Source organism: Bos indicus, chromosome X (assembly GCF_029378745.1).
Source record: "Bos indicus isolate NIAB-ARS_2022 breed Sahiwal x Tharparkar chromosome X, NIAB-ARS_B.indTharparkar_mat_pri_1.0, whole genome shotgun sequence".
NCBI lineage: Eukaryota > Metazoa > Chordata > Mammalia > Artiodactyla > Bovidae > Bos > Bos indicus.
Genome location: NC_091789.1, coordinates 8,632,280 through 9,785,712, shown reverse-complemented (window position 1 = coordinate 9,785,712; position 1,153,433 = coordinate 8,632,280). Strand labels below are relative to the sequence as shown.

General features: G+C 38.9%; 3 protein-coding genes, 1 non-coding gene and 2 pseudogenes across 8 annotated transcripts; 2 read left to right on the top strand and 4 right to left on the bottom strand.

The window, feature by feature from the left end:
- Window positions 1-53,469: 53,469 nt before the first annotated feature.
- On the bottom strand, window positions 53,470-57,736 carry TEX13D (TEX13 family member D). Its single transcript, XM_070783585.1, has 2 exons — window positions 55,280-57,736; window positions 53,470-54,611 (listed from the first exon to the last, which is right to left on the bottom strand). Exon 1 carries the CDS (start codon window positions 57,612-57,614, stop codon window positions 55,290-55,292), a length of 2,325 nt encoding a protein of 774 aa, XP_070639686.1. The 5' UTR covers window positions 57,615-57,736; the 3' UTR covers window positions 53,470-54,611; window positions 55,280-55,289.
- Window positions 57,737-192,189: 134,453 nt separating this feature from the next.
- TENM1 (teneurin transmembrane protein 1) lies at window positions 192,190-1,101,481 on the top strand. Of its 5 annotated transcripts, none has more exons than XM_070784165.1 (35): window positions 192,190-193,322; window positions 209,235-209,301; window positions 347,189-347,218; window positions 460,182-460,461; window positions 538,264-538,524; window positions 540,376-540,432; window positions 685,141-685,381; window positions 716,435-716,673; window positions 784,568-784,720; window positions 811,441-811,640; window positions 812,765-812,975; window positions 818,963-819,064; window positions 820,481-820,675; window positions 824,333-824,533; window positions 896,507-896,692; window positions 898,247-898,270; window positions 900,105-900,251; window positions 916,714-916,930; window positions 936,819-936,938; window positions 947,642-947,903; window positions 950,856-951,123; window positions 969,681-969,824; window positions 978,682-978,931; window positions 987,428-987,448; window positions 992,964-993,196; window positions 1,025,807-1,025,961; window positions 1,055,712-1,056,078; window positions 1,057,597-1,058,107; window positions 1,070,022-1,070,194; window positions 1,071,272-1,071,507; window positions 1,083,965-1,084,261; window positions 1,090,463-1,090,850; window positions 1,091,992-1,093,212; window positions 1,093,794-1,093,936; window positions 1,096,082-1,101,481. In XM_070784165.1, exons 4-35 carry the CDS (start codon window positions 460,245-460,247, stop codon window positions 1,096,838-1,096,840), a joined length of 8,199 nt encoding a protein of 2,732 aa, XP_070640266.1. In that variant the 5' UTR covers window positions 192,190-193,322; window positions 209,235-209,301; window positions 347,189-347,218; window positions 460,182-460,244; the 3' UTR covers window positions 1,096,841-1,101,481. The 5 variants fall into 5 exon arrangements, with proteins under 5 accessions (XP_070640266.1, XP_070640270.1, XP_070640268.1 ...); XM_070784166.1 differs by lacking the exon at window positions 192,190-193,322 and adding an exon at window positions 193,895-194,314; XM_070784169.1 differs by lacking the exon at window positions 540,376-540,432.
- LOC139176032 (DNA repair nuclease/redox regulator APEX1 pseudogene) lies at window positions 286,274-287,248 on the bottom strand (annotated as a pseudogene).
- On the top strand, window positions 290,835-290,906 carry TRNAY-GUA (transfer RNA tyrosine (anticodon GUA)). The gene has a single exon. It is a non-coding gene; the product is annotated as a tRNA-Tyr (tRNA).
- Window positions 628,719-629,277, bottom strand: LOC139181176 (large ribosomal subunit protein eL32 pseudogene; annotated as a pseudogene).
- Window positions 1,101,482-1,105,323: 3,842 nt separating the features above from the next.
- Window positions 1,105,324-1,126,715, bottom strand: SH2D1A (SH2 domain containing 1A). The gene is made up of 4 exons (XM_070784170.1): window positions 1,126,406-1,126,715; window positions 1,112,809-1,112,872; window positions 1,108,006-1,108,150; window positions 1,105,324-1,106,683 (listed from the first exon to the last, which is right to left on the bottom strand). Exons 1-4 carry the CDS (start codon window positions 1,126,540-1,126,542, stop codon window positions 1,106,643-1,106,645), a joined length of 387 nt encoding a protein of 128 aa, XP_070640271.1. The 5' UTR covers window positions 1,126,543-1,126,715; the 3' UTR covers window positions 1,105,324-1,106,642.
- Window positions 1,126,716-1,153,433: the final 26,718 nt, after the last annotated feature.

Genomic DNA, 1,153,433 nt, shown 5'->3' with positions numbered 1-1,153,433 from the left:
AGAACACTGGAGTGGGTTGCCATTTCCTTCTCCAATGCATGAAAGTGAAAAGTGAAAGTGAAGTCGCTCAGTCGTGTCCGACTCTTCGAGACCCCATGGACTGCAGCCTACCAGGCTCTTCCATCCATGATATTTTCCAGGCAAGAGTACTGGAGTGGGGTGCCATTGCCTTCTCCGTTTACTACTTTCAGTTCAGTTCAGTTCAGTCGCTCAGTCGTGTCCGACTCTTTGTGACCCCATGAATCGCAGCACGCCAGGCCTCCCTGTCCATCACCAACTCCCGGAGTTCACTCAGACTCACGTCCATCGAGTCAGTGATGCCATCCAGCCATCTCATCCTCTGTCGTCCCCTTCTCCTCTTGCCCCCAATCCCTCCCAGCATCAGAGTCTTTTCCAATGAGTCAACTCTTCGCATGAGGTGGCCAAAGTACTGGAGTTTCAGCTTTAGCATCATTGCTTCCAAAGAACACCCAGGGCTGATCTCCTTTAGAATGGACTGGTTTACTACTTTAGATACCTCTTATAACTGGAATCAAGCAGTATTTGTCCTTCTGTGCTGGTTTATTTCACTTAGAATAATGTCCTCAAGGTTCATTGATACTGCAGCATATGAAAGAATTTCCTTCCTTTTTAAGTATGAATAATGTTCCACTGTATTTATATACTACATTTTATTTGTTCATCTATCAATGGACATTTAGATTGTTTCTACCTCTTGGCTATTGTGAATGCTGCTGCAATGAACATGAGAGTGAAAATATCTCTTGCAGATCCAGATTTCAATGTTTTTGAATACCCAAAAGTGGGATTGCCAGATAACGTGGCAGTTCTGGTTTTAACTTTTTCAGGAAATTCCATACTGTTTTCCATAGCAGCTGCAACATTTTAAAGCCCCACCAATAGTGAATAAGCATTCCAATTCTTCACATTTTTACCAACATTCATTATTTCAGGGGTTTTGATAATGGCCATTCTAACAGGTGTGAGATGATAGCTCATTGAGCTTTTGATTTGCATTTTCCTGATGATTAGTGATGTGGAGCATCTTTTCATGTGTCTGTGGGCCATCTGTGTCCCTACTTTGGATAAATGTCTACTGAAGTTGTTTGCCCATTCTTTAATCAGATTATATGTTTTTTATGCTAAGTCATAGGAGTTCCCTATACATATGACTATTAATCCCTTTTCAACTAAATGGTTTGTAAATGTTTTCTCCCATTCCATAGGTTTGTTTTTCACTCTGTTGATTGTTTATTTTGATGTTCAGAAGTTTTTTTAGCTTGATATAGTCCCACTTGTTTATTTGTGCTTTTGGTGTTGTATCCAAGAAATCATTACCAAGACCGATGTCAGAAAGCTTTTCCCCTTTGCTTTCTTCTAGGAGTTTTACAGTTTCAGGTGTTACATTTAAGTCTTTAATTTATATCAAGTTGATTTTTGTGAAGGTCCAATTCCATTCTTTTCCATGTAGATACTAGTTTTCCCAGCACCATTTGTAAAGAAACTGTCCTTTCCCCACTGTGGATTATTAGCATGCTTGTCAAAGATAATTTGATCCTAGGTACGTGGTTTTATTTTGGGGCCTTATATGATGTTCCATTGGCCTATATATCTCTCTGCCAGTGCCAAACTATTTGAATACTGTAGCTTTGCAATATTTTTTGAAATCAAGAAGTGTGAGGCCTCCTGCTTTGTCTTTCTTTCTCAAGACTGACTTGGCTATTCAGGGTCTTTTGTTGTTTCTTACATATTCTAGGATTATTTTTTGTATTCCTATAAAAACATCTTTGAGATTTGATAGGGATTGAACTGATGCTGTACATTAATTGGGTAGTATAGACATTTTGACAATATTAAATCTTCCGTCTCACAAGTGTGGATTATCTTTCCACTTATTTTTGTCTAATTTCTTTTATCAATGTTTTGTAGTTTTCAGTGTACAAGTCTTTTTCCACCTTAGTTAAGCTTATTCCTAAGTATTTTATTCTTTTTGATACTACTATAAATGAGATTATTTTCTTAACTTTCTTTTCTGATCATTTTTAGTATATCAGTCAGTGTACACAATTGTTCATCGTTAGTGTATTGTTCATTGTTAAGAGTATCAGTGTACACAATGGATTTTTATGCTGACTTTCTAGGATGCAACTTTATCATATTCGTTTATTAGTTACAACATATTTGCAGAAACTTCAGGGATTTCTATACATATATGATCATATAACCTATGAACAGACACAAATATACTACTTTTATAATTTGGAAAATTGGAAATATTTCTTTCCTAACTTCTCTGTCAAGACCTTTGAATACTATGTTGAAATCACAACAGCAGGCATCCTTACCTTGATTCTGATCTTAGAGGAAGTTTTTCACCATTTTTAACCATTGAGTATGATGTTAGCTATGGACTTTTCATATATAGCCTTTGCTATCTTAAGGAAATCATCTTCCATTCTTAGTTTGTTGAGTGTTTTTATCATGATAGGGTTTTGAAATCTGTCAATGCTCTTTCTGCATCTATGGAGATGACCACGTGATTTTTATGCTTTGTTCTGTTAATGTGGTATATCACCTTGATGGATGCTTTGTATTCTTTCATGAGATGGTCAGTCCAGTTCAGCCACAAGAGTGGGACACAAGAGGGGTACAGGAAAATAAAATGTATTATCTCAAAAGTCCTAGAGAGACAGAGTCACTGCATCCCATGAAGGAACTACACAGGGTGAGCACCAAGGGAGCAGGCTCCACCAAGAAGGTAGGAATGGAGAGAAAGAGCAAGAACCGATGGACAAGTGCCTTTATTGGAGGGGATGTTGTGGGGAGCATGTCATGAATGGAGTACGCAAGCAAAAGGTATGAGGTGATTTCATTGGTGTGTTTGAATGTCACAGTAAGGGGAGGAAAAGGGGGGAAGTAGTGGCAGGGGTCAGCCTTATCACACTAGTGCACCTGGTCATCTGAACAGGGTGCAAACAGCCTGTTTGTGGGGATGTTGAAAAAGAAGGAAATAATGAAAAATTTACTCTAAAATTTATTTTTGTATGATTTTAAACCATCATTGCCATCACAGGGATAAATTCCAGTTGGTCAAGGTGCATGATGCTTTTAATGTACTATCAAATTGAGTTTACTAGCATTTTGTAGAGAATTTTTGCATCTATATTCATAAGGGATATTTTCCTGTGGAATTCTTTTCTTTTAGTTGCTTTTTTTTAAATTTCTGGCTTTGGTATCAACTTACCAATGACTTCATAAAACAACTTTAGAAGTATTCCTTCTCCTTCAATTTTTTGGATAAATTTGAGGAAAACTGGCATGAATTCTTTAAATGTTTGGTAAAAGTCATGAGTGAAGTCTTCTGGTCCTGGATTTTTCTTTGTTGGGAGATATTTGAATACTGATTCAATTGATTTACTACTTATAGGAATGTTCAATTTTTCTATTTCTTTATGATTCAGTCTTGGTAGATCATATCTTCCTAGGAAATTATTTATTTCTTCTAAACTGTCCAATTTGTTGGTGTATTTTAGTTTTACTTCTATTGATTTCTAGTTTTCATTCTAATATAGTCAGAAAAGATACTTGGTGTAATTTCAATCTTCTTAAATTTCAAGAAAGATTTCTTATGTGATCTATCCTGGAGATATATTGTGCTTGAGAGTGTGTATTCTGCTGTTGGGTAGATTGTTTTCCATGTTTGTCAGGTACACTTGGTCTTAAGTATTATTCAAGACCTGTGTTTCCTTATTGAACTTCTGTCTCAATATTCTGTTATTGAAAGTGGGATACTGAAATGCACTACTACTGTGTTGCTGTTTATTTCTCCCTTCAGTTCTTCTAATGATTGCTTCAAATATTTAGGTACTCTGATGTTGAGTGCATTTAAATTTGTAACTGTTATATCTTCCTGGGGAATTGACCCTTTTATATATAATGTCCTTTTCTGCTTATTGTGAGAGTTAGTGACTTGGAGTCTATTTTGTTTGATATAAATGTGGCCACCTCTGTTCTCTCCTGTTGCCATAATCAAGGAGCATCATATTCCATTCTTTCACTTTCATGTATCAGTTCAGTTCAATTGCTCAATCGTGGTCGACCACTTGCAACCCCATGGACTACAGCATGCCAGGCTTCCCTGTCCATCACCAACTCCCAGAGCTTGCTCAAACTCATGTCAATCAAGTTGGTGATGCCATCCAACCATCTCATTCTATGTCATCCCCTTCTCCTGCCTTCAATCTTCCCCAGCATCAGGGTCTTTACTAATGAGTCATTTCTTTGTATCAGATGGCCAAAGTATTGGAGCTTCAGCTTCAGTATCAGTCCTTCTAATGAATATTCAGGACTGATTTCCTTTAGGATTGACTGGTTGGATCTCCTTGCAGTCCAAGAGACTCTCAAGAGTCTTCTCCAACACCATAGTTCAAAAACATAAATTCTTTGGCACTCAGCTTTCTTTATGGTTCAACTCTCACATCCAAACATGACTACTGGAAAAAATATAGCTTTGACTAGATGAACCTTTGTTGGCAAAATAATGTCTCTGCTTTTTTTTTTTTAATTTAAATTTATTTATTTTAATTGGAGATTAATTACTTTACAATATTGTATTGGTTTTGCCATACATCAACATGAATCCGCCACGGGTATACACATGCTCCCCATCCTGAACCCCCCTCCCTCGTCCCTCTCCGTACCATCCCTCTGGGTCATCCCAGTGCACCAGCCCCAAGCATCCAGTATCTGCATCGAACCTGGACTGGCGATTCATTTCTTATATGATATTATACATATTTCAATGCCATTCTCCCAAATCATCCCATCCTCTCCCTCTCCCACAGAGTCCAGAAGACTGTTCTATATATCTATATCTCTTTTGCTGTCTCGTATACAGGGTTATCATTACCATCTTTCTAAATTCCATATATATGCATTAGTATACTGTATTGGTGGTTTTCTTTCTGGCTTACTTCACTCTGTATGATAGGCTCCAGTTTCACCCACCTCATTAGAACTGATTCAAATGTATTCTTTTTAATGGCTGAGTAATACTCCATTGTGTATATGTAACCACAGCTTTCTTATCCATTCATCTGCTGATGGACATCTAGGTTGCTTCCATGTCCTGGCTATTATAAACAGTGCTGTGGTGAACATTGGGGTACACATGTCTCTTTCAATTCTGGTTTCCTCAGTGTGTATGCCCAGCAGTGGGATTGCGGGGTCATATGGCAATTCTATTTCCAGTTTTTTAAGGAATCTCCACACTGTTCTCCATAGTGGCTGTACTAGTTTGCATTCCCACCAACAGTGTAAGAGGGTTCCCTTTTCTCCACACCCTCTCCAGCATTTATTCTTGTAGACTTTTTGATAGATGCCATTCTGACTGGTGTGAAATGGTACCTCATTGTGGTTTTCATTTGCATTTCTCTGATAATGAGTGATGTTGAGCATCTTTTCATGTGTTTGTTAGCCATCTGTATGTCTTCTTTGGAGAAATGTCTGTTTAGGTCGTTGGCCCATTTTTCAATTGGGTCATTTATTTTTCTGGAATTGAGCTGCAGGTGTTGCTTGTATATTTTTGAGATTAGTTGTTTGTCAGTTGCTTCATTTGCTATTATTTTCTCCCATTCTGAAGGCTGTCTTTTCACCTTGCTAATAGTTTCCTTTGTTGTGCAGAAGCTTTTAATTTTAATTAGGTCCCATTTGTTTATTTTTGCTTTTATTTCCAATCTTCTGGGAGGTGGGTCATAGATGATCCTGCTGTGATTTATGTCGGAGAGTGTTTTGCCTATGTTCTCCTCTAGGAGTTTTATAGTTTCTGGTCTTAGGTTTAGATCTTTAATCCATTTTGAGTTTATTTTTGTGTATGGTGTTAGAAAGTGTTCTAGTTTCATTCTTTTACAAGTGGTTGACAAGTTTTCCCAGCACCACTTGTTAAAGAAATTGTCTTTGATCCATTATATATTTTTGCCTCCTTTGTCAAAGATAAGGTGTCCATAGGTGCGTGGATATGTCTCTGCTTTTTAATATGCTGTCTAGATTTGTCATAGCTTTTCTTCCAAGGAGCAAGCATCTTTTAATTTCATGACTGCAGTCACCATCTCCAGTGATTTTGGAGCCCAAGAAAATAAAGTGTCTCACTTTAAAATATGGGTATCCTTAAATGTGAAGTGTCTCTTTGTAGACAGCATAGAACTAGATTCTGTTTTCTATTCATTCAGTCACTCCATGGCTTTTGATTAGGGAGATTAATCTATTTACATTTAAAGTAATTATTAATAGGGAAGGATTTACTATCACTATTTACCATTGTCATGTTGTTAATTGTTTTCTGTTAGTCTTGCAGTTCCCTTGATCACTGGGCTGGAAAGATTCTCTGGAGGAAGGCATGACAACCCACTCCAGTATTAGTAAGAATCCCACGGACAGAGGAGCCTGGCAGGCTACAGTCCATACAGTCACAAAGAGTCAAACATGACTGAAGTGACTGAGCATGCATGCACTTGTATATGCTAAATCACTCTTCTCTTGCTATTTTCAAAAGTCTTTCTCTGTCTTTGAATTTTAACAGTTTAATTATATTGGTCTCAGGGTGTTCTATTTTTAGGGTCCAGGGGTGTTCTTGAATCTGGATGTCCAGTTCCTTCCCTAGCTTTGAGAGGTTTTCAACCAGTTTCTTGAAATAAGCTTTCTGCCCCTTTCTCTCTTTCTTCTCCTTCTGGAACTCATAAAATTTGATGTCTCATAAATCCCTTAGGCTTTCTTCACTCTTTCATTCTTTTTTTTTCTTTTTTTGCATTTCTGACTGGATAATTTTAAATGACTTGTCTTCAAGTTTACTGTTTCTTTCTTCTGCTTGATCAAGTCTGCTCCTGAATCCCTATTGTGATTTTTTTCAGTTAACTGCATTTTTTACCTCTAAAATTTCTGTTTCATTCTTCTTGTGTATTTTCTGAAATTCTTATTTGGTTCACACAGTGTTTTCCTGAGCTCACTGTCTTCCTCATGATGGTTACTTTTAATTCCTTGTCAGATAATTTAAATACCTTCATTTCTTTAGGGTCAGTTTCTGGAGACTTATATTGTTCCTTTGGACAATTATTCCCTATTTCTTTGTGTTCCTTGTAATTCTATGTCAGTATTCATACATTTGAAAAAAACAGGTGAGAGCATTAACAGCCTCACTAGGGAGGCCAGAGGTCCCCAAGCTGGAGGAGGAAATAAACTGCAAGTGGCAGACTTTTTTTTTTTCTTTTCTCTTCTGATCCTGTTTTGTCATGGCGATATCTGGTTTCTGCCTGAACTTAACTTTATCTCAAACCTTGAGCTATAGATCTTAGAAAAAGCAAGCGAATTCCAGAAAAACATCTATTACTTCTTTATTCATTATGCCAAAGCCTTTGACTGTGTAGATCAGAACAAACTGTGGAAAATTCTTCAAGAGATGGGAATACCAGACCACCTTACCTGCCACCTGAGAAATCTGTATGCAGGTCAAGAAGCAAGAATTAGAACCAGACATGGAACAACAGACTGGTTCCAAATTGGGATAAGAGTACATCAAGGCTGTATATATTGTCACCCTGCTTATTTAACTTATATGCAAAGTACATAGTGTGAAATGCCAGGCTGGATGAAGCACAAGCTAGAATCAAGATGGCCAGGAGAAATATCAATAACCTCAGATATGCAGATGACATCAACCTTATGGCAGAAAGCAATGAAGAACTAAAAAGCCTCTTGGTGAAAGTAAAAGGGGAGAGTTTAAAAGCTGGCTGAAAACTCAACATTCATAAAACAAAGGTCATGGCATCCGGTCCCATCATTTCATGGCAAATAGATGTGGAAACAATGGAAACAGTGACACACTTTATTTTCTTGGGTTCCAAAATTACTGCAGATGGTGACTGCATCCATGAAATTTAAAGACATTTGCTCCTTGGAAGAAAAGCTATGACCAACCTAGACAGCATATTAAAAAGCAGAGAAATTACTTTGTCAACAAAGTCCATCTAGCCAAAGCTATGGTTTTTCCAATAGTCTTGTACTGATGTGAGAGTTGGACTATAAAGAAAGCTGAGCACAGAAAAATTGATGCTTTTGAACTGTGGTGTTGGAGAAGACTCTTATAGTCCCTTGGACTCCAAGGAGATCAAACTAGTCAATCCTAAAGGAAATCAGTCTTGAATATTCATTGGAAGGACTGATGCTGAAGCTGAAGCTCCAATACTTTGGCCACTTGATGTGAAAATCTGACTCACTGGAAAAGACCCTGATGCTGGGATAGATTGAAGGTAGGAGGAGAAGGGGACGACAGAGGAAGAGATGGTTGGATGGCATTACCAACTCGATGGACATGAGTTTGAGCAAGCTCCAGGAGTTGGTGATGGACAGGGAAGACTGGTGTGCTACAGTTCCACTGGAAGGACTGAGTGACTGAACTGAACTGAACTGAACTGAACTAACCACTGCGTTTTTCTTATGGAAATGTTTTCTTAAGCTATGTTAATGAACGACCTATTTGCTTGGAAATCTGCCTTTCTTCAAGATTCAGGTCAATTGTTTTATGGCCAAGGATGACTCACCTTATGTCAGTACTACCTCAATTTTCATGTTGTGGGTGAGGGGCCTGGTGCAACTCTTAAGTTTTGAGGCGTTTCCCTTCTCTAATTAGCAGCTTGCTAATAGGTATGCTGCTGTTGTTAAGTCAGTTGTGTCCGACTCTGTGCGACCCCATAGAGGGCAGCCCACCAAGCTCCCCCGTCCTGGGATTCTCCAGGCAATAACACTGGAGTGGGTTGCCATTTCTTCTCCAATGCATGAAAGTGAAAAGTGAAAGTTAAGTCACTCAGTCGTGTCAGACTCTTAGCGACCCCATGGACTGCAGCCTATTAGGCTCCGCCGTCCATGGAAATTTTCCAGGCAAGGGTACTGGAGTGGGTCGCCACTGCCTTCTCCAAATAGGTATATAACTCTTGATAAAAAGTAGCACGAGGACAAGAAGCCGGGCGTGCCGGGAGCGGGGGGGTGGCCCGGGACGCGACGCGCTGCAGCGGGCGAGCAGGAAGACCCGAGGAGAGGGGGTCCGGAAGGCGCTCACCTGGGCCAGAAACCCGACCGACAGGCCCTACCGACCGTCCCGCCCCGCCCGCGGCGAGAATGCCTGATTGCGCGCACACCCTCAGTCCACGAAGGTCGCAGCGCGCCGCCGCCACCGCGTGGAGGAAGGAGGGGAGGAGGGCAGCGGGCCCCCTCCTCCTCCCCACCCCACCCCCGTCGCGAGCCCGCCCGCCCCGGCGGCCCCGGGAGCCGGGCCGGGGACCCCCGGCCAGGCCACACCGGGGACGGCCGACGCGCCCTCGGCGTACGTCCGTTCCCCCGCCCCACAGGGGCGGGGGATGCCGGGCGGCGAGGACACGGCGACCGGCCCGCTGGGGGCAGACCGGGGACCCAACCCGCGCTCGGACGAGCGCACCGGAGCGGGGGCGCGGCGGGGGTCTGGTGGGGCGGCGGGGGTCACGGGCGCTCCCCCTTGTCAAGCACGCGACGACGTCGGTGGACAGGCGGCGGCGAAACCGGCAACGGATCGCGGCCGCGGCTAGCCCGGGAAGCGAGACACACCAGGGCGCGGCCCAGGGGAGCAGCAGACGGGGAGCGGACTGAGGCGGACGGACAGACGGAGAGGGGCACAGACGGGGTGCGGCCACGTGAGGCCAAGGCCACACAACCGGCGGTGGAGGTGGGGTGGCCGCGCGCCACCGCGAGGGGGATGGCTCAAAACGACCCGGTGGAAGGGAGTCGGCCGCCAGGGTGCACCGCGGGATCTCACCGCCAGAGGCCTCCCAGCACAGGGGCGGTCCCGCGGCACACCCGGCACGACGGACTGGCGCCCCCCTCACGGGGCTCGCGCCCACCGCCACTTACACACCCAGAGCCACAGCCGGCCAGGGAGAACGCTCTCCCGCCGCGTACCGGCGTCCCCCATGGCCCTCACACGCGCAATCCTGCTGTGCCAGGCTCCCCGCCCCGCTCCCTTTCTCAGGGCTCCGAGGGCACTGCTCTGCCCGGGGACGCCACCGGCGGACGGAGGCCCAGGGACGCCACCCACGTGAGGCGAGGCCGGCTCGGTCCCAGACAGGGGAACGCTGGCGGTCTCGCGCGGGACGAGGAGGAAGGCCGGCAGCGGCGGGGAGGGGCCGACAAGCACGCACAGCGGGGGCCGTCCGGGGACCAGAAAACACTGGGACACGGCCTGGCCGCCAGGAAAACCAGCGCGGGATCCCAACGCCACTCACACAAGAGGGCGGTTCTGCGACGCCTGGGACGCCGGCTGGTCCAGGCCATCCCCAGAGCGGGCCCCACGACCCGACCCCGCCGCCACGGCTGGCGTGCCATCCACCCATCTTTCCTCCGTCCATCCTCGACAGATCCGTCTTTCCACCTAGTCTCATCCCGAGGCTCAACATCTTGGGGACACGCTCTCGAGCGAGGCGGCCCAGACAGTGCCCGCACGCCGCCACCGGCTGCACGACAGGCTCCTCCTCACCGCGGCTGCGGGACTAGGCAAGCTGGGGCCGACCGGACGTCGCGCCCCCCACCCCTTCCCCCTGGGCTCACACACGGTGCACGCATGTCCCCACACTTGCAGGACGCCCGTCGGGGCCCAGCAGGACCCTCCCCCCAAGTCTGGAGTGGTCATGTATGGATGTGAGAGTTGGACTGTGAAGAAAGCTGAGCGCCGAAGAACTGATGCTTTTGAACTGTGGTACTGGAGAAGACTCTTGAGAGTCCCTTGGACTGCAAGGAGATCCAACCAGTCCATCCTAAAGGAGACCAGTCCTGGGTGTTCATTCGAAGGACTGAGGCTGAGGCTGAAACTCCCAATACTTTGGCCACCTCATGAGAAGAGTTGACTCATTGGAAAAGACCCTGATGCTGGGAGAGATTGGGGGCAGGAGGAGAAGGGGACGACAGATTAGATGGCTGGATGGCATCACCGACTCCATGCATATGAGTTTGGGTGAACTCCGGGAGTTGGTGATGGACAGGGAGGCCTGGCGTGCTGCGATTCATGGGGTCACAAAGAGTCGCACACGACTGAGCGACTGAACTGAACTGAACTGAAAAAGTAGCAATGGGACACTCTGTCCCCTTCTGATGTCTATGTCAAAAGCTTTCTCTATCTCTTTTATACTCTAATAAAACTTTGTTACACAAAAAGCTCTGAGTAGTTGAACCTTGTCCCTGGCCCTGGATTGAATTCCTCTCTTCCAGAGGCCACAAATCCTGGTGGCTTGTAGCAGCAACCTTTCCCAGGTTTTATAGAGTGACTTTGTATAGAGCAAAATCATCAATCATCCTGACTGGAGATTTGGGGGGGTCTCTCAAACTTTTCCTGTGGGTGTGACTTCTCTAACCTTCTGTGTGTAGATTCCTTATTAGAGGGATTTGCCACTTTCTTTTTCAGGAGCTTGTTATCTCTTGATCCTTCTGGTGTCTCTCTGCTGTCACTTTGGATCATGGAACAGCAACACACCACACACTTCTCTCTCATTTTTTTTCCCCAGTGGCTCCCAGGTGGTAGAGTATGCTTAGTCCTATCTACATTCTGTTGGGTGAGACAAAAATCTGGCTCCTCATTCAGCTCTCCAAAAAGCCAGAATACTGTCCTCTTGTTCCACTCTTCTCTTTCCCTGCTAAGGGAAAGGCCACAACCTATGTTAATCTCTGTCTGATTTACCACAGGCCCTTTGGAGCAGTAGCAAGAGTCCAACTCTTTTTTGTTCTCAGTGCCCCAGGCTTACAGGTCCTGTTCATGTTTTGAGACAGGTGAGACATACCTGTCCTTCAGGTCACCCCTTTAAAAAAAACAATGTTCCATTCTTCTTTCCCACTGAAGCAGAAGCTATTAAGCTTTATTGACCTTTGTCTTCTGTACTGCAGGTTCTCTGGAGCAGCAACATGTTGCCCAGATTTTTTAAAAAGTCTCAGTGGCCTCCATGCATCTAAAGCATAATGGATTGCATTAGTGTTCTAAGAAGGTGAGACAGGAGCTATTACTTTAGGCAGTCCCCTGAAATGTCAGAATGTTGGACATATTATTTCTCTTTTCCTTCCCCGGGAGAAGACAGAAGCTGAAATTTTCTTCCCAATGAGATGGCACTGTGCCAGGGAAAGAGAGTATCATGAGGAGGTGACATGAATTTTCCTATTGACTTCAGTGTGGCCAGTTTCACACTCACCTGGGTTAAGAAGCCACTTAACCTTCTCAAAAAGGACACTGGTCCATGTATTATTGATTGGTATCTCTGTGAAAAGAAGAAGCGTCTGTTGCTTACTATTCTGCCAACCTGCTGGTGTCACTTCTACGAAAGCTTCATCTTGACTGATAGAATATAGATAAAATTGCGTAGGAATATTATTTTAATTCCTATGGAATTAAAGGAGATTTCAAAAGTACTATGCTAAATTAGACTTTTCTAGGATCAAAATGCATGGTTGTCATGTTCTTTTTAATAAGAATCAAACACCTAAACTTTGCCTATTTTAATCAGCCAACTTCACAACAGAGTGTCTTAACTAAGTATCCTTTTATTTTCATCTAGTTCAATTTATTTATTTATTATTCTTTCATTCATCCATTCTCTAATTTATTTATTAGCATCCTGTACTTTAGTTAGGGGGCTTAGGAGACAGAATCCACAGAAGTTATGGCCCAGCTCCAAATTGACTTACCACTTGTTTTTATTAGCTCCAAATTGACTTACCACTTGTTTTTATTAAAATGTTATTCAAATATGACTACACTTATTCATATTATTTAGGCCTACTTTCACTGTACAATGGCAGAGCTGAGTAGCTGTTACTAAGACCAAATGGCCTACAAAGCCTAAAGTATTTAGTATCTGGTCCTTTATAGAAAAAATTTGCCTACTCTATGCTATAGTTCTTATTATTGGCTTGTGTAAACATTCTTCTTTATGTAAAATAGTGGTATTTATGTTTCTGCTCAAATTATATTTTGTGAATTGATTCATGTTATGGAAACCTCACCTCTAAGTTCTGGCATCCACGAAGGAATGCTTTGGTAGTACAAATAGTACACTGCATGTGTTCTACTGGACTTAAATTCAAAAGCATTTTTTATAGTAACACCCAGATAGAACAGCTTGGTGTACCAGTAAAGTGACATCAAAGAGCATTTTGCTCTTAAAAATAAGAAATAGGTCTTTTACAATCCACTATCTAAATATTATGTTTTGAAAATGGGATATACACAGAAACACCATACACCAGAAGCTGAGATTGTTAATTATCACCCTGCACTTTTAGTGGAATATTAATGTTCATTTGAAACATAATTGTGATTATTTGTTAATTTCCTACTCTTATTTCTTTTAAACCTGTATTTTTTAATAACAGCCTATTATAAAGCAAGTTGCACTTTTACCTTTATTTACAATATATTTTCTACACATAGAGTGTGGTTTATACATATTAAATGTATAACTGTAAACTACAACACTAATTCTAATGTGCATATTTTATTATTTTACCTAAGAATTTTTCAAAATAATCCTGTGGCTGTATCATATTCCTTTTTAAATTTTCCAAAATGCAGTCATTTTAAGTAAAGATATCTCTATGAGGAATAAAGTTCACTTTATTCAGTCATGTGTATATTTTAAATAGAAGATAACATTTCAATAATAAAGCAAGATGCTACTTGGCAGCAACTGCAGTAGAACTCATTTGACATGTTTCTTTACCCATTTTTCTAGTCCTCTGGTTAGAAATGCAGAAAAAGACTAAATTCAGTATTTCTCAAAAATTATACATCATTATAAAATAATACAAATAAATATCTGAACTTTTTTAGACAAAGCTAATCAGCTTCTCCTTTAGGTTTTTACTATAAATAACTAGCTCATATAATGATTTTGCCACTATAATTGAAAAAAAAAACATAGATTACAAACAAAAGATAAGTATCCCACCACTTAAAACTGTACAGTCGTGATTAACAATCTCAGCTTCTAACGTACAATGTTTGTCTGTATGTTCCATTTCCAAAACAGAATATGTCACTCTTAATAGTGAATTTTAAAACTCATATTTTTAATAGCAAAATCTTCTTTGGTGTCATTTCACTGGCTCACCAAGTCACCTCTAGCTGCAATCTACTATAAAGTAGCTCTCTTTCTAGAAATTTAAACTTCCAGAATGTGTACATCACACTAAAACATATCTTGCATCTTTTTGCTTAAATAATGGTGGTGGTGGTGTTTAGTCACTAAATTGTGTCTGATTCTTTGCAGCCTCATGTACTGTAGCATGCCAGGCTTTCCTGTCCTTCACCAACTCCCAGAGTTTGCTCAAATCCATGTCCACTGGGTCAGTGATTCTATCTAACTATCTCATCCTCTGCTGGCCTCCTCTCCTTCTGCCTTCACTCTTTCCCAGCATCTGGGTCTTTTCCAATGAGTCGGCTCTATGTATCAGGTGGCCAAAGTATTGGAACTTCAGCTTGAGCATGGGTCCTTCCAATGAATATTGAGGACTGATTTCCTCTAGGATTGATTGGTTTGATCTCCTTGCTGTCCAAGGATCCTCAAGAGTCTTCTCTAGCACCACAATTCAAAAGCATCAATTCTTCAATGCTCAGTCTTCTTTATGGTCCAACTCTGACATCTATACATGACTACTGGAAAAACCATGACTATACAGACCTTTGTCGGCAAAGTAATGTCTTTGCTTTTTAATAATTTAATATGCTGTCTAGGTTTGTTGTAGCTTTCCTTCCAAGGAGGAAAGAAATTTCATGGCTGCAGTCACCATCCACAGTGATACTGGAGCTTGATAAAATAAAATCTGCCACTGCTTATACTTCTTCCCTTTCTATTTGCCATGAAGTGATGGGACTGGATGCCATAATCTTAGTTTTGTAAATGCTGAGTTTCAAGCCAGCTTTTTTGCTCTCTTCTTTCACCCACATCAAGAGGCTCTTTAGTTTTTCTTCACTTTCTGCCATTAGAATGGTATCATCTGCATATCTGAAGTTGTTGATAAATAATGGTAGATGTTTCCAGTCTTCACATTTCTTTAGTTTGTCAAGAAAAGTAACAGTAGATTCAAGTGACCATGGAAATCTTTTATTTTAAAAAGAAATATTTATTTGTTAAGAGATTCTGTGTACTTTGGTAATGACTCTCATGGTGAAAACAAAGTCTATCAAAGGCAACCCATTAATTTAGTGACTATTCTGCTCTTATTAAGCTTAGCTAATTCAGACAGCAAGTACAAGAGTTCGTTCCAATCTGAGTTTATTGGACCTGCTTAAGCAACCTGCTTAAGCAATTGATACACAAGAGCAAGTCAAAATTTGTCTTAAAAATTTTAAGGTGGTTTACTTATCATCTTCATTCTTTTAACACATACAGCTTTAATTTGTCTTAATTTAAGCAATCAATATACATTAAGGATCTACTCTCTATACTATGTAAAAGATACTATATTAGGCTCTATTTGTCATAGATAATCTATTTCACAGGTTATCTAAAAAGTAATGTCTTAATCTTAATCTAGACTATGTAATAGAAATTACTGTAACATAACAGATATGTAATAGATTATCTGAAAAGTAATCTCTATTGCCAATGAAGTTGAACTTTAGAAAATGATAAAAGGCAAATGTCCAAATAGTTACAGTATCAGGGAAACCAGACTACTACAGTTTGAGTGTACTAGAGGGGTTCAGAGAAGGAAGACCAGGCATCTGAAGGAGGAATCCAGAGACATTTTAAGATTGAGGTAGCTTTAAGAATAAGCCATATCTAATTATAATTAAATAATGTATTACAGAAATATTTAATACCTGTTCCCCTAAATACAATTCAAATTTCATGAGAGCTGTAACTATGTCTGTCTTGTATTTAGCACAATGCCTACAACACAGTAGGCATTCAGTAATTGCTGAATGAATAATATATGATTTTAAGAGGCAAATAACAAGATTAAAGTAAAACAATGCATTCTGATAATACTAGAAGGAATGGAACTTTAAATAATTGTAGGAAATTTCATTTAAGAAAACCACAAAACAGAGAGAACATAAGCTCTAGAGCCAGACTGCCAGGGTTTGAATTCTGACTCTCATTTACAAGCTGTGTAACCTTAAACAAGTTATTTAATTTCTCTGGGTCTTACTTTCCTCATCTGTAAAACGAGAATACTAATAATACAGACTCCATATGTCTGCTGTAAGATTAAATGTGCAAATACTATAGAACACTTGTAGCAGCAATTGGCATAGTAAGTGCTCAATAAATGTTATCAATACTGCTGCTGCCATAACTAACTACTACTACTATTATTACTATACGTCATAACCTATCCTTAAGAGCCAAGGATCCAAAGACAGATAATACTGCTCTACATTTTTGGTAGGAAATAGACAAGGAAGTTATTATAACAAATATTAGCTATTTTTAATGACTGAACAATAGGATATTCATATTAATAATTCTGACTAATATAATGTTACCATATATGCCATACATAAATCACCAATCTTCAAAGATTTTAATACCAATAAAGCACACTTGATGCTAAAAATTAAACTGCATAGTTTACTTTGTTTTTGCCAATTCAAAAGCACCCTGTATTTTACATTTTTTCAGGGTCATAATTCAAAGATCAATTATCAAGTATAGGAACACTTACCTGATAGTATAACAGACTATCTAGTTACTTTGTTAACAGACAATCTGGATGGTCAAAACTAGAAGAAACTGAAACTGAGATAATTTCAGTAACACCAAGATAATCTATTGCAGGAATTTATTTGATATTAATCTATTAGCTTATCTGAATATATAGGTAATTGTTAAAATGCTAGCAATTAAATCTACCTCTAGATTTCTTAAGAAATCTGTATCTTAGGTATTGCTAACTGCTAAGTCACTTCAGTCATGTCCGACTCTGTGCGAACCCATAGATGGCAGCCCACCAGGCTCCCCCGTCCCTGGGATTCTCCAGGCAAGAACACTGGAGTGGGTTGCCATTTCCTTCTCCAATGCATGAAAGTGGAAAGTGAAAGTGAAGTCACTCAGTCGTGTCTGACTCCTAGCGACCCCATGGACTGCAGCCTACCAGGCTCCTCCACCCATGGGATTTTGCAGGCAAGAGCACTGGAGTGGGGTGCCATTGCAAGTTAAATCTGAAATGAACTGAAACAAAATTGGTAAAATGAATAAATATTAATATCACATTATTTTACACAGTTAAATCTAAAGAGCCTTCAGGGGGAAAGAGGTATAACTATTAAATTACGTTTAACATTATTATAAATAAATGGATTATTTGTCAAAAGCATTATATAGCCACTGTTATTACTTTACTTACTTTAGGAAGAAAGGGAGGAAATGAAACACTCTGTATATGTAAGTATGTATGTATGTATGCCTTTGTCTATATACACACACATATATATGTATATATATTATATAATGTGGAAATAAAGACTTGCATACTCTTTATTCTTGATCTTACTGAGAAATATCTAATATAGTTGTAGTAGATATTATATAAGTTCCTTTAAAATTAATAAATGGAAATCAATCCCATGATTTGACAGGAAATTAAGACCCTATTCAGGATTTAAGTTGGTGGAAGACATGAGTATATCTGCCTTCAATTATTCCTTCAAATAAAAATTTTTTAGCTGTTCATCAGTAGATTTGGTCATGAAGTTTTACCAGTAACAAGGAAAAGCACAAAGTGTTCTTTTGTACTGAAAAAAACTAAAAACATTGGCAGGGGAAAAAAAATCACATTATAGAATTTGGAACATTTTAAAATAATAACACAATTTTCTCTACCCATTCTATTATGAGAATGAAGTAGCAAACCCTATGCTGCTTTTTGGATAAAAACTTGAAATAGCCAAAGACAGTGTGGGCTTTGGTGACAACGAAGTAGTCTGTTTAATAATACCACTTCATATCCAGGACTTCTTGATCATTCTTGAGAATGGGATACTTTGACTGGTTGCTGCTATTGGGGAACTTGGATTTCAGAACCTTTGGTCATTGTTTAAGGAGAACAGAAGGGAAAAAGCCAAAATGGAAAAGAGATTTTAGTATCCAAACTGTCTATCTCTGTACATTCAAGCTTGTCCTCCAATTTGGCATGGAAATTCATCAACTATATATTTTAATTTATTTTTACTTTTTATTTTGAATAATTTTAGACAACACAAAGTTTGCAAAAACAATACATAGTTCTATTTAATGCCTTTACTCAGCTTGTTTTATCTTACAAAGCCATAGTAAAGTTATCAAAACTGAGAAATTAAATTTGGTATGCTACTATTAGCTAAACTACATGTTTTAGATTTCACCAGTTTTTCCAATGATGCCAATTTTAAATTTTTTTTAATTTTAAAATTTGTGATTGTGGTAAGATATACACAACATAAAATTTACCATCTTAACCACTTTGATTACATACTTAAGAGGTATTAAGGTATTAATATATTCATATTGTGCAACTCATCTCCAGAAATTTTTCATATTGCAAAACTGAAACTCTATACCTATAAACAACAGTTCCCCATATCCCTCTTCCCCCAGGCCTTTAACAACCACCTTTTTTTTTCCCATGGAGTTTGACTATTTTGATACCTTACATACTTGGAATCATAGAGCCTTTTTATTTTTGTGTGTGATCAGCTAATTTTACTTAGCATAGTGATCTCAAGGTTCATCCAAGTAGTAGCATATAGCAAAATTCCCTTTCTTTTTAGCACTGAATAATATTCCACTGTATGTATACACTACATTTTGTTTATTCCTTCATCCACCGATGGACATTTGAGTTGTTTCCATCTTTTGGCTATTGTGGAGCATCCTATGAACATTGGTGTACAAACTCTTTGAGATTCTGCTTTCAATTCTTTGGGCTATATACAGAGAAGCTGGATTGTTCTGTTTTTATTTATTTTTATCATGAAGTATAAAACTCCTACAGGAGGGTGTACAAAATGGAAATGAATAACTGAAATGAGTTTTCACAAAGTGAACATCTATTCAACTCCTAGCCAGCTGAGGTCATTATCCCAGAATGCTCTCCAAATCTTACTCTATCCCTATTACTACTTCATTCTTCACTGAATTTTTGTTGTTCAGTCTCTCCAGCTCTTTGTAACCCCACAGACTGCAGCCCACCAGGCTTCCCTGTCCTTTAATTTCTAACCATCATAGTAAGATTTGCATATTGAAGACTACATATAAATTGAATAAAATAATATATATTCTTTTGCACTGACATGTTTCATGCACATATACATTTGTAAGAGCCACCCATGTGATTGATTGGTTACATGTAGCTATGATTCATTCATTTTCATTATCACATACTACTCATTGTGTGACCATAACACAATTTCTTCATCCTGATGGACGTCTGGATTCTTTTGAATTTAGGAATATTCCAAATAATGCTGCTATGAACATTCTTAAATATCTTTCTTGGGGCAAATGTACACATATTTCTTTAGTATTAATGTTAGTTGTTCAGTCTGTCTGATTGATTGTGACTCCATGGACTATAGCCCGCCAGGCTCCTCTGTCCATGGAATTTTCCAGGCAAGAATACTGGAGAGGGCTGCCTTTCTCTTCTCCAGGGGATTTTCCTGACCCAAGGACTGAACTCGGGTCTCCTGCGTTACAGGCAGATTCTTTATCATCTAAGCCAGGGTATTTATCAAAAAGTGAGAATCTTGGGTCTCATGCATATGTACAAATTTAGTGAATGCTGCCAAATTATTTTCCAAAGAGCTTGTACCAAGTTACAGTCCAAATAGCAGAGTACTAGTTGTTCCATGTTCTTGCCAATATCCGGTATTCATCATTTTCATTACAGTCATTCCGGTAGTAAATCTTGTAGTGCTTTTAATTTTCATTTTCCTAATTACTAATGAAGAGCATGTTTACACATTTTTATTGTTTATTTGAATGTCTTCTTATGTGAATATTGGTTTAAATTCCCACCTATTTTTTATTAAGTTGTCTATATTTTTCTTATAGATTAGTACAAGTTCTTTATATGTTCTGGATATGAATCCTTTGTCAGTTATGTGTATTATAGATGGTATTTTCCACTCTGTGTTTTGGCTCTATTTATAGACTATTAAAGGTGTATATTTACAAAGCCTTTACTTTATACTCAGTGCTTTTCAGTCCTCTTTAATCTTTTCCTAACTGAAGTTTATGTAGATAGTCTTATGTTGTTCTGAAAACATTTTCTTGTTTTCCTTTGATTTTTACATGTGGAATATGCATTTATATATGCTGTGAGGGGCCAAGTTTACTTTCTCTTCCATAGGAATATCCAATTGACCCAGCAACAGTTATTAAAAAGACTCTTTTCCACACAGCTCTGCAGTCTCCCTTGTCCATACATGTGAAGGTCTTTTTTTTACTTTATTATGTTTCATTTGTCTACTTATCCAATCCAGTGCCAATACTACACTCTCTTCATTACTGTAGCTTTAAAATGGACACTGATATCAAGTAGACCAAATACTCTGAAATTCTTCTTCAACATTTTTACTATTCTTGGCTCTTAGTATTACAATAATAAATCTTAGAATCTGTCACATTCCACTTAAAATCTGCTGATATTTAGTTGAAAATTCATGGACTTTTAAAATTGCATTTTTATTAAACATAAGTCACATACCATAAAATTTACCCATTTTAAGGTATACACTTCAGCGGTTTTTAGCAACTCCTAATGTTGTGCAATGTTGTGACAGAATGATCTCTGTTCGTTTCCAAGGCAAACCATTCAGTATCACAGTAATCCAAGTCTATGCCCCAACCAATAATGCTGAAGAAGCTGAAGTCGAATGGTTCTATGAAGACCTACAGACCTTTTAGAACTAACACCCAAAAGAGATGTCCTTTTCATTATAGGGGACTGAAATGCAAAAGTAGAAAGTCAAGAGATACCTGGAGTAACAGGCAAATTTGGCCTTGGAGTACAGAATTAAACAGGGCAAAGGCTAACAGAGTTCTTCCAAGAGAATGCACTGGTCATAGCAAACACCCTCTCCCAACAACACAAAAGAAGACTCTATACATGGACATCACCAGATGGGCAATACCGAAATCAGATGCATTATATTCTTTGCAGCCAAAGACAGAGGAGTTCTATACAGTCAGCAAAAACGAGACTGGCAGCTGACTGTGGCACAGATCATAAACTCCTTATTGGCAAATTCAGACTTAAATTGAAGAAAGTAGGGAAAAGCACTACCCCATTCAGATATGACTTAAATTAAATCCCTTACAATTATACAGTGGAAGTGACAAATAGATTCAAGGGATTAGATCTGATAGACAGAGTGCCTGAAGATCTATGGACAGATCATGATATTGTACAGGAGGCAGGGATCAAGATCAGCCTCAAGGAAAAAAAATGAAAAAGGCAAAATGGTTGTCTGAGGAGGCCTTAGAAACAGCTATGAAAAGAAGAGAAGGGAAGGGCAAAGGAGAAAACAAAAGATATACCCATTTGAATGCAGAGTTCCAAAGAATAGCAAGGAGAGATAAGAAAGACTTCCTCAGCAATCAATGCAAAGAAATAGAGGAAAACAATAAATGGGAAAGACTAGAGCTCTCTTCAAGAAAATTAGACGGGGCGGTCCTAAGATGGCAGAGGAATAGGACAGGGAGACCACTTTCTCCCCCACAAATTCATCGAAAGAACATTTGAGAGCCGAGCAAATTCCACAGAACAACTTCTGAATGCAGGCAGAAGACATCAGGCACCCAGAGAAAAACAGCCCATTGTCTTCAAAAGGAGGTAGGACAAAATATAAAAGATAAAAAGAGAGACAAAAGAGGTAGGGACGGAGATCCATCAAGGGAAGGGAGTCTTAAAAACAAGAGAGAAGTTTCCAAACACCAGGAAATACTCTCTCCGGCAGGTCTGTGGCGAGTCTTGGAATCTCAGAGGGCAAAATAACCGGGAGGAAAAATAAATAATTAAAACCCACAGATTATGTGCCCAACAGCAACTCCCAGCGGTGCAATAGCCCAGACGCTCACATCCCCCACTAGCAAGCAGGGGAGGGACAGGGAGGAGTGGGCAGCATTGCTTAGGATAAGGACCGGGCATGAATGTCCTGAGGGCAATCTGAGGCAACTAGCTTGAGATAGCAACCCAGACTGTGGGATATCGCTATCCCGCGATCCCGCAAAAAGTCCTAACCACCACCAGGCACGCTCACAGAACAAAGTACTGAGCAGAGCTAGCGGGCTGCGGACTGTCCCATCCCCCTGCTGGAGACAGGCAGGCAAGGGCAGCCAGAGCCAGAAGGGGGCAATCGCGGCCACTTAGAGGCATCCTTTACCAAACTGCAAAGAGACTTCGTTGCTAACCAAGACTTCTTGGGATTCTGGACGGTTGATATCCGCTGGGAGGGTCACAGCCAGAGATCAGCTTCCCAGAAGAGAGAAGACACGCCCGTTGTACACCCAGAATACCCAGTGGCTGGGATGGGAGAGGGGATAAGTCACAGCTTTCAATAGGGGGCGACTACGCGCACCAAGGACCTGGTCACCTGAGCTGCTCGGACCTGCGACAGGCGCAAAATGCAGGCCCAACCAAGTCTGTGCCTTTGCAGAGTACCTGAGAACCTGAACCTGAACAGCTTAGACCTGGGAAGTGCATGCAAACCAGGGCCCACATCAGACAGTTCCCAGCAGAGCAACCTAGAGTTGAGCAGTGTAGACTGGGAAAGCACACACGCCATGAGTGGAGCAAACCCAGTGTGGCTGAATCACTGTGAACACACGCAGTGATATTTGTTTGCAGTGTTCTTCCCTCCCCAAAGAACAACTGAACAAGCGAGCCTAAAAAAGAAGTGACCACCACCGCGCCCCTTGTGTCAGGGCGGAAATTAGACAATGAAGAGACCAGCAAACAGAAGAAGCTAACATAAACAGAGGGAACCGCTTTGGAAGGGGCAGGTGCAATAGATTGAAACCCTGTAGTTAGCACCAACTACATAGGAAGGGGCCTATAGACAGTGAGAAGTACAAGCCAGACCAAGGAACTATCTGAAAATGAACTGACTCCACACTGTCCACAATAGCTCCAGGGAAAGTCTTAGATATATTTTTACTATCATCATTTTTTAAATTAAAAAAATTTTTGTTTTATTTTATTTATTTTTTGTTATTTTTAAGTCCCCATTACTCCTTTAATTTTCATTTTTATAATCTACTATTACCTTGCAAAAAAAAGACCCTATTTTTAAAGCAAACTTCATATATATATATATATATATATATATAATAATTTCTGTGACTTTTTCTTTTGTTTTTTGTTTTTTTGCTTTCTTTTTTTTTTTTATATTGTATTTTTGAGCATCTAACCTCTACTCAAGATTTTTAATCTTTGCTTTTTGGTATTTGTTATCAACTTTGTACCTTTAAGAACCCAATCTTCAGTACCCATTTTTACTTGGGAGGAAGATCACTGGCCTGATTGCTCTCTCCTTCTTTTGACTCTCCTTTTTCTTCACCAGGTTGCCTCTATCTCCCCCCTCCCCCTTTTCTTCTCTACCCAACAAGGTCAATCTCTTTGTGTGTTCCGGGCTGTGGAGAACACTTCAGTTCAGTTCAGCTCAGTGGCTCAGTTGTGTCTGACTCTTTGCAACCCTATGAATCACAGCACACCAGGCCTGCCTGTCCATCTCCAACTCCTGGAGTTCACTGAGACTCACGTCCATCGGGTCAGTGATGCCCTCCATCCATCTCATCCTCTGTGGTTCCCTTCTCCTCCTGCCCCCAATCCCTCCCAGCATCAGAGTCTTTTCCAATGAGTCAACTCTTCGCATGAGGTGGCCAAAGTACTGGAGTTTCAGCTTTAACATCATTCCTTCCAAAGAAATCCCAGAGCTGATCTCCTTCAGAATGGACTGGTTGGATCTCCTTGGAGTCCAAGGGACTCTCAAGAGTCTTCTCCAACACCACAGTTCAAAAGCATCAATTCTTCGGTGCTCAGCTTTCTTCACAGTCCAACTCTCACATCCATACATGACCACTGGAAAAACCACAGCCTTGACTAGACGGACCTTTGTAGGGAACTGATTACTGGCTGGATCTGTCTTGCTCTTTTTTATTCCCCCTTTTATCCTTCTGGCCACCTCTGTCTCCTTCCTCCCTCGTCTCTTCTCTGTGTAACTCCTGGAACATCTCTGAGGGACCCAGAGTGTGGGGAGTATATAAGGAAGTGATTACTGGCTAGCTTGCTCTTGCCCCTTTTGATTCCCCCTCTATCCTCCTGGTCACCTCTATCTCCCTCCTCCCTCTTCTCTTCTCCTTTTAACTCTGTGTACCACTCTAGGTGTCCCTCACTGTGGAGAAACTTTTCATCAGTAACCTAGATGTTTTATCATCGGTACTGTACAGATGGAGAAGTCTTGAGGCTACTGTAAGAATTAGACTAAAAACCAGAGGCAGGAGGCTTAAGTCCAAATCCTGAGAACACCAGAGAACTCCTGAATCCAGGGAACATTAATCGATAGGAGCTCATCAAACGCCTCCATACGTACACTGAAACCAAGCACCACCCAAGGGCCAACAAGTTCCAGAGCAAGACATACCACACAAATTCTCCAGCAACACAGGAACGTAACTCTGAGCCTCAATGTACAGGCTGCCCAAAGTCACACCAAACCCACTGACATCTCAAAACTCACTACTAGTCATTTCATTGCACTCCAGAGAGAAGTAATCCAGCTCCATCCACCAGAACACCGACACAAGCTTCCCTAACCAGGGAACCTTGCCAAGCCACCCGTCCAGCCCCACCCACATGAGGAACCTCCACAATAAAGAGGAACCACCAACTGCCAGAATACAGAAAGGCCATCCGAAACACAGCAATATAAACAAGATGAAAAGGCAGAGAAATACCCAGCAGGTAAAGGAACAGGATAAATGCCCACCAAACCAAACAAAAGAGGAAGAGATAGGGAAACTGCCTGATAAAGAATTCTGAATAATGATAGTGAAAATGATCCAAAATCTTGAAAACAAATTGGAGTTACAGATAAAAAGCCTGGAGAGAAGGATTGAGAAGATGCAAGAAAGGTTTAACAAGGACCTAAAAGAGTCAATATATAATGAATAATATAATAAATGAGATCAAAAACACTCTGGAGGGAACCAACAGTAGAATAATGGAGGCAGAAGATAGGATAAGTGAGGTAGAAGACAGATAGTGAATAGTGATAGTGAAATCACTCAGTCATGTCGGACTCTTTGCGACTCCATGGACAGTAGCCAATCGGGCTCCTCCATCCACGGGATTTTCCAGGCAAGAATACTGGAGTGGGTTGCCATTTCTGGCAGAAATAAATGAAACAGAGGAAAAAAGTAAAATGAATTAAAAGAAATGTGGACAACCTCAGAGACCTCTAGGACAATGTTAAATGACCCAATATTCGAGTCATAGGAGTCCCAGAAGAAGAAGACAAAAAGAAAGACCATGAGAAAATACTCGAGGAGATAATAGTTGAAAACTTCCCTAAAATGGGGAAGGATAATCATCCTAGTCCAGGAAAACCAGAGAGTCCCAAACAGGATAAACCCAAGGCGAAACACCGCAAGACACATATTAATCAAACTAACAAAGATCAAACACAAAGAAGACATATTAAAAGCAGCAAGGGAAAGACAACAAATAACACAAGGGGATTCCCATAACAATAACAGCTGATTGTTCAATAGAAACACTTCAGGCCAGAAGGGAATGGCATGACATACTTAAAGTGATGAAAGAAAATAACCTACAGCCCAGATTACTATACCCAGCAAGGATCTCATTTAAATATGAAGGAGAAATCAAAGGCTTTAATTTCAGTTCAGTCGCTCAGTCGTGGCCCATTCTTTGCGATCCCATGAATTGCAGCACACCAGGCAGGCCTCCCTGTCCATCACCAACTCCTGCAGTTCACTCAAACTCACGTCCATCGAGTCAGTGATGCCATCCAGCCATCTCATCCTCTGTGGTCCCCTTCTCCTCCTGCCCCCAATCCCTCTCAGCATCACAGTCTTTTCCAATGAGTCAACTCTTCACATGAGGTGACCAAAGTACTGGAGTTTCAGCTTTAGCATCATTCCTTCCAAAGAACACCCAGGACTGATCTCTTTTAGAATGGACTGGTTGGATCTCCTTGGAGTTCAAGGGACTCTCAAGAGTCTTCTCCAACACCTCAGTTCAAAAGCATCAATGCTGGAGAGGGTGTGGAGAAAAGGGAACCCTCTTTCACTGTTGGTGAGAATGCAAACTAGTACAACCACTATGGAGAACAGTGTGGAGATTCCTTAAAAAACTGGAAATAGAACTGCCATATAACCCAACAATCCCACTGCTGGGCATACACACTGAGGAAACCAGAATCCAAAGAGACACGTGTACCCCAATGTTCATTACAGCACTGTTTATAATAGCCAGGACCTGGAAACAACCTAGATGTCCATCAGCAGATGAATGGATGAGAAAGCCGTGGAACATATACACAATGGAATATTACTCAGCCATTAAAAAGAATACATTTGAATCAGTTCTAATGAGGTGGATGAAACTGGAGCCTATTATACAGAGTGAAGTAAGCCAGAAAGAAAACCACCAATACAGTATACTAATGCATATATATGGAATTTAGAAGGAAGGTAACGATAACCTTGTATGCGAGACAGCAAAAGAGACACAGATGTATAGAACAATCTTTTGGACTCTGTGGGAGAGGGTGAGGGTGGAATGATATGGGAGAATGGCATTGAAACATGTAAAATATATGTGAAACGAATCTCCAGCCCAGGTTTGATGCATGATACAGGGTGCTTGGGGCTGGTGCACTCTGATGACCCAGAGGGATGGCATGGGGAGGGCGGTGGGAGGGGGATTCAGGATGGGGAACTCATGTACACTCATGGCAGATTCAAATCAGTGTATGGCAAAACCAATACAATATTGTAAAGTAAAATAAATAAATTAATTTTAAAAAAGGACCTGTCATGGAGATATAATATACAGCACGGGAATTGTAGTTAATGTTATTGTATTACTTTGTATGGTGGCACAGGACAACTAAACTTATTGTTGTAGTCACTGCACAATGTATACAAATGACGAATCATGAGTTGTACACCTAAAACCAGTGTAATATTCTATGTCAACTATACATCAATAACATTACAAACAAAAATAACAGAATTAAAATAAAAGAAAATTAGAGATACCAAGGGAACGTCTCATGCAAAGATGGGCACAATAAAGGACAGAAATGGTAGGGACCTAACAGAAGCAGAAGACATTAAGAAGAAGTGGCAAGAATACACAGAAGAACTATACAAAAACATTCTTCATGACCCAGATAACCATGATGGTGTGATCACTCACCTGGAACCAGACATCCTGGAATGCGAAGTCAAGTGGGACTTAGGAAGCATCGCTTCCTACAAAGCTAGTGTAAGTGATGGAATTCCAGTTGAGCTATTTCAAATCCTGAAATATGATGCTGTGAAAGTGCTGCACTCAATATGCCAGCAAATTCGGAAAACTCAGCAGTGGCCACAGGACTGGGAAAGGTCAGTTTTCATTCCAATCTCAAAGAAAGGCAATGCCAAAGAATGCTCAAACTACCATACAGTTGCACTCATCTCACACGCTAGTAAACTAATGCTCAAAATTCTCCAGGCTAGGCTTCAACAGTGCGTGAATGATGAACTTCCAACAAGAGATCAAAGAGCCAACATCCGTTGGATCATCAAAAAAGCAAGAGAGTTCCAGATAAACATCTATTTCTGCTTTAATGACTATGCCAAAGCCTTTGACTGTGTGGATCACAAAAAACTGTGGAAAATTCTTCAAGAGATGGGAATACCAGACCACCTGACCTGCTTCCTGAGAAATCTGTTTGCTGGTCAGGAAGCAACATTTAGAACTGGACAAGGAACAACAGACTGGTTTCAAATCAGGAAAGGAGTTTGTCAAGGCTGTATATTCTCACCCTGCTTATTTAACTTATATGCAAAGTACATCATGAGAAACACTGGGCTGGATGAAGCACAAGCTGGAATCAAGACTGCCAGGAGAAATATCAATAACCTCAGATATGCAGATGACACCACCTTTATGGCAGAAAGTGACGAAGAAATAAAGAGCCTCTTGAAGAAAGTGAAAGAGGAGAGTGAAAAAGTTGGCTTAAAACTCAACATTCAGAAAATTAAGATCGTGGCATCTGGTCCCATCACTTCATGGCAAATAGATGGGGAAACAGTGGAAACAGTGGCAGACTTTATTTTTGGGGTCTCCAAAATCACTGCAGATGGTGATTGCAGCCATGAAATTAAAAGACACTTGTTCCTTGGAAGAAAAGTTATGACCAACCTAAACAGCGTATTACAAAGCAGAGACATTACTTTGCCAACAAAGGTTCGTCTAGTCAAAGCTCTTGTTTTTCCAGTAGGCATGTATGAATGTGAGAGTTGGACTATAAAAGCTGAGTGTAGACGAATCAATGCTTTTGAACTGTGATGTTGGAGAAGACTCTTGAGAGACCCTTGGACTGCAAGGAGATCCAAGCAGCCCATCCTAAAGGAAATCAGTCCTGAATATTCATTGGAAGGACTGATGCTGAAGCTGAAACTCCAATACGTTGGCCACCTGATGGGAAGAACTGACGCATTGGAAAAGACCCTGATGCTGGGAAAGACTGAAGGCAGGAGGTGACGGGGATGAAAGAGGATGAAATGGTTGGATGGCATCACCGACTCAACGGACATAAGTTTGAGTAAACTCTGGGAGTTGGCGATGGACAGGGAGGCCTGGCGTACTGCAGTCCATGGGATTGCAAAGGGTCAAACACGACTGACTGAGCAACTGAACTGAACTGAACTGAACACATTCTCATGTGCACATGGAACATTCTCCACAAAACAAGTCTCAATACATTTAATAAAACTGAAATGGTATCAGGCATCTTTTCCAACTACAATGCTGTGAGACTAGAAATCAACTACAAGGAAAAAAGCTTCAAAAAACACAAACACATGGAGGCTAAACAAAATGCTACTGAACGATGAATGAGTCATTGAAGAAATCAAAGGGAAAAAAAACCGGCAACAAACGAAAATGAAAACACAATAATCCAAAATCTATGGGATGCACTAAAAGAAGTTTTCAGAGGGAAGTTTGCAGTAATTCAAGCTTTCCTCAGGAAATAAGAAAAATCTCACATAAGCCACCTAACCGCACACCTAAAGGAACTAGAAAAAGGAGAACTAACAAAACCCAAAGTTAGTACAAGGGAGAAATCACAAAAATCAGAGAAGAAATAAATGAAATATATTTTAAAATATATAAAATAGCAATGCAAATAAGAGTTGATTCTTTGAAAAAGTAAATGAAATTAATAAATCTTTAGCCAGACTCATCAAGAAAAAGAGGGTCCAAATCGATAAAATCAGAAATGAAAAAGAAGTTACAATCAACACCACAGAAATACAAAGGATCATAAGAGACTACTATGAACAATTAATTAGACATCAATAAAATGGATAACCTAGAAGAAATTAACAAATTCCTAGAAATGTATAGTCTACCAAGACTGAAGCAAGAAGCAATAGGAAATTTGAACAAATCAATTACTAGTAATGAAACGGAATTGGAAAATTAAAAGGATGTATTTATTTTACAGCAGCAAGAATATAGCCAATATCTTATAATAACTTTAAATGAAGAATAATCTACAAAAATTTTCAGTCAGTATGTTGCACATCTGAAACTAATAGAATATTTGAAATCAACTACACCTCAATAAAACAGACATCACTAATCATGAGAGAAATGCAAACCAAAACTACAATGAGATATCACCTCACACATGTCAGAATGACTATCATCAAAAAGACCACAAATAACAAACGCTGGTAAGCTTGTGGAGAAAAGAGAACACTTGCACACTGTTGGTGGGAATGCAAATTGGTGCAGCCACTGTAGAAAACAGTATGGAGGTTTCTCAAAAAATTAAAAACAGAACTACCGTATGACCCAGAAATTTCAATCCCGGGTATATATCTAAAAAAAAAGAAAAACTAATCCCAAAAGATACATGCACCCCAATGTTCATACCATCATTATTCACAACAGCCAAGATATGGAAGAAACGTAAGTGTCCATTAACATAGGCATGGATAAAGAAGATATGGTATATACATACAACAGAATACTGCTGCTAAGTCACTTCAGTCGTGTCAGACTCTGTGTGATCCCATAGACGGCAGCCCACCAGGCTCCCCTGTCCCTGGGATTCTCCAGGCAAGAACACTGGAGTGGGTTGCCATTTCCTGCTCCAATGCATGAAAGTGAAAAGTGAAAGTGAAGTTGCTCAGTTGTATCCAACTCTCAGTGACCCCATGGACTGCAGCCTACCAGGCTCCTCCGTCCATGGGATTCTCCAGGCAAGAGGGGTGCCATTGCCTTCTCCAGAATACTACTCAACATTAAAAAGAATGAAATTTTGCCATCTGCAACAACATGGATGGACTTGGAGGGTATTATGCTCAGTGAAATAAGTAGGACAGAGAAAGGCAGATAGTGTATGATGCCACTTATATGTGGAATCTAAAAATGAAAACAAACTATTGAATATAACAAAAAAATAAGCCTCACAGATATAGAGAATAAACTAGTGGTTACCAGTGAGAAGAGACAGGAGAGAGGGACAAGATAGGGGTAGTGGATTAATAAGTACAAACTACTATGCATAAAATAAATAAGCTACAAGGATACCTTGTACAGCACAGGGAATACAGCCAATATTTCAAAAGAACTATAGTGGAGTACAACCTTTAAAAATTGCAAATCACTATGTTGTACACCTAAAACATATAATATTGTATATCAACTATTCCTCAATTTTTTTAAAAAAGATAACTTTAAAGTCTCCACCAAAAGTCTATTAGAACTAATAAATGAATTCAGTACAGTTTCAGGATTCAAGATTAATATATAGAAATGTGTTGCTTTTTTTCTATACACTTAATAATAAGCTATCAGAGAAAGCAAGAAAACAATCCCATTTAAAATAGCATTATAAAGAATAAAATTTTAAATAGCATTAAAAAGAATACCTAAGAATAATCTTAACCAAGGAGGTTTGGTTTCACCAAAGGAAGTGAAATAAACTTTCACCAAGTGAAAGACCTATACTCTGAAAACTGTAAAACACTGCTTAAGGAATTTAAAGATGATACAAAGAAATGGAAAGATAATCTATGTTCTTGGATTGGAAGAATTAATATCGCTAAAATATCCATACAACTCAAAGCAATCCACAGATTTAATGCAAGCCCTATCAAAATACATGACAGGGAAGGAAATTAAAAAAAAAGAGGGGCTATGTGTATATGTATAGCTCATTCATCTTGCTTTACTGGAGAAACTAGTACAACATTGTAAAGCAACTATACTCCAATAAAAATTAATTAAAAAAACAAAACAAAAAGAACCTACAAAAAAGTGAAATATATGACATTGTTTACCCAACAATAAATTCACCCAAAGAATAAACAATCCTGAAATTTATGTGAAACCACAAAAGACCCCCAAATGGCCAAAGTAATCTTGAGAAAAAAGAACAAACCTAGAGGTTTCACATTCCCTGGCTTCAGACTATACCACAAAGCTATAGTTATCAATGCACTTCCCTGGCAGTCCAATGGTTAAGACACCTGACACCGCCCTTTCACTTCTCTGACCAGGGATCGCTTGGGTTCGATCCCTGGTCAGAGAAGATTCAGAAAGCCATGGGGTGTAGCAAAACAACAACAACAACAACAACAACAACAACAACTCAGTATGGTACTGGCATTAAAAACAAACACGTAGATCATGAGAAGAGACTAGAAAGTCCAGAAATAAATCCAAGTACTTGTCATCAATTAATCTATGACAAAGCAGGTAAGAATATACAACAGGGAAAACAGTCTCTTTAATAAGTGGTGCTAGGAATACGGCACAGCTGCATGTAAAAGAAATTAAAACATTTTCTCATAGAACATTAAAAAATAAGCTCAAAATGGATTAATGACCTAAATGTAAGCCTACCAGGCTCCTCCATCCATGGGATTCTCCAGGCAAGAATACTGGAGTGGGTTGCCATTTCCTTCTCCAGGGGATCTTCCCGACCTAGGGATCGAACCCAGGTCTCCCACATTTCAGGCAGACGCTTTAACCTCTGAGCCACCAGGAAAGCCCAAATCTAAGACTAGATACTATAAAACTCCTAGAGGAAAACATAGGCAGAACACTCTTTGACATGAATCACAGCAATACTTTTTGGAATCTGTCTCCTAAGGCAAAAAAAACAAAAGCAAAAACAAATGAGACCTAATTAAACTTAAAAGCTTTTGCACAGCAAAGGAAACCATATACAAAACAAAAGGACAACCTACTGGATGGGAGAAAATTTTTGTAAAGGATATTACTGACAAGGAGTTAATATCCAATGTTTACAAAAACAGGTCGGGCTTCCCTCATAGCTCAGTTGGTAAAGAATCCGCCTGCAATGCAGGCAACTCTTGTTCTATTCCTGGGTCGGGAAGACCTACTGGAGAAGGAATAGGCTACCCACCCCAGTGTTCTCAGGCTTCCCTTGTGTGGCTCAGCTGGTAAAGAATCCGCCTGCAATGCAGAAGACCTGGGTTCGAGCCCTGGATTGGGAAGATCCCCTGTAGAAGGCAAAGGCTACCCACTCTAGTATTCTGGCCTGGAGAATTCCATGGACTGTATAGTCCATGGGATCACAGAGTCGGACACGACTGAGTGACTTTCACTCCACTTCATACAACTCAGTATCAAAAAACAAAGAATCTAATGCAAAAATGGGCAGAAGACCCAAATAGACATTTTGCCAAAGAAGATAACACAGATGGCCAACAGACATATATATAAAAAAAAAAAAAGCTCAACACTCTTAATCGTCAGAGAAACGCAAATCAAAACCATAATGAGATCACCTCATACCTGTCAAATGGCTATCATCAAAACGATAACAAATGTTGGCAAGGATGTGGAGAAAAGGGAATCCTATACTGTGGGAATGTAAACTGGTGCAGCCACTATGGAAAACAGTATGCAGGTTTCTCCAAAAAACTAAAAATAGAACTATCGTAGGATCCAGCAATTCCACTCTTGGGTAAATATCAAAGAAAACGAAAACAGTAATTCAAAATGATATTTGCACCTCAATGTTCACAGCAGCATTATCCACTGACCTCCTATCTTATATTTGTTGAGGTTTAGTTTCAAGTGCTTTTGGAGAAGGCAATGGCACCCCACTCCAGTACTCTTGCCTGGAAAATCCCATGGACGGAGGAGCCTGGTAGGCTCCAGTCCATGGGGTCGCTAAGAGTCGGGCATGACTGAGCAACTTCACTTTCAATTTTCACTTTCATGCACTGGAGAAGGAAATGGCAACCCACTCCAGTGTTCTTGCCTGGAGAATCCCAGGGACAGAGGAGCCTAGTGGGCTGCGGTCTATGGGGTCGCACAAAGTCGGACACGACTTAGCAGCAGCAGCAGCAGACACCCAAATCAAGGGGCATCTTGAGTTTGACACTTGAGAAGGGAACTGCTACCCACTCCAGTATTCTGGCCTAGAGAATTCCATGGACTATACAGTCCATGGGGTCCCAAAGAGTCTGACACGACTGAGCGACTTTCACTTTCACTTTCACGTTCAATGTAGTCTTTACGTTAATGCAAATATAATCCATGAATAACTGATGACGAATATTTCAAATCAAAGTAGAATCCAACCGCGCACGTACTCCACCATGCCTCAGGCGACTCATTTGTTAACTGTGGGCCGACAGTTTCCCCAGGTGACTTATTCAAATTCCCCACCGTAATACTGCCTCGATCCCCACCGGGCAGAGGAGCCCCCGCCCCCGCCCCAGGCCCCGGGGTTTTCAACTCCGGAGCTGAGGACAGGGACCCGCTAGCCTCAGCCGGCGCCCCCAGAGCTGCCCGCTTACTGCATGGCCGCATCGAGATACGGAGTGCGGTGGAAAACTCCCTCCAGCTCCCGCAGCTGCTCCAGCGTGAAGGTGTGCCGGGAGACTCGGTGGCGCCTGTCTGCCGCCTTCCGAACCTCGACGGCGGCTCCCGGGCGCTGCTCCTCCCCGCCCTTCTCTCCGTCTTCGCCGCCGCCCGCGCCCGCCTCAGCCTCTACCTCAGCCTTGGCCTCGCGGCTTTCCCCATCCGGGGGGCCCGCATCTCCCGCGCCCACATCGCCGCCTTCCTTTTCTTCTCCTTCTTCATATCCCGCCTCTTTCCCCTCCGCGGCTGCTCCCTGCTCAGGTTCGGACTGAGCCTTTGGCTCCTCTCCCCTTTTTCTAGGAAGCGAGACCTTCGCGGGCTCGGCCTCTGCAAGAGAAGAAACCCAAAGCCAAAGATCAGGCCGTCGAGCGAGCCCGCTGAGGAAGAGGCAGGAACCCGCCGCGTCTGAGGAGGAATCCTCCCGCTCGCCCCTCCCTAGGGAAATTCGTTTCCAGGAACCCTGTGAACCGAGCGCCCAGCCTGCCACTGACCGTGAGCTTCTTCCCGATTCTCCTTGACCCCCAGCCAGAGGAAGCCCGCGACGGCCGCGTCGGTGTTGGCATCGGCATTGTGGCCACGCTGCGGCTGAGGCTTCACGTTCCGACCGCTGTCCAGGAGGCTGTGCCTTCAGCGGAGGCTGTCCTGGATCTCCCGAGACCCCGGCTCTGGACTCAGGGCTAGAAGCGGCGGCCCGCGATGTGGCACCGTTAGGCCTACTCTGGCGTCGGGTCAGGACTAGAGTCCGGATACACGCTCCCTGGGGGTTTATCATCGGTTGCTGGGGGTTGGGTCAGCTGAAGTGCGCATGCGGCAGGAGCTTGGCTGTCCTGGGGGCCGGGGCGGGGTGGGCAGGAGGTGCGGGGGCGGGGGCGACTCCAGGTGCGCACCACGTGGGGCGCTGGTAGGGAGCGTGAGTGAGAGCAGAACTCAGGCCCCCAAGTTGCAACTTAGCTGACCAAGGACTGCGCACTTGGTCTGGCGTCTTCCCAGACCAAGGGCCTGTGCCTGATTTGTGGACAGGAAGAGCAGGCCCTCACCCTAGCTCCGTAGACCTTGGAGAAACATTTGGGGGCTATCTCCTGGCTCAGCCCGCCATATCCAGCAGCCATTACTAAGGAGAAGCAATCTAACTAATACGTTCACCCCTTGGTGTCACCGGGGACTGGTTCCGGGACACGCAGGGGATACCAAAATCTGCGCATGCTCAAGTCCCATAGTGGGCCCTCTGCATCTGCGGATGTGAAACCCACAGATATGGAAGGCCGTCTGTTTGTTTACAGAAAAAAAAAAAAACAAAAACCCGTGTATAAGTGAACCAGCTAGGCCTTCGCTTGCTCTGAGTTTTTGCAGTGAGGCTGAAGTCCGAGTCTGCCATACTCCAGTGGTCTCCAGGAGCAGGAGTACAGGGTTGGGTTTTCTGAGCAGGTGGGATGCTCAGATGCACTACGAAAACAAAGCAAAACCCAGCCCACCCCCTTAAGAAAGGCCGTTAGCCTATTTTAGTAACGAATCCACATCAAATTGCAAGTGTAGAAACCTGCACAGTGTTTAGAACACTCAAGAATGCTTATGGGGTACAGAGAGAGCCCCTTTCTTTTGTTTTTGCCTTTGTTGCAACTATGTATTGAGCTACATCTTTACAGTTCCTATTGCTTCTGGCTGTAAATCCTCTACGGAGGTATACATGTCCCTGTGGTGGACCCCTGTGGACATGGCTAAATTACTTGCTTTCTTGCAGCTGCCTCCCCGCCCCCCCCACCGACCCCTTATCTCGCCTCATCATGTTTTCTAGAAACCGTCCTGAGACCTTGCTGAGGAATAAATAAATTTTATTTATTGTCAAATAAAAGAGAGCCAGGCCAGATTGCAGGCTCTATGATTTTTCCTTGAAGAAGTGTTTTATGGATGCCCCAAGACTTGTTAATATCCTAAATACTGAAAATAACTTCTAACAATGGGCCCTATACTTGACAATGTACTTATCTTGTGTTATCTTACACAACTGTTTTTGTCCACCCCATTTGAGATGAGAAACCAAATAATTTTTGTAGGCTCCTAAATGTATCATGGGACCGGGTCATCTCACCTACAGTGCCTAAGGCATAATGCCTTTTGCTTCATGTTTCTGGAGAGTGGGTAAGAAATTAACTAAAAAAGGGTTTGGTGACCAATTCTTTTTCAAAAAGATGGTAAGAGATGGCAATCTGATACCTTTTCCTGATTTTAACCAAGACGTTTCCTCCTCCTGTTGGCCCTGGTTGAGTTCAGCAGGCCTCTGCCTCTCTTGGCTTGATAGCCTATGCACAATTTTGGCTTAATGTTAGTTATCTCATGAGAGACCTATTAGAGTTTTCATCATGATTTGCATTAGACTGCCTGAGAATTCTATGACAGCTCAGGAAGTGTGTCACTTCACAGCTCAGATTTCCACAGTGAGTGTGTGTTTTCCCGAATGTAGTAACCCATGTGACCCTTGACAAAAGTTGCCTTACTTTGGCATCAGGCATGGTAGTGTTTTTCTTTTTTTTTTAATATAAATTTATTTAATTTAATTGGAGGCTAATTACTTACAATATTGTATTGATTTTGCCATACATCAACATTAATCCACCACAGGTATACACGTGTTCCCCATTCTGAACCCCCCTCCCACCTCCCTCCCCGTACCATCCCTCTGGGTCATCCCAGTGCACCAGCCCCAAGCATCCTGTACCTGCATCGAACCTGGACTGGTGATTCATTCCATATATGATATTATACATGTTTCAATGCCATTCTCCCATTCTGTCTTTTCACCTTGCTTATAGTTTCCTTTGTTGTGCAGAAGCTTTTAATTTTAATTAGGTCCCATTTATTTATTTTTGCTTTTATTTCCAGTATTCTGGGAGGCGGGTCATAGAGCATCCTGCTGTGATGTATGTCAGAGAGTGTTTTGCCTATGTTTTCCTCTAGAAGTTTTATAGTTTCTGGTCTTACATTTAGATCTTTAATCCATTTTGAGTTTATTTTTGTGTATGGTATTAGAAAGTGTTCTAGTTTCATTCTTTTACAAGTGGTATTGACTGTGCCAAGGCCTTTGTGTCGATCACAATAAACTGTGGAAAATTCTGAAGGAGATGGGAATACCAGACCACCTGATCTGCCTCCTGAGAAATTTGTATGCAGGTCAGGAAGCAACAGTTAGAACTGGACACAGAACAACAGACTGGTTCCAAATAGGTAAAGGAGTACATCAAGGTTGTATATTGCCACCCTGATTATTTAACTTATAGGCAGAGTACATCATGAGAAACGCTGGGCTGGAAGAAGCACAAGCTGGAATCAAGATTGCCGGGAGAAATATCAATAACCTCAGATATGCAGATGACACCACCCTTATGGCAGAAAGTGAAGAGGAACTCAAAAGCCTCTTGATGAAAGTGAAAGTGGAGAGTGAAAAAGTTGGCTTAAAGCTCAACATTCAGAAAAAGAAGATCATGGCATCCGGTCCCTTCACTTCATGGCAAATAGATGGGGAAACAGTGGAAACAGTGTCAGACTTTATTTTGGGGGGCAAGGGCAAATAGATGGGGAAACAGTGGAAACAGCGTCAGACTTTATTTTGGGGGGCAAGGGCAAATAGATGGGGAAACAGTGGAAACAGCGTCAGACTTTATTTTGGGGGGCAAGGGAGCTCCAGAAGGAAGGGGAATCAGAGATGAGGCCCACGTATCTAGGCGATACACCTCAGCAGCACTGCAAGGAGTCTCTAGATCAGAGAGCTCTGAAGGGCAACAGTGGTTCGGAGTCTTTAGAGCCACAGTTTTTATCTTATCTGTGGCTAACAGATGTCTTGCAGTTTCACTGGGTATGCAAATAGGGCAGACAGACTCTAAATGGCTAAAAATCTACTTATTTAGATATGTTTAAAACAATCAGATGTGTAAAAATTTGAGTTGGTGCCAGAGGGCATTTGGGCTAGGATCTCAGTCTGCTATGTAGGAATAAACCTAGGGGCCAATATACAGAGGTCATCTTCATTTATATAACAAATTTTAAAAGGGCATGTGCACTAGCTTAATATATGACCTTGCCTGAACTGCCATGCTTAGCTTTTATCAATGAGCACCATGCTAAACAATTTAAATTTCAAATATACTGAGCTAATTTTTAAAGAACTCTTTTAAATTCTAGTAGTAATTTCATAATGAATGGTAATAAAGTTGTACTTAGCTGGCTGTGGCCAAGACCTGGTCTTCCTATATAAGCCAAAGTCAGTGAAATGTAAGATATTTGAGGGGAAGGAAACTTGGAGCTAAATCATCTGATCCAATGCTTCACTTTAAAGATAAAGAAACTGAGTCATAGAAAAACTAATTAAATTATGTATAATCACATGCTAGTTAGTGACAGAACCAAAGGTAGAATCCAGGTTTCTTAGTTTTTAGTCTAGCAGTCTTCCTACTGTACTACAACAGACCAAACCTATTCTTGTATTAATAATTTTATAAGTAGAAGCTATTGATTGTTTTGTTCCTACAATATTCCCTTTATTTATTTTCACTGCATTCCTCATTTTGTCTTTATTACACTTTATGTTACAAATAATAGAAGTGGAGTAAAAGTGTAAACAGACATAAAGCCAAGGTTAGCATCTAGGTATTACTTCCCAAGCTCGTCTTTCTGCTATACAATGGTAATAGTGGGAATATGTTTATAGTTAGTAAAGATATGGTATAGTTAGTGCTACATTAGTATGCTGAATTTTATCATGACCAGCATTTTTTCTTACTACATCAGCTACATCAAAGTGCTATTTGAAAAGAGCAACAAGTGAACAGCTTTATCAACTTAAATTCATTCTTAGCAATGCGTACATGTTTTTATGAGTACAAGCAAGTTTCTGCTTGCTAATAACTCTTGCTTCACGAAAAAGAGAGGGTATACAGGAGATAAGAGGGATGCACATAGTGGGCTTTATTTTGTTGTGCTTCTTATTGTTTTGTGTTTCAGACAAAGTACAGTAGTAAAGAGTATTTACCATGTACTCTTATGACTAACTCATGACCAAGTCTTTTGCCAGCCTTTGTGGACATGTGTTTGCAGAGCTACCATCTTAACTTACAAAACTAAAGTAAGCAATGCTTATAAGTTGCTTCAGTGTTCTTTTTAAATTTAGGCACATTTTCCTCTTCAAATGATATGAGTGACATCTTCAAAGCTAATTTTGGCTCCTCAAATTACAAAAAAAAAAAAAAAAAGCTGAGTATACAGTAAGCACAAAATTTACATTTATATGCAGACATGAGAAAAGCAAGAGAATATGCTGTGAAAGGTGAATATTTCAGAAATACTGGGAGCATGCATATTTCAAAGTAAGTTATGCTGATAACCTGTCAATCTTGGAACATAGATCATCTGCAACTAAAGCACCTCACCTGAGTCATGTTTATTTTATAGAAAAAGGGATTCTTTTCTTAGTTTACTAGTCCTCTTTTATTGCTTTTACTACAAAGTGTTCCACAAGAAAAATAACATTGATGGCCAGACAACAGCATTTCATAAGTGTCTCTGGCATTAATCAATGTGTTTGAATCCAAGGAGCTATTATTTTAGCCACATTTAAATCCTGATTGCATTTTATTCTACTCTGAAATGCTCACAATGTGATCTTTATTAGGATGTATTTTAAGCTTTCACATGCTGGCATGGCCATTATTTGTATCCTGCACTGCGAGCAGTAAATCATGTGGAAGATGCCTAGATGCAGGGTTCCAGGCTCCAAAATTTGCCTTCTTTCTGTTTTCGTTTTGTTCTTAGTGTTTTTCAAGGACCGGAAGGGGATGTAGAATATAACTATCGCTGGGAACGAAGTGCATTTACTAGAGAATTTCAGATCCATACCATCTTCAAAGAAATTTAAAGACGTCTGTCCAGTTCCTCTAGTACCTTCACTCTCGTGAGTGAACATAAAATAGATTGCATGTGTCCAGAACTCTGCATACTTACTTCCAGTGCTCTGGGGTGCGGAAGCAAGTGCTAAAGACCCTGATTTCCTGAAGCTTCTCTTCTACCACCTGCACATTTGTGTCTCTGCTCTGGAAGCTCTTCTAACTCACTTCAGAAAGGGCTTCAAGGCCCCACACATATTACATTTCCCTTAGCAGTGGGAAGCCCTAACATAAGAAGCTGTTTATAATGAGTTTTGCAGTCATTGTGAGTTGGATTAAGTTTGGCCCCCCCTACACCTGACTTCTCATAACATGCATTCTTTTATTAGGCCTGGCCATTCAGGGCATATCTGTGTCACATTTTATAGGAACAGTTTCACATAATGTGAAAATCATGGGATTCTGAAACAGTAGAGTCAAGTTTGACTCTCAGCTTCCACATTACAAGCTTATGACCTAAGGTAGTGATTCTTAACAGGAGATAATTTTATAACCTGTCCTCAAATGCCCAGAATGTTTGGCAATGGGTAGAGACATTTTTTGGTTTTCACAGCTGGTAAGTGTAACTAGCATCTACTTTGTAAAGACTATGTATGATATTAAACATCCTATAGTGCACAAGATAGCTCCTTGAAAACAGAATTATCTGGGCCAAAATGTCAATAATGCCACACATAATAATGTCACACACCCTGATATAAGGCAAATTACTTAGCCTTTTTAAGCTTTCTCACATTTAAGATGGGAACAATACAGTCAACTCTCAGTTATTTGGTTCAAACTGACTATTTAGGCATTAACTTTGATTAGGGTTCAGGATCTAGGATGCATACATAAGAGGGAGGGAGACTGCTAATTTTGCCTTGAGGAGTGGAAGAGGCAAACAGCCCTGTGGTTGAAGCAGGGCTGGAAGCAGTGCACCACACCTCCTCTTGCTAGGCCTCTCCAACCTTTACCAGTCCCCAGTTTAATCAGATATATTTAAGTCTGGTTTAATGTCAGAGAACAAGAGAGTACACAGTTTCCTAGTAACTTGAGTTAGTTGCTGAGTCCTTCGGGAGATAGAGTCCCTCCTTCTCTTTGTATTTCCCATTAGTAACTAACAGAATTTCAGACCACATAAGAAGGAACCCCTGGAGAAGGAACTGGCAACCCACTCCAGTACTCTTGCCTGGAGAATCCCATGGACAGAGCAGCCTAGACGGTTAGACTCCATGGGGTCAAAAAGAGTCGGACACGACTGAGTGAACAGCACAAGAAGGAATACCATGAAAGTGCATCACAGAAGACAATTTTCTTCCAGTTGGTCCTTTCAGCATCTCACACAGCATAGCAGGCCACTAGCTATTCTGAAATGGAATGCACCCAATAAGTAAGCACACAGGACATTCACTGGAGAAGGAAATGGCAACCCACTCCAGTATTCTTGCCTGGAGAATCCCAGGGACAGAGGAGCCTGGTGGGCTGCCGTCTCTGGGATCGCACAGAGTCGGACACGACTGAAGCGACTTAGCAGCAGCAGCAGCAGGGCATTTATAATAACTAACACTTACAGAGTACTACATGCAAGCCACTATACCACCTAAGTGCTTTACTTTCAGTTCAGTCGCTCAGTCGTGTTGACTCTTTGCGACTCCATGGACTGAAGTGCTCCAGGCTTCCCTGTGCATCACCAACTCCCAGAGCTTACTCAGACTCATTGATGCTATCCAACCACCTCATCCTCTGTCATCCCCTTCTCCTCCTGCCTTCAATCTTTCTTAGCATCAGGGTCTTTATAAATGAGTCAGCTCTTCACATCAGGTGGCCAAAGTTTTGGAGTTTCAGCTTTAGCATCAGTCCTTCCAATGAACATTCAGGACTGATTTCCTTTAGGATGGACTGCTTGGATCTCCTTGCAGTCCAAGGGACTCTGAGGAGTCTTCTCCAACACCACAGTTCAAAAGCATCAATTCTTCAGCGCTCAGCTTTCTTTGTGGTCCAACTCTCACATCCATACATGACTATTGGAAAAACTATAGCTATGACTAGATGGACCTTTGTTAGCAAAGTAATGTCTCTGCTTTTTAATATGCTGTCTAGGTTGGTCATAACTTTTCTTCCAAGGAGCAGCCGTCTTTTAATTTCATGGTTGCAGTCACCATCTGCAGTGATTTTGGAGCCCCCCAAATAAAGTCTGTTACTATTTCCATTGTTTCCTCATTTATTTTTTACTTTCTTTTCCTCACTCATTTTAATCCTCACATGAACCCTAGTGAGGTAGCTACTAATATCTTATTTTTACGGATGAGCAAATTTGGGCACTGAGAAGCTAGATAACTTATCCAAGTTGACACTGCTAACCAAGTGGAAGGGTCAAGGTTCAAACCCAGGGTATCTGGCTCCAAAGTTTCTAGTCTATGCTATTAACCGCCATACAAATCTGAGTCTCAAATAAGGAATACAGAAGGGACTCGGAGGACAACAATTTGTATTGCAAAGAAATCTTGCTTGAAAGGCAACTGAAGTTTTGAAGAATTGGGTGGAAAGCAAAAGGCAGTTCAAATACATAAAAGCAAATCAGATTTTAAAGTGGAAGTGAATGCAGCATAGTGGAGTGTATACAGGCTCTGAAGTCAGAAAGACTTTGGGGCCTAAATTCAGGCTTCTTAGATAAAGGAACTTAGTGACCTTAGGTAGATTACTATAGTCTCTGATTCTCACTTCTTTTTGAAGGCCAAATTAAGCAAATTTGTAAAATATCTTCAACAGTGGCTGGTACATAATCGTCTCTTAATAAATGTCCAGTTGCATCCTGCCTCCAACATTCTGTTCACATCTCTCATTCTCCAAACGAGGCTGAACAGATAAATATTCTCCTTGGAATAACCTAATCTATAAAGAACCGTATCCTAGATCACACAGAGGAGATGGTGGCCTAGACAATATGGAGGACAATACATCCTTACTGTGCTTAGACTAGGAATATATATCTCTGCTACATTTGAGTATATATCTCCCTACTTCAAGACTAAGGATGATATAGTAAACCTACCATCATAAGAGAAATTTAGTGTCACTGAATTTTAAAAATTTAATAGATTAGACAAGCTTAGAAAACCCAGCAAAGAAGAGTAAATACTATATTGTGAAATATTTCTTTGGCATTATATACACATATATGCAGTATGATGATATATATGTATATATACTTATGTGCACACATTTTAACATATATTCATATACCCACACTCACACACACATATATATAATAGATATTGATGTAAAATGTCTATCTTCTGTGGTTAAAAAAATTGAAAAGGACTACATTAGAGTTTGGGATTTGGCTTCTGTTTCTGACAGGATGTGTTTACAATGTGCCATTCATAATCTCTCACAGCAAGTCTTCCTTGTGATCAGGGCAACAGGAATTGTAAGGTGATCAGCTAATATTGAGGTATACGGCAATCTGTGACCATAAAAATACAATGTGTTTCATTAAAAAGGATCATAGAATTATTTCTTGGTATCCTACTTGTCTATCAGAGTACTCTGAATAGAGTAAGTAGTCAATAAATGATGTTTGACTTGATTTCATAAGGTAATACAATTAACAGGTAAAGTGCCACCTTGATGCTTTCAGAACCACATCCTAGAGCAGCCACAGAAAAAGCTTCTGTTTTGCAAAAAAAAAAAAAAATCCACTTCACTTTAATTTTAATTTTCTCTTCTGGAAGGGTAAATAATTGGTAGACCAAGGATACACCCCAGAGAATTCACTAATCAAATTATTAAACAGGCCAGAGACCAGAGAACTTCTTTGGCATATCGTTGATCTCCTTTTAGGTTAACAGTATTCCATTTTAGGTCAACGTTGTTTTGTTAAATTTCATCCTTGTTTTAATAATTTGATTAGTGAATTCTCTGAAAATATGAATGGCATATCTAGCAAATTGGTAGATGTCACAAATCTGCACGGAGGAGAAAATGCTTTTGTTGGTAAAAATCAGAATCACTTTGGATTATCACAGGTTTGGAAAATGACAGGTGGAATCTAACAAGATGAAAATTATAGAGATAAGTATAAGGTCCTGGATTTGGATTTAAAAAAAAAAAACAACTCTACAAATACAAAATGGAAAGACATGACTCAGCAACAATATATATTAATAAAATATAGTAAAGCTTTGGACATTTTAGTTAAAAAATAACACAAAATGAGTTAGCCTTCAAAAATTGGGTTATAATTTAGGTTATATTAATACAGCACATTATTTTAAAGATGGAAGTCAATAATCTTCTTCAGATCACACCTGAGTATGATGTTCAATTCTGTGAGCCACAATTTAAGAATCTGCTCATATGAAAGCAGTCAAACTGATGAAAGAATTCAAAGCCATTTTATATGATGAACAGGTAAAGGAATTATAATGTTTAATCTGAAAAAGATAAGTCAACAGAAAGATACTAGATTTACTTCTGTAAACTCCCCCAAAAAAGAAATTGGAACTGTTGAGAGAAAGTTGCCACATGTCAGCTTTCATCTTGGTATAAGGAAAAACCTTGCTTTCTCTAGAGGTTATAAATTCCTGGGTAGGATGTGGGAGTAAACTATTCACTTGGACACCTGGAAGCCAAATGACCACTTTGAGGAAAGTTGCAAATAGGACTGGAAAGTTCTGATGTCCAATGATCTTTAATGTCCTTTCCAACTTCCAAAGTAAATACTTTTAAAAATAAATATATATGCTATACATCCTTTTATGGACTTAGGGTCAGCCTTAACAGTAATTTTAAAAGACTATTAAAACTCCGTAAGTTTGCAAATCCTCATATTAAATCTTTTACATGGCATATATATGCTGACAATGGTTTGGCATAAAACAAATTTGAAACTTGTAGTAGAAACGTGTATTTTAAAGGAAAAAGAAAAATAAACTCCATGATCAACTTCAAGTATTTAGATGAAAATTCATATATCTCTCTGCTGACTAACAGATTAAAGGAAAGAAAATCTCACCTGAATATTTTCAAAATATCTGTGTAGTTGTACTAACACATATGAAAATAAAACTAAGGGTATAGCAGATTTCTTTTCACTTTTACTTTAGAATTGAATAAATGGAACCTGAATCCCCAGTTGCAGACTCATTTGCTGGGAGCAAATTTGAGTTTGCTACAGAAATTCAGACATTCTATTCCTTTGGTAACTGGTAAAAAGCACAATCACTTTGAATACTGACCATTTTGACAAACCAGTTTTTTTCATTGAAAAAAAAAAAAAAAAAAAGCCCCTTAGGATCATTCCTAATAAGATAATAGTCTTTAAGCTACTCAATCATTAAAATAACAAACAATATGTTAATCACCAAAAAACTGGATCACCAGAGCATTGCTGAATTTCTATCATTTGTTTACAAATTCCCTTGAACAAGCTTTCTTTTAAGTTGTTTTGGCAGGCCACTTCTCAAAACAGTTTTAAAAAGCACGTCAAGTCGATGTATGGCAAAAACCATCACAATACTGTAAAGTAATTAGCCTCCAATTAAAATAAATAAATGAATTAAAAGAAAAAAAAAAAGAAAATGACTGGTTCCAATAATCACGTCATTGATGCTATTAATCACTGTTCCATTCCTAACCATGTTTATCACTGCTTCTGGGAAAGCAGCTATATGGCCACTAGGCAGTAAGGTATCCTGTAATATATCATAGCATAGTTTGGCATACCTAAGCATGTCATAATATGTGATCATCATGAAACTTGGGTACTTAAAATATTAGGTGATCAAAACATAAATTGTAATCACACGAGTGTATATATTTATACATAAATGATTTCCAGGAATGATGTGTGTTGTGCAGTTCAAAGCCACAGCTATAAATATCAAAAGTCAACAGAAAATGGTAACAATAAATGAACACAAATACTCTAATATATATAGTTCTCTTTACTGGGTACATCTCATGCATGTTTCCACTTATTTTCTTAAAGGTAAAAACAAAAGTAGTCCTACAACATCATGTGTTGTCTCTCATTCTGTAGATGATAAACACATTTTCAAATATTCCTTCAGTCCCTTTCTCATATTATTATTAGACACTATTAATTTTATCTTGCCTTTTTAATGTCTCACAGAACATTACAAGTGCAAACAATAGGGATCAAAAGAAAACTGAATGTTATGTGCATTTGTTAAATGCCACAGCAAACAGTCATTTGTTTATCTGGTCACCTTTTCTCTGGCCAGGAGAAGTTATGACTTTAAGCTTCACAAAAAATACTCTCTCATATGAGATCACACACACACACAATTATAAAGTATTTTAATCAAACATATTCAACATGTAAAATCAAACTGCAGGCAGAAGAAAAGGTGAGTTCCTCCACTCTAAAAACGGATACTATACCTTTCTTTTAAAAGTGAGAAATATAACAAAGATCATGTTGTGAATATGTTTTCCAGAAAACAATGTTTTTCTTTTCATATTATCTTAGCTTCAAAATAGTTTTATAAAGCACTCAATTTTTCCTAGGGACAGAATGTAATTATATATGAATTATTCTTTGCTAGTGTTTTAGCTGGTCATGTAACTCATTATTACGAGGAAATCAAATCAATATGTTCACTTTGCTTTTCTTATAAAAGCACAGGTATGTCCAATTTGAATCATTGCCAAGTTGTCTTTTTTTTTTTTTTTCAGAGAAACCTCAGAGCATATCCTTCACTTTCAGTGTTATGACAAATCTTCTTACTTATAACAAATCAGGGAAAAAATGGCTTTTCTTTAGTTGAAACTTACTTCTACATGTCTAAATATGGAACTATCCAGGGGCATGACAAACTCCATTAAAAATAGGTGAAGGTCTCAGACACACGTAAGACTTTTATGCATATGGTTTTAAAAAATAATCTTATTATTTCAAAGTTCCGTTGTTCTGTATCTCTCATAAGAGGTTAAGAGAGATTTCTATATTTTAACAATAAATTTTTAATTCATTCTAAGTCTTTTAATTATTTTCCAATGAAACCTATGACCCATTTATTCTGTAATAAAAGACAGTGTTGGGATATATGGTTCATGAATGCAGAATATAACTTGCTTTCAATGAAAATAAGCTTAAGAACCCAATGCACATATCAAGATTAGTATGAGGCCTTCATAAATGTGGAGAGTTTTATCTTTTAATTTTTCAAATAGTTTCATAAAATTTTAATTTTGATTATATATAAAACATGCTCATTGTAAAACTCAAAAAGAACATTTCAAAGGTCTTGAAATCCTTCCACCAGAGATCACAACATTTAATATTTCACTCATATTCTCTTCCTATTTCTGTATACCACATACATGCATATTTTAATGAAAATATAGCAGATGAGAAAGAAACTAAATAAAGTAAGAACAGTAAGCTTGCCGGAAGTCCAAGTGGTTTTAAACACGAAAATACTGTGAGTTTGTATCAGTACTTGGGGTAGGCAGCTTCTGACATAGTCCCTTGATCCCTGTCTCTCAGAGTCCACAATCTTATGTGATCCCCTCCCCTCCACTGTGGGCTGGACCTTATGACTGGTTTCTAACAAATGGAATACACCATAAGTGATGAGATGTCCCTTCTGTAACTAGGTTACAAAACACTGTGACTTCCATCTTTTAATTTCCCTCACTCTCTCTTGTTTTTGCTCTTTTCGAGAGGTTGCTCTGATGAATCAAGCTGAAGAGGTCCATATCACAAAGAACTGAGGATGGCCTCCAGCCAACCACCAGCAAGGAACTGAGGCCCTCACTCCAATAATACTTGAAGATAACTGAATTCTGCTGCATTAGTTTCTTACTGCTGCTATAACAAATTATCACCAACTTAGCAATTTAAGATAACAAGAATTTATCATCTTACAGTTCTGGAAATCAGAAGTTTGAATTGAATCTCACCGAGCTAACCTCAAGGCATCAGTAGTAGTGCATTCCCTTCTGGAGGTTCTAGAGAAGAATCCATTCCCTTGCCTATTCCAGTTTCTAGAGGCTAATTGAAATCAAGCAGAATCCTGTGGGACCCTCCCAAGTACAAAAGCCTTTCCTATTTTTAGGAAAAAGGTTTCTGCCTCCAAGAGCTTTCTTGAGTTCCAAAGGACAGATTAACTAATTAGAGGAGTGAGGGAATGCAGAAATAAAAGAAAGGCAGTCAAAACATGATGGTGCAGCGATGTAGCAAAGTCCTGGTTTCTCTTCAAGGGATATACATAACAATCTGGTACACATCTCTGAGTTCTTCTACAGGAATTAAGGCCCTCACCCAGGGCCTCATTAATTATTAATGAGAGAAATTAATTATTTCTCTCACTAATAAGAAAGTTTAAAATTACACATTTCCATCTGCTTGTATTTTATTTGGTAACTATTCAGAGAGACTGCCTTTTTAATACTATTCAGTTAGGTTTCATTGTTACTTCTGAGTAAGGAAAAAAATCATACAAATTATTTTATAAACTGAAGTACTGTTTTAAGTGCATTTTCATATATTATTTCATTTAATCCTCATAACATTCTTATTCAATAGGTATTATTATTCCCATTTTCTAGATGGGAAAACTGAGGCACAGATAAGGAACTTGCTTAATATCACACAGCTAACAAGTGGAAAGGCTGAGATTCAAATCTAGTTTACACACTAGAAAAGAGTTCCAAGAGCTTTAAGAATTTTAATTGGTCTTAAATTCACATATCTAGGTAGAAAAAACTATATTTAGGATTCTTATGGGTTGAATTGTATCCCCTAAAATTTCACAGGATGAAGTACTAGACTCCAGTACCTCAAAATAGGTACTGACCTTGGAAATAGGATCACTGCATATGTTATTAAAGATGAGGTCATTAGGGTGGGCCCTAATACAATATGATTGGTATCTTTATAAAAAGCAGAAACATGTACACAGAAACAGAGATATACGTAGATGAAAGACGATTTGAAGAGGAACTGGTAGAAAATGGCCATTCATAAGCTAAGGAGAGAGGTCTGGAACAGATGCCTCCTGTTCACCCCTCATAGTCCAACTCTGCTGACACCTTGATTTTGAACTTCTAGCCTCCAGAACTATAAAAATCCAAGTTGCTTTTTGAAGACCACACCAAAACAACAGGGAGAAGGAAATGGCAACCCACTCCAGTATTCTTGCCTGGAGAATCCCAGGGACAGAGGAGCCTGGTGGGCTGCCGTCTATGGGGTCACACAGAGTCGGACACGACTGAAGTGACTTAGCAGCAGCAGCAACAGCCAAAACAACAGATATGAGCTTTGCAATATTAGAAAAATTCTACTGAGCCATGCTTCCTTTTACAAGTTCAGAAAAACTAATTTCACTTTAAAATGAGTAACAGAAAATGAGGGAAGTAAAATCCCAAACAAAGTTATTAAAAGAGAGAATACAGAGCAGAATGACATCTCTCTTCTCCATGTGCGTCTATCCTGGAAGGGAGCTTGGGCTGCGAGTTCTGCGAATTCATGACATCTAGATGCTTCAACCCCATCAACCTTACCAAGTATCACTTGCACCCATTTTTAGTTCCACTTGCTTTTCTCAAATTGGTCCACTGTGTTTTCTAGTAAATACCTGTAGAGCATTTTGGTTCACAGAGTATTTTAAGGTCTTCCTACTTTCTGGTCTGTGAAATGAGCCATTATTTCTCTATGCTCATTCCTTCACAGATTGCTCAGGTCTTGTAGCTGTAACTTGCCCCCAGCCTCTTCTATATAGGGCTCATGGGAATACCTTATCACATAATTTTTTTTGCAGATGTTGTTCACAGATTAATATTAAAATATTAATATGAATATATCACATGCACAGCTCACTCACCCATTCTGGCATCAGCGGTGATTCCCCTGCTCAACCTTCGGGGCTCCTGGGAACAGGCGCCACACAGTCACTCTGACTGGGGGAGTGGAGGGAGGGTGAGGCATATATGAGGATGGGGTTTGCTTGATAAATGGTGCAAGCCAAACTCTTTGTGGACGAGTTCAGAACTGGAGGCTTCCGGCACCCGCCACTGACCAGTGTTTCTCATCCTAGGGCTCCCCTGCCAGTCCCAGAACTCCCGAGATCCCGTGAGATCCCTCGAGACTTGGTTTCCTCTGGGGCGTGAGGTAGCGGTGGCTGCGCTATTAGATTACTTCCGCGGTCTTCTGGGCCACTTCACGTGATCAGTGCATCTAGCTCACTCTCTCCCTACCCCTCCCTCTGTATTCACATTTACACCTCCACACTCACCCGAAGCCACAAAGTGTATCCTGCACGCTCCAACTGCACCCTGTCTTTGCCTTCCTGGGAAACCCCACACTCCACGCGCTTGGACCAGGGTCTGGCCCTCGGCCCTGGCTGCAGGCGTCCCCTATGCTGTTGAAAAAAGAATGTTTCTAGATGGAGGGGCTTGGGTAAAGGGGCCAGCTTCCCCATCGCAGGATGCTCGCAGTTGGGCTGATTCCGAGAGAGCAGGGCCCTGTTCTTTGGCAGAGGGACTCCAAGTACAGGCAGCGATGGTCTTCTGGGACGAATTCTAGACATCTGGCTACTTCTGGGAGGAACAACTGGCCACAGCCACGTGCAGTGGAATGGGTGGGCTCGGGTTGTTTTGGTCTCAGACCTTGGGGCCCCACATCACTTCCCCAGGAGAAGACTTAACGCCCCTTGCATGTGCCGTTCACTGCCCCGTTCTGGCCTCAGGCAGTCCCATCCCTGAATCCCTCTAAGCCAGAGGTCTCTCTCAGACACCTGGCCACAGGCCCTGAGCCAAGGTGGAGCTGCACTGTGGCTCTGAATAGGAGGAAAGACATTGGAGAGGACTGGGGTTTGCTTAACAGGTGGCATGAACCAGACTCCTTCGGAGTCTGGAACAAGGGGCCTCCAACACTGGGGCACACAGGTGTAAAAGAAAAAAAATTAATATGTTAATTTAAAATAAGGCTATAAAATTTCAATTATGCAAGATAGAAAAATTCTAGAAACCTGCTTATACTTAACAATTAGACCTCATGTTGGTTTTTTAAAACCACAATAAAAAGGACTATAAAAGATGTACTGCTGCTGCTAAGTCGCTTCAGTCGTGTCCGACTCTGTGCGACCCCATAGACGGCAGACCACCAGGCTCCCCGTCCCTGGGATTCTCCAGGCAAGAATTCTGGAGTGGGTTGCCATTTCCTCCTCCAATGCATGAAAGTGAAAAGTCAAAGTGAAGTCGCTCAGTCGTGTCCGACTTGTAGCGACCCCATGGACTGCAGCCCACCAGGCTCCTCCTTCCATGGGATTTTCCAGGCAAGAGTACTGGAGTGGGGTGCCATTGCCTTCTCCGATAAAAGGTGTACAGTTGCATGTAAAGAATGTTTTAAAAAAATTGATCATGCCAATATAAGTGTGTATATATACAGATATGGAATTAAACACATAAAAATATAAACCGTGGTACCTCTAGTGGTGAAACTCTGGTTGAATTTTTTTTCTAATTTTCCTAAAGTGAAATTAAGCTACATTTATAGCTATTTTTATATTGCTGTGTTTATAATCAGACATGTACTCAGGAAATTGATCTCTTTTGTTTCAGACCTCCTTGGTTCTCTCTTACATTTCTGAAATCAAAGAGGACAACTAGCCCCATAAGAAGACAGAATGCCTGTCCGGGATTAGACATCTCCTTTATCTGAAGCATGGTTGCATCCCAGGAATCATTTCTTACCACTTTCATCATTCCAGTTCCTTGTCTTTACAAGGTAGAATTCTCTCATTCCTAAGGGATCTTAAGAAATGCTGAGCCTTTTGCTCCTGTCCATTCTGATACTGAAGCTGCTGCCACCTCTTATCTACCACAGGGACTTTTTCTGTAACCCACGCCTGCTGATAGGCTGTGCTAGTAGCAGATGCTCTCACAGGAAGTGCTCTTATTTGAGGCACTTATTTTGATTCTGCTTTTACTAGTGGGAATGAAAGGGGTTAAATGATAGATGGCATACTAACTGTGGAAATAGAAATAGGCATTTGAAGATGCTGCTCCTGTGTAGGGTCCAGTAGCAGGTATGAGATGATAGAATGGTGAGGAGGTGGTGTGAAGAATATTGTTATGATCCTTCACTTTCTCCACACAGATTGCATCTTCTCTTGCTCTGAAGCTTCCACAGCATCTAAAAGGCCTCTTTCCATCTCCTCTATACCCTCCTGCTCAGAGAAATACCCATATCCCTCCTCCAGCATCACCACCTTCATAAGTGCCTGTAAGGGAGCAGTACCAGGCCCACCCCTATCATCAATAATGGCAGTGGCTGCTGCCAGGCCTGATTCTTTCTTCTTTTCCTCCACCACCATTTGTACTCTTCCTCTATTGCACCAACACTGAATTTATATCCAGCAGGAAAAATACCAGCACATGCCCACCTTTCCAAGTGTACAGGGGACATTAGGACCCACAAAATATCATACTATCTTCTCCCCTCCCTCTTAAATAATTTTGTTTATTCACCCTCATAACCCTCTTCTTTTCCTACATTCCTATCCCTAGCCAAGGCTCTTACCATTAGTCATCTCTGAGAAAGGAGAGTTCTCATATGACAGGGTCATTTTTCTCTTCTAACCCCTCATCTCACCATACTCGTTCCAAGAAGATATTCAGATCTTGGCACCTCTTATCCCAGCCAGCCTGTATCTGGTTTTCTATAATCCACTGCATTTGGACCAAATTATGATATGAAAGGAATGGCCTAGAGAAAGAATACTGCTTTATAATGCCTACGTACTCCTTACTCCATACCAGGACCCCAGGGAGAAAGCAGAGCCCCAGAAGGAAATGGTGATTGTAGAGAGACTATGGTACATGTAGAGAGACTAGGGCATCAGGGCTTTCAGCACTGGCAGACACCTTCAACCCCCATTGGCTATAGAGAAGCAGAAATGCCCACCCTCAAGAGACCATGTGGACTTGGACAGGGAGAGTACCAGGGACAGTAACAATGGACTGAAGGCCCCCATAGAAGGCCCTCCCCCTCCCATTCTTGGTAACTCACAGGAAGAAGAGGGGCCCTTCAATAGTGAATGACATTTAACTTTCAGTCTTCTCAGTGGGATGGAGGGAAGCTTCAGATTTAAATGGTAACTTCTGGGGACTACCTGGAGGTCCAGTGGTTAGGACTCAGTGCTTTCACTGCCATGGGCCTGGGTTCATTCCCTGGTTGCAGAACTAAGTTCCTACAAGCCTCATGGCTCAACCAAAAAAAAATTAATTTAAAATAATTAAATCAACTGCTACTTCTGAGCAAACCTGTCCCCGAGGTACACACTACACAGAAGACACAGCAATAAGTGAACACTCTTTATTACTAGTTAGAAACAGAAAACTTCTGACAGAGCCTGAGCCTGGTGAGCTGGAATCTCCTGGGAGAACTCCAGGATACCTCTTGTTCAGACTGGAGGCTGATCTGACTTCCAGCCCCTGGGCTCCACCCTGGCTCCCCCTGGCTTGCAGCAGCTGCTTCAGGGGAGCAGAGCGCCTGCAGAGAACACACAAAGTGGAAGAGAAGGGCCCAAGGGCACTCTCAAGAGTACTTGTCCCAGTCCAGTTCTACTTTTAATCCAATTAGCCCTCCCAAGAGAAGCACCATCCATAGCACGATGTCTGTCCTTAGAACACATTTTGTTCTTCATCCACTGGCTGGAAAGGGGCTTGGGATGGTGGCTGCCTGAAGCTGTGTTGCCAGCACTCCCCGAAGCACTTCTTTAAGGCAGTCACTCAGTGGTCTTTCAGGCAACCAGGGAACTAGCTGTCCCTCTCGAGGGAGGAAATCAGGAGAGTATCAGAAAAGTCCTGCCTGAACTTTCCTGCTCTTTGCCACTACTCATTTGTGACATCTGGGACCAACGAGATGAACAGTTGGGAAATCAAGTCCATCCACAAAAATCTCTTTGATCTTGCCCCTGGAACTACAAAAATATCTGGATGCTATTTCAACTGGGTTTACCCAAAGGCCACACAACATGCAAAATAAAGTCACCTCTAATCTATAATGTATCTCAAATTATGCTGTCCCCTGTCATCTAACCAAACTCACCAAAAAGATTTGTGTACACTAGATAATACAATATAATTCTACCTCCTATCATATACTAGACAATCAATAACTAGTTGTTTAATTAAATGAAATCTATCAAATTTGCTATCATCTATAGAATTTAACACTGCAAACCCACCCCCTAGCACTTCTGAAATAATTCCATATCAACAGAGAAATTAAATCATAACAAAATTATTTTGTATCCCTTTTCCCTCTAATAAGTCCCAAAGTATCTCTTCTTCCCTGACTTCTTAGCTTCAGCCAGCCGGGAGGGTCTCACTGAGGTGCAGGTCAGTCAGAAATGAAGTGTGATTTCTTCAGGATCTTGGAAGATCTTCTAAATGGGATAGGTTCAGATTCTTCAGCAACAGGCAAATTCCATGGGGCTCAGAGACAAAAATGAGCCCCTACCTATAAAACTTAAATACAAGAAGCAAACATGAACACTGCAGTAGTTTACAAAAGAACAATAGCATTTTCAAGGAAAAACAGTACTCCTAAAATTCAATGTAGCATATAACTCTAAAAGCATATGGCTATTCTGAGGCAAAGACAGGAAAAGGTAGCATTTTCAGGAAAAGGTGGTTAATAAGAAAACAGAAATTAGTGAAAAAAAAAAATTCTTCATGACTTCGGTGCCTCCAGGGTATCAGCCAATTAGCATCAGCCATCCAGAATCCAGCACCTACAAACTTAAAAGGAATTAGAAGTCCTCTATTTTAAACACGTAATACTCAAAGTAGTCTTTGTTAAAATAAGTGTACAAATAAGGATATAATTATGTGTGTGCATGCATGTGTGTATATATTTGTATGTGTGCTCAGATGATAAAAAGTGCTTAATTTGGGTAATAAAATAATGGATTGTTTTATTTAATTTTTGAATTATGAATATTTCAAATATTATGAATTTTTAATATATGAATATTCAAATAAATTTGAATTTATTTAAATTTTGAATTATGAAATTAAATTTCATAATTTTGATTTTCAAATTTTCTGTGAAGTAAATGAGTTACTTTTTGATCAAAAGAGGAGAGGTTGTTAGGAAATTGGTTTTTCCTTGGAGTGTTTCCATTCTTACTTACCTTCCTGAAATCAGTGAGCTTGTCCTGGATCCAGGCCTCCACTCTCAAATGCCCTGCACACATTCTTGCATTTATAGCAGGACTTGCGCCATGGAAAATTCACTGCTTTACAGCGCAGGCACTCCCAACAATTTTGATTGGGATGTATAGTAGGTTTCTGCTGATGCTGGGTATCTGAGGAATTTTTCTCTTTTGGTTGCTTGGCATTTTGCTCCTGTTTCCTGGAGCTTTTTCTCACAATATAACATTTGCTGTACCATGAGGGACATGTCCCCTGGGGCCTCTCTGGACCTTCTTGTTTGGGGAACTTGCTGCTGCTCATGGAGTACTTCTCCTGGGGCATCACTGGACATTCCTTCTGGCTGTGGCTCCTGCTGTCTCCATGGGGCGCTGTCCCCTGGGAACAAACAGGGCCTCCTTCTTGGCTGTGGTTCCTACTGTCTCCCTGGGGCACTGTCCCCTGGGGACACACAGCACCTTCCTCTCGGCTCTGGCTTCTGCTGTCGCACAGGGAGGACATCCCCTGGGGACACACAGCACCTTTCTCTCGGCTGTGGCTTCTGCTGCCCCCCAGGGAGAACATCCCCTGGGGACACACAGCATCTTCTTCTTGGCTGTGACTTCTGCTGGCCCCCACAGAGGACATCCCCTGGGGACACACAGCACCTTCCTCTTGGCTCTGGCTTCTGCTGCCCCCCACAGAGGACATCCCCTGGGGACACACAGCACCTTCCTCTAGGCTCTGGCTTCTGCTGTCCTGCAGGGAGGACATCTCCTGGGGACACACAGCACCTTCCTCTCGGCTGTGGCTTCTGCGGCCCCCCACAGAGGACATCCCCTGGGGACACACAGCACCTTCCTCTTGGCTCTGGCTTCTGCTGCCCCCCACAGAGGACATCTGGGGACACACAGCACCTTCCGCTAGGCTCTGGCTTCTGCTGTCCTGCAGGGAGGACATCTCCTGGGGACACACAGCACCTTCCTCTTGGCTGTGGCTTCTGCGGCCCCCCACAGAGGACATCCCCTGGGGACACACAGCACCTTCCTCTTGGCTCTGGCTTCTGCAGCCCCCCACAGAGGACATCTCCTGGGGACACACAGCACCTTCCTCTTGGCTCTGACTTCTGCTGTCCCGCAGGGAGGACATCTCCTGGGGACACACAGCACCTTCCTCTTGGCTCTGGCTTCTGCAGCCCCCCACAGAGGACATCTCCTGGGGACACACAGCACCTTCCTCTTGGCTCTGACTTCTGCTGTCCCGCAGGGAGGACATCCCCTGGGGACACACAGCACCTTCCTCTTGGCTGTGGCTTCTGCTGTCCCGCAGGGAGGACATCCCCTGGGGACACACAGCACCTTCCTCTCGGCTGTGGCTTCTGCAGGCCTCCTGTGCATATTCCCCCTGGAGGTTCTCAGAATATTCCTCCTGGGCATAGAAACTCGGGTCATATGGTGGGGCCATCTCTTCCTGGGCCCCCACTGCAGCCCACTGACCAAGTGGGTATATCCCCAGAGGAGGCACCTGGGGTGCAACTGCTACTGGCACTGCTGCTGCCATGACTGCTCCCTCTTCCATAACTGCTACAGGCGGTAAAGGTGTCACATATGGGTATCCCGATGGGAATGACTCATGGCATGGGAATGGATGTGGCACCAGCATTGGTGGAAGGGGTTGCACTGCCTGGGCAAAGGAGCTCTGAGGTCCGGGGACATAAACCACAGCTGCTGGGGCTGCCATCTGACTCTCTGAATGTGGCATACCCTGTGCTCCCAGAGCCACCATCTTGCCGTGCTCCGGTACATTCAGGGGCCATGCTGTAGCCCCAAGCTGCTCAGCTCCAGGCCCAGGCAGCATTTCATGTGCCACAGGTGCTAACTGGGCCGCTCTCTCAAACTGGAGCAGTCGCCCACGCAACATATCTCGCTCGTACATCACCTGCTTCAGGGCGAACAATGCGTTTCCATGTGCTGCCGCCTCCTCACGCTCCTCATGGAGGCGCTTCAGCTCATTGGCCAGGGCCCAGGAAGCTGCCTTATGCTCCCTGACCTGCTGCTGGAGCTGCCTGATATGGTGCGCCTGCTGCTCCCGCTGCCTTGCGCCCACACGCACGCTCAATGCCAGTGCGCTCCAGGCACAGGCCCTCTTAATGGCGTGCGGCACCCGTGGGTCAGCAACCACGATTTGCAGCTGATCCTCTACCTCGTTCCAGGGTCGCGAGCGTAAGGCCATGTAAAAATCGGGGCCACCCCCGTTCTCGAGGACCTCGTTGTTGATGAACCGGATTACATCGACGTGGCGAAAGCCACTGGCATTGTCCCCAAAGTCCACAGCCATGGCTGCTGAGGCCTAGTCAACCAACCACCTCACTGAGGAAGACGCTGCCTTCCGACAGTCGCGGCAGCTAAAAGCTGCAGCTGCTACCAAGTCCGCCCTTCACTTCCCAGCTCAGTCCTGGCCTCCTCACCCGCCTTTTTTGTCCCTCACACGGTCCCGCTTTCCTCACCGAGAGTAGAACACGTCCACTCACCACCATGCCAACCGCCAAAGTGCAGAGAACGTGATTCGTCACAGGCGTGCTGAGTCACACGCACGCAAGGCTGCTAGACCTGCCACCCAGCTAGAGCCCCCTCTACAGGATGAGCGGACCAGAAGCTGCACTGGGTGCCGCAATGAGACCAGACGTGGCAGAGGGGAGGGGGGAGCTGGTGCAGGCAGCAGGATGCAAGCACGCTGCGGCAGCGGGCTCTGTGGATCCCTTCCAGATGCTAATAGTTGCCAATCATGCACCTAGGGCAGAGAAGGCAATGGCACCCCACTCCAGTACTCTTGCCTGGAAAATCCCATGGACAGAGGAGCCTGGTGGGCTGCAGTCCATGGGGTCGTGAAGAGTCGGACACAACTGAGGGACTTCACTTTCACTTTTCACTTTCATGCATTGGAGAAGGAAATGGCAACCCACTCCAGTGTTCTTGCCTGGAGAATCCTAGGGACAGGGGAGCCTGGTAGGCTGCTGTCTATGGGGTTGCACAGAGTTGGACACGACTGAAGTGACTTAGCAGCAACAGCAGCAGCAGCAGCATGCACCTAGGGGCTGCAACCACACACATACACACATGCACACACATATACTCTCTCAATCCTGTTGTAAAAGGAAGGATGAATCAATGGAGATCAGAGAACTTGAGTGGGGGGGGTGGATTTGGGGGGTAAGGAGTTGAGGTTAAGGAGACTGGGGCTTCAAGACCCCTAGTTTAGGAGTGCAAACTTGGGGTCTATCAAAACCCCAAAAAGGAGTTGGACAGTGTTGGGAGAGACTTGAGAGAGAAAGTTGTGCTTGCACTACTGATGTGAAGAAAGTGATGAGGTTGCATGGTGGGGAAGCAGTGGAAACCAGGTAAATATGCCACTTTGGCATATTTATTAGTTTGAATTAAATTTACTTAAGAAACAGCCAGTGTAAGGACACCCTGACCCTCATCCCCCTAAAATCAGGAAGTAAATATCCCATATGAAAGGTACCCTCCCTATACAAGATGCTGTAAGGCATCCTGATTACCAGTTTCAACCTAAAACAAAAACAAAAACAAAAACAAACAGGTAAATAATTCAGTCAGCAAAATTGAGTTTATTTTGGAAAACCAGAAGAATTAAATTCAGTACATATAAAGTGTGGCAAACTGTAAGCAACTCCAATGAACAAAGAAGAGGAGTGATCTTTAAAGAGGAAAGGAGGAAGTTTGGAGGGACTGTTCTGAATTAAAGTTTTTGAATGGGAGCAAGAGTTTAGGGTTGTGGCAGCTTCTCATTGGCAGAGTTATGGCAGTTTCCCATTGGCTGTGTGTTGCTGTGCAAAGAGAAAATCTTCCTTATAATTGCTGGGGTGTGTAAAGTAAACTTCTTCCTGCTGGAATATGTAAAATAAGATGTAAGAATGGTACGTTTCCTTTTTTGATTTTTACATTTCCCCCTTTTGATCAAAATCTTTCCTTGAAAGTATTGCTGATCAAGAGTCAGTTTTTCTATATTTGGTGATTTTGTTCCTCAGAGCCAGGAAGGACCTTTCCTGATCATTGTCATGTGCCATGTCAGAGGGAAAGTATACACATTAGAAACTGTTGAGGTCACATTTGAGTAAGAAGGAAGGATAGGAAGAACTCTTAAGCATTTTCCACCTAAATTCTTTATTTTATCAAAGTCATAAGTGTTAGAGATTATCTTGAAGCATTAATCTAGCATCACTTTATTGTACATCATTTCTAAAAGAATTTAACAAGCAATAGCTACAAAACTTACAAATAATTATACAAAGTAGAATTGAAAGTAATATGAAAAATTCAGTTTGTATGATGGTTCTAAATCACGACCTTAGACTTGAAGGTAGCCAACTGAACAAATAAGAGGATCATGTCAGATTAAATTTATTGCAACCAGTGTGCTTATTCTCTGATTTTGTGTAATCAAGTTTTGACCTCTTCAGAGAGACTTATCCATGTGCAACATCTCACAAATGCCTCATTGTTCAACAAGTAGGTTATAAAGGGCTATGTAAATGTCTAGAACTACTTTAGCCACTAAGTCAAGTGATTGTTGTTTGGCTGCTACTACTTTGGCTGCAGAATTGGCTAGCTTTCCTAATGTTAGGGAGATATTTCTGATAATGCAATCAATGGCACTTACTCTGATGCAAGGTAGAAAGTCTCACCCTATGGAGACAAACCTGAAGTCATGTATGTATCCTGGAAGCTCCTATTTAATATAGATATGGAGGCTTAATGGGGTGTACTAGTGAGAGGTTTCTGGCTTGTTATTGATATTAACAGGGACAGTTAAATATAATGATAAGTATTAACCTCCGATTTGTCAGCTATCTAAATATTCATATGTCCATGGGAAATGTCATCCACCACAGACAAAGATGAAGCCAGATGGAGCACAAGCAACTCCAGCTGAGGTCTGGAAATGGATAAATCCATTAGCTTAAAGTTTCTGATTTAAAATCTGATCCCTTTTCAAACTAGGGATCAGACTAATTGGGATGACATTCTTTGAAATACCATTTCATGCCAAAAATAACATTTCTAAAAGCCTTGCAAACAAGAGTAAGCTCATTTGTATTTCCCTTGAGTGCAGGAGACCATATTTGGATGAGGAAAATAACATGGAAAGTGAAGAACATATGATCAGCAAAAGTAGAGTGTTTAGTTACAGTGGTATGGTTATGATTGGCGAAAGATTGAGATAAGGTATGGGAACATTCAGTCATAACAACTTAACCTGATAGGTAACATCTGTAGGCTTGTGGATAAAATCAGCCTTGGCATTTGGGATTACAGAGAAAATGGTTACAGACAAGACCAACAGGTCTCCTACATGGTTTCCAACATGGTTATCCAACATAGAGTTTCTGGTGACATATCCATCAGAAAAGTTTACCCCTTTTTCAATAGAGTGGGAAATGTGGATAAGAGCATTGTCTTTCTAAGAAGGAAATGGAAAATAAAGTGAGAAATTACAGCCATCTGGTCTAGTCATCTCAGGAAAACTGTCTCGTTCACCTGTTGTCTGCTTCAGTTCCTGGAAACCTTTGTTTTCAAGTCACTAGTTAGTGTATAGGTCTAGTCAGGGTTTGGTGCTTTCTTTATACGACACATGAATCCAAGAGTCTATCTATAATTTGGAGTTTGGCAGCACAAGAGTTGGTTAATATTACCTTATTAGGACCTTTCCCATGGGGTTGAAGAGAGTCATTCTAGAGATGTCTTTTCCAAAAAACAAAATCTCCAGGCTGCAAAGTATGGTGTTTGAGGTCTTCATCTCTCAGGATCATGCTGTGAAAATATTGCTGTACTGAAGCATGACTATTTTCAATGGATGTAATCAGAACTTTTCAATATTGAAGTATATCTCCTTTTATTAATTGTAGAGCTACATGCCTGAGGTGCCCAGCAATTATGAGTTCCAAAGGGATGGATCTGAGATTTAGAAGGACCAACAAGCAAAGCTTTTGGCGAAGGTACTTGGAGGGTCTCCACAAATTTTGCCAAATGAGTTTTTTTCTTTTAGTTTTTATTATTTATTTTTGGCTGTGCTGGGTCTTTGATGCTGCATGCAGGCTTTCTCTAGTTGTGGTAAGCTACTCTTCGTTGCTATGCACAGGCTTCTGACTGCTTCTCATTGTAGTGGCTTCTCTTACTGTAGAGCACTGACTCTAGGCATGGTCTCAGTAGTTGTAACACATGGACTTAGTTGCCCCAAGCTATGTAGAATCTTCCCATACCAAGGATCAAATCTGTATCCCCTGCATTGGCAGGTGGGTTCTTAACCACTGGACCACCAGGGAAGTCTGCCAATTGTGTTTTGATAGTGCTGTTAGTTCATTCAACTAGTCCTAAAGACTGAGCATGATAAGCATAATGAAAATGCTGTAGATCTAGGCAAACAGCACAAATATAGTATTTGGCCAGTAAAATGGGTTCCCCAGTCATGATGGAGCTCAAGAAGTTACCCAGGTAGGGATAATCTTTTCTATTAATATTGTAGATACTGAAGAGGCAGTAGCTTATCTACATCGAAAAACTTTGACCCAGTGGGAAAACGTACGAACCATGACTAAAACATATTTATATCCATGAGATGGAGAAAGCTGAATATAATCCATTTGCCAAACCTTGAATAGTCCATTGGGCAAGTTAAAGTGCATGCCAACTATCAGTATAAAGTCTGCAAATTTACCCTTGGCTAGAGTACAACCTGAGTAAGAACATATAATTCAGCCTGGTGGACTGAGGTAACCAAAGGCAAAGATGCTGTCTCAATGACTTCAAAAGGAGTTGCAGTTGTGTACCTAGCCCAGTATTTACATTTTTCATCCTTTAAATAAGAACCATCAGTAAACTATGAAAATTCAGCATTGGTTAGGGGATTTTTCTATAAATCTTTGCAAAGGGTCAAAAGATGATCTGTTAGAGTCGAACAATCATGAGGAGTATCACCCACAGATGAGGGAAGAAGGGTAATACAGTTAAAGTTATTAGGTGAAAAAGAGTTATATAAGGAGCAGTTAGCAAGAGGATTTTCTAGGAAGTGAGACAACTGGCCTAAAGGTGTTGAGTGTGATAAGAATTTAGGAAGACTTCTGCATGGACTACACAGATAGTTTGAAAAGATTTGATGATTATTTCTTTGGTGGCCTTAACTAAAAAGACAGGAACAGGAATGGCTCTGAGGCAAGGAGGGTATTCTTATGCCATAGGGTCTAGCTGCTGACTTTAGTACCCAGCAAGACAAGGATGATCCCCATTTCCAAGAGTGTTTCCCTCCTCATATGTGAAGAAGAACAAGGAAAAATGATAATCATGTATCCAAGAGTAGGGGGATTTATCAGTTTTTCCTTTAACATTTTAAAAGCTAGGTCACTCTGATCTTCACAGGTAACAAGATCAGGTTTCATGTTCCTCAGTAAGGCATATAGAGCTTGGGCCATGAGATAAAAGTTTGGAATCAAGTTCTGACTATTGCCAGCCAACCCGAGAAAACCTTGTAGCTGGTGTTTGATTTGGGGTTGGAGGAAATTCAGAATGCCATGAAACCCATCTGGATCTAGGTACACCCTTTGTTCTGAGATCAGATGCCCCAAATAGTAAACTTTAGTTTGAATAAGCTGCAGTTTCTCCATAGAAACTTTATGTCCCTTTGAGTATAAAAGCTTTAACAGGTGGATGCTCTTAAATATCTTCCCGTGAGGAGACCTGGGAAGTGAAACAGAGAAGCAAGTCATCTACATATTGTAATAAAGTAGAGCCTCCAGGAAATTTTATATCATCTAAATCAACTTTTAATTTTTTTAAGAAATAGGAAGAACTTTTGGTAAAACCATGGGGTTTTACTGTCCAGGTATATTATTGTACTTCCCAAATAAAGGCAAAGAGAAATTGACTAGCTTTATCTACTGGGATGCTAAAGAAAGCACTACATAAGTCAATTGCAATTAAAATTTTGCATTAAGTGGGGATGGAGGCTAATAAAATATGGGGATTGGGAACAATAGAGTAATGAGGGATAAAATATTATTTGTGGCTCAGAGGTCTTGGTCAAATCTCCATCCTCAGCCACTGAGTTTCTTTACAGGTAAAATAGGGGTGTTACAGGGACTAGTGCAGGAGATAAGGAGGCCCTGGGCCAAACGGTTTTCTATTATCAGCTTAATGCCCTGGAGGTCCTCTTTACTTATAGGGTATTGATCAATTCTTGGAGAGGCTTTAAGGGATCTACTTCAATCTTGATAGGAGGTGTACCATGGATTCTGGTGATATCTGTTGAAGATTTCATCCATAAGGAGAGTGATAGTTGATCCAATAGGAACAAATTATTAGTATCCTTACACTTAGCTCTAATGCTGTCAGAGACAGAACAAATAAAATACATTGAAGGGTCATTTGATTTATTTAGTTGGCTATTTTGGTTGCTGTTATCAAATTCTAGAACTATTTCTCCCTTTTGGGAGAGAGAAATTCCAGCATGTTATTTTATGAAGAAATCTCAGCCCAATAAATGAATGGGGTGGAGGAACTAAGGAGGAAAGGACAGGTATCTTTTAGAGGTCTTAAACAAAAGGAGATAGGTTTAGAAATAGAAACCTGTTGAGTTTAATTTGTAGCCCACATTATTTTATCCAAGTATTCCAAGGCAAGGACAATTTAATAACAGTGAGGTTGAATACCAAGAGCGTACCTCCAGTGTCAATAAGTACAGAGAGACGTTTATTCCCAATCTGGAGAGTGGTTTTGCAAAGTTGGCTAAGGGGAAGGACTGGGGGAAAACCCTGTAATTCCTCAGAGTCCCATCATTAGAGATTAGAAGGGCATTGGAAAGGCTGGTTAGAGGGCTAAAGGCAGCTGGAGTGCTCAAGCTCATAAGTCTTTGTTCCAATTTCCTGGATTTTTGTAATAACAGCAGAGATAAGGAGGATTTTTATTTTGCTTAAGAGCTTCCACTTCTTGGAGTTGAAAATTGAAGACTTTTGTAGTCTTCTTCTTCATTGGATCATCTAGGGTGCAGGTCAGCTAGTTTGCTAAATTAACTAAATCTGAGGTGGACATAGTTTCCCATTCCATTCTAGTCTTTTTAACCAGAAGAGAAAGATTCCAGTTCAGTTGATTAATGAACACAAAGTTAAAGGCTACCCAAGTGCCGTTGCCTCCTTAGCACAGTAGGCAGCACATCAGTCTCACAATGCCTACCCAAGTGTATTCAACGTTCAAAAGAAGAGTTTTCTTTAAAGACAATTTGGAATACTCTACAGCAATCATACATGGGTTCTTTGGACTTCTAGGTACAAGCTTGAATTTTATTCCCATCAACTGGTTTTGGAAAAACCCTAGAAATTGCCAACTGTAGTTGCTGGTGATTCCCCAATCCTCATGGTATAGCACAACAGCAGGGATTACTTTGTCCCCAGGATATAACTCTAAAGACTTCCAAGGGTTATCCCGATTAGTTTTTATCCAGTGTTGGGTCTGAACTTCATCAGCAAGCATATGAACTAGCTGATATAAGTCTACAGCAAATCTGTGAGGATTCTGTTATTTGGGGGAAGTCTTTGACTATGGCTTATAGTTCAGCTTTAATCCAGAGGAGATAAGAAAGTAGGGGTTTAGAATTTAGATCCCCAGAGGGTCTGATGTTAAGAGGTTCAGGGGAAGAGGAATCAGAGAGAGGTTGGGAGAAAAAAAGAAGTTCAATGGGAGGATTGTAATGAGGAAACAGAGAGTATAGAGGTGGCAGAATGATACAGAAGGGTAAGAGGAAGATGGCAACAGAGACAAAGAGGAAAAGGAAGGGCAAGAGTGAACATTTTAGGAATCAGTGAACTAAAATGGATGGGAATGGGCAAATTTAATTGTTTTCTTCCAATTGTTTGTTCTCCTCAGTTTATTTAGAAATGGTATTTTATAAAGAGGCAATTTTAGAGTCTTGAATGTGTTTGAAATCTTCCAGGTACCTATTAAAATAACATTGCATTCAGTCTGTTTAATTTTAGAGCCATAGTCTTCTAACAGTTCTGAGAAAAACAAGTTTGGGGAGGTCTAAAATTCCCCATAATGGCCATTGGAGTTTTAAATTATCTTCGCTCAAGTTGATCCATTTAGTTTAAAATGTGCATGAGGAAGGACCACAGTTTTTAACATAAAACCAGACAGACTCCCAGAAGGAGGACCCTCCTGAGAGATTTTTTATAGGCTTAGGATCACATACTTTAAAACCAGAGATTAAGAAAACAAGTCAGTACTCACCAAAAGGGCAATGGCACCACACACACACACACACACACACACACACACACACACCAGCAGATCTCAAAAAAAGTTACAGAGTTCAGTCAAAAGGAAAGAGATCAAATCTAAGAGACTTGCCAGACCAGAAAGAAGAAGACAACTCATAGAAGTTAAGAGCACAAGGGGCTCAAGTGGGTTCAGCATAGTTTTCCAGGTGTACTGCATACTGTTCCAGTTCTTCAAGGGTCATCACCTTCTATTTTTCTGACACCAAGTAATACTAACCTTTAAAACAAAAAGTTAAGTGGTTTAACTGGTGAAATCAAGTTTATTTAAGAGTGGCAACAGAATTGTAATTCCGGACATGCAAGCTATGGCAAACCATGAACTGCAGCACGTCAGGCTTCCCTCTTCATCACCAACTCCCGCAGCTTGCTCAAACTCATGTCCACCAAGTCCGTGATGCTATCTAACAGTCTCATCCTCTGTCGTTCCCTCCTCCTCCTGCCTTCAATCTTTCCCAACATCAGGGTCTTTTCCAATTAGTCAGTTCTTCACATCAGGTGGCCAAAGTATTGGAGTTGCAGCTTCAGCATCAATCCTTCCAATGAATATTCAGGACTGATTTCCTTTAGGATGGACTGGTTGGATCTCCTTACAGTCCAAAGGACTCTCAAGAGTCTCCTTCAACACCACAGTTCAAAAGTACCATGAGGGGCACTGGAATTATTAAAGAGTAATGGGAAGCCAGACCAAGATGCTCTGGGAAAATAGACCCAGATATAGAGAACAGACTTGTGGACAGAGTGGGGGACAGAGAGCGTGGGATGAATAGAGAGAGTAGCAGTGAAATGTATACATTAACATATGTAAAATAGATAGCCAGTGGGAATTTGCTGTATGATGCAGGGAGCTCAGCCCAGTCCTCTATGACAACCTGGAGGGATAGGATGGAGGTGGGAGGAAGTTTCAAGAGGGCAGGGACATATGTATGCCTGTGGCTGATTCATGTTGATGTATAGCAGAAACCAACACAATATTGTAAAGCAATTATCCTCCAATTAGAAATAAATAAGATTGCTGGGAGAAATATCAATAACCTCAGATATGCAGCTGACACCACCCTTATGGCAGAAAGTGAAGAGGAACTAAAAAGCCTCTTGATGAAAGTGAAAGTGGAGAGTGAAAAAGTTGGCTTAAAGCTCAACATTCAGAAAATGAAGATCATGGCATCCGGTCCCATCACTTCATGGGAAATAGATGGGGAAACAGTGGAAAGTGTCAGACTTTATTTTTTTGGACTCCAAAATCACTGCTGATGGTGACTGCAGCCATGAAATTAAAAAACGCTTACTCCTTGGAAGGAAAGTTATGTCCAATCTAGATAGCATATTGAAAATCGGAGACATCACTTTGCCAACAAAGGTCCGTCTAGTCAAGGCTATGGTTTTTCCTGTGGTCATGTATGGATGTGAGAGTTGGACTGTGAAGAAGGCTGAGCACCAAAGAATTGATGCTTTTGAACTGTGGTGTTGGAGAAGACTCTTGAGAGTCCCTTGGACTGCAAGGAGATCCAGCCAATCCATTCTGAAGGAGATCAGCCCTGGGATTTCTTTGGAGGGAATGATGCTGAAGCTGAAACTCCAGTACTTTGGCCACCTCATGCGAAGAGTTGACTCATTGGAAAAGACTCTGATGCTGGGAGGGATTGGGGGCAGGAGGAGAAGGGGGCAACAGAGGATGAGATGGCTGGATGGCATCACTGACTCGATGGACGTGAGTCTGAGTGAATTCCGGGAGTTGGTGATGGACAAGGAAGCCTGGCGTGCTGAGATTCATGGGGTTGGGAAGAGTCAGACACGACTGAGCGACTGAACTGAACTGAGAAATAAATTAATTTTTTTTAAAAAAGAAATAGGAAGCCACACTGAGATAAGTAACCTGATTCAATGAAGAAGAGGGAAGAACATTTCAAATTTTAGCATTAAGCACTCTAATGAATGATCAGACAGTGTTTGTGAGCAAGTACGGTAAAAGTGAATCATAGTGAATATGTGGAGAAGGCAATGGCACCCCACTCCAGTACTCTTGCCTGGAAAATCCCATGGACGGAGGAGCCTGGTAGGCTGCAGTCCATGGGGTCGCTAAGAGTCAGATACAACTGAGTGACTTCACTTTCATGTATTGGAGACAGAAATGGCAACCACTCCAGTGCTGTTGCCTGGAGAATCCCAGGGACGGGGAAGCCTAGTGGACTGCTCTCTATGGGGTCGCACAGAGTCGGACACGATTGAAGCGACTTAGCAGCAGCAGTGAATATGTTGCCTCTAAAATATTTCTAAGGGCTTCTGGAGGCACCACAAGCTATGTAGAGGGGTTTTCCATTCTGGATTGTGTGGAAGGGAGTTATCTTTGCTTAGCTCCTTCTCTTATACTTCTTAGTTGCCATTCTCTCCTCAAGTCTCCTGCATTATTTCCCACCTTACTTGTTCTCACAGAAGAATTTTCTCTCCTCAATCTTATTTTTTAAAAGATTTATTTATTTATTTATGGCTGTGCTGGGTCTTCATTGCTGTGTGGCTTTTTTCTCTAATTGTAGCGAGTGAGGGCTACACTTCATTGCAGTATACGAGCTTCTCATTGCAGCAGCTTCTCTCGTTGCGGAGCACAGACTCAGTGGGCATGTGGGCTTGGTAGTTGTGGCTCCTGGCCTCTAGAGCACACGAACAGTAGTTATGGCACACAGGCTTAGTTGCTCCGCAGCATGTGGGATCTTCCTGAATCAAGAATTGAACCCATGTCCCTTGCATTACAAGGTGGATTCTCAACCACTGGACCATCAAGGAAGCCTCTGTCCTCAGTTTTATACCTACATCCTTCCCCTGTGATTTGGATCTTGGCCTCTTCCATCTCCTCAGGAAGCTAAATCCACTTATAATCTCTCCACTCTCCTATATTTCAGCCTCTTCTTCTCTATTAGCTCTTCCCCATCATGGTATAAGCATGTCCAAGCTTCTTCTATCCTGTAAAATGTTCTTATATACATTTCCTGTACTTTAATTTATACCCATAAAACTACAGAAAATATTCTAAGGGGAACACATGTGGCCCTCTCCCCTCTGTTAATCAAGTTGCTTATAACTTTTCTGTAGCCTTTAAGTCTATTGACCACTTCCTTTTGATATTCAATCTTCCCTTTTTTTTTGGTGACATCAAACTCTACTGATCTGTTTCCTGTTTTTCTGGCTACTCCTTCTTAGTTTCCTTTTGCTGTCTGCTATGCTTCCATTCAGCCCTTAAATACTGATGTCTCTCCAAGTTTGGTTCTTAGACCCTTATTTATTTTAGGCACCCTTCTTCTAAACAGACTTTCTGTGTCATCATATCTATTCTCTTGTTCTTAACTGCCATCATTAATTGCTAAAGGCTCCAAAACTTTATATCCAGTTCTGCTCTGTTTCCCAAACTTGAGATTTATCTAATCAACTAACTAGAAACCTTTTCTTAGATCCTCGATGGGCACCTTATTTTCTACAAGTTCTCAATTCATCAACACTATGTTGGACAAATGGCTTGCCAAATTTCTTACCATTTTTGAGGATCCACTTCCTCAAAGAGTTGTTGCAAAGATGCAATAAAAACACACACATATACAAGCTAATTTTCACTTTCATCATATCCTTATTAAATAAGTCTTCATGCAGAAGGTAGGACTTTATCTGGAATTTGAAAAATGGGTAGACTTTAGATGAGAATAGTGAGGGAGAAAATGAAACTGAAACTGACAAAAGATGTGTGTTTGTTATTTACCAATCAGCTGCTTGGCCAAGATTTGCACTAGGTCATCCTGTTCTCACATATTCAGTTGAACTACTTTGCTCAATTCATACAACTGCCTCTTGTATTTTTGTTCCGCTATGTTTTTAGAAGCTGACATCTGGTCTCCCACCTAGCTGCCTTCAACATTGCAGCTATTTCCATGGATGCTCTTTGCTATAGCTACACACCTGACACCACCAAGGAGGTACCATGTGTGTAATGGCATTGGTGGTATTTCCAGGATCTATGTAGCCTTCTGGGTGCTGAGGCATCATCTGCCTCTGATCAGAAACAAAACATATTCTGTATATGAAAGTAGAAAATAAAGTGGTTGGAGGGTAGAAATAAGAAAATTGGAATATAAAGAAAAAGTGAAAACACATATTAAGAGGATATAATTATGAGGGTAAATGATTTTATATACAATAATAATCATATCTTTTCAGGTCAGTAATAGACAAATGAAAATAAAATGAAAAACCCAGGTATGACCCTGAAATATTAAGAAGCTACATTCAGTGTGTGTATCTACTTTTCTATGTAGATAACCAGATAACAGTTTTCCCTGAAAATGAAAACATTTTCATGCTTGGACCTGTTCAAATTGCCAAGTATTGAATAGATATTATAAGTAAGAGCATTGTTTTGCTAGCTATATAAAAAAGCATTCAGGCATAATGAGCAATTATCAATATTACCAGATCTAATTTCCAAATTGGCACTAATCATTGTTGCTATTATGTGAAGATAGAAATGATTCCATTTAAACTAAAACTAAAGTTGTTCACTGATAATCTTTTCAATAGTATTTTGCATATTATATTATAAACAATAATGATGATGCTAATAAAAATTTTCTCTGCTGGGCTTTTTATATAGTAATAAATAATAGTTAGCTTTTTAGTACTTACCATGTGCTAGGTGCTGTGCATAGTTTGTAAGCTTTATTTTATGAAATCATCACAACTATGTGCATCAAGTAACAGTATTACCTTCATTTTTTAAATAAGGAAATTGGGGCTTAAGAAAGCTAAATAATTTTTACAAGGACCCATAGCTAGTGTATGGTAAAGCTAGAACTAATATGGTGATTGGTGTGAGTACAAAACCCATGTTCCTAAAATTACACTTTACTGCCTGCCAGGACACATTTCCCCAGAATGCTGAGACCCAAACTAATAAAGTCAATACATGATAGATGTGATAATACATGTGCAAAAGTCATACTAAAAGAAAATCTTTCAATCCAAAAGCAAAAACAAATCTTGCCTATAACCTATTAGGTAGCCTAAACACATTTTAAAAATGAATCAAATGAAGAGGAATGACAATTTGAAACATAGGAAAGCAGGAGTCAGAGGGTGCAAATTGAAATTGCCATTAAAACCCATACAGTGTTCTAACCAATGGATGGTAATATTCTGGTCCTCTGCTCAGATCTGTCTCTATACTGGAGACAGAGGCATCAGGCTATAGAATTCCATGACAAAATTCTATGAAAATCTTCCAACCTATTCCAGTTGTTCTCAGTACAGGTTCATCTATTGTTTCCTAATAATATTTGGACTTCAGTTTAACTTAAAGATATGGAAGGAACACCCTCATCATCAACTTAAGTGTTGCAGTTTGCTTGAGAGTTATGCTTATAGCTGTAAACAAATAAATCAGCACTCAATTTTAAACACTGATCCCTTTTGAATTAAGCTAATATAAGCTAGTCTGTGATCAATTGGAAATGTTTGGGCACCTGATCAAATTGAGCATCTGATCTACAGAGGTGAGAAGCATACCCTGGATACGGTATCCGCACAAAGATATATCCATCCCAGGTAACAACTTTATGTCATGATTCATGCAGCCACAGGTTCACCTACTTGACTTAGACTAATCAAGATAATCATTATAATTTTAGAGAGAATCAGATATATAGTGCCATTTATAATGTTTCATTGTCTGAAAGGCCTACAAATAGTTAAAATTACAAATCATAGCATTTGTTTAAAAACAAACTTTGGTTATATGCTAGAATAACTACCAGTATTCCACAAAAGCAATACTCCTTTCTGATGTTCTACTTTGAGTACTGACCCTCCATAACTAATAAGAATTAGCAATTAACTTTAAATGGCTGTAATAGAATACTATTGCTTTTGATCCAACAATTTAGGATATCAATGTTAATATTTCTAGTGGCAAGCTTAGTGTGTTTTACTTTCCAGGTGAGTTATTTCCTACTCTACCCCTGTGGTCTTGCTTCTGTTGTTTTCCTCTCAATAGTCTTTGTTAGAGAGCTAAAAATATTACATTACCCTTCTGAGACTGCATTCTAAGTTGGCAGGAAAATTAGGATGCAGTCATGTGTTCCTATCCCTGCTCTTACAGTGTGTCAATAGACTAAATAAACCCATGAGTTATCATCCATTTGGTATCAATTCAGACAACACTACAAATGGTCCTTTGGTAAGTGTTATGATAAAAACATAAGAAATGACTTATGTTTATGCATGTCACAGTTTAACGATGCTACTGCAAGCAACCTTTCTTTTATTAATAAATACCGTGGATCTTCAAATCACGAAATCATCTAGAAAAAATTAAGAGTTTTTTTTCAATCTGTATCATACCTTGGAAGTTAGAAACTCCAGTGTTCTTCTACCTGATCTATGTAAAAGAAATGAAGGTAACATCCAGTTACCTGGTAAATGAAGGTAACTCTAAGTATTACCCTCTAAGTTTTCGACTCAATCCTCGATTTCCTGTGCTCTGGATTCTATACTCACTATCATAGCTGATGTTGCAAAACTTCTTAATTGTAAGCTCCACAAAAGATTTTTTAACCCTTACTTTTCTGGGCCTCTCTACCATATTTTGGTAACAATAATCATTCTCTATTTCCTGAAATCCTTCACTCTTGATCCCCAGGACCCCAAACGCCTTCAGTTAATTTAGTATATCTTTAACCATTCTTTTTCTTTTGTGGCTTCCTATTCTTGCATTTTCTCAGTAAATACTGATGTTTCCCAGAGTCCCTATAATTCTTCTCATCTTCTCACTTTATACATTTCTTCAGATGATCAAATTCAACACAAGTTCTTAAATATTACCTACATACACAGAACTCCTACATCTATATTTCTAGTCTATACCATTCATTCAGGCTTAAGACTTGTACTAAATTGTATACTAAATGTTTTATAGAAACTGTAATACCACAACTGAAATCATCTCTAAATCCCATTTCACATCCTCTCCTCCCTCTGTATTTATTTGGTATGTATTATCATTATCTACTCAGTCACCAAAACTAGACATTTTAAAGCCATCTATACTCCCCCCTCTCCTTCCTTCCTCCTTTATCCAATTGGTGGTTATATCCTCCTTAGTATTCCTTGAGTTTGTCATCACCTTAATATCCATACTACCATTTGTTTTTGTTGTTTAGTCACTAAGTCACGTCTGACTCTTTTGCAACCCCATGGAGTATAGCCCACCAGGCTTCTCTGTCCATGAGATTTCCCAGACAAGAATACTGGAGTGGGTTGCCATTTCCTTCTCCAGGGCATCTTCCTGACCAAGGGATCGAACTTGCCTCTCTTGTTTGGCAGGCAGATTCTTTACCATTGAGACATTACCCAAAGCAACTGTCATCATTTGCCTAGACTAGTACAACATCTTCCTAACTGTTCTCCCAACCTGTTACACATTCCCCTTTAAATTTATCTTCTAAAAATTTTCCAGGCCAGTGAGGATGAGATGGTTGGATGGCATCACCGACTCAATGGACATGAGTTTGGGTAAACTCTGGAGTTGGTGATGGACAGGGAGGCCTAGCATGCTGCGGTTCATGGGATCGCAAAGAGTCAGACATGACTGAGTGACTGAACTGAACTGAACTATGTTTAAAAGGGGCTTTCCTGTGGCTCAGAAGGTAAAGAATCTGCGTGCAATGTGGGAGACCTGGGTTTGATCTCTGGGTCAGGAAGATCCCCTGGAGAAGGGAATGGCAACTCACTTCAGTATTCTTGCCTGGAGAATTCCATGGACAGAGGAGACTGGTGGGCTACAAAGAGTCGGACACAACTGAGCGAGTAACATACATATATACACCATGTTTAAACATAATTATATGCTCATATTTCCTATACAATAATGCCCAAATTCCTTATATGTTGTTTAAGCTCTTCATGATTATCCCTATTGGCCTTGCCAGTCTCATTTTTCATCCATTCCCCTACCAAATGCTTCATTCAAGCAATGTTGAACTGCTTATAGTCTCTTACACAGGCCTTCCTGTTTTTCTCTCTCTCTCTCTTTCTTTCTCTTTTTACTTTTATTTTTTGGACCAAGTCCAAAAGGCATTTGCAAACCTGGTTTCTGGCCAGGTATCAAACTCCTGCCCCCTGCAGTGAAAGTGCAGAGTCCTAACCACTGGACCACTGGGAATTCCCCCTGGCTCTTTCTCTTATATTTCCCTTGTTTCTGCTGTCTTCTCTGCCTAGTTCCAAATACTCTTCACCTGGCTAACTTCTAATCATATTTTAATACTCAAAATAAGTATCACCTTGTCCATAAAGCATTTCCTAAAATCCCCACATCAGGCTTTTATGTACTGCTGCTGCTGCTGCTAAGTTGCTTCAGTCATGTCCAACTCTGTGCGACCCCATAGACGGCAGCCCACCAGGCTCCTCTGTCCATGGGATCCTCCAGGCAAGAACACTGGAGTGGGTTGCCATTTCCTCCTCCAATGCATGAAAGTGAAAAGTCAAAGTGAAGTCACTCAGTCGTGTCCAACTCTTAGCGACCCCATGGACTGCAGCCCACCAGGCTCCTCCGTCCATGGGATTTTCCAGGCAAGAGTACTGGAGTGGGGTGCCATTGCCTTCTCCAATCCTATGAATTATTCTATTTTATTCATTTTCATGTCGCCAGCATCTAGTACATGACTTTTTACACAATGCATAACTATAGAATGAAGGAATTCCAAAGGGCAAGCCCTAGTTGTTAAATATGGAGATACAATAAACAGTTCTAAACTCATCTTTTCCCTTACAGTGTCTAACCTTCAGCTTCTGTCTTATCAGACTAAAGCAGCTACTTTTCAACATTATTTAATACTCATAGTCGACTCTTGAAGCTTTGTTCCTCAATCATCCCAATTAATTATATTTAGAATTTCCCCAGTTCAAGCACATCTTCTAGATATGGGGATAAATTTTTAATTTTTTAAACAAAGTGTTGTATTTTTTATGTTTGACTTCCACCACGGTTATACTTTTTATATTCTTGACCTTTTGGCTACAGTAGCATGCTAAATTGGTGTCTTCAGGACATTCATGCATTCAGCAAATAGTTAATGTGTCTTTTTTTTTTTTGGCTAGGAGCTGATGATTCAGCACAACAGACAATAATAACTAAAACCAAAGTCTGTACTCTCATGGAACTTGCATCTTGTTTTGGGGTTGGGAGAAATTGACATAGACAACAAACAAATAAGCAATAAATGAAATATGAATGGCAAGTGCTATAAAGAAAATAAAACAGGTGAATGTGACAGTGTCCTTGGATGCGTGAGTGGCTACCTTAGACAGATTCTCAGCTCCATTCTATAGAAGTAACTGATAAACTGGGAATCCATTAGCTATGAGTATAATTTGGATTGGGCTTCCTTGATGGCTCAGATGGTAGTCTGCCTGCAATGCAGGAGCTACAGGAGACTCGGGTTTGATCCCTGGGTTGGAAAAGATCTCCTGGAGGAGGGCATGCCAATCCATTCAAGTTTTCATGCCTGGAGAATCCCATGGACAGAGGAGCCTGGTGGGCTACAGCCTATAGGCTTGCAACGAGTCAGACACGTCTGAAATGACAGCACAGCACTAGACATAATTTGGATTATTACCCTCGTGCTGTGTACCATCGGAACTTTCACACACCACTTTCCTGCCCTCTCTCTTTTAAAAGTCATGAATGACACATCTAATTCATTTCAGTCAGAGAAATGTTAAAAAGTGGTCTTTCAGAGTCCCTGATTGAATTCTGTAATTTTCACATTACAGAAAGTTAGCATGATCTCACAGAGAATGCCTTTTCCTTGTTTTACAACCTCCAACTTAGCATTTCACTAACCTAAAAGATTATGATGTTAACTGACAACTTGACAGATGTACTATGGACTCACTCTTCCACAGAGTTTTATTTAACACACATTTGGAAACAGCATATTATAAATTCACGAAAAATAAGATTGAATCATAGCATGTATACCTGTGAGACATCGCAGTTTCCACTTGTCTATCTAGAGAAGTATACGCCTAGCACCAGTGTGTCTTTGTAGCTCTCTTCTGTTCATGTTGTCGGTAACTCCCTTTGAAGTGATAAAACTTTTGTTTCTTTGTGAAAAATACCCCCAAATAGCCAATGGCTGGTGTTGGTGATAGAAATGAAGAAAAAGAGAAAATGAGAAGCTCTAAAAGACTGATGGATCTGAGCCAGCAAAGTAGAACTTTTATGTGGGAAATTACAATGATTATAGTGGTATTTGCAATATTGAGAATTTCCAAAAGTCTCTTGATATGTCCTTTGTTAACACTGAGTCTGCAGAAGTATTTTCTAAAATTGCCTTATCATAAGAATCACCTGGAAAATCCCATGGACGGAGGAGCCTGGTGGGCTGCAGTCCATGGGGTCGCTAGGAGTCGGACCTGACTGAGCGGCTTCACTTTCATTTTTCACTTTCACGCATTGGAGAAGGAAATGGCAACCCACTCCAGCGCTCTTGCATGGAGAATCCCAGGGACGGCAGAGCCTGGTGGGCTGCTGTCTATGGGGTCGCACAGAGTCGGACACGACTGAAGCGACTTAGCAGCAGCAGCAGCAGCAGCAAAATCACCTGGGTTGCATTATATTAGGCCCCTCCTCCTGATTATCATTCAGGAGGTAAGTTGAGGGCAAGGAATCTGTATTTTTAACAATCGTACCAGATAAATATAATGATCTGACAGGACTGGGAAACACTGATCTATATTACTTTCCTCATAGGATAAAGATTGCATGAAAACAGAAAAAGTTTTCACAAATATAAGTACTTGATAAATGTTTTTATCCCTTTCCCTTTCTTCCTATTTTTATGGCCCCTTTACAAAAATGTGATATTCAAGAATGTTTGTATATCTCATTTCTGGAGCTCTGCTTCTGATGTGAAAGGAGAATCAAGTACTTGCATATTATTGTGGTCTTCTCCCAGAATTTTGCCATATCATCTTAATACTTTACTCACCCAAGTGCCATATTACCTATCATGACAAACATTCCTGTTAGCTGAATTCTATTTAAGTGTTTTGTTTAGGCCATTCAACAGTGTTATTGTATATTTATTATGTTTTCCATTTAAGTGGCCTTCAAGTCTCAATATTTTTCTTAGAGTAATGATAATTTTAGCCAATTTGTTATCCCTTAGAAAGAATAGCTTGGTATTACTATAACAATATTTTAATCAAAACAATCATAGAACTAATCGGGGCAGAAGTAAAGCTGGAATAAAATGTGTTAATTATCAGTCCAATACTCTTTCCACCACACTACACTATCTCTCAGCATACATTAATGTAAACAATTATAAATGCTTGTTTCAGAACAATAAATAAATTGCTAGCCATTATTTATTCTGCTGCTGCTGCTAAGTCGATTCAGTCTTGTCTGACTCTGTGCTACCCCAGAGACCGCAGCCCACCAGGCTCCCCCATCCCTGGGATTCTCCAGGCAAGAACACTGGAGTGGGTTGCCATTTCCTTCTCCGATGCAGGAAAGTGAAAAGTGAAAGTGAAGTCGCTCAGTCGTGTCCGACTCCTAGTGACCCCATGGACTGCAGCCCACCAGGCCCCTCCATCCATGGGATTTTCCAGACAAGAGTACTGGAGTGGGGTGCCATTGCCTTCTCACATCTTTATTGTGCTGAATCTATAAACCATTTGTACTCAAACTGAATAATATTTAGAGTAAATGTTAATTTAATTCTTAAATTATCAAATAGAATTAGCAGTGTTGTTATTCATTTCTAAACTTTTTACCCTTTTACATAGCAGAACTAGATATGTCAGGTTTACCTGTGAGAGGGAAAAACATTCTAAAATGCATTCATTTCTGTTGACCTGAGTTTCTCAGGAACAATATAATTAGGGAAACTAGCAGTAACACATAGATTTTTATATATGGTACATCACCAAGTTTATGGGCTATTGGTAAGTTATCTTTGCACTTCCTGCATATTATTACTTTCCCACACATATGTACTATTTTCTCAAACTAGATGACCAGCTCCTTAAGAGCAGAAATTGCATGGTAAATGCTTGTTTTTAATCCAGAACCTAGTAAATTGTCATTAAGTGCATGCTATTTCATTGATCACCTTCTCAGAATATTATAAGGCACCAATGGACATGCTGCAAGACTCTAACTGGTCTAATTCCTAAAACTGGGTGAGTGACTAAACCATAACTCACGCAAACTGGCAGCCCTCAAGTTGAGTCTAATCTGCATCTAATAATTGTCACTAAATTTTTTAAACAAGCAACTTCAATAGTCTCACATCCACACATTTCTGACATTTGCTATCTGCCTATCATGTCAGTCACTAATGCCATCCTCTTCATGAAAATTTCTAGAGATAAAGAATTTAAATATATAAATCATCAGCCAGATGATCAAGAAAGTTTGCTCGGTAACCAACTGAAACTTCCCCTCTCTTATCATTTTTTTTTTTCTTTTTCCACTTCATAGTAATCAGACACTAGACAAAAATCTTTCACATTGTAAATCTTATATGGGAAGACTGGTGACCAAGTCATCCCTTAGCCATCCATTCTCCAGAAGTATGCCTAATTCACTTCACTAATCTCCATAAATCCATTTTCTGTATCTTTCATTCTATCTCCCTGCCTCTAATCTTGCCCTTTTTAATCCCTACCACCGCCAATGATTTGAACTACATGTAAACAGAATCATGTTAATTCCCTACCTTAAACCCTTGCCCAGCTCCCCATTGACACTGAGAATCCAACTTCTATCAAATTCTTTCACACAAACTCTAGTTACTTCCTGTTTTTACGTTCTATTCTCCAGAAACTCTATTCTTGTGTTTTCCCACTGTTCAAGATGTCCTCCCTATATATGATATCCTCCCAAGCTGTTTCCACCACTTTCTTATTCATCCTTTAAGGTTCCAGGTTTCCACTGTTATTCTCATTCTCCGTTGATTTCCACAGTGAGGTGTGCATTCTTGAGAGAGTACAAAAGATGATGCTTTGGAGTATGGAAAATATTAGAATGCTTAATATTAGGATACGCATATATATTCTAACCTCATCTTTCTAATATTGACATTTTGGTGGGATCTGTAATAAATGTATTTATAAAATATACACATATTCAGCTAAACTGATATACCCATATATTCCACGATACACATGCACAGAAGCCAAACTTTTATTGATGAAATACATTGCCAATAAAATTTGGAATGTATTGTTTTTCTCTTTTCACTTTTCATGATTTCTCTAAATGACAATATTCACTTCTGTAGCATCAGTTAACATATAAATACAGATGACTCTAAATTTCGAGCCCAAACTACCCTCCTGAACTTCACATTTAAAGTTCCAACCAGTTTGTTCTGGAGTTATCTCAAAGTCTATCTAAGTTTGAACCAATTATTTGTTCCTCTTTATTTCTGATGCTGAAGCTGAAGCTCCAGTATTTTGGCCACCTAATTTGAAGAACCAACTCATTGGAAAAGACCCTGATGCTGGGAAAGATTGAGGGCAGGAGGAGGAGAAGGGAGCAACAGGAGATGAGATGGTTGGATGGCATCACCGACTCAATGGATATGAGTTTGAGCAAACTCCAGGGGATAAGTGAAGGACAGGGAAACCTGGCGTGCTGCAGTCCATGGGGTCACAGTCAGACACAACTGAGCGACTGAACAGCAATTTCCTCAAACTGTTTTTCCACAAAGGTTTCCTACTTTTGTTAAATACAGTTTTCTAAAATAGAATGCTGTCTATTTCCCAGAAGCCTTTTTCACGCTTTATTTCTTTCAAATACATTTCTTATTCTATATGCCTATAGTCATGTCTTTATTTGATGCCCTCAGATGATTACAACTGAAATGTTGCAAATCTCCTAATAATAGTTTCCCTACCTCCTGTTTCATTTCCCTTCAATTCTTTCTTCAGTCTACTATCTGTCAAAGGATTCATATAAATTGCAAATGAGACTATGGCACTTTTCTGGGCTTCCCAGGTGGTCTGGTGGTTAAGACTCCACACTTCCACTGCAGTGGGTATGGGTGCCCTCCCTGATCACGGAAGTAGGATCCCACATGGTATATGGATGGTAAAAAAAAAAAAAAGAAAGATATTATGTCACTTTTCCTTTTTAAAACTTTGTCAGTCACCACCAATGTCAGGATATAATGCATGATCTCTTACCATAGCCTGGTAGACACAGAAGGGCCTTAATGTTGTCCAGAGTCATTTTCTGAACCTCCCACAAAATACAGACAGTGACTTGCCGTTTTCCAAGTGCACCATGCTCTTATTGCTCAGTGCTCTGGCAAGACTCAATTCAAATGGTCAATTCAATTCAAATCCAAATTCCTCCTCTAGGCATCCTTCGCTGATAACAATTTGTTCCAAGATTGATTATGTCCATCTGTTGTTCACAAAAAAATAGCTATTTAATCATTAATTAATGGTTAATCTTGTTGATCTCAAAGAGTAGATAATCTGCCTGTAATGTGGGAGACTCTGGTTCGATCCCTGGCTTGGGAAGATCCCCTGGAGAAGGAAATGGCAACCCATTCCAGTATTCTTGCCTGGAGAATCCCATGGACAGAGGAATTTATCAGGCTACAATCCATGGGGTTGCAAAGAGTCGGACACAAGTGAACAATTAACACTTTCACTTTCTTGTTAATCTTGTTGATCTTCTTAGGTGCTTCCAAACTCCAAATGCACAGTTTTATTGTGTGTGGAGTGTGAGTTTTTGTTGTTGTTCAGTCACTAAGGTGTCTCTGACTCTTTGTGACTCCATGGACTGTATCGTGCCAGGCTTCCCTGTCCTTCACTATCTCCTGAAGTTTGCTCAAACTCATGTCCATTATGTGGGTAATGCCATCCAACCATTTCATCGTCTGTCATCCCCTTCTCCTCCTGCATTCAATCTCTCCCAGCATTAGGTTCTTTTCCAATGAGTTGGCTCTTTGCATCAGGTGGCCAAAATATTGGAGCATCAGCTTTAGCATCACTCTTTCCAATGAATATTCAGGGTTGACTTCCTTCAGGATTGACTGGTTTGATCTCCTTGCAGTCCAAGGGACTCTCTAGAGTCTTCTCCAGCATCACTCCAGTTGAAAAGCATCAGTTGTTTGGCGCTCATCCTTCTTTATGGACCAACTCTCACATCCATACATGAGTACTGGAAAAACCATGGCTTTGACTAGGACCTTTGTCAGCAAAGTAATGTCTCCACTTTTTAACCCACTATCTAGGTTTGTCATAGCCTTCCTTCCAAAGAACAAGTGTCTTTTAATTTCATGGCTGCAGTCATTGTCCACAGTGATTTTGGAGTCCAAGAAAATAAAATCTGTCACTGTTTCTACTTTCTCCCCACCTATTTGCCATGAAGTGATATTTTTGAATGAATGAATGGTCTCAAGCTATTTTCTGAAAAATCTCCAAGTTATCCATGTATCATTAGACATTCAAAGGAAAAAGTTTATAAGATCTGAACTAGTTCAGAAAAATGATGGAAAGATTATTTACTTCCTTTTGTGTAAATAGATTCTGTGAGATTTAGAGCTATAAGGAAACAAAAGCAATCTATTAGACTCACTTTAATTTTACTGGTTCAGGATACTAAGGTTCTGTATTTACATACTTGTCTAAGGTATGTAGGTAATAAGCAGCAGAGCTGGAAATGAAAACAACCTCTTCTGTCTCTCTTTTCAGTGTGTTTTTTCTCCCAACAAGAGAAGTTCTTAACCCTTTTTGTGCCATAGTCCTCTTTGACAATCTGGTGAAGTTTATGAGCCTCCTCTCAAAATAATACTTTTAAATAAATGAAATGCACAGGATCACAAAGAAACTAAATATACTGAAATAAAACTATCAAACTACTTAAAAATTTCTATATAGTAAAATAAATGTTCATTAAAGCATTGTAAGTAACAAGATCTATTGGCAGGTTTAACAGCTTTCCTAACTGTGAAGTCATGATGAACATGAGTGATATTTTGAGATATCTACAAAAACCATATGTGATTTCCATTGATGAAAAAGTCACATGCACAGCTAATATGATTGTTTTTTTTTTTTTTAACCTACATTGATAATTGAAGAAAATTTTAGATTTAAGTAGCACACGGTAGTGGAAATAAAAAAATAATAATTTCCCCATAAAAATTCACTAGATACTTTAACCTACACAGGTAATAAAATTGTATAAAAGTAGACACATACACACACGCATGCATGCACATGCACACGACTATAAGACTGAGGAAATCTGAATAGGGTCAGTAGATTGTATAAATGTTGATATCCTGGCTATGATATTGTCCTATAGCTTTGTAAGATATTATCATTGGGAGAAATTGGATAAAGGGTACACAGGCCCTCTCTGTATCTTAAAATTGCATGTGAATCTATACCTTAATAAAAATTCCAGTTAAAAAATCCATACTCTAGGTTAAGAATCTATGAGGGAGCAAAATTTGCTACCCCACAATATTTGGCATATTAATTATTTTAAGCTGGTTATTTTCTATGAAACAGCAGACAAAGGAAAAGCTCTGAAAACCAAGTAGGAGTTACCTCTTTGTAAGAAATATTTACATTTATAAGGGAAACCTCCATTTGTAAGAGTGTTTCCCTCCCTGTACCAGGAAGAGGAGGATAAATAAATCTCTAGAAACTCATCAATGAAGTGAAGGCAATGACTTAGATCTGTTAACAACTTTACCCTTATTTTCTGTGATGTTCCTAGTAACCTCTCATAATCAACTCTTACCATCCTCAATATCCTCTTTTTCTTTAACTAAGTATGGTATTTAAGTGAGGGCTTAAGTCATTTTGTACTCAGTTTTCCTGGGTCTCTCTCATGTATACATGTTATTAAACTTTTGTTTAATTTTCTCCTGTTAATCTGTCTCATGTCAATTTAATTCTTAGACCAGTCATAAGAACCTAGAAGGGTAAAGGAAAATTTCTTCCTCCCCAACAAACACTCCTAATATCAAAATCTTGATGTAGTGTTTTCCAAAGTGTTCTTGAAGATGTGTTCCAAGGCATTTGAAAGGTACTGAGAAGTCAGAAATATTTTTTAAAAAAGCTCTAACTCAGACTTGTCCAAGACTACTTGCCCCCCAAAGCCTTATTTTTGTGGACTACTTACTAGTGTCTCAAACAGACTTGCATTCTGGACTCCACTTTGAAAGTGCTGCCTTGTTCATCACAGGATCATGTCAGCTCTTATCTGAAGAGCCCAAGAAAAGCATTTAAGAAAGCATTGGAATAAGGATATTGCATCAGACTGTTACCACTTTGCTTTCATCATTGTTTTTGAGCAACACGGTTTGCTTTGGGGTGATGTCTGGTTAGAATGATAAGGCAACCAGGTGGAAGGGCTATGTGGGTGAACTGTAATACTTTCACACTCATTATTTTCCTTTGCAATTCAGTGAGCTGTTCTGAATTGAAAATAAATCTGTCAACAACCAAAGCAAAAGAAAAAATAAAAATGTTCTGAGGAAAAGAAGAATCAATTTAAGGGAACATAGCGCTATATATATATATATATATATATATATATATATATTTATATATGTAGGGAGATATACACTCACAAAGGTCACCATGAGATATGTACAGAAAACTCTTCACAAATTTATGCACATAAACTCACGTTTAAAGAAATTTAGGCATTTACCTGCTCTTTGGAATATTCTTAGAGAAGGAACTTCTAGGTTGAGTTTTGTTCAGCATTATCACCCTTTTTGAATCTTTCATTTTCAAGATTTCTGAGGCAATACTACTGATTGTAAGTTGCATTCAACTTACTGTACTACAGTGTGGTGAAAAGAGCTTGGAAACATGTAAGGGGGATTCCAGTCACAACTATGCTACTCATTATGTGACCGTAAACAAGTCATTTTACCTCCCTTGGACTTCTATATGTGGTTTGCTGCCTATATTTATACTGAAAGAGAGTAAAGTTTAGGCCAACTGCTCTCAAAGGAATCTTCAGTTCAGTTGAGTCACTCAGTCATGTCCAACTGTTTGCGACCCCATGAATCGCAGCACGCCAGGCCTCCCTGTCCATCACCAACTCCCGGAGTTCACTCAGACTCACGTCCATCGAGTCAGTGATGCCATCCAGCCATCTCATCCTCTGTCGTCCCCTTCTCCTCCTGCCCCCAATCCCTCCCAGCATCAGAGTCCTTTCCAATGAGTCAACTCTTCGCATGAGGTGGCCAAAGTACTGGAGTTTCAGCTTTAGCATCATTCCTTCCAAAGAAATCCCAGGGCTGATCTCCTTCAGAATGGACTGGTTGGATCTCCTTGCAGGCCAAGGGACTCTCAAGAGTCTTCTCCAACACCACAGTTCAAAAGCATCAATTCTTCGGCGCTCAGCCTTCTTCACAGTCCAATTCTCACATCCATACATGACCACAGGAAAAACCATAGCCTTGACTAGACGAACCTTTGTTGGCAAAGTAATGTCTCTGCTTTTGAATATGCTATCTAGGTTGGTCATAACTTTCCTTCCAAGGAGTAAGCGTCTTTTAATTTCATGGCTGCAGTCACCATCTGCAGTGATTTTGGGGCCTCAAAAAATAAAGTCTGACACTGTTTCCACTGTTTCCCCATCTATTTCCCATGAAGTGATGGGACCAGATGCCATGATCTTCGTTTTCTGAATGTTGAGCTTTAAGCCAACTTTTTCACTCTCCACTTTCACTTTCATCAAGAGGCTTTTTAGCTCCTCTTCACTTTCTGCCGTAAGGGTGGGGTCATCTGCATATCTGAGGTTATTGATATTTCTCCCGGCAATCTTGATTCCAGCTTTTGTTTCTTCCGGTTCAGCATTTCTCATGATGTACTCTGCATATAAGTTAAATAAGCAGGGTGACAATATACAGCCTTGACGTACTCCTTTTCCTATTTGGAACCAGTCTTTTTTTTTTTTTTTGGAACCAGTCTGTTGTTCCATGTCCAGTTCTAACTGTTGCTTCCTGACCTGCATACAGATTTCTCAAGAGGCAGGTCAGGTGGTCTGGTATTCCCAACTCTTTCAGAATTTTTCACAGTTTTTGTGATCCACACAGTCAAAGGCTTTGGCATAGTCAATCAAGCAGAAATAGATGTTTTTCTGGAACTCTATTGCTTTTTCCATGATCCAGTCAATGTTGGCAATTTGATCTCTGGTTCCTCTGCCTTTTCTAAAACCAGCTTGAACATCTGGAAGTTCACGGTTCATGTATTGCTGAAGCCTGGCTTGGAGATTTTTGAGCATTACTTTACTAGCATGTGAGATGAGTGCAATTGTGCAGTAGTTTGAGCATTCATTGGCATTGCCTTCCTTTGGGATTGGAATGAAAACTGACCTTTTCCAGTCCTGTGGCCACTGCTGAGTTTTCCAAATTTGCTGGCATATTGAGTGCAGCACTTTCACAGCATCATCTTTCAGGATTTGACATAGCTCAACTGGAATTCCATCACCTCCACTAGCTTTGTTCGTAGTGATGCTTTCTAAGGCCCACTTGACTTCACATTCCAGAATGTCTGGCTCTAGGTCAGTGATCACACCATCGTGATTATCTGGGTCATAAAAATTTTTTTGTACAGTTCTTCTGTGTATTCTTGCCACCTCTTCTTAATATCTTCTGCTTCTGTTACATCCAAGGAGTGGTGGCTGCACTGGCACAGGAGGGCCTAGAGGAGCTATCCCACGTTGAAGGTCAGGAAGGGCGGCGGTGAGGAGATACCCCACGCCCAAGGTAAGGAGCAGCAGCTGCACTTTGCTGGAGCAGCTGTGAAGAGATACCCCACGCCCAAGGTAAGAGAAACCCAAGTAAGATGGTAGGTGTTGCAAGAGGGCATCAGAGAGCAGACACAGTGAAACCATACTCACAAAGGAATCTTAGTTATACAGAATTGTATAGCTAAAGGAATTGTTATCCTTGAGTTGCTCAAACTGAAAGTATAACTGCTAGCATTTAATAGCTTTTTTGTATGTTTTACTTATTTATTTGGATCTTCACTAAAACCCTAAGGGTAACTATTACTATTATCCATGTTTTATGGATGAAAAAAACTGAGGCACAGAGAGGCCAAGTAACTTGCCCAGTTATACAGCTAATGAATGGAAAAGCAGGGATTTGAACCTAGGTAGTCTGACCTCAGAAACTCTGAGATTAACTGAGTTGTTGAAGTGGGGCAGAATTTGCCACCCTCAAAAATACCTCTTTTGTATAAGGGGTATTTGACACAAAGGGAAATCTCCATTTGTAACTGTATCTCCCTCTCTGTAACAGGATGACAGGGATGACTAAATCTCTAGAAACTCTTATCAATGGAGAAGACAAAGACCTAAATCTGCATAACAATGATACTCTTGTTACTGTGCTTTTCCTGATAGCCTCCCATAACTGGTTCCCCTACACTCAACATCTTCTTTTGTCTTTAGCTGGAATTGATATTTAAGTGACTTGGGTCATTGGTATTTCCCATATGTACAGGAAGTTTACATGGTAATAAACTTAAGTTTATTTTTCTCCTGTTAATCTGTTTTTACAGAGGTAGGGGTTGGGGTATGAACCAAGAACATAGAAGGGTAGAAGAAAAAAATTTTTTTTCTCTCCTACAGTATAAAAGAAACTGAAGAAATAAATACTCCTTCTCATTAGAACTGATTCAAATGTATTCTTTTTAATGGCTGAGTAATACTCCATTGTGTGTATGTACCACAGCTTTCTTATCCATTCATCTGCTGATGGGCATCTAGGTTGCTTCCATGTCCTGGCTATTACAAACAGTGCTGCGATGAACATTGGGGTACACGTGTCTCTTTCCCTTCTGGTTTCCTCAGTGTGTATGCCCAGCAGTGGGATTGCTGGATCATAAGGCAGTTCTATTTCCAGTTTTTTAAGGAATTTCCACACTGTTCTCCATAGTGGCTGTACTAGTTTGCATTCCCACCAACAGTGTAAGAGGGTTCCCTTTTCTCCACACCCTCTCCAGCATTTATTGCTTGTAGACTTTTGGATCGCAGCCATTCTGACTGGCGTGAAATGGTACCTCATAGTGGTTTTGATTTGCATTTCTCTGATAATGAGTGATGTTGAGCATCTTTTCATGTGTTTGTTGGCCATCTGTATGTCTTCTTTGGAGAAATGTCTATTTAGTTCTTTGGTCCATTTTTTGATTTGGTCATTTATTTTTCTGGAGTTGAGCTGTAGGAATTGCTTGTATATTTTTGAGATTAGTTGTTTGTCAGTTGCTTCATTTGCTATTATTTTCTCCCATTCTGAAGGCTGTTCTAATGACATGGATGAAACTGGAACCTATTATACAGAGTGAAGTAAGCCAGAAAGAAAAACACCAATACAGTATACTAACGCATATATATGGAATTTAGAAAGATGGTAACAATAACCCTGTGTATGAGACAGCAAAAGAGACACTGATGTATAGATCAGTCTCATGGATTCTGTGGGAGAGGAGAGGGTAGGGAGATATGGGAGAATGGCATTGAAACATGTATAATATCATGTATGAAACGAGTCGCCAGTCCAGGTTCGATGCACGATACTGGATGCTTGGGGCTGGTGCACTGGGACGACCCAGAGGGAGGGTATGGGGAGGGAGGAGGGAGGGTATGGGGAGGGAGAAGGGAGGAGGGTTCAGGATGGGGAACACAGGTATACCTGTGGTGGATTCATTTCAATATTTGGCAAAACTAATACAATATTGTAAAGTTTAAAAATAAAATAAAATTAAAAAAAAAAAAGAAAGAAATACTCCTGCAAAGAGAGAAGATGCAAACCAAAAAAAAAAGAAAAAGAAAGAAAACAGAACACTCTAACAGATCAATTTCAGTAGTTGCATATTCCATATGTATGTCAAGAACTTGAGTGGTATTACACAGATAGAACAATGTGAAGCACTTAGGAAGCTGTTTTGCTGTTTGAAAGCTATCCAGTAAAAGAAAGACACTAGTAAAGAATAAAGCTTAAGTGGCCTTAAATCCTTATTCCCTGGCCTGCACTTAAGAAAATAGATCAATGTGTTGTTACAACAGCTTATGGATAAAATGTTTTCCTTTTTATGTATTATGTTTGCAACATATAAAGTGTGTGTTCTCCATAGATAAAGAATGCCAGCCTGTATGTACATAAGAAATCTTAATCGTTTCCAATTTATCAATGAACAGTTGTATTAACAAAGAATTTAGTTGGCCTTTGTCCTCAGTTCCTAGGAAATAACTTCTAAATTCTTGGAATTTCCTGAATGATAAAAGTGTCTTTGTTATTCATGGTAGGTGCTGATTGTTTATGCTAATGAGGAGATACTTGGGTTTCTATATAAGCTAGCTAAAATGACTTAGGGTAGGAGAGCTGGCCATGCCAGAAAGACCAATTTATATGATTAGATATTTAAGGCTTTAAGCCATGTGACCTTCAAAGAGGAGAGAGGAGCTAGAGATTAAGTTGCATTACATGGCTAGAGAGTCAGTCAATCACATCTATTTAATGAAACTCCTTTAAAATATCTAGACACTGAGGCTCAGGTGAATTTCCCGGGTTAACAATGCTTTGTGCATATTGCTACACATTGATGTGCCAGGAAGATGACACATTCTGACTCAATGGGAAAAGTCACTGGAAGTCTCCACTTGATACCCTCCTGGATCTTGCCACATACATCTCTTCCTTTGACTTATCTTTTGTTTGTTTTGTTTTTTGGTGTGAACCATTTTTAAAGTCTTTATTGAATTTGTTAACAAATATTGCTTCTGTTGTCCGTGTTCTGGCTTTTTTGGCCATGAAGCACATGGGATTACAGCTCTGTGACCAGGGATTGAACCTGCATCCCCTGCATTGGAAGGCAAAGTCTTAACCACTGGACTGCAAGGGAAGTCCTCTGATTGATATTGATTTCTATTCTTTTTACTATTATAAAACTGTAATCCTAAGAATAGCACTTTCCTGAGTTTTATGAGTCATTCTAGTGAATTATTGAACCTAATGGGGTAGTGGGAAATCTTGATTTTATAGCCAGTAGATCAGAAATGTGCATGTTTTGAGACCACTCTTCATCCAGGCTGGTGGCTGATGTCTGAGGTAAAGACAGTCTAGGGAGGATTGTGCCTTTAACCTGTGTTTGGTCTAGATCCACATGGCTTTCCAGTAATCCAGTAAGAATGAAACAGAAAGGAAGGGAGCAGGGCAAAATCTTTAAAGGAATGACATAGCCATAGAACATGTCATAAACTGATTAGAACCAAGTAAGTCCAGGATGGCAGATAAGCTGACTTCCTCTAGAACTTGAGCTCATTGTAACACATCAGCAAGCTAAATGACACACCCACAGGTGCCATGACAGTTCCAAAGCCTACCATAAAGGTCAAAGTGGGTAGTGGCCCAATTCCTGGAAATGCCCACCCCTTCCTCAAAATAGTTATAATACTCCTCCCACTCATTAGCCTATGAAATTACCCACCCCTATAGAAACTGACAACCCCATACCCTGGTGTTCTCTTGCTTTTTGAGATGGCCCACACTCTGTGGAGTGTGTTTCTCTCTAAATAAATCCACTTCTTACCTATCACTTTGTCCATCACTGAATTCTTTCTGCAATGAGATATCAAGAACCTGAGCTTCATTAAGTCCTCAAATCAGATATGATCTGAGTTAAAAGACTGTGAGTTCAAGTCCCAATCTGAGATAGACAGTGTCAAGAACTGGCTTAAAGTATAATAACAGAAATATTTGATAGAATTGACCACTGCAGATTTCCATAATATATCAGGCTTATACAAGCAACTCTTCAAATACATTTTTATAAATTTTTTCAACACCATAAATCATAATAGCGTTGCCAAAATTACTTTTCTAGTCAGTCATTAAAGCAAACTAATTATGTATGGAATCATATATTTCAATGTACAAAACTGAATTTCCTGGTGTAAAACAAAACACTCAGTTTCTTTTTTTTTTTTCACTAAAATTAAAGCTTTTTTTTACCAAGATATTCTACATCACACTAAACAGACTGATTATATTCATTAGTTTTATGTCAGCACTAGAAAGGTAATTTTCAAACAAAACTTTTTTCCTCACTGAGTCCAAACTTTAATCTTATATCTGTGTTCTTCAAACTGAGCTTACAGTGACATCAACATGGTTGGGAAAAACTTAATATGTAATATGCAGATAATAGTGTTGAGTTTTCAGTAACACGACAGTTCTACAACTATGTCCAGTGAGACTGAAAACTTGTTTTCAGAACAAAAGAAAGCCATTTTCTTTGCCAACTATATTAGATTTCCTATATCAAGTTTAAAGAAAGCACATGCCATTAAGTAGAGGAAGGCTAGGGTTAAATAAGGAACCTAGTAAATAAGGAATTAATTGAACTCACCCCCAACATTTAGAGGGTGGGTCGATTTGTTTAATGTTTCTGAAGGAAGCTAAGACTATCCAATATGATTTTTTAACAAAGTAAAGGACTACTGACCATTAGTGCTTATGATAAAGAGCAGTTTTATATCCAGTGCTTCATTCATCTTTTCAATAAATTGTTACGGTTATCCCCCACTTTTCAAAAGTTCATTTCATGCCACTTCTATTTTCACTAACATTTGTTTTCACTAACAGAAAGAAATTCTTATAGGATTTTTACTTTTATGGGGAAAAAAAAGCAAAAATAGGATGTTGGTGTTTGTTTTGCAGTGAGTCCTTACAGAAGCAGTGAGCACCCCAAACAGTGAGAACAGAAGCTCTTTTCCCATGAACTACACTCAGCATCTCAGCATCAAGCCACCATAGCTTTGAAATGGGTCTGAGTATCTGTGCTTGATCTCAATTTATTTTGTGCATCTGTTAGCAAGATGTGTCTTAAGGTAATTCCTTCTTCACTTTTTGCCATTTTAACTTATGAAAAATTTCATAGGAATGCTCTAGACATCACTTTGCTGACAAAGATCTGTATAGTCAAAGCAATGGTTTTTCTAATAGTCATGTATGGATATGAGAGTTGGAGAATAAAGAAGGCTAAGCACTGAAGAATTGATGCTTTTGAATTGAGATGCTGGAGAAGACTCTTAAGAATCCCTTGCATAGCAGGGAGATCAAACCAGACAATCCTAAAGGAAATCAACCCTGAGTATTCACTGGAAGAAGCTAAACTCCAATACTTTGGCCACCTGATATGAATAGCCAACTCATTGGAAAAGATCCTGATACTGGGAAAGACTGAAGGCAGGAAGAGAAGGGGGCAACAGAGGATGTGATAGTTGGATGGTATCACCAACTCAATGGGAATGAGTTGACTCCAGGAGATAGTGAAGTACAGGGAAGTTTGGCATGCTGCAGTCCATGGGATCGCAAAGAGTCAGACACAATTTAGTGACTGAACAACAACTTTTGGATAGAGGGTGAAACCTGTATTGACTACTTGTTATGCTAGACACCAGCACTATGTTAGGCACCAAAAAAAAAAAAAAACAGAGATGAGAAAAACTCACTTCCTGTCCTAAGGAACTCTTGTCTAATGGGAGAAACAACCAAGGAAGCAATGTGATAAATTCTATAAAAGTGATATCCAGTGTTCTGTGGGAGAAGAGACAAAGGAGCACTTACCTCAACCACGAAGTATCAGAAAATTTCATGGAGGAGATGGACTCCTTAGGTCAAGCCTTCAAGCTGTTGTTTGAAAACAAGTCAAGGCAAAGACAGGCAGTTGTCGGTGTAGAATAAAGACATGGAGACAGAATGACCACTCATCCTGTTTTTCTCAGAACTGAGGAGTTTCCTAAGACATAGGACTTATAATGCTAGAAGGAAAGTCCCAGGCAAACCAGGATAATTTTGTCAAATTTCAAGGAAATTGTATGCGTTTAGTGAGTCAGGACCAGCATTTTTAAAAAGAATGCATCTCACATAGTAAGATTCATTATATTTTTATAACATTTTTGTTTCAGAATGAGGTGTGAGTGGGTGGATGTGCATGTGTATAAGTAAAATCCTAGGAGACAACTTTTTTCATGTCTTTTTTCCCACACTTAAGTACTTTTGCGCACCTATTCAGAGAATAAACAGGGCCCTTGTTTTCCCAAGTGAGCACATCTTGTAAGACAGGCTTTACGTGGAAAACTAGCCCTGATTTCATAATGAGTCCCACACTTGATTTAATGTTCTGCTATCACCATCATGAAATCCTTAATAGTGTTGGGCATGGACAGAGGAAATATGCATGGCACCAGCGTACATACCAAAAGCTAAGGCTCAGGAGAACAATGAGCACTGTACTTGGTTGTCTGAAACCTATTTGCTACCTTAGGGCAGTCTGGGGCTCTGCGCACCCTAAGGAATGACTGGGGCCAAGATTCAGACCCATATAGGCAACTACAGTGATGGCAGCAGCAGTAGAATTAGCTGCTGTGGTAGCAGTGGCTGTGGCCTGGGGTAAAGGAGGGATTCCTCCTGTGGGCAACGTTGAGAACTGCAGTGGAGGGTCAGCTTGCCTGTCCATCCTGGCTTCCCACCCCAGCATCTGCACAAATATTAACTCCCTGAGCAGGAGCTTCCACATCTCAGGAACAGGCAGTAAATGTTTTCCAACAATTTTTACAAAGTAAAAGCATATACATGGACATTGCGATAAAACAGATCAAAGAATTATTAGAATTCTTTTAAGAATTTAGAATTTCTGGATTTGAAAATTGCAGCAACATTATAAAGCAAATATCTATGGGCATAGAAATTAAATTTAAAGAACACTATTTTCCTTTTTTTTAACTTAATTTATTTATTTTTGACTGTGCTGGGTCTTTGCTGCTGTGCGAGCTTTCTCTGGTCCTGACGAATAGGAGCTACTCTCTAGTTGTGGTGTGTGGACTTCTTATTGAAGTGTCTTTTCTTGTTGTGCAACACGGGCTCTAGGGTACACAGGCTTCAGTAGCTGTGGCTCCTGGGCTCTAGAGCACAGAGACAGCAGTTGTGGTACACGGGCCACGTTGCTCTGAGGTATGTGAGACCTTCCTGGATCAGGGATGGAACCCATGTCTCCTGCATTGGCAGGTAAATTCTTTACCACTGAGCCACCTTAAGAATATTCATTTCATTTTTATTAGAGTTTCACATGAATCAATTACTAGAGAATAAAATTTTTAAATTAATTTTCCTTATAATTGAAGATAAAGTACTAGAATGTATAAGCAGGTATTTTGAGTTATGAACATACTTTCAGTTTCTTCTACAACTTTAACTTGCCTGGAAAATCCTATGGACAGAGGAGCCTGGCTGGCTACTGTCCATGGAGTTGAAAGAGTTGGACAAAACTTAGTAACTAAACCATCACCACTACAAGCTTAAGTTACAGAACACGTCTGAGGATATATTAAAATGCCATTATATGAATTCACATTTAAAATTAAATTCAGACCTACATGAAACTGATTTGTATGAAGAGTTAAGTCTTTTTAGAAACAGTGTTCTGAAAAAACATCAGCTTTAGATGTACTCAATTTTTTTTAATTTATTTATTTTAATTGGAGGTTAATTACTTTACAATATTGTATTGTTTTTGCCATACATCAACATGAATTCACCACTAATTTCTCAGAAATAGTCTCAATGTTGTCATGGCCTCTAAAATACTCTTAACAGTTGCATCACCAGAAAGATCTTTATCAAACAAAAATTATCAATAATTATTTGCAATCTTGCATTTACCAAGAGCAACTGATATTACTTTCAGTTTAAGCAATTGAAAATGAAATGGCTAAGAAACAGAGAACCAATTACTTCTCACCATAGGGGAGAGGAGTGGGAGAAAGGGAAAAATATGTGAAAGGGATTTGTACTAGGTATAAAATAAATACATTACAAACTGGTAATGTACAATGCAGGGAACACAGTTAATATTTTATAATAACAAAGGTATGAGGCATATTATATAAAATAGCAAATTACTATGTTATCACCTGAAACTAATAAGTTCATTGAACCTCAATTTTTAAAAAAAGGAAAAGGAAATAAAGTGGCTAAAAGTACACACTTTTTAAATTTTATTTTTAATTAGAGGATAATTACTTTACAATATTGTAATGGTTTCTGCCATATACAGCATGAATCGACCATAGGCATACATATGTCCCCACCCTCTTGAACCCCCTTCCCACCTCCCTCCCCATCCCACCCTTCTGGGTTGTCACAGAGCACCGGGTTTGTGTTCCTTGTATTATACAGCAAACTCCCACAGATAGTACTAATGATCTTACTCGCAGGGAAGCAAAGGCGATGCAGACATAGAGAACAGACATTTGGATACACTGGGGGAAGGATAGGGTAGGATGATTTGAAAGACTAGCATTGAAACATATACATTACCATATGTAAAAAGTACACATTTTTATGGCCTAGTAAATTTACAGAATTTACAGAACATTGAGCCAGAAAAAGCCTTTGATGGATCAAGATATCACATTATTAAAGTATTATGATTTATTTTAAAAAGTCTTCCTCAGCGATCAGTGCAAAGAAATAGAGGAAAACAATAGAATGGGAAAGACTAGAGATCTCTTCAAGAAAATTAGAGATACCAAAGGAACATTTCATGCAAAGATGGCACAATAAAGGACAGAAAAGGTATGGACCTAACAGAAGCAGAAGATATTAAGAAGAGGTGGAAAGAATACACAGAAGAACTATACAAAAAAGATCTTCATGATCACGATGGTGTGATCATGCACCTATAGCCGAACATTCTGGACTGCAAAGTCAATTGGGCCTTAGGAACCATTACTATGAACAAAGCTAGTGGAGGTGATGGAATTCCAGTTGAGCTATTTCAAATCCTTAAAGCTGATGCTATTAAAGAGCTGCACTCAAAATGCCAGCACATTTGGAAAATTCAGCAGTGGCTACAGGACTGGACAAGGTCAGTTTTCATTCCATTCCCAATGAAAGGTGATGCTGAAGAATATTCAAACTACCGTATAATTGCATTCATTTCACATGTTGGCAAGGTTATACTCAAAATCCTTCAAACTTGGTTTCAGCAGGACATGAACTGAGAACTTTCAGATGTACAAGCTGGGTTTAGAAAGGACAGAAGACCCAGAGACTGAATTGCCAAAATTTGTTGGATAATGGAGAAAGCAAGGGAATTTCAGAAAAACATCTACTTCTGCTTCATTGACTATGCTGATTGCTTCATTGACTAGCCTTTGACTGTGTGGATCACAACAAACTGAAAAATTCTTAAAGAGATGGGAATATCAGACCATCTTACCTGCCTCCTGAGAAACCTGTACGCAGGTCAGGAAGCAACAGTTAGAACACTGTGTGGAACAACTGACTGGTTCAAAATTGGGCAAGGAGTATGACAAGGCTGTATATTGTCACTCTGCTTATTTAACTTCTATGCAGAGTATATCATGTGAAATGCCAAGCTGGATGAACTACAACCTGGGATCAAGGTTGATAGGACAAATATCAACAACTTCAGATATGTAGATGATACCACTCTAATGGCAGAAAGTGAAGAGGAACTAAAAAGCCTCTTGATGAGGGTAAAAGAAGAGACTGACAAAGCTGTCTTGAAACTCAACATTCAAAAAGCTAAGATCGTGTTATCTGGCCCCATCACTTCATGGAAAATAGAAGAGGAAAAAGTGTAAGTGGTGGCAGATTTTATTTTCTTGGGCTCCAAAGTCACTATGGATGGTGACTACAGCCACAAAATTAAAAGGCACTTCTCCTTGGAAGAAAAATTATGACAAACCTAGACAGTGTATTAAAGAGCAAAAACATCATTTTGCCGACAAAGGTCTGTATAGTCAAAGTTATGGTTTTTCCAGTAGTCATATATGGATGTGACAGTTGGACCATAAAGAAGGCTGGGTGCAGACAAATTGATGCTATCAAATTACGATGCTGGAGAAGACTCTTGAACGTCCCTTGGACTGCAAGGAGATCAAATCAGTCAATCCTAAAGGAAGTCAATCCTGAATATTCATTGGAAGGACTGATGCTGAAGCTAATGCTCCAATACTTTGACCACCTGATGTGAAAAGCCGACTTACTGGAAAAGCCCCTGATGCTGGGAAAGATTGAAGGCAGAAGGACAAAGGGGTGACAGAGGATGAGATGGTTGGATGGCATCACTAAGTCAATGGACATGAGTTTGAGCAAACTGTAGGAGATAGTGAAGGTCAGAGGAGCCTGTCATGCTGCTGTCCATGGGTTGCAAAAAGTCAGACAAGACTGAGCAACTGAACAACAACAACAAGAGAAATAGAGAGAATCTAAGACATTCTTCACCCTTGTGGCAGAAAGTGAAGAGGACTAAAGAGCCTCTTGATGAAAGTGAAAGAGGAGAGTGAAAAGGTTGGCTTAAAGCTCAACATTCAGAAAATGAAGATCATGGCATCTGGTCCCATCACTTCACGGGAAATAGATGGGGAAACAGTGGAAACAGTGTCAGACTTTGTTTTTTGGGGCTCCAAAGTCACTGCAGATGGTGACTGCAGGCATGAAATTAAAAGACGCTTACTCCTTGGAAGGAAAGTTATGTCCAATCTAGATAGCATATTGAAAATCGGAGACATCACTTTGCCAACAAAGGTCCGTCTAGTCAAGGCTATGGTTTTTCCTGTGGTCATGTATGGATGTGAGAGTTGGACTGTGAAGAAAGCTGAGCACCGAAGAACTGATGATTTTGAACTGTGGTGTTGGAGAAGACTCTTCAGAGTCCCTTGGACTGCAAGGAGATCCAACCAGTCCATTCTAAAGGAGATCAGTTCTGGGTGTTCTCTGGAAGGACTGATGCTGAAACTGAAACTCCAGTACTTTGGCCACCTCATGTGAAGAGTTGACTCATTGGAAAAGACTCTGATGCTGGGAGGGGTTAGGGGCAGGAGGAGAAGGGGACGACAGAGGATGAGATGGCTGGATGGCATCACTGATTTGATGGATGTGAGTTTGAGTGAACTCCGGGAGTTGGTGACGGACAGGGAGGCCTGGCGTGCTGCAATTCATGGGGTTGCAAAGAGCGACTGAACTGAACTGAAGACATTCTACATGGGTTTCTGGGTTGTTGTTGTTTTTTTTTTTTTTTGAATCTCAGTTCTCCAACCAGGGGTCAAACCTGAGTCATGGCAGTGAAAGCCTGAATTCTAACCACTAGATCACAAAGGAACTCCTTTGTATTTTTAGTAGATAAGGCATTAAGCAAATAAAACTATGATATTGTAGTAATTATTATCTTTGCTCAGGATATTTTTCCTAGCTCCATTTTTTATAATGAAAATGAGTGAACATGTGACCCAGGCTGAGACCATCATAGAAACCCAGTTGTATGACCTCGGTGATTAGCAATGGGAAGAGTATGCCATCCTTGCATGCAATCAGAGTCCTTCTTCAGGATTTTTCAGACGTGTGTATCCTAACTCTAGTAAGGATATCAAAGAACTATAAAGGTATGATTCTAGGACACAACTATAAGGATATGACTCTAGGGGTAACATAGGCTATTTTTTCCACCAAGTGGAGAAGCCTGAGAAGAAGAAGCTAATACAATGGTACCCCCTCCCTTATCTGTGGTTATGCCTTCTGCAGTTTCAGTTACCCAAGGTCAAGCATGGTCCAAAAATATTAAATAGAAAATTTCAGAAATAAACCATTCATAAGTTTTAAATTGTGCACAATTCTGAGTAGCATGTTGAAGTCTCAGACTATCCTGTTCCATTCCACTTGGGACATGAATCATCCCCTTGTCCAGCACATCATGCCCATATCATGCCCAGCTACACTCAGTAGCTGTCTTGGTTATCAGATCAACTGTCCAGGTATCTCAGTGCCTAAGTGTATGTAGGGTTTGGTACTTTTTGTGGTGGAGGCATCCACTGGGGAGTCTTAGAACCCTCATGGATAAAGGGGGACTACTCTACTCTCCAGTTCCAGTTGGAGAAAGAAGCAGGAGAAAAAGAAAAACTGATAGAAAAAGAAATTCATGGCACCGAGACCTTACTTGACATACCTGAGATTCCTAGAGTTACCCTGCCCTTGCAGCTTATTTTTTCTTTCTTCTTTCTTGATTCAGAGTGCTACGCTACCCTATGCACTTTCAATACACTCGTTTTTCCCCCTTAGGTTAGTTGGAGTTGAATTTCTATTTCTCGCAACCAAAATAAATCAGACTATTAGATAGATGACAGCAACTTTTTATGAACAAATTCTAATGCTAACTTTTGTATAGTTGACCCTTGAACAATGCTAGTTGGAATTGCACAGATCCACTTATACATGAATTTTTTTCAATAGTAACTCCTACAGTACAATAGAATCAAAGGTTTAGTTGAATCTAGGGAGATATATATATATGATCAACTATAAATTATACACAGATTTTTTACTTCCTGAAGGGTCAGTGCCCCTAAAATTGACATTGTTCAAGGGTCGATTGTGTTTTATAAGGTGTAAAATATATACAGTATCTCATTTGACCTTCACATCAATTCTGTGAACAAGGTATGAGTATGAGTGGTAGCTGCTCAGTTGTGTCCAACTCTTTGTAACTCCATGGCCTATAGCCCGCCAGGCTCCTTTGTCCATGGAATTCTCCAGACAATAATACTGGAGTGTGTTGCCATTTCCTTCTCCAGGGGATCTTCCTGACCCAAGGATCTAATTCAAGTCTCTTGCATTGCAGGCAGATTCGTTACCATCTAAGCCACCAGGGAAGCCTGAACAAGGTAGGATAAGTATTATTATGGTTTGTCTTCTATGCATTAGATGGCAAGTTTCATAAGTTAAAAATCTGATCTATATGTTTTTAAAATTGTGTAATTAGCTAGCAACGAACTATATTTCAGAAATTATAAACCGAGGTTCAGGAGATATGACTGACCCACTGACAAATATAAGTGTCTCATCAGAAACTGGTTCCCCTTTATGTTCTATATTTTGTTTTTTATGATAGGCCTTGTGGTTGGCATTGGAGATACAAAGGTAACTAAGATGCTCTCAAAGAATTCAGAGTCTAGTGCAATGGTTCACAAAGATACACTCCTGTATTCTGATATATCCCATTCCATCCTGTTGAAATGACTGGTCTGGTGGTAGGTTTTTATTAACTATCCTTATATAAGGGTCTCAAAGTGCACATTTTTAATATATTTCATCATATTTTAATTTTTTATCAAATGATAAAATAATTTCCTGGATAACCTTCCCCCCTTCATGGGACATCTGACATATCCAATGTAGCACTAAAACCTGGAAGATAGTGGACACTTAATTAGCCAACTGTACTGTTGCACTCCTCACCCTCATCCCCAGTAATCTTACTCAGAACTGGTATTTTAGGGTAGTTAAGAAATTGGGATCTTGGGATAAAAAGAACTTGGTCAAGTCTCAGTTCTGTCACTTATGAGCTCTTCTGTTACTAGAAAGTATCATAATCTTTTTGTGCTTTACTTTCCTTATCTGGAGTATGGGGATGGATTTGGTGTGAGGACTAAATGTACTACTGCAATATAAAGCACTTGACCTATATTTTGCAATGTAATGTGTTTTAAATGTAGCTGTTTTTCCTAATTCTCAGTTAAAATAAAGTGTAAGAAGTACTGGCAGGTGATTAAATAATCAGAACAGCATGATCAATAGTAAATAAAATGCATGTGCAATGCTATAATGGTATTATGATGGTATAATTTCATAATTAAATAAGAAAGGCCTATAAAACTTTCTATGAATTTACTACTAAATATCTCTACCTTTACTTTGACATTGCTTTTGATACCACAACCACATTATTTGCAAGCAACTAGTTTATGAAACTTGCATGGTTCATAGATTATCAAAGTTAAAATGCATTACAAAGTAAGTTGTTAGTTGTATAGTTAAGCTTGACAAGACACACCCATTGCAATCTCCTTTTTCCCTCATTTACTTCCCTTTTGAGGAGAGTACTATCCAAACTTCTTTTGGGTACTAATATTAAGTCTGAATGTGAATTTATATGTATTCAAGAGATTAATTTGACTATTTGTTAATTTGTATTAATTATCTTACCTTTTTTCTGGTCTAATTTTCAAGAGATTTAAAAAGCAAAGTAGCATGCACTGATTAAAATTCTAAATTGACAAAGGCTATTAATTTGGGAAGCATGAATTTTATGCAAAATATGGTATCACACAAAGACTTATTTATTTCAGTGTAGGATGACCCAGTATGGCTATCAAGACACATGCAGATCAGATACCAGCATCATCCATATAAGTTTTCTTTGGGGAAAAATAAAGAGCTGTCTTCAGATGCTGCTATTTTAGGCTCTCTTAAAAAACACTTTGAATAGTTGCTCCATTCTAGTGAATCTATTTAATGTCAACAACTTCTATGTGTACTTTAGCTTGCTAACAATTTCTTTTGTTCTTTAACATTTCCTTAGTATAAATCAGGGGTCTACAAACTGTAGAGATGGGCCAAATGCAGCCTGCAATCCAGTTTTGTAAATAAAGGTTTTTGGAACACATCCACCCAGGCCCAATTGGTTATGTCTTGGCTGCTTCCCTGGCTTTACCATAACAGAGCTGTTTGTTTGCAAGAGGGTCATTTGCAGAAAAGTTTTGCCACCCTCTCATCTAAATTATGGCTTCTCTGATGGCTCAGTGGGTAAAAGATGTGCCTGCAATGCAGGAGACACAGGAGACACAGGTTTGATCCCTGGATCAGGAAAAGCCCCTGGAGAAGGAAATGGCAACCCATTCCAGTATTCTTGCCTGGAGAATTCCATGGACAGAGGAGCCTGACAGGCTAGAGTCCATGGGGTAGCAAAGAATTCAACATGGCTGAGGGACTGAGCAAGCAATTCTAAATTATTCAAACCTTTACGTCTTTCTCTATTATCTTGAATCTGCCCCAATTCACCATAAACTTCACCAAGTCAAATTTGTAAACGGTGATAATATATTTTCATTTTTTCTCAAATTTCTTCAGAGTTTGAGTAGATCTGTTGGTCACATCTAATAATCATATATTCACTCTGTGCTTAACTGCTGAGTGTTCTTAAACTTCCTATAAACAATTTTAGCAGTTTCCTTTTAATCCTTATTATTCTAAACTTTTGATACATGACACTTATGACTCCCCCCACCAGGAAAGAAGCCCTCTCTCATTTCTTGGCTCTGATATATGATAAAATCCATTTCTCCTAACTTTTCTGTAGTTGTCTCTAGTTCATCTTCTTCTTATGCTGTCTGTGAATGTTGTCCTTGGACATATTCTAGTTTCATGCTCTGTATATTTATTAAAAACTGATTTATTCTCATTACTTTAACTCTCACATCTATGACTGCTGACTTCAAAAAAGATCACCAACAAAAATTTGTTGATCAAATGTTACTAAATAGAAGTTTGTGTGCCTAATGCAGATTGAGGCCAAACAAACTGAAATCTGAGTTTGGAGCAGAGAAAGGTGTACTGCAGAGCCAAGCAAGGAGAACAGATGGCTTACACTCAAAAACTCAAAACACTCCAATGATTTTCATGGAGTAAAGGCTACAGGGTGTGTGATTTTTCTTCTGATTGGTTGGTAGTAAGGTAACAGGGCTGTGCTCCAGGAATCTCTTACTCAGCCTGAAGTTACCCTCCTCTACCTGGGTGGGGGGCGGGGGTCTTAGTTCCTGCAGAAGAACTCAAAAATATGGTTATGTATATGTCTTCCATTTCTTATTTGCAGGAAAGATGCTTCAGCCACCAAGACCTTCATGAATACCAAAGTGAAGATTCAAACAGTTGCTAATCAGGGAAGCTAGGGAATGCAGAAAACAAAGGAGGAATAGTTAAGAAACAATAGTGTATTGGCAAAACTAATACAATTATGTAAAGTTTAAAAATTAAATAAAATTTAAAAAAAAAAAGAAACAATAGTGCAGCAGGGGGCAGGGTCATGGCATCCTATACCATCGCTTCAAGGCAAATAGATGGGGAAACAATGGAAACAGTGACACACTTTATTTTGTTGGGCTCCAAAATCACTGCAGATGGTGACTGCAGCCATGAAATTAAAAGATGTTTGCTCCTTGGAAGAAAAGCTATAACCAACCTAGAAAGCATATTAAAAAGCAGAGACATTACTTTGCCAACAAAGGTCCGTCCAGTCATAGCTATGGTCTTTCCAGCAGTCATGTATGGATGTGAGAGTTGGACTGTGAAGAAGGCTGAGCACCGAACTACTGATGCTTTTGAACTGTGGTGTTGGAGAAGACTCTTGAGAGTCCCTTGGACTGCAAGGAGATCCAACCAGTCCATCCTAAAGGAAATCAGTCCTGAATGTTCATTGGAAGGACTGATGCTGAAGCTGAAGCTCCAGTACTTTGGCCACCTGATGCAAAGAAATGATTCACTGGAAAAGATCCTGATGCTGGGAAAGATTGAAGGTAGGAGGACAAGGGGACAACAGAGGATGATATGGTTGGATGGCATCATCAACCAACCACATGAGTTTGAGCAAGCTTCAGGAGTTGGTGATGGATATAGAAGCCTGGTGTGCAGCAGTCCGTGGGATCACAAAAAGTCAGATAAGACTGAGTGACTGGACTGAACTGTACTGAACTGACATCCCTTCCAGAAGAACCAGGATCCTGCCCCTTGCTGCACTATTTTCTTGATTGCTCCTACTTTGTTTTCTGCATTCCCTAGGTTCCCAGTTTGAATCTGCACTTTGGTATTCAGGAAGCTGAAATGGAGGACACAGAAAGGATTTTGTGCCCAGGAGGGCCCCATAGGGTCCTGCTTGGTTTCACAAACAAGGCTTAATGTATTACTTGTTTTGGTTAGGAAAGATATCAACTTAATAGTGTATTAGAAAAGGAAAGTCAAAGGCATATATTTATAAAGGTTAGGTGTTTGGTTTAAGGAACCTCTTTCAATGCAGGGGTCTGATTGGAATGGGACAACATTTCTGATATAAATTCTTAGATTGGGGAATATAGCAAGGCAAGAGTTTTGAAGTATGTCTTGTTGAGTAACCATTTGATGAGTGAGCAATTTGTCCATATGAGAATGGTGATATTTATCCTGACTCATAACCACTTGCTTTGAGAAGGGCAGCTAATTAAACCAGCTTATTATTCTAATAAATAACTTTTCAGAAAATTCCTGAAACAAACAATAAAGCTACTTACAATTTTATTTTCCTAGGCAAAAATTTGCTGGAATAGTAATGTTAATATTGACAACTTTAGTTCTTGTTCCTATTAAGCAGTATGCTTACAGGAAGTTTGTTCTCACTTCTTTTTTTAATTTATTTATAAAAGTTATTTATATATTTTTAAATGAAATATCTAGGACTTTATTAGATGACTTCAGATACTGTTCTAAGATTTCCACATGAGTTTTTTTTACAGTTCTACAGTTTTCATGATCCCCTGGAGAAGGAAATGGCAACCCACTCCAGTATTTCTGCCTGGAAAATTCCATGGACAGAGGAGCCTGGTGGGCTACAGTCCATGGGGTTGCAAAGAGTTGCATATGATTGAATGACTTCACCTCACAGTTTTCATATATCTCCTGATATTCTCTGTCTTTTATTTATTTTATTTTAAACTTTTTGTTTTGTATTGGGGTACAGCTGATTAACAGCGTTGTGATAGTTTCAGGTAAACAGTGAAAGGACTCAGTCACACATACACATGTATCCATTCTTCCCCAAACTCCCCTCCCATCTAGGCTGCCACAAAACATTGAGCAGAGTTCCATGTGCTGTACAGTAAGTCCTTATAGTTATCCATTTTAAACAGCAGTATGTACATACCTATTCCAAACTCCCTAACTATCCCTGCCTCCCATTTTTCTCCACCGCAACCCTTTTGTAAGGAACATTTATATTTATAAAGGAAATCTCCCTCTCTGCAATAGGAAGAGGAACATGACTAAATCTTTAGAAACTCCTGGAGAAGGGAATGACCTAAATTTTCGAAACTACCATATCCTCCTTTACTGTGCTTTTCCTGGTCACCTCCCATAACTGCAAACTAAAATGGACTGGAATGGGTGAATCTAACTCAGATGACCATTATATCTACTACTGTGGGCAAGAATCCCATAGAAGAAATGGATTAGCCATCATAGTCAACAAAAGAGTCCAAAATGCAGTACTTGGATGCAATCTCAAAAACAACAGAATGATCTCTGTTCATTTCCAAGGCAAACCATTCAATATCACAATAATCCAAGTCTAGGCCACAACCAGTAATGCTGAAGAAGCCCAAGTTGAACAGTTCTATGAAAACCTACAAGACTTTCTAGAACTAACACCCCAAAAAGATGCCTTTTTCATTATAGGTGACTGGAATGCAAAAGTAGTAAGTCAAGAAATCTGGATTAACAGGCAAATTTGGCCTTGGAGTACAGAATGAAGCAGGGCAAAGGCTAATAGAGTTTGGTCAAGAGAACACACTAGTCATAGCAAACACCCTCTTCCAACAACATAAAAGAAGACTCTACACATGGACATCACCAGATGGTCAATACTAAAATCAGATTGATTATATTTTTTGTAGCCAAAGATGAAGAAACCTTATAGATTCAGCAAAACCAATATCAGGAGCTGACTGTGGCTAAGATCATGAGCACCTTATTGCAAAATTTAGACTTAAATTGAAGAAAGTAGGGGAAACCACTAGATCATTCAGGTATGACCTAAATCATATCACTTACAATTATATAGTGGAAGTGACAAATAGATTCAAGGGATTACATATGATAGACAGAGTGCCTGAAGAACCAGGGACAAAGGTTTGTGAAAATGTACAGGAGGCAGTGATCAAGACCATCCCAGAGAAAAAGAACTGCAAAAAGGCAAAATGGTTGTCTGAGGAAGCCTTACAAATAGCTGTGAAAAGAAGGGAAGCGAAATGCAAAGGAGAAAAGGAAAGATATACCCATTTGAATGCAGAGGTCCAAAGAATAACAAGGAGAGATAAGAAAGCCTTCCTCAGTGATCAGTGCAAAGAAATAGAGGAAAACAATAGAATGGGAAAGATTAGAAATCTCTTCAAGAAAATAGAGATACCAAGGGAACATTTCATGCAAACCTGGGCACAATAAAGGACAGAAATGGTACGCACCTAACAGAAGCAGAAGATATTAAGAAGAGGTGGCAGGAATACACAGAAGAACTTTACAAAAAAGATCTTCATGACCCAGATAATCACGATGGTATGATTGCTCAACTAGAGCCAGACATTCTGGACTGCAAAGTCAAGTGGGCCTTAGTAAGCATCACTACAAACAAAGCTAGTGGGGGTGATGGAATTCCAGTTGAGCTATTTCAAATCCTAAAAGATGATGCTATGAAAGTGCTGCACTCAATATGCCATCAAATTTGGAAAATGCAGTAGTGGTCACAGGACTGGAAAAGGTCAGTTTCCATTCCAATCCCAAAGAAAAGCAATGCCAAAGAATGCGCCAACTACCATACAATTGCACTCATCTCACACACTAGCAAACTAATGCTCAAAATTCTCCAAGCCAGGCTTCAACAATACGTGAACCATGAGCTTCAAGATGTTCAAGCTGGATTTAGAAAAGGCAGAGGAATGAGAGATCAAATTGCCAACATCCGTTGGATCATTGAAAAAGCAAGCGAGTTCCAGAAAAACATCTATTTCTGCTTTACTGACTATGCGAAAGACTTTGACTGTGTGGATCACAACAAACTGTGGAAAATTCTTCAAGAGATGGGAATCCCAGACCACCTGACCTGCCTCTTGACAAATCTGTATGCAGGTCAAGAAGCAACAGTTATAACTGGACATGGAACAACACACTTATTCCAAATCGGGAAAGGAGTATGTAAAGACTGTATATTGCCACCCTGCTTATTTAACTTATAAGCAGAGTACATCATGAGAAACGCTTGGCTGGATGAAGCACAAGCTGGAATCAAGAATGGCAGGAGAAATATCAATAACCTCAGATGTGCAGATGACACCACCATTACGAACGAAGGCGAAGAAGAACTAAGGAGCCTCTTGATAAAAGTGAAAGAGGAGAGTGAAAAACTTGGCTTAAAGCTCAACATTCAGAAAACTAAAATCTTGGCATCTGGTCCCATCACTTCATGGCAAATAGATGGGGAAACAATGGAAACAGCAACAAACTTTATTTCTGGGAGCTCCAAAATCACAGCAGATGGTGACTGCAGCCATGAAATTAAAAGACACTTACTCCTTGGAAGAAAAGTTATGACCAACCTAGACAGCATATTACAAAGCAGAGACATTGCTCTGTCAACAAGGGTCCGTCTAGTCAAAGCTATTGTTTTTCCAGTAGTCATGGATGGATGTGAGAGTTGGACTATAAAGAAAGCTGAGTGCCAAAGAACTGATGCTTTTGAACTGTGGAGTTGGAGAAGACTCTTGAGAGTCCCTTGGACTGCAAGGAGATCAATCCATCCTAAAGGAAATCATTCCTGAATATTCATTGGAAGGACTGATGCTGAAGCTGAAACTCCAATACTGTGGCCACCTGATGTGAAGAACTGACTCATTTGAAAAGACCCTGATGCTGTGAAAGATTGAAGGAAGGAAGAGAAGGGGATGACAGAGGATGAGATGGTTGGATGCATCACCGACTCAATGGACACGAGTCTGAGTAAGCTCCAGGGGTTGGTGATCAATCGGGAAGCCTGGCATGCTGCAGTCCATAGGGTGCAAAAAGTCAAACAGGACAGAGCAACTGAACTGAACTGAACTCCCATAACTGACTCCCCACGCCCAACATCTTCTTCTGTCTGTAGCTAGAGATGGTATTAAGAATGATAGTTAGGCCATTTCCAGGAGCTTCCTGGGCATCTCCTATGTATTCAGAAGGAATGCATGCTATTAAACTTTGGTTTTGGTGATGGACAGGGAGGCCTGGCATGCTGCAGTCCATCGGGTCACAAAGAGTTGGACATGACTGAGTGACTGAACTGAACTGAAACGTTGGTTTGATTTTCTCCCCCTGTTAATCTATCTTTTATTATGGGTAGTGGGGAGGGAGTGTCTCAGCCAAAAACCTAGAAGTATAGAAGGAAATTTTCCTCCTCTATAGCTCCCAGTATTCACCTAGTCACCATGTGCTACCTGTTTACTTTATGAATTTCTTTGACGAAATCTGCAAAAATTGATGAGACTGGCCTAATGAGGCAGTAGTTGAACAGTCACATGGCATGAGACTAGAAGATGGCCAAGGAGAACACTCACAGAGAGTAAGAAGAAAAATGGGAGAAATATTACTGTGTCTCAGAGCCAACAAATGAGAGGGGACTTCTTTTTGAATCAGTTCAGTTCAGTCACTCAGTCGTGTCTGACTCTTTGCGACCACATGGACCACAGCACGTCAGGTCTCCCAGTCCATCACCAACTCCCAGAGTTTACTCAAACTTAATGTCCATTGAGTCACTGATGTCATCCAACCATCTCATGCTCTGTGGTCCCCTTCTCCCTCCTTCAATCTTTCACAGCATCAGGGTCTTTTGTTCTGTGATGACCCTGTGATGTTCTTAACATCAGGTGGCCACAGTATTGGAGTTTCAGCTTCAGCATCAGTCCTTCCAATGAATATTCAGGACTGATTTCCTTTAGGATGGACTGGTTGGATCTCCTTGCAGTCCAAGGGACTCTCAAGAGTCTTCTCCAACTCCACAGTTCAAAAGCATCAATTCTTCTGTGCTCAGTTTTCTTTATAGTCCAACTTTCACATCCATACATGACTACTGGAAAAACCATAGCCTTGACTAGATGGACCTTTGTTGGCAGAGCAATGTATCTGCTTTGTAATATGCTGTCTAGGTTGGTCATAACTTTTCTTCCAAGGAGTAAGCGTCTTTTAATTTCATGGTGGCAGTCACCATCTGCTGTGATTTTGGAGCCCCCCAAAACAAAATGTGTCACTGTTTCCATTGTTTCCCCATCTATTTGCCATGAAGTGATGGGACCAGGTGGCATGATGTTAGTTTTTTGAATGTTGAGCTGTAAGCCAACTTTTTACTCTCCTCTTTCACTTTTATCAAGAAGCTCTTTAGTTCTTTTTCACTTTCTTCCATAAGGGTGGTGTCATCTGCAAATATAGGGTTATTGATATTTCTTCTGCCAATCTTGATTCCAGCTTGTGCTTCATCCGGCCTGGCATTTCACATGATGTACTCTGTATATAAGTTAAATAAGCAGGGTGGCAATACACAGCCTTGACATACTCCTTTCCCAATTTGGAAACAGTCTGTTGTTCCATGCCCGGTTCTAACTGTTGCTTCCTGACCTGCATACATATTTCTCAAGAGGCAGGTCAGGTGGTCTGGTATTCCCATCTCTTTCAGAATTTTCCACAGTTTGTGCTGATCCATACAGTCAAAGGCTTTGGCATACTCAATAAGCCAGAACTAGAAGTTTTTCTGGAACTCTCTTGCTTTTTTGATAATCTAACAGATGTTGGCAATTTGATCTCTGGTTCCTCTGCCTTTTCTAAATCCAGCTTGAACATCCGGAATTTCACAGTTCACATACTGTTGAAGCCTGGCTTGGAGATTTTTGAGCGTTACTTTACTAGCTTGTGAGATGAGTGCAATTGTGTGGTAGTTGGTGCGTTCTTTGGCATTGCCTTTCTTTGGGATTGGAATGAAAACTGACCTTTCCCAGTCCTGTGGCCACTGCTGAGTTTTCCAAATTTGCTGGCATATTGAATGCAGCACTTTCACAGCATCTTCTTTCAGGATTTGAAATAGCTCAACGGGAATTCCATCACCTCCACTAGCTTTGTTCGCAAAGATGCTTCCTTAGGCCCGCTTGACTTCACATTCCAGGACGTCTGGCTCTAGGTGAGTGATCTTACCATCGTGATTATCTGGGTCATGAAGATCTTTTTTGTAAAGTTCTTCTGTGTATTCCTGCCACCTCTTCTTAATATCTTCTGCTTCTGTTAGGTCCATACCATTTCTGTCCTTTATTGTGCCCATCTTTGCATGAAATGTTTCCTTGGTATCTCTAATTTTATTGAAGAGATTTCTAGTCTTTCCCATTCTATTGTTTTCCTCTATTTCTTTGCACTGATCACTGAGGAAGGCTTTCTTATCTCTCCTTGCTATTCTTTGGAACTCTGCATTCAAATAGATATATCTTTGTGAATGGAGTGATCATAATTGTCATGTGTGAGGTTAGGATAATAGGAATTGAAAGAAGAGTGCTAAAGCCCTCTCTGTAAGGGCTATTTCTCCCATAGACTAAGGAATACCTATGGCTGGAGGTAAACTGAAACTTTATAACAAAATGTCTCTGGACTATGAGAGTGAGAGGAACAAAAAGACACTAACTCATCTGCATTTTGTTGTTTATAAGCCTAGCAGTAAAGAGACATTTGTTAGTTGCTTTGACCCTACAGATCTATTCCGTCATCTAGGTAGTTTCCTAGATGACGGAATAGATCTGTAGTTTAAACAATGTTAATAGTTAATCATTAGTTTGAGGTTTAAGATTATACAGCTTCCATAATGGCAATGTGGAAAGAAAAAGTTAAATTGCAAGACAAATGATGGCAGAGAGAGATTCAGATACTATTGGTAAAAATAAAATTTATAATGCTATAAAATGTCTTAATTAACTTCTACAACCATTTAGAAGTTAGGGCTCCGTAAGAATTCAATATCAGTATGCAGTCAGGGTTGAAATAACATTTACCTTAGTGACCAAATACCCTAATCAGGAAAAAAAGCACAAGCATTAATTGAATGGAAACGATGAACCCTCACTACCTTTGGAAAGCAGTCAGGAGTAATGCCAATGTATCGTTGGTCTGTTCTAACCTACCCCAGGGGATGGAACATACAGAAATCAGCAAGCCAACTAAGCTTCCCTCAACAAAGCAATTCCTTCCTTTCATTGACTCCCAACATTCTGGTCATGGATAACTTGATGTTTGGGGAAATGTTGATTCTGGTTCCCCTCTGGCAATCAATTCCCCACTGTGGCAAATGGACCTAAGCTATTTTAGCAATTCTGTGAATGTGAGGTTCTTTTGGTAAATATCAGCAGCCTCCACTGATGAGAAAATAAATGGAGGCTATCTATCTTTAACCCTGAAGCTTACTACCAGGAGAAATAAATTCTCAAACTAAATTCCACCAAAGGTACTATCATTTCCTGGCAACTCATTTATAAGTAAAAGAGGTCTTGTTCTCTGCTGTCAAGTCCACCTTGCATGAAAGGTTCACACTAAAACAAATATATTCTTCCATCCTAAATGGCAGAATGTGGAAACCTTGTAGCCATCAGATCAGATTAGTTGCTCAGTCGTGTCCGACTCTTTGTGACCCCATGAATCGCAGCACGCCAGGCCTCCCTGTCCATCATCAACTCCCGGAGTTCACTCAGACTCATGTCCATCAAGTCAGTGATGCCATCCAGCCATCTCATCCTCTGTCGTCCCCTTCTCCTCCTGCCCCCAATCCCTCCCAGCATCAGAGTCTTTTCCAATGAGTCAGCTCTTCGCATGAGGTGGCCAAAGTACTGGAGTTTCAGCTTTAGCATCATTCCTTCCAAAGAAATCCCAGGGCTGATCTCCTTCAGAATGGACTGGTTGGATCTCCTTGCCGTCCAAGGGACTGGTAACATTTTCAATGAATAGGAGGTGCAGGTTAATAAGCTTCAGACATAAGGCATTGTGCCTAGGACATAGACTTCTGGGCTTTTTGATTTCCAACATCTCATGTTGTTGGGGTCAGTGTGAGGAAAGCACGAGAGACTCCATCTTGAAGCCTGTCATCCATCTTAAAGACAGGATGTGAATAGGACCTGAACCCTGCCCAAGAGTGAGGAAACTTTTGCTAGTAAAAACCAGGTCTCCTGGAGACTTCCTTCCCTACAGATGGCAAATGGAGACTGTAGTTGAGGTCAGGCCCTGTTAGATTAACCATGGAGACATCCCCCTTGATGTATAATCATTGTTCCCCCCACCTTTAACCTTATTTGTTTATTCTCCTAGCACCTACTTGTTGTAAAACTCAATCATATACAACAAGGAGGTTGCTAACATGTAACCAGTCATGTAGTGGGGGGTGTAAAACTGGGCCTCTCAGAAACATCAGGGTCCTTGTTGGGAACTGATTCCCCTTGGACCCATTGGTGTAATAAACTGTACTCCACTGTCTTGAGTATCCTCCAAGGTGTGTTTTGCAACTCCGGATTCCACAACATTTCTTATGAAGGAATTTGGTCCTCTTGCACTGTTCCTAACCAATCACATGTCTTAACACTGCTATTTATTTAAGATGGTTCATCAGCTAATTAGCTAGCCCCCAAATGTTGCTACATATAAAGATACTTTATTTGGTAATTAATCAGCCCTAGGATTTTAATTAGAATTAACTTCTTTTCTTTACTCATCGCACTACTAATACACTCCTGAAGTATTTTAAAGTAAATTCCCACCCAAACAATGTAACTCAGTAACTCCTGCAGGCCCACATATGTGTTAATATCAGTAAAGCCCTCCCCACTCTCTAAAACCTGGCTGCCAGGATGTGGGTGAGCTACCATTCACAGACAACTGGGATGAACCCAGCTTGACTCTCAGCTCTGCCCTTTAATATATAATTGAGTATTTATGTTCATTGACCCTCCTAGAATTTCAAATACACTATTATTATCTCTTTCTCTGAATTATCGCAGCACTTCTGAATCTCTTATAAGATCCTTAAGGCAGGGTCCAGTCTGTCTTGATCACTGCTCTATTCATAGCTCCCAGAACGGTTTCTGATGAATAAATGTGTCAATGAATGAACACATTAATGAATAAACTGAATGATATCAGGCTATTACTGAATCTCTCTAACCCTCTGAAATTTCCTTATGTTCAGAATAAGAATAGTAATAGGACCTACTTTATACTGCTAATTTGATATCCTTAGCTCAAGTGCACTTTACATAGTGCTACCACATTAATTTTCTTGAAACAGTGTTTTATACAACCCTGCCACTGACTATACTTATATTGTTGCATAATTATCTCTTTACCCATCTGATTTCCCCACTGGACTGTGAATTTGTTGAAGGCTGAGACTTGACATTTTAAATTGTATCCCCAGATCTAACACTGTGAAAAGCACACAGGAAGCCTCAGTGAACATTTGTTGAATGACTAAATCTGCCCAAGTCATTGAAATTGTTAAAATGAACTTAATATAATTGCCCTCAAATATCTGAGTATCAAATTTAATGTTACCCTTACTTTCAAAGTTTGCCCACTCTGAAGATTTCTAATCTATTATTAAACTGTATCAAGTTAAAATTTAGCTTTTCATAGGAAATGAATTCCTCAGAGTAAGTTAACAGAGCCAGTTGATTTGTGGCTATGTGTACAAAGGCAAATGAAATAGAAAGTTGAGTAATTGTCCTGTCAATTTAGTCAATATTGACATCCACTCTGGAGCACCTACACACTTTACTTTTTACTTAAATAGTTCAGATAACTGTCTCACATCTGAAACGAATGACCCTGAGTTTGTTCCCCACATGAAATAAAACTGGTCGCTGTGAAATGGAAAATTAGAACTCATACAAAGATACTAGTTCTGTAAGTATCAGAAAGAAATAGTTCTAAAGAATTTTTCTGTATAAACCAGTACATGACATGAACCTTAAGGAGAAAAGCAGTGGGGACTATAGCTTTCAAGGAAGGGTGCAAAATAGTTGAAATTTTTGTTTTCCACCATAAACTCATTACAATTCCACACCAGTAAACAAGCTTAACCTTTCTTTAGAAACATCTGTCCTACCACCAGTGAACCAGTGAAGTTGCTCAGTCGTGTCCAACTCTTTGCAACCCCATGGAATGTAGCTTACCAGGTTCCTCCGTCCATGGAATTTTCCAGGCAAGAGTACTGGAGTGGGTTGCCATTTCCTTCTCCAGGAAGATCTTCCCGATCAAGGGATGGAACCCAGGTCTCCTGCATTGCAGGCAGATGCCTTACCGTCTGAGCTACCAGGGAAGCCAAGTACTATAAGTTAGTTAAAAGATAAATTTACTAGTCACAACATTCCCAATTGTTCTGGCATAACTCTAAAATAAGCAGAAACTTTTAAATTCCTAGTTTTGAAATTTTTAAAATAAAAAGCATTTGAAAAGAAACATTTATTTTCTATTTCTAGTTCTTCCAAATTCAAATCATTTTCTCTTCGTTCTTATCTTCATATTGTTTTGCTCAAAATCTGAAAATTATTCCAATGGGTATAATATATTTTATCTTATTTTAAATTGATTTGTAATGTTAATCAGTGCTATCATGCATTAAAATTACTGAATTGACTTAAATATTAATGTATAGGGAATTCCCTGGTAGTCCAGTGGTTTGGACTGCACCCTTCCACAGCAGGGAGCATAGGTACAATTCCTACTTGGGGAATTAAGATCCCACAAGCAATGCAGTGCAGCAACAAGAAAAAGTAAAAAAGAAAGAAAAAAGAAAAAATATATGTGACAATCAAATGCCATTTGTTAGTAAAAAATGAATTTTGCTGGGAGTTTAGGCTTGATCTAGCTGTAGTTGAGCCTTGAATCTAGTGTTAATCTTCCTGGACTCAAAAATAAGATAGGAAACATTATGAGGTTATATAGTTCTTATTTTCTGTAGAAGCAGACAAACGTATTTTTTTTGCAGAGATAAACATGACTGGCATTAAATTATTACATGAATGTTTAAGGAACATGACACGGATATGGAGAACATGGCAGGCATTGACCTCTATTTTGATTTGACAGAAGGAACAGAAATACTTTCCATGTGGCCATTTCTTGTACAGACTCAAAAATATGATGTAAGATCATGATGGAAAGTTATGTTCCCATAAAGACATTATTGCTAGAAAAGAAATAGAATTTAAATTCCACTGGGAGAATCTCAAGTTTCTGCTGCAACATTTCTGTCCATCTCTCGGAGTCTCACAAATATAGTCCTTCCCCCTCTTCAGCCATTCCAGGACAGCCAAGAGGATAAGAAGGATAACTTCTTTAAAGTTCTCTTTATCAGATGCTCTTTGAATTAAAACATTGAATTCTGTACTTCAAACCAGTGAATTGTATGATATATGAGTTATATCTCAATAAAGCTGGTAAAATAAAAAAAACACTTGACATAAATTTTATCTGGAATGGCAGTAAACTATTAGAGTAGAATTTGCAAGAAGAAGCGCCCTTTGTGTTTTAGGCAATCTTGCTGAAGATATACACCTTGTCTCTAAAAACCAAATGCCGGATAGACACGAAAATTATGTCTCAAGGACTTCTGATTTCCAGTCCTGCATGTAAAGAGCTTAGAAATCTTCACTCCATTATAACAACAAACAAAAAGCTGATCAAAAGGAAAATTGAGAAGGAAAGCCACAGGGTGAACCGATGTCCCTAGAATTAGAGAGACAGACAGGTGGATACAGAGAAGCACAGTTTCAGATCAGATCAGTCACTCATTCGTGTCCAACTCTTTGCGACCCCATGAATCACAGCACGCCAGGCCTCCCTGTCCATCACCAACTCCCGGAGTTCACTGAGACTCATGTCCATCGAGTCAGTGATGCCATCCAGCCATCTCATCCTCTGTCGTCCCCTTCTCCTGCCCCCAATCCCTCCCAGCATCAGAGTCTTTTCCCATGAGTCAACTCTTCGCATGAGGTGGCCAAAGTCCTGGACAGGGGCAGAAATCCATAAGTAAAAAGCTCTATGGAAATCAGTGCTGGGGTAGGAAAACCTAAGCTGTAATTGATGAATTGCTAGAGGCTCAGTTAGACAAGCCTAACAAATCCACAAGGACCTCGTCTTGGGGATGTTCTCACACTTCTGTGGGTTTTACCTCCAGGAGCCCCTACCAAGTCCTCAGAGTGAATATCAGAGAAAAATCTTCTCATGCTTTGAGCAGGAGGAATGGAAAAGGAAACATTTTTAAATATGACAGAAAATTCTTTTTTTGGTGGGGGGGAGGGGGCCACACTGCAGCATGTGAGATCTTAATAATTTCTGAGCAGGGATCTAACCTGTGCCTACTGCAATGAAAACATGGAATCTTAACCACTGGACCACCAGGGAAGTCCCAAAGGAATTCTATTTCTTTTAACAAGGCCTGCTGTAGGAAAAACAATTTTACTGGAGCCTAATCTGCTGAAGTTACGTTAGAGCTTAACCTACCCGCGGGGGCAGGAGGCGGGGGGTGCGGATATACAACACCAGGCCCTTCTAACCTTTTGTGTGGGAGAAGGAAATACATAAGCCCTTTCCAGCCATCCTGTCCCACCTAAGCAGGCGGCAGGGATAAGGCACTGGGGAGAGGGCCACAGAGAAGCACTGCTGAGGTTCACAGTCCAGCGACACAGGCTCACCAAAAGACTGAGACATAATCACAAGACTGTGGAATGCTTCGCCTCCCCCACTAAAGGCCTATTTACAGCAATTCCTTTTATTCTGTGTATCATGTCTACATTTTAGCAAAAAAGTTACAAGTCCTACTAAAAGGCCAAAAGCACAATTGGAAGAGACTAAACAAGCATCAGAACCAGAGTCAGATATAGCAGGAGTGTTGGAATTACCAGACCAGGAATTTTAAAGGGATTAAGATTATTATGCTAAGGACTTTAAATGCAAAACGTAGACAACATGAAACAACAGATGCATAATGTAAGCCGAGAGGTGGAAATCCTAAGAAAGAATTAGAGATAAATGCTAGACACCAAGAACACATAATAGAAATAAAGAATGCCTTTGATTGGCTTGTTAGTCAACTAGGCACAGCTCAGGAAAGAATTTGACTTTAAGAATATGAGAATAGAAACTTCTAAAACCGAAAAGCAAACAGAAAAAAGACTGGAAAAAATAGAGGAAAGGAAATCTAAGAACTGGAGGACAACTACAAGAGATGTAACATATGTGTAAAGGGAATGCCAGGAGTAGAAGAAAGGAAGAGGAACAGAAGCAATAACTGAAGCAATAATGAATGAGAATTTCCCTAAAGTAATGTTAGAGAAACACAGACCCAGGAAATTCAGAGAATACTAAGCAGGGTGAATGACAACAAATATATATCATACTGATACTTCAGAAAATGAACATTAAAACAAAAATCTTGAGAGAAGCTAAAAGGAAAAATAAAATCTTACCTATAGTGGTGCAAATATAAGAATTACATCCAGGACTTTCCTGGCAGTCCAGTGGTCAGGACTCCACACTTCACTGCCAGGGGCGGGGGTTTGATCCTGGGTCTGGGAACTAATGACCAACATGGCCAAAATATTAATTAATTAATTTTAAAAAAGAATTACATCCAGACATGAAGGCAGTAGAAAATGGAATGAAATATTTAAAGTACTGAGAGAAATAATCACCAGTCTACTATCCTGTTCCTATGAAATTATCCTTCAAAATTAAAGGAGAAATAAAAACAGTCTTGGGCACACCAAATTTGAGGGAATTTATTGCCAGTAAAGCCAACCTTGAAAAAAAATGTTAAAAGAAGTTCTTTGGAGAGAAGGAAAATGATATGGGTCAGAAACTTAGATTGACATAAAGAAAGGAAGAACATCAAAAAATGGAAACAGGAAGTAAAATAAAAACGTTCATTTTTAAAATCCTGAATTGAACCAACAGGTAAGTTTGTTCAAAATAATAAAAGAAACACATATTTAATTTTATGTGTGTATATACATATATGTATATATGCTTATGTATGTTTATGTATGAGTGAAATAAATGACAGCAAAGGATGGAAGGCAAGAATTAGGAATATTTTATTATAAGGTACTTAACACTACTCATGGGGCTTCCAGGTGGCTCAGTGGTAAAGAACCCGCCTGCCAATGCAGGAGATGTAAGTTCGATCCCTGGGTCAGGAAGATTCCCTGGAGAAGGAAATGGCAACCCACTCCAGTATTTTTTCCTGGAGAATCCCATGGACAGAGGAGACTGGCAGGCTATGGTCCATGGGGTTGCAAACAGTTGGACACAACCGAGTGACTGAGCATGCAAACACACTACCCATGAAGTAGTATAGTGTGATTCGAAACTCGTCTTAAATTAATTGTAAATATGTATTGCAAACTCTAGGGCAAGAACTAAAAAAAGAAGTAAAATAGGTATAATTGATAGTCTAAGAAAGAGAGAAAATAAAGTCATATACAGTGTTCAATTAAAACCAAAAAAGGCAGAAAAAAAAGTGTGAAACAAAAAACAAAGGCAGTAAATAGAAAACAGTAACAAATATGGTAGATATTAGTCCAACTATATGAATAATCACTTTCAGTGTCAATTGTCTAAATACACCAATGAAAAGACAGAAGGTCATACTGAATCAACAACAAAACCCACCTGGGAGTTCCTGGCAGTACAGTGGTTAAGACTTCATGCTTCCCCTGCAGGAGGCTCAGGTTTGATCCTTAGTCAGAGAACTAAGATCTCACATGCAATAAATAAATAAATGAACACAAGTTCTATATAAGATTAAAAACAAAGACCCAACTATATGTTGTCTATAAAAAACCAACATTAAATGTAAAGACACACATAGATTAAAAGTAAATGGAGAGAGAAAGATAGACCATGCTAACACTGATGAAAAGAAAGCATAAGTAGCTACATTAATTTCAGAAAGAGAGGACTTAAGATCAAGGAAAGTTATCAGAGAGAAATAGGTACATAACATAATGATAAAGGGTTTAGAGAAGCCTGACTGAAGTTCTGTTAATGAGTCTTTGTCAAGGATTATTTCATATAAAAATATCTCAGTATACTCTTTCATTAACCTGGGCTCTGGAAAAGGATTAGATTCACATCTATGTTCTGACACTTGTTAGCTTTGAGAACTTAAAAAGGGATAATAAATAGTGCTTCTCTTGTGGGGTTATTATGAGAATTAAGTGGAAATATATTATAGGCAGTAAGTAATAGGGAATGAAACAATGAAATGCAATGTCTACCACATAGTAAGCATCTGAATGTTAACTGGTGTTAAAAATAATGTAATAATTGTAATTTAAGACTGAAGACACTGTATGACCAAAGAAGAGTTTACTCCACATAAAATCCATATGATACTATTGAGCAATTCATAATGTTTCCTTATGACTAGAATTGTAATACACTCTTCAAGAAATATTGATTAAAATGGAATTTTATGTTACAAAGGTTTTGACAACATTGCTAGGGAAATTTTTAACCTTTTTAGTACTGGGATAACTGTAAGAATTTTAAGGTTACATTTTTCCAGAAAGTATTACTTTATAGAAATCTGTTTATTCACATCAAATAATATTTCTTTGATATGCATGCTAGTTATCTACCATTGCCTAACAGATTACTACGAAACCTAAGAGTTTTATTTTTTTTTTTGGAAACCTAAGAGTTTTAAAACAACAAATATTTATTATCTCATGATTTCTGTTCATCAGGGATCCAAGAGCAGGTTAGTTAGGTGGTCTTGACTCAGTTCTCTCATAAGATTATAGTCAAGCTGTCAGCTAGGGCTGTAGTATTTGAAAACTATCTTAACAGAAGGCTGAAAGATCAACTTCCAAGCTCAAACCTGTAGCTTTTAGCAAGAGATTTCAGTTCATCAGCACATGGACCCCTCCTTTAGCCTTCTCTCACATGGCTTTCTCAAGAGGAAGTGATCCAAGAAACAGAGAAAGAGAGCAAGTGAGAGTGAGCATATCCAAGAAAGAAGCCACCGCCATTTACATTGCTTTTGCCCTACTCTATGGGTCACACAGGCCAATTGAGGTATCATGTGATAGGGAACTACACAGTATGAGAATACCAGGAGATGGGTATCACTGGGGGTCATATTGGAGACTGGTCACCACAGTCAGTGACTGTGGGATTTAGATGCAACTGCCCATAGAGTCTTCCATCATTTATTGTCATTTTCTCCTAATACTTTACTCACATTAAAATAGTGTCTAGATTAATATGTATCTCATGTATCTGCATTTTCGTTTCTGTAAGATCTTAATTATATTGCAAACCACAGCATGCTCAGAGGTTGAAAATATGTACAAGTGTATGTAAATTTCCTTCTCAAATATGATAAATTGTGACTGCAGCCATGAAATTAAAAGACGCTTACTCCTTGGAAGGAAAGTTATGACCAACCTAGACAGCATATTACAAAGCAGAGACATCACTTTGTCAGCAAAGGTTCATCTAGTCAAGGTTATGGTTTTTCCAGTGGTCATGTATGGATGTGAGAGTTGGACTATAAAGAAAGCTGAACGCCAAAGAATTGATGCTTTTGAAATGTGGTGTTGGAGAAGACTCTTCAGAGTCCCTTGGACTGCAAGGAGATCCAACCAGTCCATCCTAAAGGAGATCAGTCCTGGGTGTTCATTGGAAGGACTGATGCTGAAGCTGAAACTCCAATACTTTGGCCACCTGATGTGAAGAGCTGACTCATTTGAAAAGACTCTGATGCTGGGAAAGATTGAGGGCAGGAGAAGGGGACAAGAGAGGATGAGATGGTTGAAAGGCAACACCGACTCAATGGACATGGGTCTGGGTGAACTCCGGCAGTTGGTGATGGATAGGAGGCCTGGCATGCTGCGGTTCATGGGGTCGCAAAGAGTTTGACATGACTGAGCGACTGAACTGAACTGAAGACATAAACTCCTCATGGAGAGCTCACAGCTTATTGCAGTGCCCCTATTCTTGTATTGACCAAAAATTATGTAAAAATTTCAAATGTTATTCTGATTAAATGGAAACTGATACCTAGCCTCCCATAATGAGATTCTGTGGAATCATAAATAAATCAACACAGTTTGCTTTGAAATGACAATTTTGCACATAATGTATCTGCCTGTGTCAGGTATTTATGAATACTTGTATGTACCACGATAATTATCACATTTAAATATTCTTAGAAACTTTCCTTTGTAGGATATCTTTAGTGCCTAGCACAGTGCCTGGCACAAAGTAAGAGCACATTTTATACTGTTGCATTAAATCTGCTAGAAGTTGACAGTGATGCTGACAGTTATCAGAAATAAAGAAATTTGCATTTAATGCTTACTGGAGGACACATGTCATAGTTCAGTGGTTCTCAAACTTCCATACACAGCAAAATCTGTTTAAGAACTTGTTTAAAATTCATATTCCTGGTCCCTAAGCCCAGGGATTTATTTTGATATGTCAGAAGGAGCCATGTGATCTCTATTTTTATTAAGAATTTTTAGGTTATTCTGAAATAGGTAGTCAGTATTTAATATTGTACTCTGGACATGTACTGAAATACAGCTTAGATGTTACCAGGTCCCTTTTAATATCTAAATGAAATGCTTCAAGCTCCTATCTTCTCTACTATGAAAATTTGTCACCATATCTCAGCCTGCAGTATTTCCAATAGTTCCTTAAATGTGATACCAAAAGCACAAACAACCAAAGAAAAACTAGCTAAATTTAACTTCACCAGATATTAAACTGTTGGTGCTTCCAAGAACACCATCAAAAATTGAGAAGATAATCCACAGAATGGGACAAAATATTTGCAAATCATATACTTGATAAGGGTCTAGAATCCAGAGTATATAAAAATTCTAACAATTCAAGAAAAGGAAAACAATTATCTCAATTAAAAATGGGCAGAAGATCACAACACATTTCTGCAAAGAAGATATGTAAATGGCTAATAAGTACATGAAATAATGGGGGAAATGCAAGTCAAACCCACAAAGAAATACTACTTCACATTCACTAGGGTGGTTGTAACAAAAAAGACACACAAAAACAAGTGTTGATGAGGATGTGGAGAAACTGAAATCCCCATATACTCCTAGTAGTACTGTAAAATGTGCACCCACTTTGGAAAAGTCTTGCAGTTCCCCAATATATTAAACACAGAATTACTATATGACTCAGAAATTCCACTCCTAGTGGCACAACTAAAATAATTGAAAACAGATGTTCAAAAAAAAGCTTGTAAACCAGTGTTCACAGCAGCACTCACAATAGCCAAAAGATTGAAACAACCCAAATGTCCATCAAGAGATGAGTGGACAAACACAATATGTTACATCTATACAATGGAATATTATTTGGCCAGGACAAGAAATGAAGTACTAATTAATGATACAACATGGAAGAACCTTGAGAAAATTATACTAAGTGAAGAAAGCCAGACACAGAAGGCCACATATAGTGTGATTCCATCTATATGAAATGTCCGGAGTGGACCAATCCGTAGTGGCAGAAGATAGATAAGTGGTTGCCAGGGGCTGAGGGATGGGGAAATGGGGAGTGACTACCAATAGATATTGAGTTCCTCTTAGGAGTGATGAAAACGTTCTAGAATTAGATATTGATGATCAATGCCCAAATTTATGAATATACTATACAGTCGATGGAATTTTCCAGGCCAGAATACTAGAGTAGGTAGCCTTTCCCCTATCCAGGGGATCTACCCAACCCAGGGATTGAACCCTATGAATACCTAAAAACCACTAAATCATACATTTTAAACTGGTATTTTTTGTGGTTCAGTTCAGTTGCTCAGTCATGTCCGACTTTTTGCGACCCCATGAATCTCAGCACGCCAGGCCTCCCTGTCCATCACCAACTCCCGGAGTTCACCCAGACTCACGTCCATCGAGTCAGTGATGCAATCCAGCCATCTCATCCTCTGTCGTCCCCTTCTCCTCCTGCCCCCAATCCCTCCCAGCATCAGAGTCTTTTCCAATGAGTCAACTCTTCACATGAGGTGGCCAAAGTACTGGAGTTTCAGCTTTAGCATCATTCCTTCCAAAGAAATCCCAGGGCTGATCTCCTTCAGAATGGACTGGTTGGATCTCCTTGCAGTCCAAGGGACTATCAAGAGTCTTCTCCAACACCACAGTTCAAAAGCATCAATTCTTCGGTGCTCAGCCTTCTTCACAGTCCAACTCTCACATCCATACATGACCACTGGAAAAACCATAGCCTTGGCTAGATGGACCTTTGTTGGCAAAGTAATGTCTCTGCTTTTGAATATGCTATCTAGGTTGGACATAACTTTCCTTCCAAGGAGTAAGCGTCTTTTAATTTCATGGCTGCAATCACCATCTGCAGTGATTTTGGAGCCCCAAAAAATAAAGTCTGACACTGTTTCAACTGTTTCCCCATCTATTTCCCATGAAGTGGTGGGACCAGATGCCATGATCTTCGTTTTCTGAATGTTGAGCTTTAAGCCAACTTTTTCACTCTCCACTTTCACTTTCATCAAGAGGCTTTTTAGGTCCTCTTCACTTTCTGCCATAAGGGTGGTGTCATCTGCATATCTGAGGTTATTGATATTCCTCCCAGCAATCTTGATTCCAGCTTGTGTTTCTTCCAGTCCAGCGTTTCTCATGATGTACTCTGCATATAAGTTAAATAAGCAGGGTAACAATATACAGCCTTGACGTACTCCTTTTCCTATTTGGAACCAGTCTGTTATTCCATGTCCAGTTCTAACTGTTGCTTCCTGACCTGCATACAGATTTCTCAAGAGGCAGGTCAGGTGGTCTGGTATTCCCATCTCTTTCAGAATTTTCCACAGTTTATTGTGATCCACACAGTCAAAGCCTTTGGCATAGTCAATCAAGCAGAAATAGATGTTTTTCTGGAACTCTCTTGCTTTTTCCATGATCCAGTGGATGTTGGCAATTTGATCTCTGGTTCCTCTGCCTTTTCTAAAATCAGCTTGAACATCTGGAAGTTCACGGTTCACATATTGCTGAAGCCTGGCTTGCAGCATTTTGAGCATTACTTTACTAGCGTGTGAGATGAGTGCAATTGTGCGGTAGTTTGAGCATTCTTTGGCATTGCCTTTCTTTGGGATTGGAATGAAAACTGACCTTTTCCAGTCCTGTGGCCACTGCTGAGTTTTCCAAATTTGCTGGCATATTGAGTGCAGCACTTTCATAGCATCATCTTTCAGGATTTGAAATAGCTCAACTGGAATTCCATCACCTCCAATAGCTTTGTTCGTAGTGATGCTTTCTAAGGCCCACTTGACTTCACATTCCAGGATGTCTGACTCTAGATGAGTGATCACACCATTGTGATTATCTGGGTTGTGAAGATCTTTTTTGTACAGTTCTTCTGTGTATTCTTGCCACCTCTTCTTCATATCTTCTGCTTCTGTTAGGTCCATACCATTTCTGTCCTTTATCGAGCCCATCTTTGCATGAAATGTTCCCTTGGTATCGCTAATTTTCTTGAAGAGATCTCTAGTCTTTCCCATTCTGTTGTTTTCCTCTATTTCTTTGCATTGATTGCTGAAGAAGGTTTTCTTATCTCTTCTTGCTATTCTTTGGAACTCTGCATTCAGATGCTTGTATCTTTCCTTTTCTCCTTTACTTTTCACTTCTCTTCTTTTCACAGCTATGTGTAAGGCCTCCCCAGACAGCCATTTTGCATTTTTGCTTTTCTTTTCCATGGGGATGGTCTTGATCCCTGTCTCCTGTACAATGTCACGAACCTCATTCCATAGTTCATCAGGCACTCTGTCTATCAGATCTAGGCCCTTAAATCTATTTCTCACTTCCACTGTATAATCATAAGGGATTTGATTTAGGGCATACCTGAATGGTCTAGTGGTTTTCCCTACTTTCTTCAATTTAAGTCTGAATTTGGCAATAAGGAGTTCATGATCTGAGCCACAGTCAGCTCCTGGTCTTGTTTTTGTTGACTGTATAGAGCTTCTCCATCTTTGGCTGCAAAGAATATAATCAATCTGATTTCAGTGTTGACCATCTGGTGATGTCCATGTGTAGAGTCTTCTCTTGTGTTGTTGGAGGAGGGTGTTTGCTATGACCAGTGCATTTTCTTGGCAAAACTCTATTAGTCTCTCTACTGCTTCATTCCGTATTCCAAGGCCAAATTTGCCTGTTGCTCCAGGTGTTTCTTGACTTCCTACTTTTGCATTCCAGTCCCCTATAATGAAAAGGACATCTTTTTTGGGTGTTAGTTCTAAAACGTCTTCATAGAACTGTTCAACTTCAGCTTCTTCAGTGTTACTGGTTGGGGCACAGACTTGGATTACTGTGATATTGAATGGTTTGCCTTGGAAACGAACAGAGATCATTCTGTCGTTTTTGAGATTGCATCCAAGTACTGCATTTCGGACTGTTTTGTTGACCATGATGGCTACTCCATTTCTTCTGAGGGATTCCTGCCCGCAGTAGTAGATATAATGGTCATCTGAGTTAAATTCACCCATTCCAGTCCACTTCAGTTTGCTGATTCCTAGAATGTCGACATTCACCCTTGCCATCTCCTGTTTGACCACTTCCAATTTGCCTTGATTCATGGACCTAACATTTCAGGTTCCTATGCAATATTGCTCTTTACAGCATCAGACCTTGCTTCTTTTACCAGTCACATCCACAGCTGGGTATTGTTTTTGCTTTGGCTCCATCCCTTAATTCTTTCTGGAGTTATTTGTCCACTGATCTCCAGTAGCATATTGGGCACTTACTGACCTGGGGAGTTCCTCTTTCAGTATCCTATCATTTTGCCTTTTCATACTGTTCATGGGGTTCTCAAGGCAAGAATACTGATGTGGTTTGCCATTCCCTTCTCCAGTGGACCACATTCTGTCAGATCTCTCCACCATGACCCACTGGTATTGGGTTGCCCCACAGGCATGGCTTAGTTTCATTAAGTTAGACAAGGCTGTGGTCCTAGTGCGATTAGATTGACTAGTTTTCTGTGAGTATGGTTTCAGTGTGTCTGCCCTCTGATGCCCTCTTGCAACATCTACCATCTTACTTGGGTTTCTCTTACTTTGGGTGTGGGCTATCTCTTCACGACTGCTCCAGCAAAGCGCAGCCACTGCTCCTTACCTTGGATGAAGGGTATCTCCTCACTGCTGCCCTTCCTGACCATCAACGTGGGATAGTTCCTCTAGGCCCTCCTGTGCCTGCACAGCCACAGCTCCTTGGACGTGGGGTTGGTCCTCCCGGCCACTGCCCCTGGCCTTGGGCGTGGGGGCGTGGGGTAGCTCCTCCCGGCCGCCACCCCTCACCTCGGATGCTGGTAACTCCTCCCGGCTGCTGCCCCTGACCTCAGACACGGGGTAATTCCTCTCGTCGCTGCCCCTGATCTCAGACGTGGGGTAACTCCTCATCGCCGCCCCTGACCTCGAAAGAGGGGTAGCTCCTCTCGGCCATTCCCGTGCCGTCGCAGTCTGGCACTTTCGACCACTGCCCCTGACTTCGGTCGTGGGGTAACTCCTCTTGGCCGCTGCCCTTCGGGCATGGGGTCCTCCTGGCTTCTGCCCCTGACCTCGGACGTGGTGTATCTCCTCTCGGCCAGGCTTAGTGCGGCGGTGTCAGCCGCCTGCGCTCAGTGCGGCGGTGTCAGCTGTCTGTGCTTAGTGCGCCAGTCGCAGCTGCCTGGGCTTAGTGCGCCGGTCGCAGCTGCCAGCGCTCAGTGCTGCGGTGTCAGCCGCCTGCGCTTAGTGTGCTGGCCAACTATATTGCAATAAAGCTATTATTTAATTTTTTTCATTTAACAAGTTTCCATCTTAGTTTGGCATGCTACATGAAAATTAATAAAACATTTCTAATATTAAAGTAAGTATTTCATACTTATAAGGCACATCTTCATAGTTATGTTTTGAAGGAAAACATTTGTTAATATGAGAACTAATTCAAAACTTTTCCCTTCTTTATCCCATATTTTACCCATCATCATTTAATTGGAAATGTTTTCAGCTCTACCTAACAACAACAAAAAAAAACTCAGGCAACAGTGTTTTAGATAGTATTTAATTATATTTCATAACTAGATGTCTGGAACCAGGCTGTCTTAGAGTTGCTTTTGGATTTCAATGACAGGAGATTAAGGAGATGTGGGTTCGATCTCTGGGTTGGGAAGATGCCCTGGAGGAGGAAATGGCAGCCCGTTCCAGTATTCTTGCCTGGGAAATCCCATGGACAGAGGAGCCTGACAGGCTATAATTCATGGAGTTGCAAAGAATCAGACACGACTGAGTGACTGAACATGCACACATGATATCACAGTACTACTCTTGAGTTGGTATCACTTTAATTCCCTTGATTCTCTTGTGATCAAAAAGATCGTTGCTACAGCTCCAAATATTACACCCTTACACCAATATCTGAAAAAGTGGGAGGCAAAAAGAAATTTCTTCTTACTCAGCTCATGCCATTTTTATTAGAGAGAAAAATATTCCCCAGAAAGCCCCATCAGACTTTTATTTGCAAGAATTAGGTAACATGCCTAGACACAGACCATTTACTAACAAAGCAAAGGATAACAGTACAATCATGATTCATTCGCTGGAGCTGAGAATGAAATTAGGAGGTCTGTGCTGTCAGTTAATTGGAAAATGCCTGCCACAAGGCAGCCAAAATGATTAGCCACAATGTGACTGGTCCCAGAAAGACTTAATAGTTCTTAACAACTCTGAATATAGTACTGACTTCCTGCCCTGTTATAAGAAACTCCATGTTGTTTGAGGAAACAAACTTTCTCTACATAGAGGACCCAAATATTTGAAAAATAAAACTGGTTTCTTTCCATAAAATGACTGGTAATTTTCCCTGATTATTCCAATTTTTATTGGTCTCTCCTATGATATATTTTAACATGCATGCATGTGTGCTAAGTCACTTCACTTGTGTCCGACCCTTTGTGACCCTATAGACTGTAGCCCGCCAGGCTCCTCTGTCCATGGGATTCTCCAGGCAAGAATGCTGGAATGGGTTGTGCTGCCCTCCTCCAGGAGATCTTCCCAACCCAGGGATCGAACCTGAGGTTCTTATATCTCCTGCATTGGCAGGCAGGTTCTTTACCACTAGCACCATCTGGGAAGCCTATATCTGGGGACAGATCCAAAATTTGCAAAGACTGAAATTACATACAATTTGGGAACACTCTTTAACTAAAATAATGTACAATTAGGTTCAAAAGTGAAAATTTGTTTAAAATTAGGAAATAAATGAAAAAAAATTACACATTTCAATGCTGACAGATACCACAAACAACACAAAAATCAATAAAATATAACCTGCCTGACATTTGTTGACTTCCTTGAATGCATACTCTTGATCACCTTTTAATATGATCATTATTTTGTAAATTTCATTGTCTATAGAGAGAATAGAAAGATAACTTAGTCTTTCACAAGATCAAAATTAGTGCCTTTTCTACTATTGCTAATAAATATGCATGTAACTTCATATAGACATATTCATTTTTTATAATACTGCTGTAGATAAGTGACCTACAAACAGAAATTTTGATAAATTATATTTCATGTAATTTCCATGAAAAGTGGAAAGAGCCATATGGTCCTTTTATAGTCACATTATCAAGAATATTGTTGATAGGAGATAATATTTGACTAGGCTCTGGTGAGAACCAATCTTTGCCTATAACTTTATACATTTAATATTTGGAAGACTTTTGCATAGACAGGCTTCTGACTTTATATATTTCAAATCTTACTTATCTTTCATTGCCTTCATATTTCTGGTGCCAGCAGCTATAGATCATATTTGTATCACTACACAGCTTTAACTTTGCATATTCATGTTGTAGGCACAGCTAGTAATAACTATACAGAAAAGTGACTATGAACCACACAGATAAATCCTACTAATGCCAAATGATTTTCCCCTTAGCCAGATCTCTAATCTACCTATGGCTATATCAATCCCAATCTATACAAGGCAAAGGGGTGGGAATAAAAAAGTGAAATGTAGAAATGGAACTGGGTAGTGGATAGATACTGGAAGAGTTTGAGTTGCATATTAGAAAAAGCCTCACAGAGTTATACAGAGAAGAGAAGAAGGAGGAAGGTGGCAGAGGTGGCTAGGAGGATAAATGGGGGGAATGAAAAGGAGGGAGATAGATCCAGCCAGTAATCAGTTCCCTAAGTGTTCTCCACCGTCTGGAATACACAGAAATTCACCAGAAACTATAAAACTCCTAGAGGAGAACATAGGCAAAACACTCTCTGACATACATCACAGCAGGATCCTCTATGACTCACCTCCCAGAATATTGGAAATAAAAGCAAAAATAAACAAATGGGACCTAATTAAACTTAAAAGCTTCTGCACAACAAAGGAAACTATTACCAAGGTGAAAAGGCAGCCTTCAGAATGGGAGAAAATAATAGCAAATGAAACAACGGACAAACAACTAATCTCAAAAATATACAGCAACTCCTACAGCTCAACTCCAGAAAAATAAATGACCCAATCAAAAAATGGGCCAAAGAACTAAACAGACATTTCTCCAAAGAAGACATACAGATGGCTAACAAACACATGAAAAGATGCTTAACATCACTCATTATCAGAGAAATGCAAATCAAAACCACTATGAGGTACCATTTCACGCCAGTCAGAGTGGCTGCGATCCAAAAGTCTACAAGCAATAAATGCGGGAGAGAAAGGGAACCCTCTTACACTGTTGATGGGAATGCAAACTAGTACAGCCACTATGGAGAACAGTGTGGAGATTCTTTTAAAAACTGAGAATAGAACTGCCTTATGATCCAGCAATCCCACTGCTAGGCGTACACACTGAAGAAACCAGAAGGGAAAGAGACACGTGTACCCCAATGTTCATCGCAGCACTGTTTATAATAGCCAGGACATGGAAGCAACCTAGATGCCCATCAGCAGATGAATGGATAAGAAAGCTGTGGTACATATACACAACGGAGTATTACTCAGCCATTAAAAAGAATACATTTGAATCAGTTCTAATGAGATGGATGAAACTGGAACCTATTATACAGAGTGAAGTAAGCCAGAAAGAAAAACACCAATACAGTATACTAACGCATATATATGGAATTTAGAAAGATGGTAACAATAACCCTGTTTACGAGACAGCAAAAGAGACATTGATGTATAGATCAGTCTTATGGACTCTGTGGAAGAGGGAGAGGGTGGGGAGATTTGGGAGAATAGCAGTGAAGCGTGTAAAATATCATGTATGAAACGAGTCGCCAGTCCAGGTTCGATGCACGATACTGGATGCTTGGGGCTGGTGCACTGGGATGACCCAGAGGGAGGGTATGGGGAGGGAGGAGGGAGGAGGGTTCAGGATGGGGAACACAGGTATACCTGTGGCGGATTCATTTTGATATTTGGCAAAACTAATACAATATTGTAAAGTTTAAAAATAAAATAAAATTAAAAAAAAAAAGAAAAAGCCTCAATTGCCTTGAACAGAGTGTTGATAGAAACATGGACATTAAAGACAACTCTGATGATGACTTAGGAAGAAAAGAAGAGAGCTGTGAATAAAGCTTCTATAATCTGAGAACATATATATCATTTGAGAACACATATATCATCATGAACAAAATGTTGGTAGAAATATGAATGTTAAAGGTACTTCTGTTGAGGTGTTAGATATGAGAAACATATTAATGGAAACTGGAGGAAATACAATCTATGTTATATTGGCAAAAATTTGGCCAAACTGTGTTATAGTGTTTTGTTGAAAGTAGAAGTTGCAAGTGATCAATTTGGATATTTAGCTGGGGTGATTGGTAAAGTGTTGAAAGCACAGCTTAGTTTCTCCTTGCTGCTTACAGTAAAATGCAAGAAGAGAGAGAGAAAAATTGAAGAAGCAGTTGTTAAGCAAAGGGAACCTGAACTTAAAGATTTGGAAAATTCTGTCCTATGCCTACACAACTATTGTATTTTGGAAGCAGACAACTTGCTACTTTCATAGGTTCACAGCTGGAGAGAAACTTTGCCTCAGGATGAATCAAACCTGGAATCTTATCCATATCTGATTTAGATGAGACTTTGAACTTAGAGTTCATGCTGGAATGAGTTAAGACTTTTGTGGTTGTTGAGATGGAATGAATGTAACATACATGTGGCAAAGACATGAATTTGAGGGGTCCAGGGCGTAGAGTATTATGGGCTGTATTTTCTCCCCTGCAAATTCATATGTTGAATTCCTAACCTCCAGTAACTGAGAATGTGACTGTATTTGAATATAAGGCTTTTAAAGAAGTAATTAAGTAAAAATGAGGTTATATAGGTGGACCCTAATCCAATATGATTGATATACTTATTAAAAGAGGATATTAGGACACAGATACAAACTATATGAAGACACAGGGAGAAGGTGGCCATAAAGAAGCCAAGGAGAGAGGCCTCAGAAGCGACCAAATCAGGGACTTCCTTGGTGTTCTGCCTTGCTTTGATTATCATCATCAATATATAAAAGGGTAGATAACAAATGTTTTTTTCTAATTCGGGTTCCATGATGTGAAGTGCTGAAATAATACATTATACTTTCATAGAGTCATGAAAAAAAAATAAGTGTTGTCACTGTTCTCTTCTAATTGTGTTATTGACTAGGGTCCTGTTTGGGCTTCCCAGGCGGCACAGTGATAAAGAATCCACCTGCCAATGCAAGATACACAAGAGACAAGGTTCAATCCCTGTTATCAGGAAGATCACCTGGAGTAGGAAATGACAACCCATGCCAGTATTCTTGACTGGAAACTTCCATGCATAGAGGAGTCTGGCAGGCTACAGTCTATGGGGTCACAAAGAGTTGGACATGACTGAGAGACTGAGCATGCACACACAGGCACCCATTAAATAAACGTGTTTCCTGGCTGTTAAAATAATATATGCTTATCACAGAAAATTGGGAAAACAAGAAAGTTTCAAGCTGATACCCTATATACAATTGTATCCCACTTTCTTTTTTTTCACATACATTGCATGTCTTATGCATTTTTCCAAGTACTTTATAATTCTTTGTAAACATCATTTTCAGAGTTTCTTTTTAATAGTAACTTACAATAATGGGCTAAATAAAAAGATACACTTCAAAGTATATTAGACATATATAAAATTATGCTACTATTTTGAGAAAAAATATATGTAACCAGAGACTATTATTTGTTGTTTGTTGGACAATAAAACATTTTAAAACACTTATACTTTCTACTGTTGTTCATTTAATTGAATTTTCATTTATGGAAATGAATAACTTATATCTGTGAATAAATGTGTCTAAAGCATATAAACAGAAGCATGTCAGTAATACTTCTTCAGAAATTTTTTAGCTGTGGTGGAAGTCGGAGTAGACTTTTAATTCGGACTTCTTATAACTGATAATTATAGCTTCTAGTTAAATTGATGTAAACACACAATAACTCAAATATTCAGCCACATGACTTTTTAGCACTTAAATTATGTCTTCCCTAATTAAGGAATTCATTAAGCTAAAGTTTCAGGTAACATATTCTCAGCACTTCACTGAACTTAGGTCACTTCCTAGGTTTTATTTTAGGCAGTGTCTATTCTGAGATTTTCCAGACCATTCTTTCAAATGTTATGGCAAGGACCGTAACAAATTAGTGAACTGTCTGTCCATGAACCTTCCAAAGTCTTACTAATAATTAAGAAGAATATCTTACTTTGCTCTTGATGTGGTTTCCTTAGAATAGAGAATAATCAGAATCTTGAGATTATATTTAACAAAACCATTCCTAAAGAGAGAGAGAACAGGTGGCTTAAAGAGAGAAAGAATTTTAACTTTTGAAAGTGACTAAATCTTTCTAAATCTATAAATAGAATTACAGTCCTCCAGTTGTTCAATTCTTAAAATTTAAGTGCTTTTGGCTATAAAAATATTACATCTAATAATTTTGAAGTATGCTTTCAGTAATGCATTTTTATTTAAAAATGTCTTAACATTGAGAATGTCATTGTGAATTATGAAACTTTTCTATATTTAATTTTATTTAGTGCCATGGGCCATGAGTAAAAGATTTTAGAGAAATAGAGGCTAATAATAACTTAAATTTAACCTTAATTATTTTTATTTATTTATTTTTTCTTTTATTATTAGCTAATCATAATTGAATGCCCTTTAAATCAGGACACCAATGACACTTTGTTTCCAATTAATAGTAAAAACCTTCTTTGATCCTTTGACTTTTTATGAGATGAATTTATATTTCCAAGACTAACATGCATGACAACATAATTCTCTAGACTTATTAATATTCAACTTTACTGCTTTAATGAGAGAAACCAGGAGAAATGTAATGTCATCTGCTTATCTAAGGCCTTAGTATCTTTTGCTAATATGTGTGTGCTAAGTCGCTCAGTCGTGTCAGATTCTTTGTGACCCTGTGGACTGATTGTAGCCTGCCAGGCTCTGTCCATGAGATTCTCCAGGCAAGAATACTGAAGTGGGTTGCCATTTCCTTCTCCTAGGGATCTTCCTGACCCAGGGATCAAACCCACATCTCCTATGTCTCATAAAATGGCAGGAAGATTCTTTACCACTGAGCCACCTAGGAAAAGAGACCAAAAACATGCTTTTGAATAATAATGAATGTGAAGTCTCTCAGTCGTGTCCAACTCTTTGCGACCCCATGAACTGTAGCCTACCAGGATCCTCCGTCCAAGGGATTTTCCACGCAAGAGTACTGGAATAGGTTGCCATTTCCTTCTCCAGGGGATCTTCCTGACCCAGGAACCAAACCTGGGTCTCTTGCATTGTAGGCAGATGCTTTACCTTCTGAGCCACCAGGGGCACTTGCTATATGCTAGACACTGTTTTAAGTGCTTAATAAGCATTAATCCATTTAATATTCAAAACACCGTTATGAGGCAGAAACAATTGAAAAATGAGCATAAATAAACATGCCTAACCTACTTTTAAGTGTAATATTTTATTGATTCCATGGTTCTATATTAAGTTGAAACTCTGAAAATGATGTTTAAAATATATATTGAATGACATGAAAAAGTGCATATGATTTCACGCTTAAACTCTATATACAGTGTTATATTAGCTCTATTTTATACATGTGCATATTCACACATATATATAGAAAGAGGAAGTTAACCCAATATTCATAGTGTTCTCTCCAGATAATGGAATTTTAGGTGATTTTCTTTTTACACACTCTATGTTTTGAACCCAAGCAACATCCACAAACTTAGCATGACAATAGACTATTAACAAAAATCACATGAAGAATGTGCACTGGAGTGACAGAAAAATTGTTGTGTGTTAGTTATTAGTACTCCAAAATAGAAGGACTAAACTATAAAAATTGTTGATCCAGTTTCAACTGATGATCTAGGAGCTGTATTTAATTCATAATAATATGTGTAGGAGACAATTAAAGCATTTTCCTTTAGTCATATATGTAATCCTTACTGATCCATTATTACTTTCCTAAAATTGGATTGAAGTAGCCAATGCTAAGGATACAAAAATAGGATTCAACAGCACTTTTCAAATTTGTAGTATGTAAATTCAAAGAGGCCCATTAATTTTGATCCATATTTAACAGGAGGGATTTGAATAAACTGTGATGAATTTGAAAGAGGTTGTTTGTTGAGAATGTGTATATTCACTAAAAATATTAGTTTCAGAATAAGGTATTCTACTCCAGTAAGGACAACATATTTAAGTTGATATAGAAAGCTATCTAAACTTTGTTTCTCAAAGTGTGATTCTCTAGATCTCGTGTATCGGAATCAACTGTTACAGAATCTTGGGTCACCTCCCAAACTCCCAAACTAACTGAATCAAAATATCTGGCAGTGGGGACCAAGTTATATGAATTTTTAACAAGCTCCCTATATGATGTTAAGTACAGTAAAGTTTGATGATTGCTGTCTTAGAGGTAAGATTTAAGTCTCTGACCATGAGATATGGTTAATATAGATCTATAAAGGAGGATTCAGTTGGACTAGACAACTAAAATTAAGGACTCAATTGTGTCTCTCAGCTGTCACTGTCTTTAACACAGTGTTAAGGACAAACCCCTCCCAGTATGCCTCTTGTGGTAATTTAGACTGCTGCTGCTGCTGCTGCTAAGTCACTTCAGTCGTGTCCGACTCTGTACAACCCCATAGATGGCAGCCCACCAGGCTCCGCCGTCCCTGGGATTCTCCAGGCAAGAACACTGGAGTGGGTTGCCATTTCCTTCTCCAATGCATGAAAGTGAAAAGTGAAAGTGAAGTCGCTCAATCGTATCCAACTCTTAGTGACCCCATGGACTGCAGCCTACCAGGCTCCTCCAGCCATGGGATTTTCCAGGCAAGAGTACTGGAGTGGGGTGCCATTGTGCATCTCAAATCTGGTTGAGTCTCAGAACTCCCTGGGGAGATTTTTAAAGCACAAAGTCTCAGACTCCACACCATACCTACTGAATCAGGATGTGGAAATTTGTTTGATTTTTTAACCGTTTTGGGGTTATTTTACTATTTGCCAGTTATGCTTGGAGACCTCTGGTCTAGACAACACAGTAGACCAAGGGTTTCACCCTGAGCTAGTTTTCCTTTCTGCCTAGAAGTTCATTTTTCTAGCCCCCTGAGTCTGCTATAGAATGAACTGGATGTTTTTTGTTTTGTTTCATGTTTTAGGAAATTGATCAAAATGCTGGTTGCTATGACATCTTATAGAAACTTGCTCATGGGTGCAACAATGCATCATTAGCTCCACTAACATTGATTTCTGTTAACTGCATTGTGCAAATAAACTGTGGCAGATTGGTTTGTCTGAACACTAACAGCAAATATGAGTTATCTACTGTGAGTAGACTGTACGTGTATAAAACCAAAAGGTTGAAATTTTAAGACTGATTTGACTAAATTTATTTAACACTCCATTGAGAGGTGGAATTGAGGCTCATGAACCTTGATTATAATAAAATGTTCTATGATTCTTTTATTGGTAAATGCAATTATGTGGAAACTGGCAGTTCCCTCAAATTAGATAAAACAAAAATAATTACACAAGAAACTTTTAAAATAAATATACCTAACCTCGTTCTGGTGCTTTGTGTGTACTTTGTCGCTCAGCTGACTCTTTGCAACCCCATGGACTGTAGCCCGCCAGGCTCCTCTGTCCATGGGGATTCTCCACGCAAGAATACTGGAGTGGGTTGCCATGCCCTCCTCCAGGGGATCTTCCAACCCAAGGATCGAACCCAGATATCCTGCATTGCAGGTGAAATCTTTCACATAAATTTTCTTATTTTATTTGTCCCTCGGAAAAATGTGTGAGATAGGAATATCTAATATAAATTTCTCCATTTTATAGATGTTCAAGTTAAGGTCTAGATATTGAGTAACTTGTGTGTAAGTTTGTCTAGAGCTGATACAATTATAGAACTTAGACCAGAAACCAACCCTTTTAAGTCCTAGTGCCCCCAACCCCGCCCAACTGCATTATGCCACCTCTTTCACCGAAACCCACTCAAGGTGACAAACACTAGACAAACTGATTTTCTTTCTTCTTTAGAGAAAAGAAAAGGGGAAGAAAACATCTTTAATTGGAGATTTTTCTGAATTCTATCCTCACTGAATGCTGCCTTATTAAAATCTCATTTTCAGAAGAGTTTGTTTAGTTCAACCTTCTTACAGATAAGTCAGTCACCTAAGCTACAAATTCAAGTACACAGTAGATCCACACTGGTGGGTTCATTGTGTAAAAAAAAAAAAGGCCATAATCTTTATTGATAAACAGAGTTTCAGACCATTAATGTATTACTTCATAAAATCATGAAAATAAAGAATACTGTTCGAAACTGCTCCAGATATTTTTATTAATGGGTAGCTAATAAAAAGAAATCAAACTGTCATGACTGTATTAAGCACATGAATATAAGGAGAAAAAATATCAGCAGCCAGATGGAAACTTTAAGGATAAAAGAAGCTTCTAGGAGATGTTATTAAATAAGGAATTGAAAAGTTAGGTCATAACTGGCTTCATCAAGGTATACTAGGTTACTGACAGAAACAAATAACAAAATACAACAAGACAAAATGGGGGCAGACAGGGAAGCCTGGCGTGCTGAGGTCCATAGGGTCTCAAAGAGTCGGACACGGCTGAGCAACTGAACTGAACTGAACAACCTATGTCAGAACAGTGATGCAGAATGAAGGCAATTATTTATACTTTAGAGGATAACCCTTTAGATGCTGCCTATCTTGTTTTCAGTGACATGGAATGCTCAAATACAGACCAACCACAGACCAATCTTTCCAGCCCAACAGGAAATTTACTGATATCATGTGAAGCACATTGGTAGAAACTAGAGAATTTTGTTCAATTCAAATCAAGGATTTATACTGAACCTTAAAAAAGCATTTCTGTTGCTGAAGAATAAGCCTTTTATCTCATTCTGTAACTGTCATCTCAGCTGACGATTTTGTGGCAGAGGTTTCAAAATAGAGAAGCCAGATTGAACAAAAAAGTATAAGCGGCTTTTTAAACCTTATCAGCAAAACTTTTCTTGATCAAAGCTGACTATCCAAACCAGATTTTTGTATAGTGTTTATGGGTGCCTAGAGGGTGATAAGCACAATAAACCCAATGAATAAAATAAATAGATTTGGCCATTTTCTCTCCTGTGCCAAAGTCTCTCTCTCTGGGAAGTGAGTGAGGTGGTTAAGGAGGTGCATTAATATTTTTAGGCTACTTACTCCATAACAGCTAGAAGGGGTTAGTACCTTAGTGGGCTCCCTAAGCCTCTAACTTACTCCTGAGGAGAGACTTACTGGGAATATTAACCTCCAAATTACATAAAAAGCTTGATCAAGTGTTAAAAGTACAAGGGAAGTATTATTACAGTGCAGTCAGCCTTCCATATCTGCAGGTTCTGCATCCTCAGATTCAACCAACCACAGATGAGAAATATTAAAAGAAAAAAATTCTAGAAACTTCCCAAAAGCAAAACTTAAATTTGTTATGCTTCTGGCAACTATTTACATCACCTTTACAATGTATTTATACCTACTTAGATAGCATTTATGTTATATTTAGTTATTATAAGTAATCTAGAAATGTTTTAATGTATAGGGGAGGATGTGCATAGGCTATATGCAATTACTATGCCATTTTATATAAGGAATGCTGCAAATACCTAAGGGTTCTGGAACCAGTCTTTAGCATTTAGATATGGAGGAATAACTGTATTCTAGATATGCAAGGGAGAGTCAGCATGACATAACTTTTGGCCTAGCTGAAAAAATGTTCCAGAAACTATAGTGGGCCATGGTTCCAAATTGGGAAAGGAGTACATCAAGGCTGTATATTGTCACCCTGCTTATTTAATTTATATGCAGAATACATCATGTGAAATGCTGGGCTGGATGAAGCACAAGTGGGAATCAAGATTGCCAAGAGAAATATCAATAACCTCAGATATGCACCCTTATGGCAGAAAGTGAAGAGGAACTAAAGAGCCTCTTGATGAAAGTGAAAGAGGAGAGTGAAACAGCTGGCTTAAAATTCAGCATTCAAAAAACTAAGATCATGCATCTGGTCCCATCATTTCATGGCAAATAGATGGGTAAACAATGGAAACAGTGAAAGACTTTATCTTCTTGGGCTCCAAAATCACTGCAGGTGGTGACTGCAGCCATGACATTAAAAGACACTTGCTCCTTGAAAGAAAAGCCAGGATGATCAACCCAGACAGAATCTTAAAAAGCAGAGAGATTACTTTGCTAACAAAGGTCCATCTAGTCAAAGCTATGGTTTCTCCAGTAGTCATGCATGGATGTGAAAGTTGGACCATAAAGAAAGCTGAGTGCCAAAGAATTGATGCTTTTGAACTGCGATGTTGGAGAATACTTGTGAGGGTCCCTTGGACTGCAAAGAGACCAAACCAGTCAATCCTAAAGGAAATCAGTCCTGAATATTCATTGGAAGGACTGATGCTAAAGCTGAAGCTCCAATACTTTGCCCACCTAATGCAAAGAACTGACTCACTGGAAAAGACCCTGATGCTGGGAAAGATTGAAGGCAGGAAGAAAAGGGCATGACAGAGGATGAGATGGTTGGATGGCATCACTGAGTCAATGGACATGAGTTTGAGCAAGCTCTAGGACTTGGTGATGGACAGGGAAGCCTGGAGTGCTGCAGTCCATAGGGTCGCGAAGAGTTGGATATGATTGAGTGACTGAACTGAACTGATGTTTCCCAAAGGAAGAAACAGGAGCTAATCTACCTGGGATTTTCTCTTACACGGACAATTATTTAATAGCCCAGCAAGGGGGTGGTTCTCCATTGCTCCATCATATGATCATATGAAGAAAAATCAATTATTACAAGGATACTAAATGCTGATCTGGGAAGAAGATGGATATATATGTGATTATGACTAAGGGAGAGCCACTTTAGCAGGGAGATATATATATATATCTTCCCAGACCAGTATTTGATAGTTTTGTTATATTTCTTTTTTTCTTAAATTTTTAGTATTTATAGCATTGTCGTCTAATTGTTTTAAGATAGAAGTATGTTTTTAAGTGAATTGTGTTGTTCTCTTGGCTTTTTAATTTTCTTATTGAAATAGTAACATTTCTCCTCTTTAGAAAACTAGGCAAGGAAAAAGAAAAATAATAACTCTTCAAATCCTGCCACTTAGAAGCAACTACTATTAACATTTAGTGTTCTTAACATTCACTCATCAGTATAGAAATATTTCATGCTAAAGATGCAAGTTTTATTGATTGAATCACTTCCTTCTACCTTGGTAAATCAAATGGCTTTACATGTTATCCCTCACTTACAGACAAAAATCATATTCTTCTTTGACATATATGGAGACTTGTTCATATAAATGTTTAAGTGGATATTAAAGTACATTTATCATCCTGTTATTTTAAATCTGGAATATGTATTGAATCTTGTATTCAAAGACTTTTAAAATTCTATCAGTTAATAGGTGGGTGATTTTTAAGACAAATACATCTTAAGAAGTATAATAATGATTATAATAGTTTCTTTCAGAAAAGTCATAATTTAGTGTTCATCCTGGATTAACCTTTGAATTAGAATTGTATCATGGATGTTTAAAGAATTGAGTCTTTTGATTAAAGAAGGATCAGTATTTTTACCTCTAACATGAGGAAATCCTTATTCTTTAGAATTTATAAAACTATAACTTTGGCAAAATATAACACGACTGATTTACTATTTAAAAAGATTGTAAGAACTAGGCATGACATATCAAAGCAGTGGGGCATTTGACTAAAATTTGAAAAAGATACACTTGGGTGGAAGTAACTGAATATTTTTAATTAAAAGTAGAAAAATAACTAAGGCATTGGTGCTCAATGGAAAAAATACACCTAAAGCTTTGTGTTCTATAAAGTGAATTTTGAGTATGCACCAAAATATATACATTAATATTTTTTATTTACTAGGTAAGAAATTAAACACTATGGAACCAATTCTTCTACTGAGGCATGAAGAAATTATATAGGAAAGTAATTCTCAAATGAATCAGTGAAAGAGTAATCTATTTAGCATTTACAATTCTTTTTTCATTCATTCCATTTCCCAGAGGAATATGCCCCAAACCTCAGAACCAGAATCTATAAAATTATAACCTACAGTAACATACACTTTCCAGGAAGGTGCTATGTGCTAGCACTTTGTGTATCTAGATATGTTTATCTTTGATGTTTTGGAATATTTAAAATGCATTATGCTTATAAGTATCCCTTTTGAGATACCCGCATTGAAATCATTTTTTAAAACAATCCTTACAGTGCACTCTACTTTCTTCAGTTATAGGCCACACTCTTCCCCAAAGTATTTTGCAGGGCTTTTACTGGCAAAGAATTTCTCACTGCTTTCATATTTCAGATATTGGTTTACAGGAAATGCACACACCCTTGGAAAGTTCTGGGAAAGGGTAGTACACATTTGGTCAAACCTCTTTCTTTTTTTAAATGCGTGCATGATATAGAGGAAGTTAATCTTATTACATACAAACCCTGCTACAAGTCACAAGGTGTTTCAGGGGTATGGGAATGCAGCTAATAAAACATTTATAAAATTAAAAATGTCAGGTGAACTCTCAGGGGTTCTATCCTAGATCCTTTACAAAGCAAAGCCAATGGAAACATTTCGATAACATAGATATATCAATGATCAAAACTTCTAACACTTTTCACTGAGTGTCAGTCGCACAAAATGGGATGCTTAGAAATTCCTGATGGAGATAAAAATCAGCAACAACTAATCAGGGAGTGGGAAGAGACCTGAAGAGGTTAGGGAGCCTAGTCTCAGGGTCCTAAAAGAAACTGTACTGATCTAAGATAGAACTTTTGCACCATCATCATTATCAGAAGCATTAAAACCTTATTTATCTTGAAATTCCAAATCAAAATTTCTGATGATAAAAATGGATTTGGGTTTGAAGCTTGCCTTTGTAATAACTCTGAAAGACAGATTTTCCATGTAATTCAGGGTTTGACACAGATAACTGGAGGAAATGTTCAATTTGATAGTAAATTACACTTTTCAAGCCCTATTTAAAAATAACTTTGATGGTTTTTATTTCCCTGATCATAAAATCGCTATAGAAAACTTGAGGAAAATATAAAAGCAGAAAGGGAAAAATCAAAAACAAAAGTTCCAATAACAAGCCCTTCAAAATGTAAAAAGCATTCTTAGCTCTAAAATCACACAAAAACGGATCTTGAACTGGACGTGGCCCGTGTGCTATATTTTGCCAACCCTTTTTCTGTGTGTATCCCTAACAGTCATTTTTCTTTTAAGGATTATTGTCTTCAATGTAAAATATCTTAAACAGTCAAAAACAATATTTAAAATATTAGTAGTTTACATTACCAACTTTCAGTATTAAATTTTGCTGAATTTTAACTCTTCCTTCTAAAAGAACTCCATATTACAGATGTCCCTTGTCTCACACCCCTTCCCAGAATCAACTACAAGACATTTCATTTTCCTAAACTTATGTATATATTATTCCTGCACATAATTTTTAGACTTTTACTATTTCAATATGTACCCATAATGATATTTTTTGGTGTGATTTTTAAATTTACATTGTTTAGTCGCCTACTCATGTCTGAATCTTTGTGATCCCATAGACTGCAGTACACCAAGCTTCCCTATTCTTCACCATTTTCCAGAGCATGTTCAAACTGAGTTGGTGATGCCATCCAACCATCTCATCCTCTGTCACCCCCTTCTCCTCCTGCCTTCAATCTTTGCCAGCACCAGAGTCTTTTCTAACGAGTCAGCTCCTCCCATCCGGTGGCCAAAGTATTGGACCTTCAGCTTCAAAATCAGTCCGGACTGATTTCCTTCAGGATTAACTGGTTGGATCTCCTTGCAGTCCAAGGGACTCTCAAGAGTCTTCTCTAACACCACAGTTTAAAAGCATCAATTCTTCACTGGTCAGCCTTCTTTATGGTCCAAATCTCACATCCATACACGGCTACTGGATAAACCATAGCGTTGACAAGATGGACTTTTGTCGGCAAAGCAATGTCTCTGCTTTTTAATATGCTGTCTAGATTTGGCATAGCTTTCTTTCTTCCAAGGAGCAAGCGTCTTTTAATTTCATGATTGCAGTCACCATCTGCAGTGATTTTTGAGCCCAGGAAAATAAAGTCTGTCACTGTTTCTTTTGTTTCCCCAACTATTTGCCATGAAGTGATGGAACCGGCTGCCATGATCTTTGTTTTTTGAATGTTGAATTTTAAGCCAGCTGTTTCACTCTCCTCTTTCACTTTCATCAAGAGGCTCTTTAGTTCCTCTTTGATTTTTGCCATAAGGGTAGTTGATCTGCATATCTGAGGTTATTGATATTTCTCCTGACAATCTTGATTCCAATTGTGCTTCATCCAGCCTGGCATTTCACATGATGTACTCTGCTTAGAAGTTAAATAAGTAGGGTGACAATATACAACCTTGATGTATTCCTTTCCCAATTTTGAACCAGACCATTGTTCCATGTCTGGTTCTAACTGTTGCTTCTTGACATGCACACAGGTTTATCAGGAGGCAAGTAAGATGGTCTGGTATTTCCATCTCTTAAAGAATTTTCCACAGCTTGTTGTAATCCACACAGTCAAAGGCTTTGGTATAGTCAATGAAGCAGAAGTAGATGTTTTTCTGGATTCTCTTGCTTTTTCGATGATCCAACAGATGCTGGCAATTTGACCTCTGGTTCCTCAGCCTTTTCTAAATCCAGCTTGAACATCTGGAAGTTCTCAATTCAGGTACTGCTGAAGCCTAGCTTGGAGAATTTTGAGCATTACTTTGATAGAATGTGAAATGAGTGCAATTTTGCGGGAGTTTGAACATTCTTTGGCATTGCCCTTTTTTGAGATTGGAATGAAAACTGACCTTTTCCAGTCCTGTGGTCACTGCTGAGTTTTCCAAATTTGCTGGCATTTTTGAGTGCAGCACTTTCAAAGCATAATCTTTTAGGATTTGAAAGAGCTCAGCTGGAATTCCATCACCTCCACTAGCTTTGTTCATAGTAATGCTTTCTAAGGTTCACTTGACTTCACACTCAAGGATGTTTGGCTCTAGGTGAATGACTGCACCATCATGGTTATCTGAGCCATTATGATCATTTTTGTATAGTTCTTCTGTGTATTCTTACCACTTCTTCTTAGTATCTTCTGCTTCTGTTAGATCCTTGCTGTTTCTGTCTTTTATTGTGCCCGTCTTTGTATGAAATGTTCTCTTGGTGTCTCTAATTTTCTTGACAAGATCTCTAGTCTTTCCCATTCTATTGTTTTCCTCTATTGTTTTGCATTGTTCACTTAAGAAGACTTTCTATCTCTCTGCTATTCTTTGGAACTTGTATTAAGATGGGTATATCTTTCCTTTTCTCCTTTGCCTTTAGCTTCTCTTCTTTTCTTAGCTATTTGGAAGGCCTCCTCAGACAACCATTTTGCCTTTCTCCTGGGGGTGGTTTTGATCACTACCTCCAATACAATGTTATGAACCTCCTATAGTTCTTCAGGTACTCTCTCTATCAGTTCTAATCCCTTGAATCTATGTGTCACTTCCACTGTATAATCCATTGTTCCCTATATATTTGCCCTGAAATGATGGGACCGGATGCCATGATCTTAGTTTTCTGAATGTTGAGTTTTAAGCCAACTTTTTCACTCTCCTTTTTCACTTTCATCAAGAGGCTTTTTAGTTCTTCGCTTTCTGCCATAAGGGTGGTGTCATCTGCCTATCTGAGGTTATTGAATTTCTCCCAGCAGTCTTGATTCCAGCTTTTGTTTTATCCAGTCTGACATTTCACGTGATATACTCTGCATATAAGTTAAATAAGCAGGGTGACAATATACAACTTTGACATACTCCTTTCACTATTTGAAACCAGTCTGTTGTTCCATGTCCAGTTCTAACTGCTGCTTCTTGACTTGCATACAGATTTCTCAGGCGGCAGGTCAGGTGGTCTGGTATTCTCATCTCTTGAAGAATTCTCCACAGTTTGTTGTGATCCACACAATCAAAGACTTTGGTGTAATCAATAAAGCCAAAGTAATTGTTTTTCTGGAACTCTCTTGCTTTTTGGATGATCCATAATATGTTGGCAAATTGATCTCTGGTTCCTCTGCCTTTTCTAAATCCAGCTTGAACATCTGCAAGTTCATGGTTCATGTAATTTTGAAGCCTGGCTTGGAGAACTTTGAGCATTACTTTGCTAGCATGTGAGATGAGTGCAATTGTGTGGTACTTTGAACATTCTTTGGCACTGCCTTTCTTTGGGATTAGAATGAAAACTGACCTTTCCAGTCCTGTGGCCATTGCTGAGTTTTCCAAATTTGCTGGCATATTGAGTGCAGCACTTTCACAGCATCATCTTTTAGGATTTGAAATAGCTCAACTGGAATGAAATTGAAAGATGCTTACTCCTTGGAATAAAAGCTATGACCAACCTAGACAACATATTAAAAAGTAGAGATTTTACTTTGCCAGCAAAGGTCCGTGTAGTCAAAGCTATGGTTTTTCTGGTAGTCATGTATGGATGTGAGAGTTGAACTATAAAGAAAGCTGAGTGCCAAGGAATTGATGCTTTTGAACTGTGGTGCTGGAGAAGACTCTTGAGAATCCCTTGGACAGCAAGGAGATCCAACCAGTCAATCCTAAAGGAAATAAGTCCTGAATATTCATTGGAAGGACTGATGCTGAAGCTGAAACTCCAATACTTTGGCCATCTGATGTGAAGAACTGACTCATTGGAAAAGACCCTGATGCTGGGAAAGATTGAAGCCAGGAGGAAAAGGGGACAACAGAGGATGAGATGGTTGGATGGCATCACCGACTCAATGGACATAAGTTTGAGCAAGTCTTGGGAGTTGGTGATGGACAGGGAGGCCTGGCGTCCTGCAGTCCATGGGGTCGCAAAGAGTCGGACACAACTAGCGACTGAACTGAACTGAACTGTATAATTGTAAGGGATTTGATTTAGGTCATACCTGAATGGCCTAGTGGTTTTCCCTACTTTCTTCAATTTAGGTCTGAATTTGGCAATAAGGGGTTCAAGTTCATGATCTGACCCATGGTCAACTCCTGGTCTTGTCTTTTCTGATTGTGTAGAGCTTCTCCATCTTAGGCTGCAAAGTACATAATCAATGTAATTTTGGTATTGGCCATCTGTCTCTTGTATTATTGAAAGAGGGTGTTTGCTATGACCTGTGCGTCCTCTTGACAAAACTCTGTTAGCCTTTGCCCTGTTTCATTTTGTACTCCAAGGCCAAACTTGCCTGTTACTCCAGGTATCTCTTGACTTCCTACTTTTGCATTCCAATCCCCTGTGATGAAAAGGACATCTTTTTTTGGTGTTAGTTCTAGTAGGTCTTGTAGGTCTTCATAAACCATCAATTTGTATAAGTTTACAGAAAATAATTATTTACCTTGTATTTTACATTCATTGGTTTGTTTTTTAGATGTCTCCAAGTACTTCTGCCTATTCTCCCCTTGATAATGCTATTATGCACATGTATAAATTCTATAAGTCATTCTAACCTATTTTAGAGAGCTTGTATTTAGCAGTACCCTGTTGATGATATGTCTGTGTTATTGAATACATCTTGTACATCATAGTTTAGAGTTGAGGGTACTCAGAGACTATCTAATCCAAATCCCTCAGATGACAAATAAGTAAATAGGCCCAACAATATTAACTGGCATTGTCCAAGATCACATAGAAAGTTAGTATCATATTCAGAACTAGGATCTAGTTTTTATGTTTATACTAATAAAGCTTGTACAATCCTTGCACTCTTAACTCGGGACAATAACAATGGCAATGGGCTTCCCAGGTGGCTCAGTAGGTAAAGGAGCTGCCTGCAATGCAGGAGACCTGGGTTTGATCCCTGGGTCAGGAAGATTCTCTGGAAAAGGGAATGACTGTCCACTTCAGTATTCTTGCCTGGAGAATTTCATGGACAAAGGAGCCTGGCAGGCTACAGTCCATGGGGTCTCAAAGAGGTCAACACAACTTAGCAACTAAACAACAAGAGCAAGGCAACTCACAAATATTACCTTTGGCTCTTTCAAAACTGGCAGAGCTAGCTGGGGAATAAATTCTTCCCTTTTAGTAGACCTAGTTTCTTTCCATAACTAGATTCCTTTCTCCAAGGAATAGAATTTCTTTCTCCCTGTATACTTTTGAAAGTAGAAAATTCAGCGTAGTACGAGTATAAGAGATTCTTAGTAGAGGAAAAAAAAAGATGAATCAACACTAAAGAAACATTAGCTACTTATAATTCATTGAGAAAATGCCTTTTAAGTCAGAAGAATCACAATGTGACTTCATTTAGTCACACAACTCTCTCTTAAATCTCCCTGGTAAAATAGTGATAATAACAGATTGGCTTCAACCAGAATTCAGAAAGATCTTATGATCTTATATCATGCATTATATCCCATCTGAGGACAAGGATCCATTTTTTTAATTGAAGTGTAGTTGATTTATAATGTTGTGTTAATTTGTGCTATGTAGCAAAGTGATTCAGTTATACATACATATATATATATATATACACACACACACATATATATATATATATATACATTCTTTTTTCAATGTTCTTTTCCATTATGGTTTATCATAGGATACTGAACAGAGTTCTCTGTGCTATACAGTAGGACCTTGTTTTTTAGCCATTGCATTTATAATAGCTTACATCTACTAACTTCAACCTCCCACTCCAACACTCCCCCAACCCTCTCCTCCTTGGCAACCACAAGTCTGTTCTTTATGAAGACATACCTTTTTTTAAAACAGCAAGAGCTTAATACACAGTAGACAGAAATGAAAGACAGAGCAACCAAAATTTTAAAGTGTTGTTATTAATTTGTGTAGTGGATGTCATGTCTTTATTTTGATTGTGGTATTTAATGGATGAAAATTCATTGTTTTTATTGAATATTTATATACTTGTTGTACTTCACCTATTTCAATAGGGCAAATCATTAAGATAGTTAAATGCTGGAAATTGATAAATGAAAGTTAGGAATGTTATTATATTTTAAAATATGGAGCAGCATTTTCATACTTAGGGAGTTTCTATTCTCTCTGAGTAAAACAATATGTTCCATTGTTTAACATTATAGAATCAGAAATATTGCATCAGCCGTGCAGATGGAGAAATCACTAGACTTTACAATGAAATTTTCAAAGAAACAGTAGTTACCAAAAAGCCATGGGGATGAACGCACACAGAACAGGCAGAATATGCCAATTTAGAATTGACAGAGTTCAAAGAATAAAACTGAGTAATAGCAGTAAGACATATTGTTTTTCAATAGTTTTTTCAATCATGTTTTTATGTTTAGACTTTAACATGTTATATATATTTCTAATCAAACAACATAAAAACTAGAGTCATATTTATGGTGAAGTGATTGCTACAAAACAGGTTAAATAAGTCCTTGGAATGGTGGGACACTTGGAAAAGCTTACAGGTACCCCAGGGACACTTGGAAAAGCTTACAGTGCATTTTTCAGAATAGGGGAAAAAACATGTGCACTTTCTCTAGCCACCTAGCCAGCAAAAACAGTTAACTTTCTGGGGATATCCTACCTTGTTTCCTATCAGACAACTAACGTGCTCTTCTATTGTTTTTTGGTTTTTTGGCCAATAGTCCTCAGTCCTGAGCTGGAGGACCCACCGCCTTTTTGTTTCCTTGGTTCATTAAGGAACTGTGAATGGGATTTGCGGATCCTATAGAGGTATATAGATGGCTTCAGAGGTGTAATTCTTATACTCCCTGAACCTGTCTGCAAATGGATAAGAATGTACATTGCTCTGGGAAAATGGTATATAGCTCTTATCAGATTCCTGAAGGAATATGTTACCCCCAAACTTTAAGCATCATTGTTTGAGTGTCCATATATGTCCAGTGACTCACACTTGACTTTGAAGATACAAGGGCATAGAATTATGATGATCATAGTACTTACAATGCCTTACACATCACATATCTTACAAACTGCTTGCACACGTCTGTCGATGAAGAGCTTATATCTCAGCTGGGACAAAAACCATACATTTCAATTTTTTAAATAAATATTTAATTTTCTCCTAAGTGTCAGGCTCTGTTCTAAGCACTCAAGAAACACTCATCTATAAAACAAATATCTCTGACCTAGAAGATCATCTTACATTCTGCATTTAACAAACAAAACATGAGAAGAGCTTGAAAGCAGTATATACTCTAAGACAAAGTGAAGAGCAAAATGATTATAGGCTGCAGAGTAAAGAATTTACATTTAAGGTCTACTCTTTAAAAAGATAACCCTGTATACAAGACAGCAAAAGAGACACTAATGTACAGAACAGTCTTTTGGACTCTGTGAGAGAGGGAGAGGGTGGGATGATTCAGGAGAATGGTATTGAAATATGTATAATATCATATATGAAACAAGTCGCCAGTCCAGGTTCGATGCATGATACTGGATGCTTGGGGCTGGTGCACTGGGACGACCCAGAGGGATGGTACGGGGAGGGAGGAGGGAGGAGGGTTCAGGATGGGGAACACATGTATACCTGTGGCAGATTCATGTTGATATATGGCAAAACCAATACAATATTGTAAAGTTAAAAAATAAAATTAAAAAAAAAAAGAGCACTATCATATATCAGAAATACCTTGCCTTTCATACTGCTTCCTATTTTCAAATAATGTTAACGAGTTAAGTCTGAAACTTGCCTGGTCCTAGACTAGCCTTGTGTGTGTGTGTGTGGTGTGTGTGTGTGTGTGTGTGTGTGTGTGTGTGTGTGTGTGTGTGTTAGTCACTTAGTTGTGACCAACTCTGCGACCCCAAGGACACTTGTAGCCCACAAGGCTCCTCTGTCCATGGCATTCTCCAGGCAACAATACTGAAGTGGGTAGCCATTCCCTTCTCCAGGGGATGTTCCTGACCCAGGGATCGAACCCAGGTCTTCTGCATTTCAGGCAGGTTCTTTCTTTATGGTCTGAGCCACCAGGGAAGCCCAGACTAGCCTTAATAAGCCTCAATATATTTTATTTAGGCTAATTGTAGAAACAGCTGGTCTATTTCAACACAAAAGCCTAGAGGTTAAAGTGACAATGATTATTTTTTTGTCTCTTTACTAGAATAATGCATTATTTCATAGTGGTACAAACTTAGACCATGTATATTACAAAGTATCTCTTCCTGTTTGGGTTTTATGCCTTGCTGGTACTGTGGCTGGTACAAGTGGTAAACAGAGCAATATGTTTTTTTTCTTTTCAAGTAATGAGAAGGTAGCAATTTATTCATAGGAGCACGGAAAATAGAATATATGCATTTATTTAAGTTGTGAAGAACACCAAGAAAAAAGCATTTGCTGACAAAGCCGAAGAAATTTGAATGGTGATGTATACTAAACCATACAAATGAAAGAAATTTTAGTCAAACATATTAATTATTCAATATGTAGTTTCTGTGTTCTTAAAAGAAACTCATGACTGAGAAGGAAAAGCTGATATGGTAAAATATTGTAATGTTCAATTATAAATATTATATTACTAAATATTCTGACTAGCAGACTTCCTATCTCTTGGTTTGGACTAGTTAGTCTGCCTAATGTAAGCTAGAATACAGAATTGTCAGTTTGTTCCTTTTAGAGGCTGTTTGGTAATCAGAGAGAAAATCTCTTTTCCCTTGTCACGGTTACCCCACCCACCCACCCACCCATCAGTCACTGTGCAAATGCATGTACTTAGGGGAATGCATGGAGAAGGAAATAGCAACCCGCGCCAGTATTCTTGCCTGGAGAATCCTATGGACAGAGGAGCATGGCAGGCTACAGTCTGTGGGGTCACAAGAGTCAGACACAACTTAGCGACTAAACTACTACTAAAATTCACGTTGGAGAAGGAAATGGCAACCCACTCCAGTATTCTTGCCTGGAGAATTCCATGGACAGAGTAGCCTGGCGGGCTGCACTCCATGGGATCACAGAGAGTGGGACATGACTGAGTGACTCACACACACACAAGGGAATGCAGAGGGCTCAGAACAGAGTATCCCCTTGTCTAGGAGAGAAACAACACGTCTCCTTCTAAATGAACCACAGATGTCACCCTAATGTACAAAAGACAGTATGTGTTGTTTTTGCATCTTGATCGTGACTCCAAGATTACCAGAACTCTTATCATTTTTATTATTTCCCCCTCCCACTCCCTTCTACATAGTGTATTCATTTAGCCTGAATTCTCAATTCCTAATATCACAGAAGGTGTTAATCTTTTCTCTAAGGGTCAGAATGGGTTCTGGTAAATCATAAAACTGATGTTCTGGGAAGAATTGCTGTAATTGCTATTCTAACAGAGTTCTTTGTGCCTTTGTGTCTGTGGAAGGAAGGGAAATTTTTCTCTTTACTAATTATTTTTCCTTCTCCTTAGAGTGCCAATTTCATTTAGCAGGACTATTTTAAAACTATTCTTTAGAAGATGATTTCTGTCATTCTTTATAATGTCTAATTCTTGTGGGACTCATTATGCAGGTTCTCCAATGCCGCTTTCTATCTGTGTGATGTACAAACAATATTTTCTCTTCTCCATTTTTACATCCTTAATACATCTGTACTCTCTACTATGAAAACATGTCTACTTTTGCTTTAATCCTCATTTCTTTATCTGTCATTACCTTTAGGTCTATCATGGAATCACTTTAAATCCAATAAATAAAATCTTATTTTTAAAGTGGTCAGTTTTCAGAATTGGAAGATGCTATTACTGAGAAAGTGGCTATCAGAACTCACCTAACGTGCCTTTCAGGCACTTCCCAGCCCTGAAAAAAACCAGAAGAGCCAGTAGTGAGAGCCCCCAGCTCAGTGTTTCAGATGAGCTTACCATCAGAATCAATTAGCTCTTTGGCTCTTCTCCAGCTGCTCAGGTTCATGGAAAAGTCTGCTTGGGCTGCCACAACCAAATACCATCTACTGAGGTGGCTTAAACAAAAGAAATTTATTGTCTCACAGTCTGGAGGCTAAAAGTCCAAGATCAAGGTGCTAGCAAGGTTGATTGCTGCTGAGAGCTCTTCTCCTGACTTGTAGATGGCCGTCTTCTTGCTATGTCCTTACATGGCCTTTGCTCTGCATGAAGAAAGATCTTTAGTGTTTTTTCCCCTTTTTAATTTTATGTATTAATTTATTTTGGGCAGCACTGGGTCTTTGCTGCTGTGTGGGCTTTTCTCTAGTTGCAGCGAGCAGGGGATACTCTTTGTTGCGGTGCACAGGCTTCTCATTGCAGGGGGTCTCTTGTTGCTGAGCACAGGCTCCAGGGCACGAGTGCTTCAGTAGTTGAGGTTTCCAGGCTCTGGAGCACAGGCTCAATAGCTGTGGTGCACAGGCTTAGTTGTTTCACATCATGTGGAATCCTCCCTAACCGGACAACAAACCCGTGTCTCCTGCACTGGCAGGCAGATTCTTTACTACTGAGCCACCAGGGAAACCCTCTTTTTTTTTTTTTTTTTCCATTTTTAAAGTCCTTAATGAAATTTTTAGAATATTGCTTCTGTATCATGTTTTTGTTTGTTTATTTGTTTTGCCACAAGGCATGTGGGATCTTAGTTCCACAACCAGGGTTCAAACCCACATCCCATGAATTAGAAGGTGAAGTCTTAACTGCTAAACTGCCAGGGAAACCCTCTTTTCCTCTTCTTGAAAGGCCACCAGTCCCATCAGATTATGGTCCTACCCTTATGATCTCATTTTACCTCAATTACCACCTTAAGGCCTATCTCCAAATGTAGTCACAATGGTAGGTAGAGCGGGGAGACACTATTCAGTCCATAACAGTACTATTCTTCTACATGCTTGAATCTCTATTCTGAGGATTCAGTTTTCACCTTCCCTGCTGCCGCAGTACAATGTACCTTGGCACGTCTCTTGGGTGACCTTAATTGTGTCTAACTTTTCCCTCTGAAAACTGGAAGCATTAGTCACTCAGTCATGTCTGATTCTTTGCGACTCCATAGACTGTAGCCCACCAGACTCCTCTGTCCATGAGATTCTCCAGTCAAGAACACTGGAGTGGGTTGCCATTTCCTTCTCCAGGGGATCTTTCTGACCCAGGAATCGAACCCACCTCTCATGCATTGCAGGCAGATTCTTTACTGACTGAACCACCAGGGAACCCATTTTTCACTCTAGTGTCTCTCTATTCCTGGTTCTTGGTTCCTATGCCTCTATGTTTCAGGTACCAGTTCTGTAGATCTATGTATTTAGACTATTCAGTGGATGGTCTCCTCAGTTCTCTCCTCAGGAGACAAATTTTTCTAAGAAATGATAGAATGATTTTCTTTTGTGTGTGTGTGTGTTTGTGTTCTCTTTTTATTTATTTATTTATTTAAAAAAATTTTTTTTACTTTACAATATTGTATTGGTTTTGCCACGCATCAACATGCATCCGCTACAATAGTAACATTTTAGTTGAATTCCCTTAAAGATCGGTGAACCTTACCCATTACCTACCTCCTACACACCTACCTACTCCCACACAAGCATATGGCCGGCGGCTCCCTGTCAGTCTGTCAGTTACTGTAACACTAAACCCTAGTCAGGAAGCTCTGCCCTGTCCTGCCTGACTTCTTTGAATTCCATGTAAACATGAAACAAACCACATACCCTATAGTTTTGTTCATTCGTTTGTTTTTAATAAGAACAAAGTAGCACTGCCATTCAGTGGTGACCCATGATAGCTCAGATTTTTGAAAGATAAGTTATTTTTAACATTGAACCTGAACCTGAAGAGCTGAAGTCACTTACTGACAATGCTATCATGAGATTTGTTTAAAGTAATTAAGTTTTTCATGCCTTTTATTAAATTTTAATGTCATTGTTCCCACCCCTCATTAATTATATTTTTTCTAAATTGAGCCATAAATATTTAACAATACATCTCTACACTCTAAACTCTAATATAACAGAATAAGTGTTTCCATGGTTTTGTGATATAGTTTCTTCCATAACAGTTTTTGGACTCTTTTCTCTATCAAGTTTTATGAAAATTCCAGGTAAATGGCTTAGATTTTTGAGGGATAAGAAGGTGGCATGGGTAAAGGAGAGACTGTATTTCTAGTGAGAAAAAGAATCCTCTGAAGAACTTTGTACACCAGTGAAGCCCAAAGAGAGAATTGAAATTGATGTCTCTGGGGCAAAACAGCTCATATAGCCATAGGCAAAATTCTACCAACCTATCTGAACACATCTAACTGATGAGAAACTATGTTGCTTGAGATTCTTCTGTTTTCCCAAATGTGCTTAGACTCCTATATCCTTTGTGCTTTCAGTGGAAATGCTCCAGGAAGAATTGCAGTGATTTAAAAATAGATACTTGCCACACTTTTCTTTTCCTATTTCAGTGGCATCTGACTGCAGATTATTTGAGGAGTTCAAATTCCAAAATATCCTAAACCTGCTTTGAAAACAAACAAAAATCTATGAATTCTGTGCATTCACTATTAATGTACAGCTTGTGAAAACTAGAATTTCATATGTGTCTGTCACAAAAATCCAGAAAAAAGTTAGTACCTGATGCATCTGTGTCTAAAGGACTCCCTAATGCTGAAGGATGAATAAAATTTATCTTCAGAATTATTGTTCCTTTAGAGCGTATTATTTCTTTAATTGAAAAGATTTTTAAAATAACGTAGATGTTGCAAGAAGATTGCTGTGCCAAACTCTTTTTTAATGGATTTTTTCTTTTTAATGTTTCCACATTAATTATAAAAATAATATGTAGTCATTCTGTAAATTTTGTAAAAATGTATCAAGAAAAATAAATTACCTTTTCATTAACTTACCAGCTTGAAATGATCTACTGACATTTCAACAAACATCTTTCCAAACATTTCTATACATTTTATAGAGTTGAAATATATAACTTTTACAACATTTTGCCATAAGTATCTTCTTATATTACTAAGAGGTTTTTCTAAATATAATATTAAATATCTATGTAATATTCTTTCATATGAACATTCCATAGATTTTTAAACATTCTTTTAATGTGAGAATTTATTTTTTTTTAATTGTTCATTATTATAACTAACACTGTATAAATCTTGTGTGCAATTTCTTCATTATTTTTTCAGGGTAAATTCCTAGATGAGTAACTATTGGATGAATAAAAAAATATTTGTGAAAATGAGAAAACTTAATGCTGGGGTTTCTAATCTCTTTGAGTGTGCAGATACCTCTAAGACTCTGATATAAGTTTTGCCCTACTTCCAGAAAATGCTAACAATTAGTTTCCTTCACATAAAGATAATATAAAATATTTTTAAGTATGTCTCCCTTACTCAAAACACTTTGAAATTCTGAAAATAACAAAAAGCAAATTTCAGTTTTACTCAAAAGTAAATTTCAATCAGAATGTCTTTGTTTCAAATGAGCTTAAATTTTGGATGACAGCGCATGCAATTTGAGTCACTAGGTGACTTTTGATGGCCACAAGTGCTGAAAATTCAGACTCACAAAACTTTGTAGAATCACAAATTGAATCACAGAGCTTTACCAGATGAGTAAATTGTGTCAATGAGCATCAGGATGCTCCAAAATTCTTCCAATTGAAATCATGTCCCAACATGTCATTAGTTCACAAATGAATAAAGCTATCTTCCATCAGATTTTGCTTTTCTGATGCTGTCCATTGTACTAAGGGAGAGTTTAGAAATCAATACTTCAGTTTCAACATCATCTGAGCAGGAACTTTGAAAGAATTACATAAAAAAAAAGAAAGAATTACGTAATGTTTTTAAGTATGAGCAAGTTTCTTCCTGTAGAAAAATTGACCCAGTTTTGGCAGTCTGGCTCCACCCTGCAGAGGAAGTTTGTCTAAGTTTGCAAAGTTTGTAGAGTTACCTGCTTCCAATCCCCCAATAGCAAGCTTATCAAAACAAAAACAACAAAATTTTTTATGTTTTTTCCAGGGCAACTATAGTTGTGATTGCAGGACTTTGAGTGAAAAGATTTTTCTTAACCCTATAGCCAAAACTCTTCAAATAAACCAAACCACCATCTGGTAAGTAAGCTATACGTTAATCAATCAAACACTTTAGAAAGCTTTTTTGGAAAGCCTATGTGGTTAAAATTTTCAAATTCTGTCCACTTTTCTTTATAAAGCCTCTTGAAAAAAGGGTTATTCCAGATTCAGGCTTTCAGAAAGTTGGCAAATTTTACAATATCATAGATCTAGCAAAAAATGACAGCAGGCATAAGTCTCCTGGTGCCAATCTACAGGTGCACCACTAAGATGGGCAATTTAGTCTTGGGTGTGACAGCATGTGCAATAGTCTCCCCTTATCTGCAGGGTATATGTTCCAAGAACCCCAGTGGATGCTTTAAATTAAAGATAGTATGATTATATATATGTGAGTGAGTGAGTGAAGTCGCTCAGTCATGTCCGACTCTTTGCGACCCCATGGACTGTAGCCTACCAGGCTCCTTCCTCCATGGGATTCTCCAGGCAAGAGTACTGGAGTGGGTTGCCATTTCCGTCTGCAGGGGATCTTCCTGACCCAGGGATCGAACCTGGGTCTCCCACATTCCAGGCAGACGCTTTAACCTTTGATCCACCAGGGAAGCCCTATATCAGCTCAGTTCAGTTCATTCAGTTGCTCAGTCATGTCCTACTCTTTGCGACCCCATGAATCGCAGCATGCCAGGCCTCCCTGTCCATCACCAACTCCCGGAGTTCACTCAGACTCACATCCATCGAGTTGGTGATGCCATCCAGCCATCTCATCCTCTGTCATCCCCTTCCCCTCTTGCCCCCAATCCCTCCCAGCATCAGAGTCTTTTCCAAATGAGTCAACTCTTCGCATGAGGTGGCCAAAGTACTGGAGTTACAGCTTTAGCATCATTCCTTCCAAAGAACACCCAGGACTGATCTCCTTCAGAATGGACTGGTTGGATCTCCTTGCAGTCCAAGGGACTCTCAAGAGCCTTCTCCAACACCACAGTTCAAAAGCATCAATTCTTTGGTGGTCAGCTTTCTTCACAGTCCAACTCTCACATCCATACATGACCACTGGAAAAACCATAGCCTTGACTAGATGGACCTTTGTTGGCAAAGTAATGTCTCTGCTTTTGAATATGCTATCTAGGTTGGTCATAACTTTCCTTCCAATAAGTAAGCATCTTTTAATTTCATGGCTGCATGTATATATATATATATATATATATATATATATATATATACACACACACACAGATATATATATATACTTCCGGAGAAGGCAATGGCAACCCACTCCAGTACTTGCCTGGAAAATCCCATGGATTGAGGAGCCTGGTAGGCTGCAGTCTATGGGGTCGCTAAGAGTCGGACATGACTTCACTTTGACTTCACTTTCATGCATTGGAGAAGGAAATGGCAACCCACTCCAGTGTTCTTGCCTGGAGGATCCCAGGGACTGGGGAGCCTGGTGGGCTGCCGTCTCTGGGGTCGCACAGAGTCAGACACGACTGAAGCGACTTAGCAGTAGCATATATACTTTGCTTTTTCATGTACATACATACATATGATGGAGAAGGAAATGGCACCCCACACCAGTATTCTTGCCTGGAAAATCCCATGGACGGAGAGCCTGGCCAACTATAGTCCATGGGTCACAAAGAGTCAAACACGACTGAGTAACTTCACTTTCACATACATATGATGAAGCTTAATCTATAATTAGGCAACTATTAATAAAATAGAACAATTATAAGAATATACTGTAATAAAAGTTATGTGAATGTGGCCTCTCTATCTCAAAACGTCTTTACAAATGAATGCCTTTTCCATCTTAACTAAGCACTTATCACATACTGTGGCTGCAACTTTTGCAGTTTGAGATGTGACAGCAAAACTAGCATTAATTTCTTTTTTATTATTCACAATTTCATGGAGAGAAGATTTGTTCTTACCATAACTGTAAGTCCCTTCAGTCGTGTCCGACTCTGTGCGATCCCATAGACGGCAGCCCACTAGGCTCCCCCATCCCTGCGGTTCTCAAGACAAGAACACTGGAGTGGGTTGCCATTTCCTTCTAGCAATTTAAAACTTATGAATTGTTTATTTCTGGAATTTTCCACTTAATGTTTTCAAATCTCTGTTAACCTCAGGTAATAGAAACTGCAAATTAGAGGGGACTACAGTATAGAGACTGAGCTTGCTATAGAGTGAATGTAGCCCTCTAAATTTGTAAATTAAAATCCAATCTCTAATGTGAATGGTATTAGGAGGTGAAGCCTTTAGTGGGTGATTAGGCCAGCGAACAGAGCCCTCATGAATGGGATTCTTGCCTTTATAGAGCCTAGAAAACTTTTTTGCCATTTCTGCCATGGGAGGATACAACAAGAAGTTAATCTACAAAACAGGAGACAGGCTCTCACCAGACACCAAACCTCATCAGACAGAGTCTGCTGGTGACTTGATCTTGGACTTCCAGCCTCTAGAATTATGAGAAATAAATCTGTTATTTGTAAGCCACCCAGTCTATGGTATTTTGGAAAACCAGATCTATGATCAAGCATTGCAGATACTGTATACAAGACTACCAAGATTCTTGTCCCTATTGAAGTTTTGCTTGGCAGAAACCTTCCATTTTAAAGACATCAACATTTGAGTTTCTAAAAGGGGCTCACAAAAACAGGAATTCTGTTATGACATTAGCATGCATATAACATAGAAATACTAGATGCAGTCTGCACTGAGAGGAGTGAGTGATGCTATACAGTTCCAGTTCTTGCTGGAGGCAAATGTTTTAGCTGCCTATTTCTTCATGTCTCATTTCAAAATATTTGAAGAAAAATAATCAATTATGAAGTTGATAGGTTTGACAGAAACACTGCCCATATTTTCTTTGGTTTCTCTAAGTCACAATCCAGTTTAGCCTTTCCCAGAATACATGGCTTCACCAAATCCTTCAAAGTATATGTGGCTTCTTTTGACTGGCAATGTGACAAGCAATCTTACAAAAATACTAGAAAGGTTTTTGTGCTGAGGCAAATTTAAGAACTGGTTATTTCCTTGTCTTTTCAAACTGAGCTATCTTTTAAAAAATCCACACTGTTTGTTTCATGTTTTCATTGACAAAATCTTTGACACATAGGAAATATTAAGGTTTTGTATCACATTATATTCAGTAATGATAGTGAAACCAAAGTATACCTTAAGTATTTTAATACATGATTTTAATTTTTGTGTGTTTTCCAGCTTAGATTTGGACAGATATAAACAGCAACAGTACATCCTTTATTGTGAAATATGTTTACTTTAATTTAAATTATTTATGTAGTTAAATAATTACATTAATTATATGAAAAGTCAGAGCATTGTGATATTACCTGATGTGAGCTTTCATTCTACCCCATGGTCAATAACAGAGTTAGGATAAAATATTTCAACACAGTTTTCAAAATGAAGGGGAAAATAAATTCACAAACATCTATAGACACATCTGTAGATGTGCATATATATTGCATACCTCAGCACACTTAGTAACATTATTTGAATACATTTTTTCATACAATTTCTAAAGTGATGGGAAAAACAGTAAAGTTATATTTATAATCACATTATCTTAATTGGAATTATATTCATAGACTATAAATTCAAAGGCTGAGTAATCCTCTCTGTAAACACTTTCATCAAAAATAAGGGAATTTTCAAAATGTGCAGATGTCTTCTTTTAGTTTCCATTGGCTAGAATTGTGTCACATTAGAAGGGTCACAGTCTTTATATTCTATCATGTACAGCAATGAAAGGAAATCAATGTATGCTTGGACATTGTTGTGCTTTCTTACTTTGGAAGTTTTCTAACTTAAGCTAGGTTCATTGTAAACAAAAGCAATTATCCATGATTATAATAGCTGGATACATTTTCTTTAATTCCTAACAAGAGAAATAATTCTAGATGTCATAATGTGGAGATAGTAAGGATCATATACTGATGGTGCTCATTTAGCATACCATGCCACCTATATTAATCAGAATAGGCTAGGTTGATGAAGCATTAACAATCAACCTTAACTTAACTGGAGGAGGGCATGGCAACCCACTCTAGTATTCTTGCCTGGAGAATCCCCATGGACAGAGGAGCCTGGTGGGCTGCAGTCCATGGGGTCACAGAGCTGGACATGACTGAGCGGCCAAGCACATATCTTAATGGCCTAACACAGAAAATACTTAGTTCTCATTCCCACAAAATCCCAAAAGATGATGCTGATAACATTCTGCACTCATTTGCCAGCAAATTTGGAAAATTCAGCAGTGGCCACAGGACTGGAAAAGGTCAGTTTTCATTCAGATCCCAAAGAAGGGCAATGCCAAAGAATGTTCAAACTACTAGACAATTGCACTCATTCCACATGCTAGTAAGCTTATGCTTAAAATCCTTCAAGCAGGCTTCAACAGTCCTTGAACTAAGAACTTTCAGATGTACAAGCTAGGTTTAGAAAAGGCGGAGGAACTAGAAATCAAAATGGAGAAAGCAAGGGAATTCCAGATAAACATCTACTTCTTCTTCATTGACTATGCTAATGTCTTTGACTGTGTGGATCATAACAAACTGTGGAAAATTCTTAAAGAGATTGGGAGTACCTGACCACCTTACCTGTCTCCTGAGAAACCTGTATGTAGGTTAAGAAACAATCATTAGAAATGGACACGGAACAAATGACTGATTCAAAATTGGGAAAGGAGTATGACAAGGCTGTATATTGTCACTCAACTTCTATGCAGAGTACATCATGTGAAATGCCCAGCTGGATGAATCACAAGCTGGAATCAAGATTGATGGGAGAAGTATCAACAACCTCAGATATGCAAATAATATCATTCTAATGGCAGAAAGTGAAGATGAATTTAAAGAGCCTTTTGAGGGTGAAAGATGAGAGTGAAATTTTAAGCTGGCTTAAAACTCAACATTCAAAAAAACTAAGATCATGGCATCTGGTCCCATCACTTCATGGCAAATAGAAGTGGAAAAAGTGGAAACAATGACAGATTTTATTTTCTTGGGCTCCAAAATCAGTATGGACCGTGACTGCAGCCATAAAATTAAAAGACGCTTGCTCTTTGGAATAAAAGTTATAACAAACCTAGACAGCATATTAAAAAACAGAATCATCACTTTGCCAACAAATGTCTGTCTAGTCAAAGCTATGGTTTTTCCAGTAGTCATGTACAGATGTGAGGGTTTGACCGTAAAGAAAACTGAGCATTGAAGAATTGATGCCTTTTAATTGTAGTGCTGGAGAAAGAAGACTCTTGAGAGTCCCTTGGACAGTAAGGAGATCAAACCAGTCAATCTTAAAGGAAAATAACTCGGAATATTCATTGGAAGGACTGAAGCTTCAATACTTTGGCCACCAGATGCGGAGAGCCAATTCACTGGAAAGGACCCTGATGCTGGATGTATCACTGATTCTGTTTCTGATGCCAATTGTCTTGCTGTTCACGCTGTCTGCACTGTTTGCTGAATCTAGGGTAGGCAAGGTGCGGGCTAAGTGGCTGGATGGAAATGTGAGGAGCTGTAGGAATTACAGACCCTTTTATTCTCTCCTGGCTGACACAGCAGCCGTTGCAGCAGCCACAGCATAAATAATGGAGCCATAAAATAACCTCATATAACATCACCATAATGTTGCTCCAATGTAGTCCCAATGCTGCAGCAGCCAGGGCTTTCATGATGAAGCTCATATAGGCATATTGCACAAAGTATCTCATGATGAAGCAAGTACCTTGTGATGCTCATGTGCAATGCTATAAATGATCTCATATGTTACAGAGTCCTTATTTACAAAACGTGGATGAGAGAGCCTGAAGATGCCATCTTGGCTAATTTGCTCTCTCCCTACCCTGGGAAAAATTGAAAGTAAAAGGAGAAGGAGAGGGCAGAGGATGAGATGGTTAGATAGCATCACTGACTCAATGGACACAAATTTGAGCAAACTCTGGGAGATAGTGAGGGACAGAGGAGCCTAGTGTGCTACAATCTGTGGGGTCACAAAGAATTGGACATGGCTTAGTGACTTAGTGACTAAGTCAACAACCCACAAAATCCAGTGTGGGTTGAGACACCTCTCTTGGCAGTTTCCCTCCATGTGGTGGTGATTCCTACAATAAGTAGACTAGACTCCTGCAATAATTTGACTCAACCATTTAAACAGAAGTTTCCACGACTGTCAAAGAAGAGAAGTAGGAGCTGAGGAATTGTGCACTATGTCATAAGTTTTTCAGCCCAGAAGTGACACATATTATGTCTGCACAGCCCTATGAACAGAAATACAAACATGATCCCAGCTACATGTGAGAGATCTGGGAAATACTTTTATAATTACTCAGAGGAGTACAGAACTGGATATTGGTGAGTAGTAATAATATCTACTAAGCCATTCTAGATTCCTTTAGTATGAGGGGAAATATTTTTCAAAGAAGTGAGAAGAAGGAAATCAAAGACACTGTAGTGATCTTTGGTATCTTAGTTAAGGACTCTTGATTTTTTTTCTAAAAGTTATAAATCCAACTTTCACTCAACTGGTTCCAATAATAAGCAGAATCATTTAGTGAATTTAACATGCATTTTACATTTAGTTCTCAAGGTTACCATTTACCAACTCTGTGAGTGTATGTTCTTGGACAAATGACTTAGTATCTCTTATTCTTGATTTTCTCATCCTAAGAAGGAAGATGATATTATTACTTTTGGAGAGTAAATGAGATATTATGAAAAATTAACTAGCACTGTCTCTGCCACACACTTTGTGGCTACAAGATTGAACTCTGAAAAAACAAAGCTTTCATCTTAGCTGTCACTCACCAGTGCCTAATCTTAGGAAAATTACTTAAATCTCCTGACTTTCAACATTCTTATCTATAAAATAAGGGTCAATGTGGTACCTACCTCATAGGGTTTTTAGGATTCAATTATATAATATCTATAGAATATTTAACAAATTTCTCAATAAATGTTGGCAATTATCATCATCATCATTATTATTATTAACACTGTAGCATGTTTGCAGATTCATGTCAGAAATTTGGCCTGCTTAAGTCAAGCTTTGGATAATGCATTAATAACTAGTTATCAAAATATAATCCATGGGCCAAGAGAATTTTGGCATATATTAGGAGTTTTTTTAGAAATGCAAACTCTTCCCTGAACTTACAGAATCAGAATATATAGTTTAAAGAGATTCTCAGGTGATTCTTATACATGCTGAAGTTTGAGAAGCACTACCCTACTATATTAGGGAAATTACAACCCACTCCAGTATTCTTGCCTGGAGAATTCTATGGACGGAGGAGCCTGGCAGGCTACAATCCATAGGGTCACAAAGAGTCAGACACCACTGAGCACCTATCACTTTCACACTTTCACTCTACTATATGGGATGGTTGAGTGTTTTCATGCAGTGTATATATTATCATAGTGGTGACAAATAGGATGTCCAAGAAGGTAACACAGTGTTTTGGAAAGGGCATTGGATTGGGAGTCAGAACATCAACATTTAAATTTGAACTCTTCCACTGACAAGCTGATTGACCTTTTACAAATAATTTATTTCAGCCCTTTCCCTCATTTATGAAACGAAAGACTTAAACTCTGCCTACGGTTCTTAATCCGGAAGATACGTCAGAATTAATAGAGGGAGTTACTACAAAATATCTGACTAGCCTACAACACATGAAGATTCTAATTCATTAGATCTGGAGAAAGCTGCCTTTTAATGGCAATCTCCAGAGGTGGGGGGAGTAATAAACTGGAGAGCGGACACCTGTAAGATAACCTCAGAAAAGAGCCAAGGGTAGGAACCTGGAAGCCAGCATGCTTCATGCAATAGACATTAACTAGTGCTCCTGTGCAAGAGGGCTTCTCAGGTGGTGCTAGTGGTAAAGAATCCACCTACCGATGCAGGAGACAAAGGAGATGCAGGTTCGATCCCTGGGTTGGGAAGATCCCCTGGAGTAGGAAATGGCAACCCATTCCAGTATTCTTGCCTGGAGAATCCCATGGACAGGGGATCCTGGCCAGCTATAGTCCATAGGGTTGCAAAAGAGTTGGACATGACTAAGCACACATGCATGCACTATTATATAAAATAGATAACTAATAAGGACCTATTGTATAGCACAAGGAACTCTACTCGGTACCCTGTAATGTACTATATGTGAAAAGAATCTAAAAAAGAGTGGACGTATGTGTGTGTGTGTGTGTGTGTGTATCTATATATATATAGAACTGATTCCCTTCGCTGTACACTTGAAACTAACACAACATTGTAAATAAACTATACTCCAATAACATTTTTTTAAGTGTTAAGAATTTCAAGGCAGTGACAGCAGAGCATTAAAACCAAATGTAGGTACCTTCTGCACATTGGCTCTTAGAAAATGCACAGGTCACAGGCCCTACAAGACTAAATGAACCCTGGAAAAGACTAAAGGAATTCTGGAGGCCTGGAAAATACACTAGCTAGGCAATTATTTGGGGCAGTTGATTTGAATCCCTTCACTTTGTTTCTCTGGGCCCTAATTACCACACCTGTAAGAGCAGCTCTGATATTCTATGACTCTATGGCACACATTGGAGTTTTCTAGAAAATACATTGCTTAATTTTTCACTCCATTGAATAAATTTTTAAGTGACATTGGGCTCATGAAACAAATTAATTTGGATTTTTTTTCCCTCTCTGACCTATCTTTTGTTTAATGTGTGCTACTCACCATGAAGCAGAGTAATATAAGGGCTAATATAACTAATAAAAAGTATTTTTCGAATATCTGCTGCTGCTGCTAAGTTGCTTCAGTCGTGTCCAACTCTGTGCGACCCCAGAGACAGAAGCCCACCAGATTCCCCCGTCCCTGGGATTCTCCAGGCAAGAACACTGGAGTGGGTTGCCATTTCCTTCTCCATTCCAATATCTGAATGCAAACAATTCATATTTTCAGATAATAAGGCTTAATCGGAGTAGCCGTGCAAATAGTTGTAGGTCACAGCACTCCACTGGGAGAAGGGTACAGATTTACATGGAAAAACAGTGGAGATAAACACCAAAATCTGGTGCTAATATGCATGCATTATTTGGACTTATCTCAATTATTTAAAATATGTAGTCATACCAATAGCTTTGTTCCCATTATATTCAGTTTGCTATAGTCTAAAACAGTGACTGTTTCAAAAATACAAGGCTACATGAATGTTTATCCTCCTGATTGTTATTAAAGACCTTCACTACACAGACTACACTACACTCTCTTCTCTCAAAAAGAGAATTTGGCAAAGCACCAGTGAGATACAAGCTTAGCATGTGTGACCAAGATTAACTCAAAATTACTAGAAGGGAGACAGGAAAAAAATAAATTAATCCATACTCCCTGCAAGGGATAAAAAAAAATGGGCAGAAAGCTTGATTAAAAAAAAATCTCCAAGTCGAAAAGACTATTTGAACAAAAGCAGCACTTGAAAAGATGAAACAGAATACCCCAGGCAGAACAGAAATGGTATCCACTGGAAAGCTAATGTTCCCTGAAGAAGGAAACTCCCCAGAAATTCAGAACAAAGATAAAGGCATAAAGAATCAAAGTGCACATTAAGAATATTAAATTCTACTAAGTGAACAAAGTGCTCGATTCATAAACAAGCACAGTAAGGAAGCTCTCTAAGGAGTATTGTGTTCTGCTTGAAAATGCAGGCAATGAGTGCAAACAGGCACACAGGCCATGCAGAGACCAACACCTTACTATGATTTCTTGTTCAGGGTTCTTGGCATAGAACCACGGTGTTTATGAAATGGTGTCTTACTGGGTTGCTATGGACTGAGTGTTTGTGTTCCCCCATCTCCCAGTTCATATCTTAAAGCCCTAATCCCCAATATGCTAGTGTCTGGAGGTCAAGCTTTTGGAGGTAATTAGGTTTAGAGGAGATCATGGGAGTGGAGCCCCCATGATGTGATCATAAGACCAGACCTCTCTCTGTCTCTGCCTTGTGAGGACACAGCAAGCTGGAAGAGGGCTCTCGTCAGTCACCGGTTACCACAAGTACCTTGAAGGTAGACTTCCTGACCTCCAGAACTATGAGAAATAAATGTTTGTGGTTTAACCCAGACAGTCTGTGGTATTTATTATAGCAGCCAATGTTGATGAGGACAAGGATTCTTTTCAGGCTCTGAGAGATGATATCTACTCCCCACACCCTGAAATCAAAAGACATCAAGGTAGAGCTAACTTAAGCTGTTTTGTATAGTTTTTAAGTTTTCTTGACCATCATCACTTTTTATGTTTGCTTTAATTTATCAAATATTTATTGAGCACTTAGTATCTGCCAGGCCCTGCACTAGGCCATCTAGTCAAGGCTACGGTTTTTGCAGTGGTCATGTATGGATGTGAGAGTTGGACCTTGAAGAAAGCTAAGTGCTTTTGAACTGTGGTGTTGGAGAAGACTCTTGAGAGTCCCTTGGACTGCAAGGAGATCCAACCAGTGCATTCTAAAGGAGATCAATCCTGGGTGTTCTTTGGAAGGACTGATGCTAAAGCTGAAACTCCAATACTTTGGCCACCTCATGCGAAGAGTTGACTCATTGGAAAAGACCCTGATGTTGGGAGGGATTGGGGGCAGGAGGAGAAGGAGATGACAGGATGAGATGGTTGGATGGCATCACTGACTCGATGGACATGAGTTTGGGTAAACTCTGGGAGTTGGTGATGGACAGGGAGGCCTGGTGTGCTGCGATTCATGGGATTGCAAAGAGTCAGACACAACTGAGCGACTGAACTGAACTGACTGAATATTCTACTATATATTTTTGCCAGATTGGACTAATAATCATCCTCCTATTATGAGATATTTAGGCTTTCCCCTGACTTTTAGCAAGTATATGCAATAATGCATAAAACACAACTAAACACTTTATATTTTGCATATATGTCTGAATGCATGTTTAGGACAAATTATCATGCATAAATTGATTTATCAAAGCCTCTATACTTTTTAAATGTTTCAAAATTGTCTCTCAATGGGCTTGACAACACATAGGCATAGAAATAGTACATGCTTCCTCAAACTCATATAACAGTTTTCAAGCCTTTTATATATCAATACGATGAGTGAAATATTATATCAAAATGTGATTTGCATTTATTTATCACTAAAAATTAATTTCAATTATTAAAAAAATACATAGTACATATGGAAAACATAGAGGTATAATACAGTGACAGAAATATGAACCTTTTTATCAACTAAGTTGTCAGAGGGAAGCTCATACTGTTAGCAGTTTATGACCCTTTCGGCCTCTTTGACCAAAAACTCCTTTTTCCCCCCTAATATCATCTTTACTAGGTAAAGATATTGCCTATATGGACAGGATGTAAACAAAACAAACCTCTCCAAAACAACCCGGTGGCTTGGATGGGGAAACTAAAGCAATCCTATGGCCCCTAGTTAATAGCCATCAGTGGACAGGATTGACTTTAAGGAACATTGTGAAGCTAGAGACGTTTTCTTAGGCTCCTTCTCCCCCTTCCCTTTTTTTCTTTTTCCAGAATTCACTGTTCTGCATTCTCAAAACTGGCCTGTGGCTCAGAGACCCTAAAGGCAGCCTTTAATTCCTTTTCAAAACAGAAAATTATTGGAGATCATTAAAGTAACAATTAGGGCTATGGTTTATTGAGCATTTAGTAACTGTCAAACCCCATGCTTAGCATTTCCGTATGATATCTCATTTAATTTTCACAATCCTGAGAAAATATTTAATTCATTTTATGGTTAAGGAAACAGGTTCAGTGAAGTTAATTCAGCTGCTATTCCATAGCTTATAAGTGGAAGAACAGGGTTTCAGCCCAGATCTATGTAACTAAGTCCTGTCCTTAAACCTAATTAACGCTGAATCTATAAACAAATTCTTGTCACTGTGTTAATAATTAAGAGGAAAGGAAATTATTTTCTTCCCAAGGTGTCTGTATTTCAAAAGATGGCATTGAAGAATGCAAACCATTCATACCAAAGGAATGATTGAATAATGTTGGGATAAGTTCAGTTCAGTCGCTCAGTCATGTCCAACTCTGTGCGACCCCATGGACTGCAGCACGACGAGCTTCCCTGTCCATCAACAGCTCCCGGAGTTTACTCAAAGTCATGTCCATTGAGTCATGATACCATCCAACTATCTCATCCTCTGTCATCCCCTTTTCCTCCCACCTTCAATCTTTCACAGCATCAGGGTCTTTTCAAATGAATCAGTTCTTTGCATCAGGTGGCCAAAGTATTGGAGTTTCAGCTTTAGCATCAGTCCTTCCAATGAATACTGAGGACTGATTTCCTTTAGGATGGACTGGTTGGATCTCCTGGCAGTTCAAGTGACTCTGAAGAGTTTTCTCCAACACCACAGTTCAAAATCATCAATTCTTCTGTGCTCAGCTTTCTTTATGGTCCAACTCTCACATCCATACATGACTACTGGAAAACCCATAGCCTTGACTAGACAGACCTTTGTTGGCAAAGTAATGTCTCTGCTTTTTAATATGCTGTCTAGGTTGGCATAACTTTCCTTCCAAGGAGTAAGCGTCTTTTAATTTCATGGCTACAATCACCATCTGCAGTGATTTTGGAGCCCAGAAAAATAAAGTCTGCCACTGTTTCCCCATCTATTTCCCATGAAGTGATGGGACCAGATGCCATGATCTTAGTTTTCTGAATGTTGAGTTTTAAGCCAGCTTTTTCACTCTCCTCTTTCACTTTCATCAAGAGGCTCTTTAGTTCTTCTTTGCTTTTTCCATAAGGATGGTGTCATCTGCATATCTGAGAATATTGATATTGTTCCCAGAAATCTTGATTCCAGCTTGTGCTTCATCCAGCCCAGTGTTTCTCATGATGTACTCTGGATTTAAGTTAAATAAGCAGGGTGACAATACACAGCCCTGACGTACTTCTTTCCCTTTTTGGAACCAGTCTGTTGGCACACGTCCAGTTCTAACTGTTGTTTCCTGACCTGCATACAGATTTCTCAAGAAGCAGGTCAGGTGGTCTGGTATTCTCATATCTTTCAGAATTTTCCACAGTTTTTGGTGATCCACACAGTCAAAGGCTTTGGCATAGACAATAAAGCAGAAATAGATGTTTTTCTGGAACTCTCTTGCTTTTCCATGATCCAGCAGATGTTGGCAATTTGATCTCTGGTTCCTCTGCCTTTTCTAAAACCAGCTTGAACATCTGGAAGTTCACGGTTCACGTACTGCTAAAGCCTGGCTTGGAGAATTTTGAGCATTACTTTACTAGCGTGTGAGATGAGTGCAATTGTGTGGCAGTTTTAACATTCTTTGGCATTGCCTTTCTTTGAGATTGGAATGAAAACTGACCTTTTCCAGTCCTGTGGCCACTGCTGAGTTTTCCAAATTTGCTGGCATATTGAGTGCAGCACTTGCACAGCATCATCTTTTAGGATTTGAAATAGCTCAACTGGAATTCCATCACCTCCACTAGTTTTGTTCATAGTGATGTTTCCTAAGGCCCACTTGACTTCGCATTCCAGGATGTCTGGCTCTAGGTGAATGATCACACCATTGTGATTATCTGGGTCATGAAGATCTTTTTTGTGTAGTTCTCCTGTATATTTTTGCCACCTCTTCTTAATATCATCTGCTTGTGTTAGGTCCATACTACTTCTTTCCTTTATTGAGCCCATCTTTTCATGAAATGTTCTCTTGGTATCTCTGATTTTCTTGAAGAGATATCTAGTCTTTCCAATTCTATTGTTTTCCTCTATTTCTTTGCACTGATCACTGAAGAAGGCTTTCTTATCTCTACTTGCTGTTCTTTGGAACTTGGGATGGTAAGCACTAAGAAAGAACAGGTAGGCACACATGAGACTTTTTCCTGTACTTCTCTAATGTGGGGTAGGTAGGCACTTTCTCTTCTTCTACAGAGGCTAACATCCAGTTCTTTAACCTGTCACGTCTTTTAACATGCATAGTTTTTGGTGGTTGTTATTTCATTCATTCATTCACTTAGTCATCCATTTAAGAAATATTAAGAGTCATATACTCTGCAAGGCACTGGAAATGCAATGGTGAATGAGATGGATATTATTACCTTTGCCCTCAGTGTTATAGAATAATTATACATGATGAGTTTCTAAGTATAGAACATATAACAATGGCTATTTCTGTGCACATTTGTATTATACCAAAGATATTCTTATATGCTAGTTATAAAATAATTTAAATCACTCTGGAGAGATGCTTAGTTTTCATATGAAGAAGAATTAATTTTTAAATCTACAAGAAAGCATTGTGAATTAGAAAGCATTCTTCTGGATGAATTACTTTTTGAATAAGGAACTTAGGAGAGCTTGCAAATCAATATGGCTTATTGGATTCTGTGAATTTAGAAAGGAAATTGACTACATTTTGTTAAAAAAACAAGAGCACTAGCTCCCCACTTCTTGATAAACTCTGGAATACACACCTCTTTATTTAAAGATGAGCAAAGAGACAGGTGTTTTCCAAGTCATTCAAATGCATTTAAATGGATCAGTCTCACTGAATACCTTTGAGATTCGAAGGTATTAAATGTTAAAGCAAGGATATTGTTGAATACAAAGCTTACAGTAACAGATCTGTAGCAACACATTAAGACTACTTCTTTGACATATCACATTTAGTAGATGCCCTTTTCAGGAGACCACTTAACTGCCCATTTAACAATCCATTCCTTGCCTTTTGCTTTTGAAAGTGCATTGACATTTGCCCTTCTTATTTCTGTAAGCAGTGTCATAAAGCTTAATTTCAATCACAAGGTTCAGCAGCTCAGAAAATTCATACCCTTCCATTCCTCTTGTGTTGAGAAGATACTTTTTTTTTTTTTCCAGCAGGGAAAGGGGTAATGAGGTAAAGATTTAGTGTTCATGATTATGAGTGGTTTCTGTGGTTAATCAACTTGTCTTTTTAAAAAGTGTTTTTAGCTGTGTTGTAAGTATAACTCACATTGATATAAAACATATTTTTGCTTTTTAGTTTGTAAGACCCAGATTCTGTATTATCCATATACTCTGGTGTCTTACTCTCAGAAATTATTAATTCTCCACACCAGTCCTGTTGCACGACTTTGATATTACTTATAGGAAGACACCCTGCTGCACGAAGGCTGCTGTCTTACTGTATAAAATGTCTGTATGGTTGTCTTTAGATTCTAGGACAAATCTGTAGTTCTGTACACCCCTTCTGTCAGCCAGGATGCAGATTTTGAGATCTGTGTGTACATATATCATCAGGTTCATATTTTCCCTCAAAGTTATCCATTGAGTGCTCTTGTTTAAAATAGTTTCAAAAAAAAAATAGTTTCTTCGGGAGGTGGGGTAGGGATGTATATAATTGCAGGGAAAGAGTTATATGTACTTAAGTGTATGTCAAGTTCTTATTAGGTCTCTGTACTGAAGATTTAATTGTTTTTATAAGTTCACTTTTCACCTACTCTGTTCTTTGTGCAAAAAAAAAAAAAAAAAAAAAAAACCCCATGCATCTTGGAAAACAGTTTAAATACTGTATATAAGATAATGAAAGTTAGTAATGCTCATTATTTAATAAAGTTTGTAAAATACAAAGCAAAAAAAAAAATAAAATAAAATAAAACATATTTTTTTTTAGTTTTTAGTTTCTGTTCATTTTAGATAAAATCTTATCATTGGTTAATTAGCATTAACAAAATACAAGTGTTACTAACTCACTTAACCATAATTGATTTTAGTTTCAAACATACTGATATTTTTTGCTTTATTTAAATATTCTGAATGGATCATTCTTTCATCAATGATCATAATTTTTCATACCATGTATTTTTCAGTATAAATGGAAGAATATATGTAAGGAATACACAAATTCAACTTAAAGTTGAGTATCCTTTGTATTAGTTTCCTATGGCTGCTACAACAAATGATCAGTTCATAGTCATTTTTTAGAATAAATAACAGACATTTATTCTGTTTCAGTTTGGGAGGTTAGACTTGCGAAGACAGTTTTTCTGGGCCTAAATGAAGGTATTGGCAGATCCCTCCAAGCTCTCTCCAGAGGCTCTAGGGAAGAATGCACTTCCAGCTTCTGGTAGTTGCCCACATTCCTTGGCTTGTGACCCCATTACTGCAGTCTCTCTCTCCATGGTCATAGTGTCTTCTCCTCTTCTGTGTGTCACATTTTCTTCTGCCTCCCTCTTATGAGGATACATGTGATTACATTTAAGGTCTACCCAGATAACCCAAGATAGTCTTCTCATCTCAAGATTCTTAATCCAAGCACACGTGCTAAGTCTTTTTTTCCCATATAAGGCAACATTCACAGTTTCCAGGGATTAAGACATTGATATCTTTCTTGGGGCCATTACTCAATCTACCACTCCTTCCTGAAATACATGCCTTCTGTGGGCTATAGACACTTTTGTTTTTGTGGGCCTTTCCTTCAAAAGTAAATTTAAAATTATATTTTGACTGCAATGACATAAAGATAAATATTCATATATTCATTGTTATCATTAATATATTTCCATTATTATTATGTTCATTTTTTTCCCTCTGATGTTAAAAAAAAATGAAAATGAAAACATTTTTGTGGATCCCTAAAAAGTGTTATGGGCTCTAGGCACTCTGCCTAATGGAACAGTCATCCCTGCATATAGAAAGCATAAAAATTTTCTGGATCTCTGCAGCTGATAATACTTTAAAAGTACACAAGCTCAGGAAAGAATTCTAACATGTACACAGGTTCCTTAACTGCACTTGAGTTTTCAAAATTCACATGATTTCTGCTCCAGTTTAGATGTGTTCCATTTTCAAAACTCGATCATTTTTTAATCATACAATCATTAAAAGGAAAAGACAAAATAATGTCACTTTCTTCTATATCTCATTGATATGAAAATTAATAGAAAAATAATGTGCATGATTTTTTTAATGTGATAAAATGGTTTCATTGTGTATCACCTCATTGCAGATTCTGCATGTAACAATACATAGCCCATTGTGTACGTTTCCTTTTTACATTTTAAAGATTGAATATAAGAGAGAAGTAGCACTAATAACATTGAACTAAATCACACAGATTCAATGTGGCCTGTTTGGATGTCACCCAATTTACACCTTGTCCAAATTAGGCTTCTCAACAGTAATGTTGTTCAACTATCAAACAGTTCATAATTGTTAACACATTTCATTTGTGGTGCAGAACTACATTTCCTTTGGCAATACAGGAGAGTGAGAAATCATACAAATTTTTATTTTCACTGTGTTATGAAAGATTATGTTAATCAAAGAAATCACAGCTTGGGTATCTAACAGCAAATCAAAGTTTGTTTTTTCTCCTTTAGTAGGAAAATGCTATTATTATTGTATATAGCTTTTCAAATAGGAATTCAAAAATCATACATTTTTTAACATGTAAACTTTGTTTGAGTTTAATAAACTCTTCTGATTTACGTAATGCAACAGATGATATTTTAAATTATATTTTACTACCTCCAAGACAGTTTTAGGTACACCTACACTAAAATGTGGTATAGCACATTTTATATTTATTCATTGCTTTCTTTGGGAGAACAGAATGAGTTCTATATGAAAAGGATAGATGAATGTATCATACATACTTATAAAGATTATTCCTATGTTTATTTTCAAATTGAATTAATTTTTATGCTATTGTATAGTTTACAACATTCTAAATCTTACAGAGTTATGAAATTGCAGTAATAATAACAATAGTTAAAGCTTTGGCTTCACATATATTGTTTCATTCATTGCTCATAACAAAATCTGAAACAGTTTCTTTTATTATTCCATTTTATTGGTGAGCATACTGAGGCACAGAGAAATTAAATAAGTTATAAAGATCACAAAGTCAGCCCTAAGCCAGATCTGTCTGCCTACAGAGCCTATACATTTAATCACCATATTATACTGTTTCTACATCGACTATCTTCCCATGTTATTATAATATTTTAGTACTCTTTGTTGAAAATGCCAATGATCATACAAAGTTTTTGATGACTGCAAAGTAATAGTCAAATTTAACTAGTAAGACCCGAGAATCAATGCAGAATACACTCAGAAAGTTAACACTAGAGTTTGCACTGGATAGTGTGTGTGCAGTCTAGTGGACTGAACAATGGGATTAAAATCAATATTTTGATAGCCTTACAGATAAAGCTGTTTGTTTTACTTTTTAACAAAGTAACAGACTAGACTGGTAACCACAGTCAGTTTTATAAATATATGGAAACACAAAGAAGATTTGGGCAGAGAAGATGAATTGTTGTTGTTGGTCTATGACTATTGTTGTTGTTGTTGTTTAGTAGTTCAGTCATGTCTGAATCCTTGCGACACCATGGACTGCAGCACTCCAGGCTTCCCTGTCCTTCACCATCTCCCAGTTTGCTCAAACTCATGTCCATCCAGTCGGTGATGCCATCCAGCCATCTCATCCTCTGTCATCCCCTTCTCCTCCTGCCTTCTATCTTTCCCAGCATCAGGGTCTTTTCCAATGAGTCAGCTCTTCACATCAGGTGGCCAAAGTACTGGAGCTTCAGCTTCAGCATCAGTCCTTCCAATGAATATTCAGGTTTTTTTTTTCTTTAGGATTCACTGGTTTGATCTTGCAGTCCAAAAAGAGTCTTCTTCAACACCACAGTTTGAAAGCATCAGTTCTTTGGCACTCAGCCTTCTGTATGGTCCAACTCTCATATCCATACATGACTACTGAAAAAACCATAGCTTTGACTATAGCGACCTTGGTCAGCAAAGTAATGTCTTAGCTCTTTAATACACTGTCTAGGTTTGTCATAGCTTTTCTTCCAAGGAGCAAGCATTTTTTAATTTCATGGCTGCAGTCACCATCCACAGTGATTTTGGACCCCAAGAAAATAAGAAGATTAATAACTCATAAGAAATATGTTGTTTTGACTAAAAAGAAAATAAAAGATGAACCTCACTGAGGAGGTAACAGTAGTGCCACATTACAATCAGAGGACAACATTAAAATATAAAGGAGCCAAAGGCTTTAAATTAAAGCATTGTGTGCTATCCATTGCTGTTTTAAAAATGGGGGTATCTCTATTACAGCATGATATCAAAAGAAGTAAAATAATAATAATACATGTATGAATGTTTGAAGAATACTAGAGCACTTTTGACTCACCCTGTCATGCTCCTCAAATCCACAAATCATTTTGATGCCACAGAATCTAAGAGCTGGAAGAGATTGTAAGAGTTCCTGAGAACAGCTTATGAGCTGTGCAGGGTTTCCCTCTACACTATGCCTAGTAGATAGATAACCAGTCTCAGCATAACACTGTCAGTGATGAGCAGCATGAAAAGTAGTCCATTCCATCACTGTACAGTGATAAATTTTAGATTTTGTTGTTTCAGCAGACTGTATGTACTTCCATTTATTAGGCCTGGTTGCTTTTTGTAAAGGGCAAGATTAGACTTAATCTGTTCTCCATATGACAGTATTTTAAGGTACTATAAAAACAAAAAATTGTGTTTTTTTTCCTTTTCCTTTGGCTAATCACTGAAGATTATGGTAACCACTCTTCATATGGAATGTTTTCATGGAAAGAACATGCAACTCTTCATTTCCTACCTTGTGTATTTTGGGCCAAAGATCACAAGATGAATCCTGTAAGTTTCAAGTAAGGAATAGTAACCTACTGTGTATCTGAAGCTTTTCCTCAATTCTGAACCTATCTGGTTTTTTTTTTTTTTCCTGAAGCAAATCTCCTGAGAAAAACATATTCCTCTGATATTTCAGTATGTTTATTCTTAAGCAATCAGAAAAGAGAACGTCTTTGCCAAAATGGTTTCTTGATTCAGAGGCATTCGAATTTGTTGTATCGGATCATGTATCCATGCAGTTAAAAGGTTTTTCACATCACGGATCAGCCCAGCACTCTTTATTTTGACTGTTGATTATATTGGCTTTGTGCCTGCTTTACAGTTTTATCCTCATGTGGGCATCAGTTACAGTCCTTAGGATGCCATAAACATGAATTTGTGATTTCATTGTGTGGATCTGAGTCAAGATGAGGTGAGAAGAAGGCTTGACTTGCAAGCCTTCTAAAATGAAGGATAGTTTATATTTTATGCACTAAGACATTCTATTCAGAAACTTGAGGCCATTTAACCTTACTTGTCTCTAATCATTTCCTCACACATGCTTTCCCAAACTCTCAAGCCTCTATTGCCTTGAACGTCTTTCTCCCATTCTTCTGATGGGAATACGATTCCCCTCTCTACCCTTCCAACATCTTCCTCCTTTATAATGCTTTCCACTATGCCACTCTTTTTCATGATAAACGACATACCTCTTCTTTGCTCTTGTCCTCTGTTCTCTCCCCAAGACAAGGAAGCTTCCTCTAAAAAGTCCTCTGGAGGAAAAGCTACTCATCCTCATGCTTTGAATAAGGGGAGAGGCGGGGATATTCCTGGAAATAAGTATTAGCTAGCTCTCCTTTGGGCTTCCCTAGTGACTCAGATGGTAAAGAATCTGCCTGAAATGCAGGAGACCTGATTCAATCCCTGGGTTAGGAAGATCCCCTGGAGAAGGTAATGGCAACCCACTCCAGTAGTGTTGCCTGGAGAATCCATGGACAGAGGAGCCTAATAGGCTATAGGCCATGGGGTCACAACAGCATGACTGAGCAACTAACACAAGAGAGAGCTCTCCTTTACTGCTTTTAAAACTTTATCTCACCTTCCCGCTAAAATATCTTGTTCTTGAAGATGACTTTACCATTGTCTAATTTACTCCATTACTATAATTTACAGATTTCCTGGTCAGTTTTCCACTGTTTAGTTTTTAGAAGCTCAATCAGCTTCAGTTAGTTCAGTTGCTCAGTAGTGTCCGACTCTTTGTGACTTCATGGACTGCAGCACGCCAGGCTTCCCTGTCCATCACCAACTCCTGGAGCTTGCTCAAACTCATGTTCATTGAGTCGGTGATGCCATCCAACCATCTCACCCTCTGTGGATCACTTCTCCTCCAGCCTTCAATCTTTCCCAGCATCAGGGTCTTTTCCAATGAGTCAGTTCTTCGCATCAGGTAGCCAAAGTATCGGAGTCTCAGCTTCAATCAGCTTACAGATGTCTTTTTTGGGATAGAAGACAGTTATAGGGTTTCCCCGGAGAAGGCAATGGCACCCCACTCCAGTACTCTTGCCTGGAAAATCCCATGGACGGAGGAGCCTGGTAGGCTGCTGTCCATGGGGTCGCTAAGAGTTGGACACGACTGAGCGACTTCACTTTCTCTTTTCACTTTCATGCATTGGAGAAGGAAATGGCAGCCCACTCCAGTGTTCTTGCTTGGAGAATCCCAGGGACGGGGGAGCGTGGTGGGCTGCCGTCTATGGGGTCGCACAGAGTCGGACACGACTGAAGTGACTTAGCATAGCATAGCATAGCGTAGGGTTTCCCAGATGGTGCTAGTGGTAAAGAACATGCCTGTGAATGCAGGAGACATAAGAGACGCAGGTTTGATCCCTGGGTGGGGAAGATCCCTTGGAGGAGGAAATGGCAACCCACTCCAGTATTCTTGCCTGGAGAATCCCATGGACAGGGGAGCCTCGTGGGCTACAGTCTATAGGGAAGCAAAGAATCCGGCACGACTGAAGTGACTTAGCGCATATATCTGGAAATTAGGATGAAACAAACAAAAATTTGTAGGACTGAGTCTGGAGTCTGTTGCCACATGCTACTGCCTCTCCTGATATCTAGAGCACATTCACCCATTATCTTAATTTATGCTTCCTGCCTCCTTTTGCTAAATTACCCTAGACAACAATAAGGGTTTGCTCTACCACTGCAAGTAAAGTGTTCTTGCCAAAGTCTTCAATGTCTCCTTGTTGATAAATCTAGTTGATACAGTTTTTTGACATACCAGTTAAAAGCTATAGGCCACTCTTAATTGGTCTCTTACTTTGGCTCTTATGACACTACACAGTATTTTTCTCTAAGTTCTCCTCTTATCTCTTTTATCTCTGACCATCCCTTACATGTTGATTTCCCTCCCACTCTATCCTAGGATCTCTTCTGGTTTTACTTTATACTCTCTCCTGTGGAAACAGAATCCCTTGCTTCTTATCTCACTCCATTCACCACTATTACCCTGACTCGGAGCAGTGAGCACAGCAGCAAAGCACAGATGTTAGGAAGCCAGATATGCTCAGTCGCTCAGTCATGTCCAAATCTTTATGATGCTATGGACCCTGACTCTGGGCCTGTCGAATTCTATCTGATCCTTCGAGATACAGCTCAGGAATTCGTTCCTCTAAAGCCTCTTTCTTGACTCATTTTCCCTCCTACCTCTTAGAGCCTCCTACATTTCTTTGCTTTTAGAATATATATATTCATTAGATCTTACCTTTATTTTGTCTTAACTTTCTGAATGTTACTTTCTTTAAGGCCTATGGTATCTAATGGTCTACAGTTTTTTTTTTTTTTCTTGTTTATTACAGTTTAAAAGAGGTCATTCTCTTTGAATGCTTCTAGTGTTTCCCATTGTTGCTTTCTCCTTCTTTCCTTCTGAGGAATTAAATTGTCAGCAACATTAAGACAGGAATATATAAGTGTTTCTAATTTTAGCATAAATAACTCTAATATGTATATAGGTGGAGCTCTTGTCCCTGTGATGTCTTGCCTATGTAAGAATTGGGGCATTTTAAAACAGATATCTACCACAGTTGCTATCTATTTGGGTAGTGCATATATGCTTTAAAAATTCGTATAATTTGTCCCTCTTTCTCCTTTAACCTAATAAAATATATGCACTACCTTTCTATACTAAGATTCTTGGATTTTTCATAAGGGTGCCCATTTCAATAAATTGTGTCATAACACAATTCTTATTTTTTATTTCCATCATTGCCTCCTAATTTTGAATCACATTTGTAGTAGGCAGCATTCTAAGATGGCCACAAAGTTCCCCCCCCCGCCCACCCCGCCGCCCCACTCTGGTGTACAGGCTTTACATAATCTCCTCCTCTTAAATATGATCAAATCTATGACTATCATGAGATATCCTACTCCAGTTAAGTTACTAATCAGTTGACTCTGAGGTGATCAAAAGCAAATGGGCTTGGCATAATCAGGTGAGCCAAGAAAGAAGCCAATCACCTTCTTTAAAAGAAGGTCATCAGGGAGACACTTCTGCTGGTCCAGAAAATTCACTTTCTCCACTTTTCTGAACCTATCACTACTACAGTTTAACCATGTTTCCCAAATTTCCCTAATGATAAGAATTCATGTTGTGAACTGCCATTAGCGATAGATCACATGACAAGGAAAATGGGCAGCTTGAAGAATCACCTGGGTGCTTGATTCCACACCCAGTGATAAGGGTCTTCAGGAGGAGGGGCTTCGTTATCTGCTTTGTCAATAATTGCTTCTGGTGAATCTTATCCCGAAAATTGGGGAAATGCTGGTTTATGCCATGGTTCAGAAAACCAGCTTATCTTAAATTTGACATTATTTATGGAACCACCTAATAAATCACTGTATTCCTTAATGCTTCCAAAATCATGATATTAAACTGAAAAAAAAAAAGAAAACTCCACAGTGTCCCAACACGTTCCATTTCCTACCCCAACTGAAAAATTACTGGAGATTTTATCATTATTTATTCTGGTAATAAAACGTATGCTCCAGGGCCTCACTGTGTTTGGATTTCACCCTCTTCACCCAGCACAGGACAGATGAGATTAAAAGCAGTTTGTTAACTACATATACTCAGTCTGGGGCAGGAGACACCACATGCCACGCAATATCATACAGAGTAGGGGGTGGGGTTGTATTCAGGAACCAAGTGAAGAACCAGGGTCTGCAGGAAGCAGGCTTTTTATTGTCAGAAGGGAGGGGTGACCCATGGTACTCTTGGAGGATGTAATTGGTTTGTTTTAATAATTCCACAGATGGACAAAGAACTGAAACTTGCTAGTCAGGGATAAGCAGGAACTGTGTCTAGTCTCCTGGATGAGGATGGTTGTTAGACAAGGGGACATTATCCACGGGGCCAGAGTGATGAGGAAAACTTACAGCTAGGCTATTTGAGGCTCTCCTGGTTTCACTGAATGCCAAAGAATCACATAATTTGGGGCCTTAATTTTAGGCCTTACACACACAATCTCGAATGAACAGAGGCAGGCAAGGCCCTCAGTATATCCTTAATATGTGTACCTGGAAGTGTTGATGCCCTACTTAACCATGCTGGATGAGCAAATTGTTAATGTATATTTACATGTAACCATTTTTTGTTTATAATACTTATAGCAATAAAAAAAAATAGGTTCTTGGATTTCTAGCTGAGTGCATGTCATGGATTTATTTCCAGTTAAAATAACATATTTTAAAAATTATTAATGGAAGAGAGACATTAAACTATGTTCAGTTCAGTTCAGTTGCTCAGTAGTGTCCGACTCTTTGCAACCCCATGGACTGCAGCACACCAGGCCTCCCCGTCCTTCACCAATTCCTGGAGTTTACTCAAGCTCATGTCCATTGAATCGGTACCATGAAGTTAAAGTCCTCTTTAAAAATAATTCATTTCAAATGTACTTAAAACATCTCACAGAATAGAAACACTGAGAAGACCATAGTGCATTAAATCAAATAAATGTGTGTCCTTCTTAGTTCTAGGAAGTTGTTCAAAGGACATATTGGTCTAAATATATTTACCACTGGCTCCAAGTTCAGAAACAAAGAGCAGAAAGTCATTAGGGCTGCTATTTCATTTTTCTAATAAGGGGAAACTAGACAATTCTTCCCTGTGTGGCTCAGACGGTAAAGAATCTGCCTGCAGTGCAGAAGACCTGGGTTCAATCCTTGGGGTAGGAAGATCATTTAAGAAAGAAATGGCAACCTTCTCCAGTGTTCTTGCCTGGGGAATCCAATGGAAAGAGGAGCCTGGTGGGCTACAGTCCACCAGGTCGCAAAGAGTCACACACAACTGAGCAACACTTTCACTTCACTTTCAGACAATTCTTCTATATGAAAAAAAATTTAACCGTAGAACTTTTTTTTGTTTTTTTTTCACTTTAAAAGCAGAGACATTACTTTGCCAACAAAGGTCTGTCTAGTCAAGGCTATGGTGCTGGGATCCAGCCCCAGCTGATCCAGGGTATTCGAAAGAGAGACGGCTTCGGCGACCTATTTATTTATTTATTTATCAAAGATATAAAGAGTAATAGAATGAGGATAGCTCAGTAGGAAAATTCAGTGGAGAAAAGAGGCTGAGTAGCTTGGTTTACGCGGAAAATCAATATAACCTGTGACACCAGGTTAGCTCTGACCACGGAGGCCACAGGCGCCCTCTCAAATAGCGGAAGGTGCCCCACCTTAGACACCTTCTCGAGTGGGTCTTAGAAGCCCAGGCAAATAAATGGTCGCAGAGGACCTCCACGCTCCAGATGGAGACTCAGATGGAAATTGAGGAGAAAAATGACATGGGGAGACCAAGCTTTGGTGAGCAAGGCCCGTAGCTTTATTTTCAACAGGGGCTTTTATACCCTAAGTTACACATAGAGGATAATAGGGGATGCAAAGTCAGCAGTCTTTGATCCTTATCAAAAACCAGGGTTTCTTTCCTGCAAATTTATCGTATACAAATGGTTTAGGTGATTTACATCATCTTCTGGCCAGAAGGCCTATTAACATTTTATGACTCTTGACAAAGACTTATTTTCTCTAAGAGTAATTATTTTAAGGTTTGGCGCCATCTTCCGAAGGTGTTAGATAAAATTGCATTCCTATAGGGCGGATGTGTAATGGGTTTACAACAAAGGAAAGAATTTATTACCTTAAGGGTCTAAAGTTGCTAACACTAAGGCCACTACTTATTTTTTCTACATACCAACTATATTAATTAATACACATTCAAGGATACAATACAGGGGATGTGAAAACTTGGCAGCAAGCATTGGCTCATCAATGAAATCTTTTACTAGTTTTTATTCTGACAGTTTCTAACTCTCTGAGAGGCTCTAAGCTATTTGAATATCTTAAGCTTCCCGTGCCTCTGGAGGCTGGGAGACTAAACAATCATATGCATAGCTGTAGGAGTCCGGGTAAACTTGTCAGGTGAGTTAGAGAGCTATCTGAGGGGTTTGGATTTAAACACTCCTAATTGCCCAGGAACTTTATTAATTGGAGCTGTAAGTTAACTCTTTGACAGAGAGAGCGAGATGGTGGTGGGGGACAGCTCCCAGTAAAGTCAGAGGTGAGAGCACAGAGCAATAAAGTAGGCAGACTCTGGTTTTTGGGGGGTAGATGCTCAAGAATATCCAGGGGGACTCCTGAGGCTCGATCCCGCCTTTGCGTATGCTGAGCCTCCTTCCTCATGACCTTTGTCACGAGTGGAATGCCTCACCGGCTCCCGGCACTATGGTTTTTCCAGTAGTCATGTATGGATGTGAGAGTTGGACTATAAAGAAAGCTGAGCACTGAAGAATTGGTGCTTTTGAACTGTGGTGTTGGAGAAGACTCTTGAGAGTCCCTTGGACTGCAAGGAGATCCAACCAGTCCATCCTAAAGGAGATCAGTCCTGGGTGTTCATTGGAAGGACTGATGTTGAAGCTGAAACTCCAATACTTTGGCCCCCTGATGCAAAGAGCTGACTCATTTGAAAAGACCCTGATGCTGGGAAAGATTGAGGGCAGGAGGAGAAGGGGATGACAAGGATGAGATGGTTGGATGGCATCACTGACTCAATGGTCAATGGTTTGGGTGGACTCTGGGAGTTGGTGATGGACAGGGAGGCCTGTCATGCTGTGGTTCATGGGGTTGCAAAGAGTCGGATATGACTGAGTGACTGAGCTGAACTGAAAACTGAAAACTGAACTGAACTGAACTGAAAAAAACTGAACTGAACCTAGACAAACCTGGACACATAGGCCTTCTTCTTTTCCTCCCTTTCTGTTCCACCGTATGATATTATCTGCTAAGGGAGGATGTTTCATTGGTACAGAATCAATGCTGTAGCCTCAGGATCACCATGAGTGTGATTAGAAGCAGAGCAGTTGATAAACACTGTGTAATAGTACAGCATTTCCCCCCCTTTTCACTTCCTTCTCTTCGCCTTTCCTTCTCCTTTTTCTCTCCCCTCTTTTTGCCTTACTGCTGTTGCAAGTTAATTGAAACTTTAAAAAAGGACTTCAGCTGCATGTTATGAAAGAAGGCAATAACATAAATGAGTTTTGAAACCAAAGTTCTCATGGCCTATAGTTGCAAGAGGCTTAAAAGTCTGAAGTCTTAGAGCTGTACAACCTCTCTGGGGTGGATATAATTCTAAAACATAATTCAGGGTGATCTAGTGAGTAGTACGGAGAAGGCAATGGCACCCCACTCCAGTACTCTTGCCTGGAAAATCCCATGGATGGAGGAGCCTGGTAGGCTGCAGTCCATGGGGTCGCTAAGAGTCGGACACGGCTGAGCGACTTCACTTTCACTTTTCATGCATTGGGGAAGGAAATGGCAACCCACTCCAGTGTTCTTGCCTGGAGAATCCCAGGGACGGGGGAGCCTGGTGGGCTGCTGTCTATGGGGTCGCACAGAGTCGGACACGACTGAAGCGACTTAGCAGCAGCAGCAGCAGTGAGTAGTATCATCAAAACAATCAAAGTGAGGATTAAGAAGAGGATTAAAGTGTTGCTTCTGTTGAGAATTTCTGGAATATTCAGGGAAATTTTTCCCCAAAAGTTTACTCTGTAAGCATGATCTGTAAATATTAAAAAATTTTAAAGTGTATCTATACACAGCTTATAAAGAAGAAAAATAAAGATAAATCTATTTGAGACTTGAGGAAACCATTATTGTTTGGACCCAGTATTCCTATTCATAGTACCTTTGCCAACTGGGAGTAGTGACCATATTTGCAATAAAAGCAACTAAATGAAAAAATACCCCTAACTCTAGTTAGCTGAACTTACAAACCTCAAGTTAGGCAATAATTGCAAACATCATGTATGTCAACGTAATAGTTGCAAATGTGAAACATGATCTAGTTTAAATCATAATTAATCACAGATGGGCAGTGGTTCAGAAATGTAATGTTTCCATTTAAAAGATGTTAAAATTCATTACTATATTAGCTTCATGTTTTTTAAACTTTTTGGACACTGGGTTTAGGCCCAGAGGAATTTCAAAAATCAAAATTGACAGTACATATTTAACTATCATAACCACTCAGCAATTATGCTTAGCTGCTATATTCTCATCCAAATAACTCCACAATCTAGGAACTTTTGTGCATATTGAGATTCCTATGGAAGTTATAGCATTAATGAAATTGAGTTTTAAATTTCCCTAGGCTCAACCTAGACATTAAGAATATAAATGTAAATTAACAGAGAAGAACTAGCAGCCATGAATACTAACACTCAAATCACATTCATTTTCATTTAAATTTTACGCAGACATCAGGGAAACAATTTCTCCTCCTTTCCTCCAAAGAAATTTTATTCATAATTTTGGCAGTCTTCCTGTGAAGGAACAATGTGTAACATCTTTACATTACTTAGAAATTAGCATATTGTAAACTAACACTTGATAGATCACTTTGTTTTTGCTTCTGGGACAATTTTGGAGACTATACTTAAATAGGCTACTCCTGACTTCAAGGCGAGTCTACATTTTAAAAGTATGAGTTGAATATGCTACTAACCAATAGTTTATTAATGGTATACAATACTACCAGGTATACCAAAAATAAACAAGAATATAATGTGATCCAGTGTAGGTAAGGAAAATGCATTTAAATATATTTATATACATAAATGTCTAGAACCAGGACTAAAGAAATGCATATCAAATTGTTGACAGGGTGAAAGTAGGGGCAAGACTAAGGTGAGTTATAGCAGAGTTCAGTGCATAGACTCTGGGATCACAGAATTCAGCAGCCTGCTACTTAACAAGCTATGTGATCTTGGCAAGTTAGACCTGTAAGTTAAGCTCTCTGTGCCTCAGTTTCTTTATCTACAAAATGAAAGTGAAAGTGAAGTCGCTCAATCCTGTCCGACTCTTTGTGACCCTGTGGACTGTAGCCCACCAGGCTCCTCCGTCCATGGAATTCTCCAGGCAAGAATACTGGAGTGAGTTGCCATTTCCTTCTCCAGGGGATCTTCCCAACCTAGGGATCAAACCCAGGTCTCCTGCATTGCAGGCAGACGCTTTAACCTCTGAGCCACCAGGAAAAATGGTGGTGATAATATTGCTTACCTCAAAGACTTGCAAGGATTAACTGAGGTGCTGTTCGATAAAGCACTTAAAATGAAGCCTGGTCATTTTATAAGCTTACTGTGTAGGAGTTCACTATTATTTATCCCTTGAATATTTTGCAACAAGAATGCATTCATGGATTTCCTATGTAACAAAAAAGAAAAAAAGAGAATGGGACAGAAATGTTTTTAAATAAAAAAGGAAAAAAATGACATCACCTGCACTGGAATTTTAACTATACCACAATCCAGTAGAACATTGAATTTATAATAATTCATATCTCAAATTGTGCCTATGATACAAAGAAAAACATGGTCACATTATTTACAGCTCTTCATATCAAGAGATGAACATTCTGTTTCTCCCATCCTGTGATCTCTTTTGAATAATAGAACCCAGCAGAAGTAACATTGTGTGTGTTCTAGAGCCTAGCCTTTCCAGGCCTTGTAGCTTCTATATGTGCCATCGTGGGGTGCTTGTCCTGACACCAGCATCTGAGGCAGCTGGTGTAGTCAACTCTGGAAAAAGAGACCATCTGGAGAAGAACTGACAACTAAGGCGTACAGACAGGACCCGGTTCCTATTGCCAGACATGTGAGGCCACCTTGTACCTTTGAGCCCCGCCAACCTTCTTCAGCTGAATGTAGCCACGTGAATGTGTCAAGGAAAAATCAGCAGAGCAAATGTGTGGCTAACCTACAGAACCATGAGAAATATAAATTGCTGTCGTTTTAAGCCACTAAGTTTCAGGGTCACTTGTTATGCAACAATAGTTAACTGATACAGAGGATATGGCATCTCATGGCCAGACTGCAGAAAGAGAGATTCTCCAGGGGATCTTCCCAACCCAGGAATCGAACCTGGGTCTCCAGCATTGTGGGCAGATGCTTTACCGTCTAAGCCACCAGGGAAGCCTAGAGAGAGATTAAGGCACCTCAGTTGTTCCCACTGGCCCAGCTGAGTCACCAGATACGTGAGGCCATGTGGGATGAAGACAGTCCCATGTGACCTGCCAACTGAGTACAGCTATTTCATGAGACCAGGCAAGGCCAGGAGAAAAAATTCCCCTCTAGTTCACAAAATTGTGAGAAATGGTAAAATGTTGTTTTAAGCTAAGAAGTTTTGAGGTAATTTGTTATGCAGTAGAAGATAATTGATACTTATCCAAAAAGCTTAATTTATTAGATACATAGAAAGAATCTCTTTCAAACACAGTTTTACCTCTTAGACATTCCCATGGCATGGACTAAGGATTGTGTTAAACCAAAGCACCAGATTTTAAAGAAAATTACTTGCATGAGGTAGGAAATTTGATTTACAGTTACAATTTACAATTTAATTTAAATTGCAATTAAATTTGATCAAACAGAACATATTAGAAGTTTCTCAATTCTCATTATTTTTATCCTTTGCTTTAGAAATAAAATAGCTAAATTAAAAATTTATCCCCAGTTATTTCTCAAGGACCTACTATGTATAACTAAAGATATATAGAAGGATATGTCCATGCCCTCAAAGAAATAAAAGTACAATGGGAGAAACAAGCATCTAAATAACTACTTCTAATACAAAGGAGAATGGAATAAGGGCCAAGAAAGGAAAAGCAGTTTAGCAATTCAGAGGAGAGAAAGCATTTCAGGATGGAAGTCCAGGGAAGGCTTCTTGGAAGAGGGAGTAATGGATATAAGTCTGATAAATATGAATAGACAAGTAAAGGTGGAGAAGGAGTGGGCATCCTGGACAGATGCAGGAGTGTTCTGAAATACAGAATTTTTAGATTTTATTCATAACTGTATTTGAACGGAAGGATAGACTGCCCCACTGTAACCAAGCGTCCATTTGATGGTCTGTGGGATAAACTATACTTCATACAATTTCAAGACAGAGAGAGCTGCAGAAACATGTAGCATCTAGAACTTCAACCAATGTATTGGGTATCCTAGAAAACTGATGAACCGTCTTTGTGGTGGTGTTGACTCCTGCCTATACCCATCCTGCAGTTAGAATTCCTTTCGTGATAAAATAAAGTGGTCCTGGAGAAATTTGCATTATTAACATGATTATTACTGGAAAATGTGTTTAAAGCAAATCTTGAGATAAATAGAATCATACCTTTAAAATGAAAGACATGAAGACATGTAGGACGTATAAGGAAGACTAGTGTTGTTTTTAATAGTAGCTTTCTGATTATGAATTAGTACGTACTTATTATAGAAAAGTAAATATCAGGAAAACATAAGAAAATGAAAACTAACAATTAAAATTAACAATCCCATTAATCACTATACTATTGTGATTCTTTTTCCTAGTCCTTTCTCCATGCATATATTTTAGTTTTAGTCAGTTCATATAAATCTCAGATTACATGCTTTTATAATCTCCTGTATTTTTTATTTAAGAATATTTGAGGGATGAGTTCAATTTTAAACAAGTTAAGTTTGAGGTAACTGTGAAATATTAAGCAAGAAATGTTTAGCCAGCTGTTAGAGGTGGCACCTGAGAGGAGTGCTGAGACAGGGAATATGGTCTCAAAGGTATCAAACTAGAAGTAATTATTGAAACCTAGAAATGGAGTGAGATCATTCATGCTTTTTCTAAGTGTGGGTTACTGGGTTAAGAAAGCAATTGATTTGGTTGGAATGGAATAGATAATTTCAAAATGCATCATATAGCAGTTGTAAGTAATCATTCTGGATTGCAATGTAAAAATCAATTTCTTATTGTGAATCTGAGGACTGAGCTTTCAGGAACAGAAAAAGACTCTGATGGGAGGGAAACCACAACCAGTTTTAAGAAAAGAAGATTGGTGGTTGGCATTGGTTTCTGGACCTCTTTATGCTCTTAAAATTTTTTTCAAGAACCCCAAATTGCTGTTATCTTTGTCAGTTATCTCTATTGATATTTATGTATCAGAAGTTGAAGCAGGCAGAAATCAACTATTTATGTACTGATACACTTAAAATAACAGTAATAAACTTAATATATATTAATATAAATAAGAGTTTCATGAAAAAGTACCATCTTTTCCCAAACAATTATTGAGGAGAGTTGTATTCTTATCTTTTACCACCTAGCTTAATCCCTGGTGGCTCAGATGATAAAGAATCTGCCTGCAGTGCAGGGGTTGGGAATATCCCCTGGAGAAGGAAATGGCAACCCACTCCAGTATTCTTGCTTGGGGAATCCCATGGACAGAGGAACCTGGCAGGCTATAGTCCATGGGTCGCAAAGAGGGGGACACGACTAACACTAATAGAACACAGCTAAATTCTCATAGTTGCTTTTGCATTCAATTAATTGTTGTACATTTGTAAGAGAATATGAGTGAAAGGCAAATATTATCTTGATATTATTGTGAAAATAATCTGGACTACACAGACACCCTACAAGTCTTTAAGTAGCTCCCAGGAGTCTCTGGACCAGATAGGTCAGGAAGAATAAGGATAGAAAAAGTGTTGTTATTTGAGAGTTGGCAAGTATCAGAATTTGACTGACGTAGGTAAAGAGCCATTGAACTGTAAATCAGATCATAGCACATCCTCTCATTGTCCTGAGGACAAAATCTAAAATCCTTATCAAGGCCCCTAAACCCTTGTATGATTTGACTCCTTCCTGCCTCTCCTTCCTCATATATGTCACTCTCTGCCACCCCCACCCCAATACACTACTCATGTTCACCACACTCCAGATGCACAGGCTGTCTTTCTGCACCTTGACATTGCACATTTCTCATGTCAAATACCATACATTCTTTACTTTGTGCCTGGAATGCTAACTACTGCTCATTCATGCCTCAGATTAGTAGCTGCTGTCTCAGGGACGCCTACCTCACTGCTTCCACCTCAATCTAAATTGAGTCTCCTCTGTTCTCTTGCCAATACTGTGTTCTGTTCTTTCAGAGTGCTCCTCATGGGATTGGTTATATCCATCTCTTGCCAGTGGACTCTAATTTACACAAAGGCTGGAACAGATATGTTTTCTTTACCATTCTCTTTCCAGTACTTAGCACTGAATAGGCACATAGTGGGTATTCTATAAATCTTTGCCTAATGAAAGCATGAATAAGAGAATGAAAATATGTATCGGGAGTCTGTTTCCTTAATCTGAGATGAAATTTTCGTGCTCATTGTGTAGCATGGAAAATGATAGCATCTTAGTTCCTGATTTTCATACAAAATGCATTTAAATTCTGTTTATGATAGACTAGTCTAATAATTGTTAGCATCTAGTAGCAATTATTAATGTACGTAGCTATAAAAATCTTATGGCCATTATTAAGTGTGCGTTTTTGAAGCACAAAATGCTATAGTTATTTCAATACAAATTAATAGTTAACTGTAAGTCAATCGTGATAATTCACTTAAAGGGTTATGACAACGAGGTCGTAAGTTAGAAGTTCAAATGCACTTAAATGCCAACAGGCCAATCCTAATTGTTCTATACTCTTTTCAATTTCTTTTTCAGGAGTGTAATTTCATCTCTCAAACAGAAATCATGGTACATTTTGAAATCAATATCTCCCCTTTTCAACAACTGTGATAGTTAAAAAGTGCCAGAAAGTAATATTCTTAAAAGTATTTCCAATAAAAAGACAAACACTAGCATAAAGTCAGCTTTCAGATCTGCAAGGGAAAGCACTATGTCATCTTTATGAGGGAACAAATTATTGTTATTGCCATATTTTTATGTGTATGCATATCAAACATAAGTGAATTTCATATAAATTAAAGCCCAAGGTGTCATTCTTTAAATGGTCTATAATTTTAAATTTAAGCAAATATTTGAATTCATTATAGCAATAATACAAATGAATTGTCAGTACACCCTATTGAGAAGTCTTGGTTTCTGAAGGTTATGATTAATCTGTAATAGTGATACATTTTATTTTGAGAGTAAGGTGCAGCAACATTGATGGAACCCTTCCAGTGAGGGATATTCTCTATAAATGTACACTTCCATGAGCAGGGCTTGCTATATGGAATGCAAAGTGACTTGCTAAAGCCCAAAGTTAAAAAAAAAAAAAAAAAAGTATTTTTCTTCTCCTTGGAACTCTAGCCAGAGAAGTGGATCCACAGGATCCATCTGGACACTAAGTAGGTATAGGTAGTGAAATTGTTAGTCACTCAGTCGTGTCCGACTCTTTGTGACCCCATGGACTGTAACCCGCTAGGCTCCTCTCTGCATGGAAATCTCCAGGCAAGAACACTGGAATGGGTTGCCATTCCCTTCTCCAGGGGATCTTCCTGACCAAAGGAAGATCAAATCCAGTCAAATCTGGTCTCCCGAATTGCAGGCAGACTCTCTACTGACTGAGCCACCAGGGAAGACCTGGTGGGGTTAGGTAGACAGAAGATTTTAATTGGGGATAGGAATAGAGAGACTTTAACTGACTTTTCTGTTGTTCTCCCGAGCCTTACTTGGGTGTGTGAAAAATGTGTCTGGCTATCTGTTCTGAACATATGGATGCAGAATCATGGCCACAACCTGTTCACATCAAGCTCAAGTGAACTTCCTCTAATGTGACTGCTTTTCTCAGAGGGGCCCATGACTACCTGGAAATGGGCACTCCCTAGCAGCAAACTGGTGACTGCAATTTTATAGTTGTTTATGAAAACTGATTGGGTACAAAATCATTATACCTTTCCCTGCTTCCAATCATAGTAGCCAAAAGCTGCGGTCCTGGCACCATTCATAATCTCTGGTAGTTGATCTCCAGACAGCATTGTTATCAGTTGCAATAGGAAATAATGGTTCACCACAACCAGTATGTACTGAAGCTGTGCCTTTGAAATCATCTTACCATTAGACAAGCACCCTAAAAACCTTCATTTCAGATGCTTCACGTTGATTTTCTCTATGTAATTGTTATTGACTTCAGTCTTCTAATATTATTGTACTTACACTTTTACTTATGAGGGTATTAGAAACAAGATTGAAATAAGTGATATTTTCCATTATGCATTCTTTGCAAAGAATGCAAGCTATGGATTAAACAAATTAACAGAAATCAAAGCTAACTATTGTTCTTTAGGACTGAATTGTTCTAGGAACATGGTAACAGCCATTCATTTTATGCTTGTTGATTAGTAAGTTGTTCACAAATCTTTGAACATATTTTAGCCTCTGCGATTTCTTTACTATTCTAAGTGCTGGCACAGTTCCTGAAACAAGGTAGATGCTCCATATGCAACAGCTGAATTGAACTTATGTGATTACATTAGTTTTGGGTATAAATGTATGTATGCATGCATGTGTGTGGTCTTTGTTAACGAAAAGGTATCTCTTTTAAAATTCCTAGCAAATTATTTGAATATTAATAACATAACCCAGGCAACTGGGTAACTGTCTTATACAGATTGTATGCTCCATTACAACTGGTTATATTTTCCTTCACATTGACCATTCTAAAACTGGCAATTTAGCATGGCTTCTTTCTGATATCCACATTCAAAATAGAAATTCCTGGTCCTGTGAGCAAAACACTTAAAAATTCTTCAATTTCCTGTTACTTAAATGTGTCTAGGGAATCTCTGAAGTTGAATAAATGCTTTCCGAAATCCACCTACAGTATCAGGCTATGGACCTCCAGAAGCACTAAATCGGTTCTGCAGAAATGGAGAAAAGTGAGAGCCGCCTGTACTTTGGAATTAGAAAGGGAAACAATGTTTTTGAAGGAACTAAAGGGAGACAGGTGCAGACCAAATGAATTAAGGACTCCAGGGAGTTGTGCAAGACTGGTAAGGAAAATGAGAGGGAAGAATGTGAGAGAAAACATAAGGAGGAGGCGATAGAGGAGAGTTTCTTTAAAAAAAAAAAAAAAGATGATTAAACAGACTGCCAAATTGCCAGGAGAGAAACAAGCTGAGTTTCCTTTCATGAAATCCCTGGGTATCAACCGTCCCTTCCTCCCTGTGTCTTCGAAATGACTAACAAAGAGGTAGCAAGTGTGAGAGTGAGGATGATCATGGTTTTAAATCGTACATTTCATTTCCATGGCCGTTATGATTTGTCCAAGTCTCATTCTGCCAAAATTCCCTTTTCATTAATGAGGAACTCTCTTTAATCATTATTTACAGAATTCCTTAGACTCAGAGAGTGATTTGAATCACTGGAGAAGTAACTGACCAGATGTTTCTATTTCCTCCTTCTAGAACTCTTAGATGGGAATTGAGGAGGTATCCTGAAAGTCTTTTCCCTCCACAGTTCATTGCTCAGGTAGTTCTTAATGAGAAATCTTTTCTTTATTTAGGATATATATATATATATATCTCCGAAATATATGTTTTCACATATACAGGTATTTGTTTTGTTTTTGGAGGAGGGTAGTGGGTTTTAGGAATGTTCGTTTACATATTGGTGGCTAGACACAGGTTTTATAGCCACCCCTTCCCCATTGCTTTTTCAACTGCCAACAGAGAGATGGTTCTGGAAGCAGTTGCTATCCCCCCCCAGAGTCGGGTTGTCATCTTTTGTTTCTTTGTTGGCAGAGCGAGGGGTGATGGTGAGCGGCAGTAATCCAAATGATTCCTGCCCGAAGCTGAAGGCAGTGTTTAAAAAGGGACGATGGGGATAAACGTTCTCTCGATTCTCTGATTCTTACCCTGAGAGTGTTCAGCTAGCTGTAGTTCCTCCCCTCGTTGGTGTGCTGGGCTTACAATGTTGCCTCTTTGCAAATACCTGTATCAAAACCTGCGAAGATGGGAACACACTGTTCCGAGATCTCCACTGGCATCATCCTGTACTATCTCTGTTTAGGAAACCGAATCCGGTCTCCCTGCTTGGGAGTGCAGGGACCGTCCAGCCCGGAAGCCATGCTCGTGCAGCTGCCACCACCCAGGGAGAAGAACAACTGGAAGCTTTGGTGGGCGCCCGACGAGCCGCGAGCAACTCTTCCTGTTAATTAGCGCCAGCCAAGGCTCCAAATGTGCCTTATTGCAACCCCTAGCGGACTCTCAACTCGCCAATAGTTTCTCGCTTTCCTGTCCCTGCTCTTGCGGAGAAAAATTACAAACGTGCGTGCACACATACACATTTTCACACACGCCCTTCTTTCTTCACTCAAGAAAACCATCGGTAACGTCTGTCTTCTAAAGAAAATTCAACTCTTCGCGCTCTCTTTCTTTACCTAGAGGCTAGCAGTCCCGGCAAACACTCACTGGGCTCTCTCCGCTGCTTTGCGCGCCCCCTACCTGCCTACGGCGGGGGTGGCGCTGGGGGAAGGGGGTCTGGGAGTACGCTAGACTCATTTCTCCAGTTGGTGCCGCTCCCCTGGCTCGGCACTTGGTATCTCCCACCGTCTTGCTCTCGCCGGGAAGCCGGGAAGGAGGAGGCGACTGTGGGCGTCGCCGCCGCCCTTCCCGGAACCGGAGCCAAACCCCGATCCGGGGTCCACGTCTCCCACTTCAGACTCACATCTGGCCCAGCCGTGAAGATATTGGCGGCTGGAGAGTTACTCCACGCGAGGCGCCCCAAGTCCTGAGCATGCCCAGTAGGACTCCTTAGGCTCCCAAAGCGAGTTTCTGAGCGTGCAGATTCCGCTTTTCCGCTTTTTCGCGGAAGCTCAAGAGGGTGGAAAAGGAGGGATCCAGGGCTTGGGGCACGGACCGAACCTGGGTGAGGGGCGGAGCCGGTTGGGGAGCCCAGGGAGCTGGCCGACCAGGCGGGGCAGCCGCTGGAGCGCAGAGCCCGGCTCCGGGGGTGGGGGAGGGGGGAATAGTGTCAGCGCTGACCCGACGCGCCGCCAGGAGGCTGCGTGTGGCCGGCCTTCGCTCACTGAGGTCACGCTGGCAGCGGGAGGCAGTCAGAGGTCCTCTCACAGGGACCGACGCTAAGAAAGCTTGCGGGTCTCTTTCGCACCGCACTCACGGGCTGGGCTTTTCTAGAAGGCGGGGTAGAGGGGGAAAGGAGGAACCCAAACATTTCTCTCTCTCCCCGCCACCTCGCTTTTTTCTTTTTTTTTTTTTTTTTTGCTAAAGTTATGCTGGCAAGAGACTTTGCATTCTAAGTCAGTCCTCAGGCTTTACACATCGCGGTCGTGATCACGCTTCTGTATATGTGTGTGTGTGTGGTATGTGCAACAGCGCGTGCGTTTGTGTATGTCTTGACTATAAAACACTATCCCAGGTTGATTTGGGGATGACAAACACTCCTCCGAACCCCACTTCCCACCCCACCTAACCCTCTGGAGAAAATAGAAGCTGGTCATGAGAGTACTCTGGCCGGGAACTCATCGTGGTACGAAATCTAAATTTTGTTGATCCATATTTCCTTCCTTTGCTCCCCCACCCCCAGCTTTCTCCTTCCCTCCCTCCACCCTCTAACACCGTGATCTTTCTCATTTTGATTTCCCTTTCCTTTGCCCGCTACCTGCTCCCTCAGCCCTCCTCTTCTGCTCCTCCTCCGGAGCTCCCCCTTCCTCCCCACCCCATCTCAGCTGCGGCTAAAACCTGGAGTCTTGGTGGAAAAGGGAGAGGAAAAAAAAAAAAAAAAGAAAACCTTGGCTGTGGAACTGTCAAACCGGGCATGCTCAGTAGACAGGGCAGGTTTTTTGGTCTCGAGTAGCGGAGAAACATTTTTTGCACCACCGCGACCAGCCTTAGAGCGCGGCGGCGGCGGCCACAGCAACATCAGCACAGCCATCAGCCGTGCAGACGCCCCGCACCCGGGAGCGCGGCGGGCTCCGGCTTAGCCCGGAGTTCACCTCCGAGTGCCCCGGGGGCTGAGCTCATCCCTTCTGCTCGCACATACACGCACACTCTCTTTCACGGACACACACGGGTATACACACTCTCGCACCCACATACGACCCCGGGCGCTAGCACCCTCCGGGCAGCGATCGTCCACTGGCGCGGTAGTAGCCAGGTTCGGTACCTGCCCCCGGCGGCTGCCGGCTCGGAGCACCGTCGCGACGGACCGGAGGAGAGCGATGCTGGGGCCCGAGCGGCAGCTCGAACAGTAATGTGGATTTACAGTCGTTTCCCGCAGGAACCGGCTGAGACGCCTGAGGTCCCGGGCTCCGGCAGCGCCCGGCGGGGCTGAGCACCTGGCGAGGGGGCGGGGGACCGCACCTGGGGACGCCACTGAAACTTGCGCCTGGACTAGGTAGGTGCGTTGCTCCCGGCTCCCACATCCTTCCCTTTGGTTCGCGGCCCCTACCCTCCCGCCTCCCACCCCGAGGACTCGCGGCTAACTTCGCCCCGAGGCTGCAGGCGGCGGATGGCGGCTCCCGGCCCTGAGTGGCGGGCAGCGTCCGCTCGGAGAGCCCGGCTCGAGGTGGCAGAACCTCGGCTCCTTCTTCTCCAGGTCTTCGCCCGGCTCAGGGCTCTGGACCACCCGGGGCATATGGGAGGTCGGCCTTGTCCGCAGTTCAAGCTTTCAGCGGGCCCTGGGGGCGCTGCCCTTCGAGGGCTCACTAGGCTTCTTAGGCGACACTTTTGCCAACCAACTCCTCCGGTTCTGAAAGGCGGGGGGGAGGAGGGGCGGAGTGGGGCTCGCCTCAGCTAGCGCGCAGAGCCCCGGCGCTCTAACAAGTGGACCTGGACGTTGGGGACGGGGCGGGCTCGGTCCGAGAAGAGACAAGGGGGCGCCTCTCCTCCAGCAATTTTCCCACCTGGAGCGTCCGCCAGGGGCTGGGCCACTCGGGTCCCGCTCCTGTCTCTCTGAAGAGAAAATGCCTAGGGTCTAGGACGCACTTGAGTACCTGTTTGCTTTCGAATTTCTCTTTGAACCACACTCGGGGAGTCCAGGTTCCGGGGGAAACTCCAGGACCTCCTTCTAACCCACACCGTCTGGGGCCCTACCCAATGCGTCCTTCCTACACTCCAATCTTTGTCAAGAGACAGTCATTACGCAGCAGTCGGTGCTCTGGGAGCCGTCGGTGTTGGCTTTCACCACGCGCTCAGCTGCGCGGGTTGTGTGTTTTCGCATTTTATCCTGAGATGTGGTACGGGCAATATACCAGCGGACAGCACATTTGCGGAGTGCCAGGTACCCTCTAGGCATACCTGGGGAAATGTAACCTCACTTTCTACTCTACAACGGGCAGGTTGCCCGTTCAATTTTAGGAGGTGGAGAAGGGGAGACAGCGCAACTTGGTGAGTGGATGTGTTTGCAGTCAGGAGTATACTTAAACATTTCAGCAAACCCAGTGCGGTCGGTTGTTTACAGTTGCGGAGACGGACGATCTCACTCCACTCGTAGATGTCGTCTCAACATGTATTTCGCCACCGGGAGAGTAGGGGCGGGGGCGGGGGCTGGGGCTGGTTTGCAGCTCGTGCTAGCCGTCGGCAGCTTTGGGGCTTAGCGGATCTGCATCACTGCTACTGGCGATATGATAATATGGGTAGGTCTCCAAAATGAAGCAATTGGTCGGGAGATGTCCTGAACTTTCCTTTTTTTTTTTTTTAATTTACCTGGAATGTTAATTCGGAGGAGTATTTGAGGTGCCCGGAAAAAATACAAAAAGAAGTTCCTAGTGTCATAGTAGGGAAATTAGTAGCCACTCGGTTTTAGAAACAAAAAGGAAACGAAACACCCCAGTGGATCCTATTAGGTACTGTTAGATTAGCACTTAATTGATTGCGTTTGCGCTAAGGGTCACAGACAGCTTCTTTGAATTTTAGACTGTTGTTCTGTGATCATAATTAACAAACCAGGTACATTATACTATGAGCATCAATCGCTACTCTCAACCTGTTTGGGGAAAACATTGCAAATGTCTGCTTTATCTTTTGATTGAAATATCCTTGTCTGTCTTCTTAGTCCGAAGACTTCCGATTTGGAGCATAGGACACCCCTGTACTGCTAAGAAAGCACAGTCTAAGGAGGAAAGGCTTTATTATTAAAAGGAGATCCACAGCCTTACATTCTGCTCCCTGGTTACCCAGCATTTACTTGCTTGCTTACCACCCCCCTGCTCCTAATACCTGCAACGTGGGGGGAAAATGAATTTTCATAAGGCATTAGTATGACCCTTTAAATAGTTAACTGGAAAAGCAGAATCTTAATTTTGCCATTTTTGTCCAAGTTCATAAGACGTTTTATGTGTGTGTGTGTGTGATGTGTTAAATAATTTACTGTTGAAAAGTTTTTTTTAAAGGGTAGTGTGTAAGTATGTCAAAGTAATGTTGGAATCTTTTAATGATAATAAAAGAAAGTCCCAAGATGCATTCGGAAAGGGATTCAGGTAATTTCTAAAATGAATCCATGCTCTAAATGTTATTTAAAAGTTTTCAGATTGTCCCCCAGAATGTTTTTGAAAAACAGGTGTTTCTGGAAAACAGCTCAATGAACAATGGTTAACCTTTGTATAATAAAACCAATAGAGTCTATTCCCTAGAACCATGCCAGACACATAGTACAAACCGAGTATTTTTTGAATCCATGAATTTGTATTTACCATTAGTTCTAGGTCCCCATTATGAATTAAGAATAGTCATGTCATTTGACAAAGTATACAATGGAACTGAAGGAAAGACTGCTTTGTGGAGTCATTGTGCTCTAAGATTAAGTGAGATCCCAAATATTGAAATAAATAGCTGTGTTAAAAAGTAAAATCAGATTGTATATTAACTACTATCTCATTCAAAGGCCTAATTTGAAATCTAAATACTCTAAAGGTCTTGGTGTTTCACTTCACTGTCATCTGTGTAAATAATGCTGACATGATCATAGTTTCCCTTATAGTCATTATACCTTTCTGATGCCTTTAATACTAAGATTCTTGCTGAAACAGAACAGTCCAACATTCAAGTTTATTCTGTACAATACGATTTTAAATTGTCAAACTGCAAAGTATTCTTTTGATATGGTGCCTCTGAGAACAGAAAGCTTATTTTCCATGACAGTCTTAAAACTTGGAAATGGTTAGAAGGTTCAGTATTAACATAAAGTTTTTTTTTTCCATTTTATGTTAGAAATAGCAATTAGAATCCATGTAATTTTTACTTGAAGCTTTCTTTTCCTGAAAGTCCATCAGTTTCAGTTTTCAGTATTGTTGTCAAGTACTTGGTATAGATTATGGTTAATAAATTTCCTAAGGCTTCCCAAACCAGTGATTTATTTATCTATTTACTTACTTACTTACTGACCTGAGGTCAAAAGAAGAGCAGTACTTTGAATACTTGATGCAAAGATTAATTAATGAAAGCAAATTTTCTTATAATATTCACATATTCTAGCATTCTCACGCACACACACACATCATGCACACACACTTTTAGAAACAATCTCATGAGAATGCCGTGCATCAGATGTGAAACATGTATGATAATTTTATTAATATTATATATGTTTCTTTAAGCTCCTGTATGTAGATTTACCCTTGAAAGTAGTAATCTATGCATGCTTTTTTTTTTTTTTATATAAGAAGATTCCCTTCGTTTACCACTTGGAAGAATGGTTTGAATTGGATTACTAGCACAACTACAGGCAGATTAAATGATAAAGAATATTGTGAAGGATAGTATCTATTAATAGCAATTGTGATCAATAGAATATATCAATGACTGGAAATACAGCTGCTGATTATAAAAAATTAAAAGGAATCAGCTTTCAAAACTGTTTCCATGTACAAAAACTGCTTTAAATCATCTGTAGATTCTGAGTATTAGATTAAATTACTGTTTTGAATTGAAATTACTCCATTTCCTTTCCCTAGATGGTAAAACATTCTGATTCCTGGCTTAATATATAATTTCTTGTCCTTTCTGTTTTCCATTGATTTTTTTTAAGAACTGAGGAAAGTAAATATCACATAGAACCAGCTAGAACTGTGCTTAGTTTGAGCAGGTGAATGCTATAAAAGGTTTCACACAGCTTTTAATTATTCCAAACAACCTTGATGGTCCAACCATATGTGTGTCTACCGTATGTGGTACCCTGTAATGACAATTTATATAATGTATAGAGATTTTATAGTCTGCTAGATGTACTGTGGTACAATTTAGCAAGACCAATGAAATTGCTTACATTTGGAACTCATGAAAAATAGGGCTGAGTGAATTGGAGTATGATGGCATAAACTGAAAATTGTTTTGTAACAATATTTGTACTGAATTGTACTGTGAACATTTCTATATATAATCAAAGCAAACTAGTTTTAATTGGAGATAGTAAATATTTTTACAGTTGATGTTGAATCACTAATGCTTTAAAAATAATCATTTAGAGTCTAATAAATAAAGCCTGTTAAATTCTTATGTAACTTTGGGACTCATTTCTAGACCTGGAAGTATAATCTTGGATAATTTACAGCTTAAAAAAAATTCTGACTTTTACTTCCTGTCCAGGCCTCCACTTTAGGTAAACAATAGCATATGGTGAAACATGCATATATGCCAACTAACCACTATCTCTTGGATGATGTTTTCAATGTGATGTAATGATTCTGAAATATTGGGTTCTCCTTTCCCACCTACTTAAAATGGAGTGGAGAAGGGAATTGGAAAATGGACACAGGAAAATGTGTTAAATCATCTCTTTTTATATCAGTGAATCACGCCCTGAGAAGCTCTTACTCAGAGCCTTCATATCTGTGTTTATGGTAGATATGTGCCAAGATTAATATTTTTTTCCTGGGTACTTATGACAGGTCTCTATGGCTGTATCTAGGTGACACCTAAATATGTGAGTGAAAAGTTCCGTCAACCATCCAGCTGTTTGAGGTGATGCAAACAAACATCTGGTTGGTTGAGAGAATTTTTTACTTGGTCTCTGGATATTTTGGAGTCATTTAACAAGCTGATGAATCCTAATACCTATGTCAAAAAATAAAGACATAAAGTGAAACCCTTTAAAATACATATAGAGTACCTTAAACACTCTTGGGTTACTATAACACGTATAATGAGCCAAATGCTACCCTGAATCTACAGCCTTCTATGAAATGTTTAAGGAGATGCAGTGACAAAGCAGTTATAAAAACAGAAACACACTGGCCTTTTCAAAAAGCCAGGAAATAAAACACTTTAACTTCAATTCTATCTCCCCCACCTCCACCCCCGGTACTGATTCATCAGTTTAAAGAAATCAACTTAAAGAGTTTGATATGTTGGCTTCTTACGATTTCCTGCACCTCACTTTTCACCGATTCTTCCACTGCCATGGAAACTAGACGGGACAGACAGCTGGGAGTCACTAATTCAGGATGGGAACCTGCTTGTTAATTTAATTTCATGCCAGCCTGTTGGTCCCTGAGAGTAACTATAAAAAGCTAGGGGATTGAATTTATGAGCAATAAACAATTAAGCAGAACAAAAATCAGTGCCATCACTGTCATTTTCCTGAAGATCTTACTGCAGCCCCACTTGTCCCTAATCAAGCAGTTCTTTAAAACTAGTCACGAAAAAAGAACTTTGATTTGTGCATTCCTATTGATATTTATGTGTATGCTACAGAGAGTTTTTTGTTCTATGAGGACTTCACAGCTGTAAAATAGTTTTATATTAGCTATTGCATTGAAAAAATATGTTCAGTCAAATTATGATTTTGTAGACTTTTAAGAAGCCTAGTTAGAGATCATAGTAAAGTTAAATATAAACGATGCTTGAATTTTCCGGTAAGGTTCGTTATTTTCCCTTTTCAAGTATAAAAACAATTTTATTAAAATATCTATGCCCCACTTTTTTTTATTACAGAGACCAAATGGATTTGAATACATTTATTTGAAATCTGTAAAACACTCATTTTACCCATCACCATAAAGCATACTGATTGTTTTAACTTTAATTGACTAAGTTGTCAGTTGATAAGTAGTCAACAATGAGGAAATTGTCTTTTAATGTTTCTCATATTCTTTTGTAACATTTTTGTGGCTGATTATGACTAACAAAATTGAATTTGGGGATCACAAACTCTATACGAGCTGAATTGCAATCCATGTTAAGCCTTTTGCAATATTATCAGCTATGGGTTCTGATAAAATAAAATTTTCCCCCCTGAATTTGTAGCTGTACACCAATTTCTATATTATGGCTAAGAAAGAGTAATTCTCAAAAAGGATTTTGGTGAGAAAAAAAAGAGATATAAATCTATATCTATATTTATATGTCACCAGGTAATTTTCTGTTTCAAAGTGACTAGAACTTCAAAATACAGATGTCTCAGATAGAATTATTGAAGATAGAATGAAGTAGTGATTTAAGAGTTTAGGAAAAATAAGATTTTCATTTTTACATTTTAAGGAGTATTTTTGATATCATTATCCAGTTGTTGGGTATTGAATTGCATATATTTTGATAACTGGTTTATTTTTGTTACTTGAGCCATGTCTGAGTAAAATTACCAGAATATCTGAGTAAAATATGAAAATTTCAATCATCATTATTGATCATGTAGATTTCCTAGTATCTATCTGTGTCATATCTTTGTCATGTTGATTTCCTCTAACTTTTCAGCAGAAGCTTGACTTTTGGGTGTATAGTGAAAAAGAATAATCATCTGAATAGTTCCAAATATATAATCAGTTAATTTTAACTCTTCATCTAAATGATGTTATGAAGATAACAACCTCAGTTTCCCTTTAGAAATTAATGCATGCATGCTAAGTTGCTTCAATCATGTCTGACTCTTTGCGACACCATGGACTGTAGTCCAGCAGGCTCCTCTGTGCATGGAATTCTCCAGGCAAGAATACTGGAGTGGGTTGCCATCTCCTTCTCCAGGGGAATCTTCCTGACCTAGGGCTCGAACCTGTATCTCTTGAGTCTCTTGCATTGGCAGGAGCGTTATTTACCACTAGCGCCACCTGGGAAGCCCAGAAATTAAAGTTTTCCTATTTAGATGAAAGATACTGTAAATATTAAGAATGCTGATGAATATATGTATTAATATGTGTGTGCATGTATATGTGTGTGACTTTAAGTAGAACCCCTATATGGTTTTATCAAAGGAAATCCAGTTTCATTTTAATATTTGGAATCACAGCTTAGTGTTTTTAAATGCATGTGTGAATGAGAGTTTTTAAAGCAGCCAAAATAAAAAGTACATTGCTATCAGTTTGCATACTTCGGGGAAAATCTGATCACAAGCTAAGGTCAAGGAGAAAATTTCCCCGTTTCAAGGTTTTGTATAATTGGTGGATTCTAAGTGTTTATATTGGAGAAGGCAGTGGCACCCAATGTTAATTCTAATGCCTCTATGTGGTTGAGACACCAGTCAAAGAGAAAGTGCCAGATTAGCTGGACAATTGGTATATTAGATATTGCAATCCCTGTGTCCCAGCAGTGGATAGACATTTTAAGAAAATTCTTCAGTTCAGAGAAATTAGAAAAAAGATACCGCAGATGGCCTATCCCAATAATCCAGGTTTTTTTCTGGTACATTTAAAATTAAATGTCCTAAGAGATGATTAATTCAGGAAAGTTATTGATAATGAACTCATCTTATGTTACACATCCTTTGCACCTATGATGATGCCTTATTAAAGGTGTCTCAATCTTGCTAATTACCACCTGTGTTTAAATATAGAGTTGTATAAATACACTATAACCACACAGTGGCTGGAAGCTTTCTAAACCTGAAATGTTCCTAGCTAACTCAATTGCTATCAACAAAATGTTTCTGATCAACATTTTGAATGTATACGCTGTGCATTACCCCCCTTTAGCATTAATGATTTTCTTTTTTTAAAGCTGCTCTGCTTAATTGCAAACATTTGAGTGATATTGATGTGTGTTCTCCAGCTCTATTAACTAGCCCCCAAATATATTTGTATTTATGGAATTTTTTCTAAAGTTATATTTATTAAAAATTAAGTGTACATTATAGAAACATATAAGTACATCACCTGTTTGCTTGCTGCATGCTTGAAATGCATATATTTTTGTGACTGTAACTCATATCTTTAGAACTTTAAGGAGTATAGGGAAGCATTGACAGAATTGCTGTGCAAGTCAAGTAAGAAACTCCTTGTATTAATTTCACTAATGAGATCTAGTGACTTCTAAGGGAGAAGGTTGTGCTGTTGATTGGCCAGTTGATACCTATTACTTTAACTTGAGAAGACTCTTGTACCTCTAAGTGCCAATAACATCACTCTCATTTATTCCTCCCTCCTTTCCTTCTTTCTTTCAGCTGTTTCCAAGAGTTGAGGTCGTAGGTACAGATTTATGAGAAAAAACACTCTGGGACATTCACTAAAGTTTTGGGAGTGATTAATCTTTTTATTCTACTTCTAAATCTGACCTATTCTTTAAGTATATACTAAAAAATTATAAATATAATGTGATATTTGTATATTGTTTTTGGCTCATACATTCTTTCAATTATCTTAGGAGCTAAAATAGCACACTAATATTCTGGGTTGGTACCTTTTGTTACAGATTTACTCTGTGCGTGTTTCTATATGTTAGTGCACTTGTGATTGATTTTTCTTGTTTATTCTAAAAAAATGTCAACCTTTAGGTGTGACACCATTTATTTATTTTTTTATTTTCAATAAAGTGTTAACACAAGAGTGCTATATTTTTCATTTGTTTTGTTCTTATCCTCTGTTTGAGATATTGCCTTAATGAAACATTGGACAACTTGTGAAAGTGAAGTAATCTTAATATAAACAATTAGAATTCAGTGCAAGGGAAATATTTTAAGGGTAATTTAACATGGAATAGAGAAAAATTTAACAATATATTTCTGTTAATCATGGAATAAAACATGTTTAAGAAAATATAAAATAGCACTAGACTAAGTAAGAAGGGAACACTGGTCCTAGACATTTAACAAAATACTTGGGACTGCTTTGTTGTTAAGAAAGCAGAAGAATCAGTGTTTACACAGAGCTCTGGGACAATAGGTCTTGAAATCTCAAGTGTTTTCCATAGACTCTCCAAGTCTCATGGACTGGCTTCTTTTTACTGGAGATTTCAGTATTACACAGTTTTGGTTATACTTCATAAAACCATCTTCATGAAGAAAAAACTTCATCTGTTCAGTCATTCATTCATCAAAACTTTGTAAATGCCTGTTTATCCAGTAATACAGAGATATTAAAAAAAAAAAAAACTTACCATATAATGGGGGAGACAGACATTTGAATTGACTTTTAAATAATAGGGAAGAATTTTTTTAGAGAATACAGAGACCCACAGTCCACATGGCTAAAGGATTGTGAAAGGGTACAAGTCTAAATTAGCAATGGGGAATACTAACCCAGGAAAATAGAATATTGTTTTATTTCCTGTCTGGGTTTGGGGAACAGAGGTCAGGGATAATGTCTTATTTCCTTCTGTGTGCCTGACACACAGAGGAGGCTTAGTACATATTTGTTGAATGACTGAGAGTGTTAGTATTTTCCTGCATGGAAAGAAAATCCTGGAGAATTGTGGTTTTTATGATTTTTATCCAAAATCACATAGTGTACTGCACTGTAGCAGAATCTACTGAATTAGATGAGGGCCTTTAAAGTGAGGGGGGCAGGTCACCAACTTTGAGTTTTAGAAAGATGGCAGCCAGTATGAAGGATGGATTGAAGTCCATGAAGAGTACATTAAGGGACTGTGTTGCAATTATGAGGGTGTGAACCATGGCAGGGACAGCAAAGATGGAAAGGAGAGGGAAATTTTTGAAAATTATTTGTAAGGTAACAGCATTTGGGACATGGAAATCGATTACCTTTAAAGGCTAAGGAAAAGGGAGAAATGACACTAAGGCTTTTGGCTTGGAAAATTGTGTAATGCTGTTAAGCAATACAGGGAACATAGAAGAAGAAAAAGCCAGTTTTGATGGGGATAATCAGGTTGTTTGAACTTACTTAATATGAGACACTATCTAGACTTCCTGATAGAGATGATTTGTCACATATGGAAATTGCAGATCTGAAGATGAGGTCTGGAAAAAGATTTGTGTGTCATCAGTCAATGTAGTAGTTGAAATCATAGGAAGGTGAGTTCACCTAGAGAGTATATGTAGAGTAAGAAGAGAAGTAAGGATGAAATCTCCAGACACACTGAACTTAAAACGGTGGTGAAATACGAGGAACGTTCAAGAGAGAACAAGTCAAGAAAGAATAAAGTCAGAGAGGTAGAAGGCGAACCAGGAAATAATGAAATAAAAGCTTAGGGAGAAAAGGGTTTTATAAGTGCCATCTGAGCAAAGACTTGGGAAACTGATTCAGTAAAGGAAATTCAAATGGCTAGTAAGCATGAAAAAAGCTCAATCTCCAATAATCAAAATAAATGCAGATTAGAAAAAATAAATACAAAGAGTTTTGTTTTGTAAGATGACACTTGGTGTAATTGCTCAAGTCCCAAACTTCAGAGTTTTCTTGATTCTTCTTTTTTCACACCTGACATTACTATACCTTCAAGCCATATCCTTTGAATCATTTTCCTCTCATTTTAGTCTAAGCCACTGTCTCTCACCTACACTACTGAAATAGCCTTCTAATTTATGCCCTTATATACATTTTTGACCCTACATAGTTTTCCACACAGCAACTAGGTTGATCCTTTGAAAAAATAAATAAGATCTTGTGATTTCCCCACTTTCTACCCTCTGATGGCTGGCTTGTTATCACACATAAAATAAAATTTTACAAATCTTTACCATGTCCTACACAGTCCTGCAGGATTAGTGTGTGTATGTATATGTATATATATATATGTGTATATATATATATATATATATATCTAGTATATATATTAGTGTATATATATATTTAGTATATTTATATATCTTTATATATCTGATTTCATATCCTTCTATTCTGCCCGCCAAATTTTGCTCATAACATTCTAGCCACCCTACCTTCCATTCTGTTCCTTAAACATGCCATGCACTTTTGTCTCCCAGGGCCTTTGCACTTGCTATTCCCTCTGCCCAAAATGAATTTTCTTACTTTGAACAAGTTTTCCTTCATCATAGAGATATTCCATGGCCATCCTATGTAATGAGTCCTCTCTATGCCTTTATCTGCCTCTGTTTTTCCCTCATACTGCTCATCACTATTTGGTATCACTCTGTATGTTTATTTATATTTATCAAATCTACTAATATATAAGATCCCTGAGGGCATGGACTTGGTGTCTGTTTTGCATTCATGTCACCTAGCACAGAGCCTGGTACATAGTAGATGTTTAATAGGAATTGGTTGAATAAATGCATGAATAATAAGGACATGCTGAAATGTTAGTTGGTATGGATTTGGCAGCTTGCAGCCAAAAGCCTTAAAAATGCTCATACCATTTGACCCAGTAGTTCTACCTCGGGATTTGTCCTGAAGAAATAGTGTAGAAAAGCAGCAAAAGCTTTATTTGGCAAAGATTTTCACCAAGCATTATTTGTAAGAGTGAAAAAAATGAAGAAACTTAAATATTCAGCAAGGGAATTGCTAAGTGATTTATGATAAGTTTAGACAGTGTAATATTTTATGATAAAAGGAGAATATTTAATGTTACACTATCAAATAATGAAGCAGAATACACAGTTATATATACCCAATATGTAAGAAGGAAAAAATGACTGGAAAAAGATTAATACCGCAAATAATTATCTCTGTTTAGAGGAGGTAGGTAATAGGTGATGTTTTTCCTTTCTGTATTTTTGAGATTTTCTAAATAAGTCTATATAATTTTCATTACAGAAAAAAATATGTTTATGAAACAAAGAGGAAGCAAAAACACAAATATAAATTGTGTTTCCACATTAGAAGTGAAGTTTAGGTAATAAATAATGAGAATAAACCTATTGTCCTTGAGGACTATACCAATTGTAATTGGGGCCAACTTTTGTATGGCTGCTTTATTTTGAAGAGTTCTACAGCCAGGGAAAATAATTGAGATCCACTGATCCAATCTAGTCTTCATTCACTGGAGAATCAAGGAGGGTTGAGTTTATCATGTTAGGATTTAAACAGGGTGTTCAAGGGAGATTAGGCAAGTTAAGCCTTCTTCATATTGCTGTGGAAAGCACTAGCAATTCACTTCATGTAAAACAGAAGTGATTACTCACTATATTTCTTCATGTCATGTAGTAAAAACAATTAAGTGTAGTTAGACTATAGATTACTTGGCTATTCAGCCACAGTCACCTCTAATGGAAAAGAAGAAAAATAGCATTGACAAGTTTTGGCAGGTCTCATCATTAGAGATTCCCATATTTCCAGAAAAAAAGAAGCTGAAGCCAATAATGTAAACCTAGAAGTTCTCCTGGCCCCCAGGAAGAAAGTGACAATACAGAGTGCTGCAGCATTAATTGTTTGAGAACACTGATCATTGTAATGGGGAAACTGTCTCTGTTATTAACACAATTATTTTCTACAAGGGCTTTGAGTAAATGTCCCATTAGAAAAAAAGCATTAGGGTTTTCAAAGCATGTGTAGCAATTGTAAAAGATATTCTCATCAGTATAATAATGTGTGACTGATATGCATCCCAAAGTCCTTTGAAAGTATAGTGTTAATATAGGTGTTTTGGTGTTTTAGTTATAGTTTGTAATTGAGTAATTATTGAAAAACAAATTTAAAAAGCCCCATTTTCTAAATGAGTAGGGGTTATACTTTTTAAATGCATCTGAGAAAGAGATCTAGCCATATACACATATAAGCATGTTCAAATTAATACATATGAGTACAAGGGATCTTCCCAGCCCAGGGATTGAACCCAGGTCTTCTCCTGCATTGCAGGCGGATTCTTTACCAGCTGAGCCACCAGGGAAGTCCTTTTTTTTGAACCAGATTTTTAGACCTTTCTTCTGCTCACCTCCAATTTATGCATTTTATATCCTTAGTCAATCTCAGATGGTAGTTTCATTTTAAGAAGCTGAGAACTGAAGGATGTAGAATATTATTCTCTAGGTGGGCCCAAACAAGAGGCAGTGGCACTAATGAAAGCTTAGGTTAGATGATCTCTTAATGAGCTTTTCAGATTTGGATTTAGTGCTCTTCTTATAGGCTCTAGCCTACCTCCAAAACCAATCGTTCTGTAAGACGCATTTCTAACACTTGTGGCTCCTGCTGTTTTTGCCTCTGTTATGCATCATCTGGTTGTGTTCAGTGATGGCCCTGTCAAACATTCTTTTTTTTTTTTTTTTCCCTCTAAGGGTAGCTAGCCTTCATGCAGTATTAAGACAGTCAGCAGTTTTTTTTTTTTTTTTTTTTTTTGTGGTAATGAATTATTAAGTCGAACAAAGAGGTAAAAGGTAAGGTAAGTGGTACATGTTGGGAACTGGTAAGTGATGGCAAGTGACTTGGGGTATCTTACATAGATTGTGTGAACTGGCCTTCGCTAATCATAAGGGGGAAGATAGGCTCGTAAAGGCTCAGTCAGAAGGCAATTAATAAGTGAGCAGAGAAGAGCTATCTGATTTTAAAGCCCTCTTGCTTCCCAGTCCTCTGTGTATCTCACCCAGGCGAAATGCTGCATATAGGACAGTCCGATTTTTAAAGCAATTTTGCTAGCTGCCTTGCAGAATCAGCCTGATGAGTATGAAGCCAATTTCTACAGACTGGCTCTGGTATATGTGGCAGAAGAGCCAGAAATACTTTTTGTAGTCTAGATCTAAGTACTTTGTGAAATGTCTTTCCTTAAAAGATTCTAACTTTGCACTATTATGGAACTACATGAACACTTGAGCAGAAGCATGTCTTTTTTGAGCAACATGAACAGTGATGAAAAATGCACATTGGGCAATTAGACTGCAGCCAATCAAGAGCAACACTCTAGTCTATTACAAATGATTTATATATATAGTGTATTGGATATGGAGATCATTACTAATAATATTATACTCTATTATCATTGCAAGGTCACCTTGGTGATCTTTGTCAAAGGTGACAATGATGTTATTGACCTACATTTTTTTAAAAAATTGCTTTTAGATATTGTCTTCTGTCTTGATTTACTGTGTAGAAAATTTAAGTTGTTTGCCCTTATTACTGAGACTTTTGCCTCAAATATTAAAAAAGATGGGTTTGGGAATTACTTAATTGATAAATTGGGGCCATCAGGTTAATGAAGTGCCAATCATAAAGTACTAAAATGTTAATATTTTCCTCTTTTTTTTGCTTTAATTTACCACAATGCATTTTCTAAAATGGATTTTTGAAGGATTTAAAACATATAGCTTTTTATTATATGGGTGATATAAGTTCATTTTAGAAAAATTAGAAATAATATGTTTTTTTAATTTATCAATATATTATTAATATATGTCTATGTCAGTAAAGTATATTATATATGTATACACACAGAGATGAAGATACAGAGTCAGAGACACAGCTGAAAAAGCAATCAAAAATGTAAAAAAAAATGTAATTATCCTCTTCCTCAATTCTTCCAGAGTATGATTTAAAAGCAGCAAATTAAAGCCATAGGTAGAGATGATATGGAATGATAATTAATATCCTAACAGTTCTCATATCATATTTAATGGCTTCTTAGTAAAACATATAGTTGTTCCTTGATATATTTCACCAAACTCCGATTATTGGGCATTAGGTAATTTCCAATATTTATATTAAAAAATCATGAAAAAATTCTTATATATACTTCTTTGTATACACATCTCTGATAATTGCCTTATAAATATATAAACATGGAGTAAATGGATTGAAGGGAGTACATATTTTTTAGGCTTTTGGTACCTATTGCCAAGTTGCCCTCCAAAAATACTGTACCAGTTTACATTACTACTGAAGGAGAAGTATCATATGACATCCTTATATGTGAAATTTAAAAAGAAATGATACAAATGAACTTACAGAACAGAAAGAAACTCACAGACTTAGAGAATGAACTTACGGTTGCTGAGGGGAGTTAAGGATTGGATAGTTAAGGAGTTTGAGATGGACATGTGCTATATTTAAAATGGATAACCACAAGGACCTACTATATAACACAGGGAACTCTGCTCAATGTTATATGGCAGCCTGGATGGGAGGGGAGTTTGGGGGAGAATGGATACAGGTATATGTGTGGCTGAGTCCCTTCACTGTCCACCTGAAACTATCACAGCATTGTTAATTGGCTATAACCCAACACAAAATAAAACGCTGAAACAAAGATACAGTTCTTATGTTAAACATATATGTGACTTCATACAAGGCCCTACATCAATTAGAGGGAGAAGTCTGTCAAGTGGAGTAAATTAATGGGGTTCATCACAGGGTACACTTCCTGCCCTATTCCCCAGTACCAAGTGTGCACATTTGTGGGCTTCCCAGATGGCGCTAGTTGTAAAGAATCTGCTTGCAATGCAGGAGACACAAGAGATGCAGGTTCAGTCCCGGGTGGGGAAGATCCCCTGAAGAAGGAAATGGCAACCCACTCCAGTATTCTTGGCTGGGAAATCCCATGGACAGAGGAGTCTAGTAGGTGACACAGTCCACAGGGTTGCAGAGTTAGACATGACTTAGCACACATGCTCACAAGTGTGCACATGGAGACATATACTCTATCTTATAACTTGCATAAAGAAAGTTGTGTGGAACTTGGGAAACCAAAGTGAGGGGACACGGGTGCTAGTCCTGGCTCTGCCACCTACCACATTATGTGACTTTACGCAGGCAATTTCACCTCTCCGGGCCTCACTTTGCTAATCTTATAACAAGGTTGTTCTGAGAATTAAATGAAATGTGTGTATGAAAGTTTTATGTAGATTGTAAAGGACTATCTTAATATAAGAAATTGTGATTGTTATAAATTGTCTACATTGGTGAAAAGATCTTGAAATTGTGGGTATTTCATCTCAAAATAAGTGGTATATTGAGTGAAAATTAAATAGTATTAATTTGGGAGAGTCTTTGTGGGTGAGAATTCCATAGCCCTTCATGTATACTCATTCATAATTAAGAGATTATTAGAAGCATAGTTAATATAATTATTTGGTGTTTCAAGCAGATCTTTTAAAAAACTGACCCCTTTATCCTTTGTGAATTACAAAATGAAGCCTTTTATTCACAACTCCCATGCCCACTCCCACCCCCACCCTACACGTCTCTCTCCTTTCCCTCATGTAAGGACTACTTTGGACCTGCTTGTACATATGTTTGAAGGATAATTTGGCCTAATTTGTTTACAGGAATTACAAGGGTGACCTTTATTCAGCTGTCTCCTTTTCGATTCTCATAACTTCTGGATCTATCAAGGTATGTACATTCTACACTGAAACTTACTTTGGAAATTGAACACACACATATATGATGTGAAAAGAACAGAATGTTCCACCTTAATAATGTTATATTTATTGAGTACTATGTAAACGAAATGCATTGTTTTAAACTTAAAATTTGGCTATTGTATAGATAATCTTGTGTCCATAATTGTTTGAGTCTTTGCAAATCCAAATGTACAGGCTGCCCTCTGTGTTTGAATGATTCTGTGACCTTTTCCACACACAACTGCTAAAACCAAGAGACTCCTTAACTAATGGGGGCATCTGCAGAGTACAAGGGAATAACAGTGGCCTTTGAGGATGTATACTAAACCATTTAGTAGTTACCGCTGACTGCAAATAAACATGGTCTTTCTCCATAATAATGGCAAAAATATTTCCATACAGATAATACTGCTTTAATGACAAAATAAATAGTTGCCTCCTGAAATGAATGTTTTAATTTTTTAGGAAAGTTCAAAGTAAAATGTCTGTATTGTCATAAGTATTGCATTAATTTATTTACTCTTCCATCTTTCCTTCTTTTCATCTATCCATCTGTGAATCCATACTGGTTAGAAGTCATTGTGACTTTTCATTTGGTAAATATGCCAACATAGATAGAATTCACCTGGAATATTGAGAAAAAGTGATTGCTTCTATATGCCGTCCTGTGTTAGATGGAATATGTGAGAAAATGTGGCAAGATGAGAGAGATTTTCAGATTAATCAAATCTTTGGTTACTTAAAAGATTTCCGTCTTAATTCTTATTAAAAAGAATGGGCTTCATTCTTATTAAAATGTTAAGTTTTTAGTAAGTACGAAATAGGAAGCAGTGACTTTTTTGCTTCAATACCTGTATCTGGCAGTGCTATGCATCGTGATTCAAATATTAATTCTCACCCCACATATAAAAAAATCAAAAGAATGATCTGTATTTGTGATATTTTTGGAATCACTTCATGCTTTCTTTAAAGAACATTAAATAATGAAATTACATAAAAATGAAATCTTTAAAATCTTGGAATTTGCATTGTCCTTCAAAAAACACAGTAGAAGTGCATTAAGAGTTTTTTAATTGGGTTTCAGTTAATTGAAATTAGTCTGTTATGGGAATTTAAAATAGATTTGTCAGTTTTAACTACGCACATAGTTCTATTTGCCATTCTTCTCGAGGTACTGTCTTTAAGGAAATACCATTGCCAAAAAACTCATTTCACTATGGGAAAAAAAAGTAAGATCAGAAAATAAAATGACATTAAAAGAGAAACTTACTGGGAAGGAAGATGTGTCATTCAATCCAGAAAATAATTTTCTTAATTTGGGAATTGTGAGTCTGCTAGTTGTGTAATATTAACTGAAAGGTATTTTTTTCCTATTAAAAAGGTTTAAACGTGTGAAAAATTATAGTCTTGCAAAGCTAATGTGAATGAATAGATCCAAACGGAGGAAAAATGCCTAGCAGGCCAAAAGAACGCACACTTAAGAAAATAATTGACACTAAATATTTAAAAGGTTCAGAGAGCAGCTGCTTTTCCTTCCTTAGAGAGACAACATAGTATAGTAGAAAAGCTCTTGCCTGTCAATCAGAAAACATAGGATCTATTCCCAGTCTTATAAGAGTGATATGGTCCTCCTAGGTCACCGATCTGCTCTGAGTCTTGGTTTTATCACATCTATAACAAAACCTTTTTCATGCTAAAGCAGTTGATGACTTTTATAAAATTAAGGGCTCTTCTCAAGTATGCAAAATGGAGTCAAGATTAGCCATTAACTTGAAATATACACACCAGTTGTTAAAAAGATTGCTGCTTGTTTAAGTGCTTTAGTGCATTGGTAATAGGGCATTTATTTACTTTTTATCTAAAAGCAATTGTGTATGCTAACAGCACTAGCCACTTCCCCCTACCCCCAACCATGCACACCAGTATTGGTGTTATACTAAATTGATTCAAGTAGAAGTTCAGTTAGTTAGTAGTCTCTTTTTCCTTTTTGATAAAATGCTTAACTTTGGGATGTTGTTGTGCTTTTCCTCTATCTCTTGAAGTTCAGCAGAACTGTATGTTTTCTCCCTCTTACAAGGTGGCCATTCAAAGTTAAGTATCTCTCTGAAACTTGGAACCAGTCAAGTGTATAACCTGATGACTTCAGACTCCAGTGTTTTGATCTGGCACCCTTCATGAGCATTGAGTTCATATTAAAGCACTTAAAATATATGCTCCATCATCTACATATCACAGCAGTAACACCCTGGGCACAGGACAGTGCCTGGGAGTAAATAACCACTTGGAGTTAATGATCTGAGGGGCAGCTGAAGGACCATTGACTCTTCCTAGTCAGTCCTTCATCCCTGCTGCTGCTGCTGCTGCTGCTAAGTCGCTTCAGTCGTTTCTGACTGTATGCGACCCCATAGATGGCAGCCCACCAGGCTCCACTGTCCCTGGGATTCTCCAGGCAAGAAAACTTCATCCCTATAAAATGCCTATTCTGAGATGCCAATCCTTCAATAATTTTTCTGTCTCAGATCAGATTAAGGAGTAGCCATAAATAATAGCATTTAATATATAATAATGAGATATGGTAATGCAATAAAATGTCAACAATTCTAATACTATATAAAAATGTCTATTCTGATCAAACCAAGATAAGTAGTGGTAGATGAACTTCATCAGTCACAGTGTTTTAGAAGTGACTTTCCTCTTATTGATTTGAATGAAATATAAGTAAGAATTCCTATGGTTTAGGGGAACAGTTCCCTTTCTTTTGCTCCTTATTCCACTGATGAATGATCCATTTTAGAAATAATTTTAAAATACCTCTGATATCTATTTTAAATACATTTTTAAAAATTTTATATGTTCAGCTTTCTTCTCCCTTTTTAGCACTAGATTCCGTTTTCAAGATATGTACAACTCTAAAATATGTAACAAATGCAACTCTATGATTTCTTTCCCAGAGGAAGCATTTTTCACTTATTTATTACTGTGATAAGCTGTACATTTTTACAATGTGCCAGGCATGGTGCTAGTTGCTGGGGAAACAAAAATCAATGAGGGATTGATTTTTGAGTTTGTGATGGTCCCCAATTACAAACTATTGGTAGAGACGTGAGGACTGACCTATATAGAAAGAGGTAAAATAATCAAGTATTGTATATGTGGATTGCATATGAATTTATTTGCTCATGGCATTCATATTCTTTTTCTAAATTTAAAGAGCTTCACATATCAGAAACCTAATCAAATAGGGCAATGAGATATATAATCTCAAATAGCCCCCACTCAAAAAATCTGTAAGAATCACTGGTCCTGGTAGGCAGAAAACCCCCAAAGATGTCCATGTTCTAATCCCTGGAACCTGTGAATATGTTGCATCACATGGCAAAGGGAATGAAGATTGCAGCTGGGTAAGGTTGTTATTCAGCTCAGCTTATAGTAAAGGAGATATCCTGGTTAACTGGTAAACTCAATGTAATAGCAAGGATCCTTAAAAGTGGAAGAGGGAGGAGGCAGAAGAGAGAGAACCAGAGAAATGGCAGCATGAGAAGACAGTGGCCATGAGCCAAAGAATGGGGCGAAGCCTCTAGAAACTGAAAAGGATAAGGAAAAGGGTTATCTATAAGAGACTCTAGAAAGGAATGTAGCTGTGCTGACACCTTGATTTTAGCCCATCAAGACCCATTTCAGACTTCTGACTTAGAGAACTGTAAGATGAACCTGTGTTGTTTTATGCCACCAAGTCTGTGGTGGTTTATTACAACGGCAATAGAAAACTAGTGTATTGAGATTTTCCCAGTACAGAAAATCTGGGGAGAATTCTCTAGTTGTTAGCAATTGCTGTGGCTAAAAGGTATGGTTCATGCTGATCTTGGTACACGAAGATATTTGTCTAGTGATTATTTTTCCTAGATATCCATATCAGGCCCCTCTTTTGTTGAAGTACAATCACTTATGAGATCCCTGAGACACCTGACAATTCTCTGCTGCTCCCACCATGAGTCTCAGGGAGAATGTAGCCCTCTTTCCCTCTCCTTCTATAGAACACTGATGCCTCTTCCTCCCATCCCCTTATCTGTCATCCTCCTGCCTTGAAGTCTAGGATGCAAGACTTTGTGGATAGGTGACGAGTAGAAAATTCTTTCTTTCATGGGGTACCTACAGCAGTGAGAAAGATATAGGCACTACTATTTTAATAAATTATCCTAGTAGGGGCTTTATGACAAGCATAAAGTTGGAAATTGAATGTAGTATGGAATAGGAGTCTCAAGCTAGTGGCCTACTGCTCAGGATCAGTCTTCAGACATATTTTGTTTGCAACTTGGGACTCTTCTCCTCTCCTCTCCCCTTCCTTTTTAAAATGTTTATAGCTTGAGTGCTCTGTTCAATTCCATAGTGTCTGTCATCCACTGTTGTCTTATTCCTTGCTTACTTGACTTGTGTGATATGATCCTGGTCCCTGTGCTGTAGTAGTTAAGAGCAAATACTTTGGAGTTTAAATGGTGAGATGATCCAATTCTGCCATATATTGGCTGTACACCTTGGGTAAGTAGAATAAGAATAATCTTTCTAACTTCAGTCTTCTCTCTTCTAAAATGAAATAATAATTAGACTTAATACCTCATAGACTTTTGAAGTTTAAAATAGCCTGCACGTGACACATAAAGCACTCTACATGGTGGCTGGTATACAAAATTGTACATCCTTTATAAATATTATCACTGCAACAACCACGCTTAGGGCACAAAGCAGGAGGGTTAATCAAGTCCAGCTAGCACAAGGATAAGAAGCAGGCATCTGAAAAGTTTTAATGAAGAAAGTAATGCTAGTACTGTTGCTTCCTGACCTGCATACAGATTTCTCAAGAGGCAGGTCAGGTGGTCTGGTATTCCCATCTCTTTCAGAATTTTCCACACTTTATTGTGATCCACACAGTCAAAGGCTTTGGCATAGTCAATAAAGCAGAAATAGATGTTTTTCTGGAACTCTCTTGCTTTTTCCATGATCCAGCAGATGTTGGTAATTTGATCTCTGATTCCTCTGACTTTTCTAAAACCAGCTTAAACATCAGGAAGTTCATGGTTCACATATTGCTGAAGCCTGGCTTAGAGAATTTTGAGCATTACTTTACTAGCATGTGAGATGAGTACAATTGTGTGGTAGTTTGAGCATTCTTTGGCATTGCCTTTCTTTGGGATTGGAATGAAAACGGACCTTTTCCAGTCCTGTGGCCACTGCTGAGTTTTCCAAATTTGCTGGCATATTGAGTGCAGCACTTTCACAGCATCATGTTTCAGGATTTGAAATAGCTCAACTGGAATTCATCACCTCCACTAGTTTTGTTCGTAGTGATGCTTCCTAAGGCCCACTTGACTTCACATTCCAGGATGTCTGGCTCTAGATGAGTGATCACACCATTGTGATTATCTGGGTCGTGAAGATCTTTTTTGTACAGTTAGAATTGGACATGGAACAACACACTGGTTCCAAATAGGAAAAGGAGTACATTAAGGCTGTATATTGTCTCCCTGCTTATTTAACTTATATGCAGAGTACATCATGAGAAACGCTGGACTGGAAGAAACACAAGCTGGAATCAAGATTGCTGGGAGAAATATCAGTAACCTCAGATATGCAGATGACACCAGCCTTATGGCAGAAAGTGAAGAGGAACTCAAAAGCTTCTTGATGAAAGTGAAAGAGGAGAGTGAAAAAGTTGGCTTAAAGCTCAACATTCAGAAACGAAGATCATGGCATCCAGTCCCATCACTTCACGGGAAATAGATGGGGAAATAGTGGAAACAGTGTCAGACTTTATTTTTTGTGGCTTCAAAATCACTGCAGATGGTGATTGCAGCCATGAAATTAAAAGACGCTTACTCCTTGGAAGGAAAGTTATGACCAACCTAGATAGCATGTTGAAAAGCAGAGACATTACTTTGTCAAAAAAGGTCCGTCTAGTCAAGGCTATGGTTTTTCCAGTGGTCATGTATGGATGTGAGAGTTGGACTGTGAAGAAGGTTGAGTGCCGAAGAATTGATGCTTTTGAACTGTGGTGTTGGAGAAGACCCTTGAGAGTCCCTTGAACTGCAAGGAGATCCAACCAGTCCATTCTGAAGGAGATCAGCCCTGGGATTTCTTTGGAAGGAATATTGCTAAAGCTGAAACTCTAGTACTTTGGCCACCTCATTGGAAAAGACTCTGATGCTGGGAGGGATTGGGGGCAGGAGGAGAAGAGGACAACAGAGGATGAGATGGCTGGATGGCATCACTGACTCGATGGGCGTGAGTCTGAGTGAACTCCGGGAGTTGGTGATGGACAGGGAGGCCTGGCGTGCTGTGATTCATGGGGTCTCAAAGAGTCGGACACGACTGAGTGACTGAACTGAACTGAACTGCATGCTAGTACTAGAGATAGTCTGTAAATATACACTGGTAAGGTAGGTAGGGATTAGCAATTTGATTTCATCTGATGAACAAATGGTGGGGATGGGCAGACGTTCTATGCAAAAGAAGCAGTGACACAAAAACATGAAATAGCCTGGTCTCTTAGAGGAACAGCAATCATCCTCTTCAGCAAAAGGGTGATGTAGAAGACAGACATGAGAGAACATGAGGCTGCAGAGGTAGGCTAGGGACAGATGAAGAGGGACTTATGTGGTGTAAGAACATCTCCTTTTTCCAGGAAGCCAGTGGTTTTCTAACTCTACTTATGAACTTTGAAGTTTGTTGTACTATGCACTGAGCTTTTATCTTGTCTGATAGGCAACCCTTAAAACCAGTTTACCTAGGAACATGGCTTAAAAGCTGCTTCTATAGTCATAGAGGAACGAGGGAAGGACTTTAATAACCATATTTGTGATATAGAGGGTTCACCCAGGTGATAGTATGAAGAATGGATTGGAGGGGGCAGAACTTCTGATGGCCAGGAAATCATTTAGGAAACTGTTAAAATAGGTCAGATGAGAGATGACAAGGGCCAGATGGCTACTACCAGTGGGAACAATGATAAAGGGATAGGTTGAAAACAGTGGTTCTCAAACTTGAAGGTGTGTTGTAGGGCTTGTTAAATTACAAATTGCTAGACCCTACTCTTGAGTTTCTGCTTCAGTTAGTATGAGGTAGGGCCCAATAATTTGCATTTCTAGCAAGTTCTCAGAGGATGCTGATGCCATGGGTCCAGGGACTACAGTTTGAGGATCTTGAGATTTGAGATGTGCTAACTTTGTAGAACTGATAGGCATGAATCACTCACTAGATATGGGGAGTAAGGGGAAAGTTTCTGACTTGGGAGACTGAATGGAAGGTAATACCATTCACTGTTACTGAGATCAAGTTTAGGCTGAGTTGAAAAATTTTTTTCATGACCCAAGGGAGGGTCTTTAACTAGGATTTGTAGTCAGGTCCTGGGCCTGCTTTTAGATATCTTGACCCTGTACTTTTGCACTGTTTTTTTCCAACCATACCCCACCCACCCTAATCCCATTTATCTGCCTTGGTGATGGAAGGGAAAGTAGGAGTCTAGGTGAGGGAGGTTGAGTTCCATTTTATACCTACTTGTTTTTGAAGACTATGGAACATCCAAATGAGAGAATCTCAAAAAATTGAAAGCTTTAGGGTTTTTTAGTGTTTTTTTTTTTTAATTTAAAATAAGTCTATCTCCTTATATCAGTTTGGTCATCATCTTTCTTTGTATAAAATCAAAATAGTCAAGATACAGGTCCAGATGTAGTTACATTGAACTTTCATCTAGTGACTTCCTGTATATTTGCAGTCAATCCTGTAAGGATTTCTTAGTTTTAAATTTGCTCATAGCTGACAGTCATCCTTTTTATAGTATAGATCAGTGAATCCAAAGCATGTTCATTTTTAAATTCCCCTTGAACACTCCTATGACCTGCCTTTCTCTAAATTGCCGCTTCACCAAAAAGAAAAATCAAAGTATAGCAGAATATCCATGCTGTTAAGTAGGGGAGAGTAAGAGAGTATCATGTAGGTTGCTCTTTTTTCTTCTTTTCTTTTTTTTTTTTTTTTTTGTGTGGCCTATTTCAGTAATGGTCAGATTTTTCACCAAAGCTACAAGCTATCTCTGTAAGTTTGAGAGTAGGCAAAGAAAAGGTATTGCAACAGAATGAAGTACCTACATTCAATGGTGAGATGAGGAATAAAATAGAGCCTATGAGACCTTAGAGAAGCAGATACTAAGCAAGAAGAAATAAACTGACTTGATTTTGTTGCAAGGGGGCAGTTGTACAAGTTGATCTTTTGTGGCATAGAATATATCCTTACAAAGACAGACAGACAGATAGATAGAGATATATAGATGTATAGATTCTCAATTTACTTGTTAGCTTAGAGTTCCATGAAACTGTAGACTTACCTTAATATGGAGGCAGAAATACTTGGTTTGTAGATTCAATTCATTTTCTTGCAGCATTTAGTGCCAGTCTTTTAAGGATAATGGAAGCATTGTGTGGTTGGTACTTATTCCTCTACTCCAGGGAAGACACACACACACACACACACACAATCACAAAGCTGAAAAAAAAGCCTTGGGTTTTCCCTAAGTGTTTACAGATAAGCTATGATCTGAAATGCATCCATTATTTCCCAACAAAAAGTCCAAAACTGGATGTTTAGGAAATGGAATCAGAGTTAATAGAAATTGCTCTTAGGGTTCCTGGAAAATCTCTCTGAGCAGATCTTCTTTAGGAGTGTTATTTCAGTCCCAGAATATTGTTAACATGACAGGTGAATGCAGCAAAGTACCTTTTGCGTGAGACAAAGTCCAGCGCTCCATCTCACCTTAATAAATTTGAAATCACTGTTTCTTCAGCCTAACATACTTCCAAAGTATATGGAGAATCACTGTATATTATTTTTTAAGGTAAAAAAAAATCAGTGGCAGAAATTCTAAAATAAGTACAGAGGGACCGTGTAATCCCTTGCTGTGTGGTGCACTATCTGAAGTAGTCAGGGTCCTTTCTATAGGATAGACACTGAATTTGCGACCTTCAAGTATTGTCCTACTTTTGCTAGATGCCTGACATATGTCAGATGAAACTATTCAACTTATATGATTTTAAATGGCTGTTTTCTGAGAATACATCAGCCACCTATTTTCTCCCAGACTCATCTGTATGATGACTGCATGTGAACTTTAATTTTAAAAGATACACTTTCAGTGACATGGCTGACTATCACTGTGTGTAATAGATGACTTATTTGTTCTCTTCCTGTTTGCAAAATTCACACCTGGTTAAATGGGATGGATATAATTCACAGTGTATGATGTAAACCTTCAATGATAATTCATGTAAAGTATACAAGTTTTCAATGCCCTTCTTAATTTTATTTATTTTTATACACTGCTTTGTTCAAAAGCACTCTGATTGATGTTCGACTCTTTTGTATACTGTGTATGAACACAAAATAAAAGATGCATTTACTTGCATGCCCTGGTGTAAGCTCACATCTACATACTGTATGATGTGAATACCACCTAAGAGTACTAATTTGCATAAAGCTTATAGCTTTAATCACAAGAGAGCACATGAAGTTACTACTCATTTTATTGTTGACAGTAGTTTGAGGAGGCAGAGAAAGGAGCAGAAAGAAGACTGGTAATTCTAAGAAAGGCTGATTTTCAGTTAAGTACATTTTTGTAAGTCATTTTGTCATTTGGTAAACACACAATGGTTATTCCTTCAGACAGATGAAATATTCATTAGAAGGAGAAGTGAGGAAATGACAGTACTATTAAAGAATAGCAAGGGAGTGGGAGGCCTGTCAAGAATATTTTGACCCCAGGAAAAAGAAATCAGAATTGCCATAGAGAGGGACTACAGAATGCAAACTTTTTCAAAAGTTATTTCCATAAAGTCTGAGGAAATCTTGGCCTCCATTAAGATTTTTGTCCCTGAGAGTCTAAACTGTAAGTACGGTATCTGCTTTGTCTGCAGAATAAAAAAGGAGATCTTCGCTTAATCATTATCCTGGGAGCTGAACATCCTGCTACATTTGAATAAAAATGCCTACTTCATTACTGATGGGAACACAGAGTTCAGCGTACCCAATGATTTACAGTAGAAATTACTGACAGAGCTACCTTATAAATGAATGGGCTGTTTAAAGAATACTAGTTGTTAATGTGTTTAGTATTAGATGAAGTACCTAAGGCCCACAAATTCTAGGAAATCTACCAAATGAGTGCTGTCTATAAACAAAGAAATAGTTCTAGCATACCCTTAGGTAAAACGGAAACTGATGACATAGAAAATAGGATTCTGATGCATCAACAAATACCCTCAGTTAATTTCTCTAGTGAAACCTCTTAAAATTATGGGAAACATAGAGCTGTGAAATAATTGAGCTGCAGGAGATCTCGAAAAATCCTTTACTCTAGGCTTCTGCTTTCAAACATGTGAATGACTGTACAATGGGTAAGGAAGTCCTGTTGTCAGTGTTATGAGTAGAATTCTTTATTTAGCAAATATATATACACCACCTGACCTGCCTCTTGAGAAACCTATATGCAGGTCAGGAAGCAACAGTTAGAACTGGACATGGAACAACAGACTGGTTCCAAATAGGAAAAGGAGTACGTCAAGGCTGTATATTGTCACCCTGCTTATTTAACTTCTATGCATAGTACATCATGAGGAACACTGGGCTGGATGAAGCACAAGCTGGAATCAAGATTTCCAGGATAAATATCAATAACCTCAGATATTCAGATGATACCACCCTTATGGCAGAAAGCAAAGAACTAAAGAGCCTCTTGATGAAAGTGAAAGAGAAGAATTAAAAAGTTGGCTTAAAGCTCAACATTCAGAAAACTAAGATCATGGCATCCAGTCCCATCACTTCATGGCAATTAGATGGGGAAACAGTGACAGACTTTATTTTTGGGGGCTCCAAAATCACTGCAGATGGTGATTGCAGCCATGAAATTAAAAGACTCTTACTCCTTGGAAGGAAAGTTATGACCGACCTGGACAGTATATTAAAAAGCAGAGACATTACTTTGCCAACAAGGGTCTGTCTAGTCAAGGCTATGGTTTTTCCAGTAGTCCTGTATGGATGTGAGTGTTGGACTATAAAGAAAGCTGAGTGCCAAGGAATTGATACTTTTGAACTGTGGGGTTAGAAAAGACTCTTGCGAGTCCCTTGAACTACAAGGAGATCCAACCAGTCCATCCTAAAGGAGATCAGTCCTGAATATTCATTGGAAGGACTGATGCTGAAGCTGAAACTCCAATACTTTGGCCACCTGATGTGAAGAACTGACTCATTGGAAAAGACCCTGATGCTGGGAAAGATTGAAGGCAGGAGGAGAAGGGGACAACAGAGGATGAGATGGTTGGGTGGCATCACCGACTCAAAAGACATGTGTTTGAGTAAACTCCGAGAGTTGATGACGGACAGGGAGGCCTGGCCTGCTGCAGTCCATGGGGTCGTAAAGAGTCAGACACGACTGAGCGACTGAAATTGATTGATATATTTTGTGGGTCATGCACTGTTCTGAGCACTTTACAAATATTAACTGGGTACCTTTGTCATGGCATTCCTTTCCCCTCCTTCTATTCTTTCTTTTTTCTCAATACATCTTTTTCTGTTTCCCTTTCCCACTACTCATTTCTTAGTTTCACCATAGGCCCTCCTTAGCACTCCTCCAGGTTTGTTGGGGCCATCCAGGGTAATGAGGTTACTGAACACTAGTGCAACCCTCTTTTTTTTCTCATTGTTTTTAAGGATGCCATGTAATTTAGGTCAAATTTCTTATAGAAATAAAAATAGATTATTTTATCATTTTGCCTTCTGTGACTTTTCATTTTATCATTGAGATAAATAAAATTGTGCTAGAATAATTTGATATCCGCGTAGAATTGATAGTTACTTCCAGTGTCTTAAGATCATTTCTTTAATAATAATACTTTTGGATAAGACTCGAATTGGAAAGGGGGCTGCATGTAGACTATTCCTTAAATAGTGATTTCCCATCTTAAATTTCCAGTTTGCCAAAACACATAGAATCTTTTTTTCTCATTCTTGGCATTTAGCAAAAGAGGGTGAATGTACTTTCTTCATTTTATATTTTGTCTTCTCATTCTCAAGTTCGTGTTTTTTACTTTGTAAGTAAGTGGTATGGCCAGTAAACGAATATGGTTTCAGCTACTATTTTGTCTCTAAAAGTGAAAGTCGCTCAATCGTGTCTGACTGTTTGCGACCCCATGGACTGTAGCCCTCCAGGCTCCTCTGTCCATGGAATTCTCCAGGCAAGAATACTGGAGTGGGTTGCCATGCCCTCCTCCAGGGGATCTTCCTGGCTCAAGGATTAAACCTGGGTCTCTCACATTGCAGGCAGATTCTTTACCATTCTAATCACCAGGGAAGCACCACTTATATCTCTATTTGTTACTAAATCAACTAAGAAAAGAAATCAAGTTTTAAAAAATCTGACTTGTTTTTCTTGTTTGGATGCTCACATTTTGGAACTCCTGAGTTAAGGCATCTGAATCTTGGACTGGACCTTTTCATATGGGAAATGAATTTCAGACACCTGCACAGAGTGCTTTTATTGTGTGTGTGGTAAGTCTCTTCAGTTGTGTCTGACTTTGCAAACCTGTGGTCTGTAGCCCTCCAGGCTCCTCTGTCCATGGGATTCTCCAAGCAAGAATACTGGAGTGGGTTGCCATGCCCTTCTCCAGGGGACCTTCCCGACCCAGGGATCAAACCCATGTCTCTTAAGTCTCCTGCATTGGCAGGTGGGTTCTTTACCACTGGTGCTACCTACTAAGGGAGCCCAATGTTACCCCTCTAAAGGATGATTCTGGTAGGTATATTCTGAAATAAGTCTTTAAAATGTTTTCATTAGCCTGAATAGAAAGAAAGAAAAAAAAAATGAATCAGAATAACTTGGTTTTCTTGTGTCCTCTAATCCTTTGCCTACTCATTTCACCATTCTAGAACTTGTCTTCTCTTTGCCTGATGTCAGTATTGTTCATTTCCTGTGAAGTTTCCTTGAGTAAAGAAAATGGAGATTTTAGTACTTCTGTGGTGGCCCAGTGGTTGGGACTCCATGCTTTCACTGCAGGGAGTAAGGGAGTTTGCTGCCTGATTGGAGAACTAAGATCCCACAAGCTGCATGACATGGCCAAAAAGAAAGAAAGAAAATGGATATTTCTTCCTGGATTATTTTCTGTTTCTTATACTCAAACTGTAGATATACCCAAGATCTATTATTATTTTTTTCTCTCTGCCTTTTTTTTCTTGGAGATTTTGTCTACCTTTATGAATCTAACTACCATTTCTTATGTAAATAATTTTTAAATATCTATTTCCTGTACTATGGTCCCATATCTCCAACTTCCTGCCACACATGTATACTTGAATCGTCTACAGATATCAGAAATGCGTTGTGTTTCTAATGGTGAGGTCATCATCTTTCTCAGGTTGGATCCCCTATTCACCTTCTCACTTTCTGTCAGTAATTTCTTTATTCTTCCAGCTACCCAGGCTTAAAATCTTGAAGTTTTCTTTGCCCCTTTCTTGTATTGATACTTTGCTCTCTGTATATAATCAACCAGTGTGTCCCATTGGTGCTTCATAATGTCTTTCACTTCCCTCCTTTCTTTTTTGTATCACTGCCATGAGGTTTACCTCTAGTTTAGACAGTTTAGCATCTTGCTTATTAGTCCCCTACTACAGCTTAGTATGTAGCTCTGTCCATAGCAGGAACTCAGTGTATTTTGGTTTTGTGATTGACTGAGGCATGAGTTCCCTCCTACCTCTAGCGACAGTGAGCAAGTCACTTTTGGAACCAGATTTTTTGGAGTCCTTCTTTTCCTGCATGTGTGCACTGTTCCTTTTGTAGCCAAGTGTATATATTTTATCAGAGCAAGTATTATATATCTTTCGTGAGCTACTAGGGGGAAAGGGATTTAAATTGATCCTGAATTAATGAGTTCCAATGCTTTAGAAGGACAATCAGTACATTTTATTTAGTGATGGTGAGATAATAATCTTCATGATGGTGGAGACTATATAAACTTTATTCACTGCTGGACCCCAGCATCTAGCATCTAGTAAGTATTTACAAATGTATTTTGGATGACTTAATCGATAAATGACAATGATACTGATAACTATGCTGTCCCCAAATGGGAGAACAATAATCTCCTGATGTCTTGCCTCATTCATTCTAATATATTAGACTTAGGGGATTGTACCAAACACACTGAGATTTTTCCACATAGGCATATATTTAATGTAATAATTGAATCTTTAAGTAAAATTTATGTCCATTCTAAATTATGCTTCTTATGGGATATCATGGCATGATTTTGCTTGGGCACTACAAATTATATTGATGGAGTGAAATGTGTTTTCATGTCTGTTTGTGAAATGTGGAATGGTATTGAATTGCTTTAAGTGTCATGTTTGAGATGAGTTTAGGCTGCTTTCTTTGAGTTTGACACATTTCAGTCTGTCATCCTGTCCTTAGAGATGCTGAAAATTAAATGGGGATACTTAAATAATTTAATTTATAAACTTGCTTACAGCTATGTGGTTTATCAAGCCAGATGTCGGTAGCCTCAGTTTCTTGTGGCTCAGATACTGCCAGAACATAAATTAAAATTGTTTCTGTGTGTCAGGGATTAGCATGTAAAAACAGAAGAAACTATCTTTCAGAGGACCAGTCTCAGTATAGTCTCTGGTGGGCAGTGCCATTTTTGTTAACCATTGGCTAATTTTGAAAAAAGAAAAAAATATAATTCACTTATAAAACAAGTTCAGTTATACTTCTGGGGAAATCTTGCTCCCTGGGTATAGGATGACGTAACTCATTTCTATAACACAAAGTCTATAATAGAAATGGTATTCTGGTTTTATGCCTCTCCCTCCCCAGAAGTCATTTTCTGTTGTCATCTAATGCAATAGATTTACCCAACTTTTTATGGTTATATTGTCAACATTTCCAGGTTTTCTTTTAGAAATTGGTCTGGACAGTGTTTTAACAGGGTGTTCTTTCCTAGGAAAGATGTATGCATCTGAGCACATCTTCCCCCATACAAATAGAACCTGCTGCTAAGTCGCTTCAGTTGTATCCAACTCTGTGCAACCCCATAGACAGCACCCCACCAGGCTCCCCCATCCCTGGGATTCTCCAGGCAAGAACACTGGAGTGGGTTGCCATTTCCTTCTCCAATGCATGAAAGTGAAAAGTGAAAGTGAAGCTGCTCAGTCGTGCCGACTCTTAGTGACCCCATGGACTGCAGCCTACCAGGCTCCTCCGTCCATGAGATTTTCCAGGCAAGAGTACTAGAGTGGGGTGCCATTGCCTTCTCTGAATAGAAACCTAGTAGTCTCTATATAATTTAAGTGAGGCTGTAGGAGACAACTTGAAGTGGTAGGCACAATGAAGATTCTCTCCCAGCACTGCATACATGCATGCACTGTGGGACCTTGGGTAGGTCAGTTTCTCTATCTGGGTTTATTTCTTATGTAAAATGAGTTTAGGTTGAATCATCTTTTAGTTTCCTTGAATGATCTAGAATTCTTTAAGATGTTTTAAAATCTTCAGTTCAGTTCAGTCGCTCAGTTGTGTCCGACTCTTTGCGACCCCATGAATCGCAGCACGCCAGGCCTCCCTGTCCATCACCAACTCCCGGAGTTCACTCAGACTCAAGTCCATCGAGTCAGTGATGCCATCCAGCCATCTCATCCTCTGTCGTCCCCTTCTCCTCCTGCCCCCAATCCCTCCCGGCATCAGAGTCTTTTCCAACGAGTCAACTCTTCACATGAGGTGGCCAAAGTACTGGAGTTTCAGCTTTAGCATCATTCCTTCCAAAGAAATCCCAGGGCTGATCTCGTTCAGAATGGACTGGTTGGATCTCCATCTTAGGCAACCTTTATTTCAATTCTCTCTGTATTATTGAATTCTTCCCATCCTTTCAGGTCCATGAAATATTCTAAGGTACATGACTCTAGCCTGACTTTCCCATTTTTTGAATTCCTACAATGTTTATATAGTCAACATGCAGAATTTTACATGTTTATATAGTCCTCTATTTTATCTAATTATCTTTTGTGCATTAAAATGCTCTCCCCCACTACAGTGCAAGAGTGTTTAATGTAAGAATATGTCTTATCTTTCTGCTGTTTCCTTCGTTAAATTTGTCACATTATGAAGGACATAGAATTATTAATTGATTTGGATGAGATGTGAATCACTTATCACCTGTATTGAAAGAATTTAGAGTGTAAACAAAGATAGTCTCTTTTCATGGGTGGTTGATTCTTTGGTAGCTAAAAAAGAGTATAGAGGTTGCCTCTGAAATGACTACTCTATGCATGCTTGCATGTTCAATGGTGTCTGACTCTTTGCAACCCCATGGACTGTAGCCTGCCAGACTCCTCTGTCCATGGGATTTCCCAGGCATGAATACTGGAGTGGGTTGCCATTTCCTCTCCAGGGGATCTTCCTGACCCAGGGATCTAACCCCCATCTCCTGTGTCTCCTGCATCATAGATGTATTCTTTACCACCTGAGCTATCAGGAAAGCCCCGAAACTATTACTCTCGAGCCCTTAAATTGAAGTCACATTCCAACCAAAAAGAGTGTTTCTGGTTCTTTAGATCTGGGGGATTCCATTTATAAGAAACAAACCCTTATTTGGCAGGACAGAGCTATTTTGGTTATTTTTCTTCTCTGGACCTCTAATATAAATTTTTTAAGCCTGTCCAGCCAACATAAATTGAGCACATACTACGATCATGTTCTGTGATGAGTTTGGAGGAAGACTGGTGTGTGTAAAGACTGATGATCCTTTTTGCCCTCACGGGGTTCCTAGTCTGGATGTTGAGGTATAATCAACATAAAAACAAGCAAACAAACAAACCCCTTTTACAATATCATGTAATATGAACAGTAATTGATGTATATATGAAGTGATTTGGAATCACAGAGAAGGAAGCTTCTGACAGTACCTCATGTTTTATATCTGGAATATACTATAGAAAAGTGACATTTATTTGGAGTTTAGAAAATGAATAGGAACTTGGCTGTTAGAAAAGGTAGGAAAGTGAATCTAAGTTGGATATATTATAATAAGTAAAAGTATAAAGGCATGCAATCTATGGTATGTCTGAGCGACCATCTGGTATGACTAAATTATAGGGTGTTTAGGGAAAACGTTTCAGAAGAATGGACTGAAGTAGTAGGCCCGCTTCCTAGTTTATCACTGATCTTCCAAGTACATTTCATTCCCTAGAGGATATATATCATTGAGCATTTTCTAAAAGTGATGAAGACCATGCGATGGGGGAGATAGCACACAAGAAGTACTTGGTGTGGAAATATATTCCTTTCTGCTATGAATTTTTCAGAGTCAACTTCTTCAACTGTCTATATATTCAGTGCAGTAATATTTTTGTCCTTTTTCCTTGCATGTCTATTAGGAATGATGAGACTGTCTTAATTCATTTTCATGACTAATTAAAATGGAAAACCACCAAGTTTGCATCTGAAATTAAAATCTTACAACTCGTAGCAGTAGGCAACCACACAGACAGCTGACACTATATCACATTCGGGCTTGAATACAATAAAATTCTTCTGCCAGTTTTGAATGAGGATCTCACTTTCTTGTGTACTTTTTCAAGTCTCAGTGGTGGATGTCTCCTAGTCCCTCAGGCAACCAGAGAATTTAAGTTTACCCTCTTCCTTTGTGTCTACTCCCTGAAAAACATAAAGCCTACTTTCAGAAAAGAAGCTGATAAACTTAGTCATTTGGAACCCTAAAGTGACTTAAGGCTCTAAGGGATGGTCTCTCAGTGCTGTTTGCATTTTAACAAGGGGATAAAGGCCTTGCTTAAATTAAATAACAGACTTTAGAATTCCCTGGTAGCTGCTACCTCAGCATTAACAAGAAGTCACTGATAACACTTTATGTTCTTTCATCTTGTCCAATAATATTAAGCTACTTGAAGTCTGATATTTCTAGCAACTGAAATGAGAATATATATCTAGATTTTTATAATAAAAACTGTATGAAGGATTTGATTTTTTCATACTATCTCTCACACTTACTGTTTCCCTTTATAGTAATGAATAAACAATATTTTAGCTGGAGAGAAAGAGAGAGTGAGAACAAAAGAAGAAAAAGACAGAATGAAGAAAGGACTCTGTCAAAGAGCCAAAGAAAGTTGACTCTGAAAAATTCATAGCAGAAAAGAATATATTTCCACACCAGAAAGATTGTCTGGTCCTTGACTTCTTTCCTCTGAGACCTGTACACTGGCTTCTCCTATGTGTTGCTGAGTTTAAGAAATTGATCTTTGATTGGCAAGGAGAGTGTTAAGGTTTTGATTAGAAACTTAGCTATTAAGAGAGCTGTATTTTATGTAAGGAAATTAGCATGGGCTTGGGCTGTTTAGTTTTAAGATAAAACTAAATCTATTAAAAATTATCTGAGAGTCAGATAGGAAACAAATACCTCCGTTACTTTAAAAGCAAAGCTGTAGCCTGACTGAGAAGCAAATTAAGAAAGAGGAAAATAATTCTGATTTATACCAGCCATGTGTGGCCACCATAGCCAGTTTGTTAGTCAGTTCATTGTAATTGGATTTCTGAATTATTTTTTTCATCTTACATTATTGCCATCTTTAAAAGGAATGTGGTCATTTTTCAGCTTCATGCATTGATAAGTAGGTACACAACTCTCACTCTTTCTCATGTGTGTCTAATTTTTGCCACTCTGCTGAAAAATATGTGACAAAACAGAAGTCAGTATATTGCATTTTGCTTCCTCAGTAGAAAGCAGTTTCAGCAGGAAGTACGGTATAATACCTACTGTTCACAAGTAGAAACAATTTATTCTAGCCTGCAAGTATGCCTGTGTTGTGTACTTAGCTGAGCCCTTGACACTGAGACAGAGGGAAAGCAGATGTGCTTTCTTCCCTCAAAGTGCTTAGCCTCTAGGATGAGAAATATGATCTGTACACACACAGAGTGTATTGGTTTTCTTTGGCCCTCGAGCAAATGATCACAACCTGAGTGGCTGAAAATGACATCAGTTTATTAGCTCACAATTTCTGTAAGTCAGACATCTGAGCATGACTTCCATGATTTCTCTGCTTTGAGTCTCACAAGGCTGCAATCAGGGTGTTGACTGGGCTTGTTCTCATCTGGAGGCTAGACTGGGGAGAAAAATCCACTCCCAACTTCCTTATATTGTTGTCAGATTTCTTCCCAGCTATAAAATTCATGGTGGGTTGGTTCTTCAAAGCTAGCCAGAGAGAGAGAGAGGGGAAGAATCTCTGCTACTTATAACCTCTAACTTCAGAGACAGCCTTAACAGTCTTTTAAAGGGCTCTTCTGTTCACGTTAGATCTACCCAGGATAATCTATCTCTTGCTGCTAAGTCACTTCAGTCGTGTCCAACTCTGTGTGATCTCATAGATGGTAGCCCACCAGACTTCCCCACCCCTGGGATTCTCCAGGCAAGAACACTGGAGTGGGTTGCCATTTCCTTCTCCAGTGCATGAAGGTAAAAAGTGAAAGTGAAGTCACTCAGTCATGCCCGACTCTTAGCGACCCCATGGACTGCAGCCTACCAGGCTCCTTTGTCCATGGATTTTCCAGGCAAGAGTACTGGAGTGGGGTTCCATTGCCTTCTCCGCATTTCCTCTCTAACACCCCTCAACTCTTAAGAACTTGACCACCACAGTGTTCCTTCAATTTTTTTTATCTTACAATTATTTTAATAAAAGCATGTATTATTTATATAATGGGTGGGGACCCCCAAAATGTTTTCAAGGGAGAGAGAAAATCACCTGGATTGCTAAAAGAGAAACTCTACACTCAAGATCTATTCCAGGTTTAGAAAACCAATGGAGATTGGCTGACATCCTGAAAGACTCATCTGTTCTTTAATTTTTGACCAGATAGCTCCAAACTCAGGAAACCTGTAACCCTGCACACAGATAAGAATGACAACAGCAGTAGCTGCTGTTTAGAGGCTGGGCCTTGTGCTTACCTATTTGTATCTGTCATCTCCAGCACTCCTGTACGTTCCAGTTCAGTCCTGTTCAGTTGCTCAGTTGTGTCCGACTCTTTGCGACCCCGTGAATCACAGCACGCCAGGCCTCCCTGTCCATCACCAACTCCCGGAGTTCACTCAGACTCACGCCCATCAAGTCAGTGATGCCATCCAGCCATCTCATCCTCTGTCGTCCTCTTCTCCTCCTGCCCCCAATCCCTCCCAGCATCAGAGTCTTTTCCAACGAGTCAACTCTTCACATGAGGTGGCCAAAGTACTAGAGTTTCAGCTTTAGCATCATTCCTTCCAAAGAAATCCCAGGGCTGATCTCGTTCAGAATGGACTGGTTGGATCTCCTTGCAGTCCAAGGGACTCTCAAGAGTCTTCTCCAATACCACAGTTCAAAAGCATCAATTCTTTGGCACTCAGCCTTCTTCACAGTCCAACTCTCACATCTATACATGACCACCGGAAAAACCATAGCCTTGACTAGACGGACCTTTGTTGGCAAAGTAATGTCTCTGCTTTTCAATATGCTATCTAGGTTGGTCATAACTTTCCTTCCAAGGAGTAAGCGTCTTTTAATTTCATGGCTGCAATCACCATCTGCAGTGATTTTGGAGCCCCCCAAAATAAAGTCTGACACTGTTTCCACTGTTTCCCCATCTATTTCCGATGAAGTGATGGGACCAGATGCCATGATCTTCATTTTCTGAATGTTGAGCTTTAAGCCAACTTTTTCACTCTCCACTTTCACTTTCATCAAGAGGCTTTTTAGTTCTTCTTCACTTTGGGGGATCCTAATTATACGTGAAAAATCCCTTTGCCTTTTTCATATCCTGTTGATTAGAAGCAAGCGACAGATTCTGTCCACAAACAAGGGGAGAGGATTACATAAGAGCGTGAGTTATTGGGTGTTATCCTAGGATATGTTTGCCATGTACAGCAAACACCAAATACAAGCAAAGACAAAATACATGTACCTTGATCCAGACAAGAAATTTAGGTATAAAGTGTGCATAGGAACTGAGGGAACACAAAAAAACTGGGTAAACCCTGCATGAGAGTAGCTCATTTATTGAGCAAAAGTTTATTGTATACTTACCATAAAGACACTTGCTCCTTGGAAGAAAAGCTATGACCAACCTAGACAGCATATTAAAAAGCAGAAACATTAGTTCGCCATCAAAGGTCCATTTAGTCAAAGCTATGGTTTTTCCAGAGTTGTGTATGATGTGAGAGCTGGACTATAAAGAAAGCTGAGTTCCGAAGAATTGATGCTTTTGAACTGTGGTGTTGGAGAAGACTCTTGAGTGTTCCGTGGACTGCAAGGAGATCCAACCAATCAATCCTAAAGGAAATCAGTCCTGAATATTCGTTGGAAGGACTGATGCTGAAGCTGAAACTTCAATACTTTGGCCACCTGATGCAAAGAACTGACTCACTGGAAAAGACCCTGATGCTGGGAGGGATTGGGGGCAGGAGGAGAAGGGAACGACAGAGGATGAGATGGTTGGATGGCATCACCGACTCAATGGACATGAGTTTGAGTAAGCTTCAGGAGTTGGTGATGGACAGGGAAACCTGGTCCATGGTGTTGCAAAGAGTCAGACACGACTGAGTGACTTAACTGAACTACCATATACCAGGCCCGGTGTTAAGATTGGAGGCTGAAGTAAATGCTGAAAGGCAAGTGCCTTAGGTTACTCTTGAAGACAAACAATGCTCAATTCCAGAATACTCTAGAACCCTATTAAAGTATATTTGTCTGAAAAAGAGATATTGAATAAATAGATGATAGAAATATGTTTACTTATAGCCACGAATGGGCTTTCCTAGTGGCTCAGTAGTATAGAATTCTCCTGCAATGCAGGAGACGTGGGTTTGATTCCTGGGTCAGGAAGATTCCCTGGAAAAGGAAATGGCAACCCACTCCAGCATTCTTGCCTAGAAAATCCCATGGACAGAGGAGCCTGGCAGGCTTCAGTCCACAGGGTCATAAAAGAGTTGGACACAACTTAGTGACTAAACCACCACCAGTGTAGTTATGAATTCTTTTTATCTTGCTGTGGAGGTACAATACAGACACACAGAGACACACAGGCATATTAACAAAGCAACATCAATGCGTTTGCCTGAATATAACAATCTGCAAATATATCCCCAGCCAGAAAATTGTGATTGCTTTATTCTGGCCTCTTTATTTACCTTGTGAGGAAGGTGGGGAATTGCAGTGATCAAGGCCAGGGTTTGAAGATCTCATTACTGAGGTTATTCAGGTAAGGCTTGTTCATTTTAAAGCCCTGAAACTAGGAGTTTGGAGGCTTTTTTTAATGGAATCAAAATATTTACATTCAAGAGTTTATGAAAGTAAAAGTCATTGTTCCTAAAAAGTGCCCTCGGACACACACCTAGAGGGACCACTTCCTGCCATTAGATTCTCCATGCTCCACAAGTTTCTTGATCTTTCTACTGAGAGTATAAACAAGCGTACCATTTTCACAGTGATTGTAGTGATGTGACTATCTGCCCCGTTGGGAATGAGACGGAAATCACCAAATCATTTTGTATAGGCTATTGCACAATTGACAGTGATGATAATAAATTTCAGGACACAGAGTCGGACACGACTGAAGCGACTTAGCAGCAGCAGCAGCAGCAGCAGCAGCTGTCTGCTTTTTCAAATCCACTTTGGGATGTTTGCAGTTCAGGCAATTTTGCCTCAGATTTTATGTTCTAAATATTATTCAGGCTACTTTAAGCCAAATGCTTAGTCGGTTTTGAATTTTGTATCCTTACTATCTGCATTCAGACTCTACATAGTATGATACTGCTTAGTCACCTAGAATTGCCGCATCTTGTCAATGGGAGAGTGTGTTGGGCACTAAATCCTGAGAGGAATGGGCTCTTGTTTCATATAGGTATCTCGTAAGTTAATTGCAAAGGCCCTGTCAGGATTCTATTGCAGTGTTTGTTTTCTGCAGGTGAAACTCAAAGATTAAGGAATAGTGTCATATCTGGCTGAAGCTAACAGCCACAGACCAAACTAGTTATGGGGATTTGATTATGGGGAAATGGAATTTATGACTCCACGGTCATTTAGATACCACCCAATATACAATTTTATCTGTCTTCAATTATTTGTATCTCATTTCACAGACACATTAAAGTTATACCAACCCTTACATCCAACCATTTTTGATACTCTGTTTCTCTAAAAATCTCTTTAATAAGAATAAATGTAAATATTTCTAGTATCAATATTTAATATTTTATAGTGTAAACATAATAAGCCTTTCATTTTTGCACTGTAAGTATAAGGTTAGTAATCTGGGTCCTTTCATTTTAATTGTTGACTTTATTACTAACTAGCTGTGTGTCATTGAATAAGACACATAACCTCTCTAGGCCTTGGTTTTCTAGTTTATATCCCAAGGCTACTGTGATAAAAAATCAAGATAGTGTATGCAAAAATACTCTACAGAAAATGAAGTACAGTGGACAGAATAGCTATTAATAATAATAGCAAATGTTGGTAACTTGGTTAGGGCTACTATTTAAATTTATATGGTAACACATTTGTAAATGGTGTTTATGGGCATCCCTAATGTTGCTTCGTTTGAACTTCAGAGTTATTTTCTGATGTGTTTATGATTTTTTAAAGTTACCAAGTGTTAATGAAATAGGCCAAGTTTCTCAAAAATTCCTAATAATATGTTTTCTTTAAAAAGTAAGATATTTTGTTACTAGATTCTACTCCCTAACAAGTACGGTACAGAATGAGAAACAGATACAGGTTTGTTCTGCTTGCAATGCTGGTGTGCATCCATATGCGTTCTCAAAACATGCTCTATGTCAATATGTGTCACATGTGCAAAACTCACATGTCATGAGCACCAAGTCATTTGATTCATTCTTTATTAAAAATTGTTTTCTCTCTAATGGCAAGAACTGTGGCTCTTGAAGTACCCAGAATATAACTCAGGCCAACCACAATGGCTTAAAAATGTGACTACTTTGTTAATTATAGTAGTGATAAAATATATGGAGAACAAGGAGAAGACACAATTTTTTCTGCCCAAAAAAGTTCATGTAATTTTCACTACCTGTGTCCTCTGTGGAGACAAGGTTAAGGAGTTAGCATAATGCTCTGCTTGAATTGTGGACCTAGTGCCACTGGTCTCTCAGAAGTTGAACAGAAAAGTAGCTCAGCTTTGTCTTCCAACAGTCATTAAAAACATCCCTGCTTCTTTTCCCTCTACCTGTATCCATGGGAGTCTCAACACATCAAGGAACATTACCTGTCACTGTGATGCCTTTATGATGCAGGTGTCTAAATTCTCCTTTTTCCACTTTTTATTTCATGCAGCGTAGTAAAGTAAATTTAGGCTTCCTATGGAGAATATGTCTTATAAATAAAATAATGTCTCAGATCTGCATGCACATTTCTCCATGTTAGTGCCTAATGATTTTGTTTTGAACCATGGGTGTATTGGCTATTAATAGAGCCAGAGAATATGGCAAAAATCCAACTTCCTCCACATTTTTGTTTAATATGCAAAACCAATCCTTCTCCATCCTGTTCTTTCCCGCCTTCTCCTCCTGTGTCTCTTCCAGCCTCATAATGGTGTTAAGAATTGGTATAATTTCATTAACTAGAGGTTATGCAAATTAACATAGAAGGTTTCTTTTGATGGTCCAGATAATGTGAATGAGAATCACTTTCTCACTGTAAACTAATCTGTAATGACAGACACTCAATGTCATTTGTGTCACTGACAGCTTTTTATGCCAGCTTTAGCAATCCTTGTCCTACTGAATCGAGTTTGTTTTCTAGGCATAAACACAGCCTTGAATACTTCTTTGGTAGAAGTTGAATGGAGGAGGTGGTTGGTATTGGAAGTAAGCCCTAACTCCCTCTCCAGAAACTTACTGCCCATTGCAGGTTGACCCACTCTGTTATGTCTTTAGTGATAGAACATTGCCTACAACTATGGTATGCTTATACAAATTAACAGTGATTCAGTGGAGAATTAAAGGCACACAGGAAAAGAGCTTTTATCTTACTATTTACTAAATGAAGTATAATTTGGAAGGTTGTTATCACACCTTAGGTGCATTTTTATTCCATTGGAAGAAGTCGATGAGGCAAGTTTACAAATGTCCATGGAGTGTCTACTATGTGCTAGGTACTCTGCCGGGTACAAAGCAATAATTGTGACATTTCAAGTGTTAACTTTAAGTTCTTTAAGTTTTAAGTGCAATACATATTAAGAGAAGAGAAACTTACTGCAGACTGTAGTCGTTACCGATGCTTTTGTAGAGGAGTTGAGACCCTGGAACTTGAGGAAAATCTACCATCTGGAGAGATGAGGAGTGAAAATATTCCATTTGGACAGAATGACATAATCAAAAGCTCAGACTTTATTTTCTAGGCAAGAAAAAATTATTTGAGGATTTTAAGCAGGTATGTGGCATGATAAATGATAATATTGGAGGGATTGAAAGTGCCTTGGGAGGATGGGGGTTTATCATTTAAAAGGTTACCACAGTAAGCTATGTCTGTGCTACTCAGTTGCTTCGTGTCTGACTCTTTGCACCCCCAGTACTATAGCCCACCAGGCTCCTTTGTCCATGGGATTTTTCAGGCAAGAATACTGGAGTGTGTTTCCATGTCCTACTCCAGGGGATCTTCCCAACCCAGAGATTGAACTCACATCTTTTGAATTGCAGGCAGATTCTTTATCACTGAGCCACCAGGGAAGCCCCAAGCTACGTCTGTACATTACTTAAATAAATGGCCATTTCAGGTTTTGTGTACACACATGAGTGCAGTGAATCAAAGACCTAGTTGTTTTGAAATTAACTGACTTGGAACTGTTGTGAAAATAACCAGTTTGATTGAATTCACTTGTTTCTCTCCAAATCAGCTCATTATTATAGAAGCACTATGTGTTAATTACACTCAGGAAAAAAAAAATTACTTAAGCTTGTTGTTTCATGGCTTACAGGCAACCCAGCTTGTAGATAACTTAAAAATTTGGCTTTTCAGCTAGAAGTTTCAGTGTTGTGTCAATACAGCCTTTTAAGAGTTGCATAAGATATTGGCAGGCAGTACTAAGATATGTTAGAATTACTAGGTGTTAGGAAACAGACTTAAGTTATCACCCATAGCAAAATAAATCCTTGAGCAAAGAAATGACAAAAACCCATATAGTATACTTTTAAAATTATTTTCAGTGTTTTAGAATTTGATAACTTATAATTAAAATTTATAGAATGGAGACTGGTTGAGAATGAAAAGTGACTAAAAGGTCCTTTATTTTATATATCATGTTGAAAATAATCCATATTGAAGAATATGATATTGCTAGGAAATAGTCTTTTCTGAAGAGAAGTAGTTCATTTGTCAAAACCATATTCCAGAAGTTACTGCCATGCTAAACATTAAGCAGAGGTCATGAATATTTTTAAGCACGTATTTTCTCATATATGAAAGATGTTTCAAACTACTCTTCCTGAAGGAATACCAACCAACTTCTCTATCCTTAATAATATCCTGGGACATCTTTATTTTTGCTTCTCATAGCCAACCTATGTAGAATTGTTGTTGTTCAGTTGTTAACTCATCTCCGATTCTTTGCAATCTTACGCAGCATGCTAGGCTTCCCTGTCCTTCTCTATCTCCCGGAGTTTGCTCAAACTCATATCCCTTGAGTCGATGATGCCATTCAGCCATTTCATGGTCTGTCACCCCCTTCTCCTCTTGCACCCAATCTTTCCCAGCATCGGGGTCTTTTCTGATGAGTCAGCTCTTCGCATCAGGTGGCCAAAGTATTGGAGCTTCAGCTTCAGCATCAGTCTTTCCAATGAATATTCAGGTCTGATTTCCTTTAGGATTGACTGGTTAGATCACCTTGCAGTCCAAGGGACTCTCAAGAGTCTTCTCCAGCACCATAGTTTGAAAGCATCAATTCTTCAGCGCTCAGCCTTCTGTATGGTCCGACTCTCACATCTGTATGTGACTACTGGAAAAACAATAGCTTTGACTAGATGGACCTTTGTCGCTAAAGTAATGTCTCTGCTTTTTAATATGCTGTCTAGGTTTGTCATAGCTTATCTTCCAAGGAGCAACTGTCTTTTAATTTCATGGCTGCAGTCACCATCCACAGTGATACTGGAGCTCAAGAAAATAAAATCTCTCACTGCTTCCACTTTTTCCAATTCTATTTCCCAGGAAGTGATAAGATCAGATGCCATGATATTAGTTTTTATAATGTTGAGCTTTAAGCCAGCTTTTTCACTCTTGTCTTTCACCCTCAAAAGGCTCTTTAGTTCCTCTTCACTTTCTTCCATTAGACTGGTGTCGTCTGCATATCTGACGTTGTTGATATTTCTCCCAGCAGTCTTGATTCCAGCTTGTGATTCATCCAGCTGGACATTTTGCATAATGTACCCTGCATATAAGTTAAATAAGCAGGGTGACAATATACAGCCTTAACATACACCTTTCCCTATTTTGAACCAGTTCATTGTTTCATATCTGGTTCTAACTGTTGCTCCTTGACCTGCATACTGGTTTTGAAGGAAGCAGGTAAGGTGGTCTGATACTCCATCTCTTTAAGAATTTTCCACAGTTTGTTGTGATCCACACAGTCAAAGGCTTTAGCATAGTCAATGAAGCAGAAGTAGATGTTTTTTTGGAATTCCCTTGCTTTTACTGTGATCCAGTGGATGCTGACAATTTGATCTCTGGTTCCTCTGCCTTTTCTAAATCCAGCTTGTACATCTGGACGTTTTTGGTTCATGTACTGTTGAAGCCTAGCTTGAAGAATTTTGAGCATTACCTTGCTAGCATGTGAAATAAGTGCAATTGTGCAGTAGTTTGAACATTCTTTGGCATTGCCCTTCTTTGGGATTTGAATGAAAACTGACCTCTTCCAGTCCTGTGGCCATTGCTGAGTTTTCCAAATTTGCTAACATATTGAGTGCAGCACTTTTACACCATCATCTTTTAGGATTTGAAATAGCTCAACTGGAATTCCATCACATCCACTAGCTTTGTTCATAGTAATGCTTTCTAAAGCCCACTTGCCTTCACATTCCAGAATGTCTGGCTTTAGGTGAGTGATCACATCATTGTGGTTATGCAGGTCATTAAGACCTTGTAGTACAGTTCTTCTGTGTATTTTTTTATTACCTCTTCTTAATCTCTTTGGCTTCTGTTAGGTCCTTACCATTTGTGTCCTTTATCACACTCATCTTTCCATGAAGTGTTCCCTTGGTATCTCTAATTTTCTTGAAGTCATCTCTATAGTCTTTCCTGTTCTATTGTTTTTGTCTATTTCTTTGCATTGTTCACTTAGGAAGGCTTTCTTCTCCTTGCTATTCTTTGGAACTCTGCATTCAGATGGGTATATCTTTCTCTTTTTCCTTTGTCTTTCACTTCTCTTCTTTTCTCAGCTATTTGTAAGGCCTCCTCAGACAACCATTTTGCCTTCTTGCATTTCTTTTTCTTTGGGATGGTTTTTGTCACTGCCTCCCGTACAATGTTATGAACCTCTGTTCACAGTTCTTTAGGAACTCTGTCTACCAGATCTGAGCCCTTGAATCTCTTCATCACCTCCACTGTATAATCATAAGGGATTTGATTTAAGTCATACCTGAATGGTCTAGTGGTTTTACCTACATTTTTCAATTTAAGTCTGAATTTTGCAATAAGAAAGTCATGATCTGAACCAAAGTCAACTCCAGGTCTTTTTTTGCTGACTGTATAGAGCTTCTCCATCTTTGGCTTCAAAGAATGTAATCACTCTGATTTCAGTATTGACCATCTGGTGATGTCCATGTGTAGAGTCTTGTGTTGTTGGAAGAGAGTGTTTGCTGTGACCAGAGTGTTCTCTTGGCAAAACTCTGTTAGCCTTTGTCCTGCTTCATTTTGTACTCCAAGGCCAAACTTGTCTGTTACTCCAGGTGTATCTCTTGACTTCCTACTCTTGCATTCCAGTCTCCTATAATGAAGAGGACATGTATTTTTGGTATTAGTTCTAGAAGGTCTTGTAGGTCTTCATAGAAATGTTTGACTTCAGCTTCTTCAGTATTAATGATTGGGGCATAAACTTGGATTACGGTGATGTTGAATGGGTTGCCTTGGAAATGAACAGACATCATTCTGTCATTTTTGAGATTGCACCCAAAGTACTGCGTTTGGGACTCTTTTGTTGACTATGATGGCTACTGTATTTCTTCTAAGGGATTCTTGCCCACTGTAGTAGAAATAATGGTCATTTGAATTAAATTTGCCCATTCCGGTCCATTTTAGTGCACTGATTCCTAAAATATCAATGTTCACTCTTGCCATCTCCTGCTTGATCATGTCCAATTTACCTTGATTCATGGATCTAACATTCCAGGTTCCTATGCAAGATTGTTCCCATGCAATATTGTTCTTTACAGCATCAGATTTGACTTTCACTGCCAGACACATCCATAGCTGGGCATCGTTTCCGCTTTGGCACAGCTTCTTCATTCTTTCTGGAGCTATTTCTCCACTCTTCCGCAGTAGCATATTGGACACCTACCGACCTGGAGGTGGGGGCTTATCTTCTGCTTCCATATCATTTTGACTTTTCATATTGTTCATGGGGTTCTTGAGGCATAGGATAGTTAAAACAGTCTGTCTTGAAAATTAGCTATTGATGCTTTCTAGGTAGCTATTATGATGATATTGTCAATGCTGAATAAGTTTTCTGATTGTGACAACATATGGTAAAGGTTAGTCACTGGCTAATGCCACATACCCTAGGGTACATGGGGCAATATGAAGCAAGAGAGTCGCTTTGAGTAAAGAACCACTTCTCTGTTGGAGTTATTGACCACATATTGCCACTACTAATTTATTTCCAGCTTCCTCTAGGGACTAGAGGCAGGCATACCGTTTAAGAGGTCATTAGCACAGCCCAGGAAAGAGTTAATGGTTGTCTGAATTAAAGTATTGGCAATGGGTGCAGTAAGAGATGGGTATATGGTTGAGATATTATGACAACTGAATTTTAAGACATTGAAAACTCATGCAAGGTGCAGTGTTAAGACTGAAAGGGAAGGTAAAATGACTCCAAAGTTTCATCCTTTGGCAAATGGGAATTTGGGTACTATTAAATGAAATTGCATATTTAGGAGGTGGAGTAGATTTGTGATGGGGAAAAATGTTACGTTCTAGACATGGTGTCTTTGAGGTGCTTAATGTAGTAAAAGTTAACTGACTATTGTGATTGTGAGATTGGGATTTAGGTAAGAGATTAAGGTTGGAGTAGTAGACATGTAAGTCACCAGTATATTCAGAGTTTGAGTGTCAACTGAATCTGCAGCAATGGGTACAGTTGCCCATGCAGAGAATATAAAGAGCAAACAAAACACAGCATATAAAATGGACTGAGGAAGAGACCTGAGATGCTGGTGGAAGAAGAGTAGCCAATCAAGAACTTAGTGAAGGGGCAGTCAAAGAGAGAATATGAGAACCATGATAATGTAATATTTTGAAGTCTAAGGGAAAAGAGGGAATCAAGAGGTATGAGGGTGGTCAGCACTGTGACCTGTTGCAGAAAAGTTGAAGAGACTGAAGATTGAAAGAGGCACTTGGCACTTTGACTCTTTGGTGACCTTTATTTAAGGAGCAATTTCAGTGGAGTAGAAAGAGCAGATATCAGATTTCAATGAGTTATTGAAGAAGTAGAAGTAGGAAATATATGCTGGGACACATATCATCAGTGATAGGAACTATGGTGATAAAGTAAAAAGAAATATGAGAATTACCTTAAGGTTATGGATTTTAATTCTAACTGCACAGATGCTTCATTAGGTGTATCCCCAAGTCCATATGCTTATCCCTAATGAATCCAGTACAGCATGGTAAAATTCTATCAATAGCCATTCTAATTTTTACAGTGAAAACAGAGAGCAACAGAGATGAAGTCAAGGAATTCATTCCCTTACTGAATCCTTTTCTGAGTTCTTCTGAGTCTCCCAGCACCAGGCACATAGTAGGCACTCAACAATTGTTAGCTGAATTGAAATAGAATCCCTTGAGAATCTCTATAACACGCTGATTGCTTGAGGCAAAGACAACCAGATAAAAGCTTTTCTGCTGGCAAGGGCCCACAGTTCAGTTCAGTCACTCAGTCATGTCTGACTCTTTGCGACCCCATGAATTGCAGCACACCAGGCTTCCCTGTCCATCACCAACTCCCGGAGTTCACCCAAACTCATGTCCATTGAGTCGGTGATGCCATCCAGCCATCTCATCCTCTGTCTTCCCTTTCTCCTCCTGCCCCCAATCCCTCCCAGCATCAGAGTCTTTTCCATTGAGTCAAGTCTTCGCATGAGGTGGCCAAAGTACTGGAGTTTCAGCTTTAGCATCAGTCCTTCCAAAGAACACCCAGGACTGATCTCCTTTAGAAGGGACTGGTTGGATCTCCTTACAGTCCAAGGGACTCTCAAGAGTCTTCTCCAACACCACAGTTCAAAAGAATCAATTCTTCGGCACTCAGCTTTCTTCACAGTCCAACTCTCACATCCATACATGACCACTGGAAAAACCATAGCCTTGACTAGATGGACCTTTTTTGGCAAAGTAATGTCTCTGCTTTTGAATATGCTATCTAGTTTGGTCATAACTTTCCTTCCAAGGAGTAAGCGTCTTTTAAGTTCATGGCTGCAGTCACCATCTGCAGTGATTTTGGAGCCCCCCAAAATAAAGTCTGACACTGTTTCCACTGTTTCCCCATCTATTTCCCATGAAGTGATGGGACCAGATACCATGATCTTCGTTTTCTGAATGTTGAGCTTTAAGCCAACTTTTTCACTCTCCTCTTTCACTTTCACCAAGAGGCTTTTTAGTTCCTCATCTTTCTGCCATAAGGGTGGTGTCATCTGCATATCTGAGGTTATTGATATTTTCCTGGCAATCTTAATTTCAGCTTGTGCTTCTTCCAGCCTAGTGTTTCCCATGATGTACTCTGCATTAAAGTTAAATAAGCAGGGTGACAACATACACCCTTGACATACTCCTTTTCCTATTTGGAACCTGTCTGTTGTTCCATGTCCAGTTCTAACTGTTGCTTCCTGATCTGCATATAGGTTTCTCAAGAGGCAGGTCAGGTGGTCTGGTATTCCCATGTCTTCCAGAATTTTCCACAGTTTATTGTGATCCACACAGTCAAAGGCTTTGGCATAGTCAATAAAGCAGAAATAGATGTTTTTCTGGAACTCTCTTGCTTTTTCCATGATCCAGCGGATGTTGGAAATTTGATCTCTGGTTCCTCTGCCTTTTCTAAGACCAGCTTGAACATCTGGAAGTTCACGGTTCACATATTGCTGAAGCCTGGCTTGGAGAATTTTGAGCATTACTTTACTAGCATGTGAGATGAATGCAATTGTGCCGTAGTTTGAGCATTCTTTGGCATTGCCTTTCTTTGGGATTGGAATGAAAACTGACCTTTTCCAGTCCTGTAGCCACTGCTGAGTTTTCCAAATTTGCTGGCATATTGAGTGCAGCACTTTCACAGCATCATCTTTCAGGATTTGAAATAGCTCAACTGGAATTCCATCACCTGCACCACAGATGCTCCCATATCTTTTGAAAAAGGAGGGGCTGACATTTTTATTCTTCAGTGCCAGTATTTGGTGCTGAGCCTGTGGTGAAATGCTCTCAGTTTCTGTGTTTTTCAAAGCAATTTTAATTAGTAGTGACTTCATGTATATTAGCAAATGCTCTTAACAGAAACTCTAGAAATTCCCTCACCTAAATACACAGGTACAAACACTGCCTTAAAATCTATTGTGAAATGGAGAATTTTCTATCTGAAACTGAGAACGATTTAGAGTATTATTTCATTAAATATTTGTTATGATTTCTCAGACAAAACATTGCTGACATCCTTTCATCTAACTGGTTTGTCATCCAGACTTAAGTATCTGCATCAAATCTACTTAATCTGTTTATTATGATTAGAACTACTTGTTAGCTTACAAATTCTAAACATTTATTCTGCCTAAAATTTGTGCCACTGGTGGTTTTGCATGCTTCTATATCATGTTAACATTTTTCACATCAGGTTATATACAAGGAAGAACTTTCTAGAAGATATGTTAAACACTGGAAAGTAATGAAGAGAGAAGAATGTGTTCATTCTCTAAGGTCTATTAATGATTTAAATAATTGTCTCTTTGATAATGGGGTGCAGAGGTTCATTGTCAGAGAGGACTGATAGGCATGGCAATATAACCTCATAAAGACTTTTTCTTAATTTTAAATAATTATTTAGCCACCTCAAGTCATTTTTGGTATAAGATGGAATGTAAGTAAATACATTTTATTATTTAGTATGTTCTTAACTACAAATTGAAAAAATAAAACTCAGAGTGGCTTTATCAATGAAGAGATTTATTATCTCACATAACAAGCACTCCAAAGGTAGTGTTTTCCACCTCTGTAGCATAAATACAGCTTATTTTGCTGTTCTTCCATCCACAATGTGTAATTTGTCCCTCATATTATCAATATGGTTACAATAGCTCCAGGTATCACATCCTCACAGAACAATGCAGAAAGCAGCAGAAAAAGAATTACTTTATTCTTATAAGTCTCTAAGTGCTAAGAAATCTTTCTCTTCTTTTACCACCAAGAAACTGTTCCCTCACATACTGTTGGCTAAGATTGGGTCACATGAGTTTTCCTTACCCAGTTGTTGACCAAAGAGAGTGGAATTACCATAATCCACATATACTAATCTAGAGTGACACTCTGTGACTGAGTCTGGGCTTGCAGCTTTAGCTGGGACTGGGGATGCAGCTGTGGATGGAGCTTTTTTTCAACACCTTTATTAAGATATAACAAAATAAAATTCACACATTTAATGTGTACAGTTCAGTGGGTTTTGGTCTATTCACAGAGTAGTGCAACCAACACCACAATCAACTATAGAACATTTATATCACCCCTAAAGGAAATCCTATACTCTTTAAGTAGTCACTCTCTAGTCCTCCTTTAACTTTATATTCTATGCATTTTTTGAATTCTTAGAATTTCTCAATTACTGACTCAAGAAAGATTTGGTATAATAAGCAAACATAATCATTCTTTTTAAAACTGAAATATAGTTGATTTACAATGTTACATTAATTTCAGGTATATAACATAGTGATTCAGTGTTTTTGTAGATTATATTCCATTTAAAGTTACTATAAAATGTTGGTTATATTGCCTGTTTTATATATTATATCTTTGTATCTTATTTATTTTCTATCTAGTAGTTTGTACCTCTTAATCCCCTTCCCCAGTCTTGCCTCTCTCTTTACTCCCTCCCCATGGGTAACCACTAGATTGTTCTCTGTATCTATGAGTCTACTTATGTTTTGTTATATTCATTCATTGTATTTTTTAGATTCCACATATAAGTGATAACACACAGTATTTGTTTTTCTCTGACTTACTTCACTAAGCATAATGCCTTCTAGGCCCATTCATGTTGTTGCTGCTGCTGCTACTAAGTCGCTTCAGTCATGTCCGAATCTCTGTGACCCCATAGACGGCAGCCCACCAGGCTCCCCTGTCCCTGGGATTCTCCAGGCAAGAACACTGGAGTGGGTTGCCATTTCCTTCTCCAGTGCATGAAAGTGAAAAGTGAAAGGGAAGTCGCTCAGTCGTGTCCAACTCTTCGTGACCCCATGGACTTCAGCCTACCGGGCTCCTCTGTCCATGGGATTTGCCAGGCAAGAGTACTAGAGTGGGGTGCCATCGCCTTCTCTGATTTATGTTGTTACAAATGGCAAAATTTCATGTTTTTCTATATAATAATAATGAACTACTAGGAAGTGAAAGGAAGAAAACAATATAATTGCATCAAAAGCATAATATACCTAGGGATAAACTTAGCCAAGGAGGTGAAAGACCTACACTCTGAAAACTATAAGACACTGATGAAGGAAATTGAAGATGATAAAAATAAATGGAAAGATATACCATGCTCATGGATTGAAAGAATTGATATTGTTAAAATGTCCATATTATCCAAGGCAATCCCTATCAAAATACCCAAGACATTTTTCACAGAAACAGAAAAAATAATCCTAAAATTTATGCATAATCACAAAAGATCCCAAATAGCTGAAGCAATCTTAGGAAAAAAGAACAGAACTAGAGGTATCAAGCTCCCTGACTTCAGACTATATTACAAAGCTATAGAAATCAAAACAGCATGATTCTGTCACAAAAACAGACACATACGTCAATGGAACAGAATAGAGAGCCTAAAAATAAAGCCACACACATATGGTCAACTAGTCTATGGCAAAGGAAGCAAAAATATACAGTGGGAAAAGACAATCCCTTCAAAAAGTAGTGTTGATAAAACTGAATGGCTATATGTAGAAGAATGTGATTAGAACTTCTTCTTACAACATTTATAGCAATAAAGTCAAAATGGATTACAGACCTAAATGTAAGACCATAAATAATCAATTTTAAATTAAAATATGGCATGAATAATATAACTCTTCAAATTCATTTGGGCTGATGTGTTAATTACCCCCAACAGATGGTATGCACAATGCAAGAGATGATTAATGTTATAACATCAATTCCTAGAAGACCACAATACTTGTCAGGTCCATATATCCCAAGACTTGGAGTTGGGTTTGGTAAAGAATGGCAAATTAAAAAACTTTTTAGAAACATGATCATGCACATAGGAAGACTTATTTAGGAGATGGGTGCGTGGCAAATCCGTAAGCCAAAGCTGAATTCAATTTGAGAATTTCAAAGGGGCTAATATGAGAAGTTAAGGAGCTTAAAACCAAAAGAGTCTTAGCTTCTTTTTTTTCCCCTTTGATTAGCAATTATATGCCCATGGTGATTTATGTATACCTGTATACCTTCCTGATCATTTATGGGTCATTGTACCCAATTTCTTTTTTGACTGAACTCGGTTTCCTACTGGTTAGTTGTGTCCTTTGTGGATCTCAAAAATCACACCTCTTCATGTGTTTATGAACTATTTCTTCCTTTGTTCTCCTACACAGTTTGGATCTCTAGAGCTGACTCTAACCCTCCTTGTTTAAATAAGCACATTTATTTGTGATTAGATACTGCTACTTGCCTATCCAACAACCATTTGCTCTTCCTTCTTTGTTAACATAATATCAGATATTTTTCATGAATCCTAGAATCCTAGAGTCATAATCATATTTGATATTTTATACATGAAAGAGAACTTAAAAGTCATTTAGTCCTCATTTTCTAACTGTAGGAACTACATTCAAACCTATACCCTCCAGTTGGTCCTGTCATTTCAAACACTAACCTCTATTAGTACTCATGTTCATAATTATACAGTGGTTCCTTGACACCAGTCTGAGCATCACATTTTGCTTACTAATACCACATGGGCCCTTGCTCTCTCTTGGGAACCTATTAAATCAGAATCTCTTGGAGTGGAACCCAAAATTGGTACTTTATGAGCTCCCAAGAGTGATAAAAATGTGCATCTAGTGTTGAGATCTGCTGGTTAGTCTAACTTTCTAAAAAAACTGCTTTGAGAAGTATGGATATTAATGCCATAAAGGGCTATGCTTGGATATAGTCCTAAATTTTTCTGGTTGATATCATGTAGACACTCATGACCTTTCATCCCTACTGCGAAATGCTCCTTGATACCACTGTAACTGGGAAGGACCATAATCGATTCAGTTTGGTATTTTCTGTGATTTTTAAAAAACAAATATTATCTATGTCAGGATGTAGATAAGAACACATCCAAAAAATATTTCTCCCCTTCCATGAATTGGAAATATTTATTTTTGGTTTAGGGATGTATATCACAGAAAGTTCAGTTTCTTCCCATTTGTGGGATATATGCTATATATATTCAGTTTAAAAGATGGGTTTTATACTGAAGCATATCAAGTATTCTGCTCTTTTACTTTTTATCAGCTAGTGAATTTGTTCAAATGATGACCCTTTTCTCCTGATTTAGTGAGATTATTACCCGGATATATGTTCTAGTGAAGCATTCTAGGAAAGATATCTTGGCATTTCTAGGTTTTCTTTTACGAACTGTAATCTAATTAAGTTCTGAATAACATATGATTTTATTTTTATACCTTGGTTTTGGACTCTTTTCACTTTAGAAATGCATTCCAAACACAGCTATCAGTGTTGAATCCATAATGCAAAGTTATTTGGAAATTGCGACATGTTAGTTTGTTCACACCAAATAGACTTGTTGGGAGGTCAGCCATTCTTGGAAATTACTCCCAGAGAAACCAATCATCATCAATTTTTATTACATGTGTATACTGTAAAGTGCTCCAAAATCCATAATAGCAACAAAAACATGATGTCAGTTAATGTATACAGAAGTATATGCTGAGTACTTGGATTGTGACCTGGTGCTGACATTTATATTTTCAAACTGCATTGCATATTGGGGTGATTGCTATAACAAGCTAGTTAAATGGAAGCAGAACATTCTCCCAGAGCTTCTAATATAAGGCAAACAGCCTATGCCTACATGTATGACTACTCAACTCTGCCTGCATGTTAAGATCAGCTAGGGAAATTTAAAAAAAAAAAAAAATGACACCCAATCTCCACTCTCACCAATTCTGATTTAATTGGTCTGGAGTGGGGCCCAGGCATCAGTATTTTTTTAAGTCCCCAAGATGATTCTCATGCACAATCAAAGCTAAGAATTGCTGGATTTAACTATATGCCTTTTCCTTGTGAGACTACCCCAGTGTCTGATATAATAAATACTCGTTTCATGCAAAGTTATCAGCAGTTGATTTAATAGAAAGCTGAACATTTAGATTCAATTTTTTAGGCAATTCAAATAGGAACATTTGCTAAATGTTTAGAGCAATCAGAGAGCTGCAAATAGTTACCAAAAAATATAATATCAGAAAAGCCCCCATTAAGAGGGTTTCCTAACTAATGATCCATTATGTTTGTGTCTTGCCTAAAATGCAGAACTGTGAAAAACAAAAAATATACAGGCTTTGACCTCAAGATGTTGGTAATCAACATAGTTTTACTAATTTTCCATGTTCTCCATTTTGTGTGATCTCCTTCCTGGTCTTTAATCCCCTAAGAAATGGAAACAAATACTACTTCAGGTGGATGTGCTTTTTCTTTTCATAATAATTTAAAGAGGAGGAAGGTGAAAATAGGTTGAGTAAACAGACCAAGAGACTTCTGTAGAACTTTCAAGTTAGTTTCCAAGTCTGGTAGCACAGTAATGTCTTTGGTTTATACTCTTTCTGTAACTTCCTACTTTGAGATCTGCTACTGCTGCTAAGTCGCTTCAGTCGTGTCCGACTCTGTGCAACCCCATAGACAGCAGCCCACCAGGCTCCCCCGTCCCTGGGATTCTCCAGGCAAGAACACTGGAGTGGGTTGCCATTTCCTTCTCCAATGCATGAAAGTGAAAAGTGAAAGTAAACTCGCTCAGTCATGTCTGACGCTCAGCGACCCCACTTTGAGATCTAGTTACTCTTAATTGCATCTCAGAAACTTTTCCAAACAAAAATTTCAAGCTAGTTTCCATCTCTTACTCTTTGTCATAACTTCGATGACTTCAGAGTCTTATCCCATATCCCAGGGTTATGACTCCAATTAAAATATGTAAATTTAAGAACTGTAATGCCAGTGCCCTTTATTTTCAGTGTAGATTGGCTCCAAATGCTGGCATAGCTGGGATTTGATCATTACTTTGGCCTATAGTAAATCTAGTTGGGTAGTGAATCAGGTAACATTTAACTAATTGATTGTATTTTCTTTTTATTAATTCTATGTTTGCAGTTGAGTTGAGTTATGTGTGAAGCAGTAAAAACATCCTGCTGTTCTTTGAAAATGGTGTTATATTTTATCACACAGTGTCTTAAACGTACTGTTTAAGGAGATGACATGAGGATTAAAATGCAGCTTTAACCAACGGTATTTTTCACAGAGCTAGAACAAATAATTTCACAATTTGTATGGAAATACAAAAAACCTCTAATAGCTAAAGCAATCTTGAGAAAGAAGAATGGAACTGGAGGAATCAACCTGCCCGACTTCAGGCTCTACTACAAAGCCACAGTCATCAAGACAGTATGGTACTGGCACAAAATCAGAAATATAGATCAATGGAACAAAATAGAAAGCCCAGAGAGAAATCCACGCACCTATGGACACCTTATGTTTGACAAAGGAGGCAAGAATACACAATGGAGAAAAGACAATCTCTTTAACAAGTGGTGCTGGGAAAACTGGTCAACCACTTGTAAAAGAATGAAACTAGAACACTTTCTAACACCATACACAAAAATAAAGTCAAAATGGATTAAAGATCTAAATGTAAGACCAGAAACTATAGAACTCCTAGAGGAGAACATAGGCAAAACACTCTCCAACATAAATTAAAGCAGGATCCTATATGAACCACCTCCCAGAATATTGGAAATAAAAGCAAAAATAAACAAATGGGACCTAATTAAAATTAAAAGCTTCTGCACAACAAAGGAAGCTATAAGCAAGGTGAAAAGACAGCCTTCAGAATGGGAGAAAATAATAGCAAATTAAGCAACTGACAGAATTAATCTGAAAAATATACAAGCAACTCCTGCAGCTCAATTCCAGAAAAATAAACGACCCAATCAAAAAATGGGCCAAAGAACTAAACAGACATTTCTCCAAAGAAGACATACAGATGGCTAACAAACACATGAAAAGATGCTCAACATCACTCATTATCAGAGAAATGCAAATCAAAACCACAATGAGGTACCATTTCATGCCAGTCAGAATGGCTGCTATCCAAAAGTCTACAAGCAATAAATGCTGGAGAGGGTGTGGACAAAAGGGAACCCTCCTACACTGTTGATGGGAATGCAAACTAGTACAGCCACTATGGAGAACAGTGTGGAGATTCCTTAAAAAACTGGAAATAGAACTGCCATATGACCCAGCAATCCCACTGCTGGGCATACACACTGAGGAAACCAGAAGGGAAAGAGACACATGTACCCCAATGTTCATCGCAGCATTGTTTATAATAGCCAGGACATGGAAGCAACCTAGATGTCCATCAGCAGATGAATGGATAAGAAAGTTTTGGTAATGTACACAATGGAGTATTACTCAGCCATTAAAAAGAATACATTTGAATCAGTTCTAATGAGGTGGATGAAACTGGAGCCTATTATACAGAGTGAAGTAAGCCAGAAAGAAAAACACCAATACAGTATACGAATGCATATATATGGAATTTAGAAAGATGGTAACGATATCCGTGTATATGACACAGCAAAAGAGACACAGATGTATAGAACAGACTTTTGGACTCTGTGGGAGAGGGTGAGGGTGGGATGATTTGGGAGAATGGCATTGAAACATGTATAATATCATATGTGAAACAAATCGCCAGTCCAGGTTCAATGCATGATACAGGATGCTTGGGGCTGGTGCACTGGGAGGGGGGTTCAGGATGGGGAACACGCGTACACCCGTGGCGGATTCATGTTGATGTATGGCAAAACCAATACAATATTGTAAAGTAATTAGCCTCCAATTAAAATAAATAAATTTAAATAAATAAAATGCAGCTTTAGTTTATGGAAGAATACTGTTCAACAATAGTCAGTACAACTTACATGCAGTGAAAATGACAATCAACCGATTTATTAAGTGTGGAGACAGATGTCTTGTGTAAAAGATTTCTGTGTCATTGCTGGAAGACGTGAGTGTGCATTATTCATCTCTGCTCAGGCACTACGTTCAAATCCTTTCCAAGTGTTCCCTTTTAAAGCACTTTCATGCTGAATTGCTGTCTGTGAATTTGTGCCTTGTATTTAACACCCAATTTGACTTTTAGCAGAATCACAGTAGCAAAGTAGGGTAGAAACTAAGGGTCAAAGAATAGCTTAATCTGAAAATCCCAGTTTTATGTAGATACAGTTGGTATAAGAGGACTCCAGTGCCAAAGTGTTTTGTGAAAATGAAAGCTTCAGGATGTTAGATGGGATTATTGTATTCAAGTATGCTTGGCATTAAAACATCCACTTTTTTGCTGATTAGCCAACCTTCTCTAATTACCCATCAAGAAACGGGGGGGAAAGAAAGAAATACCTTTCACTTCTGTTTTAGTAGACTCACCTGAGGAATTTAAGCCTCACGTGAGGCTTTTTATTATTATTTTTTTACTCAGGAGATTCACTTTACATCTAAAAGAGGAAAAGACTTTTTTCTCCAAAGGGTTGAACTAGTGTTGAAAGGCTTATAATTAATGCATTAAGTGATTCCGGAAATTGTGTTTGAATAGAATCCCTGTCCCCCCAGTCAGATACCCCAAGGGCGTGCTAACAGTTGAAACTCAGAGAACTCAGCTTGTTTTACCTTTCCTGTGTTAAAAAAGAACACATGGTGGTCCTTAAGCACCATATTTCCTTGATTTAGTTCTTTCTTGGGGGAAACAAAAGTCTCCCTCAAGCTTTTCTAGGGCTCCTGACAGATTCTTTTCTCCTTTAAGTGGTAACTGAATTACTAAGACATTTCCTCTACTGAGGAAAAAGCAGTTAGGGGACTCTAGCCTTGATTTGCGTTTTCACTTGAGATTCAACCTGGTCAGGAAGGAATTGTTTCTTTGAGATTTTAAGACACACCTCCAGTTTTTGCATTATCACTGCCTTAATGGTTCTCTCTTCCTTCTCTTTTCTGAAGCAACTTTTCCAGTGAGTATACTTTGGATTAGCCTTGTCATGCTGCTGCTAAGTCGCTTCAGTTGTGTCCGACTCTGTGCGACCCCATAGACGGCAGCCCACCAGGCTTCCCCGTCCCTGGGATTCTCCTTAGCCTTGTCATAGTCCTCTTTAATAGCATCTACCAGCCTCTTGATCATGTAACACATCTTGAATCCGGACGGTATTTTTGGGTGGCAAATAATCTTGGACTTCACAAGCTTTCTTCTTCACAATATCATAGTTTGTACAAACTAGTCAGGCAAATCTGCTTCTGTGTATTCATAGAACTATGTGGCTGTAGCTCTCTCCTTAGAAATTTTCTTATGGAATGATGGCTCTTAAGTCATACTGGAAAGCTTTCTTTGAATATCATGAACAGAAAATCAAAGTATATGTGTTGTTTTTGACCAAATGAACAAAAATAGTCATTTTTTGGTAATTCATGTCCTCTCCTTTAATTACAATTAAATACTATTCCATATTTATGACTTTTGTTTCCTCTTCAACCATATCTGCATTGGGTGGGGAGGAAAAAGAATTTTCCCTCTGCCTTTCTGTGTTCTTGGCTGTGATCTTAATCAAAGACATGTTAACCGGAGAACAAACAGAAGTGTAATACCATGTATACCTATGTACACATGTAAGATACCCAGGAAAACTGAATAACATTGAAATGGCCCAAGCCAGAGAAGGCAATGGCAACCCACTCCAGTACACTTGCCTGGCAAATCCCATGGATGGAGGAGCCCGGTAGGCTTCATTCCATGGGGTCTCGAAGAGTCGGACACTTACTGAGCGACTTCACTTTCACTTTTCACTTTCATGCATTGGAGAAGGAAATGGCAACCCACTCCACTGTTCTTGCCTGGAGAATCCCAGGGACGGTGAAGCCTGGTGGGCTGCTGTCTATGGGGTCGCACAGAGTCGGACACGACTGAAGCGACATAGCAGCAGCATCTTAAATAGACAAAAAAAGAGTTGGTTGGGAGGCAGTTATACAAGGTTATCAGGAAAAACACAATAAATAAGAGTAAAGTTGTTATGCAGATTTAAGTCCTTGCTTTCTCCATTGAAAAGAGTTTCTGGAGATTTAGAGTCATCTTTCTCTTTCTTATACAAAGAGGGAGTGCAAATCTGCTAAGTCATTTCAGTCATGTCTTCTTTGTGACCCTGTGGACTGTAGCCCACCAGTCTCCTTTGTCCATGGCATTCTCCAAGCAAGAATACTAGAGTGGGTTGCATGCCGTCCTCCAGGGGATCATCCTCACCCAGGGATGGATCCAACCTCAGTCTCTTGCATCTCCAGTATTGCAGGTGGATTTTTTTTTTTTTACTTCTGAGCCACCAGGGAAACCTACAGAGAGGGAGACATCCTTACAAATGGAGATTTCACTTATAAATATCTATTACAAAAGCTTTCCCTTTGTATGCTATTTCATTCATTTAATTGTTTACTAAAAAGTTCTATTAAAGTATAATTATCTTACAATATTATTTTAGTTTCAGATGTGCAACATAGTGATTTGATAGTTTTATACATGAATGATTACAATAGTTACCATCTGTTATCATAAAAATTATTACAATATTATTGATTATATTCACTGTGCTGACATCATATCCTTAAGACTTATTTATCTATATCTGGAAGTTTGTACCTCTTAATTTCCCTAACCTATTTCACTTATTGCCTCCCCTCTGGCCTACCTGTTTGTTTTCTATGAGTCTATCTCTGTTTTGTTTTTTAGATTCCACATGTAAGTGAAATCATACACTATTTGTTTTTCTCTGTTTGACTTATTTCATTTAGCACAGTACTCTGTAGGTCCATCTGTTTTATCACACAAGACAAGATTTTTTTTATGGCTGAGTAATATTTCTGTGTGTGCACAGGTATATAACACACACTAATATGCTCCAATGGACATAGGGGTACATATTTCTTTTCAAATTGGTGTTTTTGTTTTTTGCGGGGAAATACCCAAAAGTGTTCTGTTTTTCATTTTTGAGGAAACTCCATATTGTTTTCCATATTGGCTGCACCAGTTGCAGTCCTACTAACAATGCGCAAGTGTTCTCTTTGCTCCATATCCTCCCCAGCACTTGTTATTTGTTGTCTTTTTGATGATAGCCATTATGACAGGTGTGAGGTGATTCTCATTTTGATTTTGATTTGCATTTCCCTGATGATGAGTGCTGTTGAGCATCTTTTCATGTGCCTGTTGGCCATCTGTATGTCTTCTTTGGAAAAATATCTATTCAGGTCCTCTGCCCATTTTTTAATTGGGTTGTTTGTTTTGCTGATGTTCATTTGCATGTGTTCTTTGTATATTTTCACTATCACCCCCTTATCAGATGTATTGCTTTCAAATATCTTCTCCCATTTAGTCAGCTGCCTTGTTGTTCTGTTAATAGTTTCCTTTACTGTGCAAAAGCTTTTTAGTTTGATGTAGCCTCATTTGCTTGTTTCTGTTTCCCATGCCTGAAGTGTCTATATCTGCTGTTTCTTAAAAATAATCAGCCTAGACTAATTCTTATACCAAAGAGGTATATTTTGGGGTGGTATATTCCAGTCTCCTTCAATTGATCAAGTCATCTCTTAGTTTCTTAAACCCACTGGCATTCATACTATTTCTAACTCTTCACTGTCTTCCATGGAGTATACTGCCCTACTAGATGAATACCCAGAGCAGTTTTATCATAATGCTTTCTAGGCAAACAGATAAATTGAAAGTAAAGTCAACTCCTAGGTAAAAACATCTTTTATTATGTTTGGTACAGTGCTTGGACCTGATATACATGATGGTATTCTTGGGACCCCTTTGGTGGTCCAGTGGTTAGGGCTCTGTGCTTCTAATGCAGCAGGCATGGGTTCAATCCCTGGTTGGGGAACGAAGGTCCCACATGCTGCGTTGTGTGGCCAAAATAATAAATACAAATAAAAATAAATAATTAAAAAAAAATGATATTCTGTAAGACAAATCTCAGTTGACGTTAGCTAAGGTTTGTGAGCTAAGGCTTCCCAAGTGGCGCTAGTGGTAAAGAACCTGTCTACCAATGCAAGAGACTTAAGAGATGTGAGTTTGATCCCTGGGTTGGGAAGATCCCCTGGAGGAGGGCGTGGCAATCCATTCAAGTATTCTTGCCTGGATAATCCCACAGACAGAAAAACCTGGAGGGCTACAGTCCATGGGGTCACAAAGAGTTGGACACAATTGAAGCCAATCAGCACATAAGTTTTGTGAAGTCTCAATATGGTCACTAAAGCCAGGGTTTCTCCACAGAAGTACTATTGATATTTGGGGTTGGCAATTGTTTGTTGTGAGGAGGTTAGGGTTGTAGGATGTCTTGCAGTATCCCTGATCTCTACTTGCTACATGCCAGTAGCATATTCCCCACCAACTGTGACAATCAGAAATGTCTCCAGACACTGTCAGATGTCCCCAGGGTGGGGGTGGGGTGAGGACAAAATTGCCCCCAGTTAATACATCCTGAATTAGAGTATCTTGGGCCTGGCCTTTCAATAAAAAGATAGTTACTTTTCAATAGAAACCATATATACAATTATCAATTAATGCCCATTATACTATTTGTTTGTACCACCCTCATGGCTTTCAGTATGCTTCCTGTATTTGAAGAGTTAAAAATAGCTTCATCTCTTTTCTATGACTGTGACATGATTATGCAAGTAATTTATAATATCCTTACCCAAACCCCATTTTCAAGCATTTTCTCTTACAAAGCAATAATCTATAATATACCACAAACAGTTCATCTGTGTCGTTTTCTGCATTGGTCTCTGATCAGTGTATTATGCTGACTTGCCATTATTTTTAAAGCAGTGATGCTAAACTATTTTGGATAAATACTTTCATTGCTTTTTAACTTTGCTGGAAAGATTAAAGACACTTTCTTTTAATATTTTGGGGGATTTCTTTTCTACCAAAGATTTTTAGCCAGCATTGCTTTTTAAGATATCATGTTCTGATGATTTATTTGTTAAGTTTACCCTTTCAGCATAACTGCTGCTATAAGCTTGAGATGCAACATACATTTTCAAGACCAGTCAGCCCACTAGAATTTCAATTTTTTCCCCATCACATTTGCAGGAACTTTATACAGACAGATTTCCTATTTAAAGATAACTTTGATTTTGTATAAACCTCACTGTGCCATTTAAGTAATAAATATTGGTTCATGAACTGGTTTAACTTTCTGCTGAGAACTGCTAAAAGCCTTTTAATAGAAAACAATAGGGAATGTCAAACATTGAATCACGATCTCACTGAAGCAATTTTTCTTAGACTTTCATCACACAGAAGTTTTCTCTGTGCTCCAATTTTGCTAGAAATTTTGTCTGGTTCAAATCTGTTGTGATGCTTTGTGCCACTTGTCTACCCATATTTTATGAATAAAAGACATAATTTTAATATGTTGCTCACTTTTAATTTATTTAATTTTTATCTATAGATACAGTTACAGACAAAGTGAGATCAGGACTTTATTTTAGGTTAAATATTCACTAGGAGATGTGGCAGAATAGCCACACGTATGTTTAATGGTATATGACTTGTTACTTTGAAGCAAATAAGCTAGAATTCCCCAAATGAGCCACTTATTTTCACTCTGTCTTCTTGCCAGTCTGTGCCCTCTAACCCAGGCCAGCTGTCTCACAACATAGACCAGGTGAAAGGAATGTAGACTTGGCAGAGTTCACCTGTCATATAGAAAATTTGCCAGAACAGTATAAACTACTAGGTTTATTTATTTTAGTATTTTTCAGCTACAATATGCCTTCTGTGGGTTTTGACTAGATCCTAATTTTTACAACTCATGTAGATCTATTGAGAACAGTTAAGAGGGGAAAATATAAATGAAAACCAAACAATAACTCAGCTTACTCATTCTGGCTTCATGTAAACAGTCTGCATGTATGCTATGTGAAAAGTCCCTTTTCCAGCTAGCCACCATTTTTGACTTTACCTTATCTTTCTCCTTCTCTTCCTTTCTTCCATTTCTTATAGAAATGTTTAGCAGTGGTGATCCTTATTAAACATTGTACAAACATGTGTTCATTGCTGAAATAGTGGTTTGATTAGGCTAGAAAATAAGAATGTTGGACCCTAGAGGAGGTGGGTCTTCAGACACCTAAAAGATGTAAGTCATGATTGAAAGTGAAGTTGCTCGGTTGTGTTCGACTCTTTGAGACCCCATGGATTGTAGCCCATGGAATTTTCCAGGGAAGAGTACTGGAGTGGCTTGCCATTTCCTTCTCTAGGGGATCTTCCTGACCCAGGGATCAAACCCAGATCTCCTGCATTGCAGGCAGAGGCTTTACCTCTGAGCCACCAGCGAAGCCCCTAAGTCCTGATTAGGTTGTATTTTATATTCCCTCATTGTGGACTTCCATCCAGTTTAACGCCTCGCATAAGAAAGGTACTTTTTTCCCCCTTTGATCAGTGTATCCTTACATTAGAAATGAAAAATGATCCTATTTTCTTTTCCATTTACTTTCCTCAGTGATCACAGTTAACTCCTCTTCCCAGATGGGGCTAGAAAAAAATTGTATACAGCTTACAATGCAATATGTTAAATATGCTCAGTTCCACAGCACGTGAGGTAAATTGGAACCTATCTTTTGTTGCATGGAAGCACATGACTTGTATGACTTGTGTGTCATATACTCCAGTGTGGCTGGAGCATAAGTTGCATTGGGACAGTTTAAAGGATATGATACTAGAAAGATAGAACCTTAAATGCCAGTTAATGAATTTGGACTTTATTCTGTATGCATAGTCATGGGAAGTGTTTTAAAGGATTCTGGCATAATCTGGTTTCCATTTTGCAGAGAAAATTTTGGAGTAATATTAAAGATGAATTAAAGGGAAAGGATATGGGATATAAACAGTCAGTTAAGAGTTCACTACAGTTATTCAGATGAGAGATAATGAGTGTATGAAATTCACAGGCAGTGTAAATGGAAAGGAACAAATATTTTGTAAATATGATAGACAGAAATTAGTGACTAATTACATATAGGGCATCAGGAGCAATAGAGAAGAATGACCCAAAAACTTCAGCTATGACCTAGGGGAATACAGGAGGAGGACAAGGAGGAGCAGGTTTGATTTGGAAAGGTGAGATTGGATGTGTTTGTTATGAGATTACTGTAGAACACTAGGCATTCAGAACAATGAAACTGGAGTTCAAGAGAGAATTCAGAGTAAGAGATATAGATCTGACAGCCATCAGCATTTATAGAATAGTTTAAACTATGACCTGAGCCACATTGCTCAGCGAGAACATATAGAATTGAGGAGAGGATATAATGCAGGGGAAAGATGGGTTTTAAGAAGCTGGTAAAGAAAAGAAGCAGATAAAGGGACCATGTAGTTGGGCTATGGATGTCCTGATCAGCCTAAAGGAAAACTAGGATATAGTGCTGCTGAGGAACTGAAAGAAGAGAATGCGAAGAAACAAAAGGAATGAGAAGAGAGAAATTGAGAAAGATTGAGAGAGAAATTGCGAGACTTAACAGTGACTGAGAAACAGATTGCTAGGAAGATCAAGAGAATGAGCGAGAGAAATATATGTATGCATAAATACAGAGTTAGAGCCAGAACTTTAAGAGGAAATAAAACTGATAGAGCAAATTTTCAGAAGAGACCATACAGGGGAGATGGAGTTAAAAGCATAGATAAGGGAAGATTCTTAGAAAATTAGGAGGACATTTCTTTCTCTGATGCAGAAGAGAGTAAGAATAGAGAAAATACTTTTTGAAGGATATATAGGTAAGGGAAGTTGAGAGTTCAGATCTGATGATCTTGATTTCTGTAAGAATAAGGGGAAAAGTCCCCCATGACCAAGAGAGTATGCTGGCCTGAGTGAAGTAGGGCTGAGTAAAAGCATAAATGTTAGATTTTTAAAGACCAAGAGTTGTTAAAAAAAAATTATAACTCTACAGTAGAACCAATTAGCAAGAATGTGTGGGTTTTCTCTTGCTTTCAGCTGCCTGTGAGTTTGAAGAGTTAAATAAAAAAATAAAAAAGGGAAGATTGTAAGGTTATGAATTGGCAGATCCAATGTGGTAACAGGTCGGAGGCCTTTTAGGCCTGTGATTACTGATGAGGGTCAGGTAGGCATGTCAGGCTAGTCAAGAAGGGGCTGATCAAGTAGAATGTGATTGGAGGTTTCATTGAGGTTGAAAAGCAGATTTAGTGGGAGTGAAAAAGTATATTTTAAAGCCTAATTATAAGATTAGAGTCTTGCAGATTTAAAGAGAGAGTCTATTATGGCTTAACTAATTTTTATAACTAAAAAGTAATGTTGAGTAAAACATGAAAAGAATCCTTAAATGCCCATGAAGTGTGTGTGCCCATGAAGAGTTGCAAAATCTTTTAAGGACTTTTAAGGAGTAAAATCAGAAAAACTGAAGCTGAAATGAAATGTTCTTTCTGTCTCGTGTGTGTATGTATATGCATGTTTGTGCATGTTAGTCTCTCAGTCATGTCCAACTCTTTGTGACCCATTGGACTGTAGTCTGCCAGGCTCCCCTGTCCATGGAATTCTCCAGGCAAGAATACTGGAGTGGGTTGCCATTCCCTTCTCCAGTATGTATGTATGTATATGTATATGTGTGTGTGTATAGTGTTTATATATGTACAAATTTATATACATATTGTTATACATATATTAATGGGCTTCCCAGGTGGTGCTAGTGGTAAGGAACCCACCTGCTAATGCAGCAGACATAAGGGACGTGGGTTTGATCCCTGAATCAAGAAGATCCCCTGGAGGAGGGCATGGCAACCCACTGCAGTATTCTTGCCTGGACAGTCCCATGGACAGAGGAGCCTGGTGAACTACAGTCCATAGGGTTACAAAGAGTCGGACATGACTGAAATGACTTAACATGCATGAATATATTAATGTTTATTATATGTGGTATATATTATATATTTTTCAGCCTATTTGAAACAAGAAAAGCTTGAAAAAATGGATGAATCCATGTTTAACTGCAAAGGAAAAGATTGAATGAGGAAGGTCTGGCTTGCTAATTATGAACGCTTTAACTTTTTTATACCTCACTAAATGCTGCATTCAGAGAAGGTGATGGCACCCCACTCCAGTACTCTTGCCTGGAAAATCCCATGGACGGAGGAGCCTGGTAGGCTGCAGTCAGTCCATGGGGTCGCTAAGAGTCAGACACAACTGAGCGACCTCATTTTCACTTTCATGCTTTAGAGAAGGAAATGGCAACCCACTCCAGTGTTCTTGCCTGGAGAATCTCAGGGACAGGGGAGCCTGGTGGGCTGCTGTCTATGGGGTCACCCAGATTTGGACAAGACTGAAGTGACTTAGCAGCAGCAGCAGCAAATGCTGCATTAACTTAAAATGTGAATAAATTTTCCTTATCAATATGAAAAACCTGCCATTAACTCTACCCTTCATTGTATTTACTATTAACTCTATCTCTCATCCTCTATCCAGTCCCTAGTTTTGGCTGGTTCTGCATCAGAAATATCTTCTTAAATTGATCTTTATACCTCTCTGTGTTGACATGTTGACTTCGTGTTCACATAAAATTCACAAATGTTGTCTTGTGAATTTTGCTGATCTTTACTGCATATTAAAAGGTATAAAAGTTCTCTTTGAAAAGGGATAGTGTTATAGTTAGGATTGCTATCATAGTTTCCATATTCAGAAAGTTAGAAAGCACGTTGTAAAGAGTTAACTTTGTCCTATGCCAGTGAACCCAACTTTGATCAAACTAAACTCAAGTCCTCAGCTCTGAGAGGGCATTTGTTCTCAGTGTTTTCTGCTTGATTTCCCTCAGTTGAAATGAAATGGATGAATAATTTTAATTTGTCTTTTTTGCATTCAAATATAAAAAGTCATTGAGTGTTAGTTGAAAATTTATGAAGTGACAGTCTTGTTAATAAAGATAAATGAGATGGCTTGTTTTATTAATATTAATGTTGCACATAATGTAGCTCTGCTAAATAAATATAGGGTTACATTTTGCAAATTTTGCAAACTAAAAAAAAATCTATAGCATTTGTAGAGCTTAAGGCCAAGTTGTGATCTTCAGGTGCATTTTATTTGTGGGTAAATTTAAAAAATTGGAAGATCACTTGAATTTATTTTAAATGTTTCTAAGAAAATATTGTTACAGATTTAATGATTTCCAGTATTTGTAGTGATGTCTCAATCATCATACTTAAACAATGAGGACTAATGTAAAACATATAGATGTCTGGTAAATGAAAGGCAGAATCCTCCATGCTTTAATATAAGTCAGTCCCATCATTATGAACTCCATAGGGGAGTCACATGTTCTGGCTACAGTGAAATGCTTATAGCCTCAAAGAAAAAGTCAGGCCCAGATTTTCTGTGGAAGATGGGTACTGAATTAATAGGGGAAAATGGGAAAGGAGAAAGTCTTGGGCATGTCTTCATTTCACTCATTTATTCTTTAAATATTTGTGAGTGCCTATTATGAGATGGTTGGTCCATTACCAACTCAATGGACATGAATCTGAGCAAACTCTGGGAGACAGTGAAGGACAAGGAAGCCTGGTGTGCTACAGTCCATGGTGTTGCAAAGAGTTGGACACGACTTAACAACTGAGCAGCAACAACGACAAAAATTATGTACCAGGTCTATGATGGGTCCTGTGAATAAGACAGTTCTTGCCCTCATGGCTGTTCATCCCTTTACTTCTCAGATGGGGTGCTCATGTGCTTCAATGATATTTTTGCTTCTCTTGGAATTTGGCTGAATCCTTCTGGTCAAAGTCCTAACTTAGTAAAGATGATTAAGATGTTGAGGTAGAGAGAAGGGAGGCAAGTTATTGCTGAACAAAAATGATGTGAAAAGCTTAGGTATTCTCTCCTTAACCTCTTTCCCTTTTGACTGCATGCCTAAGCTTTCACAATGGATTAGCAAGTGGAATGTGTGGGGTAGGCAGCACAGGACTCGATTTCAAGTTTTTTCATGATTATTTTGGAAAGTGATAGAAATTAGAAGCCCAGTTTGGCTACACCAGAGGTAGTTCACTTCAGTTCAGTCGCTCAGTCGTGTCCGATGCTTTGCGACCCCATGAATCGCAGCACACCAGGCCTCCCTGTCCATCACCAACTCCCGGAGTTTACCCAAACTCATGTCCATAGAGTCGGTGATGCCATCCAACCATCTCATCCTCTGTCATCCCCTTCTCCTCCTGCCCCCAATCCCTCCCAGCATCAGGGTCTTTTCCAATGAGTCAAGTCTTCGCATGAGGTGGCCAAAGTACTGGAGTTTCAGCTTTAGCATCAGTCCTTCCAAAGAACACCCAAGACTGATCTCCTTTAGGATGGACTGGTTGGATCTCCTTGCAGTCCAAGGGACTCTCAAGAGTCTTCTTCAACACCACAGTTCTAAAGCATCAATTCTTCGGCACTCAGCTTTCTTCACAGTCCAACTCTCACATCCATACATGACCACTGGAAAAACCATAGCCTTGACTAGATGGACCTTTGTTGGCAAAGTAATGTCTCTGCTTTTGAATATGCTATCTAGGTTGGTCATAACTTTCCTTCCAAGGAGTAAGCGTCTTTTAATTTCATGGCTGCAATCACCATCTGCAGTGATTTTGGAGCCCCCAAAAATAAAGTCTGACACTGTTTCCACTGTTTCCCCATCTATTTCCCATGAAGTGATGGGACCAGGTGCCATGATCTTCGTTTTCTGAATGTTGAGCTTTAAGCCAACTTTTTCACTCTCCTCTTTCACTTTCATCAAGAGGCTTTTTAGTTCCTCTTCACTTTCTGCCATAAGGGTGGTGTCATCTGCATATCTGAGGTTATTGATATTTCTCCCGGCAATCTTGATTCCAGCTTGTGCTTCTTCCAACCCAGCATTTCCCATGATGTACTCTGCATAGAAGTTATATAAGCAGGGTGACAATATACAGCCTTGACGTACTCCTTTTCCTATTTGGAACCAGTCTGTTGTTCCATGTCCAGTTCTAACTGTTGCTTCCTGACCTGCATATAGGTTTCTCAAGAGGCAGATCAGGTGGTCTGGTATTCCCATCTCTTTCAGAATTTTCCACAGTTTATTGTGATCCACAAAGTCAAAGGCTTTGGCATAGTCAATAAAGCAGAAATAGATGTTTTTCTGGAACTCTCTTGCTTTTTCCATGATCCAGAGGATGTTGGCAATTTGATCTGTGGTTCCTCTGCCTTTTCTAAAACCAGCTTCACACCAGAGGTAGAGGTGACATTTATTCCAGACTATTTTTTTTTCTCATTTTAGTTTTATGGTGTAAGCTGTGATTATGAATGTAACTGTATTATTCAGTGTTTACATTTTACATATCAAAACAAGTATTAATGTATTGAATATAAGAGGGGGAAATGTAAAAACTGAGCTACATCTTTAGGTTTATTGGAAGGTTAGCTTTCCTAACTTATGATTCAGGATCACTAACAATGCTAATGACTTTGACCAAAAGTTATCAGAATGATCCTCAGACATCATGTACATTTGGATTTAGTATCATACCTTTCTGTACTTCAATAGGGATCAAAACTATTTCAAAATCATTCTGTTTTGAGAAATTTAGTTTCTTCTTGCTCTTTTAAATGAAAGGATTTGCATTATGACTCAGAATTACTCAGTGTCAATAAGACATCAGAAATGTCTCTGACGAACTTATGGTTACCAGGAGGGAAGATTGAGGGGGAAGGATAGATTTGGAGATGGGGCTTGACGTATACACGCTGCTGCTGCTGCTGCTAAGTCGCTTCAGTCTTGTCCGACTCTGTGCGACCCCATGGACAGCAGCCTACCAGGCTCCCCCGTCCCTGGGATTCTCCAGGCAAGAGTACTGGAGTAGGGTGCCATTGCCTTCTCCGCATATACACACTATTATATATAAAATAGATAACCAAAAAGGACCTACTGGATAGCACAGGGAACTCTACTCATTATTTTGTAATAACCTAAATGTGAAAAGAATCTGAAAAAGAATAGATACATATATATGTATAACAAAATCACTTTGCTGGACACCAGGAACTAACACAACATTGTTAATCAGCTATGCTCCAATATAAAATGAAAACAAATGAAAGATCTCTGAAAAATAAAAATATATAACTTATCCATATGTTTTTTTGAGACATCTAGGTATTTAATTTGATGGTCTAGGAAAATTAACCTCTAGATTGACTATTTTTCCCAAATCTGCAAATGATGTTTTAGATAATGTAAAGGGAGAAGAAGTAAATGGTATTTTAGTCTGTTTTCCAAGAAGGTTTATGCCTTTGTTTTTGGGTTTTTTCTTCATGGAATTAATCATCACAGTATTAGAAGAATTCTTATTTCACAATGTTGCATCCCTTTGCTTTGTGTAGAGAATAGTTAATTTCTCTTTGACAGAATTTCAAATTTCTAATATGCCTATGTTAGCATGTAGGTATTTTGGTGATAGGTACTTTAAAGAAAGTTACAAATGGTTGCACTACATTTACCTAGTAGCTAACATTAGTTTCCATGGCAGAAGATATATAAGCTGTTGTCAGTCCTGACAATATAGAAATAAGATCAGCTTTGTTCAAGAAAGTTTTCATTTAGGTTAATAATATTAGAGTAAAATCCCAGCTGAGTCTATATCAGGAAAGCTTTCATGCTCTGATATCATTATACATTCAGAAATAACAACCTTTCCTTTAAATATAATTAGAGAGAATCTGTTTGAGACTGAATAAAAAAATATATTGGAATACTGTGTACAGTGGAGATACGTACTCTTGCTCTATTGGGAATCCATTTATCTCTGACTCTGAAACTAATCATATTATTAATAGTCATACACACTCTGGGAAACTTGAAAAACAATCAGTTTGTTCAGTTCCAGAAGGACCCTCTGAGATACCTTCTCTTGCCTGAAAAACCCTGTTTGACTCTCTTTCTGAGATGATTATTTTCTACATTTTTTGCATGTGTATGTATCCCAGGATGATGCTTCATACTTGAACTATCTTCAGTATTCATATTCTTTTATCTAATTTTTTTTCTCCTTTGGTAGACCCTGTCAAGTATTATTGATCCTTAACAGATATTTCCTTGGCAGTTCGGGGACCTACATATTATTTCCAAAGGGCTCTAGCATACCATTGGTCTGGAGAATCCAAACTGCTACTGCTATTTCCTTTATATAAGTTTGTTCATAACTGTGTTTGGGCACCATACACTTATACCAGTATACTTAAGATAGGTTAGGTTTTCAGATAGCACTTCTGACCCATGTTAGAGTGACCTGAAGCCTTATGGTTATAGCTATACCAAATGAGGTGGCTAGAAATGTGGAGACGTCATACTCAAGTAGAACTGCAGACCAGGCTTGACTGTCCATGCCAAGGGAAAGAGGCCATGTTGTATAGGAGTGGGGTTTTACAGTGATTTTTTTCTTGAAGAAGTGCAACCATCTTTTTAACTGAAATCCTGTGTGGAACTCCAATATCTAAAATAACTAAGAAAATGCACTTGCCCAGATTAGAGTAGTCTTTCATCTACTCTGTCTTCTGCCTGGCTTCCTCATCATCCCATACCTCTCTGGAGTCCTACGTGCTCTGAGGAATGAGACTGAAATCCACTGGAACAATAGTAACATTTTTTTAATATTTATTTTTATTTATTTGGTTGTACCAGGCCCTAGTTATGGCATGCAGACCCTTAATTGTGGCATATGAGATCTAGTTTCTTGACCAGGGACCAAACCTGGGCCCCCTGTATTGGGAGCATGGAGTCTTAACCACTGGACCATTAGGGAAGTCCCAAGAAAATTTTTTTGAAAAGCATTGATCGTTGACGTTTGAATATTTATTTATTTATTTTACATTTTAAAATTGGAGTGTTGACCATTTAGGGATGTCATATTAAGTCACATAAGAATTATAGTCCTACTATACAAATTGGCCCCACAGACCTGAAGAGGAACTAAAAAGCCTCTTGATGAAAGTGAAAGAGGAGAGTGAAAAAGTTGACTTAAAGCTCAACATTCAGAAAATGAAGATCATGGCATCCGGTCCCATCACTTCATGGGAAATAGATGGGGAAACAGTGGAAACTGTGGCTGACTTTATTTTTGGGGGCTCCAAAATCACTGCAGATGGTGATTGCAGCCATGAAATTAAAAGACGCTTACTCCTTGGAAGGAAAGTTATGACCAACCTAGATAGCATATTCAAAAGCAGAGACATTACTTTGTCAACAAAAGTCCATCTAGTCAAGGCTGTGGTTTTTCCAGTGGTCATGTATGGATGTGAGAGTTGGACTGTGAAGAAAGCTGAGCACCGAAGAATTGATGCTTTTGAACTGTGGTGTTGGAGAAGACTCTTGAGAGTCCCTTGGACTGCAAGGAGATCCAACCAGTCCATTCTAAAGGAGACCGGTCCTGGGTGTTCTTTGGAAGGACTGATGCTAAAGTTGAAACTCCAATACTTTGGCCACCTCATGCGAAGAGTTGACTCATTGGAAAAGACTCTGATGCTGGGAGGGATTGGGGGCAGGAGGAGAAGGGGATGACAGAGGATGAGATGGCTGGATGGCATCACCGACTCAATGGATGTGAGTCTGAGTGAACTCCGGGAGCTGGTGATGGACAGGGAGGCCTGGCGTGCTGCGATTCATGGGGTCACAAAGAGTTGGACATGACTGAGCAACTGAAGTGAATTGATACAAATTGGAATCAGGAAGAATTGCAAATCTGTCCATCTTTACCATTTTAACAAAAGTCTAAGTAAATATATGATATATGATGGAGTTTCATGTAATTTGAAAGCTGAATTCCATACCTACCTCCATATCCACCCACTGGCAGGAGGGAAATTAATTTGTTGAGCATCTCCTGTCTGGCAGGTACCCTGCCATATGTATGGTATTCTCTAATTTAATTCTCACAACAACCCTGGAGATAGCGATTATTCCTGTTTTACAAATAATGAAAATTTGGCTTGTAGAGATAAAGAAACTTATCTAAGTTTGCACAGCTAGGAAGAGAAGAATCTGGATTCTGAACCCTAAACTGGCTGGCTTACACCATGCTCATACCCTTTCCCCAGTGTTATGTTACCTTCCCAAGTAATATAATGAGGGGAGGCAGTGATATCATGAGAGGTAAATTCAAAAGAGTTAGGAAAATCTGCATAAAGATGCCTCTGACCACAAATGTGGTCTTTTTCATTTACTACTTATATTTTACTATGTTAGTACCTCTTCCTTTCATTTGCAATATATTTAGTATCTTCTTCCGCCTACACCCATCTTGTTCTCCCATGCCTCTCTCCTCCTTTCTCTTTTCCCTTCTGTCTATAGAGAGAGAGTTGCACAGTCTTAAGAGGGCTGGGTCCTCCTTTCCTCTAATCAAGATTCTTTTTGGTTACAAAAAAAAATGGAAATTCACTTAAGATAGTAAAATTGGGAGGTTATTGAGAAAACATACAGATAGCTCACAGAATGCAACAGCAAGACATGACTACTATTATCAGAAACTTAGGTGTCTATTTCTACCTCTCTGTGAGTGCATAGTTGTTCTTATGCCTGCTTCTTTTTCTTGGATTCTAACTAAATATCTGCTCTTTCCCCCTTCATACCTATACTCCCCTTAATTGGCTACCTCTTCTTAGTCATCTGAAGCATTGGTCACTCTGGATGTCCAGACTAACTTGGACCTTTCATCCATATGTCTAAGTTTAACCTCCTGATGGCTTATGATTAGCTTGGTCCAGCTCAGGAAAAGTCTCTCTTTCTAGCATTAGGTGTTCATCAGTGGTCCAGTCAGCTATATTGGTGTAGCAGCCCACAGGTTCAGATATAGTCCCTTCAGTAGAGGTTCTAGGTATGGCCTGAACCCCAAGACTTGTCAAGTATACTTTCCTCTATGTTTTACTTTGTTCCCAGGTGCAAAGTACTTTACTTTACTCTCCTCCCTTGTAGCCTCTGGCCTAGGAAAGAGGGACCCTGGTAGCTAGCCGGACTTTGTCCTACAAATGAGATCAGATTGTTCCATCCAGGACTTGTAGTGGGAGATGTGTTTAGTTCAGCTGGACTTGGGCATCCCAGAGTGTGGCAGAGGGCTCAGAAACCTTTGTAGGAAAACAAATGGAAAAATGTTCTTGGGTATTTGTTTTTCCTTGGAGTCAATCCTTACAAAACGACTTTTTGAATTAGAATGAACAACATAAAAAGCCTTTACCATGTGGAAGAGTTGGTATACACATGGGTAAGAAACATGAATGCAATCTACCTTGCCTGAGGTTTTCCTACCTGTGTAAATAGTAGGAAACATATTTCTATATATAAATTGTACTGGATGCTTTGTTTCTCATAGGTTCATCCATACTTGAAAGAGAAGTGTATATGATGTTGCTGCCATTTAAGGCCCAGGACTTCAAAGAGCATCGTCAAACTACACTGCAGCCCTTTTATACTCGTGTGTGTGTGTGTGTGTGTGTGTGTGTGTCTGTGTTGAGAATGGAGAATTACAGTGTGAGGTGGGAGTAATGCTTGCAATATAGGCTAATAAGGTTATAGGAAAGTTTGGCCTTAGGAGTTATGATTTGAGTAGATGATAACGGTCGTGATATATAAGGACTTGGTTAAGAGAATTCTAGGGCAATGAGTCTAGTCTTGATGTATCATATTGTGAGGTTGCAACTCTGATTTTCTAAAAAGATTAAAAAAGTTTCCTTGGTACTCCTCAGGCATCTTTCATTATGAATATTTAACTGAGGAGGTGAAGAAGAAGGTCATAATCAACAGCTCCTCAAACTTGGCTGCATATCACTTTCAGATTTGAGGGTTTTTCCTGGAAGTGCTTTGCTTCTACCTCTTGCCTCTTCCCAGTGTCAGCAGGTTTAGCAGCAGCTTAGGGAGGGCTCACCACTCTGTGGTTGCTCAAGCTTTTCTTCCTCAGGGCCTTTGTATATGATGAGTCTCCTAAACTTCATGGATAATGATGACTTGTCACTTCAGGGAGGCCCTCCCCAACTATCCTGTCTAAAACATCCCTCCTATTATCTCACTTAACAGTCTGTTTTATTTTCTGCATTTTACTTATCACAACCTACACTTATCTTGTTTAATCATTTTATGCTTTACTGAATGTTTCCCATCAGACTGTATCTATGTCAGTCACCATTGGTATCCCCAGTGCTTTACACAGCGTTTTGCACATAAAAGGTGTTCAGTAAGTATTTGATAGATGGATAAATGAAGAGAGCAGCGGAACATTATCACCCATGATTACAAAGGAGCCACATAAGCCATTGTTTCACTTTAGAAAACATGTACGAAATGTATTGCCACACTGGCTGTGTCTCTGATATTCACTTGGTTAGCATTGGTGTCATCCATGCAGAAAGGGATGAGGGATTTGAGCAAATCATATATATGGAAAGTCCTCACATCTGCCTTTTGAAAATGATATTTATCAAAGTTTATTATAAATATAGAAAAGCCCCCTTATTATAACTGTGCAGGCCAATGATTTTTCATACATTGAATGCACCCATGTAGTCAATACACAGATCAAGAAACTGAATATCCCTAGTACCCTGGAAGCTCCCTTCATGCCTTCTTCTAGTTACTATCCCTTCAAGGTTAACCACCATCTTGTCTTCTAACATCATACATTAGTTTTATCATAGTTTGTACTCTTTCAATATTGTGTTTGTGAGATTCATCCATCAGCCATATTCTTGCATGTCCACACTTAAGCTTTTTAAATGAGTAGAGATGAATCCCAAGACACAATGAGAAGCCAAGGTAATGGGAGAAGGAGGTTACTCATATAGAGTGAAGATTGGAGATTTATGTGCTGAAGTGAGCCATGTTCCATTCAATTCATTTTGCCCTCTTTGCTTCCTCTAGCCTTCCTTCCCAAATCTTAAACATGTAGCTTACAGATATCTTCCCTTGGGAAAAACACTTACTGATCCACTGAAATCCATCTCTGCTACTGCAAAATAAAGAAATAAAAAATCTTTTGAGCCCATGCTTTCTCCCTGAGGTGTGTCCATAGTGCCATTTTTTTTATACCAGGGGCAGCATTTAATTATTGATTCTTAATGCACATGTCTTGAAGGTGTTTATTAAACTGAGTTTAGGAACATTGTTCTTTCCATCTCAGTGCATGAGATTATGAGAAGATCTATTGGAGGGGCAATGAAAAAAACTGATTGAGTTTCTGGACTTTTAACACAGAGACAGATAAAAATAGGATACTATGTGTGATTTAAAATTGGCAAGGACAGGCTTTCAGCATGAAGAAATCTCTTTGAGCTATTAATCATGAGTTATATGTTTTTGTGACAGTGAAAGGTAGAAGCTTTAATTAAACACACCTTAATAACCTTCTCTTAGAAAAATTAAAAAAAAAATAAATGTGGCATCAAATAATCTATGGAAGGTGGGGAGTAACTCTTCTAGAGTCCAATATAATGAGGAAGCACTCCCTGACAGAGAAGGTTGCCAAACACTTGCACAAATTACTAAAGAAAGCTGGGGAATCAGTGGCCATCTGTTCAGCGTGATTCTCAGGCAAATGTGCCTGGAGGCAGGGGGCTGGTTGACATGATCTTAGAAGGGAAAGGCCTTTTGCTTTACATTTGATGATTATTGGAGACTTTTCAAGCCTTAAAAATGCCTTAAAACTTAAGGAATGAAATAAGATGTGCCTTTGGCTCATGTGGCATATGTGTCTCCCTTTCGAACATTTTGAGACTTTATGCCAGAGACTACTTGGAGGCAAAAGACACCATTTATTTTCCTTTTTCTACTCTTAGCACCACACATTAACAAAAGTTATTGTGCTGTTGCTTGGGTAAAGAGCTATTATTTACTGGGCCTCATTTTAAAATGTTTTTATTGCTTTTTAAAGTGGTCAAAATGACACTTTTAAAACCCACAGTTTTGTGTGACCTGCATATTGAACCAGCCCAGACACCACTTGAAAGGTCTTTGCAGGCCACTATGGCTCCATACACAATAATAATCAATACCACTTAGACTACTTATTGGGTGTATACTAGGTGCCAGGAACTGCTAGGCACTTTACATATATTATCTCATTTAATTCTCTCAATGATCTGGCAAGGCAGGTATCATTATTACTTCACTTATAATGAGGGAAATATGTCTTGGCCATGTCAGATAACTAGCCCTCAGTCACATAGCTAGTTGTTCTAAACACTGAATTATGAACTCAGGTCTCTTTGACTCCAAAGCCCACAGTTCTTTTCTGTATTACACTTTCCTAATACTTTGAGAACCCTGGTGTATTTAAAATAAGGCTCTGAAACAAATACCACTTCTGATTTGGATATATTTCTAGGTTCAACTGATTTGTTTCCTAGTCGTTTTTGACATATTGGTAAGATTGAGTTTCAGAATTGGAGAGTCCTAGGTTTGAAGTTTGAAGTCTTCCTCTTCTACCCATCACCTATGTGACCTGCAGCAAGTTAATTAACCTCTATAAACTTCAGGTTCCTCTTCTGTGAAGTAAATCAAATAAAAGAACCAACCTCACAGAGCTATTTTAAGGGTTAAATGAAATGATATAAGTGAAAGCATATATCAAAATAATAAAGAGCAGATAGTGAATTTTCTAGAAATATTAATAACAATGATACAAGAATGGATTTTGAACTTATGGAACCTTGACAGTCTCTCTTCCCCTGCTCAATAGTTAACTTGATTATCTCCTTCAGAAGGCTTTCCAGTTCCAACAGGGCAAGAAAATGTTGCCTACCACTGAGAATTTAGGTTTATCAATTGAATGGAGGCTGTCATAACAAAAGAATCTTGTTTCTCAAACTTAAACTTCTTAGCAGCCTATCTTCCCATTCTTAAGGTCTGAAGAATAACTACAAAAATATAAACTAACCTCAATCAAATTAAATCATAGTGTTCTAGCACCATAAATCTTTAAAATGTTTTATGAGTAGAATTCATGCCTATTTACCTGGCTCTTTCCCTGGTGGCTCAGCGGTAAAGAATCTGCCTGCCAATGCAGGAGATGCAGGTTTGATCCCTGGGTCAGGAAGATGCCCTGGAGAAGGAAGTGGTAACCTACTCCAGTATTCTTACAAGGGAAATTCCATGGACATAGGAGCCTGGTGGACTATAGTCCATGGGGTCACAAAAAAGAGTTGGACATGACTGAGTGACTAAACAACAACATGAGTCTCATATATTGCAAAATAAAGATTGGGACACATGGCCTAAGCAAGAATTTTTTTTTCTGATTTGTAGTCTTATTTATAGGCTAAGATTTATGCAGACATACAAATTAAACTGCATTTATGCATTTTATGCATCGCTCTTATGGGGGGAAATATAGGAATTCCATAGAGTTGAACTCTCCCCAAAATCAGGTGCTGCTCCACCTCCCTCTTTGGGGTGAAAGCTCATCAATGATCTTTTGAATCTCCTTGAAAAGTAGAAGGTGATTAGCATCTATTACAATGTTAATAACTTCATTCTAGAGTTTCCTTGGATTTCTCTTATATACCTTCACTTGTAGAACTCTTATTAATACAGTGCTCAGTTTACAGAAACAAATGTTTTGCCTAATTTTGAGTGTTGGTAACGGTAATGCATATTCAGGGAAGGAAAAAAGATAATTAGCCCCAGGGTTTGATAGACATTATTTAGTAGTTATGCAGGTAATCTAAAATCCTGCATATAATCAATTAATTAGCAGTATAATGAGAACTTTAATTTTCAAACTTCCTATCTAGTGTCTTTCAATCATTGCTGCAAAACATTTGAGAGCCAACAACGCAGAAGTTGCTTTATAGGCCTGTGTTAGAAATGGTCAGATCCCCAGTAACCTAAAACAAATCACACATGTAGAATGATCTTTTTACTCTGAGCGGTGTATAATTTAGGCTTTGAAAAAATTGTATTAAGGAGTAAATCTAGCAACTTTCAGTGATTGAAAAAAAAGCAATTATTGCAAAAACAATTTGCAATCCTGTTCATAGAATACTCACCCAATGCCATGTTTTCTCCTGAGTTTTCCAAGGAAATTGTAGTAACAAGTGAATCTAGATAAAGGATGTTGAAGGCCATGGGGGTTAGTAAGAGTCTTGTTTGTTTTCTGTAGGTCTTTATGTGGCTTTTGCTATTCAGGGTCTTCTCTGCTTCTCCTCCCTCATCCTCTTTCCTCTTCTACTTTGTTCTTAAAGAGATTGCCCTATTAGTTGAGGGTGATTCATTTCTACTAGTGGTGAAAAGGCATTTTCTTCCACCACTCTGAGGTAGTATTAATCTGCTAGGCCTTCATAAATTTCATTGTGAAGGGACTTAATTTGTTTCCATTATGAGAACTTTTGAGCACATTCAGTTATCATAATCAAAAAGCACTTAACTGCATGTGTGCTATGCCAAGAGAATTACAGAGACGCATTTTCTGCCCTCTGAGTGTTCCAGTTGAAAAGTAAGTGCAGGTTTTGTGGATCACTGTACAGAAGGACAGGATGATGCCTGATCTTGCTGAGCAAACTTGAGGTCAGAGTGTCTGTCCAGACCAGAGGGCCTGTCTCACAACTGGGAATTTCAGGGCAGCTGGGAGGCAATACAAGAAGTCCAGCCATGGTAAGGACACACATGGAAGCATGGTTACTTTGTGTAGACGGGAGAAAGAACTGCATCCAGAAAATCAAGCACAGCCAAAGGGTATAGGCAGGATTGGAATCCAAGCATGTTCATGTCAGACAAGAAGAAACAGGTGGTAGAGCTTCGACCCAGATTCAAAACAGATGGACCTGTCTACTTAATAACACAGCCATAGTGGGAATCTATTTTCCTTCCTTTGCCTTAATTTAAACAACTTTTCTGATATATTTGGTTTAAGAATACTGGTTTGGGCTACTTCCTGAGGTGAAGCAGTTAACTATTGATGCTAGAATTGCAACACAAACTGGAATCCTGGAGTGAGCTCTTATTATTTTCCCTTTGAGGCCATATAAATATGAATAATCATTCATTTGAAGATCAGATGATATCTAGTGTCTCTGAGCTTCAGTGTATCTGGATCTTTTCTTAGAATTCCTTCTTTCTTGGCAATGAAATACAGAATATAGACTGACTTCCATCAAAACAGCTTTTAACATTTAAAACAGAGGAAAACAATTGGTGTCTGAATAGAACTTTTTCTCCATTTCTTAGTCCCTAAGGACAGTAGCTTTCCCAGAAAGGGATCTTAGATTATGGTAAATTCCAATGAATCTGGTAAATACAGTGTTAAGTACCAAATTAGTCCCTGTTTGCAACTTAAAAAAAAAAATTATTTATTTTAAAATATTTACCTTGTACCTCTAGTCGTCATTTAGTTTGATGCACATTGGCTACTACACTGGTTTCAACTCAGGCAGTGGTATTCCTTCTTTATAGCGTCGACTGTGATTTGGTAAACAGATACCAGTGCCCTTTCTGGAATAAGCCCTTGGGCGAGTGAGAGAGGAAGGAGTCAAGGTCCTTAAGGGATTCTTGACAAGCTGCTAATTACTTTCGTTAGCATTATGCCACTGTACTGAACGACTTAGCAACAAATGCCATTGTACGTGCATTAAGGATTATCTTGACGTGGAAGCAATGAACCAGAGAATATCACTTGGAACCCTGACGGCAGGAGTAAGGGGTTGAAAAAACTGTCCTAAAGAATTCTGGAGCAGTAAGTCCAAGAAAGAGGAGGGCTCCGTTTAAGTCTGACAAAAAGAAGTTCTCATAATTCTTGCTTGTTTCTTTATTGTGTGTCTGCCTAGTCCCCTCTATAATGAAAGCTCCATGGGGGCAAGGACTTTGTTTTTTCCACTACTGCATTCCCACCACCCAGAATAGTGACTGGTACATACGGATGCTCAACATATGTTTACTGAATGAATGGATCAAAGACCATAAACAAATGAATATAGTCACTCTTAAAACTTGAATTTGAATGACCTTTTTAGAAAAATATTTCAATTAAGTATGATCAAGGTAAATATTTTATAGTATACATGTTCTATTTTAATTTTCCAGAATAATAAAAATACATAATACTGTCTCAGCTAAGGAGACTGATCTTCATGTTGACACTTGATGGTATCTAAAGTAATTAATTTTAAAGTAGTTATGCCAAATTTGTTAGCTTATTCTTGAATCATTAATGAAGATAATGAACCTTGTCATTGATGACAGTACAATTTACTAGCATTTTGTTATTTGATTTCAGTTTTTATTTCTGTTTTGAGCAGTTGTGTAATATTTTCTGGTGTCTCTGCTTATAATGACATCAGTTGTATTTGATCAGGACCCATCCTTATGATTTTATTTAACCTTAATTATTTCCTTATCTCTAAATATAGCTAAATATAAGTAGGATTAAGGCTTCAACATAAGAATCTAGGGGGACACAAACATTGAGTCTATAACACACTCCAAGAGCATCACCACAATAATGCTTAGAGTAACTAACATTTTTTAAAATTTATTTTAGTCGAAGGATAATTGCTTTTCAGTATTGTGTTGGTTTCTACCAAATATAAACATGAGTCAGCCATAGGTTTACCCATGTCCCCTTCCACTTGTACATCTCTCCCACCCCCTCCCCATCCCATCCCTCTAGATTGTTACCAAGCCCTGGTTTGAGTTCCCTGAGTCATGGAGTCATGCAGCAAATTCCCATTGGCTATCTATTTTACGTATGGTAATGTATGTTTCCATGTTACTCTCTCCATACATCCCACCCTCTCCTTCCTCCCCACTAGCCGTGTCCATAAATCTGTTTTCTATGACTGTGTTTCCATTGGTATTCTGCAGATAGGTTCATCAGTAGCAACTAAGATTTATTAAGCACTTTTTTGGATGTACCAGGCACTGTAATAGACACTTTAAATGAATTATCTCATTGTAGTCATCAAATATTTTGGTGTCTTCTCACAATAAATATTTATTTGGCATTCACATCACAATTCCCTGAGGGCCAGTGAAAGGAACTCTTTTTCCATGTAATTATTCAAAACACAGACTCTTTCCATCTTGTGGCTCTCATTTCCTCTGAGTCCTAGGAGTCTAGCCAGTACATGATTAAAAAGAGTGAAGATTGCAAAAGGGAGGTTTTTAGGGCCTATGCATGAAAGTGGTACTTCACCACTTTTCAGTATCATGAACCTAATCACATGGCTATACCTAACAGTTGAGAAATAGAGTCTACCTGTGTTTTGAGGAAGAGGACAACAAGGAAATATAGATCTTGGTGAGCTTCAGCAGTCTCTAGCACACTCATTTGATTTTCATGGTAACCCACTGAGGTCAGTATCATCATTGTCCTTATTTTACCAATAAAGAAAGGAGAAGTAATTTGCTCAGAGTAACACAACTAGTAATTTGGAGTTGAACTCAGTCCAACTTCAGTGGTTTGCTTTTAAACACTATGCTGTTCTTTCTGAACTAGAGATAAAAGCATTATTTCATTACTATAGTGAATGTTTAAAATGTTTAAACCATCTATCAAAAATGTTTTAGCAAATTGCTATGTTTGCATAGATCAGTTTATTTAGTGTTAATTTGTTTTGCTAAGGAAGGAAAGATGAAAAAAAGGAAAGAAGGAAGGAAATAAAGGAAGGAGAGAGAGAGAGAACAAACAAGAATAACAAGCATTTGGTGAAGATTTTGGATGCTGTTTGTTGTATTCAATGTGTATTTATTAACAGAAGTTTATTCACTATCAGGGTCTTTTCTTCATTGGCATAAATTATAGAGTTATTTTGAATGTATTTAGGGTGTGATTGTGATAACAAAGTGTATGGAGTCTTTTGTCTGCTCTCCCCTCATAACTACCTCTTCAACAAAGGAGGTTGTACTCTCCAGAAAGACAATGCAAGCTCATCTCAGAATTTAAATCCATTTGTCCACATTGACTGCAAATTGAAAGGTCAAAGACTAGGATCCTGCTTCCCATTGAACTAAGGGGTTCCTGAAGTGATCCAAGACAGGAGGAATAGAGATTCCCCCTTTCCTTTTATCTAAGTGAATATAGCACTGAATATAAATGACAATAGGCTACCACTTATCCTCTGTGTCTGGAGTGACTTGCAGCCACTTGGATTGGACTTCCTTTTCTTTGTACCACATTAAATGGTGCATTGGTTAATTTGTGCTGTGCTGTGTGCTGTGCTCAGTCGTGTCTGATTCTTTGTGACCCCACTGAAGTGGGTTGCCATTTCCTACTCCAGGGGATCTTCCCGACCCAGGATTAAACCCACATCTCCTGTGTCTTTTTCACTGGCAGGCAGATTCTTTACCACTGTGCCACAATTTGTAATATTCAACAAACATCCTTTTTTTTTTTTCTATTCTTGAATTATAGTTGAGAGTTGTAAAGTGTTTAATTGAAATATAGTTGATTTGCAGCATTATGTTAGTTTCAGTTGTCTATTTTAATTTCAGTTGTACAACATAGTGATTCAAAACTTTTATAAAGTATTCTCCATTTAAAGTTATTATAAAATATTGTCTATATTCCCTGTGCTGTACAATATATTCTTGTGGCTTATTTACTTCATACATAGTAATTTATACTTGTTAATCCCTTACTCTATCTTGCCTCTCCCCACTTCCCTCTTCTCACTGGTAGCAATTAATTTGTTCTCTATATCCATGAATCTATTTCTATTTTTTAAATTCATTCATTTCCTTTTTTAGATTTCAAACATAAGTGAAAACACAGTGTTTGTCTTTATCTTATTTCACTGAGCATAATACCCTCCAAGTCCATCCATGTTGTTGCAAATGGCAAAATTTCCTTCTTTTTAAATAATGAATAGTATTCCATTTTATCTGTATCTGCCACATGTACTTTATCAGTTCATCTGTTGATGGACATTTGGGTTGCTTCCATATGTTGGCTATTGTAAATAATACTGCTGTGAACATTTGGGTGCATCTATCTTTTTGAATAAGTGTTTTCCTTTTTTCCAGATATATACCCAGGAGTGGTATAGTATATATCACTATATAGTATATAGTATATATCCAGTGGTATATACCTGGATTGTATAGTAGTTCTATTTTTAGTTTTTTGAGGAACTTCCATACTGTTTTCCAAAGCGGCTAGATAAATTTACATTTCTGTCTATAGTGTATGAGGGCTCCCTTTTCTCCACATCTTTGCCAGCATTTGTTATTTGTGGTCTTCTTAATGATAACCATTCTGACAGGTATGAGGTGATATCTTATTGTGATTTTGATTCACATTTCCCTGATAATTATCGATTTTGAGCATCTTTTCATGTGCCTGTTGGTCATCTGTATGTCTTCTTTTGAAAAATATCTATTCAGATATTCTGCCTATTTTTTAATCACATTGTTTATTTTTTTACATTGACTTGCATGTGGTGTTAATAAACTTTAGATATCAATCCCTATCAGTCATATTATTTGCAAATGTTTTCTCCCATTCAATAGGTTGTCTTTGCATTTTGTTGATGGTTTCCTTTTCTGTGCAAAAGCTTCTAAGTTTAATTAGATCTCATTTATGCTTGCTTTTATTTCTTTTGCCTTAGGAAACAGATTCAAAAATATATTGCTGTAATTCATGTCAAAGAATGTTCTGACTATGTTCTCTTCTGGAAGTTTTATGGTTTCATTTAGGTCTGTAATCCATTTTGAGTTTATTTTTGTACATGGTGTGAGAAAATGCTCTAATTGCATTCTTCTACATGTAGCTGTCCAGTTTTCCCAACACCACTTACTAAAGAGAGTGTCTTTTCCTCCACTGTATATTCTTATCTCCTTTATTGTAGATTAAGTCACCATAAGTGTGTGGGTTTATTCTGGGCTCTCTATTCTATTCCATTGATATATGTGTCCATTTTAGTTCCAGTACTATAGTGATTTGATTACTGTAGTTTTGCAATATAATCTGAGGTCAGGAAGCGTGATACCTACAGCTCTTTTCTTCTTTCTCAAGATTGCTGTTTTCATATAAATTTTAGAATTATTGGTTCTAGTTCTGTGAAAAAATGCCATTGGTGTTTTGATACGGATTGAACTGGTTCCAAATAGGAAAAGGAGTACATCAAGGCTGTATATTGTCACCCTGCTTATTTAACTTCTATGCAGAGTACATCATGAGAAACGCTGGGCTGGAAGAAGCACATGCTGGAATCAAGATTGCCAGGAGAAATATCAATAACTTCAGATATGCAGATGACACCACCCTTATGGCAGAAAGTGAAGAGGAACTCAAAAGCCTCTTGATGAAAGTGAAAGTGGAAAGTGAAAAAGTTGGCTTAAAGCTCAACATTCAGAAAACGAAGATCATGGCATCTGGTCCCATCACTTCATGGGAAATAGATGGGGAAACAGTGTCAGACTTTATTTTTTGGGGCTCCAAAATCACTGCAGATGGTGATTGCAGCCATGAAATTAAAAGACGCTTACTCCTTGGAAGGAAAGTTATGACCAACCTAGATAGCATATTCAAAAGCAGAGACATTACTTTGCTAACAAAGGTCCATCTGGTCAAGGCTATGTTTTTTCCAGTGGTCATGTTTGGATGTGAGAGTTGGACTGTGAAGAAGGCTGAGCGCCAAAGAATTGATGCTTTTGAACTGTGGTGTTGAAGAAGACTCTTGAGAGTCCCTTGGACTGCAAGGAGATCAGTCCTGGGTGTTCTTTGGAAGGACTGATGCTAAAGCTGAAACTCCAATACTTTGGCCACCTCATGCGAAGAGTTGACTCATTGGAAAAGACTGATGCTGGGAGGGATTGGGGGCAGGCAGAGAAGGGGACGACAGAGGATGAGATGGCTGGATGGCATCACCGACTCAATGCACATGAGTTTGGGTGAACTCCAGGAGTTGGTGACGGACAGGGAGGCCTGGCATGCTGCGATTCATGGGGTCGCAGAGTCGGACACGACCGACTGACTGAACTGAACTGAACAGAATTGGTTATGTAGATTGCCTTGGGTAGTATGATCGTTTTCACAATATTAATTCTTTCAATCTACATTGAGGGTTCATTTTCTTTTGATAGATGGTACAATACTATCCTAATTCTAGCTAAGTTGCACTAACAAAGTACAGAATATGAAATTCTAAGCTTCTAAAAGTTATTTTCCTACCATTCAGATGGTATGTTTCTTAAAATGCCAACATATCTCAAACATCTTATTTCAGCCTTCTTGAAGCACAAGAAGGAAGTATTTCTCTAGCAAAGCTGTTCTCCTACCATATTAAGTGAAATTTCTCCAATACTATAATAGTTCTGGTAGCTTTTGAAGGTGGAGGGAGATAAACTGTTTAGACAGTGTGTGAAAGAGCTTAAATGTTTCCTTCCTATATTAAGGAGAGTAGCACACTGAGTTAGTTTCATCTTAAAATAAATTTATGTTCTGTGGTTGTTGGTAAAGAGATAAGGAAGTACACTGGACTGACCTGTTCCGTTATTAAAAGGTAAGTCCAGATTGTTGCCTGTGCTTATATATGTGGTAAAATGAGAGTTCATAGATAATGATATTACAACATTAGGCTTTCATCTGGTGCTGTTGATAGTAACAATAATATGGATTAGGCCTGTCTTACCAATTCTGAAGCACTCTATAATCTGAGAAAACATTGAAGTCAGACTGATAGAACTGAATTAGAGATGTGTGGGTATTAAAATACTCCATCCAACCCATTTCCACATGTACCATCTGTTGTTTCCAGATGTACTGCTTCCTAGAGGCGGTATTCATGGGCATGGTATTATAACAACAACAAATCGGCATTCCTAGTTCTGAGAACTAATTCCCAGAAATACAAGTTTTCATTGGCTGCACTTCAGGGAATTAGACTCCTCTGTGACTAGGGACATGCCATTACAACCATGGTAATGGAAATAGACCAATTCAGAGCTTATAAGGCATTAGGGAGCCTTCAAGTTGGGAGCAGTACAAAGTTTCTCTTATGTGTCTGTAACTCAAGGTAAGTTGAGCAACACTTATTAATGCTCCCCCCCTTGGTGATTAGATATGCCTAGCTCATTGTAGATAATGTGTCAGAAGTATCTCTTCTATGTTAACTTTGATAAGGAAAGTTATAAAACACTCCAAAGGTTCTAGAGTATATGCTTAAAGGCTCGTATATTGTCCAGCACCTTAATCTGGTGCTGTCTGTAAAGCAATGGGCTGTCACCTCCCTCAAGACCACTGCTTGCCTCATTAATACCACTGGAACAAATTATCACTTCACAGCCCAGAAATCTTCTATAGCAGTTGTGGTGATTGATGTAACAAGGCTAAAAAATAATGATGAAATGCATGTTCCAGAAGACAGATTCAAATGGCAGGAGCTTCAAAGGCAATTAAATGTGACACAGAAGGAGTCTTCCTGGAATAAAGTATTTTCAAATAAATGGTAAGATAAGTGTGATAATCTCCTAGACTCACATTACACATAAATTAGTTTTCAATGAATAATTATTTCTGAAGGTTTAGTGTGCAATAAAATAAAAGTTTAGAAACAGCCAGTTTGAACTATTTAAAAAATGTATTTTGGGGTTTAAAATGGGAAAAAAGCAATGCTTTGGGACTGGCATATAGGCTCATAGTCTCATAAAGGGATTCATTTATTTGTAGCCATAGTATTTGAATGACACCTTTTGATATGCTTTAAAGACTCCTGTTGGTTGGAAAGTAATCATGACTACAGATGTCAGGTTTAACTGCCTTCCTCCAAAGTGAATCAAACGATCCTTATGATGTATTGATTCTATACCACTAAGTTACTAACTGTGCTGTGAGAGGAACCTGCCTACTCAAGAGAGTGTACCTGTGCATTAGACAGGCACATCAAGGTCGCCATGAAGGGGAAATTTAAGACATGTGGAAGTAATTGGAACAGCTGGGCAATGTTAAAGCACTCTGGCATCTAAAGTCTTGGAGAAGGTAAACCTCAAACTGCCTTTTTGGCCCTGTAAGTGCCCTTGTTTTCTTGAAATTTGGGCATAGGACAAATAAGATGAACACTGGCTCAGATGTAGCAAGAAAGGTTATTTTTATAGGAATTCTCCACTAAAAAAGTTAGTTAATCAAAGGACTGTACTTCCAAAGAGACATTTTAAATAACTTCTAAATAGTAATTAAAAAAAATCATGTTTTTGAGTTTGGGGTAAAATTATCTGGGGTTGTATTGGATACTTGTTTAAAATTATTTCTTCACTAGTCTATTATTAGCCAAACCTGATGAGGTCATTTTGTTGATTTCTTGGCATAATCAAAGGAACACATTTATTTAAGGTAGATTATGTGTCTCTCTTACTCAGAATTATTGAGATATAAGTCAATGCAAGTCAAAAATCATTCATTGCACTTCAATAATCAGTTTGACATTTTTTACAATATCTCGACCACCCTTTTTAATAACACGATTGAATTATTCAGAAATGTTTTATAATTGTACAGGTCATCATTAACAGTGTTATTTACCCTGAGTGGGAGTTTGAAGTGTCCTTTTGAAAGAAAAATTAAAGATTATTTTTACCTAGTTCTTTAAGTAATATTTTATGTCAAGACACTGGTTAATATGTAGAACACAGAAATATTCACCAACTGTCAAAAGAGGCTGAGGAATTATTTCCACTTTCAGATGTCTACAATTCACTAGGTTAGACTAAGAGACATAAACATGAATCAAGTGACTTTTTATTACTTAAATGAACTTTAAAAAATTGCGTTAGCCTCTTAAAAACTTTGAGTTTGGACTTAGGAAATTCTGCCTTTTACTTTCCTGGCCTGTTAATTGGTTGGAAATACTGAAAATACATAGTTATGTATCATGGATGGCAGAAAACACATATGACTAAAATGACAGCTGCTTGAAATAGAAAAACCAATAAAATGACTGTACTTTTATGACACATTTATAGGCTGGTAATAAAGCTCCTTCCTAATCTCATTCTGTCATCACAGCACCCAAGTGATTTGTGTAATAATTGTTTTATCTATCTTTTTAAACCATGGAAAAGCCAGAAGATGGACCTAATGACCCAGCGTTCCTTTTTTTATTGTTACCATCCTTCAACTGCATGCACATTCATAGTCGTTTTGAAGAAAACCCAGGATTTTTTAGTCCAATCCCAAAAGCATGTCACTAATTCTTGTGACAATTGACAAAGAATAGCTAACATGTATTTTTTTCACTAACTGCTTTTAAACAATGTTGAGAACTGGTTGCTTATATAGCGTAGTTAAATTAAAACACAGAAACAAGCCATCTTAACTGAATACTTGGAACCACCCCACTCCCAATTAGTCATGTAATATTTTCAGAAAGGAAGTATACTTACATTCACTGAGTGCCTGCTCTGGGCCAAACACTGTCGTGTATGTAAACTTATTTAACAGCAATTTCACAACAACATTGTGTGGTAGTTATTTTTATCCCTATTTTTATGGAGGAAGAAACTCAACCTCAGAGATGTTAAGGAGCTTCTCCAGTGACATAACAGCTACTCCATGGCAGAGCCAATATTCAAATGTACATCTGCCTTGTTCTAACTATTACATTGCATAGCTTTTTGTGGAAAATATGTTTGATAATAATGGTTATATTGTAATACATTGGAGTAGATCTGTATAACACTATTCATCAAGATAAAGTATGTGTTTAGTTTGTTAAATTGCTTGATTTAACATGCTGGAATAAATTAAATGCATGAGCAATATCAGAATGTACAGAATTGTGTTGATTATATTAATGCTATTTTATAAATTATAGTAATGATTTTCATATAGGAACAATCTATACAAGTATTTAATGGAAAAAATAAAGTTATTTGCACCCACGCATTCATAAAATTATGGGTTTTAAAGCTACAATTTCTGTTTTCCATAACCTCATATATAAAATAATTCACCTACCAAAATTGAAAAATTATATTGCTTCACATTTGAACTATCTGTTTCTAGGTGTAGGGACTGGAAAGATATTCAGGTGCAAATTATGCTTTAAAAAGAGAACTTAAATATATTTAATTGTATAATATACTTTTAGCTTTAGGTTGTAATACAATCAATTACTTCACTGTGATTTAATATTGACATATTTCTGCTGAAAAAAAGGCCGATGACTATGGAAAGCAATTGTATCATTCTACATGTGTAGAAATATTGCAATATAATTAAATTCCTGTTATGTTCCTACTAATCGTTTATGAATGTTTAAGGCTTTTTATTTTTTTCACTTTCAATTTAAATGATACTTTTTTTTGCAGTATTACAGAAAGAATAGGCAAAACCTAGAAATGTATTTATAAGATACAGTGACTCTATGAGAAAGTACATCAAATGAAGTTCCTATTTTTTTATGAGATGAATCAGTGCTATGTACCTATGATAACCCTTTAATTCCATATAACCTTGTAGTTCAGGGCTTCCCAGGTGGTGCTGTGCACTGTGTTTAGTCACTCGGCTGTGTCCAACTCTTTCTGACCCTATGGACTGTAGCCCACCAGTCTACTCTGTCCATGGGGATTCTCCAGGCAAGAACACTGGAGTGGGTTGCCATGCCCTCCTCCAGGGGATCTTCCCAATCCATAGGTCGAACCAAGTCTTCCACATTGCAGGCAGATTTTTTACCGTCTGAGCCACCAAGGAAGCCCACCTCCACCCCCTCAGGTGGCATTAGTGGTAAAGAACCTGCTTGCCAGTGCAGGAGACATAAGAGATAGGGTTCTATCCCTGGGTCAGGAAAATCCCCTGGAGGAGGGCATGGCAATCCATTCGAGTATTCTTGCCTGGAGAATCCCATGGACAGAGGAGCCTGGCAGTCCATAGTGTCACAAAGAGTCAGGCACAACTGAAGTGACTTAGCATGCATGCATGACCTTGTAATTCTGTAACCTCTCTGAGTCCATAGTTTTCCTTTATTAACTGTGAAATGGGATAGTAACTACTACTCTGGGCTCCTATGATAATCGCATGATATAATATACATAAAGAGTAATGAACAGTGTTGAGCAATGAGTAGTTATCAATTTGTTATAAAATCAATTAATATTTTGCATATGATTCAATATTTTCAAATATGATTTATGAATGTTTTAAAATCTGATGCAAGACCAGAAACTATAAAACTCCTAGAGGAGAACATAGGCAAAACACTCTCTGACATACATCACAGCAGGATCCTCTATGACCCACCTCCCAGAATATTGGAAATAAAAGCAAAAATAAACAAATGGGACCTAATTAACCTTAAAAGCTTCTGCACATCAAAGGAAACTATTAGCAAGGTGAAAAGACAGCCTTCAGAATGGGAGAAAATAATTGCAAATGAAGCAACTGACAAACAACTAATCTCAAAAATATACAAGCAACTCCTACAGCTCAACTCCAGAAAAATAAATGACCCAATCAAAAAATGGGCCAAAGAACTAAATAGACATTTCTCCAAAGAAGACATACAGATGGCTAACAAACACATGAAAAGATGCTCAACATCACTCATTATCAGAGAAATGCAAATCAAAACCACTATGAGGTACCATTTCACACCAGTCAGAATGGCTGCGATCCAAAAGTCTACAAATAATAAATGCTGGAGAGGGTGTGGAGAAAAGAGAACACTCTTACACTGTTGGTGGGAATGCAAACTAGTACAGCCACTATGGAGAACAGTGTGGAGATTCCTTAAAAAACTGGAAATAGAACTGCATTATGATCCAGCAATCCCACTGCTGGGCATACACACTGAGGAAACCAGAAGGGAAAGAGACACGTGTACCCCAATGTTCATCGCAGCACTGTTTATAATAGCCAGGACATGGAAGCAACCTAGATGTCCATCAGCAGACGAATGGGTAAGAAAGCAATGGTACATATACACAATGGAGTATTACTCAGCCATTAAAAAGAATACATTTGAATCAGTTCTAATGAGGTGGATGAAACTGGAGCCTATTATACAGAGTGAAATAAGCCAGAAGGAAAAACATAAATACAGTATACTAACGCATATATATGGAATTTAGAAAGATGGTAACAATAACCTGGTGTACGAGATAGCAAAAGAGACACTGATGTATAGAACAGTCTTATGGACTCTGTGGGAGAGGGAGAGGGTGGGAAGATTTGGGAGAGTGACATTGAAACATGTAGAATATCATGTAAGAAACGAGTTGCCAGTCCAGGTTCGATGCGCGATACTGGATGCTTGGGGCTGATGCACTGGGACGACCCAGAGGGATGGTGTGGGGAGGGAGGAGGGAGGAGGGTTCAGGATGGGGAACACATGTATGCCTGTGGCGGATTCATTTTGATATTTGGCAAAACTAATACAATTATGTAAAGTTTAAAAATAAAATAAAAAAAAAAGAAAATCTGATGCAAAATTTGATTTTTAAAATGAATGAAATTTCAATTACATTACAGCTGCTTATCAGATCCTTTTGCTAGCTTCCCCAACATTGATCAAAATGACACAGACCTCTTAAGAACATGCCTCCTTTACCATGTCTTACCCAGATTTTCCCTCTTGTGTTTCACTAGTTTCCGTCTCAAAGCAGAATGTTTTGGTATGACTGCCTGACATGACTATTTTGATGGAAGCATATTGACATAACCATATCCAAATAATCCTTTCAAATATAAAATCACTGTTTTTTCCTTCCATGGGTTGTATATCATATCAGATTTTTTTTAACTATAGCTCTTTATTTTCATATGGACAGTTCAAAGGAAATAGCAATAGCTTTTGTTTAATGTAAAAAAAAAAAAAAAAAAGAAATAAAAAAAGCACCACCCCTACACAAACACCTTCCTTGAGAACTTGCTGCTAAGTCGCTTCAGTTGTGTCCAACTCTGTGTGACCCCATAGACGGCAGCCCACCAGGCTCCCTCGTCCCTGGGATTCTGCAGGCAAGAACACTGGAGTGGGTTGCCATTTCCTTCTCCAGTGCACGAAAGTGAAAAGTGAAAGTGAAGTTGCCCAGTCGTGTCCGATCTGTTATTAGAAGGCTGGGTAAAGGATTCTGTAGTTTAGAAGGGAAATACAGTGCAGATTTCTCTAGAGAGCAGTTATTAAAGAAGTTTGGGGGTAAGAAGTTTAAAGCTAGCTTGGTGAGCTTATTTCCCAGGCTCAATGTGATTTGGGAGAGGTGTCATAGGGCTAGGTATAGGGTATTGGGACAGTGGTCACTGCCCAGAGCCTTGGAATGGATTTTGCTGTCACACAATGCAGGCAACAGAGACCGAGATAACTAAAAATAATCAAGGCACCAACCAATGTTTTAGGATTGTGCGTTCATCATATAGGTCCAAAAGGTGTAAGCGTAGGCTGTGTTGGGGTAGAGGTGCTGGGAACTGTCACTGAGGGGCACAGCCTGCAGCAGTTTCCCGAAGCCCTGCTGCTCTTGTGGAGTGAAGCCAGCATTCTTTTTATTTCCCTTTGGGTTGCGAAGGGCAATTTCTTCATGAGCCACGTTGAGGTCCCCACATAGCACAAGGGGCTTGCAGGATGCCAAACCCTTCAGGAATTTGCAAAAGGCTTTATCCCAGTGCTGGCGGTACTTCAGGTGTACCAGACCTCCTCCTGCATTAGGCACATAGGCTGTCACCAGCACAAATGCATCATCTTCAGCCACAATCACTCGGCCTTCCTGATCATGTTCTTCCTCACCAATGCCATAGGAGACTTTGAGTGGGCACTGATGGGAGAGGAGGCCCACACCACTGTACCCCTCCTTGTCTGAAGGAGCTGACCAGTACTGATGGGATAACCCAGACAGCTCTTGAAGTTCAACTGGTAGTTTGTTCTCTGAACATTTGGTCTCTTGGAGGCACAGGATATCTGGGGCTTCTTCTTTACCCAATCTAAACATTTCTTCTTAATCCAGGTTTGAAGCCCATCCACATTCCACGAGCAGAGCCTGAGTGTGGCTGATTTGCCACTGGGTGAAGTTTTCTGATCTGGGAGTCTTCATACAGAACTGCGTCCTCTCCTGCTGCCTCTTTTTCACTCCTGTCTTACTCTTCTTGGCCTCTGGCTTGGTCTTGGGCTCTTCCCCGTCTTCGACCACCACTCCCTTTGTCCTGTTTCAGGCATCACTGTAATGAACGCCCTTCTGCTCCAGTTCCACATCGCCCACTAAAGCAGTATTTTGATCACATTGCTTGCTTCAGTCCCTGTCTGGCTCCTCCTTAACCCAGCACAAAGAATCTGAATCAGGTATTCTTGAACCTAGTTGTCTACCACCCAGACTGCATGGTTCTTTCTCTCCCAGTTTTACTCATATTTAAACTGTTGGATTTTTTTTCATTGAAATGTATTGCTTTTATAGTCATAAAAAAGAGAACTATTTTTAAAATGCATACAATTGAGTTAGCCTCTGAGGGGACGGGTGATTTTTGTCTTCTAAAATCATCATTATAAGAGTGCATAATGTATGTATATCACTGTGGAAACTGTTAGAAGAATTATTCTCATCCATAATCCCCAGTGTCTTATGGGGTTAGCAAAATCAAGAAACTTACCAAAAACAAATAGCCATTTAAAAACCATTTTCTACTGGAAAACAGGACAAATTCTATGATAACAAGGCTAAGTCTGTATATCACTAGAGATTAAGTATGACCATTATAACTGTAAGAGATCATATAATTTGAAATGGTGGCCAGCAAACAAAATGAATTATGACTGATACTCCTTTGTGAGAAAAGCATGTGTGATAAGCATGTGGCTCCTAGTTTTATGTCATGTGGATGCCAGATGGTGCCTAAGGCCAACCTCATCTTTTACTCTATTTCCGAGCTTCTTGTCATCTCATACACTCTGGGATATAGATCAGGGATGGGGTGAGGCTCAAAGATAGGCTGAGGATGACTGCTTTACATAAGCCGAATATTTAATAATTTTGTTGCTTAGACCTTGTCGCATTATTAAAATATAATGTACCCTCTTCCTTTCTTTTTAGTATACTTGTCTCCTCTCTCTACCAAAATATCGAGTGTTAGATGGTTGTGCTACAGATTGGGATTTTGTGTCTGTATGTGTATATGTTGGTGAGTAGGGATGGAGTAGAGAATGATGTATGCAGTTGGTATAAGATGCTGAGACTCATTTTCCATGATTTTTTAGGAAAAATTTGGATTCCCTGTGTCTGTGAAATAATAGAGAATATTAAAATGTGCTTTCAAACTAAAAATTAATCTCTATTCAAAGAGAATTTCTTGGAAAATGCAGTGGAAAGGCCAGAACATTGGGAAGAGATACAGAGATTTGGAGAGATATTCGTGTTAAAAAAAAAAGGGGGGGGGGCCCTTTTTTTGCAAGCAGCCTGCCTGACTTTAGTTATATAGTAATAGACAAAGATTTGAGTGAGTAGAATGACAATAGGAAATATTAATATGTATACATATATATAACTGAATCACTCTGCTGTACACCTGAAACTAACACAACATTGTAAATCAATACTTAAATACTTTAATAAAAAGAAAAGAAAATACCAATATGAAACAGGCTCTACTTTATAAGGCCACGTTGGTCTGGCATATCCCATACAACAGGCAGACGTTCAGATAGTGTCAATGATTAAGCATTTGATGAGGATCTATGAGCAGTGTGTTTTTATAACATAATGGATGCAGGCATTTTGATTCCTGTCTTTGATGGCTTTCAATCTAGAGGGGACCATATGACATACAACTCATTGTAAAGAAGAAAAAATGTTTTAATATTGCTTAGACTGATATTTAAATAGTGTTAGTTCATAGAACTCATATAATCTGGATCAATCCAAAAAAGTTCTCTGAACTAAATGAGCCTTAAGATAAAATTTCTAGGAAAGAATTTTGTTACTGTTACTTTTGAATCAGACTTATTAAAGACTGCTCAAGGAACTCTGCAATCTGTATTAGCTTCTAAGCCCAGAGAGGAAGATTGCTGTCTTAAGAAAAAGTTTAAGAACAGAGACTGTTGGAGGCTTTGGTTGGGTTTAGTACATGCTGCTTTATGGTAGCAGTATTTCATCAACTGGTACTATAAAGACTATTACACAGTACTCACACAATTAGAAGATAGCAACCATTCATTTCCATTTTGATCATCTTCAGTTTTTCTAGGATATTTGTAACTTATAGGATAGCCTGATTAAATTTAGTCCCTTGAATCACAAGGAATTCTAGATTATTTCCTTTTTAATTCTGGGAGAATTTAAGCCATCTGTTGCCTTGAAGCAGAGAGATTTAGCAATCAGGCACAGCAGTAAGAAGATATTTGTCTAGGGATGCTATTAATTAACAAACTTGGAAAGCATTCTGCATTTCTTACCTTAAAGTCAAAGGACCCCTAACAAATACATTGGACACTTAGATGATCAAACTTGTCTTGGATCAGATGCTCTTTATGTTCTGCTTTGGATATACAGAATAAAATGTGAATGGAATGTATTAGATCCATTACCATAAAAAGAAAAAGGTACTAAGTGACAAAACTGTTGATTCTGAGATACCAAATAAGTGTGCATTTATAAAACCTGAATGTTTCTAAATAAATATGATGATATTTTCACATTATCCTTTTTCACTTAAAAGTAACTCTCCTGGCATTTCATCTAATGAAGTACTAAATTTAAATTGGAAAATTTGTGCAACAAATTTTGAGGAAACTGAAAGACATTTTTTGTTTCTTCTTAAATCAACTTTATTTAGGTGTAATTACATACAATAAAATTCACCCATTTTAAGTACATACATTAGTGACTTTTGACAAATACATAACCCATAAAAATCACCACCACTATTCAAGTCTTAGGATGTTTCCATAACCCCTTAAGATAGATTTTTTTTTTTTTTTTGCCCATTCCTGGTTAATTCTGCCCTATCCCCAATCTCATTGATCTGGGAATCATTGATCAGCTTTCTATCACCATAGATTAAATTTGCCTTTTCTAGAATTTCATGTTAGTGAAATTGTATAGTATTTCAGTTCAGTTCAGTAGCCCAGTCATGTCTGACTCTTTGTGACCCCATGGACTGCAGCATACCAGGCTTCCCTGTCCATCACCAACTCCCGGAGCTTGCTCAAACTCATGTCCATTGAGTCGGTGATGCCATCCAACCATCTCATCCTCTGTCATCCCTTTCTCTTCCTGCCTTCAATCTTTCTCAGCATCAGGGTCTTTTCCAATGAGTCGGTTCTTTGCATCAGGTGACCAAAGTATTGGAGTTTCAGCTTCAGCATCAGTCTTTCCAATGAATATTCAGGAATGATTTCCTTTAGGATGGACTGGTTGGGTCTCCTTGCAGTCCAAGGGACTCTCAAGAGTCTTCTCCAACACCACAGTTCAAAAGCATCATTTACTCTTCTGTATATGACTTCTTTCACTTAGAATGAGGTTTCTGGAGAGTTTGCTTTGAGGGATAATTGACAAATTAAAAATTCTATATATTGAAGGTGTACACGTTGATGTTTTGATATATGCCTGCACTGTGAAATAGCACAGTCTCTTTATTTAATATATTTACCACCTCACAAAGTTGCCATTTTCCCTGTTATTCCTTCCTTTGTTCCTTCCACCCTCCCTCTCACTTTGCCTCCCTCCCTCCCTTTCCTTCATTCCTTTCTGTGAGAATACTTAAGATCTTTCCTTTAAGCAAATTTCAAGTATTCAATAGAGTAGCTATGCACTTCCCAGGTGTCTCAGATGGTAAAGAATCTGCCTGTAATGCGGGAGACCCAGGTTCGATCCCTGGGTTGGGAAGATCCCCTGGAGAACGGAATGGCAACCCACTCCACTCTTCTTGCCTGGAGTATCCCCATGGACAGAGGTGCCTACAGTCCATGGGGTCGCAAAGAGTCAGACACCTCTGAGTGACTTAAGCACAGCACAGAACAGGAGTGTAGACATCTCTTTGAGATCCAGATTTCTCTTCTTTGGATTTATACCCAGAAGTAGGATTGCCAGATCATAAAGTAGTTCTATTTTAATATTTTGAGGAACCTTCATGCTATCTTCAAAAATGGTTGTGCCAATTTACATTCCTAGCAACAGAGTCCCAGGGTTCTGTTAGTTCTCTCTGTATCCTCGTCAGTACTTATCCCTTGCCGTTTTTGCTAATAAGAAGTATGAGGTGGTATCTTACTGTGATTTAGCTTCAGATTTCCCTGCTGATTAGTGACACTAAGCACTTTTTCATGTAACTGTCAGCCATTTGTATGTCTTCTTTGGAGAAGTGTTTATACTCAAATTTTTTTTTTCCAGTCAGACATTTTTTGCTATTCAATTGTGTGAGTTATATATATAATGTTAGATATAAATTTTATATATTTACATATATAAGTCTTCCCTGTTGGCTAAGTCAGTAAAGAGTCTGCCTGCAATGTGGGAGATCTGGTTTCAATCCCTGAGTCAGAAAAACCCCCTGGAGAAAGGAATGGCAACCAACTCCAATATTCTTGCCTGGAGAAGTCTGTAGACAGAGGAGCCTGGTGGGCTGTAGTCCATGGGGTCGCAAAGAGTTGGACAAGACTTAGTGACTAATGCTTTCACTTTTCATATATATATATATAATTTATATGTTAAATATACATTTTATATATTTACATGTAAATATATGTAGGATACTAACCTCTTATCAAATAGATGGTTTGCAAATACCTTCTCCCATTCCATAGGTTGTTTTTTCATTTTGTTGAATTTCTGTCCTCAAGTGCTTCCAGGGTACATAAATAAGAATATCCAGTCTAGGCTTTAACATCAAGCATACTAGAATTGGAGTCCCAGCTCTTCTATTTACCACCTTTTTACTTGTGCAAATTCTTTTACTACCCTAAACCATTACTTTATGGTGAATTTATTATTATTGCTAGGATTGAATGAGATTTTATACATATACACATACATATATATATATATATATATATATATATATATATATATATAAAGTGCTTTTACAATAATGAACTGCCACATAGATATTTCCCACAAATGTTGGTCCCTTTCTTCTTCTGTCCCTCTAAGAATTGACTTTATTCTTTAATACACTTCTGTACATCCCATCCATGAAAGTGAAAGTGAAGTCACTCAGTCATGTCCAACTCTTTGCGACCCTGTGGACTGCAGCCTAACAGACTTCTCCATCCATGTGATTTTCCAGGCAAGAATACTGGGGGTTGCCCAGTATTCTGGGGGTTGCCATTTCCTTCTCCAGGAAATTTTCCCGACTCAGGGATTATACCCAGGTCTCCCACATTGTAGGCAGATGCTTTACCATCTAAGCCACCAAGGAAGTCCAGGGAAGATCCCATCCATGGGAATCTCCTAAAAATACCTTTTGGACCATGGTATACCCTGCCACACAGTGTCCAATGGCGCCTTATTATCTACTGGGTGAAGTCCAAACTTCAAATTCAAAATTCACGGTCCTCTACAATCTGAACCCAGCTGTTTCCTTCCTGCCACTACATGAATATTTCACTCAAGTTCAATTAGTAGACACCAGGGTTTCTTCAGTCTGTCAGAGGGCTTGTTTAAGAGTAGGGAGGTTTGGTCTTATAGGGGTGGATGGTAGTGTGATGATGGAAGTACTGATAGCATTTCAGAGAGATGACAGGATTGAGAAAAAAATTGTCTTTTTCATTCTGCTCCCTTTTCCCATTAAAATATCCTTCAATGAAGTGTGCCCAGGTTATCTCAGCTAGGAAATGTTTCTTTAAAAGACCAGTTACTGCACATCAGCTCTGTGTAAGATATTACCTTAGTAACGAGGACCAAAGTGACCTGAGAGTTCATCACAAATAGGAAACAGACTTGAAAACAGATAATTTTTTAAAAATGTAATATGATATAGTACTGATCATGGCATCCAGTCCCATCAGTTCATGGCAAATAGATGGGGAAACAGTGGCTGACTATTTTTTGGGCACCAAAATCACTGCAGATGATGATTGCAGCCATGAAATTAAAAGACGCTTACTCCTTGGAAGGAAAGTTATGACCAACCTAGACAGCATATTAAAAAGCAGAGACATTACTTTGCCAACAAAGGTCCATCTAGTCAAGGCTATGGTTTTTCCAGTGGTCATGTACAGATGTGAGAGTTGGACTGTGAAGAAAGCTGAGCACTGAAGAATTGACGCTTTTGGACTGTGGTGTTGGAGAAGACTCTTGAGAGTCCCTTGGACTGCGGGGAGATCCAACCAGTCCATCCTAAAGGAGATAAGTCCTGGGTGTTCATTGGAAGGACTGGTGTTGAATAATGGTAAGACACGGACAACATTTGAGACAGAGAGAACAGGAAATGCAGTGGGATAGAATCATACAAAATCTGATGAGGCTTCAGTATAGAATTGGGGCAAAGATGGAGTGGAAAATGAGAAATGAGGCTCTGAAGGTAGATCAGAGTCAGTCTGTGGTTCTTATATTACAATAATAATTGCAATTATAATTTATTGAACACCTACTATGTATTAGGTGCTCTGTAAAGTGCTATATATACATTGCTTTTTCCAAAGATTTCTATCAGCCCTGTGACGTATAAGGAATATTATTCCCATTTTTTTGTTGAGGAAACTGAGGCAGAAAGTAAGTAGTTGCCCAAGGTCACCAACTGGAAAAGGCAGAGCTAAGACTGAAATCCAGGTGTGAATAACCACTGAGTTCATGAACATGAATGGATGAGGCAGTGATGGTAGCAACATGGATGTAGAGCAGAGGGAGTTACATCCTCTGAGGCATCCTGTGAGGTAGAAAGATAGTGTTTTTGGGACCTGATGTTGAGGGATAAACCAGAGTGAGGCATAGAGGGTGATTCTAAGGTTTCTGGCTGGGGAGGTGTGGTTTTGGGAACATGGTTAACCCATTTGCAGACATGGAGAATTTAGGAAGCAGAAGAGTGAGAGGCGTTAATGAATTTGAATTTGGATGTTTCATAAACTTCAGGATCTTCCAGGGGATTGAAGCTAGTCACTAGAGATTTACAAATACAGATGGCGAGATCTGGACTGGATAGACAGATCTGGAATCAATCACCATGTTGACAATAATAGAAGTTGAGTCATGAATATAATTACTCAGGGAGAATGTATAAAAGTAAAAGAGCAGAGCCTCAAGAATAGATTGCCCCTTCCTTGGAAAATAGTTAACATTTTCCTTGCTAACTAGCATAAACTTCCTAGTGTTATACAGAGACTTTTTTTTAAATCTCTCTGATGTCTGTTGGATTATCAACTACTTGAAGACAGAGACTGTTCTGAGTAATTTCTACAAGCATTTAGCAGAAAGCCTTGTGCAGAGTGTGAATTCATTATATTGGATTGTCCTGGAACACTGGATGGTTTTAGAGACAGGACTGTGAGAAACCATAAATAAGGGGCTTTGGGTGAGACCTGTGTATTGGGAGCAGTGGAACTGAGGAGAAGGTGTCAATTTCTCCATCCATACCATAGGGAATGGTATGGATCCATTTCCATAGGGAAATATGGGCTATTTCCCTCATTTAAAGTTGGAAATATAGTCATTTCCCAAAGTACAAATTTTGTGCTTTGTTAAGCAAAGATTCTCAGGCTTGGTGTATGATAGAACTAATGAAGGCAGAGAGAAATCTTCAATTTGAGTTTCCACATTCTGAAGAAAACTTCTGATTGTAATAAATGACAAACTGAGTTCTTTTTTTAATTGAAGGAGAGTTGATTTATGATATTGTGTTAGTTTCTGATGTACAGCAAATTGATTCAGCTATATACATGCATATATATATTCTTTTTAAATTCTTTTCCATTATAGATTATTACAAGATATTGAACAAACTGAGTTTTTTATTTGTTTTAAAATTTAGGAATAGTATTTCAACTATGCCTCACACTGCAACTGCTTAAATGAACTATTCACTGATTATTCTGGGATTTGAGAAGACTCAGGGCACCGAATAAAAGCTGACTATTATTATTTCATTGTTGGTAAAAGACACAATCAATACTTGATTACTCTGAATTAGTACATCCAGCCATGCAAATCTTTAACCTCAGATTAATTAAATGTAGGACCATGACCCAACCTATAACAGTAATCTTTAGTAATAGAGAATTAAGTGATGTAAAGTCCATTTGTAAAGCATGTAGTTGTGCTGAAACCCAAGCTAGTTTTCTACCTATCATTCTGTCTGAAGTATCAACAGAGTTATGGCAAGCAGAGTGTTAACACTGGCATTTCTGAGCTCCTTCCCTTTCTCCCTATTCGTACTATTTTTACCACAGTTCATAAATGAGATATTTCTACACCCTGTGGTATTTTGCATCTTAGTGAAGATTGTTTCCTCTCTTAATATCCCAAATATTTTTACAAATTGCCATTTCTCATGTCCTGAAATATTCATTAAATCATTCAAAATGTAACACTTGTGTATTGGGTACCTGCTATGTGTCAGGTACTATACTACTACACTCGGCATTAGAGATGTTGTGGGGAACAAAACTGACAAGGAACTTGACTATACCTTCTGTAATGAGACAAATACATAATAGACAAACAAAGCATAGGTAAATGAGATAATTTTAGATTAGTGTCATGTAGACAATAGAAGTGAAAGGCAAAGAATAAAAGGAAAGATATATCCATTTGAATGCAGAGTTCCAAAGAATAGCAAGGAGAGATAAGAAAGCCTTCCTCAGTGATCAATGCAAAGAAATAGAGGAAAACAATAGAATGGAAAACTAGAGATCTCTGCAAGAAAATTAGAGATACCAAGGGAACATTTCATGCAAAGATGGGCTCGATAAAGGAAAGAAAAGGTAGGGACCTAAAAGAAGCAAAAGATATTAAGAAGAGGTGGCAAGAATACATAGAAGAACTGTACAAAAAAGAGCTTCACGACTCAGATAATCACGATGGTGTGATCACTCACCTAGAACCAGACATCCTGGAATGCGAAGTCAAGTGGGCCTTAGGAAGCATCACTATGAACAAAGCTAGTGGAGGTGATGGAATTCCAGTTGAGCTATTTCAAATCCTGAAAGAGTGCTGCATTCAATATGCCAGCAAATTTGGAAAACTCAGCAATGGCCACAGGACTGGAAAAGGTCAGTTTTCATTCCAATCCCAAAGAAAGGCAATGCCAAAGAATGCTCAAACTACCACACAATTGCACTCATCTCACACGCTAGTAAAGTAATGCTCAAAATTCTCCAAGCCAGACTTCAGCAATATGTAAACCATGAACTTCCAGATGTTCCAGCTGGTTTTAGAAAAAGCAGAGGAACCAGAGATCAAATTGCCAACATCTGCTGGATCATGGAAAAAGCAAGAGAGTTCCAGAAAAACATCTATTTCTGCTTTACTGACTATGCCAAAGCCTTTGACTGTATGGATCACCACAAACTGTAGAAAATTCTGAAAGAGATGGGAATACCAGACCACCTGACCTGCCTCTTGAGAAACCTGTATGCAGGTCAGGAAGCAACAGTTAGAACTGGACATGGAACAACAGACTGGTTCCAAATAGGAAAAAGGATACATCAAGGCTGTATATTGTCACCCTCCTTATTTAACTTTTATGCAGAGTACATCATGAGAAATGCCAGGCTGCATGAAGCACAAGCTGGAATCAAGATTGCTGGGAGAAATATCAATAACCTCAGATATGCAGATGACACCACCCTTATGGCAGAAAGAGAAGAAGAACTAAAAAGCCTCTTGATGAAAGTGAAAGAGGAAAGTGAAAAAGTTGGCTTAAAACTCAACATTCAGAAAATGAAGATCATGGCATCTGGTCCCATCACTTCATGGCAAATAGATGAGGAAGCAATGGAAACAGTGTCAGACTTTATTTTGGGGGGCTCTAAAATCACTTCAGATGGAGACTGCAGCCATGAAATTAAAAGACGCTTGTTCCTTGGAAGAAAAGTTATGACCAATCTAAATAGCATATCAAAAAGCAGAGACATTACTTTGCCAACAAAGGGTCATGTAATCAAAGCTATGGTTTTTCCAGTAGTCATGTATGGATGTGAGAGTTGGACTATAAAGAAAGCTGAGCACCAAAGAATTGATGCTTTTGAACTGTGGTGTTAGAGAAGACTCTTGAGAGTTCATTGGACTGCAAGGGGATCCAACCAGTCCATCCTAAAGGAAATCAGTCCTGAATATTCATTGGAAGGGCTGATGCTGAAGCTGAAGCTCCAATCCTTTGGCTACCTCTTGCAAAGAACTGACTCATTTGAAAAGACCCTGATGTTGGGAAAGATTGAAGGCAGGAGGAGAAGGGGACAACAGAGGATAAGTTGGTTGGATGGCATCACTGACTCAATGGACATGAGTTTGGGTAAACTCTGGGAGTTGATGATAGACAGGGAGGCTTTGCAGTCCATGGGCTTGCAAAGACTCCGACATGACTGAGTAACTGAACTGAACTGAACTGAAGACAATAGAACAAGATGACAGGATAGAGTGATTTTGTGGTGGTAGTATTGGAGAGTTGTGAAACATTAACTAAGATTGTCACCTCCCTGAGGTGACATTTGGGCTGAAACCTGAGTGGTGGCCAGGCAAAGATACAGGAGAAGAGGGTACCAGATGGGAGGAAGAGCAGGTGCACAGACTCCAGGCTGGGAACGAGTTAGCAAATCTAAAGAACCTAAAGAATGTCATGGTGGGCCGAGCTAGTAATGGGGTAGGGGCAGTGAGTGTTTGAGGTGACGTTGGAGAAACAGGTGGGGTCTGGGTCACTTGGGGCCTCTTGGGCCAGGATACGCAGCTTGGATTGTGTTCCAAGAACAGTGGGAAGTCCCTGCTGGCTTTACCAGTTGGCTTCTGCAGTTTGCCTTTGGGCCCCCTGTGTCCCTCATCCTGCTTCTTTCTAGAGTGAATGACACCCAGTTTTCCCTGTTCCAGGGGCGTGCTTGGATCTCGGGTGGTCTAGAATCATCCATTCTGTGCTGTCACTGCCCCTCCCCAGTTTCACCTCCCTCTGCCCCGCCTCTGAGAAATCCTCATCGTTCTTAACAGAGGAGCACAGCTGGAACTGGGGAATCAGATCAGAAAAAGACACCCCCTCCAAGATGGAAAACAACAAGAGTCTTCCTGGAGTGGATCAGTGCCATCTCTTTTAAGCAACATCTCAAGACAGAGGAGTGAAGGTACAACCATGGTGTGTCCAATGCCAGGCAGAGCAGTGTCCCCAGGAAGGTGTCCACCTTGGAGGGAATTCATGGCACAGACCCTGCAACCAGCATCCATCATTTCTACCTATGCTTCACAAGGAGACAGCAGGATGATGGAAGCTTTGGGTGTCTAAGAAAGAGTTTTGAAAAAGGTGCTAGAGATTGAGACTTCTCCATGTGTCCAAGGCATGGAGACTATGTGTGGGGCTCTGAGTCCTTAGAAAAGCTGTCTCTCTGGTGCAGTAAGGATTTATCTTCCTTTCCACCAGAGTGGGGATCATATTGCCTACAGAACTCTCCAGTTCCCCTTTCCTAGACACTATGGGCACCAAACTGCCTTCTTGTTAAATATTTGTACTGTGCTCACAAATGTTGCCATCTCTGCAATCTAGTTTAGTCATCAAACCAACCCTACAAGGTAGGGCTTATTCTATGTCAAAGATTATCAAATTAAAGCTCATAGAAAGTGCCCCCAGGAAAATATAACTGTTTACATAAACTATAGGGAAATGAACATCGAATGTGGTAAATATCTTGGAAATAGAGCCACAAGGATTGCTTCGATGTGGAAGATGAATAATATAGTTTCTTTGTCATTGTTACAGACAGATTAATTCATTAAGATTAGTCTGTAGTTCTTGCTAGAAAACAGCTATTAATTCCAATACAGTGTTGTGTTTAGGTTTCTGACAACTAAAATAAAAACTTTTAGGAAGACTTTTCTCTTTTATTTTTTCTAGTTGTTTCATCCTTGGGATAGTTGTGGATTAGTCACCCAATTAAGTCATCCAATTTTGAGTATACTGTTTGCTTACCTATTTACCAATGCAAAACCTTTTTTAATATGAGGAAATTGGCTATTTCCTTTAGTGGGTTGATGTGGTTGAGATGGAGGAAATTGGACCTTTGAGGTGGATAGAGAAGTTCTTATTGATGAAGTGCAGACTTCAGCTATACAGTGACAAATGGGGCAAAAGGAGGTCTGGGATTTTGTGACGGACATTTGACAACATTTTAAATGAAGGATGGAGTTAGAGATAGATCTTAGTTTCCCTAGACTTCTGTAATCAGTGATGTGCTACATGTAAATCACTCCCCTTTCAGAGTTGTTGGTCGTAAGGAAAAGTTTAGGAAGTAACTGGGAAAGAGCAATTGAACTCAGATTTATAGATTTCCTATAACATGCCAGGAATTGCTGCAAGATTTTTCTAAATATCATCCTATTTCCTTTCCACAAAAACACTGGGAGGAGGAAATATAAAGCCCTCTTTACAGATGAAAGGATGTCACTGACCCTTAAAGAGTTTAAGTAACTTAGTCAAGGGACAAAGCTGCTAAGTGGCAGATTCATGATTCGAACCTAGGTGACTCCACCGCTTACCTTCTCTTTACACTTCAGCCCTTGTCAATGAACACGAATAAACTGGCTTAGTTAAAATTGCTGGTTTGTTTGTATTTTTAAATGTACATCTTAAGCTTCAGGCTGTAAGTAAGTCTTAATTTTACAGTAAGCAAGCAAGATTGACCTCCCTAACTCTGGAAATTCGATGGTTGAATCATGGAAAGATACTTTATGGAACCACTCTATATGATATTTCATTTTGCTCTCAAGTTTAGAAGAGCTATTTCTCTTAAAATCGCAGTTTTTTGGGAATTTGATTAGCTTTTTCTTGGGATTGTCAAAAATATCTAGAATGTTGTAATAAAAACGGAGTCCTAAAAATGTGAACAATCAGGTCGTGGGCCACAGAGAATGTCAAACACTAGTCAACATGGGAACCAAGACATTATGTACTGAGGTATCATTAAGACCTGAGGTGTTAGCTCCAAATGAGAACAAAATGGGACTTGTAATGTTCACAGCTTTCATGATGAATTTATAATATTGAAACCAAATTAACTTGGGGTACCATTTTATAATATTTCCATCAAAAAGAAAATTACCAGAGCTGGAAGAATCTAAGAAAAGCCCATAAGAACTACAAAGGAAAATCCTTATTGGATTTTTAAAAAATGGACTTCCCTGGTGGTTCAGCTGGTAAAGAATCTGCCTGCAATGCGGGAGACCTGTGTTCAGTCCCTGGTTTGGGAAGATCCCCTTGGGAAGGGAATGCCTACTCACTCCAGTATTCTGGCCTGGAGAATTCCATGGACTGTATAGTCCATGGGGTCACAAAGAGTTGGACACAAATGAAAGGCTTTCACTTTTTTTCAAGTTCAACACACACACAACTTTTGCATTAGAGTTGTAAACATTTTTGATTACATAGGAAAATATGTGTGCAATGTCAAGTCTGCTGCCTCAACGGGAATAATTTATTGAGAGTCCAACTGTGGGATTTAAAAATCACTTCAGATTAGAATTATTTTCATCGTGACATTTGTTAGTTTGTTTCCTATACTGCAGCAGAAATCTCCTCACTATTTTGGCTTCATTTTCCATCTCCAGGACACAATCTTGCAAGATCACCTCTCACCCTTATCTCTTGGTGACTGGGCACTGAGATGGGACATTATGAACTTGATCTGACAACTTAATAAGATGTAATAAGACCTGAAATAGGGGTAGTGCCCTCTTGACTGAGAAGATCTAGATAGGTAAAGAATCTTTTCAAGGGTATGTCTAACCAAATTCCCTTTAAGACTTCCCTTTAAAGCATTAAATGTCTTTTGCTGTTTCAAACTAAAATGTGATCAGTTGGAATATTGGCAAAGAACAGGTCATTAGCAAAAACTCCAATGAAGACAATTTGCTTTGGGTTTGATTTTCCTGTTTTTGAGGTTAGCTTAGCACCAGATGGTACCCTAGTGAGTTCCGTATAAATAATACAATCATAGGGTTGAGTGATTCTCTACCAGTCACAGAATCAAGCAGAAAATAGCACTTGTCTTTCTGCACAAGCCCATGTAGATTATCTTATTGCAGATTTGTTCTTATGCAGCTCAAACTCTCAAATTCTTGTTGTGGTTGGTGGGTGTTTTTTTTTTTTTTTTTTTTTTCTATTTCTTTATTGGGCAAGCCAGCAGCCAACACCTCATTGTGACCCAGGGGGAAGGACTACTGACTTGAGGCTCTTTAGGTGATACATCCATCCATTGCAGAGAGGAGAAGAGGCGAAGAAGCAAAAATCTCTGCATTCCCTCTCTTGTTCCTGAAAAGGAAGAGTGGCCCCCAACACTCCCTTGACAGTTGGTGCACATTAGGGGGTGAGGGAACTGGCTTTGCCCACAGAAGCCCTGTGGCAACCCCTTACAGGCTTTCAAGGTCCGGCTCAAGTGCCAACTCCAGCCCATGATGCTCAGTGATCTTTCCTCTTTCTCCAGGTTCAGATGACAGTTAGTTTGTTCCTTAAGATCTAGCTCTTCATTATGTTCTCTTTGATATTATAGTTTCCCTACACCTCTCCTTTTGGATGTAAGTCTTATCTCACCTGTGGGATTCTAAGTTGCTCAAATCTATTTTCTTACAACCTAAATGACTTAGCACAGAATTGGGCATTCAATAACTGCTGTTGAATTGATAACACATATGTGGGTCACAGCTCTCACACACTGGAGCACAGATTTAATGGTCAGTACCCCATTCAGTGAGCAGAGTTTATCTATTATGACACAAAGGATTCTCGTTTCTTAAGAGTGATGGAGAAAGAATGAAAAACTTCCCCTGCTTTTCCGCTTTCGTTTGACTGTCCTGAAGATGACCCATATAGTAGCAAACCACAGAAAAGGTGATGTAGCCCGTTGGAGGAAAATAGGTGGAATCACTGAGAACCTTTCTTCTTTTGAAAGCTGCCTGTATTTTTACCCTGGAAGCACAGATAACCATACGGTGTGTTCAGCATTCACATAGACCTGAAATAAAATTGAGCCACTCAAGTATTTTTCTGAGCTTGGGGCTCTATTTACAAGTCTTTGCTTTAATAGTTCCTATGTATTAGATGTTTTGGAGTGACCTCAAAAAAGCACTTAGGAATTCAGATCAGATTATTAAAACCAGTAATTTATTAATTATAAAGAACTAATTTCTAAAGAATTTATTTCATGTATTTCCCAAAACAACTTATGGTCTGCGACAGAGTTCTCAAAGTGTGTCCTATAGAATATTAGTATTTCATGACATATGAATGGATGCTTCCTAGAAAAATAATTGGTTGCTTGGTTGTTGGGAGAAATGTTATGTATCCTGTTTGCTTCTTGGAGCATCACATAGCATATTAAAGGCTCCAAAGTGTCTTGCAGCAAAAAGCTCTGTTTAATTTGTTTATCTTGGCATTTAGCAAACATATTTGATCTCAGGAAGAGAATAATATTTAGTGAGTATTCTGTGCCAGGTATATATTATCTTACCAAATTTTCACAATAAAATTCTAAAATTCCCTTGTGGCTCAGATGATAAAGAAGCTGCCTACAATGCAGGAGACCCATGTTCAATCCCTGGGTCAGGAAGATCCCCTGGAGAAGGGAATGGCAACCCACTCCAGTATTCTTGCCTGGAGAATTCCATGGACAGAGGAGCCTAACAGGCTATATAGTCCATGGGGTCAAAAAGAGTCAGACACGACTGAGCGACTAACACTTTTCACTTTCACCCATATTTAAAGATAGGGAACTGAGCTTCTGCTGTATTAAATGATTTGTTCCAGGTCAAACAGTGGCAGAGTCTTATATAGTGAATTTTCAGGTTGACTCTGCCACCAAGTAGCTATGTACAACTGTTTTGGACAAATAAGGCAATCTTAATTTCCTTATCTTTAAGTCACATGAAAATAATAATGGTTTATAGATGTAAGGAATTGAATTTATATTACCATGTTTTGACAGAAAAGTGCCATACAGGTAGCATTTGTACTTTTCAAAAATAGGAGGCGGGGGGCAGGAAGAGGGCAACAACTAGTTCCAGGAAACATGTTCACTCAAAACATACAAGGTTAAGTGCTAGACTTATAAGGAAGTGCAAGTGTTAGTCGCTCAGTGTCCAACTCTTTGCAACCCCATGGACTGGAACCCACTAGGTTCCTCTGTCCATGGGATTTCCCAGGCAAGAATATTGGAGTGGGTTGCCATTTCCTCTTCCAGGGGATCTTCCCAACCTAGGGATTGAACCTGTGTCTCCTGCATTGCAGGCAGATTCTTTACTGCCTGAGCCACCAGGGTAGCACATGTAAGAGCAAATGTAAAAAAAAAAAAAAAAAAAGTTACAGCTGCCCTGAATGTTTACCAGAACACATATATTTTCACTTCATAACTGCTTTGTATTTTTGGTATAGTTAGATTCTCAGATTCATGGATTGATCACATTGGGGAGTACAGCATTAAAGCACTCAGTGGTACTGTTTTGAAATGTTAAGACTAGAAATACATTATCACTAGATATTGGAACTTTGACCCTTAACAGCAACTTTCTTTGCTTCTATGGCTTTAAGCCAGAAGCTAAGCTTCTTTCTATTTATTTTTGTATCATTCATTAAGAAGGCATTGCAAAGAGCTAATGGTCTTAGAAAGTGGCTCTGCCTCACTCTACCAATTCTAAGGTATGGTACTTGATTCTTAGGACTCTATCATCTGTCTCAATTTGTCGAGTTTACCATACGAGCTAACCCATTTTTACTTGGCCCCTTGGAAGCTTAAGTTTGAGTGAGTTGGATGTAGATACATTTTCCCCCTAAACTTTGAGAGTCTTTATAAATTTGTTCTACCTGTAAATTTAACAGATAAATAACACAGTGTGTAATATAACACTCTGGAACTTATTCCACATACTGACCTGAATGTGGTGATGGGTGTATGACAAAGGGGAAGAAGGCTGCTAATTAGACATCTACTTTGCCAAACTGGAAACTGATTTCCTCGTTACCTAAGTTGAACTGAATTCCGTTTCCAGTCTTGAAGTCATTACCAAGGCAGTGCACAGCTGAACTGAGACAGACTGCGTTTTGCATTCTGTATCCCTGAACTATCATTAGCTGATATCATAAATATTGATAGATAGTATAATACTCCACCAAGTTTATTAAAAGAATAATTTAGAAGCCCATGGTGGTTTTATCATCTGGGGTTCTACCATTCTTTAAAGTGCGATGACTGTTTCTGTGGTTTTCCTAGATTTGGTATTTATGAGTTGTTTATGGCTCTGACATTATTTTATGCTAGAATTCATTAACCTTTAAAATGTTTCTGATATGGTTACTCACTATTGTCAGTCACCTCTGGTTTCTAGACACACAGACTGCATCCTAAAAAGAGGAGATGAAACTGATAGCATTCAGATTCACCAGAAGTTGCTTTCTTTGGCTACTTGGTTTCTGAGGTGTAGTGCCAGCTGTTCTGGAGAGAGCAGAACTGCCCTTAGTGTGATGACATTCCAGTTCCTTTGATAGAGCCTCAAATTACAAGCTTTACTGTCTGATAACTGTGATTTCTTGAAAGACGTGCATCTATATCTTTGCTGTAAAGAATAGAAGAGAAATAATGGCACTATTTAAAGGATAGTTTCAATATATAAAAAAGGGTAATTGCTGTGAAATCTGTGCATAGCCTAAACGAGCTTATACTCTGATAAAAGCATTTCTCTAAAGGCAACTGTCTGGGTAGATTAATGCTGCCGTCTGGGTTCTGCTCAATAGAGCTTATGGGACTGAATGGGGTGGACAGTAAAAACAGACAGACATAAAACCCAAAACTTCTTTCACTCTTTTCTAAACCCTTTGGTCTTTATGTAGCTCAAAAGATGAAGCAAGTATCAGAAGTACTTCTTAACGTGCATTAAATACTGAGCCTTCTGCTGCTACGGAGTGACTTAGGAAGGATTGAGGCTGAAGTAAGATGTATTCTAATATTGATTCTGGCCGGAAATAAATGCTTATGTCCTTGAAATAATTTGCCGGTAGCTGTTTATTATTTTTTTTTATACATTAAATAAAAAGTCCTTTGTTCTCTTTCAAGTTCTGGATGGGCTAATTAGCCATTTTGTAAACCAGCATAGTACAGTATTTCATCTGATAAATTAATTTATAGTCTTGCATTGAAATGTAATTAAAGTGTTGTTGCAACTAGTTTTTAGTCCCTAATCAGCAATTGCTGTTACTCTTTACATGAATTGGACGGTAAATTTCATTAGCTTGTTTTCCTGGGCAAAAGATAGTGTCTAATTGCAGTCTCTGATCCACAGAGCTACAGAACAAACCCCCCTGGCTTCAGCTTGCTAACCAAAGGTTTGCCATGCCCTGTAAAGATATAGAGATGAAGATGCTCCTTTTAGCTTTGATAACATGTTTTTCATTTCCTTGAGGCTGTCTTTTGGGTTGATGATCCCAATTTATGAACTTGAAGTGAGGCTATTTTTGGCTACAATTTAAGCCAAAATTTGCTTATTTTGTTCTTCCTACATAAATGTCAAGTACAGTTACAATCAATCCATCAGTTTGTCTGCCAATGGTATTTAAAAGTTAATTTCAACACTGAAACTTATACATTCATTCGTTTATTCTGTCACTCAACAAATATTTATGTCTGACTATGTTGTTCAAGGCATTGTACTAAATATACCTTATGATGTTTTTTGTGAACATAGCAGGACAATTTCTTAAGTTTAAAATTTGAAGTTGAAAAAATTAAAAATTTTGAATATCAGATATTTAGTAGAAGCAGGCCAAATTGGTGGCATTATCTATCAGTAAGCATGGTCTATTTTCACAACTTTAATACTTAGTAACTGTGTAAAGAGCAACATATTTGCTGAATTAGCGACTTTTTTGGAAATTTAAATTGTTTGACTGGTAGTCTTTTAAGAAAACACTGACAGATTTTTCTGTAATGGTCTGTGTAATCATGTGATTTACATTGCTAAGCTTTTTTCCTGGGAAGGCACATTGCTGAAGGATTAAAATAAAAAATACTGTACTATGTTTGTGTCACAGACCTCAGTTTTTAACACATTTAGTAAATTAAATTGAAGAAATTAAAAATCAGCGAGGCTTTTGGGTTGTGAGAAGGTTATTTGGAATTTTGCGTAACAGCTCATTGCACCTTAGGTGAGATTTTTTAAAATGCTTAATGTTGCTTTACAACATTGCTTGAATTTGTAGAAATGGGGGTTTTGTGATTGTTTCTACACACATACACACACACACACACACACACACACACACACACACTCTAGTTGAGAACCCAGTTGAGGAAAGAAGGTTGGATCAGTTCAAAATTAGTAGACACACCGTAGTTAATGAATTCACTTGTTTAGTTCAAGGTATACCTTCCTGATTGATTACAGTATAGGCCAGCAAAATATTCTGGTGTTTGAGCTAGTTTACATTATCCTTAAAGGGGTAAAGAAAGAACAGGAAATACCTTCTCATCTCAGCTTGTCCTCAGGCATCAGGTCACAACTACCACTCAGTAGCAGAAACCCAGTCTTCAGGAAGTAGGTCCAGACGGGAAGCCAGCTTTCTAACATGAAGGTTGAGTAGTAATGCTTGGTGAATGTGGAGATTGGACACCCTGGAGCACAGAGCAACACTCTGTGATGGAGGCTGAGCACACCACACAATGTGCCACTCTTTGACTAGCTTTTCTGTGTCCTACCAGGCTCTTGTTTTCACACTGCTATCTCATCTTTTCACCAATCTTTCTTTTAATGTTTTACCATTATGATAGTTGAAAAGAGAGCCTTTCCGAAGCAAGTGCTTGTTGAAGAAACTTTTTCCCATCACTCTGCTGCTGTGGTAGTTCTCCGGAGAAGTTTCCCCACTAGATACCTGATCCAGGTATCATAGGGAATTAGTGGTATTTGTCAAGTCTAGTTGGGCTTCCCAGGTGCCTCAGTGGTAAAGAATCCACCGTCCACTGCAAGAGATGTAGGAGAGTCGAGTTTGATCCCTGGGTTGGGAAGATCCCCTGGAAGAGAAAATGGCAGCCCACTCCAGTATTCTTGCCTAGGAAATCTCATGGACAGAGGAGTCTGTAGTCCATGGGGTTCCAAAGAGTTGGACATAACCAGGCAACTGAGCACTCACACACGCACACCTTATGTCTGGTTAATCACGTATCACAGACTTCCAGGGTAGGGGGAAACCTTCTGTTCATTTAGGCCGACATTCAGCTGATGTTTGGGTCTCTTTTGCTTTTAAAAAGAATCTCACAAGGAACTCATTGCCTCCCGAGACAGCCCTTATTTAGTATTTCCTCAAGGGTATCCTCTTTAATGGCAGTCCCACAGGGTACTTTACAAAAAGTGTTCCATCGTCAAGCAAGTTTGAGAAGTAATAGTCAACATTTAAGCTCTGAGTATTCCTACAGAAAGTAGACTTGTTTAAATTAACCTGAAGCTTCCCTCAGCTAATTTGGTCCTGAAAACTCTTTCTCCCATATAACACATTTTAATATTCATTCTACAGAAAATGTTTCAGTATATGTTTTTTTTCTAGATAATACGTGTTTGTTAAAGCAACATAAAATTGCATTGACTTTTTGGAAGCATGTCAAGCTGACCTTTTGACTCCTAGAGTCTCATTCTCTAGTACTACTTGCTGTTTAGTCACATTTTCCTGTTTTGCTGTGGTTGGCTTTTTGGATTCAAGTATTGGTCTTTTTTTCACATTTCATCTTATTGGATCCAGCTCACCTCTTCAGCTTGCCTTTTTGGATCCTGACTGTGTCATCCTAAACATTCATTAACAGTCTGAGATTTGTGCTACTCACTGATGTCATGAGCATGCCATCTAATATCTTTACTCAATTTGTTGATCAGAAGTGATGAATAGGACTGGGCAAGGTTGGTATTGAAGTGGAAAAGTTAAAATTTTGCCTAACCTCCTGCTCATTCTGTGTCTGTAACTCAGCTTGCTTCTTGCAAAATCTGGATCACGTAGGTCACGTAGTCTCAGAAAGTGGGGACTTAAAATACTAGGAACTGGAGCTTATCTCATTCACCCTTGTCCTGCTCTTTGCAATTGCCCAGCCCTGCAATCCTGTTTAATCATGCCTGTCCATGTAGAGGTCAGGCATCCCCCTCCCAGTCTTGACCACTATTCCCCCATGCATGAAACCCCTTAGTTTAAACCATCCTATTACCAGCTCATGTTGCCCACTATAGTCTGTCTATAAAAACTCTAACCCCTTTGTTCTGGGCTCAGAGCTTGGATAGTTTACTCCTCTGGGCCCTCTGGGGTAATAAATCTGAGTTCTCCAACTTTCCGAGTGTGGTGCTTGGTTTCTCCATTACTGGTTTCTTCAACAGTATCATTCCATAAGCCATCACCCTTTGGTTCCAATTGCTAATCTCTCTAGTTAGTGGCACCCCACTCCAGTACTCTTACCTGGAAAATCCCACAGACGGAGGAGCCTGGTAGGCTGCAGTCCATGGGGTCGCTAAGAGTTGGACACGACTGAGCGACTTCACTTTCACTTTTCACTTTCATGCATTGGAGAAGGAAATAGCAACCCACTCCAGTGTTCTTGCCTGGAGAATCCCAGGGACAGGGGAGCCTGGTGGGCTGCCATCTATGGGGTTGCACAGAGTCGGACACGACTGAAGCGACTTAGCAGCAGCAGCAACTAGTTAGTAACAAATCCGTCAGAAGAGTTTCCAGTTTCTCTGGCCTCTAGTGTCTAGTCTTTTAGTTTGCAAACCAATTTTTTTTTCTAAGAGGCAAATCATCTTCTTCTATTATTAGCTCTTCCAATTTTTTTCCAAAGCAAAACTTAATAATTTTGCTTCTAAATATAGTGGCTCATCAACTCTTCATAAATCTAATGCCACATCTTTTCAGGAAGTAATGCTGGTCAAAATCCTGCTATATTTTTGCAGAAAATATTTTGGGGAGATGTCTTAAAACACCAGGGTGTCTTTCTGTGCCTAGATAATTTAGTTGGCGTGGTTTCAGTATATTTGTATTGTAATTTTCTATCTGGAGGAATAGTCTTTTGAAATTGTATACACTAATTAGTGTAGTTTGCAAAATAATAGATATTTTTGTATGTGTGGGAGGTAAGGCTTTCAAATGCAGCATTTAAACATAATTGCTCTTTAAACATCATTGCACTCAAAAGACATGTATTAATTTTTCTTATAACTGCAGGTTTGGGGTGGCCTATTAATTAATCTCCACATCAAGCCAAAAAAAAAAAATCCAATGATTTCCCAAATGTGTCCCAAATATCCTATTTATCTGAAAGTCTGAAAGTGAAGTTGCTCAATCCTGTCCAACTTTGTGGCACCATGGACTGTAGCCTACCAGGTTCCTCTGTCCATGAAATTTTCCAGGCAAGAGTTCTGGAGTGGGTTGCCATTTCCTTTTCCAGGGGATCTTCCCCACCCAGGGATCAAACCTGGGTCTCTCGCATTTCAGGCAGACGCTTTACCATCTGAGCCACCAGGGAATAGTTTATTTATAATTGTGCCAGTATATTTGCCAAAGTTTAGCCCCAATTATTTATTTACACCAAAATGAATCCTAGAGAAGAATTTTTGCTTTGTTTGCAAATCACTAGAGTAATTTTATTGAGATTTTCAATCTACTTTTCAGTATCAGAGCATCTTCACATTTTTATTTTTAAAGTCGACTTAGAAGTATGTCAGAAGTTGTAGAAAGCTCAAGTTCTGAGACTGAAAACACATGAGTTCATAATTGGCACCATGCGTTTTTTAGTTGAGGTACCTGGGATAAAGGCTTCCCTCTTAGCTCAGCTAGTAAAGAATCTGCCTGCAGTGTAGGAGACCTGGGTTTGATCCCTGGGTTGCGAAGATTCCCTGGAGGAGGGCATGGCAACCCACTGCAGTTCTTGCCTGGAGAATCCCATGGCCAGAGGAGCCTGACAGGCTACAGTTCATGGGGTCGCAAGAGTTGGACATGACTGAGCCACTATATCCCACTCCCACCTGGAATAAGGTTATTCAATGTGTCTGAACCTCAGTTTTTCATTTGTAAGATGTGAGATGAGGATGATGATGGATACTTATCTCTTAGGATTCCTTTAAAGATTACATGAGGAGTATTTAAATAAAGCATGTTCCACATTGCTTTATACACATTGAGAATTGGATAAGTGATAATCAGTCTGTTAAGATTCATCTATAAGCAAAACCCTTAAAATGTCCAGAAAAATTTGGCATGTTATATCAAACTTTTATTTCTACAGTGTTCTTCTAATCAAAATGGTTACATTTTCCCAAAGTCTTCAGTTTTCATGACTGTGGATTTATATTATCTGACTCACAATCATAAAACATGGCAGCATTGTTAAAATTCAGACTGTTCTAGACAGTCTATTTCACATAGCTACCATCCAGTAGTATCCAAAACGTGTCTCAATCACAGCACTTACCACAGTGCCTGATTCAGTCTGTAGGAAAAACCAAACAAAGCAAAACAATAGGCTCTTTCCATGGGGCATCTGACTATTCTGAATTTTTCAAAGTTTGGGCTTTTTAAGTTGAGTTTAGGACATAATTCTGGGTATTTTGTGTCAGGCGAGTGTAATCTCCTCGGTTCTGTCTTGTCTCAACAAAAATTTGAAGTGAAGGACATTAGAGCCCTCGGCATGTCACAGCTCACAGACAGACCATGTTATAACTCTTAGGTCTTGGACAGACCATGTTATAGCTCTTAGACAGATCAGTATTACAGCTCCGTGTCACAGCTCAATTATATTTAGAAAATAGCAGGAAAATACATCCTCAAGGGTATGCTGACCCAAAGATGCGAAGAGAAGAGAAGAGAGCCCCCACCCTTTGTCTCCTCTTTTTATGTGTTTTTTTCCTTCCCACTGGGCCTGCCCTATGTAAATTGGGCTAGCCAGGAGTGCTGTTTGTTCTACCTGAGGTCCTCACTCCAGTCCTCAGACCTTCTTTTGACCTTCCTTTGTTCTATTTTTGTGGGCTTTTCCCTTCCTTGTCTTTTAGCCACCTCATTTTGGACTCCTGTTTCCTATTCTAACTACCTAACATTTTGTTTCCTTATCAAAGTCAGATAGTTTGATTAATTTTTATTCTGGGTATTTTTCATTCTTTTGGAACAGCCTAAGTTACAAAAAGACAGAAGGTTGTATCATGGGTAAGAGTAAAATGTCTTTGCGTAAGGTATACGCCTATTTAATATTAAAAGGACAATGAGGTTTCTCGACTGAAAAAAATGCACAACCTAAAAATTGAGAATTATGTTTTATTTGGGGTATTTCTGAGGACTGTGAGGCTGGGATATAGCCATGTAGATAGCTCTGAGAAACTATTCAAAGAGGTAAAGGAGGAACTAGGATTTGTAGTTTTTGCTGAGGGAAAATAAAACAAAACATGTATTCAGACATCAAGAGGTTATTCTTAATCACAAAAAACAGACATCTCAAGTTAATAATTTTAGTGCTTTTCTACAAGGTGAGAAGAGTCAGGAGTCTGGGTTCATTGAAATTATTCCTTTGATATAACTATCTAGGGCCTGTATCCTGTTGTATTTTTTTTTTTCATCCTGAATTCCCCTCAGGGGCATGGAGAAGAGTACAGTGGCTGATGGCTTGATGGCTACATCCTTTGTTTACTGAAATGGCTGGCAGTATTCTTTGTCTACACGTTTATTCATGACTAGTCCTGTGAGGACCTAGGTGAAGACATCAGCCAGCAGCCCAAGTCCTCTGGAGTGACAGCTCCAGAGAATAAATCCAATAGATGATTTTAGGCAGTCAGCCAGAGCACACAGATTCTTGTGCAATTTGTTTTCTATACAAGGATGCCTTACAGAGGGGACATGAATTTGGGTTGAAATTTAGTCTGCGTTATATTCACTGTAGGCTTCCCTGATGGCTCAGTAGTAAAGAATGCAGGAGATGCAGGTTCGATCCCTGGGTGGGGAAGATACCCTCAAGAAGGAACTTGCAACTCACTCCAGTATTCTTGCTTGGAGAATCCCATGGACAGAGGAGCCTGGCAGTCTACAGTCCACAGGGTTGCAGAGTCTGACACCACTGAGCACACACAGGCATGAGCTGAGAAGGCATAACCCAGCCCCTCTAGAAATATGTTCTTGGTTTCTGTGATATTGTGATTTATAAGAAAAATATATATTTAGTCATAGTTACCATTCAATCGAGAGGTGGACTATAAAGAAAACTGAACACCAAAGAATTGATGCTTTTAAACTGTGGTGTTGCAGAAGACTCTTGAGAGTCCCTTGGACAGCAAGGTGATCCAACCAGTCCATCCTAAAGGAAATCAGTCCTGAATATGCATTGGAAGGACTGATGCTGAAGCTGAAACTCCAATACTTTGGCCACCTCATGCGAAGAGCTGACTCATTGGAAAAGACCCTGATGCTGGGAAAGATTGAAGGAGGGAGGAGAAGGGGACAACAGAGGATAAGATGGTTGGATGGCATCACCAACTCAATGGACATGAATTTGAGCAAGCTCCAGGAGTTGGTGATGGACAGGGAGGCCTGGTGTGCTGCAGTCCATGGGGTCACAAAGAGTCAGACACGACTGAGCAACTGAACTGAACTGAAGGGAGTCTGGTTCTCAGCTCCCCAAGCCCTTGGCATTTCAGATATATAGAGAGATTAAGGTCTGTTTTGTTTTGTTAATGAATGTCCTTAGGAAAGAGCCTAAGGGTGGGGCCTGGTTGCTAGTAGAGCCAATCTAGCTACCACTAGAACTTGGGAACTTTGGGTTGGAACTTTCATTACCATCCCACCCCCAAACTCTGGGGAGGGGAGGGGAGGGGAACTTGAGGTTTAAATAATGGACAATAGCCAGTGATTTAATTGAACATTACTATGTAATGAAGCCTCCATAAAACCCCCAAAGAAAGGGCGATCTTCTGGTTTGGTGAACTTGTGGAGATTTGGGGAGAATGGCACTCCTGGAGGGCATGGAAGTGTTCTTGCCCTTTCCTCTTACCTTCTCTTGCATCTGGCTATTCCTGAGTTATATCCTTTTATAATGAAGCAGTGATCTAGTAAGTAAAATATTTCTCTGAATTCTGTGAACTGTTCTAGCAAATTAAGCAAACCTGAGGAGGTGGTCATGGGAATCTCTGATGGATAACTGACCAATTAGGCAGAAGTACAATGATAACCTGAACTAGCAACTGCCCTTTGAGTTGGGAGAGGGAGTGGCAGGGCAGACAGTCTTATGGGACTGAGGCTTTTATTTATATGTGGGGAATCTGATTCTATCTCCAGGTGGATAGTATCAGAATTGAGTTAAATTATAGGACACCCAGCTGGTGTTCTCCCTTCCCCATTGGAAATTGAGTTTCAGAATACCAAAAGAGTTCCATAATATTTCTAGAAATCATTCAAGGATCACATTAGTGATACAATAGAAAGAGCTGAGGGTTTGTAGTCAGAAAGCCCAGGATTTTAATCCTAATTTCAAGAGTTACTGCTTCGTGACCTTGGTCAAGTTATTGAAAAATTTGGGCTGTTCATCATCTCTTATATAATGTCTGCCTCTAGGATTGAGAGGGAGTGACTCCCCATGCTGTTATCTGGCCCACTGAGGTTTGAACATTTTAAATGATCATATATGCTGTGAGTTTTATTACATTTTGGTGAAATTTGGTACAGAAGTAGAAATAAATGACTTTTGAGACAAAGAAATGACTGTGAAAGTGTGAAAGTGAAAGTTGCTCAGTTGTGTCCAACTCTTTTCGACCCCATGGAGTATACAGCCCATGGAATTCTCCAGACCAAAATACTGGAATGGGTAGCCTTTCCTTCTCCAGGGGATCTTTCGAACCCAGGGATCGATCTCAGGTCTCCCTCATTGCAGGCAGATTCTTTACCAGCTGAGCCACGAGGGAAGCCCAAGAAATGACTAAGTTGCTATTTTAAAGCCAACTAGTCATCCTGCCTACAGTATTTACCATAGGTAAAAATTGCTTCTGGTTCACATTGACTGATAGAATATATGTATGATATTTACAATTGTGTGAATTCTAGAATTCAGAGAACCATCTCTTATATAATGTCTGCCTATAGGATTTAGAGGGAGTGACTCCCCATGCTGTTATCTGGCCCACTGAGGTTTGAACTGCAGATAGGTGATGCCCCATACCACTACATTTTGAATAGCTTGGATTTAAGAGCAGCAAGCCAGGTCACAGAACAGTCACCACAACATCCAGTGTGCCTTTCTTACAAGTATATTTCAGAAATTGATAGGTGGCCTACAAAAATCCTATTCTCTTAAGAAAGTTTAAATTATTTTTTCTTCAATTTCCCAACTAGAAATAGTTCTTTGGGAAGAGCCCATTGCATAGAAAATACACTTAGCTTAGTGGCTTTCCCTAGTGGCTCAGTGGTAAAGAATCCTCCTGCCAATGCAGAAGACTGCACATTTGATCCCTGAGTCAGGAAGATCCCCTGGAGAAGGGAGTGGCTGGCTACCCACTCTAGTATTCTTGCCTGGAGAATCCCATGGATAGAGGACCTGGTGGGCTGTAGTCAAAGGGGTCACAAAAGAGTTGGGCACAACTGAGTGACATTAGTGATCTCCTGGACTGTAGCCTGTAGCCCACCAGTCTTCTCTGTCCATGGGATTCTCCAGGCAAGAATACTGGGGTGAGTAGCCATTCCTTTCTCCAGGGGATATTTCCATCCAGGGATTGAACCTGGATCTCCTGCATTGAAGGCAGATTCTTTACCATCTGTGCCACCAGAGAAGTCCCAGAAAACAACAAGCAACAAGAATATTCCAAGGTTCTTATTTACACAGGAATGGGAAAAACCAATAGAAGGTTCTAGGTAGCTTTCATCATTATAATATGCAGTATATATAGATTCTGCATATGTTAGTCAGACACAAGATGTTCTGCAGGAATCCTGAGGTGTAACCTAATACATGACTACAAAATCAAACTCCAGTACTATCCCTATAATTCTTACTAGCTCTAGGAAAACAGGAAGAAGCCCTCCAGAAAATGATTTCCTTTTGTGTAAATTCTTTTAGTAAACAACCCTGAATCATAAAGAATGTTCTGCCTTTTGTTTGCTAGTTGTTTTTATATTTTGATCTGTGATTCATATGTTTAATTCTGTTCCATACACGTAGTTCCTTATTACTTTCTGGTGGTACTTGGGTCAGAACCCATATTAACTTGTGGTTTCCTTGGTTCACAAATTACTACTTCTCTGGGGCACTTTACCCCCATATTACACCATAGAATTACGCTTTACCCCAAAACTGGTTTTTGTAGCACCTACATTTTTTGAAATCACATCTGCTATTGGGTTTTACTTTCCTGAAGAATATTTTCTTTCTTATGACTAGTTTCGTTGCAGAAACCAGTAATCAAGAAACCAAGCACCACACTTGGAGAGTTGGAGAACTCAGGTTTATTACGCCGGCAGGCCTAGAGGAGTTAACACTCGAGTTCTGAGTGCCAAACAAAGGGGTTATAGAGTTTTTATAGACAGACTATAGTGGGCAACACTAACTGTTAACAGGCTGGTTTAAACTAAGGGGTTTTGCGTGGGCAGGAATAGCAGTCAAGATGGGGAGGGGGCTACCTGACCTTTACAAGGACAGGCATGATTAAGCAGGTTTGCAGGGGCTGGGCAATTGCAAAGAGCAGGACAAGGGTGAGTGAGATAAGCTCCCATTCCTAGTATTGTAAGTCCCCACTTTCTGAGACTACATGACCTGTGTGATCCAACTTTGCAGGGTGCAAGCTGAGTTATAGAGGCAGAACAAGCAGGAGGTTAGATAAAATTTTAACTTTTCCTCTTCATTTCCCCCTCTTGATGCTTCTATCACTCATTGTGGAAAGCATCATCACATGTTTTGGTAGGACATTCAGAGCTCCTCATTGTTTAGGGGGCTATATTGAGCTATTACCATTTGTAACTTTATGGATTCAATCCAAGAGGTTATGAACTGGGTAATTGCATTGAGTATACAAGGACCAAACAAGAGCACTGCAAAGAGCATGAAGAGAGGACCCGTTAAAGGGAAAAGCCATGGTATTCAGCTCCAGATAATGTTCCAGTTACCCCAGGAATTAGCTAGTTTCTCTCTCCTTTTTATGATTTGTTCCCTTAGCTGCTGGGCCATGTCCCTGACTATTTCTGATTGGTTTACATAAAAGCAGCCTTCTTCATTCAAGAAAAGGCATAGCTCTTCAGCTGTCAGTAGGTCTAGCCCTCCCCTATTCTGTAAAACCATCTCAGCCAGGGAGTCTATTTGGTCCTATAATGAAGAGCACAGCAATAATATCGATTAGGAATAGAGGCCAGGGTTGACAATAAAAATCTATCAATATTTTGATAGCCAGATCCTCAAGCTCCTGCTGTGCATTAACCAGCCAGCTGCCAGAGTGTGGCTGGAGCAAGGGTGAAGAATCCTCAGGTTTCTGCCATGCATTGACTAGTCAGCTTCCAGAGTGATCAGAGCGGGACCCAGCATCCTTTGTGAGTGAGGGCCTCGTCTTTGGAATAAGACCTTGAGGATGTTTTTGGGTTCCCGAACTGCTTTCCAGGTGTCCTCATCACAGGAAGTCACTGCCTTCTTGACTCTGGTGTGGTGGATCCAAGGGATGACACCTATAATTCTAACAGCAGAAGGGGTTGCCAGAATGACCGTGTGAGGGCCTGTCCAAACTGGCTGAAGTGTTTTTTTTTTTTTTTTCCCTAATCTTTAACCCGTACCTCATCTCCTGGCTGATAGGGATGAACCCAATTGCCCAAAGGAATTGGTGTCCTTTCTAAGGTTTATCAGGCGATATGGCTGAAGACTTTTCCCAGAGCTTGGAGGTGTTGGGACATCTCCAGGTCAACTAGTTGTTGATGGTTTCCCTTGAGCTTTTCTATCACTGGGGGTGGTCCCCGTGTAAGATCTCAAAGGGAGACTAGCCTGAGGACCTCAGGGGGCATTTACAGAGGGAGGTGAGAGTCCACAGAAGGATAAGGCAGCTTGTACTAGCATTGTCTGGGTGTTGGCTGGGGGATATTCTTGTTGAACTGCTGCTGCTGCTAAGTCCCTTCAGTCGTGTCCGACTCTATGCAACCCCATAGACGGCATCCCACCAGGCTCCCCCAACCCTGGGATTCTCCAGGCAAGAACACTGGAGTGGGTGGCCATTTCCTTCTCCAGTGTGTGAAAGTGAAGTCACTCAGTCGTGTCCAACTCTTAGCAACCCCATGGACTACAGCCTACCAGGCTCCTCTGTCCATAGGATTTTCCAGGCAAGAGTACTAGAGTGGGCTGCCATTGCTTTTCAGCTTGTTGTACTACTACTTGGAGAAACAAACTTAACAGTAAAGTTAAAGATATGTGGCCCAAAGATTAATAGAGGAAAGCTGCTGAGGGGCTAGCCAGGAGAATGAGGTCCAGACATTGATTTGTGACATTAGTGTTTCCCTAGGTATGAGAAGATGGAAAAATTCAGACTCATAAAAATATTTACGTGAAAACATCTGACTGTCTGAAGGCCTGTTTTTTTGTTTTTGTTTTTCCCAGAGCACAGAGTGCCTTATTTCTTGTCTCCACCCTGAACTCCTTTCAAGGGAGTGTTGAAGGTCAGCATCTTGTAGTGCTCATGATTTAATCTTTGTAGAGGCAGCTGGCAAGGGCCAACATTCAGTCAGCCATGTCCCTTCATAGCCACATATCTGACCATGTTTTGGGGGCATTTCATGGTAATTGTGTCCCATGATGCTGGGAAGGCTCATTCCCAGGTCTAACAAAGATTTCATTGACAGGCCACTCAGTGTTTTTTCACTAGACCAGGCCTTGTAAGTAGCAAAAGTCTCTGGACCATACCTGTCTTACTAGCCTCTTGGTTAGGAAAATATTTCCTCTTGTTGCTTCTTCCCATATCTAGAGTTACATTATTACAATTATTGATCTCATATGAGACTGTATATCAGCATTTTATCACAGGCTTAGTCACACATTTGGGAATGTAAGAAATAATCTTCTGAAACAAGCTACGTAGAAAATAGTATAGCTAGCAGTTATTAGTAAGGTCACAAGCAAGAATTTAAGTCAAGAACTTTCATTGGGTATAGCCTGGTATACCCCAGGTGATCTGACTCAGTTAAATGATTATAGCTAAGTGTTCACCTCTTGGTTGTACATCATGGAACATCTGAGCTTTATCTAAAGACTGGTTACTGAGATAAGCTTTATAAACAATCTTAGAGTGTCCTTTTTATAACTTAATTAAAGCTTTTTAGCAATATAACATAAGAAGGAACTATCTCAGAAGTGAGTCTTAGTAAGCACAGAACTTAATTAACAAAACTAGAATTTAATATTCAGTGAAGCATAATTTTTTTTTTGGAGAATTCATTGTGAGGGCATTGACACCGTAGCCAGGGAAGCCTTTAACCCATCAAATGAAAATGAGGTCTGTCAGGGAGCCAGGGAAAGCCAAACAGCCATCTTGGATTTCCCATAGCCTTGGCTCTTTGATTTTTAGCTGTTGTTTGTCCATTTTTAATTTCCTGATTTAGGAGCAGACTATTGCCATGTTTTAAGGACATCAGGATAGCAAAAGTCTTACCGTGAGGGGTTAGTTTGTGTAGAAGCAGAATGAGCTTTGTCTACATGTACCATAATCTTAAATAATGAATATTTACTTTACCAATGTAACAAAAAGACTTTAAAAACAAATATAAATCACTTAAAGGCAAAGAAACTCATAATCTGTTATTGAAAGCTGCATTCTAAGAAAACTTTGTTCTCTAAACAGAGAAAAGACCAAATTCCAGTCTGGTACCAGCTTACTGTTAATAACAAAATTTGTTTATCTGCTTAACCTTAGGAAATCTTTTCCATAAATCTTGAAGAACTAGCAGTATTCCTCTAAATGCATGAGAGTAAAACCATAGAAAACATGTTTAAAAATCTGATTCTATTGCAATTGACAAAGAAACTTGGTCATTGTTGTGATATTTAACACTTTAATATGATACCTAGAATTGTAATTGACCATATTTTATCAGGGCATATGAGATCTATATGAATTTCAATTAATTTAAGGATATCTATATTAGTAACATCAACCATACAGTATAACCTGAAAGATTTATCACCCCTTCAACAGTACTTCCCATGTAATTTAACATATCCAGTGGACCCAGGTAGCTTAATAGCTCTTTTGGAAGTCTCAGGGGCCCTCTGAAGCATTCAACACTTAGCTAGAAGTCAAGCTATTTAGGAAGTTTTGTCAATAAAGATCAAAAGGGTTTATAACACTCAGTCAGGTAGGATCATATAGTTCAGTTCAGTCGCTCAGTCATGTCCAACTCTTTGCAACCCCATGAAGCGCAGCACGCCAGGCCTCCCTGTCCATCACCAACACCTGGAGTCCACCCAAACCCATGTCCATTGAGTCAGTGATGCCATCCAACCATTTTATCCTCTGTCGTCCCCTTCTCCTCCTGCCTTCAATCTTTCCCAGCATCAGGGTCTTTTCCAATGAGTCAGCTCTTCGCATGAGGTGGCCAAAGTATTGGAGTTTCAGCTTTAACATCAGTCCTTCCAATGAGCACCCAAGACTGATCTCCTTTAGGATGGACTGGTTGGATCTCCTTGCAGTCCAAGGGACTCTCAAGAGTCTTCTCCAACACCACAGTCCAAAAGCATCAATTCTGTGCTCAGCTTTCTTTATAGTCCAACACTCACATCCATACATGAACACTAGAAAAACCATAGCCTTGACTAGATGGACCTTTGTTGGCAAAGTAATGTCTGCTTTTTAATATGCTGTCTAGGTTGGTCATAACTTTCCTTCCAAGGAGTAAGCGTCTTTTAATTTCATGGCTGCAGTCAACATGTGCAGTGATTTTGGAGCCCAGAAAAATAAAGTCAGCCACTGTTTCCACTATTTCCCCATATAATTGCCATGAAGTGTTGGGACTGGATGTCATGATCTTAGTTTTCTGAATGCTGAGTTTTAAGCCAACTTCTTCACTCTCCTCTTTCACTTTCATCAAGAGGCTCTTCAGTTCTTCACTTTCTGCCATAAGGGTGGTGTCATCTGCATATCTGAGGTTATTGATATTTCTCCTGGCAGTCTTGATTCCACCTTGTGCTTCCTCCAGCCCAGTGTTTCTCATGATGTACTCTGCATTTAAGTTAAATAAGCAGGGTGACAATATACAGCCTTCACGTACTCCTTTTCCTATTTGGAACCAGTCTGTTGTTCCACGTCTAGTTCTAAGGGTTGCTTCCTGACCTTCATACAGATTTCTCAAGAGGCAGGTCAGGTGGTCTGGTATTCCCATCTCTTTCAGAATTTTCCACAGTTTATTGTGATCCGCACATTCCAAGGCTTTGGCATAGTCAATAAAGCAGAAATAGATGTTTTTTCTGGAACTCTCTTGCTTTTTCCATGATCCAGCGGATGTTGGCAGTTTGATCCCTGGTTCCTCTGCCTTTTCTAAGACCAGCTTGAACATCTGGAAGTTCATGGTTCACATATTGCTGAAGCCTGGCTTGGAGAATTTTAAGCATCACTTTACTAGCGTGTGACATGAGTGCAGTTGTGCAGTAGTTTGAGCATTCTTTGGCATTGCCTTTCTTTGGAGTTTGAATGAAAACTGACCTTTTCTAGTCCTGTGGCCATTGCTGAGTTTTCCAGATTTGCTGGCATATTGAGTGCAGCACTTTCACAACATCATCTTTCAGGATTTGAAATAGGTCAACTGGAATTACATCACCTCCACTAGCTTTGTTCATAGTGATGCTTCCTAAGGCCCCCTTGACTTCACATTCCAGGATGTCCGGCTCTAGGTGAGTGATCACACCATCGTGATTATCTGGGTCGTGAAACTCTTTCTTGTACAGTTCTTCTGTGTATTCTTGCCACCTCTTCTTAATCTCTTCTGCTTCTGTTAGGTCCATACTGTTTCTGTCCTTTATCAAGCCCATCTTTGCATAAAATGTTCCCTTGGTATCTCTAATTTTCTTGAAGAGATCTCTAGTCTTTCCCATTCTTTTTTCCCCCTCTATTTCTTTGCACTGATCAATGAGGAAGGCTTTCTCATCTCTCCTTGCTATTCTTTGGAACTCTGCATTCAAATGGGAATATCTTTCCTTTTCTCCTTTGCTTTTTGCTTCCCTTCTTTTCACAGCTATTTGTAAGGCCTCTTCAGACAGCCATTTTACTTTCTTACATTTCTTTTTCTTGGAGATGGTCTTGATCCCTGTCTCCTGTACAATGTCACAAACCTCCTTCCATAGTTCATCAGGCACTCTATCTATCAGATCTAGGCCCTTAAATATATTTCTCACTTCCACTGTATAGTCATAAGGGATTTGATTTAGGGCATACCTGAATGGTCTAGTGGTTTTCTCCACTTCTTCAATTTCAGTCTGAATTTGACAACAAGGAGTTCATGATCTGAGCCACAGTCAGCTCCTGGTCTTATTTTTGCTGACTATATAGAGCTTCTCCATCTTTGGCTGCAAAGAATATAATCGATCTGATTTCAGTGTTGACCATCTGGTGATGTCCATGTGTAGAGTCTTCTCTACACATTGTTGGAAGAGGGTGTTTGCTATGACCAGTGCATTCTCTTGGCAGAACTCTATTAGCCTTTGCCCTGCTTCATTCTGTACTCCAAGGCCAAATTTGCCTGTTACTCCAGGTGTTTCTTGACTTCCTACTTTTGCATTCCAGTCCCCTATAATCAAAAGGACATCTTTTTTAGGTATTAGTTCTAAAAGGTCTTGTAGGTCTTCATAGAATTGTTCACCTTCAGCTTCTTCAGCATTACTGGTCGGGGCATAGACTTGGATTACCATGATATGGAATGGTTTGCCTTGGAAACGAACAGAGATCATTCTGTCATTTTGAGATTGCATCCAAGGACTGCATTTCAGACTCTCTTGTTGACTATAATGGCTACTCCATTTCTTCTAAGGGAATCCTTCCCACAGTAGTAGGTATAATGGGCATCTGAGTTAAATTCACCCATTCCAGTCCATCTTAGTTCGCTGATTCCTAAAATGTCGATGTTCACTCTTGCCATCTCCTGTTTGACCACTTCCAATTTGCCTTGATTCATGGACCTGACATTCCAGGTTCCTATGTAATATTGCTCTTTACAGCATTGGGCCTTGCTTATATCACCAGTCCCATCCACAACTGTGTGTTGTTTCTGCTTTGGCTCCATCCCTTCATTCTTTCTGGAGTTATTTCTCCACTAATCTCCAGTAGCATATTGGGCACCTACCGACCTGGGGAGTTCCTCTTTCAGTGTCCTATCTTTTTGCCTTTTCATACTGTTCATGGGGTTCTCAAGGCAAGAACACTGAAGTGGGTTGCCATTCCCTTCTCCAGTGGACCACATTCTGTCAGACCTCTCCACCATGAACCATCGGTTTTGGGTGGCCCCGCACGGCATGGCTTATTTTCATTGAGACAAGACAGTAGGATCATATGAGTTATTGTGAAATAATATTTATTTCCTTAGCCAAAGTTAACAAACAATTTGAAAGGTAAATATAGAACAGATCAAGAGGTAAAGAAACTTTATTATGAAAAGCAGTTCAACATCTGAAGAAAGTATGTCTTCTTAACAGAGAGAAAGGCTGAATTAAAGTTTTTCACTAGCTTACTTTAAACTCATTTAGGTAAACTTAATTAAATTTATTTTAAACTTAGTTCTAACCATCCACAAAACTTTTTTCAGGGTTACTTTCCGCAAACCTTCTAATCACTTTTTGTAACAGTCAACTGTAAGTCAGACCTACTTTCTTTTCCCTTTATAAAATGTAATTTTATTTTTTATATCTTCTTTATTAAAAACATACATCCTACTTCCTTATTAGATTAGCAAACAAACATTAATACTAGATATTTAATATTGAATATTTCCCAGTTTATTTGAATCTGAAATTTATTGAGGTTAATTTTTCTTTTATTTAGAAATGTTTGATTTGTAAGCACTTACTTTCTCCAGTCCCATCACTTCATGGCAAATAGATGGGGAACCAGTGGAAACAGTGGCTGGCTTTATTTTTCTGGGCTCCAAAATCACTGCAGATGGTGACTGCAGCCATGAAATTAAAAGACGCTTACTCCTTGGAAGGAAAGTTATGACCAACCTAGACAGCATATTAAAAAGCAGACATTACTTTGCCAACAAAGGTCCATCTAGTCAAGGCTGTGGTTTTTCCAGTGGTCATGTATGGATGTGAGTGTTGGACTATAAAGAAAGCTGAGCATAGAAGAATTGATGCTTTTGAATTGTGGTGTTGGAGAAGACTCCTGAGAGTCCCTTGGACTGCAAGGAGTTCCAACCAGTCCATCCTAAAGGAGATCAGTCCTGGGTGTTCACTGAAGGACTGATGTTAAAGCTGAAACTCCAATACTTTGGCCACCTCATGCGAAGAGCTGACTCATTGGAAAAGACCCTGATGCTGGGAAATATTGAAGGCAGGAGGAGAAGGAACGACAGAGGATGAGATGGTTGGGTGGCATCACCGACTCAATGGACATGGGTTTGGGTGGACTCCAGGAGTTGGTGAAGGACAGGGAGGCCTGGCGTGCTGCAGTTCATTGGGTCGCAAAGAGTTGGACACGACTGAGCAACTGAACAGAACTGAACTTTCTTTAGGCCAATTAAATTAGAACTTATTTACAACTTCAATAATATTATCAGAAAAAAAACAAAAGATATACATAAATACAGACAGACAGAGATCTTACAGTTTTCTGTTTGAGATTTAAAATATCTTTGACCCCCTTTTTTTTTCTTTGCTTGGAGTTCTAATTTGCCCAAAGCTGAGGTCTCAGGCAAAGTTGGCTGTGTATTTCAAGGACATGGAAAGGGTTAACTTCAAGCTTTTTCCTAGGCAGGTCTTTTAACAAGCCAGTTGTTATTAATTGTATGTGCAAAAAGAATTGGTTTTGCAGTTTCCAAAAAGAAAAATTTCTCTCACTCTGTTCAATCAGCAGTCATGCACTCACAATCATTCAGAGGCTATCACAATGTCTCCCTTCTCCCGAGAACCCAGGTTTCCTTAACTGTTGCTCCTTTCCCAGGAGCTCCAAGGAGATCATCAGTCACAATGCGTCTCTTCTCCTGAGTCCCCAGTTCTCCCTATCTGATGCTCCCTTCAGCGGAGCTCCAAGTAGGTGATCAGTCTTATCTTCTACCAGTTGGGGTAGGACCTGACTGGGGACTGGGCCCAGGGCCTTACCTAATCCTGCAGCCATTCCTGGTGAGTTGGTCCGTCCCTCCCATGAGTCCAGTTGGGATTCGGCTGTCCATAGCGTTGGAACACTGGTCTGAAAGAGAACCTGGAATACCGTCAGGTGGCGTGCCTCCTTGTTCGTCTTGGGGTTCCTTTGCTCCAGCCTGGCTGAGCCACCTGTCCAGTGACTCAAAGGGCTGGTGTGGTTGGCATCTAGCTGGGGCCTCCAGAAATGTCACAGAAACCAGTAATTGAGAAACGAAGCACCACACTCGGAGAGTTGGAGAACTCAGGTTTATTATGCCAGCAGGCCCAGAGGAGTTAACACTCTAAGCTCTGAGCCGTGAACAAAGGGGTTACAGAGTTTTTATAGACAGACTGTGGTGGGCAACACTAGCTGTTAATAGGCTGGTTTAAACTAAGGGGTTTCATGTGCATGGGAACAGCAGTCAAGATTGGGAGGGGAATGCCTGACCTTTACAGACAGGCATGATTAAGCAGGTTTGCAGGGGCCAGGCAATTGCAAAGAGCAGGACAAGGGTGAGTGAGATAAGCTCCCGTTGCTAGTATTGTAAGTCTCCACTTTCTGAGACTACATGACCTATGTGATCCAACGTTGAAGGAGCAAGCTGAGTTATAGAGGCAGAACGAGCAGGAGATTATGTAAAATTTTAACTTTTCCTCTTCAGTTTTAATGTGCCTTTAGTTTTTTACTGTTGCCTTTATTGACAACATTTTGGGGAGAAATGTTAAATTAGTTCTGCAACTTTTTTGGCTGCTGTAAAGTCTACAAAGCTTTAATTGCAAAGTAATATTGGCAAACATAATAATTTTATAATGCATAAAACACTTTAATTTGACCTTTCTCCTTCCTTTTCTTGATTGAATAGCTTCCTTCTGTTGGGATCCTTAGATTGACAAGCTAGTTAAGCAAGGCATGTGTTTATTTGGTAGACTGAGTTGTCACATTCTAGTTTAATTTTGATGTGTGCTTTGATTAAAAGAATTTATATACAAGGGTGGGACATGCTTTCAGCAGTTGGTAGGGATTATTCAAACATGTTTTCCCTTACTTTTATGTGGATATCTTTCTTTCCAGAACATCACTTTGGCAGATAATGGTGTAAGTATCCTAAGGTAAAGAAAAAAATAAAGTTGTAACTATCCTTTGTGCCAATTACCACAAAATCATCATCCATTTGTCCCGTTAAAAATACTACTCATGGTTTAAATTATCAGTCAGTCAGTTCAGTCGCTCAGTCATGTCCGACTCTTTGCAACCTCATGGACTGCAGCACGGCAGGTTTCTCTGTCCTTCACCAACTCTCGGAGCTTGCTCAAAGTCATGTCCATCAAGTCGGTAATGCCATCCAACCATCTCATCCCCTTCTCCTCCTGCCTTCCGTCTTTCCCAGCGTCAGGGTCTTTTCCAATGAGTCTGTTCATTACATCAGGTTAAAATTATAGGTCTACATTAGATGCAAAGGAAACACTTTTTTCATCTAGCTCTCCTGACCTCTACATGACCTTCTTGGTATTCTGTTTACCTAGGGGCAGGTTTCTGGCCACCTGTCTTTATGCTCCCCCACCACCTTTATGGCAGAAAGTGAAGAGGAACTAAAAAGCCTCTTGATGAAAGTGAAAGTGGAGAGTGAAAAAGTTGGCTTAAAGCTCAACATTCAGAAAACGAAGATCATGGCATCCAGTCCCATCACTTCATGGGAAATAGATGGGGAAACAGCGGAAACAGTGTGAGATTTTATTTTGGGGGGCTCCAAAATCACTGCAGATGGTGACTGCAGCCATGAAATTAAAAGACGCTTACTCCTTGGAAGGAAAGTTATGACCAACCTAGATAGCATATTCAAAAGCAGAGACATTACTTTGCCAACAAAGGTCCGTCTAGTCAAGGCTATGGTTTTTCCTGTGGTCATGTATGGATGTGAGAGTTGGACTGTGAAGAAGGCTGAGTGCCGAAGAATTGATGCTTTTGAACTGTGGTGTTGGAGAAGACTCTTGAGAGTCCCTTGGACTGCAAGGAGATCCAACCAGTCCATTCTGAAGGAGATTAGCCCTGGGATTTCTTTGGAAGAAATGATGCTAAAGCTGAAACTCCAGTTCTTTGGCCACCTCATGCAAAGATTTTACTCATTGGAAAAGACTCTGATGCTGGCAAGGATTGGGGGCAGGAGAAGAAGGGGATGACGGAAGATGAGATGGCTGGATGGCATCACTGACTCGATGGACATGAGTCTGAGTGAACTCCAGGAGTTGGTCATGGACAGGGAGGCCTGGAAGGCTGTGATTCATGGGGTTGCAAAGAGTCGGACACGACTGAGCGACTGAACTGATGGATCAGTTCTCCTGACATCCTGGTGTCATTTGCTTAACATACTCCACTTACATGGTCTCCTATACTACAATAGACTATACTGCAATTAGACATTTGCAAACTTAGCTGATCTCTTAGCATTTCTTTTATAAGACAATCTTTTTATCCCTCCAAAGTAAGCTGCTTTTTCCATTCCTCTGAATAGCTGTCTTCCAACCATGTCTTCCTCTCAGTAGATGATTAGGTCTTCTAATTTCACTAAAATGCAGGTTATCAAGCATGAACGCCCTCAACTTTCCTCACGTCTGTCTTCAAAATAGGCTTAAAAGTATGCTTAAATCATTTTTCCTCTTTCCCTTTTGTTTGTGAGTAACAAACCTGCGCCAGTGTTTTCTCTTCTGTCCTTTTGCTTTCTACTTTCTTCCTGGGTTTCCCTGGTGGCTCAGATGGTAAAGAATCTGCCAGACTATTGTCATCTGTTATCTTCTAACTATCATTGTCTCCAGTCTTGTCCCACAACCCACTGATACATTCTCTTCAGTATAGCCAGAGCAATTTACCAATTGAGCCATGTCACTTTTCTGTTTCCAATTCTTTGTTACCTTAAGATTAATATCTAAAATACTTGACACCGTGAATAAGATCCTTCCTAATCTGGCATGCTGTAGTCTCATTTGCCACCATTCTATTTATTACAGTCATAGTCACTATTTCTGAACTGTAAAACATAATTTTATATCTTTGTGTTTTGCTCATGAAGCTATCTCTTATTCCGTTTATCTACAATGTCTTACCCATCTTCGGGATATAGTAAGTTCCTACTCATTCTGCAAGACCAAGTTGAAATATTGCCTCTATGTGAAGTCTTCTCAAGTCTAACTCTAAGCAGCATTCAATTTCTATATGTTAACATGGCCCTCTTTGCATATTTCTATACAGTGTCTCCACACTGCCTTCAATTATGTGTTTATGTGCCTTTATATCTTTTATAGACTGGTGAGCATCATGTCCTAATCATGTTTGTTTCTCAAGCTTCTAGCATAGTGCCTGGCATGCATTAGACACTCTGTGTTGCTGAATGAGCAAGTAGAAGAATTACAAGTGAGCAGAACAGGTTTCATTTTGGATAGTCTAGAATAATTTGATGCCTCAAACTCTAAACACTTGAAAAGATAACATTACAACAAAATTGTCAAAGTTTGAGATGCCACATATAGTGGCAGAGATAATTATGAAATTGCTAAAGATGTATAAAAGCTGAGGCTTTCATGTTGGTGGGGGAGTAGGGATGCAGGGATAGAAAGAGAAGTAGGGAGGCAGAATGAGTGGCCAACAATGGTGGATCTCCTCTTCAACCCATGACTTCCAGACACACTTCTAGATTTTCTCTTTGGCATGTCCTGTAATCCTCTTAGATGAATACTGGAAGTCACTATCTTTCACTTCTCTCCAGGAATACTGTCCCAAAGGGTCATGTTTACCACTTGACTGTGGTGTCCTTGAATGTTCTTCTTTGTGCTTCTCTATGGTAGAAATACCAAAAGGAGGATGGTTCAACTTACTCCCTTCCTCACCTGCTATGGCTTTATCCCATAGAGCATGCCCAATATTTTTATTGAGTTCTGTCTCAAAAAAGACTCTAAACAGATCCAATAGCCCACTAAGAGACATAACATGAGATTAAACTATGAGCTTCTAAACAAACGTGTTGAAAGACTGCCCTATTTATTCATTTATTCATTAATTCAACAGTCAGATTAAGAGTACCTACTGTGTCCCATATCACAGACTATTCAGAAAAAACATTCATCATGCCCTAAGTGGATGTCATATCCTCACATCCTTTGAGATGATGCATTCCTCTTGCTTTTTAATTTTTAAATAGTTTTTTAGAGTTTATTTACCAGTCATGTATAAGGGTAATTAAAGTTTCTGCTGCTGCTGTTTAGTTGCTAAGTTGTGTCTGACTCTTTGAGACCCCATTGGACTGTAGCCCCCAGACTTCTCTGTCCATGGGATTTCCCAAGCAAGAATACTGGAGTGGGTTGCTATTTCCTTCTCCCAGGGATCTTCTTAATCCTGGGATCAAACACACATCTCCTTGGAAGGTGGATTCTTTACCTAAGTGGTACTAATTGTTAGACCCAACAATCTTAAAAAGTAGCTGAGTGCAGGTAACCTCAGGTAAAGTTTGACAGAAGTCTTACAAAGTAATTGATAAAATCATAATTGACTGTGCAGATGACCCTGATAATTTATGAACCCTCTCTGAAGATCTTTATAAAAGATCAACACCCCTGTAAAATGTTACAGACAATAATAAACTTGGATCGGCTGATCTTTTTGAGGTCCTTTGAGCCCTAAGATCCTATGGTTAGAATCCATGGTTGATATTATAGATTCTAGGACAAACCTCTACTCAGCCCTCTGATCCCTTTTTGGCATCCCATTTAGGAAATCAAACAGTCTTTGGACTAATTTAAAGTACAGTGAATGCTCTTGTCATCACTGGTGATGGAGAAGGACTGTTTTATATCAAGATTTTACTGTGTATAGTTATTCTTAAGCTATGATTTTATTCATATTGTAATTGATCCTATTGTAATGAGCAATGTTATGACATTGACATTTATACAAAGTGGACTCAATGTTAGGAAAAGCCTCCTTGGTCTTGTCTTTATACCCTTTTTCCTGAAAGAGGTCTGGGAGTTGTTTTTTCCTCTTTCTTTTCTATTGTCTGCGTGCGTGCTCAGTCACGTCTGACTCTTTGTGTCCCCATGGACTGTAGCCTGCCAGGTTCCTCTGTCCATGGGATCTTCTAGGCAAGAGTACCAGAGTGGGTTTCCATTTCCTCCTCCAGGGGATCTTCCCTACCCAGGGATCAAACCCAGGTCTCCTGTGCCTCTTGCATTTTAGGCGGATTCTTTACCGCTGAGCCATCTGGGATAATCTCCTAATTTTTCTGATGTCTGCTGTTTTATAAAATAAAGTTTATTTGCAACAGTTTTAGGTTTACAGAAAAATTAAACAGATAGTTTAGAGATTTGCCATTATGCCCCCCTTCACACCCCCACACAGAATTTCCCCTCTTATTAACATCTTGCATTATTATGGCACATTTGTTACAATTAGTGAACTTATATTGATTCATTAACTGAAGGCAATAGTTTATTCAGATTTCCTTCGTTTTTACCTGATGTCATTTTTCTGTTCTAGGATCCCATCCATGTTACCACACTACAGTTACTTGTCATATCGCCCTAGACTCCATTTGACTCTGGCAATTCCTCAGATTTTTTTTTTTTTGATGATATGGACAGTTTTAAGGCATATAGGTCATGTATTTTGTAGGATGGCTTTTTATTGGAATATGTGGTATGTTTTCCTCATAATTAGCCTGGGGTCATGGGTGTTTGGGAGGAAGACTACAGAGACAAATACAGTTTTCTTCACAAATTATCATAGGTACATATTATCAGCAGGACTTTTTGTTGATATTTGCCTTGCATCACCTGACTCTAATAGTGTTTGTTAGGGTTTTTCACTGTAAACTCATGCTTTCCCCCCTTTCTATAGTGTACTCTGAGGAAGAAAATCATTATGTGCAGTCCACACTTAGTGAGTAGAGTTAGAGTCCACTTCCTTGAAGGCAGAATATCACCACAAGTTATTTGGAGTACTGCACAGGATATCTGTCTCTTCTCTCTCATTCATTTATGTAATTTATTGTTTTAGTTTGAGTTTTTTACCTTTTGGCTGTGCTGAGGCTTTATTCCTGCACGCAGGCTTTGTCTAGTTGTGGCGAGTTGGGGCTACTCTGTAGTGGTGGTGCGTGGGCTTCTCATTGCGGTGGCTTATTTTCTTATTGCCCTTGGACTCGAGCGTGCAGGCTCAGTAGTTGTGGCCTGGGGAGTTGGCCTGCAGCATGTGGGATCTTCCTGGAGCAGGGAATGAACCTGTTTCTCCTGCATTGGCAGGCAGATTCTCAACCACTGGACCACCAGGGAAGTCCATGCATTCATTTATGTATTCAGTCATTTATTTATATCAGTGTGGACTCAGGAATATTTATTTTATACTTTAGGTCCAATACTATTTTTTGTTGTTGTTGTTCAAATTGCTCCAACTTTGGAGATCTTTCACTTGGTTTCTGTGACGCTCTAACATACCCCCATCAATGTAAGTTTTTTTTTTTTTTGTATGTACTTATGTTTTGGAACAAAGGGATGCTCCTGTTTTTTATTTCCGTTTCATTTTGTACATTCATCTCTTTGCTTTTAATCTTAGTGATTTTTGTAGAAGTTGCTAGAAGATCACAGATGACCACAACAAACTGATTAATGGTTTAGAAAAGTAGAATGACCTTACGCCTTTACTAGTCTCTCACCTGTGACTTCAGATGGCAGTTAATAAGAATTCTTTTCATGCTTTATATTGATTTCCCCAAAATTTAAACTGTTTTCTATACTAGTAACCTGGAATTTATACTTGAAATCGCCTTCTGTGAATTTTAAATTTACTGAATCAGCCTTAGTCTTTACAAAAAAGTAGCTAATATATTTGTGCTCAGACATCATAGGCATTAGTTATAATTAATGAGTTAGAAGAAAATATTTTTCTGTATGAAATATTGAAATATGATATATTGTCTAAATAATTGAAATGGCTATGTAGATTGATTATGCCCTAAAGGTAATTTTAAGGGAGATAATGGACATTGAATATGATAAATAAGACAGTGATTCTCAGGGGAAAAAAAACATAGTTTACATATATTGCCTATGTATACAGATATTGTTATTTACACATAAGTGACATTAGAAATGCTCAGTCTTCTCTTATAAGGCCTGTCAGCATTTTCATTGTAAACTTGCTTTTCAAGGGCACATAACATCTCCTCTAAAATTTCATTTGGGATTTAAACTTGCCAAACACAATTGCAGGCTGTGAAAATTTCTTTTGATAATTTAATCAGAATCATTGTTTTTGTCCCAGTGCTTTGACTTGGGGAGAGCTACTTTCTTCCTGTGTCTTGATAAATGGTTGCTCTCTCATCTGAGAATGATGACTGTTGAATGAGAACATGGTCTTAAATTCTCTGAGTTTGATGGGTGGTATGTAACATCATAACTCTTTGATTCTACAAAAGGCAACTTCAAGCAGAGAACATGTTTCGTAAATGACAATGTTCTTTTTTTTTAATGGCCTATTAATGTAGTCCCTTTGGGCTGTGCTATTCTCCTCTGTTGATTTCTCTGCAATAACCAGTTAGAAATTATAAATATGAAAAAAAAAAGAGTTTATTGGCAATACTTAAAATATCTTCAAATTCTAAGGATGACTTTAACAAGAAAAATATAAAGCCTATATTTTCTTCAAAATTACTAAAATTTCTAGAGAAACATAAAGTAAAATCTGATTAAAGTGAGAGATGCATCATGTTCTTTGCTAGGATATCTGAATTACTAAAATATGCCAAGTTTTCCACTTTAATTGATTTCAGTACAGTTCAGTTCATTTGCTCAGTCATGTCCGACTCTTTGCGACCCCATGGACCACAGCATGACAGGCCTCCTGGTCCATCACCAACTGCCGGAGTTTACCCAAATGCATGTCCATTGAGTCGGTGATGCCATCTAGTCATCTCATCTTCTGTTGTCCCCTTCTCCTCCTGCCCTCAATCTTTCCCAGAATCAGAGTCTTTTCACATGAGTCAGCTCTTCGCATCAGGTGGCCAAAGTATTGTGGTTTCAGCTTCAACATCAGCCCTTCCAATGAACTCCCAGGACTGATCTCCTTTAGGATGGACTGGTTGGATCTCCTTGCAGTCCAAGGGACTCTCAAGAGTCTTCTCCAACATCACAGTTCAAAAACATCAATTCTTCTGCTCTCAGCTTTCTTTATAGTCCAACTCTCACATCCATACATGACCACTGGAAAAACCATAGCCTTGACTAGATGGACTTTTGTTGACAAAGTAATGTCTCAGCTTTTTAATGTGCTGTCTAGGTTGGTCATAATTTTCCTTCCAAGCAGTAAGCGTCTTTTAATTTCATGGCTGCAGTCAACATCTGCAGTGATTTTGGAGCCCGGAAAAATAAAGTCAGCCACTGTTTCCACTGTTTCTGCATATATTTGCCATGAAGTGATGGGACTGGATGCCATGATCTTAGTTTTCTAAATGTTGAGTTTTAAGCCAACTTCTTCACTCTCTCTTTCACTTTCATCAAGAGGCTCTTTAGTTCTTCTTCACTTTCTGCCATAAGAGTGGTGTCATCTGCATATCTGAGGTTATTGATATTTGTCCTGGAAATCTTGATTCCACCTTGTGCTTCCACCAGCCCAGCATTTCTCATGATGTACTCTGCATTTAAGTTAAATAAGCAGGGTGACAATACACAGCCTTAACATACTCCTTTTTCCTATTTGGAACCTGTCTGTTGTTCCATGTCCAGTTCTAACTGTTGCTTCCTGACCTGCATACAGGTTTCTCAAGAGGCAGGTCAGGTGGTCTGGTATTCCCATCTCTTTCAGAATTTTCCACAGTTTATTGTGATCCACACAGTCAAAGGCTTTGGCATAGTCAATAAAGGAGAAGTAGATATATTTCTGGAACTCTCTTGCTTTTTTGATGATCCAGTGGATGTTGGAAGTTTGATCTCTGGTTCCTCTGCCTTTTCTAAAACCAGCTTGAACATCTGGAAGTTCACGGTTCACATATTGCTGAAGCCTGGCTTGGAGAATTTTGAGCATTACTTTACTAGTGTGTGAGATGAGTGCAATTGTGTGGTAGTTTGAGCATTCTTTGGCATTGCCTTTCTTTGGGATTGGAATGAAACTGACCTTTTCCAGTCCTTTGGCCCCTGCTGAGTTTTCCAAATTTGCTGACATATTGAGTGCAGCACTTTCACAGCATCATTTTTCAGGATTTGGAATAGCTCAACTGGAATTCCATCACCTCCACTAACTTTGTTTGTAGTGATGCTTCCTAAGGCCCACTTGACTTCACATTCCAGGATGTCTGGCTCTAGGTGAGTGTGAGTGATCATACCATCATGATTATCTGGGTCGTGAAGATCTTTTTTGTATAGTTCTTCTGTGTATTCTTGATTTAGGAAATTAAAATTTAATTTATGTTTCATATAAATTCAACAAAAAATTCTGTTTACTTATTGACAATGATTCTAAAGTTCACTTTGGAAGAATAAAGATTTTAATAGTTAAAAATGTGTTTAAAATATCAATAAAAGATACTAAGATGTATCACCAAGTTAGAATAATTATTAGTATGGTAAGATTGTAAGGATTAAAGGGTGAATAAAATGAAAGAGATAGCTTTGAAAAATTATCATGCTTATGATTATAAAAGCCATGAACAATGGGATAAAGAATAATTCAATAAATAGTTCTTTGAAAATTAGCCATTCGAGAGGTGAAGGAGTTTACCATAAAACCTCAGACTAGAGTCCCACTTCACATTATATACCTAAATAACTTTTTGAAACATTTGAGTTAAATGTTGTAAAAGTTTAAAACTGAAAACAAATAGAGTTGGCTATTTAATTTTATGATGAAGAGCAATCCCAGAAGAAGGGCTTTGGGTTTAAATCTATAACAAACAACATTTGTTCATAAAAAATACAATTAACAACATGAAAAGGCAGCTCATAAACATGCAAAATATGTGCAATGCATATGACACAGGTCTAATATGTATACTAGATAAATACCTCTTATAAGTCTTAAGAAAAAAGTGAACACTCCTATAGGAAAAAGGCAACAATCTGAGTAGGAAATGCAAAGAAATGCACTTCAACAATAAACATATGGAAAATACAAATTAAAAGCAGATATTTTTTGCCAATAACATTCACAAAGATTAGTTCTTATGAAGATCTGAAGACTGGCAATCTCCTGTACTTATAGAAGAGAGTAAATGTAATTTTTCTGGAAAGCAAATGGCACTATGGAAAAAAATAATAAAGAACTCAATTTCTGCTCCAAGTAGGTACATCAAAAGGTTGACCATTCACTTGCCTAAAACTCTCTTTTCCTTACTGCTGGGTCCCCCCTCTTTCTGGTTGTTCACCCATATTTCAAATTTGTCCTCTACTGTCTTTCTAGTTTGAGTGGGGAGATACCATGGAGGTCCCTCAAACAACCCTCAGTTGTTGCAAATGACTCAGCTTTGGGTTAAGACACTTAATCTAGCATGAAACAGAATGATGAGTGTAGGATTGGGGGTCAGGCATACCCTAGCTTTGCTACCAGGTAGGTAGTGACTTTAGGCAAATGGCCTAACCTCTCTGAACCTTATTTTGTTATGGATGAAAAGATAAAATATGTATAAAACAGTTCGTTGCCTGGAATATAGCAGGCAATTAAAATGGTCACTATTGTTACTACTATTGTATATCAGGGACTGCAGGAGACCAATGAATTTCTAAAGAAATTATTGAAGTTTTTAAGAAAAGGTACTTTATTGTTATTATTAATATCTAGTGCTACCAGATGGAGAAGGCAATGGCACCCCACTCCAGTACTCTTGCCTGGAAAATCCCATGGATGGAGGGGCCTGGTAGGCTGCAGTCCATGGGGTTGCAAAGAGTCGGACACGACAGAGTTACTTCACTTTCACTTTTCACTTTCATGCATTGGAGAAGGAAATGGCAACCCACTGCAGTGTTCTTGCCGGGAGAATCCCAGGGACGGGGGAGCCTGGTGGGCTGCAGTCCATGGGGTCGCACAGAGTCGGCCACAACTGAAGCGACTTAGCAGCAGCAGCAGCAGTGCTACCAGAAGGACGGAATATGAACTGAGCTGCCAGTCTAAGTACTTAAGATATAAAGGAAAGAAGTAGCTCTCAGGAAGTATTCTAAGCAAGTGACTCTTAGAGACTTCACCCATTTCTTCCATTTCTCTATTCCCAGCACCAAGCACAGTTCCCAGCAGGTAGTAATATGCAAAGGCTTGTTGATTAGGTGGATAGATGGCTGACTGATGACTGGCTGGCTGAGGTTTGACAAATCAAACCCCTGGTAGCCAGGGAGTAGTGTGAAGGAGTATAGTACATGTGTGTCTGGAGAAGAGGGGCATACATAATTGGGAAGAGAAGGAAAAGGTAAGATAAAGGGAGTCGCAGGATGTGAAAAGATAGCTTCAGTTTTTTGAGTTACAGTCCTCATGACCTTTATGTTGTTTTCACACTCAACTAAAAGAGCTGGGAACATACTGGAAGAAATGCAAACTCTTATGGTCTTACTAATGGACTTGAAAATCCCCTCCTTCACTTCCACCCTCCTAGTGAAAATTAGTGACAAGATGACAAGTCTGTGGGGATCCAGGATCTAGGCTAACAAAGGACCATGGCCTGAGTGACCTATTTTCTTTTTTTTTAATACATGAATGTATTTGTGGTGACAATCTAAAGAGATACATACATCATATGTCCTTTAATAAATTACCATTATTGGAAATAATAAAATTCTCTCAAATAAGAGCTGTCCTAAAAACTTGGAAGCATATGGTTGCCAAGGTTTTTGGAATCTTTTAAAATATGAGGATTCTGAAGGACTTTCAAAAGATTTAGTATTCTCATAGATTATGCATGCACGCGCACACACACACACACACACACACACACACGGACATTTCTTTGTTGTAGGAAGTCCTATCAGGGTTTCAGACTGGTAAATTTTTCCGGAGTCATGACCTGGGTACAAAAGCCCAGGCAGGACATGTTCAGCTTCAGAAGTGGCAGAGGGGAGTCAGGGCCAATAGATGTAATGTTAAGCAGACTTGACTGATGAGGGTAACAGAATCTAGACAGCAGGAATAAAAAATGGGACTAGAAGGGAGGGTTAAGCATTTATTGGGATTGGAACATGATAATTATGTATACTTGTAAATAAACCAAGAAGTAGATACATTTGTTCAATAAGAAAGTTAATCTTTGTGGGAAGACCACAAGAGATGTCAGGCTTTATGAAAGACAAAAAGGGGCACCTACTCATTTGGCTCAAAAAGAGAATACTAGGATGACAAGTGAAAGTGTCAGTCACTCAGTGGTGTCTGACTCTGTGACCCCATGGACTGTAGCCTGCCAGGCTCCTCTGTCCATGGGATTTTCCAGGCAAGAATACTGGAGTGGCTTGCCGTGCCCTTCTCCAGGGTATCTTCCTGACCTGGGGATTGAACCTGGGTCTCCCATATTACAGGCAGACTCTTTACCAACTGAGCCACCAGGGAAGACCTACTAGGATGTGGAAGGTTTTAAAGACAAAGGTGATGTCCACCAATCTTCATTCACTTAGTGAATATTATTGGTGTGCCTTCCATGTGCCAGATAGTGTTCTAGGCACCAGGGGTTCTGTGCAATAATAAAGAAGATCTTCCAAGTTCCTGCTTTCATGGAACTCGTATTCTAATGGGAAGGCAAACAGTAAATGAATAAACACGTGGAGGCATAATGTGTTAGGTATAAATGTTATGAAGAAAATAACCCAAGACAAAGGGGTAAAGAATAGTATAATGCAGTAGGAATAGGTTTTGGCTATGATGGTCATCAGAGTCATCCTTATTCTTGAGGAGATGACACTTGAACAGAAACATGAATGAAGTACAGTCAGTAACCATACAAAACCTAGGGAGAAGAGACTGGCATTGCAAACAGATTGATTAATAAGTCAATATGCCCTGAGGTGGGGTTAAGCTTGGAGTATTAGAAGAACCGAAAGCAAGCCAATGAGGTTGGAGCTGAGTGATTTTGAGGGAGGCAGGAACAGGTTGTGTGGGACCCTGTAGGCCATGGTGGTGAATTCACTTTATGTTTGCCAGAAAGCCATTGAAGGCCTTTGAGCAGAGGAGTTATGAGATCTGATTTATGTTTTAAAAGATTACCCTGGTTGCTGGCTAGAAAGAGACTTGAGGAAGGCAAGAATTGAAACAGTGAGGCCAGTGTAAAAGGTTATTGCCATAGCCTAGGTGCAGGCTGATAGTGGTGTGGATGAGAGAGTGCTGACGACTGGTTAGATTCAGAAGGTGTTTTGAAGGTAAACTTGATTACAATTTGCTGATCACTTGGCTATGGGATAGAAGGGAAAGAGGAACCAGGCAGGGCACGAGATTTTTAGTCTGAGTAACTGGGTAAGTAGTGATGCAATTTACAGAGGTGGGGTTATAAAGGTGGAGAATCAAGGGACAGATTTTGAACAACTTGAGATCTCTCTTACCTAGTGGCCGATAGGAGTAAGCAGTTGGATACATGAGTGTGAAGTTCAAGGTGTGGTCAGGATTGAAGTTACAATTTGAGGGGTGGATTTATTTAACTGTGGGACTGGACAAGATAATCTAAGGGATGGGTACAGATAGAGAAGAGCTCCCACAGATATGCATTCCATGGAAACTGCTGTCACTGAGATTTATTTGTTCAGTGAACACATGTTTTTGAGTGCTTGTTTTATGTTAGACACTGTGCTAAACTCTGGAAATATAGTGGAGAACCAAATATAGCTTCTGTCTTTACAGACCTTAGAATGAAAAGCTACATGGCTGATAAAAGGATCGGGACAAAAATGTCACCCAGAAAGATAGACTAAAACATTGAGCTTTACAAAGAATAAAACAAACATAACAATTGCTAAGTCAGTATGTTCCAGTTAAACCAGAAGACAGAGAAAATGAGTATTCAGGATATGTATGGGAGTGGGAGATGGGGAAGCAGGAGATTAGAGTCAGGGACACTTCCAGGAGTGAGGCTAAATATCTCTGGAGAACATATAGGCAAAGAAGCCTTGGACAGAAAATTTTGAGCCTATGGGAAAATATATTTCTCACTCAGTGAAGGTATGGAATAGTAGTGCATTCACATTGTGCCAGAAAAGATATCCTAGAGTCACATTAGAGAAAAGATCAGAAAGGAAGGAAGTGGTTATAAGCTTAGGTTCCAAAGTCATGTGTAGATTAAAGTGAAAAGTATGGAAAAGTATCTAGGAAGTTGCATGGCATATAGTACACAGTGAATAAATGTTATATAATAATACTTACTCTGATGACAATAAATTTGAGAATATTCTACAGCTGAGCTAGTATTGCTCTTCATTTCCTCCCAACAAACTGAGGGAAGAAACTGAGTTAACTGAGGCTCATAGGTAAGCAGGTCAATGCTTGGTAAATATATCTGGATTTGTACTTTAAATTTTTTTCTTAAGTTGATCCTTTAATTTTTCATTGTTTGTTGGTCAGGGTCTTTTCATATGTCCCCTCTCAGTTACCTCAGAGAGAAAGAAAATATTTTCTTTAACTGGGCATCTTACCATCTCTAGAGCAGTGATTCTCAGACTTGAAGGTGCTCAGGAATCACCATGGGATTTTGTTAACATGCAGATCTCCATTCAGTAGATCTGGGGTGGGGCTTGAGATTCTGTAGTTCTAACAAGCTTCCAGGTGATGCTAATATTGGTGCTGCTTTCCATGAACCAAACTTTGAGTAGTGTTGAGCTAGGAAACCTACCTGGAAAACACTAGAAAACACAGGGCTGGGGCAATCAGTGATCTGAGTCTCAAATAAGTGAGGCATGCTTCACATGATTATCCCTGCTTCTCATCTCAGCCTCAGGTGGTTCTTTTACATTACAGCAGTGTAAGGAGAGCATTTCATGGTGGGAAACTGGGATTACCAAAACAGAAAGCCTGCACGTGATCCCTTACTGCCTCCATGTTGTCCTGAAACAGATGTAAATGCACAGCTGTCAGCTACAGAGAAAGCTCCTGAGGAAAGTCTCCATGGAGCAATATATCTTCCTTTTATCATTTTCCTCTTCGTGATGTTTTCTATTCTCAATCCCATGAAAAATCACATAATAGGATTTTTATTGTAACCTGTTTGAATGGATAGGACAATGGAGAAATATTGCAGCCAAGAAAGTGTTCTCACAACTAAAAGAAGTTTATCTGAGAAATGTTTGTGGCAGAACATAAGCCACTATTAGAAATAAAATTTGGACAAGATGAAAAATCATTCAAAATAAATTGCATATTGTTTATCAGAAATACTTGCAATATACAGAAAGATTTTCATTATGATTATTGAGATAAAAATTGTGGCTTTCAAATATATTGTTCCAATATGACCAGCATATTTTATTACAAAAATAGTCCTTCCTCAAGAAAGGCCTCTGATAAATGGAGATTGAAATAGTATACTCTGATGCCACTGATTATCATCAGATATCTTGGCCTTTTCAACATGACCCACCCTTTTAATGAATGAAACATGGAATTTTATTCCATTACTTTAGAGGCATTTATTATCTTTGTATATTGTCCAGTCTTTCTTTCTTGTTTGAAATCATTTAGTTTTCCATCCACAGCCCTTTAGGAATTTTTTCTGTACATGATTGATAGATATGAGAGCAGTATAGTGAAGTGTTTAAGCTCATGGCCTTTAGAGATCGATTTGAATCCTCCTGTTGGCACTTATTACCTGTGTGACATTGGAGAACCAATTTAAGGTTCTGGTGTCGGTTTCTTCATCTGTGAAATGGGAATAATAATAGTCCTTAATTTATAGAGCTGCAAGTAATAGTTAATACTTTAAAACCAGCCAGTGTGCTTGTGAACATTTACTAAGCTTTTCAAATATTGTGGATAATCTTATTAATGATGTTAGATGGTAAACCATTTCATATCAGTGCTTATGTTGTATCTCCCCAGCTAGACTACAAATACATTTTCATTATGGGAGCAATATCTTTTATGTTCTGTTTATTACCTTCAATGCATTGCTATTTCTGCATGTTTGCCATCGTCACAATGGATTTGGTTTGCAGATACAACTACCATGAAGTAAATTATAAAAAAAAAAAAATAGAGACTGCAATTAGGAAACACTGCCATCAATAAGCAAGTAATGAGGTGGGGTAAATGGAAAACATATTTTCTCACTAATAATTAATACTAATTATAATAATCCTATTTATCAAGTACCTATTTTACTATGTTAGACACTATCTCTTATTGTTCACATTAATTATATGAATTAAAAAACTGAAACTCATAGAAATTTAGTAACAAGTTTCAGGCCACTCAAATAGGAGTCACACTTATTACTCACTAATTACATATACTCCTTTGGCTTATTCCTAAATTTGAGATATGATTCTTGGTTAAAACAGCTGAATTGAGTTCACATAACAATTCTGCTTCTCACTAAACATGTGACAAGTTTGAATTCAGAACCCACATTTGTAAAATAGACTCTCTCTCTAAATGTAAATCTGAAGCTTCTTTGTAAAAGACTTCATCCTCTGTCATTTCCTGGGAGTTCTTGCCTCCAGAACTACATAAGTTGATCATTTCCTACAAATCTTTAGTTACTGCCAACCGAAGATGATGTGTCCTCTGTTATCATGCCCCAGGATTTGTCCTCTTTTTCCTCATAGGTATAAGTTATGATAATGCATTTCTGATTTTCCACTCAATGAGAATAATCCAGATGTGAAAACATTGTGTTTCTCCATCTGTTTCAACACTTGGGCTAGTGATCACATTTTAATTAGTAAAGCAGTGGTCCTGAACAGAAAGAGAATGATCAATACTGTTGGTTCAAGTCCAGTTGTACTATAATGAACATCTTGGCTATAAACTGGATTCTTTTGGTTGACTTATAGTCTTGCCATTGGCAGATTATTAAACCAGTAAAAATCTCCTAGTTCTACTTTACCTGGGGCCAGTAATTTCAAGAGTGTTTCCTTTCTCTCCTGATCACTTCAATTATTATTCTTATGAGGTGTGTGTTGAGTGGCAGACTTGGTCAAGGTAGATGTGGAGATGGTGATAGATCAGAGAGTAGGAAAATCTTGATTGTACTTTATTCCCAAGTATCCTTAGTATAGGAATATATTTTGCCTTATGTTGATTCAGTCACCTGAATAATATGCATCTTTAAGGTTTCAATTACAGTTCCTTCATCATTTGCTTTTCTTCCAATTTGAGTATCATTTGCAAACTAGGAAATGTTTTCAATATCCTCATCCAAATAATTACATTCATATAAAAAATCTGTTAATGAAACAGTAGAGCTAAGGGCTTAATTGCTGAAAAATCAACTCTCAGAGCTAGAAAATTCGGTTAAGGTTCCATGGCAACAAGATCTATTATTAACTGTATAAATGTTATCTAATAACATTTTGAAATTAACGTGCTAGTTTAGGTACAAGACTATATATAAAGGTAAGGTGCTGTTTAAAAATAAAATAGTCTGTTTAAATGGTTTCTCTGGATGAAAATTTTGGAAAACTTCCAGTTTCTTCCAGTTATTTTAATCCTTATCAAATTTTATGCTCATTTTTCTAACAGTTAATAAGAAAATGCTCCATTTCTTTTGAAATACAACAGCATTTGATATCCAAGTCTTATTTCTGTCTCAGTTTTTTCTAAAGAAAAAAAACTAGCAGAAAAGAAAAATGCAAATACAAATGTAATGAAGTAGGAAAGTTGCTATAGGATGTGTCTAAGAAGGGAATCCAGGAGAGCAGGTCATCCTTTGAAGGAAAAACGTTAGACATGAGAAAAGATTTTTGCAATTTTAAAGTGTGATAAGTATAGCAAAGTATCTGAAGTTGAATGAAAGATATTATTACATGCTTATTTTGCCACAAAGAAGTAAAAACTGGCCCAGGTTAATAAAAATGAATGTAGAAAGGTAGTAAGAGTTTTTAGTAAACACTTTATTCATATCATGGAGAGGAAATGGCACCCCACTCCAGCACTCTTACCTGGAAAATCCCATGGACAGAGGAGCCTGATAGGCTACAGTCCATGGGGTCACAGAGTCGGACATGACTGAGTGACTTCACTTCACTTCACTTAACTTATTCTTATCAAAGCAAAAATGATTGAATACTTAAACTACTGAATGTATGACTGAGAACTTCTAGTAAGCACATTGAACAGATAGCTCAGAAGTGGGAAACGCCACTGAGATTTTTCTCATTCCAAACAATACCCATGCTACAGATGGCAAAACAAAGGCCCAGGGCTGGGCAGTAATTTTTCCAAAGGCACACAGTAATTATAGCAGCCTAAGCATGTGGAAGAATGCCAGGTTCCATTCTTCCAGAGCAGGGGCGGGTATCATCATGAGAGATGATGATAGTATTCAAACACTGGAAGAAGCATTTATTGGAAACATGTTGTTTATTCATCACTATGCTGGTTGTCAGAGGGGATCCCAAGCAAAAAGACATAGTATTTGTCCATGAGAAGCTTTTTATCAAATTGGGAAGACAGGGTCTACATATTTACAGCAGCACCTTCAGGACAAGTCCAAATTCAGGTAAAACATGAAGATCTAAAAGACTGCACAGTGCAGACTAAGTACGTGTTGCTGGAGCAATTCTTCGTAAAGGTAGTTATGGGGTGAAGTGACTAAAATATTGGACTTCAGCTGCTGGTGCTATATTGACACTAAAGGAAAAGACTGAAAATTGACCTTAATATGAGTACAAATTTAGGTTAATATTAAAGAATAACTTTCACTGAGTACTTCTTGGGACTGAGGAGAAGGCAAAGAAAGTATAGTAAGTTGTTCCACCTTACCTATGGTTTCAGTTACCTGCAGGCAATTGTGGTCTGAAAATAATAAATGGAAAATTCCAGAAATAAACAATTCATGATTTAAATTACATGCTGTTCTGAGTAGCATTATGAAATCTCATGTTGTCCACTCCATCCTGCCTGGAGGTGAGTCATGAGTTTGTCCAGAGCACTGGGCAGCCTTTTAGTAGCCACCTTGGGTATTGATTGAGAGGTAACCCTTATTTTACTTAATAATGGCCTCAAAGCACAAGAGGAGTGATGCTGGCAATTCTGTTATGCCAAAGAGAATACTTAAAGTGCTTCCTTTAAGTGAAAAGGAGAAAGTTCTTGACTTCATAAGGAAGGGAAAAAAAATTACTTACTGAGGTTGCTAAGATCTGTGGTAAGAACAAACCTCTTTAGGAAATTGAAGAAGGGGAAATAAATTAGTGCTAGTTTTGCTGATGCACCTCAAACTGATAATGTTATGGCCACAGTGCATGTTTAGTGCTTAGTTAAGATGAAAAAGATATTAAATCTGTACAGTAACCTATTTTGAGATATCACATTACCATAAATTTTATTAAAGTATATTGTTATAATTTTTGTATTTGATTATTATTGTTTTAATCACTTACTGTACTAATTTATAATTTAAACTTTATCATAGGTATGTATGTATAAGAAAAAAGTATTGAATATATATACATATAGGGTAAAAGTATTGAATATATATATAATCAATATATATTCAATACTATCTAACTATCTGTCTATATATAGGGCTTGGTATTATTTGAGATTTCAGGCATCCACTTGGGCTTTTGGAACATATCTCTCCCCCAATGCCAAGGATGGTTGGGGGCTACTGTATGTGCTTCTTGTTCTTCATAAACTTAAGGTTTGATCGTAGATACAAGGCATTATTTTTGAAGTGTAAGACATAGATAAGGAAGTTCATAATTAATTACTAAATGAGAGACATAAACAGGAAATCAAATGAATATCCTAGAGTGATCTCAAAGAAGAGGATTAGTGACTATATGGTAATGTGGAAATATTGTGAGTTATCAAGTCATACAGATTGGATTCTCATGCAGGCTATGATATTTAGTGGGTGTGTGGCTTTGCTGATCTTCTCTTTCTTTATCTGTAAAACTAGGGGTGTATTATCAATACTTGGGGCTCCCCTGGTGGCTCAGATGGTAAAGAATTTTCCTGCAATACAGGAGACCCAGATCCAGTCCCTGGGTTGCGAAGATCCCCTGAAGAAGGGCATGGCAACCCACTCCTGTATTCTTGCCTGGAGAATTCCATGGACAGAGGAGCCTGGCGGGCTACAGTCCATGGGGTCACAAAGAGTCGGACACGACCGAGCAACTTTCACTTTCGATATCAATATTTGCGTGGGTCCTGTGAAGATTATAAATAATGGATGTGATGGTATGGGACTTTTTGAGGTAGTGAAAACATCCAGAAGTTGATCGTGGTGACGGCTGCACAACTCTGTGAATATATTAAAATGTATTGACTTGTATAATACTTTATTTAAATGGGCAGATTTTAAGGTGTTATCTAAAAAAAATTAAACATAAATTTACCAAATTGGAAAAATTTACCATATGACCTACTCCTATGTATAGACATAAGAATAATAAAAACATATGCTCACAAAACACACCTGAATATTTGTAACAGTGTTATTACTAATAGCCCCAAAGCAGGCACAACCCAAATATCTAACTGTTGAATGGATAAGTAAAATGTAAAATACCCATACAATGGAATCTTATTCAGCCATAAAACAGAATGAAATTCTGATACATGCTATAACATGGATAAATCTCAAAAATGTTATGCTAAGTGAAAGAAGCCAGATGCAAAGGACCACATATCATATGATTCCATTCATAAGTAATATTCGGAAAAGGCAAATCTTTAGAGATAAATAATAGACTAGCTGTTGTCAGGGACTGGGGATGAGAACAGAGAGTGACTGCTAATGGATATTTGGGGCGTAATTAAGTATTGTAAAATTGGTTTGTGGTGATGGTTGCACAATTCAGTAAGTTAACTAAAAATCATTAAATTGTACATTTTAAATGGGTGCATTCTATAGTATGTAAATTATACCTCAATTAAACTAACAGATTCAAAGTGTCAAGTAATATATGCTAAACATAATATAATAGCTTTCATCATTGTTGAAGCAATCAGGGAAGGCCTTCTGAAGAAAGGGACTTTTGATGGTGGGTGATGGATAGGCTTTGGCTAGATAATGGGGAAGGGAAAAAGGAAGGATGAAGAGGTAGGGTGAGTAGTGATGTGTGGTGAGAAATAGGCCTGATGTAATGAGTGTTGCTCATGAGAGTAGGGGGTCTGTTGTTGTTTAATCACTAAGTCGTGTCTGACTCTTTGTGACCCCATGCATTGTAGCCCACCAGGACCCTCTGTCCATGGGATTCTCCAGGCAAGAAAACTGGAGTGGGTGTCCATGCCCTCCTCCAGGGGATCTTCTTAACCTGGGCATCAAACCCACGTCTGCACTGCAGGCAGATTCTTTACCACTGAGCCACCAGGGAAGCCCCTTATAGTGTCTGTACTAGGGGATGTTGTCAGATAAGAAACTGTTGCAATCAGACTGAAGACTGGTTGTACATGGCTGACACATGCTGGTGATGAGTTAAGAATGAAGAGGTTTGAGTGATAGAGTCCCCAGGTGATAGAGACAGTTTGTTGGCTGGCTGGTACTGATCCAAACTATTTAGAGACTGAGTTTGGAAGAGCTTTGGTGATAGGATGTGATACAGGTGGGTTGGGGTGTGATGTGATGTGACAGCTGTCTAAGCAGGAACTTACACAGTAAGATCAGTTTTATGGCTGAGCAAGTAGGCTAGAAGAGCCAGCCTTGAGGAGTCAGGCCCAGAGTGACTAGCTTCAGAACAGGTAAAGTAAAGATAGAGCTGTGATGTGCTGGTTAAAAAAAAAAAAAAAATGGTGATCCAACTGGCTGTCTTTTCTCTGGCTGCTCTGGAATCATGGAAGAAGCACTGACTATACTACCTTCCAGTCTTATGAGTTAATTAAATAAGCAGCCCTGTCAACATTATGGCTTTCCAACAAATTCACTGAGGTTGCTGAGGGAGAAATGTCCACATGTCTTCTGGAAGTTGTCTAGAATTTTAAAGATTTCCTACTCAACCTGAAGCAAATCCTTACAGTGCTTAATCTAAGCAATGTGGTAAGATCATGACCTTTTCAGAAATGCCTTTGATGTCAATCCTAATTCAGCTAAATTTTACCTGACAGAGTAAGAATGAAACATTATAAGCTAGTTTGTCAAGCATCTCAGTAATCTCTTGTGGCAATAACCTGCTATAACTCAGCTCTGCAATGACGGGGACTGGTGAGTGATGTTCTTTGACTTGGAAGGAACTTATTAAGTATTTGACCATTGATTAATGAAGTAAAAACGCACTAAGTAGACCTTGAAGTGAAGTAGACTGAATAGAAACCTAGCAGGCACTGGTCCCTCCTGCCCACTATCCATACTGTGATTTATTTTGAAAATGATGACTGTTTATAGCTACAATGACTCAGAAAAACCAGTGTTGAAAATCAACAGATACAGAGATGAAAAACATTGTGGGTAACTCCTGTCTTGAATTTTAATCACCATTATAAAAGTGAAAAAAAGGGGGCCTATAAAGGATTACAGTTGTGAAAGCCAATTTTTCCTCAAATGACCATTCTGATGTATAAATTTAAAAGCTATGCTATTATTTTTAATAATATAAACATAAAAGATCAAGGAAATTGAAATTGCATTTTTATTTTTTCAGGTACACTTTATGATTGGCTGTAACAGCAAAGTAAGTATATGATATTTTTGAGTTGATCATCCATTAAGTTTTAGAATGCTTTTAATCTCTTCTTCATCAATGTGTTCCATTTTCACAAAGACAATAGATACTACAGTGCAGAGACTGAAGAAATGGGATTATTTTGGTCATTATGACTTTTCTTAATATTTTCATAAGTTATCAGGTTTCTTTCCGTTAAAATTTCTCTCTGTATACACAAAGATTATTGAGTGTTTAGAGGATTGTCAGCACACAGCACACTGGTTTTTCTGCCTCTTGTTTTGTGCCTCAAAGTGATATACAGAGTACATTCTGAAATATTTCACACTCTTGTAGACTATCATCTCATGAATTCTTATTGAGGCTTCTTTGCCATGAGAAACTCTTTTTTTATTGTCCAGGTTAGATTTTAGCATCCCATTCCAGACTATATATAGTTTTTGAGGCTTCTTTCTAGAGCTAATCTCTCAATGTGTTCATAAGGCAAATGACCAAAAACCTCCCCCTTTATCATAAAAAGGCATTACCTAACATTATGAACAAAATGTAACATTCATAATTGTCAATACCAAATGAGATATAAAATCAAGGTGGCATGGAAGCTTCTGCTAGAGATGGAATGCTTTCCAGTGTTGCCTTGCAGTTTCTTCCCTAGACTTTGAACATATTTTGTTCATTACAGCCCCTCGGACTTTGGATACTGCAGCCCCAAACCTTGCTTCATGACAGTCCCTGTGTGGGCAACTAATTTACCAAGAATTACAATTTCTTTAAAAAGAAAGTGAAAAGATACTAGTGTGTAACACAGAACAACTCTTCATGTCTTGGTGCCCAACAGGTACTCTTATAAATTACTGCCATATAATAGGAGATGGCAATTCCTGCATTACTGCCACTAAAAGATAAATTTATGATGCATTATTCTGTCTTTTATTGTCTCTTAAAACATCATCAGATTGAATTTAGAGTAGCAAGGATACAAAGTATATACACAAGACATCCTTCTCATAAAGTAGAGAAAAGCCAGCCTTCTTTGTGCCTGAGTGCTGTAGTATCAAAATGGAATGACAAGTCTGAGCAACTTCTTGTTTCAGCACACAAAAAATGTAGACCTGTTTCATCCTTTACTTTAAAAAATGCAGGGCCAGTTTGTAATAGGGAAAGAAAAGAGAAAGAAAAGCCAATGTTTCAGTCCTACTGATATCACTAACAAGCTGTATGACCTTTAACAAGTCACTTGAGTTCTCTGAACCATAGTTTCCACCTCTGTAAAGTTTTATGGTTAAATTAGATGACGTTCAGGTTCCCTTTTGTTTTTAATATCTTATAGTCTAATATGATTAATGCACATAATACCATATGTACCTTATTTATAATTGTATGTACCTTAGTTGTATGACATGACAGCAATATATGACTACAGAGCTAGCAATTTTTTGAAGATGAAAAAGACAATGTGGCTGCTGAGGCAGGCTAATAATAGTAGTAGTAGTAATACTTGTATATTATTACTTCACTTAAGAAATATTTATTGAACACCTGGGTGTCACATCAGTAGTAGGTGTAGAAGTGAAAATGAAATATTCCCTTTCCCTTCACATGCGGTAGTGAAGGATATGGTTCTGTAATATAGAAAATCCATTTCCCTAAGTATCTGATTAACTAGATACTTAGGGAAAGGGATGTTAATTGAGGCTTTTAAAAAATTAAGTAGTACAGCTATCTTTTATTTCAGTCTTTGTGGTTAAAACATTTTGTAAAACTGTAGTCCATTTTGCTACCTTAGTGAACATAATTGAGTTTTACTTTAGTATTTGGAATATTTTTTCAGGGTCTCAAGTTCATAATTATGAAATCAGTCCTTATTGTACAGAAAAAGTAAGAGCTTGTGATGAATAGGACCAGACCATTTCTTAGGAGATTAGTTTGTTTTTCTTTAAGTATTCATACATTCAAGATGCCCACTCACTTAATCACCATCTTCCTTTTTCTCATAAAAGTTGAGTATAGAACATGAAATAAAATGTTTCATTAGTTGGGCTTCAGTTAATTAAGGTTTTACTGTACATAAAATCCTGATTAGTAACATGGGAATCTGGTTGGTTCTGGGGGGAATTAGTACACTCAGCTTTCAGTGCCAGATTTGGTTAGGAACGTGGGCTGACTACATGATGGCATCTGGAAGAGATCAGCCAGAAAGGTAAAGGTGGAGTTACTGTTTTTTTACCCAGCTTTATTGAGATTATATAAGATTGTGTAAGTTTAAGACATATTCTGCAAAATGGATAAGGAGATTTAAAATATTAAGGTTGAGGGAATTCTCTCCTGGTCCAGTGGTTAGGACTTAGTGCTGTCACAGCTATGGCCTGGATTCAATCCCTAGGTTGGGGAAATAAGATCCCACAAACTGTGCAGGAGATAGATCTATCTTCCATCTATTTGAAGAGCTCTCTTGTGGAAGGGTGAGTAGAATCCCACTTAGAAGGCATCTGAAAAGTTATCTATTCCAATACCTCCCCTTCTATATATCCATAATATATGTGTGTATATATATATATATATATATGCACACATATATATAAAATCAGTCAGTCAGTCAGTTCAGTCACTCAGTCATGTCCGACTCTTTGTGACCCTATGGACTGCAGCATGCCAGGCTTCCCTGTCCATCACCAACTCCCGGAGCTTGCTTAAACTCGTGTCCATCGAACTGGTGATGCCATCCAACCATCTCATCCTCTGTCTTCCCCTTCTCCTCCTGCCTTCACTCTTTCTCAGCATCAGGGTCTTTTCCAGTGAGTCAGTTCTTTGCATCAGGTGGCCAAAGTATTGGAGTTTCAGCTTCAGCATCAGTCCTTCCAATGGATATTCAGGACTGAGGATATATATAATATCCTCATATATATTCTATGCTATCTCCTTATACATATATTTATATAATACCCCCATATATGTATCCATATAATATTTGAGTCCCTTCTACAGTGTTCCACTAAGTGAGATCATCTGGAGAACTGCTGACGCAGCCCATTCCACCCTTGTTAGCACTTTCTCTAGTTGGGGCAAGTGAGGGCTACTCTTCATTGTGGCACATAGGCTTCTCATTGCCCGGTAGCTTCTCTTGTGGAGCAGCGGCTCTAGAGTGTGGACTCAATAGTTGTGGTGCACGGGTTTAGTTGCTTTGCATCATATGGGATCTTTCCAGACCAAGGATAGAGCCTGTGTCCCCTGCACTGGCAGGTGGATTCTTATTCACTGTACCACCAGAGCAGTCCCCACATCTTTTTTTAAATTTTATTTTTCAGCCATGCTGTATGTGTGATGTTAGTTTTCTGACTGCATATTGAACCCACACCTCCTGCATTGGAAACACAGAGTTTTAACCAGTGGATAGCCAGAGAAGTCCCCTAATATATCCTTATACTCATAACCCATAACTCTTTTAAATTATTTATAATATTTTTATCATGTTTAGGTTTTATGTATTTACCCAGCTGAAACATGAACTCGAGGTTGTATAATATCTTGTTCATATACCTTTCCCATAGATTTAACATATTTGAAACAAATAATGTATAAATGATATATAAAGTAGTATTTTATTTCATTGGTCATAAACCTCATTTATCAGTTTCATTCTGGAAAAGTGATTCATTCAATCCGTAACTTCTTTTGTTAGATTCCATCATATTCTTTTCTTTTCAACCTTTCTCTTTCTTGACTGAAGAATCTTTTTTTGTTGTTGTCCCTTATTCTAATAATTAAGTTTTTTTTCTGGATATTTTCCATATCTGTCATGGAGCAGAACAGTGAGCAGGAATAATTGGGGTTGAAGTGCGAAGAGAGAGGCACTGTGGCAACCATTCATCCTAGGTGAAAATTCTAAACATTGTTATCAATATTTCTTTTCATTCTTCCTTGCTTTCCCCAGGTCAACTTCTAATTCTCACTGTATCACATAGCAATTGTGATTATTTCCAGGTCAGTGGCTTATTATTAGTTTGTCTTTCGTTGCTCAATAATGTAAATCCAGAGTGCATATTTTAGTGTGTGGTACTAAAACGTTAATTCTTACTCTCCTTTGGACATATGTCTTCCTTAGCACTGCATATCAATTCTGAATCAACTTTTCGCTGGAACTTATAGAAAATTAAAGGATATTTCAAAGGCAACTTTTATTCTCTCAAAAAAGGGAAGGCAGGATGAGAAGGAAAAGTATAAAGGTTGAATGGGAGCCTGAAGTCAGTTTCTTTGATATAAGTCTGAAAACAAAAGCCATCTCTTTCTGAAGTGAAAAACAAAACCAAAACAGGAAACAACCACCTAGAGAATCCATTTCAAACTTTGGCAGCATCAAGAAAGCTCTGGCCTGCTACCTAGATTAGACATGATAGAAGTTTGCCTGCCTCACCAGTCTTTGAATAGCAATTCCTTTTGATGACTGAACTTGAGTTACTGAAAGCACAGGTAAGTGATAACAATAGATCAACTGGAACCCAAGAGGTGATGAGCAGAGATGAATGATTTTTAAAATACAGGGAAGCAATAGGAAAATCTTTCATTAAATAGACTATATATATTTCCCCTTCCCTGTCAACAAATAGCATTTCAAATTATTTACCCTAGAGTCTCTGGCAAAATGTGCCTTACCCAGAAGGCTCCAACATGATAAACTGAAATCTGTTTGAACAGCAATGTTATTTTGGGAATAAATGCTCTAAGATGCTTGGGGAATTGTTCATGTCATTGGATGTTTTCATGAGATTGGATTTTCCCCCAGACTTGTTGACTTGTAGTCTCAGGAAAATGAACCCTTTCTTTGGGGGGTGTTGAGGCAAGAATGAGCTGTTAACATTTGGTGTGTATCTCTGTAAACCAATGTACTGTTATGGTGAGAAGTGAACATTGGTCTCTGAGTTGTCATTTCTTTTCTTTTTTTTTTAAATTGCCTTACAATGTTGTGTTAGTTTCTACTGTACAGTACAATGACTCAGCCACATATATACATATACACCCTCTCTTTTTTGGATTTCCTTCCCATTTAGGTCATCACAGAGCGCTGGGTACAGCTCCCTGTGCTGTGCAGTAGGTTCTCATTAGTTTTCTGTTTTCTACATAGTGGTGTATATATGCCAACCCCAATCACCCAATCCATCCCACCCTCCCTGGGCTGCCATTTCTCTTTCTGAGAAAATTACATTCAAAAGCCACTGAAAAGGAAGCATTTATGCCTTAAATCCTACATCTATAAATACGGTTATGTTTGGGCCTTTTAGTTTTTCCTTATGTGAGATATTTCTGCCTTTAAGTAAATGACACATTTAGGTTCAAATATGTAAGTTGAATCAAAAACTAGAAGGAGCTATTCTAATTTGAAGAAACCCTACTTGGGGAAGGAAATTCATAGCAATAGCAGGTTCACTCCTCTTCTGTGGTCTTTTAGGGCTTCTGACCTTCTCTCTCAAGCATAGAATTTTGGCTCCAAGTTCCTTTTTTGCTTGTCCTGATATTTCCTATGCTAAGAGGCAGCTCTTTAAAGAGGGATAGTGTAAATTTCTACCAAATTGAACTAATGTTATAAAAAATGGACCTGAGTTTAAACCAACCAACTAAACACCAAACAAGAGACCACTTAAAGTGGTTAGAACCAGAAATAAAACTGCTAAGTTGCTTCAGTCATGTCTGACTCTCTGTGACCCTATGGACCATAGCCTGTCAGGCTCCTCTGTCCATGGGATTCTCCAGGCAAGAATACTGGAGTGGGTTGCCATTTCCTTCTCCAAGGGATCTTCCCAACCCAGGGATCAAACATGAGTCTCTTATGTCCCCTGCATTGGCAGGCGGGTTTAATCACTGAACTTAAAGTTTGTAGCATTCTCTGAATTGAATACGAAACATGGAAATATTTCATTCAGTTTAATTCACTGACTCAAAAAATGGCTTATTTTCATACTTTACTTCCTTAGAAAAAATCATAAGGTATTCTTTAAAAATTAACACAATTGTAATAGAATTATAGTATATTTTCAGTCTAAAAATGACCTTAGAGGCTAATCTGACTGCCTCCTTTCTCAGATGACAAAATTTAGACCCAGAGAAAATGGACTAAAGCAAGTCTTATGTAACATGGTGTTCTCACAGTTCAGTCATCTTTCCAACACTGCAAGATGTTCCCTATGTAGTTAACTCTTTGGGGATTATAGCTTAAAGAGAACAATAATGAAGGATATTAAAAAAAATCATCAGTGATTTTCTCTTCCTCTTCATTAGTGTAAATAGCTAGGTTCAGAATCTGGCAAATTGGAGGAAGGGGCTCTGGGCTAGAAGCCAGTTGGAACTGGGGAAGGTTGTCCCAGACCCTCTGAGTTTCAGAGAAAAGCTAACCTGATCAGAAATTTATCCATGGAATACCCTTCATTTAGTACCAGTCTTGTGTTCTTTAGTTCCCAGTTTCCCACCAGTTTGCCATCTTTAAGGCATTGACTTAGGCTTGGAAAAATCCTTATAGGTATGTAAGTCATCTGCTCATGTTATCTGAGTCCACAGCTTTCTTGACAAGTGGCCATTAACTACATGCAGGGATGACATATTTCATGCTGTTCAGCCATCCTCATCACTCTCTTCTGAACATGCCCTATTTGGTCCATGGGTTTTTAAAGACAGAAAACCCATAGTTGAATACAATACTCTAAGGACTAGTTTGGGCAGCCCAAATTAGATCAAGAGTATCATATTTCTTGTCCTAAGAGTCTACGAATCCATTCACATAGCCTATGCTCACATCAACCACATCATCCTGCCAACTCATTGTGCTTATAGTCAACTAGAATCTAGTCTCTATACACAGCACTGTTTTAAAGCCAATTTCTCCCACGATGTACTTATGTAGTATAGACAATTTTTAATGCAAATGCAAGATTTTATATATCTGTCTATGAAATTATAACATGTTATATTTGGCTCATAGTTCCATCCTGTCATGAATTTGGGGGGGATCACAATTGTGTTATTCAACATGTTAGCTATTCTGAATAACTCTGTGTCATCAAAAAACTACTTCCTCACCCATGGCATGGGTTAAAAAATTGTTAAATGGGATGCAGGTGAGGGGATTGCTAGACACAAATTAACCAAATTAAACCTTGATATGGTTGTTCATTCATTAAGCATTAACTTAATTGGCACCATCGTTTGTCTCTTGTGTTGTTTAAACTCAGCCAATGGTACATCATGAAAGACTTTGCAAAATGCTTTGCTGAATATGAAACACTTACATCTGTCTATTTCCCTGTTCTATCAATTAGTCAGCCTGCTCAAAAGGAAAGTGAAATTAGTCTGTTAAGACATATTCAGAGTTTATCTGCATTGACTACTGGTACTGGATGCATCCTAGCCTCAGAACTAAGTCAGTAATCTCAGAAATCTTTTGTGAGAGCCAAGAAACATTCAGATCAGATCAGATCAGATCAGTCGCTCAGTCATGTCCAACTCCTTGCGACCCCATGAATCACAGCACGCCAGGCCTCCCTGTCCATCACCAACTCCCGGAGTTCACTGAGACTCACGTCCATCGAGTCAGTGATGTCATCCAGCCATCTCATACTCTGTCGTCCCCTGCTCCTCCTGCCCCCAATCCCTACCAGCATCAGAGTCTTTTCCAATGAGTCAACTCTTCGCATGAGGTGGCCAAAGTACTGGAGTTTCAGCTTTAGCATCATTCCTTCCAAAGAAATCCCAGGGCTTATCTCCTTCAGAATGGACTGGTTGGATCTCCTTGCAGTCCAAGGGACTCTCAAGAGTCTTCTCCAACACCACAGTTCAAAAGCATCAATTCTTCGGCACTCAGCCTTCTTCACAGTCCAACTCTCACATCCATACATGACCACAGGAAAAACCATAGCCTTGACTAGACGAACCTTTGTTGGCGAAGTAATGTCTCTGCTTTTGAATATGCTATCTAGGTTGGTCATAACTTTCCCTCCAAGGAGTAAGCGTCTTTTAATTTCATGGCTGCAGTCACCATCTGCAATGATTTTGGAGCCCAGAAAAATAAAGTCTGACACTGTTTCCACTGTTTCCCCATCTATTTCCCATGAAGTGATGGGACCAGGTGCCATGATCTTCGTTTTCTGAATGTTGAGCTTTAAGCCAACATTTTCACTCTCCACTTTCACTTTAATCAAGAGGCTTTTGAGTTCCTCTTCACTTTCTGTCATAAGGGTGGTGTCATCTGCATATCTGAGGTTATTGATATTTCTCCCGGCAATCTTGATTCCAGCTTGTGTTTCTTCCAGTCCAGCGTTTCTCATGATGTACTCTGCATATAAGTTAAATAAACAGGGTGACAATATTCAGCCTTGATGAACTCCTTTTCCTATTTGGAAACAGTCTGTTGTTCCATGTCCAGTTCTAACTGTTGCTTCCTGACCTGCATACAGATTTCTCAAGAGGCAGGTCAGGTGGTTTGGTATTCCCATCTCTGTCAGAATTTTCCACAGTTTATTGTGATCCACACAGTCAAAGGCTTTGGCATAGTCAATAAAGCAGAAATAGACATTTTTCTGGAACTCTCCTGCTTTTTCCATGATCCAGCGGATGTTGGCAATTTGATCTCTGGTTCCTCTGGCTTTTCCAAAACCAGCTTGAACATCAGGAAGTTCATGGTTCACATACTGCTGAAGCCTGGCTTGGAGAATTTTGAGCATTACTTTACTAGCGTGTGAGATGAGTGCAATTGTGCGGTAGTTTGAGCATTGTTTGGCATTGCCTTTCTTTGGGATTGGAATGAAAACTGACCTTTTCCTGTCCTGTGGCCACTGCTGAGTTTTCCAAATTTGCTGGCATATTGAATGCAGCACTTTCACAGCATCATCTTTCAGGATTTGGAATAGCTCAACTGGAATTCCATCACCTCCACTAGCTTTGTTCGTAGTGATGCTTTCTAAGGCCCACTTGACTTCACATTCCAGGATGTCTGGCTCTAGGTCAGTGGTCACACCATAGTGGTTATGTGAGTCATGAAGATCTTTTTTGTACAGTTCTTCTAAGTGTTTTTATTAATAATACTTCTTTCTCATGAATCCTGGGCTTCAGTTTATTCTTATTAATGATTCTGTTATTCTTTTTAGTTCAAAAATAAGTCTCTTTGACAGAAAAGACAGATACAAAATAGGGGTTATCTACTTATTGATTCCAGGATTGGTTTGACAACTATCATCATATTCATATTCACTCATTTTTTTTTATCATGCCCTGGAGAGACCTTAAAAACCCTCCACCCCTGAATTTTTTGGCCTCCATGTCTTTCCTAAGTTATATTAGCTTAAGCTAGTCACACCCTGTTCTTTACTATATGCTATTATTTTCATATTTTAGCATCACCTTTAAATAATTCTGACTTTGTGAAAAATTCCCCAATGGTAGCCATATCTTCGGAGAAGGCAATGGCACCCCACTCCAGTACTCTTGCCTGGAAAATCCCATGGACGGAGGAGCCTGGGAAGCTTCAGTCCATGCGGTCACGATGAGTCGGACACGACTGAGCAACTTCATTTTCAGTTTTCACTTTCATGCATTGGAGAAGGAAATGGCAACCCACTCCAGTGTTCTTGCCTGGAGAATCCCAGGGACAGAGGAGCCTGGTGGGCTGCCGTCTGGGATCGCACAGAGTCAGACACGACTGAAGTGACTTAGCAGTAGCAGTAGCAGCCATATCTTAATCTGAAGGAAATTCCCCTTTTACCTCCTGTCAGTAGTACTAAGATGATGATGATGAAGGTTATGAAAATGACAATGACAACAACAAAAGTATTATAGGAGCTGACAGGTATTAAGCACTTACCAGGTGCCAAGAACTCTTCTTAGTTCATTCAGACTGCTATAACAAAGTACCATAGACAGATGGCTTATAAGCAGCAGGAATGTATTTCTCACAGGTCTGGAGGCTGGGAAGTCCAATATCAAGGTGCCAGCTGACTCAGGTCCTGGTGAGGGCCCACTTCTTGCTGTGTCCTCACAGGGTGAAAAGGACAAGAGAGGTCTCTGGGGTTTCTTTTATAAGGGTACTAATCCCATTTATGAGGATTCCACCCAAATGACCTAATCTCCTCCCAAAGGCCTCACCTCCTAACATGGTCCCACTGGGATCAAGATTGCAACATGAGTTTTGTGAGGGTGTAAACTTTCAGTTCATAACATATGTGTGTGTATGTGTATGTTCACTCAGTTGCTCAGTCATGTCTGACTTGTTGCAACCCCATGGACTGTTGCCTGCCAGGCTCCTCTGTTCATGGGATTTCCTAGGCAAGAATACTGGAGTGGGTTGCTATTTGCTACTCCAAGGGATCTTCCTGACCCAAGAATTGAACCCGTATCACTTACATCTCCTGCATTGGCAGGAGAATTCTTAACCACTAGTGCCAACTGGGAAGCCCCTCATAACATATTCCTGGATTAATTCTTAATTTCTACAACCCTTTGAGATAAATTGTATCATCTGCATTTCACATATGAGCAATATGATGGCATAGAGAGGTTGAGTACCTTTCCCCAGATCCTATAGTTAGTACGTCTCAGAGCTGAAAGCCCAACATTCGGATTCCATAGCCTGGGGTCTAAAGCTTTACTGCTTGAGAACACAGGTCAGACAGACACTGAAAGGCTGAATTGTCAAAGGAATTATGATGCAGTCTCAGAATATCTTATAGGCGAACTTGTGGGGTGTACAGAATTAGTTTTGGCATGCCTCATCTCCTCTTCTACACATGTAACTACCCTACAGCTTCTTGTTGCCAACCTCTAGGTTTTCTCCACTTGTAAGCTATCCTTAGATCTTCAGCTAAATTATAAAATTCTAGAGAATATGGTTTATGTTTCCCGCATACTGTAGCCAAGCACAATGTTAAATATGGGGTGTATGTGAAATCCTTGTGGAATTATATAAGTGACAAACTTTGGAGCTCATTGTTTAAAAAAATATAATGGGTTGTGTTCTAGAAGAGGTATGTGTGCATGTGCACATTCAGGAGCTCAAACGCATTCTCAAGTGAGCTCTGAGTAACCGAAGGGAAACACAATATTTGGCATAGAGCAGTGCTCAGTGACTGTCTGCTAAATGAATAAATGAATGAGTCAGAGAGGCAGAGTTTCCTTGAATTAAGATCAATATCAGCACGCCCCCATCCCGGCCTTATTTCTGCAAATTATATACTCTTTTGAGCCATTAACTAATGATGCAGTGTGCTAAAATCTTTTATTCAGGTCTGAGTCATAGTAATTATGCTAGCAGTTTACTATACTATTTCATTACAAGTTCAATTAAAAATGTGAGTGTGTATCTGTATGGGATGTGTGTTTGTATATATAATCTTCAAAGACAGATAAGAATATTATGTGTTTTTTGTTTGAGTAAACAGATCAACTTGTAGTCTCTTTCAGCTAGGTGAATACAGTTTATTATCTTAGTATCTGGGTAAATCTTGAGGTGCAAATTTACTCAGACCTATTCAAATTTAATATCAGACTTTAGACAAATCCTTTCATAGCAAAAAATAAATGGAGAACATATGATGGCTTAGGTCTTTTATATATAATTATATGGTTCCCAGAGGGGAGTTATAATTGAATTATAAGCTGCCTCATGAGTATTCTAGCCAGTGTTTAGAGAACCGCAAAGCAGAGCTGAGCAATTTTTTTTTCACCAGCTAGAATGTGAACAAGACACCCTATAATTCAATTATAACTAGCCTCCAGGAACCATATAATCATATTATAGAGTAGTTTGGGGAAACGGCATGTTTTTCCAAACATTGTATATGTTTAAATGATAATTTGATAATTCTACTTTCCCTCTCACTTTTCCTAAGCACACAGGTATGGGGACACCTTCTGTGACCTTATTCTCATGTACTTCAAAAATTTTCTTGAAATAAATTATCATCCTAGGAAGGCCTTAGCTTACAGTTCTTTGATTTTAGGACATGCCACTTAAATTCTTTGGTACTAAATTTTCTCAACCATAAAAAAATATGATTCAATTTAAATGATATTTAAAATACTTTCCAACATAAACATTCACTGGGTCTAACATTAGTCATAGTTCTTCAAAGTAGAAGACCAATAGGATGGATTGATTGATCTATGATATAAATATATGTTTTATTAAAATGTTCATTAGGACTTTTCTGTAAGATATTATGAGAAACCTGACTGAACTATTTGGCCAACCCAACATGAAGTGAGAGAGAGAGAGAGAAAGCAACTACACGAGTGAGGGAGAAGGAGTTTAAGAATTGGCTCACATAATTGTGGGAGCTGGCAAAGTCTGCAGGTTAGACTGGCCGGCTGGAGACCCAGGGTGTTGCAGCGAGGCTGTGAGCAAAATTCCTTATTCCTCACAGTACAACAGTCGTTTCTCTTAGGTCTTCAACTGGTTGGATGAGACATTTATATTATGGAAGATAATCTGCTTTACTCAAAGTCTACTGGTTTAGATGTTAACCACATCCACAAAATATACTTCCACAACAACATCTAGACTGGTGTTTGACCAATAAGTGAGTACTATGGCCTAGCCAAGTTTACACATAAAATTAACCATCCTAAGTCTGTATAGCAAGATAGTTTTGCACTCTTCAGGCTCTGCTTCTTCAAATTGTAGATTATCTTTTAGGAACTTGAATGTAAATTGGGAAGGTGAAACTTTAGCTCTGAAGCTTTGTTATAATTCAACATTGTCATGAATATAATATATGAAAGTAGGTATTTTTATTTCTAGCAAACTGACCCATATGCCTTCATAAAAGGAAAACCATGTGTTTAAATCTGTTTCCTATTGAAGACTTCCTCAAATTTTCTATTCTATAAGTAACTGATGGTACAATAACTCTCCATAGAAAACCCACCCTATCTACTTTTCCACTGTCTTATGGAGGTTTCCTCTGAGTGACTATAGTTCTGCTGGCTATATTAATTTTTAGTATTTGAACTAGTTTTTATTTAAAAATAATTCATACACATGTACATTAGTGCTAATAGCAGCACTATTCTTGACAGTTAAAAAGTAGAAACAACACGGATGTCCATCAAGTGCTCAATAGATAAACAAAATGTGATATATACATACCATGGTACACAACAAATTATGGAAAATTCTTACAGAGGTGGGAATACCAGACCACTTTACCTGTCTCCTGAGAAACCTGTATGCAGACCAAGAAACAACACTTAGAACCAGATATGGAACAATGGACTGGTTCAAAATTGGGAAAGGAGTATGACAAGGCTGTGTATTGTCACTCTGCTTATTTAAATTATAAGCAGAGAACATCATGTGAGATGCCAGGCTGGTTGAAGCACAAGTTGAATCAAGATTGCCAGGAGATGTATCAGCAACCTCAGATATGCAGATGATACCACTCTAATGACAGAAAGTGAAGAGGAACTAAAAAGCCTCTTGACGAAGGTGAAAGAGGAGAGTGAAAAAGCTGGTTTAAAACTCAACATTCAAAAAACTAGATCATTGCATCTAGTCCCATCATCACTTCATGGCAAACAGATGGGGAAAAAGTGGAAATAGGGACAGATTTTATTTTCTTTGGTTCCAAAATCACTGTGGATGGTGACTGCAGCCCTGAAATAAAAAGACACTTGTTCCTTGGAAGAAAAGCTATGACAAACCTAGACAGTATATTACAAAGCAGAGACATCACTGCCAACAAAGGTCTGTCTAGTCAAAGCTATGGTTTTTCCAGTAGTCAAGTATGGATGTTAAAGTTGGACCATAAGGAAGACTGAGTGCTGAAGAACTGATGCTTTTGAATTTTGGTGCTGAAGAAGACCATGGGATATTATTCAGCCATAAAGGAGAGTTCAATTCTGATTCATGGAAAATCAAGGGACTCACCTCCAGACTCAATTCCTATCATAACCACTGTTAATGTCTTATTTTATCCCTTCATTTTTCACTCAAGCATGTTTTAAAACTTTCTGTGTCAGTTCATGTACAGCTTTCACATTCTTTCTCCGTTATGTGGATACATCAGAATCTTTTTAAATATATCCCTCCTGTGGAATTCTTAGTTCTTTCCAGTTTTGCAAAAATGCCACATAGACATTATATCATATCTGTTCACAAAACAGTACAAAAATATATCTGTAGGATAAATTCTTAGACATGAAATTGTCTAGATAAAGGGAATGTGCATTTGAGATTTTGATAAGTATTGATTACTTCCTTGTCCTATACAATAGTTGAACCAATTTAGACTCCCAATGACAGGACTTCAGAGCACTTATTTCTCCTAAGTTAACACTAGATATTATCAAACTTGTTAATCTTTGCCAATATGACAAGTAAAAAAAAAAAAAAAACCTTTTTCTCTTTTCAGTTTGTAATTATGAAGAAAGTTGAACATCTTATATTTTGTTATATGTATTTTTTCTTGTGAATTTTCTGTATGCTTTGTTCAAATTTTATTGGGCTAATTGGTCTTTTTATTATTGATTTGTAAGTGCTCTCAAACATTAAGGAAATTATCCCCTTGTCTGTCTTAAATACTGTCAAGATTCCCCACTTTTTCTTTTGTCTCAGTTGTCTGTTTATGATACTTTTTGGATATGTACTTCTTTAAAGTGTTTGCTTTGCTGCCTTCAAATAGATTGGAATGAACAATAGAAAATATAGTCCAAACTAAAATCACACCGTTTTGTGACTTATTTTTTTTAATGAGACCATGAAGTCCCCTCTGGAGGAAACCTTCAAATCGCAAGTGTTATCAATACTCCACTTCACAGACCCTTGTCCTCAGAGACATCAGATATTCCTTAATTCTCATCCTGAAGTTTGCTTTTAGATAAGGGTATTTTTTGGTTGTTTATTTTTTAATTGGGCACAGATTGATCAATAAAAACATGATAACATTGAACAGATTTCAGATCTTTTTTTTCTTTGCCAGGGCATTCTCACTTCACTCAATATAACAGCTGCCACAGTGCTTACATTATTTGCTAATTTAACTCTATTCCTCTTTTCTCATATACCACATAAGAGTCTTTACAACACACAATTTTATAATAGAGACAAAGAGACACATAAAATGGTTTAAAGTAGAAAAATACAATTAAAAACCCAGAAGACCTGACAATAGAGTATAAGCTAAGGGTTGAAAAGAGTCAGACACGACTGAGTGACTTGCACTTTGCCCCTACTCTGGAACCTCCCCAACCCTTCAGGCACATACCACTGAAAGCACAAGTTTTCCTTATATGTAACGCTTTTCTTGAGATTTGCTCTGGGAATACAAATGGGTGGATATGTGTGTGCAGTATATCATCTTGCAAGAATATCTGCATGCAAATGAGTATGATTCTCTTAGAATAATCATCTCAGGCTATACACTAACTCTAGTGCCTTAACTGCTAACAATTTTCTTAGGGTTTCTTTCTGACTACTGCTTTTAGACCTTGGGAATTATCATGAAATGTACTCACTGGTGGCATTTGTTTTCTTTGAAGACAGAGTTGATTTAGGGGGAACAGGCAAATGCTATTTGGAGTCAAGTTTATTGAATATAGGTGTTCAAAATATATAGTATGACCTGTGATCAAAAACTCCAGAATAGTAAAGCTGATTTTTTCAGTTGCTCATAAACAGACACTAAAGATACTAATCACTGAGGAATTCTAGAAGTGTTCTGAGTAATGACAACATTGTATGTTTACAGCATCACACGGTGACAGAATCAATGATGGAGCCAAGGCTCATTTGGACCGTGCTGATTTTTGGATGTCAGAGTTCTACTTTTAAAATTTTGATATTTGGCAAAACTAATACAATTATGTAAAGTTTAAAAATAAAATAAAATAAAAAATTTGCCTTAGTTCCCCTGCTAAGGAGCCCAAGAAGCCTCATTCTAGGTCAGCAGTGCTGACAGTAGCCCTAAGGGGATAATGACAGTTGCAGAGGTGAGGAAGAGCCCCCTGAATTTTTTTTGGCAGTCTTTAATAATCCGTTGTATAATGACTATTTTTTTAAAAACGAAATCTATTTTTAAAAGAATGCCTGATTATAGTCTGTTTCTGACACAGATACGTTGTTTTAGTTTGGCTTAAATTCATCTCTTATCTCTTCAGAGATGTAAGATATACATCTTGTGACATTCTCGATTATCATTCACATTGAGATACTTCAAAAAACTTTTCAAAAGCTGTCACTTAATGAAATCATTATTATGTCCTAATGTTCAAGAGTTTTTTTGCTTACGGACAACTTCTATTTTCATTGACTTTGATAGCCATTATAGAAGCTTAAGATTTAAATTGATAAAGGGCACAATAATAATTTCTGGTCAATCTTTCCTAGTTTAAGTAAGTTTGGGGCATGATAACTGCTTTTGTTTTTCATTCTGCAACATGTACAGAGGCTAGATGCAATAGAACTAGGAAAAACATTGCACTGCAATTATAAAGAGAATTTTTGGTGCTATATGTGGGGCATGAAAGAAAGTAATTACAAAAACCATTCATAAGAAGTAAATCCTGGTTTCTAAATATGGTATGGTAGATAGGAGGAGGCCAGAGATTTGAATTATTAATAAGAGCCCTGATTTTCAAAACAAAGAATAGTCCTTTACATTTTATGCACATTTCCTTCTATATATATATTTTTTTTTCAGATGAAATGTGATGAGACAATCCTATGTTGATTAACTATTTTCACTATGTAACTGTTCAAGTTTACATATAATGAAGTCCTTGTCAGGCAATCCCAGTTCTTGTTAAATACAAACTTCATGTTCCTTCTCACTAGTTTTCTCCTTTTTGGAACACGGCCCTTCACTGCAACTGAATGGATAAAATCTGGGTAGAATAGTCTTCCAAAGGCTTTATAGAATTTATGTTAACGAGATATCATCCCTTCTTTTAAAAAGCATATGTTGAATATCCACTATGCGCTTGTCACTGTGGTAGGTGCTGGAAATATGGGAATGAAGATGGCATATGCCCTTGAGGAACTCCTAGTCTGAGGACAGATGTTGGAGTAAGGGGGGAATTTGGTAATCAGGGCGATAAAATATAAAAGGTACCCAGAAAGAAGTATCTTTATACCTTTATGCCAAAGGCTTTCTCAATCTCTTCTTCCATTAAATTAATAAAAGGCAAATCTGATATCAAGTCCCAGCCCTGCCACTTGGTATCTGTAAAGCCTGGTACAAGTGCTCCAAATTCCTTGATCCTCTGTTTTCTCTTTGTGAAACTGAGGTAATAATAACCTCACAGAATTTGGGTGCCTTATAATTTATGCATATAGTGTGACTAGTCTTTTGTAAACAGTCAATAAATGGCAGGTAGGATCATGATTATTTATATATACTTTGTTTATGTAGATTGCAGTTGTGTGGCTTAGGCTTTTTTTTTTTTTTTTCATTTTTGCAAACATGATTGATATTTACAATTTGAGAAGGTTTTTATTATTACAAATGATAAAAGATGCAAGAGATGTGGGTTCTTGCACATCTTGGATTGGGAAGATCCCCTGGAGGAGGAAATGGCAACCAACTCCAGTATTCTTGTCTGAAAAATCCTGTGGACAGAAGTGCCTGGCTGGCTACAACCACTCACATAGCACATTTACCCAAAGTCTTACAAGTGCTTGTAGATCACAGTAAACATGCTTTTATGGTAGCAGTAAACGTGCTTTTTATCACAGTAAACACACAAAAGGATGCATTTTGTATCTGTTCAGCATGGCATGCATATTACACTTGCCTTAAACACAATAATTTCATTTGCTGCTTTATTCCTGTCTCACATATTTTGCCTTCAAACTTCCCTTTTAAGAGTCATGCTAAGAACTGTGCAAAAAAATGTTACCCTCCCTTCATCCACATGTCTGCTTTCTAGTCTCTGATATCTTCCCTGTCAAATTGAAAACTTAAAATTGGGCTCAGTTTAGGACACGAAAAACCTGGAATAAAGAAACAAAAATATTTCATCCTGACTTAATGGCAGAAACTTATATAGGCTGTTTTCCTCTCTGTCCTTTATGTTGCTAGTTTCAAGCTTTCTCTGCTTAATGTTGAAACATTCAGCCATTGGGAAAAAATCAGCCAAATTAGTTGGCAATTTATAGATAGATTATTTTTTAACTGACTGCACTTCTTGAGTTTTTTCACTTTATGATATGTTGGTACAGACTTAAATGTATCTTTCAAATGAGAGATAATATTTGCATTGGAGTAGGAGTGTCAACTTAATCACATTTGTTTTGTTAACTGACGATTAAGCCTAAAATCACTTTTAGTTTATTGCTGATCGAAAGTCCAATAAGTAATTTTACTTCCTTAGTAAATTCAATAAAGGGGTGAATAGCACATATGTGTGTATTAAGGAATATGTGTCATGTGCCAGCTGTTGTGAAACATACTGAGGAAGCAGATAAGATGGTATCTCCTTCCCTTATCTTGAAGAAGGGTCACAGTGTAAATAGAGACCTACTGTAGAAACTTGGTGAGTGCTATGATAGAAATATAAACAGATAAGAGTTATCTTATCTGTTATCTTATCTGGGCAGTTATCTTTTCAATAACTAGAATTTATTCATTTAAGAATTATTTCTTGAGCACCTACCATATGCTAGTTACTATGCAAAGCTTTAGGTATTTAGCAATGAAATACACACTCCCACTTTGTTTTATGGAATTAATAATTGAGATAGCTATAAAAATAGCTATAAAGTTAAAATTGTAACCAGTATGCTGAAGGATGATTACCAAATGGTATAAAAATATATCAAGGAGGACTTCACTGGTAATCCAGTATATAGATGCACACTGTATATCAGGGGCCTTAAACTCATTTGGTGAGCAAGGAAAGCTTCCCTAAGCAAGTGACATTTCAGCTGATAGGTGGAAGAAAAAGCAGGAATGATCAGTGCAAAGAAAGGACAACAATTTGTCGCATTAGGGCAGTGGTTCTCAACTGGGGATGACTTTTCCCTCCATAGAACATTTGGATATTCATGGAGATGTATTTGATTGGCACAACTTGGAGGTTAGATGCTACTTAGCATCTGGTGCACAGAGGCCAAGGATGCTGCTAAACATACAAGGTACAGGGCAACTCCCTCCCCCAACAAAGAATTATTCAGTCAGTAGTGATGAGATTGGGCTTCCCTGGTGGCTCAGTGATAAAGAATCTGCATGCCAATGCAGGAAACTTGGGCTCAATCCCTGATCTGGGAAGATCCCACATGCCTGATCCAGGAAGATCCCACATGCCTGATCCAGGAAGATCCCACATGCCACAGAGCACCTAGGCCACAACTATTGAGCCCATGTGCTACAAACTTTGAAGCCCGTGTGCCCTAGAACCCATGCTCTGCAATGAGAGAAGCTACTACAGTGAGAAGCCCACACACCCACAACTAGAGAGGAGCTCCCACTCACACCAGCTAGAGGAAAGCCCATGCAGCAATGAAGACCCTGGATGGACAAAAATAAATACATAAAATTATTCATAAAAATAGTGACGAGGTTGAGAAACCCTGCCTTAGATTAAAAGAAGGGAAGGTCAGTGTACTGTGGAAAAGTACAGAAATAGTACAAAAGAAACCTGAGTTCAGTTCAGCAAACTTTATTGAGTATTTATTGTGTACTAGGTATGAGGGTGAAAGATATCATTCCTCTCTTTAATGAGCTTAATCTACTAGGGAAAACACAGTAATAGTTTTTTATAGTACCGATGATATAAATAGTTATACAGTGCATAGGACTCAGTGAGAAGGGGTACCTAACACATTTTGAAGAGGTCAGGAAAAGCTTCCTGACAGATAAGATACTCCAATAGATTTTAAATTGTGAATAGGAATGAATCTTCCAGAAACCTCTGGAATCACTGATGTGAGAGAATTAGAAAGTGGACTACAAAAAGTAAACATGGACTAGGCAGCCAAAATTCAGGCTTAGGAAGCAATGGCACCCCACTCCAGTAGTCTTCCCTGGAGAATCCCATGGGCGGAGGAGCCTGGTGGGCTACAGTCCATGGGGTCGCTAGGAGTTGGACACGACTGAGCAACTTCACTTTCACTTTTCACTTTTATGCATTGGAGAAGCAAATGGCAACCCACTCCAGTGTTCTTGCCTGGAGAATCCCAGGGACAGAGGAGCCTGTTGGGCTGCTGTCTGTGGGGTCGCACAGAGTCGGACACGACCGACGCGACTTAGCAGTAGCAGGAATACAAGACAGGCATAGGGCATTCCCTAAACGTAGCAAGCAGGTTCATCCCAGTGGGTCCTGGAACAATACAAATGGAGCCTTGGGCCTGTGACCTGACTGCCTTCTTTGCCATCCGCAGCTCTGTGTAGACAGTTTGGGAGAGGAATGGTGGAGCCTGTGAGGTCTGGATGGAGGGGAAGATGAGGCTTGGTGTGGGCATGCCTGCCTGGCTCTGCAACATCCTCATTCTGTGAGCAGAACAGCATCGAGGGTCCTCTGAGGTTCAGGGCAGGGATGTCAGCAGCTAGAAAACCCAGAAAGTACAACTAGAGGCTTGGAGTCAGTTAAGTAGTTACAAGTCAGGGCAAAGAAAACACAGATTACATTAGGTAATAGATATACTCTGGACTTAGGATAGCTTCAGGATAGTAAGCATGAGACACTGTTAACAAGGACATCTTCATCCTGAGGCCCCAACCTCTCAAAGAACATCTCAACCAGAAGCTTTTTGTGTATTTCCTGCTAGTAAAGGAGTCAATACAAAAGTATTGCAGATAAGTGGATATTTCTTCAAAATAATTCAAAATTTGGAGTATGTAATGTTCATTCTTCTGAAGTTCTTTTTTTTTATGTTCAGAATTGCACCTAGACATGGTATAGACTGTTTAGTTGATTGTATTTTGACCCTTGCGCCCGTGTTGTAAATTCTGATGCTAATTTAATTTAGTTACCTCATTGTTGAGCTATGGATTTTTTTTTTTTTTTTTTTTTACAGCTAAAGAGGTCTTTAAAGCTCCTGTAGTCTAGTGGGGTTCAAATTTTTACCTTTTATTTTTAAGCAACAGAAACTCCTGTTTTTGAGACAGCATAGCCTAGGGCTCAGGGGCTTCCCAGGTGGTTCGGCAGTAAAGAACCTGCCTGCCAGTGCAGGAGCCGCAGGAGACATGGGTTCGATCCCTGGGTCAGGAAGATCCCTTGGAGGAGGAAATGGCAACCCACTCCTATATTCTTGCCTGGGGAATCCCATGGACAGAGGAGCCTGGCAGGCTACAGTCCATGGGGTCACAAAGAGTTGGACACAACTTAGCAATTAAAGAACAACAACAACAGGTGTAGTGGTGAGAGTGTGGATGGTGGAGCCAGACTGCCTAGGTTCAAATTTGCATCTTTTATTTACTGACTCCAAAAACTTGGGCAAGATCCTTAGTTTCTCTGTGTCTCAATTCTCTCATTTAAAAACAAATGGAGAGCATGTGAAAATTAAATCAGCTAGTGCATTAAAAGGCACTTAGAACACTTCTTGGTACCAAGAAAGTTCTAATAATCTTTTATAGACCCTAAACCTATACAGCGGACAAAACAAAACCATTCTGGGTGAATGGGAGAGGGTAACAGCGCTGCTGCTTGGCCACGTTCCATCCTACAGCAGCTGCCAATGGGGATCCATTCTTTTTTCCTTCCAGTAGAGGCAGCCTAGAGAGACTTTGAAAACCTGGAAATAATTTGAAAACCACCAGTCAAAGCCAGTCACCTGATTTTGCAAATGAGAAAATTGCTTTCGTATATTAACCCACTTAATCCTCACAGAAGTTCCCATTTGGAAAAGTTCAATAACTTGCTCAAGGTCATGCTGCTAGTAAACAGCAGAATGGAATTTGAACCTGTGAAGAAAGACTAGTCATATAATATAGATATTTTTACAAGTTGGCTCCCACACCTACCATCTTCCCAAAGAGGACTTTGTCAGTCATAGATTAGATATTTGATTTTGGAGTCATCTCAAGCTTCCCAGCTGGCTCAGTGGTAAAGAATCTGCCTGCCACTGAAGGAGCCATAGGAGACACAGGTTCAGTTCCTGGGTGAGGAAGATTCACTGGAGGAGGAAATGACTAACCCAATACAGTATTCTTGCCTTGATAATTCCATGGACAGGGAGCCTGGTGGCTATAGTCCATGGAGTCTCAGAGTCCAACATGACTTAAGTGACTGAGCATGAATACAACTTTGTTTAATCTCAATCAAATTACAGCATAGTAAATTTTCAATCACTATTATTTTTCTTCCCTCCATTTTCAGTCAAGTTCTACTTTTTTTTTAAATAATAGCAACTATCATGTCAACTGACTACATTCAGTTCAATTTAGTTCAGTCGCTCAGTTGTGTCTGACTCTTTGCGACCCCATGGACTGCAGCAGACCAGGCTTCCCTGTCCATCACCAACTCCCAGAGCTTGTTCAAATTCATGTTCATTGAGTCCGTGATGCCATCCAACCATCTTGTCCTCTGTCATCCCCTTCTCCTGCTTTCAATCTTTCCCAGCATCAGGGTCTTTTCTAATGAGTCAGTACTTTGCATTAGGTGGCCAAAGTATTGGAGCTTTTCTACTACCTTGCTGCTGCTCCTGCTGCTGCTAAGTCCCTTCAGTCATGTCTGACTCTGTGCGACCCCATACAGGGCAGCCCACCAGGCTCTGCCATCTCAGGGATTCTCCTGGCAAGAACACTGGAGTGGGTTGCCATTTCCTTCTCCAATGCATGAAAGTGAAAAGTGAAAGTGAAGTCGCTCAGTCCTGTCTGACTCTTCTCGATCCCATGGACTGCAGCCTACCAGGCTCCTCCACCCATGGGATTTTCCCAGCAAGAGTACTGGAGTGGGGTGCCATTGCCTTCTCCATTTCTACTACCTTGCTGCTGCTGCTGCTGCTAAGTCGCTTCCGTCATGTCCAACTCTGTGAGACCTCATGGACTGCAGCCCACCAAGCTTCTCCGTCCATGGGATTCTCCAGGCAAGAACACTGGAGTGGGTTGCCATTTCCTTCTCCAACGCATGAAAGTGGAAAGTAGAAGTGAAGTCGCTCAGTCGTGTCTGACTCTTATCGACCCCATGGACTGCAGCCTACCAGGCTCCTCCATCCATGGGATTTTCCAGGCAACAGTACTGGAGTGGGGTGCCATTGCCTTCTCCCTTCTACTACCTTAGAGTTTATTTAATTAACTTTGTGCCACTTTAGGAAAATGAGCTTGGGCAAACAACCATTTCTATGCTTGTGTTTTCTGTTGGCAAAGCCTGATACACCCATGTTCTACTCATAAGAGTACTTGGTACTGGTGAGCAGCAGAGTGGGAATTGTAATATCTGTTTTATTTGAGGGATCTGTCCTTTAGGCTGCAGGGTTTGTTTTTTTTAACAATATTAGTCTTCATGTGCAAAATGTCCTTTTCATATTATTGTTATGATGATGATGATGTCTGTCAAGGAGCAGAGAAATCTGGCTGTTTCCTGTCTGGCACTATGGTAGGAATTGAGTTGCTCCTGCTGGAGGGCAAGCAAAGTTTCAGGGACTGGCTGGGCCCTTTCCAATATAAAGTGTCTTTTGTTAAAACTGAAAGCTTTAAATATCTCCACCGCATCCAATTACTTCAGTAATTGAAAAGGATAGCATTCCACTTTAATTATGTGTTCTCATTTCTGCATTTCTTTTAATTTATGGGACAATAAAAAGTAAAGCAATGCAAAAAACAACCATTTGAAGAGCCATTTGGTGCTGTTCCTATTTGACCCCATCCATTTGAGATTTTCGGATTTTCTGTGATTTTGGTCTGCCTCCCTAAGTATAATTGGTTAGCTTCACTGGTTATTTTCAACAGCACATTAAATGCCCCCTAAGACCCTGCTTTCTGGCTGACATTTGACACTGTTTCTGCCGTCACTTTGAAGATTCTGTACTTCTCCAGCTGTCAGGTTCTGGAGTAATCTGCCTGTGTTGCTTACATCAGAATCATTTAGAAATTACAAGGAAACATGAATGGGAATGTCGCTGCATCAGTATTTCTAATGAGCACTTTTTTACTAACTATAGATGAAGTAATAATAATCATAACAACAGCAGCAGCAATAATAAAAGTGAAAGATGGAGGATGAAGGTGAAGGAGGGGGATGTGGAAGATATCATCAAGAAAGAATGGGAAAAATATTTGCAAACTATTTATGTGATAAAGAACTTATGTCCAGAATATATAGGGAACTCTTACAAGCCAATAATATAAAAGGTAATAACCCAATTAAAAAATGGGCAGACACCAGCAAGATGACGTTATAGAAGGTATCACACTCATATGCCCCATCAGCAACAATAATTTGACAGCCATTCACAAACAAAAGCACCTTTGTGAAAGCTTTGAGCTTCAGGTAGGAGATTGTAAAACCCCAGGACAGTCTAACACTGAGGAGGGCATTTTGAGAAGTCACGCCCCTACCAGGTGGCCGATTCCCCAGACGTTGTCCCCAGAAACAGTTCTGTCCCTTGTGGACTCAGCTATAGACCCATTTGGCTTTGGTCCTGCTGCACCATCACCATTTGCTAAAGAACTTGGCAGAAGTCATATCTGACCATGCCTCAGATAACAGGCCTGCTGAACTCAGGCCTGTTATCTTGTCTGACTGTGACCCAGCTCCAGTCCCTCACAGCATCCAGTCCTGTCTGCCTGGGGACGGGGCAGGAGACATGCCTGATTGTGCCCTGAGACAGACCTTCATATCCTGAAATGGCCCTGTGACTCAGTTCCAGCCCCTCTCAGCCATGAGTTGACAACACGTGGCAACGTTAGCCATGGCCTGCTCAGAGACTGGGTATGACACATACCCATCTATGCCCCTGAAGCAGGCCCTTTGACATCGGTCCAACTGAAGATACTGAAATGGCCCCACAACTCACCTCAAGCCCCTCTAAGCTTTGGGCCAAGAATACTCTTGTGTACCTAGGAGCCAGCTGGGAGGCATGGCTGTCTCTACCTTTGGAGGTAGACCTGCTGGCCTTGGTCCAACTGTGGACCTTGAAGCAGTCCCATAACCTGGCTCCAGCTCCTTGCAGCCATAGCCTGGGAATAGTCCTGTCTGCCCATAGGGAGATATGCCTGTCTGTGCCTCTGAGGTGGTCCTTTAATCTTTGGTCCCAATTGCGGACCCTTAAGCCGCCCCATTACTTGGTTAAAGCCCCACTCAGCTATTATCTGGGGCCAATCTTACCTGCCCAGTGACCTGTTGGGAGCCTTCCCAGAGACTCAGAAGGAGCCACAGCTGTTTGCACAGCTGGTGACAGGTTTGCTATCTGCCAACACTGGAGAACCCCTGTCACAGTGCCAGTGCTACTGACCAAGGTCCTAGAGGCAGTCTCATCTACTCAGGGACCAGACCAGATCCACACTTACTGACACCCTGGGAACAGCCCCACCAATGAGCCACATCACCTAGCTCCAAATGACTTGACTGTGACTCTGGAGGCAGTACCATCAGATAAGGGACCTGACAAGAAGACTGTACCAGCTAAAATTACTCTTTAAAGACTAGGAGAGAAACTTGCTTCTTCAAATGCACAAACACCAATTCAGGGTTGCACAGATTGTGAAGAACCAGGCAAACAAGACACCACCCAAAGAAACTAATAACATTTCAGTAACCGACCCCAAAGAAATTGGGAACTATGAAATGCCTAACAAAGAATTCATATAATCCTCCTAAAGAAGCTCAGTGAGATGCAAGAAAACAGCAATAGACAACTAAAATAAATCAGGAAACAATGCATTAGCAAAATGAGAAGATTGATAAAGAAATAGAAACTGTAAACAGAGTGGAACAAAAGTCCTAGAGCTGAAGGATACAGTGATAGGACAGAAAAATTCAGCAGAGAGCTTCAATAGCAGACTTGATCATGCAGAAGGAAGAATCATCTTCCTTTCAAATGACTCACAGAGACCATTTGAAATTAGCCAGTTGGAGGAACACAAAGAAAGAAGAATGAAAACACATGCAGAAGTCAACTAATCTTTGACAAAGGAACCAAGGAATACAAGACAGGCAAAGAATAGTTTCTTCAGTAAGTGGTGTTGGGAAAACTGGTGTCTACATGCAGAAGAATGAAATTGGACCCTTATCTTGCACCATACACAGAAATTAACTTGAAATAAATGAATGACTTAAGTGTAAGACCTACAACCATAAAACTTCTTGAAGAAGCATAAGATAAAATTTTCTTGATATTGGTCTTGGCAGTGATTTTTTTTTAAATGTATAACGGTTTGGAATATGACACCAAAGCACAGACAACTAAAACAAAAATGAAAGTGTGGGAATTATATTGAAATGAGAACCTCTGTATAGCAATGGTAACAACTGAAAAAAAACAAAAAGCAAGCTAGGGAAAGGGAAAAATCTGCAAATCATGTTTCTAATAAGGTACTAATATCCAAATATAAAAGGATCGCCTACAACTCAGTAGGTAAAAAGCAAATAACCTGATTTTAAAAACAGACGAAGGACCTGAATAGACTTGTTTCCAAATAAGACACACACATGGTCAATAGATTTATGAAAAGGTACTCAATACCAGTAATCATCAGGGAAATGCAAATCAAACCACAATGAGATATCACCTGTGGTATCGCCTAGTAGGATGGTTATTATTAAAAATGCAAGAGATAGAAGGTATTGGTGAGGATGTGGAGAAAAGTGAACCCCTGTACATTGTTGGTGGGAATATAAACTGGTACAGCCATTATGAAAACACTTTGGAGGTTTCTTTAAAAGTTAAAAATGAAACTATGACATGATCCAGGTATCTCTCATCTGGGTCGGTATCCAAAGGAAATGTAACCACTGATTAGAAATGATTTATGTACCCCATGTTCACTGTAGCATTATTTACAATAACCAAGACTTGGAAACAATCTAAGTGTCCACTAATGGATGAATGGATAGAGAAAATGTTATTTTATATATAAATATACATACACAAAATGGGACATCATTCAACCATAAAAAAGAATTAAATCTTGCCATGTACAAGAAAGATAGACCTTGAGGTATTATACTAAATGAAATAAGTCAAGCCGTGAAAGACAAATACTGTTTGATCTCACTTATATGTGGAACTTAAAAAAAAAAAAAGAAACAAGCCACGCTCCTAGATAGAAAGAACAGATTGGTCATCGCCAGAGTTGGAGGGTAAGGGTTGGCAAAATGGGAGGAGGGGGTCTAAAGGTTCAAACATCCAGTTATAAAATAAATCATGGGGATATAATATAGACCTTGGTGAATATGATTAATAATGCTCTATTGCATCTTTGGAGGTTGCAAAGAAAGTAAATCGTTAAAAGTTCTCAGTGCAAGAAAGCAATTGAAACTGTGACAGATTGTTAATTAGACATATTATGATCATTTCACAATGAATAAAAATATAAAATCATTAATACCCCTGAAATTAATATAATGTTATATGCCAGTTTCAGTTCAGTCACTCAGTCATGTCCAGCTCTTTGCAACCCCATGGACTGCAGCACGCGAGGCTTCCCTGTCCATCATAAACTCCTGGAGCTTGCTCAGACTCATGTCCATTGAGTAGTGATGACATCCAGCCATCTCATCCTCTGTCATCCCCTTCTCCTGCCTTCAGTCTTTCCCAGCATCAGGGTCTTTTCAAATGAGTCAGTTCTTCGCGTCAGGTGGCCAAAGTATTGGAGCTTCAGCTTCAGCTGCAGTCCTTCTAATGAATATTCAGGATTTATTTCCTTTAGGATTGACTGGTTTGATCACCTTACAGTCCAAGGGACTCTCAAGAGTCTTCTCCAACACCACAGTTCAAAAGCATCAATTCTTCTGCACTCAACTTTCTTTATAGTCCAACTCTCACATCCGTACATGACTACTGGAAAAAAACATAGCTTTTTTCCCACTGTTTCTCCATCTATTTGCCATGAAGTGATGGGACCAGATTCCATGATCTTAGCTTTCTTAATGTTGAGTTTTAAGCCAGCTTTTTCAGGCTCCTCTTTGAATTTCATCAAGAGCCTCTTTAGTTTTTCTTCACTTTCTGCCATAAGAGTGGTTTCATCTGCATATCTGAGGTTATTGATATTTCTCCCAGAAAACTTGATTCCAGCTTGTGCTTATCCAGTCCAGCATTTCTCATGATGTACTCTGTATATAAGTTAAATAAGCAGGGTGACAATATATAGCCTTGACGTACTCCTTTCTCAATTTGGAACCAGTCTGTTGTTCCATGTCCAGTTCTAACTATTGCTTCTTGACCTGCATACAGATTTCTCAGGAGGCAGGTGAGGTAATCTGGTATTCCCATCTCGAAGAATTTTCCACAGTTTGTTGTGATCCACACGGTCAAAGGCTTTGGCATAGTCAATAAAGCAGAAGTAGATGTTTTTCTGGAACTCTCTTGCTTTTTTGATGATCCAACAGATGTCGGCAATTTGATCTCTGGTTCCTCTGCCTTTTTTAAATCCAGTTTGAACATCTGGAAGTTCACGGTTCACGTACTGTTGAAGCCTGGCTTGGAGAATGTTGAGCATTACTTTCTTAGCATGTGAGATGAGTGCAATTGTGTGGTAGTTTGAACATTCTTTGGCATTGCCTTTCTTTGGGATTGGAATGAAAACGGACCTTTTCCAGTCCTGTGGTCACTGCTGAGATTTCCAAATTTGCTGGCATATTGAGTGCAGCACTTTCACAGCATCATCTTTCAGGATTTGAAATAGCTCAACTGGAATTCCATCACCTCCACTAGCTTTGTTCATAGTGATGTTTCCTTAGGCCCCCTCGACTTCACATTCCAGGATATCTGGTTCTAGGTGAGTGATCACACCATCATGGTTATCTGGGTCATGAAGATCTTTTTAGTATAGTCCTGTGTATTCTTGCCACCTCTTAATGTCTTCTGCTTCTGTTAGGTCCATACCATTTCAGTTCTTTATTGTGCCCATCTTTGCATGAAATGTTCCCTTGCTAGTTCTAATTTTCTTGAAGAGATGTCTAGTCTTTCCCATTCTGTTGTTTTCCTCTGTTTCTTTTTTGTTTTGGTAACATTTTATTTTATTCACATAAAAAATTTAAAATAATAAGCAAAGTCATAGCTTTGAATTCTTCACATTGATCACTGAGGAAGGATTTCTTATCTCTCATTGCTATTCTTTGGAACTCTGGATTCAAATGGGTATATCTTCCCTTTTCTCCTTTGCCTTTTGCTTCTCTTTTTTTCACAACTATTTGTATATGTTACTTATACCTCAATATAAAATATAAATAAATAAAATATAAGTAGATGTTTTCCTTTTTCATTGTTTAGAAAGATGATTTTATTTACTTTTATAGTCTGTCAGTTGTGAATATTTAAAATGTTACCATTTTATCCTACACATATCTTGGCCATCAGGAACTTCTATATTGATACGGGATATTGAGTAGGAAGGTACACAGGACTTTTGATCCCCCTTCTTGATGAAAAACAACAACAACAACAAAAAGTCAACTTACTTGAGTGTTCAAAGCAGCATTATTCCTAATAGCCAAAAAATAGAAATTCACAAAATGTCCATCATGTGATGAATGTGAAATATAACAAACAAAATGTGAAATATCCTTGCCAGGGAATATTATTCAGACATAAAAGGCAATAAAGTTCTGATGCATGATACAACATGGATAAGCTTCAAAAATATTATGCTAAGTGAAAAAGCCACACACAGAAGGCCACACATTATATGATTCCATTTATATGAAATGTCCGAAAGAGTCAAATCCAAAGAAACAGTAAGTAGATTATTGGCAAAGTCAAGTGGGCCTTAGGAAGCATCACTACAAACAAAGCTAGTGGAGGTGATGGAATTCCAGTTGAGCTATTTCAAATCCTAAAAGATGATGTTGTGAAAGTGCTGCACTCAATATGCCAGCAAATTTGGAAAACTCAGCAGTGACCACAGGAGTGGAAAAGGTCCGTTTTCATTCCAATCCCAAAGAAAGGCAATGCCAAAGAATGCTCAAACTACTGCACAATTGCACTCATCTCACATGGTAAGAAAGTAATGCTCAACATTCTCCAAGCCAGGCTTCAACAGTGCGTGAACCATGAACTTCCAGATGTTCAAGCTGGATTTAAAAAAGGCAGAGGAACCAGAGATAAATTGCCAATATCCGTTGGATCATGGAAAAAGCAAGAGAGTTCCAGAAAAATATCTACTTCTGCATTATTGACTACGCCAAAGCCTTTGACTGTGTGGATCACAATAAACTGTGGAAAATTCTTCAAGAGATGGGAATACCAGACCACCTGATCTGCCTCTTGAGAAATTTGTATGCAGGTCAGGAAGCAACAGTTAGACTGGACATGGAACAACCGACTGGTTCCAAATAGGAAAAGGAGTATGTTAAGGCTGTATATTGTCACCCTGCTTTTTTAACTTATATGCAGAGTACATCATGAGAAACGCTGGACTGGAAGAAACACAAGCTGGAATCAAGATTGCCGGGAGAAATATCAATAACCTCAGATATGCAGGTGACACCTCTGTTATGGCAGAAAGCGAAGAAGAATTAAAGAACTAATCCTAACCCCTTCTTGGTTGATTGGAATATTCTGGATTTAGATACTGGTGATGGTTGCACATTTATTTGGTTATATTAAAAATCACTGAATTGTATACTTTTTTAGAGTGAATTTTATAATATGTGAATTGGATCTCGATAAAGCTGTTACTGTTTTTTTAAGGGAAAGAGTAATAGCCAACATTGAGCACTTACTGAGTACTAGGTATTAGGCTAGGCCTTCTGCCACACATGATAGTATTGAATGTTCACAACAACTGCATGTGCATAAGTGCTATCTGTTTTCTCCATTTTTACAGATTTGAAAATTGCAGCTTCATAATGTTACTCAAGCTACTTCATAATTTACCCAAGGCCCCATAGGCTAAAAAGTCCAAGAACTGAAATTTAGCCTCTAGATAGCCGTCTGGCACTCTTGATTACTACGTTTTTCCTGCCAGTATTTTTTATAATAACTTTAAGATATTAACATACCATATAGTTTGCCAATTTAAACAAATCACCCATCAGTGTGTTTCTTTGAGTACATTCAAGGATATATGCATGTGACACTAGTCAGTTTTAAGACATTTTCATCTTATAACACGAACAAACCTTATCCCCAACCCCAAGGCCTAAGCAACCACCAGTCTGTCATTGTGCTGGTTGATTGATACTGCTACCTGTAGCCACTTGCATCACTGTATTAACTGTTACAATAGTTGTGTTAGTCGATATCGATACAAAAAGAAATTAAGACGGTAGATTTCCTTTTAAAAATGGCTTTGAAGCCTCCATTACTAGAAAAGACAATAACTGAATATGATTTAAATGTACTAAAGGCAAGGGAGAGACACCGCATGTGTCAATTCGCCCTGTTTCTGGACTTACATTATTTTACTGAGGAGCTGGGTCTACCTGCTCCCTCCAAAAAAAAAAAAAAAGGGAAAGGAAATCTTGATTGCAAAAAGTATATTTTGCTTCTGAGCAAGGATACAGAAATTGTTAGGAGCTTTCATTGTCTTTGAAATTGGCACAATGCCCTCCAGCTAAATGGTTTTGCTAAGTGGCTTTGCAAGAAAACCTTTCCTCCCCTCCTTGCCTGGAAGCTACTGCTTTTCCTCCTGACCCTCTTGACTTCAGTTTGAGTGCACGTCTTCCAGTTAACAAGTAATTTGGGGAGTGTCAAAAGGTAACTAGTGTCCCCTGGGTCACAATTAACCTAAAAATTAAAAGGTGGAGTTTAAAATCCTCATTAAGTATAACAAAACCATAAAAGGGAGTTTCTGAATTGGAGTTGGATTTAGAAAGTCACCTTTCAATTAATGAAGCTGACCATACTTACTAAGTACCAGGCTCAGTATTTGAGAGAGGATATATGTTTGAGAGAGGATCTGCAGTATAGTTTAGTAGCGATTAATGGTTTAGGCAAAATGAGTAGAAAATAATTCTTTCTGAGAGCCTTTTTCTGTGATCCCAGTCACTCATTATGCACATACTAATGCCCTTAAATTTTAATTACCACTAATTTCTGAAATATGCTTATGAGTATTACATTATTGGAATTAAGAATTAGTGTTTTCTCTTTTAACCTGGCTAGATAACTGGCAATGTCATATTGCCCTGAGAAATTTTCTTTGATAATTTATTTTTAAAGGTAGCATAATATATATAACTGGGGTCTCTAAAAATGATTTATGGTGAAGTCTTACAGCTTAGTAGTAAATTCTAACTAATATGTGTTACTTATAATGGAGGCCTGTAGCTTGTCAAATCTGAGCTAAAAGCGGGTAACAATATTGTTATTATGTAAACCTTAAACATATGTTTTGTGCTTGATTTTAACTCAAACCATGGTGATGATTAAAATATTTCATAATTCACATGCTAGTGTTTCTTTTAATAATTCTAAAAATTCGTTCTAGATGCAACAAGGTTCTTACTCTAAAAGAGCGCTTAGAATCCCATTTTATAGAAGTCTGTTTGTGACCTCTAGAAGCAGAAATGTAAAAATACCATAATCACCTACTGAACAGGAAACATTGATGGAAGGATTGAGAAATACCACTGCTCTTTTGAAATATTCAAAACTGAATTGTTCCCACAGATGTGCACACCCTCTCTTCTGGTATTTCTATTAAATGCTGCTTGGGCAGTAATAAACTTCATTTACTTATTTAAATGTATTCCTCTCACCCCCATCCCCCAACACATGTCTGAATGAGCAAATAAGCTGTGGGTTCCATTGTCTTAACCTTCTCAGTTACCAGGTTTTTAGGGACATGGAAGGATTTAGAGGTGAAATGAAGGTGACCCCACTGACCCACAGTCAGCATGACACGGTCCTTGAGTTTAGAAATTCAGATAGCCTTAGCAATTCCTTTGTACCCTGTGGTAAATATTTCTGTAGCAGCTGAAGTTGGAGTTAGACTTTCTTCTGTATCCATGGAGGAGAGAAAAGATAACTGGCCCATTTGAAGATCAAACCCCCACCTAGGCCTCATTAGTGCTGGGCTTTAACCAAAGAATATGGGATTATATAGAAAAGAACAAGTAGCAAAGGACAGCTAGCAAGTTCAAGGTTATATGACAAAAATATAGTGCAGATATCTAGGACATTTTCTTCATTAGGAATGCCTTTGAAAGGCTCACACACTTGAGTTCTTTGGAGAGCCATTTAAGATATCTCATGTGTAAGGTTTCAAACAGATTCAAACTGAATTTAGACTGTAGGTTTTTTGACTGAGGTCAAAGATTTTTAGTTGGTGTGAGTGTGTGAGCAAATCTGTCTAAGATGTAGGCATACAGATAAAAATAACACTTTCTAAAAGGGTAGTGTTTTTGTACTTATTTCCTTCATCTTTTAATAACATCTATAAAAAGTGAACAGATTTGGTTACTTAGTGGACCTTCTCTCAATTAAGTTTCTATCATGAGAAATGGGTTGGCAATATTTAGAATTTGCATTTTTGTTTGTTTTTAGTTTTACTCTTCCAGTATTTTTTTTTCCCCAAACTACCTCCAAATCAGGAGTGCAAATATAGGAAATGGTTGCTCTGCTTCTTCAAGAGAAAAAAATTTTCTAGTATTTGTAAATGAAAAATTGTATACTAATGCAAGTGAAGAGTGTTTTTTTTTTTTAATTGAAGTATAGTTGATACAATGTTGTATTAGTTTCTGGTGTAGAGCAAAGCAATACAGATATATATAGGCTTCCCTGGTGGCTCAGAGGATAAAGAATCTGCCTGCAGTGCGGGAGACCTGGGTTCAATCCCTGGGTTGGGAAGATCCCCTGGCAGAGGGTATGGCGACCCACTCTAGTATTCTTGCCTGGAAAATCCCTATAAGACAGAGGAGCCTGGTGGGCTGCAGTTCATAGGGGCCGTAAAGAGTTGGACACGACTGAGCAACTAAGAACAGCACAGCATATATATGTGTGTGTGTGTGTGTGTGTGTGTGTGTATTCTTTCCCCTTACATTTTATTATAAGATATTGAATATAGTTCCTTGTGCTATAGAGAAGGCAATGGCACCCCACTCCAGTACTCTTGCCTGGAAAATCCCATGGACAGAGGAGACTGGTAGGCTGCAGTCCATGAGGTCGCTAAGAGTCGGACACGACTGAGCGACTTCACTTCACTTTCCTTGTGCTATACAGTAGAACCTTGTGTGTGTGTGTGTGTGTGTGTAGTAGTAGTAGTTTCTATCTGCTAACCCCAGTTTATCTCTCTCCCACCCCCTTTCCCTTTTGGTAACCATAAGTTTGTTTTCTGTGTCTGTGAGTCTATTTCTGTTTGGTAAGTAAGTTCATTTGTTTCATTATTAAAGATTCCACATATAAGTGATATTGTATGATATATATCTTTCTCTGTCTGACATTCTTCACTTAATATGATAATCTCTAGGTCCATACATGTTGTTGAAATGGCATTGCTTCATTCTTTTTTGTGGCTGAGTAATAGTTCGTATACACACACACACCACATATATATGTATATATACCACATCTTATTTATCCATTCATCAGTTGATGGACACTTATGTTGCTTCCATGTCTTGGCTCTGTAAATAGTGGTACTGTGAACATTGGGGTGCATATATCTTTTCAGATTACAGTTTTCTCCAGATATATGCCCAGGAGTAGGATTGCTAGATCATATGTTGACTCTAATTTTAGTTTTTAAAGGAACCGTCAAGCTGTTTTCCATAGTGACTGCATCAGTTTTCACTCCCACCCACAGTATAGGAAGGTTCCGTTTTCTCTCCACCCTCTCCAACATTTATTCTGACTGTGAGGTGTTACCTTATTGTAGTTTTTTTAAGCTTTCTTTATTTATTTGGCTGCACCAGGTCTTAGTTGCAGCACGTGGGATCTTTTTTTTTTAGCTATGGCATGTGGGATCTAGTTGCCGGAGCAGGGATCAAACCCAGGTCCCCTGCACTGAGTGTGCAGATTTTCAGCCACTGGCCCACCAGGGAAATCCCAACTCATTGTAGCTTTGATTTGCATTTCTCTAATAAATATCAATGTTGAGTATCTTTTCATGTGTGTAATGTCCATCTGTATATCTTCTTTGGATAAATGTCTATTTAGGTGTTCTGCCCAGTTGTTAATTGGGTTATTTGGATTTTGTTATTGAGTTGTTTGAACTGTTTGTATCAATATATATTGGAAATTAGACCCTTGTTGGTTACATCATTTGCAAATATTTTCTTAATAGAGAGGTTGTTTTTTAAATTGAAATTAATTGGTAAAACTGTTTTTGGGCTTAAGCTGAATGAGTCATTGATGTGCTTTAAACTCACACACACACAAAATGAAGAGATCTGACAGAGAAAAATATCTAGAGCAAACTGGTGACAATAATTCTCTAACTTGAGTGTGGGGACTATGTTCTACTCTTCTGAAGTCACAATGACAGTCAGAATTTCCATTGACAGTGGTTATTCTTAACTGGCATTCAGTTCACTTTAGTTGCTCAGTCTTGTCCGACTCTTTGAGACCCCATGAACCGCAGCACGCCAGGCCCCCCTGTCCATCACCAACTGCCAGAGTCTACCCAAACCCATATCCATTGAGTCAGTGATACCATCCAACCATCTCATCCTCTGTCATCCCCTTCTCCTCCTGCCCTCAATCTTTCCCAGCATCAGGGTCTTTTCAAATGAGTCAGCTCTTCGCATCAGGAGGCCAAAGTATTGGAGTTTCAGCTTCAGCATCAGTCCTTCCAATGAACACCCAGGACTGATTTCCTTTAGGATGGACTGGTTGGATCTCCTTGCAGTCCAAGGGACTCTCAAGAGTCTTCTTCAACACCACAGTTCAAAAGCATCAATTCTTCAGTGCTCAGCTTTATAGTCCAACTCTCACATCCGTACATGACTACTGGAAAAACAACAGCCTTGACTAGATGGACCTTTGTTGGCAAAGTAATGTCTCAGCTTTTGAATATGCTGTCTAGGTTGGTCATAACTTTCCTTCCAAGAAGTAAGTGTCTTTTAATTTCATGGCTGTAATGACCATCTACAGTGATTTTGGAACCTCAAAAAATAACGTCAGCCACTTTTTCCACTGTTTCCCCATCTATTTGCCATGAAGTGACGGGACCAGGTGGCATGCTCTTAGTTTTCTGAATGTTGAGTTTTAAGCCAACTTTTTCACTCTCCTCTTTTACTTTGATCAAGAGGCTCTTTATTCTTCTTCACTTTCTGCCATAAAGATGATGTCATCTGCATATCTGAGGTTATTGATATTTCTCCTGGCAGTCTTAATTCAGCTTGTGCTTCTTCCAGCCCAGCGTTTCTCATGATGTACTCTGCATAGAAGTTAAATAAGCAGGGTGACAATATACAGCCTTGACGTATTCCTTTTTCCTATTTGGAACCTGTCTGTTGTTCCATGTCCAGTTCTAACTGTTGCTTCCTGATCTGCATATAGGTTTCTCAAGAGGCAGGTCAGGTGGTCTGGTATTCTGATCTCATTCAGAATTTTCCACAGTTTATTGTGCTCCACGCAGTCAAAGGTTTTGGCATAGTCAATAAAGCATAAGTAGATGTTTTTCTGGAACTCTCTTGCTTTTTCCGTGATCCAGCTGATGTTGGCAATTTGATCTCTGGTTCCTCTGCCTTTTCTAAAACCAGCTTGAACATCAGAAAGTTCACAGTTCATGTATTGCTGAAGCTTGGCTTGGAGAATTTTGAGCATTACTTTACTAGCATGTGAGATGAGTGCAATTGTGCAGTAGTTTGAGCATTCTTTGGCATTGCCTTTCGTTAGGATTGGAGTGAAAACTGACCTTTTCCAGTCCTGTGGCAACTGCTGAGTTTTCCAAATTTGCTGACATATTGAGTGCAGCACTTTCACAGCATCATCTTTCAGGATTTGGAATAGCTCAACTGGAATTCCATCACCTCCACTAGCTTTGTTTGTAGTGATGCTTCCTAAGGCCCACTTGACTACACATTCCAGGATGTCTGGCTATAGGTGATTGATCACACCATCGTGATTATCTGGGTCATGAAGATCTTTTTTGTACAGTTCTTCTGTGTATTCTTGCCACCTCTTCTTAATATCTTCCACTTCTGTTGGGTCCATACCATTTCTGTCCTTTATTGAGCCCATCTTTGCATGAAATGTTCCCTTGGTATCTCTAATTTTCTTGAATATCTCTCTAGTCTTTCCCATTCTGTTGTTTTCTCTATTTCTTTGCATTGATCACTGAGGAAGGCTTTCTTATCTCTCCTTGCTATTCTTTGGAACTCTGCATTCAAATGGGAATATCTTTCCTTTTCACTTCTCTTCTTTTCACAGCTAATTGTAAGGCCTCCTCAGGCAGCCATTTTGCTTGTTTGCATTTCTTTTCCATGGGGATGGTCTTGATCCCTGTCACCTGTACAATGTCACGAACCTCATTCCATAGTTCATCAGGCACTCTGTCTATCAGATCTAGGCCCTTAAATCTATTTCTCACTTCCACTGTATAAGGGAATTGATTTAGGTCATACCTGAATGGTCTAGTGGTTTTCCCCACTTTCTTCAATTTCAGTCTGAATTTGGCAATAAGGAGTTCACGATCTGAGCCACAGTCAGCTCCCGGTCTTGTTCTTGCTGACTGTATAGAGCTTCTTCATCTTTGGCTGCAAATAATATAATCAGTCTGATTTCGGTGTTGGCCATCTGGTGATGTCTATGTGTAGAGTCTTCTCTCATGTTGTTGGAAGAGAGTGTTTGCTATAACCAGTGTGTTGGCTTGGCAAAACTCTGTTAGCCGTTGCCCTGCTTCATTCTGTACTCCAAGGCCAAATTTGCCTGTTACTCCAGGTGTTTCTTGACTTCCTACTTTTGCATTCCAGTCCCCTATAATGAAAAGGACATCTTTTTTGGGTGTCAGTTCTAAAATGTCTTGTAGGTCTTCATAGAACTGTTCAACTTCAGCTTCTTCAGCATTACTGCTCAAGGCATAGACTTGGATTACCGTGATATTGAATGGTTTGCCTTGGAAGTGAACAGAGATCATTCTGTCATTTTTGAGATTGCATCCAAGCACTGCATTTCGGACTCTTTTGTTGACTATGATGCTGCTCCATTTCTTCTAAGGGATTTATGCCCACAGTAGTAGATATAATGGTCATCTGAGTTAAATTCACCCATTCCAGTCCATCTTAGTTCACTGATTTGCATAATGATTAAAAAATGTGGATTTTCTGAATCCTGAACGTAGACTTCGTAGTTTCTATGGCATTTAATGCTGAACTCTTGCCACAAGTAGTAAAAGATTCAGGAGTTAAGGAAAAATGAAAAATAAACAAACTTAGTTCCACCTTTACCTTTGGATATATGCATAGAAAGAATGTCAGTCTACAATCTATGTTACTTTCAACCAACAATAAAAGTAGAAAACTCTTCGTAGCTTTGAGATTATTTCCATATATCATTAATTTTAGGTATGTTTCAGAAAGAAAGCAAAGAATCAACTATTAAGAATTGAATCACTAATGGAATACTAACATCAAAGATAATAAAATCATTGTTGTATCTTGTAACAAGTTTGGAATTACTCATTAAGTTATAAGATTTTTTTAGCTCTCCCTTCCTCTAAATGGTTCAGTTGCCATTTAATATAGAAAAATATTCTTGTATTGGTTTAACCAAAAAGTTCATTCAGGTTTTTCAGTAAGATGCTGTGGAAAAACCTGAACAAGCTTTTTGGCCAACCCAATATAATGACTTGGATTTAATGTGAATGTTTTCTAGGCTGATAAGACATTACAACCTAGAATTCATATAGGCTCTGTTGTAGTTAGTGATGAATCTTTCTGCTAAAGAGATATATTTCTATTTCAGGGTTGTTAAGGAAGATTACCTATGATTTGATGATTTTATAATTTTTAAATTTGTAATTTAATAGGTACCTACTCATCTCTAAAAGATGAAAGCCAAATGAACCTGTTCCTAAACTTTATGCCCAGATGTGATTTTCCTGCCTTATAATATCCTAATTTGTACAGTGGGCTGACCAACCTGTTTAACTCTAGGCCTGAATCTGACTTTTGTCACCTACTATCCCTCCAGAGATTTTTTAAATGTCAGTGTTTATTCAGAGTCTTGAACTTTGTTACCTAATGATATCCTCTTCTAATGGGTCAATTGCATTTCTTTTAAGAGCCCTACTTGGTATATGTTATAAAAGAGGAAGAATTTCTTATCACTGCCCTCTCCTTGTGTGTGTGTGTGCTCAGTCATGTCCGACTCTTTGCAACCCCATGGATGTAGCCTGCCAGGCTTCTCTGTCTGTGGAATTTTCTAGGCAAGAATACTGGAGTGGGTTGCTATTCCCTTTTCCAGAGGATCTTCCTAACCCAGGAATCAAGCTTGCATCTCTTGAGTCTCCTGCACTGGCAGGTGGATTCTTTACCACTGCACCCTCTGGGAAGCCCTACATAGTTTTATTTTGTCCCCAAACAGCTGTGACCACTCATCTGTGGTGCATGAAATTCCTTCTTTGGAGTTAAGGCATTATTGCTCTAGGAGACCCATGCTGAAATGCAATTACCTGTATTGATACATTTTGTTTTATTAGTTTATCCAAGTCGTCTTCAGATTTCTCATTGAAGAGCAGAGTCCTAAGGGAAAGGTTAAATTTTGGCTTGGCCTTGCAATGAGAGGAACAAGTCTGAAGATCATATCATTGTCCATTCTGTTATTAAGTGAGAAGACTGTTTAAATTCACTAGTGTTGCCTATAAACAAGGGAAGGGCTAGGGAAACAAGGAAAGAGGACTTAGAAGGAAAAACAGATCTGCAAAGACCAGCATCACCTACTTTACTGCTCTGGCCAAGCCTGATTAAAAAATGTAACTCAGTTCATTACTGGCATTTACTTCAAGGTATATTGGCTGCTTTTAAACTTAAACTATGTCTAATTCAGTGATGAAGAGAAATTAGTGAACAACCTCAGCTTTTCATATTTTTTTTTTAAAATATACTAGAGTCATACTTAAAGCTGTTGAATAGAAAGTGTCCATTAATTGATGTATGGGATATGTCCAGATACGAGAGATTTCATTATCCTTTGGAAGGTACAAGGAATAGTCTTTAAAAGTCATTAAAGTACATACAGTCTTTTGACCTGCTATATTTACATATGCTTTGCCAGGTATGTACCTCTAAGATTATATCCTCTTCAATTTTTTTTCTACTCTTTCTCCCTTTTATCCTCCTGTCTCTTCATTCATGCCTCCTTCAGCTGTTCTCAACATTGCTAGGCTAAAGTACTATCTAGTCCCCTGAGCGGCACCATTGAGTGGTACCATTGAGTGGTACTATTGAGCGGTACCACTTGAGGGATGTCACGAGGGCTACTTGCTAGTGTCTTTCATTCTGTCCTGCACTGCTGCCTGAAATTGTGGCTAAGATGTTAGCCTAAAAAATAAAAGACCAAAAAACCCCTAAGGATACTGTATATGTCCAAAGTAAGTATTTTTACATTTATTTCTTAGAAGGCAAAAATAAAATATCCCATTTCCTTAAGACTTAACTAACCAGGCATGTTAGAATTGAAAAGGATCTTTGAGGTCATCTCCAGTTTTTAATGAAAGCTGGGTTTTGTTTTGTTTTGGTTTCTTTTTGTTTTGTTTCATAATCCTTTTATTAAATGCGATTTGATATGAAAGTTCAATGAATAAAGTAGATGAACGAGAGAACATTAAGGCTCACTCCTCTGGTCATTATCAGTTCTATGGAAAGTTAGTTCTTCCATTTATTTTAAAATGAACTCATAGTTCATTTTGTGGAGAAAGGTGTTACTAGAAGCCCTGATTCTGATTCCTAATCTGTCCTCTTTCTATCCATTGAACTAGTCTAGTGATTATTAATACTTTTTGTTTAACTCACCCAAATTTCTTCTACTCTATGGAAATAGTCATATTAACATGCTATATAATAATGCTGCAGAAATACTAAATAGTGAAATGACAACCATAGGGACAGTAATCCAAAGGGGTAGGAATAAGGGTGATTCTGATATAGAACCCTTCCTTGCAGAGTCTACAGTTTTTTAAGAGAATCTTTGAAATATGACTACAAAGATTGGGGAAGGGGTTGTATTATTAGCAATTTCTATTGTTTTAACAATTCCTCAATTAACATTAAATTATATTCAACTAAAGTGGCCTTTAATAGAAAGGAGAGTAAATTGTAGGTCACATACTCTCAATTCCAGAAGATTACTTTCTGAAAACAAATAACAGTATCTGGTGAAAACCAGTTTACTGAGGTCATGAGCCTGAATTTTATTGCAAAGCTCCAAATGATGAATAGTATCAATTTTTTTTCCTTCAGCTCAGATTTTTAAAATTAGACAAAAACGATGTTATATATGGCAAAGCAGATGTAATCAGTGAATCCAATTAGAACACTTATTGTGTAATGAATCAGTGGATCCAAATGGAATCTTATTAATCAAAATATGTTATATTAATTAGAGGGACAGTTGATGTCATAACATATATCCAGATGTTTTAAAATATTGGTGATTTCCCTGTATTAAGCCTCTGGGTTTTTGCAATGGATGGGCTTTTTCAATTTCCCAGTATTTGAGAACTACAATCAGAGTGTTAGAGAGGTGCTCTCCATGAGGGAGAGAAATAAATATCATATTATGAGAATTTATGGCCCTAATTTCCATACAATTCTAATTATTCAATTTTTGTTGTCCTGAGTTTCTACAGCTTTTCCTTCAGAAACATTTCTGGAAGACACACAGGCAGGTAAAGATCCAGGGTTTGTTGGGGCCTGAGTTTTATACAATTTGGGGGCCCTCTCTTTAAAAAAGAATACAAGATCACAAATGCAAAATTAGATATGAAAGTGAATATTTAGAAGGGGCCTCTGCAAGTGAGGTGCCGTGAGGCTTAAGCTTCAAGGTAAATCCACTCTGGCATGCAGAACACACCACTAAATAATTCAGTAGTTGATCAGTGAAGGAAAGGGAAATTTTTCAAAAGCCACAACCCTTTGATATTGGCAGAGTTTTTGATATGTTAATGACATGTATAAATACAAGTGACAAGATTGCAATCATTTGGTCAAAGAAAGATGGAATTATAATTCACAGTAAGATGAGATCTACATTAGATCAATTAAACTGTGATAGTGCTGTGACAATCTGGTATATCTTTATGCAGTGCATCTTGAGGAATTTAGTTACAATTATTTTAAATCACTGGTTGTGCGATTTATACCAATGAAATGGGAATTACCAAGAAATACATTCAATCTGATCAAGGTTAATAAGAAAAGGCTCAACATTTTCATAAATGCCCTCTTAAACAGATGGTATTATATAACATGTAAAATGAAATCTAGGATTAAAGAAATGATTCATTTTTAAATTTGTGATCTACAGTCTGAAGTTGAATCTGGAATCACTATAGTTTTAGGCATCTGAGTCAATTGTCCAGGCTGTTCACAAAATAACAGCATCTAGTTGACTTTAGCTTCATTACGAACCTTTGTACACACTTTTATCTATCAGTTTCAGGTTTAATTATGGCTTTTTTTTCCCCCTATAATTCATTAGAAGCCTTTGTTAAAAGTCTGTATACCATTACTAGCAGAAAAGTTAGAATATATGTTGATGGTTACTAATGGTGGATGAGCACAGTTGATTCATGCTTTGGGGACCAATGATATAGGTTAGGGGAGCATTTGGCACCCTGAGAAGTACCACTTGTGGGGCACCACAAAATCTACTGCAGAATGTCTCCTCTCTGTCATACACTGGTGCCTGAAATTCTTCTCACCATCTTGGCTTTGATTTGAGGTTAAAACACTGGTCTGAAAACACAGATCTGAAAAATTAAACCTGCTAAAGGAGAAAAAAAACCTTATCTGATATCAATCCACACCAAAAATAAAACTGATAAGAGCTTAGCTATAAATCCAGTTAAAGGTGTATCTTCAAGAAGATACTGAGTGACATTGGAATGTATTCATAAACATGTAACTTGAATTTAGGGATATAGGTGTGTTAAATTGGCTCATTGACAAAGAGACCTTAGTTCTACTCTTTAACTTGATTATTAGGTAACTTCAGAAAAGTCACTTGAATTCTGTAAGTTGTCCCTCTCTAAGGCAATGGCACCCCACTCCAGTACTCTTGCCTGGAAAATCCCATGGATGGAGGAGCCTGGAGGGCTGCAGTCCATGGGGTCGCTGAGGGTTGGACACGACTGAGCGACTTCACTTCCACTTTTCACTTTCATGCTTTGCAGAAGGAAATGGCAACCCACTCCAGTGTTCTTGCCTGGAGAATCCCAGGGACGGGGGAGCCTGGTGGGCTGCCGTCTATGGGGTCGCACAGAGTCGGACACGACTGAAGTGACTTAGCATAATATGTAGGAATTAGTCTCTTCCAGTGCCAAAGTCTGTTTATTTAAATACATGTTGAGCATCAGTTTTTTTTGTGGCTTAGTCTTCTGGAATATTAATCTGGAGTTCTTCAAACTTGGGTCTGTAAGCCACTTGCCACTGACGATCCTTGCAGTCACCATCTGTTGATGTACTACTAAACTCATATTCACTCTCCCTTTTTTACTATTCACTTTTGGTATAGAGGTCTAGGTCAATTACACTGGTTTTGTGACATGAAAACTAAATTGAAAAATGAAGACTGTATAGGATGACTTAAAATTTCAACTTGAAAATTGTCTACTGTAGACATCCATGGCATAATTCAAAACAGGTGGGAATGTCCTTTTGACCATGATATCTATTGCATATAGTTAGATGTAGCCCTCAGGGAAAATTATAGTAGAGGTCTCAGTTTAAATAGCAGAGTATGCCATGTACCTACAATAGCTGTTGTGAACAATAAGGTGCTTTTATACGGAAATGTATGTTTGTAGAACTTACTATGAGTCAGGCACTGTTCTGAGTGCTTTAATATGTTTACTGACTTACTCTCTATAATATATCAGTGAGGCTTGGCTCTATTATTATCTCCACTTTACAAATGATAGAATTGAGACAAAGAGAGACTAACTAACCTGCTGAAGCTCACAAAACTCAAAGTGGCAGATGATGGAAGGACTGAACTTTCTGAATCCAAGATCATACTGATTAAAGGAAAACAAAGGAAGGCTAAGCTATCAAAGGGCATAGAAACATCTTTGTAAGTAGCCAAGCAAAGCAATTTCACATCTACAAAACTATATTCTAAAGAATATGTAGTTATTAAGAGCTTGGGCTTCCCTGGTGGTTCAGCTGGTAAAGAATCTGCCTGCAATGCAGGAGACCTGAGTTCAATCCCTGGGTTGGGAAGATCCCCTGGTGAAGGGAATGGCTAACCACTCCAGTATTCTGGCCTGGAGAATTCCATGGACTGTATAGTCCATGGGGTTGCAGAGTCAGACATGACTGAGCAACTTTCACTTTCAATAGCAATAATCTACAAGAGTGTTTAGTATGAGATAGAGAGGAAATGTAAGACAAGCATGGCTGGAGAAGTGGTGAAAACAGAGTGGTGAGGTTCTGTTGTTTTACTGAGTCTGTCTTTCTGCCTTGGAATAATGATTACAGTTCCTGCAGAGATACACCTGTGAATGTGATGTTCCATATACCAGTGTGAAACAGATAAAGTTCTTTCCCATTTGAGTCAGTCAGAATGGCATGAGGAAGACAGGGAAGCCTGTAACAAAATCTGGGAGCAAGTAGTGCACAGAACTGAGAACCTTCCAAGAGCCTAGAGAGACTAATTTATGGGGAAAGATTAAAATGATTATTATATACAGCTTTGTCAAGTAATGACTATGAGAAACATGAGAACTGCCTGTAAATATTTGAAGAGCAAATATTACAAGGAGAGAAGGGATTTTCTTATAAATGAAACTGGAAACATCGGTTGAAATTACAGAATGGATCATTTTGGCCTAACAGTGTATAAAACTTCTTGACAGGTTATATGTACTATATTGTAAAATAGATTCGGAAAATAAAACATAAAAGGATCCAATATGGCCTTTAAGAATATCAGTAGGGTTTACTGGAAGGTTCAGTGATGTATATCAAGAGGTATAGTCTAGGTTAAGTACTCTGGTTCTAGAATATGATATCCTTAGATTTGGGAAAGTCATTGCCCATCTCGCTCATAGCAGCATTGCAGTGCAAGTTAAGGTTGTAGTGTTTTTCTTTTTATTGCCCAGTGGCATGTCCAGTAGTTTTTGTGCCTGGTTCCCTGAATAGGTGTTGACTGAGTGACTAACACACACACACAGCAAGAGGGGGTGCCAGTGAGAATCAAAACCTATTCTTCTGAGGGAGGAAGTGCTGTTTCAAGTAGAAATGAGAGGCTAGAACTCAGGAGATTAGACATTGCAAATTGGGCATTTTACTTAACATAGTAAGTATTCACTAATTTATCGGATGAATACATGGATGAATGAACAAATCTCATTGAATCAAAATATCCTAATCTGTAAAGTAAAGTTAGCAAAAAAAAAAAAAAAGCATACCCATTAGCTAAATCAATGTATATGGAGCCTGACAAAGGGTATATATTCAATAAATGGTAGATATTATTATCTGGTGCTCAGTGGCCTGGTACAGAACAATGTTTAAACTCTTCCACTGACTCCTTCCTGCTTTTTCACCCCTCTTTATGCCTGCCTTATCAGGAGGGTGTTGACAGGGGTCATAATAATTAAACTCCTTAGGAGAAGTTAGGACTTCAGAATGAGCCACTATTGAAGCATTCACTTTTGAATTCAAATAAAGTCATTCTGCAGAGTGTAGAAGCCTGATGGTGCCATTGAAAAGAAAAAAATAAATCACCATGTTTCACAACATTGTTCTGGTAGAAGAAATTAAGATTATTTTATACAGTAGTTTGCCAAAGCATTTGCTTATCCTTTTGAATCTCTGTCACCAGAAGTAACCGTGTTTATTAGGCTGAAAGTCCCAGTTGGCCATTGGAATATTCTCATAGACGCTGCAAGTTGTAATGAACATTGCTGTACAAATATATTATATCCTAACCTCTCCTCAACACCCTGTATTATATTGAACTCCATGGAGTTTTTGTCTTTGTTTCCCCTTTACAATTCTTTGCACATTTTGGCGCCTTAACTCACAAGCATTTCAAACTTAAATGTGTTTTTAATTCTCAGATGTTGAAAATCAACACAAATATGTTGCAAAACTGTGATGCTTTATTTAGGGTGAAAAATCATTCTTTTTAAAGATACACTGGTTGAGCTTTCAACAAATGCATCCTCAAAATGAGTATAACAAAAGAAATACCAAGCATAAATTACATTCAAAGATAAATCAGGTAGAAATAGAGAATTTTTACTAAGTGCCAACTGCTACATAATGTTGCTAAGACGTAAAGAATACATTTACATTTATTTAGTAAAGATTAAAGGCATCTCTGTTTGTGAAATGTCAGTTAATAAGGACCAAGAGTTTTTGTTAGAGTGAGCATGCATTTTAATTGTTTCTGTGGAATTTTAATAATGATTAGATTGTCCTTTTAACCCGATTAGTAGCCCTCTGTCTCCAGAGTAGCCTGAGAAAGAATACACAAAATAGTTCCTGGTGTCTCTCTGTTGTTGTTTTTTTTTTTTTTGTAAACTTGTCCACTGAGAGTGACATGCTATTGTTTCTAAGGGAACACAGTAATGGGAGGACAGCACACCTTCTCACTCATGAGGGATAGGCCCTGAGACCTTTTTGACTCCCCACATCCTGAAATACCACTCTAGCATATAATTTCCCTCATAAAATGCAGTAAAGTATAACTGAAAAATTTAACAGACCCTTTTCAGATCATTAATGATTCTATAAATACAAGACTCTAGTCATTTACAAAGCCATTTTCTGGCTAAGAACTAGCACTTTCTTTTCACTGCCAGTATTAGCACTAGCAGTTGTTTTCCTTTTCAGGGCCATTTTTCACACAGAAATAAAGTTAACTTTTCTCACTTTGGAAGACTTGCTACATACACTTGCTACATAGCTAGTGAGTGGCCAGCTCACTCACTATACCAACCTGAGTAGACTATGCTCTCAGCACCAAAGATCCAAATTCATGTGTCAGCAACACTACCGCTTACTAAAGGTCACGGACCCATGGAGTCACTTCATGAGTAATTGAAGTTGCAAATGTTAAATCCATAAATTCCAAGGATCTACTATATTTACTGGCTAAGTGAACTTAGAAGTTGCTCTTCACTGGTTGTTAGAGCAGAGTATCATAAGCATCTGAATCTTATCGGACTCTTGTATATATAATTTTAAATGATTTATAGACTATTATAATGATTTATTGGCCTTCCCTGGTAGCTCAAACTGTAGAGAGTTCGCCTGCAATGCAGGAGACCTGGGTTTGATCCCTGGGTCAGGAAGATCCTTGGGAAAGGGAATAGCAACCCACTCCAGTGTTCTTGCTTGGATAAGTCCATGGACAGAGAAGGCTGGTGAGCTATACAGTCTGACACGACTGAGTGACTAACACAAACACACACGTAATATTTATCAAGAATATAATAACATTAGAGTAAATACTTAGTCTTATTGGGCCAATCTGCTTTTGTGCTTTCCATTGCATAATCTTACCAGTGATCTTAGATCAAAATTGCATTTTTTTTTTCCATAGGAGTTGCAGGCATGAGGCAGTCTTTTGAGCAAGCTCAACTTACTGAGTTAGAATTCGTTGATCAGTGCATATTGATGCCAACTTCTGGAAATGACAATTTTTGGTCTCCCGCCTCCTCTGGTGTATAGTAACTGAGAGCAGTATAACACAGAAAATCCTGCAAAACCAAACAGATTGCAGAAGTCTAGCATCTCGGATGGTATGTAGATTTGTTGCTTTTCCTGGAGGACTCTTATCTGTAAAGCAATAAAGGCAGATAAATAAAGTCTCCTGAATTATATATTGTCTAGGGAGTCAAGAACTCTGGCTTTTAGTCCAGACCTTGACACAAACTATGTGACTTCTAGCAGGTTACTTTATCTCTGGGGGCCATGGCTCCTACAGCTGTAAAATGGGATGATGATGTCTATCTCATAATGAGGCCTCATATAAGGACAAACACACACACACACACACACACACACACACACACACACATACACACACACAATGTGTTCCCTTCAGAAGGTACAATATACATCTAAAATAGTGTTCTTAGATATGCATATATGTATTTTTTCATTGTTGACACGTATAATGAAAACTATTTGTCATTTTATTTAACTGTTGCAGCCCAACAAGAGGTTCAGATGAATAAAATTTGGTCATATACAAAAGGAGAATATTGTGTAGATGAGCTGAATAAATTTTCTTCTGCAATGTATGCAGTTTCTGATTGTTATAGTCAGAAGAGGATACGAAAAAAGAAAGCAAATCTACAGTAATTCAGCACCAATCTCTATAAAGTAAAATGTTCTATAGCAAACTCATGGTTCAAGAGAAGGAATTGTGGCTTCCAGTGTTTTACTGACCCTTTGTTGTTCCCTATCTCCTACTACTTAATGCCAAAACCTGATTTTTCCACTCCTCAAATCACTTCGCTGGCTCTCATGGGGTTTAGCAGGCTCTCCCATCCCAGCTTTTTCTTCTTCATTGATTTTAAAATGGAGTAAGGTCAAGGGGGCCTTAGAAAGTGTCACTACAAACAAAGCTAGTGGAGGTGATGGAATTCCAGTTGAGCTATTTCAAATCCTGAAAGACGATGCTGATGCTGTGGAAGTGTTGCACTCAATATGCCAGCAAATTTGGAAAACTCAGCAGTGACCACAGGACTGGAAAAGGTCAGTTTTCATTCCAATCCCAAAGAAAGGCAATGCCAAAGAATGCTCAAACTACCGCACAATTTCACTCATGTCACATACCAGTAAAGTAATGCTCAAAATTCTCCAAGCCAGGCTTCAGCAATATGTGAACCGTGAACTTCCTGATGTTCAAGCTGGTTTTAGAAAAGGCAGAGGAACCAGAGATCAAATTGCCAACATCGGCTGGATCATCCAAAAAGCAAGAGAGTTCCAGAAAAACATCTATTTCTGCTTTATTGACTATGCCAAAGCCTTTGACTGTGTGGATCACAATAAACTGTGGGAAATTCTGAAAGAGATGGGAATACCAGACCACCTGATCTGCCTCTTGAGAAATTTGTATGCAGGTCAGGAAGCAACAGTTAGAACTGGACATGGAACAACAGACTGGTTCCAAATAGGAAAAGGAGTACGTCAAGGCTGCATATTGTCACCCTGCTTATTTAACTTATATGCAGAGTACATCATGAGAAACGCTGGGCTGGAAGAAGCACAAGCTGGAATCAAGATTGCCAGGAGAAATATCAATATGCAGATGACACCACCCTTATGGAAGAAAGTGAAGAGGAGCTAAAAAGCCTCTTGATGAAAGTGAAAGGGGAGAGTGAAAAAGTTGGCTTAAAGCTCAACATTCAGAAAACTAAGATCATGGCATGTGGTCCCATCACTTCATGGGAAATAGATGGGGAAACAGTGGAAACAGTATCAGACTTGATTTTTCTGGGCTCCAAAATCATCGCAGATGGTGATTGCAGCCATGAAATTAAAAGACACTTACTCTTTGGAAGGAAAGTCATGACCAACCTAGATAGCATATTCAAAAGCAGAAACATTACTTTGCCAACAAACGTTCATCTAGTCAAGGCTATGTTTTTTCCAGTGGTCATGTATGGATGTGAAAATTGGACTGTGAAGAAAGCTGAGTGCTAAAGAATTGATGCTTTTAGACTGTGGTGTTGGAGAAGACTCTTGAGAGTCCTTGGACTGCAAGGAGATCCAACCAGTCCATCCTAAAGGAGATGAGTCCTGGGTGTTCATTGGAAAGACTGATGCTGCAGCTGAAACTCCAATACTTTGGCCACCTCATGCGAAGAGTTGACTCATCGAAAAAGACCCTGATCCTGGGAGGGATTGGGAGCAGGAGGAGAAGGGGATGACAGAGGATGAGATGACTGAATGGCATCACCAACTCAATGGACATGAGTTTGGGTAAACTCGGAGTTGATGATGGACAGGAAGGCCTGGCGTGCTGTGGTTCATGGAGTCCCAAAGAGTCGGACACGCCTGAGTGACTGAACTGAACTGAACTGAAGGATGATATGATTATTTATAGAACTATCCTTCCCCTTGATGATATAATAAACATTGAATTTGGGTGGTTTAAAAAAATTAGATTTCAAGTCAATTAAATCTTTACCTAGTATTCACCATGTATCCAGACTAGTGTTAGACACCACAAGGTTGATGGAAAATAACCAACACAGTCTTGATACCAAATGTTTTACTTGTTGAGATGTAACATTTTTATGGATAACACTCATGCTGTCTTCCCTTTGAACCAATAAGCTCATGAGCCATGTCTTATTCATCTTGGGGTCTTCCATACTCACCTTTTGGGAAGGATAGGTTTCCATGTACAGGACTGCCCAACACCACTGCATGATGATTATCTATGTGCTCTGTGTACGAAATGCCAGTAACATCTTTCAGTCACTGTAACAACCAAAACCATCCCCACACATTTTCAGATTTGGAGTAACTGTCCCCTCAACTGAGAGTCCAGAGAAGGCAATGGCACCCCACTCCAGTACTCTTGCCTGGAAAATCCCATGGACGGAGGAGCCTGGTAGGCTGCAGTCCATGGGATCGCTAAGAGTCAGACACGACTGAGCGACTTCACTTTCTCTTTTCACCTTCATGCATTGGAGAAGGAAATGGCAGCCCACTCCAGTGTTCTTGCCTGGAGAATCCCAGGGATGGGGGAGCCTGGTGGGCTGCCGTCTATGGGGTCACACAGAGTCAGACACAACTGAAGCGACTTAGCAGCAGCAGCAGCAACTGAGAGTCACTGTTCTATAGCCCCATAGCTGTTACCTTGCACATGACAGGAGCACTGTTAATATTTTCTGAAGGAATGAATTTGTCAAACATAACAATTGGAGAGTAATTGAAAAGAGTATGAAATCACATGTAAGAATCTTTGGAACAGAATATGAGTTCATTAGAGCTATGGGGAACAATATTGGATTATGTTGGGTTGTATGAATTGTTATCTTGGGCTGGACGTTAAAAGCTAGGTAGACTTTCAAAGTTGAATTGGAGAGTAGCATTGCCTGTAAGAGTAGCAAAATTAAATAAAAATAGTTTTTGGAAGATGCCACACTGACTGGGTTAGAAGATTGTTTAGGGAGTTGGTGTAAGAAATGTTTGTTTATGTAGGAGTGGACCAGGCTGTAGACAGCTGAAGGGTCTGGACTTGAGCCTGTAATCAATAGTGTGCTCCCAAAGGCTCATGTACAAGGTTATAACAAGATGGAAGTCTTATTTTATGAAGATGAATTTGATTATTTGGTATCAGTATCAGTATCAGTTCAGTCTCTCAGTCATGTCCGACTCTTTGCGACCCCATGAAGCACAGCACGCCAGGCCTCCCTATCCATCACCAACTCCCGGAGTCCACCCAAACCCATGCCCATTGAGTTGGTGATGCCATCCAACCATCTTATCCTCTGTCATCCCCTTCTCCTCCTGCCCTCAATCTTTCCCAGCATCAGGGTCTTTTCAAATGAGCCAGCTCTTCACATCAGGTGGCCAAAGTTTGGAGTTTCAGCTTCAACATCAGTCCTTCCAATAAGTTGGATTTAAGAAGACACGTGTTGATGACTAGTGAGGAAATTGTTGACATAATCTAGTTGTAAAACATGTCATTCCCCATTTTTTGTGTTTGTTTTCCCATCTATATTTTTCTTTTACTGTTTCTTCATCTGTCTTGGGTATTTTGATACCAGAACTCATTAATGTTTTCTTTTACTTCTCCTTACCCTTCTAGTTTCAGTCAAACATATTCTATATCTTTTGTAAAAATTTTTAAAAATCTGGTTAATTGTATCTTCTGGCCTTTATTTCACAGTTTAAAAGCCTTAAAATTTAAGTACTGGAAGATGGAAATAAGAATCAATTTAGTGATCAATCTGCTCTGCTCCTAGGAGAATAAGAGGAAACATTTAACTCTAAATATGAAGATTATTAAATATGAATGGATGAAGCTCACAGAGGTGCAATGCCTTCTAGTTTCTGAAAAACAAAAATCTTGATGATGAATTGGATTATATTAACTTACGTTTTTCTTAGATTCTTTTATTCAATTGTCAATGTTTAAAAATTTCAGATGGAAGGGGATTAGAAGAGGAAATAGTGTATGTCCTTACTTCTCAGATCAATTGTTACTTAAGATAACCAAAAAGGGGCAATATAATTATTAATATAACAATCTAGGGCTTCCCAGCTGGTGCTAGTGGTAAAGAACCCGCCTACCAATTCAGGAGATGTAAAAGATGCGGTTTGATCCTTGAGTCGGGAAGATCCCCTGGAGAAGGAAATGGCAACCCACTTCAGTATTCCTGCCTGGAGAATCCCACTGACAGAGGAGCCTGGCGGGCTACAGTCCATTGGGTTCCAAAGAGTCAGACACAACTGAAGTGACTGAGCGCTATAGCAATATAATATGGTAACAACTCATTAATTTCTATTAATTTATAAAACAGTTCAAATTAATAACCAATGCAAGATTCGTAGGCTTGTGATTTAAATGTCGAAAGGAATACATTTCCCAAACATATTTTTACTCAAAGTGAAGTCACTCAGTCATGTCCAACTCTTTGCAACCCCATGGACTGTAGCCTACCAGGCTCCTCCATCCATGGAATTTTCCAGGCAAGAATACTGAAGTGGGTTGCCATTTCCTTCTCCAGGGGATCTTCCCGACCCAGGGATCAAACCCAGGTCTCCCACATTGCAGGAAGACGCTTTACCATCTGAGCCACCAGGGAAGTCCAAAGTGTTAGTTGCATAGTCGCATCAGACTCTTTGTGACCCCATGGACTGTAGGTTCCTCTGTCCATGGGATTCTCTAGGCAAGAATACTACAGTGGGTAGCCATTCCTTTTTCCAGGGGATCTTTCCATCCAGGGTTTGAACCTGGGTCTCCTGCATTGCAGGCAGCTTCTTTCCATCTGAGCTACCAGGGAATGCCTATTTATATACAGTCAACATACTAATTTCAAATTGTTTTTATCTACTCATTATATGTCCGTAAGGGACCATCGCTTAGCAGTTAGCAAGAATCATTGTTTGCAAATTAATGAAACTATTGCATTAATTTAAATATTTGAAAATTTAGGCCTTTGAAAAAATTCACAGTTTTCTTACACCAGTAAGATTTTACTCTCTGTGTACAATATGTGTTAACATATAACATTAAGTAGAACAACTGTTAGACTGTTTGAGTGGAGATTAGTGAACTTCTGTTATCATATATACTTTGAAAGGGAATTCTGGGGGAAAAAACATGAGATTGAACATTTTTTGTGAACAAATAGTTAAGAAAATGTAGAATACAAAATTATAAATGATACAGGAAGCTATTTGGGTGGCTCAAAACTAGAATAGTGGCTTTTACCTTGATAATTAAATTTCCTCTGACATTTTTTTGAACTAAAGTCTTTTGGGAAGCCAATAAAAAAATGGTTAGCGTAGATACACTTATGAAGCAAAGACAACAATGTAATTAAGGGTGAGAAGTGTATTTTTCCCGTAAAAGTCCATTTGAGCTTCATGGGTTCCTAAATGTCAACCTTTGAATCTTTCAGGATTTAATTTTGGAAATATTTAGTCACTCTTGCCTGGAGAATCCATGGATGGAGGAGCCTGGTGGGCTGCAGTCCATGGGGTCACGAAAAGTCGGACACGACTGAGCGACTTCCCTTTCACTTTTCACTTCCATGCATTGGAGAAGGCAGTGGCAGCCCACTCCAGTGTTCTTGCCTGGAAAATCCCAGGGATGGGGGAGCCTGGTGGGCTGCCGTCTATGGGGTCGCACAGAGTCGGACACGACTGAATCGACTTAGCAGCAGCAGCAGCAGTCAGTTGTGATTATGCGATTTGAAGGGGGTGGGAAACAATCTCCTATTGCCTGTGAACTCTTTTCAAACATTGATTAGATTAACCAAAAGATATGCCACTTAAATATGTTTAAATGTCTTGAAATACATATTAGTTAAAAAGTAGTAGATACACTAAAGTCACTTAGCAACTTCAATCACTTAGAAAATACAAATGACACAAGTCAAACTCTGAGGCAAATTTCTTTTGTTTAGTTGTGCCAGTCAGTGGGTCAGGTTCATGGTCTACAGTTACTCCAATTACACCCGTGCTTGGTAGCCTTAGTTCTCTGTTCTCATCAGTGGGAACCTTGGGAACTCAGTTGGTCCATGTGTGAAGCGCAGGTCCCTTTTTGCCTAGGCTGTGGGCAGACTATAGTGATATGCAGCACCTCTTGTTTCCTCTTGGCTTTCTAAGAGGCTTGTGGTGAACTTGAGCCTGTGTTCCCTACAGAACCCCTCAACTTTCGTATTGTACTGGTTGCATGAGTTCCAAAAAATAAAACAGCAGAGCATTGTAATATTTACTTTTGAGGTTAAAATAAGTTATCTTAAACATAGGAGAAGAACATGGACTTTGTAATTGGACCAACCTGAATTCCAATCCCAGGTTTGACAAATGAACTTCGCCCTGAAACCTCAGGCAAGTTGTTCTACCACCCTGAGTCTAGGGTCCCCATCTGTAAAATGCCCCAAAATGTGTTTACTACCTGGCCTGGAGAATCCCAGGGACGGGGGAGCTTGGTGGGCTGCCGTCTCTGGGGTCGCACAGAGTCGGACACGACTGAAGCGACTTAGCAGCAGCAGCAGCAGGATGCTTTTTAAAGTGTGGCAAGACATGAGAAGAGATGGGGTATCTTCTTCTGAGTGTTGGAACGAGTTGATATAGGCTGGTTCCTAGAGTGATTAATAACTGTTGAGATTTAGCCTGAGGATAAAAAGAAATAAGAACAATCCTTAACATCTGGCCTATGAATAAATTTAAGGGAAATCAAGTAGGACATAGACCAGGAAAAAAGCAAGGCTTCCACTGACTGGAGCCAGAGAACTCTCCAGAAGAAGAGTGAAAGAACTACCTTTAAGTTCAGGGTCAGGCAGCCTTGAAGGCCTGCCTGAAGGCCAGTGTCATCATTACTCTGAGTGCATCGGGGCAGAATCAGCTGTGCCCAAGGTATTTGCAGAGCAGAAAATCAGAATATTTTATGGCCAGCATCTATAAAATGGAGGACTATACCAGGAAACAAGAGTGAAATTTTTATCTAATGACAATAGGGTTCACATCCATAAAACCAATTCATTTTTACCACAGATCTGTGGAATAAGCATGATGACTATTTTTATCTTTTTTTTTTTTTGTATTTTTTAAAAAATAGACTGGAAACAGGTTTGAGGGAAGCAAGAAAATGATAAAAGATCAAGATAGGCCCATCCCTAACATTTCCCAGGCCTCAGGGTAAAAATCTATATATTATCATATGACTAAAAATTTTAAAGCTGTATGTTAACCTGACATACTTTTAAATAAAATGTATAATACCTTCCTGCCTATGAAATTTATCTTCATAGTGACCTAGAGGATCAGGTTCCAATTTAGAACACTTCTAAATGTCCTCATGTATACACAGTTGACATTCCAGCCAATGTATACACTCTATTCACATCTCCTGCCAACAGCTTCTTCTTGACCCCAGTGAACCTAGGGGTATGGACCCAGAAGTCATTCTGCCATTAGGGGTAAGGACTTGGGGAAGAAACTCTTTAAAATCTTGGAAATGGCTTCTAGCTATTTGGGGAATTCCAGGGTTTTGGACACTGAGAGCATCATGTCTCCCTCCCTTCCTATCTCCCCTTCCCTGTCTTCTTCACCCTCTCATCTTCTTTATGTGAAGCTTTGAGCAATTACTGTGTAAGATATTTGACTAATCAAGTCAAATGTCATTAAAGGCATCTTTACTGTAATACTATGAGTCACTTCAGTCATGTCCGACTCTGTGCGACCCCATAGACAGCAGCCCACCAGGCTCCCCCATCCCTGGGATTCTCAAAGCATGAACACTGGAGTGGGTTGCCATTTCCTTCTCCAATGCATGAAAGTGAAACATGAAAGTGAAGTCACTCAGTAGCGTCCGACTCTTCTCGACCTTATGGACTGCAGCCTACCAGGCTCCTCGGTCCATGGGATTCTCCAGACAAGAGTACTGGAGTGGGGTGCCACTGCCTTCTCCGGAGGCATCTTTAACCTAGCAGAAATTCATAAGAAATTTAAAAATTGCTGCTCAGCTCACAATTTTTAGGCTTCTTTGGTTTCTCTTTTAAGTGCTGTACTTTATTTGGGGGGGGGTGGCATTAAGATGCATTAATATTTTTAAATCAGCTTCTCTGTTCATTTAAATCATTTGATGTTTTATAGAATTTGATATCTTTGGAGTCAATATTTGGAAATCTTTCATGGAATGTGAAGTCAGCATACAGCTGCTAAATGTCAACTTAACTAGTACCTCAGTATAAAATTTTTAATTCTGGATGAGTTTATCCTGGGTCTTTAATGCCAGACTGGTTCCTAAACCTGGGAGAAAGTTTCAGGAACATTAGATTAAATGGTTTTTATTTTCCTCTAAATATTTTTATTAATGATGAAATATGTCAAATACATAGGAATTCCACATAGCATATACTCACATACCCATCACACTTTCCTCAGGTCAAATCTAACATACACCATTTTTCTTTAGATTTATTGTCAGGCAATAAAACATTAAGAACAAAATTGAAGCTTTTTATGTATCATCCCATTTCCCTCCCTCTCACATACAATTAATTCTCAGATATAACCAGTATCCTGAATTTGATATTTATCATTCTCATGTATATTTTTTTCAGAATCCATTTAAATATCTATCCTTCATCAGTGGTATTTTATCTCTTAACATTGTTTCTATGCTGGTATGTGAGGTTCTGTTTCAATCTGTTAATTTATATAAATGGTCTATTAGATTCATATACTAATCCTCCCCTACTAATAGATATTTAGACTGTTCTTCAAATTTAATTTTACAAACAGCTGCATTAGACAGGCTCCTGAATGTTTTTTGTGTGTTTTTGTGTGAGAGTCTTGTAGAGTGTGTACCTAAAAGTTGAATTTCTGAGTCAAAGAGCATGAGTATCTTTAATTTTGCTAGATTTGCCAGATTGCTCTTCAAAATGCATGCAGTAAGACTTCCACCATCAGTACCTGAAATTCCTAATTCTCTATATTCTTTTTTTTTTTCTTTAATTCTTTATTTATTTTTAGCTGTGCTGGGTCTTAGTTACTGCGCAGGAGCTTTTGTGGAGAGCGGGGGCTACTCTGTAGTTGCGGGCCAGGGCTTCTCTTTGCAGTGGGTTCTCTTGTTCTGGAGCATGGCCTCTAGGGCACACGGGCTTGAGCAGTTGTGGCTCCAGGCCTCTAGAGCACAGGCTCAACAGTTGTGGTGCAGTGGCTTAGTTGCTCTGTGGCATTTGGGATCTTCCTGGGCCAGGGATCAAACCCATGTTCCTTGCACTGGCAGGTGAATTCTTAACTCCTGGACCACCAAAAAAGCCCCTAATTCTCTATATTCTTCTCAACATTTGTTTTTGTTAAATTTTTACCAATCTGCATTCATGTTATTTTACTTCACTGATTTAATGTATATGCCATTGATTGCTTATGAAGTAAAGGCCTTTTTCATATGTCTCTCCTCTATTCAGACTTCTTTGAGGATTGCCTCTTGGTATGCTTTGTTTATTTTTCTACTTTTTGTTTACTTGTAGTTTTTAAAGAGAGAAATTCTGGATACCAAACTTTCTAATTAGGATCTTTGCAATTGTCTCCAAGTTTGTGACTTATGTTTTCAGTTTGTTTCTTGTGTCTTTGGTTGATTGGCATTGCATCAGATTTATAGATTAATTTGAATACAATTCATATCTTTATGATATTGAGTCTTCCAATTCATGAATATGTTTCATCTCATCCATTCATTATAATCTTTTATATCCTTCAGTAACTTTTGCAGCTTATTCCATAAAGGTTTTGCAAAGTGTTTGCCAGATTTATCCTTAGGTTCTTCTTAGCTTTTGTTAATACTATACATAGGATCTTACTTTTTTTTCTATTGAATTATCTAATTGGTTATTACTTGTATAGGAGTTTCTATTGATTTTGGTATATTGATTTTGTTTCCAGCAACCTTGCTAAACTTTCTTGTTAGTTCTAATAGTTTTCACTGACTCTTGGATTTTTTTTTTTTATGTGGATAGCAATACCATTTGCAAATGATAACAATTTTGTCCCAAAAATGTCCCTTTCCATTTTTATACCTGATTTATTTTCCTTATTTTATTGCATTGTCTAGTAAATCCATTAAAACATTGAATAGAAGTAGTGAGAGTGTGTATCTTTGTCTTGACTTTAATGGGAACACTTCCAAAATTATATCATTGCTTATTATGTTTACTGCAGGATTTTAATAGATATGCTTCAGAAAATCAGAGGACTACTGCTATATTCCTAATTTGTTATATAAAATAGATTTTTAAACATAAATAGATGGTGATTTTGTTGAATGTTCTTTCTGTATCTATTCCAATGATACATATTTTTGTTTCCTCATTTTGTTAATTTGCTTAATTACATTGATTCATTTTTCTAATGAATGCCTTTCATTTCTTGGATAAACTCAGCTTATCCATGATATTTTATCTTTTCTCACACATTCATGGATTGATTTGTTCTTTTTTGAAAACAGGATTCTTGCATAAGTAAGATTAGCCTGTAATTCTCCTTTCTTAAATTGCCCATGTCAGGTTTTTCTATCATGGTTATACAAGCCTCAATGAATGAATTGGATAGCTTTCCCTCTTTTTTTAGTCTCTGGAACTGTTTATGTAGATAGAAGCTATCTATTCCTTGAAAGTCTTATAAATTTTGCATTTAAAATTGTGTGAGCCTGTGGTATTTTAGAATAGGAGACTTTTGGTTACACATTCCATTTATGTAATGGTTATTGCTTATTTTTAATTTTTTATTTAAAGTGTTTTGGTAATTTATATTTTTATCTTCTATCTCATTTTTCAAATGTATTTACATAAAGATGTTTATAGTTATCTTTTATGGTTTTTGTAGTCTTTATTATATCTGTATTACTTCTTTTTGGTCTTTGCCTTTTATCCTTTTTTATTTATCAGTTTTACCAAAAGATAGTTCATTTTATTTTTTTTTATTATTTTATTTTTTTAACTTTACAATATTGTATTAGTTTTGCCATATATCAAAATGAATCCGCCACAGGTATACGTGTGTTCCCCATCCTGAGCCCTCCTCCCTCCTCCCTCCCCATACCATCCCTCTGGGTCGTCCCAGTGCACCAGCCCCAAGCATCCAGTATTGTGCATTGAACCTGGATTGGCGACTCATTTCATATGTGATATTATACATGTTTCAATGCCATTCTCCCAAATCATCCCACCCTCGCCCTCTCCCACAGAGTCCAAAAGACTGTTCTATACATCAGTGTCTCTTTTGCTGTCTCATATACAAGGTTATTGTTACCATCTTTCTAAATTCCATATATATGTGTTAGTATACTGCATTGGTGTTTTTCTTTCTGGCTTACTTCACTCTGTATAATAGGCTCCAGTTTCATCCACCTCATTAGAACTGATTCAAATGTATTCTTTTTAATGGCTGAGTAATAGTCCATTGTGTATATGTACCACAGCTTTCTTATCCATTCATCTGCTGATGGGCATCTAGGTTGCTTCCATGTCCTGGCTATTATAAACAGTGCTGTGATGAACATTGGGGTACACGTGTCTCTTTCCCTTCTGGTTTCCTCAGTGTGTATGCCCAGCAGTGGGATTGCTGGATCATAAGGCAGTTCTATTTCCAGTTTTTTAAGGAATCTCCACACTGTTCTCCATAGTGGCTGTACTAGTTTGCATTCCCACCAACAGTGTAAGAGGGTTCCCTTTTCTCCACACCCTCTCCAGCATTTATTGCTTGTAGACTTTTGGATCGCAGCCATTCTGACTGGTGTGAGATGGTACCTCATAGTGGTTTTGATTTGCATTTCTCTGATATTGAGTGATGTTGAGCATCTTTTCATGTGTTTGTTAGACATTTGTATGTCTTCTTTGGAGAAATGTCTATTTAGTTCTTTGGCCCATTTTTTCATTTTATTTTTTTTTAAGTGAACCAGCTTTTAGTTTTGTTTCTTTCTCTGCTTTCTTTTTTTCTATTAGAATAATTTCTGTGCATGTTTTTATTTTCCCTTCTGTTTACTTTCTGTAAGTTTAATTTGAGGTTATTTTAATAACTTTTTGAAATAAATATGTAACTCAATTTTCCTACCTTCCTTGTTAGTTAATAAAGGTATTTAATGCTCTTTCCTTCATTGTATAACTGTAGGTATGTCCCTCAGATGTTGATATGTGGACTTTTGCTGTCTCTAAATTCTAAATGTGATTTTTAATTTCCATTATGATTTCATGTTTAACTCATTAGACATTAGGTATTTGGAAGTGTCTTTAAATTTTCTGTACATCTGGGGGTTGAGGACTATCATGCTAGCGTTGATTTCTTAGTGCTCATCATTGTGTTCAAGGGCTCTCACTCATCCTGCCCCTGAGCCAGTGGGTACTAAGTTCAGTGCTGGAGTCTGTGCCTTGTTCTCTTTTCTCTCTAGATCAGCAGTTTCTTATAAATCTGTAACTCTGTTCAGGAGGCCTGCTGTCAGGACTTTTTACTATTCACCTAGGCAGCCTGCCTCAGAGCACTTTTATGGCTGACAGTCCTCTGGAACTGAAGTGTTGGGTAGCACCACATGTTTTCAGACTCAGAACCCAGCACATCATGCTTCACACCACTTTGCAGTTTCTTCTCTGTTCTCAATCCAATGAGGTATTAACCTTGTCTTTGAATGCAGCTGGGTTTTTTATTTTTTTGCTTTTCCCTTTTCATGAATTATCTATCATTTCTATGTATTTAGAATAGGAGGAGTGAGTCATTTTGATTTTCAGTAGCTTTCATATTGTTAAAGCATTTTATTTCTCTGTAAAGATGAAGAATTGGTGTAACAACCTCACTTTCCACTTCCCCACCCTGCAAACAACAGTGTGTATACTTATGGCCTCAATTAATCTTTTATTTTGACTAAACACTCCTCTTCATGAAATGTTGAAAATTCCTTTTTGCTTTGCAGTCCTGTGGCACGATACTTACGCAGGAACTTTCCCCTCTGATTTTTGGAGCCTCCAGAAGTGACTATTCCCAAATAAAATAATACTATTGTGTCAACTATTCACAACATAACTTTAAAAAAAAATTCAGCTTTTGAGTATAAAACTGAAGGTCATTCTGCCTGTTGATAACTAGTTGATTCAAGTAACAGTGAATCATAAGGCCAAATAGAATTGATTGGGAATTGGCAGGACTCTCTGCATTCTCAGGGCTTATCAGGAGATTTGGGGCTAAAGCTATTCACTTCACTGCAAAAAGAGCTAAAAATGTGAAGATCCCTTTTGCATTAGGTAAAGCATATTGACGGAGAAGGTGATGGCACCCCACTCCAGTACTCTTGCCTGGAAAATCCCATGGATGGAGGAGCCTGGTGGGCTGCAGTCCATGGGGTCGCTAAGAGTCGGACACGACTGAGTGACTTCCCTTTCACTTCTCACTTTCATGCATTGGAGAAGGAAATGGCAACCCACTCCAGTGTTCTTGCCTGGAGAATCCCAGGGACGGGGAGCCTGGTGGGCTGCCGTCTATGGGGTCACACAGAGTAGGACATGACTGAAGTGATTTAGCAGTAGCAGTAGCAAAGCATATTGATAGCAATTAGATGAGAATAATAAAGCTAACTAAGTGCATCATTCTAAGCACATCTTAGTAGATAGTAAGGGTATAGGCTTTGGACTAAAGGAGGCATTGAAGAATGCATCTCCTCTACCAGCGTCCAAGACTGAAAACAGTGGCTACATGCTTTATACTGATTATCTGGGAGTGTTACTTATACCGCTGACCCATCTAGTGAATTTTTTTTAGGTTCTTTTGTCCTTATTCATGATGCCCAAGCTGCTCAGTAAAATTGTATGCCTGTTATCACCTATCATCATCTGATGTTACTCTTCTGGAGCATTATTCCTTTCCAGAATCTTAACCTGCCTAGTTGATGAAGAACTATAAGACTTTGTTCAGTCTTCAAAATATAATGTCACATATTCCTGCTGAAAATTTAGCCAAATGGTGGATTCCACAATCTGATACTTGTGACTTTCAGAAATCATGTGGGCCAAAGCTTAGAGGACCACTTATTCCTTTAATCCTGCATATTATTTCTATATACTCAATATGTAGAATATGTGATTTGTAATAAATCTACATTTTAAAAGATCACTGAACACACAAAAGATAAATGAAAAGTCTTATAGAATTAAGTTTTATTTCTTGGGGATCCACAGAGAATATGTGCACATTTATTGCAGACCTAAGTTTCTCGAATATTATAAAATCAATTGTACTTTAACTCATACCTTGGAGGGATAAATGGTCTATTTTAGTAGAGGTGCCTTACTCTAAATTAATTAGGCCCCGTGATGCTTGGGATGCTAAACAGAAATTTCTAAAAGTAATTTTGTAGTAGGCATAGAAATGTTCTTTAAAGGGTTCATTATGTATAATATTTGAGACTGGAGGTTTTAGAGCATTGGGCTGTTACTGAAGTTGCTAAGAGTAAGCATCAAACTCTGTTTAGTATAAGAATTTTGCTACTTGGCCCCCATATCATAATGTCACCCGAATCTCCAAGGAGTTAACTTAAAACAAGATCTTGTATTTTATACATTTGATCTGAAAGCTTTCATCTTGTATTCAGCCTAATTTTACTGAACCCTAAACACCACTTCTGCTGGTTCTTTGGTTTCCTCTTTGTATAGGACACTAGATAAGGTCAATATTAAGAAGATTGAAACCTCTAAGGTTCTGGTTTTATTTTTTTCTACAATTTTACTTTCTTTGGGTCTTTCAGCCACTGAGTGTAGAGTCACTAAGCTGTAAAGTGAGGCCTATTTCCTTGTGGAAAGACTTATTAACTTATTATTTGCCTCACAAGGGTGAAGCGCATATCAATATTTGAATACTGGGGTGGAGAGGCTCGATGTTACACACGAGGAGTTAGCCACATTCATTTCTTATTTTTTTAATTTAAATTTATTTATTTTAATTGGTGGCTAATTACTTTAGACACTCAACAAATAATTTGATGAATGAATGAGTAACCATAAACTGTACTAGAACTTGCTATAACTTCTTAATTTTTTAGTGCTGTATCTTCATCAGAGGAAAAGAGAATAATAATTTCTGGCATGTACAAGTGTCACAACTTAGAGTGGGGTTGGGCAAACTACAATCCTCAGCCATATGCAGCCTGCCTCCTGTTTGGTTTTTTTTTTTGTGTGTGTGTGTGGTTTGTGAGCTAAGAATGATTTTTGAATGGTTGAAACAAACAAAAAAAATCAAAAGGAGGATAATATTTTGTGATATGTAAAATTATATGAAAATTCCAGTTTCTGTACCCCTAAACAAAGCTTTATGTTCATTTACTTACACACTTTCTGTTTTCATACTGCAAAGGAAGAGTTGTGTATGACAGATTCTATATAAACTGAAAAACCTAAAAAATTTACTATCTAATTCTTTACAGAAAAAAAAAATACATACCAACCCCTGACTTAGTGGATTAATGAAACGGTCCTCATAAAGAAACCTGCTAGGGGAAAACCAGTGCAATATAAGTACAGAAATGTTAAAACTTTCATTTCTAAATCTGTTGCTATTATTTCTGAGCTATTTGCTTGCAGGCCTTATAATGGTAACAGGTGCTAATGCACAAGAATAGAACAGTAATTCCTACCATAATTGTCCACATTCATAGAAAACTACAGGTATAGCTACAGCCAGATGTTAAAGAATAGGAACTGAAATGCAAATATAAATGTAAAAGTCTTTACTGGAAGAAAAAGGATAAATGATATAGGAATTGCACCTAAGACCTGGTAAGAAGCACAGGCAAAATAACTGTTTGTCTTTAATTCATGTGTATAATCCCTGGGGTGGATTTTTAATAGCCCAACAAAAGCTCAATAAATTTTCTAAGACCATAAAACAGTTTTCTATGGCAAAAACCTTAATTTCCTTCAAATTTACATAACATCAACCAGTTCAAATAAAAGTTACATTTTATTAACAATGAGTCATAGAGAAAATTTTGGTAATTTATTTACAATCACAACATAAAGCCTTGGTGAGATATTTATATCCCTATGGGGTAAATGTGTAGTGAATTAATTCCGTGGTGGTGGGGAACAAAGAATGGAATATTAGATTTTGAATAATACAAGGAAAATTAGGCAGATTTTAGGACCACAGCCATTTTTAGGACTAAAAGCTTGTAACGTAGGCTATCTTACAAATGTACAAATGGAAGTGAAGTTTAACTAATGGAGTTCATTTAACTAATGTAGACACTAAAACCGGATACTTCACTCCCCGAATGGGATTACATTTTGGCAGTTATCTAGTTAATTTGATTCATGGGGATTTGTAAATTGGATCATTCTGAGTCCAAAGTGAAATGGTGATTTAAGTGTAGCCCAGTGGCCTCTGGAGAAATAATCAATTCTTTAGAATTCATGTGAAGAATTAAGTTTTATCCTAATTACTCACCTGGAGAATTAACTTGAATTTTGAAGCATTTGACTAGGAAAAAAAAAAACCCTCGACCTTCCATTTAGAAAAACCCTCTAGGGAACAAGTTTGGAAATATTTGAGCCCAGAAACAACAGGCCCAAGGCCCAAGGCCCAAGGCCTGAAGAAGAAGAAGAAGTAGTTATATTGCTTCATGGAGTTAGCAGATCTTTTCATTTGTTTATTTAGCAAATATTTATGAAATCCTTCTATATGCCAAGTATTTATGTAGCTACTGGGAATACAGAGGTAAACATGTGGACAAGACAAATAGGTTCTCTGCCTCTCTGGAGCTCACATTCCTGTGGGGGGAGATAGATGATAACTGTATTTAAAAAAAGCTTATTTCAGGAAGCAATGTGTTTCGTGTAATAAAAAAATAAAACAGATAATTCCTAGAGACCGAGATAAGAGATACTACTATGTGGTGAGCGAAGGTCTCCCTGAGGAGTGGCTTTTGAGCTAAGACCTGAAAGATGAGAAGGAGCTAGTAATGAGGAGTTAATAAAGAAGATACATGGAAATATGTGAAATTAATCCCAGTATAGAGGCAGATTTCTCTCTAGAGACTACATGATTTTGCTCCATATTGAAATCCAACCTGTGTTTTCCAGTCAGTACTCAAAAATGCCTTTGAGGGACAATTAGGGCATGGATTTTATTGCTATCATTTTTATTAGATTATTATGAACATTTTATAACTCTTAAGAGTTGTGGAATGTTTTCATGTATATCATACCATTTGAACCTCATGTGGTATGGGTCCTAATAATATCCCCATTTTGTAGAAAAGAAGACTTGGGATTCAGGGAGTTCAAGTAGCTTACCCAAATCCAGTGAGAGAACAGTTTAGTAATTGTGAAGATAGGTCCTTGCATTCAGACCTTTTGTTTCAAATGTTCAAATTGCTCACTTTATTATACCATTTCATCTTACGCCATACCTGTAATTATAAATATCTCACTACTAATTAATATCCACAGTAGACAATGTATTTCTGTCTGATAAAGTAAGATGGTTTAATATGTGCTACTTAGGAAAAATAATCAGAACAAAATTTTCCGTCTGAAACATCATGATGATTTATGATCAAAATAGAGGATATGATTGATTTTATGTAGTATCACACGAGTACCCATACTTAATTTTTTGGCTTCCTCTTTTCAAAGTAATGCAACATGTGTAAATAACAGTATTGTTACTGGTTTATTTTTAAAAGGTGAATGGTTCTTTGAGCATAGAATTAGTGTAAATCTGCAATTCAGTGGGGTTTGTTTGGTTTATTTTTTGTCTTGCTTTCTGTTTTTATTTTTGAGCCTCCCTGGCACTAATGCTTAAAATGCCCACCTGCAGTGACCTGGGTTTGTGGGGTGTTCATTGACTTTATGTCCATAGTGAAATAGTACACATCGTCTTATGTGCAAAACACATTTGGCTATGGTTGACAGGATTTTCATTTTCCATTCACAGATGTAAAGCGTTTTCAATATAACACAAGCCTCAGCATAACAAAGTCAGCAATTTATGAGAGTTATACAGCTCTGCTTACCTTTCATTTGTCAAAGGTTGATGGAAAACATCTATATTGCTTGTTCAATCTGTTAATTGTATGTTTTCATCCAAGCTGAACTGACAAGCTAAGATCTGTCCACTCATATTAGTCTGTAAGGATGTGCTTGTCAATAAGGCCTTTAAACTGCTTTACATGTGACCTATAATTCAAGTAATTTTTAATAAAACAATATTTAAAATTTTTCTACACTTTAACATTACAGTTGTGGCACACTCTAAAAAAGGATGCAAACTTCAAAAACTGCAGTTTCATTATCTCTAAGGTTTGTAACTTAGTTAATTTTAGATGGCTTAATATTACCTTTGAGAAAGGAGTTAGGAAATTGACCACAGAGATAGTGTGGTTTTAATTTTTAAGTTACTCAAACTTTTACAAGGAATTTAGAAAAGCTTGGAGAAGTAACATTGTGAGTTTTAGAGATTTTTTTCCCGGCTATAGATAAGACCTGAGATTTTATTTCAAAATTCAAATTGTAGAATATTCGAACTAGAAGCATAGTTGACTCTGGGCCCCTTGAGAGGAGTGTCTCAACTGCCTAGCTCTGGGTCTAGTATATAAAAGGTGCTCAGTAAACAATTGATGAGTGAGTCAGTGGTCTAACTCATTATTACTTACTATTTTTGAACCTGGGGCCCAAAAAGATAAAATGGGTTTTACATGGTCACACAACGGGGAATGTTAGAAGAGGAAAGAACTCTAGTTTCTTGAATCCCCTTCTCCTCACTGCCCTTTCCTCTACTGTGTGCGTGCGTGTAAGTCGCTTTAGTCCTGTCCCACTCTTTGTGACCCCATGGACTGTAGCCCTCCAGGCTCCTCTTTCCATGTTATTCTCCAGGCGAGAATCCTGGAGTGAGTTGCCATGTCCTCCTCTAGGAGATCTTCCCGACCCGGGGATTGAACCCATGTCTCTTATGTCTCCTGCGTCGGCAGGCGGGTTCTTTACCACTAGTGCCACCTGGGAAGCCCTTCCTCTACTGTACCATGTTTCTTTTAATTAATTTACCTTGCTTCCTCAATCCTAATTTCCAATGACTTGGGTTGAGTAGGTGATTGGCTATTTAGACTCTATCCCAGTATAAGGCTGCACTCTCAAAACAAAGCAAGTATAAATAATATATCAAAGCATATATATGGATCTTTTAAGGTTAATAATTTTTCCATAAAGGGGTCAGCTTTTATTTGCTATGCCTAGCATAGGTTGGAGCTCAGCAGTGACAGCTGAAACTAATGTACAGCAGAGCTTTTTCTCATTAAAGAGCTGTTGGGCAACATTGGAAGCAAGAACATTTTCTGAATAAATGATCAAGTTGAATTGCTTGTTCTGATATATTACATATATGCCCTTATGATATATTGCATAATCCCTTGGGAAGTGTTATTTTATTGATGCACTGGAAGGATGGTTTCACTAAGTGTTGCCAGATAAAATGCCAGGTGCCCAGTAAATTGTAACATCAGAGAAACAATTAATATTTCTTTTTAGTGTAAGTATGTCCCAACTGGGGTTTATTTGCTAAACCTGGCAATCTGAGATTATCTATCACGTAAAACACCCAAGTCTGTCTTGATTTGCTTTTTGACAGCCTGCTCTTCATTGCTCGATTTTAATAGTGGTAGTGATTGCTTTGCTCACTGTCCTCTTCAATGTGTTAACAAATCTTCAGAGCATCACTGTGGGCCAGTTGCTAATGCTAGCAATTTACAGGACCTGTTAACAGATTAGTGATCCAGGCATAACAGAAACCGTTTCCCAGAGGATTTTGGGAGCTGTGGCTAAACATTTGAACTGTTTTTTTAACCTATTCAAACACATATCTCCTCTTAAGAAACATAAAACTTACATCCCTGAACTCCACTGAGAGTGTTATGTTCTGTAGATTCTCTTATGAAAATAGTTTATCATTTTTCATTTTATAACTAGAAAATTATAATAGTAAGTATGCTTTTTCAAGTTACATTCCATATAACATCGTTCTTGAAATTTTGAATTCCACCCCTGGAGAATTAATTAGGCCCCTGATTGAGAATCAGTGGTCTATGAGATGCCAAAACCAATCAAGCTACCTATTTAAATTTTTCTCTTTTCTTTTTTGGCTAAATCAATGTTTCTTCAATGTAACTTCAACAAAAGTTAAATAATAGTTATATAGTTATTTTAATGTGTATCACAAAATTATAGCTTTGCATTCTGCTGGACATATAGAAAGCTTCAGTTTGGAAACCACTGGGGCACATGAAAACAAAGAAGCAGTTTGCCTTTTAAAAGAATTCCATTACCTTCTACCTTCCTCCCCTAATTTGACCAGCTCTTTGAGCCCTTTATAGGTAAGCAGAAGACTGCTGCCTTTAAAGATGGCCACGTACACATCTGAAAAACCTTTTATTGTTAACAAATGTAATATTATAATACCTTGCTTTTTTTTCTCAATTTATCTTTTCAACACAGGGTTATAATTATATTATTCCCATTTTGCAGATGAAAAAGCTAAAATTCAGAGTGAAGCGATACCTGGTTAAACTATTGAGGATCAGATCATATTCTTTAGTATAAACTATAACTTTTTTATCTCTATTGAATTAATTTAAAAATTACAACATTGTACATTTCTGTGCTTCAAGTGTATATTGATATTTGAACTATTAGATTTAAAGGAGAAAATTTTTATGAGGAGATTGATATCTAGGCAATTAGAGCTCTAGGTAAGAAGCTTAGAGATCTGTATTAATTCTCCTTATAGATATTTGTTTTATTTTCACCCAAATGATAGGTTTAGCATCATGCAAAGAAATATTTAATAGCCATGTTTTATATTGTATCATCCACTTGTGGATTAAGCTTACTGAAATGCTGTAGTAGCCCAGGATTCGTACACTTAATCTGGTTAGGCTGTTGCCTGCCAGTTAGCTAGGACTTATTGATTTTTCTCAAGTTCGAGAGCACTGTGACTCAGAAATCTTTACCCTTTGATTTAATCAACATAAAATAAATACCAAACATAAACTGATTTCTGAGTCTATCACATAATATCACTCAAGTGCACACCATCATTTATCATTGTGGCATATCCTGGCCTCCTAAATAAAGGAAAATGCAAATTACCTAGTGAAATTTTTTGGTAGAAAGGTATGAAAACACCATTTTTACAAATTAATTAGACATCCAATATTAGTTCTTCATGTTAACCAAAGGCAGAAATGAAGAATCAGGATCTTTAGTGGTTACTGTGATATGAATTATGTATTTTAAGGTTATTGCAGATTAAAGTATTAAGTACCCCTTATTATTAAAATTAAATACTAAGATATTTATCAAACTCAATTTAAAATTCATTGTCTAAAAAAATAAAATAAAATTTGTCTGTCTTAAAATTTATACATTAATGAAATTTAGATAACATGTGTAAAATTCTAACCTAAAGCAATCATTTTATAGTTACTTTTCACTTATGACTGCCCATCTCCATTTGCCTTGACAGCTTGACTTTTGAGACAATCAGTTTTGTATTTTCTATTTATCATCATAGAAACCTAAAAGGTTACCAACTGCTTTGGAGATGAGGGACATTGAGGTGTAAGATTAAGTAACATCATAAAGGACATTTCTGAAGCTTTTTCCTCAGCCATCACTAGACAGAATTGTAGATTTTGAATATTTCGGTGCTCTTTCTGATTTAAAAAAAAAAAAAAAGCATTCATAGAAAAAGTGAAATATTGCCTGTTAACTAGGTAATCAATCTACACAATGCCCAGCTTTCAGATCCTTGGATACTTGACAAGCTTATTGCCCAGGCCATCTTGAATATATTTAGATAAAGCTAAAATACCATGTTAATCAATGAAATAGATGCCAAATGACCTCAGCTAATATCCATGAAGTGCTTTGATCACATGCACACCCATCTTTGGTCTTGTACTATATCAGTGTTTTCATGTTTCCTTCCTTTAGCTTTCATATAAATTGATTTTAGGGATAACAAAGTATAATTCAGGTTAAATATAGTTCTCACTTGATTTACAGTGTTTTTTTGCAAATATTATACTATTCTGTGAATATCTAAGTCACTTCCAATTTACTATAATGAGATTATCAAGATATATATCCAAAAGAACAGTTTAATTAAATTATTAAAATCTAAAAAACTGGCTCTGGGTATGATGGTGTGATTAAATTATTATAATTGTATGATGCTCTTATTTTAAAGTACAGTTATAAATATATTTAATTTGAAAATCTACTTTATTACTTTAAAGTTGTAAGGAGCCAATTCACTTCTACATGGGTAGTCAAATATTAATTTTGATATTTGAAAGTGGACAAGAATCTTAGTTTCTATCATGGGAATATTACATCATTTTTCCTTGAAAGTTTTCTTGAGCATATAAAGTAAAGCAAATCCTAGATTCTCCTAGTGGAACATTCATCAAAATATTTTCTAGAGATACTCCCTAAACAACAAAAGCAACACACACACACATACACAGAGCAACAACAACAATCAAAAGTTTATCATTTAATAAAATGGAGAAATATTGCATAGTAACCATAATATTATCTTGGAGATTCCCAATGTATATTAGTTAATTAGAGGCTTTATAAAGTTCTGCAATAAAGAAACCTGTTTATTTGACCACAGAAGTATTTTTGTGGCTGTGTGTTACATTTATTAACATCCTAGACAATGAGTATTATGTGGAACACACTTTGGCTAATGCTGCTGCTGCTGCTGCTGCTGCTGCTAAGTCGCTTCAGTCGTGTCCGACTCTGTGCGACCCCATAGACGGCAGCCCACCAGGCTCCCGCGTCCCTGGGATCCTCCAGGCAAGAACACTGGAGTGGGTTGCCATTTCCTTCTCCAGTGCATGAAAGTGAAAAGTGAAAGTGAAGTCGCTCAGTCCTGTCCGACCCTCAGCGACCCCATGGACTGCAGCCTTCCAAGCTCCCCCGTCCATGGGATTTTCCGGGCAAGAGTTTTGGAGTGGGATGCCAATGCTGACCCAGTCTAATTCCTTTCAGTATTCTTTTGGAATGAATCTGGACCAGCAGCTTAGTTTCCTGGAAAAGGCATAGAGCTAAGAGGAAGGCAAGTTGCCATTACTATCCTAGTGCCTAGCCCAATGTCTCACACAAAAAAGGATCCGTCGTTTCTGTTCAGTTACAAACTTGCCCTGGATCAGTCTTTTGAATATTTCTTAAATTTCTTTGTCTTTTGTCTCTTTTTTGTCTACTTCAGACCAAAAAACATAAGATCTCTTGCCCTGGATGTTGGAAAAAATAGTAGAAATGTAAACATTTTGAAAGTAAAAGTACAGTATAAAATGTTACATTATTTTTATATACAGAAATATTTAGGGAAGAGATATCATTTTAAATACTCCAGCAAAAAGAAAAATAAAGCAAATTTAGTAAATATTCAACCTAGGTAACAGGTATGTGGGTGTCTATTATACTATCCTATTTTAATGTAAGTTTGAAAATTTTCAGAATTAAAAGTTTTAAAAATTAAAAAGGGTATACTTTTTGTATGTAAATCTGCAATCACAATTCAAATATGTTTGCATGATTGTGCAGAACAGGGCATAAGATTACAAAGAAGCGTGCCTATTTTGCCATCTTGTCCTCCCTGTAACCTAGAGCAGACATATGTTGAACTGTCATATCTAGTTAGGGTGATCACATCAGAATTTTTCTCTGTGTAAAACCAACTGATTGAAATGAGATTTCAACTTAAAACCTCAGGCTCCTTATGACCGTGCTCTAGCACAGTAATTCTCAAAGCATGTTCCTTGAACCAGCAGCATTGGCATCACCCGGGAACTTGCTTGAAATGCAAATCCACGATCCTACCCCATACTCACTGAATTAGGAACTCTGGGGGCAGAGTCTAGAAATCTGTGTTGTTACAGGTCCCCTAGATGATTGCTGCTTCTCCATCTTTGGAGCATTGTTTACACAGGTTGAGTAGACTAGGGTAGGAGCTGCGAAAGTGTCTGCTCTCTTAATGACCTGAGAGCCTTGCTACGTGCCACAGTGGTCCCATCCACACAAGGCAGACTTCCGCCATGCAGTAAGAACCTTTCATTGTGCGTGTATTTTTAGACACATCTTCTGAATTGCTGTGAATAGCTTATTATCTTGGTTTCTGTGACAAGGATATTCTCTAGCAGGGTCTGCTTATCTATGGATGGTGGGTAACATCCCATCTCCATGCTGCTGCTGCTAAGTCGCTTCAGTCATGTCCGACTCTGTGCGACTCCATAGACGGCAGCCCACCAGGCTCCCCTGTCCCTGGGATTCTCCAGGCAAGAACACTGGAGTGGGTTACCATTTCCTTCTCCAATGCATGAAAGTGAAAAGTGAAAGTGAAGTCGCTCAGTCGTGCCTGACTCTTAGTGACCCCATGGACTGCAGCCTACTAGGCTCCTCCATCCATGGGATTTTCCAGGCAAGAGTACTGGAGTGGGGTGCCATTGCCTTCTCTGTCCCATCTCCATACCTGTGGCATATATAAAAGCACTGAAATTACTGGATCACAGATTTGGGTTCAGTTACTCTTTAACCAGAACTGGCTGCTGAAGTAAAAACGTCCTTTTTAGTTCTGGTAAAAAGCAAAAGAAACCCGTAGTCATCAGGCTGAGTCTTCCAAAACTTATAAAGCAGCCCAAACTCTCTCCCTTAAGGCTTTATGGTAGAGGTGTCTAATATCTTATAACTTGAAAATAAAATTCTAAATCAAGCTTCAGAGGAATTCACAAATCTCTACAATCCACTATTTGAATTAGTGGCGAATTATTAATATTCCCATACAGGGGGAATTGATGAGGAAATGGAAATTTGGGAACTTTTCTCTAATTGCATACTTGGCATTATAGATGCATTCGAAATGCAAAGCAATATAACCCTCTGTTCTTAACATTTCTTAATGAGGAAGGCCAAATTGTTGCTCGTATTTCACTTTTTATGCTAACACTCGGCAGAAGATCTTCCCAAATGTTCATGGAAACACAGGATGAGACATAGCATCACAGGTAATTTCCTCAAAACTTCTCCTTCTCTCTGTTGCCCCATTCAAAAATGGTGGAAGCTTCTGGCTTCATAGAGACCATGGCCATTTCTAATCATGAGACTTACTGGTGCTGTCTTGTTGGCAAATCAAGGGCATGTTCTCACTTTGTATATTGAATCAGTATTGCAATAGGTTTTATCATTTACAATGTTTCCTTTCCTGCTTACTTTTAATTTATTCCATTCTAGAGCAATTAGGACTGTGAAAGAGTCCCAGCCCCATTTAAAAAGCCTCTTGGGACAGTCGAGTTAAGTTATTTTTTTGAAGAGGTGAATTGTAGAAACCAAAGGGCCCGTTAATTAGTAGAATCACTTGGATTTTTAAAGGAAGGATCCATTTTCTGGGATTTCTCAGGTAGTTGCTATAACAGAATCTAGTAAAGAGGAAAAAAGGAAAAAGTAAGTGTTACGAATATGGTTCATTTTCTTCTTTTACATGATTTAAATGAAACATTTTAACTGAAACCCACTTGGAAAGGGCTTACTTTTGTGAGTCAAATGTACAACAATAAGTGTTGAGGCTATTTTTCCTAGCTCTATTGAAATATAATTGACAGACAAATTGTATACTATTTAAGGTGTACAAAGTGTATACCTTAAATAGTATACAATTTTTGTCAACTGTCTGAGCCAACAGGGAAGCTGTAGAGCCTCCGGTTTTGACTTGAATTGTGTTGTGTGCGTATTTAATCTCTTTGGACAAATAGAGGTAGAGATAAAGGTATATGTAGAAGTATATATGAGGTTACGGTAACTAATACTTACTGCTGTAACAAACCACCCTCAGATCCCAGTGGTTAAACACAATGAAAGTTTGTTTGCTTACTTCTTAGTCCAGTGTGGACTGATGGGAGTGGAGTTAAGGGATTCCACTCTATGCTCCCATGCCTCTTATTTTGGTACATAGCCTTTCCTACTCTGCATTGTTTTGTATCCGTGTATGGACATATCTTATTTCTCTAATTAGGTGTCTAGCCACCTTTGGAATCTTATATCTCTTTGTCTGCGCAGTGCCTATCATGTTTGTTGATAATTTTCTACATGTGTGTAGATGATTAAATCAAATAATAGAGCAGATTTAAAGTGGGTTGAATCATAGATGGTTAAAGCAGGGGCAAGAATTTGGACATCATTTGGTCCCAACTACCTCATTTTACAGACAAGGAAACTGAGATCTAGAAAATAGTTCTAAGACATCATTTCTGCCGGTAAATCTCACCTTACACAGTTAGCCAACTGTGTCCTGTCTCATATGGAAAGGATATTATGGGACCAGAGGAGATGATAAAAGGTACCTAACTATGGTGTGCCTTGCTTCCTATTACCTTGCAAGGGAGGCTGGAGGGGTGTTTTAGTTAATCCACATTATTCACTGTCTCTGATGCTTGGCTCCCTTCTTCATCTCATAAATTTATATACAAGGACACTTTCAGATATACAGCAGACTTAGAAAAGAATTGAAATTAGACAAAAATAAAAACAAGGTCACACATGTAAGTACTGGATGACTGGAATACACTCTTAGAACAGTGGGCAAGCCTTTGGCAGGCTTGTAAAAAAGTCCAATCTGGAATTTAATCAAGGCACTAATTTGAATTGAAACGGGTGGGGGAAAAAAAGCAAGCTCATTCCAACTACAGTAAATTGAACTCTAGTGGAGTCAGTCTCTGGTTGTGATTAGAAGCCTTTGAAAGTCTAAAAACCTAGAAAGTCTCAAAAAACTCATAGAGTTGGCAGCTCAAGGTGAGTTTGGGAAAGGCTTTATTTCAGAATATACTTCTCAGGTGGTTGGGCTTGCTGGCCAGCAAGAAACCATGTGGCTTCAACAAATACCACATGTACAGGTCATTTCTAATTTTATGTGAAAAAGCAGACTCAAACAGGTATTAGAATTTTCCATACAGTTTATCATTTGTTGCAAAATAAATAAAGAAGACTTACTATTTTGATATTAAGGCAAGTATCTTCCGTTCATACTGTTGCAGGAAAGGGGACCCCTTCCAGGGCCCGAAACTGGGCTCTTGTCTAACATTCGGAAATGAATTGTCCGAGGAGACACATGTGCTGACAAAGCAAGAGATTTTATTGGGAAAGGGCACCTGGGTGGAGAGCAGTAGGGTAAGGGAGCCCAGGAGAACTGCTCTGCCGCGTGGCTCCCAGTCTCGGGTTTTATGGTGATGGGATTAGTTTCCAGGTGGTCTTTGGCCAATCATTCTAATTCAGAGTCTTTCCTAGTGGCACACGCATAGCTCAGCCAAGGTGGATGTTAGCAAGAGGGATTCTGGGAAGTGGACGGACACCCAGTGTCTCCTTTCGACCTTTCCAGAACTCTTTTGGTTGGTGGTGGCTTATTAGTTCGTATTCCTTATCAGGATCTCCTGTCATAAAACAACTCATGCAAATGGTTACTATGGTGCCTGGCCAGGGTGGGCGGTTTCAATCAGTATTGCTTCCCCTAACAATACCAGACTCTAACTTGATGTACATTAATGTGGCTCCTCTCATATTTGTAACGTGTATTTTGAAAGTATGATGGTTTTAAATGAATTCTGGAACTATAAATTCCACAAAACAATGTAATTTTCTTTATTTATTTATTGTATATTTTTCTATTCTGACATAAATAAAAAGATGGCCCCAGTGTTCAAAGACTTCTGTTATTCTCAACCATGAATTTGAGATGAACTTTCAAGTTTAAACGTTTCCCTTGCTGTAGGTCAGATAGAATTTTCAATTATTAAAAACCATCATCTTGAAGATAAGCATAATTTTGTAGCTTACTTGTAAATTTGTAATTTTAATGACTTAGTTTATGCTGAACATGAATAATAAACTATCACCTATTAAACCTGGAGAGCACCAGAAGTTACTAATATGATTTACAATGCACTGCAAAATGGGATTCATTATTATCTTGCATTTTAAAGATTTGCTGTAGACCAGTATAAACCAAGTATTTACTTTAATTAAGGAAATAACAAGGTTTTTTTTAGGGCTGTGTTTTATATAGAAAATAATTATCCAATAACCAGCAAACTCACCCTTGGTAAGAAGAATTCTCTGCATTTACTGAATTCTACCTGAAAACCCATTCATCCTTTTGAAAGCCAATAAGGCATTTCTAAAAGCTTATCTAGGAGGTGCTGATGGCCCCTTTTCGATCTTGCCAGCTCACCCTGTCTTTAAAGCAAGGTCAGTGGGAGGGCCTTTACTCAAAGGAGAAAGAATTTGAAGTATCCATGTTACTTTTCTTTCTTTCTTTTTTTTTTTCTTAAATTGCCTTTGTAGAGCAAGACATTTATTAGTGGGCCTTGACAGATCCTTGAGACTTACAAAATCACAGGTGGAGGGATAATAGGCTAACTTTAGATCATGCTGCAACTCCCCAGCAAGCATTCATTCAGCAGTCCTCCTCCCGCTCTGATATGCCTCTACCATACTGTCTATGTCTGTCTCTCACTCTTCTCTAATATTAACATCTGCTTTTCTTGATGTTTGATTTAAAAATGTATTTCAGGAGGGCTTCTGTTTCATGGATTAGAATCTTTTTCAAGTCCACTTGTATTAATTCATCAAATCAGAATCCTCTACCCTACATGGAAGATCTTTTCCCTTGCTTAGTGAAATTTTACTCATGCTTTAAGCCTAGGTCATCCTTCCATAAAGCCCTTGTCAACTAATCTAGTCCATGTTGATCTCTACATCATTTGAATACACATAGTGTTTATAATGTATCTGTGCTTGGATAGCTCATACACAGGAATTATTCTTCTCTAATGGTCTTTCATCAGAGAAGGCAATGGCAACCCACTCCAGTACTCTTGCCTGGAAAATCCCAGGGACAGAGGAGTCTGATAGGCTGAAGTTCATGAGGTTGCTATGAGTTGGACATGACTGAGCGATTTCACTTTCACTTTTCACTTTCATGCATTGGAGAAGGAAATGGCAACCCACTCCAGTGTTCTTGGCTGGAGAATCCCAGGGACGGAGGAGCCTGGTGGGCTGCCGTCTATGGGGTCGCACAGAGTTGGACATGACTGAAGCGACTTAGCAGCAGCAATGGTCTTTCATAAAACATGTGATGTAAAGTGTATAACCTTTTAATTTTAATATAAATATTAGCAATTTAATATGAATGCACATACTAGAACCAGCATTTATAGAGATAGGTTTTCTTCTAGGAAGTTATTGCTGATTTTAGAGGTGCTGCCACTGCTCCAGAATTTGGGGGGAATACTTTCAGAGAAAAATCCCATCTCATTTCTTCATGTCACATTATGTTCTTGATCCCAAATGAAATTATGTAGCTTGAAAGCATACTTCATTTGACAGACTTTGTTCCAACTTATTTTTTTTTTAGATGTTTACAATATTTAAACTTCACCCCAAGGACAGAAGGTCTCCACTAGTGAATAGGATGTTTCAGGTTTGAGCACAGTCACTAAAAAGAGTTTTGGAAATGTTTGCAGTAGTGTAATACATGTATAGCTCCCTGAGATTGAACAAGACAATCCTCATTCGTTTGTATAACTTCTACTGTATGGTTAAAAATAATCCATGGTTGCTGTGCTCTCAGAAGGCATGTGTGAAATTGTATATCCAAATTGTATATCTTATTGCCTCAACCAGAATGTAACCTCATGACTCAACCCAACATTTAACCTCAGGAAACTTACTTGAGTTCTCTGTGCCTCCCTTTTCCTATAAGTCAAATGGTTATAATAAGGTATGTCTTATAGGATGCTATGAATACTAAATGAGAATACATAGAAAGCAGTTATATATCGAACCTGCCATGCAGCAAATATTCAATAAATATTAGTGGCTCTTGTTATTATCAATACTGGTTCTTTATAAATCCTTGTTCATGTCTACCCTCTTTTCTCAAATCCTGTGGCCACATTTCATATTTTGGATCCCAGTCATCTTACGTTAAGTGGACCATGCTAAAATCATCTCTATTTGTTTCTAAGCTTTCTCTTGAAACCTCTCAGTAGCTTTCAGTAGCTTATTTAATTCTGTTCCAGCTTCAAACCCCTTGATGCCAGTTTCAATGCTTATGTCCTATTACGCTCATTGAAGTCAGAGACTGTATGTCTTTATGGTATCTACCATCATGTAAATTACATTAATAAATAACAATAAACCATAATGAGCTACATTGAAGAACTGGCAGCAACCAGAAAAGCACTTGTGGGAAACGAAATTTTTTTTTTTGCTGAAATGAAACTCTCCAATTTGAAGTCACATGGTGATTGGCCATAATATAGAATCACAGGTGAAGCAATTGAAAAACTCATCCCTTGTAAAATGAACATGGACAACTGATGCTGTTAATAAACAAGTCAGGGATCACTGCCTTGACCTTGTATTATATATAGATGAAAACAGAGTGGTTTAGGAGATGGAGGCTTTCCAGGGTGGTTGAATAAATGGTCAGAGGTCGTTCTACTTGAGCAACCATACTAGCCATGTTGAAAATGGGATAAGGGAGCAATCAGATCTAAAGTAGAAAATTACAGCCCAATTTGTGTTCAGGTCTCCTCTGTATCTTCTTGTGGTATCCAGAACCACTGCCTCACACCTGTTACTACATGTACCAGGAAATTTGAGACTCTGACATTTGACAGAGCGCGTTGTCAAAGTTCTTATCATTCACCTGACCCAAATTAATGGAAGCATTCCTGATGAGAGCACACCAGTAAGGTTAAAACACATTAAACTGAGACCTTTTGTCTCTGCAGAATAATGTTTCTCATTACACAAAGTAATGAAACAGCCAAATCACTATGTACATCTGTGTTTGTTGATACTTGACATTTGGTTTTAAAGTGAGATTTAAGAGGACCTGTATTTAAACTGGGCTGGACTCTCCTGTGATCCAGTTTATTTGCTGCCATTTGGATTTCATTTCTATAGTTGAGCATCCAGTTGCCCCAATATAAAATTAAAAAGCTTCCTCCCTTTAATTAATTATACTTACCGTATTCTGTACTATTATTTAGCTCATTCACCTTGAAGAGTTGGAATTAACTGTATATCAGGGCCATAGACAAATGGTACTCTCAGCTAAAGTTGTGTTTTGGAGAGGTTTTGGAATAAAGTTGTAATTGCTATTGGCTCAAATTCAAACTCCTTAATCTACTAGCATTTGAGGCCTTCCAAAATCTGATCCCAATTTGCCTTTTCCTTTCATAAATTCCCATGCATGTTCCCTGCACAAGATAGTTGCTTAATAAACCAAGTATGTTCCTCTTTCCTTGTACTTTACTGTTGTCTTCATACCTCTGTCTTTTAAAGTGTAGACACTAAAGTGAAATCCCACCTTTTCTTCAAAGTTTTCGTTGTAGTATAGTCTCCACTATGCTTTCTCTCTTCTCTTTAACTTCTTTGGGTCTAGGTGCTAAATGCTGGTGGCTAGATGATAAATGTTTTACAAAGGTAGATCTTTTCAATAAAATTATAATGGCTAAGATGTCAAGGACCACATCTTATTCACTTATAAATCCTCCAGAGTACCGGGCACAATGATAAGCTTATAAACAACATTTACTGACCTGTGATCAAGTAGTTGATTGGCCTGCTGTACCTTTGAAATTGTTATTTGACGAGTAGATATTGCCTGCCGTAAGGAGGATTTTGAGAAGGTGAGAATTTCATGATGAATGAAATATGGTATTGAATTTCATTTGAAAATGCAATGTTATTCTGGAAAGATAAAAGTGGTTGTTTCTTATGGTGGCGATGGTGTTTTTGTTTGTTTGTTTTTGGTTATTTGGTTATTTGCCTTTTAATTGTAATGGAATCAGTAAATCCCCTCCTGATTTAACATGGAATCTGTTGGGAAGCAGCTGTTAGGTTTCTAATCCTGAAATCCAGAAAATAAAATTGGGCTTTCGACTGGAATATCTATTTTTAGGAGTGCTGTACTAGACATGTTTTTGTATGGACTACTCAGAACTAAACTACATATGTAAGATAGTTGCTAACATAGAGCAGCTTGAAAAAATTAGGTTTTTGTGTCACTAAAATATTTTCAGGAACTTGAGTATTTGCAAAAAGCTAGGTCAAAAAGTTAATATGGAGAAGGATTAAGGAATTTGAAAGATCAGGCATCTATTAGATGATTATAGTACTTCAGGATTATAACTTGGATTTTCTAAAGAATATGCACAATTCTCAGATTTCACTCTTAAAAGTCTACCTATTAGTTTAAAATAAAAACCTTCTATAAGTAGTTTTTCCAGAAAAGCATTTCATAAATTTTCTTTATTACGTAACTGAACTTTAAACGTCTAAAAATGTACGCATTTCCGCTTATATTTTTTTAAGGAAGAACGGAGTTCTGTTTTATTTTTTCCTTCCAAATAAATAATGACTTAGTCTGTGAAAGGTTGTTTGTGATGTTTCTATAAAAACACTAGGCATTTTAGAGACAAATTCAGAAACCCAGGTCAGAAATCTTAAAGTATTGAGGAAAAAACTTTGAAAAGGAACTTAAATATTCTTGTACTAGTACTGCCTTCATTCCTTTTATGGTTAATGCTCAAATACTTACCTTTAAAATTCACATATATACATACTACTTTAAAGATAATAAAAATACTTTGTGCTCACATTCTTTTTTTTCCCCAAACTTTAAATTTTTTATTTTGTGTTGTGGTATAGCCAATTAACAACGCTGTGATAGTTTCAGGTGGACAGTGAAGGGACTCAGCCATATGTATACATGTATCCATTCTCCCCCAAACTCCCTCCCATCCAGGCTGCCACAGAACATTGAGCAGAGTTCCCTGTTCTATACACTAGGTCCTTGTTGGTTATCCATTTTAATTATACCAGTATTGTACTGACATTCTTTAAAGCATGTGATTCATTTTTCTACTAATGACACTGAGTTACTGATGCATTCATATACTCCCCGTGGTGAAAGATGTCATACTTATATGTACCAGTTGGCAGAAGTTAAAGGGTTAATTTGAAGCCAAGAAATAGGAAAATGCTCCAATCCTGTGTTGTTGGCCTAAGTAGAAGCAACATTGTGCCATGAAGAGTTCTGAACTAGGACTCAGGAAACTTGGATGCTAACTTTGTGAACTTCTGGAAATTCATGCATTAATTTATTAAATTAGTATTTATTGAATTAAGGTGGGCTTCCCAGGTGGCACTTGCAGTAAAGAACCAGCCTGCCAATGCAGGAGACATAAGAGATGTAGGTTCAATCCCTGGGTCCGGAAGATCTCCTGGAGGAGGGCATGGCAACCCACTCCATGGACAGAGGAGCCTGGCTAGCTACAGTCCATAAGGTCACAAAGAGTCAGACACGACTGAAGTAAGTTAGCATGCACAGGTACATACGAGCTAAGGGCAGGCATTGGGCTGCGTAATGGGGCTACAGTAAAATAAAATAGACAGGATCCCTGACCTGATGGAACTTACAGGCCAGTGGTGAAGACAGACATTCTTAAAATAATCACACATCTATACTATAATACTGTACCCATGATAAGTACATGAAAGGAAAGACAATGCTAAATAAGAGCATATAACAAGGGAATTTAAACAAGTCAGGAAAGTCAGAATAGGCTTTCCCGAAGAAGTGATGACTAATGCCTGAAGATACAAATTAGGCAAAGGGGGAGAGGGAAGATCAAGCAAGATATAGGAAAGGCATGTGCAAAGGCCTGGTGGTATGAAGGAGCTTGGCAAGTTTAAGGGACTGAAAACAATTAGAATGATTAGAGCAGAGGGAGTGAGAATGAAGGTGGGACAAGATGAGATTGCAGAGATCTGCAGAGGCTAGATCGTATAAGGCTGTTTGGGTCATATTAAAGATACCATCCCAAGATACCTTAGAAGAGTTTTTGGCAAAGGTAAGTTGTGATCAGATTTGCAGTGTGAACACATCACTCAGACTACAGCACGAAGAGCAAATCAGAGCAGGACCAAAGGAGAAGCAGGGAAACCACCTAGGAGACTGTTGCAGTGGTACAGCGGAGTGATGTGGCAGGTTGCAGTAGGATGGTGGCAGTGGAGAGAGGTGGAAAGACTCAACAGGGAGAACACCAAATTAGAAGTGCTTAGACTGGATCTTGGAGGAGGCAATGGCACCCCACTCCAGTACTCTTGCCTGGAAAATCCCATGGGCAGAGGAGCCTGGTAGTCTGACTAAGAGCCAGACTCGACTGAGCGACTTCACCTTCACTTTTCACTTTCCTGCATTGGAGAAGGAAATGGCAACCCACTCCGGTGTTCTTGCCTGGAGAATCCCAGGGACGGGGGAGCCTGGTGGGCTGCCGTCTCTGGGGTCGCGCAGAGTTGGACACGACTGAAGTGACTTAGCAGCAGCAGCAGCAGACTGGATCTAGGGATGATATAGAGGGGTATGTCAGATGACTTGTGAATTTCAGGCTTATCTAACTAGGTAGATGGCATGTCATTCCTTGACATGAAGAACACTAGAGGAATTGTGATTATTTGGGTAGGGGGCCAGGAGGGTGACAAAGACTATGCATTTTTAAGTCAGATATATTGAATTTAAGTCATTTAACCTGTTTGGACCTCAGTTCTCTAATCTATAAAATAGGGGTGGTGGTTCATTGAGGTCTTGGTCTCCTCTAGAGCAGAGGTTGGCAAGTTTTTTTCTATAAAGACTTGGACAGTGTTTTTTGGCTTTGTGAAACATGCCACCTCTTGTTGCAACTACTCCATTTAGCTGTTGTAGTTGAATTAAAGCATTGTACTTCAGTTATCAGATAAATCGTCCTTAGACCATGTCAACATGAGCCTACCAACTGACTTGACCAATTGCAGAAACTAATCAGTCAATTCAATGAAGAACCAATTATGTATTCAGTTAATGAGTCAAATCAGTAAAATTAATTGATGCAGTAGACATGAATAGACATAGCTATATGAATTATGAATATAACAGACTCTGCTGCCAACTTAAGGGGTTATGATCAGGAAGGTATGGATTACCCAACAATGTATAATCAAAGCAAATCAGAACTATCATTGTGAAATGAGGGCTGTTCTAGGCATTTACTTTCTGGATAAAGTTACTGTTTTTGCAGATGTGACTTTCTGTTCCAGTCATGGATGTTGCCACTGCTTCTGTTTTGTAGCCTCAGACTAGTGGGACAGTCTAGCTACTAAAATGATATGTGTATACATGCACATTTGAGGAAATAAAACTGTATAAAGAATATTCAATTGTAATCTGATTTTTCAACTTAATGTTTTGGACACGTTAATTTTATTAACTTTTTGTGGAAAAATTATTATTCTTAATTTTATGAATTATCTGTATTTTTTTCTTTTTGGCTACACTGGGTCTTAGTTGAGGCATGCAGGATCTAGTTCCCTGATCAGGGATCCAACCCCAGGCCCCCTCCATTGGGAGTGTGGAGTCCTAACCACTGGACTACCAGAGAAGTCCTGAATTGTCTGTATTTATTTCTCATTTGACTTTATACTTGACACTCAAATGTTTCTGAAATAGCTTCCTCACATCCTTAACTGGTATATATTTTGTCTATAGCCACTGCTCAGTAAATGTTTTATGGGAGTGGAGTAGAAGCATTGTATAATGTACTCCCCAAATTCAGTAGATTTAGATTTTGAATAATGTGCTATTGTTGATGAAATGTTTTTCTGCTCCTCACTATTAATAGGGATGATCAAGGGTTATCCATGTTTGAACATGACTTGTGTAATAGATGTGCAAAATGAGGCTTCTGAGTATATGGACTATGGCAGTTGGGTGAATAATTGAGTATATCAGGGAAAAGTAAAAATTTTAATCGAATCATACCCATTTTCATCCTTATGAAATGCTAGTTAATTTCCATTCTTTATGACTTATCATGAATGAATGCGAGAAAGCAAAACCTAAAAGCAAAAATATTTTTCATAAAATTCTTTCAATTTGAGACAGGTAGGTCGATATTTCCATGATTTATTGAATGAGATACTTTTACTTCATGCTATATTATTGTTATTTAATATTAATTGAACACTATAGACTGAGATGGTTGGAGGGGGGAAAGAAAGGAGTTTGTCAGATCTTAGTTTACCCCAGTTCTGAGCAAACATTTTCCTCTAGCACTGAATCAAAGCCACTCACCCCAACCCTGTGATGAGTGGAACATGACCAGCATGTGGGCAAACTAAAGAGGCCAGACAAAAGAGAGAAAGTAGAGCATTACAAAACCCAGGAAAGTCTTGACTGTGGGGAATAAACAGAAGAAAAGTCTAGACATGTAGGGAATGGTCCTCAGGGAAACTGAGCAGTAAACAAAAATCTTAATAAGCAAGTTTAATATGTAGCAAAGAATGCCAGTGATGGATATCTAGGTATGCTGTTAGTCACTAAATGTTAGGTTTAGCTGTACTGTGAGATGATGGGGCCTGAGATTCAGCAACAGGTTCCCATTTCCCCAAAAGTACTAGAGTGAAGATACTATCCATGCCCAGGGAAGTGTAGACTAGGGAGTATAAGGAGGGAAGTCAAAGACTTGGCTCTAGAGCTAGGAACATGGATGGGGCTTAATTGTAAAGGAGCCATAGTGGAATACTGAGTTTACAAAGTTAGAGCAAGTCCAGCACCAAAGCTGATTTGATGCCAGACACTTGAGTCACTTAGGGCTTTTAAAAATAATTCCACTTGTCTAATTGATCCCAGATTCAGGGATGGAAGGGGGAGCATTGGACACAAATGTGGGGTCCTAGTGACACTGGCTGCTCATATAAAAGGACATGGAGTCAAGTATCTTATCGTTGTTGAGGCAGGATAATAAGAGGTACAAATTTCCCTTTTTGCATCATTTGACTAAAAATGATAGAAACAATCATTAGAACAGCTTTGCTACATGAATTTGAATGCTCTTTCTCTCTACCACAAATACACACACACCACACCACTTACACTCTCACAAATAAACATGAGTCCACCAGAAGAGAGCAGAGCCAGCCTTAAGTGTACTAGCCTTCCCTGTGGTGAGCTGTGCTGTCCCCCAACTATATCCCTTTCTCACTATGATTGGTCTGAAATTCCTGCACTGAACAGTCCTTTGGAAAGAAATAGAGATGGTTGCTGAATGGTTGCCTTGAGGGGGAAATATTCCAGATATTTCAGGGAAGACACAGAAGCGGCAGCAAGTATCCCTTTTAAGTAGGGGTGAAATCCATTTTTACCTCTTTCCCACCTCCCCTCTCGTACCCTTCTTCCCAATAGGGCAAGTCTATCAAATTATGTTCAAACTCTTCTGCACAACAACAAAACTGCCAATCATACATAGTTCATGTCCCTTCCTAGCCTTATCACTCCATGCTCTCCTATACTGTCCCTCTACTTGACAAACGGACCTCCTCAGCATTCTGTGAAAAGCATCAGCATATTTCCACCACACTGCATTAACTCATACTGTTCCCTATACTGATATTTATATCATGGTTCTTCCACTTATGGTGTGACTGTGAGCAAGTTATTTCACCTTCTGTAAACCTCAATTTCCTTGTGTATAAAATGGGAATAATAGTCTCTTTCTTGTAGAGGGATTGTGAGACTTAAATGAGTAATGAATAAAAGCTGCAGACCATAATGCTTGACACATAGGATATGTTCAATATATAATAACTAATTAGTTTTATGAGCATATCTTAAATAACCTATCTCTTTCATGAAATCCCTTCTTGATATGATTTTACGTGCTTTGGACCTATTTCAACATTTCCTTTCACTTCCAGAAATTCTTAATTAACTGCCACTCAATGATAATAGATAATTGTGATGTTGTAATTTATAGTAAGAAATAGATATTTAGTCTTCATCCACTTTTACTGGCACAGAGCTACTAAAATCCTTGGCATTTCCTAAGCTATGATGAGCGCAATAAAGGTGTCTCTTGTTATGTTTATGAGGTGACTTTTGGACCTCACTTAAATATGGAGACTGGTTCCCAGGAAAACCAATCCTGTGACTACAGGGTTGTAACTTCAGTCCACTCCCCTGACTTCTAGGGCTGGGAAAAGGGGCTGGAGATTGAGTTCAGTCACCAAAGGCCAAAGATTGAATTAATCATGCATCATGCCTATATACTAAAACTTCCATTAAAAGCCAAAAGCATGGGGTTCAGAGAGCTACCAGGTTGGTGAACACGTGGAGGAACTAGGAGAGGGCATGGAAGCTCTGCACTTTCCCCCTACTTTGTCCTGTGCATCTCTTCCATCTAGTTGCTTCTGAGTTATATCCTTTTATAATAAACCAGTAATCACTAAGTAAAATGTTTCTCAGAGTTCTGTAAGCCACTCTAGCAAATGAAGTGAACCCAAGGAGGGAGTCTTAGGATCCTTTGATTTATAGCCAGTTGGTCACAGGTACAGGTAACAACCTGGACTTGCAGCTGCCCTCTGGAGTCTAAGAAGTAGGTCATGGGAACCTCCACTCTACAGCAGATATGTCAGAAGCATAGGTAAACAATTTTTTGAATGTTGAGTTTTAAGCCACATTTTTCACTCTCCTCTTTCACCCCCATCAAGAGGCTCTTTAGTTTCTCTTCACTTTCTGCCATTAGAGTGGTATCGTCTTTATATCTGAGGTTGTTGATATTTCTCCCAGCAATCTAGATTCCAGCTTGGGAGTTATCCAGCCCAGCATTTCACAGGGTGTACTCTGCATATAGGGCTTCCCAGGTAGCTCAGACGGTAAAGAAACTGCCTGCAATGCAGCAGACACAGGTTCAATCCCTGGGTCAGGAAGATACCCTGGAAAAGGGAATGGCAACCCATTCCAGTATTTTTGCCTGGAGAATTCCATGGACAGACCATGGGGTCAAAAAGAGTCGGCTACAACTGAGCAACTAACACTTCCACACTTTGACTCTGCACATGAGTTAAATATGCAGGATGACAATATAAAGCCTGTATGTACTCCTTTCCCAATTTTGAACCAGTCAGTTGTTCATGTAACTTTCTAACTGTTGCTTCTTGTCCTGCATACAGGTTTCTCAGAAGACAGGTAAGGTGGTCTGGTATTCCCATCTCTTTAAGAATTTTCCACAGTTGCCTGTGATCCACACAAAGGCTTTAGCATAGTCAGTGATGTTTTTCTGGAATTCCCTTGCTTTTTCTATGATCCAATAGATGTTGGCAATTTGATCTCTGGCTCCTCTGCCTTTTCTAAATCCAGCTTGTACATCTGGACATTTTCTGTTCACATATTGCTGAAGCCCTAGCTTGAAGGACTTTGAGTATAATCTTGCTAGCATATGAAATGAGTGCAATTGTAAGATAGTTTGAACATTCTTTGGCATTGCCTTTCTTTGGGATTGGAATAAAAACTGACTTTTTCCAGTCCTGTGACCACAGCTGAGTTTTCCAAATTTGCTAGCATATCTTATATCATGCCAGGCACTATATTAAGCCCTCAACATGCATTATCACATTCAGTCCTTTCCTCAATTTTATGAGGGAGGTACATTCTCTGTTTTTCCAGGCACCAGTTCTTTTCCATGCCTGTGATGAAGGTGAACAATACATTTATTATTGTTTCTAGGCTCAGTGACTAACGTGGTGGCTGTCTTGTTATAGGCACTCAATGGAAGATTACTGATTGAGGAAATGAACACTGTTCTTTTGCTGTTCAGCAGCCCCCCCCTCCCCACCATGGTGCTCTACCTAGGTTTCTACACCTGGGCTCATCCTTAGCTCCACCCACATTCAGATGTGTCTTTCCTAAGTTAGATACCCTCAGGCCTTTTATTTCTGCTGGACAGCTGATAAATTAATCCTGATAGGATGATAGCAGCAGATAATTACTGTATGTTAATGCGTCACTCCTCCTACATACTTTATTTGCATTTTAATGGAGCAATTCTGGAGATAATCCCTTAAGGCAAAGGAATGAAACTTGAGGGTGAGAAACCCAGAATCAGTACCAAGCTGCAGTTGTAGGGGTGGGGAGGAAGGGTGTGATGCATATATCTCAAGAGTGACACCATATAGATAGCTGCCTACTCAATGTGTTGTGCCAGCTTTGATGAGTAATTTTTAAAAGCCAAGAGTTATTATCCCTGGCTGTCATTCCTTAGTTTTTGTTTTGTTGTGTTTTAAATTATTATTAGATTTGTGGATCCTCTAGAGCAAAACCTCAAGCCCATTTGGGCAAAGATGAATGGCTAAGCCTAATAAGATGCATGGTGCTGTGAAATTAGATTAATTAACTAGGATTTGAATTGAAGTTGAATTTGTCCAGAATGTATTCCTATGAAATGTTTGTTTGCAGTGCCTACAGTGTGCCACATTGAATGTAATTTTTCTTTTTGTATTGGGAAGGAGAGCATGTAGTGGAACATCTTAGAAGAGGAGAAAAATATCTCACTGTATACCCTTCTGTTCTCCACGAGGCCTCAGATTAATTCACCATGGTGTATTCCATTTTGGGTCAATTATATCTTTAAGAGGTCATAAGAGTAACCTTTAAAAATTATATTTTTTAAAATAGAGGTCATAAGAAGTATATTACCACAGATTTTAAAAGGTTTGCTCATTTTACCTTGCCAAGATATATGCACATAATCTGTTTTTATACATAGATGATTAATTTTTAGGTTGATCAGTTCAGTTCAGTTCAGTCGCTCAGTTGTGTCCAACTCTTTGCGACCCCATGAATCGCAGCACGCTAGGCCTCCCTGTCCATCACCAACTCCCGGAGTTCACTCAGACTCACGTCCATCAAGTCAGTGATGCCATCCAGCCATCTCATCCTCTGTCGTCCCCTTCTCCTCCTGCCCCCAATCCCTCCCAGCATCAGAGTCTTTTCTAATGAGTCAACTCTTCGCATGAGGTGGCCAAAGTACTGGACTTTCAGCTTTAGCATCATTCCCTCCAAAGAAATCCCAGGACTGATCTCCTTCAGAATGGATTGGTTGGATCTCCTTGCAGTCCAAGGGACTCTCAAGGGTCTTCTCCAACACCACAGTTCAAAAGCATCAATTCTTTGGCACTCAGCCTTCTTCACAGTCCAACTCTCACATCCATACATGACCACAGGAAAAACCATAGCCTTGACTAGATGGACCTTTGTTGACAAAGTAATGTCTCTGCTTTTCAATATGCTATCTAGGTTGGTCATAACTTTTCTTCCAAGGAGTAAGCATCTTTTAATTTCATGGCTGCAGTCACCATCTGCAGTTAGAGAAATGCAAATCAAAACTGCAATGAAGTGTTATCTCACACAGTTCAGAATGGCCACCATCAAAAAGTCTGCAAACAATAAATGCTGGAGAGGGTGTGGAGAAAAGGGAACCCTCTTACACTGTTGGTGGGAATGCAAACTGGTACAGCCACTATGGAGAATAGTGCAGATATTCCTTTAAAAACTGGAAATAGAACTGCCATATGACCCAGCAATCCCACTGCTGGGCATACACACCGAGGAAACCAGAATTGAAAGAGACATGTACCCCAGTGTTCATTGCAGCACTGTTTATAATAGCTAGGGCATGGAAGCAACCCAGATGTCCATTGGCAGACAAATGGATAAGGAAGTGGTGGTACATATACATAATGGAGTATTACTCAGCTATAAAAAGGAACATGAATCAGTTCTAATGAGGTAGAATAAACTAGAGCCTATTATACAGAGTGAAGTAAGTCAGAAAGAGAAACAGCAATATTGTATATTAATGCATATATATTGAATTTAGAAAGATCTTATATGCAAGGCAGCAAAAGAGACACAGATGTAAAAAACAGACCTTTGGTCTCTGTGGGAGAAGGCGAGGGTGGGGTCATTTGAGAGACTAGCATTGAAACATGTATATTACCATATGTAAAATAGATGACCAGTGCAAGTTCGATGCGTGAAACAGAGCACTCAAAGCTGGTGCTCTGTGACAATCCAGAGGGGTGGGGCGGGCAGGGATGTGGGAGGAGGTTTCAGGATAGCGGGACATGTGCACGCATGGCTAACTCATGTTGGTGTATGCAAAAACCATCACAATATTGTAAAGTAATTCTCCAATTAAAATAAAGTAATTAAAACAAAAGAAGCATTTTCCACAGTTTGTTGTGATCCACACAGTCAAAGGCTTTAGTGTAGTTAATGAAGCAGAAGTAGTTGTCTTTCTGGAATGCTCTTGGTTTTTCTATGATCCAATAGATGTTGGCAATTTGATCTCTGGTTTCTCTGCCTTTTCTAAATCCAGCTTGAATATCTGGAGTTCTTGGTTCACGTACTCTTCTCTGTATCTGTGACAGGAAAATATTTATTTTTTCCCCTGTATAAACTACTGCTGTTTTTCAGTGAATTTTTAATCAGTAAGAAATAATCCATTATCTTGAGTCAATCAAACCTGACTCCAAAAATAGCTACCACTTTGAACTTTAAGCGACAGTAAGTTTTCAGATTGTTTGAGGAACAACCAGTAATCTCATGTTAATGTAAATGCTTGAAGTAATCAGCCAGAGTTTACGGTTCTAGAGGTTGTCTTCTAAATTCCTAGGGAGAGAAACATAAAGGTAGTTAGGAAGCATGAAATCTTTAGCTGAAATCACATAAATATCTTTGAAGACAATCTCATGTGATCTTTTAAGATAAAAAGATATATATATAAAATGGAGAGCATGTGGGCAGTGCTGCAGTTAAGATTATCTGCTGTCATTTTCATGCATTTTCATTTGGTCCTTTTTAGGTGTTTCCATTTGGTCCTTTTTATGCACAGATTTGTTTTGACTTAGTTATAAACAATAGGATGTATTTCTTTTTCCTTCAGTTAAAATTGTATCATATACATGTTTTTAAGTCTCTGCATAGTTTTCTGTATCTTCACTATTAATGATGGCATTATAGCAAATCAAGTGGTATACCAAAATATAGCTATTTCCCTACTTTGACCCATTGGATTTTCCCCCAAATATTTTAGTTCTCTAAACAATGCTGAGATGAATATCTTCAAATATATAACTTTCCTTAATATTTTTTTTAATTAGCATAGGTTCATAGGGGTGAGATTTCAGTCAAGTGTTTAATAGGAAAGCCATCTGATTCTTTTTTAAATTAGGCTAATTGCAGAGACTGTGATCATGAACTTCTTATTGGAATTCCTTACATGTTTAAAATAATGGTTAGTATTATTATCATGGGATCTCAGTTTGGCATACTAAAAAACATTCTTGAGAGCGAAAGGTAAAGTATAGTGTAAGAGAAACACAGGAAAATTTTAAGGCTTTTAAAAGTATGGATTTATAAGGAACCCAGGTCTGGGTGAAGGATGTGGTGAAGGAATGTCGTAGGGCAAGGTGTACTTCTTACTGAAGTGTGAGAAGACATATAGCAGCTTAAGGCCTGCTGGTGAGACAGCTGAGATATATTCACTGGGAAGGCCCTTATTTCATGGAAAAGCCATTTAAATATTCTCTGTAAGGACTCAAAGCTGTAAGTGCTTCTCAGATTGTTGCATATTATATTATCTTGTATTCAGAGGGAGGTGTTTATAAGACATCGCCTAAAAGAGAGTGGTGTACGATCAAGTAAACCCTATGACAGCAGCTTCTACACTTGAAAGAGTCCATGAGGCTTTCAAATTCTTCCTCAGCATAAAGTTTAAGTATTAGATGAAAGTGACAACTCCGTTTCATTTCTTAATTAAAAGAAATGTCAGCCTGACCATCATACTCAGAAAGGTTTAAAAAAATTCAGAAGTATGTTATGTGATATAATTGGGCTAGCCTTCCCCCCCCCCCAAAATGTACACCTTAATATTTCATTTTCATTGATTGAAAGGTCTTAGGTCAAGGAAAAGGGAATTTTAGAAATAAAACATGAAATAACTCCTTCTTTAATATATATCTGATTATCTGATTTTTGAATAGAACTACTATTACTATTATTATTGAACAAAATAATGTGACCACCCCTCCTTATATTTCCCCCTGTGTCTGTTTTGTACAGCATTCTTTTCTAACCTATATCCTGAATATTGGTTAGAAACTGCAAACTTTTAACTACCAGATATCCCCCATCACTGGCACTGCAACTCAGTATATTTGATGTGCCATATTTAATTTTTCATGCTTTTTAAAATGATATTTGAGTTGTGATGTCATATAGAGAGCTACTGACTTGTCACCCTCATTATACTGTGCTTCAGTGACTACTTCCCAAACATTAATTACATTGCACAAAGACTATGTCTATTGTTTTTAGTTTTTTTCCCCCTTAACTATGAACTTTAAATTGCTTTAAAAATTAAATGCAGCCAATTAGTGTTTATAATATTCTCTTAATTAAACACAGTTGGAGGTCCAGGCTATGTAGTATATGAAACACTGACAGCATTGCCAAAAGATAACCCACACCCAGTTCATTTTTTGTGACAAGGAGTTTGTAAATGATTACAGCTCATGCCACATTTGTCAACCTATGTGTATTCTGATGTCAAGATACCTTAGAGATATAAATGACTACTTATCTCTAAGTATAGTGGATGTCACCCATGTGTTAGTCACAGTTGCTCATGAGTAAATGCTGTAAGGGGACACTGCATCAAAGAAAGCTATAGTGGGCCTAGAGGGCGATTCAGGGGGCTTCCCAGGTGGCTCAGTGGTAAAGTATCCACCTGCCAATGCAGGAGCTGCCGAAGATTCAAGTTCGATCCCTGGGTTGGGAAGATCCCCTGGAGGAGAAAATGGAAACCCACTCCAGTTTTCTCCTGGAAAATCCGATGGACAGGAGAAGCCTGGTGGGCAACAGTCCATGGGGTCAAAAGAGTCTGACACGAATGAGCCGCTGAACCTGCACAAGAGGTCTGTGCCTTGATGATAGTGGTGTTTTTATAAATTCTGTGTGATTGCATAACCGGATGCCCAGCTTAATGAAATATTATGCTTTGTACCACTTCCAAGGAATGAGAATTTGGTAAACTGTATTTAGTGTAAAACTTCAAGAAGTATTGTCTTTCTTTGGATACTCAGAAGGTACCTACCTCCAGTTGAGACTCTTCTTCAGGGTCACCATTAGAATTGTCTATTATAGTACTGGCTGAAGCCTCAGTCAATAGAGATTTCTTGACAGAATGCCAGAACACAGAGTTTTGACTGTAATTCACATGCTTTCTTGAAGACAAAAGGGTTAGAGTCAGTCAGTGTGGGCCTTAAATATTTGAAACAGACACCAAATGAGACTCAGTGAAAAAAAAAAATATAGTAGAAATACAAATTCCTTCTCAGTAACTCGAGGCCAGTATCTTCTTCAGGACTCTTACAGCTTTGGCAGAGGGGGAAAAGAACTCTACCTTTGTATCACTGAATCCTGTTAGAGGAATTTTATATAAGCACATGAATACTACAATTTATGTGCTGTGCTGTGCTTAGTCACTCAGTCATGTCCAACTCTTTGCAACCCCATGGACTGTAGCCCGCCAGGCTCCCCTGTCCATGGGGATTCTCCAGGCAAGAATACTGGAGTGGGTTGCCATGCCCTCCTACAGGGGATCTTCCTAACGCAAGGATTGAACCCAGGTCTCCTCCATTGCAGGCATCTTTACCAACTGAGCCACCAGGGAAGCCCAAGAATATTGGAGTGGGTAGTCTATCCCTTCTCCGGGGGAACTTCCTGACCCAGGAAACAAACTGGGGTCTCCTGCCTTGCAGGCGGATTCTTTACCAGCTGTAGGAAGGTCCAAATTCTTAATCTTGTTCAGCAGTGTTAATTCATATGTTCAAGCAACCAGGGGTGTAACACTGAGTCCCTCTGAGGCTGTGGAAGGGAAAGTTTTATCATTGTTCGTTTCTATCTAGAGATGAGCTCAATTCTCCTCATTTATCCATGGAAGACATTCCGTGAGGATTCAGGCCAGTCCTGTCTCTGCCCTAAGGCTTAAAGAATCATGTCTGGCTAGAAGGCAGCCCTGTAAATTTGGTGGTTGCTGGAATACTTTGCCTTTAGAGGCACAAAGGAAAGCACTCTAGTCACAGGACAGCTTCTTTAATGGTCTGCCATGTGACTTAAGTTTCAAAACTAGAAATTAGTACCTTTAGTCAAAGATGCTGAATTTTGAAATGGCCTCTGGAAAAGCTAACTTCTAGTAGGGATAAGCCATTTAGGTCTGATTAGTCATTAATCACTTTGAATAAGTTGTTGACAGGTAACATCTGGAAAGGGGATGAAAGATGCCAGAAAGGGATATACAGACAGATCAAGTAACCTTTGGTGAAAGAGAGGAAAGAGTGGTATATTTAGAGTAGGAATGCAGGAAAGGTGCTGTAGTAGGCTCTTTTATTCAGTCTACGAGCAGCAACAAGCCACTGGAGTTCTGAAGAAGCCAGAAGAAGGGACTGTGTGTGTGGCTGTGAGTGTAGGAGGGGGTGTGCACATACTATACAAGACAGAGAGAGAGAAACTTTACCAATTGAAATCTGTAAGAATTTGGTAAATTATTATTGGAGAGCATTGCTGTTCTTTAATTTTTAATACTGGAAATCCCTTCCTTTTCTTAATGTGATTTTATGACTCTCTAAAATCTTTATATAACTTCTTGCATACATTGTCCCCCTGCCAAAATTTTGCTCCGTTTTAAGCAGTCTGATTGAGTGAGGGCTTGTGTGTTGCTCACGTTTAGGTTGGTGACTTATTCAACCAAATCTACTTATTCATGATCCGTGAAATGAGATGTGTTTATATTATGTGTACATTTTAAGCAGTATGTTAGGCATTTTACTTGCTTCTAAGATACATGGAATTAAGTAAGCTACCAAATCTCTCTAGACCTCCATTTTCACACCTGTATTAGGAAGAGTGAAATGATGATATTAATGACAATGATGATGGCAGCCACCAATAAGGAATGAATCTTTACTGTGTTCCCCACACTAGAATAGGAACGTCACATATATTATTTTAAAATTGTATGTGATATTCTTTTTCTCATTATACTATTAGAATGTGTTCATTATAAGAAAAAAATAAGATAATAGAAAGAAAATAGTCAAAACTTGCCTTAGTGCTATCATCTAATAATCAACATAAGTATTCTATCATCTATCCATTGTTGATACTTTGATGATGTGCATACTCTCAAATTTTTTTTGCTACCAAACACATCCAGCATATGCTTTTGTTAATTCTCACCTCAAAATTTCAAGGTAGATATTATTATTCTAATTTTATAGATGAGCAAACATGAAGTTAAGGGAATAGAAGAGCTGATAATAGAACCCAGGTCTGTCTGACTTAAGACCTTTCTCCAATATACTTCTTCTCATTCTTTTATAATAGAAGTACTTGAGGATACATCCTCCTCCCGTTAGCCAATGTCTGTACTTACACTTAACTGCTGAATGTGTCATTTCTTCCCCTATACAAAACAACTTGCCAGTAAGGTGTCATCTTCACGTTAAGACAAGATTTACCAAATAAAAATGATTGACTATACAGTTAGGGAACCAAGTCATCCAAAGTGATAGTGATATTTCTGGAAAAGTCCTCTGCCTCATCCATGAACCCCTTTACCTCTTAGCTTAAACAGAAATTATTTTTCCTGAGAGTTTCTATTAAAATGATAGCAAAGGTTCTTGTGGCTGATGAAGTAAAATGTTCTTATTCTTAAAAATCTATAGTAATGTCTTCTTCAGATATTCCACAGTGCCCTGCTCTCTAGGATCTTCCTTCCCTGTTAGAGAAGTAGTCTCCCTTGCAATGATTAGATCCTTTGTGTCAAACTAAGGTCTATTTAGAGGTTTTGCAACCCCCAAGGGCAAAAATATTATTCTGCATAGGAGCCTTTAGCTACTTTGCCCTATGCTTTTAGTATTCTCAGTTGCTTCCTGGCTTAAATTCTTATTTTCTTTTCTGGAAATGACTTTCATTTTCTGAAATGATAAATCCCCATTCTCTAGCCAGAGATAAAGCTTAGGCTCAGTTATATCCCCACTTTCCTTGAACTGATGGCGAATCCAGATGACAAGCTAGAGCCTTTCTCCACAGTGGAGAATCTGGATAATTTGTACTCACAAATGGGTCAAGCATATTGCATTCAGTATTCCGTCAAGTCATGCCAAGGCCATGCTCTCACAGGTTTAGTTTTCAAAAGAATGGACTAGGAGGTTGTGTATTTCCTGGCATGGAGTATACCTCTTAGTGAAATGAAAGACACTTTGCAGACCAAAAACTGGCATGAAGCATACCTTTGATTTCATCGGCAAGCATGCCATATGTCACAGAATTCTACTGCTTCCTGTTGTTTCATCTGAGAGCGTCTTTCCTGCACATGGCTCTGAGTTGCAGTTAAGGAAAATGGATAGTGCAGTTAATTGATGTAAATAACTTGAATTCATTTGGGCCTAAGGTAGTTATTTGCCAAATGAATAGTATGCTGAGTTTGATACTCTTTATGGGAGGTAACATGTTACAGTGAAAAGAGCAGCAGACTAGGAATAATGAAACCTGGGTTCTCATCCAAAGTTGCTACTACTGCCTTGCTGTGTTTTACAAATATTTGAGGCTCTGTTTTCTCATGTGAAAGTGGGAGTAATAACATCCTGGCAATGGACTATGTCAGACGGGTGTAAGTGTATAAATTGTAATGCTGTATGTGAGATTTAAAAGTTGAAAATGTCTAAAGTACTTTGCAAAATACTCTTTATATATACCTTCTAATGAATGGCCATACATTTATATGAACATAGATTGGAAAAGCAGAAAAGACAGTAAATATTTCATGTTTTCTACACAAAACTTGTCATTGCTAATATTCTGATGAAAAGGTAATATATCCTCAATGTAGAGAACAGGGAAAATAGAAAGAAAATAAAAATCACGCAATACAATACAGAGATAATTGTCATTAGTATTTTGATGTATTTCCTTTCAGTTTTTAATTAAAAAAAAATTGGTAATAAACCTCTATGTATGAGGGGTACTGCTTTTCTGGTTAAAAATTAATAGAACTTAATTATAAGAAATTTAATAGGAAGTTCTCTGTAATCAAGCCCTTTTAAATAATTTTTCACATTTAATTTCCATTTTGTATCTTATTATTTTCATGTAGCATTATATTCTAGGGTTTCCCAAATCATTAAAAATTCTCTGAAGCTATTTTAGCTTTTTAGTATCTAAAATTTTAAACTTATGTGTAAGTAGAGAGCATGATTGACTAAACCCAGCATTTAGCCATCAGATAACTTCATTAATTTTCAGCTCATGGACAGTCTTTATTTATACCTGACTCGTGCCTCTCTTGCCTCACTAGATTTTTTGAAGTAAGTCCAAGATTTCATTTCATCCATAAAACTTTAGCAGATGGCTCTAAGATATGAAGACTCGTCCTTAACCTAATTATACCATATTGCACCTTAAAAATAGACAAAAGTAAAGTAAAGTCGCTCAGCCGTGTCCAACTCCTTGTGACCCCATGGACTGTAGCTTACAGGACTCCTCCATTCATGGGATTTTCCAGGCAAGAGTATGGGAGTGGGTTGCCATTTTCTTCTCCAGAGGATCTTCCCGACCCAGGAATCGAGCCCAGGTCGCCCGCATTGTGGGCAGACACTTTACCTTAAAAATAGACAATTAAACAGTAAATCTTTAATATCAGCAGATATGCTGTACATTTTCAGATTTCTGGGACTATTTCATACATATATGTATAGTTTTTTTCATTTCTTTATTCTGAGAATCAAAATAAGATGTACAGATGAGAATTTATAGCTTTGTCTCTTAAATCTTTTTCAATTTCTATATTTCCCTTCCCACTATTAATTTTTTTCTTACAATTTATGTGTTGAGGAAAATTGATCATTTCTCACTGTCTTGATTTTGCTCTTTACATTCCTGTTGCATTATGTGATAAGTTTCTCTGCCTGTAGTACTTTCTATAAACTGGATGTTAGATTTAGACTCCCACTGGTTAATAGAAATATAATGCAGAATACATATGTAGTTTTTAAATTCTGGGAGCCATGCTGAAAAAGGGAAAACTAGGTGAAATTAATTTTAAAAATATATTTTATTTAACCCAGTATACCCAACTGTTATCACATCCATGTACAATCCATGTAAAATTATTCAGCTCAGTTCAGTCGCTCAGTCGTGTCCGACTCTTTGTGACCCCATGGACTGCAGCATGCCAGGCCTCCCTGTCCATCACCAACTCCCAGAATTTACCCAAACCCATGTCCATTGAGTCGGTGATGCCATCCCACCATCTCATCCTCTGTTGTCCCCTTCTCCTCCCACCTTCAATCTTTCCCAGCATCAGGGTCTTTTCAAATGAGTCAAATTATTAATGAGTTGTTTAAAATGGTTTTTCTTATAGTAAGCCTTTGAATTACTAAGCAAAAAAGCTACAGACCCCTAATGTGTGTAGCATTTTTATAAAGTCCTGCCATTAAAATATCAGGATTTGGGCTAGATTTCTAGCTATGGCCTAGCAAGAATCTATAAAACCACTCCTTAAGAAACAACTATAAACTATGAAGCACTACAAGTTGACAGAAACAACCTTTGAAGCCCCCTGGAAATTAACCAAAAGCCTCCAACATCCAGAAGGCACCTATACTTGAGTAAACTATTGGACTCTGAGTAATAATAATGGGACTCTGGTGTTTTGCCTTGGGCATGCTCATGTGCCACACATACTCTTCCCCACTTCTGTACACATATACATGTGCACGCATTTGCACAGAAGCACACACACACAGATCGGTCAGTGCCCATGTTGGGCAGGCTATGCCAGTTGGCTGGTTCACTTAATGTGGAGAGGTGTACAATGCCCACGTCCAGGGACATTGTTGGTAGAAGTGATACTCTCAGCGGAGTTGAGCCAGTGGGGTGGGTCAACAGTTCTCCTAATCTGAGGTTGTGATAAGCATATTTCAGTCTGAGACTGTGAACACGTGCAGCATGCAGTGGACACTTGAGAGAGCTTGGACCAGTTCTGTTCATTAACCCTGAAGCAGTGCACAGAGGAAATGCAAAAGGCCCAGTGGAAAATGAAAGCTTTGGCAAAGTTGAAAATGGCATGAGCTTTGATTGTTCTCTTTCCCTCACACAGATCCATTGACAGAAGATAGAAAGAACCCTTATAGGTTTGAGGTGGTTGAGGACAACCTCTGTGCAGTTTTTGACTGACCACAAAGCTACGAGAACGCAGAATTCACCCTTAGGAAACCAAGCTTAAAAAGAGAATATAGCAAAAATACTAATCAGAGAAATCAGCAGCCATACATCACTGGGGGATGTATTTCTCAGATTTAGCCTGGGCAGATTACTAAATAAATTTTAAAAATCTGTAATAGTTACTTTCAGGGGGAAAAAAATCAGAATCCAGAGTTGTTATATTTCCCAAAATGTCCAGATTTTAGCAAAAAATTATGAAATATGCAAAGAAAAAGTCAATCAACATAAACTGTATCTGAATATCTCCAGATGTTGTAATTAACAGACAAGACTTCAAAGACTTTTGAATATGTTCAAAGAATAAAAGGAGACCACGAATAATGACTTCATGGAAAGCATGACAAAAATGAACAAACTCATGATTTTCAAGAAGGAAATAAAAATATAAGAAGAACCAAATAGAAATAATTAAAATGAAAAATCCACTAGAGGGACTCGACAGCAGATTTAAGATGGCAATGGAAGCAATCAGTTAACTTGAAGATTGAGCTATAGAAATTGTCTAATCTGAAGAACAGAGAGAAAAAAAATCAAAGAAAAATGAACAGAGCCTCAGGGACATGAAGGGTAACATCAAGAATACAAAAAAAAAAAAAAAAGAATACCAACATACATATTAATACCAGAAGGAAGGCGGAAAAGTGGCAGCAGGACATGCTTAACAAAAATATTTGCAAATTTAACACAAGGACTGTGTTCAGAAATAAAAAGGCCAGAAAAGACATACATGCTCCAATATGGATGAACAGCGGCACAGGGGCATTATGAAAGAAGTCAGATGCAGAAAGACTACATATTGTGTGATTCCATTTATAGAAAATATCCAGAATAGGCAAATCTATAGACAGAAATTGTATTAGTAGTTGTCAAGTGCTGTGGGGAGGTTGAATTGGAAATGAATGCTTAATGGATTTAGGGATTATTTTTAGGATGGTGAAAATGTTTAAAAGTGGATGGTGGTCATGGCTTCAAACTGTGTAAATGTACCCCAAATCATTGAATTTCACATTTGAAGTGGTTCACTGTATATAATTTATATCTAAATAAAGCAGTTTAAAAAGAAATAGTTAACAAACAAAAACAAAAAAAAAAAGATCAGTAATATTGGCTCCCTGAATATGATGTTTTCAAAACAATAGATAACCTAGGATTGATACATTTACAGTTATGAACGTTATTAATTAATAATCATGACTGTAAACTGTTTTGCAAATTACATGGGGCTTTCACATGTTATATTTTATTGGAGTCATCTACCAGCACTCTGGGAGAAGGTGTTTAGCCTTTATTATGCAAAAGGAGCGGCTTTCCTGGTGGCTCAGAGGATAAAGCATCTGCCTGCAATGCAGAAGACCTGGGTTCAATCCCTGGGTTGGGAAGATTCCCTGGAGAAGGAAATGGCAACCCACTCCAGTATTCTTGCCTGGAGAATCCCATGGACAGAGGAGCCTAGCAAGCTACAGTCCGTGGGGTTGCAAAGAGTCAGACACGACTGAGCGACTTCACTTTCTTTCTTTCTATGCAAAAGGAGAAGAGTTAGATGATTTCTCCAGTGCCATATAGTAAGTGACAAACTCTGACTTTCTGACTCCAAGTTCACTGCCATTCCTACTCTATCAACCCTACTGTCTGTGGTAGCAACCCAATTGTAATTATTAATGCATTGTATTACTCCCTGTAGATAAATATGGAAACTTAAATATTAGAAGATGGGATCAAAAAGGTGAAAATCACAGCTCAATCTGTGCTATGTTCTTAGTGAGCATTTATTGGTAGGAAGGCTGAGGAAGTCTAATAAATTTGCAGCTTGTGACCTGGAATGGCGCAGAAATCTGTATCAAACTGATCACACATTGACCCAGCAACACCACTCTTCTTCCAGCCCTCTTTCATGTGGGTGTCTAGTAAAGGCAAAATGTAGTAAGCAACAGAAATTGTGTGGATTTATACCCAATAACATGTTTGCAGAAAGAAAGTGAAGTCGCTCAGTCATGTCCTACTCTTTGAGACCCCATGGACGGTAGCCTGCCAGGCTCCTCCACCCATGGGATTTTCTGGGCAAGAGTACTGGAGTGGATTGCCATTTCCTTCTTGATGGGATCTTCCCAACCCAGGGATTGAACCCGGGTCTCCTGCACTGCAGGCAGACTCTTTACCGTCTGAGCCACCAGGGAAGCCTCCATGTTTGCAGAACAGCCATGTTTTTATAGTTTTACTGGTTTCACTCTGGGCATTGTAGGCTCCTTCCACTTAGATCTAAATAGCTCTTTTCCTGGACATCTTCTTATACCATCCTGGTCCATGAAGCTTATTCTCTTTGTTACATAGGTAATACCTTGCAGGTGCTCTATAGGGTCTAGAAGCCACATTGTCTCCTTCTAAGCTGCAAACTAAAATCTTGCCTAAGTTTCTCACTCATTTCTAGCACCTTCCTCTGAATCTTATTTCAAACAATCTGTGACCCTCATAACAAAGAGGTTAAGAGTACAGGGTCTAGAGCTGGACATTTTGGATTTGAATTCTAGCTCCATTAGCTGTGTGATCTTGGTGAAATTACTTAATCTTTCAGTGCTTCTGTTTTTTAATCTGTAAATGAGGAAAGCATATCTTATGAAATTTTTGAGGATTAAGTGCAATCATGGATGTAAATTGCTTAAAATAGTGCCTGGATCATCTTTTTAGTCCTTTTAGTTCTGATGATAATAATAATGATAATGAGGAGAAGGAGGAGAAGAATGACTATTTAAGCAAGCTGACAACTTGAACTTATACTAGGGGCTTGCCTCTGGTACTTGTTTTTTTGTTTTGTTTTTTTTAATTTCATGTGCTAACCATAACAGCCCTGAGAGGCTCATAGGATTAATGATATTAGGTATTTTCCACACTTTACAGAAGAGAAATGTTGGCACACTACTTTGTCATAAAGCTGGGTCTGGAACATACATTTTAGGATTCTCTCATAGGGCTCTTTCTATTATAATATAGCTTGCTGCCTTTGAAATGGTTAGCATTTGCCCAAAGGAGCAAAATACTTGGTGCAAACCTCAGCAATTATTATTAACCCCTGTATCCACCTCTACAATTAAGTCACTAAAGCGTCTACATGTTTGTAGCATATGTTATGTTAATTGGAGTAGCTCCTTTTCCACATAATACTTAACATAATTGAAAATGAAGTTCAAGTAGTGAGCAGTGAAAATGTTTTTGTTCCCAGTTGTTTTACATGAAACTTGATAGAGTTACTGATAAAGTGCAAATTTCAATGAACTAATGGATAGCAATAGAAAGCTATGATTAATATTTGCTATTGGCAAACGATGAAAGAAATTGATATCTCTGGTTGTTTAATATCATATTTAAAGCCTATTACTTTTCAACATACTGTATTAAATGTGATGCTGCATTTTGGATAAGTGTGTTAATGCTAAAATTACTATGAAATTTACAGAACCTCAGTGGATTTCATTGTAAGAAAAATGAATTGAATATGATTGTTTACTAGGGGAAATAAGCAGCTCTTGTTCTTCTCCAAAGAGTAAAAAGACTTTTATACATTGTTACGTTCAATTTTTTTGAAGATTGTCCCCGTATTAAGTGTTTAGCTGATTTACATAATCTACCACAAAGGATATTGAGAAGTTATAAGAGAAAGACAATTTGAAATTACTTTAGGTAGTTGCTGGAGTTCAGAAAAGATGGTGTGCTGGAGATAGACGTCAGTACAACTCAGAGATTTATTATTATTTTCAAATTACCAAGGTATAGAAGTATGCTAAGTTCAGTTCAGTCGCTCAGTCATGTCCAACTCTGTGCAACCCCATGAACCGCAGCATGCCAGGCCTCCCTGTCCATCACCAACTCCTGGAGTCCACCCAAACCCATGTCCATTGAGTCGGTGATGCCATCCAACCATCTCATCCTCTGTTGTCCCCTTCTCCTCCTGCCCTCAATCTTTCCCAGCATCAGGGTCTTTTCAAATGAGTCAGCTCTTCGCATCAGGTGGTCAAAGTACTGGAGTTTCAGCTTCAACATCAGTCCTTCCAATGAATACCCAGGACTAATCTCCTTGAGGATGGACTGGTTGGATCTCCTTGCAGTCCAAGGGACTCTCAAGAGTCTTCTCCAACACCACAGTTCAAAAGCATCAATTCTTCGGCACTCAGCTTTCTTCACAGTCCAACTCTCATATCCATACATGACCACTGGAAAAAACATAGCCTTGACTAGATGGACCTTTGTTGACAAAGTAATGTCTCCGCTTTTTAATATGCTATCTAGGTTGGTCATAACTTTCTTTCCAAGGAGTAAGCATCTTTTAATTTCATGGCTGCAGTCACCATCTGCAGTGATTTTTGGAGCCCAGAAAAATAAAGTCAGCCACTGTTTCCCCACCTATTTGCCATGAAGTGATGGGACTGGGTGCCATGATCTTCGTTTTCTGAATGTTGAGCTTTAAGCCAACTTTTTCACTGTCTTCTTTCACTTTCAAGAGGCTCTTTAATTCTTCTTCACTTTCTGCCATAAGGGTGGTGTCATGTGCATATCTGAGGTTATTGATATTTCTCCCAGCAATCTTGATTCCAGCTTGTGCTTCTTCCAGCCCAGCGTTTCTCATGATGTATTATGCATGTAAGTTAAATAAGCAGGGTGACAATATATAGCCTTGACGTACTCCTTTTCCTATTTGGAACCTGTCTGTTGTTCCATGTCCAGTTCTAACTGTTGCTTCCTGACCTGCATACAGGTTTCTCAAGAGGCAGGTCAGGTGGCCTGATATTCCCATCTCTTTCAGAATTTTCCACAGTTTATTGTGATCCACACAGTCAAAGGCTTTGGCATCGTCAATAAAGCAGAAATAGATGTTTTTCTGGAACTCCTTTTTCGATGATCTAGTGGATGTTGGCAATTTGATCTCTGGTTCCTCTGCCTTTTCTAAAAGTAGTTTAGAAGTAGTAATACACAATTAAAAAAAAAAATCCTGCTCATTAAATGTGAAATATGAACCAGAGATTCTGGGCCCTCATTTGGGCATTAAGTAAGTTGTTGCCATTTATCTAATGGGATATTATGAAACACTCAATAAATCTTTAAAATTATGATATATATTGTTCCAGTTCCCAAGAACTTTGACCGTATGTCTGTGTGTGTGAGTTTTAGAGTCCAAATTTCCTCAGTAGCAATGGAGAATATAAAATGAGAGTAAGTGCCCAAAATAATTGGTCTACAATTCTTGATTTTTTCTTTTAAAATCATTTTCCAGGTTAGAGTGTTTTTGTGGAGCCTGGAAGCAACACCACCTTTTCCATTCTCTCTCCCTGCTCGCCTCATGTGATCTAGCATCCGTATCCATAAAAATGTTTAGAGTTTTTATCCAAAAATAATGAGAACAAATAGATACAAGAAGCTGGGGAGGGGGGCGGGAAACAGAGCCTAAACAGGAAGAGATGTGAGATTAATTAATCATCACTATTTAGTTGTGGAATTAAATGACTTTCATTTTTCTCTTTCAAAATGGCCTAAAGCGCCTGCCGGGGCGCTGTGAGGAAATCCACTGCAGCTGTTCTCACAACTGAGTCAAATCAGTTGTTTTGGAGGAATATTTTTCCAGTAGGGACCTTTCATGCTCCCATTTTTTAGATTTTGAAAGCACTAATGAAACAGGTTAAACAAGCTCATGTAAACCAGTACAAGTAGACAGAATTTCATTTCAACTCTTGAGTGCTATCTCTGATATAACGGAATATCAATGTACCACAAAAGCAGTCTACTTCTACAGGTATCATTTCCTGGATAAGAAGACCCGTATGCAGTACGTAAAATTCTCAGCCTGTCTCCTGAAAAATGATGATTTACTTCTCTTTGTATTTACTAGAATGTTATGACAGTATCCATGAAACCCCATAATACTTGGCCAGTTCGGTTACAAAAGCCATATGATATCATCATACACACATTGATAGGTATTTTTAAAAAAATAATGTACTTCCATCAAACTAGAATTTATTTGGTATGTAAGTAAATGAAGTCAATCAAACAGTTGGAGTGTAATTAGATACTAACAATTTTTTTCAGAAAGGCTCTTACTTTTATCAAGTTGGTCATTTTTCTAAAACATCTAAAGCAACTGATTTCTGTCCAGCCACTGACCTGCTTTCTTCTTAGTACAATGTTCCTTCATCTAAAAAGGGGAAAAATAAAAAGGGCAAACAGCAAACTATGAAAGATAGTTCAGCAAATATTATAAAGGCTTAATTTATTTGCTTTATTGTACCAATATAGTTTAATTTTTAAAAAACTCAGTAAGATTCCCAGTCTATAAAGACACAAAAACCATAAATAGTTCACAAGAGAGAAAACAGAAGTAGAAAACACATGCAGAGAAAATGTCCAGCCTCACTAATAATCAAGGAAATGCAAATTAAAGGAAGAAGATCCTTTCATTTACTTATTTCAAATAAACATTAAAAAGAAATACTCAAAGTTGGTCAGGGTACAGCTGAAGAAGAGTGTTCCCACACATGCCTGACAGCAGTGTAAATCATTACAGTCCTCCAAAGCCACAAAAATGTTCAAACCTTTTGGCTCATTAATTCAACTTCTTGGAATCTACCCTAAGGAAATAATAAAAAACATTGAAGATGTTCGTATTATTTTTATATGCCTCCAATTATAATACTTATAAATAGAAAGGGAAGAATGTAAATACCCAATAATAGGGGAATGGGTGTGTAAATTATGATACATCCATTACTATACTGCCATTAAAAATGATCGTTACACAAATTCTACAGAAACACATGAAAAACATCTACAGAGACATAAAGAACATGAAAAAATATATGTGTACATTAGGACTGTAAGGAAATGGGCCAGAGTGACAGCAGTAACTCTTACTTGGCTGGTAAGATTATAGGGGAGCTTTCTCCCTCAAGCAATTGTGCCACTTTTAAAGCTATTCTCACCCACCATGAGAGTTCAGTACTTAAGTGTTTGCTTAGGAGAAACAAAGATGAGAAAAGAATCAGCCAAGAGTTCACATTCACTTCCTAAGTCCAATGTTTTCTGAATCAGTCAATCTCCATTAAAATAAAAGGTCATTATTAAAGACAAATTATTATAATAATTTCAAAGAGTACTATCCCCCTTTGCTAGGTGTTCTCCAGGTACTTGGTACTCCCATTTCCTCTTGTCTGGTGTGCTAAGAAGGCCTGTTTTCCTTGGGTAATGTGCTTTGTTTTTTTCTTTAGGGTGGAGTGAGCCTTTTTAGTGAAAGCCCAAACTTGTGAACAGTTCCTACGAGTAGGACAGATCTGTTTTCCAATATGAGAGGGCAGCCATATGCTAAAGAACAAAATATGGAAAGAAAATAACAGCGTAGATAAAAAGGAAGGGAGGTTATGTTCAACACATACATGTATACACAGACTCATGGATTCAAAAGCAATAGTTTACTTACAGTACTCTATAGTAGACTGGAATGAGTGTGAAGGGTTGGGGAAAGGGACAGTAAAGGAAGAAAAGGGAGCTGAGGGGAGGGGAGTGCAAAGTTGGCTTTGAATATACCCACCATTTTTTGGGTCAGTCAATGTAAATTTCCCTTCAATTTCATATATAGTCATGGGATTTTAGAGTTGGAGGAGCTCTTTGAGATAATCTAATCTCCTATGACCTTGAGATAAACTAGAGGCTGCAAGAGAGGGGAAGGTTGTGTACCTTAGGCCACTCTTCCCGGTATTCTTCTGAAAGATAAAGTGGAACAGTGATGTCTTTGGAGACAGATTGTATGAATTGAAATCTCAGCTGTACTGCTAGTTACTAGCTGTGTGACCTTGGGCAAGTCACCTAACTGCTCTGTTCCTTGGTTTTCTTTTTAGAATGCCTATAAAAATAGTACCTACCTCATAGAGTGCTGTAAGAATGAAAAGATTTAATATGTGAAAGCATTTAGGACAGTGACTGGTAGGCGTGATACCTGCTGTGAGGTAGTCACTGCTGTGGCTGCTGCTGCTTCGTTGAGGTTTGATAATCCTACCATTGCAAGGCCAGTCATTTCCCTACATCAAGTTGTCTCTCCCTAGCCTTATGGTGACTAAAGAAATACACAAGAACCTCCTTGGGTCTCCTCTGAAGTCACCTTGAAGTTTATCTTGTTAGCAAGTAGAAAGTGGAAAACACAAGGGTAAACCGCAGGTGGTGACATTTGAATTTATACTCTGCGATCTATCAGGATGAATCTTCTGCAGTAGCAAAGATAATTGACTTCTTTTTTTTTTAGTCTGTTACATAGGAGCATGTGTTTTACCTACACAGTTGCTTTTTTTTAAAGTTTATTATTCATCAAAATAATCGAGAAATTAAAAAATATTTTGGTGTGAATTGCATTATATGTACATTTGGTTTTTCTATGAGTTGACAATATCATCATCATGTCTAAATGACATTGGCTTGTCAGTGGCCCTCCAGGATGCCATGTTGAGCACTGAATGAAAAAGTCAATTAAGCAAATATGAGCATTTTCTTTACCATGGCATATTTAGAACAGCATCTTTTCAGACGTATTGTGTTTTCAAACATTGTTACATTTAAAATATTAATATTTTTCTTAATGTTTAATCACTTTTTATTTTCAAAAGGTAAACTAGTTGTGAGTAATGTCAAGCTCTGTCTCTCAAGACCTGGGTAAATCTCTATTATATACTTTCACAGCTCTAGGCACACAGTTATATATGCCTCCATATCATGTGTCTAAAGAGAACTGGAATGTATTTTCTGCCATCTGGGTCCACTGATGTAAATTTTAAGAAGAAATTGTGGTTGAGGGTTAGGGAGCAGGGAAGGATTATTTTCTCTTGTTTTTTTTTCTTTGTTTCTTTTTTTTTTTTTTTTTTTACCAATTTGTCCTGTAAGATTGTTTCCAGGCTATACTCAATGATTATAGCTGTGAATAGCTGTGATGAGAACATTAAGAATGGTTTAAAATGGATATAGGCATCTCTCACTCTCTCTCCTCATCTCATTTTCGTGTTGCAAATACATATACTGAGGGAAAGAAGAATGTCTAAATTTCTATACGTAAAAATAGAGATTTTAACAGGATAAATCATAGTGACCAAAATACAGTGTTAGGCATTAGAAGTTAAATGGTTTTCATTTTTAAATTTAAATTGACAGGTTTGAGTGACGTAAGTTTATAACCAACTGAAACTTAACAGGGAGCATTATTTTGACCATATCTCTGCTATGTTAATCCCAGGCAGAGTGAACCAAAGACTTCACTGAAAGAGCAAGTAAGAGTTGGGAAGTGTGTTTAGAAAGTAGAACAATACCTATTTATCTCCATATTATGACATTTTATTAAACATTTAATTATTATTTTTTTTTAAATTTTATTTTTAAACTTTACATAATTGTATTAGTTCTGCCAAATATCAAAATGAATCCGCCACAGGTATAAATGTGTTCCCCATCCTGAACCCTCCTCCCTCCTCCCTCCCCATACCAGCAACTCCTACAGCTCAACTCCAGAAAAATAAACGACCCAATCAAAAAATGGGCCAAAGAACTAAATAGACATTTCTCCAAAGAAGACATACAGATGGCTAATAAACATTTAATTATTTTTTTAATTATAAGATTCTTGTTTGTTATTTTTCCATTATCAATGACCTTATGTGGAAAATAGCTCTCCACCCCTGCTCAGTAAACTTTCAGTCTTTAATAAACAAAGAACTGTATGTGTTGGTTAAAGTGAAGTGAAATAAATGTTATTAATGTCTCCTTTTCTGGGTGAAAGTCCAATCTTCAGCTGCAATGATGCATCTCAGAAGTCTGTTATTGTTACATATCTCATGGTGCACTGCTGCTGCTGCTAAGTCGCTTCAGCTGTGTCCGACTCTGTGCGACCCCATAGACGGCAGCCCACCAGGCTCCCCCGTCCCTGGGATTCTCCAGGCAAGAACACTGGTAGCTAAATCAAGGGGCTTCTCTGGTGGCTCAGACAGTAAGGAATCTGCCTGTAAAGCAGAAGACCCAGGATTTGATCAGGAAGATCCCCTGGAGAAGGCAATGGCAACCCACTTCAGTATTCTTGCCTAGAAAATTCCATGGGCAGAGGAACCTGGCAGACTACAGTCCGTGGAGCAGCCAAGAGTCAGACATGACTGAGCAACTAACATTTTCACTTTCACTTTCAAGGCCTAAAATCCAGACAACTACCTACCTTCTGAAGAACATGCTATGGGAACTTGAAAAGAAAGAGATTAAAATTTCCCTTAGATGCTCATTGGAATTTCATTGGTTGTAATGATGGTGGTGGTGGTGAACAAATTAGCAGTCCTTTCCCAATACCTTCATCTTTAATGCTTAGATAGAACTTTGTTTTGTTTTTTTGTGAGTTATTCCATTCTACTTTGTAGTAGAGTTGTTTGTTATCACTTATATTACAACTGTGAGTTCCTTGGGCGCAGAGACTATGGTCTATTCATTTCTACATTTTCTCTAGACCGTCCTATAAGTCTTAAGTAAGTAAGTGAAGTCGCTCAGTCGTGTCCGACTCTTTGCGATCCCATGGACTATAGCCTACCAGGCTTCTCCGTCCATGGGATTCTCCAGGCAAGGATACTGGAGTGGGTTACCATTTCCTTCTCCAGGGTTTCTTCCCGACCCAGGGATCGAACCCGGGTCTCCCGCATTGGAGGCAGACACTTTAACCTCTGAGCCACCAGGGAAGATGTAAGTCTTGACATTGGTTTATTCAATTCATTTAGCAGATATTGATCAAACGTGTACTATATGCAAGGCACTGTGCTCATTTTAGGAATATAGAAATGAATAGAACAAATACAAATCTCCACTTTCATGGAGGTTGCATTTTCGATGGGAGAGACATGTGGCAGATAATATACAAATAAAATATACAGTATACCGTTTAGTGACAAGTTCTATGAAAGACAGGAAGGAGGATGAGAAATGACATTTTTTAGTGGTTTACAATGAGAGGTTGCAAAGGCCCTGAGGTGGAATTGTGCCTGGTATTTTCGGAAACAGCAAGGAGGCTAATATTGGGTTGGCCAAAAACTTCATTTGGGTTTTTCCATAACACCTTATGAAAACCCACACAAGCTTTTTGGCCAACCCAATACATCTGGAATGGGTGACATAGGAAGAAATATCAAAGGATGAGTTTGGAGAGGTTAGGGTGGGTAGAGGTAGACATTGTAGGAGTTCACCTAGGTCATTGTAAGAATTTCAGCTTTTATTTTAAAGGACATGACTGAGCAACTGAACTGAAGGTGCCAATAATGCTTTTGAGCCAAAAAGAGATGATATGGCTTAGATTTAAAAGCTTCATTCTGGCTGGAGTGTGAGGAATGTGCTATAAGGGAGCAATGGTATAAACCAGGGGATCAATTGGGAGGCTTTGGCAATAACTCTGGTGTGGTATTGGGGAAGTAGAGGATGCCTTTGGATTCTGGATATATTTCAAAGGTAGTACCAACAGGTTGAACTGATGGATTGTATGTGGGACGTGAAAGGTGGGAATCAAGCATGAATTCAGAGTCTGTGGCTTGAGCAAACAGAATAATGAAGTGGCCTTTTACCAAGAAAGAGAAGACTATGAAAGAAAGTGTGGGGAAGGGGTGGGAATCAGGAGCTCAGTTTTGAACTCAATACATTTGAGATACCTTTTAGATATCTAAGTAGATACCTTGAGAAAGCTGTTGGATACTCAAGTCTGTGGCACAGGGGAGGGACCTAGGCTGGAGCTGTGAATTGAGGATTTTAGATTCAGTATGTAAGAAGGCATGAACTTAGATTGTTGCTGAATCACCAGTATATATTCATTTATCTGCTTTCTCTCCAAGGATGCTCAGCTCTGATATCAATTCAAGCAAACAAGGGGCCTCCATAGACCACTTATGGAATTTGTAGGTTCAGGAGTTAAATAGTTTTTACTATGTATGTGCCTAGAGTAGTGCTAAGTGGTATGGGGTATATAAAGATGCATAAGACTCAGAGTCTGCCTTCAAGGACCTTAATATGTGGTTAAGGCCTCAACTAGTGCAACTGTTCATGCTACGAAACATTGTGTACCTTTGAATGCTCATCAATCTATCAGCTTTACAGAGTGATTTCAATGTTCTTTTTGTTATGCATGTGATAGAAATTCCCAAAAGTGAGATACTGTACGTGACAAAGGAGCCACCATCCAGATGTCAGTAGATTTCTTTGAAAATGCATATGGTGAAGAGCTGAAGAAAAATCAGGGAGTCATTTTCACTGCAAAATAAAATCATGGCCTTGTTTGGTTTCAAGCTAAGTTTCTTTAACATTGTATGAAAGAGCCAAGTTGCAAAGTTGCAACAGTGCAGGAAAATGATGATAAAATAATATATAGAATGAAGATAAGCACATGTTTACAGGACTTAAAACTTTTCAGAAGGCTTTGACATCTCAGATGGTGTTTGAGCTGCTCAAACCGCTCTGTGCTCAGTAAGGGGGATAATGCCTCTACTGGTCTTAAGAGCCTTATGACTCCTAGCTCAGCGTTCTGTGGGGAAGGGGATTTCTTTCAATGATTTATCATGAAGTTTTAAATTTCTATTTCTAAACCCGATTTAGATCCTGCTGTTTCTACACCACTATACTCACTATAAGTGCTGTTTATATCCTCTTGGTACTATGAAGAACAAAAATTTACCACCACCTAACTCATTAAAAATGCTCTGCAAGCCCGAGGCACAGAAGCCACAATATGAACACAAAGAACTCAGTCCCCCTTAAGGACACTTTATTTCATGAGCCTCTCTAACTCAGATTCATTCTCTTCCTCGGAGCCCCTTTCTTAAATGCAATATTAAACCAGAGGCAAGAACGTGTTTTTTTCTGAATGTAGTTCTCTTACCAGTTTTCATTTCAAATGTAGGATGTGCTGGGTTAATATTTGTACTTCTGGCCACTTGAAAATCTTATATATATATTTTTAATCTGACCACAGACTTTAACATTAAAAACAAGCACACACCGTAGAACAACACAGTCAGTCTTTATTTGCATTCCGTTACACATATTTTTGAAGGCTGTCTCTTTTTAACCCTAAGTGTTTTCTGATACTGCTACCTCCAGCTTAATCCTAAATGCTGGATGAAGTGTGCATGGAACACAGTGTTGTTATTGCCCCAGGCTAGTTTCGTGTCCTGCAGTTTGTCTTTGGCTCCCCTCCTTTGACAGTATTATCAGGACCAATTGTGAATCTGCCAGATGCATTTTCTTGCAAAAGGACAAATCTAAGCAAGCTTGTGTTTTTCCATCCCTCTTTCAGGACTGCTTACACTGAAGGAGTTCCTCTTCCTTTTTTCATGAAACTGAGCTTGCTTCGTCAGAGATGGAGCAAACAGACTGCAAACCCTACCAGCCTCTGTCAAAAGTCAAGCATGAAATGGACCTAGCTTATACCAGTTCTTCCGATGAGAGTGAAGATGGAAGAAAACCAAGACAGTCATACAACTCCAGAGAAACTCTGCATGAATATAACCAAGAGCTGAGGATGAATTACAATAGCCAGAGTAGGACGAGGAAAGAAGTCGAGAAATCTACCCAAGGTATGTTTTTATTGGATTTTTATAGCTAATATGATTTCTCACTGGGGAATGGGTTGTGTGCATAAACTTATGTTTTGGAAACAAATTTGCTGATGTTAATTGGTTAACAATTCGTACTTCTTACATATGCTTAGTGAATCTGTTTCATATGCCAATCCTAACTGGTTGTAGGTTACATGTGCTTTTTACGGATTATGCATGAGTTTGCATGCAACAATCCTCTTATCAGAGCATTCAAAATTTGCTTAATCCTACAAATAGCCATTTACAGATTGAAAGATAAATAATTTATAGTAAGAGGAAAAGTAAACAGCTAAGTGCTTTTCAAGCCATTGCCTATATAGGACGAAAGTCTCAAATAAATCTTCAGCATCAAAAAGAGCTGTAAAAAGTTAGTGGAGACTACCAAGCAAAGGTCCAGAAAGTTTGTCGACAGAATGCTGAAACCTTGTGCAGCATAGTCCAAAGGGAAGCCATGTGTGGGGCATATCCTTTGGACAACCTTAGTTTCTCAATTGTAGATTGACAAGATAGTTTCTAATAAGTAGACAACAGGTAGATAGAAATATGATTTCCTTATTTCTTTTCAGATGATAGAGAAGTGGTATTAGACCCCATTTTCACTTCATAGGAAAAAAAAAGAGATACTGATGTTGGCACTGATTACTTTAAAAAAAAAAAACAATAAGTCTGTGTGGAGATTTTTTTTTAATGATTTGATTATCTAGATCAGTGGTTCTCAAAGCATGGACCCTGGTCCACCAGCAGCAGAATCACCTACTGACTTATTAGAAAGGCAAATTCTCAGGGATCACCACAGATCATGTCAAATTCTTACAAATGAAAATTGCTTTATTGGAATCTTACAGTAGAAAAATTTTAAATTGAGCCAAAATTTGAGATATTCATACCAACATTTAGATATACACTAAATATTTAGATTAACTATGTTACTAATGTTTTCAGTTCAGTTCAGTCGCTCAGTCATGTTTGACTCTTTGCGACCCCATGGACTGCAGCACGCCAGGCCTCCCTGTCCATCACCAACTCCCGGAGTTTACTCAAACTCATGTCCATTGAGTCGGTGACGCCATTCAACCATCTCATCCTCTGTCATCCCCTTCTTCTCCTGCCTTTAATCTTTCCCAGCATCAGAGTCTTTTCAAACGGGTCAGCTCTTCACATCAGGTGACCAAAGTATTGGAGTTTCAGCTTCAACATCAGTCCTTCCAATGAATACTCAGGACTGATTTCCTTTAGGATGGACTGGTTGGATCTCCTTGCAGTCCAAGGGACACTCTATGGACAGAGTTTTGTGACATTGTACAGGAGACAGGGAGCAAGACCATCCCCAAGAAAAAGAAATGCAAAAAAGCACTAATGTTTTAGCTCTTAACATACTTGGTAAAAGTTTTATATCTGTCTTTTCAAGAACTTCATTTTAGTCTTCCCTATTTAGTCTGCTGAAGACTGCAACTTTGTTATGAGTAATTTTTTTCTTCTGCGTAACTGGAAATTGGGAAATATTTTCATATGGGAATTTTTTTGGCTCTATTTTGCTTTAAGCAATGTGTAATTACCATCAATGTTTCTCTATAAGATTGTCTTTACAGAATATGAACTTATAATTGTGAGTTGTAGCTTATAGAATCAGTGTATAGAGTGTTTGACCTAATAATGTTATAAATTTAAATAAGAATGCGTTTCTGGTGACAGTTTGTTCTAAAAATATAAGTGATTTTATATTGAGTCAGTATAAAGACCTAGCCAGATTTTGTCTGCATGCATTGTGCTCAAAATAAATTTTGAGATGAGAGAAAGTTTGTCTTCTAAAATGTCATCCTAATTTCTCTTTAATAGCCTATTATTATTCAGTAAGCTTTTATTGAGCACTTGCTATGTGTCAGGCTTCAAGTCAGATGGTTGGGATGTAGATGACCATGATAGTTTCTGGTTGTAGGAAACTCATAATGTTGTGGAGAAAATAGACATCTGACAAATCATTACACTTAAATGTAGCAGGTACATTTACAGATAAATTGCTATGGAAGTACATGGGTGAATCAGGGTCCATAGAAAAGTGATATTTGATCAATTTTTTCACATTTGAATAAGAGTTTACCAGGAAAAGGATGAGGGCTTCCCAGGTGGTACGATGGTAAGAATTAGCCTGCTAATACCGGAGATGCAGGTTTGATCCTTGGATGGGGAAGATCCCCTGGAGGAAGAAATGGCAACCTACTCCAGTATTCTTGCCTGGGAAATCCAATGGACAGAGGAACCTGGTGAGTTCTAATCCATAGGGTCACAAAGAGTTGGACATGACTGAGTGACTGTACACACACACACACACACACACACACACACACACACACACACACACACACACACACACTCAGGAAAAGGACATTCCAAGAGGGCAGATTCTTTTCCAGTAGATCTTCCCCACCCAGGAATCGAATCCAGGTCTCCTGCATTGCAGGCAGATTCTTTACCAACTGAGCTATCAGGGAAGCCCAGAGGGTAGGTTAGCAGGTGCAAAAGCATAAAACTGAAAAGACTTAGCATGATGAAAATTTCAACATGAAAATTGGTGCAATGGCATCAGATCACAAAAAGTCTTCCATGCCCAAGTTAGGAGTTCCATTTTTTCCTTTACACAGTTTTTAAAAAAAGCTTTTAAGTAATAGAGAATTTCATGATGACTTATAATTTTTAGGATGAGAAGTGAAGAGTATTGTAGATGTGTAAGCAGCAGTGTATAAGATTGATTGCAATTGGGGGAAATTGGATGCAGGGAGACCATCTATGAAGCCACTGAATTATCCCAGGCTAAGGATGGTGATGAATGTCTAAACTCTGGCTGTATCAGTAGAGGTGAAGAAACATATTCAAGAGGTATTAGTGTGGTAGAATTGATAAGCCTTAGTAATTGATTACTTGTCGAGTTTGAAAGAGATAACAGAGTCAAAGATTATTCTGAATTTCAAGTCAGAAAACTGGGAGGATGGTGATCCATTTACCAAGAGAAGAAAAATAGGAGGAGTGGGTTTGAAAGGGAATGAGTTTCTTTCTGAACATGTTAGGTTGAAGTTGCTTGGGTGACATCCAGGTGGATTTTCCTGCCAAGCAGTTGTTAATGTATGTCTAGACTTCAGGAAAGATCTGGACTGTTGAAATAAATAGACTTGAGTTCACTGATGTCTTATATAGTAGGAGATGCCTGGAGATGGATGAGATTACCCAGGGAGAATGTGTAGAGTGAGACCTGAAAAAAATTAAGGACCAAAACCCGAATCTATCATCCATGAACTGAAATAAACATGTTTTCGACCTATTTTAATTAGCACCATCATTTGCTATATTGACTTATGTCAAGTATAAAGATCCAGGAAGTGAGAGTTTAGAAAGTTAGTCTTCTTGTCATTGACTTCATGATCTTTAGAGACACCCAGGAGGGAACATATGTGTCTCTTTAGAGGATAAATGAATTAACCTACATCAGGCAAAATTGTGGGCCCCTGGTTGTCTTTTTTTGGTGAAGTCTGGAATCCTCTGTGTTATTTTGGCCCATGTATACCTTTATGTATAAGAAAATGTTCTTGATTTTCACAAATATATGGTAGCATCTTGCATCAAACTAGCTAGAGGTGACCTGACTCATTATTTTTAAGGAATAAAATTCTTAGAAAATCATTGAGTTTTAAGATAGGAAAGAAGAAAGTTAACATAAGTTTGACTGGGCTCCTGCTATAGTATCAGACACTGTGCTAGATGCCTTCTAAGCTCACTAACTGTGCAGCCTTAAGCAAGTTACCTCAGCTCTCTGAGCCTATAAAGTTGACTGCAGAGTTGACTTCATTGTCATCAATACCATAATCGCAATAGAAAAAATAAAAGTAGCAATAATAATAAAAGAAAACTTGAGTAGTACCTGCTGTGTTCCAGGGCTCTACTGGATACTTAAATTTACTCCTCATGAATGCCTTATGAGATGAGATGTTATCTCCAGTTTACCAATGAGGTAACTGAGGCTCGGAGAGAAATAACTTGCTGGTTTTTACAGCCAAGAAGTAGTAAGAGTTGGCCTTGGAAATCAAGTCTATGACTCCAAAGTTTCCATTGTTCACTGTGCTACACTGCCTCCCATATGTACATCATGAGGTTGTTGTGAGGATCAGTTGTGATCATAAATGTGAAAGTGTTTAGAAACTCAGTAATTGTTAGTTTCCTTTCATTTGCTTTCCTAAAATCCTTTTCAGCTTCTTTTGTGTTCAGTGACCAAGGTTTTGCAAGGAGGTTTAAAAAGCCTTTGTGTTCTGATTTTCTTTAGTAAGGGGCAAATGATATGCTATATCATATTCAATATTTATAATGAAATATTTCTGAGTCTTGTTTTTTTTCACTTTTTAGGGAACTTACTGTGTCATTCAATTCAGGACTTGCTTGGGGAAATATTAATAAGAGTAAATACTTGATCCTATTTTAAATCTTCATATTCTTATCTTTATTTGCCAAAAACCCATCCCCACCCCCACTGTGTACACAGAGCACTGGATTTTAAAACCAGTTTTCTTATTTTCCAAAAGCTTTCTAATTAAGAGATGGACCCTAATCTAATATTACACACAATTCTTTGCTAATAGGATGAATGAGCCTTAGGCAAGCTTATTTTATATGATTTTTGGCAGGTCTAATAGCTGGGGTACATTTCCTGGAGGCACACAGGCTAGCAGTTGTTCCCAAGCAGCCTCACTTCCAAGTGAGGCATCAATTAACTAAGAAATGATTATAAAATGAATGAAAATGTGTGGATATATAAATCAAAGATAATAATTTTAGTTATGAGAATTGCCCTATGATTTTTATAATAAGTAAGATTGGTTTTGAATATAGCTGCTTTACTGAAAAGTAATTATGAATGAAAGTCATCCATGCATAACAAATGGTATGAAGAAGAGCTGTTAAAAATCCCACGGGATCATAGATTCTTGAGAACTGCATCTGACACAAACATTTCATTTCTTCCTTCTTAACCTCTCTTGTGGCTTCTCTTTCTCCTAATACGGTTTTTGTTTGTTTTTCTGCTTTCTGTATTGCAACCTAAACCTAAATCTCACATTATCGCCATCTGGTGGAAAGAAAGTAAAATTGCCAATCTGAATTTACCAAAATTACATGGAAGCAAAGCTAATCTGTCATCCTTCCATCCACCTATCCTCCCATCTATCCATCCATCCATCCCTCCAACCATCCATCCATCCCTCCAACCATCCATCCATCCCTCCCTCCACCATCCCTCCCTCCATCCATTTTTTCATTTACTCATTTATGCATTAAACATTCATTTAGTGTCAAGTGTTCCAGGTACTTTGCTAGGTGAATGAAGTTCGTCTTGAAATAAATGGGCACAGATGATTATTATTTTCCTCCTAATTGCCCCTGACTAATAAGCTACTTCAGCCCACAGCAGAAGCTGCTCAAACAGTATTGCCACTTGTGGGTTCAAGGCGTAGACAGAAGCCCAGATTTGAAAAGCACATCTTGACTCTAATTTCAAGCACTTATCAGTAGTATAAACTATTGTTGGCTTATATATAAACAGTTTGGATAACAGTTCCCACAAAAATCTTGAAAGAATTCAGTCTCCAAATCTGTATTTATATGGGATGGCATATACAGATGGCAGGTGTAATATAATGTAGCAAGGCCTGTAAAATGAAATTTCAACCACATTTGATTACCTGTGATGAATTTCCTGCTGTAAGCATGTTATGCTTCTAGTTGTCACAAGTTTCTAGCATAAAAATCTATAGTGACTACCGAAAATTTTAAACTATAAGAGAAAACTAAGTTCTTTAGCAACAACTTCACCTGGTTCATGTCTTTCAGCTAGTATCATTTGTTTATGAAAAGTTAATCAATAGATGGTTATTTATGTAGTATCTAAAACTGCTATGGAATATCCATGGCATTTATGCACTGTACCCTCTACCTGTAGCACAGCAAACGTCCCTAATCAAATCGTGGAACTCTTTCCTGCTGAGCCCAACTGTGGCCTCACATCCTTATCTACACATTATTCTGTGCAAACATTGTCAATCAATTAGAGCTGGCAAGGGAGATGAAACCTATTTCCTATCTGTGGTCTGCTTATCTGTGCCAAGTCTGCCAAGTTAAACTCTGAAGATACAGATGAACAAAAAGCAATCTTTCCCCTCAAAGAATTCAGAGGACATTTAGGAAGGCAGATATAAACTAGCTACAGCACTGCTGTATGATTAATGTTACAAAAGTGGTATATGTAAGTGTTCTTGCCTGGAGAATCCCAGGGACGGGGGAGCCTGGTGGGCTGCCATCTGTGGGGTTGCACAGAGTCGGACACAACTGAGCGACTTCACTTTCACTTTTCACTTTCCTGCATTGGAGAAGGAAATGGCAACCCACTCCAGTGTTCTTGCCTGGAGAATCCCAGGGACGGGGGAGCCTGGTGGGCTGCCATCCATGGGGTTGCACAGAGTCGGACACGACTGAAGCGACTTAGCAGCAGCAGCAGCATGAGAGTCTAGAACCATGTATTCTGCCTGTGGAATGATAATGATGATTATAAGTGAAACATCTAACATTTATTAAGCACCAGTCACTGAGTAAGGTACTTTTGATGGATTGTGTTATTTAATATTCCTAATATGCTGTGAGGTTTGGATCATTATTATCCCTATTTTACAGACGAGTAAAGTGAGAATCAGAGATGCTAAATAACTTGCCCAGTATTACAGAGATATTAAGTAATAGGACTGGGATATTGGAACCCAGGAAGTCTGACATTAGGTCCCACTGCTGTCACTGTATGCAGACATAGCTCCAAATTTAGATCTCGAGTTCCAGGAAATGGTATCTGGGTGTGTGTGTGTGTGTGTGTGTGTGTGTGTGTGTGTGTAATCATCTAGAGATAGGTGGTTCCTGAAGTAGCAAGAGTAGAAAAGATCATCCAGTGAGAAGATGTACAGTCAAAAATAAAGAATGCCAAATATAATACCCTGAGAGACCTATGAATTTAAAATAATGGGTAGAAGATAAAGGCTGGTTTTGAGATGTCAGAGAAGAATCAAAGGGAAGGGGAGAGGCTTTCCAGTGGGAAGAGGTGACTAAACAGTCAAAGACTTCAGAATCAACAAGTAGAATGAAAATCGAGAAAAAGCAAAAAAAAAAAAAAAAGGCCGTTAGAAGATCATTGCTGGCTTTGGACCAGAGATTCTCTACCTTAGTTGGACATTAAAATTACCTGGGGTTTTACAAATCCCAGTGCCAACACTGCTCCTCGGACCAATTAAATCCAAATTTTTAGTGGTGAGACCCAGGCATTAAAAAACATCCCCGAGAAGATTCCATTGTGCAGTGTGCATTCAAGATGATAAACAGTTCCAATAATCTTAAAGAATGACACCAAATCACAAGGACTTGAAGAGTGAGTACAAATGAATGTAGTGACAGGAATAAGGCTCTATTGGAGAATATTTCAGAATCTCAGGTAGAAGGAAAGGCTTTGAAAGAGTTCAGTGCTTCCTCTCAGACAGGAGGTAAATTCCAAAATGGAGTGGCAAACATTTAATTTCATGTCTTGGATAAAGGAGAAAGAAGGCTGTCTGCTGAAAGTGGGCATCAAGTCAAGAGCTTTATATGAGTAACAAGGGAGGTTTTCAACCTGGCCAAGATGGAGTATACATACATATCTTCAGCTCAGGTGAGGCAGGACTGAAGATGGAGATGCAGAAATATTAATGACAATTAATATTATTGGCCATTATATGCCAAGTGGGCTTTCCTGGTGGCTCAGATAGTAAAGAATCCACCTGCCAATGTAGGAGACCCAGGTTCGATCCCTGGGCAGGGAAGATCCCCTGGAGAAGGGAATGGCAACCCACTCTAGTATTCTTGCCTGGGAAATCTCATGGACAGATGAGCTTGGTGGGCTGCTCAAGAGGTTGCACAATGGGGTTGTCAAAGAGCTGGACATGACTGACCGACTAAACAACAACATGTCAAGTAATCTGCTGAGTGGGTTCACATATTGCTTCTCTTTAGTCCTTCTTATAACCCTGTGATGTGGAGATAAGCACCATGACCCCTGTATTATAGAAGTATATAGCTTGAGTAAATTGCAGAGCTAAAATATAAATTCGTGACTCATTAAAGCCTATGTTCTTCCATCTACACTCTTAGATGCAGCTCTAGTACATGATAGCCACACTGTACTCCATGCTTTAAATATTTGTTCTCATTTGCAAAAATGATTTCCAAGTAGTATTGAGTGCCAAACTGAGGTTGGAAATTCTTTATTTGGGGGGACACCACTCTGTAATATATCTGAGGGAGATAGGATATTTACTTTATATGTTATAATTTCTTCTTCTAATGAAAAGGGAACTCCAGACGCTCCTCCATATTGTTAGCAGTGATCTCTGTAAACACAAATCAGATCATACCGTTCTTCTGAAAATCCATCAACATCTCCTAATGCCCAGAGTAATGGCTCTTCACAGTAGAGGACAAAGGGGCAGAGGACTACTAAATGCTTTGAGAATCTGATCAAAGCTCTGAATCTTTTTTCAGAAAAAAAAAATGCACGTATATACTATATCAGCCATGTATGTCAAGGGTTTCAGGAAGCTTGAAGTCCTTCTGTATCCGTGGACCATAGGTTAAGATTCTCTGCTAAGGGAATTTCATCTCCCCCTAGCTAATGCAGCGTAGATCTTACACGATTTAGTACTAAAAGTAGAAGCTACAAGGAAAAGCTTTTGAAGGTGGAAGGCTCAGCCCCTGAATTTCACCTTCCCTTGGCACTGAGTCACCTTGATTTACTGTGTCATCATCAACTGGGAAGTTTTCTACCTAGTGCTAAATCCACAGATGGTCTGCATTTTGTTTCTGACAAGGGAGATGATATTTCCTTATATAGACATTTATATAACACACTTCTACATACAAATGATTTCAAGTTAGGCTGATGTGTACAAAAATACATATTGTACATGTAAGTTTGGAACCTGACTTCAGAGAAGGGAAGGGAGCCAAATAGTTGCAAAAATGGAGGAAGGCTATTTACAGTGATGCACTATAGAAATTGCACCTTCATGCATCCTTCAGAAGTCCTCATTTCTGCAAAACTCCCCTTTACTCTTCATCATTAAGCTATGAGTGTAGGTAGCCATATCTCTCCAGGTGGCTCAGTGATAAAGAATCAGCCTGCCAATGCAGATGAGGGTCCTATCCCTGGGTCGGGAAGATCCCCTGGAAGAGGAAATGTCAACCCACTCCAGTATTCCTGCCCGGGAAATCTCATGGACAGGGGAGCCTGCTGGGCTATAGTCCATGGAATCACAAAGTCAGATACAACTGAATGACTAACGACACACACACACACATAGATAGCCATGATCAGTCACAATTCATCACCTCCTAGATACCAAGATATTATCAAATGGTAAGATTCACCTCGGTCAGTTCAGTTCAGTCGCTCAGTCGTGTCCGACTCTTTGCAACCCCATGAATTGCAGCACACCAGGCCTCCCTGTCCATCACCAACTCCCAGAGTTCACTCAGACTCACGTCCATCGAGTCGGTGATGCCATCCAGCCATCTCATCCTCTGTCGTCCCCTTCTCCTCCTGCCCCCAATCCCTCCCAGCATCACAGTCTTTTCCAATGAGTCAACTCTTCGCATGAGGTGGCCAAAGTACTGGAGTTACAGCTTTAGCATCATTCCTTCCAAAGAACACCCAGGACTGATCTCCTTTAGAATGGACTGGTTGGATCTCCTTGCAGTCCAAGGGACTCTCAAGAGTCTTCTCCAACACCACAGTTCTAAAGCATCAATTCTTTGGCACTCAGCCTTCTTCACAGTCCAACTCTCACATCCATACATGACCACTGGAAAAACCATAGCCTTGACTAGACAGACCTTTGTTGGCAAAGTAATGTCTCTGCTTTTGAATATTCTATCTAGGTTGGTCATAACTTTCCTTCCAAGGAGTAAGTGTCTTTTAATTTCATGGCTGCAGTCACCATCTGCAGTGATTTTGGAGCCCAAAAAAATAAAGTGTGACACTGTTTCCACTGTTTCCCCATCTATTTCCCATGAAGGGTTATATTTCATAATAGCCCTATATAATTCTCTATATAGATTTTAATCTATACAGCAAATTCTCTGTATAGATTCTCTATATAGATTCTTAAACTAACTTCATAAAACAATACATAGTTATCACTAATTGTAGACATATTACACAGTGTGTTTTTACCTTTGACCAATCTCTCTTATTTATGGAAACACTTTATCCAGGAATAGCTAGGTCAGTTTCCCACTTCAGCCTTGCAGCTTTTGAGGCTGCGTGGTCTTTTGCTCTCAGTCTGAAAATATCTCTTACCTCTGCACATTCATCCATTTCAACTATCTATCCCTGAGCTCACTTTGCTTAATACTATGCTTAAACCTTAAATGTGTCTTCCTCAATCTAGATTAAAACCTACAGCACAGTATGAAGAATAATTCTGGAGTTTTCTTCATAAATAACTCTCTACACTGTGGAATTATGTATTTTCCTTTGTGGATGTACGTAATTTCAGAAGTGAAAGACTGGCTTCCTGGCTGAGTGTCACAGAAATGACTATGCCCTGGGAAACAAAGCAACTGTCCTCTTTTTAGGTACATAATGTGGTTCCTCTGCTTGAATTGGTTCAGCCACAGGGCAAACTCAAAGGAGATATATACTCTGGGAGTGGTGAAAACGGGGGAAAAAAGCTTTGTTCTTTTCCTTTTTAACTCTTTAGGGCCCATTTATTATATGGTTAGCTCAAAGGCCAGGCATGGGTAAGTCAGACCATTTGAATGACAAACATGATAGATAACTCGGCTGAAGCAGAGAGACTACTGAAGATTGATGAAAAAGGGAGGTTCTTGAAATACAGAAGAAAGCAGTTGCTAAACCTAAAAAGTGAAGTGAAGGGGCATGGATTTGGTTCAGTACCTAAAAGGGAAGCCGTGGCATCTTGAAAAGTCCGTAGAATTGATTGAGACAGTATCCATGTTACATGTTGATTCTCTTTTATTACAAAGATTTGAACAAGATTTCAGAATTGGCATTTCAAAATGTAGCTTTATATTTATGTGAACAGCGAAAGCAGTTTTAAATATCTGCAAAAGAATGACTGTGAGGTAATGCCAACATGTCCTGTCAGGAAATCATCCTGTCAGAAAACGGTTATTCTGCTTTTTTGGTCATCTGTGATACAGAACTAGCTCCATCCATATACAAATCAGTTCTATTTATTTTTGGCACTTTTCTTTCTCATTATAATTCTGAAAGGGTCTAGAGGTGACAGAAGATAAATCTTGAATCCCCTTGAACCTTGGAAATCTTCTCATTTGAAGCCGTTTATACTAAAAGCTGAGAATTCTGCTGTCCTGTCAGTATAAACTGGACCATATGCAGTGCTATTTTGGTGCCAGTCATTCCTGTAACATATGAAGTATTTAATTTTATTACTCCTGAGTCTTTAACTGTTTGAGAAAATGACCCTTTGTGTCTTTTTATATCATGGAAGAAGTTAGAAATGAGCTCACAGGCAAAAAAATAAAAAGAATTGAATAAGGACACACCCAAACCTTTCCTAGAATTTAAAGGTTTAAGGTAAGATTCATTTCTTTACCCTCAACTAAGACATTTACAAGGTTTCACTCCTAAAGTCCAATTATGTCTCCTTGGTAATGGTTCAAGTCCAGAGTTTTGAGAATACTTTAAAAAATTATCACATTGACATGCAAGTAGGCTGAATGCTAAAATGTCTCAGATATTGTATTGATATCAGGTGTATCAATAAATAGGGTACAAAATCACCTTCACTAATTGGAAAAAAGTTATCTGTAGTGTTGAAAAATAAGAGTCACAGGAAATATATAATGTTATCCATTTTCTATGTATAAATACACATGTTTATATTATATTTTGTGATCGTTATTATATGTATATAACATAATTTATAGTTTTATATTTATATAATTTATATGTGTAATTTAAAGAAATAATGAGGTAGATTAATTTTTCATGGAATGGCTCTCTAATTTTTTTCCTATTAATTGCATTTTCTTAAACAAGACATACTTATGTATAAAAATGGAGAGGCAAAAACAGAAGAGAAGCTATATGGAGTAGCATCTAAAATTCATGCATGGACACTTATGCCTCCTACTTTTCCCATAATTTCCCACTCCAAATGCCCTAATCTCCAAGTATGCTTGACAAGTGTTAGTGGCTGGCAAGCTACGTTCCTAAATTGTTTCCCTCACACACATGTCTCATATAGAGAACAATATAGCTGATTTCTGCTGTATCCACCCCACTGCCAGGTCTGTCAGTCAGCATGTTCTGTCCAAACCACACTGTGATTAGTGGGGTCAGTATATCTGGTCAATGGGCTATGAAATCTATCAGATGTATAGATATTTGACTTAAAAACACAATTGGGCTGGCTATGCTATCTTTTCAGAGAAGGCAATGGCACCCCACTCCAGTACTCTTGCCTGGAAAATCCCATGGACGGAGAAGCCTGGTAGGCTGCAGTCCATGGGGTCGCGAAGAGTCGGACACGACTGAGCGACTTCACTTTCACTTTTCACTTTCATGCATTGGAGGAGAAATGGCAACCCACTCCAGTGTTCTTGCCTGGAGAATCCCAGGGACGGGGGAGCATGTTGGGCTGCCGTCTATGGGGTCGCACAGATTCGGACACGACTGAAGCGACTTAGCAGCAGCAGCAGCAGCATGCTATCTTTTCTGCCACCATGCTTTTGGAATTAACTTTAGAGCATAGAACAATATTTGACAAATTATAGGTGTTTGATGAATATTATTGAACAAATGAATTTATTAAATGTGTTGCACTTAGCATTTCTCTCCTGGTAAGGTAAATTTGTAAGAGGCTCAAATTTGAATTTTGGCCACCTTGATTGCTATGTATCTCTTTTACTTTTCATAGAAGAGTATTTGATAGTTTTAGTATATGATGTTTTGTCTGAATGGTTTCTAGTCTTTGCCATACCATAAATAACAAGTTTAGATAAAATTGAAATGTAAGTTCAAAACCTTTTACAGTTAACAGTTAGCCTAAAATTCATTGACAAAAAGCTGTTTAAAATATATGAGTTTTCTTTTTTTCCATGCCTTAGTTTGTAGAGTTGAATTTAGCTGGGGAATTGGTGTAAGTGACTTTCTGTGGATGAGGAGGATGTTACTCTGATCAGTTACTTCCAGTTTTATTGTACTAGACTATGGATGCAAAAGCCAATGAAGAATGGCCTCAATGTAGAAATAAAGAAATGGAAAGCTCAGAGGTGACTTTGTGTTGTTTATCAATGCCAACTGCCAGTGGTGAATGGAGAGGGAGATAACTTCAGTTAAATGAGACTCCCTAATATTTAGAATTTTAATTGTGGTTCTACTGTACTAATAGGATGATCTAGAAGGTTGATTTGCAATTCTTATTTGCACATATTTAAATATTGTCAGATTGAAATGTACATTTCAATGTAAAGTTTGGAGCCCACGTTGTTAGAATTCTGCCTTCCTAAGAATACTGTGGAGGGCTGTTGTCCTGGATTTGTAATCTTATGTGATGTTGGAGTGCCATCAGAAAGATACATTTTCAAAAGAACACAAATAACATAAGTTATTCTCTTGGTAGAACACTTGAACTTCTGCTAAAATAATGCTTAAAAAAATAGAAGCTGTAAAAGGAACCCAATTAAGCAGTTTTTATTACTCAGGTTCTGAACCAAAGTTCAAAGCACTTAAAATTGAATCACAAGGCTGCCAAGGACCTTCAGAGAACATGCCTTCAGGCAGGACCACACTAAACCTAGCCCTCTATGAGTTTTGTGAAATTTGATTCTATTTCAGTTGTATCACCAAGCTTCTGTGGTAGTGCAATGTGTTGATTTTTTTTCCTCCCTGTGTAAGCACAGCGATTCTAATTATGCATCCTTTATACCCTAAGTCTCACCAGAGTTCAACTCAGTACTCATTGTTTTCCAGAGGAAGCATTCAATAAATATTTATTGATTATTGATTTTTGAAGGCATCAAGGAATTTCTACCATTTTCTAGTGTTTGACAATGTATACTACTAAGCGTTTTTTACCAGAATTCCATGGAGAGAACTTTAAACCCTTTCCCCCTTGTCCTGTCCTTGAAGATTATGGAGTAAAACCAGATGTCATTAACCAGTAACTGGACATTTTTATATAGTGCAATATTTGACACATAGTGAGCCAGTCATTGAACAATATTTATAAATTGAATTTAAAAGTTGCATATCTTGGTTTTGATGTATTTGGTGATGAATTATTCAGGATGGTATAAGAGAAAAAGAATACTGAAGTAACAGTGACTTAAATTCAAATTGCTCTTTTACTTAATAGCTTAGCAGACTATCATTACAGAGTAAATGCTTAGTAACTGTTTCCTTAAAGAATGAATGCACTGAATTGAACTAATGAAACTTTGAACGCCCCTTCCCCTGCAGCCCTCTCAGGCAGCTCTGCTTACCTTCCATCCTGCCTCAGACATGACTCTCCTCTGAGGCCACTATTTCTCATTCAGCCACTTTCTTAGAGCTACTTGGCTACTCTTTACTTTCTCACACTCCACAAACCTCGGTTCCCACTGCAGCACTAAAACCCTTATGTTAGAAACCAGCAAACCTCAATAAAACAAAAGTTGTGCTCCTTTGTGTTGTATACCATCCAGCTATACCACTTTACCAACCCTACTGGCGTGGTCCCTTATTGCTTTATGGTTTTTGGAGCTGGTAGAATTCTTCCTGTTGATTCCAAATGCTGGTAGAGCCCTGGGTTCACTTGCAGCAGCTTTCATCTATGGCCCAAGTATTGTTATAAACCTGCTCTTCCCCTCTCCCCACCTGGCGAGGTCTTGTTCCACCTTCAGGCCTCTGTCTGGATACTGCCTGCTCTGGAAAGCTTGTCTTGGTCCTGTGCAGTCTCAGCTTGATGCCCCTCTGATCTGTAGCACTCAGTACATATTCCTACCAAAGCACCAATCACTCTTAATTGTAATTGACTAGTAACTTGTTTATTTCACCAGCTAAACTGTGAACTTCTTGAGGGCAGGGACTCTGTCTTTTTTTTTTTTTTTACTCTTGTAGACTTTGCTACATAGGTAAGTTCTGAAGACATAATTTTTCTTTTCATAAGATAACTTCTACAAGGTTTTGTTTCTCTTATGTAAAGTGAGGATAATATTTGCTTACTGTGGTATAGAGGATCAACTGAGATTGTATACATAAATCATTCTGAAAGCTGCTGGGACACAAATATTATTTCCAGTTGTCAAATCTTTTCACAGGTGCCTTCTACTCACAGAATGCCAATTACAGTCATTTTCAGATAGTCATTTCCTGCCCATTCTTAGGATCTAGGAAATTGTGTCACTGTAAATAACATGCAAATGAATGAAGCAGAACTTTATGAATGGGAATAAGGGTGCATGCTATGGCCGCACCAGTCAGTCTGAGTTCGCTGAAGATTGTAGAGTCTCATCCATTTGCTTTGTAACTTAACTATATGGATGAGCAACAGCAATAGTGAAAACAGGTTTAACAAAAACTTCTTGGTTCTGTCACAGTGATTGTAAGATCTCTAATTAAACTGCTGTGGAACACCAGAGAATGGTTTTCAGATCTTCCTGAGAATATCTCTGCTAAAATCAACATGATTAACAGTAGTTAATAAAAATTTTAAAAACTGAAAGAGTACTGAAAGTTGCTTAGTCATGTCTGACTCTTTGCGACCCCATGGACTATGGACTATACAGTCTGTGGAGTTCTCCAGGGCCAGAATACTAGAGTGGGTAGCCGTTCCCTTCTCCAGGGCATCTTCCCAACTCAGAGATCAAACCCAGGTCTCCTGTACTGCAGGTGGATTCTTTACCAGCTGAGCTACTAGGAAAAGTATTGCTGAAAATCTAATTTCTGACATCCATCTTTTTCAGTCTTGTAGTCATGCATATTAACCAATTAGATTAGCAGAGTCTTATTCTGCTATAATCTACCAGAAGCATCATGGCTTTTGTTACATTGTACACACTATCCAAAGTAGTTTAGCATGTGCTACCTCTAATACTTGCTGATGACATTGACCTCAAAGATGGGGATCTTAGTGACCTTTCAATAGAAGATGAGTCTTAGCCTGTTGGATTCTTCATCACCTTTCATTGCCTTCATGCCACAAACCCATTTGAAAAGTTGTATGATCCAATCTCATTCAGTTACTATCATTGCACACTCATATATATATTCAAAACTCTGTACGTGTTAATGTGTCTGTTATGTTGGGAGTTCCTAGGAACTGTTAAAAATTGAATACATTTATCTGAACACTTCCCTTTGCTGGTAGAATATAGGAGGCACATTCTATTGATGTTATAGTTTGAATAAATGGAAATATTGCTCTTTATTATCCTGATGGCCTTCCTAACTAAGCATCCACTGGATTAGTTTACCATTTAGTCTACTTAGAGTGAGAATGGGAGAGTTTCTAATCTTCTAGGGGATTTTTCTTTCTTCCTTGAAGGGTTATGATAACTAGAATTGGTAGCTCATAAAAAGCCCAAATCAATATTGCCATTGACTTAATCCACATAAGAGGCTTAACTTCATAGGTGACTTCTGAAAAGCTGAAACAAAACAGAAATCAGTCTCTGGTGAGTTCTCAAGTTTAAAATAAAGTTGAAAGCTGCTGCAGAAAAATGCTTCTAGGCTCACAAAGACAGCAGGGTGGGACTCAGTAGACAATTATATGTCAGCAAATAAATGCTCCTGTTTTCCCATTCTCAAGAATAATGAGAGCTAATGTTTATTATGTGTCAGACACTGTGCTAAGCATGAATTTTAAGACAACCCTATGACATTTTGACATAGTTATAATCCCAGTTTACAGATGATGAAACTGAGACTTAAGAAAGTTCCCTTTCCCAATATGACACATCTTATAAGTGGCCCAGTGGAGACTTGAACATATGTTTGCTGGATACTAAAGGTCATGTTTTTAATCAATATACTGTATACAAAATTCATTCATCAGCTATAGTAGTTGATGTTCAAATAGGTCTATAATAGAAAATGATGCTCCTTACCTACCATTAGAAGTATTTGTATGCCTTTGATGTAGGGAAACACCCTGCACCTTCTGCTTTTCAATGTCAGGAATCCACTGTGATTAGCATCAGGCCAGTATGCCTGTGCAAGACTGTAGTGTATACTACGGCCATTCGACAGTGTTCCTTTCTTTATCAGAAGAGCTATCTAGAATTAAGATCAAATTCTTGACTTTATTCTTTCTAGCATTATGCTCTTAAGTACTTGAATTAATTGAGTCAGAAGTAATGTACTCATTGATAAACAATTTATTCCAGCCTTCAGTTTAACAGCCTCTCTTCTTTTGAAATTCATACCATCTGACTTTTCTTTTCTCCTTCCTTCCAACTCATTAAAGTGGTCTATTAATCTACAGACTACCGACAGGTGTTTTTCAAGTCTGAATGTTGCATCATTTCATTCTCTACTAATAATCTACACGAAGCCCAACATTTAGGTTACCAATACTTCTAATGTCTAAGCCTTAAAATTCTTTGATGTCCTTAGCAAATGCAGTTGTCAAGATCACCAAGGCCTCGACGTTGCTAAATTCAGTGGTCAGTTCTTAGTTCTCATCTTGACCTTTCAGCTGCATTTAACATCATCGATCACGCCTCCTTCCTGTTCACTTGGTTTTCAGGATATCTATATTCTTCTGAGTCATCCTATGCTTCTCTGTTGGATCTTCCCCATCTTCCCAACCATGAAATCTTGGGGGGCCTGAATACTTTGTCTCTTTTTTTTGATACACTTATTCCCTTGGTCCTGTCATTTTGTCTCATGATATTAATATCGTTTATATGCTGGAAAAAATTCACAGTTCTGGTTTGGAACTTTCCCATCAAATTCAGATTCGTATATCCAGCTGGCTATTTTTCATCTCCACTTGGGTGGCTGATAAGTATCTCAAACTTAACATATCTGTACCAGACACCTCTTGTTCTCCACCACACATTCTCTCATTCAACCTTTTTATTCCAGCTGTTGCTGCAGCTACCAGCTGTGTGCATATGTCACTAACAATACCTCATCTCCTGCCTTTTCTGCTACCTCTGTGTGGAATGCCTGTGGCCACTCAGTCAGTCTGCAGCATGTGTAAACCTGGAAATATGAGAGAGTTGATATAGAATAGGACAACCTCTGACCTAAAAGAGACAGGAAGTCAGTCGTGAATGCCTCTGTCTTCTAAGTTCAAGCAGATGGTCTTCCAGGCATTTTTCCTTGGAGCGTCTCCAGTAAGAGTAAGCATCAGTTGCCCATTGCTGTGACCAGCTCAAAAACTCACCCTTCGATTGACTTTCCTTACTCCTCTATTTCACTATTACTGATCCTTCATTCATGTGTGGGCATCACTTCCCAAAGTTCACTCCTGGCAACAGAATCTCTTATCTCAGGTTCTGCTTTTTGGAGGAAACTGACTGAGATGTTCTTCAAAACCAAACCCCTAACCCTCCCTCCAAAAGCTGACTTCTCTATCTCAGCTTATGACAGCTCTTTCCAGGGCCTTTTATCAAAATCCTTGGTGTGGTCACTAACCTCATCTATTTTATCAGGAGTCCTTGTCATCTCTACCTTCAAAATATGTTTGGAATCTGAATTTCTTTCACTTCCTCTGTGACTATCCAAGTCTAAGCCAGTCTCATTTTTCATACTGGTTTTTGCAGTAGTTTTCTAACCTATGTCCCTGCTTCTGCCCTTGTACCCCTACATTTATTCTCAATATAATTGTCAGAATGATCATTTTAAAACCCAAGGCAGATCATGCCCCCACCACGCCCTCACAAACTGCAGTGGCTCCCCATCTCACTCAGAACACCAGAGTCTACATAATGTGGTCTTTCTTTACAATTGTGACCTCGCCTACTACTAACTTGTTTACTCCTCCTGCTAACAACACATTAGCCCCTGTGATGGCTCTCAGTACAGGTATTCTTCTGCCCTAGGACCTTTGCAGTTGCCATTCCTCTGTCTGGAATGTTCTCCCCCTTAATAACTCCCAGGTTTGCTCTCACCTGATGCAGGTCCATACTCAAATGCCACCTCAGTGGGCATTTCCTGACCATGCTACTGAAAATTAAAATCTTCCCCATATATGCTCCTTTTCTGCTTTTTTTCCCATAGTACTTATCACTTAGGTGACTGTATAATTTATTGTCCAAACTGGGACATTTTTGAAAGTGAAAGAGTGCACTAGGAAAAAAAAAAAAAAACACTGGAACCGCAAGTATAAACAAAGACTGTCTGAGACCAAGTGAGTTACTATGGTCATCTTTCTTATCACCAACTGACATACTATTTTGCTTTTTAAAAATTTATATTTTATATATTTATTCTTACTATGTGTCTGTAAGATAAAATAATTCAATGCGTATTTATTTATGTTTTTACTGCATTTTATGTTACTCATTTATTTTCTATCTCCTCCACTAGAATTAAGTTCTATGACAGCAGGAAATTTTTGTCTGGTTTGATTTCTTTTGAATCCTCAGAACATTGCCTGGAACATATTAGGCATCTGATAAATATTTATTGAATTAAGGCAACCCCGCTGGATGAGTGTCTGGTACATAGTTAACTCTCCATAATTATTAGTTATTGTTATCAATACTTATTATTTATCATCAAAGACAAGTAATTGCTTTTAGCTCTGACTGAGAATGGTGTTTCTTGGGTGGCATTTACTCTATTTTATTTACTCTTCAGTAAAATTTTCATGGGCCACCTGTATAAAGATGCTTGCAACTGCCTAATAATTTTTATTGAAATGGTCTGTTCTCCAGTTTTTTAATCAAGATGCCCTATATTTGGGTGACTTATAATCCTCTATGATTCATGACATACTGATGAATTGTTCTTTTATATGTCAAGGCAGATAAAAGATTTAGCTCGTATAATCTGATATGAAGTTTGTGTTTTAAAACATTGGATTATTTTATTTATTTAAAGTCCAGGGGTGATGCTTGAACTTCTAATTATAATAAAAAGTAACACATCTCTTGTGCATTTTATCCAGTAGGGGAATGTGGCTTAAAATATCTTAGAAGAATGATTTTGAGTTCTTTCAGTAGAATTCTAGAAATGCAAATTCAAATAATTATAATGATCAATCATTTACTGGTATGTTAATTTCTTAATGCAGTCAATTTATCAGCAGCAGGTTTTTCCTAATTCTAAAGAAGCAACACTTAATTCTCTTTTTACTGATTAATTGTGGAGAATTATAGTTCTGGCAGTTGACAAAGGGATTTACATGGCTTGCCTCAATACCATTCAAGACACAGGTAAATAATAAAAGTAAACAATTCATGAGAAGTGGAAACATAATTAACAGCAATCTTATAAATGTTTGTCTCCTCTTTTGAAAACCTTGGTAAACTATGGCATGAGCTTCTGGTTTTCTTTGGATGAGAAGTACTTGCTAGCTGATCAATGTATAATCCTAAATGCTCCTTAAACATTAAAAAATTGACATTAGCCAATTAGATAATTCAATTGGACAAGGATTTATGAAACATTTACTATTCACAGAATTTCCTCTTGGTCACAGTCACAAATTAAATACAGCAGCATCCCTTTGTAAAGCTGATGTTTGGAAGCATGACTGGTAACTTTTATTTTGGCTTTTGTCTTACTGAGCCTTTGTATTTCAAGGCACAGGATTTTCTCCACAGTACATCTGTGGCCTTATAATCGTGGGCTGCGTTGTAACAGGATTGTGCTTTATTGAGATGGCATGAATGCATTGAAAGTTCACTTGGTAAGTTCTTTTAATACAGAATTCCATGCTGAGCAGCCTTGTCTTATAACCTTTTGTGCAGATAGTGTCCCTTATTCCCATTTGCCCCCTTTTGGATTGCCTTTACTATATTGTCTACCGGAAAGATCACATCACTGGGTCAAGACTCATGCTTTCAATTTTGCTTCATTCACTCACTGAATGACCTTAGGTCTTCTTTTAACTGCCTTTACTAGTATATTAATAGTCACCTGGGGTCTTGTGGCACAGTTAATCAAAGTCCTAAAAATAATTTGAAATGTACAGCCCTCCCTTCTGCCGCCAGAGAGAATCTTTGAACCAAAGAAGAAAAGTAAAATGGAAAGGGAGATTTGCTAGGATAATCAACAATGTCTCTGTGTGATGATTTTCTTTTTGGCACTGCCCTGTCTGATCCTCCTTAGTCTCCTAAAACTGAAATACTCATTTCTGAGATTCTTCTTTATAATTCCTCATTTGAAGAACAGACCTTAGAAAATGACAAGACTCACATCTATTTGAAATAAAAATAATAAAGCTGGTGATATTTCTTGATGATGCCTGTGTTAAGATACAAGAGAACAGCAATGACTTCCAATATATGCTAATCATATAATATTGGGCTTGGTCTGCATGGAGATATGGTTCAGAAGAAGTGATTGAACTCGAACAATATCAAAATTGTAACAGGAAGTCAGGTGAGAACTTAATTCTTCTCTAAATTACATTCCCATAACTTTTTCTCTCCTGTTTTACCTCTAACGCTGCTACCAATATTCAGTGACTTCTTATTGCTACTAATAGACTTCTACTTTACTTATTTAATTGCAGCCTTATAAAAATAACTTTGAAACATTCAAAGGTACACTTTCAAATCATTTATAATGAGCCTGGTAGGGGGGAAATGTATAGACTTAAGGGTGGACTTAGGTGTGCTTTAAGCGCACTCCTTTACTGTGGGGGAAATTTCCTAACTTTTGTGGTTTCTGTTGGGAATGTAGTGGGCATATTGGAAAATAAATGACAGGTTAAAAAGTTCCCAGTTAGGAAGACATTGCAGTAATCTAGAGGAAGAGATGATGAAGTGCTTAACGTAAGCATTGACTTTCTGAGTAAAGAAAAAGGAGACATACATAAGAGAGAAATTACAATTAGCAGGACCTGGTGACTGACTGGATGTGGGTGATGAAGAAGAGAGAAGAGTGAAGGTTTCCATCTTTGGTAAGTCAATGAAGAGCCGTGCTAACCATCAAGGTAGGGAAGCAAGAAAGGCATAGTTTTGGAGAAAAAGTGTTCTCATTTGAACATGATTTTGCAGGTTTTTCAGGTAGAAATAGCCAGCATGAAATTAGATATGAACTTGGAGTAATGGTGCTGGAAAATGTATTTGGGAGTTGTCGATGCTTAAATGATACAGAAGATTAGATATGATCACAGAGGAAGAGCATATATAATGAGTAGAATGCAGAAAAAATAACATATGGACAAAACCATAGTGTATACAAACATTTAAAAGGCTGATAGGAAGAGGTGAAAGTGTTAGTGGCTCAGTTGGGTCCGACTCTTTGCAACCGTATGAACTGTAGCTCGCTAGGCTTCTCTGTCCATGGGATTCTCCAGGCAAGACACTGGAGTGGGTAGCCATTTCCTTCTCCAGGGGATCTTCCCAAGTCAGGGATGGAATCTGGGTCTTCTGCATTGTAGGGAGATTCTTTACCATCTGAGTCACCAGGGAAGACCAGTAGGATAAGGTGCTCAGGAAAAATCCTGAGTAGTTAGAGAACTAGATGGAGAATGAAGACAAAATGGTATTACAGAAGTCAAGAAAGAACAAAGAATCCAGAAAGCGGGGATAACAGTATCATATACAAAGAAAGTTCGAGTAAAGATACAGAATACTGATGGAAGAGTTAGTCTCTGAAACATGAAAGAAGGAATTTGTGATGTCTTGTAACATCTGTTTTTGATGCTAAGTAGGAGACAATGTCATTTACCAAGATTCAATGAGAGAGGGTTGTGAATGGAGTAAGACATTAGCAGAGTGAATCATTAAGACATTGAACAGACTAGGAACAAATATGCTAATGCTATTAGGATTGCAGGAAAAGTTAGCATATAAATTAGGATCTTGGTTGTAAGTGACAATGTCAACTCAAAGTAACTGAAGTAGAAAGGGGGAACTTATTGGTTCAGAAAATTTTAGAAAAGAATTTTGAATATCAAACTTTGGAAAAGTAGTGTTGTAACTGACATCCAAAACAACTAGAGCTAGTGAACCATATACTCCCAGCATGGTCTTTAAATCTTTCTAGTGGTCTTTAAGCTTCATTTTCTTTTATGCACACAGAATTTCTCCACAGAATGAGAAACATGGCTGGTAAGGGCACATGAGCTTCTCCACTTAGAGTTCTAGCCATCCTGAGAGGAAAAGATTCTATTCTATGGGCTGTAAGTCCAAAAACAGTAAGCAAGGACTGATTATTCCTGCCTGGTTCAGTTGTCCACTCCTGGATTCATCCATTCATTCATCCCACAGGAGTGGGATCTGTGAAATGTACTTTGATTGATAAAGTTTGGGTTAGGTGTTCACACATGAACTGATCAACTGTGGCAATTCATTGCATCAATTCATTAAGTATTTGTTGGATGCTTAGAGTGTGCCATGTCTTGTTCTAGATGTTGATCATACAGTGATGAAAAACATAGACACAGTCCCTATGATCCCTACTTCCAAGAGCTTACACTCTAGTAAAGGGAGATTGCGGAGAAGGCAATGGCACCCCACTCCAGTACTCTTGCCTGGAAGGCTGCAGTCCATGGGGTCGCTGAGGGTCAGACACAACTGAGCGACTTCACTTTCACTTTTCACTTTCCTGCATTGGAGAAGGAAATGGCAACCCACTCCAGTGTTCTTGCCTGGAGAATCCCAGGGAGGGGGGAGCCTGGCGAGCTGCCGTCTATGGGGTCGCACAGAGTCGGACACGACTGAAGTGACTTAGCAGCAGCAAAGGGAGATTGATAATAAACAGGATGTTTCTGGCTATTGATAGACTGAAGAAACTAAAACAGAATGGGGCTGACAGACTGAGAGAATAGAAAGATGTCTTCAGTCTTGTGGTTTTTGAACCACCAAGTTGAAGAGCAGATTTTACAGTCATGATAAAATCTAATAGGTAAAAGCGTAGGAGATCATTATCAGAAGGAGATTTCCTAGTTAAAGGTGTTGTAATGCCCTTTCTTGCTCAGATGAGTATTAACTTTTATATTTTTAGTTATATCTAACCTACATCTATGACTACTTTGTTAATGTACCTAGTTTCTGGGAACTTGCTGATGTGGGTTCAAAATACCCTCTCTTTTCCTCCCTCGCTTTTAAATTTGTGATCTTTTCCATTATTAAACATTGGCTTTTTTCCCAGGGATGGCACTGAAGAAGAAAATCAATGACATATCTAGCCAGCCGCCTTGGACTGAATGGGCATTCAAATAGACTCCAAGGGCCAAGTACAGATGGTGATTTATTGTGCATACAACTTCTACAGAATGCCTTCATTTGAGCATTGATGTATATACAATTACTTACCAGAATGCTGCAGTTTTATAATTTAGCCAGGAATCTGTGGAGAGATTATGTTCACTAAGAAATCCACAAATGCAGTTTTCACCTTTTCAGTAATTGTACAAACTCTCAGTTGTCTTCTACATGAAGCTACATGAAGAAAAGAGATTTCAAGAATAGTTCTTCCATTTTACCAGGGTTCTCACTTTCATCATCATTATGCAATTCTTCTTTCACTACCAATTCAAATTTATTAAACTATGTTTCTCTCCTGACATATAAGAAGATGGAGTTGCTAGAGGCGAATCATTTACTGTGGCTATTTTGAAAACCAAAATTGTGGTAGTCATCCACACATTATAGGCCTGCTCGTTGTAAAGATCGTTTTTAGGCAATGTTTATATGATACTGAAATAGTCAATTGAAAGTTGGAACAGTTTAAATAAACCAGATACTTGACATCTCATAGGCAGAAAAATTATGAGGGCACTCTTAAAATCCTTTTTTCTTACTGAAAACAGTTTGAATTGCTTGTTTGTCCTTATAATTTGAAATTGAAATTGTAAGGATGTTACTGTCTTTAAGAGGATATTTTCCAAATCTTACTTTGTCTCTGTGGTCAAATATTACCTCATTGCTATGCTTTTTTGAGGATGGCACCCATGTCCAAGCATTTATGAGTTTATATTGTTTTTGTGTTTTATTGTGTTATGGGCAATGGGTTGTTTACAGCTGAAATTAAATTATGTCTTTCTTTGCACCAACATATTGGGTTGGACAAAAATTTGCGGGGGGGGGGGGAGTTATATCACAATGTATTTTCTTTAGTATTTGGCTAAATCTCAGTGAAAAAAATGTTAATCATTTTAATAGAAACACTTCAGACCACTCCATAATGCAAACAATACACAGTCAAGATTAATAGAACCTATAAATAAAAAGAAGCTGTAATAGTATTGATAAAAATCAGCTCGGCAGATGAAAATGAAGAAATTCAATAACAAATAATATACTGCCATGACATAGCCCATCGAGTTGCTCTATGAGGCAGCATGAATAATAGCCCTTGATTTATTCATGTTCTTTACAGTATAATCAGCGTCTTGGATGGTAAGCTACTAGAAGGGATAATCAGACTCAGTATGCGTACAGTGTTGAGCCCAGTGGCACCCCCAAATTCACTGTGAACGTGCCTTCAGTGCCACGTGATAGTGCGTCCCCTAGTGTGGTTGTGCCCATCGCCACTGACTTTCTCGTTCTCATGAGGGTTTTTTCTTATCTGTGCTTTCTCAGGGAAATTCTCCATTTGAATCTTAGTCTGAATTTCATAATGGAAAAGTTCATGGTCTGTGTCTGTTAATACAGTGAGACACTCTGATCTGAGCATCATTTGCTGAGTATTGCAATAGGCACTCTTATAACAATAAAAATAAAGTAAAATCTACAGATGCTAGTATCCACATATAGAGTCTATTCTCTATTTATAGGAAGAATAAGCACATAGCTGTGGAGAGATTTACAGGCACTTAAATATAATTCACCAAAAAGTAAATAAACAATAGTTTCATTTGATTTTTAACTGGATCCATCCATTTATGATAACAGCATTTCTATATACCGATTGTCATAGTCATCATTGATTGCATGTTACTATATCATTTGTTTAATGAGTGAGTGAATAAATAAATGGGTGAGTGTTTTCAGTGGTTCTTGCCAATATTTATGTGTGAGGTGTGGTAGATAAGTGCTTAATAATTAAGTCATTTTAAGACTTGTGACTAGCCACTAAAGATCTGTTTATTAATAGAACCCCTCCCTCATAGTTAACCATGTTTTGGTTTTGCAACAAAGATAGTCATTATTATTGTACTTTCAATCAAGTATTGATAATCAAGTATTGATTATGCATTTGCTTAGCATTACATTTCAACATACTGAAATATATGTGCTGAGTGTTGTGGTCAGTGAAAGATTATCTACCCTACCTTCATTGAGCTTATGGTCTACTAGGAGATATACACAGCAAACACTGCTATGAAGGTAACCAGCAGATTGTGTTGTTAGAAGACAGGATGATAACTGTAGAGATCTACTTAGTGTGCTCAAGGATGGCCTATCTAAAGTCCTCTTTAGGACTCCCCTGGTGGTGTGGTGGATGGAAAGCCACCTGCCAATGCAGGAGATACAGGATCAATCCTTGATGCATGAAGGTTTCACATGCTGCAGGGAACTAAAGCCCATGTGCCACAACTACTGAGCCTGCGTGCAGCAATGAAGAACCAGGGCAACCAAAAAAAAAAAAAAAAAAAAACTAAATAAAATAAAGAAGTCATCTTTAAATTGAGATAAGATGATAAGGAAGAGCGAAGCAAGTGAAGAACCAGGAATATCACTCTGTGTAGGGGGAACAGCATATGCAAAGTCTCAAAGATATGAAAATGTTTGGTATGTTTCTGTAACTTGAAAGAGACCGCTGTGGCTATAGTGCAAAGAAAGAGGGAAAAGATGTTACTTGCTGAAGCTGGGGACATAGGAAAAGGCCAGGCCTAGGGCGTGCTATAGATTTTAGTCTTTCACTTAAGGGTAATAGGAAGATACTGATGAATTTTAATTAGGGTTAGGAGGGGGGTTACACGTTTAAAAGAGTACCTTGGCTGTTGTTTGGATAATGACTGGAGAATACAAAAGATGGATGGCAGAAATCAATTATAAAGTTATTGCAGAGGTTCATGTAATAGGTGAACCTAGAGGGCGTGGACCAAATTGAGGTATATTCTGGAGATACAACCTTCAGGACTTTCTGTTCTGGGCTATATTTGAGCAGAGAGGGAGAGGAAAGAATCAAGAATGAGTCAGGTTTCTGGCAGGAGCACTGATATGAAGACTAAGAAATGAATGGGTTTTAGGCTATGAATCAAGAATTTTGTTTTAAACATCTTCATTAGAGATATTAATTCAATATCTAAGAATATAAATAAGTATTTTCATTTACTAGGCAATGATGTAGAAGTTTCAGAGTTTCTACCATAAAATAATTGACAAGAGTGGTTTAACTGTCATGCTTTAATTCAGCAGAAGTTTGTTTAGACTTTGCTGTGTGGCAGGTATTGTATTAAGCACTAGGAATAATAACTCATAGTCACGGCTAATAAGGAGTTTATTATAGTCTAATGAGGAGACTGGAAAAAATATGAATAACTTAAAATCTAGTGTGGTGACAGTAGTAGAAGAAACATCTTACTAAATAGGGGATTCAGAGGGTAAGGAAAGGACTCCTGGAAGATATAATATCTGAGTTAGGTTCAAAAGTCAAATCTTGCCAGGCATAGGGGAGCAGAAAGCATTCTAAACTATCTTTATTAGAGAAAATTGTGTCAATAATGGACTTATGACAAATCTGCAAAGGAACATTTTAGTATTGTTCTGATCACAATATTTTATGGCTATATAATATGATTATTGAATATGTCCTCAGTATTAGAATCATAGAAGTGAAATAGCTGTTAGAAATCATCTAGCATAGCCACCTGGTTTTACAGATGGGGAATTAGGCTGAGAAAAGTGACCTATCTAAATAATCAATTCCACTGTTACTTTTCATTTACAAATACTATAAGTATGCTGTGAATGTACAGTCCAAGTGGTGCCTTCAAAGCATTAATTTAACCCCCTGTATTGTCCACTTATTACAAAAGAGTATTTTATTCCCAGAGTGATTGTGTTTGTACCCCAATTCTGCTCAGTTATTATCTCCCCTTTAATTCACAGGGAATTATATGAATCAGTCCTTCAATAAGTACGATTAAACAGCCAGTTTAACATTATAGCGCAACATTAACATATAGTCTTTCAAAAGAATGGTTGTGGTCATATTCTCTTTATCTCCTAAACCGTTTATATTTTCATTTTCTTCTACTGGACATACTAGTACTTTGGGGAAATATGGAAGAATTAACTGTTCATAATTAATTACTTTGATAATCTCATAGGCCTTTGATTCTATTGTTCCTGTCCTTTGCCAGACTGATTCTCTGTTCAGCTGCACTTTTGATTTGCTACCTGTTCTGCCATCATTGTTTCTAGTTTTTGTACATACTAGGAAGAGCAGCTACTCACAAATTGTGTAGTCAAAAATAATACAAAAGCAGAGAACAACACAGTTTTCTTCTTCTCCCTTTCCCTGCGATGCCAAAAATAATATAAATGAGCTAAAAACCAGCAAAGAGGGCAAATTATGTTACAGTAACAGCAGTGTCTTCAAAATAAGAGGAAAATATTGTATACTGATTGGTCCTCACTAATTTAGACCAGTTGAGAAGTTCATCAAAATGTTTGAATACATTAGTAAGAATTACAATTTTATTAACCTAAAATACGGAGAATCAGGTATTCTTCTGTAATGTAAGTCCACGCAGTCTCTTTTGGGGGAAGATTGTGATTATATCTGGCAAAAACAAAATGGAATAATCTTAAATCTATACCAATAGGGACTGCTTTAAAAAAAAAATCAATTCTTACATATAATGGAATACTATGCAGACCTTAAAAAGGATGTGGGTGGATATATCTCCAAGATATTATACTGTTAAACAAAATTATCAAAGTATGGAATAGTATATGTGAAAAGTTCCCCAATTTTATTTGAAGTATATTATACATACACTCAAAAAATACGCATGCACTGTACTTTGATCCACATATACAAAGGTGCACACACACAAATACAAACACATATGCTGCTGCTGCTGCTGCTAAGTCGCTTCAGTCGTGTCCAACTCTGTGCGACCCCATAGATGGCAGCCCACCAGGCTCCGCTGTCCCTGGGATTCTCCAGGCAAGAATACTGGAGCGGGTTGCCATTTCCTTCTCCAGTGCATGAAAGTGAAAAGTCAAAGTGAAGTCACTCAGTCCTGTCTGACTCTTAGCGACCTCATGGGCTGCAGCCTACCAGGCTCCTCCATCCATGGGATTTTCCAGGCAAGAGTACTGGAGTGGGGTGCCATTGATATTCATAAAAGATACACAAATACTCTTAATTGTTACCTATGGGGAGTAGTACTTAGGAACAGGGATAGAGGAAGTATCACTTTTCAGTCCATACTTTTTTTTATTCTTTTGGAAATGTTTACTATGTGCAACTAAAGTTCCTCTTGACGAAAGTAAAAGAGTAGAGTCAAAAAGTTGGCTTAAAACTCAACATTGAGAAAACTAAGATCATGGCGTCTGGTCCCATCAGTTCATGGCAAATAGACGGGGAAACAGTGGAAACATTGGCAGACTTTATTTTCTTGGGCTCCAAAATCACTGCAGATGGTGACTGCAGCCATGAAATTAAAAGACGCTTGTTCCTTGGAAGAAAAGTTATGACCAACCTAGATAGCATATTAAAAAGCAGAGACATTGCTTTGCCAAAAAGGCCTGTCTAGTCAAAGCCATGGTTTTTCCAGTAGTAATGTATGGATGTGAGAGTTGGACTATAAAGAAAGCTGAGCGCTGAAGAATTGATGCTTTTGAACTGTGGTGTTGGAGAAGACTCTTGAGAGTCCCTTGGACAGCAAGGAGATCCAAACAGTCCATCCTAAAGGAAATCATTCCTGAATATTCATTGGAAGGACTGATGTTGAAGCTGAAACTCCAATACTTTGGCCACCTGATGCAAAGAGCTGAATCATTTGAAAAGACCCTGATGCTGAGAAAGATTGAAGGTGGGAGGAGAAGGGGACGACGGAGGATGAGGTGGTTGAATGGCTTCACCGACTCAATGGACATGAGTTTGAGTAAGCTCTGGGAGTTGGCGATGGACAGGGAGGCCTGGCGTGCTGTAGTCCATAACGTCTCAAAGAGTCGGACACGACAGCGACTGAACTGAACTGAACCGTGCGCAAATACTTTTTTTTAATAATGAAAGGGTATGAGATAATGTGAAATTTGGAGAAGGAAATGGCAACTCACTCCAGTATTCTTGCCTGGAAAATCCCATGGGCAGAGGAGCCTGGTGGACTGCATGGGTCTCAAAGAGTCAGACACGACCTAGGGACTAAACATACAATTGTGAAATTATTTCTATTGAAAATATATCATGCTAAATAGTATACATAGTATTATGTAGCCATATAAATATTATGGAGCAAAATATGACAACATGATTTTTTAATGTAGAGAAACTTCAACTGGGTAAATAAAGTGTGGCCAAACAGATTCTTTGGTGTCTGCTTTAGTGAAAAGATAAGAATGATTATCAATTGTTGGAATGTAAATACGTGCCTTTAAAACACTTTCTAAAAACTTATTTTAAATAGCTTAAGGTTTTCCTCTCCAAATTTTAATTTTGCAATTAATTTGTCTTACATGTATTTTTTCACTAGTGGTAAATTTCTAACAAAGCCTGTTGGTATTTTAACAAATTCTGGATTTGTAGAACACTAAAGAGAATTTTACCCATCTTTTTAAAATGAACAATGGATAATATCTAATCCCTCTTTTAAGTACTCTTTGAAATACTGAATTGAATACCGTTTGTAAATTGAGAAGTCACTCAAGATTGCTCTAATCACCCTTGATGCATCTTTAGATTTATTTGGCCTCTTTGAAATCATAGGTATGTTCTGTCTGGTGAGTCAGAATCTCACAACTTTGGGTTGTTGAAAGAGGGCTTTCCCAGTTGGTGGACTGTGGGTGTCTTTCTTTTAGTGGCTGCAAGCCTTTGGCCTTCTGCCTACTCATTAACATATCCTTCTTAAGAGTGCTTGTAATTGAAAGGAAAGGTGAAGTACGAACTGGTTAATATTGCTGCCCCAGCCCCCCAATAAAAATCTGGGAGGATTCTATGAAAACCAGGGGTTAATTTTCTCTAGTGCTACCACATAGATAATCAAGTCAGAATCTATAGAGTTGGAGGATTTGGTTTTATGGTTACCCCTGGGATTATTTTTAAATAGAATTTATGATTGATTTAAACATGAATTCACCAAGTGTAGTGACTTTATTATGGAACACATTCAGAGACACCCCTTGGGACTTTTCTACTCTGGCACTGATTGTGATCTTGAACTGAAGAATGCAGAGATACCTAAAATTTAATTAAAGAAAAAATTTTTAAATTAATGGTTTCTGTTTGCATTCTCTGCAACTTTAGGAAAAAACATGAATTGTGACAAACTTCATTTTAATCTCTAGGGACTTTAATCTTCATATTAATAAGAATATCTCCACTGATTCATATATTCAAGAGTAAACATAATAACTGACTTACGCTAAAGGTCATATTTGGAATCTTATATTTCCCCTGAGTTTTGGTTACAAACATTCTTTCTGGGATTCTTTCTTGCATTTACAAACCCTACCCATCTCTCAAGACCTAACTCGAGTCTCCAGTCTTTGATAAAAATCTTCCTTCCCGCATGTATCGTGCACTGCTTTCTATGAACTCCTGTGGTTTTGATTGTCTGACATTCAGTCTTGCTGTTGACTATTTACTAGCTTAAGCATTGGTTATAAAGCGTGTCTCCCCAAAGAAATGATAGCTTCCTTAAGGGCAGGAACTGTAAATAGTTTTAATTGTATTGACATAGAGGGCTTTTGAATTCATTACAGTACCTACCAGAGAGGACCTAGTGGGTGCTCAGAAATATTAGATTATTTTTTTAGTCCATCTTCAGGCTGTTACGTAAGTTACATTAAACATTCTTTCTATCTCGCTATTGCCACTGCCTCAATTAGTTCCATCCCTTACTATATCATTTTTTTTTTTACAAGGCAGGACAAAATATTGCCACTGATATTGAACTCTAGTTTGGCTTATCTGCTGGCAGCAGGCTTTCCTGTAGGGCATTGTGAGTGTTTACAAAGCTAGTATAGCTAATCTGTTACAGAGCTATCTTGCCCTTTTGGTCTGATTTATTTTCATGGTGCTGCAATATTCTCTGGGTGACTGTGGAAGCTCAGACTTCGACTTTTGCAGGCATCAATGACGAAGTAGTAACTTTGTGGAACCAGAAATTATGGCATGTTCACAAGTGACCATCTACACTTAAAGGCCGAGCACTTCTGTGATGATGAAGGGCCTTCTGGCCAGTATGTCGGAAAGGGAGCGGGGTGACTGTACCTGCTGTCCCCACTACCTCTTTCTACCCTGCCCGTCTCTGTAGGCCTCATGCCATCTCAGCTCTAACACCTTCACATAATATTTTAATATGGCACATGACAATTTATCTTCTTTCTCCAATGAAAGCCAGAGAAAATGTTTGCCTCCCTCTTCTGCTCGTGTCTTTAAGGAATTTCCTTCTGCCAGAAAAACAACTTGAGATACTATGAAATTTGCGAGACTCGCGTGGAACTTTATGTGGCTGCTTTGCAGCCATCCCTGCCAAGGAAATAACTCCAGAGGAATTAGGGACAATATTTCAGGGTCACAAGAGGCATCCTATCTTGGACTTGGGTATTTTCTGCTGTTTCAGCCTCATGGTTGCTCTCCCTGAAAAGAACAGGTGTGCCTGACAGCAGGTGTGTTTGTTCTACTTTTCCTATGGCAGCTGTCACTCCCCAGGTAACTCCCTTTTCCAGGTGGTGAATTCTTACAGCCCATCATCTTCTTTCCTGGCTACCATTACTTTAAAAAAAGGTTTGGCTGTCAACCTCCCTCGTTGGACTTCATATTCTGTTGAAATGTTATTGTGGTTGTTGGGCTTTTTTTTTTTTTTGCCTTTGGGTTTTGGGTTGAGTTTTTAAAAGGGAAAATATGTCTTCCAATGGATTGCATTTACAATTCAGACAAACTTAACATTTTCCTTTCAAAAGCCTCTGTGAAAGTCTGTACCCATCTTTGATTTGGATGGAGTTTTGAAGCCTTCTTCTGCGACAGCTTTGGGTATCTCCATTTTTGCATTTTCCAATAGATATTGGGGTCTGTCCTCAGTCAAGACACCTGCTGCTGGGACTGCCAGTCACCACATGCTTGGCTTTTATCCTCCCTTGTTTCTATTCATATCGTGTACTTCTCATAACTCTAAAGGACTATTTGATGCCCCCACGTTGTTTAATATCTACATGATTAAAACAGCTGAGAGAATTAGCATGTGTCCTAAGCCTAAGGAAAAATCCAGTCCAAAAGAAATTGTATCACAGGCCAAATCATTTTTAATAAGCTCTGCTGCTCAATCTTACCTATTCCTCTGTTGGGCTCCCTTGGGCATTTTGTAGATATTTGAGAGTCAGCTTTAAAGGGGAACTTTCAGGCGTGCACTCGACTCTCAGTATAACAACATTTACTGAGCCCTCACAGTGCACGGGACCCTTATAGTGGCCCTCTTATAAGATACAAAAGAAGCAATCACTGTTCTAACACTCAGGCAATCAAGGGACCTGGACTGAGTGAGACAGAATTCAGGCAAATAAAAGACTTATGTGTATTTTGAAGACACTAGACGGATAAGGGTGACATGGCTGCCCCTGGGGTACCTAAGGGAGGGTACATAAAATGAATGTGTGATCACAGTTAGAAGAAGGTAGGCATCTTTAGTGAGTGCCTCAGAGGAGTGAATGGTGTGAATGGAAGAGCTTTTCTCATGAGGCTTTTCAGGGACTTCAGTAAATGTGACGAATGCACAGTACAGAAAACAGGTTTGTCTTCTGATAGAGTTATAGGATAATAATAACAATAACTCCCCTTTTATTGAAGTTTTACTCAGTGTCAGTGTAAAACGAATGAAAGAATTAAGAGAACATGAAAATTTAAGCTTTAGAGAAATACATTAAAAGAATTTTTTTTTTTTGGCGATACTGCACACCTTGCGGGATCTTAGTTCCCCAACCAGGGACTCAACCCATGCCCTGGCAGTGGAAACATGGAATCCTAACCACTAGACCTCTAGGGAACTCCCAAGAAATACATTCATGAAGTGTATCACCATGGGTTGCAGTGTACCTGGGGAGGTGAGTGAAGTGTGTGTGTGGGGGGGGGTAGGGGGTGGGGGGCAGAGACAGATGGAAAGGGAGAGGGACAGAGAAAGACAACGAGAGACAGATACAGAAAGAGGGAGACAGAGAAACTTGGAGACTAGGGCAGGGTCTGGGAATTAGGGGTTACAGTATAGATGAAGAGTAAATTAATTGAGGAAAAGAGTACAAGAAAAGAGAGTGTTCAAAGAGAATTCATAGTTCTACATCTTGGAGTTACATTCTTTACCTTCTAAATAGATATGTCAGTGGAACCTTGGACTTGCTTTGCTCATGCTGAATGAAATAGAACATTTAAATTTACAAGGAGTCTTCACAGAAAATAAAGTGTTTCTTTATAATGCTAAATTCTTGACTTTCAGAGTATGTCCAATTTTTTCCACGTATTTGTAATCCATGGCAAGTCTAGGGCATAGCTTATTGGAAATTAGAATGCCAAAGCCATGTCAGAAAACTAAGCAGGTAGAGATTTACAGTGAATTATTTAAGAAATTCACATCATCACATTAGCACATGGCTTAGCTGTATTATGACAGTGGAAAAGCTGGCATAAGAGCCTCCTAGAGCACCAAGTAATATGCCTGAGGTCCTTTTCCTGCAGTTGAACTCTCTAGTGGCAGTTATCGCAATTTATGCCAGAGGCTTATTTTTATGCAGACATAATCTCTGGCAGAAATTTCACAGCCTCTGTTGACAGAACTGACAGTGTCTATAGGCCCAGGCTACAGGACAACACCAGCAATCAGTTAGCAGTCAGCAAATATTTATCATGCCTTGACCATGCACTGAACACCCAGCTATCAATGAGGTGGGTATAAAAGAAGTGCCATACAGGATCTCCTCAAATACTTTATAGTCTGGTTTGGGCAAGAGGCTGACACACTTAAAGCAACTAAAGTAGTGACAAGGCTATATTGAAGCAAATGCCAGGTAGGGGGAGGGGTGAGTATTTTGTGATATTAGCAAAGGGAGAGATCAATTAGTTCAATCGATTGGGGCCGTCTTCACGAAGGAAATAGAACTTGTCCTATTAACTCAAAAGATGGTAAAGGTTAGAGAAATAGGGTTCAAAAAGGATATCTGTTTATGAGGAAAATAATTCAAAGGAAAGCAAAGAAGAAACTTGGTATTTTCATAGTACAACAAGGAGATCAGTTTGATTGGCATGGAAGACAGGTTTGACATCAATGGAAAATAAGGTTGGGCCAGATTATCAAAGGACCTTAACAAGCACATCAAATATTTTGAATTAAATATATTGAGAAATGGGGGACCATTGATAGTTGCAAGATAGGAGTATACCATGATCATTAAGGGAGTATTTTAAGAAGGTGAATATGATACTGATATACTAGACAGATTAGAGAGGGGAGAGAAAGTTATAAAAAATATCGTAGCTATAAAAGAAGCACATATTTGACTTCCATCTCACCTTTCAAAGAAGTCATGCAGACCATTCCCAACAGAGTCCTAGATTCTGTTCTTAGAGGGACCATGCATTTATCTCAGTTGAGAAAATCTCCAGTTTTCAAGTGTAATTAGGTTTCTAGAGATTTTCTTTTAGGAATTATCATTCCTTTTTATTAGAGCTACCTCTCAAAATTTCTCCATCTAAGGCTGATGAAATATGGCAACTCTTGCTATAGAAAAGTGGAGCATATAAAAAGATGGAGATTTCTGTCTGTTTTTGTTTTTGGTGGTTGTTTGTTTCTTTTTTAGAAGAAACAAGATGTTGCAAGAGGAAAATACAGGCAAATCAAAATAATTTAGGTGAATGACCCAAAACCCAGGATGTAGTTGAAAATTGAAAACCAAACATGTGCCATTCCAAAGAAAGAAAAACTAGAAGAAGAAGTTGGGCACTCTGGAGAACTCAGGACATAAAGTAAATATTACTGGAAGTATGCCTGAACATTAAGATAATTATTTCACTTTTGATTCGTGCACATGGTTATTTCACTGTCAAACTTTGTGTCAACTTGATTATATTTATATCATCATCAAAGGAAAACTGATTGCTCGATTTGAGGGAAATGGTTTTCTTTAAAAAATTTGGAAATGACTCATGAAAGCTAGTTCTTCACTGAAAACCTTTTAAAGATAATTGATATCACAAAGAGGTTAATTATAAATGACACTGTAAGGGTAAACGAAGTCAAGTATATCTTGTTTGTCTTTTACCTTCCTCTGTCTTCCCTGTGGTTCAGTGGTAAAGAATCCACCTGCCAATGCAGGAGGTGCAAGAGACGTGGGTTCAATCCTTGGGTCAAGGAGATCTCCTGGAGGAGGCCATGGCAACCCACTCCAGTATTCTTGCCTGGGAAATCCCATGGACAGGGAGCCTGGTGGGCTACGGTCCATAGTCGCAGAGTCGGACACGACTGAAGCAACTTAGCACGCATGCACATTCTTTCCCTACAACATGATTTCTTTCCCTTAGACCACTGGTTCTCAGCTCTGCCTGCACATTAGGATGTCTATAAGAACTTTCCAAAAATTTCACTGCCCAGACTCCACCCTTGATTAATTTAAGCTTTGATATTTTCCAAAGCTCTCTGAATGCATGCTAAATCTCTTCAGTCATGTCCAACTCTGTGCGACCCCATGGACTGTGGCCCACCAGGCTCCTCTTTCCATGGGATTCTCCAGGCAAGAATTCTAGAGTGGGTTACCAATTCCTTCTCCAGGGGATCTTCCCGACTCAGGGATCGAACCCACGTCTCTTACATCTCCTGCATTGTCTAGAGGGTTCTTTACCACTAGCACCACCTGGGAAGCCCTCTTCAAAGCTCCCGAGAGGATTTTAATAGGTAGCAATGATCTTTGCCTCTTCCCCTCCTTGTATAATTTCTTAAGGCAAAACACTTGTTGCAAGGAACGTATTTTACCTAGACTAAAAACTGATGTTACACTGATGACTGAAATCTCTTGAGGGCAGATCCTTGTTTTGTTCCTTTTTGTGTCCCTCACCTGGCTGTGGTCAGTAAAGTCTGTTAAATTAATATTAAGTAGAGATATAAGCGGTAACTGGGATTGCAACTAGGACCTAAGATATGTGAGTTTTTACATAAGGGGTGAGGGGCAGGGAAAACCTAGATTGTAGGATACAGTAGTGGTGGCTATAGCGAGAAAGTCCTGGCTAGATCCTGTGGATGTAAAATGCCACTTTAGAACTGCAGTCTATTGCTAGATCTTTTAGTTATTCATGCTGTGACTTTAGGTAAGGTACTTGTCACTGGTTGTCTCTGATCTTTGTAAAATGAGGAAAATAGTTTCAGCCCTACTTACTTCACAGGGTTGATGTGCAATTCAGTTGAAATTTATAGTTATTAGTGTTCATTTAACAGTATTTTTAAGTACAATAAGCTAGATATATGTAGAGTTGTTATTATGATTCATAAAGCCAGTGAATAGACTTTTTGTCAGGATGAAAAGCCTGCGAGAATCAATAGAGTACTATAAGTGCCTTTAACCATCAAATTCAGTAGAAGCGAAAGAAATAGACAGTTTTTGAAAGGCTTCTTCCCTCAAAGGTTGTGTTCTTTATAAACTCAAAAGAGAATTATGTCCATGTTGGACATCGCATAATTTTTGCAGATTTCATTAATACTATGAAAATAATACTAAAGAAGGAAGTTGATATGAATTTAAGTTCAAGGTGCAGTTATTAACTTGCATTACAAGCTTGAACAACATACACATGCATGTACTTGCATTTGTTTATTCATTAAAGGGAAGGCATCAAAGACATTATTGTTTGTTGAAAACATTAATCTATTCAGTCTATATGTATTCAACACCTGTTATATGTCTGCCAATACTTTTTAGAGCCTGGAATAAAACAGTGAAAAAAAATAGACAAATTTCCTACCCTAATGAAACTTTCTTGTAGGAGGTGGGACATAATAGATTTAAAGTGCAAAGAATTACTATTGGATAAAAAACAAAGCAGGGTAGGGACATAGAATGATGAATGAGGCTAGAAAAGTGCGTGATTTTTACGTGTCAAGATTCACTATAGGCACCTTCCACATGTTACATTTATATAATCTTTATAAGTATCTTATGTAATATATATTATTATCTTTATTTTAAAGAGAAGGAAACTAGACTCAGAGTTTAAGAAACTTGCCTAAGATTACATAGTGGCTGTAAAAAAATATTAGAATTGAAACTCAGATCTACCTGAGTTCAAAACTCATTTTCTTTCTACTACATGTGGCTAAGCACTTATGTGACTTCATCAATGTTTCCATATTCCTTTCTGCAAAAGAAAAAGGTTGGACTTGATCAGAAATTTAAATCTGGTATATTATGCACCCTATATGTCTTGCAGATAATAACATTTTAAAAACTGAAATAATTATCAGTATTGAAAAGTAAATGATTTCATATAAAATTATTGATTGCTAATTTGTCTTTAAGTATCAGAAAGTCTGGCACCCTCAGCCCGGGCCTGTATTACCACTTTTCAACACCAGCTGCAGCTGAGCAGTAGCACCTCTTTCAGACAGAGTATATTTTATGATTATCCACCAATTCTTACAGCTGTAACCCACCCAGTTCCCTTACTTACATTAACTTATGTACCTGACCCATGCCGGTATTTGAATGTATCACTTGATGGAACCCATGGTCTGAAAAGCCCCTACCAATTCCAAAATATGATTCAGTGTTGAAAATTCAGCTTTAAATGTTATTTTTCTTTTTAGCTTTTAACTATTTGACAGCCTTAGTTACGTTTCAGCAAGTTTTCTTCCTTCATATATTTCTCACTTTGTGTATTTTTTATGGTTTAGCAACCATGTAGATGATAATCAAGGCTGCACACTAACTCCTTTATTTTTCCACTTAAAAATATGATCCGGTGAGTCTCTATGAAGGAAAAGAAAACATGAAACATGCTAAACATGTTAAGTCTCAAGCATGCATACAAAATAAAAGCAGCATAATTAGCAAGTCATTCATAATGGTAGTTAAATTCTGCCAATATGGAAGCATGAAAGCCAGTTTAGAAGTCCATGTTTTAGTTAAGCCTATTATTCACCCTAGCCTTTAAAACCCAAATAATTTATTAAGCTAATATTGGTGAGGAGAGAAATCCAATGATAATACAGAAAGGGGTGTAGTAAAAGAACTCTTTCATGAAAATCATTCAAAGTATAATTATTCTTAAGCATAACATTATTAAAATGTATTTCTATAACATAAAAGGTTTTATTAGTATTCTGTGATATAAGGTACCCTATTGCATTATTATGTTCAATTATTTCTCTTAATATTTATGTTTTTATAGCTTTAATTTTATAGTGATAAACAATGGAATCTCTGCTAGACACAGAGTGAATTACAGTTGTGTTTAATGTTGTAGGTACAAGTTGTTTTGTCAGCTCACAGCCCCAATTATCTGTCCATATAGTTGTCCTAGAGCTGCCCTGAGGCACAAAAGCCTCTAAGTCCTGTTTAGTGATTCATATTCTTGTTACTTGTTTGATTTCACACAAGTGTAGTAGGAGCTCACTTACATTGTGCATGGTGAAGTATGACATGGAGTCCCTTTCCCTCATTCCAGCCCCAGTGTTTCCCTTTGTAGCCTGCCACAATGCCTGGGATTCCCAGCCTTAAAGAGTCGTTTCTTTGAGTATAGTTATTGTTCCCTTTTGGAAAGCAAACCACTTAAGAAAAAAAGTGAAGCCATTGTCCCATATATAAATAATATAGGCTTCATTCAGTTCAGTTCAGTTCAGTTGTTCAGTCATGTCCGACTCTTTGCATCCCCATGGACTGCAGCATGCCAGGCTTCCCTGTCCATCACCAACTCCCAGAGCTTACTCAAACTCATGTCCATTGACTCAGTGATGCCATTCAGCCATCTCATCCTCTGTCGTCCCCTTCTCCTCCTGCCTTCAATCTTTCCAAGCATCAGGATCTTTTCAAATGAGTCAGTTATTTGCATCAGGTGGCCAAAGTATTGGAGTTTCAGCTTCAGCATAAGTGCTTCCAATGAATATTCAGGAACAATTTCCTTTAGGATGGACTGGTTGGATCTCCTTGCAGTCCAAGGGACTCTCAAAAGTCTTCTCCAACACCACAGTTCAAAAGCATCAATTCTTCAGTGCTCAGCTTTCTACATAATCCATATCTCACATCCATACATGACTACTGGAAAAACCATAGCTTTGACTAGATGGGCCTTTGTTGGCAAAGTAATATCTCTGCTTTTTAATATGCTGTCTAAGTTGGTCATAACTTTTCTTCCAAGGAGCAAGCATCTTTTAATTTCATGGCTGCAGTCACCATCTGCAGTGATTTTGGAGCCCAAGAAAATAAAGTCTGTCACTGTTTCCCCAACTATTTGCCATGAAGTGATGCGACCAGATGCCATGATCTTAGTTTTCGTTGAGTTTTAAGCCAACTTATTCACTCTCCTCTTTCACTTTCATCAGGAGGCTCTTTAGTTCTTCTTCACTTTCTGCCACAAGGGTGGTGTCATCTTCATATCTGAGGTTATGATATTTCTCCCAGCAATCTTGATTCCAACTTGTGCTTCATCCAGTCCAGCATTTCTTTTTTCTTTCTTTCTTTTCTTTTTTTTTTTTTTTACAGCTCATTACAGCTCAGAGTTTTATTTGGCAAGCAAAGAAAAGTACACCCTTGAGGCATAAAGGCGGGCTGACCCCAAAGGAGAGGCCTCAATCCATCTTGGCTTCCTCCTTTTATAAGTTTGTCTCCTCCCAACCCTGAGCCTGCCCTGTGCAAATTGGACTGGCCATGAAGAGGGTGTATTTGTTTCACCTGAAGTTCTCACTCTGGTCTGCAGATATTCTTTCATTCTCATTTTTGCAGGCTTTTCCCTTTCTTTGTCTTTTAGCCACTGCCATTTTGGACTCCTTTTTCCTGTTCTAACTACCTAACATTCCCCCCTCAAAGATGGGAAACACAATTCTTTGGGAGTAGGGGCGTCAAGGTCTCTCTGTCTACTTCCTGCTGAGCTAGGATGGCTAGGGGCATTCCCTGCTTCCCCCCACCACCCCACCCCCACCCCCGCTCTTGCCAGTCTCAAGCCTCAGAGTCCTTATAGCAGTGTCCAGCTAAGGGTGAATGATATTTTCCATGGTCGGGTGTAGTTTTATATATCCTTGTGGAACTGGCACTGCATATTATAGCTTGTTGACCTTAACTGGAGGTCTGGAATCTGAGGCTGAGCCATGTGAGCATTCTGCCGAGTTTGTTTTTGCTGTCCTGGTTTCTCACATGCTGAGCTTCCTTTTCCTTCTGCTGCACTGGGTTTTCTTCACATTCAGCTTCCACAGCGAGAGCTTTCGCCTTGTTGGGCTTCTGCTGGGCTTGGCCTCCACCTTGTGGGGTCTGAGCTAAGGTTGTTTCAGCCAAGTTAAATCCAAGAAATGGCACCAGATATGTTGGAGGAGTGTGAAATTTTCTTGGTTCTGTCTCGCCACAGCAAAGATTTGAAACAGCAGACCAGTGTTACAGCTCTGTTACAAAGTTCAGAATTTTATTCAGCAAGCAAAGGAAAGTACATCCTCGAGGCATGAAGGCAGGCTAACCCCAAAGGAGAGGCCCAGTCCCGCATTTCTCATGATGTACTCTGCATATAAGTTAAATAAGCAGGGTGACAATATACAGCCTTCACCTACTCCTTTTCCTATTTGGAACCAGTCTGTTGTTCCATGTCCAGTTCTAACTGTTGCTTCTTGACCTGCATACAGATTTCTCAGGAGGCAGGTCACGTCTGGTATTCCCATCTCTTGAAGAATTTTCCACAGTTTGTTTTGATCCATACAGCCAAAGGCTTTGACATAGTCAGTAAAGCAGAAATAAATGTTTTTCTGGAACTCTCTTGCTCTTTTGATGACCCAACGGATGTTGGCAATTTGATCTCTGGTTCCTCTGTCTTTTCTAAATCCAGGCTTCATTAGCAGGATGAAATCTTTCATTGGTTTGCATGCCAAAGTGTTATCGAGCATAGAGCAAGTCCCTGGAGATGCAGGACACAAAACAGGTAACTCTTAAGGGGAGAGAGAATAATTGGGTCCAGATATAAGAGAGTCACCAGGAAGGTCATGTCTGGGATGGCTTTGGTGGAGAGCCTGGGACAGTCTATCCTTGGTTGGGGATAAAAGGAAAGGGACAGTAAAATGGGGACATGAAAGTAAAATAAGGCTAAATTTCACCAATTTCCTGTTACTCTGTCCTTGGGCTAACCCTCATGTTATGTGTTGGTTATACATTAAAAAGATAGTAAACCTCCCATTAGTATTAGTGTTTGAGGAATGGGCCACTATAACTGAAAGCTTTTGTTTATTTGGATTGAGATATACTGTAAAATAAAGATAGCAGTAAAGTTACAAATTGCTGTGAAGCAGCAGATAAGGGAGGAAAAGCCATATTAAATTTGCTGTGTGACACAGAGAGCTCAACCCAGTGCTCTGTGACAACCTAAAGGGGTGAGACGGGGTGGGAAACAGGAGGGAGGTTCAAGATGGTGAAGACATATGTATACCTCTGGCAGATCATTTTGATGTATGGCAGAAACCAGCACAATATTGTAAAGCAATTATCTTCCAATAAATTTTTAATTAAAAAATAAATAAGGAAATGGAAAGAATAAATAACAAAGATGAATATTAATATCCTTATTTAATTCTTGAATTGACATTTTCTCATTATCCCATCAGCCCCTTCCCTCTGCCCCCAGTTATTTGGAAACATACCGTTATCTACATTTTACAATATTGTATTAGTTTTCTCTTGCTGCTGCAATAAATCACCACAAACTTACTGGGTTTAAACAACAAAAATATGTTATCTTACAGTTCTGAAAGTCAGAAGTTTTAAATAAGTCTCACTGGGCTAGCATCAGGGTATCGGCAATGCCATGTTTCTCTTTAAAGCTTCTAGAAGATAATCTGATTCTTTGCCTTTTCCAGCTTCTGGAGGCTGTCCACATTCCTTGGCTCATGGCCCCTTTCTCTACCTTTAAAAGCCACATAATTACATCTCTTTGATCCTTTCTCCAATGTTCTATCTCCTTTTATCTCCTTTTCTGCCTCATTTCTATTTTTAAGGGCCTTGAAATTACATTAGATACACTTAGGTAATCCAGGATGGTCTCCCTATTTTAAGATGAGTTGATTAGCAACCTTAATTCCATCTGCAATATTAATTCCCCTTTGCCATGAATCCAAATATATTTACAGGTTGTGGGGATTAGGACATAGACATCTTTGGAGGGGCCGTTATTCTGCCAACCACAAATATAATGAGCACTAATTATTACACTGATTAAAACATTGGGTTTTTCACAATAATAAAAGTGAGCTGACATCTCTTATTCCCAGAATAAAACACACAGATTTATAACATTTTAACTAGATGCACATATAAGAGAGAAACATTAAACAAAATGGTGACAATGTTTTAAAGTAAAGGAATGGAAAAAGAGGTGCAAGAAAGCTTTCAATAAATAGTGAGCAGAGAGATGCCAGTATCAAATAAAGTGGTATTTAAGGCCAAAAGCTTGAAATAGAACCTACATGTATTCATTTATTGAATAAATGTTTATTATATTAACTATTTGAATGATACATGAAGCATTTGGTAAAACTACAAAGACAGTTGTGGAATACAGCTATCAGAATTTTAAAAACAGGTAGTAAAAATAATACAATATATTTGAATAACATAATTAAGAAACTTGACCTAATATTTTGACAAATACATAGAATTGTATACTCCAATGGAAAAGAATGTACATTCATAACTTATGCCCTGGGCCCTTTACAAAAACTGACTGTGTACTTCACCACAGGAAAAACCTTGATCAATTCCCAAGTAGAGAACTGACAAGTAACATTCCCAGATGAAATTTATAAAGTTTAGAAATTGACAATAAAAATATTAAAAAATAGAATCTTGTAAGCATAAAATATTTTAATAAATAATTTTTGTATCAAAAATGAAGTTGAAACATTTAAAATTATTCAAAAATAAACAAAACTGAGATTACTTCATAAAAAAACCTAAGGGTGTAGTTAAAAACATCACAAAAGAAATATTAAGGCATTAAATGAATTTAAGGAAATATTGGAAGAAACATGCAACTCATGGGAACAGAAAAAGAAAAAATACATATATCACATGAAAGTAGTCATTCATAACTAGCTAAAATTGTTTAAAGAACTTAAAAGCTAAAAGTTGACTCCACAAAAAGATGTATATAGAAAAAAAAAGTTCTTTGTTTTACGCTTAAACGTACATACATTGATAAATTTCCTGAACTCCGAAAATAATGAGAAAAACTTGCAGGTTTCCTGGCAGAAATAGCAAAGAAAAAAATTAAGACAGGTATTGGCTGTCTCTTATCTAGAGATATTGGGTTTTTTTTCTTATCTACACAGGAAAAAATTAAGACAGTATTGGTTTTCTCATCTCTATCATAGAAGCTAGAATATAATGTAATAGCATCTAGTCCAAGGTAAAAAGACTTCAATCCAAGCATCTTATTATAACTCAATCAGGATATCAGTCACCTGTTTGATCTGTAGCAAGAGAGATGTTTGAGGACATGCCCGAATTCATAAAGTATATTACTCTCATGGGCTCCCCAGGTGGCGCTAGTGGTAAAGAATCTGTCTGCAATTCAAGAGACATAGGAGACCTAGGTTCAATCCCTGGGTGGAGAAAATCCCCTGGAGGAGGGCATGGCGACCCACTCCAGTATTCTTGCCTGGAGAATCCCGCGGACAGAGGAGCTTAGCAGGTTGTGGTCCAGGGAGTCGCAAAGACTGAAGTGACTTAGCACACACGCACGCACACACATCACTCTCATACATTCCCATCTTATATCATTAAGTAAAATAAACAAATGTAATTTATAAAATATCTCATTTACATAAAAATAAGAGGAAAGTCTTTTCATATGTGTCTATATATGTTTATGGGTCTACAGAAATGTAAGGAAAGATAGCTACTCACTCTATGATGAATATCAGTTGCCTTGTAATGGGATTGGAGGAGGCAGAGAAGGACCTATTAATTCATTTTGTCTTTTTGAACATCTGTATTGTTTGAATCATAATGAGAAATTTTTTGGTAATTAAAAAAATGTATAGTATAAGTGGACTGAGAAAGAGAAATAAGCAGCAATGGCTCTTGGTGAGTAGATCTCTCTTGATGGAGTCAGAGCCTCAGTTGCTAGCATAATTCAGTCATTAATGAAGGGAGGGTGGGGTTAAAGGGAAAAATGTGTAAAAATAATCCTGTTATATAGAAGGCCTTCCTCAGTGAAGCATGAGACCCAGAACCTATAAAGGACAAAACTGGGCAGATTTGATGACATAAAAATTGAACATGCATAAGCAACAAGCATGCGAAGAGTTGACTCATTGGAAAAGACTCTGATGCTGGGAGGGATTGGGGGCAAGAGGAGAAGGGGACGACAGAGGATGAGATGGCTGGATGGCATCACTGACTCAATGGATGCAAGTCTCAGTGAACTCCGGGAGTTGGTGATGGACAGGGAGGCCTGGCGTGCTGCGATTCATGGGGTCGCAAAGAGTCAGACACGACTGAGCGACTGAACTGATCTGATCTGAAGCAACAAACTCCAGGGCTTCCCTGGTGGCTCAGACATTAAAGAATCCGCCTGTAATACAGGTGACCTGGGTTCAATCCCTGGGTCGGGAAAATCCCCTGGAGAAGGGAATGGCAACCCACCCCAGTATTCTTGCCTGGAGAATTCCACGGACAGAGGAGCCTGTCAGGCTACAGTCCATGGGCTCCCCAAAAGTCAGACAGGACTGAGTGACTAACACACACAAGCAACAAGGAGAAGCAAGAGGTTGAGAGATAATATTTGGCACATCTAAAATGAAACAGGCTAGAACATTCCATATACAAATGAAAGAATTACATATTACCAATAAATATATAAAAAGACACTCAAAAAGAATACAAATGTAAATACATATAAATAAAATGCAAATAAGAATGAAATAGCATTTTTACCTTCATATTTGGCAAAAGGAACAAAAAGATAGCTGATAAAATCTACTGTTTTTAAGGACAGAAGGAAGGTGGCGCTTGGGCACACTGTTGGGTAGGAATGTGAGTTAGAATAATCTTTCATAGCTTAACTTGGCAGAATCTAACAAGTCTTAAAAAGCATATGTGCTGTGACCAGCAATCAGGTTTTCAGGAGTTTAACTTACATAAAAATAGCAAGAGTACAGAAAGATGTGTGTACAAGGATAGTGATTGAACCTTGATTGTAATCGTAAATACTTCAAAACAAGCTAAACATGAAAGTCTGGTTAATAAATTATGATATCATCAGATAATGGAATTCCTTGCAAGTATTGGTGGCAGAGGATGAAATGGTTAGATAGCATCGCTAACTCAATGGGTATGAATTTGAGTAAATTCCAGGAGATAGTGAAGGACAGGGGAACCTGATGCACTACAGTCCATGGGGTTGCAAACAGTTGGACATGACTTGGCCACTGAACAACAACAAAATTAAACAAAATGAAGCAGATCCATATATTCTGACATGGAAAAAGTCCATGATATAGTATTGAGAGGTGAGAGAGGAGTTGTAGAACTTGTCATATATATCAGTTAACATGATGCTTAGAGAGTGAGGAATTCACATAAAATCCATATTTTGGATTGATTCAGAGTTAACCATATTTTCTTATAAAAATTCAACCTTTAATTATTGAAAGTCTTTTTAAAATTACTCCTTTTCTGTGTGATATCTGAGAAACATTCTTAAGCCTTCATTCTATGACTATCTGGTAATAGAAGAAAGAGACAAAACAGAGAAATACTGTAAGGCATTTAATAATGACTATTTAGTAATGAGTAAAATAAAACTGTAATTACCACACTAATTGGTTAGACCAAAACTTTGAAATGAGACAATTTGAAGTAAACCTTGAAAAATAATTTTGACTTTCAACAGACAAATAGAGAGAGGTTGGTCTTTCTATGCAAAAAAATTACTTGAATTTAAGGACAATATTCAAATACTGAATAGTTGTTGAAGTGCAGGTACTTGAAGGTTTGGCTTATTCAGGCTAGGCAGGAACAGACTTCAGAGTCAAATAGATATGTGATCAAATTGTAGCTCCATTTTTAAAATTGACAATGCCACGGTACTTAGCTTGACCATGTTCTCTCATGTGTAAAATAAAGTTAATAATGGCTACCTCTCTGAGTCATTGTGATGATTGTATCTTTAAATGTGAAATATATATAAAACTTTTTCTTAGCACAAAATAGACCCGTACTGAATGTCAGTTCCGATCTCTTCCTTGAGTTCAGTAAGACCTCTTTCACTTGGCTGAATAGCTAATGGGCAGTATATTTTTTCTTAGAATTTCTCTTCATGCTTAGAACCCCAAAATGACACTTTTCCTTGCTTCTGTTGGAAAATTGGCTACTCCCTGACTCAAGTTCTCGATATATTCATTGAAATGTCTTCCTCTTCCTAAATTCTTACATGTAAATATTAATTCCTATACTTCAGAGATAGCCCAAGCCAGGATATGAAACTCAGTCCAAAGAGTTTGGATAGAAAGAAGGAAAAATGTAGACAAGTTTTCTGTTTGGTTAACTTTAATAGAGAAACCAGCATCAGAAAGTGGGTTTGACATTTTGAGTCCAGATCTTATAAGCTTGATATTCCCTTTCTGTTTCATTCCTAGGGGCAGAGTTAATGTCAGAATATAGAGAGCTCTGAGCACACACATGATTTGGCTACCACAGAGTAGTGTTGAGCCAAGTGACTTAATTTTTCTTGATAAAGGTGAGAAAGTCAGATGAGCCAGTGAATGTACTGCTGCTGCTGCTGCTGCTAACTCGCTTCAGTCGTGTCCGACTCTGTGCAACCCCATAGACGGCAGCCCACCAGGCTCTCCCGTCCCTGGGATTCTCCAGGCAAGAACACTGGAGTGGATTGCCATTTCCTTCTCCAATGCACGAAAGTGAAAAGTGAAAGTGAAGTCGCTCAGTCGTGTCCAACCCTCAGCGACCCCATGGACTGCAGCCTTCCAGGCTCCTCCATCCATGGGATTCTCCAGGCAAGAGTACTGGAGTGGGGTGCCATTGCCTTCTCCAGTGAATGTACTAGAAGGAAGCAAAGGGTGAATAAGTTAGACAGGGGTGTCCACAGTAAGATCATATCAGAAGGCAGCAGAAGAGTGTGGTCAACTAGCAGAACAAGCTCATCAACCAGGCTTATTGGAGTTGAAATAATAAGAAAATTAAAAATCTATAGGAGGAATCTATCAGAGTTCAATTCAGTAGATAGTTATAAGGCACTGATTATGGATCAGGCTCTTCCCTTGGTCCTGGGAGGTACAGGTGATACACTCAAGGACAGTTAAAAATCCAAGTCAAAAAACAAGAGCTAGTAAATTTGTGTGGGGATAAGGGATGGGATACAAACATCCATTAGCAGAGACTTGACCATGAAGACATTTCCCAGATTCAACTCTATACCTATTTCCTCTGAATTATTTTTTTAGTAGTCAGGACTCTGATTGCAATGATGGAAACCCAATGCCAAGTAGCTTAAGAGAAGACAAATTTTTATTGGCTAGTATCCATTCAACAAGGTGGACGTGGTCTTAAGGAAAGCTAGAACACAGGCTGAAAGCATTGACTTGAGCACTATCAAGACTCCTTCTTATGCCTAGCTCTCTCTCTCTGCATATCAGCTTCATTATGCACAAATTGGAAATCTGGCCAGTGCTAACTGCTCTGGGCTGTCTACCTATGTAGCAGACTAAGAGGAAAGGGTCTCTTCTACCTACTTGCAATAAACATTAAAAAAATAAATAAAACCTGAGAACATATCTGGATTGGCATGGCCTAAGTCCCAGACTAGATCAGGTGTCCACCTCTTAAATAGTCACTGTGGCTAAGACTGCAAAACAGATAGGAGCTTCGTTTTTCCAATCAGAAGTCTAAGATAGTGGTAAAAAGAACGGTTTCCTTAAAGAAGTGAGACTACAGATAGATATGGTCACTGGGGAAATCACAGTGAGTCAGTCATTCAAACATGTGGCAGTTCCATTGGGCAGGAATGTCTCCAAGCACAGCTGGTCCATATATACTGAAGCTAAGGCCAGATATTTGGAAACTCTTGGAGAACACACAAGCAATCGTGAGAGCAACAGATAACCAAGAGGCAGGTCTGAACCACCTCAAGCCTTCAGTTGTTCTCTATTATTGCCTATAGAAAAAATTCTGAAATACATACCTTATTAATTAAGGTCCTTCACAATCTTCCTTCACAGTACCATCTTTCTTTTCACCCTCTATTTTGCTTTGTTCATGGTCAGTTGTGTCTGATTCTTTGTGACCCCATGGACTGTAGCCTACCAGGCTCCTCTGTTCATGGGATTTTCCAGGCAGGAATACTGGAGTGGGTTGACATTTCTTTCTCCAGGGGATTCTTCTTGACCCAAGGATTGAGCCCTCATCTCCTATGTCTCCTGCATTAGCAGGTGAACTTTCTACCACTGCACCACCCAAGAAGCCCTTTTACTGTTTATGTTGTTGTTGTTCAGCTGCTAAGTCATGTCCAAATCTTTGCAGCCACATGGACCGCAGCACACCAAGCTTCCCTGTCCTTCACTATCTCCCAGAGTTTGCTCAAACTCATGTCCATTGAGTTGGTGATGCCATCCAACCATCTTATCCTCTGTGGCCCCCTTCTCCTCCTGCCCTCAATCTTTCCCAGAATCAGGGCCTTTCCCAATGAGTTGGCTCTGCATCAGGTGGCCAAAGTATTGCAGCTTCAGCATCAGTCTTTCTGATGAATATTCAGGATTTATTTCCTTTAGGATTGATTGGTTTGATCTCCTTACTGTCCAAGGGACTCTCAAAAGTCTTCTCCAGCACCACAGTTTGAAAGCATCAATTCTTAGGTGCTCAGTCTTCTTTATGGTACATCTCTCACATCCTTACATGACTACTGGAAAAACCATAGTTTTGACTGGTTTGTTGGCAAAGTAATGTCTCTGCTTTTTTAATATACTGTCTAGGTTTGTCATAGATTTCTTTCCAAGGAGCAAGCATCTTTTAATTTCATGGCTTCAGTCATTGTCTGCAGTGATTTTGAAGCCTAAGAAATAAAGTCTGTCACCACTTCCACTTTTTCCCCTTCTATTTGCCTTAAAGTTATGAAATCGGATGCCATGATCTTAGTTTTCTGAATATTGAATTTTAAGCCAGATTTTTCACTCTCCTCTTTCACCCTCATCAAGAGGCTCTTTAGTTTCTCTTCACCCTCTGTATGAATTCTATAATCCAGAAAAGCTGGTTTATTTCCTGAGCAAAGAACCATGTGTTGAAGCTACTCTCAGGCTATCATCAATTGCCTAGGTCTGGCATTCTTATTCCCACTGTCTGCTTATACTACTGTCTTAGCTTAGTAAGCACTCCCAATGCACTCATTAATTCACCAAATATATATTGATGCTTCTTTGAATAAAAAGTTATTTTGAACATGGTTATATACAATGATGATTAAGCCAGTCATGGTCGCTACTCTCAAGGAATTCATATTCTGGTCATTTTAGACAGTCATCGCATAATTATGTAAATAATCCTGAAATTATAATTTTGATCAGTGCTATGAAGAAAGAAGGATCTAATCTAGACTGAAGGGCCAAAGAAGTGAGCTATCACCTGATAGAGAAGAAGGAATTAACCAGGTAAAGAGTAAAGCAATGAGAAGGAAAAGAGGGAACAGTATGCATAAATATCATGAGGTGAAGAGGAGGATGAGAAAGTGGAAGAAGTGCAGTATTGCTAGAGGGAGAGAGAAAGAGGCTAGAGAAATAGGAAGCCAGATCATATAGGGGCTTTGAACAGTATATTAAGGGCTTTGAGATTTACTCTGAACATTACAGGAAGGTATTGACAGGGGGAGATGTGGTTAGTTTTTTCATAGGTTTGTTGGCAATGCAGAGAATGTATTAGAAGGGGAACAAGATTAGAACCAAGGGGGCCAGTTAAGTTATTGCAGTCATTTAAACTAGGGATTATTAAAAGTGGAAAGGAAAGAATTGGATAGGTTCAAGGTATAATTAAGAGATAAAAATGAGCAGGTTTGATGTGTTGAATCTGGGGTTGGCAGGATGACTCCTAGGTTTCAGGTTTTTGCACAGAAAACTAAAATGCAATGGCAAGAGGAGGGTTGGATTTGGAGGCAATGATAGTCATATTAGCTGTGCACATTTTCTTTTTATTTGAGGTAGCTTTTACATAGGACTTACCTTGTGGCTCAGATGGTAAAGCATCCACCTACAATGCAGGAGACCCGGGTTTGATCCCTCGGACGGGAAGATCCTCTGGAGAAGGAAATGGCAACCTACTCCAGTACTCTTGCCTGGAAAATCCCATGGATGGAGAAGTGTGGTAGGTACAGTCCATGGGGTCGCAAACAGTCGGACACTACTGAGTGACTGCACTTTCACTTTACATAGCTAAGGTAGATGACTAATGAATAGTTGAATATACAAATATGGAGCACAGTATTGAGTCCAAACGTCCCTCTACTCTTTCAAACCTACCCATTCATTAAATCCTAGCTACTCTTTCAAACCTACCCATTCATTAAATCCTAGCTTAATCTACCACCACCATGAGATGTCACTAACCCATTTTTCTGACCCTCCTCTCCTCCATGCTCTCCTAGTACTTATTATCTGGACCGTTCATTAGGCTCCAGTTGTATATTCTACCACGTATATGTAGTTATATCTTGTTTCTCTAATTAGAAATTAAGTTTCTTGATATTAGAGACTATGTTAGCTTCAACTATCCTTTGCTACCACCACTAGCTTTACATATAGTAAGAGTTCATTTTACCTGTAACAAAGTGAATTCATAACCTTTTTGCTACTAGGTAGTATACAGTTAGAAGTGCGTGCGTGCATGTGTGTGTGTATGCTCAGTCGCTTTAGTAGTGTCCAACTCTTTGCGACCCCATGGACCACAGCCTGCCAGGTTCCTCTGCCCATGAAATTCTCCAGGCAAGAATAGTGGAGTAAGTAGTTGTTCTCCTCTCCAGGTGATCTTTCCAACCCAGTGGTTGAACCCATGTCTCCTGCATCTCCTGCATTGCAGGCAAATTCTTTATTGCTGAGCCACTGGGGGACAGGTGTTAGAAGGAACAGGTGTTAAATACAGATGACTGGGATTTGAAATGTAACTTCACCTCTTACAAGAAGAGGTGGCTATAATCAAGTATTTTAACCTCTTCTCAGTTTCCTCATTTGTTAATTCATGATAATACTAATACCTGTCTCAGAGAGTTATTGTTAGGATTAAATGCATAATGTTTGAAAAGTATATAGCATAGTGTTTGTCACATGGTAAGCTTAGAATAGGGCTTCCCAGGTGGCTCAGTGGTAAAGAATCTGCCTGCCAATGCAGGAGTTGCAGAAGACCTGGGTTCGATCCCTGGGTTAGGGAATGACTACCCTCTCTAGTATATTTGCCTAGAGAATTCCATGGACAGAGGAGCCTGGCAGGCTACAGTCCATGGGGTCACAAAGGGTTGGACACAACTGAGCAACTGCCACTTTCGTTTTCAAGCATTAGAATGATGGTTTACTGTTGTTGTTACTATTGTTGTTGTTATTTTGGTAGGGATCAGAAGGTTCTGTAATATGATATCCAATGAAGATCAGTCATCAACTTGTCATCTTTATCTCTGGATGGAGCTTGACTCCTGATTTTAGAGAACATTCTAGTGGAGGCAATCTCTTGTGTTTCAGAAAGCATAAGTTAAGGTATGGCTGGAAATCACAATGTATGAGTTGTGTGCACATGTGGATATATGTATATAAATATGTACCTATTAATCATTTTTATTAAGAGGACCCATTGCTCACGATGCCTGCTATGTACTGGTTTTTATGTTGCTGCTGCTGCTGCTAAGTCGCTTCAGTCGTGTCCGACTCTGTGCGATCCCATAGACGGCAGCCCACCAGGTTCCGCCGTCCCTGGGATTCTCCAGGCAAGAACACTGGAGTGGGTTGCCATTTCCTTCTCCAATGCATGAAAGTGAAAAGTGAAAGTGAAGTCTCTCAGTAAGTGTCCAACTCTTTGCGACCCCATGGACTGCAGCCTACCAGGCTCCTCCGTCCATGGGATTTTCCAAGCAAGAGTACTGGAGTGGGGTGCCATTGCCTTCTCCAGGTTTTTATGTTGCTAACAACTAAAAAGAAATCATTCATTTCAGAAGAGAGAAACATATTAACTCTTCAAACTAGTAGGAGGTGCTTTTTATAAATTACTTGTTCCAGTTGCTTTAATGGTGCCCTAGTCACCCCTCCCCTCATTAATGTATGTGCGAAGAATAAATAGTTTTCTGTCACCTTACCATGAAAACTAGGATATTTCTTTTTTAACATGAAGAGTCATAGGGGGGAATGTGGGCTTTTTTTCCTTATTTATATTAATGAACTATTTATGGATGAAAACATGTTGGGAATGTATATAACTGTATAGTAGACATAAGTTGCTACCTCCGCTTATAAAAACCCAATATCTCTTTTACATGAATAGTAGTAGTAAAAAAAAATATGATAAATGTTTTTCTAATGTTTTACACTGATGAGTCCAAGCTTATACTTAAATTATTCTACTAATTCTTATTGTAAAGGACTTCTTTATTGAAATGTGAATTTGAAATCTAGTGGCATTTTTAATATACCAGTAGACACTTACTCCTTGGAAGAAAAGTTATGACCAACCTAGATAGCATATTCAAAAGCAGAGACATTACTTTGCCAACAAAGGTCCGTCAAGTCAAGGCTATGGTTTTTCCTGTGGTCATGTATGGATTCGAGAGTTGGACTGTGAAGAAAGCTGAGCGCCGAAGAATTGATGCTTTTGAACTGTGGTGTTGGAGAAGACTCTTGAGAGTCCCTTGGACTGCAAGGAGATCCAACCAGTCCATTCTGAAGGAGATCAGCCCTGGGATTTCTTTGGAAGGAATGATGCTAAAGCTGAAACTCCAGTACTTTGGCCACCTCATGCAAAGAGTTGACTCATTGGAAAAGACTCTGATGCTGGGAGGGATTGGGGGCAGGAGGAGAAGGGAACGACAGAGGATGAGATGGCTGGATGGCATCACTGACTTGATGGACATTAGTCTGAGTGAACTCCGGGAGTTGGTGATAGACAGGGAGGCCTGGCGTGCTGCGATTCATGGGGTCACAAAGAGTCGACACGACTGAGCAACTGAACTAAACTGAACTGAATATATATAATTCATATATGAATAATTAGAATTCCAAATGGCCGTTCCAGTTTTCTTTTCACACCTCTCCTAAGGCCCATTTGAATTTTATGTAGGCTAAGAAATAAAACTGATTTCCTAGATGAGTGAAAGTTATCTTTCTGTAATTTTAACCTAATGCTAAAATTAAACTGTTCACAATTGGACTGTTTTAAATAACCCTGCCCAGACTTGAAACTCTTAGAGCGAATATTGTTTGCTATTTATGTAGGACACCCTATCCAGAATGTGTGTGTGTGTGTTTTTATTGATTATAAAGCATGAAGTAGAACAGTGATAGGCTTATCATTCTATAGATAAACTGTGGAATAATTCAATTTTTCTCTTCCTCCTCTCTACCAAGTCCCAGTCACTGAAGGCTGGTCTCCCCCTTCATCCCCTTCCCTCAAGATTATTTTAACCTCTCAAGTATTTAGCCAAAAATCTCTCTGTAGGCAAACTGAACACATATAGCAGGGTCAAATGTAGCACATCTTCAGCCTAGCTTCCCAAGGTCCTCAACCTCCCTGACAGAGGATACACAGAAGACAGTGTTTTCACAGGGTAGATTCAGGTGTTACAAGAAGCTAAATTCTAGCACGTCACTGTTTTCATATAGACAAGATTTAATGAAACCTCTAGAAGAACCTTGAATGAATACCCAGATGAAATAGCCAGAGATTAATGTACAGAAATACACAGATTAATGTACAGATGAAAATCTATGTAATTCTGATACTGAGTTTGGTCTTAACACCATTATTACAAATTTATTCCAAGTAGAACATGAGCTCCATAATGGCAGGGATTTTTCTCTGTATTGTCCATTGATTTTTCACTAGTACCTGTAAAAATACTTGCCGCATTATATGGTTAATACATAATTGTTAAAAAATGTATTTTCTTACATTCTGGAGGAAGATTCAGAACTCCAGAATTTCCAGGATATTTCATAGACTTCTGAAAAATTCTTAAAATTTGATTGTGTATAATGATTCTGGCACCCTTACATATAAGGAACAGTAGGCAGAGTGGGATATAATTTGAGGCAAAAAAGGCCCTTTGCAAACTAGCCCCTCAACCTATACACCCATAGCATGTTGTTCAGTTACTAAGTCCTGTCCAACTCTTTGTGACCCCATGGACTGCACCACACCAGGCTTTTCTGTCCTGCACTGTTTCCTGGAGTTTGCTCAGACTCATATCCATTGAGTCCATGATGCCATCCAACCATTTCATCATCTGTTGCCCCCTTCTCCTACTGCCCTCAATCTTTCTCAACATCAAGGTCTTTTCTAACAAGTCAGCTCTTTGCATCAGGTGGCCAAAGTATTGGAGTTTTAGCTTCAGTATCAGTCCTTCCAGTGAATATTCAGGGTTAATCTATTTTAGAGTTGACTGGTTTAATCTCCTTGCAGTCCAAGGGACTCTCAAGCGTCTTCTCCAGCACCATAGTTCAAAAGCATCAATTCGTCCCTCAGTCTTCTTTATGGTCCAACTCTCACATCCATATATGACTACTTTAAAACCATTGCTTTGACTATACAGACCTTTGTAGGCAAAATGATGCCTCTGCTTTTTAATATGCTGTCTAGGTTTGTCATTGCTTTTCTTCCAAGGAGCATCTTTCAATGTCATGGCTACAGTCACCATCCACAGTGATTTTGGAGCCCAAGAAAATAATCTGCCACTGTCCCATTTTTCCCCATCTATTTGCCATGAAGTGATGGGGCCATATGCCATGATCTTCGTTTTTTGAATGTTGAGTTTTAAGCCAGCTTTCTCACGCTCCTTTTTCACCCTCATCAGAGGCTCTTTAGTTCCTCTTCACTTTCTGCCATTACAGTGGTGGCATCTGCATATCTGAGGTTATTGATATTTCTCCCAGCAATCTCAGTTCCAGCTTGTGATTCATCCAGTCCAACAGCTCACATGATGTGATTCATCCAGTCCAACATTTCACATGATGTACTCTGCATGTAAGTTAAATCAGCAGGGTGACAATATACAGCCTTTACATACTCCTTTCCCAATTTTGAACTAGTCCATTGTCCCATGTCCAGTTCTAACTGTTGCTTCTTGACCCACATATGGTTTTCTCAAGGTGGTCTGGTATTCCCATCTCTTTAATAATTTTCCACCGTTTGTTGTGATTCACATAGTCAAAGGCTTTACTGTAGTCAATGAGCAGAAATAAATGTTTTTCTGGAATTCTCTTGCTTTTTGTATGATCCAGTGGATGTTGGCAATTTGATCTGTGGTTCCTCTGCCTTTTCTAAATCCAGCTTGTACATCTGGAAGTTTTCATAATGCTGAAACCTAGCTTGAAGAATTTCATTTATGACATAGGCACAGCAAATTTGCTATTCTTTCAATTTACCATTTCCTTGCACAGACCATTGCCTTTAAACATGTGATTCTCTCTGCTAGAAATGATCTTACCATATTTTTAACTTTCCAGAGTCACATTCATCATTTTTAAAGATTTAACTCTTCTCTGAAGCCATTCTCAATCTTCTAGGCAGGAAGAGTCCCTCACGTCCCTGGGACTCCACAGTCCTTTATGCATAAATTTGTCATGGGACTTCCTCCTTGTCCTGTCATCGTTTCCAGGCTGGTACTAGATTGTCAGCTGTTCAAGGGGAGAGGTCATGTCTTTCCCATTCTTTCTTATCTGACTGAATCCTATCATAGTGTATATCATACAGTAGGTGCTTAATAGATGTTTATTTTATAACTTATGATTTGAGTGTATGAAAACTAAAAGTGGGAGTGTTCTACTAAAAATGATGGTATATAGTTTGGCATGAGTTTGGAGAAAGTAAGTGTACTAAATAAACCTGGCTTCATTTTATCAGATTTGCTAGCATAGTGCTCTGCTCTGAGGAACCTGTCTACAAAAAGGAACAGTTGAAAAAGAAAGAGAATAAACAGATGGAGTTAAAGTTCTAGTCAAGGAGGTGACTCCATAAAAATAATGGATGCTGGGTATGAAGTAGGGGAGGCTCAGGGGCAAGTGGGTAGACAGAAGGAAGAGACGTACCTTAGAATCGTGTCTAGGACACACCTTGGAACCAGTGAAAGAGCCAGTAACTATGTAAATAATGAATATTCACCAAGCAGTTTGTGTGGGATCTTTTTTCCCTGAAAATGATGATTTGGGGATTGGACGGAGTCAACTGTTCAGGCATTGTGTCTACTTGTGTAACATCTGTCCTTATATCATTAATGTCCTTGGGCAATTCTTATATACTGATTCACCCACACATCTTTCCAAAATCTGTAAAATGAACACAATTGCAATTGTTTATATAGATTGAGCATTGTTTTTTAAGTGCCTGAAATGTTCATTTGCTTGTTTGGGTTAAATGTTTAGGGCAGCGTTTATAAGGGATTGGGCCATAGAAGTTTCCAATTCAAAAGCACTAATGTTATTGTTGCTGTTTGTATTTGCTTTCTAGCTTTAAGAGGTTTTGGAAAACGCATTTTGTAGAAATTGCCTGCAGTGTTAGCACTAAATGATCACTAAAGAGAAGCGTGCCTTTATCTAATTTCAAACCTCCTTGATAAATTTAAAATAAAGAGAAACTTCCTCAACATTTAATCAAAATTTTTAGAGTATTTTGAACTCAAAGCCATTCTCTGAATGCTGTGATACATGTTAACTTCTGAATGTATATCACAGATTTAGGCTCAATCTATTTAGCCTGAAATGGTAATGTTACCTTGTAAACAGGAAATGCCCCAGTTTTGATCTGATTGTCTCCTCTGGCTGGGTGATAATGTGCTGAAATAATACCCCAACACACATTTCCCAATGAATAATATTCTTCTCATTTTTGTAAATGTTAAATAATTTCAAAACTCTCCTCAAGGCAGCTGCTATGAGCTAGGAATCTGAACACAGGAGAGGCCAACGTTTTCTTTTATTTGTCTGCCTGTAGACCCAGATATTGCTTGTGTTGTCTAGAAGCATGGAATGTGCTCTAAAATATCACTGTTGTTTTCAGTGAGTCAAAGTGACATGATGGTGATGAAGTGAATCCGTAAGAATCAGTACAGAGTGAAATAATACTTCAAAAGAAGTTGTAAAAATACATTAACCTCTTATAAGAACAATGAGTTAATATATGCATAGTTTAAGGATCTCTTTTTCATACTGTCAGTGACAAAGGAAATGCCCATTTTCTCCCAGCTGCCATATCCCTCAAAGCGTTTTGACGGCTGGCTGTGAAAATCCGGATGGAAACAGCAGCGAGCTGAATGAAACCTAGGAAAGCAAGAAGCAGAAAGGTCTAGCATGAGCCACATGCACATTGTACCAATGAGGAAAGGTAGGCTGTGCATTGGAATGTGCTACTTAGAGCTTCATATGCTATGTAAGGTGATTAGGACTCAGTCTTAAAACTGTTCGAAGTTGGCCTTGCCACTTGATATCTATGTGGTCTTGGACAATTTACATATACTCTCTTTGAGCTTCAGTTGCTTTGTTTGGAAGATAGGGATGATAATAACTTTTCTCACAGAACATACTGTGAGAAATAAAATAATGTGTCTTAGGGCCTGTTGTGTTGAAGATGCTAAATTCATGTCTGGATGTGATCTCGGGTGGCCTCTGTCTGTGCCCCTCGATGCAGGATCTCAATTCCCTGACCAGTGATTGAAGCCAGGCCGTGGCAGTGAGAGGGCCGATCATAGCCACTAGACCACGATTGCCAGCGGCTGGTGACAAGGCCCTGGCACATCTACTTTGGAAAAAGGAATTTCAATAAAGAGATGGAAAGTGGTGAAACAAGTAAAGTGTTTACTCTGAGGGAAAAAAGCACACATAGGTGGGCTCAGACAGAGTCGTGCCTTTGTGGTAGATTGAATCACTTACATGGAGGCAGTTCTTCTGGGTTCCCTCTGGCCAGTCATCTTGCTTTGCCTGCGTTGAGTCCATCATTACGTCTCACTCGGGACCCTCCCCTGTGTGCGCCAGCATCTTTTAGCCAAGATGAATTCTCCTGCAAGGATCTTTAGGAAGTTGACCTAACTTCCTAGTATAGTTAGGTCCATATATACTTCCTAGTATAGTTAGACCATACCTATATAGTATGGTCTGGCATCCCATCCCTTCTCTGACCTCTGAGGATGCTTTCTGCACACGTGTAGTTTGGGAAGTCTCCTTGATCTCAGGAATGAGAAATGTAATCTCTTTATCTTTTATCTCCTTGCTCCTGACATTATCTTTGTCTTGGATTTTCTGTCCACAGGAGACAGATTCCAGCTATTCAGCCTGAGGCCCATCTATCTCCTGCCTCAGATGTACTTTCTTTCCCAATATGTAAAACAAAAAAAGAAAATGAAAAAAAAAAAATTACTGCATGTCCCTTTGTAGCTTGAGTTCCATCTGCTTGTGCCCTAGGACTGGAGAATGTGTGCTTTGAAATCAGAATTACTAGTCCAAGTGGTTAAGTCTGAAACCTTGTACTTTATCAGCTACAAATGAATTTCCTCATAAATCAGGTAGTTTCCCAATTTCCACAGCAAATAGAGAACGGCTTTTCTTTCTAAATAAGAGTTTGTACAGGTAGGATTGTAATGTAAACACAACTCTCAAAAATAATTCTATTAGTTCAGTTGAACTGTACTTCAGAATGAGGTCAAGACTGGCTCTGATTACTAGAATATTTGACTACTGTGCAACTGTTTCTGTGTAATAACCAATTCTACCATTGAATATATATACATGATGCTACTAAAGAGCCCTTGCATAAATTAGTGGTAAACAAAGGGGACATTATAACCTCCCATTAGTGAGAGGTAGCTTTTGAGTGTTGTTTAAAGAGTAGGGCTGCATCTGCACTGAATTAATCATATCTTCTCTTCTAGTCTTCTTTGCAACAAAGAACATGCATTTGGACAGAATAGTTAGGATTATGTGAGAAATATATAGCTATAAAATAAAACAAAGGCAACTAACCTGTTAAGGTGGGAATGGCAAATGTGTGTCACTAGTATTGAGTCCACCTGATTGGTCATAGTACTTTGTTGTTGAGCCCAGATTGGCCCATGAATCTTTCCTGCCACACTAGGATTGAACCTAATTTGTTGATCATTTTTACATGTCTGCAACAATCAAAGCATTCAGGAATTTTAATATCCAAAATTGAAACCCGTCTGATTTTACCAGGGTGAAGGAAAAATGGAAGGCAAGTCAAGAGAAATTCACCTGCCATTTCCTTCACTCATGGCAGTTTGTGAACACAGATGGATTTTTCAGTCTTATCAGTTGTTATTTTGTTTCATTGTTCCCAGTATTCAACTGGGAAATTTAAATTGTGCAAACGAAATGTTCTTTTCTTCTCCATTTTCTAGAACCTTGCTTACTAAGGTATAATTAATATATAATAAATTGTACATATTTATAGTGTAAAACTTGGCAAATTTTGACCCATGAAAATACTACAATCATCATAATGCATGTATCAATAACCTCTCAAAGTTTTCTCTTGCCACTTTGTAATGCTTTATACTCTACCACTCCCAACCATCTCCACTCCAGGCAACCTGGGATTTGCTTTCTGTCACTATAGATTAGTTTGCATTTTGTAGAGTTTTACATAAATGAAAGCATAGAGTATGTAGACTTTTTGACCCTTAAAAAAAACTCAGCATAGTTTGATATTTATCCATTTTTAAAAATCTATCAATGGTTTATTCCTTTTTATGGCTCAATAGAAGTTCCAATACTTTGGCCAGTTGATGTGAAGAGCTGACTCATTGAAAAGACCCTGATGCTGGGAGAGATTGAAAGCAAAAGGAGAAGGGGACCGCAGAGGATGAGATGGTTAAATAGCATCACCAACTCAATGGACATGAATTTGAACAAACTCCGGGTGATAGCAGAGGACAGAGGAACCTGGCATGCTACAGTCCATGGGGTTGAAAAGATTAAGACACGACTTAGCAACTTAAGAACAACAGTAGTCCACTGTATGAATGTAGGAGAGTATGCAGTTATGTATCTGTTGATGGCTATTTGAACTATTTCTAACTTTTGACTATTACAAATAAAAATGCTGTGAGCATTTGTGTACATGTCTTTGTATGAATACATGATTTCATTTCTATTGGATAAATAGTTATCTAAGAGTATGTATAACTTTATAAGACATGGGGGCTTCCCTGGTGGCTCAACTGGTCAAGAATCTGCCTGCAATGTGGAAGACCTGGACTTGATCCCTGGGTTGGGAAGATCCCCTGGAGAAGGGAACTGCTACCCACTCCAGTATTCTGGCCTGGAGAATTCCATGGACAGTCCATGGGGTCACAAAGAGTCAGACATTTCACTTCACTTCACACCTAAGAATACTTAATAGCAAGATGCAAAAGGAGAAAACTGTTGCCAGGCATTGACAACACCCCTTAACAAATTTCAATAATAGATATAGGACTATAGAACTCTTTTTTGAGTACCCTACTCAGTGCTCATGAATACTGGAGTGTTTCAAATACTGGAGTATCCCTGTTTCAAATTCGTTTCCTTTAATCATCTCAGATGGTTCTTTCTCCAGTTTCAGGTGGTTTCCTTGCATCCATGTGCTATTCTGGACTCTGGGGACATCTGCATATCTCTAGAATTCTCTTTTCTCTGAAGCTCTCTCCTGTTTGGTACTCAGTACAGCCAACTCTAGTTGTTGGCTTTTCCAGACAAGCAGGTTTGTCTCCTCAACTCATAGAAACTGCCAGGCTCCCCCTACACTCTCCCTCCCTGTGCTAAGATCTGGAAATTGCAGGCAGTAAGCTGGAGCATTCATAGGGCTCATGCCATTTGTTTCCCATATCTCAGGGATCACTTTCCTTTGTTGCCTAATATCTGAAAACCAGTGTTTCATACATTTTGTCTGCTTTGTGTTGCTGTTTCAGGCATGAGAATACATTTGGTCCCTGTCACCCTATCTTGCCTGGAAGTAGAATTCTCCTCCAGAATTGTTCTCTAAACAGAATTCAAATTTGGAAGTTCCTAATGAGCATTCTAAAAGTTCTTTCCACAACTTTTGCCCATTTGGAAAGCTACTTCAATCTCTGAAAAGAAAAAAAAAGGATTCTCTGAGTTCATGAAAACAGTCCCTCAGAGGAGCCACCTACACACTCCAGGACACTCTATAAACTTGCCAAGGTGGTCATTTGTATATGGTATATAGGATTGAACTGATGGGTAAGAGCAGAAGAAATTTTGACTCCAGTCAACTGAAAGATCATCTTCTACCAGGGCTTTGTGGCTGGTTTGATCAAAGACTTCCCAGTTCTATACCCTAGGGTGTATTTTGAAGAATTTTTTAGGAATTCATTTTCCAATTCTTTAAGCTAAAAATAGTAGTGAGGAAAACTTTCTTTGTGAGACTATTTCAATCAGAAGACAATGCAGAAAACTTGTTCCCCATTAGTTTAACATTGCTATAAATTGTTTTGTTTTGTTTTTCCTAAATCCATGGCCAATGGGTTGCTGTCCTTCTCTTTTTTTTTTTTTTTTTGTTTCTTTTTTTTTTTTCTTTTCCTCTAATTTTATTTTATTTTTAAACTTTACATAATTGTATTAGTTTTGCCAAATATCAAAATGAATCCGCCACAGGTATACATGTGTTCCCCATCCCGAACCCTCCTCCCTCCTCCCTCCCCATACCATCCCTCTGGGCCGTCCCAGTGCACCAGCCCCAAGCATCCAGCATCATGCATCGAACCTGGACTGGCAACTCGTTTCCTACATGATATTTTACATGTTTCATTGCCATTCTCCCAAATCTTCCCACCATCTCCCTCTCCCACAGAGTCCATAAGACTGTTCTATACATCAGTGTCTCTTTTGCTGTCTCGTACACCGGGTTATTGTTACCATCTTTCTAAATTCCATATATATGCGTTAGTATACTGTATTTATGTTTTTCCTTCTGGCTTACTTCACTCTGTATAATAGGCTCCAGTTTCATCCACCTCATTAGAACTGATTCAAATGTATTCTTTTTAATGGCTGAGTAATACTCCATTGTGTATATGTACCACAGCTTTCTTATCCATTCATCTGCTGATGGACATCTAGGTTGCTTCCATGTCTTGGCTATTATAAACAGTGCTGCGATGAACATTTGGGTACACGTGTCTCTTTCCCTTCTGGTTTTCTCAGTGTGTATGCCCAGCAGTGGGGTTGCTGGTGTCCTTCTCTTTTCACCAAATTTCTGGAGCATTCATTATTTGAAATTCATAGCTTGTATACCAAAATATCAATTTTTAAATTTGCAGTGGTCAGCCTTGTTTTATGTTAAACAAAACCAATTCATATGTGTCAGAATTTTATTAAACAATTTAACCTTTTCAAGACTGCTTTTATATTAACTACTGACTTTAAATTTTTCTTATTTTTTGATCACTCCTTGTCTAGAGTTATTCTAAGGCCTGAAGGGATGGCAGTACTACCTTTTATTTATATGGCCCTTCATGGACCATGGGCTTCCCTTGTGGCTCAGCTGGTAAAGCATCCGCCTGCAATGTGAGAGATCTGGGTTCGATCCCTGGGTTGGGAAAATCCCTGGGAGAAGGGAAAGGCTACCCACTCCAGTATTCTGGCCTGGAGAATTCCATGAACTGTATAGTCCATGGGGTCGCAAAGAGTTGGACATGACTGAGCGACTTTCACTCATAGATCATACAACACTTTGCAGAAGTTATCTCATTCAATTTTGGGAGATTCTAAAAATTTAGGAAACATTAGGGTCTGGAAGTCTAATTCAGCAGGTAATGCAGAAAATATACATACAGAGAAAGAATATAAAAGTCATATAGTAAAGATTAGAAATGCTCTAAGGAAGGGTATAAGATTATTGGCAGGAGGGAGAAAGTTGGAGAATACTTTGTAAAGGTACTGACCCAAGCCAGATATTAGAAATTAAACTGGTGAAAAATCAGAGGGACATATTCTAGGTGGTTGATACAAGATGTCCAAAGATACTGAGGCAAAAATAAATAGGTCGTCTTTGAAAGATGGTGATAAGAATCCCTTAATGGAGCAGAATGCCGTTTACTCAGTAGTTCTTGGTGGACAGTGACTCTAGTACACAGTTCTCTCTTGATATCTTCACTCAATCGTCACAAAATAAATGCTTATAGATTAGAGTAGAATGTTACAGGGGTCACATTGTTTGCCTTTAAGAATATAAGCAGCAAGGGGAAAACAGTGAATAATACACAAGGAGGTTCCCATAAGGATAACAGCTGATTTTTCAATAGAAACTCTTCAGCCCAGAAGGGAATGGCAGGACATACTTAAAGTGAAGAAAGAAAAGAACCTACAGCCCAGATTACTGTACCCAGCAAGGATCTCATTCAAATACAAAGGAGAAATCAAAAGCTTTGCAGACAAGGAAAAGCTGAGAGAATTCAGCATCATGAAACCAGCTCTCCAACAAATGTTAAAGGATCTTCTCTACACAGGAAACACAGAAAGGGTGTATAACTCGAATCCAAAACAACAAAGTAAATGCCAATGGGATCATACTTATCAATAATTACCTTAGATGTAAATGGGTTGAATGCTACAACCAAAAGACAAAAACTGGCTGAATGGATACAAAAACAAGACCCCTATATATGTTGTCTACAAGAGACCCACCTCAAAACAAGGGACACTTATAGACTGAAAGTGAAGGGCTGGAAAAAGATATTCCATGTAAATAGACACCAAAAGAAAGCAGGAGTAGCAATACTCATATCAGATAAAACAGACTTTAAAACAAAAGGTGTGAAAAGAGACAAACAAGGACACTACATAATGATCAAAGGATCAATCCAAGAAGAAGATATAACAATTATAAATATATATGCACCCAACATAGGATCACCGCAATATGTAAGACAAATGCTAACAAGTATAAAAGGGGAAATTAACAATAACACAATAATAGTGGGAGACTTTAATACCCCACTCACACCTATGGATAGGTCAACTAAACAGAAAATTAACAAGGAAACACAAACTTTAAATGATACAATAGACCAGTTAGACCTAATTGATATCTATAGGACATTTCACGCCAAAACAATGAATTTCACCTTTCTCTCAAGCACACACGGAACCTTCTCCAGGATAGATCACATCCTGCGCCATAAATCTAGCCTTGGTAAATTCAAAAAATTGAAATCATTCCAAGCATCTTTTCTGACCATAAGGCAGTAAGATTAGATCTCAATTACAGGAGAAAAACTATTAAAAATTCCAACAAATGGAGGCTGAACAACACACTGCTGAATAACCAACAAATCACAGAAGAAATAAAAAAAAGAAATCAAAATATGCATAGAAACGAATGAAAATGAAAACACAACAACTCAAAACCTGTGGGACACTGTAAAAGCAGTGCTAAGAGGAAAGTTCATAGCAATCCAGGCATACCTCAAGAAACAAGAAAAAAGTCAAATAAATAACCTAACTCTTCACCTAAAGCAACTAGAAAAGGAAGAAATGAAGAACCCCAGGGTTAGTAGAAGGAAAGAAATCTTAAAAATTAGGGCAAAAATAAATGCAAAAGAAACAAAAGAGACCATAGCAAAAATCAACAAAGCCAAAAGCTGGTTCTTTGAAAGGATAAATAAAATTGACAAACCATTAGCCAGACTCATCAAGAAACAAAGGGAGAAAAATCAAATCAATAAAATTAGAAACGAAAATGGATAGATCACAACAGACAACACAGAAATACAAAGGATCATAAGAGACTCCTACCAGCAATTATATGCCAATAAAATGGACAATGTGGAAGAAATGGACAAATTCTTAGAAAAGTACAAATTTCCAAAACTGAACCAGGAAGAAATAGAAAATCTTAACAGACCCATCACAAGCACGGAAATTGAAACTGTAATTAGAAATCTTCCAGCAAACAAAAGCCCAGGTCCAGATGGCTTTACAGCTGAATTCTACCAAAAATGTACAGAAGAGCTAACACCTATGCTACTCAAACTCTTCTGGAAAATTGCAGAGGAATGTTAACTTCCAAACTCATTCTATGAGGTCACCATCACCCTAATACCAAAACCTGACAAAGATGCCACAAAAAAAGAAAACTACAGGCCAATATCACTGATGAACATAGATGCAAAAATCCTTAACAAAATTCTAGCAAACAGAATCCAACAACACATTAAAAAGATCATACATCATGACCAAGTGGGCTTTATTCCAGGGATGCAAGGATTCTTCAATATCCGCAAATCAATCAATGTAATACACCATATTAACAAATCGAAAGATAAAAACCATATGATATCTCAATAGATGCAGAGAAAGCCTTTGACAAAATTCAACATCCATTTATGATAAAAACTCTCCAGAAAGCAGGAATAGAAGGAGCATACCTCAACATAATAAAAGCTATATATGACAAACCAACAGCAAATGTTATCCTCAATGGTGAAAAATTGAAAGCATTTCCCCCAAAGTCAGGAACAAGACAAGGGTGCCCACTCTCACCACTACTATTCAACATAGTTTTGGAAGTTTTGGCCTCAGCAATCAGAGCAAAAAAGAAATAAAAGGAATCTAAATTGGAAAAGAAGAAGTAAAACTCTCTCTGTTTTCAGATAACATGATCCTCTACATAGAAAACCCTAAAGACTCCACCAGAAAATTACTAGAGCTAATCAATGAATATAGTAAAGTTGCAGGATATAAAATAAACACACAGAAATCCCTTGCATTCCTATACATTAACAATGAGAAAACAGAAAGAGAAATTAAGGAAACAATTCCATTCACCATTGCAATGAAAACAATAAAATACTTAGGAATATATCTACCTAAAGAAACTAAAGACCTATATATAGAAAACTATAAAACACTGATGAAAGAAATCAAAGAGGACACAAATACATGGAGAAATATACTGTGTTCATGGATCAGAAGAATCAATATAGTGAAAATGAGTATACTACCCAAAGCAATCTATAGATTCAATGCAATCCCTATCAATCCCTGACTTCAGGCTCTACTACAAAGCCATAGTCATCAAGACAGTATGGTACTGGCACAAAGACAGAAATATAGATCAATGGAACAAAATAGAAAGCCCAGAGATAAATCCATGCACCTATGGACACCTTATCTTTGACAAAGGAGGCAAGAATACACAATGGAGAAAAGACAATCTCTTTAACAAGTGGTGCTGGGAAAACTGGCCAACCACTTGTAAAAGCAGGAAACTAGAACACTTTCTAACACCATACACAAAAATAAACCCAAAATGGATTAAAGATCTAAATGTAAGACCAGAAACTATAAAACTGCTAGAGGAGAACATAGGCAAAACACTCTCCAACATAAATCACAGCAGGATCCTCTATGACCCACCTCCCAGAATATTGGAAATAAAAGCAAAAATAAACAAATGGGACCTAAGTAAAATTAAAAGCTTCTGTACAACAAAGGAAACTATAAGCCTGGTGAAAAGACAGCCTTCAGAATGGGAGAAAATAATAGCAAATGAAGCAATGGACAAAGAATTAATCTCAAAAATATACAAGCAACACCTGCAGCTCAATTCCAGAAAAATAAAAGACCCAGTCAAAAAATGGGCCAAAGAATTAAACAGACATTTCTCCAAAGAAGACATACAGATGGCTAGCAAACACATGAAAAGATGCTCAACATCACTCATTATCAGAGAAATGCAAATCAAAACCACAATGAGGTACCATTTCATGCCAGTCAGAATGGCTGCTATCCAAAAATCTACAAGCAATAAATGCTAGAGAGGTTGTGGAGAAAAGGGTGTGGAGAAAAATTCCCACTGTTGATGGGAATGCAAACTAGTACAGCCACTGTGGAGAACAGTGTGGAGATTCCCTAAAAAGCTGGAAATAGAATTGACATATGACCCAGCAATCCCACTGCTGGGCATACACAGTGAGGAAACCAGAATTGAAAGAGACACGTGTACCCCAGTGTTCATCACAGCACTGTTTATAATAGCCAGGACATGGTAGCAACCTAGATGTCCATCAGCAGACAAATGGATAACAAAGCTGTGGTACATATACACAATGGAATATTACTCAGCTGTTATAAAGAATACATTTGAATCAGTTCTAATGAGGTGGATGAAACTGGAGCCTATTATACAGAGTGAAGTAAGCCAGAAAGGAAAACACCAATATAGTATACTAACATATATATATGGAATTTAGAAAGATGGTAACAATAACCCTGTATGCAAGACAGCAAAAGAGACTCAGATGTATAGAACAGTCTTTGGGACTCTGTGGGAGAGGACGAGGGTGGGATGATTTGGGAGAATGGCATTGAAACATGTATATTATCATATGTGAAACGAATCACCAGTCCAGGTTCGATGCATGAGACAGGGGCTCAGGGCTGGTGCACTGGGATGACCCTAGAGGGATGGGATGGGGAGAAGTGGGAGGGGGATTCAGGATGGGGAACGCATGTACACCTGTGGGAGATCCATGTCGATGTATGGCAAAACCGATACAATATAGTTAAGTAATTAGCCTCAAATTAAAATAAATTAAAAAAAGAGTATGTGTTTGAAGCATTTGCTAGTGTTTTAATAAAGCAGTCATTTAACTCTTTAGCTCACTGTTCTCACTTCTCTAGATGGTATTGTGCTGCAAATTAATGCAGTTTGTTACACACACACATGCATACATTCAAAATGCACACAATAAACAAACAGCTTCACATCCTTAGTAAACATAATGAAAATACACAAGTATACATGGAAGACCACAATAGTCAATAAGAATTCAGGCTCCAGAGTGATATGAATAGCCAGAAAATTGGACCAGCATAGGTAAGAAATGAGAAATTTTTAGGGCCATTGAGCACCATGCATTTTCAGTGTTCAGTAGCCCTGAAAATTTCTCATTTAGGTCAGGAAGTCTCTGTCTCATTTGAAATGTTGAAATAAAGGGAACCTGTATAGGTTCTCATTGATCTAAACTTCTGTTGAAGTCCAGGACCTCCCACCATCATTTCTAGTCCCTGAATCTTTTTCTAGACTCTTGTCACGAAGGCTCTAAAACAGGCCTTTTTGTTGTGGTAACTGAATTAGCTTCAGAGAAAATTCTCCCATTTTATGTGAGTACAGTCTAAGCTGGACCCTGCAGTAAGATGAGTATTTGTTCAAGGAAATAAACAGAAATTGTTTATTCCCACATCATATTTCCTTCCTTCTTAGGTTGCTGAAGGATATTTTCATGTCTATCTAAATAAGATTGAAGTCCCTTTTTATTTCTTCCAAGTTCCTGCCTCACATCATCATCTTCCTACCTCATCTCCAAGAATTATGCTGTAATTCTGTGCCCTTCTCTGGTTTGGGCCATGTTTACAGATTCGCAACTCACTATACTTTGGAGTGCATCCTTTCTAACATTAACATGGTCTTTTCACTGCGTTCTGGGATGGCTCCAGTGAGACAATATCAGTCACAAAGCATGAATGTTTATACTTTAGGCTTTTAACTCTGCCCAGGTTTTTTGCCTTATTTTTCACTATACTGACAAGGTGGAGAAATCTTGAAAATTAAATGAGGCAAAATTGGTAGGTCCTGAGTACCGAGATAATGAGTGCATTTGGAGCTGTGAGGTGGGGAGACTAGGCTTCAGGAAGCTTAGTTATTTAAGTCCTCTGATACCCACAGGCTCCAGACTTGCATGTGGGAGCAGTCCATTTATTACTCCTGTGCCCTAGAAAAGGCTGATGAGGCCTGAGCAGAAAAATAAAGGTCAGGTCTGGGTGGTGTACCTTTATTACTCTGTTGTCATTTGGACCTTTAAAAAGGCTCTCTGTGAAAATTGCCAAAGGACATGAAATGGTCCTGTTAACTCACTGTTCAGGGCCTAGTGTAGTACTGTGGATTTGATAAAGCTTTTTCACAAAGTAAGAGAAGAAGACGTTAAATTGGGCTAATTTTCGAAGACTAGGAAAAATCAGAGAAGTCTATTTTGTTTTGTTTTCGACTTGAAATTGAGTGGGTGTTCAGCAGAACTGTGTTTAAGTAAACTTACATGAACTGATTAGTTTGACAATTTGATATCATTTTCCTTTCAAAGTCCCGAAACAGAAATATAAAATGGTACCCAGTTGTGAAAATTATTTGCCTCCTGTCTGGTGTTGATCCTTTCTACCTTCTTCTCTCCCTCCCCATCTCTCTCCCTCCTTCCTTCTGCCTTCCTTCCTTATTCCCTCTTTCCCTCTTTTTTTTTTCTATCCTTCCTTCCCTTCTTCATATTTCTTGCTGAAGACTATAATAACTCATTGAAAATTTCCCTAGAGCCAGGAATGAGTTACTAGTGGCTGTGTAGTATTTTTTAATTGTGTGAATTTTTATTCACTGTGCCATAGAGTGGTGATGGTTTAGTTGCTAAATTGTGTCCAACTCTTATGACCCCCATGGACTGTAGCCCGCCAGGCTAATTTGTCCATGGGATTTCCAATGCATTGCCATAGAGTAATTTTTGTAATAGCCACGTTCATAAACTGATGATTTCATGTTTCATGAGGAACTATTTACTAAATTGATTTTTTACATGATATGGCTTATGTACTCTGTTTATCAATAATCTTACAATTCACAATGGATACCTAGGCTGTATCAATGCTTTAACATAGTAAGACTTGTAATCATGACAAGATCTTACTTAGCTAATGTGACTGATTATCCTTCACAGTAGAAATATAACTAGCACCTTGACCCATAGAACCACTAATACTTTTCCCATTTGAAAATATTAACCATTTCACATTTTGCACTAACAGCCTTAAGTTATAGTTAACAGAATTTTATTACAAGAGAGTTTACCTAGAGATTTGTTTCTAGTTGGACCTGAACATTTTGCAAATGAGGAAACTGAGGCCCCAAGATATTAATTGACTTATCTAAAAATCACATGGCTAATTAATAACACCTGTCTTTGCATATAGTCCATAAGGCTTGTTATGAATTACAGTAATTAAGGATAATAATTTTATGACCTCTCTCTCTCTTTCTTATTTTGGAAGTAGAGTAAATTCTTTGGAAGTTATATTCCAAATCACTCAGGTCATGGCTAAGATTTATCACCCTTTTTGACTTCCAATGATTTATTTGGAGTGCGATGTCCTAAAGCTCCATTTTTAGAGGAAGTGTGGATAGGTAGAATTGAAAGAAAAATAAAGTCTTGAGCTTATCAGAAACTCAGAAATGGCATTTCTAGAAAAATGCTGATATAAATAACCATTACTCTCTCTTTCAAGTCTTGATAAATGACTTCTTCAGGCTGAACACCTGAAGATCAATCCCTAGATTCATAAAGAATATATAGTAGTTCATTTTATTCAGTATGTTTTAGAATTTTTAAAAAATCATTAACTCATTAGCATTAATAGAGACCTATGTGATTCTGCATTGGAGAAGGAAATGGCAACCCACTCCATTCTATCACTTTCTATCACTGCAGGTAGGTTTGCATTTATAGAATTTTATTTAAATGGAAACATGCAGTACATACACCTTCTGTTGGTCTTTTTTTTTTCACTCACCATAATTATTTTGAGGTCCATGCATCGTATTATATATCAAATGTTCTTTTTTTTTTTAACTGAGTAGTATTCCACAGTATGTACATACCACATGATTCATCCTATTAGCTATTTATGGACACTTGGGTTGTTTCTAATTTTTAGCTGTTACTTAGTGAAGTTTCTCAGTGTTCTTGCCTGGAGAATCCCAGGGACCGGGGAGCCTGGTGAGCTGCCGTCTATGGGGTCGCACAGAGTCAGACACGACTGAAGCGACTTAGCAGCAGCAGCAGCAGCATAGTGATTCTGCAAGGAGATCCAACCAGTCCATTCTAAAGGACATCAGTCCTGGGTGTTCTTTGGAAGGAATGATGCTAAAGTTGAAACTCCAGTACTTTGGCCACCTCATACGAACAGTTGACTCATTGGAAAAGACTCTAATGCTGGGGGGAATTGGGGACAGGAGGAAAAGGGGATGACAGAGGATGAGATGGCTGGATGGCATCACCAACTTGATGGACATGAGTTTGAGTGAACTCCGGGAGTTGGTGATGGATGGGGAGGACTGGCGTGCTGCAGTTTATGAGGTCGCAAAGAGTCGGACACAACTGAGTGACTGAACTGAACTGATAGTGATTCTTCATGCCAGATCCACTCAACTTAGTCTCATGATTCCCAACTACAGAATGTTCCCTTAGCCGCTGAAAGCTCATCAGTGATCAGTTTCATCTTTAGTTTCCCCTCTAAAACTGACTTTCAACTCTTATGTTCCTTACGAAAAAAATGCTCCCAAGAGGATCAATGACAAATCATGAGTCACTTAGCCTTGAGTGCCTCTTAGCTTATAAGTAAGCAGAACAGCATTTTGAATACCTTTCTGTTCATTATTACATGTACTTTCTACCACTAGGAGGAAAAAAGCTGAGCCTCCTTCTGGCTCAGAGACCCTTGGCTCCACTTGTGAAAACTAAGGGGTTCTTCAGTCTCCTAACTCTCTATCGTATGGTCTTATCGTTGTTGTTGTTTAGTCCCTAAGTCATGTCCAGCTCTTTTGCAACCCCATGGATTACAGCCTACTAGCCTCCTCTGTCCATTGGATTTTCCAGGCAAGAGTACTGAAGTGGGTTACCATTTCCTCCTCCAGGGAATCTTTCTGACCCAGGGATTAAACCCATGTCTCCTGCTTGGCAGGTGGATTCTTTACCACTGAGCCACCTCGGAAGCCCATCTTATGGAGTACAATGCACTGAAAAAAACAATAAGTATAGAGGTATAACTGAAGTAACGATAAACTACACAAACGTAAAGTGTACAATCTGGTAAACTTTGGTATGCATACACATGTGTGACTATTGCCACAGTCAAGATGGCAGAGGTTTAGATATCCCAAAGGTATCTTTGTGCCCCTTTGTTCCCTATTTCTTCCTTACTTTCTTCCCCTAGACATAACCACTGATTGGCTTTCTATCACTGCAGGTAGGTTTGCATTTATAGAATTTTATTTAAATGGAAACATGCAGTACATACACCTTCTGTTGGTCTTTTTTTTTTTCACTCACCATAATTATTTTGAGGTCCATGCATCGTATTATATATCAAATGTTCTTTTTTTTTTTTAACTGAGTAGTATTCCACAGTATGTACATACCACATGATTCATCCTATTAGCTATTCATGGACACTTGGGTTGTTTCTAATTTTTAGCTGTTACTGAGTAAAGTTTCTGAACAATCTCATACAGGTGTTTGTGTAGACAGTAATTTTTATTTCTTTGTGATAAATGTCCCAAAGTACCTTGTTCTCCTGTTAAATTTAGCTTTACCTCTTTAGGAAGCTGCCAGATTATTTTCCAAAGTGATTGTACCATTTGACTTTCTTACCAGCAGTGTATGTAGTTGATCCACAGCTGATGTGATCAGAACTTTTGAACCATTCTGGTAGGTCTGTAGTGGTATCTCATTATAGTTTTAGTTTGTACTTTCCTAATAACTAATGATGTTGAACATCTTTTCATTTGTTTGTTCCTTCCTGTATCTTTCTCTGTGAATTTTCTCTTTGAATCTCTTGCCCATTTTAAAAACTGATTTCAACTCTTTATTAATCTGCTCAGATTTGTCTCCTACAAGGCTGCAAAATCGTTTTTCCTTTCAATCAGAATTAAATACATGTTCATAAGGCCTACATACATCATTCACTTGGGATCCTCTTTGTCTGTTTACTCCTGAAATGTAGTTTCTCATGTTGCCAGTCTATCCATTTACATCTTAGATATTCTAAGATTGTACTTACATTTCTCTTGTGGCTAGCTTTTTGGTAAGAATAGATCTATACTAAATCCAATTGAACTTTATCTTCTCTTGGGAAAAAGTAGTATTTTAGGTAACAAGGTTATATGTGCAAGGTTAAAAACATCCACTTATGGTGCCTTGTAAGTGCTTTTATAGAAAGTACATCCTATGGGAATTTTGAATACCACCAAGACATTTGTGCTTTTAAGGAAATAATTTACAATGGTAACATTGATTTCAAGAAAGGGAAGTGAGGCTGTTCAATGAATATCATTTACTGTAAATAAGTGAAACTTTTCCTTTTCTTTCTTATTTATTTAACTTTTTTCTTTATCATCAGAAAACAGGCAGCTGATAGCTTACTTGGATTGTTACTTTTGAAAGTTACATATTGGTAAGGAAGTATACTTTTATCTGACTGTGTTTAAGGGAATGTGGTGTTTAGTCTTTGCATTCAAATCATTGTTCTAATAGAAATCTTACATAATTTTATACCACTTTTCCTTAGATGGGAACAAATCCACATTCAAATTTCTTTTTGAATGGGGGGAAAATCACTTTAACAAAGAGGGATTCTGCTTACATCCATCAGTGGTTATTTTAAAAGAACTTTTCTATTATTTTATTATCTGAAGTGACAAATTAGCTTTCTATTTTTATTTGCTCATCCTTTTCCAATGAATGTCTTTAATATGACTCAGATGTGTATATTAAAATCTTTGGAAAGTCACATCTCATACATCATTGTATGAGTGAAAATAAATGAAGGTTTGTGCTTTTAAAAGTAAATTCTGGAATTAATGCCCTGAATCCATGCAAATAGATGGGAGGGGGGCACTTCAGAGTAATTCAGTTCAATAATTTTCTTGCTGGTGTCCAAATAGAATTTGAATTGTTGCAAAATCTTTGGTAATGCCACAGTAAGATTGCTCTCTGACTTCTCCCATTTTCCTAGCTCCCACTGATTTCTAAGAAAACTGTAGGGAAGAAGTTTTCAAAGTATGGTCCCTGGGCAAATTGCATAAGCCTTTACCTGTGAACTTGTGAGAAATGCAGATTCTTTAGCTCTACCACAGACCAGCTGAATAAGACATTGAAACAGGTTGGGGGAGGGCAGGCACAGCAACCTGTTTCTTGACAAACCTTTCAGGTGATTCTGAAGCATGCAGAAGTTTGGGAACCACTAGTCTAGGGGAAGGAAGGAAGTTGTGAATCCAGGCCAAAATAAACTTCGTGAACCAAGCTGACAGGCCTAGATAAACTTCATGAACCAAACTGACAGGTTCATGACAAGGTTGCTGCAGCAACAACTACACAGGATTGGATAGCTTTGTGAAAGTAAGAGGCATGAATACTAACTGATCACAGTGTTCTAGATCACTAAGATTTATATTGGGAAAGATGGATTTTTACGTTTAGCCTTATGTCGAGGAAAAGCCCAGTTTCATAAGGTTTTGTGTATGACGTGGAAACCATGCCTATTTTTTTAAACATCACTCCTTTGGAATTTAGAAAATTTTGGTAGAAAAACAGAATTACTCTTAAAGACATTCATCACAAAAATGATAAGCAACATCCTCAACAGTGATGAATAACCCTGAAAAAATTTATAATTGACTTTCCCTAATACAATATAGTAGCTTTATTTGCCTGCAACATGTTTCACAGAACATGGTGCTGGACACCTAATGGCTATTGAATAAGCATTAAGATTTGATTTGTTAAACCCTCGTTTGACAATTACATGTCACACACACACAAAATAGACATTTAGAAACCCTGTTTGTGTTCTGTACTCGTCTTTCTAGAAGAGTCAGTTTAAATTGGTCTAAATATGGTCAGTCTAAATTCTAGCACTTTCTGTATTCAAAGAATTAAATTCATTTTAGGGTTTGCATTTTATTGATATGTGCTAAGGATTAGATGCACTCAGTTAAGCTTCTTCCTGGCCAAATGACATACCCTGTCTCTGATGTCAGTCTGAGAAAATCCTATATAGTGTACAACATCCCCGGATTACCTTATCTAAGTATTACATGGACATTGCAGATGATATGTCTTGGCATGTGGTCATTTTTCATTAACTTATTAAGGTCTGTTAAAGCATCTTTCCCCCTTTTTGACACTTTGCCATAAGTGAATGCAAAATCGACTATAAAACTGAATGAATGCCTGATATCCATGCAGTAAGTTGATGACACTTCCTTGGTGTCCAGCAGACATCAATTGCAGATGTTCTAGGAAAAAGGGCTCTGTTGCTACCCAACATTGGCTATGGACAGTGCTGTCTGTCCTCTGGCCTTTATTTTCCTCAACTGTAGACAGAGGGGATTCATTATATCATCTCTAAGATCCTAAATATTTTATGATTCTAAGGCTTAGGGGAAGTTTGGTGCTGGGGGGGCGGGGGGCGGGATCCAACCCTCAAAGCACTGCTGAGTTATAATCTACGATTGAAAGATTTTATGTATTTCTTGAAAGAATGAATGAAACAGAATAACTAGCATAAAGTCAGCCTCGATATTCTTTGGAGACAACAGGAAATAGTGATATTAGGTACTCATAATTTTACAGTTTAGACTAATGTGTTTGGGAAAAATACTTTTGAAAAGTATATTTAATCTTAATGCTTTTTCCTCACAGTTTTCACATTGAATTATGTATTCTTAACTCTAAGGTATATGAAATACTTAGAAAAGGCAATAATTTTAATATTTTAAGCATAGGTGTGCTCTGACGATCATATATATTCTTCCTAGAAGAGAAATATCTTTTAAAGGACAGCTCTCTGCACTTTATACTCCCCTGTACTCACTTATTTCATTACATTTGTGTAATCTAAAATTGTAGCTATAAAGCTATGTGGGGCATGCTTTTGCCAGAACCTTGTAAGAATCAACAGGAGCATAATTTTAAGCTGCTGCTGCTGCTAAGTCACTTCAGTCATGTCCGACTCTGTGCGACCCCATAATTTTAAGCTACAGAAGCGCAAAATAAGCACAGAATCCTAGCTACCAGAAATAAAATGGCCAGAATTCTAACTTTGCAAAGACATAAATACTAACAATGGAGGAATGGAACATAAGGACAAAAAAGTAGAATTTGACCAGGTATTTGTTTCCTTCTAAATTTTTCCTCTGAACTTTGTTTCTTCTCAGAGATGGAATTCTGTGAGACTCCTCACACTCTGTGCTCTGGCTACCAGACAGACATGCACAGTGTTTCCCGGCATGGCTACCAACTAGAGATGGGATCTGATGTGGACACGGAGACAGAAGGCGCTGCCTCCCCTGACCATGCGCTGAGAATGTGGATCCGGGGGATGAAATCAGAGCATAGTTCCTGTTTGTCCAGCCGGGCCAACTCCGCATTGTCCTTGACTGACACTGACCATGAAAGGAAGTCTGATGGAGAGAACGGTAATATAACCACCTATATTAATAGTTTATGGAAAACCCAGAGAGAATGTAGGTTTTAGCCTTTGATTTGTTTTTTCTTCCTTATATCTGATACCTTTCATTTCCTATACAAAATGAAAATGCAGGGTCCCATGGACAAGGCATGTACCTAAGTATCAGGCAAATAGACACATTCATTTACAATAATAAATAAAGTACTTTTTATTTCTGGTTCTTCCCCCAAGGGAAATCAATCTTATATCATCAGCAATATTGTGCATGTCTTATTCATCACTCACCTTTTATTTTCATCTTTATTTTCTAGTACAATGCTAGTGATATTTATTTTAGAAGTACTCATTTCATGTATTTTGACTTTGTATCAATATATGAACAATGAGGCGAACAGCTGTATAGCCAAGCCTATTTTGTATGTGTTTTCTATTTTGATTCAGATTAACCTGTCAAGTGTACAGACAAAGGCAAAGTAACCAGATTAGGCTGAAATGATTAAAAAAAAACAACAAAGTGAATTACCATCAGCCATTTGCCAGACAATAAGTAATAAGGGCAGTATCATTAAATTGTAATTATGTATTATTGTCTTAAAACTTTTAGAAATGGAAAAGTTTTTGTCACTTTGATTTGTTGGGAAGAGGTTAATTTGTTTTGTTTCCTGCTTTTCTATCCCTACAAAAGAACAAAGTCCTTTCATAAAAATCACATTAATGCTTATTAAACACATTATCTACTCTTCTCATCATTCTGTTTGTCTGTATTTCATAGGTCCCATCAGTGGGGACCTGGTCTGTCAGCAGTGGCTAATTAGTATTTTCTCAGGTACCAGAGAGGTAGCCAACAGCCCTGTACCTGCAGTTCTTTCTGTTCTGTCCTCCTCTGCCTCCCCCAGCCCAGAGGGGACATTGGCCACAAAGATATAATCAGGAATGACATTTGTCCACTAGTTAGAATATCATTTCCTAAATGAGAGGCCATTACACTTTGTAATATCACCAAATATCCTTGATGGTCTGGATATTTTAGGTTTATTTTCATGTTTGTATATATGCAATGCTGAATTTGACCAAGAGTATGGAGGAGGTAAAGTGTGGAAGTGAGAAAGGAATCTACTTGATCTCTGTCATGCATATTCATGTAAGTGAAGCAGCAGTAGCATGGATGTTGGGAAACCCTGCACTGGTCCCTAAAGTTTTCTGGGCTTTAACTATCAAACCAGAAAAATAACAACCAAATTTATGTGACATCAGGTAATAGAGGAGCTCCTCTATTTCCAAGACTTCTTGTTCTCCCTTATCTCACCACCCACGCACATGCGTAAGTCCACAGTCATGTCTGACTCTGTACAACCCCATGGACTGTAGCCCACCAGACTCCTCTGTGCATGAAATTTTCCAGACAAGAATACTGGAGTGGGTTGCCATTTCCCATTCCAGGGTATCTTCCCAACCCAGGGATAGAACCCACATCTCCTGCATTTGCAGGCAGATTCTTTACCACTGAGCCACCTAGGAAGCCCTCACACCTCACAAAAGGAATATATGCTAAGTTCACTGGGCTGAAACATTAAAAGAAAAGACTTCCCCTAGGCTCAACCATTCTTCTACTCCTGCAAGACCCTAAGTCTGGGGTTTCTTCTGGGGTGACGAAACTACTCTGGAATTAGATAGTGATAATAATTCCACAACTCTGAAAATACTAAAAGCCACTTTAGGAGTGTGAACATTATGGTATGTGAATCGTATTTTGATTGAATCTATTATTTAAAAAATAATATTGGACGAAGAGTAAAGATTGAAGAATCCCAGATGAGTTGAACAAGGATTAATTAGTAAAAAATATTTGCTACTACAGGTTTTAAATTCTCTCCTGTTTGCTGTGACATGGAGGCTCAAGCTGGGTCTACTCAAGGCAAGTGTTTCCAAATATTTGATGACAAATTGTTTTTACCTCACCCCATCTCTGACAACCAGCCTGCACAGTTCAACCCTGCCAACAACACACAGGCCTGGTTCATTAACCTGTCAAAGATTAGTTTATTGGTAGCTTGTTGGTTTGTTTTCCTCTGGAAGATTTCATGGGTATGTGTTGATGGTAACAGTGAGGAGGTGAGGGAGGAGCTGAGGACAAAGACAAGATTTAAGGTTGAATAGAGAAACACTGATTTAGCATGAGAGTAGAGATTTAAATCAGGTATGGTTGGTTTTGGCCTCATGACTTTCTACATCATCTATGGTTTTTTGCATGACTCTAGCCATTGATTTAGTATAGTTTAGATACTGTCATAACTTCACAATGCCACCTGGCAAATGGCCTTGGGCTTTTCCTTCCAATGCTCTGGCTTGGCTTAAGAATCACACTACAGCCCTGTCCCTGTTGTCAATTATAAATAACACCTTCAAATGAAGGAAATGCCATTCATTCTTTTCTGTAGACCTGTTGTCATTCTTCAGTGAGGGGACACTGATGTCCTTTTACTTTTGCCTTCATTGTGCTCACTGGCTTTGCCCCTTTGCAGAGGGATACTTAAAACAATATTTATAAATGATTTTGATGAAAATCAAGTACTTTGCGAGATGGGGAACCCTCACATCTGACCACAGGACAATGACTCAAAATTTGTTAGCAACTGGGGGAAATGTATCAGGGGGAAGATGTATTAGAATCAGTTTTAGCAAAATGCACATTATCCTACCCCACCATGAGAACTGCTTACTGTGATGAGCCACTGTATGTACTGTATTCATGTGCCATATCCCTGGGAGGTTTGGGGAACTTTCGGGAATGTTTGGGGCTGTACAGCTTCATTTCGCCTTCTGTCTAATCAGCCATCTACCTTGGTCATGTAACACTATTTACTGAGACCGAGTTAGAAGACTCAGGAGTAAAGGATATGTGTCCTGTCTTTTTCTTTACAGGTTTATCTCCCTTATGGTTTATTTCAGAAATTGGATAGGGTACCACAAAATTGGGCAGGACTGCCAAGGTAAAAAGTGATCCAGTCTGCTAAAAACTAGTGTAAATGCCAGCCTCTTTTGGCCCAATGTATACCTCCAAAGAGGATTCAATAGAGCATAGTGATAAATAGTTTGTACTGTGAAGCCAGACTTAGATTTAAATCCCAGCTTAGATTTAAATCCCAGCTGTGTGATATTGGGAAAGTTGTATAATGTTTCTGTGCCTGAATTTCATCATCTGTTAAACCAGGAGGATATTACTATCTACCTCTAAGATTTTGTGATCACTGAATAAATGAATGTATATAAAGGATAGCAGTTGTGTCATATAAGTATAGTCAGAATGTTCATTATTCTTATTGATCAGTACTTCATAATTTCCAAATACACTTTTAATATCTTTATCTCATTTCATCCTCATGACCCATCTATAGAATGATTCTATTGTTTCAGCATTTTACATAGGAGGAAGACTTAAAACAGCAATTTAGAAACAAGTTAGCTAAATACAATTGATTGTTTTCAAATAGCCAGACTTTTTAGCTCCTTTGACTCATGTATGAATATAAGACATGAACAACTTTATTCAGTTAGATAGAGTTCTGTAAGTTTTACTCTGCTCCTGCTAGCAATTTTCAGTAAGGAGTATAAAATTTCGAATCTTATTTATGACCTTGTGTAAGATTTTACCAATTTAGATTCCATAAATTTTCAATAAGTGATAACCAGGCCTGGCCTGCCTTCAGCATTTCCATAGATTCTTACAGAGGAGGTTTGAGTTGAGATGAGAGTGTAAATGGTTTTTCTAAAAGCATGTTAATTTGAAAAAAACAAGTTATTTTCAATGAATTGAACTTAATGTTTGTGTGCAAATATTGCTATTTATTTCTCATTGATCTCCTGCATTCATGAAAGCAGGCCTGGTAGGGAATCTATTCTAGTAATTTGAGTTTGTCTATACTATGTTTGAAAAGAGTAAAATAGCTTAAAATTTTTAGGATTTATATGCTTCACAACCTAAGACTCCATGCCACTCCATCCATGTGCTTCAGTTAGTGTCAATGACATTTTATTTTGTTTCTGTCTTCCTATATATTCTGATTTTTAGATTATTGATGATGCAATGATATAATATCATGGGGTTGATTTGGGATGATTTAAGCTTCACTCCTATAAATTTGGGAGAGAAGTGAAAGTAGGGGAATTTGTTAATTTGAGTAGGTTTTTCAACTGGGAAAGATTTGAGATGCAGTTTCAAAGACACTTTGAATTCTATTCATCCTAGGCTATTATGACTTGCATTTTCTACTTATATTTCTGAAATTATGTCTGTAAGGACTTATTTCTTTCATTTAATTAATTAGTCAAGCCTTTCAAAATATTTATATTTTTTTCTCACTTTTGTAAACTCTGTTTGGTTACCCTTAATTGAATTGAAGTTTCCAATATGCTTTAAGCCATGAAAAATTAAAATAAATAACCTTTACTTTCCGAATGAAACCAACTGAGAGGTCTGAAGCACAGGGAAGGGAGAGCAGCAGGTAACAGAAGAGAATGTGGTTTCTTGGCTTTTAGAGGACAGTCAGAACACTAATGCACTTTATTTCCATTCCCTCAGATATGTCCTAAGTAAACTCTTTGTTGTGTATTGATGCTTAATCATCTGTTAGGAAAACTGCAGATTTACTCAAATCAGCTTCATCCTGAGGCCCATAAGCAGGAAACTTTGATATCAGTCACAAAGCTTTATTCATTTTACCCCTTTTCTACTCCCATTTCACATTACTACCAGTGTAACTATTCATTGTAGCCTAATACTTGAGTTGTTTATCTTCTGTCTTCAAAATGGTTTTTAATAAGTACTAGACGGGAAGCTACTTGAAGACAGAGCCTGGTTTATTCACTGTTTTTTCTTAAGGACTTAGCCACTGAATCTAGAGAACAATAGGTACTAAAAAATGAAGAATATACTTTACTCTTTGGGATTCCCTGGTAGATCAGTCAGTAAAGAATCCACCGACAATGCAGGAGACTGGCTAAAATACGTAGGAGATGAGGGTTTGATCCCTAAATCAGGAATTTCCCTAGGGGGAAGGACATGGCAACCCACTCCAGTATTCTTGCCTGGGAAATCCCATGGACAGAGAAGCCTGGCAGGCTATAATCGATGGACTTGCAAGAGTTGGACATGACAGCAACTAAACCACCACCACCACCATGCTTTACTCTAAAAGTTAAAACTGAGAGATAATATATTTTGTAGTTCTCGAAATAGAAATGTTGCGTGCATGTTCAATTGCTCAGTTGTGTCCAAATCTTTGTGATCCCATGAACTGTAGCCCGCCAGGCTCCTCTGTTCATGGGATTTTCCAGGCAAGAATACTGGAGTGGGTAGCCATTCCCTTCCCCAGGAGATCTTCCCAACCCAGGGATCAAACCCACATTTCTTGTATCTCCCACATTGGCAGGCAGATTCTTTACCAACTATGCCACTTGGGAAGCCCTTAATAGAAATGCTGCAGTGAATCAAACCTCTTGTCATCTAACACACGACTCTACCTCTGACAGGTAATATAGTGGGCTTTTCTTAGAAGAACTTGGCAGGCCTACTTGAGCATTAACATCAGTGATTAGAGTGTTTCTCAATAATGATATTTGACTCTACATTAGGTTGAAGAAAAAAAACTATATTAGCAGCTAAATTTGAGTAATCAATTTCCAGGAATGTGTTTTTCACATGTGGCCTAAATGAAACATTTGGATTAGAAAACGTCAAAGTGCTTATCAAGGTGCTAAATAGAAGGAAATAGTTAAAGAAAGGCATTTTTAACCTGTAATAATGTCACAAAGAAATTACTATGGCTACGCGCTTGTTGTTAATGATATTTCTGTGTAAACAGTATTTATTGAGCAACTACTCTTTGCCAGGCTCTGTATTGGAGAGTGTGCTGTGCTGGGCCTAGTCACTCAGTCGTGTCTGACTGTTTGTGACCCCATGGACTGCAGCCCTCCAGGCTCCTCTGTCCATGGGGATTTTCCAGGCAAGAATACTGGAGAGGGTACCATGCTCTCCTCCAGGGGATCTTCCCAACCCAGGGATCAAACCCAGGCCTCCCGCATTGCAGGCGGATTCTTTACCACCTGAGCCACAAGGGAAGCCCGTATTGGAGACTGGGGATATATAAAAGATGACCACTACACAACTTTCACTCTCTCAGAATTTACAGTCTAGAGGACAATAATGATGCCCTATGAGTTAGAATTGTTTATTATTCCTTATTGTTATTGCAGGTAACAGAAACCAACTTGAGCTAACTTAAACCTAAAAAAGCAAATTTATAAAATGGGGCATGTGAATGCTTCATGGGACAAGGACAAAAGAAGGAACTAGATTAGAAGAATTGCCTGTTCCTTTGCCTCTTGCTTCTGCATCCATTTCCTTCAATCCTGTCTCTGTAGATTTACTTTCTCTAAATCTCCATCCACAAAGCAAGCATAAAACCTGGCAAAGATTTCCCCAGTTTATATTTCTTATGTTCGGGAAAGAAGTTGAGATTAACTGGATATTTTTCAATGCCATTTCTAAATTCCAGTGAGATAGAATACTTTTCCCAGCTTGAGTCAGATGTCTACCACTGGTCCCATCAGCTACAACCAGGGAGTAAATTTAGGAATACACATGTAGCTTTTGGGGAACCCACCCACTGGATTCTTGGAGCAGTTTGCAATGCAGGTGGTCAGAGTCAAGTGGGCATATATACCTAAAGAAGTCTACTGGAGACAATGAAGGCTAAGTGTAATATAATTTAGAACCATAATAAAAAATATGTGCAGCTTGCTGTGAGAACACAAGGGATGTGAATTCATTTGTCAAAGTAAAAATTATTATATTAGTGCAATCTAAATAAACATTGTTCTGATGGTGAGTGATTAAGTAAATGGATTGTGGTGTAAGATAGTCCTACGTTTGTACCATGGTTCTGTATCTTAACTCTGTGTGTCCTTGGACAAGTAATTAAAGGTTTCCAGGTCTTAGTTTGCTTGTCTGTCAAATGGAAACATTACCTATTTCCATTTTTGTGTGTGAGGATTAAATGGGAAAATGAATATATAGCACCTTACAGTTTGCCTGTTATATATTAAATGCTCAATACATCTTAGTGTGGTTATTTGTTACACAAAAAGAATTTATTATGCATGTATTGTGGGGTAGATGCTCCAGGGTAAAGTCTCTTTTATCAAGGATTTACCAGGCATACAATGTGGCTTCTGAAACATCTGGTATCCCAGGAAACTCTAGTCTAGCAGAACTCAGCCCACTTTCTCATTTCCTTGCACTTTTCTTACTTTAAATAATATATCATTTTGAGAGTGAAGGTGAAAGTGTTAGTCGCTCAGTCCTGTCCAACTCTTTGTGACCCCACAGACTGTAGCCCACCAGATTCCTCTGTCCATGGAATTCTCCAGGCAAAAATACTGGAATGGGTCGCCATTTCCTTCTCCAGGGGATCTTTCTGACCCAGGGATCAAACCCAGGTCTCTCGCATTGCAGGCAGATTCTTTACCATCTGAGCCACCAGGGGATATATCATTTTAATAGCCAACAATCTTGTTCTGCGAAGTAGAGGCGACTGAGAGGAAATTCAGTGAAGCAGTTCAGACCTGGCTGAGGGTTAAATCCATACTATTGTATTTCCTACTGTCACTGGAGTAGCCCCTTAAGATAGAGCTGGGATTTCAACTACTCAGAGGCCTTGTTGATTTCCATGATTGTTGGGCAGCTGAGCTCCCTATGCAGTGCTTGGAACTTTACAGGTAGCAGATTATCTGATACAATCCCATGATAGCCAAAAAATCCATTAATACTACTCCCCATTGCTTCTTAGTGCATATGGCAGAAACCTGGTAATATACCATGTGCTATCAATAAACACCATACCATCATAGCCATGCATTTGTCATTCTCAGAACCTGAGTTGCTCCATCAGAACAGCAGGAGTGGTGAAAAAATAGCTAGCCTAACACCTGAGTTTCTTGAATGACATATAATAGTTTATGCCAAAATAAGGAGTTATTCCTTCTGATGTTTGACCATGTGGGGTCATTCATGTGCAATTAATGAAAGGAATTTGTTTATTTTACATTTCTTTCTTTTGCTTTTTTGTTTTCCCCTGCTAGTGTAAGTTATACAGGACACTTCCACAGCAATGTAAACAGTTCCTCAGGAACCATCTGAATGTCAAAGGAAGTGTGTGAAACAATGCAATGACTTGGTAATAGCTTCGACAGAAGCCCTGCCATATAACTGACATCCTAATGGCTCTGGTGGACCCATTAGACATGTATAAGACAGTGCAGTTGACTTTGTAATGGCTCCTTTGGAAACGTTACACGATCAGAGGAAGAGTGTAAGTCATTGGGATTACTTGATCTGTGGGTGAGACACTTCTGGGATGACTGTGGTACTCTTACAATTGAGAACAGATTTGATGATACTGAAATTTCAAGTCATTATAAAATTAGATATTTTAATTTTAGTATTAAAAGTAATACTTTTTTTAGTATTAAAGTAGTATCAACTGATGTTTTAAAAATTAAAACAGTAAAAGCATGTTTAAAGTGAAAAATCTTTCTTCTTTATGCTTCTATATAAAATATAGAAGTCACAGGATCACAAATATTCCATCCTTCACCTGCAAGAAAATAAAAATTATCAACTGGCATATAAGTCTTTTAGGTAATATTATAACTTTGGGAAATACACAGATAGGACTTCCAATTGTGTCAGCAAGACAAAAAATTATCAAGCCATTCTTGAGAGGTAACAGTGTTAACAGTATCTTATATATAATTCCCCCCAAATGTTCTGTATATATACAAATGGGATAACATAAAATTTAAAAAATCAATAACTTTTTTCTACTAAAGATTATATCATGGATATTTTCCCATGTTTGTAGTATAGATCTGCCTTATTCTTTTTAATAGCTGTATAGTATTCTGCTTCTCTATGTATCATTTTTTATTTAGTTAGACTTATATTTGTGGAAATCTGAGTTTCCAGTGCTTTAATATTAAAAACAATGCTGTACTTAACATCCTTGCACACATGTGTTTGCACACCTGTTAGATAATTCCTTAGAAGTAGAAGTGATGGGCCAAGGATATGTACATTTAGCAATTTCTATAGATAATACAAAATTCCTCTGTACAAAACCAATTTTTCTTCCTACTAGTGCTATATATAGCACTACCAATGCATGTGTTCTCCTGTATGATTATCAACACTGGCAATGAATGAAATGTCCCCACCTGCTACATGAAGTGTGCTATTTTGTGCTATTATTTTGCAATTTAACTATGAGTGAACTTGAACATCATTTTGTATGTTAATAGACCATATACGTTTTTTCTAAACTGTTGATATCCTTTACCCGTTTTTTCTATTCATATTTTTCTATTTCATTTTTAATTAAGTTTTAATTGAAGTACAGTTGATTTACAGTGCTACACTAAAATGACTCAGTTATACACAGGTGTGCTTAGTTGCTCAGTCATGTCCAAGTCTTTATGACCCCATGGACTATAGCCTGCCAGGCTCCTTTATCCATGAGGATTCTCCAGACAAGAATACTGGAGTGGGTTGCCATGCCTTCCTCCAGGGGATCTTCCTGACCCAGGGATCAGACTCCTGCATTGCAGGCGGTTTCTGTACATCTGAGCCACCACATACATACATATATTCTTTTTTGTATTCTTTTCCATTACGGTTTGTCCCAAGATATTGAATAGTGTTCTCTGTGTTATACAGTAGAACCTTGTTGTTTACCATTCTATATGTAATACAGATTTTCATACTAATTAATTTTCAAGAACTTTTTATATATAAAGGGTAAAAAAAAAAAAACTCTAAACACATATTATGCGTTTTTCCTAGTTTGTTATTTGCCTTTTGAAATAGGTTCATATGGTACATTTGTATTTGTAGATATAGAGGTTTATATTTTTAAGTGATCAAATTCAACTGTCTCTATTTTATAGCTTCTGGAAGTAGATGGAGATGATAGATAGATACAAACAAAAAATCCAGAACGTGTTAATGTGCTTACAGTACATCGTGTTCCTTTATAATAGCGATCCTTAACCTTTTTGGCACCAGGAACTAGTTTCTTGGAAGATAATTTTTCCATGGACAGGGTTAGGGGAAGGGAGTTGATTCAGGGACGATTGAAATGCATTACACTTATTGTGCACTTTATTTCTATTGTGACTCAGCTGGTGAAGGACCCGCCTGCAATGCAAGAGACCTGGGTTCGATCCCTGAGTTGGGAAAATCCCCTGGCGAAGGGAAAGGCTACCCACTCCAGTATTCTGGCCTGGAAAATTCCGCAGACTGTATAGTCCATGGGGTTGCAAAGAGTCGGACATGATTGAGCGACTTTCACTTTCACTTTATTTCTCTAATTGTTATATCAGCTCCACCTCAGGTCAGCAGGGATTAGATCCCACAGGTTGGGAATTCCTGCTTTATAAGGATCCATGCAACTTGTTATTTCAGTTGAATTAAAACAGGCATGTTCCATGTTACCAAGTCTTAATTAAATAGTATTTTAAATATATTAGTTAAGATGTAACATATCTTAACTATACCTTATTTTTTAATATTAGCATTTCCAATGTTTTACTAGTATAAAAATGCTGTTAATACAATTGGCATCTTTGTGGTCAAAATGTTGGTCTTTTTCTGATTTCTTCCTTATAGTAGATTTTTGCAAATAAAATTACAGGACTCAATAATGTTTATATTAAGACTCAAGAGAGATATTAACAAAGTACTTCTGAATTTATATTAACCCATTTAGCAAAGCATGAGTGACCATTTCCCTAACTAGCACTAGATGATTTACTTTAAAATATTTTTGCTAATTTTTCAATGAAATTTTAAAACAGTAATAACTATATGTTTTAAATTACATGTCATTTATTGATTCTGAAGTTGAACCTTTTATCATCTTTTTTAATGGCATTTCCTTCAGATTTTAAAATATGTATAATAAAAGATGAAAATATGTATCATAAAAAAACTAGAACTAACAAATAAATCTAAGAGCCAATTCTGGGGTGGGGAAGCAATAAAATAGATAAGAGAGTGCAGAAAATAAAAGAAGACAAGAAATAAGCATGTCAAAATAACTATAGATAAAGAGGAAGTTAAATGATTCATAAGAGACTACTTTGTGTACCTCTTTTAAGATATACTTAACCTGAGTGGAATAAATGATTTTATAGAACAAATATAAATGGCAAAAATGGCCTGAGAAAAGAGAAAACCTAACTTTTCTAATTTATATTATAGAAATAAAATTTTCAAAGAACCACCAAAACCAAAGAAAGTAGCAGAAATAGACAAAACTGCCAAAACTTTAAGAACCACATACATCATTCCAATGCTACTTAAATGTCTTCAGAGCATAACAAAAGGGAACTCTTCCAAATCTTCTTTTAATTTTTTGAAAGCAAGAAAAACAAGATCTAAAGCAGAAAAAGAAATCACAAAGTAAATCTACAAACCAATTGTAGTAATGAATACTGATACAAAATTCTGAGGTAAAATACTGGCAAACAAGGTCCAGCAATATAGTAAAAGAATAATACACTACAACTAAGTGCAGTTCTTACTGGGGATGCAAGGAGAGTTCAATATTAGGACTTTTGTTACTCTAGCTCATCATATGAATAGGGAAATATAGGCGCATCACATGAAAAGTTGCATAGGTGCCAAAAAATCATTTTATAAAACCCAATGTTGTATTAAACAAACACATAATTCTTACTGTCTCCTAGATACTGTTCTAACTCTTTTGCGATATTAATGAATTTAATTCTCATAACTACTCTCTGACTTAGCTACTAATAATGTCCTTAGCTACAAATGTAAAAACTGAGGCACAACGAGGATGCTGCTGCTGCTGATGAGTCGCTTCAGTCGTGTCCGACTCTGTGCGACCCCTGAGACGGCAGCCCACCAGGCTCCGCCATCCCTGGGATTCTCCAGGCAAGAACACTGGAGTGGGTTGCCAGTTCCTTCTCCAACGCATGAAAGTGAAAAGTGAAAGTGAAGTTGCTCAGTCGTGTCCGACTCTTAATGACCCCTATGGACTGCAGCCTACCAGGCTCCTCCATCCATAGGATTTTCCAGGCAAGAGTACTGGAGTGGGGTGCCATTGCCTTCTCCAACAACGAGGATAGGCCAAGTCATTTAGCTAGTATGTGGAAAAGCCAGGACTTAAACCCAGGCTGATTTCAAACCCTTCCATTTATCCACCATACGATATTCAGTTCAGTTCAGTAGCTCAGTCGTGTCCGACTCTTTGCAACCCCATGAATTGCAGCGCGCCAGGCCTCCCTGTCCATCACCAACTCCTGGAGTTCACACAAACTTATGTCCATCGAGTCAGTGATGCCATCCAGCCATCTCATCCTCTGTCATCCACTTTTACTCCTGCCCCCAATCCCTCCCAGCATCAGAGTCTTTTCCAATGAGTCAACTCTTTGCATGAGATGGCCAAAGTATTAGAGTTTCAGCTTTAGCATCAGTCCTTCCAAAGAACACCCAGACCTGATCTCCTTTAGAATGAACTGGTTGGATCTCCTTGCAGTCCAAGGGACTCTCAAGAGTCTTCTCCAACACCACAGTTCAAAAGCATCAATTCTTCAGCACTCAGCTTTCTTTATAGTCCAACTTTCACATCCATACATGACCACTGGAAAAACAATAGCCTTGACTAGATGGACCTTTGTTGGCAAACTAATATCTCTGCTTTTGATTATGCTATCTAGGTTGGTCATAACTTTCTTTCCAGGGAGTAAGCGTTTTTTAATTTCATGGCTGCAGTCACCATCTGCAATGATTTTGGAGCCCAAAAAAATAAAGTCTGACACTGTTTCCACTGTTTCCCCGTCTATTTGCCATGAAGTGATGGTATCAGATGCCATGATCTTAGTTTTCTGAATGTTGAGGTTTAAGCCAACTTTTTCACTCTCCTCTTTCATTTTCATCAAGAGGCTCTTTAGTTCCTCTTCACTTTCTGCCATAACGATGGTGTCATCTGCATATCTGAGGTTATTGATATTTCTCCTGGCAATCTTGACTCCAGCTTGTGCTTCTTCCAGTCCAGCGTTTCTCATGATGTACTCTGCAATAAGTTAAATAAGCAGGGAGACAATATACAGCCTTGACGTACTCCTTTTCCTATTTGGAACTAGTCTGTTGTTCCATGTCCGGTTCTGACTGTTGCTTCCTGACCTGCATACAGATTTCTCAAGAGGCAGATCAGGTGGTCTGGTATTCCCATCTCTTTCAGAATTTTCCACAGTTTACTATGATCCACACAGTCAAAGGCTTTGGCATAGTCAATAAAGCAGAAATAGATGTTTTTTCTGGAATTCTCTTGCTTTTTCTATGATCCAGCAGATGTTGGCAATTTGATCTCTGGTTCCTCTGCCTTTTCTAAAACCAGCTTGAACATCTGGAAGTTCATGGTTCATGTATTGCTGAAGCCTGGCTTGGAGAGTTTTGAGCATTACTTTACTAGCGTGTGAGATGAGTGCAATTGTGTGGTAGTGTGAGCATTCTTTGGCATTGCCTTTCTTTGGGACGAGAATGAAAACTGACCTTTTCCCGTCCTGTGGCTACTGCTGAGTTTTCCAAATTTGCTGGCATATTGAGTGCAGCACTTTCACAGCATCATCTTTTAGGATTTGAAATAGGTCAACTGGAATGCCATCACCTCCACTAGCTTTGTTCGTAGTGATGATTTCTAAGGCCCACTTGACTTCACATTCCAGGATGTCCAGCTCTAGGTGAGTGATCACACCATCGTGATTATCTTGGTCATGAAGATCTTTTTTGTACAGTCTTCTGTATATTCTTGCCACCTCTTCGTAATATCTTCTGCTTCTGTTAGGTCCATACCATTTCTGTCCTTTATCAAGCCCATCTTTGCATGAAATGTTCCCTTGGTATCTCTAATTTTCTTGAAGAGATCTCTAGTCTGTCCCATTCTGTTGTTTTCCTCTATTTCTTTGCACTGATCACTGAGGAAGGCTTTCTTATCTCTTCTTGCTATTCTTTGGAACTCTGCATTCAGATGCTTGTATCTTTCCTTTTCTCCTTTGCTTTTCCCTTCTCTTCTTTTCACAGCTATTTATAAGGCCTCCCCAGACATCCATTTTGCTTTTTTGCATTTCTTTTCCATGGGGATTGTCTTGATCCCTGTCTCCTGTACAATGGCATGAACCTCTGTCCATGGTTCATCAGGCACTCTATCAGATCTAGTCCCTTAAATCTATTTCTCACTTCCACTGTATAATCATAAGGGATTTGATTTAGGTCATATCTGAATGGTCTAGTGGTTTTCCCTACTTTCTTCAATTTAAGTCTGAATTTGGCAATAAGGAGTTCATGATATGAGCCACAGTCAGCTCCCGGTCTTGTTTTTGCTGACTGTATAGAGCTTCTCCATCTTTGACTGCAAAGAATATAATCAATCTGATTTCGGTATTGACCATCTGGTGATGTCCATGTGTAGAGTCTTCTCTTGTGTTGTTGGAAGAGGGTGTTTGCTATGACCAGTGCGTTCTCTTGGCAAAACTCTATTAGCCTTTGCCCTGCTTCATTCCATATTCCATGGTGAAATTTGCCTGTTACTCCAGGTGTTTCATGACTTCCTACTTTTGCCTTCCAGTCCCCTATAATTAAAAGGACATCTTTTTTGGGTGTTAGTTCTAAAAGGTCTTGTAGGTCTTCATAGAACCGTTCAACTTCAGCTTCTTCAGCATTACTGGTTGGGGCATAGACTTGGATTACTGTGACCCAGAGTAAGAAATACAGTTTACCTTGTGACCCAGTTCTCAATGAATCTCTAAACAAACAAACAAACAAACAAACAAAAGAACTAGAAAAAAATTTCACAAGGCAGTATCTACCCCTACTATAAACAATGCACTCTGACATTTTCTATCTTATTTAATGTCTTTCTAACATTAATTTGTAATCCAGTAAATTAATTTCCTAATCAACTAATTGGTCACAACCTGCAGTTTAAAAGCAGTGATGTCTGGTACACTACACTTGGTGTGTGGTTTTACATGGAACTACATGTATAATATGCTTGTCTTGTCTAGTCTAGTCTGTTGTTGCCAAGTTGTGTCTGACTCTTGTGACCCCATGGACTGTAACCCACCAGGCTCCTCTTTCCGTGGGATTCTCCAGGCAAGAATACTGGAGTGGGTTGCCATTTCCTTCTCCAAGGGATCTTCCCAACCCAGGAATCGTACCCAGGTCTCCTGCATTGCAGGCAAATTCTTTACCAACTGAGCTACAAGGGAAGCCTATATATGCTTGAAGATGCATAGAATTTCTCTGGAAATATTCAAATAAATGGATTATTATTATTGCATTTGTGGAAGGCAACTAGGTGACGGTGGATAGGGATTGGAGGAAGATTTGTGTGCGTTTTTGTTCTTTTTTTTTCTGTCATTTTTCATTTTATTTTTTAACTTTACAATATTGTATTGGTTTTGCTATATATCAACATGAATCCGCCACAGGAATAGAATTTTGTACCATATGTTATTAAAATTTGTGTTTAACATATCTAAAAAGTAAATAAAATGACAGTGATATCACAGAGGAATGAATCCAAGTCACTTGCTTTCTACACTACTTTTAAAAATAACCAACAATTAATTGTTGCTTACAGGGATCTTTCCAATGTTTTAAAAAAATAGGAAAAAAAAGCTTCCTTTACAAAACATAAAAGCACAGGATTATTAAATATTTCCTTTATGGCAATATCCAGGTTTAGCTCTTAATTTCTTTCTTTCACACAGCTTTTGTGATGTGTGTTCCTTCTAAAAATAAGATGAGAAAAAATATATTAGACCAAGGGTAATGTAATATTTTGCTCTTTACATCATTATTAAGTCACCGGCTCATTTTAAATTTTCATTATGAAATTAGAGCCCCATATGTGGCTGAGACATGCTCTTCTATTTACTTAGGGAAAAGCTATGCTTGGAGATCAAGTTTATGTCTTACAGAGAAAGCAAGGAAGACATGGAAGTGTTGTTAACCAGCCGATCAGCAGTTTTATGTTTCAAAGATGTCTGCCCAAATTAGCAGTTTTAAAAACAAAGCTGCACATTTCAAATCTTTGATGTCATATATACTATACTATTTTCCTTTGAAGCCGAAACCATGTATTTGTCATTTAACAATTTCAACAGTGTACACATAATTGTGTTTCCATGAGAAAATAACTATTATACTAAGTGGTTGACTTTACACAGCATTTCTTTATTCTCCAAAGTCTATATTTTTAATTTTTTGTTTTCAGTTGTATTCTATCATCTGAAAATCTGTGCTTAAATAATTTTCATTTATTTTGATGTTTATAAGTGTAAATCTTGTTTTTTTGAGATAACTCATCTTTTATTTTCATTGTTCCTTGGCAAGTTTAGATTTGCCGAAATAATCCTTCAGCTAGAATGATTGTGTGGCCTGTAGAAATCTTCTGTGCAAAAGTTTAATAACTTTTTCTATGAGGAAATTGGCAGCCTTGTGAAATAATCCAAGAATTCCCCTTCTACCACGTTTTTTAATTAATATAAACCTTGGGTTACCTCTGCTAAACAAGGGCCAAGAGGAGGAGAAGATTAAGACTAATGGAATATGTCATTTTCTGATGAATTTATGAGTTCTCTGGGCTTTCTTTGCCTGGTTTCCAGGTTACCATGCTCTTAATTTTCCCCTTATCTCCGTAGTTACTTCTCTTACTTGCTGATTCTTCCTCTTCTCTGTGATATTTTAATATTGGAGTGTCCCAGTGCTCCTTGTCCTAGAATCTTCTCCATTTACACTCACTCACTGTGTGATCTCATATGGTCTTGCTGCTTAAAATACCATCTACTATACAAATGAGCCCCAGACTCATATCCCTCCAAGACCTCTCTGCCAACATCCATTTTTGTTTTTGTTTTTTAATTTTATTTTATTTTTACACTTTACAAATTGTATTAGTTTTGCCAAATATCAAAATGAATCCGCCACAGGTATACCTGTGTTCCCCATCCTGAACCCTCCTCCCTCCTCCCTCCCCATACCATCCCTCTGGGTCGTCCCAGTGCACTAGCCCCAAGCATCCAGTATCGTGCATCGAACCTGGACTGGCAACTCGTTTCATACATGATATTATACATGTTTCAATGCCATTCTCCCAAATCTTCCCACCCTCTACCTCTGCCACAGAGTCCATAAGACTGTTCTATACATCAGTGTCTCTTTTGCTGTCTCGTACACAGGGTTATTGTTAGCATCTTTCTAAATTCCATATATATGCGTTAGTATACTGTATTGGTGTTTTTCTTTCTGGCTTACTTCACTCTGTATAATAGGCTCCAGTTTCATCCACCTCATTAGAACTGATTCAAATGTATTCTTTTTAATGGCTGAGTAATACTCCATTGTGTATATGTACCACTGCTTTCTTATCCATTCATCTGCTGATGGACATCTAGGTTGCTTCCATGTCCTGGCTATTATAAACAGTGCTGCGATGAACATTGGGGTACACGTGTCTCTTTCCCTTCTGGTTTCCTCAGTGTGTATGCCCAGCAGTGGGATTGCTGGATCATAAGGCAGTTCTATTTCCAGTTTTTTAAGGAATCTCCACACTGTTCTCCATAGTGGCTGTACTAGTTTGCATTCCCACCAACAGTGTAAGAGGGTTCCCAAAGGGAACCCTCTAGTGGGTATTTTAAATTTCACTTGTCTAAAACAGAATTCCTAATCTTCCCTCTACTTCAAACTTGCTCCACTTGCAGACTTGCCCATTTCAGTTGACGAAAACTCTAGCCTACCACTTGCTCAAGCCAAAATGCTTGGTGTCGTCCTGAGAACTCTCTCACTCCCACACCTTACATCCACTCGATCAGTGAACACTGTTTCTTCACTACCAACTCCATTGCTATTACCCTTGTCCAAACCACTATCATCTCTTGCCTGGTTAATACAGCAGCCCCCTAATAGGTCTTCCTCCTTCCTAGAATGATCCATTAAAAATATATATATATATATATTTTTTATTTGGCTGTGCCAGGTCTTAGTTGTGGCATGCAGGATCTTCGATCTTTGCTATGGCATGGAAGCTCTAGTTCTCTGACCAGGGATTGAACACAGAGTCTTAGCCACTGGACCACCAAGGAAGTACCTCGAATGATTCTTTTAAAATGTCAGTCTGCTCTGCTTAAAAATATGCCAATGTTTTCTCCTTTAACTGAGAGTAAAATATTTACTGTGGTCTAAAATTTGCTCCCTGATACCTTTCTGTGCTCATCTCCTACACTTCCCCTTATTAGTTCCCCTCCCATCTCAACGGCATCTTTGTCAATCTCCAGAAAAGCTGCGGCACACTTCTGCCTTAGGGACTTGACCTTAGCTGAGTCTTGTGCATGGGACTCTCTTCCTCCAGGTGTTACATGTTTAATTCTGACGGCTCCTCACGTCTTTGTTCAGATGTTTCCTGCTCAATGAAGCTGACTCTGAGTGGTGCTATATAATACTGTAACTATCACCCAGCCCCAAACTCCCAATACCCTTTACCCTGTCCTTTTTTTCCCCCATAGCATGTATTGTCTTCTATATAATTAACTTCTGTTCTGTGATTGCTGTTTATTGTCTGGATTATAAGCTCCACAAGGTCTGGGATCCTTGTCTGTTTTGCTTACTGAAGTATTTCAAGCTTCTATATTGTTTTGGACACTTACTAAGTATTCAACAAATATTTTTTAACTAGTAAATAAATATAGAGATGTAATTCTTATTCTGTATGTTTTGACTGTGTCTTTGCACAGAACTGAATAACTGTATTTGATTGATTTGAGCTGTTATTTCTTGCACAATTGATTTTTTAGTGCCTTGTCTATGTGTATAAACCAGTTTGGTTTCTATGATTTGGCCAGTCAGCTCAATAAACTCAGTAGTTTTTAAACCCCTATGTTAGTAGTTGAATCAGTCAGACCTGTTTTCTTGTTTCTTGGATTTGTTTAATTTTGGTTTGTGAAGACTGTACTGATTTTTATAGGTAAAATATTCAAGCTAATTTCTGCATGGAAAAACCACTGCAGTTGATATGCCAAATCAATGCATGTAGACATAACCATATTCAATCACAATTAGACTACAAGTCAAATGAGTATTGTAGGAGAACTTTATAGTCAGCATAGTTTAAGACTAAGAAATAGCAAATACCAATTACTTGCATATCCATAAATAAATAAGCAGATACAGCTATCTTTTTGAGTGATTTATGAAAATAAGGAAGTCAATCAAAATTGTCAAAGAGGTTAATTGATTTAAGACATTGCCTAAATTGATATGTTGTCTGAATTGCCTGGTCATTCCAGTGGAAGTTATTGAACCTTTTGTTTATGAAGACACAACCATATTTTATCAAATAACCCATCAATTGTTTTTTTTCAAAGCATTCTGATTAGACGTAATCAGTCAGTTCAGTCAAAATTGAAATATGAGTCTGTAGGACAGTCAAGTCTAAATTAAAGCTATGATAAGAAAGTATAAGATGTTAAAGTGAGATTTTACTAATCCTGAGTCATGTCAGAGTTTGAGGAAGTGTCTGTAAAAATGGAAAAAAGACTGGGAAATGAAATTTCAACATTTCAGCCTTGAAGAGTCATGAACCCATCAACTCATGACATTTTCACCAGTCCTCCCATACTTACTGGTGTCAAAACAATGCCATAACAGATATTGAAGTACTTCCGGAAGAAAAACAAGACAAAACAGAACAAAACAAAGCAATCACTAAAAATGAAAGAAAGGAAACAAACAGGAGCTCTATGAGTATTAAGTACTTGATATATATGTGTTTACTTGCCTGCAACATATATGCATAAAATTACTTTAACCTTTGGGTGCTTTCATTTAGTCCTGGATCTGTAGAATACCTTCTGTTAATTTTAGTAACTTGCACAGGGAGCAGTAGGATTTGGAAAGTAATTGTATCTTTTCCCTCAAGTATAGTTTTCTCCCTAAGCTCTGTCATTTGGACATCAAACTAACACTGCCATTTTTATCAGCTTCAGCCACAAGAAGGTTTATCAAGATGTTTCTGTTTTACTTCTCGTTTCTAAGCAGCTGCCTACAACTAGAGTCATGAGTCTGCTAAATTGAGCAGTCGTTTGGAACTTGTTTTTTTTTTTTTTTTTTAATCACATTCTTCTAAGAACCATAATTGTATAAAAAGAAATTAGCCCAAGGTAAATCTCAGCAGATATGTGGTTTTCTCTGATAATGGTTTGCCTCCAATGACGAGGTTAGTCTTTACCTACAAGAACTAGAAAGAATAATTTGGACATATTTTCTTATACCTTATACCTTGGGCCTGTGAGACTTAAAATAAAGAAATATCTTGCTTTCCAACAAGTTAAGTTTCAGTTGTTCCAGATTGAATTAGTGTAAATAAAATAGAAAGAAGAGCCCTAGCAAATCAATACCGCATTGGTAGTAAACTGGAAAATACTGACAAATTATCCTTTTAGGCCTTAGCGAGGTTTAATCTAAACATCGTTTTCTCCTGACAGTATGAGAGAGAAGAGGGTAATTTATTACAGAGTCCTGATATGGATGAGAAAAGACTGCTGCTTGTTCTTCACTGTTCTGGCTCATACCAGTTCAATTTTTGTTTTGCTCCAGAAAATCTTTCTCCAATAATATGTTTATAGGTCTTATAACTTTAGTGCATAGCAACTGCTGCCTTATCATGGTACATTTGATTACTTGCTAGCTTGTTTAAGAATGTAGATTTTTAAGTGCTCTCTTGAAGCTCAGGTGTCTCTTAGCTCCGTCATGAAGTATGTTCTTAAAGGGTCATATGCAAATCTTTGCATAGTTTACCTGCTGTGTGAGATCAATATATAAACTAATATAGAAAATCTGGTCATATTATAATGCAAATAAATACCTGTTCCTAAATGATGATTTTCATGACTTGAGCTTTTTGCTTGCCGCATGTATTTAAAGTGAAAAGTGAAAGTGTTAGTGGCTCAGTCATGTCCGACTCTTCATGACCCCATGGACAGTAGCCCACCAGGCTCCTCTTCCATGGAATTCTCCAGGCAAGGATACTGGAGATGGTTGTCATTTCCTTTTCCAGGGAATCTTCCCAACCGAGGGATAGAACCGAGGTCTCCTACTTGGCAGGCAGATTCTTTACCATCTGGGCCACCAGGGAAGCCCCAAGAATATTGGAATAGGTAGCCATTCCCTTCTCCAGGAGATCTTCCTGACCCAGGAATCAAACCTGGGTCTCTTGCTTTGCAGGCAAATTCTTTACTGTCTGAGCCACCTTCTAGGGCAGTTAAAACTTATTAACTATTTACAGCAAAGGAGAACTTTGTGTCTTTTGGTGGAAAAAATTTTTAGTGTTGTTTCTTTCAAGTTTCTTACAATGTTAATGGTTTATTCATGTAAGTTTTATTCTATGTGAAAGGTGTGAAGTTCAAATACGCAAAATGTGTGGTAGAAAAAATTAGGTCAGCAATTTGTTCATCTTTTTCTGTTAAATAAATTAGCTGTGTTAAATGTCACATTATCTAACATGAATATGATAAAATAACATTTTTAATTAACCCAAGAGGGATATGGACGTAAGAAAACCAAACACTTGCTCCAGGCAGGATCATTTCTCAAGATACTGCATTATGAACAATATTTAAATTACTGATTATATTTATCCCATGTATTTTACAAAACTTAAAAGTCTTATATTAACAGTGTACCTCAACAGTTATTATTAAAATACTAAGGAAATGAACCTCAAACTTTTTACACATTTGGGGGATATTATATATATACTAAGTAGTAATAATGTTTTCTTACATGGTGTACTCCATACCAAATTGAAGCCTTAATGTGTTTAATTGCTCATCTGGACTCTAGAAATATATAAATTCCAAGGTAAATCTAACCTAAAGAGTAAAAAGTTAAGATGGAAATGGTGAACATATTTACAAAAGGAAGAATTTTAGTAAGAAACTCTGTTAAATTTTGTTTTATTGATTCAAAAGGGAAATAAATATCTTTTGGAAAGCATTTTCTAAAAGAGAAAAATATATTATGGATATATGGTTGGAGTATTAAATATAAATGTTGCAATCTTAATCTTCTGTAGACCAAGCCATTGTGACAAGATTTCCTTGTATAATTAGCAGCTTTCAGCTTAAGCCAGTAAATTAAGAAGAGAAAAGAATCAATTTGATTCCTTAAACACAATTCACTACAATATATGAATTTGCTTTACTTCAGATATTATATGAAATATTATTACCAGTTTGTGAGACTCCTAAAGTTATTAAACACAAAAATTCCCTTTGGGGGAAAGGGGTTGTTATAGGAGAGATATGGGGAGGTGTGTGTTGAGGGAGTAGTATTAAAAACAAATGTGATCACAGGTCTTCTACTTAGCGATTTGCTTACTTACAGTTTTGATAAAAGTAATTCTGGTGGCCATGAATACAACTAGGCCTATTGACCAGAATAAGATCAATATTTTTTCCCAACTGTCAAGACAGCCAATCACCACGAATTTGATTGGATCACTGCACAGTTGATCCAATTCATTAGTTAAGATTACTGAAATAAATCACACTTGAAAGAACTGAAATGCAAGTTAGCAGCCTAGTGCCAAGTGGTGGAAGAGTTCCGTAAGAGCAAGCTCATGAAATGATTTCTGCAAGTCATTATTTATATCCAGAATTTATTCAGTAAGTAAAGTCATTTGAAGGATCTAGAAGATATAAGTAGAAAAAGATGTGTTTTTGTTTTTGTCTTTTTACAATTTTAAGTGAAAAACATTTGTTACTATTTGTTAAAGTCTGTTTCAACACTAGAATTTATTGATTCAACAAGCATTTGGCAAGCACCTTCCATGAGCAAAGGACTGGGGTCCTAGAAATGAAAAGTTAGACAATTTTCCTGACCTTGAGAAGTTCACAATCAGCTGGTAGAGTGGAGGAGTAGACAAATAATTATGGTGTGATGTAGTAAGTTTTATAATAAAGATATAAGCAACATGCATGTGATGAAAGCATAGAGAATTAAATAACAAACAGGAAATCTAGGAAGCCATCACATAGAAGGTGAGATTTGAAGTATGAATACAAATTTATCAGATAGAAAAGGAAAGGCAGGACATTTCCAGCAGAGTGAACAGAATGTGCATAAGCACAGAGGCATGAAAGGGCATGGCATATTCTAGAAACTGCAAGAATTTGAATCTGGCTAAGTGGTAGCATACTAACAGAAGCAATAAAAGATGATACGTCAAGATAATTTGGGGACAGCTTATAAGGGCCTCACATGCTTGGCATATTTCTTCTGAAAATGTGGAGCCCCACCAGTTTATTTGTTTGTTTTTTTTTTAATTTTATTTTATTTTTAAACTTTACATAGTGATCAGATTTGTCATGCAGAATATTGATTGGAATTCATTCACTAATTCAACAATACTTATTGAATACTTACCATTTGTCAAGCAAGTGGAAGAGATAAAAAGACCAATAAATCACAGCCCCTTCCCTAGAAAACTCAGTCTGGTTGGAAAGGCAAATATGCAAATAATTACAATTCAACACAATATGTCCTTTATTATAACTGTGTCCCCAATACAATGAAAAGAGAGAGCAAAGGGTACCTAAGTTTTCCAGAGGAAGTAAGATAAAGTTTCAAAAATTAAGTTGACATTTGAGCTAAGACTTAATGGAAAAGTAGAAATTTGTCACACTGGCAAAGAAGAAAGACATTGTAGCATAAGGAGAATCTAGAAGTGACTTACATTTTTAGAATGGCAGAGTAAAGGGGACCCTGCCCTTTCTTTTCTCTAAAATTACCCAAATACAAAAGGAGAACGAAAATCAGAATAACTTTATGCCCGAATCACAATGAATGGGTAAAGCCTGCCAAGTGCCATAATGATCCAGGAGTGTGGGAAGATGCCTAGAGATGACTAATTTTCAGACAAAGCAGAGCATATCTTCTCAAAGTATTAATCTCATACGGTGAAATAAACCAATAATCCTTTATTTGGAAAAATGAGAATAGTGCTACAGACTGTTGGTGGAAGGTTCCATGGGCCAAAGAGAGTTCAAGTCTGAATAAGGAAGCATATACATACATCATCTTTGCAGTAATTGTTTTGAGGAATGATAGAGGAGAGGGATTGAATTTTGAGTAGCCATACAGCTTCCAATATTCATTCACTGGAGATAAATAAAAGCTAAAACAATTCTCTATCTGTCATGCACACACACACACACACTCACATTATGTTGAAAGGATCTTTACTCTGAACCACGTAAAATTTCTGTTAGAAACAGTGCATTAGCCTGTCCCCTGCATGAACCTATTAATAATAGCTGGTCCAGGAAGTACTAACCTTATTCAAAGATGAGTAATAATCTAAATGGAACCAGAAAATAATCTGCAAAGGAACCAGAAGATAAATTTTAAAAAATAGAAAAAACAAATGGCAGATAAGCACTCACTAAGGACAGATGGGATGTGAGAGTTGGACTGTGAAGAAAGCTAAGTGCTGAAGAACTGATGCTTTTGAACTGTGGTGTTGGAAAAGACTCTTGAGAGTCCCTTGGACTTCGAGGAGATCCAACAAGTCCATTCTAAAGGAGATCAGTCCTGGGTGTTCTTTGGAAGGACTGATGCTAAAGCTAAAACTCCAGTACTTTGGCCACCTCATGCGAAGAGTTGACTCATTGGAAAAGACTCTGATGCTGGGAGGGATTGGGGGCAGGAGTAAAAGGGGACGACAGAGGATGAGATGGCTGGATGGCATCACCGACTTGACGGACATGTGTTTGGGTGAACTCCGGGAGTTGGTGATGGACAGGGAGGCCTGGCGTGCTGCAATTCATGGGGTCGCAAAGAGTAGGACACGACTGAGCGACTGAACTGAACTGAAGGACATATGACCCACAAGCACAAAAAAGTTGGAACACAACATATTGCCATGAAAGGACACAGTATATAAATCAGAGAGCTCAAAAGACAGTGATAAAGTTATAATGAAACAACATAAAGGGAAATAATGTGAGACAGTGAAGCTCATGAAAATAACAGAAGAGAAAAAAATAATCATGAAAATGAAACAAACACTGGCAGTGCTAGGAACAGACACTGCCCAAAATACAGTTAAGACACATGAAGAACAAAACAGAAAAAAGCAAAATAAATTAATAGGATAAATAGTTTTAAATAAAAATCTATGTAATATGGACAAAGTAGATCCCACTTAGGTGAGCATGTTACTCCCAGAGAACTAAACAAAAGTAACAAAAAATATGCAAAGATCAAATTCAAGAAAACATTCTAGAAGTTGAATTTGTAGGTTGAAAAAGCACAATATATCCCAAGATGATCATTGAGACATGCACTGTTAAAGTGATGAGACTTTAAGAGTCTTTAGCACATCTAGGTAAAACAAGGTGCCCTGAGACTACTTCACAATAATATTCAAAACTGGTAGACAGTGAATCAGCCTATAAAGCCATTTTGTGTGTGTGTGCACGCATGGGTGTTAAGTCGCCGCTCAGTCATGTCTGACTCTTTGCAACCCTGTGGACTGTAGCCCACCAGACTCCTCTGTCCATAGGAATCTCCAGGCAAGAATACTGGAGTGGGTTGCTATGCCTTCCTCCAGGGGATTTCCCAACCCAGGGATCCAACCCACATTGCTTATGTCTCCTGCATTGGCAGATGGGTTCTTTACCATTAGCGCCACCTGGCTCCCCTATTAAGTCATTGGGGTGAAAAATAGAGCTCATGAAATGTGAGGCAAGCAAAGTGTGCAGACCACTGAATTTAAGGTAGCACTCAGTCTCAGGTGCCAGCACTATCCTTCACAAAAGCGTTAGTGCCTTCTTGAATTCTATGGCCTAGGAGCCTCACTTGGCTCTCCCTGATACCAGTTCCACATACTGGCTACAAAATTGTAGAATATTTTATAAATATAGATAAGTAATTTAAAACCACAGAGGTAACCATTAGTAGGTAATAGTAGAACTGAAAACACTGTATGAAACTTCCATATTATCAGAAGAGACATGCAAACATAATATGCACAACAGAGAAAATATATAGCATGTCAATTAAGAGAAAAGGTACCACTCTTAGCTCCTAGAGACCACTCTCAGGTCTTTGTCCCATAGCCTCTTCCATCTCAGCAACAGAGAACCTTCTTCACATTGAATGCCTTCTACTTCCTAATTTCTCTTAAATCTAAGGTTCCTTTCCTGGCATTTAAAATAACCTGTAATCTGATTCCTTTTCAACTCCAACTTTATGTCAGCAGTGTGAAAATTCTATTATAGTCAGCTCTGTCTCTTTGATTTTACCTCAGTTGTTTTACTGAAAGAAGGCTTGAACCTTTTCTCTACTTCAGCATATCCTATGCCTGTTCAAAGTGTATCTCATATATGGGGTTATCAGGAGTCTGCTTGTTATGTATTCTAGCCCACACTGACCTTCTTTTCTTAACTTCTACACACTCATATTTTGTTCTATCTCTGTTTTCTTAACTGTACGTAGTATCTTTCATTATTCTTTTCATGTGTGTGTTTCTGCATAAATTTTCCTCTCTCCCCATATAGTCTATAGGCTCCTAAACAATAAGAAGAATGCCTTGTACAATCCCACGGTGCTTAGTGCAATGCTTTGTCTAATGTAGACATGTAGTGTAAGTAGTTATTCATTGATTTCAGGCAGTGAGGCTAGCTGGTAATGTATTTGTTAGTCAAAAGGACCCTTACTCATGCCTCTTCAAATCAGATAATAACTGCCTTACCTGCCTATTTTGTAAATACATATCTTTAATGGCCTGTTACTAACAGAAATATATTATGTAAGTTAAGGCTTTTAGGTCCCTGTTTTTTTTTTTTCCCTACTCCATACTTGTTTCCATAAAGATCTGATTGGAGACTGAGTGACACCTCTGATTTTGCAGAGTTATTTTTTTAATACATTTTTGCCATAATCCTATGTTTTGAAAATACTGTTAATAGATGGTGGTGGTTTTGCACTTGAACTGAACTGATAAAGTGATAGGCAGCTAGTTAAGACTACTGTAGCAGGATGGATATACTTTTCAAGTAATTTTTTTTTTTCTTTTTGGTTTCTACCAAATCTCATTCTCCTCACATCAAGCATCTCTCTTTTTCCTTATTTTCTTGAATAAGTGTGAGTGTCTGTGCACACACATGCATTAGTATCTATATCATTTATTACTCTTCAGTATGAGAGTGACAGATTACCTGATACAATCTGGCTGAAGGACGAGGTGAATGTTGGACTCCAGGTTTATTATCTGTCTTCAGATATGGCTTGATTAGTGAAAGTGAAAGTTGCTCAGTCATGTCTGACTCTTTGCAACCCCATGGACTGCACAGTCCATAGAATTCTCCAGGCCAGAATACTGAAGTGGGAAACCTTTCCCTTCTCCAGGGGATATTCCCAACCCAGGGATCAAACCCAGGTCTCCCCCATTGCAGGTGGATTCTTTACCTGCTGAGCCACAAGGGAAGCCCATGGCTTGATTAGGGTGCAATTAATATCATTCAGGTCTAATTTATCTCTCTTTCTTGATTCAGGTCTACTCTCTGGTTCTCAGCTACGTTTTCAGGATATGTCGTGATGGCGAAATGTCTTCTCGTGGGGGAGGAAAGCCTTCTTCTTTCCCAGAAACTCTAGGAAATGTCTAAGACATCTCGTTCCCTTTGGTTAGTCATTTGCCCAACTCAATTAATCCCCATGGCCAGAGGAGTGAGTTTTACTGATTGTTTAAGCCTGTTAAAGGTTTACATATGGATCTGGGAATGAGATCAGCCTCAACCAAAAGAGGAGAGTTAGGGAGGGATAGTGTACAAAAAAATATTTAAGGTACAGTTTTATAAAAAGAAGGTTGAAAAGTACTGACTAGTGAAAACAACAGCTCACCAACACATTTTGACCTAGTTTTTCTTTCCCCTGACCTATGTGTAATATTGATATTCAGATTGCTACTGAGTTTATTTTTGAAGAATATTTTAGGTATTTTTCAATAGCTTTTTGAGGTATAGTTCACATGCCATACACTTCACTGGTTTTCAGTATATCCACAGTTACTGATAATGCAACCATAAACACAATTTTAGAATATTTTCATCACTACAAAAAGAACCTCCTACCCTTTAGCCATCAGACCCCTAACCCTGTATCTTCCAACGCTATGAAAGCACTAATGTACTTGCTGTCTCTATAGGTTTACCTATTCTGAACATTTCACAGAAATGGAATCATATACTCTGTCGCATTTTGCATCTGGCTTCTTTCACTTTGTGTGTATTCAAGGTTTGTCCGTGGCATAATACGCATCAGCATTTCATTCCTTTCAGTTACCAAATACTTGTCCACTGTATGGGCACAGCAAATTTATCTATTCACCAGTTAATGGAAATTTGGGTTTCTACTTTTGCCTTTCTGTTTTCACAGGAAATTTTCTTTTTTCTTTTATATTTCTATTGTTCCATCTTGCTGATTTTTTTTATCGTCTTGGAGATTCATATGCATCTATATATCATTTTTCCCAGTTGAGAAGTATTTGTTCTCCTGAGAATGTGATAAATGTGGTTTTCCCCGAGAGGAAAATAATCTTGTGGTCATATCTGTGGTCATGAGTAAAGTTCTTTTCTACTTTCTGTGAGATTTAGAGGCAGCTCCTAAAACAGTAACTTTCAAACTTTTTTGGCAGTAATCCACAATAGGAAAGACATTTTCCATTGCAACCCAGCAAACACGTTGTTTAGTCACTAAGTCATGTTTGACTCTTCTGCTACTCCATGGACTATAACCCATCAGGCTCCTCTGTCCATGTGATTTCCCAGGCAAGAATACTGGAGTGGGTTGCCTTTTCCTTCTCTAGGGGATCTTCCTGACCCAGGGATCAAAAGTGCATCTCCTGTGTCTCCTGCATTGCATGTAGATTCTTTACCTCTGAGCTACCAGGGAAGCCCAGTAAATACACAATATGTGTGAATGTATTAAAGTTTCACAGAGCAGTTTCACCAAACACTACATAGCAATGCACTGTGATAACCTATCCTATTGTAGTCTACTCTGTTTTACCCTATCCTACAATAATCTTTTGTTTTAAAGTGCATTTTATGACCCCATACATTGATTTCACAACCCATTAATGAAACATGCCCTGAAGATTCAAAAATCCTGTCCAGAAAGATCCTTTCTCATATTTCTGAGGTAATGGCTAAAGGAAGATTTTTCATTGTCTGATACCCATCAAATGCTTGTGGATAGTAGAAAACTTCTATGTTGACAACTCTGTTCTCACCCTACTGACCTGAAGAAAAAGAGTAATTATTGACATAATTTGTCATGTTGGGAATACTTAGAGTAACTCTGCTATATATATTACCCATTCTCTTAGGAATTAATTTCCCTATTATAGCCCATAATATTTATTTTGTACCAAGAATCTAGGATTTATAATTTAAAAGTTGTTACCATGACAAACTCTTTATAGGACTTCCCATCTGTGCTTTATTTTATTTCATTTTATTTTAATATTTTTATGTATAGTAATTCTTTTCCTTCTCTTGATTGCAGTACAGTTGCTGTACAGTATTATATGTTAGGTGTATAATATAGTGTTTCACAATCTTTAAAAGTTATACTCCATTTATTATCATTATAAAATATTGGCTATATCCCCATGTTGTACAATATATCCTTATAGTTTGTTTTATACGTAATAGTTTGCCTCTCATAATCCCCTACCCCCATGTTTCTTTTCCCCTATTCTCTCTCCCCAGTAACCTGCTCTCTATATTTGTGAGTCTGTTTCTATTTTGTTATATTCACTAGTTTGTTGTAATATTTTAGATTCCGCATATAATTGATACCATACAGTATTTGTCTTTCTCTGATTTATTTCAGTTAGCATATCTTCCAAGTCCACCCATATCGCTGCAAATGCAAACTATTTTTTACGGCTGAGTAGGATTCCATTGTGTGTATATGTATGAATAATACATCTTCTTTATCTATTCCTCTGTGGATGGTCACTTAGGTTGCTGCCAAACATCGCCTATTGTGCACAATGCTGCTATGAACTTTGGGGCGCATGTGATCTTTTCAAATTAATGTTTTTGGATATATACCCAGGAATGGAACTGATGGATCATGTGATAGTTCTATTTTTAGTTTTTTGAGAAACTTCCATATTGCTTTCCACAGTGTCTCTACCAATCTATATACCCATCAACAGTATACAAGGGTTCCCTTTTCTCCATATCCTTGCCTATATTTGTTATTTGTGATCTTTTTATGATAGCCAATCTGACAAATGTGAGGTGATAGGTTTTATCTCATTATGGTTTGGATTAGCCGTATTGAATATCTTTCCATGTGCCATGTGTATTTTAAAGGATGTCTTAAGGTGACAGGATTTCTCTGGAGTGAAAAGTCCAAAGAAAACATAAATAAAATGTTCCCTATGGAAACTAGAATAAGCTGAAAGACCACTGAGACTCTCTCTCATATGAACTGCTTTACTAAATTTGGTTTTAACAGCTTACATTCTAGAAGGGAGGATAATTGCCAGTTAGAATTGAAATAGCAGTGAATAAAGTGTGTATCTAAGACACAATATTATAATATATAGTAGCAACGTATTCTTTAAAAAAACGAGAAATCCTACAACCTTACTTAATACCCCTTCATAGATCCTAAAGGGAGAAGGCAATGGCACCCCACTCCAGTACTCTTGCCCAGAAAATCCCATGGACGGAGGAGCCTGGTAGGCTGCAGTCCATGGGGTCGCTAAGAGTCAGACACCACTGAGCGACTTCACTTTCACTTTCCACTTTCATGCGTTGGGGAAGGAAATGGCACCGCACTCCAGTACTCTTGCCTGGAGAATCCCATGGACGGAGAAGCCTGGTAGGCTGTAGTCCATGGGGTCGCACAGAGTTGGACGCGACTGAAGTGACTTAGCAGCAACAGCAGCATAGATCCTAAAGAGGGGAGCACTCTTATTTTCTTTCTATGTTGACATTATTGTCAAATTTACTCCTTTCCCCTTCCCACACTTCTCCCCAAACATACATAAACTGCGGAGACTCCTCCAAAGTACCTTCTCACCCTCTATACACAAATCTTCCTTTCCCCTTGGCTTTATTTCCCATCCCCCCCTACCCACCTAGAGTCTACTTTTCTCTCTTGTGACCATCATTTCCAAAAGAATCCAAGATGTAAAACTGAAAGGAAACAGAGTCTGGATTAGGGGAAAGGACAGAGGCTTCAACTTCCCTTTTTCTTCTTCACCTGTCACCCTAATCTTTTAGATAATTAAAGTTTTGCTTGTAAAATTACTTCAAAATCAAAACTGAGAAAAACTGCACAGTGAAGGGCTTAAGAAATCTTACAAAGGAATAAAGTAAAGATAAGAACCCTCCAGCCTGTTACATGTTCTTCATGTTACTTGTTCAAATTCTATACTTTTTAAAATCTGTATTTCTAGCATGAGTCATCATAACAACTCTATTGAACTTCCAGCTCTTTTTTGTATTGAGTTATTATTTCTTTGAGTGGAGAATTTCACACAAAGTAATGCATTTAAGTAATGCTCAATAATGGCTGGGAAAGATGATTTTGTATAGAAAAGACATAGATGAAAAGTTTAGTATGTGCTTCTATACTCGTTTTATCTTGATTTCAGTTAAGAACTGTGATTTATAAAGGTAAATATAAGAATGTAAAATACATGAAAGCCATCAAATGTAAAATATATGGAAGTCTCACCTGTGAAATATTCCTGGACACTAATGATTTTAATTAAACCAGAACATCTCAAAATAACACTAATGAAGATTATGTAGGTTAGATGACTATGAAGTGGACTTGATTTAATGAGTTTTCTTTTTCTTTAGTGATGTTGGCTAATATTCAGTCTTTAAGTATTCTTTGTATGTCCATTTGCAGAAAACATCATTTTTAATCCAATTACATTTTATGTTTTCCTCTCACCCTAGCAGGCAGAGTTGAGTGCAGTATAGCTGGACTTGTATTATCTTTTATTGAATAAGTTTATCCTACTTCCCCAGAGTTAATGCGTTTTATTACTTTGAAAGTCATTATTTTAACTTAAATGCATTTTCCACTATTTCGCCTAACAACAGTTGAGAGTATCTATTTAAAATATGTCTTTAGATTTTGAGATTCTTTCTCCAAATAGTATTTGCAAAACATTTTCTGTTGTTGTATTGCAATGAGTTTTTTTTTTTTTTTTTTTTTTTACAATAGGCATTTAGGGGGATATTTTCTCATTTACTGAATGGCTGTTGACGATAGCAACCCACTCCAGTATTCTTGACTGGAGAATCCTGTGGACAGAGGATCTTGGAGGGCTGCTGTCCATAGGGTCGCACAGAGTTGGACACGACTGAAGTGACTTAGCACGCATGCTTGCATTGGAGAAGGAAATGGCACCCGACTCCAGTATTCTTGCCTGGAGAATCCCAGGGACAGAGGAGCCTGGTGGGCTGCCGTCTATGGGGTCGAAAAGAGTCGGACACAACTGAAGCGACTTAGCAGCAGCAGCAGTTGACATTGTTAGATAGATTTATGATTCAGTTAATGTGTTTACCTCTTTCAGCATGCCAGGCTCTAGTGATGAAAAGATAAACAATGTATTATACCTACTCTCCATAAGACTAAGATACTAGCAGAAAAGTTAAGTATCCTATGATAACAATGTAATATATGCCATACTGGGCTTCCTAGGTGGTGTTAGTGGTAAAGAACTTGCCTGCCAATGCAACAGATGGAAGAGACGCAGGTTAGATCCCTGGGTCGGAAAGATCACCTGGAGAACGGCATGACAACCCACTATAGTACTCTTGCCTGGGGAACCCCATGGACAGAGAAGCCTGGCAGGCTATAGTCCATAGGATTGCAAAGAGTCAGATACAACTGAAGCAACGTGGCATGCATGCACACACACAAATGCCACACTTGAGATATGAGGAAAGGAGTAATGGAATACAGAGAAGGAAGGAAGTCATTTGGCCAGGAAAGAGAAGAAAGAGGGATGCAGGAAGCCTTCACTTGAAGGGAAATTCTAGTTGAGCTTGTATAATTGACATTTTAATTTTTTTGTACCTTGAATATGTCTAGATTTATATTCTGCCTAATTTTTAATTAAGATTGACAAATCTACTTTTTTGACAGAAAAAATACTCACCTGAAATAATCTGTATGTTTTGACAGATAACTCACCTGAAACCCCAACTTAAATCATTGTTCCTTGACTTTCTTCAGGCCAATGATCATTGCCTCCACTCTTCTTCAGAAAGTCACTTCTCCTTTCCTCTCACTAAATCACTTCTGGTACCAAGAACTCTAGGGCCTCACAACTCCTTAGCTACCTATTTACCTAAACTTCAGATCTTTTTATGATTTCTTTTTTTTTTTTTTAAGATTTCTTTCTTACTAATTCCAACACATTTTACTGTGAACTTTTTGAGATCCTTGTGCCATCTTACCCATCTTCTGCATTGATCGTTTACAGTTGATATTTTCTTTCTTTCTTTTTCCACTGTGCTGACAGTTGTCGGAGAAAATCACATGCCTGATTGGTGCCACTTCATATTCATAATATCAAACCTTAGCCAAGTCCTTAAGACTACCCCCTTGTCCTTATTTTTATCCCTAACTCAACTCCTTTTCTAACCACCCCGTTCTTATTGCTATATTGCCATCTTTGAACTACTTGCTTTACACATACTCTCACAGCCAGCAGAAACGCTTGCTTCCTGTCTCAGCATTCTATCCTGTGTTTATACTGAGTCTCTCCAGAATTTTCAGTCATAAGTAGCCCTCCCCCTTTTCAATGTCAATTTTCATTCTGTGTTTTTAACCCCATACATCCCTCATTTCCTTTAGAACTTAAACCTTTACTTCTCTCTCACTTGTATCAATTTCTCTATTACCTTGTAAGTACTTCTTCCTTTACCATTAAGTCCTCAGTCTTCATGACTTATTCCTTAATATTTTGGGGTCTTGACCTAATTATAACCTACTCTATGAGTCCTTACCTGACTGTATCATCTAAAATGACAACTTCAGATTCCTTACCCGTACATGTATACCCTATCTCCCTTCTATGTTTTAATTTTGTATTTAGCTCTTGTCACCATCTAATATACTTCAACTTATTTGTCTTATTATTTATCTGCTTTCCCCACTAGAACTTAAGTCCATACACAAAGGACTTTTATCTGAATTCTTACCAGCTGTAACAATGTTTGGCTCGTAGTTGGAGAAAAATAAGTATTTGTTGAATCAAATGAATAAAATAAACTGTAATTTGACTTCTATTTCCACTATTCTATTACAGTCATAAAGATCATCACTAACATTTTGACCCAGTCCTCATTTTACTTCTTATCCTACTTAAACTTTCAGTAGAAGTTAGTACTGTTGTCCAATTGTTCCTTTGAGGAAAATGATTTCTCTAGATTCTCCAGAATTTTTAGATGCCGTTGATGTTGTTTCGTCATCCTGCCCAAGGTCAAGTGGAAGAGTAGTGAGACGTGTACTGGGACAGGCAGATCTGAACTTGATTATGGGTCGCTTGAATATGAGGAATTTATGTTTGTATTGTGTATGTGTGTGCCTGGGCACATGCATGCCACTTCAATATAAGATATATTTTGATCTATTATATATCCTTTTCTATCCATTCTCATCCCCAAATAATCAGATGTAAACCAGTTTTCTGGAGTCCTCAGAAAATCTACCTGAGTATTCTCTTGCATTACCCTGTAATACTCAGAGCTGTCCTCCTGGTGTCTCCTCCATTCATTTTGACCTCTGATCTCAGGGTCCAAGTTATACATTGCATTGACTCTGAAGAGAAGGCAGAGAGAGGAGAGGTCATAAATGGGAGAAAATGTGGATCACGAAGATCATTTTCTTGCTGTGGCAACAATTTTCAGCTGATAAGGTGAAGAGGCAATAAAAGCAGCAGTGCATATGGTTCTGCAGTTTGAACAGCAGATTCAGCCATAGCATTGGATATCCCTTTTGCTCTCTGGTTGTGTCTTTATTCAGAAATCTAAGTTAATTAAACTTTGTTCTCCTAGTGTTTGAATGCTAATTCTCAATGCCTATGGTGAGAAAATCACAGCCTATAAAATCAGTCAAAATGCACATTCTAGAAGAGTCATCACAATTGATAGTGATATTTCCTAATATCCTTTTGCCCTGAGTATTCCTGATTTTTTTTTGTACTGTGTTTTTTCTAATTATTATCTGTGGAGATTAGTGGTTTGCCCTTTGCTTTCTGGCATGGCATAGTATACAAATGCTTTGTGGTAGGAGTTTAATTTGTTCGTGATGACATTCTTTCTGCCTTTGCCCATGGGAAAAATAAAATTGAGTCATTCTTCCTCTGGCCTTCTTCAGCTACATATCCTGTCAGGATGATGTTTATCTCAACTTGCCTATTGATGATTACATTGATTGTGTCATATTCTGGTATGCAGCTCTATGCCTCAGGCTTTTTAGTTTTGTAGGGTTTATTTCCTTTAAAAGGAAGCCCATGTGAACTTAAAAAGTCACTGATCTCCTGATATTAAGGAACAGAACTACCCTTGACATGGGTTATCAGCCACTACTATGATGTAACTCAGAGAGGAAATTATAAGAATGGCAGAATACATAAAGCTGTGTGATATTGTGGCCAAGTTCTACTGTTAATAACTCGTACTTTTTATTTCAAATCACTGGAAGATGTAACATATTTTAGGGAAAAGAAGTAGTATTTGATCTACTAACTTTGGGTGGATAGCCAGACTACCATCTTGTTTTATAATCACTGATTTTAAATATATTATCTGAAAGGGAAATGGGTTTTTTGAACATTGGATAACTTGTTGATTTTTTGAATGTCCTGTTAAACAGAGATTTGAGGTATGAATCCTGGCTTAGCTACGTACTAGCTGTGCCACCTTGGGCAAATTCTGTAAACTTTTCAAGCCACAGCATCCTTATCTGTGGCCATTTCCTAGGAGTAATGTGAGGATATTGTTAGATAAGTGATGTAAATGCATAGGCTAGTGTCTAACATACAGAAAGTGATTTGTAAAGTTCATATATATGGACTCATTAGTGATTCAGTGAGAGGGAGTTGGTAGACAAATTAGTTGATAGTGCATTCTCTTATATTCTACTGGTTTCTATGGCATCAGACGGATTGTAGAATGAGGTAATTGTATAACAAATGAGCACACAACTTAAGGACTTTCAACAACAAATCATTTATTATCTCACAACTGTTATGAGTCAGGAATCTAGGCACACCCAAATGAGTTATCTGCTCATGGTTTACCAGGCTGAAATTATGATGTTAGTTGGGACTGATGTCTCATCCGAGGATCGTCTTCTGAATGCATGTGGTTGTTGGCAGAATTAAATTCCTGTGGTTGTAGGACTGACTTTCCTATTTTCTTGCTGGTTGTAAGCCAAGGATTGCTCTCAAGCCACTGGAAGCTACTCTCCGGTCCTTGCCACATGGTTCCCTTGTGGGTTAGTGAACTCAAGAGTTCCCCAGGTAAAATCTGAAGTGCCCCCATACACAGAGGGTAAGGAGAGACCAAAGAAGACTTAGACCACTCCAAACTTGCAGGTAGCAGTTTTAATAAACAAGGGAATTTACATATAAGGCTTCTCTTGGGTGGTTACAAGATAAGTAAATCTCTGTACCTACTCACCAGAATCTTAAAAGTTTACATAGAGGTCTTAGCTGGGTTTGTTCACTTATAACATCCAAATGGTCTCCACAACATTTTTCTTTCTCAAAGCTGCTTATTTGAAACAGCTCCTACCCTGGGGACAGAATGTACAATCCAAGGGTAGGGGGAGGGATGAGGAACCTCTGCCCAGGTTTCAGCTGAAGGGTCAACTGGCAGTCATGCCTTTTTGATGACCCCCTCCAATACCTCCTTCATAAGCCCACTCAAAGCATGGCAGCTTCTTCAAAGACAGCATGAGGGAGAAAGAGAGAGAGAAAGGCTCTCTACTATATGCTGGTAAAATGATTCTTATATGTATAAGTCGCAGTATAATTAGGGGAGTGATATTCCATCACCTTTGCCATATTCTGTTGGCTAGAAGCAAGTCATAGGCTGTGCCTACACTCAAAGGAGGGGATTATATAAGGACATGAACATGGGGGACACTCTAAGGTCTGTGCACCACCAGTACTCAAAAAAGTAATAGATATTTCACTGGCCTAAAACCTAAGAGAAGTAATGAGTATGTCCCTTAATAATACTTTAATCTGCCTGATGAGAACTATCATCAAATGCCTTTCATTTCTTTCCTCTGAGTGCATGACTTTTGAAACTAATGTTTTGGAGGTTATTACAATCTCATTTTACTGTAAAAATATTAGTTATGCAATTAATACAGCATTATATGCTTACTGCAGAAATGAAACAAACTATACAAAAGTATAAAACTGAAAATTCCTGTAGTTTTCACCCCACCCTGTCTCAACCCATTCCCCTATGCAGAAGTACTCAATAATAATAATGTATTAGGTGTCCTTCTATGATATTTTTAAAATGTAAATAAGATGGTGTTATATGTATTATTATGTCTGGCTTCTTCCCTTTCTTAACAATGTACACTGGAAATCCTTTTATGTCAGTATATATAGATCTACCTTGGCTGCTTTATATCCATTTGTATGTGTGGGCAATTAGGCCATTTCCAATTTTTTACTTATATGAGCAACACTACAATGAATTCCATGTACATCCATATTTATGCACCTGTGTAATTATCCTTTAGGAAGTGGAATTGAGTCAAAGGATATACACATTTAATATTTTGACAGGAAAATAAATGAAAGATATCTGATATGTATATACTGCTAAAAATGTCCTCCCCAAAGATTATATATGTTTACAATCCTAGCAACAGTGTATAAGTGAGAGTGCCCATTCTTTTTCACAGGATAGTCCTCCAAAATCAGTAATGTGTTACATTTAGCAACACTATAGGGAGAGCAGTAGAAATGGATGAGCATAGGCATGAGTAGGAGTGGGAAAGTACTGGAAACAACGAGCAAGGTCAGTATCCTTTTGACTAACCACAGGAAATTTAAGTATACTAAGAGTGTTTGAAAATGACTTCCAGGCCTGTACTATATCAAGAGATGCTATCTCTCATGATATGTAAAATTAGAGTACTCATTCTAATTCAGCCCACATTATGTACACATACCCACATAGATGAGGAGAGAGGAGGAGGGAAAGAGAATAAGAATGGCTCATTTAGAGAGTGAACATTTTGGAATGTTGGTAATGCATGTTATTAACTCAACAGCTCTAAGAGTCCTTCAAAGCCATTTCCAAATCACCTATGATTAGATGATTAGAGACCTCTTAAAAAAAGTAAAATAGTTCTATAAACTAGGTTATCTATCAGTACTAAAAGGCCCGTTGAGAGCTATCATGTAAAAATGTCACAATGCATAACCCCTCAAAAAAGAACTACAATTGCCTTGATAATATATAATAATGCTAAAAGACATACCGTAGGATGGTATTTCTGGGGCTGCATGGTGATTTTTCAATTTGCTGATTACAAAGCCTGCTCAGAATATCAAGGCTCATTCTGAACTATTGTGGCTTGTTAAGACCCACATTCCTTGTTCAGTCTTAAAGTAATTATGAATGCTGCAGAAATACTCAATTTTATCCACTTTCTGACAACTCCATTCTGATAACTTCTCCAATTTTGTTCTTCTGTTTTGAGTGAGAATGTACAGGAGGAATACAACAAGCAAATAAACCTTCTTTCTCCATACTTTCTGTTTTACACACACACATTTTTAATTAATTATGTCTACACTGTGTGACTCAGTCATGTGAAGTGGTACTCTTGGCTCAGTCCAATTTGTTTAGTCACCCTGGATTGCATGTCCAATATGGAAGTTATAGACACACTCCACTGCCAAAGCTGAAAGTTGCTGACTAGAGGACTGCATTGGTGAAATGTTTTAAGAGATTTGAAGATCTCTTGAATGCAGGTAATTTTAAAAGAAGTGATTAAACAAGATTTATACCGTTTCTTAAGTTTAGAGGTAATGATTTTTTCAAATGATTCTAATTTCCCAAAATATAAAGGCAGAGTTTTTTTTAATTAATTTATTTTAATTGGAGGATAATTACAATATTGTGGTTTTAAAGGCAGAGTTTTGAACTATTTACTGAAGAAAGGTAAACAGTCAGTGTGCTTAGGAACTCCTGCTTACCATAAACTTCTCTTGGTAATTGATATGTGTCAGCATATTAAAGACTCTGAGAAGTCCTATAATTAAGAAACCTGTACATATGTAGTTATCACAAAGTTTTCCAAATTTATTTGTATTAATAATTTTTTCTTTTAAAACATTCACTAACCTCCCCATATATTGTGCTTGCCAGGTATCACTAGTGGTAAAGAACCCATCTGCCAATGCAGGAGATACAAGAATCATGGGTTCGATCCCTGGGTCAGGAAGATCCTCTGGAGGAGGGCATGGCAACTCATCCTAGTAATCTGCCTGGAAAATCCCCACGGACAGAGAAGCCTGTAAGGCTATGGTCCATAGGGTCGCAAAGAGTTGAACATGACTGAAGCGATCTTGCACACATGCATGCAACATTCTTACATATTATGAAATGCTGATTTAAAATATATCATTACTAGTATTAGAACTATTTAGCTGTAAACTGTTTATTTCAACTTTTACCATGCTAGTTTCCTATCATTCCTTTTGATTTATTTGATGAAAGTTTTCATTCCTTTTAAAAATACAAGTGTGTCTCAAAATAATAAGGTAATATATTTGGCTGGCAAACTGATGGCAGCTTTTGTTTATAATACTCATCATAAAAGGCTTTCTTAATTAAGATTGTTGAATTAGCCATGCAAGGGGAAAGAAGATTCTGGATAACCACACCCCTCATTTCAAAAGATTATTTGATTAATGTTTAATAAAAAAGCACAGCCCACAGAAGATCGCATCTGATAAACCCTCATCTTTGATTTAATTTATTTTTCCTGTTATCATTGTAGACTTTGTTTGTGACAGATAATCTAAGGGCACCTCAGGAATTAGATAAAGAAGGGCTGCTTGGGTCACCTTCATCCAAGTGATGAACTGATAACTGTGATTGAAAATTGTAGCCAACTTAAAACAAAACAAAATTTAAAAAGAGGAAATAACTGTCAAATGGAAGTGTAGCTTTGGAAGCTAAACCATTATAAATTGTATTGACAGAGAGCCTGTACCTGAGCCACAGTGAATCACTTGACTTGGATTATATTTAATAGCAATTGGAAATACTCTTATTCCTTATGCTCTTTATTGTATGGCACTTTTTTTTTTTTCTTTTTTTGGTTCAGCTCAGAAAGTCTAGTTTATTGGGAAATAAATTTTCAGTGTTTCATATGTTGTCTTAAGAAACAGTGGTCACCACCTGCTGCTTAACACCTACTAAAGTCGTTTTTCTTCCCAATCAGAAGAAGCAGGTCAGCAATTTTCTAGCAGGACAGAAATAGTAAAGATTGCTTTTTACCCTGGCACAGTATCACGGGCAAGGCTTCCACCTAGTATGATGTGGGACATATATCTTCCTAACCTCCCTCTAACTACCCCACTCCCCCCAAGAATAAAGTATTTATACACTTGTCCCAAGGCCTGAAATTCCATGTTACCTTTTCCTTTGGATCTGAATATATTTTCTGTGAAAAGTAAATTTTGGCCAAGTGCTTATTCATGCAAAACTTTGATCACTTCTAAGCCTTCATATAATCTGTTCCCTGTGCCTGAAACATTATCCACCTCTCTCTCCTCCCTCGGTCACTCATCCATCTCCTTCCCAGCCTACCAGACTCCTATGCAGCCTTCAGATCTAAACTTCAATGGCATTTTCTCCAGGACTCTTCCCCTACCCTCTACCACACACATCCAGTCACACCTTGTAATTTCCCCACCGTGTCAATTTTTTTTTAAATGTTAAGTTCCAATGTTTTATAAAATTAGACAAAATATAATTTTTACAATAACTGTGTTTCTTTTATTTTTAATCCCCTGGTCATCTGGAGTGCTTATGTTTTTAAATTTATTTATTTTAATTGGAGGCTAATTACTTTACAATATTGTAGTGGTTTTTGCCATACTACAGCCACTATGGAAAACAGTGTGGAGATTCCTTCAAAACTAGAAATAGAACTGCCATATGACCCAGCAGTCCCACTGCTGGGCATACACACCGAGGAAACCAGAATTGAAAGAGACACGTATATCCCAATGTTCATTGCAGCACTGTTTACAATAGCCAGGACATGGAAGCAACCTAGATGTCCATCAGCAGATGAATGGATAAGAAAGCTGTGGTACATATACACAGTGGAGTGCTTATTATACATGCAGATTTCTAGACCACAGTCCCAGAGATTATGCATTATGTGGCCTCTGATGGGTTTATGAATCTGCTGTTTTAACAAGCTTCAGAGGTGAGTGTGAAGCAGGTGGTCCATGGCCTCATTTTGAAAAACACTGGGAGGTTAGTTCAGTTGTTCAGTTGTGTCTGACTCTTTGTGACCCCATAGACTGTAGCATGCCAGACCTCCCTGTACATCACAGCTCCAGAGCTTGCTCAATCAAACTCATGTCCATCGAGTCAGTGATGCCATCCAACCATCTCATTCTCTGTCATCCCCTTCTCCTCCCGCCTTCAATCTTTTGCAGCATCAGGGTCTTTTCTAATGAGTCAGCTCTTTGCATCAGGTGGCCAAAGTATTGTAGTTTCAGTTTCAGCATCTGTCCTTCTGATGAATATTCAGGACTGATTTCCTTTAGCATGGAATGGTTGGATCTCCTTGCAGTCCAAAGGACTCTCAAGAGTCTTCTCCAACACCACAGTTCAAAAGCATCAATTCTTCATTGCTCAGCTTTCTTTATAGTCCAACTCTCACATCCATACATGACCACAGGAAAAACCATAACTTTGACTAGATGGACCTTTGTTGTTAAACTAATGTCTCTGCTTTTTAATATGCTGTCTAGGTTGGTCATAGCTTTTCTTCCAAGGAGCAAGTGTCTTTTAATTTCATGGCTGCAGTCAGCATGTGCAGTGATTTTGGAGCCTTGGGAGTGATAGAGAATGCAATATAAATATATTAATAATAATACTAATAATAAATAATTAAAATAAACACCACCTGCATCAAGCCAGCTGTAGATGGTACACAAGTGTGTGCTCTGTTGTGTCTGACTCTTTGCAACCCTATGGACTGTAGCCTGCCAGGCTCCTCTGTCCATGGGATTCTCCAGGCAAGAATACTGGAGTGGGTTGCCATTCTTCCTCCAGGGGAGCTTCCCAACCCAGGGATCAAACCTGCGTCTCCTGCATTGGCAAGTGGATTCTTTACCACTGAGCCACCAGGGAAGCATCCTGGTTAGCTACTGCTAATTGTACGTGGAGATCATTGAGGGGGTTAAGGTTAGGATCCTGCCCTAAAAATAAAGCAGCAAATGGCAGAGAGTTTATTTTCAAGGGGCCAGGTGAACAACATATTTTACTTCCAGCACAACTTTTATTCATGTTTGCCAAAGTTCCACAGTTAGTGATACATAATTTTTCAACATGAAATGTTAGTTCTGTGGAAGGGCCTGTGGTTAAAAGCCTTAGCTATCATTATTAATAGGTATCAGAGTGTAGACAGTCTTTTACAGGAAGCACTCAAAACATAGTACCAAATGATTACCCACCACCCCCCGCCCAGCATCCACCACTACCACCCCATTCAACCACACAGTCCATCAAGACTGAGAAATTGCTGTTGGGAGCACCAAAGGGAATGGTGTAGAAGGGGAACTTTCTCTTAAAAAGCCAACGTTGATCTATAGACTGTAGCCCATGCATTTATAAGAACTCGAGAATAACTTAGATCAGGATGTATCTGTCTGCCTGGCATAAGATTCTTGGACAGAGTAATTAGATGCATTGGAAGCGATAATCTGGAATACACCTTTACAATATTTTGTGTGCTAAAAATAATAACATTTCTGTAGTTGTATGCCTTTGAAAATTCCTTTCTACTTGGCTAGAAGATCCATTGCTGTAAACCCTAGATGCAGCAATCAAGATTTGCCTACGCTAAGATTCCACAGAGCACCGCACTAGACAGAGGTCAGTCTGTTACATCAACTGTGCACCTAGAGAGGAAGGGGAGCATAACGTGGTTCCATTGTGAACTGAACAAGGAGGCAGGACAGTTGATGAAGTTCTTGGTTCCACTCTGGCTGCTCATGGAAATGAATCATTGAATGCATCTTTTCATTGCATTCCTCTGCCATCCCCAGAGGAAAGGAATGTAAAACATAAAACCTTCTAGGAAGTGAAACAAAAACAGAAACTGGAACACTAAGAAAAGTAGGCATCTCAGTGAATGGATCTACAGGCACCAGGTGGTGCTGCTTGGGAGGTAGCAGAGCCCAGGGAGATCGAGATCTACATCATGACTTCGATGGATTTATAAAGAAGAAACGGAATCAAGCTTGGACCCATCCCTTAAAAAAGCTGTTTGGGGGACTTCCCTGGTGGTCCAGTGGCGAAGACCCCATGCTCCCAAGGCAGGAGGCCTGGGTTTGATACCTGGTCGGGGACCTCAATCCCACATGCCACAATTAAAGACCTTGCATGCTGCAACTAAGACCTGGCATAGCCAAATAATTACATAAATTTTTACTAAGATATATATTTAATAAAAGTTTTAAGAAAACTGTTGAAAGATAACTGCCAATGATATCTGAATTTCCTCCCAATAAGCTGCTGTGGTGTTTTATAAATTATGTGAAAATTAAGTTGATTAGCTTCCACTCGGCTTCAAACATTGTTCAGATTAGCTGGCGAACAACTGAGGAGCAGTGGTGAGGCGAGGATCAGATCTCCAAAATGGGGGAGGTTGTGATGGGGATAGGAAGAGTGGAGAGGCAGCAAGAATGTGCCATGGCTGATGCACTCCTCGGCTCTGAATGAAGTGGCAAATAACTATGAAGAACGAGGGGCTCCAGATGAATAGAATACTGGATAAAGCAGCTCCAGGAGTTAATGGCATGGGTCTAGAAAAGTGGAGGAGAGTGCTGCTGCTGCTGCTGCTGCTGCTGCTGCTGCTAAGTCACTTCAGTCATGTCCGACTCTAGTGACCCCATGGACTGCAGCCTACCAGGCTTCTCCATCCATGGGATTTTCCAGGCAAGAGTACTGGAGTGGGGTGCCATTGCCTTCTCCGGGAAGAGAGTGAAGCTTGGATTAAAAAAAAAAAAAATAGTGTCTCATTTTGAGAGTGAAACAATGCTTAGTGAGAACAGGTTTTATTTGTTTGTTACAGATAATAGAAACCCTGTTAACTATCTAATTTAATGTGGCTAGTGTGCCAATCGGAATCCTTAGTACATGATTACTTCTTGTTACTGCTTGCATTTGAGCTCTGATAAAGCAAAATGAATTACAGCATTTGAGGCTTCCATTAATAACAGATATGCTCATGCTTAATGAGAGGATCTGGAGTTTGAAAGAAGAGGTGGGACTATGTAGGCAATGGCATCAACTGATACAAAGGAACTTATATAGAATGGCTGACGGTGATGGTGTCAAGGAATTCTATGCAGTTTTGTTTTTTTTTTTTTTTTTCCCAAGAATACATTCCAACTGTATTCTGACCTTCAGACTAGAAATCCTTGGCAGGTAGCCTAAAAACAAAACCAGTACGCTATGGACTGAATTGTGTCCCTGAAAATTGAAAGGTTTAAGCCCTAACTTTCAATGTGATAATATATAGAGATGGAAGCTTTGGTAGGCTAGGTAATTAGGTTTAGATGAGGTCGCAAGGGTGGGACTGTCATGATGGCATTATTGCTTTTCTAAAACAAGACAGAAAGTTTGCTGTCCCTCTCTCTGTCATGTGAGGACACAGCAAGAAAGTGGCCATGTGCAAGCCCTCACCAGAATCCAACCGTACTGACAGCCATGTCTCAGAATTCCAGCCTCTAGAACTGTGAGAAAATAAATTCCTGGTGTTTAAGTCACCACCTGTATGGTATTTTGTTATGGCGCCCAAGCTGACTAAGACACAGTGTAGTTGTCATTCCAGTTCCAACTTAGTTTCCTTTACGTAAACAGAGTATCAGCAAAGGAATCTGCTGCTTGTGAGGAAAGAATGGATGTGTTTGCATATCAACCTTCATTATTTCATGAGTTAATCTCATTTTTCTAGTCATTTCCCACATCTCTGAGAATTTCTGTCAGGCTTGGGTTTTTCACTGATTCATTTATTTATGTAACAAATAATTGTTAAGTGTATACTTTGCATCAGAGAGTACACAAGGCATTTGGTCTTAGTAATATGGATTTCTAGGCAGTAGACTTAGAGCAAGGAAATCCCAAGGTGTGATGAAGAAATAACAGAAGAGACATAGGAAACTTGGAGGGAAAGTAAACACCTGTGTCACGATTTTATCTACACTCAGCTCTGATCACACTTCAAGTAAGAGATTCAGTGCTGTAAACTTTGAAATATTTCTAGGAAACCACATTGACTTTCTAGAGGCCAACTGTTCAATGGCAAATATAGCTAGCTATTGAAAAACAGATCACAGAGATAAACACACTGCTGTATATAAAATAGATAACTAATAAAGACCTGTTGTATAGCACAGAGAACTCTACTCAGTACTCTGCAATGGTCTATATAGGAAAAAAAATCTAAAAAAGAGTTATCCATATATATGTATATAAGTAAGTAAGTGTTAGTTGCTCAGTCATGTTCTACTCTTTGTGATCCCATGGACTGTAGCTCGCCAGACTCCTCTGTCCATGGAGTTTTCCAGGCAAAAATACTTGAGTGGTTGCCATTCCCTTCCCCAGAGATATATATATATATACATACACATATACATATATGTATGTATATATGCATACATATGTGTGTGTGTGTATATAACAGATTCACTTGGCTGTACACCTGCAACTAACACAACATTGTAAAGCAACTATACTCCAATAAAAAATTTAAATTAACAGACCACAGAGAAGGCAACCTAGAGTGATGATGCATGAGAGACAAAGCTATTCAACATGTTCTCAATATCTCCTGGAGGTTTTGTTTACAGATCTTCAGGAGTTTATATAAGCCCCGGCAGGGACTCTTGTTTCCATCAAGGTGATGTTGGCATCACATATCTTCCCATTCAGTAAGCGGGTAGTGTGGTTTGAGAGCATCTGAGGTGATAAAGACATGGTAAGTCTTTACCACAGGTAAAAGGACCGATTGGTGGCATGTTGATTCTGTGTCTATCAAACTCTCTCCAAATCCATTCCTTTTTTTCTTAATCATTCGCAGAAAGAAGCAGCCACACTACTCACCTGCTAGCCAGGATGGGTCACAACCTATGCTCTGCATGCAGAGCTTTTGAGAAGCCCTGGTTATTGGGAATGATGCAAAAGCAATTGTACATGATTGGTGCTCCTCTGGGCTGAGTTTTGTCCACTCTTTCCTAATAATGGAGAACACATGTTGTGTACCAAGGAAGTCTTTTTGCCTTTGCAGGAGTCCAGGAGTCCTTGCTTTCATTTACAGAATACAAGCTCCCTAAATATTGTAGCTGGGTTTAGTTTTAGCGTAAATTCTATTGCTTATCTGGTTTCTCTCCTGCTTTCCCCGCTCTTTCTTTAGCCAAAAGGGAAAAACAAACAAACAAAAAAAGTGTTTATCTAAGTGTATGCTTTCCATTGATGTAGAAAGGCAGGAATAAAAATGTTTTCTCCACCCAACTGAGGGTAATGTTCAGAAACAGCTAACTATTTTTTGACTATTTTTGTTGCCTGTCGTTTTACCAAAAGTATCTAGTTACATGGAAAGGTTTTACTTTTCTGAGCCCTTGAGTATAAACTCTAGAATTTTAGGCATAGAAATATATTATCAATGGTGAGTATGTCCCTATTTTGATCAACAAAAATGTGTAAATCACTATGAAATAAGCAGAGCAAATCAAATTCTAACTTCATTCCTTTTTTGTTAGAGAAATTGAACTGAAATGTAAAAGTAAAATGGCATATTAACTTTGCTATAGCATATTAATGCTTAAATAAAATGATATGTGCATTTGTGTGTGTGTGTATATCTGGAGATAAGTACACCCATCTCCAGGTATTTTTAGCTCTTTTCACTTGAGGTGGTCAAATAGGCAGTCGGGTACTGATTATCATGTATTTTAAGCATGATCTAATTAACCTAAGGAGAATAGATCAGCTTTTTGAAATATAAGGCATTTCAGAGATGTGTTATATGCTTTGGGAGATTTGTATGATTTTATGCTATAACCTAGACAGCATATTAAAAAGCAGAGACATTACTTTGCCAACAGGTCCGTCTAGTCAAGGCTATGTTTTTTCCAGTGGTCATGTATGAATGTGAGAGTTGGACTATAAAGAAAGCTGAGCACAGAAGAATTGATGCTTTTGAACTATGGTATTGGAGAAGACTCTTGAGAGTCCCTTGGACTGCGAGGAGATCCAACCAGTCCATCCTAAAGGAGATCAGTTCTGGGTGTTCATTAGAAGGACTGATATTGAACCTGAAACTCCAATACTTTGGCCACCTAATGCAAAGAGCTGAGTCATTGGAAAAGACCCTGATGCTGGGAAAGATTGAGGCCAGGAGGAGAAGGGGATGACAGAGGATGAGATGGTTGGATGGCATCACTGACTCAATGGACATGGGTTTGGGTGGCCTCCAGGAGTTGGTGATGGACAGGGAGGCCTGGCGTGCTGCGATTCACGGGGTCACAAAGAGTCGGACACGACTGAGTGACTGAACTGAACTGAACTGAAGCTATATCTAAGCCCCTCTCCTTTATCTTTTTCATGTTTAACTACAAATGTGCATTCAAGAGGTTAGTCCTAAGCTGTTTCTAAAATTTACCATCTAACATAATTTGTACACATAAAGATACCTTAGTGGTCATTCTGCAAGACAAATAAATGCCTGATTTTTTTCCCCATGTTCCTTCTATGTTTATTACTAAGTTTCACTGTGAAATGAATAGCTCATACTCATAGCTCAGTGATGGTTAATCTGGAAATTTAATACTTTATAATCATATAATCGGAGAAGGCAATGGCACCCCACTTCAGTACTCTTGCCTGGGAAATCCCATGGATGGAGGAGCCTGGTGGGCTACAGTTCATGTGGTTGCTGGGAGTCAGACACGACTGAGCGACTTCACTTTCATGTTTCACTTTCATGCACTGGAGGAGGAAATGGAAACCCACTCCAGTATTCTTGCCTGGAGAATCCCAGCGACGGGGGAGCCTGGTGGGCTGCCGTCTATGGGGTCACACAGAGTCAGACATGACTGACGCGACTTAGCAGCAGCAGTAGCAATCATATAATAATCAGTGTGCGGTAGATCAATTTCTAGGCCCTCCCATGACATTTTAGTTGAGGGAAGGATACCAAAAGAACTCAAGGTGGTTGTAAGAGAATCTTAGACCATGTGTTCCAATGGCATCATTATCATGTGGTTGTTGTGTAGGATAGTGTGTTTATCTAAAGATGAATATCCAAGAAAAGAAGTCTATTTTAAAAGTACTGTCTGGTGGTCGATATTATCTTCATTTAAAAGATGGAAGAACAGAGGTCTGGAGAGGTCAAGCCACATGTCCAACTTGTAAAAAGTCATTGCCAGAGACTGAATTCTCAAGGCTCCAGTCCTGTACTCTATCCACTCTTGTCGCTAAGCTGGGGAGCCATCAAGGGTTTACTATAAGCAGAACTAAAAACAGCAGGACCTCCTTCACTTATGATGTGCCATGGAGATAAGGTCCAGTCACTTGGCAGAATGGATTGAGGCTGATTACATCTGAAGGACAGGGACCAAATGATTTAAAAGGACTTTTTTTTTTTTTTTTTTTTTTTTGTGCATGCCTTAAACAACCACTGATATACTTCACTTAGAAAAAAATTCTGTGAAGATGTTTCATTAATTTCCCTGTTCTGAATATGGTACCCTTTGATTATTAGCTGATAAACATTTTCATTGGATGAACAGAGCTGATGATGTCACTTCCGTTCAATCAGCAACTCTCTGTTGCTCTTTTGTACAGAGGCACTCCTTTTTCTGTCTCTAGTCTTTTCTAAACACAAACACTAACTTTATTTTTCTGTATGAAACCTTTAAAACATATCAAAAAAGTGCAGAAAATATAAAATGTGTGTGCCTGCAACCAATATTAAGCCTATATTAACATCTTGACACATTTGTTCCACAGTGTTCTTTCTTTTCAAAGAAACAAAATGTTAAGCACCTGTGTAAAGCTCTGCCCCCTCCTTTTCTTCCCAGAGTTAACCAGTTACCATTGAAGTTTCCTCCTCTGTAAATTGTCTCATTTCGTCCTTTTCCTATTTCTTCTTTTGAGTAGGTAATGATTTTCTAATTTATTTGTAGAACTTCTTTATGTATTCTGAATATTGATCCTTGGTCAGCCACATACATTGAAAATATCTCCTGTCTATGCCTTGTCTTTTCACTTTGTTTATGGTTTTCTAACCTTTGCAATCTTTTTCTTTTGTTTTGATTTTCAGATATAAAACAAGCTATAGAAAACGTAGGTTCATACCCTATTAAGAGACAAATGCCTTGTGTAAATACAGTTGTTCTGATCTCCCTGTCTTCCATATAACTTCCAAACTTCTTTTTTAAAAAATTCAGCTCAAATTCTAAAATGATTACTGCAATTCTGTGATTACAGAGAAATATAAGATTAATTTTGGATTGTACTGGTGTAAGGCATATTTATTTCTTTTCCTCTTGTTCTTTCTGCTTCAGCACAAAAACTAATTGCTTATGCATTTACCAGGCCCATCTGCCCAGTTGAAGGAAGAATCTGCCTGTCTAGCTAGAGAACTGCTCTTCTTCACAAGTTTGACGACCTGGTATGCCTGGGGGCCATGTCTGAAATCTCTCTGCTCATATTTTATCCTGTTTGATTTCATTTTCTTTAAGTGTGAGCAATGTATTTTCTGTTTGTGCATAACATTAGGGAGCACACTTTTCCAATACACATTTGTGAAATACAGAATGCTTGGCAATGCATTTTTGGTTTTTTACAACTAACTACCTAGATAGCATATTCAAAAGCAGAGACATTACTTTGCCAACAAAGGTCCGTCTAGTCAAGGCTATGGTTTTTCCTGTGGTGATGTATGGATGTGAGACTTGGACTGTGAAGAAGGCTGAGCGCCGAAGAATTGATGCTTTTGAAGTGTGGTGTTGGAGAAGACTCTTGAGAGTCCCTTGGCCTGCAAGGAGATCCAACCAGTTCATCCTAAAGGAAATCAGTCCTGAATATTCATTGGAAGGAATGACGCTAAAGCTGAAACTCCAGTACTCTGGCCACCTCATGTGAAGAGTTGACGCATTGGAAAAGACTCTGATGCTGGGAGGGATTGGGGCAGGAGGAGAAGGGGATGACAGAGGATGAGATGGCTGGATGGCATCACTGACTCAATGGACGTGAGTCTGAGTGAACTCCGGGAGTTGGTGATGGACAGGGAGGCCTAGTGTGCTGCGATTCATGGGGTAACAAAGAGTAGGACACGACTGAGCAACTGAACTGAACTTACTGATGCAGCAGTTAACATCCTTCTCTGCAGTGTTGTAAAACTCTTTCCACATCTTTTTTCCCCTATCTAACCTATAATTAAAATAATTCTATTTTAAAAATATTTTTCCATTGTCATCATCCTTGTGAGTTTCAGTAAATGTCTTTCGTTAGCTCTTAAGCCCAGTAGACATTTTAGATATGAAAGAGGCCATGTCACATTCACTCAAATTTGATTGTTTAAGGTTCTTGATGGATGGTAATATAATATGTTTAGAGGCAGCATTTATATGGTTTGAACATAACCCATTTTACAGTTCGCTGATTTTCACCAAGCACGGACCATTTCTGCCTTTTTTTCCCTATGCCTATGGAGCCATATTCACCTCTTTAGACATAATTGCCTTCAAGGGAAAGAAGTAAGTTTCTTTTTCAACTCTGTTTTACTGAAAGTATGTGTTGGTGAACCAAGTGATCAGGACATGATAGAAAAACCTAAGGGTCAAACTACAATCTAGATTATACCAGGTTGAGGTAGATGAGCAGCCCAGAAACATAACCTGGTTAACATCACAAGCCATGGGATAAACAAACTTGAAGAGCAGAGTAAGAGTCCAAATCCAGATAGAGAGCAAGGATCCAAACAAAGACTTTGAGAGAGACAAAGGTCCAAACTTAGAAAGCCAGAGCAGTAGAGAAGAAAGCAAAAATTAAGTACTAGCAAAACAAGAGATTACATGGAGCCTGGTGTCTTACGCATTTTAAGTCTGATTCTAGGATGTGAGACACCATGGAGGTCTACATTCAGCGCAAATATCAGGGAACGATCTACTCTTAAGAGAGAGTCGGTTCAACAGGTAAATGAGATGGTGGTGGCATCCTGAGAAACGCTGGGCTGGAAGAAGCACAAGCTGGAATCAAGATTGCCGGGAGAAATATCAATAACCTCAGATATGCAGATGACACCACCCTTATGGCAGAAAGTGAAGAGGAACTAAAAAGCCTGTTGATGAAGGTGAAAGAGGAGAGTGAAAAAGTTGGCTTAAAACTCAACATCCAGAAAACGAAGATCATGGCATCTGGTCCCATCACTTCATGGGAAATAGATGGGGAAACAGTGGAAACAGTGTCAGACTTTATTTTTTTGGGCTCCAAAATCACTGAAGATTGTGACTGCAGCCATGAAATTAAAAGACACTCCTTGGAAGTAAAGTTATGCCCAACCTAGATGGCATATTCAAAAGCAGAGACATTACTTTGCCAACAAAGGTTCATCTAGTCAAGGCTATGGTTTTTCCAGTAATCATGTATGGATGTGAGAGTTGGACTGTGAAGAAGGCTGAGAGCCGAAGAATTGATGCTTTTGAACTATGGTGTTGGAGAAGACTCTTGAGAGTCCCTTGGACTGCAAGGAGATCCAACCAGTCCATTCTGAAGGAGACCAGCCCTGGGATTTCTTTGGAAGGAATGATGCTAAAGCTGAAACTCCAATACTTTGGCTACCTCATGCAAAACGTTGACTCACTGGAAAAGACTCTGATGCTGGGAGGGATTGGGGGCAGGAGGAGAAGGGGACGACAGAGGATGCGATGGCTGGATGGCATCACTGACTCAATGGACATGAGTCTGAGTGAACTCCGGGAGTTGGTGATGGACAGGGAGGCCTGGCCTGCTGCGATTCATGGGCTCGCAAAGAGTCGGACACAACTGAGTAACTGAACTGAACTGAACTGTGGCATATTTAAGTGGTTGTACTACATTTTTCATCTTTATATATTTTCTAGAGCTTGGATATACAAGAGGTAAAAAATTTCAAGAAAAATATCTCCCTACTTAAAAGGATAAAATTTTTATATGCTTATGTAGAGATAAAGGGTAATGGTCGGACTGATGATGTATAGTCTAGTGAAGACTAGAAGAAGAAGGGGAAATTTTAAGGGGAGAAAGAGGAAGATACAAAGTTTTTGAAGTAAGGGTTGTCAGGGAACTGAGAGAGGGACTCAGACACTAATGATGAAAGAGGGTTGTAAAGGATTTGGAGACAAAAGATAAGTGGTACTTTGAACAGGGGGAAGGGTATATTTTCCTGCATAATCACAAATATATTTAGCATTTGTATATATACATACTATTCTGTACAAAGTACTGATATGGGCCTAGGAAATGATATATTTTAGACAACAGTTCTTAAAATCAAGTTATATTGAACATGCTTTACTGGTGTGACATGAAATTGTAATTTAAAGTGTTCACCTGCTTATCCCTTAAACCAATATCACTAAGCCACCTGTGTCCGTGGAAAATCGTTTTATTGGTAAAGTCATCATGAGCCTTTCCAGAGCCCACACTATATATTTTAAACTCAATTTCACCCCCTCGAAAAGCTTCCCTATTGTGCATGCAACAGCTGTGCCTTTTCCCTATGTCCTTGAAGCAACTTTTAATGAATGGCTAAGTGGGATGCTTCCCCCGAGGAATGATAGTCCAATGATCGTTTTTCACTTCTAGAGCCCCATTTTTGCTGTTATTTCTTTAATTTTAATATTTCTCATTACTTTGAATCATTTATGAAGGTAACTCTGTGCCAAGTCCTAGTGACCAGCAAACTGAAAACAAATCCATGACCTCTTAGAAGCTAATATGGGGAATGTGTCCTATTGCTCCCAATAGGATGGGAAATATTAACACTTAGAGTAAGATGTTAATAAAAACTAGAGTCGAATGTTGTAATGAATTCATTCATAGAGCAGAAATGTATTTTAACATTTTGTAATATATATAAAACATTTATAAATATCAACTAATGTATATTTAATGAACATAGCAAGGATTCTACTGCCTAATATCCAAACATTATATTTCATAATTATGATCTGCTCACTGGGCAACATTTTACAGATGAGAGGTCATGGCTGTGAAAACAATTTCTCGAAGCATAAGCCCCAAATGTACTTTTCATAGCATTTTAGCAAATCAGATTACTGTATTTACTCATGTTCATCTCTATCCCTTAATTTTGAAAACAAAATAGCCTTTATTATTGTTTTAGGCCCGAGATATTTACTGAACACCTCCTATGTGCTGAGGAGACTTCAAGGACAGACAGAAGTCTAGGTCATGAAATGGGGTTGACCTTTCCAGGCCTTGGGAATCACAAGTGCAAAAACCCAGAGGCATGGGAGCATGAGATTATTGGAGAAACTAAGGCCAGCTTCATTCACCCAAAACAAAAGGTACTTGTGGGGGAGTTGAGACGAGAGATGGTCAAGTACCACCTTACCAAGGGCCTTCCTTCTTTGTCATCTGTGGAATTTGGACTTCATTCTAAAGTCAATGAGGAGCATGCAAGTGACATGATGGCATTTGCATTTCAGAAAGCTAAGTCCAGCAGCAGACTGAAATAGAGACTGAGTGCACGGGATGGTTAAATCTGGAGACAAGGAAGTCAATTAAGAGATTTTTCCATTGATCCAAATGAGAAATACAGGTTTGGACTAACACTGTGGAAGATGAAATAAGGTGACGGAATAGGCAGCATGGTGTGAGCATGGGCTTTGGAGCCCATCAGAAACAACTATTAATTCCAGCAATTATCATTTACTATCTCTGTGGCTTTGGGAAAGTTATTGACTTCTTTGAGCCTGCAGTGATGTGGCATGGTGCCTGGTGTGAGCTTTCAATTAATAGTTAATATTATTTTACTATTTGAATGGCATGATCTACAGAACTTGGTAACCAGTCATACATAGAGGATGAAACCAAGAACATAGTCTACAATGACTCCCAAATTTTCTCTTCAGATGAAATTATCAATGGCAAGCAAAGTCCCTGAGAAGTTGAAGAGTGTTATAAATGGTCATTTGTCAATAAGGAAAGAAAAAGTACACAATCCTATTTGTACACTTATATTTGTGGATATGACTTAAAAATAGGAACAGTGGCTGGTGACTATATGGTAGAGAACTGGGGATAAAAAGAAAAGGTAAGCAAGACAGATGGGACATCAAGGTCATGACTTATACTTCGTAGGTTTTAACAGAAAGCTAATGGACAGTTTTAAGTGTACAAGTTATTTAATAAAAATAGGAGAAATAGTGTGTGTCATAGGATCATAGAATTCTAAAGTCAAAATGAACTGTGGAGTCCATCTAGTTCAATTGCCAAACTTACAACTCCGAGAACCCACTGAGCACATAAGCATCTCTGCACGAAGGCTACCTGTGGTTCACCCAACTCAGCATCTCCTGGGAAGAGACTTTTTGGAAACTAAGGTGGTGATTTTCCATGAAATACTTCTCCAGACTTAGATGGATCATTTTCTAACCACTCATAGATCGAGCATTGAAAGGGTTGGTAAAAATCTCTTGAGCTAATTCAGCTTATGCTTAGAAGTTCATCTTTCTCTATACCAATTTCACCTATGCTATGCTATGCCAAGCTATGCTAAGTCACTTCAGTCGTGTCCGACTCTGTGTGACCCCATAGACGGCAGCCCACCAGGCTCCCCCGTCCCTGGGATTCTCCAGGCAAGAACACTGGAGTGGGCTGCCATTTCCTTCTCCAACGCATGAAAGTGAAAAGTGAAAGTGAAGTCGCTCAGTCGTGTCCGACTCTTAGCGACCCCATGGATTGCAACCTAACAGGCTCCTCCATCCATGGGATTTTCCAGGCAAGAGTACTGGAGTGGGGTGCCATTGCCTTCTCCGAATTTCACCTATAATATGTACCTAATTTTAGCTTTCAGTTATTTGGTGATTTCCACCTATCAGTGCAGGATGTAATATTTCTATTGAATTTTCTTTCAGCTACTTTTATTTCTTGCTATTTCCATAAAAGATGTGCTTTGATCGCCAAAAGTCATGTCACCAAAACCCTTTTTCCTCTTACATTTAATGGTGCCAATAATAACACCTAATGTGTTTATTGCATGCTTACTACCTGCCAAACACCATTTTAAGTGTTTTGTGTATATGAACTCCTCTAATCCTTAAATGAGATAGATCCTATTATGATTCCCATTTTGCCAAAGAGGAAACCAAAGCCAGAGAACTTCAGTAGTTTGTCCAAGGACACACAGCTGGTAAACGGCAGAGCCTGTGTTCAAACATAGGCAGTGGCAATCTGACTTCCAAGCCAGGCTCTTACTCTCTCATCACACTCACTAGAATGTTTTGCTGGCTAAGGACCAGACACTATTTTGAACATTATATGGTACTGTTCTATTCAGGTATAATTTTAACTCCCTTAATAATATTTATTCCTCTCAAGTTGCCTGTGCTAAATTCTTCATCTAGGCATTTATTTCTGTTTTGACAATTGCCTTAAGATGCATATGTTTTCATTTGTTCTAATTTTGTTTAAGTTTTTTTATTATGACTATATGCCCAGGGCAATAGCTAGGGTCATGTTTTAAAAAAAAAAAAAAGGAAGGGGGAGAGATAAGTAAAGAAGCCCCCCACCCCCCGCAACTCCCCAAGGATCTCCAGGGGCTCTGGAATGTGATAAAGCAAAACACTGTTAAAAATTCATACTAGTAACTTGTGTTGTATATTATGCATGGCAACTAAACTTTTTAGTGTCTTGGCAAAACCCTAGGGCAGCAAAGAGGTACCTCAGAGCACAGAAAGTGCATTTGAAATGGTAATGAGAAGTGAGCCGTGTGACAAAGTGCTAGTCAGTGAAATATTTCTCTGAGACAAACATATATTTGGGGAGGTTGGAAAGTTATTGACTGCTGCCATATCTTGACCTATTTTAATGTTTTCCTTTTCTTCCCCTATGCAATGCTTAGGTGACTTCACAGAGGGTACAATTTTCATAAGGCAATAAATACCACTCCATTTGAAGCTTGATGCTAACATGTTGCATTCTTAGTTCTCAGAATGGGAATTTGGGGTATCATTGTTTTAAAAAAGATCCTATATTAAAGTATTTCCAAGGTTTAGAATCCTTGAAATGCTACTCTGTTTTAAAGGACATTCCAGAGTTCTTCTTCATCATGCCTCAACAGACCATAAACTTGCTTTTTCTCTGGACTGTTGGATAAACAGAAGTAAAGTTCCTTATAGAACACATTTTTGTTGGTAGAAAGTTCGTTAAAGTCTCAGCCTTCTGGTTGCTGATGAATAAAATATGATAATGAGAAAGAAGCAGCTTCCAAATTTGCAAGAGTCATTGAGTACCATTTCTCATCACCCACATATACACTTCAGTATTCAGCACAGCCTGTGGGATACTAGTACAACGAGCTGCCTTAAATCAGTTGGAACTTCCGGATGCTCTAGGTTTTTGTTTAGAACTTTTGAGTGAGAGATTAGGAAAGAGAAACTGTCTAGGGAAGCTCTCAGTTCAGGCCCTAAGAAGAAATATAAGGGAAGAGAGGTGACTGCAAGGGATTATGAAAACTAAAGAAACAATCTCCAGAGACAGAGCATGAAGTTATGAAAATGTTATATTGGGAAGAGGGACATACAGATTTTCAAAAATTATCCTTCACTAAAAGACAACTATGAACTTTCCCCTTGCTGAATGCTCACAGGCTATTATTCCCTGGAGCTCTAGACGAGAACAGCTGAAAACTTGGAACATGTTTGTCCAGTCGCTCAGCTGTGTCCAACTCTTTGCAACCCCATGGACAGTAGCCTGCCAGGGTCCTCTGTCCATGGGATTTCCCAGGCAAGACAATTGGAGTTGGTAACTATTTCCTTGTCCAGGAGATCTTCCTGACCAGAGATCAAACCCACATCTCCTGCATTGGCAGGTGGATTCTTTACCAGTAGAGTGATCTGGGAAGCTGAAACACAAACAAAATTGAAACACAAACAAAACCAGTATGGAATTCTAGTGTCTTTTGACTGGATGTGATGTTCTTTAGTCCTCTTGAGAGGGTTATAGAGTTCAGTATCGTAACTTAGTAGCCAGTCTTGTGTGTATAAACCAATACAGTATACTAACACATATATGGAATTTAGAAAGATGGTAACAATAACCCTGTGTACGAGACAGCAAAAGAGACACCGATGTATAGATCAGTCTTATGGACTCTGTGGGAGAGAGAGAGGGTGGGGACATTTGGGAGAATAGCATTGAAACATGTATAATATCATGTATGAAACGAGTCGCCAGTCCAGGTTCGATGCACGGTACTGGATGCTTGGGGCTGGTGCACTGGGACGACCCAGAGGGAGGGTAGGGGAGGGAGGAGGGAGGAGGGTTCAGGACGGGGAACGCGGGTATACCTGCGGTGGATTCATTTCGATATTTGGCAAAACTAATACAATATTGTAAAGTTTAAAAATAAAATAAAATTAAAAAAAATAAAAAGAGGTGGGATTGGTTGTGGATAAGCTCAAGAGCCTGTTTAGAAAATGCCTTCAATTTTTTCGTTATCCAAAGACCATAGGCCTTCATCTCTTCAGGAACAAATGAGGTCACATGAACATTAGTACTCAGATTTCTCAATAAACACTCACAGGTTTTCCCTGCAATTTGCAGGTTCACAGCTTCTTGCTACTTTTGTCTTTCTAAATGTTTCTGGAATCACCCAGTACCCCTCATGCTCAAGGCCAGTCATTTCATGGTTTTCTGCTCTGGCCTTTCTATTGCCTTTGCCACAACTAATGCTGCACTCTTTACATAGACTGTGTCCCCTTCAGGACTCCCAACACTACCCACCCATTCAATGGACCAAACTCTACCACTACTTCTTAGCCCTTGCTCTGTTGCCAGAGTTGTACTATATTCCATACAGAAATGAGCAGACTGTCTCTTTCCCCTATTTTATGTCCATTTTGGTCACCTGGTCCCTGAAGCAGCTACACTTACTTATTCTCAATCCTTCATGACTGCTGATCTTCAGTTTTTGTCAGCAGCCCTTACTAACATATAGCCTCCTGGAGCCAGGCAGAGAAAGTGTGTTATGTCACCCAGCCTCAGTTGTCCATGTCAAAACCCCAGATATCTCTCTCTACAAATTTCCATTTAATACGTATACTCAAAGATTCCCTCCCTACTTAACCAGTCTGGACCACTTATCACCTAACTTGAGATACCTGGTGCCATGGATGCTTACTGTGTTTGAGGTACTGGGGCCAAATGATTTTTTCCAAGTTTTATGTGTTATTTGAAGAAACATGAGGAATAAGTATTTAAGAAGAAATGTTTTAGTTTTGTTTTTGTTTTATGGGGAGGTTAGGTAGAGGTAGTTTGTGGTGAATATTACTCACATGTCAAAACTAATAAACTATGTTACCAGCTACCACCCAATTATGAGCCCAGAAAGTCCCAAATTTTCATTACCCAGTGTGAACACTTACAGGAAATAGTAAAGATGTCCAAACTGAGCAATGCCCACCCTCCCTTTGGATCTCTCACCCACTAGCTGCTGTTGCCTTGGACCTTTTTAAAGTAGAGGCCACAGGTCTTGTATACAATGCCCGTGAGACTCGAGAGATGCTGGTTCGAAGACTATACTGTCTTAGAGGACACAGAGGGTGTCTCCTGTGTATCTTTCCATCATCTAGCACGTGTATACTCTCAATGAATATTAAACGATAAGGTATGACCCTCCTAACCATAAGAGATGATTCTTTGTTTTGAGATAGTGTGCCCTGGGAATAAAGAATGCTTCCTTCATTTTCCATGGCTGTCAAACTGGCATCTTTCATCAACACTAAATTCCCTTTTAAGTAGTGGAATGCCTTACACAGTTTTAACAGGAAATCTCTCAGCACTTCTAGCTATTTGTTGAAAAGAAAACAGCTCTTGTTTTTCAGATACATCTTGCAGAAAACCACTTCCCAAATAAAATACAAAAACGTGGCATCATATTTAGAATGAAAGAAATAAGCCCCTGAATCATAGTGCCGGTTTCGTGTTTTCCTTAATGTTGCAAAGGTGATTATTTTTGCCATAATCTTCTTCTGGCTGTTAGCCCAGGATGACAAGCTGCATAGTGCCTTGCTAAATAAAAGAGGGGAGACTTCCTTGAAGCCATTTTTTCAGAGGATTTGTACATATGTGTGTGGGAAGAGTGTGGGTAGAATCTTCAGGACAAAAATTTCCCATCTACTACTTTCCTAATAATTCATGGAAAAATGGAGTTCTATCACTGGTTATTAATTCAAGCCCTGGGAATATACTCTAATCATCAATAGTGTTTCCAAACAACATATAAATATCATGTGTTTCATGTCATCAAAGAACTTACATTCTGTAGTTTCTTTTTCCTTTCTTTCTTTCTGTTAGTTGAGAATCTCTTTTGGTTCAATAAGAAGAGGGATGGGTACATGTAGAATGGGTTAGTTCCTTGCCCTCTATGATAACCATTCTTTACATTTCTTTTGTCTAATCAAATGTGTGTGCTGTGTACTCAATCGCTCAGTTGTGTCCGACTTTTTGCAACTCCATGGACTGTAGCCTGCCAGGCTCCTCTGCTCATGTAATTTTATTGGCGAGAATACTTTATTGGCGAAATTTTACTGGAGTGGGTTGCCATTCCCTTCTCCAAGGGATCTTCCCAACCCAGGGATTGAACCTGTGTCTCTTGTGTCTCCTGCTTTGGCAAGTGGATTCTTTAGCACTAGCACCACCTCAGAAGCCCAATCAAATGTGTACATGTAGAATGGGCATAGTCTTCACCATGTATGATAATCATTCTTTACATTTCTTTTGTCTAATCAAATACGTACTGTGCTAAAAAGAACAGTTTATTGGAAAAGGGTCAAATTGGCATGGCTGCCGTTGCTGTCACGCTGAAGTCCCACTGACAAGGCTGAGGTTGGCAGAAAAACAAATAAAAGCAACTGATAAATGTCAGAAGTGAGTTGTAGTAAAACATACTGTTTGTTTAATGTTGATAAAAGGGCAGGTGGAAAGTACATCAAATTCTCTTCTGAGACAGTCCTTGACTCATACATTGCAAATGCTTGCCAGAAATTAAATTTATGTCTTATTTAGTCGTGGCTAAAACAATTCGATAGTGAGTATACTCGGAGTACAGCATATAGCAGGCACCACTCATATTCCATGCTTGACTGTAACAAATCTGAGAATCATGAGCAATGTATTTCAAAAGAATGATATTCTAATGTATCCTTTAGCCATTATTAAATACTTAGATTTTAATATCAGAGCAGAAGGACCATAGTATTCCAGAAAAATAACCCAAGAGTAAGATAACTCACTGTTTGAAATGAAAATATCGTTGGAAAATGTGTGTCAATGGTTGTTAATCAAAGCCTGTTTTTAAACTGATTAGATTTACTTTCAAATTTCTGAGATCTGTCACCTTCCATTCTGATTGCTCTGAAATTGACCATGACTCCTAATGTTTTATCCAAAGTTTTTAGTTTCCTGCTTTATTTATATCATCTGACTAGCATTGGGATCCCTTCTGTTTTAAGGGTCACCTTCTTCTGAAATATATATACATATAAAGAAAAGGATTGAGTGGGTGAATAATAATTTACCTATTTTTGCCTATTCCTTTAAGTCTGTGTTCACTGTATTAACTTTTCCTAAAGGGGAAAATCTGTGACTAGCTAAATCAGGCCAAAAATATTTTAAATTGCACTTTTTTTTAGTGCAGTGAAGCTGTATAATAGCCTCTGACTTGGCATTATAACCAGGGTCTTGTCAGAATAATAAGGGCATACACATGCTGCTTATCTGATTGACACTTTTTTTCAGAAGCAGGAGATAGTTTTATTGACTTTAGTGTAAATCCCATAGTCAGGGTTTCCTTCATATAAAAAAATAATAATGTGAACCTTGGCTGTTGGGAAGGTCACAGACTTTGGATCTGAGCCAAAGATCGAAGTTTTATCGGGGGCTCCCATGCACAATTTTTGCACGAGAATTCCTCAGATCCACTTCACTGCAACATAATCACATTTTCATTCCCTCCCAGGCTTACTGTGAGAGGCCCCTTTGTTGCACGGGGCAGCTTGGGCAGTACGGGCAGTATTTATACTACCATGATGACTCCCTGCAAACCACTCAACTAGAAAAGTAAAAGTCATCCAGGTGGGCTTGATAAAAATCAGAAAACCCACCTAAAATTTTAGCAAAGTCGCTCTTCTTGCCTTGCTTTGCTCTTGTAGAGAATCTGCAATTTGGAGAGAAGTGACACAATTTCACTATTTGAAACATCACTAACGGAAGAAACAACCAAGGACTGTTTCAGTGTACAGAAGTGTGACCTTCCCACATACTGGTCTTGTCAATAAAACACAGTCCAAAGTTTTGATGTCAGATGACTTAAAAAATCTTTCTTCTCTTCTGATTTTTGAGGAAATAGATGATCATTAGAAAATTTAGAAAGCACAGAGCAGTGAATTTCAAAAATACAGAAAATATTAAAAGTGGAAGGGGGAAAACTTTTCCCACAACCCAGAAGGAACAACTGTCAACATTCTGGCTTATTGTCTTACAGGTTTTTCATTTTTTTATTTTAACGTATATCATATTATTTATATAATATCTTGTCTTTTGTTTAACACTAGTCACATGCAAGTTATAATACCAGTAAACAACTTTTTGGTAATCATTTTAATGGCTCCATCAAATTGTATAATTCACTTAAATATTCCCCTGATGCTGGATATTTAGGGTGCCTCCAATTTTTCAATGTTCTACACTGACTGCTTTTTTTTTAGATGAATCGTTGCCTACATTTCAGATTATCTCCCTAGGAGAGCTTCCAGCAATAAAATAATATGTCAAACAGAATGAACATTTTTAAGATTTTTGTTATTCTGGCTTCAAATTAATTTTCAGAAAAATAGGACGAATTTATATTACAAACAACAGTGGGTGAGAAGACCCGTCTCGTTGCTGACTTTCTCTAGCACTGGGCTTTAATATCTTTTTAACCTTTGTTAATTTTGTTGGTACAGTGTGGTTTATGTTTGAATAACCATTTTTGCCTTTGATTGATTTTTAAACTAATACAAGCTTGTTGACGGACCTGAAAGACAGATCCTGTACCGCAGGCACTTCTGCAAGAGGCGGCAGTTTGTTTATAGTACAAATTGCCTATTAAGTATTGCTGCATATTTGAAATTACATAAAAATTATATCATGCACACATATTTTATATCAGTTAAATGCAAAACAAAAACTGGTGAAATGGGGGTTAGGAAGGTCCAAAAAGAAAAATGTTTGCATAATGAATTCTTGATTCTTTTTTTCTTTTCAATTATTAATATCACAACCTACAGACTTAAGAGTAAAAACGTGCAGAAGTAGTCATCTTGAATTGTTTGGATTTTGGGGGATTGATATTTTCTGCCCAGTTGTCCACCTAAAAGGGGATAAAGAAAGTTGACTCATGTGAAAGAGAAACTCGATGTTTTCTACTTGTTAGAATATCATCCAATTCAAAATCAGCCTATAATAGAGTAGTATTTTAGAAATCTTCTATTATCACTTTTCTGGGAAGACCTTGAAAGAATAAAAAGAAATGTTAAGCATAGTCTTTCCTGTCATGAAGTGTTTTGCTTTGATTTGATGTGATTTTGTGGCAAAGCCTGAATACATGATATTTGCATTCAGCAAGACCTGGAAGTATGAGTAGAAAGTTAAGAAATTAGCTGCATACAGTAATAATAATAATAATTTTCTCACTTTCCTGTATTCCTCCCCTTCCCATTTCATTTTTTTTTAATTTTAGTGGAAGTAACGTGTGTTTAATGAGAGAAGAATCTCTGTCCTTTGTGCTTTTTACAATTTTATTTTTGGTAAGGAAAAGTTTGGAATGTGAAATTAGTTCATTTCTAGAAATTCTCGGAGAAGGCAATGGCACCCCACTCCAGTACTCTTGCCTGGAGAATCCCAGGGACGGGGAAGTCTAGTGGGGTGCTGTCTATGGGGTCGCACAGAGTTGGACACGACTAAAGTGACTTAGCAGCAGCAGCAGCAGAAATTCTCTAGTTGGGAATAAATGCTATCCTTTAACAATAACATTATTCTGCCTTTAAAGTATGGAAGGTAAGAAGTAATCATGAGTATTCATAATACTGCACATTAAATGGATTGTGTTTGCAATTTTCAAAGTTACATCCTGCTACTGTTTTTTTTTTTTTTTTTGTAATGTCTCTGCTTTTTTTTAATATAAATTTATTTATTTTAATTGGAGGATAATTACTTTACAATATTGTATTGGCTTTGCCATACATCAGCATGAATCCACCACGGGTGTACACGTGTTCCCCATCCTGAAACCTCCTCCCACCTCCCTCCCCGTACCATCCCTCTGGGTCATCCCAGTGCACCAGCCCCAAGCATCCTGTATCATGAATTGACCTGGGACTGGTGATTCATTTCACATATGATATTATACATGTTTCAATGCCATTCTCCCAAATCATCCCACCCTCACCCTCTCCCACAGAGTCCAAAAGACTGTTCTGTACATCTGTGTCTCTTTTGCTGTCTCGCATACCAGGTTATCATTACCATCTTTCTAAATTCCATATATATGTGCTGCTGCTGCTAAGTCACTTCAGTTGTGTCCGACTTTGTGCGACCCCGTAGACGGCAGCCCACCAGACTCCCCCGTCCCTGGGATTCTCCAGGCAAGAACACTGGAGTGGGTTGCCATTGCCTTCTCCAATGCATGAAAGTGAAAAGTGAAAGTGAAGTCGCTCAGTCCTGTCCACGCTAGTTATACTGTGTTGGGGTTTTCCTTTCTGGCTTACTTCACTCTGTATAATAGGCTCCAGTTTCATCCACCTCATTAGAACTGATTCAAATGTATTCTTTTTAATGGCTGAGTAATACTCCATTGTGTATATGTACCACAGCTTTCTTATCCGTTCATCTGCTGATGCACATCTAGGTTGCTTCCATGTCCTGGCTATTAACAGTGCTGCAATGAACACTGGGATACACGTGTCTCTTTCAATTCTGCAAGGTGCAAAGACAGCCTGCTATTGTTTTATTTGGACATGATAAGAAGAACTTGGCAGTGGTATAGAGCCAGACAGATTCAAAGTTTCAGATTCTGATGCCACCCTTTACCAGCTATGTCATCTTAGTTTAAATACTTGGAAACTGATTTTCTAATTTGTAAAATGGAAATAATAATAATTCTAAGACTGGAGGTGAAAATTATAAGATGATTGGGAATTAAGTACACACACATTTCACTGCAGACTGCCTATGTCAAGGGCATGTATGTGCTACTCCCTCTTATACTTACCTGTTTAGTTCTTGCTACCATCATGTGGCTACTAATCCTGCTTAATGTGTTTCTTTTGTGGTCCTCCATGAAGTTCATGAAAAAAAATGTCTAAAGTGGATATACTAGTTAAGAAAAAGAGTTACTGGCAGGCACAAAGGGCCATACTCCAAGACATTTGCCTCATTTACCTTTTTTAAAAAAAAAATTATTTGGGGGGCACACAGCATGCAGAATCTTAGGTTCCCCAACCAGCGATCGAACCCACAACCCCTGCATTGGAAGCCCAGAGTCTTAACCACTGCACTTCCAGGGAAGTCCTATTGCCTCATTTACGTTTTTTATTTTTAAAAAGATTTATTTACACATTTGGGTTTTTTCGGCTGTGGTGGTTCTTCATTGCTGCGTGTGGGCTTTCTCTAGTTGTGGCAAACAGGGGCTGCTCTTCATTGTCGTGTGCGGGCTTCTCACTCTGGCAGCTTCTCTTGTTGCAGAGCACAGGCTCTAGGTGCACAGGCCTCAGTAGTTATGGCTTGTGGGCTTAGTTGCTCCTTGGCATGTGGGAAAAATTTTGACAAAAGCAAACTCCTCATAAAATATCTCACTAAATAATTGCTAAGTTTTTTACCCCACATTTTGTGCAATTAGGCATAAATGAGATAAATGTGAAGAAATAAGAAGACATAGAGACAGGAGGGATGTCCTAGACTGGAGGTCTAGTTAAATAAATTATGGTATATCTGTACAGCAGAACATTATGCAGCATTAACCATAATGTTTTAGAAGACTAATGACATGAGACATTTTTCATGATGTGTTAAGTGGGAAAAAAGCTAATTATAAAACATTGTCTATGTAATGATCATGATTTCTTGGAAAACATAATTATATATGCTTTAAATCAACCAGAAAAAATGTCCACAAAGTTGTTTATGATGGTCATGTCTGCTGGGTAGTGAGTACATGAAACCTACATTACTTTTGTAAATTTAGAATATTATTTTCAGAGAAAGGAAGAAAATAATAGTATTAATTTATTCCCATACTAAACTTTTGGATTCACAGATAAAAAAACTATTATTAATATCTAGTGGTTTACAATTTGTCTTTTAATTTTCCCCTTTGTCTGACACAAAGAATTAAGAAATGTTACTGAATAATGATATTTCAGAGTATAAAGAAGAAAATAAGTTTGTAAGACTGCTCAAATTTTTCTATTTTCTATTGATTTAGTATGGTAGGGGAAAAAATCTCAGCCCAAGATCTCATGTGCAAATTGGTAAGCATATTTATTTGTTTCTGAATAATTTCTTTGAAAATTTCAAGTCAATATCCAATTTTACTACTCCCTGTTGCTCCTTAGTATCAAATATAACACATGGGTCTCTGTCATAACAATGATGGTGGCACATGAAGACAAGTAAAAGAAAAGCAGCTTGATATAACAGTATAGGTTTTCAACTCAAAATGGGTCTTGGCCTATTCAGTTCCTAACTCTACTGAGCTTTTGTAAATGAACAAAAGTTGACACGAAGGAGCACTTTGCCCCAGTCCAGTTAGGGTAAACTCTTTGAGGTAATTACCACACATCCTTTATCTTCTTTGGTGCTACGAAATGCTGGAAACAGAAAGCGGCATAAGACATAAGATAGCAAGGTCATAGGTAAAATTTGTTTTGAGGCCAACTCGTTATCAATTTTGGGACCTAGATTCCTTTATGCTTCTGTTGCCCTTGACAAATATGTTCTTGCTTCAGGCTTATTCAGCTACAACAGTGGATTATAGACAGACAGCATGAAGCACATATGTTTCAGTCCTTCATTCAGACAGTAAGCAATTCTCGAGAAAAGCACAGTACTAGCACTGCAGAGGTTATACAGGAGAATAAGACATGAACTCGCTCTCATGGAATTTGTTCTGGTAGATGAGATAAGACATACATAAACAAAACTTACTTTATGAGGATAGAAAATGAGATATCCCATGAGAAAGGAACAAACAAGGTTATGTTCAGCTGGTGGAAGTGAGTGAAAGTCGCTCAATCGTGTCCAACTCTTTGCGACCCCATGGACTGTACAGTCCATGGAATTCTCCAGGCCAGAATACTGGAGTGGGTAGCCTTTCCCTTCTCCAGGGGATCTTCCCAACCCAGGGATCAAACCCAGGTCTCCCGCATTGCAGGTGGATTCTTTACCAGCTGAGCCACAAGGAAAGCCCAAGAATACTGGAGTGGGTAGCCTATCCCTTCTCCAGGAGATCTTCCCAACCCAGGAATCAAACCGGGATCTCCTGCATTGTGGGCAGATTCTTTACCAGCTAAGCTATGAGGGAAGCCAGTGGAAATGGAGGTAAATAGGGAAAAGATTTGTGAAGTTGCATTTCACTTATGACCCAAAGTATGGGGAGCATTTTGGCATAAGTAGATGAATGCAATGAGCACATGTAATAATAAGCACTTTAGTCTGCAATGTGTGTATTTGTTTCTGGTGTGTTTGTAAAGGCTTAGTCACTGTAACAAAATGACCCAACAGAGAAAATTATTGCATTCTCATGCGACAGTCCAAGGTGGGTGAGCAGACACCTCTGCTGCACACTGTCATGCCAAGACCCAGATTCATCTCTTCATGTTATTCTATCATCCCTAGGACCACTGTTGTCATCTAGATAGTTGAAACTGCTCCTACCACATCTTAAGGCCAGCAGGTAAGAATGGAGACGTGCACTTGCAATGTGTTAATGCAATGGTAAGCACATGGTCACCTGGCTGAATTGAGGCTGGGAAATGTGGTCTCTGGCTGGATAGTCATGTGATTTCTATAACCGTTGTTCAGTTGCCAAGTCATATCTGACTCTTTGCGACCCCATAGGCTGAAGCACGCCAGGCCTCCCTGCCCCTCACCATCTCCTGGAGTTTTCCCAAGTTCATCTTCATTGAATCAGTGATGCTATCCAACCATCTCATCCTCTGTCATCCTTTTCTCCTGCCTTCAGTCTTTCCCAGTATCAAGGTCTTTTCCAGTGAATCAGCTCTTTGCATCAGGTGGCCAAAGTATTGGAGCTTCAGCTTCAGCATCAGTCCTTCCAATGAGTATTCAAGGTTGATTTCCTTTAGGATTGACTGGTTTGATCTCCTTGCTGTCCAAGGTACTCTCAAGAGTCTTCTCTAACACCACAGTTTGAAAGTATCATTTCTTTGGCACTCAACCTTCTTTATGGTCCAACTCTTACATCCATATATGACTACTGGAAAGACCATAGCTTTGGCTATGCAGACCTTTGTTGGAAAAGTGATGTCTTTGCTTTTTAATATACTGTCTAGGTTTGTTATAGCTTTCCTGCCAAGAAACAATCATCTTCTAATTTCTTGGCTGCACTCATCATCCGCAGTGATTTTAGAGCCCAAGAAGAGGAAATCTGTCACTGCTTCCACCTTTCTCCCTTCTTTTTGCCATGAAGTGATGGGACCAGATGCCATGATCTTGAAGAAAGAAAGAGAAAACAGACTTTAGTGGGTAGAGCTAGTAGTCCCCGCCACAGCTATGATTCTTATTGCACATTACACAATTACTACCAGGCCATAAATGGGCCATAGGAATCTAAGATGGCTAGTCCATCTCACTATGCAGTGAATTTTCTATTATGTAAGTGGCTCAAGTCCAAGATATTCTTGTCACTATTTCTATGGAATAAGGTCTAAAACATTCCTATACCTAGCTCAAGTTATCACTGAGTAAACTTCCTTAACTGCTTAAATCTCGTATCTTTGCTCCTCATTATCAGGCTGTGAAGTGCAGTGGGTTATAAAAGAGTGAATTACAAAACCAGTGCATCCACCTGCACTGAATGCTCTGCTCTTTTGATTAATTCATTTCACAATAGAGTGGCAAGGGAAGATTGGTTGAAATGTTTTATTCTATACTAAATTCTTCTCCTTTGCCTTTTAAAAATCACTTACAGTAAAAAGAAAGCTTCAGCAGTTCATTTTGAAGTTTCAAATAATAGTTCTATTTGTGAAATATTTTATAGTAAATTAAATGGATAATAATAAATATCATGGGATGTTTATAGCTTTCACAATATGTACTTTTCTAGTTGTTCTAATTTTTCATGGTCATCTTAGATAAGAAATAGCACATCATCTTATCTAAGCCTGGGAATCATACCAATTGAGGGCTGTGCAGAAATGTCTATTTTTTTTTTCTTTTAAATTTTATTTTATTTTTAAACTTTACATAATTGTATTAGTTTTGCCAAATATCAAAACGAATCCGCCACAGGCATACATGTGTTCCCCATCCTGAACCCTCCTCCCTCCTCCCTCCCCACACCATCCCTCTGGGTCATCCCAGTGCACCAGCCCCAAGCATCCAGTATCGCGCATCGAACCTGGACTGGCAACTCGTTTCTTACATGATATTCTACATGTTTCAATGTCACTCTCCCAAATCTTCCCACCCTCTCCCTCTCCCACAGAGTCCATAAGACTGTTCTATACATCAGTGTCTCTTTTGCTATCTCGTACACCAGGTTATTGTTACCATCTTTCTAAATTCCATATATATGCGTTAGTATACTGTATTTATGTTTTTCCTTCTGGCTTACTTCACTCTGTATAATAGGCTCCAGTTTCATCCACCTCATTAGAACTGATTCAAATGTATTCTTTTTAATGGCTGAGTAATACTCCATTGTGTATATGTACCACTGCTTTCTTATCCATTCATCTGCTGATGGACATCTAGGTTGCTTCCATGTCCTGGCTATTATAAACAGTGCTGCGATGAACATTGGGGTACACGTGTCTCTTTCCCTTCTGGTTTCCTCAGTGTGTATGCCCAGCAGTGGGATTGCTGGATCATAAGGCAGTTCTATTTCCAGTTTTTTAAGGAATCTCCACGCTGTTCTCCATAGTGGCTGTACTAGTTTGCATTCCCACCAACAGTGTAAGAGGGTTCCCTTTATTTTTAAGCAACTTTTCATTCTGTATCCTGTTGACATAATGATTTATTTGTAACTCAGAAATGGAAGGACAAGAAGCCACCTGTCTGTAGTGATCACTTCTCTTATGGAATTTTAATTGCTGTGCTAATTCAGTCTTGACATTAGACAGGCAACTAAATCATAAGTACAAGATATTGATAAATGACAAATAAGGGAAGTCTTTAGTAGGTCTCCAGTAAGCCTGTTTTATCTTACTGTGTTGAGAAATTTGAAAATTAGAAGGAAATAAGAGCATATTTATGAAATTTGATAAATTAAATCTGCTGTGCCACAGATGTTGTTCTAGATGTTGAGGAGGGTTATATAAAGGAGGAAGAATAAATTCAGCGTTTGGTTAATCTTTGCTTTCATCAAACAGAAGACAACATACACGTAATCAAAAAGACAAGGCAATATAAGTACAGGTCATATCGGAAGAAAAGAACTGGGGTGTAAGGCAGGTGATGTGGCTTTCAGGATATTCACCACCTGAGTATGTGACCCTGAGAAGGTTTCTGCTTCTTTCTAGACCTTAGTTTCCCCGCCTGCAATATGAGGGAGTTGCATTAAGTCGACTATGATCCCATAGAAATTATGTGGTTATTTGACTTATATAGCTGTGTACTTAATGGAAACTACCTACTGATCATGAGAGAATACAGAACATTGAAGGAAAGCAAGTGTGAGAAGTTCATATTCCCAGTAATACGAGTCAATGGAGAAATGTTATCTAAGATATTTCGAGTGATTGCTTTCAGTGACCTTCAAGAACCCTTCTAATGCAAGGACTTTATGATTATTATTGGGCAAAAAGTGAGATCGCTCTTGTTCTCTCTGAAACCCCTGGAAGATATAAATTGGATGCCATTTTCACATCTGAATCTCTACTCATCAGACAAAGAGAACCCAAATGGAAAGAATAAAAATTGAAGATCTGTGTCTGTTCAACACTGAACATGGAGGGCAGGAGTGGTTCTCTGACTTTAGATAAGATAATAAACTGTAATTTATGTAATCAGAATAAGATAAGACATAAAAATAATATATGACTAGCTGAAAAGTGTAAGTAAAAGCCAAGCAGAAAGAGAAATGAGTTATCTGATACAGGGAAAAATTGAAATGAAAATGATGGGCTGCATGTCAGAAAGTGAAATCAGGACAGAAACACTAGGACAAAAATACATTGACCGACATATGAAAAAGGAATCGGACTGGCATATTTTAAATTCCTATGGCCCAGAATCATTCACATTAATTTAAAGCCTTGAAGCTTGAGAATTTCATGGTGCTTGTGCATGAGAGAGAGTTGAGGTTAGTAGTAATTAAAGAGGGGGAAGAAGTTTCTTACAATTATATAGACCAGAAACAGTTTCTCCTACTCTCGGTATTATGTTCTCTTGCCTGTTTCCTGAAAAAGACTTAGTATTGGAAAAGTTTTAGGTATAACACTCTGTAATAAAGAAAGAATTAGAGCTTAAGACTCTAGGTGTCAAGCCATTGAGAGCCTACGATCTAGTGTCAATTCTGAATTCAGGTCTACACTCTGCCACTGACATCAATGACATGTCAAGCCTTTAGCCAAGTCACTAAACCTATCTATACAAGTTTTCTCATATAGTCAGTAGGGATGGCTACGTCATGGGATTGAATATCATAAGAATCAGTAGAGGGTATATCACTTTGAAATTTTTAAGGAGCTATAAAAATTTACCAGTTTCTTGAACCTTATTATTTGCTGTCCTATTTTTTTTTTTTTATTTTAAGTGACTTGATTCATAAAATATTTTTAAATTTCAGATTGTTTGGACCACCTGGAAATTTTGAAATTCAGATAAATTTCTCAAATTATATCATTCAAGTCCTTCTTTATATTGCTGTTAAGAATAACCCATAGCCCTGATTCAGACCAGGAGACACTGAAATTTGTGGTTGGATTATTTAAAACTTTTTGGATTATGTTACATTTTTATCTTCCCAGAATCATGTCATCATTATCTTATTTTGTCCAAAATTGGCCTGAGGTGTATAGCCTTGCAATAACCTTCCTGTGAGATTACTATTTGCTCTTTGGAAAATTGTGTAGTTCTTCTTTAATGTCTCAAGTATTCTTACACAACCTTACAACTTTCTGCTGTGGACTGACCTGAGCATGTGGAACATTGAGTTTTTTTGTTTGTTTGTTTAAAAATGGTAGCCTCTGGAGGAGTCCTGAGATGATTGAGGGTTATTTTCTCCAAAACCTCATTATCAGGTTAAAGTAAAAGCAAATCTCAAACCAGATCCTGCCATGTGCATATATATTATTTAGACATTTATGAGCAATTCAGCATGTAAAACAGTTTGTTCAACATGTGCCCTAAACTCAAGGAAATCCCAGTTCAATGTCCTTTTCATGTACTTAAGAGATTCAGAGAAACAGCTTCCCTATGAGAAATCTAAAAGATATTATGGGCTTAAAAATAAGTAATAAGTGTTAGTCACTCAGTCATGTCTGACTCTTTGGGAGCCCATGAACCATAGCCCACCAGGTTCTTCTGTCCATGGAATTCTCCAGGCAAGAATAATGGCATGGGTTGCCATACCCTTCTCCAGGAGATCTTCCTGACCCAGGGATTGAACCTGGGACTCTTGCATTGCAGGCGGATTATTTACCATCTGAGAGAAGTCCATTATGGGCTTAATCCTATCTTATAAAACGTGCCCCTTGTGGTGAGAAGACCATGTAATCATGGTATGAAGTTCAGAGATAGTGCATCTTTGGCTGTTGGTTGCTTGAGAAATGATGATGATGAATACAGTAAAAAAGAAAATAGTAAATAGCATCAACCATATTATCATATCACAATTACATTACCAAAAGGTAATTTCACAAGGGAAGGAACTTTATTTACCACTCTGTCTCCACTACCTAGAATTTTTCTTGGAACATTCAGTTCAGTTTAGTTCAGTCACTCAGTCATGTCTGAATCTTTGCAACCCTATGGACTGCAGCATGCCAGACCTCCCTGTCCATCACCAACTCCCAGAGTTTACTCAAACTCATCTCCGTTGGGTTTGTGATGCCATCCAACCATCTCATCCTCTGTCATCCCCTTCTCCTCCCACCAACAATCTTTCCCAGCATCAGGGTCTTTTCAAATGAGTCAACTCTTCCCATCAGGTGGGCAAAGTATTGGAGTTTCAATTTCAGCATCAGTCCTTCCAATGAATATTCAGGAATGATTTCCTTTAGGATGGACTGGTTGGATCTCCTTGCAGTCCAAGGGACTCTCAAGAGTCTTCTCCAACACCACACTTCAAAAGCATCAATTCTTCAGTGCTCAGCTTTCTTTATAGTCCAACTCTCACATCCATACATGACTACTGGAAAAACCATAGCCTTGACTAGACAGACTTTTGTTGGCAAAGTACTGTCTCTGCTTTTTAATATGCTGTCTAGGTTGGTCATAACTTTCCTTCCAAGAAGCAAGCATCTTTTAATTTTATGGCTGCAGTCAACATCTGCAGTGATTTTGGAGCCCCCAAAAATAAACTCTGCTACTGTTTCCACTGTTTCCCATCTATTTGCCATGAAGTGATGGGACCAGATGCCATGATCTTAGTTTTCTGAATGTTGAGCTTTAAGCCAACTTTTTCACTCTCCTCTTTCACTTTAATCAAGAGGCTCTGTAGTTCTTCTTCACTTTCTGCCATAAGGGTGGTGTCATCTGCATATCTGAAGTTATTGATATTTCTCCTGGCAATCTTGATTCCAGCCTGTGCTTCATCCAGTCCAGCATTTCTCATGATGTACTCTGCAAATAAGTTAAATAAGCAGGGTGACAATATACAGCCTTGACGTATTCCTTTTCCTATTTAGACCCAGTCTGTTGTTCTATGTCCAGTTCTAACTGTTGCCTCCTGACCTGAATACAGGTTTCTCAAGAGGCAGGTCAGGTGGTCTAGCGTTCTCATCACTTTCAGAATTTTCCAGTTTATTGTGATCCACACAGTCAAAGGCTTTGGCATAGCCAGTAAAGCAGAAGCAGATGTTTTCCTGGAACTCTCTTGCTTTTTTGATAATCCAACGGATGTTGGTAATTTGATTTCTGGTTCTTCTGCCTTTTCTAAAACCAGCTGCAACATCTTGAATTTCACAGTTCATGCATAGTTGAAGCCTGGCTGGGACAATTTTGAGCATTAGTTTACTAAGATGTGAGATGAGTGCAATTGTGCGGTACGTTGAACATTCTTTGGCATTGCCTTTCTTAGGGATTGGAATAAAAACTGACATTTCCAGTCCTGTGGCCACTGTTGAGTTTTCCAAATTTGCTGGCATATTGAGTGCAGCACTTTCACAGCATCATCTTTTAGGATTTGAAATAGCTCCACTGGAATTCCATCACCTCTACTAGCTTTGTTCATAGTGATGCTTCCTAAGGTCCACTTCACTTCACATTCCAGCACGTTTGGCTCTAGGTGAGTGATCACACCTTCGTAGTTATCTGGGTCATGAAGATCTTTTTTGTACAGTTCTTCTGTGTATTCTTGCCACCTCTTCTTAATATCTTCCGCTTCTGTTAGGTCCATACCATTTCTGTCCTTTATTGAGCCCATCTTTGCATGAAATGTTCCCTTGGTATCTCTAATTTTCTTGAAGAGATCTCTAGTCTTTCCCATTCTGTTGTTTTCCTTTCTTTCTTTACACTGATCACTGAGAAGGGCTTTCTTATCTCTCCTTGCTATTCTTTGGAACTCTGCATTCAAATGGATATATCTTTCCTTTTCTCCTTTGCTTTTCGCTTCTCTTCTTTTCACAGCTATTTGTAAGGCCTCCTCAGACAGCCATTTTACTTTTTTGCATTTCTTTTTCTTGGGGATGGTCTTGATCCCTGCCTCCTCTACAATGTCAGGAACATAATTCCATAGATCTTCAGGCACTCTGTCTATCAGATCTAATCCCTTGAATCTATTTGTCACTTCCAATGTATAATTGTAAGGGATCTGATTTAGATCATACCTAAATGGTCTAGTGGTTTTCCCTGCTTTCTTCCATTTAAGTCTGAATTTGGCAATAAGGAGTTCATGATCTGAGCCACAGTCAGCTCCCAGTCTTGTTTTTGCTGAATGTATAGGGCTTCTCCATCTTTGGCTGCAAAGAATATAATCAATCTGATTTTGGTATTGACCATCTGGTGATGTCCATGTGTAGAGTCTTCCCTTGTGTTGTTGGAAGAGGGTGTTTGCTATGACCAGTGCATTCTCTTGGCAAAACTCTACTAGCCTTTGCCCTGTTTCATTCCGTACTCCACAGCCAAATTTGCCTATTACTCCAGGTGTTTCTTGACTTCCTACTTTTGCATTCCAGTCCCATATAATGAAAAGGACATCTTTTTTGGGTGTTAGTTCTAAAAGGTCTTGTAGGTCTTCATAGAACCGTTCAACTTCAGCTTCTTCAGCATTACTGGTCCGGGCATAGACTTGGATTACATGATATTGAATGGTTTGCCTTGGAAATGAACAGAGATCATTCTGTCGATTTTGAGATTGCATCCAAGTACTGCATTTTGGACTCTTTGTTGACTGTGATGGCTACTCTATTTCTTTTGAGGGATTCCTGCCCACAGTAGTAGATATAATGGTCATCTGAGTTAAATTCACCCATTGCAGTCCATTTTAGGTTGCTGATTCCTAAAATGTCAACATTCACTCTTGCCATCTCCTGTTTGACCACTTCCAACATGCCTTGATTCATAGACCTAACAGTCCAGGTTCCTATGCAATATTTCTCTTTGCAGCATTGGACCTTACTTCCATCACCAGTCGTAGCCACAACTGGGTGTTGTTTTTGCTTTGGCAAAACAACATAGAAAGCATTTAGAAAATTTTTGTTGTGTGAACAAATGAACAACACTGGTGGGCCAGCCACTGTTCTAGGCATTACCCCATTTACTCACCATATAAACATATGTGACAGACAAGTTAAATAAAGTTTTTCTTCTATTTGAATGTTCAGGAAATGAAGTCTATTAATTGAATGAAATTTATGGTTAACAGAGCATCACATTTCAATTCTTTTTTATTTTAACCCTTTTAACTGCAAATTAAAAAAAAAAAAAAATCAGCAATTTTCCTGCCTCAGTAAATAGAATCCAGAGGACATTCTTGAATTTTTGATTAGCTGATTGAAGCTTTTCTCAGAGTCCCAGGAGAAACTTTAAGCATCAGTTGTTTCACACAGAATAAAAAATGGAGAAGGTGTAATACATTAGATTAAATGCATAAATAATCTCATAACATTCTCTAGAAGTTGCTTTTTCTTTTTTTTCTCTTCTTGTGGGTGTGGACAGGGTTATGTTATTAAAGTTTTAATATAACCGTGTTTTCTTCTGCCAGTTCTCTCATTTACTCATACATATTTCATGGAGAGCCAGTAGTGCACAGTGAAGAAAGCACAGGTTTTGGAGTATGAAACATTACACTAGAATCTAAGTTCTATCATTTAACGATTGTGTAATTTAGGCAATTCTCTTAACATCTCAGAGTCTCAGTTTCCCCTTATGTGAAATGAGTAGAATCCCATTTAATCTCAGGTTTGTTGTGAAGATTGAATTAGTAGTATATGAAAATCTTTCACATCATTGCTGTTGCTGTGAGAATCTCATGCACTCTGAAAGGCAATTTAAAATATGTAACTTGCTTTAGAAACACATGAAGTATGACTCATAGGCAAGAGATTATTCTTTGAATGTTGGCAAATCTTTGATAGGATATATACCAAAAATTAATTAGAAAAATACTTTGTTCCTTTTTTAACAAATGACAATGATAAAATACTAATCCAAAATAACTAAGGTAATTTTTAAAGTTTTACAGCAAATGGTCTATTTGATAAATTCTGTATAGTAATGTATTAATTCTGAAACTATTAATTATTTATGATTATGAATGCAGTGGCTAGGGTACATTCCATTGCTCTGTGTAAGGTGATAAGCAAATTCAGACTTAAGGTGGCAAAGAGCATAAAATACTTGAGGGAAACCAAAGTGTTTTCAAACACTTTATAAGCACTCATTTACATAAAAGTAACTGATATGCAAATTGTAAATCATTCTTCTATATTTGCAAAAGCAAATGCTTAGAAATATTTCTTTAGCTTATGTTGGACTCTTGTATATATTTTAAACATGTTGTATGTACACATACACAAATGTACACACACATGCACACAAATATACATACCCGTGTATATTAAGTGCTTGTATTTTAATGAGCTATAATTCTTTTGAATCTTTTTGCAAATTAAGCCAAAAGAAAGGTTATTTTGTTGTATTTCATTAATAGCTATTTTATCATCTCCTTTCTTTCCAGGATACTGATGTAAGTACCATTTTATACCAAGTGATTGATTTTGTCTTTATGGCAGTTGTGTGATTTTTAATCTTTGTAATCATCTCTTGATATATTCACAGATAGAGTAATTTCCAAGATATTTAGAAAGAAGCAAACATGTTCTGTTTATTTTCAAATTTCATACCCAATGCATTTTCATTAGCACAGTTTTACAAGATTTTAAAATACTTTTTACGTTTTTTCAAATGCATTAAACCCCTAAGTGAAACTAATTTCCTTTCAAATTGCTTAAAATTTGAAGCAAATACTATTTTTTTGCATAGAGGGATCCTTATCTCAGCTATTTTATGTGCTTTTGTTTCAAACAAGTGCTTCTTTTCTATCTAATGTTCAAATAACTATTTGCCAAATCTTTTCCGATTGTTTCATTGAATGATTCTGTTTCATTGAACAATTCACAATGTCTTAAATCAATTTAATTTCCTTGAGTATGGTATTTAGATAAAATTCGCTTTAGTCACCTAAACTACTTATTTTTTAATTAACAGAAGTTTTTATTATTGAAAATTATCTCTAAAGTATAAAATGCTATGTACTTACTGATGGCACTTTAAAGAAAATAATAGAATCTATTTAGCTTCTGCCCATAATTTTCTTGGCAGCTATTTCAGAGGACAACAGTGATTTAAAATTTAATATTGTCTGGTATTTTGCAAAGTCCCAATTAGGACATTATAATTTATTGTATAATGAAATTGGTGTTGGAATAAAAATCACTGGATTTAACAGAGTAAATCAATTGTATCTTGGTTTTAGGAAAATTTCCTTAATGTGTTGTTTCATGCCATGACAATTGAAAATTGTCTTTATAAACAGTGTAAAGCACTGTAAGTGAAATTTTTTTGTTTTACACATTTATTTGCAGTTGTGCTACAGCGTATGATTTGGTGGAACATAAGTAGAAAGTAAGCCTTTTATTTTGTGCACATGGGCTCTTTGAATTGTCTAAATAAGCATTTCTAAAACCCTGAGTTGACTCTGACAGACCTGGGGTATTGATATAGTAGCCTGCCAGCCGTTTACAGTCATGCATAGCCTCTTGAACTCAATAGGAAATAATGAGGAAACAGTCATAAATACATTCAATTGATTATGCATTACTACTGATGCTTGTATTGCCTTTCAGTACTGGCCAGGCCTAGAGTTTTAATAGTTTCTTGCACTTACTGATGGAAACATTAGATATGTGCCATCAAGACAGAAATAACTTCTTTGTTTGATTTAGTGAAAATGTTAAATCCTGTTAAAACTTGGTTTCCACAGTACTACCAGGCTTCCCTGGTGGCTCAGATGGTAAAGAGTCTGCCTGCAATGAGGGAGACCCAGGTTCAATCCCTGGGTTGGAAAGATCCCCTGGAGAAGGAAATGGCAACCTACTCCAGTATTATTGCCTGGGAAATCCCATGGACAAAGGAGCCTGGCAGGCTATATAGTCCATGGGGTCGCATAGTGTCAGATACAACTGAACAACTAATACTTTCTTCTTTCTTCTACCATAATACTGGTTGCAGAGTCAGACACAACTGAAGTGACTGAGCACTCATGCACACACCGCAGTACTAACATTGGACATTACTTTCAGTGTCAGCTCATTCATATCCATAGGATTCAGTTAAATAAAACCGTTCATGAACTGGAATCATTTCTGGCCACCAATACCAGTCATATCCTGCCTACCCTCATCCTTTATCACACCTCTTTGTGTTTGCCCTACTATATTAGTCAAGGTCTAATTAAGAAGACAGAAATAGAAATGAAAACAGAGAGATAACATTGGAACTTGGTTACACAAACCATGAAGGAATTGAGGAACTGAATGTGGGACATTTAGGACACCACTGCCTCTTGGGTAAAGGGATAAAGGAAGAGTCAGCTAACACAGAAACCTAGGAATGGGGAGCAGGAATAAGGAGCAGAGGAAGGGAAACATGAATACAGAGTCTGAGGGCAAAGAGATTCAAAACAAGCACAATTGTTGTGGGCTTTTGGAAGGAAAATGGGGAGAGAACAAACAGATGAAAGTGAGCTTGAAGCTCTGGAAAAGTGAATAAGCCATGTTAATAATAATAATAACAATGATAATAGTAGTGATGGTGATGATAATAGTAGCTAATATTATGGTATTTCAGGCATTGTTCCAAGCACTTTAGATATTAGGTCTTTTTTATCCAACAGTGTCCTGCTGAGTTAGGCATTATTACTATTTCCATTTTGCAGATGAAGCAGGAGTACAGAAAGACTACTTAACTTGCCCAAAGTCATACAGCCAAGATTCAAACCTAGGTAGTCTGATTCCACATACTTAACCTCTACCCTACACTACCTCCCAAAGGAAAACTGTGCCATTTCCCTCTTGGCCATTCCATTCCCTAGCCATCTGCACAAATGACCATGTCCTAAGCTAAGTTGATGGAACTATTATAATTCTGGTAAAAAATAAACTCCTTTGCCCCTGGGATTTTCTAGAAAAGAATAATGGAGTAGGTTAAGAAATTAAAAAAAAAAAAAAAAGCTTTGGCAAGTATTGCAGCTTTTATTAAGACATTTTCTTTTTGGGCAAAGCAATCTTGATAAAAAAGAACAAAGTTGAACGTACCAAACTCACTGATCAGACTATACTACAAAGCTATAGTAATCAAAACACTGTGGTGTGTCACAAAAAGAGACACAGAACGGTAGAACAGAATAGAGAGCCCCAAAATAAATTCAAGCACTTAGGATCAGTTGATCCATAATAGAGTAGGCAAGAATATACAATGGGGAAAAGACAGTCTCTTCAATAATTGGTGCTGGGAAAACTGGACAGCCCCATGTAAAAAAAAGAGATTAGAACATTTTCTCATACCATATACAAAAACAAATTACAAATGGATTAAAGCCCTAAATGTAAGATTGGAAAACATAAAACCCTCTTGAGGAAAACACAGATAGATGGCCTTTAACATAAATCAGGAATATTTTTTGAATCTGTCTCCTCAGGCAAAGGAAACAAAAGCAAAAATAAACAAAGGGGGCATAAATAAACTTAAAAGCTTTTGCACAACAAATGAAACCATTAACAAAATGAAAAAACAGTCTACTGAATGGGATAGAATATTTGCAATAATATCACTGACAAGAGATTAATATCCAAAATAACAGCCCATACAACTGAATGTTAAAAAACAAATGCCCAGATTTAAAAAAAAAAAAAACCAAAGATCTGACATTTTTCCAAAGAAGACATACAGATGACCAACAGGCAAATGAAAAGATGGTCAAACAGCACTAATCCTCAGGGAAATGCAAATCAAAACCACAAAGAAATATCACCTCACAGAATATATCAGAATGACTATCATTTAAAAAAAAAATATTTTGGCAAGACTATGGAGAAGGGAACTCTTGAACACCATTGGTGGGAATGTAGATTAGTAGCCACTGTGGAAAACAGTATGGAGGTTTCTCAAAAAAAACTAATAGAACTACCATATGATCCAGCAATTCTACTTCTGGGTCTATAGCCAAAGAAAATAAAATCACTAATTTGAAAACATACATATATATCAGTGTTCATGCTAGTATTTTTTAGAAGAGTCCAAAATATGGAAGCAACCTAAAGTGTTCATCAATAGATGAATGGATAAAGAAAATGTGGTGTATATATATATAAATGGAATTTTCCTCAGCAATAAAAGAAGAACAAAATAATACTATTTACATTGAAATGGGTGGAACTAGAGGTTATTATTCTTAGTGAAATAAGTCAGAGAAAGACAAATACTCTATGTTAGCACTTATGTATAGAATGTAAAAGATAAAACTAATGAACAAATATAACAAAACAGAAACAGACTCACACATATAGGGAACAAACTAGTGGTTAGCAGTGGGGAAAAGGAAGAGAGGAGGGACATGATAGGAGGTAGAAACTACCATGTATAAAATAAATAAGCTACCAGGACACATTGTATAGTGCAGGGAATCTAGCAAATATTTTATAATAGTTTTAAATGGACTATAATCTATAAAAATTTGGAATCACTAGGTTGTACACCTGAAAATAATATTTTAAATCAACTATACTTCAATAAAAAAACGAAAAAATTCCTTTTTAATAATAGGTAGTACATGCATGTAGTAGATATTATAATGTTATTTTGAAACAATATCAAATTGCTATTTTTGTATATCAAAAACAGTTCACTATTAGCAATTTCTTATAGTTCAGCCTATATGCAAAGGTTATCCAGTAAAGATAGCTATCGCCCATTCTCCCCCCAACCCAGTTTCTCTGAAATCAACCACTCCTAGATACTAGGTATTTCTCCAGAGATAATATGTAAATATATAATCACATATGCAGATACATTCTCTCTTTTGACCCAAATAGGACACTTACTGTTCTGCACCTTGTGTTTTGCCGTTTAACAGTATCTTAAAGATCCTTATTTTAAATAGGTGACAAGTTTCCAGTTGCACAAATGTCCTATAATGTGTTTACCGACACTGCTCTCAGTTAATTTCATTCATTTGCTATTATAAAAACATTCTGTATTTTTATTCATGTCATTTTATACATAAAAAGTGCTAGAAGTAGAATTTCTCTTCTGAAATATCTGTGAATTTTTAATTTTGATAAATATTGTCAATATTTGTCAAATATTGTTAAATTGTCATCAGTAAAATTAGATGAGTTTGGTTGTATCACCAATGTATGACATTGCTTCAAGCACTTGCAAACATAGGGTGTTATCAAACTTATTGAATTCTGCCAATCTGATAGACTCAAAATGCAATAATACTGTATTTTCATTTGCATTTTACTTATGATTTATGAGAGGGGGAATTTTTCATATGTTCCAAGGTCATTGATATTTTATTGTCTATAAACCACATTATTTATCACTTTGGATTGTACATCTTTTATTATAGATTTTTAGGGTACTCTTTGTATAATTAAGGAAAAAGTGAAAGTGAAAGTGAAGTTGCTCAGTTGTGTCCGACTCTGCAACCCATGGACTGCAGCCTACCACGCTCCTCGGTCCATGGGATTTTCCAGGCAAGAGTACTGGAGTGGGGTGCCATTGCCTTCTCCAGGAGATCTTCCCAACCCAGGGATCAAAGCCAGGTCGTCTGCATTGTAGACAGACACTTTTACCGTCTGAGCCACCAGGGAAGTCAGGAAACCAGTCATTTATTTGGGGTTTGATTTGCAAATACCCTTTCTATTTTGTTTTCTTTTGTGTTTTTAATAGAGTGCATATGTATGTGTGTCTGTGCATAATAGTTTTTTTTTTTTAAATGTTCTATGAGGTTTAAATACCCATACTGGGAAAAACAGGCTATGCTTAGTAATCAAGAAATCTTACTAATCAAGAAAGTTTCAAAATTGGCTGGCTTATTTTCAGTGTAGTTGGGAAGGTTCTACTGTTATGTTTTATTTTAATCAAAACTACTTTTATCCTTTATTTCAAAATTTCTATTCTGGATTTTTAATTCTAAAAATGATTTTATGTAAGCATTCATTGTATGCTTGGAAAAGTGTGTCATATAAAGTGTGTAAAAATATTTTTTCTTGTTAATGTAGTATATTCACATAGAAGAAAAAACAGAATAAAAAGAAATAAGAAAACCTTTCAGCATAATTTTTTTGTTCTGATCCTTGTTTCTGATTTGTGGAAACAAATTGGAAGCCTTTATCCAAGATAGTTTATACAAAGTTATCAGATTTTTTTTATTCTGATACCATTAATCTTAATGATCAAGTTATGACATTTGTTAGGTAGCTGTATGTATCTAAGCATGCGTGTTCAGTTGCATCCAACTCTTTTCGACCCTATGGACTGTAGCCCATGGCTCCTCTGTCCATGAGATTCTCCAGGCAAGAATACAGAAGTGGGTTGCCATTCCCTTTTCCAGGGATCATCCTAACCCAGGGATCGAACCTAGGTCTCCTGCATTGCAGGCAGATTCTTTACCACTGAGATACCTGGGAAGCTATATGTATCTATAGGAATGTAAAATAAGACCTTAATATTTAGTGCTGATTGAGATCACCTGTGTCTTTTCATTCTGGCCAAACATTAATATTTTAAAAAGTCATTGATACTGTCACATTAAGTGCTTTCTTATTATTAATATACCAAACCTATTTGATAACTGATAACAAATGATTTAAATGTTTGTTAATTATTAGCACAAATAATTTCATTTGTGTTCCAAAGCATTTTCTTAGTGTCAAGTTAAATCTCTGTCTAGTTTATGTCCATGATGTCACACACATCTCCTGTAACCATTCATTCCTTTATTACTCTGTATGGTAATCTACATGATTTTATTGAGCACTTAGTATACAGGCACTGTTCTAAGGGTTGGAGATGCAGCTCCATTGAGGAGCATATATTCTGGCTTATTTAATGAAATTGCCTTTTTTTTTTTTTTTTATCATCATTACACTCCAGTTCCACTCTGTCTACAATACTGACTGTATTCCTCTCTTACCTCTTATAATCCTATCAGCTTCTGAAAAACAAGTATGCTCCATTTTACCATGTAACTCATTTGATTTGAATTTCTACCTTATTACATCCAAATTCTTCTTTGAGACTTTCGAGATTAGAAATATCAAATATCATCTGTTACTTCCCTTTGTATCTATTTGAGATGATTTTCCTATGACTCCACAACATATTTGCTCTTGAAGTAATATCTTCAGCACTGCTACTGCTGCTGCTGCTAAGTCGCTTCAGTCGTGTCCGACTCTGTGCGCCCCCATAGACGGCAGCCCACCAGGCTCCCCCGTCCCTGGGATTCTCCAGGCAAGAACACTGGAGTGGGTTGCCATTTCCTTCTCCAGTGCATGAAGGTGAAAAGTGAAAGTGAAGTCATTCAGTCATGTCTGACTCTTCGAGACCACATGGACTGCAGCCTACCAGGCTCCTCCGTCCATGGGGTTTTCCAGGCAAGAGTACTGGAGTGGGGTGCCATGGCCTTCTCCGATCTTCAGCACAGCACACTTCAAAATCATTCTTCCTCTTACTCATGTTGTTGTTCTCACCTCATCTGTTTTCTCCATCCTTCAAGGCTAGCATGTAGCTGAGTGAGAAATGCATATAATGATGTATCTGGATTCTTGTCCCAGATCTTAGCAGCTCTGAATAACTGTGTGACCTTGATCAGGTTAATGAGATAAAGCAGTTAGAATATTTCCTGGCACACAGAAGACACTATTTTTTTTCTCTCCAGTCTCACTCCACATAGTTTTCCTTGAAGACTTTACTGAATACACACTTGTCTGAACTAAGCTGTCTTTCCTCTTAACTGCAAATATTCCCTATGTCACACAAACCAAGGCTATTTTATGATGATGTTATTTGTAATTTTTTCTCCCTAACTAGATTATAAACGTCTTTTTTTTAAGTATTTTTTTTGATGTGGACCATTTTTAAAGTCTTTATTGAATTTGTTACAGTATTGCTTCTGTTTTGTGTTTTGACTTTCTGGCTGCAAGGCATGTGGGATCTTAGGTCCCCAACCAGGGATCAAACATGTACCCCCCTGCATTGAAAGGCCAAGTTCTAACCATTAGATTGCCAGAGGTGTTCCTAAATTATAAACATCTTGAAGTGAAACTTTTCTCCTTGTGTATCCACTACCCCCTTCCCCAAAGCACGTGAGGTTATGAGGCATTCAGTATTTTGGTGGTTAGTTTGTCTATATGTGAAAATAGGCTAAAAGTATCAAACTTTCTTCTATTGGTAAGATACCACCCTAGGAACATATATAATTTGAGGACCTTGTACTTCTTTTTTCATCCTGTTGTCCCTGCTAATGTCTATTGGTTTACAGATGACTGGATACACAAATTTATCAAGAACCATTTCGCGATTCACAAAAATCTTTGTTATTCAAAATAATTTTTCAATACCTCTTAATTGGTTTTAGGATTATAGAGGGAAATGGAACAAAAACTGTAGTGATTTAAAATATCGTAGGATAGAGGCACCAGTGAATTAACATATTTAATTATAGATTTTGAATGACTTCAAAGGAAGCTCATTTTTTTTCAAGGGATTAAGCCAGGAACTGGGCCCTTATTACAGGAGGCCACTTGGGCCTCCATTTAGCCAGTTTCTGGCACATTCGTTGACAGGAATAATTTAATGACTGTGAGTAATCACCAAGTGTAGGAAATAAGGTCCTCTTTGAATCATAAAGCTTTTAAACATGAAAAATATTATGCATTTGTTTGAGAACGGTGAAATGTGTGAACTAATTTTGTATTGTCCTACCAATTATGAATGTGTTATTTCTGGCAAGCAGGTCTCTTTAAAATTGCATATGCTCAGTTCCTTGCCAGGGAGGTGAGAGAAAAACATTGTCAGCGTCTTTATACCCAGCTGGGGCCAGGTGTTGTTCATTAACATGTAAATAGTGCAATTACTGCCAATTAATATTTTTTGAAACATTAAAGTTGATCAGAACAGTTATAGCACTTATAAAATTTTAAAAAATGCATGCATCTTACTGCATAGGTTCATAGAAGGCATATAATATATAATTTGTACTTTTATTTACACACAGCATCAAATTGCTATTCCTTTGCAGAATGTCATGTATGTGATTAGAATGGAAAGTAAAAAGTACATTGGCTGGTTACTGACCATAGTCAAAGAGTGTGATTTTATTCTAGTTTACAATTGATTGTCAGGTTACAGTGGCTTTTCCTTCAAAAATATTTATTCAGTTCCTACGGTGTATAAGGAATTGCATTAAGTGCTAGGCATTCAGTGATAAACAAGACAGAAATGGTCTGTGCTCCATGGACTTTATAGTCTAGTTGGTCTCCACAAATAAACACACAGTAAACATACAAATAAACAAACAAATCAATGCCACTATTAGCACTCATGTGAAACAAGAGGGTGCCATTTGAAAACATTATGGAGTGGGGTAGACACAATTTGGATAGAGTTAGGAAACGATATGTGAATAAGCAACATTTTAGCTGAAATCCAAAATGTGAGCTGGTGATATCATAGTGAAAGAGTGAAGAAGAGTAGTTAGCAACAGAGAACAGTGCTTAGGAAGACCTTGAAGCAGGAAAGAGTTTGATGTTGTCAAAGAACTGACAAAAAGAATGAATATCCACTTCAAGATAGTGGTTGCCTCTGGGGAACAAGCGAGCAGGATAGAATTTAGCTAAGGTAAGAATGGGACTTCAAGAGTAACTGTAATGTTTTAATTCTTTAATAAGAGATGTGAAGCAAATATGATGAAAAGGTAACATTTGTTAATTTCCCATGGTGGATTTATGGATGTTTGTTATATTACTGTCAGTACTTTTCTATGTTATTGAAATACCTGATCACCAAAGAAAAAAAGCTAATGAGAAAAGATGAAGTCGAAAATTTCTTTCACTAGCATGCTGCTGCTGCTGCTGCTGCTAAGTCACTTCAGTCATGTCCGACTCTGTGCGACCCCATAGATGGCAGCCCACCAGGCTCCCTCGTCCCTGGGACTCTTCAGGCAAGAACACTGGAGTGGGTTGCCATTTCCTTCTCCAATGCATGAAAGTGAAAAGTGAAAGTGAAGTTGCTCAGTCGTATCCAACTCTAGCGACCCCATGGACTGCAGCCTACCAGGCTCCTCCATCCATGGGATTTTCCAGGCAAGAGTACTGGAGTGGGGTGCCATTGCCTTCACTAGCATACACTGAGTTTAATTTGGTATAAGGTAGAGTCAAAACTTTTCATCTATTTTTGCCTCAATCTAGTCTTTTTTTTTTTTTAATTTTATTTTTAAACTTTACATAATTGTATTAGTTTTGCCAAACATCAAAATGAATCCATCACAGGTATACATGTGCTCCCCCTCCTGAACCCTCCTCCCTCCTCCCTCCCCATACCATCCCTCCAGGTCGTCCCAATGCACCAGCCCCAAGCATCCAGTATCGTGCATTGAACCTGGACTGGCATCTCGTTTCATACATGATATTTTACATGTTTCAATGCCATTCTCCCAAATCTTCCCACCCTCTCCCTCTCCCACAGAGTCCATAAGACTGTTCCATACATCAGCGTCACTATTGCTGTCTCGTACACAGGGTTATTGTTATCATCTTTCTAAATTCCATCAATCTAGTCTTTAGAAAAATACTCTTTATGTGCTTGAGGTATTCAACATCCTTAGCTGGTACTGATACTTAAGCAAACTCTATTACTTGTAGATGACTTGTGATGTCAGTAGATATAACATGGCAACAAGCACATCTTTCTGCTGCACCCCACCCTTAGGTCCAATAATTTGATTTTTGCTTTTGTTTTATTTTTTGTCTGCACTGGGCCTTTGTTGCTGTGTGGTGACTTTTTCTAATTGCAGTGAGTGGTGGCTACACTTCATTGTGGTGCTTGGGCTTCTCGTTACTGTGGCTTCTCATGTTATGGGCTCTAGTCTGACGGGCTTCAGTATTGTGGCAAATGGGGGCTTAGTTGCCTGGCCACATGTGGGATCTACCCAGACCCAGTATAGAATCCATGTCCCCTGCACTGACAGGCGGATTCTTAACCACTGGACCACCAGGGGAGTCCTCAATAATTTGTTTTTATAGATATAAGACCACTTGGAGCTAACACAGTAGGACTTAAACAGTGGGACTTTTTGCAGGTAACTAAATCCATTTAATGAGAACAACTATTAATAAATAAGCCCATCCTACATCAATTGCTATTATCATCTAGCTAACTGTTATAATGTTAAGTCTTTAATTATATTCCCAGGGAAAAATAAGTCATGCCACCCTGCCTGAAAACTACAATCAAATAAGGTGCCCTTGAAAGTAAGTTCTTAAATTGTGGTATTTTAAGCCCTATGCCTTATCAATGTGATTTTATACCTGGATTGATAAATCTCTAGGAATACCTAGTGAATAAAAAAAAAAGTTGGAGAGAAAAACATTCTTGTAAATTGTTTTGGGAAGCCCCCCAAAACTATATGAGATGGAAAACCAGTCAGAAAATAGTCATCTGGAGATTGCTCTTATTAATCTATTCATGTGACTGAGGACAGGGAGCCAGACACATCCAGTTTAGTCACATTAGGACTAAATTTCAGTTCAACAAATATTTGAGTCATTACCATATACAAGGAACTTTATAGGCTGAAACTGAGTAAGAAAACTGAGTAAGATACAGCTTGAATACACAAGGAGTTTATGGTCTACTTGTGGAGGTGAAATGCAAACTCTACCTTATTTAGGAATAGGAGTAAGAATGGGAGTGGGGGACATGCTAAGGTGGCCAGGGAATGGGAAATAACTCTATTTCTTTCAGTTCTTGGATAAAATGGTTCCAGTTAGACTGGTGCCCTTTATTCTTATCACATTTTCATGGAAGACAAGCTAGTAGAAATCTAGAAATATTCATTGTAGTTTAAATGGCTGTTTTAAATACCAAAGTAAAATTAATGATGTAGGATTATCTTTCAAAACCCAGGGAAACTGTATTTTTCTTCATAAAAAGTCCATTTATAACAATGAATGTCAAGGTCCCATAAGCATTAATATAAATCTTACAGTTGTGGTTTAAATAACTGAGATTGTATTTGGTACTCCAGAATATAGAGCTTGATGCATTATATTTCATAAAGTTTCAAGCAGAAATTTTATTCTGTTTGACAAAGTGTATCTTCTGTATTTAGTATAACAGTGAGCTCTTCCCAACAGAGTACAACATTCTTGACTAATGTTTGATGCTGGTCCCAAGACAGTGGTACTCCAGGTACTTGTCTTAGAAAGAAAACAGAAGGATTAGCTTATACTTTAAGGTTGGGAAGACCTGATTTTATAAATTGACTTGGATGGAAAAGTGCATAAAGTATAAGGCGAAGGTCATTGAAGTCTGTTGTCTGTTCCAAAATAGTGATCCCTGGTGGAAAGGCAGTGTAGTGCATATTGCTATGTGCTGCAAAATGAAAATCTGTTATATCACCGTTCATAAGCAGGACCTGCTGAACTGAATAAGCACAGATGTACTTCAAATTAATATTTAATCTCATACCAGAAGCACTTAAAGGAGTTAGGGATATGAGTTCCTCATAAGAAATGACTTCTTTCTCACAGAGAGCAATTATGGTACCAGAAGATAACACAAATAAGATTCTCATTAGGCTTAAATAGTAAATCTGAAGGTGATAGTGGGTTGTTGTCTCTAGTTTGAATTTTCTACAAATTTCTTTAAAGAAGAAAAAGAATTATTTTTTAACGTCATGGCATGGATCAAAACTAAAGCTAATAAAGTGACTTTGATTAAGAGACTATCTCAGTCCTTGAGAGTAGATGAGAGTGACTTTTCATTGACATCATTAGAATATTATTAGAATAAAATTGAACCAAGTAACCCTTATTAATCTTTAAAAGGAAAGTGCCGTAATCAGGTTACAATTCTAATTTATTTTTGTTGCTTTTTGAGGCCAACTTTAGAAAATAAATCCCCCAAATAACTTTGAGTCCAGAGCCATCTCGTGCCTTTCATTTTAAACTCAATTTTCTTCCAAGATTTTAGCATCTCATTACATATTAGCTACTCAGAAACTACCATGTTATGTTAAAGTGACATTTCATATTTTTGATTGTAAAAGGAACAACTGAACCTACTATTTCAAATAGGAGGTTTAAAACAAAAGACATTTTGCAAATTGTATAGGTATTAACTGGAACACATTGTATGACACTGAAAAGCAGGCAATATTATACTTTACTGACTGTCATGTTTACTTTTATTTTTTGCCGAGCTTTATGGTTTTATTAACACAAAGAAAGTGTGCACACAAGCTGTCTATTCCTTTTCTTCCCTGCACAACCTGGCATTGGTATTGCTAATTCTGATGCCCAAGTGGGCTGCTCTGTCCACAAGGGTTTTGCGGCTCTTGGAGAGGACTTTGTGAGCAATCTCAGCACAGTAAGATTTGTTGCACATCAGCAGCGCTTCAAGCTCCTTGACATTGTGAACCAAAAAATTCCAGAAGCCACTGGGCAGCATGTGCTTTGTTTCCTTGTTGCTCCTGTAACTGATGTTGGCATCCAGATTTGGCCTTTGAATCTACAGACCCTGTTGTCAATGCCTCTGGTTTCCGCCAGTTCCACTTAATTTTGACATGTCATTCTGACTGGTGCTGGATGAACTTCTTGGTCCTCTTTTTGATAATCTTGGGCTTCACAAGGGGTCTGAGGGCAGCCACAATGCCGTAGGAGATGGCTGCCACCTCCATAGGCAGCGCTGTCGGGTTTAAAGTACTAACTCCTTCTGAAGGATAGTTAGCTTTTATATGATCAAAATGACAAGTGCGTGTTGTATTGAGGTAACTATTTTTAGATGATGGGTAGGTCTTATACATGGTGTCAATGAGAAGCTATGTATATCTTTCTGTGTTAGAGGGGATTAAAAAAAAAAAAGATGTTCCTTCCCAACCATTCATTAAATGATTATTGAAATGTACTATTTATTCATATATTTGCTGAGCACCAACTATAGCCAGACCCTAGATGTACAACATTGAATAATGCTGCTTATGGAGTTTGTAGTCTAGTGGGAAAAAGAGGGACACATCCAAAAAACAAGGGAAAAATTTAAATTAAAGACATAAGTATTATGAAGGAAATAGACAAGATGTGATGAGGCAATGGTAGGGTAGGGAGAATCTTTCAAGCATAGGCATAGTACTTGTGGTGGGAAGAGCTGGCTCCATCTAGGGGCTGCTAGAAGACCAGTGTGCCAAAAACGTAGTGCATTAAGTGGAGAACAGCTCAACAGGAAACGGAAAGCTAAACACAGGTCAAGTCACAAGGCTTTGGAGGCTATGATGATGAGTTTAAACGTCTTCCTAACTGCAGTAGAAGGCCTTTGAAGGCATTTAAGCAAAGGAAGGGAGTATCCAGGGCTGTTTATTGTAAAAGAAATAGATTGAAAGGGGTAAGATTGGAAGTGGGGGACTAGAAAGGAGATTATTGCAGTTATTCAGGTAACAGATGATAGTAGCTTGTAATGGGAAACAAAGAGAAGTAGATAGGTTCAAGATATATTTTTGAAGGAAGTCACTAGAATTTGGTGATGAAGTGGGTGTCGGAGGTATGTGAAAAAGTGAAATTTCTAATAACTCCATTTTCTTGTTTGAGCAACTGGGTACCTTGTGGTATCACCTAGGTAAGAAAGGAAAAGAGTGTGGTGAGATTAAGAGACTCAGTAGTTATACTTTAGGGGGACTTCCCTGGCAGTCCAGTGATTAAGACTCTAAGCTACCACTGCAGGGGGCTTGGGTTCAATCCATGGTTGGGGAACTAAGACTCTGCATGCTGCACAGTGTGGTCAAAAAATAAAATAAAACCAACCAGAGTTATATTTTAGAGACGTTAAATGCATATTTATGAGATACCAAAATTATGTCTTGAATTTTAGCTGGATACCCAAACTTAGGCTCCAGGAGCTCTTGAGTTATCCTTCAACTAACTGAGAGGAGTCAGCAAACAGCCACATTTAGAGTCATTATGTCTTGATGATAATCTCTGAATACCCACCCCTTTGGATTCAGACATTGAAGGCTCTTATCAAAATATCAGCACCACCTCCATGGTAGTTCATCATTCCAATTGCAATCCCATGGCACTGACTTGAGAGAATGTGCCACAGGATGAATGAGTTTTGTTGGGATACATGAGAGTTTTCTAAAAGGGACTCAATTATAGTTTTATTTAAGAAGGTATATTTGGGTGGGATTTCATAGCCAGAGGGGGAAGGGCCACTTGGGAGGAAAAGATGAAGCTGTAAAGAAAAGGGGATTTTTAAAGAAAGAGGGAAGAAAGTGCTCTAAATGAAACTTTGAGTCATTTCACAACTTTGCATAGAACCAACCTAGACAGCATATTAAAAAGCAGAGACATTACTTTGCCAACAAAGGTCTGTCTAGTCAAAGCTATGGTTTTTCCAATAGTCATATATAGATGTGAGAGTTGGACCATAAAGAAAGGTGAGTGCCAAAGAATGGATGCTTTCGAACTGAACTGTGGTGCTGGAGAAGACTCTTGAGAGTCCCTTGGACAGCAAGGAGATCAAACCAGTCAATCCTAAAGGAAATCAACCCTGAATATTCATTGGAAGGACTGATGAAGCTAAAGCTCCAATATTTTGGCCACCTGATAAGAATAACCGACTCATTGGAAAAGACCCTGATGTTGGGAAAGATTGAGGGTAGGAGGAGAAGGGGGTGACAGAGGATGAGATGGTTGGATGGTATCACTGACTCAATAGACATGAGAGTGAGCAAACTCTAGGAGATAGTAAAGGACAGGGAAGCCTGACATGCTGCAGTCTTAGTGACTGAACAACAATAATACCTAGCTTCTAAATGTTTATATGTAAATTATTCCAAATTCCTCTTTATTAATAAGATTGCAAAATTTAGTGAGCACTTACCCTGTGTCAGGCAGTTCTAAGTACATGAACTAACTCATTCAATTCTCTCCAGAAATCTATGGGTTATTTGTTAATTGACCACTTTTACAGATGAGGAAACTGGCCCAGAGAGGTTTAGCAATGCCTAAATTAACAGAGACATTAAGTGGTGTGCTAGGATTAAAACCTTCATAGTCAGTTTCCAGAACCTCTGATCTTAACACTACACTATCCATTTAAGTTTGAAAGTGAAAGTGAAGTCGCTCAGTCGTGTCCGACTCTTTGCGACCCCATGGACTATAGCCTACCAGGCTCCTCCCTCCATTGGATTCTCCAGTCAAGAGTACTGGAGTGGGTTGCCATTTCCTTCTCCAGGGGATCTTCCCGACCCAGGGATCGAACCCAGGTCTCCCGAATTCCAGGCAGACGCTTTAACCTCTGAGCCACGTCTACATATATTGTAACTTTTATTTTACTTTACTTTATTTTTGTTTTCTTCTCATAGCTCTTAGCTCTTTGCCCTTTAAAAACAGTGACAAGAGCATTATTCACTGGTCATGATAGAAACCAACACCCAATTCTCCAATACTGTTACACTGACCATAATTTATTGATGAAGTCTGCCATCTCAAACTCTTTACCCATATTTCCTCCCCTGGGGAAGAAGATGATAAAATTACTTTCTTGCCTGGAACATTTAATTCCATAAACTTGTATCTAACTAGTATTGTGGTAAACAACTTCAACAGCTGTGCCAGATTCCAGGCCATTTTACCCTGTAGAGAAAAATGAAGTTTGCCAATTGGCTAATCTATATATTATCATATTTGTCTATTTAATGGGATAGTTTTAAGTTAGTTTAGCCATTAATTAAACCCTTGTTTAGAACCCAGTCTATTTTCAAACTAACATTTAAGAAATGCCCAAGTGTAACAAAGCTTGATGGAGGTTTGTTTTTTTGTTTGTTTGTTTTTTATTTTTTGGCTGTGCTGCATGGCACCTGGGATCCTAGTTTCTACACCAGGGACACCATGCCCTCTACGTTGGAAGCCTGAGTGGAATCTTAATCACTGGACCACCAGGGAAGTCCCCTGAGATCTTTAAAATGCAACAAAAATGATCTTCTGTTGAGTTTGAAGTTATGTGTTAATGACTGGCTGTTTTTTAACCTCAGAATACTTAAAACTCATTGAAATTTTGTTGTAATCTATTGATTTTCAATTTACTAATTTGAAAGTGTTTTGCGTTTTTTAAATGGTTTTTACATACTCTTTAAGAAATATTTTTCCCCCTTATGCCTGGTTCCCATCTGTCCCTGTGCATATGGTCTTGCCCTTTTTCTTTTGCAATTAATTTCTCTTTTAACAAATATGTTCCCAATTTTTATAGAAAATATGAAACAATATTTGTTCTTATCCTGTGGCTGAGAAATGGCACAGACATATGACTCTAAAAAGTTTTATTACTGAGAAGGTCTGTCTCTTTGAACCTACAGATGAATCTTGGTAAAAATTACAAGAAATTTTTCCTCTCTTGATCATCTTGAATAATACTTCAGTGGAAGGTCAGTTTAGAGGTAATTCCTCTGTCACCAACGTGTTTTTTTAATGCCCTGACCAAATAATAGACAAAATCTATAAAACAGAGTGAACTACAGTTACTGGAAGGTTGCGGGTTATCAAGACTCTGGAAGTCTACTTACAGAATACTTAACACACAATTTTTAATTCAGCAATGAATAGGAAAAGAAAATGCAAATTTTCTCAAAGAAAAAAATGTATAAGGAAAAGTGTTGAGGAAAGAAGGGAATATGGGATTTAGGGAGGTGGAAAATCAGATTACTTGAGTTATTGAAATGATTCAGCCTGGCAAGTTTCTAGAAATACTCTGTTTCCCTCTTGAGACAATTCAGTCCCTCCCAAAGATATGTCAAGTATTTACCAGAGACAGGAAATACTGTACTATCTGAAAGAAGTCAAATCCTTGCCTGGATCTATCCTTCAGAGGGAGGTTAACATTCCCCTGAAGGCTCACTCTCACCTCTGGAGACACAGTGTGGTGTGTCTAGGGGCCTGGGGGCTACATTTTACAAACACAGTATACACACACACACACACAACACTAAAATAAGATAGAGAAATAATGACTCTACTTATTGCTAGCTTCTAACTGAAGTGTGCCAATCCCATTGCTCTCATAATAGAGAAAGTTAATATATCCTGTCAGGGCCACATGACATGAATAGTAAAATGCTGTGAAGTGACTGCATATAGAAGAGTCAGGAAATCCACTTTGATCTACATTTTTGATGTTTGATAATTACACTTATTATCGGGTCCTTTATGCTCTTTTTCTTTGACACAAGATCCATTATCAGTGACAGCATGAGTGTGAGTATGGGTTTGATTTGAAAAACTACTTAAGATGAGGTAATGGAAAAAAAAAAAAACTTTTTTTTTTTTTTTTTGTTCCACGAATATTAAGAGAATGGGAGAAAATTAAGTCTCCTCATACAATGGCTCACTTGAATTCTTTCTCTTTTATGTGTGGTATTGTTTAGGCACCTTATGAAGTTAGATTCTTAGGAATGTGTCTCCTAATGAAATATTTTGTACACATAGACTGTGATTTGCTTTGATATTTTCATTCTCTGACAAAGCATTGAGTGAATAGATAAAAAAATGATGGCCACAAAGAATAGGACAGGTCATATAGCCAACCTTTGTAGCTTCAGAAATTATTCTAAGTAGAATTCAAAAGCAGATGTGGATCAGACTAAAAACAAAACACAAACTCATAGCTGGACAGATAATTGGCAAATTCATTAATTAAGATTCTTTCTGTATCTGTTAACTTACTTTAAATAACACAAATTACCTTCATACAAGTCATTACTGGCAATTAATATGTGATAATGTATTTGAACTTTTCTGCTTGCCTATATTTCACAACAAGGGCCAAGGCTAATTTAGCATTTTAATGTGGAAACTTGAACATTAACATATTAGTATTCATCACAGTAGAAGCCTAGGTAAAATGCTGGTTCATTCATTTATTTCTTGTTTGTCTCTGTTACTAGCATCACCTACTGTTTGATCTTTGGTTGTAAGTATTATATGTATAAATAAAAATGAGATAAATAACATTAATGCCTATGGCATCATTGACTCAATGGACATGAGTTTGAACAAACTCTGGGAGATAGTGAAGGACAGGGAGGCCTGGCATGCTGGAGTCCATGGGGTCACAAAGAGTTGGACCCGTCTTAGCAATTGAACAACAACAACAATAATAGTAATACATAGTTGAAGAATAAAACTATAAAACTCTTTCACCAAAACCAAATGCTATTCCAATAGTTTTGCTTTTGAGTTGTTCTTTGCTGCATAGAAGAGAAAATAAACTTGTCTTTAATTGATGGCCACTGCAGATGGTGACTGCAGCCATGAAATTAAAAGATGCTTACTCCTTGGAAGGAAAGTTATGACCAACCTAGATAGCATATTCAAAAGCAGAGACATTACTTTGCCAACAAAGGTTTGTCTAGTCAAGGCTATGGTTTTTCCTGTGGTCATGTATGGATGTGAGAGTTGGACTGTGAAGAAGGCTGAGCGCCGAAGAATTGATGCTTTTGAACTGTGGTGTTGGAGAAGACTCTTGAGAGTCCCTTGGACTGCAAGGAGATCCAACCAGTCCATTCTGAAGGAGATCAGCTCTGGGATTTCTTTGGAAGGAATGATGCTAAAGCTGAAACTCCAGTACTTTGGCCACCTCATGCGAAGAGTTGACTCATTGGAAAAGACTGTGATGCTGGGAGGGATTGGGGGCAGGAGGAGAAGGGGACGACAGAGGATGAGATGGCTGGATGGCATCACTGACTCGATGGACTTGAGTCTGAGTGAACTCCAGAAGTTGATGATGGACAGGGAGGCCTGGCGTGCTGCGATTCATGGGGTCGCAAAGAGTTGGACATGACTGAGTGACTGATCTGATCTGATCTGAATAGTAATAGTCTTTAATGTTCCTCTTTTCCATTAACTATTTTTTTTCAGATATGTTCTCAATAAAAAGTTCCTGGAAAGGTAGTATTCCTCACAGCTTTTGGAAAAAATGACATTGTATTTGGAAATGGTTTATGAAGTAGCTTTTTGTAGTCCCTAACTTTCTCTGAGTGACTATGCAATGATCTGATGAAAGTATTTTATAAAGTGTGACACACCTTACAGTTGTCATCAGGTGTTAGGAAAAGTAGAATATGAGAAGGTATGACAAAGTACAACCACAGACTTTCTAAATGAAAGCCTTAGCCAAATTTGCACTACATTTGTGCTACCTTAAAATTGCCACTCTACTTGTTCCTATTCAAGTGCATGTATGTTTAGATTCCAGGTTCTTATTTCATTGTTTTCTGGATTTGTGTAAATCATTTAGTACATCTTTAGGGGACTGGGAGGAGGTTTAAAGTAGTTTTGATTGGAAATTTGTAAAATCATATTAAAAATTTATGGGGAAGGAAAAATAATTTTCCCACTACCCTTCTAGTTACTTGGCTGAGACCCCCATAATACAAGACAGATTAACAGGAGAAAAATGAATAGAAGTTCAATAATATGCATCAGTCAGTCATTTGTGTCTGACTCTTTGAGATCCCATGGACTGCAGCACACCAGGCTTCCCTGTCCATCACCAACTCCTGGAGCCTGCCCAAATCCATGTCCATTGAGTCGGTGATGCCATCCAACCATCTCATCCTCTGTCATCCCCTTCTCCTCCTGCCTTCAATCTTTCCCAGAATCAGGGAAATAATATGAATACCTTGGGAGATACCCTAGAAAACTGAGTAACCCCCACTAATGGCCCAAACTATCAGCTTAAATAAATACCTTCTCCAACTAAAGACTAGAAGATGTTGGTGGGGGTGGAGAGGCTGGCAGTCATGACAGGTAACCAAGAAAAGCACAGTAATCCAGGGTAAGGCTGTTATGCAGATTTAAATCATTACCTTAACCATTGATAAGAGAATTTCTAGAAATTTACAGTCATCCTTCCTCCCTCATCCAGAGTGGGAGATACCCTTACAAGTGGAGATTTTCCACATAAATGTTAAATATCTCTTACAAAAGGATAACTTGTTTTGTGTGTGTGTGTTAGCCATTTTTGTTTTTTAATTTATTTATTTTAATTAGAGGCTAATTACTTTAAAAAAAAAAAGGATAACTTCTACGTGATCTAAACTTCTCTAGTGTAGTTGGATGCTGTTGTTTGAATTTGATCTCCAGGGAAAAGCGAGAGCCTATTGGGAAGTGCTGAGCCTCCAATACCATTTTGATAGAAGCCAACCCTGGTACTGAACTATGAATATCCAGCTATATCAAGAGGATTACTAAAGGCAGGGTCTGAAGTCAAAGGATTAAAAGAAATTGCAAAGAAGCCCCAAACAACCAATCTGATCTCAAATCTGCTTATAGTCAGTAACATCAAGATTTACAAGAGGATGAGTTTTCCCAAAGTTTATAAAATTGTTTAAGTGAATTAATTCCATATGGTGAAAGTATACACGAAATGTTTGTAGAGAGACATTAATTGTTAGTAAGATTATATTTCCCAGACAGTTTCAAAGAATATTAATTTCAATGCCTGATCAATACTATTAGCTGATGACCTTAGATATTTCTGAGGTTGCAACTAATATGCATCTGCCTTTGTACAGAAGTGTTAACAGCACTGTAATGAAATGCTGTGTAACATTTTAAAATTGAAAGTTGTGTTGGGTGAGCAATAACATGTTTGTTTAAATGATAGAGTAGGGTATTGAATGAAATTACTAATGTTTTCAATGAACACTAAGAAGAAAGTATAGCATTTCTGTGATTATAGAACTATTGCTTTTTAGTTGCTAGGTCGTGGTCTGACTCTTTTGCGACCCCATGGACTGTAGCCCACCAGGCTCCTCTGTCCATGGGATTCTCCAGGCAAAAATACTGGAGTGGGTTGCCATGTCCTCCTACAGGGGATTTTCCAGACCTAGGGATTAAACTCATGTCTCCTTCATTGGCAGGTGGATTCTTTACTGTTGCGCCATCAGGGAAGCCTCTGTAGAACTATTAACCTCTTTCAACTTGAGATTTTTTTGTCACATTTTCATAGTGAGTTACATTAGTTTTTAAGAATAGAAAATCATTTCTCCATTCATATTTGCTTTGAGTTGGTGTTATACCATGTTCATTCCTTCGCTTTGTCTTTCTGACTTGATTTGCATTATTATGGATAAGAAGAGGAAGGGCTAGCATTGTATAATAACTTGCTTTTTCCATACAAATAGTGTTTAGCCATGAAAAAATAGCAAGTTGTTTAACCATGGTAATATTGCATTTCATATTAAAAGTCAGCTACAGGAGCTCCAGGCTTCCACCGATTTTTCATTTCTGTTTTGTAACATTTGTGTATATATATATATATATATATTTCTTTTAAGCTCTTTCATTTTGATACAGTTGATTTCCAGAATGTTCAATTTGTGGGTAGTGTTCATTTAAGAATTTCCTGAGTGTTTGAGAAAATAATTTGAATGTTGACTGATGGTCCGCTAAATTCTTTGAAGTTGACCACATAGTCCTCCTGCATACCATAAACCTAAATTGATGTGTGTAGGTTTTAGGGGGAGTCATCTGTACAAAAAAAAATACTTTATTTTGCAGTACAATTTATTACAAGTTCATTTTCAATCATGCGGTTAAAATATAATTTAACAGAGCACTGGTTATGTATATGCACTCACCAGAGCATATATGTTGCATACGGAAGAGATATGTCTGAAAACTCATTGGCAAAAGCAAATACCTTTTTATTAATTTGTCTTCCTGTATAAATATCAGCTGCTTCTGACTTCGAAAATTCAGAGTTAAGGTAGAAAATATAGAGCAGTTTTCTTTCCCTGCTTCTAAATAAGATAATAACATAATGAATATATATTATGCTTTATAGTAAACATTCTTGCAATGTACATTTTCCAGCTTTACCTGGAAATGCCCTAGCACATTTAAATATATGTATATTATTTTTTATATTCAAGAGTAACATTGGTCTATTGCACTAATAAAACATGAGCTGTAATAAGTTTCTACTTGAAATAAATGTATTTTTAGTAAGAAGCTCCTATAAGATGTTACAAATATTCCTGGACTAGAGTAGACATAGTTGAGCAAGATGCAATATCTGTGAATAATATGAACTTTAACATACTTGTTTTTTTTGTTTGTTTGTTTTTTTTTCGGATAATGAGAAGATAGAGTCATTATATAGAAAGACTGGATTGCAGATCTGGGCGTCGTGGGGAGGTACTATCCTGTAACGCTTGTTGCTATTGTTCACTTACTCGGTTGTGTCTGACTCTTTGCAACCCTACTGGACTACAGTACGCCAGGCTTCCCTGCCCTTCACTGTCTCCCAGACTTTGCTCACTATCTGGTACCACTATGAGATATAGTTTACCACGATCTGGTACCTGAAGTCTATTTTAATTTTTTACAGCATCTAGAGTTATTTGGCCAGTAGGAGTCTGCCTTTCCTTAACCAAACTCATAAGATACTGATGTATAAAAACAGTAGGTACATTGATCTTTTTAAAACATGAAATATAGCTATTAAGTAGGTTAAAATATTCTTGTCAGTCATCCAAGCATTAATTTCCTTTGGGAAGCTACATGAGAAATAAAATGATAACCTGAAGGCTTCTTATGTAGGGCTAGAAAAAATTTTCCTTCTTCCCTTTTAGGTTCTTTGGCTGGTCTAATAACTAAATTGACCCAAGATAGATTACCAGGAGAAAAACAAATTTCACATATAGAGGAGCCCATTAAAATACTCAGATACCATCTTGAGCTATGGAGAAGGGGTAAAGATCTAGGACCTCAGAGGGAAGGAAAACAGTTCACAGGAAGATGAGAAGAGCAAATGTTTGGCAAACAAATGTTTGCCTTGCCATATAGATAAGTCTTGTGATGTAAAATGTTCTCTCTGGCAGTAGTTCTTTTTCCAGACCAGGTCTCCTATATCAATTCTCCTAGGCAATTAATTGTTTTGTAGTTGTTTGGCCCCTGAGTCATGTCTGACTCTGCGACCCCCAGCTTACCAGGGTCCTCTGTCCATGGGATTCTCCGGGCAAGGATACTGGAGTTGTTTGCCATTTCCTTCTCGAGTGGATCTTCCTGACCAAGGGATAGAACCTGCATCTCCTACACTGTCAGGGCACCAGGGAAGCTTCTAGACAGTTAAGGGGGAAGTAAAAGGCTTTTCTCGAGTATGCTGATTTTAATTGCCTTTATCTCAAAACAGTACACATGTGAAAGTATTACATTTTGGGGTGCTGTGTTCTGCTCCCCCTCACTTGAAAACAATAGATATGAGAGAAAAAAGGAGTTAGTTTGGAAGATCAAACTCTCAATATGCCAGTATTGAGGCAGGACTTACTGTTGCCTCTCTGAGATTGGTATGGGATAGACCTAGTTTAATGCCAGATGCTTAGGTTCTTGAATCAGGGAACCTCTTTAACTAGACAACATGGTTAAGGGGGACAATGATGAATTTTTTCTCTGATAACGTTCTCAGAATTTCAGAAGAATCACATAAGTGTCACAGGAGCCCTTTCTCTGTGGGTGCTGGGCAGTTTTCAAACAAAAGGTAAGATGAACTAAGCAAATAACCCCAAACTAACTGTTACCTATGAAGGGACTAATGAGAATGAATCATGTTCTTTACTTGCACGTCCTCACTTTTTATTTCAATGATTGTAATTTTCACATTAGCATTTCCATTAGTCTTTTAAAATAGTTTCTGTTTCTCTGCTGAGATTCCCTTTCTTTCCATTTATAATAAGCATATCTTCCTTCATATTCATGACCATAATTACAATAGCTACTTTGAAATCCCTGTATACTAATTCCAACATCTGGATTATCTTGGAGTGAGTTTCTATAAGGCCATCTCTTCTTTTGAGAATGGGTCACTTTTTCCTATCATATTATTAATATTAGACTGTATCTTGGACATTGTGATTGTTATATCGTGGGGACTTTGGTTTCTGTTATGTTCCCCTAAAGAATTTTGATTTTCTCATTCCATTTTATCTCTAGTAAACAGTTCATTTTTTTTTTTTTAACTCAGTCAACGAACTCTGCCTCTTGGGTTGCAACTCAAATCTCAGTTCAGTTCCTTTATTCTCAGCTGGAGTCTGCCCTACACATGCGTGGTTCCAGCATCAGCCAGAGATTGGGGCAAAGTTTATATGAAGAATGTGGATTGCAGCCTCTCTATATATTTGTCTCCTTTTGGAAGTTCCTTCTTTAGTTTTCAGTGACTGTCATTGCCTGACTGTCTTCTGGTCCTTTAACTCATACTGAGAGTTATACGTCAAGGTTTTTACCACTTCATGCAGCTCTGACCATTCCCTACACTCAATTAAAAAAAAATTTAGAAATGGAAACTCACTAACACCTTCTCTTCTTCCAAGTTTTTATTCCCCACCAGAATCTGCTTGCTTTTGTTTACTCTCCAGTGTCTAAGGTCACTGTGTTTTTTTTTTTTTTTAATTGAACTTTGTCCAGTGAATATTATCTGCAGGAGGGCAAGGTAAAGAAGTGTACTCAGCTATAAGGTTCTCTTTGGGCTTCTCTGGTGGCTCAGATGGTAAAGAATCTGCCTGCAATGCAGGACTCTCATAAGATACTTTGAAAAGTTTAATTTGCTAAATAAACCTGGTAATACCAATTCCACCTCTGTTTCTTCAGTCACTACTGTGTATAAAAGCATGTGCTGATTGCTGGGGTTTATACAAATGAGTGAGATTCAATTGTGTCTTCAAGGTGATAGCAATCTAAGTTTTGAAAATAGACGTATGAACAGCCAAAATGTATTTCAATTTAGAGGTAAAGTTAATGCTAATGCTACAGAATTGTTTAATGTGTTATCGGAGTGCCAATGGGAAGGCAATTGATTATGACAAAGAGGAACAGAGAAAGATGTCTTAGAGATGATGACATATGAACTGGATCATGAATGATAAAAAGAATTTCAACTATGAGATAGAAGAAAGAGAATGGATTCTAAAGTGAAGGAGCAGCATGGATGTTGGCATGAATGTACTCTTTTACCTTCTGAGAATGCCAAGTAATTCATTGTGGTTTAACAGAAAGTATGGTATATGACCATGGGAAGGTAAGAGTTAAGGAATTAAAATAGAATGAGACTGATAGAGTGATTCACATTTAGATTATGAAGGGCCTGAAAAAAGTGAAAATGTTAGTTGCTCAGTGGTGTCTGACTCTATGACCCCATGGACTGCAGCCCACCAGGCTCCTCTGTCCATGGGATTTTCCAGGCAAGAATACTGGAGTGGGCTGCCATTCCCTTCACCAGGGGGTCTTCCCCACCCAGGGATCGAAGCTGGGTCTCCTGCATTGCAGGCAAATTCTTTACCACTGAGCCAGCAGGGAAACCCCCTGCTGAAGGACCCAGTACATGTCATGCTAAGGATTTTGCAGAGAGTATGATAGCCAATGGGTCAAAGATTTTGACCAGAAGAACAACATGGTGTGTTAGTTAAGATAATACCAGCTTCTGTTACAAACTAATCTAAAAATGTACAGTGGCTCAAAAATGGTAATTTATTTCTTGTTCATCTAAATGCAACCTGATAATTCCTCATTTGTATGCAATTTTCCCAGGTTTGACTCAGGTCCCAGGCTCTTTCTACTCTGTGGCTCCACATTCTTCTCCATGGCTTGAAAAGTTACCATGTTTGCCTACATTAAACTAGAGGAAGGGAGAGGAGCAAATAAGATCATGAATGGGAGTTTCTTATGGATCAGACCTGGAAATGGTGCTCAACACTTGTATTCTAGACTCAGTCATATATCTGTGTATGTTAGTCATTTGGTTATGTCCGACTCTACGATCTCATGGACTGTAGCCCGCCAGGCTCCTCTGGCCATGGAATTCTCCAGGCAAGAATACTGGAGTGGGTTGCTATTTCCTCCTCCAGGGTCATATGGACCTATCTGTAAGAAAGGCTGAAAAATGTGATCTAACTGTGTTCCTTAGAAGACGGAAAAGATGGTGAACAAGCAGGTAGTCTATGTCCTGCCCAGTCAGATTCAGTTTGTAGAAAGCGTATTCTCCTGGCACTGTTACTGCTGGACTGGGGAGGGGGCAGATACTAAAGGCAGGCTGTTGTAATAGTTCAGAGGAGACATAATAAGGCCCCTCAGGCAATGCCTAAGGCATTTGCTGCAGGGGTAAAACAGGGATAGATTGCAGAGGCAGGATTGGGTGACTGAGATTTGGTGGGTGGGAAGGTTGGTGACATGATCAACTAGATGAACAATGAATTCTCTATTTCATGGCAATAATGCCCATCCAAAAGTAAAAGGTTGCTTTCTTTGACTCATAACTATTGAGTGCTTAATTGATTGGTGCCCTTTACTAAGAAGTATAGACACACAGGGAATTTCCCCCGTGGCTCAGTGGTAAAGAATCTGCTCACAATGCAGGAGACGCTAGTTCGATCCCTGGGTCGGGAAGATCCCCTGGAGGAAGACCTGGCAACTCACTCCAGTATTCTTGCCTAGAAATTCCCATGGACAGAGTAGCCTGGCAGACTATAGTCCAGTCAGACACAACTGAAGCAACTGAGTGCGTGCACACACACACACACACACACACACACACACACACACAGAAGCAGGCAAATAGAGTAGAAATATTTGATAGAGCCCTTTCCCTCAAGGAGTTTTTTATTTATCTGGGGAGGGAGAATATACCAACAGAAGAATTTGAGAATTTTTTGTGTATCTGTAACATAAGTGAATTCATAGTAAACTGAATCCAAAGTGCTAGAGATATGCAAGGGAGAGTTATGATCAGGGATGCTTGGGATCATTTGAACTAAGTTTGGAGTTTAGAGTTTATTCCTTCATTTAACAAGCATGTATTAAATGTATGGTATGCTTGATAACCATAGTATCTGGCTCATAAAGCGTTCAATTAATATTTTTATTGAATTAAATATTAGCTGATTAATGAGACAAATAAAACACAGTTCTTGCTTTTGCAGGACTATCTGAAATCCGTAATATGTTCAATAGGTTTAACATATAGATAAATCAACTTGTACAATAAAGTGTAACACGTGCTAGGACACAAAGGCAGGAGTGTTCAGGAAAGTGTGTGTAAAGGAGGAAACCCTTGAGTTTGTCTTGAAAAAAGAGTGCAGGTGAACACACAAACCAAAGATAAAAGATGAGAGCAGAAATGTCTTTTCAGTTCAGAGGCAAAGAAGGAAAAATAAGTAGACACAAGGTATAGTGTTACTGGAGGCTGAGGACTGGGTTGTGTTAATATCTGTACCCCCTCACCTACCATAGTCCTTAGCCCTTCACAGATGCTCAGAAATGCTGCATTCTATCCCTGTATGCATTTCCATAGTCCATAGTCCTTAGCCCTTCACAGATGCTCAGAAATGCTGCATTCTATCCCTGTATGCATTTCCATAGTCCATAGTCCTTAGCCCTTCACAGATGCTCAGAAATGCTGCATTCTATCCCTGTATGCATTTCCATAGTCCATAGTCCTAGCTAGAATGTTTAGTTTACTCCTCTCCAACTTCAGACATGAAAGAAAGTAATTAACAGAGGTGGTAAAATAATGATTTTTCCATCAGTAGTTGAAGGCGCTGCTTGTCCCTACTGGTGACCCCACTTTGCATTCCCCTAAGGCTACAAAGTCATTTGCAGGTATATGTGGTTGCTTTAAATCACAGTTGCAAACCATCACTGATATAAGCCATCTGGGTCCCAATTTCTGTTCAAAGGGAGATGCCTAACTGAAATAATAGTGTCACCAAATACCATCTTGAATTCAAAATCAGATTGAGGCAACAAATAAATTTTTATGTGATGTGAATCACCAACAGTTTGAGTTTCTCTTACTGTAGCAGAACTATATTTCTTAAAAGCTAACAACCATATTTTCTGAGTGAAATTTACTGTTTGAAGTATGTAAGTATACTTTGCTCCTTGAAGGACAATAATTTTAACCTGAAATATTTCAGAATAGGATAATAAGTTAAGAAATGAGCACTTGGGCAAGGAGTTTGGAAATGTAATTTTATTTCATTGGAATTTTGGTATCTATCCTTGTTTGTGTGTTTATACATAAAATAAATATCTATCGTAACTTATACCTTATAGTTTAATTTTCCAAGAGCTCATTTCCTACTCTACATGGGCAGAATTGATACTGTTTTAAAATGAAGCATGCCTAAAGCTTCACTGGTGTTTTCCTACTATTAAATAACTTACATTAATAAAAATAGAATAAGGTGAATATTTGATGTCAGACAGACTCAAGTTCAGTTCCCAAGCTTGCCACTTAACAAACAAGGTAGCCTTTCTGAGCCTTGGTTTCTTCATCTGTGTTCATTTGGGCTGCTATATCAGAATTCCATGGACTGGGTGGCTTATAAACAACAGAAATTTATTTCTCACAGTTTCAGAGGCTGGGAAGTCCAAGATCAAGAAAGCAGCAGGACCAGTGTCTGGTGAGAACCCATTTCCTTATTCATAGGTGGCCGTCTTTGTACTGTGTCCTCTCATGGTGGAGGAGACCAGGGGCTGTGTGGGTTCTTTTTCTAAGGGCACTAATCCCACTCATGAGGGCTCTGCTCATGACCTAAGCACCCCCCAAAGACCCTACCTGCTAATACCATCACTTTGGGGATTAGGTCTCAACATATGAATTTTGAGGGGACAGAACATTCTTTATATATAGCTGTTTGTAAGTAACAGCTACCCTCTTGCAGGGTTTTTTGAGGATTAGAGATTATGTTGTGGAAATGACCAAGTTTGACATGTTTAAAGATTGCAAACTTCTGTTGCCACCAATGTTGTTGTCTGCATCTTTCAATTAAATACATTCTTTCTGGGGGAGGAGGAAAGTGTGTTTGGAACTGTCCTCTGCATATAACACTTTTCAAACTTTTCCTCCTTCGCAGCAGGATACTATGTGCATTGCCAGCATAAACAACCCCAATAAATACCATAAGAGTGAAAGTGAAGCCTTCAAAGCTCCAACTTCCATCCAAGCCCCTCAGACATGTTCCTGAAACACAATTAGAAAATCATTCCATCAGTGGCACACATTAAAAGGACAGGGGAAACAAGACATAGCATTAAGAACAATAGCTTTCCCAGGTGGCACAGTGTTAAAGAATCTGCCTGCCAATGCAGGAGACTCAAAAGATGCAAGTTCAATCCCTGGGCTGGGAAGATTCTCTGGAGGAGGAAATGGGCAGCCCACTCCAATATTCTTGCCTGGGAAATCCCATGGACACAAGAGCCCAATGAGGTCCATGTGGTCACTAAGAGTCAGACACAACTGAGCGACTGAGCATGCATGCATGCAGGAACGATAGCAAGATGATTAGGAAACGCTGTATAGTTTCTGGTAGTTCCCTGTGTAAAATATTTATTCTATGATTGGTATGATAAAATCACCGCAGTGGGGACCTACAACAAAACTGTGCACTTTGCTTTTCAAAAAGAAACAAATGGAAATGGATATCCTTTGAAGAGCAAAGTATAAACTTTTCATAGTTTTCTTTCTTACAGTCTTGCCAAGGAGGTTCGCTACAACCTGTGCCCACAGTTTTTAGAGGAAGGGACCCTCAGTAACATAAGGCTACTACTGAACCAAATGTTCTTTTGTTTTTATTTTTAATGTGAATATAAGTAACAGCCCTTCCTTGAGATACTTCATTACAATCCACTAGAAAATGACTGTAAAATATGGGTTGTTAGAATAACACTCTCTACAGTCATTTTCCAGAAGACTTGTAATACACCTGTAGATTTGCAGTATACTCAGTGATCTGCAGTGTCCCCAGCGTGGATTGTTACTCCCTGGGGTGGTGCACTCGTGTGTAGCATGCGGTCTCCAGACCGTTATACTGTGACCCTGCCAATATTCACATTTTTTAATGAAGATGAACTGTTTGGGTAATTTTCAATGGTAGCTAATTAAAAGTAGAATTTTCACTTTAAAATTTTTACAAAATCTTTAGGAATTGCATTCAAATAAAGCTACAGCTACATAGATTGTATTACAACTACATAGATTCTTGAATTTCAAGGGCTTCTCTGTAGGTAGATAGAAGAGCAGAAATGCAGCTGTCAACAAAATTATAAGCAGATTAGGTACTATCTATGAATTTAAATGTAAAATTTGTAATAATCTTCCTGGAGGTGACTGAGCTGAACATAATTTACTCACATTGACAGATGAACTCCTTCTTTCACTTTTTATGATTTAAAATATATTGGAAATATATATGCATCCCCTTGACTTGTAAGCTGAAGTACCTTTAGAATATTGAAAAACCAAGGCAACATTTCTTTCAGTCCTTAAAAGCAAATTTTCATGAAGGTTCCTCATTGGAACAAAAGTAGTTTGCAGTTTAAGAGAACAATTAAATAATCCCGGGAGCAAACTCCACTTTGTGACATGGATTCACTGAGTATTGAAAACCGAACCAGTTTAACAGGGGTCAGCAAACTGTAGCCAGTGGGCCAAATCTGGCCTACTGCCTGTTTTTCTAAATGAAGTTTAATTGAATCACAGCCATGTCCATTCATTATGTATGGGTTGCTTTGGACAGAGACCATAAGACCTGCAAAGCCCAAAATATTTATGATCTGGTCCTTCACAGAAAAGTTCTGCTGACATATACAATATTAAGTTATTTCAGGTAAATATTAAGTTCTAATTTAAAATTTCATTATTAAATTATATGATTGTGTAAGCAAATTCATAAATATAGTGAAGAATATTCACCACTTTTCAAAAAGGTATTGGGAAGTAAATAGAACTTTTTAACCTCCCTGTTGTACAACCTTAATCTGCCCAGACAGAAACATTGTGGTGGTGGTTTAGGCACTCAGTCATGTCTGACTCTTTGCAACCCCATGGACTGTGGCCCTCCAGGCTCCTCTGTCCATGGTATTTCCCGGACAAGAATCCTGGAGTAGACTGCCATTTCCTTCTCCAGGGGATCTTCCCAACCCAGGGAGGGGACCCTCACCTCCTGCATCTCCTATATTGCAGGCAGATTATAAGGGGCTACCAGGGAAGCCCATAAGATCACTGCTGCTACTGCTAAGTCGCTTCAGTCATGTCCAACTCTGTGCGACCCCATAGATGGCAGCCCAACAGGCTCCCCTGTACCTGGGATTCTCCAGGCAAGAACACTGGAGTGGGTTGCCATTTCCTTCTCCAATGCATGAAAGTGAAAAGTGAAAGTGAAGTCCCTCAGTCGTGTCCGACTCTTAGCGACCCCATGGACTGCAGCCCACCAGGCTCCTCCATCCATGGGATTTTCCAGGCAAGAGTACTGGAGTGGGGTGCCATCGCCTTCTCCACATAAGATCACTACATGACATCAAACAAATGCCAGTACTGATATGGAGCCATCCTACAGAGAGAGCTATCGTGACAGTCACAGTCTGAGGGAGAAGCAAAAAGTCAGTTCTGGAATACAGGAGCTCAGCATCAGGAAGACAGGGATATGCTTAGGAGAAGTGGTGCTCAGGCTTTATTGCAGAACCCTTTCTTTAAACAAAATTTCCAGTGGAAAACCAAGGTATGAAAAACAAAGAAGTGAAGGTGATGATGAAGCTGGGGAGGATGAATGTTACAGTTCTGCTTGCTTGGATCCTTCTCTTCTGTCTGTCTCTTCCATGGAGAGGAACTAAGTATTTTTAATTAGCAGTATCTTACTGAAAGCAAATAAGAAGTCTTACTCAAAGAAATGGAATATATGTGTCCAGCCCATCTAATTTCCAGCATGTCCTGATAGGTGTCTTATGCTCAGTTGCTCTCTCCCACTTATTTTGTCCTTTGTTTTCCTGTTACCAAATACTTGAGACATATTGGGGAAAGTTGTGTTTAATTTTTACTAATCAAATTTTGTAAAACTTTAAGCCTAGTAAATGTGTCCATAAACAGAGATACAGTTTAGAATGCTTTTCAGCCAGTATTCATGGGGAAAAAATATATTACTTCTTCAAAAGAAACAGTGTTTTTTGACATTCTGTTCATCATTGTAATCTTCCCTGGTGGCTCAGTCAGTAAAGAGTCTGTCTGCAATGCATGAGACTCCAGTTCAATCCCTGGATTGGGAAGATCCCCTGGAGAAGGAAACAGCAACCCACTCCAGTATTCTTGCCTGGAGAATTCCATGGACAGAGGAGCCTGGCAGGTTGCAATCCATAGGGTTGCATAGAGTCGGACATGACTGAAGTGACTTAGCACACATGCACGCACAGTAGTACATGTGAAAGTCAATAGCACATACTTACATTTTAAATATGATTTGAATTTAACAATGAAACTTGACTCTCTGAATTAGGCTGAATTAATAGAGGCAGAAAATATTTCTGCCTATTTTCTTAAATATAAATATAGTATAAACTGAGAGAAACTACAGTTTCTTTTTTGTAAGCTGTTTTCTTAAAGAATCATTACATTTTCATGACTCACATCTTTGGATTCTGTTTTTACTTACAATTCTACATCGAGCTGTTTAGGCTCTTCTCTATTTCAAGCCATCTTTTGTCCCATTCATTTTGAAGATGTGGTCAGAGACCGGGGCGGGGAGTGGATAATGTTCAATCCAAACAACATGACTACACATAATTTAAAGCATTCACTGCATTTTAAACTGACATTTAAGGATTGCTCTGGACTAATTTGTCCTGCACTCTTCAGCCTACATATTTCTTCTGTGCATAATTCCTTCTTGAAGTTAATGGGAATTTGGCATGTGGCAGGAGTACATGTTTCATGAAATGGGAATCTGGGTCCTGTCATTTAATAAGAATTCTGCTTCTACCTTAATTGGTCTGTCTCCCTAATGTCTTTCACTGTACTATAGCGGTGTAGGCAGACCTTCCATTCCAACGTGAAATGAAACTATTTTAAAATGCAAGGTATCTGTGGGTTACCACGTGCAGAAGACAAGTCATATGGTCTATTGGACTAATGACAGAAGGATTTTGAAATGCTATGCTTACTGGACATAACGTAAACGTAAAAATTGCTATGTGCTACATTGTAAACATTTTCATTGTAACACATGTTTTCACTTATCCATATCAGTAAAACTTAGGAAAACCTCTCAATTATGCAGTGAGCTTCAAGACTAGGACTTTAAATCAAAGGGGAAATAATGGCTTTTCTAGTTTTTCTTCAGTGCTGTGCACTCTGCCCTGAGTTGAGCTTTTATCTTGATATATATTTTTCTCTATAAATACATTTTCCATTATGCAGATAAGTATTTCTTATGGATACAGTGAAATAATTTTTAGCATCTAAAACATTTTCAATTAGTTGTTAGTAATTTGCCAACACATTGAATAAACTATATAAGGGAATACTACGCAGCTTAAAAGAAGAAAAAAACAACAGGAAGATTTCTGTGTACTGATATGGAATGATCTCAAGATGGATATTTCAGTGAATAAAGCAAGATGTAAATACGTATATAGGGTGTACTATATTTACATACAGTAAAGGAGAAAATAGTAATGTATATTCGTACATTGTGCAGTGGCATGAAAAAACACTGGGGAGATGAATGAGAAACTAGTAAAAATGGTTACTTGCAGGGGTTGGAGGAAGAATGGAGTTGATTGGGAAACGAGAAAATGAAACTTCTCAGTGTATATCTTTGTATACAGGTTTGGGTTTGTTGCTTCGTTTTTAGTTTTGATATATGTTGCTTTAATGGAATAATGAGAAAAGGAATTTACCAGTAGCAGTACACGCAGTTCTTTGTACCTGTTGATGCTCCAGGAATACACAAGTTTACGTGTCGGACCTAGATTTTTTTCCCCTGTCTCTGCCACTAATTAGCTATATGACCTTAAGCAACTCACTTCACTCATCTGGACTTAAATATTATAAAATTAGGAACTTAGAAGAGGTGGTTTCCAAGATTCACTTCAGCTCCAACACTCTATGAAATACAAATAGTTGACAGCATAATATGAGGATATATAAGTCAACTTCTTAAGGATTGAAGTGTGTGTGATTGATAAGAATATTTATTGCTGCTCTAGGGCTTTCTGTTTTGGCTAATTTTTCTCCAGAAAAAGGAACAGTTAAGGTGAGTTTTCTTTCTCTGGCAGATAGATGCCTGTAAATAAATTACCTTTTGAAAACCCAAATTTACTGCTCTACTAAGGAGAATTTCTTTTAACTTTGAGTAAGAAGTTGTAGTATTCCCTGGTGGCTCAGAGGGTAAAGCATCTGCCTGCAGTGCAGGAGACCTGGGGTCGATCCCTGGGTCAGGAAGATCCCCTGGAGAAGGAAATGGCAACCCACTCCAGTACTCTTGCCTGGAAAATCCCATGGCCAGAGAAGCCTGGTAGACTACAGTCCATGGGATCGCAGAGTCGGACACGGCTGAGTGACTTCACTTTCACTTTGGGTAAGAACTTTATACAAATATTTTTTAAGATACCATAAGTGTGCTAACACAGATGAACTCAAAACATTGACTTTAATTGCTAATCAGTATTTTGATAAGCTTCTGAGTCTTTATTAAATATGTGTTCGTGTTTGATATCCATTCTGTTTAAGCTTCAATTATTTAATTACAGGTCTTGATATGAAACTAATCATGCATATATCCATACGAAGCTCGCATACTGACGGGATAAAATCATTAAACAGTCATTACTGTAAACTGACGATGGCCTGAAATTTTTGCAGTTAACGGGGGAGTTGATGCTTGATGAACAATCCAATTAAAACTGGCAACAAAAGACCTAAAATGTCAGCCAAATTGCTTTTTAATAGTCAATGCAGCCGTCACAAAACATAAACATTAAAGTCCCCATAGAAGCATAAAGCTTCATGGTGAAACAATTCTAGAAAATGAATAATAATTACAGCATCTTGAGGATTCTTTTAATAGATGTGCACTCATTAAAAATATTTTGTTGGTTAGAATCACATGATAAAGTATATTTTGCTGAATACTTCCTTATATTTGTTATAGTAATGCTTTTATTTAATATTAGATAGGTATGATTTCTATTATTTAAAAAGCATGTCACTAACCTGGAAAACAAAGCTCTGAAAAAATACACAATATGACCTGCTAACATATTTACATCTCAAAATATAAAAAAATAATGAATCCTCAGTCCTACTGAAGTTCTGATGAAAAGGCAGGGAAGCCAGTTTAATTTCCACAAGTAACCTGAAAGCAGTAGCCAACATTTAGACTTTTCAGGCTCTGGGTCAATACTGCATATGTGAATGGTTTAATCACCTAGATGTTTCCTCCTATAACAACAGTTTGATGTTTAGCTGAAAATACAAATCCAAATATTTTACTGAATTTTTCACCTCTCATTCAGTTGTTTCACACATGGAGGCCAAAGTCTTAGATTGCTATGAAAGATTGTTTTGTGTGTTATGAGTCATTCAATTTCTCCCTTTGTTATTACTGCCATGTTTTTCAATAAGCCAAGAAAGAAATTGTGAGGATTTTATCTTTGTTGCATTATAACACAGGAGAAAATATCAAATGGCTCCTAGGGGAAATGTTTAAAACATCAGGGCTTTAATAATATATTCATTTATTTTTTCAATAAACATTTGCTGAACACTTATTATGTGTCAACACAGTGTTGACCATGCTGGGAATCTGGAGCTGAGTAAGATTTGGACACATCCTAAGCTTTCTATTGAGTTGAAGGTTAAATATGTAAACAATCAGCTGTAATACAAGGGGGAAATGTATGAAGAATTCAAATCAGGAAAATAAAAAACATCATCTCTCAGATTCATTTGTGAGTTAGAGATTCTTAGCTTACCATATATTTTTTGAAAATATTTTGTAGCGTGTATGTACACAGTAGAGCCATCAAACAGATGGCACCCTAATACATTTATGTATTAGAATATCTGTCAATTAAATATCGCCTTCCTCTACACTCATGAAGTGTAATTTTACGTGCTATGAAGGGTAAATTGGCATTCACACTTCTCCAGCTGTGGTTTCTCTGTTTTATTCTTTGAGGAAGTTAGTGCTGTGTTTTCAGAGCAACAATTTTTTTTGTAAAAAAATCCCTCAAAGGAGTGATAGACACATTGGGACTTCAAACTCTATTAGCTGAAACAGTGAGGAGAAAATCCTATGGGAATATAAATGAAACTTTAATGGTAGCATCTAACAAAATACTAAATGACCCAAGTATCCATAAAAAATTGCTTATCTTTTAACTTTTTTCTTGATGTAATGATGACTAAAAGATGGAGGGAGAATTCTAATATGTAGGCTGTATCTCTAAACCACCATCTCAGTCTGTGGGAAGATGAAAATGCCTTGGCCTGTATCTTACACATAATCAAATTAAATGATGTCAGCAATTTGATTAAATGTTGGCTTGAATAGACCAAATCAGCCAGCTCTTTTGCCACTGTATGGACCACAGAATAATATATATGAATATAATTTTCTGCCCCTAAATTAATATTTTAACATTCAGACATTTAAAAGAGAACAATGAAGTTTTCAGTGTAGAAATGAATAGATAGATAATAGATGATAGATTAAAATTCTTAAGATCTCATGTCAAATGCTTTGTGTTTTGTATTTGCCAATGTCCATTAAAACTAAATAACATCTCTCACATGTTTAGCAAAGAATCAAGTGTCTGTTATGTCCTAGGCATTGTTATGGGCACCAAGGATTTAAGAATGTGTAGGACATAGACTTCACCTTCAAGTAACTCATTGCCTAGCTGAAGAAACTCACAGAAGGTAATAATTATAATAATGTGAGATCTCTGATAAATGACTGTAATAGATTATGTGAGAACAACATGAAAGAGAATGGATGAAGGCACCATGGAAGAGATAACATTGCCTAAAATACTTGTATTCATCCTTTAAGACCCAGCTGCATTAAGAAAGGTGAAAGACAATGACTTCAAAGGAAAGGAAGCATGAACAAAATTGTAAAGACAGGAAAGAGCGTGGCCTATGTAAAGTGGTGGAGTAGAAGATAAAGCTCCTAGCACTTACATGCTCTACTAAGGATTTTGCACTATGGCTTATAGGCAATGATTACTGTATTAATCGTAACTAAGACAACAATTGTGGAATCATTCATTTTGATTATTCGTTGTTATAATTAAGGAGGCTTCCCCAGTCACTCCAATATTCTGGCCTGGAGAATTCCATGGACAGTATAGTCCATGGGGTTGCAAAGAGTCAGACACGACTGAGCAATGTTCACGTTCATGTTCAATTGGCTCAGCAGTAAAAGAATCCACCTGTAATGCAGGAGATGCAGGTTCAATCCCTGGGTCGGGAAGATCCCCTGGAGGAGGGCATGGCTACCCACTCCAGTATCCTTGCCTGGAGAATCCCCATGGGCAGGGGAGCCTAGCAGACTACAGTCCATGGGGCCACAAAGAGTAGAACATGATTGAGCGACTGAGCATGCACTCAGGCATATGTAATTCCAGAGATACCAGATATTTTTATTTTGATAAGAATCAAATATCTGAATTCCCTGGTGTTATCTATACTCAATTTATCCTGCATTACCCTGAATATATTTAGTCAGGTAAAGATTTGCTAAGATCATTTCTTAATAAAGTGTGATTAACATTTTTCCCATAAAAGCCTCAATAAAACCAGAATCATGTCTATATAAAACCCTCAAATTTTAAATATAATATTCAAGTAGAACTCCTAAAAGAGGTCAGTGAAATTGCCCCATATAATTAATACCTAACTGAAGAATTGCCAGAAAATACATTTTTATTATCCACAATTATTTTAATGTTAAAACCAATAACATGGAGACTTTTGGCATCATAAATTACTTTTGAGCAACTTAATGATTTAATGGGCAATGCAGTATGTAGATCAGTGACTTTCAATTTAATTTTCTCAAAATTTCTCATGATAATATCTTTTATATTATAATAGACAAAAGTTTCAGGAAAACCTTCCTTCACTAAACAAATTCTTACTTTGAGTAAAAAATGAAATCATGAAGCTAATGCTCTATGATGTATTCTGTTATATTTCATTCTTTAAATGCTGGTCAAAGTCAGTCTCACAACTGAAGTTTGAAAAGCACTGTCCTATACAGACTAGTTGCAAGAAAACTGGATCTGAAGTCAAAAGAATACTGGGTTAAAAGTTGAAAGACTTTAGTTCTTTTCCTAGTTCTCTTCACTATTTCCTACCTCTGTGACCTTGGCAAAGTCAGTTAGCCTCTCCATTTTAATGTACAAAGTGGGGATGGTACCTTCCATGTCTATCTCACAGACTCCTGTTGTAAGGAACAAATAAGATAATATATTTCAAAGTGCTTTGCCAACCATAAAATACTTTATAGGTATAAGGAAGTGATATTTATGAAATGAGACTATACTTCATTGTTATATATTTCATGTGACTTTGGTGAACATTTTAATACTTCAAATTCATTCTTGAAAAATAATTTCCTTGAGGTTATCTAGTCAAACCAGATATATATGAAAATAAGATTGACAAAGTATTTCCCATTCTGAATAAGAGACAACAGTGATATTAGTTCAATACTGTTTACATTTTCTGGCATTTCAGAAGAGAACCTGATACAGATCACCACCCTTTAAACAAGGATACTTGTTAAAATAATGGGAGGAATGCATGGTTTCATACTATATAATTTACTTATATGACACATCTTTTATGATACATGGTGCTACTGCCAAAGTTAGCCTTTGGCAAAGATATGTCATAAACACATTCACAGAACTCTAATAGGAAGAAATCTATAACATTGAAGAGAGAGACAGGCAAGCCATTCATTTGAAAAAGCAGTGTTTACTAAAATATTATTATGAGCTACCTGTGTTCAGTTCTTGCCTTGCTAAGAGTGACCTGAAATTCAGTATTATTTGATGAGCAGTTGTGCAGTTTTCTACATCCCTCCAACAAGCATTCATTGAGCACTGACTGTGTGCCACACTGTAGGTGCTGCTAAGGAGGAAAAAAGAAGGTATGGTCATTGTCTTTCAAAGAATTTATGGCCTATGAGGGCAGGTAAAAGCAGTTTGTAAACACAAGGCACAATATTAGGCTGTTTGGGTTGCTTGAAACATAGACTTGCTCAGAGCAGCTCAGGTGATAAACATTTATTGTCAGTGTACGTATCCAAAGATTGAAAATGAATCGAATTCTAGAAACCTCAGCAGGACGAATTTGTGAATCTTCACCTAGGCTTCTGCTAGTTGTATGATGCAGTGATTGGCCTCAGGTCTGCTTTTTTCTGTGACCATCTGCTTCTCTTCCCGCCGCCACCACCTAGCTTCACATGTCTTAGGAGGTGCTGAGAGCGTAAGAGGAATACAACGCTGGAGGTCAGAAGAGAAAAACAGTGCTTCTTTATTTAGATTTCAAGACATGCTTAATGAAAGGAATAACACTGGTGATGGGCCTCGGAGGAGTAGGATGTAGACAGAATATTGGAGGAAAGGACACAACATGGAAAATCAAATATAAAACTAACGGTTCAGAAATGGAAAGCACTGACTGTTAAATGACAAGCATTGCAATTTGGTTGGAGAACGAAAAGTGCAGAAAGGTCGACTGCAGCAAAATGATGCCCTTTTAACCTCCCAAACATGTTTTTTTTTTAATTTTTATTTGGAGGATAATTGCTTTACAATGTTGTGTTTGTTTCTGTCCTACAGCAATGTGAATTAGCCATAAGTATACATATATCCCCTCCAAATTTTTTTAAAATTTTGAATTGAATTGTAATGTAATCATTCTCTATATACAAATTAAATAAAAATAATAGCTTATATGTGCTCAGTCATGGCTGACTCTTTGCAACCCCATGGACTGTAGCCCACCATGCTCCTCTGTCCATGGAATTTTCTAGGCAAGAATATTGGAGTGAGGAGTTGACTTTCCCTTCTGCAGGGACTCTTCCCGACCCAGGGACTGAACCCACATCTCTTGAGTCCCCTACATTGTCAGGCATATTGTTCATCACTGTGCCACCTGGAAAGCCCCCCAAATTTTACATTGTATAAAATGATTATCTATATATAATTAGTTTTACAATTTAAAAACCAGTTTGCACAAAGCATACTTCAAAAAATGTCTTCAACTGGCCTCTTCTGTTTATTTTGCAGAAAGGGACACATTTGTCACTCCACTGACAAGCTTATCTAGTGAGACCTTGCACTAGGTGGTATGTGGATTGAGAAAATAAGAAATTCTCTGTCTTTAAAATACACCATTTAGTTGAGGGACAAGATAAACAAGCACAGACACAGACATAATGGTACCAGAGGCAGTTACTTGTAAACAGTTGTCACCAAGTGTTTGTATAATCCCTAACCACTGTATACAGATACTACCACCTAAATACCTTATTAGCTTTCTTGTCTCCTTACTTTTTTTCAGATCCCTTCCCCCACTTTCTATCCTTTAGCAACACAGAGACACCTAATTGGTTCTCAGGTGGAAATATCTAGTCCTGGGTTTGAAAAAGTGAAAGTGAAAGTCTCTCAGTCATGTCCGATTCTTTGTGACCCCATGGGCTATAGTTCATGGTATTCTCCAGGCCAGAATACTGGAGTGGGTAGCCTTTCCCTTCTCCAGGGGATCTTCCCAACCCAGGGATCAAACCCAGGTTTCCCACATTGCTAGCGGATTCTTTACCAGCTGAGCCACCAGGGAAGCCCAAGAATACTGGAGTGGGTGGCCTATCCCTTCTCCAGCGGATCTTCCCAACCCAGGAATCAAACCCATGTCTCCCACATTGCAGGCAGATTTCTCAACTGAGCTGTCAAAGGCCAACAATCAGTTGCTGCCTACTCCCATACTCATCTGATTGTAATCAGTTCCCATTTGTACTTAGCCATGCTCTCCTCTCCAGAGTCTCCAACTTATTCATCATTGGAAAAGATGGTCTTTTGAAGATCTCAGAGTCTTTCTTAATAGAAGACAGAAGGGCAAACAGTGAATCACTGATAAAATAAAATTTGGTGGCCTTTGATAAAGTAACATGAATAAGGACTTAAAATATAATTTCCTTGATAAGTGTTGGGTCAAAGCTTAACCAAACCCTGCAAATAACAGTTATATGTTAAATAATTGAGATGTTTCAGCAAGTCTTTTATTTTTCTTACTAATTCTCCAGGAAACAGAGGCTAACTGATCCAAGGTGACCTGATTAAAATAGGCTTCAACAAAGCCCCATTCTGTTCCAGGATAGACAGGTATATTCTTGCTTCCTGCAAATGCTCTCCAGAAAGAGAAGACCACATCCACATCCACGCCTATTCCAAATTAATTTCAAACCCAAGACATATCTCTATGCCTATTACCTAATTCAGCGACTGCCATAGCATGATCATCTTGTAAAGCACACATGTAAATGGCTCTGGAAAGACAGAGAGACGTGTTCTCACATGAAACTTAGAATATCTGTGGGATAATTATGTATAGATTAATGACGTAGCCTTTAGTAGTGGCAGCTCTACTAAGACTAGCAGACAGACTCCTAAAGAGACAACCTCGTGTCTCACCATTTTTTCAAGTTGACTCTAAACTTTTGAAGATGGGTATGTATGTGCGTGTCTGTTTGCATGATAGTAATAGAAATCAGCTTTCTTATGCAATCTGAACGTTTAACATGTAATTTGGTTTTCTTGAACTTTTTCTAGTATCTGGGATTAATAATATTTATAAGGTATTAAAACAAGATACCATGAGTTGACTGTAAAACTTTATAATGGATTCATGGAAAATAATTTACAGTAAGAACATATTTCTAAAATGAATGGGCTTGGCACTTGAGAAACTAGGGTCTCGTAATTGTATATACATCTGTCCCCCATGCTCCAGTCCCCAACCTATCACACTGTTTGCTTTTGAGCTCTGACAGTCACCTTCACCTTTGTATCTTATGTATAAAACATCCTAACCCTTAATAGGGGCTTGCCCAATGGCTTAGCAGGTAAAGAATCTGCTTGAGATGCAGGAGATGAAGGTTCAGTCCCTGGATTGGGAAGATCCCCTGGAAAAGGGCATGGCAACCCATTCCAGTATTCCTGACTGGAAATCTCATGGACAAAGGAGCCTGGTGGGCTCCATGGGGTCATAAAGAGTTACACATGACTGAAGTGACTGAGCACACATGCACAAACCTTAATAAGTATGTGAAAGTGAAGTCGCTCAGTCGTGTCCGACTCTTTGTTAACCCATGGACTGTAGCCTACCAGGCTCCTCTGTTCTTGGGATTTTCCAGGCAAGAATACTGGAGTGGGGTGCCATTTCCTTCTCCAGGAGATCTTCCTGACCCAGGGATTGAACCCTGGTCTCCTGCATTGTAGGCAGACGCTTTACCATCTGAGCAACCAGGGAAGTCCTAATAAGTATTAAAGAAGTCTATAAATGCTTCTTTAGAGAATTAAATGACTGGTTTGGGGTAGGAAAAATATTAAATCAGCATTAGCATGTGTATAATTTTTTGTCCCATCTTTTATTTCATTATTTGCTTCTGCCATCTTGCCATTCCCACATGTCATTCACTAACCCACCAACAAACTGATCCCTTTCTCTCAGGACATTTCCCTTCCCTATCACTTTTCTGTGACTAGTAGACTAGTCTGTTCTCTCGCTCTCTTTTTAACTGTATCCCTCTTTGCTCTTCCCTGCTGGTTAAGTCAGTTCTGTTCATATGTACGTGCTTCCTCTCCCTCCGTGTCAGCTGTATTACCTTCTCTGATGACCACCCATTGTTTCCTGTGGTGATTTTCAGGCCTGTGTTAGGGGAAGGGTGAAAGGGTTGAATGACAGATCCATGTCTGTAAACTCTAGAGTGAGGTTCGTCAGTAAAGAGTACACGTTTTGCTCTTCCTTAGTTCAGCCTATAATGTGTTTTCGGAAAGACGCAGGATGCGGATCATTTGGTATAAAGGTGGAAACTGGTTATAATATGGATTCAAGCTGTCTTCATCAGAAATGCCAGCCTTGGTTGACCATGTGATCTTGGGCAAATAACACATTTTCTGTGCCTCATTTTCCTCATCTTATATTTAAATATATTTATGTATTGCACCAGCAACTGTTAATCATAATAATTTACCAGGTTTTTAAATGGGAATGATATATAAATGGAATGATAGTTGCACCTCTCCATGTGTCAGAGAACTGGGAGTAATTAAATACAGTAGAAAACCATTTATTCAGAATGTCTGAGACCTAATCTGTTCTACATTAATTATATCAGTGCTTATATATCCTAATTCCAAATGAGCATAACAATTTTTAAAGGGATGTTAGCTCATAAATTATGCCATACATTGTCGGATGGTAAAGTATAATGAGAAATAACTTTTAAATCAACTGTTTTACAAACTATGAAACATAATATGGAATGTAAGATATGTTGGAAAATAAATAAGAAAATGTTTGTTTAGTGTTTATATAGCATTATCTAGATCAATAAAAGAATATGTTGGCACCAGGGGTTGAATTGTGTCTCACCCCACTCCCTAATTCCTATATTGATGCCTTAACCCCTAATGTATTTTGGTAGACCTTTGGGAGACAGTTAGGTTTAGAGGAGGCCGTGAGGGCAGGGCCCTAATGATGGGATTTTGTGTGTCTGTGTGTTAGTCCCTCAGTCGTGTCTGACTCTTTGTGACCCCATGCACTGTAACCCTCCAGGCTCCTCTGTCCATGGCGGTTTTCTAGGCAAGAATACTGGAATGGGTTGCCAGTTCCTCCTCCAGGGGATCTTCCCACTCAGGGATCGAACTTGGGTCTCCTGCATTCCAGGGGGATTCTTTACCGTCTGAGCCACCAGAGAAGCCCAATGATGGGATTAGTGCTCTTACTCAAGAGCCACCAGAGAGCTAGCACTCCTTTCTCTTTTCTTTCTTTATTTCTTGCCTCTGGATGAATGATACTTCTAGTCTCACCCAAATCTGATTTAGATGATATTTAACTAAAAATTTGGACTTTGGACTTTAGCATTGATGCTGAAATGTGTTAAGACTTCGGGGCTGTTTGAATGGAATGAAATATTTTGCATATGAGAACATGAATTTGCGGAGACCAGGAGCAGAATGCTATGGAATGAATTGCATCCCTTCAAAATTCATATGTGTAACCCTAACCCCCAATGTGATATAGTTGGAGATGGAGACTTTGGGAGATAATTAGTTTTAGATGAGATCATGAGGATGTGGGGCCCTCATGATGGGATCATTGCCCTTATAAGAAAAGATATCAGAGAGATTTCTCTCTCTTTCTCTTGCCATGTGAAGATACAGTGAGAAGATGGCCATCTATAAGTAAGGCCCTAAACTGACCATGCTGGCACCTTGACTGGGGCTTCTATCCCCCAGGACTGTGAGAAAAAGTTTTGTTGCTTAAGCCACCCAGTCTATGGCATTGTGTTATGTCAGTCTGATCTGATGAAGAGAGTTGGCTATTTATCATTTTATTTATGTAAATATTTTGCCCAGATTTTCCAATAGGATCACTTGTTTTCTCTTTCCATTGTATAAATTAAGGAATAGGTTGTACACATTTACACAATTCAGTGCATTAAAACTATTCTTGCCCATTGAAGCATAAATGACCAAGAACCCCACAGTTCTTATATTACCAGCAAGATCTATACGCTGACTGTGTCATTATCTATTGCAATTTGTCTACCTTGTCCTGAATGCTTGGATTTGGCCACTGTGATATCACAAACTCACATTATCACACTGTCACTATATGACTAAGATAAAATAAAGATTCTGTTAATGAAGGAATGGCATGACTTTCTTATTGAGGTAAAAGAACATATAAATTCATCATCCTAAACATTTATAAGTGTACAGTGGGACTGTGTACATTTTTAAGTGCACAGTGGGACTATACGCATATGGTTTTGCAAAGGGTCTCTTTTTCATCTTGCAAAATTGAAACTCTTTACCCATTGAATAGCTCCCCAGCTGCTCTCCACTCTTCGAAGTCACCATTCATTTTCTGATAGTTTGACTACTTTAGATATCACATATAAATAGAATCATATAGGCTTATTTCATGTATAATATCCTCAAGGTTCCTTCCTGTGGTAGCATACAATGTGATTTTCTTCTGAATGGAAGAAGCTGAATAGTATTCTATCCTACGTATTTACCGCATTTTCCTTTTCAGTTCATCCACCAGTGGACACTGACATTTCTACCACACTTTGGCTATTGTGACTAATGCTTCAATAAACATGGGTGTGTAAATACTCTTCAGGATCCTATTTTTAATTATTTTAGATGTGACCCACCCAGAAATGGGGTTGCCAGATCATATGGCAATTATATTTTTAATTTTTTGAAGAACCTCCATACATCAACATTTTACATTCCAAAATAAGTTCACAGATTTCTAATTTCTGCATATATTCACCAGCACTAATGATATTCTGTTTTGTGATAGTGGCCATCCTAACGAGCTCAATCAGTAAAGAATCTGCCTGCCATGCAGGAGAGCCAAGTTCAGTCCCTGGGTCAGGAGGGTCCCCTGGAGAAGGAAATGGCAACCCACTCCAGTATTCTTGCCTGGGAAATCCCATGAACAGAAGAGCCTGCTGGGCTACAGTCCATGGCATTGCAAGAGTCAGGCATGACTTAGCAACTAAACCACCACCATCCTAATGAGTATGAGGCAATATCGCATTGTGGTTTTGATTTACATTTTCATGATGATTAGTGAGGATGAACATCTTTTTGTATGATTCTTGGACATTTGCATATATCCTTTGGATAAATGTCTTTTCAACTCCTTTGCCTATTTTAAAATAAGATTTTTTTTGTTGTTTTTGTTGAATCTTAGGAGTTCTTTACATATTCTGTATATTAACTCCTAATCAGATATATGACTTGAGAATATTTTCTCCCATTTCCGAGATTGCCTTTTCTTTCTGTGGGTTGTTTTCTTTGTTTCACAGAATGAACAATCATTTCATTTTTAGAATAAGTATGTTGTTCTGATACGTCTACTCAACGGACTCATGGATAAACAAACTTGTATGTTTAGGGCATTATGGGCTTGGTTTTTGTTTTACTCTTGTTTTTTACTTTTTTTAAAATTGAAGTATGGTTGCTGTACATATTACATAAGTTATAGGTATGTAATATAGGGATTCACAATTTGTAAAGGTCATACTTCATTTATGATTATAATAAAAAATTGGCTATATTCCCCATATTGTACAATATATCCTTCTAGCCTATTTTATAACTGATAGTATGTACCTCTTAATCCCCTATCCCTATATTGCCCCTCCCCTCTTACCTCTCTTAACTGGTAACCACTAGTTTCTTCTTTGTATGTGTGAGTCTGTTTCTTTTTTGTTTTATTCACTAGCTTGTTGTATTTTTGAGATTGCACAAATAAGTGATATCATACAGTATCTGTCTTTCTCTGTGTGACTTACTGCACTTAGCATAATACTCTCCAAGGCCATCCATGTTGCTGCAAATAACAAAAATCTCCTTTTTAATGGCTGAGTAGTATTCCATCATGTGTGTGTGTGTGTGTGTGTGTGTGTGTGTGTGTGTACATCTTCTTTATCCATTCATCTGTTGACGAACACTTAGTTTGCTTCTATATTTTGGTAATTGTAAATAATGTTACTATGAACATTGGGGTGCATACATCATTTTGGATTAGTGTTTTTTCTTTCTTTCTATATATACCCAGGGGTGGAGTTGCTGGGTCAGTGGTAGTTCTATTTTTACTTTTTTGAGAAACCTCCAAACTTTCCCACAATGGTTGCGTGAATTTACATTCTCACTAACAGTGTACAAGGGCTCTCTTTTCCTCTATGTCCTCACCACTGTTGGCTGTTTGTGTTATTTTTGATGATAGACATTATGGCAGGCGTGAGGTGATACCTCTTTGCGGTTTTGATTTGCATTTGCCTGATGATTAGCAAAGTTTAGCTTCTTTTCATATGCCTGTTGGACACCTGCATTTCCTTTTTGGAAAAATGTCTGTTCAGTTCTTCTGTCCATTTTCAAATCAGATTGTTTGTTTTTTTGATGTGGAGTTGTATGAGATGCTTGTATATGTTGGATATTAACACCTTATTGATCATATCATGTGCTCATTTTTTTTCCCCATTCAGAAGATTGTCTGAATCAGTAGGCTGTTTTGTTGATGGCTTCCTTTGCTGTGCAAAAGCTTTTAAGTTTAATTAGGTCCCATTTGTTTATTTTTGCTTTTATTTCCTTTGCTTTAGAAGACAGATATAAAACAATATTGCTGTGATTTATGTCAAAGAGTGTTCTGCCTAAGATTTCCTCTAGGAGTTTTACGGTTTCCGGTCTTACATTTAGATCTGTAATCCATTTTGAGTTTATTTTTCTATATAGTATTACAGAATGTTGTGTTTTGGTTTCTTGGTTTTGTTTTTAACATTTCCAGCTCTTTCAAATGAAAGTGCTACACAAATTACATTAGAATGGTTGTATTATAAACAATACAGTAACTTATGCATAACAAGTTACTAAAATCCTTAAAATATAAAATAATATTTAATTACTTTTTAAAAAGCAAAAGGCAGCTCTAATATCCCTAACATTTTTAGACTTTAGATTTTGCCATAGCCATTAAGCATTACACTATAGATATGCATAATACAGCCAAGCGTTAGAGCTATTTTACTGAGTGACATGGAGTCATACTATTTCTAGAATTGCTATTTGAACTACCCTAACTGAAGACACCCTCACGATTATCCATCGTTGTAGCTCTAAATCATACTTAGTAAAGGGAAAACTACTACCTGTGATTTGTAATTGAAGGAAATCTATTTTATTTTTAATAGCATGTATTTGAAAACTAATTTTGTACTCTCCACAAGTAGAAAGATGGTCATCATGAGTATCAGGTGTAAGAAGAATTTATTTTAGTGCCATAATATTTCATTAATAAATATGATTAGGTTTTACTGTATAGAAAGAAAAATACCATAAATAAATTGGTCAGTTGGTCTTTTTAAAGCAAGCCCATTAAACAATCTCTTCTGATATTTTTCAGGATCCACATGGGATAAAATGATATAAGGTAAAGACTGCTGATAAGGATCACATAAATTATATAGATACTTCTGAAATGAGGCTGTTTGCTCCTGACAAGTAAAAGGAAGCAAGTAATGATTTGTGCACAAGCATACTGAACTGAGTTAACAAATAAAGTAACCTATTACATACAATGAGTTGTTACATAGCTGATTCAGTCACAGCATTTTATCTTCATTGGTTGCAATGAATATGAATGGCAAGTGTGACAGAAGTACCGTTGATGTGACTTGCTTGGAATCCCAGAAGAGATGGCTGAGTGGCAGCTAATAGAGTTAGTTCAACACTATAGAATCAAGGCCTTGGACCAGGTTCTTTACTTCAATAGGCCTCATATTAGCCATGTCTAAAGTGGGAGCAATATATGATTTTAAAGCGATGTATTTTCTTCAAATAAGTTCAAATTTTTCATCTCCTCTGAAGACTTTCATGATCCCACATACTTTTTTTTTTTTGGATTTTTATTTTATTTTATTTTTTATTTTATTTATTTTAATTAGAGGCTAATTACTTTACAATATGTATTGTATTGGTTTTGTCATGCATCAACATGAATCCGCCATGGGTGTACACGTGTTCCCAATCCTAAGCCCCCCTCCCACCTCCCTCCACATTATCCCACATTCTTAACAACAATTTTTTTCAAATAATTGAATTTTACAACGTATTGAGTTCAATTGCTTGGTCGTGTATGAGCAATTGTCATACACAAGTCATACACGACTCATACACAAGTCATACACGACTCTTTGACACCCCATGAATCACAGCACGCCAGGCCTCCCTGTCCATCACCAACTCCCAGAGTTTACTCAAACTCATGTCCATCGACTAGGTGATGCCATCCAGCCATCTCATCCTCTGTCGTCCCCTTCTCCTCCTGCCCCCAATCCTTCCCAGTATCAGAGTCTTTTCCAATGAGTCAACTCTTCACATGAGGTGGCCAAAGTACTGGAGTTTCAGCTTTAGCATCAGTCCATCCAGTGAACACCCAGGACTGATCTCCTTTAGGATGGACTGGTTGGATCTCCTTGCAGTCCAAGGGACTCTCAAGAGTCTTCTCCAACACGACAGTTGAAAAGAATCAATTCTTCGGCATTCAGCTTTCTTCACAGTCCAACTCTCACATGTATGCATGACCACTGGAAAAACCATAGCCTTGACTAGACGGACCTTTGTTGGCAAAGTAATGTCTCTGCTTTTGAATATGCTATCTACATTGATCATAACTTTCCTTCCAAGGAGTAAGCATCTTTTAATTTCATGGCTGCAATCACCATCTGCAGTGATTTTGGAGCCCCCAAAAATAAACTCTGCCACTGTTTCCACTGTTTCCCCATCTATTTGCCATGCAGTGATGGGACTAGATGCCATGATCTTAGTTTTCTGAATGTGGAGCTTTAGGCCAACTTTTTCACTCTCCTCTTTCGCTTTCATCAGGAGGCTCTTTAGTTCCTCTTCACTTTCTGCCATAAGGGTGGCATCATCTGCATATCTGAGGTTATTGATATTTCTCCCGGCAATCTTGATTCCAGCTTGTGCTTCTTCCAGTCCAGCGTTTCTCATGATGTACTCTGCATATAAGTTAAATAAGCAGGGAGACAATATACAGCCTTGACATACTCCTTTTCCTATTTGGAACCAGTATGTTGTTCCATGTCCAGTTCTAACTGTTGCTTCCTGACCTGCATACAGATTTCTCCAGAGGCAGATCAGGTGGTCTGGTATTCCCATCTCTTTCAGAATTTTCCATAGTTTATTTTGATCCACACAGTCAAAGGCTTTGGCATAGTCAATAAAGCAGAAATAGATGTTTTTTCTGGAATGCTGTTGCTTTTTCCATGATCCAGCAGATGTTGGCAATTTGATCTCTGGTTCCTCTGCCTTTTCTAAAACCAGCTTGAACATCTGGAAGTTCATGGTTCACGTATTGCTGAAGCCTGGCTTGGAGAATTTTGAGCATTACTTTACTAGCATGTGAGATGAGTACAATTGTGTGGTAGTTTGGGCATTCTTTGGCCTTGCCTTTCTTTGGGATTGGAATGAAAACTGACCTTTTCCTGTCCTGTGGCCACTGCTGAGTTTTCCAAATTTGCTGGCATATTGAGTGCAGCACTTTCACAGCATCATCTTTCAGGATTTGAAATAGCTCAGCTGGAATTCCATCACCTCTACTAGCTTTGTTCGTAGTGATGCTTCCTAAGGCCAACTTGACTTTGCATTCCAGGATGTCTGGCTCTAGGTGAGTGATCACACCATCGTGATTATCTTGGTCGTGAAGATCTTTTTTGTACAGTTCTTCTGTGTATTCTTGCCACCTCTTCTTAATATCTTCCGCTTCTGTTAGATCCCTACCATTTCTGTCCTTTATCGAGCCCATCTTTGCATGAAATGTTCCCTTGATATCTCTAATTTTCTTGAAGAGATCTCTAGTCTTTTCCATTCTGTTGTTTTCCTCTCTTTCTTTGCACTGATCACTGAGGAAGGCTTTCTTATCTCTCCTTGCTATTCTTTGGAACTCTGCATTCAGATGCTTATATCTTTCCTTTTCTCCTTTACTTATCACTTCTCTTCTTTTCACAGCTATTTGTAAGGCCTCCCCAGACAGCCATTTTGCTTTTTTGCATTTCTTTTCCATGGGGATGATCTTGATCCCTGTCGCCTGTGCAATGTCATGAACCTCCATCCATAGTTCATCAGGCACTCTATCTATCAGATCTAGTCCCTTAAATATATTTCTCACTTCCACTGTATAATCATAAGGGATTTGATTTAGGTCATACCTAAATGGTCTAGTGGTTTTCCCTACTTTCTTCAATTTAAGTCTGAATTTCGCAATAAGGAGTTCATGATCTGAGCCACAGTCAGTTCCTGGTCTTGTTTTTGCTGACTGTATAGAGCTTCTCCGTCTTTGGCTGCAAAGAATATAATCAATCTGATTTCAGTGTTGACCATCTGGTGTTATCCATGTGTAGAGTCTTCTCTTGTGTTGTTGGAAGAGGGTCTTTGCTATGACGAGTGTGTTCTCTTGGCAAAACTCTATTAGACTTTGCTCTCCTTCATTCTGTACTCCAAGGTCAAATTTGCCTGTTATTCCAGGTGTTTCTTAGGTGTGAATGATAAGATACAATAATTGAGTATCTAGAACTAAAAATAATAACCCTACGAAGCAGTACATGAAGCTAAGGGCGACTCCACAGTGAATCTGTATACATTAATGTGTTTTTGTGGCATCAATATAATTGATTAAAGTTCTCTAAGTCAGTTATTTCCTTTGGATTATATAAATTCCCTCACTTGATACAGTCTCCCCTCCCCCAAACCCACCCCCAAATTTTCCACATGTTTTCATGGCGTATCCACAACCATAGGGGCTTCCGTGGTGGCTCAGACTGTAAAGAACCTGCCTGCAGTGCAGGAGATCTGAGTTCCATTCCTGGGTTGGGAAGATCCCCTGGAGGAGAGCATGGCAACCCACTCAGTATTCTTGCCTGGATAATCACCATGGACAGAGGAACCTGGTGGGCTACAGTCCATGGGGTGCTGCTGCTGCTGCTAAATCACTTCAATCGTGTCCAACTCTGTGCGACCCCATAGACGGCAGCCCACCAGGCTCTGCCGTCCCTGGGATTCTCCAGGCAAGAACACTGGAGTGGGTTGCCATTTCCTTCTCCAACGCAAGAAAGTGAAAGTGAAGTCTCTCTGCCATGTCTGACTCTTCGTGACCCCATGGACTGCAGCATACCAGGCTCCTCCATCCATGGGATTTTCCAGGCAAGAGTACTAGGCTGGGTTGCCATTGCCTTCTCCGAGTCCATAGGGTGACAAAGAATCAAACACTACTGAGCAACTAAGCACGCGCACACACCACAGCCGTAGTCTGTGACAACCAGACACTGATAAATGATTACAGTCAGAAGCCTATAAAAGGTCTTGGTGTGCAAGTAGTCATGCTTCTCCCCATCTTGAGAAAGGGGGTGAGTTTTTCTTTCCCTCTTAGTTCATAGGTACATATTTTAGGAACAGTAGCAACTAATGTGAATACAGGTAGGCTTTCACTCAATTCTGTTAAAGAAAATAATTTTCCTAATCTAAATTCATAATGATAATATTTACAATAATTATTTTGGTAGCTAACATTAACTGAGAACCAGTCACTGTGCTAAGTACTTGGTATACAATCCTGGTCTGACTTCCATGCTTTTTACATATACTAGGGACTATCATTAATATCATTAATATTGGGGATTCTCCAGTGGCTCAGTGGTAGAGAATCTGCCTGCAATGCAGGAGCCACGGGTTTGATCCCTGGGTCGGGAAGATCCCCTAGAAGAGGGCATAGCAACCCACTCCAGTATTCTTGCCTGGAGAATCCCCATGGACAGAAGGGCCTGGCAGGCTACAGTCCATGGGGTCACAAAGATTCAGACATGACCAAAGCAACTTAGCACATACAAATCATTAAGATGCAATGCTTTAATAAATATATATATGTATATAAGGTAAGTCATCTACACCAAATTAGGTTACAAAATTGATCAAATGTCATTAACTTATAATGTGAATGTTGGTCTTAGTGCCCATACAACAAAGTTCCTGTGTATGTATTTACTCTGAAAGCTATACCTATGGGGACCTCATGTTTCTAAGAAGCAGTCGCACTTTGTTGATATTTTCATATATACTATTTTTTAATGTCTCTGAATATTCCTGACACTTTAACCAACTATCTACAGTTCCTTCCCTCATGAGGTTTTATGTACTTTGAGGGACTTCGCTGAAAGGCAATTTTCTTTGCAGTGTGGCCCAGTGAATAAAGCATCAGATAATATTTGTGAAGGACTTTGAGAGATGCAGATGAAAGGTGCTTCCTAAATACAAAGCGCTAATGTGGTATTCACGAAAATGGTTTTTCTTCACATCCTTTGCTCTAACGTTAAAGTCCTGAGGTATTATCGCAATAGGTACTTTAGAAAGCATGTATTTCCCAAATCATTTAGAAATAGAGTTTGTTATCTGAAGTAAAAAAGGACTGAGAGCATAATAAGAAAGCTAATCAATAGAGAGTGTTTGGTGTGGCTTGGAGGAAGAGGAAAGGATAGGAGTCAACTATTCTCATATTGACTCATGATTTCAATAATAGCTTCTCAGAACTATTGAGAAGAAAATAAGAAACCTGTAAAGATTCTAAAATGTTTTTTCATTATAATGGAGAAGTTTTAAATAATCAAAAAGTTTAGAATCAGATTTTTTTCTTAGGTTATGTACTAGCTGGTGCTTGAATTTTATAGACTTTGTTGGATTCGATAATTGATCATTTGTTTAATAATATTATTTAGTGGTTACTATGTGCCAGGTACTCTGTTTTATACGTGTGACCTCATTTAATTTTCACAAAAACAGTAAGAGATTTTCATTAAGATCCCTATTTTACAGATAAAGAAATAGAGGCTTGAAACGGTTTGATTGTTCAACATCAAACATTGAGGAAACAGCAGAACTATGATTTAAACTCAGATTGATCTGATCCTAATATTGTAACTTAACCACCATGTCATTGGAAATGTCAGGATGTACTTATAAATTTAAACAAGTTATGTACAGATTCAGTTCTCTAAATAACTAGATAAGTAATAGAGCAAGTACTCTATCCTTGTTTCTCCTTACTGAAAATAAGTAAATGAAACCAAGACACACCCTCCCCTTTGTTTCCTGCTTCTGAATGAAACGTATTCCATAGCTAATTAGGTTTAATTCTTTCTCTATCATTTATTTTGAACATTATAAGCAGTAATAACATATTAGTAAGATATGAGCCCTATTTTCAGTTCAGTTGAGTTCAGTCGCTCAGTCGTGTCCGACTCTTCACAACCCCATGAATCGCAGCACGCCAGATCTCCCTGTCCATCACCAACTCCCGGAGTTCACTCAGACTCACGTCCATTGAGTCAGTGATGCCATCCAGCCATCTCATCCTCTGTCATCCCCTTCTCCTCCTGCCCCCTATCCCTCCCAGCAACAGAGTCTTTTCTAATGAGTCAACTCTTCACATGAGGTGACCAAATATTAGAGTTTAAGCTTTAGCATCATTCCTTCCAAAGAAATCCCAGGGCTGATCTCCTTCAGAATGGACTGGTTGGATCTCCTTGCAGTCCAAAGGACTCAAGAGTCTTCTCCAACACCACAGTTCAAAAGCATCAATTCTTTGGCGCTCAGCCTTCTTCACAGTCCAACTCTCACATCCATACATGACCACTGGAAAAACCATAGCCTTGACTAGACGGACCTTTTTTGGCAAAGTAATGTCTCTGCTTTTTAATATGCTATCTAGGTTGGTCATAACTTTCCTTCCAAGGAGTAAGCGTCTTTTAATTTCATGGCTGCAGTCACCATCTGCAGTGATTTTGGAGCCCAGAAAAATAAAGTCTAACACTGTTTCTACTGTTTCTCCATCTATTTCCCATGAAGTGATGGGACTGATGCCATGATCTTCGTTTTCTGAATGCTGAGCTTTAAGCCATCTTTTTCAGTCTGCACTTTTACCTTCATCAAGAGGCTTTTGAGTTCCTCTTCACTTTCTGCCATAAGGGTGGTGTCATCTGCATATCTGAGGATATTGATATTTCTCCTGGCAATCTTGATTCCAGCTTGTGCTTCTTCCAGTCCAGCATTTCTTATGATGTACTCTGCATAGAAGTTAAATAAGCAGGGTGACAATATACAGCCTTGACGTACTCCTTTTCCTATTTGGAACCAGTCTGTTGTTCCATGTTCAATTCTGACTGTTGCTTCCTGACCTGCATACAGATTTCTCAAGAGGCAGGTCAGGTGGTCTGGTATGCCCATCTCTTTCAGAATTTTCCACAGTTTATTGTGATCCACACAGTCAAAGGCTTTGGCATAGTCAATAAAGCAGAAATAGATGTTTTTCTGGAACTCTCTTGCTTTTTTGATGATCCAGCGGATGTTGGCAATTTGATCTCTTGTTCCTCTGCCTTTTCTAAAACCAGCTTGAACATCTGGAAGTTCATGGTTCACGTATTGCTGAAGCCTGGCTTGGAGCATTTTGAGCATTACTTTCCTAGCGTGTGAGATGAGTGCAATTGTGCAGTAGTTTGAGCATTCTTTGGCTTTGCCTTTCTTTGGGATTGGAATGAAAACGGACCTTTCCCAGTCCTGTGGCCACTGCTGAGTTTTCCAAATTTGCTGGCATATTGAGTGCAGCACTTGCACAGCATCATCTTTCAGGATTTGAAATAGCTCAACTCGAATTCCATCACCTCCACTAGCTTTGTTCATAGTGATGCTTTCTAAGGCCCACTTGACTTCACATTCCAGGATGTCTGGCTCTAGGTAAGTGATCACACCATCGTGATTATCTGGGTCGTGAAGATCTTTTTTGTACAGTTCTTCTGTGTATTCTTGCCACCTCTTCTTAATATCTTCCGCTTCTGTTAGATCCCTACCATTTCTGTCCTTTATCGAGCCCATCTTTGCATGAAATGTTCCCTTGATATCTCTAATTTTCTTGAAGAGATCTCTAGTCTTTCCCATTCTGTTGTTTTCCTCCATTTCTTTGCATTGATCGCTGAGGAAGGCTTTCTTATCTCTTCTTGCTATTCTTTGGAACTCTGCATTCAGATGCTTATATCTTTCCTTTTCTCCTTTGTTTTTTGCTTCTCTTCTTTTCACAGCTATTTGTAAGGCCTCCCCAGACAGCCATTTTGCTTTTTTGCATTTCTTTTCCATGGAGATGGTCTTTTTTTTTTCTCCTATACAATGTCATGAACCTCTTTCCATAGTTCATCAGGCACTCTATCAGATCTAGGCCCTTAAATCTATTTCTCATTTACACTGTATAATCATAAGGGATTTGATTTAGGTCATACCTGAATGGTCTAGTGGTTTTCCCTACTTTCTTCAATTTAAGTCTGAATTTGGTAATAAGGAGCTCATGATCTGAGCCACAGTCAGCTCCCAGTCTTGTTTTTGCTGACTGTATAGAGCGTCTCCATCTTTGTCTGCAAAGAACATAATCAGTCTGATTTCAGTGTTGACCATCTGGTGATGTCCATGTGTAGAGTCTTCTCTTGTGTTGTTGGAAGAGGGTGTTTGCTATGACCAGTGCATTTCCTTGGCAAGACTGTATTAGTCTTTGCCCTGCTTCATTCCGTATTCCAAGGCCAAATTTGCCTGTTACTCCAGGTGTTTCTTGACTTCCTACTTTTGCATTCCAGTCCCCTATAATGAAAAGGACATCTCTTTTGGGTGTTAGTTCTAAAAGGTCTTGTAGGTCTTCATAGAACCGTTCAGCTTCTTCAGTGTTACTGGTTGGGGCATAGACTTGGATTAATTTGATATTGAATGGTTTGCCTTGAAACGAACAGAGATCATTCTGTCGTTTTTGAGATTGCATCCAAGTACTGCATTATGGACTCTTTTGTTGACCATGATGGCTACTCCATTTCTTCTGAGGGATTCCTGCCCACAGTAGTAGATATAATGGTCATCTGAGTTAAATTCACCCATTCTAGTCCACTTGAGTTCACCGATTCCTAGAATGTCGATGTTCACTCTTGCCATCTCCTGTTTGACCACTCCCAATTTGCCTTGATTCATGGACCTGACATCCAGGTTCCTATGCAATATTGCTCTTTACAGCATTGGACCTGGCTTCTATCACCAGTCACATCCACAGATGGGTATTGTTTTTGCTTTGGCTCCATCCCTTCATTCTTTCTGGAGTTATTTCTCCACTGATCTCCAGTAGCATATTGGGCACCTACTGACCTGGGGAGTTCCTCTTTCAGTATCCTATCATTTTGCCTTTTCATACTGTTCATGGGGTTCTCAAGGCCTACTTTAAAAAAAAAAATATTTCAATAGTGGTTCACACTTTACCTTTTATTTCTGTACCCTGACTTACAACTTAGTTTTTAGGATTACTACTAGAAGTCCCCGTGGTATCCTGTGGCCAGATTTTTCCATGGAAACCCTCTAAGGGAAATAAATGGGAATCACCTAGGACTTGTATCGTGCAGAGACAAGGGAAGATTTCCCTCGTGCTGCCATGACAAGAATTTGAAGATCAGGGAGCTGGCTGGGCATTAACCCTGCATGAGATGACTTCCTGAGTAGCAGGATTATGCTTTACATAAGCTGTTTCCAAATGCTAATGAATCGGGAAGTACAAAAGACAACAGTCCTGTAATACTGAGTTCTTTCCTCCATTAGACATCTCACTCTGGGCAGGCTACCAATCACCAAATCAAGACTTGCTTTCATGAAGTACAAGGAAGGCAAATGGAGCCATGTACACATGCCTTGTGTTCAAATTTTATTTAATATCTTTTGTAGTGCTTATTTGCCGTTAGGGAGTAAACCAAAGGAAAAGCAAACTTGAATCAAATCCAGGTTGTCATCACCGCCACTGCTGCCACCAAGTCACTTCAGGCGTGTGTGACTCTGTGCGACCCCATGGACTGCAGCCCACCAGGCTCCCCTGTCCCTGGGATTCTCCAGGCAAGAACACTGGAGTGGGTTGCCATTTCCTTCTCCAGTGCGTGAAAATGGAAAGTGAAAGTGAAGTCACCCAGTCGTGTCCGACTCTTAGCGACCCCATGGACTGCAGCCTACCAGGCTCCTCCATCATGGGATTTTCCAGGCAACAGTACTGGAGTGGGGTGCCATTGCCTTCTCCCGGTTGTCATCACACCCTGCCATAAACCCAGATCACACTCTGCAGTTTGGTCTGGTACAGACCCCCGTACCCCTCCATATTAATACACAGGAAAGAGCTTTTGTGCACCCATTCACTGATTTCAAACACTAACAAGAGGTTTCTTTGAGAACTGCTTCACATAAGCAATGTGTGTTTAATCCTCTGTCCCTCTCAGCATCTCATCTATCATACATGTATGTTTCCCCTGTGTACCATTTGAAGAAATTGATTTAAATGACCTTAACTAAGAATTAAGTTAATTAAGATACTTTATGGAAACACTGATCAATCACTACCTAGGAAATATTTTCTTAATTTCTCAGATTACCATTTATATTTCTTTGTTACTGCAGTTTCAAATATTCATAGTTTCCTCAACACATGTTCTCATTTTTCCTTCTGCTTCTGTACACTGACACTCTTCCTCTCGAGACAAGATAATTTTTTAGTTTTCCTAAGGCACCTATACATTAAATCTCAGTGGGTGAGAGTTGGGAGAAACCTGTGTGAATTCACTGGATGTTCATTCGACTCTAACATTATATTAGTAGATTCCACTAATTTGCGTATTTTGATGGACATTTTGCTTGATCCACTAATAGACACATCTGTATCAATATATCACTATATTTCCTAATTGAGCTGCCTTCTCATGACTTCATTAGCCATCTTCCAGTTAATGAAGTCTCAAGTGCATTCTATATGTAATTTGAGGATGCATGTGAAAAGACATCATTACAAAAGAATTTTTCAGATAACTTTCTTGTATTCTGGGTGATGTTCATCTAGAATGTTGCATTTTGTTTGGGGAACCATAAAGGCCTAGTTAAATTGGAGGGAGTCCAGAGAGATAAGCAGTAATGTAATTGAGGGAATGAATCAGAGTTTGAAGGGAAAAATAAAATGAGTTAAGTATGCATAACTTAGCATAAGCAAAGTTTATAAGGCAGGCTTAGTAATAGGTCTTAATGTCGGCACCTCTCCAAGAAATAACTCTATTTAACATCTCAGTAAAATAACATGCTGAAAAACAAGAAAATGAAAATTTGTAATAATGAGTGAGTTAATCAATGAACATTTCAGAACACTTCAGGCAGAAACTTTCAGAGACAGGCTGTGCCCACACAATTCCAAAACAGCTGGTAGGAATGTGAAGAATTCAATCAAATAAGGTATTCGTCATCATCAAACAGTCTCCCACCAGAGTGACTATAATTGGTTTTTAAAAAATACACTTAATTGAATTTAAAATTTTGATTTTGTTCAAATTAATTAAATTTTCGAACAAACAAAATTATAAAGTTGTATTGAATAAAATTTTGAGCTAAGTGTGTGGGAGCTATAAAGATGATTCAGACCCCAGCTCTTGATATATGACAAGTAGATACATTACTTGAATACCAGAGAGAAGTAAAAGTTACTCTCTGCTTCCTCGCAGAACTCTCTCTTCCTAGCTCATACCTCTCTGGGAGAGTCCCTCAGTAACCCAAAATCTATCAGGCAGAAAGGTTGCTGGAAGATACTGGTGTTCTGCCATCCTCCATCAAGATCACAGTTCTTTTTTTTGGCTGCAGCATATCTGAATAATGTACGTGTGTCAGACACTCCTGTGAGAATGTGAAGATTTTCCCCCAATTTCCCCCCCTTATTTTCTTTTTTGGGGGTGTGAATAACCAAATTTTCTTCATGTCCATGGTATGCATAGAATCATTCAGCAAGCATGAGAATATGGAAATTGTTTCTGAGATCAGAGTTGTTCCAATTCCTAGCACTAGCTATAGCCCCACCCCTTTACTCCTATCCAGGAAAGCACATCCAAGGGTAACTCGGAGTGGCACTGTTAGAGGTATCACCTTTTCATCCACCATTTTTAAAATAAATTGTCTGTGAACTTGAGTCCTCTATTGTAGTAACAAGTGATAGCAAAACATTGGTTTGTTTGGCTCCTCTAGCTGAGAACTGCTGAGTTAGAGCAAAGATGAAAACGAGGGAGAATCATCTGGGTCATGTGAATACAGCCATAACAGGGCTGTCTCTTCCCACTGTCCCTGGTGGACACTACATGTGTTTTCAATCTCCCAGTATAGATGTTGGAGCCCCTTTTCACCACTTCACTTGGTATCCATGGGTTTCTCTTATTCCTGGGAGAGTACCTACAGGGTATGGAGGAGGTTTCTCACCAAATAGCCAGACAATGATGGTTATATAATGGTTAATGTAAGATTGTTGTTCAGTTGCTGAGTCATGTCCGACGCTTTGCGACCCCATGGGCTGCAGCACACCAGGCTTCCCTGTCCTTCACTATCTCTTCAAGGTATTAATTTTTAATAACAAGTACTTTTTCTTCATTCTTTTTGTTGAAAAGTTTGGGATGGAGGTGCTAAAACCTTCCCCAGTCTTCCCTAGTTCTCCATGTTTTCTTTTTATCCTCTAGGGATTTTTCTTTTTGTTTTTTACTACTCAATATAGTTTGCCCTCATTATTTAACATATGGTGGTTTGAAAAATATTTTTCTTAGAGCTTTTAGACACAGTCATAATGTTTTCTTGATTTGTGCTTCAAACATTCAGAATTCCATTTTTATAAATAACATTAGAAAGATTTTTATCTGTTGCTTTTTGAACAAATATAGGGTGACCATTTCTAATAGTCTAATAAAAAAGTGAAGCTCTGAAAATGAAAACTTTGTAAAATTCCACAATATCTGTTATTAGCCAATTTATTAAAGGATTCACTGTCAATTAATTCATAACCCTCCATTACCTACTTGCAAATAAATAATGAACTTGGGGACTGAAAATAATTGAAATACCTACATAGGACTTTAGTTGAGTATAAAGTAAATGTGAACTTTTAAGGATCATTACTTTTTATATTTTCTTTTTGATATACTTCACTGCCTAATAATGGAAGCCACAGCATCACTGTCAGCATAAGATAAAACAGGGCAATTATCTATTTCATGTTTCATGGTACATAATGGATAACAGAGTTTCCTTCAAGACCATAGTGAAAAAGGCTTTGGCCAACCACTAAATTTAATTTGAATTGTTAATACCATATATTAATATTTAGAATCTGACATTTAAAATTCCAAATTTTGTCACAAGGTAGAGCTCTTTACCATTCTGCATAGAAAAATAAATAGGTAATAAATGTATTGGTTTCATTTTTCTTTTGTTCTTTTTAACATCATCAAGCTACTCTGAAAATATAAGTGAAGATGTATCCTCCTTGTATTCTCACAACCAAGAAAATTAGTTTATACATTTACATGAATAATTTAACCAAAATAGCATTAGCCACAGTCCTCTCTTTCTTTCTATTATTTTCTTGGTTGTAAAGTCCTAGTTTGTCTTAATCTTTGTCAGACAGTTGATTGAGTTAACAAACCAGGTACTGTCGGTAGGAATATTGACTGTTATGCCTGAGATTGGCTAATTGCACTATGTAAAGCCAATACAGTGCATGGCACAGTTGGATTCCCCCAATAATAGAGACAGGGAGAAATGGATTGGAAGAGGGCTGCCTTGTGTATATCTGACTCTTTGTTTCGCTTGTACAACTGATTGGAGAGCAGGAAAGGAAGTTAATGAGACCTAGATTTTCAGGAGGTAGACCAGCACAGCCTTTAAAGATATGCATCAGCTTATGGAGAGACTGAAGTGTAAATAGGAGTTTCAGCACAAACATGTCAAAGGATTGTAGGTGCTCCAGTGTTCAGCTTTATTTCTAGTGGTTGTAACAAAGATCAATCTAACTGACAAAAATTAATGGAGCATATCTCTTACTTGCTGGCTTACTGAGAGGACCGTTTAAAGTCCTCAAAGGGATGGACTTTACAATCATACATAACATTGCAGGGCTCAGGAGCCATGCAGAGGGAAGAAATCCAGCACCAGGTTGAAACCATGTCAGCCTGATGGTATTATAATTTATTATTGTTAGCCTTCCCCAGGCCTCTGTGACTCTTCTCCCACAGTCATCTGCTGTCATTGTGAGTTCTCCTCTCTGTTTCTCTCTCCTTCTGCCTCGTTCTGTTGTTCTCTATGTCTCACTCATTCACATGCCCATGTGTGTGCTCAGTTGCTCAGTCGTGTCCAACTCTTTGTGACCCATGGAATATAGCATGCCAGGTCCTCTTCCCATGGGATTCTCTGGGCAAGAATACTGGAGTGGGTTGCCATGCCCTCCTCCAGGGGATCTTCCTGACCCAAGGACTGAACTCGCATCTCTTATGTCTTCTGCATTGGCAGCAAGTTCTTTACCACTAGCACCATGTGGGAAGCCCTCACATGCCCACACACACACACACACACATCTATTAAACATTAGCTATGTAATAGACTTTATTTCTGTTCTCAATCTAATGGTTTATTTAACTAATGAATCTGCTTTTATTAAAGACTGTTAGTATATCAATATTAAAGCAGTATTATTTGAGCCAGAAGAATGATAAGGTATACCTGTTTATTCCATTTTCTTCAGAAAACCAATTTTATTACCTCCATATTCTTTGAGCCTATAATAATAATTATAAGGTTAAGAACAGAAATGTCTACAGCCAGATACACTTAGGACTAATTTGATGATCACTGAACACTATCAAGTTAATGGATATTAGCCATAACATGCAAATGTATAACTGCCTCCTCACTGGTTGTGAAGGCTACTTGTGACAAGTACTCTAAAGTAGTAATATCCATTGAGAATTAGTGTGCGAAGTCGCTTCAGTCCTGTCCAACTCTGTGCGACCCTATGGACTGTAGCCTGCAAGGCTCCTCTGTCCATGGGATTCTCCAGGCAAGAGTACTGGAGTGGATTGCCATGCCCTTCTTCAGGGGATCTTCCAAACCCAGGGATTGAACCTGTGTCTCTTACATCTCCTGCATTGGCAGGCAAAATTAGTAGGAATAGTTAATATTACTAATAAACCTCTCTTGTTTTTATTAAATCTGTTTCTTTTTATTCCCTCTCCTTCCTAGGACAGAGAATAGCTCAGAAAACCAATCCCAGAAACCAAAGCCTTATAATTGGCCTCAAGAGACTTGACATAAGTAGTTATGGCAATAACCCTTGGTGCCCTGATGTTCTTTGCTCATGTAGATTACTAAGGCCGTCAGAAGCATTAATTAATTTTGCCTCATAAGAGTTCAGAGAGGTGCTTAAATAATAATACAGACTCAATGCTTTATCTAGAATCTTTGGGGTACACTTATTTTACAATTTAGAATTTTTAAGACTTTCTAAAGGCAATAGCATAAAGATACACTGTCTATTGTGCAACCCCTGAATTGGGATGTGGGCCAGCACCACTTCATAAAACACATCAGTATTTCCACAGCTAAAAGTAGGGGAATTCACTAAATGAAATGCAGAGAGACTGGAAATATCATCATATCAGTTCTGGTTAGGTTTTCCCACCAAATGAGTTAGGAAAAAAAACCTCACATTTTCAGACATTTTTTGGATTCAGAATTGGAGCCAAAGCATCATGATGCTGTCCCCACTTTAGCCAAAGGGGTAATGAAACAGACTAAATGAGGAAGTACATACATGTTCTCTGACCTCCTGTGACCTTTCCCTTGAGTTATAGGAATATATGTGCCCCCCTTTGCAACATATACTGTATAGTAACTTTGGGACAAAACATATTTGAGGCTGTATTGTCATAGTGTCATTATAGAAAACTGATCAATTAGTTAAATACATAGACTTTGCAAAACAAGGCTTGTGTCTATTTTGGTCAAATTGTTTAAGGAAAAAAAATCTATTTGACTTTACCATATTAATGACAATATTTTTAACACCTACTGAAAGCTATTTTATCTGTACAGTCAGTTCTGCTACAATGCTTGTTTTGAAAACATTGATTTGTCCCCATGTTATTAGTACATTTGAGAACAATTTGAACGTAAGAGAAATTTCACATTTGCACATGTGCGATTCCATCTGTTAAAAATACTAGGTGCATGCAGGAGACCACATACAGCAGATACAGCCATGGACGAATATACAAAACATGCACATGCTTACATCTGAAACATCTACCGGCTACCTTAGCTCACCATGTGTGTTAGAAGCCTTGCCCACCCACATCTGGTGTTAGAACTCCCTGTCTGATTCAGATAGCCCTCCTTCCACCACTTCACAATAACTCATAAGCTGCGATCCTTCTGACACCCACTTTCACAAGCACCCTTCAGATATTGTGCCCAAACACCATTTTTCCCATAAGACCCTTACCCATGCATGATTCTGTGATAGTGCGGTGAATTTTCAAAATGCAGTCATCACCTTATAACTGAATGGACTGTATGTGTTAATGAAATGAAAGGGGTGAAACACCCTGATGGATATCTTGAGCAGTCCTCGCACAGTGTTTCTGGGAAGATATATTCTAATTTCTGGTGCAAAGTTTCTCTAACACATGATCCAGAAGGTTTATTTGCAGAAAAAGAGGGGGGGGAAAGTCTATGCATGACAACTTTTCTTCTCCCACTTACCTTTTGGTGACAGACAGCATTGCTTCTGAAGGCTTATACTTCTGTTAATAGCTCTGCCGTGCCTAAAATGCCTTGGATACAGAGTTTGGAGGAATCCCACCCCTACCCCTACCCGCCCCTGAGAGATTTTCTTTCCAAGTTATTTTAGGACCTTAAACCTGAAACTGGCTCCTATCCAAGAATATTATGTGAATTAGACCTTTCTATCTGAAAACTTAATTTACTCTCAGAAAGCTTTGTATGTCTGGATACCCACATTTGCATAATCGCTACTCCCCCCTCTCCCTTGCATGTCTCTTTCAGGCACAGAAACGTATGGTTGCCAGATACATTCGGAAGTGAGTGACTCTTAACCCCTTGCAATTGGTGTTCTAGAGCTCCTGACACTGAACCCTCATGCATTTTTTATTAATGTTTAATGTTGAGAAATCCCATTTCGTGGAGCCCAAGGATTAAATTACTTCATTTGGGAGGGAATGAGTGTATTCCCCACATCTTTTTCCTGAAGTGAAAAAAAGAATGAAGCTGAGATGATTTGTATTTCTTAAAGGCTTAAGGTCCGGATATATTCTACTCAGTCCAATATCGTGAAATACTTTAAAGATGGTATGAACAACTAGGGAAACCTCAGCATATTCAAAATGTAGGAACAACAGTACACAATAAAATAGATATAAATAAGAACATATGTATATATAGTCAAAATGTATGTTTTCAATACATATAAGCATATATAATAAAAATGACTATACAAAGCAGTTCTACCTGAGGCAGAAATGACAGAATATGTTATAATAATAGCAGGATTGTACTTTTCAGTGAAGTAGAATTTTTTTATCATTTTTTTATGATTAAAAACGAGTCAGAAAGATTTTGGGGTTAAATCAACAATAAACAAGAGAGTTCTATCTGAACTGATATGAAACAGTTTTCTAAAAAAAAAAAAAAGATTTTGGGGAAATCCAGCATGCATTAAATCCAGACGATAATGAGCGATCCTTTCTTTCAAGCAATTGTACTGAATAAAAACTTTCTTTCTTTGACCAACTGTATTGACAGAAACACCTACTCATTAGGCTAGCAGATCTCACACATGTTGCTTGGAAGTTGTTCTGAACACATGACCCAAAATTGATTCCTTTTCTTCTTCTACCTGCGGACTCCCACCTTTGGCTTCTCTTCGTTGCATCATTAAGTTCATGTATTCAGATGACAAATCTGTCCAGTGTGTCACTGCTGCCCTTTTCACATCCTGGAGGACATGATTTTAAGCTCCCTCTTCCAGGTATCATTGTCCTTCCCCATGGTTTTGGGAGAGATTTCACTGAGACTTCCAAGGAGGAAGCCTACTGCTCTGTGAACTAAGTAGATATCCAGTGGCTACATCAGAATGAAAGAGCCAAGGGCACATTTGGGGTGGTTCTGTAGGTCTCACAGACCATTGAAACACTCCTCTATCAATAAAAGTTTTCAGGGATCTTACTCTGTACTCACTGTGCTCAATGTTACCGTGGCATTCAAGAAAGGTAGAAGGTGATTTGCTCTAAGAAACGTGTGGCCTAACTGGGGACATAGGACAAAAACATGGAGTATTAAGAGACTGCTATAACATTGCAAACTCAGAGGCCAAATTTATGATAAAAATATTAAGTGCTAAAGTTCCAGAAGAGACTCATTTATTTTATAGAATAGTATAATGGAAAGAGTTCTAGGCTAGGAATCAACAGACACAGGCAGGCAAATTCATACAAGTTGAATGACTGAACAAATCACTTCACCTCTGAGACTTGGGTTCCTTGGCTGTAAAATGGAGAGGGAATGAGGGAGGGCTGAACTAGATGATTCCTATGGTCAATTCCAGCTCATCTTGGTTTTTTTGGCGGGGAGGGAGGGTGCCCATGGTGCATGGTTTGCAAAATCTTAGTTCCTCAACCAGGGATTGAACCCAGGTATTTAACAGTGAAAGGGCTGAGTCCTAATGAGTGGAACGCAAAGGAATTCTCCAATCTTAAAGTTTTATACTCCTGTTACATTCAATAAAGTCACTGACATACTATGTCCAAGCACATGTTAAATGAATTAAATGTAATTACTAGGTAAAAGGATTATTGTCTGCATTTGACAAATGAGGGGGTAAAGTTCCCAAGTGGTAGAAGAACTCAAACCCCTGAATTCAGTGCCCTTTCCACTATACTATGCTGCACTTCATTACACCACTCTGCCTTCCTGTGTACACAAAGGAGATATCATCTACCACAGGAACAGTGTGTGCTAAGTCATTTCAGTAGTGTCCAACTCTTAGCGACCCTACGGACTGTGGCCTGCCAGGCTCCTCTGTCCATGGGATTCTGCAGGCAAGAATGCTGGAGTGGGTTCCATGCCCTCCTCCACGGGATCTTACCAACCCAGAGATGGAATTCACATCTCTTATGTATCCTGCATTCTTTACCACTAGTGCCACCTGGGAAGCCCAGAAGAAGGGAGCTGACATAGACGCAAATAACTGCAGGGCAGTGGTATGTCATAAGTGAAGAATTCAGAAAATGTGGAGGAATTGTTGTCTCTACATCTTAAGAAAGTGAAGAGAACTTGTATTACAGAGAGCTGCAGGAGAGTGAATGGAGCTTTGGCCAGAGTGAGGTGATGTGGGTTCTAATCTGAACCATGCCACTAACTTGCCAAGGGTCCCTGGACAAACAATTCTCTGGGTGTCAGTTTTCTCATCTACAAAATTAGAGAATCCCCAGGTGTTTTGGATCCCAGCATTCAATCCTTCATTGAGCCCCAAGGATGGAAAGCAGGCTTCTTGTTAAGGTCATGAGTATGAATCCAGAGGTTTAAAAAAAATTAATGGGATGTTAAGTACTTTTGATGATTTTTTTTTAGTGGATATGGGATTTGGACTGGGTCTAGAGTAAAGGGAGTGCTTTAGAAAATTCATGAAGCATTTTAGTTCCTTTTAAATATACAAGGGTAGCTGACTTTCTACAAGAATGCTTCATGTAAAATGAATGATCACCACTCCCTATCCAATATACAATTGGATACAATTCCCTATACACAATTCCCTATATACAATTCCGTTTTTCACATAGCAAGTTTATTTAAAGGGAGAACCACCTGTAGTAGAAAACACTGCTGAAAATTTGTCATGCTCTTGAGGCACTAGTATCATTTTAAAGGATGAAAATGATGCCAGTGTCTTCACAGTTCAAGTCTGAGGTGGAAGGATTGAAGAAAGTGATTTTTTCCCCCCTCTGATCAACCACTGCAAAGTGAGTCTCAGCACAAACCAGCTGAGCCCTTTGCTAGACATGGAAAGCCTCTGGCATTTTTCTGCTTTTCAAGTCTCAGTCATTTGGGAGGTGGGACAAAGCCATGCTGTCTACAAAGTTTATCGGCAACATGCTGGTGTTACAAGAAATCGCTTGACATCTGTTATGTTTTTCCCGTGAAAGAGATGTGACTATCAACTACAATAGTGATTTCTTTTCAAAGGGTTTAATTGGGGTATTTCGCATGGGCCAAATTCTAACTTACTGTCTATATGTCTGCCTGCCAGGAAAATGGCAGAAAAATACCAAACAATAATAATAAAGAAGGTCTGAGGACCGCTGTCCCAGGATGCCTCCTCTGCAAACAGGCATAAAAAAATAGTTTCCTTGCTGTCTCAGCTGCAGCTAATATCGCTGAGCTTCTAGAAAGGTGTGGCAAAGAGGGGAGAGGTATGGACTGTGTTTTGCACAGCCGTAGAAGTATGTCTAACAACCTGAACAAACTCCTAGCCTCCCTTTTATAAGAAGCACTGAGTTGGGGAGAAGGGGAACTGGCCAAGAGAGTTACACACTTCTGAGCTGTTTTTCTGAAGTTTGGTTTTGCTCCCATGCAGGCAGGCTAGCATCCTTTCCTGAGGAAAGCCAGAAGGTGGCCTTATACTTTTAAGTGTCAAGTAATTTTCCTTGCAACAAATTTGTGCCTTTCACTGGTATTTTCCAAAGTGAGACTTTTGCAAGTGATGGAAATCGGCTCACTTCTCGTTGATACTTTATTTGTTCAGTAGCAGAAACTGATAAATTGTGTGAGGCGGCCTCGTTTACTTTAGAGCTGCTATAGCCCTGATGAATTTACATGTAAATGCGGTTGTGAATGTCTTACATTTCAGAAGCTCACTGCACGTGTTTTTGTATGTTAAGTGACATTTTTACAGAGAGACTGAACTTCCAACTCTCCCGCCCACCCCCACCCCATCCCACGGATTATGTTATTGGGAAATCCTCAGAAGTCTGACGTGCTGTGTTTTCCTGACTGCCTAGTGAGTCAGTCTCTATTTTGTGTTTTTCTTCTCTCCTCTTTAGACATGCAGAGCAGCCCACACAACCAGTTCACCTTCAGACCCCTCCCGCCGCCACCACCGCCTCCGCACGCCTGCACCTGTGCCAGGAAGCCACCCCCAGCGGCTGACTCTCTTCAGAGGAGATCAATGACTACCCGCAGCCAGCCCAGCCCAGCCGCTCCAGCTCCCCCAACCAGTACCCAGGATTCGGTTCATCTGCATAACAGCTGGGTCTTGAATAGCAACATACCATTGGAGACCAGGTACTTGAGCTATGATTGATCCCACTAAAGTTAAACATTGGCACAGGATGATTCCACTGAGGGCAGAAACACATCGTAGACAGCTCCTGAGATGCAGAAATACATTGATATGCACCCAGACGCCTGGGCAAAAAGGCAGACCTCCTCCACAAGCCTGGAGACACACACAGGCACACCCATCTAGATCCAGGCACACCCATAGACACAGACCAAACAAAGCAGATGCCCCTGTGAAGAGGAAGCCATAGATGCATAAACACCCCATAGGCAGACACCCACAAAAGCATATGAAAGCAAGCAATTACCTAAATTGTCATTGTATCCTCAAGAGTTGTCCCTTGTTTTAAGATCCTGCAATATTACAGGGAAATCCAAGCAAAATTGGAGGAAAATCAATAGTTTACATTTTATTTAAGATCTTTTTGACTAAGTTGCCTTCAAACATTTTGAAAATGGATTTGTTCCATCAGAAGTCCATATGTGTAATTTTCAAAACTTGATTCTGCCATTAGGGTGGAGTTTGATCTTTTGATCAAAAATTAGCCTCTATGTTTCTGTTGCTTGATATATTTAAGTTTCCAAATTCCTCCTCAAATCTTTGTCAGGTGATTAAAGTTCTACTCCTCCATAGTTCTAGATGCCTTGATCATAATAGATTTCAGCACTCGATGTGATTAACTGAGAAATTATTCATTATTTCTAGGTACTCTATCTTAAGCCAAAAATTACAACTTTCTATTGTTGTAGAAAAATATTGCCTAATAAGGCATAGTATTCTGTTGTCTGTTAAACTCAAGGACTTCCCTTTGTCTTATATGTCTTCTTTAGGTCTACCACCAAAGCTTTTTCTAAACACACTTGCATGTAAACACTGGGTATAAGGTGTTACTTGACAAGCAATGTCTGGTGTCACCTCTGATCAACTTCTATCCCAATAATCTGAGAATTGGAATGGAAAGGGGAGGACTAATAAACTCACATTTTAAAATTATTGTTTCTCCTTAGCAGCATATTAACTTAAATGCCAGCCAGAGCATCAGAAATATGCCACCACCAACAACCTGAAAACACTATGGCCCACATCCAGGAAACTCTATATCATCCATCACTAACTAGATTAAATAGCTTCAAAAAGTGATATTACTGATCTCTTCCAAGAGATAATATAGCAATAAGCACCTGTGGGTACTAGTGAGAGGGTTTGTATAGCGTAGCATTTCTTTTTCTTTTTTTTTAAAGGGAGGAAGTGAATTAAGTAAGAAAAGCAGAGAACAATGTTTATCTTCAAGGAGTTTTCACTAATGGTGGTGATTTACTCACTCTTTTAATTCCTTTGCAGGGCTTAGTGATAGCTAAGAAAGCAGTGGGCCCATTTGGTTAACTAGCAGTCTTGATAAGCAAACATATTTCTTTCATCTAAGAAGCCAAATAACAGGAAATCTGGAAGGAGGGTGGGGAATGGGCTCAGGCAAATGGAGAGAGAAAACTATTCTTGTTTGAAATGTACATCTAGGCATGTTTGTACAAACTGCACCCACGGACCTTCTGTATCTGTGCAAGGAATGTATTAATTGGTCTCAGTTTCATAAGACGCAGAGAAGAACATAAGTTTTCATACGAGAATGAGCAGAGAGAGTACCTTTTTTGTGCATTTGAAAATATATTCAGCATCACAAAGATGAATTTTTAAAAACCTAGAAACCCTATCAGCTTGATCAGCTAGGATTTTCCAAATATATCCTTTATAATGTTCATTTCACATGCAGTCAATAGAAGGTAACTCTGCGAGTGCCCTGGTACTTAATTAAGAGCTGTATGACAGCTCTCTGAGCCTCAGCTTCCACATCTGTAAACATGAATATAAAAATGCCCATCTCAACAGATTGTTAGGAGGATCAAGCCAGTGTAACAGAATGTGCATTGTGAAGCATTATAGAATTCAAAGGTAATATTGCCATCCTTATTGTGTGGTTACCTGCCTCTCCCTAAATATCTCCAGAATAAGACATTAGCTCATTCCTCAGGCATTCCATTTCATGTCAGACAACTACTGGAAGATTCTTAATGAACACAAATCTCCCACCCCTTAACTCTACCCATTCCTTCCAGACCTAGTTCTGGGATCTCACAAAATAAATAAAACCCCTCTCACATCTAACAGCCCTTCACTGATCCTGAATCTTCTCTACTTAGAGCTAAACGTTTCCCCCATCCCTCCACCTGCTCCTCACATTAACTGATTTCAAATCCTCCATCCTGGCTGTTCCCTTAGAGCACACTTCAGTCTGTCCAGTCTGCTCTTGAAGTGTCACAGCCAAGGCTGAAGGCACGCGTGGATTATTAGGCTCTTGGATTGAAAGGAGCAGTGGTTATTCAAACTGCCTCAAACAACTGAGAATATCTTTTTAAGACTATTAATGCCAGGCAATACTGGTCAATACACAAGGAAGGGTAAGGCCTATAGATCTCTGGCAGTGATATGACTCAGCAATTCTCTGCAGTGTTGCCACTCTTTATCTTTTTCTTTGTCCAATAGCTTTTATCGTCAGCTCAGTATTTCTTTGGTCTACCACACAGTTTCTACTTTCTCATAGCAGGGTCAGTGTTTCATCGCACCACGTGATTCCAAGTGTGCCTCCCAGCACCTTGCACTTTCTCCCTTCAGTGCCTGTTCCGTTGCTACCTGCCTAATTCTCCTGCTAGCCTTAGGTTTAAAAACCTAAGAGAGGGACTTTCCTGGTGGTCCAGTGGCTAAGACTCCAGGCTCTCGATGCAAGGGGCCTGGGGTTCCATCCCTGGTCTGGGAGCTAGATTCCGATATGCTGCAACTGAAATCAAAGATCCCATGTGTCCCAACTAAGACCTGGCACAGCCAAATACATAAATACTTTTTAAAATATATTTAGAAAAACCAAGAAGAGTGCATTTGATTAGCCCAATTCATCCCTTTTGTACCAGGCAGTGTTCATGTTTCTTGGCAAGCCTTGTCAGTTATTCTTTCAGTCAGCTGAGGCTGATGGGAGAGGAAGGTCGTATGATTAAAAAAGCAATAGCCTGGACACCTATGGATGTCATTGAGCACAGGCTGGGAGCAGATCCGATGTATGGTAGACGGAACGCTCAGTAGACAAGCAATTTGATTGACTCATTCAGGAATTTGCATTATGATAAATAATCAGTTGTCTCCCCTATTCTAAGTAAATATTGGGTTCCATAACATCTTATGGAAAAAACCCAAATGAACGTTTTGGCCAACCCAATATTTCTCTTAATGTTCTTTAAACCAATGTCTGCATTTTTGGTGAACACATAACACTACTGATACACACCAAAAACACTATTTAACTCAACTCAAAACTTTTAAACGAGTTCTAAGGCTAAGCCACATCTCATTTATTTTATAATTATTACATAGTTGGCAGGTTTTTTAAACTGTGTGTTTGGGATGGAAAGGATATAGGTGGAAAATAGGTTTAGAGCTTCGATTTAGCCTAATTGGATTTCATCTTGTTAAGATGTAGCTGAATTCTAATTCTGCCATAGAAAGTATTTGCACTGTACTACACTCATTACTGTGTCATTTGTAGGTTTGTTAGATATGCCTTGCTCTTTTTTTTTTTAAAAAAAAATTTTTTTTGTATAAGGGCTTCCCAGGTGGCACTAGTTGTAAAGAATCAGACTGCCAGTGCTGGAGACGTGAGTTGGTTCCATCCCTGGGTTGCAAAGATGCCCTGGAGGAGGGCACGGCAACCCACTCCAGTATTCTTGCCTGGAGAATCCCATGGACAGAGGAGCGTGGTGGGCTACAGTCCATGGGGTCACATAGAGTCAGACACGACTGAAGCGACTTAGCATGCACCCATAGCCAATTAACAATGCTGTGATAGCTTCAGGTGAACAGTGAAGGGACCCAGCCATACATATACCTGTATCTATTCTCCCCCAAACTCCCCTCCCATCCAGGCTGCCACATAACACTGAACAGAGTTCCATGTGCTAGGCAGTAGGTCTTTGTTGGCTATCCATTTCAAATATAGTAGTGTGTACATTTCCATCCCAAACTCCCTTACTATCCCTTCCCTCTATCCTTCTCTGGCAACCATAAGTTTGTTCTCTAAGTCTGTGAGTCTCTTTCTGTTTCGTAAGTTCATTTGTTTCATTTCTTCTAAACTTTCACAAATAACTGTGATGTCATACAATATTTTGCCTTCTCTTTCTGACTTACTTCACTCATATGAGTATGTAAATCATTAATAAAAATGTTATATAGGACAAAATCGAGGTCAGAGCTCAGTGGCATGCCACTGGAAATCTCCCTGCAGGTTGACATTTATCCATCAGGCAGCATTCTACATTTCTCTATCTCGTTCACAGACATATCATGAAAGACCTTGTCAAATGCCTTGCTGATACCCAGATACAGAGTGCTTACATTTTTACTGATCTGCCAAGCCAGTAATCAAAAATAGAAATGAAATGAGGTTTGTCTAACATGACTTGTTCTTAAAGAATTTATGCTGCCTTCTGATGGTTACTACTTTTTTGAAGTGCTTACAAATCCTCTTTTTAATAGCCTGTTTCAGGATTTTGCACTCAATCAGCATGCTGTCCCTTGTCTAACCTAAGGCGCCCATGTGCTTTGTGTCCCTTTTCAAAACCAAAGCTCATATTAGGGTCTTTAGTCTTCTGACACATGTCACCCACACCACAATCCCAAAACGTAAACAACTATGACTAGGCCATCTAACCGCAGGCCCTCTCACCACTCTGGAATGTAATTTCAATTCATTTAGAACAGCTGAGTGCCTTCTTATGGGCACCTTGCCTATATTAGGCTTCAATTTATGGCTATGATATTGATTACCCTTTTAGGTTGAGTGAAAGTGAAAGTCGCTTAGTCGTGTCCAACTCTTTGCGACCCCATGGACTATACAGTCCATGGAATTCTCCAGGCCGGAATACTGGAATGGGTAGCTGTTCCCTTCTCCAGGGGATCTTACCAACCCAGGGGTTGAACCCAGATCTCCCACACTGTAGGCGGATTCTTTACCAGCTGAGCCACCAGGGAAACCCAAGAATACTGGAGTGCGTAGCCTATCCCTTCTCCAGTGGATCTTCCCTACTCAGGAATCAGACTGGGATTTCCTGCATTGCAGGCAGATTCTTTACCAGCTGAGCTATGAGGGAAGCTCCTCTTTTAGGTTAGAATCATTCTTTTTCACAAAAAAAGATATGATCACTCATTTGATACCATTCCATGAGTTGCATGTCTAGCCTATCCTTGCTCTTCTTGTTCTAAACATATTTTTTTTAAAGACTGTTCTGTTATCTTTAGCAGGTTTTTTCAACCTTTAGGGTCATTTCAGGTGTGATTCTTTTCGGCATTTTTAACCACGCCTTCTTATATTTATTTATCTTTGATTTTCATCCCTTCTTTTCAGTACATGTTCTTTAGAAATATAGGTTGGAGAGCACCCAGTCAAGGCACACTTATTTCAATAGCCAGCAGATCTCCCCAGCTCTTTATTCATCTCCTTTTCTTCACTGTCTCCGGGCGTGGACTCATACCTACTTCACTGCAGAAAACCACTTTCCTGAAGTCTAGGATTTTGCTTTATAGAGTACTTATGGACTTTCAGATAAAATGGTTGCTTTCCCTAAAAGTTTCTGTCACCTTCAGTTCACCAATTTTTCTTTTCTAGTCAGTGAGAGAAGCAATTCTCCTTATCATTTTCTCTACCTTCTGGGAGGTGGAGTTTTCAACAGTGGAGGTTGAAAACTTGTCAGATATTGGCCTTTAGTTAAATGATATGTCTAGCTGGTTGCTGTGGAGCTGAAATCACTCGTGTTTACTACATTTGCTCTTAGAACAATTTTGGAGTCATGTTGGAGCATCTATGTCTTCCGTCTAGCCAAGTGGCTTACTGTAGACTCCCTAAACTAGTCACCAAAATGAATCTTGCTGAAAGATTTTGCCATGATAGTCAATACTAGGGAGAACTTGGAATTGATATTAACATAACCACTCCAACTCACAATGACAAATCAGAATTGTGTGGAGGAGTCAGGCCTAGCCAGAAGAATGGATACCAACTATCCTCATTGATTTTTAGCATATTCTGACAGATGGCTGTAGCTTGTTATGTGGCTAACCGCCCTTGCTGGCTTTAGGCCAGTGTGACAACTCAGGGGAGCCAAAAGGTTATTTTTACAAAAGAAGAGCCAATGCCATTGGCGGAGGAAATGTTGACAAGGAATGGAAAGAGAAAAGAAATTTACATGACCAATGCTTGTTAGCAGACTTACAGAGCTAGTGTCTATCTTGGGGAAATAAGAATCATTTGGAAGAATCATTCATTAGTGGTGATGGCCGTGATTTAAATATCTATGGGATAGCACTCTTTAAATATTAACCCGTAAATGTAAGGTTTCTACTGGTAGTTAACTTTATTTTATAGTACCATTAAAATCTACCTAACATTTAGAAGTAGTTCCCCCCACACACCCTTAGGACATTCGCTCTGGGAAAATAGATTCAGAGACCTTTTTTTTTTTTTTTTCCTTTAATAATGACTAGAGGAAAAAAATAGCTCAGAATGTACATATTCAGTGCTTAGATCCAACAATATTGCGTGCTTTAATCCTTTAACAGCACTGGGGTTAGCAAAATCTATCTTCAGCCACAGATTTAAAGATTCTTTTTAAGACAGGAAAAGACTTCGTGGAAACTAATCTATGACCTATAAATCCTGTTTATTACAGATGAACAGGAGTCAACCAAGCTTTTCAGCCTACACCAAATGATGGATGTGGAAGATGCTAAATTTACATGAAGGAAAACTCTTAGCCGTTAAAATATATTTACATATTGAGAATAAAAAATATATCTATAGTAGTCAGTTGTGCTTGGGCAGTGAAGAGCAGTATTTTGGAGATTATTGTGATACAGACTCTAGTCACTTTGGTGGTGGTATTACTTTTAAAAATGCTTTTGAATTGACTATTTATGGTTTCAATTCAAAATTAAAACCACAGGCAAACATGTGTTTCGTTTTATAAAGAAAGGAAATTTTACCATAGGTGAGATGAAACCTGGTTTTAATATGGAGATTTATTTAGTAATCCAAATGTGAACATAAACAGATGTTTTTAGGGAATTTTGACATAATGAATTGATTGGGGAAATATATAACTATAGCAAACAAAAGATACATTTTAGAGGCATCTCTGTACTAACCTTTCTGCCCTCCCTCATCATTCATATATACTTCCCTATCCTGGGTTATATATTTAAAACAGAAATATCTGGTTTTGATCCAGAAAGGAGCTAGTTCTTAACAACTCATTGATTACAAAGTTACTTATCCAGTTAATCATAATAATTATTTTCATTACCATGTCGAGTTAATAGACACTTGTCCCTTACTCAGTTCAGGTCAGTCGTGTCCGACTCTTTGCGACCCCATGAATCCCAGCACGCCAGGCCTCCCTGTCCATCACCAATACCTGGAGTTCACCCAGACTCACGTCCATCGAGTCAGTGATGCCATCCACCCATCTCATCCTCTGTCGTCCCCTTCTCCCCCTGCCCTCAATCCCTCCCAGCATCAGAGTCTTTTCCAATGAGTCAACTCTTCGCATGAGGTGGCCAAAGTACTGGAGCTTCAGCTTTAGCATCATTCCTTCCAAAGAAATCCCAGGGCTGATCTCCTTCAGAATGGACTGGTTGGAATCTCCTTGCAGTCCAAGGGACTCTCAAGAGTCTTCTCCAACACCACACTTCAAAAGCATCAATTCTTCGGTGCTCAGCCTTCTTCACAGTCCAACTCTCACATCCATACATGACCACAGGAAAAACCATAGCCTTGACTAGACGAACCTTTGTTGGCAAAGTAATGTCTCTGCTTTTGAATATGCTATCTAGCTTTGTCATAACTTTCCTTCCAAGGAGTAAGCATCTTTTAATTTCATGGCTGCAATCACCATCTGCAGTGATTTTGGAGCCCAGAAAAATAAAGTCTGACACTGTTCCCACTGTTTCCCTATCTATTTGCCATGAGTGATGGGACCAGATACCATGATCTTAGTTTTCTGAATGTTGAGCTTTAAGCCAACATTTTCACTCTCCACTTTCACTTTCATCAAGAGGCTTTTTAGTTCCTCTTCACTTTCTGCCATAAGGGTGGTGTCATCTGCATATCTGAGGTTATTGATATTTCTCCCAGCAATCTTGATTCCAGCTTGTGCTTCTTCCAGCCCAGCATTTCTCATGATGTACTCTTCATATAAGTTAAATAAGCAGGGTGACAATATACAGCCTTGACGTACTCCTTTTCCTATTTGGAACCAGTCTGTTGTTCCATGTCCAGTTCTAACTGTTGCTTCCTGACCTGCATACAGATTTCTCAAGAGGCAGATCAGGTGGTCTGGTATTCCCATCTCTTTCAGAGTTTTCCACAGTTTATTGTGATCCATACAGTCAAAGGCTTTGGCATAGTCAATAAAGCAGAAATAGATGTTTTTCTGGAACTCTCTTGCTTTTTCCATGATCCAGTCAATGTTGGCAATTTGATCTCTGGTTCCTCTGCCTTTTCTAAAACCAGCTTGAACATCAGGAAGTTCACGGTTCACATATTGCTGAAGCCTGGATTGGAGAATTTTGAGCATTACTTTACTAGCGTGTGATATGAGTGCAATTGTGCAGTAGTTTGAGCATTCTTTGGCATTGCCTTTGTTTGGGATTGGAATGAAAATGGACCTTTTCCAGTCCTGTGGCCACTGCTGAGTTTTCCAAATTTGCTGGCATATTGAGTGCAGCACTTTCACAGCATCATCTTTCAGGATTTGTCCCTTATATTTTACTAAAATTATGAAATATATTTGAGGTAGCAAAAAATTATTTTCCTGTGAACAGTTTTCCTTATTTTTACAGAGTGGTGCGTGTGTGTGTGTGTGTGTGTGTGTGTGTGTATGTGTGTATCAAAGACATTCTATTAAACATCTCCCTTTGGGAAAATCCAGCTGCTTCTTTATTAATTCCACAAGACAAAAAGTTTGTAGCTTTAAAACCAAAATATAAGATCAGGTTAAGTCCTAAGATCTTTGAAATGTCTCAGCAAGAATGGTGAAAATGTAGTACTGAGGATTCCATTTAAAGAAGAGCAAAGCTCAAAAAGAATTGCTCCCTTTGGCAAACAAATAAGCAAATAAACAATAACAGATACTTTGCCATTCTGTTAATTTTTTGGTGTGATATCTGAGGGTATAAGAATGTGTACAATGTGAATATTTTAAATGAAAAACAGTTCATTGTAAACATTATGATGAATTAATTCTAACATAGATAAATTTTAAGAAGTTTTGACAAATATTCATTGAGTGTGTACCATGTACCATCCACTATTCTAGTTGCTGGGGCTACATCAAAGAAAAATTCAGACAAAATCTCTGTTTTCATGAAGCTGACATTCTAGTGAGGTAGAGAGCCTTTACCCTAAAATGTTAATTATATTGAAGCTACTAATATTGTAGAAATTGTGGACGGAGGACAGGGGACCAAGATACCTCTTAAAAGCCTTCTTTTACTTGCCTTCACTTCCCTACAAGTTTCACAGTATTTCCCCTTATCTGTGGTCTCATAACACCCTGTTCATTTGTCTATGGAGATCTTTCTCCATTGTACATTTACACTGGAGATACTTTATTTACTTGTCTTTATTCCCTGTTGCATCTCGAGTAAAGGACTGTGCCTTTTTTTTCACTTTGACTCCTTCGTTCTTGGTTTATATAGTTCAACAAAATTTTTGTAGGGTATATGGACAGACTGATAGAGAAACTGAGCAAGAAACTCCAGATGGAGTAGGTTTCTGAAATCAGAAACAGTAGTTTGTAGAAGCCAACAGTGAGTTTTATTTTGGAAACGTATACGCAGGACATCTAGTTTGAGATGTCCAGTATCTAATAAGTAGTTGCAAATATGGATCTGTGTTCCAGAAAAGGAAGAAAAATGGAAAGTGTTTTTCTCCTACCACTTACCGAATGCTTATACTATATGCCAATTATTGTGCCAAGCCATCATCACATTAATTCCAACTTAAGGTTTTTAAAACTGAGGTTTATAGAAGTTGAACAATGTACCACAAGGTCACCAGTTAGTATGTAATGAATCCAGTTAATGATAGACATGGATAATTAAGAATTTCATCAGTCAATGTATTAATAATAATTGAATTTCCATGAATGATGGAGGAAATACTATAAAACCTATAGGAGTGTTTAGTATAAGAAGACGGCAGTAAACGAAACCCATGGAAACACATTTTAAGAGTCCACGAAGGAAAGAAAGCCAGCACTGGCGTTTGAGGAGTCATCTTAGAATGGAACAGAACAGAGAGAAGAAAATTTCAAGGAGATAGTGACCATGATTTCCAAGTGCCTCAGAGGAATTAAATAGGATATGGATGAGAAAACACCATTGATTCTGTCCATTACAGGCTTCTTGATTTTTAAGCAGCTAATTTCAGTATAGTGACAAGATTGAAGACAATAGGTTTTAAGAACTGGGAAGATGTAAGAAAAGAGAAATAGAAGGTAGAGTACTGGTTTGAAATGGAATAGTAGATTGAAAAGAAGCAGAATGGGCAAAGCATTCATATAAATTGGAAGGAGGAAAAAGAAAATGGAAGGAACTACATTTAATAACTAGGTACACAGTAGTCACCAAGATGGTGATGTGACTGACAGAAAGAAACCTACAGATCAAGTTAGAGATTAAGTTTCCTTAACGGTAAAGAATATGGAAACTTGCAGAGATACTCACATAATGCTGAAGAAACCTGCATGATCCTACAATGGTACAGGCTTCTGGGGTTACCAAGTCTCATACAACTGGGAATGACACTGCCTTTGGGGAACAATTCATCCTTTAGGTCTGAGAAGTTTGTCTTTGCTAATCCCATACTGGAAGGACGTATTATATCAATACCACACTTATTTAAAGTTGACTCTTGAATATAAGTCATATTTCCAAGGCCAAGCAGATATTATTGGCCATTCCAAGATTATAATTCAAACTTCTGGTCTCCATCTGGCACACACAAAACACTAGGCAGCCCCTGTTGTTGATGAAGATATTCAATAGTGACATGTATGCATAGGGCTTCGCTGATAACATAAATGCTGACTTATGACTATTTCCTACTGAACTAGCAAAATATCAAGTATAGTATAAAAACACAGATATCATTGATTCATTCCTTTTGTGGCATTATATAAGCCTCCTAAGTAAATTGCTTTTCTTCACAAATAAAATCTTTGCAATCTGCTATTTCCCCACCATTCAACCTTTCAACTAAATACTTGGGTTGGTTTTGGTCTATGAAGTCAGATCTTTCAAATTTGTCAGTTACCATACTGAATAGTGTCATTAACTTAGACACTTTTATAACAGTATGGCTGGTTGCTTTTTATTAGATATGCTTGTAGCTAAATACTTTTCCTTATTTGTAATACTCAAAAGATTCAGATTTTAGATAACATATTGTATATATGTGCATATGTGTGTGCACATGTAGGCATATGTATATATATAATTATGTCTGATTTTCTATTATCCAAAGTCTTTTCATTCATTATCTCATGTTAAACTCTAAACAACCCTAGGAATTGTACAATAGAAATAATGTCCAGTTTAAAGATAATGAAATTGGGTCTTGGGAAATTTTACTAATATTTCCCTATGGCAGTTTATAAGATTTGGAGTTAGGATGCAAGTCTCCATGCAACCAATCCAATACTCTTTGTACTATAACAACTTGTCTCTGGAATATAAAGAACTGCAAGTCATTTATTTTTGTCTTTTGATGAATATTTATAGTTCAGTTAAATTTCCCTGCCTGGAGACATAATCTCGGTTTTATTCTATTTATATTAAAATCTTGATGAGTCTAAAAACCCAGAAAACTGAGGGTTCTGGTTAATTGGATTTGGTAGTTAGCTTAAGGTTAAATAGAACTTTTGAAAAATTACCAGTCTTATTCAAAATTATTCTTAAATGTGAATCTACTTTCCATTTTAATCCAAATGATCATAATTTAATCTCTTATAAATGAAAATCTTACAGTAAGTGAGGGTTGTCATTGTAAACATAATTTTTTTTATTGCATAGTACTCTAGATGTAAAAGATATGGTAGACAGAGCCAAATGTCTCTGGATATACTTTGAAAATTTTGGATGGTCTCTTGTGACTAGTTGAAAAAGCACTGAATTTAGAGTTAGAAATCATGAGTTAAGTCCGGTTCTGCAATGAAATGGATATATGACCTTGTTAATGTCTCTTTCTTCTCCCAACCTCATTTTACTCAACAATCAGTTGAGAGAATAAAGTTAAATGATATATGAAGTTGTTTCTGGCTTTATGTTGTTCTATGGTTTGCCTTCTTGTCATTTGTTCCTTTACTGAAAGAATGCTATTCAATTAAGATTTCCAGTTAGTTAGATTCTAATTAATTGCACTGTAGATGAAGTCCCCCCAAAAGTCATATAAATTTAAATTGAGAAATCATGATTCCTTCCAGAATTTCCATTAGCCAAGAGGAAATGAATAAAACCCTATATATCCCTGTGTGTCAGAGGGTAGCAGTAATGGCAGGCAAGTATAGTCAAGAAGGCATTCTTAGGCCAGTGCAAGACTAGTATATGTTTCTGTTTTGTCTGATACACAATAGGTGTTCAGTAAAAGTTGGTTGAATAAATGAATTTAAGAACAAATTCCTTCCTAGAGACAGATTCAACATGTAACACCTAGGCATAAATTTATCTTGCCTTGGGTCATGTTGTAAAGCTGCAGTACTTGCAATATTTTCTTTCATATTGTCATTTTCTAATTGTGAAATAAACATAACCTCATTTTGAGATTCTTGTTCAAAGGTAAAAACACAAATCTGTTTTGGGTTTAAGTTCCAAACAGCACTTCTGTATCGCATCCTATAAATTCATGATGATTTTTTTCTGAGTATTGACAACGATGCAGAGAAAATAGGCTCAGGTTTAATAATGTATTTGCCAAATGGAGATGTATATTTAGAGGTCGAAGAAGTACATGAAATCATTATACTCTTGAAGTTAGTTTCACCTTGTTTATCTTTCTGTGTTGTCCCTGAATAATTAAAGTGAACCAATGAGTTTCTCGTTTGCATTCTTTAATCCACTCAGCAGGGAACCAAGGAGAGAGTATTTCTGTGGAAGGAAGACCTGATTTCCAAAAAGTCTCTTATGCTCAAATGGGAATATAATCACTGAGTTTAGAGCATGGCACAAAGCTGAGTTTGACTGTTTCTTAGGTGGTATAACCTGAGGGGAGTTAATGTTTCAGTTGCTGTGATTATTATATATTTTTATCAGTAGTTCAGGTTTTGGATTTATGCCTCATGACAGGTTCATGAGGGGTACAATTTGAAAAGCAATTTTAAAAATGGAAAGTGGAAAATGCTTTCTATTCTCCAGCTTTTATAAAGATTTTCTTGTTTGGTCAGCAGGGTAAATGTTGGAGGTAATTTTGAGTGAGTCCTGTATGTTCTCTGGCCCTACAGTTCAGGATATTTGTTTGGATACTAGAACAATCCCAGGTGCAAACAGTCTCAAGGGAGGAACAGCTGTGAGCTTGGGGAGGAAGATAAGATCATGAGTTTCTGGCAAGAAAATCTTTCTCTGAAAGTCTTTAAAGAATGACAGATTTCCTCCCACAGGGACACTGAATACTTCAAAACTGCATGTTCCAATTGGAGAAATAGTTTCTGACCAAGATTTCTCAACCTTGGCCCTGTTGATATTGCAGCCTGGATGATTCATTACTGTGGGGGCTGTCCTGTGCATTAGAGGCTGTATAGGAGCATCCCTGACCTCTACCCACCCCCAGATGCCAGGAGTGCCCTCTACTCAGTCGTGACAACCAAAAATGTCCCCAGTTCAGTTCAGCCACTCAGTCATGTCTGACTGTTTGCGACCCCATGAATCGCAGCACTCCAGGCCTCCCTGTCCATTACCAACTCCCGGAGTTCACTCAGACTCACGTCCATTGAGTCAGTGATGCCATCCAGCCATCTCATCCTCTGTTGTCTCCTTCTCCTCCTGCCCCCAATCCCTCCCAGCATCAGGGTCTTTTCAAATGAGTCAGCTCCTTGCATCAGTGGCCAAAGTATTGGAGTTTCAGCTTCAACATCAATCCTCCCAATGAACACTCAGGACTGATCACCTTTAGGATGGACTGGTTGGACCTCCTTGCAGTCCAAAGGACTCTCAAGAGTCTTCTCCAATAACACAGTTCAAAAGCATCAATTCTTTGGTGCTCAGCTTTCTTTATAGTCCAACTCTCACATCCATACATGACTACTGGAAAAACCATAGGCTTGACTAGACGGACCTTTGTTGGCATAGCAATGTCTCTGCTTTTTAATATGCTGTCTAGGTTGGTCATAACTTTCCTTCCAAGGAGTAAGCGTCTTTTAATTTCATGGCTGCAGTCACCATCTGTAGTGATTTTGGAACCCAGAAAAATAAAGTCTGACACTGTTTCCACTGTTTCCCCATCTATTTCCCATGAAGTGATGGGACCGGATGCCATGATCTTTGTTTTCTGAATGTTGAGCTTTAAGCCAACTTTTTCACTCTCCACTTTCACTTTCATCAAGAGGATTTTTAGTTCCTCTTCACTTTCTGCCATAAGGGTGCTGTCATCTGCATATCTGAGGTTATTGATATTTCTCCCGGCAATCTTGATTCCAGCTTGTGCTTCTTCCAGTCCAGCGTTTCTCATGATGTACTCTGCATATAAGTTAAATAAGCAGGGTGACAGTGTACAGCCTTGACGTACTCCTTTTCCTATTTGGAACCAGTCTGTTGTTCCATGTCCAGTTCTAACTGTTGCTTCCTGACCTGCATACAGGTTTCTCAAGAGGCAGGTCAGGTGGTGTGGTATTCCCATCTCTTTCAGAATTTTCCACAGTTTATTGTGATCCACACAGTCAAAGGCTTTGGCATAGTCAATAAAGCAGAAATACATGTTTTTCTGGAACTCTCTTCCTTTTTCCATGATCCAGCGGATGTTGGCAATTTGATCTCTTGTTCCTCTGCCTTTTCTAAAACCAGCTTGAGCATCAGGAAGTTCACGGTTCACATATTGCTGAAGCCTGGCTTGGAGAATTTTGAGCATGTGAGATGAGTGCAACTGTGCAGTAGTTTGAACATTTTTTGGCATTGCCTTTCTTTGGGATTGGAATGAAAACTGACCTTTTCCAGTCCTGTGGCCACTGCTGAGTTTTCCAAATTTGCTGGCATATTGAATGCAGCACTTTCACAGCATCTTCTTTCAGAATTTGAAAGAGCTCAACTGGAATTCCATCACCTCCACTAGCTTTGTTCATAGTGATGCTTTATAAGGCCCACTTGACTTCACATTCTAGGATGTCTGGCTCTAGGTCAGCGATACACCATCGTGATTATCTGGGTCGTGAAGATCTTTTTTGTACAGTTCTTCTGTGTATTCTTGCCACCTCTTCTTAATATCTTCTGCTTCTGTTAGGTCCATACCATTTCTGTCCTTTATTGAGCCCATCTTTGCATGAAATGTTCCCTTGGTATCTCTAATTTTCTTGGCGAGATCTCTAGTCTTTCCCATTCTGTTGTTTTCCTCTATTTCTTTACATTGATCGCTGAGGAAGGCTTTCTTATGTCTTCTTGCTATTCTTTGGAACTCTGCATTCAGATGCTTATATCTTTCCTCTTCTCCTTTGCTTTTGGCTTCTCTTCTTTTCACAGCTATTTGTAAGGCCTCCCCAGACAGCCATTTTGCTTTTTTGCATTTCTTTTCCATGGGGATGGTCTTGATCCCTGTCTCCTGTACAATGTCACAAACCTCATTCCATAGTTCATCAGGCACTCTATCTATCAGATCTATTTCTGACTTCCACTGTATAATCATAAGGGATTTGATTTACATCATACCTGAATGGTCTAGTGGTTTTCCCTACTTTCTTCAATTTAAGTCTGAATTTGGTAATAAGGAGCTCATGATCTGAGCCACAGTCAGCTCCCAGTCTTGTTTTTGTGGACTGTATAGAGCTTCTCCGTCTTTGGCTGCAAAGAATATAATCAATCTGATTTTGGTGTTGACCATCTGGTGATGTCCATGTGTAGAGTCTTCTCTTGTGTTGTTGGAAGAGGGTGTTTGCTATGACCAGTGCATTTTCTTGGCAAGACTGTATTAGTCTTTGCCCTGCTTCATTCCGTATTCCAAGGCCAAATTTGCCTGTTACTCCAGGTGTTTCTTGACTTCCTACTTTTGCATTCCAGTCCCCTATAATGAAAAGGACATCTTTTTTGGGTGTTAGTTCTAAAAGGTCTTGTAGGTCTTCATAGAACCGTTCAACTTCAGCTTCTTCAGTGTTACTGGTTGGGGCATAGACTTGGATTACTGTGATACTGAATGGTTTGCCTTGGAAATGAACAGGGATCATTCTGTCGTTTTTGAGATTGCATCCAAGTACTGCATTATGGACTCTCTTGTTGACCATGATGGCTACTCCATTTCTTCTGAGGGATTCCTGCCCGCAGTAGTAGATATAATGGTCATCTGAGTTAAATTCACCCATTCCAGTCCATTTTAGTTCACGACATTACCAAATGTCCACTGTGGGCCTGTTTGTCCCCAGCTGAGAAACACTCTTTTTGATTAACGGTGAGACAAAATCCATTGTTTCCTTACCTGCTCCCTTTAGCCACCCCTCTTCAGACTCTTGCAATTTCTTTTTTCCCCTCCTACCTTCCCCTTTCCTATTCTTTTCTGCTTAAGCCTTCATTGGAGGGTTTAATTTATATAACTCTCCAGTTGATAACATAATTGGGGTTGGAAACCACTGTTATTCATTGAATGTTTGTATCGCTCCCAAATTCACATGTAAAACATAATGCCCAAGGGGTGAAAGTATTTATTAATGGGATTAGTGCTCTTATAAAAGAGAACTCAGGATGCTCCCTACCCCCTTCTGCCATGTGAGGACATAGTAAGAAGTTGGCAGTCTGCAACCCAGAAGAGAGCCTTCACAGAATCCTACCATGCTGGTACCCTGATCATGTCCAGCTTCTGCAACTGTGAGAAACATATTTCTATTGTTTATAAGCTACCCAGTCTGTGGTATTTTGTTATAGTAGCCCAGATGGACTAAAACAACCACTAAACTAAATCTATTTAGTGTATCAATGCTGACTAATAGCTAGACAGCCTATAGCAATGGAGGCCAGAATGACCCCCAAAACAACTAACAAATGATATCATACTTTTGCATAGATAGCTGCTGCTGCTGCTGCTGCTGCTAACTTGCTTCAGTCGTGTCCGACTCTGTGCAACCCCATAGACAGCAGCCCACCCGGCTCCCCCATCCCTGGAATTCTCCAGGCAAGAACACTGGAGTGGGTTGCCATTTCCTTCTCCAGTGCATGAAAGTGAAAAGTGAAAGTGAAGTCGCTCAGTCATGTCCGACTCTTCAGGACCCCATGGACTGCAGCCCACCAGGCTCCTCCATCCATGGGATTTTCCAGGCAAGAGTACTGGAGTGGGGTGCCATTACCTTCTCCACATAGATAGCTACCCATCATCTACTTTTCTATAAAATTTCCTTCCTTATTCTATTCCTTTCTATTCCCCTGCACTCTTCATCCTTCCTATATTCACTCTCTATTCTGTCTTTCCTTTCTTTGTATCTACACTATTCTTGGGCATTTCTCAGCTCTTCTGATATTGTCCTTTCTAAAAGACTTACATAAGGGCACAGGAGCCTGAAAACCAAATGGCACATTTGGGAAACTGTATATGACATAGGAGGGCCAGAGCTTAGGGAGCATGGGACACAATAGCAGTGGTGAGGCAGAGGGGTCTACAGAGGTCAAATCATGAAGGATCTTATACAAGAAATAGAAGTAATAGAGCTTCATTTCAAAAACAGGAAAAAACACAGGAAATCAGAAACAAAAGTATATCTACAAATTCTCTCCCCCAAAGGTAGTAACTATTAAGATTTCCTTACATTTCTTTGGCGCTAGATCTCTGCACAGTAGGGATTTGAAGTGGGAATTGTTGCTTTTTTGTGTGTGGTGGGGGACAGCACATAGTTCTGGTTGCACTGCATATATGTATATGTCTGTATACATGAATTCTGGGTTTTGTTTCCCAACATGGAAAATCATGTATTGCCTTAGAAATTATCTGGTTAATGTGAACAGAACTGCTTTAAAAAATCAAATCTAGTAAAAAAGGAGTTTTTGAAAAATTATACAGGAGAGTCTCATAGGGAAAGGACAGTGAGTGCAACAAGGCCTAACGAGAGATGGAGCTCTTCTCGTTGCTCTGTTTTTTTCTGGGATCTCTCTTTCTCCCTGTATGCATGCTCTATTCTCAGATTTCATTCTTGATGGGGTGTTTTTGTATCTGTTTCCCTATTCAGTTCAATTCAGTTCAGTCGCTCAGTCCTGTCCAACTCTTTGCGACCCCAAGAACAGCAGCACGCCAGGCCTCCCTGTCCATCACCAACTCCTGGAGGCCACCCAAAGCCATGTCCATTGAATCGGTGATGCCATCCAACCATCTCATCCTCTGTCCTCTCCTTCTCCTCCTGCCCTCAATCTTTCCCAGCATCAGGGCCTTTTCCAATGAGTCAGCTCTTCGCATCAGGTGGCCAAAGTACTGGAGTTTCAGTTTCAACATCAGCCCTTCCAATGAACACCCAGAACTGATCTCCTTTAGGGTGGACTGGTTGGATCTCCTTGCAGTCCAAGGGACTCTCAACAGTCTTCTTCAACACCAAAGTTCAAAAGCATCAATTCTTCGGCACTCAGCTTTCTTTATAGTCCAACTCTCACATCCATACCTGACCACTGGAAAAACCATAGCCTTGACTAGATGGACCTTTGTTGAGAAGTAATGTCTCTGCTTTTTAATATGCTGTCTAGGTTGGTCATAACTTTCCTTCCAAGGAGTAAGCATCTTTTAATTTCCTGGCTGCAATCACCATCTGCAGTGATTTTGGAGCCCAGAAAAATAAAGTCAGCCACTGTTTCCCCACTTATTTGCCATGAAGTGATGGGACCAGATGCCATGATCTTAGTTTTCTGAATGTTGAGCTTTAAGCCAACTTTTTCACTCTCCTCTTTGACTTTCATCAAGAGGCTCTTTAGTTCTTCACTTTCTGCCATAACGATGGTGTCATCTGCATATCTGAGGTTATTGATTTTTCTCCCAGCAATCTTGATTCCAGCTTGTGCTTCTTCCAGCCCAGCCTTTCTCATGATGTACTCTGCATATAAGTTAAATAAGCAGGGTGACAATATACAGCCTTGACATACTCCTTTTCCTATTTGGAACCAGTCTGTTGTTCCACGTCCAGTTCTAACTGTTGCTTCCTGACCTGCATATAGGTTTCTCAAGAGGCAGATCAGGTGGTCTGTTATTCCCATCTCTTTCAGAATTTTCCACAGTTTATTGTGATCCACACAGTCAAAGGCTTTGGCATAGTCAGAAAAGCAGAAGTAGATGTTTGTCGGGAACTCTCTTGCTTTTTCGATGATCCAGCGGATGTTGGCAATTTGATCTCTGGTTCCTCTGCCTTTTCTAAAACCAGCTTGAACATCTTGAAGTTCACGGTTCACGTATTGCTGAAGCCTGGCTTGGAGAATTTTGAGCATTACTTTACTAGCATGTGAGATGAGTGCAATTGTGCGGTAGTTCGAGCATTCTTTGGCATTGTCTTTCTTTGGGATTGGAATGAAAATGGACCTTTTCCAGTCCTGTGGCCACTGCTGAATTTTCCAAATTTGCTGTCATATTGAGTGCAGCACTTTCACAGCATCATCTTTCAGGATTTGAAATCCTGTTTCCCTATTATGCTGCAATTCCAGCTCTGACTCAAAATGAGCTTACATCTTTGCTTTCCTAGCTGACAGGTTTCTAGGTCTAGATTTCTCAAAGAGAAGTCAACACACACACACACACAGAGAAAGATGCATGAGGGAGAGAACATACGATTATCTCTGAGATTGGATGTCCAATTCTGGTCCAATGAACTGTGACTGCGAGAAGAGGGGAGTGAGTTTGGGAAGGTCATGGACAGAGATGCTCTGGCCAGGGCTGTGCAGAGAGACAAAGGTCGCATATCTAATATGCTTATGTGGTTAAAAATTCTTAATATTTTTATGACTTCATAATATTCCATGGAGCGAATGGACTAGAATCTTCACATATTTGAATCTTCTCTCTTTTAGTCAGTGGATGAAGGAGATTGAGAATCATGGGTTGGAAGTTTTCCGGCTGAAGACTGAAAGTGTCAAACACCACTTTTTGTCACCCTTCACATTTCATTATCTAGAACTCAGTCACATGACCACATCTAATGGAAACTGTGACTGGGAAATGTAGTCTGTCTGTGTGCCCAAGAGAAAAGGAGAATATGGACGTTTATCAGGAGAAGAAAATTTCTGCCTCAGGCCACATCTTTGATTTTGAGGCTAATATTTCAGAGGACAGCTGTGCCCTTTGCCAGTTTGTCTCTTAGAGAAACGTTATGCTGAATAGGCTAGAGTACTGATTTGAGAGGCATTCCTTTTGTTATCTTATGGCATTATAAAAAACATTATTGCCTTTATTATACATGTATGAGTAAGACTTTCAGAGAAATGAAAGCTAACGAAAGCAAATGTTGATCAACATCCTTTAAAAGTTGCACTCGAATGATCATCTAGATTTTTAACCTGAAGAGCTTAGTGGTAAACTCTTAGGCTCTGTCCTTATTATACTCCTTTGTATTTAGTTTGAAACACTTTTTCTTTAAAATAAAATGTTCTTGCTAGTACAGATTACAATTCAATAAAAAGAAATGATACAGAAAAGTATACCATGTCAACTGGCTCATAAAATAAAAGAGTATAATACATATCTGAGGAAAATGAATATTAATAAAAAGGTAATTAAGGTATATAATACTCTGCCCACTACCTACTCCCCTAAAAAGAAAAATAAATAAGTAAGCCAACTAACTAGTGAAGACCAATTCTACAAAATCAGCAGGTTGCTCTGGTGAGTAAAATTGGGAATGGACTTTCAGCATTTGCAAAGGGAAATATAACTGAATTTCTTTACAAAATGAATGAATTTCTCTTAACTCCTAGTAAATTTGAGATCTGGTTTAATTTTAAATGTGTGCTCATAAATTTTGCCTAGTTCCCATGTTTGTTCCCATTTTAAAATGGTCCCTGGTGGGAAACGAAGTCTTGAAAACTGTGGGATGGTATCTTGTTATGCTTTCATGGAGAAGATGTATAAAATCATAAGAGGATTGAAAGTCTTACCTATCAGTAGCTTTCCAAATTGTTTCTAATTTGAAAGGATTACAGCTGTCACATCTTGGAACGTAAATTACCTTTAAAGATAAAGAGAATGAAAAATGGTAATTTTACTAATCTAAGTAAATAATTTTTGTATGCTGGCCATAGCCTTTTAATACAGGAACATTTACATTAATAGAAAATTCTAATTTGATATTTACCCTTCAAGGGGTGTAGAGTTTCTTAATATCAATTTTTAAATTAAAATTACATTTACAGAGCATGAATTTAACTTAGAGGAAGAGAATGATAGGATGACTTGGAAGGGCGTTATTATAAAGTGGAGCATAATTGTTTATTTTCATTTATTTTGGAGACTACTAAAGCATCTTGGTCAAACATTAGAGAATATGTAGTATTTTCTTTCTCTACCATTATATATATATATATATATATATATATATGTATGTATACACACACACACACATATATATACATGTACGCCAGCCCTACTAACCCTAGCATCTCTCTAGATGTCCTTTTATAGACATGTTTAGTTTCTATACAGAAGTCTGTTACACTGTTGAATTAAAAACATTCTGATGTATTCTAAACAAAGAGACATGACAATTAGTTCACTTTCATAAGTATGTATTGTCCTAATATTATGTCAATTCTGTAATTAAAAGTCAAAATAAATATTCCTATAAAAACACATTCAGTGGAATAACAAGCTCATATATATTCATTTTGAAAAGAGAAATGCCACATGATCATGTGATTAGGAAGATTTTGTGACCTTAATGATTAGCATATCCTAAAGGAGATCAGTCCTGGGTGTTCATTGGAAGGACTGATGTTGAAGCTGAAACTCCAGTACTTTGGCTGCCTGATACAAAGAGCTGACTCATTTGGAAAGACTCTGATGCTGGGAGGGATTGGGGGCAGGAGGAGAATGGGATGACAGAGGATGAGATGGCTGGATGGCATCACTGACTCGATGGATATGAGTCTGAGTAAACTCCAGGAGTTGGTGATAGACAGGGAGGCCTGGTGTGCTGCGGTTCATGGGGTCACAAAGAGTCAGACACAACTGGGCAACTGAACTGAACTGAATGATTAGCATTAGGAATGAAATCAGGGATGTCATATTAGTATGTGCATAGTGGTTAAGTAGATGGATTTCATTGTTCATGCATAGAGTTTAAAGTATTTATTGAGATAATTCCCTGGTAGTCCAGTGGTTAGGCCTCCATGCTTCCACTGCCCCAGGTGCCCGGGTTGGATCCCTGGTCAAAGAACTAAGATCTCGCATGTGGCCAAAAAGAAATGTATTTGTTGAGCACCACTTGTTTGTTAGGCATGATTCTATGTAGATTGTATTCCAGTAATCAAAAAAACTGAAGTAGATTCCCAATTCTATCATTTACCAGTTGCATGACTTTGGAAATTTACTTAAACTTAGCAGCTGAAACTCAGCTTTCTCAACTATGACATGTGGATAATATAGATGGGGTAAAAGTGGAAACAGTGACAGACTTTATTTTCTTGGGCTCCAAAATCACTGTGGACAGTGACTGCAGCCATGAAATTAAAAGACACTTGCTCCTTGGAAGGAAAGATATGACAAACCTAGATAATGTATTAAAAAGCAGAGACATCACTTTGCTGACAAAGGTCTGTATAATCAAAGCTAAACTTTTTTCCAGTGATAAGCTTTCATTTTATTTTCACAATCTAAAAGAAACAAGTCAAAGAAATAGTTGAGTCACATCTCATCTCAGTTTGAGACATTTGAGTAAGGAAAGATTTGTTAATAAAAATATGAATAATTAGAAATAATTGCTGTGAATGATAATTGTCCTTTCACATTCAGGAATGCAAGAGATTATTTTCTCACAAGTGAAACAGTTATTTTAGAGTCCCCAAGCCTCATTCTTTCTGTACAGGGAATCAAGATCCTTTTAGAAGAAGCAAAAACATCTTTCAAATCAATATGTATTCAATGAGTACCTTTGAAGTATGAGACAGGAATGTAAAAATTAAGACTAGGTCTCTGCCCTTAGCGAATATACAGTCCAGAGGCAACTGATGAGGTAGGGCAGATATTACTTCTGATTAACAGGCAAGAGGAAATAATAGCCACCAAAAAAAAAAAAAAAAAAAGATTTCTAAAGATCTCTCCCATTAGCAACAAGCTACCTCACTTGGAAAATCACAAGAATGCTGATCTAGATCATAGAATATTACCATTTAAGAATAGATTATAGGACTTCCCTGGTGGTATGGTAGATAAGAATCCACCTGGCAACACAGGGGAAATGGTTCAGTTCCTGGTCCAGGAGGATTCCATGTGACATGGGGCAAACTAAGGCCATGTGCCACAACTGTTGAGCTGTGGCTGTTCAGTAGTTGTTCTGCAACTACTGAAGCCCATGGGCCTGGAGTCCATGCTCTACAGAAAGAGAAGCCATTGCAGTCAGAAGCTCTTGCACCACAATGAAGATCAATCAATAAATAAGTAAAATAATAAACCAGTCATCTCAAATTTTAAAAAAATAGATTATAGAACCAAGGCTTAAACTTAGAAAAATTAAGGTTTAGATATTGCGTTGGCCACAAAGTTTGTTAAAATGCAAACAAACTTTGTGGCCAACCCAATAGATGCGTGCGTGCATGCTAAGTCACTTCAGTCATGTCCTACTCTTTGCAACCCTATGGACTGTAGCCTGCCAGGCTCCTCTGTCCATGGGGTTCTCCAGGCAAGAATACTGGAGTGAGTTGCCATGCCCACCTCCAGGGGATCTTCCTGACCTAGGGATTGAACCTGCCTTTCCTGTGATTCCTGCATTGTAGGTGGATTCTTTACCGCTGAGCCACCAGGAAAGCCCAATCCATAGATATCCTGACACTATTTAAAAAAAAAAAAAAAAAAAAAACAACAACTGTTAAAAACTATGAAAACATGGAGAGACTATAGACTTCTTTATGAACCCTTGCATATAAGGTTTGAATGGGACATATGGACAGGGTGGCCTAAAATTTGAAAGAAAGGACCCTAGAACAAATAAATTGAAATCTACTTTTACATAGCTGTTAATAAAAAAAAAATGTTACCCTAAGAGGTTGTCCAAGCTAATAATACCATTTAGGCTCAAACAGAGTTTGGATCTATTTATCCTAAAAAGGAGTATCAAGAATAGGCTATTATGTAAAAACTAGAGATGTTGAGGTTGGTATCTTGCCAGTAATCACACTTTGCCACAAAACAACATGAAATATTCTTGTCAGAGAAGAAAATGGGGCTGACCCAGCATGCCATTTTCTTTTATTTTCTCATGTTTTTGAAGGCATAAGAATAAATATGTGTGAATACACATTTCTCCAAATAGGATATGAAGAACAGCCAACAAGCACATGAAAAGACACTCAACATCACCAGTCATCAAAGAAATACAAATCAATACCATGATGAAGTGTCACCTCATACCCATTAGGATGGCTATCATCAGAAAGACAAGAAATAACAAGTGTTAGCAAGGATGTGGAGAAATGGAACTCTGCACTGTTGGTGGGAATGTAAAATGATACAACTACTATGGAGAACAGTATGGAGATTTCCTGTAAAAATTAAAATAGAGCTGGCACATGATCCAGCACTCTCAATTTGGGATATATATTCAAAAGAATAGAAAGCAGGATCTCAGAGATATTTGCATGCCCATGTTCATAGCAGCATTATTCACAGTAACCAACAGGTGGAAGCAACCCAAGTGTTCATCAATGGATGAATGGCCAAACAAATAGCGATATATACATGCAATTAGTCAGCCTTGAAAAGGAAGGAGATCCAGTCACATAGTTAAAGCTAGAGAATATCATGTTAAGTGAAATGTCACAAAAAGACAAATATTTAATGATTCTACTTACATGAAGTATATAAAATAGTCAAATTTGAGGAAAAAAATTAGAATGGTGGTTACCAGAGGCTGAGGAGATTGGGGAAAGAGGAGTTGTTTAATGGGTTTAGAGTTTCACATGCGCAAGATGAAGTAGTTTTGGAGATCTGTTTCATCATAATGGGAATATACTTAATACTACTGAACTATACACTCTAAAATGGTATAGGGTAGTAAATTTTGTATTTTGTGTTTTTGTATCACAATAAAAAATGCATTTTATAATTTTTAAAAAGAGTAAATATCTAAATTCCACTACCATATCTGAATGTGATTTGGCCCTAATAACTTGACTCAAGACCTTTTCATTGCAGTCTTCCTCTTTATTATTTTTTTAAAAATCAACCTCAGCTTTTAACTGGCAGTAAGTTAAATTCCTTCTTCTGGGTAAAAAAATGAGTTTAATGCTTGTAACTAAGTGAATGCAGGTTTGGAAACGCATCTCCTAAGTATGTTTACAAGATGTAAAAGGAGAAATTCACTGGTTATTTATGCATCTGTTGTTAGAAAGCTGTAGATTTCTGTTTATTTCCTATAGAATTTCAAGTGCCACATTAAATCACATCATTTAGTGCTAACAGATACCCTCAGAATTATGTTGTATGTAGGGTTTAAAAAGAGATAGTACATTTTCCCCCTTTAAAATCCTTACAGGAGCATTTATTATATTCCCATTTACCACCACTGAGTCTCATCAGTCTTAAAGATATTTTTTTCAATTTCCTTATATGCCCATTTCCTTTTGGCAATATCTTGCTTTTCCTTTTTAAATTTGAAGTTGAATATTAAAACAGATGCAAAGGAGAGTACTACTTACACATAAACTCTTGAACTGCATTTTTATCATTTCCTCTGTGGAAAAAAACCCAATTGTATGAAATTGATAGCAACATTTTAGTATATCCTCAGGTCCCCTGGGAAAAGCAATGTGCTTAGACAGATGATCTGATTTTATGAGCACATAGCTGAAGTCTAGCACTGTGCATTTGTCTTTATGCTCCTACTTTTTTCAGGGACTATGAAAACACATTAGGCAGTAGTTTTGCTTTCCAACAATGGACTGCAAAGCCTTTGACAATACATAGCATTTGCATTGCTGTTTTTCATGATGCACATCAAAGTATAGATCACTTTCAGCAGAGACTCTTAATCTCAGCTTGTTAATAAGAAAACAGGAACCTTAGTACCAGAACTCATTTTATTATCTACCCTCACCAAGGACTGTGATTTGGATTCCACTCAAATATGAATTAGTTTAAATGTTGCTCTGCTGCGACTGTTGAATTTATTCATTATGCTGTAATATTTTACTTATGAAACTGCATTTGGAAATCCTTTGGTATATATCAAGATGAAATTACAGTGCTCAGGAATATTGATTATTGCTTGTAATTGCCATCATAATAGCCAACAATTCTCTGTCTTTCTTTGTCTTTCTTCTACCTCTTAATGATATACCAAACCAAATCAATATCCAACATATGGGGCCACTTATGTTGTCTCAAAAATTCAATTGTTCTTCATAAATATGCAGAGGATCAAAGATTTTATCTCCAAACATTGAATAAAAAAGCCCCATGCTGCTAGATTTCTCTTCTATTCCATAGGAGCTTATTTGAGTGTTGCTGTATATTATCAATTATATGCAAGTGATGTTTTATCACCTCCAGAGTAACTACATGTTGTGACAGGGAGATGGGGAGGCTTCTCCACTCTGCTAGATGGTCACAGAAAACATAGGCTGGGAGAGATAAGACATCAAAGAAGAAATCTACCTCCTTATGACATGAAGGTGATTATTTCAGGGACTAATGAGGAAGTACAATCAAATGAAAGAAACCTAATGCTATGAGTCACTTTTTCAATAAAATGTATTTAATCTTATTTCTGCTACGTACTGTTTTTCCATTCTAGGGATACATTCAGTGCTTTTAAAAGCAGCAATAATTCCTTTACAGTCCTGATGACCGAACACTAGCTTCTCTCTAATGGTCCCCCATTCATTCAAAACAATTAAGATGGTCTTTAAAACTTACTGTGAGAACATGTGACCTACAGAAAAAAATAGATATGTATTATGTAGTACTGTTTGAACAGATTGTGTTTGGTTAGCTTGGGTCAGTTAATCCAAATTAGAACTCTGTGGTGATTCCATGAAGACTGGTTGGCAGGTAGCACAGGGCAATGGAAATATACTATTTTACAAGTCCCCAATTCATTCATGCCATTAGCTGCTGATGTTTCTTTTAAGTAATCCACTTTTATTCTCTGGGCCTCCATTTATATCTGCAGAATGAGCATGTTGAGCTGCTAGATGATTTCTGAGATCCTTTCTAACTGATTCTATAGCCATCATTCTCATGTTTTTCCCTCGGGTACCAAAGGCAACAGGGTAAAAGTGTGGCTCAATTCAGTATCATCCACATGACCAAATGAACACAGAGCATGCTTCTTCTGTGATGTACAAGGCCTGGGTTCAAATTTTCTTGTGTCCACTAACTGCAGAACCCTGGTGTGCTGTGCTATAATGTCGTAGTTAGGATCAATGGCTCTAGAGCCAGACTTCTTGGGCTTGAAAGTCCGCTTTACCAGTTACTAGGTGTTGGACTGTGAACAAACTACTTAACCTCTCTGTGTGTTGGTTTTCTCATCTGTAAATGTAAATGCTTACTCTAATGGGGTTGTTGTGAAGCTTAAATTATATAATGCTTTATGAATTAATTAGAATAATGCCTGGCACAAATAAGCACTTAATGAATGTTACCTCATTATGATAAGACCCTTATCATCATATCATTTTGCTGTTATCATACCACTTTGCTCCTATTAAACCTCTTTTGGTCTCTGTTTCATCATCTGTAAGATTACAATAATAATATCAACCCCACACACATATTAGGATCAAAATATTGCATATAAAGTACCTAATTTGGTACCTGACATTTCTAGGCACTCAATAAATCATGCACATAAATAGAACCAACTGTGCCTGTGGTTGGTGTTAGTCACTGCATTCTTTCCACCCATCCCACTCCCTATCTTTTCGATACTAGTTACAAGAAAAAATATAAGCTCAAGGCAGAAAATTTTAAAGAAATAAGCCTACTATCCAAGGGTAACACAAATTATTATTTTTCCATGAGCATCTCTTTTATTTTAAAAATTGTATTGCCCACCTTGTTTTGAAAGCTACATGATTTTACTTGATGATCTGTAAACACTTTTTCTAGTGAATATTCTTTTACAATTAAATTTGTAATGGTTATATAGTATTCTCTGTATTTATAAAATAATATTAATGAACATCCGAGTGTTTATCTTGTGCTGTTATAAATAACACTGCAATATACATTGTCATACACATCATTTCCTAAGGAGAAATTCCTGTAGGCATAATTTTTGGACAAAGAATATGCATCTTTTAAGCCTTTTGTTATAGAAAGCCAATTATCTTCCAGAAAGTCTTGTGAATCTCCACTCCCCTCAGCAATCCTGCCCTTTAAATACCATTTATCCTCATAAACTAAAGCAAAATTCTAATGTGGACAGTTTCATTAACTGACATGTGGACAGTTATTTTTTCATTTAAACGTACGTGCTTTCATTCTTTAAAAATGGAAGCTAGAAATCAGTTTTCAAATATTCCTAATGATGAGCATTATGTGACATGTACAAGGTGATGTTGTCTCTTTGTTCAGTAGAAGGGTCTTGTGAAGTATTACATTAACACGTGGCAACAGAATGTTTTCTAGTTAGCAGTGTGTTTTACTGCCCTAGGCTGAAGAGTAGAGTAGTAGATTGAGGACTTTGGAGCTGGAATGGCCAGGGATCCTATTATGGCTTTGTTATTCTTTTACTAGGTGGATTTAAGCAAGTTACTTAACCTCTTTAGGCCTCCATTTCTTAAATACACCATGAAGATAATAATATAGCCTATTCCATATGAGTGAATATTAACTGAGAGAATGAGTGTTTAACACAATGCATGGTACTTAGCACTTGGTAAGGGTAAAGTATTACGCAAAATCATTTTCATGCCAACTGCTTCCATGTGAATGTATCACTACTGTTTATGAAATATCCATATTACAATAGTCATGAGCTGTCAATAAACATCCTTTAGTAAATCAAACATGACAGCAGTATGAAGTTCTGGGACAGGTAAAATTAATGCAGGGTAGGAAAAAAAAATGCAAACTAGCAGTTGCCTCTGGGGATTAGAGACAGAGATTTACTTAGAAAGACAGGACACTTCCTGGGGTGACAGAAATGTTCTGTATCTTCACAGGGCTTTGGGTTGCACAGGTGATTGCATTTGTTAGGTCACAGAAAAGTTACACTGCAAATTTGTGCATTTAATTGTGTATAGTTTTTAAATTGAAATATATTTACTTATAACAGTGTATAAGTTTGTGTACACCATATTGAATTGATATTTTTATATTGCAATACCATTGTCATCTGTAGTATTAGCTAACATCTCTATCACATAATTATTCTTACTTTTTGTATTGGGAATAATTAAGATCTACCACCTTAGCATCTTTTATTTTTTTTTTACATTATTATTGTCTATAACAATACTGTGCACTAGATCTCCAAGACTTGTTTCTCTGCTAGTTGCAAGTTTGTAGCCTTAAACATCCCCCCATCCCCACTTACCAGCCCTTGGTAACCAATACTCTGCTCTTTGTTTTTACCAGTTCATGTACGGACCTCAAGGATCTTATGCTGTGAGATAAATCAGAGAAAGAAATACTGTAGGATATCACTCATATGTGGAATCTAAAAAACTCAAACTCATTGTGTATAAATTTTACATTAAAAATCTGTAAGAACTTATTGAACTCTAGATAATAATATAAAAATTAAAATATGTCAAGAGAAGTGTACTGATGTATGCAGCTTATTTTGAAATGCTTACAAATGAAATAAAAAATGAGATGTTTTTTAAAAAGATGGATTAAGACAGGAATGGTGAGATGGATAAAAATGTGATAAAGTGAATATAATCATATGTTAAGTATAGAATCTAGTTCACAAGTATATGTGTGGTTTTGTTTTTTTATTTTTAAAAATATTTATTTGATAATCGTCTTTTAAAATTTAAATCTAGTATTTTTAAGACCAGTGCTGCTCAACTGGAGATACACATTAAACTTACCTAGGATGTTTTATTAAAATATACTTGCTTAGGACCTAGTCCAGATTTACTGAATTTCATCACTTGATATTCTCTGGAGTAGATGTATGTTTGTTATAAAAATTCTTTGCTTTAGCTGTATGTTTGGCAATTTTTGTAATAAAATATTAGGTGAAAATGTGTCTGTGAAAGCTAGTCTCTAAATACTGGCCTCTGGGCCATTCATATTATCAAAATGCCTGATGATACTTCTCCTCCTGTTCTTGCGTATTATATTAAATGAAAGGGAACGGTATAGTGAATGCCACCAAATGTGGAAGGGTAATGCTCAGAGATTGAGAACCTCATTAGTCAAAAATTCAGGAACAGAAGATCTCTTTCTTCCTCTTAAAAATCTAAAATAGGAAGACAAAAAGAAGACCACCATGGGCATTGTGGAGTTAAGTGTTAGGTGTATGAAAATTTTGTTGAGTTCTTCCTAGTTCCCTTTTGCTCTATTGTAGCATGATTGTTTAATGGGGTTTATGTTTCTGTAGCAAGTGGCTTTGGTTTTGATAGCCCAAATTTTTGTTTCTTTTCTGCAGGCATTTCCTATTCAAGCATGGATCTGGTTCCTCGGCCATCTTTAGTGCAGCCAGTCAGAACTACCCACTGACATCCAATACTGTGTACTCGCCTCCTCCCAGGCCACTTCCTCGAAGCACCTTTTCCAGACCTGCCTTTACCTTCAGCAAACCCTACAGGTGCTGCAATTGGAAGTGCACAGCCTTGAGTGCCACTGCAATCACAGTGACTCTGGCCTTGTTACTAGCCTATGTGATTGGTAAGCCCTTTTTGCCATGCTTCACTTTTCTTCTTCATCAAAATCTGGTTTTGCTTGTGCTGGAGTTGGGAGTGAGGGGTTTCTTTCTATACTCTCTGACCTACAAATTTGAACTAAGGCTTAGTATTACAAATAACAAATAGATTTCTAATTCGGTTTTTTTGGTACTTCCTAACCTTAAATACTGCTGAGGAGGGTAAGAACTGCTCTTTGAGAAGAAATATTTATACTACTAACACAGTCTTATTGATTGCAATTACTGTAGTTAACCATTTTCCCTTCAATTAGAAGGTTGTTATGGTTTTCTCATTAGAAGTCATAAGTACCAATCTACAGTAGCTTCTTAAATTATAGTTAAAAAATAATACTGCTACTGAATTTTCAGGTAGCAATTTCATTAAAGTAGTAGTTATTTGGAAGCTATTGGAAAATCTAGGGCATAATTTCTTTCCAAGGATGTGGAATTTTACACTGGGACTAAAAAAATGTCTTCTTATTTTCACTCGGTAAATGGCGGCAAAATTGTGTGGTTACTGTGTTTGCAATGATAAAGGAGAAAATAGTAGTGAGGCACACTTTCTACCTTTAAGAAAAATATTCTTCTTCTTGAGGCATCTTGATTAAAGTCACCCTTTGTGTGTGTGTGTGTGTGTGCGCGCGTGTGTGCGTGCGTGCACTCACATGCTCAATGACTAAGTCGTGTCTGACTCTTTGCAACTCCACGGACTGAAGCCCGCCAGGCTCCTCTGTCCCTGGGATTTCCCCAGGCAAGAATACTAGAGTGGGTTGCCATTTTCTTCTCCAGGGGGTCTTCCCAAATTAGAGTTCGAACCCGTGTCTCCTGCATTGCAGGCATATTCTTTATCACTGAGCCACTTGGGAAGCCCCCAAGTCACCCTTTCTCAATAGCAAGTCATATTGATTTTTCTGGATGACATTTTAATTTGACTGAACATTAATTTCCTTGTTTGAGTGCTTTTGTGGTCTAAAATGTAAATTAACTTAAGAAATATGTATTTTGTGGAAGCAGTATTCCTAGAAGACTAACATATGATGGTAGAAAAAAAATTCTTTCTAAGTATGTCACTCATATCTTCCTTTCAAGTTTAGCCTGATTTCCTAATTGAAGGGGAATTATCCAGAAAGATATATTGAATATGATTCTGAGAGATAGATAAAAAAGGAATTTAGAGTTTCTTCTAATTATAAAAAAGTAAGTTTTGTTGAGTCTGGTTTATTAAAAATGTGAACAATAAGAAAGTTCTCATGACCAGTTTTTATGAGTCATAGAACAAAGGATAGTAAGTAAGCAAATATATTTTGTAGGGGAGTCACTGATAATGTCAGCAATATAAGATCACAGCCTATATTGATGTTCATGATTACCTCTTTTCTATTTTCATTGTACAATCTGAATATATTGAACAATGCTTCTATTAGATGTGGATAATATTAACCTATAAGATCAAAAATACATCCTTTATCTCAGACAATTTAGGACAACTCAGTATGAACATTTATTTAGATTGTAATAACGTTTAATGAGGAATGATGCGGAAGGAATGGAGGTCTGAGATGAGAAAGTACTGTAATATAAACAGGATTTTAATATGGTATCATTCAAATCAAGGAATAATTTGACAAGTTTAAATACATTAGAGGCCCTTTAAAATGTCCTTGTTCAATTATGAGACCAATTTTTATCTTATAGGTTATCTTCTTTTAGCTTTTACTGTACAAAGAGATGATATTTTAGACATAAGACTCTACATTTGGAATAAACAAATCCAAGTTCTTTATTAATAGATTTATACTCTGTCCAAACCTATGTTTCTATTTAAATTTTTTACATGCCCACTTATATAAAAATTGTATTATACATTCTGAGCCTTGTTTAATTAGATTATACATTCATTTCAGATGTGAAAATGAAATGTTTCAGTTATTTCAAGGACTGCCATTTTCATAGGGTAAACAGTGGCATATATTAATATATTTAATATGACAACAAGGCAATACAGTACAATGGTCATGAACAAGGATATTCAGACCTCTGCCACTTCTTACGCACATTATCTTTGGCAAATTATTTACCCTTTTAAGGCCTCCATTTTCTCATCTGTAAAATTGTCCTAAAACACTACCTGTAACATAGGGTTGTCATCTAATTAAAGGAGTTAATATATCTAAAGAACTTGGAAGACTGCCTAAAACATAGTGAAGTGAAAGTTGCTCAGTTGTGTCCGACTCTGCAACCCCATTGACTATACAGTCCATGGAATTCTCCAGGCCAGAATACTGGAGCGGAAAGCCTTTCCCCTCTCTAGGCAATCTTTCCAACCCAGGGATCAAACCCAAGTCTCCTGCATTGCAGGCAGACTCTTTACCAGCTGAGCCATATAAGTATGTCATAAATGTTAAATATTATTATTGCTGTTGTTACCATTCAGTTCAGTTCAGTCGCTCAGTCGTGTCCGACTCTTTGAGACCCCATGAATCGCAGCACGCCAGGCCTCCCTGTCCATCACCAACTCCGGGAGTTCACCCAGACTCATGTGCATTGAGTCGGTGATGCCATCCAGCCATCTCATCCTCTGTCATCCCCTTCTCCTCCTGCCCTCAATCCCTCCCAGCATCAGGATCTTTTCCAATGAGTCAATTCTTCGCATAAGGTGGCCAAAGTATTGGAGTTTCAGCCTCAGCATCAGTCCTTCCAGTGAATACCCAAGACTGATCTCCTTTAGGATGGCCTGGTTGGATCTCCTGGCAGTCCAAGGGACTCTCAAGAATCTTTTCTAACACCACAGTTCAAAAGCATCATCTTTATAATTACTACTCACTGTTAACATTCACTGTTTCTCAGAGTTAACTGTTTTATTCATGGCTGTATCCCAGCTCCACAAACACTGCCTGGCACATAGCAACTCTGTGCATAAAAGTTACTGAAAAAAAAAATTACACTAAGCACTGTACTTGTATTAGCTCATTGCATCCTCACAACAGTCATTAAGGATAGTTATCAGATTAAATCTGTTTTATAAATGAGACAACTGAGGCATAGCCAATGTAAGAGATCACATATAGGTCACACGGAAATTAAGAGGTCACATCACTAAGAAGGGGATATCCTGAGCTTTAAGCCAGAGCAGACTGACTCTAGAGGACAAGCTTTTGAGTGCCAGGCCTTGCTGCTCTCCTAGCACTGCAATAAACTTTGCAGCTCACTTACTACTTGGGCTTCCCTGATGGCTCAGACAGTAAAGAATCAGCCTGCAATGCAGGAGACCCAGGTTCGATCGCTAGATCAGGAAGGTCCCCTAGAGAAGGGAATGGCAACCAGCTCCAGTATTCTTGCCGGGAGACTTCCATGGACAGAGGAGTTTGTCAGGCTATAGCCCCTGGGGTCACAAAGAGTTGGACACAAGTGAACTAACACCCAAAAAAGATGTCCTTTTCATTACAGGGGACTGTAATGCAAAAGTAGGAAGTCAAGAAACACCTGGAGTAACAGGCAAATTTGGCCTTGGAGTACAGAATGAAGCAGGGCAAAGGCTAATAGAGTTTTGCTAAGAAAATGCACTGGTCATAGCAAACACCCTCTTCCAACAACACAAGAGAAGACTCTACACATGGACATCACCAGATGACCAACACCGAAATCAGATTGATTATATTCTTTGCAGCCAAAGATGGAAAAGCTCTATACAGTCAAAAAAACAAGACCAGGAGCTGACTGTGGCTCATTATCACAAACTTCTTACTGTCAAATTCAGACTGAAATTGAAGAAAGTAGAGAAAACCACTAGACCGTTCAGGTATGACCTAAATCAAATCCCTTATGACCATACAGTGGAAGTGAGAAATAGATTTAAGGGACTAGATCTGATAGACAGAATATCTGGTGAACTATGGATGGAGGTTCATGACATTGTACAGGAGACAGGAATAAACACCATCCCCCCAAAAAAAGAAATTCAAAAAAGTAAAATGGCTGTCTGAGGAAGCCTTACAAATAGCTGTGAAAAGAAGGGAAGTGAAAAGCAAAGGAGAAAAGGAAAGATATACCCATTTGAATGCAGAATTCGAAAGAATAGCAAGGAGAGATAAAAAAGCTTTCCTCAGTGATTAATGCAGATACAGAGAAAAACAATAGAATGGGAAAGACTAGAGATCTCTTCAAGAAAATTAGAGATACCAAGCAACATTTCATGCAAAGATGGGCTCAATAAAGGAAGGAAATGGTATGGACCTAACAGAAGCAGAAGATATTAAGAAGAGGTGGCAAGAATACACAGAAGACTGTACAAAAAAGATCTTCATGACCCAGATAATCACAATGGTGTGATCACTCACCTAGAGCCAGACATCCTGCAAAGTGATGTCAAGTGGGCCTTAGAAAGCATCACTACGAACAAAGCTAGTGGAGGTGATGGAATTCCAGTTGAGCTATTTCAAATCTGGAAAGATGATGCTGCGAAAGTGCTGGACTCAATATGCCAGCAAATTTGGAAAACTCAGCATGGCCACAGGACTGGAAAAGGTCCATTTTCATTCCAATCCCAAAGAAAGGCAATGCCAAAGAATGCTCAAACTACCAAACAATTGCACTCATCTCACATGCTAGTAAAGTGATGCTTAAAATTCTCCAAGCCAGACTTCAGCAATACATGAACCGTGAACTTCCAGATGTTCAAGCTGGTTTTAGAAAAGGCAGAGGAACCAGAGATCAAATTGCCAACATCGGCTGGATCATCGAAAAAGCAAGAGAGTTCCAGAAAAACATCTATTTCTGCTTTATTGACTATGCCAAAGCCTTTGACAGTGTGGAACAATAAACTGTGGAAAATTCTGAATGAGATGGGAATACCAGACCACCTGACCTGCCTCTTGAGAAACCTGTATGCAGGTCAGGAAGCAACAGTTGGAAGTGGACATGGAACAACAGACTGGTTCCAAATAGGAAAAGGAGTATATCAAGGCTGTATATTGTCACCCTGCTTATTTAACTTATATGCAGAGTACATCATGAAAAACACTGGGCTGGAGGAAACACAAGCTGGAATCAAGATTGTTGAGAGAAATATCAATAACCTCAGATATACAGATTACACCACCCTTATGGCAGAAAGTGAAGAAAAACTAAAGAGCCTCTTGATGAAAGTGAAAGAGGAGAGTGAAAAAGTTGGCTCTAAGCTCAACATTCAGAAAACTGAGACCATGGCATCCGGTCCCATCACTTCATGTCAAATAGATGAGGAAACAGTGGGAGCAGTGGCTGACTTTATTTTTTGGGCTCCAAAATCACTGCAGATACTGATTGCAGCCAGGAAATTAAGAGATGCTTACTCCTTGGAAGGAAAGTTATGACCAAACTAGACAGCATATTCAAAAGCAGAGACATTACTTTGCCAACAAAGGTTCGTCTAGTCAAGGCTATGGTTTTTCCAGTGGTCATGTATGAATGTGAAAGTTAGACTATAAAGAAAGCTGAGCGCCAAAGAATTGATGCTTTTGAACTGTAGTGTTGGAGAAGACTCTTGAGAGTCCCTTGGACTGCAAGGAGATCCAACCAGTCCATCCTAAAGGAGATGCGTCCTGGGTGTTCACCGGATGGACTGATGCTGAAGCTGAAACTCCATTACTTTGGCCACCTCATGTGATGAGCTGACTCATTGGAAAAGACCCTGATGCTGGGAAAGATTGAGGGCAGGAGGAGAAGGGGACAACAGAGGATAAGATGGTTGGATGGCATCACTGAGTCAATGGACATGAGTTTGAGTAAACTCTGGGAGTTGGTGATGGACAGGGAGGCCTGGAGTGCTGCAGTTCATGGGATCGCAAAGAGTCAGACACGACTGAGTGACTGAACTGAACTGAACTGAGAAACTTTCACTTTCACTACTAAGTAAACCCACCATGTTTTTTTCTTATTAAATCACCAATTAAATTAGATTTACCAGGCCATCCATTGCAATGGTTACGTCAACTAAGATGTGTGGATTGGTGAGAGTATCTACTGAAATGATTTACCATGAGACTTTGAAAAGACAGAAATACCAGGTTAAATGCTAGTACAGTAGGTTGAGGGCTTCTCTGGTGGCTCAGATGGTAAAGAAACCACCTGCAGTGCAGGACACCTGGGTTTGATTCCCTGGGTTGGGGCGATCCCCTGGAGGAGGGCATGGCAACCCATTCCAGGATTCTTGTCTGGAGAATCCCCAGGGACAGAGGAGCCTGACAGGCTACAGTCCATGCATTGGGTTACAAAGAGTCGGACATGACTGAGCGACTAAGCACAGCACGGTAGGTTGAGGGGTTCAGGATGAGGCGATATTAATGGCAAACATTAACTTTGTTCTGACTTCTGTCATGAGTTGAACATTATGTGACTTTGGACAAATTGGTTAAAATCTCTTCCTCCACTTACTCCATCTGTGCTGTATCCTGGACCACCTCAGGAGGGTAGAGTAGGAATTCATAAATAGGCATTCAGCTGAAAGATGTCACATAACAACTGTAACACACAAGATGATTTTTAAATGGCTTTCTGTGGTTGAAATAAAAAAGTATTATATTTCACAATAGGAAACCATTTCACTCTCAACTCTTGCTGAGTCTGTAAGAGTTACCGGGCCTTTTTTTTTTTTTTTTAATCCCCCTGCAGTTGCTGCGTAACCCAACTAAGATCTTTCACTGAAACTATTTACTGCTTCTGTTTGCCATGCAGATTCCTTTCCGCTATTTCATTTTCCTCTAGTGTCCATTGTACATAACCTTTAGACACTAATGCCTGTAGGCTGTGCTGCCCCCAATCCACTAGGGGAAATCACATCAATGTCAATGGGACATCAATAGTCATTCTGTGAATTATGGCTCTGTAAGTGGTCATTGAAAAGCAGTGGAAATCCAGCAAGTGAAAAGTCAGAGCTGGGTTCATGCAACTAGCCCCATCCCCACTTCTCCCCACAATACCTTTTGGGTCAGCAAAAAAATAATTTCTTTGAATAAGTTTTGAGGTCATAAAATTCAGTGAAGGGAGGCATGGGAACATACTGATTATATGAAGATATTATGGAATGACTATTGTCATCACTTACCCATAAATCTGTAGTATTTTCCATCTGAATCCAAAAAAAGGTCCTTATACTTCATCCTCTCTGATATTTTGGCATCAGTGATGTATCAGTGCCAGTCAGAAGCACATTTGCTTGAATTTACAAATAAGCCTTATGAAGTCGTAGTCAGGAAGACAGATGACCATATGCAAGGCATAAGAGGAGGCGAGGTTAAGGTACTTCATCAATGGTTGTGAAGGGCACAAACTTGGCTTCTCTGGTAATATTTGATGTTTTGATCAAGTTTCTCCACAGTCAGCAGTTTGTATATAAGAGGCAATAGAAACTCACAAGAATACATTGTGCTTGGGGTCAAACAGGCTGTTGCATTGAAAGAGTTGGGGAGTAGAGATTTCTGGCTCTCATACTAAATATGATCAGTTAATGGTATCGATGTTGCTTTCTTTTGCCATGAAATTAGTAGTAATTCCTCCCACCTTCACAGGATGCAGTTAGTATCCAAACTCTACAGATGAAATAAGTTAAGTCTATAAATCTCTTTGCCATGACATACTATAGAGCCCACCTATAGAAAGTTGACCAGAATGGTTATTAATACAGAATTAGGAGAGAGAGAATACTGAACCCAATTCTGTGATCAAAAGCTTAAGAATGGAACTATTCAAGAGGACAAAGTGCCTACTTCACTTGCTCTCTGCACAAAAATTGAGGAACAGTGAGTTCAGGGCTTTCTTCTGCCTCCTTTATGCTAGTCCAAATTACCCTCCTTTCTAGGGCTACAATTATGGTGGAGGAATAACATGCTGAAAGCTATAGAATGAATGTGCTTATTTTGCCTGCATGACAAAAAAAAGTGCAAATACTTTAAAATATAGGGAAAAAACAGAGTAAGACAAATTTTGATTTTGGAAAATTCAGAAACTTAGTTGTTGTTGTTGTTGTTGTTTTTAATAGAGAGAATTGAAATGGAGTTTTTTCCCCAAAGGCAATGCCCTTTGCCACAAGTTTTACGAGGTATAGATAAACACGCTCACCAAAAAGGATCTCTTTCAATTACTGGTAACTTCATTAATGCCTCTATGCCTCAGTTTCCTCATCTGTAAAATGGAATGTTGACAACAACTTCCTCATAGATTTTCTTTTTAATTAAATGGAACAGACCATGTAAAACACCCAAGACATTGCTTAATAGATCTAAGTAACATACATAATATTGTTTTTTTCTTAAAATAGAATTGAAATCAAGTTTTGTTGCCCCAACAAGCTAGATGGACAATGCCCTTTCCCACAAAGTTTACTTAGATAAATATGCTTACCAAAGAGAATCTTGTAAACTTAGTAGTAATGTCATTAATGCCTCTTTGCCTCAGTTTCCTCATCTAATAAATGGGAATGTTGATGATAACTTCCTTGTAGAATTTCTTTTTAATTAAATGAAGCAGAACATGTAAAAAACCGAGGACATTTCTTAGCAGATCTAAGTAAGATACTTAATTTTATCTTTTTTAAATAGGGAGAATGAAATTGCAGTTTTTCCCCCAAACAATCTAGGTAGACAATGCCTTTCCCACAATGTTTACAAGTATACATAAATATTCTCACCAAAACTTATCTCTTTCACTTACTAGTAACTTCATTAATGCCTCTGTGCCTCAGTTTCCTCATCTGTAAAATGAGAATGTTAATAACACCTTCCTCATAGATTTTCTTTTTAATTAAATGAAGCAGAGCAAGTAAAATACCCAGGACATTGCTTAATAGATCTAAGTTACATATTTAATTATTTTTTAATAGAACTGAAATTGAGTATTTTTTCCTCAAAAATCTACATAGACAATGCCCTTACCCTAATAGTTAACCGAGTGTAGATAAATATGCTCACCAAAAAGCATCTCTTTCATTTACTAGTAATCCGTTAATGCCACTGTGCCTCAGTTTCCTCATCTATAAAATGGGAATGTATTTGGCAAAACTAATACAATTATGTAAAGTTTAAAAATAAAATAAAATTAGAAAAAAAAATAAAATGGGAATGTTGATAAGACTTTCCTCACAGATTTTCTTTTTAATTAAATGAAGCAGAGTATGTAAAACACCCAGGACATTGCTTAGTAGATCGAAGTAACATACTTATGTTATTTTTTTAAATAGAGATAATTGAAATCAAGTTTATTTTTTCCAAAAAATCTAGACTATGCCCTTTCCCACAAAGTTTACTAATTTTAGATAAATATGCTATAAAAAAAGCATCTCTTCACATTCCAGTAACTTCATTAATACCTCTGTGCCTCAGTTTCCTCATCTATAAATTGGGAATGTTGATAACACCTTCCTCAAAGATTTTTTTTTTATTTAAATGAAGCAGAGCATGTAAAACACCCAGAACATTGCTTAGTAGATCTAAGTGACATAGTTAACTTTTCTTTTTTGTTCTTTAACAGATAGAATTGATATCGAGATTTTTTTCCCCCATCACTCTAAGTAGGAAAGGGAAATATCCTTTCCCAAAAGGTTACTAAGTATACATTAATATGCTCACCAAAAAGCATCTCTTTCACTTACTCGTAACTTCATTAATGTCTCTAGCCTCTGTTTACTCATCTATAAAATGGGAGTGTTGATAACACATTCCTCATAGATTTTTGTTTAATTAAATGCAGAAGAGCATGTAAAACACTCAGGACAATGCTTAGTACATCTAAGTAACCACACTTTTTTTTAAATATATAGAATTGAAATCGAGTTTTCTTTCCCCAGAAATCTATATAGACAACGCTGTTTCCCACAAAGTTTCCTAAGTATGGATAAAGACACTCACCAAAAAGTATTTCTTTCACTTACTAGTAACTTCATTAATACCTCTCTGCCTAAGTTTCCTCATCTATAAAATGGGAATGTAAAACACCCAGGACATTGCTTAGTAGATCTAACTAACATACTTAATTTTGTTTCTTTTTAATAGAGAGAATTGAAATAGAGGTTAATTTTGCTCACAATATAGATAGTCAATGCCCATTCCCATGAATTTTACTAAATGTATATATATATGCTCCTAAAAAGTTTCTCTTCCACATACTAGCAACTTCATTAATGCCTCTAGCCTCAGTTTCCTCCTCTATAAAATGGGAATGTTGATAACACCTTACTGGTAGATTTTTTTTTCAGTTAAATGAAGCAGAGATGTAAAATACCCAGGACATTGCTTAGTAGACTTAAGTAACATATTTAAGTATCTTTTTTTAACAGAAATGAAATCTAGTTTTTCTCCTATCAATCTAGATAGACAGTGCCCTTTCCCACAGTCTTTACTAAGTGTAGATGAATACTATCATGAAAAATCTTCTCTTTCACTTATTAGTAACTTCATTAATGCCTCTATGTCTCAGCTTCCTCATCTGTAAAATGGGAATTATGATAACACATTCCTCGTATATTTTCTTTTTAATTAAATAAAATAGAGCATGTAAACACCCAGGACATTGCTTAATAGATCTAAGTAACATTCTTATTTTTTAATAGAATTAAAATCTAGATAGTCAATGCCCTTTCCCACAGTTTGCAAAATTTCAATGCATACGCTCTCAAAAAGCATCTCATTCACATCATTAATGCCTCTGTGCCTCAGTTTCCTAATTTATAAAATGGGAATATTGATAACACTTTCCTGGTAGATTTTTTTCAACTAATTGAAGCAGTGTATGTAAAACCCACATGACATTGCTTAGTAGATCTAGTAAATAATTTTATCTGTTTTAATATAGAATTGAAATCAAGTATTTTTCCCCAACAATCTAGGTAGAGAATGCCCTTTCCCACAAAGTTTACTAAGTATAGATAAACACTCACCAAAAAGCATCTCAGTATCCAGTGACATCACTAATGACTCTGTACCTCAGTTTCCTCATATATAATATGGGAATCTTGAAAACAGCTTTCTCATAGATTTTCTTTTAAATTAAATGAAACACAGAATGTAAAATACTAAGGACTTTGCTTAGTAGAACCAAGTAACATACTTAATTTTGTTCTTTTTTAATAGAATTGAAGTCAACTTTTTTTTGCCCAACAATCTAGATAGATGCCCTTTCCCACAAGGTTTACCTTTATTGGTAAATAGGCTCACCAAAACTCATCTCTTTCACTTACTAGTAACTTCATTTATGCCTCAGTGCCTCAGTTTCCTCATCTATAAAATGTGAATGTTGATAACACCTTCCTCGTTGATTTTCTTTTTAATGAAATTAGGCAAAGCATTTAAAACTCCCAGGACATTGCTTCATAGATCTAAGTTAACATACTTCATTTTGTTTTTCTTTAATAGAATTGAAATCGAGATTTATTTTGCTCACAATCTAGGTAGTAAATGAACTTTCCATCGGATTTTACTAAGTGTTGATAAAAATGCTTACCAAAAAGGATCTCTTTTACTTATGAATTCTCTAGCCCAGAATACTGGAGTGGGTAGCCTTTCCCTTCTCCAGGGAATCTTCCCAACCCAGGGATCAAACCCAGGTCTCCTGCACTGCAGACAGATTCTTTACCAACTGAGCTATCAGGGAAGCCTTTTACTTATTAGTAACATATTAATGCCTCTAGCCTCAGTTTCCTCATCTATCAAATGGGAATGTTGATAACACCTTACTTCTAGGTTTGTTTTTTTTTTTTAATTAAATGAAGCAGAGCATGTAAAATACCTGGGACATTTCTTAGTAGATCTGAGTAATATATTTACATTTTTTAATAGGTTGAATTGAAATCAACTGTTTTCCCCATCAATCTAGATAGCCAGTGCCCTTTCCCACAAAGTTTACTAAGTACACATGTACATGCTCACCTAAAAGCATCTCTTTCACTTACTAGTATCTTTATTAATGCCTCTATCCCTCATCTATAAATGAGTTTCCTCGTCTATAAAATTGGGAATGTTGATAACACCTTCATCATATTTTTAATTAAATGAAATAGAGCATGCAAAACACCCAGGACATTGCTTGCTCCATTTACATGACATACTTAATTTTCTTTAATAGATAGAATTTAAGTCGAGTTTTTTCCCCAAGAATCTTCACAGGCAGTGCCCTTTCTCACAAAGTGTCCTATCGATAAGTACACTCACCAAAAAGCATCTCAGTCACTTTGGTAGCTTCATTACTGCCTCCATCCCTCAGCTTCCTCATCTGTAAAATGGGAATCTTGATAACGTCCTTATAGGTTTTCTTTTTAATTTAATTAGCAAACCATGTAAAACACCCAGGATATTGCTTTGTAGAGCTAAATAACATACTTAATTTTGTGTGTGTGTTTTTTTTAAAGGAGAGAATTCAAATCGAGATTTCTTTTGCTCACAATCTAGATAGTCAGTGCTCATTCCCACAAATTTTACTGTCGATAAATACGCTCACCAAAAAGCATCTCTTTCAGTTCATAGTAACTTCATTAGTGGCTCTTGCTTGACTCAGTTTCCTCATCTGTAAGATGGGAATGTTGATAAGACCTTCCTCATAGATTTTCTTTTTAATTAAATGAAGCAGAGATTGTAAAACACCCATTCATCGCTTAGTAGATCTAAGTAATGTACTTAAATTTGTCCTTTTTTAAATAGAATTGAAATTGAGTTTTTTTCCACAATCTAGACCATGCCCTTTCCAACAAAGTTTACTAAGTATAGATAAATATGCTCACCAGAAAGCGTCTTTTTCACTAAATAGCAACTTTATTAATGCCTCTGTGTCTCAGATTCCTCATCTATAAAATGAGAATGTTGATAACACCTGCCTGGTAGATTTTTTTTAATTAAATGAAGTAGTACCTGTAAAACCCACAGGACATTTCTTAGTAGATCTAGTAACATAGTTATTTTTAACCTTTTTTAAATATAGAATTGAAATTGAGTATTTTTCCCCAACAATCTAGATAGAGAATGCCCTTTCCCACGAAGTTTACTGTGTATAGATAAACACTCACCAAAAAGCATCTGTTTCACTTACTAGTAATTCATTAATGCCTCTAGCCTCAGTTTCCTCATCTATAAAATGGGAATGCTGAAAACACCGTGCTTGTAGAGTTTATTTTCAATTAAATGAAGCAGAGCATGTAAACACTCAGGACATTGCTGAGTAGATCTAAGTAACATACTTAATTTTGTTTTTTATTTTATAGGTAGAATTGAAATCGAGGTCTTTTCCCCATCAATCTAGGTAGACAGTGCCCTTTCCTACATGGTTTACTAAGTATACATGAATATGCTCACCAAAAAACATCTCTTTCACTTACTAGTAACTTCATTAATGCCTCTAGCCTCAGTTTTTTCATCTATAAAATGGGAATGTTGATAACACATTCTTCATAGATTTTTGTTTAATTAAATGAAGTAGACCCTGTAAACACCCAGGACATTGCTTACTAGATCTAAGTAAAATGCTTAATCTGTTTTTTTTAATAGAATTGAAATCGAGTTTTTCCCCCAACAATCTAGACAATGCCCTTTCCCACAAAGTTTACTAAGTATAGTGAATACGCTCAGCAAAAAGTATCTCTTTCACTTACTAATAAATTGACTAATACCTCTGTGCTTCACTTTCCTCGTGTATAAAATGGGAATGTTGATAACACCTTCCTCTTAGATTTTTTTTTTTTTTTAGTTGAATGAAGCAGAGCATGTAAAACACCCAGGACATTGCTTAGTAGATCAAAGTAACATAATTGAATTTTGTGGGTTTTTTTAAGAAGAGAGAGTTGAAACCCAGTGTTTTCCACAAAAATCTAGATAAACAATGCCCTACCCACAATGTTTACTAAGTACAGATAAATAGGCTCACCAAAAAATATCTCTTTCTCTTACCAGTAACTTCATTAATGCCTCAGTGCCTCAGTTTCCACAGCTATAAAATGGGAATGCTGCTGAAGCATTCCTCATTGATTTTCTCTTTAATTAAATTGTGTAAAGCACATAAAACTCCCAGACCATTGCTTCCTAGATCTAACTAACATACTTAATTTTGTTTTTTTTTTCATAGTGAGAATTGAAATCGAGATTTTACTCACAATCTAGATAGTCAGTGACCTTTCTTGACAATTTTATTAAGTGTCAATAAATACGCTCACCAAAAAGCATCTCTTTAACTTACTACTAACTTAATTAATGCCTCTATGCCTCAGTTTCCTCATCTATAAAATGGGAATGTTGGTAATACCATCTTCATCATTTTTTGTTTAGTTCAATGAAGTAGACCATGTAAAATACATAGGACATTGCTTAGTAGGTCTCATAACATACTTAATATTGATTTATTTTTAATATAAAATTGAAATCAAGTATTTTTGCCCAACACTGTAGATCCACAATGCCCTTTCCCAGAAAGTTTACTAATTATAGAGAAATACGCTCATCAAAAAGCATCTCTTTCACTAAAAAGTAACTTCATTAATGACTCTGCACCTTAGGTTCCTCATGTATAAAATGGGAATCTTGATAACACCTTCCTCATACATTTTCTTTTTAATTAAATGAAGCAGAACATGAAAAACACCCAGGACATTGCTTAGTAGAAACTAAGTAACATAATTTTGTTTTCTTTAATAGGGAGATTTGAAGTAGATTTTTCCCCCCAACAATCTAGACAGACAATTCCCTTTCCGGCAACATTTACCTGTAGATAAAGTAGCTCACCAAGACACATCTCTTTCACATACTAGTAATTCATTAATGCCTTTAGCCTCAGTTTCCTCGTCTATAAAATGGGAATGTTGATAACACCTTACCCATAGGGTTTTTTTTTTTCTTTTAGTTAAATGAAGTACAGCCTATAAAACCCCTAGGACATTGCTTAGTAGATCTAAGTAACATCCTTTTTTTGTTTGTTTTAATAGGTAGAATTGAAATCAAGTTTTATTCCCGATCAATCTAGATAGACAATGCCCTTTCCCACAAAGTTTACTAAGTATACATGAATATACTCACCAAAAAGCATCTCTTTGACTTATAGTAACTTAATTAATGCCTCTATGCCTCAATTTCCTCATCTATAAAGTGGGAATGTTGATAACACCTTGCTCGTTGATTTTTTTTAAATTTTATTTTATTTTTTAACTTTACAATATTGTATTGGTTTTGCCATATTAATTAAATGAAAAGTGAAGTGAAGTCGCTCAGTCATGTCTGACTCTTTGCGACCTCTTTGCAACTGTAGCCTACCAGGTTCCTCCATCCATGGGATTTTCCAGGCAAGAATACTGGAGTGGGTTGCCATTTCCTTCCCCAGGAGATCTTCTCACCCCAGGGATTGAACCCCGGTCTCCCACTACAGTGCGGCAGACCCTTTACCATCTGAGCCACCAGGGAAGTCCAATTAAATGAAGGAGAACATATAAAACACCCAGGGCATTGCTTTGACCTAAGTAACATAATTTTGTTTTTGTTTTTTAATATACACATTTGAGAACAAGTTTTTCCCCAATAATCTCGATAGATAATGCCATTACCCCCAAAGTTTATTCAGTTCAGTTCAGTCGCTCAGTCGTGTCTGACTCTTTGTGACCCTATGGACTGCAGCATGCCAGGCCTCCTTGTCCATCACCAACTCCCGGAGCCTACTCAAACTCATGTCCATCATGTCAATAATGCCATCCAACCAGCTCATCCTCTGTTGTCTGCTTTTCCTCCCACCTTCAGTTTTTCCCAGCATCAGGGTCTTTTCCAATGAGTCACTTCTTTGCATCAGGTGGCCAAAGTGTTGGAGTTTCAGCTTCAGCATTGCAGGCAGATTCTTTACCAACTGAGATATCAGGGAAACCCCACAAAGTTTAGATTTATCTATCCACTAAGTATAGATAAATATGCTCACCAAAATGCATGTCATTCCCTTTGGTAACTTCATTAATGCCTCTGTGCCTCAGTTTCCTCACTGGTAAAGTGGATATTTTGATAACACCTTCCTCACTGATGTTTTTTAATTAAATGAAACAGAACATATTAAAACACCCAGGACATGGCTTAGATCAAGTAACATACTTAATTTTAATTTTTTTTTTTTTAGAAGAGAGGCTGAAATCTAGTTTTCTCCACAGTAATCCAGATAGACAATGCCCTTTTCCACAAAGTTTACTAATTACAGATAAATAGGCTCACAAAAAAAAAAAAAAATCTCTTTCACTTATTTTATTTTTATTCATCCACTTTATTTTGCTCACTATCTACATTGTCATGCCGTTTCCTACAAATTTTATTGTGTCGATAAATACACTCACCAGAAATCATCTTTCCCTTACTAGTAACTTCATTAATGCCTTTAGCCTCAATTTTCTCAGCTATAAAATGGGAATATTGATAACACCTTACTAGTAGATTTTTTTTCAATTAATTGAAGCAGAGAATGTAAAACACCCAGGACATTGCTTAGTAGGTCTAAGTAAGATACCTTATTTTTTTTTTTTTTTAATTTACACAATTGAAATCGAGTTTTATTCCCCATCAATCTAGATAGAGAATGCCATTTCCCACAAAGTTTACTAAGTATAATTAATATGCTCACCAAAAAGCATCTCTTTCATTTATTGGTAACTTAATGCCTCTATGCAGAGAAGGCAATAGCACCCCACTCCAGTGCTCTTGCCTGGAAAATCCCATGGATGGAGGAGCCTGGTAGGCTGGAGTCCGTGGGGTCGCTGAGGGTCGGACACGACTGAGCGACTTCACTTTCACTTTTCACTTTCATGCATTGGAGAAGGAAATGGCCACCCACTCCAGTGTTCTTGCCTGGAGAATCCCAGGGACAGAGGAGCCTGGTGGGCTGCCGTCTATGGGGTCGCACAGAGTCGGACACAACTGAACTGACTTGGCAGTAGCAGCAGCAATGCCTCTATGTCTTAGTTTCCTAATCTATAAAATGGGAATATTGATAAGACCTTCGTCATCATTTTTTGTTTAACTAAATGAAATAGAGCATGTAAAACACCCAGGACATTGCTCACTATATCTAAGTGACATACTTAATTTTGTTGTTTTTTTAATAGATAGAACTAAAATCGAGTTTTCTTCCCCAACAACATAGATAGGCAATGCCCTTTCCCACAATGTTTACTAAGTATAGGTGAATACTCTCACCAAAAGCATCTCTTTCACTAACTAGTAACTTCATTAATGTCCCTGTGACAGTTTCCTCATCTATAAAATGGGAATATTGATAACACCTTCTTTGTAGATTTTCTTTTTCTTTTTATTGAGATAAAATTATTCATTTTAATATTTTAAAATAGATAATTTATTTTGTAATAATTTTAGAATTACAGAATTATTTTAGGTAGTGCAGAGACTTCCCATTTACACTGTACCCTGCTCTTTTGGTTATTTACATCTTACACTAGCATGGTACTTTTTTCCACTCTTAATGAATCAATATAGCAGAGCATGTAAAACACCCAGGATATTGCTTAGTAGAACTAAGTAACATACTTAATTTTGTTTTTTTTAACAGAATAGAAGTCGATTGTTTTCCCCGACAATCTACATAGACTATGCCCTTTCCCACAATGGTTACTTGTATAGATAAATACCCTCACCAAAACACATCTCTTTCACTTATTAGTAACTTCAGTAATGCCTCTGTGACTTAGTTTCCTCATCTATAAAATGGGAATATTGATAACACCTTCCTGTTAGATTTTCATTTTAATTCAATTAAGCAAAGAATGTAAAACACCAAGGACATTGCTTAGCAGAACTAAGTAACATAATTTTCCTTTTTTTCAAATAGAAACGAAATTGAATTTTGCTCACCACCTAGATTGTCAAGGTCCATTCCCACAAATTTTACTAAGTGTCGGTAAATACACTCACCAAAAAGCATCTCTTTCACTTACTAGTAACTTCATTAATGCCTCCAGCCTCAGTATCCTCATCTATAAAATGGGAATGTTGATAACACCTTCTCATTGATTTTTTTAATATATAAATGAAGGGGAGCATATAAAACACCCAGGACATTTCTTAGATCTAAATAACATACTTAATTTTGTTTTTTTTTTCCAGTACACAGAATTGAAAATGAATTTGTTTCCCTAATAATCTAGATAGACAATGCTCTTTCCCACAGTTTCCTATTATAGATAAATACACTCACCAGAAAGCATCTCTTTAACTTACTAGTAACTTCATTAATGACCCTGTGCCTCAGTTTCCCCATCTATAAAATGGGATTCTTGATAACACCTTCCAAGTAGATTTCTTTTTAATTTAATGAAGCAGAATATTTAAAACACCCAGGACATTGCCTATTAGAAGTAAGTAACTAAGTTATTTATTTTTGTGTTTTTAAAATAGTTAATTTTGAAATAATTTTAGATTTACAGAATTATTTTAGGTAGTGCAGACTTCCCTTTTATCCTGTACCTTGTTTTTTCCATTGCATGTATCTTACACTGGCATGGTACTTTTGCTGCTATTGATGAATTAAAATAGCAGAGCATGTAAAACACCCAGAACATTGTTTAGTAGAACTAAGTAACATACATAAATTTGTTTTTTTCTTAAACAGAATTGAAATCAATTATTTTTCCACAACAATCTATATCCACAATGCCCTTTCCCTCAAAGTTTACTAATTATAGATAACTATGCTCAACCGAAAAGCATCTCTTTCACTAACTAGTAACTTCATTAATGATTCTACCCTCAGTTTCCTCACCTATAAAATGCAAATCTTTTTAACTAAATTAATTTTTCTTTTATTTATTAATTTTTTTTAGATTCATGTTACAGGATGCAATTTATTTATTTTTGTTGCAGATTTTAAATACTGGAAAATGTTCCAGGTATTTTTATTTATTTTTTTATTTTTAGTTTTTCTTTTAAATTAAAAGAACCAGAGCATGTAAAACAGACAGGACATTGCTTAGAGGAACTAAGTAACATAATTATTTTGTTTTTTTTTAATAGAGAGAATTGAAGTATTTTTTTCCAAACAATCTAGAAATACAATGACCTTTCCCACAATATTTACCTGTATAGATAAATAAACTCATTAAAATGCATCTCTTTCACTTACTAGTAACTTCATTAATGACTCTGTGCCTCATATTCAGTTCAGTTCAGTTCAGTTCAGTCGCTCAGTCATGTCTAACTCTTTTTGACCCCATGGACTGCAGCACGCCAGACCACCCTGCCCATCAACAGCTCCCGGAGTTTACTCAACTCATCTCCAATGAGTTGGTGATGCCATTCCAACCATCTCATGATCTGTCATCCCCTTCTCCTCCTGCCTTCAATCTTTCCCAGCATCGGGGTCTTTTCCAATGAGTCAGTTTTGGAGTTTCAGCTTCAGCATCAGTCCTTCCAGGGAATATGCAGGACTGATTTCCTTTAGGATGGACTGGTTGGATCTCCTTGCAGTCCAAGGGACTCTCAAGAGTCTTCTCCAACACCACACTTCAAAAGCATCAGTTCTTCGGCACTCAGCTTTCTTTATAGTCCAGCTCTCACATCCATACATGACTACTGGAAAAACCAAAGCTTTGACTAGAGAGACCTTTGTTGGCAAAGTAATGTCTCTGCTTTTTAATATGCTGTCTAGGTTAGTCATAACTTTTCTTCCAAGGAGCAAGTGTCTTTTAATTTCATGGCTGCAGTCACCATCCACAGTGATTTTGGAGCTCAAAAAAAGAAAGTGTGTCACTGTTTCCACTGTTTCCCCATCTATTTGCCATGAAGTGATGGGACCGGATGCCATGGTCTTAGTTTTCTGAATGTTAAGCTTTAAGCTAACTTTTTCACTCTCCTCTTTCACTTTCATCAAGAGGCTTTTGAGTTCCTCTTCACTTTCTGCCATAAGGGTGCTGTCATCTGCATATCTGAGGTTATTGATATTTCTCCCGGCAATCTTGATTCCAGCTTGTGCTTCTTCCAGTCCAGCATTTCTCATGATGTACTCTGCATATAAGTTAAATAAGCAGGGTGACAGTATACAGCCTTGACGAACTCCTTTTCCTATAGTGTTCCATGTCCAGTTCTGTTGCTTCCTGACCTGCATACAGATTTCTTAAAAGGCAGGTCAGGTGGTCTGGGATTCCCATCTCATTCAGAATTTTTCAGAGTTTGTTGTGGTCACACAGTCAAAGGCTTTGGCAGAGTCAATAAAGCAGAAGTAGATATTTTTCTCAGAGAAGGCAATGGCAGCCCATTGCAGTACTCTTGCCTGGAAAATCCCATGGATGGAGGAGCCTGGTGGGCTGCTGTCTATGGGGTCGCAGAGTTGGACACGTGAAGTGACTTAGCAGCAGCCGCAGATGTTTTTCTGGAACTTTCTTGCTTTTTTGATGATTCAGCGGATGTTGGCAATTTGATCTCTGGTTCCTCTGCCTTTTCTAAAACCAGCTTGAAAATCTGGAAGTTCATGGTTCATGTATTATTGAAGCCTGGCTTGGAGAATTTTGAGCATCACCTTACTAGTGTGTGAGATGAGTGCAACTGTGCATTAGTTTGCGCATTCTTTGGCACTGCCTTTCTTTGGGATTGGAGTGAAAACTGACCTTTTTTAGTCCTGTGGCCACTGCTGAGTTTTCCAAATTTGCTGGCATATTGAGTGCAGCATTTTCACAGCATCATATTTTAGGATTTGAAATAGCTCAACTGGAATTTCATCACTTCCACTAGCTTTGTTCATAGTGATGCTTCCTAAGGCCCACTTGACTTTACATTCCAGGATGTCTGGCTCTAGGTTGATGATCACACCATCGTGAAGATCATTTTTGTATAGTTTTTCTGTGTATTCCTGCCACCTCTTCTTAATATCTTCTGCTTCTTTTAGTTCTGTACCATTTCTGTCCTTTATTGAGCCCATCTTTGCATGAAATGTTTCCTTGGTATCTCTAATTTTCCTGAAGAGATCTCTAGTCTTTCCCATTCTATTGCTTTCCTCTATTTCTTTGCATTGATCACTGAGGAAGGCTTTCTTATCTTTCCTTGCTATTCTTTAGAATTCTGCATTCAAATGGGCATATCTTTCCTTTTCTCCTTTGCCTTTCACTTCTCTTCTATTCACAGCTATTTGTAAGGCCTCCTCAGACAACCATTTTGCCTTTTTGTATTTCTTTTTCTTGGGGATGGTTTTCATCCCTGACTCCTGTAGTGTCAGGAACCTCCATCCATAGTTCTTCAGGCACTCTGTCTATCAGATCTAATCCCTTGAATCTATTTCTCACTTCCACTGTATAGTCGTAAGGGATTTGATTTAGGTCATACCTGAATGGTCTAGTGGTTTTCCCACTTTCTTCAATTTAAGTCTGAATTTAGCAATAAGGAATTCGTGATCTGTGCCACAGTCAGCTCCCGGTCTTGTTTTTGCTGACTGTATAGAGTTCTCCATCTTTGGCTGCAGAGAATATAATCAATCTGATTTCGGTGTTGACCATCTGGTGAGGTCCCTGTGTAGAGTCTTCTCTTGTGTTGTTGGAAGAGGGTGTTTGCTATGACCAATGTGTTTTCTTGGCAAAACTCTGTTAGCCTTTGCCCTGCTTCATTGTGTACTCCAAGGCCAAGTTTGCCTGTTATTCCCGGTATTTCTTGACCTCCTACTTTTGCATTCCAGTCCCCTATAATGAAAAGGACATCTTTTTGAGGTGTTAGTTCTAGAAGGTCTTGTAGTTTCCTCATCTTTAAATGGAAATCTTGATAACATCTTCTTGGCAGATTTTCCTTTTAATTAAGTTAAGCAAACCATGTAAAACACAGAGGACATTGCTTAGTAGATCGAACTAACATACTTATTTTTTTTTAATAGACAGAATTGAAAGTGAGATTTATTTTGCTCACAATCTAGGTATTCAGTGCCCTTTCCCACGAAATTTACTATAGATAAAAATGCTCACCAGAAAGCATCTCTTTCCCTTACTAGTAACTATTTTAATGCCTCTAGCCTCAGTTTCCTCATCTATAAAATGAGAATGTTGATAACACATTTCTTGTAGATTTATCCTTAATTAAATAAAGCAGAGCATGTAAAACACAGCACAGTGCTTACTTGATCTGAGTGAAATACTTAGTATGTTTTTTTAAATACAATTGAAATTGAGTTTTTTTCCCCCCAAAATCTAGATAGACAAGTTTTCCCACAAAGTTTACTAAGTATAGATAAATAGGCTCACCAAAAAACATTTCTTTCAGTTGCTTGTAAATAACATTAATGCCTCCATGCCTCAGTTTCTTCATCTATAAAATGGGAATGTTGATAACACCTCCTTGCAGATTTTCTTTCTAATTAAATGAAGCTGAGCATATAAAACAACCAATACATTACTTAGTAGATCTAAGTAACATACTTATTTTTGCTCTTTTTTAATAGAATTGAAAGCGAGTTTTCCCCCCCAACAATCTGGATAGACCCTTTTCCACAAAGTTTTGTTAATATAGATAAATAGACTCACCAAAAAGCATCTCCTCACATTCTAGTAACTTCATTAATACCTCTGTGCCTCAGTTTCCTCACCTATAAAATGAGAATGTTTATAACACCTTCCTCATTTATTTATTTTTAATTAAATGAAGCAGAGCATATAAAACACCCAGGACATTGCTTAGATCTAAGTAACATAGTTAATATTTTTTTTAATACATCGAATTGAAAATGAGTTTTTTCCCCTAATAATCTATATACATAATGCCCTTTCCCACAAAGTTTGCTAAGTATAGATAAATAGACTCACCAGAAAGCATCTCTTTCACTAAATAGCAACTTCATTAATGACTCTGTGCTTCAGTTTTCTCATCTATAAAATGGATTCTTTATAACGCCTTCCTCATATGTAATCCTTTTATTAAATGAAGCAGAGCACCTTTTATTGAATGAAGCAGAGCATATTAAACACCCAGGACATTGCTTGGTAGAACTAACTAACATGGTTAATTTTTTTTTAATAGAGAGAAGTGAAACCGAGATTTATTTTCTCAATATCTAGATTGCCAATGCCCATTCCCACAAATTTTATGAAATGTTGATAAATACACTCTCCAAAAAGCATCTCTTCCACTTTCTAGTAACTTGATTAATGCCTCTAGCCTCACTCATCTATAAAATGGGAATGTTGTTAACAGTTTTAGTTGATTTTTTTTTAATTAAATGAAGGCGAGCATATAAAACACCCAGGACATTTCCTGAAAATGAAAATGAAAGTTGCTCTGTTGTTTCCAACTGTTTGCAACCCCATGGACTGTATAGTCCATGGACTTCTCCAGGCCAGCATACTGGAGTAGGTAGCCTTTCCCTTCTCCAGGGGGTCTTCCCAACCCAGGGATAGAACCCAGGTCTGCCACATTGCAGGCGGATTCATTACCAGCTGAGCCATAACCTAAGTAACATAATTTTTTAATAATACACAGAATTGAAAACTTTTTTCCCCAGTAATCTAGATAGATAATGCCCTTACCCACAAAGTTTACCAAATATAGATAATATGCTCACCATAAAGCATCTCTTTCACTATTAACTTCATTAAAGACTCTGCCTCAGTTTCCTCATCTATAAAATGGGGTTCTTGATAACACCTTTCTCATATTATTTCTTTTTATTTATATGAAGCAGAGCATGTAAAACACCCAGGACATTGCTTAGTACAAATACATAACATACTTCATTGTTTTGTAATAAAGAGAATTATAATCAAAATTTCTTTTGCTCATCATCTAGTCAATGCCCAATCCCACAAATTTTACTGTGTTGATAAATACACTCACTAAAAAGAATCTCTTTCACTTAATAGTAACTTTACTAATGTCTCTAGCCTCAGATTCCTCATCTATAAAATGAGAATACTGATAACACCTTATTTGTAGATTTTGTTTTTCAATTGAATGAAGCAGAGTATATAATACACCCAGGACATTGCTTAGATCTAAGTAACATACTAATTTTGTTTTTGTTTTTTTTTTAGAAGAGAGGGTTGAAATCAAGTTTTTTCCTCCACAATCTAGATAGACCATGCCCTTACCCAGAAATTTTGCTAAGTACAGATAATAGAAAGTGAAAGTGAAGTAAAGTAACTTCATTAATGCCTTGGTGCCTCAGTTTCCTCATCTATAAAATGGGAATGTTGATAACACATTTATCATTAATTTTTCTTTAATTAAATGAAGGATAGTATGTAAAACACCCAGGAAATTGCTTAGATCCAAGTAACATACTTAATTATTTTTAATACACAAAATTGGAAACGAATTTTTTCCCCAATAATCTGGATAGAGAATGCTCTTTCCCACAAAGGTTACTAAGCACAGATAAATGTGCTCATCAAAAAAGATCTTATTCACTTTGGCAAGTTCATTAATGCCTTCTGCCTCAGTTTCTTCATCTATAAAATGGGAATGTTGGTAACATCTTCTTCATCATTTTTTGTTTAATTAAATTAAGCAGAGCTTGTAAAAAACACAGAACATTGCTTAGTAGATCTAAGTATACATTAAATTTTTTTTTAATATAGAATTGAAATCGAGTATTTTTCCTCAACAATCTAGATCCATAATGCCCTTTCCCACAAAGTTTACTAATTATAGATAAATACGCTCACAAAAAGTATCTCTTTCACTAAATAGTAATTTCATTAATGACTCTGTGCCTCATTTTACTCATCTATAAAATGGGAATGTTGATAACACCTTCCTCATTGATTTTTTTCTAATTAAATGAAGGAGAGAATGAAAAACAACCAGGCTATTGCTTAGATGTAAGTATAACATACCTAATTTTTTTTTTAATAGAGAGAATTTAAGTCAAGTTATTTCCCCAGCAATTTGTTACAAGGCCCTTTTCACAATGTTTACATTTATAGATAAATATGCTCACCAAAATGCATGTCTTTCACTTACTAGTAACTTCATTAATACCTCTAGCCTCAGTTTCCTCAGCTATAAAATGGGAATGTTGATAACACCTTCAGTCAGTCTGTTCACTCAGTCGTGTCCGACTCTTTGCGACCCCATGAATTGTAGCACGCCAGGCCTCCCTGTCCATCACCAACTCCCGGAGTTCACCCAAACTCGTGTCCATCGAGTCGGTGATGCCATCCAGCCATCTCATCCTCTGTCGTCCCCTTCTCCTCCTGCCCCCAGTCCCTCCCAGCATCAGGGTCTTTTCCAATGAGTCAACTCTTCGCATGAGGTGGCCAAAGTATTGGAATTTCAGCTTTAGCATCAGTCCTTCCAATGAACACCCAGGACTGATCGCCTTTAGAATGGACTGGTTGGATCTCCTTGCAGTCCAAGGGACTCTCAAGAGTCTTCTCCAACACCACAGTTCTAAAGCATCAATTCTTTGGCACTCAGCTTTCTTCACAGTCCAACTCTCACATCCATACGTGACTACTGGAAAAACCATAGCCTTGACTAGATGGAAATTTGTTGACAAAGTAATGTCTCTGCTTTTGAATATGCTATCTAGGTTGGTCATAACTTTCCTTCTAAGGAGTAAGTGTCTTTTAATTTCATTGCTGCAATCACCATCTGCAGGCTACTTGTGTATGTGTGTGTGTGTGTGTGTGTGTGTGTGTATGTATATATATATATATATATTTTTTTTTTTCAGTTAAATGAAGCAGAGCATGTGAAACACCCAGGACATTGCTTACTAGATCTAAGTAACATACTCTCTTTTGTTTTATTTTTAATAGATAAAATTGAAATCGAGTTTTATTCCCCATAAATCTAGATAGAAAATGCCCTCCCCACCTAGTTTAGTAAGTATACATGAATACACTCAAAAAAAAGCATCTCTTTCACTTATTAATAACTTAATTAATGCCTCTATGACTCAGTTTCCTAAACTATAAAATGGGAATGTTGAGGACACCTTCTCACTGATTTTTTTAATTAAATGAAGAAGATCATATAAAACAGCCAGAACATTACTTAGATCTAAGTAACATATTTAATTTTGGTTTTCTTTTAGTACAAATTTTTGAAAATGAGTTTTTTCCATCAATAATCTAGGTAGGTAATACCCTTTCCCACAGAGTTTACTAAATATAGATAAATATGCTCACCAGAAAGCATCTCTTTACTAACAAGTAATTTCATTAATGACTGTGTGTCTCAGTTTCCTCATGTATAAAATGGGATTCTTGATAACACTTTCCTCGTACATTTTCTTTTTAATTAAATGAAGCAAAGCCTGTAAAACATCCTAGTTCTACTAAGCAATATATGTTACTTAGTAACATACTTCATTTCATTTTTTTTAATAGAGAAAATTGAAACTGAGATTTATTATGCTAACCATCTAGATAGTCAGAGCCCATTCCCACAAATTGTACTATGTCACTAAATACACTCTCCAAAAAGAATCTCTTTCACTTACTAGTAACTTCATTAATGCCTCCAGCCTCAGTTTCCTCATCTGTAAAATGGGAATATTGATAACACCTTACTTGTAGATTTTTTTTTTCAATTAAATGAAGCCCGGTATCTAATACACCCAGGACATGCTTAGTAGATCTAAGTAACATATTTAAATTTGCTTTTTTTTAATAGATAGAATTGAAATCGAGTTTTTTTGTTTTTTTGGGGTTTTTTTTGCCATCAGTCTAGATAGACATTGCCCTTTCCACAAAGTTTACTACGTATACATGAATATGCTCATGAAAAAGCATCTCATTCACTTACTAGTAACTTCATTAATGCCTCTAAGCCTCAGTTTCCTCATCTATAAAATGGGAATGTTGATACATCTTTCATAGTTTTTTTTTTTTTTTAAGTAAATGAAATAGAGCATGTAAAACACCCAGGATATTGCTTACTAGATCTACGTGACATACATAATCTTGTCATTTTTTAAAATAGATAGAATTGAAATTGATTTTTTTCCAAACAATCTAGATAGACAGTGCCCTTTCCAAAAAAGTTTACTGATTATAAAAAAATATGCTCACCAAAAAGCATGTCTTTCACTAATGACTCTGCCTCAGTTTCCTCATCTATAAAATGAGAATCTTGGTAACACCTTTCTCTTAGATTTTCTTTTTAATTAAATGAAGCAGAGCTTATAAAACACCCAGAACATTGCTTAGATCTAAGTGACATACTTTGTTTTTTTTTTTTTAGAAAAGAGAGTTGAAATCAAGTTTTCTCCCCAATAATCTAGATAGACAATACCCTTTCCCACAAAGCTTACCAAGAACAGATAAATAGGCTCACCAAAAAACATCTCTTTCACTTACTAGTAACTTCATTAATGCCTCAGTGCCTTAGTTTCCTCATGTATAAAATGGAAATATTTATGATAGTTTCTCATTGAATTTTTTTAATTGAATGAAGGATAGTATATAAAGCACCCAGGACATTGCTTATATCTAAGTAACATACTTAATTTGTTTTTTTTTTTTAATACACAGAATTGAAAACAAGTTTTTTTCCTCAATAATCTAGATAGAGAATGCCCTTTCCCACAAAGTTTATTAGTAGAGATAAATATGTTCACCAAAAATCATCACATTCACTGCTAATTTCATTAATGCCTCTGTGTCTCAGTTTCCTCATCTATAAAATGGGAATGTTGATAACATCTTCCTCATCATTTTTTGTTTAATTAAATGAAGCAGAGCATGTAAAAAACACAGGACATTGTTTAGTAGATCTAAGTAACCCACTAATTTTGATTTTTGTTTAATATACAATTGAAATCAAGTGTTTTTCCCCACCAATCTTGATCCGCAATGCCCATTCCTACAAATTTTACTCATTATAGGTAACTACACTCACCAAAACATCTCTATCACTAACTAGTAACCTCATTAATGTCTGTGTGCCTCAGTTTACTCATCTACAAAATGGGAATCTTGATAACACCGTCCTTGTAGATTTTGTTTTTAATTAAATGAAGGAGAGCATGTAAAATACCCAGGACATTGCTTTGTCGAACTAAGCAACATACTTTTTTTTTTTTTTTAATAGAGAGGATTGAAGTCGATTTTTTTTTCTCCAACAGTCTAGATAATACCCTTTCCCACAACATTTACCTTTTTAGATACACTCACCAAAATGCATCTCTTTCACTTACTGATAACTTTATTAATGCCTCTAGACTCAGTTTCCTCCTCTATAAAATGGGAATGTTGATAACATCTTACTCCTAGATTTTTTTCAGTTAAATGCAGCAGAGCATGTACAATACCCAGGACATTGTTTTCTAGATCCATGTAACATACTTTCTTTTTCTTTATTTAATAGATAGAATTGAAATCGAGTTTCCTTCCCCATCAGTCTAGATAGACAATGCCCTTTCCCACAAAGTTCACTAAGTATACATGAATACACTCACCAAAAAGCATCTCTTTCACTTATGAATAACTTAATTAATGCCTCTATGCCTCAGTTTGCTCATCTATAAAATGGGTAAGTTGATAACACATTTCTCAAACATTTTTTTAATTAAATCAAGCACCTCATGTAAAACACCCAGGACATTGCTTAGTAGATCTAAGTAACGTATTTCCATTTTTTAATAGATAGAATTGAAATCATTTTATTTCTCCCACAATCTAGATAGTCATTGCCCTGTCCCTCAAAGTTTTCAAACTTTCAAAAAATACACTCACGAAAAAGAATCTCTTTCACTTATTAATAACTTTATTAGTGACTCTAGCCTCTGTTTCCTCATCTATAAAATGGGTAAGTTGATAACACCTTACTCATAGATTATTTTTTCGATTAAATGAAGCAGAGTATGTACATACCTAGGACATTGCTTAGTAGAACTAAGTAACATATTTAAATTTGTTTTATTTTTTGATAGAATTTAAATTGAGGTTTTTTCCCTCCATCAATATAGATATTCCCCTTTCCACAAAGTTTACTAAGTATATATGAATAGGCTCACAAAAATGCATCTCCTCCACTTACTATTAACTTCATTAATACCTCTAGCCTCAGTTTCCTCATCTATAAAATGGGAATGTTGATAACTTCTCATTTATTTTTTTAATTAAATGAAGGAGAACATATAAAACACCCAGGACATTTCTTAGATCTAAGTAACATGATTTCTTTTTTAATATGGAGAATTGAAAATGAGTTTTATTCTCCAGTAATCTAGATAGATAATGCCCTTTCCCAAAATGTTTACCAAATGTAGATCAATACGCTCACCAAAAAGCATCTCTTTCACTAACTAGTAACTTCATTAATAACTCTCTGCCTCAGTTTCCTCATCTATAAAATGGAATTATTGATAACACCTTCCTCATAGTTTTTTATTTTTAAGTAAACGAAGCAGAGCATGTAAATCAACCAGGACATTGCTGGGTAGAACTAAGTAACATACTTAATTTTTTTTTAAATAGAGAGAATTGTAATCAAAATTTCTTTTGCTCATCATCGTCAATGTCCATTCCCATGAATTTTACTGTCAATAACTACACTCACCAAAAAGCATCTCTTTCACTTACTAGTAACTTCATTAATTCCTCTAGCTTCAGTTTCCTCATCTATAAAATGGCAATGTTGATAACACCTTCCTCGTAGATTTTCTTTTTAATTAAATGAAGCAGAGTGTGTAAAACACACAGAACATTGCTTAGTAGATCTAAGTAACATTCTTAAATAACATAAGATCTAAGTAACATACTTAAGTAACATAAGATTGAATTAACATTCTTAGACTTACTAAGCAATGTCCTGGGTATTTAACATGCTCTGCTTCATTTAATTAAAAAGAAAAACTACAAGGAAGGTGTTATCAACATACCATTTTATAGGTGAAGAAACTGAGGCACAGACTCAATAATAAAGTTACTAGTAAGTGAAAGAGCTTGGAGAAGGCAATGGCACCCCACTCCAGTACTCTTGCCTGGAAAATCCCATGGACGGAGGAGCCTGGTAGGCTGCAGTCCATGGGGTCGCTAAGAGTTGGACATGACTGAGTGACTTCACTTTCACTTTTCACTTTGATGCATTGGAGAAGGAAATGGCAACCCACTCCAGTGTTCTTGCCTGGAGAATCCCAGGGACGGGGGAGACTGGTGGGCTGCCGTCTATGGGGTCGTACAGAGTCGGACACGACTGAAGCGACTTACCAGCAGGAGCAAGTGAAAGAGCTGCTTTTTGGTGAGCTTGTTTATCTTAGTAAACTCTGTCAGAAAGGGCATTGTCTATCTAGATTGTTGGGGGAAAAAAACTCATTTTCAGTTCTCTCTATTGAAAAAAGTTAGTGGAAAAATAAAACTCTTGTTAGTGGAATAGGATTATTACTAGGATTATTAATTTGATCTGTGCATAGTCAGTCCGTCCTGTCTGACTCTTTGCAACTCCATGGACTGTAGCCTGCCAGGCTTCTCTGTCCATAGGGATTCCCCAGGCAAGAATACTGGAGTGGATATCTTCCCTACCGAAGGATCAAACCTAGGTCTCCCACATTGCAGGTGGATTCCTTACCATCTGAGCCACCAGGGAAGCCCAAGAATACTGTAGTGGGTAGCATATCCCTTCTCCAGGGGAACTTAACCAACCCAGAATTGAACCAGCATTTCCTGCATTGCAGGCAGAATTTGAGCTGAGGTAAGTTCCAAAAAAACATCTATTTCTGCTTTACTGACTATGCCAAAGCCTGTGACTATATGAATCACAATAAACTGCAGAAAATTCTGAAAGAAATGGGAATACCAGACCACCTGACCTGCCTCTTGAGAAATCTGTATGCAGGACAGGAAGCATCAGTTAGAACTGGACATGGAACACCAGACTGGTTCCAAATAGGAAAAGGAGTATGTCAAGGCTGTATATTGTCACCCTGCTTATTTAACTTCTATGCAGAGTACGTCATGAGAAACGCTGGACTGGATGAAGCACAAGCTGGAATCAAGATTGCCAGGAGAAATATCAATAACCTCAGATATGCAGATGATACCACCCTTATGGCAGAAAGTGAAGAGGAACTAAAAGCCTCTTGATGAAAGTGAAAGGGGAGAGTGAAAAAGTTGGCTTAAAGCTCAACATTCAGAAAACTAAGATCATGGCATCTGGTCCCATCACTTCATGAGAAATAGATGGGGAAACAGTGGAAACAGTGTCAGACTTTATTTTGGGAGGCTCCAAAATCACTACAGATGGTGACTGCAGCCATGAAATTAAAAGATGCTTACTCCTTGGAAGGAATGTTATGACCAACCTAGATAGCATATTCAAAAGCAGAGACATTACTTTGCCAACAAGGGTCCGTCTAGTCAAGGCTATGGTTTTTCCAGTAGTCATGTATGGATGTAAAATTTGGACTATAAAGAAAACTGAGCACAGAAGAATTGATGCTTTTGAACTGTATTGTTGGAGAAGACTCTTGAGAGTCCCTTGGACTACAAGGAGATCCAACCAGTCCATTCTGAAGATCATCCCTGGGATTTCTTTGGAAGGAATGATGCTAAAGTTGAAACTCCAGTACTTTGGCCACCTCATGCGAAGAGTTGACTCATTGGAAAACACTGTGATGCTGGGAGGGATTGGGGCAGGAGGAGAAGGGGACAATAGAGGATGAGATGGCTGGATGGCATCACGGACTCGATGGACGTGAGTCTCAGTGAACTCCGGGAGTTGTGATGGACAGGGAGGCCTGGCGTGCTGCAATTCATGGGGTCGCAAAGAGTCAGACACGACTGAGCGACTGATCTGATCTGATCATTTTAAAAAAAGATTTATAATTTCCTCTGACATCACCTTTTTGGTGTAATATGTCCCATAAGTTTTATCCCCACCATGTTAAGTGGCATTATTACCTGTCATAAATAAAAGTATAAATTCAAGTTAAACATACTAAAATGACAGGAAGAACCTATGCCATGTAGAACTAATTTCAGAACCATAATTAGCACCTATCACTGAAGATGAAGGCACTTTAATGGAAGGCAAATGCTACACTTTTTTTTGGTAACTGTAGCATGGTGTGGATTTATGACAGACTAAAGATATAATTTCTTGCATGAATGAGTAATGGATGCTAAACCTATGTCTTGCATCAAGTGATTATTTTTTTTTGTCTCAAGGAGAAGTAGTCACCCTGCTAAATACTTCCCATACACCACTGTCTAAGCCTAGGTGGGGAAATTAAAATGGAACTTTATGGAATAGATAAAGATTCACTGGAAGGCATAGTAAAAGAAGATTGAACAACATGTTAGTAATTTTGGAGCTTTACATGCTTAAGATATTTTAGAACCATAGGAATCAATCTTGCAAATTCAGGGGAAAACTTCCCTCTCAAAAAAATCTCTTTCAGAGTAAATAATTTGAATTCTTTTGCATAAAGGAAATTTCACTCCTGTTTAACTTAGTTTCTGCTCATCCAAATTATATATATAATATATACATAGACATGTTATGTGAATATTTTTAGACCCACATTGCATAAGTCGTTAAGCTATACTTACTCTGAAGTGAATAAGAATAAACTAAATTAGAGCAATGATTCTGAAACAGATGGCAGGTTAACCCATTTTAAACTTCAGAGATGTGACTGAATTTTCATATAGATCAACCAGAATGGGGAGGGCCAGGATCACCAACAGAATATCTGATTTATCAGTTAAAACTGAGAGATGGCATCTTACGTGGTGGAGACACATTCATTTAAAGCTTAGCAATATTCCCTTTACAGAGAGATGGAATAGCATAATATGTTTTATTAAATACAAATACATTGGAAAACCTGAGGCAGCACAAATGGAGGATGTGGGAGGGTGGCAGGAACTGAAAATAATGAAATGATAATAAGCAGGAGTAGACCATGAAAAGCATTTAAGTCATGATAAGGAGCTTCTAGTTTATCTGAAGAGCAAATGGGAAGTTTTTTTTATGGTTTTTCATTATGAGAAGAAAATTATTTGCTCAGATTTGCATTGAGAAAAATCACCCTAATGGCAATATGGAACTTAGAATTGGCAGACAGGACCATGTTACACCAAAATGGAGGCTTGCAGGGCAAGTGCAGCAAGAAGACAAAAGGGATAAGGAAATCATAGTTGTGACTGATGCAGTTTTTTAAGTGGTCAACCAAAGGATCAAACTTAATAGGAAAGGAAAATAGGAAGAAGAAACCAATGGCATTCTAAGCAAAAGATGGGTCCAAGTGTCTAGAGTTATCAATGATATTGGTGGGTAGTTATGACTATGAGCAAAGTGAATAGTTAAAATGAGATGGTCATGTGTCCCATTGTTCACTGCAGCACTATTTACAATAGCTGGAACGTGGAAGCAATCTAGATGTCCACCAACAGATGAATGGATAAAGAAGTTGTGGTACATATACACAATGGAATATTACTCAGCCATAAAAAGGAACACAATTGAGTCAGCTCTGATGAGGTGGATGAACCTAAAACCTATTATATAGAGTGAAGTGAGTCACACAGAGAGAGATAAATATCATATTCTAATGCACATATATGGAATCTAGAAAAATTGTTCTGAAGAATTTATTTACAGGGCAGCAGCGGAGAAACAGAGAATAGATTTATGGACATGGGGAGAGGGGAGGAGAGGGTGAGATGTATGGAGAGAGTAACGTGGAAACTTACATTACCATATGTAAAATAGATAGCCAACGGGAATTTGTTGTATGGCTCAGAAAACTCAAGCAGGGGCTCTGTATCAACCTAGAGGAGTGGGATGGGGAAGGAGATGGGAGGGAAGTTCAAAAGGGAAGGGATATATATATATACCTATGGCTGATTCATGTTGAGGTTTGACAGAAAACAACAAAATTCTGTAAAGCAATTATCCTTCAATAAAAATTTTTTTAATAAAAATTTTTTAAAAATGAGATTGTCAGAGGCGAGTATATCAGAATTTTAAATTTAAGACTTGGAGCATAAAAATGTTGCTCTTCTGTATATTTTAGACCTAGTTACGGAACATATATTGGAGAAGGAAATGGCAACCCACTCCAGCGTTCTTGCCTGGAGAATCCCAGGGACAGGGGAGCCTGGTGGGCGGCTGTCTATGGGGTTGCACAGAGTAGGACATGACAGAAGTGACTTAGCAGCACAGAACATATATGAGGACCTCCTTACAGATGAATCATTTGCTCAGGGAAGGCTAAATTTTTGGTTAGGTTTGATCTCACCAGTTTGTCCTCCCTGGGTAGACTCACAAGCTCACCAAAGTGTGGATACTGTTTAAACAAGAGCACTACATTACATTGGATCCTCCAGTAGAGACAAGACCCACGTGGAATTTCAGATCACAATATGGCTCCTCAAGAGCTCCCTTCTTGGGGACCCTGTTGATCTCTATGAGATAATAATGAACAAATTAAGAGGGTCCAAAATGACCCACTGCAATTTTCTTCTGATTAAAACCTCATTATAGCTTTGCCAATCTAATTAATGTAGACCTGATATAACAAATTGTAGTTAACATCTAGAGTAATTGCTTACCCTGAGCGTTTCTAAGGAAAGGTCTCACAAATGTCTCATTATTGGGTTGAATTGGCAACAGGAAATTTTTAACTAAAGACTTATGATATAGTGCTCTGTAAAAAACAAACAACAACAACAACAACAAAAAAAAAAAACCTCGACTCCACTTCATTTCTTTAATATGAAATGAGCTTCATGTCCGGATCAAATGATCATGTAACTGAAGGCTAGCATATGTATATAGAATATCAGAGGTGGTTGTGAGTTCCCAGAAAAACTAATTGTGGCTGTGGCCAAAAATGAATACAAATGTGATTTTGATAGTAAGCAGTCTGTGCTGTTCTACCACCTGGTACAGAAGAGGTAGATTTTGCTTTTTGATATTCGTAGGTTTCACCACGTCAACTAGCCCCATTTTTTATGTTCTACGTAACCTTGTTTCAACCTTAATTCAGTTTTGTCTTTTGTTCCCTGAAGGAAGAACTTGGATTCCCTTTGATCTTAAACTTTATTTTAATTATACATAGATGTTAAATATGACAAATAACAATAGTACATAGTGTCTTTTCTGTATTTAATATGTCCAGATACTTTGCAGAATTAGTTAGTAAAATTATGGAGTTAAATGAAAATAATATCAAATAGAGAGAGTACATATTAGCTTTTGGATTTTACTCATCACAAACAAACAAGCTATTACTAGGTACACAGTGCTTAAGAGAGAGAGAGAGATGCCCACTGTCAAGAAATTAAGAACAATAGGACTTCCCTGGTTGTCCAGTGGTTAAGACTCTGCACTTCCAGTGCAGGAGGTATGAGTTCAGTCCCTGACTGGAGAACTAAGATCCCACATGCCACAAGGTGCGACCAAGAATTTTTTTAATTAATTTTAAAAGAAATTAGGAAAGCATATACTGTGCTATGAAAGAAAGTGGATGTTTTTGAAATGGAACAGTTTTTGTTTAAAAGATCACGTGCTGCCTCCAAACAGAATCGTGATGGATCCAAACCCTCTGAAGTTATCAAATAGTTCAGTGGTTTCCCTGCCAACCCACTGAGGGCCAATAAGTTGTGTGTGTGTGTGTGTGTCTGTGTGTGTGTGTGTGTGTGTGTGTGTGTGTGTGTGTGTGTGTATCATTGAGCTTGGTGGTAAAGCTTGCCTCAGTTGGTCCATAAGTAATTGAAAGGTCAGATGGCTTTTGAAACTAGTTGAACTACTTGGTTTTGGGGAGACGAAAATTTTTCTGCCAGTGGGAAAATGTGGTAAAGCATTGCACATGCTCTGTGCTACTCTAGGTTATAATAACACATGCTCAAGAGTATCATATAGGATGTTGCAGATACAGCACTAGTTAAGATTTACCAACATGGAAGACTGGGAGCATTTGAAAGCCAGATGGTACAAATAGATCTTTCTTTGTCATACCTAAAACACAGCCTGTTCCAAGATTGAACAAAACCCAAACAAACCATTAGTATCTTTGGTTTCTGTTCCTGTCTGCTGTGTGTTCTTAGTTTGGTTTCCCTAACCAAATCCTGCCCTTGGATTAGCTGGCATAAATCTCCTTGCTGACAGGCACTAATCTAGTCTTTTGAATCAGTGAAATATCAAATGTAGAGATAAGAATCCATCAAAAGAGCAAGAAGAAAATTTTAAAAATAGGAGATTCAATGGGCAATCAGGATCAAGTATATAAATACACATTTAAGAAAATGAGTTTATGGAGTCCAGTGATGAATATGTCTTTCAGCCCAAAATAAACAGAATGAATTATTAGCATATACAGCAAACTGATGAGTATAGTTCTATTTTTATTAGAAATTACAGCATGTATCTTTTGTGATTTGAGTAGGTAGGAAGGAAAAATATTTAGATTACTTACTGACTATCAAAGCAGCATTCCTGCTAATTAGGCCAAAGTCATGTGCTCAGTTACTGTTTCAACCTTTTAGCTGTTTTCTGTTTCATTACTAAAGTCCACAGTCTCAATCTTCCTTTTTGTTCCATCCCCCAAATCAGAAACCTAGCCTTTCCTTCTATACCCTAGCAAAACCTGAACTCATAAGTGAATCTAATGAATTAGGCAGGTTTTCCTTGGCACACATAGAATTTGTTAAAAGATGTCAACTAATTTAAAAACTTAAATCTAGAGAGGTTACATAAAATCTCTGGTTTACACAAAATTTTTAGCCTTTCTTAAAAATAGAAAGGTCTGACATTCCCATACATGCATTCATGCATTCATACACACATTTGTTGAGTAACTATATGCTAGGCACTATTCTGGTCTTTGGTTTTGCAAAAATAATATAAACACCATTGACTAAAGCTAAGTAGGGACTGCTCCTCAAAGGACCATGAACTCTCCAGTCCATCAGAGTAGCCATACTTCCCTCTTCACTCTTTTATACTGCCTGCCTTCCTTCTGGGTTGGCATTTATGCTTGCAGTCCATGTAATAAAATAGTTCACAATGGAGTAAAAATTGCTGTGACGAAGAAAATGTATTATGTCTCCCCAAGATTATTGGCATTTTAACAGAAGACAGAGACACACACCAAGAGTGGCAAATCTCTGACATTAATGTCATCACTTCCCTGTCCCAGATTCATGGAAGATATAAGGAATCAAAGCAACAAGCATTCTTTCCTGCTGAGTCTAAATTCTGCAGTTTGAGTTTACTTAGAACTTGAAATATATTTGCCATCACTAGTTTCAGCCAAAGAAATGAAAAACTCATTATGAATTTCCTATCATTAGAAGTTTAGGAGAAGGAACTATATAATGGAAAGAAAAATGTAATATAATCACCCTATTAGTAAATCTGGCCCAGTTCAGGGTTACTAATGGTAGCCCTAACCATGTCCAACTATCTCATAGATGAATACAACTGAACGTAAAGAACAGTGACAGGCAAATTTATAACACATCTTCATTATTAGAGACTCATTTCAAAGGAATGTCCTGTAGATCTGGATATACAACATTCAAGTAAATATTTCTGCATATGTATTATATAACTGTAAAAATAGATATTAATAGTGAGTTCTCAGTTCCCATAGAATAACACTGGCCCGTTAAATTCAAACCTCTCCACACCATCCTCCAGAAAGAAATTCAGATCAATAAGGAGAGCAAATAAAATCACACATAACCCACTTCAGTAGCATCACTAGGAGACAGAATTCTATACACTACAAATTACACATAAGGAGAGAAAAAACACTCAAAGTAGAACTAGCTCTGTAGCCCATGCCAGAGCCAAGACTCAAGTGAAGACTAAGTAGAAAAGAAGATATGAGAGCTGTGGCCTGGCGATGGCAAAAGTCATCAAATAAAATGCCCTTGGTAGACAGCTACTGAGAACAGATCTCATACGTAGCATTTGAGAACACTGGCTACTGAATATTTAAAAGAACATACCGTAAAGCACACAGAGCCAGCAAGGGCTGCCTTGGAAAGGCACAGCTTCTGAAAGTATATGGGCATTGACTTGTAAAGAATGTCTCTCGGGGGCTTGATGGTGAAAGGGAAGAAGGAAGCAAGACGTTAGAATTTCAAGATCCTGCAGAAATAAAGATGAATCAAGAAATTAGGAGATATATGAGGTTTGACAGAAAACAACAAAATTCTATAAAGCAATTATCCTTCAATTAAAAAATAAATAAATTTAAAAGAAAGGAAATTAGGAGATATACCAAACCCCCTATCCAAAAGAACCTAGAACCAAGAAATCTAGTAACCTGGTGAGTCACCCAAATGCTTGACTGCATACAAATCTTCTTGCTGATCCAGAAAAATAAAATATTTCAGAATGGACATAAAAAGGCAGACAACATCCACACAAAGTTTTGAATATAATAAGAAAACAGAAAATAAGACTCAATCATTTCAGCTGTTGAAAAAACTCTAAACAACCACCCTTAGAGCACAAGAACACTGCAATAAAACATCTCAATTAAATATCCTTAGGCATTTGAAGATACGAAAAAAAACACAAAGGATAAATTTTAAAACTCAAGAACAGAAATATACAAAAAGAACTTGCAAAATGAGAGTTTATGGAACTCAGGAAATAAGTTTAAGAAAAATTGAAATACAACCGTATTGAAAATGAATTCTGTAGTGAATAATGACTGAGAGAGAAAAGTTGAAACTATGAGTTGCAATGATGAAAGACACTAAAATAGCAATGATGGTGAAGTTAAAATAAATAGTTAGGAGGGATCAGAGAAAATAATTGCTATAGACAATAGCCAAAGAAATCCAGACTACATATATTTGTTGTTTCTGAAAAAGAAAAACTAAACCATGAAATGTAAATAATATTTAAAACTATAATCAAAGAAAACTTTCCAGGAATAAAAGGCCTGACTGCAAATATTGAAGGGAAAAACCAAAAGTACATTAGAAAACTGATTCAAAACAGCCAACTTCAGGTCATATTATAGCAAAAAACAGTAGACTTTAATGATAAAAAAATAATTCCCTGAGCTTTGGAATGGAAGAAGTCAGTTACAAAGGAAAGAAAATCAGGTTGACATCAGATATCTTGACAACAGACAAAATGAGGTAAGAATAAAGCAACATTTTCAGATAACACAAGAAAAGAAGTGTGAGTCAAGGCTTTTATTTTTTTTTAAGTCATCTTTCAATTATTCAGTTCAGTTCAGTTCAGTTGCTCAGTCATGTCCGACTCTTTGCAACCCCATGAATCACAGCACGCCAGGCCTCCCTGTCCATCACCAACTCCCAGAGTTCACTCAGACTCATGTCCATCGAGTCAGTGATGCCATCCAGTCATCTCATCCGCTGTCGTCCCCTTCTCCTCCGGCCCCCAGTCCCTCGCAGCATCGGAATCTTTTCCAATGAGTCAACTCTTCGCATGAGGTGGCCAAAGTACTGGAGTTTCAGCTTCAGCATCATTCCTTCCAAAGAAATCCCAGGGCTGATCTCCTTCAGAATGGACTGGTTGGATTTCCTTGAAGTCCAAGGGACTCTCAAAAGTCTTCTCCAACACCACAGTTCTAAAGCATCAATTCTTTGGTGCTCAGCTTTCTTCACAGTCCAACTCTCACATCCATACATGACCAATTATTAAAGGAATAGAAAAACAGTTTTGAACATGCAAGAACTCAGGGAATAACATACTCACAAGTCCTTCTAGACTTGGTGTCAGCAAACTTTTTCCATAAAGGAATAGATGGTAGTAAATATTCCAAGCCTTGCAGGCCATACAGTCTCTGTCACAACTATTAACCAAACTTATAATCAAAAGTAGCTATGCATGTGTGCATGCTAATTCGTTCAGTCTTGTGCAACTCTTTGCGACCCCATGGACTGTAGCCCGCCAGGCTCTTCTGTGCATGGGATTCTCCAGGCGAGAATACTGGAGTGGGTTGCCATTTCCTACTCCAAAAGTAGCCATAGACAATATGTAAATGCATCAGTGTGGCTATGTTCCAATAAAATTTTATTTATGGACACTGGAATTTGAATTTCATAAAATTTTCATGTGTCCTAAAATGTTGTTATTCTTTTGATCTTTTCCAAACCATTTAAAAATGTAAAAGCTGGAAATCCCTGGTGATCCAGTTTTAGGGCTCTCTGCACTCTCACATCGGAGAAGGCAATGGCACCCCACTCCAGTACTCTTGCCTGGAAAATCCCATGGATGGAGGAGCCTGGTGGGCTTCAGTCCATGAGGTCGCTAAGAGTCAGACAGGACTGAACGACTTCACTTTCACTTTTCACTTTCATGCATTGGAGAAGGAAATGGTGACCCACTCCAGTGTTCTTGCCTGGAGAATCCCAGGGACAGGGGAGCCTGGTGGGCTGCCGTCTATGGGGTCGCACAGAGCTGGACACGACTGAAGCGACTTAGCAGCAGCAGCAGCAGCACTCTCACATCTGAGGACCCAGCTTCGATCCCTGGTTGCAGAACTAAGATCCCACAAGCAGTGCTTTGGGGCCAAAATAAATTTAAAGAAAACTTTTTTTTTTTTTAATGAAAAAGAAAACTTAAAAAAAAAAAGTAAGCTATTCTTAACTCTTAGACCATACAAAAACAGACAGCAGGCCCGATTTGGTCAAGCATTGCAGTTTTTTGACTTATGATTTAGAGAACAAACTTAATCCAACTAAGAGTTAATGAAGGAAACTTTGGCCAAAGGGCTGTTGGTGAATGACAGTATGCTTAATTGTAGATTTAAGGTTAAAACAAAGGTGGGGACATGCATGGAAAAATTGTAGTAAAATGTTATAGAGGGTGTGGAGAAAAGGGAACCCTCTTCCACTGTTGGTGGGAATGCAAACTAGTACAGCCACTATGGAGAACAGTGTGGAGATTCCTTAAAAAACTGGAAATAGAACTGCCTTATGATCCAGCAACCCCACTGCTGGGCATACACACCGAGGAAACCAGAAGGGAAAGAGACATGTGTACCCCAATGTTCATCGCAGCACTGTTTATAATAGCCAGGACATGGAAGCAACCTAGATGTCCATCAGCAGATGAATGGAAAAGAAAGCTATGGTACATATATACAATGGAGTATTACTCAGCCATTAAAAAGAATTCATTTGAATCAGTTCTAATGAGATGGATGAAACTGGAGCCTATTATACAGAGTGAAGTAAGCCAGAAAGAAAAACACCAATACAGTATAATAACGCATATATATGGAATTTAGAAAGACGGTAACAATAACCCTGTATACGAGACAGCAAAAGAGACACTGATGTATAGAACAGTCTTATGGACTCTGTGGGAGAGGGAGAGGGTGGGAAGATTTGGGACAATGGCATTGAAACATGTATACTATCATGTATGAAACGAGTCGCCAGTCCAGGTTCGATGCACGATACTGGATACTTGGGGCTGGTGCACTGGGACGACCCAGAGTGATGGTATGGGGAGGGAGGAGGGAGGAGGGTTCAGAATGGGGAACACATGTATACCTGTGGCGGATTCATTTCGATATTTGGAAAACCAATACAATATTGTAAAGTTTAAAAATAAAATAAAATTTAAAAAAATAAAATAAAATGCTAACAATATGTTGTATATTTTTATAAAGTTGATAAAGTAGTTACTATGCAGCTAAAACTTGGGAGATGAAAATAAAAATGTAAAAAAAAGCTCATTGATTGTCACATAGAGAGTCAACGAGTATAATTTAAAGCTGACAAACCAAATAGAAAGCCAAGCAAGCATAAAGGGGACCAAGGTCTTTATAAAAAATAGTAGAATAAAGGTATTTAACAGAACAACAATACAAACCTTCTTAAATATCCAAAGAAATTTTATTTTAATTTATTGGAGATTTACAATGTTGTGTTAGTTTCAGGTATACAGCAAACTGAATCTGTTATACACATAGCCACTCTTTTTTAGATTCTTTTCCCATATAGACCATTACAGAGTATTGAATAAAGTTTCCTGTGCTATACAATAAGCCCTTATTAGTTATCAATTTTATATATAGTAGTGTGTATATGTCAATCCCAATCTTCCAGTTTATCAAAAGAAATTTTTAAAAAACCAAAGAAACAAACTACATAAAGAAATAAAATTAACATAATACTGTAAACGTAACAAAATAATATGTTGACTAAACATATCTGTCACATCAATAAATGTAAATGGGCTTAATCATCTATCAGTAAAAGGAAAAGATTTTCAAAAGAGCTCACAAAGCAAAACCTAATTCTATGCTGTTCAGAAGACACATCTGCAGTAAAAGGAGTCAGAAATGGCTAACAGTTAAATAATAAGCAAAAGGTTTATAAGGCAAATGGAAAAAGCAGTAAGAAAACAAATCTTATAAAATTCATATCAGACAAAGTAGAATTCAGGTCAAAAACCATTAAATCCAATAAAGAGGATGCTCTTTTTAAAAACAGAGCTATGACCATCTATTCACTGCCTTTACAAAGCAGAAACTATATGAAACATAAGAAGAAATAAATTAGTAATAGGATATCTTACCCCACCATTCAATTCAAGACATGTCACATGGATAGTTATTAAGTGTATAGAAGACCTAAAAAAGCAAATCAATAAGATAGATCTATGGCTGTATATTGAATTTAATACTCTGATAACAGAAAATATACCTTCTCAAGAACTTACAGAACCTTCACAGAATTTGAACATATATTAGGTCATAACAGGAACCTCAAAGAGGAGTTTGATGTAGATGAAAACACTGATTTCAAAGAGGAGGAATTTGATAAAGTAGAAATTACACAAACATCATTCCCAAATCACAGTGAAATGAAACTAAAATTTAGGAAGAAAATTTTAAAAACAGAAGAGTCCTTCCAGCTGGAAATTGTAAACATCTTAAGTCTTAGGTAACAGGGGAAATAAAACTTTAAAATTATAAAAATTTGAAGAAATAATGATAATGAACATCCACATGTCAAAATGTATGGGATACAATTAAACCAGTTATAAAAGAAAAAAATTGTATCAGTAAAAATGAAAGAATAAAAAATAAAGCTTAAAAAGCCATCAAATAAGTTAGAAAAAAACATAAGAAAGGAAATAATAAAAATAAAGCAGAAACCACCCTTATGGCAGAAAGTGAAGAGGAACTAAAAAGCCTCTTGATGAAAGTGAAAGTGGAGAGTGAAAAAGTTGGCTTAGAGCTCAACATTCAGAAAACGAAGATCATGGCATCTGGTCCCATCACTTCATGAGAAATAGATGGGGAAACGGTGTCAGACTTTATTTTGGGGGGCTCCAGAATCACTGCAGATGGTGACTGCAGCCATGAAATTAAAAGACGCTTACTTCTTGCAAGAAAAGTTATGACCAACCTAGATAGCATGTTGAAAAGCAGAGACATTACTTTGCCAACAAGGATCCATCTAGTCAAGGCTATGGTTTTTCCAGTGGTCATGTATGGATGTGAGAGTTGGACTGTGAAGAAGGCTGAGCACCGAAGAATTGATGCTTTTGAACTGTGGTGTTGGAGAAGACTCTTGGGAGTCCCTTGGACTGCAAGGAGATTCAACCAGTACATTCTGAAGGAGATCAGCCCTGGGATTTCTTTGGAAGGAATGATGCTAAAGCTGAAACTCCAGTACTTTGGCCACCTCATGCAAAGAGTTGACTCATTGGAAAAGACTCTGATGCTGGGAGGGATTGGGGGCAGGAGGAGAAGGGGACGACAGAGGATGAGATGGCTGGATGGCATCACTGACTCGATGGACGTGAGTCTGACTGAACTCCCGCAGTTGGTGATGGACAGGGAGGCCTGTCGTGCTGTGATTCATGGGGTTGCAAAGAGTCGGACACGACTGAGCGACTGAACTGAACTGAACTGAACTGAATGGAGTGAAAGTGAAAGTGGCATCCGACTCTGCAAAGTCCATAGAATTCTCCAGGCCAGAGTACTGGAGTGGGTAACCTTTCCCTTCTCCAGGGATCTTCCCAACCCAGGGATCTTCCCAACCCAGGTCTCCCGCATTACAGGTGGATTCTTTACCAGCTGAGCCACAAGGGAAGCCCAAGAATACTGGGGTGGGTAGCCTGTACCTTTGCCAGTGGATCTTCCCAACCCAGGAATCAAACCGGGGTGGGAAGATCTAAGCTATTAGGGAAGCCCCAATTAATGGGGTGGAAAACAGAAAAAGATAAGTAAAGTGATGTTAAAAATCAACAAACAGGGAGACCACAAGCTATGTTAAATCAAGAGGAAAGGAGGAAATGTGTGCAACACAAGAAATGACAGGAAATATCTGTTGAAACAGGAAAGTTTAAAAACATAATAAGTGGCTACTTGGAGCTATTCCCTTCTCCAGGGGATCTTCCCAAACCAGAGATCGAACCCAGGTCCCCTGCATTGCAGGCGGATTCTTTACCATCTGGGTCACGAGGGAAGCCCCGATATTCATTGGAAGAACTGATGCTGCAGCTGGGGCTCCAATATTTTGGACACCTGATGTGAAGAGCCAACTCATTGGAAAAGACCCTGATGCTGGGAAAGACTGAAGGCAAGAGGAGAAGCAGGTGACAGAGGATGAGATGGTTGGATGGCATCACTGACTCAGTGGACAAGAATTTGAGCAAACTCCGGGAGATAGTGAAGGACAGGCTTGCTACAGTCCATGGCGTCGCAAAGAGTCGGACATGACTTACCAACTGAACAACAACACTGGACGTGATGAACCAAAAATTCCATTAGTATAAAAGGGTGAGATTTCTTTTTGATTTTACATCTTTTTAGTCATTAACTGTGATAGGCATGGTATAATGCTTACTCAATAATAAAACTTTTTTCTTTTTTGAAAAAAAAAATAATAAGTGGCTACTTTGCATAAACCTCTTTCACAGGGGGTGTAGCATTCTGTACACCCACCAGCAGTGTGACAGTGCCATGTCCTGATGGACTTCCCATCAATGTGTCACAAGTTTTTGAATTTTTGTCAATCAGATAGGTGAGAAAGGATATTTCTCTTATTATAAGTGAAGTTGAATATCTTTGCATATGTTTAGGGATCTCTTGTTTGTGAACTATAGGCTCATATCTTCTGTCCATTTTTCTACTTTTTCTTTGTCAGCTTTGTCTCAATTTTTTAGAGTTCTTGATGTATTAGGAAGATTCACTGTTTTTTTAATTAATTTATTTTTTATTGAAGGCTAATAGCTTTACAGAATTTTGCTGTTTTCTGTCAAACCTGGAGAATCAGACTTAGAGAACAGACTTATGGACATGGGGAGAAAAGGAGGAGAGGGTGAGACGTATGGAAAGAATAACATGAAAACTTACACGGCCATATGTAAAATAGATAGCCAACGGGAATTTGCTGTATGGCTCAGGAAACTCAAGCAGGAGCTCTGTATCGACCTAGAGGGGTGGGATGGGGAGGGAGATGGGAGGAAGATTCACTATTTTTAATATGGAACTCTTTTTTGACACCCTCAGGAGGTTATATTCTATGGACCAAAAGACACAAACTTTGAACTTGGTAGGATTAGTTCTGGCAGAGATATTGGTATCATAATTCTAATACTTATTTTATGACTCTTGTGCAGTAAGCAAATTAGTAAATATATTGATATTATTGAGAACATAGTTCACTCAGAAAAAGGAGATAAAAATACGGGATGAGGGAGAGGAAGAACTCTGTGGTACTGGTTTAGAATTAGGGATAGTAATACAAACTCTTTTAAAAATATGCACCACTGAGAAGCCCTTGAAAATACACAAGTTTTGTTCCATGTGTTCCCTGAAAAGACTTAATGACACCTCAGTAGTCATGAGTATATCTTATACGTAGACTTTGTTTTCTAAATACATTTCCTACTGAGAGCTCCTTGGAGAAATGGCTGATTCTAGGTCTGTCAGAAAAAGTCTGTGCAAAGTAAGCCTGGAATATCTTTTGCTAGAAAATAGAAAGCAAGGAAGAGTTGAGACATGTCAAAATGACACAGAAACCAATTTGGAGGAGCTCCCGCTGCCTAAATTTGAGCATCTAATGATGGTAATGGATTATGCATTGAACAACATCAACAAAAAAGAATCTGTGAGTCTATTGTAATACTTTTTTTCATTTTATTTTTTTTTTTTTTGTAATACTTTTTTTTAAAAGGCACTTAATTTCTAGGAACAGATCTGAATTGTAACTTGTGTAGTTTGCTTTATGCATACTCATAGTATCTTTCAAATTAGATATTATTATTTCTAGTTTATATGTGAAAATTGACATCCAGAGAGGTTAAGCAGCTTGCTGTGAACCACACAGCTAGTTAGAGGAAGGGCCATCACTCTTCAGATCTATCTGACATTTCAAAAACAGCCTGTGGTGCCCTCATTTATTAACAGTAACTGGCCTCTAAAAATGAACTCGTATAATGAATACTGTTGTATACCCTGCTTTGTGAACACCATTTTGTATTTTGTAACATTTTCCTACAGCATTATTTTTTTCTTGTTAATTTTGGGGAGGGGGTGCTGTAGTGGGTCTTTGTTGTTGTAGGCGGGCTTTCTCTAGTTGAGGCACGTGGGGGTTGCTCTCCAGTTGGTTTGCAGGCTTCCCATTGCAGTGGCGTGTCTTGTTGCGCAGCACAGGCTCTAGGGTCACAGGCTTCAGTAGTTGTGACGCACAGGCTTCGTTGCTCCTTGACATGTGAGATCTTTCCAGACCAGGAACTGAACCAGTGTTCCTTGCATTGGAAGCCGGGCTCTTAACCATTGGGCCACCAGGGAAGTCCTACAACATTATTTTTAATGGCAGCATCATCCTCTATTGTATACAGTCACTAATATAATCAATCCCTATTTGCTGGATATTCAAGTACTTTTCCTTATCTTGCTGTTACATACAGCATCATGTTGAATGTAGTTGTTTTAAAATTTATTCAGATCATTTTCTGAGTATAAACTTCTAAAAATGGAATTACTGGATCAAAATGTTCAAAACCATCTCCAACACTTTGGGTACAGTTTGCCAATTTGCTCAAACGTTTTACAACAATTTATACTCCTACGAGCAGGACAGGAGAGTGCTCATTTCTCTGAACCCTTGAAAACTTTTGATATCATCATTTATTTTTTTAAAGCCATTTTTATAGGCAAAATGATATTTCAGAGTTTTAGCTTGCATTTTATAATTACCACTATTGTTGAGCATTTTAAAAAGTCACTGCTAACTTGCATTTCTTCTTTTACAAATTGCCTGTTGATATCTTTTGCCCATGTTTCTACTAGAGGGCCAACTTATATTTATTGTTTAATACGAAGTTTTATATCATAAATATTTTGATATAAACTGCATATTTTAACATTGACTAAAAAGGAATCAAAATTATAATTTTAAGTCATCGGGAAAAAATGAAAACTGAGAGACTGCCATATTCTTTTCCCACATTTCCTAATATCCTGGCAAGACATTTCAGGTAATAGTAAAAAAAAAAAAAAGAAGTTTAGACACATTTTCAATAATTATGTGAATTTGAGTAAACTTCCCACCGCTTACCTTTTCTTTAAAACAAAACTTGACTCTTTCAAAAATAGAAAACAAGGCCTTGGACAGCAAAGTGATTAGTTTTAACAAAAATACTATGAATGTTGAGATAAAAAAGAAAAGAGATTGTAAAACCAATAGAAAATATATGGTGTTTACTTCACCTGTATGTAACCCAGTAATCCAATAAAATAATCAAAGTGTCCATATAAAAAGATTCTATGCATGTTCATGTATTTTGAATGGATGGAAGATTGTTAGTGAGCTTTCAGTTCTCCCCTAGGCACTTACCTGAGATGGATGGATGAAATTAGTTGGAGTAATCACTCTGTGGGCAAAGAGCAGAGTTTTCCTCTATGCAGAAGCAACTGGTTGGCATAAAACTTTAACCTATAACATTGGCCTCATTAGCACAATATTGCAGCCAAATGACTTCAGTACAAAATGTCAATGACTAGCAGAAATGGATCATTTCCTCCCTTGGTCCTGAATAAGAGAGAAGCTGGTTTTCTGTGTGTCCTAGAGCAAAGCACATCCTCTCTAGCTTTCAGTTTCCTCTTCTGTAAAATGAGATTGAACCAAATGGCTGGTCTCTGGTCTTGCGTATATGTTTTTGCTTGTTTTTGTTTTTTTTTTTTTTTTCTTTTCCAAAATAAGCTTTTCAGTTTAGAACAAGTGGAGATTTACAGAACAGTTGCAAAGATAGTACAGAAAATTCCCATACACTTCTCCTCTGGTTTCTCTTATTATTGACATCTTATGTCACCATGGTATACTTCTCACAGCTAAAAAACCAACATTGAATATTACTGTTAACTGAACTTGACACTTGATTCAGATTTTACCAATTTTTCCCCAATGTCATTTTTCTGTTCCAGGATAGGATATTATATTATATGCCATGTCTCCCTTGTCTCCTATAGTCTGTGACAGTTTCTTAGATGACCTTGACAGTTTTGAGTAGCACTGGTCACATTTTTTACAGAATGTCCCTCAATTTTAATTTCTCCAGTGTTGTTCTTATGTTTAGACTTGGGATAATGGGCTTCCCTGGTGGCTCAGATGGTAAAGAATCTGCCTGCAATGTAGGAGACCCAGGTTCGATCCCTGGGTTGGAAAAATCCCCTGGAAAAGGAAATGGCAACCCACTCCAGTATTCTTGCCTGGAGAATTCCATGGACAGAGGACCCTGGTGGGCTACAGACCATGGGGTCACAAAGAGTCGGTCATGACTGAGCGGCTAACACTTTCACTTCACTTTCTAAGCGTTTGGAGGAGGGAAGGCTAAAGAGTTACCATCACCACATCATATCAAGGATATATGCTATTAATGTACATGCTATCACTGATGATGTTAACCTTGGCTGACATAATGTTTCTGGGTTTCTTTACTGTAAGCTTACTCCCTCCCTCTTTTATAAACTATTAGTCTGTGGTCTTTTGAGCTCTGACATACCATAATTTTATTATGTTACATATATAACATTCCCTTACCTGCACAGATCAATTTGCTAGACTTTCATCCATCACCCAGCAATGCATACTTGTGCTGGGTAACTCAGCCGAAAATTTTCTTGGAACCCATTGCATACTATGCAGCCATATGAGAATTATCAGTTATGTTTCATAAAATGAAACCACTTTCTACTAACCTTTGTAGAAAGTGCACTCTACATTTCTTCGTAAAGAAATGACAAATTTTAAGGATGCTCTGATTTCCGGAAACCTTTTGAACCCCAAATCTACAGCTTCCAAGTTGCAATGACCAATATGATGGAGAGGACTTCCCTGGCGGTGCCGTGATAGAAGTCCACTTGCCAATGCAGAGGATTTGGATTAGATCCCTGATCTGGGCAGATTCTGCGCTATGGAGCAGCTAAGCCTGCGCACCACAACTACTGATGCTCATGCACCTACAGCCTGTGCTCCACCACAAGAGAAGCCGCCACAATGAGAAGCCGGCACACCACAACTGGAGAAAGCCCACGCACAGCAATAAAGACCCAGTGCAGCAAAAAATAAATACTTCATTAACTTTTAAAACTCCCTTTGGCATCTTGAAAACAAATATGATGAAGAAAAGGACATGAGCAGGTTTGCGGGATGTTGATGGGGGTGAGGAGAGAAATGAATGTCTGTTCTGAAGTCAAGGATTTGGAATTCAGAAGTCAGGTAAGGTTTGTGTTTAATTCTGCCATACAGCATGTGAAGACGGAGAAGGCAATGGCACCCCACTCCAGTACTTCTGCCTGGAAAATCCCATGGACGGAGGAGCCTAGTAGGCTGCAGTCCATGGGGTCGCTGAGGGTCGGACACAACTGAGCGACTTCACTTTCACTTTTCACTTTCATGCACTGGAGAAGGCAATGGCAAGCCACTCCAGTGTTCTTGCCTGGAGAATCCCAGGGACGGGGGAGCCTGGTGGGCTGCTGTCTATGGGGTTGCACAGAGTCGGACACGACTGAAGCGACTTAGCAGCAGCAGCAACATGTGAAGATGGCAGCTGCAGTTCTCTCAGAGACTTAAGCTCTACTTAAGTAGTGCTACTCAAAACCTCTATACTGCTCTCCCCGCATAAATGCAAATACATAAACCTCTTTTAGGACAAGCAAGCAAAGGATGCAATGGGTAAATGACTTTCTGCTTTTCTCCTCTTCCAAGGTAGTTTTGGAGAGGCTAACCTAAGGGGCCAATTAACCAGACCTAGTAATAATGGTTAGCATTTATGGAGAATTTACCAAGCATTTTTCTAGATACTTTACATGTACTGACTCACAAGGTCCTCACAAGAAGCCTATGGGGCAGGTGCTATTATTATGCATATTTTATAGTGAGGATACTGAGACACAACAGTTGAGTAACTTACCCAAGGTCATTCTGATACTAATTGTAGCAGAATTGTGATTTGAAACAAGACACCTCCACTCCAGACACATGACAACTGCCTCCTTTTAGACAGAGTGTAAGCTCCAGGAGGGTAAGCATTTTTGCAACCAAGCAGTTACTGTTGTATCTTCGACAACTAGGACAGAGTCTAATACATAGTAGTCGGATAACAGATAATTATTGCATGAAAGAAGGAAAGGCTTAAAGACTCTGATCGTGAGTTAAGCCCAAACACTGATGACTCTTCCAGAAGAACACTGTCATGATGCCACCTCATGAAACTCAGAACAAACTGGATCATTATAATCTCCACCAGGGCTTCCCTGGTGGCTCAGACAGTAAAGAATCTGCCCTCAATGCGGGAGACCTGGGTTCAATCCCTGGGTTGGGAAGATCCCCTGGAGAAGGGAACAGCTACTCACTCCAGTATTCTGGCCTGGAGAATTCTATGGACAGAGGAGACTGGTGAGCTACAGTCCATGGGGTCGCAAAGAGGAGCAACTTTCATTTCACACTATAATCTCTACCAAGTCATCCTACCGCCCCCTCTGATCAAATCGTACAAGGCAGAAATCTCAAGATTCAAGCAAATCTCAAGTTTGAAGAACACATGCCATATATCTATGGCTGTGACAATATGATGCCAGATCAGAAAAGTAAGCTTCAAAGCACCAGCTTTAGGGGTTGAGGTCATAAATTAATGAATACGTTCCCATATTTTAAATTTAAATACATACACAGCAAATGGGTAAGAGGAGGAGAGAGCTTCTGTGTAGGTCTATTTCTCACTGTCTATAGTCACCAGTTTTATTTGGATTTTTTTTAAAGAACATGCCTATTATTACCAATAAGCATTCAACCAGGAAAGAGAATGAGAGACTGTTTAGGAATCTAAGAGACTTCCATCATCAATAATGATGAAGTAATAGACAGTGATTTGAACCATAGCAAAAGGGAAAATTCATTGAGCAGAAAACAAAGTAAAATGAGAAAGAAAAAGAAAATTTTAAGGAAGAATCAAAAGTGCTGGCTCCTGGCTAAATTGATACTTTTGCTGCATTATTCATTAAGATAGGGTTTTTTTTTTTTGAGGGGGGGACAGTCCCGTCATTATGCTGCCTATTTCACCTGACTCCACAAAGCAAATAATAATACAAAAGTAAATAAGTTTTGAGTTATTGAGAGCACTTATTGTTGCTGTGACTTGAGATGAAAACACTATATAATTGTGTCTGTCTGATAAGGAGTACACAGATGGGCCCGTTATGCAACTGCAAATGGAGATCATATATTAAACCTGTGATAAGGTACCCAAATAGACATGTTATTTATAAATATTGCTGCAGCCTTGGAATGGAAAATATAAAATACATAATAAATGAAAGTTTTAAGATAATATAATATAGAACTGGGATATTAAAATGATTTATTACCTTGATAGAATCTTTTCTAGCCTCAATATTGGGTAAAACTAGGACCGTGCTAAGGCAAAAAAAAAAAAGTATGCAGCAATAGAGAATATTTCATTTCACTTAGGAGAGGAAATATAGGGATTCAAACATGTGGCGCAACAAGAAAGGTGTCCTTATTACCTCTGTTGTACTGTCTCAATCTTTCCTTTAATTGGCATTTAATTTTACTGTTTCACCATGGCAAGCCAGCAAAATGTGTTATGTAAAACTGTTCAGATTATAAAATGCTGTTCTTGCTTATTTTTTTTTTAATTGGTGAGGTCCTTCTTTCAAAGGAAATTCTACCCATACCCAACATGACAGCTTTTCAGGCTTTTAAAAATGCTTGAAAGGAATCTCACAGCCATATTGACTCCATTCAAACTGCTTTGAAAAGGAACATTTAAGTATGTTTTATTTATGTTTACGATGTCGTGCAAGCACAGATAATATTTTTAGTAGAAAATGTATATGTATAACCCTAGGAAAAAAAGAGAAAATTTGCATGAAACTGCTGAAGCAAAAGTAAGGCACCATAAATAAACATGTATTACTTCCTTTATTTAGTTCTTGAAAAATGCTTCTCTGAAAACTAATGGTTTTCAATCCTGCGTGTAATCTGGTTATTACCAGGATAAAAACCAAGATCTGAAGGTAATTTATCAAAGGGCTGTAGTTCACTCATATACCAATTTGATGTTTAATATAATGAAAATGGGATTTATTTTATGATGGAAAGATAACCTGGTTTCTGTAATGTTAGCAGTCACTGCATTTAATTCAAGGAGCATTTGTTTTTGCAGTGATGTTCCCTCTTGTAGTAGCCTCTCACTTCACACAATGTCCACTGAAGTATCAGTCTGGTGAGATTGCTTCTCACAGGAGTTAACTTGAAAGCCTGAAGTCATCAGGGGTCACCATCTGGGTAATGTACCAGGGATATTTTTCAGGAAGGGAACTGTTTAACATACAAGTAGATCTGTAGCTTTGACAAGCTTTGGAAGTAAAGTACAAAAGCAGTAGCAGTCCTTAGCCTGAAGGAATATGAAGCAAGATATATAAGGGAACTAGTGGGGAATTTTTTTTTTTTTTTTACAAAAAAGGAAAAACAAATTATATTGAAAAATATCATATGCTTTTGCCTTGGCATGATTTGAAACATGACAGCATTTACAATGGGCAGGACTTTTATCTATAAGATATATTTCATATTTTCTAAATTTATTTGGCCAAATTTGAAGATAACACCAAAAAATTTTTGCAATAAAAAATTATAGCTTGCTTAGCTGAATATGTGTGCAGTTTGAGATACAAGATGAATTTCTTGAAAGCAGACTTTTATTTGCCTTGCAAATCTTGCAATTTAAAGGTTTACTTGTGTATTCATTACCAAAGCTCTATTTCCCTTGTTATTAAGTGGATTGGAATATTATCTATAAGAGTGTGTGTTGTGCTCATTGCTCAGTCATGTCTCTTTGTGACCCCATGGACTGTGGCCCGCCAGGCTTCTCTGTCCAGTATTCTCCAGGCAAGAACACTGGAGTGGTTGCCATGCCCTTCTCCAGGGGATTGTCCAGACCCAGAAATTGAACCTGGGTCTTCTGCATTGCAGGTGGATTCTTTACCACTGAGCCACTGGGGAAGCCCTGTAAGAGTAAAAGAGTGGACACAAAACACCAAGAGATACAGAAAAACATGAAAGTTTTCATATCTTCTGACCCTGGTATTATGAAGTAAATTTAATTGCCTAAAAAGATTCTTACCAGCATCCAAATTTTCCTCATTAAGTTATTTTGAGGCTGATTTTTTAGGCCAGTACATTTCAAACTATATCTGTGCAGCTTTTGGACAAGGCTTTTGTACTCCCAGTTCCTTTCAATCAAAACAGTTCTATTTTATCTTTTGATGTGTTTGGGGTTATTCATATTTAATTGCCGAATTGTTCTGATGCTTTTAAACATTGTGAAAAGCTCTACTTTAGACAGAAAGCAAAAATAAGAGATGGAATAAAACAATGCACCTATCCATTCAGCTTAAAAAAGATTTGTTGAGCACCTATTTTTTAACAGTATGAGAATACAGTATCATTGTAAAAGATTCTAACAATACTATGAAAATGTTGACTTCCTCCGGCTCCCCACTCTAAAGATCAATAATTTGGTATTAATCCTTCCAGTTCTCTTTCTACATATTTATATATACATATAGAGAGATACCTTTTCTTTTATTTACATAGGGTCATGCATTGGATGTGCCTTGTTCTACATTATTTTTTATATAAATCCTAGAGCTCTTTCCATGTCAATACATATAGGTCATCTAGTGGTGTGCTGATAAATGTTTAACAACTAGCTCTCTGGGTTAAAAAACAAAATACTTGATTTGCAACATTTGCTGATTCCTGCAGTGTTAATACCGGAGAAGGCAATGGCAACCACTCCAGTACTCTTGCCTGGAAAACCCCATGGACAGAGGAGCCTGGTAGGCTGCAGTCCATGGGGTCGCGAAGGGTCTGACATGACTGAACGACTTCACTTTCACTTTTCACTTTCCTGCATTGGAGAAGGAAATGGCAACCCACTCCAGTGTTCTTGCCTGGAGAATCCCAGGGACGGGGGAGCCTGGTGGGCTGCCGTCTATGGGGTTGCACAGAGTTGGACACGACTGAAGTGACTTAGCAGCAGCAGCAGCAGCAGTGTTAATACACCCAATACCGGTGTGAAGTCATCGAAGGAGGAATTGGGAAAGGATGTACACTGTTGGCTCTTGTAAATGATTAGAAAACACACCACTGAGTCAGTTCTTCTTCCGTCTCTCTCTTTTTTTGGGGGGCGGGGGGGAATCTTATCTTGAAATGAATTGAGACTTACAGAAAAGTTGCAAATACAGCACAGAATTCCGTAAACCTTTTTCCACCAATATTAACATCTTGCATAACCATAGTGCCGTTGTTAAATTTAAGAAATTAGCATTAGTATTATGCTATTAACTCATTTATTTTGGATTTCTTCAGTTTTCCACTATTTGTTGTTTTTGTTCCAGGATCCTATCTAGTATACCACAGTGCGTTTAATTGCCACGTCTCCTCTCATCTCATAGTTTCTTAGTATCAATCTTTTTCATTCTTACATAGGGCTTCATATTATGAGTATATCAGTCTTTCATAGATATGTTGGTAGATTTTTTAACCATATTAACAGAGTCATTATATTAACCATAATACTCTGAACTGCCTTGTACATGCCCCTATGGACACATATAGGCATGCTTCCCAGGTGGTGCTATTAGTAAAGAATCAGCCTGCCAATGCAGGAGACATAAAAGACACGGGTTTAATTTCTGGGTCAGAAACATCCCCTAGAGAAGGGCATGGCAACCCACTCCAGTATTCTTGACTGGAGAATCCCATGGACAGAGGAGCCTGGCAGGCTATAGTCCATGGGGTCACAAAGAGTCAGACATGACTGAAATCAGACATAGACTCTTAAGTATGGATTTGATGAGATTATATTTTTGATGAGATTTAATTGGTTTGATTTGATTGGATAAAAAGAACTGTTGTACATAGGCCTTTACTGATGTGGTGGTTGATGCCCTGACCCGTAACGCTGACGAAGCTGAAGTTGAACGGTTCTATGAAGACCTATGGAGAAGACAATGGCAACCCACCCCAGTACTCTTGCCTGGAAAACCCCATAGACAGAGGAGCCTGGTAGGCTGCAGTCCATGGAGTCGCTAGGAATTGGACACGACTGAGCGACTTCACTTTCAATTTTCATTTTCATGCATTGGAAAAGGAAATGGTAACCCACTCCAGTGTTCTTGCCTGGAGAATCCCAGGGACGGGGGAGCCCGGTAAGCTGCTGTCTATGGGGTCGCACAGAGTCAGACAGGACTGAAGCGACTTAGCAGCAGCAGCAGCAGCAGCATGAAGACCTATAAGACCTTTTAGAACAATACCCAATGCAAAATCAGAAAGTCAAGAAACACCTGGAGTAACAGGCAAATTTGGCCTTGGAGTACAGAATGAGGCAGGGCAAAGGCTAATAGAGTTTTGCCAAAAGAACACACTGATCACAGCAAACACCCTCTTTCAACAACACAAGAGAAGACTCTACACATGGACATCACCAGATGGTCAACTCCGAAATCAGATTGATTATATTCTTTGCAGCCAAAGGTGGAGAAGCTCTATAAAGTCAGCAAAAACAAGACCAGGAGCTGACTGTGGCTCAGATCATGAACTCCTTATTGCCAAATTCAAACTTAAATAGAAGAAAGTAGGGGAAACCACTAGACTATTTAGGTATGACCTAAATTAAATCCCTTACAGTTATACAGTAGAAGTGAGAAATAGATTTAAGGAACTAGATCTGATAGACAGAGTACCCGATGAACTATGGATGAAGGTTCGTGACATTGTACAGGAGACCGGGATCAAGACCATCCACAAGAAAAAGAGATGCAAAAAAAGCAAAATGGCTGTCTGAGGAGGCCTTACAAATAGCTGTGAAAAGAAGAGGAATGAAAAGCAAAGGAGAAAAGGAAAGATATACCCGTTTGAATGCAGAATTCCAAAGAATAGCCAGGCTCCTCCGTCCATGGGATTTTCCAGGCAAGAGTACTGGAGTGGGGTGCCATTGCCTTCTCCGAAAGAATAGCAAGGAGAGATAAAACAGCCTTCCTCAGTGATCAGTGCAAACAAATAGAGGAAAACAGTAGAATGGGAAAGACTAGAGATCTCTTCAAGAAAATTAGAGATACCAAGGGAACATTTCATGCAAAGATGGGTTCAATAAAGGACAGAAATGGTACAGAACTCATAGAAGCAGAAGATATTAAGAAGAGATGGCAAGAATGCACAGAAGAACTGTACAAAAAAGATCTTCCTGACCCAGATAATCACGATGGTGTGATCACTCACCTAGAGCCAGACATCCTGGAATGTGAAGTCAAGTGGGCCTTAGGAAGCATCACTACAAACAAAGCTAGTGGAGGTGATGGAATTCCAGCTGAGCTATTTCAAATCCTAAAAGATGATGCTGTGAAAGTGCTGCACTCAATATGCCAGCAAATTTGGAAAACTCAGCAGTGGCCACAGGACTGGAAAAGGTCAGTTTTCATTCCAATCCCAAAGAAGGGCAATGCCAAAGAATGCTCAAACTACCGCACAATTACACTCATCTCACACACTAGTAAGGTGGTGCTCAAAATTCTCCAAGCCAGGCTTCAACAATACATAAACCGTGAACTTCCAGATGTTCAAGCTGGTTTTAGAAAAGGCAGAGGAACCAGAGATCAAATCGCCAACATCTCCTGGATCATCAAAAAAGCAAGAGAGTTCCAGAAAAACATCTACTTCTGCTTTATTGAATATGCCAAAGCCTAGTACTATTGTGTGGATCACAATAAACTGTGGAAATTTCTGAAAGAGATGGGAATCCAAGACCACCTGATCTGCCTCCTGAGAAACCTGTGTACAGATCAGGAAGCAACAGTTAGAACTGGACATGGAACAACAGACTGGTTCCAAATAGGAAAAGGGTTACATCAAGGCTGTATATTGTCACCCTGCTTATTGAACTTATATGCAGAGTACATCAGAAGAAACGCTGGGCTGGATGAAGTACAAGCTGGAATCAAGATTGCTGGGAGAAACATCAATAACCTAAGATATGCAGATGACACCACCCTTATGGCAGAAAGTGAAGAAGAACTAAAGAGCCTCTTGATGAAAGTGAAAGAGGAGCATGAAAAAGTTGGCTTAAAGCTCAACATTCAGAAAACAAAGATCATGGCATCTGGTCCCGTTGCTTCATGGCAAATAGATGGGGAAACAGTGGAAACAGTGACATACTTTATTTCGGGGGGCTCCAAAATCACTGCAGATGGTGACTGCAGCCATGAAATTAAAAGATGCTTGCTCCTTGGAAGGAAAGTTATGACCAACCTAGACCGCATATTTAAAAGCAGAGATGTTACTTTGTCAACAAAGGTCCATCTAGTCAAGGCTATGGTTTTTCCAGTAGCAATGTTTGGATGTGAGAGTTGGACTATAAAGAAAGCTGATTGCCAAAGAATTGATGCTTTTGAATTGTGGTGTTGGAGAACTCTTGCAAGTTCTTTGGACTGCAAGGAGATCCAACCAGTTCATCCTAAAGGAGATCAGTCCTGTGTGTTCATTGGAAGGACTGATGTTGAAGCTGAAACTCCAATACTTTGGCCACCTTATGCAAAGAGCTGATTGCTGGATGCAAGGGGATGCAAGACCCTGATGCTGGAAAAGATTGAAGCCAGGAGAAGGGAACAACAGAGAATGAGATGGTTGGCTGGCATCACCAACTCAGTGGACATGAGTCTGGGTAAACTCCGGGAGTTGGTGATGGACAGGGAGGCCTGGCATGCTGCAGTCCACTGGGTCGCAAAGAGTCGGACATGACTGAGCGACTAAATTGAACTGATGTGGTAGTGAGCTATGGGGTTGGAGAAGCATTCTGCGAGCCTATATTTAGGTCTCAGTCTTTAGTGAGCTTTTCCTCTGGACTGTGAACTTCACACTAATTTTTGAGTTTTTTTTTTTTTCTTCCCCCATCAGGTGAACAGGATGGCTAGATTAGATTGGAGTTGGGAATAGGCACATCTCAAAGACATTGTGAGTTTGGTTCCAGACCACTGCAACAGAGTGAATATTTTAATTAAAAAATCACATGAATTTTTTGGCTTCTCAGTGCATATAAAAGTTATATTGATAACATAATGTTTTATATTAATTATACAATAGCATTATGTCTAAAAGAAACAATGTACAGACCTTAGTTGAGAAATACTTCATTGCTGGAACCATCATCTGAGTCTTCAGCAAGTCATAAACTTTTTGACTGATGGATGGTCTTGCCTCCACGTTGACAGCTACTGACTGATCAGGGTGGTGGCAACTAGGGCTAGGGGTGGCTGTGGCAATTTGTTAAAATAAGTCAACAATGAAGTTTGCTTCAGGGAGTGACTCTTCCTTTCACAAATGATTTCTCTGCAGTATGCAATGCTGTTTGATAGCATTTTACCCACAGTAGAACTCCTTTCAAAATTGGAGTCAATCCTCTCAAAACCTTTCCCTGGCTTATCAACTAAGTTTATGTAATATTCTAATTTCTTTGTTGTCATTTCAACAGTCTTTATAGCGTCTTCCCCAGGAGTAGACTCCATCTCAAGAAATCACTTTCTTTGCTCATCCATAAGAAGCAATTCCTCTTCTTTAAAGTATTATCTTAAAATTGCAGCAATTCACTCACATCTTCAGGCTCCACTTCTAATTCTAGTTCTCTTTATATTTCTACCTTAATATTTCTGCAGTTACTTCCTCCACTGAAGTCCTGAACCCTTCAAAGTCACCCAAGAGGGTTAGAATCAACTTTTTCCAAACTCCTGTTTATGTTGATATTTTGACCTCCTCCCATGAACCACAAATGTTCTTAAGGGCATCTAGAATCCTTTCTAGAAGGTTTTTAATTTAATTTGCCTAGATTCATCAGAGGAACCTCTATCTATAGCAGCTGTAGCTTTATGAAGTGTATTTCTCAAATAATGAGACTTGAAAGCTGAAATGACTCCTTGATCCATGGGTTGCAGAATGGATGTTGTGTTAGGAGACATGCAAACAACATTAATCTCATTGTACATCTCCATCAGAGCTCTTGGGTGACCACATGCATTGTCCATGAGCAGTAATAATTTGAAAGGAATATTTTTGTTTTGAGCAGTAGGTCTCAACAGTGGGCTTAAGGTATTTAAGAAAACATGTCATAAACAGACGTGCTATCATCCAGGCTTTGTTGTTCTATTTACAGAGCATAGCCTGGGTGAATTTAGCATAATTCTTAGGTGCCATAGGATTTGCAGAGTGGTAAATGAGCACTGGCTTCAACTGAAAGTCATCAGCTGCATTAATCCCTAACAAGAGAGTCAGCCTGTCCTTTGAAGCTTTGAAACCAGGCATTGACCTTCTTCCAATAGAAAACCACTTCTTCTACTTCAAAAGTCTGTTGTTTAATATGTAGGCAGCTCAATAATTATCTTGACTAAGTTCTTCTGGATAACTTGCTGTAACTTGTACATCAGCACTTGCTGCTTCACCTTGCACTTTCGTGTGATAGAGACGACTTCTTTCCTTAAACTTCACAAACCAACGTCTGCTGGCTTCAGACTTTCCTTCTGCAGCTTTCTCACTTCTCTCAGCCATCACAGAATAAAAGGGGAGTCCTTTCTCTGAATGAGGCGTTGGTTTAAGGGAATGTTGTTGCTGGCTTGATCCTCCAGACCACTAAAAACTTTCTCCAAATCAGCCATAAGGCAGTTCTACTTTCTTATCATTCGTGTGTACACTGGAGTAGCACTTTTGATTTCCTTCAAGAACTTTTCCCTTGCATTCACAACTTGTTTAACTGGCATAAGAGGCCTGTCTCAGCTTTCAACATGCCTTCCTTGCTAACCTTCATCATTCCTAGCTTTTGATTTAAAGTGTGACTCTTCCTTTCACTTGAACACCCAGAGGCCATTGTACGGTTAACTGGTTGTTTCAACATTGCTGTGTCTCAGGGAATGGGAAGGCTGGAGGAAAGAAAGAGAGATGGGGGAATGGCCAGTAGAGCAGTCAGAACACACACAGAATTTGTCAATTAAGTTTTCCATCTTATACGGGCATGGTTCTGGAGAAGGCGATGGCACCCCACTCCAGTACTCTTGCCTGGAAAATCCCATGGACAGAGGAGCCTGGTAGGCTACAGTCCATGGGGTCGCGAAGAGTCGGACATGACTGAGCAACTTCACTTTCACTTTTCACTTTGATGCATTGGAGAAGGAAATGGCAACCCACTCCAGTGTTCTTGCCTGGAGAATCCCAGGGATGGGGGAGCCTGGTGGGCTGCCGTCTATGGGGTCACACAGAGTCAGACATGACTGAAGTGACTTAGCAGCAGCAGCAGCATGGGCATGGTTCATGGCATTCCAAAGCAGTTAAGGTAATAATATCAAAGATCACTGATCACAGATCACCACAACAAATATATTGATAATAATAATGAAAAAGTTTGAAATATTGTGAGAATTACAAACATGTGACACAGAGACACAAAGTGAGCAAATGTTGTTGGAAAAATGGTGTTAATAGACTTTCTGGACACAGGGTGGCCACAAACCTTCCATTCTTAAAAATCATAATATCTGTGAAGCACAATAAAGCAAAATGCAGTTAAGAAATGTAGGCCTGTATGTGATTATTTCTTTAGGGCAGATTCTTAGAAGTAGAATTCCTTGGTCAAGGAACATTCCCAGTATAAATTTTGATAGACAATCAATAGCAATCGCAAAAGTGCTTTCCAAAAGCAATTTACCACTTTATAGACCTATCAGCAGTGTGTAAGCAAGAGTACTTGACTCCCAGGTGCCAAGTTAGGTACCAGGACAAAAAGATAAAGAAGACACAGTACCTGTCCTTTCAGTGCTTAAAATTATGAGGCATTCATATAAGTAGGTATCTTCAATATAGCATGGTAAGTTCTGCGACACGGTTCAGAAAGAGGAAGACCATACCGCTTTGTGAAATGCTCTAGATAGTCAAGATCAACACTGTCCAACAGAAATACAACCCAAACCACATATAGAGTTTTAAATTTTATAATTGCCACATTAAAAATGTGATAAGGAACTGGTGGAGTTAATTTAAATAAATTTTGATGTAATCAAATATATATATAAAATATTAACATTTCAGCATGTAATCAATATAAAAAGTATTAATTGGATAATTTACATGATCTCCTTTATATTAAGTCTTTGACTCTGACTAATCACATTTCAAATGTTTGGTACACACGTGTTGCCACGTTGTGGCTGCCATATTAGACAGTACAGACCTAGGTCATTCAGCATGCATTTCCTGTATCTACTTCTGAAGCATTTCTCCCTGAAGTCTCTCCTTATAAGTGTATATTTGCCTATTTAAGGGGATTGGAATGGGGAAGTATTATCGATTATAAACATTACTAGACACCATCAGTCTTAATCATGAGAAACAAAGGCCAACATCCTAACACAGAGTGCAGGGAAATAACTGCAGAGAGACTTGGAGGTTTCAGCCTATAGAGATATGCAAAAAGTGGTTCTTATGAAGTCAGCCTGCCTTGAGAGCCAAGATGCTTGATTGAGTTTGACAACTGGGGACAGCGAGATACTCCATTTGTTACCTTAACTTTGTAATAAATTTATAATTTCAGAGCATAGCTTTTTGCAATTGGATAAAACAAGAAGGATAAGAATTATAAAATCTATACGACTCAGCACTAAGGAACATTTGTGAGGAGAGCATTAGGAACTGCCATTCTTAATCAACTGAAAAGACATTACTCCTAGAATATCTGAATAGGCAGACACATTCTGTCCAGACATTGAATTTCAGGGTAGTGCAAATATTGGAATGGTACTTCTTGAGAGATCTGGGTAGTGTCCAACTCTACTCATTAAGTTTGTATATTTTTATATAGTTTATATATGTCTTTAAGAAAAAGAATTTTGACGTTGAGGTCAGGAGTCATTGTATTAGATCTACTGTAACCAGTAGTGCTCATTTGTAGGTAAATGTTCTGGCATTGTGCGATTTAGTTTTATTACTTTCTATACCACTCTAATGACAGAAAGTGAAGTGGAACTAAAGAGCCTCTTGATGAGGGTGAAGGAGGAGAGTGAAAAAGCTGGCTTAAAACTAAATATTAAAAAAAAACTAAGATCATGGCATATGGTCCCATCACTTCATGGCAAATAGAAGGAGAAAACGTGGAAGCAGTGACAGATTTCCTCTTCTTGGGCTCTAAACTCACAGCAGAACAGCAGATGGTGACTGCAGCCATGAAATTAGATGATAATTGCTTCTTGGAAGGAATGCTATGACAAACCTAGATAGTGTGTTTAAAAAGCAAAGACATCACTTTGCCGACAAAGGTCTGTATAGTCAAGGCTATGATCTTTCCAGTAGTCACATGCAGTTGTGAGAGCTGGACCATAAAGAAGGCAAGCACTGAAGAATTGATGCTTTTGAACTGTGGTGCTGGAGAAGACTCTTGATAGTCCCTTGGACTGCAAGGAAATCAAACAAGTCAATCTTAAAAGAAATCGATGCTGAATACTCATTGAAAGGACTGGTGCTGAAGCTGAAGCTCCAATACTTTGGCCACCTGATGAGAACAGCCAACTCATTGGAAAAGACCCTGATGCTGGGAAAGATTGAGGGAAAGAGAAGGGGGTGACAGAGGATGAGATGGTTGGATGAAATCACCAATTCAATGGATGTGAGTTTGAGCAAACTCCAGGAGATAGTGATGGACAAGGAAGCCTGGCGTGCTGCAATCCATAGGGTTGTGAAGAGTTGGACATGACTTGGCAACTAAAAAACAATAACTTGTAGTTTATTGGTGATCAGTTTGTGAAGTTGATTAGAGCACAGAGATAACAGGATTATAGTTCCAATCCTGTTTTTGAGTTTTCCTACCACTCTTCTCTTTCCTGACTGAGCTCTGGTCACACTGAACTCCTTAGTGTTCTTCACATAATTCATATAAGACTTCAGGGCTTTCTGTAATTCCTTTTCCCTTCTTCCTTGAAGGTTTTTAAACTAGATATTCATATGGGTTCACGTCAGTCAAATCTTGGTTCAAATATCACATACTCCAGAAGTTTTCCCTGACTACTCTAATTTTTTTTCCCTTTTTAGCACTTGTTACCGATGGGTATTATTTTACCCACATGAGTTATGGGAGGGTAGAGCTTTTGTTTTTTTATTCACTGCTATAAATAGAAAAACAGTGCCTGGCACAAACTAGGCATTCAAGAAGTACTTGTTAAATCAATATGTGAATATAACTTAACACTGCCCTGTTTGTTCATTACCAGTTGTACCCTTACTTCTAACCAGTGGGCTCATAATGTTTATACTTGGGTTTGGGGGACTTGCTTAAAGTGTGGCTATAAATATGTAACCTAGATCTGGATGGTGATCCACTAGAAGCTAAAGACTATGTATCTTCCTCTTTGGGTATCCAAGGCTGATATGCAACCAATGTGTTCAACAGGCTATGTTGGTTGTTTATATCGAACATCCATATTTGTCAGCCAATACCTTTGTATTCATGGCTGTTTATTACCTTTTCCTGTATTCCCGACATTCCCCATGTACCCAGCATATGCTTTGAAAATACCTGTTGAATGAATCAATAAATACATCCCCATAATAGAAGTACTGCCATATCTTTCCCATGGGTGTGTTGGTATATCCTGAAGTTCAATATAGTTTTATACATTGGTCTTAGTGTTAAAAAAATATTATTTCTAAAAAAAAAAAAATATATATATATATATATATATTATTTCTAACAGAACTCAAACACTAGAGTTGCTTAGTTACCCCAATCTACCCTGCACATAAATGCTCTCTTTGATTTCTTTTCACATCTCAGTATGTGGAAGTTCAGTTTGGAGGAGAGAAAAGACCCATAGCCTTGGTACCCATAGTCTGTAGCAAGTCACTTTCATTAGGTATTCATGCAAATGTACATTACAAACAATTTGTTACCTAGAAAGGATACAACTAAACTAAAAAAAAAAAAAAATTATCAAGTTTTACCACCCCCAAAGGGTATTTGACTAATTATGCATACCTTTTTATGTGTCTTGATTGTCTGGAAGCAATCCATTCCATTTATGATGAAAAATTAAACCTTATTTTATTATTTTGAAATGATTCTCAGCACATATATTTTCTCTCTCATTATGTGCCCTTGTGTCTGACTCTTTGTGACCCCATAGACTATACAGTCCATGGAGTTCTCCAGGCCAGAATACTGGAGTGGGCAGCCTTTCCCTTCTCCAGGGGATCTTCCCAACCCAGGGATCAAACCCAGGTCTCCTACATTGCAGGCGGATTCTTTACCAGCTGAGCCACAAGGGAAGCCCCCCCTGCCTTCAAGAAACTAGCTTACCTTAAATAAAGTATATAAAATAGCCCTTGATCTTCAAACTGAGAACTACTATGCCTTTTGTTCTTTATGGCCCATCTAATTTCAAAAAAATATCTGAATCAAGAAAGTCAAACACATTTTCAATATAACTTCTAATATCCATCATATTCAAATTATTTGGGGACTGAATAGACTGAATTTTCTATAAAGCTGATGAATACCTTTAATTGGAGAGAGTATGTTAAACCAACTGTACTTTGAGCAAGGAAATCTCAGGGATGTTCTAATAGAGCTCTATTAGCATGCCATCCTGTACCTTATTCAGAACCAGTATCATCTGAGTTTCCATTGTTTCCAATAATTGCAAGAGAAATTCATCAGAGTGCTGGCCTTAATCCAAATAAAAGGGTAGAAACCATTAAATGCTTAAAAGTTTTAAGGATAAATTAGAAGGTAGGTGTTAGAAATCTCTTTGGCTCAACTCAAAGTGGATGAATGATTTTTAAATAGGCTATCTGGCTAGCTTTCCTGTTCTTGGTTGCTAATTCATATGCTATATATTTGTGTTAGACATATAAATTAGCCCCTATCAGTCCACCTAGGAACAAAAAGGAAAATATGAGATGGCTTATGAACAGATAAACTTTTTTTTCCCTTTTGGTTGATGTTGAAAATTGCAGTGAGAAAACAGGATTACCCCACCTTCTGTCCTAGGCAATGTTTTCTCCTAACATTCTCTTCACTCAGTAATCTCAATCATTCTCACTTCAGCTATTGCTTATGTGCCTACTTGATTCTGCAGTCTTTCCCTAGCCTTTATGTTTCTCCAGAATTTCAAACCCTTGTGTCTGACATGACTTTCTAGATAATCCTTCAGTCCCTGGAACCGGGCATCTCCAAATGTGAATTCACTATATTCCTCCTGGGGTTTCCCAGTTGGCACTAGTAGTAAAGAACCTGCCTGCCAATGCAGGAGACATAAGAGATGTGGGTTTGATCCCTGGGTCAGGAAGATCCCCTAGAGGAGGGCATGGCAACCCACCCCACTATTCTTGCCTTAAGAATCCCATGGACAGAGGAGCCTGGCGGACTGCAGTCCATAGGGTCGTAAGGAGTCGGACATGACTGAAGCGACTTAGCATGCATGCACACATATTCCGCCCATCACTCCTCCCTTCCCCAGACCACCTAGTAAGCATTTAATAAACACATATCTGGTACCAACTATTTGTAGCTAGTACTAAGCTAAGTGTGAAATCCCTAACTCCACCATGCTTTCAGTTCAGTTCAGTTCAGTCACTCAGTCGTGTCCAACTCTTTGCAACCCCATGAATCACAGCACACCAGGCCTCCCTGTCCATCACCAACTCCTGGAATTCACTCAAACTCAAATCCATCGAGTCAGTGATGCCATCCAGCCATCTCATCCTCTGTCATCCCCTTTTCCTCCGGCCCCCAATCCCTCCCAGCATCAGAACCTTTTCCAGTGAGTCAACTCTTCGCATGAGGTGGCCAAAGTACTGAAGTTTCAGCTTTAGCATCATTCCTTCCAAAGAATACCCAGGGCTTATCTCCTTCAGAATGGACTGGTTGGATCTCCATGCAGTCCAAGGGACTCTCAAGAGTCTTCTCCAACACCACAGTTCAAAAGCATCAATTCTTCGGCACTCAGATTTCTTCACAGTCCAACTCTCACATCCAACACCATAGTTCAAAGCATCATTTCTTCAGTGCTCAGCTTTCTTCACAGTCCAACTCTCACATCCATACATGACCACTGGAAAAACCATAGCCTTGACTAAATGGACCTTAGTTGGCAAAGTAATGTCTCTGCTTTTTAATATGCTATCTAGGTTGGTCACAACTTTCCTTCCAAGGAGTAAGCGTCTTTTAATTTCATGGCTGCAGTCAACATCTGCAGTGATTTTGGAGCCCCAAAATATAAAGTCTGATACTGTTTCCACTCAGGCTCAAAATCTTAATCATTTTGGTTTCCGTCACTCTTTCCTATGCCCATCCCCAGCACAGCTACACACGTGCACATTAGTGCAAGCACACACACACCCACTCATACACAGAGCTTGTTGCCAAATCCTGAGATGATGTTTATGCAGTTTCTCCTTAAAGAATCACCTTCTTTGCATTCGCACAGCTACCACCCTAAATGAGGCGCTCATCATTTTTCACCTACATTATCACAATGCCATGCCAATTTGTGTTCTTGCCAGAACTTTAGCCTCCGATCCATCCTTCTCCACATTACTACCGGATTTATCTTTTTACAAAGGGTGCTCTGATGATATCATTTATTTGCCTAGAAACCATCAGTGCTCCTCATTGCTATCAAATTAATCTTCCTAAAGAAAACTGATCCTATTACTCATCTATTCAGAAAATGGCAGTGTCTCCCAGTTGCCCAGTAAATTGAATCCAGATAGCTAAGTGTGGCATTCTATGTCCTCTACAATATGGCCCTTGTCTACTATTCTGGCCTTAATTTCCACTAACTTTTATACATAGTTAAACTTCAATCAACCCCAGCAACTTCCTTTGCCTCAAATACATCCTGTGCTTTTACAAAGTCATATTTTGTTCAGCCTGCCCCCTCACCCCACCTATTCTGGACACCTGCCCCACACATCCTTCAGAGTCTATCTCAAATCCTACTTCCTTCATAAAACCATCCCTGATCAACCAAGTCAATTTTACTCTATTGTTCCTTTAAAACATTTATTTTAAAACAAAATTTTCTTTTTTTTCCCCCAGATGACAAACATCACACATGTTCATTGTAAAAAATATAGACAATACAGAAATCATAAAGATGAAAAATAATTCCTCCATAATCCCCCTATACTGTTAATATGTTGTGGTATATCCTCTCAGCCCTTTCTCCAGACAGCAACATATGTACACACACACACACACACGCACACAGACACACACACGATATAGATCACGCTATTCATACTGTTTAGTAGCCTGATGTTTTTCATTTGATGCATCATAAATATTTCCCATGCCATTACATAGTCTTCTGCAACATGATTTAATAACCACTTAATCTTGTACTATTTATAATATCATCAGTTATTTAATTAATCTTCTATGGCTTGTTTTCTTGCAGCAGTACATTTGTTCGGCCTGACTTGGCAGTTGCAACCCGCTGAAGGACAGCTCTATGAAAATGGAGTTAGCAAGGGGAACAGAGGGACCGAATCCATGGATACTACTTACTCTCCAATTGGAGGAAAAGTTTCCGATAAATCAGAGAAAAAAGGTACAGATCAAAATGATTGATTGATTATTGATTACTTTTTTTCCATTTTGGTCATTAGTGCCAAATCTGGGATGGTTTCATTTCACATTAAATTTCATGATCACTCAAAAGAAATACTCTACGTGAACAGAATAAATACATGTAAATGTCTTGTGAAAAGAGATTCTCTATTGCCTTGAGTATAAACCAATTAAACTTTTCAAATATATTGGCAATTTTCAAAATAGATAAATATTTACAGGATGGAGGTTTCAATACAATGGAAATTGCATTTTACATATAGCTACCCTGAAGCAACGTGGGATTTTGATTAAGTTCTCTGTGTTCAAGCTGAGCATTTATATATAACATTTTACAAAGGGTATATGGAAATTTCTTCTGTTTATAATAAGAAAATGCCTTCTATGTGTGATACAAGGGTGAATGTTTATGTCAATGTGGGGGAATATGAATTGTTTCCTCTTTGGGAAACATGAATTCTTCCTAGTTGGGGAAAAGAAAAAAGCACTTTGAGCATTGAATTGTTAAATTTAACCAACCTAAGCTTGAACTACCTGACTTATTTACAATAAATATCACAGTACCAGCAGTCTGAACATCTTATTTCATGCTAAATTATCTTAGTCTTAAAATTCAAATATTGAAAATTTGTATTGTGATTTCTCTTGATTTGTCTTGATGTAAGATACAGTATAAAAGAGCCCTGTAAAATATCAGTACATCATTTCCAAAAGTAAAAGTTGCAAACAAAATGTATGACCACCACTATTCTAAAAAAATGTTTAGATCAAATATAAACAAATGAATAAATGAATGACTCAAACCCTACCCTTAAGAAGCTTATAATTTTATACGGGTGGAAAAACAGTTTTGGTTCACTAGTTGAGAATAGATTTTTATAGTTATTCTGATTACTATGCTTGTGTTTTTAGTTCCTTTTGTGGATCTTTTATTTTGGGGTCTTGTTTGGTTTTATTTTTCTTTGCTTTTCAAAAAGGAATTTTCCTTTGGTCTATGCTTTAGTAAAAAATTAATGGTTAGGGTTCAGGCAAACATTATGGTTTATTCTAGTTTTCAATTCACAATGCAGTTTGCTTTGTGTCCTTCCTTAGAATTACTGTTTCTAGCCTGAGCTGACCTTTCCCAGCAATTTCATTGTTGCTGCTGAGAGGGGTTGAGGGTAGTACAGGGGTCACAGATGGCGGAGGAAAGGGTCTGAATACACTTGGGCTTGGATATTTTCTCCCTTACCTTCTCTCCTACTATTTATTTAATTCCTTTACATCTGCAAGTATAAGAGCCACCATTTGGCATCATATGCCTAGGTTTTGCCAGGCACACTGAAAATCATGAATTATCTGTTTGGTAAAAAATAACAGGTTATCATATAGCTGCCATCAAAGCATATTCACTTTTTATTCTAATTCAGGTTTCTATAGTCCTTTCCAAAAAAATAGTTTGATGATGATGATGACTAAATTGTATTAAACAATTACCATGTGCCAAAAATTACCCCAGACAATTAATATGTAGAGCTTCCCTGATAGCTCAGTTGGTAAAGAATCTGTCTACAATGCAGAAGACTCTGGTTCGATTCCTGGGTCAGGAAGATGTGCTGGAGAAGGGATAGGCTACCCACTTCAGTATTCTTGGGCTTCCCTTGTGGGTCCACTGGTAAAGAATCCGCCTGCAATGCAGGAGAGCTGGGTTTGATCCCTGGGTTGGGAAGATCCCCTGGAGAAGGGAATAGCTACCCACTCCAATATTCTGGCCTGGAGAATTCCATGGACTGTATAGTCCATGGAGTCACAAAGACTCAGACATGACTGAGCGACTTTCACTTTCATTTAACATGTATTATATCATGAAAGTAACCCTGTGGTCCCCATTTTCAAAATGAGAAATTTAAGCACAGAGAGTTTAAGTAATTTTCCCAAGGTAACAAAGCTAGAAACTGGTGGTCTGATTGCAGAGATCTGTCTCTTAACTTTTGCCTTCTACTGAAATTCACACATGAAATGTAAATAAAAATCACACACAAAAAAAACATTTCATACACTGAAAGGAGAGCCTCAGTGTCTATTCATGATATATTTTAGATAAATTCTGTATGTGTGTCCAACTCTTTGCAACACTATGGACAAACTCTGTATACCTCTCTTTTAATGTACTGTGACAAGTTTCATAAATGAAAAATGGTTTTAAGTTTATGCTCAGTTACAACAAGAAACAGGCCAAAGCAATTTCAATGTAATACTTATTAAGAAGAATCATTAAAGGTTGATGCCATATATCCCAGATTATAATCTTAAACTGACTTTTTATGGAAGTCTAAACAAAACCTTAACAAGAACTGCACATCATAGTCCTGCTCTATTTGGTCTTTACTGCATATTACTTACCAAATGAAAACATAGTACCTCTTTTATAATGTCATGTGTATACTAAACCAATCCTTACAGAAGACGTAATATGCCGTAAGGATGTTTCCAAATGGCCAGTGTATCCATTTACAATTTTCTAGACATCACACAAGCCCATAAATACAGTTCTAAAAACATGTCTTAATATAAACTTGAAAACCAGATCATTCCTTTTACATTGTTTTCTTTACTCTCCTAGAGAATTGGACAATACAGCATTGTAGTTAAGAGCCTGGACTCTGGAGTCAGATTTGGCTTTGAATACTGACTGATTTTGTCATTTACTGGCTCTCTAGCCTCAGGCAATTAACACAGTCTTGCTGAACCAGGGTTTCCCATGTGGCACAGTGATAAAGAATCTGCCTGCCAACGCAGGAGACATAAGAGACTCAGGTTCAATACCTGGGTCGGGAAGATCCCCTGGAGAAGAGCATGGCAACCCACTCCAGCATTGTTGCCTGGAGAAGCCCATGGACAGAGGAGCCTGGCGGGCTACAGTCCATAGGGTCACAAAGAGTCAGACACGACTGAAGCACTTTGGAAGCATGCATGCCTTGCTGAACCAGTGTCCTCATGTGCAACATAAGGGTGATAATAATAGTAACTGTCTCTTACAGTGGTTTTAAGAAGTAAATGAGACAATGAATAAAAAGCATATAGCACATATGTTAAGCATATTTTTTAATTTATAAAATTAATTATTATAGGGTCAAATGATTGGAAAATTACCTTGAGTTTATTGGCATCCTACTAGCTACTATGTAATTCCCTGTCTGCCTACAATGAGGAAGACCCGGGTTCAATCCCTGGGTTGGGAAGATCTCCTGGAGAAGGAAATGGCAACCCACTCCAGTATTCTTGCCTGGAAAATCCCATGGACGGAGAAGCCTGGTATACTACAGTCCATGGGGTTGCAAAGAGTCGGACATGACTGAGCGACTTGACTTACTTTACTTATTAGCTACTATAGATCCTGCTTTCTAACTGACATCAACTTTTTCATTTCAAATGATGTCCTCCCTAGTGTTTAGATGTTTTCTCTCTTTAAAGTTTCATCTCTCTTTACTTATCCATTTAGCGTCTATTATTTTTAAATTATCATCATCTTCATCATCAAAGGCATGGATAAGTAGAATGGCACTTTAAAAATAATCAAATTCTACTGGACTTGGTCCCCCATTAACAGTAGCTGTGTGTATCTGCTTCTCATTAGGAGATGAAAGAATTTTCTTATCGCTTAGTTTTCAAAATGGAAGAAAAAAAGAATATTTGATTATAGATATTTAATGTGCTAGAATTTTCTTTTTGAAATTTATCTGAATAATTTACATTTAATTTCAAAAAGAAGACATAAGTCACAACCACATGTTGGAATCTACCAGAAAAATCAGTTATCCATTGTTCAGCAATGTAGTATTGAAAGTATTGTTCTAAAACAGGCCCTACTACCTTAGAAGCTAACAAACTAGCCATAACTCACTCTCTTTAGCTCATAAATATTATGTAACAACTGGTTTAAACAAAGAAGGGGATATAAACAAATGAGAGACTTGTTCCCAGACCTGAGTCATGTAATGTCCATAAACTGAACTACAAATAACTGCAGTGTAATTTATCAACAGATACAGAATGTTAAAATCTTAAAGATTATCAAATCCAACATCTTTATTTAAAGATGAAGAAACTGAGGTCCAGAAGGGTCAAGAACACACAGAGAGAACTGGGGCTAGAAAAGGACACCTGGTTCTACCTCTTTTGTCTTTTCATCTGTTATTGTAATAATGTAACACAAACTAAACATATCAATTGCTAAAGAGGTTTTCTAAGAGGGTATCAAAGACAAAAACTGAGCCAGCAAGAAAAGCTGTTTTATTCAGGCCATAGCAATAGACAGAACACCCCAGATTCAAAGATCAGAGTGTGTGGGCCAGGCGGTTTTGCCCAAGACTTATCAGAGGAGTACATGATTTACAGTTGGAATTGTTTGGTACTCAGGGGAAATCTCCATCACTCAGATGAACAGGAAATATTTTCTGTCTATCTAGTTGAAGGGAAACAAATAGTTCTAATCTCAGCTAATTATTTATGAGAGAGAATGGGAAATTGGAGAATCTGTATCTGGTCTTTCAGCAGGTTCCAGCCAGAAGGGCAAGATCTGTGTAAACAAGGGAGTCATATACAATTCTGTGGGAGTCCTGAGAAAGAAAGGACAGAGAGCTTTAATCTAATAAATCATAGGCAAAAAGGTTTTCAACTTGGTTATTTCTGTTTATTTGTTTTGTGGTAAGCCACTTCCTAAAGCATAAAAGGGTTGGAAGGACGTCTGAAAGCAAAAGCTTGGGGGAATCTCTTAACCAGCTCTGTACTCCAGGAGCATAAGGCTGAGGTAAAATCCAGCAATGTCAGTAGCAATTTGAATGTGGAGAAAGTTTATTGGGTAGATGAGGAGACTGAATTCCTGCGGGTTGTATGCCCAAATAGAGCACCAGGAATGACAAGGGTGGGTGGAGAGACCAAAAACTAAAGGACAGTAAGCGAAATTCGCTCAGTCATGTCCGATTCTTTGCAATCCCATGGACTGTACAGTCCATGGAATTCTCTAGGCCAGAATACTGGAGTGGGTAGCTGTTTCCTTCTCCAGGGATCTTTCCAACCCAGGGATCAAACCCAGGTCTCCTGCATTGCAAGCAGATTCTTTACCAGCTGAGCCACCAGGAAAGTCCAAAGGATAATAAAGATAGCCTTTATCTCCTTTACAATTTTTGCAAAAGGCTGGCCTTGGGGAGAAGTGACATTTCGTTTATGTTAATCCTACAAAACCTACCTCTGCAAAGTTGAAGACAAAGAGCTAAGATATTTTCTAGTCAACATCTGCTGACTGTACAACCAGGTAAACAATGTATAGCTGATTAATATGATGCAGTTTACAGCCTGTCTTGAAGATGCTTCAGCGAAGACTAAACTGACTGTAGCTTCACCTCTCTAGGCTCCAATTTCTCCTCTGGAAAAAAAAAAAGGAGTTGGCTTTGCAGGGGAGAAAAAATAATTTTCCCTCTACCCTTCTAGGTTCTTGGATGAGACCCCCTTGTAATAAAAAGAAAGATAAACAGGAGAAAAACAAGCAAGTTAAATAACATGTATTCCTCCTGTATTCATGGGAGATACCCAGGAAAACTGAGCAACTGTCCAAAATGACCTAAGTCAAGTGAAGACAAAAGATGTGAGGGGAGTCAGTCAAGGGAGGGTATTAGGAAAAGCAGAGTAAATAGTATGGTTTATGCAGATTTAAGTCATTTCCTTCTCTGATCAGAGCTTCTAAAGATTTAGAATTACCCTTCTCTTTCTTGTAGAGAGAATGAGTGCTTGTGTGCTCAGTGGCTCAGTCGTGTCCAACTCTTTGTGACCCCATGGACTGTAGCTTGCCAGGCTCCTCTGTCCATGGGATTCTCCAGGCAAGAATACTGGAGTGGGTTGCCATGCCCTCCTCCAGGGGACCTTCCCAACCTGGGATTGAACCCGGGTCTCTGTCATCTCCTGCACTGGTAGGCAGGTTCTTTGCCACTGAGCCATCTGGGAAGCCCAGAGAGGGGGGAGATACCCATACAAATGGAGATTTCCCTTATAAGTCTTGCAAAGGATAACTTTTAACTTGTAATTTTTAACTTGCTAAAGGGTCTCTTGTAAAAGGGTAAGTCCTACTCACTTGTCAGATCTTTTCCTATGTCTAATGTTTCTCAAGAATAATCAACTCACGATAACCCTTATGCCAAAGAGGAATATTTTGGGGTGGCAAATTCTGCTCCCCTTCGGCTTGTAAACCTTTTGGTGGGGGAGGGGTCGTGGGAAGTGAAATACTGTTTGCAAATAAAATCTTACCTGGAAATTAGAAACAGATAAGGCTTTTATCTGTTATATATTTCCAATTGCCAGGTAAGATTTCATTTGTCAGTTGGACAAGCTTGTCTCTAAGGTCCATTCTAGCTATTTATGAGTCAGTGAATTCAAATTATGCAATAAATGAAGAACAATTAGTCATCCCAAGTAAAACTTGACCTATTTTTGCAAAAGAGCCATCTACTCCTGGAAAGTGGTTGAAATGTGTGTCTATAAAATTTGTAAACCACGTTTTTCTCTTTAAAGTACTTGCAAAGAATTCTGTTGTAATTCAAATAGTTAATTCCCAATTTTCTGCATTATAAGTTTCAGTTTTTGACATGTATGTTAACAATAATCATCTGCACTTAGAAAGCATTTACAATTTCAAAATACTTTAATGTCTTTTATCCACATAACAGTTTTATGAGGTAGCAGCTATTGTTACCCTTGTTTTATAGTTGAAAAGCAAAGTGCAAGAAGGTTAAGTGACTTGCGTTGCTTAGTAGACATAACTACAGGCAGAACTCAGATTAGAATCCAGTGTCTTTACTGTTATCTAAGCACCCTTCTTTGAGTCTTTTCTTTTTATAAAACATTCTTTTTTCAAGGCCAGTTGTTTAAATAATTGCTGTCCTGATCAAAGATCTCAATGAGAAGAGTGATATCCTTTCCCTAAGAGCACTTTTTTTTTTGCCTTTTCTGCACTGTATTTTTTTATCTTATTTAATTTTTCTTGTAATTCCTTTTAAACCTTTTATTCTCCCACTACATGTATTACCATATCTTCCCCATGTGAATAGTCATCGGTAGTTATCCATTTTCTAGTCCCACAACCAATATAAAAAGTCACCATACCCACCATGTTTTATCAGTTTTCTCTTGCTTTATCCTTAACGTCTATTTTCCAAAGCATTCTAGCTGCCATCATTACTTAATTTCAGACTTAATCTTCTTACCTGTCTCTATAGTGTTCTGCATTAAAAAAAAATTATTGAAGTATAGTTAATTTACTGCATTAAATAGTTGTGTACAGCATGGTGGTGGTTTATCGTTAAGTCATGTCTGACTCTTGCAACCCCATAGATTGTAGCCCACCAGGACCCTCTGTCCATGGGATTTCCCAGGCAAAAATACTGGATTGCCATTTACAGCATAGTGATTCAGTATTTGTACAGACTATACTTCAGTGTAACTTATTATAATGGCTATAATTCTCTGCTATACAATATTATCTTGGTTGCTTATCTATTTAATCTTTTAACCCCATATTTCTAATTTGTCACTTCCCTTTCCACACTGGTAACCATTAGTTTGTTTTTTATATCTGTGAATCTGCTTCTATTTTCCATATATATTCATTTGTATTGTTTTTTAGATTCTATATATAAATTATATCATACAAGTATTTGTCTTTCTTTGACTTGTTTCACTAAGCATAATATTCTCTAGGTTCATCCATGTTGCTGCAAACAGTGATATTTTATTCTTTTTATGGCTGAGCAATATGCCATTGTGTGTGCATGTATATATACGTACACACAATGGAATATATGTGTATATACCACATCTGAAGCCAATCATCTGTTGATGGGCAGTAGGGCTCCTTCCATTTCTTGATCATTGTAAATAAAGATGCTGTGAACATTGGGATGCATGTAACTTTTCATTTTTTCTATTTATATACCCAGGAGTTGGATAGCTGGATCATATGATAGTTTAATTTTTATATTTTTTTGAGGCAACTCCATACTATTGGTGTGTGCGCCAATTTACATTCCCACCAACAGTGTACAAGGATCCCTTCACTCCACATTCATTCTAGCCTTGGTTATTTGTAGACTTTTTGATGATAGCCATTCTGATAGTTGTGAGGTGATATCTCATTTTTGTTTTGATTTGCATTTCTCTAATAATTAGCAGTGTTGAGCATCTTTTCATGTGCCTGTTAGCCATCTGTATTCTTATTTGATAAAACATCTGTTTAAGTCTTCTGTCCACTTTTTGATTGGGTTGTTAATTTTTTGATATTGATTGTAAGAGCTCTTTGTATATTTTAGGTATTAACCCCTTGTTGGTCATATTGTTTGCAAATATTTTCTTCCTTTCAGTAGGCAGTTTTTTCATTTAGTTTACTTGTTTCCCTCACTATGAAAAAGCTTTTAAATTTGATTAGGTCTGATTTGTTTATTTTTGCTTTTATTTCTTTTCCCTTAGGAGACAAATCCCCAAAAAATGTTGCTGTGATTTATGTCAAAGAGTGTTCTACCTGTGTTTTCTTCTAGGAGTTCTGTGGTTTCAGGTCTTGCATTTAGGTTTTTAATCCATTTTGAGTTTATTTTTGCATATAGTGTGAGGAAATGTTTTGACCTCATTGATTTACATGTATCTGTTCAGTTTTCCCAACAGCACTTGTTGAAGAGTCTGTCTTTTCTCCATTGTATAATTTTGCCTGCTTTGTCATAGATTAGGTGACCATAGGTGCATGGTTTAATCTCTGGGTTTTCTATCCTGTTCCATTGATCTATGTGTCTGATTTAGTGCCAGTACCATGCTTTTTGATTACTGTAGCTTTATATTATAGTATGAACTCTGGGAACATGATACCTCCAGCTTTGTTCTTTATTCTCAAGATTGCTTTGGCAATTCAGGGTCTTTTTGTGGTTCCATATGAATTTTAATGTTGTTGTTCTAGGTTCTGTGAAAAATGTCATGGGTATTTTAATAGGAATTGCATTAAATCTGTATATTGCTTTGGATAGTACAGCCATTTTAACAATACTAATTCTTCCAATGCAAGAGCGTGGGATACCTTTCCATTTCTTTGTATCATCTTCAGTTTCCTTCATCAATGTTTTATAGTTTTCAGAGTATAGGTCTTTCACCTCCTTGATTAAGTTTTTCTTAGATATTTTATTCTTTCTCTTTCTGATAGTTAATTATTAATGTATAGAAAAGCAACTGATTTCTGTACATTAGTCTTGTATTCTGCAACTTTGTGGAGTTCGTTTGTTAGTTCTTATAGTTTGAGGATGAAGACTTTAGGGTTTTCTATATGAAGTATCATGTCATCTTCAAAGAGTGACACTTTTAATTCTTCCTTTCCAATTTGGATGCCTTTTATTTCTTTTCATTGTCTGATTTCTGTGGCTTGAAATTCCAATACTATGTTAAATAGAAGTGGCCATCCTTGTCTTGTTCCTGAATTTAGAGGAAAGCCTTTCTTTTTCACCATTGAGTATGATGTTAGCTGTGTGTTTGTCATAAATTGTCTTTATTATGTTGAGATATGTTCCCTCTACCCACTTTAATGAGAGTTTGCATCACTAATGGATGTTAAATTTTTGTCAAATGCTTTTTCTATGTCTGTTGAGATGATCATGTGATTTCTATTTCCATTCCTCCTTTTGTTTATGTTGTGTATCACATTGATTGATATGTGAATTCTGAAGCATCCTTGCATCCTTGGAATAATTCCAGCTTGGTCATGGTATCTCATTCTTTCTGTGTATTGTTGGATTTGGTTTGCTCATATTTTGTTAAGGAATTTTGCATGTATATTTCATCAAATACATTGGCCTGTAATTTTCTTTTTTTTAGTTGTGCCTTTGTCTGATTTTGGTATCAGGGTAATGGTGGCCTCGAATGAATTTGGGGATGTTCCATCCTCTTCAACTTTTTAGGGTAGTTGGAGGATAAGTATTAGTTCTTCTTTATATGTTTTATTCCCCCATGAAGCTGTCTGGTCCTGGACTTTTGTTTGCTGGGAGTTTTGTAATTACACCTTCATTTTTACTACTAGTGGTCACTCTGGTCATATTGTCTGTTTCTTCTTGATTCGGTCTTGGAAGATTGTATCTTTTAAGAAATGTGTCTATTTCTTATAGGTTGTCCAAGTTGTTGGCATACATAAGGGTCTTGTTTATTTTTTTTTAATCTAATCAGCCATCCTGTCTTTTGATTGGAGCATTTAGTCCATTGATGTTTAAAGTAATTTTGATAGATATGTACTTATTGCCATTTTATTACTTGTTTTCCATCGATTCTAAATGATAATCTTGCTGGGTAAAGTATACTAGGTTGCAGGTTTTTCCCTTTTAGGACTTTGAATACATTATGCTACTCCATCTGGCCTGCACAGTTTCTATGGAGAGATCCGCTGATAGCATTATCGCGATTCTCTTGTATATGACTCTGTTTTTTCTCTTCTGCTTTAGAATTCTCTTTAACTTCTGCCATTTTAATTATGAAATTCCTTGATATGGGTCTGTTTGGGCTTATCTTGTTTGGGATCGTCTGTGATTCCTGTACCTAGATATCTCTTTCCTTCTTCAAGTTTGGGACTTTTTTAGTCATAATTTCCTCAAATACATTTTTGATGCCCTTCTGTCTATTTTCTGTTTTGGGGAGTCTGAATATGTTGGAAAGTTTAATGTTATCTTAGAGATCTCTTAAGTTGTATTCGTTTTTAAAAATGTATTCTTCTTTCTGCTGTTCTGATTCAGTGGTTGGTATTATTCTATCTTCCAGACCACTATGTGTTCTCTGTATCACTCAGTCTGCTCTTCATTCCCTCTAGGGGGTCTTTTTGTTTCAGCTTTTGAATTATTCATTTCTGATTGGGCTACTTCCTTGTTAAAGTGTTCATTGTTTAGATCAATTCTTTTCCATAATTTAGTTAACATTTGTATACCAATGTTTTGAATTCTTTATCTGATAAATGATTATCTGATAATTTGTTTATTTCTGCTTCAGTATTCTTTTTTTCAGGGCTTTTCTCTTGTTCTTTAAATTGTGAGTAGCTCCTCTGCGTTTTAATTTTGCTCAACTTTTTCCATCTGTGTGTGCATGCTCAGTCGCTTCAGTCATGTTGGACTCTGTGCAACCCTATGTAGCAGTTACCTATTATGGTCTTGAAAGAGTTTTCTTATGTGGGAGCATCTCTATACAGACTGATTGTGCCCAGTGCCTTTGATGGGACAACTGGTTTTGTTGTGGATGCAGATCAGAATTTTTCCTCAGGGTGTGCTGGCAGTGATTGCCTTGGTAGTGTGTGGGGCTGGAAATGAAGGAGTTAGAGATGGTCAGGGTGTGAGGTGGGGCTTCCTCTCTGCTCAGTGGTTATCAGTGCTCTGTCAGGAACAGGGTCTGATACCAAGTTGCTGGAGCAGAAGCCCCAAGGGTGGGGCTCAAACTGGCTGTGTTTCCTTTTAAGTGTGTGATTTCCCCTCACCCCGCACTGGGACATTTGCCTCAGAGGAGGGGAGTGGTGCAGTAAGTGGGGCCCATGTGCAGACAGAGGCCTCATGCGCTGCCTGTATAGGGGTCTGCAGCTCTACTCAGATGCAGCCTCGGGTGTGAGCCCCCTTCATCACTCACAGTTGATCACTGCACTGCCTCCACCACCCCTGGTCTCTTGTGGAACTGCTCCGCAGATCTGGTAGGACCCGCTTGGACTCTGCGCGTATCAAGTAGTCAATTGTGGAGAGCAGCTGCCCTCAGAGATCTGGGCTGCTTCTGAGGTGCTGCCTGAGGAAGTGTCAACCACAGTTACCACGATTCCACTGGGGCTCTGCCCCGCTACACTGAGTCACTTCTGCGTCCCAAGATCTAATCTTTTCTCTCAATCCTCTGTTTCCCAGATCCAGTGCCATGCTGTGGCCTGGAGTGCGTGGGGCCAGAGTGTTCACTCTGCTCAGGCTGTGGTGCATGGCAAGGTGGTCTCAGGAAACCCAGCATCTGCTAGGGCAGATGTCTTTCTTCCCTGCCTGAGGGCAAGTCAGTGAGTCCAGTCTTCTCACAAGCAGAGTCCCGCCTTCACCAGACTTTCTATCTGATTCAGTGGTCTTCCAGACAGCTAAAGGGGGCTTGTCTTCTTCACACAATACTCACAGACTGGGCTGTCCAGTCTGTGGCTCACGCTGCTCCCTCCCCAGGGCTGGTATCTGCCCATGTGGTCTTCCTTTTCCTCCAAGTCCACTCCCAGGAACACAGGTCCCAACCAGAGACTTTTCTCTCTGTCCTACCCATTATGTGGGTATCTTTCTTACAGCCTTGGTCATACAGGAGTCCTTCTACCAGTTTACAGTTAGTTTTCAGTGAGGATTGTCCCACACGTAGATGTACTTTTTAAAATAATTATGTATTTATTTTGGCTGTGCCAGTTCTTAGTTGCGGTACAGGGAACCTTCAGTCTTCACAACGTGTGGGATCTCTAGTTGTGGCATGCCAACTCTATCTGCAGCATGTGGGACCTAGTTCACTGACCGGGATCAAACCCAGATGCTGTGCATTGGGCGTGTGGAGTCTTAGCCATGGGAACACCAGGAAAGTCTTGTACATGTATTTTTGATATGTTCCTAGAGGGATGTGACCTCCGCATCCTCTTACTCTGCTGTCTGGATCTCCCTCCTCTCCCTAAGAGTACTTTGCAAATCTTTTATTTCACACCAAAGTTCTAGGTTCTCCAAACAGTCCCTCCTTCTCAAAGCAGTACACATGCAGTTGCACTCAAACAAGTACCCTTGGGAATTGAAAGTTAAGCAGCAACACAAAATGCACCTTTCTGACCTTTCCTTGTAGACTTAGCTGAAGAGGGGTGTGTGTGTGTGTTGTTTTTGTTTTTTGGCTTTGTTTTCTTTTGACCTACAGCATAGTTACATTTGGCGGCCATTTATGCAATAACAATTCTGGACCCTGAACAACAGGTTGAATTCTAAATTTACTTACAGTTTCACTATATTTATTTCATAGACCCAGTCAGTAAAGATTCATTTTGTACCAAAGTAAAAAACTGCTGCAACTCCATCCAGGTAATCATTGTGCATTCAGATGGAACATAATCTTGCATTAGAATTCTGTGGTTCTTCAATATTCTTTCATAGGACATGTGGATATTAAAATGCACTCAGCTGCCCTTTGAGTCAACCATAGTTTCAGTATCTTTTACTTAAAGGATATGAAAGCCTAGGACACTGTTGTAGAATTGGGAATAATTCATATAAGCACAACAAACCACATGAATAAAATAGTAGTCATGTACTAACAAAGCCAACAATGTTGGGACCGTAACATTATTATTTTTAAAGATTGATGGCAAATTACAGTAAATGTTTCCTTTAATGCCATATAGATGTTTCTCTAACACAGGATTTCAGGGGGCTCAGCTAGAGTGCTGCAGCTTGTTTTCAACTACATTAAATCACTTTATCAATATACTTCAGTTTTAACAAAAGCTTTTCTAAAGCTTACTGGAGACCTGACTTCTCAAATAGATTTATGGAAAGAGTTCACTATTTACTCACAGGTAAGCTTATTTACAGTATAAAAAATTCATGCTAAATGTTCTTGGCCATATATGTTTTATGTTTTACCCTTGTTTCATTTTAATCCTCTTTCTTGTTTTAATCATCTTCCTTTTTAAATAACTTTTTTAAAAAAACATACCTGTGATGCCATGTAGAATGTGTCTGCCTTTTGGTCCCTCTGGCCCAGTAGTCTACCTCTGACAGAGGCACCAAGTGGTATGCTATAGAATGACATATTTATCCTCCTGAACTAGTCCTTGAAAGGCTAGAGAATCTTCCCATATTGTGCTAACAATATCTTATATTTTTTTGGAAGAAATAATCCATTGTAGAAATTTATCAGCCACATGTATATCTAATCCTATGGAGTGCCCGCTTGTATTTTTTTTGGAGAAAGTTCAAACATTTACTAGCTTTTTCATGAAGTCAAAGGTAACTTTAGTGTGTAAAATTTCCTTTTGAAAATAAAGTGCTAGAGTTCCAGGATCTAATGCACAAGTTTGCATGTTTTCCTGTGCATATCTTTGGCAGTCCTATAGATAATATTCACCAATCTTTTCTTAGTCTTTGCCTTTCTAATGCTAAAAGCCTTTGGTTTTACTTTTTACTTGACTTGTAGCTCCTATGCTCCCTTAGTAATTTTAGTTGCCTTTTCATATTTCCATTTTATATTCTGCCAAAGGTGTCTTCACCAGAACTGTACACAGATACCATCTTGCCATTGCCAGGGGTTCAGTGAGAGGGAAGAATATATGTGAAAAGTTGAATTGTACAAGATTCTTGGCCACCTCAAACCCTCCAGTCAAATATTATCAAGGGGGGAAATGAAATCTTAGTATTTGGGAACATAGAATAGAAGCTCATGATTTTTAATGCTGTTTTGAGTCAAGGTAGTATTTTAACTGTGGTTTAAGTACTATGGAAAGTTAACAAATGAAGCAGAAGACATAGCTTTTGCCTTTGAAAAAGTTCCTATTAAATAGGAGAGCTGTGAGAAACACACATATATACACAGCGCAAAGTAACATGCAAGCAACTGTTGTACAGAAATAGAAGTAAAATGGCTAGGTGACTAAGAGGCCTAAAAGAAAGAAGATGAAAAGATTGTTATTATAGAAGTAACCTGAGCTGAGCCTTGAGAAACGAGAAAAATCAATCCTAGATGACCTTAAAGAGTGCCTGTTTAGGAGACTGGAATAATAGAGTGGTAAGGGGGAAATGCAGATGGTAATAGCCTGTGTGCTAAATGGATAATGAAGCAATAGAGGCAGCAGATGGAGACAGTTTGGCAAGGAAAAGAAGGAGATAAATAGTTTGATAACTAGATAAAAGGGCAGTTGGGTCATTTTATTCCTTTCTTTTTATTAAAGAGAGACGTGTGGTTGTTTGAATAAGACACCAATAGAGAAGGAGACATTGAGGACGCTAGGAAGAAAGGAGATGGTAAAGGGACCAAAGTCTCTTGGGAGAAGAGAAGGGGAGGGAGAAGCCTCAGAGATAAACTGACACCGATTGTATTGCACACTGAGTACGAGAGAGACATTTTGATACTATGGAAATAAGAGATAGGGGTTCAAAAAGGGAGCACAATATGTTCAATAAATGTTATCATCTATTATGATTATTATTACTATTATTATGGTCTGTAATGTATTTTTTTTGTGAAGAAAAGTTTTAATTTGATATATATTTTCTGGATTCCTAAAATCTTTTAAAATATGTAGCAATATGACAACCCATGAGAACTAGTGCCTAAGCTGGCCACTTCTCTTTCCCAAGACCTGGCACAAGATATATGTGTTCAGGTATATGTGCTCAGACTCTTTGCAACCCCATGGACTGTAGCCCGCCAGGCTCCTCTGTCCATGGGATTATCCAGGCAAGAATATTAGAGTGGGTTGCTATGCTTTCCTCCAGGGGATCTTCCCAACCCAGGGATCAAACCCAGGTTTCCCGTATTGCAGGTGGATTCTTTACCAGCTGAGCCACAAGGGAAGCCCACAAAAGGGGAAGCTAGAGAAAATGAGCTATGACCTTCCCTGCTGCCACCTTTCCAAAGTCCAGAAGGATGTGATCAGAGTAACCTACATGTAACAAACATATAACATTGTATAAAATTTATAAAATAGGCATCCCTGCTGTGAACTACCAATTACATGTCCTAAAAGTTCTGGCCAGGAGACAGTTCAGCCTCTAGATAGCAAGTGACCTTCTAATACCACTTGGAAACACATCAAAACTCTTATGACTCTCTATGGTAGTTTGTGTGAATGCATGTGTAGGTTATGCATGGCAATTTATACCTTCCAACCATATTTTTTGTCACAGCTTTGTTGAGATATACAGTTGCATGATTAGAACTTTTAAAAAGTGACAGGAATATGTACATCCATATACAGTTGTCTCTTGGTATCCATGGGGATGGGTTCTAGGACCCTCACAGATACCAAAATCTGTGGATGCTCAAGTCCCTTATAAAAAATGGTGTAGAATTCGTATATGCAGTCCTCCCATATACCTTAAATCATCTCTATATAACTTATAATACCTGATACAATGTAAATGCTGTTAAATAGTTGTAAACTTGTGTGCAGCAAATTCGATTTTTGCTTTGTCGAACTTTCTGGGATTTTTTTTTTTCTGAATATTTTTGATCTACCATTAGTTGACTCTACAGATATGGAAACCATGGATATGGAGGGCCAACTGTTATTTACATACTATGTAATTCACTGGTTTAATGTCTACAGCTCAGTGATTCTTAGTATATTTAGAGTTGGGTAGCCATCACTACAATTTAATTCTAGAATAGTTTCATCATGCCAAAAATATACTTCATAGGCACTGGCAGTCGCTTCCCATTCCCAGCTCCCCCCAGCCCCTGGCTACCACTAATGTAGTTTCTGTCTCTATAGACTTGCCTGTTTGTACATTTCATATAAACGCAGTCAAAATATGTAGACTTTTCTTTCTGGCTTCTTTCACTTAACATAAGGTTTTCAAGGTTGTCCATGTTGTAGCATATACCAATACTTGGCTCCTTTTTATGGCTGAATAATATTTCGTCGTATGAATATAACATATTTGTTTATCCATTCATTAGTTGATGAATCTTTATGGATTTTCACCTTTTTTGGGTGTTATGAATAATACTGATATATGTTCAAAGATAGATCATAGAGTCTAAATCCAATTCAAAATTCATCCTTTAACTAATGGTACAATTTTAATAATGCCATTTTATTGCTGTCTGGGAAGATGTATGTAATAGTCAATAAGCTACTGTCCTGGAATCTGAAGTCTGTCAGTGTATGGTCATAACTGTTAACACCTATACTGTACTGTATTTCTCAAGTGTAAGAATAGGCTCCCCGGTGGCTCAGTGGTAAAAAATCTACCTGCCAAGGCAAGAGACACAGAGAGAAGGAGTCAGTCCCTGGGTCAGGAAGATCCTCTGGAGGAAGAAATGGCAACACACTCCAGTATTCTTTCCTGGAAAATCCCATGGACAGAGGAGCTGGGTGGGCTACAGTCCATGGGGTCACAAAGAGTTGGACACGACTGAGCAACTGAACCTGCATTCAAGATTAGTTAATGGACTTTTCTACACAATCAGCTATGTATTATCAGTGTCAATAAAACAGAGATATTTCATTTCTGAGCATATTTTATTCGCAGTTAATTCCCAAAGTTCTATGTGTGTAGATGATTTCAATTCTTCCTCCCACCAAACCTTGTACTGAAATGTCAAAGTACTAAATAAATTATCAAGATTACTATTTTATTTTATTAATTGATTGAAATAGCAATTACCAAGCACCTACTACATCCAAAGTTCATTCTTCCTTATCTTTCTCTTGCCTACTAAGTGTAACAATATGAAAGTGAAAGTGAAGTCATTCAGTCATGTCTGACTCTTTGTGACCCCGTGGACTGTAGCCTACCAGGCTCCTCCGTCCATGGGGTTCTCCAGGCAAGAATACTGGAGTGGGTTGCCATTTGGGATCGAACCTGGGTCTCCTGCATCGCAGGCAGACGCTTTAACCTCTGAGCTGCCAGGGACAATATGAAAGGCATGTGTAATACACTATCTGGAAAGTGAGAGTTGAATACATGTTTTTCTTGAATGGTTCACATAAGGAAAATTATACAAAGCCACATAGATGGACAGGATAGGTTTTTCATTATCTCCTTTTCATCTCTGAAAAAGATCACTTTTGATCACTGGGAATAAAACCATTTTGCTCCAAGCACAGATATTCTAAATTTCACAATGATTCAAGTGTTACTGTGAAACACTTATTATATTTGAAAGAACACAGAGAAGATGGTACTTAAATCATGAGACACACACTAGGACTAATTCAGGTGAAAGACTGTACCAAAGCCATTTGATTGTGTCTTTTAATGGTTTGGAACATGCTATAGGATGAAATGAAGGGGAACCAGGACCTTAAGGCTTATTTCTTTTTTATATCATTGGACAACATCCCCTTCCATTAAAATGGTACTTTTTTAGCTTAGGTGCTTTTTATGGAATTTGCAAATGTCTTTAAAAGACTGTAAGATTGTTGTTATGGGCACCAGCACAGCCTTTAACCTAGTGATTTTTACACAAGGACCTGGTAGTGGACAGGGAAGCCTGGTGTGCTGCAGGCCATGGGATCGCAAAGAGTCAGACATGACTGAGACCAAACTGAACTGAAAAAACTATATTCTTGACATATAAATGTGTTTATTTTTTCTACGTAATATAACTAGACTGCATTCAATGATTCTGTGCAAAACTCAGTGGGACATTCCTAGAAGACCCCACTCCCCCTTCTCAGCCCCCTTCTGCAGCCCCCCCCCCCCGGGAGCCCCAGAGGCACAGGGCCTCCTCCTATCCCCACCCGCCCTGCCTCCCTCCCTCCCTCCCTCCCTCCCACTCTCCCTCTTTGGCCAGCCTGTTGATAAACATTGAATTTGGAAGATGCTTTGGGATGGAGAGAGGCCAGCGTCCAGGCACCCCCCTCCAATTAGGAACCCTGGGGTGCTGCCTGTCCGCCCATGCGGCCTGATTCCTGGTGACACTCTGCCCCCTGCTACTAGCAGCCGTCATGTCTTCTAGGAATGTCCCACTGAGTTTTGCACAGAATCATTGAATGCAGTCTAGTTATATTACATAGAAAAAATAAACACATTTATATGTCAAGAATATAGTTTTTTCAGTTCAGTTTGGTCTCAGTCATGTCTGACTCTTTGCGATCCCATGGCCTGCAGCACACCAGGCTTCCCTGTCCATCACCAACTCCCAGAGCTTACTCAAACTCATGTCCATCAATTCGGTGATACCATCCAACCATCTCATCCTCTGTCGTCCCCTTCTCCTCATGCTTCCATCTTTCCCAGCATCAGGGTCTTTTTCCAATGAGTCAGTTCTTCACGTCAGGTGGCCAAAGTGTTGGAACTTCAGCATCACTCCTTCCAATGAATATACAGGACTCATTTCCTTTAGGATTGACTGGTTTGATCACATTCGTGTCCAAGGGACTCCCAAGAGTCTTCTCCAACACCGCAGTTCAAAAGCATCAATTCTTCAGCGCTCAGCTTTCTTTATGGTCCAACTCTCACATCTATATATGACTACTGGAAAAACCATAGCTTTGACTAGATGGACCTTTGCTGGCAAAGTAATATCTCTGCTTTTTAATATGCTGTGTAGGTTTGTTATAGTTTTTCTTCCAAGGAACAACCTATCTTATAAGAACAACACTATTATAATCACATTATTAGTATTCAGGTATGTGTCTCAATGAAACTTTGGATTAGTCAATAGAACCACTACACATGATGTCTGTCACCAGTTCCTCCATCTGTATTTAATCTTACAGGTAGATTGACCTTTTCCTTTGCATCACCAGTTTGCCATCCTTCAACCTGGCCTATCTGCCATTGTTTTTTTCCTACTCAGCAGTTGATGCCTGTGTTGCAACCTATAAAGAGAGTGTTTAGCTCAAACTAAATTGGTGGATATTGGTGAGACTATGATAACTACAGTACTTCACAGTTTGATATAATCTTCTTGGATTTGTGCAGGAGGCATTTGTTATTAGAGAATATGTTCTTCTAGGGCCTTCTGATATACTTCAGTAAAATAACTGATTAAATGACAATTAAAACATGAATATTACAAAATCTGTACCCTAGTGCTATATTTTAACTCTGCCACTGATGATTTGCAAATGAAGAATCAGAGTCAACGTTAAGTTTGTCCAAAAGTATTCCACTTACCTATATTGATATAGAATTTCATCGTGAAATCACGCTACATATTGTTTTTTGCATGTAATTTCCTTCTCTTTGGTTTTCCCCTTTGAACTACATTAAGAAAACTAATGAAATAATAAATTAACCAATAATCACTATATTGTAATCCATAACTAGTTTTGAGAGAAGTGAAAATGGAGCAGTCTATTTAGTGAAGTAAATTGCTAACAGGGAGATACCTTCCTTTCTGATGCACTAAGCTCTAAAAGATTAGGGGCTGAGAAATTTTGTATCTGCAAGCTGTGAGAATTTTTCTAATACCAAATCACTGCAAAAAAAACTTGCTTTGCTATTTTTATTTAAATTATAGTCCACATGTTCATTCATGTTAGCCTGTCTCTTTAACTACCTTGTCTTAACTGTGATACCAGTTCTCAAAGGGTAAGACCATCTTCTTTTAAAATCATTTTATAGATGACATGTATATATGCTTTGTATATTTAGTAATTCTAAAAACCAGGGAACTCCAACAACACAACTTCACAAGTTTATTTTCATTTAGTGAATAACATTAAAGTGGCCTTATGCAATATATGATGCTATAAAATGCAGAAGAGAGAGATACTGTAGCATTTGGTAAGGCTCATATATAAAGGTTAACATCAAAAAAAAAAAGGTTAATGTCCATCAGCCAGTTTTGTCCTGAGTTTTTAAAAATGACAACATCTGCATTCATTGGAGACCATGTTCAGCACCTTTAAAATACTATTTGCTGAACCTAAAACATTTTAAATTGTCTTATATTTATAATATTGTTTGCATGACCAAATGATGCATTTTAACCAGTGATAAAAGCCCCTAATGAGGCTAGCAGTTGGATAAACTGAACATTAAGTTGAGAATAGAAGTGTCCACATAAATACAGTCTGTTAAGTACTGCTCATTGAAGAGATCTGTCTGCTCCAGGACCTTGAGAGTTAAATGTATAATCAACCCGTTATGGACCAAACTTCTGTCTCACATGGAAAAAATAACTTCCACTGAAAAATAGGGTCCTCAGTTGGTCATTTATGATCTCAAAGGGCATATTTTATTATAAATGTCAATTTCACAAAATTATGTGTCCTGTAATACATAATTATGTTCAAAATTGCATTTGAAATCTATTATTAACAGTTAACAGTGAACATTCTTAAAATAGTTATTACTCTTGGCCTTAACACAAAAAGCAATAATGGAGGTATTTTAGGGAGTTAAAAGCTGCAAGGCATTGGCCTCCGAATAAAGTCACTGCAGGTGTGTTTCTTAATGGGCTGTTAATTTTATAGCTGGTGAACACAAAGGACAGAGACCATGTGTGTTTTTAAACTGTGTTTGGTGTGGAAAAGGAGTTGATGGCTGAAAAATATAAAGGCAGTGTGAAATAAGGCCAAATTGAGCTTGCCCTCCTGAGATGTAATCCTCCTTGCTCAAAACCAAGGCCAACTCAATTCTTGCCATTCTGCTTCTGTTCCCACCACCACATAACAAAGAATCCCAGAGAAACTTATATTAAGCCAGCACATCAGAAATAATTAGGAAATATGACAACAAATAATAAAGACCTAATACACTAACATTCTCTCACACTAACCAGCTCTATAAAGAGCTGTTTCCTGTTTTTGCTACTAAGTCACTCAAACTTAGAGTTTTGACTCCCTCCTCCTGCATCCCTCATACCTAGGTTCTCAGGGTTCTTAGAACTTTGCATCTCAGTGTGTGCGCTAAGGACCAAGAAACATGAGCGTTACTTGGGAACTCACAAGATCTAAGTTCTCCAACCAGGGATTGAACCTGGGCCACCACAGTGAAAGCATCTTTTCTTCCTGGGGAAATAATTTGTTTTATTGTTATCAGTTCAGTTCAAGTTCAGTTCAATCGCTCAGTCATGTCTGACTCTTTGTGACACCATGGACTGCAGCATGCCAGGCCTCCCTGTCCATCACCAACTCCTGGAGTCTACCCAAACTCAAGACTGAAGCGACTTAGCAGCAGCAGCAGCAGCATGTCCATTGAGTCGATGATGCCATCCAACCATCTCATCCTCTGTCGTCCCCTTCTCCCATCTTCAGTCTTTCCCAGCATTAGGGTCTTTTCAAATGAGTCAGTTCTTTGCATCAGGTGGCCAAAGTATTGGAGTTTCAGCTTCAACATCAATCGTTCCAATGAATATTCAGGACTGATTTCCTTTAGGATGGACTGGTTTGATCTCCTTGCTGTCCAAGGGACTCTCAAGAGTCTTCTCCAACACCACAGTTCAAAAGCATCAATTCGTGTTCCCCAGTGCACCAGCCCCAAGCTTCCTGTATCCTGCATCGAACCTGGACTGGCAATATTGTAAAGTAAAAAAAAATAATAATAACAAAAGCATCAATTCTTTGGCACTCAGCTTTCTTTATAGTCCAACTATCACATCCATACATGACTATGGGAAAAACCTTTGACTAGACAGACCTTTGTTGGCAAAGTAACATCTATGCTTTTTAACATGCTGTCTAGGTTGGTCATAACTTTTCTTCCAAGGAGCAAGCGTCTTTTAATTTCATGGCTGCAGTCACCATCTGCAGTGATTTTGGAGCCCCAAAAAATAAAGTATGTCACTGTTTCCACTGTTTGCCCTTCTATTTCCCATGAAGTGATGGGACCAGATGCCATGATCTTAGTTTTCTGAGTGTTGAGCTTTAAGCCAACTTTTTCACTCTCCTCTTTCACTTTGGTCAAGAGGCTCTTTAGTTCTTCTTCACTTTCTGCCATAAGGGTGGTGTCATCTGCATATCTGAGGTTAATATTTTTCCTTGCAATCTTGATCCCAGCTCGTGCTTCATGTAGCCCAGCATTTTGCATGATGTACTCTGCATATAAGTTAAATAAGCAGGGTGACGATATACAGCCTTGACGTATTCCTTTCCCAATTTGGAACCAGCCCATTGTTCCATGTACATTTCTAACTGCTGCTTCTCAACCTGCATACAGATTTCTCAAGAGGCAGGTAAGGTGGTCTGGTATTCCCATCTCTTTCAAAGGCTTTGGCATAGTCAATAAAGCAGAAGTAGATGTTTTCCTGGAACTCTCTTGCTTTTTCGATGTTCCAACGGATGTCAGTAATTTGATCCCTGGATCCTCTCTGCCTTTTCTAAATCCAGCTTGAACATCTGGAGGTTCATGGTTCATGTACTGTTGAAGCTTGGCTTGGAGAATTTTGAGCATTACTTTGCCGGCATGTGAGATGGGTGCAACTGTGCGACAGTTTGAGCACTCTTTGGCATTGTTATAAATAATAAATAATTATTATAGTAATTATTATATAATAATTTGTTTATATAATATATATTATAATTTGTGTATATATAATAATATATAATTTGCTTTGTTGATATAAATAATTATAAATAATAATCTTTATAGTTTAGGTATATTTTTTATAAGAAACATATAATTAGATATTTCTTCTTCATTCAGATTGGTCGTTCTTACTGTTTAACGCAAATGTCTAGTTCATGACTCCTTATTTTTAATGATAAATACAGGTATATGGCAGAAGGAAATGACAACCCACTCCAGTTTTCTTGCCTGGAGAATCCCGTAGACAGAGGAGCCTGGCGAGCTACAGTCCATGGGGTTGCAAAGAGTCAGACATGACTGGGAGCAACTAACACACACACACACACACACACACACACACACACACACACAGATATATGGGGCTTCCCCGGTGGCTCAGATGGTAAAGATATAGATATATGAAATTTATCTTCCATCTTCCTCATGCTTTCTAATTGACCCATCTAGTCTGTATTCCCTTTCTTGTCTTCATTTAGAATGAATTATTTTTATCTCAGTACTATTTTCTCTATGCTAGTTCAAAAAATAAATTTTTATCTTTTAGTATTTACAAAAGATAAAATACAAAATTACAATAAGATTTTTGAATTTATAGTAATCTGAAGTTAATTGATATTTGTACCATTCCTTAGGATAATCCAGCTTTACACTTCCCAGATAATATGTGATTTTTTTAACCTAATTGTGGCAAATATGGTCATATATATTTAAAGTATACGTCATGATGACTTGATATACATATATATTATAAAATGGTTTCCAAGATCAAGATAATGAAAACATTTATCACCTCACATCGTTAACACATGTCAGCTCGTGTGTGTGTGTGTGTGTGTGTGTGTGTGTGTGTGTGGTTGAAAATGCTTAATATTTACTCATAGCAATTTTCAAGTATATATTACCATATCATGAACTATATTCACTATGCTGTATATTAGAGCCTCAAAACTTTTTATAAGTGAAAATTTGTTTCCTTTGACCTATATCACCCCATTTCCCCCTCCCTCCAGCCCTGGCAACCAGCATTCTATTCTTATTTGTATGAAATCAACTTTTGTCTGTCTGCCTTATTTCACTAAGCACAATGCCCTTCAGATTCATCTTTATCCATTTATCCACTGAAGGACATTCAGGTTGTTTCCATATCTTGGCTATTGTGAATAATGCTGCAATGAATGTGGGATCCTGATTTCGATTTCTTTGGATATATACCCAGAAGTAGCAATGCTGTATCATATGGTAGTTCTATTTTTGGCTTCCTTTGTGGCTTAGCTGGTAAAGAATCCACCTGCAATGAGGGAGACCTGGGTTTGAAATCTGGGTTGGGAAGATCCCCTGGAGAAGGAAAAGGCTACCTACTCGAGTATTCTGGCCTGGAGAATTCCATGGACTGTATAGTCCATGGGGTCACAAAGAGTCAGACATGACTAAGCAACTTTCACTTTCACTTTTATTTTGCATTCCCACTGATGTAGCCACGCGTTCCGGGAAACAAACTCACTCAGATGGACAATGCAGATAGTGGAGTGTAGTTATTACACCAGTGGGCCCAAGGCAGAGTCGCCTCTTAGCCAAGAACCCCGACCAGCATTTGTGAAAATCTTTTATACCCCATGTGTATGTGTCTGAACCCACCACTCCAAATTCCTTGAGACTTATATGAACCAAGGAAAATACAATCCCAATAACCCCATCATTCACGTGCCACATACTCATGTGCTCAAACAGTCAAACAATTAGTCAATAATCAATACACCTGAGGTTACACTCCGATAGATACAGAAAAATTTATGGCCTGTCTGGAGGAAGGGGTGATTAGTGTATGTTTTCTCTTAGGCAAAGAGTAACCTAGATATGATCTTCAAGGTTCCCCTGTCTGGAGGGGGTCTTATCCTTCTGTTGTTGTTTTCATAGGCACTAAACACAGAGTTCAGAGTCCATTGGAAAGGTGGCCGAGCATGATCAGCATGAACAGGCCTAAGATGGAGTCCAGGCCCTATGAATTCCTTCTTCACCACCAACAGTGCGCAAGGGTTTTCTTTTCTCCACATCCTAACCAATATTTATCTCTTGTCTTTTTGATACTATCCAGCCTAACAGGAGTGAGGTGACATCTCATTGTGATTTTGATTTGCATTTCCCCAGTGATTAGTGATGTTAAACATCTTTCATATACCTATTGGTTATTAATATGTCTTCTTTGGAAAATATATATACTCAAGTCCTTTATCCATTTTTAAAAACTGGATTATTTGCATTTTGTTATTGAGTTGTACAAGTTCTTTATATATTTTGGATATTAATGCCTTATCAGATACACTTCGCCTTCCATCCTTTCCCTCTAACCCTACTTCCAGCTTCTTCTATCTACATACACGTACCCTGCACCTTAGCTTTATAGAGTCTCTCTCTGTTTTGGTTCAAGCTGTTCCTTTCACATGGAAAATTCTTCCCACAGAAAATTCTTCAACTCTGTTGAAATCCTTTCCATCCTTTAAGGCTCATCTTGAGTACCACTTCCCATAAATATGCTTTTCTGATTCACTCATTTGTTTATTCATTGAATAAATATGTACTGATCACAGAACTACATTCTTCTGGTTACTGGAGATAAAGCAATAAACAAAACAGCCACAGCCTCATGGACCTTATATTCTATCAGGTGAAAACAGGTGATAAACAGGAAATAAGTAAAAGACATGTTATATTAAGTGGTGATAAGTGCTAAGAAGAAAATAAAAGAATATAAAGGGGGTTCAGACAGCCAGGAATGATGAGTATCCTCTGATCAAATACCTTTCCTTCCTTTGTATACCCAATGCAAGTATTTTCCTTTACAATGTGGCTATTTGCATATTTGCCCTATTTTTCTCTCTTATATTCAAAGTTCCTTGAGAGCCAGAACTTAATTTTACTCATCTTTGTATCTCCTTTACCATCTGAGCCACCAGGAAAGCGCATCGTAAAGGAGATATCTCCTGGGGTTCCCCTGGTACTTCAGCTGGTAAAGAATCCACCTGCAATGCAGGAGACCCCAGTTCAATTCCAGGGTTGGGAAGATCCCCTGGAGAAGGGAATAGCTACCCACTCCAGTACTGTGGGCTGCAGAATTCCATGGACTGTATAGTCAATGGGGTCACGAAGAGTCGGACATGACTAACTTTCGCTTATAGCTGTATCTCCTATACAGCTGTAGGTATCTCCAACAGCTACCAAGACAAAGTTCAGTAAATAATGGTTCAAATGACTCAAATGATGGAAATAAGTGCAATAGTACTTAAGAGGAAGGAGAGACTGATACAGTGGTTGGTTGGGAAAGACTCCTTGGAGATAGTTAATTTGGATAAGGTTTTACAAGATGGGTGGGGTGAAAAGGAAGGAAGAGCTGAGTAAGTCTGATTTGATATATATGTTCTTGAAAATCTAAAAACCATTGTTTTATTAACTGACTAATATTATGAATAATTTTCTTTATTTTTAAAACCAGTGTTTCAGAAGGGACGGGCAATAGACACTGGAGAAGTTGACATTGGTGCACAGGTCATGCAGACCATTCCACCTGGCTTATTCTGGCGTTTTCAGATTACTATCCACCATCCTATATATCTGAAATTCAATATTTCTTTAGCCAAGGACTCATTGCTGGGAATTTATGGCAGAAGAAACATTCCACCTACACACACTCAGGTATTTGATATTGTAGATATTTCTTGACCCTTTCAGAGAGTGGCGGGATGAATAGTTCAGGGTTTGTGACTTGCAAAGTATGTGGGAGTCAAAGGTGATGGCAGACAATTTTGTAATGAGCAAATATCCAGAATAATCACAGTCAAGTGAATGAAAAAAAAAAAAAGATGCTATTGAGCAATAACAACTAGAATTTAGCAAAACAGGTTCAAAAAAGGAAGTTTAAGAAAATATTCTTGCAACTGAAGTTCTGCTTCCTGGAACAGGATGGTCATGAGCCTTCCCAGCCCCCTCCTCTTTTTTAGTCTTGGTGCCCACACCTCCACTGGTTCCATACATTCCTGACCTGTTGTCCCAATAAAGGAATGCAAATCAAGAGGGAAATGTGTCAAAAAGGCGTGTTTTGTCTTGTAGGTAAAACATACTCCTTATTATTGTTAAGAAAAACTTAAATAGGTAAAACCTCTATGGTTTACAAGACCCTTCTAGAAACCTTTGCCACTTCCTTTCCCTTAATTTCTTTCTCTTATCTCTTCCTACACAAACCCATTTGAGGCCCTGTTCCATCTAGGTAGAATAAGGAATGGTAACCATTTGGGGCTTGGGATACATGTGCCATGTTCTTGTCCAATTAGGGACAAAAGAAAAGAGGACAGGGTCTTTGAATATTTCATTGTGTTACCACAAAAGTAGTACATTATGTTGAATGTTTTGACTATTCATTTATTAGTTTTAAAAACTAGAAAACTTTTTAATTTGTAATGACGATCATGGTAACATTTCAAGGGGAATGTCTATTTTCAAGTATCTTCTATCAGATACTTTTTTGTAAAATATCAAGATTCTCTTGCATAATACCAAATAATTCTTCTATATCTTGCTTAATTATTTTTAATACTCCAAAACTGAAGGGTTGGTAACATTTATAAATATCATGGAGGGTTATTTTGTTTTCAGAATTAATAATATGCTTTGGGGTTTAGATGTACTTAAGAATGAATTGCCTCTTTTCCCACTCTGCCCACTTCCAGGGCAAAGAAGCATGAAGTATAAGTGATGTGAGAGATGTTTATCAGTCTAGAGGTAAAAGTCGTGGCTCATATCTGTGTTTGCATTTGTTCCAGTTTGATTTTGTAAAGCTAATGGATGGAAAACAACTGGTCAAACAGGACTCCAGGAGCTCTGATGATACCCAGCATTCTCCTCGGAACCTAATCTTAACCTCACTGCAGGAAACAGGTTTCATAGAATATATGGACCAAGGGCCTTGGTATCTGGCATTTTACAATGATGGAAAAAAGATGGAACAAGTATTTGTGTTAACTACAGCAATTGGTAAGCTGCCTTGGCTATGATTTTGAATCGACAGCATAGCCCCAGAAAGACACAGTGATGAAAGAGATACAGATGTTATTGAAGCTTATTGCTCATTCTGTCTTAAAGTCATTACTCAGGATACATCACAATGAGACGGGTTTACATTGCTGTTGTCAGTACTGTTGTTTAAATGCAGATTAAGATTTTTAAAATGCTCCATTATTTGCGGCTATTTTAGGATACCTGCCATGCTCCTTTTTATATGTTTTCAACAGGAATAATACCCTGGATAACACTATTACTGAGACTACATAGATGAAAACCTTCACGAAGAAGGGAAATAAGCAAGAGAAGCCCTGTTAATTCAAGTTCTATTAAAAAAGAAAAGGCAAATAAATACCTTTTTGAAATGGAAAACCTAGCATCAACCGAGTTCTTCTTTAGAACAACTGATTCTGGAAACATTAAGATTGCAAAATATAACCTAAGCATAGAGAAGAGTCTTAAGGATAATAACTTGGGTCATTCAGAGTTCTTTTTTTTTTTTTCTTTTTTTTAACTTTACATAATTGTATTAGTTTTGCCAAATATCAAAATGAATCCACCACAGGTATACATGTGTTCCCCATCCTGAACCCTCCTCCCTCCTCCCTCCCCATACCATCCCTCTGGGTCGTCCCAGTGCTCTAGCCCCATGCATCCAGTATCGTGCATTGAACCTGGACTGGCATCTCGTTTCATACATGATATTTTACATGTTTCAATGCCATTCTCCCAAATCTTCCCACCCTCTCCCTCTCCCACAGAGTCCATAAGACTGTTCTATACATCAGTGTCTCTTTTGCTGTCTCATACAAAGGGTTATTGTTACCATCTTTCTAAATTCCATATATATGCGTTAGTATACTGTAATGGTGTTTTTCCTTCTGGCTTACTTCACTGTGTATAATAGGCTCCAGTTTCATCCACCTCATTAGAACTGATTCAAATGTATTCTTTTTAATGGCTGAGTAATACTCCATTGTGTATATATACCACAGCTTTCTTATCCATTCATCTGCTGATGGACATCTAGGTTGCTTCCATGTCCTGGCTATGATAAACAGTGCTGTGATGAACATTGGGGTACACGTGTCTCTTTCCCTTCTGGTTTCCTCAGTGTGTATGCCCAGCAGTGGGATTGCTGGATCATAAGGCAGTGTTTAGTTTAAAAATCATCACAATGACTTGTTCACTGCGCTCAGAGCCTATTAAAGAATATTCTTTTCAGTACAATGTCTACACACACTCTTACTCATTTTCACCCTAGTTAATCAGAGACAGCTCACTCTTGTCATTTTGGGGGGTGAAGTCATTCCCCTTTATATAACCCTTTATATGAATAAAGCTGAGCTCTTTAGCAAATTTAGAGCCCTAAGAGTATACAACTCATAGACACAGTATTTTACTGTGTGAATTTTCTGAAACACATGTCTTTTAAAAGAAGGGAAAATATTTTACAGCTGTCAGTTTTCTATACAACTCTCACCACTTTATCCTTTAGTTAACCTGTTCTACCATATGTTTAGGATATCGTGTTGATTGTTAATAGATATGCCATGTGCTCTTTATAACAATTATATTCTTTATAACAATTATATTCTATTTTTACTTGATGCTGAAGACCTTTTGTCAGTATAAAATGGTATTCTAGCCACAGATTATCAAAAACTTGCCTCTAAAGTAATCAAAAAGGCAATAAAAATGCACCAATGATTTTTTCACTTAGAGAAAAGCTCTACTGATCTTACATCTTCAAAAGACAAAATGTTTGTTAAATTAGAAATATATATATATATATACATTTTAAGTCATGACACTGTTTTGCTTCTCAGAGATTCAGTGGGGGCAAATTCAACAATTGCATCTTTCATGATATTTGTCCACCAAGACTCAGTTTTGATAATGCAAACTAATCAAATATGAGAGATTGAGTTTCTCCTAAGAAATCAGAGCAATTAGAAGACTTAAAATATTTGTGAAGAGGATTTTCTCTCTTCCTGTTATCCTTACCCCTAAGTTCAAGTTAAAACACTAACCAAGCTATTAACCTTTCAAAAATCAATAGACCCAGAAACACGCTTGGAGTTTTTTTCATGTCCCTTAATTCCTTTCCCAAAGAACCTAACCTTTGAGATATAATTTCCTATTATCCAGAGATTAAGCTCTTAGTTTCACATGCAACAACATATTTGCTTCTTCCTTACACAAGTCTGTTTCTTATTTCTCCTACAATTTCACTTAAAGAGAATTCAAGTAAATTTGCCAAAATGTCAAAGGTATATAAATTATTTACTCTAAATTCTCCCCATTATTTTTATGTTTTTTGTAATCATTAAAAGAGGATAATATATTTGCTCCTTTGTCTATTATGTGGTAATATTATAATCAGTTGGATTGATCTTAACTATATTTGGTCTGGAGAAGGCAATGGCACCCCACTCCAGTACTCTTGCCTGGAAAATCCCATGGAGGGAGGAGCCTGGTGGGCTGCAGTCCATGGGGTCGCTAAGAGTTGGACCCGACTGAGCGACTTCACTTTCACTTTTCACTTTCATGCATTGGAGAAGGAAATGGCAACCCACTCCAGTGTTCTTGACTGGAGAATCCCAGGGATGGGGGAGCCTGGTGGGCTGCTGTCTATGGGGTCGCACAGAGTCGGGCACGACTGAAGCGACTTAGCAGCATATTTGGTCTGCTCATAGGGATCAAAACAGCATGATAACCATGTATTAAGTGACTAATATAGGGGAGCAACTAGCCTGTATTACTATATGTTATTTTCTAGTTTCATAGACAAAGTTATGAATAAGCCAAAGTCTTCACCAACCAGCTCAATAACATAATGTATACCATTAATGGAGTGCCATTCTGCCCCAAGCACTCTACATTCAGTTATCTTGTTTGATTCTCATCACAAGCCTAGCATAGGTATGCTGCTGCTGCTGCTAAGTTGCTTCAGTCGCGTCTGACTCTGCAACCCCATAGACGGCAGCCCACCAGGCTTCCCCATTCCTGGGATTCTCCAGGCGAGAGTACTGGAGTGGGTTGCCATTGCCTTCTCCAGCATAGGTATAGTGGTACTTATATTACAAATAAGAAATCAGAGACTTGGGATGAATAAAGAAGTCTCACAGCCAGCAAGTGGCAAAATTGATATGGGAGACACTCAATATCTCTGATTCCAAACCCCTGCTCTTTAGAATATGCTCATTCCATAGGATTACTCATTAGGTTTGGTTTCTCCCATGAGAAAATCTGCCAGAAGCAAAACCCATCATCAGCGCAGATGCAGATCCAAAAGCTCTAGCATAAGAACAGGGTTTTAATCATAGAACTTTAAAATAATTCTCAACGCTAATGAACTGGTGTCTAGGAAGTGATTCTGGAGTAAGATTTAAAAGATGGAAGACAAACTTCCTGGAGGCCATTATAAATAGAAAAGCACATTCTTTTTTATCACTATCTATTTATGTGTTTCTGCTGTAGCCATCCTCTTCTGGAGTCCCCAGGCTATCCCAATGTCTCTTTGATACCAGTGGAGGTGGCAGCTTCCAAAACCTCCTCCATTGCCTTCTCTTCTCATTTGCATTGCAGGTGTTAAGCTCTGTGCAGCATTATGGGCCTCAGGACAATTCTTAGATAGTCAATAAGACAGAGGGATTTTTATTTATTTTGATAGCAAATTTTATTAAACATTTTCTCTCTCCAGTAGCTACATTCCCACAAGGCTGCTTCCATGAAGCTGTCAATAGGACCTGGTATGAAATTAAATTCAAGTATATTTACCTTTGAAATTTTCCTCTATAGCCTCCTATTAACCATGCAGGGCAGGGAAAATCCAAATGTAGATTTAAGAATGGCCACTTCTTTTTGGTATAACAAAGCAAAACAAGAAAAGAGATAATAATTGTTCCATCTCTGAATGAAAAGAAATTAGACTCTTTGTGCCTTTTTGTAATGATCTTTTAAATAAAGGAATGATTTTCTGAAAATTACTAATGTTTTAATGAGTTAAAAAGTGGTTAGCTCATTGTCAAATGTTACATTCCTGCCAGCCCAGTTTTCAGCAAATGCCATGTGTCAGTTCTTATCCACTTCAGTTTTCTAGCACAGAAATCAGAGAACAGACCATTGTAAACTTGCAAAAAGGAATCTGATGTGTTCATATGGATGTCACAAGAATGATCTCCACTGTAGATAGGATAGCCATCCACATGGCCACTGGATTCATTCTCAGCTTCCTAAGGATCCCCTAAATGGACTAGATGCCACGTTTTTCCTCTTGCTTTTCTTCTGCCCAAGGCAGAATTCCAAGTCTAGATTAGAATTCCTCTAACCATGGAAGTTTGCTCTTTGAAGCACTGGTTCTCAATTCTTTAATTCAGTCTTCACCTGCAGGGTCACTTGAGGTATTTGTTAGAATGTAGATTACTGGGCTGCATCCTCAGAGATGGGGGCTTCCCAAGTGGTGCTAGAGGTAAAGAATCCTCCTGCCAATGCAGGAGACACAAGAGATGCACTTTCGATCCCTGGGTCAGGAAGATCCCCTGGAGTAAAAAATGGCAACCCACTCTAGTGTTCTTGCCTGGAAAATTTCATGAGCAGAGGAGCCTGGCGGGCTACAGTTGTTGGGGCTGCAGAGTTGGACACCACTGAGCAACCGAGCATGACTAATATCCTCAGAGATAGATTCAATAAATCTGGTGTGAAGCTCGGGTATCTGCATTTTAAGTACTTCAGGTGATCCTCCTGATGTAGGTGGTCAAAAGGCCACAATTGAAGAACTGCTATTTCTCAACTCTAATTGTAAATTCTCAGAGTTCAGTGGAAGACACCAAGACTATTTAACTAGAATATTTCCTTCTGATTGGAAATAGCTTATCCAAGTATAACTAGATGAAGTAGATGATTTGGATTGAAAAGAAAAAACTGGTACCTACGAGAAGTATGAGTGTAATGGGCCAGAACATAAAAGTCAGAATCCAGGAGTGCTAAGTTATAGAAAACATATGGAAAAAAGTCATGAAAAGGTGGAATTTTTTTAAACTGCAGGAGTAAAGTATACATAATCATAATAGGCCGTGGACTTGGAATTTGATGCTGTTACACTCAAATAAAATTTTAAACTAAAAACAGTTTTCAATATCATCGTCAGAGATTGATTTTCATAAAACTTTATAACTCTTCAATTAAGTTACTTAGCACAAGATTGGTCAAAGTTCTGTTGTATTGAAGATACTATGTTACCAGAACTATGTACGGGCACCTTCAAAGCCTTCTCAATTCCCCCTGAAACCTATTCTTCTCTAAGAATAGATTGAAGGGAAATTAGTGGCAAAGAACTGATAGGCATTTACAGCCAAGAAAGCATTTCTCAACAAAATGCTTAGGTTCTAATGCTTTTCATGGTGGTGAGTTTAATATGAACACTTACTTTAAAAGCTTTCCATTGTCACTTATTAGTGAAAATAAAATACTGATTATCATATTTAAGCTGTCAAGATAGTAGATTAAACATTTTAAGGTGCTAGAGAAGACATTTTTCTTTGCTACCACCTAAATTTAAAAAATAAACAATAGACTTCATTTTCTGGGTTATATTTTAAAGCCCTTTTTGCTTTTGAGAAATGACCTATAATCCTAGTACATTTTTAGTTTTATCATGAATGTCTTTTAAGAATTCAGCTCATCTAGACCCTTGATGCATTTTAGAGGTGAGGTTGGTTTTTAATACCACTCTTGAATAGCCAATTCAGCAAATCCAGGGTGCTTTAAATAATTTGGTACTGTGACCTCTTACAGAAATCTTTGGCATCTGACTTTAGACAGTAAGTGCTTTGTAGATAGCAGAGGGCAAAGATTGTTATAGGCCCAGGGTTTTCGCAATTTAGTAAAAAATAAAGACTGTACAGCCTATAGCTTTGTTCTTTTTTTTTTTTTCTTCTTTTTCTCTCTATTAATAGAAATAATGGATGACTGTTCGACAAATTGCAATGGAAATGGAGAATGTATCTCTGGCCATTGTCACTGCTTCCCAGGATTCCTTGGACCTGACTGCGCTAGAGGTAAGGTTGCCCTGTTATACCGATTGGTTAGGGAACTTGATGTCATTTGAGAACTTAGAATTAGTAACAATAGGAAAAGGAGGAGGGATAGGAGTGAGAGTAGCAGTAGCAACATCCGAGATGGTCTCTACCGGAAGTTGAGCACTTGCTCTGCCAGGCACCATTCTAAACACTTTGTGGTACTTTTAATTCATATATTGTATAATAATCCTATGCTATAGATCTATTATCCTGGCTTAATGGGCAAAGAAATAACATCAGAGAAGTCAAATCACTTAACTAAGGTTATCTAACCACTGAGATACCTGGATCCTCTGAAACCAACTACTCCATGATATTGGATTGGCCAAAAAGTTAATTCAGGTTTTTCCATAGCATCTTACGGAAAAGCTCAAGCAAACCTTTTGGCCAACTCAGTACTTCTATTCCCTTCATAAACTCATTTATAATGGAGGAACTTTGGGTAACCACTTATACAAACTAGGGTAAAGTGGAAGAGGTGGACAGTCACCAGCTAGCTGAGTAGCTTATAAAGCAAAGACTGGGAAGGCAGAAGTTAAAGTTTCAAACTTTACTAAACCAGACTTGCCCATAGTTTAATTCTTGAAAAGCTGTGGGTAAATCATGCTGGGTTTTCCCCACAGGCTTACAGTTATTATCAATACTTTAGAGATGCTTTCTGCTTGTTCACAATGTGTTCTTAAAGTTCTCAGTCTGCTAATGCTTTCATCTCAGGTTTCTCAGCCACTCAGTTTCTTTAGATTAAATTCTATTCAGCAGAGAATTCAATAGCACTTGCTAGATTCCCAGTTCTCCAATAGATCTTAAGGAGGGTAGGGGGTAGAAGCAGAGGTTATGGCTGGTATGGAAAAAAATGAATAAGACGAGATATAGGCCCTGCCCTCAGGGAGGTCCATATTTTTTTTAATAAGAAGACAAAGAATAACAGAGCAGAGTGAATGTTCCAATGAAGGTCTGCACAGCTGGAATAGGCACAGACATCTGTCCAGTACCAATCTCTAAATGCCCAACTTTTGAAAGATAACACTCTATAATAGGAATACCTTCCTCCTAGTTCTATGAATTTTATCTGCCTGAGGAAGAAACCCCAAAAGAGAGAAAAATCCTAACTTATAATAATGATGATGGTGATGATGATAGTTGTTTAAGAGTATCAAAAGCAAGTGCTTGAAATAATTTCTTCACTCAGGGTGTTTTTATAATTTATCTTTCCCCCAATCCCATAAGAGGAAAATTCTGTTTGTAATCATGAACATGTGCCGATTTAATAAAGGCTAAGCCAGAAATAGTACAATTTTTTTGCCAGAAATATTATATGAGAATCGATAGAGAATTACTCTTTGGAGATTTTACAAGCATTATGAGAACATTACAAGTTCATTTGCCAACCTTCAGATTCGTGCCCTGTGCTGTGTGGTGGGAATGGAGAATATGAAAAAGGACACTGTGTCTGCCGAAATGGCTGGAAGGGGCCAGAGTGCGACGTTCCAGAAGAGCAATGCATTGATCCAACGTGCTTTGGCCACGGCACCTGCATCATGGGAGTTTGCATCTGTGTGCCAGGATACAAAGGAGAAATATGCGAGGAAGGTCAGAGCCCTGTGTTAATATATTGCTTCAGGCTTTTCGCTCACTGAATGGTCCAAGGTGTCATTCTGTGTTTCTAGAAGAGACATAAGTGGTCTTTGCAAACCATAAATGCACAACATGTCTACTTAGTACATGGAGCAATGGGAGTTCATGTCTCTTCTGACAGCCTCTAATAATAACATGAGGCCATACCTCTGACCCTTACAGAGCAGTAGTGGAAAATGCCATACGCCCCCCTCATTTTAACACTGTTTTATGATGAAAATTTCCATCATGATTATTTTAGGTGTTAATTTATATGCTTTCATTATTATAGAGTGCACTAGGCTACATCTTTCTCTAAAGCACATAATAAAAATAATATTATTGTGCACATTTGGAACCATTTCATAAACGTTTTCTTTGGGAGTGATTTGTAATTACCATTATTATTATTGCTTTATATTATTTATTTTTATATACCTCATGCTGAAACTTGACCTCCCTGCCTAAGGAAGTAGGCTTACCACTAATGAGTTTCAAGACAATGCCTTTATATTAAAATTCACCCCAAAGGAGCATTACACATACATGCACAATAATTTTATCATTTAAAAAACATACTTTGAAACAGCAGTAGTTTTATCATTTAAAGAAGACACATTGGAAAATAAGTTTGCTAGTAATCAGACCTTTTTCATGCCACATTCCTCAAATAAGACTGATTTCAGAAATAATATTAAACCATTACCATGGGAGATGGTCTCATCACAACTGTTGTTCAGGAAATAGATTGCTGAAAATGCACTATAATTGCTTTTTAAAGATGGCTCATTAAGACTATTACACAGCATTTTAAAGGGTTTAATCTCATTCTGCTCCATGAGCAAACAAGAGTTTAGCTTTCCACCTTCCATTAGCCATAGTAGAATTTTGGTGTGAAGATTGTATCTGTTCCAATATGAATGTCATTGGGACTTGACAGGCAGTAAAGTTCCTGACTTACTTTTAGAAGCTGTTTTTATGGGGATCCATCAGCAATCATGATATTTAAGCTATACATTCAGATGCTATATAGATACACACATGTTTTCACCCCCCCAAAAAATGGTGTCTATTACAACATCTACAATCTGCCCTAAAAAACGTTTAACCTAAGTTAGACCGTCCTAATTTAAATTTTGTAAATAGTTGAAAAAGGACTTGGCTACAGTTTGCCTTCTAGGCCACAAAGAAAATTCATAGACTAACCAAGATAGCAAGGAGTACCACGTTTAAAGGTAGAAACTTTCCAAATACAATTTTTTTTAATAATAAAAAATGTTTTAAGTCAGATTTCACAAACAGGAACTCACAGCCTGAATGGGCGCATGGGTGGATTTCGTTTCACTAAGTGGTGGTGGTGGTGTTTTCATTGTTGTTTAATGTGGTGTATTTTGCAAAATTTAAAATAGAGAAGTATCATATAAAAATCTCTATTTCTGGCCTCTTTTGAGCAACAAAAATATCTGGTGACCCTCAGCCCACACTCCTACATGGTAGCAATGATTGGAGCCAATTAACAGCAACTTGGGCTTCCCTAGTAGCTCAGGCAATAAAGAATCCACCTGCAATGCAGGAGACCTGGGTTCCATCCCTTGGTCGGGAAGATCCCCTGTGGAAGAGGAAATGGCAACCCACTCCAGTATTCTTGCCTAGAGAATCCCATGGACAGATGAACCAGGCAGGCTCTACAGTCCATTGGGTAACAAAGAGTCAGATATGACTCAGCAACCAACACACAGACACACACACACAGAGGCAGCAGCTTCCTTTAAACCGGACACTTATTCCCAGCACACCCTGCTTTCTTATATCCAGCCCACCTCATTCATGTATGCAACCCACCTGGTCCCTGCAGCCAAATGACTTTGTGCCTCTGACTTAAGTATGACTTACCTACTCATTGAAGGTGGTCTTCTAAAAAAAAGAATAAACCTATATTAAGTTAATACTGTTTTATTTATTAAAATTGTTATATTTTGATGCAACAAAATTACCTCCTTTTGAAATAATATTGAACACTAAAGAACCTGCCTGCCAGTGCAGGAGACATAAGAGACTTGGGTTTGATCCCTGGGTTGGGAAGATTCCCTGGAGGAGGGCATGGCAACCCACTCCAGTATTCTTACCTGGAGAATCCCTACGGACAGGGGAGCCTAGTGGCTACAGTCCATAGGGTCGCAAAGAGTCGGACACAACTGAAGTGACTGAGCGCACGCGCACACACACACACACACACACACACACACACACTTTTCCTCTCCCTCCAAATAACGAATAGATCAAATTAGATGTACCTTCTGGTGTTTATTTGCTGATTAGCTCAGGTATTAAAGCATTGTGCTAATGACCCTGAGATCATGGGCTAATTATAATGGCAATAACACTAATTATAAAATGCCTAGTTAGACTTAACTCTATTCCAAGTCACATTTGTTGTTGCTGTTTAGTCACTAAGTTGTGTCCAGCTCTTTGCAGCCTTATGGACTGTAGCCCTTGAGGCTCCTCTGTCCATGGGATTTTCCAGGCAAGAATATTGGAGTGGGTTGCCATTTTCTCCTCCAGGGGATCTTCCCTGACCCAGGGATGGAACCCACATCTCCTGCATTGCAGGCAGATTCTTTATCACTGAGCCACCTGGGAAGCCCATTCCATGGCACATGCTACACACTAAAACTAGGCCAGTCTTGCAAATGATGGCAGATCGTATCAGCCTGTTTCCATTGCTAGAAAAGTAATTCAAAGCGTACGTCCTCATAATGGTTAGCTTATTTTGGTCTCATCTTATTTGTATGGGAAGATCAGAATTTGGACATCAACTTGCCTGTTACCTGTGGGGTGGTCACTCAGTTAAAAGCACAAAATAATTTTCCCCAAGGCAAGCATAGAAATCTACTTGTGAAATAGTTTAGAGTATTTGTTAGAATGTGTCCAAAAATTTCCAGACTTCACAGAATCAGAGTCAAATATAATTGAGTCTGTGATATTCTAAAGCATTGAAAACTATGTCACAGTGTCCTGGTAGAAAGAGAATCCAGGAGGCAAAGAATTTTTAAATTGTGTTTAAAATGTTGCATTTTCAGTGCTTCTTAGGAATAAATGAGAGATTATAAGAAATTAGTTATATTATATGATTCCATGAAACAGCAGTCACCTCAGCCAATACCTTAAATAATCCAAACTTAAATATATATAAAAATTCCTCTAGACACATCAAATAAAAGCCATTTCTGGGAGCTATGATTCCAATTTCAGAAGACAGAGAATGACTTACCAAAAATTCTTGATTTTTTTTTTTTTTTTGCAAAGCTGAGGAATCCCTACTGAAGGCTCATTCTGGTCCACCCACCCACTTGTGTGGGAGTGCTACATGCTGCTCTTAATTTCATAGAACGTATCTGTGGTTTCCTTCTTCTACATTTAGATTGCAACCTTTATGGTAGCCTACCACGTTTTTAAGTGTTGATAATATTCTGGTTCAAACACAGCATTTACGTAAGTCATTTTATTGCCTAGTGAAAATAGCATAAATAATGTAATATCGGAAAATCAATGTATCTCAGTGTCCTGGCCACACCTGTTCACTTTCAACCTTTCCCCCCACCCCCGCCTTTTTTTTTTTTTTCTGGCCTTCAGAGGACTGCTTAGACCCCATGTGTTCTGGCCATGGCATCTGTGTAAAAGGAGAATGTCACTGTTCTACTGGTTGGGGAGGAGTCAACTGTGAAACGCCACTTCCAATATGTCAGGAGCAGTGCTCAGGACACGGGACTTTTCTGCTGGAAACTGGCACGTGCAGCTGCGATCCCAAGTGGACAGGGGCTGACTGCTCAACAGGTACATCCGAGTCTAATTCTTCACCCCCTTCTCTCACTCCTGAGTTCTTACTGGTCTTTCCTTAAGGTAATATTTCTTAAAGTCAGATCTGTATGCCTTCATAAGGGGCTTCCCCATGTTTTCTAGGCTTGTATTTTACTGAGTTTTCATATACAACTGGGCTTTCACACCACTGGGCTTTTCATCACATTTTTCATTGTCATAGTTCCGTAGTTGAACCTCTGTCTTCATTTTGCACTCTCCTGTAGTTATTCCATCCATTCTGAAGTCTGTTATGATCAATTCTCTATAGATTATTTCAAATCTATGTCTTACTTCACTCAGGATGACAATCCCCAGGTCCATCCATGTTGCTACAAATGGTATCATTTTATTCTTTTCTATGGCTGAGTAGCATTCCATTGTATATATGTACTACATCTTCTTTATCCATTCTTCTGTCCATGAACATCTAGGTTGCCTCCATATCTTGACTATTGTAAACAGTGCTGCAATGAACATTGGGGTTCATGTATCTTTTCAAGTTAGAGTTTTCTCTGGATATATGCCTAGGAGTGGGATTGCTGGATCATATGGCAACTCTATTTTTAGTGTTTTAAAGACTCTTCATACTGTTTTCCATAATGGCTGCGCCAATTTACATTCCCCCCAACAGTGTAGGAGGGTTCCCTTTTCTGACTTTGGAAACATCTTAACACTTGAATGAACACTAAAAAGATAATTATATGTTTATCAGGTGGATTTGAGAGCCAAGAATATCCCAGGCAGAAGGAATAATTTAAACTAAGAAATGTGAAACCAAATATTCCATTTGACGAATTGCTAGTCATTGGGTATGGCTGCACCTAGGAATCCAGAAGATATAATTGGAGAGATGGGCAGGGATGAGAACGTAGGGAGTTTTGTTTGCACGCCATGCTAAGGAACTTGCATTTCTTCTTGACACAGTAAGAAGCTACTGCGCAGTTTATAAAAGATTGTGTTTTAGGTCGAGGTTAGGAAACAGGACATGGTTACTATATAAGTGCTGCTGGAGGCAGGAATTATCACTAACTATGATTTCTACCTTGGGAGATGGGTGACTGGTAACAAGTCTTAGTTGCAGCCTGTGAAATCTAGTTCCCTGACCAGGAATCGAACTCGAGCCTCCTGCATTGGGAACACGAAGTCTTAGCCACTGGACCACCAGAGAAGTCCGCCTAAAATATTCTGTGAACAGATTTTCCTTGAGCACTTACCGTGGCCCATGTGCTAACTCTCGGGATACATCAGTGAGGAATACATGATTCCTGCACTACTGGAACTTGGAGTCTGGCTGGAGGAGATAAAGTCAACAATGAATAAGAGCTATATAAGTCTTTGAAACAAGAGGAAAAGTGAGAGCTAGTGAGGTTAAATTATTTTTCCAAGGTCATAGAGCTGGCTAATTGCAAACCTGAAAGTTGTTTGCAGGACTGTTGATTTCATCCCACATCTAGCATTTCTTTTCAGCCCCTCACCCCCACCAAAGGAAGAGTTAGACAAGGAGCAGGGACTCAGGTGAATAGATGAGCTTATGGAAAAGGGAACATTCGAGGAGATGAAGGGCATCAAATATCACCTGCATTCTTGTCCAGATATAACATGGATTCAAGGTAGACTAAATTAGAATGGGGGCTTCCCTGATAGCTCAATTGGTAAAGAATCCGCTTGCAATGCAGGAGACCCAGGTTCGATCCCTGGGTTGGGAAGATCCCCTGGAGAAGGGAAAGGCTACCCACTGCAGTATTCTGGACTGGAGAATTAGTCCATGGAATTGTAAAAAGTCAGACACAACGGAGCAATTTCCACTTTCACTTTCAAAAGTGGACTAAAGCCACATCCATCCATTCTGGATGCAATAGAAAAAGAACACTAGAAGCACCTCTTGGTCAGAGAAGCAAAAGGATGAATAGGTATAACCCCAAACTCTGCAGTCTCTCAGGCAAAAGCCTTCCTAATAAAACTACCAACTTGAAAAATAGGGACAGGAAATGCCTCCTGAATCTCCGGTGTCATGGTAGGAATAGTCCTTCTGTGATTTTTAAGCTCCATAAAGGTTGTTCCCACAGAGCATATTTAACCATCGAGATGATCTCACTGTGCAGACTTTTAATTGAGTATGCTCAGTACAGGAAGCAATTTAACATCTGATTCTTATAATGGATCATGTCATTTCAAAGGTGGATATGCTCTTTGCCATTGATCATTCTCTTCCTCTAAGCGCATGAAGCTTAGCTGTTAGCATGTTAACAGTGTTGCTCTGATACCAAGGGGACTGCAGTGAATGGTTTACTGATTATTTTCAGTCTGTTTTCTAGGTACACTGAGTATTGTTAGCGGCACTGAATGGATACTTGATATAGGGTTCTTTCACCTGGAGGTCTCATGGTACTTCACAAAGGTTAACTCATTAGTCTTTAAAAAACACCTCAAGGGGAATACAACAGAAGCTTGTTATAACATAGTTTAGATTTGGATATACTGCAGGTCAAATCATGCTCCCTTAAAATAGAGCTCCTTGCCATGAAATCTCAGTAATACATTTAGCCCTATACTGAAGATACCGGCTGCAGCTTTGAAGATCAGCATTGTAAAACACATCTACTACATGTCTTTCATAAAATCTGGCTTCTCCTGGTCTCATAGTCTCTGAGGGGAGCATAAAAGCAGAATTTAGAGCTTTGTACTCCTTTCTTCTTGATGAAACTTCCTGTGAGCCATTCTATCTATTGTTATTCTCATATAGCAGACTGTGAAATTTGTGGAAGATAAGCATCCACAAAGAGAGGACAGTTTCTGTCCTTTCTACCATCATCCCCTCTCATTATCCTGGATCTTAGAACTGGATTAATCAGCTAGAGAGATGGCACATTAGGTCCTGAAGTATTCCTGAACTATGGACCATAGCCTGCCAGGCTTCTTTGTCCATGAAATTTTTCAGGCAAGAATACTGGAGTGGGTTGCCATGCCCTCCTCCAGGGAATCTTCCCAACTCAAGGGTCGAACCCCTGAGTCTCCTGCATTTTCTGCATTGGCAGGCAGATTCTTTACCACTGAGCCACCTGGGAAGCTGTGTGTGTGTGTGTGTGTGTGTGTGTGTGTGTGTGTACACAGTTGCTATATAACAGGAATCATCTGTAGTTCTGGGTGAAGATTCCATAAGGCTTTGTTGTAAGGATATTTATTTTCAGGCTATCCTATGACATGTGGCCATTTTGTCCATTGGAGAGATGACAGTGTGTGTGTGCTTGTGCTCATGTGTGCTTGTGTGTGTATTCACAGCATAGTGATTTTGAGTAACTCATTTAACTTTTTTGAGTCTCATCTGCCTCATTTTTGAAATAGTAGAAGATTAGCCAAGTGGCTCTTAAGGCCCTTTTCAATACTGAGATCTATGGTTCTTTAGCCTGTATATTGAGCTGTTGACACTGATTATCAATGGTTTGTGGATACAGTTCATAAACTCTCAACTCCATATTGTTTATGGTGAGAAAATATTAATTGCAAATAGCTTTGTTTATGTTATAATGAAATCCACACTTTGATATATAGACCATTTTGTTTGAGAATCTACCTCTATTCGTAGAGATACACATGTACACACACACATAAACATGTGTGTATATAACAATGTCTTGTTATGTTTTTAAGTGTTCCCTAATGGATGGTGATATGCATCTACTAATAAAACAGGTAATTAGAGGAGGAAGTTGTAAAAGGCTCATATAATTATAATTGCTAGAAAAACTTTCCTTGATTATACAAGTATATGCTTTTAGAACATTATTCATTTTCCCCTTTATTGAAAGTGCCAATAATCAAAAAGTTTTCCTCTGATTCTATATATCTATCACATATAATGCATCACTTTCCTGAAATTCCCAGGTATTGAGTAGGCCATTTGAAATGATTAGTGTACACTGTATTTTTCCTATAGATATTACAGTAACAGCAGGGTTGTACATGCCATTTGATAAAGAAGCTTTGTTCAAAACAGAATGTACATGCTACGGGTACAACTATATAGTCCTTCATCATGCCACTGAAGAGAAAAAGCCACTCATATATAAAGTAACTGAAATTAAGTATCTTCAATAGAAAAGAGATAATCAGTGTACCCAGATTAGGAACCTAGGATTGCAGATAATCTTGTCTATTCAGTTTGGGATACACACTTGAATTTCTTAAGAGCTGTAGCTGACTTCACAAAAGAAAAGTCTCTACTGGTTATCAAACAATGTTAATATATTATAATGAACAAATTTCATGGACTAAAAAGCTCAAATATAGACAGTCAGTCACTGAAACATGATGGGAAGTTTTATATTGCTTTTTAGAATACAGGGACAAAAAGGCTTATGACTAATTCCTATGTAGGCTTAATTATTTTTAACTTGCAAAGTACGACAACCTCTGATCAAGTTTATTTTAAAGTCATTTTTTTTTTCTATTCTGGAAGAAATAAAGGGTAAACCTTAAGGTGACTCTGGTTTGATTGATTTAATAAAATAAACCCCTCCTTGAAACATAGTGGCTACACCATTAACACCACAGTGAGGTAGAAACATTAACTGTAGACCTGCGGAATCTGTCAGTGCAGTTCATTGGTGGCACTAGAAATACAACCCCAAAAGCATCCTTAATAGAATTCAAGTCAGACTAAGAATGTAAGAATCCACAAAAATATTTTTTGGGAGGCAGATATGAAATGGAAAAAAAATCATACTATTATCATGATTTCCTAGCAATACATCCTACTCAGAGATGGTTTGACACCCCCTAAGTTTTTTTGTCTTGAATGAAAATAGAAATCAACCCCCCAAAATTCTAAGATTCAAAAATACCTTATCTTTATCAAAGAGAGTCCGTTTAATAGCCATCAAATCTTATGATGTGATTTAAAGCACATCAAATATCAAATGTTTTCAAAATACATCTTTTACATTTTGTTCTGAGGTGATAAAAACCATACCTTTTCTGCCATCATTAGCAGACTGCAGTGCAAAAATCCAGTGAAACTTTTGACAATTTGACAGGTTTGAACAATGAGATAAATTTGCAGCTCCCTCTCTGTAAATCTGAGCTAACTCCGCTGACTGTTCCAGGACATTAAAGCTTTAAAATTGTTTTTCAAACCAGGGACATATATATAAGGTGGCAACTGTGAGGTAAGAAAATGTAACTAAGTAAACCTGAGTGTGAGGAGCCATGCTTATTTACATGGCTCAAGTACAGTTAATAATAAGGAGTGCATTTGGAAAGACCAATAGGAACATCAAAAGAAACCAGGAAAATTTTGTACTGCACCATTAAATGCATTTCTCATTCACCCAAACTTTTTCTGAATTCCAAGTTCATTCTCTGTTTGGCATTTTTCTCAATTCATGTTCATCTGCATGAAATGAAATAGACCCAGAAAAGGGTGTAATCTAAAAGATGTGTTTGGCCCTGGAGGTGAGATCCTGCAGGAAAGGCGGCCACCTGGGTGCTCCCCTCCACAGTCTGACCTGCTGTCTGCTTCTCTGACATGGGGGGTGGGGGTTGGTCTGAGCAGGGGCGGGGCAGGAAGGTAGAAAGGGTCTCTAGTAGAGATGGTTGAGAGAGACTTCGAAGGAAGCCATAATTCAGTTGTGCAAAATCAGTGGCCAAGACATGGAGAAGGATCAGAATAAGTTGTTCCAATCCTGTACAAAATCAAATTATTAGAGATATTAAAGAGCACTCCCTCATAAACTCTCATACATCTCATACATATAAACTCTCATACTCCCTCATATATCTCCCCCTCCCTCATAAACTGAAAGATACTTTCATTCCTGTAATAAAAACACCCTGCATTTATCCATTGGTTTTAATTTTTTCTCCAAATACTGACATAGCCATTTTCTTCATTTCATTATTTATTTTTAATAAAGCCTTATTTTCAATCATGTACTTACTTTTATTTTTGGCTGCATGGGTTGGTACTTGGGATCTTTCGTTGCAGTGCACAGACTCTCTAGTTAGGGTGTGCTGGGCTCAGTAGTTGTGGCGTGTGGACCCAGCCACCCCCACAGCAAGTGGAATCTCAGTTCCCCCACCAGGGATCAAACCCACATCCCCAGCATTGGAAAGGGGATTCTTAACCACTGGACTGCCAGCGAAGTCCCTTCATTCATTATTATGGCCATACTCCAGGGACATTATTAGAGTGTGGATTGCATATTGAGCTTTAATAATAAAAACTACCTCTAGAACCTTTCCAGAGATTTGCTTTACATGTATTCTTCTGAGTCATCGGAAAGGGATAGGCTACCCACTCCAGTATTATTGGGTTTCCCTTGTGGCTCAACTGGTAAAGAATCCACCTGCAATGTGGGAGACCTGGGTTTGATCCCTGGGTTGAGAAGATCCCCTGGAGAAGGGAAAGGCTACCCACTCCAGTATTCTGGCCTGAAGAATTCCATGGGCTGTATAGTCCATGGGATGGCAAAGAGTAGGACACGACTGAGCGACTTTCACTTTCATTCTTCTGAGTCGTTGGAAAGGACAGAGATTTGTCCTTCATTAAAGAAGGACCATACATTTTCACCTGGTAAGAACTTGACTTATACTTCCACATTCCCAGTAACCTAGCAAACAAGTTTCTCTTATTCTCATAACATCGTTAAGGTGTAAGCAGGGTTAATAATGTTTCCTCATTTTATAGCTGAAGGAACTAATCTGCTGTGAGACATGGGGAAAGTTACTTTATTGTGTGTGCTTCAGCATTGAAGTTGGCAATAGAATTCACAACCCAATGTCTTATCCTAAAGATCAGTGTGGATTAATCTTGTTTTTATCCTGCTTGTGACTTGCTGAGCCTCTTGAATATAAGAACCCATGTCTTCCATAAATCATAGAAAATATTTAGTCACTATCTCAATGAATTTTGATTTTCACACTTTCTCTGCTACTTCCTTTTGGAATTTCCATTAGACTCTCCCACTCTGGCCTCTATGTCTTTTATGCTTTTTCCAATTTTCCATTTCTTTGTTTCTCTGTTATTTTATTGGCAATTTCTTCAAATTTGTCTTCTGGCTCATGAAATATCTCTTCAGCTGTGTTTACTATGATGTTTACCCTTCATTTAAATTTTAAATTTCAGTGATTTCATTTCTAAAATTATTTAGTTTGTTTTTCAAATATCTCTCATTAATTTTTGGAAATTTCTTGCTCCTTAATCCTGTCTTTATCTACTATTTTCTTTATGCATATTAAACATAGTTATTTTACATGCTATATCTGATAAATAGATCATGTTAAGGCTTTGTGGGCCTGGATCTATGGTTTCTTGTTTCTGTCAACTCTTGCATATGATTGGCTTGCTTTCTTACTTCTGTTCATTTTTTATAGTTGGTTAAAATATGTTGAAATTCTAAGTCTGGGGAAGATTTATGTTTGTTTCTCATAAGAAGTTGTCTGCACTACAAACCAGGGTAAAACTTTATTTTTTTACTGTAGTTGATTTACAATATTTATTAGTTTCAGGTGTACAACATGATGACCATTTGTACTAATTTAAAGTTTAAATTAAAAATCTCAAGTTACAGTTTTGGGACCATACATTTAGTACAAACTCAGGCTCCAACAGAGAAGGCGATGGCACCCCACTCCAGTACTCTTGCCTGGAAAATCCCATGGACGGAGGAGCCTGGTAGGCTGAAGTCCATGGGGTCGCTAAGAGTCGGACATGACTGAGTGACTTCACTTTCACTTTTCACTTTCATGCATTGGAGAAGGAAATGGCAACCCACTCCAGTGTTCTTGCCTGGAGAATCCCAGGGATGGGGGAGCCTGGTGGGCTGCCATCTATGGGGTCGCACAGAGTCAGACGACTGAAGCGACTTAGCAGCAGCAGCAGCAGCAGCAGGCTCCAAACCCGCATGAAACTCAGCTAGTTGTCATGAAGTCTCAGAGGAGGCTTGTTATTTAACATCTTCAGACCCAAGCCTGAGACAGATCATTTTCTTCTAGCCTATTTTTGCAAGGCACATTTGCTTCTAGATTGGTTTCAGTATGGATCCCTGATCCTGTATAGGCCCAAGGTTCAGCTAACAATCTGTTTCCCACTCTGAACCCTCACCAAAACTCTAGGTTACCCAGATCAGCTGATGCCTCTGATGTCCTGGCACAGCCCTAACTCTCCATGTAATCTTGGACTAATTAGCCACTATGGATCTCAATTTATACATCTGTAAAATGTGTTTTTCAGCTAAATTCACATTTCAATTTATTTTTAATAATTAACATTTTCACTTTAAGTGGAGAAAAATATTTAAGTTGCAATTAAGTCAAGAATTTTTTTCTACTGGGTTATGTGTAAACACATTAGAGTTCTACAAACCTAGAAGAGTTTATTCCAGCTAGAAAAATGGTTCAGCTAGTGAGCTTTAAAAGAGTGTTCTGAGAAGTATTGTTTAAAAGATGTTTCTGGGACTTCCCTGGTGATACAGTGGATTAGAATCCACCTGCCAGTGCAGAGGGCCTGGAGTCGATCCCTGGTCCGGGAAGATTCCACATGTCACACAGCAACTAAGCCTGAGTACCACAACTACTGAGCTCATGCTGTAGAGACTGCGAGCCACAACTACTGAAGCCAGCATGCTCTAGAGCCCAGTGCTCTGCAACAAGAGTAAGCCGAGCACCAAAATTAGAGAGAGTAGCCCCTCGCTCACCACAACTAGAGAAAGCCTGTGCGCAGCAACAAAGACCCAGTGAAGCCAAGAATAAAATAAATAAATTTGATTTAAATTTATATAAATAAATTTTTATTATTTAAATAAATGGAAAAAAGATATTTCTGAAGCCATAGGAGCGAAAATTAACAGTGGAATCAAGAGTAAACAATTTAAACAATCAGAGACAGCTTGCCACACTTTTCTGGTAGGTCCATTCATTTTTAAAATTGAATTGTGCATGTCAAACAATGAAAGTTAAAGCATTCTAAATAATACTGCCTACTTTCATTTCCAGCTGTCTTTGTTTATTTTTTATTTGACAGATTTTGACATAATCATAGAATATTCACACTAGATTAGATCTTAGAGATCACCTAGTTTTGTCCTTCCTTTTATAGAAGAAAACTGAGGCCCAGAAAGGTTGAATGATTTGCGTAAGGACCAACCTAGATAGCATATTCAAAAGCAGAGACATTACTTTGCCAACAAAGGTCCATCTAGTCAAGGCTATGGTTTTTCCTGTGGTCATGTATGGATGCGAGAGTTGGACTATGAAGAAAGCTGAGCACCGAAGAATTGATGCTTTTGAACTGTGGTGTTGGAGAAGACTCTTGAGAGTTCCTTGGACTGCAAGGAGATCCAACAAGTCCATTCTAAAGGAGATCAGTCCTGGGTGTTCTTTGGAAGGAATGATGCTAAAGCTGAAACTCCAGTACTTTGGCCACCTCATGCGAAGAACTGACTCATTGGAAAAGACTCTGATGCTGGGAGGGATTGGGGGCAGGAGGAAAAGGGGACAACAGAGGATGAGATGGCTGGATGGCATTACCGACTCAATGGATGTGAGTTTGGGTGAACTCTGGGAGTTGGTGATGGACAGGGAGGCCTGGAGTGCTGCAATTCATGGGGTCGCAAAGAGTCGGACTGAGCGACTGAACTGAACTGAACTGAACTGAATGTAGCTGATTAGATACATAGTTAATATGAGAGACAAGTCTCAATTTCTGGTTTAGACCTTTTGTCTAATATACCATTAAGAGAGCCTTGTTCAAATTCAAGAGATGTTACCTTTCCATTGTCATCGCTTCCACTGAATCTCTAGGAAAATTAGCAGTGAGTATATACACAGGGCAGGACCCCAGAGTCTGTCTGTTCCTTGACTATCACAATGTTATGATTAAGGGGAGAAGTCGGTTGATGAAAGTGATCTGAGCCAGTGTTGGGGAGGGGGAAAACAGTGTTATGAAAATTGTCAGAGTTTCAGCATAGAAAAGTCAGACAGAAATGACCTCAAATCCCAGCTCTTCCTCTAAGTTACTATGTGACCTTGAATAAGTTACTTGGTTTCTCTGAGCCTCTCCTGTAAAATAGGGAAATAATTCCTACTTTGTTAGGGTAGTTGTAAGAGTTAAATGAGATAATATATGTGAAACACCTAACATAGTGCTTCTCCCATAGTAGACATTAGATTATAATAATAAATGGTAGCCATTATTATCATTTATATTTCAATTCTCATTGTAAAGACACATTTCAAAGACAAATCTTTTGTAAGTAGAAGATAAATTAGTAGCTGTCTCACAGAATTCATTTTCAGACATGGTAAAGCTGAATTAATTTAAAGGAGTATGAAAATTCTTTCTATTCCAAAGTCATTACATTTTTTTATCCCCACCTGAGTGGTGTTATTTTTTTGTTTGTAGAACAGATGTTTCACTGAAAAGTTAGGTGAAAAGTATTTATTCTATCTTTTCACTCCCTTTAAGCCCTGCTCTTCATCATAAAATCACATTCAAGGAAAATTTATATTCCTGGTCTGTCTGCTAAGATTAGGTTTAGTGACAGGAAATACCTCCCTCAGGGGAGGCAAATAAAAGAGTAGCTTAAACAAGATATAACTGTGACCTTACTTTCACACAAAAGAAATCTAGAAGTAGGCAGACCAAGGCTTAGGTGATGACTCCAAAAAGATTCTTCTGGCTCACACCTCTAGTATCCCTAAGATGGGACTTTTATCCTCATTGTACACAATGGCAGCCAATGTTCCAGTCACCACATCTTCATTCCAGACAAGATGAAAGAGTGCAGGGGGAAACAGTCTGTTTGCTCTCTTTTAAGGAGACTTCATTTATGGTACTGCTGGAAACATTCATTTATATCTCACTGACCAGTAACTATGTCATGTGACCACATCTAGATGCAAAGGAAGCCAAGAAATATAATCTTTGTTTAAGGAAGCCATGTGAACAGCTAAATGACATCAAATTTCACTGTAGCATTCAACTTTCCAACTAGCACAACAGGGCAACATGATCAGTTGTGTGACTCACCACGTCTTCAACATAAAGCCAAGCCCATGGCTCAATGGAAATAAAACTTTCTTTGTATTGAGACCAGTGAGACACTTTCCCTACAGATCATATTCAAGATTTTCTATGGAAAAATGAATTAAAGTATCTCCTTATTAGTTATCATTTTGATTACATATTGAAATGATAATACTTTGGACATACTGGGTTAGATACTATATATTTAACATTAATTTCACCTGCAGTTTTAATGTGGCTACTAAAAAATTTAAGGTTGCATCTGTGGCTTGCATTTGAGGCTCACTTTCTATTTTATTGGACAGCACTGCTGTGGCATATGGCAGTATTAAGTTTAGCCTGGAAAATATAATTAAATGTATTTTCCAAATTAAACTGAATATATTCAGATACCAAGGTAACTTGAATAAGTACTTTGTAGTATAGGATTGTTGACAAAGTCAGCTATATGTGGAAAAGGTTTACCAAAAATGATTATTTGGGTTTTAGTATAACTGACCAAAAGTCATTTTTGGCAATATTAAGACACCAAGGGTAACCATAAATCTGGTTCTGGTTTATGACAATAAAAGCATAAGAAAGAAGTATAAATGAATGCATATATTTCCTAAGACAGGAGAAGCATAAAATCATTCTACTCAGATTTCTGCAAAATATGATAAAGAATACAAATGTGGGACAGTAGTAGCATAATTAAATGCCTAGTGATAATCTATTCATGTATAGTACACAGACCTCAAAGGCCCAGATTTTCCACCTCTCAAGAAGGAAACCAATGTATGTTTTAAATAAAATGTCTAATAAAGCAATAGGTTCATAACTTTGTTGGATAAGTTTTTATGTCATAAAATGAATTAGAACACTCGAGTCCAGCTGGAAAACTTATAGATAATAAGCAAACTGGCACAGATTAGAGCTTGTCATTCAGAGTGTCTCTAGGGTGGTTCTTCAGCCATGAAATCTTCCTCAGATGCTTTATTTAGCTTGATTGTTTAAAAAATCATGTGTGCTCTGTAAGGGGGAATTACTAAAACATAGACAGAGGTGGCTCGGATCATCAAGTTGTCAGTTGTCATCTGAGCTGCCATGACCTCGCTCTCCAAGTTTATAAACCTCTGTGTATGCCACAGAGCCTGGCCTCTTTACAGGATGAAACAGTCACATTCAGATCTTTCCACAAGGTCATATTAAATCTGACGTTTTAACTTAGCAATAAGCTTTTCATAAATATAACTTGACTTTTATAAAAATCCAACGGCCTCTTTTTCTTTATGAAGGTCACCACATTAACCTGGCCAGAATTGTTTGTTTTTCTCTATCCACGATTCTTGGCAAGCCAGATATTAGGACACTTAGAGACAGAGTGTGTCCATTTTAATTATCATCAGCTCATTCATAATGGAAGATGTCCTTCACTTAAGGCCCATGAGGGAAGGATTGAAATGGTCCTTAGAAATCAATGGATTACCGATAGAACATGAAAGCTCTCAGTCCATCTCAAACCTCTCAGCCTCCAGACATTGTTAATCCAAACATAAATGCAAAAAAGCTCCAGAACACTATATCAGGGGTTAAAATAGTGACAAAATTATTCATTTCTGCCTTTGTCATAATATCCATCTAAGCAAAATAGTGAAAAAGGAGGAGCTAATCTTAGTCAATAATCCTATGTAGCAAATAAAATCTATAATGTTGGCCTCTAGGCTAGATACAGATAAAGTTTCTTGTGGATTTATCCCACAACCTCCTCTTCAGTACCAGCAGGTTAGGTACATAAATACATTTTTTATGTGTGAAGAAATTTCCTTTTGGGTTAATACACCCCCCTCTAAAAATATATTTCTCTCTAAAAGATTGGTTCATGGGGAAGCAACCCACACAGTCCCTGAAGACTTCTGGTAGAAAGCAATAGTATCTACCACCATCCTAGAATTCCACTCTGAAAATATGATTAATTCTACCATAAGGAGCATAGAAAGGATAAAAGTTTAAAGACGATTTTAAAAGGGCCATATATCTCAGCAAACTGTGTGCACATTGAAAACAGGAGATATACAAGGGTGAAGGCAAATCATTTCCAGATTGTCAGGGAACTGAATCAGGATGGAAAGTTAGACAGTCCAGTATAAACATCAGACATTCAATAACAGCTCACCGTACTTCTCCCAAGCTTTATAGTTGTTATTGTTTTTTACGGGGAAAGAGGCAAAACTCTCATGTATGGGAAGATACTTGTGTTAAGTACAACATCTCATGAACATGTTAAAACCAGTCAAAAAAGACAATGCAACAGCAGCGTTTTGGAATGCCGACCTGGGGTGAACCAGAAAAATTCTGGTTCTCAAAGAACACTTTGGTGACTCGGAGAATTCTATTTTATATAGATAGATATGCCCAGTGTAATTATTATGTAGTATATTGTCTGCTAAAGTGTCTACCAACACTGAATCATTTCACCCTAATCTGGCAGACAAAAAAGTTCTGTCTGCAAAGTTGCCAGACCCTTACTTCTAGAAGTGTATTAGACATAACTTTTCTGGCCTGGGTTAACTGTACCATGGTGGGGCTCATTAATGACTATAATGATGATTATGGTAATAATAATAATAACAATATTATATTTATTAAACTCTCACTATATATGTGTTTTACAAATGTTATCCATTTAATCATCATGAGTCAGTATTTCTAAAGTATTTTCTATACAACTCTTTCCTGCAGGATGTTACAGACAAACAAAAAACATTCTATGGTGAAAAACTAAAAGGAGAAATCTACGGGTTAGCTCCCACTTGAAAATTCACCAAGCATATTCTCACGTTATAGATTCTAAAAATTCCCTGCAATAAGGAAAGCTGTCTACCAGAGCTTCCCACAAAACTTTGATCAGTAAATGCTTAACACTTCTTTATATCCTACAGAGATAGAAGTGTTCTTTAGAACCACTTTCAGAAACGGTGCTGTAGAACATTATCATCATTTTATAGAGAAAGAAATGAAAACCTAGAGAAATTCAGCAGTGCTCCTTAGATCACGTAGCCAGCTGAAGGCAGAACCTTTGAAGATAGGTCTATTTATTGCCAAAGTCCATATTCATCATTAACTGTAATGACTCAGATAATTGTTATCCTGTTAACAATTAACATAATAGTTAATAGCATTAACTATTATGCTCAGTATAGTATGTATATATATATATGATATATATATATCCTTTCATCCTTATAACAGTATATATATGTATATATTTAGTGTATATATTATACTTATGTATATATTATATACTTTATGTAATATATGTATATTATATTATATATACATATATTATATATAATATATGTATATTATATATTATATAATATATGTATATTATATATATACATATATACTTATAATTATGTATATATTATAGTATATATACAGTATATGTGTGTGTATATCCCCTGGAGAAGGAAATGGCAACCCACTCCATTACTCTTGCCTGGATCCTTTCATCCTTGTAACAGTCCTGCAGTGAGAATACTGTTATTCCCATTTTATAAATGAAGAAAATGAGGGTTGATTAGAGCTGGTGGCTTACTAGGAGTGTCAACAGGACTGTAGAGTCAGCAGGTTCTACTTATCTAGCCTTAAGCAAATTACCTAACCTCTTGAATGCTCAATGTCTGTATCTATAAAATGGGTATAATATCCCTGGCATATACTGGTTAGTCAGTAAAGTTTCTAAAACAAGTTTAATTGAGCCAGTATACTTTGAAATAACCACATACTGAGGTTTAACATCATTGGAAGTATGGTCCATGAATTTATTCATTGCCTCTAAGGTAGATATGAACTTGATATCAATCAAATTTTTAGGCATCATTAGAGAAAGCAGTTGAGGGCCAAAGAGTAGCAGGCAATCAAATAAACCCCAGGCCCAGGGAGAGAAGATATAAATTCTGTAAAGGTCATACTTTCAGATTCAATCATAAAGGTTCAGCATAGTGTAGTACAAAGAACACAATTTAGAGTCAGACCGAGTATGATGCCAGCCTCACCCCTAATTAGCCACATGACCTTAAGCAACTCATTTAACCTCTCTAAGCAACAACACTTCATCTCAAACATGGAATTAACACTACCTTGCAAGGTTGCCATGAAGATGAAATGTGGTAATGCCTGCAGAGACTCTGGCACTGCACCTGGCACTCATGACATGGTAGCCTTGGCCCTAGGACCTTGGCTTTTACCTTCTAGAGCAGCATGCTTTAACCAACAAAAGGGAGATTATCCATGAATGGGCATCTGTCTGATCCCAGAAACGTGTCTGGTGCCCTCTGCATCTTTCAGAGTGATCTGAAGTGGAAATGGATGTTAATTACAATCTTTTAAATATCAATCTCAAAGTATTCTCAATCGCTGTGAAAGTGACATGTGTCACTGTGAATAAGGAATCCTGAGAGAATAAAGTAATCAAAAAAAATTTTTTAAGCAACAGGGAAGGAAGATTTCCCAACTTTGGCAGCTGATTTACATCTATTACACTGATATAACCAGGTGCAAAATCCTGGGGCAAAATTTAAATATTGCTATTTTTTCCCCTGTAGATTTCAAGCAAGGTATAAGTTGTGTGCATGTTTATTCAAATATCTTATAGATGTGGTATAGATACAGTTGGGGGCATCTCCCCCATTCTATGCTGAGGCTGGAGCACACTTTAATGACCACCTCAATAAAAGTGCACATAACATTTTATCTCTCAGCACATATTTAAATCAGAACATCACACACACACAAACATGCATACACTTCAACACTCATGCACACATTCTTAAACACACTTGTATCCATGCACATACTCTTTAACACACTGCACAGTCACACATATACTGAAATACACCATAGTACACTCCTGCATGCACTCAAACACACATGCTGGCCCACTTATACACACCCATGCCCACTTGCACACATTCACACACTCTCTTCACATGCACACAATGTATTGTCCATTTATAAAGAATATTGTCATTAGTTTGAATGAAAAGAAAATTATTTTATAATATCTTCAGCCTAATGCTTCTTTTATGTGCCCATTGAACACTTCAGAATTTATTTACTTAGGTTGCGTTCTACATGAGAAAGGGTAGAGAATTTTAAAGGCTGTAAATTGTATTCTGCCCTTTTAAAAGTTAACTCTCATTCTATCTGCAAATACAGAGCATCTTTAAAACTGAAATGCTTTGGGAAAAAAATGTAAAATTTTGTAATAGTCATAAATTGGTATGTGCACTGTAGAGTAATCTAAAATCATTAGAATGATGCATTTTTTTTAAGTAAGTGCCTCGCAAGAAAATGAGTGAAGCAATATCACAGTGTATTAATGGAGCTCAAGACATCTTAAATTGACTTGGAAATTAAACATCAAAAACTGCAACTTGAAAAAAATAATTAGGTAAACCATTATATTGCAATCAAAAATTTAAAAAAAACCTCTTGAAATTTAGGAAATTGCAAATTAAGGGTGTCAATCATCCTGATTTGGCAAGGGCACAGATTGTCAATGAAAAGAAAATATATTCCTACTTAAAATATTCTTGAAAACTGAACTGTGCCCAGGGTTTGCTGCTTTGTTTCCATTTCTGGTGGGACATCCTTTTGCTTGTATTACGTATCAGTGTAAGAGCTTCCTTCTGACTTCTTGACCCTGTGATCCTTTTGCAAAGGTAGCTGGTGACACTAGCCTGGAGAAAATGGTCAAGTTACTCATCTCCTCTTTCCCACTCCTAATATTAGATTGAACTGCATGAAATTGCTGATATTTGACCTATAAATGTGACATTGTCATATGATTCAGCCTAATATTTTCAATAGAACTAGATTTGCAAGAAAAGAGAGTGCTAATTATCTAGGAAGCAGTAGTGATAAAGATAATTAGCACTCTCTTTTCTTCCAAATCTAGTTCTATTGAAAATATTAGGCTGAATCATATGACAATGTCACATTTATAGGTCAAGCTGCAGTCCATGGGGTCGCTAAGAGTCGGACCCGACTGAGCAACTTCACTTTCACTCTTCACTTTCGTGCATTGGAGAAGGAAATGGCAACCCACTCCAGTGTTCTTGCCTGGAGAATCCCAGGGATGGGGGAGCCTGGTGGGCTGCCGTCTGTGGGGTCGCACAGAGTCGGACACGACTGAAGCGACTTAGCAGCAGCAGCAGCAGCAGTGATAAAGAAGCCACCTGCCAGTGTAGGAGATGTAAGAGACACAGGTTCAGTCCCTGGGTTGGGAAGATCTCCTGGAGGAGGGCATGGTAACCCACTCCAGTATTCTTGTCTGGAGAATCCCATGGACAGAGGAGCCTGGCAGGCTACAGTCCACAGGGTCACAAAGAGTTGGACACAACTGGAGCAACTTAGCACACACAGCACACCCCTGCCTAAGAAGGATTTAAGAAATATTCAATTTTATCTGGATTTCCCTATTATATGGATTAAACCCAGTCTCTGTCAATACAGGTGCCTGTAGTTTTGTTCTATTCTATTCTTCTTTTCCTATCTTCCTGGGTCTCTAGCAACTCCTGTCAAGTGGAGTGATGAGATACAATCTTCACCCTCCTTCTAGGTAATTCCTCCTGTTATTTATTCTTCAGGGACACACTGGTGATATTTTATACTTTGCTTGTGACCTTGATCATTTATAATAATTATCTCCATAAGATGAATGATCTCAGCCTTGGCGAGAACTTACTCAGGCTCTGTGTAAGGCAGCAGGCTTATATTATGCACCTACTGTGTGCTGAATCCTATGTGCTGTAGGAATGGGACATGCAAACATAATGGTAATCCAAACATTATACCTGTTATTCAAAATAGAAATCAGCCACAACTGAAATGTGCCACAGCATCAGAATGGTTAGATAAACTAGGGTGCATTTTGGAATATCACCTTGCAATTACAGTGCCTACCAAGAGTGTTTAACTTACATTAGAATGTTCTGAAGATACAAGAAGTCCAAAAGTAAACTAAAAATTGTATCCCATATTGTTCAAGAGTATCTAGAAACAAGTGTTCTTTCACTCTCCTTGTAGGTTATTAAATGGTACAGTCTTTTGTCAGTACCTATCAAAATTTAAAATATACATAGCCATCATCCCAGTAATTCCATTTCTAAGAAATATCCTAGTGAAATGCTGGCACGTATGCACAAAGAGGCATTGTTTACAATAGAAGAAAGTGTAGAAACTATCTAGATGTCCATTTGTACAGATTAAACTATACAACATCCAGACTAGGGTATATGCTAAGTCACTTCAGCCGTGTCCAACTCTTTGCAACACCATGGACTCTAGCCCACCAGGCTCCTCTGTCCATGGGCTTTTCCTGGTGAGAATACTGCAGTGGGTTGCCATTTCCTCCTCCAGGGAATCGTCCTGACCCAGGGATTGAACCCACATCTCTTAAGTCTCCTGTGATGGCACCAGGTTCTTTACCACTAGCGCCACCTGGGAATGCTATAGACCAAAAGAATGAGTTAGTTCTAAATGGACAATAGTATGTCTTAGAAATATTTCCCAGTCCTAGAAAAATATTCATTGATTTGAGAGATAGGGTATGTCAGAGGTATTAGAATTACAACATTATACCATTTAGGATGAAATAATACTTAGTCATATATCTCTATGCACAAATCTTAATTTCATACATAGAAAGATGTCCAGAGAGAATTTTTATCAGAGTCATTGGTGGTTACCCTCTTGAGAAGTAACTATGACTGGTGGCTCTATCTGTATTCATAAGTCTTACAGTGAAAATTTATTTTTAATAACTTGTGCTGCTGCTAAGTCGCTTCAGTCGTGTCCAACTCTGTGCGACCCCATAGACGGCAGCCCACCAGGCTTCCCCGTCCCTGGGATTCTCCAGGCAAGAACACTGGAGTGGGTTGCCATTTCCTTCTCCAAATTTACTTCTCCAAAATTACTTGTAAAAGCATGTAATTAAAGACAAAGAAAAATTAGGAAACAGGTATACAATATAGAAATGGAGGCAAATGTCTAAAATAGATGGTTGTGGCATTGACAAGGTAAAAGACTAGGAAAACTAAGCTAAAGCTAAAAAGGATGGTGGCAGCAGGGTTTTCAGGGAGGGATGAAATATAATGGAAAGAATCATGCTTACAAAAGCAAAAATAAAAATTCTTAAGATTAAATAATACAAAAGGTGCAGCACTGTGAATAAAGGTATAAAACTACTGAGTAATGCTCTCAGTTCAGTTCAGTTCAGTCGCTCAGTCGTGTCCGACTCTTTGCGACCCCATTAATCGCAGCACGCCAGGCCTCCCTGTCCATCACCAACTCCCGAGTTCACTCAGACTCATATCCATCGAGTCAGTGATGCCATCCAGCCATCTCATCCTCTGTCGTCCCCTTCTCCTCCTGCCCCCAATCCCTCCCAGCATCAGAGTCTTTTCCAATGAGTCAACTCTTCACATGAGGTGGCCAAAGTACTGGAGTTTCAGCTTTAGCATCATTCCTTCCAAAGAAATCCCAGGGCTGATCTCCTTCAGAATGGACTGGTTGGATCTCCTTGCAGTCCAAGGGACTCTCAAGAGTCTTCTCCAACATCACAGTTCAAAAGCATCAATTCTTTGGCACTCAGCTTTCTTCACAGTCCAACTCTCACATCCATACATGACCACTGGAAAAACCATAGCCTTGACTAGATGGACCTTTGTTGGCAAAGTTATGTCTCTGCTTTTGAATATGCTATCGAGGTTGGTCATAACTTTTCTTCCAAGGAGTAAGCATCTTTTAATTTCATGGCTGCAGTCACCATCTGCAGTGATTTTGGAGCCCAAAAAAAACAAAGTCTGACACTGTTTCCACTGTTTCCCCATCTATTTCCCATGAAGCCATGGGACCAGATGCCATGATCTTCGTTTTCTGGATGTTGAGTTTTAAGCCAACTTTTTCACTCTCCTCTTTCACCTTCATCAAGAGGCTTTTTAGTTCCTCTTGACTTTCTGCCATAAGGGTGGTGTCATCTGCATATCTGAGGTTATTGATATTTCTCCCGGCAATCTTGATTCCATCTTGTGCTTCTTCCAGCCCAGCGTTTCTCATGATGTACTCTGCATAGAAGTTAAATAAGCGGTGTGACAATATACAGCCTTGACATACTCCTTTTCCTATTTGGAACCAGTCTGTTCTTCCATGTCCAGTTCTAACTGTTGCTTCCTGACCTGAGTACAAATTTCTCAATTTTGTGATTGAGTAATGCCCTACCAGGGGTCAAAATGTGTTATAAATATAAGTAAACAAAATAAGTTGGTACTGATGCTGAAGAGACACATCATGGGATGGGACAGGGTAGAAAGTCTAGAAAGCAACCGAGTATACAGAAGAGTTTGGAATATGATAAATCAGCAAAGAGAGGATGAGTAAACCAACATATTCTAAGAAGTTTCATGCCAACCCAAGCAGAATGAAAATCTCACCACATCTCTCTGAATAAGTAGGAAAATGATAGGTGGCATAAAATTCCCCAGAGTAGGAGTACAAAGGAGTTTTTAGATACTACAGCATAAAGGAGTTCTCCTGCTTTAAATATATGATATTTCATGGTCCTTGGGGCCTATGTGTTTTCAACTTTTTACTTTGTATTAGAATATAGCTGATTAACAATGCTGTGATAGTTTCAGTCGAACAGCAAAGGGACTCAGCCATGCATATACATGTATCCATTCTCCCCCAAACTCCCCTCCCATCAAGGCTGCCACATAACATTGAGCAGAGTTCCCTGTGTTATACAGTAGCTCCGTGGTGGTTATCCATTTTAAATATAGCAGCGCATACCTGTCCATCCCAAACTCCCTAAGTATCCCTTCCTCTCTTCCTTCCCCACCCACCCCTGGCTTTAGTTTCTATATGTTTACTCAAAGATTTTACTTTTCTGTGATGACACAGGAAATGATAGGGGAAGTTCTTAAGGATGTTTGTGAATGGAAGCCAGGTATTATTTTCCCTTAATATATAACCCTCACTTTCATTTTATCAACAGCCTCTTGCCTCTTCTGGTGAATTTATAAATAAGGTCTCATTGTCCAGGAATCTCAGTATTTCTCAGAGACTCTAAATGATCTCAGGGGGAAACTAACTGGTGAACTAGTTTCCTTTCTGGGAAAAAAAAAATATATCATCATCATAACAGGAAGAAAAGCTTAATTCAAGTCCCCGAGGAATTTAAAGTAAAAATCATAGGGCAGCAAGATGGAAACCCCTAGGTTTTTGGAACCAATCCAAGTTGAACCAGAAGGCCTAATGCAGTCATTCATTGATTTGAGAGATAGGATATGTCAAAGGTATTAGAGTTACAGTGAGGCAACCTACAACACAGAAGCTAGCCTGCCAACCTTTACTTGATCATTTGCTGCTTGATATTACTGGCAGGAGGGTCAGAAATATTGCCTCTTCCCTGCCCCCTTTCCTCTGTAGGTTATATCTAGTCAATTCTCAATTCCCCTCTGCTTCAGCTCCAGTTACCTCAAAAATAAACCCTCTCCGGAAAGCCTACCTTTATTACACATTTATCATTTTCCTCATACTTGGCACTGTTCAATCTAGTTAGCTGTGAAAATTAGGGAGGAATGATTAGAAATCCCTTAGTATCCTTTTGTCTCAAGTCATCCTTGTCATTTCTATTTAGTGACACCTGTTCAGTGACACCTCTTAGGACATACGGCAAGATACTAAGCACCTTCATTTTTGCATAAAAGAAGGGAACCTAATTAACAGCACGCGTAGTAATAATGATGCTCAAAACTTTGGCATGATCCAAAAGAAGTCTAAAAATTATACAAACATCCTAATGACTGAACTTCATATACTGAGGAGTCTCAGGATTCTTCTAAAGACCACTTTCCATGTTAGATACTTTTTTTTTCTTAGCACCATGGCCAAAAGTGGGGAAGACGCTCAATAAAATAGAGTCTCCCTTCTTCAGACAGAAATATCTTAGGAAGATAGGTTTTTGTTTGTTTTCTTTGAATTCCTATGTAAGTTCTTCCACTAGTTCATCCATAGATATTTAGCAAATACTCCTTCTGTGCCAGGCACTGTGCTTACATGATGAAAAAAATCCAAACTCATCCCCTCCCTTCATAGAACTCACACTCGAGGTGGTCTGGTACCATTTGGTACCATCTCCAGGTGATCATGCATTCTGTTTCTACCATAGCACCATCACCAAGAATCAGGACTCATTCACTTGTTGAATATGTGTCTTTTTTTTTAACTTTACAATATTGTATTGGTTTTGCTATATATCAACATAAATCCGCCACAGGTATACACGTGTTCCCCATCCTGAACCCTCGTCCCTCCTCCCTCCCTGTACCATCCCTCTGAGTCGTCCCAGTGCACCAGCCCCAAGCATCCAGTATCGTGCATTGAACCTGGACTGGCGACTCGTTTCATATATGATATTATACATGTTTCAGTGTCATTCTCCCAAATCATCCCACCCTCTCCCTCTCCCAGAGTCCAAAAGACTATTCTAATATGTGTCTTAAAGCTCACTTGAATGTACCTCAGAAGTAACCGTGGTGCTTGCTTATTGAACTTACAGATATTTGTAACAGCACCCCCCGCACTGCCACGCACACACACACGCACACACACATTCTACTACAGGAAGCCTGGGATGGGGATCGGGTATCAGCATGTTTAACAAGCTTCCCAGATGATCACCATGTGGATAACAGAAGGACAGCACATTGAGAACACTGCCTCCGTTTTTGCTCGCAGCTGATTAGTATTTCGCACTTCCCCAGTAGTCAGTGGTAAAGAGCCACCTGCCAACGCAAGAGTCACAGGTTCAGTCCCTGGGTTGGGAAGATCCCCTGGAGGACGAAATGGCAATCCACTACAGTATTCTTGCCTGGAAAATCCCATGGACAGAGGAGCCTGGTGGGCTACAGTCCTTGGGGTCACAAAGAATCAGACACGACTTAGCTACTAAACAACAAGGATAATTAGTATTTCATATATTTCAATTTAAGGCAGTTAACTTTTGTTCAGTCTTTTCTGGACCCAAAAAGCAGATGCTCAGCATTTTCTTCATAAAAGTCTAAACACAAACCAGAGTTGACCATTCTGTGGTTAATTTGGATCTTTCAGCCATATTAATAGCCAGTTGCTGTGAAATCTAGCAGAACAGATATGTGGTCAATTCAACCAGTAAGATGCCCAACAAAATAACTGAGCTGATGGTGCCATGCTGACACTGAGACATGTCAGTGTCCAAAATCTAGCAAGTCACAACAAGGACAGTTTTTCATTCTTCCCTAATCATGGTGACACAGCTTAAAGAAGAACACACTAGTCAGGGGTCTCCAACCCCTGGGCTATCTGTAGTTATAGCTGCTCCCCATTGCTCACATGATCTCCTGAGTTGCACCTCCTGTCAGATCAGCAGCGCATAATAAATATGATGTGCTTGAATAATCCTTGAATCATTCCAAAACCATTCCCTCCCCTGCTACCCTATCCGTGGAAAAACTGTCTTCCATGAAACTGATCCCTGGTGCCAACAAGTTTGGAGACCCCTGCTCTAAGTAATTTCCATCAAAATGGTTTAATTTTTTGATCCACCAATGGCTGATTCAGATCTGAATGTTGGCAACTAATGATGACAAGGAATATTTATGTCCTTGTCCCTAAAGGACCATAATGATATCAACTTATTTGAGGATTGAATGACACAGTATGTAAAAATGCTGATAACATCACTCCAGTAGGTGCTCAATAAATCTTTTCTCTACAGAATTATCTAGAATTCATAGAAGTTAATCCATATTATAAATCATTAAGTAGCTGTGATAATAGTTTATATGACACTACCAAAAACCAAAACAAAAAGAAAAACTAAGAGAAAACACTTAGGTTTTATGAACTCTCATTTTTTACACCTTATTTCCTGGAAGTTGTTCGTTTTTGTAAGAGATTTTGGCTTTAAAAAAAAGTGCTCCCTTACCTTTGTGTGGCCTTTAACTTTTCAAAGCTCTTTCCCTATCATTATTACATTTGATACATCAACACTATAAGGAAATGTTATTACCATTAGACAGGTGAGGAAACCAAGGCCCTGAGAATATAGATATATGATTCACTCAAATTCATCCAGTTCGTGAAGTAAGTGCCTCAAGTAGATACTAAGTTTCTTGAGCAAGTCCAGTTCACCCTGTATATAGGTTGTTTAATAACTGAGGTCATGCTTGAGTATCAATAAAGTGTGTTTGAATTTCAGCAGCCTTTCAGTTCAGGCCTTGAAGCCAAAACACTTTCATGCAGAAACACCTCTGATCTTCGCGTGAAATGCTACTTCAACCAACATTTATTCAACTGTTTGGATTGTTCTGTTGTACCCAGTGCCACACAGTTTTTAAAAAATAAATATAAATCTTTGTATTATCTTCAATACACATTGCTTTCTTCCTTTTGTGGAAGAAATGAGAATTAAGAATGCTATAGGGAAGTCTTCTAGTCATAAAATCACATAGTTTAAAGTTCCTGGCCTTATATTAAATCTCAGAACTGTTCCTACCAAAAAGAGCCTATTTTGCTCTTGAAAATACCTTTATCATAACTTCCCAGATAGGGACACTTGCCCCAGTGCACTAAGCAAACCAGAACAAACACCAAAGAAATTACTCACTCTGTGCCCAGATTTTATAGATTTAGATCAAAAACCATTTGGCTTTGACCATCTCATAACTCAATTCTTGTTTTTTCTTTCTCTTCAAACTTCATTCATTTAAATCCCTTCTATATTTACACCTTCAACAAATTCCCTCCAGTCTGAGGCACGTTCAGTTCCTCCTAGTTTCTGTCTTGGATTTGCCTTCTAGTTACTGTTCAGTACATCTAAAATGCTATCCTGGTAACCTCCCTTCTGACTTGAATAAACCCTGGCTCCTTCCCTCATGTATTGTAATGGTCAGCCACCTCATTTCAGAGTAGTCTTTTATATGCATGACCTAGAAGAAGAAGAATTGGTGATTATTTTCATGGACCAGCAAGCATAGCATAGGGCTTCTTGAGAGGCAGATTTATTAACTTCTTAGGTGCAAGATCTATACTGTGGCTAATTTTCTAGGTTGCCTTGAGATTCCACACATTGGGCTGTCAAAAGAGAATCTTATGTGGGCTGCATTCTTTGCAAGCATGCTGCTGCTGCTGCTAAGTCGCTTCAGTCGTGTCCAACTCTGAGCGACCCCAGAGACGGCAGCCCACCAGGCTCCCCCGTCCCTGGGATTCTCCAGGCAAGAACACTGGAGTGGGTTGCCATTTCCTTCTCCAATGCATGAAAGTGAAAAGTGAAAGTGAAGTTGCTCAGTCATGTCCGACTCTTTGCAACCCCATGGACTGCAGCCTACCAGGCTCCTCCATCCATGGGATTTTCCAGGCAAGAGTGCTGGAATTGGGTGCCATTGCCTTCTCCAATCTTTGCAAGTATAATAGGTGCAAACAAGGCCACCCCTAAAATTTGTGCCAACACTTGTGGAGCCTGAGCAAGGATTCAAATGGAGACCTGCCTGTCTCTAGACCCCCTTCTCCTCCCAGTGCTGACTGCCCATGAAGGGCTTCATATGGATGTTCCTAGATGCACCAGCCAAGCCCTATCCATTACCATGCCCTCTCACCCCTAGAGAACAACTGTCCTTTGGCCATTGCTCAAGCCTAGTGATGCATATGTTAGCAGCGTATTTCCTATGAGGCAGAGTCCTACATAGCCTGGAAGTAGGCCCAAGCCCTATAGACAGGGAATTACAGGCTCCCTGGATGCTGGGCTAGTGGGGGTTGGAGATGCAAACTCCAGGTAGGCCTATACCACTGGCCCAGTGGACATCTTACCCCAAGGAAAGAGTGTGACTGTACGAAGGCCAGATGGGGCCATGCAAAATGGGCTCAAAGGAGACTTCGTTGCCCAGATGTAAAGGTGATAATAGTGTCTTGGAGTTTTTAGTATTGTTAAGGCCTAACCATCTAGTGCTATAGAAAATAGATTGAAGATAAGAGTCTTATGATTCCAGTGAGATGTTATCAGACAGTGAAATGAAATAGAGGATGAGATGGGCAGATTTAAAGGTTACAAAAATAATATGAAGAATGAAATACATTATGACCACCTGACCTCTATTATTCTGTGCCTGGGTTCTATCTGAATTGTCAGGGATGCTTAGTTTTTTTAATGGTTTGTTAAAACTAGGATACTACGGTGTTCTTTGTTTTATTTTCATAATGAGTTTAGTGTACATGTACATTAAAATCACATACACTGGGATCAGGAGGTGGCCCTTTCCTTGATTTTTTCAACTTCATTCCTTGCCCTGGTCATTTCTATTTTTTCCTCATAATTCCTCAGGCCTGGGAAAGTTTAAGGTGATGTACATGACTTGAGACATTATGATAATGGATCAGAAAGTGCTTGGTAATGGGTAAAGTTCTATACAAATGTCAATTGTTGATCATCTTAGCAGGCAGCATCTTTCTGTAGCAGACTTGCTCCAAATAGTACATCTCACTCAACACCAAAAGGGAATTTTGAGCTAGGGCCTTGACTCAGCTTTACAGAATGTAGAAAGGAAAGAAAGGTAACATCTAGTCAATAGAATAGAATGGAGATTTTCTTTCCTTTCTTGCTCTAGGAAACAAAAAGTAGATTGAGGAACTAGTAAATTGATTTGCTAATCTCTTGTATAATCAACTACATATGTATTCTATGTGAAAAGTCTTTGCCTTCGTATGTGAACACAAAATTGATGTGAGAATTGCTTTAGATAAATAGATAGATAGACAGATGGGAGTTAGAGAGAAGCAGAAAGGGAGAGATTCAAATTAATAAGTCCTCCTCTTCCCTATACCTCCCCAACTTTGAAAATATAGGCCTTGAACAAAAATATCTTTATTCTGTATATAGTTCTGTAATCAGTTGTCATTTCAAATGCATAGCACAATAAGAAATCTCTTCTCCCTTGGGGATTTGCTATTGGCATCCTTTTTATCACCACAGTTGGGATGGATGGATGACACTGCTGGAAGGAGAATTCTGGGTTTAAATCCTAGGAAAAACATTGTCACATATGTTTGCAGTATATAATATTGTTTCAACCTACTAGATTTCAACCTTTTTATTCTATGTGATCTATCTGAAGGCTATGACAGGCTCCTCCTCTCAGTACAGACAACTTATTGCAGGATAGATTCTTAAATAGGAATAGTTATCAGAATGGACGTGGTAGAGTGGATACAGTTTGGAAAAGCTCCCCTCCAGGTGGTTTTGATATGCCTCCCAACACACACATATGCACACACATACACAGGTCTTGACAACACTGTTCTAACCATTTGTATTCTATGCCTAAGCAAGTGCTCCTGAAATATACATACTCTGAATTTTTTTCTGTCTTGATTGAAACTGTTCCTCGTAAAAGCAGGTGACACTGAATGACCTTTCTCATATTTAAAATGATTACTTTTCTTCCAGCCATAATCCAGTAAGAGAATTTGTGTTTTGTGAACAAATTATATTTTGAAATTCATCAAGGATAAAAACTTACAGGCATATTTTATTAAAACATTTACTCTTGCATACAAGGCAAGTTACTTAGTGGTAAGAGGTAGCTGTGCAGTTCAGATGAATCTACAAATGTGCACCCCCTTTAGAAATTAGTTTCTAAACCATGCTGTGTACTTGAGACTCAGCATTCATTATGGGCAACATTATGTGCACCTAATACATTGTGACATGAAAAGCCACAATACTCTTAAGGATTTTCTGCATCGCCATGGGAGAACCAACGGCTAGTGACTAAAACAAGAGACAAAGAATGGATCATTCTGTGATTTACTCCCATTCTAGCTTCTACTTTATCTCATGACCCTGAAAGAGATTATTGCTCTTCTTGTCTGTAATCTGGGCTTCCCTGCTGCCTCCGATGGTAAAGAATCTGTCTGCAATGCAAGAGACCCAAGTTTGGTCCCTGGGTCAGGAAGATCCCCTGGAGAAGGGAATGGCTACCCACTCCAGGATTCTCGCCTGGTGAATTCCATGGAGAGAGGAGCCTGACGGGCTACAGTCCATGGGGTTGCAAAGAGTCGGTCATGAATGAGCAACTAACACTGTCTGTAATATGAAGATACTTATTCTGTATGTTTGCTTTGTATGTGTATTGGAGCAGCGATTTTAAGTTGTATTCACTAAATCCTGAGGTTCCTTAAAGGTATCTTAATGTCTTCCAAAGAAGCAAGGGGATGTTAAATAGGCTTGGGTGTCTTCACCATTTTGTATCTGTTTTATATAAACAGGGGGTCTAAGTAAGATTTCATTTGAACAAAAGTTGTTGTGGTAGACATATTAGTGTTCACCAAGATTCCAGTTTTCTCCTATGAGGCAGAGGGCCCCTTTGACCACATGACTTGCTTTGGCCTATGACATGTGAGCATATATTAGGTGTAACATTTCTGCTGCTGCTGCTGCTGCTAAGTCACTTCAGTTGTGTCCGACTCTGTGCAACCCCATAGACGGCAGCCCACCAGGCTCCCCCGTCCCTGGGATTCTCCAGGCAAGAACACTGGAGTGGGTTGCCATTTCCTTCTCCAATGCATGAAAGTGAAAAGTGAAAGTGAAGTTGCTCAGTCGAGTCCGACCCTCAGCGACCCCATGGACTGTAGCCCACCAGGCTCCTCTGTCCATGGGATTCTCCAGGCAAGAGTACTGGAGTGGGGTGCCATCGCCTTCTCCGGTAACATGGGGAAGCATTTAAGAACCATGACATAATTCTCCAAGTTCTTTTATCCTGTCTTGGAAGACCCTGAAAGAAAAGCCTCATATCATGTCAGTGTTCTATTTGGTGAACAAAGCATTGCCTCCTGAATTACACTGGACTTGTTACTTGAATGAGAAATAAGCTTCTGTTGTTTCAAGCCACTGAGAGCTGAGGGCTTATTTGTTACCCGATCTAACCTATACTGACTAGTACAAGTGTCCCTTCAGAGCTACTGTTATAATGGAAAGAGCTGATGTCTGGAGAACTAGGTCTAGTTTCAGCTCTGCTCCTGACCAATGCTGTGACTTCAGAGTCAAGTCATTCATTTCTTTGAGCTTCAATTTCCTCTTATTTAAAAAAGCAGAAATAAGTAAGCTACATGCTTCATAGAATGTTTAGAATATAAAATGTTTATATTAGATATGAGTAATTATTTGCTTATTTTATAAACTCTAAGCCAATATGTTTGCAAATGGAAATGTCTCAAAAGGGAAGGACAAAAGACAAAAATCCTAAATGTTTTCTCCCAAGTCCCAAGGGCTTAGTGGGAGTTCCACCATACTTCCCCTGGTGGAACTATCTTATGTAAAGGAGGCATTGGGCTTCCCTGGTAGCTCAGTGGTAAAGAATCTGCCTACCAATACAGGAGATGTGGGTTTGCCCTGGGTTGGGAAGATCCCTTGAAGGAGGCATGACAATCGACTCCAGTACTCTTCCCTGGGAAATCCCATGGACAGAGGAACCTGAGGTGCTACAGTCCAAAGGATTGCAAAAGAGTTGGACATGACTTAGTAACTAAAAAGCAACAACAAAAGGAGGCATCATCCCTCTTCCAAGCCACTAGTATACCTAAATCTGGCTCACTTATTTAACTAAGGATCCACCAAGAAATAATACTTCCTATTGAGATTTGACTACACACACTTACTAGGAAGAAATGTAAGACATGTCATGATCAAAGAATTCAATGGCAACCCACTCCAGTACTCTTGCCTGGAAAATCCCATGGGCGGAGGAGCCTGGTAGGCTGCAGTCCATGGGGTTGTGAAGAGTCAGACATGACTGAGCGACTTCACTTTCACTTTTCACTTTCCACTTTCAGGCATTGGAGAAGGAAATGACAACCCACTCCAGTGTTCTTGCCTGGAGAATCCCAGGGATGGGGGAGCCTGGTGGGCTGCCGTCTATGGGGTCGCACAGAGTTGGACACGACTGAAGCGACTTAGCATGCTCAAAGAATTTAGAAGGCAGTAAAGTTTACAAAGAAAGAAGAGAAGTGAAAAGCAAAGGAGGAAGGGAAAGGTATACCCAACTAAATGCAGAGTTCCAAAGAAGAGCAAGGAGAGACAAGTAGGCCTTCTTCAATGAACAGCACATAAAACTTGAAGAAAACAACAGAAGGGGAAAGACTAGAGAACTCTTCAGGAAAATTGGAAATATCAAGGGAACATTTCACCCAAAGATAGGCACAATAAAGGACAGTAATTGTAGAGACCTAGTAGATGCTGAAGAGCTCAAGAAAGGATGGAAGGAATACATGAAAGAACTGAATAAAAAAGGTCTTAATGAACCAGATTACTCTGATGGTGTGGTCAGCCACTCAGAGCCAGACATTCTGAAGTGTGAAGTCAAGTGGGCCTTAGGAAGAACTGCTGTTAATAAAGCTAGTGGATACAATGGAATTCCAGTAGAACTATTCAAAACCCTAAAGGCTGGTGCCTTCAAGGTGTTGCATTCAATATGTCAGCAAATCTGGAAGACCTAGAAGTGGCCACAGGACTGGAAAAGGTCAATCCTCATCCCAGTTCTCAAGAAGGTTAGTACTAAAGAATGTGCTAACCATCGGACAGTTGCACTCATCTCCCATGCTACTCAGTTCAGTTCAATCACTCAGTTGTGTCCGACTCTTTGCGACCCCATGAATCACAGCACACCAGGCCTCCCTGTCCATCACCAACTCCCGGAGTTCACTCAGACTCACTTCCATCGAGTCAGTGATGCCACCCAGCCATCTCATCCTCTGTCGTCCCCTTCTCCTCCTACCCCCAACCCCTCCCAACATCAGACTCTTTTCCAATGAGTCAACTCTTCGCATGAGGTCGCCAAAGTACTGGAGTTTCAGCTTTAGCATCAGTCCTTCCAATGAACACCCAGGACTCATCTCCTTTAGAATGGACTGGTTGGATCTCCTTGCAGTCCAAGGGACTCTCAAGAGTCTTCTCCAACAACACAGTTCAAAAGCATCAATTCTTCGGTGCTCAGCCTTCTTCACAGTCCAACTCTCACATCCATACATGACCACTGGAAAAACCATAGCCTTGACTAGATGGACCTTTGTTGGCAAAGTAATGTCTCTGCTTTTGAATATGCTATCTAGGTTGGTCATAACTTTCCTTCCAAGGAGTAAGCGTCTTTTAATTTCATGGCTGCAGTCACCATCTGCAGTGATTTTGGCACCCCAAAAAACAAAGTCTGACACTGTTTCCACTGTTTCTCCATCTATTTCCCATGAAGTGATGGGACCACATGACATGATCTTCGTTTTCTGAATGTTGAGCTTTAAGCCAACTTTTTCACTCTCCTCTTTCACTTTCATCAAGAGGCTTTTTAGTTCCTCTTCACTTTCTGCCATAAGGATGGTGTCATCTGCATATCTGCATATTTCTCCTGGCAATTTTGATTCCAGCTTGTGCTTATTCCAGTCCAACGTTTCTCATGATGTACTCTGCATATAAGTTAAATAAGCAGGGTGACAATATACAGCCTTGACGTACTCCTTTTCCTATTTGGAACCAGCTACTAAGGTCATGCTTAAAATCATGCATGCTAGGCTTCAGCATTATGCAAAGCAAGAATTTCCAGATGTCCAAGCTGGGTTTAGAAAAGGAAGAGGAACCAGAGATCAAATTGCCAACATTTGCTGGATCATAGAGAAAGCTAGAGAATTCCAGAAAAATATCTACCTCTGTTTCATCAACTAAGCTAAAGCCTTTGTCTTTGTGGATCATAATAAACTGTGGAAAGCTCTTACAGACATGGGAATACCAGACCATCTTACCTGTCTCCTGAGAAACCTGTATGTGGGTCAAGAAGCAACAATTAGAACCCTGTATGGAACAACTGATTGGTTCAAGATTGAGAAAGTAGTACAACAGAGCTGTCTGTGGTCACCCTGTTTGTTTAACCTATATGCTGAGCACATCATGAGAAATGCCGGGCTGGATGAGTTACAAGCTGGAATCAAGATACATGGGAGAAACATCAACAATCTCAGATATGCGGATGATACTACTCTAATGGCAGCAAGTGAAGAGATACTAAAGAGCCTCTCGATGAGGGTGAAGGAGAGTGAAAGAGCTGGTTTAAAGCTAAATATTAGTAAAACCAAGAGCATGGCATCTGACCCCATTACTTCATGGCAAATAGAAGGGAAAAAGGTGGAAGTATTGACAGATGCCTCTTCTTGGGTTCTAAAATCACTGTGGATGGTGACTGCAGCCATGAAATCAGAAGACGCTTGCTTCTTGGCAGGAAAGCTATGACAAACCTAGACAGTGTTGAAAAGCAGAGACATTACTCTGTCGACAAAAGTTTGTATTGTCAATGCTATGGTTTTCCCAGTGGTCACGTACAGTTGTGAGAGCTGGACCATAAAGAAGGCAGAGTGCCAAAAAACTGATGCCTTTAAACTGTGGTGCTGAGAAGACTCCTGAAAGCCCCTTAGGCAGCAAGATCAAGCCAGTCAATCTTAAGATAAATAAACCCTGAAGATTCACTGGAAGGACTGATACTGAAGCTGAAGCTCCAGTATTTTAGTCATCTAATGCAAACAGAGGACTCATTGGAAAAGTCCCTGATGTTGGGAAAGATTGAGGGCAGAAGGAGAACAGTGCATCAGAGAATGAGATGGCTGGATGGCATCACCAATGCAATGGACATGAACTTGGGTGAACTTTGGGAGATGGTGAGGGACAGAGAAGCCTGGCACACTGCAGTCCATGGGGTCACAAAGAGTTGGACATGACTGGGTGACTGAACAATAAAACTTTCCAAGCTTGTAAAAGACCAAAAGACAAAGGTAGAATTCATAGCTTTTCTGTATTATGACAAAATTACTACAAAATGGATTCCAAGGACACAGAAATTTGGATATTTCAGATTCCTGTTTCTCTTATAGTGACTTCATATGTTCAAAGGTAAAGAGCAAATACCTACTTCCTGAACTATGTAAATTTGTATGCCGTGGAAGATAGGGGGAAGACCATCTCTCCCCCTATTCATTTCTGAATTATTAGCTCCTATTTTTGTGCACTGTAAGTGTTAGTCAGTCAGTCGTGCCCGACTCTTTGTGACCCCATGGACTACAGCCCACCAGGCTCCTCTGTCCATGAGATTTTCCAGGCAAGGATACTGAAGCAGGTCGCCATTTCCTTCTCAGGGTATCTTCCCAACCCAGGGATCGAACCTGGGTTTCTGCACTACAGGCAGATTCTTTACTAACTGAGCTACAAGGGAATAGGCAGCATCAGGTATTTTGAGTATATATATTGTCAGCTTTCTGAAGGGATCTAAAGCAATACAATGAAACTGCTGTAGAATTTTCAAAACAATTATTCTGTTCCTCATTTTCTCAATTATCAAAACAAAAAGAGCTATCCATCTCTTCTCTTATGGAGAGATTATGTGCCTGTTTTAACTTGGGATAGAGAATTGAAAGCATTGTGAGCTATTGTGAGCAAGTTCCCACTCACAAATTGATTATAGGAAATATCAATTATTATCTTTGGATCACCCAGAGTAATCACAACCTAGTACTTACCAGCATTATCTTTATTGCCTAGCCTGCCCTTGGGTGATTCTAGGATAAAATTTATACCTGAATTTTTAATATCCACTTCCTATGGTCACTGTATATTTATAGCCATAGCCATACATTTTCCTTACTTTCATGCTTACTTGGCTTTGAGCATCAAGAGCCAGACATCCTGGAATGTGAAGTCAAGTGGGCCTTAGGAAGCATCACTATGAACAAAGCTAGTGGAGGTGATGGAATTTCAGTTGAGCTATTCAAATCCTGAAAATGATGCTGTGAAAGTGCGGCACTCAATATGCCAGCAAATTTGGAAAACTCAGCAGTGGCCACAGGACTGGAAAAGGTCAGTTTTTATTCCAATCCCAAAGAAAGGCAATGCCAAAGAATGCTCAAACTACCGCACAATTGCACTCATCTCAAACACTAGTAAAGTAATGCTTAAAATTCTCCAAGCCAGGCTTCAGCAATACGTGAACCGTGAACGTCCAGATGTTCAAGCTGGTTTTAGAAAATGCAGAGGAACCAGAGATCAAATTGCCAACATCCGATGGATCATCAAAAAAGCAAGAGAGTTCCAGAAAAACATCTATTTCTGCTTTATTGACTATGCCAAAGCCTTTGACTATGTGGATCACAATAAACTGTGGAAAATTCTGAAAGAGATGGGAATACCAGACCACCTGACCTGCCTCTTGAGAAATCTGTATGCAGGTCAGGAAGCAACAGTTAGAACTGGACATGGAACAACAGACTGGTTCCAAATAGGAAAAGGAGTACGTCAAGGCTGTATATTTTCACCCTGCTTATTTAACTTATATGCAGAGTACATCATGAGAAACGCTGGACTGGAAGAAGCACAAGCTGGAATCAAAATTGCCAGGAGAAATATGAATAACCTCAGATATGCAGATGATACCACCCTTATGGCAGAAAGTGAAGAAGAACTAAAGAACCTCTTGGTGAAAGAGGAGAGTGAAAAAGTTGGCTTAAAGCTCAACATTCAGAAAACTAAGATCATGGCATCTGATACCATCACTTCATGGCAAATAGGTGGGGAAACAGTGGGAACAGTGGCTGACTTTATTTTTCTGGCTCCAAAATCACTGCAGATGGTGATTGCAGCCATGAAATTAAAAGACGCTTACTCCTTGGAAGGAAAGTTATGACCAACCTAGATAGCATATTCAAAAGCAGAGACATTACTTTGCCAACAAAGGTCCGTCTAGTCAAGGCTATGGTTTTTCCAGTGGTCATGTATGGATGTGAGAGTTGGACTATAAAGAAAGCTGAGCACTGAAGAATTGATGCTTTTGAACTGTGGTATTGCAGAAGACTCTTGAGAGTCCCCTGGACTGCAAGGAGATCCATCCAGTCCATCCTAAAGGAGATGAGTCCTGGGTGTTCATTGAAAGGACTGATGTTGAAGCTGAACCTCCAGTACTTTGGCCACCTGATGCGAAGAGCTGACTCATTGGAAAAGACCCTGATGCTGGGAAAGATTGAGGGCAGGAGGAGAAGGGGACGACAGAGGATGAGATAGTTGGATAGCATCACCGACTCAATGGACATGGGTTTGGGTGGACTCCCGCAGTTGGTGATGGACAGGGAGGCCTGGCATGCTGCTATTCATGGGGTCGCAAAGAGTTGGACATGACTGGGCGACTGAACTGAACTGAACTGAACTGATGTATTCAAGGGTCATAGTCCTTAGGCACATTGTTGCTTTTTCCTTTACCCAGGTGAATTATTTCTCCCAGTCTCAATTCTGTGTGTGCTTCTTCACTCTAGGTTTCCACTACACTTAACTCCCAGTGAGGGCAACCAAGGGTTATGTGAGCATGCTGCTGCTGCTGCTAAATCACTTCAGTCGTGTCCGACTCTGTGCGACCCCATAGATGGCAGCCCACCAGGCTCCCCCTTCCCTGGGATTCTCCCGGCAAGAACAGTGGAGTGGGTTGCCATTTCCTTCTCCAATGCATGAAAGTGAAAAGTGAAAGTGAAGTTGCTCAGTCGTGTCTGACTCTAGCGACCTCATGGACTGCAGCCTACCAGGCTCCTCTGTCCATGGGATTTTCCAGGCAAAAGTAGCATGAGACAGAGGCAAGTCTGAGTTACAACTTTTGATGAATTTCATTTCCCCACTCCAGGTGCACTAGAAATGATGAAACACAGTTCCTTTGGTATTGCCACACTTTTGACTAAGTATGTTAAAAGACTTACTGGCTGCAACTGAAACCCCTGGCAACAATTGTCTTATAATTTCACTTGTTACCTGTCTTGCTCAAAACCGAATGTTTGAAATACATGTGATAGAAGAAAGAACAGCACTGGTTCAAGGATCTGCAAAGCTATCTCCTTCGAAAGCTTAATTTTTAAAAAGTTGATCTTGGCTTGGGAGACTCTTATTTCTTCAACAACTATGTCAGTCTAATTTTCCACCCTATCAGATTAAGCTTTTTTTCCCCCTTTTATTGTAAACAATTTCCCACCATACCCTTATTTGATCTGCCAACTTGTATGATCTATGGGTCCTAGGGGGTACTGGGGAAGGCAAGTTCTACTATTCAGAAACCTCTTGTGTGTTGGCCACAGCATAATTGTATTTCTGCTTTACACCTATATCATGGTTGGGTAAACAAAGTTATACCCAATGGTGAATGAGTAATCCTTTTCAGTAGTATCAATTTCCAGAGCTTTGGCCCCATGAAATGAAATATCTGTTAGTATGTTTACCATTACCAGTCCAACTCATAAGATGGTATTGATTAGATTTTTTTTGCACTGCAAAAATACCATTTTAAACCAGAGTGAAATCAATATGGGTGTGTATTTTTTATAAACAAATTGGATTTAGCTCAAAAAGAATATTCTTCGTTGGAGCAGAAATGAACCTGCAAAGAAAATCTGATAAAGCATCCTAAGATGAAAAAAAAAAAAAAAAGTTTATCCTTCCTGGTGCTTCAGTCCTTTCACCTGACTATTAATCTGAGCTCAGTCTTTGCTGTCTGAGTGGAGATCTCTTTTCTGTTCAAAGCAGATCAATGTTTGCACAAATTAGGACTTGAGATAGCATCATCGGCGTGCAAATGCCTTCTTTAGATTTAAATGACACAATAGCGTTCCATTCAGCTCTTTGGGAAGCTGCACAAACCAAAGTACAAAACAGTCAGCAAGGCTCCTGATAGCAGTGCGCTTACTGTAAAGCATAGAAGCTCTTTTTCTTGGAGCACTTAATGCTTCAGAAACATCCCACCAGATGGGGTAGGATTATTTCCAGAAAGCAATTAAGGCAGTTACTGGAGCGATGGTAAGGCATCACTGTGAGTAAGCAAATAGCAAAGTTGCAGCCCCTCAACTTGTACTAGTTTTCATTTTATTTGGTTAAAGCTGAAGTTCAGAGATAATAAATATGGCTTTGGAAAGCTGAAAAGTGAGGTATATTAACTCTGAATGTGGACTTCCCTTGCATGAGGAGGACTGAAGCTTATTCCCAAAATAATTTTATAAGCACTGGACTAAAGCTAAAGACAGTATTCCCTAGTTCCCTTATAAAACTAACAAGAGCGCTTTACTAATAAAATCCCAGAGCTCCTGTGCCTGGGTTCCTCACATAAGAAATGCTCGCTCAGATGACTGACTCCTCTCAGATATCAGCTGATTCACATATATATTCTTTCTCATAGCTGCTACACCCATAGTCTTCCCCATCTCAGGAAATGCAATTTCAAGTCTTTCAGTTGCTCACACCAAAACTTGTGAAGACATCATTCTCTCTCATATCCACATTCACCTTATCAGCACAGCCTACTGGCTCCATCCTCAAAATATATCCAGAAGCTGACTACCTCTCACCACCTACGCAGCTACGGTCCTGGTCCCAGGCCACCCTCATCTCTTACCTGGATTATTGCGGTAGTCTTAACTGCTTCCTCTAGAGTCTATTCTTAACACAACGATCCTTTGTAAATCACATCATGTCACTCTTCTGCTCGGAACCTTCCATTTTCTTCCCATTTCAGAGTCAAAACTGACTTCCTTACCACAGTTTATAAGGCTCTACACAATCTCTTCTCCCCTGTTCCCATGACCTCTCTCCCACCATCTCCTGCTGCTCCCTCTCCCCCTCATACATTCTTCTCTACCTACATACTTTGGACTCTGTTCTTGTTATTCCTTAACACTCTGGGCCTTTCTGTTTGCTATCGCTTCTACCTTTCCCCCAAAATGGCTTCAAGGCTTTCTGACTTCAAGTATCTGGTCAGTGGAAACATTATTAATAATTGATACATTATTAATAATTGATACATTATTAGACAGACCGTCCTCTGTAACATGGCAGTTCCTCACCCCCCTGCCACTCTGTCTCCTTACCCTGCTTTAAGTTTTATCACAGTAGTTATTGCCCCCTGAAATATTCTATATTCATTTATTTATTTTCTTCCATACCCATGCCCCCTCTGCCGAAATGTGTGTGTATACATTTCAGATCATAAGCTCCACAAGGTAGAAACTATTTGTTTTGGCCTTTGCTGTATCTCCAGTGCCTGGAGGAGTACTTGGCACATCATAAGTTCCCAACCAATGTTTGTTATCAAATGAATCTACCAGACCATGAAAAGGACCACGATCTTATCTCACTCCCTTCCTCTCCTTTCTCCTTGTCTCCTTTGTCCTTCGCCTCATCTTTCCCTTCCGTCTCTTCTTTATCACATCTGTTACATATTGCTCAAGATGACTCAAATAGTATATTAGAGCTATGACCTAAACCATAGTCTGATTCCATAACTCATGGTCCTCCCACTCCTGCAAGCCTACTGACTTTGTCAGCTTATCCTCCTGGCTACCTTTTCCCTCTGTTATTCTCCCTCTAGCAGCTGCAACATTTATAAAATCCAGGAATGTTCAATCCAGACAAAATCTTTGTCATTAACTCGTCTAATAATCTTGCTTCCTCTCCTTCCTTCCCTACCTTCCACCATTTTGCAGTTGGTGAAACCAAAGCTCAGAAATATTGACACCTAGGGCTTCCCTGGTGGCTCAATGGTAAAGACTCTGCCTGACAATGCAGGATACATGGATTCCATCCCTGGTCCAGGAAGATCCCACATGCCACAGAGCAACTAAGGCCGTGTGCACAACTACTAAGTCTGTGCTCTAGAGCCTGGGAGCCACAACTACTGAGCCCACGCACCACAACTACGGAAGCCCGCATGCCCTAGAGCCTGTGCTCAGTCCACCACAATCAGAAGCCCACGCTCTGCAACAGGAGGGTAGTCCCCACTATCTGCAGCTAGAGGAAAGCCCACACAGCACCAAAAACCCAGCAGAGCCAAAAATTAATATTAATTTTTTAAAAAATATTAAAACCTCTCCAGTTGTCTCATGAATAATCAGAGGCAAAGTGAGGGCTAGAACTTTCTTATGTCCAATCTTGTATTCTCAGTGGAACACCTATACATCTCTTAATAGCCAGTAGGGCAGCATGAGGTTACTGAGAAGAGATTCAGATGAAGAGGGTAAAGGTTCCTAAGGAAAGAAAAGACAGATTGAAGAGTGCTTGCTCTCTTCACATGGAACCAGTGGTTCTAAAATATTAGAATGCATGAAAATTACCTACTAATGCTGCTGCTAAGTCGCTTCAGTCGTGTCCGACTCTGTGCGACCCCATAGATGGCAGCCCACCAGGCTCCCCCGTCCCTGGGATTCTCCAGGCAAGAACACTGGAGTGGGCTGCCATTTCCTTCTCCAGTGCATGAAAGTGAAAAGTGAAAGTGAATTTGCTCAGTCTGACTCCTAGCAACCCCATGGACTGCAGCCCACCAGGCTCCTCCGTCCATGGGATTTTCCAGGCAAGCGTATTGGAGTGGGGTGCCATACCTAGGATATCATTAAAAGGCAAGTTCCCAGATCCTGCCCCCACATTTGACTCAGTAAATCTGGAATAGGGACCAAGAATTTATATACTTAGCTGGATCTTCAGCAGGTGGTCTGGAGACCATACTTAGTTAAACTCAATAATCCAAACTAAGTTTAGGGTGACAGCATATGGTCTTGTTGCAAAGGTGCCATAGAAATTATTTTTAAGAAGAAAAACATCACATTGCTCCATTTAAGAAAGCTTGAAGAAAATCAAGTTGTCATTTCCATACTGAAAATAGCTTGGAGTGGTTTATAAATTCTGGATGTTAATACACACTGCCACAATAAGAATTCAGCTTTTCAAGTCAGCAAAAGTAACACAAGATGAGAAAAAGTCTGCTTGGTTTGATATATGATGACAAAAGTATGTATGCTAATTAAGAGCCTCTCACTTAATGGGAACTGTGCATTTATTAATGATGCATGACATTGGCATTCCAGTGGAACAGTAGATCATGTTCCATATTATCCAATGCATTGTATTACAGTAAACACCCCAAGGATTAATAATGTTTCATTCTCAGAAAATGGAGTTTAAAATCACTGTTAGGTTACTGGACAAGTGATATCAGTTCCCAGAGGCTGAAAAATACAGACGACACTGAGAAAAGCAAACATTACCAAAGACAGAATTAGCAAAGCAAAACCAGCACTGTATTCACAAATGTTAGGTAGCTGTGCTTTCAATATTGGGAAAAGGTACCAAAGATTAGAAAATGGAATTTTCTCCCAAAGCTTACCAACAATTCTCTTACCTCTTGACTCCATATATAGCAAATGGTCTCATAGGTCACACCTGGAGAGAGAAAGGAGAAAAGAAGTTGCTTTTATGTGTGATTTTTTTAAGGTAAAACTTTCTGTTGGACCTAAGAAAGAACAAAACTCATCTTATACACGTGAAGTCACCTAGTCAAAAGTAGTAAAATTCACTCCTTTTATTATCTGTACTGAAAGAAAACCCCATCTACTATGGTAAAAATGGTATCGAATTTAGAGAACACTTTGAAAACTCATACTCTAGATATTAAAGGCCAATTTTCCAAAATGCAGCCTTTTTTTTTTTTTTGGTTAGACTCAAATTGATTTTTCCAAGAAAATTCAGAGCCTGACACTTTGACTTCACAGTAGTTCCTGGGGCTCTGTCCTCGGGGTTTTTTTTTTTTTTCTCACAGGCTGGAGTTTTTATTTTTTATTTGAGATGGCCAACTAGGGTATCAAAGAAAACAATTTAAGTTGTTAATAAAGTCTCCAGAAAGCCTTGAGAGTTCTGCTAATTCTCAAGTTATACACATGACCGGTTTCTCTCTTCACACTCTCAGGGCTTTTTTAATGAGCTTCATGTAGGGGAAATGTAACATGGGCCCTAAATGGGTTATCATATCTGTCCTGGGTCTAGAGGTGTTCTTCAGAAATAGAAAGGGCATAAAGGGGAGAGATAGGAAGGAGATGATATGTGACAGTCAGTGTGCTAAATACTTTCATACATATCACCTGTGGAAAACATCCCTTTTAAGCAGCTATTTTTATCTCATTTGCCAGATTAGGAAACTAAGATTAATTTCTGCAAGTCCGCACACCTAGAAGATGGCAGATCCAGGATTCAAATCTAAGTCTGTCCATCATGAAAGCCCATACTCTTCTTGTATATTAAGATTAGTTTATTGTTTAAGCTTTCAAAGTGTCTTCACATATTTACACCATATTTTTGAGATTCCTATAAATTAGGTTAGGAGATAGCATGAGCATACTCCTTTTGCAAATGAAGATAGAAACTCAGACTAAATTCCATGTCCAAGTTCACAGGGTTGATAATTAGACCTGGGACGCCCAGCTGGGTCTTTTGATTCTACCTCGCACATCAGAGACTTTGTACCTAAAGATGATTTTCTGTCCCAGCACTTTAAGAATCATTTGGGGCATTTTAATTCAGAAAAGTAAAGAATTTAATCCCTTGACAGAATAAAATTTGGGGGGGAAAGCAATGTGATTCTGTTTGAGGAAGCCAACATTTGAAGACATCTCATACATAGAGAGATATTAAAAATATGGTATTGAGCCTACTCCACATTAGTACTCTCTTATGTCATTGTTAGCTTCTGAAATAAAAATATAATCAAGAGGATATGCCAAGAGAATGGAAGGTGTCTAAGCAGAAGAATTTCCTATGACAGCTGAATAATCCAAATGTCAAGGCAGAGCAGAGGACCCTTCATTTTTGAGGAGAAACTGTTGATTTTGAGATAGCACCATATTACTATGTCTTTTTTCCATTACGCTGAATAACTTATGTAGATTAAGTAAATTTACAACAGAAGTTAGTGCAAAGGTGTGAGGATGAAAGAGGAATATAGTCAAAGGGTGAAAATGTTATTGTGATAATGTAATGATTTTATTAAGTGTCATTTGCATATATTATAGAGCAAATAGCTTAAATGAAATAGAAAAACTGAACACTATTAGTAAAATAACATCCCAATTTAATGTTGGCTGTAGTAAGTATGGCACTGCAAGAGTCACCACTTTTTTGCTTTTGTCAACTCTGGTGACTTGAACGAAGTGACAAGAAGTCTTGTAAAGCTTCCATTTCATTGTGATGTACACTTGTACTTATTATATAGCAATGACTGTCTGAATTAGATTGTACTTAAAAATAAAATTCCCCTTCTTGTCCAGCTAATCAGAGTATAAGCGTCTACCAGCTGCCATAGGGCATCCAAACTACCCTTGAAAGCAGTCCAGTGTAGGGGTTAAAAGTGTGGGCTCTAGAGTCAGACTGTATGGGTTCAAATCCCTGCTCTAATGCCTGGTAGTTATATGACCTTAGTCAAATTGCTATGTCTTGATCCCTTCATCTGTAGAGTAGGGTTAATAACAGTGCCTCGATCATAGAGCCACTGTGAAAACTAAGGAAAAGAATTCCCTTAACTCATTTAGTACAGTGTCTAGTATCTACGATTCCCAACACTAGCAATGGATACTACTATCATTATTCTTAATTAGTGCCAAGAGATGTACAGGTTGATCATATGTGGTCTTGATAGCTGCAGTAGAACTGCTGTTTGTTTAATGATAGAAATGTATTCTCTCACAGTTCTGGAGGTTAAAAGTCTGAAATTCAAGTATCAACAGATAAGAACCTCCTCTCGAGGCTGTAGAGGAAAACCTTGCTTCCTCCAGCTTCTGGTATCTGTTAGCATCCTTTGGCTTATCACATAACTCGAGGCTATGCTGTAGTCCTTGTGTGGTTTTCTCTCTCTTCTCCCTTTCTGTCTCTCTCTTTTTTTTTTTTAATTTTATTTTATTTTTAAACTTTACAAATTGTATTAGTTTTGCCAAATATCAAAATGAATCCGCCACAGGTATACATGTGTTCCCCATCCTGAACCCTCCTCCCTCCTCCCTCCCCATACCATCCCTCTGGGTCGTCCCAGTGCACTAGCCCCAAGCATCCAGTATCGTGCATCGAACCTGGACTGGCAACTCGTTTCATACATGATAGTATACATGTTTCAATGCCATTCTCCCAAATCATCCCACCCTCTCCCTCTCCCACAGAGTCCAAAAGACTGTTCTGTACATCAGTGTCTCTTTTGCTGTCTCATACACAGGGTTATTGTTACTATCTTTCTAAATTCCATATATATGCGTTAGTATACCGTGTTGGTGTTTTTCTTTCTGGCTTACTTCACTCTGTATAATAGGCTCCAGTTTCATCCACCTCATTAGAACTGATTCTAATGTATTCTTTTTAATGGCTGAGTAATACTCCATTGTGTATATGTACCACTGCTTTCTTATCCATTCATCTGCTGATGGACATCTAGGTTGCTTCCATGTCCTGGCTATTATAAACAGTGCTGCGATGAACATTGGGGTACACATGTCTCTTTCCCTTCTGGTTTCCTCAGTATGTATGCCCAGCAGTGGGATTGCTGGATCATAAGGCAGTTCTATTTCCAGTTTTTTAAGGAATCTCCACACTGTTCTCCATAGTGGCTATACTAGTTTGCATTCCCACCAACAGTGTAAGAGGGTTCCCTTTTCTCCACACCCTATCCAGCATAAAGTGAAGGGCTGGAAAAAGATTTTCCATGCAAATAGGGACCAAAAGAAAGCAGGAGTAGCAATACTCATATCAGATAAAATAGACTTTAAAACAAAGGCTGTGAAAAGAGACAAAGATGGTCACTACATAATGATCAAAGTATCAATCCAAGAAGAAGATATAACAATTATAAATATATATGCACCCAATACGGGAGCACCACAGTATGTAAGACAAATGCTAACAAGTATGAAAGGAGAAATTAACAATAACACAATAATAGTGGGAGACTTTAATACCCCACTCACACCTATGGATAGATCAACTAAACAGAAAATTAACAAGGAAACACAAACTTTAAATGATACAATAGACCAGTTAGACCTAGTTGATATCTATAGGACATTTCATCCCAAAACAATGAATTTCACCTTTTTCTCAGGCGCACATGGAACCTTCTCCAGGATAGATCACATCCTGGGCCATAAATCTAGACTTGGTAAATTCAAAAAAATTGAAATCATTCCAAGCATCTTTTCTGACCACAATGCAGTAAGATTAGATCTCAATTACAGGAGAAAAACTATTAAAAATTCCAACATATGGAGGCTGAACAACACGCTGCTGAATAACCAACAAATCACAGAAGAAGTCAAAAAAGAAATCAAAATTTGCATAGAAACGAATGAAAATGAAAACACAACAACCCAAAACCTGTGGGACACTGTAAAAGCAGTCCTAAGGGGAAAGTTCATAGCAATACAGGCATATCTCAAGAAACAAGAAAAAAGCCAAATAAATAACCTAACTCTACACCTAAAGCAACTAGAAAAGGAAGAAATGAAGAACCCCAGGGTTAGTAGAAGGAAAGAAATCTTAAAAATTAGAGCAGAAATAAATGCAAAAGAAACAAAAGAGACCATAGCAAAAATCAACAAAGCCAAAAGCTGGTTCTTTGAAAGGATAAATAAAATTGACAAACCATTAGCCAGACTCATCAAGAAACAAAGGGAGAAAAATCAAATCAATAAAATTAGAAATGACAATGGAGAGATCACAACAGACAACACAGAAATACAAAGGATCATAAGAGACTACTATCAACAATTATATGCCAATAAAATGGACAACGTGGAAGAAATGGACAAATTCTTAGAAAAGTACAACTTTCCAAAACTGGACCAGGAAGAAATAGAAAATCTTAACAGACCCATCACAAGCACGGAAATTGAAACTGTAATCAAAAATCTTCCAGCAAACAAAAGCCCAGGTCCAGACAGCTTCACAGCTGAATTCTACCAAAAATTTAGAGAAGAGCTAACACCTATCCTACTCAAACTCTTCCAGAAAATTGCAGAGGAAGGTAAACTTCCAAACTCATTCTATGAGGCCACCATCACCCTAATCCCAAAACCTGACAAAGATCCCACAAAAAAAGAAAACTACAGGCCAATATCACTGATTAACATAGATGCAAAAATCCTTAACAAAATTCTAGCAATCAGAATCCAACAACACATTAAAAAGATCATACACCATGACCAAGTGGGCTTTATCCCAGGGATGCAAGGATTCTTCAATATCCACAAATCAATCAATGTAATACACCACATTAACAAATTGAAAAACAAAAACCATATGATTATCTCAATAGATGCAGAGAAAGCCTTTGACAAAATTCAACATCCATTTATGATAAAAACTCTCCAGAAAGCAGGAATAGAAGGAACATACCTCAACATAATAAAAGCTATATATGACAAACCCACAGCAAACATTATCCTCAATGGTGAAAAATTGAAAGCATTCCCTCTAAAGTCAGGAACAAGACAAGGGTGCCCACTTTCACCACTACTGTTCAACATAGTTTTGGAAGTTTTGGCCACAGCAATCAGACCTTTCTGTGTCTTATATGGACATTTATCATTGGATTTAGGGCCACCAAATTAATCCAGAATGATATTATCTCCAACTCTTTAACTTAATTACATCTGCAAAGACTCTTTTTCAAAATCAGGTCTAATTCCCAGGTTGTAGGGGTTATGATAAGGACATCATATTCTACCCATCACATGAGGTAAAATATCTGAAGTCTCATTGCCTTCACCTTCATCAGCTCTTGGAGTGATACCTGCAGGGAGAGGGCTTGTCCATTGAGGCTGCTATAATGAAATGCAACAGACTGGGTAACCTACAAACAACAGAAATTTATGTCTTAAATTTCTGGAGGCTGGGAAGTCCAAGATCAAGGCACTTCAGTGTCTGATGGGGGTCTGCTTTCTGGTTCATAGCTGATTCCTTCTTGCCTCCTCTTCACATGGCAGCAGGGGTGACCTAGCTCTCTGTGGCCTCTTTCTTAAGGGCGCTAGTCCCTTTCATGATGGCTCCATGCTCATGACTGAGTTACCTCCCAAAGGTCTCACCTCCAAATACCATCACACTAAGAATTAGGACTTCAACGTATGAACTGGAGGTGGGGTATGGGGCCACAGTCTATAGAAGAGTTGTATCATTTTTTCAAAGACATAATCTCATCAAAATTGTGAAAAGAGCAAGGTTTCTCTTCAGTGGCCTATAACCTCTTCCTAGGCTCTTGCCTTCCTCATTCCTCTGCTCTACACATAGCCCCTTCATTCTGCATAGGACACCCTCCTGCCATCCTCCCCCAAGTCTTCCTTACCCTGAGTAGTACCTCAGATTCAAGACATTTTTCTCCTTGCAAATTCTCAATAATCTTATTATTGTTTATTTTTAACAATGCTTTGTTAGTGCATTCACCAAAAAATCTGGTAAGGGAAATCATGTTGGCCTTATAATTAAAATTTGTGAGAAAATTGACTCACTGTTGTTAAGGATTCTTTTCACTAGACTAGTCAGTGGCTTTTGAACTCCATTTTTGGCAAAAGAAACTTCCAGTTCAATCTTCTTTAGTGCCCCAGTAAATAAAACTGATAACAGTGGAGCTGCTCATATGAACGTGGAGGTGTCTGAATTGTAACAGGATCATATCTTAGTTTTTGAGATTTCAGGCACTAGCTGCAAAAGCCTAGCTGTCCTTTGACTCTAGAATCAATATATTTAACCCAGTTCTAATGACCCTGAACAGATAGAATCTTCTCAACCTAAAGTCTATAATTATGTGGTACTGCTTTAAAGTTCTGATTAATGATTTCAAATGATAAGCAAACTAGAGAACATTATTATAATTTATTGAGAAGAGTAAGATTTTCAGCTTGGAGCATATTCAACTTTGCATTTATTCTGACACCTCAGAAGTTTACTAAATTATACTTTCAGTGGATTTTTTTCCCATCAGTAAAAGGTTACAGAATTTCTATGTAAATGGTTCATTTAAAGGAGAAAGCACAAAAACTTATTTCCCCCTGGTTCCAATGCAAATGGTCTATCTTTTCAACCCTTCCTGCAAATACCCTAATGTCCCCTGCTCCATTGAAACTTCCTGGCAAAACCTGAACAATGATGTCATCTGTTAGCCTTGTTCCTGTCTGTACCCCACAGCCAAACTCTGTTGGAGAAAAATCACCACTTGGGTTGTTGCTGTTCAGTCGCTTAGTCATGTCCAACTCTGCAACTCCATGGACTGCAGCATGCCAGGTTTCCCCATCCTTCACTGTTTCCCAGAGTTTGTTTACTCAAATTCATATCCACTGAGTCTGTGATGCCATCCAACCATCTCATCCTCTGTCACCCCCTTCTCTTCCTGGCCTCAATCTTTCCCAGCAACAGGGTCTTTTCCAATGAGTCAGCTCTTCACACCAGGTAGCCGAAGTATTGGAGCTTCAGCTTCAGCATCAGTCCTTCCAATGAATATTCGGGGTTGATTTCCTTTAGAATTGACTGGTTTGATCTCCTTGCTGTCCAAGGGACTCTCAAGAGTCTTCTCCAGCACACAATTTGAAAGCATCACTTCTTCAGCACTCAACATTTTTTATGATCCAACTCTCACATCCATACATATCTACTGAAAAAGCCATAGCTGTGGTTATATGGACCTTTGTCAGCAAAGTGATGTCTCTGCTTTTTGATATGTTGTCTAGATTGATACCATTTGGGTAGATTGGTACCAAGAAAAATTCATGATCACCAACCTCACCTGCCCCCTCAACAGTAACATAGCCCAGCAATACATTTATCAAACGTTCAACTTCCCCACTGTCCATTCATTCTCAGCGGATGACCTTGCTTCCTGCTTCACAGAGAAAATAACCATCATATGAGAACTCTCTCAATTTCCTGCCATCAAATCTTAAATAAGATTGTGTCTGCTCCAGTGCCCTCTTTCTTCCTCCTGTCAAAGGTCAGTCCTTCCACCTGTACTCAAAACCCTGCCCCTTTTCCATTTTCTCACATATACGAGTTTAACCCCAAAGTTTCTACTAAATCTTTTTCAAGAGCTTTTAAACCTGATCTTGTCTCTTTCATTTGAAAAAAAAATTTTTTTAGTTGGCATCCCATATTCTCTGCTAGCTAGCCAAACATCTATTTCCTCCTTTTCATGATTCAACTTCACTTCCCCACTTCCTTTCATTCATACTTTTGTTTTCATTTTGAAAGTCACAAGACTACAGAAAACTTTAAGTAAAGAATTTCCCTCTAGAACATGAATGATTAAGTTGTCGACCCATTTCCCTCAATTCCTTTATTATGTATTTCCTAAAATCAGGATACTTTTCTGCATAACCACAATAAAATTACCAAAATAATGAAATTAACATTCAGACATCACTATCATCTAATTCTTAGAACTCGTTCATGTCTTGCCATTTGTCCCAGTAATGTCTCTTGTAGCAAAAGGATCTGGTTCAAAATCAAGCATTGAGTTTTAGTTGTCATATCGCTTTATTTTCCTTCATCTTGGAAAGTGCTTCATTCTTTCCTTGACATTCGTGACTCACATTTGTGAAGATTGTACCAGTTATTTTGTAGAATGATTCTCAATGTTAGGTTTTTCTGGTATTTCCTCATAATGAGATTTGGGTTATGCATCTTTGGCAAGAATATCACAAAATGAATACTGTGTTGTTATGGTATCCCATCAGGTGGTGTCTGTCATTGATTTGTCCCACCACCAGTGAAGTTAACTTGAATACTTAATTAAGATGGTATCTGCAAGGCTTCTCCACTGCACTCTCCCCCTTTCCACTTGTAATTAATAAGCGTTTTGTTGGGAGGTGCTTTCAAGCTATATACATCTTCCATTATTCATCAAACTTTCAATTTATACAGTCATTTATGTAGATCTGTTTGAACTCATGGCTTCGCCTGTAATTCAGTGGATTATATTTGTTGGTATTTGAATTTATTTTGATACCCAAATTGTTTTGTTTCAGCCAGTGATAACCGCTTCAAGCTGGCTGGCTTTTGTGTCCTTTGGACATATCCTCATCATTCTTTGAGCCCTTCATTACTTACTTTCTGGCACAGCGCGATGTCCCAGTCTCATTTTGTACTTTGTCTGTTCTAACCCTGGAATCGGGATTTCTCCAGGGAGCCTGGTATTTTTTGGTGTAATGGCATTTAGAAGTCAAGTTCTGGGCACTAGGTTTGTCCATTGCTATTAGGATGTTACTATTCCTAGATCCTCACAGTGAACAGAACTAGGGAATATACACATATGTTTACAATAATAATATACTTATTTATATCTATAGTGATTTAGCAAAAGAAAGCTACAAATTTCCATTAATAACTCTAATTCCAATCCAACAACACAGGATTTATTCTAGTTTTCTCCTTTTTCATATTTGTACCTCTCTTCTCTGACAGACCTTAGCTTTAATTCTTGTATCCTTAATATATGTACTTTTAATATATCTTAATATATAATACAGGTACTTAATATTTGTCATTCATCAACCATTTGACTTGGGCTTCTACCCACCGCCCCCCATCACTCTACCAAAACAGCTGTCACTTAAGTTACCAGTGACCATCATTTTACTAAATACAGTGGACACTTTTAAATATTCATCATATTTGCTTTTAGTAGCATTTGGCACAGCCACAGCTCTGTATTTATGGAAAACTCTTCCGCTGGTTTCTGTAATACTGTTGGGTTGGCCAAAAAGTACATTCGAAATTTTCCATAACATCATATGGAAAAACCCAAATGAACTTTTGGCCAACTCAATACGTTTTTCTGATTTCTTCTTACATCTATGGCTAATTCCTGTCACTCTCCTTTGCTGGATCTTCCTCTTCTACTTGACCTTTAAATGTTAAAGTTTCTCAGTCTTAGGCTCTGTTCATTCTCATCTTGGTCTACATTCACTCCCTTGGCCTCAATTACTGTTTCTACTTGTGACTCACAAATTTAACCTCTACTCCTAACCTCTATTAATTCCAAACACATAGATCCATCTGCTTACTTAACTTTTTCACTTGGATTCCTCACAGGCACCTCAGGTCAACATGTCTAACACTGAACTCGTGATCTTCCCCAAAATACTTGCTCTTCCTCCACTATTCCCTATATTGATAAAAATAACATAACTACCCACACAGTTGCCCATGCCAAATCTAGACATCATTCATGCTACCTCCATATCTTCACCACTGTTTTATCTAATCACTCCAAGTCTTGTTGCCTCTACCTCCTAAAAATATTTTGAATACATCTTTTTCTCTTTGTCTCCATTGCATCTACCCTCACCCTAGTGACAATTGTCTATCACCTGGACTCCTATAATCATCACCTAAATGATCTCCTTGAACCTACTCTTCTTCCTTCCACCCCATTCTCTATATTGTATTCAAAGAGGCCTTTCTTAATACAAATCTGATTTTTGTCACCCTCTTACTACCTTTCAATACTTTTCCACTGCTGCTACAATAAAGTCCAAAATTTTTAGCAAAGCTTGTGCTAAGTCATTCAGTCGTGTCCGACTCTGTATGACCCCATAGATGGTAGCCTACCAGGCTCCTCTGTCCCTGGGATTCTCCAGGCAAGAACACTGGAGTGGGTTGCCATTTCCTTCTCCAATGCAGGAAAGTGAAAAGTGAAAGTGAAGTCGCCTAGTCGTGTCCGACTCTTAGCGACCCCATGGACTGCAGCCCACCAGGCTCCTCCATCCACGGGATTTTCCAGGCAAGAGTACTGGAGTGGGGTGCCATTGCCTTCTCCGTAGCAAAGCTTACAAGGTCCTGAATTCTCTGACCAGCATTTTTTCTCTAGTCTTATCTCACGCTATTCTAGTCATCTCTCTTATTCTCCTTCAAACACACAGTATCTGTTTTGTCTACCCCATCACCACATGCTTATACCCATGCAGCTTATAGGTTCCAACTTAAATACCAGTACCTGAATGAGGTCAAAATTGTAGCATCCTCAAATTAAATTAGCGCACCCTGTTACAGGCATTGCACTGTCTTGTCCCTCCATAGTACTTATCACAGTGTGTGGCTACACAGCTCTTTGGATATTTACGTAGTAGATTTTATGCTCATGAAGGCGGAGTACATATCTATCTTTGTTGTATTTCCACCAGTTAACACAATGCTTCACCCATGATGCACATTTAACAAATATTTATGAGATGGATAAATGGGTGGAAAGTTAAAAGGAAGTAAAAAGGAAGGAGTGCTGATCTTCACAATGACAAATATTTGGGTAAAAGATTTTGGTCAAACATTTAGATATATCCAATAGTCACATATTTTAGGTTTACATAAATATAGGCAAGCTATTTTTCTCTTTTAAGTCAGGGATAAGATCCAGTCTGATTGGCTGTCTTCTAATCATTTTCACTTTTGTCATTCAGAAATCACTTTGTGATTTTGAAACCTTTTCTTAACTCGGTTGCTCAAAAATGAAATTGGATTGTATCCTGGACACAGCAGGAAGGTAATTTAAAGAACCCATGAACATTGTTGAAATTATCATGCAAGCTTATTAAATGCAATGTATATTTAAATTGAAAAAACTTTCTTTATTAAAACTAGATAGGTGAATTTTTACAGCTTCCAGCACTAAAATATATTAGATTTGAGAGTCAGGTTAGATTAATTTCTAATCTTTATGGAAATCATTTTTATTAAAAAGTGGGAAGTTAAGAATTTGACAGTTACAGGGTTTGGATAACTTTAAAAGGGTCATCATTTATATATGCAGGAAAGTAAAATCAGAGTGCTTTCATGATAAAGATAATTTGTTTATTTTATGTGCTCATATTTAAAAGCTGTTTTAATATTTAGACTTGTTAAAGAAAATATGAAATGTGGCTGAATATATTAGAACCTAAATAAGAGTTTTGACTTTCATTTCCTTTTATAAGAGTGAACCAACTAAATCTGAGCCTGGCCTTACATGCTGAAATGAAAAAGATTAAGGGGTTATTTTCACTTATCATGGAAGTAATCAAAATATTTGTTTTTTATTTGCAAATACATTCTATAATTTTGAAGTTAGCTGATACTTTCTACTTTGATAAAAAAAAAATATCTCACATAATTGTAACTTATTGTCTGGTCGTTTATATTTCTTATTATTTCAATTTAAAGGACACTTTGGTTTCTGGGGGTGGTTCACTCAGAGGTAGATCAAAACATGGTTTTCCCCAGGAGGTAGATGACAACAGAGTGACTTGAAGGTACCTCTCCCCTTTGATTTTGGATTGTCCTTGGTGTTCTTAAAAATTGGAAACCAAACCTCAAATTAATACAAAATTTTCCTCCTCCAAAAGAGCAGGGGCATTTGTCTAGTGTGTTTATTGCTGGTTTGCAAGTCACATTCTAGTCCTTTCAAACCAATGATTCTGTAGAACAAAGTCCCCACTAAATGAAGATAAGAATGAAAATTGAGATTCTGGTGTTTACTGTTGAGTATCTAGCAGAGAAATTTAGTGGCTCATTGCCACTGGTTTTCTCTCATTACTTTGACTTATTGTTAATCTTAGCCAAGTGTGTAAGAATTAACAGTTCCCTTTCCTGCTGCTTAAAAAAAAAAATTCTTTTAATTGAAGTAGAGTCGATTTACAATGTTGTGTTAGTTTCAGGTGTATAGCAAAGTGGTTCAGTTATACATAGACATATGTTCGTTTTCAGGTTCATTACCAGTATAGGTTATGTAAAGATATTGAATATAGTACCCTATACCATACAGTACATCCTTGTTATCTCTTGTATATATAGTAACGTGTATCTGTTTATCCCAAACTCTTAACTTATCCCTCTCCTCCCCTTCCCCTTTGGTAGCCTTAAGTTTGTTTTCTATGTCAGTGAGTCTATTTCTGTTTTGTAAATAAGTTCATTCGTATCATTTTTATAGAGTCCACATATAAGTGATGCCACATGATATTTACCTTTGCCTGACTTAGTGTGATAATTTCTGAGTCCATCCATGTTGCTGCTGCAAATGGCGTTACTTCATCCTTTTAATGGCTGAGTAGTATTCCATTGTGTACATGTGTGCTGCGTGCATGCTAAGTTGCTTCAGTCATGTCCAGCTCTTTGCACTCCTATGGACTGTAGCCCATCAGACTCCTCTGTCCGTGTCATTCTCTAGGCAAAATACTGGAATGGGTTGCCATTCTCTTCTCCAGGGAATCTTCCCGACCCAGGGACTGAACCCATGTCTTTTGTGGCTTCTGCATTGGCAGGCAGGTTCTTTACAACTAGTGCCACCTGGGTGGGTGGGTGGGTGGGTGTGTGTGTCTGTGTGTGTGTGTGTGTGTGTGTGTACACCACATCTTATTTGTCCATTCATGTGTCAGTGGACATTTAGGTTGTTTCCATGTCTTGGCTGTTGTAAATAGTGCTGCTATGAATGCACTTTGGCCACCTGATGTGAAGAGATGACTCATTGGAAAAGACCCTGATGCTGGGAAAGATTGAAGGCAGGAGGAGAAGGAGACGACAGAGGATGAGATGGTTGGATGGCGTCACCAATTCAATGGACATGAGTTTGAGCAAACTCTGGGAGATAGTGAAGGACAGGGAAGCCTGGCATGCTGCAGTCCATGGGATTTCAAAGAGTTGGACATGACTGAGTGACTGAGCAACAACATGAACACTTGGGTGCACGTATGTTTTGGAATTAGAGTTTTCATCTTTTCCAGATATATGCCCAGGACTGCCTGCCTTCTTTTTGTACCCACAACAGCACTTAGCATGGAGCTTTCAAAATGTCAGCTCTGTGTCTACCATTCTACATCTTGTGCCAGCATTTTAAATTCAAGATGTCTAAAACCAAACACAATGCTCATCCCAGTCAATCACTGCTCTTTCTAGATGCCCTGGTTTCTCTCAATGGTGCCAACCTTTTTCTAGTCACCCAGACTGAGAACTGCAGTCATACACTTTTATATTTATCAGTAATTGATGTATAAAACATATCTTAAGGTCTTGTTATACCCTGAGCTACATAGGGTACTCAATATATGTTTACTAAATGAATTAATGAAATAATTCCACATGTATTTATTGAGTGATCATCATGTGTTAGGAAACTTAAGAGAGAAAAGAAAGATTGAGACTCAGCTACTGCCTTCATCACCTTATAATATAGTAAGGAGAATATGTATACAAAACTACAGATACAGATTCTATGCAGTAACAGCCATAGTGAAGTGAAAAGTCACTCAGTCGTTTCTGACTCTTTGCGACCCCATGGACTATACAGTCCATGGAATTCTCTAGGCCAGAATACTGGAGTGGGTAGCTTTTCCCTTCTCCATGGGATCTTCTCAACCCAGGGATCAAACCCGGGTCTCCCACATTGCAGGCGGATTCTTTAGCAGCTTAGCCACAAGGTAAACCCAAGAATACTGGAGTGGGTAGCCTATCCCTTCTCCAGCGGATCTTCCTGACCCAGGAATCGAACCAGGGTCTCCTGCATTGCAAGCAGATTCTTCACCAACTGAGCTATCAGGGAAGCCCCTAGTAACAGCCATAATAGATGTGTAAACAAAGCACTATGTGAGTACAGAGAGGGTGATATCTTCCTTGCCTTGAAGCATCATGAACCATGGACTATTGCCTTCAGACACCATCACTCAAGCTGAAAGATCATTTGAGCAGATGGAGATAGGTTGTGGGAAGAGCACTGAAGGAAGAGAAAACATGATGTAGCTCTAGATGCATGAAAAGGAAGGATTTGAGATTAGGGCTGGTAGTCAAATTTGTCTGTAGCCAAGGATGCAAAAAAGAGAATGACGAACGCTAAAGTCAGAAAGGTAATGATTATGGTTCGGTTAGGAAGAGTTTCAATTTCTAGGCTAAGGATGTTGGACGATCCTTTGTGCTTTGGGAAACTATGAAATATTTTTACACACAATGTATGACAAGAGTTGTGCCTTGTCCAAAGAGAAACCCAAATGTTAAGTGAGACAAGCCATGCAATAATGAGGAACACCTAAACTCAGGAATGGTTAGAAGAAAAACTTTGAGATCAAATAGCTATTTTCAATTATCCAAGAGGCTGACTAGTGGAAGAGAGACTATGTCAATTTTTGGTAGATCAAAAGGACAGAAATAAAACCAATTGGTGAAAGGAAGAGAATAACCAATATCAGCTCAAATCAACAAATTACCTTCTAATTTGGCTGCATAAAAATAGAATTGAGGGAACTTCCTTGGTGGTCCAGTGGTTAAGACTTCACCTTCCAATGCAGGGACTGTGGGTTTGATCCCTGGTCAGGGAGCTAAGATCCCACTTGCCTTAGAGCCAAAAAATCAAAACATATAACAGAAGCAATACTGTAACAAATTCAATAAAGCCTTTTAAAATGGTCCACATTTTTTAAAGTCTTTTAAAAAATAAAAAGATCATATTCCAAAAAGTAGAACTGGAATTGACTGGTTTTACAAAGCAATAGCTGAACTTCAGGGCAAATATCGGAAAGGTAGGAGGTTTGGATATCAAAGTAAGGGGTTGAACTTGATGAATTTTCTAGCTCTCCTAGGTCCTAACACCCTATTATTCTAGGTTATAGTTGGTTGTGGCATGTTTAAAGAGAGAACAGAGCATTTGAGAAACCAATAAGGAGGTTTTTGTAAGACTCAAGACGAAAAAGATGATGGAGGTCCTGATTAGCAGAGATCATCATAATAGCTAACACTTACACAGCATTTATTGTCCACCCAGCCCTACTATAAGCACTTTACATATATTTACTCATTTGGTCCTTACAACAACCCATATTATAGGTGGGAAACGAAAGCACAGAAAGATTTAGTGACTTGCCCAAGGTCACATAGTTAATCTATAGCTGAGCTAGTATTCCAGCCCACGAATTCAGGCTTCAGAGTCCCGACTGTTAACTACTATGCTATGCTGGCTCTCAGAGAGAGAACTAGACATGGAAATGAAAACAAAAGAATTAAGAGACCTGGCTAAATATGAGCAGAAGGGGAGAAGAATATGAAAACATGATGCCAAGTTTCCTAGTTTTAGAAACCAGGAACATTATCATGATATTAACAAAAATAATGAAATCAGGGTGAAAAAACTGTGTTATGAGTAGAAATTAAAAGGCAGGTTAGAAATATTTTGAGTTTAAGGTGATGATAGACTAGTCAGGGAGAAATATGTAACATGATATCTGTGGAATTGAAAGTCAAGGACTTTAACTTTGTATAAGTATAGCCAGGTTAATATACTTCCTACCCGTAGCTTTCCCACAGTACAGTACAACCTCTCTGGAATGCTGATATTATGGGACAAGGATAGATATGAAGTCAAATTCTTTATATAATAATTCCATTATTAATTCTTAGAACAGTGAATATGGCAGCTTTAAGGAAACATAAAATATATCTCTTAGAGTTCAGATGACACTAATAACCAGACAGCCTTTTAACCACTTTAGTGATTTCCATAGAGTAAAATTATAAAGACTAAATGTATTCAACAGCACTAAGTTGTGCATTCAAATGATATACAAGGACATTTATATGCTGTTGTCTTCGTCGTGCAGAGGGTGTTGTTGACTCTGGATTCTTTACATTTTGTCTCTCCTTGTCATATTTATTTACAGGGGTAAAAATAAACCGTAGGTACATGGTCTGCTGGGCAATGGTGGCAGCTTTGTAAATATGTATGCAGCCCTTCCCCAGGTCTATGGCAGAAAGCAGTGCCTCTGTAATGCCTTGAACACACCTTCTGCATTAAGGATGCAGGGAGAGCCTATCAGTTTCAGAGATTGCCTGACGACCGCTAGCAGTGTCTCTCTTGTGAACTCCAATTAGACTTCATTTTCTAAATCCCAAGAGCCCTTAGCCACAGTGCTGAATGGGGTAAAAATGACTGTATAAGCTCTCGTTCACTCCGAGTAAATTTCCCATCTGCATGAAATATCCTTTCAGCCAACTGCTTTGGCTTTACCACTGAAGTATGCTATCAGATATGTTTGAGAGTTTGGATGTGTCTGAAGATCTCTCAGTGCATCGTCTATAGAGCTTCAGGGGACATAGACCTTTCCATGCTCACTTGGGAGGCTTATTGCCTCAGAAAAACCCCAAGCAAGAGTTTTAGGTGTCCATCAAGGGGACTAATGAAATTCATTTGGGGGAGAAGAGAGGTAATGTCAACATTTTTTCAAGAAGGAAGAAGAGGTGTAATATCAGTCAGAAGGAAGAGAAAGTTCTCCTTAGCACAATTTTAACAGTATGTCCAATCATGCCAAAAGGAATGCTAATCATTATGTATAAGGAACAGGGCTTCCCACGTGGTGCTAGTGGTAAAGAACCTGCCTCCCACTGCAGGAGACATAACAGATGAGGGTTTGATCCCTGGGTTAGGACAATCCCCTGGAAGAGGACATGGCAACCCACTCCAGTATTCTTGCCTGGGAAATCCTATGGACAGAAGAGCCTGGAGGGCTATGGTCCATCAGGTTGCAAAGAGTCAGACACAACTAAAGCGACTTAGCATGCATACATAAAAAGCAGCTTTCTAACTTACAAATAAATGTCTCAAGTAGCCACTCTGAGCCAGGATGTAATAATAATTGTTCCAGTAGCAGTTGTTTATTGTTTAATAAGTGAGAGCACTGTTTTATTGAGGCCAAGAACATAGGTTTGATACCTTGATACTTTTGATATTGTGATGTCTTCAGCTTGCCCTTTTGGGAGATCACAGTCTGCAAATAGGTAGAAATGATGATAAGAGAATCTAAGCACAGAGCCGTGGATAGACCAATACAAAGTTTTCCATAGCTGAACAATCAGTTCAGAGCACAGAGCCTGCTACAAATCACGAATCATACATTAGGAGTTTCCAGCATTAATATTTTCTTCTGAAGGGTTTTACCTTGTTGGGTTAAGTGAAAAGCATTTGTGTGACAAGTGTCTAGATTTCAGCATTCTTTGCTAACTGAGGATATTATTGGATAGACCAGTGTGTTGGGTTTGTAATCAAAGGACTGAGACAGTTTTGCATCTGTAGCCAAGAATGAGTAGAGATTCACCTCAACCTCAGTGTTTCCAGCCACTGATCACTGAGCTAAGCAATATACGATCTTGAGTTATGAGAGAATATTTCATTTGGCCGAAAAGCAAACAGGATTTATTCCAAAGGAAATATTCTAGATATTGAAAAAAAGCCAGTTGAGTATTTTATTGAATTCAAAAATTGTAAGATTTTTGAGATTTTTTTGATTTTTCTGTCTTGGCAGGTTTTTCAGATTTGCCAAAGAACTTTTCACCAATTTATAAAGGAAATCCAAAGCCACATGATAAACATAATCCAGGAAGCATTAAGCTGAAAGTCAATTCCACTCTTGATCTTCAACACTAGATTCTTTCACATTTAGTTCTTATCCAAGAATTTGAGACTCCTCTCAAGAGTTTTATAGGTTGGAGTGTGTTGTTGTTGTTGCTGCTGTGTTGTTACTGCTGCTTCTGTGTACAGAAAGAGCTAGCTGACATGTTGTATCATCTTGTGGTCTCTTCAATCAAATTGTTGTTCAAATGTAAGATAGTGTTAAGTTACTAAAATATATTGAAGCCCTTTGTGATGCTGGGGCTAAAAGACAAGTGTTATGCTTATGTCATAGGTTTTCTGTGTAAAATGAGAGATATACTGTTACACCTCAAACACAGAAATGTGATATATAGCCCACAGTAAAACCAAATCTTCTTTAAATTTAATTTTGTTTTTAATTGTAGGATAATTACTTTACAATATTGTGATGGTTTCCACCATACATCAACATGAATTAACCACATTATACACATGTCCCCTTCCTCTTAAACCTCTCTCACACCCCTCTAGGTAATCACAGAGCACTGGCTTTGGGTTCCCTGCATCATACAGCAAATTCCCATTGGCTGTCTATTTTACATATGGTACTGTATATGTTTCAATCTCTTTCAAGTCATCCCACCCTCTCCCTTCTGAGCTCTGACCAAAAGTCTGTTCTTTATGTCTGCATCTCCTTTGCTGTCCTGCAAATAGAATTATCAGGACCATCTTTCTAGATTCCATATATATGCGTTAGTATACAATATTTAGCATACAATATTTGTCTTTCCCTTTCTGACTTATTTCACTCTGTATAATAGGCTCTAGCTTCATCCAGTTTATTAGGACTGACACAAATGTGTTCCTTTTTATAGATGTGCAGTATTCCATGTGTATATATGGAACAACTTCTTTATCCATTCATCTATCAATGGATATCTAGGTTGCTTCCATGCCTAGCCATTGTACATAGTGCTGCAGTGAACACTGGGTACATGTGTCTTTTTCAATTATGGTTTCCCAGGGGTATATGCTGGGTCATATGGTAGTTTTACTCCTATTTTGTAAAGGAATCTCCATACTGTTCTCCATTGTGGCTGTATCAATTTTCTTTCCCACCAACAGTATGAGAGGGTTCCCTTTTTTCCCTTTCCAACTTTTATTAAAACCAAATCTTTGTCATAGCAAAGTACTATAAAGATCGCATGGAGGTTGTATTGAATTTAGCTCTGTGCAATAAGTGTGTTATCAACTAATAGATATGTTATCAGCTAATAGATATGTTATCAACTAATAGATATGTTATCAACTAATAGATATGTTATCAACTAATATTTTCCCAACTGCTTTTCAGAGAAACAAGGACTCAAAGTGTATGTGTACATGCATGTGTATGTGTATACCTGCATGTGTACTGAGCATGTGTGCCACAAAGTTAACAGTTATTCCACTCTCAGGTAGAATGCCTACCACTGAAGAATTCAAGGAGCTGAAAAACAATACCAAGTACACCCTTTATTCTTGTTGTTGTTTAGTCTCTAAGTCATGTCTGACTCTTTGCAACTGCATGGACTACAGTGTGCCAGACTTCCCCATCCTTCATTATCTTCTGGAGTTTGCTCAAAGTCATGTCCATTGAGTCGGTGATGCTACTATTTTTGGTTGAGCCATTGCTTGATTTTAGTGAACAACTGGGTATACACTCTAATAACTTTTCCAGTTCTTAACCTGCTTGATTTGGACAATGCTCACACTTATCAAATCAACTTACTTTTTCCCTTACTCTTATTTCCCATATTCAATCACAAAAAAACAATGAGAAAATCTTCATAGTTTCCCCAATAAAATTTGTATTATAGTCTATCAAAGAGAAGGTCTCTATGTATTCAGGTTCTTTCATCCCGAATTCTTTATTTTCCTTATGCTCCCAGTCTGCTTTCCTTTAATCTTTAACTGATTCTACTGGATGCTGAACAAGTGGACATGTAATACTTTTGTATTTTTCATGAATTTTTACATAAAAGGTGTCCTTTTCTTGTTGAGAATGCCATATGATATTATTTAAAATATTACTTACATGTGTATTTTGGAACCTGATACCCAGGGCTTCTGGGTTGGTGCTAGTGGTAAAGAATCCACTGGCCATTACAGGAGACAAAAGAGAGGTGGGTTCGATCCCTGGTGGGGAAGACCCCCTGAAGGAGGAAATGGCAACCCACTCCAGTATTCTTGCCTGGAGAAGTCCATGGACAGAGGAGCCTGGCAGGCTTCAGTCCATGGGGTTGCAAAGAGTTGGACATGAATGAAGCTACTTAGCACACATGCAACTGATACCCAGACTTCATATTTCAGAGTATCCAATATTATTATTGTTTAACATTGAGCACAGCCAAAGTGCCAAGAATAACAGAATTTACTAAGAATTTTTGCCTACAAAGTAAATCTGAGAGAAACGGTTCTGAGGTAGGCTGTGAAGGATTTACTGTTTAATCAAATAGTTCTTTGTCAGCATGCAACAAAGAGGTGTTCCAGCTGTATCCTAGTCCAATTTATACAAGTGTTGTTCATTGTTGACATGCATAAAGAAACTTATTAAAAATGAAATGTCTCAATAGAACTTTAAAGTGTCTGCCTATATTTTTCATGTCCTTTTCCAGTACATTGGCACAGAAGACTGTTTATGTTTTAGCATTCTTTTGTCATATTTTGTAGTCTGTAATGTTAATGTATTTTCAACCAGATAGAAAATATTGCACAAAGAACTATTCATAAGACAAATATATTAGAACAAATATCATGTCTATCATGTTTATAAATTATACAGTCGCCAGCATCTGTTTTCTGTTAGTCCTTCCCCCACACCCACAGCACTGCTGATCATAAAAGATTGGGATTGAAAACATCTTAGAATCAGTCCAGAAACTCCATTTGGAAATGGATGCAATTGCAAGAGTGTGGATGCAGTTCAAAGTGAGGAATGCTTCATGTTGGAAACCTGCTTCTCCATGTGTAGTGATTTATTTCTTAGAGGATTTCCTTCATCAGGCGAATATTGCTTCTCACCTGGATCCTTGTGGGGCTGAAACTGTCAATCAGATTAAGAGTTGTGGCTTATTATCTCTGGAGAGAGGGATTAAGTGCGAAGTTAAGCCACATCTCCATTTATTTACATGGACTTCCCTGGTGGCTCAGTGGTAAAGAATCTGCCTGCCAATGTAGGAAACACAGGTTCGATCCCTGTGTTGGCAAGATCTCCTGGATAAGGAAATGGCAACCCATGCCAGTATTCTTGCCTGGGAAATCCCATGGACAGAGGAGTCTGATGGGCTGCAGTCCATGGCGTTGCAAAAGAGTCGGACATGACAGAGTGCCTAAATGACAACAAGAAAAACCACTTATTTATTCAACAGAAAATAAGTACTGAAAGTGAAGTCGCTCAGTCGTGTCTGACTCTTTGCGACCCCATGGACTATAGCCTACCAAGCTTCTCCGTCCATGAGGTTTTCCAGGCAAGAATACTGGAGTGGGTTGCCATTTCCTTCTCCAGGGGATCTTCCCCACCCGGGGATCGAACCCAGGTCTCCGGCATTGCAGGCAGATGCTTTACCCTCTGAGCCACTATCCCTAAAGACAGTCATTTCTTTTTTTTTTTTATCGTTGATAACATTTTCAGTTCACTTCAGTCACTCAGTTGTGTCTGACTCTTTGTGACCCCATGGACTGTAGCATACCAGGCCTCCCTGTCCATCGCCAACTCCTGGAGTTTACTCAAACTCATGTCCATTGAGTCGGTGATGCCATCCAACCATCTCATCCTCTGTTGTCCCCTTCTCCTCCTGCCTTCAATCTTTCCCAGCATCATGGTCTTTCCAAATGAGTCAGTTCTTCGCATCAGGTGGCCAAAGTATTGGAGGTTCAGCTTCAGCATCAGTCCTTCCAGTGAATATTCAGGACTGATTTCCTCTAGGATGGACTGGTTGGATCTCCTTGAAGTCCAAGGGACTGTCAAGAGTCTTCTCCAGCACCACAGCTCAAAAGCATCAATTCTTCAGTGCTCAGCCTTCTTTATGGTCCAATTTTCACATCCACACATGACTACTGGAAAAACCATAGCTTTGACTAGATGGACTTTTGTTGGCAAAGTGATGTCTCTGCTTGTTAACATGCTGTCTAGGTTGGTCATAGCTTTTCTTCCAAGGAACAAGCGTCTTTTAATTTCATGACTGCAGTCACCATCTACAGTGATTTTGGAGCCCAAGAAAATAAAGTCTGTCACCGTTTCCATTGTTTCCCCATCTATTTGCCATGCAGTGATGGGACCGGATGCCATGTTCTTAATTTTCTGAATGTTGTGTTTTAAGCCAGCTTTTTCACTCTCCTCTTTCACTTTCATTAAGAGGCTCTTTAGTTCTTCTTCACTATCTGCCATAAGGGTGGTGTCATCTGCATATCTGAGGTTATTGATATTTCTCCCAGAAATCTTGTTTCCAGCTTGTGCTTCATCCAGCCTGGCATTTCGCATAATGTACTCTGCATATAAGTTAAATAAGCAGGGTGACAGTATATAGCCTTGGCATATTTCTTTCCCAATTTGGAACGAGTTCATTGTTCCATGTCCAGTTCTAACTGTTGCTTCTTGACCTGCATACAGATTTCTCAGGAGGCAGGTCAGGTGGTCTGGTATTCCCATCTCTTAAAGAATTTTCCACAGTTTGTTGTGATCCACACAGTTGAAAGCTTTAGTGTAGTCAATAAAGCAGAAATAGATGTTTTTCTGGAACTCTCTTGCTTTTCCTAGGATACAACAGATGTTGGCAATTTGATTTCTGGTTCCTCTGCCTTTTCTAAATCCAGCTTGAACATCTGGAAGTTCTTTGCCAATAAGTATATATCCGTAAAAATATCTTAATCAGCATATATTTAAATTTCATATGTATAACTTGCTTTCTACCATTATCATTATGTTTTGAAGGTTTATCAATTTTGTACCTCTACTGTGTTCAACTTCTGTATTTTGTTTTTTGCATCGTATGAACACACCAAAATTTATATATCCACTTTCCTATTGATGTACATTTAGGTTGGACACACACACACACATGCACTTATCAATGAATATATTTTGAAATGTTCTTAGTCTTTTCTGTTTCATATGGATTTTAAGGTCAGATTTTCAAGCTCTATGAAAAAGGTTATTGGAATATTGACTGTAATTACATTGAATTTACACAACTAGTAGAGGAAAATTAACATCTTAATGATTTTGAGGTTTGTGAGCCATGAGCATGGTAGTCTCTCCATTGATTGAGTCTTTGTATGTGTCCTTCAATTCAAAAGATTTTAAATTCTTGCATGAAAGGACATTGAAGTTTTTTTTTGCAAGATATGTTATTATTATGAATGGGATCTTTTTTAAAAAAAAATTGTACGTTCTACTTATAGTTGGCTGTGCCTGATATATAGCCATGCTGCTGATTTTTTTCTGTTAATCCTGTTTACAGTAACTTTGCTATCCTCTCTTCCTGTTTTCATAGTTCATCTGTATATTCAGTTTTGTATCTTCCTCTACAGGCATTGGAGAAGGAAATAGCAACCCACTCCAGTATCCTTGCCTGGAAACTCCCATGAACAGAGAAGCCTGGTGGGCTGCAGTCCATGGGGTCACAAAGAGTTGGGCACGACTGAGCGACTAACACTTTACTACAGGCATTAAACATTTTATATTGTAATTGCTTTATTGTGCTAGCTAAGTTATCCAGTACCATACTGAATTAGAAGCAGTAGTTAACTGTGGTACTTCTGACTTTAAGGGAACTATGTTATTTTATTACTAAGTTTGATGCTTATTTTAGGGTTTTGGTAAATCACCTTTATCATATTCCGTAAATTCCCATCTAGTCCTATTGTGCTAAGAGATTATATTATAAATAGGAAATATATTATAAATATATAATATTATATAATACTATTTCTATATATAAGATGATAGTTTTTCTTTAATCCATTATGAAATGAGATTAAAGTCAAATGGATTAATTCAGTGATCAATTATTTTAATAGATTTTCAAAAGTTAAACCATCCTAGCATTCATGCCTACTTTGTTGTAATTTCTTATATTTGTATGTATCTGGTTTGATTTCCAGATCTTTTATTAAAGATTTTTGCATCCATGTTTATAAGTGAGATGAGGCCACAAAAAAGTCCTTTCTTCTTTTCTCACCTTACTTTGGAACCAGATTATAGTAGTCTCATAAAATAGTTCAGGAAGTCTTCTCTCTATTCACGTTCTCTGGTGTGACTTAAAATAGAGATTACCTGTCTCTTAGAAGTTTCACTAAATATACCTGTAAAATCATCTGGGCCATTTTCAATGTCTTTAAGATCTATCCAGGCTTTCGGTTTCTTCTCAAATCCATTTTTTTCTTGAAAAATCATCTACTTCATCTATGATTTCAAACTTACTGTCATAAAATTGTTTATAGTACTTTTTCATTTACTTTTATATTTTAAACTTTAATATTTATTTTCATCATTTCCTTTCTTTTTTTCTTATTCTATTTTTTCAAGGCTTTCTCTACTTTATTATTCATGTCAAAGACACAAATTTTGGTTTTGTTCATCTTCTCTATTGTTTCTTTGTTTCTCCCTTCATTAACTTTTAGCTCTATTATTGTTTCCTCCCTTCTACTTATGTGTAATCTTTTTTCTTACTCCTTGAGTTGGATGCTTTGTTCATTAATTTTCAATTTGTGTTTTCTACTAAATGTATGAAAAGATATAAGTTTCCTCTAAGTTACTGTCTAAGCTGCATCCCACAAGTTTTTATAAATAGTATTTTCATTGTTACCCAGTTCCTAATTTCCAATATAATTTTTATGTGATTCATGAATTATTTTACAGTATATTTTTAAGGAGCACTTTTCTGCATTTTTGCTTTTGCTTTTTGTTCACTGATTTCTAATTTTAGTGCATTTTGCTGAAGCAGCATGATCTGTATGGTGTAGAATATTTGTCATTTGTTGAGCTTTCCTTTGTAAACTAATAATTGTCTGTTTTCTGGGTATTCTGTATGTTCTTGAAAAGAATGTGTGTTTATAGTCATAGCTTTGGGGTTCTATACATGTTCATTATATTAAAGTTTTTAATTGTACTATTCAACTTTTCTACATCCTCATTAATTTTTTATCTTTTTATTCCTGATGATGAAATTTTCAATTTGTCTCATTACAAGTATGTCAAGGTTTGCTTTATATATATTGAAGCTATATTTTCTTACAGGATCACAATTGTTACCTCTTCCTGGTGAATTAATCCTTTTATCATTATATAATGACTCTATCCATAATGATCTTTACACCTTGAAATCTATTTCATCTGATAATATTGTAGCTACTGCAATTTTCTTGGTACTTTACTACCATGCTTTTTTCTCTTATTGATAACTTTTCTGTATTAGTATGTTTCAGCACACCTCTTATTAACAGAAAGAACAAAACTACATTTTCTGTTTCACTCAGTTCCAGAGTCTCAGTCTTTTAAACTGCAAGTTCAATTTGTTTTTATTTACTATGATTACTGACATGTTTGGATTTATATCCTATATCCTTCTCTGTCTCCTATTTACATCATTTATTTTTTCATTGACTTTTACCCTTTTTCTCCCTTTTCTCTGATTACCTACGTTATCTTCATTCTTATTCCTCTATTTCTGGTTAGGAAATTATATATTCAGTTTATGTTCTTTTGCGTATTATCTTTAACTTCTTAACATTTCTTTAAAACATAATACACATACAGAAAAGGACAAAAGTGCTAGGTGTACAACTCAGTGAATTATCCAGATAGGAAACACCTGTGGTAGAATATATTCTACCACCAACAGCATGTGTTTACTCTATCTTTCGATTAAAAGAAGTTCTTAATTTTGATATTGTCCAATTTTATCTTTTATCTTTATGGTTAGCATTTTGTGTACAGTTTTTAAAAATTTTTTGTGTGCTAAGGATCATGAAATTGTTTTTTAATGTTGCGTTCTAGAAGCTTTGTCAATTTATTGTTAGTACATTTTATCTGGAATTGATTTTGTATATAGGATTTGGTAGAGATGAATTTTTCTTAAAGGATATTCAGTTTCCCAGAACCATTTCAAACAGTAGTCATTTCTCATTTGCCTACAGTACCACCTTTACCATAAATCAAGTATCCTTGTATGTATGGATCTATTTTAGGAATCTATTTACTCTGATTGGTCTATTTGCCATTGTACCAATGCCCACTGTCTAAATTAACATAGCTTTATAATGTCTTCCTATCAGCAAGAGTAGGTCTTTTCACCTTATTCTTCTCCTTTCTTTGACTGATCAATATACACATAAACATACAAACACACACATACAACTGCTGAGATGTTGATTGGGGATGTATTGAATCTGCAGGAGAATTTGGGGGAAATTGGCATCTTTAGTTTTGAGTTTTTCAGTTCATGAACATGTTGTAGCTTTCCATTTATCCAGTTTTTCCTCTAGTTTATCTCACAAATTTTAATAATTTTCCAGTATAGGTCTTACAAATATTGTGTTAAAATTATTATTAAGCATATTAATTCTAGTAATATATACAGATACTTTTTGTAGTTTGTATATGCACAATCATACTATCCTTGAATAATAATTGTTCCTTTTCAATTTTTATACTTTTTTTTTCCTTTTCTTACATTATTGCACTGGCTAGGACCTCAAGAATTATGTTGTATAGAAGTGATGATCATAGGCATCTTTGCTCAGTGTCAATAATAGAAGAAACGATTTCAACATCTCACAATTAAATAATGTTTTTGTTGTGGGGTTTTTGTAGCTTATCTTTATTGGTTAAAGTTGCTTTTAGTCTTAGTTTGCTATTTTTATCATGAATGAATGTTTAGTGTTTTATGAAATACTCATTATGTATCTGTGAAGATGATCATATGAGTTTCATCTTTTACTCTATATATATGATGAATTGCAATTATTGATTTTCAAAGTTTAAAACAATCTTGCTTTTCTAGAATAAATACAAATGGGTAATTATATGATTTCCTGTTATGTAATACTAGTTTTGCTGTATTTACAGAGTTTTTACATCCATATTTATGAGTGAGATTAGCCAGTATTTTTTCTTATAATATCATTGTCAGATTTTTACATCAAGGTTATGTTGACCTCATAAACACACTATGAAGTGTTTTCTTTTTTCCTATTCTTTGGAAAAGTTTATTCAAGATTGGCAATTTTTCTTCCTTAAAATTTTGGTATATTTACAAATGAAGTTATCTGAGATTGTAATTTTTGTGGGGGGATATTTTTCATTGTTTATTAAGATTTTTATAGAAAATACTGTTTCCTTGTTTTCCTTGTGTGCATTATTGTAAGCTTGATTTTTCTGTGAATTTGTCCATTCCACTGACAGTTTTAAATGTATTGACAAAAAGTTATTTGTGCTACCTTCTTATGATGTTTTATGTCTGAACAATCTGCAACAATGTCATCTTTTCCATTCCCAATATTAGTTATTTGGGCCTTCTGTATTTTCTTCTTCGTGAGCCCCATCAGGAGTTTATCAATTTATTAGTTTATGCAAATCATCACATATTGGCTTTGTTGATTCTTTCTATCACATATTTATTCCTATTTACTTAATTTTAGCTTTTAAAATTATTATCTTCTTCCTTATACCCTCTTGGAGTTTCCTTTGCTCTTCTTTACATAATTTCTTTGAATTGGATGCTTGGGTCATTGTTTTTTCAGCTGGCTCCCCTTTCTATCATATAAATGTTCCTATACATATGGACTGAGTTATATTACACAAGTTTTTACATATTTGTTGTTGTTCCGTTGCTAAATCATTTCCGATTCTTTGTGACCTCATGGACTGCAGCACGCCAGATTCCTCTGTCCTCCACTGAGGACATTTTCATTCATTTCAAAATATTTCCTTATTTCCATGATGATTTCTTCTCTGTTCTGTAGTTCATTCAGAAGACTATTTCTTAATTTCCAAATTATGTGGATTTTATAATTATCTTTTGTTACTGATTTCAAGTTTAATTCCATAGTAGGGAGAAAACGTATTTATATAATTTCAGTACTTAGAAATACATTGAGACTTGCTTTACAACCCAGCCTATGGTCAATATTTGTAAATGCTTTCTGTGTACTTGAAATTTCTGTGTATGTTGTAGTTATTTAATGCAGTATTCTGTATTATCAACTAGATCAAATTTGTTAGTCATATTCTCAAATATTACATATGCTTTCTGAGTTATCTGCTTGTTCTGTCAGTTAATGAGAAAGGGAATCATAAAAATCTCTGACTATAATTGTGAATCTGTCTTTTTCTCTTTTTTGTTCCTTCACTTTTGCTTCAATATTTGGCTTCAGTACTGGAAATTTTTCAGCCATTATCTAGTCAAGTATTTTTTCTGTACCCATAAGATTGACAAAAGCTCTGCTCAACCTTTGAGCCTTCCAGCTGCATCCACCAGAACTGACAGATATTTCTAGAAGAGAAACATCTATAAATGTCAGACACCTCTCTGGGTTATCATTTTCTCCTGGAAGTTGGCCCAGTAACCCTTTACTATTTTGTGAATTCTAGTAATATTCAACAAAATTTTAAATATTTTTTGTCTAGGTTTTCTAGTTCTTATCAGAAGAGAATAGTAAAAATTACTTAGGTCACAATCACTTTTCCACTTTTATATGCATACTTGACAAAGTATCTCTTACCTAACTCCTGAAGAATATAAGGCTTTAGAAATATTGCACACAGGGGATTCCATTGCACCTAATATGATAAGGTAATATTTTATTTCACTATTGTTTTCTAATCCCCCAGTTTTATAATTATTGTTATTATGTAGTCAATGCTTCCTTGCCATCTCTCTAGGCTAGTGGATAGTTTATTAATCCCCATCTATTGAGGTTGCAGTTTTTCAAGGGTTGTCCTTGCTTTCTGCAGAAGTTTCTGCTCCAACTCCCTATCTTAAATGGGCCAAAGACCTCATCTCTTTTCCCTTTGTGGACACAGATACCCAAGCTCCTAGTCATTACTGGATATAATAACCCCTCTAGGCTGCCAGAGGGTTGACTTACATGCTTACATGTTTGTATGTTAGCATCTGCTTTCCATTGGCATTTGAGAATTTCTTTTTCTCATGAACTAAGACAGGCAATTTTAAAAAATATTATATTATATTATATTCAACATTCCTAACGGTTTATGTTGAGGTGGTTTAAGGATAGCCTAGTCTGCCATTTTGCTGATGCTATTCATCCAGTCCTACTACTTTTCAGGAAATCATCAGAATAATGCTACTCCTCTGTGTCTAAAATTTATAGTTGTATAAAGCAATGTATGCAAAATGTTTGCCTCTAATTGCTTCAGTCAGCTCTGGTTTGATTGCCTTTGACCTATTTAGTTCCCTAATCTTAGAAAGGCCCTTTCATTTCAGCTTTTAGTGTCTTGAGGGAAGCCATTAAGGGGAATATAATTACAATATCAAGTTCACTACAAGAACTAAATTTTAAAATACAGATTATCAATCAGAGATTCAGAATCAAGATATACAATGTTGGCACTAATTCAAGATTAACCTACTTGAGCTAGCATTTTTTAGGGTAAGTCCCCCTTTTTTTGGTATTTTCTTGGTCCTGGAATTTTCTCACAATCTGGTGATCCCACACACAATTTTCTATTCACTTTTCCACCCAGTCCAACCTGCCTTTACAACTACTACTTTATCAATACAGCTCTTCCTAAAGTTGCCAACAATTTCCATATTGGTAAATCTAATGGGTACTTCTCTGCCCACTGACCTCTCAGCAATATTTTACATGTAACTGAAACCTCTAGGTGGCATTTTGGGCACTCCAAGGAGCTCCAGTTCTTTGTGTCTCAGCTCAGAAAGAATTCAGTGAGAGGCAAAGTGATATCTAAGGAGTAATTTATTAGTCTAGGACCTTTGTGAGGCTTGCAAGTAGGTGAGCAAGAGGGTGCCCCGCCCTGAAAACTTAGTGGGCCACAGTTTTATAGTCAAAAGAAAAATGGACGGGGAACACTGCCTTCTTCCTCATTCTTGAATAGACATCACACTTCCAGCATCAGTTTCTCCTCCATGTTTGGTGAGGGAGTATTCTTGTCCCTACCTAGTCAAGCCAGGACTGTCATGGTGCTATGGAAATGAGCAAAAAGGTGGTAACTTATGCTAAAAATGGTAAATCATCTCATTTCAGTTCAGTTCAGTCACTCAGTCATGTCCAACTCTTTGCGACCCCATGAAACGCAGCACGCCAGGCCTCCCTTTCCATCACCAACTCCCGGAGTTCACTCAGACTCACGTCCATCGAGTCAGTGATGCCATCCAGCCATCTCATCCTCTGTCGTCCCCTTCTCCTCCTGCCCCCAATCCCTCCCAGCATCAGAGTCTTTTCCAATGAGTCAACTCTTTGCATGAGGTGGCCAAAGTACTGGAGTTTCAGCTTTAGCATCATTCCTTCCAAAGAAATCCCAGGACTGATCTCCTTCAGAATGGACTGGTTGGATCTCCTTGCAGTCCAAGAGACTCTCCAGAGTCTTCTCCAACACCACAGTTCAAAAGCATCAATTCTTCAGGCGCTCAGCCTTCCTCACAGTCCAACTCTCACATCCATACATGACCACAGGAAAAACCATAGCCTTGACTAGACGAACCTTTGTTGGCAAAGTAATGTCTCTGCTGTTGAATATGCTATCTAGGTTGGTCATAGATAGTAATAAAACTCACTTGGATTCCAGAATATTCTCTTTTTCATTCACCCCAAACCTATGGCATTCTTTTGACAGGCTTTTATCTCCTTTCTGCCCCTCCAGCAAGGGAGTTTCATCAAGAAACAGTCTAACCAAACTTTTATTTTGGCTTTCTACTGTCATGATTTTATTAATATTCAGTGTGCCTCAAAAAATAAGTCAGTGAGACAGAAGAGAGAAACTGGACAGAACTGGTAATACATATTGATTACATTGGCTAAATATTGAATGGCATTTTGAGATAAGAAGATGTATAATAATCAATCAAGAGTCATTCTAAATATTTAAAATAAATGCAAATATCATTAGTATGATCAGGGAAACCAGTTGATTACCATCATTGGCAGCTTTACCTCCTGTGTATTATGAATTGTATTAGAAAGTTACCACCTTTCTGATTGTAAATCCTGTCTTCCCAAATGAAGTTAGGATACTATTTTACTATGTGTGTTTTCCCCAGTGATTTCTTATAGCATCACAAAAATCTCTGCAACAAAATTTCTGTGGTCCTAATGAATTTTTAGTGAAAACCACTTGACATTTGTTTGCCACTGACTTCATTTCTGAGCCTTGAATGCTATTTTCATTTTTTAGACTCCTCAAAAGCAAGATGATTTAGAGTTTATTTTATACATAGAGACATAATTACCTTTTTTTAATAGAATTATTTGTACATTCACTCACATGCTAGAAGTCTTTGTGACCTTTTGAATATAGGTATAGATGGAAATTTTGGTCATTGTAATGTGTTTTTGAAAGAGTAAACTTTGGCTGTAATAAAATACGTAAATATATCTTCTTTAAATTCCCTACAGAGCTGTGTACCATGGAGTGTGGTAGCCATGGAGTCTGTGCAAGGGGAATTTGCCAGTGTGAAGAAGGTTGGGTTGGACCAACGTGTGAAGAACGCTCCTGTCACTCTCACTGTGCTGAGCATGGCCAGTGCAAAGATGGAAAATGTGAGTGCAGCCCTGGATGGGAGGGCGACCACTGCACAATTGGTAAGTACTTGAAACAAAGTACACTGGATTAACTGAGAAAGTAAAGCAGTCTAACAAATCAATCACCAGGGTTTTTGTAGACTTTGAAATGGGAGGAGAGAAGTAGGAGGGTTGGCCATAAGTTTGAAAGTTTCTTTAACTAGGAGGTTTCCTGTTTTGAGGATAATATTTGATTTACTTCTTTGCCATTTTCTTTTTCATTACTTTGGTATTCTTTGTATTTTCTGCTTTCAAGTGTTTTGAGTTACTCAAATGAAAGATGATACATTAGAATAGTGTCATTAGTTAATAAGAGAAGGGCTTTTGTTGTAAAGGTAGCATTCACTGGCCATTTTTCCTTTTGAAAAGTATGAATTGTTTTGGTTGAAAGTACTTAGATTGCCTCTAAGTCCCATTTCATTAAATGGCACTACTTTATCAGCGGCCATTCAATAGCATTAAGGACTATCTTTAATGCATAAGGCAGACACTCCTGACCTACCATCAAAAGAACATCTGTGTTGAATTGTTTATTGGGTAGTATAGATACTTTGTAACAAAGCATCCAGGCTGTGTCATCCCTCATCACCAATTTCACAAATTTTTAGGATACTGCCTGGGAGAACAGTCTGTGGGTATGAAAAAATCTATGTCATAGTCAATGTATCACATGGTCTTCACACCGTAAAAAAACACTAATTAATGTTTCAATTATAAAATACTTAATTAAAAAAATATAGCCCTTGACACACACATGTATCTGCCACAAAGGTTTCCCGTGTATAGAGAAGGACAAGTACGATTCCCATTGTTCAGCTAAGGAAAGTGGGTCACACAATGTTCCAATGTCATTCTATGAACACACAGAAAATTCATACAGTGCAAAAGCAAGCGTGAGCCTCTGGATACCTAGTTCGTTGTTGTGAGCTCTTTTTCCCCACTAGACTATACTACAGCTTTCATTTCTAGATGAAAGTATTTTGTTATAATGGTTGGAACATTCCAAAATAATGTATAATATATATAACACAATTTTAATAAACTGTATTATTACTCTGCTAAAGGTACAGTAAGTCTTGTTCTATGACTGTGGAAAATATTTAAAATTCATTGAAAAGGTGGTGAGGGGTGAGATTCAGACACAGCTTAAGTAATTACATTCCTGCACTAGAGTAAGTTTATTGCCTTCACATAGGAGGATTCTAATATTGCAATGATTACCAAAGTGGCTACTCCAGAACCCCCTTCTAAAGATACTAGTCTTAAGAAGTTCAAGCTAGTGCTCTCTCATGAAAGTTACTACTGAAATATAAAAATGCAGTTCTTATACTTTTAACGAAATGTGACACTTTTTTAGGAAGCCTAATAGAGTTGCTTGCAAAAAAGCCATTAATATCTTTCCCAAAGAAAATATTACTCACAAACTACACAGGCCAGTGTACCAACTTTTGAGCTGCAGGCGTTTCAGTGTTCAGTTTTCTCTTCTCCTCCCAGGCAACAGATGGTAAACCATTAGTACTTGTATAGCTTTGGTCTCCCAGAAATTCATTCCATCACTCTTTTCCCCCCTTTTAGCTCACTACTTAGATGCTGTCCGAGGTAAGCTTGTTCTCTCTAGTTTTATAAGAGAAAATTATGTTAAGCAGAGAATATGCATGTGGGAAAGAAATTGTTGGTGGGTTTTGGTGGTGGTGGTGTTATTGTTTTTAATTTTGGCAATCTTAAGTGTAATATTGCCAGGTTCATGCTATAATAGACTTAAAAGTAATTTGCTTTCCCAATATCAATGCATTTTTTTTTTGCCATAGAGTTTAATAGATCATTAAGCAGTTTTAAGAATTATTTTGCTTTGTCTTTATGTCGAGTTGTGTGTGTGTGTCTGTTTATATTGACAGGGAAGTAATTATTAAATAAACTAGGTTTAGGTGGACAGCTGAACTTTTTATTTAACGTAACAATATAGCTTTATGTCCATGTATCCTTTCAAGGGCAGAATTATTCCCCTGTTAGTACCTCATCATCCATCCCCCCAGGGATCTGCATTTGATAGAGACTACAAGAGTTTTTCTGTCAGATACCCTGGTGCCTTTCATTACCTTAGCCTCAGAAAGTTTAAAATGTCCCATTCAAATTATTCCTAGTTTCTCTTTTTCCTTTGTATGTGCCTGAGACTGGAACTAGATAAATTTCTTTCTTGATCTTCTGCATGTTCATCCTATACTATTTTGTGATGAACATATACATATGTATAATCTTTTCATATTTTTTAACAGCCATCTGTCATTTTTTTTCTTCCTCTGTTGTTGATAGTTGCTAGAAAGACCATTTGTAAGAAATACTGGGTTGCTTCTACAGATTAAAAACAGCATTCTTTTGCTTTTTATACTTCTGGAATTTTCTTTCAAATAGAGAAAATGAAAAGAGCATTCATTGGACTATCTAGAACTTGTAAAATCTAGATCTTGTTCTGCATTGCTACTTGGGAAATTTCCAGAAGCAATATGCCTTTGTTTCTCTCTCGAGCACTTGGGACATGCAGAGTTGTCCTTGGGGATAGCGTATCTCTGAACCACTGGTACAGAGAGTAGGTCATCCCTGAGAAACTAAATGTCTAAATAGAGAGCGTCATCAGCGTTTGTGGTTAGGGTTACCAGTGGATAGAAGTCATTTAAGCATAACGATTTTCTCTTGACTATATTTATTCAGTTATCCCTAGAATTCTGAAAGTCTAAATTTGGCATGCATGAATTCCACCAACATTTGTTGAGCACTGACAACAGGTATACTATTATGCTAGTTTCTGAGAGAAATACCAGATAAGTTAAAAAAAAAAAAATCAATCCTTAGCTCTCAGATCAATAATAATCTTGATGAGAAAAGCTGAAATGATGTAAAGCAAGTGCAGCATATTTCTAAGGCACCATATGGGCAATTAATGGTATGACCTGAATTGTATACCAACATACCTAAGTCCTGAAGCAACATATCACTAGGGAAAAATCAGCAGAGAGTGGCAGTAGTTAGGAGAAGTGCCTCTTCCTAGAGATGGCTGTCTTATCCCACCTTTTTCGCATAACTGGATACAATATCATCCATCCAGTTTTGATTGAAATGAGGAGATACCGTTTTTGAAAAGAAACAAAATGCATTGCTTGTCCCCATCACAGATTTTATCCTATCTGAATCAGAGGTTGGGAATTGGGGTTAGCATTAATAATGTTTAATTGGCTCTCTAAGGAAAAGCACAGCAGAGTAAGGGATAACAAGTTCCCTGGAAAAGTGGTATAAGCAAGCAAGCCCCTCCTCCATTTATTTAACACCTCATCTCAACATCTCACCAGATGATTCAGTTTTTCCCTATGGGCAGATACTTCATCGTTGGCCAATCCCATTGTGATGTCTCTGAATTTGTTACTCACTGCTGTCTTTCCAGATGGCTGCCCGGGGCTCTGCTTTGGAAATGGGCGATGTACCCTGGATCAAAATGGTTGGCACTGTGTGTGTCAGGTGGGTTGGAGTGGGACAGGCTGCAACGTTGTCATGGAAATGCTTTGTGGAGATAACTTGGACAATGATGGAGGTGAGTCATTTATTAAATGTCCATATAAGAAGGAATATCCCAGCCTCTAGCACAGTGATGACCAATCTGGCCAAAAGGGGAAGTTAAGAATCCTTGGTTTAAACAATATAAGGTCATACTATGTTTTGAATCTCAATTCATTGAATATTTACTGTAACCAGGCAATACTCCAAACTCTTTGTGTGTATTATATGTCATTTCATGCTCACAATAACGCTATAAGGTATAGGTAATATTTTCCCTATTATTAAATAGAAAGGCTAATGCTTGGAGTGAAAATGGTAAGTGACTTTTCCAAGATCACACAGCTCAAAAGTGCCAGAACCAAGGTTCCAATTCAAGGCTATATGACTTCAGTTTCTCTTTTCTTAATTGTTACAACCATGCCAGCTCCCGTACCTGTGGCATTTATTATGCTATATAAAATCCATGTGCCAACGTCTAAACTGTCAGATGCTGATGTACCTTGCACTACACACACTATGAGGTAGTTATCTTTATTCTTAGTTATTTAGGGCTCCCTCTTGTGTCTTTACTTTTTAGTAGCACTTTATATCTTTCAAAGGACACGGCATCAAGACAATTCACAGTAGAAATTTTATATTTAATTCAAGAGCTGCACATGTTTTAAAAAGCCATATGTGGCTCTGAGGCCTCAGGGTAACCACTTCTATTTTAGTCTAGCAAACAAAGTCATCTAATGCATTGTACAATCAGCCTCAAAACAACCCAGATCACTTCTGAATGAGCCTAAAACAATAAATCCTCTTACTTTCTAATCAAGAAAACATGAAATTGACAGGAAAAAAATAATTTCTAATTTCTGTATATTAACTTAAAATGAAGTAGGTTATTAAATTTAACTCCTCAAGGTTTCTACTTGTGCCTGGACAATTACATACCTTGTCATTTGAGCATGTAGGGCTTAAAACAATAAGGTTACAATCATCATTTAAGCACAAAATTGGGCATAAAAGTGTCCTCTTTTATTGTTCTAGCTAACAGTTTGCCTTGAAAAGGTATAAGACCTTATGAATTTTAAGTAGAAACAACTTTCTCATTAAGAGCACAGGGCTTTGAAGTCAGAATTTCTGGATTCAAATATGAGCTCTGTTATATACTTCTAGCTGTTGGGTTTGGGAATAGTTTCTTGCTATCTCTGTGCTTCAGTTTCCTTATCTTCAAAATGGGTCTGATAATAATAACTGTCTAATAGGGTTGTTATAAGTATTAAACAAGATATTTCATGTGAACTACTTGAGAGATGATAAACTACACCAATCACCACTCTGTCAATACAAAGGATAACAGACCATTTTCTGAAGAGACTGTTCCTTCCTATCTAAATTAAAATTTTTGTTTGGGAGGCGAGAGTGAGATTTTCAATTAAATGGTACACTGGTCAACTATTAACTTGCCTTTTATGGTTCACCAAGACTCATCTTCTTTTTCAAGCCTCATCCTCTACACCCATCATTCTCAGTCCATCATTTAAGTTCCAACTCAAGCTGTATCTCCCATGATGCCTGACATCCACCACCCTAGTCTACCATGCTGTTTATCATATACACCATACAATCCAGCACTTAATTATATCCTGTCTATATTGTTTTCTTGTTACATATTAAGTGTGACCCAGAGTCTATTTTTTTATGTTTGTTTTTGGCCACACCACACAGCATGCGGGATCCTAGTTCCCCAACCAGGGATCAAACCCACACCTGCTGCATTGGAAATGCAGAGTCTTAACCACTGGACCACCAAAGAAGTCCTAGCGTCCATAGTTTGGTGGCAAATATAATTACTAGTAATATTAGCTCACTTGTATTGTGCTTACGATGTACAAGGCACTGTGCTGAGTCCTTTATGTGAATTATTTCACCTAATCTCCATGAGGTTGAAACTACTATTAACTCTACTGTACAAATTAGGAAACTGAGGCACCGAGAAGTTAAATAAAATGCTCAAGATCATATAGAAAGTAAATGACAGAGCCAGAGTGTAAACCTAGGTAGTCTGCTTATTTACAAAAAGGATTGAAGGTGTAGTAATAGAAATTCCTCAATTGATATATTGATTCAAATGATATGCTCAGAAAATACTTTAACAACCTATGCAAGTAAAATTTCTGACTCAGTGTTGAGCCACAATAAGTTTCCTCCCTTAATAATATACAGCTTTATTTTTAAAAAATAATTGAATGTTTAATTATCAAGCATTTTTTTGTGGCCTCAAGTTTACCTCAGGGGAGTCAAAAATGTTTAATGAATGGATCAGTTAAATAGTAATGAAATAGTGGATTATCAAATTTCAATATCTGTGGTATATATAGATGCAAAAGGTATAGAAGATGTTGCTGAATCTGTTTCGACCTATGAACATTGCTTTAAAAATGTGCATCTATGTGAGAATCAAAAATGAAGGACCCGATGTGATTTTAGTATATTTATATGATTGTCTCTTTAGGGAGTAGGAGGGTGAGGCTCCTTGGTGGGATTAAGATGATACTGATGACAAATAAATATTTAGCTCTTCCTTGAGATGGAAAGATATATTAAATAGCTGGATTAAATAGCCTCTGAAAGTCCCATGACTGAAATTTTGGGCAATAAATGTGTTTTTATGCTGTTTAAGTAACACCCCTAAGAATACATTAAATGCCCTTTATTTGTTGGTCTCAGTTTTCCAACTATCCAGAATGGCAGGGTTCATTTCCAGCCATCCAAAATGGTTGGATATGCCTTATGATGAATATTTGCATACTTGTTTGTGCATGTAGGTGTGTGAGTTTTAATTAAATCAGAAAGTACCAGTTGAACCTTTTGGGGAGAAAAATATGGTCCTTATTTTTTTTAATGTTAATTCTTAAGAAATCTTCAGTTTCCAAAAAAACGTTACAGTAACTTTCAAGCAGTTGCTTCAAGTAGCTGCTATCTCATTACTCCATATCATTGCTGATACATAAAGAATGGCAGGATTGTTTTTTTTGCATTGCAATCAGCTTTGAATACTCATTAGTATTACTGCTACTTCCTGCAGCTCTGACTTTAGTTACACTCTGATTCAGTGCATTGTGACTCTTGGTAACTAATTGGGCTGCATTGAATATGTGGGTGTCACAGGTCTCGGAGCTACCTTAGAACTCCTTAAACAGTAAAAACAGAACCAAGAACACTTGGATTTTTTTAATATGCGAGAAAAGAGAAAACTCTCTTTTGCATTTTATATATATATAAACTAATTACCACAGAAATCACAAATCTATCAAATGTCTTAACCTCATATATCCCTTTAGTCAACAAGCACACAGCATGTGCACAATCTTGTGCTTGAAAGAGGAGACTTAACCTTATGGTAACCACATTTTCATGTGTTAATCATGTGTCTTGCTTTGTTGTTGTTGTTCAGTCACCCAGTCATGTCCAACTCTTTGCAACCTCATGGACTACAGCATGCTAGGCCTTCCTGTCCTTCACCATCTCCCAAAGTTTGCCCAAGTTCATGTCCATGGCATCGGTGATGCCATCCAGCTATCTCATTCTCTGATGCCCTCTTCTCCTCCTACCCTCAATCTTTCCCAGCATCAGGGACTTTTAAAATGAGTCAGCTATTTTCATTAGGTGACCAAAATACTTCACCTTCAGCATCAGTCCTTCCAATGAATATTCAGGGTTGATTTCCCTTAAGATTGACTGGTTTGATCTCCTTGCAGTCCAAGAGACTTTCAGGAGTCTTCTCAGCACCACAGTTTGAAGGCATCAATTCTTTGTGTTCTGCCTTCTTTATAGTCAAGCTCTCACTACCGTATATGACCACTTGACTGTACAGACCTTTGTCAATGGAGTAATGTCCTGCTTTTCAACACATCGTCTAGGTTTGTCATAGCTTTCCTGCCTAAAAGCAATCATCTCCTTATTTCATGGCTGTAGTCACTATCTGCAGTGATTTTGGAGCTCAAGAAGAGGAAATCTGTCACTGGTTCCATCATTTCCCCTTCTATTTGCTGTGAAGTAATGGGGCTAGATGCCATGATCTTAGTATTTTTAATATTTAGTTTTAAGCTGGTTCTTTCACTCTCCTCCTTCACCCTCATCAAGAGGCTCTTTAGTTCCTTTTTGCTTTCTGCCATTAGACTGGTATCATCTTCATATCTGAGATTGTAGATGTTTCTCCCACATATCTTGATTCCAACTTGTAATTTATCCAGCCCAGCATTTCTCATGATGTAGTCAGCATACAGGTTAAACAAACAGGGTGACCCCAAACAGCACTGTCGTACTCCTTTCTCAATCTTGAACCAATCAGTTGTTCCATACAGGGTTCTAACTGTTGTTTCCTGACCAGCATATAGGTTTCTCAGGAGATAGGTAAGATGGTCTGGTATTCCCATCTCTTCAAGAGCTTTCCACAGTTTGTTATGATCCACACAGTCAAAGGTTTTAGCATAGTTGGTGAAACAGAGGTAGATGTTTTTCTAGAATTCCCTTGCTTTCTCTATGATCCTGTGAATGTTGGCAATTTGATCTTTGGCTCCTTTGCCTTTTCTAAACCCAGCTTAGACATCTGGAAGTTCTTGGTTTGCATAATGCTGAAGCCTAGCATGCAAGATTTTAAGCATGACCTTACTAGCATGGGTGCTTAGTCGCTCAGTCATGTCCAACTCTTTGTGACCCCATGGGCTGTAGCCAGCCAGGCTCCTCCATCCATGGGAGTTCTCCAGGCAAGAGCACTGGAGTGGGTTGCCAGGCCCTCCTCTACTAGCATGGGAGATGAGTGCAATTGTTCAATAGTTTGACCATCCTTTAGTACTTACCCTTCTTGGGAATTGGGATAAGGATTGACCTTTTCCAGTCCTGTGGCCACTGCTGGGTCTTCCAGATTTGCTGACCTATTGAGTGTAACACCTTGATGGCATCATCCTTTATGGTTTTGAATACCTCTACCAGAATTCCATCTGAAGAACTATGTGTGCCTGAGGAACTATGGATGGAGGTCCGTAATATTGTACAAGGGGCAGTGAACAAAACTATCCCAAAGAAAAAGAAAAGCAAAAAGGCAAAGTGGTTATCCAAGGAGGCTTTACAAATAGATGAGGAAAGAAGAGAAGCAAAAAACAAGGGAGAAGGGGAAAGGTACATCCAACTAAACACAGAGTTCCAAAGAATAGCAAAGAGAGGCAAGATGGCCTTATTCAATGAACAATGCATAAAACTAGAGGAAAACAACAGAAGTGGAAAGACTAGAGATCCCTCGGGAAAATTGAAGATATCAAGGGAATATTTTGCCCAAAGGTGGGCACAATAAAGGACAGAAATGGTAGAGACCTAGTAAATGCTGAAGAGATCAAGAAGAGATGGAAAGAATACACTGAAGAATTGTACAAGACAGATCTTAATGAACCGGACCACTACGATGGTGTGGTCAATCACGTAGAGCCAGACATTCTGGAGTGTGAAGTCAGGTGGGCCTTAGGAAGCACTGCTGTTAATAAAGCTAGCGTCCTGATTTAGGATTTGGAAAATTAATCACCATATATTACAGGCTCATATGAATTGACATGAGAAAAGAAGTTTAGACATTATATTAACTGAATCAGAATAGCTAAAACAAAGAATAGTGAGAACAAGCTAGAACTATCATATGTTAAAGAATAATTTTAAACTATGGTAATTAAAACAAAGTGGTACTAATGTAAGAGTAGACAGACCAATATAACCAAATAAAAGCTCAGGAACACACCCCAGTACAAGTAGTTACTATCTGATAAAACCAAGCATCAGAAGTCAGTAGGGAAAAGAAGCATTATGAAGTAAGAGGTGCTGAGTCAAATATGCAGATAACACCACCCTTATGGCAGAAAGTGAAGAAGAACTAAAGAGCCTCTTGATGAAAGTGAAAGAGGAGAGTTAAAAAGTTGGCTTAAAGCTCAACATTCTGAAAATTAAAACAATGGCATCCGGTCCCATCACTTCATGGCAAATAGATGGGGAAACAGTGGAAACAGTGGCTGACTTTATTTTTTGGGGCCCCAAAATCACTGCAGATGGTGACTGCAGCCATGAAATTAAAAGATGCTTATTCCTTGGAAGGAAAGTTATGACCAACCTAGACAGCATATTAACAAGCAGAGACATTACTTTGCCAACAAAGATCTGTCTAGTTAAGGCTACGGTTTTTCCAGTAGTCATGTATGGATGTGAGAGTTGAATAAAGAAAGCTGAACACTGAAGAATTGATGCTTTTGAACTGTGGTGTTGGAGAAGACTCTTGAGAGTCCCTTGGACTGCAAGGAGATCCAACCAGTCCATCCTAAAGGAAATAAGTCCTGAATATTCATTGGAAGGACTGATGTTGAAGCTGAAACTCCTATACTTTGGCCCCCTGATGTGAAGAGCTGACTCATTGGAAAAGACCCTGATGCTGGGAAAGATTGAGGGCAGGAGGAGAAGGGGATGACAGAGGATGAGATGGTTGGATGACATCACCGACTCAATGGACATGAGTTTGAGTAAACTCTGGGAATTGGTGATGGAAAGGGAGGCCTGGTGTGCTGCGATTCATGGGGTCACAAAGAGTCGGACACGACTGAGCGACTGAACTGAAACAACTATTAAGAAAAAAAACTTAGGTTTTCAATTTATGCCATATTCCAAAAGAATAAAATATATAGAAATACTCAAGCTGATTAATGAGTTGAAAGTAAAAGAAAACTCAAACACAATTAGAAGAAAGTATAGGTGATAGATCTCAAGATTGGAAAGGACTTCTCAAACATAAAAGCTAGGAAATAAACCACAATAGGAAAAGAATGATAAATTGGACTTCGTAAAAATTTCAAACTTCTTTGTATTCTTTGGCTGAGTTTATAGATCATTCAACATCTATTTGGAGATCTCAAAACCTGCATTGTCTGATATGGTAGCCACTAGCCACATGTGACTATTTAAATATGATTGAAATAACCTTAAAAATCTCATTTCTCAGCTGCACTAGCCACATCTCAATTGCTCAGTGGTCACATGAGGCATGTGACTACTGTGTTAGGGCGTATCTAGAGCATTCCTATCAATGGCGAAAGGTCTATTGGAGAGTGCTGATCCAAATGTTTGATTCAAAATTTTACCTTTCAGCCCAACATTTCAAATTGGGTACCCAATTTTCCATTCATTCATCACTGCCTTGTGCCAAGTATTGTGCTTGACACTAAGGAGAAAAAGACAAATGACTTTCTGCCTGCACAAGTTTATGGTTTACATATTAAACAAGAAACCACACAATTAAGTATATATTTACAATTGTGAAGAGTGCCATAAAGTTTTCACAGTGCTATAAACATGTATAGCAGAACCTAACCAGGTCTATGTGGCAAGGGAGGCCTGCCATGAGTCAAAAGAAGAATGTTCCAGGCCAAGGAAACAGCATGTACAAATGCCCTGAGGTGAAACTATACTAGACTCTTCTAGAAAGTGAAAGATAAGTTATTGTGGCTGGAATACAGTGAGTCAAGGAGAGATTGGTAGGAGGTGAGAATATAAAGGTAGGCACTGGCCAGATTATACAGAACATTGTAAATTTTTAAAGATTATCAGCTATCAAAGATTATTTTATTCACTCAAGTTATAAAGGAATGAAGGTGAATTTTTATACTGTGGAAAGATTGTCACAGAGGTTAAAAAGATGCATAATAAGAGTGTTTAATCAAAACAGCCTTTTTCCCTCTTATCTTTTAAGTATTTGTCACCTGTTTGTCAAAGTTTTTCTTATATAAATTCTTCCAGTGGGCTATATTCATATTCATTGGTAAAATCAATAAGTTAATTGCCTAAAAGAGAATGATCTTCCAGGAATCATTCTTCATAACAAGTCACCATTCATTAAGGACAATAGCTATTTGCAAGCCAGTTTAATGATGTAGTGTTTCTAGATCTAGAAATCAGCACCATGGGTGAATTATGAACACATATAAGCTCATGGATCAATAAGCCTCATGTTTTGAATGTCACCAGCATCCTGCAGTGTTTAATAAATAGGAAAATGAAATAGAAGGAGCAGTGAATTGATAACATTTGCTCTGTTTAAGGGCCCCTCCATTTACTTTTAAGCTTTGGCTGAGAAAAGAGGCTTGGCATTGGAAGTATATTCCTTATTTTTTCTTCTGACCATATCCCCCCTCATTTCCAAGGAACTCATTTATTAGAAGATCATCTTAGTTATGAGAACCTAAACTGCCAAGTGACTCCAGATATAAGTGGAAGTTGGAACATCTAAACTCTATAACTCAGTTAACCATTCTATAACTAGATTTGTCACATCATCTATCAACTAAGGCTAATAATACTTGACATCTTCCTGCTTGTGGTGAGAATGAATAAGAATGTCTGAAGTAGGGCTTTCCTGGTGGCTCAGACAGCAAAGAATCTGCCTGCAGTGCAGGAGACTTGGGTTTAATCCCTGAGTTGGGAAGATTCCCTAGAGAAGAAAATGGCTACCCACTCCAATATTCTTGCCTGGAGAATTCCATGGGCAGAGGAGCCTGGAGAGCTATAGTCCATGGGGTTGCAAAGAGTCGGACATGATGAGCAACTAACACTTTCACCTTTTTTCACTTTCAATATAAAGTGGGTAATAAAGGTGTGGTGTCAACGAAGAATCCATCTGTAACTTACATATTTTGATGCATTAATTGAACACTTATTAATTTCTAGGTACATTTATAAGTGTCCTATAAATAGGACTTTTAAGACATCCATTTATTCATCCAACAAATATTTATTGAATGCTTACTTGGACACAGGCACTGTTCTAGTCATTAAGGAAATAGCAATGAATAAAGAAGACTAAATCCTTGTTTCATGGATCTTATATTCTAGTTATGAGAGGCAAACAATAAACCCCCCAATTTTTTAAACAGTATGATAGAAGCTGGTAAGTGTTATAGAGAAATTTTTAAACAGGTTAAAACAAGATAGGAATGTGCAACAGAGGTGAACTTTTAAATATTGTGGTCAGAGGAAGCCTCACTGAGAAGGTGGCATTTGAGTAAAGAATTAAATGAAGTAAGGAGTGGGCCATATTAACACTGGAGAGAAGTTTCCAGGCATAGACATAGTGGTGAAGGGAGTTGTGGGCTATGGTAATGGGAGGGAGGTGAGGTAAGAGAGAGATGGTGGAGAACCAGACTATGAGAAAACAGGTCTTTGTCAGAATGCTGGCTTTTATTCTGAGCAATGTGGAAGCCATTGATGGCAGGTGGGGAGGACGTGAACATTAGTGGAATATAAACAATTTACTTTCCTGATGCAGAAAAGTAACTGTATAGGTTATAGCAATAACAACGATTTAGGCAGTTACAATGCAAATGCCCTTAACCTCTCCCACTTTCTTTTTACTAATACAGCAAAATATTAAGGTAAAAGTCAGCCTGAGTAAATGAAAAAAGATGAATTATAGACTATTTCCAAAGGAAATACAATCATATTACCTTTGATGCTTATAAGAGCAACAATGAAGCTACCAGGATTTCCTAGTAGAGGCCTTGCTTTAGTAAATATTTATGAATGATTCAAAATTAGTCCATTGTTTGTAGATTCCTAAATGTCTGAGAAGATTCTGTTCAACTGAATCATTGGAATAATCAGCCCTTCAATTTCCTTTTCATTATTAATTTGCTTGGCAGATCCTCTATTCTATACACACTGAAAAGGTTAAGCTTCAGTCCAGCCCCTGTCCAAATGATAACAAATTCTGAACTTGTGAAATTCAATGAATAAAGATTTACTGTAGCATTAGTGTCCATTTAGAGCCACATAGATTCCTACCTATCTGACAACCTAATGAAGCAGAGTTCACAAAATGAACAAGTTCTAATGAACTGAATATGCTACAGAGAAGTTAATTGCCCTCTGGTCAGTGATAAGGCAACTTGAAAAAACGTGAGTCTGAACATTTTAAGCTGCCACTGCAGACCATTAACATCTACCCCTAGGACTCTGTCCCTGGACTCTTTGTTGTCTGTACAGACTAGAATTTGGTTAATGACCATAGCTAAGTAACATTTATTGAGAGTGCTAGCTACTAAACCCTAAGCGCTGTGCTAATATGATCATGATAGCATGTGATGATCCTCACAACAGCCCTCTATTCATGCCATCTAACAGATGAGGAAACAGAATCCAGGAGTTGCACTGATTTGTAAATGGCAAAGTCAAGGTTAGACCAAAGTTGTCTGATTCTTTCACCTTAACCACTTCATGTGTTCTAAATACTACATTAAGGGACTTCCCTGGTGGTCTAGCGTCTATGACTCTCTGCTCCCAATGCAGGGGGCCTGGGTTTGATCTGGAAAATCCCATGGACTGAGGAGCCTGATGGGCTGCAGTCCATGGGGTCACTAAGAGTCGGACACGACTGAGCAACTTCATTTTCACTTTTCACTTTCATGCATTGGAGAAGGAAATGGCAACCCACTCCAGTGTTCTTGCCTGGAGAATCCCAGGGACAGGGGAGCCTGGTGGGCTGCCGTCTCTGGGGTCGCACAGAGTCGGACACGACTGAAGCGACTTAGCAGCAGCAGCAGGGAACTAGATCCCACAGGCCATAACTAAAAGATCCTGCATGTCTCAATGAAGACTGGAGATCCCATGTACCACAACCAGGACCTGGCACAGTCAGCTAAATAAATATTTTTAAAATAGCTAAATATTATATTAATCAGGCACTTGGAGGTCTTACACCGAGGTCAATAGTACTAGTAATACTGCTTGGATGATAATGTCAGGCATGTTATTTGTAGTCAGAACACTGGGTATTAATATGGCTCCCAAATTTCTTCCAACCACATTTCGGCCCCCCCTCATTTATTTGTGAAATGGAGATGAGAATGTCTACCGAACAGGGTTGTCACAGGGATTTAGTTAAAATAATACACATGGGAGTACCTAGTGCCATACCTGACGAGTATTAACTAAACTATGCTGTTGCGGCTGCTGTTTAGTCACTAAGTTGTGTCCGATTCTTTGTGACCCTGTGGACTGCAACCCTCCAGGTTCCTCTGTCCATGGGATTTCCCAGGGAAGAATACTGGAGTGGGTTGCCATTTCCTGCTCCAGGGGATCTTCCTGACCCAGGGATCTAACCCACGCTTCCTGCATTATAGGCAGATTCTTTACCACTGAGCTACCTGGAAGGCCGTTAACTAATCTATGCATGCTTGCATGCATGCGTGCATACTAAGTCACTTCAGTCATGTCCAACTCTTTGCAACCCTATGGACTGTAGCCCACTAGGCTCCTCTGTCCATGGGATTCTCTAGGCAAGAATACTAGAGTGGGTTGCCATGCCCTCCTCCGGGGGGCCTTCCCCACCCAGGGATAGAACCCCCATCTCTAGTGTCTCTTGCATTGGCAGGCAAGTTTTTTACCACTAGTGCCACCTGAGAAGCCCCTCACTAATCTGTACATGTTGCCAAATCCTTTTGGATAGCCTACCATGAACTAACTGTCCCTTTTCATCAAAGTGATGATATGGGCACTGTCCCTAAGATGATATATATTTGTAAATTCATTTTAAGGATTAGGAAAATATGGGTTTTCCCTGTATCATTCATATTCCCTTATTCAATCTGGCTTTCAACCAAGGGCATGCATCTAATAGGTAAAAGTTAAATAGTGAAGAAATATTCCGAAGAAATCAGTGTCCTTGATCTTCATGATCGCCAACTGAGCCAGCTGGAATGGCCCTTACCTGGCTGGCAAAGCTAGGATCAGTGAATGCTGTATTTAGTCCTTTAAGACAATTTAACCTCCACTTTTTTTTGCCTGCTTTTATTTTTATTCCTTTAAAGGGAATAGGCCCCAAAAGTAAAATAAGTTAACATTTCATGTGTCCATATCTGACACCTTGAGCCTGGCTGGCAGGAGGGTGCCACAGCTTCCAGTTCAGAAAGATAAAAGATCCATTAATACCCAAAGGAAGAAAAAAAGCAACCCACACACAAGCAGTGTGACTGTCATTTACACTTCTTTGTAACAGTCTAGACATACTGTATGGAGTGTTATCCAATGTGATAATTGGTAAGTAGATCTTTGCCCATGTACTGGGCTTACCTATGAATTATAATTCAAGGATTGCATACCATTATTGGTTGGCTTGCCTGTAGCCTTTCTAGATTCAAGAGAAGTTGTACTATTCTCTCAGAAAACAGAGGTCTTAGAGGGTCAACCCCCTATAATAGACAATTATGGCATATGAAACATTAGCTTGGAATTTATAGCACATAATTCTATGAGAATGTGAGTCCAAATTTTCAACTGGCTCTGTGTTTAGTTTTAGACTCCAGTTTTGAAGATCATTTGGGCATTACTATTTATTTAAAATCCATTTCTTTTCAAAAATAAGTTAGAATCGTGCGGTAGACAGATTGAAACCTCTGAAAGCCCAATCTTATGACTACTGCATTTGCTGCCAATTTGAAAGATAAAGGTGACTGCCCATCTGAAAAAGCAGTTTTTCATTGTTTAGTATTTTATGCACAATTCCAGACATCGGAAAACAGTTTTTATCAGACTGATATTTTTGCCAGCTTTTCAGCACATCGGATGTTTCATTAGCAGAGTCAAGAGGGAAGGTGCTAAGAGGAGGCTATGAACAATGTCCTGGAAGGAGAGGTGGTTGTGGCATCTACAATCTAGAGAAAATCTGTTCATAAAATTTGCTGAATGAGGGGAGAAAGGGGACCAGAAGGGAACCTCTTAGTGAAACTAATCCACACTTAACAATTATTCATCAGTGAAAAAGAAACATATATACAGAAAAGCAAAAATCGGGGGCAAAAATATACTGAACTAACAGCGGAGGCCAGAAAGCAGCAAACTGCATTTTAAATCAAAGTAGTGTCTATAGTACAGGGAATTTGAAAGGACCTCATGTGGGGAAAAATATTTCCTGGGTGCCCTGGGGCTACTGCTCCAAATGCCTACTCCCTTGGTGTTCCTGGCTTCCATTGCCTCCAGCTGTGGTGCCTCCCCCTCCAGCTCAACAGGAGCAGTCTTGTAAGCACCTGTGAGCGAGCAAAAGAGCCACATGAAAACCGTGCCAGTGACTTTCATCATCAGCCTAAGGAGCTGTGATCCATCCGCACCTCCCTATTCCACGGCAAGCAAGAAGTTGAGCATCTTTATATTTATCCTTGTTAAGCATCAACACTAGAGCTACTTGTCTGCTTTAAGGACCTTGCAAGGACCTTAATTTTTATTTTTCTGTATTGGATGTAGAATGAAGTGTCTATATGCTCAGTTAATCTCTCCAGCCCCTTCTCTTTGCAGTTAACTCTCTTGTAACACCTACTGCAGGTTTAACAAGTGTAAGAGTCAGCTGTTTTGTGTGCCTATTCCTCCTACTAAGCTCTGAACTCCTAAAGACAGGAAAAAAGTTGGTTTTAGCTTTTTACTTTCCATGTGCCTAACACAGTGCTGTGTACCTACAGTCAGCCCTTTGTATCCTCGCATTCCGTATCTATGGATCCAACCAACTGCAGATCAAAAATATTTGGAAAAAAAGAAGAATTCCAGAAAGTTCTAAGAGCAAAACTTGACACACCCCTCATAACTATTTACATAGCATTTACATTATACTTATAACTGTGTACATGGTATTTACATTGTATTAGTTCCCTGGTCAGCAGTAAAGAATCCTTCTGCCAATGCAGTTCGATCCCTGGGTCGGAAGATCCCCTGGAGGAGGGCATGGCAACCCACTCCAGTATTCTTGCCTGGGAAATCCCATGGACAGAGAAGCCTGGCAGGCTACAGTCCACAGGGTCACAAAAAGTTAGACAGGACTTAGTCACTAAACAACAAAGGCATTATAAGTAATCTAGAGATGACAAAGTATGCAGGAGGATATGCATAGGTTATGTGCAAATAGTATACCATTTTATATAAAAGAGTGAGTCCCCTCATGGCTCAGATGGTGACGAGTCTGCCTACAATGCAAGAGACCGGGTTCAATCCCTGGGTCAGGAAGATCCCCTGGAGAAGGGAGTGGCAAGCTACTCCAGTATTCTTGCCTGGAGAATCCCGTAGACAGAGCAGCCTGGCAGGCTAGAGTCCATGGAGTCACAGAGTCAGACACAACTGAGCGGACTCACACTTTCACTTTTGAGTGTCTTCTGATTTGGGTATCCGTGGGGGTCCTGGGACCAATCACCCTCAGATACCAAGGAATGACTGTATTCTCAAGTCTCCCTTCCTCCTAGAACCCCTGTGTACCACATCATTCCTCTACCAAAGAATGAAGCTTTTATGTGATATATTTATTGGAACAACCCTGGATTCTTGAGTCTGGAATAAATGGTGAAGGCCTAGAATGAAACAGAGTGACTTATCACTAAATACAGGAAGTTACCTTAGTATATGCCTCGAATAATGCTGTTCGGGACAAGTAAGTTCTAGTCACTTCTACAGATTCTCAAAAAAAGTGGTTCTGAAAATTTAGTATGCTTCAGAATCACCCAGATTAAGTATGGCATAATCCTGGGCTCTGAGAAAATTCTGCTTTAATAGGTGGGACTGAAGAATATACAGGTTTAATAAACTCTCCAGTAATTGATTCAAGCTCTCCAGGTAATTTTCAGAAGTGAAAATCACCGCCGTACTTTAGACATTTCTAAATGTCTAAGGATACCATAAGGATACCAACTTCTATTGTGGCAGTTAGGACTAGACAAGTATGTTGGGAGAATTTTTTAAAGTACAGACAAATTTAGGTTGGTAAACCTTTGTTAATTGTATGTTCAGAAATGTACTTGATGTGATAAATTCAAAAAAATATAAGAAATAGTTATTTTCCTGAAGGGATGGTCTTGCTGAGGAAGAAGGAAACTTCAAAAGAGTGATATCTATTTTATCAGTTCAGTTCAGTCACTCAGCCATATCCAACTCTTTGCTACCCCATGGACTGCAGCACACCAGGCTTTCCTGTCCATCACCAACTCCCGGAGCTTGTTCAAACTCATGTCCATTGAGTCAGTGATGCGATCCAACCATCTCATCCTCTGTCATCCCGTTCTCCTCCTGCCTTCAATCTTTTCCAGCATCAGAGTCTTTTTAAGAGTCAGTTCTTCGCATCAGGTGGCCAAAGTATTAGAGCTTCAGTTTCAACATCAATCCTTCCAAGGAATATTCAGGACTGATTTCTTTTAGGATTGACTGGTTTGATCTCCTGGCAGTCCAAGGGAGTCTCAAGAGTCTTATTCATGGCTGTACGTGTGTTCCCCATCCTGCACTCCCCACCCACCTCCCTCCCCGTGGTGGATTCATGTTGATATATGGCAAAACCAACACAATATTGTAAAGTAATTAGCCTTCAATTAAAATAAATAAATGTATATTAAAAAAAAGAGTCTTCTTCAACACCACAGTTCAAAAGCATCAATTCTTCAGCGCTCAGCTTTCTTTATGGTCCAACTCACACATCCATACATGACTACTGGAAAAAACCTAGCTTTGACTAGACAGACATTTGTTGGCAAAGTAATGTCTCTGCTTGTTAATATGCTGTCTAGGTTGGTCATAGCTTTTCTTCCTAGGAGCAAGCATCTTTTAATTTCATGGCTGCAGTCATCATCTGCAGTGATTTTGCAGCCCAAGAAAATAAAGTCTGTCAATGAATACTGGAATGGGGCCAGTTCCCTTCTCCAGGGGATCGTCCCAACCCAGGGATTGAACCCAGGTATCCCCGCATTGCAGGTGTATTTTTTACCATCTGAGCCACCAAGGAAACCCTATCTATTTTATACATCATATCAGTAGTGTATATGTATCAATCTCCCAAAACCTTCCACCCCTCTTCCCCTTTGATATCCATGTATGTTTTTCCCTACATCTGTATCTCAGTTCCTGTCCTGCAAATAGGATCATCTATACCATTTTTCTAGATTCTACATATATGCATTAGTATATGACATTTATTTTTCTCGTTCTGACTTTCTTCACTCTGTGTGACACTCTCTAAGTCCATCCATGTCTCTACAAATGACCCAGTTTCATTCCTTTTTATTGGTAATATTCCCTTGTGTATATATACACCACATCTCCTTTGTCTATTCCTGTTGATGAACAGTAGAAACTAAGACAACATTGTAAAGCAAGCATACGCCAATAAAAATTAATTTTTTAAAAAGTGGTAACTCATAGAATACTCTCTTCAAATGCTAACCAATGTAGCACTACAGGAGGACTCAGGAAGGAAAGATTTATGAACAAAATAGTTTGAATTTCACTGATGTGCCATGTAAACTCAGAGACAGTGATAGATACATCATGAGAAATATGTGAATTTAATAGATCCTAAACTCAAAACATGGACAGTTACCTTTGGCTATATTCTAGGTTTTTCTCCATTTGTGCATATTTTAAATTATGTTGTTTCTCCCGAAGCTAAATTTCAAAATTTTCTTTTTCAGATGGTTTGACTGACTGTGTGGACCCGGATTGTTGTCAACAAAGCAACTGTTATGTCAGTCCTCTCTGCCAGGGCTCACCAGATCCTCTTGACCTCATTCAGCAAAGCCAATCTCTCTTGTCTCAGCACACTTTAAGACTCTTCTATGATCGAATCAAATTCCTTATTGGCAAGGACAGTACTCATGTCATTCCTCCAGAGATCTCATTTGACAGCAGGTATATATGTATTTATTTTATTCCTTAATGAACAGTGGTCATGTTTTTCTTTAACTGTGAAAGAAACACACACATATACGCACAAAACTCACATGATGTATATTATTCATGGTGAAGTGTAAGCAAGGCTTTTAATGACAAAAACAAAAGTATAATTTACAAATTTATTGTTTATCTTCTGGATTGATCCCTTGAAAAATTATTGAATTTCAGAAACTAAATTTTAAGTTTTGTTCTATGGGTGTAAAATGTTTCCAGATGAGAGAATTGGGTGCATTTGATATTCTAAAGTGAAATGCAAGACGTGCGAAAATCTGTCTTCTAGGGAAGCTCAGATGTGTGAATTGTCACTAAAGGCCTGAGACCAAAATCCAACCCATTAGATGAAATTTTTTTTTAATTAACTTACTTATTTGAAATGTAATAACATGAATTTGCTCATTGTCCTTCTCTGCTTCATCTTCAGCAATGATAGGTTTTAGTCATTAGCACTAGATATAAGTAACTCAATATTTCTGATCGCTTAAAAATGTCCTCTTTTGTTCATGCCACAGTTAAACATATTTAAATATTGTTGTTAAACAGTAAGGATGTTTATCTCTCAAAATAGAAAGTCCAGCAGTTGTGGGGTTCAGGGGTTGGCTCAGCTGAGGCTTCAGTCCCATCATCAAGGCCCCAGGTGCTTTACATTTCTCTAATCTACCACGTTCAGCAGAAACTTCATTCTCAGGTTTGATAGAAAGATGGTTGTGGCAGCTGCAAGTTCAATTCAGATGCAATCAAGACCAGAGGATAAAAAAGAAATACCACCCCCAGCATGGAATATAGAGTCTTCCCTTCATTCTGTTTCTGATATTTCAGTAGCTTCTAGACTATTACAAACAGAAAGTTTAAAAAAAAAAAAAAACATGGAAAGTATTTGTCCGGGACCACTTGTCTACATCCCACCCACACAGTCACATCCTGGTCGGTATTATCAGTCCCTGAGAAAAGCTCGGTCAAGAGTTTATATTGATCTGAGTGACAATTGACGTTCAGTCTTCACCCCTGTGCACAGTAGGAAAGGGGTAAAAAAGACATGCATGGAAATTTAAAACAGTCAACATCCTTCTCCCAAATTGTATGCCAGAACTGTTATTGAAACTTAAACATTTCTCATTATGTTTATTTTTCTTTCTTCTTGATCTGTTATTTTTTGTTTTGTTTTTTAAATTTTGTATTATTTATTTGGCCGCACTGGGTCTTTGTTGCCATGCACCAGCTTTCTCTGGCTGTGGCGAGCAGGGGCTGCTCTCTGTTGTCGTGCACAGGCTTCTCATTGCAGTCATTCTTTTGCTGTGGGACACAGGCTCTAGGTGCGTGGGTTTCAGGGCTTGTGGTGCGTGGGCCCCGTAGTTGTGGCTCACGGGCCCTGGACATGTGGACTTTGATAGTTGTGGTGCACAGGCTTAGTTGCTTCTCATTATGTTTACTATGTGCAGTTCTAACCTTTTAAAGCTTTAAACAGAACCCCAAACTCAAATGCTCATGCACCACAAGAAAGACCTTCTCTGCCAGGGGATCTAGTCAAAGTTTGCCTTCTTCCAAGAGACTCAGTCATCTCCATTTTGAAGTATCTCCCCCAGTTCAATAACAAGTCTGGGGTGATTTCAAATGGCTGCAGTCAAAGTATTTATTTAGATAGTAGATGCTTCACTTTCACTTTTCACTTTCACGCATTGGAGAAGGAAATGGCAGCCCACTCCAGTGTTCTTGCCTGGAGAATCCCAGGGACGGGGGAGCCTGGTGGGCTGCCGTCTATGGGGTCGCACAGAGTCAGACACGACTGAAGCGACTTAGCAGCAGCAGCAGCAGCAGATGCTTATTTATTGCACTCCAGAGGAACAAAGGAAACAAAAAACCTTCATGCTTAAGGAAATTCAGTCGAAACGAAGAAAAGAAGGTAAATGAAACTTCCATGACATGGAGATACATATTTAAATGACTCACTGAACTCAAGTACAGGGAGAAAGTCAGGACCTGAGAGAGACAGGAGCCAAGCTATTGTGACCCAGAGGAGGGCATTTGAGCAATAAACTTAGAAAAGTGAAGAGAAATTCCAGCCCCTGTGGTTCGGCTTCATGCTTCAGCAGTGTTTGCCAGCCAGTCGCAGAGTGAACAAACCTATTACTTGTGGTGCTTAATGCCCTTCTCCTCCTCCTGGCTTGATTGAGTTTTTCTTATTCTTTGGTAAAAGCCTCCAAGTTATCAAGTAGCTCTGAAAGTCGCATTTGAATTCAGAACTACGGTCTCCTTCACCCAGTGGTCTCAGCTCTGACACACATCTCTAATCTGTCAGAAAAGGGAAATAGTTGAGGACAAGCAATCTAACTATATTTCCTCTAAAAAATCAACACGTAATACAGTGTTATTCAGAGTATCTCTGGATAAAATAAATCCAACTCTGATCATGTAGAGTGTAAGTAATAATAGTTATAAGCTCTTACATCTCTATTGTACTTTTTAGTTTGTGCAGCTTTCAAACAAACATTCTTTCCTTGTATCCTCACGGTATCCCTGTGAAGTAGGTATTGTCCTGGTGCATTTTATATATGAGGACACTGAGGTTCAGAGAGATTAAATGATTGTCCAACATCACACAGCCAGTAGCCTTGTTTTGTAGCAATTCTTTTCTTTTAATTAGAGGATAATTGCTTTACAATGTTGTGTTGGTTTCTGCCATAGGACAACACCAATCAGCTGTAAGTATATATGTGTATATCACCTCCCTCTTGAGCTTCTCTCCTACCCACCCCCTCTCCCACCCCTCTAGGCTATCATGGAGCACAGGGCTGAGCTCCCTGTATTTTATAGTGGCTTCCCACTAACTGTCTATTTTACACACGGTAGTGTATATATATATATATATATGTATGTATGTCAATGCTACTCTCTCAGTTCATCCCACATTCTCCTTCCCCTTGTGTCCACAAGTCCGTTCTCTACATCTGTGTGTCCATTCCCGCTCTGCAAATATGTTCATGAGTACCATTTTTCTAGATCCCATATATATACACTAATATACAGTGTTTGTTTTTCTCTTTCTGACTTACTTCACTCTGTATAACAGGCTCTAGCTTCATCCACCTCACTAGAACTGACTTAAATTCACTCCTTTTATGGCTGAGTAATATTCCATTGTATAAATGTACCACATCTTCTTTATCTATTCATCTGTCAGTGGACATCTAGGTTGCTTCCATGTCCTGACTATTGTAAATAGTGCTGCAATGCACATTGGGATACATGTGTCTTTTTCAGTTATGATTTTCTCATGGTATATGCCCAGTAGTGGGTCACATGTTAGTTTTATTCCTATGCAGTAACTCTTGTTTTCTTTCTGTTACACCACTGCTGCCTCATTTCAACTTGTTTTTAAATAAGCCAAGTGACTGAGATCTAATTTATACAGGATGAATGACAACTGGTTGAATGACATCTGGAAACCAGGCAATATTGTAAAACCCACCTCATTTGAACACATTTCAATGATATTTCGCTGATATTATTTACAAAGTTGAAGCCAGTGTTAATGAACTTCTTGGTAGAACAACTGGTAAAATGGGCCTTTTGCTACATGTAAATTGTTATTAAGCACTTCTTTTGTGTCAGGTCTCATACTAAACTTTTACATGTGTTATTTAATCCTTACAAAAACCTGCTATGGTAGGTACCATTGTGATCCCCACTTTTGGGGTAACAAAACAATAACTGAGTTATCAAGTTGCTTGCCCAAGGTCACAATCAGTGAGTGTCAGAGCCAGGATCTGAACGCAAGCAGATTCATACTGAGAGCCAGACTTCTAAACCACTATGTTGAGCCACTTTGGCTCCTTAGAGAGCTGGGCTAAAGACTTTTGGTCCTTATACATATCTGACTGTGGGGTTGCTCTCCTCAGACAGATCTAGAACACAGGTACTGTAATCAGGGAATCCAATCTGCTCTTAGGTTTTTGCCACATAATTGAGTGACAGCTGGGGAGGCAGATGAAGAAATCATTGCTGAGGGGCTCATTTGCCTACTGGCAAACTGTGAGCCACACGGAGGACTTGCTGCTGAGTGTGGCCACCATCAGAGGCCTGTGAGTTAAAGATGGTGGCATATAGGTGAGTAACTGTTGCAAGGATGCATAAAGGTTAAATAGCTGTTCATCCTTGTGCATCCAAGTGAGACTGGCTTTCTTGCTGTGAGTTCTCTGCACTGGTATGTGAGAGCACATGGAACGTGGACCTCATGTGCCTCCGATGGTGTGATGTCACTGGCAACATGCCATTTGCCCACAGTAGAGTCTCCCAGCAAGCCTGGCAGTTACCGTTTTTTCCTTAAATACACTTTACCCTGTAGCCTGAGTTTCTTTCTTTTTTTTCAACTGACTCCAAACATGACTACAAAGTAAATGACATATTCTGCACGCCCTGTATGACTTATTACTTTTTAATAATGTAAATAGGTGAACAGAAGCATTATTGATCTTCAGTGTCTAAGCATTTAATCACTATTAATAATGTAAAAGGTTTTTATAAATATGTAAAAACAAGAGTACATTAAACTAAACGACAGCAGTAATTTGCAAAGCCAGACATTTCACTCGCCATCACTAATGGAGAAGTGCATTTAAAAAACAAAATCCTACCGGGGTTAGTGCAACCGCTGACAGCAAGGTCTGGCCAAACTCATTTGTCTGTTTTGTAGCCACAAGAGGCTGATCCACACATCAATCCACGTCTAGTGTCTACATCAGGCCTTACTTACTATCAGCCCACAGCTGTATTTTGTTTGGCCCAACATTTAGAAACTAAGAGATCTAACATAAAAATTGGAATGTCTTCATTCTCTAGAAAATTGACAAAATTTGACATCTCTGGTATAGGTGTTCCAGAGTTGAGGGCCAGCCACCCCTCTGGAATGTCAATGGCATGCCTCTCTAGCTCACCAGTCACTGGTTCCCTTGCTCCTGGCTCAACTCCTGCACTTTTAATGTCCTGCCTGACCCTCTTGGCATTTGAGTTTGTAACATCTGGACTACACAGCTTCTCTAGCTTTCCGTGGAAAGACCTCAAGTGTTTTGTTTTTTTTTTACTTTCTGATCTGTTTCCCTGAGAGTCTGTAAAAATCCTATCTTAACTAAGAGGAAAAAAGTGACTGAGCGTGAACTAGAAATCAGATTAATGGAAGGATATTTCCACCAATATTTCATTAAGGGGCCTGCGTGCACCTCATGAGTAAGTTGATAGACACTCTGCCTCACACTTTAGGCTAATAGACTCCCAGGTCCCACCATAGTGGAAACAAAACGTCCACTTTCTGTGAGAAAGATGTGGATATTAAGAGGCACTTTACTATTATGTCCGTCACTTAGAGTAAGTTTTAAGAACAATCTGAAGATCTTAAAATTTGCAGCGCTGCTGCTGGGTGTGGTTGTGGCAGTCTGATGCATCTGCTTCTTCTGGAATCCTTAGCCCAGTTGAAAAGCACTAAGCACACGAGGGCTTCCCTGGTGGCTCAGGGGTAAAGAATCCGTCTGCAGTGCAGGAGACACAGGTTCAGTCCCTGGGTCAGGAAACTCCCCTGGAGGAGGAAGTGGCAACCCACTCTACTATGGCCTGGAGAATCCCATGGACAGAAGAACCTGGTGGGCCACAGTCCATGGGGTCACAAAAGGTCGGACACGACTGAGCAACTAAACAAAAACAAAGCCCATGACAGTGATGTTGCTGCTGCTGCTGCTGCTGCTAAGTCGCTTCAGTCGTGTCCGACTCTGTGCGACCCCATTGACGGCAGCCCACCAGGCTCCCCCATTCCTGGGATTCTCCAGGCAAGAACACTGGCTACAAAATGAAGAGGTTGAGCAGGGTGATAGGTTTCTTCTAGTTCTAACTTTCTGTGAAGTTGCTCTATTTTAAATTCTTGTGCCACTCTGGGATGTGCAGTACAGAAGCTCTGAACCATCCTCACTGCTAAATCTGGTTTCTGTGAGGACAAGGATCAAGTCTGATTTGTTCTCTTGTTTTGATTATCTATCACTGTATAGCAAACTCCTCCAAAATATAGTGGATTAAAATAATTGGTGATGATTAGATTTCTTGATTCTGTGGGTTAGAAAATAAGGCAGGGAAAAAAAGGAAAGGAAGGAAGGATAAGAAATTCTGACAGGGTGTGGCCAGGATGACTTGTCTTTTCTCCATGATACTTGGGCTTTCAGCTAATCTAATTCAGCTGGGAGCTAGAAGAGCTGGCTAGCCTCCAGGAATCCCTCTTCCTGCTTAAATCCTCTCCATTCAGGCTTCCTATGGGAGGGCAGCCTATAGGTTGGCAGCCAACCTTGAGTTTGTCTGAGCTCAGAACTCCAAGTTGGAGTATTCCAAGAGACAGGAACCAGAAGGTGCCAGTCTCTTAAGACCTGGATCCAAAATCACACCAGTGTCACTTGTGTTATATACTATGTATTAAAGTAGTCACAGAGGTTGTTCAGATTCAAAGGGAGGGTCATAAATCCCACCTTTTACTGAGAGAAGTATCAAAGAATGTATGACCATCTTTAATCTACCACACCACCATATCCCCAGATTCTAACACAGGATTTGGCAGAAAAGAGGTTAAAAAAAAGGAGTGGATGAGTGAGTGACATAGATGCAGTGATATTGAAGTGCTCTTCTCATATTTACTAATGAAAAACTCATTTTCGTTGCCTAGAACACACAGATGATATTAGGACCTCAAATTAGTTAATTCCCAAATGTCGGAGCAGCCTAAAGGTAAGGTTACTGTTCTCCAAATAGCACAGGAACAAATTCATAAAAGATGAAGTGATTATATAACAGTAGCAAAGTAATTACTCTTGTTTTTTTTTTAACTTATGAGACATTCCACCACTGGCAGAGCCTATCCATAATTGACATCATTTATAACTCTGTGTAACCATCAATAATGCTCTCTGCCTTCAGTGGGCTTGATAATCAAAACTTAGAACCAAGAAAAAATTAGAAAATAATGAGCAGTATCAGGGAGTCAGTAGGAAGACTGCTGTGAACTGGCTCTTTGGAGTGAACTGGAAGACAACTGGAACTTTGGTGTTCCAGCTCATGAGAAAACCCAAGATAAGCACCCCAAAACAAACTGAGGTGCTGCAAATGCCTTGAGTGTGGCCTTCTTGGATAACTCTTTATTTACCCGAGTCCTTCCCTTCGTTTATGACACTTCCCTCCATAATGAAATCTTGATGCACACACCTGATTATTCATGATACCAGGTAACAGCCATAATTACTTATCATAACTTATTTAATAAAATATGTTTTTCTGCACTTAGTTGATTTGGGAACATATACCATGTAAAATCCTGTGAATGGCAAAATGAGTTATTAAATCAAGACTGAGGTTAAGGGAAAGGCTCTAGGAAGATGATCATTGCTGCAGAAGTTGCTGATCTCAGATTAGACTAAAGACTTAAGAATAACCATACTCGACAGATACAAATTATTGTTTTTGAAGTGTACATTTTACTGATACATTAATATTCCAGAGTTACTGAGGATCTTAAATTTCTCTACAATATTTACCAAAGTCCTCTACTCTCCCTAATGTAATCTAATATCCTGCTATCAACTCATTTTTACAAAATGATGAAGATATGTGTTCACTCCTTTATTCAACAGATATTTCTTGAGTCACCCACTCTGTGCCAGGAACTGTGGAGATGGGGGTAAACAAAAGAAACAGGGTCCCCTTATTCACAGAATTCCCTTTACATTCCAGTGGGGGAAGCAGTCAGAATTTCATGTAAATACATAAAAAAATAAATTAATTATAAATTTTAATAAATTCTGTGGATTATGGAACATCAAGTAGCTTGGGGTTCATCAACTCAGAGTCCCAAATTCTGCTGCTTTGCTGGAGTAGACAGGTAACCTAAATGGATGTAAGAGAAGACATATTCTATCAAATGAGATAAAGTCATTAAACAATTTCAGAAGGGAGACTAACCTGGAAGTTTTCAGCAGTCATTCAGAGATGTGACTAATTGAGTCAGGTGAGCATGAGGAGCTGCTAAAATGGACACTCACAGGAGTCTATTGGTGACTTGCAAGAAAAAATTCAAAGCTTATTTGGACAGTGAGCAGCTTAACTATTTGCAAGATGTTTCATCCTATGACATCTGGAGCTATAAATAATTTTTAATACAATTTGGAATGTTTGTGTTAGATTAATTCAAGGGGAAAAAACAATCACCCCAAAAAACTCCCATTCACCGCAGTGAAAAAATGTCCCCATTAACCATACTTTGGCATCATTTGTAATGATAGATCCTACAATTTCTTTCAAGATAATCCATATTTGGGGAAGATTAATCATTTCATCTTGAGATTGATGAAAATGACAGTGTTGACTTGGTTCGTGTATTGGCCCTGTCCTAGGCTCCGGACTACAGCGGACAAATTGGCTTCCCTGGTGGCTCAGATGATAAAGAATCCACCTGTAATGCAGAAGACCCTGGTTCAATCCCTGGGTTGGGAAGATCCCCTAGAGGAGGGCATGGCAACCCACTCCAGTATTCTTATCTGGAAAACCCCATGGACAGGAGCCTGGCAGGCTGCAGTCCATGGGGTTGCAAAGAGTCAGACACAGCTAAACGACTAAGCACAGCACATATAGTCCAGTGAAGAAAACTGACAATAATGAAAAAGGTAAATGTCAGGTAGGAATAGGTACCGTCGACTGAGGTAAAGAAAGGTTAGGGACAAAGAGTGACCATTTTAGACAGAGTGGTCTGGGAGATCCTCTCTGGGGAGATGACACTAGAGCTGAAACCTCATAGTATTCATCTATATGTTAGTTGATTGTGACATGAACATTTCCTGCCACGTGGACCCTTGTGCAGTAGCCTATCACACAATCCAGAGCCTGGCTGTCACTTGTAGGGGCCCACTGAATCAGGATCCTGTGGCCTTGTGTGAAACAGAAAGGTAGAACAAACCTTTCTCAAGGAACTACTACACACTGGTTACTGTACCAGGTTTTCCTGATAAGTGGATGGGGTGCCTGTCCTCTAGGACTATTGAGAAAAGCTGACTACTTCGGACAAACTGAATAGCCTCCAGAAAGAGAAATCAGCAACAGCCATTGACCATTTAGTTATGAAAAGAAAAAAAAAATTGCAGATCTTCATCCATTAGTGTTTGACCCTAAAAGAAATCAAATATATAGAAACTGTGTCCTGATTTGGAATTATGAAAAAGAAAAGATAAGAAAACTTTATATTTTAGAATATTTATAAGAAATGCAATGTTATTGCAATACTAAAGCATTCATTGAGGACTTCCTTGGTGGGCTTCCCTGATGACTCAGATGGTAAAGAATTTGCCTGCAACATAGGATACCCAGGTTTGATCCCTGGGTTGGGAAGATCCCCCAGAGAAGGGAATGGCAACCCACTCCAGTATTCTTGCCTGGAGAATCCCATGGACAGAGGAGCCTGGCAGGCTACAGTCCATGGGGTCACAAAGAGTTGGACACGACTGAGTGACTAACACTTTCAGTTTCACTTGGTGGTCCAATGATAAGGAATCTGCCTTGCCAGTGCAGGGGACGTGGGGTTGATCCCTGTTCTGGGAAGATCCCACATGCCTAGGAGCAACTAAGCCCATGCACTACAGCTACGTTGAAACCTGTGTACCCTAAAGCCCATGCTCTGCCACGAGAGAAGCACGGCAATGAGAAGCCCATGCACCTCAACTAGTAGCTCCCACTCCACTCACTGCAACTAGAGGAAGCCTGAGTGCAGTAACAAAGACCCAGCACAGCCAAAAATAAATTAATTAATTAAAATTTAAAAAGCATTCATTGAATTAACATTCACAGTCTATGTACAGGTCTTCCCCCAGAAGGTTTGTGACGTAATCATTCGTAATTTTGCTGAGGAACAAATTTGAATCCATATGTTTTGTGTTTAACTTTTTCATGAATCTAGTAGTTATGGACCTCCAAGTCTATTTACATATGGCAAATCTGTGTGTATTTTTAATTTTAAGAATATGAAAGACATTATACCATGTATACAACTAGGGGTTGGTAAACACACAATGCAACAGTTGCTGAATAAATTGAATAAACTAAGGACTGAGGAAATCTCTTTCTAGAGCATCAGCACCTGCCAATGTCTGTGTTCACCTTTCTTTCTAAAGGGAGGCACTGCACATAACCTGCCCACATTTGGAAAAGGAACCCGAGTGGTTTGGCTCTGCCATGATCCCCTGTGATTCTGTCTTCCCACATTACTTTTCCTAAGCAACCTCCTTTGCTTATCCCTTGTGCAGTTGTTGTCCCAAGTGAGAAGTTAGATTGTTGCTACTTGCTAATAAAGCACTTTGATCTCGTTTATGTGAAAGGTGTTACACCTGTGAAGATGGGAACTCCTGATTGTTCAGTGAACTATTTTATCTAATGCTAAAGTTCAGGAAACACATGTTCAAGACACATTTAAAAAATTACAAAGTGCTGAAGGCTCCAAGATTTATAGTGCTGACTAGCTCTTGAAATCAGCAGTCAACACCTAAAGGTACCAAAAAAGAAAGAATGTGCGACTTTCACTTCTTTGCAAGTTCTTGAGCAAAGAAATCCAACAAATCTTTAAAAAGCCGTTCAGTTGGTTACTTGTGATATTTTGAAACTCAGATGTCCTGAGGTCCTTAATAACAGTCATTAGTAATGCCCAGTAGCTGTCTACAACTTATCTCAGTGTGAATAGGTGTTTTCTAATATTTTATCTTACTGCGAAGTTGAGATTGAAAGGCTCAAATCCTTAGTACCTACTTCTCAGCCATATGATCTGCGTGAAGTGACTTTAGCTGGTTCTGTCATCTAAACTTGTCCCTAGAGAGGGCAGAGTAAATGCTAGTTTATGGAGAAAGAATAAATGACACAGTGTGGCAGATCCACTATACACCCTGCACGTAGAAAGTGCCCAGCAGTTGGTAAAGGTCTACAAAGTAGTGATATCCTATGGATAGCACCATCTTTGTGGGTAAGCACTTTCTTTTCCTTTGTAGCCACATCATTCACATCTTCTCTTTAAAATGCTACAGCTTAGGCCCTTGAGAGTCCAGGTCAAAAGACCTCCACCAATTCTGCCACTTAATAGCTGTATTATCTTAAGCAACATTTTTCGACCTCTTTGAATCCATTTCCTCATTTTTTAAAACAGGCTATTAGTCGCACCTACTCAGGGCTATATTGATGGTAAGTGAAATAAAATAAGGAAGGTGCCTTGCATGGTACCTGACTCATAGTAAGTGCTTAATGAATGTCTTATTTATATAAATACATATATTCATATTGTATATTTGTATATATTATATGCATTTATATATATAAATATAGATATCAGGGTACATAATATAATTTGAAAGGTCAAGTTCAAAAGGCAGTCACTTTACTGGGTTATTTTATTGTTCCAGTGTCTTCATGAGCTGATTAGGAATAAGGCAGGGAAGAACTATTAGTCTCACTTTCCATAAGGAACAAACGAGGCTGAGAGTAATTCCATTTCTTAGGAAAAGTCACATCGATGATTATTAACGAGCCAGAGCTAGCACTGGGGTGGACAAAGTTAGACCCCACTTTTTCCTCCTGGAGGGAAGAGTAATCCATGGCCAAGCTATAGCCAACAAGACAGACTTGCCCTGTATTTAATGACTATCCATTATTTGAAGGGCAGATTCACAGAGAAGTGACAGGAAAGGTTAATGAGGTTAATAAAACCCCATCAGGCTGATTACAAAGATAAAACCATTTGAGTAAGGTATAAAACAAGCCAAAAACAAACCAACCAAAAAAATAAAATAAAACTTGAGATTATTCAAGGGTTGCAAGGGCTTCCAGGACACATATTTCAGGATTCAAATTCTGGACAAAAATAATCATGTGTCTAAATGAGGCAAACCGGTACTTTCACAGCCCTGAAAAATGTGACTGTGTCGTCAGTTTTCTTATTGCTTCAAAACACTTGATCTCTTTCCCATTACTTTCGGGATCTCAGGCATCCAAAGCAAGCCTACTTTTGACAAGCAATTACCAGGGCAGATGGGAAAATAGCCACCCTACCTCAGGGGGGTGCCCCCATTTTGTTTTACTTGAAACATCACTAGCCATGAGGAAAATAATTCTGCTTAAAAAACTATCTGCATTTTCCATAGCACCACCTTTCCCAAAGTCCTAGAATGTTGATGGGTAATGCTCCTACCTAGCTGCTTTTAATGTTACCCAGTTAGTAGGTATTATTTATTTGGACTAGTGACCAACTGAGTAGGATTAAATCAGCCAGTTCTATTTAAGTAAAAACTAATGAGATTTTACTGGGTTTGCATCTGAACTTTCACTGCATTCACATTTTCAGAACATGAAAACAGGTTTATGCTGTAACATTATATGTTTTCATGGTGCTGTACCAGCTTAGATAACTTATATCAAAAAAACAGTATGTGATAATCATATGGTTTTTATTTTTCAATTTGTTAATGTGGTGTATTACATTTGATACATGGCGAAACCAATACAATATTGTAAAGTTAAAAAATAAAATTAATTAAAAAAAATAAAAAAAAAAAAAAAACAGTATGTGATATGTGGAAACCCCCAGATACCCAATATCAGAGCCTTCAAATATATGTGAGTTATGAAATACCAAATTGTAATTACATGGTTGTAGATAAAGGAAAAAATGGGGTTAGTGTTCATAAATTAAGTATTTGAGGAGGACTATTCATTCATCCTTCCCAATCACAGGGGTACTATTTAATTCCCTGAAGTAATCAATTATCAAACAAAACTCTCATGATGAAGTCATAGAATGCTGGCTTCTAATAAATGAACTGTAAGACATCTATCTGTCACACATGAACCTCAAAGTGGTCTCTGAAACACTTGAAGTAGTGCTGTGGGATTGGTTGGAAATATTTTGCAACTTCACATAAAGATATTTGAGCTGAAATTCAGTGGAGCTTTGTTGAGCACATGCTATGTACACAAGGCACTAGGAAGGACACAGAAGAAAATCACACTGCCCTTGCCCTGGAGTGACTATCTAATAAGAAAGACAGACCTATAACTCCTACCCAGGATAGGCTGTGACACATGTAGTAGCACGGATTCGGCGCTGAGAAAAATGAAAGTGAAAGTCGCTCAGTCGTGTCCTACTCTTTGCATGGACTATAGGCCATGTAGTCCATGGGATTCTCCAGGCCAGAACACTGGAGTGGGTAGCCTTTCCCTTCTCCAGGGATTGAACCCAGGTCTCCCACATTGCGGGCAGATTCTTTACCAACTGAGCTCTCAGAGAAGCCCAAATATAAAAGCCTTTATTCATTGTGTGCCGCCATGGATACGAGGGTATCATTAGCCCTTTGTCCCAACTGCTCAGAGGTATTTGTGTTCTAGGAGGGCCCCCCAGAAGCAGCGGTCATTTAGCCCAAATGACACAATCTACAGCTGTGGAACCTTATGATATAATAAGCCTGTGGAGAAGATGTCGGGAGAACCATTAAAGCACGCCTCACAGGCAGCAGATTTCTGTCCCTTGGAGACTTGAGCCAACTGACAACTCATAGAAGAATTTACAAGGCAGGATTCCAGTGCCAGTGAGCAGAGGATCCACATGGCCTCTCCCAGCTCAGCCTTTCTCAATTCTGCCTCTTGACCAGAGCTGTCAGCTGTGGAAAGGATTTCATCTGTTCCTGTGGAAAAAACAACCTCACCTGCCCACCTGCTGCCAGACCCCCCACTGGCCAGGCCTTGACTTGGGACACTACCCTTCAAAGGTTCTTATGCTCCTGTTGGCAGCAAAAGCAAATAGCTCTAACTTCCCGAGCCCTTCAGCCTCATTTTCCTTATGAAAGATTTTAATCAGAAATACAATGCAGTAAATTACATCTTCTTTCAGCAATTTAGTTTTCAGCGTTGTTTTTCAAACCAACTTCTGTGCTTGAGGTTAATGTTTTCGCCTGAGGTGTTGAATGAATATTGGAAATTTGACATTGAAGACAAAAGGCAACAAATAAGGGAAAAGGAAAATGGAACCCAGAGTTTATTGAAGGCTAGGGATAATTTGACTATGCCACGAAAATAGCAAATACAGAATGAATTAGACCTTTTGCATCAGAACTATCTAACAAGCAGCTTGTTAGCTCAATAAGGCTCTCGGTAAAGTGTATTCGGACTTACATTTCCCAAGATGCCCTGTTCTTCAAACCAAACTCCCAACATCTAGAGGATTCAGCATTTAGTTAAAGGGAGAAGCAGTTCCTTTGAGGTTGCTGCTTTAGCATAGTGACAGCCGGTAGACAGCTTGGCAGCAGTCTGTATTCTCCAGAGAGCAAGAAAAGAGATACTTGTGAGGGGTGATCTTCCCCATACGTGTTTTTAAAGTCACTTTGGACATGTTCATCCAAGTTCAAGTTATCTTGCTGTAACCCACCACAGCAGAGAGAGGTCCTTGTTTCTAAAGGTTGAAGGAAGCAGAGTCTTCCTTCAAGTCTGAATCAAAGAACAAGAGCCCCAGGGAAAGATGGAGAGCATGCAGCACCCGCCTCTAAGAGTACACACACAGACACACACACACACAACACAACACAAAAGACAGTCGCACTGGGCACATACATGCTATACACATTTGCAGTGACAGCTTCGTGACAGTTCAGACAGTAATTTCTGGTGTCTCATTTCAAAGGTTCAGAAGAGTTCCGAGTATTATTTAATTGAAAATGTTTCAGAAAAAGGTCCTTGAAAGATTAGGACTCACGTCGAGGGTTGTTTTCACGTGGCAAAAATTTCAGAGTTCAAAATGTTTCCTTAGAACAGACCAAGGACAGGCCAAGGATGACTGCCTCATTTAAAGGGTGATTTGAAGAAGCTTGGGGTTTCCCTGGTGGCTCAGACAGTAAAGAATCTGCTTGCAATGCAGGAGACGAAGATTCGATCCCTGGGTCGGGAAGATCCCCTCATGGAGGAAATGGCAACCCACTCCAGTATTCTTGCTTGGAGGATCCCATGAACAAAGGAGCCTGGCAGGCTACAGTCCATGAGGATCAAAGACTTAACTGAACAACTAACACTTTCACTTTCACTTTTTGGAGAAACTGGAGAGGAAACATGGAGGCAGCACAATGCACAGGACAGAAAACACAGAAAGTAGGATTCTGGGGTTACCAAAGTCAGACCCCGGGCATACCCACCTCACTGCTTCAGCAAGGATCTAATCTAGGAAAAACATGAATTATTCAGGCTGCCTTGGATATGAGAAGCATACACAAACAGATTATACACATGCGGGAGAAACTACATTTTGGTGGCTGTGTAAATCAGGAAAAATAAAGCAGCTACAAGGCTACCATCCACAATTATGAAGAAAATTGAGTTTAGAAGCTGGGAGCACACAAAATGGCAGTTGAGCTGTACGAAGTGGCACAACACACCATATTTGCCAAGAATATATCTGGAGTTCCCTAAGGGCCATCTGGAGCTGCAGCAACCTGGGAAAGTGAGCAGACTTGAGAGCATTCATTCTGAAATGGAGAGTTTGCCTGAAAACGTTTTTTCCTAGGTTTCTGCCTGCAGTGCCAGTTCAAATTACTGCCAATTAAAAAAGAACACTTTAATACTGTCCTGCTGCTGCTGCTGCTAAGTCGCTTCAGTCGTGTCCGACTCTGTGCGACCCCATAGACGGCAGCCCACCAGGCTCCCCTGTCCCTGGGATTCTCCAGGCAAGAATACTGGAGTGGGTTGCCATTTCCTTCTCCAATGTATGACAGTAAAAAGTGAAAGTGAAGTCGCTCAGTCATGTCTGACTCCCAGCGACCCTATGGACTGCAGCCTACCAGGCTCCTCCATCCATGGGATTTTCCAGGCAAGAGTACTGGAGTGGGTTGCCATTTCTTTCTCCAATGCATGAAAGTGAAAAGTGAAAGTGAAGTCTCTCAGTCATGTCTGACTCCCAGCGACCCCATGGACTGCAGCCTACCAGGCTCCTCTGTCCATGGGATTTTCCAGGCAAGAGTACTGGAGTGGGTTGCCATTGCCTTCTCCGAATGCTGTCCTGAAATTTAGACAATTTATACTGATGCAGGATGTCTGATTTGGTCAAAGATTATAGTAAGTACTAGTAATCCAGGAATAAAAAGAGCTAAGAGTTATTCTTGTGAAAAACGGATGACATGAAGTGTGTAAATAATGGGAGCAAATGCAGCAAGATACAGGGAATCTTAGAACATTTAAAGTCTAATACATTACAAAGAGAGTTCAGTGCTGATAAATGTGGAATAATAAGTTTTATGGGGCTTTATCATATGCTGTAAGTTCGTGTGGGTCATAAAATATGAGGAATAAAAAAAGTAGGGGAGTTCAAAGACAAGTCTGCACATTATTTATGAATGATGAAGAGTGAAATGAATGAGAAGAAGAACAGGTAGACAATGTCTGGAATAATGATGACTTTGATGAGTCATTATCACACAAATCCGTGTGCTTCATAAAATATGAGGAATATTAAAGAGCAGAGGAGTCAAAAGACAAGTCTACTCAGAATGAGATACAGAATGAAGGAAGAGAGGAATACAAGAGAAATGCACAGGATAATGATAACTTTTATGAGACTTTCACTCACCAGCCTGGATCCTTCATAAATATAAGCTGTATAGAAAATAAAAGAACAGCAAAGAGAAGAGACAGGCCTGTGTCTGTCGTAAAATATGGACAAATAATGTCAACTAGACTTGACAAAATAAAAACAAAAATAATTGAGCCTAGTACAGCTGTGGGAAGACACACTATATAGATTAATGTGAACAAATAAAATAAGCGAATGTAGAATTGTCTTGCCAACAGGGAATCAGCAACCACCTAGGAAGGCATCATTGCTGAAAAGCCCACCTTGCTAACTGGTAAAGCCTTGGCAAGTTCATAAATACCCCCATCACACTCTCCAAAAAGCTATCAGCATGTAGGCTCAGGAGGCAATGCTGTGCTGATTTTCAAATGGAGGTGGCCTCCCAAATGTCCCTCTGTTCTCAACCCCTCTGGCTCCAGTCCATATGTAGTTTGCAGGAGATTTTCTCAGCTGGTTTCTACTTAATCTATACCTAGTTTGTCAAATTTTGGTTTGTAAAGATTTTCAAAGGGTTACTGTGTAAAACTAAAGACATCCTTCTCTTTTCATTTCTTGTTACATTGGATTTAAAAACAGGGACCAGATCTGTCAGAATTAATTCAAAATCCAGAATTCAGTGCCTTTCAAATGTCTTCTCTATTAGAAAAAAAATGGGATTTCAAGATCTCAAAATTTCAAAATCTCCACAAAAAGGAACTAGAGGAATCAGATAAGGCAAAGCAAGTGCCAATGTGCCATTTGCATGCCATTCAGAATCATTATTTATAGAATTCATAAGACGGACAGCTCACTAGTAAGAGGAAAGCCACTGATTCATATCAGAACTAGGAATGTTGGCCTGAAGAGCTCAATAAAAGCACTAAGAGCATCAATTATACTAGCTTAAATTTGTTGTTGTTGTTTAGTTGCTAAGTCATGTCTGACTCCTTTGCAACCCCATGGACTGTAGCACACCAGGCTCCTCTGTCCATGGTATTTCCCAGGCAAGAATACTGGAGTGGGTTGCCATGCCCTCCTCCAGGGGATCTTCGCGACCCAGGCATCAAACCTGCATCTCCTGCATTGGCAGGCAGATTTTTTACCACTGAGCCACCTGGGAAGCCCAGCTTAGCTTTGTGCTATATTTAGTGGCTTATAGTTTGTGTTGGGGGAAGGCTTTAGATGATGCAGGAAACATCCTATTAGTATAACTTCTATCCCAGTTCCTCTGATTGCAATATTTTAGTAGTGATGTTTATTGGCTCTAACATATAACCCAAGCTTTGGCTGGTAACTGTCTTTTGCTTTCTCGGGGTACTTTTTTCTCTCTCTCTTGAATGAGCTTTTGTGGCCGAGAGCTTTTTTTTTTTTTTTAATATAAATTAATTTATTTTAACTGGAGGCTAATTACAATATTGTATTGGTTTTGCCATACATCAACATGAATCTGCCACGGGTGTACACGTGTTCCCCATCCTGAACCCCCCTCCCACTTCCCTCCTCATGACTTGATGATTCAAAGAATATATAATGCCAGGGTGAAATTACTATGATTACTTTGGAAAAGTCATGTTTGCCCAAATAACATGGCTCCTTTTAATCCAAGATTGAGCTTGCCTGGATACCCTGAATTTCGCTTTGTGAAAAAAAAAAAAAATTACATTGATGCCCTAGGAAAAGTCATTGCTCTTGCCCAACCTTCTTCAACCCTACTAGCTCCAGCTATAAAATGCACATTCTAGAGACTTCTTCCTCCCCACTGCCATGGTAATGACAGAGAAGTGAATACTCCATGCTTGTGGGTTGCCCATGAGCCCTCTTCTTAACTCCCAAGCTCCTAAACTTTGTTACAACTTGTTGGCCAGGCTAGACCTGAAAGTCTACTTGTTTTAGTGGACTGGGTCCCTGGGGGCCAGCACTATTAAGGGCTAGTCTAATGGAGTCCCCCATTTGGCAAGGATGAAACTCATTTGTTTAAAGGGAAAATCTGAAATATTTCATTTCACTCAGGTCAGAGAAACAGGGTCCATATATCACCAGGGACCATGTCTCTTTTGCCAACTTTAACTGTCAAAATTCATCCAACTAAGTCTGCTTTGTTAAAATTCTTTTTCCAATAAAAACAATTTGGCAATATGTATTTAGGGCCTAAAAAATGTTCAGATCAGATCAGTCTCTCAGTCGTGTCCGACTCTTTGCGACCCCATGAATCGCAGCAGGCCAGGCCTCCCTGTCCATCACCAACTCCCGGAGTTCACACCTATGTATATAAATACATAGAAAATGCACTCAACACAATGTTACTGATGATTGCCTCTGGGGAAAAGACTAGGAACAACAGGAGCAGGGTGGTCAGCAGGGACTTTAATCATATCTACAGTGTATTTAGGTATTAACTAATTTTAGTTTTTATTAATTTTAATAAGAGAAAAGTATCTTTCCACAACTAGGACTACCTCCCAAGGAAATAATAAGAAATTCGATGTAGAAAAAATAAGAACTAAATATCCCAAAATAGGGGCTGTATTAAACAAGAAATACTGTTTTAGGGCTATATTATATAATAACAAAATGATATATTAAGGAATTTCTAATTATATTGGACAAAGTTCATAATATACCATGGGCTACGTTTAGTCGCTGAGTTGTGTCCAACTCATTGTGACTCTATGGACTGTAGCCCACCAGGCTCCTCTATCCATGGGGATTCTCCAGGCAAGAGTAATGGCGTGGATTGCCATGCCCTCCTCCTGGAGATTTTCCCAACCCAGAGATCAAGCCCAAGTCTCCTGCATTGCAGGTGATTCTTTACCATCTGAGCCACCAGGGAAGCCCAAGAATATTGGGTTGGGTTACCTATCCTTTCTCCAGAAGATCTTCCCAACCCAGGAATCGAACTGGGGTCTCCTGCATTGTAAAGGTGTATCTCCTGGTAAAGGCAGATTTCTTTACCAGCTGAGCTACCCGGGAAGCCCTAATAATATACTACCAACATTAAAATATCAGGATTCAGAACTATGCTGAGTATAATCCCAATTTATATCGGTAAAAAAGATATGCACACCCTCACCAAAATGTTATTAGAAGTGACTACCCATTGGTGAAATTACTGTTTTCTTTGTTATGCTTAACTGTGTTTTCTGTAGTTTCTCCAGCTTGGCTTCTAGAATCTAGTTTCAGGATGCTTTTATATTCGTCTTTCATCTTGTGTTGCAGGCGTGCTTGTGTGATCCGAGGCCAAGTGGTGGCTGTGGATGGAACCCCTCTAGTAGGGGTGAATGTTAGTTTCTTGCACCACAGTGATTATGGATTTACCATCAGCCGGCAAGATGGAAGGTAGGTCAACGTTGTTTCTGATCACTGTGAGGGGCCAATACTGACTTCTAGCCGTTAGTCAAACCAGCGTTCAAATGATGCAGGATTCATTAGCCTATCTTCCTTCAAGCTGCATCTAAGAAGTCATTGGTGTTATCTCCTCTATTCCCCATCTAAATCAAACCAAATTTCTCTTCTAAACCTGCACTATTACTCTCAAGTCTTCTTGAAACCCTAGCTATTTGGAAAGTTTTCTAGCCTTCATCTAGTTCCATTTATAAATCCAGCTTCAAAATCCAGTGAGATGATGCAGATAATAAAGTATTGTACATGTGGGCTGTTCTTTCATGATAGTCTCAATATAGTTCTGAAATAAAGCTGTCCAAAAGGTTTCTGCCAAAGGTATACAATTCAACTGCATTAAGACATTTTTTGTTTAAATGTGTCCTGTCTAGTTTACTAGTGGCTGTACTGGATCAATGAGCACAGGCAGCTTAATCAATTCCCCCTTGATGTCCATGTAACCATAGTGATTAACCTTAAGCACCAATCAGCAAGCTTCTCTCTAAGGGCTTCCCCAGGTTCTCTGAGACCTGGGAAGCAAGACCACTAGTTAAATCTTCTCCTCCTGGAAAAGGATTTGCTCACAAAAAACATTTTTGTTGCCATCATTTAGGTAGACATTTATTCAGAATATTCGTCGATAGGCCCATGTGTCCAGCTTAAAGGTACCTATCTATGATTCTCAGGAACACTGTAATGATGGCTTTGAGGTACCCTAGTCTCCAGGTGGCTACCCTTAAAATGCCCTACTCATAACAAGTCGTTCAGTACTCACATAAAGAGACCTGTTGCCTTGAAGCTTTATCACAGTGTAAGAGACTATCTCATTTCAAGAGATAAAATCAAACCTTATTTTTAGTCCTAACCACTTTAGAATTGTTAATGGTTCAACGTGGGCTATGCAGACTTTATTTTTTCAACTGCCTCTCAAGAAAAGGCTTATAGAAATAGTTAGAGAAATTGTAAGGAAGAGTTTTAACCTACTTAAGAAAAATTGTTTTTAAGACTTTAGGAAATTATATGAATGATTTGGATGTAAATTGTATTGCTAATTATTAATGAGCCATCTATTCATTATAACGAGCTCAGCAGAACTACTCTGGGAGCAGCTAGTCTGAATATGTATGTGTGTGTGTGTATATATATACATATACACACACACACACATACATATATATGCAATATAAAACTATATTTCCATTCAAATATTCTATAATCAGAGCTCTATACTAATTCAAATGGACTTTTCTCTCAGTTAGATTGAATGATGGAATTTTGGTAGTTCATGTACCAGTAGCTGGTATACAAAGCTGGTCTCTCCCTCGCCAGCATTTCAACCACGTACCAGAAATTTAGAAATGAAGATTATTTCTTTAAATAGAATATGCCTTCAGGGACATTTGTCTTCCCATGGAAAATGATGGGGCCTCAATTTTTTAGCTAGTATATAAAGGTTTCAGTGAATTATTTGATATTCAGAAAAGAACCTAAAAGAAATGTGATATCTAAAAAGACTATAAATTTGTTTCCAGTTTACAGAAAGCGTTAAAGAGGGACCATTTGTGTTGTTATTTTTGTGGTTTTAGTCTTAAGTAAAATTCCAAGACCATCCTCCTCCGAGCTCACTGTGAGAACTAGGTTTATATAGATGGCAGATTCTAGTCAGAGTCCCCTCTGGCAGTAACTCTTCCCTCAGGCTCCACTAAGGGTCTAAACACTCAAAATATGTGCCCCAAATGCCAACCAGACTGTCCCACTGTCGTCTCTTGGACATAAAGTGACAGAGTGATGAGAGTTTCCACTTAGGTGTCTCTGCTGGTTGCTACCTCAGATTGAGTTATATACATTTCAAAAGTAGACTATCATAGGGAAACTACAGCTCTTCCTCAATTTGTGATGGGCTTACATCCAATAAACCCATCATAAGTTGAAAGTATTTTAAGTTGAAAATGCATTTAATACACCTAACTTACTGAACATCACAGCTTAGCCTAGCCTTCCTTAAATGTGCTCAGAACATTTCGATTAGCTTACAGTTGGGCAATATTTATGTAACATGAAGCCTGTTAGAATAAAGTGTTGAATATTTCATGTAATTGATTGAATATGTCAGTGAAAGTGAAAAACAGACTGGTTGTGTGGGTACAGAAGAGTTGTAAGCAAATGGTTATTTACCCTCAAAATCATGTGACCAGCAGAGCTGCAGCTCACAGCACTGCCCAGCATCAAAAGAGAATTTCTATCCCATATCGCTAGCCCAGGAAAAGATCAAAATATGTTTCTGCTGAATGCATATTGCTTTTTCACCATCATCAAGTTGAAACAGTCAAACCCTTGTAACTCAAGAACCATCTGTATACCTGAGGGCAAAAGGATTATAGAAAGGTTGAGGTTAGCATTTAGTTACCTAGTAGACGGTCTGTGATATGCAAGGTGCTGAAAAGTTCTGGCTTTCTGCCTCCACATGTCAATCTCACCTGTCTGCCACTGTGCCTGTTGTTCCCACCAATGGTATCACTGCTTTGGGTTAATATTACTGACTCTTCTAAAGTCCCTGTTACATGCAGATGTGTTGTGGGGACTGTAGAACTAATTGACAACTTTTTCCTAGGAAATAGGAAAAGTCCAGGTCATAGGAACAAAGTGATGCAGAAGGAAGGATAGGAGTGGAAGATGGGTGTCTCTAAAAGTAAGAAGAGCTCTCCTATGCATATTAGGAAAGGTCAGAGTAGCAGAAAATAAAAAAGCAGCAATTCTAAAGGAAAGATGAATATGTACCAGTATCTACTGTATTCTTTGTCATACATGTTATTCGATTTCATCTTCACAACAGCTTCATGAGACAGGAATCATTATTATCATCCTCCCCATTTGGCAGAGGAGGAAACTTATCCAAATTAACACAGCTAATAAGGACAGAGCCAAAAGTTGAACCCAAGGAACCTGGCTCTTATCTTCTGTGATTTGTCACACTCAACTTAGATACATAACAGGTGCTCAGATAAATAGTTCAGCCAGTGATAAACAAAATAGGAGAAGAGGTGACATTCTTATAAGATTCTTGGGAGCATTAAAGGTCTTGAGAACTTTGTTTGGAAGACTTTGGAAGATGAAGAAAGGGTTTCCTCTGATTCCCCTCAAGGTAAGAGTTTGTTCATTTTTGGATACCGTAAGACAGACATAAGCATCTTACATAGGCTACAATAGTCTTCTACCTATGGATAGGACTAGTCTTATTGTAGATTGACAACAATCTCCAAACAAATATGTCCTTTGCCTTCGGTGTTTTATGCTCACTGTCACGTGATTTTATAACTTGTTCTTAATGTCCCATGCCAATGGAGACCATTTGTGATGGGGGAACCCCAAAGCAATTAATTATTCACAGAGCATTCTACTGGGTCTTGCAATAGTGTTAGCTATAGACAGTGATTAGATGGGAAGAGGAGAAACAGAACCTCTGTGTGTGCATATACACATGTACATAAACATGCATATATGTACATATATACATTTGTTGTCATTCAGTCACTAAGTTGTGTCCAACTCTTTGCAACCCCATAAACTACAGCACTCCAGGCTCCTCTGTCCTCCACTCTCTCCCAGAGTTTGCTCAAATTCACATCCATTGCATCAGTGATGCTATCTAACCATCTCAGCCTCTGCCACCCCCTTCTCCTTTTGCTTTCAATCTTTCCCAGCATCGGGGTCTTTTCCAACAAGTTGGCTCTTCGCATCAGGTGGCCAAAGTATTAGAGCTTCAGCATCAGTCTTTCCAATAAATATTCAGGGTTGATTATTTTTAGGATGGACTGGTTTGATTTCCTTGCAGTCCAAAGGACTCTCAAAACTCTTCTCCAGCCCCACAGTTCAAAAGTGTATACACACACACACACACACACATATATACACACATATACACACACACACATATATACACAATTCAGTTGGTCCTTGAACAACATGGGTTTGACCTTCTTGGGTCCATATACAGATTTTTTTTCAATACATACGTATTATCATACTACGTGATTTGCAGTTGGTTGAATCCATGAATGTGAAACTTCAGATATGGAGGGCCAACTGTAAAGTTATAAGTGAATTTTCAGCTGTGCCTGGGGAGAGCCTAACCCCCACATTTTTCAAGGGTTAGCTGCATATAGGGAGAGGAAGAGACAGAGTTTCAAGAAATTGCAATGTGATTGTGGGGATTGGCAAGTCCAAAAATTGTAGGATACACTGCTGCTGCTAAGTCGCTTCAGTCGTGTCCGACTCTGTGCGACCCCATAGACAGCAGCCCACCAGGCTTCTCTGTCCCTGGGATTCTCCAGGCAAGAACACTGGAGTGGGTTGCCATTTCCTTCTCCGTAGGATACACTAGAAAACTGGAATCTCTTGGCAAGGAGTAGATGCTACTCTACAGTCTTGAGGCAGAATTCCTTCTTCCTCAGAGAAAATTTAGTTTTGCTCTTTCAACTAATTGGATGAGGCCCTTCCACATTATCAAGGGTAATCCTCTTTACTTAAAGTCAGCTTATTGTAGATATTAACCACATGTACAATATACCTTCACAACAACGCCTAAGTGTTTGATTAAATAACTGGGTACTAGAGCCCAACCAAATTGACACATCAAACTAACCCAACACAGGACGCCTAGGGGCAGTTACCAGGAAAGCTTAAAAATCAGTATCTGCTTATAAAGATCATAAAAAAAAACTGATCATAAAAAAAAACTGGCCTCGAGTTCATTTGAACAAGAGAAGACATCTGTAAATTTAATAGGGCAATGGATCTGATTTGAGAAGAAAGTTAATATTTGTTAAGTCCCTACCATATGCTTGGCCCTTAAGTCTTTATCTCATTTGCTCACTTGCAGTAGTAGCTGAGTGATAGACCATATTAACCCCATTTTACTCAGGAGGAAACTGAAGCTCATGAAGTTTAAATAATTAGCCCAAAGACACAAAGTTAACATGGCAGAGCCAGGATACAACCCCAGGTGTGTATGAAGCCAAAACCACATTCTTTCTACAAAATAAGAAGCCTGCCCTCTCTACCTTGTCTTTCTAGAAGTAGAGAATAATTCTCAGGTATATATGTTCTTGTTTGGATAGCTTATTTTGCTTTTGTGTTTGCATTTGTTTTTGTTTTCAAATAAATCAGCAGTTCAATTTTAAGGAGTCAAGAGCTGAGGCTTGGGTGAAGCAAATAAACTTGCCCAAGAACACACTTAAATCAATGTAGAATGTGAACCAGAGAAAAGATCTCTTGCCAAGTAATGTAGGATTTTCCCCTACTATGCTTGCCTTAAACTGCTCCTGTATTATCATGAATTCAGCCTGTCTTAAACCGTAAACCATTTGGGGTTTTCTTTTTTTAGCTCAAACCTAGATTACTTTCTATAGCAAATGCAGTTCTTCAAATCCTCTTTTTGGAAACTGCCTTAATATTACAGCAACTTGACTGAAAAAGCAACAATAAAAAATACAGTATTAGCTATCCTTTTTTACTGTCCACTTATCTTTATCTGAAAGACTTCTGCAACAGGACACAATTGGTAATACTATAATAAATATAATAAATGTCATATGAAGGGAGTGGTGAGATATGCATAATTAAGTCTGATTCCCTATCAGGGCATTTTACCATTGAAAAGTGTTTTAAGAAAGTTCTTTTTTTTTTTTTTAACACAAAGAATTGCTTATATCTCTCTCCTGTGGATGTAAGTTGCTTTGAATATTAAGGAGAATCCCATTGCCCTTTATTCATTTTAAAAATATGTTGTTGTTCACTCCATAAATTGTGTCCTACTCTTTGCAACCCAATGGACTGCAGCATGCCAGGCAGCATACCAGCTTCCCTGTCTTTCACTATCTCCCAGAGTTTGCTCAAACTCATGTCCGTGGAGTCAGTGGTGGCATCCAACCATCTCATCCTCTGTTGCCCCCTTCTCCTCCTGCCCTCAACCTTTCCAAGCATCAAGATCTTTTCCAATGAGTCTGCTGTTTGCATCAGGTGGCCAAAGTATTGGCACTTCAGCATCATTCCTTCCAATGAATGTTCAGGGTTGATTTCCTTTAGGATTGACTGGTTTGATCTTGCTGTCCAAGGGACTCTCAAGAGACTGCTCCAGCACCACAGTTTGAAAGCATCAGTTCTTTGGTGCTCAGCCTTCTTTATGGTTCAACTCTCACATCTGTACATGACTACTGGAAAGACCATAGCTTTGACTATAGAGACCTTTGTCAGCAAAGTGATGTCTCTGCTTTTTAACACAGTCTAGGTTTGTCATAGCTTTTCTTCCAAGCAGCAAGCGTCTTTTAATTTCATGGCTGCAGTCACCATCTGCAGTGATTTGGGAACCCAAGAAAAGAAAATCTTCTACTGTTTCCATTTTTTTCCCATTTGCCATGAAGTGATGGGACCAGATGCCATGATCTTTGTTTTCTGAATGTTGAGTTTTAAGCCAACTTTTTCACCCTCCTCTTTAACCCTTTTCAAGAGGCTCTTTAGTTCCTCTTCACTTTTTACCATTAGAGTGGTATCATCTGCATATCTGAGGTTATTGGTATTTCTCTTGGCAGTGTTGATTCCATCTTGTGATTCATCCAACTCAGCATTTCATATGATGTACTCTGCATAGAAGATAAATAAGCAAAGAAACAATATACAGCCTTGATGCACTCCTTTCCCAATTTTGAACCAGTCCATTGTTCAATTTCCAGTTCTTACTGTTGCTTCTTGACCTATATACAGGTCTCTCAGGAGATCAGTCAGGTGGTCTGGTATTCCCACCTCTCTAAGAATTTTCCACAGTTTATTATGATCCACACAGTCAAAGGCTTAATGTAGTCAATGAAGCAGAAGTAGATGTTTTTCTGGAATACCCTTGCTTTCTCTAAGATCCAGTGAATGTTTGCAATTTGATCTCTGCTTCCTCTGCCTTTTCTAAATACAGCTTGAACATCTGGAAGTTCTCAGTTCATATAGTGCTGAAGCATAGCTTGAAGGATTTTGAGCATTACCTTGCTAGCATGTGAAATGAGCGAAACTGGGTGATAGTTTGTATGTTTTTTGGCACTGCCCTTCTTTGGGATTGCAATGAAAACTGACCTTTTCCAGTCCTGTGGCCACTGCTGAGTTTTCCAAATTTGCTCGCATATTGAGTGCAGCACTTTCACAGCATCATCTTTTAGGATTTGAAATAGCTCAACTGGAATTCCATCACCTCCACTAGCCTTGTTCATAGTCATGCTTCCTAAGGCCCACTTGACTTCACATTCCAGGATGTCCGGCTCTAGGTGAGTGATCACACCATGGTGGTTATGCAGGTCATTAAGTCCTTTTTTATACAGTTCTTCTGTGTATTCTTGCCACCTCTTCTTCATATCTTCTGCTTCTGTTAGGTCCATACCATTTCTGTCCTTTATTGTGCCCATCCTTCCATGAAATATTCCCTTGGTAGCTCCAATTTCCTGAAGCAATTTCTAGTTTTTCCCATTTCTATTGTTTTCCTCTATTTCTTTCATTGTTCACTTAAGAAGGTTTTCTTATCTCTCCTTGCTGTACTTTGGAACTCTGCATTCAGTTGGGTATCTCTTTCCCTTTCTCCTTTGCCTTTCACTTCTTTTCTCAGCTATTTGTAAGACCTCCTCAGACAACCATTTTACCTTTTTGCATTTCTTTTTCTTTGGAGTGGTTTTGGTTACCGCCTCCTATACAGTGTTATAAACCTCTGTCCGTAGTTCTTCAGGCACTCTGTCTACCAGATCTAATCCTTTGAATGTATTCATCATCTCCACTGAATTATCATAAGGAATTTCATTTAGGTCATACCTGAATGGTCTAGTAGTTTTCCCTACTTTGTTCAATTTAAACCAGAATTTTGCAATAAGGAGCTGATGATCTCAGCCACAATCAGCTCCAGGTCTTGTTTTTGCTAACTATATAGACCTTCTCCATCTTCAGCTGCAAAAAATATAATTAATCTGATTTCAGTATTGACCATCTGGCGATGTCCATGTGTAGAGTTGTCTCTTGTGTTGTTGGAAGAGGGTGTTTGCTATGACCAGTGCTTTCTCTTGGCAGAACTTTGTTAGCCTTTGCCCTGCTTCATTTTGTACTACAAGGCCAAATTTGCCTGTTACTCCCGGTATCTCTTGACTTCCAGCTTTTGCATTCTAATCCCCTATGATGAAAAAGACATTTTTTTTTTTTTGGTGTTAGTTCTAGAATGTCTTGTAGGTCTTCACAGAACCATTCAACTTTAGCTTCTTCAACATTAGTTGTTGCTACAGAGACTTGGATTACTGTGGTATCGAATGGTTTACCTTGGAAATGAACCAAGTTCATTCTGTCATTTTTGAGACTGCATCCAAGTACTGCATTTCAGACTCTTTTGTTGACTATGAGGGCTACTCCATTTCTTCTAATAGCTTCTTGCCCACAGTATCAGATATAATCATCATCTGAATTAAATTCGCCCATTCCTGCCCATTTTAGTTCACTGATTCCTAAAATGTCGATGTTCACATCGCCTGCTTGACCACGTCCAATTTACCTTGATTCCTATGCAGTATTGTTCTTTACAACATCGGACTTTACTTTCACCACCAGACACATCCACAACTGAGCATCATTTCCATTTTGGCCCTGCCTCTTCATTCTTTCTGGAGCTATTTCTCTGCTCTTTCCCACTAGCATGTTGGATACCTACTGAGCTGGTGAGCTCACCTCCTGGAGTCATATCTTCTTGCCTTTTCATACTGTTCATGGGTGTCTTGAGGCAAGAATGCTGGAGTGGTTCACCATTCCCTTTTCTAGTGGGCCACATTCTGTCAGAACTCTCCACCATTACCTGTCTGCCTTGAGTGGACCTGCATGGCATGGCTCATAGCTTCACTGAGTTACACAAGGCTCTGATTCATGTGATCATTTGGATAACTTTCTGTGATTGTAGTTTTCGTTGTGTAGGCTGTGGGATTGTAGTTCTTGCTTCTTCTGTCTGCCTTCTGATGGATGAGGATAAGAGGCTTGCACAAGCTTTGTGATGGGAGGGATCGGCTGTGGCCGTGGGGAAAACTGGGTCTTGCTCTGGTGGGCAGGGCCATGCTCAGTAAACCTTTAATCCAATTTTCTGCTATTGGGTAGAGCTGTGCTCCATCCTTGTTAGTTGTTTGGCCTGAGGTGACCTGCAAAAGGACTTGTGCCAACACGTGCCTCCCAGGACTGCTGCTGCAGTGCCTCTGTCCCCGAATCAGGCCACTGCTGACCCATGCCTCCGCAGGAGACCCCCAAACACTCACAGGCAGGTCTGGCTCAGTCTCCTGTGGGATCGCTGCTCCTTTCCCTGGGTCTTTCTGTGCACAGGGTTTGTTTGTGCCCTCCAAGAGTCTCTGATTCCCCAGTCCCGTGGAAGTCTTATAATCAAATCCCACTGTCCTTCAAAGTCAGATTCCCAGGGGATTCCCACTCCCTTTGCCAAATCCACAGGTTGGGAAGTCTGATGTGAGGCCCAGAACCTTCACAACAGTGGGAGAACTTCTTTGGTATTATCGTTCTCCAGTTTATGGGTCGCCCACCTGGCAGGTATGGGATTTGATTTTAGTGTGATCGCACCCTCCTACTGTCTCGTTGCAGCTCCTCCTTTGTCCTTGGACATGGCGTATCTTTTTTTGGTGGGTTCCAACATCCTCCTGTCAAAGGTTTCTTCAGCAGCTACTTGCAATTTAGGTGCTCTCACAGGAGAAGATGAGCGCACCTTTTAAAGATATAATGATATAATGAAAAATGCATTATCTCAAAGACATCAGTATACATAAAAGAGCAGGAAGGTAGAGCCATCTAGTACATAATGAACTGAATTCTGAGTCTTTTGTGCTCCAACTCAAGAGTCATTTCAGAGACCACATTAAGAGGTGGACTTACAGGAGAGGTAGTCTCGTTTTGTCAAGTAATATGGAAGGAGTTGTCAGTGGAGATGGACAGGGTCCATTACAGACTTCCTTACAACAAGAAATGAAGAGGCATTCTAGAGAAAACCAGAAAATCCTATATCTAGAGTTCAAATAGAATCAAGCCAGGGGGTAGCCAGATGTGGAGGGTTCCGCCAGATGGTCTTGTTCAAGCCAATTTCACTGAACAAATTTCCTCAGCTGGTGTCTTTCTTCAAATGCCATCTCAAAGACACCATCAGGTTTCTGACACTGTTTGTGACCATGAACAAGGTATTTAACCTTTGGCTCCTTACTTTTATTGAGTTACATTACAGGGATTTTGAAAAAGAATAATGCAGCATATTAAAATGTTGATGAATGTTCAGTGGTCATCTTTCCATTCTCTCTAGCACAGGGAGGAACAAGGATGTTTGATTTGACTGAAGAAATACATGCAGTGATTTTGTTTAAGACAGCATTAAAATTGGTTTAAAAATCCTGGGTGAATAGCAACGGGTGATATGGAATTTTTTCTTGGAAATCTACTGGATAGTGAAAAGAAGTCTCCATGGAATGAATATGTGGTTAGATGGAATAGAAGGAATAAAATAGAGAAGACAAATGGATATACTTGCATCCCCAAAGAAAGAAAGGGCACTCAAACTGCCTATTTTTTAAACTGTTATTTTATTTTAATTGAAACTTTCTGCTTTTCCTTCTCAGCTTTGACCTTGTAGCCATCGGTGGTATCTCTGTTGTCTTAATCTTTGACCGGTCACCTTTTCTACCTGAGAAGAGGACACTCTGGTTGCCTTGGAACCAGTTCATTGTAGTGGAGAAAGTGACCATGCAGAGAGTTATGTCAGACCCACCATCCTGCGATATCTCCAACTTTATCAGCCCAAACCCTATTGTGCTTCCCTCACCACTCACATCATTTGGAGGATCCTGTCCAGAGAGGGGAACTATTGTTCCTGAGCTGCAGGTGGGTACATGGACCTTGAAATTACAAAAGTCATAGTACAGTAAGTCTCCAACATACGAATCTTCAACTTGCAACCTTTCAAAGAGACGAACATGTGTTCACATAAGTTAGTTCACATGTCTGGCATATATTGTCACATCCTTTACAAGTTCTTGTGCTTTTGTGTCGTGTACTGTAAGATTTAAAACTTTTTTAACTTTTAAATTGCATTTTTTAATTTATTTTTAATTGGAGGATCATTGCTTTACAATGTTGTGTTGGTTTCTGTCATACATCAACATGAATCAGCCATAGGTATACATATGTCCCCTCCCTCTTGAACCTCCCATAAAAAGTTTTATTTTTTGTATTTTTATATATTATTTGTGTGAAAAATATAAACCTATTACATTACAGTACTATATAGTTGATTGTGTTATTGGGTACCTCCACTAACTTTGCTGGACTTAGGAACAAATTGGACTTATGAATACACTCTCGGAATAGAACTCATTTGTATGTAGGGGACTTGCTGTATCCATGGGGTGGTCAACAGTCCATAATGACTAGCTTCCTTTTCCTGGTACTCCTGCCAGCCCTGTAATGTGCTGCCCTTCATTTTTCAAGAGAAGCTTTCAAATGTAATCTCTCTGGCACACATTTGCAAGGTGATTGGCCAGGGCTATAATGCTCCATCTCTGGCCGTGGAACAAAAGCAAGATGAACTAGCTATCATGAGGATTAGAACCCAAACCTTGACCTGATGAACACTGTGCTCAAAAGAACAAAGCTCACTGGCTCCGTAGTGATAACAGTATAATCAATGAGGTGGGACCATTTATGGTTCTGAAATTTAACTCCTTAAGAAATCGAGTTTCCTTCCACTGTCTAGTTTATGTCTGTTGTCATTGTTCTTAGAAGTCGTGACATCTCCTCTTGTTTAGCTATGTTTTAGTAAAGGTGGTTGTCAAGTCTATACATTTTGTCTGAAACTTGGCTTTTTATGTGTTCAAGCTTTATAGTCAGAGAGGACATATTTTTGAAGCCTCATATTTTAGGACTCCTAAGGGTTTTTCTTTATTGAGCATTCAGTATTTTCATTTCAATTCTAAGTCATTCAAACAAACACAGTACAATTTTCTTACTGTATTACAGAAATATTTTAATGATAGTTTAATGTTAATATTATAATGATAGTTTAATGTCCACCAAAATGAACTCATAAATCAGACCCAGAATTCAAGTATACTCAAGAAGAGGTAAATGGACAGTCAAAGATTGAATTGGTTTTTCTTCCCTTACAACATCCCCAACAGCTGTTAGCAAAGCCTTCAGGAAAGGCTGACAAAAAATAATATACACAGAAGAGTCTGAAGAGTCGGCACTCTTGTCTTTTCCATTGTTTTCCTGTGGAAAGGAAGAAAAAAACTATATAGTATTTAATGAGTACTTTGGAATTCTACACCAATCCTTTCACGATGTCATTAGGAAGCATGGGTCTTCCTCAAAAGAAAAGTTTTCCAGCTGCTCTAGGATTGCATGATTCCTTATGGAAATGAAATACCAAGGTGGTGAGTGTCATGCTATCCTGTTCTGCTTCTGCCACCATCTAAGAAGACAGAGCCAGTGGACAGCTTTGATATCAAATACCTAATGTAGAGGAAGAAAAACTGGACAAAGAGTAGACAAAAAGGATTTGTGCCCTCAGAAAGAAAGGAATGATCAGAAATCCCCAACAATATGAGATAGACTATGTTTAACAATCAGTTCTATTCTGCACCAACCTGGGAAAGGAAGCAGGTACAAGGTCCTGAGCTAAAAATGAATAAGGGCACAAAAATATCCATACTATCCATCCATCCATGCTAAGTCGCTTCCATTGTGTCCAACTCTGCAACTCCATGGACTGTAGCCTGCCAGGCTCCACTGTCCATCGGATTCTCCAGGCAAGAATACTGGAACAGGTTGCCATTTCTTTCTCCAGGGGATCGTCCCAACCCAGGGATCGAACCCGCATCTCCTGCATCTCCTACACCGGCAGCTGGGTTCTCTACCACTGGTGCTACCTGGAAGCCCATGTCCTCTTCAACATGTTAAATAGGACGGGCCCTTTGTTCAGCTGTATTTGGAAAGTTGAAAGTCACAGAATACAAGATGCAGTTTCAGTGACCACTTTTGGTTGTTTAACGCCATCTGTGCTAATAAAAAATAAATAATAGTAATTCATGAAAGAAATCAAGTATTATTTTCACTCTGGGACCTATGTTTGTAAAAGATTTGCAGAGGAGTTAATGGGAGTTATTTGCTTCTCGGTCACAGGTGTCAGTTTGGAAAAGCTTGTTCCCAGTTCTTGGTACAGCCAAGACACAGAGAAATGTGTAAACAAAATTAGATTAAAAAGTTGGCCCTTGGGGTCATTGCAAAGCTCCAGAGAAGACAAGTTTGATGGCATCAGGAAAGATCAGTTCTAGGGACAGCATAATCTCTGTCATAAAATATCATTTGCTGGGCCTACTTCCAGAGTCCTTCCTCGTAGAGAGCCTAACCTGAATGCGGGCTCCAATAATGGTTTGTGATAGATGACTTCACATGCCAAATAAGCTTTTGTGTCTGAATAGATGGAACCCATGCCACTGAAATCCTTGACATTCACAGGGTGATCTCCCAACTCCTACCAAGACATTTTTGAAACACTGTTGGAAAACCAAATGGTTATTTTACTAGTCTTTCCTGGCAGGGGAAAAAAAAAAAAAAGGAGAACTGTCCTCAGGATAGGCTGGATGTCTTGTCCTCATGCAGATTTGGTGCAAAATGTAAAACCTATGTTCATGTAACCTCACAAAGATTCTAGAATAAATGCCTTGATATCCATAATCCATTTAATCCTTTGGCATGCTTCTAGGACAAAAGCATGCAGTGTCCTTGTCTCCCTGTGACCACTGATAAGGGCCAATTTGACTTTCTTTCTTTCAGGTTGTACAGGAGGAGATCCTCATTCCTTCCAGTTTTGTGAGGCTGAGTTACCTAAGCAGCCGCACCCCCGGATACAAAACCCTGTTACGGATCCTTCTAACACATTCAACCATTCCTGTGGGGATGATAAAAGTACACCTCACAGTAGCTGTGGAAGGGCGACTCACACAGAAGTGGTTTCCTGCTGCAGTTAATCTTGTCTACACATTTGCTTGGAACAAGACCGACATCTATGGACAGAAGGTTTGGGGCCTGGCAGAGGCTTTGGGTATGTTGAAATCATTCTGTGTAAATAGCAGTGTTGTGTTCACAAAACAGAAAGTACTATCTGCCTGTTAATTTGTATTTAGAATAATTATGGGTTTTCTTCTGTTTGAAGGATCTAAGGTACTTTTTCATTTAAACACTCCCTTTGGGCCTGTTGAGAGTTTCCTTTTGACACATTTTTGCTTCAAAATGATTTTAGTTCTCCTTTCATGATGGCTGCATACCAATGGAATCACACAATATCTGACTTGTAACTGTCTCCAAAGCTGAATATTGCCTTCTAACTATGACCTTTGAGGGGGCGTTCTTTGGGTCATGTTTCTGTATTTGACATTTAGACTACCATTTCCACTTAAAAAATACAAAATTTTAACTTAGAGGATTCTCCGTTTACTGTCTTTTATGTCTAGGATGGTTAGACTCCATTAACTTGTTACTGTGGTTGGTTAAATAAAAAATCATCCTGCCTTCCTAGTCCTTTTGACTTTAAAACCTAGCATCTTACAGGTTGCAGAGACTTTAAGCAGCCCTTTGGATCTGTGGTTTTCAGATATTTAATGCTTCAGACACACGGCATTTTTTAAAAATGAGACTCAGATTTGCCAACCTTTTATTTTGCCAAGTAGGAGTATTTTTAGAAGGAAAAAAAAAAAAACCCTGCCATCTACTATTGCCTACCACTACAATAATTTCATAAAGAAGGGATAACTTCCTTAACATAAAAAAAAGGAATAGTCTGTCTTAAGAAATGATACTCAGAGAGACAGATAGGCAGACAGACACCAATGTCTGTTTCTCTTAGTCTATAAAAGACAGTGAAAACTTTCTAAGAGACCTGGCAGGTCTTGGGAACCGCAGTTGGGATCCATTGATTCTTGTGCCTTCAGGCAGTAGCTCATGGTAACCACCCTTTGACAGATGAGAAGACTATTTTTAAAGTCCAGAGGAAAAAAAATTAATAAATAAAGTCCAGAGGAGATGTTTTCATATTCTCCCTTGGAAGTGTCTGTCATGGTACGAGTCCCATATAAGTGACCTATATTTCTTAGACTACCATGTCTCAATTTCCTCTTTCTTTCCAGAGGGAACCAGAGAGAGGGGGGAAAAAGACTGGTGAGTCTTCTTTGCCCAAGAGATCCTCACATATTTAAATAATTAAGTCATCTCTGTTGGGCTTTTTTAGAATGCAGGGACCATGGAATGCTTCAGATTTCCTCAGTTAGTGAAGAATTATTGTAAAGACATAGGGGAACGTAAAGAAAGAACCAGAAAAGGCATCAGCAGCCTCAAAGGCAAACTTCATCAAATTGCAGGCTTGCTCTGGATACACTGCAGTCCTAGAAGGTCAGCATCTGCTCTATCAAGTGAGCAACAGCTCTTGTCTCCCTGCAGCAAGAGTCCACTCCTTCCCACCATGGTGACCCAGCCATGCTGATGACGAAGCTCATCACTTCTCCTGTGGTACTAACTACGCTCGTTTTCTCTGGGCTCTTGCCAACTCCATGATCTGGTTTCTTGCTCTGTATTTTCCATTCAGATCCCTCTTAGAATTTCAGGTTTCATCAGCCAGTCTCTACCATTAGGCTAACTACTAGCAAGGTCATTGGCCCTCCTGTGGAGTCCTGCTCAGTCTCTAGTCCAGTGAATGTGGTGGCGAAGAAAATTCTGGATCCAGACTCCCTCCCTGGATTCAAATCATCCTTCTCTACTTACTAGCTATGCAACACTGGGTAAATTAATCTCCAAATGCAGTTTCTCCATATATTAAATGGATATTATAAACAGAATGTTACTCCCAAGTTATGATGTGAGGATTAAATGAGGTAAGTGAGTGCTGGTTGCTGGTATGGTTTTGTCAGTTTTGCTATGGTCAGCATATTGACATCACAAGGTATAAAGCATAGCACCTATGCAGGTGTCTGTTGCCTAAGCTTCTCTTATAAGGGGGTTGTTATTAAAGGTCTGATGCTGTAAAGAGCAATATTGCATAGGAACCTGGAATGTCAGGTCCATGAATCAAGGCAAATTGGAAGTGGTCAAACAAGAGATGGCAAGAGTGAATGTCGACATTCTAGGAATCAGCAAACTGAAATGGACTGGAATGGGTGAATTTAAATCAGATGACCATTATATCTACTACTGTGGGCAGGAATCCCTTAGAAGAAATGGAGTAGCCATCATGGTCAACAAAAGAGTCTGAAATGCAGTACTTGGATGCAATCTCAAAAATGACAGAATGATCTCTGTTCATTTCCAAGGCAAACCATTCAATATCACAGTAATCCAAGTCTATGCCCCAACCAGCAATGCTGAAGAAGCTGAAGTTGAACGGCTCTATGAAGACCTACAAGACCTTTTAGGACTAACACCCAAAAAAGATGTCCTTTTCATTATAGGGGACTGGAATGTAAAAGTAGGAAGTCAAGAAACACCTGGAGTAACAGGCAAATTTGGCCTTGGAATACAGAATGAAGCAGGGCAAAGGCTAATAGAGTTTTGCCAAGAGAACGCACTGGTCATAGCAAACACCCTCTTCCAACACAAGAGAGGACTCTACACATGGACATCACCAGATGGTCAACACCGAAATCAGATTTATTATATTCTTTGCAGCCAAAGATGGAGAAGCTCTATACAGTCAGCAAAAACAAGACCGGGAGCTGACTGTGGCTCAGATCATGAACTCCTTATTGCCAAATTCAGACTGAAATTGAAGAAAGTAGGGAAAACCACTAGACCATTCAGGTATGAACTCAATCAAATCCCTTATGATTATACAGTGGAAGTGAGAAATAGATTTAAGGGAATAGATCTGATAGACAGAGTGCCTGAAGAACTGTGGACGGAAGTTCATGACATTGTACAGGAGACAGGGATCAAGACCATCCCCATGGAAAAGAAATGCAAAAAAGCAAAATGGCTGTCAGGAGGCCTTACAAATGGCTGTGAAAAGAAGAGAAGTGAAAAGCAAAGGAGAAGAGGAAAGATACAAGCATCTGAATGCAGAGTTCCAAAGAATAGCAAGGAGAGATAAGAAAGCCTTCCTCAGCGATCAATGCAAAGATTAGAGGAAAACAACAGAATGGGAAAGACTAGAGATCTCTTCAAGAAAATTAGAGATACCAAGGGAACATTTCATGCAAAGATGGGCTCGATAAAGGACAGAAATGGTATGGACCTAACAGAAGCAGAAGATATGAAGAAGAGGTGGCAAGAATACACAGAAGAATTGTAGAAAAAAGATCTTCATGACCCAGATAATCACGATGGTGTGATCACTGACCTAGAGCCAGACATCCTGGAATGTGAAGTCAAGTGGGCCTTAGAAAGCATCACTACGAACAAAGCTAGTGGAGGTGATGGAATTCCAGTTGAGCTATTTCAAATCCTGAAAGATGATGCTGTGAAAGTGCTGCACTCAACATGCCAGCAAATTTGGAAAACTCAGCAGTGGCCACAGGACTGGAAAAGGCCCATTTTCATTCCAATCCCAAAGAAAGGCAATGCCAAAGAATGCTCAAACTACCGCACAATTGCACTCATCTCACATGCTAGTAAAGTAATGCTCAAAATTCTCCAAACCAGGCTTCAGCAATACATGAACCATGAACTTCCAGATGTTCAAGCTGGTTTTAGAAAAGGCAGAGGAACCAGAGATTAAATTGCCAACATCTGCTGGATCATGGAAAAAGCAAGAGAGTTCCAGAAAAACATATATTTCTGCTTTATTGATTATACCAAAGCCTTTGACTGTGTGGATCACAATAAACTGTGGAAAATTCTGAAAGAGATGGGAATACCAGACCACCTGACCTGCCTCTTGAGAAACCTATATGCAGGTCAGGAAGCAACAGTTAGAACTGGACATGGAACACCAGACTGGTTCCAAATAGGAAAAGGAGTTCATCAAGGCTGTATATTGTCACCCTGCTTATTTAACTTATATGCAGAGTACATCATGAGAAATGCTGGACTGGAAGAAACACAGGCTGGAATCAAGATTTCCGGGAGAAATATCAATAACCTCAGATATGCAGATGACACCACCCTTATGGCAGAAAGTGAAGAGGAACTAAAAAGCCTCTTGATGAAAGTGAAAGTGGAGAGTGAAAAAGTTGACTTAAAGCTCAAGATTCAGAAAACGAAGATCATGGCATCTGGTCCCATCACTTCATGGGAAATAGATGGGGAAACAGTGGAAACAGTGGCAGACTTTATTTTGGGGGGCTCCAAAATCATTGCAGATGGTGACTGCAGCCATGAAATTAAAAGACGCTTACTCCTTGGAAGAAAAGTTATGACCAACCTAGATAGCATATTCAAAAGCAGAGACATTACTTTACCAACAAAGGTCCGTCTAGTCAAGGCTATGATTTTTCCAGTGGTCATGTACAGATGTGATAGTTAGACTGTGAAGAAAGCTGAGCACTGAAGAATTGATGCTTTTGAACTGTGGTGTTGGAGAAGACTCTTGAGAGTCCCTTGGACTGCAAGGATATCCAACCAGTCCATTCTGAAGGAGATCAGCCCTGGGTGTTCTTTGAAAGGAATGATGCTAAAGCTGAAACTCCAGTACTTTGGCCACCTCATGTGAAGAGTTGACTCATTGGAAAAGACTCTGATGCTGGGAGGGATTGGGGGCAGGAGGAGAAGGGGACGACAGAGGATGAAATGGCTGGATGGCATCACCGACTCGATGGACATGAGTTTGGGTGAACTCCGGGAGATGGTGATGGACAGGGAGGCCTGGCATGCTGCGATTCATGGGGTCGCAAAGAGTTGGACACGACTGAGTGACTGAACTGAACTGATTATGGGTTTAATAGGTAGGTACCAGTGGTACTTGTAGTAAAGAACCTGCCTGCCATTGCAGGAGATGTAAGAGACATGAGTTTGATCCCTGGGTCAGGAAGATCCCCTGGAGGTGGGCATGGCAACCCACTCCAGTATTCTTGCCTGGGACCATGGCCAGAGGACCCCGGTGGGCTACTGTCCATGGAGTCACAAAGAGTCAGACAACTGAAACAACTTTATATGTACACACTGTGTTAATTATTCTCATTTTGCCTTCCCTCACACACACACACACACACACACACACACACACAGTCTATTCTCTGCCCTTTTCTGTGCTTTGAAAGACTGCCTTCTATGGATCACATTGTCTGGATTCCTTTACTCTCTGGCTTCCCTTTTGATTTGGTCAGTGGATGGCACCATCAAGGGCCAGCAGAATGGAAGGAGGAAGGTGGTCAGGGTATTTATCCTTCTCCCTGCTTCAGTGCACTGCTGGCAGTGACTGCACTGGAAGATGGCAGCTCCTGTTGAGGAGCCCCTCCTCCAAGTCCCCACACTCTCTCCAGATCACTCCCTCCCTTAACCCCTCTCTGCAAACCCAGACAGCTTCCCACAGTTGCCAGTCCCTGAGTAGATCACGATCCTTGTTCATTCCCTTCACCCTGCTCACGCCTCTGTAAATAGTCCCTTCATTCAACTCTCTGAACACTTCTGAGTGTGATATCTGACTCTGGCTCGGACCCTGGCTGATGCATACTCAAAGCCTCATATTCCCCTCTCCAGGATATGATCCTAAAGCCTTTTATTCACCTCCTGCATGCATGCTAAGTCACTTCAGTCATGTCTGACTCTTTGTGACCCTATGGACTGTAGCCCACCAGGCTCCTTGTCCGTGAAATTCTCAAGGCGAGAATACTGGAGTGGGCTGCCATGCCCTCCTCCAGGGGATCTTTCTGACCCTGGGACTGAACCTGGGTCTCCTGCATTGGCAGGCAGATTCTTTACCACTACTGCCACCTGAGAAGCCCCTTTGCTTCAGTAGAATAACCTTAAATTCCTCTAACTTTTCTCCACAGGGCTTTGTTTTCCAATTCTTTATGACTTTTATCAAAACCCTTGTCGGGTTGTTAGATTTGAGGGTTTTTGTTTTGTTTTACTTTTTTCTTAAGTTATAACGCAGCAATTTATCCAGTACTCTGATGAAGAGCTGAACAAGACAGTGCCTAGCAGAAATTCCTTGCTGGGGTTCACATAAATGCAGCTCAGCCTGACTTTTAAAAAAAGTAACAGCTTTATCAACGTATAATTCACATACCATAAAGTTTACTCATTTAAAGCATGCAATTCAGTGGGTTTTAGTATTATCACAAGTTTGTACAACCATCACCAACATCTCATTCCAGAACATTTTCAACAGCACATCACAAAGTAGCCCTAAACACATTAGCAGTCACTCTCCACTTCTCCTTCCCCTCGAGACCCTGGCAACCACCAGTCTCCTTTCTGTCTCTATGGGTTTACCTGTTCTGGATATTTCAAACACAGTCATACAGTATGTGGTCTTTTGCATCTGGCTTCTTTCAGTTGACGTGTTTCCCAAGTTCATCCACGTCATAACAGGTGTCAGTCCTTCGTTCCTTTTTATGACTGAATAATATTCCATTGCATGGATATACCACATTTGTTTGTCCAGTCATCAACTGGTTGACATGTGGGTTGTTTCCACCTTTTGACTATTGTGAATAATGCTGCTATTAACATTTTTATACAAATATTGGTATGAATACCTGTTTTCAATTCTTTGGAGAATATACCTAGGAGTAGAATTGTTAGGTCATATGGTAATTCTGTTTGACTTGTTGAGGAGCCATCAAATTGTTTTCCACAGTGACTGCACTGTTTTATCAACCTCACTTTATGTATAAAAATGTGTTGTACCCCTTCCTTTTAAATACTCCCAGTGTTGAAGATTCTAAAATTATCCTCCTTGTTATAGTTAAGCACTCTTAATGACTTAGTTTCTCATATATCCATGGATGCAGCTTCCCTGATGGGTCAGACTGTAAAGAATCTGCCTGCAATCCAGAAGACCCAGGTTCAATCCCTGGGTGAGGAAGATACCTTGGAAAAGGGAATAACTACCCACTCCAGTATTCTTGTCCGGGAAATCCCATGGACAGAGGGGCCTGGCAGGCTACAGTTCATGGGGTCACCGAGTTGGACACAACTGAGCATTGAATAAACAACTAAATCACAAAAAGAAGCAATAGTGTTCTAGTATACACACCAGTTGGAGAAGGCAATGGCACCCCACTCCAGTATTCTTGCCTGGAAAATCCCATGGACGGAGGAGCCTGGTAGGCTGCAGTCCATGGGGTCGCAAAGAGTCGGACATGACTGAGCAACTTCACTTTCACTTTTCACTTTCGTGCATTGGAGAAGGAAATGGCAACCCACTCCAGTGTTCCTGCCTGGAGAATCCCAGTGATGGCGGAGCCTGGTGGGCTGCCGTCTATGGGGTCGCACAGAGTTGGACACAACTGAAGTGACTTAGCAGCAGCATACACACCAGTGCTGAAGGATTCGTCCCTACTGTTTGCCTATGGATGTTGATTTACTTCCTATTTCTACAATTATGTTTCTGGTCAAAACTTGCTCCAGCATTCTGACTACAAAAATGGCCTTAATTAAAATGCTGAAATATATATTGTTGGTTCCTTTTAAAAGCTAATAACAGTAATAAAAGCAGGAGACAACTGACCCACTCAGAAATATCCAAGGGAGAGGGGAAAATGTTCCTCATGGTGTTTTATGTGCACTTAAGGGACATATTTTTTTTTGAGTAGAGAAAGAAAATTGGCAAGGATCCCAAGGGAAATAGCCAAAATAATTTCAAGTGTGGTGCCTAAGATGGAATATGGATTCTTTACCTTGTAGGAAATGTTCCTGATAACTTAATCATGGTTAAAGGGATTTTATTTACTACCTCGTCTCCATTTCCATCTCCACAGAGACTAAGGGAATTTTCCTGACAGTAGTAAAGCATTAGGACAAGCGGTAGAATGAAGCTGGAGAATCAACTTCTCTGAAAATGGATTGTGAACACCTTAAGAATATAACAGACAATAAATAGTTCACGTGATAAATGGATAGAGCAAAGGGATCAAGTATGTTACCATCGTGTCCATACCTTAATAGATATGATTGAATCTTTGGAAGGAATGGTGCTAAAGCTGAAACTCCAGTACTTTGGCCACCTCATGTGAAGAGTTGACTCATTGGAAAAGACTCTGATGCTGGGAGGGATTGGGGTCAGGAGGAGAAGGGGACGACAGAGGATGACATGGCTGGATGGCATCACTGACTCGATGGAAGTGAGTCTGAGTGAACTCTGGGAGTTGGTGATGGACAGAGAGGCCTGGTGTGCTGCAATTCATGGGGTCGCAAAGAGTCGGACACAACTGAGCGACTGATCTGATCTGAAGCAAAGAAGAAAACACTTAGCTGTATTCCTGGCCATATCTTATCATCACTTAACTGATGTGAGAAGAAACAGAGTAAATTTTGCACCAGATATTAATAATGGTGCTATATATGACACTTCTCAGATTTGCTTCAATTTCAGAAGTCTTAGTATAGCCTTTTGGTAGGTGGAATAATAGCCATCACCTCCCAAAGATGTAAATAAATTATGTTACACAGCAAAAGATCATTAAGGTTATAGATGGCATTAGAGTCACCAAGCAGCTGACCTTGAGATGGAATAACTATCCTGGATTGTCCAGGTTGATCCATTGTTATCACAGAGGTCCTTAAAAGTGTAAGAAGGAGGCAGAAGGGGAGGTCAGAGTTAGAGGGAAATATAACTATAGAAGGAACGCACAGCAAGATGCAGTCTTGCTGGCTTGGAGGATGAAAGAAGGGAGCCAAGGACCAAGGAATGTAGGTGGCCTCTAGAAGCTGGAAAAGGCAAGGAAATAAAATCTCCTCTAGAGACTTCAGAAGGAATTCATCCCACTGCGCCCTTGAATTTAGCTCAATGAGACCCTTTTCAGACTTCTGACCTCCTTATCTGTAAGATGATAAATCTGTCCTGTTTGAAGCCTTTCAGTTTGTCCGGATATCTTACAACAGCACTAGGAAACAAACCTTGACCACTATTCCTACAGTCCCAGTTTCAGCTGGAATTTTGATTAAAACTATGGCTTGAAAGATCTGCTCTTCTTCCTTCCCATGCCTGTTAAATGTGAACCTGTCCCGCCCAACCCCCGTTTCTGGGTGTTGGAGAAAGAAGTCAGATGTAAACAAGCTGAGTCTGAAATCACGTGAATACCTAAGTTGAAATGCCCACTAAGTGTGAAATGTAGGACTCTTTCCCATATGGTTCAGCTGTGGGAAATTGATGTGATCTCTAAGGGCTCAAGTGTCACAAAAGAAGAATAAATTGTTCAGAGACAGGCAAAAGGAGAAAAGGAGAACCTGAGATCCTAAGGTATCCCACCAGTTTTTATAATGAAACAGATTTTGCAATGAGAGGGATAGTACCAGAATGAATAAATTACCAACGGAGGCTGTGCAGACTAATTCCTTGGAGAAGTATCAATGGCAGCTGATAAGATTGATTAATCCAAGAACAATATTGATTAAGTGGAAGAAGAGGAAAATCACCCCCAGGGTTGCAGTACAAAAACCACAATCACTAGTTCATCCAGCTTAAAGATTTTGTTGTCTGATACACAGACAAGACTCCCCTGCTAAAAACTCCATGTGAGCATTTGAAATAATTTGGCCTTAGTACTTTATTCTCTGGCTCTAAAAAGGCATGATGTCTGAAAATCATTGTATATTATTTTGTTTCTTTCCCAACTCTGCTCCTTGCAAAACAGTGTTAAAAAGAATCATTATTTTTCAGTTCACAGTGCTGTTAAAATTCTAGAGACAGCTTATTTAATGTGACAGACTGGCTTGTTCAGGAGCTCTGATCTGCATCCATTATATAAATTTTGTCAAAATAATTCCCTCTGTCCGCCTGTGTCCGCATACATTATCAATATATAGTAATGCATTCTGCCTGGTCTTCATTTTAATTAAATTAAATTGCAGTGGTTAGGAGTCCTGGAAGTTCAGGAAATCAGCCATCCACCTTTAGTAGCACTGCTATAAACAATTCTACTTTTCTTCAAGGTTATTGGCAACAACAATTGCGTAATTATTTAGTACAGTAGTTTGGCAAGAAAGAGTGGTGATTCAGGAAGAACTAGACTTCCTAAAGGTTCATGACACAAAGGAGTCTGTCTAAATTGTGTTAGAAGAAACAAGGGAACATTAATGGTAATAGGTGCTAAGCTACGGTTGCTTTGTGCACACAAAACATCCCTGAGAACGATGCTTTAGTGTTCATAAATTTCCCTTCAGTAAAGCCTAAGCAGGCTGGGCAGCCACAAAAATAGCATCCACTGAATATTTTAATAGTAAATGGGTAGTGCTTTACAATTTGCAAAGTACTTTCACATACATTTTCTCATTTTAATCCTTAGAACATTCCTGCCTGGTAGGCATGGCACGATGAATGTGATCTTCATTTTACAGAGCAGAAAAGCAAGGTTCAGAAAGAGCAAGTGACTTGCCAAAAGACCTTTCCCAAGCAGGGATTCAAACTTGAATCTCACCATCCTGAGTTCTGTATGCCTTTCACTGCTGCCTATCTTCACTAAAGGGACCAATCCACCTTACCCAATTCAACGCCCCAGTGGCTTTCTGTCCAAGAAGCTAGCAGAGATAATAATCTTTCATCATTTCTCTCCACTTATAAATTTGTAATCATTAACTGAGAGCAGGGCTGTTTTATCCATTCAGCTTTTCAGTCGCAGCACCAAGGATATGAGTTTTTCAAGGACCTACAAAAATCTTTGCAACCTGAAAAATAAATTTATTGGCACCAAAATGTGCAAAGAAAACCAGAAAATCAACATTAACAAATTGTTTAAATAAATGTCTGCTAAATGGAGCATTATGTCAGCTTGTCAACTCCAAGTCAATTTTCACATTTAAATATGAAATGTGTTTAATGTTGGATATGAGTTGTAGGTTGTATACATTTTAATATCCCTGATAAAATGTGAGATATGCCCTCCAAAGAGTACCTAGAGCTTACTAGGGTCTTTAAATGGCCCTAGTAAGTATTAACTGATGCTCCAGTAAGCACGTGATCTGTGTTCATTTCAAACTGCTGGTCACACTCAGTAGTAGATTACAAAATCTGTCTGGTGAGTCAGCCAGTATTTTTTTTAGTGGAATAAAATGAAATGGAATGGAATAGAACATAAGTGAATAGAATAGAGTAGAAAATATCAATGTAAAACTATTAAGAGAGTACTGTTTCAGTACTGTTATCAGAAAACTTTGTTTCACTTATACCTGTCCATATATGCATGTATCTTTCCATGTGTGTATTGGGTCACAATTAAATGACTTTCAAGCATAAGATTTTGAAAGCCATTGGTAAGGTAATATAGTCAAGAGATAGAGAAGTGAAAATGATTTGCCAAACCATATGATTTATTTTTTTTAAGTCAGCATTCATGACTATTCAGGCCTCCCAGCCCCCTCTTCCAGCCCATCTCAGGTCATTACAACCATGTCTCTTTAAGATTAGGTGACCGTATATATAATTTATCATTCAATCCAAGATACTCTTGAGAGTGAAAAGGGATGCTGTTAACAATTGAACAACTGGACACTGGTTTTGGCCAACCAGGATATATGATACTTCTACTTCAAGGTTATCTCTAGCTTCCAATCCTTATACTTAAATTCAGAGCAAATAAAAGCTTATCTATTTAAAGGACTTCTGAATCATGGGTCTTCCCCTTAACCACATAGCATGATCCAGTGTAGAGGTAAAAGCACTTGCTAAGTGAGTAACTGTGTTTGAGCTGTGGCTCTGCCATCTGCTACTTAGTCAGATGACCTTAGACTAATCACTTCACCTCTCTGGGTCTACTGTCTCATCTATCAAATTGGAGTAAATATATCTTCCTCGTGAGTTTTTGTGAGTCTTCAAATTAGGTCATATACACAAAAATGTGTTTAACTGTTCAGTGTTATGCAAATGTGAGATGATATTATTTTAAGGAGGCCACGAATGAAAGTTCCAAAAGGTAGGTAACCCTTCAGGGTATGGGCTCTTTGACATGATGAATGATCACTGTATCTGCAGTGCTTAGCAAATCACCTGCCTGGCACATAGAGCTGCTCTGTGTAGGTCTGCTGACTCATTAAATAACCAGCCCCTTTAGAATAACCAGTCCATTTTCAAGGCGAATTTATTTCCTAAACCCCCTCCCAAAGAAAAATGCCTAAATACTGCTAGAAGATAGGAATCTTTTTTTCTCTCTTGTCCTGGGCAAGTGGTGAGGTGGTAGGGAAGGGAAAGGTTTGCTCTTCATTTGGTTTTGATGCACTAGCCAGATCACAGCTACCCTGACCTTCTTTCAGTCTTGCAGAGATACAAAGCCTCACGATCTTGCCCATATGCCACTCTCTGCCTAGAATGTTCTTCCCTGTACTTCATGAGATAAAGCCCTTGTATATGAAGAGGTTTCCCCTTGCCTTCCCTTTCCAAAACTTAAACTTTTGTTGCACTGGCTCATAGTACCCTGCACTTCCATACAAGCTATCACAATTTGTGTGTGCGTGTGTGTGTGATCTTATTTCATATTTGTTCCTCTCACTGGATTGTAAGCAATGTGAGCTCTGCTGGGGGGTGTGTTATCTTGTTCTGTCTTGTTCGTTCTCACATCCCCAGGGCCTGACAACACAAAAGTGAAAGTGTTAGTCGCTCAGTTGTATCCGACTGTTTTTCGACCCCATGGACTGTAGTGCACCAGACTCCTCTGTCCATGGGATTTCCCCATGCAAGAATACTGGAGTGGGTTGCCATTCTCTTCTTCAGTGGATCTTCCTGACCCAGGGCTCGAGCCCGGGTGTCCCACATTGCGGCAGATTCTTTACCCTCTGAGCCACTAGGGAAGCCCTGACGACAGGAGGTACTCATCAAATATTGCATATTTGTTGAATGACTGAACAAACAAATGCATAAGGACAGAGGCTAAGGTGGGGCTCTGAGCCTGACCGATTTAATGGAATGGTGGGCCCACCAAGGGAGAGAAGGGCAGTACCCAGGTCTCCAAAGGCACTCGAAAATGTGCCTGTGAGCTAGTACATCACATTGCCTCTGTGGCACACAGGTCACCCAGGTTCCAGATTCCCTTTTTTGCAGCTAGGCTTGGAAAAGGCAGTCAGAAAAAAAAAAAAAATCATAAAGTGTCATTGTACATGACCTCTTGGCCTAAGTGTTGTGTGGCTGCCTCACCTGGATTCTTTTTACCTTTTCTACCTGTTCTTTCTCTTCATTCAACTACTATGTCACTTTTAGCACTAGCATGTTTAAACTGGTAAGATATAGATCCTAAGTAAAATATTACCAAATCAAATCCAATGACTCATTAAAAAGATAGTACATCATAACCAAGTACTGTAGAGTATGTTTTAGGACCTCAAAGATAGTTCAATGTTAGGAAATATATTGCTCTAATTTATCACCTCAATAGATTAAGAGAGAAAACTATGTGAATATCTCCATAAGTGCTGAAAAGGCACTTGGTAAAAATTCATCACCTGATTCTGACACTCTTAGTAAGCCAGGAATAATAGATAAACAAAGCATTTCAGGCCACTGGGCAGTGTGTCAAATCGGGGAGCCTCTGGGGTCATCCTATCCTATGAGAAATCACTAGAGAATAGGAAAAAGTAGAAGTCATGCTGGGAGCAGGTACCCGATCTCAGTAGATAACATTTTATCTGTACAGTCTTTGTCTCTTGTGGCTATGGCCTTCACTTGGCTTGTTAGGTCTCTTATCTTTCATTGTGGTTTTACATGAATCTACTGTTTTAAAAGAATGGGATATATTTCTGGTTCTATTTAATCATTTCTTTCAGATAAGAAGGTTTTGATCTCATTGTTAGTTACCTTTTAAATGTGATGACATTATTTTTATATATTCCTTGAGTTCATGAAGGAAACATAAATTTCTCACACCATCAGACTACTTCTAATTATATATTGCCCTCATAAATGCAACCATTATGAATTCTGAAGCCTTAGCCCGAAGCTGTTGAAAATCATCTGCTTAATCTTGTCATATTTTGCACATCAGCTTCATTGCATGGAATCTTTACCTTGGCTATTTAATGTCAATCTCCCATCCCAGCCCTTATAGGTGAAGGTCACCGTCACTAAATTGGGTGTCAGGAGCACTGTGGCCCTCCACCTTCTTGTAGTCCCCACATTAAACTAATGCTGCTGCTCTGATAAATAGAATGGGATTCAGTGACTATTTTTCTAATGTCAAATGGCTTTGAGGGAGCAAGCTGCAGTCTTTCTCTATAAGCCAGTAGAATAAAGCCTTCTTTAGAAGCCACTGTAATACTTGCAAGATGACTAACAGTGAAGTCAGAGCTGCAAATCCTATGACCAGAGGACAGAGTCCTCTACAAAAGTAGCAAGTCCTGTCTTGACAGTCAGTGACTCTTGGTGGAGGAAAATCCCATTTTATAACCCATTTATATAAATCCCCCAAATTTATATCTCTGTGTCGAGGTGAGGGAGAGAATACAGGAAGACAGAAATCCAGATGGAATTAAGAGTATCACAAGAGAGGCGGTCACTTGGTTCAGAGAAAGTATTCAACTGTGTGAATGGCTCTTTCTCAACTGCCTTCCCAAAAGTCTTCTCCAGCATGGGACCACTACACCAGCCCCAGGGAAGTATAGTCCACCCTCCATCCCCACGTATCTCCACTCACAGCCAGACTAGTCTATCCTCTAGAGGTCCTCTGAAATGTTGATGGATAATTATTCTTTCCTTCCTATTAAACACTAGTCTTCCTGATCCCCAGTCCGGAATGCCAGAGGCTGAATTCGTGGCCTCCACCCAGCTGTGTTGATGATCAGATGTGATAGGCACCAGGCCGCCGGGGAGATGGTAGTGGGTCCAGTCTGCTTATTTAACTAAGACTCAGCTGTCACAGTACCAGCAGAGTGTAGTGTCAGGGCTCAGCATTTTTGGTGCTAGCCCTGAGTAGCCCTTTTTTCCCCCATATTTCATTATATGAAAAAGAAAAGGCGTTCAGTGCATTACAGTCTGCTTTCACGAGAGGAAGTCTACGATTGGTTGCTACTGCATTTGCCAGTTCCTTGCGCATTTAGCGAGCAGCTCAACTCCATGGGGTGATTCGTCTGCCTTCTCATACACGGATTGCAAGTTCCAGGATTCTGTTCCAGTGGGCTGCTGTCAGAAAGAAACCTTGCCTTGTTACTCTGCGCAAGGAGCCACATACAAAAATATCCCAACACACAGCCATTCTCATTAAAGTCAGTTGGAATTTTGGACAAATCTTCAGTATAAATTATAACTTTATTAGCTCATAGAGCTTTCTCGAGAGAAAGTAAATCTAATAAAATTTAGAAGGAACTTATTAAGTGGCTGCCTTGTTGCTATTTGCTATGACAAGGGAGAAAAGTAATATAATTGTGGGGTGTGCAGCCAGTACTCTTTTTTGTTGTGGGCTAGAGAGCAATTCAGATAGGAGGAGGTGAAGAGGATGTCTCATTACCATTGTGCTGAGGATACTTAATAGAAGCATTTCCTGCCACAGAGTTGGGAGGATCTTTAACTGTTACGGAGATGGGAAAATCAGGCTCCAAACCACCATGAGAGGTCACCAGGGTACGCTACTTATTTGCAAAACTTGCACAATCACCTTCCGGAGAAGAGATTTTAGGGGCACATACCAGGCTTAAAATACACAAAAGGCAGATCCTGACAACGGTAGGGAAGGAGATGATGGCCCAGAGCTTGTAATTATTATTATGATTATTTATTAATCAAGACTTTTCAGTGTTGGCAAGAGAAGCAGAAACCATATTTTTCTTCATACCAACATGGCCTGATTTTTCCAACGTGAGATATAGGGGTTTGATTCCCCAACTTGAACTGATGAAATACAATCTTGAAAGAATGCACTTTAGAATCATATAGTAAAATGCTAAAGGGGGACTTTAAGACCTGTCTAGTATAGGGACTTCCTTGGTGGTTCAATAGTTAAGACTCCACACTCCCACTGCAGTGGGTACGGGTTTAATCCCTGGTCGAGGAATTAAGATACCACATGACATGTGGCGTGGCCCCCCAAAAAAAGAAAAAGAATTGTCTAGTACAGCAGTCTTTGATCTGATATCTTTATTTAGATTTCAGGAGGTCAGTGAACCCCCTAGAATTATATACAAAATTTTGTGTGCATATGCATTTTTCTAGGAGAAAGATCCATAACTTTGATCACATTCATAACAAAAGGTTCCCTGATTCAAAAGGGTCTAAGAACCACCAATTCTAGTCCATCCTCTCCCCCTGTCCTTTGTTACCAATGAAGAACAGAGTTGGAGAATCATATGCCTGCGACCATACAGCCCGTTAATCGCAGACCCAGGAACTGAAGTGTTTTCTGACTCTTAGGACTAAAATCAACTCTTTCCACTAGAGTTGTTTTAGCAAAGCACTGGGGCCATGATAAGATATTAAGGAGATTGTAGACAGCAATGATTTATGCCACATGTGTAACCTGAACTAGATTACCTGTGAGATCCTTGGCATCACTGAAATTCTGTTTCTATCCATCTTCATAGAGAACACCATTGACACAGATGATCCCAAACTAATTTCCTCTTAGAAATCATTTCCATTTTGTCATTAGTCTTTCCTGCTCCCATTGATCTGCCTTGCTAATAGAGCTTGGTTAGGGCTAATACTAAAATAAGTTTGCATTCCAAGAGTCCTCACCAGCTGATGGCAGGGTAGAACGACATCCCCATCAGGACTAGCTACATAATTTGCAGGGCCCAGTGTTAAAGCAAAATACCCAGCCCTTTGTTTAAAATAGATTAAGGATTTCAAGACAGTGACAGCAGAGCATTAAGCCAAGTGTGGGGCCCTTCTAAGCAGAGGCCCCTGCGTGACTGCACAGGTCACACACCCATGAAGATGGTCCTGATCCCTGTTAAAGCTTAGATGGAGCAGAGACAAAGAGAAGTCAGTCTGTGGTTTACAGTGGCCACACATGACCCCCAAAGTTAGCGAGTGTGTATTCACAATCATAAGGAGTTGGCTTATCTATGTTTGTGCTTGCACACACACATGCTTGCCTACTGTTGCTCAGTCAGATCCAACTCTTCTGTGACCACCAACTCCTCTGTCCATGGGATTTTCCAGGCAAGAATACTGGAATGGATTGCCATTTCCTTCTTCAGGGGATCTTCCCAGCCCATATATTGAAGCCACGTCTCCTGCATTGTCAGGCAGATTCTTTACCACTGAGCCACCTAGGAAGCCCTTGTGCACACACACACATGCACACGTATATCAGTTGGACTAAAATTGCCTCTTTTCACCTAATGTCAAAATCCAAAACTTGTCTGCTTGAATTTTTCCACCTCGAACCTATTGTGCTGGCATTGTTTTAGCACATAATTTTCATTACCAGTTTTCATAACCAGATGACCAAAGAATAAGTGAGTTCTCCAGGGGCATCTGAAGAGTCAGGTAGAGTCAGGTACTCAAAAGGAAGGGCAGACAACCAGCTAGGGATATTTTAAGCTGCCAGAAAGGGGGAAAGGAGCTTCGAAGTATGCAGTGTAATGAGCTGATAGTCTCAGGCTTAGAACAACATGAGGACACAAAGCATTTTAAACTCAAGAATCAGAACTCTGGGGTTCCAACAGGTAAGCACGTTTGCCAACTGAGAAGATGGTTGGGTCTTGGTCTACTTGAGTTCTGCATGTTTCAGTAGAGCAAAGACACCCACGCTGGGCCATTCTGCACTTCCCATTTTAGCGGCATACTGGGGTTCCCAGCTTAATGTACAACATCTGTGCTTCAGGAGGGTTGAAGCCAAATGTTGGGTGATGTCCCGTTGGTTAGAAACCAAAATCTAACTGCACAAAGTGGAATTTACACTCGAATGGCTTATAACACTCTAAGCAAACTCAGACTTCTCAGCAAACTAAAGGCCAGTTAGCATGGAAGAAAATAAAATGGGTGAATTGATTTTTATTAGCCTCATGTGTAGTGAGGTGTTGTATAAGTGACCCCGTACTCCAATGCCCACTTCCTAAGTGTATTTTGCACTCCAGAGAGATCAGAAGAAACTTTCCCTGCACTTCTTCTACAAAGGTAAAGAAAGAAATGGTATCACCACAGCTTAAGATTTCAGAGGGCTTATTTCTTCAATTTTACAACACAGCCTTTTACCCAAAAGCCCATACTGAAGCTCGATGTCCAAAACATACCTAATGACAGCCTCAGTGAGTCACTCATTCATGTATGTATCCAATATGCACTGACTGGTCATTTTTGGATGCCCAGTGCTTCCAAAAGGTAAAAGGTAGTTGTTGTTTAGTCACTAAGTGGTGTTTGTTTGACTCTTTGCAACCCCGTGGACTGTAGCCTGCCAGGCTCCTCTGTCCATGGGATTTCCCCAGGCAAGAATACTGGAATAGCTGGCCATTGTCTTTTATTAGTGGTCAAATTTCAACCCAAATCAGAATTCAATAGCAAATGTGGTATCCAGAGAATTATCAACTACTGCCAAAAAAGAAGCAAGTCTTTTTAAACATTCTAAAGCATTATTAACTCTTTGTTTGCAGTGTCTGTGGGATATGAATATGAAATGTGCCCAGACTTTATTCTCTGGGAGAAAAGGACAGTTATCTTACAAGGTTTCGAGATGGATGCTTCTAACCTAGGAGGCTGGTCATTGAATAAGCATCATATTTTGAATCCTCAAAGTGGTAAGCACATTTTAAAATATTCATTAATATTGTTTTCCTAATGCTATATACATATATATGTAATATTTACTGCATAAAATTTGGAAAAGTATAAGGAAAAAATTATTTATAACTCCACCACCTAGAGATGACCACATTATATTTCTTTTCAAATGCAATCATCTGATTTCAAATTAGTGCTAGTCAAGTGAGACCTCTTCACAAAGTTTTCTATCATTACTGCTCTGGCCCAAATGATTAACCAGTTTATCCAACCTTGTAGCCAACTTTTAACAATTGGAATAATAATTGCTGTATTTCATGTGATCTAAAATACCATTGATTATAAGTATGTGTGTGATTAGTCGCTCAGTCATGTCTGACTCTTGCAACCCTGTCAGGCTCCTCTGTCCATGGGATTCTCCAGGCAAGATTACTGGAGTGGGTTGCCATTTCCTTCTCCAGGGGATCTTCCCTACCCAGGGATCGAACCTGGGCTCCTGCATTGCAGACAGACTCTTTACTGACTGAGCTACAAGGAAAGCCCACGATTATAAGTATACCATTATTTTATGGAAAATACTGCCAGTTAAACAATGACACACATTGTTTGCAAGATACATGCTTAGTCCAGAGATGTTAAAATGGGAAGCATCTTAGAATTAATGCATCATATGTGCCATACAGTTTTCAACGGACTTTAGTGAACTCTGTCCCATTTTAAACACAACAACCCTGCGGTGTGGCCTTAACCTCATTTAAAAGGTCAGGAATCCAAGGCTGAGTCACATGACTTTCCCCCAGGGCTCACAGTAAGTGGCCAGAGCCATGTACTCTATCTACACCAGTTTTTTATTTTTTTTTATCCGTATAAATGTCAGTATATGTAGTAAGAAGCAAGGGATAGAGTAAAGGGATAGCAATGGATAGTGGTGACAAAGAGGTAGGAGGAACACAGGGAAGAAGAGAAAGAATCTGGGGAAAGAGTACAGCTCCGGACTTGACTTAGTTTTAAGCCTCCTGAGTCCTGGACTTAGGAAAAGCAGGTCAAGCAGTGGAAATCCGTACATGCTCATCTTCAGTCGTTGCCTTCTTTGGAACACTTTTCCTGCTGTCACTGTCACCTAGTATGTAATTTCGACGTGAAGTCAGAAGAGACCACAGGTGGCCCTTAGCCTGTGCTTCTCTCAGACAAACTGATTTTGCTCCCCTGGTTATAAAGGCTTCATCCAAGTTCCTTCACCTCCTTTTGCTGGGAAACCTATCATTGGTGTTTCCACCCAGCATCATTTGAACATCTGCTGGTAAGTTTTCATTGTGAAATCATATTCCTTTTCATCTAAAGAGGCAGATTCTGAGCAGCCTTTAGTCGGATGTTGTCTTGGGGTAATTTCTCCAGGACTGGTGATGTGAACGTACTGAGACAACTATACCCTTCCGTCCTTGTATCCATCTGACCTTTGTGAAACAGCTGGCTAAAGCAGGGTTCTCTTTTAAGGCCATGAATTGACCAAGGCTAAGAGATCCATTTTATAAACACACCTCTGGTCTTATTCATGTGCACTGTAGTTGAATCAGCCAAGCCGACCAGCCCCACAGGCTAGGAACTTTTGATCACCTAAGCTAACCAGGTTTGCTTCAACCATAGCCTGAGACCACTGCCATATGCCTCCCATTACATGTCCTTCCCCTCTTTCAAGGAAGACTCTGAATTCCCCTTCCAACTGTTTGCTTGTTTAAGAGCAAAGATTCAGGCACAGATATAAAATGTCAACCCTTTTTCTGTTGTCAAAAGGAGAATCACAGTTTCAAAAGTATAAAAATAAAAGGGCAGATGCCAGTTATTAAATTATTAGGTTTTTTGTTTTGATTTGAAAGAGTTTGACATTTTAAGCAGCCGTTTCTTTTCCACTCACTTTTATTGGCTGGTATGGATTGTCTCTTTCAAATGCCTGTCATTGACATTAAACACAAAGTGGGAATGACCTCAATCGAGCCAGTCCCCAGCTGTGTGCTCCCAGTCCTATATTCTCTTACCATTTGAGGCTGAAAAATTCAGAACAGATGGAAGCCATTCAGAAAGTTGGCTTTGGGGGCCCCCCTGATTTCCACAAATGTGTTCTTTCCACCTCTAATCCACCAGTAATTCATGTTTAGGGTAATAGGTATCAAGTTACTTCTGAGAATCTTTTTCACAGCTTTATTGAAGTATAATTTATACACCATAAAATTCACCCATTTTAAGGGTACACTTCAATAATTTTTAGTAAAGTGTGGAGTTCTGCAACCGTCACCACCACAGAGTTTTAGAATATTTTTATCACTCCAAAAGATCCCTGGTACTCACCCCAGCCCCACTAAATCTACTTTGTCTGTTTCTGAGAATTTTATCCTGAGAAAGAAACCTTACTTAAGACAGACTTATTTAAAGGAAGATTTGTTCATTTTATCCAGGGCTCCCCAACCTCCAGGATCTAACGCCTGATAATCTGAGGTGGGGCTGATGTCATAATAATAGAAATTAAGTTGCACAATAAGTGTAATGCGCTTGAATCATCCTGAAACCATTCCCCCTCTCCCCCCAGTCCCTGGAAGAATTGTCCTCCATGAAACCGGTCCCTGGGGCCGAAAAGGGTGAGTTGATATTATCTTGATCAACTCATTTGTAGGCACGTGCCTACACACACACAGGACAGGTCATGCCTGCCAGGAAACAGGGCTGAAGCCAGCACTGCCACTGCCTTTCAGCCTGCCCTTGGATACCAGCACCTCTCTTGGGACATTTTGGGAGTCTAAACCCTACCCACAAAGGCAGTTTTAGAAGCAGGAATGATGAGTGTGAAGGAGCAGCTTTGAGAGGACCAATTAGAAAGCAACGCACTCTCCCGGTCAGGTCAGACAGTCTTTTCTGACTGATTAAGGCCAGAGCCTAACTCTTTAGGCACCCTGCTTTTTTGATCTGAGACAGCAGATTAGAAACAAGAATCTATCTTCCCCCAATTTCTTCTCACTGGTTAAAAAGACACCTGTAATTAAATTGGATGTCTGCTGCCATTCAATTCTGCAGTTTTTCTTTGCCTCCAAAATCATTATGCAGTGGGTAGTTTCTAGCAGGAAGTGTTTTCAGACCATTTGTCATTTCAGTTGCAGCAATTGTATTTACCTGACAATTAGCCATTGGTTGTGGAGCATTGTTTCCAAATATTATGTCTGATACATCAAGATGGTTCTTACTTTCACTGAAATTAACAAAGAAAACCAACTGGGAACTTGTGTTTTTCAATATTATTCCTTCAAAATACATCTTATTAGTGATTGCAGAGAGTACATATTTATTTCTTTTAAGATAAATCAGTTCTTTAAAATTATGCCAGTTGAGTATTTTAAATTATTAGAAAAAAACTATCCAGGGTTCTAATTGGGTGTAGTCATCTGTCTGAAATAGATCAAGAATCTCCTTTAACTTAACCTCCAAGATAAGCCAGTAGTTTTTTGGCAAATGGTTTTACTGGGAGGGAAAGTAAATTTCCATTGATCACATTGGCATGTCTCCCAGTTTGTGTTTATATCCTCTCAATCAAGTCCTAAGAGAAATATTTATTGTGTCCCTTGTTGTTCATAAGCCTGAAAAATGGTTTCTTCTTTGAAATCAGTATAAAGCACCACCCACTGGCTTCCAAGGGGAATTGTATTTCAAACTTATTTATAAGCTTCAAAAGAAGTTCTGAGCAAGGTAACAGGAGGATATGAGTCATGTGTTTAGAAGTATGCTTAAATTATTATACAACAGACTTGACTTTTTGGCAGAGAAAAGGAAAACTTGAGGGAGAAAATATGCCACAGGCCCCCAGCCAGTGGGGTTTCTTTGTTAACTGTAAACAAAACACCCAATCCTTAGCAGGAAGTTGGCCTTCCTATAAATAATGTGTGTAGTCTCTGGATCATTTGATTCTGTTTTCAAAATGAGCATGTGTGGCAGAATAAACTGGAAAGGAGGCAGCAGTAATTGATCAAGATTTCCAGGAACATAAACAAAATGTTTTCAAAGCAACCTTTTGCAGAAGAATTGGTGTTAAATCATTGTTGCTAGATGGTATGCCCCGGTTCTATGTAATGGAAGGTTAAACAGATTCTTGAAACAACAAAAACACCCTTCAAAATGATCTATTTTTCCAGGGCAATACAAAAGGGGTTTGCCCATTTTTGTTTTGATTGCTTCAGCTTTAAACAGGAATGGTAATTTCGGTACACGGGCACTTTAGTACCTTGCATGAAAGCAAGACATCAATTGTTGAGATGTAATCAGAAAGTACATTGCCTTATGTTTTATTTCCTTTAATCATTCTTCTTATTTGATGGAGTACTGGGCTTTCTAATAGAAAAGAGGAGTTTTCGAATTGCAGGCTTAGAAGAATGGTTTAGAATAGCCATCTTCAGTTTTTAAATTGCCAGGAGCCTGGTAATAGCATGTCATTTTGAAGGTAATTGTTAACTATATCATTATATTGATATAAAAAATGGATATCTATCTGTGAAAATAGATGTTAATAGCAAATCTGGTATTTCCAAGCCAATAATTGGAAATATTTTTGAATGATATACCCTGTAGTGCATTGCTGAAATACTGACATGCTAAACAATTGGTTTCCTCATTTATTGAAGAACATATCATAGTCTCATTGGTAGGATATTCAGTGAGCGATTATCAGGAGATTTCTTTTCAATGATGTTGTGCAACTATCATGCCAGTTCTCACTCAGTTTCTCCCAATTCATTTAAATTGTGATACTGATCACACTGCAATTAAGTGTTTTGGGGGAAATGAAATTCTATCCTATTAATCTAACTTAATTAACTATTCTAAATCTTGAGACATTTCTTCAGTGCCTAATAAAGTTATTAATAAAATTAATAAGAAAGTAGTGAGCCTCAAGATATCTATCTCATGGTTCTGCAATAAAAGAGCAATTTGTTGGGGCATAAGCTCATAGCTGCTCCTGCAGATATGTTGGGGGAAAAAAATAGCCAGAAATCACCTTGGGAAAGAAAGTAAAATTACTTGAGATTTGAAATCTAAAGCCTATAGAAGTATGGCATTTCTGTTTCCAGGTTCATATTTGGTGCCATGGCTTTCTGCATGTTTTACCCTCTTAATTTTTGCCAGTGACATTCCTATTTCAGAGTGATCAATGGTTTCTATTGTAGGACTGTGGGACCAAAAGTTGGAAAAAAAACCAAGGGAGACATTTCAGGAAATGTTTAGGGAGAATAACAGGCAGTCCAAGGAGATAGATAGCAGGAGTCATAGGCGAAAAAATAAGACTGGACAGGATAGCTGCATTTATTCATTTGCTGTCAGCTGCTACAGCCTGACACACTGGCATGTCTTCTCACCACATGGATTTTTTTTTACCTGCCCTGGCTCATTCTGGGGCAGACTTGAGCTGTTTAGCATAGCAGTACTTGTTCCTTGGGTTTTCTGCCCAGGCTCAGCAGGTTCTCAAAATCATTGGGATTTGGACAAGGAAACTACAAGAGACTCAAAGCCTGTTTCCAACATTTATTGAGCACTTCTAATGACTTGGCCACAGGGATTGGCACTGAAATGCAGAAAAGAGTAAGACAGAGGAAGGAGTTCATGTTGTGATAGGGAAGATAGAGAAGTCATGAAAACTGTATCTTACATGTGGCAAGTGTCATAATAGAGCTATGGAAAAGAAACTGTGCATACTCACAGAGGAGGGAATAATAAATTCTGCCTGGACAGAGCATCCAAGGAGAACTGGGCTGAGCTTTGGAGGCTAGATTAGAGTTTCCCAAGCAAACAAAATGAGGAGGGCATTCAGGATGGAGGGACCGGCAAAACACAAAAGCAGAGAAGAACAGAAGCGTGTGAAAATACTTGTGCATAGTTTGCTGTAGCTGAAACTCAGGATAAAAATGAGAGGGTAATGAGAGGGGAGACTGAAGAAGGAGACAAGAGCCAAATCATGAAGGACTTTGTATGGCTTAATCATAAGAAATGAGCCCTTTATCCCATAAAGCAGGGGTCCCCAACCCCTGGGCCACAGATCAGTACCTGTGTGTGGCCTGTTAGGAACTGAGCCGCACGGCAGGAGATGAGCAGCAGGCAAGCGAATAAAGCTTCTCCTGTACAGAGTGAAGCTCCCCATCTCTCACATTACGTCTGAGCTCCACCTCCTGCTCAACAAACTCAATAAATGTAATGCGCTGAATCATCCCAAAACCACCCGCCATTCTCGCCCCCATCCATGGAAAATATGTCTTCCATGAAACTGGTCCCTGGTACCAAAAAGGCTGGAGACTGCTGCCATAGAGGATATGGAACTACTGAAAGGTTTTAATCTACATATTGAAATAATCTTTATTTATTTTTAATTGGAGGATAATTGCTTTGCAATATTGTGTTGATTTTTGCCATATATCAACATGAAATAACCTTTATGGCAGAAATATGGACGATAGTTTGGAGATGGGTAAACACAGAAACCAAGAAACTAAGAAGTTAAGAAAAACTGAACTAAAGCAGCAGTAGTAAGAACAGAGACCATAGAACTGGTTCAATATATTTGAGGAGATAGTGGGGGTTTAGTAATTAATTAGGGCTAGAGAATGAGGAAAAGAAGAGCCACAGTGGTGCCCATGTTCCCAACATGAGTAAATACATTCCTGGTGATACCACTCAGAAGATCAGCAGAGAACATAGGAGAAATAGCATAGTTTGCGGGGTGGAGCAGTACAGAAAAATAATGAGTTCAGTCTTTTTGTCTTCCTCTTCTTTTTTTTTAAAATAATTTATTTAATTGGAGGCTAATTACTTTACAATATTGTGATGGTTTTTGCCAATACATTGACATGAATCAGCCACAGGTATACATGTGTCCCCCATCCCAAACCCCCACCCACCTCCCTCCCCATCCCATCCCTCTGGGTTGTCCTAGTGCACTGGCTGTTTCATGCATTGAACTTAGACTGGTCATCTGTTTCACATATGGTAATATACATGTTTCAATGCTATTCTCTCAAATCATCCCACCCTTGCCTTCTCTCACAGAGTCCAAAAGTCTGTTCTTTATATCTGTGTCTCTTTTGTTATCTTGCATATAGGGTCATCATTACGATCTTTCTAAATTCTGTATATATGCATTAATATACTGTACTGGTGTTCTTCCTTCTGACTTACTTCATTCTGTATAATAGGCTTCAGTTTCATCCACCTCATTAGAACTGATTCAAATGCATTCTTCTTAATAGCTGAGTAATATTCCACTGTGTATATGTACCACAGCTTTCTTATCCAGGTTTCTTATCCAGGACATCTAGGTTGCTTCCATGTCCTGGCGATTGTAAACAGTGCTGTGATGAAATTGGGGTACACATGTCTCTTTCAATTCTGATTTCCTCGGTGTGTATGCCCAGCAGTGGGATTGCTGGGTCGTATAGCAGATCTATTTCCAGTTTTTTGAGGAATCTCCACACTGTTCTCCTTAGTGGCTGTACTAGTTTGCATTCACACCAACAGTGTAAGAGGGTTCCCTTTTCTCCACACTCTCTCCAGCATTTATTGTTTGTAGACTTTTGGATCGCAGCCATTCTGACAGGTGTGAGACGGTACCTCATTGTGGTTTTGATTTGCATTTCTTTTTTTTTTTTTAAGGGTTCAATGTTCAGTTTCCTTTAATGACCCCCATGATTTGCATTTCTCTGATAATGAGTGATGTTGAGCACTTTTTCATGTGTTTGTTAGCCATCTTTATGTCTTCTTTGGATAAATGTCTGTTTAGTTCTTTGGCCCATTTTTTGATAGGGTCGTTTATTTTTCTGGTATTGAGCTGCAGGAGCTGCTTGTATATTTTTGAGATTAATTCTTTGTCAGTTGCTTCCTTTACTATTATTTTCTCCCACTCTGAAGGCTGTCTTTTCACCTTGTTTATAGTTTCCTTCATTGTGCCAGAGTTTTTAAGTTTAATTAGGTCCCGTTTGTTTATTTTTGCTTTCATTTCCATTACTCTGGGAGGTGGGTCATAGAGGATCTTGCTGTGATTTATGTCAGAGAGTGTTTTGCCTACTGAGTTCAGTCTTAAACTTGTTGAGTTTGGGGTACCAGTAGGACAGCCAAGTAAAGAAATGTAGTAGGAAATTGCATGTCAGGTGAGAACTCTGGACAGGAGAAAAGTTTCAACGTAGAGAGATGGGAGTTAAGTCATGAGAATGGATGAGATTTCCCAGAGAAAATGACTGCAGAGTACTTTCCAGCAGTTTCATAAGTCAGTATCTTTTATTTCCTGCACTGATGATAGTGAGATATGGTCCAAAAGAGGGGAACATTCAAGTTCTTTTCTCTTATCTTTGAAGTGCATTCTAGTAGTATGATTTCTTTTTACCAAAGTAGATTACCTTTCTGATTGTGTTCTGCTAGGTTAATATTAAAATTGACTGATCCTCCCTTTTCATAGTTGTATAGAGCAGGTGGTTTGAAGTCAGACAGATGTGCACCAGGCATCAGAAGAAAGTCAGAGATTGAAAACCAGCCACAGATGATTCACAGAGCCCAAAGTGAACAGGAAATCATTAAAAGTTTGTCATTAAACACTTTATTGAGGCATTTAGAATCAACATTAAAGGGACTGGGTATATTATCCCATTTCATAGATGGACAAACTGAGGCAAAGTGTTATGCTGCCATTTGTTGTAGCTGTGCAGTTAAATAAAAGCTGGGGTGATGTGCTTCGCTCTCAAGTTCTTTTATAGCAAGCCAACGCTCCTTCCTGCTTTGAACAATGAGAGAGAATTTAAAATATTGCTGAGAATATGGTGTGGTTATTTTTTAATTCTTTTTTTTCCCCCTTGGATCTAGGAATCATACATAAAGGGAATGGAGAAAATATGTTCATTTCCCAGCAGCCTCCAGTCATAGCAACCATCATGGGTAATGGACACCAACGGAGCGTAGCCTGCACCAACTGCAACGGCCCCGCCCACAACAACAAACTCTTCGCTCCCGTTGCCTTAGCTTCTGGCCCTGATGGTAGTGTGTATGTTGGTGACTTCAATTTTGTAAGGCGAATATTTCCCTCAGGAAACTCCGTTAGTATTTTGGAATTAAGGTAAGTCTCCTCTAATCTCTGTGTTTGCTTAGCGGATAAGGTAAAAACAAGAATGAGATAACAGGAACAGACAAGGCATTACATGAAGGAACAGAAAATGCAGTTGCCATATTGTAGTACCCAGCTGAGATGCAGGAATAGGGCCACAGACATAGGTCACCATGTCTACTCCCACTTGAAGAAACCTTTGAGCACTGCTTTGGAGAACCAGGAGGCGTTGACATGCCTGTATGTGTGGCCTTCCCTGAGTGCATTCCTGACGCTGATGTGGATCTCCATTCTGTCACGTGCTCAGGTAAGTCACTCAACCCCTGCTCTGCCCACGACAAAGACTGATCAAAAATACATAGTATTGTTTCTAGCAGGTAGGTGTTGTCAGAGCCAAAAACTACATTTTCTAAGTTCTCCAGGTCCAGTCTTTTGAAGTGGTCTGTTCATCAAAAGGAAAATGGCCGCCTGTGTTTACACGACAGTTGAAGAAGGATTAGTTTTTTCATCCTTAAAAGCTCTGATCCATTGGAAAAAATGATTAAAGCATTCATCTTTAGACTTTCTCACTCTGTTTTAGGAATATTCTTGAAGGACGAAGTATTTTGACACCATTTGAAAGGAATTCATACCTTTTGGCACTGTCGTTCATATTTTGGAGTTATACAGAAATAACAACTAAAGAGACTTCGACTTAATCATCTTTATTTCTCCCTTTCTAAGGATTATTGTTGTTGTTCAATTGCTCAGTTGTGTCTGACTCTTTGCAACCCCATAGACTGCAGCATGCAAGCTTTCTATGGCAAGATTTTCACCATCTCCTGGAGTTTGCTTAACTCATGTCCACTGAGTCAGTGATGCCATCTAACCACTTCATCCTCTGTCTTCCCCTTCTCCTCCTGCCTTCAATCTTTCCCAGCATCAGGGTCTTTTCAAATGAGTCGGCTCTTCACATCAGGTGGCCAAAGTATTGGAACGTCAGCTTCAGCATCAGTCCTTCCAATGAATATTCAGGTTTCTAAGGATATAAGGCACAAATATATGTCCCCTGGAGTCCTAGAAAAGGAAGACATCCTCTCCCATCCCAAGAGGGATAGACAGATCTGTTTCCCCTCTCCTGGGTAAACTAATAGAGCCTTCTCCTAATTGGTTGTGACAGTTTTATCCCTGACACACGCCTTCAGGACATGAGGCTGAAAATTTCCCTATGTTCCAGAAAAATTTCCCTATGTTCCCTATGTTTATACGGTGGTTGATGCCACCTTATAAACTCTTCCATAAAACAGTTCTTGCCTCAGGCATCACCTCATTGACCTGAAAAGTAGTGACCAAGAACAGTGACTGGGAGAATAGAGACAATGACGGAGCAATGTGTATGCATGGAGCACGGTCAGGACCAGTCAAATCACATGAAAAGTCTTGGGTCATTTTCGTTTAACACTTATGATCACATAAGAGTGGAAATTTGAATACATAAGGACATTCCTCAAAAGTTTTCAAATTCTCATGCTTTCCTTTGAAATCTACCTCCCTTTTCTCAGACTGAGTCTTTCATACCTAGTTAGAGAACTCTTCTAGTCCCAAACCCCCATCCATTTTTCACATTAATTCACTCCAGTTTTAATACATTTCTTAATTATAATTGCAAACGCTGTCATAGAGAAAAAAGCTGTTAAATCCCTTGACTGATAAAAAAATAGACTGTAAAATTAAGATTTTATAAAGATAAAGCACATCTACAGAGTCTAAAGAGGTACTAATTCATAGCACCCTGCCCTAATCAAATGTTCATGTACCTTGGGATGTCATACCTCACAGGGATTTGTCATTACAAGCAGTGTATCCCTTTGGGCACCTACTTACTGGAAAATCAATGAAGAAGGCCATGATGATTGTAGCCTGGATTTGAAAATGTTTTATACAACATTCTACATTGTCTTCAAAATCCTAGGGATGCTCTGTCTACATGATGCCAAACATAAATGGAGCACTGAACAATGCGTTCACCATCTGAATGTTTCCAGGCGTGCAGATATTGGCCCTTGCATAGAGACCTTGTCTGGCTGACCCCATATAGCCAACCCTATAAAACCTATGTAACTAGCTCCTATGTATCAATAGCTGCCTTCTCAGAGGAAAAAACCCATAGGATTATCTATAAAAACCAAAAATATTACTATAAAGAAAACCCAGCTAAATAGACTCCTTTCCCTTGTCATTTAAATGCAAATTTACCTGAGGTGGAGCAATTGTCATTCATTGAGAAGATTCTCTCTTGGTCAAGGGTCCTTAACAGTTCACAAATTTGCATTTTAGTCCAAAGTACCTATGACCTTCCTTTAACACAAAGTCATTTGAAGAATAAAATGGAATAACTTGGACCCTAACTGCAAAGTGATTTTCTCAGTATAAGGAAAATTTTGTTTTGGACAGAGTGAAGTAGTTTCCAATCCCTGTCACTGCCACAGCTCTTCAAAGGCACAGGCGAGCACACACCATGAGCTCACACACCTAGGCTTTCACTTAGCGTGAGTCTGCCTAGCTGGCTCTTCTGAGCTGACAGAAGTTCTTCCTAACATTTTTCTTTAAGTTCTCAGACCTTTTTGAGAATCTGTTGAATGTTATGGGCCTTCTCCCCCAGAAATAAACACATTCACACAAAACTCAGCTGTTACATATTTTCGTTCTCTCCCCATATCTCCACTCCCCACCTCCCACCCTAGCAACTTATCCCTGTGGATGAAGCCCTTTCATAGACTCATGGTTAAGATTCCCTGCATTTCTTTCAAGGAGAAAAACTTATTCTTCCTTCTCTACTCCCAACACTCTTGTGAATGGCCATCAGAGAAATAACCTGATGGAATATAAATATATAGACATGATCATTTAGATGTAATTAACAGGTAACTCCCTATTTGATGATAGTCAAAACCATCAACCCAGTCTATGACAGCAAACATTATCTGTCATGCTTAATCAGAAACTAGTGTAGTCCTTATTAGATTCACTTAAAAAAAAAGTATCCTAATCAGTAGTCTATTCTGTATACTTTGCATCTTTCACATATGATTGGTGAATTTATATATTTGCTTTATAACTTTTCCAAGTTTAAACTTTCTTGGGAGAAATAAGTTGACACAAGGTGGTTTTGCTAGCTTAATAACCATAATGTTCGTTGAATTCTACTTTATATATAGAGAGAGTTAATTTTGTACCAATTTTTGGTTGATGTTAAATCAATTCATTTAATCGCCCCCCCCAGCGCATATTAGTCATTTTATTTGGTTGAGTCATTTGTTTCCTTGGAAACACAGACTATATAGAGTCATTATGTCAATTGGTTGCATTTAAAACTGAGTGGAAGAGCAATATTGTCAATAAGTTATTACAGAAAAAAATAGAGAACATTCTAGATCTTCACTCTCTGTCAGGTTATTCATTGTATAATTTAACTACTCTGTTTTCTACTTTTGTATCTATAGAATTGTCAATTTAGTATTTGAGCATCCTCTTACATGTCTTATACAGTTTAACCTGTTTTAAGATCCACAAATGTGTAGTTATCTGCCCAGTGTTTGATGACATCTTGAGAGGACATAAAGCTTGCCCCTACTGGGTGCCCTTCTATATTTCCTTCTCTTTCATCTTCTTGTTCCATTTTGGGCCACATTGAACAATTCTAGATGCCCCTTGACATTTCAAAGACTGGCAGACTATAGATTTTTCCTCTCAGCTCCACTGATCCAAACTGTCCCCAATTGAGTTTCTTTCATCTGACCTCAAAAATAATTTCATTTTCATTGGTGGATGATCATTTATTTCCTCTAGCTGATCCCCCATTGGCTGAATGGGGAGGGTACAAAAAAGTCAGTTATGTCATTATTATTAGCAACATGCCGAGATCAACAAGGTTATTTCTTGTTATTTAAGCATACAGTATCCCTTTGCCTGTTTCCTGCAGATTTCATCTGCACATATACATCTCAGTGCTTCCTTCCAGTGGGAAATGAAGATACAATAATAAAGAAGGGAAGCTTATAAGATCATGCAATTAAACCTGCGGGAGTCTCAAAAATACATTCTGTGAAGTTTTTTTTTAAGATAGATTTATGAGATAGCTTAGGTTTAGATATCCCTAGTGCTTTGCTTCTCATGTTAAAATTTTAAACACACATACACACACACATATTTCAGTAACTAAAAAGTGATATCACAGATTTATGAGCTTAGTGATAGAAGAGTCCATAGAGGTGTCTGGTAAAACGTAGTGTGCACTGCATCCCTGACGGTTGATCATCTTTACTTTGTTTATCCCTCTCAATAACAGAAAACTTACTTATCTCACCCAACAACCCACTGCATCTTTGGTATGCTGTGTTGAAAATTCTTCCTTATATTGAGCAAAAATCTGCCTTCATGAAACATCCACTCAGTAGTGGCAAATGTTTACATCTAAAGCACAGAAGCCACTTCCGTCATTTACCTGAGAAGCTTTCAGAAGTGTTAAGATAGATTATCATAGGTACCTGAACTTTCTCTTCTTCATTCTCAGCATCCCCAAATCTATCAGTTGTTTCTCATCAATTATGACTGTTTCATCTTCCTTTGATTATGACCCCAGAGTCATTTTTCAGTTTTCTAAAACTCACATGGGTTATTATATAAATAAAAACAGGAGACACCATATGAAGTGCTTTGTAAGAATTTAAATATGAGTATCCTCTTGCTCCCCTCTCATCTTCTAATTTCACAAATCTATTAAGCATAACTGGAAATGATTTATTCTTTGTAAAAACCTCATGCTGTATTGTTCAAGATGCCCTGATTCTCCAGATATTTGTTTTGTCCTTCCCTTAAAAATGAAAAAAAAAAAAAAGAGCCTACCAAATGCTTCTTGGTGCCTTGAGTAATTTGGACTTGACAAATGTCAATGTGACATGAAAATTTTCTCTTGAGATTTTACTGTTTCTTTCACAGTGACTAGTTAATATTTCCTACATTGTTGTTAGTGCTCAACTCCTGTCTTTTACTGGAGATTGGGTAGAACTTGAATAGCACCCATTTAGGGGCAGTTAGCATGATGAAGGACAGTAGAAGTTGTAGAGAGCTCTGCTGAAGGAACAAATGGAACACAGACTTTAAGGGCCCTGAAAATATCTGAAAAATGACCAAGAACCTTCCTCTCGTCAGCAACACTGGAGTTGCAAACAGAGAAACAGACTACATATAGATGAAATAGGTGGTTAGCTTTCCAGTTTAGTCTCATGTATTAGCATTGTCACCCAAAAGCTCCATTTACCTCACACCCAAAACATCTTTGCTGACCTTCCAAGGGGTCCAAATTGCCACCCTAAGAAATGCATTCCTCTGAGTTGAGACATTGGCTTTCCAAGAGTTCCCAACATGAGAACCTGTGTTGGAAAAACCCATCAAGCTAAAATCATCATTAATCACCAAGCATGGATTCGTTTGTCAGATTGATTTTCAAGCGAATGGCTAGCTGAAAGCAGGGCCCTAAACACAACACAGGAAAGTTGTGATAAGGCCAAGGGACAGAGAATGAGAAGGATAGTCTTAACTGAGAGTTTCCTGAAGTTGGAAGCTCTAAGAAGTGGCAGGAGTGGGAAGTCAGTCTTCAAAGGCAGACTCCCATGAGAAGATGAACACACAGGGAAGTCCGTTCTTTGATATCAGATATTTTCTGACTAAGGATAAGGGAAGAAGCTAAGAACAGCATGAAGAACAAGCAAAGTGCTGCAACCAGCACAGAGCAGGCCAAGCAAACTCTTGTGATGTCTGGTCATGAGCCAGAAACTCCAAAGTTGGCTTACCCCTTTTTCTCCATCCATGAAATGTACTAAAGAATGGGTCATACATCCTTACCAAAATGTACAAGGAATGGGTCATACATGATGCTAAATGAAAGAAGCCAGGCACAAAATACCACATATTATCTAATTCCGTGTATAAGAAATGTCAAGAATAAACAAATTCATAGAGACAAAAAGCAGATGAATGGTTGCCTGGGGCTGGAGAAATGGGGGAAATGGGAACTGACTGCTAATGGCTACAGGGTTTCTTCATAAGATGATTCAAATGTTCTGGAATCGGACGATGGCCAGGGTTGTACAACTCTATGAGTCTACTGGAAACTGCTGAATTGCACTTTCTCAAAGGGTGAAATTTTGTGGTATGTGAATTATAACTCAGTAAAAAGTTTTTAATTAAAAAAGAATAGCCCTTTTAATCTTGCAGGTCCTGAACAAAATCAAAGATCGACTTAAAGATCCTACCATCACAAGAATTTCTTGCTCTGAAAAGATTTGCCCTTCCATACCTTTCTCCTCCAAACTCACGGCAAACTTCAAGTCCGTCAGTTGCCAGGTGGTGATGCCCACTGATGGGCCGTGCCTGTGAGGCACTCACACACTGACACCTCAGCGTGCAGTCCACTGCCAGCTAGACAGCAAACCGACTTTGGTGGTGGCTCAATCCTGAATCTTTAACTAAAAGTAATTCTGAGACAGAACAAGGTCACACACTGGAAATAAATTCTGTCATTTTCTCTTCCTCCCTCTGAGATGTTAATGAGAGAAGCTGCTCTGCATAATATGGGACATCTTCCCAAATTCACGGTGACATTATTGGCACGATCAGAAGTGGCCACAAGAAAATCAAACCACCCCCTCTCCCCACTCCTTGCCATCACCTAAGAATTTCAAAACCTTTTGGAGCCACACACATGGTTCTGTACCGTGAGAGTCTGTGGCAGATGAAACCATGCTTTAATGTTCACAACTCAACTTCCTTCAAGAAGATCAACCATGTAACGGTGATTAGAGCCAGCCTTAAGCGCTTTCACCCTATGGTTCAGAAGCCACAAAAATAAGCAAGTGTCTGGAGACAAAGAAACTGAAAGAGGTTCAAACGCCTGAGGCCAGATTTCTAATCACATCACCTCACCATTACTTTTTGATCTTTTGTGTCAACCCTGGGGATACCCAGGCTTTAGAGGTGGCCCCATGAAATAGAAGGGGCTTCCCTGATGGCTCAGTTGGTAAAAAGTCTGCCTACAGTGCAGGAGAGCCAGATTCAATTCCTGGGTTGGGAAGATCCCCTGGAGGAGGGCATGGCAACTCACTCCAGTATTCTTGCCTGGAGAATTCCATGGACAGAGGAGCCTAGTGGGCTACAGTCCATGGGGTCACAAAGAGTCGGACACGGCTGGAGTGACTAACACATAAAATGGAAAAGTCAGTGGATTGTCACTGTAGCCCACCTAGTCAAATCCCAAAAGGATTTTCTTCAACAAGAGTTAAGTAGTTGCAGATGGCTTCAAAGGAAATCATTTTGTATCTTTTCTTCTTTCCTGATGTTCCAACTAATAAGAACATTTTCTAGTTTAGATAAAAAGATTTGTTATCTTCATGATTTTCAAAATGACCTAAGGGCCAGGTTTAAAAGCATTTTAAAACTGCAATGACTATATTTCACAGATGATTATAACCTTTTAATTCTGGGCAGATTGGACCCAAGGTCAGGCCTATACACAGACTGTGCTCCCTGGGCGAGAAGACCCATACCCCATCCCAGAGTAAGATACCCTAGGCAGTGCCCTGTGCCAAGCTGCTTACAGATCAGGGACCCCCGAAGCATTCTGCTGTTTCTGACATGACAGTTCTGTTTTACCCACCCGGGTTGCTCCCTCAGAGCATGAGTAGCTGGCCAATACAAGGCTCTTGTAGTTTGATGTAAACAATGTTTTATTGAAACTTTCTTGATGCAGCAGTTTTGATGCCAGGTACATTCTATCATGGTTGAAGAAAAAAGTTTTATACTTTCAATTTGTTAAATTGTTTAATATTGCTAAATACTTGTGCTAATGTGCACAAGTGATGTCCCTATCTCACCTCTACAATCATATAAGTGGCTTAAGCTTGGGTTGGGGATGTCTCTTGTACATAGACTGGATAATGAAAGAGTTTGCATTTTGATAAAGTGGCTTTCAAGTTAGAGACTTGCATGATCAGACCCTTTGCAGTGGGTACTTCTTCAAAACTTAGCCCAGGGGTTCTTAAGCCTTATTCTGCCTCAGAATCACCAGCTGAGTTTGTTAAAAATGGAATTGTTGGGCCCCACTCCCACTTCCAGATTCTGATTTGGCATGACTGGGGAGAGCCCCCAGGAAACTGCACATGTGGCAAGAGCTCAGCTGCTTCCAATGAAAACAGTCCAGAGAGAACTTTTTGAAAAAAACTACCTTAGAGCTTTAGCCCAGGCACCAAGCTGGATGTTCAGTCATCTTGGCGCCATCTCAGGATAAGCAGCCAGGAGGGATTGGGTCCACTTTGGCTTACCCATCTGACTGAGTGATCCCTATGGAGTCCCTCTACTGACCACAAGCTGAGTTAGGAAGAGGTGTGTCTGGTTCAGTTTGGCTTGTTGGATGATACTGATGACTCTCTGTTTGCTTTTACTTGCTATTCGTGGATACCTTGTGCACCCTAGAAACAGAGATACCAGACATAGGTAAGCAAATCACATGGGTGGGTGCCTAATGCCCCTTCCTGCCTAAGACATCACCTCCTAATAATATGCTAATAGGGAAACTTTACTTCTTAAATAAGTTTAAAGGAATAATGTAAATGTTAACTTAGGAGTTATAACTCAGGTAAGTGTTTTCCAAAAGGAGAGCTCCACTAAGTGGAATTTGCTGGAGGATCAGAATGTACCAAAAAGAAAACATGATAAGAGAAAGTTGGCAGTTCAGTACTTCCCGGGAAAGCAAAGCCTCCAGCCTCATGGTGTTTTCTTAGGTGATATCACAAGTGAGTCTGTAAGTTCAAATAGATTTGATTTTGTGGACTCCCCTGGTGGCTCAGATGGTAAAGAATCCTCTTGCCAATGTAGGAGACAAGAGATGGGGGTTTGATCCCCAGATCAGGAAGACCCCCTGGAGGAGGGTATGGCAAAGTACTCCAGTATTATTGCCTGGGAGTCCCATGGATAGAGGAGTCCTGCAGGCTACAGTCCATGGAATCACAAAGAGTCAGACACGACTGAGCGACTAACACTTTCACCTCACTTTCACTTTCAAGTTGCAAGTAGAGAAAGAGACGGTGCAGCAGTCTTCCTACTTCCAGGAATTTAGTTGGCAAGTGTATTAAGAGAATGCCCATGATGACCTTCTTGAATAAGATTTCTCCATGTTCCCCTTATGCAACCTCATGGTTTCTGTTTTGCCCCATCAAAAAAAAGATAATAAACTTTAAACTGACCATTTACTGACAATGGCATATAACTCTGAAATTAGTCATAAGTATGTCTATTCAACTTGTTAACACATTACACTTGTCAAAACTGTTCTAAGTTACCTGAAATTGCAAAGGAGAAAATTGAATTTGTTCACTTTCGAATGCCAATTGTCATCAAAATGGCAGTGATGGGGTTTGTCATTTGGAGTCCATTTGGGAGAGGCACTTCCCAAATGCCAGTGCACAAGATCAGCCTTGCTACTTTGGCATGACTGACTCCTTAAGCAAATTAAGTTGGTTATCAAATTGCTTGCTGGTAAAATGTTGCACCGTATTAATTATGAGCATTAATTGCCCATTTCACAATCTATGTGGTTTTAACTGGCATGAGTGAAGTGATATTTGCTAAGTGATCTTTGCTAAGTCTCCATGCAGGCATTGCTTGCATGGAAAACTAACCAGAAGATGACAATACCACTAAAGTTATAATCTTCACATATCTCAAATCGCAATATGTATTTAGACACAAGGGATTAGAACAAATTGGAATGTATTCCAGTGGTTTTTCTTTCTCAGGTTTGGCATGTTTCACAAAGTAGAAAGAAACCAATCTCAAAAGAGCTGAAGTGCACTTGGGAAATGGCATGAAATGGCAAGAAATTGCTTCTCAGTATAGGAGACCTTCCTGACTGTTGGCTGTCAAGAAAATAGCAATCAAATTTGAATTTGGTGCATTTGGGCTATTCCATTTTCTAAAGGCCAGTGCACAGAGTTTGAGAACAGCCTCGCAAAGCAACATAGTTAGAAGAAGATTGTAACACTGAATTTTTTTTTGTCACTTTCAGAACAAGAGTATTCTGAAGGTATTTATTTTGCACACTCAGTTACATACAATCTAATCTAATATTGGTCCAAGCACAGACTTGTTAGTGACCCTGGGTGAGCTTTCTATGTGCCTGGGTTTCCTCAGTTGAGATTTGAGAAGAATGATAATTCCAAGTTCCCTCACAGCCACTTTGAGGATATTCAATAATAAATGAATGTAATGCATTCCAAAGTGTTTTTGTACAAATAACATTTCTCTTGGAAAAATAGCCTATGGACTTTCCCTAAACAAAACATGATTAATCTGGTTCAGTTGAAACTTCCACAAGCTGGCTACCAAAGTATTGAAGGTTGTTTTGAGGAGGGGTGTGACCCCTTCTTTATTCTAGAAAGATCTAAGGGCACTGGAAAATTTTTATTCTGAAGGCAAAAAGTACAACTAAATATGTGAAAACTTTTACTCAAACCCATATTTAAGCAGTCTTTGCTACAGAGATGCTTTGTCTCGTATGACTGCCAAAGCAATACTGGAATCTGTCGGGCCCTTCACGGTTTATTTACAGCAGCTGGCATGGTAATTCCAGGGTTGAGGATGTCCCTGGAATCTACCGGACTCTCTTATTTGATGAAGGTAAGTAGAAAAAAATCAAGTATTCCAATTGGATTTGATTTTTTTCCAATTAAAACTATAAACTGGATCTCAAGTCAGTATTTGCCAGCCTTACTATCATTAACATAAATATGCTTAGAGGGCAAATGGCAATTACAAATACAATCAGGAACATGCCAGTCTTTTTTTTTTTTTTTTAACTCTTAACAGCTCTGGGTTTTATTTACAGTTTAATGCCAGTCTTTAAGAGCATCTTAATTAGTCTAATGACCCTCTCCCGTCCATTTTGCTTGGCTAAGTAGCCAAGGCCTGAACTCCTCTATGTCTTAGTTAGATTCATGTCCTACAGTTTAGTTCAGCACTTACTGAGCATCAGCCCTGTCAGACCCTCTGTTGGCACTGAGGTAGAAAGGTAAGGTTCCTGCCTGCAAAGAGTTCACAGAGTAGTTGAGACAGCAAGGTGTGGAGGGGAAAAAATAGTGCTTACACCCAGTATTCAGATCTTACTCTCTAATACCATTTTTCAATAAAAGGACTAGGGATACTTGGAAAAACGATTCATTCTGGTGCCAGGGCAGGTATCATACAAGATGAGCCTGGAGCATCGTGTAGTTCCAGAAAGGAAGGACGTGCTCAAAAAACAAACAAAGCACACCCGCACTGATGGCGGTGGATGAGGGGCACACGAGCCAACAGAAAGAGCTCCCAGGGGGTAAAGCTGCGACAATTTGAGCAACAAAATAAAGTAGTATTGGATTTAATGCAAAATATAAAGCAAATATCCATGAGTCCATATTGATATGAAAAAAAATGGTTGAGTTCATAAATAAATGGAGAAGAAAACATAAAGTTGTCATGCAGAAGAACTCCAAATAATTTATATAGATACTCGACCCTCAAGGAGGTACACTCCCTACTCTTTAAGTGTTGTCTTGGCAGAGTAACTTCCTCCAAAGAATACAGTGTGGAAAATAAGACAGAAAGAGTTAACTTACAGAGGACAAACCCAACAAACACTACCTCAGTCAGGTGATTGAGGTCAACATTAACAGTGATAAGCCATGTTGATATTATGTACCCTTGATTTGATTTGATGAGAATGGCACTTTACCCCTGTGGTCTTCCTTCCCTGTCTAACTGTGAGAAAAAAAAATCAGACACATTCCAATAGGAGCATCCTACAAAATACCTGACCAGTACTCCTTAAAACTGTTAAGGTCATCAAAACCCAGCAAACTCTGAGAAACTGTCACAGCCCTGTGGAGCCTAAGGAGACTGGAAGGCTAAATATAATTTGGTATCCTAGATGGAATCCTGAAACAGAAAAGGGATATTAAGTAAAAACTAAGTAAATCTGAATAAAATATGAACTTCAGTTAATAATTTTAAAAAATAATGCTAATACCATGTCATGGGTGCTGCTAGGTAATGTGTTCCTCCTATCTGCTCATTTCTCTCCTTTCTACTTCTGTTGTAACACTCCTATTTACAAGTCATAGCCTATTTACTGATCTGACTCCCCCACGAGACTGTGAGTTTCATGAAGAAAAGGGCTTTGCTGTGCACACAAGTAGGTCTCCCGACCATAGCACAGTTCCTTGGCACATTGTTTGCACTTAGTAAATATTTTTTAATGACTCCACGAACAAATACAAACATAGAAATAGTACCAAGGAAGGAATGCAGGTGAGAGATGGCAGAACCCTGGACTGCGGACAGTGGAGATAAAGACAAGTGGGCAGATTGGAGACGAGTTTAGGAGGTAGAATTTTTTTTCTTTAATGTTGTTTTACTGGATATGGGGAATGGCGGAAAGAAGGAGTAGTAAAGAATGGCTGCCAGTTTCCGATTTAGGCTACCAGGTGTGAGGCGGAGTGCTGTGCAGTGAGCACACTAGAAATGAGACAGGGTAGCTCTTGTCCAACCTCTCATGGTTTATTAGGGGATACAAATACATTTTTTTTAAGTTAATATGACATGTGATCACCCAGAATAGAGGTAAGCATAGGCAAATAACTGAGCCTAGAGATTTAGGGTAAGCTTTCTTCAGAAGATAATGCCTGTATAAAACCTTAAAAGGCATACAAGAATTAATTACTTAGTAAATAAAGGAATGTGCCCCATACCAAGGAATATTTAAAAGTCTGTAGAGTTTTTAAAGATGGGAAGCAAATGATCAGATTAACTCTGGAGGCAAGATGGGGAAAAATGGATTTAAGGTTTCAAAAACACCTCCTATGGGCAGGGCTGTGGAAAATATTGCAGGCCAGAGATGATGAAGGTTAAAACTAATGTAATGGCAGGAGGGATAGAAGAAAAGTTCTGAAAGTTCATTTGCAGGCATAATTACATGTGGAGAGAAAGGGGGAGAGTAAGGGTTAGACCTCAAGGTTTAGAGCTTAGATGATGTCAGCAGTACATGACCCTTAAGTTCAAGCAAAATGTCCCCCAAACCAAAACTCCTGCAGTGATAGGAAAAATGAAATTAGGAAAATCAAAACTAGTGAATGAGCTCAGCCACATATGCAGATAAAAATAATACAAGGTCCCGTGTAAATATATAATTGAAGAATTTCAGGAATACCAAAATCCAGTCAAGGTAACTTGTCACCTTTAGGAGGTATGGATGATTGTGATTACAACCAAAAGAAAGGTCAAATGTAATCACTTGTATTATGTCCTGAAAGAAGAAGATGTGGATTCAAGAAATATGGTAGTCAGCTAAAAAACAAAAAAGTGAAAAACAAGGAAGCTTGGAAAGGAGAAGTTTGGCACAATGTATCTGCAGCACAGCTCAACCTAAGCCACGCTCGTCACAGTTTATGGATGCCTTTCAGTTTCCAACAGGACCCCAGGAGGACAGTAGGGACCCCGAGTGAGGTAGGAAGCTCAGAAGACAAGAAGTAGGTTTGTGAAGGATGGGGAATTCAGGAAGAGAATAACTAACTTCGGTTTTGGATTTTGAGGTGACTGGGGAGTTTCTGTTTGGGGTGCCTGAGATATCCAGGCAGTAATCTAGTAGGTAATTGGAGAACTGGGTGGGGGGAGTAGAAAAGGTATGTATGAGAAAACAGATCTCCTGGGATTTTCTCTCCTCTGCATCTTTCTCTACCCTCAAACGGATGGTACTGGGATATCAGATCATTACAGGTTAGCAGTACACACTGAATTTTTTTTAATCCCAGACCCATTACTAGAAAAACAAAGAGGTGTCTATCTCCTCAGTACATAAGAAGGAAGATACATTAATACTTTCACCTCTGAAGAGAGTTTTCCACTTGTGACAAAAGGCAGAGCCCAGGGAGTGTAGGCTGAACAAATTACTTTAAATAACTTTCTTTTTCTCTTCTCTTAGCACAAGCCCTGCTCACAAATACTATCTGGCTATGGACCCAATGTCTGAATCACTTTATCTATCAGACACCAATACCCGAAAAGTCTACAAGCTGAAATCTCTTGTGGAAACAAAAGATTTGTCCAAGAATTTTGAAGTGGTGGCAGGGACTGGTGATCAGTGCCTGCCCTTTGACCAGAGCCACTGTGGAGATGGCGGAAGAGCCTCAGAAGCTTCCCTGAATAGCCCACGAGGTAAGAAAAATTCCTTGGTCATCTAAAGGTTTCATTTGACTTCACAGATCCCTAAGACTGTTGTCCCAGTGTGGTCCATCCATCCCAATATACTGTACCTCTGACAGACGTCATCTCTGAAGTCTGTATGGGAAGATAGGCACTGCTGCTGCTGCTGCTAAGTTGCTTCAGTTGTGTCCGACTCTGTGCGACCCCATAGACAGCAGCCCACCAGGCTCCCCCGTCCCTGGGATTCTCCAGGCAAGAATACTGGAGTGGGTTGTCATTTCCTTCTCCAATGCATGAAAGTGAAAAGTGAAAGTGAAGTCGCTCAGTTGTGTCCAGCTCTTAGCGACCCCATGGACTGCAGCCTACCAGGCTCCTCCGTCCATGGGATTTTCCAGGCAAGAGTACTGGAGTGGGGTGCCATTGCCTTCTCCGGAAGATAGGCACACCCAGGACTAATTTTTAGCCGATATGCATTGGGATAGTCATAACTATTAGGAACATATTGGAATGCCTCTTTTCTGGTTGATAAATAATTATTGCCCAGGACCCTCTGCCTCCTGGACACCCCAGCCCATGATCTCCTTCTTGGAATCTCCCAACAGTCCAACAACTAAAGGGTTAACTCCTGGCCCAGCAAAGGGCCCCCAGGAGGATGGCTTTAGCACTGTGGCCTGCACTGGTTAGGGGTCAAATCTGTGCCACATTCTGCCACTTTCAAATATATTGAGTATCTCATAGACTTGAGACATTCCTGCCTTTTGCTTAACAATCACCAACCTTTAATGAACCTTTCTTCCATTAACTTATCTAAATCATTGTTGAAGTGAAAGTGAAAGGGTTAGTCACTCAGTCGTGTCTTAATTCCTCTGTTCATGGATTATCCAGGCAAGAATACTGGAGTGGGTTGCCATTCCCTTCTCCAGGGGATCTTCCCAACCCAGCAGCTGAGCCCAGGTCTGCCACATTGCAGGCAGATTCTTTACCACCTGAGCCACTGGGGAAATCATCCTTGAAGCTATATACTTACATTTTAAATTTATATCACCCATAGTATGCATGTGTGCAGGCTAAGTTGTTTCAGTCGTGTCCAACTCTTTGCCACCCTATGGACTGTAGCCTGCCAGGCCCCTCTGTCCATGGGATTCTCCAGGCAAGACTACTGGAGTGAGTTGCCATGCCCTCCTCCAGGATCTTCCCAATCCAGGGATCGAATCCACGTCTCTTATATCTCCTGCATTAGTAGGCAGATTCTTTACCACCAGCATCACCTGGGAAGCCCCACCCCTGGGAAGCCCCACCCCTAGTATCCTAGTATAACAAATTCCTTTTTTTTCTTTTGCCTTCTGTGAGAGCTCAGACTTAATTTTATTTGTCCTAAATTTAACTTCCCAATATTCAAGGGTCAACCCTCGATTCTGTTGCCTGAAATTTTTAAATAAATCTATGTTCTCCTAGTCAGCTTCATGATTTTATAGACTTGGATCATATTCCCATCTTAGGCTACTAAGCTGAAGGATAGTCAGCTGTTAACTCTGTCGCCATATATAATCCACCCTATCTCCTTCATTATTTAATCATTCTCTCTTCCTTCTCCAAGAAACTTTTATGAAGTATTCATTGTAGTGAGTTTTAAGAACCCAACATGGTTTTTTTTTTTAACTATTACACAAATAATATACAATTGTTGCAGAAAAATCAGAAAATAGAGAACACAAAAAAATGTTTTTAACTAAAGTTACCCATAATCCTACCACATCTACAAAACCACTGTCAACATTTTTATCCTTCTAGACTTTTTTTCTGTGCATATCATATATTTTATTCTCTAATAATAGAATCATAGAATGCTGTTCTATAATCTGCTTTTCGTACTTAACGTATTATGAACACCTTTCCATGCCAAAAAATATAGTGAGGTCAATGTGTTTAATTCATTAGATGGTCAGTTACTGTTTCAAATATTAAGAGGTTACTCTTTAGCTATTTGACATTTGCCATATGGGGATTAAATTTCAACTCCAATCAGAGTTTAAAGGCTTCCCTTTCTTCAAGGCCATATTCAAGGCCTGTGTCTTTCTTAAAGCCCCTCTGGCTAACCAACCCATTAAATCTGAATTTCTTTAACAGTGTCTACACTACCCAATTAGCACCTAGTTATATTTTGCCTTCTTTTGCTTTCCAATTCTTTCATGAATGGGAGGCTTGAGATGAGAAACTATATTTCTTTTGACTCTTCCCCACCTCCCCAGCAAAATCTTGCACAGTATGAAATCTACTACACAGGTTTCTTGTGTAATTGATAAATTAGGTCTTATCCATACCCAAGTACTCCTAAAAGGAATTTCAGTAGCACTGAAAGGAAATGATGTTTTCTCCCTAAGGGAACATAAGCGCCCCCACCCATAAGTATCATGGTAAAGTGTTTGGGAATGTTTCTTTTCTCTTGTGCCTGTACTTGTTTCTTACATATAGTAGGTCTGCAATAAACGTTTGATGAGTGAATGCTTAACTCAGGTGCAACTATAATTAGCTCATCTTTCAAGGAAAGACATCAGGTTGGAGTTCCACCTTATGCACAGGTTTAAAACTCTTGCAGGTATTTTAAGGATTTCTGCATAAGAAATAGGGAGGAATCAACCTTGTATTGTGCCTGAAATTGACATCCTCCTGAGTGGCTGCTAGTATGAAAACCACTCATCTCACCTACCACATTCAACCTGCCACATAGAGAATGAATATCAGCTTTTCCAAATAAAGCAAATAATTGGTTCCTGCAGCTTTTTTTTTCTTTTTGCTCAAAAAGCAGCAATAATAGAGTCCTGATGAGCAGGATTTACATGAACTCTGGAAGCATCAGTAATGAGAGTGCCAAAATGTATGTGTCTATTAAAGTTAATATTTAAGTTTTTCTTCTGGTCATAGCTAGTAGCACATTTTTCTTTGGCTTGATTTACTCAACCTTCTATCCAAGCGTGGCCTTTACAATAATGTGGTACACTTTATTCATCCCAAAGCAGTAAGGGGCCCTAAGAACAGCTGGCCCAGGTTTCAGACATCTGAATGTCTAATCCGTCCAACACAGCTTTCACATAATGTACTGAAGCTGCTGTTGGCAACATCTGCTCTAATCCAGTGAGTGAAGGAGGATGCTTAAAGGAGGGGTACAAGTGGCTCACACTAAGTGTCCATCACATCTCCTTCCATCATGTTCACAGTGGATGAGGACCCTGTTAGTGATCTTCAAAATCACTTTGATGACAAAACCTATGTCCAGGCGTCAGTTGCTCTGAAAATGCTGGTCAGAACACTTCAGTGCCTAGTTAGGGCACCTATCTCCACGCTGAATCTAGACAGCACTTACCCTTGGCAGTGAGTCAGAAGTGAGAGTCTCATTATATGGAATGCTGCAGGGCAATTTCATAGACTTCCATAGAAGGAAAAATCCTGCAAGAAGTCGTTAAGGCACCATGTGCAAACTGAGAGGAGAGTATTGCTAATTGCTAATTATGTCTTTGAGGTTCTCCTGCAGGTCCTTTCTCTCTCAAAAAAGCCCAATTTGTTTGTGTTTTTTTTTTTGGCTTTACAGCTACCATGCACATCAGCTCCTTCATCCTTCCCCCTTAGAAGACAGCAAATGTTTAATGGATTTCTTTAAGGAGAGGTTTGATTTTTCTCTCCACCTAGAAGCTAATAAAGAAAAGCTGTAGATCAGTAGAAAATGGAAATGTACATCTAGGGAGTACCATTTCTAGGTTAGGAAAGAGAGCTCCCTCTAAGACTTTAACAAGCAACATATTGCAATTACAGGCAGGCTCTCCAACATGTCCTTAATTATGCAAGGTAAGTCAAATAAATGTTAATCTGCAAGACAGCTAATTTATTTGCTGAATCTATTCTAAATATAGGATGAAATAACATTTTCTTTTGAGATCATTTGTCCTAACGTTGGAATAGATCATCCAATCGGATTAAAACCAGTCAGCAAAAGGCGAAAGGTCAAAAGCCATGGTTTTCGGTTTTTGTGTGTGTGTTGTTGTTTTTTTAGAGTTGGGGGGCTTTTTGTTGTTGTTTTGAGAAATGAAGGCAAACTGTGATGAACACAGGATTAGGAAGCCTAGATTTTCACGTCCCCTCCATGTAATGATTCTTGGTATGACCCTGTGTAAGTCACTGTACCTCCCTGAACCCTGAAATTGACTTAATGATGCCACTGACTAGTTTTGTTACACTGGGCTAGGCATATACATACTGAGTCCTGAGATTGTTCAGTTGTGTAAACTGAAGGGCTTAGGATGCTCTCCTTCCCAGCTCTAATGTATTAAAATAACCATAAGTATAACTTACTGAGTGTCTGCTGTGTGCTGTACACTGTTAGATATTTTACGCATGGTATCTCTGATGTTCGAAACTCACAAGGTGAATAGTATTATTCCCATTGTATAGATGAGAGGATAGAGGCACAGATACCTTAAGAAATTTGTGTGTGTTAAGTTGTTTCAGTTGTGTCCGACTCTTTGGAAATTTACCTAGGGTCAGACGTTCTACAGATAACACTGGAATTCAAACCAGGTCTGCCTGAGTTCAAAACCCATGAGGCACAGGGATGGGATGGTGGGTGGGGGAGCTGATGCCTGCACTATACCACACTACTAAAATCCATGATCTCTCTGGGAGGTTGGTTTCTCTGGGAGGGTAGGAAAGAGTGGGAAATGCTTTTCAATGTAATGACATGTATTCAATGAAAACAAAATATTTTTATTTGGAAGATGAATGACTTTTAGTCTACTTTCATCTTCCTATTAAAACTATTTCTCAGATTTTACTGACCCAGTAGTATACCCATAGTGCACTCTTTAGCATTTGCATCATCTGTCAATAGAATTGTTCAAATAAATCCCCAAGAAACTTTGTCACATCTCTTTGGAAGATTCTGCAATTAGAAATTTCACCAACTTTTTCTTAATAGATGGAGTTTTATGTAAGATAACCCCTGGGTACTTCTCCTAGGAAGAAGTCTTTATCTAATCCAGTTTTCTGCACTTTGATTGGAATCCCAATAAAGAGAAACATTTGCCATTTTACTCATCAATACTTCAATATGATGGGGCAAGGAAAAAAGTTTAGCAAGGAGGTTGATGGTGTGCTAATCCCTGGCATTGTATATGAGTTTGAATTGACTTTGAAAGATGCTTTTAAAACATGCATGGATGATGTAGTTGAAACTTAGGTTCCATTTATTATTTTTACTGCAACTTTCTTTAATTCTACAGAGAACTCAAACTAATGAGTCATGTAATAGATGACCAAGTACTTAAACAAAATGTGAAATGGTACTATGTGGAGATATAAAATAAAATTTGTGACAAGCTGAATACATTTATTTTTTAAAAAGTAGAGACAGAGGGTGAAGGAGTGACTGGACAGCATGAAATTAATCAATGACTTAATATGGTTTTCTTGGACCTCACCAAGGAGTATATCTCCATTTTCATGTGCATCTTTAAGCATATTGACCTCAGAACTCGACAAGGATTAGGCAGTATCTACACACATGCAAACAGCCCCGGAGCTGTTCCCGAGAAGGGAGATGACCCTTAAATCTTCATGGCTTCTAAAAGTGTTTTTGGGTTATTCATGACACTAATCATACAGGAGTTCCTTTAACTTTATTGGCAATTAAGAAAGCTGGGTATGATAAAGTCTAGACAAAAATAATCTGTTTTTGTCCCTACCCAGATATATCCAAGGTGCATCCTAAAGTTCTGCTGATGCCCCCTGTTATTTATATGCTGTTTTGAAGGGCTAATTTTGGGGTTAGTGGAAAGATGGTAAAACTCTCATCAGTGATGTCACTAGTATCTTGCTGATACAACTGGTATCTATGAGGGAGAGAGTATAGTGCACAAACATGTGAGAATGTTCTTTTGTTTCTACTATGCAATGGGGTGCAGTGAGGCTTTTCCTAAATTCCTTTAGTACATGATCCATTATGGTGACATAACTGTTTGTGTTGACACTAAGGCCAACCCTCATCAAAATTACAGGCAAGCTGCAGCATGCGTAAAATGAATGGTATATTTGGGCAACTATAAATAATTCAGAATTGTTAAAGTAAACATATTTGAGGGTGATAGGAGCAAGGCAAGAAAAAGAAGTTTGCATTTTGTCCTGTAGGCAAAAGGTTTGAAGCAGGGAAATGACTTGATCATCTGGTGGATGCATTTGTCTACTTTTCTTATTTTTAATTGGAGGATAATTGCTTTACAATGCTGTGTTGGTTTCTGCCATATATCAACATGAATCAGGCATAAGTATATATATGTCCCCTCCCTCTTGAACTCCCACCCCCACACTTCCCCCTCATCCCACCCCTCTAGCTCATCACAGAACACCAGGCTGAGCTCCCTGTGTTATACAGCAACTTCCTCCTAGCTATGTATTTTGCACATGGTAATGTATATATGTCAATGCTACTCTCTCAATTCATTCCTCCCTCTCCTTCCCCTGCTACATCCACAGGTCCATTCACTACGTCCGTGTCTCTATTCCCGCCCTGCAAATAGGTTGATCAGTACCATTTTTCTTGATGGATACATTTTGGACAGATTATTTTAGTGACAGGATAGATATGCTGGAGCAAAGCTGGGGTAAAAAAATCATTGGAAATACCAATAGGTATACAGTAGGCAATGGAAGAGAATCTCATGAAATAGAGAAGAAATCTTCACAAGAAGAGGAAGTGAACAGAGAGAGCTTGGTATCCAGGAAGCCAAGGAAATGGTTTGTTTCCACAAGGGGTGAAAAACAATATCAGGTGTCACACAATTGTAGCCATTGGATTCCGCAGTGAGGAGCTCATTGGTGATTTGAATGATGGTAGAGGTGGAAGCCAGATTTCAGGCATTTGATGAGCCAGTGAGAGGTGAGGAAGTAAATATGACTACTGAAGATCACTCTTTTGAAGAGAGGCTTGGGTGCAAAAGATAGAGGGATAACGAGTGAGAGGACAAGGCACTCAGGAGCTTTTTCTATGAGATACATGCAATGATTACAGGTCAATGGTAAGATACAAGAGGCAGAGAATAAATGATGAAACCAGATTGGAAGGAAACTGGAGTAGGCCTGGAATCGGAGGGGAGATTGAAGAGACCTCCCTAAGATAGTGTGTCGGTGTAGGGATGTGGAAGTTTGTAGATAGAAGGGCTAGAAAATTGACCAGTCCTCCATTCTGATGGCCTCAGTGTTCTAGAGAAGTGAATCTCTTCTGCTAAAAATGACAAAGTACAATCAGACCTGGAGGTATGTAGGAATGGTTTGGACACCCCACCTAGTAAAGTCAGCTTTCTGGGTAAGATCAGCTTTCTGCCACACATGACCAAATTCCTGCCTCAGCTTCAAGGCATTTCCTGTGAGAACTTTCCTCCCACATCCTTGTCCTAGAATCAGAGGCATCTTGAAAAAAAAAGTTTGACAAATCCTTAAAATTCAGGTAAAATATTTGTTCTTTATTGCTCAGTGATCCTGTGTTGTTTCCACTTCTGGGTATTTCTTTCCTAAACTGTTATTGTTCCCTCAGTTTGTGGTAGCTACACCTGATGACTTAGTACCTATGATGCAACCAGAAGGAGAGTTTAACTTTTATTGATGTTTATTTATGTTTTGGCTCCGATGGGTCTTAGCTATGGCATGCTAGGTCTTCACTGTGGCATGTGGGGTCTAGTTCCCTGACCAGAGATCTAACCCAGGGCCCCTGAATTGGGAGCACAGAGTTTTCACCACTGCATCACCAGGGAAGTCCCAGAGCTTAATTGATTATTTGCACAGTGGGTCTAATGCATCTGCTTATGAATGGTCAAAAGATTTAGAGCTTATATTACATCAGCAGCTGGAACTTGAGAACCTTTCTGGCTTTTCTATCACAATCCTAAAATCACAACCTGTTGGTAGAGAAGTCAGACAAAAGGAAGGCACTTATATCTAGCCTTGGCTAGTTGGTCCAGGACACATCCATAATTAATACAGGGAACTTGTATTAAGTTCATTCAAGTTTTATAAAGCTACAAGGACATTATTAAATGACTTATCTTCTGCATTTATTTTCATTTTCATGTATAACATTCTAGCAAACAGATAATACTTTAGAGGACAAATACCATGAGAGACAAGTTCCCAGGTTCTGGAGTCAAAACACTGCACACAGATCCCAGATCCACCACTCGTTAAATGTGTGGTCTTGGGTAAGTCACCAGACTTCCCTGAGCTTCAACTTCCTCATCTATGAAGTTAGAATAGGAGTAATCATGCCGACATGGGAGTGTTCGGTAATGCATGTGAAAGAAAGTGAAAGTCGCTCAGTCATGTCTGACTCTTTTCGACCATGTGGACCATACAGTCCATAGAGTCCTCCAGGCCCGAATACTGGAGTGGGTAGCCTTTCCCTTCTCCAGGGGATCTTCCCAATCCAGGAACTGAACCCAGGTCTCCCACATTGCAGGCGGATTCTTTACCATCTGAGCTTCCAGGGAAGCCCAAGAATACTGGAGTGGGTAGCCTATCCCTCCTCCAGGGGATCTTCCCGACCCAGGAATGGAACCGGGGCCTCCTGCATTGTGTGAAGTGTGTTGTAAAGCACAGTGCCCAGCATGTAGTGTCTACATGTTAAATATTACCTGCCATTCTGATCAGGCCTGCTGTTTTGTTGCTAATAATAAGGCTGCTTATAATAATGACCCAAATACGGAATAAGTTACTTCGAAAGGAGGCAAGTTTCAAATTATCCTTGTCAGTCAGTCTGAGCCTTGATCATTTCTAGGGTAGAAAGGTGTGGGATTTGGGGATATGACTGGCTGATCCCTCCAGACCTTGAGATGCAGTACTTCTATTGCTGGTTCTTTCTACATGTTATATTTTGAGGAACCCCCCCACGACCCTCGTTACCAAAATTATGCCCTTTAGCAGCCTACACTTTCACCATTAAATTCATTCCGTAATGGTTTTCTTTAGAGGTGAACTTCAGTGTTGAGTGCAGGTACTGCCTAGGAGAGCAACAGATTAATCCCTCATTCAAACACGTAAGGGGGGCATTGAGGACATGGAGCACAGGATGGGTGGGTTGGGATAGATGAGATCACCAGAGGGGGACCAGCCGAGGTGGCAGCCACTCCAGGTGGCATGAGGAAGGGCAGTGCTAGGTATCTAGCAGAACAGCAGCAAAGTGGGGAGAGATGGGAGGATAACGATGATATACTTCTCTGCGGTATTGTCTCCAGTGACGCTTCCACCCCTACATAGCAAGACAGACTATATGGAATTATGATTCTTCCTCTTTTTACTTGAGATCACTAGCCCCCCGAACTTTCCTTATTACAGCTCCTCAGTGTCACATCTTTCTTATCTGTCCACTTAAGGATCACCTTAGCTAATATAAAGACCCCCCCCCATCAAACAAAAATGACAGAGATCACACACTAACAGACTGCAAATCAGTTAAACCATATTTTGAGTGGTGTATTATGGTAACCTATAAATAACTAATTGCATAAAATTGCTTTAGTAGTTTCTAGATGGCAGCTTTAATTAAAAGCACCAGAGACATTTAGAAGTTTAGAAATGGATGGTATGTAATTTGCCCTTTTACCAACCGTAAAATGGTAATTAAGGAATTTGATTCACTTCTTCCTATTAAAAGTTTTATGAGAATAGCAAGTTCCTTCTAAATACAATTTCTCTTCAACAGAAGGTAGTACGTTTGCTTTATCAGTCTTCTCCAGCAGGGTAAGATGTTTAAATGTACAAATTCTTCAGAAGTTAATTAGGAAATTTCTTTCAATGCAAAATGTTTGTTTTTAAGGTTCTAAAACATGAAACTATATTAGAGCTAAAGCTTTGATCATGGCCCCATATTGCTCCACCATCAATACAAGATAGCCCAGTAATTTCAAGTTTACCAAATGCATGGTGCTGACTTTAAAATCAAAGAAATGAGGGAGTCATTTCCTGGTGAGTCTAGCATGCTTTGCTGATTCTTGAAGGAATGTGAAGTCTGCCATGCATTGACTTCCCAGGGGACCAAGAATATTCACTCCACAACAGAGGAGTCATCAGAAGATGTCTTTAGTTTCATTGATCCTCCAGCCATACTGGATGAATTAGCAGGTGTAGAGTGTAAAACTCAATCAACATGCAAAAGTCCAGATATCTTTGGAAATCCATTATTTTAATATCATCAGGGGCTAAAACACAGCTGGAAATGGAGCCAGGAAAGCCACTTTTATTTTATAATTGATCAATTAATTGCATTTTGGCCACTTCAGACCAAAATTTACAGATGGCACCACAGAGGGCATTTCAACCAGCATTTTGGAGGTACTGATGGATAGGGAGGCCTGGCATGCTGCGATTCATGGGGTCTCAAAGAGTCAGACACGACTGAGCGACTGAACTGAACTGAACTGAACTGAATGACTTCAGTTACACGCACATAAGAAAGACAACTGCTAAGTTTGTTTTGTTTTGTTTTGTTTTGTTTTTTTAAGTCAAGCAGTTTCTCAAGCGAACTGAATCTAAGCAGAAAACTTGTAAAGGAGGGGCTGTTTGAAATGTCTTCTCCTTTTTCCTCTTTCGGGGACTCCCTTGGCTAACTCTGAGCCCCCTCCCAAGACAGAAATCCAGGCTTTCCCCTCTCTCACCCTTAGTCAGAGCAGGGTTAGGCATACTGTGGCATATGTTAAAGGCAGACAACTCCGTGGGAGGAATGTTTTATCCTGACATTGTTTACGATTTCCAGTGAATGCTGATAGTAAACACAGATCTGTCATCAATTTCATTATTATTTTCAATATTCCTACCAAAAATGTACTTCCCTTGTTGTCAGCGCCAGGACAGGTCATTCCCATAGCCCCCAAACCTTCAGGTATAAGGAAAATACCCACAAAATAATACTCAGTACAAAACGATGTACCGTATACTGCTGCATCTATAACAGTAAAGGGTTGGTTTATACATACAGAGAAAAAAAGATTGAGAGGAAGTTAATCTAAATGTTAGCAATGGGAATTGCTACATAAGGAATATTGAATGATTTGATTTTTGTTCTCTTGAACTTCCTGAGAATTTATTATTTTGTAATTCAACAAAAGACAAAACATATTATTTGAAAACACACACACACACTGTCCTGTCCTATGACTAGTCCCTGAGATTTCAGGTCTCTTTGCTTCCATAAGAGACAGCTCTCCACAAAGCGTCTCAAAGTGCTGATGGTTGTCACTGGGTTGCTCTTAACCAGAGGGGCTGTACTATGAGTCAAGGAAAAAGGCTCAGTGGAAGACTTTGAAGGCCATCCTGGCAGTCCCATAGTAAAAAAAAAAAAAAAAAAAATTATTATATTTATTATTTTTTAAGAAAGAGAAATATAAAGAATACAAAATTAAAACAGCCTATAATCTCGCCATCTAGATAAGCCCCATTCATATTGAAACATAAAAATATAAAAGTAATATATGTCTGTGATTTGAAAGTCCAGACTCTATAGAAAAGTTCAGCAAATTCTAGGCTTCTTCACCACAAACATACACACCCCATTCCCTCTTTTTAAAGTGTTCATAGTTTCTTGAGATTCCTTTGAGATCTTCATATGTATTTTTCCCTTACATAAAAGGAATCATATATGCATTAATTTTCACCCTGCTTCTATTGTTTGATTATAGTTTTTAAGCTCTTTGAAGTATTTTTGAAGCATATACATCTACCTCTGTTTTTAAGAGATATTACATATTATATTACAATATATGGACATACCATTTATTAAGTAATTTGTTTCTTGATGGACATGTTGGTTTTTTAAATCCTTTATCACTATAGCACTGCATTGAACAACCTCATTCATGTGTTTTGGGGCATTTTTGTGAGTATCTACACCAGATTAATTTTCAACAGTAGTAGATATTACCAAATTGCCCTCTCAAAAGATTGAACACCAGTAGTGTGCAAAGATGCCCATTTTGCCATACCCTCAGCCACACTAAGTATTACTAAACCTTTTAATATATGCCCATCTGATTGGCAGAAAATGGTAGCTTGTAGCTTAAATTATAATTTCTTTATAAATGAGGCTGAATGTCATTTCATATCTGTTGTGACCATTTGTATTTCTTTTTCAGTAAATTCACTTTCATATCCTCTGCCAATTTTAATACTGAGCTTTTGATCTTTCTCTTTGGTAAATTAAGAAAAACATCCCTTTGTCTCTCCTACGTGTTGCAAGTATTTTCCAAGTTTGTCATTTCTTGTCTTGTAGAAGTTTTCTAATTTTATTTGGTCAGATTTAGCAATATATGTCCTTAAGGTCTCTAAATTCTGTGTCCTTCTAGAAATCTTCCTGTAGAAAAAGTATTTTTAAGACAAGTGGGCAAGCCTTACAATGACCCTTAAATCATATTCTTTGTATATCCCATTTGGGCCTTGTGAAATCTGGAAAACTTAAGAAGTGTTTAGAGTAGTTAAAACCAGAGACTTTGGGATCCAGCAGGTAAGACTGAGCTCAAATTTATTGCTAACCTCTCTGAGCCACTGCTTTCTCATGTTGGAGTAGAGACAGTGCTCCTACCTTCCTTATAGGATTATAGCAGATAAAATGACACAAAATAGGTTAAACCAGTACCTGGTACAGATTAAGTGCTAAATAAAGTATGATGATGAGAAGGAAGATAAGAAATTTTTTTAAAACTAATAGAACTGGATTGTTTTCAAGACTACTAGTAAACATTTTGTTTTCAAAATTGCTTTGCTGTATACAACTTTTCTGTCAAACTTCATTGACTGGATATACACAGTCCTACTTTAATTCTCTTTGCCTGCAAAATACACTGTCCAACTAAAGGGAGAACTTGCAGCTATGTTTTTAAAATATTTAGAAAGAGGTGCTGAAGGGAGCTTGGTGAAGAAAAGTGTATAGGAAATCACAAGTACACATGTGCATAAGGAGACACACTAGGCTGACAGTACACTCTACAAAATGGGAACAACCTTTCATGGTGGCTCAGACAGTAAAGAATCTGCCTGCAATGCAGGAGACACAGGTTCAATCCCTAGGTCAGGAAGATCCCCTGGAAAGGGAATGGCTACCCACTCTAGTATTCTTGCCTGGGAAATCCCATGGACAGAGGAGCCCGGTGGGCTACAGTCCGTGGGGTTGCAAGAATCAGACACCACTGAGTGACTAACACTTTCACTTTCACAGTATAAAAAGGGGGAACAACCTAACAATCCATCAATCAGGTTTAGTCAAATGATGGAATATATATAGCAATAAAAATGAATTAACTAGATGCCCATGTAAAAGCATTAATAGTCACAAAACATAAGGTTGCATGAATGAAAGAGAAAATTGCAAAAGAATATATGTGATGTGATATCATTAGCATATTTTTGTGGTTAAAATATACAAAACTAAAATTTACCATTTTTTGGGGGGGAAGCACTGTGTGGTTTTCAGGATCTTAGTTCTCCAACAAGGGATTGAACACCAGCCCAGTGAGTAAAAACGTGGAGTCCTAGCCACTGGAGCAGGGAATTCTCCCATTTTGACCATTTTTAAGTTACAATTTTGAGGCATTAAGTAGATTCACGTTGTTGTGCAGCCATCACCACCATCCATCTCCTACATAAATTTTTGAAGCATAGAAACAAACAACACTATATATTATTTTTTGACATATACATATATAGAGAATGTATAAAAACATGCAAAGAAATGACACACACGAACTGCAGACTAGTACTTACCTCCAGGGAGGGAAGGGAAAAGGGAACAGAGATAAAAGACATGGGTTTTGCCTGTTTTCACAACATTTTCTTTTTTTTTAAGAGATATAGGAAGCAAATATTAACACCTCTTAAATTGGGGTGGTAGGTGCACAGCAGTTTGTAATGATTTTCTGAGTTGTCTTCCATTTGAAATCTTTCATAAATTAAAACAATGTTAAGTCAGAAGTCGGGCTTAGAAAACAACTTTCAAATTTATACCTGATAATTCCATTTTAAAAAGTGTTTGATTGATTGATTTAAATAAGGCTTTCACTCACAGAGACAGTGTTCAAAATATTTAACAACCTCTAAGGCACAGGAACCAACATATCAGGATATGTACCAGCGTTGGCCCTGAAGTAGAGTCTTTCAGGACCCCTGCAGTGGCCAGTATTAACTCCTTATTTTCTGAACTGATTGCATTTGAGGATCTTCCATTAGCTACAGAGCTCACCAACACATCTAGTGTGTGTCTGTAGGTGGAGTTCCCTAAATGGCTGACATTGAACTTCCTCAATATTAAAGACCCTTTGATGTAATGAGTCAGCTTTATTGTTGACCAAAGAAAGTCACTGTTTCCTTGGGAGTGAGTCCTGGCCCATTTAAAGTTTCCCTCTGAGGAATCAAAGGCTTAATAATTCAAATGTGAGGTTATCTTCAAGCCCCAAATATCAAAGCCTAGCCAGAAAGCCCCAGTGTTATTTGCTCTATTTTTCTTCCAGTTTCGTTTGCTAGCTATTCCATTTGGTTTTTCAAAAGGCTTGTTAGACTGTGTAATAGGTTTTTGGGGAAAGGAAGGTGAGTGGGTGCCCCATTTTACCAGTGTTTACTCAGGAAAGAAAGCTGATCACAGCAGTAATTTCCCTTAGTGGGCAGGAATCATTCCTCATTCTGGAAGGCATCTCTAACCCAAGGATCTGCTCCTCCTACTTCTCCCCCCGCCCCAAGTCAAAGAGCCACCAGAATGTCTTGTACCAAAACTGCCTACTTTGGTTTCTATAATCTTTTCTGTGTACTCTTGAACAAAGTCAAACCAGAACTGTAGGCAGGCAATTGTCCCAGCCCTACCTTAGGACCTCAAAAGTGCCTCCCACCTTTCCCAAAGTGGGAAAACTGGCAGCATTTCTGGGGTGAGAGGTCTGAATACCGGCTACTTCTAAATCTTCTTATTTTAGCCTGTTAGGCTTAAATTTTTGAGAAACCAGAGATCAACATCTAGCACCCTCAAAATCTTGATGTTGTCGGGGGGTGGGGTTGTTCGCTTTTGTTTTTTGTTTGTTAGGTTGTTGTTGTTTACTAATACTGGGCACTATTTTATTTCCCAAACATATCTGGTCTAGTTTTAACAGTATGACTTTATTTAAATAATTTATTTGAATTTTTTTTAATTAACATGTTACTAAAACCACTGCCTTCTGAGTTGGCCCAAAAGTGATATCTTCTTAGTTCTAGGAAATGCTAGCTATATTTTGAACAGTGGCATTAAGGAACCTTTGCAGTTGCGAAATGTTGTCTGGAAGTATTTGTAAATGCCTCTGTTTCCTTTTATTTTACCTTCTTTATTAGACTCACTGACTGTTATGAATTTGTTTTTTTCCTAAATGCTCAAATCATTCTCTTTTTTAATATAGACCTTAGTCATTTATTATTCTATAAACACACAGGAACTATGCTAAATGCTTTCATCAAATATGGGAACTGTCTCTTGTTACAACAAAGATCTGGCCATCAAGCAGGTGTCCAGAGGTGCCATCATCTTAATATTTTCAACACATTTGTGTGTGTGTGTGTGTGTGTGCGTGCACACACGCTCAGTTACATAGTCACGTCTGACTCTCTGCAACTCCATGGACTGCAGCCCACCAGGCTCCTCTGCCCATGGAATTTTCCAGGCAGTGGGTTGCCATTTCATACTCCATGGAATAATTCCCAACCCAGGAATTGAGCCAGCTCTCTTGCATCTCCTTCATTGGTAGGCATATTCTTTGCTGCTGCTGCTGCTGCTGCTGCTGCTAAGTCACTTCAGTCGTGTCCGACTCTGTGCGACCCCATAGACGCACCACCTAACTAGTGTCAATGAGACACTAGTGTCAGTGACCCACTATACTATTTATAACACTCCCACTGATTTTAGCTACTCTGTCAGACCCATGTCATGCTCCTGGTATATCTTATCAGGAAAAGAACCATGTTCACTGACCTTCACTGTTTTATTAAGCTTTTCAACAGCAGACAGTCTGGTCTGCATTGGGAAATTTGAAAATTATAAGTGGAGTAAAAAGGCTTGATCCCTGCCTGTGAGTGAAATATGATCTGGTTGGGGAGACAAGAGAGGAATCACTCAAGGAGGCAGTAATCAACTTTAGGTTGTGTGATGCAAACTGTAAGCACTGGAGTGGCTCAGAGAATGGAGAGCTGGGGGAGATTTGGAGAAGAGGGAAGAGGAAAATGAGCAGAAGGGAGAAGATGTGTAAGAAAGAAAAGGAATCTGAAAAAGGACAGGACACATGGGTAAAGAAAAACTGGGAACAGATTCTAACCTTCTTCCTGATAGGTTAGGAAAATGTAAAAATGAATGATATCAATGCACAAGGCAAAGAAGTAAGGAAGGGTAGGGCTGTGGAGAACAAAGAGGCATCGTAAGTGGGAAACGAATGACTCAGCTCTTCCTACAAAGGTTGGGGTGATCTTGAAATGGATTTGTTAAAATGGCCCTATCTCAGTATGTAAAATGCATTCTTAAGTGTAGGTGAAAAAGCTTCACATTCTTAGTTACAGGCCAAACTTAAGATTTGCAACCTAATGGCATATACCTGTTGTGATCCTCATTCATACTCACTTGTATTGGTGGAATAACATCTCTTTTGAGAGGCTCAGATTTCCACCATCAGACAAGACCAATGAAATTGACATCACTGACAAGGAAGTATCTCCATCAAGGTATTTGCAAGTCTTGCATATTATGATTATTGAGGCTAGACTTGGCACTGTGTCTTAAAAGATGAGTAGGGGAGCCACTGGCTTCCCCAGTGGCTCAGGTGGTAAAGAACCTTCCTGCCAATGCAGGAGATGCAAAGAGACGCAGGTTCAAACCCTTTTGGGAAGATCCCCTGAAGTAGGAAATGGCAGTCCACTCCAGTATTCTTACCTGGGAAATCCCATGGACAGAACAGCCTGGTGGGCTATAGTCCATAGGGTCGCAAAGAGTCAGACAGGACTGAGCACACATACGCACACAGGATCTGGATACTAGGAGAAGAAAAGGGTATTTCCAGGCACAGGAATAGTGCAGACAAATATGTGGTGATGGGAAAGTGAAAGATGTATTTCAGAATAGACCAGTCTGACTGGAAAAGTAGCACAGGGCCCTGTACAGACTGATGGTCACCACCAGCATGGAGGAGATGCTGAGAGAACTACACAGAGGGTTCCTGCCATCTAAGTGCTGAAGGAGGTCATCATGTAACAGATAAACTGAAACAAGATGCCAGAAAACTCACAGTTAACAAAAACAGAAATATTAACAGCACTTGTGGTAGCCTTTCAAAAAGATTTCACAGACTATTCTGTTCTGATGTTATTTTATTTGGTCTTTACAGTAATCCACTGACGTGTGCAGCTTGGCTTTTCTCCTCACCATTAGACAAAAACAAAACCCCAAAGACTGGGAGATTATATAAATGTTTGAAAGTCAGAGGGAGTCTCACAACAGGAGCTCCTAGCTTCTACCCCCAGACTCATTCTTCCTCCTCTCACAGCTCTCCTGAACACGGCTGGGTGATTGAACTTGGAGGGAAAAAGGTGCGGAAATGGCCTTGGAAACCCCAGTCTCAATCAAGATAAGGCCAGAGATGTCACCAGCCCCCTTTGAACAACAAATCCCAATTTTTTCACTCCCTTTCAATGTAACCTTCTTCTGCACACAGATTGTCAAACTTGTAGGCCAGAGCGTGGAAAAGAAATAAGTCCAAAAGTTGTCTCATCAGACTACTGCTTTGCTTCATTTTTTTCTTTTACTCACCTATCATATTTGTGTTTGTTACTGTTCTGATCATGTATTTTTGGTGGAGTCTAACCAGATGGTCCTCCTGAGTACCTCTTTAAACTTCATTTCAAAGGTTTGAAAATTGTATTCACAGAGTGTTCATCATCCTGCTTTACCTTTGACGAATGATTGTCTACCACTTCTGACTTCGTGAACTCCTCTTCTAGCATTAGCTTCATTAGTCAAGATATACGGGTGTTGGAAGAATTTTAAATGGGCCTTCCATGTTGTCTTTGAATAGGTACTCCAAGCAAATAATTATCCTACAGAAATTTTCATTCTTTTTTTTTTTTTTTTTTTACTTTTTTTTTTGTTTTGTTTTTTTTTTTTTAATTTTATTTTATTTTTAAACTTTACATAATTGTATTAGTTTTGCCAAATATCAAAATGAATCCACCACAGGTATACATGTGTTCCCCATCCTGAACCCTCCTCCCTCCACCCTCCCCATAATCAAAACCACTATGAGGTACCATTTCACACCAGTCAGAATGGCTGCGATCCAAAAGTCTACAAATAATAAATGCTGGAGAGGGTGTGGAGAAAAGGGAACCCTCTTACACTGTTGGTGGGAATGCAAACTAGTACAGCCACTATGGAGAACAGTGTGGAGATTCCTTAAAAAACTGGAAATAGAACTGCCTTATGATCCAGCAACCCCACTGCTGGGCATACACACTGAGGAAACCAGAAGGGAAAGAGACACGTGTACCCCAATGTTCATCGCAGCACTGTTTATAATAGCCAAGACATGGAAGCAACCTAGATGTCCATCAGCAGATGAATGGATAAGAAAGCTGTGGTACATATGCACAATGGAGTATTACTCAGCCATTAAAAAGAATACATTTGAATCAATTCTAATGAGGTGGATGAAACTGGAGCCTATTATACAGAGTGAAGTAAGCCAGAAGGAAAAACATAAATACAGTATTCTAACGCATATATATGGAATTTAGAAAGATGGTAACAATAACCCTGTGTACGAGACAGCAAAAGAGACACTGATGTATAGAAATTTTCATTCTTCTTGAGTTAGCCCACTATTGTGAATAGTAAGCACTGTCAGACTTAATTCCTCATATCCTTCTTTAATTGAGTATTCAGGCTAAGGTATTCTACTTACTTTGCTTTTTTTTTATCAGAACCTCTTGGTCATTTACATATCTTGAAAGAGACTCATTTCCCCCCAGAGTGCAACAACTGCAATCAGTTTTTTGCTGCTCCATGGGCAATAAGTGAACTTTCCTCCTCGGGCTAATTGTTCATATAAAGTTCTTGTGCAGTGGTTTGTTTCCTTAGGATGACCGAGGCATTTCCTCAAATTGTATCTAAGAAGTGTCCCAGATATACTTGCTTGATATTTGAAGAATTTTTTAAGCAGGAGATATAAAATATTCAGTTCGTGTCCCATCAACCTCATTTATCCCATATGTACTGACTCCCCCGAAATCTGAACTTGCAGGCATTTTTGAGCAAGAAGTCTAGCACAAAAATAAAACATGAGGTACTCATTTCAACTTGAACTAGAGCCATCTACTTAACCAGTTGCTCACACACACAGACACACACACACCTCTATAAAGCAAGGAAAAAATAACTCACACTATCCTTAGAGTCTGACGTCACTGTGAAATGTTGAGGCACCAGTACCACCCCCAGCACAGGGTCTCCCTCAGCCAGTTGCAGAGCTTGGGGCTTCATTTATTTGATCCTCTGGATGAAAGCTTTAGTCATCTTGTAAAAGCCTGAAGGCCTTAACACCGATAGCTCAGTACTGCCGTATTTCCCCTCAGCTAACAAAATTATTTTCAACCACTGCCTTCTGTCTGCGGTGAGTCTAACATAGGGCCTTCTGCCCAGGCAAGGTTTATAGAATGCTTTTTGGACTTAAAGCTTCTATGTCTGTCTGACCTAGAAGAGCTTAAAATTTTGAAGCAAAACCATGTGGAAATCTTTGTTTATGGTTCTAAGGCTGAGAAAAGTCACTTTCAGAAAGAATTAGAGCAACAACTGAGCAATTAGGACACCACTTAGCACAACCATAATACTTCATCCTCTTCAGTTTTAGTTGCTCAGTCATATTCAACTCTTTGCGACCCCATGGACTGTAGCCCACTAGGCTCCTCTGTCCAGGGGATTATGCAGACAAGAGTACTGGAATGGGTAGCCATTCCCTTTTCCAGGGGATCTTCCCAAGCCAGGGATCGAACCCAGGTCTCCTGCCTTGCAGGCAGATTCTTTACCAGCTGAGCCAGCAGGGAAGCCTCTTCAAAAAGGGCTCTCATTTCATTGGCTCTTGTGAGCTTCACACCATTTAACAATGTGAATGGGTAGTGGGTAGGCTGTGGGTTGGGAAGTCAAGACAAGTCCTACAACTAATCTATCCCAGGTCAGCCTGAAGCCCAGATCCCCTGATGTGACCCTTCAGCCAGTGTTCTCTCTGCTTTCCCTTATGTGGTCCAGAGTGAAGCAAATTAAGGTGAAATCTTGAGACACTGCTGTTTTCTTAGAACTAAGATTAGAGCAAGGTTGGCAGAGATCATAAGATCATAACCCAAAGTTGTGTTGATACAGTAGAGTGGCTTTGCAGGGAACCTGAGCTATTCAGTGTAGCTGTCTACATGGACCAAATTCATTTTCAGTTATTTTTTTTTTAATATTTATTTATTTGATGCTGGAGACGGTGTGAAGGAAAGGGAACCCTCTTACACTGTTGGTGGGAATGCAAACTAGTACAGCCAGTATGGAGAACAGGGTGGAGAGTCCTTAAAAAACTGGAAATAGAACTGCCATATGACCCAGCAATCCCCCTGCTGGGCATACACACCAAGGAAACCAGAATTGAAAGAGACATGTATATCCCAATGTTCATTGCAGCACTGTTTACAATATCTAGGACATGGAAGCAATCTAGATGTCCGTTGGCAGATGAATGGATAAGAAAGTTGTGGTACATATACACAATGGAATATTACTCAGCTATAAAAAAAAATACATTTGAGTCAGTTCTAATGAAGTGAATGAAACTGGAGCCTATTATACAGAGTGAAGTAAATCAGAAAGAAAAACACCAATACAGTATATTAATGCATATATATGAAATTTAGAAAGATGGTAATGACAATCCTATATGCAAGACAGCAAAAAGACACAGATGTAAAGAACAGACTTTTGGACTCTGGGGAGAAGGCGAGGGTGGGATGACTTGAGAGAATAGCATTGAAACATGTATATTACCATATATGAAATAGATCACCAGTCCAAGTTCAATGCATGAAGCAGGGCACTCAAAACCAGTGCACTGGGACAACCCGCGGATGAGATGGGGAGGGAGGTGGAAGGGGGGTTAGGACAGGGGAGACACATGTACACCCATGGCTGACTCATGTCAATGTATGGCAAAAACCACCACAATATTGTAAACTAGTTAGCTTCCAAATAAAATTAATTAATTAATTATATATATTTATTTATTTGGCTGTGCCGGGTCTTAGTTGCGACATGCAGACTCTGAGTTGCAGCACGTGGGATCTAGTTCCCTGACCAGGGATTGAACCTGGGCCCACTGCATTGAGAATGTGGAGTCTTAGCCACTAGACCACCAGAGAAGTCCCACATCTGCCACTGATTTGATCCATGGTCCTTATTGATATCATGGCATGTTTTATTTGGTTCAAAATAGATGTGCTTCATTATGAATGTGTGACAATTAAGTCTATAATTCAGCAAGATTTACTGAACATTTGTGCCCAGGTCTACTGGATTTGTTGAGATATAAAACTAAAGCATAAAATCTAGTTCTTGCCCTCAAGGAGCTTATTGCCTACACAGAGTGTGATTGAAGAATTCACATTAAAAAAAAAAAATGCTTCCATAGGTTAGAAAACAGAGACCAGAAAGAAGTGGAGTTTGCAGAGAAGGCTTCCTGGAAGAGAAACATCTCATAAAAACCTTGTAAGATGAACAGGGTTTGAGCTGGTGGTTGGTGAATGTAATAGTGAGACCAAGCAAACAACTAGAGATTCCACACACACGAAATCTCAATAGCTTAACAACACAGTAGTTTAGTTCTTGCTCACATCACAGTCCAATAAACATTTCCTGTGGGACTGGAGAAATCCCCACTCCTAGCAGTGACTCTGGAACCAGGCTCCTCCCATCCAGAAGCTCATCAATCCCTTAGGCTCGGAGTCCTCCACTGGGCACTCTGTATCCAGCCAACCAGCCTAGGAGGAGGGGTGCTCTATAGAGGAGCTCAGCTGAAGTTTTTATCACCTAAAAACCACAGGGGGCCAGATTTAGAACTAGCATATATTCTTTCTTCCTACACGTAACTGCAGAGGAGGCTGGGAAACATTATCTAGTTCTATTCTCAGAAAAATAAATAAGATGACCCAAATACATAGCACTGTCTCTGTCATACTAAAGAGGGAGTTTTGCAAAACCAATACAATATTGTCAAGTAATTAGCCTCCAATTAAAATAAATAAATTTAAATTAAAAAAAAAATAAAGAGGTAGTTTTCTGAAGGAAGGATGAAGAAGACAAGGGTGGCAGAGCAAGAGAAAGTCAAATTCAGCTTGGACAGTTTTCTGGTTTGATTTGACTAAATTTGATGAACTTGTCACAAATTCTGAGCTTTGATCTTGGTGGGAACAAAAGAAGGTTCATTCTTAGCAAGTATTATATCACTAGCCATCCATTCATCATTTTCCCGTGATGACAGTCATAGCTAGATTTGATTATCTTTGTTTTCTCAGCACTTAGAAACCAAGACATAACTTTTTAAAAATAGAATTCACTGTTTTAGAGCAGTTTCAGGTTCACAGAAAAATTAAGCATAATCCTTATACCCTGAAACCAATCTGTCTGATACTCTAATAGTGGAAACATGCTAGTATACTTTTGTCCAAACTCAGACTATGTCCAACAGTGAGAGTGAGCCCTAATGTAAACTGTGGTTTTTAGGTGATAATGATTTGTCAACGTGGGTTCATGAATTGTAACAGACTTACCAGTCTGCTGCAGGACCTTGATAGTGGGAGAGGTTTGGGGGGTGGGTAGAGGAGGCTGGGGGTAAATGGGAAATCTCTGCATCAGTACATAACTTCTCATGGCTATGCTGTACTGGTTATTAGATTTATTCTAGGCTCATGGATCTTGTCTGCTCACGGCCTCTTCACTGACAATATATCCCTCCTGATTGTCCTCTAGCAAGCAGCATAAATTGGCAACTCAGGGAATAAATCCAGTTCAAAGATATGATTCATTTGGCCCACACTGTGTCTTTCTTTAAAAATAAATAAATGTTGAGTGCGTTTAGGTAGGGCATGCTGTCTTTAGTTAACCTTTGTTTCCCTAGAACCTGTATAATCTAACACCTGACCTAACTTACCAACTTATGTCACCCACCTGTTCCCTGATGATATATGAGTTTGTGACCCTTATTTTTGAGGTCTCCTTTTTATTTAGTAGATCATAAATAATAGTCAAGTTACCAAAGTCCCCATCACACGGAAACTAATTTCATGAGACTCACCAGCTCTACAGGAATGAAGCCACAGAATATCTTTGAAGAATAATCCTAAAGAGGTCCAAGGGATCTACAGAAATAACAGAATGCTTAGCGTTTGAAAGAAGGGTCATGGTTCACTCTGACAATCTAACAAAAGCCATGGACCATCTTCTCATGGTGATACTCATACACAAAACATTTTGTAGATAATTTCATGGAGTTCTTTGATCCTCTGAAACAAGTCTGTACACTGCCCCTGTGGTACAGTGATCAATAGCCCCATTTAGGCTTCTTGGGATGGTGATGAAAAGAATGGACATTAAAGTCAGACAAACAAGGACTAAATCTAGCATTTTCTCGGTAGGCAACCTGGAGTTAGTCATTTGACCTCTGAACATCTATTTCCTGACATGTATTAAGTAAGTGAAAGTTGCTCAGTAGTCGTGTCTGACTCTTTGCGGCCCCATGGACTATACCGTCCATGGAATTCTCCAGGCCAGAATACTGGAGTGGGTAGCCTTTCCCTTCTCCAGGGATCTTCCCAACCCAGGGACTGAACCCAGGTCTCCCACATTGCAGGCAAATTCTTTACCAGCTGAGCCACAAGGGAAGCCCAAGAATACTGGAGTGGGTAGCCTATCCCTTCTCCAGTGGATCTTCCTGACCCAGGAATCGAACCGGGGTCTCCTGCATTGCAGGCAGTTTCTTTACCAACTGAGCCATCAGGGAAGCCCTGACATGTAATAGGTGCAAAATAAATCCTGAATAAATTAACAAGTGAGGAGAAAAACAGCTTTCTCAGTAAACTTAGGAAAATAGTGGTGGTGGAGATGAGAGAGCTCTTCATTCACTCTGCCTTGCCCTGAAGGCTCAAGCTTTGAGAGGATCAGAAGCCTCAAAAAAGACAAATGACCTTACCTGTCTTTCCCTCAATCACAATTCTTCGTCAACTGGCCCACCTATCTTATGATGTCTCTGAGTGCCTTCTGAGTCTTGAAAGAGAGGACATATCAGTCTGAATGCTTATCATTTTTAATTTGCATTTAAATTCCTTGGAAATTGACCTTTACTGTTTAGAACATACTGTAACATTTTTTTATTAAATAGTCATGTGATTAAATACCTCACACTGTTCTCTAGTCATGTAATGTTACAGTAAGTTTATTAGAATCGCTTCTTGAGGAACTCGCATTCTCATTGTTAACCACACAGTGAAATCATCTCAGCTGGTCATTAAGCTCTGCTTCCTTCCAACCCTAGTAACATCCAGATATGTGTAATCTCTCCAAGTTCTAGAAGCTCCATTTAGTGTCTACCTAGCAAGATAACTGAATAGGCTTATTGTGCAGAAGTAACTTGGCCCTTTCTGATCCCAGTAGGTAATTATAAGTGGACAGTTGTTAGATCAATTGGGAAATGGACTTTTCTGCTTAGTTGAGAATTGCCTTATAGACCACACATATGATGCCAATTTTCAGAGAATTGAAATGCACATAAACAAAGCAAAATATTTTAATCTCTCTTTGATTTAAAGGGCACTTTGCAACCTCCTGGTTAATGTCAGCTACACAATTCGGTCCTCTCAGTATTGGAGATTTAGCTGATGCCATATTTGCACTTAAGATATTTGCTGAAAGTTTATTTTGAGCATTTACCTCTGTCTCATAAAATTAAAGAGCAGATTGTGGCAGGGGAAAAAAGCAGTATTTCAGTTTTCTGGTTGCTAGGGCTATAGATGGAGAGAATTTTATGACTCCTTTCCAAAGCTTATATCATGCAAGAAGGTTCATTTTTAATACAGAAATAATAAAAATGTAGGTGGCCTCAACAGCTGTAATTTTTATAAATTAAATACAGAGATGCCTTCTGCCAACATTTGAAATTGGCATTCTGCACAGCCCAAAACTCTGATCTTCGCTGTTATCTAATTTGGGATTTTAGCTACTATTTCCAGGCTATTAACCTCCACATCTGGACTCCTAGTGATACCACATCAGGCTGCCCCTACTGCTTCACTATCGATCAGCAGCAGCCTCTTCCCCAACAGGTGATAAATTTATTAGTAACTATCCAGGCTGCCCCAGCTTTAGGCAATTGCCTTCTTAAGAATTATAGTATTTATTCATTGGAGGATAATAAGACAAGAGAAGAAGTCAAATACTTTCGCCCGTTAATTTGCAGCTGTTTCATATAGAGCTATGCTTCACAGAGAAAAGAGCCTGCAGTTCAGATATAATGTCCCCTACTTTGCATAAGACACTGTGAATAATTTTTTTTTTACAAGATGCACTTTATTTATGAGCAGTTTCCTCCATAGAAAGAGCTGGTTAGGGCTTAATGCTGATGAATGGAGACAGCACCATTCACACTTCCAGGTTATGGTCTGTCAGTGCTTTCATTATATGCACTAATTTACAAGGATTTATTTATTTTCTTACAAATGTAAAAATGTGCTCCAAGCTAAACATGCTGTCTGGGCGCCTGAGTGCAGCGCTTTCCTTGGTGGGGATGGGGTGGGGTGGGGACTCAGCTGTCTTGTCTTGTTCTTCCCACCTCCACCCCCACCCACCCCGCATCACCGCCGAACCTTGTGGTAATAGCACAGATCTCTACGTTTTTGCTTGCTCTAAAAATGAATCCTGGTTAACATTTTAAACCCTGGAAGCGATTTTCTCAGTGCCTGTTCAAATCCGTTCTCATTCAAAGACTGTGCCTTCCATTGTGTTTTAAGTGCTAATGAAAACCCTGTCAAGTAAGCACAGCAAGGGACATGACCCTTGGAACAAATTATGCCTGCAACATTGGGTAACAAATTTTGGAAAGCTGGGTATAACTATATCAAAATCTGAAAGTCATATTGAATCTGCAAGATCTTGCTGGCCCCAGATGGCTTTATGTGATCTGAAATCACTCACATCCCCATCTCCAAAGAATAAAACTTAAGATATACTGGGCATGAGCCACCGCCTCCCACTCACTCTAACAAACAGTAGTAGATCATACTGCATCATCAGCATCCCTGGGCTATAAGAATACTCATTATGTGAGATGACCCCTCCCCCCACCCTCCCACCAAGTAATGGCAGAAATAATTCTCTTTTTTCTTGCCTGTGATTTCATTTGGTTTTTAACCTCAGTGAAAATTAAAAACCACTTAAACTTCGCCAGTGAAGAGTTTGTAAAACTAATTGTTTGGGGAATTTGTGTGTGGGGGTGGGTTGGTGTAGGAAAATGAGAGGAAATGAAAATATGCACATATAAAATATGCCTAGATGCCTTAAAAAAAACTATCACACAGTCCCTCAAAACTCTTTCTACTATTTCTTTTTCAACTCCAAATGTCAGTATAACCCAATTAAATTTAATTAAAGAACCTCAAAAAAAGGAGTATTTTGGAATTTGGACAGTGATAAAAGAAATTACCACACAAATATATGAAAGGAGAATATCCTACAAACCATCAGCCAAATAAGCCCTGGAGGCCAACAGTAAGTATTTAATAAGCCTCATCTGTGGAGTTCAGCTGAGATGTACAGAGAGAGAGCAGTTCAGTGTTTAGAAGTTCACAAAAATTAAAAGCGGGAAAACAATGTAAGTCCAAGATTATCCTCCCCAGAGCAGGACAAACTCCACCCTCTGATGGGGATAAAGAGTGTAGTAGTCAAGAAACAGAATTATCCTCCCTGATGTCAGCATCAAGACGTATGTTCCTGTGTTGCTAGTTTCTGTAGGAATACACTAATTTCTCTATACCTGTGGGAATCTGTTTCAATTTTCAGGGATTTGATTCTCCAAGTTTATCACCTCCCAGTTAGAGCGACACTGAGTCTTACTGTCCATGTACATGGGTTCTTTGTCCTTTGATTCTTACAGAACTTGCACAGTGTTTGATGTGATTTCATAGACTTGAAGCATATCTACTCTTAGCCTTTCTCTCTCCAGACTTGATTCTTGATTTCTCAGTCCATCCTTTTATGACAGCCAAATTTCCAAGTTCACATTCAGTGATGTTGTATACAGAAGCCATAGAAGGTGATCCCAAATCACAGTCCTGCCATACACCAGAGCAAGCATTCAAGAAATTGATTTTGATAAAACACAAAAATAAAAAGCAAAGATACTCCTTGGTTCATCTTCAGTCCAGATATTCTGGAGATGAAAGAAATGTTCATGTACCTTTGACCTGCCCCAGTCTTAAAAGTGGTTTATTAAAAAAAACAAAAACAAAAAACCTCCTTAAAGGTCTTTGTTGAAAGTGAAAATGTTAGTCACTGAGTTGTGTCAAACTCTTTGTGACCCCATGGACTGTAGCCCACCAGGCTCTTCTGTCCATGGAATTCTCCAGGCAAGAATACTGGAATGGGTAGCCATTCCCTTCTCCAGGGGATCTTCCCGACCCAGGGATGGAACCCGGATCTCCCGCATTGCAGGCAGATTCTTTACCATCTGAGCCCCCAGGGAAGCCCATAAGGGAACTATGGTCTGTCAAGGTCTTTATGCCTCCAAAAATAATAAAGGGACTTATTGACATGGAATTCCCCTTGTCTGGATGTGCTGATTTCCTTGGTGAACTCACCAAAACATAGATGACTTTAGAGGCATTCAGGGAAACTTAAAATGAATCTGTAACTTCCGTAGATCTTAAGGATTAATACTTCATGAAGAACATCAGGATTAATCAAAATACATCATAAAGTCAAGCCTTAATATTAACCTCCTGCCAAAGAATTAGCTCATCTAAAAGCAGTTTATTAAGCTGGGTTTATAAACTGTCTTGGAGAAGGCAATGGCACCCCACTCCAGTACTCTTGCCTGGAAAATCCCATGGACGGAGGAGCCTGGTAGGCTGCAGTCCATGGAGTCGCTAAGAGCCGGACACGACTGAGCGACTTCACTTTCACTTTTCACTTTCATGCATTGGAGAAGGAAATGACAACCCACTCCAGTGTTCTTGCCTGGAGAATCCCAGGGATGGGGGAGCCTGGTGGGCTGCCGTCTATGGGGTCGCACAGAGTCGGACACGACTGAAGTGACTTAGCAGTTAGCAATAAACTGTCTTTAGATGAGTTCACTCTTTGCCAGGAAAGTTATTGTGAGTGTGTGAGTGTGTGTGTGTGTGTGTGTGCATACGCACGCATGAGCACTGAAGGGATATGCTTGTTATCACAGATCTTCCTAACTTTAACATACAGTCTGAGTTTCACAGGGTCTGAATAAAGGAGAGATGGGAAAAGGCAGACAAAGACTAAATTGTAGACTAGTTTTAAAGTAATATCATGTGCTTATTTTCAAAGTAGCAAGGGAAACAGGAGTTGAACGACATGTTCTTTATCATGACTGACTCTCCTTAAATGCATTACGTTATTAGATATTGGTAACAGCCTAGGTGTAGAATAGCCAACTCATGCCAGTGTGTCCAGGATTGTCTCACTTTGCCTCATGTGTGCATACCTGCTCAGTCACTTCAGTCACATCCGGCTCTTTGCGATGCCATGGACTGTAGCTTGCCAGTCTTCTCTGTCCATGGGTATTCTCCAGGCAAGAATACTCAAGTGGGTTACAGTGCCCTCCTCCAGGGCATCTTCCCAACCCAGGTATCGAACCGGCATCTCTTATTTCTCCTGCATTTGCAGGTGAGTTCTTTACCACTAACTCCACCTGGGAAGCCCGAACCCTGCCTCAGTCCCAAGCAAACCAGGACAGCTGATCACTTTAGCCAAGGAAGGCAGTAAAAGGTGTTTTGAGACCAATTTCCAGCATGGCAAGAACTGCCACCACCACCACCAAGCAATTCTACACCAGTTGGGTGTACAACAATTTCACTCAATTCTGACATGATCTACCAGCAAATAGCATCAGATCCTACAGCTTAGGGTGTCGGTCCTGCAAGGCTGCTTCCCCACCACTTCAGAGGCCAGTCAAAAGTCCAGGTTGTCACCTGTGTTTCTGACAGAATTGCTGTGGATAGGAGGGTCCAACACCTCCCTTTTTGGGTTCCATTAATTTGCTAGAGCAGGTAACAGAACTCAGAGAAACATTTTATTCACTAGATCACTTGTTCAGTATAAAAAGATACAACTCAGGAACAGCCAGAGATGCATAAGGCAAGGTATGGGGAAAGAGCGAGGAGGCTTCCATGCCCTCTCTAGGTGTGCTGTTCTCCCCACATCTCCATGTTCACCAACCTGGAAACTCTCCAAACCATGTCCTTTTGGGTTTTTATGGAGGCTTCATAATCAGTTCAGTTCAGTTCATTCACTCAGTCATGTCCGACTCTTTGCGACCCCATGGACTGCAGCACTCCAGGCTTCCCTGTCCATCACCAACTCCCAGAGTTTACTCAAACTCATGTCCATTGAGTCGGTGACGCCATCCAGCCATCTTATCCTCTGTCGTCCCCTTCTCCTCCTGCCCTCAATCCTTCGCAGCATCAGGGTCTTTTCCAATGAGTCAGCTCTTCACATCAGGTGGCCAAAGTATTGGAGTTTCAGCTTTAGCATCAGTCCTTCCAATGAACACTCAGGACTGAGCTCCCTTAGGATGGACTGGTTGGATCTCCTTGCAGTCCAAGGGACTCTCAGAGTCCTCTCCAACACCACAGTTCAAAAGCATCAATTCTTCGGCGCTCAGGTTTCTTTATAGTCCAACTCTCACATCCATACATGACTACTGGAAAAACCATAGCCTTGACTAGATGGACTTTTGTTGGCAAAGTAATATCTCTGCTTTTTAATATGCTATCTAGGTTGGCCATAACTTTCCTTCCAAGGAGTAAGCGTCTTTTTATTTCATGACTGAAGCCACCATCTGCCGGGATTTTGGAGCCCCCAAAAATAAAGTCAGCCACTGTTTCCCCATCTTTCTGCCATGAAGTGATGGGACTGGAAGCCATGACCTTTGTTTTCTGAATCTTGAGCCTTAAGCCAACTTTTTCACTCTCCTCTTTCACTTTCATCAAGAGGCGCTTTAGTTCTTCTTCACTTTCTGCCATAAGGGTGGTGTCATCTGCATATCTGAGGTTATTGATATTTCTCCCGGAAATCTTGATTCCAGCTTGTGCTTCATCCAGCCCAGAGTTTCTCATGATGTACTCTGCATATAAGGTAAATAAGCAGGCTGACAATATACAGTCTTGACGTACTCCTTTCCTGATTTGGAACCAGTCTGTTGTTCCATGTCCAGTTCTAACTGTTGCTTCCTGACCTGCATACAGATTTCTCAAGAGGCAGGTCAGGTGGTCTGGTACTCTCATCTCTTTCAGAATTGTCCACAGTTTATTGTGATCCACACAGTCAATAGTCAATAAAGCAGAAATTTTTTCTTTTTCGATGATCCAGCAGATGTTGGCAATTTGGTCTCTGGTTCCTCTGCCTTTTCTAAAACCAGCTTGAACATCTGGAACTTCATGGTTCACGTATTGCTGAAGCCTGCCTTGGAGAATTTTGAGCATTACTTTACTAGCGTGTGAGATGAGTGCAATTGTGTGGTAGTTTGAGCATTCATTGGCCTTGCCTTTCTTTGGGATTGGAATGAAAACTGACCTTTTCCTGTCCCGTGCCCACTGCTGAGTTTTCCAAATTTGCTGGCATACTGAGTGCCACACTTGCACAGCATCATCTTTTAGGATTTGAAATAGCTCAACTGGAATTCCATCACCTCCACTAATTTTGTTCATAGTCATGCTTCCTAAGGCCCACTTGACTTTGGACTCCAGGATGTTTGGTTCAGGGTGAGTGATCACACCATCCTGATTATCTGGGTCGTGAAGATCTTTTTTGTACAGTTCTTCTGTGTATTCTTGCCACCTCTTCTTAATATCTTCTGCTTCTGTTAGGTCCATACCATTTCTGTCCTTTATTGAGCCCATCTTTGCATGAAAAGTTCCCTTTGTATCTCTAATTTTCTTGAAGAGATCTCTAGTCTTTCCCATTCTGTTGTTTTCCTCTATTTCTTTCCACTGATCACTGAGGAAGGCTTTCTTATCTCTCCTTGCTGTTCTTTGGAACTCTGCATTCAGATGGGTATATCTTTCCTTTTCTCCTTTGCTTTTGGCTTCTCTTCTTTGCACAGCTATTTTTAAGCTATTTGGCTTTTTATGGAGGCTTCATAATCATGGTTGATTAAATTATTGACCATTGGCATGTGAACTCAGTCCCTAGCCCCTAGGTCAGGAGGTGGCCTTCAAAGTCTTCCACTGAGCTTTCTTCTTTGACTCATAGTATAGCCCCTCCGGTAGGTCTCCAGTAACATGCTCAGATAAGAGCAACCCTGTGGCAACCATCAGTACTATGAAACGCTTTCTGGAGAGCTGTCGCTTATGGAAGCAAAGAGACCTGAGCCCTCGGAGACTGGTCGCATTTCTCTCTCTCACTATGGGAAATTCTAAGAGTTTTAGGAGCTCTGTGCTAGAAAAGGGAACAGAGACCAAAATTTCCTTATTATATAAATCACAATCTCACAGGCAGATAATCTTTTCCATATTTTACCAAAGAGGAGGCTGAAATTTTCCAAGACGAATGACTCAAAGTCACACAACAGTTGTAAGTGGTGCATTCAGTATTAGAACCCAAGCCTTCTAACTGCCTTTATATAGTTTCCAAGAAACCAGACTTTAATTAACACAGTGTGCAAAACTACTGTGAGAATTTTATTGACTTTTATGTTTTCTAGAAGCTTAACCATTCCTTTTGTGACACCATAATTTTGCTCTCCAGCCCCCTCTTAACAGATAATACAGAAAAAAAGAAAAAACTCAGCCCAGTTTATCAGAATTATTACAGACTCCGCTAACTGACTGTGAATTGATGAAAATAATTTTAGTGCTTTCCAAGTCAGTTATTTCTAACGCAGCTATGAAAATAAGCAGTGGCCTATGCATCTGCACTCTGAAAGCACTGTAACCTACACTGCCTCCCCTGTTTTTTCCCATCTGTCTTAAAGAGGAATTTCTTTTTTCTGTTTGTGGGGCTGAGCAAGTGTCAGGAGAGTGAGTGGCAATGTAAACCTGGACAATGAAATGATGAGACCTGGCTTGATCTCCACGTGTTACACTTTGTCCTTTCTTCTCGATACATGAAGAAGTGGATGTGTGTCCACACAAACCTCTCCCATTACTGTCCTGTGTGTGCTGAGCAAAATTGAACCCATATGTCTTTAAAATGCCTTTTCATTTCGATGGCTTCTTTGAACATACTGATCTTGGTGCAAATGTGGCCCTTTGGACTACTAATGCCCGTTTGCTCTTCCCCAACAGGCATCACAGTTGATAGGCACGGATTCATTTACTTTGTGGATGGGACCATGATTCGGAGAATTGATGAGAATGCTGTGATCACGACTGTCATTGGCTCAAATGGTCTGACTTCCACACAGCCACTGAGCTGTGACTCAGGAATGGACATCACTCAGGTAGGCACCACTGGTTTTCAAGCGCTATCACCATTTGGCATCATGGAAATGGATAACAATTTTCTCATACAGAAATTAGGTAGAAAGGAAGCCTGGCGTATCCGTTATAACACCAGATAGCAGGAGTTTCTCTTGATGTAAGTGACTTTCTTCCTCCTCTGAAAAACTCCAATTGAGAGAAAAGGGAAAACTAGGATGGGAGTAATGCTAGGCAGAATGCTGGCGTGAAAAGTAAAGTCCAAGTTTGAATCAACTAGAGGGTAAGACCAATTTCATTTATTGAATTATTTTCCAAGATATCTAATTTTATTCTTTTTGAATAATACAGTAACTCCCATTTGGAAAAGCACTGATTACTAAAGTCTTTAGAAATCTTTTTTAATGAATATATGAACATGACTTCTTATTCATGTGTATGTAAATAGCTATTTCTAGGGCATTATTTTTCTTTTTTAAGTAAAAGCAACATTCCCTCTGAGATCTATTTTACATTTATTTAGGAAAGCTTTTTTGCCAATGAGAATAAAAGGGAAATTCAGTGTAGTTCCCATCTGAGTCCAAAATTCTGATTTTACAAGAATTCTAGAAAATCAGGATTAGACAGATAGAGATTACAGAGCATATAGCACAGTCCCTGCACCTTGTGAACGACTGTCTTAGTTTGCAGAGACAAGAGGTTGGTGTGTTAAATGAGGGAAATAGACTAGACAGTCATCAAAGGGACTTTCAAACTAACTTCCATGAATCTATGACTCTGATGAAGTAGATTACTTATCTTCTCAAATGGATTAAAACAGAAGTTTAGAGTTTTAGAATTGGTGTATCAGAAAGAATGGTTTTGACTATAAGTGATCAGACAAAGTGATTTCAACAAGAAGGTTTCATTAACTCACATCGTGAGATGAGCAGAAGTAGGCAAAGACGCCAGCAGATCACATTGTGTCACATTGACCAGAATTAAATCACTGGCAGAGGGGAAACAGGTTTCCAAAATGGATTCGGAACTGGGGCAGCCTCCCTGAGCATATCGCTACCTAATTCTAGAACCCAAATCAGGGTTCTGTTAGCAAGGAATGAAGGACTGCTGTTTGGTAGGCAACCAGCCATAGTCTCCATAGTTAGGGTACCCCTGCCTCACCCCAGTAACTCAGAAAATACTCAGAGTCAACTACAAAAAATAAAATAAGAATTGGAAGGCCTGGAAAGTGACAAAAGGAATGGACTATCTTTGAGATACAAGTGGATCAGGCTATCCTGGAGCAACCTAACTTTCCATGATGCAAAATCCTGCAGGAGGCAAGCAAGGGGAGCAGTATTTATGGCCATGAGGAAGGGTGTGAATGTGTTTATATGGAGGAAAGGGATGAAAGAGAGAAGGTGCACGTATATGATTCACTTGTGGGATATTTTTTACTTAAAATAGAACACTTAGTATTGCAATCAGTCAGCTGTAGACAATCTATCTGTTTCTGTGTGGCAAAGTTATGCTGAAAAGAGAGTTCTTTGTCTACATAGAGCAAGCACAGGATCGCCATCACCACGAGAAAGGTTCTTTTCCACATAACAGTTCACAAGCCATAATTGCCTCCGTAAAAGCTACCTCACCCCTTTCAGACTGTAGCCCACTGAACAGGAACCTGGTAACCAGGAGACAGACTTACAGTTTTTCTATGGCACTTCACCCCAAGTCTCGATTTCCCTGAAAGGCACCCCTGACTCCTCCCTTCCCTTTTCCTTACATAACCTCAGCATGAGAAAAACAGTTGGGTTTTTTGGGGGGGTGTGGGAGATGGAGAGTTGAGTGGGGTAGGAGGGGGTAGATGCTACAAACCAACAGGACAGCCTAGGAGAGAAATCAGGCTTCATGGGACTTCCCTGGTAGTCCAGTGGTTATGGCTTCATGTTTCCAATGCAGGGAACACAGGTTTGATCCCTGCTCAGGAAACTAAGATCCTGCATGCTGCATGGTGGTCAAAAAAAGAAATCAGGCTTCATGTCCAAATTATTTAGCTGCTATCTCCACTGCTGTCCATCACTTCCTGTGGTGTCCTTCAAACACCCTAAAGAGTAACTAGCATCTTTCTTCTTAGGCTGGCGCAAGACAGTGAGGCCAGACTGATTTCTCCTTAAGTGTCCACAGTATAACCTTCCATTTTTGTTAGGGGCCTGCTTTTCAGGGTCCCAGTTCTTCCGTCTGGAATTTCCACTGCTGGTCCAAATCCCCTTTTCCACTCTCCTTACACCTTACCTCTTCTTGGTCTCATTCCCTTCCTGAAATTTAACATCACTACATTTACTGTATAATCTGCTCTCTGTTGCCAAGCTATGTATCCAACTGTAAAGAACTGTATGTAAAGTTCTTTAGACAAGCATGGTAAGTGCTCAGCAGGCACAGTTAACATACATACCAATACCAAAGAGATACTATGATGCAATAAGCTTGAAGGAGTAGTGAGAGATGAAGCTAGAGGGTAAGTGGGAATAATGTGGTAAATGACCATATAAGCACGATCGAGTTTCAGTTTTATCCAGTGGACAATGGGGAGCCAATGAGAGCATTAAGCAAGAAAATGTATTTTTAAGATAGTCTTAAACATGAAAATTCTTTTTTAAAACTTTTATTGGAATATAGTTGATTTACAATGTTGTGCTAATTTCAGGTGTACAGCAGAATGAATCAGTTATACATATACATATGTCCACTCTTTAAAATTCTTTTCCCACTATAGGTCATTACTGGGTTTTGAGTAGAGTTCCCTTTGCTATACAGTAAGGCCTTATTTTATATATATATATAAATATATATATATATATATTTATATATATATACACACACACACACATACATACATACACACACACCAGAGAAGGCAATGGCACCCACTGGAGTGGCACCCCACTCCAGTACTCTTGCCTGGAAAATCCCATGGAGGGAGGAGCCTGGTAGGCTGCAGTCCATGGGGTCGCTAAGAGTCGGACAGGATTGAGTGACTTCACTTTCACGCATTGGAAAAGGAAATGGCAACCCACTCCAGTGTTCTTGCCTGGAGAATCCCAGGGATGGGGGAGCCTGGTGGGCTGCCGTCTATGGGGTTGCACAAAGTCGGACATGACTGAAGCGACTTAGCAGCAGCAGCATACACACAAACACACACATTTTATATATATATATATATATATTTATTTATTTATTTATATATTTATATGTGTATGTGTGTGTGAATGTGCACACTAAGTCACTTGAGTCATGTCCAACTCTTTGCAACCCCATGGACCACAGCCCGCCAGGCTACTCTGTTCATGGGATTCTCCAGGCAAGAACACTGGAGTGGGTTGCCATTTCGTCTTCCAGGGGATCGTCCCAGACCAGGGATCGAACCCGTGTCTCTTATGTCTCCTGCACTGGCAGGTGGGTTCTTTACCACTAGCGCCACCTGGCGGGATTATCAGCTTAATCACATAGTAAGAGCAAATAAAGGATTGAGTGAGATCTTCCAGAGAGGGGATGTAAGGATAAAAAAAGAGAGAGAGAGAGAAGGCTTCAGACCAAATTCCAGCCATATCAATATTCAAGAAAAGGCTAAGGAATAGGAACCCACAAAAAGGAAACTGAGATAAAGAGACATGACAAGTAAGAGGAAAACAAGGAATGTGTGTGGTCAAAAAACCCAGGGAAGTGAGCTTTTCAAAAAGAGGGGAACGATTAATATCAAATTCTGCTTATAGGTCACTAAAATTAGGTAGTTTTTTTTTTTTTTTAAGAAGCCATTTGGTTTGACGGCATTAGTGACTCTGATAAGAGTGCCTTTGGTAGAGTGCTAATTAATTGGAGTTGGATGGCAGTGTTAGAGTGGGAGGTGAGGAAATGAAGAAAGTGAAAATAGATCACTCTTTTGAGATGTTGGGCTCGTAAGAGGAGGATTTGGCATTGAAACAAACCAGCTCCCAGGTGCGTGCGAGTAAGAACCCAGGTGCGGTACAGGTAGACGAAAGCTGGAAGACACTGAAGGAAATCCTCTGGGTTAGAGTGTCGACCAGGAGGAAGCCAGCATGTGGCACGGCTCATCCTTTGTGGCCAGAGCCTCCCCTGTCTGTTTTGACAGTGGTGGCAGATCGGGGGCTTAGGTTTAGCGTGACTTTACTTAAGCACATGGGCTGTGTTGAGCTAAGGGAAGAAAGCTGAGTAGGGAGCTTCATAACACCTTCCAAGAGGAAAGCCCCAGTTGTTTATAGTGGTACTTACAGTGATCCAGCTGAGCTTACACAGTTCTCAGTTTTATATTTCAGTAAATCAAAATATATTGATGGGTGAGGGTGGAGACAGATGTCTAAATGAAAGCACACAGATTCTGCTGACAGGCACAGGCAGGAGAGAAAAGAGAGGCCTGACTGCAGCATGAAGATTTGAATCAGACCTCATGAAGAGCTTACTGATTCTAAGACTATGTGGCAGCATCATACATTATCGAAAGACTTTATAGAATTACCACCTTTTGAAACTTTTAAGGCAAATGTTGGATAGCAATCATCTATGAACACTTGGAATACATACCTCTCTGGATTCAGGAAGATGGATCAGCTGTTTGCTGAAGATCCTTTACAATATCTTGAATGTTTCTCTACAGAAATATAACCCAAATGCAAAGTTCCTTGTTACTTTTCCTATATTTCAAAACCAAAAGGTCCTGGGACTTAACCCTGGAAGTCCAGTGGTTAAGATCCATGCTTTCACTGCCTGGAGCCCAGTTTCAATCCCTGGTTGGTGAACTAAGATCCCGCAAAAAAGAAAAAGGTCCCCAACAAGGGAAGTCCCATTCATGCTAGCAGAGTACCTCTGGAATCTGAGGTGGTGCGTTGGTCTTCTGTACTTCTCTGAGACAAACCTGAGCCCCTAGAAAGAATCAGTCCTCAGAAGATAATGAATGTCCTCCCTCTAATAATTCTAATAATACCTGCTACCACTTATTGAGAACTTACTATGTGCCAGGAACTATGCTAAGCATCTTATTCACACTGTTCCATTTTGTCTCCACCAGCCTTAGGAGGTAGGTATAATTATCCCCCATCTATAGAGAAGAAAACTAGTAGTCAGAAGGATGACGTATTGTATATGAGCACAGAGTCATTAAGTGATACAGCCAAGATCTGAGCACAAGCCTTCTGACTCCCATGTGAAGTTTCCCCACTTCTACATTTTCAGTGACAACTGGAGATGACTAGATATCATTGTATTTAGTGGGTGACAAATGTCATTTGGTTGAGGAAGATGCTGTTTATTTAGTGGCACTTTAGGCAATAGTTTAATAAAATCTAATCATCTCAAGAAATGAAATTTGCTTTGACAATAAAATCAGCCATTTGTTCAAAATCAATATCCTTTTTCTGATTTACTGAAATGCGAAACTGAACTCTCAGTATAAACTCTGAAGCATAACTGCCCATTGTAAGCACTGCTATAAACAACCAGGCCTTTCACTTCAGGAGATGAGTTGATTATGAAGAGATCAGGCTCTTTATTTCCATTGCTGCTGCTGAATCATCTAGCTCTGGTAACTCACTTCCATCTCGTGCCCGACTAGAACGGAATTGGGAGTTAGACCAAGTCTCTTGGTGCGATAACAAATTTGAGAGTTGATTTGCTCCTTGGATCCAGCCTAATGCTCTCCCCCAAACCAACCCAAGAGAAGATACACAGGCAATGTAGGCCTCTTGTAGGCAGATAATCCTGTTTACCCACTGTCCATGATGTGCACACTTTGAGGTGTTTGAGTATCCAGGACGTAACCAGTCCTCTCTGTATGCTTGTTGGATCATCTTCATACTACAGAGTGGTTCCCCAAAGCATGCACTTGTCTAATGGGCCTAACAAGTGGAAGGAGGTTCATGGTCCTTGGTTATGAAAGAACAGTATCTGGTTCTTTGGAGGAAACAACCTTGATCCCACGCATTCAATCTATTGAGCTAATCTACTGGGAATTCTCCTCCTCTCCCCAGTCATTCCCTCCAGAATATTCTCACAATTCAGTAATAGTGAGATTATTGTGAGATTATTAATAGAATATTAAGCCAGCCTCTCCTCAAATGCCTCTTGGGATAGGAAACTCTTTCTCCATCGAATGTCTCTGACTGATGGAAACCTCTTCTGGGATCCCTTTAACATTAACTTTTTAATCTTCCTTTAATTTTCACCATCTAGCCTTTACTGCAACTCTTTAGGCCTTGTGGTATGAATTTAATCTGTCTTCTAGGAAATAAATTTATTTTTGAACCAAGTACTATGCTTAGTGCTTTCATATATATTATCTTCTTTAATCCTCATGGCAATTTTTCACGAGAAGTATTATGTTCCTCTATTTTTAATCAACATGAAAAGCAAGGTTCAGAGGAGTTGAGAAACGTAGTGAAGGTCATACAACCGATCAGTGGCAGAGTTAAAATTTGAACCTGGTCGACCTGATTCCAAAGTTCACGTTCTTTTCACCAAACTACTATATCAAACCACTTTTTCCACCTGACAGCCTTCTCGGTGCATGTGATCAACTCTCTCAGACCTCCTAAGTCACATCCCTGGTTCACTGAACAACACTTCACTTGCCACGGTATTGTTTCCTTCAGCATTCTCCTCACTCTTCTCTGAATGTGTTCTCATTTATCTATATCTCTTTGCAAGTGAGGCTTCCAGAAATGAATAAAATAATCCAGATGTGTTCTGACTCAGTCCGAGGTAAAATGGTGACTGTCACAACCCTTTTTCTCTACTCTCTGTTTCTGTTCATTTTGCCTGGGGGTTTTCAAAAGGTTTTGCCAAAGAGCATTTACTTCAAACAAAAGAAGTCCCCATTTATAAAACTGGTGCCAACAGCAGATTCAAACAAGTAGTATCCTAGAAACTTCTCTATTCAAACTCACTCCCATACAGTAGGACTTTGTATGGAGACCCCCAAGTCACTTTTGAAAAATGTTAGGGAAATAAAAAGCACAGGTTAAGAAACCACAGTCAAAGCTGTGTTGGATTTTTGGTCACTTTTGACATACGTTGTGATTATAGAGGGACTTCCCAGATGGCACGATGGTAAAGAATCTACCTGCCAATGCAGAAGACTTAGGAGACGTGGGTTTGATCCCTGAGTTGGGAAAGTACCCTGGAGAAAGAAATGGCAACCCACTTCACTATTCTTGCCTGGAAAATTCCATGGACAGAGGAGCCTGGTGGGTGGGCTACAGTCCTTGGGGTTGCAAAGAGGTGGGCATGACTGAGCATGCATGCAAACACATGATTATAGAGGACTAAAAATTCACATGTCTCTCATCCCCATCTCCTCACCCTGTACTTACAGACTTGATTCTTTGCTTGTTTTGACTGTAACCCTCACTGATAATTATATTTTACACTATTGTTCAGGATATAAGTTGAAATAAAAATTTCAGGAAATAATACTTACTTTTACTACACATGCATCATAATACAGGATCATATGTTAGTTTGCATTCAATTCCAGCTCATTAGATTCAGTCCTCATCTTTGTTTTCTGCTACCATCCAGTATCTTCACTACCCTTCCTAGCCTTGTGTCACCTATAGATCTGAATGCTTTCTGTGTCTTCATCCATGATGAAATTTATGGATAGATAGACCCAGGAAATTGTGGCACCACTTGACTAGTTATCTCTTAGATTGTGAACCCATCTGTTTGAACTATCACCTATAGGGTATAATTCATAGTAGATCAGGAAATCAATATGATGGCCTATGACTAGTTCTTAAGAAAAATGAAATATAACAAAAAAATTCAGAGTGCATCATTTATGGTAAGTGTAAGTAAGTATTGTTTCATAAAACTTATTTCAATTGTATATCCTGAACAATAGTGTAAAATATAATTCTTACTGAGGTCATAGTCAAAACAAGCTTGAAAGGCACTACCCTCACCCATATTTCCCCTAACTTGTCCACAAAGGTATCATAAGAAACCTTACCAAGTTGGTAACTCTGTTTAAAAGGAAATAAGAGGACTTCCCTGGTCATCCAGTGGTTGAGAATCCACCTGCCAATGCAGGGGACACAGGTTCAATTCCTGGCCCAGAAAGATTCCACATGCTGCAGGGCAACTAAGCCCACGAGCCACAGCTACTGAGCCCATGTGCTCTAGAGCCCAAGCTTCACAGTCGGAGAGGCCACCACAGTGAGAAGCCTGAGCACCGCAACTGGAGGACAACTAGGGAAAGCTGGCATGCAGCAACAAAGACCCAGCACAGGCAAGAATGAATTTGTTTTTTAAAAGAAGCAACTTTATTTTAAAAAAAAAAAAAAAAAAGAGAGAAAGGAAATTAGAATCCCTTGACATAATTTGTTTTGAGTCATAGTATCCAAAAACACCACTTCCTCATCTAAGAACTAAGAAAAAAACTGTTTAATAATGCTTTCCTACAGCAGCATCCTTGGAAGGAAAGTTATGACCAACCTAGATAGCATATTAAAAAGCAGAGATATTACTTTGCCAACAAAGGTCCATCTAGTCAAGGCTATGGTTTTTCCAGTAGTCATGTATGGATGTGAGAGTTGGACTGAGCACTGAAGAATTGATGCTTTTGAACTGTGGTGCTGGAGAAGACTCTTGAGAGTCCCTTGGACTGCAAGGAGATCCAACCAGTCCATCCTAAAGGAGACCAGTCCTGGGTTTTCATTGGAAGGACTGATGCTGAAGCTGAAACCCCAGTACTTTGGCCACCTCATGCGAAGAGTTGACTCATTGGAAAAGACCCTGATGCTGGGAGGGATTGGGGGCAGGAAGAGAAGGGGATGACAGAGGATGAGATTGCTGGAAGGCATCACCGACTCGATGCACATGAGTTTGGGTGAACTCCGGGAGTTGGTGATAGACAGGGAGGCCTGGCATGCTGCAGTTCATGGGGTGGCAAAGAGTCAGACACGACTGAGTGACTGAACTGAACTGAACTGAAAGCAACATCAGGTCCCCTCCTTGCAGTTTGTGGAGCCCATCTTTGGATTCTTCTTGAAGTCAGACCTATGTGTAATGACCTGTAATCTTCCAGCACACCTTCTACTGCCCAGTATTACTCATAAAAACTTGCTCTAAAAACTCATTTGCAAGTTCTAAGAGGTAACTCTTTCTGTCCAGAAAAACTTGAACTCAATGTAAAGAATTGAAAGAATTTGATGCCTTTCCTCAATCCCTGCACCCATCTTGGACTTTAGGAACTTAGAATCAGTGTTCTTTGTGGCCATTCTCTTTAACAAAGAAAGCAAAACTTACCTCTCTCTCATCCGTCAGCATTATACCACCTGCCCCAAGCCTCAAAACTTTGCCTCCCTGGTAGTCTTCAGCTCTCTATGTGCCTGAAAAAAAGCTATTTTCTATTTTTCTTTCAATTTTTTTTGCAAGTTTCAGATAAACTAACCACAACTGGATAGAAGGGAATCAAAAAGCCTCCTCTTCAAAATCTACATGTCAATTCAATTTTGTACAAGTGGATTCAGCATATTCTGTTGTTCGAAAAACTACATATAATAACATGGAGGCATGAAAAGTTACAGCAATCCAGGGAGAACAAAGAAAAGAAACAGTAGCTTTAGTACAAAAAAGGCACCTTCCTTTCCCCTTTTTAAACTCTTGCCTAATATCTCTCATTGTCTCTTCTTCAGTCCCCTGCCAACCCTTTCATGTCTACAGAATAGCCTCCATCATCCTGAGTGATACAGATGATATTGAAACTCAAGTTCTTCAGGGGTTACTGGCTTTCTTTGTGCACTTCCATCACTCTCCATGTGCACACTGAAAGAGAACAGAATTAGATCTTTGGAATGAAGGCCATTATAAGTGAAATTCCCTGCAGGGACAGACTTCTGAATTTTGTGAAGCTCCGTAGGGAATCAAGAAAAATCTGAATTATAACAAGTTTGCTTGAATAAAGGGATTTCTCAGGGGAGGGAAAAAAGAAAGTTTATTTTAAAAGTTCTTGCCACCAGAGATGAAAATCTCACCACCTCCACCCCCAACACACCCTCCCAATGCTTCAATGACTATAGAACCTATCTTATACTCAGAGCCAAGAAAAAGTCTGTGGCCATGCTGCAGAGAATTCAGACTAGGGACATGTAGTAAAAGGAAGGAGTAGTGCTTCAGATAAACGGCAACACAGGGAAGATGTAAGCAAGTTTTCTGAGACATATGTAAGCACCTCTATCCAGAGCCAGCAAGACCAGTGGGCAGCAGGGACAGCTGGGTGGGAATAAAAGCTGCTAAGCTGCTAAGTCACTTCAGTCGTGTCCAACTCTGTGCCACCGGCAGCCCACCAGGCGCCCCCGTCCCTGGGATTCTCCAGGCAAGAACACTGGAGTGGGTTGCCATTTCCTTCTCCAATGCATGAAAGTGAAAAGTGAAAGTGAAGTCGCTCAGTCATGTCCGACCCTCAGCGACCCCATGGACTGCAGCCTACCAGGCTCCTCCATCCATGGGATTTTCCAGGCAAGAGTACTGGAGTGGGGTGCCATTGCCTTCTCTGGGGGATAAAAGAGAGGTGACCAAATAGATAAGAGAAGTTTAGGGAATAGAGAATGGCTCAAAGGGCAGATTAACAAGGCCCAGGGTGTAGTTGGCCAAAAAGTTCGTTCAGGTTTTTCCAGCACACCTTACCCGAACGAACTTTTTGGCCAAACCAATAAAATGAAACCACTATTTGCTGGCCCTTGTGCCAACCATTTACTTCATCATATTTGGTTACAGTTAGTTTAAAAACTACATCAACCACTTTTTGTGTGTGGCCACACCATGTGATATGTGGGATCATAGTTCCTTCAACAGGGATCAAACGTGTGTCCCCTGCAGTGGAAGCAGGGAGCGTTAACCACTGGACTGCCAGGGAAGTTCCTGAATCAACCACTTCTATAGTGGCCACCGACTAATGGACTGGATGGCATTACAACTCATATCAGGATCATGAAAATCTGGTGCATACATCCAAGGGAATATTATATAGCCTTTAAAAAGGAGGAAACCTTGTCACATCCTACAATATGGATGAACCTTGAGGACATGCAAAATGAAATAAGCCAGTCACAAAAAGACAAATACTGAGTGAGTCCACTCATATGAAATATCTAAAGTAGTAAAAAAAATCATAGGAACAGAAAGTAGCAATGTGGATACCATGGGGAATGAGGAGAGGAAATTAAAGTTTAGAGTGTCCTTATTGCAAGATGAAAAAGCTCTAGAGATCTGTTGCACAAAAATATGAATATATCTAACACAACTGAACTGTGTTTAAGCATGATTAAGACAGTAAATTTAATGTTATGTGTAGGGGGTATTATAATAATAATGATAAACTCATACCAACCAAACCTCCAATGGATTTTCTCACTTTCTTTCCCTATTCTCATGCCTGGACAGCATAAGAAGTGCAGCAGTCTTACTGATCAGCCATTGGCTGTTGCAGCAGTCCAGATGTAAACATCCTAAATCAGCAATGTTCTGCTCTATTCACTTGAGCCACATGCACCCTGTCAATCCGTGTCAGTCATAGCCAGTCCCTCCCATGGATCCAAAGGCTCATGTGTGAATGTAGAAATGGGGGCAGGGGGTAGTGCTATCCTCTACAGTAAAGAGGGAGCCCAGTCTACACCAATTATTAGCCACACTGTTCTCGAAGAGCTCAATATATCAATAACTTTAAATGTGAAAGTATTTAGAGAGTGATGACTGTTGAATAAAAATGAGCAAACTTCTTGTCAGATGCATTTATAAGGGATTCCTTGGTGGCTCAGTGGTAAAGAGACTGCCTACCAATGCAGGAGACAGGTTCAATCCCTGATCTGGGAAGATCCCACATGCTGAGGAGCAACTACGCCCGTGAGCCACAACTTCTGAGCGTGTGCTCTAGAGCCCAGGAGCCACAACTTCTGAGCGTGTGCTCTAGAGCCCAGGAGCCACAACTACTGTGCCCATGTGCCTCAACTCCTGAAGCCCTTGCACCTTAGAGCCTGTGCTCCACAGCAAGAGAAGCAACCCCCATGAGAAACCTGCACACCGCAACTAGAGAGTAGCCCACGGGCAACAACAGAGACCAGCACAGACAAAAATAAAAACATAAAATTATTTTTAAAAAACACGTTTATAACCTTGGAACAATCATTCACATCTTCAAGAGTACTAGGGGATATTTTACTAAAGTTCTCTGGACGATTCCCTAACCACCGACTTCCCTTTGCCTACGGGAGCGTGTCTAGTAGAGAGAAATAGACAGTCCCAGGTGTGAGTCCAGATTCTGCCATTTATTAGCAGTGCAACCTCAAGCAAGTTACTTAAGGTCTCTGTGTCTGCGCTTCCTCAACATTAGGAAGTGAGATAAAACCCTGCCTTGTCTCCTAAGGCTATTGGGATAGTTAAACAAGAAAACAAATATGAAAGAACTTTGTTTTTGGAAAGGCACTTGCAATTGTAAAATGTTGGTCTTGATCAGAAGTGAAGAGAGAGGTCATGTGGCATTACATGTAACCTTGGGTTTTATATTTCCCTTTGCACCATCAGTTAGGTGAGTGGAAAGGTTTCACAACCCTCCATCTATACAGCAATCAAATTATGCTATCACACAGCATGAGATGACAGTTAATGTTAATGTTGTTCAGATTCTGATTTGACAGAATCAAACAGCACTAAGAACCATTTTTTTTTAAAAAGTTGACTGTAGGAGTCCCTAGAGGCTTTTCATATTACTCACCTATAAAGGAATGATCCATTAGCATTTGTGGCTGAAAATTACATAATAGTGCAAAATAAACAATGTTTTTAGTTGCCATCTCTATATTTGAAGAAGAGAACATCTATTTTTGAATCATTTATTCTGTTGTCCTTTGAAATACGGCAATATATTTTAAAAAATTAAATTGTCTTTGTCTACTTCTTGACCCCAAAGAAGTTGCTGTCATTTCAGATTCTGTCATTTCAGATTCAGCACTACACTTGGAAAACAGACAGTAGAATTTTAAAGCCAGTTAATTATTCCTCCTTATGAAGGCTAATTCAATAAATGACCCAATTGTTGATTAAGTGACATCGCTTTTTTTTTATATATAAAAGCACTTGGAAAGTATGAACTGCTTTACAAATATAAGGGATGATGTAAGGTGTTAATTGGCATCTTCAGGAAATATTTTCTGTTGATTCATCATGCACTTGTTAAAATGGGAGGACACAAGAACAAAAAAGTCTGCAAGGTCATTCTTCTGATTTTGTAGTATCTGTGGTTTTCAGTCGCTAATTTAAATGCATTCCTGGATAATGTTATTTATTGCTCACTCAGTCCAAAGCTACTCTCCTTGCTCTGTCCAATGCAGGAAAACACCTTCTGAAACTGCAAAAAGAGAGCCAAACTTTTCTCTAATCCTTTAATACAGGGTGCAAGAGACAAAATCAGGCCTTGAGGGCAGACTCTCCTTCATAATAAAAGTTCATATTAGAAGTCAGTAAAGTAGACTGTGTGGGAACACAGACCACATGGATTTGGGTCCCAGCTCCACCACTTGCTGGATGTGTCCCTCTGGGGGAAATTCTGTACCTGTCCGTGGGGATGATAATGATGTTTTTCTCTATAAGAAAGTTGTGAGGACTAAATGAGATAATATATTTTAAAAAGATCACTTACTTAGCAGGACTTCCCCAGCGATCCAATGATTACAACTCTGCCTTCCAATGCAGGGGGTGTGGGTTTGATCCCTGGTTGGGAAACTATCTATCCCACATGCCCCAGAACACAGCCAAAAAAAAAATCACTTAGCAAAGTACGTGACTCATAAGTGCTCAATGAATTAGAGGAGGAGAAACAGCAGCAGCACTGGCTGTAGTATTTGACCTTCCATTCACAGAATAGAAAATTGAACAGATCATTTACAGAACCAAGATGTTTTCAAAGGGCCAAGAAGTTTGGAACTGCTATAGAAACTGTCTAATCTTCCCTTTTGTCCTTTGTACATAGGTGGACCTTCTCAGAGAGCCATGCAAATACTTGTAGATGAGTTTGATGGCCTGTAGCAAGCATATGCTCCAGAGATGGCTCTTAATCTGCTGTGACCTTCACAGAATGTTTTATCTGCCTAATGCTGATATGAAAAGCTCTATCTAGATCACTTAAAGCATGTTTATGCTAGTCATTGAATGGTGCCCCAAATCCTTCATTTTCTTTCTACTTTCAAGAAGGGTCTCACTGACTGTGGAGCTAAGGTTGGGATGTAGTATGAGTGTCATACATCTGTGACTTTGAGATGTAGAGGTTTTAGATCATCTTCCAGCTTTGAAATCAGGAGGTAAAAGAGCAGCTCGTTCAGTGGATGGCCATTCTATGTGGGTCAATTTCACACAAAAAATTTAATATGAAAGTACATAAGTAGGAGGACATAGTTTATCTAGGTCAACACGAAGGATATGACTCTCCCAAGACAAAAGAAAGGCCCCCAGCTAAGTGGAAAATCAAAAGGAAAGAAGTTATGAGGCTGATATATTCATAATAAGAAAGACAGCAGTGTCCTAGGATTTTTGAAGCAAGCTTAGTCTGTGAGTTGCTTTGTCTTTTTCTTTTTTATCAAGATATTCAGGTTCCAAAGCATGTCAATCAAGTTGAAAAATTCAAATGTGTAAAAACCCAAATTTAACAAAATTATAAACTGAGAGAAGCTTTACAGTAAAATTCTCCACAGAGTTCCTTTAAATATCAATCATTTCCCTTCTCCAAATTCATTCAAACTCTTTTTTTTTTAACTGCACTTTAATTCTCTTAGGTAAAATCATAACCGGGGTAGAATAAGCTATTACCTGAGATATTTGCATTATTGCTCCCTCCAAAGTGAACACGTGGTTGTTTACATAAGAAATAAAGAACAGCAGGCCAACATCTTCAACTCCAGCACAGCCAAATTCTGCTGAAATGTCTGCACACAAGCAAATAGCCAGAGTTGTCAGAGCCCTTAAAATAAAAGTCAAGTACCGTGCTCAATGCTATATCGAAAACATAATTTATCCCATAAATAAAACTCCCTTAGCAGTGTCCTCTTTCCACACAAAGGACAATGGCATGTTAGCTCTTATTAAAACTATTAAGCACCAGAGGGAAAGCATCTTCAAAATTCAGAGAGAGTCACAAGATGCAAAGCTTGCAAACTACTTTTGAACCACTCAGTCTTACACACATTTTGCCTGGCAGGCGCCATGACCTGAAATAAACCTGAAACTCTCTAAGATGCAGAAATATCTGGTTGGCAAATTCAGTGGTGAGTATCTAGGGCTTATATGGCCAACACCTTGGACCAAGTCCCAATGTGAGCCTATTGGCCTATCGTTCAGACTTTATCTTTAAAAGTAGACTTACAAAAAAATTAAAAAAATAAAAGTAGACTTACTCTCTATTAACTTTGGGAGGGGAAAGTGCCTGAATCAGTGCCAACACATCTTTATTAAATGGAAGCACAATTCAAAGAGAAAGTTCTGTTGGCTGTCATCAGTAGTGTCATCCTTTCATGCAAAAGTTAGTATATTTGCAAAAGTGAACACGTGAGGTTATAAAACAAGGGTCCCCAACATCCGAGATCTAATGCCTGATGATCTGAGGTGGAGCTGATGTCATAAGAATAGAAATAAATACACAATGAATGTAATGTTCTTGAATCATCCAGAAACCATCCCCCTCCCTGCAGTCCATGGAAAATTTGTTTTCCATGAAACCAGTCCCCGGCACCAAAATGACTGGGAACGACTGGTACAATACACTTACAAAGAGGCCGCACCTGCTGAGAGATGTTTTTCTTGAGATGCATCAGCCGACTAGGTGTGCATTTGGGCCACCTCAGAATACATTCCCATTCCAAATCAAGGGGAAAAGGATTCTGAAGGAACAATCCCAATTTCTGACAAGGATACAGCAAGAGAGAATATAAAAGATATTTAGTAGTAAATGCCCAATGTATTATTATTTATAAGTAAATTCTAAGCACACAGGAAACATTGTCATGGGCCCACTTTATGAACCGTTCGGTACGAACTGTGTCTTCAAAAGACGTATGGGAGAGTAGAATGATCCATCATGAAATCATCCTCAAAAATCACAAGAGTGAGAAGCTTTTCAGCAACAAGGGCATCAACATGGTAGTTCCTGAGAGTCAGAGAAGCCCTGGGTAAAGTCAGTCACAACCAACTTCATTCAAGTCCACACACAGTGGGTTTATTTCATGTAGATATTTTCTGGAAATGGCAGGTTCACAGACCAGGAGATAAACCAAGGATGCTAGTGACTAAGGAATTCTCTCAGTACCAGAGTCTTTGCTGGTTCTGGCTCAATTTTACTAGTTTTCTATGACCAGTGTCCTGCAGTGGGTATTGCTCTTCCTCTGTCCTTGTATACGAGCTGATGCTGTGAATATCTCTAAAGATCCAGTCAGAAAAACAGAAGGCACATTAGTCATTTTAACAGAAAGAAATTGAATAGAGGGAATGGGCTGCACAGGTGTTAGGGGGTTGCAAAACAAGAGAGAGAATACCTTCAGCCACCACCTCTAGGGCTGTGGAAACAGAGGAAGGGGTTGAAATTGTCAGAACCAAGAGGGCTACATGTGTGCGTGCTAAGTCATTTCAGTCATGTCTGACTCTTTGCAACCCCATGGATTGTAGCCCACCAGGCTCCTCTCTCCATGGGATTCTCCAGGCAAGAATACTGAGATGGGGGAGGACTTGATCCATTGAAGTGGTACCTACTCCTCTGAGAAGAGGATGCCACTGCTTTGGGCTGCTTCTGGTCACTCTGAGGGCGTGTGATGAGGCTGATGTGAGTATGGAAAGTGCAGCCAGTTACTGCCGCTCAGTAGGAAGGGCTACAGTTACAGCAGAATTCCTTTAGCTCCCACATTGGCAGGATCTATCAAAAAGCCAGCTGGGGGAAAAAAAAAAGAAAAGAAATGGAGTTTGCAGAGTCCCAACCCCAGTATCACAGAGCAGTGCCGTTAAAGGGGTGAGTCTGGGGCTGCAAGCTGATCGCTCACTAGCACACTGTGCAATGAGGTGTTAGATTTCCATGTCATTGTTCCTGCTGGAGTCACTCAGATGCGGCTACAGTTTGGAGGAAACATTAATTAGAGTGGACTGTTTGCCACAGAGGATTTCATCATTGCTGGGAATCCATAAGAAGCCGTTATGGGGAGTCCTCAACCAGAGCTGCTCAATGTGTTTGTGAGAGTGACTGACTCCCCTCTTGTTGAAGCTCGGGTCATCACTATTTTTTGCTTTTGTTCAGGCTCAAGTCTGTAGCCTGTCTGCTTCCTTAAATGATTCTGTACACATGGTAAGCGGTCAGGTGGCCAGTCTCCAGAGTTCTGGAAGCATGAGCCTGAGCTGGGCCATCTGTTGAAGACGTGCTGTTTTGTATTACACACAGGGAAGTGGTGGGCAAAACCCGGAAGCGCACTGGAGGCCTAATGAAAATAAGACCAGTTAAATCTTCCCTCTAAATGTTCATTAGGCCATCTGTTCTTATTAGTGTCCTTATCATTTGGAAACATTACCGAGTTAAGATGAGACACAATCTGTGGAATTCTAGTCTAACTTGAAATGAACTTTTGAATAGAGCAATCATGACTTGTGATATTTCTCTTCCCCTTTAGAACCCTGCCCACTTCTAAACATTGCCATGGTGAAATGTTTTAATAGTTCCTTCCTGAAATATTATACCGGAAAGCAGGGTTAGCAGTAGCTACAGAAATGAAAACATAATCTCCAAGTGGCTGATCAATGAAATCAGGCCATTTCATAAAAGCCATGCAGTCATACTTCTGGCCTGTAAATTGCTTTAGGTGCCAAAGGGAATTGGAAGCTTGGTCTATCCTGTCGAGCCAATTCTATAATATTAACAACCTGCAACAGACACGTTTCTGCAACTGCTCAACAGGAAGAAATGCTACAGAATGATTCCAGGGGCTTCTTCAAAGTCCCTGGGTCCTACAGGTAGGCAAAGCCTTGGCTCTCAGGAGGATGTAAGCCCTACCTCCACTGTATGAAGACCTACAGCGGTCTTCTCCTTACTCTAAATTCTCTCTGAATGCATGGTCTTATCACCTGGTCTCACGGGGGATTTCATGTTACCTTGGACTGTTCTCTGGTTGTCTCCCCTTCAATGTGTGTATCTCCCACAGTGCTGAATATATAGTGGGAATTTAAGATGAAAAAGTGAAAGCATTAGTCACTCAGTCATGTCCAACTCTTTGTAACCCCATGGACTGTAGCTCGCCAGGCTCCTCTATCCATGGGATTTCCCAGGCAAGAATACTGGAGTGGATAGCCATTCCCTTCTCCAGGGAATCTTCCCAACCCACGGATTGAACCCAGGTCTCCTGCACTGCAGGGCAGATTCTTTACCATCTGAGCCACCAGGGAGTTTAAGATACATATAGGGAATTCCCTGACAATCCAGTGGTTAAGACTTTGCCTTCCAATGTGAACTGACTTCCAATGTCAGTTTGATCCCTGGCGGAGGAGCTAAGATCCCACATGCCTCACAGTCAAGAAACCAAAGCATAAAACAGAAGCCATATTGTGATAGATTCAATAAAGCCTTTAAAAGTGGTCCATATCCCAAAAAGTTATTTTTTGATAACAACAACAACAAAAGAAATACATATAAAATTGAATTGAAATAAAAACTCACACACACACACACACACACACAAAAACGGTAAAGGTTTCACGTTCCTCTCCCCACTCACAGAAGTGCTGAAGGGGTTAAGTTCTTTGACTCTAATGATAAAACCCAAGAAACAGAGAGATACAAATAGTAAATTGGCAAGTAGCATCATGTACAATATGTTCTTGTTACAATAACAATCAAATTTACAAACAAATTAGCTGTGGAGTCTGAAGGACATTCTGTAGTTTTCACACTGGGCCTTCATCTCCTGCTGATAGATGACTTTGACTGTAAATTGAAAACTGGAAGTGGTTAAACATTTTGTGTATTCACAAGTGCCATTTCTAAAATTGAGGCTTCAGAGAGGAGATGCAAGAAAGGGTGACGGAAACTCAGAGCAATTATGCCTGTTATTAAGATGAGGTAGTGGCAATTACACAGCAGACTCATACAGAGTGTGCACGTGCTGATTGCTCTGAGGGAGCCTCTAAGAACAAACTTTTATAGCACCCATCAGGCCTTGGGTCTCTAGAGGAAGGAGAGATTTTTCAGCCACTCTGTCAGTGTGCTTTTGGACTGAGCTCATGGCCACAGGAACCATCTTGGAAGAGATATGTACTTTTTTCTTAATAAGTGTGAATGAAACTCTCATGTAACAGAGTGGTTTCATTCACTCTTTCCTATTCTCAAGCTCTTTTTGTGTCAGGACCCCTCGACCCTTCTAAAAATTGCTGGAGACTTCAAAGAGGTTTTCTCTGTGTGGGTTTTATCTATTAATATTTATCTTATTAGAAATTAAAAGTGTAAATTTTTTAAACATAAAGCTATAGTAGCCTCAGGCACCTTCCAGAAAACTCCACTGTATACTCATAAGAAAGTACAAAAAGCAAATAGTATTAAGAACAGTTTTGACCTCACAGACCTCCTTGGAAGACTCTCAGGGATCCTCGAAGTCTGTGGACCAAAACAGAAATATTTCCTCAATTCAAAGACACCATGTATCTAAGACATGGCATCAATTTGATACTTTAGGTAGTAAGGAGAGATACTCCATTAAATGTATGTATTTATTATAAGACACAACCTCATTTCAGAAAACTTAAAATTTAAGATTGAGGGAATATGGCCATTCCCATTAACCTCAGTGGGTCTCTGGAAACCCAGATTCACTAACTCAAACATGTTGATGAAAGTTGGTTTTTCTTAGAGCTTATTTGTGTTTTACAATTTCTAAAATGCTTTCATGGACTGAAAATGTTACAGTTAGTGAGGCACTAATGTTTTCCTTCAACAAGCATTTGCCAACTGTAATACCAAATACTGGAAATACAAATATGAATGAGTCCTCATTCCTGTGCTTGACGACTCACAGCCCTAATAGAAAACAAAGGAAGGCAAACAAGTATTTATGGTATAATGGAGAAGCATTGGATCTGAATGAGTCACAGAACTGGAGGAACAGCTTGAAATACCCGAAGATGGAGCTCTGGGTACACAGGAAGGCTTGAGGTTAATCACCAAGTTAGTCATCCTCATAACAAAGGGCTGCCCTAGTGGGCTTTGGCTCTGGTGTCAGCCACTTTCGGGGCATTAATTTATGTCAATTTAATTTAATTTTGCAAACACTGGTCATCTATCACAGAGACGTAAACCTAGAAATTTGCTACACCAGTGTGACCAGTAGCGCCAGACACAAACAAAGCCTAACAGAGCATTTTCTTGGTTGTGATTGGATTCAGCTGAGAAGAACAGAATGTCGCACACACACACCCCCGCCCCCTGCCACACACACACACACACGCACGCACACACACACACACAACTGTGACATAAGCAAGATAGCAGCCAGACTTGATCCACAGTCCAGGACTGGGTGGTACTTCTATGAGGTCATCTGGGACCCAGGCTCCTAGAATTCTGCCCCGCCATCTTGGTGCATGCCTTTCATTTTCATGGCCACCTCATGGTCTAAGACATCTGCTAAAATTACCACCGCTTATATCCATACTGCATGCTGGAAGAAAGGGCAAAAGGGGCTCATTCCGGTTGGGTCAGCTCTCCTTAGGCAGCAGCAACTTAAAAGTGTGGCTACTTTCTCACCTTGTCTTATATCTTATTGCCTTGAACTTAATCACATGGCTACAGATAATTGCAAATAAGGCTAGGATGTCTTCTGTTCTAGACAGCAGTGTGCCCAAATTTGAAGATTAGATATATACTACTAAGGAGGAAAGGCTTCCCTGGTGGCTCAGTGGTAAAGAATCCACCATCAATGCAGGAGCCGCAGGAGACTCAGTTTCGATCCCTGGATCAGAAAGATCCATTGGAGGAGGAAAATGGCAACCCACTCCAGTATTCTTGCCTGGAGAATCCCAGGGACAGAGGAGCCTGGTGGGCCACAGTCCATAGGATGGCAAAGAGTCGACCACGACTAAAGAGACTTAGCATGCACGCAGGCACTAAGGAGGAAAGAGTGAAATAATGGTAGGGTAGCCCTAGAACTGGTAGTCTCTGCCACAGCATCTTAGTAACCACAAATTCAACACTTTGTTTTGACCCTGATACTGTCTAAGCTTCTTCAAATTTATAAAAGTCATCTAGAGAAGTTTGGTTTGGGGAGTTGGAAAGCACATGTTGTTTCAGAGTGGTGGCTCTTGTTGATCTTCCTTTTAAAAAGTGGAAATTGGGATTTCCCTGGTGGTCCAGTGTTTAAGACACAGCTCTCCCAATGCAGGGGCCCCAGGTTCCATCCCCGATCAGGGAACTAGATCCCACATGCCACAACTAAGATCAAAGATGCCATGTGCTATAGCTAACACCTGGCACAGTCAAATAAGTAAATTTAAAAAATAATTAATAAATAAAAGTGGAAATTATTACAATATAAAATATACCAGGTCTGCTTTGGAATTTTTTTGTTTGTTTTGCTTTGCTTTTTTTCCTCAACTTCCAAAATGTTCTTGAAACATTGGGGTAGATGTGATTTAATCTATAGGTTCTGCAGCAAAGATCAGTCCAGCTGTAACTCTTAATTAGATTAATCCTGGCTATGCATCTGCCATGAGTGATGTGACTTAAGTGTCAGTTTTTCTGATTAGGCAGCCACGGACACAGACCAAGCTGAGACATCTGACCAAAGGTTGAGGGGTTCCTCAAACTCTCCAGCCCTTATTCAGAGAAACACAAGAATGTGAATATGAGATAATGGAAAATAATTTGCCAGTTGACAAGTCCATGTAGACTTGGTGTATTTCATCTTCTAATAATTTCCACTTTTTAAAAGCAAGATCAATAAGGGCCATCACTCTCAAAGGTGTCATCATGCCTTCCAATTGCAGAAAGCCAAACTTTCTCCAGACGGTTTTTTCCCTCTTTTATAATTTTGAAGAAGCTCAGACAGTATCGGTGTCAAGAAATGAGAAGGCCATTTGAAAACTGACAAAAAGTGATGCTAACAATCTGGAGTTGTCAGCTTTTAGAAGCATGGGGAAATCTAACATGGAGCTGGCAGCTCACCTGGTGGAGAGCATCACGTCCCATCACTGCATCTTCCCCAGGGTTGGTGCACTACAGAAATGATCATCATACGCTTCCTGGAAACTCCTGCTGAAGAGGCCTCGGAGATCAGAAGCAAACAGTTGTTTTTTAAATGAGCCATAAGGCTGGAAATGTACAAAAGGAAAGAGATGAGAAGTGTCCTGTTTAGGACAGGGAGACAGGGCCATTTGAGATACAGCTGGTTTCTTCAGCACAGTTGAACTTGGGGAAAAGAAGTTATTAGCACTTGGTAGCAATGGCAAAATATAGTAACATCATGATATGTTTCTCAGGCTCTTCCATGAAACTTAATTTCGTAAAATAATGGAATGTAACCGAAGCAGTCTACTGCTCTATGTCACTAACACCCTGTACCTATTGGAGAACAAAGGAAATGAAGTCAGCCAAAAATTGTCAACTTCATGAGGGCAGGGCCTAGTTTGTCTTGGTTAGAACTGGCTCCCTAGTGCCTGGCATAATGCCTAAAATGGGATAGAGAGCTACTGGGGGCAAAAGAAAGGAAAATATATAAGTAGCATGTTCTAACACTTGGAACTGTACCAAGAGTACTGTTACAAATAACAGTAGGGATTCTAAGTAATAAGCTAAAATATTAGCCATGAAACTGGCTGACAAATATATGTGAAATAATATATCCCAATATAAGCCAAATGTTTCTTGGAGGATGCATGGCTTAAAAGGATTCCCAAGCAATGGAATAAATGAACAAGGAGGAAATGGTTGGTGACAGAAAAGCAAGGGAAACCTTGAAAGAGCATAACAAAGTGACTGCACTTAAGAGTTTATGAGAGAGACTTCCCTGATGGTCCAGTAGTTAAGACTCCATGCTTTCAGTGCAGGGGGTGCACGTTTGATCCCTGGTTGGGGAACTAGGATATCCCACATGCCCCATGGTGAAGCCAAAAAAAGACAAAGAGAGAAACTTCATGAGATAGCCAAGGAAGACAACATTGAGGTAGTCTTAACAGGAATGTGAAGAAATACAGGCATGTTCCGTAATAAAAAGTAGCTTTTTGCAGAGCTCTTTCTGTGTATCAGGCAGTGTGCTTAGTGCTTTATGTAGATTTTTTAGTATAGTTTCTATAATAAGTTTTTGAGAACATATTACTATCCCCAATTTCTAGATGACAAAACTGAAGCTCAGACAAGTTACCTGATTTGCTCCAGGGTCACAGAGCTAGAAAATAACAGAATTTTGAACCCAGGAAATCTTACCTCCAAAACCTGAGCTCCTAACCACTTTCTTCTACCACATCTGAGTCCTTTTCTAGGGAGAGAGTATAGAGCTTCAATTAGACTCTCAAAGGGCTTTGTAAATACAAAAAAGCATGAGATACAGTAAAGCCAACTCTAAGCACCATGAGGGCAGGGACTGTGCCTGAATCAGCACTCAGATATTTGTGAGGGGTTTGGGTGGCATATTAAAAAGCAGAGACATTACTTTGCCAACAAAGGTCCATCTAGTCAAGGCTATGGTTTTTCCAGTAGTCCTGTATGGATGTGAGAGTTGGACTGTGAAGAAAGCTGAGCGCCGAAAAATTGAACTTTTTGAACTGTGGTGTTGGAGAAGACTCTTGAAAGTCCCTTGGACTGCAAGGAGATCCAACCAGTCCATTCTAAAGGAGATCAGTCCTGGGTGTTCACTGGAAGGACTGATGCTGAAGCTGAAACTCCAGTACTTTGGCCACCTCATGCGAAGAGTTGACTCATTGGAAAAGAGCCTGATGCTGGGAGGGATTGGGGGCAGGAGGAGAAGGGGACGACAGAGGATGAGATGGCTAGATGGCATCACTGACTCGATGGACACGAGTTTGGGTGAATTCCGGGAGTTGGTGATGGGCAGGGAGGCCTAGCATGCTACAATTCATGGGGTCGCAAAGAGTCGGACACAACTGAGCGACTGAACTGAACTGAACTGGGTGGATGGATGACTACATTAATGTGTGAGGGTACTGGTGATGATCTGGCCTCCAAATTGGTTCTCGTTCATCACTCTGGTATCCCTCCAGCCTGCCCCCTGAACTGCAGCCTAAGTGATCTCTCTAAAGCCCTAGTCTGACCATATGAACCCTCGACTTAAAAGATCGTCATTGATACCTCAATACCCACAGTTCAAGTCTAAAGTCCTTAGCATACACAGTCCTTCATGCTTAGTGCAGTGGTTCTCAACAGGGACAGTTTCCCCCTCAGGGGACATTTGTTAATATCTGGAGACATTTTGGTTATCACAAGTCAGGGGAAGATGCTAGTTGCATTTAGTGAATAAAGACCAGAGACGCTGCTTAACCCTAACCCTAACCCTAACCCTATCTTATACAGTACAGGACAGCCCCCAAAACAAAGATTTATCTGGCCACAAAAGACAATAGTGCCCCAGGGGAGAGACTTAAAATTAGTCCTTGGAAACATGTGAACTTCATTTGCCACTGCTGCTGCTGCTGCTAAGTCGCTTCAGTCGTGTCCGACTCTGTGCTACCCCATAGACGGCAGCCCACCAGACTCCCCCATCCCTGGGATTCTCCAGGCAAGAACACTGGAGTGGGTTGCCATTTCCTTCTCCAATGCATGACAGTGAAAAGTGAAAGGGAAGTCGCTCAGTCGTGTCCGACTGCTAGCAACCCCATGGACTGCAGCCCACCAGGCTCCTCCGTCCATGGGATTCACCAGGCAAGAACACTGGAGTGGGTTGCCATTTCCTTCTCCAATGCATGACAGTGAAAAGTGAAAGGGAAGTCGCTCAGTCGCGTCTGACTGCTAGCAACCCCATGGACTGCAGCCCACCAGGCTCCTCCGTCCATGGGATTCTCCAGGCAAGAGTACTGGAGTGGGGTGCCATCACCTTCTCCTCATTTGCCACTACTACCTACCCTATTTCATGTTCCAGCAATCCCAGGCTGTGGAGAACACCCCACTCCCATATGGTTTCGTGCTTTTTCCCAGTACCTTTGCTTCATCCTTCAAGATGTTTACAAAATATTTATTTGGCTGCTCCAGATATTAATTGTGGCACATGGAATCTTCAATCTTTATTGCAGCATGTGGCATCTTTAGCATGAGGGATCTAGTTCCCTAACCAGAAATCAAACCCAGGCCCCCTGCCTTGGGAGCTCAGAATCTTAGCCACTGGACCATCAGGGAGGTCCCATCCTTTAAGACTAAGTTTACATTCTCTTCTATTAATAGCAGTATTGCCCCAAACTTCCTCCTATGTGTTCGCATGTCACCCTAGGGATGTGTTTTTTGTGGCAATTAACCGCGTTATATTGACATGACCTGTTTCTGTATCTACCTTCTGTCACTTGAACTGTGAACTAATCAAGGGCAGGGACCTTTTTTATTTACCTTTATAATAGTGCTTGACACTGAGTAGGCACCCACAAAGCCTTGAACTGAAAGAAAACAAATGAGAAAGAGGAAGATAAATCACTCAATTACTAGTGAGCTTTGACCTTCTCAGCAAAAAAAAAAGAAAGAAAAAAAAGAAAGAAAGAAAAGGTTGAGATCAACCTTTAGAGTAAAGAGAGGGCCAGACTTGGTGAGAAGAACATGAAGAAACATGTCCATTCTTCTAGGTAAGAAATCAGAAAGCAGAAAGGCTAAGAGCCGACATCTGAAAATGGGGATATTGATAGTTTCTTTCTCAAGTGATTACTCTAAGCATATAAAGTAATAATCCATGTAAAGAACCTGACACATAGGAAGCACTCAATAAACAGTAGTTACTTTTATTAAAGGCTCAGATGAGTGGGCCTGTAATTTTATAGATGTTATTGATTAGGACCATTTCAAAGGAAGGGGCAGCACCTATTTATATTTTAAAAGTAGGTCAATTTAAAGAAAAATATGAAGTCAATAGTAGTACAAGTAGTGGACGGCTAAGGCAGAATTCATGAACCTGTGATGTGCACAAGTGAAGTCTGGGAAGCAGAGCTGAAAGGGAACTATATTGTATGGTAACTGGACTAGATCCCTAAAGGTTTGTGACTTTGAAACCACTTTTCATGTTAACACCATTTCCTGTCCCTTACTTTGTCCAGACCCTGGGCTGAGTATCTTACATCCCCATCTCAATCAATCCACACAATCTCTCTAAAAGGTAGGTAGACTATCATTAGCTTCTTTTTCTTGTGGCAGATGAAGGAACCAGAGACTCATAGGAGATAACCTCATTTGCCAGGATTACACACTAATATGCCTGGAGAATCCTCAGGACAGAGGAGCCTGGTGGGCTACAGTCCATAGGGTCACAAAAAGTCAGACACAACTGAGCAACTGAGCACGTACACTTGGGCAAGAACCAGCCTTGAAACTGTTAAGGAGACCCCCAGTTAACTAATTATGGCCTGTGTCTACAGTGTGGGGTGAAGTTTATAACTGAAGAATTTTCTAGTTTGGTCTAATCGCAGGCTCATATTCAGATATTGCTGTTACACATGGATTTTCCCCTATAAGAGCATGCTGCTTTATAAACTACCACTTGGGTCAAACTTAGCTTGCTCTTTAAGCCAACCGTGGTACTGACTGACCTGAGAGCCAAGTGCCTTCAAGGCAAATTTTCATTTAGCAGAGGAAGACATGGTGTTGTCAAGGCTTGACATCCAGACCGAGGGCTCCTTTCTGCTCAGGGTTATTTCTCAGGGAAGGTTGTTGGGAGATGGGCATATTCCACCAGCTGGCGGCTACACCAGTGACCTTTACTGCTAGTTTAGCTTAAATACATTTTGACATTTCAAACAAATTAATGTATTTTTACAAGGTGGAGCAATGACCACAAATTAGGCCAAATGGTTTGCCTGCAAGCTGGGTCACAATGCAAAGATCCCAGAACCTCATGACTGTCCCTACAGCTCTTTCTGTTGCTAACACCCCCAAAGAAATGTTTCTTTCTGTCCACTTGGACAAATGCCAACAGCCCTCAGGGGTGAACCTTAGCCCCACCTCAGTAGTGTGTAATTCTGGGGTTTCTCTGCAACTAACAGATGCTAATTCTGACTGCCGGAGTCAGTGCAAAGACTCCATCCCCTAGTTAGGTTGTATATTGTGGAAATGCCTTGGTACAAACCACCAGTTCCTTGAAAAAATTACCCGGAAACGGGAGTATTTAACATGAGAAAGATATAAAAGGAACTAACACCCTAAGAGAGGTGAAAAGGTTCAGTTTCTGAAAACACAGGCCCCAGACTACTAAGTAACCACACATCTTTCATCTGAGGAGATTTCAGAGACTAGCTGCCCAGCCAAATCAAATGGGAATTAAAGGGATTCTGTGTAGCTGGTACAGAAAGTGTCTCAGAAGCACAAACGCCACTTTAGTCACAGGAAACTGCCAGAGGGAGGCTTATTTGATGGAACAAAAAACAAACAGAGTAGCTGGTGTATTTTTGAGGTGATATTAAACCTAATAAACATGACACCAATAGTGTTGACTTAAATCAGATGGGGCGAGTTGGAGAATTTAACAGCTCATCTTCCAACTACCAGCCTTTATTTCAGAGGCGGCCTTGACAGCAGAGAACAGAGTCCAAAATGTGTCCTGTCTGACTTCTGCCAGGTGTGTGCTGTCCCTGGCCTCTGCCCTGGCCTCAGCTCTTGGAGTGGGGGTAATTAGAACGTCATTTCTGCCAGCATTGTTTTTTCTGGGTCGCTGACTTCAGACTTGATCCAAATAGGAGTGTTGGACTGAAATAAATTCATTTCCTCTTCCTCAGCCAACGCCAGCTTATTTCCTGGGGGACCATGCTCCATAGGCCCAGCGCACGCAAACAGCTTCTGTACCAGCCTGATGCTGCATATGGAGGTCCAGAGTGGGGGCCCACGGAGGAAGTGCCCCATATCCCTCTTCTCCCTCTTAGTTGACAGGGCATTGACATGCAAGGGCCTCAGACAGACGTGCGGAGGAACACATCACAGCAAACTGCTCTGGGAGCTGTTAAGGCTGATGTTTAATGTTTATCCAATGGCCTCAGTCTGAAAGGCTCTGTAGAACATGCATAACACAAGCTCAGCTTTATACTCCATTAGCATTCAAATTCCTAGCTGCCCAGAGGCATATGGTACTGACCAGAGAAGGCCAGCCCATGTCGAGACTGAGGGCACGTACAGACAGGAGCACAGGTTGAGGCTTCTGGGTGTCTAGGGGAGACACTCAGACACAGGGGGCAGAGAGCCCCAGGTGGTGCAAGAGGGGAGGTCAGAGACAACCTTTGTCTTCTTTACAATGTCACCAGTTGCCCTCCAATAAGATACAGAATTAGAGGGAGATTTATCTCAGACTGGCCTTTGTCCACTTCATTACTGAGTGGAAGGCCTCTTCCAACTGGGAAATAGTGGGCCTCAGAATGCGATGACAGCCCGTATCTTGTTTTCAGACTTTCAGATTCAGTGAAAAAAAACAAAGCTTTCCTTGGACTTTCACTCAAGGCAGAAAGAAGAGCAGTACATCACTGCTACTATCTTGGCCAGGAATGGGGCCCACTTATGGCCTTGTCTAGCCATAAGACAAGAGAAATAAAGTACAGAATAAGTGAGTGGTGGAGTTGAGAGTGCACATAGCGTAACGTTGTTCTCTGAGAAGTGCCCAGTGGTGAACAACAGCTGGTGGGGAAATGCCAGGGTAGGCACTGGGCTGACTCCTGTGTCGAAAAAGGAACTAGGGTAGATCTGCGTTTGCTTGCCTGTGTGTCCCCAGTGCCCAGCACACCAGACCTCCCACACACACACACACACACATACACACTAGTCCTTTTGCTTCTAACTCCAGTGCCCAGCACACCAGACCACACCCACACACACACACACACACTCACACACACACACACACATACATACTAGTCCTTTTGCTTCTAACTCCAGTGCCCAGCACACCAGACCACCCCCCCCACACACACACACACACTCACACACACACACACACACATATACACACTAGTCCTTTTGCTTCTAACTCCAGTGCCCAGCACACCAGACCACCCCACACACACACACACACATACACACTAGTCCTTTTGCTTCTAACTCCAGTGCCCAGCACACCAGACCACCCGACACACACACACACACACTCACACACACACACTCACACACACACACTCACACACACACACACATACACACACCAGTCCTCTTGCTCCTAACTCCTTGATGTGTCTCAGGCTCCTGCAGTGGTGCAGGTGAGGGATGACGGTGGCCTGAATTAGGTTGGCAACAGTGGGGATGGGGAGAAGTAGATGAATTTGAGATGCAGTAAGGAGACCGTACTCTGAAAAGGGTCTTTCTGGAATTATAGGGATAAAATAATTCACAGTATGTTGGAAATCCATAAATGGTAAATGTGTTTACCAGAACATTTAATCAACTGTCCTTCCCAGCTTTGCCAGATAATACCAACATTGCCGGAATTCAAGAGACGGGGCTGTTGCAGGCAGTGGGAGACCAATAAGCCAATTTTTCTTTCAAGATAAAACTGCCCCAGAAAGATATTGTAACCTAATGGTGTGTGTTCTGTTCTTTTTGCAGGTGCGATTAGAGTGGCCAACAGACCTTGCAGTCAATCCCATGGACAATTCATTGTATGTCTTGGATAACAACATTGTGCTGCAAATTTCTGAGAACCGGCGAGTGCGGATCATTGCAGGGCGCCCCATTCACTGCCAGGTGCCAGGCATCGATCATTTCTTGGTCAGCAAGGTAGCAATTCACTCCACTCTAGAGTCGGCAAGGGCCATCAGCGTCTCCCACAGCGGGCTGCTCTTCATAGCTGAAACAGATGAGAGGAAAGTAAACCGCATTCAGCAAGTTACCACCAATGGGGAGATCTCCATCATAGCTGGGGCCCCCACCGACTGTGACTGCAAAATTGATCCCAACTGTGACTGTTTTTCAGGTATGACCTTTTTAGCAATTCACTGGCTCCCCTTCTCTGTTATCAAAAGAAAAATGGGCATCGGAAAAGTCAAAAAAAGAACAAAAGTAGTCCTTGTAAACATTGGTATGAGGCAGTGGAGAAAGCAATGGATTGGCAGTCAGACAGCTTAGTACCTGGTCCTGGCTCTGCAGTTGGGTCACTGAGGGACCCTACGAAAGCCATAAAACCTCTTCATGACTCATTCCACCTGCTAAGTAGAGTGATCACGTGTCTCAGTTACATCACCTCACTGTTTTGAAGATAAACTAGTATAATAAAAGTTTGGGTGCTCAAGAAGTTAGGACCACTATCCAAATGTGACATCCCCATATTTTTTGTACTTTAGAGAAAGGATAGCTAGGTAAAACCTACACTTACTGATTTGGGTAAGGAAAAAATACTTCTACTAAGTGACTGGTTTCCAGATTAATAATGCGAGCTACTTGAAACCCAAAGGGACTAGGAGCAGACTGCTTTGGGGGTCCGTGGACAAAATTAAATCTCACAATGGAGGGTTCTCAAGACATCAGTCTTCTACTTACATTGTTTTTTTTAATCCAAAATTTTTTCATAACCAATAATGCCCTTTACTTCCAATTGATAAGGAGGTGGGGAGCAGAAAGAGCCTTTGCACCAAAACACAGAGTGGATATTTCAGATAGTAAACAGTCCTGTAAATGTCGATAGATGTATTTATTGCTGGAATGTGGAAATCCCTCCGTGCAACATGCAGCCCTATTAAACTGCTCATCTGGGCCCAAATGGTTCTTTTAACCTTTGTCTTTCCTTGGGACAGAGGAGTCAGGAGTGAGCAACTTGGTCGATAGGACTTTTAATCAATATTTCCAGTGTTTTCCTGGACAATTAGTTTTATAGTTATTTTGCTAATTGGCATCTTTCTTTCAAGGCAAAACTGGAATATTTATTCTGGTTATCAAATTTGATGTTCTGAGTCATTGTTGTACTTACAGACTTAGTGTACTTTGACAAAGTGACAGTGAGAATTAACAAAAGAAAGGTTCTCTGGGCAGAGAAGGAATGGAAAGCCCTGACATAGATCCTATGAGCATGGACAGGCATAAGTCTCATGGATTTCCAGCCAGATTTGGGGTGGCTGTTATTATTTGCTGTTTTTGTATCCAGCAATACAACAGATACAGAACAGCAGGATTGAAGATTTCACAAAATTGGTGTTCACTGACAGCATTGCATCTTCTGTTCATCTTCAGTGGTGTGGACTCAAAAATTGTGAATAATGGACTTCAAATATCCAATTGGGGCACATGGAGAATGTTGGTTCACTGATTGTTCCCTTTAAAATTATTCTTGGCACGGGGGTAAATTCTTTTTTTTTCTTTAAGTTTAATTTTTAATTGGAGGAAAATTGCTTTACAATGTTGTATAAAATGATTCTTGCTATATAGACATTTTTTGTATTTGGTATGTTTCTAAAGTGCTGTGACAACAGCTATTACAGTCAGGGTCTTCCTTCCACAGGTGATGGTGGCTACGCCAAAGATGCCAAGATGAAAGCCCCTTCCTCCTTAGCGGTGTCACCTGATGGTACCCTCTATGTGGCAGACCTTGGGAACGTTCGAATTCGTACCATTAGCAGGAACCAAGCCCACTTAAATGACATGAATCTTTATGAGATTGCCTCACCTGCTGATCAGGAGCTCTATCAGTTCACCGTCAATGGAACCCACCTGCACACCTTGAACCTGATAACGAGAGACTATGTGTACAATTTCACCTACAACGCTGAAGGCGACTTGGGTGCTATTACCAGCAGCAATGGCAACTCCGTGCATATTCGCCGAGACGCAAGTGGAATGCCCCTTTGGCTTGTGGTGCCCGGCGGGCAGGTGTACTGGCTGACCATAAGCAGCAACGGAGTCCTGAAAAGAGTGTCAGCTCAAGGCTACAATCTGGCCTTGATGACCTATCCAGGGAACACAGGGCTCCTGGCTACCAAAAGTAACGAAAATGGATGGACAACCGTTTATGAGTAAGTTTCTAATTCTCAACATGGGCTCTTTTAGGTTTGTATTTGAAATTGTATTACAGTGGGAAAATGACTTAGTAATTGCTGGGTGTTGCATGCTATTTTCTCCTAACAACCACAATTAAAAAAAAATAAAAAGTCAAGGAGAAAATTTTAACCCATCTCCTAGGGTTCAAACCCATTTCTCCAGGGCACTTTTGCAGAGCATAATAATAAAAACATAGGCTGAATGAAGAATCAAGCATGGCACTGCAGGAGACAAGAATGAGGTGGAAGTCCATGTACTCAGAAAAATGTACAGCATTGCTGGGAAAACAAGAGAAATTTTTGTTAAAATAACAAAACTAGAAAGTAGTTCTAAAGTAGCAAAGGAACAGTGTAGTTTAACTGGTATTTATTGATCCCTGTGGGGTTTAATGAATGAATGAATGAATGCGTGCCCAGCCCAGTCCAGCCCAACTCAGTGTAAAATTGCTGTGGGAACTAGGAACAGTGTGCCGTGAAAGCTTGTGTGAAGTGATGTGGGACAAATGCTCAAACTGGAGAGGCTGCTTCTGGGACAAGTGGAATCAAAACTCCAGTACAGGCTTGCACCACCCCCTCCCCGAGTTTCCCCACATAAGGCAGACTCCAGCACATTTGGGCATTCACAGACCAGGTCTATGATAATTTTAATGGGGAATTTACACAAGGTGTGTCTGAGGGCAGGCTACTAGGAGGTGTCCTGATGGAAACAGAGACCATTGTCCTTGACTGTTAAGGCGGGGCAACCTTGTTTGAATGTCAACCTGTTTAGAAAGCTAGTTTGTGAACAGTCAGCAAGCGTCGTTCCCACGAAGGGAATTGCTGACATTTTAACCAATTTGCCGAGTGAAAAGAATTGGTGGAGCTGAACCCAGAGCCTGAAATGACATTCAAGTTGAGGAATGTGAGAAGCAAAGATATGCAATATGAGGAATCATGAGGACATGTTAAGTGGCTCCTCTGTCCATGGGATTCTCCAGGCAAGAATACTGGAGTGGGTTGCCATGCCCTCCTCCAAGGGACCTTCCCAACCCAGGGATTGAACCTGGGTCTTTTATGTCTCCTGCATCGGCAGGTGAGTTCTTCACCACTAGCACCACCTGGGAAGGATATAGAAATGTGGGAAGAATTGGTCCAGTCCCATGAAAGCCTCCAGAGGAAAGGGACAGAACAATTGGTCTTCAAATTTTGGATCATATCCCAAAGAAATGCCACTTGTACAAAAGAGCTGGACAGCTATTTTAGTTTCACTTAGAAAAATATATTCACTTGTTTCTGTTGCAGGTGTTCCTCTATTTCTTGAAAAATTTCTCTTACATCTTAATAAGAGTAATTAAATCTACTGTTCACTGAGGCATTACTATGTGCCAGCTCCTAGGCTAGGTGATTACATATTTTCTTTGATCCCCAAAATGACAACGTGGGATCCATGCTCCTGTGATGCCTATTTTATGGATGAAGAAACTGAGACCCAGAATGGTGAACTTGTCCTTATTCACACAGATGTTCAGGATTCAAACTCCAACTGTCTGACTCAAGAGCCCACATTCTAAAATATACTACCCTTAAGAAAGATAAACATTCTAATGAGGGATTTTTTTGAAAAAAAAGTCACACAAGATCACACTGCAGCTGAAATTAAACAAACAAGTATCTTAAAAGCTACTGGTTAAATTCAGTTAAGCAACCAGAAATGGCAGAATTATTAACTAGTTTTCAAAATAACCAGTTCAACCATTCACTTATTTATCAAATCAGTTTGTATGTTTGAACTGTATGCAGTTTTATTTATTTATACCTCAGTAAAACTAGAGACAAAAAAAAGAACACAAAGTAGCCAGTTTAACTGTTCATTTCTTTATGCAACCAATATTTGCTGAGCACCTGGCATATACCTGGTGCTGAGGATAGAGCCATGAGCAAGACAGATACCAATCCCTACCTCCACAGCACTTACATTGTACAGAACTTCAGATGATGGTAAGTTCTGTGAAGGAAATAAAGCAGGGTAAGGGGGAATCAAGATGTGGGGGCAGAAGGGGGTTTTATTTTAGGTTGGGTATCAGAAAAAGTGAAACTGTTAGCGGCTCAGTCGTATCTGATTCTTTGTGATCCCATGGACAGAGGAGCCTGGCGGGCTACAGTCAGATGTTCTTAATACAAAACATTAAAATATTTTACATATCCACTTTAACTATTTATAGCACCAGATGTTTAAAAGTGGAGGGAAGAGTGAAAGTGTTAGTTGCTCAGTCGTGTCCGACTCCTTGTGATCCCATGGACTGTAGCCAGCCAGGCTCCTCTGTCCCTGGGATTCTCCAGGCAAGAATACTGGAGTGGGTTGCCATGCCCTCCTCCAGGGGATCTTCCTGATCCAGGGACCAAACCTGGGTCTCCTGCATTGCAGGCAGATTCTTTACCGTCTGAGCCACCAGGGAAGCCCCTGGGTGATCAGGAAAGGGCTCATTAAGAAGGTGACATTTGAATAAATGCCTGTAGGAGGTGAGGGGCTGAGTATATGGGTGTATGGGGGGAAGAAGGGGAAAATCTTCCCAGCAGGGTGAACAGCAAGGGCAAATACCCTGCAGCAGGAGCAAACCTGACGTGTTCAAGTAAGGCAGCCACTGTGAGTGGGGTGAGCAAGCAGAGTTGGGAGAGGAGATCGACAAAGTGGCCAGGGCCACTTTGCATAGGGCTTTGAAGGCCTTTGTAAAGACTGAGTAAAAGGTGGAACCATTGGAGAGCTTCGAGGAAATGAGTGACATAATCAGCCTTACATGTTTAAAGAGTTGCTCTGTACAGAAAACAGACTGTGTGGTGGAAGCAAAGGAATGTAGTGGAGGGAGGACGATACTTCAATAATCCAGGCAATATGGTGACTTAGACCAGGGAGTGAGGGCAGTAAGTGGTAATAATCAAAATATATTTTGACAGTAGAGCTATCAGGATAGATAAATGGGATGTGGGGTGTGGGAGAAAAAAAGGGTCAGAAATAACTCCAAAGTGTTTGACCACAGCAAGTGGGTGTTGAACTTTCCATTTACCAGGATGGGGAAGACCAGGCAAGGAGTACATGATAGAGGGTGGGAGTTCAGGATCGGCTACAATCTGTTTAGACATCCAAGGGAATATAGCAAGTTGGCAAGTGGATATACGAGTCTGGAATTGGGGGGAGAGGCTGGAGATTTGAAATTTGGAGATCCAAATTTGGTATCCACTAGTGTTTAGGTTGTATTTAAAGTCACGATATCTTCATGGCAAAGTGAGTGTAGTCAAGGAAGGAAAGAGATCTGATGACGGAACCTGGAGCCCACCAATGTTTAAAGTTGAGTATATGAAGAGGAACCAGTAAAAAAGAGACTGAGAAAGTCTAGTGAAGTAGGAAGAAGACCAGGAGAGTGGGATGTCCTGGAAGCAAAGTCAAACAAGTGACTCAAGGAAGGAGAAGTGATCAGCTGTACCAAATACTCCTGATAAGTCAAGTAAGATAAGTGCTGAGAGTTGACCACTCCACCCAGCACTGTGAAGATCATTGTTTACCTGCTCTTGACAAGAGCAGGTGCTGTGGGCAGGTGGGGGATGAAAGCTTTAGCAGAGCAGGTTTAAGAGGGAATGGACACACGTGTCTTCATAGCAGTGTTATTCAGACTAGTCAAGAAGTGTAAAGTACCATGTCCATCAAGTCATGAATAGCCAAACAAACTGTGGTACATTCATACCATGGGGTATCATTAATCCATGAAAAGCAATGAAGTTTTGGTACCTGCTACAATGTAGATGAACCCCAAAGACATCATGCTAACTGAAAGAAGCCAGATACAAAAGGACAAATATCGTATAATTCTGTTTATATGAGATGTCCACAAAAGGCAGAGTCATACAAAGTAGGTGAGTGGTTGCCAAGAACTAGGGAGAGGAGTGAATGGGGGAGTGACTGCTCTTGAGTACGGGGTTTATTTTGAGGGTGATGGAAATGTTCTAGAAATGGTGCGGATGGTTGCACACATTGTCAACGTATTGAAAGCCACTGAATTGCATACTGAGTACTTTTAAAAGTATTCATTTATTTTTGGCTGTGCCAGGTCTTCTTTGCTGTGTGGGGGCTTCTCTCTAGTTGCAGCGAGTGGAGGATACTCTGCAGTTGCGGTGCACAGGCTTCTCCTTGTGGTGGCTTCTCTGGTTGCAGAGCATGAACTCTAGACTCTTAGCTCAGTAGCTGCAGCTCCCAGGCTCTAGAGCACAGGCATAGTGTCCTGGTTGCTCTGTGGCGTGTGGGATCTTCCCGGACCAGGGATTGCACCCATGTCTCCTGCAGCGGCAGGTGGATTCTTTACCACTAAGCCACCAGGGAAGCCCTACTGTGTACTTTTAAATGATGACTTTTATAATATGTTGATTATATTTCAATAATAATAGTAATTAGAGCAACTGGGAGGAGAAAGTTTGGAGACCATGAGTAAAGAACCCTTCTGAGAACATAGCTGTAATGAGGAGCAAAGAAGTTGGAGCAGAGAGGGATGGAGTAAAGAGAAGGAGAGAAAAATCAGTTTATTTGTATACTGATGAAAATGATCCAATGCAGAGGGGGAAATTGATGATGTGGGATAGGAAGACAGTGTTGTAGTTGGCTAGTCTGTGGGTCCATGGTGGCATGGTGATGCAGGAAAACAGGATGCTTAACAGTGAGTGGAGCTCAGCCCTCTCACCAGGACTCGGCAGGCAGTCAGTAAAAAGGTAATCTAATGTCACTGTTGTCGGGTGAGCTTGAGGCATTAAGAGATGAGAAACATCGGCATTTATGTGGGGTTATCATGGGATTTTTATGGCCTCAAAGAGACATTAGAGGTCATTTGACAAATAAGGAAATGGAAGCCCAGAGTAGAGGAATAACTTGGCCATTCCCTTTGCTAGTTGGCCAGGTCTAGAGTCAGTCTTTGAGCTTCTAGCCCAGTGCTCTTTCCACCACCATGCCACTGCCTTCCAGAAAAACAAAGAGGACTTGGAATAACAAGAGTGACCATTGGAAGTCTGGGGAGCTAGAAGATTGTGCTGCAGGAGCTGGACAAGAGGAATAGGAGAGCTCCAGGAAAGAGAAAGGGAGGCTGAATATCCATTTCTTCCTTCTCCCACCTTCTAAATTCCAGCCAGCACTATGCCAAAACCCTCTTGACCAGGTAGCATCTGTGGAAGGTTCCTCTTCATCCTGAATCAGTGTATTCTGTCCCCAACGGAACACTGCTCCCATCCCTTCTTGCCTGCACATATTAGAATGAGCAATTTTCCAGCCTTCAAATGGAACTAATTCTTCCCACAGTTTACCCTGTACAAGCCCCGACTTTTTTCACTTGTATCCTCCAACACTTTAGCCAGTCCTGAGCACTGACTTGAGTTTTTCCTTGTCTTTCTGAAGCTGGGGGACACAGAATCAGACCTACTCTTCTGGTCAGGGTTAGAGCCATGCTGGGGTTGGGAGAAAGTGGTGTGGGGAACGATGCTCTGAGATGAAAGACAGGCTGCCTTCTGTGGCCCGAAGGGGACAAATCCTTTGCCAAGGTGAACATCAAATTTCTTTCCTGAGATGACAAACAGAAAAAGAGAAACAGAAGCAAAAGTTGGCGGGATGAACGACTGCCACAGAGAAGTAGCGAAGCCAGTCAACCATTCAACTTTCGATGATCTGCAGTGACGATGAGGAAGAATGACATGGGATTTGAAAATGCATCTTGTGCCGTGGTAGTGGGTGGGCTTGTCCTGTGTAGTGTGATGTTGTTTAAATAGTTCCTTGCTTTTCCTAATTCCATTTGACTTGGACCAGGATCAAAAGTTGCACACCCCACGTATTAGTACTTGATGCTCCACCGCCCCTAAGTGTCCTGAGTGTCAGGGGAAAGCTGACCACAGAGAAATAGCTAACAGGGAAGTGATTGTCAAGACAGGAATAGGAACGAGGCAGGGCTCATGGTCCCAGGGGCTCGTGGACTCCTGATTGCGATGACCCTGCCCCAGCGGAGGTCTAAGGGAGGGACCCAGCATCTCCACACTAGGGCAGCCTCCTCATTTCGCAAGGCTTTTCCTGGCAAAGGCTTCTGCTACACTCATCTGCAGAGGTCCCAGTTTTGTCAGTGCTGCCAGTGCAGACTGAGCTGACAGCTCCTTGGGCCCTTGACCTTTGTGGGAGCCCTCTGCTCGAAGGGGACTCTGCATTTCCATGATCTCTTGATCCTTGGTTTTCTGTATTCTCTCCATCTCAGGTCTTGATTAGCACATTCCCCACCCCCACCCGCCAAACCCGCCATTCGCTGACAACTTGGAAATGCCCTCATGACGGCTCTAGGTGCTTTCTAGGCTGCTTTACAAATGCTCAGTCTTATGGAAATGGCTAAGGGAAGGCTTTTCCTCCTACCTGATAAGATTCAGGGAACGGGGGCAAAGGGGAGGAGGGGAACAAGGTAAACCCGCCGGGTCTGTGGGTAAAATATTTGCCTAAGGAGAGGATGTGATTCCCATGGTTATGAAAGTGAATAGTCAGTCCGAGCACATCAAAAAAGAAAGAATGTAGCATCGCCAACAGTTCCTTGAGGACTTCACAGACAGACTGGATACTTTCACTCAGTCCCCTCCCCTTGGGCTTTATGCCCTTGAGAAGTCTCAGGAATGGGCAGCAAGAGCTGTGGAGGGTCATGCTGGGGAGAAAGAACTAGCAAAGGGACAGGGGCTGAAGCGAAGGAAGAGAGGTTGCAGAACAAAGTTTCCGAGCCTTGCTGGGAGGATGAGTTGCACCACACAGGACGTCTCTCTAAACTGAGCCTCCACATCCCCCGGGATGGCTGTCTGTCCTCTCACCACGCTCACTCTCGTCTCCACCCCGTCCTTCCCATCTGCACAGGCAGATCCTGCTTCCCACATTCAACAAGTGTAAGCAGTGAGAGTTTGCTCTGGGCCACACACTGACGATACAGAGGTGAACGAGGCACTGTGCCCTCTCTCTAAAGATGCAAGAGTTTACCACCTAGGAGAACTATCACCATGCGTTTCATAAAGGCAAGGGGCCACAATCTTCTCTTACACAAACTGGGGCAGTAAGCCTCCCAACAGTTTTCCCTGCTCCATAGCTCCCATTCCAAGATTCACTGCCACCACAGCACCTAAGGAGTCATACTGCTCTCCCCCTGAGAGCTTCCTATGCCTCTCCATTGCCCATCAACTGCGTGCTTTCCTCCAGAGCCTGGCACCCCAGTATCCCCATGCTCTGTTTCCAGCAAGCCTCTCCAGCCTCATTTCCCATGCCCCTCCGAGAGGACCCTTGCGCTCCCGCATCCGGCTTCCCTCAATGGTCTTCCCAAACACCAGAGTGCCCGCCTTCACAATGCCTTCCTCCCCTCCTCCGTCTCTACCTATCAAGGGATTGATCTCCCACTACCTTCCAGGATTCGAATACCAACCACCTCATTCTCCTCCTTTCCTTGTGCTCAGCCTGGAGGGAAATCTGGCAGCTCCTTGTTTACAGAAGTATATGGCAGTATTCTGGCATCAGAGCGATTCGTGTGCCTATCATATCTACCCTACTAGACTTCGAATTTCATTCAGCACAGTATCCCCAGGACCCAGCCCAAGACTGATGATATTTATTGAATGAAGGACAAGTGAAAATAGAAGGGCATGATGGACCTGGGCTGAGTCATAGGAAGCCAAATGAAGTTGTTGGCAAGGAAAGGGGAATCTAGTATTTCCTAAAGAATGCTTATTCGGTTGTTCAGGTTTCTGAGAGGGTTAAGAGGGTCTATTTCCTTTTATAAAATAATTAATGAATTTTTCTTCTATAATCTTCAATGTTTTCTTAAAAGCAAAGATGGAAGAGCTTCTGGTTTTTACTCGGCATGGTTTAACTGTGACTTAGACTGTCCTCAAGGGAAAGGGCAGGCTAGCCCTTGTGACAAAATATCAGACCAAATATATTTTAATAATGTGTAAATATCATCTGCCCTACTGTAAACCATATGGTCCTCAAGGACAAGAATGAATCCTGAATTTCTTTCCACATGTTTCCTTTGCTCCGCAGGAACACGTGTGTGTGTGCACGCACGCAGTGGAACTCTGTAAAATCAAGACAGAAAGGAATAGGGTGATGGCAAACTCACTCCTGATAACCGTGAAGGCAACAGTCAATGCCCGATCACACAGTTCACCAAACCAGAATTTATGGGCCTGGTTGAGTGCATGCTACTCACAGCCCAGGGTGCAGAGGACAAGTAGGGGTGCAAAGAAGGAAGTTAGTACCCTGTTATGGCCTGAGGGGATCAGTTGCAGCATATTGGGCTTGTGCTCTCTGCACCAAAGGATGCAGGCACCAAAGGGAAACCCACAGCATAAGAGATTTTGATTAAACTTGTTTCTTTGACATTCAGTTGGGGAAAATGCAGTCCCCTATGATGGAGGGGGGGAAAAAAAAACTCAAGCAAGCCATAGGAAATCAAAGATTTCCTTTATTTCTTATCCACTTCAGAGCAATCTTTCCAAAGTTGTGGGATCTGCCTGTTGCTCTTCCTTTGGAAATGACCCCACAGAAGAGAGATAGGCCTGTTGTTTTTGACGGAGGGCCGTGTGCATGGCTGAGCCCAGGAAAGGTGCCACTCTGCAGATACCACCAATGCCATTGCCTTGACTGTGACTAGCAGAATAGGGGTGGGTGAGTGTGTTGGGGGTAGAGTGCTTTGGGTTTTTTTGGCTTTTTCCCCTTCAGTTTTATTGAGATATAATCGACATACAGCGCTCTATAAGTTTAAGGCATACAGCCTAGTGACTTGACTTCTATATATCACAAAGTGATGACAACAGTAAGTTTAGTGAACATCCATCATCCCACATAGACACAAAAAAAAAAAAAAGAAAAATATTGTTTTCTTTATGATGAGAACTTTTAGGATTTAGTTTCTTAGGAAGCTTCATACATACCACACAGCAATGTTCACTATCACCTTGTTGTACATGGCATCTCCAGTACTTTTAACAAATATATTGATTTATTTAATTAATTGGGCTGTGTTAGGTCTTAGCTGCAGTGTTTTTGCTCCTGCCTAGTTGCAGCTCAAGGGCTCTAGAGAGCACAGGCTCAGTAGTTGTAGTGCACAGGCTTAGCTGCCCTGTAGCACGTGGGATCTTAGTTCCCTAACCTGGGATCGAACCCACATCCCCTGCACTGCAAGGTGGATTTTTAACCATTGGACCACTTCTATGCTATTCCTTCACCCACCCCCAACTCTGAAAACCACAAATCTGATCTTTACCTACGAGCTTGGTGTGTTCAGGTTTTTTGAGTTTGAATTTTTTTTAGAGTCCACGTATAACTGAGATCATACAGTATTTACTGTCTGACTTATTTCACTTAGCAAAACACCCTCAAGGTACTTTGTTTATGATAAAGTCAAATGTACATCTTCAAATAAAGAGGCTTATCCAGCCACAGAAAGGAAATCAGACAATAGAACTTTTGAGCTGTCTAGCGCTTGGGCAGGACTATGAGAAAGCCTACCTTATCCCTACCCCATTACCTCCCTCACCAGAAAAGGAGCAGGTGGCAGCCTCCCAGCTACGTCTATCCAGGGAATTACACCACAGGCCAGTGCTAACATTCGTTCAGATTTTTGGCCCTTGTACCTCTGCTCGTGGATGGCTCAGTTGGCATCTGATCCTGTCATCTAGCCCTGAGAAGTGGGCACCACCACTGCTGGCACCTTTAGAGGAAATCTTGCTTTAAAACAAGGGGCTGTGTGACTGAGAGAGGTCAGATCTCCTGGGGGAATAATGAGGCGTGACCTTGCCAAGTGCTGAGGAAACCCTTTAGAAATCAGGAAAGGGAAACTGATGCGGCCGGGTGACTGGTGAAGGATGTGAAACAGAGAGCAACTGCCTGCGTAATCCAGGCTGTGGGGCCACAGTCTCCCTCGGGAGGGGGCCTGCAGTAGCTTCCTTCTGTCTGAGCCTGGAGACTCCTCCCTACAGGCCAAAGCAGATTGGTACCTTGTGAGAATCAAAGCTCGGTACTGTTTTCCTCCGCTGAAAGAAAGACCAGGCAGACAAAGTCAGGCTGTGTTAGGCACTCAGGCCCTTCCATGCCCTGTTCTCATCAAGGGTCTTCTCACAGCCCCAGAGCAGGCCATGGGCAAACAGGCTGAGCAGCAGGGAAGATCTTGCCATTAACCCCAGGCGCAAACAGCACCCTTCAGCCTTTCTTTGATAATAAGGCCTTAGCATCATAGTAGCAACATGCCAATAGCCATTTTGACTGAAATCCATTTAAACAAAGGGTGCATCCAATTAAATACCTGGGGCTTGCCATATCCGTGATGCCAAACGACCTATTTGATTATTTTTATTTGCATGCCTGATTGTTTTTAACTGATCGAGTGTGCCTGTGAGCATGCTCATGTACACACAGAACTGAACTTGACATGCCATTGTGTATAGCCTCAAGTCCAGTTTCGTCCTGTAAAATAATGTCTAGCCCCTTTTCCCAAGTCTACCAAAGACTGGTCTATGTTTTAAAATTTTAGCAACTCTCCAGACTGAATTCTTTAAAACATAGTGGATTCACACTGAGTCATTAGGCCATTTTGCATCATTCCAGGGGTCAGGGGGCTTCCCTGATGGCTCAGTGGTACAGAATCCACCTGCAGTGCAGGAGACATGTGTTCAATCCCTGGGTTGGGAAGATCCTCTGGAGAAGGAAATAGCAACCCACTCCAGTATTCCTGCCTGGACAATCCCCATGGACAGAGGGAGCCTGGTGGGCTACGGTCCATGGGGTCACAAAGAATCGGACACAACTGAAGTGACTGAACAACAGGCAGTAGGGCCAGGCTCCACCACTGTGTCCAGGCTCTATCCTGCTCACTTTAGGTTAAAAGAATATAATTGTTTAACATTTTAAAAGCCAATAAAAGTACTTAAATATTTTTAAATTTGCAACTTGAAAAGAAAACAGTAATGGGTTTCCGAGTGCATGTCTTTACTTTTAATGAAGAGTTTATTTTTCTTGGTTCTATTGGCAATAAAAGAACAGTTCCACATCAAAAGCCTTCAGGGAAGTTCTCTCCATTCGGAAGCCAGTCAGATTGCCAATAGTTCTGATTTAAAAAAAAAAAATTCAACTCACCAGAGTCTATTTCTAGATATAAGTTATTGCCTATTATCCCAGGTAATTATTTGGCGGGGGTGGGGGTGAGCTCTTACTCATACAGGCAAATTACAACACATTATGTACTATACTATAAAAAGAGAAAAAAATTAAGTGACACTGAGATCAGGGGGTTCCAGAATGTTTTAATGAGTATGTTTCCATTATCTTCTGTGCTTGTTCATTTTGTTGGAAGAATGATTCATTCATTTCAAATTTGGCAACTTAAACAGCAGCAAATATAATTTTCCTATCACAATGCAAAATCAGTTTATTGGCCTTCTCTGCCTGTTTGGGGGGGTTGAGGGGAGGCGAACACTTGTGCGTCCTTTTTCTTTGCCAACAGCACCCTCTGCTGGTTTTTGTGATCCATCACATCTGATGGGATCGACCCAAATTGCAAATGGAAGGCTCCCTGCAACATTGCACACAGCGGGACATGATTCATAAATCAGTTTTCCACCCTGGTGATTCATTATCAGATATATTTTTTCTGTAAAACAGCACAGCTCAAGGAAGTCATCAAGAATTCAGAAGCTGCAAAAAATACCTTCGTTTGATTAATCATCTCTCTGACCTTTTTCTTCTTATTGAACAAGGTTAATAATACTTGTTATCACTCAAAGTTTAACTGTATTAGCTGCCAAGTGAGTTTTATTTTGCAAAGGCCCGTTATCACTGCCAAGAGACTTCAAAGTTGGGTTTGGTTACATTCCGCAGGTATGACCCCGAGGGGCATCTGACCAATGCAACGTTTCCCACTGGAGATGTCAGCAGCTTCCACAGTGACCTGGAGAAGCTGACGAAAGTGGAGCTAGATACTTCCAACCGCGAAAACGTCCTCATGTCAACTAATCTGACAGCCACGAGTACCATATATATTTTGAAACAAGGTAAGAATATTTCCAACTTTGCCGCCTCTAATGGCATCTCTCTCACTTCTACCATCAAACCTCCACACACTGTTAATTAATAGAAGACTTCTTGTCCCCATATTCCAGCTGTGGAGGCTGAATCCCAAGTCACACCTTTCATAAAGTTCCTACAGCAACATTGGGCCACATCCCTGTGGGAGTTAGGAGGTTCAATTCCTGCCAAATATACTCTTCCATCAAGCCATTTCCCAACACCCAGCTGTTTGTAAAGCTCTTTAAGCTCTGATTGGGGGTATACTAAAGGCACGAAGTCTGTGTCCCATCTGAAATTAGCATTCTAGAGCAGTGATGACGTGGGTGAATAAAAAGGAGGAGTGAGGGTGCATACCAAGCTGGAATATAAGGGAAATGTAAGAGAGAATGGAAGGAAAAAAGAAGGAAAGGAGAGAGAGGGAGAGAGCAAGAGGGAAGTAAACAGGAAGGAAGGAAAAAAGGAAGGTGGATTTGGAAAGAATGTCTTAGAAGCTGAGAGAAATGGACACAGAGAAATCATTTTCTCTCTGCCCAGTCATTAAGGACCCGTTCTATTGTTAGGCTGTGAGGCCAAACACAGAACTGTCCAACATCAGATCCACTCTAAAAGGATCGGCGGCAACCTTTGTCAGCGTATCCTTTCCTGGAGACCAGCCACTGTGCTTATGTCCCCAGGTTGAGGGTTCTGAATTACACTGCATACTCCGCTCATTCTAGCTCCCAGCATATCAAATGGAGAAGGCCAATCCACCAAGTCAGAGAAGAAGTTTGTGAGGAAATCCTTTAAAAATGAGAACGTTTTGAAAAACAGAAACAGCCTGCAGTATTACACAGGAGTCTTTTGTCCAAGAAACAAGACAGCCCAGCTGTGAAACTAACAAGACCCAAATGGACAGAGGGCTTGTCAGAATGGTTGTCTGTAGCCCTGAGGGCAGTGAGGTCCATGGCGCCACACCTGCTCATCCTTTCCCAAACTTGCCTCCTGAAGCTCAAGTTGTCTCTCCTCTACTTCTGTGCTTCCCTCTTCTTCCCCCGCTTCCTCCTTTGCTCCTCTCTCTGCAGAAAATACCCAGAGCACCTATCGGGTGAGTCCAGACGGCTCCCTGCGTGTCACGTTTGCCAGTGGGATGGAGATCAGCCTCAGTTCAGAGCCCCACATCCTGGCCGGGGCGGTCAACCCCACCCTGGGCAAATGCAACATCTCTCTGCCCGGGGAGCACAACGCCAACCTCATCGAGTGGCGGCAGCGCAAGGAGCAGAACAAAGGCAACATTTCAGCTTTCGAAAGGAGGCTGAGGGTAAGTCTCGACCTGACAGCACCTAGATAACTGGTATTGTATTTTTGAAAACCACAGCACCTCCCTAATCAGAAGTCCCATTTCTCCAAAGGTTTTCTAGGTGACTAACTTATATAATATAGTAATTCAAGAGAGGGTGCTAATGGCTGATAATGGTTCACTATCCTTAAATGAACATTCTAATAAGAGCTTTCTTTGTCATTAGCCAGCTAAAGTGCTCTGACAGTAGCAATTTCAGGCACCGACAATGTCTGGATCTAGAAATGCGTGTAGTCAGGAGGCCCTCTGGAACCCCTCATATGGCCTGGAGATGCCTCAAACCCCTGCTTCCTGGTAAAAAGTGAAAGTGAAAGTCGCTCAGTCATGTCGGACTCTTTACGACCCAGTGGACTACACAGTCCATGGAATTCTCCAGGCCAGAATACTGGAGTGGGTAACCTTTCCCTTCTCCAGGGGATCTTCCCAACCCAGGGATTGAACCCAGGTCTCCTGCATTGCAGGTAGATTCGTTACCAGCTGAGCCACAAGGGAAGCGCCATGTGGTGGTAGATACTTTATTCGAAAAGGCCAGGCAGGTACACACAGAAGGATATGCAACGTCAGGCAACATTTGGACAAAGGCAATTAAAGGAGAAATCAGTGAATGATATCATTGCCTTGAATATACATATTAAGGGCCAGAGAGGTCAAGGACTAGTGCTCCTGTTGGCTTAATGGCACTCAGAGAGAGCATGGATGCGTGCTTCAGTTGTGTCCGACCCTTTGTGACCTCATGGACTGTAGCCCACCAGGCTCCTCTGTCCATGGGATTCTCCAGGCAAGAATACTGGAGTGGGGTGCCATGTCCTCCTCCAGGGGATCTTCCCGACCCAGGATTGAACCCGGGTCTCTTCCATCTCCTGCGTTGGCAGGCAGCTTCTTTACCACTAGCATCACCTGGGAAGCCCAGAAGAGAGCTGCCTGGGAGAAATGCAGGATTTGGGAGTTTTCAAGTTTTTACCGAGCACAGTCACCACAGTTAACCTGGGATCTCTCAGTCAGAATTGCCTTTCTGCTGAACACGAAACCCACAAGCACCACCGCACTCTTTCTACCTGTCCCTTCTTGAACATGAAGCAATGTTAGGATGACATGACCAACTTTCCAAATATAGCAACATTCAATATGAGCCCAAGAGCAACTGCCAACCTGAGGCAGTTACTCACTATTGAGGCTAGGCCTGCTTTGAGCACCTGTGTCTTGCCTGGGATACCTGGAACACTTGCATTTCTTCGCTCACAGTAAAAATACAGTAACCTCTAGGCTGTGACAGGGCAACACCAAACAACCACCCAATTCCAGCAACAAGCAGTCAGGCCAGTCCCATGTGCTCACTTCTGAGTCAGTTCTGTTGGTGACTCAGAGATAGACTTCTGTGGTTGTTTTTGTAACAGCCACTAAAGTTGTCTACATGCACAAGTCAGTTTGTATGCTTTGATTCGATTGCCAGAATATTTACCAGAAATGCCACTGAAATGAGAGGTGCTGCTGCTGCTGCTAAGTCGCTTCAGTCGTGTCCGACTCTGTGCAACCACGTAGACAGCAGCCCACCAGGCTCCCCCGTCCCTGGGATTCTCCAGGCAAGAACACTGGAGTGGGTTGCCATTTCCTTCTCCAATGCATGAAAGTAAAAAGTGAAAGTGAAGTTGCTTAGTCGTGTCCGACCCTTAGCGACCCCATGGACTGCAGCCTACCAGGCTCCTCCATCCATGGGATTTTCCAGGCAAGAGTACTGGAGTGGGAGAAATGAGAGGTGAAACCAGCCCAAATAGTCCAAACCTCTCTATGTGTGGGCAGTAAGGGTTTCCTATCAGAGTTCTTCTAGAAATGGGATCTCCTGCTTAGAACCCTAAATGGGGGAGTCTTACAACTGGCTTAAGAAATGCCTTTATTTTTTTCACCTGTGAAATGAAGATGTCATACTAGAGAAAAGTCAGAATTATATACACATGGTATATCAACCTCATGGACTCACCCTAGGAAAATTACATCAAATAAATGGTATTTTGGTGCCTCCCCAGCTTAGAGTCGGAGAAGGCAATGGCACCCCACTCCAGTACTCTTGCCTGGAAAATCCCATGGACGGAGGAGTCTGGTAGGCTGCTGTCTATGGTGTCGCATAGAGTCAGACACGACTGAGCGACTTCACTTTCACTTTTCATGCATTGGAGAAGAAAATGGCAGCCCACTGCAGTGTTCTTGCCCGGAGAATACCAGGGACAGTGGAGCCTGGTGGGCTGCTGTCTATGGGGTCGCACAGAGTTGGACACGACTGAAGCGCCTTAGCAGTAGCAGCAGCAGCTTAGAGTCTGAATAAAGTTTGTGAGTCATATCATACACTATATGACTTTGGGATTTTCCATTTTTTAGAACACATTCTATACCATGTGGCTTTATTATTTTCCGCTTTCTATGATGGCCCATCCTATTTTCTCCCCTCCGTATGTACAGATAATGGAGAGAGAATATAAAGTGTAATTTTCACATCATATTCCAAATTGTTCTTAATACTGAGGTTAGTGGGCATAAAATATATGGGCACTCTTCCGTGTGAGTAGAGTGAAGTGTTATTTGTTGTTGTTGTTCAGTCACTAAGTCATGTCCATCTCTTTGCCACCCCATGGACTGAAGCATGCCAGGCTTCCCTGTCCTTCACTATCTCCCAGAGCTTGCTCAAACTCATGTCCATTGAGTTGATGCTGCCATCCAACCATCTCATCCTCTATCATCCTCCTTTCCTCCTGCCCTCAATCTTCCCAGCATCAGGGTCTTTTCCAGTGAGTCAGCTCTTCGCATCAAGTAGCCAAAGTATTGGAGCTTCAGTTTCAGCATCAGTCCTTTCAATGAATATTCAGGGTTGATTTCCTTTAGGACTGACTGGTTTGATCTCCTTGCTGTCCAGGGGACTCTCAAGATTCTTCTCCAGCACCACAGTTTAAAAGCATCAATTCTTTTGTGCTCAGCCTTCTTTATGGTCCAACTCAAATCTGTACATGGCTACTAGAAAAACCATAGCTTTGACTATATGGACCTTTGTTGGTAAAGTGATGTCTCTGCTTTTTAATATGCTGTCTAGGTTTGTCATACCTTTTCCTCCAAGGAGCAAGCGTCTTTTACTTTCATGGCTGCAATCACCATCCGCAGTGATTTTGGAACCCAAAAAAATAAAATCTGCCACTGTTTCCTTTTTTTTCCCCATCTATTTGCCATGAAGTGAGGGGACTGGATGCCATGATCTTAGTATTTTTTTTTCCTTTTTTATTCAAAGTGTACTTCTTTTTTTTTTAATAATTGCATTTATTTTTTAGTTTATTTTATTTTATTTTTTAACTTTACAATATTGTATTGGTTTTGCCATAATGAGTTTTAAGCTAGCTTTTTCACTCTCCTCTTTCATCCTCATCAAGAGGCTTTTTAATTCCTCTTTGCTTTCTGCCATTATTGTGGTATCATCTACATATCTGAGCTTGTTGATATTTCTCCTGGAAATCTTGATTTCAGCTTGTGATTCATCTAACATTTCATATTATGTACTCTACATGTAAGTTAAGTAAACAGGGCGACTATATACAGCCTTTCCCAATTTTGAACCAGTCTGCTGTTCCATGTCCAGTTCTAACTGTTGTTCCTTGATCATATACAGGTTTCTCAGTAGACAGGTAAGGTGGTCTGATACTCCCATCTCTTTAAGAGTTTTCCACAGTGTTGTAATCCACACAGTCAAAGGCTTTCTCATAGTCAATGGAGCAGAAGTAGATGCTTTTCTGGAATTCCCTTGCTTTCTCTATGATCCAGTGAATGTTGGCAATTTGATCTCTGGCTCCTCTGCCTTTTCTAAACCCAGCTTGTACATCTGGCAGTTCTAGGTACATCTGGAAGTTCAGTGCTATTGAAGCCTGCCTTGAAGGATTTTTAGCATCACCTTGCTGGCATGTGTGTGTGTGCATGCCAAGTCGTTTCAGTCATGTCTGACTCTTTGCAACCTTATGGACTGTAGCCCACCAAGCTATTCTGTCCATTGGATTCTCCAGGCAAGAAAACTGGAGTGGGTTACCATGCCCTCCTCCAGGGGACCTTCCCAACCCAGGGGTCAAACACGCATCCCTTACATCTCCTGCATTGGCATTACCACTAGCCCCACCTGGGAAGCCCTGCTAACATGTGAGATGAGTGCAATTGTGCGGTAGTTTGAACATTCTTTGGCATTGCCCTTCTTTGGGATTGGAATGAAATCTGACCTTTTCCAGTCCTGTGGCTACTGCTGAGTTTTCCAAATTTGCTGGCATTTGAGTGCAGTACTTTAACCACACCATCTTTTAAGATTTTAAATAGCTCAGCTTGAATTCCACCACCTCCACTAGCTTTGTTTATAGTAACGCTTCCTAAGGCCCACTTGACTTTGCACTCTAGGATGTCTGGCTCTAGGTGAATGATCATACCATCGTGGTTATCTGGGTCATTAAGACCTTTTTTGTAAGTTCTTTTGTGTATTATTGCCACCTCTTCCTAATCTCTTCTGCTTCTGTTAGATCCTTGTTAGATCCTTCTGTTAGATCCTAACATTTCTGAAGTGTTATTTAGTTAATACTATTTATAATTGACCAGTTTCCCATCTGGTGGTAGAGTTGAGCAGATTTGTAGAATGGCTTATAACGGCAGCAAATTCAGGGCCCTCTCATCTGTGACTTCAGGGGTTCTTCCTGACGTTCTGGGACTGGAGACTGGCTAGGTGGTGTTACTGTACACGTCCCTAGAAAATTCTAACACCAATAATGATCCTTTACATATGTTTAAAGTGAAGTAAAGTCGCTCAGTCGTGTCCAACTCTTTTCGACCCCATGGATTGTAGCCCACAGGATTTTCCAGGCAAGAGTACTGGAGTGTGTTGCCATTTCCTACAATTAACAAAATGTTTTCATAGTCAGAGTTTTGTTTGATCACCACAACTATTAATGATTGGCTATTCCCAATTTACAGATAAGGAGACTAAGGCCTAGAGAGGTTAGGTGATTTGCCCAAAGTCAAACAGCTATTATGGATCAGAGCCAGCACTAAAATGCAAGTCTTTGCCTAGTGCAGTACTCTTTCCACTCCATCATGTTGTACTTCCTTGTTCCTTAAAATAATTAATCTATAAATCATTGCCCCACTCAGTGGAGCCCATCTTGGCAGGGCCTGACTCCTCATTTCAATGCTGACAAAAAGAGACAAATAATCGACTCTAATGTACTGGCAAGTGTGGGTGGGCAGGAAAAGTGTGAAGGAGGCGAGAGGAAGGAGGCTGTTTAACTCGACAGTCCTTATCTACTCTCTCCATCCTTAGGCACTCTTGCTTATATCACTGCCTCAGTTTCCCCAGATTAGGCATAGCCAATTTAATGGAATGAATATGTTCCCCAAAGGCCAGTGTGGATCCAGCCCAGACCTTCTAGTGGAAAGGAAAAAAATTGGAAAATGATAGACTTCCCTTGAAGATAAAGCAAAAAGAGTCACTTTTCTCCAGTGATTGGTGACTTTTTTTTTTCACACACACACTCAGGGTCCTCTTCAAGGTGAGGAAACAAACTGCTGGGGAACATGAGAACCTGCTTTGGCACCAGCTCCATTAAGTGAAATAAATCACATTAACATCCTAAAATTTCACCTATTTAAAAAATCCATTTCCTCCCCCCGACACACACACCGAACCTGAGTTGTGTTTGAATCATCTTCCTTGCAATGTACTTTCCGCTCCAGTCTATGTATATCCTCATCTGCTGCATTCATCTGTCCCCATAAATACCTTTCCCTGGACCATCAAGAAATTCGACATTCACCGAAAGCAAACTGGTTTAGAAAATACATCCAGATCGCACCTTGCTGTGTCCATGAATCGTAATGCTGTTTAGATGAGACTTATCCCAGCACTGGGCCTCAAGCTCTTTATAAGATTTCTCAGACTGAGATGTGAGGTGACAGCAAAGCTCCAAAACTGCAGCGTCCTTTATTAAAAAGAAAAAAAAAATCCAAGAAGCTTAGCACTTCACACTGAAGTCATCAAATCAGGTAAGATGATTATGTGTTTACAAGCAAAATGAAGTGAAGACTCGTCTAAAAACCCTCACAATTGATTGTTTTTCTCTGCATTCAAAGATAACTAAGAACAGGGTAGAGTGGTTTTAAAATGCAACATGTGACTAGTCCTACGTGAGCTGAGCTCTGAAAGGCAGAACAAGCCTGGTGAAACACAAGGTCCCAGGCTGACAAATGATGGGGAATGTGGGAGGCGCGTTCCCTCTAGCATCTCCCTCCTTTCTCAGAAAACATGTTTGCTTCATGCTGTTTTGACTTCCTTCTCTCCAGGTTTGCTGGAGGGATTCATTTTGTGAAAATTTAGGTAAGAAGCCTGCTTACAGATAGATTTGTCTGTTTTTAAAATATATCTGTGGTTCTCCATCCCAGGTAACAGTGTATTTACCCATAAGGAGTCACCTGGAGATTTCAGGCATCAAGGCTACTGAGCAGTGTTGGTTTTCAGGGTCAGGGGGATCCTTGGGGCCTTCAAATCATAGAAACAACTATGTTTGTTAATCCTGGGACGACTCTGCTAAGATAACTAGGCAGAAAGTCTTATTTCACACACTATTTCATTTGTATATAAGTATTAGTTAATTGATATTAAAATTTTTAAATGCCGATTGTATGGTCACCCAGATGAATTCACCAACAGGAAAGTATTTCCACAAGAGCAAATTAATTTAGTGCAAAAAGTGTCCAGGTTAAATGGTATGGCAGAAATCAGGTGAGAGGAATGAATAAGGTTTTAAAGAAGAACCGGTATGCCCATAATTTTGCACCACTTTTCCCATATATAAAATGAGGGATATGGTCTATACAATCTCTATTATTAGTAGTATTGTTACCACTAAGCATAATTATAACAGCTACCACTAAGCATAATTATAACAGCTAACATTCATTGAAATCTTATATGTATATTGCCATATAGTAACTTATTTACTATTCACAACATCTTATCAGACATGTCCTCTTATTAGCATTCTCACTTTACAGATAAAGAAACTGAGGCACATAGAGGTCACACAGCTAGTAAAGGGTGACACAGGATTTGAACCTAGGCAGTCCAGCTCAATAGCCCATGTTGTAAGATTTCTTCTGGCACTAAGATTCTGTTGGCTGCCCAGGTAAAGAGTGTGTCTTGGGAGGAAAAAAGCAAACTACAGGTTAAAAAAGTTCCCAGTGGAGTAATGGAGGCTGATGTTAATGCTGCCTACATGCCCTGTTCCTTTGTAGGCCACTCTGAAATAAAAGTAAGCCTAAGTGGGTTTTGATTGTCAGCATAGCAATATCAGTCAAAAATAAAGTCTTTAGAATTGTATTGATCAATATCTAAAAATCAAGTACTAATTACCTTTAAACCAGCGAGAATAAAGGAACATGTCCCAATTTAAAAGCAGATCTGACTCCTGCATCCATTCTCACAGCTTCATGAAACTTAAATGCAGTATGTCTTCCAAACCACAGAGTGAATATTTGGCCCATCTGACTTATTCACCTTCAAACTTCTTCAGCAAAAATCTAACAGGTACCTCAGTTGCATTGTGAGTTGAAATGCTAGATAGCATTCTTGAAAATTCAGCCTTCTCCTCCTTTCTTGCGAAAGAAAATCAGCTGCTCTGATTGTAGCTTAGAGTTTAGCACTGTGTGTGTATGTGCGAATGAGCATACCAGTTCTTCTTCAAAACCTTATTCATTCCTCTCACCTGATTTCTGCCATACCATTTAACTTGCACAGTTTTACACTAAGTTAATTTGCTCTTGATTAAATACTTTCCTGTTGGTGTGTGTGTGTGTTGGATTAAACCATAGCAAGCTGCCCTTTTCGTAGACCAAAAAACACTCAAACACCAGCAGTTGTCTTATAGATCAACCTAATATAATCTTTAGGCTACTAATTGAATGAGTTTCAAATTGAAGGGAGTTGAAAAGACTGTCTCTTAAGCAATTAAAACACAAACTCTTCAGAAAGAGCAAGGAAAGGCTCTGGGGGGAGGCAGAGGACACCTTTCTTTGGATCTTTGGCCTGTGCCCATGCTTTGCAGGTACGTTGATTCCTGCTGGCAACACAACCCATGGCTCCCCAGGGCATACTCTTTCCTCTTTCCTCTCTGGTCCAAGTGTGAACAAAAAGCAAGCCTTTCTCCTTACTTATCTTCAGCAAAGCTGAAAAAAAGCCTAAGGAAAACCAAAGAATAAATTAAAGCACAAATACATCCTTTCTTATGAAAAATTTTACCACGTCCAGCTTCCTTACCGCAGTGGACAGCTCATCAGTTGCCAAACTCAGATCTCTCATTCAATGCGCAGCTTGTCCAAAGGGACCCTTTTTAACTTGGGGCTATTCTCAAACGTCAACCTTTGCTTTGCCCCTCTCTTTTCCAGGTCAGGGATTGCTATAGATTGTTTGGGGGAAGAGCTGAAATAAGGATTGATGGCCCACACTTGGGTCAAGGGCTATTACTGTCTTTCAGGCAAACAATAGCTTGTATGAACACGTTGCTTTTCCAACCTCGCTCATGATCCCAGCAGTCAGAGGCGGTCAGCCTCGTTCTGCTTCCTGCCATACAGGCTGGAGTCACATAAGCAGTCAATAAGGAAGGTCAAGGAGCTTACCTAAGAAAACCATTCTTTCCCACAGTCTTCTCACAAGTTCCACAGGAGACTCGCCAGATGGAGGGCTGTGGTATCTTCAATTCTTTCATCCCCTTGCAGCTCTGAGCCAAATTTCACATTACCTTCCAAACCTGACTTTGAAACTAGTGTTTCAGCAACATCTGAATATCAGAGTGCATTATCCAAAAACGGAGAAGCATGGTAGCATAAGTCTTGACAGGCAGAGAAGGAACATTAGGCAGACTTTTCCTCTGCTCGCTTTGTAGTGGATTTTCAACAGTGGTCCCCTGCTTGTGTTGCTGTAATGATTTTATTAAGAAATGTGTTCTTGAGTAGTAAACTTAATCTATCAGACAAATAAAACCACAAATTTAGTTGAACTGAAAATCACTTGATACTTTGGCTCTTTAACTACCATTATAACATAAACTGTAACAGTTACAACTGTCTCTGGGAGTACATGGATATTTTACAGCTATTGTAAATGAACAGTGTTACAGTTAGAGATATGTGGCTATAAAACCACAGGAAAGGTAGTTGAAGAAAGAACACCTGGTTTTGTGTAGGTTTCCAAGCCCTGTGTATCAAAAGACAGGAAATATGTGCTTCTCTATCACCTTTTAGGTTATAACAGCAGGTTAGTTTGTATTTATGCTACAACACTGCACACATAGGCTACAGGTGGTTAGAGTCACGCTTCCCGATCTGTGGCTCTATTCCATGAATGAAACCTACCACTGCAGCTAGCAAGACTTCCTCCCAAATAATTGGAATATCTAATCACTAGTCTTCTGGAATTCATAGCATGGAACACTTGCTGTCCTTTTTTTTTTTTTTTTTTTTCTGCAGCTCAAAACTAAGGGCAAATATCATTAGCCCTAGCTGGCTGATAAAGAAACTGAAACCAAAAAACGTTGAAAATAGCAGACAATTCATAGAAGACATAGGTGTGGCCAATAGCCATTTAAAACGGTTCAATCTCATTGGTAATTAAATACATGCAAATTTAAACCACAATAACATACCGTTTTCTCCACTCTCATACTGGGAAAAGCTTACTAACAATGATAATCCTCAGTGCTGGTTACAATGCAGACAGGAACTCCTCCACTGCTAGTTAATAAGAGCATACATTTGTAAACCTTTGTGCACTGTAAAGTAATATCTCAAGTTGCAGCAGGAGTCTTTAATATGTTATCATTTGACCCAGTAATTTCCCTTATAGGGTTTGTATTAAGGAAATAATTACTTACAAAACTTCTCAACAAATCATGAACATTGAAAGAAAAATGGACAACAAAAACTAATTTCCAACAATAGGAAAAAGGATAGATAAATGTTTATCATGTTGATATAACCATTAAAATCCACATATTCAGAAGATCTAATAACATGAGGAATGATGGAGATAAAACATTAGCTGAACAGTAGGATATGAAACAATTCTTGTTGTATTCTTTAAGTGTAAGATTATATTTTTAAAAAGTGGGTATGAAATGCTGGAAATGATTAGCAGTGATTAGCAGTGATTCATGCTGGAGGATAGGATTACAGATAATTACTTTCTTTGTATATTTCTATACTTTCCAGTTTTTCTGCAATGGAAAAATATCACTTTTATAATTGGAGGGAGGTACTTAAAGAGGTTATTTTAAAAAGCAAAGTGCATAAAAGGAGCAAAGGAAGATCAGAGTCTGAAATGAGAATGTTGGCTTTGCACTCATCCAGGCCACTAAGATAAAAATTCTGCATCTCATTTAGATGTTGAATCCCACCCCCTGCAAAAAAAAAAAGAGCTAATAGATACAGAGAGAGAACAGATTGGTGGTGGCCAGAGGCAGGGAGTGAAGGGTGGGTGAAATGGGTGGAGGAGGTCAAAAGGTACAAAGTTTCAGTTAAAAGATATGAGCATGTAATGTACAGCATGGTGACTATAGTGAATAATACTGTATTGTATACTTGACAGTTGCTAAGAGAATAGATCTTAAAAGTCCTCATCTCTGGAAAAAAAAATTGTAACTACATGTGGTGATAGATGTCAACTAGATTTATCGTGGTGATTATTTTGAAATATATACCAATACTGAATCATACCATACACCTAAAACTAATATAATGTTTTATGTCAGTTTTATCTCAGTTTTTTAAACAGCAAAAAAAAATTAACATTTTTTAAAACCTCTTTCTGAGGTTTTTGAAATTGGACTCAAGACCCCTAAAAGTTTCATGATTTCAGAGCCCACTTGAGATTTTGTTTAAAATGTTCATTGATGTGTTTATATGCATTTTTCTGGGGAAACAGTGTATAGCTTTCAGATAATTAAAGGAATCCTTGACCACAAAAATTTTAAATGAATTATCATAAAGTTTAGTTGAATAGCTAGTGAATTGGTTTAGTATGACTATGATTAATGTAGTCAAACCCTAATGTTGAATTTTTTCCCCTACCTCATTAACCAGATATTTAACACTCTGTCCTGGATCATGTTGACAGTTCCTACAGTCACTTTGGAATCTGACACATGGGCCCATTTAGAAGCCTAACTGAGATGAGAAGAGTAATCATATCTAAAAATAACAATTACTGAGACCTCCCTGGTGGTTAGGAAAGTTAAGACTTCGCGCTTCCACTGCAGGGGGTACACGTTTGATCTCTGGTTGAGGAACTAAGATCCCACATGCCCTGTGGTATGGCAGAAAATAAATAAATATTTTTTAAAGTAATAAAAATAACAATTACTAATATTGTTTTTATACATCACCAGGTACCTGTATATGTAATCTCATTTAATTCTTAGCACAGGTGTGTGATGTTGAGTGTTAAACATTACTCCCGTTTCACAGATGAAAACTAAGGCCCAAGTAGAAAAAATGACTGTAGATGAAAAATAAGGCCCAAGTAGAAAAAATTAGCACAGACAAGCAGCTAATTCAGTCTCCTGACTCCCGGGTCACTGTTGTTTACATTTCTCAAAGTTTCTCCGTGTTTATTTGTAGGGGAGATGAATTTGCCACCCCAAAATATTCCTCTTTGGCATAAAGATTATTTTAGGCCAGTGGAGGAGGCAACGACTTAAAGCTGCACAACCTCATTGAATGGTGCCCCCCTTGCAAGTACTGGGGGACCTACCAATACCTCCCAGTTACCTGCTGGCCTCCATGCAGACACTGCTGAGTGGGCTTTCATGTCTAGGAGACAGTCTGAGTTGCTCTGTGTTCCCCTGTGATAGATGCAAAGTATTACAATAAAACTCCATGCCCAGAGGAACGAGGAAGCCAGAGAAGGGAATCTCTGTATAAATTAGAGGGGGCTCTCTATATTCCTTTTTCCTGCTTGCTAATTATGTAAATAATTGACCATTCTATGTTCTAGCCACTTCATTGTTAAAAGCAGGGGAGGAAGCCCCATTCCTCTGTAGGCGTCTGACTTACATAAAGTAAGATTACATAATCACTGAAAACTGGATCAGCACAGTTGAGACTTGAGTTGGAAAAAAACAGTCAACAACCATATGCTGAGAATCTAGCACATCCCAGTAGTTAAGACATGGCCCCGGCCTTCCAAGGTTGTAAAGTCTCCTGGGAGAATAAAGACAGGTTGTCATCCAAGGAGAAGCCATGCAGATTCAAAGGCAAGAGAGACCCCATTGCTGGAGAAACAGAAAAGGCTTTGGGATTGTGAATGCCCTTGATGAGGGGAACTAAGGCAGTGCTTCAAATGTACTTCCTATCTCTTTTTTTGTAGGCCCATAACAGAAACCTGCTGTCCATCGATTTTGATCATATGACTCGCACAGGCAAGATCTATGATGACCATCGGAAATTCACCCTGCGAATTCTTTATGACCAGACTGGACGACCTGTTCTGTGGTCTCCTGTAAGCAGATATAATGAAGTGAACATCACATATTCACCTTCGGGATTGGTGACATTTATTCAAAGAGGGACATGGAATGAAAAAATGGAATATGACCAGAGTGGAAAAATCATTTCAAGAACTTGGGCTGATGGGAAAATTTGGAGCTATACCTACTTAGAAAAGGTAAGTGTATAGGGAAAATAAACTAGTTCTGAGTTTCTGAATGAGAACATTGAAAGCAGCACTGATTACCTGCCTTGCTGAGGACCTGTGGGAGTGAAGTCTGTATTCTGGCTGTCCTGTTCCATAAAAGTAGCAACAACAACCACCACAAATTATACCTACAAGGATAAGCTGTTTTTCAGCTGAAAACTTTCCCTAGCCCCACTCTCTGCCAGGTACTCTTTCAAACTGAAGTCAGGATAATGGCTTAGCTTTCTCCTCATTTGAGCATATTTGTTCATGCTCCTGAAGATGTATCTTTATTACTATGAAAGCTCACACTGAAGTAAAATAGGTAGAAAATTATAAAATTGCATGTTAATGTATCTCAGCTCTGGAAAAGAGGCTCTTGCACAGAGGATATGGAATTCTAATTTTGTTAGGATAGTCAGTGACGGTTTAGTGGTATACATTGGAGGACATATTTTCCCAAGGAATGGTTCTGAGGAAATAGTAGCAGTGGGGCTCCCTTGGTGTTAGTACTCCTTTGTACACAATGAGTCTCCAGTAGCATCTGTAATGGGAGCTCCTGGTCTCTATCTGCTGGGAATGGGCAAGGATTTTAATCCACCCCCTGGATCCATTTGTCAAACATCAGCCTCACACAGCAAAATGGTTTCTAGCCAGACCAGTAGCAGAAGACAATAAGAGAAATTGATCTCTGTCTGCCATCTCAATTTCTGACATCCTAAGATGCTGTCTCTCTTCCCCTAAATCTATCCTTTCAACTCAGTTCATTAGTCCTGAATTAATTTCTGGGAAAACTGAAAAACTTTTTCCCCTGAGGTTTCAAGGGGAGTCAGTATGGATTAACCCCTAGAAGTTCTTAGAAAAGTCATGGGTGCTCATAACTCACGTGGTGAAATTTCACTATTTGCACCAAATAATGCTAGGCCTTTTGATATACCCCTGAAAGCTTTTTTTAAAGTGTGCCAGGGGTTGTATGTTATTATAAAGCCATTGTACTATTTCCCAGAGTCAGTCACTGGGAAATTTGCCAAATTAGAAATGTCTAGGAGATAAAGCAGAACTCCACTTGGGAGCCAGGGTAAAGGACTGAGTCCTTTGCTGTCTGTACCCTCTGTCCTTTTCTGCTGAAGAAATCAATGAAATCTCTAATCCGCACTCTACACTGGGAACATCTGAATCTTATAGAGTGGGTGTTTTCTCTTTTGAATTTTGGTTAACAAGAATGATTAGCAAAATCATACGATTAATGTCCACAAAGTGCTAAACTTATTACAAAATTAACTGAATCCAAATATTTGTTGTATGTTCACAGAGGCAAGGCATGTAAGATGACCTTATATGAAAAAAAGAAAAAGAAAAAGGTGCCACTGATCACTAGCAGAATATAGGCTGATTAGTTTTTTCAAGAATGAGGATTTGTTTGCTCTGATCCTCCCACAGGTCTACATGTGACTCGTGAAGGAGCTGACATGCCTCAGGAGTATGTACAGCTTTGAGGGACTTCCCTCACAGTCCAGTGGTTAGGATGCCACGCTTTCACTGCCAAGGACCCAGGTTCAATCCCTGGTTGGGGAACTAAGATCCCACAGGAATATTTATAGGTTTGAACTCAGAGCCTTAACCTCATTAGCGCCACAGTCTGGCTGCTGAGCTAACTGCCTATAGACAATTGCTTCTAGGTCTCATAAATCTTTCCCTTTAAACTGTCTATACAGTGACAGAAAAGCTTGTTGAAACTTAAACTTCAGTTATTTAGCCTCTTCTCTGACATTAATGAAGAATTTTATTGTTTCCCTTTTCTAAATTAACTGATTACTTCATCACAGTTATTTCAGCAAAGAATCATGTGAAGCAAATTTCACATGAATTCTTCTTTTTCACATAAATTCTTTTGGCTGTAGAAACTTACTTGGCAATAATTATTTAAAAACAAAACAAAGAAACTCCCTGAGACTGTCAGTGTCTGCAGTGGACAGAAATAAGACCTTATTGACACCGAGTAATGTATGGAGAAAAGCCCCAGCAACTCCCCAAAACTCATTTATTGACCAGTGAGACGAGCCAAATCACTTGTGCCTTTCAGCTGACTTTTCTCCCTTTCTGAATCTTACATTTAATTTGTTCTCTAATTACCAGGTAGCCCCTGACTTAAGCAATGCTATTATGCAAAACTCAGAGCCTACAAAACCCATAATTATGGAATGGTTCTTTACTTTCCAAAAATCATTTATCACGAGATTGATTTTATTAACATTATTACCAGTGATAATAATTAATTCACTGAATAGAAGCAGCAATTAAATGAAATAACTTAATATAAAGCACCTGGCATATCTAGTCATTCAATAAAAGTTTCTTTCCATTTAAATTATGCATTCTGATATTTATTCTAGTATGTATTAAGTTGGAAAACTTAGTGCTAGCACCTACTGCTACCTGAAGGTGAATTAAAACAGGAAAGAACAGAAGGATGGAAGGAAATTAAAGTATCTTTAAAATTGTGATTCTAGAAAGAAAAAGGAAAGAATATTCAATTTACCAAAATCCAATTTACATGTACTCTTCCAGGGAGGTGATGAAGTTCTGTGCCTCCTGTGCTCTTTTCTAGTCCTCTCTTTATCGTGGCCTTTGCTAGAACATTCTTTCACTATGTCTGGGGCAGAGAAAGACTAAGAGGCTGGCTCCAGAACTATATTTTGAAGTAACAGTTCTCCAACTTTAAAAATATAAATCTCTTTTTATGCCTCAAAATACTTCTCTTTGTACCTTTATACATATGCTGGGCATCCCTATACCATGATATATTGAAAAAAGCAAACAGCAAATATTTTACCTCAGTGTGCAAAAATTTTGTAAAAATTATTTGACTTCCTCTAGAGTAAGTAAAAATTATGGGTATCATTTTCATGCACAATGGTTTGTAGCCATTAGGAGAAAAATAATTATTTGGGTAATAGCTGTGGTTGCTTAAATGATCTCTTCTCTAATAAAAAAAATCAATTATTGTTTCTTAAATTTTCTCTATGTGGTCATTAATTGTCTGTCTTGATTCATGAGGCTTCCCTGAGTTAATTATATTTTGAAGACTTGTGGGGCTAAAATTTTGTATTACAGGAAATGTAAATCTTTCCATTTCCTAAAAACATTCTTAAGAACTTCATTTTAAATGCATTTAAATATATTTTATAATCATTTAATAAGATGCTTAAGTCTGATACATTTACACAAAATTGCCTCTTTGGGGCTGAAGTTTTCAAAGGCTGCCTAGAGGGAGAGAATGCAGCCTTTGGCTTGCGCTTCCAGGTGGCCCCACACTGCCATCTGGTGGTCATTCAGATGCCTTACTTTTTCAAATTTCTGCCATCTCTCATTTCTGAAAGTGTTAGTCACTCAGTCGTGTCCGACTCTTTGCGACCCCATGGACTGTAGCCCGCCAAGCTCCTCTGTCTATGGAATTCTCCAGGCAAGAATACTGGCGTGGGTTGCCATGGCCTTCTCCAGGGGATCTTCCTGATCCAGGGAATCAAACCCCAGCCTCCCGTATTGCAGGCAGATTCTTTACTGTTTGAGCTACCTGGGAAGCCCATCTCTCATTTCTACTCCTGTTCAAATGAATATGCAGCCATGGTTTTAGTTTTCTTCTTTACAATGATCTCACAATCATTTCAGTTCTCACAATCAACTTTTTGGAAAATACTAAATATAAAATTCTAGTGTTTGGACTAATAAGAAATGACCTTTTATTCTATAGCAGCGCTGGGGGCATTGGATGGACTTATAAGTATATTTTTTTGAACAAACTGATAACAATGCCCACCCAAAGTGACAAAGTAGCCAAGTGAGAGCTAAATGCTATTCTGGCCACACAACAGTTACATTCACGAGATTTCTAATCACATCATCCACATTCTTGGGCAGCACAGCATCAGCACCACCTAGGAACAGGGTCAGGCTGTGGTTTACTACAGCACGGAAGATGAGAGCAGGGAGAGAATGCAGTGGTGATGTGCTATAAATGTTTGGCAAGGCTGGTGCAGCAACTGGAAAAGGCAGGCTGGTACTGGATAATGTGTGCGAACCATATGGTGACTGTCCCTGGCCCGCCTCGCAGGTGACAGATGTCATTTGTTCATGGCAAGTTGACAGAAGAGAGTGGAAAGGAGCTGAGAAATCTGGCTTTCAGCAAAGAGGCATTGCCTACCAGTCTCACCTTAGGTTCTGTTGAGTTCTGCCTTGGTCAAGGGTGGTCCCTTTGTGTCCTCGTGCCCAGGCCGGACTTCCACGTCTCCCGCCTTCTGTTCAGCAGGGTTTCTGGAGTTGCAGAGTATCCACAGGTTATGAGGTGACAGGGTTTCCACACACGGCTCTGTATCCCCAGGCAGAGTACCTGGTGGAAAAGCGAGAAAGGATAAGCCAATGAGCAAATAAGTGCTGACTTTGACTTCATGGTATTGACATGTGATTTGAAATCAATTCTCAGAAGAGCAGGGAGGACATGCAGTTTCAAGAAGCATGTTCAATATTAGAATATAATTTCATATTTAGAAGATTTAAATGTACATTATATATGCTTCTGTAATTCATTAATATTTATGTAGTTTATATTTAAAAGATGAAATGGTACCTATTGTTTTCATAACAGAAACTTCAGAAAATAAAGCTCAACTAAATCTTTTTGCTTGATAAGCCAATTCTCTAGAAAGTAAGGGTAAAATCTCCCTTGGGGAGATACATCAGAATTTCCAGGGGTGAGCAATTTTTATTAAAAGATGAGATTTAAATGCTTTTCAATTAAAAATAGAGTTTGAGTTCTCCTTCAGTGTTCCTTTTATGACTATATTTAAAATTAGAATAAGATAAACCAATATCAGTGAAACACCTGTTACATGCATGGCATTATACCTCAACAAATAACTTTCTGAAATACAGATCAGTTGGGGTGGGAGGGCTTGCATAACCAGAGAATTCTCCACTTTTAATGGCATGTTTCCTTCATATCATTTAAAACATGAATTGTAAAGCTGTGCAGTAGTCCCTCCTCGCCCACAGGGGATACACTCCAAGACCCCTCCATGGATGCCTGAAAGTGGGAATAGTAGGGAAACCTATATATACTATGTTATTTCCTGTACTATCGGGCGGGTAGCATATATAGCATGGATGCACTGAACAAAGAGATGATTCACGTCCTGGGAAGGACAGCATGAGATTTCATCATACTACTCAGAACAGCATGCATTGTAAAGCTTAGGAACTGTTTATTTCTGGAATTTTCCATTGAATATTTTCAGACAGCAGTTGACTGTGGGTGACTCAGAAAGCAAAACTGCCGATAAGGGGGGATCACTGTAATGATAATATTTTATATACTACTTTTCAGAAAGACATCTGCTATATGAACTCAATAAGTAATTTTTGGTGACTAATACTTAATATATGGCACGCCCTGCCCTCTGTGTCCCTCCCTCCAATTCATCTCCACATTGAAGCAATAGTAACCTTTCTGAAATACCAACTGGATTGTTTTTTCCAGTGGCGCAAGTGTCCTCTCCTTCCATCTGCTTTCAGTGGTTCCCTTGTTGTCAACAGGTAAAAGTCCAAACTCCTTAGCATGGCTTAGAAAGTGTGATCTAAACCCAGCCTACCTGACTGGCTTCATCACTTGCCGTTTACCCATCCCTTCCAACATACCCATGCTCTGGCCACGCCAAATGCCCCATGTTCTTTGAAAAAACCATGTTCTCTTTCTTATCTAGCCACTCACAATGTTCTGCTCTGTGTCAGGAGTACTCTCCCCATCCAGCCCACCCACCTCCCTGCCTTCATCTGGCCACGCCTAGTCACCCTTTAGGTCTCAGCTGTAAATGTCACGGTCTCCAGGACGCCTTTCTTGACCTCTTAAGTCTCGGTTGCTGCTCTTCCTCCACCTCCCATAAACACCCTGGAATTTCCTCTGTATAACACATTTCACACTATATTGTAGTTGTTTGGTTATTTGTCTTTCTCCTCCAGTAATCTGTAAATTCCATGAGGACAGACACATTATTGCCACTGTATAACTAGGGTCCACCACAGTGCCCGGCGCACAGGAAGTGCTCGATGACTTTGTACTGAAAGGATGAATGGGTATTTTCTTTAATCTCGTCAACTTTAGTGGTACTATTATGCTGTCGTACCTTTGTCTCGTTTCAGTCTGTGATGCTTCTCTTACATAGCCAGCGGCGTTATATCTTTGAGTACGACCAATCGGATTGTCTGCTCTCAGTCACCATGCCTAGTATGGTGCGCCACAGCTTACAAACCATGCTTTCGGTGGGCTACTACCGGAACATCTACACCCCACCAGACAGTAGCACTTCTTTTATCCAAGACTACAGTCGAGATGGCCGACTACTGCAAACCCTGCATCTGGGGACAGGGCGCAGAGTTTTGTACAAGTACACCAAACAAGCAAGGCTGTCCGAGATTCTCTACGATACCACCCAGGTCACATTAACATATGAAGAGTCTTCTGGAGTGATTAAGACAATACATCTGATGCACGATGGCTTCATTTGCACAATCAGATACAGGCAAACAGGTTTGTGGTAAAAGGATGGTGATGTATACAAGCACATCGGTCTTAGAAAGTTTTTGCTGGCCACAGTCCGAGATAGAAGCATTAACTTACAGACACGCAATTCAACCAAATTTGAGTTATCAAATTATCTTCCATTGAAAATGAAAAATATGTGATAGATGGTGTGAAAGCCAATTCCTTAAAAAATACAGTGCATTTCCCTTTCTCTCAGCCCTCAAGAAAGTTGAACTTAAGTACCTAGTCTAAGTGGGTACCCCTCCCTAGTCACCACCAAATCGTCCCAAAGATGCAAAGTCTCACTCAAAGTCCCAAAGATATGAGTCTCACTGAAACTAGTTCAATCCTTGTGTAACATCTATAAGCCTCAGTTGATGGCAACATGTCTTCAAAAGTCACCATTTTTTATTATATTTCATCCTGTGGGTTTATAAAATACCGAAATCCAGTTACTGTAATACTGGATTTGGTCAAAACCTGACCTTCTGACCTTGTTGTTGCTAAGTCGCTTCAGTCGTGTCCGACTCTGTGTGACCCCATAGACAGCAGCCCACCAGGCTCCCCCGTCCCTGGGATTCTCCAGACAAGAACACTGGAATGGGTTGCCATTTCCTTTTCCAATGAATGAAAGTGAAAAGTGACAGTGAAGTCACTCAGTCGTGTCTGACTCCTAGCGACCCCATGGACTGCAGCCTACCATGCTCCTCTGTCCATGGGATTTTCCAGGCAAGAGTACCGGAGTGGGGTGCCATTGCCTCTGACCTTGTAGCACGTGTTAAATGAACTGAAAGTATTTTTGTCAGTAATTATAAAAAGAGAGCATGTTTATAATATCAGTTTCATCACTTCAACTACTGGTTGGGTAGTTGAGAATGGGTTATTACTTCTGAAGTTCCTATAATTAATTTATTCTATAACTATAATATGCAGTGTTTTAATTTTTTTTCATATTTGGTGACCACAGTGATGACATTATGTATCTATGAGATGAGATGTCTGGGTGTTAGATATCAAACATCAATCTCTAATATTTCATTTTGAATGTAAAAACATCACTACTAAAGAGAAGAACACTAGAACTTTCTGATTGTTCAATATTGAGTCTCTTGCATTGTTCTCATGATTTTTATTTTGACCCCTTCAGGACCTCTTATTGGGCGCCAGATTTTCAGATTCAGTGAAGAAGGCCTTGTAAATGCTCGCTTTGACTACAGCTACAACAACTTCCGTGTCACCAGCATGCAAGCTGTGATCAATGAAACCCCTTTGCCCATAGATCTGTACCGATACGTCGATGTCTCTGGTCGAACAGAGCAGTTTGGAAAGTTCAGTGTAATTAATTACGATTTAAATCAAGTCATAACTACTACCGTGATGAAGCACACCAAGATCTTCAGCGCCAACGGACAAGTCATTGAAGTCCAGTATGAAATCCTAAAGGCAATTGCCTACTGGATGACTATTCAATATGATAACATGGGCCGAATGGTAATATGTGATATCAGAGTAGGAGTAGATGCCAATATAACAAGATACTTCTATGAATATGATGCTGATGGGCAACTTCAAACTGTTTCTGTAAACGATAAAACCCAGTGGCGTTATAGTTATGATCTGAATGGGAACATCAACCTCTTAAGCCATGGGAATAGTGCTCGTCTTACTCCTCTCCGATATGACCTCCGAGATCGCATCACCAGACTTGGAGAAATTCAGTACAAGATGGATGAAGATGGCTTTCTGAGACAGAGGGGAAATGACGTATTTGAATATAATTCTAATGGTCTGCTGCAGAAAGCCTACAATAAGGCTTCTGGCTGGACTGTGCAGTATTACTATGATGGGCTTGGGCGACGTGTGGCCAGTAAGTCCAGCCCTGGACAGCACCTCCAGTTCTTTTATGCAGACCTTGCCAACCCCATAAGAGTTACTCATTTGTACAACCACACCAGCTCAGAGATTACATCCCTGTATTATGATCTCCAAGGTCACCTTATTGCCATGGAGCTAAGCAGTGGTGAAGAATATTACGTAGCCTGTGATAATACAGGCACCCCACTAGCCGTGTTCAGCAGTCGGGGTCAGGTGATCAAAGAGATACTGTACACGCCTTATGGAGATATCTACCATGACACTTATCCTGACTTTCAGGTCATCATTGGTTTTCATGGAGGACTCTATGATTTCCTTACTAAACTAGTGCACCTGGGGCAAAGGGATTATGATGTTATCGCTGGTCGATGGACGACGCCTAATCATCATATATGGAAACAGTTGAACCTCCTTCCTAAACCATTCAACCTCTACTCTTTTGAAAATAACTACCCTGTTGGCAAAATTCAAGATGTTGCCAAGTATACCACAGGTATTTAAATGGCGTGATGCTTTATGCTAAAGAGAAAACGCTCCATGGTGTTTATCACATAATCTCAATGCCTTTGTAAAGATGCTTCCTCTTCCTGCCAGCTAGCCCACAAGTTATTGTGCAGTCAATCTCTTCCTTAGTCTTCTAGAGTGAGCAGAACTGTACACGTTGGAGTAAAACATGATACTTTTGCATCCTAGTACATTTTCTTCTTTCCTTTTAAGCTCTCTGTTCATAGTTTTCACTCTTAAAAGCTTCTACAAATAATTTCACAGAAGAAAAATCAGGATTGTGTTCCATCAGATAAATCTAATACCAGAGTCTGTGTGGCCTTAATACCACTACCACACTAAGAATTTCCACACAGTAAACTGAGCCAATCTCGATGATTATCCATGAATCAAAAGGTTTCCCCAGAGAAAGGATCAGATGTTTTAGAGTGATATAAAGGGGAGCTTATCCCTAACTTACCATTGGCTAAACATATCAAAGGCAGGAAAGGCATCTTTCAAGCTTTCCACAAAAGTTGTAAAGTATGGGCTTTAAATTTTTTTTTTTCTTTTAAATTTTGTGTCTCACAGATATTGGAAGTTGGTTGGAGCTATTTGGTTTCCAGTTACACAATGTACTACCTGGATTTCCCAAACCAGAATTAGAAAATTTGGAATTAACTTATGAGCTTCTACAGCTTCAGACAAAAACTCAAGAGTGGGATCCTGGAAAGGTTAGTAAATGTTTTACCATCCCTATTTAGCTGAAAAAAACAGAAGGGCATCCAACACCATGAAATAGTATTAACATATATGTGCTTACTTCTGTTTGAGTCTTCTTGACTATCCACTTAAATGTCCATGATTAATGAGGAGGTAGGATAAAAGCTTTCATGAGGAAAGGATCAGAGAATTGGAGCTTTGGGAAAAGACCAACGTGTGACTTGATGACTGCTGCAGTAGACTGACAAGAGGAAAGTGGAACTGAACTTTCATGATTCTAAAATGGGTAGTTATGGATTCTATAGAGAGAAAATTATTCTCTGAGAGACATACAACATCAGATCTCCAGCTGAAAAATAAATCAGAGCATAGTGCATTAGAAGCATGGGAATAACAAATTATTCTGATAAATGGGACTTACCTAGTGATCCAGTGGTTAAGACTCAGAGCTTGCATTTCAGGAGGCACAGGTTCATTTCCTGGTCAGAGAACTAGGATCCGCATGCCACACAGTGCAGTCAAAAAAATTATTCTAATAAAGAAAAAGTATGTAAGAGCAATGAAGCAAAATAACAAATATTAGAAACTTTCTGGAAAAATAGGAATACCAAAACATTCAAAGCTCAGCAGGAAATTCCATCACTTGATGAGACACAAAGTGAAAGCAAGAAGGAACTTTTTCTTTCAGATGAAAGAAAGAGGAATATCTGTGTCTGCAAATGGATATATATATATATATATATATATATATATATACACACATACATATATATGGCTTTAACAAAATAAAACTGAAATTTGGGTGGGAGGGCTTGAAATTCAAGTATTAAAAAATTATAAGTGAAAGGCAATTCTAAGTAGGTACTAGAGGCTTATCCCTTTTTGTAAAAATGCTTTTTTTATTTTTTTTTTTTTTTACTTTACAATAGTGTATTGGTTTTGCCATACATCAACATGTATCCGCCACGAGTATACACATGTTCCCCATCCTGAACCCCCCTCCCACCTCCCTCCCCATACCATCCCTCTGGGTCATCCCAGTGCACCAGCCCCAAGCTGTAATTAAAAGTCCTGCAAAAAGTTCATCAAAATTTTGGAAATTTCTGATGCTTTTAAATGGATACCTGGAGGTTCATTATTCTCTTGTTTATTTCTTAATATGTTTGAAATCTGCCATAGTAAAGAGGTTTTTTAGGTATTTATGTTTATTTTTGGCCACCCTGGGTCTTTGTTGCTGCTGAAAGTCTTTCTCTAGTTGCAGCGAGCAGAGGCTACTCTTCATTTGAGTTACGCAGGCTTCTCATTGTAGTGTCTTCTCTTGCTGTGGAGCACAGACACTAGGGCGCATGGGACCAGGGATCAAACCTGGGTCCCTGCATTGGCAGGTGTATTCTTAAGGACTGGACCACCGGGAAGGTCCCAAAAGTGTTTTGTTTTTTTTTAATCCACATAAAAAGACCCATGAACTGGCTGATTTGCTCTTGTTATGTATAAGATCATGAGCTACTTGAAAGTAAGAATGATGCCTTATACCTCACTGTGGCTAATATATTACTCTACATCCAGTAATAAACAGCTAGTTAGTGTCTGTTGAATTGGAAAAAATAAAGTGTCTTTGTTTGGGGGGAGCTTCCCAGGTGGCACTTGTGGTAAAGAACCCACCTGCCAATACAGGAGATGTAAGAGACATGGGTTTGATCCCTAGGTTGGGAAGATACCCTGGAGGAGGGCATGGCAACCCACTCCAGTATTCTTGCCTAAAGAATCCCATGGACAGAGGAGCTACGGGCTATGGTCCATAGGGTCACAAAGGGTCAGACATGACTGAAACGACTCAGCACACACACAGACCCACTTAAGTGCCTTCTAGGTCTCGGATTCTATGGTATCAAATTTGAACATATTTGCTTATGCTTAACCCTTAACTCACCAAGATATCAAGAAATATATGCCAGGTAATCAAATCACCTGTTAGTCTTTTCCTTTCCAAAACGCCGGTGAAGAGATTCCAAATTAGGCTTGTTTTTAAATCACAAACCAGAAAATTAAGGAAAGGGGGAAGCAACCTGGCAAACCTTTGCTTTCTGCGATCACCAAGCATATGACAAGTGTCTAACCCTCTGCTACACTTGCTCAGTGCCTTTCTTCTTTCCTAGACCATCCTGGGTATTCAATGTGAGCTCCAGAAACAGCTCAGGAATTTCATTTCCTTGGACCAACTTCCTATGACTCCCCGATATGGTGATGGACGGTGCCTTGAAGGAGGGAAGCAACCAAGGTTTGCCGCTGTCCCTTCTGTTTTCGGCAAAGGTATAAAATTCGCCATCAAGGATGGCATCGTAACAGCCGATATTATAGGAGTAGCCAATGAAGATAGCAGGCGGCTAGCTGCCATTCTCAACAATGCTCATTACCTGGAAAACCTACATTTTACCATAGAGGGGAGGGACACACACTACTTCATTAAGCTCGGGTCTCTGGAGGAAGACCTGGTGCTCATTGGTAACACTGGGGGGAGGCGCATTCTGGAGAACGGTGTCAATGTCACCGTGTCCCAGATGACTTCCGTGTTGAATGGGAGGACTAGACGGTTTGCAGATATCCAGCTCCAGCATGGGGCTCTGTGCTTCAACATCCGGTATGGGACGACTGTCGAAGAGGAGAAGAACCACGTGTTGGAGATCGCCAGACAGCGCGCTGTGGCCCAGGCCTGGACTAAGGAACAAAGAAGGCTGCAAGAAGGGGAAGAGGGGATCCGGGCGTGGACAGAGGGGGAGAAACAGCAGCTGCTGAGTACCGGGAGAGTGCAAGGTTATGATGGGTATTTTGTTTTGTCTGTCGAGCAGTATTTAGAACTTTCTGACAGTGCCAATAATATTCACTTTATGAGACAGAGCGAAATAGGCAGGAGGTAACAGAAAAAACTCTGCCTTTGCGTCACCAAAGACTGCCTGTTTTTAAAACATACAATGGTTTATTGTATCGGTTTTCTAGATCAGAACTCTGTATATGTAAATATGGAGGAAAAACATATCCAACTGCCTTTCAATGTGACAGAAGATGGTATTTTAATATTGTTTGTTTAAACTCTTTAAGAAATGACAGATTTTTAGTTCTTGTGTGGCAGTATTCAAAATAACACAAGTAGAAATCAAACAACTAAAAAAAAAGTTTTCAGCAAGCACCACTTTCAATTTGTTGAGCCATGCATATGTTCAAATATAAAGCAAGAACCCGAGGTTCTCTGTTGCGACACAAGGTTACATACTCAGCTGTTGGCAGAACTTGTGGGCTATTTGAAAGGTGGTGCAATAGGATCTGAGCCGTGTGTTTCGAAAGACTACCAGCTCTTTCACGTGTTCCAGATCTGTTACAGGAAACTTCAAAAGAAGTGTAAAATGTCCTCGGCCACCATCTCCTAGAATCAGGACCCATTTACCCTTCCTCCCTGATGATTCCTCCTTGCTTGTTGAAATAAATGCCATGTTGTTGTGCTGTGTTTTGGCGTGTGGTGGCTGGGTTCCGTCTACCACACTTCCCTGTGGGTGTGGTCACCAAACCCAATTGCCACTATCTGCTTGTGTATACATGATACCAAGGCAGCTGGCCAATGAAACTCCTCCCACCCAACCTGTTTTGACTACATTTTGTACTCAGTTGTCCAGCTGTATTGGTGTCATGTAAACATAGCTTTTATTAACCCAAGTAGGAATTTCTCATTTATATATAGGGTGTGTTTTGGTCATAGTTTCACATTCGTGATTCAGTATTTATACACTAATCCAATGGTTTTGTGCACATGAAAGGTAATTTACTACCAAGTGTGATTCTGATACAAAAAAAAAAAAAAGGCTTTCACAGACATACATGCCTGTGATGTCGATACATTACACTCACTACTACTGCAGAAATTCATAAGAGCCAAAACCTTAAAAAAAAAAAAGACATAATATTAAGGTGAAAGGAAAGTACCAGTGGGAAGACCAAACTAAACATCACGAAAGTTGCTGCCATGTTGTTTACCCCACTTAGATTTATCTTTCCAATGTACAGTTCTGTAGTGAACATCTCCCAGCCGTAGTCAGGAAATGTAATTGAGCCCTTTCCAACCTAACACATTTCAACTAATTATAGAGAGGCAGACTATTTTTTACTAAGATAATTTATATGGATAGTTATTTCAGTTCTCTGTCTTTGCCCATTTATTATTTATTTAATCATCTCTCCTGCCTGGGAAAATAGCTATTTTCCAGGAAGGGTTATTTTGTTCTGTGATCATTTAAAATTTAGAAAAAAAGATCAGGATTAGTGTTAATATCAGCTGCAATTTCTCAATCTGTATGAATCCTGTCATCCAAGAAGCCCCTTGGTGAACTGGGAGATTTGTGCCCAGTGACAAAGATTTTGTAAGCTGCTGTGCAATTGTGAGTTACCACAAATGAAAATACAGGACAGCACAATGTGGCCTGTGGAGAAATCCCCTGAGCCAGCTTCAGGACTTTTCATCACCGAGTCTGGACATTTGCTGTGTCTGAAGGAGAATTTGTGATGGAATGTCGCAGTTTGGACTCTTGCCAGCTACTACCTAAATGCAGTGTGGGGTCAGTGCCTTGCTTTGTGATGACTGTCTTTTTGGGAAATATGCAAAGTCAGAATCCAGGCTCACATTAAGGTTTTTAAAGAGTCTGACTCCTAACTACACAAAGTAGAGTGAGACAAAGGCAAGGACCCACAGACAGCAGGGGAGGGTGTATCCAAACATTTCATTTTCAAAACCTTCAGGTTGGGGTTACCACATTCTTACACACATATTGTGAGAGAGAGAATTCATGATGAACCCATCTCTCTTTTTAATTGGAAGGACACCAGCTCAAGAGATGACTAATCCAGACTACAACCATACTATTGGAGTTTTTTCCCCTGAATCAGGCCTGTGTTAATGGTAGAGTATTTATCAGGACAGGATTCTAAAATTACTCACAAACTTGTTGAAAATTTGAATACCTCCACACCAGCCTAAAAATGGACCTTAAGTTCCTAGAACCTCTGATGTTCTTTTAAATCAATGGAAAAATGATTTATGAACTGTATATAGAGAGTACATTCATAAATGTGATGATGTATTTTATCACTAATCCAAGATGTCAATATTAGAGTCTATTTTGCTTATATTTTAAGCAATTATACTTTTTTGCAATTCACTGATGATGTATCATTTTCAAACTGCTTTAAATATCCATTAGAAACAAGTATTTGAAGCTTTTACTTAATAGTAATTACCTTGAACTGTGCATTTCTAGTTTGTAATACATATTTATTTAGTTTGTGCCTTTGGTTTCTTAAAGTTATATTTGTATTATAGTCAGGAAATGCACTTTTTATCACTAACAGCTGTGGTTCTAATACTGCCTTGAACCATTACTGTTCTCTTTACCACTTCCAAAGTTTTTTGGAGGTAAGAGGAAAAAACCCAAAAGGTTAGCACACTAATGAGTAGTAAATCTAAGAGAAACATTTGTCATTTCTTAATAAGAATGTGGAGATATTGAATACATCACTTCCTGTTCATCTGAATACAAAGAATGCCTTTACTGACTTGTAGTTCTGAAGTTTAAAGAAAGAACAATTCGTTTGCATTTCCTGATGAAAGTAAAAGCATTTTAAAGAGAAATACATGAATTTCTCATACCCAGAAGACATGCAGCTGACACTACTACACAGCCACACAGCATTCAAGTCAGCTTGAGTGAGAGCACAGCAGTTGGGCTCTCCTATGAAGACTCTTCTGGGCTGGAGGCAGGGAATACTCCGTGATTGTTTCTTTTTCCTAGTTAGGCCCATTTTACTTGTTTGTTTTGTTTTGTTTTGACTCTTGCACTACAGTCTAGAGATCCAAAAGAGCTGAAAAGTTCATAGTTGAACAGCCATTTAAATATATTTATTTTTAGTTGTCATTCTAATCATTGCTGATTAGAAGCGTGACTCCTGAAGGAAAGGGAAATAAAGCCCAATTCATACTAATTTTTAGTAAAACACTCACCATATAAATAGGCTTTATTGGGTTTAATTTTTAACCCAACAAAATAATGTATAAAATAAGTGTGTCCTTTACTGTCAATTTATCTATAAGATCTATAATATATAGACTATATATATAACATAATATATACAACATAGCAAATATATGAAAACTTAACAATGTATAATTTGGAATTCACATGCTACGTAGAGAGGTATACAACTAAATTCTGATTTTCATAAGGTTTTTTTTTTATTACTATTGACACAGTTTCAAGCATCCTATCATGTTGTTTCTACTACTTTTTTCTTCTCTTTCATTTTTTTGAAACAAATTTTTTTAACCAGACCAGGCCCCACTGTAATATCACCTAAGAGAGTCAGGACAGTTTTTGCATTTATAAAGATATGTTCCTGTAAGGGCAATTGTAATGGAGTTCAGTGGTAATGGAAGCAAAAGTACAGTAATCAAGTGTGGAAAGGAACTTTTGGAGAGACTGAAATGTATTATAGCTTCTGGAAAAACTGAAGGCTACAGATTAGATGCAACATTCTTGTGTTCTTGGAGGAACTCACATACACATAGCTGACCTGAGTAGTACTTCAGATCTCAGACTGCTCTTCCACAGCCTTCTGTAAGGTTCTTTATTCTGCAAAAAAAAAAAAAAAAAAAAAAAAACACAAAAACAAAAAAAAACAAAAAAGCAAAACAAAAAAAAAACAGAAAACAACAAACAACAAAAAATAATTCAACCACAAAATAGTGACTGTTCCAGTGTGTCCTTCATGTGAAAGCTATTAAGGACCAAATATACTACTGTGTATAAGAAGAAATTACTTCCTAAACAGTAACTGAAAATAGTTAGAGTTAAACTTGCTGTGGATTTTGTCTTGGCAGTTGTCATCTTACATTATTTGTCAAAGGAAATGTGTTTGGCAGTTAAAAAAATCTTTCCTTAGATTTAGTGGTGGACTTTAACCTCTTAAATAAATGTTAGTATATCAGATTGTGTCCTTGAAAAATATTTTACTTGTATGATTCATGACAATGTCTAAATCTTTACTATTCTTCTGGCAAAAGCATCAGTAAGAGAGAAGGTGAAAAAGAGAAGTATAGCCTTTACGTCAGAAAAATATTCTTTTTAGCTGCTTACTTTCTCATGAGAAGTAAAGGTGTTTACAGTGTATGCCAAGATTTTCAGTTTCTATATAACAACAGTTAGAGGTTCTAATCATACTGGAAATTGTGTTATAATGGCCTGAGCCATGTTGCTAGGAAACAATAGGTTCCAGTTTTGTATTCCTGCTCTCACTCCTGTGCTGAAAAGTGACTGGATACTGTACAGGTTCATGTTCTCTGGCTGCAGTTAAATGGTCTTTTGCATTTCGCTCTGGCTTTCAGGTCAGAAGCATGCATTTTTCTACAGAGCATCACAACAACATGCTGTAAATATTTAAAGTTAAACATTATGTGTTGATATTTGAAACAAAAAAGTACTTTGAATATTTCATTTCTAAAAAATAAAATGACAAATGAACACTGTGTCTCATTTTATTCATGCGCCAAACTGCATTCTCAAGTCAGTCTGGTCACCTGAGATTTGAAAAGTGGCTCCCTAACATAGAGCAATAAAACCGCATAATCTTGAAAGTATACGTGTAGAAATCAGAAAGGCACTAATCGTAAGAGGACATCTTTTCACTTTTATTTTTCATACATATAGGATCACTGACACCAATGACCATTTAATAAAAAAAGAAGAGTAGCTGTTTCAAGTTTAAAAGCCTCTAGGCTAGGACTTATAAAGGTTCTCCCTCCTGTTGATACCTTTCTCAGCAATAGAAAGAAAATTAAGGATTGAAAAACAGGGGTGGGAGGGAGCTAGGAGAGCAAGGCAACCCAATGCACTGGCAAGAATTGGATGGGCCAGGGGAGGCGATCAGGAGAGACTAAAAAATAACTCTTCTGAGGCCCAAAATCCTGGGCAGTTACAATGGCCCTTTGGCACTTACTTTTCACAAAAAGACATTTACAAGTGACACTGGGAAAGCTGGCCAACAGATTTTCCAAAATTCATCTTTATAATAATGTAATATAATATATATTATATATAATATAATAATACAATATAATATATATTATATATAATATATTATATTATAATATAATATAATAATACAATCCAAATACGCTGTTATTGCACTTTGCTTGAAATCCTGGAATTTACACCACTCTCAAATGTCCTGTGCTTTTTTATTCACCAATATATAGCTGCTGCTGCTGCTTAGTCGCTTAAGTCTTGTCCAACTCTGTGCGACCCCATAGACAGCAGCCCACCAGGCTCCCCCATCCCTGGGATTCTCCAGGCAAGAACACTGGAGTGGGTTGCCATTTCCTTCTCCAACGCGTGAAAGTAAAGTCGCTCAGTTGTGTCTGACTCTTAGCGACCCCATGGACTGCAGCCTACCAGGCTCCTCCATCCATGGGATTTTCCAGGCAAGAGTACCAATATATAGAGATACCTTGAAAAGATTCACAGAACAGAAGACAATCTTGATTGTTTCAACCCAACCAATCAACAAAAAAAGCAATGGGGGTGGGGAGTGTAGCTTGGATATATTAGTATCATCTGGAGATTGTTTTTTCAACCTACGCATCTTACCCTCAGTTCAAAAAGAAAGCAGAGCTTGTACATTGAGAGAATTATAAAGGAAATAAGGGATTTCTCCATGTTTCTTTCCTAGTCACCCTCGCTTTCAGAGATCTTTGAATATCAATGCTATTTAAACATTTGGTAATATTACTATTGTGAATGTATTTAATTTATTTATTCCTATTTGGCAAATGCGATACTAGCAACAGACTGACTTACTGTACATCACTGGCATAATCAGTGACAAAGCCGAAAAGCAAATTCAAGTCTCATTTGTTACTTTGATGGGCTCTCTCCAGTCGATCAGGTTTGTTATATTCTTTCCACATAAAAACATTCATTTAAAAAGCAAATGACCTAATGATGAAATTCCAGCCTTTTACTACAAGTTGGGCCAATGAGCCCAAATTATAAAAGTGTCCAAATTGGGCAGTTTAACTTCACCCTGAGTGCAAACTGCAAAATTATGGTGCCCCATTTACTGCAAGGGCAAACATAGTCACCAAAGTTGAATTTATAGCCCACTAACAGGAAGACTAGGCATCTCATAACCTTGACATGCTCAAGGGCAAATCTGAGTTTTATTATTAATAGACTTTGGATTCTGAACTCAATAAAGTGAATCAAATAAAACATAAGCTGACATCTAAACATTCTTAACAGGTTTTAAAGCTGGTTCTCACATTTTAAAATCTCTATCCATTCTACCACACATAATATCTTAAACCCAGCCCTCGATTTATACCAGAAGAGTTAATCAGAGTTAATATAGGCATATTCTCCCTATGTACTACCACAAAGTTTCCCTGCCTGCAACAGCCAAATGGACAATTATCTAAGCTTGTCTTCCTACTGACCTTAAGAACAAATTTCAGAGGAAATGAACAAGTATTTGATAAACTGTCATGTTCCTCGTGGGCTTGCTGACACACTTTTTTTTCCCCTGAAGAAAGGTGTACATGTAGAAATATATGTGCATTTTTCTGCCTGTACTCAGCATATTATAGGTATATGTTAGCATGGCAATATTTTAGATATGGCAAGGATATGACCTTTCTGTAAAGGTGCAAGCTATTATATACTGGGAAATAGCAAGCATGCTCATGCCAGGAAAGAAAAAGTGGAAAAAAAAAAAAAAAACGATGAATAAAAGGCCAGCAAAAGAAGACAGTGGGTAGGCACATCAACTGTAAAATTTGACAGTAGCAAAATCAGAAAAGCACTTACCTTTTTCAGTGAATTAGTCCAATAAGAAAAGATGAACTTCATCAATGCTTTATTTAGTATATCAATAGCACCTATCTTTGAATATTTTTGAAAGGATTATTTTAAGACAAATTAGGAAAATAAAGCTTTCAAATACTTTATTATAATAGGATAAACCATAGATGATTCCAAAAAAAAGTTTTTTCAAAAAAGACTCTGGTAAAGGAACATGCAAACAATTCATACTTTTAGGATTATTCCAGAATGAACAAGTTAGGGTAAAAATTAATTATACCTATTAAGATTTAAACCCAAGCTACAAATATTTTAAAAGTACTTAAACATATGCATTTTATATTGAAAGTCAGCTTTCTTAATTCCGTTACAAATTAAAGTGATGCTTTTACTTCTAGAAATGGTAACTGGCACACAAATACATCATTGTGGCCATATTCCACCTTTGCAATCCCATAGCATCCAAGTTAAATGCTCAGAAACCAGACCTTGCCAACAGAGAGAGTAGCTTTGTGTCTCAGCAGGTCACTAATTATTAACCAAGCTCACCACCTCACATGAAGAACACAGAACTCCAAGTTACTAGTTTACACAGAAACTTTGCTTTTTCCTATGGACTATAGGCTGAAATATTTGGATTAACACATTCTGCCTTTAGAGACAGCTCTACCTAGGGAACCCTCATACACTGTTGGTGAGAATGCAAATTGGTGGAGTCCCTGGGTGTTCTTCGGATGCTAAAGCTGAAACTCCAGTACTTTGGCCACCTCATGCGAAGAGTTGACTCACTGGAAAAGACTCATGCTGGTAGGGATTGCAGGCAGGAGGAAAATGGGACGACAGAGGATGAGATGGCTGGATGGCATCACCGACTCGATGGACATGAGCCTGAGTGAACTCCGGGAGTTGGTGATGGACAGGGAGGCCTGGCATGCTGCGATTCATGGGGTCAGAAAGAGTCCGACACGACTGAGCGACTGAACTGAACTGTGAAAAAACAATATGGAGGTTTCTCAAAAAAAACTAAAAATAGAGCTACCATATGATCCAGCAATTCCACTTTGGAGTATATATCCAAATAAAAACAAAAACACGAATTCGAGGGATATGTGCACCCCAATGTTCAGAGCAGCATTATTTATAATTGCCAAGCTATGGAAGCAACCTGTCCATCAACAGATTAATGGATAAAGAAGATGTAGTATATATACAATGGAATACTACTCAGGCATATAAGAGAAGGAAATGTTGTTATTTGCAGCAACATGGGTACTTAAAGGGTATTATGCTAAGTGCAACAAGTCAGAGAAAGACAAATACCATATGGGGTCACATATGTAGAATCTTAAAAATACAACAAATTAGTGAATTTAAAAATTAAAAAAGCAAACAGGTATAGAAAACAAACTAGTCATCACCAATGACAAGAGGGAGGGGGAGGGGAAATAAAGGCGTAGGGAATTGAGGTACAAACTATTCTGTATAAAATACGCTACAAGGATATATTGTAAAACACAGGGAATATCCAATATTTTATAACCATAAATGGAGTAGAACATTTAGAAAAAAGACAAATCCACCTACACATTGGACCCTCACTTACCATGTACTTATCAACTTTTATTGTTACTTTCTTGGTTTTTATTGTTACTTTCTTTGTTATCTTTTATTGACTGTTTTCTTGTCCAACTAGGCAAGGGGCTGCCTGACCAGGGAGGCCAGGTGTTCTCACTTCTCCACACGGGTACCTATTGTGTTTGCTGAGTGAATGAATTCTCTGAGCCCTGAAGCAACTTGACATATAATCGAACTGCAAGAGTCGTGAAAATATAAATGTGAGAAGAAAATACCAGTAGCCATCACTGTGTAAAATCTTGGCTCTCACTTAGGTTGCAATCACTTGGAATTGTTAAAAATTAATGTCACCTGTAAACTTCTGATGGCCTTGTCTGGCCACCTCATAGAAGACGGCTTGTAACTCAGCTGCTCACGAGCCACGGCCAATGAGCCGCAACTGCTAAAGCTCCCTTTCAAAATGAGGTTTTACATGGAGTGGCAACTACTGCGGTAGAGGTAAATGAAAAAAAGTAAAGCCCACTTCATTGGATTTGTAATATAATTTCAATTCTATAGCATCAAATATAATAAACATTTAGAGCGTAATTTAAAGTATAAGATTTTTAAACTCCAGACTGGTCTGTGGATTTTACTGTCTAACATCAGAACACTAGGTAAGACTAGGCAAGAAGGTTGCTTTCAGAATTAAAGAGAAATTCTTCACTGTTTAGCACTTGTTTTCAACACACAGGGCATAGCTTCAAAAATCCCCAAAGAGCCTACAACATCATAGCTAGTGGAGAGCATCATACCTAATGCAGAACCCCACGTGACAAAGATGAAGGACACGAACCAGCTTCCTGCCATATAATCAAGCAAGACACTTTCAAATCAGTAGCTATCAAATAATATTTCACTAAAAATGGTGCTTTTGAGAAAAACTGAGGATTATTTTTATTTATATTTGGCAAGAAATGACATTAATCTTTTATAAAGTATCATTATTTTTTAAATCGTTTCCCATTTGTAAATATAATAAATGAAAATAATCTGTGGAATTATTTTTCCCCAATCCTCATTTCAAAGCTCCTCATTATCCGAAAAGTCCATTTCAGCTTTAACATCATGCTAGATGCTTCCATTACAGGGCTATGATGGTTTTTAGAAATACATTTGTAGCTCACTGAACTATATTATCTATTATATATAAGACTTAGCATATATTTAAATTATTGAAAATAAAGTACAAGGTGTGTTTTCCTTTTCTTCATGGTGTTTTCAGGAAGACATCAGGATCGTCTCTTCTTCCTAAAGAAAAACAATAACAAAATCAAGGAAAGATAAATTTACAAGCTATTAAAATTACAAGTTAACTCAAACTTATAAAATTTCCCACTTTATAAAGTTCACAAAGATAAAATCCCATGATCTAGCTCAAGCAACTAGTATTCAAAACTGTTACAGAGAGTAGAATACCGAGCCAATTTGTAAATTGGAGTTCTATTTACATTTCTTTTCAAAAAGCTAACTACTCAATTTAATTCACCACTTGAGTCTAATTGTCAGTTTATGCCTGAGCTTGGGTCCTGTCAAAAACGGAAATAACAACTCATTTCATTTTATCATAAATATTTATTGTTTCAATCAACACGTATCCTCTTACTTCAGACAAATGATTAACCCCTTTCAATAGATGTCAGCTATCACAAATCTGACAGCTGAGGACATTGGCTAGTGTTCGGTCATTAGCTTTACATATCCATTAAAATGGCTTTGCTCAAGAGATTTAACAATTTGCACTAGAGGAATAATAAAGTTGACTAACCTCCTTTCCTTTGCTACAATAAAATTTTATTAATTCAAGCGTCACAAATCCAGAAATCAGGATCGCGTGGACCAACCTAACATTAGCCTTTCCACCCTTGAAGGGAGAACACTATCTGCTAAGCAAAGGTAAAGAACAAACCCAGATGTTCTCAGAATTGTCATTTCAAATGATTTGTGTCTGAATTCGTGAAGTGAAATGGTACTTATGGAGCCACAAAACAGGCTTGGGAAAACAAGACGGGAAAAGAGAGATGAAAATGTTGTGGGCTCATAGTATTTTTTATATTTCCGCAAAGTTTTATTAAAAGTTTATAGCATGTGGAAATCCAATAGCATAGGAACAGCCTCCCCTCAGCTGGGGTGTCGGCTCCATCTACTTTCTCGTTGCATTTTTCTTTGTTGTTCAGTCGCTCAGTCTCATCCGACTCTTTGTGACCCCATGGACTGCAGCACGCCAGGCTTTCCTGTCCTTCACTATCTCTCAGAATTTGCTCAAACTCATGTCCTTTGAGTCAGTGATGCCATCCAACCACCTCATCCTCTGTTGCTCTCTTCTCTTGCTGCCCTCAATCTTTTCCAGCATCGGGGTCTTTTCCAATAAGTCGACTCTTCGCAAGAGGTGGACAAAGTACTGGAACTTCAGCATCAGTACTTCCAATGAATATTCGGGGTTGATTTCCTTTAGGATTGACTGGTTTGATCTCCTTGTTTGGATTTTTCTTACAGAACTGTATGTTTATGACTAGGGTCGACTCATAGCCCTGAGCTTCCAAAGCCCATCAAAGAAGGACAGTAAACCATACCTGTAGCACCTTGTGTACTTCTAGCTGAAGGCTTCTTCTCAACTGGATACTGCAAAGGTATTACAATACCTTGATCTGGCTTCTGAAATGCTGAAATGAGATTTTTTATTTTCCGGAAAAATCTTTTATGTACCCCCGGTGCTGTCTGGAAAATAAAAGGTCAAGCAGATTATTCATCTTCCTCGTAATTCTACAAAAAGGGCCTACAAAATGTGTAAGGGATGCTGAGAGAGGTGACATTTGTGTAATTTATTCAAATATTTGAAAACAGAAGGAAGCGGGAAAAACAACATTCTAGAAGAGCTCACTTTGGTTGGCTGAACTGCCCTGCAAGAGGAGCTAATGAGCTGTCATTTCAGTTCTCCCGAGGGTGGTATTAGTTTGTACAAGCCCCTGCTCATCACCCTGCCCTTCCCACCTGCTACCCTTCATACATCCCAAACCTCTAAGGGTATACAGGCCATTACCCACAATGAATTCACCAACGAAGAGGATGAAATTAAACAGGGTGAAAAAAACACAGATCCTATAGGTCATTAATAAAAAGCCTAAAGAACCAAGAAAAATTTTAAAAGCAAACAAAACAAGCACCCATTTTCCCTGTCATCATTCTACAATGTAAAATGCTACACAGGAAATTTAAAATTGCATTTTAAATGCAGGGCTGGCTAGTCCTCGTACTCTGACTCCACAATCTGTCCTGCCTCATCCTTAACATTCAATTTTTTCCTGCTTGGGAAACTTCCCTATCCTCCCCCAAATTGTTCTCTCCATCACCACTTCACTTGACAAGGTTTTCTCTATGACATGAAAATGAAAGACTCTCTGAGGTCACCTTTATTTATTTATCTGGTTGGTTTTGAAGGGATCATTATTTGCAGGTGACTATTAAAATGTACTCCTTTCCTGACATCAATTATCTTGTAAAGACACTACTTGAAATCAACAACAATTTCCTGCAAAAGCTTATGAGTCAAGCTTTAGGCATCAGCTCAAAACTGTCATTTTACATAAAATAAAATAATATTGCTATAAGCGATTGAACAATGACCAGGTTTTTTTGTTTTTTTTTTTTTTTAGAAAGCTGTTTTTCAGCTCTTCCATCTGGAAAATTTTTGAGGTGGAAGCTGTTCATTTGTTAGCATTTAATGAGAAAACAGGAAGGCTGGCAGACAGACTTCCGTCAACTAGACTAAATGCTGAAGGTAACACACTATCCACTGTAACTCTTGGCCATTTCCTACAGTGGGGTAGTTTTTCGTTTAAAACACTGAAAAAGTTCTCTTTATTGATAGTTTTATTTAAGTGTCCACTCAGAGGCCCACACAGCTACTCAGTAGACGTACAATACTCTCTCACTCAGCTCCACCCTTATGGTCAAAACGCCTTTCCAGAATTCTATTGAACCCTCATCCAAAAGAACATGGCCATTCTTACAGGAGTCCAAAATTCCCTGGACTCTTACAGAAGTCCTAGAGTTCCTTGGCTTCAGGATAGAATCTCCAAATGGCAAAGGCAAGCTGTAGGCACAAAATAACCTTCTTGTGTCTTCCTTAGAGTACTTTTTCATTTTCAAAGCCCTTTCCCATCTCTTGCCCCCACTATTTGACAGACTGGCTGTTCTTGGATGATTTGGTTACTCCCATTTGACAGATAAGAAAATGAAAATACAAGGAGATAATTCAGCTTGCCCAAGTCACACAGATAACCAGAGGCAGAATTGGCCCTGGATCCCAGGACCCAGTGCCTTTCCTCTCAGATTAGGACTAGACCAAACAGGTTCTACTGAGGTTAGAGTCACAGACCAGAAGAGAAACTATACACTCCCCCAGTATGGAAAGATTTCAAACCACACATTTTTTCACCTGTTCTTGTGGCTTGTAAAACCTTTTATCAACAGAAGCATCTTTTTTATGGGGATTTATATGTAGTTAACCTTGATTATCCACGCTAACAGAGAGGAATAATAGCACAGGATGTAAAAAAGCAATTGAAATTTGGCATGTAATGTTGCACTGGCAGATAAGTGACCAAATTTATAATGTTTTGCTTAGGTCAATAAGTGAAATTATTTAACGTCTACTGATCTACTGATGATCAAGCATCCAGAAAAGCCCCAAAGCACTGAAGTCAGCAGAAGGGTGTTAGTACATTTCTTACAATGTACCACAGACAATGTACATATTAGTAAACGATGGCTGACTGTCTGTAGAATTCTCTGAATTAACAATTCGGCTAAATTTTAACCTGAGTCACATGAGATAAATTAATACACTTGGCAACGATACAACCTAAAATTCTATCTAAAATGAGAAATTCACATCATATTTGTCTTTCATAATTGAGTGGATCCAGGGTTCAATTTTACTCCACTCTTTGAAACAAATCGCAGACATACCTCAATTTCTAGCACAATCCTTGCACAGAAGATGAAGTGCTACTGTCAAGATTTTTCCTGCAGGGTAGCAAACTAAAGCATTGTTCCAAAAAGCAATATAAATATCTGTTATTTACCCAATTTTGAAAATACATTTACCACAAGAATTGTACCACTGACATCTCCCATCCTGTCACTGAACTCAGCTATTGTTCAAATTTGCACATTTACCATACTGTCATCTCTGTTATCCATGGAAACATGTTTTGGATCACAGCTGGTCTTCGATATGCTCTAGAGAAATTTCTTCTAGTCAGGTGATATGAGATCTGAGAATACACACTAGTTTAATATTCACCTTAAGAAAAACGTAACTAAGAAGGCAAATTTAGTAGATAGGGAAAAATGCAATGCATTTCAAAAATAAATCGAGAGTTTGTTTTTTTTTTTTTAACTGTTTTCCTTTTGGAGAAAACATGCCAATCTTCTGCTCTCTTGGTGCAGATAATTACAATATTATTAGATAAACGGGTCAGACCAGACAATAGAATGAGAGAGCATTTGTGTTCAATAAGCCTTTTCTCTCCTAACATGATCACAAACATGTACCATTCTGCGTGTGATGTTGTACTTGAAATGGAAGAAAATGAATTAAAACAAAAGGTTAGCTAAACCCTACTAATTTAAGATCCTTTTCATACAGAATATTCTTCAGAAGCAGAAGGCTACTTCTCTAGGGAGAAGGGCTATTTCTGGTCAAATTATATACACATATATATGTATGTATCAAATGCTGCTATTCCTCATAATAAATGAAATTTCATTTCCTATTCAATCATCTCTGCAGTGATGCAGAGAATTTTTTTAAATAAACAGGTATAAACAGTTTTGATTAGAGATAGTACTGCTTTTCCTCTAATTAGTATCATGGCATTAATTATCCTGGTATAAAGCAACAACGTGTTTGAAAACTTGCCCTAATTTATCTCAGTAGTTCAAAACATTTGTAGTGTGCAGTTTGTGCTTTCTAGTTTACTGATGCATCTTTAAAGGTTTAGAGCTATTTTAATTTTTTTAAGTCTAGTCTTTAGAGTTTCTTAAATGCATAGAATGTGTTATTAATAGAGGTTGATATTAGCATTTACATTTTCAAACAGCTCATGATGAAGTGCTTTCATTATAAAGACAGACTTTTTATATAAGAGTCAGAAATCATTTGAAATCAGAAGTTTCCATTGCAGAGACCTCTATTTTGACAGCAGGGTAATATACTATCCTGGTAGGTAGAAAGAGATCCACTCTATAGGCATTTCTTGCAATGGCACAGTGACTTTCAAATTTTTCAAAGCCATCAGAATCCATTTTTCTAATGAAATCTTTCTCAGAGCCCCACTTGCTAAGCAAAATAAAGAGCTGCTCAGATTAAAGACAAATTGGGGACCCAAAGCATACCCGCACATCCTCCTCTCCTCCTATAACCCCCTGGGCAACTCCAAGGTACTAGATGGAAGGGCCTTAGGATTTTGAAGAGCGTAGCTCGAAAGCTACTATAATATTCCCTCTCTCTCTTTCTCACCTATCCTTGTCCTTTCATGTGGCTCAGCAGGGACTCCTGTCACCAAAGTAGAGCAGCCTTGATTACCCTAATACTTGGAAAATCCTATATTCTTCAAACTTTTATGATAGATAATGTGTAACACTTAACTGTATATAATCACACTGTTCAGCAACTTGGGTGAATTCCCATTGTTGAGGGCTTTGCTATTTAGGCCTGTGGCTAAGAGCTTTCCTTACACGCATTATCTCATTTAATCTTCAAAATGAGTACTATGAGTAAGCAACTATTTTTAGCCTTATTTTACAGATGAAGAAACTCGTTCAAAGAAAAGTTAAGTAACCTACCCAAGGTCAGAGACCTCTCAGAAAGGGGGTGAGGGTGGACAAGACGTGCAACCCAGATCCACCCTGACAGCAAACGCCAGGCTCTCACATTGCTGTTGAATTCATTTGGTATCACCTCAAGGGTCTTATAAGCTCTTAGAAAACAGGAGTCATGTTGTTTGATCCCCCACAGAACCACTTGCGTTAGTATTATTTAGTAAATAATTGTAGATTTGATTCTTTTATATATTTTTGATAGACTTTCTAAAATTTCACCTAGGTGCTACAACTTTAACACAATCCTTTAGCTTTGTTATCTTTCCTCCAAAGTCAGACAGACACTCAATACAATGGTGGCTGAACAGAACTGGGACCAAAAAAATTTTTTTAATGATCCATGAACAATTTTGGATTAGAGCATTAGTGATTTGATTTGGAGGAATATTTGGGGAATGTAGGATTTGACAGCTCTTTTATGAAAGCAATTGAAAAGTCAAACAGCTCCCCAATACCCCCAGAAGCAAAAATAAATAAAATAGCTATACCTCAGCACTCCAAGAACCTGTTTCTGTCTGGGACACTCGGTATGTATAAATGTAACCTTGATACCTGTGAAAGAATAAACTTTCATTACTGAAAAATTCCAAAAGAACAATGGGTGTTCTAAATTTGAGCTTTAACTATTACATATAAATATACATATACTGGGACACACATATATGGCACCAAGTCATTCGTAGAAATAAAAGCCTGGGGAATCTAACTTGCTCACACATTATATCTAGCTAGTCACAGTTTCCAGTAAGCCTTCTTTATCTTTACTTTTTTTTTTTTAATGAGGGCATTCACACTCCTAAGGATTTGTCAAGTTGAGAGACTGCTGGGACAGAAAGAAACTAGAGACCTATTGTAATTGGTAAAAATTACAAATTATTAAGCCAGCCTAGGTGTCACAGTTGGTAAAGAATCCACCTCCCAATGCAGGAGACACAAGAGATGTGGGTTCGACCCCTGGGTCAGGAAGATCCCTTAAAGTAGGAAATGGCAATCCACTCCGATATTCTTGACTGGAAAATTCCATGGACAGAGGAGCCTGATGGGCTGCAGTCCCTGGAGTCGCAAAGAGTCGGGCATGATGGAACATGCACACAATGACAAATTATTACATAGATTCAACAAAGTCTAGTTATATTACTTTTTAAGTACATATTGAGCCTTAAGGTGAAAACATTTCACTGGGCTAAGGTACTATGATGCCTACTTAAGTTAACAGTAATAATATTAATTATAAATATAATAAATGTGCTATATCCCTATGATGTTACTATTATTATGTAAATTTATAATATAGTACTAATAATAATTTGAAGGAGTCCTGCCAAAGTACTTGAAATCAGCTTGTCCTTTTAGATGGCATAAATATTTTCCCCAATTATTCAGTATGTATGCATATTATATATCTGTATAGTTGATTTCTACTACATGCCAAGAGTTTTACATGCTGTATTAGTTTGCTCAGACAATATAGCAAAATACCATAGTCTGTGTGGCTTAAACAAAAGAAATGTATTTTTCAACAGTCCTGGAGGCTAGAAATCCAAGATCAAGGTGCCAGCTACATAGGTTTTATTCTGAGGCCTCTTATCTTGCCTTGTAGGCAGCCACCTTCTTGCTGTGTGCTCACATGACCTTTTCCTTGTGTGTGTGTGTGTGTGTGTGTGTGTGTGTGTGTGTGTGTAGAAAGACATCTCTCTTCTTAAAAGGCCACCAATCCTATTGGGTTGGGGCCTCACCCTTACAACCTCATTTAACCTTAATTACATCCTAAAGGCCTATTTTCAAACATAGCCACTTTGGGGATTAAGCTTCAACATATGAATTTGAGGGGAGGGGGACATAATTCAGTTCATAGTGCTCCAACACTGGCACCCCCAGATTCACACCTTCTCTCATGTAAAATACATTCATTCCATCCCAACAGCCTCAAAAGTCTTCAATACATTCCAGGATAAACTCTACAGTCTAAATAAAGCCCAAAGTCTCATCTAAATATCATCTAATGAGGTATGACTGCTCCTGAGTCAAAATTCTTCTCCAGCTGTGAACCTGTGAAACCAGACAAGTCACATGCTTCCAAAATACAGCAAGGCAAGCATAGGACAGATATTCTCATTCCAAGAAGGAGATATCAGGAGAAAAGGGGTGACAGGTCCCCCAAATGTGCAAAATTTCATAAGGTAAATTCCATTAGATCTTAATGCTTGAGAATAATCTTTTTTGAATTGACGCTCTACCCTCCAGCCCCACTGGGTGGCACTGTCACCCCCGTGGCTCTGCAGCAGCAGCCCTGCCCACCTGGCTCTGCTGGGCACTGATCCTGCCTTTGAAATTTAGGTGAAAGTGACCTTGTCCTCCTAGGCTTATGCACTCTGGTGCTGTGGTGGGAGTGGCAGCCCTGATGATCTCTGAAACGCTTTCAAGATCATCTTTCCATTTTCTTGAAAGATAAAGCATTTTTGCAGCCAAATTGCTCTGCTGCCCTATCATGTTCCCTTTGGTCCAAACGGACAGTGTCGCTGATGCTTTGGTTCAAACTCTATTCCCAGCTTCTGCTGAGATGACTAGTTAACATCGTGGGTAATCTACTTAAGAAGCAATTGTCCAGCCATTCTCTTGGTGTTCTCTCCAGACCAAGCTTCCTCATTTTTTGCCATATGAGTGGGCTGAGAATTTTCCAAATCTTTAAATTCTGGTTTCTTTTTGCTTAACAACTCCTTTTTTGCTTCATCTTTCTCCTTTTGCATTTTATCATAAGTAGTCACGAGGAACCAAGGTATTCTTTCAACACCTTGCTTAGAGATCTCCACAGCTAAATATCCAATTTTCAGGTTCTACCTTCCACAAAATATTAGAACACAGTTCAGCCAAGATCTTTGCCATTTATAATCAGGATGGCTTTTCCTTTAGCTTCTAACAACACATTTCTCATTTTCACCTGAGACCCCACCAGAATGACCTTTAACATCCATCATTCCCCCAACACTGTGTTCACAGCAATGTAGCTTTCTAGCATGCATCTCCAAACTCCTCTAGTGTCTACCCGTGATCCAGCTCCAAAGCCACTTCCACATTTTTAGGTTTTTGTTACAACAGCACTAGACTTCTCAGTACCCAAATCTATACTAGTCTGCTTGGGCTGTCATAACAAAGTACAAGATCAAGCTGCCAGCAACATAGGTTTCATTCCAAGTCCTTTTTTCTGGCCTGCTGGACAACCACCTTCTTGCTGTGCTCTCACATGACCTTTTCTTTGTGTGCATGCATTGAGAGAGAGTGCTGTCTCTCTTCTCATAAGGCCAAGACACTATTGGATTACAGCCGCACCCTTACGATCTCATTTAACCTAAATTGCCTCCCAAAGGCCCTATCTCCAAGTACATCCACACTGGGAGTTAGAACTTCAACGTAGGAGTTTGACAAGAACACAATCCAGCCCACAGCACATGCATTATCTCTTTTGGGCCCAACAGTAATCCTATGAGCTTTATACTGTGAAATTGATTTTATAGATGAGGAAACGGAAACTTTGAAAAGTTAAGTAACCAAAGCCACACTACAAATCAAGCACCAAAGGTGGGCTTTAAATCAGAGCTCTTTGACTGTAGAGCTCTGGCTTTTGATTCCCACCCTGTAATGGATATAGATTATTTATTATATTTTAGCATATATGGTACGTGTGTGCATGCTTAATCACTCAGTCACGTCTGACTCTTTGCGACCCATGAACTGTAGCCCGCCAGGCCCCTCTGTCCATGGGATTCTTCAGGCAAGAATACTGCAGTGGGTAGCCATTCCCTTCTCCAGGGGATCTTCCCAACCCAGGGGTCAAACCTGGGTCTTCCGCATTGCAGGCAGATTCTTTATCATCTGAGCTATCAGGGAAGCCCCAGTATGTAAGGTACTGCTATTTAATTTGCCTCACAAAAACCTTTGCTTCCTAGAAAAGTACAGTAAACTTTATGCTGAATCATTTCAAATTATGAATCTGAATATTCACAGTTTTATTTCAGACATTTTCTGATTGCTATTCTTTGGCACAAGTTTGGGTCAAAATATATCTTTGATTAGAATACGTGTTAAACTCTGGTAAAAGTAAATGTGTTTAAATCTAAAAGAACCTAAAGAATCTAAAGTATCTCAAACAGGGTCACCCTTGACTAATTGACCTCACTTACCATTAATCCCTTAAAGAACTAAAAGTCTTTAAATATGTGGATTAAATTACTGTATTTTTAATCAATATCCAAGAGTACTATTACCTAAGGGATAAAAAAAATTAGGTCTAAAACACTTTAGTCAGGTTCATTCGATTTGTGAAATCCAAAAAAGGGTCAATTTAATTTGCTGCTGCGATTACAGGAAATGTTTCATTTTTGTTATAAAGATATGCCAGAATATTTACATCATATATAAAATAGCTTGATAAATGCATATAATATACTATTTAGCACATATAATATGCTAAATAAATATAAAATATTACATTGTAAAGCCTTTTGCTTTTTTAAGCAATTGAAATGTACCTCAAAATCCACTGATTTCAGTAAGTACTCTACAGGGAACAAGTCAAGCACTTCGATTTCCATTTTTCACTATGAGAACTCCAAACATAAAGCTTTAAGTGGTTTTCTTAAAGTTACACAGCAGGGAATTCCCTGGCAGTCCAGTGACTAGGACTTAGTGCTTTCACTGCAGGGGCCTGGATTCAATCCCTGGTTGGGGAACTAAGATCCCACATGCCACCAGAAAAAGAAAAAAAAAAAAAAAGGAAAATGGAGGTAGGAGCAGGGAAATAGCATAGGCCTTTATTTAGTTTCTTTTTCCCTATGGAAAGCGATTAATGGCAATAATTCAGTATCATTAAAGGTATTCTGGAAATTATTTAAAATCTCAGCAACGATGCAAGCAAAATCATAGGCAACTGGTTTTCTACTTTCTCAAACAATGGGTTTCTAAAAGATACAATGAATCTATCTCTCTACTATCATTCAGCCTCATTTAGTCAAAATAAATGAGTCTGTTTTGAAAATTGTTTCCTAACGAATCTGATCTTATCGCACTTTCAGTTAAGAAGCAGGAACCTGAGTACCACTTCAAAAGTCCTTACCTCTTCAGTCTTGAACAACCTGATGTTAGTGGCACATAAAACTCCTTGTGATCAACCCATCCAACTTTAACAGTCTCCTACGCCCCAGCTCCTTCGATTTCTGAATGAGCAAAATTGTCTCCCCACTCAAACAAGCCAGCATTTCATCTCTTCCACTTCCAAGTTGCTGGAGTAATTGACCAAAGATCTCCTGTAGCCAGCTCTCGTGGATATACTCTCATCACTGATGGAAGAGATTTAAAACAGTGCAATTCAAATTATATTCCCAGGGTATTAGCAGAGCATCACCTGGGACCTTGCTAGAAATGTAGAATCTCGTGCCCACTCCAGAATTGCTGAGTCAGAATCTGAACTTTTAACAAGGTTTCCAGATGATTTGTAGGCACATAGAAGTTACAGAAGGATTGATTAAAAATGCATGGAAAATGCTCACACCTCATTGGCTTCTTTCACTCAACCTGGGCGCATCTGTGCCGCCACCCCTATAGTCAGTCTATGTTTTCAGAAAGAAATTTTATTTAAATATAAGCTGAAGCTTTTTCAAGGGTTTCAGTCTTCATAAAACAGTGTTTCTAAACTTCTTACTCTTTCTTCCCCAACAAAATTTCAGTTTTGTTTTCTGTAGCTTGTATTAAGAAATAGTAATCTTATAATATAAAAGTAAACTAAAATATGGATTATCTCTTTTCCAAACTACTCATGCTCTCTCCCCATCCACTGAAAAATCACTGTTTTAGGGAATAAATTGGCAAGTTATAACAAGGGCTATAAAACTGCGTATTTTTGACCTAATGACCTTCCTTATCTTCATCCGCTCTAAGGAATGAAATGGAAAAAGCAATTTGACCAAGATTTTCATACGAGTTCTACTTTAATAGTGAAAAAATGGAATTAACCTAAGGAATGTAACTCAAAATAAAGAAATGGCAGCAGAAAGAATGGTTCAAAACTAAACCAAAGTTCAAAGATATTAAAGAGCTATACTTTTTTAAAAAAATTTAAGCACATGGACCATGTCAATATAAAATGATAGTATGTGAAAAAAGTGGACACAAGGAGAAAGAGATGCCACTCTAATTACTGTTCAAAACTATCCTTGTATGTATATAAATGTAAATTTAAATTAACATAAATACATCTTTGTATATTATTTTTCCTTTTTTTCTTTTTTGGCCATGCCATGGCATTCAGGCTCTTACTTCTCTAACCAGGGATCAAACCTATACTCCGTGCAATGGGAGTCTTAACTAGTGGACCACCAGGGAGGTCTGTTAATTTTCCTTATAATGTTATACAACTGACTAATAACATTTTTTTTAATAAACAGAAGTGAAATTGCAATTTGAAGCTTTAAAAATCTAACCTAAACAAATCACAAATTAGAAAAATATTGTTCATTTAAAAAAACTGAAATTCCAATATTTGGCCACCTGATGCAAAGAACTAACTCATTGGAAAAGAACCTGATGCTGGGAAAGATTGAAAGCAGGAGGAGAGGGGGACGACAGAGAATGAGATGGTTGGATGGCATCACCGACCCAATGGACATGAGTTTGAGCAGGCTCCAGGAGTTGGTGATGGACAGGGAAGCCTGATGTGCTACAGTTCATGGGGTCGCAAATAGTCGGACATGACTGAGTGACTGAACTGAACTGACTGACATCCCTTTAGGATTATTTTTCCTCTGACTATTAATATAGACAAACCAAGAATGTAGTAGTGTAATCTTTGGTGGGGGGCAAGCTGTGATACATGTGGGATCTTAGCTCCCCAACCAGGGATCAAACCTGTGCCCCCTTCATTGGGAGCATAGAGTCTTAACCACTGGACAGCCAGGGAAGCCCCGAATATACTGTAATTTTAACTTCCTTCCTCCATCAAACTGTTAGTCACACTTGTTGATAAGCCTGGAATTTTAAATTTATCATGAGAAAAAAATCTAGAAAATTAATAATTGGTATAAAGCAATTTTGTTGCTGTTGCCATTGACTAATTTTCTTGAAAAATTAATTTCTTAAAAAAACAAATATTTTGCATTTCAATGACTACAAAGCATGTGTTGATTCTAATATTAAAATGTGCCTTTATCTTTTCAAAAGCTGTCCCCAATTCTTGAAAAATGTTCTGGTTAGAAACAGACAAGAAGAAAGCAACCCGACTTATTTCTTATTCTCTCAAAAGGTCAGCATTGGGGACAGATCTTGCTTTAAAATTGATGAAACCACATCAATTCCTTCTTTATACCACTTCAAGGGCTACACAAAAGAAAAAGTTTAGCTACACCTGACTTCATGACACCACAAATAAAGCAAGCTAGTGCCCAGGCTGCCTATGTCTATACAAACAAATGTTATGTGCAAAATTCAAGGCATAATTATAATGTGACAGATTTTTTAACAACTATTTCAGAGCTTTTATACCCAGAGGAATGGTGTCCTATACAAAGCCATCATTACTGAGAGTGTTCTCTGATTCAAGAGGTTTTCCAGTTTCGTATGCCCCAATCTTCTTTCTTTCAGAGTGAATTTGAATTTTCAGAACCATCGAAAGTCATTCAGCTTCAAGTTTGATGGTAAAACTCTGTAAAACCAACTTCAATGAGTCATGACAATGAATATAATCTCTTCTTCCCTTGAAGTGCCACAGAACATTTTATTTCTGTACTCATACAATGGTCTAACTTTATCTCACAATTATTTATAGATTTTTTTATTTATATTAATGAACACCTACTACATATTAACTTTGTAAATGTTAACTCATGCAAGAATTCTCATAACCACTCCATGAGGTGACTAGTATTATTGTCACCGTTCCCCTTTCCACAGATAGGAAACCTGAGCCATGGATAATTTAAGTAAATTGCTCAAGGTAAAATAGCCAGGTAAGGGCCACAGTTGGGATGCACACCCAGAGGGTTTGACTGTAAGACATGGGCTCTTAACCATTTTTCTATGCTGTCTCTCTCTTACATAAGAGGGACTGAACAAACTGATCTTTAGGCGAATCCTAAAGCCAGGACTTGCCTGGCGGTCCAGTGGTTAAGACTTCTCCTTCCAGTGCAGAGGGTGGGGGTCAATCCCTGGTAGAGGAGCTAAGATCCCACATGCCTCATGGCCAAAAAAAAAAACATAAAACGGAAGCCATATTGTAACAAATTCAATAAAGACTTTTAAAATGGTCCACATAAAAAAGAATCTTTAAAAAAGCATAGTTCTCAAAAAGGGAAGGCGTCTGCTTGGCCTTATGACTGGAAAGAAAGAGCAAAGGAAGAGGCTAAAGCATAGAGACCAGATGGGGAGAGCCCCAAAGAGTCAATCTAGGCTTCCCTTTTGCTTTAAGCTAATGACATCTTTAGACTAATCTTACACCTTAATTTTACATTGTCAACCAGAGTCAGCACTTGATGTATTGCCTTGTGAATTGTCCTTTTGGTGGTCTGTGTATTGCAAATTTAATCCTATGCCGTTAATGGATTGTGCTCAGATAATTCAAAATAATTCTAGTGGCCTAAATTATCATGAAGATAAATGTGGCACCAACACACATAGCCAGTTGTATTCAAAAACGAACTCATTAAGTTTTATAATTTCTCATTCTTCTGTTCCCTTAAATACAACCGAGAAGCTGGAGTTTTCTTTTGTCACTGTTACTTCCCCCATTTCTCCAGTTCAGTTGTTTGACAGGCACTTTATTCCCAGTCATCCTTTAAATCTTAAAGGACAAAAAGATAATTATCCTTTCATCTAAAGACACATATGTCAAATGACTTCATTATGTGTCCCTTTATATATATATTTATTATATATAAAAAATATAATAGCATTTCTTCTTCCCAATTTTTCATCAGATAAAAGTAGCAAATTCAGATATGTACAGAAAGATGTACAGAAATTAACTATTTATTCGAACTAATTATTTTAAATATTTTAAATTGGTTTTTCTTTTATTACCATCAAACTATCCCAGTGGGCATTTAGGACTTTCCCAATGGTTGTCTATATTGAGGGTGAAAAAGAAATGCGAGGGCTCAAATGTACCTTAGTGAAAAGAAACTTGATATACCTTGAAAACCAAAAAGAATAAAATTAAATTGAATTTAAACTATTTGCATGGATATGAACATTTAGTATACTGGATAAATACAGAAAAAATACATAAAGTCAGCAGATTTTCTGTTGCAAAAGAAAATACGGTGGGAAAATTTTCCATTTATGATAGAAAAAAAAAATAGACACATACATGCATGCTCACAGTAACTAGAAATAAACCTAAAAAAATATGCAAGACCAATGGGAAGAAAGCTATAAAACTCTATTGATGAATATAAATGAAAAAATTAATAAATGGAGAGACAGATCAGGTTTTTGGATGGAAAAACTAAATTCTTTAAAGATGACAATCCCTCCTTAACTTATGAATGAGTTTAACATAACCTCAGTGGGATTTTTTTTAATTTAACAAAATTATTCTAGATTTCATCTTGAAGAACCAACAGATAAGAATAGCAAATAATTTTTAATATATTCAAATATTATCATACTACAGAGCTAGTATTACAAGAATAAACCAATTGATCCAAATAGATAACTGCAAAATAGTAACTGTTATATGTAAGAATTTAACATATGATAAACTAGGCTAATAAATCAATCAGGAATGGAAGTTCTATTTATAAATCATTCACTATTTTGAAACAAAATCAATTAGATCCTTTCTCCACATCAAAATAAAACTCCAAATGGAATTAAAGAGTTAAACATAAACTAACCAAATCATAAATTTAAAGCAAAAATTGAAGTGAAGTTATAGGATATCTCTGCAAGTCAAAGAACTTTCTATGTTGGGAAGCAAAGGGAGAAATCAAACACAAGGAAAATGAATGATGGACTTTATTAAAAATGTTAATTTTTGTGTGTCAAAGAAAAGTGATGGCAAACACCAAACTGAGAAAAGATACATCAGATCAAGGATTCGAATATAAAAACTCATACTGTATTCAGAAAAATAGTAAGATCCAAATGGTTAAATGGACAAAATACACACCAAAGAGTCAATTCATGAGCAAGGAAATACAACAGTTTACCAACCACACAGATACTTGATCACTAGTTAAAGAAATATGAAATAAAGAATGAGACATCAAATTTCAAGAATTTTTTTAACAAGAATACTCATTTCTAGGGAGCATGCAGTGAGACAGACACTTTCATGCAGTACTGGTAAGCATATATATAAACTGGGATAACCACTTGGGAAAAAATATTTGGTGATCATGTGTACATCAAGAATCTTAAACTATTCATGTTTTCTGATTTAAAAATAACACATCTTGAAATTTGTTATAAGGAAGTAAGCGTAAATATGAGGAAATCTTTAGGGATTGAAATATGAATCATGACAAACTTCATAATAGCCAAAAAAGAATGGAATGATTCATATATCTAAAAATAGATGACTGGTTAAGGAAAACATAGTTGGGTTGGTTGGACTACCATGAAACTATTAAAAATAATGTTTTAAAATCACTTGTAAGAACATTATATACAAACGTGCCTTTTTCAAGTTAGGTGGAAAACACAGCAGAATATAGTATTAGAAAAGCACATGCGTTTATAAAGCAATTGTTTTATTAAAATATAGAAGAAAAACCACTTAATTTTCAACAATAATTGTCTTTAAGTTATAAAACTATAGATTATTTTCTCTCATTTCTATTATCTACATCTTAAAAAATTTCTATAATGTGAATAGGTGCTTAGGAATTATTTTTAATAGACTTATTATACCAAAATCTGGATTTATTTATTGAAAATAATTGGAAGAAAAACTTCTTGCTTTAAATGACGATGAGCAATCCTATCAATGGAAGATCTCTTTAATACCTTTTGACATTCAGTTTTCCAAAATGAACAGAGGAAAAGGCCATGATCAGGGGTTCAGAACTGGGGAAAGGAGCAAATCTAGTGAGAAAGTATAGTATAAAGTATAGCTCAGCTTCCCTGGTGGCTCCGACAGTAAAGAATCCACCTGTAGTGCAGAAGACCCAGGTTCGATCCCTGGGTCAGGAAGATCCCCTGGAGAAGGGAATGGCTACCCACTCCAATATCCTTGCCTGGAAAATTCCATGGACAGAGGAGCCTGGCGGGCTACAGAGGGTGGCCACAAAGAGTCGGACACAACTGAGCAACTAAGCCACCTTACCACCACTTGAAAGGCACATGCAGTGTGTTATTTCTGCAATAAAAGTACAGAAACTAAAGCTCAACCAAACCTTCTTGGACAATGAAAACAAACAAAAGACAGAATGAGAAACTATTTTGCGTGAACACTGCAATAAATGCATGTTTGTTAGCTATACTTTGTTGTTCATTTATATATGACACCATTGACATTGTCATTTCTACTGTATATCATAATTATACGTGTTTTGGTTTAAAATGAGTATATGGTTTATTTCAAAATAAATTTGATTTTGTTACTACGGTGTAGTACTAAAAAAGAGGAAATGAAATGTTGACGTTTATCAGGAGGGATCCTTGGCTCAAAAAAAAAGCTGAGAAACTGTCATAAAAGGCAATGTATCATTGTGTCTTCCCTCTGCAGCAGTCTGGCCATCATCCTCTAGGACTTGGAGGCCCAGTATGCCCACTGAAAGATATGTTAGGGGGACTCCCAATTTGCTGACTATTTTCCACTACTTCATTAAAAGGTTTGCATGGAGAACCTAGAGTCATAAAAACTGATTTTAGGCAAGATTCACTTTGGGCAAAAAACTTAATCTGAGAATTTCCCATCTGCCTAAGTTAATTCCTTATGTGGTCCTGGCCCATATGAGTAATAGGCTAAGATTATCCTTCTCTCTTGCATCTTTTACCAACTATAATCTTCTGCAGAAAATAGAGCACACATTACTATTCTTGTTTTAGAAATATGAAAACCAAGACCTACAGAAGTTGAGTGACGTCCCAGAGGCCACAGCCTGGCCTCCTGATATCAGCCCAAAAGCCTATTGCCATAAAGAATTTGCCTTGACAGTTCATTCATTAATTCAAAAACATTTATTGAGTGCCTATTGCATGCCTTATGATACCTGTTGCACGCCAGGCTGTGTTCCTGGTGTGGGAGATGGTGTCTCTGCCCCAGAGAGATTACATTCTAGCAGGAGAGCCCAGCAAGACAAAAGTAGACAAGCAAACGTCAGACAGCTGAAAGCTCCCAGAAGAAAAATAAAGTGGCGGATTATAACTGGGACAGGGAGAAGGTACTTATTTTAGAGGCTAGTCAAGGAAGTCCTCTCTAAGAGAAGAGGGAGAAGGAACAGTTAAGTGTGAAGATCCTAAGCAAGGAGCAGCTTGGCAAGCTCGAGAAACAACAAAGAGGCCAGTGCATCTGAAGTCTTAGGAACATCCTGCCACACACTTGTCCCCAGCTCTTCCTTCCCTTCCCAGGCTTTTTGTACCTTAATTTTTACCTCTAGGTTGAGGGTCCCATTACCTCCTTTGGTGAGCTTTCCTAAAGAAGCTCCTCTCACCAGTCCACTCACTCCTCCACCTTCTATTGATAAGAAAAGAGCCTAGGAATACGAGTTGGCTTTCACTGACCTACCCCAGTTTTCACTTTGGAAAAACAATAATATAAGGAAAACCTAAAATCTGAGCCCAAGGGATTCACTAGCTTGCACATATTTCCCTTGAAGCTTTTATAACAAACGTATTTAGCTTGGCCTGAGAGTTGCCACAAATATGCCTTGCCCATTTAAAAAAATACAATAAACAATGAAAATCCTCTAACACCAGGCTCAATACAATCTCTCATCAATGACCCAGAAGGAACTTCAAAATCTTGCCATGTATCATCAGACACCAAAATTACAACCAAGCATGTTCCCTCATTTTGTTTCTGTCTAGAAGCTACTGTACAGGGCTGCTGCTTTCATGAGTGTTTTTACCCTGCTAACAAAGAGTGATTGAGCTAGGGACTTCCTTAGAAACGCCCCGTGAGTACTTAAAGATATTGACTGAAATATATATATATATTATATATATATATTATAATAAAAAGTACTGAGAGTGAAAAAATAATAATAACAACAACAGCTTACTTTTACTGAACACTTAGTATGCATCAGGTCCAGTGCTAAATTTTCTATGTGCATTACAGCATTTAATGCTCAGTCCTATGAGGCAGGTAGTAATATTACATTTTTTGGACAAGAAAACTGAGGGACTGCGAGGTTAACTTGCCAAAGCCAGCATCAGACTAGCACAAGATTAGGTCTCAGCTCTGCCTGACCCTGGAGCCCTGGAGCAAAGATGAAGGTGCATCTGATTCAAAATGGGGCTTTAGACCAAGAGATGCTTAGGTAAAGGGCAAAGCTGAATCATACCGGGTGTTTTCCCTCCATGTCCTTTACGACTATTGTCTCTCCTAGCGCTTATCACGGAAAGGCCCTATTTCTGAAACCCCACCCCACCCCCCTCCAACTCCTGTAAAGAAAGCTAATTAAGCAAATCCAGAGAGGTGGTTTTATTCTGAAACGTCCCTCTCTCCCGCATCCTGACCTAACTGGTATTGCTGTCTTAAAGGATTCCGTTTCTTAGTCTTTTTCCTCTCTTGAATTTGAAATCTTCCTTTGGGAAGATACCTCCAAAGCCATTGCCAGAGAGCTGGAGAGAGAGGCCTCTCCTCTGAGGAGCTGGCAGCCCTAAATCTGGCCATTCCCTCATCCCAGGCCTCCACCTTGCTAGCCTCTACCAGAGGTCCAATCTGAAGCCAGGAGCCTGAGTCCTTTTGGCAGCAAAGGCATATTCTAGGCTCCTTTTCCTCCACTGCAAAGAGCGTTCCTACAGCCGCCCACAAAGGCACTGGAGAGGACCCTCTGAAGAGCAGGAAGCCCAGGCGAGACACCCCCAGTGAGGGACGTGAGCCGAGCGGCGGGCAGTGGGGGCTCCAGGTCCCCGTCATGTACTCACAGCACACACAGACAGTACACGCCCGGGACACTCTCGCTGTCCCTCAGCAGGTAGCTGCCGTCCAGGCCCGTGGCGAGCAGGAGCTTCTCCCCCGTCTCCCGGCTGATCTTGCCGTGATACACAGCCACCGCGTCCATGGCCAGGGGACAGTCGCAGGGAAAGGCCGCTGTTGCTGCTGCCGCCGCAAGCAGACACGACTCAGCCACCTGCCTCCCTGTTCAGCCAGATGTTCAAAAAAGAGAAAGGAGCGCCCCAACAACAGGATGTTGTCTACCTGCCTCACAGCCTCCTTCTCGCACTTCAGTGAAAACCAGGTCAGCAGTTTAGCAGCTTGGCTACTGCCCTAGGGTTCGATTCCCCCCTCCCCTCTCTGCTCCGCCCCCGCCACGCAGGGTTGGGGTGGATGGACGGACAGAGAGGGGAGGACTATTGGAAGAAGGTCCTTGCAGGATGTGGCCTGTGCTCCCAAATGCACGCAGACACGAATGCCTGGTAATGTTTCTGTCCTTGCAGTTTTCCCAGGAAGGCCACCCTGACTTAGCTTAAATAGTCCCCAATGGGGTTAATGAGACAGGCGAGCTGTGTTGATCTTCATGTGGGGCAGAAACATACTGACAGAGAATGAAAGGCCCAAAAGCTCTGAGACCAAAACACAGAAGTCATCAGTATTGTCAGTGGGTGATCCCCACTGAGCACAGGCGGGAGGCTCCTAGGGAATCAGGCAGGAAGTGAACAGCGCACTTGAGATCCACTGCCTCACCTACCCAAGCCCTCCCCTTCTCTTTGATTCCTCCTAATCATCTCCAGCAGTCTTGATCCTGAACAAATCAAACATTTCCAGCCTTCTTGTCCAAGATCCCAAAGTGCTGGTTGAGGTATAAAAATCAGTCTGTGTCCAAAGATGTTCCAGATGTATCTATTTGATGGGCTTTCGATGAGAGAATAAATCATTTCATTGGTGCTTTGCCTTTATGTGGACTTGTCTGTGCCTTTTGACATGCAGGGCCTACCTTTTAGCATCTGGGACATCAAACTTGTTTTAAGTCCATTGTGAGTGTTGATAATTGTGTTGTATCTTTTATCGTCTGTAGTTAATAGAGAATATGGTTTTTGTTCAATTGATGCTAAACTATCAAATTTTTTAGAACCTTTCAATCTTTATTTCCTTCTGTCTTGTATTTCAAGATGTGCTGCTAAGGAATATTTCACCCAAACTTCCTCATTTTTCACTAGAACGAGAGCTTGTTTAATGTTTGAAGCTGAACGCTCTTCTACATTTTTTCTTTTGAGTGTGTAAAATACTTTTCTCTTTCTTTTTAGATTGTTTTTGATGTAGACCATTTTTAGTCTTTATGGAATTTTTTATAATATTGCTTCTGTTTTATGCTTTGGTTTTTTGGCTGCAAAGCATCTGGGATCTTAGCTCCCCATGCATGTATGCTAAGTCACTTCAGTTGTGTTCAATTCTTTGCAACCCTGCGGACTGTAGCCCACCAGGCTCCTCTGTCCATGGGATTCTCCAGGCAAGAACAGTGGAGAAGGTTGCCATGCTCTCCTCCAGGGGGTCTTCATCAAACCCACACCCCCTACATCGGAAGGTGAAATCTTAAACCACTGGACCACCAGGGAAGTCCCTGTAAAATGCTTTTTAAAATTGAAATTTAAGTAGCTGAAATTATGTTGTCTGTTGTGTCTCTTCAACAATGTCACACCTAGTTCCTTGAGAGCCTGGCCATCTGGGACCCCAATAGGGAGAAATTTTTAAATCCTCACCAGTCCTACCGATGGATCAGATGTTGCAGAGCTGCCTTACGCCAAAAACCAGATATTTGCCATCCACTAGGGTTGAAAACAGCCCTCTACCATGTAAATGGCAGCTCATAGTAACTCTCTTTGATTGATGCATGCTCAGCCTTAGAATCTAACAACTTTGGAAGATAAACTGTAAACATAAGCCTTCTACATTCACTTGCCACACCAAGAATAAAAAAAATAAAATAAAACAGCAGACTGGGGGATGGCTCTGAGGAACCGAACTAAGATTGTCTCATTATCTTCCTACTTCACTTGCTATGGCCGACTCCATCTGTCATCCTTTTTCATGCTTTGGGTCAGAGAAGAAATTGATCTGATAAGTAAACGCATACACCAGTGTTAAGGATTTGAGAAGTTAGTCCCCCCTGAACTCTTTATATTTTGAGTGGACAAATCCATCACAATGGCGGAATTTCAAAGATGAAAGCAGAAGATAGGGAAGGGATCCCCTCACTCACTCCCCATGAACAGCAGCCCACCTACGAGATGAACTGTGAGAACATGCAGTGTCACACAGGCAAAAACAAAACCTAAGATTTTTTGTCTCTGAACAACCCTGAACAAATCATTCGCAAATTTAGGAACGTTGCAACCTCGAGCTGACAGCAAAAGTGTAGCATGCATTCTTCTTTTCGTTCTCTGTTTTGTCCTATGTTGCTAAAATAGCACACCTGTCAAAGCAGCCAGGTACGATGGGGTTCAGCACAACTAAAACGGTATTAAAAAGGAACAGATAAATTATAAGGTAGTAGTACAACTCGCACATCCAGTCCCTCATTATCATCTCACAAGCAAGCTGACAGCCGAGCCAGCCCACGACTGCAGTGTTGATGAAAAATACTGACATCTTCACTCTAGTGCTACACGGGTACTAAACCTGATTTTAGCAAATTCAAAATTTCACACTGAGCTTGAAGTGTAAAGAAAGAGGAATTGTGATGGCTCTCTTCTCTCTCACCAGACCCACAAGAGAAGAAAGGGTGAAAAACACAAGGGGAAAGCAAGAGAACTTGCAGGGCACCAATAGAGAAAAACGAAGGAAGACTGGGCCCTCTAATACAAATATAATCCCATTAGAAGCAGAATTATCTGATTGTTCATTGTCTGTCTCGTGCACTAGAACATAGGGTCCATGATGGCAGGATTCTGTGTGCCTTGGTCACCACTGTATCTTCAGTGTCTGAAACATATTAGATGCTAAATATATTTGTTTTAGAGAGTGAAATTAGTGCTCTCAAGAAAATAAGAGGAAAAAATACACACACACACAAATTTGATCCTACATGCCTCTGCTCCACCTTTTTTGTTGTTGTTTTTTTGCCCACTTTTAAAATAGGAAGATGAATTGGATGGACTAATCCAGCAATTATGAGAGTCTGATTACACTCCGTATTTTGCTACTAAATCACTTCCTCTCTCTGAGCCTCATTTTCTCCATCTGTTATATGGTGTTGAACCAGATGACCCCTAAGGCTACTTCCAACTTGAACATGCTGGGCTTTAAACAAAAGCCAAGCATTCTTTAGAGACACCAGAGGAGATGGACTGAACTCATTTAAGTGCAAGAAGCAAGAGTTGTTTCCTCAGGTCTCACCCAACAGAGAAAACATTTTCATTCTTGTTGTTTTTAAATAAACTAAGAAATAAAAATCAAGAGGAAAAGGAAGAGAACTTCACAGTTTAAGCAAACTACCGCCTTTTAGAATATAAATGCCATTTTAATCAAATATAAAAGCATTGACAAACTGTCAGCCAAGGTCAAAAGTATCTTCTTATCTACACGTGCCACCTCCTGAAGTCTCTGAGAGGTGACAGTATTTTGTGTGTGGATGCCCTGTCTGAGGTGTTAATTGTCTTCATTTCAAATGCCCTAGGCTATTCTCAAACTCAGTTAGATTAAAAGGATGATGGCAAGGGTGGTTAGTTTTATAGAGTGGATCTCACATTTCAAAATCTTTTTCTCTAACCTTTCAAAACTAACTTTGTTCTTCAACTAGCTCATCTATAGGTGTGAATTCGCCTGTGACAGTGTTATAATATTGTCACCTGTGGTGAGTTTACACATTCTCTCTTACTGAAATTCACTTCCTTTACAAAAATGAGACAAGAAAAAAATAAAAGTGTTTTTTTTTTTTAAGAAGATCACCTTCGTATGATAATACGTTGGTTTGTCTATGAAGTTAATTTTCCTAATACCCTTTTGTGAGTCAAGAGTCAGAAACAGTGTTGTGTGTGCTCATTTAAGCCTCTAAAAAATGTTTATTCTTTCAACCAACATTTATGAGCATCTACTGTATGATGGGGGCTTCCCAGTGGTAAAGAATCCACCTGCCAAGGCAGGAGACACAGGAGATTCGAGTTCGATCCCTGGGTTGGGAAGATCCCCTGGAGGAGGAAACGGCAACCCGCTCCAGTATTCTTGCCTGGAGAATTCCATGGACAGAGGAACCTGGCAGGATACAGTCCATGGGGTCGGAAAGAGTTGAACACAACTGGGCAACCGAGCGTGAGCACTGTATGACGGTCACTGCGGTAGGTACTTGGGTCAGAGAGAGAAAAAGCATAAACCTGAACTCACGTAGCTCATAGTCCAGTGAAGACAGACAAGTAAACAATTAAAATGCACTCAATAAGAGCTGTCATAGAGGGAGGGATGGGGCCCTAGGGGCACACTAGTGGGACATCTAACTCGGTTTATATTCTAAATCTGCACAACCTGCTTGGGACAGCCAAGTCTTTATCTTCTGTCTGCTACATGTAGTTCCTCTTACTTGTCCAAAGCTTACCTTCTTCTTGCCTCAGAAGGTAATCCCTAATTCTAGCTGAAACTCTGCCTGCTTCTGAGGTTTTAAATATTTGTTAACCAAATACTACATTCCAGGCACTCCTGCTTAAGCACTTTGCATAAATTATCTCATTTATTTATATCAACAACCCTCTGAAGCAAATATTATTATTATCCCTGTTTTACCGATGAGGAAACCAAAACTCAAGAGACCTGGGTAGCCTGCTTAAGGGTTCACAACTGGTCAGTGTCAGGCCCTGGATTTGAACACAGGTTGCTGACTTCAGAGCCTGTGCATCTCGCCATATCCTCCTCTGCCTCCCAATGTTAATTCTGAGGTCACTGCACCAGATTGGTCAGGCTTCAGTTTCCTATCTAGCAACTGTAATTTTGACTTCTAGAATATTCTTCTCACACTTCTCAACTGTCAAATGTTCCTAAGCCCTGACTCATAGCATGTCTATGTCTATCTATATATGTCTTATGAGGTCAGATACACTGTTCTATCCTGAGCCTCATTGGGCAGTAGGCCATGGAAGGTTCCTACAGAGTCAAGGTCTATTCGCCCAGGCTTCAAGGTCTGGGATCTGGATCACCAGCTTATTCATGTAAAATAATAGATCCCTGAGTCATTTGTTTTTGAAGTGGTCCAGGCATCTTGTACACTGGACAGACCTGGATATACTGGTAAAGTCTTCTTGCCCAAGTCTTTTTCTAGATCAAATGAAGGCCATGCCTAGCCAGTTTTTACTTATCTTTCCCTGTGAAGATAAAGTTAAATGACATATGTGATTTGTCTAGAAACTAAGAGACACTCAAAGTTTCTTTTTCCTACTAGTCTTTGCACTCCTAGAAAACAAGAATGATGTCTTATTCCTCTTTACACACCCAGATCCTAACATGGCATTTGCATGTAGTTAGCTCCCTTGCTTTCCCCTTCCTCTTTCCCTTTGTTGAAAGAACCCTCTGCAAAGTGTACTTCTTACTTGTCTCGAGGAGTATATCATTTCTGACGTTGACTTCTTTCACATTCATTGTTTACCAACGACAATCCTGTGGTCTGCCTCATTTGGGTTTTTGGAAACAATTCTTCACATCCCACAACTCAGCACCTGACAGACATATAAATCATCATGGAGCTCTTTGATGTTCTCATCAAACCCCTTGTCTCTGGACCGTGACTGAATCTTCTTTCTACTTCCCTTCATCCTCGGTGGGGGCACTCAGAATATGATATAAATACAAAAAAAAAAAAAAATAGCACTTCTTTGTAGGGGAGGCTCTAGCTTTCCTTATAAAAATCTATTCTCTTTCTTGGAAGCTCAAAATGAAGTTCCACAACTAACACTTAAACTAAAAGATTAAAGTCCAAGAGACTACTTGCCAGTCCAGGTTCGATACACGATTCTGGATGCTTGGGGCTAGTGCACTGGGACGACCCAGAGGGATGGTATGGGGAGGGAGGAGGGAGGAGGGTTCAGGATGGGGAACACATGTATACCTGTGGCGGATTCATTTTGATATTTGGCAAAACTAATACAATTATGTAAAGTTTAAAAATAAAATAAAATGTTTAAAAAAAAGGAAAAAAAGAAAAATAAATAAATAAAAATTAAAAAAAAAAAAAACCGTTTGTCTTTATTTATTTATTTCTTTTTGGCTGTGCTGGCTCTGTGTTGTGGCCCTAGGGCTTTCTCTAATTATGGAGCAAGCACTCTAAAGCCTGCAGGGACTCAGTAGTTGCAGCGCGCGGGCCTCTCTAGTTGCAGTGCACAGGCTTAGTTGCCCCACGGCATGTGGGATCTTAGTTCCCTGACCAAGAATGGAACCCATGGCCACTGCACTGGAAAGTGGATTCTCAACCACTGGACTACAAGTGGGGACAGGCAAGTCCCCACAGAGACTACTTTGTCATACAATTTTTTTTTTTTTTGGCCTGAGCACTTTTTACAAAATCTCTGATGCTTTGAAAAACATAGATGACCACTTTGATCTATACACTACAAACACCAAAATTTGGCAATGAAATGGACTATATAAATGTTTCCCTAAGCAGCTCAGTAAATACAAGTGAAATATATCCCAGCAAGAAAAATAGCTAATGGTGGATTTCTAAATGCATTTTGTGGTTACAGATGCAATATTGGCATTATTTTTCTTTTCCTTCTCAGTAATAAATATTTCATGAAAAAATGTTAGAAACATCAATCAGTGGGGAGTCCAATAGTATGAGTCTTTTACAAAGCAGGTCATATGTGTTCTGCAGTTTCAAAACTGTCTACACAATATCAGGGACTGTAGTGGTAAAGGCATGAAATTTTCAACATTTGCTCATTCTTTTCTTTCCTGGAACCAATATGGCTTATTGAAGTGATCAAAGTAAATATATATCAAACAAAAAAATCTTTAAGTGAGATTAAATATCCTAAAACTTTTACTTACAGACAAAACCATCAGAGAGCTCTTTGTCATCCTTTTCTAAACACTGGAGTATGGTTTAACTCTGCCTACCAAAAAAGTAATCACAAGTTTTTGCCTTGTGTGCAATTATTTTTGTAATGTAGTGCAGAATGAAGAATAAAACATGAAATAGTAGGTATAAACATAAAAACAAAAAGTTGCAGAATGTCACAAGTGAAACTGTAATATTACATATTATTTTGAAGTAAAACAAAGTCAACTTTTCTAGCAACTGTTTAGTCAAATGAGGGCATAATGTGAAACTATCTGACTATCGTGGAAGCTTTGCAAACTAAAATTGTCCATACTGAACTTAGACTGCTCTAAAATATTTTAGCACTCACTGGTATTTAACATGTATTAAAACTACCAGCTTCCTATACAACTTTCTCCTAACTTGTGCTCCCAAAGTTCATAGAAGTTTAAGTAATGATGGATTTTGGGGTATTGTCGGTATTACAAAGAGCCTAGTAAAATGATCCATTTGCCTGTGATTAGGCTGCATGTCATAATAATAATAATAATAATACTCATTGAATCCTCTCAGAAATCCTAAACTTAAATGGCAAGTAACTGGTCTTAGTTGGAATTATATCAACTTGTGTGAGGAAACTTTATACAGACTTTCTTAATTTTGACTGAGAAAATAATTATTTGTTAAATAACACTGTTTGATACACAGAATCCTTTGAAAACCAACATCTACAGGCCAGAAAATATGTTTCAACAATTGAAAAAAAAAAGGCTGATGACTGGTGTTTGGTGTATATTTGTTTTATTTCTTTAAACAGAACAGGAGACCGCTGAGGGCAATAATGATTGCCTCTGCAGAATCTAACACTGTGCTCGGTGCATAGGTAGCCTTCTTTCCATGAATGCTGTTTGCTTTATCTATAAAGTGGTAAAGAGCTAGAGACTCCTGTTGGCATTTCTTATTATCTAAAAATTGATGTAAGGGCCTTCCCTGGTGGTCCAGTGGTTAAGAATCCACCTTCCAATGGAGGGTCTCAGGTTCAGTCTCTGGTCAGGGAACTAAGATCCCACATGCTGTGGGGCAGCTAAGCCCATGAGCCACTAGAGAAGTCCCCGCATGGTGTGATAGAAAGCCTGTGCACTGCAAGAAAGACCAAGTGCAGCCAAAATTTTTAAGAATAGTAATAAAGTAAACTTGACCCTAAGTAGGCTATGATGCTTTCCTACAATGGCTTTAAGCCCCAGAGAAGTTGGGCTAGATGGGCCAGGATCTGACCTACAGGGGGGATTCTGAGGTCCATTGGCTAAAGTGTTTCCAGCAGCAAACCAAACAGGGTTTACCAAATAGATCCCCTGGGGATATTGCTACCAGTGCAGCAGCACTTCCTACACCTGTTTCATCACGGTCTTGAACACTTGGCTGAAGTACTGAAGAACAAACATAGCCAATGAGAAACTCTGTTCTACAGCAACCTCAGAAGGTCGCGGGCCAGGGTGGTTCAATATGCTAAAGTTTATGTGAAGCTTAGCGCCCTCACTCTGTCACATACTAGAAGTGATGTAACCATTCAGGAGTGCTGTACACAATGCCGGCACCACATAATTAAAGTCTGCTATTATTTGGTGTTGAGACTTTACAAAGCTTGTGATAAAGAAATTATGTCTTTCTCTCCCATTCCATCATAGATTTGGTACGCCAATTTTAAAAACATTGATTCCATTACCCGGTTTGCAACATGTCTGGAGATTTGAAGTCTCCTTTCCCCCTACTTACTCACTGAAAAGTACATAGACATAACTTATTGGACTGTTAGAGCTGGCACCTTACCCACTTAAAACAAAAACTAATTCAGACCAACTTTAGATAAGCTGTTGGCTTCTCTGATAGCTCAGTTGGTAAAGAATCCACCTGCAATGCAGGAGACCCTGGTTCGATTCCTGGATCGGGAAGATCCCCTAGAGAAGGGATAGGCTACCCACTCCAGTATTCTTGGGCTTCCCTGGTAGCTCAGCTGGTAAAGAACCCACCTGCAATGTGGGAGACCTGGGTTCGATCCCTGGGTTGGGAAGATCCTCTGGAGAAGGGAAAGGCTTCCCACTCCAGTATTCTGGCCTGGAGAATTCCATGGACTATACAGTCCATGGGGTCACAAAGAACCAGATATGACTGAGCGACTTTCACTTTCACTTTAGATAAGAAAGATGGGCTCTATCTTAATAGTATTTTTTTTCTTGGCCACGCCACATGGCATGTGGGATCTTAGTTCCCCGAGCAGGGATCAAACCTGCACTCCATACAGTGAAAGCTGGGAATCTTAACTATTGGACCACCAGGGAAGTCCCTGTCTTAATATTGAACTAGGCTTAATCACCTTTTCATAAGGCCAGTCTGTTGAATCAAATACAAGTCATTCCCACTGCCTAAATTACTGCCCCTCTCTTTTTTTTTTTTTTTTTTGCAGTCCTGAAATAATTAGTGTTCCTACTTACTGGCGGCCTGCTGCTGCTGCTACTGCTGCTAAGTCAATTCAGTCGTGTCCGACTCTGTGCAACCCCATAGACGGCAGCCCACCAGGCTCCCCCATCCCTGGGATTCTCCAGGCAAGAACACTGGAGTGGGTTGCCATTTCCTTCTCCAACGCATGAAAGTGAAAAGTGAAAGTGAAGTCGCTCAGTCGTATCCGACTCCCAGTGACCCCATGGACTGCAGCCCACCAGGCTCCTCCATCCATGGGATTTTCCAGGCAAGAGTACTGGAGTGGGGTGCCATTGCCTTCTCCGACTGGCAGCCTAGATGGTCATATATCCCAAAGCCTGAGAGATTCTAAAAGAGCAGCTCCTGACCACCAGATTGCCACTATGTCTCAAAGCCTCTCCATTAGTCATTTCATTGGGCTTAGGCATTGATAATCCATGTTAACTTACAAATATATTACTTAATAAGGGTAAAAGGTTAAGGCAGTGTGTTACAATGGTGAGAGCATAGATGTTAGAATCAGTAAAATATCATTTTGAAGCCAGGCTTCACCAATTCCCAAATTTCAATATTGAGTTACTACATCCGTAAAATGGGGATGATAATATTCACTTGGAAGAACTAATATACAGTCACCAAAAGGGTAATGTGCTTATAGTGCCTAGCACATAGTAAGCACTCAATGTTAACTGTTAAGATCATTAATAATCCCATATATTCATTACTACAGCATCCAGGGCAGAACCTTAAGGGCAGGGAAAAGGAACAGCCACTCACTGGGGCTCAGAGAAGTTCAGTAACTTGTTTAAGTTCACAAAGCCAGTGAATAGCAGAGCAAGTATCTGAACTCAGGTCTCTCTAATTCCAAAGCCCAGGTTCTTGCCTCAAAAACCTCCTGCCTTTTCCTGTGTGTACCCAACCCAGAAGAAAGTAGTGATTTGACAGCCTCAATAATTCTGGTTGCTTTGGGAAAATTCAGCCCTGAAAGACAGTTATATTAACTACATAAAAGCTATGCACAGGGTGAGTGATTTCATGCAAACCTAAATGTATACCAATGAATAGCAGAGTCCATTTGAAACCATAAATGCAGCAAATGTAGTGAGATCTAAAATGATCTGCTGGTACACCAAAATGGATTATGCTGGAAAATTCCAAAATCTCCTCTTCCCAGAATTCCAGGGTGTTATCAGCATACACAAGTGTATCACAAAACCAGCCTCCAACCCAGAAAGCTTAGCTTTATGTTGATGTCCCTGATGGTCCCCTTCCTCCCGAGCACCCTCCCAAATAACCAAGGCCTCCCAGTAATCAGGACCCTGGGAGCGAGGACGCTGGCGGGGCAGCTTCATGTCTGTTCTCTGCCCCATGTGTCTCTACACCAAGCAGGGAGCCAGACTCTACCCCTTTTGCCTCTGGAAACATTTGCCACATTAGCCAACTGGCTAAGCCTGGCTCTTCTCCAGAATCCTGAGCACCTTGATGGGACTGTGCATAGGAAGGAGGGGAGAGAGCCCTGCAGGGCAGAAATTTCTGCTCAAGGCACTTCTGGGAGACAGGGCCTCAGGGAAATGGCTTCTTGGTGCAGATAGGGAGGCTGGACACATCCCAGCCTAGGCAGAAGCCCCCACTCCTCACCTCACCTCACCTCTCCTCTCCTGCCCCACGGGCCCAGGACTAGCAGAGAAGCGCACCTTCAAGGACACAGACAGTGAGGGGAGCAGGCACAATCACAATGGACTGAAGACCCCATGGAAGTCCCTCCCCCCAGTTCTTGAGTAACTCACAGGAAGAGGAGGGGCCCTTCCACAGTGAATGACATGGAATTCTCTAGTCACCTCAGTGGGATGGAGGGAAGAGGCAGATTTAAAACACCACTTCTGAGCAAACCTGCCCCTCGGTACACACAGCGCAGAAGACACAGCAGGTAAGTGAACACTCTATTACTAGTTAGAAGCAGAAAACCTCATTCAAAGGCTGATCCTGGTGAGCTGGAATCTCCTGGGGAAACTCGAGGACACCTCTTGTTCAGACTGGAGGCTGATCTGACTTCCAGCCCCTGGGCTCCACCCTGGCTCCCCCTGGCCTGCAGCAGGTGCCTCAGGGGAGCAGAGCGCCTGCAGAGAACACACAAAGTGGAAGAGAAGGGCCCAAGGGCATTCTCAAGAGTACTTGTCCCAGTCCAGTTCTACTTTTAATCCAATTAGCCCTCCCAAGAGAAGCACCATCCACAGCACGATGTCTGTCCTTAGAACACATTTTGTTCTTCATCCACTGGCTGGAAAGGGGCTTGGGATGGTGGCTGCCTGAAGCTGTGTTGCCAGCACTCCCCGAAGCACTTCTTTAAGGCAGTCACTCAGTGGTCTTTCAGGCAACCAGGGAACTAGCTGTCCCTCTCGAGGGAGGAAATCAGGAGAGTATCAGAAAAATCCTGCCTGAACTTTCCTGCTCTTTGCCACTACTCATTTGTGTCATCTGGGACCAACGAGATGAGCTGTTGGCAAATCAAGTCCATCCACATAAATCTTTTTGATCTTGCCCCCAGAACTACAGAAATATCTGGATGCTATTTCAACTGGGTTTATGCAAAGGCCACATGACATAAGAGACAAAGAAATCACTCCGGATATAATTTGTATCCCAAAGTTGGCTCTCTCCTGTTATCTAACTAAACTCACCAAATCAGGTTATAAGGTATGCACCAGATATTAACATATAACTCTAGCTTCTAACACATATCAGAAAATAACCATTTGTTTAATGAATTAAATGAAATTCAACAAATTTGCTATCATCTATACAACTTAACACTTCATCCTTCAACTCTTTGAATTCCTTGACCCAACAGAAAAATTAAATCCTAACAAAATTCTTTTGCCCTCCTTCTCTCCAAAGTGCCAAAGCATCTCTTCTTCCCTGACTTTTCTCTCTTCTCAGATCCAGTCAGTGTGGGGTCTCATCGTGGTATGGGTCAGATAGAAATGAGGATTATGTCTTAGGCTCTTGGAAGATCTAATGGGATAGGTTCAGATTCTTCAGAAGAAGCAAATTCTGTAGGGCTCAGAGACATAAAAACAGACTTATGTAAAGTTTAAAAATAAAATAAAATTTAAAAAAAAATAAGAAGCAAACATGAGCTTTGCAGTAGTTAACAAATGAACAATAGAATTTTCAAGGAACAGCAGGGTTCCTAAAATTCAATATAGCTTATAACTAAAAATGCATGGTTGTTTCCAGCCAAAGACATGGCATTTTCTGGAAAACAAGATTATTAAGAAAAAAGAGGGACTTCCCTTGTGGTTCATTAGTTACGAATCCACCTGCCATTGCAGGGGACACAGGTTCCAGCCCTGGTCTAGGAAGATCCCACAGTATGCAACTAAGCCCATGCACTACAACTACTGGGCCTGAGCGCTCTAGAGCCTGGACTCTGAGACAAGAGAAGCCACCATAATGAGAAGCCCACACACGCAAAGAAGAGTAGATCCCACTGGCTGCAACAAGATAGCCCGCGAGCAGCAACGAGGACCCAGCATGGCCAGCCATAAATAAAAAAAATTTTTTTAAAGAAAGAAAGAAAACAGAAAAGAGTGAAAAAGGAAAAATAAAAGTCTTGACTTCAGCTTCTCTGGGATGTCAACCAATCAGTATCAAACATGTAGAATTCAGCACCTGGGAACATAAATTCAATTAGGAGAAATTCCTTAGAGTATGATACTCAAAAGCCATCCATCTTTCTTCAAGTAAATGAAAACATATATATATATATGTGTGTGTGTGTGTGTGTGTGTGTGTGTGTGTGTGTGTATGTATGTATGTATGTATGTGTGGGCTTCCCACATGGCACTAATGATAAAGAATCCACCTGCCAATGCAGGAGACATAAGAAACTTGGGTTCAATCCCTGGATCAGGAAGATCCCCTGGAGGAGGGCATGGTAGCCCACTCCAGTATTCTTGCCCAGAAAATCCCATGTACAGAGGAGCCTGGCAGGCTACAGTCCATAGGGTCACAAAGAGTCGGACATGACTGAAGCCACTGAGCATGCACATTATTTACGTGTATATGTATACCCATGGGGGATTTCCCTGGTGGCTCAGACAGTAAAGTGTCTACCTGCAATGCGGGAGACCTGGGATCGATTCCTGGGTCGGAAGATCCCCTAGAGAAGGAAATGGCAGTCCACTCCAGCACTCTTGCCTGGAAAATCCCATGGACGGAGGAGCCTGATAGGCTACAGTCCCTGGGGTCACGAAGAGTCCGACACGACTGAGTGACTTCATTTCACTTCACTTCACTTCATTTTGTATACCACAATGATAAAAAGTTGTTATTTAGGTAATGGGATAATGAATTACTTTAATTTTTATATCATAATTTTGGTTTCACATTTTCTGTAAAGTAAATGAGTACTTTCTTATCAAAAGAGTATGGGTTCTTAGGAAATTGGTTTTTCTTTGGAGTGTTTCCATTCTCACTTACCTTCCTTAAATCACAAAGTTTGTCCTGAGTCCGGGCCTCCACTCTCAACTGCCCTGCAGACTTTCCTGAATTTATAGCAGGACTTGCACCATGGAAATTTTATCACTTTACAGCATGGGCACTTTCAATTCACTGAACTGCAACCTGAGGCAGACTTCTCCTTGTGGTACGATTCTGAGGCTTTTTTCCCTTTTGTTGTTTCTTTGGGTTTTCTCTCCCATCATGGCTCCAGCTGTCCCCCTGGGTAGTAGCCTGAGGCCTCTCTGGACCTCCTTCCTGGCTCTGGCTTCTGCTGACTTCCAGGTGGTCAGTCCCCTGGGGTCTCTCTGGATCTTCTTGCTTGTGACTTCTATTGTACTCCAGGGGGAGAATCCTCTGGAAACTCTCTAGATATCTCTCCTGATTCTGGTTTCTGCTGTCCCCCAGGGGAACAGTCCCCTGGGGTCTTCTGGAAACTTCTTCCTGGCTGTGGCTCCCACTGGTCCCCAGAGGGATCATCCCCTGGGGTCTCTCTGGACCTTCTTCTTGGCTGTGGCTCCACCTATCCCCAAAGGGGACCATCTCCTGTGATCTCTCTTGACCTTCTTCCTGGCTGTGGCTCCCATTGGTCCCCTGAGGGATCATCCCTTGGGGTCTCTCTGGACCTTCTTCTTAGCTGTGGCTCCAGCTATCCTCAAGGGGGACCATCTCCTGTAATCTCTCTTGACCTTCCTGGCTGTGGCTCCCACTGGTCCCCAGAGGGATCATCCCCTGGGGTCTCTCTGGACCTTCTTCCTGGCTGTGGCTCCCACTGGTCCCCAGAGAGATCATCCCCTGGGGTCTCTCTGGACCTTCTTTTTGGCTGTGGTTCCAGCTATCCCCAAGGGGGACCATCTCCTGTGACCTCTCCTGACCTTCTTCCTGGTTAAGACTTCTGAGATCCCCTAAGGGGACTGTACCCTGCAGGACCTCAGGACCTTCTCCCTGGCTGTAGCTCTTCTCATTGCCCAGGGGGGCCATCTTCTCTTGCAAGCCTACTTCAACCAGTGGGCCAGGTAGATTGATTCCTTGAGAAGGCATCTGAAATGGGACTACTGCAGCTTCTGCTTCTGCTGGTGGTATAGGTGGAAAGAATGTCGATCCCATGGGTAATGGTGCATGGTATGGAAATGGATACAGCCTCGGCGTTGGCATAGGGGGTTGCATAGCCTGGGACCAGGGACTCGGTGGTCCCGGCACATAAACAGCAGCTTTTGGGGCAGCATCTGTCTCGGCATATGGGCAGCTCCCTCAAAATAAAGCCTGCCATGCACCCCCATAGCCACCTGCTGTTCCATGCTCATGGGCCATGCTACTGCCCCAAATTGCTTGGTTCGAGGCCCAGGCCCCATATCTTGGGCCAATGGGGGGACCTGGAGCAGCCGCCCACAAAGCATATCACACTCCTTCAGCACCTGCTGCAGTGAGGCCCAGGTGAAACACAACTGTGCAACCATCTCCTCCCGCTCCTCACACATGCGCTGCAGCTCAGAGGCCATGGCCCAGGAAGTCTCCTCTCACTTCTCTACCTGCTCCTGCAGCCACTGGATCTGACACTCCTGCCGCTCCTGCTGCCTCATGCCCACACATACACTCAAGACCAGCGTGCTCCAGGCACAGGCCCTCTTGATGGCGTGTGGCACCTGCAGATTAGCTATGACAACTCGCAGCCAATCCTCTACCTCATTCCAAGGTTGCAAGTGGAAGGCCATGTAGAAATCAGGGTCGCCTCTGTTCACAAGGACCTCACTGTTGATGAAACTGATTACATCGTTGTGACGAAAGCCACTCGTATAATCCGCAAAGTTCACCACCATGGCTGCCGAGGCCTAGTCAACCAACCACTTGAGGAACCAACACTGAGGAAGATGCTACTTCCCGGCAGCCGTGGCAGCTAAAAGCTGCAGCTGCTACCAAGTCCGCCCTTCACCTGCCGGGTCAGTCCTCCTTCAGTCCTAGCCCAGCCTTGGCCTTCCTCCCTCAGAGGCTCCTGCTTTCCACACAGAAAGTAAAGCAGGTTCCCTCACGACGCCAACCTCAGTTTGGCAGTTGACGGTGAGACACATCACAGGTGAGACACGTCACAGTCGTGCTGAGCCACCCACAAGGCCTGATGGGATCTGCCTCCCAGCAAGCGCCCCCTCTACAGGGGGCGGACCAGAAGCTGCACTGGGCGCCACAGTGAGCCTCTAGAAGGCTTTATTGTTACAACTTCCGAAGGACAATACCCAGCATGGTGGAATGAATTCCTAACTGGTTGGAGCTGCATAGGTGGGTGCAGTTCTACTTTTGTCTCACCTTCCTCTCCCATAGTTCTTAGATATACTTCAGACCTTTAACGCAGTCAGTCCCACTGTCGGCACATTTCCCTCAGCATCCTGAATAGACAAACTTAGAATCCCTGTCTGGAGAAAGAAACGGCAACCCACTCCAGTATCCTTGCCTAGAGAATCCTGTGGACAGAGGAGGCTGGTGGGCTGCTGTCCATAGGGTCACACAGAGTCGGACACGACTGAATCGACTTAGCACGCATGCATGCATTGGAGAAGGAAATGGCAACCCACTCCAGTATTCTTGCCTGGAGAATCCCAGGGACAGAGGAGCTTGGTGGGGTGCTGTCTACGGGGTCACACAGAGTTGGACTTGACTGAAGCGACTTAGCAGCAGCAGCAGCAGCAGAATCCCTGTCATCAAGAAAATCTTGTGATTGAGCCATGAATTTTTCTGAACTCTCCCTATAAGTTCACTGTCACGTTTACCTGATCAACCCTGTTTACCAAGGATGTCTCTCTTATGTTAATCTAAATGCTCTCATGACCTGTGTTTTCCCTACAGAAAATGCTAAGGAGTTCTGCAGGCAGCCCCAAAAGGAAACTGGAATCCACACAAAAAACAAAGCACACGCTAAAGGTAACTACTGGCTTCCCTGGTGGCTCAGACAGTAAAGAATCCGCCTGCAATGCCAGAGACCGAAGTTCGATCCCTGGGTCAGGAAGATCCCCTGGAAAAGAGAATGGCAACCCACTCCAGTATTCTTGCCTGGAGAATTCCATGGACAGAGGAGCCTGGCAACCTACAGCCCATAGGGTTGCAAAGAGTCGGAGAGGACTGAGCGACTAACACTTTCACTTTCAAAGGCAACTACGTGCATGCTAAGTCGCTTTAGTTGTGTCTGACTCTTTGCGACCCTATGGACTGTAGCCCACTAGGCTCCTCTGTCTATGGGATTCTCCAGGGGAGAATACTGGAATGGATTACCATGCCCTCCTCCAGGGGATCTTCCCCGACCCAGTGATCGAACCTGTGTCTCCTGGGGCTCCAGCACTACAGGCTGATTTTTTACAGGAAGCCAAACTACACACTCAGTTCAGTTCAGTCACTCAGTCATGTCCGACTCTTTGCGACCCCATGAATCGCAGCACGCCAGGCCTCCCTGCCCATCACCAACTCCTGGAGTTCACTCAGACTCACGTGCATCAAGTCGGTGATGCCATCCAGCCATCTCATCCTCTGTCGTCCCCTTCTCCTCCTGCCCCCAATCCCTCCCAGCATCAGAGTCTTTTCCAACTCTTCGCATGAGGTGGCATACAAAAGACAGTGTTACTGTATTTTGTGATTCCTCTTTTTTAATATAGGATTTAAAAGACGACTATATAAAACAATATAAATCTGTCTTCATGGTACACAATGTATGAAGGTGTAATTTGTGTCAGTAAAAACACAAAGGGGGTGGAGCTATATAGGAGCAATGACTTTGTATACTGTTGAAATTAAGTTTGTATTAATCCAAAATATACTGTTACAAATTAACATGTTAATTGTAATTCCCAGAGCAACCGCTATGAAAATAGCTAAAAAATATACAGAAAAAGAAATAAGCGGGAAATCAAAGTGGTAAACTACAAAAAAAAAGAAAAAAGAAATCAGTGAAATACAAAAAAAAAGTAGTAATGGAGGAATGGGAAGTGATATAAGACATTTTAGAAGGCAAATAGCAAAATATCAGAAGTCCTTCCTTATCAGTAATGATATCAAATGCAAACAGATTAAACTCCAGTTAACAGGAGAGATTGGAAGAATAGATAATTTTTTAAAAACATGATCCAGATGTATATTGTCTGTAAGAGATTCATTTTAGATTCAAAGATTTGAACTGGTTGCAAGTATAATAAAAAGATAGAAAAGGCTATCCCATACAAACAGCAATAATTAAAAACTAGAGTAGCTCTCCAAATATCAAAGTATACTTTATGACAAAAATTGTTAAGATTAAAAAAGAGGATATTTTATCTATATTTTTTTAAAAGTCAATCCATATAGAAAACAAACTTATGGTTGCCAAAGAGGAAAGATGGTGGGAGAGGGATAAATTAGGAGTATGGGATTAACAAATACTTACTACCACATAGATTTACTATATAGCACAAAAAACTATTACAAGATAATCAATATTTTGTAATAACCTATAATGGAAAAGAATCTGAAAATATATATAGATATATACATATAAGTGAATCACTTTGCAGTATACCTGAAACTAACACAATAGTGGAAATCAACTACACTTTAATAAAAATATTTTAAGGGTTAATCCATCAAGAAGGTATATGAATTATAAATGTATATGCATGTTATATATGCACCTAACATCAAAATCCCAAAATACATGCCAAAAGTAGACAGAATTGGAGAGAAGATGCAATTCTACAGTAATAGCTGGAGACTTCAATACTCCATTTTCAATAATTGATAGAAAGACTTGATAGAAGATCAAGAAGGAAATACAAGACTCGAACACCACTATAAACTAAACACACGTTACAAACATCTGTAGAACAGTCAACCCCAAAACAGCACACTATAATACATATTCTTCTCAAGTGCGTATAAAAGATTCTCAAGGATAAACATTTTGTGAGGCCACAAAACAAGCCTCAATAAATGTATGAAGATTGAAATCATACTAAGTATGTCCTCTGATCACAGTGAAATGAAATTGGAACTCAAAATATAAAGAAATATACAAAATATACAAATATGTGAAATTTAAATAACATTACTAAATGACCATCGGGTTGAAGAAATAAACCAAGGGAAATTAGAGAGCATGTTGAGATTAATGAAAATAAAAACACAACATACCAAAACTAATGAGACTCAGTGAAAGCAGTGCTCAGAGGGAAATTTATACCTACGAAGGCCTACATTTGAAAAAAGAAACATATCAATTCATAACCTAACTAGCCCACCTTAAGGAAATATAAAAAGGAGAGAAAACTAAACTCAAAACAAGCAGAAGAACAGAAATAAAAATTAGAGTGGTGATAAAACAGAGAAGAGAAAAAAATAGAAAAAATAAATGAAACAATAGATGGTTCTTTGGAAGGATCAACAAAATTGACAAACTTAAATAGATTGTTCCAGGAAAAAAAAAAAAAAAGATTCAAATTACTAAAATCTGGAATAAATGTGGGACATTTACCACCAACCTTACAGAAGTAAAAAGGATTATAAAAGACTACTATGAAGAATTATATGCCAATGAGTTAGATGAAATGGACATATTCCTAGAAACACACAAACTACCAAAACACATTCAAGAAGAAATAGAAAATTTGAACAGACCTGTAAAAAATATAGATTGAAAAAGTAACCAAAAACCTTCCAACACAGAAAAGCTTCCCTGGTGAATTCTACCAAATATTTAAAGAGGAATTAACAGAAATCTATCTCAGGCTCTTCTAATCAAGAGGAGGGGACACTTTTCTAACTCATTAATGAGACTAGTAATGTTGTTATCAAAGCCAGACAAAGACATCACAAGAATAAAAAACTATAGACCAATACCCTTTATAAAACTTCTCAACCAAATATTAGCAAATGGAATCTAGCAGCACATTAAAAGAATTTTCCTTTAAATATAAATTTATTTATTTTAATTGGAGGTTAATTACTTTACAATATTGTATTGATTTTGCCATACATCAACATGAATACACCATGTGTGTACACATGTTCCCAATTCTGAACCCTCCTCCCACCTCCCTTCCCATACCATCCCTCTGGGTCATCCCAGTGCACCAGCCCCAAGCATCCTGTATCCTGCATCGAACCTGGACTGGCGATTCATATCATATATGATATTATACATGTTTCAATGCCATTCTCCCAAATCATCCCACCCTCTCCTTCTCCCACAGAGTCCAACAGACTGTTCTATACATCTGTGTCTCTTTTGCTGTCTCACATACAGGGTTATCATTACCATTTTTCTAAATTCCATATATATGCATTAGTATACTATATTGGTGTTTTTCTTTCTGGCTTACTTCACTCTGTATGATAGGCTCCAGTTTCATCCACCTCATTAAACCTGATTCAAATTTATTCTTTTTAATGGCTTAGTAATACTCCATTGTATATATGTACCACTGCTTTCTTATCCATTCATCTGCTGATGGACATCTAGGTTGCTTCCATGTCCTGGCTATTATAAACAGTGCTGCAATGAACATTGGGGTACATGTGTCTCTTTCAATTCTGGTTTCCTCAGTGTGTATGCCCAGTAGTGGGATTCCTGGGTCATATGGCAGATCTATTTCCAGTTTTTTAAGGAATCTCCACACTGTTCTCCATAGTGGCTGTACTAGTTTGCATTCCCACCAACAGTGTAAGAGTGTTCCCTTTTCTCCACACGCTCTCCAGCATTTATTGCTTGTAGACTTTTGGATAGCAGCCATTCTGACAGGCGTGAAATGGTACCTTATTGTGGTTTTGATTTGCATTTCTCTGATAATGAGTGATGTTGAGCATCTTTTCATATGTTTGTTAGCCATCTGTATGTCTTCTTTGGAGAAATGTCTGTCTAGTTCTTTGGCCCATTTTTTGATTGGGTCGTTTATTTTTCTGAAATTGAGCTGCTGGAGTTTCTTGTATACTTTTGACATTAATTCTTTGTCAGTTGCTTTATTTGCTATTATTTTCTCCCATTCTGAAGGCTGTCTTTTCACCTTGCTTATAGTTTCCTTTGTTGTGCAGAAGCTTTTAAGTTTAATTAGGTCCCATTTGTTTATTTTTGTTTTTATTTCCAATATTCTGAGAGGTGGGTCATAGAGGATCCTGCTGTGATTTGTGTTGGAGAGTGTTTTGCCTATGTTCTCCTCTAGGAGTTTTATATTTTCTGGTCTTATGTTTACATCTTTAATCCATTTTGAGTTTATTTTTGTGTATGGTGTTAGTAAGTGTTCTAGTTTCATTCTTTTACAAGTGGTTGCCCAGTTTTCTCAGCACCACTTGTAAAAAGATTGTCTTTTCTCCATTGTAAATTCTTGCTTCCTTTGTCAAAGATAAGGTGTCCATAGGTGCGTGGATTTATCTCTGGGCTTTCTATTTTGTTCCATTGATCTATATTTCTGTCTTTGTGCCAGTACCATACTGTCTTGATGACTGTGGCTTTGTAGTAGAGCCTGAAGTCAGGCAGGTTGATTCCTCCAGTTCCATTCTTCGTTCTCAATATTGCTTTGGCTATTTGAGGTTTTTTGTATTTCCATACAAATTGTGAAATTGTTCTAGCTCTGTGAAAAATACTGTTGGTAGCTTGATAGGGATTGCATTGAATCTATAGATTGCTTTGGGTAGTATACTCATTTTCACTCTATTGATTCTTCCGATCCATGAACATGGTATGTTTCTGCATCTATTAGTGTCCTCTTTGATTTCTTTCACCAGTGTTTTATAGTTTTCTATATAAGGACTTTAGTTTCTTTAGGAAGATATATTCCTAAGTATTTTATTCTTTTCGTTGCAATGGTGAATGGAATTGTTTCGTTAATTTCTCTTTCTATTTTCTCATTATTAGTGTATAGGAATGCAAGGGATTTCTGTGTGTTGATTTTATATCCTGCAACTTTACTATATTCATTGATAAGCTCTAGTAATTTTCTGGTGGAGTCTTTAGGGTTTTCTATGTAGAGGATCATGTCATCTGCAAACAGTGAGAGTTTTACTTCTTCTTTTCCAATTTGGATTCCTTTTATTTCTTTTTCTGCTCTGATTGCTGTGGCCAAAACTTCCAAAACTATGTTGAATAGTAGTGGTGAGAGTGGGCACCCTTGTCTTGTTCCTGACTTTAGGGGAAATGCTTTCAATTTTTCACCTTTGAGGATAATGTTTGCTGTGGGTTTGTCATATATAGCTTTTATTATGTTGAGATATGTTCCTTCTATTTCTGCTTTCTGGAGAGTTCTTATCATAAATGGATGCTGAATTTTGTCAAAGGCTTTCCCTGCATCTATTGAGATAGTCATATGGCTTTTATTTTTCAATTTGTTAATGTGGTGTATTACATTGATTGATTTGCGGATATTGAAGAATCCTTTCATCCCTAGGATAAAGCCCACTTGGTCATGGTGTATGATCTTTTTAATGTGTTGTTGTGATTGCTAGAATTTTGTTAAGGATTTTTGCATCTATGTTCATCAGTGATACTGGCCTGTTGTTTTCCTTTCTTGTGGCATCTTTGTCAGGTTTTGGGATTAGGGTGATGGTGGCCTCATAGAATGAGTTTGGAAGTTTACCTTCCTCTGCAATTTTCTGGAAGAGTTTGAGTAGGATAGGTGTTAGCTCTTCTCTAAATTTTTGGTAGAATTCAGCTGTGAAGCCATCTGGATCTGGGCTTTTATTTGCTGGAAGATTTCTGATTACAGTTTCAATTTCTGTGCTTATGATGGGTCTGTTAAGATTTTCTATTTCTTCCTGGTTCAGTTTTTGAAAGTTGTACTTTTCTAAGAATTTGTCCATTTCTTCCAAGTTGTCCATTTTATTGGCATATAATTGCTGATAGTAGTCTCTTATAATCCTTTGTATTTCTGTGTTGTCTGTTGTGATCTCTCCATTTTCATTTCTAATTTTATTGATTTGATTTTTCTCCCTTTGTTTCTTGATGAGTCTGGCTATTTGTTTGTCAATTTTATTTATCCTTTCAAATAATCAGCTTTTGGCTTTGTTGATTTTTGCTATGGTCTCTTTTGTTTCTTTTGCATTGATTTCTGCCTTAATTTTTAAGATTTCTTTCCTTCTATTAACCCTAGGGTTCTTCATTTCTTCCTTTTCTAATTGCTTTAGGTGTAGAGTTAGGTTATTTATTTCACTTTTTTCTTGTTTCTTGAGGTATGCATGTATTGCTATGAACCTTCCCCTTAGCACTGCTTTTACAGTGTCCCACAGGTTTTGGGTTGTTGTGTTTTCATTTCATTCATTTCTATGCATATATTTATTTCCTTTTTGATTTCTTCTGTGATTTGTTGGTTATTCAGCAGCATGTTGTTCAGCCTTCATATGTTGGAATTTTTAATAGTTTTTCTCCTGTAATTGAGATCTAATCTTACTGCATTGTGGTCAGAAAAGATGCTTGGAATGATTTCAATTTTTTTGAATTTACCAAGGCTACATTTATGGCCCAGGATGTGATCTATCCTGAAGAAGGTTCTGTGTGCACTTGAGAAAAAGGTGAAATTCATTGTTTTGGGGTGAAATGTCCTATAGATATCAATTAGGTCTAACTGGTCTATTGTATCATTTAAAGTTTGTGTTTCCTTGTTAATTTTCTGTTTAGTTGATCTATCCATAGGTGTGAGTGGGGTATTAAAGTCTCCCACTATTATTGTGTCATTGTTAATTTCCCCTTTCATACTTGTTAGCATTTGTCTTACATACTGCGGTGCTCCTGTGTTGGGTGCATATATATTTATAATTGTTATATCTTCTTCTTGGGTTGATCCTTTGATCATTATGTAGTGTCCTTCTTTGTCTCTTTTCACACCCTTTGTTTTAAAGTCTATTTTATCTCATATGAGTATTGATACTCCTGCTTTCTTTTGGTCTCTATTTGCACGGAACATCTTTTTCCAGCCCTTCCCTTTCAGTCTGTATGTGTCCCCTGTTTTGAGGTGGGCCTCTTGTAAACAACATATATAGGGGTCTTGTTTTTGTACCCATTCAGCCAGTCTTTGTCTTTTGGTTGGGGCATTCAACCCATTTATATTGAAGGTAATTATTGCTAAGTATGATCCAGTTGCCATTTACTTTATTGTTTGGGGTTCGAGTTTATACACCCTTTTTGTGTTTCCTGTCTAGAGAAGATCCTTTAGCATTTGTTGGAGAGCTGGTTTGATGGTGCTGAATTCTCTCAGCTTTTGCTTGTCTGTAAAGCTTTTGATTTCTCCTTCATATTTGAATGAGATCCTTGCTGGGTACAGTAATCTGGGCTGTAGGTTATTTTCTTTCATCACTTTAAGTATGTCCTGACATTGCCTCCTGGCCTGAAGAGTTTCTATGGAAAGATCAGCTGTTATCCTTATGGGAACCCCCTTGTGTGTTATTTGTTGTTTTTCCCTTGCTGCTTTTAATGTTTGTTCTTTGTGTTTGATCTTTCTTAATTTGATTAATATGTGTCTTGGGGTGTTTCATCTTGGGTTTATCCTATTTGGGACTCTCTGGGTTTCTTGGACTTGGGTGATTATTTCCTTCCCCATTTTAGGGAAGTTTTCAACTATTATCTCCTCAAGTATTTTCTCATGGTCTTTCTTTTTGTCTTCTTCTTCTGGGACTCCTATGATTTGAATGTTGGGGTGTTTAACATTGTCCTGGAGGTCTCTGAGATTGTCCTCATTTCTTTTAATTCATTTTTCTTTTTTCCTCTCTGATTCATTTATTCCTACCATTCTATGTTCTACCTCACTAATCCTATCTTCTGCCTCCTTATTCTACTATTTGTTCCCTCCAGAGTGTTTTTGATCTCATTTATTGCATTATTCATTATATATTGACTCTTTTTTTTTTATTTCTTCTAGGTCATTGTTAAACCTTTCTTGCATCTTCTCAATCCTTGTCTCCAGGCTATTTATCTGTGATTCCATTTTGATTTCAAGATTTTGGATCATTTTCACTATCATTGTTCAGAATTCTTTATCAGGTAGATTCCCTATCTCTTCCTCTTTTGTTTGGTTTGGTGGGCATTTATCCTGTTCCTTTACCTGCTGGGTATTCCTCTGTCTCTTCATCTTGTTTATGTTGCTGTGTTTGGGGTGGGCTTTCTGTATTCTGGCAGTTTGTGGAGTTCTCTTTATTGTGGAGTTTCCTTGCTGTGGGTGGGGTTGTACAGGTGGTTTGTCAAGGTTTCCTGGTTAGGGAAGCTTGTGTCGGTGTTCTGGTGGGTGGAGCTGGATTTCTTCCCTCTGGAGTGCAATGAAGTGTCCAGTAATGAGTTATGAGATGTCAGTGGGTTTGGAATGACTTTGGACATTGAAGCTCAGGGCTGTGTTCCTGTGTTGCTGGAGAATTTGCATGGTATGTCTTGCTCTGGAACTTGTTGGCCCTTGTGTGGTGCTTGGTTTCAGTGTAGGGATGGAGGCATTTGATGAGCTCCTGTCAATTAATGTTCCCTGGAGTCAGGAGTTCTCTGGTGTTCTCAGGATTTGGACTTAAGTCTCCTGCTCCTGGTTTTCTTATTTTTACCGTAGCCCCAAAACTTCTCCATCTATAAGCACCGTTGATAAAACATTTCCTTTCGAAGACAATGGGCTGCTTTTCTGGGTGCCTGATGTCCTCTGCCGGCATTCAGAAGTTGTTTTGTGGCATTTCCTCAACGTTTAAATGTTCTTTTGATGAATTTGTGGGGGAGAAAGTGGTCTCCCCGTCCTATTCCTCTGCCATCTTAGGACCGCCTCACATTAAAATAATTATAAAACATGACTAAATGGGATTTACCTCAGGAAAACAAGGATGGCTCAAAAATTAAAATCAATGGCTGTAATACACCATATTACTAGAAGAAAGGAGAAAAAAATCCACATGATCATCTAATAAATACCAAAAAAAAAATTTTTTTTAAACTGCAACACACTTTCATGAGGGAACAAAAAACACTCAAAAAACAAAATAGAAAGGTATGTCCTCAACCTGATAAAGGGCATTTATGAAAAACCCATAGCTAGCATTATACTCAGAGAAGGCAATGGCACCCCACTCCAGTGTTCTTGCCTGGAGAATCCCAGGAATGGGGTAGCCTGGTGGGCTGCCGTTTATGGGGTCGCACAGAGTTGGACACGACTGAAGCAACTTAGCAGCAGCAGCAGCAGCATTATACTAAATGGTGAAAGACTCAAAGCTTCCCTGCTAAGATCAGGAACGGATAAGAATACCACATGTACCATTGCTATTCAACATTGTCCTAGAACTTCCAGCTCAAGCCATTAGACAACAAAAAGAAAAGTTATCCAGGTTAGAAAGGAATAACTAAAATTGTTTCTCTTTATAGAGGACATGATCCTATATAAACAAATCCCCAAAGAATCCACAAGAAAGTACTAAAACTAATAAATTCAGCACAGTGACAAGGTACAGGATCAACATCCGAAAATCAGTGGTATCTCTATACACTACCAAAGAATAATTCCATTTCCAGAAAATTATGAAAAGAATTTCACTTTCAGTACTGTCAAAAGAATAAAATACTTAAAAATAAATTTAATCAAAAAAGTACGAGACTTATACTCTGAAAATCATGAAGCATTGCTGAATGTTCTGCTGCTGCTGCTGCTAAGTCGCTTCAGTCGTGTCCAACTCTGTGCGACCCCATGAACTGCAGCCTACCAGGCTCCTCTGTCCATGGGATTTTCCAGGCAAGAGTACTGCAGTGGGTTGCCATTTGCTGAATGTGAAGAACACCTAAATAAATGGAAAGACACCTCATGTTCATGAACTAGAAGGTGTTGTATTGTTAAGATGGCAATACTCGCCAAGTTCAGTTCAGTTCAGTCACTCAGTCATGTCCGACTCTTTGCGACCCCATGAATTGCAGCACGCCAGGCCTCCCTGTCCATCACGAACTCCCGGAGTTCACTCAAACTCACATCCATCGAGTCGGTGATGCCATCCAACCATCTCATCCTCTGTCGTCCCCTTCTCCCCCTGCCCTCAATCCCTCCCAGCATCAGAGTCTTTTCCAATGAGTCAACTCT

Bases quoted from the DNA above. Each gene is read 5' to 3' on its own strand.
- TEX13D (XM_070783585.1), bottom strand. From the start codon at position 57,614: ATGGCTGTGGACTTTGGGGACAATGCCAGTGGCTTTCGCCACGTCGAT.
- TENM1 (XM_070784165.1), top strand. From the start codon at position 460,245: ATGGAGCAAACAGACTGCAAACCCTACCAGCCTCTGTCAAAAGTCAAG. The intron at 969,825-978,681 runs GTAAGCACATTT...CCTTGGATCTAG, and splicing joins TATTTTGAATCCTCAAAGTG to GAATCATACATAAAGGGAAT. The intron at 978,932-987,427 runs GTAAGTCTCCTC...TGTGCACCCTAG, and splicing joins GTTAGTATTTTGGAATTAAG to AAACAGAGATACCAGACATA.
- SH2D1A (XM_070784170.1), bottom strand. From the start codon at position 1,126,542: ATGGACGCGGTGGCTGTGTATCACGGCAAGATCAGCCGGGAGACGGGG. The intron at 1,108,151-1,112,808 runs GTATAGCTATTT...TTTATTTTCCAG, and splicing joins CAGGTTCTTGGAGTGCTGAG to ACAGCACCGGGGGTACATAA. The intron at 1,106,684-1,108,005 runs GTATGGTTTACT...GTTTTTCTTTAG, and splicing joins AAGTACACAAGGTGCTACAG to GAAGAAGAGACGATCCTGAT.